This window comes from Acinonyx jubatus, chromosome E4, assembly GCF_027475565.1.
Source record: "Acinonyx jubatus isolate Ajub_Pintada_27869175 chromosome E4, VMU_Ajub_asm_v1.0, whole genome shotgun sequence".
NCBI classification, from domain to species: domain Eukaryota; kingdom Metazoa; phylum Chordata; class Mammalia; order Carnivora; family Felidae; genus Acinonyx; species Acinonyx jubatus.
The window spans coordinates 49891316-50955000 of NC_069395.1; the positions used below are offsets into that span (position 1 = coordinate 49891316).

Genomic DNA, 1063685 nt, shown 5'->3' on the forward strand with positions numbered 1-1063685 from the left:
CACACACGCACACACACGCACTATCCACATACATTACACACACACTAGACACACAGACGCTATAGCTGGGTCCCATCATCCACTTTCAAGTTACAAGGAAGGCCAACATGAGTGGGGCAGGATTCTAACTTCCTCTGAGGATTTAACTGCAGGATCTTGGCTCCTGGGAAAACACTGTTGATTGTGCCCTTGTGACCTTTCCCAAAGCGTGCCTGGAGGAACCCATCCTGACTAAAAAGGGTGACGGTACTGGACCAGTATTAAACCTCAAATTTCCAAGCTGACAAACAGGTCTTAGGGAGTCACTTATACCCGCCAACCCTCCCCCGGCTCTGGGCTCCCCCTGAGACCCTGGCATTTCCCCTTAAACATACGTGACCCACCGTAATAGCATTAGACCTTTAACTGAGTATGCAGTCATCTTCCATGGAGTTCGGTCCATTCATTATTTTTGGTTAAGCACACTTCTTGAGATTCAGATGTTCTATTAAAACACTGAGTGTGGAAAAAACCCACTTGACTACGATAGAAGGAAGAATGGATATCGTGTGACCAACTTCAGGTATAACAGTATTGTTTCAAAGAGAATTATTGTACGGTTATAAAAAATGGAATAATCAACTAAATAATAAACAAAGCTGTTAGTAAGTGTCAGGTGTGTGGATGTTACCTTGTGTCTGTCAACAGTCAGAGTGATCTGGGGGGACCCACCGGGGAACTGCTCCAGTTTCGAACGTTACACCTCAGGTGCCTTACAGCCTGCCATCTGAACCAAAACAAAAAGTTAAACACCTCACAGCCAATTATAAATGTGTCGTTAGGCGGTAGTGATTCTCATCTTTTCTAGCACCATCCAGATAATTAGCCAATGAAACGTATTTACTGAGTATCTACCCTATCTCACACACGATGCCCGGTGCCCAGCGTGTGCTGCTGAGTTAGACAAGCTGCTTCTTCATCGCAGAACCTGGCATCTTATGGAGAAAGTCAGACATTGAGTCCATCGTTACCGGAGTGCAGAGAACCATGAGAGAGAAGTACAGGATGGTGGGAGTCACTACTTACCTTTGGGTGTTTAGGGCCAATGTTGCAAAAGGCCCTCCCTGATACTTGCCTGTCTTGTGACTCTATAGAGGCATTTGGGGTAGGGTAGCGGTATGAAATGGTTCATGGTGCTCAGTCCAAGCACTCAACCACTTTTTTTCCCTCTCTACCACGTAACTTTAAATAGATGTTCTCTCTCCTGCCACCCATTATCCCCAAAAAACAGATGTTAAGTGTCTGCACACTTAGCAGGCCCTCTCACAAAGTAGTGATGAGAGCAGTTTCCCCTATACAAGCAGGAACTATCTGGAGGTGAAGACTGTGGCAGTTTTCACACATGGCCACAAATTGTTCGAAACCCTCCCCCTTAGACGTGTGTTCTACGGACTCTCCCGTTGAAGCTGGGCAGGTTGACTGTTTTAACCAATAGATTATGATGGAAATAATGCTGTAACTTCCCAGCCTGAGTCATAAAAGGCCCTGGGGCTTCTGCCTCCTTCTCTGGAACTCTTGCCTTTGGAGCTCTGAGCCACCGCATAAGAAATTTGAGGCCACCACGCTGGAGAGTCACGTGTAAGCACTGTGATCCACGGCTCCAGCTAAGCCAGCCTTCTAGACATTCCTGCTGAGGCACCAGACATGTGACTGAAGCTGTCTTAGACCCTCAAGATTAGTCTCTCTGCCAGCTGCATACCACCCAGCAACTTCTATCAATGTCACATGGAAGAGAAGAATCACCCTGCCAAGCCTTGCCTGAATTCCTGACCCCAGAATTATGCAACATAATAAAACAGTTATTGTTTTAAGCCACTAAGGGGGTCTGTTAAATAAAGGGGATCGGATCAGTGGCCAAAAACAACCTATTCCAGCCAGCCAGTGACGGAGCATCGAGGTTGCCCTCCCCTAGGCATGAACTCACCACAAAAAGGAGAGGAAAGTGTAGTAGAAAGTGCGGGTTGGGCTATGTATGCATAACATGCTGAGTCTCTGCTCCGACAGAGGAGAGCAAAAAGAAAGATGGCCACTTCATCCCAATACATCTGAGCAGGTGAACCTCAGAAACTTACATGGAAACCCTGGGTTGAGGGGCGGGGATGAGTGCTCCAGGGCCAGCAAAAGAAAGAAAGAGAAAGGAGAAGGCAATTTGGAATCAAAAAGAGCTATTGGAAGGGAAGGGTTTCTTCCAACGACAGTATTTGTCCCTTTGCATTTGGAACTTCCCAGATGTGATGTGCATATCCCACACCTAATGCGTGCCAGGCACTTGTGCTAAACGCTTCACTGCAAAATAGTCTTCAGTCTTCATGGGAGTCTTGTGAAATGACTACTCTTAAGCGGAAAGCAGAGTGTCAGAGACTTGATACGACGTGCCCAAGGTCACAGCTAAGGGCAAGTACAGGCATTTCAACCACAGGTGTCTGGCTCTCACCGTGAAACCATACTGCCACTGCCTCCTAGGAGTTTGTTTCTCGCTGTGTTTCCTAGAAAGGGAAAAACTCCTCCCGTTGAGATTTTTCCAGGTCGCTGGCCTGTTACCCTATCTCAGGCAGTAGGAAAGAAGGTGGCTGGATCAGTGCAAACTTAACCGCTACCGTTAAGAAAACAGCTCAGAGTGCAAACGAAGCACATTGTCTCTTTTTGTTTATTTGGTCTCGGCTTGGTGTGTTGTCTGTCACATGACTGTAATGCAGAGCTAAAAAATTGTGACTCCTGCTCTGTCTGTTCGGCGTAGCCCTGTATTGGGCTTTAGTGGTTCTTTGGCCTGGTCTCTGTGTTGCACATACGTGCATGGTGACACCCGATATCTGAGAGAGAACTTGGGGAAAAACCTCCTGCCCCTTCAGGGCAGCATCCTTTGGCTTGTTGATTCAGGCCCAGCTCTGATTTTGATAACTTGCAGCCTCCAACCCTCCTCCCGTCAACAGTGCCTAATTTATTGTGCCAATTAACGAGCGGTTTAGTGTCAAATGAAACCTCAGCATTCTGTAGGATAGCTGACAATTTCTCTGGATATATGTGGGACTCCAGGATTTGGCTCATGTCTGCACTTTTCCAAAGTGAGGAAAAAAAAAAATTCCTCCTTGTTCTGGGACTTTGCAGTGTAGGCTATAATTGGATTGATTCCTGTAAGAATGGGCAGGTTTTGACATCATGTTTCACCAAAAGTGCCCTTTGTTAGAGTTTATGAATATGCCTGTTGACACAGCGCTGTGAATCGGGTGTAACCGATCCCTTACAACCTTTCTGGGTAGGAGAACCTCAGCTATGTTCTGTGCTTAACAGTTGGGAACAACTTCCTTTGTTTAGAAGGATTCAGATGTCAAGTGACCCTGAGGCTATTGCTGCCCCATGGATCAGACAGTGCTCTGAGACCTACTGGCTTAGAGATGAAACGACCTCACACAATGCCCTGGTGGTCGCAGGACCTAAGTGCCCAAGAGTAAGGCTAGATTGGACATGCCCTCACTGCATTTGTCCTGGTGACTATTGAGTATAACATGGTAATGCCTACAGTCCTCAAAAGCCAACTGTCTGTCCTCAGATCCCTTTTCCAACCTTCTGCTGCTCTGCTCCGTGTCACATAGAGATGACTCTATTATAAACTACATTTCCCAGACTCTCATGTCAATAGGCTTCCAGTCCAGTGGGATAATAGAGACACTTGGAGGGGGTCCAGACAATGGAGGCGCTTGGGGGAAGACTGGAGGACAGGAGGAGGGAGCAAGCCAGGGTACCTCTCCCTCTCTGACTTGAATAGTGTCTCTAGCATCTCCCTCATGATTTCAGCTGCCTATCTGGTCTCAGAACTCCTCCAGCTCTGCCATGATTACAACTCCCTTCCGGTGGCGCCACCTCCTGGGCTTTGGCAGCACTATCTCATCTTCTCAAAGTACGAGCTGCTTCTTGCTGCTGCTCATCTTTGGGTTTCCCCACAATTCTCTATATGCCCTTTCTTTTATTCCAAAACCTTTCTAATTGGAACTTCCTCTGTTGCATTACCTAAAATGTGTGCCGTTTCCTGACTGGGTCTTAATATATACTTCAAACTAAAAATTATTACATATATATCATTTGGCACAGGAATGTTGTAGCTCTTTAGGGTGATGATCTGGAAGATGAAATTTTGATGCTAAAAGTAAAATTTCTATGAACCCTAAGATTGATTACAGGGTTGGAGAATAGGTTTCTACTTGAGTGCTAAATTTGGCCAAGTGGTAGTGGCTGCCTGTGATTTGAAAAGAATTCTGAGGATGCATCTGTATCTAGCCAGAGAGAGTAATGAGATCCATGATCAGTGCCTCACGTGGGTATGGAAATGGTGAATAGTAAGATGTGTGCCATTCTTTTGTTCACCCTAATTAGCTGAAGCAGAATTGGCACAGACTATCTGAAATCGGGACTATTTAGGAAAATCTATGATGTATGCATCATATATCGTATATAAATTATGATACGTCCAAAAGTGAATACAGGTTCATTGTGCACTGATAATGGAAATAGAGAACAAAAAACACATTTCTGAGGCCTTCTGGCCCCATTACTACATAATCAATTTCACAGCATTTTACTTATGTTTTCTGAGCTGCCATTTTCATTTCTAAATCTGTATTTTAAGATAGTCTTAATGGTGTTGATTTGGTATGTTAGGTGGCATAAAACGAAGGATTTCAAAGTCTTCATCTGTTTCTGCCACTTGAGCAGTGTATCAGTTAGGATTCAGTTAAGATTTCAACAGGGAGAATTTAATATAGGGATTTGTTTAAAAGATACTGGAGGATCAGAAAAGCGAAAATATTTGAAACCCCAAAATAGCACAGAGGTACTAATAATGACTGTAGGAAGCAGCCCCTACCCTTGGGCTAGAAGAACAAAGAGGCGAAGTTGGTTTAACAGAAGCTGGATGCCCCCGAGGAGGAGAGGTTCTTTGCCCAGTGCTGGAAGGTTCTTGTGAGAACATAACGAGGCAGGTTCCTCGAGCACATGTAGATAATGGAGACAATAATGCGGGGCTATTACCACGGTGAAAAGCCACTGGTAGGATGGCATAGACACAAACAGCAAGCAGACAGGAAGGAACCAATCCCATCTCCCTCCACCTTCCTTCCAGTCTCCTCTCCTGCCCCCTGTGGACAAAACCTAACATGGAACTGACAGACAAAAAGGAAGCCATGTTTGCAGTTTTCCAAAAGCAGCATTGCAAAGCAGGATACAAAAGGGTGGGTTTGAGCTGAGACACAGTAGCTAAAAAACCACACAGGCAGCCTGAGGCTTGCAGGAGAGGATGCTTTTGAAAGCACTTAGCACAATGCCTGGAACACACCTCGTAAGCATCAACAGGGGTACTCCCTGGCCCTCTTCTGTGCCCCTTGGACACTAAAATGGAGCCAGATTTGTCCCTGATGTTATCAGTAGCTTTCTCTTGATAACATCGACAACATAGGGTGACAAGAAAACATGTTCTAAGTTCATATTTATGCATTCTTTTTTATGTGACAAAAGATCCTTTCGTATCTTCGAAACGGAGCTTCCTCTAAGAGGGTTTATCCTGTTTAGTGAGATTTCTTTTGTTGCTAAAGAGGCTGTTGTTGTTGTTGTTTTAGGTTTACTTAATTTATTTTGAGAGACAGACAGAGACAGTGATTGGGGAAGGGGCAGAGAAAGAGGAAGAGAGGGAAAATCCCAGCCAGGCTCCATTCTGTCAATGCAGAGCCCAGTGCGGGGCTCAAGCCCACAAACCGTGAGATCATGACCTGAGCCAAAACCAGGAGTTGGATGCTTAACTGAGCCACCCAGGTGCCCCAAGAGGCTCTTGTTTTTAACAGCAAGTAACGTGTGTTTCTTGCTTATTATGTCCCAAGCACTGAGCACCTTGGCATGGCTTCTCTTGTCTAATCACCCCGAGAACCCTATGCACAGATGCTGCGACTGTCTACATTGAACTCAGAGGAAACTCAGAGGTCATAAGTAATTTGCCCAAGGCCACACAGCAGCTAAGTATGCGAGCCACAATGCATCTTTGGGTTGTTGGTTTGTTTTTGGTTTTTTTTAATGTCTATTTATTTATTTTGAGAGACAGAGAGAGACACAGAAAGGGAGAAAGAATCCCAAGCAGGCTGCCACCCACGCGCCCCTCACAGTGTGTCTTTTTTTTTTACCGCATGCTGCCGTGTGGCTCCCTTGAGCCACTTTCCGTCACCCCTGGAACCTGGAATCTGTCGTAGGTCACCACGGTGAGCGAACTGAACTAGCAGCAAAATTTGACCGTTCTTTGATCTATTGTTTTGTTTTGTTTTGCCGATGAGGGGGTTGCGGTGTTTCTTGCATCCAGCACAGCAGACACGGCAACCTTTACACATCCGATCGTGCCTCTTCCCCCGGGGTCACTGGCACGGAGTCAGTGCCTGCCGTGGAGAAGGCATGACGGTGGCACAGGGCCTGTGCACTTTCAAGGCTCCTTGTGACACGAGTTTGTTGGCATTCATGGAAGTGGGACTCCTCCCTGAACTCCCCTCTGAGCCCATGGGGTTTTGATCTAACTGGTATAAGGCGTAGGTCTCATCCCCACTCTCTAGCCTGGTGGTGTTCTCAGACAGACCATTCAGCTGCTCAGGTGTCTATACAGTTACAGAAGGGAAGTGTTCCACGGCACTCTGTGGCTTCCATGTTATCTGTTGTGTCTACACCAAGGTCTGACTGAAAAGGCCAGTCAGCCCCCTGGACCCTCCAAGCCGTCTCACTCCAGGGGAGGAGGTCTTGATCCTCACCCTCTAGGCTCTGTGTCCCCGGGCAACTGGGGAGGGATGCGAGGAGGCCCATGACGGAGGTGTTGGTGACGGAGCTGACTGGAATGGGAGGGGGGTGGCATAAAGGAAGGGTGTTTGGTTGCCATGGCAACACCAGCAAACACTCCAAAAAGAGGGTGTGGTCCAGGACTTCACGAAGTGCCACCGGCCTGGAGCAGCCGCTGGAATGTCTGAGTGTGGCCGCGTTCCTCCCCACAGAGCCCGGGGCCAGGCCACCAGCAAGGACGGCCGGTACCTCTCAGGAATGCTCAGGATGAAGACGGGCATGGAAAAGACAAGCAGGCCTCCCAGGTGTGGGTTTTCCTACCCCCAGCCACAGAATGGGGGCCTTCCAGAAGAAATTTGGAAAACTCCACAGAGAGCCAAAAGCGACTTGATCGACAAATTGGTTTTTTTTCCCCCAAAACTCTGAGGCTGACATTCTTCAGGGTATGAGCAGGCACTTTGAGAGTTCTTCCCTGCAAACGTTCACTCCTGTTGCCGCCTGCCCTCCTCTTCCAAAGTGGTGTCCTCACCGGGGACACGGACCTGGGATCTCAAAACCCTTGGTCTGATCAAACAGAAGACGGGGTCTTGGCACGGGTGGGCAACGGGAATGTGGGTGACAGTGGGATGAAGGGGCAAGTCTGGAGAGATGCGGAAGCAGAAGAGACGAGACCACAAAGGCAGTGACGGGGTGAGGCCAGCAGGACACGAGGAGTGGATTCAGAATATGTGAAAGCTTGAGGTCAAGGCAGGGTCTTGTGTCCAAAGCCCAGGGTTAGATGAGGCTTTTGGTAGCAAGGAGATTCGTGAAAACAAAGAAACAAACAAACCTGGTAAGAATGTGACCGTGAGCTCAACGGCTGGCCGGCCAAGTTGTCTATGGGAAGGAAGGCCTGGAAGGCCCGCTAAAGCCTGGAAAACGAATATTGCCAGAATTGGCAATTGGTAATTGTGACCTTGCTTTCACCCCCAGGTCTTGCAAGACTTGCAAGACCTGCAAGACCTTGCAACTCTTCCCTTCTCCAAATGCAAGCCTTTTCTGTCCTATTCCCTCTTCCTCTCAGCCTTAACTAGCTTAGAGGAAATTCCCACGCAAAATATAGCAGGAGTGGAGACTGGAAATAAAAGTGGTGATATTTTAAGTGTATCTGAAATGCTAATAGGGTGATATTTGGCACTTCCTTGGTAAAGAAGGAAATTCATTCATTAGCAAATGTTGATTATTAATAATTACTTATTGCACTCCAGGTGAATTGGCTCTGTGGTACATACTTTACGTTCACTATAGTCTGCATAAAACTTCTTTAAGTTGGGAACTATGGTTCCATCTTACAGATGGGAAACCTGAGTCTCAAGCCACTAACTTGCTCAACATCACTCCACTTCATCTCAGGTCAAGATTTTATGCTTTGAGAAAGGAATTCACATGGAGCACACTTTACGTGCCAAGCGCTCTCAAGGGTTACAAATGTTACCCAATTGAATGTGCATAACAATTCTGCAATATAAATGCATCCCCCACTTTGCAAATGAGCCTTGAATGGTTCAGTCTTCTAAGTTCTCCATGAGCTGGGGGCCCATTCTAAGTCTTGATTCGGAAGTCTATACTCTTTGAAAGAGCTAGCATGAATATGTAAGTACCTGGAATGTACTTTGAGAGAGTCAAGGCTTGAAATACAGGATGCCTTCGTACCTCTGGGAGCTTCATTTATATCTAGAGGGAAACTTGCTACTCTCCCCAAGCCATGAGCATTGCCTGGGGCCTTCTTTATTGCATGAAGGTAAATTGTCTAACTCTAAAATTATTATGGGTGGAGACAGATTGCTCATTTAATGAGCATGCTTCCCAAGCAGAGCTCTGGGACATGCTCTGGCATTAGCATTACCCTCTGAAATCATGGATAAATTACATTGTCTTGCTGACATCGTTTTTTTAAAAAAAAATTTTCCTTCCTTTAATACTTGGAATTGGGGTCACATTCTAACTATTTAATCTGAGGCCTCAAACTGGCGCACAGCATAGCTTTAAATGAAATTAAATTTAAAACCTAGCCAAAGGTTCATAGAACACTTAATTGCACGCATGCACCGTGTGTGTGTGTGTGTGTGTGAGAGAGAGAGAGAGAGAGAGAGCGCACAATACCAAGCAGCCCTTTAGAATAACTCACATCCTGGGCCAGAAAGTGCATGGAAACTCAAAAGCCAGCCAATCACCAATCATCATCCTCAATATTCTGCTTCTTCTGGTCTCTTCTGTATCAGGGACACTTCTGTTTACCTTGAGTAACAATACTTACAACAAACATATATGATTAAAATGCTAATTCCATGGCATGTACTTTATGTTCATTATAGTAAATCTGCATGAAAACTCTTTAAGTTGAAAATGATCATTCCATCTTAAAGATGGGAAAATTGAGTCTCCATCCATTAAGTAACTTGCTCAAGATCATTAAATTTCATCTGCCTGGTAGCCTCTTAGATTCTCTCTCTTGCTTGATCAGCAGTTACTGCTTCTTCCCAATCCTTGTGGACTACACATCTAAGACTGAAATGTGCATATCTGTTAGCTGGGCTCAAGCAGGCCTCAACAGAAAACTGACTGATGAACCCTGAGTTCAACAGTCAACTTGAAAATGAGTCATTTTGGTACTATGCTCTCACAATCCACAATCTTCTGTGTTGCCCTGCTCTCACCATCACTTTTTGGGCTATTGTTAAAGAACCAATCAAAGCATAAATTTCAAGGGTCCACGGGCCCACCCACTCACCCACCGCCAACCCCAAACACAGCATCCTCTTTTCTTTTGAGCCTCACATCCATAAAAATCAGGGTTGAACTTAGTCTAGCAAATTCCAAGGCTTTATTCAGGCGGGGCACTGTGCAAGGCAGTGCCAGAGATTCCAACCTGAGTAAGATAGTGCTTCCAGGACAACCGTGGAGAGATGTGACATTGTGTCTTGCTCATGGTTGCTTGATCCCAGGGCCAGAAATCAGGCCTGGCCTACCTTTTTCAAGCCATGGTCTCTGATGCTGGTTGGCTTTCACTCAGATGAAAGTGTGCTGTTTTCTACTTCTTACAAGAGTCATCAAATGACCTAGTGCCGCTGAGTTCACTTGCCTTCAAAGAGTTTGATCTGGGGGGAAAGGACAAGAACACAGGTAACAGGACACCAGTCAACTAGATTGACTCTTCTAAGAGAGGACAGGAAGGGTTCATGGATTCAATACATCTTATCAAAGAGGAGAATGAAGAAAAGCTTCGTGAAGTTGGAGAATGGCAGAAAAGACTGAGGAAATGAAGTTTGAGGCATGAGGAGGCAGAGGGAAGGCAGTCCAGGGTAGGGAACAGGACAAGTACAGGCATGAGGTTCTGGGGCCACAGAGACATCACTCTTCAATGGGAGGGAGGGAGCCCTGGATCAGAAACAGTGAGAAGTCAGTGCAGTGGGCCGGCCATCTTGACACTAGTTTGACCAGGAAGGACATGCAGAGTCTATGACGTAACTTCACTGAGGCATCGGTGACCTGATGGGAGCTGAGGAATGACCTGGACCCCACGTGCCAGTGGGTTGGGGGTAAGAGGCAGGAGAGGGGAACTTGCCTGGAAACATCACTGTGGTCTGTTGAGGAGGCGATGGCAGCCAGGGGGAGAGCAAGGCCAGTGGGGAGGAGGACAGGTGAGAGTTCCACAGGAAAGGGGATGGCTTAGGTGCAAGCACAGACGAGCCGCTGTGGGAAACACTTTCCCTCTGAGGACTAGCCAGGGCCATCGTCGTGGCCAAGGAGACCCTCCAGGACCCCTCCCGATCCCCCCATCCCTTCGCTCATTCTGCCCCGGCCACATTGACCTCAGTGCTCTTCTGCAGACATGCTGAGTTCTGTCCCAGCTCACATCTGCTGTTCCCTGTGCAGACTGGTCTTCTCCAGGTATTCACCGGGGCTCCCTCTCTCACCTCCACGTGTCTCCAAGAAGCACGCTCTCACCTTCCCCACATGAACCGGCACTTCCCCACCCCCAGCCACTACTTGCCGCCTTACAGCACCTGAGTTTCCTTTGTGGAACTCCTCACCAGGGGCATATACGTTTCCAGCTGCCTCGTCTGTCTCCCACTTCTTTCCAAGCTCCATGAGGACAGAGACATTGTTCTGTTCACCACTGTATCCCTAGTGCCTGGCACAGAACAGGTGCTCAGTAAATATTTACTGAATAAAACAGGATCACCGGTACTTTATTTATTTTTTTGTTTCACGAAGGTCACAGCAGTCCGGATATAAAATATATGGCCCTAGGCGATGGTGAGTTCTTTCATAATTAGATTGATTCATGACAAAGCAGGATAACTCATGGAGGAAAATGCTAGAGTGCATTAACAGTCTTTTGGAGACCCCTTCATGCCCGAGAACCTACAAAACTAAGTACTGTGGTACTTATGTGTGTGGTTTTTTACGTGTGTGGTTTCCCCAGACAGGGGTGTTCCATCGGAGCTTAGTGGGTTAACGCACAGAGCTTAGGGTCAGACTCTCAGGGTGCAAATCCCGACCCTGCCATTTGTTAGCCGGGCTGCTTTGGGCCTCTGTGAATCTCTGTGAAAACTTCTCATGTCCCATTTTTGTTAAGTATTCCACTCCTCAGTTACTGTCTGAATTCCCAAAGTGTGCGTCCCAGTGGTGACTCTGTTACCTGATCTGTTAAAAAAAAAAACTGCATAGACTTTATGGAAACTATATGCCAGTAAGAGACCTTTTATTTGCTTTTTCTTATTGCTGGTTTGAGCTTTCTGGATGTATAAATTTGTATACCATTTATTAAATTGAAATACTCCTAAAGTAGAATAATATAATCAAATACTTCGCTAGGCGTGATGTACCCTTACTTTAACCATGGGACATAAGTGTCATGATTAAAAAAAAAATGATGTCCAAAGCATATTTTAAAAGCAAATGTGAGTGATTCATCTGTGTGACAATCTAGAACTGTGCTGTCCAATATGGTGTTCACTTAGCCACATGCGACTATTTACATTTAAATTATTGGAACGGAGTAAAATCGAAAATTTAATTCTTCAGTCGTCCTGGTCACCCTTCAGGCGCTCAATGGCAACACAGGACTAATGGCTATTAATTACACTGGACAATGCAGAAGAGAACATTTCCATCCTTGTAGAAAGTTGTACTCTTCTACAAACTTGATGCATTCAGCAATTTAATGTTTTTTTTTTTTTTAAGACAATAACCAGCATTCCACATAGCTAGTGCAACTTTCCAGACATAGTCCAAATATCTGGAGTTTCCCAGTAGTTTTGCCAACTCCGAAGATTTCCCCTTAGCCCACTTCATTTTGCTCAGTGCCACTTTTACCACCATCTCCCTACAATCCACGTTGCTTCTCTCTGAATCAGTAGGCTAGGACATCTGGCAGCCAAACCACACGGGATTCTCTTAGCTGCCCTGTCCTGAGAATATAATAATCATGGCACACATCTCGGAGACCCTCTGATGGCCAAGTATCACAGTGAGGATTTGAAGCGTCTTTAAAAGCCATTCAAAGGCACTTCCCTCGGGGTGTTTGGGTGGCTCAGTAGGTTGAGCGTCTGACTTCGGCTCAGGTCACGATCTCATGGTTCGTGGGTTTGAGCCCCGCGTCGGGCTCTGGGCAAACAGCTCAGAGCCTGGAACTTCCGTTGGATTCTGCGTCTCCCTCTCTGCACCCTCCCGCATGCATGCTCTGCTTATATCAAAAATAAACATTAAAAAATAGTTTTTTAGAGGCACTTCCCTCATCTTCTCCACTGGCAAACTTCTTGACAGCTTAGTCTACACACATTGCTTCTGGCATTCCCTCCTTCCCTTCTTCCTGTCTGCACTGCTCAGGCAATGTGCTAGGCATAGGGCTGCAAAGGTAGATATTTAGGGAACTGAGGCTCAGAGAGGTTAAGTAACTAGATGACAGATCTAGTTAGTGGTATAGTCTGAATTCAAATTCAGATTTGTTGGGCACAAAAGCTTGAGCCCCTTGCAGATCACCATGCTGCTGCCCACAGATTATGAGTCATTAATGCACCATAGGTACTAACCTTCAAGGTCCAGACTCAGTCATCCCTGCCCCTAGCCTCCCTCCAGCAGATCATCCACCAAAGTGGAAAAGGCATTAGCAGTGTTGAGTTAATACGCAATGTTTCCCAGAGTGGAGGCTACTTGGACACTTTAAAGAAGCTCTGGGATCCCTCTCACAGGTCATTCTTTTTTTTTTTTAATTTTTTTTATGTTTATTTCTGAGACAGAGACAGAGCATGAGTGGGGGAGGGGCAGAAAGAGAGGGAGACACAGAATCCGAAGCAGGCGCCAGGCTCTGAGCTGTCAACACAAAGCCCGATGCGGGCCTTGAACCCATGAACCATGAGTTCATGACCTGAGCTGAAGTTGGATGCTTAACCAACTGAGCCACCCAGGTGCCCCTCTCACAGGTCATTCTTAAGGTGATTGATTCACCACCAACAAAATCATTCCTCGAAGACATTTGTGTCCTAACACAATGTGACTTACTATTCAGAAAGCCCTCTGACCTGTGCATATGGAGTTGTGGTACGGGGAAATTCTGTAACTTTTATAGCCTTTTGTGAGATTTAAATATATGAATTGTACGTGTGTAAACATTTTTGAAAAGGCAACTGCCAGGGGCGCCTGGGTGGCGCAGTCGGTTAAGCGTCCGACTTCAGCCAGGTCACGATCTCGCGGTCCGTGAGTTTGAGCCCCGCATCAGGCTCTGGGCTGATGGCTCAGAGCCTGGAGCCTGTTTCCGATTCTGTGTCTCCCTCTCTCTCTGCCCCTCCCCCGTTCATGCTCTGTCTCTCTCTGTCCCAAAAATAAATAAACGTTGAAAAAAAAAATTAAAAAAAAAAAAAAGAAAAGGCAACTGCCTTCTGATAGCAGTTATGGGGAGGAAAGGCAAATTGATACATGATTGGTGGTCATTAAAAAGTCAACACTCTCCCTTTATTTATTATAACTTTTTTTACATTTGAATAAATGACTTTCATGTGGACAAAGACAAAGAAAAGGAAGCTGTCTATATTAAATTATCTTCAGAAGGAAATTTGATTCAAAGAATATTAGTAAATTGCAGTTACTCTGGACTAACTTTCAGGGTTTAGAAATGTTTTTATTATACTGACTTGGGATTTTAACCAGACTTGTAGATTCTTTTAAGAATATACCCTGCCAGGGGCGCCTTGGTGGCTCAGTTGGTCGAGTGTCCAACTCATAATTTCAGCTCAGGTCATGCTCCCAGGGTTGTGGGATCGAGCCCCACATTGGACTCTGTGCTGAGCGTGGAACCTGCTTAAGATTCTCTCATTCTCTCCCCCTCTGCCCCTCTCCCAGACTCATGCTCTCTTTCTAACATAAAAATTGAAAAAAAAAAAAAAAAGAATGTACCCAAGGGATCATTAGCAGGTTGCTGAATGTAGCCAATCACATATAGTTCCCAATGAGTTGACCACCAGACTGGATTCTGACTGGAAGAATGTGCATTCGACCCATGTAGACTCAGACCATGGCAGACTTGAAAATAGCCATCTATTCTCTAAACTAGTCTTACCTCATTCCAGACCCAAATACACAAGGTGTAGGTAGATTTTATGGGCGTGGACTATTATGAGATACCAGATGTTCACCACCACACTCTTTTGTGTCTGAGCTAATCATCGGGCCACCTGAAATGTTATGGATCCAGAATCAGTGGTCTTTCTGGGGTGACTTCAAAAGAGACCCAAAACCAGCTCTGGAGATACCATGGGGCTATTTGTAAGTGGAAAACCGTCTCATTCCCATCCCCCCCATGCTAAGCCCCTCATCATCTGGTTGGCCTGAATCTAAGAGTAGTGAGTCTCCCAGCTAACGGGTGACTCATCATGTCATTTGTCAGTCAATGGAAACCAGAGCTCCAAAGTCTCTCTCCAGGACTATCCCTGGGGAAGCTATTAGTGAGAAGGCAGCCTTGCCAGAAGTCTCAGGCCAGCTGTGGCCTAACTGGCATGTGCAGGGGCATCTGCTTATACTCAGGGCCTGGCATGAGGAGAGGGCCCTGGAAGAGCACTCTAGAAAACTCTCAGTTTTCCTACCATCAGCTACTAACAAAGCCACAAGGAAACCAATGAGCACCTGGAAACATAAACAGGTAAAAAGACCCTTAACTTTCCCACCTAAAACAGGTATGGGTTTGCTCTGGGCCTAGTGGGCCACATCCTGGAGTAGAATGCATATGGCATTCGGAGACAGAAAACTTGGATTCCCATCCCAAGCTGAACTTAGTTATATGAACTTGAAGTTTTCAATAATTTGACAGTTTCTTCATCTGTAAAATGGAAACAGACAAGGCTGATTTTGCTCTGATTTACCCACGGGTAGCAATAAAGCAGAAGAAAGCAATTTGTGAGATAAAGAAAATGTCAGGTAACTTTTTTTTTTTTTTGCTCTCAAGTGTTTATTTCTAGTCACAAACCTCTCCCCCAAGTTCCAAGCACACATTCCCACCTATCTATTCCATGGGTCTTACCAAATGGCTAACAGGCATGCGAAGACAACCACTCAGCCCTTCAGGCCACCGGAATGATGCCTGGCATGACCAGAGACCCTGGCAGGCTGCCCCCAGCTGCAGAGGCCTCTTCCTGGGTGCTAAACACGACTTCACAGGAAATTTCCAAGTAATTATCTACCTGGCCCTCCAACTGATTTTATCAAATAGCAAATATATGTGCTTTCTTCCAAAGACCACTCCTCCTGGCTTCCCTCTTCTGTCAGTGACGGTAATGTTCAAGGGTCCATGCTTAATGTTCAAGGCTTAACGCAAAGCCCTCACCTTTGACATTTCTCTCCACTTCTCCCCCTTCCCTTTCATGTCCTCTTCAACACCATTTTTCTTTTCCTTCTTACATCTCCATGTCTCACAGAACCAGGCGTAAAACAGAGACCAGTCATACGAACTTAAGGAACTTCCCTCACCAGGCTGACACTTGCTATCCTCATCGATGTAATGAGAATATGGAGGGTGCAGATTTGCAATTAAGTTTGCCAAACGCATGGCACATGTTGGCCAAGTTCTGCCTTCTAGCTAACCTGGCTGCCTCAGTGATGTCCAATATCACCCAGCCTCTCCCCAAACCTACCTCCTCTCTTCAGCCCTGTTCTTCACTTTGCTTGCACTATCCTCTTCCTCTTTCCCATTTCTGTCTACCTAGCTTGTATGCCTCCTCCTCAGACCATCCTTCAAGCGCTATGCGTCTTTGGCATCCAGGATGGTGCCTACTTCCTCTGACCCATAAATGCCGGCCTTTGTTTCTACAACCCACGAGACACTTGACATCACTACTGTGCGCTCTGCTTTGGGACGCGTCCTCTCCTCTCATAAAATTTCATGTTTATTTTGTCTACATGTGCCGCTTAATAAATCACTCTTAAGTGACCAAAAGGAATCCATCAATCAATTAACTGATGACGACGTCTGGACTGGCCCAAGCGAATGGGAAGCGGTTTGGAAGTGGTGGTTGATTTGAACAAAGAATAAGACACCAAAGACACTTCACATTTTCTGTGCTGATTTTTTAATGAACATCTTATAATCTTACAAAATAACTGGCTGTAGCTGTTTTACATTACAATACAGTAGATCAGCTCCTTTCATTGTGTTCCCAAACAAGCCATCCCCTTGGGGTGCTAACTAACGCACTCAATAGTGATCTCACAGAGTATAGAGCAAATGCCAAGTGCAATGCCTTGTGATGGAGGGAAGCAAAGGAGACAATCAAGATAACTCTTCCCTTTCATGTACAGTTTTGCCAGCTGCCCATCTGTCTTCACTCTGTCCTCTCATCTCTCTGGTTGGAGACTGTCACACGAACCACCAGAGTCAGCCTAGTCCTGGGCAACCTTGACACCAGAGCCCCTAGTTACTAGGAAAAAAAGAAGCAGGGAAGTGACTTTGGAACATAGAAGGGCCTTTGGGAGAGGTCCTCCGTTACCCCGTGGTTGGGTGAGAGCAGCCAAGTGCAGACCACCACATGGAGTGTGAGTTGATATCTCCCAGAGTTCTATGACCACGGTGGCTCAGTCCTTCCACTTTATTAGTGACATGAGGGCTCAACACATTAGGGTCCAGGGACAAGGGCTGGAAGAGCCTGCCATCTCTGAATGGCCATCGCTGAGTAGCGCCGGGCAGCCTTTAGCCAGAAGGGCTTTCCAGACACCACAGGAACTGCCCTCTCACCTTCCCAGGGTGGTGGTGCATTGCAGATGTCGCCAGTGGAGAATAAAAGATTTGTAAATGAAGTACGACAGAGAAGTGTGCTCACTGTTCCCCCTGTGGAGAGACTGAGCACAGACCCACACTGGCGTGAACCGCAGGCTCACATCCTCGTGGGGGTCTGTAGCCTTCCTGAGCTGGGCAATGCCCAACATACCTATTCTGTTGCCTCAATCTCAAAGCAGCATTCGCTGACACAAAGCTTGATGCACTTCCAAGAAGTTGGATATTCTCCCCAAGAAAACAATTGTACGACTTTGTAAAAAATGGAGGATCTAAACTTTTTCATCGTCCTTTCCATATCGAAGCCTACTACAATCCCAGAATTATTTATTCTCTTCTTGGGGTACTAAATATGAATCCAAAGAACGGTAGGTGCCTAGGGTTCCATTGGGGCTAAAAACATAGAGGACAAGGGCTTTTTGGATGGGCAATCTGCTCTTTCCTTTCCCCAGTGATGATGCCACCCTCATTTTATATCCCTGGAGATAAATTTTTTTTCCCATTCCAGAATATTTTCCTTCCCACGTGAAGTCTGGCTCAAGATAGTGGTAAGTAACATTTCCTCTTCCTATTTGCAAAGCCGTTGCTCCAGTGTTGGTGGGAAAAGTGGAGGACTTGTGGTCAGAGCCAAGGAGCAGATGATTCAGAGACCAAGGTTGCACGCTAATTTGGCCTGTTATTTGCTTCCATTGGAGAAGTAGCTTTGAGGGAAGCAAGACTCCCAGCCCTTCTTGAGATGACAAACTGAAGTGTTGAGCAAGAAGTTAACGCTCTTTCCCCAAAGGCCTAATCCAGAAATTGTTACCAAAAACAACTGCAATACACCATGAGCAAGAAGAGTAAGCCTGGGACGTGAATGCAGGCAGGTTAACACGGTGGTCATTTTACCTACAGTCCATCTATTGAACAAGAGAGGATAATGGCAACAAAATGGACCCTAAATAGTTGAAATTCTTCTCTTTTCCCACAGAGTGTCACCCTTGCTCCACGTGTTTCCAAAGCTTGCTCAAATGAAAAGCTCTAGGTTGCAGATCTGATATGTTGCACTCGAATAGAATTTACCTCAGATTCCGCATTGCTTGACGGATTCCTCTCTGATCTGTTTTGGAGACTTGGAACAAGGCTGAATCTCTGACTTGTTTCACCCTCCTGCCCGAGGCCGTGATTTTCCCATGGCCTCTCCCACCACTACGGCCTCCCTAGGCTCCTCCATTTCTGCCCGTTCTTCCACCTCCTCCCACTTTCCCCCATGTCATGTCCGTGACATTTTTTTTTCCTCCAGAACATCAACATTGGTCATGTGTCTGTGAATGATGGCCAGGCTTGGGGACTTAGAAGGAGTGAGACCACAGGCCGAGCATGAGGAATGTGTGAATTCCTGTAATCCTGGCAATCCCAGCCCTCGTACAAATTTGTTGACTGACTAGTAAGAGCCACACTTGAAAGTGTAGAGAATCCTGGGTCTCGTCACCTCCAAACAAGAGTTCTGAGAAGTGAAAAGTAGTGAATACAGTCTTTTTCGATAGATACACAAGAACCACACTCTGGTTCTCCTGGGCCTAGTGCTAATGGGTACTCCCACCCAACTTGCCATCTCTTAATGTTATCGTCCCCGTCCTCCACCTCCTCAAATGGGGTCCAGCTTCCTGCTCCTGAAAAGGTAAACTAGCTGACATGTATCAAGAACGCCACCTAATTTCTCTCTCTCTCCTTCTCCACTTCCCTTTCACCCTGCCAATTCTCATCAATAGAACGATGGCAGAGGAACTTGTCTTTCTGTCCTCAAATCCTCAGTATTCATTTTGGATGTGAACTTCACAGCAGCATGTGTGGAACAATGTATACTTTTTAGCTTAGTAGACAGCAAAAAATATAATATATATAATATATTTATATAATTATGTTTAAATACTTATAAAGAATTAATAACTAACCTCATCATTACTAAGGGAGACTACACAAAAGAAAGGGAGCCAGTTTAGAGCAGAAGAGCCCTGAAAGATGGCAATCCATTCAAAACGGGTGTTACAGAGTGTCCCTGGCAACTTCTCTTCTAGTATTTTGGTATTGGTTTGCAAGTTGGGTGGGGCTGAATAGTTGGCAGGGTGCAGAGTGGGGAGCAGGGCAAGAGGCGGGGATGGGGTTGAACAGAATATAAATGGGGGATGAGGGTCCGTGTATATCTATCATATTTCTCCTTCCACTTTTAATCAACTGCCCCTTTGAAGAAACTTTTGCCCATGATTCTTCCCTACTTGGGCTTCTTGATGCAATAGTCGGCACCTAGAAACATCCTCCTGCATTCTATGAGATCCTCATGCTCTTCCTCCTTCCTTCATTTCGTGACCTTTCTTCTCTGTTCACCTTTTGTGCCCTTTTGTGGAGGCCTCTCTTTCTTACTGCCTCCAGGGCAGTAGAAGGAGGGGCTTGATCCCACAGTTACTGATTTTCTTCAGCCTTGGGGTCCCGGCAGGTGCATTCATCCAGGTCACAGTCAGCAGCAAATGGAATGACCTAGTGGAAATCAAAGAGAAGTTGAAATAACCCACGTTCGTGCCAAGCTCCATACTTTTCAACCGGCTTTTGCTTTTCTCACGTGGTCCCAGGGGAAGTGTGGGATTACTGTTAATATCACAGAAGTGAAATTAACACTCAGTTCTGTCACTTACACATCATGTCTCTTTGGGCAAGGCAAATCTTCCTCGCTTCACTTTTATGTGTGTGGAAGGACAACAGTAACCACTCCAGGGGTGTTAGTGTGACTTAAATAAAATGATGGATATAAAACACACATTTCCCGGCACCTACACCACCTGTTACTACTGCTTCTAATATTAAAACTAATGTCAAAACCTTCTGTTAATGTTTTTGTTGCTATTGCTCTCTTCACAAAATCCCTGTGAGTAGGTAAGATGAATGTTGGCATTTTCTTTTTACACGGAAGGCCAAGAGAGGTTGGATAACTTAAGGTCACACTACCATCCAGAAAACTAAGGCTCTACAGCCTAGTTCTATGACTTTTACTTCTTAGTATTCTTGGAGCCATAAGATCATCTTTGCTGTCTTTTTAAAAATTTTTTTTAATGTTTTTATTTATTTTTGAAGGAGAGAGAGAGAGAGAGAGAGAGAGAGAGAGAGAGAGAGAGACAGAGCATGAGCAGGGAAGGACCAGAGAGACAGGGAGACACAGAATCTGAAGCAGGCTCCAGGCTCCGAGCTGTCAGCACAGAGCACGACGCGGGGCTCGAACCCACGAACCGTGAGATCATGACCTGAGCCGAAGCCGGACGCTCAGCCGACTGAACCACCCAGGCGCCCCAATCTTTGCTGTCTTCATGAGCATGAGAGTCTGCCCATCTTGAACCCAGGATATACTTTGGCTTGGTGAGACAACGCATCTCTCTACCCATTGTGGCTGGACTGCCTCCCTGCTATGTAATTGTCTCTGCTCCATGCCAAAATAATCCAGCAAAAGTTCCTCTCTACCAGCTTGCATTGCCACCAACACACTTTTTGAGTGTATGTTAACTAGCTTCCGAGAAAACGGGGCATCTTGGGAGACCTGATGTAAAAAGTGGCAAGGATTCTAACCTTTGGGCATGGAAAATCAAGTGAGGTAAAAAATAGATGGACGTATCATATACTAGTCCAGGTTCACCAAAGAGAAACAGGGATAAAAGAGAAACCGAGAAAAAGACTCCTGCTCAGGATCGGTCTAGGGAGTCCTGCAAGCAGCCTGTGGTGGCCACTCAACATACATTTGAGATATGGTTATACTGCACTATACAGGATTATCAATGTAATTACAATTTATTAATTACAAACCAACTTAATTAAATTAATTAATTAAACTACTAGCAACTGGATATCACTTCATTGGTGGTCTTGCCTCTCCAGGGGGGTAGAGGCCATGATTCCCTGCCAACAGAAGTGTATCCCAGACAATTATAAGCAGATGTGAGTCTTTGAGTAGCAAAGCCATAGGTTTTTTGAAGGTGCTCCTTAAAGAATTAGCGTTTTCTAACAACCTCACCTAAAATCACTGCCCTTCATCCTGCCACCATAGAAGCTTCAATGTTTTCTCACGATCATTCCTTCTTGAGTGTTGAACAAGCACCAATTATGGTACAGAAGGAAGGAGAACCAGCCAAAGCCCCTGCGCTGATTCCTGGAGCCCCTGCCCAGCCTGTTACCTGCAGGCGGGTTCACGTACCTTCTTGGAGGACAGAGTAGAAGAGCAGCAGTCTCCCCCATCATAGTGGCAGTAGGCCCGGTTGTTGATGGTATCGCACCACCCATCGGCTTGGAAAGGCTGGTGAAGACATGAGAGGTCAGCGTCTAAGAACAGCTTTGCTGGCCTTTGCCCAGCTCTCCCACCCATCCTCACCCCACCATAATCCGTGGAACTCCAGGGATATTATGGGAGAACACCCAAAGGACAGGATACAAAGTGACCCAACGTTCTCAAGAAGCTGAAAAGTCCCAAGACCATTAGACCCAAGGGTCTGTTAAATTTTACTCTCAACAACTCTGCTTCTCACCAGCTCTAGGATCCAGAATGGTTCATCTAAACTCCTTGGTCAGCTTTTTCACCCTCATGTAGTCATAGGTCTTTGTGTCAAGTAGGCTACAGAACATTCTCACACATTTTAACTCTGTGGAAAAGCCTGTGCAGCTGGCCAGGTTGGCTTTAGAATTCCCATTTGATCAGTGAGGAAACGGAGATGCACAGAGATGACAAAAATTGCCCTGATTTGGATAGTTAGGGTCAAGCCGGCTTTGGATTAGAAGTCACGCATCTTGACTTTCTGTTCCTTCTCCCAGATTAAGAACCATAACTACCACCCCTTTGCTGCCACTTGTGTTTAAAGAGCCTGGTGGTCCTGAGGTGCTGTGAATACCCAAATGATGTCTGTCCAGAATGCAGGGGTCCTGGGGCTTGGGACACTAGCGCTAGAACATGAATCATCTCACATTTACAGCTACCTAAAGCACAGCAGCTAGACACAGAGCAGAGAGAGCTGAAGTGTTTCCATTCATTCCTGTTACTGCTACAAGTGAACAGAAACCAAAATGGGAAACGGGCCCAGGCCAAACCAGAGTTAATGGAGTGTTTCTCCCCAAAAGGGAATGTATGATAAGAACAGCAATAAGCGGTTAAAATAAAAGCTCAGAAGCCCAATGCGCCGTTTCCCTAGAACTCCTCCTGGAGAAAAACAGTGTCCCACAGCATCCTGGAGGGCATGCCAGCCAGCCCACCTACTCAATCGCATTGGCTGCTTCCCATCCTGAGTGGATGCCCAATTGCAAAGCCTCAGGAAACATCTTGTGGTCAAACTCTTTGTACCACAAGACAGTCAGTAGACTTTTGAGTTCTTAGGTCGCCTTCCAATTTACATGTTTAAATCACTTTCTCTCCCCCAACCCTCCTTAAATGTCAAATAGACGGACTGTTCCCTATTTCACTGGGCTTTGATGAGACAGATCACTAAACTGGGGGAAAAAAAAGGCCATTAAATGATTTTCAGCAATTGAATTACATCAGAAGGAGCTCATCCAAATTATTACTTCAATGTTTTGATTTATTCTATGGGGTCCTGAGGTCATTTGAACATCATTCCAGATGTATACCAGTTTGCCAATCACTGAAAAGTTGCTACTTGTGGCGTGGAACTCAACAGCTGTTGCACAGCTGTCCAGCAATGTCGGTTGAGAGCAGGAAGTCAAAATGAATTCTGTTTTCAACACGGGCCTCACTGGGATAGAGACAAAGGTTTTGAGGTGAGCGTTTGTCTTTAACACTAGAACCAGTCACTCTGGCTCTGCAGAACTTGGGATAACTATACAATCAGGACTTGGGTCTACAACTGCAGCCCTATAAAAGGAGTCAACGTACAGCCAGCTGTATCCTTAACGTCTCTAAATGCTCTTGGGTCCTCCCAGGAGGATCAGATACATCTACTGAGATTCCCCCAGAGTTTTCTTTTTCTTTTTCAAGTGTTGGGAGTGTATTTTCCTCATCTAACACCGCATCTGTTACTTTTTTTTCCAACCCTGACTGACTCATTGGCAAAACTTAATCTGTTCCTCCTTTATTTTTCATCTTATTGTCTATAAAAATCCAAAGGGCACCCAAAATACTTTTTTTTTTTTTACGTATAAAGTATGGTCTTCAGTATGGAGGATTAAAGGGAGAGCTTCCTTTTCGTAAGAACAACTTAAACATAAGAATGAATTAATAAAGGATCCAGGGAGATCTTCCTTTCCAAAGTCTTCCCCAAGGATGGCTTCTTATTTTAGGAACACTAGGGAAGACAGGGTGAAAAGAGTAGAAATGGTCTAGGTGACCTTCTCTACCTCCTGATGGATGTCCACTGCTATAGCCTGAACATGATTTCTAGAAACTGCTTCTTTGCTGCTCTCAAAGGGTCATCAGGGAAGAAAAGGGAATTTATTAAAAGGAGCAGAAAATCGGAGGAAAGGTTGGAAAGACCCAAGTATTTAATTCACTATATACCTATTAGAATTAATTGTTCCTCCCCCAACCTGCCAAAAACAACTGCTCCACCCTAAACAAACAGAGTCTCCAATGGCAACATGTGCCTGGGAAGCTTGACAGCTTGAGTCCAAAGTTACAATGGAAAAATTAGGAAGGGAAAAATGACTAATTGATTCAAAGTTTTTAAAGCATCTGAAGACTGCATATAGATTAGATCAAAATCTCAATAATGGAAAGGTGTCAGACTTGCCACAGGAAACTTTCCCCAAGGAAGGGCACAAGGCTTGGTTTCTCTGCACAATGTGTCCATAGGTGAATCGTCACTACCCATACCTACATCTCATTTATCCTGTAACATCAGAAAACAAAGTGCTTCACATTAAGCAGATTTTTCAAATACCTGAAGACTATTTCTTCAGGAGACACTTTTTCATTTTCATTTTAACCATTTTGGCAAAAGAAAAAAAACTATAAAATTCCTCTTATCATGTCTTTTAGTAACTTAGATAGAACACAAATTCATCTGCACGAACATTTTTCATTTCCATTTATGGGAAGGCTTTCTGTATGGGGACACTTGTCCCTTCACTAGATGAGCCCCCTCCAACACACACACACACACACACACACACACACACACACACACACTTCATAAGTCAAGCTTCTTAGAATTATACCTGAAGTAAGTACCTAGATCTGAGACAGAGGCGTGGTTGTTCTTTTTATGATCCAGGAGCTTGATGTTATCTATGGTCAGCTAGCTGTTGCTCTGGTCAGATGAGGCGGCCATATAAATGGCTGTGTGTGAATGATGAAATATAAGGAGGAAGGGCTATCAGTCTCTATGACCATATGACTATGGAAACTGTACAACTATGGAAACTTCTCAAAAGTAAAGATAACTTCTTCTTTATATTATGTCATCTACATTCTTTATGTTGTATTATTTTCTGATTAAGGTTGTTCTGGAAAACTAGGCATGGGGATGGTGGCCCTATCTAGTCATTCATCCATTCATTCAACATCCTTTATTCCTTACCTCTATGTGCCAGGCATTGTTAAGGGGATACAAAGATAAATAAAACATGGTTGCGACCCTGGAGAGAACCCACTGCAAACAAGCATAGCTTATGATGATGAGTGTGGCACAGGGGTGTGGACAGGAGAGAAAAGTACCGAATCCAGATTTTGGTGGTAGGGATCTGTAAGAACTTTCAGGGGCTGGCTCTGCTAAATCTAGCCCCTGGGGAGGAGAGGTTAGGACTGGATGATTCGGAGGGGATGCCTGAGGGAACTGTGTAAGGGAAAAAAGAGGGTGAAAATAGAGAGACAGGTGGTCTCAGACTGCCTATCACAGGGCCCGCCCTCAGGAATGGTTCCATGAACATCAACTGATTGGCTGATAATACCTCTATTACTTGAATGACATTAAGAGCATTTTTCTTCTATAGCTTGCAGCAGAACTCATGACCATAGTGATGTTTTAGAACGGTTAGCGTTGAACTTTAGATGTTCTGCTCTGCTAACCTACAGGCTGGGATCTCAGCCACAAGTGACTATATCCCTAGAGGTAAGGCATGAGACAAAATCCTGATTTGCCATCTTTTAAAAAAAATACGTACTTATTTATTTTGAGAAAGAGAGAGCACAAGCAGGGGAGGGGCAGAGAGAGAGAGGGCTCCGTGTTGTCAGCACAGAGCCCGATGTGGGGCTCGAACTCATGAACCATGAGATCGTGACCCAAGCTGAAACCAAGAGTTGGATACTTAACCGACTCAGCCAGCCAGGCACCCCCTGATTTACCATCTTGAGGAGTGTTTCAGACCAGGAGAAGCTGCTAATACCATTTATGCCTAATGCTTAACACTGTTTTCTTTCTCCCACACCATTTCCCACCAAAACCCTCTAGGTATGTGAAGGACAAATCTGACCCACATCCGTTTCTTCATATTGATGAGGCTGCCTCAGGCCCCAAAGAAGCCCCTCGCTAGGGACACTATGTTGCCGTGCCGGACACAGTCCTGGCGGTAGATAAAGCCTCTTGTGAATACGTACAAGAACGTGTGCTAATTTTCTCTTTTTCTCTGGCTTTCCAGTGAGTGCTTGGCCCGATTCTCCGGCCTGATTCTGATTCTTCTTTCATCCCAAAGATCTGCCTGCTGTGTCCATACTCCCTGGGCTTCACTGCAAGGCCACTCTTCGAATTTCACAGGCAAAACCTGTGAGGCCTTTGAGGCCCCTCAAGGAGCCTTGGTGACCAGAACACTACTTGCTTTTTGTTTTTCTTTGAAAGGATCACAGATACATGAAATTCTATGGTTGGATGGAGCCTTGAAGACTGTTTAGTACAAAACTCTTATATTACAAATGATAAAATGGATGCTTAAAAAAAAAAAAGAAATGTCTTGTTTGTCAGGCTAGTGGGTGGCAATTCTGCGAACGAGGAGGAAATCTCTGGATCCTTGATCTGATGTTCTCTCTACTATACCATGCTACCGCTATCTGATGAAATCATCGATCTTTTAATTTATGGGGAATGCTGGGTAATTTAATTCCTTTGGCACCTCTATAAGAAATGGCTTAGGTACAGCATTAACAATGAAGTGAACCCAACAATCCAATACAGAAACAAAAAAGGACTGTTTATATATATCATCTCAATTCCCCTGAACCCCAACAACTTCCCTTCTTATTTTCCTAGCTGCAGGTCGAAATATGTCCCCAATAAGCGACCAGGCGCGATCACTGCTTCTGGCCTCAGGGCTTGGTCAGTGCATATTTCCCTAGAGGCTGATTTCCCCAGGAGGAAGCAGCAACTCTGCTCCCATCCCATCAGCAGATGCCTGCAACCCAGAAACATTTATTTCTGGGTCCCAGAATGCTAAAGCCAGATATTTTTCTGCTCATTGCAGTCATCTGACGGAAAGAGGAAACGGAGCTGTTCCCCTCCTCCAGCGTTCACCCCTTGGGGTGGGAGGGTGCCAATGATCTCACATTTGTGGGTTTGCCACAATCTTCTTGGAAAATGTAAAATTAGAATAGATACCCTGAGATGGATTCTGCAGGAAGAGTTTCTTACATGCAGCCTCCTCTGGAAAATCTCCTCTGGCTCCCTGGACCCAGAGAACTCTCCCTAGCTGTGAGTTACTATGGTATATTTTAGCCATATTTGCATTATTTAAGACTCGACACTCTGAATGGACTATCGAGGACTCACTCAGAGCGTAACCATCTTCACCAGCAGCTAGTTCAGTGTCTGGTGCCACAGGAGGTTCTCAAGGAATGAATATGGGGCGTGTGGGTGGCTCAGTCGGTTAAGTGTCCGACTTCAGCTCAGACCATGATCTTATGGTTTGTGGGTTCGAGCCCCGAGTCGGGCACTGTGCTGACCACTCGGAGGCTGGAGCCTGCTTCGGACTCTGTGTCTCCCTCTCTCTCTGCCCCTCCCCCGCTTGCTCTCTGTCTCTCTCAAAAAATAAACATTAAAAACATATTTTTAATGAATAAATATGGGGGTGGCTAACTTCATTTCCTTAGCATACTTTGTGACCAGATCTGTCCTTTTCATTATTCTTCTCCTACTAGGTACAGAGCATTGGTATATACTTATTTAAGAGTGGAAAGAGACAGTGGAATACACCATCTAAAAGTTCTCCTTCTATAATCCATCTAAAAATGTTGGATAAAATTTAACAATATCCTCTCAACTCCAGAGCTGGGATAAGAAGAAAGGAAGAGAAATTATCAGGGGGCCAAAAACAAAAAAGAAGCTAAAAAACCAGAGCAGAAAGACGGGAGTGAAAGCATGGCTGTCTTAGGAATGTTTGCAAATATCTGTAATCAAGTGGTTAGGTTTTAACAGCTGATTGGGGGTAGGCGCCCAAGTCCCGGGCCCTTGCAAGGTGGTGAACTCGTAAGCGACGCTGTTAGTATTTTAATAAGAAGACTGGGTTTGTGAGGACCAATATGGAATGACACAATCATACGGCGATGCCGTACAAGGTACCCTGGCTCACTTGGAACTGGGAGACTGGTTCGTGCCCACCAGCCCTGAAGACCAGACGATGCAAATCCCAGCCTCGGCAGAGTCACCGATCGCTAAGGTATTAAGGACCTGCTGAGTTACAGGGTAGCAGTTGAAACCGCAAATGGTACTTCCTTGAACGCCAAAGGTCTGCTCCACAAATAATAGATGAGCAAGATGTAATTGAAAGAAAGGCAATGGAGACACGCATTCTGCTGGATGGGCAGAGGGAAACACCCCATTTGGTGGCCCTGAGTAACATCAGGAGTTGGGGTGCAGTCCTATGGTCCACTGTGCTTTACTGGTCTGGGCAAGCTCACACGACTTCTGTGTAGGGCTTCAAACCTCGGCCTGTGCAATACCCCAGACTCGCAAAAAGAGGAAAAGCAAATGTGCCACTTTGTAGGGTCCAAAAGAGACACCCGATTACGACGGGTTTATCTATGTGCGACACCACGACCAAAGCACAGTCTTGGAACAGAAATAATCAAATGGTGCAGAACCTATATTCTTCCAAGAGAAATAGTGGGGATGAGTTGAAGTGGAAAGAAAGAAAGCAAATAGGAAAGAAGGAAAACAAAATAACGTCAAGATTTTCATCTCCTTCAAGGTACATGAGGCTTAACACCTTCTGCTCTGGAAAATGATAAGGCTGTAGAGTGCAGTGATAAAGAGCTTGGAATACGGTGTTAGATAAACCTGTGCCCGGATCCCAGCTCTGCTCCTCACCACCTTGTAGATGTGAGTGAATTACTGGACTTCTTTAAGTAGCATTATCCTCATTTGCGAGTGAGAATAACACCTCCCTCATAGACTGTTGTAAGGAGTAAATGAGCCAATGGAGGTGAAATACTTAGCCCCGTACCTGGTACACAGGAAGTCCTCAAGGAATCCTAGTTTTATGAAGGGGGCAGGAATACTACCATTGCTTTTACTGCCGTGGGTTGGTGTCTGAGTTCCCGCCACAGAGACCCTGGTCAGAAAAGCTTTGAGATTCTACCAGCAATACTTCAGAGTCAAAGCCATGGACGTTCTCATCCCCACGCCTCCTGCCCCATTCACTTTCACCACAAACGCACCATCTGAGTCATGAAGGAGTCAGGTGACAAGGGAAATGGGTCTGGAAATTATAAAAACAGAGTGGGAGAGGCCTGACTGGCTTCTGGAAAGCAAGGCTCTGCTCAAAACCATGGTGGTGACTTGAGTGTCTTAGCCTCTGAAAAACCCCAAACCACCACAGACACCTCTTCCCTGACGTGCACCACAGGAAAACAGGAAAGTGAGAAGACGCTCTGTGACTGACTTTCCGGCCAAAAACAACCTCCTAGCAGCCCCTTTCATTTCACTGCAAAGAAAGACCCGGTACGGCAGACTCTTCGACCTCACTTACACACGTATGCCAGCCCGCTTCCCCGCTGGCCTGCCTCTGGGCCCAACAGAGCCGGGTGCTTGTCAGCCACCCCCAGGCAGGGGTCGGGGTGGGGGTAAGAGCCCCAGATGGTGAAGACGAGGCACTCGGGTCGAGTCTGCATTCATCTGTGCCAGAAGAACGTTGGCTCGAAATTAGGGCTCTATTTCCCAAGAGATAGAGACAGAAGAGAACATTCTCCCATGGGCCCTTATCATGCTGTCTTGGGGGCTCAAAAACCAAATGAGACGGCCCTCCTAACGTTTGTGGCCTGCCCCTCCGTGGAGAAATGCCACAGTAGTGAGCCACTGCTACTGATGGGAGTGTGTCCTGGGAGGCCTCACCTAGGCTAAGAAGCCTTGTGCCTCCGGCCCTGACCTCCAGCTGCCTTCGACCAAACTGCATGAGACCGGGCCACCGTCCTTATTCCTCGGTCACATCTCCACAATCACGCGCAAGGTCGCTGCCGGGCCACAGCTGGCCTCCATGTCCACAAAGGACCCCCCAAACCTCTCTTCTGACTCCCGTCCTCCACGCTCACCCTCGGCCCAGCCGCAGCTCTTCCCCAGCAGTCGGCTGGTCCAGATCTTATGCCAATGACTCCCAACCCTATGCTGTTGCCCTCCCTGCTTCTCGAAGCACACCGCAACGCCTCTCAAGAGGCTGTCTGGTGGCAACCACGGCAGTTTTCCCGAGTCCTGATGTAGCAACGTCTGCTTGGGCTCCCGGCAAGAACCAGTAATGACATACCATCAGACCTCACTCGCCTCTCCGCTGCCAGACCGGTAGGCCCGCTGATTGTCGTGATTTTGTTTTCTTGTTTGGATGGGGGCTGGGAGAGGTGGTGATGGCAGAGGTGGCCTGCAAGGTCTCCTGCCACGGTCTCGCTTGCACGGCATTTGACTTTCTTCTCTAAAAGAGGGACGCATCAGCAACTGTCTGGGGGAATTTCCTGTCTCCCCTCCTGCTAATCGGAGCCAGCCTACGTGTTTCAAGGTCAACGATAGAGACTTTGAACACAAGAGGTTTGGACTCGGTAAGGTCCCCGGGGGCAGGGACACTTCCATTCGTGCTTCTTTCCATGAGCGGTAGACCCCCACAGCAGCACAGTGCCCAACACAGCACACGGGGTTCTTAACGCAAGACTCATGGATCCCCTCCAGAAGACACTTTCTAACCTAAGAAGGCAGAATATTTTTCTGCTTTCCACTCCTCCTGCCCTTCCTCCAAGGTAAGGTGCCTTTCCTCTGTTGTTCCCAACCACCCCAGGTGTCCATTCTCGCCATCAATTACGCTCCCTAACACGTCACCTGAGAATGGCTCAGCATGAGCTTCCAGGTACAGGTTCACGGACGGTAGACCCTTACGGAACCAAACTTAAAGATCCAGAAGAACGAACCTGGGAGCAGAAATTCAGGCCATGGCAGCCACCGTGCTGAGCAGGTGGGACGGGACCTGCCCTGCCCGTGTCACCACTGCTGGCAGTCACTCACACAGCCCCTCCTCTCTTGGCTCTCCACCAGCTGTTGTGCCGGGACTGCACCCCCCCCCCCCCCCATGAGGGATACCGTCGGCAGCCTTGCTCTGCTCAAGGGCTCACATCGCTCTGGGAGGTGGAGGAGGAGGAAGGAGGAGGAAACAGCTGGCAGAAAGGGCTGGAAAGGCACCGGGAAGAAGACCCCGGGGCAGACTGCCGGGGTCCCACTCTGACCGCGAGCCTCTACTTCCCTCTGTCCCCGTCTTCTGACTCCTTGGCCGGCCTGCAGTTCATGGGAGGTTGAGGCCGGCCTGGGCTGGCGATGGAAATGTTCTACCGCAGCCCGCCACGCGTGCTCGCCCCCCGGCGCCCCGCCACACGCACACCCATGCCAGGCAGCTCGGCATTTCTTGGCTCCCCAGGCCTGCCTGTGCGAGATGACTGGGAATGCAGACTGTGGGAGGAAACGACAATATTCATTGTTTGGATTAAATATTTTTCTTGGCCCTCCTGCTGTTTGCTGAGCGTCGTATTTTTTTTTCTTTCCCCATTCTCCCTCATTCCTTCCCTCCTCCCTCCCTCCCTCCCTCTCTCCTAGTCTCTCTTTTTCTCACTCTCTCCTCAGCAACCGAGCACACTGGGAGAAATTTCGGGGAGAAAACAGACACTCCTGGGGTGGAAAGAGCTATTTAAAGGAATCAAAGCAGGTGACAGAACCTTTTGCCATTCTGATACCACGCCCAGCTCTTCCCAAACATGGAGCACTTTGGAGTAAATCTAAAGCTACGTTGTTTTGAGTGTTCACAAGTACTCGTGGGGTCTAACTCGCAGGACTTGTTTTCTCTCTCATTCTCACTTTCTTTCATATATTATGTATATATATACATTATTACGTACACGTCATATACACAGAAAACACACAGATATAACAGACACATATATACACACGTACACATAAATATGGTACGTACGATATATACAATATTCATATAGAAGATACATGTGTCGTAATAATATATAACATGTATATTATGGATATATAACATTAAGATATGTGTTTTTATTATATATATACATACACAGAGAGATGTATACAATTTCTCTGTAAGTTCCTTGGTATAAGGAATGTACCTAAAGGCAAAAATATTTTTACAAACCACAAGCCATCATATAGAAGCCAGATGCAATTTTTATCTTATATATGGCATTTTCTGTGACATGGCACTGTGCTATGTGGATGCTATGCATGATCTTACCGAGCCCTCACCATCACTCAGTGAGGTAGGTATGTATTATCATGCCCATTTTGCCAATTAAAACACCAAGGACTTGAGCCATTAAGGAACTTGTGTGAAGAAAAGACGTACAGCCACTGTCCGATGGCCAGGCTCGTGCTATAATCATCCTGACGTATCCGTCCTGCCACCAGTATTGTCACCAAATCATAATGATACGTCACACTCCACTTCTCAGTAGCAAACCTGGTCCAATCTCTCACCACACCTATGAGCATGCAAAGCCACTCTCTGAGGAAAAGTCAATGCTATAGAAATCCACGAAAAACAGATCAGGTAGGCTATTTAAGTTCAAAACATATACTATGAGCCAGGCGTGAGGCTAGTTGCTGAATTCTTGGGATATTTAAATCGATACATAATTAGTGTGTCTTCTTCTAGGTACAAGGAACACGGTATGTTCTGTGTATGACAAAGTCTGCCTTAAAGCAGCTTTGGTGTCATCAGCACTGAATAAGGAAGGATCTGAACAGCGTCTGAGAAAATAGGAAAGAAATCATGGGCCAATGGAGGATTAATTCCCAAAGTAACTAATAGCACCAATAAGAGCTAGAAGGCTCAGAATAGGAAAGGGTCTGCGACATTTCAGAAAAGCTTTATGGAGTATATAGGATTAGATTTCATCTTTGAGTATGGATGGGATTTGGCAGAGAAGTGGGGAGAAAGATCACAGCAGGAGGTCAAAGATAAGCCAAGATTTCAGATGAAAAAGAAAGCGATGTATCTGTGGTTTTCTGCCTCAAGTATTAATGGCCCACATTAGGAACTAGGTCAAAATCTCCATTCTGAGGAATCTAGCTGCTCCTTAGCCTGAAGACAATAGAGACCACTGGAAGTTTTGCTTTGTTTTGTCTTCTCTGTGTTTTGTTTTGAGCAGAAGAACAGGATAAAAGTTATGTTTCAAAGACTGGATCTGGGGACGGTGTGGGAAATGTTCCGGAAAGAAGGGATCAGATTCAGAGCAGGTAGAAGTTCACCTCAAACAGATATGAACTGAAGAAAACAGAACTGGCTGGTTGTAACATGGAACAGAAAACAAAACAAACAAACAACAAACAGACAGACAGGAGAGTTACTGCAAAGGAAATGGCCATATTTGGGTAGGAGACCAAATGCAGATGAAGGTTTTTTTGTGACATTTTGACTTTCAAACCATGCTAAATGTTTCTCAAAAAATTTGTTCATTATGGGGCGCCTGGGTGGCTCAGTCAGTTAAGCATCCGACTTCGGCTCAGGTCAGAATCTTGTAGTCTGTGAATTCGAGCCCCACGTCAGGCTGTATACAGATGGCTCAGAGCCTGCTTCAGATTCTGTCTCCCTCTCTCTCTGCCCCTCCCCTGCTCATGCTCTGTCTCTGTCTCTCAAAAATAAACATTAAAAAAAAATTTTTTTTAATTTGCTCATTAAAAAAAAAAAGCTAGAAAGAATCCTTACTAAATCTAAGGACTCAGTCTTAAGAAACAGAGTCTAAGCAAACAGCAAACCCTGTCCTATCTCACAGTGATAAGGTCTACATATCTTTTCCCATATAAACACAGACCTAGAGGGTCCTGGCCAGTTTTCTCTCCTGCCCGATTACTGCCAGGCTTTCTCCACAACTTAGGCCTGTTTTGTCACCCCTGTAAAACCCAGGTCCGGCTGAGTTGAGGAACAGCAGGAGGGAGGTGTCATATTTATTCTAGAATATTTTCTTGCCAATAGTCTTGTCTCTTTTAGCCCTGGTCTAAGTTCCTGTGTCTACAAACAGCTCAGTTTGTGTGGCTGATTACTGTGGTTCTTAAGCTCAACCTGTCACGCCATCCCACTCATCAATCCGCTGCTCTGTCCTCCGTTAATTGGTGGATGCACGGAGCCTCCCTGTCACCCATATGGAACCTATTCTGTGTGTAAGTGTCTGGTTTACATCCCCTTTATCTAGGGGACGCTTGTCCGTGTATCTTTTTCACTCTTCCACTGATTGGCTGCATGTGTTTCAAATAGGTCCCCACTCTCATCTCCCTGGTCTCTGGTCCTCATTCAGCAGGGTTCACTGGCACCCTTCTTCCAGGTTAAAGCTTGCAAAGCCTGGGGAGCTGTCCCAACAGGTGGCCAGCACCCTGTGCTCATCTCTTCATTGAGTATTCTACAAGCCCTACATTCCTAATTCATGTGTTGTTTGTTTTCAATCTTCCTACCAGTTAAGAACAAGGACTCTGGAAACAGACTGCTGGGGTTTGTGTATTTATCCCACATTTGCTACCTCTGGAGCTTTGCAAAGGGACCTGAATTCTCAGCCCCTCAGTTCCCTCATCAGGAAAATAGGAATGATAATAAGGGTAATAATTCCTTAGTATGCACCTGCTATATAATAAACACTCAGTAATGTTATTAATATACCATGCAACCAGGAGCTACTTCTTGTCTGTTTCCTGAGTGCAATAAGCCTGGATATTCTGAGTATTGATGGTTCCCTGTCTGTGAAGGTGGACGGTAGCCCTCCCAGAGGCAGCTACGGGATAACCTGGTGGGTCATTCTCCTCTCTCTTAATCACGACCTGTAATCCCAGGGATCTTACATTTACTTTGCCCAAGTATAGGAATAGAAAAACTATGCATAATATGGCCGTAAGGCAGGAAAAATACAGAAGCCAAGTTAGCTGATACTAATCCTCTCTCTTACGTTCTGTTGTAGTTGAGGTACAGCAGCAAGGCTGTGTCAAAGTCTGTCTTTAGTCCCTGGTCTCTTTTCCCCCACCATCTCCACATCCACTCTGGGCCCTGCTCGCTCTGAAAACCCCCTTGCCCAAGGTGTCCATCTCTACCATAGTGTCTGCATAGTCTCCTACTTCTCCGGAAAGCAGCTGACATGTTAAGGAGCCAATGATAAATATGTATTTGCAACCAGATAAAATAGAAATTATTGAGGAGAAAATGACTTTAACTTTGGAAACTTTGAGACTTCGTAAGCCAGATGTGGGAGATAAATATTTGAGGGAGAAATAGAAGTATGTACAGCATCCTTAAAGTTACACAGTGCAGGCAGCCACCTGTTAAAGAAAACTGGGAAACTTCGTTCTATGTGTCGGAATGTCTTCTACTCAGGTGAAGTGAGCATGAGTGGTGCTGCTAGGGACTGAAGTGTGTTCCTCCAAAATGTATATGTTGAAGCCCCAACTCACAATATGATGGTATCTGGAGGTGAGGCTCTAACAGGTCATTAGGTTTAGATGATATCATGATGGGATCAATGTTCTTAAAGAAGACATACCAGCTCCTCCTCTCTCTCTCTCTCTCCTCTCTCTCTCTCTCTCTCTACCTTGTGAAGACATAGCAAGAAGGCAGCCGTCGGCACACCAGAAAGACAGCCCTCACCAGGAAACTGAATGAACCAGCACCTTGATCTGGGACTTCCCAGCCCTCCTGAACTGTAAGAAATAAATGTCTGGTGTTTAAGTCCCTCAGTCTGTGGTCTTTGACCACAGCAGCCCAAGCAGACCAACACGCATGCCTTAGTTAGTGAATTTATTAATTTAGCTATTTTTCCTGATCTGTCAACACAAAGCATTTTCAGAGATCCTGTCTGAGAAAAAGGGAGCACGAAAACAAGGTAAGAGAGGACAGGCAGGAAGCGGCTCTCAAGAGGGAGCCCAAAGAAGTTAAAAGATCACTGGGTTCTGCTATTCAGTTACTGGGCAACCTGGATGGGTCTGGCCATCGGGCTGGGCGCAAGGGGCATAGACACAGGACAGGTGAGTGTGGCCAACAAGCCGGGCAAGCTCCAGGTACTCGTGACTCAGCTGCCGTGTCACTGGGGTCATAAGTGGTTCCAAGGCCAGAGACCATTCCCAGGAACCTGACGGCATAGCAGACATGCACCACCAAGTTTAATTTTTCTCACATTAGAAAGACTTCAGTTGAATCTAATCTCATTTTTAATTAGTCCTCACATCGCCTGGTGAGACAGATTAATATGATTATCCATATTCCACTGATGGGGAAAATGAGACAAAGGGCCATGCCCCAAGGTCACTTGGGGAATGAGCACTAGAGGTGAAAATTAAACTTAAGCATTTTAAACTTTCAAGCCAGAACACAAGGGAGAGGACATTGGGGACATGGCTTTCATCTCCATTTGTTCAGGATCTTTCACATCTGGATAATGCATATTCAACTTACTACTTGGTTTGTCTAATTAAAAAACAAAATACTAATTCCAGTTCTGCACCCCACCAGTCCACATTCAATGCATAAAGAATTCACTAAATAATATATGCCAAAGAAGAGAATTAAATGAGCATTACTTAACCACATGTGAATATTTGTTGACTATTTATGGTATGTTTAATAATAAACTACAGTGTGTGTGGGGGGGGGTGGATAGGGGTGGATATAAACACAGAGGAATTAAACATGCCCCCTGCCCTCTAGAAGCTGGTTTAACTGGATGTTCAAAATAGCTACACCAACAAAAACACAAATAGCATATACCTCCAACCACACAGGCAGGAACCAAGTTTTTCTTTACTCCCCGTGGTAGATGTTCAAGCATTATATGTTGGGAAACTGTTAAGCTGAGCTTTCTTCAGAGTAAACTGAGATTATCAGTGTGAGAGGTGAGCCCACAGAATAATCATGCACCCTCCTTCCAAGCAAATTAAGTTCATCTTCAACTCCTCTCTTGTATTCACATCCAACATCCAAACGCTTACCATTCTACTGCAGAAATAGTTCTATATTCAGCCCCTTTTCTTTCTACTTTCTCAGTTCAGTGAGAGACTATTACACTAGCTCAGGTTAGAGGTGATAAGGTTCTGACTTCCACGGTCAAAAGTTTTTGTCATCATGACTTTCTTCCTAAAGTATACGTCCTATCATGTTTTCTCTGTGACAGAGATATTCAATGTTCACCTGATATCTGTATAGTCCCCTGTGTTTCCCTGACCCTCTTGAGGCGGGCTTGAGGCCATGTGACCACGTACTGGGAAATAGAAAGGCAAGCGGAAATGATGTATTAATTCTGTTCCAAGGGACTCAAGAGTTACCGGCCCCTCTTGTGTCTTTTCCGTCCCTTTGGAGGCAACCATGGAGACCACATTTTGAGAGAACAGAGGAATAAGACAGAAGAGATGAATGGGTGCTTTAAATATTTACACCTTTAGAGATTTAAGACTTAATCTCAGACAAAGACCAAATCAAGGGGTGGATCTTTAACACCCTTTGTTGAGGCTTTTAACTGGACTAATGTGGCACCTGGGGGAATCCTCGCATCTTAAAAAAATGCCTCCTAGAAAAGAGACGAAGGCCTTTGTCCCAGAGAAGCCTCTTAAGCTTAGAATACCTTTAATTAAATCTACAGAGAGAGCCACATCTGGAAAAGACTTGTGAGGATAGCTGTTGGTATATGGATTTAACTAAAATTAAATGTATACAAAACCAATAAAGTCTGTGAGTTGAATTGCCAAAAGTACCATCAGCTTGGATTAAAAGAGACTTATAGTTGGAGAACATGAAAAGATTTTTGGGTCCCCCATAGTCTATGACAACAAAGCAGGCAGAGAGAACCATTTAGCTACCAGTGGAGGGATGTTCTCCAAAGCAACTTTTTGTGGCCTAAGAGGATGATGGAAAATGAAGGACTCCCAAGCCAGCAGAGCCAAAAGCCATGAAGAACTCCCTGGGAGTTATACCCAAGGAGTAATCAAATGCTACTGAACAAGATACTCCCTATTCTAAGAGTAGGGGTTTTTTACAACTTGTCTCAGAGGGATTTCAGAATTGTCGTAGGCCGGTAACTGTTACGTGCCTCTCATTATTCTGCCTGAAAGGGGTCATTTACTGTAGGTGCCTTTTCTCTGCCCCACTTTGTTCATCAGGTGTGTGTAAGGTAGAGAACTTGAACACCAGGCTCTAGATTAAGAGAAGCACATTGTAACCTGATAGTAAATCACGATCGTCTAGATTTCAAGCCTGATGCTATGATTGGGGAAGACTTTTGGAGTGTCTTGGGATCGAGTAGAATGAGTTTAAATGCAACAAATGTTTGATTGACTGGCAGATGACATTACATGTCCACTGTTCCTTTCACTCTCTTCCTTTGTCATGACTTCTCTATCAACAGAGTCTGATTCTCCTTCCTACTAATTCTGGACCTAGCCATGGGGCTTGTCTTGACCAATGGAATGTGAGTGCGTGTCACACACGCTACGTTTGACCAGAGGTTTTGAATGTGCTGGCATGCCTCTGCTGGTCCTTCTGTGCCCATGCTATCCACCAAGAGTTAACAGAACCTGAGTAGTAGCTGCTGACCCTGAAACCTCGAGTGACAGACACGTGGAGCATATCCGGACCCAACGCACAACCTAAAGCAGAACGAGTTCAGTCACCCTGCAGATGCACGAGTGAGAAATACATCTTGTTATTAAAAGGCCCTGGTGCTTGATTATTTGTTATACAGCATTATTACGGACAAATTTGATGACTGCATTGCACCACTCCCTTTCACAGCTTTGCCTTTCCACATGCTTCTGTTTATCCTTCAAAAGGTTACCCTTCTAAGAAGATCTCTGCGTGACTGGGACAAGCTAGTTGCTTTATTCTCGGTGTCCCCACGTGACTTTGAATGTATCTCTGTGTTGCTATACTCATGGGGTAGCAACTGATTGCTCACCTCTATTGCACAGACTGGGTTAGGAAGTTAACTTAATCACTTTTGTAACTCAGCACAAACTGGACACTCAGAAATATTTTAAGGGAGGAAATGAATAAATGGGTATGAAGCAGTGGTCGTAGCTTAGTGACCAGGGTATAAGTCGGGAAAGGAGGTTACAACTCTTCTGCAAATCCCAGCCATTGGGGGGAGCAGCAAGCTTTTAGATTGGGAAATGGCATGAGGCTCACACAGAAAAGCTGGATGAATTTGTTTTTTCGTGTGTTGGAATTTGGAGCCCTAGATTCTGTAGCTAAGCTTGGAGAGGTGGGAAGATGCTTCCCATGCATGAAGTAGTGTACATTCCTGGGTTAGAACATGTTTTCTTTGGGGGTTGCTGTGGTTTCTTTCTCTTTTTCTCTTTTCTTTTCTTTTTATTTTTTTCCCCAGCTTTGGAAGCATCCAATGTTTGCAATAACAATAACAACAACAAAAATATGAGGCTGGCCCAGTATGAATCAGGAGAGAATGTGTACATGCAGTGGATGTAGGGGGTAGGAGAAGGAGGTAGAAAGTGGAGAGAGGGGAGAAGAAAGGACGCACACAGTTGCCAGGAGCTTCACAGAAGAAAATGCCATGCCGGACACGTGGCTGGCACAGAGGAGAGCGACATCTGTTCTCGATGAGGATCCCCGGTGTGTGCACGTGTGTGTGCATGTGCGTGTGTAAGGAAACACCCAGGCTGTGTGCTTCAGGAAGTCTGCTCGTGGCTCCAGTCTCACTGGGTCTGCGATGCTGCCCTCGGTGGTGGCCTCTTACCGTGGGTTAGATCTCCAGCCAACTCAACTTGCGAAGTATGTTGCAGGCTAGAACGGGCTGTGGAAAACAAGCCCAAGAAAAGCCACAAGGGCCTCCTGACCCATTTGAATTTTTCTCCTGCCAAGCTCTCATTACTGAGCTTAAATAGGAAGGAAAACAATGTATAAGGCTGAAGAGGCTATGGAGACTCTACGGGGGGAAAGTCTCGCTGGGCTCGCTGGGCTAGGGGTGCTGAGACGAGAAAGAGGTAATAAGTCTGTTTTCAAAGTAGGTGTATGGTTTTGTTTTGCCCTTTTTTTTCCAGTTTGGTTAAGCATTTGAAGACTTGTTTTCTCTCTTACCCCTGTTACTCTCTTCAATGAAACGCAGGAGAAAGAAGGTGGAGGGTTTGCATCCTCCAGGGACAGTGGTCATCCTCTGAAGGAGGAAGGGGCCCTAAGATGCTGGGCTGGAGCTGGCACACTGCTGGCAAGCCTCCAGCGGGGGCTGCTGTCAGCCCCTTACGCGAGGCTCTGATGTCCACTTTGGGTGCCTACGCTCGGAAAGGTGGAGCCAAAGAGACACAAAATTTAGCTCAAAATTGTAGACCTGATTCCTGAAAGGGATCAGACTGAGTCTAAAGGAGAGCAGCAGAGGTTGCACTTCTCCTTTGTCCCTTCTTTGCTGCTACGTTACGTGCACACCTGCCCGCAGACATTCAGATCCCTCGCTCCAGAGCTCTGGCACTACGTGAGGCATGTGTCCCCTGCAGCGTCGCCACGCCTCGGCCTGGCCTTGCTTCTCACACAGGGATGATGACAGCGATGATAATCCCCTACTCACGTGTGGCATGTCGTGTCTACAAATGCTTTCACAAACAGCATCTCGTTTGAGGGCCAAAAGAACTTTGCAAGCTAACCAAGGAAGATACTGTTTTCCCGTATGAGTTAAATGGCTCTGATGGAGGTCACACAACCAAGGAAAGGTAAGAGGAGGAGCCAAGTTTTCTCTCCGCAGAGCACAAACAGCCTTCAAAGAGCTGAAGGGATCCTGGGAAACCATATTTCATCCATCCCCAACGTCCCGGGCCGGGGCCATGCCGACTGTAGACTTAACACCAAAAAGCGTTCAGTAGAAAGGACGCTTAAAGGAATCAAAAACTCAGGGTCTCCTGGCAACCTTATTACTCTTCCCGAGTTAGCAAAATTGTCCTTTTCCCCTAAGTAATCAAGTTGCTCAAGGTTGTTAAGCTACTGCTAGTCCTCTCCCACATGTGTGGCTGCCCGGAACTTTCTACCTCATTCATCCGTGCAGAAGGTATTTATTGAGCATTTACCATGCTCCAGACACCTTACCACTTTATTATGCACGAGATACAACAGTGAATAAAATAAATAAAAAGTTCTGCCCTGTGAAGCTCAAATCCCAGTGGGGGGAAAATAGACATTAAAGATAACAAATAAGTCATTATTTCATAACTTAGAAAGTCTTATAAGAAACAGGACAATGTAAGGGAAGCAGGACTGCTCTGTGTTGGGGGACGGGTGAGAATGAGGGAGTCAGGATAGCTGTAATTTTCAACCCAATGGTCAGAGGGGGAACATCTGGGGGGTTGTGTGAGCCATCGTAAGCCATTGGCTTTCACTCTGAGCGAAAGGAGCATGGTTAGAAGGGTTTAGCAGAGTCCTGCGTAGCTTTCATGTACATGTTGACAGCATCCTTTGGCTGCTGAGCTGGGAAGGGACCACGCGGTGGTCATGTGACCAGCCAAGAGGCTGTTGCCCCAATGCAGGCAGCAGATGATGACAGCTCAAACCAGGGTGGCAGCAGTTGGAACAGCGAAAAGTGGATGAACTGTGGATACATTTTAGTAGCTACTGGGATTGCCTGATGCATTGGATGTGGAGGGTGAGAGAAAGAGAGGAATTAAGATAGCACCGAGGGTTCTGTCCTAGGCAACTGGAAGTATGCAGTTGGCATCGGCTGAGATGGGAAAGTTCGCACAGAGAAATGAGAAGCCGTTGTATATGGAATCCCTGGATTCTAGAATTCCACCTGCTACTCTACAAACTTTGTCTTTAGTCATTGTTACTGCCTTCTCACCTGACTCAGAGCATTTGTAATCCCTTCTATCCTCTCTTGGAGACCTTGGGTCTCCAGTCCATCAACCAGATTATTACCCACGGCCAATAAATACATTCAAGTCTCGTCCACATCAAAGGTCTCTTCATGGACACTGTTTTCCACTTAAATGACAGCCCATGGCACTTCTTCTACTGGCCAACTTTTGGAAACAATAATTTTTATTTGCTGCACCAACTTTCTTATCTGTTTCTCAACCATTTGCCCTCTCCCCTGCCCCACTGCTACCTTTGTGCCAGGGATTTCAGTGAGCGCTTAAATCACAAACTTAGTGGTCTCATGTCAATACTCAACTTGTTGTCTACTCTGTAGCAGTTAACACTATTCACCATCTCCTTCTCCGGAAGTCTCTCTTCTTTCACAGTGTTTCTGAGACCACTCTCTCCTTCATTTCCTTCTACCTTTCCAATCATTCTCTTCCTATCTCCTTGACTAGCTTCACTTCCTCTGTTCTTCCTTATTATCACCTGCCAGGTCTTTTTCTTTCTTGTCCCCATTCAAATGCCTTGCATGACCTCATCCGTTTGCCACCTTCAATCATCACCCTTACTTTCCTCTTTTCTCAACCTAAGTCACCAACTGAGACTGTGTTTTTGAACGTCTATTTCCAATTCCACTAAACTCACCCCGTCTAAAGCCCAAGCCCATTATCCCCTCCACAAGCCTACTTCTTTTTCTTTACAGAGGTTAATGGCACTCACTAACCACCCAAGCACCAGTGACTTGGATACAGAACCTCATCTTCCCTACAGGATGTGATTCTAGAATCAGTTTGATGCCTTTAAAGGAAACCCCTCAGTGGTTACTTCTTTCCATCTCTACACCCAGGAGCCAAGTCTGGGCTTTCATCCCTTCTCTTAAAATACAGACGCTGTTTCCTAACCAGTCTACTGATCACCTGTCTCTTCTCCATGGGCTTCATCTCCAATAGCGTATCATATCTGATCTTGCCGTCTCCAGTAAAACCAAAAAAGTGAGGCTCTTCGATGCCTCCAGAATAAAGCTTGTATCCAAAACATGGCAGCATTCAAGCCTCTTTTTAATCTAGCCCACGCCTCTCTAGCCTCACCTGTAGTCTCCACATATCCCATCCTCTGGTGGTTCTCCAGAAATCCTCTGTGTTTTCAACCCCCGTGCCTTGTGCTTATACTATCCTCCCTGCCCACAGGGCTTTCACCTCCAACTGATGAAATTATTACATCCCTCAAGGCCCCACAGGAGTGCCATTTTGTTATAAAATTGTTCCCAAATCTGATGTCCCACCTACTTCCTGCCCGTTCCGTAAGCAAATGCAACCACTTTCTTTGCACTGTTCCCACAGCACATTGAGCATGCCTCTCCCGCAGATCGGACAGGGGGTTCCCAGGAGACAGGAGCCCTGTCTCATTTCACTTCATATCCCTAGAGTCTCATACTATGCATATGCAATAAATGTCTATTCTGTGAATTAGTGCTTCTTAATCTAAAACTTACACTTTCAGGAGTTTGCTACCTTTAAAGAGATTTCTGCTTGGCTCTAGGCTGAAATAAGAAGTTAGAAAAGACAATGCAGGGAAAAGATACCAAAAAAGATATGTGGTCTCTGCCAGGTGCGTCTTTTTCCTTCCACAGAGGCATAAACTCTGTTGAAGGAATTGGTAGTAAGAGTGTGCTGCTCACTGAGCACATACTATGTCCCAGGCTCGTTGCTGGTAAAACATAGGAATTGAATTTGTTTCTATATCAGTTCCCTCTACACACCCCACTCAAATGACCAGAAAGGAATCAAAAAGGTAAGAACTTACAAAAGAAAAGAGGATATGAGGGAGAATGATAGCCAATAGAGAATTCAACACATAGGAGGGTGGAAAATGGATGGGCGAGCAGGAACTGATATCACAAATTTGAGAAAACAGATACCTAAATGTCTGAAATGAAATAGAACCCCAGAAAAGCTAAGGAATTAGAAGTGTCAGGCATCCCTACCAGCAGCAGTACAGGTGTGTGTGTGTGTGTGTGTGTGTGTGTGTGTGTGTGCACGTGTGCGTGTGTGTGTATGTGTGAGCAATGGTCTCAGAGAGCTCAAACTCATCTTCCATATTAGGAAGTCAGTTAAGAATGTCCTAACTGAAAAAAGAAAATCAAGATTAGCAGAAGAATTATTAAATAGATATGTGTGTGTAGATACAGATGTTTACAGATGTAATTTCCAGAAGAAATCAAAGAAATGAAACCAAAGAAGGAAAGAAGACACGAAAGGATCCCCTCTGCCCAGAGAGCCTGAGGTCAGATGGCAGAGGGGCAGGTACTGTTCATCTTCCAAATAAACCTAGAGGTGCCAAATGGCTCTCTCTAAACTAGGTGCAGGTATTACTTTTATAGGATTAAAGCTCAGTTTAAAAAATATTACACAAAAACAAAACAAGGGTGGAGCTGAGATTCAAACCCATTAGTCTGGGGTTGAGATGTGTAGCTTTTCTTCTACACGCGGTGCTGGCTGCAATTTGCAAATAATCAACTTGGGAGTGTCACCCTCTTTGTCATTACTCACCGCCGGGTTAGTCAGAACCACAGACCCACAAACACACACACCCACACACACAACATGCGTATAGGTACACATCTGTACTTTAGAGACTAAAAAGTAAGGTAAGATGTCTAATAGCATAACTTGCTGCCACTCAGTCATTACAATAAAGCATATAATCAAATAATTCCACCTGAAAGAAATGGGGATTTTAGTAGAATGAACTAGAAATGACCCAAACTATATGCACTTTCTGAAAGAGATTGCTTCCATGACTATTTAATAAAGACGTTGTGCCAGTGATCATGGTGGTAGATAGTATACTAACCAATGCTCTATAGATTCATGAACAGTCTCAGTGCATGTATTTGAGTCGTGCTTAACTGTGTTAAAACACATTTTAGAAGCACACGTAGAAGTGGTAGGGGAACAATATCTCTGTGCAAAGTGAAAAGGGGTAGAGTTTTTTATGTATAGAACCTGATTATATCTGCTTGCTGCTAATTCTAAGCTCAGTTATAATCATCGGGAAGAATCTGGAAGGTCGGGCGGGTTAAAGAAAAGAAGGTAGCATTTCTGTGATGCCAGTTTTGCAGGCAGGTAGTATTTACGTTGCCTTCAAGCCCAGGCTAGAGATGATAAAGAAAAAGAACAGAAAAAAAGGGGAAAAGCACAGAGAAATCAGAAAAAGGGTGCGGTGGGAGGAGACAAAGGGACAACCCGGATGTTGTAAAGAGAATAAGCAGAGGGAGAAAGCCGGCCACCCAGGAAGCCTAGAAGACAAAGAAAGCCAAATGCAGTCCCTTAGAAAGCCCACCAGGATGCACGGCGTGGCTCCAGGGGAGTTTGAGAGAGGCATAAATTCTCCTGAATGTTGTTAATCTAGATGAGGTTTTACAATTTGCATGGGTCGTGCTCTCCGTGTTTCACTCTTTTAAAAAGTGAGGGGAGGGAAAACACAATGGTTTTAGCTTTCAAAATGAAAACCTAGTCCTGATTAACATTTGGAGTCTGATTTTCAGAGATTCCAGCTGGAGGATCTGAAGTAGAGCCCTGAACCGAATAGAACTCTGGACAAGCCCAAAGACATGCCCGGATTTTTCAGCCTCGTGCAGAGATTGCACAAAACTGGCAGCGACGTTCACAAACAAATCTCGAGGGGATCGGAATTTGGCAGTCGCTGTGCCTGGAAGGCAGCTCCAACTTAAGCTAATTTTCCATTTTTCTCTGGATTTTAACACGGCTAACACATATTTAGATTTAGATTTGTAAGAACCTACACTATCCCTACCAGAAGCGGGGTGGCTGTCCCTGCTATTGGCATCTGGGCTGTTATTATTCCTGCCATAATTAACATTTTTATGGTCCCTTTTCACCCATAGATCCTAAAGGACTTGGCAAGAATGCAAAAGACAAGCAAGCCCATATGATGTGTCCTCTGAGAACCAGCAGGGAAGGAATGATTATTATATCTGATCTGTAAACAGCTAAAACGTGGCAAGGAGAAGTTTAATTGCTGGCTATTATTTAAATGACAAAATATAAATGGAAAGGGAATGAGAAGTTAAACTATGGCACAACCACACAGGGCGCAAGTGATAAAGTTGGAATAGAACATTTGGATTTCTGCATACAGATATCCTAAAAAGGATTCATTTTTCTCTTTCTACTAAGGAATTTATAAAGACATACTCAAGTGAGAATTTGAAGATTTTGTGGGGGGGTTTTCTGGAGTTTTTTGAAGAACCATTACCCATCCCACCTGGTCACACTTCGAAGTTCAAGCCATGGGCATTTATTAAAAGTAATTTGTGACTATCTGGTGATGGCATGGCGTTTCTAAAGAGCATAGTCTTAGAGATGAATCTTAAGGATAGAAATGAGAAAAGAATGGCTGGACAGGTTTCACCATGAGGCTGAGGGGAAGGAAGGAGAGAGGTTTCTTTTTAAAAAAAATTTTTTTTTAACGTTTATTTATTTTTGAGACAGACAGAGACAGAGCATGAACAGGGAAGGTGCAGAGAGAGAGGGAGACAAAGAATCTAAAATAGGCTCCAGGCTCTGAGCTGTCAGCACAGAGCCCGACGCAGGGCTCGAACTCACGGACCGTGAGATCATGACCTGAGCCGAAGTCAGACGCTTAACCGACCAAGCCACCCAGGCACCCCAGGAGAGAGGTTTCAAATCAGACAGGCATTGGTACATTCTTCAAGCCCCCACAACGGTCACTATTGAGCTATTCCAGCTCTGCAGGCAGGTCTCAAACCCGGGAGTGCACTGGAACCACCCGGAGGGCCTGCACAACTGCTTGCCCACCCCTTCCCCAGGGCATCTGCACCCAGAGTGGGAGCTGAGAATCCTCCTGACAGGTGTCCAGGCACACCTCAGGCGGGGCCCTGGTGTATTCTGGATCTCTGCAGGTGCCGGGCCAGCCCACGCTGCCCCACTTGAGTCTCAGAGAGCTCTATGGGTGAAATACAAAACTGTCTGAGTCACTTCGGTCTTCAAATATTTCACTTGGGAGAAAATGTTCCTTCCTGCTTTCTTGCAGGAGGGCCAGCCACTTTAGCTGCCACAGGGAATGTGGGATTTCTGCACCGGAGCCTCCCAGACACTCACACATTTCATTTCACCTTTAAGAATAAAGATCCCTCAAATTTATGATTGTGGTGATAGGTTTTGCCACCCTGCCGTGGAGCTTCACCTGGTCGGATGGATATGAAGAACTATCACTATTTACACACACACACACACACACACACACACACACACACTGCCAGCCTCTCCCATCCCTGACCTCAGATCATCTCAATTGGAGCTGTACACAGTCTCAGCCCCAGAATAAAGCATATCCCTTAGAACAGGATTTTTTAGTCGGACTCGAGTGCCTCTCTCTTGGCTCAAACTCTGGGCAAGAAAAAATGGTACAATAAAACCTTGATTTTCATGCCACCATTTCCACCTCATGAATTACACACTGGCCCCTGCATCCCATAGACTTGACAGCAGTAAAGCCAGGCAGTGCCCATGAGCGATCAAGAAGCACAAGCTAACAGGGCTAGCATCTGGAATAGAAATAACAAATAGTGAAAGGGAGGCAGGGGGAGTGGTCCAAGACAACACAGAAGAAAGAATCCAAGGAATGGTGGAGCAGATGGAAGGAATTAGTGATGGAAGCATTGTCGGCATCAGCTACTAAATGTGTAAAAAAAATACAACTGCCCACCTACATTTAAATAAATGCAGCCACTCTGCAGAAGCTAAATTCATCCCCAACTCCTCCTCACCGGGTCTTTCCATCTCCTAATTCCCTCCTATACAAATTCCAATCAAGGGTGTACTCCTACAGTTACGATACACAAAAATATCTCTACTAGTTGCTTTAAGAAAACTCCAATATATTTACATTTAAATCCATGGCATGCTAGATCTGCAGGGAAAGAGAATACCAAACCATGTTCTGTGTTCGAGGCAGCAGAAAACTTGACCGTGTCAGAGAGAGGACAATACACATCCCCTTTCAACGCTCCCAAGGCTAATATGCCTTTTAAACACAGGTCTTTATAACCCTGTATAAAGTCTAACACTTCCAGGATATTTCACGCAGCCTTAAATAGTTCATTCGGTTCTCAAACCCATTATTTTCTGTGCCGTTGTTACTGGGAGGGGGTGACTGTGAACTCTTCTGTAGAGAAAATATTTATTACACGAGTCTTTATCTTTCTCTTCTTTGGCTTAAAAATCCCAGTTTCTTTGGATTTTTTTTCCCCAAAGGAGTTATTATCAAGCTTTTGATATTATTTTTGTTACCTTCAACCTGTTCAGGATTTTCTAACGGCTATGCTACAGAAGCTAGACTGAGAGAGAAAATAGGATCAGAGCAGTGGTGAGAAGAATAAAAAAGACAATGAGACCCTCAGGTTTTCCGTTGGTCCCCTTTCCACTCACTGTCATAGAGCTTGTTGTTTTAAGGTGCTGTGTACCCCTGATGAGACAGAATTTAAAATTTTTCTTCACTCTAATTTTAAGACAACCTCCAGTGTTCTCTGGCTTCTAAGGATTTTAGTTTTATTACTATTGGCCAGATGCTTGTACCTCTATCCTGGACCTTTCTGAACTGCATCCTATTTCAGGTGACTTCATTTTTTCAAGAACTATCAGAAGACACACCCTTTGTCCCAAGATACAAGGTACTGCTGGATACTATTATCTATGAGTGTATTAATTTATTCCTGCCCAGTGTTTCTCAAAGCGCAGTTAAGCATTGCCTGTATTAGAAGCACCTGGGGCATTTGTTAAAAAAAAGCAAATTCTTGGAGCACCTGGGTGGCTCAGTCAGTTGAGCGTCTGACTTCAGCTCAGGTCCTGATCTCACGGTTCGTGAGTTAGAGCCCACACTGGGCTCTGTGCTGACAGCTCAGAGCCTGGAGCCTGCTTCCGATTCTGTGTCTCCCTCTCTCTCTGACTCTCCCTCATTCATGGTCTGTCTCTGTCTCTAAAATAAAACGTTAACAAAACATTTTAAAAAAATTTAAAAAAGCAAATTCTCTGGGCCATCTGGGTGGCTCAGTTGGTTAAGTGTCCGACTTCGGCTCGGGTCATGATCTCGCGGTTCGTGAGTTTGAGCCCCGCATCGGGCTCTGCGCTGACAGCTCAGAGCCTGGAGTCTACTTCAGGTTCTGTGTCTCCCTCTCTCTCTGCCTCTCCCTTGCTTGTGCTCTGTCTCTCTTTCTCTCAAAAATAAATAAACATTAAAAAAATTTTTGAAAAAAAGCAAATTCTTGGACTTCACACCAGACTTGATATGTAAGAATGAGGAGGTAGGGGCAGAACCTAAGAATCTGCATTTTAAAAGAACCCCAGGTAATTATTAAGCACATTTTTAATCAAAACGACCCACCGAGTCCTTTGCTCATGTCAAATCAGTAAAGGTGGGGGTGCAGCCAAAAGAAGCCTTGAGTGCTCCACTGAATGTGCCACCCATTCGGCACAATCCACAGTAACGATCCGTGTCATGGTCAAACTCCCTAGCTGCCGTCTTAAATGGGGGGGAGGGGGTACCTCATTTGACCTAGTATGACACATCTGCTAGGTTTAAGAAGTGATTTCTCCTTGGGGCCCCTGGGTGGCTCAGTCGGTTGAGTGTCCAACTAGGTTTCAGCTCAGGTCATGATCCCAGGGTCGTGGGATCGAGCCCTGCATCAGGCTCTGCACTGATCATGAAGCCTGCTTAAGACTCTCTCTCTCTCTCTCTAACTCTCTCTCTCTCTCTCTCTCTCTCTCTCTCCCCTGCCCCTATCTTCTCACTCTCTCTCTCAAATAAATAAAATGAAAAAAATTTTTTTTAAATAAAAAAGAAGTGATTTCTCCTTTATCTCTCTGACAAATCATTCTGTCACAAAACAAGACAGTTGGAAGGGAGGGCATGTTCCTTTCAGTATAGGACATGGACTTGGAACTTAGAACTGTTACTAGTAGAAAATCACACTTGCAGGCACATAGCCATTATTGTTCAATCCACTTCGCCTTTAAAACGGTATATATTGGGGTGCCTGGGTGGCTCAGTCAGTTGAGTGAAACAGTATATACCACACAGCTTCGCTTCCGGTTTTCTAAGGGCTCCTCATTCCTTCAAGAACATCAGAATGAGAATGGCTTAGATAGGGCATCAGAGAATCTTCATCAGCAATCCTTAACCAAATCTCCCTCCAGGTCTGCCTGGCCCCTTCCCCCCTCAGGGTATATGCACAGCCGTGGGTCCTGCCCGTCACTGGCATATGAAAAAGAACAGTGGCAAAAACCATAACTTTCCTTCTGAAACAGAAGCCACTCAGTATTACAGATAGATGAAATCCCATTAACGTTTATCACACACTCAATTGCTGTTTAATGAACATTCATACAATAGGCGTTTGCACACCCTTTATCAGGTTCCGACTCTCCTATCTACCCTAGCTTAGTCTGAGTTTTCTCTTGCCAGCTGGGACCAGGATGAAAGTAGTAAAACCAAAAGCAGGACCGGCCTGGAACTGACGCCAAGGAAGGACAGTGCCAACAGACTCCCAAAGTGCAACCCATCCACCGGGTAAGACATCAAGGCCAACCGAAGAGGCCACAAACCGGAAGAGAGGCTCTTTAAGAGAAGGACCCGTGGGCACGATTAAGATCAAACATCTAACCAAAATCTTAATCTTTTGATTCAGATCCAAAATTCCCAGAAACAGGGTGGGGGGGGGGAGGGTTGCAGTTATTTCTGAATTAGCATGACCCACACTCTACTGAAGTGTGACCTCTCGGAAGGCCCCAAGCTACATCCCCGTGGGTTGCGCCTCCATAGTTTTCTGACCAACAAGTTTGAAAGATAAATTACATCCATGTAACTGAAAGCTGAGGGAACTTAGATTCAGAGAAGGTAGCTCACTTGCCCAAGGAGTCGTGCGATAAAGGATGGAAACGAGGTTCAAGCCTGCCTCTAAGCCCCAGATGGCCTTTCTTCTGCTAGTCCACGTGGCCCTCACCGGATCTGTCGCAAGCCCTTTGGATTCTGTGCACGGCAGGGTTTTTGCTCCTCACTTTTCCTATTTCTTCCCTGCCTTTACTTCCACTGTGCTGCTTCTCAGGAGCCTGATCCAATCTGTTTCAGTTTAAGACTCTGAAAGTCAAAGTTCGACCTTCAAATCTCTGTCCTTGCCTTTAGGGGCATAGAAGCAGGTATCACTGAAGAATTAGGTTACATGTTTCAGAGGGATACAAAAGGAAATAAAGCACACATCTGACCACTTGGGAGCTTGTAGTCTGTTGGAAGGATGGATCTATCCAATAATCTTGAAACGATGTGGTAAGTGAAGTGATAGGCATTTGCAAGTGTATGTATAAGAGTTGTTAGCAGAAATGGCAGCTAATGCCCAGAGAGACTCCCTTGAAATTCCCAAGGAATTCCTTAGGAATCTTAAAAGGCTTCCTAAGTTTACTGGAAGCCTGAGGAACATCAATTAACCATGGCTACCTATAGTAAATAATAAACACTCATAACGATAGAAACCGGGTGTAAGCTGTTGCATCAGTCTTTTTTTTTTCATTTTTTTAATGTTTATTTATTTTTGAGAGAGACAGAGACAGAATGCGAGTGGGTTAGGGGCAGAGAGAGAGGGAGACACACAATCCGAAGCAGGCTCCAGGCTCCGAGCTGTCAGCACAGAGCCCGACGGGGGGCTCGAACTCACAAGCTGTGAGACCATGACCTGAGCCGAAGTCGGACGCTCAACCGACTGAGCCATGCAGCTGCCCCACGTCAGTCTTAATATATATATAATTATATCAATAAGATCCCGTCCCCACATAGTTAGCAAGTGTAGAGTCGGCATTTGATCCTAATTATTCTAACACAATTCTGCCTCTGTCCTTCACAGTTCCCGCGTTTGGAACAGGAAGGGCACAACTCTACACAAAACAGCAAAGGGCTGAAGAGGGAATATCAGAAACCATAATCCCAAATGGGGGCTGCTGACAATAAACTTGCAGGAAATACACGCTTGTGGAAAAAGCAGCCCCAAAACATAGGTCAATGGGCACTCAATTTTAATCATCCAGCAGGAAAGAAATTAATCTCTTCTACCCAAAAAGGGGCTGCGAGTGTGGTCTTTATTCCCAGCCGCATTCCCTGCAACACAAGGTGTTCTTAGTCTAAGTGGAACCTTGGGCTGTGGACTTTGGCAGAATTAATAAATAGGACTTTATGAAAGAGCAAAGAAGGAAGAAAAGGAAGGAACGGGGCGGGGAGGGAGAGAGGATAACACATGTGATCTGACAGTATCCTAGTGTTCGTGGATGGAATTATCACCCACAAAATGAAGACGCCCCCTTCCCTCTCTCTTTCTCTTGCCATGTCAGGAAAAGAGTACACTTTATTGGACGAGTGTTTGGCAGAGTAAGTGTTTGTTTTCTGCACAGTTGTCCTAGACGATTTGTATACTTGTCTGTAATTTTAATGAGCACCGGTCTGGGAGTAGGAAGAACAGTTAGGAGCCCAATGCAGTAGCCCAGGTAGGGAATGCTGAGGCCCTAGCAAGGGGGGCTGAGGGGCTCGACAGCAGGGTGTGGAGAGCTGCTCACGTGATGATCGGCTCACCACTGACCTGGTGACTGACTGGACACGGCAGCCATCTCCAAGCGGTCTGTGACTTACGGATCTCAGGGGCTTCCCACGGGAATGGCCGGTCTCGCTTCCCTCCTGTCGTTCTGTCCCTTTTCCGATCAGACTTTGCACCTACGGCTCTAGAGACCACATCAGCACTTCAGCCTCGTGCTTTCTGCTCTACTCATTCAGGGAGTGCTCACAAAGTGGCTAATGGTTCCCAACAAATGCCACTACTTTATAACCACTGACTATGAACCAGACAGGGCAGATGCTTAAGCGCTTCATGTACATTATCACATTAATTCCTTGCCACCGCTCCTTAAAATAGCTTTGTTGTCCCCACTTGCCAACACCGATTAAGACTCGAAGGCTCACACCGCTCAGCCGGCCCAGGATTTGAACCTACGCTGTCCAAAATCTCTCCACCCACAAAGCTACCATCCCTTGCTCATGCGTAGCTTACAAAAGAACTAGAAAACACCAGGAGGCTCAGGTTGAGTTTCGAGAAACAACCAGAAAACCCTAATTTAATGTACGAACAGGTCTAGGCTGCAGATACGTAGTATGCACGTTTTCTGGCTCAGACAACGGGAACACAGGTTACGATGAGAAGGCGGCATTATTTACACAGGAGCCGGCAGAGAAAACCTCAGAAATGTCTCTTAAAGAATGCAAGAGGCATAGAATGATGGAGGGCAGAAAGCCCAAGCTCGTGGCAAAGGGGACAGGGCACCAAGGAGCAGAAATGACACGAAGCGGGACATGGTTGGTAGGCTAGCAAGCTGATGGTCTCACTGTCCTGGGCTCACTGAGCGGAATGAAGTGTGAGGTCCTCAGCTTTGCCCAGGCGGGATGTCTGAAGGGGACATCTCACAGTTATACTCGGTATCGTAGAGGGAAAAAAAAAAAAAAAAGGAAAACTCCTTCTAGATACCGGGGAACCAATGTCTAATTTGAGCTCAGATTTCTGTGCAGCACTTTTTAAAAACTTCTCATCCACCGAGCCCTCTTTGGTTTATCTTGCCTCTGCGTCTGTTTTCCCTCCGTCTGTCTTTGACGCTCTTCAGTTGCCCCTAATATATTTAGCCGACTTTTTCCAGGAAAGAGTTAGGTTTCTGCCAAGTGACCAGTTCCAGCCTCTCTCACCCTTTCTCTCCCAGTCTCACCCCCTCTCTGCATCTCTTACTTACTTCTTCAGAGTTTCTTCCCCTTCTCGTCCCCTGTCTGACTCGATTCCTTTCCTTTCCGGTGGGCACTGATACTCCTTTTTTCTTTGCTTCTTCCTCCCACCCTTACGTGGTTTTTTTTTCTTTCTTTTTTTCCTCCTCCTAGCCTCTGCTGGGACACCAGAAGCAAAATCTTATCCTTTCAAACCTTTTCCTAACCAGAGAGCCCCAGGAAATACTGTAGTATACTCAGAATGGAATTAATGTTGGCTAGAATTACTCCCGGACAAAGAGAGCTTCAAATTGGGGCTCCACAGGCTGGGAACCTTCTTGACTCCTCCCATGGTGGCCACGGCAGTGGCTCTCAGACTTCGGAACTCTTCAGAAGCACCTGGAGGCCTGTTAAAAACACAGATTTCTGGGCCCCACTCCCAGAGTCTCCAATTCAGTAGGTATGGGACGGGGCCTGAGAATGTGTATTTCTAACAGGTTCCCAGGAGATGCCAATTGTGCTGGTCCGGGGCCACACTTTGAGAACCACTTGAGGCTCAGCTGTGCGTAGTAGTGGGTGGGCAGGGGAATCGGAGGAGGGAGTGGAGTTTTGTTCCTTGTCACATCAACAAAGGGACTGACAGGAGCCTAGGAAGCTCAGGATAAGGGATCAGGAGGATGCGTTGGGGGTGCAGGGAGGAGGGGAAGACACACGAGGAAAGCTCTGTGTTGTAACCTTCCGGGAAACACGGAAGCCAGCTCCCAGCCCTGTCACCCACCCTCCCTCCTGCCATCACACATGGAAGCAGCAGAAGGGAATTCTCAGGATCCCTTTGATCTCTTCCCAGTTCTGAGTCCTCTGTCTGTTTATCTCCCTCCTCCCTTGGCCTCCTCTTCCCCCTTTCTACCCCCTGCCCAGTGGATGAGTCACTGCCCCTCCTCCCCACCCCACTGCCATCTGTTTTTCTAATGATGGCAGAAGATGAGCTGTTTTGTTGGCCCGCGCCGTAACAAAGCACACTCTCCACTAGCATTTTTCCTGATGGACTCTCAGAATGCTATTTTATTGGTATCATTTCCCCACCCAGTTTTCCCTTTGTCTCAAACCCCACCCTTTCCCCCTCTTTGGCCTCATGTAGATCCCAGTTTCCCAGAATTGGATAAAGAGAAACAGAGATACAGAAGAATCGAGGGATAGATAAGCATGTGGGTTGGATGCGTGTGTAGGGGGGAGGGTGTTAGAAATCAGGGGCAGTTCAATGGCTCTCGCTAGCACACAAGGAGCAACCAGAATTACCCAAGTATCACTGCTAAGTGGTTTAATTACTCACAGTGAGAAACTTGAATGGCAAAACCTACTGTGACTGAGTGGCCATTCCTGGGGTGAGAGGGTTTAAATGGTGTGTGTGTGTGTGTGTGTGTGTGTGTGTGTGTGTGTGAGGGGGGGGGGTAGGGAGAGAAGAGAGGTGTCCCCTCTTCCCCATGCCAGGATACCTGGGTCATTCTCTGTCTGTAAGGCTCTGCCTCAGTCTTGACTCTTCTTTGCAATAACTCGCGTTAATCTAGCTAAGGGAACCTGTGTGAAGAAGTACATAGGATTCCCTGAGGAAGTAAAGGTCTGGTTTGAGTTAACCAACAGGGGGTTACAGGTCTACCTCAGACGTTGCAAACAGATGCCTGCACGCCCCAAGCAGTTGACATACACCAGGGATGCCCACTAGGTAAGGAGCCACAGGGAGAGGGGAGCATCTTGCTCACCGAGAGAGCAGCTGCCTTTTGGAGCTGTAGCTGTTACTCAGGTCTAGCTAACTGTTGCCACGGTGCCAGATAGTCTTGTTTTCCAAGAGACATATCAGCAGTGTTTGATATTGATTTTTATCTGGAGTATGTATGTACGTGGGTGTGTGATGTTATATATACATACACAAATGTTATGCGAAACCCCAGTTTTTAAATATTGGCAACCAGAACAGAATTGTTTTCAGAGACGGTGCTGGCCAAATAAACCTGTCTGTAGGCCACCATCGGTCTGCAAAGCTCTGATCTAACTAAGCTCGAGTAAGGTCCAGTTACAGAATCTCAAAACCGTATAACATTCTGATTTGCTTTTTAACTTATTTTTTATTAGGTCATTTAAAATGAGACTCTGGAGATTTTGCAGAAAAGAAAGGAAGGAAGGAAGGAAGGAAGGAAGGAAGGAAGGAAGGAAGGAAGGAAGGAAGAAAGAAAGAGAAAAAGAAGAAAGAAAAAAGGAAGAGAGAAAGAAAGGAAGAGAGAAAGAAAGAAAGAAAGAAAGAAAGAAAGAAAGAAAGAAAGAAAGAAATCCTAATATTTGTAATTTGAAAATTAGAGAGCTAAATTTAAGAGATTAAACCAAGGGCATACTAGCAAGACCTTGCATTAGAAAGACTCAGGTCCCCATGAGTGAAGCAGACCAGACTACTCTGGTGTGGGTCTGGGAGGGGCAGGAGGCTTACCTCACACGACTGGATGCAGTGGATGAGGAAGGGGGGTGGGTGCCATTGACGCTGTCCAGTGCACACGATGCTCTGAAGGGGAAGGTGGAGAGAACAGAAAACAAAAACAAGGACCCCTGGTCAGTAAGAGAAGGGGAACATCCTGAGCTCACCCCACCAGCCCAACCCCGTTCCCTGAGGAGGGAGACTCCAGCTGTACCCCACACAGGGGTCCGAGGCCAGCCGGACTTGCCCGTGGAAGTGCTAAACTTGCCAGATGGTGCCGAGGTGGAACTCTCATACTCTTCATCCTCCTTCACCCTCCCCAATGTATCAAAATTTCCAGAGAGGTGCAGGTGTAATTTTAGAAAGCATCCTCAGTGTTGTAATGAGTGTAATTTGGTTCCAGGCATAGTATTTTTTTTCTATTTGTCTTGAAATTTTAAATAACATTACAAGAAATTGTGAGATGGCTGGGTTGACAAGGAAGCACCATGGATTTTTAAAGGCTGAGCAGTATAGCTTCACAAGAAGAGTCATGAACTAAACATGGATCTCAAGACTCCTAGGCAAGAAGACGTGAGTGCCAAGCAGGGGCTGGAGGGTGAGCGGAACAAATCTGTAGCTCCTGTTAGCACCATTTATCCCCTCCTCCTGGGAAATAAAAGGTCTCTGCTGGGCAGACAGGGTTAATGGGACACCACTGTGGCTCAAAATGGCGCCCGCATCAAGCTGATGACAGCAAAAACACATTCATTCATATTAAACACCGGTGACTGTCCCTGTCCCAACAGCCATTTCCAGATGTGCGCTGAAACAAATACTCATCTACTCTGTTGAATAATAATTACAACCCATTTTCATTGAGCTTTTCCCTTTTCATTTTTGGATTTTAAAATTTCAAAAGAAACATTTCAGGAAAAGAAAAAGTCCCATAGGAGGCTTCAGGGAGAAAAGAAGATTGATTCTCTCTGTAGCCCATCAACCCAAACCCTTTGTAGACTTTCATACTCACGTTTTAATTCAGTGTGATAGGAATACAGTGCAATCAGAAGAAAAAGAATACATTGTGAGATATGAGCTTTCTGCAAGATAGCACCTCTAGTAATTAGAAATTATATGTTCTAGAATGTTAAGACTATGTGGTAATCAAATTGGAGACATTTGCATATATTAACATGTAGGTATATGAATACATACCTTGTAGTTACGAGAATAGGGAACTGCAAGATTTTTCTAGAGTTGTACTAGTATAAACTAAAATTTCTCTTTCACAGCCTCCCTAAAGGGGAGGTTATACCATAAATCCTAACGAATTCTGATATTCTAAATTCTACACTGTAATTATAGAAAGTGGCTTGGTTTAAGTTTCCATTGCACTGGGAAAAAAGGGATTATAGAGGATTATACAAATACATAATGGGGGGGGGGTCAGCCTACTAAAAAATGATGTATTCTGCACTAACAGCCACTTAAGCAGCATTTGCATATAAACAATGGCTATGCTACCTAGAAAGGATTCTTGTTTATGTTTTAAACCCAGTATCAGTGGAACTCTTTTAGCTAGCAAGGGATTCAATTTCTAGTATTTGAAATATCAATGTTTTATGTTTCCGTTGTTGTTACCAGATAATGCTAATAGCATCAAACAGGAAGTTGTACCCTTGAGATGTCAATACATATTTTCCTTCTCATAGCACCACATTCCCTAAGGATCCCAATTCCCCATTTTTAACAGTCAGACATTGAAATGTATACATGCTTCACTCACTAGGAACCAGAGTTGCTGCCCTCAAAGAGGTCAAAGTCTGTGGGGAAAGTAGCTGGAAAAATTGTCCGTGCTTCCCCATAAGAGGATACGTAGCCTCGGCAGCCTCACATGATGTCTATGGCCAGAACTCGCCAGAACACCCTGAACTGACTGTGCCAGCTTCTCTTATGCCCACTACACCTTCTACCCCAATCACTTCTTCTATAAATGCAGGAGTTTGGGGGTGCCTGGGTAGTTAAGTGTCCGACTCTTATTTCTACTCAGGTCATGATTTCATGGTTTGTGAGTTCAAGTTCCGCATCAGGCTCTGTGCTGACAGCATGGAGCCTGCTTGGGATTCTCTCTCTCTCTCTCTCTCTCTCTCTCTCTCTCTCTCTCTCTCTCCCTCTCTCTCTGCCCACCCCCTGTTCTATCTCTCTCTCTCAAAATAAATAAATAAACTTAAGTTCTAAATAAATAGATAAATAAATAAACAAGCAAATAAATAAATGCAGGAGTGTTGGTTTGTTAATAACACTTTAGAAATTCTCAGGATATATTGCAAAGGGACTTGAAAGAAAGGAAAAGAGTCTGTCTGCTTTTGATGCGTTTTCTTCGATGCTCTTTTGTCCTATTATCTCTGACTGATGTTTTCTATCTTTGTATTCTTATGTAATTTTATTATCGTGTAATATAGATTCACAGAATAAAATATAAAATGTATGAAAGGTGCACAGTCTCCCTCCTACTCCTGATCCCCAATCACCCAAGTTCCTCAGTTTGATTTTCTGTGTTTTGTATCATTACGGAGACGTTCTACGCATATGCAAACATATATGTATGAAATTATCTCCTCACACAAATTCTAAGATGCTATCATTTGATTTTGTACTTTGGTCTGTTGTTTGCTTGCTTGCCTTTATTCCACTTCACAGTGTTTCTCGGGGTTCTGGAATGTTGCATTCCATTGATTGCATAGTATTTCATTGCATGTCTAAGATCTCATATACTTAACCAGGCCCATACTGATGGATATTTAGGTGATTTACAGTCTTTTGCTCTAACAAACAATGCTATGTATAAATCATTTCACACACGTGCAACTATTATCTGTAGAATAAATACATGATAGTAGAACTGAGAATACCCATCTCAATAATTCTTTAATCTTGCTCTCCCTCTTGCTCTCCCTCTCTCTCTCTCGAGATGAATTCAAACTGGCTTCTTCCTTAATCTCCATAAAATTGCAAAAGCTTCTGGTACCTGGGTCTAAGACCATTCTAGATTGCAAAATTCTTGAGAATAGGGACCATCTCCCACTCTTACATCTTACCTCAGTGACTTAGACATGATGTTTTACAAGCATCTGTCAACCACTAAATAGTTAGAGCTCCAGAATTCTCCTCTATTTTCTGGCCTATGAACGTTGTTCATCCCATAAGAAAAGATATGCACATGCCATTAACTGAACTACTACTTATTGATCAAAACGGGAGGAGAATTTCAAATACGCTTCAGGCCTTAAAGTTTATGGGCAAGTTTGTGGTGGGGGGGTGTGAGAGAGGAACGAAACAGTAAGAAGATAAGGAGAAGGGCTAACTCCTGGTGGGATGAGTTAACTTAATTCAACAAGGGAGCTTTTAGACTGAAGTGTCTCTGATGCCATGGTGGTCTACGTAAGCGACCCAGGATCTAAGCCTATACATGCTTCAAGATTATGAAACTAAAAACTACAGACAACCAATCACAAAGAGCCAACGAGACTTTAAGCTACAGCCAATCAATGATTTCCTTACTTTCCTTCCTTTTTTCTCTACCATAGTGTCTCCTGAGCTCCTCTTGGTGAGGCACTCCTAACCATTTCTAGTTTCACACTGACTAATTCAAACAGATTTTTGCTCAAATAAACTCGAGATTTTTCATATGCCTCAAGTTCTCTTTTAACAGCTCCCTATGATTTTCTTTTTTTCTGGAATATTTTTGACAAATGGTGATAGTATATATTACATTTGAAAAACTATAGAAATTGGGGCCTCTGGGTGGTTCAGTCAGTTGAACGTCTAACTCTTGGTTTCGGCTCAGGTCATGATCACATGGGTTGTGGGATCAAGCCCCATGGCGGGCTCTGTGCTGGCCGTGCAGAGCCTGCTTGGGATTCTCTCTCTCACTCTCTCTCTGCCTCTCCCCTGGTTGTGCTCTCTCTTTTTCTACATAAATAAATAAATAAACTTTAAAAAAAGAAAAGCTAGGGGCGCCTGGGTGGCTCAGTCGGTTGAGCATCCAACTTTGGCTCAGGTCATGATCTTGCGGTCCATGAGTTCGAGCCCCGCATCGGGCTCTGTGCTGACTGCTCAGAGCCTGGAGCCTGTTTCAGATTCTGTGTCTCCCTCTCTCTCTGACCCTCCCCCGTTCATGCTCTGTCTCTCTCTGTCTCAAAAATAAATAAATGTTAAAAAACATTAAAAAAAAAAAGAAAAGCTATAGAAAGTAATTGAAAGAACGTCCTTATATCCTCTGTTCAGCCTTATCAAATCTTAATTTGCTGTATCTGCTTCCAGAACCTAAGTCGCTAGAGATTCAATTAATGTCCTCTACATGTAGCCCTCCAACCTCATTCTCCTTCCTTCCTCCTTATTGGTAACAACTATTCTGAATTTTTTTCAGTTATTTATTTATTTTGAGAGAGACAGAGAGTGAGCAGGGGAGAGACAGAGAGAGAAATAAAGAGACAGAGAGAAAGAGAATCCCAAGCAGGGTCTGTACTATCAGAGGGGAACCCGAGGCGGGGCTGAAACTCACAAACCGTGAGATCATGACCTGAGCCAAAACTAAGTCAGACGCTTACCCGACTGAGCCACCCAGGTGCTTCATAACTATTCTGAACTTTTAAGTTATTATTTCTTTATAATTTTATATGATTATTATTGCTATTACACTATTAGCAAGCCACTTTTCAGGTGAATTGATTGTGAACAAAGATTTGTTTTGAACTTTCCAAAAGGAAAGCAGTCACGAGGAAAACCAGTGTAAAGATTTTCTCTCAGGCCATTTCAAAAATTTTTAAAAGTAAAAAGGAAGATGGGAAGAACAAAGGGAAAGTAGAAGGGGGGAGACACAGAGAGAGAGGGACAGAGAGATGTGTGTGAGAGAGAGAGAGAGAGAGAGAAGGGAGGAAGGAAGAGGAAGGAAAGGAAGACCAGTTAAGGGTTATTAGGATGGTCATAAGGCAATTGAAGGCTATTGCCTGGTTAAACGTCTCACTAAAGGTCACAAGACTGATAGTTAGCCAACATTAAGGTCTAACACAGAATTGCTCAATTGTTTTTTTTTTATCAGGAATAGTTACTTGACAGAATGGGCTAATCGCACCACCCCAACAAAGTTCTGCGGCTGCCCAGGTCTGTGACCATTTCCTTATGACTACAAATGTATGCAACCCTAAGTGAAGCACAGCACTGTTTTTGCCTTGTTTATCTGGACAGTAGCACGTTACCCTGCAGTTTGCTTTTCAAGTTCTTCCGCCCGCCCCCCCCAAGACTATCTTGGACTCGAGGCCTCGAGACTCACTCAAACTGAAAGCAGATACTTCCATACTTGAAACTGATGAAAAAGAAGGCTTTTTCATGACTCATATCTGAGGGATTTGCTCTCCCGCTAATGTGTGTATGGCAAGGGTCACTGGAGCTCTTACACAATTGTGCCCATGGAGAGGACACTGTGGGGGATGAGAGCAAGGATCGGGACATGAGACACACAGGAGGGTGAGACGAGCTAGTCGGACACGATGGCTCCTGGAGGGCACCGTCTTCTTTCTCTCTTCCTGCTTCTCTCTCCCTCTTAAAACGTTTTGTTTTTGTTTGAGGAATTATTAATCCTTTGGGGGCCAATTTGGGAAAACAAAGTCAGAAATTACAAGATTTGTTTTGACTCGAGCAATTCTAGTGAAGAGTTGGGGAGCTGAGGGAGGGATTCCCTGCAGTGTTGACAACCTTTGCAAACCTCACATGTGTAGCCACAGGAAAATCTCATTAGTTTGGACCTCACTAATTCCTAATTGTGATATACTAAAGAAAGAAAAGAAAAGCATTGTTCGGTCTGTGACAAAATGAATTTATGAAGCAAACCAACAGAGGAAATGAGATGTTATGATGGATGCTTTTGTACTTCAGAACGGAACACTTTCAAGTATAATTTAGAAAAGCTCATTTACATGCAAACAATTGCCACATTATGTATAAAAAAATCACCTCCCCATGAAATCGGATTCTTGAAGGACCAATGCTTTACAGCGTAAGTCAAAATGTTAATTTTCCTACTTTAAATGGTAAGTCTCAAGATAGAATAAAACACCCTCTCAACACAGCAGTTAAAGACAGTCATAAAAATTCAACCTTACAGAGGCCTCTGGAAAAATCAAAAGGTTTGCCCTGAGAAAGAGCTCTGTGGAGCCAGGAGCCACTCTCTTCATCCAGCAATGGATGAAAAGAGCGATGTGCCGAGCAGATCATTCCTACCCTCGAGAATCTTACCGTTTAGGGGTAGAATGACAGAAAAAAAAAAGAAAAAGGAAGGAAAAAATGAAGATGAGGAAGAACATGGATGTGCTCCCAGCAAAAGTCTGAGGGGAGCTCCTCCCACACGCTCAGCTCAGGCTCCCCAGACAGTCAGGTGTCCACACAGTGCCTGAGACATGCGGGAGGCAGTGGGTCAAAAGCTCTGGTTCCTGGATGTGAGCAGTGGTACTGATTGGGCATGTGGCTGTCCCCTGCATCCCAACTGCCAGATTCCACTGCTCCGTCACCTTGACTGGCAGGCCTTTGTTTGACTGCCAAGAAGCCCTTTTGTTGGTGTCCTCTCTTTCTGCCAGGATATTTCTCTGCTGATGTCGCCACCATGGAAAGGTCTAGGTCTCTGTGTGTAGTAAGTGAAGGAGGAAGACACCTTTACAAAAATAAAAGACCCAGAAAGTCCATCTGAGCCTTTCACATCCCTACCTCTTGTTCCCCACATTCAGCATGCCCCTGAAACATTTAGAAGTCACAGTAATTTTCATCCTTACTTTCAGTCTCCCAACGAAAGCTGTTAGAAGTTGCTTGTTTAGTCAATGTTCAAATAGGAAACAATAAATGGCCATTAGTTCTCTTCCCAGCCCCATTTGTAAGAGGGACAGGAAAAAGACAGACAAGGGGCACCTGGGTAGCTTAGTTGGTTAAGCATCCTACTTGGGCCCAGGTCATGATCTCATGGTTCGTGGGTTCGAGCCCTGCATGGGGCTCTGTGCTGACAGCTCAGAGCCTGGAGCCTGCTTCGGATTCTGTGTCTCCCTCTCTCTCTGCCCCTCGCCTGCTCTCTCTCTCTCAAAAATAAATAAACATTAAAAAAAACTGTTTTAAAGACAAATGATCTATACATTTCTGTCTACACACACACATGTACACACACAAATAAGCAAAGTACAGAACTCATAGAATGATACGTTTCTTTTTCATAGAGATAGCTGGTAAATCTGTTCAGAGATGAAGGAAATTTCCAAAGGTAAGATTTGTACTAAATGAAGTGAAATTTCATTTTTACTGAATTCAGAATTATATGCTGAAATCCATGCAAGACATTTCAAAAGTGTTATATTTGACTCTTACAACAGCTCTGCAAGACAGATAATATTATCGTCACCCTCGCTGATGCACAGACAGAAGCGACCGAGGGGTAAGTACCTGAACCCAGAAGGATCTCACTCTTCTATGTGCCAGTTGCTACGTAGAGTTGTTTTTCATCAAAACCCCAGGATACTTAAGTCCTCAGAAATTCTTCCTTTACCAAAAAGTACATGATTCTAGGAGTCAGGTATCATTTGCAGGAATAAAGACCAGCAGAACTTCCCAGAGGAAGGCAAATAAACCTTGTGGGTATCTAGAAAGTATACTTGATTGTTCTTTAAAAACAATCTCTTGGGGCGCCTGGGTGGCGCAGTCGGTTAAGCGTCCGACTTCAGCCAGGTCACGATCTCGCCGTCCGGGAGTTCGAGCCCCGCGTCAGGCTCTGGGCTGATGGCTCGGAGCCTGGAGCCTGTTTCTGATTCTGTGTCTCCCTCTCTCTCTGCCCCTCCCCCGTTCATGCTCTGTCTCTCTCTGTCCCAAAAATAAATAAAAAACATTGAAAAAAAATTTAAAAAAAAACAACAAAAGAAAAAACAATCTCTTTCCCAACAAGGAATAATAGTGTTACAGGGAACTGTCTCTCTAAATGATTTTTGTTAGACTTTATGGAGAAGGAAGAGAAGTGTGGGGGTTCTCACAGTTGAGAGGACTGACTTCTTTTCTACTTGCTGATCCAAACACATACTAGGCGGGGAAGAAATGACTACGGCAAACAGGGTGATTCGGGGGAAAATCACATTGGATTTGGAATCAGACAAGTCGAGTGCGCTCCTTTCTCCATTGCTTGTTAGCTGTGCAAGCTTGGATGGATCATCCAACATCAAATGTATTGGTAAAACAAGGATAATCAAATCCTGCTTTCCTAGTTTATTAGTCTGTGATAAGATTAAAATGAAATTATAAATATATAAAAACATATATTTTATATATCTACACAACGTTGAAAACAATAAAGTGTTATCCAAACGTAAGATATCATTTTTATTACAAAGAATGAAGTCATTGGAAGCAGACTAGAGAAAATGACACAATTCAATTCATTTGCTCTGTAGTCCTGCCAGATAAAAAGGTATTTGAAGAATGGGAGATAGGGATTTGCACGAAATAAGGAGATCACCACTTACTAAACAAATGAGCCAGGCTCCAAACAGGCGTGCTTGTACTTAAAATATTTATGTTGTCAGTACTTTATTTTGTAATAGCAGTGTCTCTCAAAGCACTCCAGCGGAATTACCTGGTGTGCCCCACGGCGTCACCAGCCTTTCTGAAGGGGGAGCCCAGCTCTGTTCCTCTTACAAACTGCCCACGTGAATTCTTAAGGACACCAATACTCTACATTGAGTACAATATGGACCCTCCCCCAAGATGATTCGATGTAAGTTATAGGGATTTTACTTGATGAAGAGTTTCATTTAATACAACTGCTTTGCTTCTTATTTATGAGGACAAAGTTAGCTTTCCCACCCCTCATGAGCTGCTGGGTGCCACAAAATAGCAGACATCATGAAATCATCTGTGGCTGGTGTATAATCTTCTGAGGACCTGGGAACATAAGAACAATAACTTCGTCCCCATTCCCAGTGCTTCCATGGACCCCTTTCTCTTGTTTTCTGTTACGGTAAAGTTTTGATATCCTAAGGGGCGCCGGGGTGGCTCAGTCGGTTGAATGTCCGACTTCTGCTCAGGTCATGATCTCATGGTTTGTGGTTCGAGCCCCAAGTAGGGCTCTGTGCTGACAGCTCAGAGCCTGGAGCCTGCTTCGGAATCTGTGTCTCCCTCTCTCACTCTGCCTCTCCCCCACTCATGCTCTGTCTCTCTGTCTCAAGAATAAATAAACGTTCAAAAAAAATTTTTTTTCAAAGGAAGAAAAACAGCATCCCATGTAAGCTTTTTTTTTGTAAGCAATACTCCTTTATTCCATTATATCCATGAAATTGTTGAGAGATGCCCAAAGGACAGCTTGTTTAGCCATTCTATGATAATTCATGTGAACTACTGGATTAACTCTGGGTTTTCTTTTGGCACAAAGAATATTGATTTGGGGATTCAGGAGAAAATGTTATCAATTATATGTTCCATTTTTTTACTAAATTTTTTGAGAGAAAAAAATTTTTTTTTTAGTTTTTTTCTTTTTGTGCTCATGCACATAAGCAGGGGAGAAGCAGAGGAGAGAGAATGAGAGAGAGAGAGAGAGAGAGAGAGAGAGAGAGAGAGAGAGAGAGAGAATCTTAAGCAGGCTCTACACATGAGATCAGCCAATCTCATGACTGTGAGATCCTGAACTGAGCCTAAATCAGGAGTTGGACACTTAACCAACTGAGCCACCCAGGCGCCCCATTTGTGTCCAGCTTTTGAAATTCTGACCTTCAGATGTTTTTTTAAGGGACGAATTAGTCTTACAAGGTAAGGATGAAGCTCATTTTGTGAGTTACCTCAATTTTTCCTCCTCATTATTAGAAGAAGCTAATTCACTTTGTTTTCATGCAGAAATAGGACACAAGTCTCAAAAGCACCACTAAAATAATAGTGTCTCTAACAGTATGAAAATTGTGATTGGTATAGTTGTACCCCCAAATCATAAAGAACAGGGCAGTATCATTACAGATGGGAAGAGCAGACAGTGGTGAGGAAAAGCGATCTGTCTCCAGTAAGAATGGAAACTGATCAAGAAAGATTGTTCTTCATCAAGCACAAAGCTAAGTTCTACCCGTGTTTCTCATCTGATACTCACATTCACCTTTTGAAATAGGTATTATGTCCATTTTACACACAAGACACAGAGGCGCAGAACAGTAAAATTGCCTAAAATTATGCAGCTGAGGAAGAACAGAGATCATGAGTAAAAACTCGGCTTTTTTTTTAAATACATTAAAAAAAATTTTTTTTTAATGTTCATTCCTTTTTGAGAGAGAGAGAGAGACAGAGTGAGCGGAGGAGGGGCAAAGGGAGAGGGAGACACAGAATCCGAAGCGGGCTCCAGGCTCCGAGCTGTCAGCACAGAGCCCGACGCGGGGCTCGAACCCACAAACTGTGAAATCATGACCTGAGCTGAAAGTGGACACTTAACCGACTGAGCCACCCAGGTGCCCCGTTTTTTAACACATTTGGATTCTAAGGTCTACAACATTTCTGTGATGCTATCATCCTTAAACCATACCTGGATAACCTGTTTCAAAATCTGGATTTACTGACTAGACCATACTCGAGACATACGCAGTGATTTTGATGTTTGGCTTAAGGAGAAAAAAAAATATTCTGCATTTCCTCTCTGGGGTGGACAACTTGAAAATGACAAGGGTGTGATGACATATAGTCACATAGTCACAGAGAGCTGCTGAAATCTGATGAAATTTGGAGTTTGATGAGGAAACAGACACTTACTTCCAAAGTAGAAGATGGCGCTACAGGAATTTCTTTGCTCATTCCACCAATGTTTATAAGACACCTACGAGGTTCCCAGCACTGGAAAAGCTACCAGGAATATAATGTAAACAAAAAGCTACAGAAAAAGGGAAAATAACTAATAACGACTCTTGTGAAGGACAGTTAAGAAAAAGGAGGCTTTCAGAAAACAGATAATAGTATTTTCTAGTTTGGAAACAGGAAAGTCGCTGTATTTGGCGCCCCTGCTGTCTTCATGGAGACAACTGAACTGCTCTTCTTTGAATGTCCCACTTGGAAAGCGGAAGCAGGAGACCCCCACTCACTGGAAGGCCTGCACTCTGGCCTTCCAAGTTCCCACTGGATGCCTTCATGGTGAAGTGGGTGGAGAAGAGTTCCTCAAGCAGGTGATTTCTCAAGAGGAAGAGAAGGGTTTGAAATGTCCTAAGCCTTTCCCGCTTTGGAGCTACTAATGAAGAAAGAGAAGCCTTTCCTCACAGGAAGTTGAGTTTAAGGGACTGAAGGAAAAGGTCTAGACCATCTGGAGCTCCATGAAACATGAGGCCAGAGTTCTTCCTCCAGGCACTGCAATTCTAGCTAGGCCTTCACAACAGACTGTGGGGAGTGGCACAGAAAGGTTAGGAAGGCCAGGGATGGGAGAACCAGGCAAGGTGTTTTCTGGCTTTCTCCTTCCCACCCCAGTCCAGTCTTCAAGCTGCCCTCAGGCTCCCGGTGAGCTCCACCCTGCTCAGTGGCCTGCCCTGCAGGATCTTGCCCGGCCGTCTCTCCCCTATCTCAGCCTTCTAGTATCCATCTTCCCTCTCCCTCACTCCCGCACATACCCTGGTTTCAGCCACAGAGAACTTCTTACATTCCCAAGCCTCTAGAACATTCCTCTCTTGATCATACTTTATGACCCAGAGGAAAAGCCTCCTCATCCTTTGATCCTTCCTGAAGCTCCTAAACAGAAGAATGAGTTGCTTCCTCCAGGGTGTTCCCACAGTACCTTCTACCACAAACAAACCACCTCCCATGTTGCATTATTATAAATGTCTGTTTTCATGGCCAGATTTTAAGTCTTGTAAATAGAAGGACTATCATATTTTCATCTCCATATTCCCTGCAATCAGCCCCATTCTAGGGTCCACAGTAAGTTCCGATCAAGGATTGTCCAATGAATAACTGATTGAATTTGTAGAGGCACGCCATTCCCGTCCCCCTCTCCTGAGTCACACATAAGAGTAATTTTTCCTGATCCTCTTGCTTTGACACAGATCCCTGCTGATAAGATAGTACCACTAGCTGGTGAGGAAAAAAGAAGCAATCTGAGGACGGTTTCCAGATGAAATGCAGTACATCTCTAGAACCCATCTCTTGGTCACTGTAGGAGAGCAGCCTTCCAATGATTTCATTTGTTAGTCTAATAAGGCAACCAAGCTCCCAGACTCCCTGTCATCCCCACCCTTCCCATTCTAAGGAGAGATACCTAACGTAAGTTAGGCAATACGAAATCAGGATGGAGAAGATCCTGTGGTACCACAGGATCTTCTCCATCCTGATTTCGTATTGCCTTTTCTTCCTCTTTTTCATTTATTCGCCTCTCAGATATTTACTGGGCACTTACTACATATTAGACACTGTTCTAGGATATGGGAATATAGTAGTAAATGGAACAGACAATAATCCCTCCTTGGGCTTTTTATTATAGCAGCAGAAAGGGATACTAAATAAGATACATAAGTAAAATGTATAATATGCCTGGTAATGGTAAGTCCTAAGGAGAAAAAATAAAAAAGGGAAAGAGGGACAGAAAGTGTTAGGTGAGTTAAAATTTTAGCTAGAACAGTCAAAGAGGGCCTGGAATTTGAGTAAAATTCTAAAGAAAGCCAAGGAGCAAGACGTGAAGATACCTGGGAGAAGAACAGTCTAGGCAGAGGGAACTGCAGAGCAAAGGTCCTGAGGTGGGAGTGTACTTGGCATGTTTAAGAATCAGCGAGGAAGCCACTGTGGCAAGATCAGAGTGAGCCAAGGGAAGCGTGTAGGGGAGAAAGTCAGAAAGGTACAGGTGATCACTGGAGGAGAGGAGGCCATGGAACCGAGAACGCAGGTTCTGGGAGGATCAAGTGTGTGGATACCGAAACCAATGAGTTATGCAGGAATATCAGCTCACATGACTATGACCTAGGAGCTAAAATGTTTAAGAAATGAGAAGAGGAGGTGACTGGAGGGTCAGAGGATGACAGAAGATGAGGGTGGTGAGTGATTTGCTCCTTTGGCATTAGATTCAAATGTGGGTGACTCCAGGGAGGAGGCAGGGTAATGGCTTGGAAATGGCACTGAGGAGATGGGCGGGGGCGGGGGGGGGGGGCGGACAGCGGCCCTTCTTCTAGGCCCAGAGGAGAGAAAAGGCAGGGATGGGCATTCTTGGGGTTTCAACTGAGAATGCAAACAAACGGAGAGCCCAGAGAAGAGGCCGCCGATGTACTGGGTCCTACCCACGACTGACTGGACTCCAGATGGCCCTGGGAGAGGATCTCGGGGTTCAGAAAGGGTGGGGACAGAGACAGGGAAGGCAGCTCTCTCGGACTCCCTGTGGTCATTCTTTCCCCGTTTCCAGTTTCATCACCATCTCTTCCAAGCCATCCTTCCCTCTCCACCCTTCTTTCATCTTTATTCATTTCTTTGGCTTCCTCAAAGTCTTCCTGTCCTACTTTTCATTAGCAGTGATTTTCTCTTTCAATTTCCCTTCCTGAATTACCGTTCTCTTATGTCTCCAAGTCCTCCTTCTAGATTATCTTTTAAACTGTCCTTTGGATAGGGGCCATCTTTTTTCCCAAGTGTCCTCTTTTCTCCTCCTGAGTTTTAATTTTTCTCTCTAGGAATGAGCTGTGTGGTTGTTTGCTTTAAAGATACTTTGAAAGCCTCGGAAATTACTCCAGGGAATATGCTGTCAGTTGTGGATTTCTCAGCCCTCTTACGTCCTTGGCACATAAAAATGTCCCTTTCCTCACCTGGACTTTGACAGGTTCCATCCAGTGCTCCAGCGTGTCAGCAGTGACGTTCTCAGGCAGAACTACGGGGTCACTAGGGGGAATCACACATGATGGGGAACACACAGCACCTGAAGGAACAGAAATTTACAGCAGAGACTTGAACTTCCTAGATCTCAGTCTTTTTCATCCTGGAATCGACAGCTTTGATTTTTTAAGGGCAATTAATTTCTATGTTATGGGTCACCACATAATCACGGTTATAGGCAGGGCTGACATTCATCTACCATGTACCTGTAGAGACCCTTCTACACTAATTGCGACAGAGGTCACTGCTCCACGTTAACTCCCCTTGACCCGATGTCCACTCCTCTTTCTGGTCCAGAACAGCCCCTCCTCTGCAATCTCTGAACCCCTGCATGATCCAGCAATTAAAAGTTTGACTCTTGGTCATGAAGACTCCCAAGACCCCACTCTAGGACTCTGGCCAGCCGAAGACTATCCTGATTGGCCAATGCCTTTTAGCACATTTAATATCATTCCTGCTTATATGATCTCTGGAAGGCTGATAATTACAGCAGCCATCACCTAAGAAGTGTACTAGCTGGGGGGAAAATGACCCAGAAATGATGAAGGCAGATTTATGTCTGTTGCCCCACTGAACATTATGCTGGCAGCCAAGAAACCTATGTGTTTAAAAGAGAAAGCAACAGGAAATTAGAAGCAGAGATTTTGGTCATGTGTTAGCCTTCTGAAGGAAAATCTTGCTCTACTCCCTTGTATGTGGGTCCAAGTGTCTTAGAAAATTCTATTCAAAGACGGCTTGCTCCCAGGGTTCCGTTTCCTCATCTATAGATATGCTCATCTCCAAGTTTCTTTGCAGCTCTTGCTATCTCTATTTCTATGTTTTTTACAAACCTATGAAATAACTCAAAATGCTACATGACTCTTAAGAGCTCTATATATGTGAGCACATGACATTTTAATGCAGAAAGTAGAGAGTGGGGAGATGAGAATTTGCTCACGAAATACCATTCAAGAGGCCCAGTCTGAGCACCCCACTACTCTGTGCCTGGCCATGAGATATCTTGGTGCAAAGAGCAGCTTGAAGATGATAAAGAACCGTCTCAGAAACTAATGAGCTTTCTCATTCACTCAAATTATACCCATTGGCGTGACACAGAATGACATAAAATTACCCCTTACTTATGCAGTTCAGAACTCAGGGTTAACCTTACAAGGTTTGCCACAAACAGCATCTCTTTTCTATGATGCTTATGGCCAGCCAGGGCAAAGTTGAATCAACTTCTCTATAGATCAGCTCCGACCACAGAGTTGCAATTACTTGATTCAGAAGTTGCCCAGAGGCTCCGGAGCCTGGTCCCCTGTAGAGAAAGAATGGCCGAAGGGCAATGCAAGCCTGCAATCTCCAAGCGGCCCTTTCAGGAGGGAACGCCCCGCTCCAGATACAAGGGCAGAAATGACAGAGAAGGGACTCAGGACGTGTGTGGTATGTGGCTACACATTCCCGCCTGTCCTCTTGGACTACAACTCAACTCCTGCCACAAATCAATCCACTCTCCGCCTGCAGCTAAGTGGGTGACATGACCAGACACTCTGCAAACGGCTTAGCAGCAGCACCAATACCAACGGCACACACATGTGCAAGAGTAAAACGGATGCGTTTGCCATAAATTTCATTTTTACTGAAGCAGCGAAGAGTCAACTTGCACCTCCAACCACTCCTCAGGGAGGACAGTGGATCTGACTCCAAATCCAGCGAGGCCTCATAAAAGGATGCCTTGGGAGCAGAACTCAGCATCTCGTCCCAAACTTACCAATCCCGTATCCCTGTTCACACTTGTACTCCACAAAATTCAGCTCCGACGGGGGTGGTGGGCACTCCCCTTGTAGGTTCTCACACAACTTGAACTCCTCAGTCCACAGTCCCTCCTTAGTGCAGAGGATAGGAACCTAGAATATCAGAAGTAAACATTTCCATTCTTATTTTGTTAACTTCATTTAGAACAAAGGGGAAAAAGAGGTCTGATTAAATGGTAGTGTTCCCCAATTTTTAGGACCTGGACTAAAAGACACGATTGACATAATAAACCATATTGTTACTGACCACAAAATAAAAATTAAAAATGAGAAAAGTTAGGACAATTTTTTTTTTGGCGTGTTGACGTGAAGAAATCATGAACAATCTTGTCATTAATGAAATTTATTAACAATGTGTTTTCCTTCGGATAGAAGGATTCAGACAGTTGTCAACTGTAGCCCACATATTCGTAGCTATTTTTGGACTTTTTTCCACAGATGGCGTTGTTTTGCATCGATTCACCCATACTATCACACCAATGCTGCTTGTAGCAAATGTCAGATTTTTTTCAAGAGGAGTGTGATCCAGTGAAGCCAATTCATAATCTTTATGAAGGTGTTTTTGCCTTTCTGCTTGAATGGGCACATCACGGTTGCTTTTGATCTCACCAAAGTTTTATTCCTTCTCTCCATAGGTGTGCTGGTTTGTGTAACTCTTGGCTCTACAGCCCCAATGATCACAAAGCATACTATATGCAGATCACAGAGAAAATAGCAGCAAATCGCAAAACCCAAGGAAGCAAGGTTTTAGAATTGTAGATAACTCTCCCTTCATCCAGGGCCAACTCCTTGAGGCCTTAAACAATCCGTGCAAACGGATGTGTTTGATTTCTCTGGGGTCTCATTTCATGGCCTATTCTTTCCACATCTGTCCAGCAGTGCTTACCTTGGAGTGCAGGACACTGAGATAGACATGGGCCAGGAGAGCAGTCAAGGTCATTGATCTCTGCCTAGGAAGTCTGCCTAACTTCCTGCCTCATGTATGTGTGTGGTACTTGAAAAGATTCAAACCTGACATTGATTTTAATCATGTAACCACGATAAGACTGTGGTTTTCATTTGAGACCTCTTGCGCCAAAATCCTAGGGAGAATGGTAGTCAAACGGTGCTTTTTGCCTCGCCTTTGCCGAGGAATTTGTGTTTCTGTTCAGGACTCCGTTCTGTTGAAAAACATGACACCAGCTTTCATAGCCAGGTTAGGTCAGTGGCCATACATGGGAGGAAATCGCACTGACTGCCAAATCAAAATCCCAGCGTTTCTGGAATTTACCCAGGGACCCAACCCATCCGGTTTTTCCTTTTATCCAAGAGGAAGTTCTAAACTCAGGAGAAACTATTCCAAAAACATGGTCTCTTCTGAATTCTCCATCAAATAATAGCAACACCACTGGGTAGAACCCCAACTTAGGAAGGCCCTGCCTGTTGGGATTCATTTAGATCATCTCTGGCGAACATTCTTGGATGGGTCATCAGGATTAGAGCATGGCCTGCTCCAAAACCAAGTTCAAGTCATCTTACCCTTCCGCTTTCCTGGTTACAGCTGAGCACACACCGGCTGTTGAGTTCAAAGCCATTGGTACATTCATACATGCCTTCAAAGACAGGGGAAGGGGGCTCACACACCACTGGAACGCAGCTGCCTTGCTCCCAGATGCCACCCTCCAGGCACTGTATCTTCAGGAAATTGCTGATGAGACATGAAACAAAATAGCCCGTTAGACTTCCGCAAGGAGGTCATGGGAGAAGACTGAATTCTCCATAAGTCTAAGGAGTAGCAAATAGGCGGGAGCAGTTCATTCTTGTTAGCTACGGGTCCTACGTCTCCAGTCTAATTTCCAAGTCATGGAAGGAAAAAATAGTAGTATACACTTAGTATCAGCGATAGCAGTAGCTCCTGTGTAGTATAGACATACCTTGGAGACACTGCAGGTTTGGCTCCAGACTATCACAAGAAAGCAGATATTGCAATAAAGTGAGTCAAATGAATTTTTTGGTCTCCAGTGCATTTAAACCTATGTTTACACTCTACTGTGGTCTATGAAGTGTGCACCAGCATTATGTATGAAAAAACAATGAAACTTAATCATATCCAAATTTTGATTTAAAGTGAGCTATGTGTGGGGTGCCTGGGGGGCTCAGTCAGCTAAGCATCTCACTTTGGCTCAGGGCCGTGATCTCACAGTTCCTGAGTTCAAGCCCCGCATTGGGCTCTCTGTTGACAGCTCAGAGCCTGGAGCCTGCTTTGGAATTCTGTGTGTGTCTCTCTCTCTCTGGCCCTCTCCCACTTGTGCGCTCTCTCTCTCTCTTACAAAAACAAACATTAAAATTTTTTTTAAATAAAAAAATAAAAATAAAGTGAGATACATGCGATTCTTCCTTTTACCCAAACACTTAGAGAACGTCGTGGGGTTATTAACTGGCCTAATTCTAGTTTTATTGTGTCTCTGTATTCAGAGGCTCAAGGAGAGGGAGAGGGACAGGGGAATGGCCAGACAGTGAAGTAGTCAGAACACCCATGATATTTATCGGTTAAGTTTGCTGCCTTATATAGGTGTGGTTCATGGTGCCCCAAAATGATTATAATAATAACATCAAAGATTGCTGATTACAGATCACCATAACAAATACAATACTAATGAAAAAAAGTCTAAGATAGTGTGAGAATTACCAAGATATGACACAGAGACAAGTGGTGAGTAAATGCTGTCGGAAAAATGATGCCTATAGACCTGCTCAGTGTTGCCACGAGGCTTCTATTTGTAAAAAACTGCAATGTCTTCAGAGCACAATAAAGTGAAACACCATACAACTAGGTATGCTTGCAATATATGATATATTACTCTCAAGAGAGCTTGATAAATACCAGTTCAGGGTCTAACCTGTTTACAGTTGGGTTTTATATAAGACTTTCATCTTGAGAAGTCTCACTCCTAAGTGCACTGGGAGATGCCAGGTAGGATGACGGGAATAAAAAGTTATGCCAAACTCAGCGGACTACCCAGAAGTGACTTGGGATCATCAGTGTTAATACAGTAACACAACTGATAATGCTACCACTGTTTCTTAGTTCTCTGGAGAGGGGAGAAGATGCAGCATACAGATTTTCTTTTAAAACAGAGTTTCTTTTAAAACTCTTATCCTGAACTTCTGAAGGGCAAGAATCTCACTAGAGATTACCATGGCCATTTTGTTTGTTTGCGAGTCCATGACTTCCTTGGAAAGGATTCACAGCTTTTGTCAGATTCTCAGAGGGGGCACGACTCAGCACTGGGCCCGAAACAACTGCTCTTCCTTCTAGCGCACGAACATGGCCTCCAACCAGAGAGACTGCTTTGGGGTAGACAGCAGTCAACAGAACTGGGTCTTGATACGGTGAATTCCATTCCATTCCCCTTCTGACTCACTGCCAATTTGAGGGTGTTTTCCATGTTGCTGTTTTAATGCATCCACTTCTGATTCAGAATGATTCTGGATGGCTCAGTCAGTTGAGCGTCTGACTTCGGCTCAGGTCATGATCTCGTGGTTCATGAGTTCAAGTCCTGAGTCGGGCTCTGTGCTGACAGCTCAGAGCCTGGAGCCTGCTTCAGATTCTATGTCTCCCTCTCTCTCTCTCTGCCCCACCCCTGCTTGTGCTCTGTGTCTCTCTTTCAAAAATGAATAAACATTAAAAAAAATAAAAAAAAAAAAAGAATGATTCTGGCTACATGCTTGTGATTCTAAGATAGAAATAATCCATTGGCCATTGACTCAACCATATGGTAACCCTAAATGATTATTTTACAGTGTCGTGACCCTCTTTTTAAATTCAAATACACCAACAACTTTTAATTACTGTTGTACTGTTATACAATGCCTCCTGTGGGCTTCCCAGGTATTCTAATATTACACTAGTAAAATATTTATCACATTGTTTTATAAATGTGTACATGTCTCTCTTTTCCAGTGAATTGGAAACTTCCTGAGGGCAAGGATTGTATCTTGTCCTTGTTTTTAATTCCTAAGAATAATTCCTAAATAGTATCTAGCTACATTAGGCATTAGTTAAGTATTTTCCAAGTTGAGTAATTTAACCCCAATTCACAGTGTATTAGGCATATTGCAGAGCACATTACACACAGTAACACTGAATGATCAGAATACTCGTTGTGAAATAGTATTATTATTCCTATTTCATAAAGAAACAGACTCAGAAATGTTAAGTAATTATCCCTACAGCACAGAATGCATTTGCTTTCAAATAATTTAAATGAATTTTAATAGTTTAAACATTTAAACAATATCCTCCTAGAAACAAGTGAAGGAGTATTCCTTAGTCTGTTTTTTTAATGTTTATTTATTTTGAGAGAGAGGGAGAGAAAGACAGCAAGTGGGGGAAGGGCAGAGAGTGAGGGAGAGAGAGAATCCCAAGCAGGCTCCGTGCTTTCAGCACAGAGCCCAATGTGCGGCTTGAACCAATGAACTGTGAGATCATGACCTGAGCGGGTATCAGGAATTGGATGCTTAACCAACTGAGTCACCCAGGTGCCCCTGTTTGTTTTTGAGGTATTTTTTTATATAATTTGTTAGTTTCAGATATACAACATGATAATTTGATATTTGTATATTTGTATACATTACAAAATGATCACCACAGTAAGTCTAGTTACAATCTATTACCATGCAATTGACATCATACATTTCATTTACTCCCAACTCCCTTCCCCTCTGATAACCATCCATCTGTTCTCTGTATCCATGAGTTTTGTTTCATTTGTTCATTTGTTTTGGGTTTTTTGATTACACAAATAAGAGAAATATATGGTATTTGTCTTTCTCTAACTTATTTCATTTAGCATAATACCCTCAAGATCTATCCATGTTGTCACAAATGGCAAGATTTCCTTCTTTTTTTTAAAAAAAACGTTTATTTACTTATTTTTGAGGGCGGGGGAACATGCATGGAGAAGAGGCAGAGAGAGAGGGAGAGAGAGAATCCCAAACAGGCTCCACTCTGTCAGTGCAGAGCCCAACTCAGGGCTTGATCCCATGAACAATGAGATCATGACCTGAGCCAAAATCAGGAGTTGGACACTTAACTGACTGAGTCACCCAAGATTTCCTTCTTTTTAATGACTGAGTAGTGTCCCATTGTGTATATACACTACATTTTCTTTATCTATTCATCCATTGATTGATACTTGGTTGTTTCCATATCTTGGCTATTGTAAATAATGCTGCAATGAACATAGGGAGGCATGTATCGTTTCAAATTTGTGCGTTTTTTTTTTTTTTGATAAGTACCCAGACATGAAATAGCTGGATCACTTTGTAGTTTTATTCTTGATTTTCTGAGGTTCCTCCATACTATTTTCCATAGTGGCTACACTAATTTACATTCACACCAACAATGTATGAGGGTTCCCTTTTCTCCACATCCTCTTCAACACTTGCTATTTCTTGTCTTTTTGATAATAGCCATTCTAACAAATTTGAAAGGATATCTTCCTGTGGTTTTGACTTGTATTTCCCTGATTAATGATTTTGAACATCTTTTCATGTGCCTGTTGGCCATCTGTATGTCTTCTTTGGAAACATGTCGATTTTTAATGGGGTTGGTCGTGGGGTTTTTTGCTATTGAGTTGTTTGAGTTCTTTACAAATTTGGGGTATTAAACCCTTATTGATTATATGATTTGCAAACATTTTCTCCCATTCAGTAGGTTGCCTTTTCTTTAGATTGTTGGTTTCCTTTGCTATGAAGAAGCTTTTTAGTTTGACGTAGTCCCACTTGTTTATTTTTGTTGTTGTTGCCTTTGATTTTGGACTCAAATCCAAAAATTCAATGCCGAGACCAATGCTGAGGAGCTTATCTCCTATGTTTTCTTCTAGGAGTTTTATGGTTTCAAGTCTCACATTTTTTTTTTAATTTTTTTTTTATTTTTTATTTTTTTTAATTTTTTTTTCAACGTTTATTTATTTTTGGGACAGAGAGAGACAGAGCATGAACGGGGGAGGGGCAGAGAGAGAGGGAGACACAGAATTGGAAACAGGCTCCAGGCTCTGAGCCATCAGCCCAGAGCCCAACGCGGGGCTCGAACTCACGGACCACGAGATCGTGACCTGGCTGAAGTCGGACGCTTAACCGACTGCGCCACCCAGGCGCCCCTTCAAGTCTCACATTTAAGTCCTTGATCCATTTGGGGGCAATTTTTGTGTAGAGTCGGAGACAGTGGTCTAGTTTCATTGTTTTGCATGTGGCTGACCAGTTCTTCCCAACAGCATTCATTAAAGAGACTTCCCTTTTCCCACAGAATATTCTTGGCTCCTTTGTTGTAAATTAATTGACCATATTTGTGTGGGTTTATCGTTGGGCTCTCTATTCTGTTCCATTGATTGATATGTCTGTTTTTATAACAACACTATATTGTTTTGATTACCACAGTTTTGCAGTATAGTTTGAAATCAGGGAGCGTGATACCTCCAGCTTTGTTCTTTCTCAAGATTGCTTTGACTATTCAGGGTCTTTTGTGGCCCCATACAAATTTTAGGACTACTTGTTCTAGTTCTGTGAAAAACACTATTGGCATTTTAATAGAGATTGCAGTGAATTTGTAGATTGCTTTGAATACTATGGGTATTTTAACAATATTAATTCTTCTAATCCAAAAGTATGGAATATCTTTCCATTTACTTTTGTCTTCTTCAATTTCTTTCATCAATGTCTGAGTTCTTAGTACACACGTCTTTTTACCTCCTTGACTATATTTATTCCTAGGTATTTTTTTTCAGTGCATTGGTAGATGGGGTTGTTTTCTTAATTTCCGTGGTAATTTGTTATTAGTGCCTAGAAACAATTTTACTGAATTCATTTATTAGCTCTTCACTGAACTAAGAAATGCAACTTCACTGAGTTCATTTATTAGTTCTGAAATTTTGTGTGTGTGTGTATGGAGTCTTTAGGGTTTTCTCTATATAGTATCATATCATCTACAGACAGTTACAGTTTTAGTTTATTTCTCATTTGGATGTCTTTTATTTCTTTTCTTGCCTAATTGCTATGGCTAGGAGTTCCAAAACTACGTTGATAAAAGTGGCAAGAGTGGGAATCCTTGCTTTGTTCCTAATCTTAGAGAAAAGCTTTTGGCTTTTCACCGTTTATTATGATGTTAAATAGTTACTAAGATTCATACTTTTATTCCCAGGAATATTAGAGTAAAAATCTGATTTTATGACTGGAATTCTGAAGCATCATGGTTTATGTGAACATATATCTACTATCTGCTAATAATAAATACTATTTATGAGTTATATTTCAGGTATTTGGCAAGACACACACACACATATATATATATGTGTATACACACACACACACACACACATATATATATATATATATATATATATATATATATATATATATATATAATTTCATTGAATCTTCCAAATGGGAGTTAAGGTAAATAGACTATTATCCACATTTCAGAGAAGGAAACTGGGCCTGAGAGAGATTTAAAGTGAGCTCAAAGATCTACAGTAAAAGGTATATTAGGACCTGGACCTAGGTGAGCTTCTGCCAAAGCCTGTGGCTGGTCCTTCCACTGTGTCAGGTTTAAATGCTTCTTTTATGCTCTATAGCCCACTTTGAATATTAACAGAATCTCTATCTTAGTGAATATCCCAGATGCCCTTTATCCTGATACCACATCTATGCGTATGGCAAAAAAAGAAGATTCATTTCAAATTTCTGTATGGAGTAATAAATTACAGATCGAATATTACACAAATCTTAGTATACAGCTCAAGGAATTTCTACATGTGAATATACCTGAATAATCACTCAGATCAAGAGAAAGAGTATTTCCAGCTCCTCAGAAATCCCCTGGTGTTCCTTACAGTTAAACCTTCCCACACCCCTGCAACCCACACTATTCTGACTTTTTCATCAGCACAGATTAGTTTTGCCTGCTCTGCAACTTTATATAAATGAAATCATATACCATGTACTAGTTCGTATATGGCTTCTTTCCCTTAAAAACCGATGCCACTTAAAAATGTTTTCCCAAATGTAATTCCATTGAAAGGTTTGTAGTTGTTTTGATTATAACTAAACTCCTTTTTGTCCCTCTTATAGACTGGAGAGTCTACTCTTCTTTCACACTACAGAGTTTATATCCTCCCAGGGACTCTCTTCTTTCTACCACCTCCCGCAGATGAGATCCTTCCTCTACCTCTGCTGAACTGACATCCTCCAGCTGGAGAGAGCAGGCAATACCACCGACACCAGGGGAGAGGCAAGACTGTAAAACCTGGCATGTCAGCATGGCTATAAAGGAAAACCCTTGCTTGGCCAAGATGATAATATTTTGACTTCATGTGGTATTTTTCTCTGAATTGGTTGGAACTCTTCAACATGGAAATAGTCCTCCCTTTTCCTGCCCAGAGTGGAGAGCCATTCAAGAATGCCAATTTCATATACTTCCTTGCCAGTTTAATAACCTCAGGGATGAAGGTAGATAGATCAAACTTGCATGGGGAAGAGTGCCTTGGGCACTGTCGGTGGTACCTGAACAATGTGACAGGCCCTGCACTCCAAACTACCAGTAATATCACTAAAATTTAGAGAGGGAGAATGCTGGAAGGTAGTTCTCACTGGTACCCCTGGACTCCATCAGAGGTACTACAGGCAGGAGTGAAAGGAGGTTGGGAGAGATACCTGATTTCCTAGGAAATAGCATTTCATTTATACAGGGGTCCCTATGCCCCCTTAACCTCATGGATTCGCCTTCCTTGTTTCTTCTCCCTTGTATGGGGATGGCCTATTATGGTCACTTTTCCACACACCTCTCACAGCTTCTGCCTGGCACTCTATCAGATGACACACTTCAGGTTCTACACTCAGACTTCTCACAACACATTTGATTGGTCAATTCCTCAAGGCCCAATAGCAAGCACTGTCTCACTAGCTCCATGTCAATGCTGTCAATCCCTGTTTGTGGCACTAACCTTGGATCCCATAGTAAGGAGCCTGGCACTTGAGTGCCATGGGCTGGTTCTGGCCAGAAGGGACTGTGATTGTGGCAAAGATTCAGTGTCCCGACTCCTTCCAGTTCCAAGAAATCTGTTTCCACATAGGGCCCTTGAAGGGGACTACAGCCTATAGCAATGACAAGACTTTGATCTCCAGGGGTGCCACAGATCCCTCTGCTAAGTTTAGTGTTGAGAAATGACCTCTGAGCCTTTTAAAATCATTAATGAAAAAAAATTGGTTATTCACAGTGGTTCAACTCATTCACATAAAGTGTTATGAATCAAGAGTCAAGAGGTACTTTGAAATCATGTAGTGAACAGGTTTGTGTTTCAAAGAATGATGGCATTAGATACTAGATCAATGCACACAGGCAGACCCTCACCAGGACAAGGTTTCCAAGACTTCTTTGATAGTCCAGTCCAAATGTCCTTCAGATGAAACATTCTACTCACTGACTATCTGCTATATTTTTTTCATTCCAGTGGAGTAAAAGAGGCTAAACTATCACATTAGGAACCATGAAGAGACTTGCCCAATGCCACATTGCAAGCAATTCACTGGCAAAAGAGAACAGAATCTGGAGTTTTCAAATCATAATATAACGCAAATCCTCAGACCAGTGGTTTCCAAATGACATTTGTAGGCCAATCATGGAGACATTTTAAAGACCTAGATTGACAGGCTTACTAAATCAAGTACCCTGGGACTGGCCTAGCACTCTGTATTTTTTTTAATGGGCCAGCAGTCTTCCTATGTAGCCACGTTGGCAAACTACTAAAATCAACATTAATTTCCAATAGCAAAAATTAACCTTGCCTGTAGAAATCAGAGAGCAAAATCACCTACCTAACAACCTGGTGAAAAAGGCTGGACACTTAGCAAAGACCAAACAGAAACAGCTACAGCTAGACAACTTACTCTGGAAATGGTATCATGAGGAGTTGGGGGTAGGGGGCAGGTTTGTATTTATTTTCCTTCTAAGTACTCCAGACAAATCACCACAATTTCCAAGTTAGAAGATGCTTTTTCCAATTTCCAGAACTTATGGTATCCACCTAGTGCTGAAAATCCAGCTGTGCTCTTTCTGCTTCTTACTCCACTGCCAGAAGTAAAGATCTTGTAATCAAAACTTGGCTGAAAGTTTGACTGATGTTGCTGGAGGCACACATGAGTCTACCCTACCCCATCCTTCTATCACCACTGCAGGGTTTTCAAAAGTAATATTTACTTTTGAAAGGATGCTTGTTGAGTCCGAGAGAATTATCATGTCTTTACCCATCAAGGGCATCCGGTGTCTCCAGTGGGTAGTCCCTCATGAATAATAACAATAACAGAAAACCAATAAAATATTGCGCACTGAAGTGTTAGGGATCATGCAGAAGAATATATATCTATATCATTCGATCCTCAAACCCACCCGGTGTGATAAGGATGATTGTTATGTGAGTTCTTCATTCCTTTATCTTCCCGCATTCTTTTCCTCAATGACACCCCCTATCATCATCTATCCTGTTGCTCAAATTTGAAACTTAAAACACATCCTTGATTCTACTCTGTCTCTCAATATTACCTTTTCTCCAAGCCCCCATCTGATCTTATTCAATCCATCAGCAAGTCCTCTCAGATTCTCCTCCCAAATATCAGTGGAATCTGTCCCCATACCTCTTGCATCTCCACTGTTATGAGCGCTAGCCCAAGTTTCCACCCCTCACTTCCTTACTGGACACCCCACTTCTCTCCTCTGGATTCCTTTCTATCCAGTTGGCAGACACCGGTCGGCGAGATATTTTATAAAATAAATAAATACATTACATCATGTCATTTTCTTGCTTAGAACATTTCAGTTGCCTCCTCTTGCATGGAAAAAAAAAATCCAAACTTTCTCAATTCTTACTCACAAGGCCCTGCATGATCTGGCCCCACTCTCTCTGACCTCATCCTACCCCATTCACCTTCTTTAATGTACTTTGTCCACATTGGACTTAGAATCCCAAGCACAACCAAGTTCTTTCCTACCAAAGGAAATTCTCCCTGCTTGTGTTTTTCCTTTTGCTTTTCTGAGTGGCTCTTTTTCGTATCTAAAAATAATTTTTGCCACCCCAGAGCAACCTTATTTTACACCTTTATTATTTTCCGTTTTTAATCAAAGCACCTATCTTTCAAAGATGGCACGCTCTGTAATTTTTTTTTTTTTTGGTTTTATGAATTTGTTTCCTGTCACCCCCACTGGAATATAAGCTTGGTAAGAGTAAGACCTTATTTACTATCATATCTTCAGTGGCGGCACAATGTCTGGTACATAACAGGCACCAATAAACACGGGTTCAATGAACATATAAATGTTTATTTTATAGACGAGGTAAGTAAGGTTTTAGAAAACTAAGATACCTTGCCTGGGATTATCTAAGTGGTTGATGGAAGAAAAGGGATCCATCTGATGGCAATGCCTAAGTCATAACAGGGAAGCACCAGTATTCCTAGAAATGGAGGAGCAGATAAAGTACCTCCCTTTACCTAGTACAAGTGCACTGCGTGTCACCAAGTCCTACCACATAGAACATCCCCAAAAAGCAAGGAGTAACTGCATTATTTTTATTACATAAATAAGGAAACTGAAGCATTAACTGGTTAAGTGTTTTGTGTGACACACAGGCAGCTTTTTTTGAGCTGAAATTCGAAGCCTCTTTGCTCAGAATAGAGTTTAGCCCCCTGCCACTTAAAACGTGGTTCCCAGCACGGTAGCACTAGAATCACCTGGGACTCTGGTAACAATGCTGAATCCCAGGCTCCACCCAAGGCCGACTCAATCAGAGTCTGCATTTCAACCAGATCCCCAAGTGATTCCTATGCTCATTCAGGTTTGAGAAGTTCTGCTCCAGACTATGTTGAAAGACAGTGTTCTAGCCCCACCCCAGAGAGAACCATCAGCACTTCCGAACTCCATACCAGCTCTTAACCAACTGCAGACCTGGTTTCTCAAGCCAATATCCTAGATGAGGAGCAGTCACGGGCAGTCCGTGGCCCGTGGGTGATTCCGGCCTCTCTACAGCAGGCCTGCTGATGTTTAGCCCCAGTATACTGTACCGGACTAGAAATAGCATCAGCAGGACCATCCCACCAGACACATTGGCTTTGGTTTTTCCTTCTTCCCTGACTCAAAAAAATGCCCCTTACAGAGCTCTTTTTCCACGTAAAATAGAGCCTCTCTGAATGAGCTAAGTCCTAAAAGTAGGTACAGTTCTACTTGGAAGCCCCACCCCTCACTTCTTTTTTTAAAAAATGTTTATTTTGAGAGAGAGAGAGACAATGTGTGTGTGACCAGGGGAAGGGCAGAAAGAGAGAGAATTCCAAGCCGACTCCACGCTTTGGCACAGAGCCAACACAAGGAGGAGATCATGACCTGAGCTGAAATCAAGAGTCGGATGCTTCACCGACTGAGCCACCCAGGTGCCCCCCAACCCCTCACTTCTATCTTTGGACTTTCTGCTACTAAATCTTAGGTCTCCAAATCTGCAGATGCAACAATGCCCTGCCCCCGGTCTGAACACCTAACTCAAGGTCGAGGTCCTTCTCTACCTCTTACTGTGCCGGCCTTGGTTGTCCAACCCTCAGCCTCTCTCCTTTTAAGTCCAATAGCTCCCACTTAATCTCTTTTGCACGAGTCCCTTGGCCCCTCACGTCATTCTCCATGTAGTTAACAGGGTTACCTTCCTACTGAATCTTCTCAGGTTACCCTCAGATTTTAACACATTCTGAAGTTCCTCTCTAATGCATGTGATTTAAACCCAAACATGTACAATGGCAATTAACATTATTCTGCAGAATTCTAATACTCATTCCCTTCAGTGTGTATTTGCAGACCTGGTAATTACACTGAAATGCTGGAGTGAACTGGGTCCGAGACAAAAACTATTAAACAGGGATCTCTTGCCTTCACCATCTTCCATCACTCACTTATTTGTCTATTCATACATCCACTCAACAAGTATTCACTGAGCATCTAGTATGTGCCCGTGCATTACAGAAAGCCCTGCAGTTGTAGATACAGATACCGGAGTAGTTGTAGAACCAGAGTACTGACCTATGGGGGGCCCAGAGAGGGAGCCACCAGCACTGCTTGGGAACATGAAGGATATCAGGAAAGAAACACTTTGAGATGGGTTCGTTAGACAGGGAAGGAGACAAGGTCATACCTGCCAGAAGAACGCTGCGTGAAAGAACCCAGAGGTGTGAAAGGTGGAGTGTGTTTGAAACCTTGGCCAAAAGTATAAATGGGAAAAGTGTGCGCATATGCACATGCGCCCAGCCTAATTTCTGAAGTATGTTCAGCTTTATCTTGCTCTATCTTGTGTTCCGGAAGAGGCAAGGCAAGAGAAGCACCTGGGGGAGGGAAGGTAGGACAAAACTCTGGCCAAAAAGGGCCCCAAACTGTCTGAATTCAATATCAGAGGGCAGGTTCTCTCACTGCAAGAACTCTTTTGTCTATCTTCACAAAGTGTTCAGTGTATGAATTCCTTCAGGTATTGCTAGATCTCTGTTCCCGGTAAGCCCAGGTCACAGACAGGCCAGATAGAAAGTGCTCACAGTAGGGGCACCTGGGTGGCTCAGTCAAGTTAAATTTCCAACTCTTGATCTCTGCTCAGGTCGAGATCTCACGGTTGTGAGATGAAGCCCCGCGTCAGGCTCTGCACTGACAGCACGGAGCCTGCTTGGGATTCTCTCTCCCCCTCTCTCTCCCTTTCTCTGCCTGTCCCCAGCTTGCACGTGTGCGTTCTCTCTCTCTCTCTCTCTCTCTCTCTCTCTCTCTCTCTCTCTCTATCTCTATCTCTCAGATAAATAAATAAACTTAGAAAAAAGGGAAGTGCTCACAGTAGAAACACACATCCCCACACTCACCTTGGAACTAACTCTTCAATCACTGCATATCATTGTAGCTCCTTGTCCAGAAGTCATAGTAATGATAAAATCTGAGCCCACTAAGTTCTGAGAACTTCTGGAAGGTTGTGATATGCCTAAGGACTTTGGAATTCACACAGGGGAATCCCACATTTACAGTGCTCCAGACAGCTCACCCTTCTGATGTGGGCTAGAAAGAAAAGGCTGGTTAACATTCTCCTTGAAACCTTCCCTGACTAAAGAGGAAGAGTCAGAGGTCCCAGGGGACTTCAGTAGGCTTTTAGTGGCTGCACTGGGTGAATTCCTATCAGGAATATGGTGTGGCCAAGTGGTGAAGAGCAGGTGACTTGGAATCAGGAGACTAATGCTTGAACTCCAGGTGTGGCTCCAAATAAATCTCTGGCTTTTAAAACATTATTTAGCTTTCTTGTCTCAGTTTTCCAATCTGAAAACAGGGTTTAATACCAGCTTCTTTACAAGATTATTAGAAGTTTATATAAGTTGGTTTAGCATCCCACTTCGGCACAGGTCATGATCTCACGGTTCCTGAGCTCAAGCCCCGCATCGGGGTCTGTGCTGATGGCTCGGAGCCTGGAGCCAGCTTCGGATCCTGTGTTTCCCTCTCTCTCTGTGCCCCTCCTCTGCTTGTGCTCTCTCTCTGTCGCTCAAAAATGAATAAATGTTTAAAAAAAGAAGTTCATATAAGTTAGTGTATATAAAGTATGTAGTACAATGAATGGCACATGCAATGCTCAGTGAGCAGCAGAAATTACTAGCTCCAATGACCAAAAGATCTACTCAGCCACATTCCTCAGTCCATCCCTCTTTTTCTCTCTCCCTGTGTATGTGATGAGTGCTCTGTGTTAACATTCTACACAGGCTTTCCACCCTACTCAGTTGTGCAGATTTTTGTCCCTCCCAGAATCCTTCAGGAGACAGTCTGTAAATCAGTTTGGCTTAACCTGACCCCATCACTAGACACCAAAAGAAGGTCACAATCAACCTGTTCACCCACTAGGCTAAAGAAGGGATTAATAGGAGACTGAGACAGAGGATGAGGTAGGGGAAAAAAGAAGCAAAGAAAATGCTTCAGGGAGAGAAAGTATGGGTCGAAGAAACTCCTATTGGTGTATATATGTGTATGCGTGTGTATGCGCGTGCGTGTGTGTGTACAGTGTAATGTGTGTATATGTGTGTGTATGTATATGCATGTTACATATACATATACATATATGTATATGTGATATATATATAACATATATAAAATAATCCAGTGCTTACTCATATGAGTTATATGATGATGAGTATGTTATGTATACATATACATATATGTATATGTGTATGTTATATATATATATATCATATATAAAATAATCCAGTGCTTACTCATATAAGATTTTAAATATTCTTCCTGATTAATAGAGAAATCAGCAGTCAGTATAATATCAAATCAAAAGAGGAAGGACAGTTTTGCAATCAGATGCTCCCTAGCTTGAGATTGAAGGTCACAGGGAAATTTATGAGTTCAGCAAATGCTGTATTTGACGTGAAGGCCTGCACGCCAATGGCTGGAGCCCCGTGCAGCCCGCAGCAGCGAGCTGGCCTGCATGCGGGTGCGCGTTTGAGTGGCCAAGGCTTGGAGGACAGGCTTAGTCACTCTGATGCCAAAAGAGGCTGCAATAGATTAGCCTAAAGCTCACATTATCCTACAATGGCAAGAGAACTGAGGATTCCAAGGATAAACTTTGAATGTATTTACTATAAACACTAATTATAAAGCCAGACAATGTCTTAATGGAAAGAAAACAAATTTCCATTTCTCCCAGATGCAGGAGTGTACCCAGAGATTATAGCGTGTCCTGTCCCTTAACTGGCAAATCACAGAAAACACATGTGTCCGGTCCTAGATATACATAGGTTTAACATGTATTCATATGTGCCTATGCACAATGTCATGACACAGAGTTTAAAAATTACGTAGATGATTTTCCTGGTTTTTTTAAATTGCAAATCCAGGATATTTAAGGAATTTCACACATTTACCTTCACTACACATCTCCATTACATTAGCCAAGTCTTTCTTTCGCTTCCTATGGTACGATAAAATCAGTTGAACCTCAGAGATTCAAGTCACAGTTCAAAAAGATCAAAAGGGTCTCAAAATCTAGGTAACATCTCCAGGACATGCCCTTCTTTTCTCCTCCCAGACCAGCCTGACCTTATTTGCTGGCCCCAATTTTTGAAGTATGTCTAGCTCTATCTTACTATTTCATTTCCATTTCTTTCTCCCCACATCCCCCTTTTTCCTTTTCATGGCCTACTGGAAGCCACTGTAGTATTTGGATAACTCACTGAGTTGACAGCAGGATGAGATGAAGCATTTAGAGAGAGTTCTGATTGGGGGAGGAAACTGCATACATATTTTTTAAATTTAATGAACTTTCTGTTTTGATGTGTGTGTGTGTGTGTGTGTGTGTGTGTGTGTGTGTGTGTGTATGTGTCTTATAGGCAGAGGAAATGCACTCCCCCACTGGCCCCGGTAACTGAAGACCTGTACCTCCTAATTGGAAGACCAGCTTCAGTCTTCCTGGTCTCCATGTTGTTTTTCGGGAGCATAGGGCACCAACCATACGTGGGAGACAACAGCCACTGATAAAAATGTAGCTGAGTGCATTCTTTGTTAAAGAAAGAGTTTACATGTTAAACACACCAAAAGCAAGGGTTATTTTGCAAGGGGAATTAACCTGATGATGATGATAATGATGATGCTAAAATACCAGCTTTTGCTGACCTAAAGCTTCAATGACTAAGAACTGTGCTCAGTTCTTTACAGCCATTACCCAATTTAATCCTTATAAGAATCTATACATATTCTTATTTCCTAAAATCCATTTTATAAGTAAAAACAGCGATGTTCAATATAGACCAGTGACCTGCCCAAGGTCTAAGAGCTAATAAATGGCAGAGTTAGGATTCACACTTAGATCTCACTAATCCCAGAACCTGTGTACTTAACCACTAAGCCAAGAGATAGATCTTGGACGAAGGAAAGCCTGCTTAGCATTTTAACTAAATTTTCCTCGTTAGGGAAGGTTTAGGGAAGTACTAATCTTTAAAGTCAATTCTAGAGATCTTAAAAATGTACCCATATTTTGTCTTCAAAGAAGAACCAATCCTCCTAGGTGTGAATGGAGAACAATCCATCAGAACCTATCAATTAGAAGAGAATGAAACCTTGACCCTTGGCTCGGACCAGAAGTTCTCCAAGTATTACTGTAAGTATTGCCCACTAAGATGATGCCTGTACACTAACATATCACTGCTTCTCTGTGTTTTTGCTGGTGGCCATAAATTGTCACGTATCACTTCTCTCAATGGTGTTATGCCAAAGTGCTTAACTCTTCTCATTGATTCTACTGAGATGGAAAATGAAATACAGGCTGCTGGAGCTGGAAGTCACTCAAGATTTTCCCGTATTTTACAGACGTGGGGAAAAAAGGCCCAGAGATATGTAGTAATTTGCTCAATATTGAAAGTCTTGTTAGCCAAGAGCACAGGCTTTGGAGTCAGAATGACTTAACACCATATATCGGCTGAGTGATTATGGGAAGGCTACTAATGATACTCTGAGTCTCAGTTTCCTCATCTGTCTGGAGGATAATAATCTATCGACCCATATTACTATTACCATATATCAAGGTCTGCATTACTATATCATAATATATTATATGATCGTCTTATTATATCATCAACCCAACAGAACGGAGCCGAGGCCTTAGGCTTTTTAACTCTCTTCCATACCAAATGATCTTTCTATGTGTAGAGATGGCTAAAGTCCACATGTCTACTAGTCCAAGGCCATCCCAAGCCCTCCCCCCAAGTTAGAAGAGACAAACTCCACTGAGGAGGTATACCAACCAAATATATGTTAAACACTAACGAGTCATAGTGTGAGGCCAATGTATCACAGTTTTGACCTACGTTTGTGCTTATAGAACTCAGCTAGATTGATGTTCTTTGGAAAAACTGATACCACGGGTGACTGTCAGAAAGTATAGCTGTTTACAATCAGGCTGAGGAAGATCTGACGACTACAGCCCACTTCACTTGGCATCTTGATGAATGGCTTATAGAGGGAGAGGCTGTCTAAGTAAAGTTAGAAGGTTGGAATAATTTCAAAGTGAAATTAATTATGGGCCCTAATGAGGTTAACCTAACCTTCACACATAAAGATAACACCTAAATGAGAACAAGGTAACCATGGGAGTGCAAGATAAGGGGGAATATAATATGGTCTTTTTGATAAAATAGAAGTCAAACACATTTATTTTAGCTTTCTGGGAAGTCAAGTGAATGAAACAATAAAGGCGTGATGAATAATGACGTATATGTGCAAGTAAATTGCTTGGGAGAAAAAGGAAGAGGTTTCAAGGAGTCTGTGTGTGTATTGTAAAATGTCAGTAAGAAAGAACTCGTGAAACTACTTAAATTTAACAATTTCTTTGGAGCTACAATTGTTTGTATTTTTTTGACTAACTCCAAAAACAAGCCTCAAAGAGACATGTAAAAATCTGGCGTGCAAAAGTGCTGTGACACTACTTTTGAAAAAAGAAAACATTACTCTGGATATTTTTAGGCAAGTCCAAATCCCATGACTGATACTGTTCTTAAAGAAACAAAGATTCCACTAGGGCCGTGCTTCTTGATTTTGGCCGCAGAGACTGAAGTGACTTGGGAAGCTTTGCAAAACACTAATGCCTGGGTCCCACTTGCAGAGATTCTGATGTAATTGGTGTGGGGTAGGAGCTGAACATTAACATTTTTTCAGTCTCCCCAGACGAGTCGAACATGCAGTCAGGTAAGAGCACTGTTGTTCTGGGGAGCTTGTTGAGAGATCTAATCCTTTTGTGTGACTAACAACTCGTACTGAGTTGTGTTAACCAAGTTTACATGTGTGTTGAATAAATAAAAGGAAACTGTCTTTGTGGAAGACTGTTCCTCCCATGTTACTGAGACAAATGCTAGAAGAAAAACATACACATATGCTTTTAGAGTTCTTCTACTCTAAAGTTTTTGAAATAGAGATCTCCACTCCCTCCTAAGAAACCGTCCCCCCCTTTCCTTTGCCATTTTTAGCCTCAAATTTAACCCCAAATTCCTATCAAGATTTTTCTAATAAATGCATTTCCATCCATTCATAAAGTATTTATTGAGTGCCTACCAATAAATGTAGTAACCATTGGGCACACAGAGCTAAACAAATATTTATGGTCTATTGGAGTATACAGACAAGTACCTGACAACTTCTACTCAGCGAGATAAATGATGTTGCCAGAAGATTTCTGTGTGCAGTGCGACCCATGGGAAGGGCACTTCTTACAGATGGGAGATCTGATTGTCTTCCTAGGTAAAACCACACCTATGCTAAAAATCAGAGAGTAAGAGTCAGCTAAGGCAAAGATCCTTGTCGGGAGAGCTCTGACCCAGAGGCATGTTAGCCAAGGCTTATGTGAGGAAGTAAAATAAATCCAGTGGCATGAGAACCTACACTACAGAAGGTGTTGTGTGTAACTGTTGAGAGGGAAGTGGTCTCCCAGGAAAGAGATTAAGCAATGAGCCTAGAGAAGTAAGCAAAGCCCAGCTAGACTATACAAGACCTTGAAACTATTTTAAGTTTAAGATTTTTTTTTCCCCTAGTGAAATGGCAGAAAGGCTGTCCATTCAATTTCACATGGGGAAAAACTACAAATGGAGTTGAGTTTTTTGAAGATCACTTTTGCTGCCGAGTGATAAATGTATTGAAGGGAGAAAGACTAGAGCCAGAAAGACCAGTTGAGAAATGGAAAAAGATAGTGGCCTGTTACAGGGAAGTGGCAGCAGGGATGGGGAGAAATGGGCATATTTGTGAGTCAGTAAGATGACACTAGATGGAAGTTGATGACTGATTTGATTGGGGGTGAAGGACACCAAAGAGTCTCAAATTATGTGTAAGTTCTTGGCCTGATGAATCGCATGGAACACAGAAGAACATTAAGATTTGAGAGATTATAAGAGGCTCTGTTTTATATAGTAAGAGTTTGAAGTACAGATGGGATATCCAAGTGGCTGCATCCATGAGCAGTGGTTCTAATGGTACTTATGGCCGTTAATGGAAGAGACTAGAGTGGCAGGTATGGGTTTAGGAAGCATTAGCGTGTGGATGATAGTCAAGGCTATGCGGTCAATGAGCTCCATCCCAGACAAGTGTGCAGAACAAGAGAGAAAAGTGAGCTCAGAGAAACACCGACACTGAAGGAACGGGCAGAGGGGGGAAGCTAGAAAATAAAATTGAGAAGAGACAGAGAAGAAGGAAAATCAGGGAGTGGAACAGAATAAAGGAAGAAGTTTCAAGCAGGGTGTAGCCAACAATGCTGTAATAAAGAGCCTGACTCCATTTTTAATGTTTGCCAAGAGCTTCCAAGCCCCACCGCCTCCCTCATGGAGCAAGCCTGTCAGAAAGGTGCGTGTGTCCTCTTTTGGCCTCAGCAGGAAGTTCAAGCCACACAGGTTCTGTTCACATGAACATAAGCCCTGGCATAAGCCCCGCTCCCTAAGCACCACAAAACCCCAGGCTCTCTCTTTGCCTTTGTGTCTCCAGCCATTTGAAGGTCAACCTGGGATCCTCTCCTTCTCGTCCCAGAAGACCTCATTTTGTGAGTCATAAACCTTTTCATGTTCTCTTGGTCTGTGTGTGGTATCATTAGTTTCACCATCCACACCAAATTACGGGTGGGAGGGTCCATCCTCTCTCACGGTGACCCCAACACAAGCCAAATATTCTCAAGTAACCTGAGGTCCAAGAAGATTCACTGCATTTGGCAGTAGAAAGATCCGTGGCAGGCCCAGATCTAGCGAAGAGATGGAAGTAAAAACGTGAATGTAGGTGTGGAGGACAGAAAAGAGGGCAAGAATGAGAGAGTGAAGACAAACAACTCTTACCACAAGTTTCAGTGTAAAAGGGACAGAGAAAGAAAGAACGGTAGCCAGGATGGGAGCATGGGATCAAGAAAAGGCTTTGCTCATTTGTGCTGTAACATGGGCGAAACCTGAGCACGACGAAAGAGAAGTAACCGGGCAAGAGGAAGAGGGAAGCCTCAGACGCAGGAAAGAAAAGGGGAAATGTGTTGAGGGAAATCTCTGAGGAGGGAGATGGGGTCCAGAACCAAGGTGATGAACTTCATTTTAGACGGCAGGGAGGGGGAGAGCTTGTTTGGGGTATAGATGAGCTTGCACACCTGTGAGCAGACTCTTCACTTTGGGGAATGAGGTGATACACGGGAAGTTAGGGAAGAGGTGTCAGGACTGGATGAGAAAAGGTATGAAGTGGCCTTCAAGAATAAAGACAGTGCTTGTCCTCAAAAAACGTAGAAAGATTTGGGCACGTGGTGGAAAGGTCATGGACCTTTCCTCCTGCTTCTTGGGGTGCTGGTCTCTCCTGGGTTTGCCTATGTAGAAAGATCTGCCTAGTTTTACTTTTATCACTCTCTGCCTCCACAAATTGCTATAATCTACTCTTAATAGCTCACTTCGTTATTTCAGTTTTTAAACCATTTATCCATTTACCTCATTAGAAAATCTAGAAAACTTAGCAAATATATATAAATAAAAAAAGAAAAAGAAAAGATATTCCCTATGAACCTACTAGCTAGAGGTTATAATTACTAGTATCATAATCATTTCCAGCTATTAAGGAAGTGATAAAATATAATTTTAATATGGAAAATAGAGATCATATCATTGATTATAACAATTACTTTCCTGCTTTTACCCACTTATCATTGTATTGTGAATGTTTTCCCACGTCTTTAATATTCTCCCAAACATCTTTGATGATAGCAGGCTATTTCAGGATATGGCTCTACCATCATATAGATGTTTATTTTTGTTTTATTGAATTTTTTGCTCCCCCAACATCCATTTACCCTCCTTCTCAATCTCCCTCTGGGGACGCCATCGGGCTTGGGTGATGCCGACTCCAGCCATGACTTCAGGGTCAGAGTCTTTGACTCAGGCTTAAGCTATTGCATTTGCCTGTCCTCAGGGACTAGATCCAGTGCGGGTGGTGCCACTCTCAAATCCTGGGAAGAAGGGGCTAGGAGTCCAGGGTCCCGGTGAAAGTGCCCACCTGTGGCTGCGTCTCCCTCTCTACTGTACTTCAAGGAGAAATAAAGCACATGAAAGGGGGAGGGCATGGAGGCTACGTGTTCCCGGAGATCAGATCCCAGATCTTCCTCACACGTGTTTCCTCAGCCCCAGCCAGGAGACCGGCACAGAGCACGCACGTGATGAACCTGCCAGCTGGTGCCGTGCCCTCCCTGCCACCTCCAAGTTGAATGGGACACAACTGAAATGGGTCGATCCGAAGAGAAAAGCCAGATCCAGTGCTTGTCTCCCTTTCGTGTTGAAACAACGTTCAACAGACTTAAGAGCAAGGGAATGTACTTGGCTGATATTTTGGTAGTTGTTTCCTTGTTTTAAAAAGAAATGAACAAAAAGCAATGTCTGGTACTTACACTGAACATGGCAGTTGATAAAATGCTTTCAGCGCATTACCTACTTTCAGCCTCAAAACCGCGCTGTTGGGTAGAAATTACTACCCCTCACATTATGGATGCAAAAATTGAGACACATGGATATTGAGTACATTGTTCAGAGTCATGAAAACAACCAGGTGCGAATCTGGCCATCAAGTGGGCTTTTTCCACTAGGCACAGAACCGCATATAATGAGCATGTGCCCACTCTGTCTGGATTGATCTCCCTGCTTACTTTTTTCAATTTCTTCTCCTGCTCGCATGTCCTAGAAAGAAGTTTAGAGCCCCATTTGTACAACTCTGAGCTCTTTCCACCAAGCGAGGAACAAGGCTGACATAGTTTGTTGGGTAAACAGAAGCGGTAAGTGACAGTGATTTACGCCCGGCTTGCAAACTTCTGATTACCAATCCACCGCCTGCTATGTAAACAGGTGTAAACTAAGATTTAAATCAGTTTACACAGTGGGGTAAATAATTTAATCTTTCCTCAGCACGGTGTTTGCAAATGTAAATGTTTATGCCAGAACCGATGCCGATGTTGCAAGCTTCCAGTTTCTCGACCAGAAGAGCTATGCCAACAAATGGCCCTTGTGTGCCCCTGCCCAGACTGGGAAAGCCGGCCGAGTCAGAGGTGCAGGTTAAGGCAGAAAGCCCAAAGTTCTAGGGGGAAGGCTCGGTCTCAACACAAAGCTCAGCCATGGGCTGAGGGAGCTAGAAATAACCCCTCCACCCTTAATTCCTCCTGGTCTGGAGAATTTTCTCTCCCCCTCAATTATTCTTCTCCACACTGTTCTGCAGATACCTGAGTCAGGTGCAGGTCTGTGAAAAGGGAGGCAAGAAGAGAGAAGGAAGAAGCCAGAAAACAGCAGCCTGCAGGTGAGTTGTAATACCACTTGAAGGTGGCCCAGGTCCTCACTGCCTGTCAATGCGTGCCTATGCAAATTGATCTAGATCCTATGAAAATCACATGCAAATGTGTTTTCAGTTGTCAAAAACTGTTGACTATACCTGCCAAAGTCCACTGAACCCAGTGCTGCCTCTTAATGAATTTTTCATCAGTATTATTCATATTCTCATCAGCCTGGCTCTCGCCTGACTTGCTCCTTGCCTGCCCCCCGCCCCTCCGCCCCTCCGCCCCCTCAGCCCCTCTCCCCACCCCCGCCCACACACACACACACATAGAAGCCTGTAGAAGCCCGGGCTTTCTCTGGAGTGGAAGGCTCTGGACAAAGTCAGACTCAATCCACCCCACAGAAAGATGGCTGAGTACTGACTAGTGAAGGTCAAATGAGAGCCAGAGAGTAAGTTTCTTCTGTCCCCTTAAAGAAGTCTAGCTTATAAGCAAACCCTGTATCCCTTGGCCTCACTGGTAATGTCATAGCTGGGATCTTGTTAGTTCAAAACACAAATCCCTGGGCGCTTGGGTGGCTCAGTCAGTTAAGCGGCAGGCTTCGGCTCAGGTCTTGAACTCACAGTTCATGAGTTTGAGCCCCACATCGGGCTCACTGCTGTCAGCGTGGAGCCCACTTTGGATCCTCTGTCCCCCTCTCTATCTGCCCTTTCTCCCACCCCCCCATCTCTCTCTCTCTCTCTCTCTCTCTCTCAAAAATAAGCAAAACATTCTTAAAAATATTTTTAAAAATCCATCTTTAAAAAAATACCTACCATGGGGAGACTTTTAATTAAGTCCTCGGTAAGAAACAAACTAGATTTTCTCCTATACCACATAATTTATGATAGGGAAAGTATAGCTACTAGTTACTGAGTGAAAGGAGTTTCCTTTTTCTGAAAGCTTTTTGTTTGTTTTGTTTGTTCAGAAAAGCCTTCTTTTTCTGAAACCCTTTATTGAGCCATTGGCACAAGGCAGGCAGGGGAGGGGGGTGCATTATTTCCTGCCATCTTCACCTCAACACTGATGTGGCCATTATCTTCAACTTACCAAGGAGACCCAAAGAGTTACATAACTTACCTGAGGCTACTCAGCTGAAAAAAAGGGGGTCTGACTGGGATTTGAAGCCCAGCAGGGCTCTCTTCAGAGCCTTTCCTCTTAAAGGGTGCCGCGAGGCTTTTGTTCTTTCTGATCAGAAGAAAGGCTCCCGGTTTCCCTAGGTCTGGGAATGTTCTAGGAGTGTGCGCGCACACAGAGCCCGGGAGGGAGAAGGCAGAAAGACTACAATGATAGTAATGGCTAATATGTATTGAGTTTTATGTTTTTAAAATAAATTTACCAAACCTTATGCTTAATTACTTAATTAATTAATTTAGCCCCCACACAAGCCCTATCAGATAGGTATTATTATTACTGTCTTTGTTTTACAGATGAGAAAGACCGAGGTGGAGAAAGAAACCTTCCCAGCATCACACAGGTGATAAATGTCTGGACTGGGGACCAGCCCAGGCAGTTTCTCCTAGAGCCACAATCATAAATTCCCAACCGTCCTGATGAGGATGTTCTGCCCACAGTTGGATTTGGGCGACACGCGTAACACTTGGGAAGCTCCCAATACTTACTTTCAAGGAAAACAGTAATTAGGGCAGAGATATTTTTATGTATTTATTTTTAATGTTTATTTAAAACATTTTTGAGAGAGACAGAGCAGGGGAGGGGCAGAGAGAGAGGGAGACAGAGAATCTGAGGCAGGCTCCTCGCTGTGAGCACAGGGTCCAATGCAGTGCTTGAACTCATGAACTGTGAGATCATGACCTGAGCCAAAGTCAGATGCTTAACCAACTGAGCCACCCCGGCGCCCCCAGGGCAGAGATTCTCTTAAAAAGCACCTAAGGGGGGTGCCTGGGTGGTTCATTCTATTAAGCATCCGACTTCAGCTCAGGTCATGATCTCATGGTTCGTGAGTTTGAGCCCCACGTCTGGCTCTGTGCTGACAGTTCAGAGCCTGGGGTCTGCTTCAGATTCTGTCTGTCTCTCTCTCTCTCTCTGCCCCTCCCCCACTTGGCTCTCTCTCTCTCTCTCTCAAAAATAAACATTTTGAAAAATTTAAAAATTAAAAAATATAAACAAACAAATAAATAAAAAGCCCCTAAGTGAGGCTGATGGGAACTCCTATGGGAAAGAATATCTTTACAGAAAGCACACCTGGTCAACCTGTCTGCCTGGAGAATACACCTGTGCAGGTAAAGAGAGGTTATACAGAAAAACAAACACAACAAGCAATGGACAACCGGAAGATCTTAATATTATTTCCAAAACAATGGTCTGGGATTTACAAGTGAAAGTTCGAGGGCAGAGAGAACTGCAAAGACCCAGAAACAACCCAGCTTACCTCCTGACTTTACCCTCGGCACTTGGCTCGGCGTAGTAGCCTGGTTTGCATTCGTATCTACAGACGGAGCCCACGTCATGGTTGCCCTGGAGGCAGTGAGGCAAGAGCAGGCTGGCATTTGGGATTACAGGGGGGGCGTCACACTCCAACTTGCAGTAGGCTTCCGGGAGGGACCAGAGCCCGTCTTCAAGACAAGTCAGCCATGGGTTCAGTCCTGACCCCAGGAAAGAAAAGCACAGGATGCTCAGGGCAGAGTCCGGAAACCAACGTGCAGCAGAAAAGAACAAAAACCTGTCAAGCTGTCGGTGTTCTTAGGAAGTCACGTAATTCTTTGTTGAGAATCGTCTCTAACATCTCGGGTCCAGTGTTCACGCTATCTCTCTTTCCCCCACTGACCATCTCCTGTGATCTCCTACACAGAATGGAGGTCAGGTAGGTATTTTCTGACCAGAGTGGAAGAATAGCTATCGGCCAAATCATTATCTCCCTTCCCAACTACAAATAACAAAAATATATTAGTGGCAGTATCGTGGAAAGCATAATAATAATCAGAGAAGACACCTTGAGAGGGCTTATATGCCAGGCACTGTTCTAAGCATTTTACGACACTTGCATAAAGTTCACACCTGAAGCAACCCGCTGAAATAGATACCATCATTATCTCTTACTTTGCAGGTGGGGAAATTGAGTTTAGGTAACTTGCCAGAGCGGCAGACACAGGGTTTGAACTCGGGTAGTTTGGATGCAGAGTTCTGTACATAAACACCACACTCCATGCCCCAGGGCCATTCATGGTCCCTCCAAATGCAATCCATGAACTTCCCACAGTAACATCACCAATCCACCTCAGACCTACTAAATCAGGCTCTGGCAGCATTAGGCCCAGGAAGTTGCATTTGTAACAAGCCTCCTGGGTCCTTGTTAGGCACGCCAAAGTCTGAGAAGAGGTGAAGAGTAAGTGTGGGGTCAGAGCAGGCTCTCTCCCATCTTCAGCTCTTACTTTCAGCACAGCCAGAGGCGATTCCTGCAACTCTGTTCTTACCTATACAATAGAACTAAAAGCACCTAACGCAGAGGAAGGTTGTAAATGTTAAGTAAAAAATGTGCATCGTAAAGCGTTTCTTAATTATTAATGTGATCAGGCAACTGTTACTCAGCTTGTTTCCAGAGGACATACAACCAAATAAAAACAGGGGAGTCTAAGTGTCTTTCATTAATGAGACCTGAGACAGGGCATCTTTCCACGTCGTCGGGACAAAGAAAAGCGTTGCCCTTTGGGACTTTGGTGGTGTTATCAGGAGAGGGTGGCACAGCAGAGAAAATGGGAAGAGTCCTAGGGTGGAAGAAAGACCCCCCACAGAACCCCCAAAGAGTGAGAGGCTGAAGAGAACTTGCGTTCGGCTCCTGCTTGGCTGACAATACCTTGGAGCTTGGCTGGTGGGACACAGGAGATTGAACAGCGCTTCAGAAAGTCTGTTCCCTCTGAGCAGGAGAAGTTTGCGTAGTTCACCAAAGATGGGTCAGGAACGCCACAATCAAGGGGCATGCAGCTCACAGCCCGGTCCCAGTGCCCAGAGGAACAGGTGAGCAGAATTTCCTTCTGGAAACGGAGAATTTTCCTCCATCAAGGTCACATGAAAAGGTTTATCAAAGCAGTTTCCAAGCTTTGGAAGAGTCCTGGTGATTACTGGTGCAAACATTCACAACAGATCAAATTATTTTGCCTCGCTCCCCCTTCGTGCCCTATTGGCTTTGATACAGTCTCACAATAGCCAGGTGGGCGGCTGCTGACCGCCCCTGTTAGTGTAAGAGAATCATGAAGTGGAGACACTCCTCCCACCCAACTCGTGGCTTCCCCCCATGGGCTCCTGGATCCACTCTGTGCCCTCCTCCTCCATGTTCTGTGCCCCTGTGGGTTTCATTCCTCTGACTGTGCTTGGCCCCAACACCTAGCACACTCAGGTGGGAGACTGCAGAGCCAGGAAGGAAAGGGAGGTCAGGGTGCTCATTCTTCCTGCTCCCTCTCTAGGGCATTACTGCCCACCGGCTTTGTCCTCTGGTGTCCCTCTCCATCCTCTCCTGCACTCTCTTCCTGTGGGTTCTGTTAACTGCTCCCTGCAGTCAACTCTTCAGACCTATAGGTGATGTCACCCTGTCACCCTGGGATTCCGCACCGTATCCTTATGATTTCCCTGCATCCGGCCTTCATAGGTAGTCTCTGTATTAAAGTCGCTCACACTGCCCCCTTCAGAGCATGTCATCCGGCTCCTGCTGACACCCTGGAGGGTGAGCCAACCGATAATGCTACGAACGTACGTATCTCTGCTGGGCAGAGTATTCAAGAATGGCCAAGAATTAATGCCCACAAGGCACCTTCCAAACCTGTGGTTAAACTGGAGAGATTCCAGTTCCCTGAGCCCGTCATGTTTGTTGGGTGGCCCTAGGGTTCATCATCACTAAATAAACGAAGAGACATTTCTTGAGCCTCTGGAAAGGGCCAGGTTCTGTGTAGGTTGGGATACACAAGACACCCTCAAGGACCTCATCGTCTAGCAGCATGGCAAATCACAGGCTGAAACAATGAGTCAGAAAACCAAAGAGGAAGTATGGAAAGAAAGAAAGAGAGAGAGAGGAAGGGACGAAAGGCAACAAGGAAGGAAAATGCAAGAGATAACATTGTTATACGTTACAGCCTAGTCCCTTCTCTAATGATTTGAAGAACACGCTACAAAGGATGCGAACGATAAAACGAAAGAAGGAGCAAATGGGGACCAAGAAGAGAGAAAATATAAAAATAAAAAAGGAGACAGCCCTCTCATATCTAGGTGCTTGTTTTGTGGTGGGGAGATGGCACATGGGGGCGGGGCTAGAGGAGGAAGCGCCCCTCTGTGAGCAGGAGGTAAGTGTCTGCAGGGAGGTTCCCAGAGGTGGGGGCCCGGGAACTGGCCTATGAAGGATGAGCAGGACTTCCCAGCAGCAGAGGGTAGAGGAGAAGAAAGAGTCCAGAGGGAAGGGAACAGAATGAGCAGAAACCAAGAGGCCTGGAAGTTCACGGCTTGTTTGGGAAAGAGCACAGCCATCCCTCCAGCCAATGGGTTACCGCAGGTCAGAGAGAGAGCGGGGAGATTCTGCGGCTCAGCAGCCATGCCGCCAGGAGACCACAGTGGCAGTGAAGCCAAAGGTAAAATGACTGGTGAAAGCACCTGTCACCCCTGACACTCTCTCCTGGCCAGCTGCTCCTCCCTCTTCCCAGGGCTTCCCTGTCGCCTGCCAGAAGGACCCAAGTCAAAGCCAGACACATTTTTCTGTTTAGTTTCAGTTCTTGTATCAACAAAAAGCAAATATTCCCCACTGTCTTGTGTTCACGAGCCGGGATCGTAGAATTCCCTCAGTGGGGCCAGCTTCAGGTGACAGGAGCTGTGTTGGCTGACTCCACCGTATGGTTGGCAAAGGTGAGCTCCCACCTTCCTCCTCCCAACCCAGACCCTGCCCCTCACACACTGATCGCAGCCTGGAAGCCTGTCTCAAACCACAACAATCACAGCATCTGTCTCAAACTCTGCCTATATTGCCTGGTTTTTCTCCTGGCTTCGCCTTCATTAAATATTGCCCATTTTGTCTTGACTTTGCTCCTAACTTTAACACATTGCAAACACTGTCTTTTCTTCTCTCCCCCTCTTTACCTATCACACAAATGTATTTAATCCCTACTTTTTTTTTCAATTCCTTTGCATTCCCTCTATCTTTTTTAGTGTGAGTTAAGCTGGGTGAAGAATAGGTAATAAGAGCTCTGCCTTTCTGACCAAAGCATCACGGACCGAGGAGTTGGTGCCTCAAGGTATATTAAAACTTTTTCTCTATGAAGAACCTAAACCATCTGAAGCCAACTCTTGTGTATTTAACTTCAGACTATCTCTAAGCAAGTGAGGATTTTCCGTGAATCTACAATCTACTAAGTAGTCAATTGGTACAAAAGGCAAAAGATCCCAATCTTGGGCACCACTGACACCTGACCACCAGGCTTGCATCCATTTTTTCCTGATCATACCATGGCTTTCTGGTCCTCTCCTCAAGCATCATTATCTTTTCCCTAATGCATCCTTTGTCTCATATTATGGTCATGGTTTTCTAATGGTTGATTTCAAGTTTAAAGATCCCTCTGCAGAGTATTGAAAGCTCCCTAAAGGAAAGATGGAAAACAGAAGTCTTAGTTGAGAATACATTATCATGCTCATAGTAATGGCAGCTTAACAGAGTGCTGTGTGCCTATCATTTAGCTAGAAGCTTTAAAATTTTTTTAAATGTTTAGTTATTTATCTTGAGAGAGAGAGAGAGAGAGAAAGAACAAGTTGGGGACGGGCAGAGAGGGAAGGAGTGAGAGAGAATCCCAAGCTCCTTGCTGTCAGCACAGAGCCTGACATGGGGCTCGAACCCACGAACTGTGAGATCATGACCTGAGCTGAAATCAAGAATCAGACGCTTAACCAGTCGAGCCATGCAGGCGCCCCTTAGCTAGAAGCTTTTAAATTATTTCCCATCAGTCATCATTATAACTCAATGACATAAATACTTCTGTCCTCGTTATTTCACAAACATGGAAGAAAGCTTGTTTTTACCAAAAATTATACAACTAATAAGCAGTGGAGCCAAAATTTCATTCTGCGATTGTCACATGAGCCACGCTCTTAACTAACATGTTCTACTCCCTCCAAATGCTGGAAATGGTACTATGGTAGCTTGCAGACTGTGGAAAATTAGGTAAAAGGTAGAATCATGATATAATCCCTACCTCAGTAACACAGGGAAGAAAATCAGACTCTTTCTCCAACCTTCTTGTCAGGAGGTCCAGGGGTCAAACCACGAGCCACAAACAAGCTGATTACAACCTATCTTATATTACAACCTATCTTATTTACAAATTGTGGACAAGTCTAAGGTGTAGCATTCTCATCTTGAAGTCAAAAGTGGGACCATAATTTCTGACAGGAAGACAGAAACAAGGAAGGAGGATGGGATAAGTATCCCTACCTACTGTCTGCACGAGAGAAACCGACACCCTAGTTGATGAGAACTGCACGTGCTCTTATATACCTTGCATTTCGGTGAAGCCGTGCTCTCCTTGCTTGTTAGAATCCTCACCTTGCCTTCCAAATGATTTAAAAACACCTGCCTTTCCCCCAGTCCAGCCCAGGGAAGGAGTGTAAGTCCCCTCCCTCCCCAGGAGCTTGGTCTCGATGACCACGGGTTTTCAACTCACCTGCACGGGCCTGAGGTATTGCCCGCTGCTGGCCTGAAGGGCAAACCCCCTTTGACAGGTGATAGCACACTTCATGTGACCTGGGCCACCAGAGGTACAGTTCACCATATCCGCATGATCAAGCAGCAATGGCGCACAGCTGCCCTGCTCCCCACAGGGCCAGTGGACACAGCTGGGGATGACAGAAACAAAAGCATCTTAGACAGACTCCAAACCAGAGGGCGACAGCAAAGACTCTGCAGTTTCCCGTCTGGAAAGTGCCTCCAAACCAAAGAGAACGATTTTTCTCCAAACCCAACACTGAACTCATCACCTCCTTCCGTATGACCTGGAACCGTGTGACATAAAATGAAAAAGAACGATAATCAGCTAACAGGTCACGAATGATTAAACGACTTCCTACGGCTCTTCCAGGAGGACAAAATGGTGACAGGACGAGGTGGGGAACGTGTCCCAAGAGCTCTGGATGGCATCAGAAATGGGTAGATTAGAGAGCAATCCTCGAAATGTTTAACCACCGGTACCACTGGGTCCCAAACAATCAGAGCAGACCCAGATCAGGAGTGGATCCTGGGGGCCCCGGGTTGTGTCACACGCTGACCTTTCAGTTGTTTGATTACAGATGGATTCCAGAGGGCCCTACATGAAAGGTCTGGGGTATCTGAGATGGCAGAAAAGGAAACATTTATTCACTGATTGGTGTGGAAATATTTTTGACAACTGTAGCCATAGCACTACCCTCCACTGAACGTCCACACTGGCTAATGAGAAACGGAGCCCATGACAGGAAGAGGAAACTCACACATACTAAATCCCTGTCTTGTGCCTGACGTTGTGGTAGGTGCTTCGGGGACATCATCTCAGCAGAGCAGGACCACTGCCTAGGGCTCTAGGGCCGATCAACCAAGAATGGGTGACAGAGCTTAACTCCCCAGGTTCAGGGTGACTCAGTCTGGACCATAACAGCACCAAGAGCAAAACGAGCATTGCCCTCTTCCCACGGCAGCAGTGTAGAGATGAAAAATGAGGGCATGGCCCCATACTATCTGACTTTGGATCCTGGATCCGCCACTTACTACCTGTGTGCTTTGGTTGAGTTATTCATTCCCCAGTGTTTCAGCTCCTTCCCTCATAAGAGGAGGATCATAAAGGCACATATCCCACAGGGTGTTATGGTTCCCAGGCTAAATCCCCCTACTGCTCCACTGCCGATGGCCCAAGTCCCACCCTCAGTGGCTTGTTTTCTGTTGGCAATCCATACTTTTTGATTCTCCCATTTCTGTACCTTTGCTCACACTGTCGAGATTTCTAAAAGGACTTTCTTCTCCAAGAAGTCCCTTCAGGTATTTTCCTCCTGTGAACCTCCCAGGGAAATTTTAAAAATAATTTCCCTCTAACACTCTTATTACTCTATCCTATATTATAGTCATGTACGCATCTGCTTATTCTTTAATTTATCCATCCTTGGATCTACAAGGCAATTGGGATCTGAGTATCTCCTAAGTGCTCAAACTCCCAACCAGATTATGACCTTCTCGAAGACAAATTCCGACTCTGACCCACTTTTATATTCACCATATACCTTGCGGTAGCAAACACAATAAAAGCTGGCTGACTTAAATGTGTTTGCACAGCAAAGTCAGTCAATGGCTACTAAAATGGGTAATTTGTTAAATTTTCAAATGACAGACAGGAATCTGAAACACAAAAATATTATCATCGAACAGTCATTCAACCATCTTGCCCCTATTCATTCATTCACCAATCAACATCTACTGCACACTTACTGTTGGCAAGGTATTCGTTTGAGTACCGGGGGTACAATAAGTATCATGCCCCTAAGGAAATCATAGTCTAGTTGAGGTGACCAACACGATATTTTCCTATATTTTCTTGTTCATGATGTTGTTGTCAGTGGTGTCAAATATTAGTTTAAAGGATACTGTGACTCTCATCATCGTTAATTTGCTCTACCTAGAATTCTGTTATGGTCAATGGTCCTAGAATTCTGTTAACAGTCAATGACTTTATTAAAAAGCTGGAAAATACAAGAAAGTGAAAAATTAAAGGTCATTGAATGTGCACATACCACCTCGAAATAAATGAGAATTGATTTTAAAAGCACTAATCCAAGGGGTGCCTGGGTGGCTCAGTCGGTTGAGCGTCATCTGGCTCTTGGTTTCAGCTCAGGTCATGATCTCACGGTTCATGAGTTCGAGCCCCACATCAGGCTCTGTGCTGACAGCATGGAGCCTGCTTGGGATTCTCTCTCTCCCTCTCTCTGCCCTTCCCCTGCCCACGATGTCTCTCTCTCTCTCTCAAAATAAATAAATAAAACTTAAAAAACAAAAAAGCACTAATCCATAAAGGATGGATTTGATCTGAATGTGCAAAAGTTGCTGCCTCTTATCTTGTACCCCTAGGATTTAAGTCATATGTCAGTGACATTCTTTATCTATGCTTATTAGGTATAGGATAGAGGTATTGGAGTTGAGTGGTATGAAAGAAACTTTTTTAATCCTCTGAGTCCTGAACATTCCCTTCAGTGGTATGGTTTCCCTCAGATTCATTCCAGCCTGGTGGAGGAAGGAATATATGAATTGGGGGGTAGGGACTGTTAACTCTCAACATAAATTCCCCCAAATCCAGTGCTGATAATTGGGTATGCAGTACAGGAAATAAATCTTTGTCCCTGAGTCTTTATTGACCTCTCTGGATGAGGGATCTGAAACCTGACCATCCTCCATGGGATGAGATCAATACACCTCATTAGTGATGCTACAGAGCTCCCAGTTTCATAGATGCTGCTGCATTCCTTGATGTCCACAAGAAAGTAATATTTCTTCAGCCTGGTAAACAGAGAGTACTAGAAAACAGAGTCATTAACAGTTCTGGTTCCTGTCAGCTTGTTGCCAGGAAATTAATGTGAAATAGCACGTGCTGTTTGTCAGTGACTCCAGCCAATTAATTAATCCGTGTCATCGTTGAGGACAAATGCGTGCCGAGATAAGACACAGAGCAAATACTCTGAATGAGCCTCCTTCTGTCAAGATGGGGTTCCGTTCACCGCTGTTGCTAGGCTACCGGTGTAAGAAGTCCTTCCAGCACTGGCAGCAAAGGAGGAAGAGTGAGACGGAAGAGGGGAGCACAGAAGAGGGGGAAAGTGTGGCATGAAATAAGACCAAGAAAAAAAAAAAGGCACCAAACCCAGACCTGTTTATGAAGTGAGAAATGGTTTTAGGGCAGCTGCTGCAAATTCCTTCACTAGCTTACATTTCCATTTGCTTCCTTTTTAAGGAATTTGTTTTATGAGGACGGTGTTTGTCAGGTCGTTAGCTTCTGATGGCATCTGGTACCAATTGTAGAATTCTCTCCCCTGCACCCCAGCCCCCCCCTCCTTTCGTGTTTCTCTTCCACCGCAAACACTGCTTTTCCGAGTGGAGCTGCGTCCTCCATTTTCCCGCCCTCCCCATACCTTCTCCTTTCCACCTAGCGCTACACGAGCTCTCCTCTCAGAAGGATAATGCTAAGAGTCAAAACGGTTTGTCTTAAAACTTCCTAGGAGCTTTCTTCTTATGGTCTTTGGACAAATGCTAACGAAAGTGGCAGGGGTGAAATCTTACAATGCCCCAGAGAGGTGGGAAGTTAGGTGTTTATCTTGGTTTGACACACAAGGAAAATTAAGCTGCTCAGGAGACTGGCCGGGGGCCACACAGCGAGTCAGAGGAAAACCCTCGGGCTGGAGCTCAGAGCCCTGGCTCTCTGGCCAGCCTAGACCACGAGGCCATCTCCCAGGGGGATGCGGCTGCTCTCCTGTTGCCTTCTTCTGAATTCAGGAGCTAGCAGCATTGGCCAGGGAGAGCCAAGAAGCTCCTCACCTCAGCAGGGCAGTCAGGGGCAAATATAGAATATTCCATGGTCCATCTTAGCTTCCAGACGTTTTCTTTTTAAATGACAGCAAATCAAGTTGTCAATATTTGTCCAGCTGCCGCCATCTGCGAGATGACCTGCTTTGCATGTTTCCTCCTTTGGCAACAGCTCCTCAGCCTTCCACCCATTTTTTTCAGATCTTTCCCCATACCCCATCACAATGTGTTCTCAGGTAAGGATATGACGAGCCCACCCAGATGTGATTCACAGGTACTTCCACATTAACAGGAGATAAAGTTTTAAGTCAAAGGGATGAGTTTTTCATGATGGAATTTTAAGTCGATAGGCCCTTAAAAATCACACTTTCTAGATGACCACCTACCCATAACTCTAGCTTTGTTTTTTTGTCTCTCCATTTCTCTGATAAGCCTTCGCTCTCTCTCTTCTGGTCCTCACTCCCCAAGGTCATTGTGTTGGAGCGTTTTAAAAAATGCTTTCAGGGGCACCTGGGTGGCTCAGTCGGTTAAGCGTCCGACTTCGGTTCAGGTCATGATCTCGCGGTCCGTGGGTTCGAGCCCCGCGTCGGGCTCTGTGCTGACAGCTCAGAGCCTGGAGCCTGTTTCAGATTCTGTGTCTCCCTCTTTCTCTGACCCTCCCCTGTTCATGCTCTCTCTCTCTGTCTCAAAAATAAATAAATGTTAAAAAAAAAAAATTAAAAAAATGCTTTCAGTGAGAAATCCCTGTACAAAATGTACAATTACCCTGGGCTATCTTCCTCTTGTACGTAACCTGCTCGTGGGCACCCAGGCGCAATCCTAATACCATCCTACTGCAGTGATGCGGATGCTTCCTTTGTTGGTTGGGTCTGTGAGTGACGCCGGTACCTGAGAAACTTCTGTCGGCAGTTTTGTGAAGGAGCGGCCCACAGGAGGCAGGCCTCAATCGTGGTTGTACATCCGACTCGTTTAAGCAGCTTTCAAAACACAGATACCCAGGCTTTGTCCTCTGGAGATTTTGATTCTCAAGGCTTGTGGTGGCATTTTAGCATCTGTGACTTTATAAGTTGCACAGAGTTTGCTGCTCACCAGGAACGAAAACCGGTGCCGCAAAGGTCTTGTATGCGTAACCCGAATGATAGGTCAGTAAATTCCAGAAGCCAAGACTATAACATAACAAGGCCAATTCCAGGAGGAGAACCTGGTCCCACTGCTTGATTATTACATGTCAATGTATTAAGTACATATTGTCCTGTAGAAGCCATAAGATAGATCAAAAGTATGCAACACTTTTCCTGTTCTGAAGAAGCTTTCAATATAGCTGATGAGAGAATAATAAACTCATGTATTACTGATTACAACTTCAAGGCTGTTTCAGAGAAAGTTTTATCACTGCATATGATTTGACCTCAGTGAAGGAATAGAATTTGGAAAGGCGAAAGAGATATTCTGGAAAGCTACCTCCAATGCTTGACAGACAGAACACAGGCAAGGTAGCCCTCTCAGTGCTTTGACAAAATCTCCATTTCCTACCGACCACTGAGAGGTGTAGAAAATTCATTATATGTGGGTCTCCCAAGTTATAACTAACAAATTTAGAGAACCTTTAGTGAAAGGAGCCCACATCCATATTTGAAGACAGACTTACAGGCAAGTTCCCAAAGCCTGGCTCTGCCTCGTAGTGAGTGGTTGGTGAGGAACAGGGTAAGGCCGACCCCAGAAAGCAGACATCATTCTCTGCAGAGGGAGCACACAGACCCCACACAGGGTACACCACGAGCTGTCCCCCAGGCTATACCAAATCAGGCACCTCTTTTTAGTTTTACATTTCTTGAGGCCACTAGAAGGAAGTTGGCCTAGTTTCCAGCCAGGGTCCACATTTGGGATGCTGGGTAGTTACTGACAAATGGGTGAAGTCCCGGCTTTTCTGCCCACAGCTTTGGTCCAAGGATCCCCTGAGGGTCTGAGCCACCATGGAGGAATTTCACCAGACTGCAACAATACTCCAGACTCAATAAAAATGGACAGTGAAACCTTGCTTCTCCCGTGTGAGGCCTAATGGAAATTATGTGCTAAAGACCCCATTTGCTTAAGCGTGAATTTTGGGGGGCGTGGGGGTGACTTTTAACAATGATCTTGGAGGAACCATAGCTTGTTAAAAGTAAAACGGACCTTAAACACAATTCAACTCAAATTCCTCGTTTTAGAGATGAGGAAAATGAGCCCGAAAGAAACGATGGGGTATTCCAGAACACTAAGACTACAATGTAACAACAAAGACACATTTAATTAAGCTTTGGCTCAAACTCAAAATCAGAATGACATCAGCTCATGGACTCTTCTCAAGTCAACATCCCACCCTCCCGTAAGCAGCCAGAGAAAGCTGACCACAATTTGATATCTGGAATCTAGGTTAGTTTAGGAGAAACTGTCTGGCATCTGTAACACACGTTTGACAAACAGCATGGTGTAATGGAGAAAGTAGGAGATCAAGGCCAATGTGACCTGGGTTCAGGTCTTGGCTTGCCCCTGCTTACCTCTAGGACCTTGGGTAAGTCTCTTAACTGCTCTGGCCCTCTGTCTGCAAATTTGTAAAATGATGGGTTTGAACTAGGTTCTCTTAAAGGTCCCTTCCAGCTCTAACATGATATTTAATTTCCTAGATGAGGTGATGGTGGTATTGGGGTGGGAGTACAGAAAACCCATGAATGGGCAGGATGTGGTAGAGAACAAGAAAGAGTTTCTGACCATCTTTCTTGCCCAGTGTACGTTTTTGCTTAATGTCCCAACTTTTCAGTTGCTTAGTTAAACAAAACATTGCAATTCATTTACCCAAGAAGTACCACCATTGACCAAACAGCAATCCCAGTGGTTTCTGCAGAAACAGCTCTTTTAAGGTTAAATAGTAAAGAGGATCAGATTTCTCGCCATTCCCCTACTGTGTTTTATTGATTCTTATTGAAATAAGAGGCTGTGGGTTAAGAAGGAATGTATGCTCCAGATTTGCCAGCAGATAGAAGTGCAATGTACAGAATGGAGAGTGGACTGGAAGGGACAGAGTCCTCATTAATCTTGCCTCCACCAACAACAAAACCAAATAATAATAATAGCATCCGTCCTTAGAGAGCTTTGCTGTTTCTCCAAACCAATACAAAAAGATACCGTCTCTACTCTGGCTGCCCATTCTACCTCCTCGTCACTCTGGCTCCATGTTTTGCTTTGTAGGACAGGAACAAGCATAAATGTCAAGTATATTTCCATCAGCCATCTTGGGCAAAACAGTGCTAGTGCTTTGAGGGGGCTTTTCCTCAAGTACAATACCAACCAGGAAGGGAAAATTAATTCAAGTTCTTCTCCTCTGAAGATTCTCATCTGAGAGGAAACAGAGATCTTGATAGTAATTGTTTCTTCCCTCGTGACAGAGAAATGATGAATTACTGCACTTAGCAGACTTCTTCCATTCCTGTATTTTGAAGAAAGCAGAGGTTCCCCTGCCTCTCTATTGAAGGTTCTGCCCCAAAGTCGGCCTTTTGGGAAAGGTCCATCTCTTCCTAGAATGTGACCTATTTGTAAGTTCAGGACTGGACTCTGGTGACCCCAGTACCGGGTAATTTGCTTCACTCATTTCTAATTCTGGGCACAGTTTTTTACCATGCCTGGCTGTAACACTAGAAGTCCCATCCAAATGCCCCCTGTCCTTCTAAAGAGAAACAGATTTACTTCACACAGCCAAAAGTGCTCCCTTTCAAAATCCCTGCCTCACCAAGTTTCAGAACCCATGATTTTAATGTAGATTATAAAATATGTGGAATACCAAAGGAAGAGTCAAAACAATTGTTGGCTAATTAGTAGAGGATATGCTTCCCTAGCATTGCATCAGGGAAACAGAATCACCCATCAGAAATAACAACAACATGGGGTGCCTGGGTGGCTCAGTTGGTTAAGCATCCAACTCTCCATCTCGGCTCAGGTCACGATCTCACAGTTCAGGGGTCTGAGCCCTGCATCAGGCTCTGTGCTGGCAGCGTGGAGCCTGCTTGGGATTCTGTCTCTCCCTCTCTCTGCCCCTTCCCCACTTGTACTCTTGAGAGAAAGAAAGAAAGAAAGAAAGAAAGAAAGAAAGAAAGAAAGAAAGAAAGAAAGAAAGAAAAACATATATGTGTGTGTGAATTATAAAAACATAAATTATGTGTATATATATATATGTGTGTGTGTATATATATATAATTATATATATACACACACACACACACACACACATATGTATGTATATATTTCTAGTTTTCAAAGGCAGTAACCATCTCCACGGGGGGCAGTTCCTAACAAGGAGTGATCACGGGAGCCCCCAAATGATTGTACTGTGGACTCTTGTCCTACCAACCCTTCATCCCTGGGTACCAATGAAACTATTAATCTGGGGGTGACCCTTCCCCAGCCACACTCATAGGCCCAGCCCGAGGACTTGTGAAACACATGTAGTCAAGTGAGGGAGCAGCACAGTCCTGCGAATGAAGATTAATGGGCATGAGTTTCATTCCACATCGTTCCTAGAACAGTTCCTACAAGGCAGGAAGAAGGGGTAGCATGACTTCTCTGTGGCTATTCATAAGCTGTGTAAACTGAGGTCTTGAGGATTTGCGAGCCAGCACCTTGAATGAGTGTCAAATTCACACATAAAAGTTAAACAGGTGTTCTGAAACCAACTCCAATATAGTGGCTGGGGCGGGGGGCAGGGGGCGTGCAGATTCCCACACTGGGATGCCGGTAGGACGTCTGAAAATTTAACTCAATCCTGACACTACCTGCCCAGAGAAAGCATCAGATGCCACAAGTTAAGAAATCAGTCCCACTCAGGCACCAGTCACAAACCCAAGTTGTTACCTATACAGTAAAACCTTGGTTTGCGAGCATAATTTGTTTGGGAAACATGCTTGTAATCCAAAGCACTTGTGTATCAAAACAAGTATCAAGAACCATTGACTCAGTTGTGCTCATGCGATGTTCAGCATCACGTACTACTCATATTGCAAGACATCACTTGTTCATCAAGTTACGATTTATTAGAAATGTTTGCTTGTCTTGCGGAATACTCACAGAACAAATTACTCATAATCCAAGGCTTTACTGTACTTCTGACTGACTGGCTATAAATCAGAGGTTCAAACCTCCTCCTCAGGTTTGATTAATTTGCTAGAGCTGTTCATAGAACTCAGAGAAACATTTTACTTACTGGTTACCAGTTTATTATATATAAAGTAATAAACACAACTCAGGAATAGCCAGAAGGAGAGATACATAGGACAAGGCATGGGGAAAGGACATGGAGCTTCCATGCCCTCTCCAGGCGTGCCACCCTCCCCAGTCTCCATGTGTTCACCAACCCAGAAGCTCTCAGAACACAGCCTTTTGGAATTTTATGGAGGCTTCATTACATAGGCTTGGTTGATTGATTCAACCTTCAGCCCTTTCCCACTCTCCAGAGGTCAGAGGGAAAGACTGAAAGTTCTAACCCTCTAATCATGTGTTTGGCTTCACAGACAATCAGCCCCATCCTGAAGTGTTTTTCCAAAAGTCACCTCATTCACATAACAAAAGACACCTTTATCACTCTCAACACTTAAGAAATTCCAAGGGTTTGGGAGCTGTGAGCCAGGAACCGTGGACTAAGACCAAATACCATAATAATGCAGAAGTAGAACATAAAACACGTGCTGGGCCCCTTTGGGAATCTCCCTCTCCCCCTTGGCTTCCTTTCCCCAGAAAGTTTCTGGACTCCCCAACAGAAGCTTCACGTTGTTCCCATCATCTCATAATCCGGGGATTTGTCAGTCCTTGGTTGACATCAGATTTGGAACGTTACTCCCTTCTGTTCTTTTCTTCCTCCTAGCTTTCCCACGCCTTGCAACATCCCCGGTTTGTGTGCTTATAGAGAAATGAAGGCCCAAAGAAGGGAAGGGACTGTCCTAAAATCAGGTGATGAAACTGATGATGTAGCCAACAGCAGGAGACAGGGGTCTGGACGTTGGGCTTGCTGCCACTTCAATCCCAGACTTCCTCTGCCTCCATGGTTAGAGCTACACAGAACCAGACATGGCCTGAGAGTCATTCCAACCAGAACTTATGGTCAAATCCGTCAACAGTGTCTGTCTACTTGGCAGGCTGGCAAAATGACAGAATCCTGAAAATATTGGTTTGTTTTTATTTTCTATGCTCTCTCCGCCAGCTGCTATGAATATAGACCATAAGGACAGGGCCAGCCCTGAGCAAAATTGAGAAGCAGGTGACATTTTAAACTCAACACTCTTTGCAGAACCACTTTTTCTATTTTTCATACTGCCCCAAGCTTCCAGATGCCTACCCTAACTTGCATTTCAGCAGGGCCCTGGTCTATTTTTGAATTGTCAAGGTCCATAAGAGAATGGTTCTGCTATAAAAAATTGATAACAGCTTACAACACTTCTACTTCTATTAAACAGCTGTTTACTATTTTAAAGAGACTTTTGGAGATCACCAAGACTTGAAGAAAATATTTCCTAATGGTGGAATTTCAGACACCATGATAAGACACGGAGGAGTCATTATTTCAAAATTATTGTTTTGAAACTAGCCTACTCCTTAGAGGTAGACCCCAAGTCTTTGTAAGTTGTTTGGGCCTATTCCTAACTTTTGACCAAAAGCTGCTACCTAACCAGTTCTAAGACCGCATCCCACCAAGAATCATCTCAGACAAGGTAGTATTTTAATAAACGCTTTCTAGAATAGTCTAGCCATGCACCCATCAACACTTAAATGAGACTAAGTCCACGACCTTTTCATTTTTCCTCTATAACCCCTGAGAACAAATAGTCAAAGAGACTCAAACAGCTGACTATGCCTCCCAAAGCAGACTACTGTTGACCAGGCCATCCGTCATTGGCCAGAAGAATCAGAACCCTCACCAGCGGATTCTCCTCGTTTCCTCTTATTTTATGGACAAATCATTCCGGGAAAATGAAGTTAGGCAAGAAACCTAGGGAACAATTCAGCAGCTATAATTCTTTCTTTGCTTAAGAAACAAAAACAGATTCAGTGTTAATTTGCTAAACTGCTTTGGGGAAGAAGATAATCAAAAGAGTAGAAATGCAATACATATTTCATTTCTATAGTGCTTTTCCCAGCAAGAGAGAACACTTCCCATCATCCTGGAATATTAAAAGCAACCCCTCTGCTACAAACAAAAGATGAGGAGCCAACGCAAATGCTCTCACCTGTAGCCCCTAGAGAAAGAAAGAAAGGAGCTCTTCACTTTGTGAAGCTATCAAAAGTGAGGGGATATCTGAATGCTCTACATAGAAATGAGCAGGCGAAGGAGAGGCCCGGCAGGTTTACAGAGGCCCAATCCAGGCAGAGAAGGAAGGGAAAGGGTTGGCATTTCAAATCTGAGCTCCAAATAACTGAAGCACAATAGGAATCGGTAAAGCAGCAGCAATGAGGGTTCCAGGGAATAATGAAGCATGAAGCAGAATGACGGATAATAGAGATGGAATGATCCTATTACCAAGGCCAAGCTCACAAACTGATTACAGAGGGGATGGAATGCCAAGGCACTGAGCTGTGCTCTGGCTGCATGCCCCTGGACTGGGGCTTGGAGGCCTTGTAATCTAGACCCAGATCTACCCAGAATCTACAGAATAACCAAGGAGAAATATTTTGACACCTGAGTCCCAACATCTCCCAAATGGAAAACACAGCCGCTTCCTTCCAGAACTTCTCTGGGGATTTTAAAGTCATAAAAGTGAAGTTTGGGGTGCCTGGGTGGCTCAGTCGGTGGAACGTCTGACTTTGGCTCAGGTCATGATCTCACGGTTTGTGGGCTTGGGCCCGCATCAGGCTCTGTGCTGACAGCTCGGAGCCTGGAGCCTGCTTCAGACTCTGTGTCTCCCTCTCTCTCTGCCCCTCCCCCACTTGTGCTCTGTCTCTCAAAAATAAATACATGTAAGAAAAAATTAAAGTCATAAAAGTGAAGTTCTATGGAAAAGTTGCTCTCTTTTCTACCACATCCCTCCACCCCCAACCAGAATTCCATGTCTATAGTGAATTTTCCAAGGACAACAGAGGGTGATCCAGAAATCTTCTGTACTTGACTCACTGATACAAGCTCTCTCTTCTCGGCAACACCTCTATCTTCTCAAGAATAACTTTCTAAGGCCAAAGCCATCTTTTTTGTCACAGCACGAGGGTTTCATTGAAAGTGAAGTCAAAAGAGACGAGGTAACTAGGGTAAGTCAGCCTGAGATAGCATTAGCCCCTCATGTTACCAAAGTTCGTAAGTTGCAGACAGGAAATTAGGGATAACTAATTGATTTTTCTCCCTGGATTATTCAGTTTTGCAGCCCCAGCTTCAGGAAACAGAATCTTTAGAGACTGCCAGAGACAACAGAGTTGACTAAACTGGTACACATGTCCATAAATTTGCAGGTGTTATGCATCCTGACACCTTCCCAACCAAACCAGATACACATTGTTCTGTGATTACTCATTTTTAAAAGCTTATTTATTTTGAGAGAGAGAAAGAGAGAGGCAGAGAGAGAGAGAGAGAGAGAGAGAGAGGGAGAGAGAGCTAGCTCATGTGTGTGGGCGGGGCAGAGAGAGAGAGAATTCCAAGCAGCTCCACACTGCTGGAGCAAGAGCCCAATGCAGGGGTTGAAATCACAAACCATGAGACCAAGACCTGAGCCAAAATCAAGAGTCAGATGCTCAACCAACTGAGCCATCCAGGTGCCCCATGGGATTACCCAATTTTAAAATCACCTGATCGTCTTCTTTACACAAGCATGGTTGACAAAATGTGGCAGGTATGTTAATTATGTATATGTGTATTTTTACATTAAGTATAGGAGAGTCAGAGGCTGAACTCCAACACGTATCCACAATAACAGCCTAATAGCAAATGTTTTAATGCAAAAGGTAAATTCTAAGAGTTGTTGCTTTGAATACAGACTCATACAAGAGCACAGTATGTGTGTTCATTACGTTTTCTTGACTCAGACTTTATGTGTTCATGCTTAGTTTGCTCTAAGTAAATAGAGAAAATGCAGATTTATGCAGAAAAGAGAAAAAGAAAGGAGAAAAAATCTGGGGATGACAGTGCTCTTTACAAAAATATTTTTTTACTTAAAAAACAGTACCCTTTTGAATGGCCCAATCATTTAAAAAGTTAAATCATTTTAAAATTTAGTTATATAATCAATACACATGAACCTTTTCCAAAAAATTGTCTTGCATAAAGTGAAATACACACACACACACACACACACACTCACGCACACTTACAATATATATAACCACGTTTTACTAGACCAAAATTGCTAAAACAATGAACTCTCAATTATATAACACTATGAAAAGAATCAGAATATAGATTTTTAAAACTTTAATGAATTATAATTCATTATAATAATTCATAGTTGAGCCATGGAGAAGACAGCCTTGAAGGTGGCTTAGGCTTATAATAAGGGAAAATGACTTGGGAATAGATATGGATGGATGTGGATTGCTGATAAAATGGATGTGGTGTAACTAGATAATGGACAATCGAGGGGACATCCTCTGGTAAGAGGGTTGCTTAGATAATCCATCTACCAAGACAGGGGAATTTCTATGAGAAGACCTTGCTCTTAGAATCATTGTTCTTCCCTTGTGCTTTTTTCCCAAATATAGTTTGAGGGAGGGTGGCAGGGTTTCTTGGATGATAGTAAGACACGGGTATATTTCTGAAACAGTTTTCCATTTGTATAATAGAACTTTCCTTTACTAAAAACCAATTACTTAGATTCTAGTCTTAGTTTTGCTAATCTCAAATAAGGTGAATTTGGACTAAGACTCTGAGTCTTAGTTTCCTCAACTGAAAAATGATTCCTGGCACATTGTAGGCACTTAATAGTAAGTATTTTTGAATAAGGAATAGTCCATCTCTTTCTGTACACAGACATACATGCACACGCGCGCGCGCACACACACACACACACACCATACAGAATAAGTGGTTTTACAAATCAATGTATGTAAAACTTTTCAAAAACATTCTTCTACTTGAGGAAAAATACAACAACGCATCCACAACGTGTATGCTTACACTCACACACATATCTACTCTATTAGACTTAAATTGTCACACGAGTCTACTTTCAGTTATCCACAGCGATAAAAAGGATCAAAGCATGACTATATATAGTTAACAAGAAAAAATGAGCATGAGAACAGGAGACAGAAGAAAGAACTCAGGTTTCTACAAGGACATTCATTTGAAAAGATTAATATCCCATTCAATTTTAGATTAGAATACTTGGCATTGATAAGCTATAGTTTAAGGTAAACCTCAGAACCCACTACAATTTTATATTTATGAATATCTATTACTTGTTTTCCATCTCAATCAGAATGTGTATTTATACTGAATAAGTTAATGAGGTATTTATACTTCATGTTTGCCTTGGACTTAAGAGAAGTTCAAAACATTAAAAAAAGAAAATATGCATTTTTAGTTAGGTCAATCTATTTAGAAGTTATATTGAAATGTGGTCTGAGGACTCAAGCCAGGGACTTAAAGGAAATCTTAACTGGAACAGAAAAAGCAAAGAGTACAAAGGGATTTCTTCTGGGTTATCTGACAAGAATTTTCCTGCCGCTTTGTGATACTAGAGATTCACCGTGCTCTTTTGCCAGTTAGTGTGATGTCATGCTTTCCCAGTAGATGTTAACTGGAGAGACTTGGAGGAAGAAGGGGCTTTTCTTCTTGGTTTCTACGCGCTTTCCTCTCCCGGCTTCTGCTACACTTGATGTCTGACAGAGCGTCAATCCAATGGTGCTCACCACATAACGAGTTTCCGCGACACCCTGCACGTCTCTGCAAGTTTCGCCAGCACCCTAGAGCAGCTTTCCAGCAAGTCTCAAAGGTACCCCAGTGACTGACTTCGCAGAACATTTCACCAATGCCCAGCGGATGACTTCCCAAAAAGTTTCAGCAGTTACCCAATGGCAGCTTCCTAGAAGCCCCAACAGGGACCCAGTAGGAGCTTCCTAATAAGCTTTGATCAACACCCCAGTGGATGGCTTCCTGATTGCTGGTCCAGCCCACAAAACCTCCGCAAACTTCCCTATCATCCAGTGTGCTCTCTCTGCGCCCTCCCTAATGAGATCCAAATCACAGCCCGAGGTGGGGAGACTTCCACATTTGTTCCTTCCTCCGATACTTTTCCCTTGTCCCTAAATGGAATAGTTGCTTCCTTTACCCCACCATTCTTCTAGTCATTAGGGACCTCTTTACCCCCAAGTAGCTAATCCTTTGTAGTTAATAATTATTTATATTAAACTTCCCCTATTCTAATTACTATGTCCTGACTGGACCCTGACTGGCATACAATGGAACTATAAATGGTACCAGGAGACAGATTCACAAAGGTAGGATTTGGGGATCGGTTTGGTTGTACCTATGGACTTGAGTATGTGAAGCTCCTTATCAATGAGAAATGGGAGGCTGGCAATCCATAATACACAGTAGGATACTTAACAAGCATTACCTTCGGTCAAGGGTGATGAAGAGCCAACCGGAAAAAAGTACCCTGGGAGCCCAAGTGGCTGTGATACTTGATAGAAGCTGTTCTCTACACCACATGTCATGTCATAGCAGCAAAAGAGAAGAACACGCACTGAAAGCGGGAAGCCAAGCCCTTCCTCCTGCACTGTCTCTCCATAACCCTCTCCTGACAAAACTGAACGTGGCATTAGCCAACAAAGGATAAATATTAATGAAATCCTGTTCTAGCATTACACATTCACATGCTGCGAGTGGATTTAGAGCTGGGAAGCAACAAAGTGCTAGCGGCACACCTTGTAGAAGGAAGAATGGAGACAAACAAAGATGAGAAGTGGTGTAGAAGCCACCATGGGCGGTGCTCCTGCCCGGGGCTACGTGGTGCGACAGACTCCGCATGGATCATTCCCGGTTAATCTCACAAGAATGCTATGAGGTCATTTTTCCCGGCTTCCCACTTAAATTCCGACAATACAGAAAAAAAATATGAAAACTCTTATCAATATCAAAAACCAAGACTGACAGCTGGAATCTGTGTGGATTCCCTCCTGATTCCAAAATGTATTGGAGTTGAATTGAGAAACATCATTGGAAGCTAAAGTATGTATTTTTTTTTTCCTAAAAAAAAAAAAGCAAATAAGGAATAGAGCCATACTAAAAGAAGAGAGGGAAAGGGTCATTCTTTACTCATTCTCTGGCTTCTCTTGAGACCGGAAAACTGGGCACTGCTTTTCAGGGGTCATAAATCTGTTCTTTATCCATCGGTCCTCATCAGCCTTTCCTGACTTCAAGACATCAGGTCAGGAAGGATAAGGGTCTTGGTCCAGTGAGATGGGAGAGAGTGGGGGTTCGGGGAGAGCCACTGGCAAAGGCCATGGAATCCCAGAAGATAAATGTTCCAAAGGTAAAAACACTGCAGGGTCCTAAGGCTTCTAGAGGCTTGGGGACCATGAAATAAATTTTCAGAATAAACTGCCATGCAACAATCTGCCCTGGGCTCATTGGCAGTGAAGACAGAGAAATGTTAAAAATAAAAGAAATGCCAATATTTATCAAATAAATATAAACAAATGGAAAGCAGGAATGGAAATTTAAATTCCAGACAAAGTAGAATACAAAGCCAAAGGCATTTAATGGGGCAAAAGGGTTGGCACAAGGTATGATCTTAATAAAGATAAAAGAGTCACAAGCAGCTATGCACAGAATTCTGTAACATCAAATTATAAAAAATCCAGAACTGCTTGAAATACAAGGAAAAGTTAGGGAAGCACAGTTATTTGGGAGATTACACTGCAACCTTTTATAGAGAAGGTAGATGGAAAAATCAATTAAGAGGGAAAGTGCAAATGTTGCAAAGAGAGGAGCGGTCAGAAGTTTCAACCATTGTAATCAGCCAGGCCCTGGAGAAGAAGACCAAGGTCATCTTCAGAAGATTCAACACTGGGGGATCTGACGAATCTACTGCCATCTGGAGGGGCAGAGAAGTTACAATCAATGTTTCCATTATATTTTGTTCATGTAACTGGAAGAATAAAATTCTGTTGTAGGAGAAAACACACACCCATCAGCAATTCTTGTCTATCTGTAAATTCTTCTAGAATTGATTATGTGAATTTCCAAAGTAGATAACAAGAGTCCTGATTAAATTAGAGTCCAGATTTCTGGAAGCAAATCCACTCATTTAGGCCAAGTAACCTATTAGTGCCTGGATTATATCTGGGGCACACTCCAATTCCTAATGCATTAATCACAAAAGTGGTTCCCATTCCCTAAAGCCGTCAACCCGATCTTGGGATGGTTGGGGGGTCTGCCTGATTCTCCAACTCATGGGATGCTGTGGCAGGTTACGCAGGATCTCTCCCTAAAGTGACCAGAGCTAGAAACAGCCAGAGAGTAGGAGTGAATTGAGCTCTTAGGGAGCACTAGTGGCCAAAACCAAGAATACTAAACTTGGTTTTCAAGACTAATGGTTCATTACCAGTAGACTAAGCCCAAAGGGTCATAAATTGGGAAGCCATCACAGCGAAACAAGAAACAAGATGAAGAGACAGATCAAAGCTAAAGGGTCCAAGGTGAGAATCATGAAGATCACTGGAGCGCCAGACAAGTTTATTCACCTTCAGCTGAGATTCTGTGGGGCAGTCAGGCTGGTTTAAGGATGCAGAACTATAGGAGGGAGAGGCCACTGGTCATTAATGGTTAAATACGAAATGGACAACACATCTTCTACTGCCAGGCATCTGTCAGCTCTCCCTTGCCCATTTTAGTATTAATGGAATTCAGGTCATAAGGGGTAAGAATGAAGTAGCCAGGAATCCCTCTCACTATGCCCAGAATTTGAGGGTTTCATATTATGATCTATCCACATCTACAGTCGGGATTGATATAAAGAAACAAAAATACTATTCTTTGAGAGTATATATAGAGATTAGGATTTTAAATCTGTTCACAAAGAAAATATATGAAATCTTTCAGGTTCCCTGCGTATCAAAATTTACTATGTTGCACTGATTTGCTGGCTAGGAGGGAAAGTCAATTTGCATGGCTCCTGTCAGTCACATGTGGTTTGGAAATGCTTCTGCATTCCAGATACACTCTGTGTAAACTGGAGAATCATATCCTATTTCTACTGGTTTGCATGCATGCATATAAAACTTGTTTTTCCCCACAGTGCCAAATGAAAATAAGTGAACTAGCAGCAGTGATCACAATTAATCAACTTCTTTGTTAGAACTTCACAGCCATGATGGTGAGGGAAATTCTTGTCCCTTGAGTCTAGAGAGGCTATGACTTCTACCACTTTTTTTGGTTTGCTTGTTCGGTTCTGTTCCATACAGCATTTAGAGATAAAATCTGTTACTATCATTCAATGCAGTTTCTGATACCTACTATGTGCCAGGCTCTCTGCTAGGTGCCGAAAGACACCACATGGAATTTCCACTAGAGAGAGCTCGGAGCTTAGTGGAAAAGAACAAGTAAATAAATAGTCACCACCCAACGTGAGAGCTGTTTCGGTAGAGAGTGGGTTGTGTACAATGCCCTACGGAGACAGGCAAGGAATCTGCCAAGATTGCACAGAAGAAGGTGAATCCTGACGATGAAGTATGAGTTGAAGAGAAGAAGGGCTGGAAGGCATTCAAGAAAGTAGGGAACATAATGTGCAAAGGCATGAAGCTCCTCAAGAACACATGTTTCAGGGACCTGAAAGAAATTCTGTATGGCTTGAGGCCAGAGGTAGAGCCAATAGAGGAGATACTTTGAAAACACATAGGAGAGAGGCAAGAATTCTGGTAAACAACGGTAATAGTCTGTATTCCTGTGTTAATATGTGAAGACGTTTGCTCAATGAGACTACTTAAGAGTTGCACATGAGCTAATGTCACAACGTCCATCATCCAGGCTCTAATCCTTATTGCTTCTCTCTTTCTAGCATTTACAACAATACCTGCACACACAGTTAGTATTCAATTAACATAAGCCACCATTACTGGACGTGGTAGATGGCCTCTAAGATGGCCCCTAGTGATTCATGCCCTGATGATGCAAAGCCTTCCCCTTGAGTATAGGCTGGACTTACTGACTCACATCTAATAAAAAGAATATGCCAGAAGGAATGGATTTTCACTTCCACCATTATGTTATAAAAAGACTCTGGCTTCCCTTTGGGGTGGTCTCCTATGTACTCATCCCCCATGGCCGCTTTCTCTCTTGGATCATTAGTTGTTGTGTCAGAGTATACTCTGGCAGCTTATGAGGAAGCCCACGTGGTAAGGAACTGAGCCACACCTATGCGAGCATGCCTACCGCTAGTGCCTTTGTGACTGAGCTTGGATGCAGATCTTCTGAGGCCTGCCAATCACCACATGAGCGAGCCTGGAAGTGAAATCTCCAGCTCCTCTTGGGCTTTAGGTTACTGTATCTTTGGCCAACAGCTTGATGGCAAACTCGTAAAGGACTCTAAGCCAGAGGCACTCAACAAAGTCGCATCCAAATTCCTCCCACTAGAAACTGTGATAGACCACTAAATTTTACTATGATGTGCTAAATAGCAAAAGATAACTGGTATATTACACACTAATGTCTACTGCTATTCCCTAATCAAAGCTGGGTTTCTGGTATACCTAGGTGGGGCACAGTAGTATCAGAGCTCCTGCTTGGTGATGGAGCATTGCCTGGAACCTCAGCTTTTGTGACTAGGATCCCAATCACCTGACTCCTTGAGGGAATGAGCTCTATTACCTAGAGTCCCACTCAACTGATGAGACCACTCACAGAATGAATCCAGCCCAACTGCAGCACAGATTATTGTCTGGCATGCTCTCTCCCACCTTCGGGCCACCCTTGGGCGCACCAACATTATAAAAGTATAGTCCCTCTGCTAGCTGAGGCAGAGAGTTCAGGAAACCTCTTGTAAATGATGACAATCACAGATGACCACAGAAAGACCCATGTAGATAACATAGTCCTGATTTCCATATGTAACTCTAATTGATTATATGACATGCCTTGAAAACTAATTGTTCAACTTGCTGCATACACTGTCCAGGTGGGAACAAGTGGAAAAATATACATTGCTTAGGGAACATTGAGTTTTTGGCAGAAAATTTTTGGCAGTTTATATAACAATGCTGATGTGAAGGCAGCGGTTTTATATGTAAAAAAGATTTTAAGACCTTGTAAAGATGTTAAATATTTACATAAAAAATTATGCTCAGCTAAGAAAAGAAGAGCAAAATGCGAAAACCAAGTGTGCCTTCCATAAATTGTTCTTTACTTGTTTCTTATGTGTTTTTAGTAGTTTTTAGACCCACTTTTTAGTGATCAAGCACCCACTGAAAACAAAATCATATGTATAGAAATGATAGTAGTATTTCACAGCCACAAGAAAAAGAAAGACAAAAAGGAAGAAAGGGGACTTTGTACCTCTGTCCCTGATGATTTTGTCCCTCATGCTCTGGGATGCAGTTATTGAGAGTTGATGAACTTATGTGGGAGGATGTCCTTAGAGCCACCGCTGAGATGCCCACCAATGGGGATGAGAAATTCAGCAGCACTGAGGAGGTACGGTGGGAGAGGACATTCGGGTGATGGCTCACATTGATAACCAGCGGATTATGCTGGCATGACAGTTCATAGGTTCCTGAAGAGAAATAAGATGAATGATATCGTAGCCACCCATACAGCACTGTGTTTCTATATCTAGCATTCATTTTTATCTTCTCGATAGCTGTGTACTCCAGGCAGGGTCCCAGACAATGTAAGGGACGGAAGCCTAGTTGACTCCAGGGTATACTGGCTTATCCCCTAGCAGCCCTAAAGGGACGACTGTCAGACTCACCAAGAGAGTGGTTGTTCCCACTGACATCAGTCAGGTGAACAGTCACTGTTGGCCGCCGATGTTCTCCAAGTACCGGGCCATCAGATGTCAAGAAAATGAAAATTGTCGTGGCCACTCCTGGTCTACTGAAACACACCTAGGCATAAGCACACATAGGTATAAGCCATTATTTCCAGAGGGGTATTGAGGAATGTGTCACATTACTTTTACATTTCCTCAGTTCACCGTTTATAAAGCAAGAGCTCCCTTCTCCTTTACCTATGAGAAAAATACGGAGTAGGCACAGAAAGATATCCAGGTTCCCACCAGAAATCAACATTAGATGAAAAAAGATTAACTTGCGGCTACTGAACTTGCCATCTTTTTCTGAGATTTTTGACTTCAACTGTTCCTTTTTCACTTGGGCCTGTCTTTCTTTAAATTTCTCAAAAAGATCACTGAAAGGCACCATTGCTGGAGACAATAAATCACTGCACAACGAGCCAATACCACATCTCCAAAGTGGGAGAAGTGGACAAGACTCACCAAGCTAACATACTGCTGTGAACTGGCCTAGCTCCAAACATAGTTCTTCCTTCCCCATCACCCTGTCTTCCCCCTAAACTTCTTATCCGAACGTCTCAGTTAGCACGCGAACTGTGACATTAGAGGCTACTGTGGAGTCTATGGTTTCTGAGACTAGAAGCTGACGAACCGTCTGTTCTGATGAAGTTTTGCTGGTGCCCCAAGCGTACATGCCCAACTCTACCCATGGCTGAAAAATAAGCCAACACCGAGGCCTAGGATATTCAGTTATTTATAAAGAATATTCCTAGATGGTTAGGCTGATTAACAATATAACTGTCTTCCAAAGTAAACTATGGGAGTTTCGTCCATGAAAATCCTTTAATCAAAAAAGAAAACACCTTAGAGTTCGGGGGATGACCGGGAGGGCTTATTTTCCACGTTGAAATTATTTGATGCAGCAATTCCAGTTATGCTTTATGTCCTTTAGCTCAATATTATGCTGAATTTCTATTGATCGTAAATCCCTACCTTGCCTGGTATTCCATGATGGCTGCATCACTAGATTCTGGTGCTGGACCTTACAGTGTTCTGTGTGCATTTCTGTAGCTTTTTATCTGGTTCCAAGGGCAATGAAGCTCCAGGACAACTGTCCTCAGGGTAAAAGCAAGGTGTATCCACTGGTGGGGACCTACCTCTTCTAAAAATGGGGAGGAGGAGAGTAAAACATGTTTTCCATTTTACCAAGAATTCTTCCTTGTGTGCAGGCTGATTTTTCCTGAGTCTTGCTGGTGTGTTTATAGAGTGTCCGTTTGCACTGCTGGCTCAATTAGGGTGATTTTATGATTTGCAGTGGTCAGTGCAACACAGCTCTCCCTTCTTCCTCTCCTCCTTTGAGGCAAAGACCAGCCACACTCTCTTTTTACAGTGTCTTTTCCCCCTTCTCATTTCCCCTCTTTGAAGTAATAAATATTCCTTTATAACTTAAGAAACATCCAGACCCATAGGTTAGAGCTTGCAATACGAGGTCCTTTGTCCCTGGCTGGATGAGGGCGAGACATGAAACATACCATAAGGTAACCAAGAGCCTAACGCAAAGCCCTCAACTTCAGCGGCAAAGGACATCAAAGTCCCTTGGGAACTCCCACAACCTCTTCCTTTTCCTACACCACAAAAGAGACCTGAGTACTGGAAAAAAGTTCTGGGTTGTTTCCTGAGCCAGGAACAGACGGAGTCCAAACAAGTACGTGGTGGCTTTACCTCTGTAGGCCTCAGACTGGAAGAGCGGGGTGGGTTCAAGAAGGAACAGGGGCGCTCAGTCTTCCCACCTTCTGTTGGGCCCCAAAATAGACACCACCCACCTGAAACTAATTAGTTGGTGCAGGTCTCATGGTGTGGATTTCTCTGTCCTGAGGGCCCATGCCCAAAACCTCCAACTCATTTTGCATCTCCTGGCAATGTGCCTCCTTGCTCTAAGGGTCTTTGAACCAAATCACTTTGAACCTTACAGCCTGCTCCTGGTGGCAGTGTCTCTGTGCTGTGATTTGTGGGAAGGGCTATGCCAGAATTTCTAGGCCATGGCTTAAGTAGGAAACCACAGGTAAGACTTACAAAGGAGACACAGGCACAGGAATGTTGGGATACACAAAGCAAAAAAAGACAAGGGTTTGATCGGAGTACAAGACACTGAATCTGAGGCATTTCCTCTCCCAGTGACACAGGAGAGGTAACCGAACTTTGTTTTCATCTGAATACCAAATATGCCCCCACAGCAGCCACTAGACGTGAAAAAAGTATGACCTCTCCTACAACTATCGGAGCCTCTAAAGCAGACACTGGCTTGAATGTGCACATATACGCATACCCACCAACCTGAGCCAGGATGAAAAGACCGAAGTAAGTTCACCATTCTGGAGAGAGGGGTGCCAGGCAGAAACTTCAGTGACTCTTAGCTCCATCCTTACTAGCTGGTGAAATCCGAGCAGTCCATCCCTCCCCTCTGAGCCTAAAGTTCCTCTTTTGCACATCCCAAACACAGACTTACTACCTGTCTCGTGAGGCTATTATAAGGATTAGACCGTGGCTCTCATCTAGTTAAGAACTCAATGTTCATAAATTAATTCATGAAATAATTCTTATTTCCAAAGAGAAGTGTGTTTTATTTTGTTGGTACTTCAGAAAGATGAGAGTAAAGAATAAAATTTCAAAATTAAACATACACCTATATATTTTGGTGCACGGGGAATTATGCTTTTCCAACATCTGCCGGCTGAAAAATTTCACATATGCTATTTTAAATTGGCACATGTAGAAATGTGAGTTGGTATTCCAGGTTCTACTTCTATAGACACTGGTGATATCCAAGGCTTTTGATACAGAGTATAATCTCCATAAATGGAATCCATGAAAAATACATCATATATATATACATATACATATACATACATATATATATATATATATATATATAACTCTTTCAATAGACTTTTCAAAAATTCAGTTCAATATGTGTTTATCAAAAACCTACTTTGCTGTGTACACAGGTAGACAAAGAAACTTCTAAAATTGACAGTATAATTAGAATAGTAAAGGTGTATTCCTTACTTAAAGATGATGACTTTCATTGAAGTATACTTAACATACAGTGTTACATTAGTTTCAAACATACAACACATGATTGAACAACGCCACCCATTACTCAGTGATCACAATAGATTAGTCATTATCTGTCACCAAACGACATTTTCACAATCTTATTGGCTGTATTCCCTATGCTGTACTTTTCATCGCTGTGACTTATTTGTTTTGTAACTGGAAGTTTATGCCTCTTAATCCCCTTTATCTTCACCCATCCACCCACCATCCCTCCGGCAGCCACCTGTTTGTTCTCTGTATTGAGGAGTCTGGTTTTTTAGTTTCCCTCCTTTTTTCCTTTGCTTCTTTATTTATTTTGTGGAATTTCTTAAATTCCACATACGGTATTTGTCTTTCTCTGACTGGCTTATTTCCCCTAGCATTAAACCCATTAGGTCCGCCCATGTTGTTGCAAAGGCAAGATCTCATTCTTTTTTATGGCTGAGATATATTCCATTGTATTTATATGCCACATCTTCTTTATCCATTCATCTATCCATGGACACTTGGGATGCTTCCATATCTTGGCTATTTTAAATAATGCTGCAATGAACATAGGGGCGCATATATCTTTTCAAATTAGTATTTTCTTTGAGAAAATACCCATTAGTGGAATTACTGGATTGTATGATGTTTCTGTTTTTAATTTTTTGAGGGACCTCCATACTGTTTTCCACAGTGGCTGCATCAACTTGCATTCCCACCGAGAGCGTACGAGGTTTCCTTTTTCTCCACATCCTCGCCAGTACTTGTTATTTGTCTTTTTGATTCTAGCCATTCTGACAAGCATAAAGTGATACCTTATTGTGTTTTTGATTTGCCTCTCCTTGATGATGAGTGCTGTTAAGCATCAAAGATGATATTTTAAAAAAATTTTAATGTTTATTTGTTTTTGAGAGAGAGACAGAGCGTGAGTGGGGAAGAGGCAGAAAGAGAGGGAGACACAGAATCCGAAGCAGGATCCGGGCTCTGAGCTGTCAGCACAGAGCCCGACATGGGGCTCGAACTCACTCACGAGCTGTGTGATCGTGACCTGAGCCGAAGTCAGCTGCCCAACCAACTGAGCCACCCAGGCGCCCCAAAGATATTTTTAAAAGTTGCTTTTCCCACAGCTAAATCACAGCTATTTTAATATAGTATTATAGTCCACACTATTTTCACTTTATACAAAATACATAATGAGTTTTATGTTCCTAGATGTAAAAGCTAGGTATCGGCTGGAACAGGTACGTGGGCAACGTGAAGTTCTACTTGTTCTACCCCTGTGCCACTTTTGCCACTATGGTTGACACTTCTTTAATCACCACACCAAATGCATTATGTGAACAGCTTCCCCTTCAGGATAAAGGGTACCAGATAGTTCACCTCCTGGAGAACTATCCAGATCTAAAATGAGCACCAGGCACACCCCAAGAGAAAAATCCAAGACGCTAAGAGGTCAAGGGGATTATTAGCTTCATCCGTAATACTGTATTATTCGTTTTAGCAAGGAGATTGCATTCTTGTATTACATTAGCAATATGAGATTAATTTGAACTTAGCTCTTACGAAGAAAAACTAGAGCTAGATGTCAGAAAGGAGGCAGAATCTTTTAGAAAAGCGAGGAATTCTCAGGACTGAAGGAATGGTGTTCAAGATAGAGGGACTGCCAGTGAAATGAGCTCAGTGAATCCATTGCAAAATACTCTGAACTAGAGAAACAGATTGGAGAGACAGACAGACAGATACTGACTCGCATACAGACATGGAAAACCAGTCCACCACACTCAATGGCTTTTTCATCCAAAGCCTTGACATTAACTACTGGATCTAACTTCTGGCCACTGGTGAAGGGTAAGATTGAAAGAATGTTCCGTAGTGAAGAACTGTTTGGGCTTAAGAAACTCCTCTTCAGTCTGCCTACTGGGTACAGACACACTCAGTAATACTCCCAAGCCAAGCATTTCGACTTCCAGGTCATCCTTTGTGGTGGTCACTGGATAGCAGACCCTGAAACTATACCACAAACTTGAAAAGAATCTTCACTGAGGTTTTTAAATGCTTTTGGTTAGTTACTGGGTTGTTGTTTTTTCTGCGCCTCTCCTTTTCACTCCTCTATGGCACATCCTGATTCCAGAGAGACGGGGAGGCCCTTGAACAGGACACTACATTCTCTTTGTATAGCACTTTACAGCACGCTAAGTATGCTCACATGCTTTGCTGGAGCCTCCATAAAGTTCCTTGGGTTTTTATTCCTATTGGAGATTTTTGTACGATAATATCCCCAGTATACAAAAAGTCATATCATAGAAGTGGAAAGTAGGTTTTGAGGAGGTTAAGTGATTTCCTCTAGCTCAAGTCTAGAGAGGTAGGAATTTGGGTTTCCCCACCTTCAAGTTCTGTATTCTTTTGACTACCCAATGCTTCTTAATTTGGGGTGAGCAGGAAGTCACAAACTCCCTATAAAATTTGTTGACACTCGTCAACAAAAGTGGGTAAAACATCATTTTCCCCCAAAATGAAGTCACACAAACACTTAGGCATAAAAGTTTCCCACAATTTGGGAAATTCCCACAATTTCTGAAAGCTACAAGAACCCTTTAAAAGCTATTTGTAGTCCAATTAGGGGTCAACAGAAATCATATTAAGAATGCTTGCACTATTGGTGTGCCTGGGTGGCTCAGTTGGTTAAGCGTCCAACTTTGGCTCAGGTCATGATCTCACGGTTCATGGGTTCAATCCCCACATCAGGCTCTGTGCTGATGGTTCATAGCCTGGAGTCTACTTCAGATTCTGTGTCTCCCTCTCTCTCTGCCCCTCCCCACCCACACTCCTTCTCTCCTCTCTCTCTCTCTCTCTCTCTCAAAAATAAATAAACATTATAAATTTTAAAAAATTTTTTTAAATGTTTATTTATTTTTGAGAGAGACAGAGACAGAATGTGAGTGGGTTAGGGGCAGAAAGAGAGGGAGATACAGAATTCGAAGCTGGCTCCAGGCTCCGAGCCGTCAGCACAGAGCCCAATGTGGGACTTGAACCCACAAGCTGTGAGATCATGACCCGAGCCGAAGTCGGTCGCTCAACCGACTGAGCCACCCGGGGAACCCCTATAAAATTTTTTTTAATGAATACATAAAAAGTGCTTGCACTATTGGTTGAACCATGTGCCTTTTTTGTAGATGAAAAATTATCAAATGTTGGCAATTTCATATGGCTCACCCTAATAATATTGCTACCTTTGTAGACTTAAGAAATTTGACAGGGCAGAGAGATTAATTCTCACAGTTTCAGGGGATCTTACCTGACATCCAAATCTAACAGAGGAAGGGAGGCTGTGAGGCAACTAGCATCTTGCCACTGACCTGTCTCAGTAGTCTCCATACGTGACGATGTGAGTCAGAATGGGAAACGGTTTTGAACCTGGTTTGACTTCCTTCCCACATCCAAGCCTGTCTCCCTTGCTTTGGTCAAAACTCAGCTGATATCCTATGTTATATTCCTTCATAGTACAGGTACGGCTATCAACACTATGGGCTTATGTGATTCTCTTTATGGAAGAGTAAAGTCAAGTTGTCATTTTGGGAAATGAAGAGGGGGCACCATTATGACCCCCCACCATCCAGGGGGAGACATTTGGAAATGTGTGACTCGGCAAGTCAATGGAAGGACTCAGATCAGAATCAGCTTGTTGTCTCACTTCTTTCTAACAGCATTTCCTCATCTGTGATTTTAGACACCAGCGCTAAGTCTGCAGAGACTCTGTGTTAGAAGAGCCCGTGCAACTCAGAAGGGGGCTCAGAAAGAGGGAAATCAAATCTGTGGCGGATACTGCGGTGTGGGGGTCCACTGTGAAATCTGGGAGATACAGTGAGACCACCTCCTTCATGACTGAGCACTCAACCCATGGCAAAGTCTCCTTCTGGAAACTGCCCTCCAAGGAGGAACGACCCCACAAGCTCATGGCACTCTTCTGGGGAGGCTGGAGAGGGAAGAAACCCACGTCCAGTGGCCTTTTGATAGGAGCGAGTGGTGTACAGGTAGGTGAACTCTGAGGGCCATCCAGCTCCGTGTGGGATGCCGACGCTGTCACATGGCCATCTCACAGCCCTCCTCTCTCACTACTTTCTAGTTCTTTCACTCCCCCAACAAGTGTTGATCTTAGGAAGAGTTCTCGATAAACTTGCATCAAATCTTCGCCTCAGACTCTGAATCCTGGGGACACTCCACACAAGACAAACTGAGAATGAGGGAAGGTATTATGGAATGCATACGGAGAAGCTTCTCTTGGGAACAAGAATGTGTAAGTGAGGGAATGAAGGAGCGCACTCCAGGGCCAGGCAAGCCTCCCCACACCCCGTTGAGAAAGATCGCCATCCCAATTATTCATGTCACTTAGAGTCAGATAAGATGTTGCGTCAAGGGTGTGAAAAAGCTTCCATGTCAATCAATGAAAAGTTACAGAAGTAGCAATCAGACGGGAAAGTGGAAAATGAGTGCTTTTCCTTCTGGGGAGAAACTGTTGAGCCACTGGGAAATGAAGTTCCTCTTTCAGTGCACCAGTCTAGTCTCTGGTGGAAATGAAAATCGTGTTACACATAGTCACCTTTATTTTTGCAGGATTCCCAGGGAAGGCAGGGATCCACACAGACTGATTTTCTAAACAGGTTTTCTTTTGAAAGGCAAGACCTGTTTAGAAATGTCAGGGGTGTGTACAGAAATAATTCTAATACCTATTATAAATGCTCCTGGCCTCTTCACTAGGGAGTCCTGTACTTAACCAAATTTTTACTTGGTAAATTGGAGGCCTCATTTTGAACATCAATTGTTTTCCTGAATGCTAAGATAACAACCCTATAAGGCAGTGCTCTCCAAACTTTAGTACCTACAGCTCGCCTGAAGGTCTTGTTTTAAAATGCCAATTCTGATTTAGTAGAGCTGAGGTTCTGCAGTCCTATCTCTCAAGTGATGTGGATGCTTCTGGATGCCAACCACATTGTGAGTAGCAAAGCTCTAAAGGTATCAGCAGATATACTTCTTTTTGCTCTTAGCATTTGGTAGCCTACAACTGGAATTCTGTTTTTCATATTTATTATCTCTTTCTTTTTTAAGTTCACCATCAAGCTTAAATGAAAATAGAGTGGAAGAGAGCCAAAGCATAAGAGACTCTTAAAAACTGAGAACAAACTGAGGGTTGACGGGGGCTGGGAGGGAGGGGAGGGTGGCTGAGGGATATTGAGGAGGGCACCTTTTGGGATGAGCACTGGGTGTTGTATGGAAACCAATTTGACAATAAACTTCATATATTGAAAAAATAAAAATAATAAAAAAAATACAGACTGGAAGGAATCATCTAGTCCAAACACTTCAGTTTAAAAGTTTATTTATTTATTTTGAGACAGAGACATGGGGGGGGGGAGGGATGGAGGGAGGGAGAGAGAGGGAGAGAGGGAGAGAGCGAGCATGAGTGGGGAAGAGGCAGAGTGAGAGAATCCCAAGCAGGCCTCGCACTGTCAGCATGGAGCCTGACGTGGGTCTTGAATTCACGAACTGTGAGATCATGACCTGAGCCGAAATCAAGAGTTGGATGCTCAGCTGACTGAGCCACCCAGGTGCCCCCAAATACCTCATTTTAAAGCTAATAAAATTGATGTCCAAGAAGGCTGTATGATTTATATAAGGTTATTTGACTGACTAGTGGTAAAAATAGGGCTTATAATACTGCTCCTCTGAATACAGGTCTTCTCCCAGTTTCTATCTCCCTACTAATTTGTTGCTCCTTTTCTGTAGCGGATTGAAAAGTCAGAAAATTAATATTATTAAAATTCTAGGTAAGGTAAATAAGCTTTAACAAAGAGATCTAACCACTTTCCTATGAACAAAACGTCAAAGAATCCAAAGTAATGATTAGACTTGATGCCTTCTATATATGAATTTTTCTTTTTTGCTAAATAATGAAATCTGGACAGTTTTCTGGATGGTTGAAGTCATTTCTAAATAGAGGATTAGTATTCAACTAATTAAATTTAAAAAAGTGTTGCCAAATGTAGCAAAACAAACAAAACTTAACAAGATGTTCACTTAAATTTGAATATCAGAAACAATAAAGAATTTCCATAGTATAAATATGCCTTGAACATAGCGTAGGACTTACTTATATTAAAAAATTCTTCATTGTTGATTTGAAATACTTTTTTTCAAAAAGACCAAGTTGGCAAGATACAAGAATGCACAACTGCAAAAAAATGAAGAGATAAAAGAACAGAGAAATAAAAAAAAAGAAAAGAAGAAGAAATGATTTTGTAGGTGTTTGTATATAAAGAGGAAGAGAGAAAGAATAAATGGGAAGAGTGGTAGATACTTTTTGGACCAGCTAATAGAGAGCACACATTTCTAATACAGACTGGTCCTTAATTTCTGAATGAATGGAGGCTCATTCTTTAAGTGCTTCCTAATAAAATGTCGGACCAAGAGAGGAAGGAAAAAAAAAAACCTTTACTAATGACAGAGCTGGCACCATAAAAGTTGTTACCCTCTAAAACTCAATGCTAGAAACAAACAAATAAAATGCTAATAAGCATCCATGATTTTAAAAAGATGTTATGAGTTATTACAAAATACTTAGGGTAGACCAATGATGAAAGCCCTATATGTCAACATTTATTGGCTAAAATCAAAGCAGTACCTAGAGGGAAACATTAGGGAACAGTGAAAACAACTTATCCAAGTGTTTGACACAGGAAGCTAAACAGAACATCAGTATGAATCCAGAATAACAGGGAGAGAGGAAATAATAAAGATAAAGACAGAAATCCATGACTTGGAGAACCGTGACTAGAAAGAGGAGGAAAATGAACAAAAGTAGAAATTGTTCTTTGAAGAAACCCAGACATGAGTAATCAAGAGAGTGAAGAGGAGAAATCAGAAGGCTTAAAAACATACAATATAAAAGGAGGGGTAACTATAGCTAAGACAGAGATGAGACAAAATAAAAATACATTATGAACAACTATCAGCACGAAATTTGAACACGTGGAAGAAATTAGTAAATGTATGGAAATCTCCCATAGTCCAAAATTGGAAAGGAGAAATTGAACATATTAATAAAAATCAAAGGAAGTTAAATGACAAACATAAATATTTCCTCAAGAAAAAACCCCAAACCCAATTGGTTTTACAGGTGGGTTAATTCTGAAGGAATAGATAATCCTTATTTTATACAGATGGTTTCAGAAACTACAAGAAGGAAAACTTCTCAATCAATTTTATGAGGCTTGTGTAATGTGAATATTCAAAAGAGGAACAAACTAATTCCTTATATAAATACAAGTGCAAAAATCCAAAGCAAAAGATTAACCAATAAAATCCAAGAGCATATTTAAAATATAATATGTAATAATCAAGCAGGTTCACTCCACAAAGGCAAAGATAACTTGATATCTAAAAAAAAAAAAAAAAAAACTTATCGATATGATTCAACATAATGATAGATCAAACAAGAAAACTCATATGATCCTATCAATTGACATGTATCAAGTGTTTGATTAAGGTCGGCTCACATATACCAGTATGTTTTTCAAGAGGCAGAAGAAAGAATCTAAGGCTTATTCTAAAATTTATATAGAAAATAAGTGCTCATGAATAATGAATAGCTAACTCAATTTTTTTAAATGTGCAAAAGCGGAAGAAGGTGGGGACATGCCCTACGAGTTATGCTTATGTAGCAAAGTCTATTCCAGAAACTAGTATATAATTAACGTGGCACTTCAGATCATCAGGGCAAGGATGGAATGTTTTAATGGTTGCGATTATAAATTGGCTTCTCATATATAGGAGGAAAAAAGGGGAGCCCTACTTATTCTAAATACAAAAACAAATTTCAGTAGGTTAAACGCTAAACTTCAAAAGGCAAAACTGTAAGAAAGTAAAAAATATTTTTGCAATCTTAGGAAAAAACTAATAGATTTATCTACATGACAATTAATAGAAGAGGAACACGAGATGGCTGACAGTTATTTTTGTAAAGGGATGCTCCACCTCACTAATAATGCCCAATATCACGATATCACTTTGTTCACATCAGATTTACCCATTTTAGGTAATTAGATAATAATATGTTTATGCACGGATATGTGGAAATGAATGCACTATTTTCATTTGTCTTGGAAGTATCAACTTTAATTTCAAGTCCACATGCTGACATAGATGTCTCTCTCTTTCAGTGTATTTCTCAGCCATCTTGTTCCAGTGATTGTCTATTTGTTGATATTTTAACCATTATAACTTCATGGTATATTTTGATGTTTGACAGAGTCAGGCCTCCTTCCCCGTTAAACTTTTGTAAAATTTCCATAAACACATTAATATCAACTTTGTCATTCCTTAAAAGTACTTCGTGAGAATTTTTATTGGGATTCTGCAAAGTCTGGGGTTTAGGGAGAGTCGACCTTCATAGGATATTGAGTCTTTCTGTACAAGACCAGTTTGTGACTCTTCATTTATTCAAGCTTTCATGTGTCTTCTTCATACAGATCTTTCCATTTCCTCTTTTTTTTTTTTTTTACATTTACTCCTAGATATTTTACTACCTTCACTGCTATTGTAAGGGAACTATTTTCTTTAATCGTGTTTTCTCTTTGACTGCTATTTAAAAATTAGCATATTTGCTTTCATCTTAATTTTGTATTAAACTATGGTACTAAATACATAATTTGGGGGTTGTTTCCTCTTTTCAGGTATCAACTTAATTTCTGGGGAAATAATTTGAATTTTATTTCCCCCTTCCACATTTTATCGTTTCATTTCTTTTATAGCTCAGAAAGTATAAAATTCAAAGTCTAGCATTGGCTGCTATTTCCAGAGAAAGTAAAATAACAATGGTGATACAGGAGTTTTTGCTACTTTGCGCCTCTTTCTCTGTTAGTTCCTTTACATTTTTACTTTGACTTTAATTTGATGTTTTCCTAATTTAGGTGGAAACTTTGATTATTAATTTTATACTGCTTATTTTTCAAACAGAGACATATAAAGCTATAAATCTCCCTGGAAGTACTATTTTTTTTTTCAACGTTTATTTATTTTTGGGACAGAGAGAGACAGAGCATGAATGAGGGAGGGGCAGAGAGAGAGGGAGACACAGAATCGGAAACAGGCTCCAGGCTCCGAGCCATCAGCCCAGAGCCTGACGCGGGGCTCGAACTCCCGGACCGCGAGATCGTGACCTGGCTGAAGTCGGTCGCTTAACTGACTGTGCCACCCAGGCGCCCCTGGAAGTACTATTTTAATCATATCTCATACATTTTGATATGTTGCTTCATTATCATTTAGCTCAAAATATTTTCTAATTTTCCCCAGAAAACCTTCTTTGACCTATGGATTATTTAGAAATATACTGCTTGACTACCAAAAAATTGCACATCCCCTAGACATATTGTTATTCATTTCAAATCTAGTCCTGTAAAGGTCAGAGGATGTGCTCTGTATGACTACCATCATTACAGATTCGCTAAGACTTATTTTATGGTCTAGTATATAGCCTATTTTGGTGAATGTACCACGTGCATTCTGCAGTTGCTGAGTGTAGTGTTTCTACCAATGTCAAGTAGATCAAGATACCTGATAATGATCTTCAAATCTTACACACTTGTCCTGATTTTTTTGTCTGTTTGTTGTATCAATGACTTACAGACAGATATGATAAAAATCTCCAATTATTATTATGAAGTTGGCTATTTGTCTATTAGTTCTGTCAACTTTTAATTCATTTCTTTCGAGGCTCTGTTCTTAGGTGATTCAATTTTATAACAAGATTGTTCAGCATTTTTGATAAATTGACCCACTTATCATTATGAAACATCCCTATTTTCCTCCGGTAACACTCTATTTTGTCAGATATTAACATAGCACAGAAATTTTCTTACAGTTAGAGTTCACATGATATACAATTTTTCACTTTTACTTTCATTCTGCATGTCTTTGTATTTAAAGTGTGTTTTCGGGGTGCCTGGGTGGCTCAGTCAAACGTCGGACTTTGGCTCAGGTCATGATCTCACAGTTCGTGAGTTCAAGCCCCGTGTCAGGATCTGTGCTCACAGCGCGGAGCCTGGAGCCGCTTCCAGTTCTGTGTCTCCGTCTCTCTCGCCCCTCCCCTACCCCTGTTCACATGGCCTCTCTCTCTCTCTCTCAAAAACAAAAGAACATTAAAAATTTTTTAAATAAAAATAATAAAGTGTGTTTTCATAGACGGTATGTAATTCTTTCCATGTTGTGTAGACTGACAATCTCTACCTTTTACATGGCATTATTAGGCAATTTGAATTTAATGTAATTAATAATATCCTTAGTTTTAAGTCTGCCAGAGGGTATTTGTTTTTTATTAGCTGTTTCTTCATTCCTCTTTTCCTGCTTTCTTTTGAGTGAATCAAGTTATTTTATCATTGTATTAATCTTCGTGTATATGTGTATTTTTAATGATTGTTCTGGAGATTATAATATGTATATCTAACTTACTACAATCTACATTCAAATAATATTACTATCCATAATGTAAGGACCTTACAGCCATATTACTCCACTTACCACTTGTCCCTTGCAATAATACATATTATTTCTTTGCAGGAGAGGACGGTCAAGCTGTCACTGAGGTTGCTCGACTTCCCTTTTCACACACTCACGCTTCCTTCCCTTCTTTTCCACAGATGTTGGTACCCGGGCCGCTCCTTAACAAACACCTGGCACACTAAGTTCCATCTCAACTTTGGTATACGTGCTGACGAAGCAAGCACCTAAATTCCATCTCAGAACCTACTCCTACAGCATCCAACCTGCCACAACCAAAGAAGATGATCAAACTTCCCCCCATCTTCGAAAAATTTCTTTTGATGTGGTTTTCACTCAAACTATAGCCCATCTTTTATAAAATTTTGGAGGAAGAGGTAGTCTGCCTCTGTTTCTAGCCTCTGTCTCCTCCCCTTTCAATCTAGCATAGCCCACAGTCCCACTTACCCACCTCCGTGTTGTGTCATAAGTAGCCTCCCCCCAGTCACCGGATACATTCCCGTGGACCCCTAGGGGATGCCTGAAACTGCAGATAGTACCAAACCCTATATTTATACTATGTCTTTTCCTATACATCATACCAATGATGACATTTAATTTATAGATTAGGCACAGTAAGGGATTAACAATAACTAATAATAAAATAGGACAATTGTAACAATGTACTATAATAAAAATTGTATGAATAACTCTCTCTCAAAATATCATTGTACTTCTTGTGATGGTGTGAGATAATAAAATGTCTACGTGATGACATGTGAGGTGAATGACCCAGGCGTTGTGACATAGCGTGAGGCTACTACTGACTTTGTGATGATGTGTCAGAGGAGGGTCATCTGCTTTTCTTTTTTTTTTTAATTTTTTTTTTTTAACGTTTTTTATTTTTGAGACAGAGAGAGACAAAGCATGAACGGGTGAGGGTCAGAGAGAGGGAGACACAGAATCCGAAACAGGCTCCAGGCTCTGAGCTGTCAGCATAGAGCCCAACGCGGGGCTCAAACTCATGGACCGCGAGATCATGACCCGAGCCGAAGTCGGCCGCTTAACCGACTGAGCCACCCAGGCGCCCCGGTCATCTGCTTTTCAACCGCAGTTGACCGCAGTCACGGAAACTGCAAGAGTGAAAACACGGATGAGGGGGTGCCACTATGTTACTATTACGCTCCCAATTGCCAAGGCCGAAAGCTAACATGGCATCGTTCATTCAAGCAATCGCCAAACATTCTGAAGATTACAACAGGGAAGCTCTGTGCTCAATGCCTGACATAAAACAATGACTATACATGGTCACTGCCCACAAGTTCCTCGAGTTCATCAGATGAAGATGGAGAAAGGAGAACAGCAAAGTATACAAACGCTGTGACGGAAGAGTCTGCTGAGGAGGCGCATAGGAAGAAGTTACCAATTACACTAAGAGGGGCTTGGGCAAGAGGTTCGGGAAAGGTCAGACTATAAAAGATATAATCCATGAGCTAAATCTTAGAAGATGAATATGTGCTTCTTAGAGACACAAAACAGAGAAAGCACTTACAGAGAAAGAAAAACACGAGCTCCTTACCTGAAAGGTTATGGAGATGTGAAAACCTTGGAGTATTCCCGTACTGAAAGCAATCTGTTATGACTAAAATGATTAAGGCCTAGAATGTGTGTGTGTGTATGTGTGTGTGTGTAGAGGAGTGTGGAAGATGGGATAAATGGGGGAATTCAATGAGACAAGGTTTATCTCTATCTCTCTATGTCCAGTCACCAGGCCCTTCTGAGTCTGTTTTGTAGTTACTGTGTCTGTACCATATGACTTACGACATTTTGTCTTCTGGAGTATTTGTGCAACATGGCCATGCAGTGTATGTACCTTAAGGATAAAGATGGTGACTCATTCAGCTTTGAACTTCTCTATAGTATAGTATTCTATTCATTTTCGCCAATGTTTATGGAGTAGAATTGAAATTGGCCCTGTTATGAGGTGGAAATAAGGCAAGTGTCTATCAACATCTTTAGTATGAACTGGACACGTGATCCAGAGTGAAGGTGGGCACGCTATAACCCATGGGCCAAATCTGACCCACTGCCTGGTTTTGTATAGTCTGTGAACTAAGAATGTCTTTTGCGTTTTCCAATGGTTGAAAAAAAAATCAAAGAAAACCAATGTGAATAAGGTGAAAATTATATGAAATGAAATTTCAGTGTTCATACATATAATTTTATTAGAACACAGCTATGCTTGTTCATTTACATACTGCCTGTGGCTGCTTTCATTCTATAACAGCAGTGTTAACAGAGTTGTAAGTAGTTGTAACAGAGACTGTATGGCCCATGAACCCTAGAATATTTATTATTTTGCTCTTTATACCAGCTCCTGGTAGAGAGGAAGGACCATGGCATTTTGGGATAAACTGGATTTGAATCTGAATCTTATCTGTATCTCTATTAACTATGTTATCCCAAATGTTTAGCAACTCTGAGTTTTCAGATAATCATTTTTAGAATGAGTAAAATCACATCTCTGATAGAGAGCTTGTATGAAAATTAATAATAAGATACCTGGAATGGAAAAAAATATCAATAAATGTGTTTCTCAACCACCACTGTCCCCACACCACTGTGTGGTATCACAGACTCTTTGAAATCCAATCAATTAAATATGTAATACATTTTCTGTTGAAGATTCATACTCAGTGTTGGGCTAGTTGAACCCAAACAAAGAAAAGAAGGAAATAATGGTTTATAGGCTTTAGGTTTTACACAGCAAAGGCTTCACATAGCACATGTTTCCAGCAGTGGTCTATAATTTATAATTGATGTTTTAAATATTATATTCAAAATACTATAAGCATACTATATTTAAAATACCTAACTACTTTCTGTTAGGATTGCTAACCAGTCCAGCCTGAATGAGACCATTCCAAATTGGGAACATTTTAGAACAGCTATGAAAATAAATATGAACATATGATTTTGCATATGTTGATGGGCTCTCTGTGTAACCAAACAGCACCTCCTTCTCAGATTGCTTCATTTGTTGTCTGTATTGCTGAGATTCAAAGCACTTTCTGGAAGGAATCATTCCCTCTGTTTCTTTCTCTATCCCCCAATGGCACCTCGAGTTATAATATGCACTTAATAAATCCTATGAATTAGGTCCATGGATACATGGTCTTTGAAGAATTTAGAAGAAATTCAACAAAAGAAGACAAGAGGGCTTTCCTTCCAATTCCACATGTTTTAATTTGTTTTCTTGCTCATGTCATGTTCTCATGTTTATCCCCAGTGTTCGATTCTGGGTCTGGCATATAACAGGTGCGTAACGCGTGCTGACTGAATACGGCAACATGGTATAGAGGAATAAACATGCAATCATAGTCAAGAGGCATGAGTCTGATCTTCAGTTTTACCATTTGATTCTTGAGTAATGTAAAAAAAGCACTTTGAGACGAATTCTTATTTTTCTAATCTATAAAATAGGAAAACAACTACTTTGCCAAACTCAGAGCTACTGCAGGGATCAAATTAAAAAGCACATGAGAATGCACTTTGTAAACTATAGTGGCTTTTAAAATGTGCTTATTACTGTAAATAATAAAAATTTACATGCTATGCCTTATAAAAGAAATTCCTAACATTTTGGTGTATTGGTTTGAGATTAGATGAAACCAAAGAAAACTAAGACAGACAAGTTCTCAGTAAATGAGGACTAAATTGAGAAATTTGTTGGGAGAGTAGCATTTTAGTAAATGAAGGATTTTGGAAAGATATTTTCAAGGCTAACTTTTTCAGTAGAGTTTTTTCTCACTTGTACAATAAATTTGTCTCTGATCCACTACATGCAAATCGTATGTGTGTGTCAAATCAAGATTAAAGTAAACTAAAAAAATAAATAAATAAAGAGTCAGAAATCCTATAGCCCTCAGAAAACTTGTGGAAAAAGTCCCCAGTGAGCTTATTTTTAGAAATCACTTCCTAATTTATTCGGTATTAAGTGGATTTGTAAAAACTAAATTTTATTAATAGGTTTGCTATATTAACTCCCAAATATATTTGTGATATTTTTCATATTATATATATATATATATATACACCCCTACATCATTTGTAGTAAAAACAGGGTGCACACCGAAAATATAAAATATACATGGTAGTTAACTGACATACATTAAAAGAATTCCAGTTGGAGACTTCTGCTTCTAGCTATGAGGAAATAGCTTATAATAGACCAAACACTTCTGTCAAGAATAATTATAAAATATGAATAAAGTAAAAAGAAAATTTTTTTATTTTTTTAATGTGTATTTAATTTTGAAAGAGAGAGAGAAAACAAGCAGGGGAGGGACAGAGAGAGAGGGAGACACAGAATCTGAAGCAGGCTCCAGGCTCTGAGCTGTCAGCACACAGCCTGATGCGGGGCTCAAGCCCACAAGCCATGTGATCACGACCTGAGCTGAAGTCAGACACCCAACTGACTGAGCCATCCAGATGCCCCCAAAAAGAAAAAAGTTTGAAAACATGTGAGAGCAACCACAGCAATCAGGACTGAAGAGACTTGAAAAGCAAGAAACCACATTGAAAGGAACCTCACATTCTGTGCCACTTTTGCCATTGAGGTATTTTTCAAACTCTAAGCTCTGCAGAATAAGAGCATAAGAAACTAAGCGGGAATTGGTGGGTGAGAGGCCAAAAAGCCAAACAGTTTTTACCAGACACATACTGCTGAGGAGACAGAAATTGTACTTCAGAGACTATCAAGGTGGAGGGCCTAATCCAAGCTTTTATATGAGACCCCTAAAAAGGGGAAAAGAGGAAAAGGGGAAAAACATATCAGCTCACTAATACAGAAATTTGAAGCATCTTTTCTTTTTAATTTGTTTAATGTTTATTTATTTTTGAGAGAGAGAGAGACAGAGTGCAAGCAGGAGAGGGGCAGAGAGAGAGGGAGACATAGAATCCAAAGCAGGCTCCAGGCTCTGAGCTGTCAGCACAGAGCCCAACAGGGCTTGAACTCACAAACTGTGAGATCATGACCTGAGCCAAAGTCAGACACATAGCTGACTGAGTCACTCAGGCACCCCAGAAATTTGAGCCATCTTCATTACTGATTGGATTAAGATGTTCTTTCCCAAATCTTTCTACATGCTAAAAAAAAAAGTAAATGGTCTTGAAAGGAAGATATCATTAGCCACAATCTCTACAATAATATTTAGTTAAAACTTTATTCAATATGAACGTAAATGAGGCTAAATGAATGAAAATAAAGAGAAGAAACAGTCAACATAAACAGACCTCAGGTCACCAAGCTATTCGTATTATCAGGCACAGACTTTACAATTATAGGGATTAATATATTTTTAAAATAAACTATAGGATAAAGAATTTCAAACAAAATGATAATCTATACAAAAAGTTAAATAATAATTCTAGAATTAAAAATACAATAACTGAAATTAATAATATAATAAACAGTTTAACAGCCAATTATATGGAATAAAAGTTGTGATTAGTAAAACAGAAGGTATACCAGTATGAAATAACCAGGTTATTTCATAACCTAATCCAAACTTTTATTAGGATTAGGTTGACAAACCGTTAGCCAGATATATACAAAGGAAAAACAGGCCTTGGAACATCATAGTAAAAGTGCCGAAGACAAAACACAAAGAGAATATACTAAAAGCATCACAGAGTAAAAGACATTGCCTTCAAAGTTGAATATAGCAGATTGATAGCTAACTCTCCAAAGAAAGTACTAAAGTGAAAAGACACTGGGATAACATCTTTAGGTGATGAACAAAAACAACTGGCCACTTAGAATTCTATATACCAAGCAAAGATACCCTTGGAAAATGAATGTCAAATAAAGATACTTTCAGCCGCACAAAAACTGAAAGAATACATTGCCAGCACACTCACATAAAAAGAAACGATGGAATTTCTTTTTCACACTAAATAAAAATGAGGAAAGCATAGAAATATGGAAAGGCCTGAAGAGCATTGGGCAGGGTAAATATTTAGCTATTTTTAAATCATATTAACTTTAAAAAGCCAGGAAGCAGTAAATGGAGGTAGAGTATTCTCAGGGGCTCACTGCTTATGAAATTATGAGAGCTCTAATTCATAGCAGAAAATTGTAAAGAAATCACATAAATTAAGAAGACAATGACAGACAACCCTACAAAACTGAGCAAAAGATTTGAATACGACCTCCAAGAGAAAAAAAAAAAAAAGAAAAGTATACAGAAATGGCCAATATATATTTAAAAGACCAAACTCATTAGGCAACATATAAATCCAACTGACATGATGGAGGGGCTACTACCTTTCTATGCCAAACAGAATGGCTAAAATTAAGGCTTGAAATATCAAGTACTGATGAAAATGTGAAGCATCTGGAATACTCATAAGCCTCTGGTGGGAGTATGAATTAGTACAACCACTATGGAAGACTACTTGGAATTATCTACTAAAGCTTCTCATCTGCCTACCAACGACCTAGCAGTTCCAAATATACCCACCTGTTTATATATGTTCACCAAAAGAAATACAGAAATGTTTATAGCAGAACTATGTGTAACACCATAGAGAAAAACTGGAAATAAGCCAAACATTCATCAATATGGACACACAAGTTTGGTGTACTCATACACTGGAATGCTACGTGGCAATGAAAATGAACCCTACTGCTAAATGAAGCAGCACTCTAGCAAATGAAATGTTGAGTAAGAACGAATGAGACACAAGAAGTACGTACTGTAAAGTTCTTCACATAAAGTTAAAAAACAGGCACAATAATCTATGGCGATGGAACTAAAAAGAGTAGATACCTCTGTGGTAAAATCACTGATAAGGGGAATAAGAGTGATTTATGGGGTGATGTTGTACTGTTTCTTGATCTGTGTGGTGGTTAGAGAGGATGTTCACTCTGTAAAAATGTATTGATCTGTGCATTTTTGATTTTTTGCACCTTTCTGTGTGTATGTTACACTTTGTAAATGGGTTGACTTACAAAGAAAGAAGCCCAAAATTCAAAAAGAGGTGAAAAATAAACCCAAAATATAAAACCTCAGAGAAAAACAAGAGGAAATTTCCCGAGAAGCCAATCCAACATACACTTTACACACACGCGTGCACGCGCGCACACACACACACACACACACACACACACACAATCTACCCACAGCCTTCACAAACAACCATTTGGTTCACTTACTTTGAGCCAAACCTCCTCCTCCCTCTCCAGGCTACCTTCTGTCTGCTCACTCCTTTTATCCTGAGGTCTGTTTCCATTGGTGACACAGGGAAACCAGCCAGTGAGAGGACGGTGCTCTGGTAAATCTCGATGGTATGACGTGCAAATCTGAAATGTAATTTCAATCAAAAATTAAATGTATAAGGTGAGAGAGAAGTAAATACAATGACTCTGTAGCTCAAAACCAAAGTTTTCCTCTCTTTCTGAGTGCCTAATGATCACACTATTGGCAGAAAACTTTTCTCTAAGCAGAAGAATGTCTCAATGCTCTCTGTTAACCTCAAGATATAATTTACCTGGGTAGAAAAACACACATGATAACTCTCAGCCTACCATCAACCCAGATATCTTGCCCAAAGAACAGTCCTGGAACATTTTAGGCAACTGCTCCTAGAATTAGCCATAGAAGTCTGTCCAGGATGATGGTTATATCCTTACTGGGCAGGATCCACCAGTCCGAGGAGTGAGGCTACTGAGTCAGAAACCATTAAGCATTCAGCTGGGTAAAGGAGTCAGGGAACAGAAACACCAGAAAATTTCTCCACTTAATACTTAAGGAAGATAGACAAGCTAGACTAAAAGCCACTTCAGAAAGCTGTTACTAACTCAGAATCTCCCGACTTTCCTGGCTTCCTGTCACTGGGCACCAAGAACTCTTGAGAAAGATGCCAGATTTCACTGAAGAAGTGTAGTGAACATTGCTAGCCGCCTCCCCATATCCATTTCCCCTTACTTTCTTATTAGGAAACTCTGCTTTTGTTCAAGGTGGCAGTAAATCCGGTTATAAATGCTCATCTCCTCAGAGACCTTTACAACAAAGGGTGATGACGTGACCTGGATGTGACCGATGAGATGTTGGTGGAAGTCTATAGTGTTAAACGTCCAGAAAAGCTGCCATGATTGTTTCCCAATAAAAAGGGAAAGACTCAGTTAGCGTATACATACTTCCTGTGAACTTCCCCCATCTTCCTGCCTGAAATGCTGACTTCATGCCTGGTGGAATCATCTTATGAATAGGAGGAAGAAAGCTGCAAGCCAAGGATGGAAAGAGCTAGAATCTAGAAAATTCCAAGGTCCTTGAGGAGTCTCTCGAACTAGAGCACCAACTCCTGGCCAGTTTCTCAATCTCCTGGGGGTCTCCTGAAGTATACAATGCAATGATTTCATCCTGGCCTAAAATACTAACAGAGCTAAATCACACTTCCATTGAAATGATGGTATGGCTTATTGTTATGATGAATGGAAGAGTTTAGTTGGCAATGGTTGCATCTGGAATAGTACCCAAAAGCCAAAGCCCTTAATCTTCTTTTCAGTATTCAACTCTAATTCATAGATGTCAGTCCTTAAAGTCCTTGGAGGATCTCCTATTTATTTAGGTGGATATTCATGGAAAATTGTATACCAGAGGATTTGTTTTTAGTACTAGCTCTAGAATTTCTTCAATAATAACAGTCCTTTAAATCAAGTTATACTTTGATCTTTAATATACTTTAAATTTCATTTGATCCTTGTGATAAACCATTGAGTTAAATGCAAAAGTTATTACTATCCCCATTTTACATATGAGAAAATTGGGGCCCAGAGAGGTTAAGTGACCTGTCAAACCTCGTTTAGTGATAACAGTAGTAATACCAGTGAATTCAATATTGTAATCCAGGCATTCTGACTCTTTGCTACTTCTTTTTCTTCTTGTAAAATAAATTCTCCCGTATAGAAAGCCCAAGTGTAATTTCTGATATTTGTACATCTAAAGTTAATTTTGCGATGCTTCTCTGTACCTTGGAATCAGCGATTGTACAGCCAAATGTTCCTAGATGAAAACTAGTAAGGGTAAGTGGGGTAAGGGAGGTGTGGGGGGGGGGTGGGGGAGATGAGATTTAATTGCTAGTCCAGAAATTTTTCATTTAATGTTACCTTATTCCGAGTTCAGTAGGGACTAAATTTGATGTCAAAGACAGGAAAGAAATGTAAGCCCCCCCATAAAGCACATGAGAGAGAGAGAGCCCCTTTACAATTCTGCTCAGCCTTCACTCCATTCTTCCGGCTTGATTTACCATGGAATGAGGTTCTCCAGTTACCAAGGAAGCAGGACACTTCTTGTCTTCATGAGAGGAATAAGCTTGGGTGGCCCACTGATCCACATATCCTTTGGGAGTATAGAGGCCACAGTCTATGATGCTGGTTTCCTTCTCAAAAGGTTCACATATCCCATCTCCCTCATATATGTAACATAGGCTTGGCTCCCCTGGCAAGAAATATTGTATAACATTTCAAAAAGTGTTCATAGATGTCATGGAAAACTCATTGCATTTTTTCTCAAGTCCACAAAAGAAAATGCTGTTACTGCCAGCTAGCTAATACCCACCCCAAACATACAGACAAAACGATGTGCGTGCACACACACACACGCACACACATACACACACACACACACACACACACACCTTCCTAAAGAAGAAGGATTCTTCATGGGGAGAGGAGTAGAATCCATCTCTATAATAGAAGGTATAGAAAGCAGTGGGATTTGTGAATAAAGAATAGCGAGAGAAAAGTAACCGTAGGCCGGAGGTAGAAAGAAATTTGAAGGCATCGTTAAGCAAGATCCTGAGGGAAGGAGGGGATACAAGAGTAGAAGGTAAAAGAAGAAAGAGGAGTTAAAGAAATGGTATGATGGGCTATGTACGTGGATCCCCTTCATGGTTCTTGAAGTAGTAAAGTATTTGAGGGATTTGTTTTCCATTACTCTTTGTGGCTGAATCGTGTTTCCTCAACTAACTGCGCCACTGCTCTGAAAGAGACAATACGGGCACTGGGTTTTCAAGGCTTACATGCCTCTTCTTTCCTTTCGTCTTACAACAACCATGCGGGGTGTGCATTTTTTGTTTGTGTCATAAATAAGGAACATTTTGCCACAGGTCCCTTGATACGTAAGTAATAGAGCTTGGATTGGAGCCAGGCTCACAGAAGGTGGGCGCAGTGGGGTCTCTATCAAGCTGAGGCCGAGGCACTGCCTTCAAGAGCAAACAAGTGAGGAGCGAATCTGTAAGAAAACCTGCTGGAGTGTTAGCAAGCGAGCTTGTATTCCCTGGACAAGTTCCACACTTGCTCACCAGAAAACTCCTCCTAAGTGAATAGTACCAACTACAGACATGTAAACTAGCTTTCTTCAAGTGTGGAAAGCTGAGGTACAGTTAGAAAGCCACTTACTGAGTTCTGGTCCGTTTTCTACCAAAACGTAGGACAATTAACATTAGTGGCACGATTCTAATGTCCTATTTCTACTTCAAGTAATAGGACAAGATGACAGGACCAAGATTTGGAAACATAGCAACGTATAGGTATACATTCAGTAACATCATTACTAAAATTCACTGTTACTATACCATTCTTGTTATTTTTAATTCTTCACAGCAGTACCACAGGGATGCTGAAGTAATTTTTTCAGTGGCTCATCAACATGTAGCTACTAATTATTTTCCTTCACAATTTCTTCCAGTCTAAGGCCCTTCTGCTGTAAATCTGTCTCTACTTGCCAGGAATAAGCCAATGTTCCCAGGACGGGGTTCTAAGCTTATTTGGGGTTTTAAACTCCTGCATTCCATCCAACCCATGGCCTTCCCAAATCACTCCCCCAAACCCAAAGCCAATATATGTGCATTTGGAATGACTTTCCCATGATTTCTCTCTCTCTCTCTCATATATATGTGTATATATGTATTTACACATGTACATGTATTCATGTACATAAATATGTGTATTTAATATATATGTTTGCATTTATGTATATATAAATTTTATATTATATTTTATAATGTACATATATATATGTCTTGTTTCTCTATTTATAACACTGAATATTTCTTCTTGCTTCTATTTTTTTCACCATGGACTTAAAATTTTTGCCTGTTTTTTCAAGTCTGTCTAAAAACAACAGGCCATTTAAAAATATATCTATTTCACCATGGTCCCTTCAATCCTAATTTTTGAGAAATAATGGAATATAACTATATGCTGCGCCATGCTATGAGCATATTATACAATGAAACAGAAGTCTAACTGTGGAATGGATCATCTTAGCCTTACCCTGTAAAGTTAAAATAACTTAGATGCAGTCTTACTGGATTTGGAGGCTAAGGAAACAGGAGCCAAGTTTAATGGGATCGAATGTGTTAGAAACAAAACAAGGTGTACTGTTAAGTTAAAGGAGGCTTGAGCTGTACTGGAGGAGACACAGCATTAAGAGAATACATGTGTGCGTGTATGTGTGTATGTGTGTATTCAATGAGCCCATTATGTTACCACACACACACACACACACACACACACACACACACTGCAAACAGAGGTGGCATTAACAAATACTTGTGTACAGAAAAGGGGAGGTAATCGGTTCGGTGTATTCTGTACAGCCAGACCACATCTGGAGTATTGAATTCCTTTCTGGGCATTGACCACATGAAACATGCCAGGTTAGGGTAAATAGGAAAGGGTCTGGAAACCTAATCACATGAGGGGATGTTTGGATTGGAAAGGAGAATAATGGGGAGGCATTTCAAATATCTGAATGGTAGTCAAATAAAACAGGGAAAAAATTATCCTCTGTAGTTTCATAGCAGGGCAAAAGCACTTGATTAAGCATGAGGAAAGCTGGGCTCCAGTGCTGGCCCTTCAGAGCCTCCTTGTATGCCTGTGGATTAGTCACTACAATGCTCTGAGCCTCAGTTTCCAAACCGGAGAAGAGGAGAAGGATCGTATTGCAACAGATAAAGCCATTCTTAAGTAGAATGGTGCATTTCAAGATGTGTCCTTCACTGCTAGAAGTATGTAAGCAGAAGCTAGAGGCCTCTCTCTCAAGAACTGGCAGAAGAGATTTCTACACAGGAAGGAGGCCAGACTCCAAATCCCAGTTAGACTCCACACATGAAGGGAGCAGGGCCTCTATCAGACTCATGGTACCTGGCGGGCACTGCCTATGTTTTGTTAGATGGACGGATGAAAGACTCCTAAGATTCTATAATTTTGTGAATCTACTCTAGGTAGCAGGAGAATTTGTGCGTCCTGTACAGTATTTTACACCTTAATTATACATTATTACAATCATATCCTACTTTACCTTGCGATTTAGAGGCAGTAAGATATTTTTCAAAGCATCACTCTTTACAAAATTTTGGCGAATGGTTACGTTCCACAGAAACACTGCAACGTATACAGATGGGAGTAAAAAAATAATAATAATCTACATGTAAGGAGCCCAGTGATGATGTCTTTAACCAGAATTGGGAGAAGTTTCCTAGATGGTCTTCCTGCATGGCAAGAACCTAGAGTCAAAGCCACCTAGTGATAACTTATTGCTAGTGATTTGCTGGGATTAAGCGGTGTTAGGACTCCCTGTCATCAGTCATTATCTTACCTATGAAACACAGCCGCCAAGAGGTATCTTGCAGTCTCTTTGGCTTAGAATGTTTCCCGCACTGATTTTTATATAAAACCTCTGATTGTGCTGCTTGGCTGGTGTTTTGGTGGTAGACATGAGGACCCAAGGGTAATCCTTGGTAACATTAATCAAGGAGGCAGTGTACCCCAGTGGTTTATATTTAGATTCTAGAACCTCACTTCCTTGGTTCAAATCCCATATTATTTAAGCTCTCTGCGCCTCAGATTGATCTCCTCATAGTTCATGTAGGGATTAAATGAGATACTATAGGTGGGGTGACTGGGTGGCTCGGTCAGTTAAGTATCTGACTTCAGCTCAGGTCATGATCTCACGGTTCATGGGTGCAAGCCCCGCGGGGGGCTCTGTGCTGACAGCTCGGCGCCTGGAGCCTGCTCTGGATTCTGCATCTCCCCCTCTCTCTGCCCCTCCCTTGTTCATGCCCTCTTCTCTCTCTCCTCTCAAAAATAAACATTAAAAAAATTTTTTTAATGCGATACTATAGATGAAAGTTAGTGCCCGCCTGGCACACCACAGACACATCAAATGTCATTGTTGTTATCATTCAGCTATATGTTATAGGATATCAAAAGCTCACGGAAATAAGACACGGAGACACCTGCAGAAACAGGACATAAGCCTAGGTGGTGGTCCTCCACACACCTGCGCAGTGGAAGCCTTCCTCCAGCTGGCACGCCCTTGAGCAGCCATCTCCGCTCAGAAGGTCCCCATCATCACATTCTTCTCCCAGGCTCCTGGAAGGTCAAAACATACATTCTTATATACACACAGGCATAAAATAGTTTTCTTTTAAATTATTAAAATCCCTCATTATACATTAAAAAGTGCAAGCTGGAGAAAAGCAGGCGCTAAGAGAATGCTCTTACATAAAGAGTAGCTCACATCTCAGAAACATCTAGGAGATCCACGGGGGTCCTTCCAGGGTTTCCAGTAGATGGCATTAAGCTAGAAAAGGCCTGCCAGCCCTATGATGAATGAAATCTTAAAAACAGCTGGTTTGGTGAGGAAGAAACCTGCCTGTCTATATGTTGTTCTGTTTTCTATTCTCTTTTATCTGATATTTCTTTGTGTTTTCATTGTTTTATTCTATCTAGACACAGTTGCTATTAAAGTTAGGGTTTTGTAAGCTTGAAATCTTCTGTTTTATATACCAAGAGACTCAGCAGCCTGATTGCTGCCTGGTCTCCGTCCAGGGCAAAGCTAAGGCCCCGTCAGGTCCTGACTCCCTACTACCACCTGGTGGCAGCTATCATATATTGCAGGGGAGAAATAAATACTGGGAGAAGAAAAATGTCACCGTTTTGTTTTGAACCTGAAAAGCTGGACACAGCTGGTGACTAATTTGGATTGGGGTGGGAGAGTTAGTTTAGACGGAGGGCTACATGAAGCATGTTATGGGAACAAAACAGGTAACACAGATGTGGCCACTGTAAAATGGATGGAGGGTTACCGTTTTTTTTCTTCTTGACTTTGCACCAAAACGGACACATATTTTAACTCCAGTAGACAAAGGGTTTGGGCATGCTAACGTGCTTTCAGATGAGGACATAACTAATAGCTCTAACCATTGTCTAAAGTGTGCCTCCCCACAGGGATGGAGTGAAGATTAAGGTATTGGATATGAGAATGCTTTCATACGAATTAAAAGCACGTTATGAACGTAATTATATAATAATGTGTTAAATGGTAGGATGCCAACGGAGAAAGGATAACAGATATGAAAAACAACATGATTGAAGAAATCAAGGAAACTTCAAATTCCTTCTTTCTTGGAAGATAAGCCAGCTGAGGCACTGCTACCCAACAGAAAGATGAGCGTCACACACATCATCTTTCATTTTCTAGTAGTCACGTTAAAAGAAAGAAATAGGTGGAATTAGTTTTAATGATACATTTCATCAAACTCGAGACATCCAAAATAGTGTCATTTTAGTAATGTAATCGGTATGAAAATGATTAATAAAGCACATTACATTCTTTTACACATCCCACATCTTTGAAATCTGATGGGTATTTTTTCACTTACAATACATCTGGGTCCAAACACTTGATCTGTATTTAGATTTCATAAACTCTATTGTTGGAAAAGTAGATTCATCTACCCAAGTTGTTCCAAATACATTTAAAGGTTTTCTGATAACTGAATCAAGTAAGTTTTTAAATTAAATTTAAACTACTTAAAATTAAATAAAATTCCGTTTCTTGGCTGCGCTTGCCACACTTCCACACGTGGCTCGGATGTCCCACATGGGCAGACTGAGATGATCGCTTCCAAATAAATGTGGCTCACAAGTCCAGGACCTCCACAGTGTTTGCTCTGATGGTCTTACTGCGGTGTTATCCAGTGTGACAAAAATATATTATAACTAGTCTCAGGATGACTTCTGGGGCATCTGTGATCCCCTTAGATTGAATCTATACATTTGTCAAGCTTCAAACAGTGGGTTAAACAATTTGCATGGCTCCTTCTTGCTGTGTGTGGAGTGCAGGCCCTGCCTCTGGCTGAGACAAAGCTGTAATTCACAGGTTTCTTCCCACTGGGTGGTGAACCATTTATGACTCTTTATAGGGAGGGAATACAGGCAGGAAACAGGAATGTTTGGACGAGGAAACTTGTGAGGCCCAGCAGCCAAGCAGATGCTGCTTCAGGTGAAGCTGTTTCAAGGCACAGGAGAGAAGGTGCAAGAGCAAGTTGGGAAGGGCTCTTCAGCCCTTCCTGTCCCCAGACCCCCAGGCAGAGGTGGCATCCTGGGGCCTCCAGGCGGCCACCATCAGAGAAGTGCGGTGGGAGATACCTAGGGCAGAGTGTTTTGCTCAAGGAGGCTTCTGCCTGGGTAGTCCTGGTAACCAAGCCTCCCAAACACCTTAACTGGTGGGCGGCAGACTTCGAAAGAGGTGGCCAGAGCAGGGAGAGCATCAACAGCAGCCAGCCTTACTCTGTGCACAGAGCCCCGGGGAGGAGCCCGGCAGAGACGGAGGAAGCTGGGTGCAAGGCTGAGACCGCGGTAGGCAGAGGTAGCAGCCAACTAGCAAGGTCGGGGTATCGGTGAGGTTTGCCTTACACCAAAGGTTAAAAATCTTTGAACAGGCAAAGAAACAGGCAGTGTTCAGTGACGGCTAAGCAATGCGATGGGCTCCCAAGAAAGGCTACAGAACTGCTTTCTACTAGGGCGTCAGGATACTATGTGTTTTCACCCAGTCTGGGAAATTAAAAAGAGGCCATCTTATTAGCATGCAGAATCTAAGACACATCACAGCGCCTGGCCATCCGGTCTCCTACTGCCACAGTTCTATACAACGAACATATCAGGTCAGACGAGCATTCAGGACAGGTTAATACAGGGCGACTGGTGGGACATGGGGGCGTTTTCAGTGCTAGATTTGGAAAAGTCCCAGACAAACCGGCGTGAATTAGTCCCCTAGGCTGATACCACAAAAGGGAAACAGAAAAAGGAACACGGTGTGTTAAGAAGGCAAAGTAGTGATTTCATCCTTACCTTGGTAGTTTTACAGAATGGCTGTAAATACACTGCAGTCAGGTCTCCTAGGGGTCAAGTGAGCCAGTGAAGCTCAGAACACTATAGGGACTTTCCCCAGGTCACACAGCTAGTCAGGGGTATGGGACAGGACACTGATTCGAAACACACCCTCACCTGGTCTTTTAGCATCATCTGACATATAACCTTCTCCCTTATAAATTCCTTCCCTCAGTCACTGTCAGCACTTGTCCTTTGAAACCTTAAGAGCTGCCTGCCACCCCCTGAATCAGCCCCAGTATCTCAGTACCCTGCAGTGAGCTCTAAATAAAAGTGAGCTTCTCCTCAACTAAGATGTGAGTGATCTCTCAAGATCACTACCAGGTCCTAGATTTCGTTTGATCACATAGTGCCTCCAATTTCCAAGACAAGTCAAACTGAAACTCAAGATTAACCCTCCTGTTCAGGGTAGGGCAGGGCATCCTTGCTCACACATTCCCATGTACCCGCTACTCACCCTGCCACCTTCCCGTCTCCACAGTAAGGAGCTCCATGGATGTGGCTCAGCGGAGGCGAGGCTTCTCCTAGTTCTGTTCCAGCTCCAGCTTGAACTTGGTACCGATACAGCTGCCCAGGTGTGACCTCCCTGTGGAAACCAATGAGCCATGACCATTACATCCAGAAAGTGAGACGCTGCCCTGGGTCCTTTGCAGATGGCTTGCAGGGGTTTAAAAGAAATATTATGGGGAACATAAATGTTAAACATATGCTACATTATGTAAATCCAAGCTTGGGCACACAGCCTTACACAGCAGCAGAAGGTTTGCAGACATATTGGTTTCTGTATTCCCAGTATGTCCCACATAGTATACATGCAGTAAGTGGTTGCTAGAGAGAACCACCGAATTAACCAAGGATGGCATTTCAAGTATACCTTTATCGTGTTAAAAAAAACAACCACAAGCCAACTATTAGAAAACCAGCCATCTGCATTCTCGAAGTAATCAAAGACACCGAGGAGGAAAGCGTTAGTGTTTGGACTCAGCAGGGTCCTTCCTGGGTCTTCGGGTCACAGTTTTCTTGGGTTTCGAGAGAATTCTTGTCTTAAAGAGTCTGAGTCCTCAGAGGGAAGGACAAACTCTTTCCTAGAAGGAGGTGACAACAGCTTCTGCCATCATTCCTGGGATGCCAAAAATCCCACAACTAGGAATATGTTAAATGACTCCCCACCTCTAGCCCTGCCCAAATTTATACACACCAGGAATTGGGTTTTATTGGTTAACTCCAGAGATGGAAGGAATTTATCAGACTCTCTCTAGAACCTGAGCGCACTGATCAGGTAGAGGCATGAAAGACTGAACATTTAAGTGGGGGTAAGGGACTCAAGAGAGGGCTGCCGTTTCCAAAAACAAACTCTGCCCTTCTCTTAATTTTGCTCAGTGCCTGCCCAGATTGGAAAACTCCCACCAAAGTCAAGCTCGAATGGGAGTTACTTAGGAGGACAGGATCCCAGAGGGTTATGGGGACTGCCATGAATGGCCGCCACAAATCTCCTGCCAACAGCCTCTCCTCCTTAAAAGATTCTTCAACTCAGCCACTCTCTTGCTTAATGCCGCAGCCAGCCAACGGGAAATACTGTGGGGTCTCAGAAACATCTTTAAACACCTCCCTAGTGGCTTTTGATTATTTTAATAGGAAAGACATCTAAATATTAAAGACTTTTCAAGCTCCACATCGGCTTTTTTTAGGGAAAAAATCTTCTCACGAGAGTGCCAGATATTTCAAAAGCAAAAGCAATTTTTTATTCTAATCAATTCTGATGGCTCCCTTTTCAGACTGGTTTCTGTCAGACTTCTCATCCAGCCACGCATAAAAGTCTCACACTGCCCCGCAGCTGGGAAAAGATTGGCCGGGAGCGTCAAAATGTGTTTACGCTTCTTGTGGAGAAACTCAGCAGCAGGTTGCCCAAACCTTCAATGACCTGAGTTTATAAATGGCACCGTGTCACAAAGGAAAGGGAACCAAAACAAGACTTGGTCATAAAACTGGATTTTAATCCTGAGTCTGCCACAGGTAGCTGTTCAACCAAATTGAAGTGAAGTCTTAGTTTTCGCATCCACAAAATGGGGTACGACTGACTTTAAAGGTTGTGTGTGTTTGTGTGTGTGTGTGTGTGTGTGTGTGTGTGTGTGTGTGTGTGAATGCATGTGTGGATACCATGTTAGATGCCAAAGGTCATTTTAACTGCCTTATTAGAGAAGCTTGAAAACTGATTTTTCTTTTTAAATCTGTCCCATGAGCTCCCCTCTCATTTTCATGAGCTTTGTGCCCATTTCATTGTCCCCCAGGTGTAATTCAGAGAGCAGGTATGACAAGAAAACTGGAGTAAAGCTCAAGGTGAATGTTGTCCTCTACTTTCGAGCAGCTATGGTAGACTGCAAATTGGCCTCGGTTCCTTCCGTCCCACGTTCACGCCCCTCCGCAATGTGACGTCGCTATTCCTCCCATCAAGAGACAGAGTCCATTTTGCCGCCCCTTGCGTCTGGCATTGGCTGTGTGACTTGCTGTGGCTAGCGGGACGTCAGCACGAGTAACGTATGAGCAGGTGGGGGCTTGCCCCCCCTGCTGCTGGTGCCCTCCCATCCACCGTGAGGACAAGCCCACGTGAAGCCTGCCAGGGAATGAAAGGTCATGGTCGTCTTCCCAGCCCTGCCGGCTGTTTCAGCTCAGCCAACAGGTACAGGAGCTTGACCGGGACCGTCTCCGCTGACCACGCCAGTCCAGGTGACAGCACCCAGCCGACCCGAAGGATCATGAAAAATAGTGTTGGTGGGGCACCTGGGTGGCTTAGTCGGTTAAGTATCCGACTCCTGATTTCAGCTCAGGTCATAATCTCGTGGTTCATTGGATCCAGCCCCGCATCAGGCTCTGCACTAACAGTGTGGACCCTGCTGGGGATTCCCTCTCCCTCTCTCTCTCTCTCTCTCTCACTCTCACTTTCTCCCCCTCCCCCACTCGTGTGCACTCTCTCTCTCTCTCTCTCTCTGTCTCTCAAAATAAATAAATAAAACTTAAAAAAAAAGAAAAATTGTGTTTGTTGGTTTAGCCTACTTCATTTTGTGATTATTTTCAACGCAACAAACACTAATCTAGCACCATTTTTGTTTTACCCCAAGTTCTGGGCAGTCTCTGAGGAAAGTTATAAGGCGGGGGTAATGTGCCTTTGGGGATACAAACCTTCTCCTTTAGACCTTGAACTCTTTGGCGCCAATGATCTTACCTTACTTAGTCTGTGTTACCAGCACTGAGCACACAGTGCCAGGAACACAGCACAACTCACTAAGCGTAGAAGGAACAGAAGAAAGAGAAAAGGGAGCTGGAAGGGAAAGAGAGAGAGGGAAAGAGGGAGGAGCAAAAGAGGGAAGCGTGAAACACACATCAGGAATGAGTCTTGAAATGAAGGTGTGCCTGCAGGACACTTGGCTTCCTCGCTCAGCTATGAAGAGTTAACTACCGTCTCCAAATGGTAGAGGAGCTGTGGCAGATTATCCAAAAGTTACAGCAAGGATCAGAAATTAAATTGTGTCACTAGACAGCAGTCGACTCTGATCAACTTATTTGTGGCAAATACTTTCAGTCCAGCAGAAGCACCTCAGAGAAGAACCTCTTTTTTTTTCCATGATCCTAATGATGGCAACATTACTCAGAATACTTGCTCGCCCCTTCCTGGGAAATATTTTTCTTCATCTCAGATACGCCACTTTAGAATAAAATCCCCTCTGGGATTCTGAACATTTCTCCAGCTAAGGGCATGTTGGAATGGAAAAAAGTGGGAAAGGGGAAGCAAGACCCACTCCCAAAGCCCCAGGAAGCCCCATGGTTTAGAAAGCCCTACTGCCCAACTCACACGTCCGTGAACTTCCTGTGAGGATTTGTCACCACCATGGGCAAGCCATTGGCAAATGGGGGCTCACGAAGAACCTGGTACCTCACAGGCCTGCAGCCAGAGCACAGGGGACTATGGGGCTGGGAAGTTAGCAGAGCTGCGTCAATCTCCATCCGCTCATCAAAGGTGTAGACCTTCACCCCAGAGACCTTCCCGTCCACATGCAGTTTGATAGTGAGTGGGGTGTCACAGAAAGTGTCTAAGGGGCCCAGGTGCACAGACTCCTGGTGTTCCAGCAAGATCTCCGTGTCAAAGAGTGCCTGGGAGGAGTCCATGGAGAGGTAGGTGACCCATAGGGTAAGGGTGTCAGCTTGGACCGGGTGCTGGAAGAGCAGCTCCAGGCTACAGCCTTCCGAAGGGCAGGGGACCGTCATGTTCATATGGTACAGGTGGAGCTCGGGACTCCAGGCCTGCAAGCTTGGCTCACAGGGCTGGTCCACGTCTGGAGGCCCTGAGGGAGGTGAACAGAAAGACAGATGCATCAGGAACTGCCATTAAGTCTAAAAATGAGTAGCTCACATGAGCAACCAGAAAGAAGAAAGAAGAGAGCTTTGAGCCAATCCCCACAGAAGTTGGTCAACGTCGTGGGGTAGATCTTCAGTCCTACTGAGGACAAACGTGTGACAATTTAGAAGTATTGTGTCTTTCTCCATACCCCTATACATGGGGCCTCTAATAAGCGTAGTCCAGCAAGGCTTCCAGAATGGAGCGGGCCCACGTGGAAACATGAAGCTAATGCAGACAAGGTAAGTCATGTCCTTAAAGAGTCCTTGATCAGAGGAGAATTATTTGTACTGAGTTTATTAATAATGTATGATAAATCAATGCTTCTGAAACCCTGTTTTATTTATTAATAAGGCCAATGTTTGTTTCGGTCCGTCACTACATTTTGTTTAACTAGGCTCTCCGCAAAACTTTTTTCATTCCCTAAGATCACACCTTAGCAGTCCTTCCAAATGACTTTTAGCCGAATTTTACAACCATACGTTGAGATTTCCCTTTTAGTTCAGGTATAAGCAGTTAGGTCACTGCATGGAGGAAACTGCCCGCAGGAAATAGAAGCATGTATTTCTGATTGGGGAGAAAAATAGATATTCAGTAGCTAAGCAAAAAAGGGACGGTCAAAAATCAAATATTGCAAATATATTAAGGTCAGTTCTGTGAAAATAATCTATACAGATGGTGTTCTTTCATATCACACAAGGGGAAATTCAGAAAAAAGTGCTAAATTAGAATCAGCAGAGTCACAATCTAATTGGTGCCATGCCATTAGCTGTGTGACCACGGTAAGTCTTTATAAGCCTCAATTTCCTCACTGATGAAATAAGTACTATTTAACCCCTGGGTTACTAGGTTAGTGTGAAAGACCTATACAATGTTCCATGGAAACACTTGCAAATTACATTTGCAAAAACAGAATTATTTAGCCCTTCAGAATTTGGAAAATAAAGAATGCTCCAAAACCCAGAGGAGACAAGTTCAAATGTGTGGGGTGTGTGTGTGTGTGTGTGTGTGTGTGTGTGTGTGTGTGTTACGTCTCACAGTCCTTATTATCTTTGGCCTGTACTGTAAATCCATTCATTCATTTATTCATCCATTCAACAAAAAATGACTGTGTACCTCCTTTACACCTAGCACTGATCTGGGCATCGAAGACAGATAAGCAACAAAGATTAAGTCATAATTCTCACAATAGGGTGATAGGGCACAATACTAGACAAAGTGGTAATGGCATCTTTGAAGAAAAATGAAAAAGGATAAAAGGCTAGAGAGGGATAGGGTCTAATTTAGATTACAGAGCCAGGAGTTCATTCCAGAAAGATATTTAAGCAGGGAATGTGGTTCCATTTTGTCTTCTTCATTGCATTTTAGAAAGTAGTTGGTGGTCAGTAAGTGTTCGTTAAGTAGGTTTGGATCGTATCTGTAGATACGCGTGTTTGTGCACACTCTGCCGGGGAGTCAATCACTTTCATTGTGTATATTTTAAGTACGACTGGGTTCTCCATCTTTTCAAAGCAAAGGAAGACCAGTATTTCTTAATGGTATTTTCCAATAGCTGTCCCCAAAATATTAGCCGAGTAAAACCCCTTGGAAGCCAACCCAACAGCACCACTGTCTCAGAACATTTTTATCATGATTTCATGGTAAGACAGGAAGCGGAGGCCTTGAAAGCTGATTTGATTTGCCTCGAGACACGATTCAACAATTAGAACCCAGACCTTCTAATTCCTTTCACCTCTACCACATAACTTTAAAGTCTGCCAAGAATTAAAAGGAGAGAAATTCAGAGCCAGGGAGTTGAATGGCCATTAAAACACTAGTACAGGACAATCTGTTTGCCACAGAAAAGACTTTTTATGAAATGCCAATCTCCACATGAGTCCAACACAATGCCAATGTGAATTTCAGAGTCGTTTTCCATTCTTCCTTGAAAACTCACATCTGAAAAAAGTTCTATATGTCCAATCAGAATCAAGTACAATGTCTCCCTCCCAATTTCTCCTTGAGGCTCCTGTCATTTGAGTGACTGGGAGCTCAAAGGGACATGTTACAGACACTGTTGACTCTAAAACCACTGTCCTTTTTCTTTTCTTTTTTCTTTGTCAGAATCAAGAGTGCAAACTAACTCAAACAGGACTGTGTCCAATTCATCTCACTAATCAGTTTTCATGATCTTAATAAATACAAGAAAAAGAAAAAGATGACAACGAGGTAAACACTGAAGATGATGGAGATGGAAGAAGTCAGGCCATTCAACGGAAGGTGCTAAAACCCCTGTCAACAGCATTTTCCGGACTTGAACTAGGATAACATTTATGCTTGAATTTGTCCTAGAGGCCTTGCTGTACATATGTGAGTGAGTATTAACTGAGAAGTATGGTGAGGACAAGGAAAAGGGACAGCTAAAAACACTTTCCCCCTCCAAGAGTCTAGGATGTAACTTAGATCACATCCAAAGCACAACCAGTACCCCGTGATTAATGGACTCATAAAATAGCATAGATGAGAACGATCAGTTTGGAACACCTAGTCCACCCCACCCCCACCCCCACCCCCACCCAGACTGGCTTGGGCCGAACGTCGGTGTTCCCTGCAATGTGTTCTCTATTACTCTCCTGATAGAGATCAGCTTACACTGTTATGTGGCAAGGCAGCTCTGTGGGCTGGTAGGGGTGCGTAATACTGAACGCCTGAGCTCTCATCCTGAAAGTCACCCCCTGAGCTCAGCCGTCCTTCTCCATCCCTCTGTCCTCTATGCTGACCTCTGCTCTGCCACAGCCATCGGGCCTCCATGCTAAGCACACGTGGGACACACAAAGGTACCAGACAGTCTTTCCCAGGCTCCTGGAGACACATCCAGCAAACCACACACACACACACACACACACACACACACACACGGGCTCCCTTTTTCTCACCATGCCACTGCTCCCCCCTCCCTGCCACCCCCATTCTCAGCAGCCACCAGGTATAAACAAAAAAGCTATGGTGCTTTACCCACAGCCTCCTCTGGAGTCCAGTAACCTGAGGAGTCACACACACGCCGGGAGGAAGCTGCGTGCACGTACTGACGGAATGTCCCATCTTCAGCGCAGGCACCACACACGCTGCCTGGGACCCTGGGAAGATGAAGGGGGAAGGGACACAAGGAGAAGTAGTCAGGTGAACTGGGATCACAAAATTCGAAATTTGGAAGGCCTCTGGGGACGGGGGAGTGGCGATGGGTAGTGAGGCCCCGGGGGGTAACTGGGAACACAACTGTTTCTCAACTCATTTCCTTCTGGGGTAGACCTCCTCTTTTAAAAATTCATAGTGACATGAAAATCTCAAGGTTATGAAGCAGAAGAATTTAACTAAGTCATAAAGGAGGCCTGTGGAGATGAAAGCGGACAGCTTCTATCCTAGGAACATTCAACCCAAAATAATTATGATCTGATCTTTCAGCATAAGACCCCTAACTAGGCTGACTTTTAATAACCCATCCCAAGACCCCTTCCATTGCTCCCAACTAAAACAGACAGCAATTTTCAGAGTAAACTCATTAACTATATGTGGCCTTATGTTTTAAACTCCTCACTTGATGTATGAAAGTCATGTGAAATGTGATGCCCCCTGGCTCTCCATCGCCTGTGTGAATACCTCCAGATTTCTTACCATGATCCAAGGTTCTTCACAAGCTAACTCCAGCCTTACTCACTTTCGTTCCTTTATGAACTTATGTCCCCAGCACAATGAACTCATCACCATTCCTCAAATATTCAGCCCTTCTCACAGCTCTGTGAAACATGCTCTTCTCTCTCCTGAAAAAATAGCCTTTTAAAGCTTCTCTGCTTAACAAACTCCTATTCATCCTTCAAAGCCCCTTCACATGTAACCTCTGCAGTGGTATTTATGTCTACTCTTCTGCCTGGCAGGCGCTCTCTCTCCTCTACACACCCACTGCAAGTTCTGGCTCCTGTCTTAGGACAGGACATTCCCGTTCTCTCCTTTGCCTCTGAGCAGGCCCAGACCAAGTTCCAGTCTTTCTATGCCCAGCAGTTAGCATAGGGACTGGCTTCAGCCATCCCTCTGTAAGAGCTTGTTTTATGAGCATCCCTGAGACTATCAGCACACTCTACAAGGAGCTCTTCAACAGCCAAATGACAAGGTGAGAGCACTTGATGAGGCTCATCTCTGATACTTAGAATCTTTTTAGAAGCCCAACTGGGCATCTGAAAATGGAGGCATTAAGCCAAGGTCTCTCCCAGCTAGAGAGAGAAAATGAATATCGTGTAATAGACTAGAAAAATAATATGATTGTTAAATAGAGATAATAATTATGCGATTGGCTCCCTTTTCTTCCAAGCTCCCGTTTTTAAGCACCTTATATACCTGGCGTGGTGCCACAAGGCGCTTTTCATAAATCATTTCTAATCCCTACAAGAACTCTTGTGTTTACAAATGAGGACACTCAGGCTCAGAGAGATTAAGTCAACTGCCTAAGGTCACAGCAAGTTCCTTAATTCCTTTCCGCAAGTTCCCCAAAACCATCCAATGTCCGGGACCTTGGCAATGAAGAGGTGCAGTTAACTCCAACCTCTGACTCGGGTTAGCACCCACTTCTAACGTGGACACAACTCCAAACCACACTTCCTTGATGTACTTGGCCTCTCCAGGGCCGCTGCTGAGTGCGTGGTTGGGCTCCTCTCTGACATAAGAATTCCAAATACCTACTGGGGAGGAGTAAACACAACTCCGAGCGTGACACAAATCGCTGGGTGTGTGACGCGAGTCTCCCCGACATGCATGTTGGGAGGCCTCCACGCTGTGGCCCACCTAGCTGAGAAAACGAAGCAAATTACAGCCTTTTCTGCCAACAGACTCACGGCATGCCAGTACTGATGTCTGCTCTATCGTAACGTTTGTACCAGAGGGAGAATTGAGAGATTAAATTGTTTACGTGTGTTACATAAACTGATATAAAACTCCAGTCTGCACATGCCCACAGGAGGACTTACTGTTCAGCCAGTCCGACCGAAGTTGCACAGGGTCACCCTTGCGGGAAGAGGATTCTTAAACACATCACATTTGTTGACTCACAGATGGAGCCCAGGAAAGCCTGGGTGCTGATGGCCATCAGAGCTGCTCTGTAGGATCGTTAAGTGCTAAGTCACACCACGCACTGGGCACGCATCAAGGTACTGAGGACGGGTCCCAAGATCCAGCAGGCTGGGAACGCCACTTTGAAAACCGATTCGCCTGCTTGCCCTCATCCCTGTCTCTCCCTGTCTCTTCTCCCAGGCTTTCGGCAAAGGTGGAGTGCACGGAAACATGCTCCAGGGACATGGAGCTCAGTTGCTGGGGTTGCACACCCAGGGGGAAGTTCTAAGTAGAAGAGGGGCTATCTACCTTCTAAATGGGAAAGCTCGAAGTTCATAGAAATAATCGATTCCAGATTTCCCATTTCTGCAATTCGAGCAGATGCCACACTTTCACCTCTGCTCGGCTGCGGGGTCTGGGGCTAGCCACCATGCGCCTCTCTGGGGCTCGGGTCTCTCACTCATGGGGCAGGAGTCATGCTCACCACAAGGACCGAGGAGGACAACTGCCGGTACAATACCTAGTGCAACGCTTCACACAAAGACGGACCAAAGAGACAAGAGCCACTGCTGTCATTTAAAAGACAGTGGCAGGGCTTGACAGTGGAGAGCCCGCACAGGCCAGCGGTGGAGTTCCGGCCCTTTCCAGAGAATCCACATTCCCCCAGACTCCCAGCACTGTCACAGGGGATGCTTTTCCTACCTTCTCTCCTTTTTTACACCTTCCCCAGCATTCATTTATACCAGTATGCAAAGGATAAGTAAGGAACTAATTTTAGGTATAATGATTCTCTTCAAAAAAAAACCCCATGTATCAGGTATCTATTGTGGCAGGCCAAGGGACAGAGATACAAAAAATAGTCCTGCCCCCAGGGAGTGGCAGTGAAATGGGGCAAATGGGAGAACACACAGATAAGGACAACTCCGTAAGACAGTAAGCCATCAGTGGGGCAGGCACCAGGTACAAGAGGAAGCAGAGAAGGCATTAGAAACACCACAAAAGTCGGTTAAGCCCCTTACACAGCCCCTTACACAGTGAATAACCTGCCACCCCCCACCTCCAGCTGCCTGAACATACCACACTTCCCCCCAACACCACTGTGCAGGCAGCAAGTCTCGGCCCCTCGCCCCTCATACCAGGGAGGATTGGTTGACCTGGAGAGGTAGCAACTGCCACCTCAGCTCTGTCAGCTCATCTTCATCACCTTTGTCAACCTCTTCAAGGCTCTGGAAGCATGCCTGATCTGACCATGACAGGCCCCTCGCCAAGGAGTAAGCACGTATGACGAGCCAGGGGCTTACCTGACAGCCCTGTGAGCTCTCCCAGGGGGAGGACGACTATGGAGGGCGGCCCTGAGCAGTGGTCCGCAGGTTTACAGACCCAAACCGGGGCTCCCCTCACTTCGCATCCTTCGCCCTGCATGTCCGACATGCCCCAGAGACCCCAGAGACATGCCCTCACCCGCAGCAAGCGCCTCTCTCACCTGTCGTGCACAACCCCACTGACTGGAGGAAGCCAGTGGATGGTGAGGGAGGTGTGGGTCTGCCCGATGACCATGGGTGGGATGGGAATGGGGGTGGGCTTCCGGCTTTGACTCCACTGCTGATACACAAGGTCCAAATAGCAATGCATCCGGGCCACCTGGTTAGGGGTGAAGCTGTCGGTGCAGTCATCATCTGTGGAGACAAAAAAAAAAAAAAAAGGAACAGGAGAGATGAAGGCTTTAGCCGCCAAGGCCCACAAAGGCAGGGGTGAATTCTGCCTTGCTCACACCCTGAGTCACTTAACACAAAGCCTCACACGTACTGGGTTCCCCAGGGACTTGTCAGGCGAATAAATGTATGCTGTTCCAGAGAGTATGTAAGCCACAGTGGGAAAGAGAAGGCAGAGAAGAGCACTGCTGATCCCTAAAGCAGGGCCAGTACCTTGCTATGAGGCCGAGCCAGGGGGAGACTCACGCCCTGGGGTACAAGATTGCTCGGAGCTGACGGTTACTTATTCAGGAAACCACAAGATGGCAGTGTTTCAGCATATGGCCTTTTTACTCATGAACATCTCCAGAGTTGCAGACACCTGCTTCATGCCCAGTGACTGCCAAGGTTAGGGAGGATTCGGTGGAGACGCTCAAGGAAAGAGAGAGCCAAAATGTCAAGGATGCAGCAGGACTGGGAATGGTGGTCCTTACCTTCTTTTTGGGGCCTGCGACATCTCCCTGTTAACATAATTTTCATAGGGCTGGAAAAGGAGTTATTTTAGTTTCAGAGCTTTTTTAAAAAAAATATTTACTTATTTTGGGGGAGAGTGCCAGCGGGGGCGGGGGGCAGAGAGTGGGGGCCAGAGGCTCCGAAGAGGGCTCTGCGCTGACAGCCTGACGGCAGCCAGCCCTATGTGGGGCTTGAACTCACGAACCACAAGATTATGACCTGAGCCGAAGTCGGTCACCCAGCTGACTGAGCCACCCAGGCGCCCCTCAGAGCTTTTTTTAATGAAAGCACACCAGCTGAACACTGCCCCCTGTTCCTTAGATGGTTTTCCCGGCCCACTTCAAAGGCGGTGCCTAAACAGCTCTGCCCTCTGCACCCCGTTGTCTGGTCTCCCGTGGCAAGGGCCACTGTGTCCTCATTGGGGGGAGGCAGGGCTGCTGGTCCTTATGAATTCAGTGCGCCTGAATTATATGCCAAAATGAGACAATAGGTGACCAGGTCACCACTCTTTTCTTCCCTTCTTTCCTTCAGAGGCATGACCAAGGCCTTGTGGTTTATCTTTTTTTTTTTTTTTTTTCGGAGTCGGGGAGAGGATAGCCTTAGAATTTATTACCAAACAAGACCCTTCACCTTACAGAAAAATCATCCCTTCCTTCTCCCTAGAATAAGTCATCAAATCAAATCAGTCCTTACTTTTAGGGATAAATTTGAGTCCGTCACCAAGAGATGATGATAAGTACTACTTTTTGCCAGAAATGAGCAAGAGAAACTGGACAAGTAAGAGACATAATCCAGGATAACAAGACCAGATAATAGGGTTGTTCCCAGGGCCAGGAAAGTAGTGCCATTTTTTAAATAAGACAGCACCTGTTTTTTTTTTTTTTTTCCTTTGGTAGGCAAGCTAAGAATCAGCCCTTGGCTCATGTTGGAAGAAGCAAATCTGATACCTTAAAAAAGAACAAAATAAAAAGGAATCCTGAGCTTGAGCTTAAAATTAACCAGGTCCATCTTCTTGACTAATTTCAAAAACAGCACAGAGGCACCTTGACCCAGAAACCTCTTTCCCCATCACTGTTGGGACTCTCCTTCAGAGAGAATGCCTAAGAACGTGGGCAAGAACAGGAATAACCAAGTTCTAGAGGTCAAAGCAATCTCAAGAGAGCTTTGGGTTTTGTCTCCTTTTTAAACCATCCAAGAGAGAGGTGAGTTTTTCTTTTGACCTCTAGTGGAGGAGAATCCAGCCCCTTAGACCCCTTCTCATCTCCATATTTGTTTAAGTTCTTCAAAGGCAGACATGAAAAAGAATATGCCGTGGTAAATACACTTCAGCCCTCTGGCATGAGTGACTGCTTCACAGGCCCCTCCACCTCCCACACCTCCATACCCTGCCCCGGCCCCAAAAGGCCCCCACGTAATCTTCATAGCATATACACATAGTGAAACTGTCGTGATACCTGTATAGCTCATGTAGTTGCTGAACGGAGCCCCCGGGAAGTGGGTGAAGCCACAGGTATCGTTGGTAGGCTCTGGGTCCTGGCACAGCTTACTCTTGGGAGTAGGGGCGGTGTCGGCACAGAGGTCTCCCGTATCCATGGATGGCACTGTCTCCCTACAGGGGTCATCACAGGATTCCCTCTCACTGACCCCTTTGAAGACATGGTAGAGTCCCAGGACATGCCCCACCTCGTGGATCATAATGTTGGTATGGCCAGGCATGCCATAATAGGCTGGGTTGAGGACAACGCCACCTGCAATGGAAGATTTGGAAAACATCTCTAAGCATGTAACGAATAGCAGCCTCTGATCCTTAATTATGTCTGCTGGTAAACATCCAGTGTTCAATTTCAGCCTCTAAGGGAATACTGTATAACTTTTAGTGGCATTCAGTCACCTGCTTTTCCCTTTGGTCACAAACACCATCTGAACTAATTAATAAATGCGTCTTTAGCCCCCAACATAGATGAGGGCTGTTCTAGAAGCCAGGGAGAGCAATAAAGATGAAACGACATGATAGAGGGCCAGGATTCTTAGCGCTGGCTGCACATTAACAGCACCTAGTGAAGTTAAAAACACAGATGTCCTAGAGACCTGAATGTGAGACCTGAAATTATAAAAATCCTGGAAGATAGCACAGACAGTAATATCTCTGATATTGGCCTTCGCAACATTTTTCTAGGTATGTGTTCTGAGGCAAGGGGAAATAAAAGCAAAAATAAACTATTGGGACCTCATCAAAATAAAAAGCCTCTGCACAGCAAAGGAAACAATGAACAAAATGAAATGGCAACCTACTGAATGGAAGAAGATATTCGCAAATGACATATCTGATAAAGGGTTAGTATATAAATTATATAAAGAACTTACACAATTCTATACCCAAAAAACAAAGAATCCAATTTAAAAATGGGCAAAAGAAATGTACAGACATCTCTCCAAAGAAGACATACAGATGATCAACAGACACATGAAAAGATGTTCAACATCATTCATTATCAGGGAAATGCAAATCAAAACTACAATGAGATTTCACCTCACACTTGTCAGAATGGCTAAAATAAAAAACACAAGAAACAGTAAGTGTTGGTGAGAATGTAGAGAAAAAGAAACCCTTTCACACCACTGATGGGAATCCAAACTGGTACAGTCACTTTGGAAAACAGTATGAAGTTTCCTCCAAAAGTTAAAAACAGAACCACCCTATGATCCAGGAATTGCACTCCTGGGAATTTATCCCCAAAATACAAAAATATTAATTCAAAGGGATACATGTACCCTTATGCTTATTGCGGCATTATTTACCACAGACAAATTATGGAAGCAGCCCAAATATTCGTTGACTGATGAATGGGTAAAGAAGAGATGGTACATGATATACAACACTATTCAGCCATAAAAATCTTGCCATTTGCAATGATGTGAATGGAGCTAGAGAGTATAATCCTAAGTAAACTAACTCAGAAGAGGATAAATACCATATGATTTCACTCATAGGTGGAACTTAAGACACAAAACAAATGAGCAAAGGAGAAAAGAGAGAGAGAAACCAAGAAACGGATTATTAACTATAGAGAACAAACTGATGGTTACCAGACGGGAGGGGAGGGGGAGGATGGGTGAAATAAATGACAGGAATTGAGCATACTGGTGGTACTGATGAACACCAGGTGATGTATGGAAGCGTTGAATCCCTACATTGGACACCTGAAACTAACATAACAGTGCATGATAACTCCACTGGAATTAAAAGAAAGTGAAACAAAACTGTCAAATCCATTACACTCTTGAGGAGGGCACCTGTTGGGATGAGCACGGGGTGTTGTATGGAAACCAATTTGACAATAAATTTCATAAAAAAAAGATCCATTACACTCTTGGTAGAAATGTAAATTGATACAACAATTTTTATGGTAAAGAGAATGGAGGTTCCCCAATGTATACTTTTTAATTACATTATTAATTCATTTTAAAAAAAATCAGTGTATATGTGGCAGCAAAACAACAAACAAACAAACAAAAACACAGATGTCCAAATGCTAGCCCCGATGAAATGAATCCAAATATTCGAGGATGGGGATCTATGCCTTAGTATTGTTTGAGACTTCCCAGATTGAGAGCCATTGGTATGGATGAAAGCACATGGGGTTTAGAGTCAGGGAATTCTGGGTCTGAATCCTGGCCCTCCACATACTAGCTCTGAGGACTTGAACAGCTATCTGAGCTTCTAGGACCTCAGCTGTGCCGTCTGTAAAGTGGAGATGATGACACCTACTTCCTGCTTTTTGTAGGTTTGGGTCTTCTAAAGCATTTGGCATGCTGGAGGAGTTTAGTAAATGACAGTTATGTGTGCTGCTTCTGAATTCATGACCCATACTCACAAGGAGCCAACGACCACTGAGACGAAAGACAAGTCCAACCAAACTACCATTCACTTCAGAATGTCAGAGGCACTACGGGAATATGTCCCACCCTCACCTCCCCCAAATCTCCTTGAGAACACCAGGGAGGTGTTTCAAAGAACAGTTGACTGCATTCATCCGGGCTTGGATGAAAGTAGTGGGCTCGCTGTAACCTTCCAAAAGTAAAGGCTAAAGACCTCTCAGTGTCCCAGCTTCTATGTGTCTAGCTTCCCGATCCCAGCTTTCCAATCTCAGATTCCCAATCCCTGCTTTCCTCCTCTCCCCACGGTTGGAGCCACTTGACCTTCAAACATTGTCAGGATCGGGCCTCATCCTCATCTCTAGGACCTGAAACAGGGCCGTGTCAACGGCTCTGGACCAACCCTCTGGTTGCTTCCAGGCTGCCCCTGACCCTCTGATTCAGATCTGACCCCAACTGCCAAGCCATGCATCATCCCTCCTACCTGAACCCTCCCTGTATCAACAGTCCACTGAGTATGGCAGTCCCTCCAAAAGAACGGCTCTGCTTTTCTTCTGGAAGATCCTTTCCAGGGACTGTCTCATTTCTGAATTCTATGTGCTGCCCCAAAGACAACGACATAAATGGTTTCATGGGCAGAACGGAATCACCGGGTATCTGGTGCCACAACCGGTGGCTCAACCTGCCCTTTTAGTGACTACCTTCCAGCAAATGACAGTTTCTAGGTCCAAGTTCTAGCTTCTCCCAGTCTACTCAGACATGCTGACATTAACCAAGGCATGCCCAGACACGTCCTGAAATACACTATCTGCTCTCACATCTACATCAGAGCCAGACCTCACCTCCCTTGTTCATCATTTCTATCACTTCCAGTAGAAGTTTTTATTCTCTCATATTAACCTTTTTTCCTTTTATAAAATTTTCTGTATATTTCTTTCATTTGTGCATCATTATGTCAACACAAAGTTATTTGAAAACAGATCTATTCCAGTAACATCCTGGGTGCTCAGTATTTGCATAAAGCCAGCAAAATGCAGCATTTCCACGTTTCAAGATGCTGACTGCTTCATGTTTACAGCAATGGCACTAGTAATCATCATCAAAGTTCATACTTTGGCTCTCAACTCTTCTTTGTTTTTTTTAAGGTTATTTATTTATTTTGGGAGAGAGAGAGGGCATGAGTGGGGTAGGGGCAGAGAGAGAGAATCCCAAGCAGGCTCCATGCTGTCAGCACAGAGACTCATGCAGGGCTCAATTCCACGAACTGTGAACTCATGACCTGAGCCGAGATCAGGAGTCAGACATTTAACCGACTGAGCCACCCGGGGGGGGCCCCTCTCAGCTCTTTTTCATCCACATGAGCAAAGGTGCTCTAAGAGCACCATGCTGTTTGTGTCATCACTCTCTTCTGCCTTCCTCCACCCCAACCCTTCCCCCCCACACACACTTAACCTGTTTCCCTCCTCCTCCTTTCCCTTCCCCCACCTCTAAGCAAGATTTGGATTCAAAAAACCAATCTGGGAGTGCCTGGGTGGCTCAGTTGGTTAAGGGTCTGACTTCGGCTCAGGTCATGATCTCATGGTTCATGGGTTCGAGCCCCACGTCGGGCTCTGTGCAGACAGCTCAGAGCCTGGAGCCTGCTTCAGAGTCTGTGTCTCCCTCTTTCTCTGCCCCTCCCCTGCTCACGCTCTGTCTTTCTCTCTCTCAAAAATAAATAAACATAAAGAAAAAAACCAATCTCAGGGGGCGCCTGGGTGGCCCAGTCAGTTGAGTGTCCAACTTCACTCAGGTCATGATCTCATGGTCTATGAGTTCGAGCCCCACGTTGGGCTCTGTGCTGACAGTTCAGAGCCTGGAGCCTGCTTCGGATTCTATGTCTCCTTCTCTCTCTGCCCCTCTGTCATATCTGATGGTTAGGTGTGCTTGAGAAAAATGAAGCATGCCACACCCACCTCCTGCAGATTGACTGGCCTAAGAACTATAGCTTCTGAAAAGCCTTGCAGCAATTTTGTTGAACCCTTTGCTTCCCAAACTTGTTTGAACACAGAACCTGTTTGGGGTAGAATACCTTTCGACGTAAGGAATACTGGATTCCTTAGAGTACAATTCATACCAAGTACCAAAGACAAAGAAAAGTCTCAAGTAACAGTTACTTTCTACCCATACATATGGTCAGTCCATCTCAAGTCCTCTTGGGATCTCCTCCAATGGTAGAAGAAAGGGGTTATAACTGAATAGAAATAAGATTACAGGAAGAAGGGCTGGCAAAAATAGGAAGGAGGGGTGGCTGGGAGTGTGCTTCTGGGAGCACTGGATGAGGATGAGAGTGGTCATTATACTAGTGGGTGTCTCATCATCCTCCAGAAGTTTCTGCCTCAACCCCAAATGAGATATTTCCCAATATAGGAATATTCTCCTTTCAATAAACCAGCTTATTTGTAAGAAGAGGAAGAAGCATAAAAATGCAAGTTCTTACCACGCTCAGCAAATCTCCTCCACACCAACGACAGTGGTGAGGGTTTTCTGCCATAGCACTCTTAATGCACATTAAGGACAGTGTAGACTTAACCAGGCAACACTTAAATTTTAATTAAAAACATAAATCTTTTATGTTCTATTTTTTTTTTACTGTTCTATTTTTTTACTCCAGAAAGATGAGACTTTCGCCCCCAAATCATTGTATGGAACGCACAGTAATAAGTTCAGTTGCTATGTGTGTGTCAGGTAGAATGTTATATATTCTAATTTAGAAGTAAGTGCTGTGTGCACCAATACATGTTGAGGGAAAAGCCCAGGATCCTCTTACAGTAATTCTGCTCGCTAGAGCCTGAGGTTAGGAAATCATGCCGGACCAGAACTTAAGAAATTTGGAAGGTGGCCCTGACCCTGAGTAGTGTATGGACCCTGAGTAGTGTATGGCTCTGCTCCTTCATCTTTCCCAAGGTTAGCTGCAAAATGAGGGAGCTAGCCATGTTTCTCACCTAGAGTCCCTCTCATCTCGTGCCTCTAAGAGCTAACATTCAGGACTGTGTCGGCAATCATAAATACCACGTGAAGAAAAACTTGGGTTATCACGACTGTCACCCCCTTGGCCTCGTAACCTGTGTTCCAAGACTCCCCGCCTCTCGGGAGCCTGAGGGGCAGGAGAGAGCTGGGCATGAGCAACCACATTCTATTCAGATCTGCTAGACCTTCAAGGGATCCAGGTTCACCACCTGCTCATCCTCACGCCCTCTCCTTCCCGTCCCATGTGCAGGGGGTCCCACATGCTTCTTCTAGTCAACCTTTATTCCAACTAAAACACACTTGTGAAATTATTAAGGGAGTAGGTTTTAATCATACAATCACACACCCACCTGGGGAGGAGGGGAGAGACTTTATTTCATGGTTTAGTTTATAAAAGTTCTTTCATGTGTTGATAAAAATCACACACACACACACACACACACACACACACACACACACACACACTCATACCAAAGCCTGAGTGAGACATAAATACTGGCTGCCCAAAATCTAAAAAGAAGAATGGGAGAACTTCTTTTCATTAAGAAGGAATGAGACCTGGGGGCGCCTGGGTGGCGCAGTCGGTTAAGCGTCCGACTTCAGCCAGGTCACGATCTCGCGGTCCGTGAGTTTGAGCCCCACGTCAGGCTCTGGGCTGATGGCTCAGAGCCTGGAGCCTGTTTCTGATTCTGTGTCTCCCTCTCTCTCTTCCCCTCCCCCGTTCATGCTCTGTCTCTCTCTGTCCCAAAAATAAATAAACGTTGAAAAAAAATTTTTTAAGAAGGAATGAGACCTGATTAATAATAAATAAAAACAGAGTCCCTCAAATGACAAGCCCTTCCTGCCCTCTATTAGTTGGGTCTGACAACGGAGAGTCTGAGGAGCCGTGAATTCCCACCTGCTGGAGGAAATGTGTAATCCTTTTCCAGGAGCAACTTAATAGGAATAATAAAAAGATACTACCAAGTGCTACTTTCTAGTTCCTATTCTATGTTAATATTCACACAAAGCAGCAGCATCTTCTGATGCGCCTATCTGTGCCCCACACTTTCCTGCCTTTCCATTACTGGCATGAGTCAGACTCTGAGTGGGTACCAGGGGGTCCTCACAGCACTTCCCAGAAGCCTCTCACACAAGATGGCCTTTGGAGTGACGTAGGCTCCTTCTTTGGCTGTGGACACTCACTGGAAATGTATCGATCCTTATCTTTGGGAATACTCCTTAAAAGCTCTCCAGGCTACCTCCTGATCTGTTTCATGGTAATATGAGAGTTCTTAACTCAAAGGGTTGTTATGGAGATTAAAACAGTGATGTGGATAAATAAGCATTTAGTTGATTTTCTGAAACAAAGTAACCCCAACTGTATTTTAGACCATTGGTCAATATTACTGTAATTATATAAGGCAGCCTGGCCACACAGGCTTACCTGCCCCCACCTTTTGTTGGCTTCCTCCTAACCATCTTCATTCATCAAGAAACTGGGATGGCGTCTGACCACAAACAGAGCAGGCTTTCCAGAGTGAAAACTGCCATCGCCAGGCAAGGCAGACAAGCATCTCTCCACGCGAGAAGCTCTGATCTGCCCCTAGGCTGCTCACACTTTTTCCATGTTGTTCAGGTCCTGACATCCATGGGCACCCAGGAGACAGATGAGATTTGGACAGAGTTGTAAATAAACAAGTGCCCATTCAATTCACACACAACACACTGACATTCAAAAATTTTTTGCAATAGCCTAAAATTAGTCCAATAGTGATTGTGTATGGAAAGGAAGTCTTGCAGATTGGACTGTTCCTTTTAATTACTCATAGACCTTGTTGGGAGGTCAGATTTACCCAAGACACCTTTCTTCTGCATTTCCAATAATCTATTCCTTCCTACTTCCCTAGTTATACAGAATATAATTATCATTTCTTACACTCAAAACCACTGCTCAGTTTTGTTTCTCCTCAAATGAGGGATAAAATATGGTGATAGAATAGGGGGATGGGATTTCCTTCCCTACAACTGAATCCCTTTCTTTGTGTTCTCAGCTTCTTTAAAAATTGTTTTTAATGTTTATTTATTTTTGAGACAGAAAGAGAGAAAGAGAGTGTGCACACGCAAATGGGGGGGGGCAGCGGGGGGCAGAGAGAGAGGGAGACACAGAATCCGAAGCAGGCTCCAGGCTCTGAGCTGTCAGCACAGAGCCTCACACGGGGCTCGAATTCACGAACTGTGAGATCATGACCTGAGTCAAAGTCCAACGTTTAACTGACTGAGCCACCCAGGCATCCCTGTGTTCTCAGCTTTTATTTGCTACATGGAAACAGGAAGTAGAAGAAAGACATGACAATATATATTTTCAACAATATCTTGGTTCTTCAAACTTTACTCTAAGACACTATCAGACTCTAACTTCATTCACCTCCCCAACACTTGTTTTGAAAGGCTGCTTAGGAGATGACGACAAAACCCAGGAGTGCCCACTCAAGGGAAACTTTGAAGCGACAGTGTGAATGGAGGGCAACATTTTGGAAGTACTCACATTTTACCCCAGTGGCTCCTGGTCCCTTAGTCCACTGCCAATTCAAGAGGTCAGGCTCTTCTACATTCAGCCATTACCTCCCTAGGAGGTAGAATATGGAGTGAAAAGCAAAAAAAAAAAAAAAAAAAAAAAAAAGGAAGCCCTGTTCTGTCTGTGAGATTTTCAAAGTGTATGCCATTTGGGCCCTGAGGAGATTCAGGGTTTAGCCAACATGGTAAGTGAACAAGGGTAGTGATCCTTGCCTCACATTACCAATGCCATCACCACCATCTTAGCCCGGAACAATTTTTTTTAACTAGCGGAGGAGAAAAGAGATAAAAGGGAAATAATGGGACTGTACAGATGGTGGTGGGTCCAGATAAAGTGGACTGTATTCTATATTTCAAGACCCCAGTAAAAGGATTCAAAATAGGTGCATGGATCTGACAGCAGGGGGATCTTGCCTTATTCCAGTAACGGATTCCTGAGCAAGTGCCCTAGTTCTAGAGAAAACTGGCTAAGAGGGAAGAGGGACAGAGAACCTCCGCAGAGACCCCCTGAAGGTGGGGCCTTGTGATGGAAACAACAGTCATCTCATGTGACCAGCATCACCTGATAATTATTAAGGACAAAATGCATTCTTTCCCCTATGACCTTGGCATTTGTAAGCCATCTCTAAAGACAGACACAGCCTCAGGCAAAAAAAAAAAAAAGTTCAATTGACTAAGAGTAAATGTCTACTACCCAGCTAAGTAGGGGCTCAAATAGAAATTAAGTTCAATTATAGAAGAATAAATAAAAGTTACATTTCTTGCATACATGAATGTATATATTGAGACTTGAAGTCAATCCATGCCAGCACCACTAACTTGTGCATAGAACATAACATGAAAGGGGCTCCCTGGATGTAGCAACTGGTGGCCATATGTGGCACAGCTGTTGCTTAATGGACTGACAGGGAAGCACATATACATTCTTAGAAGACCTTTCAGCCTTGATTATAAGGGACAAGCTAAAACAATAAGACAGGGCTGTTGTGTGGTCCAGAGGATGGTGCAGGGGAAGAAAAAAAGAGCAGTTGTTGACTAAAAGATGAAATCTCAGCAGTAGAGAGCCCAAGTCCCAAGGTGATGCTGCATTTCCGAGTTCCAACCGGTTTTTCTCAGCTTTGGCACAAGACCGCCAGAGTGGCACATGGTAAAGAGAAGGATTCCCAAAGCTACTTCTATTAAAGAAGAAGAAGAAGAAGGAGGAGGAGGAGGAGGAGGAGGAGGAGGAGGAGGAAGAGGACGAGGAGGAGGAGGAGGGGGAGGAGGAGGAGAAAACTCAGGCAGTTTGAGTAAAGGACATGAGTTGAAACGACTTGAAAACAGTTCTGTAAAATTTTTAGGGCTGAATGTTATATGGCCATAAAACAAGGAGGTTGAGGGCTAGTCTGCAGGTGCTTCCATAATTACTTCCAGTTACTGGCTGAACCACAGTCCTCCAAACACACTCTCCACAACAAGGGACAAAGTTACCAAAGTATGCCTCGGGGTGGAGGAAAAAGCACTTCAGGGCAGGGCAAGGGAAGAAGTCGCGGAGGCAGATGGACAGACAAAGGGAGAGAAAGAAAGGGAGGTTAAAAAAAAAAAAGAGGTCATGGAAGCTAGAAAAAGAAGCAAGCTTTTAACAAAACCAGCCCAGAATCCATCCATCTCCAAATCTTGTATTGGCTTCTTAGTTTTACAGCTTGTGGTCTCCTTAGAAGGAAGTCCTTGTTCTGGGCAAGACTGAACCAAGACAGGGGCACCTGGGTGGCACAGTCAGTTAAGCGTCCAACTCTTGATTCTGGCTCCGGTCGTGATCTCACAGTTTGTGAGTTTGAGCCCCACATCAGGCTCTGTGCTCATCAGCACAGATTGGGATTCTCTCTGTCTCTCTGCTCCTCCCCCTCTTGCTATCTCTCTCAAAATAAATAAAAATAAACTAAAAAAAAAAAGACTGAACCAAGACAAGAATGTGCAGAGGGTGAAGATTGTGCAGTCTGATTTCACTTTCTGTCCTCTTTTATAGTCTCTCAGCCCACTCTTATTTTCAAGTGTCAAGCACTCAGGGGTCTTTAGCCACCCCCACACCATGGGAGAAAAGTAATCTGATTCATAATAGCTGGAAGAGGTCATTACCCAGGCACTGGAGACAGTCTGTTAATCCTTTCCTTGCTTATGGATATGGTAGTGTTACACACACACACACACACACACACACACACACACACACACACACTCATACCAGAATTTTAGGCACCACAAAGTATGAATGGGGAAGATATTTTTAAAATTCATTTATTAATTTAGCATTTATTGAGTATCTGATCTATGTCAGGCACTGTTCTGGACACGAAGGGTCCAATAATGACTAGGACATGTTTTAAAAAGAGGAGACCTTTCAAGTAGTCACAAAAAAGGTGATTGTTTACTCCACCTACTTATAAATGCATGAACCTACCTTTGGAGCACCTCAATTTCAGGGCATGAAATTCATATCGTAGGTCAATTTTATCTAAAGCCTTCAACATCCAAGAATGCTCCCAATGTTCAAAACCCCAAGGCACCCAGAATAATCCCATTTGCTGAATATCATCTTCTGACAATTAAATTATCTATAACAGCAGCCAGTGGGTAATTCCTAGGGACGGTCCTCATCTTGTTTCCGTCATGTAGCCCCGTCTCGTGAATGATTCTAGAATCCCTCATATTTACATGAGCTCTCCAGTTTAGGTCTCTCGTTTATTCTCTGTCTCCAGGGAAAATCATCCCGCTTTGGCACCGTGAAGAGAGGAGCAGTGGACTGGGGACAAGATCTGTTCCACTCTGGCCTGGCCACGTAACCACTACTTGCACCAGTGTGCTCCTCGTTACCTCCTGTAGACTCTTCGGCCCATCCCACTCTGCTGTCGGCCCCTGCACTCCACAGAAGCAGTCTGGCCGAGATTTCCAGACTGCCACGTGTCAAATCCATGACTATTTCTCAGCACCTGCCACCTCACCCACACGGTGCATGAATGTGTCACAACTGATGTAACACGCTAATCTCAGGGTCCAACACTTTGGTTGGGAGCATGCTGAGATTTGCCCTGGGGACTCCTAAGTTCTGGTTGGGGGAGAGATATTGCACCTCTGAGCAAGTTTCTGCTGCTTTCACCTTCCCCTGCCCCCCATGGTGCTGTTACTTTGCCTTTCCCCCAGATAGCTGCCACATCTGCATGACCTTGGTTTTTGCTGTTGTTTAGTTTTGTCACATTTTTTTAATGGTAATTTATTTTTAAGAGAGAGAGAGAGACAGAGAGAGAGACAGAGTGCAAGAGGGGGATGGGACAGAGAAAGAGAGGGGGACACAGAATCTGAAGCAGGCTCCAGGCTTTGAGCTGTCAGCACAGAGCCGAATGCGGGGCTCAAACTCACGAACCGTGAGATCATGACCTGAGCCGAAGTCAGATGCTTAACAGACTGAGCCACCCAGGTGCCCCTGCATCACCTTGTGCCAGCTCTGGCTCTCTCCTCCAGTCCACCGGGCCCCAGAGGAGCCAATACCTTTCCCGGGCACCAAAAATCTCCAGGTTGAAGGTGAGGTGGTAGACTGAGGCCACAAGTAGAAAGGGTAATCACAGACACGTGGTATTCGGAGCATCTACTACTCTTGCTGCTGCTACTAATGGAGCTAACAGTTATTGAGGCCCTACTATGTGCCAGGTTCTCTTCCATGTGCTTATCATCCCCATTTTATACTTAGGAAAGGAAGGCTCAGAGAAGTGACTTGCTCAAGATTCCATTTGTTCTTATCGAAGGGAGGCCATAGCCCACTCTATTATTCAAAGACTTTTTTCTACATGACCTGAAGACCCGATAGATTTAAACCCTCATCAGGAGCCAGGTTCAAGTTCCCTCCCACTCAGTTCTGGGGTCCCCTGGACACTGGGGCATGTTGCTAGTGATCTGATCAGGATTTCAGAGTGTTCTTTGGCTGTACGGGCACCACCTAGAACAATTAGAAAGATGACTGGCCCAGAAAACTCTGAAGTGTCTAACTTCTGTGCCAGAGAACGACAGATTCTCCTCTCTAAACTGGCCAAAATGACTTGCACTGACTTCATTTCTCTGCAGCAGCTGCATCTGTGGCCCACATGGGACTTTCTCAAAGCTCTGTCTTTAGGTAGCTGGTATAGGCCTGAATCCAGCTCCTCCTCTTGCTTCTGTGAAAGTCCCTTCACCCAAACTCAACATATCCAAACCAAACCAGCTCCCCATGTGCTCCTTCTCTTCCTGTATTTTCTACCTTGGCACCACTATGCACTCAGTCAATCAAACAGAGTTCCTTTTTTCCCCATCTATTTATGTTAACAAGTTTCTCAGCAGTCAGAGCTATCAAAGAAAACAAAAGGCAATGTATAACTGGTGCTGAATCTTGTTGCCCTGTAGCAATAACTACTATTCATCCACAGAGACAAGAACTAATTTGAGGAAGAAAAGCCACATTTTCCTCATTAAAATAGGCATTTCTCTTTTTTGTTTGCTAGTTATTAATCAACATTTTAAAACAGTGTTTGGATCAATTTTGGACAAGTAATCATTTCAAAAGATGACTCACTGAGAAGAAATCTTTTGACACTTTATAACTTATGATCAGTATCAATGTTAATATCCTGTTTGTGTTACTGCACTACAGTTCTGCTGATGTTACTGCTGGAAGACAATGGGTAAAGGGTACGTAGAATCTTTTGGTACCGTATTTTAGAACATATGTGGACATGCAATTATATCAAAATAAGTTTAATTGAAACATTATCACAAAAGAGTTGTTTTATTTATTTAAAATATGTTTTTGGGGGCTCGTGGGTGGCTCCGTCGGTTAAGTGTCTGACTTCAGCTCAGGTCATGATCTCACGTTCCGTGAGTTCAAGCCCCGCGTCGAGCTCTGTGCTGACAGCTCAGAGCTTCGAGCCTGCTCAGATTCTGTGTCTCCCTCTCTTTCTCTGTCCCACCCCCCATCCTTGCACTGTCTCTCTCACCGTTAAAAATAAACATAACAAAAATAAATAAAATAAAATATGTTTTTGGCAGAGAAACAGATGACTCACTAAAGACTTTTAAAAACATGTTTATGCTACGTTAGTGTGAAGTTCTACAGGAGAAATGGAAGGGAAACACAAATTCAAAGAGAAAAAAAGTACAATGAGTAACTTGCCAGTGTTAAAAAAAAAAGTGCATGGCCATGAATTTGTGAATGATGGTGATTATCAAATCATTATGTGACCAAAGATTCATTTAGGAGAGTACATTTAAATTTTATTTTAAAACGTCAATAACTTAAAATGATATGGCAGGAATTATTTTCTTTGCCGCTATTTAAGCTTCTAATTATATTTTTAGATGTTGCTTTTAGAGAGCAGAAGTAAGTTTGGAAGGCACTGCTCTAGCCATCCCAAGTACATTCCACTCCTCAGCACGCCCAGGTTTTGAACGGCCTGAACCTTGGTATCCCTCAGCTCCTTTAGCCCGGAATTCGGTCTCATGGTCTGCCAAGCCAACTATGGCTCATCTTTCAACTGTCCTCTCAAGCCTCCACCCCTCCAGGAGTTCTTCCCTGATGCTCTGAGCACAGTTAGGCACTTTCTCTCCCTGTTCCTACCTGACCTCACGTTAGGTGCCATCCCACCGTAGCGGAAGTGTGTTATTTGTATGTCTGCCTCGCAGTTACGCAGCGCAAACCTTCAGGGTGAGCTCATTTTATTGTTGTAACTCTAAGTATTGCCACAGACCGATTCGACAGCTTTTCTTTGAATAAATGATTACGAGAACGGTATGGCCAGCTTACAAAAAGGCTGGTTTACCGTAAATTTAAGTCTCCTGCCTGTGAAGATACACTTTCGGTTCAAGTGCTGTGTACTAAGGCTAAAGATGTCCAAACTACCGAATGTTAGAGCTCAAGGGGATCTCATTCATTTATTTATTTATTAAAGAATGCTACCCTGCATTACCACAGTCTTAAAAAGCACAAAATTTTGCTAGAAGTCAGAAAGGCTGTGGATGGAAAAGCACAAGCATGCAGTACATCGGTCTTTGTGCATACCAACTTAAGGCGTTGGTAGTCAGAAACTAGATTCAGTCTTCACAACTCTCAGGCTAGTGTACTTATCTGCCAACCCTCAAAATGCAGGGTTCTTGAATGTTGACACAAACAGACAATCTTAATCTTGAGTCTTGGAAAGACCGTATTTAGAAAATCCTAATGTCTTCCTCTATCACGTTATGCTACACCTGCTCTACCCCTAAGTCATGTCAATATGGTTCCTTTGTTCAGTCACAGTTATGACCGAACCAGAAATAAATAAGAACGCGAGCAACTTCTATTGAGCCAGACCTTTCAGCTGTTCAGTCTAGTCTTCTACTTTTGAAAAGCACATTCAGGAACATGTTATAGGAGAACAGTTATTCCTCAGGGGGTTAAGAATAAAATATAAATATGTCTAGGTTCTTTTGCAATTCGTTATGAGCCAGTGACTCATGAGACAATTTCATCTCTTCTTGAAACCACTTAAATTTCAAACCTTCACTCACTTATTCATTCATCCCTTCATTCAGTGAGCCTTCGCAGAGCTCAGAGAGGTCACAGAACTTACTCGGATTTCACCAGTTGTTACGATCACTTGTGTGTGTGTGTGTCTTGCGGTTCTTTGCAATTTTATCACATGTATACCTTGAACTACCGCCGCATTCAAGACACTGAACCATTCCATCACCATTAAGAATCTCTCCTGCTATCCTTCATGTCACACCCATCCTACGTCCCTCTCCCCACACCCCCATCCCAGCCCCTGGCAACCACTAACTTGTTATTGCTATAATTTCCTCATTTTGAGGCCACTACATAGAATTTTGAGAATGCCACCTAAATCATACAGCATGTAACTTGTGAGATTTTTTTCCATTCAGCATAAGATCCTTGAGATGCATCTAAGTTGTTGTATGTATTCACGCTTTTTTCCTTTTTTAAACGTTTTTATTTTTTGAGAGAGAGAGAAAGACAGACCGTGAGTGGGGGAGGGGCAGAGAGAGAGGGAGACCCAGCATCCAAAGCAGGCTCCAGGCTCCGAGCTGCCAGCACAGAGCCCAACACGGGGCTTGAACCCACGAACCGTGAGATCATGACCTGAGCCAAAGTCAGCCGCTTAACCAACTGAGTCACCCAGGTGCCTCCCCACTCTGTTCCTTTTTAGTGCTGGGTAGTATTCCATTGTGTGGACGTACCACACTTCGCTCAGGCAGTTAGCATGGAAGGACATGTTTGTCTTCTCCAGTTCTTAGGCTCTTACAAATAAAGGTGCCATGAAGACTGATGTACAGGTTTTTGAGTGGACGTATGTTTTGATTTATCAGGGATCAATGTCCAAGAGTCCATCTGCTGGATCATGGGGTAAGTATAGGTTTAGTTTTATAAGAAATTGCCAAAGTACTCTCCAGAGTGGCCGTGCCATTTTACTTTCCCACCAGCAATGTATGAGAGGTCTGGTTTCTCTGCATCCCCACCAGCATTTAGTATTATCACTGTTCTTTATTTTAGCTCTTCTAAAAAGTGTGTTATGATACCTCACTATGGTTTTAATTTGCATTTCCCTAATGGCTAATAATTCTGAACATCTTTCCATGTGCTTATTTTCTCGGTAAAATGTCTGTTCATGTCTTTGCCCATTTTCTTTTTTTTTCATGTTTATTTATTTATTTTATGAGAGAGAGAGGGGGAGGGAGAGGGAGAGGGAGAGGCAGGAGCAGAGAGACAGGAAGAGAGAGAACTCCAAGCAGGCCCCCACCCCCACCCCACTGTCAGCACAGAGCCTGACATGGGGCTCAGTCCCACAAACCATGAGATCATGACCTGAACTGAAATCAAGAGTTGGACACTTAACTGACTGAGCCACCCAGGTGCCCTGAATGTCTCTGCCCATTTTCTAACTGGAATATCTTACTAGTGAATTTTGAAATTCTTTATATATCCTAGATACAGATCTTTTAGGAGATGTGTGGTCTTCAAATATTGCCTCCAAGTCTGCCATTTCTTTGTTCATCTTAACAAAGTGTTTCTCAGAGAAAATGTTTTAGGTCCAATTTATCAGTTTTTATTATTATGGACCATGCTTTGAGTGGATATATAAGCACTCTTCATCTAGCCCTGACCTGAAGATTTTCTCTTATGTTTTCTTTTAAAAGCTCTATAGGTTTGTTTTTTATATTTAAATCTCTGATCTACGTTGAGTTAATTTTTTACAAGGTGTGAGATTCATATTGAAATTCAATTTTTTTTGGCCCATGAACGCCCAATTGCTGTAACGTCATTTGCTGAAAATACCTATTGGCTATTGATGTCTGTAGCATATATAAAAATACTGCCTCTTTCATTTCTCATAGTGGCAATATATTCTTTCTCTCTCGTGTTTTATTTTTTGATCGGTTTTTCTTGGCCCCTCCCCTAAAAAACTTAACTTGTTTCTAAGTAATGTTTACTTTCTATTTCTTCTCTTTTTCATTATTCTTTTTATTACTTCCTCTGTTCATTTTTTATTTAATATGTTATTCTTTGCTCGTTTCTTGAGATGGATAGCTTCGATTTTTCCTTTTCTAATATATAAAGCTACAGATTTCACTCTACTTACAGCTTCTTGTATATACCACAAGTTTTGATACGCCCTATTGTCATAATCATTTTAAAATATGTTCCTATTTCCCTTACAATTTATTCTTTGAACCATGAGGTAATTAGAAGTTTATTACATAGTTTCCAAATATTTGGAGACTTTCTAGTTTTTTGTTGTTGTTGTTGTTTTTTTTTTTTTTTTGTTATTGACTTCTAGCTTCTTTCCAGTGATATGAGATAGCAAAGACTTCCTGATGGCAATTCTCTGTAATTTACTTTTTGGCCCTTGGTAAATTTTCCATGACACATGAGAACCGTACATTCTTCACTGTTTAAATACACTTTCCTAATTTTGTTAACTAAGTCATTTATTAATCATTTTTCAAATATTCTAGACCTCTACTAGATATTTATTTACTTACTATTTTCTGAGAAAATTGTTTTTAAAACACCAACTATGATTTTGGATCTATTTTCTTTTTCTTTTTGTCAAATTTTGCTTTACATATTTTTGGGTGTGTTATTGGATGTACAAATTTATCACAGTTATATTTTCTAATTGAATTTACTTTTTCATCATTATAAAGTATTCCTACTTATCTCTGGTAATATGTACTACCTTAAAGTTTACTTTATCTGGTATAAGAAAGCTATACTGACTTTCTTTGGACTAGTATCTTCATTATATATATATTCTCATCCTTATACTTTCAGTCTTTTTGTGTTCTCATGTTTAAGAAATGTCTCTTACAAGCACCACATGGTTGGGTTTTGTTTTCAATCTGACAATTTTTTGACTTTTAAGTGGTATGTTTACAGGGGCCTGGGCGGCTCGGTCGGTTGAGCATACTACTCTTGATTTCTGCTCAGGTCGTGATCTCATGGTCGTGAGATCGAGTCCCACGTCAGCTCCACACTAAGCATGGAGGCTGCTTAAGAGACTCCCTCTCCCTCTGTCCCTCCCCCACTCGTGCTTCCTCTCTCTCCCTCTCTCTCTCGCTCAATAAATTTTTAAAAAATTAAAACATATGGGTATCTCAAAACATTTCATGGGACATCTTATTTAAAAAAATGATATGTTTTTTCCATTTGCATTCAACATTATTAATACATTAGGTCTTAATCAATATCTTACTTTTTGTTTCTATTTGTTCTGTTATTTATTCCTATTTTCTCTCCTTTTGTTGCCTTTTCTGGGTCAATTCACGTCTTGCTGGTTTAACTTGTAAAAGACTATTTGTCTTTTAATGGTCACCCTAAAGGCAACAACATGCATTTTTTACTTATTACTGTCTAAAATTACTAAAATCAGTATTTTTCTAGATACAGGCAAGGAAAGCACCTTAAGTTCTTTAACTTCATTTATTTTCTGTCTTTTGTGTGGTTGTTGTTATCTTTTGATTCTACCCATATTTTAAACCAAAAACACATTTTTATTATTACTTTTAATATTTGTATCCTTTCTAATATCATTCATTCCATTTTATATGTCTCTACTTCCCATCTGGGGTCATTTTCTTTCTGCTTGCATAGTTTTCTCTAGTATTATTTTACTGCTGATATTAAATCATCTCCGTTTTTATCTGTCTGAATATATTTTAAATTTTTCTTCACTTCAAAAGATATTTTTGCTGAATACAGTATTCTAAGTTGACAGTTATTTTCTTTTAGCATCTAAGAAATTATATCTGCTCTCTGATGACCCCCATAGTATCTGTTGAAAAGTCAGCATATGAATCTCACTGTTTCTCCTTTTAAAGTAATGTACCTTTTTTCTCTAGCTACTTCTGAGGGTTTTTTTTCTCTGTTTTTGGTTGGTAAGTACTTTTGCTGTAATGGATCTAGTTGTTATTTTCTTTCTATTTCATCCTTCTTGGGGTTTGTAAAACATTTTGAATCTGTGGTTTGATAACTTCTGTCACTTTACAAAAGTTTCAGCCATTATCTCCTTGGTATTTTTTTGACCCGATAGCTTTCTTTTTCTTCCAGATCTCCAATTTGCATTAGAAAATTTCCATCAGGTCTCACACGTCTCAAGTTATTTTCTATATTTTTCCAACACTTTTTCTCCCTGAGCTTCAGTATGAATGTTTTCTACAATTTTCTAGTTCTTTTATTCTCTCCCTTACTCACAAACCTATTAATTTCCTAATTTCAATCTATATCTTTTGTTCTAAAATTTCCACTTAATTCATTATTATTCATTCCAGTTCTCTGAATATACTCTCCATTTTAAATACATTTTTAACATATTAATATAATTATCTTAAAGCCAATATCCAATAACTCCAGTATTTGGGTAATCTGTGAGTCTGTATTTATTAACGATTGCTTATTTACCATCATTTGGTCCTGTCTCTTGGCATAACTGATAATTTTTTATTGATTGCTGGATACTGTGCATAACAACTTGTAGAAGCTCTTCATGATGCTGTCTTCCTCTAGAGTATATTCAATTTTCTTTTGCTAGGCATTTAAATATAAGCAAATGACTTTCTTTCATGCAGAGATTTAAGAGTGTTCCAGGCTGGATTTTAAGCTTTGTATTATATGGGCTCTTTCTGTCTCTCAGGGCCCCTCCTCTTTGACAGGGAGGGCCTCAGCTCCAATTTTTTCTCCCCTCTACTATGAGACTCCTGAAACCATTGTTTGGTTTTTTAATCTCTTAGAAGTTATTTTATATTTATTTTCTTGGCCACTAGCCCTAAGAATGCATGGGTTAGTAGTTAGCAGATATTTTAAAAGAAAATTCTGAGCAGAACATCAGGCTCTTTTTTTGGGATTTCCATTTCTATGGGAGTCTCGGATGACTTAGAAGGCCTGACCTCCAATTTTTGTCTCCCCAGTAGTGAGATTTCATCAGGCTCCAGCTGCTCTCTGCTCTGCCTCTATTCCTTTCACTGAGAATTTGGCAATTTCCCTAAATGGAAAAAAACAACTGAGTTACATACAGATCTCACTTTAATGCATTTTCTTCTCACTGGGATTGGGCCTTCATCCTTGTTGTCTCGGCTGTTGTCTGATGTCTTCAAATAACTTTTTTCTTATTTTATCCATTTTTATAGTTAAATGAATCTTGTCAATGGCTCAGCTCCAATAAAGTTAGAAAACATTCGGCGGTCTGCTCCCAGTCCAGTGATTCTTATCAGGAGTCCAAGACTTGTCTCCATAATGGCCAGACAGATCACTTCTAAAGGTTTTTAAACACATAGATTCAATTCCCAGTGATAGATCTGGGAATCATGAAAACTACTGCCAGGTAAACCTTGCCGTCAGGACCCTCTTACATATACACCAAAAACGTTAAACATTGGCAAATCAGGTGTGCACTAACTTGGGGATACTTTTTTTTGCAGTGTTGCGTGTTCCTCTGAACTCACTATTATTAAATGCATTATTGGAATATGACCTTCTAGCCTACCATGAAGGCTAGAATGACACATTTGCTTTCATCTAGAAAGCACTAACCCCACAAGTTTCTGATTTCTCATGTACCCTGAGCTGCAAATATAAAATTTAGTGGTACAAGGATTGCAGAGCCCTAAAACTGTATCGGATACCATAGAGTCAATGAAACCCAGCATACTAACGCAGCATTCAGTTTGGACCACCCCATGTTTAATTTTTTATTGTCTCCTCCTTTGCTTGAGATATGTACCCCTTCTAGATGTTGACCTGATTCACTCCAGAGATCTTCACGTTCTGGTTTCCCCCTGAGCAGCAAACAATATTTTTTCATCTATTGCTAACCTACTTCTCGTCTTCCACCTTCCCCAATCCACAATACTAGCTGTCCTTTGACAACTTGCTCATATTTTCTTTAATTATCAATTCAACCTGTTTTGGACTCTACTTCACAATGACCCAATCATACATGGATTTCACATCTACGGCATTATGTGATCTTCCTTCAATTTATTTCTCTCTGCCTCATAAATGATTACTAAGAAGATTAACTTCACATAACCTATTTCAAGTCATTTATAAAATGGTTTCTAGTCTCTACAGTCATTCTCTTTCCAACATGAAAGATTCCTCCCAGTTATGGTAATGCAGTTTTAAAATAAATTTTGGTAGAATCCCACTCAAGACTCTACATATAAATTTTATTGAGTAACTCCTTTTTAGCCACATTAACTGATTTAATGACTTATTGACCAGTAAGATTTCCTTCATAACAATGATAACACATTGTAACAGGAATTATATTTCTTAAGAATGCAGAGGTTCAAGTGTTAAGGTGTCACCCTTTTCCTAGGTAAGCAGGCAAGTCCCACCAGCCTGAATTTCCCAAGATATCCTCAGGCCCCCGATCCTGGATCCGTGGATCCCGAGGACCCACAGGCACAGCACGCCAGCCTTCCCTCACAGTGATGACTGCAAACCAGGTTTTACAGTCCAGCCAACTTCTTTGCTAATTTCCTCCTCGAGGCTCTCCAAGATGTAAAACGGATCTTATTACACATCAGCAACTTATTTACCTAGAGATATATATTTGTCTAGAACATCCTGAGTATTTGCCACTGTTTGCTCTAATACCTCTTTCTTATCTGTATTAAACATTTTGACAGTTTCTCCCAAAAGCCATCCTCAGCCCAAGACAGTGAATTCACGGAGTGAATGTATTTTTCTCTTTATTTCTTTTTTCCTCAAACTCCCTTCGCATAGTCCCTTGGGGCCCCCTTAAGTTTTCTGCCATATCTGGTCTTCACTTACCCAGGTGACTGATGGCTTCCTTGTCCCAAGGCCAGGTGGCAGCGCCTGCAAGGTCTTCCCGCACGGAGCTGGCAAAGTAGACATTGAGGAAGTGAGTACTGTTGAGCTGCAGTGCCTCCTTCAGCTCCTTCACACTCATGTATGCCCTGGACAGCACACAAGAGGAGAGCACGTCACGCCGAGGATCAGTACATAGAAAACAGCAGAGCCAGACCGAATCAGACTCTGACACTCCCAGCCAGCATTGCCCTCTGGAGGGGCAGAGGGGGCAGAGACCAGGCTGTCATGAAGATCACAAAAAAAGGCACTAACACACATTTGGCAGATTTACTCCACGATAAATAACGTGGAGTTATCTTATTATTAGCACGGTATTTTTAGCACTATATTATTTATATGAATATTCGGTGTTTGATGTCATACTCCATTCCCACTCTACATCTAGGTTATTTTTTCAAGATAAATCTAATGATAGTCCTAATTATTTGCCCAGAGGATTAACCCCAGGCCATGGTGAAGTTCCAACTCTCAGTTCCTGGTTCCTTCTGCCACACTGCATGAATGTTATTATGATCAGAGGACCAACTGAATCTCTGTTTCAGTATATGGTGACTTTGGGCCTTATTAAAAAAAAAAACATAATGGTGACTAGGAAACATAAAGTAAAAAGAGAAAAAAGAAAAGATGAGTTATAGGTAGGAAAAGATATCATAAAGTAACTGCAAAGAATGTTAATTGTGTATGTATTTTTCTTTCTAGTCCCTTAATCTGTAGACACGACTCCAACTCCGACTACCTTATGCTACCTAACAAGTATCTTTTCTGGTGGCCTTCAAAGCACTAGGCAATATCATGTTTGCACTTATGCACAGAATTAAAGGTCTACTAAAAACACATGCCGTACGGCCCATAAAAAAGGGAAACAAGCATGCTGTCCCTTTATGAGCTCATACATAGCCAAAGACCTTCATCTTCCTCGCATCAGTGAAACTTTAAACTTACCATAAGCAAACAGACTCACTCAACAGTCTCACTGAAGAGCTATTTTAAGAACAAGCAACTAAAGCAGAGCTCAGTGGCCCTTTGGATCCACTGGATGCTTCCCGTAGTGATCATGGTCTGCCACTCAAAAAGGGGAATGTCCCTATCACAGCTTGAACTGGGCAGACAGCTCCCTCAACATTAGTTGGAAATTTCCTTCACAGATCATGCTTCATTGCTGCCATTCTGCTAGACCAGCTGAAATCCAGAAGCTCATGTTAGGACAGCGTGACCCTTCTTCTCTTGCTTGTTCTGCCTCCCAACCACACTGTTGATGCAATCTATTTAATCCACATGTAGGCTATACTGGCAGGGAGTACCCAAGAAATAGAGATCCCAAAGAAGATTGTTTCTGTGTTCTTTGGAACAGAACCAAGAAAAGGGGAATAAAAGTTAAGAAACAAAAAAGAGTTTGCTTTCGAACCACAGATACTTGGGAGAAAACAGATTTAAAAAATACTTTTTCATATTGACTTTATAATATCTTGGAAAAATAGTTCTAAGCCCCAAGAAATCATCCAAGTTCCATGAGGTGATGTCACATGTGATCAGAGGGATATTCCTTCTGCTGCTTTCCTGGAGACACAATGTTTTTTGGACTGTCGCCTGCTTTTCCCTGGATATTAGTCACATTCTCTTTCCCTTTCTCCTTTGTGAAAAATAATGACAATTTCCTGTATTGACAAATTGATGGTTTGGAGCTATGATGACATCAAACAATTCTTCAACATGGAGAAGCAGGGCCAGAAGAAAGGAGCAGAGAGAGCATGAATGGGGAGAGAGAAGGGAAGGGAAGGGAAGGGAAGGGAAGGGAAGGGAGGGAATGGAAGGGAATGGAAGGGAACAGAAGGGAATGGAAGGGAAGGGAAGGAAATAAGGTTAGAAAGAATCAGAGACTGAGCCTACACACAGCTCAAGGTACCAAAAAAGACAAGTCACACCCTTTCTCTGTTTCTATTTCAGAGTCCCCATTAAAATTGGGAGTTGGTAATTTGACAGGCTTTTTTTTTTCTCTTTTCTCCTCCCTCGCTTTCCCCAAATCCCCCTGCTCCTGGCATGGTTTACTTGGGCTATCTGTGTGTTACTGGCTTCTCTGTCTGCCATTAACCAGCCTTGGCTGCCACCCTTCTGTCCTCCCTCAACCCAGCAGTGGCACTAATTTCCCTTGAGCACACTCCAAGAGGCCTCCTCCTCCACCAGCCTCATTAGCTGGTTCTACTCATCTCCCTTGTTCTTTTTGCCCAATCCTCTCTCAAGCCATAAATTACTCTTCCAGATGAGAGTGTTTATGTCATGCTGGTGGCAAACTGGGTGTGGTTGCTCTGACTCTTGCACTCCACAGAGATATGTGTAGATGGAAATCAGCACATATAAGGGGGGGGGAATACATTTTAAAAAGCTAGAGATGGTTGGAAATAGTCATTAAATGAACTGGTAGAAGATAATCTTATTTTGTTGGAAACGAAGATATTTTTTCTAGATTATTGCTTAATCTATAAAGAGTAAAGCTGTAGCTATCAGTGTGTCCACTTTGCATGTAGGATGCCTTGCCTATAATAACATGTACACCTTTTCAGAACTTAGAGCTAATAAAGATAAACAACTTACTGATGTGACCAGAGTCTGGCTTAGACCTAGGGTATGGAAAAATTGACATTACTCTTAAATTCAGAGCGTAACATCTTGCTTTAGAAATGATGTGTTCAGAGAGAGACTTGATATGCAAAATAATTTATTCAAAGAAAGGTCAAAAAATATACATAAATGTCAGAAAAAGCATAAGCTTTTTGAACTGACCAGACCGTGTATAGAAAGGGAGATGAACTGAATTAATCTGCTTAATTTCTGCCAGGATCTCCGTTTGCTCATATTCCCCATACCCTGGACTGAGGTACTCACCATAAAATTCTCTCTGAGGTCTCAGAGCAACCAAAGTGAAATTGCGTTTTGATGTTTATAAAAACTGTCTCAGAAACAAGTTCTGCTTGAGGCACACATATCAAGTTGTTCCGCCCACCGCTCAAGTCTGTTATTTCTGACATGGCCCCCGGAAGAATGCATACCCGCCTCACCATTTTATAACAGCGACCTACTGGTTTGGGATTAACCGTTGCCTGCTATCTAGACCTGTATTTCTTTGTCCCCCAGACTTAGTGCATTCATTTGGATCCGTGCCGTGGCTCCTTGACTGCTGACTCCCAGCCACACTCCAGTGTCTTGAGAGTACATGCAACCCCAACTTTTGCTTAGTTTCTAAGGAGAAGTGAAAGAATATAAAGCATGCCTATTTGTGCTCTAGCTTAATAGTTGAATAACTGATTCCTTTGTAGACTAACAGAAATAATTTCAAGAATGAAGGCAGAAAGAAGAAAAAGATCACAGGCTGTCTGAAGGACACTGAACCGGCCATCAAAAATTGGCATGCTGAAAAATAAGACATAAATGATGCACGTGTGCCCCGAGATCTCCCACAGCCAGAGCAAGCCCTCTCCAGAGGAAGGCCCTTCTACAGGTGAACAGCAGCCTCCGTGACAACAAAACCGGGTGCTCCCAAGGCCCTTCAGCCAATCAGTGTCATGGCAACAACGGTGCCAAAGTTGGAGTATTTTCGGTTGGTTAGATCAAAACCTTGCTGTCATTACTGTACACGATGGTTCTCTACCCAGTGTGTGCAGAAGGATCTGCCACCTCATCTCCCATGCACTTTGCCAACCATGCTTCTCCCTCTTGGTCAACATCACCTTTGGCCTGCTTCCCCAACCCTTTCATTGTGCCCGCACCACGGGGCTTATCAGTCCACAGAGTACCAACTAGTGTTCTCCCAGTGCCCAGTGCAACTCTAAAAACAGTTTTCTCCTTCTCTCAAATTCCCCCTGCCCTTAGGTGCATGGGACTCTACTACATCACCATACACTTTATACTCTTCTTCTCTTCCCACCTTCTGGTTAGTCCATACACATCGAGGGTTTCAGCATCTCGCCCAAAGCCTTCTCCTTCCCCACCTCCTATCGTAACCTGAGAAATTTCAACATCTATGTGAAACATCACTGAAAACAGTCTTCTTTTTGACTTCCTTACCTCCAGTTGCCCCCCCGCCCTCCACCTCATTCTCACGGTCACCTTTACTCAGAGTGGTTTTTTATTCCTGGCCTCCTGTAGATCTTTAATTCTACTTGTCTCTACTTAGACTTGTTTATGGTCACCTCCTCTCCAGGAATGATTGGAGATCACGATTCTTCTTTTGTTCCTCCTCTCCCACCAACTTCAATCTCTTAATCCCCTGACTCTTGGTAAATGATCATGCCTCCTTCTTCAATGGTAAAATTGAAGCCATTCATCATGAACGCTAACACACACTCACACACACACACACACACACACACACACACACACACACACCCTTCCTTACCTATTTTTATTCCCTTACCTCTGGTCCCACAGGATGAGGTTTCTGAGCAAATAATAGCTAACACCCTCTCTTTTTCCTTCTCCCTTTCCAATTCAAACTTCTTGAAAGAATAATTTCCCAATCTCCCATGACTCTTTCCCATGCACCCCCCTAATCCCATTGTAACCTGGCTTTCATTGGCACCACTTTATCAAAACTGCTTTTGTTAAAGTTGTCAGTGACCTCAGAACTGTCCCTTCCCACAAAATGAGAAAAGTTCAGTCACCTTCTTATGGGAATCCTTTGCTGTATTTTTATATTTACTTACTTCCTGCTTCTTAAAGTTCTCTACTTCCTTTGCTTTTTTTTTACAATGTTCTTTTCTGGCTGTATTCTTGCTTTTGAGACCACTCTCAAAAGGGCTCCTCTTTCCCCCTTCTAATCCTTAAAAGTTATTCCCCAGGGTCCAGTGGTTCTGTTCGGGTACATTCTTTTGTCATGCTCCTTGTTCACTAGTGGAAACTCTTCTACATCTGAACTTGGAAAGCATCATCAGTGCTTGGGTAACTCTCAGAGAGGAAGAGAGAGAGAGAGAGAGAGAGAGAGAGAGAAATGACTATAGATTTGATTCTTGCTTCTGTTTTAAAGCAGGACATCTCCACCTAGACCATATACAGACATCTTAAGGTCAAAATGTCAATGTGATGGATGGTTCTACCTGAGCACAAAAGAATTCAGATACAGTGAAGCTCAGTAAATCTGAAATAAATAGTGACCTGACCAATGAATCTATGGACATCTTTTCCATGGACGGATATGCGGGAAGGGTTGTTTGGCTAAACACAGAGGAAGTATATGTCTGTGGCCACAGAAAGACAAAAAGGCTAGGACAAGGGAAGGACCACAAGGGCATTTTGTCCCCTACCTAATTTTATAGACTGGATTTTGAGCTCCTCAGGAAAAAACAAACAGCAGTCGTTTCATAAAATCCGTGCAACCCGGGATACACAAGCAATGCTTTCAGGCCTAATAACAAAATGAAGCACCAGTTGAGGATAAGGGACACTCTCTCCATTTCTGGAAAGAATTAAGGGATGTCAGCACCATTCTAGCACTTGAGAGTTTTACAACCTTGGGTTGCATTGGAAGCCAGCTCTCTCAGGAGGCCAGCTTTTCCCTAGAGAAACAGTGAGGGCAAAAGCATCAGCTGGAAACGCTGAGTGTCAGCAGGCAAGGTACATACCATTGCCAGAGTTCAATGGCAAACAGCAGGAGAACCGCAGAAACTGGTGGCCGTGAGTGTTTAAGGCACACCCTTCTGGAGACTCCCAGAAATACTACAGAAAGGGAACGTTGTCTGAGGGTAAGATTTTGGTTATACATTGAACTAATGGAATTTGATTGTTAATGGTAGCATGACCTCATTCATGCCCACAGGGCCAAGTGACTACATTTGTCTCTGACACTGCACTCAGTCTTTTTTTTCCACTCCTACTTCTCCAGTGTCTGTCTCTGAATTGGTGCTACTCTTATTACCCTCTCTGTGACACAACTAGAAAACCTAGGATTCCTCTCTCACTCCTCCCTCCCCTCCACTTTACTCTCCTCAATATAATCAGTCACCTGCTAACGAGGCCCAAGGAAAAAGACACCATGATGATTATTGTTTCTCCTCTGAGTGCCATAAAAGGGGCTAGATATATTAGGACATCATCAACTGGGAATATATTTTTTCTTCAGATTCAAATATGAAACACCTGACAATACTTATTACACCCAAAACATTAACTCACTATTGCTAATTCATATGGGAATGAGTAATACTACTAGGAGAAAAATGGAACTATTATTTAGACACATTGAAGAGTTGGGGCGCCTGGGTAGCTCAGTTGCTGATTTTGGCTCAGGTCATGATCTCACAGTTCATAAGTTCGGGCCCCGCCTTGGGCTCTGTGCTGACAGCTCAGAGGCTGAAGCCTGCTTCAGATTCTTTGTCTCTCTCTCTCTCTTCTCTGCCCCTCCCCTGCTCGCATTCTCTCTCTCTCTCTCTCAAAAATAAACATTAAAAAAAATTTTTTAAGAAACATTTAAGTGTTGTAAGACCTTGAGGCTGAAATAAAAGAAATAACTAGAGATCAAAAGGGTTTGAGGTCCAGGGTCGCAGTATCTTCTGTGGCAGGCAGAATAATGTTCCCAAATGGCCACACTCTAATCCCTGGAGCCTAGGGATATGTTACCTTACATGGCAAAAAGGGCTTTGCAGAAGTGATTAAAAGTACTACCCTTAAGATGAGAAGATTATTCTGGGTTATCTGAGTTGCTGTGGTTCCAGTTCTTGGTGATAAGCTTGCCTACCTTATCAAGGGAGCCATACCTTGAAACGTATTTGGAAGATGAGCATGAAAATACCCAGAGAGCTTGTTAGGTCAGATAAGGGAAAGGAAGAGTGTGATGGAGGAGGTACTCAGTAGAATCAAGAGAAAATGATCAGACCAATGGTCAGAGGAGGTCAGTGTGTCACTATCCTGAGGAGCACGGGCTCTCAAGCCAGAATGACTTGGTTTTGAGTCCCCAACTCTTTCACTCGTTGGCCACGTGGCCCTGGCAAGGCACCTACCATCACTGCGCCTCGGTTTCCTCGTCCATAAAACGAGAATAATGAAGTATCTACGGTATATAATTATTGAGAGGAAAAATGAAATAACGTTTATAAAACCACACATAATCATTCAACAAACCTTATCATCGGTAATAGCAGTGCCTACGCCCTCAGACGACTACATAGCTAGCAACAAAGCTCAAACATTGTTAATAGAAGAAAGCAAGTATCATCCCCAAAACTTGATGGGGCGCCTGGGTGGCTCGGTCAGTTGAGCATCTCAGCTCAGATCTTGATCTCAGGGTAGTGAATTCAAGCCCACACTGAGCTCTGCGTTGTGCGTGAATACCTACTTAAAAGAAAGATGTGATGGGGAACTAATTATGGGTTATGTCTCAGGAGGGATGTACCTTTCTTACAAGAAAAAATTAAAATGAAATGGAGATGACACCACAGTGCACAAAAAAAAAAAAAAAAAGCAAACACAACTTAAATCTAAAACCTGAAGTAAATCCACAATGAAAAGCTTTTAGTGAAAATGAAATCACAATGAATGTTTTCTAGGCACAAATTGTAGCTGGCCTTGTCGGGCAATGGATAGTTTTGATTCCTCCCCAAACAGGTGCCAAAACGGACACAAAATAAAAATATAGTAATGACCCAGAATTTCAGATGCCACTATCTCTGCCAAAAGGCTGACTTTGCTAATAACAATGGCAGCATGTCTGATAAATACTTCTCCCTACTTCCTGACGATCTCTCTCAAAAAGTTCAGGAAACAACAAAGGGATATGATAGTTTGGCTGTAATTCTTACTAGGAGGGAAGAACTATCTGGTTACATGAAGTGGATGTGTTCCTTCAATGAAAGAAACTACATTTTACTTTTTGCCACAGGTGAGGCTGGTTAACAACAGCCTCGAAACTTTAGGGAAACAGATTTCCAAAAGTGAGGAATGATTCTTTGGCCCAGGATGCTCAAGGGGAACATGGCCCTTTGGAAGTAGAAACCGCAAAAATGCACTTAATTCTAGATTGTCCTGATAAAGGCAAAAGGAGACACAAAGCATCAAGTAGAACCAGGTTCTGTGAAGGGACTATCTGCTCACCTAAAATTTTAAAATAACACATGTCGATTTTAGAAAGAGGAATAGCATAAAACTGTTAAAAAGAAAAAAAAAAGAGGAAGAGAGGTCAAAAGAAGATAAAGCTCAGGACCAGCAAAAAAATGGGAAAAAATGCAAAGAATGATAAATTTTTAAATTTCCATTTTTCAGAATAATAAGCAAAATAGAGAGTATAATGACACAGAAGGGGAGAAAAAGCTGAGCTCTTCAAAGTCTGCCTTGTTGCCAAGACAAATAACTGTGAAAGTGGAAATCTATTCAATGATTCATTAACCTGGCAACCATTTATTTGCCCTAATAATAACAATGCTCAAAATTGAGTCCCAACTATATGACAGATGCTTCCTATATATTTTCTCATGTAAAGCTCCCAACATTCCTATGAGTTTAGTGTATTTATTTTGCTTTACATATAAGAAACTCAAGTTTACAGAATTCACGTCACTTGCCCCAAACCACACAGCTTGTAAGTGTTGGAGGCAAGTTTTAAACCCAAGCTCCTCTGACTCCAAAGCACACATCCTTTCTTCTATTCTTAAATTGGTTTCCCCAGCATCTGTGAGTCACTGTGTTGGGCCTTGGCAATAAAAAAAATACGTAATACACAACTCTTGTTTTCAAGAAACTCAGTCTAATGAGGAACACAACCATGTGAACAAATAATTGTCATACAGGGTGAAAGACACTATAATGGCAGTGCCCGCAAAATTACACTTGCCATGAGGAGCACTGAGTAATGTACAGAATTATTGAATCGCTATATTGTACACCTGGAACTAACATAACACTGTATGTTAGTTATACTGGGATAAAAATTAAAAAAAAAAAAACCAACTACATGCAAGAACAGAAAACAGAGTGAAAAATCGGCTGGGAGAACCATACATTAATAAGGCATGGTCAACTTGGTGTCAGACATCGTGAATTGGTTTGCGCACATTATTCTACCCTCCTTCTAGTGTGTTCCTGCACCGGAGGACAGAAGAGTTGAATGCACATTTTCCCACGTCTCTTGTACGTTAAGGATCCGGATGTCATTTAGAGTCCGCCTAGCGGCTGTGCTCTTGTTGGAAGATGGCAGTGAGGTGAAGAGCTCACTTCTGCCTGCTTTTTCTTTCTCTGCCTGCATCTGTGGCTGGCTGACAGCGTTCTCGTGCCCAGCCACCAGCGTTAGGGTGTGGGGCAAACACCTGTTCCTGGTGTGGCTCTGGCAGGCACAGCGTCACTGCAATGGTGGCACAGAGGTGGCTTCCTGGCCTCCTGACAGCGGCCATACAGTGTGTTCTGGAAGCCAGCAGTTGCACGGGGACCTCAGGACTCCCCAGCTTCCCAAGAACTGGCTCCACTTGCAGACCAGTTCTTCAGTGCTGCTCTGGGAGATACCCTGGATGCCCAACCTACATCCTACTACGCCAGCCCTTGCAAAAACTTTGTGAGCAACAAAATTCCTGTATTGAAGCCTTTTTCATTAAAATGGCAACCATGCTTTGTGTGTTTTGCATCTAAATACTGACTGATTCAGAGATGATATTCCAGCTGTGTTTTCAAATTTGATTTTAGTCCTCAAGTAGAAAAGTCAGGAAAGATATAGTCAAGCCAAATATATACATGACTGAAAAAACAACAACAACAACAACAACTAGAAGTCCTAATTGATGAAAGAAATAGTGTAAGAATTGTTTTTGAATGAACTGGCCTCTGGAATCATAAGACTTATACCCTAAAATCTCCAAAAGACATGTTTGGATACTTACACAACAATGAGCCTTTGTGGGTAACAGAGAGGTGCAAGACAGCTGAAGACTGAAAAGTATTTCAAGTTCCATTAGAAGTAGAAGGAGAGATTTGGAAATTACAGATCAGCAAGCTCAGGGTCAACTCCTGGAAATATTTCCAATGTGTTATTAAATAGGCAAATTGTTACTACTAAGGTAAGAAAAAAGTGATTATGGGCACTACTATGGGCTCACTTAGAAAAAAAAATCATGCAAAGGTAATCACATTTCTTTTGTTGTTGCTTTGGGTACTTTGTTGGACTTGCCAGCATAGGTGATTCTTTGGAGAAATGTACCTTGATTTAACAGGATATGTGATACATCGTTCATGAGATCTTTATAGAGAGGGTGGAGAAATGTGCACTATTACACATTCATAACAACTTGCATCAAAGTTAGGGACTGTCTGAAGGCAGTTCAATATCTTGGCCTCAGTATCTGTATTTGTCCCTATTTCATTGGGTTATATAATCAACATCTTGCAAAACTTCATACAATGCAAGTTTGTAAGTTTACAAATGACATGAATTGAAGAGAGATCATATGTTGGGTGGCAGAATAAAGATTCAAAGAGGTCTCAAAAAGTAGTAATTATAGGGGTAAACTCAAAGGTAAAATGCAAAATCTTGGAATGCAAAAGCCAAATTTAAACACAAAAAGAGGGGGCGTCTCAGTGGCTCAGTCAGTTAAGCGTCTGACTCTTGATTTCGGCTCAGGTCATGGCTCATGGTTGAGAAGTTCGAGCCCCACATTGGACTCTGCGCTGACAGTGCAGAGTCTGCTTGGGATTCTCTCTCTCTCTCTCTCTCTCTCTCTCTCTCTCTCTTTGCCCCTCCCCTGCTCATGTGTGTCCATTCTCTCTCTCTCTCTCTCTCTCCCTCTTTCTCTCTTTGCCCCTCCCCTGCTCATGTGTGTTCTCTCTCTGTCTCTCTCTCAAAATAAATAAATAAACTTTAAACACAAAAAGAGAACACGATTGCTAAACTATAGCAAAACTCTGGGTTTGGCACCAATTAATAGGGAAAAAATGCCTATGGATTTCAGTTGCCAGCAACGTTCCATCACTCCCTGGGGGAAAATGTACAGACCCCTAGGATTCCATGCTGGCCACAAAGACTGCACTGCCATAAACAGACCTGTACTTGGTTAGTCTATCCTCCTCTAAGGACGTTGGAACCTTAGACATGTCCAGAAGAGGCAGATCTGACAACAATGCTGTGTGAAGAATGGCAGAATAAATGGGGCATTATTTAATCTAGGAGGCAGGGGTAGGAGGGCAGCCTGAAAACTGGTTAAAGGTTTGCAGTTCAATGACATGTAAGGACCGTGCTCTGTATAGCAGTGGAAAGGATTAGAGCCAGTGGGTAAAATTACGAGGAGGTATATTTTGCCTCAATATATTAAAAAAAATACATTTTAGTTGTTATGGAATGAATTCCCTATTACTAGAAATATCCAAGCTAAAGCTAAAGGATAACTCTGCAGAGATATTGAAGAGATAAGTCTTATATCAAACAAGATATAAAATCAAACTATCCCTTACAACTCTGAGTTGTCACAATGTTGAAGATATAACACATTCTTATTGTTTCAGTGATTATTATTTTTTTTTTTGAGAAAGAGAGAGAACAAGCAAGCAGGGGAGAGGCAGAGGGAGAGAAAGTATCTTAAACAGGGTCCATGCCCAGCACAGAGCCCCACGTGGGGCTCGATCTCACGACCGTGAGATCATGACCTGAGCCGAAATCAAGAGTCCAATGCTTAACTGACTGAGCCACCCAGACGCTCCTCAATGATTATCTTAATACAACTGATTTCTACATCTATAGCTCCCTCTTTTCAATTCTCACACTTTTTAAAATATTTCTACCAGGATAGCCCTTGTTGTGGGCTAAAATGTGTCCCCCCCAAAAGATGTTGAATCCTAATCTCCACTACCTGTGAAGGTGACTTTATTGGGAAATATGGTCCTTGCAGATGACCAAATTAAGATGAAATCATTAGGGTGAGCCCTAATCCAATATGATTGTGTCCTTATAAAAGGCAGAAATCCCAGCACTTTCAACAATAGCCAAATTGTGGAAAGAGCCTAAATGTCCATCAACTGATGAATGGATAAAGAAGATGTGGTTTATATATACAGTGGACTACTACTTGGCAATGAGAAAGAATAAAATCATGCCATTTGCAGCAATGTGGATGGAACTGGAGGGTATTATGCTAAGTGAAATAAGTCAGCCAGAGAAAGACAGATATCATATGTTTTCACTCATATGTGGGACTTGAGAAACTTTACAGAAGACCATGGGGGAAGGGAAGGGGGGGGGATTACAAACAGAGAGGGAGGGAGGCAAACCATAAGAAGACTCTTGAATACAGAGAACAAACAGGGTTGATGGGGGGTGGGGGAGAGGGGAAAGTGGGTGATGGGCATCGAGGAGGGCACTTGTTGGGAAGAGCACTATCTGTTGTATGGAAGCCAATTTGACAATAAATTGTATTTTTTAAAAAGCAGAAATCTGGACATAGAGGGAAGACAGTGTGAAGAGACAGGGAAAATGAAGCTTTTTTTTTTTTTAAATGAAGTTTATAAGCCAAGGAACACCTGAGACTACCAGAAGCTGGAAGATAGATCTGGAATAGATTCTCCCTCACAGCCCTTAGAAGGAATCCACCTGTTAACACTTTGATCTCAGACCTCCAGCCTCCAGAACTATGCGAGAGGATACATTTCTGCTGTTCAAGCCACCCAGTGTAGGATACTTTGCAATGGCAGCTCAAGGAAACTCATACAGCCCTCAACAATGCAAATCTACAGGTCGTCTACCCGATTTTATTCTCCCACCTGCCCCAGACGACCCAGTCTAATTTAATTTTCTCTTCTATTCATGCTATAATAATTCTACTATTTGCTGCATTCCTTTGCCACCGTCACTATCTGGATGGAATAGATCCTTTTTTCTGTATTCGCCATGGACTAAAATGTCTTCCTATTTTTCCTCTCTAATCTCCACTCCACTCCAGCCCACCCTGCACAACATCAAAGCTGGTGTCTCCCTGCTTACTCTTGGTTCCCTGTGGCCTACACAACAGTCCTTTAAAATCCTTTCAGTTGCCACGCAAAGCCCCATAATCTGACCCCAGTCTACCCTCCAGGCTTGCACCAGCACCACTATGCCATTGACTGAGCTAAACTGATTTATCGTTGATGACACACCTGCTTCTGATTTTTCTTCTTTGCCTCCCTGTGTTGCTTATGCTGTTCTCCCCTTACATACACAATTATCAAAACTGTAACTAACATCCAAGTCCCCTTTTCTAGCTCACTTCTGTAAAGTCCAGTCTGATTACCCCAGCCAGAAATGAGCCATGAAATCTGAGCCTCTACCTTATTCAGTCTAGTCTACAATGCACAATAACAATACGTAAGCCTGCTTTGGCAGTATTTCCCAACAGTAGAAACCCTATCTTGATATACTTAACTTGTATGAGTTTCAAATATGCATGAACAATAACAGTAGAATAGCAACATTAAAAAGTATAATAACACGACAGTATAACAGCATATGTTATGCTAATAGAAGAGTGTAATAGCAAACAAGAGTACAATAAAATATAGATAATGTAAATTTCCATTAACATGGATCTGACAAGATAAATTAAAAGTACATAATGTATATAACATTCATACCACGAAGTCATTAAAAATAAACTAGATCTGGGGCACCTGGGTGGCTCAGTCTGTTGGGCATCCAACTTCGGTTCAGGTTATGATCTCATGGTTCGTGAGTTTGAGCCCCGCGTCGGGCTCTGTGCTAACAGCTCAGAGCCTGGAGGCTGCTTTGGATTCTTTGCCTCCCTCTCTCTCTCTCTCTGCCCCTCCCCCCACTCGCTCGCTCTCTCTCTCTCTCTGTCTCTCTCTGTCAAAAACAAACATAAAAAATTTTAATTAAAAAAATGAACTAGATCTTTATTTATTAAAACAGAAAAGTGACCCCAATATACTACTGATTGAAGAAGCAGGCAGTGCAATGGTAAGTGTAATATAATTCCATTTATTTAAAACCATATACATGTCAATCTAGATATCTGGAAGGAAATGAAACAAGTAATGAGCTATAAACTAATTTTCTCTTCTTTGTATTATTCTGTATACAGACATATATATATATACATATATATACACATATAACACAAATACACCCATATACACACACATACATATATGTATATATTCTGTATTGGTGTGTTATATATGTATATATACAAATGTATGTAAATATATATGATAGAGCTTTAATTTTTAATAAGTAATGTTTTATTAAATACAATATTAAATAAGTGCACATTTCCTTAGCACATGTTGAGATGGGGTTGTAAAGTTTACATGAGATTTCCAAAAGTCATTGCCTGGGTGCAGTTTAGTCTAAGGATGGGGGAGGAACCAGTGGGATTCTGAACAATGTACTATTAATTCAACAATAAAACATTTTAAAACATTGACAATTTGATATATTTATATAGTTATAGTTCTGTTAAGAAAAAATTAGCATTTATAAAACAGATACTTCTTTATTTCAATATTATAGAGCATTCGTTATTTTAGTATCTGGACAAAGTTCCCAGAAGTTGAGTACTATGTCTTTCTCAGTGTAAGAGCAACTTAGTATATCATCTTGCATATTATCAATTGCTCATTTTTTTTAATGTTTATTCATTTTTGAAAGAGAGAGAGAGAGAGAGAAAGCACAAGTGGAGGAGAAGCAGAGAGAGAAGGAGACACAGAATCCGAAGCAGGCTCCAGGCCCTGAGCTGTCAGCACAGAGCCTGACATGGGGCTCAAACCCACGAACCATAGGATCATGACCTGAGCCGAAGTCAGACGCTTAACCCACTGAGCCACCCTGGCGCCCCTCAGGTGCTCATTTAATAGAAGTTGAATATATCAGTGGTAGACATGGACTGTAACTGGAAGTTGAACCAGAGAACCCTCTATTCTTCCTCCCTCACAAATCTGCCAATATTGCTGCCTGTGGTCTAGAGACTTCTGAAAGAGCCAAACATCAAAGAGTAACATATAGGACCTGCCGCCTCTGACAGAGAGCAAGAGACAAAAATATGCCCAAAGACAAAAATATGCTCTCTTTGACAACTCTTTGCTGGTGACTAAAGACAGAGCAGGTTCTTGGCAAATACAGTGCATAACAATAAACTCTCTGGGTCTGGGTAGGAATGGGCAGTGTAATTCCACAGGCATTACACTGGGTTTAAAAATAGGAAGCGTTTCCCAGGAGGAGCGGTCCTTGTGGGTAACCGGAGTGGACATAATATGTTTCAACTAATGGTAAAAATACATGAAATCATCCAATATTTTAGTCATTCCTTTGTGTTTTTTTGGTTTTTTTTTTTTTAAATAATTTATTGTCAAGTTAGCTAACACACATTGTATACAGTGTAGTCTTGGCTTTGGGAGTAGATTCCCGTGATTCATCCCTTACATACAACACCCGGTGCTCGATCTCAACAAGTGCCCATCACCCATTTTCCCCACCCCTTCAGCCCTCACCCCCACTGACCCTCAGTCGGCTCTCTGTATTTAATCTCCTATGGTTTGCCTCCCTTTCTGTTTGTGACTTCTTTTTCCTGCCCTTCCTTTGTGTTTCTCTTTTCTCTTTTCCTAAAGCTCCTTCTTCCATAGCTTTAGAACATTGTAAAAGGTTTTCTTCAAATCCTATTTTTGGGCAAAGCATTCTTTACGTAATATGCCACACACATGCCAACACTACAGAAGTCGGTTCTTTCTGACGATACACATGCACCAAACCAAACTCTTAACTTTCTGTTCTACTGCATGGTGGGGAAGGTGAATAATCCTATAATAACAGGACTATGATGACTGCAAATCCTTTACACTTTGACTTCAGAAGGCAGGACAACACACTCGTTAGTTCAGACAGTCTGTACTGAATACCTGCTAAACCAGTGCTGAACAACTGGGGTACGAGGCTGAACAACCCAGATAGCACTCCCAAACTCATGGAGTTTGTGGTCTGGTAGCGGAGATAACAAGGAAATGGGCCATCGCACTGTGACTCAGCAGATGTTCTTAAAAGAAAGTCAATGTGTCGTGACAGTCCACAGACAGGAGCAGCTGACCAAGATCTAAGGCACTAGGTAAGTCTTCTCAGAATTGACATTCATTATAGCAAGTCCTGGCAGACAAGAAGGCATTATCCTGGTCAGGGAGTGGCCTAAGAGGAAGAGGCAGCCATTGATACAAGGTGCCACGGCCTGGGGAAGAGAGAGTTCATGAGAGTTGGAGAGAAGTGGAAAGATTGATGCTGAACAGAGTAACAGCGGCCTTACTCTGAGTAAGATCCTGAGAGTTCTTGCAAATCATAGTTAAGAAGTTTAGAGTTCTTTAAAGCAGGGAAGCATGGAGAATGGATTCAAAGAATGCAAAACTGGAGGCAGAGAAGCCTCTTGGAAGGCTGTGGATGGGTTTGAGAGATATTTAGGGGTAGAGTCCACAGAAATTGGTGATCAATTGGATGAGATAGGGTGACGAACAGGAAGAGACCAATATGATTTCTGGGTTTTCAAATTAAGGAACTGGGTAGTACAACTCACTGAAGAGCATTCGGAAGTAGGAGGTGGAACAAGTCTGGGTTGGAGTTTGAAGTCATCTGTGATAATCAACTGAGAGATGCTTATTAGACAGGTGTATATGGTGCTTTAGATCTGAGCAGTATTGAATTCAGAAAGCATTAACACATAGATGATAATGAAATGTATGCAATGAATGAGGTGGTACATTATTGACTTCCTAATAGGTATGCTCAACAACACAACATGTGCTTAGGGAACCAGGAGAGAGAGAAAGAGAGGGAGGGAGGGAGAGACAGAGAGAGAGAGTTCATTTTCAAAACCATATCTGGAAATGTGCAATCTGAAAGTCCAGAGAGAGACAATATTAATTTTGCTTTGTTTAAAAATATAAATATTTACTTTTGAATTATATATGACAGGATGGTGAAGGGATGATCTTTTCTGAGGTTCTCAAAAGCCTCAATTTGGCCCATGAAGAGGGGTACAGAGTGACCAAAGAAGACATAAAATCAAAACCTAAGGAACAGTAACTTTAAGGAATAGGCAGAGGAACAGAAATTGGCAAGGAGGTCTGAAAAGAAGAGACGAAGTGGCAGGAAGAAATTCAGGAGAGCCACGATCTCCAAAGCCAAAGGAGGCGATCAATCCAAATGTTCCTGGGGACTGAAGTAAGAAAGAGAAGAACAGAAAAGTTTCCATCAGGAGTAGAAACGAAAAGAAGGTTGGTAACTTTGACAAAAGCAGTTTCAGAAAAATAGTAGAGGCGGAAACCAGGCTTCCACAGGTTGGGGAGGGAGTGGGTCTTGAGGAAGAACAGTTAACAGGCACAGATAAGAATCGTGGCAGTGAAGAAAGATGAGAAGATGTAGAGGAGGCCTGGAAGTTTCTGTGACAGGAAACTGAGCGTTATTAAAAGGAAGATGCCAGTAAGGAGAGAAAAAAAGGGAAAAGAGAGACAGAAATAGTTAGAATTAAATGCAGAACCCAACAGGAGAGATCTACCTCACACACGAGTGTGGGGGATACCGTTGGCACCCCACCCAAGCAGGTACCGCCACCCTGTAGCTGCTGTGAGTGTTGGCTGCTAAGAGAATTCCCCTTAGTCAAGGCAGAACTGCCTCCTCCCGAGTGCAGCTCCCAGACAATGGCTAATTGACAGAAGAGTGCAAAAAGCCAGATCTCTGCCCCAAGGTGGGTCCAAATCCAGGGTGCAGTGCATGTTCCAGAGCTCACTGTGAGACTGGGATGAGGTCAGACTCTAGCTGAGACCACATGCTTGCTCAGCCCCTTGCCTGACCCTATCCTGTTTCCCTCACCCCTTTCTGCTGAAAGAAACCCTCTGTAAATCACAAATACCGAAACTCCTGTCAGAGGCACCCCTCCTTGCGAACCTCCTCAGAGACAAGAGGAACCTATGCTCGTGCAACAGAAGAGGAGGAGGGACAGGAGAAATAATGCAAATGGTTTTGAGGGTTGGTGGCATTACATTGAGGGACCACTTCTCTAGTTTATGCCGCCTTCCTAATAAAGGAGAAGGTGAAGTGATGGGTCCAGAAAGTTGAGAAGACTTAGAAGGGGCGAAATACTCATTGTGGAAGAACAGGGAACAGGAAACCATTTACTAGGCAGATATAGGGGGATTAGTTAGATGAGGTTTATAAACAAACACTCCCATGCTCACCTTCTTCCAAATCCAATTAGTTATAATTCCTACTTGGAAGTAACTAAGGAGAAGGAAAAAGAGGATCTTCTGTTGTTACTGATGATTTCAAAGTTGATGATTCTTTCCTAGATGTGGAATTTCTAAATATTACATAATAATAAATTCTGTTCATTATAAATTGGACTTAAAGATGTTCTGCTTTCATCCTCAACATTCTTTGTAAAACTATCCTCTGCAAGGTCGCCAATAACCTCCCAGTTGCTCTATCCAGTAGACATCTTTCTTTCCTTACTTCCTTGACCTCTCTGAGGCATGTGACATCACTGACCACTTTCTTCTTGAGACTTCCTCTTCACTTGCCTTTGGTAAGCCAACACTCACCTAGATTACCTCATACTCTATGGACCCTCCTTCTCATTCTCTCATGGATCCTTCTTTCTCTCCCTCTCTGCTAGGCACTGTTTTCCCTGGGCCCATCCTGTGCTTTCTCACTTCTCACTCTCCATATTCTCCTAGGGCGAACACATTCACTCCTGCAGTGATAACTCCAAAATGTATCTCTAGTTTAAATTTGTCTCCTCAGTTCCAGGTAAATATATAAAATTGTCTAATGAACCTCACCCCCTAAATGTCCCTCAGAGACCCCACACTCAACAAGTCTAAAACTCAACTCATCTCCCTTTTAATTTCCACTCTTGCATTTCCCAATCATGGACACAAGTCTCACCATTACTCTGTATCCAACACAGAACCCAAGAAGGGAGTTATCCTAAACTCTTCTCCAAATTCACATCCAATCAATCATCAAGTCCAGTAAGCTCTAATCTCTCCCATCCACTGTCCACTCCATCATTGCTTTAAGCCAACATAGTTTCTCTTGTGGTTTTATGAGTAAAATCTTTACTGGCTGGCTAATCTCCAGTCTTCCCCCATCTTCTTCCATTTTCCATATGGAAATCTGAGAGCCATTCCCCTGCTCAAAACATCCCAGTGGTATCCAGTGTGCCTAAGACAAAATTCAAATGCCTTAATATATTTTCAAAGTCCTTCATGATCTGACCCCTTGCTACCTGTCTACCTTCATCTCTGGCCATTATTTCTCTTATATTGTTTTTCCAAATTCCAAAGTACTCATAGCTCTACACTTGTGCTATGTTCTCGGTTTCATGAAATTGCACAAATATTTCTTCTGCCTAGAATGCTCTTTTTCTGCATATTTTTTTGCAAATAACTACCCATTATCAAAAATTAGTACAGATATTACTTTTTCTGGGAAGGTTTCCCTGGTATCCATCCCAACTAAGGTAGTACCTGGTTGGTTCCCAGCCTAGCTACTACCTTAGCATACTCTGTGTTCCTCCAGCATAGCACTGATGGCATTATGCTGGGGACTGGTGGAAAACTGAAACTTCATCAAAGATCCCTCTGATTCCAGAGCTTTCTCTAGCTATGGTACAGTATTGCTTCTAATGATAGCTGAAATATTTCTCAATATTGAGTCCCTGAAAGGAATTAAAATAAATTTCAATGTGGGATATACACATTGTAATGCAGAAAACAGCCATTTCTGTATCATATTTGACTCCTTTTCATGAAACAATCAAGTGCAAAGGGCAGCTAACTAATAAAACAAGCATCTAAAAAATACCCCATCATTCATAGACTCCAGGGCAAGTTTTATTGGTTGTAACGGGGTACAGAATAGGAAGTTCCAAATGCACCAAAGCTTTCCGGGCCCCTCTGATGGTACTCAAAACTTCCCTAGAAGCTGCATCGCTCTGCAACCAAGAATCATCATGCCTCAAGAGACAGAGGGATTCAAATTCGACCTTCTCACTTGATACATTCTCATAAGCCCACACACTCCAGAAGGATGTTCAGTATACATGCCCCCGATGAAGAGGCTTCTGATGAGAGAATTTTTCTTTGGGTTTTTTTTTTTTTCCTTATCACGTGTAAACTTTGGTTCCAGATAGTTGCCAGACCATTGCAACGATTGCAGTTGCCCATCTGAAAGTTGCAAGCATTGTGGTGGCTGCGGAAAGAGAATTCTGTACCCATGCACAGAGACGGCCCCCCTTCGCTCCCTTATCCACTCCCCAGTCCGGGCTTGTCCCTCACCACCTCCTCTCCTCTGAGAGTTGAGGCTCAGAAAGATACACCTTTTCAGCCACTCTATTCGGCTGCCTTTTCTAGATGGACAGGCCCAATATTTTATCTAGAGAGCGCATTTTCTCACTTCAACTTCTCTCCCTCTCCCGCCATGCACATTAATGCTTTGAAGCCATCTGAGGATCATTTGTTGGCTGAGTGATCACATTCAGAATATGGCCTAGCAATGACTCACACTCTTGTGGTCTCCCTGTGTTTACCATGGATATTCTATTCCAGCTGGATTTCCCTTTCCCCAGGAAACCTAGAGCTAAGCGATTTCTCCATTTTTCTCCTTCCACTCCAGCATCTCCACATGACCCTTTCACCACCAATGTCCTCTCAAAGTGTGTGTGTGTGTGTGTGTGTGTGTGTGTGTGCGTGTGTGTGTGTGTGTACTCTCTATCTTGAATCTGCAGCTATGGGCTGCAGACCAATCCAGCCTGTGGCCAGTTGTTGTATGGCCTGTGAACTAAGAATGGTTCTTACATTTTGAAAGAGTTGGAAAAATAAAGAAAGATGAGAAGAAAATGCAAGAAAGGCCATACGTGGCCTGAAAGCTTAAAAATTTTTCACCATTTTTACCCATTTACAGGAAAAGCTTGCCAACACCTTTTCTATACTAACATATGTTTCTAAAGCATGAGTCTGAGTTCAGATGGACAGGGACTTTCAGCCCAGCTCTGCCACATACTCGCTCTGTGACACTTTTCTCATCAGTAGCATAAAGTAATAACTCTGATGACTACATGAAAGCAAAATGGCATGCCACACAAAGCACTTCGCGTACTGGCAACTCATAAGGAGAGCAGAATAAACAGTAGCTACTTTTTGCTATTACTTTTGGATTCGGAGGGGCCTATTACACTTTTTATGCACACATATGAAAAGCTAACACCCAAGAAAGGCAACACATCTTCGGACCAATATGTGAACCACATCTCTTAACTATCCTGTGATTGGATCTCCTCTCTCTCTCAAAAAGAAGGGCGCGTCACAGCCACGGTTCTGTGAAGATGAGAGGTAAGGCAAGTGCTTCTGTACATGGCTCCACATGTCTTGATGGGATCTCAAGAGCTACATTTGCCGTTCCTTTTCACCTAGGCAGAAACCTGAGAGTAACCCTTCCTCCCCCATATTTATTCTCACCCCTAACAGCCCCTCAGTCAGTGAGATTTACCTAATTTACCTATTAATTATTTTCAATTCCAATCCCTTCACTCTACTGTCACTGCCATGGGCCCTCATTATCTCTTGCTCAAGCTATAGCAGAGGTCTTCTGTCTTCTTGCCTCCGGTTTTACCGTCCCCAAGCCGGTACTCACGTAGTTACTGGCTTCATCCACCAAAGCCATGAATCTGTCCAAACCGCGACCTTGCTTACAGCCACCTCATCTCTTGTCACCATCTGGCTTGTGCTTCATACTCCCACAACATCAAACCACTTACAGTTCCCCACCTACACCCGGCTATGCTGCTTCGGGTCCTTTCACTCTCTCCTTTTGCTTGTGCTGTTCCTTCGACCCAACCTCTTCTTTTTAAATTATAAAAGTACTACATGCACTTTGCAGAAAATTTAGAATGCAAAAAAGAATTAAAATTACATTGTATCCAAATTTGAACTCCTCAGAGATAACTACTATTGGTATTTTGTTGATGTATTTGATGTATTTGTTTCCATTGTTTTTCTATGTATATGTGCATATAATAATTTACCAAATTGGGGCATGCTAACTGTTTGAATCTTGAGTTTCTGATATTACACCATTATTTTTTCTGACCTACACAAATTTTATTCAACCAAATATAGCCAAGTATCCTTTGCAATGACTGTCATTTAAACTGTAATAAACCATAGTAAACTCACAATTGTGTCTTTCTCAGCCATTTACCCTTTTCGGCAAAACTTTTCCATCCCATTCAGAGGCATTTCTATAAGAGAAAGAACTGCTTAGATACTGCCCAGAAAAGTGGAGCATTATCTTTCACTGGGGCAGGGACTGCTTTCTGCCTCACCATTTTATTTATGTTCATTTGTAGAAACTAGCTGCAATTTGGCTATAGAGTCACATGGCCTCTCTGGGAGTAATGTGGATATCTGAGCTGACTTTGATGCAAAACTGAACACACCAACTTAGACCTCCCTGACTTAGATCCCTGCTCCTGCAAACATTTGCATGAGTCTCAGCAATACCTCCATCACCAAGAAGCCCTTAAGACCAACATGATGATGATGACTTAGAAGAATCTGAGTCTCAAGAGAAACAAAGGCTCTTTAAATACTTTTTATAAAAACAATTCCATGATCAAAAGAGAGAGGGAAAAAGAGAGAAACAGAGGGAGAGAGAGGGAGAGAGACAGAAGGACAGATGGAGAGAGAGAGAGAGAGAGAGGGAAAGAGAAGGACAGAGAGGGAGAGAGAGAGAGAGAGAGAGAGGAATGTACTCTCTGCTTTACTTTAAATGCAGGTCATTAAATATTCTGAGACCTCCTGCACTAAATAAAACTAAAATCTGTTTCAATTCCTAGGAGATGGTATGAGTAGTGATAAATTTTGTAGCTCTGAATTAAGATAGCCTAGGTTAATTTGGGTTTTGCCATTTTCTTATTGTATGATTTGGAGTATTATATAATATCACTAAACCTGGGTTTCATGATTTGAAACTTGTGATCAGTTTTTCAAAATGAACATAAAAATAATCTAAAAAGTGAGGATAATAATAGTACCTACCTCCTAAAACTGCCACACAGGTTAAATATAATAATGTATGTAAAGGGCATGGCAAAATACCAAATGCACAGAAAGCAAATGTTATTCCACTCACCATTCCCCAAGCATATTTGAGAAAACTTTTTATTGTTTTTCAAATAATGCCTATTTAGAAACCAATGAAGCATACTTTTGCAAACTGATCTAAACTCAGAGTCAGGCATGTTTTCAAAAGTTGTGGAAAGATGGAAAGAAGTAAAAAGGCAGGGAAAATGGAACAAAGACAGAACTTATAACTGTTCCTTTACTGTTTGAAAATTTATGAGGAGAACATAGTATTTTAGAGGAAAAACTCAATTTTTAAAGATTAAAAAGGCAGATTAGACCCTGCAATATGCATGCAATTTTTTTAGGTGTTATAACAAAAGCAGCCTCACAATTAAACCACCAGCACACATACAGTAACATATCAGGCCCTGCAAATGATAAGTGGGCAATCCTTCTCCACGTAAGAGAACTCTCCCTAAGCAGAGTTTGGGCTACTTAGTCTCTATTACTCTAACGTTACTCTAATATTTGGAACCCAAAGAGGGGCCAACCAACAATAACTAACAAAGAAAACAGAGACAAAGGGAAAGGACCAAGTGAGCTCATTCTACTTTATTTTCACCTGGTATTTTTCCCAAAGACACTCTTGACAAGCTTCAGAAGACGATAGATGGGTCATCTGCCTAGCCTCATCCTTTATTTAAAAAGCAAATTCAGCGTTTCCAACTCCAGGATCTATTAAGAAAGTATTTTCAACATTCAGCATTCTCCATTTGTCTCCTCCACGCACGCACTCACACTCGCGCGCACACGCACACACACAATTTCTTAAGACCCAAGTTTATTTTTAGGCCAGAGAGGTTGGGTGTTCCAGATCAGGGCCCTGTGCTCCTGAGCAGACATTCTAAAAAGGCTTCACTGCCAGATATAAAAAGGCCGCTGTATAATTTATTAGAGGAACTTTCACAAAGCTCTGATTACTTTTTAACCAGAAGTGAAAAAAATATCCAAGAATCCTGATCAGATCCAGTATTGCACTTGGCACATGGGAAGTTGTAGGGGCTAGGAATTCTCAGCCCTGCCCAGCTCTCCAGCCCGTTCATCCACAGCACGCCACGAAGGAGGGTCCGATTAGCTGGCATTCAGTCTTCGCCCTTCCCTGCGACTGTGCAATTCCGTTTCCCTAAATAATAGAGGGGATTGGGCCAAAGAAAACTCAAAACAATATACTCGTTTAATAGCCCTAATGGCCCTGCTGAGGCCTGCCAATGAAAACGCTGGCTAAATTGTTCCAGAGAGGCTTCTACCGGAGCTAAACAAAGCCTGCCAGCTCTCTACCCACCACGTCCTCCTCACTGCCACTCAATCTTTTTTTCTTTCTCTTATTTTTTTCATGTTGGCCTTTCTCAAGAGGAGTATGTAAAATACCCCAAAGAATGTTCTCTTTTCAATATGTATTATGTTTGGGGTACAGACTCATGTTTACTTTTCATGGATATGGTGAGCATATTTTTCAAACCAAAATCAAGATGTGGTTTTATAGTATAAGGGCATTTTGCAAAACACTAGAATAGAATACTTGAAATCGTGACTGTTCTGAAAAATCCAAGTAGGATCAACCTTCACTATTAAGGATATAAACATGTCAGACATTGTGCGTTATATTTTCTTTCAAAAATAATTTTTTGGGGACCTGCCATTTCTTAGCACTGTGCAAGGCACTTGGGATGACACAGAGATAATTTAATTAAAAAGAAAAAGTCTCTGTCCTAGACAGTAAGTAACAAATAATCTCTACCCCCTCCTTTCCCAAGGAAAAGGGTCATAGTGACCATTTTGGACAGACCTAAAGAAGAGACTGGCGGTCAGGAGAAAAGAAAGAGAAATGAGGAAGAAGAAAAATTGGGATAAGAATTCTTTAAAAAGAGGCAAAGAGTGTTCATAGAGAAGAGAAATACAGATATTCATAATAAAGCAAGGCCACCAACAATTGAGTCAAAAGCCACTAAAAGCCACTCTTATACACCAAGACCACCTTTGTCCACTCTTACATAAGAGAAGCAATTAAAATCAGACAGTTGGCATTAGATCCCATGCCTGCTTACCTTCAAATATCAAGAGGAAGTAGTCAAATTCTTTCAAAGTCCTTCAAAAGAGTATAATGCCATCACTAGGATTTAGAAGGTATCTTCAGGTTTTCTTAATACAATTCCTATTAAAACTACAAGAGTCCCCTATTTTTACTATAGGTCATGTGGGATACAAAAAATTACAGTGACACTTTCCACTGGTTCCATACTGACTTGATCACAAGTCAGTGAGGAAATCTGTTGCATTCAGTGATTCGAAAAGCAGAGAATGAGCATATGAAAAATGTCGCTCTGTACATTGATACAGGGGAGAGACTGAGCAAGCAATGGGGAAGTTTGGGCCTGACGCAATGTAGTGAGTCTTGTGACACATCTGTATGAATCCAGGTTTTCTCCCCTCTGGTCCGTCCTGAGTCCTGCTGCAGGAGTAAGTGCTGGTCATGTCAGTTCCTGCTCAAAAATCAACCATGGCTCTTCACTGCCCAATTATCAGTTTCAAAATCCTTAGTTTTGTGTTGAAGATCTTTTATGCCTTTGCTCTTTGACCTTTTCTTTCCCTATCCCACTGCCAGTGCCCTGATCCAGGTGAATGACAATTGATCTCGATTCCCTCAATACAACTAGAAATCTTCTCCAAACTTCACTCATGCTATCCTCAATGTCTGAAATCCCAAATCTCCACCTACCAAGTGTTCTCTTTCCGTCAATATCCAGGTGAATTTTTATCTCCTTTACAACTATGACCTAATTCCCACTTCTTTACTCTTGTACTATATCTACAACAAAAGCATGCCCTATTTCAACTTGTAACCATACTTTACCTTGTTTTATGTTTATATTTGTATTTGCTCCATGGCGCACTGTAAGTTCACTGAATATATTTTACTTTTAAAAAATATAGCTTACTTTTTGTCTCCCATGAAGATGAAGAATGTAGGCTTTTTTTTTTTTAACATTCTATTTATTTTTGAGAGAGATGGAAACAGAATGAGAGCAGGCGAGGGGCAGAGAGAGAGGGAGACACAGAATCTGAAGCAGGTTCCAGGCTCTGAGCTGTCTGCACAGAGCCCGATGTGGGGCTCAAATCCACGAACCCTGAGATCATGACCTGAGCTGAAGTCGTATGCTTAACAGACTGAGACACCCAGGTGCCCCAAGAGCATAGGTTTTTAAAGAATGTGCTCAACAATTATTTATTTCCTAAATGAATAAACCTAGGTCTTTCTGTGCCAAAAATGTGTCATAATTCACTGAGAATTTCCAAACTTTTCTGTGCATCACAGTCACCTCTGAGATTTGTTAAAATATTTGAGTAAAGCCTAGGCATCAGAATTTTTAAAAAGCTAATGATTCTGATGTACAACGAAACCTGTGAGGTCACAGTCTACAAAATTTCAAGAATAGAAAACATTTTCAGATAATGATCCTAAATATTAAGTTCCACTGAGAAGTTAAAATCAGTCCACTAATTCTACCAACTTTCCCATCTATAAGCCATGCTAAAATCATGTTTGTTTGCCCAATGTTCCCCCTCCGACCTTCTATTCAGTTGGCTTGTACAACACAGGTTTGAACTGCACAGATCCGCCTACACACAGATCTTTTATAATGCAGAAGTGTACTTTCTTATGATTTTCTTAACTTTTTCTCTTCTCTAGCTTACTTCATTAGAATAATACAGTATTTTATACATACAACATACAAAATATGTGTTAATCAACTGTTTATGTTACTGGTAAGGCTAATTTAGAGCCTACCCAAGTTCCAATACTGACAAAGGCTTCTGGTCAATAGTCAGCTATTAGCAATTAAGTTTTTGGAGAGTCAAAAGTTATGCGTGGATTTTTTACTGCATGGCAGGGCTGGCGCCCCTAGCCACCTGCATTGGTCAAGGGGCAACTGTGGAGCCAACCACCCAAGAAAGCGTTTGTTCAGACAGATTTGCTAGCTATTTAGATTTAGAGCTTACCCAAGCTCCAATACTGGATTCTAGTCCTGGCTGTCCAGATTAGTAGCTGGGCAATCTTAGTTTAAGCCACGTAACTCCTCAAGCCTCGTTTTCCCTGATCAAAATATGGAAATGCAGAAAACAGGCGAAGTCCATATTTAAAAAAAAAAAAAAATCTATGATTATCCCTGCAAACTGAGGAAGCTGCAGTAGGAGTTCTTCGCTAATTTGCATGACTGTCCTGTTACAGCTCCGTCTGTTGACAGCGTCCCTTTCATCTTCTCAATAGCAGACTGCATCGGGAGGAAGCCATTTTACGTAGGTGCCGCAGAGGGAGGAAAGAGCATTGGGGCAAAGCTGTTTCATGTTATTTACTCTGACTCCCTGGTTTCAGAATTGATGACAAACTTCATTTGGCACTCCTGGATCTGTGGGTTCTGGGTCTCCAGGATTCATTCCTGGTAATGTCAGGTGAACTCAGGGCATTTGGCAGTACCGTACGAGGTGCTATGAGTAACATCAGTTTTGCAACCTCATTTGTCATATAATTAGATGATTATATAATGAAAACTATGTACCACACAATAAAATGTTCATTCTCCTACTGTGGTACAGTATACTTAAGCATAAAACAGCCACAAGGGAAGACTGGAAATGACACGGAAAGGTCAGCCTTAAAATTATTTTAATTCATTTAGAACAAAAAAAAAACAATAAAAAGAAGAACAAACCCAGGAAGAATTAATTTCCAAACCAAAGGGACCAAGGAAAGCTGAGTGGAAAACAGGAAATTAAGAGAGGAAAAAACAAATACTGGGACAAGGGAATAGAAAGAGAGTGGGCTGTAGAGATGGGACTATTGTCACAAATTCTCATGATAAATTATAGAAGGCTGCCATGGAGAGTCATTAACATCTGCCATTTTTCTAATAAGACTGGCCAAGCTTGAGTATTCACAGCAGCAGGTCTCTGTGGTACTCTGAACGTTTGAGAGTGGCTATAGGGCAATGTTTCCAAACACTGGATTGTGACCCATTATTAAGCTATAAAATAAATTTAGTGGGTTGCTAACCAACATGTATTTAAAGAAAGAAGAAGAGAAAGGAAAATATCAGCATGCATTATACGCTGTTAACAGTAAGTACTGCACTTGGAAACTTTGGGGTTACGCAGACGTTCATTCTGGGTTGCCATGCAAAATGTTTTTCTAACTGAAGTTCAGGATAAAAAAAAAGTCAAAGCTTCTGCTATAGGAGTTGATTGCTCTGCTTTTTAAATCATATTGTCTTCTTAGAGAGCTCCTCTTTTGCTTCTTGTTCTCTGACATGTGAGAATTGCCCCAAAATTTAGTCCTCAGTCCTTAGCTGCACTCTCTACATATATGCTGCCCTTTGGAAATCTTAACTATACCTACCAATTTTAAGAGGATCCATATGAAACTTCTATCTCTTAAATTCATCTCCTTCCAGACTACAAATAACTAGCTTCCGTCACCTACTGGATAGTGCTTCATTGTCACTCCCAAAATCAATGTATCTAAAGTAATAAAATCACTTGAATCCAACTCTCAACACCATCATCATCTACTGACTGTGTCACTTTGGGCAAATCATCTCATCTCTGAAGGCTTCAATTTCTTCATCTGTCAAATGTGGATATTATTTTCTTATGTTAAATACAATAAAGTATATTAAGAGTAATAGCTCTTGAGATACACTGGGTGTTTCACAATACCTAATATATTTCCCTACTCAACCGAATTCCTCATCAAATTTCCAAGTTTTGACAAGATACAACATTTCTCCAAGACTTGAATTGCTGGAATAATTCCTGACTCTTTACTCTCCTTCACCCCCTATCACTCACTAAGTCCCATTGATCCCATCAGCTTGTTTGCTCCCAAATCTTGATGTCCCTCATCTCTTCCAGAGCTGGTGTCACTTGATTCCCAGACTGAACCCCATCTATGACTCCTGTTTTGGGCGCAAGGTGGGAAAGGTTACCAGCAAACCATTCATCTCAGAGATGAGCATTAAGTTACTCTCACGAAATACTCCCACTGCTGCCCCCCATACTAGCAAGGTACCCTTCAGCAAATGACCTATCTCTGTGTGCTTTCATGTCCTTGTCTGTAAAAATAGAGATAGAGGTCTTCTTAAGCCCTTCACTTATTGTGAATATTAGATATAAAGCATGTGGACCAGTGCCTGGCATAAAGTAAGTGACCAGTAAATGTTTCTTCTTCTTCCTCTTCCTCCTTCCTCTTCTCCTCCTGCCCCACCTTCATCTTGTTGTGTCTATATAGTGTCGTCATTGCTAAGATTATTACTCTCATATATTCTGTTTCCACTAATTCACTTCATTAAGTCCTCCACAGATCAGTGGTTTTCAAACTTTGTCCTCAGAGCCCCAGGACCCCGTGAGACTGCTCAGGAACCGCAGCAGAAGGAAACAGTACGCCGAGGGGTGTGCCGACAGGTCACGCACAGAGAAGCTCCGTTTGTTCCCTTGGGAGCTGTTTATTAAGTTGATTTCATGAAGCAAAATAGCTCCACTGCTAAAACAGAATGTGACCAATCCTCTCTGAGAGCACTCTCAGCACCCTCTGACTTCACTGTCTTATCCCCACCCCATCCATCCTGTTAGTCATTCATCTTGACATTTCGTTCTCTGATTCTCTGTAAGTACAGAGAAGTAGGGCCCTCCCCTCCCAAACTGCAAAGTTGAATCAGTCCCAGCGTTTGTTCTTCTGTCCAGGTTCCTGAGAGCTGATTTCAAAAAAATAAAATATGCACAACCACCACGATTGGTGTCACTACTACTTCCTGGTCTTCACCCTCAGTTAAATGCTCATTACTGCCTAGTAATCCAACGTATCTCTAGGAAGTCCCTTCCTCCTTTTCCTTCACTATTGAAAACACTTGCTCCATCCCTAAACCATCTACCAAGCTAAATCCCACTCGATCTTGGAAGATCTGCTTCCCCACTTCATGCGAAAACAGAAGCTACATGGCAACACTTCATGTCATTTGCTCCTTCCCAACTACAAACACCACACCCATCTCCTCTCCACTTTTACTGTCACTGCCTTCAAGCATTTGTCATTTCTTCTGAGAATTACCAAAATAACCTCTGTGAAGTCCCCATTGAATCCAATCTCCATACCTCTACAGAATATTGTAATTAATCTTGGCACATTATCCATCGACATAACCTTCAAGGGTTCCCCAAAGCTTAGCACATGAAGCTTAGCACATGAGCTTAGCACATTATCTGCTCCTTGCCTACATCTCTGGCATCCAGAGCCTTTCCCCCAATATATTCTTTGCTTCAGCTTCACATTCCTTGATTGCCATGTCACATATGTATGCTTTTATACAAACTTATTTTGCCTAGCATAGCTTCATTTTAAAAATAAATATTTTATATGAATATATAAAATAATATTTAGATAGGTAAAGCTAGAAATAAATATACCAATACATGTATTAAAAAACCTTTACCTATGTGACCCTTATCACTCCAAGTTCATCACTTAGGAAAGCTTTCTCTAACCTTCCTGTCTGATGTAGATAACTCATTAGTGTTGATTAACTATTGATCACATTAGACTGCAAGCTTTTGAAGGCAGGGCCTACCTCCCATTTAACTTTTGTATCCCCCAAGTGCTTAGCACATTGGTTGGCATATTTGACCTTCAATAATGTTTTAAGAATCTTATACATTTTTCAGGAAGCTTTTTTTCTCTTTCTCCCCAGTCTTTTCTGGATGATACACCCAAGTGCTTCTAGAATATAATTGGCATACTCTGTCATAATACCAGTCACATTGCCTAATAATTATTGCATTTGTCTTCATATCCCAGTGGCCTCACTAATGCCTGGCACATAGTAGATGTTCAATGAACACTTACTTAATTAGAGAATTCATTAGCGAGAATGAATACGTGAATGAAAGTCTTCATCGTAAGACCCAATCTCTGTCAGGGGCGCCTAGGTGGCTCAGTTGGTTAAGCAGCCGACTTTGGCTCAGGGCATGATCTCACAGTTCATGGGTTCAAGCCCCGCATTGGGCTCTGTGCTGACAGCTCAGAGCCTGGAGCCTGCTTCACATTCTGTGTCTCCCTGTCTCTCTGTCCCTCCCCTGCGCATCCTCTCAAAAATGAATAAAGGTTAAAAAAAAATTTTAAAGACCCAGTCTCTGCCATATGTCCCAGTTCTAACCATTGAACTTGCACCTGTGTCATGATCTCTACATTTGTTCCCTTTATTACCTGCTGAGTACCCTAACTCCACACAGAAATGGACCCCAGCCTAATTCAGACATAGATCCCTTTCACAGTCCAAAATTCTAAATTCCATCTTGATATCAGAGGCTCTGACAATCTCAGCAGATACTAGTTTCCCACCTGCTTACCTGTATGTCTGGACTTGCAAGGACTCACAAATGATATACTGAAATCTTCCATCGTCCCTGTGATCACCCACTTGAATGTCCAATTATCTAATATTTTGATCTATAATTAAATGACAAAGTTACATTTCCTTTGAATGGGACAAATTCTGATTTGGTTGAAGTTATGAAAATGATGTTCTACTTCTATAATTTCAGGCCATTGTCAACTGGTGGAACAGCTTTCTGATGGACTGATTTTCTCCTAGAGACTGAATTCATACTTCTTTTGTGTCTACCTACTCAAAAGGAGGCTGGCTCTGATATTGTAACTTTCTGTTAATATCAGAGGGAGTTATTGGAGTAAATGTCTCTCTCTGGGAATATCCTATAAACCACAAAAGATGGGGGTCAGGTTGGTCTGTTTACACCAATTCTTGATTGCTTTTCCATTGCTGGGGAAGACCTTAAGTTTTATGGGTAGCATAAATCGCAAGTATAGTCTAGGATTCCATATTCAGCTCTTAACATAAAAGACCTGTCAAATGCAATACATCTTGTGAAGAGCAGAACCAGAAAGAAAAACTGAATTTTATCTGTAAGCAAGCTCTTTAAAAATTGGAGACTGCAAATCCTTATTTAATACTGACAGTTTCAATTCCAGATGATAAGCCAAATGAAAAGGCAAATACAAGATTATCTCTTTTAAAGAAGCTTTAGAAGACAGCCCACACAGGCTTGTTGTATCTACTTCTATTTTGCTTGTGGGTTATCAACCAGAGATCAATTTGTACTTGTCTATGTTCAAGAGATAGCATTCATTCAAAGGAACTATTCAACAGTAATCAAATAATGGCATTGTAAAATATACAAACACTCACAGGGGCCTGGGTGGCTCAGTTGGTTAAGCGTCCGGCTCTTGGTTTCGACTCAGGTCACGATCTCAGGGTTCATGAATTTGAGCCCTGCGTCGGGCTCCACACTGACAGTGCAGAGACTGCTTGGGATTCTCTGTCTCCCTCTCTTCTCTGCCCCTCCCTCCTTCGCTCTCTTTCAAAAAATAAACTTAAAAAAAATACAAACACTCACCAAAGACCTTTGTTCCCTCTTTTATTATATATTTTACACCATGCTCTGTTTATCAGTTAGACTGGCCTCAATTAGGCCCTTATGCTGTCCAGATCCTACTACATTTCCCTGGTCCATTTATCTCCTGTTCACCTAATAACAATTTCATATCTTTTCTCTGCTCAAACATCCAACACTTTTTTTCACATCTTCACTCTTAGTTGATGACCTTAACGCCTCCTTCATAAGCAAACAGAACCGAAAACATTCAGACAGGTTCCTGCCACAATATTTAATCTACCTACCCCACCAGACTTTCTGCTCTGCTCCTCCTACTGTTAGGTGAGTGAACTGAGCAGGCTCTGACCTAAAACCAGTCCCCCTAATGCTCCCTAGATTCTATCCCCTTGCACCTTCTCTACTATATCTCTCAGAAATTCTCCCTAAGCCATTCAATTTTAAAACAACATGCTTCAGGGTATCTTCTTCTAATTTTCCTTATCAGGAAGGATAAATTACATTCTGAAAATGGATACTTAAAATAATGAAAATAACGTGTTTGTTTAGATTCTTTTTTTATTTTTATTTTTTGATGTTTATTTATTTTTGAGAGAGAGAGACAGAGCACAAGCAGGGAAGGGGCAGAGAGAGAGGGAGACACAGAATCCGAAGCAGCCTCCAGGCTCTGAGCTGTCAGCACAGAGCCCGACACGGGGCTCAAACCCACAAACCGTGAGATCATGACCTGAGCCAAGTCAGGCGCTTAACTGACTGAGCCACCCAGGCGCCCCCTAGGTTCTTTTTAAAATAACATCAAAAAAAAATTCAGTTTATACACACCAACCAAATTAAATCAAAACCTGGAGGCAGGGAAAGGTGTGTGGGATGGGTCTAGAGGCCTGTGTCTAGTCCTTGTTCTTTGGGCAGTTCACTGAGTGCCTCTTAGCCTCAAAGGATTAGAGATCTCTGCAGTCCCGTCCACCTTTCAGATTCTTCTCTAGCACTTGCATTCATTCAGGCAATAAGCTTTTTTGAAAGCAATTTAGGGTAACAAATTGTTGATTTAATCCAACTGTTTTTAGCATACCTGGCTATTTTTTTCACCTTTTTTTAAGTTTGTATTTTAATTCCACTATATAGTTAACATACACTGTTATGTTAGTTTCAGGTGTACAATATAGTGATTCAACACATCCACCTGGTGTTCCTCATGACTAGTGTTCTCCTTCATCCCCATGACCTATTTCACCTGTCCGCCTACCCCCGTTCCCTTCTGATAACCATCAGTTTGTTCTCTGTAGTTAAGAGTCTGTTTCTTGGTTTGTGTGTGTGTCTCTCTTTGTTCTCCCTTTGCTCGTTTGTTTTGTTTTCTTAAATTTCACATATGAGTGAAATCATATGCCGAATACCTAGTTATTGATAGCATTTTGGATTTGATGCCAAAGCAGTGGATATGTACACGGTCTTAGCTCAAATCTATACGGCCAAAAATAGTTGAGTAATTAACAGAAAAATGCACCTTCCTGGTAGCCGAATCCCTCAGAAAACAGGGCCAACCTTTCTTTTGGTGCCCAACACCATAGGTCTTAATGTATAAGCCTGAATCACTAAAGAAATTGGAAGAAATAAAGAAAGCTCCTCAGTTACAAGAGAAAACACAGGTGCGATCTGAAGGCTACCCATGCATCCAATCTCATTGCCAAAAAAGGAGAGCGTTTCCTTCTCTGAGCACCTGGCCCAGAAATGTAGCAGATTGCTCATCACCCTCTATTGTGTGAACAGGAAGTTTCCACTCGTCTTTCTTAAACCTCATTGTAATTATATGTGTTCTTTTCCCATCCCTCAAATGTACTCGCTTTTGATCTCCATGTGACATCAATCCCAAGGTATAATTTCCAAGGTATAATTACTGTCTAAGTTTTAATTTTCTAAATCCAATGACATTTCTGATAAAGGGTTAGTCTCCAAAATATATAAAGAACCTATCAAATTAAACACCGCAAAAACAAATTATCCAGTTAAAAAATGGGCAGAAGACATGAATAGACATTTTTCCAATTAGAGTTTAAGTGGCCACTATCATAAATCCTCTTGTAAAATAAATAACCATCCTCGATATCTGTCAGTTTTGCTTTTCTGAAACAGGGACACAGGGGCACGTTACAGCTCCTGCAGAGATTTCTACCCAAAGGGTAGAAGGCAGGCATATTCTTTAGTCATCATAGCAACAGAAATGTTAAAAAGAAAAATCTCAAAATAAATTAACATGATCTGATGAATATGTTTAGCAGAATAAACAACTGTCACAAAAATGCATATAGGGAGATTCTATTTAAATAAAGTTCAAACCTGTATTCCTAAAATAATTTATTCGTAAAAGAGGCATATTTTAGGAATGCATGAATAGGTAATAAAACTATAAAGAAAAGTAAAGAAATTATTATCACAAAAATTAAAATAGCAGGGAAGGGAGGGAGGGGTGATACCAGGCATGGAAGGGTGAACACAGGGCTTCTCTAAGGCACGAGTGATCTGTATCTCACATGTGGGTGGATGCTAACTCCATAATTATTCTTTAAATCAAATATGCACGTTTTATATACTCTTCTCTATGTACAACATTTTATAATAAAGAGTAAATTAACATCAACTCTATTTTTGAAATAAATCTGACTTCTTATACTCTTCGGTTTGGGACAATAGTGGGATAAGAACATGGGAAGGAGACTCATACTTGAACAGCTATAGGTTGTATCACTAACTATAGGTTGTATCACTAATTGGTTTATTTCTCTTATACAACTGACGGTAGACTGTGCATGTGAGTGTGCATTTTATAGGGGCTGGGTACTAGTCACTTATCCATCAATTCATTGCTTCAATCAACATTTCTTTAAAACCTATTGAGTTGCCTAGTTCAGTCATTTAAGCATCCAATTCTTGATTTTGGCTCAGGTCATGATCTTACGATTCATGGGATGGAGCCCTGTGTCAGGCTCTATGCTGACAGTGCAGAGCCTGCTTAGGATTCTCTCTCTCTCTCTCTCTCTCTCTCTCTCTCTCTCTCTCTCTCTCCCCCTCCCCTGATTGCTTTCTCTCTCTCAAAATAAATAAATAAAACTTAAAAAAAAAAAACCTATTACATGCCAGGCACAGTATTAGACAGTAGAGATACAAAGATGATCAAGACATGAGCCCTAGTCTAGAGGAGTATACAGTCTTGTGCTAGAAGACCACCACCTTTCCAGTTTGCCAAAATGGCAACCCTTTCCTTCCTCCCCTACTCTTCCTAGTTGGGGTTTCTGATGCCTGTTGTCTTACTCTCTAGTTTCCAAGCCAACTATCCGGACACAAATTATATTGGCAGCCTCAAGATCCATCACTTGGTGGAGTGTGAAACTGATCGTGCTGTCAGATTCAGTGTCCATCAGGGCAGAGTGAGCCCTGGGCTTCTGACTCCTGTGATACTAACTAAGTCTACTAGACAGTTCCCCTTCCTAGCACTGACCTTGAACTCCTCCTGCCAGCTGGGTCACCCGCTCACCACAGCCCTACTCTGATTTGAGTGACTCAGCCTTCCGTGATGCCCTCCCTGTGTGGTATCCTGAAAGGCTCAGTGTCCTCAGCTGCCGTGTCCACTACCTGAGCTACCTGTTGCTGATACCCACTCACTTGTGTCCACCAAGCAGCCTCCTGTCTGACCTCATGGGGCTCGTCCTACAACCTGGTTAAGTGTCCCAGTGCCAGCCCTGCCAAGCTCTCACTCTCTCTGCCTTTCTCCTGAGCAGTCTCACTAGGCTTTGCTCCCAAATGGCCTACGATCACGACGACAAGGTAATAAGTAGAATAGGGGTGTCTACAGAGTGATACGAAATCGCAGAGGAAGGACTAAGGGTGGAGATGGGAGTAGAGGAAACAACTAAGCTGAGTCTTAATCACAGGCGTACCAGATGAAAGAACAAAGGAACTTTCCAGCGAGGAGGAACAACTTCTTCAAAGGCATAAATATGGGAAGAAGCCTGACATGCTTGGAAAATAATGAGAAGTGTTATGCATTCAAGGAATGATGACAGATGTGAATAGAACAGTAGACAAGAGGAAAATGAAGAAAGATCTTAAAGTCTTACTAACAAAAATGTGCCCTATTTGGCATACATATTATTCTTGTCACAGTAACAATGAAGTAAGTGACCTGAACCAAAGCAATGCATTGTGTTATGTGGGGATCAGTATGGGCTCACTCACTCTCATATTTTATAAGGCTCAGCACTCAAGAAACTCTGAACTTTGTTAGTATGACTTCAATCATCCACACATTTCCTTGGATAGGTGACAGAAGTGGGTGCAGCACCTGTCCAGATGCACAGTGATTTTAATGGACTTATTTAAGGTCACAAAGTGAAGGAAGGAGCCCAGGAGATGCTCAGCAGAGTACTGGTGAATGTATTTAAATTGAATCAAACAGAAACCTGATCCGTGGAGAAATCTCCCCAGAGTTCTGTAAACTCAATTCTAATTCTTTGAGTGCCAGGACAGCTCTCTCCTGTCCCCCCACAGCTGTTCAGGGAGGGAGGTCTTCCCCAGGGACAGTCCCAGGTGAAATGAGGACTGGCTGTTTTTCCAGCCCGACCATAATGAAGGTTGGCTCTAACTCTTCCTGGCATTGCTGGAGTTTACACTATTCATTGCAATGGCCTTCTGGCTGCCAGCACCTCTTTACTGCCCAGTGATCTACTCAGCCAATAGTGAATCATCAGAGACGCACACAGACCTGTTCACCTCTCTGAATTAAAGACACACTGACTCAACCAGCCAAGAGGACTTTGTTCAGAGCAGAATGAAAATGGGGAAAACATCAGGCCAGAGAGTGCGAACCAAAACGCAAGTTCTTGAGATAGATGGAAAATGGTTATAATAATAATAAAGGGAACAAAATATCTCAAGCTATTCATTTGGTCAACAACTTCCCTGATCATTTTACCCCTTTTTTATTGCTCTCGGACGTAGGTGGGCATAGCTGGAGTTGATGAGAACAGATGACTTTAGAAATTCTATTACAATGCACAGAGCATGCCATCATGTCCTGCCAACTCTCTGTACTTCGGCTGCACTCAACGTCAAAACCCTAACCTCAGAAGGAATCTTGCATTCTTATGGCTTACCATCATCAAGTACATTAGTAATGGTACTTGCTTCAAGACACCTTGATATCACAAGGGGAAAAAAAGGAAAAATGATTGGTAGGTGACCTCTAGAAACAATCCTTGGCCTCAGGTGATCATTCGAGGGCCCAAGAGATCTTTAGGGATCACCCTTGGCCTCCTTAGATCAGTCTGTATATTTATACCTACAACAAACTTATTTAGCACAAATGTATTGAGTACCTACCATGTTCTCGATGCAAGATTATACAAGTCACACCGTGTGGGATTCTGGTTGTTTCATCTGTCAGATAAGGATAATACCCAACTCTCTGAGTGATAATTTAAAATACAATAAATTCAAAATACATGCCTCAGTTCCTGACACAAAATCAAGGCTTAATAGTCATTCCTTCAATTATGGCAGTACAAAGACAAATCTTCCCTCAAGGAACTCATGGTATAGACTGCGATTGAAATCATGGTATAGATTGTGCCTGAAATCACCCCAGTGTCCGGAAAATACTATAAACTGGATCTGAGCTACAGCTACTTGATCCTTCATGGGCTCTGTGAGCAGAACTGATTCAGAGCTAACCTTAATTCTCAGCATTCTGGGCTGAGAACCCCGTGGAGCTTTCTCCTACATGAATTCTAGATCCTAATTCTACCACCCTGTTTAGGTGTTAAATTAAAAAAACCTGTGGAATATTTTATAATTTAAGTTTAATGGATTAGTGAGTCCATCAGGAAGGTGTTGTCAAGTGATGATGAACATGAATAATATCTCTGGCCTGGGACACTTCATAATTTGTAGAAAGGATTCTTAATTACTAGCTTTAAAAGAGAGAGAGAAAGTCAGAGAGAGTAATGTTTCCTGGCCTGAGATGGTGTTACTAGAGGCAGTTACTGTAAGAAACAGGCCATTGACCCCTATATTGAGTCCTCACAGACAGAGCAAGTGAGTCACAGGAATCACCTGTCAGAGAAAAATCACTACCATCAACTTGTCCTTCCTGGGGTCTTGAATGGAATTTTAATCTTTACTCCTACTTAATTGGCTTTGTCAAAAACAACTGCCATTGCCTTCTCTCTCTCTCTCTCTCTCTCTCTCTCTTTTTAATTTTTCAGGTTGTATTTTAAATTTCTTTTAATGTTTATCCATATTTTGAGAGACAGAGCGTGAGTGGGGGAGGGGCAGAGAGAAAGGGAGACAGAATCAGAAGAAGGCTCCAGGCTCTGAACTGACAGCACAGAGCCCAATGCAGGGCTCGAAATCACAGACCGTGAGATCATGACCTGAGCTGAAGTCAGGTGCTCAATCGACTGAGCCACCCAGGAGCCCCATTCAGGTTGTATTTTAATGTAAGACCCAGTGTGTGAAATTACTTGGAAAGTGAAATCTGATGGAGAAGTATGGATAAAAACTAGTAAGAGTATTGGTCATTCCAGGCATTGGGTTGGGGAGCAAGTGTGCCAGAGGTGATGACTGCGAAAAGAGCAATTTGACCACCAGGTAGAATGTCCCCACTTTGTCCATTACTGTACCCAAGGCCTCATTTGTGTTTGTACATGAGCCCATTACATTCTGCCCAATATTGGGCTTGTCACCTTCTACTACAATGAATGCTTGTTGAGTTTAAAAAACAAAACAACTATTCAACCTGGAGACATCTCAGAAGACCCCATCAAGTAGCTTTCAGATCAATGACCTACCAGTTGTCCTCAACCTCAGAAGAATAGATTGATTCAGTTATTAGCATATTCACGAAGTGAGAGTTTCCCCTCATGAATATATTAATGATGTCTCCTTCTCGTCTTTTTTTTTTTAAAGTAGCTTTCTTTTTTTTTTTTTAATTTTTTTTTCAACGTTTATTTATTTTTGGGACAGAGAGAGACAGAGCATGAACGGGGGAGGGGCAGAATCGGAAACAGGCTCCAGGCTCTGAGCCATCAGCCCAGAGCCTGATGCAGGGCTCAAACTCACGGACCGCGAGATCGTGACCTGGCTGAAGTCGGACGCTTAACCGACTGCGCCACCCAGGCGCCCCTCCTTCTCGTCTTTCAACAACTCCTTCTAGCTTAGGGATTTCTGTTCCCTTGTCATCCCACCTACGTTCCTCCCACCTGATCCCCCTTTGCGGCATCTTTTATCTCTTTACTGGTATCTCTATACCTGAAGGCAGAGTGTGTCTTTAGCGTAGAGTGGGTAAGGATGTTATTATGCCTTTCTCAGGAAAACACGGAAAAGGAGAAAGTAAATAATGTTTACCTTAAGACAATGTACATGAATCTTCAATGCAGCTATAAGTTTATTTTACTTTTTGTACTCAATCTCTTGCAAGAGTATTTGCTAATAGAGTATATTTCTCTAAGTTGAGTCTCACTTGAAGTGTTTTTCCATAGACTTCTATTATCTAAAGAAATTTGACAGTTCCAGGCAGTAACTTGACATCTTGAGAATTGAGCAAATATGCTCCCAAGAGCCACTCCTTTACCAAAAGAGGTATTAACAGAAATAGAGCAATAAAAGTCTTCCAGGAACGTATGCTTAGCATGTGCCTTTGTGATGACAGTCAGGAAGCATTTTCATTGAGTGAACTGGCTCTCAGTACATATTCCTGTATATACATGGTCTTTTCTGGGAATGGTCATAAAGTCTCAAAGTGTCTACTAGTTTATTTCTCTCTTCCAAGAGAAGCAACTTCACACCATTTTTTAATGCTTTGCAAAAACCATCTGCTTAGATTGAACTAACTCTATTATGTTGGCCATAATTGAGTGAATCAGGAATTAGTGTGTTATTTGAAAACCACCCAGTAAAAATGTTCCATATTGGATTATGACCCATTGGCCTGACTAGATCATCTCTGTTTAGAGAAGGTGAAGATGGAAGAGGTGAATTAAATAGAATTTCTAGAGCCACTTCTCATACCAGCAGAGCCAGTTACATTCTTACACTAACCTCCATTACTTGAGGTCACTAGGACACCTGATAGCACTAAATTCAAACAACCCTCATAATTAAGTCATTTTTTCAAAAAGCTCTAAAAATTGCCTAATATGAGTAAGTCACTATAATGGAGCATGGTAGACATCATCACTGATGATTTTCAGGGATCCCTGACACCTGGTGTTCACACCCTTATATAATCCCCTCCCTTTGAGTATTGATTGGGTTTAATGACTGATTTCTAATGAATAGAATAGAGACAGAAGTGATGGGACATATTTCCAAAGTTAGGCTATAAAAAGTCTGAAGCTTTCATCTTGAGTTTTCTTTCAACTTATCTCCTCTAAGGAAAGCCACGTAGTGAACAGCCTTATAGAGGGACCCACATATGAGGAACTGATAACTCTTGCCAACAGCCACATGAATGAGCTTAGAACTAGGTGTAGTCACATGTCAAATGACTATAGCCCAGTCTGATATCTTGATTGTAGCCTCCTGAGAGACTCTGAGCCAGAACCACCTGCTAGGCCACTCCCTAATTTCTGACCCTCAGAAACTGTGAAACAACAAAGGTTTGTCGTTTTAAGCTTCTATGTTTTGGACTAATTTGTTAGTCAACAATAGATATCATCTGCAGGGATATATTTATATGCGGGTTGGCAAACCAGAGCCTGTGGGCCACTGGGTGTTTTTGTAAATGAAGGTTAATTGGAACACAGTCGTAGCCATTCATTGACACTTTGCCTGCGACTGATTTCACACTATAACAATAGTGTTGAGTGGTTGAGACAGAGACTGTATGGTCTGCAAAGGCTAAACTATTTACTATTTGCCTTTTGTAGAAAAAAACCTGCTAATCCCAGGACTTATAAAATGAATTTGATTTGAAATGACCAGACAATACCGATTTGGAAGTGGAACCCCAAGAAATGATCTAATTTCTTCTTTCGAAGACTAAGTAACTACCGTAAGACACAGGTGGTCTGCCTAGCATCATATAAGCAATAGCAAAGTTGAACAAGAGATCCAAGTTTCCTAGCTCCCATTCCAATGGTCCCTTCAATACACCATAATACCCTCCCTAAAATTAGCCACTATTTCAAAATAGCATATTGTTTTATCATGAGTTTCCTCTGTTACTTTATAAATCACTACAGGTCCCACTGCATAATTTCCTAACAGCACAGTAGCATTCACTAATGTGTCTCAAAGTCTTGGCAGATGACCTTATTACTTGATACATTTGAGCTAATTCAAATGCATATGAAAAAGGAAAAGGACAGATTATAGACAGACTCACGGAAAATTCAGTTTAATTTCATTACAGTTGATCCTTGAAATAACATGAGATTGAACTGCACGGTTCCATTTACATGCAGATTTTTTCAATAAATACACTGCAATACTGGAAAGGTATTTTCTCTTCCTTTTGATTTTCTTAATAACATTTTCTTTTCTCTAGCTTGTTTATTTTAAGAATACAGTGTCTAAAACATATAACTTACCAAATGTGTGTTAATTGACTTATTGGTAAGATTTCCACTCAACAGTAAGCTATCAGTAGTTAAGTTTTTGAAGAGTCAAAAGTTACACATAGATTTTCAATAGGGGGGTGGTACCCTTAATCCCCAAGATGTTCAAGGATCAGCTATATTTTTATTCTTCCCAAGAGATTGTACAGTTGAAAGTGGTAAGCTAATGATATATATTTACTGTTGAAAATCTCCTGCTGGATTTATGTATAAAATCCTTTCATGAGAGAAAGCAAATGAACACTACCAATTTGACCTCCTATGTCCATAGGTCCACTGATAACCAAATACAGCATTCCGAATCCTTTTTAAAACCATGCTTCAGGAACTTACCAGCTAACTTATTCAGTTAAATTTGGCACCTAGGTCAAAACTCATGTACCTTCTCTGACACAGATAACAAAACTGTCACCTCTATACAGAAAACGTTGATCAGGGCACCTAGGTGGCTCAGTTGGTTAAGCATCCGACTCAAGCTCAGGTCATGATCTCGCGGTTCGTGGGTTTGAGTCCCGTGTTGGGCTCTGTGCTGACAGCTCGGAGCCTGGAGACTGCTTCAGATTCTGTGTCTCCCTCTCTCTCTGCCCCTCCTCCACTTAGGCTCTGTCTCTCTCTGTCTCTCAAAAATTTATATTAAAAAAAATTTTTTTAAAGAAAACGTTGATCTAAGTTAGTTTAAAACCTTTTTTTGGGGCGCCTGGGTGGCTCAGTCAGTTAAGCGTCCGACTTCAGCTCAGGTCATGATCTCACAGTCCGTGAGTTCGAGCCCCGCGTCGGGCTCTGTGCTGACAGCTCAGAGCCTGGAGCCTGTTTCGGATTCTGTGTCTCCCTCTCTCTCTGTCCCTCCCCTGCTCACACTCTGTCTCTCTCTCCTTCGAAAATAAATAAACATTAAAAAAAAATTTTAAAAAAACCCCTCTTTTTAAGACAATTAGTGACCAAGAGAACTTAACTACCATCTATTTAACGCTAAGACAGCTACAAGACACACATGTGAAGGACAGAGGTATTGGTACAATGTACATGAGGGAGGATATGTGACCATGGTCTTAATGTACATCAGGGTCCAGGTTAACAGCTACTTTCTCCATAAATCTTTCCCTGATATACAACCATATGTCCTGGCTTACCTGGACAGTCCCAGGTGGTTTCTCTTATCCTGCCTTAATTATTAGTATACAAAGAAGGTATTTGTTGAATTAATGAATGCCTGAGATCAGAAATCTCTAATAGCCAAAACTATCCCTTATTCACCTCAGTAAATCTCACAGAGAAACAGTACTTAGATACTCAGGTATGATGTAGTGCATCATGCATACTTTACGAATACTGTTTGAATAAATGAATAAACAAATACATGAATGCTTATGATAAAATTTCTTGATTTCAGTGTTCAACTTTAGTATGTTCTTCACAACATACCCATTATAGATGGGTATACTGACAAAAGTTCACTCACTGAAATACCAATTAATTTATACCAAACAGCACAGCATGGGCCCCAAGGCAGAATTCTTTCTTATTTCCTGCACATTTGAGTGGTTGACTGAAATATGGTGAAATAGCCTTGTTAGGTTATTTGGGTGTGGTTAATAATAAACACGGGTCAACAGTGGCCCATCTCTGAAGATAGGGCATGGATCTGATGATATCTGAAGGTCCAGGTCACTCGTCTTGAAAAGCTGTTTTGGCAAAATAGGTCTCACAGTATGAACCATAAGCAGAGGCCACCAAATAGAGTCTATAGGATCCAAGGAGTACAAGGTTTCACTTGATACTAAAATATCTCAAGTTCCAAAATGGAGGAACTAAAGATAAGAGTCTACATAAGCTAGTACTCGTTGGCATCAGAAATATCTTGGGGTTGTCTGTCATGACATAACTCACCCACAGTTCTTAAATTCTAGTTTGTGACCTAGCTCACTGCAAACATCGTTTTCACTGCTCAAAAACCGTTATTTTTAAGTCTTAACCATCCATGAAAGGAAGAACTAGGAGAGCAGTTCAGATCTTCAGACAAGTCATCATAACCAATAAGATGTTCTTGCTAAGAAGGATTGCCTCTTCAGTATTCCATGGAGTTTACTTTGACTTGAAGTCTCTTCCACACTCCTGTGGAGTATACTCAGTGAGCCCAACCATTGTCTTAAAACCCCATTTAGATACAATGTGAAGGGTTCTAGATGCCTGAGGAGGACCTTGCATGAAACTCGACAGAAAAAAGAATTAAGAAACAAATGTAATCTCAAAGGATTTATTTCGTTTCTGGCCAGCCTTTGAAGTTTTCATATGTAGTAACAGAGCTCATTCGATAGGCTTCTGACCTAACACGAGCTCCCACTGTAGGATAGACAGTCTATGGCCCAGTTAATAGAGCTTCCATACCTCCAGGGAAATGGCTAAGGTAGACCCTCCACATGGCAACTGAATATCTGCTCTTCATTTGACTCTCATTAAAACTTGATAAATTAAGAATTTCAAGAAAATTACAAAGAAAAGGACAAGGTGCCTCTCGACCCTAGCTGTTTCCTTCCTCCACTTGTCCTCTCTTTTCCTTCACCATCAACCTCTTTATCTCCCTTAACCTCCTTCCTTGTCCCCCACCCTGGGTTGAGTTAATGATTTATTCACTCTTCAAAGCAGAAGAATGCTGCCTGTTCTGGAAAAATGATAGGGATTTCTTAGCCCATCCATCGTTGGAATTTTCCTTTATTTCCCAACCTCTTCTATAGCAACTGCAATGAGGCATGGGAACATGGTTCTTTTTGTTCTTTTAAACTTGGGACTTACATGCTGCTCTCAATGCCAACTGCAAAGAAAGAAGCTGCTTGGTCACCAAGCCAGCAGGCTCCCGGGGCACCCAGCCATGGACACCACAGGGTCAGCCCATTCTAATTTCCTGAGAGTCACATTACCCATAGTGACGGGCAGCTCTGGGCTTTATTCTTATTCTGAACTTTACTTCACATCTTTTTTTGATCATCCTTCTTATTTTTCTCCTCAGTATCATCTACTTTATTAATGATTTTATTTTTTTAATGTTTACTTTTGAGAGACAGCATGAGTGGGGAAGGGGCGGGGGCGGGGCGGAGACAGATGATCAGAAGCGGGCTCTGTGCTGACAGCAGAGAGCCCCAATGAGGGGCTCAAACTCAAGGACTATGAGATCATGACCTGAGCTGAAGTCAGACACTTAACCAACTGAGCCACCCAGGTGCCCCTATTAATGATTTTACTTTATGAAACCAATAGACCTGAGAAGCACATGGCCACCTAGGCAAGGAGTCTACTTAAGAATCTGTGATCTCAAATTTCTTCTTCTGAACTCCAAAATATAGTTTACAGGTTATGGAGTGAAGCAGAGGTATAGAATGAAATGGGAAAGTGAAATGAAGAGTCCTCTGCCTTCTGCCTAGCAGCTTGAGTAGTTAGGTGCAGTTGAAGAAACAACTGGGAGTAAGACAACCTCCCCTTGGGTTATTCAATCAATCAATTGGTTTTGTGACTTAAGGCAAGCTTCCTTATCCGTAACGTAAGATAATGTAATGTAACATAACGTAAGTTGAACTAAATGACCTCCAAGATCGTTATGAGGTCCCATGACTCTGAATCCAAGTAGGCTCACATGTCTTTCAGAATCTACCTTGGTTGCTCCCCTTACAAATTCACAGCAGCTGTTTTCAGAGTCACTTTCTTTCACAACAATGCATGAAAGAAGGAGATGGGGGAGACTCCTAAGTCTCCTTCCCACTTCTGCAGATAAAGACTGAAAAGAAGCTACTATGAACAATCCCCACCTTTCTCAAGCCCCTAGTTGTCAGCAATCCCCTCCATTTCCTCCTTCATCATCAAGAAGATCGATGCTACCGGGAAAAAAAGGCCTCAAACCCTTCCTGCTTGCCAAAAACTCAGGTGTCTGTATCCACTCTACTGCCTTCCCTCCAGTCTCAGAGGATGTGTCCTTTCTTCAGTTCATATCTGCCACTGTAAGCCGGGCTCTGAATCTTTCCTCTCCTACCTTCACAGAGGGCTACTTACCCTCTTTCCTGTTCTTCAAAATTGTTCCAGGGTAAAATTAGTCCAACCATTCTCTAAAAGACGGAAACTGAGGTCATAAAATTACCTTTACTTGTGCTGAAGAGCAGTCGCAGGACTGATTCTTCAAGAAAGTATTAGATTTTTGCAGAAGGACATTTCCTGGAAAGGCTGCTGATCACACGACACAGTTTTCTCTATATGTGGTGCCCAGGAGACATTTCTGTCCAGTATGGTTACCTGCCAGTTGTTCTCCTGAGCGGCTGTTTGTTTTCATCATATAAGTACAGTGAGCCATGTAGCCTATACTTTGTTACTTCTTGTACCAATTCTGGGAAGTTCAGAGCTAAATCTGTGCTCTAACTCTAGCATTCTAATATATGCACTCATACTAAAAATTCACCACTGACTTTAACTTTTCTAATCTGTCCTCATTTTCTCTTTTTTTATCCACATGTTTCTTATTTTAAATTGTTGTATCATATGAAAATATAAATTACACATTAAATCCTATCTGCAGAAAGACCTGGTATAACTAACACCTAAACAAAAAGATAAACATTTCTTCCAGAGACCTCTTATTTAGAAATATGAATGCAAAATGCATAAGGATTTCTCTTGCCATGGAAGAAATAAAGTCTAAATGTATAAGGAAGCAAAACTAAGAAAAGTACTTGAATAAACGTTAGAAAAGAATTCCTTAGATTTGAGTTTTAGAGCTGACCATCATAAATTCTTGAAATCAGGTGATCCACATAAATTAAACACATAAATACGCTGTGACAACTCCCCCAAGAACTCTGAAGACAGGATAGACCACTATGGCACAGGCCATCTTCACTATGTGTCCTTTTCAAAACTACCTGTGATGGTACAAAAAAGGGGGGGGGGGAATGTGACTTTATCTATTTGCTGACCAAGGATCTACGATCACGCAGGAAGATCCCTGAATGGCAAAATTAGAGATGATGATTTTTTCCCCATTATATTAAAACCTATGGAAGAGGCATAGACCAGACTACTGAAGAGTCAGATAGAATTACAAAATGTATTTACCTGAAAGTATTATGTTCCACATGAAGTCAATCTGAATAAAATTGCCCTCCTAATATTAGACAGGGTGCCCCATAATGCTGCCCTATTTTCACAGTTAATGGTGAGGACATTGAACAAATGGCAATTACTATAATAGTTATTGTCCTAAATCTCCTTATACTATATGACAGATGCCAATTCTCTATTGACCTTAATCCCCTGCCTAATATACTCTCCCTTCTGGTCTCTATTACCCATCTTTCAAGAACAACTTCAAATCCCATCTCTCCACCCTCCAATGAGTCCTTCCGGTTGGGAGGAGCTGAATATACAAATGATTCTTAGAATGATTTTTCTGGTGAGGGTGTACAGAGTTAATGTTGGGGCTAAAGAGGAGGAAGACCAAAAGTAGAAAGACAAATTGGTTAGTTACAGTAGCAACTCAGACTCAGGGGGCCAAAGATTATTAACGACAGCACTTGGCTTTGTTTGACTCAGGATTGCAATTCTATTCATGTATGTCTGTCTCTCCCACCTGAACTCTTTGAAGACAAGGATCATATCCCTTGTGCCCACGACTGTGTACAAAACATAGTAGTCATCCCATAAATATTTGTTAGAAACTGAATGAATTAATGAATAAGTAGACAAATGAACAGAATAAGCGAGAGGCAAAAGAAGACACTGTGACTTTTTAAACATTTCTTCATACTGGCTCCTTGATCAAGTAGGAGACATTACAAATCCGTACTTGATGACGAACAGGCTATTTTACCATCTTGCTCATCACCACTCTCCCCCCAAACTTTGGATGTGTTCCAGGTTGTTGATGTTCCTCATAAAACCTGCTGCCCAGAACTGAGCACAGGCTCCAGACAGAGCCTGATCAGAACTGTGTCTAGAGGGAGCATCTTTTCCAGCCATCAAGCGCTCTATCCCTTTTTAACGGAGTCCAAAATTGTTGGCATACTTTTCATGGCCACATCACACTTCTGCCTCATATGAAGCTTATGCTCATGATTATTTTCACATTGATTGCCGCAAACACAAGTATACACCAGCTTGGTTTATGCGGGGTTTTTTATATCCTAAAATCTAAATTCGTCCCTGTAAATGTTCATGATGTATTGATCCCAGCATTTACTACTTTAACTTTTTGCTTGAAATAATTTTCAATCCCTAACTCTGTCATCGACCTAAATGCTATGACCCCACCTCCAGCTTTGTAGCATTCATTCTGTAGGTAATTCTTAGTACCTACTAAGTACTGAACACAGATGGTAGACAGAGGCCTTCCTGAACATAAATCTTGTTGAAAGCAAAGTAGAGAAAGATGCTCATTGTGCTCAGCTTTGCATTTTTTGTACTTAGGTGAGAGAGAAGTCTAGGAGAGGAGTATGGATCAGGGTGATTAATGTCTTATGCTTTCCGTTTCACGATGACTTCTTTTTCTATATAAGGCATGACCTTGCCCCTGTAAGTTCCACACTGAGATGAATGATTCTTTCACATCTCTTTTTCAGTCTTCTGCCCAGTATCTCCTTGGGGATTTCCACTATCTCTTCAAACTCACTGCTGAACCCAATGCAATGTCTCACCAAACAGTTAGGAGGTATTTTTAATTCACAAAGCACTTTCAACAGGTAGTATCTCATTTAAACTTCACAATATCCCTCTGAGGTAGACAGGACAATTAGGCACATCTCCATACCTTCTCCATTGATATCATTCCACTGCTCAAGGCCTCCTGCAACTTCCCACCTCATCAAAAGTAAAAGCTAAAATCCCCACAATGGCCTAACAGGCCAGGTGACCTGTCTCCATCAACTAATCTCTGCTTAACTGATCCTACTCCAGCCATGGTAGCTCATTGCTGTTTCCCTCCATCTGAAATAATCTTCCAGATTCTATGTGGCTCACTCCATACTTAACTTGCGCTGTCTGTTCAAATATCATCTTTTCAGTAAGACCTTTCCTGGACACCTGTTATCCTGTTTCCATAGCAAACATTCTCTGTTACCTTTATTCTGCTGAATCTCTCTCCACAGCACTTATCATTTGGCATATCAGGTATTCACTTGTTTTAGACTGTCTTCTCACATTCAACTATAAGCTCCAGGAGGGAGGGGATTTTTTTCCTTCACCACAATATCCACAGTGCCCAAGACAGTGCCTGGGCTAGACTAGGTGCTCAATTAACATTTGCTGAGTATCAACAATATGAATATGAATATAAATGAACAGATGCTTAAATTATGTGACTAGGCTAGAGCTAGGGCTAAAACCCTAGCTCAGTTTTGCTCATTTCTAGTTTCTTATTTCTTTCCACTATGCCACAATAATTTCCATAATCTTTTTCAACCCGTTATCCTTGCCTGTGCAGACTACTACAGGAGCTTAGAGACTCACATTCCTGCCTCCAATCTCCCTGGATCATAACACTGATTCTGTACGTTACTTCCAGGTTAGTTTTCTGGAAAATTACTTCCATTTCTGATATAAGGAAATATCTGAAAACAACTACAACTTCTTCATAAAATGCAAAAATAGATTTTAAATGAATTACAAAGCTAAAAGGAAATTAAGTTATCTTCAGAGTCAACATATAAAGCAAAATAAGAATCTACAAAAGTAAACATTCTCTGAAGCCACTGGGTTCTCTGAGGCTCTGCCCATTCTTAATGCCTTTGAATTTCAGTTTGATGACCTTGTGAAAATCGTGGACAGGAAACAAAATTTAAGGTTTAGTCAAGGTGGGGAGTTTTATGGAAGAACCCCACACAAAGCCAAAACTCTCCAGGATTGTACCATCAGTAAAAACAGAGCACCAAAAAAAAAAAAAAAAAAAAAAAAAAAAAAAAAAAAAAAAAAAAAAAAAAAATTAAAGCCCACTTCGTCAAGGGAGACAGCAAGGAAACTTACATTGCCTGATCTTGACTGGATATGGATGCTGAAAATCTCCCCTGGGAAGTCACCACAGTCAAACCTCACAGGTTTGCACCGCAAATTCATAATACTCTATGGTCTTAAAAAACCTCATGCCAATCATAGAAATTTAGTTTTGTGTTAGTAGTGCCCAGACAATTGGTAGAAGTAAAAAAGAACAAGACAGATAAAGTTTTAAGGAACATAGGCTCCCAATAAAAAAATTACAAACACAGGGGCACCTGGGTGGCTCCATTGGTTAAGCATCTGACTCTTGATTTTGGTTCGGGTCATGATATCACAGTTCGTGGATTCAAGCCCCCCACTGGGCTCTGTGCTGATAGTGCAGAGCCTGCTTGGGATTCTCTCCCTCTCCCTCTCTGCCCCTCCCCTGCTCTCTCGCTCTGTCTCAAAATAAATAAATAAACCTAAAAAAATCATAAACGCAAAGGAAACAAGGCACCATGAACAAGAGCCAGCAGAAATAACAATCAGGCTAGCTGATATAAAATATAGAAGTATGCTTAATATGTTTTTAATTAACTATCTTATTTTGAGGAAATTTCATATTCACATGTACTTGTAAGAAACATTACAGTGTAGTACTAAGCACCTGTCATCCAGTTCCTCCCAATGATGACATCTTACAAAACTGTAGTACAATATCACAACCAGGATATTGACATTGGTACAATCCACCAACCTTGTCCAGATTTCCCCACTTTTACTCACACTAATTTATGGGTGTGTTTCGTTTAATGCAATTTTATCACAGGTATAAATTCATGTATCTGTCACTTTAATAGGTTTTTAAAAATAAAAGAATGGGGCGCCTGGGTGGCGCAGTTGGTTAAGCATCCGACTTCAGCCAGGTCACGATCTCGCGGTCCGTGAGTTCGAGCCCCGCGTCGGGCTCTGGGCTGATGGCTCAGAGCCTGGAGCCTGTTTCCGATTCTGTGTCTCCCTCTCTCTCTGCCCCTCCCCTGTTCATGCTCTGTCTCTCTCTGTCCCAAAAATAAGTAAACGTTGAAAAAAAAATAAAAGAGAATATCCAAAGTATGAATAAGTAACAGAAACTGATTCCTAAAATGACTAGTCAGATATGAAAAAGAACTAAATAGAACTTACAAAGATAAAAAGCATACTAATAAAAATTAAAAATTTATTGGTAGGTTCTGAAAGCAAGTTAGCAAAACCTGAAGAAAGGGCCAATGGGGCAATAAATCAAAAATAGTTGCTAAACATGCAACATAGAGAGGCAAAGATGAACAACTGAAGAAGATGTTAAGGTGTAAGCCAATCTGACAATAAATTATATTTTAATAAATAAATAAATAAGTAAAAACAAAAAGAGATGTTAAGAGACATGAGTGAAAAAGAGTAATATATAATTCATAGGAAATCCAGAAGGAGATAATAGAAAAATTATTAAAAGGATGTATTTGAAGAAACATGACTAATAATTTTCCATAAATGATGCTGGCATGAGTGCTTAAATTCAGAAATGATAATAAATCTCAAATGCAATAATAAAGAAAAATCTACATCAAATAACAGTGAAACATATCACAGTGCAGAACACTGAAGGCAAAGAAATGATCTCAGGAAGATATGGTGTGTGTCTATATATAGAGAGAGAGGTCCCAGATATATGTATATATACATATACACATAGTGGAATATTACAAAGCCATCAAAAAGAATGAAATCTTACCATTTGCAATGACATGGATGGAGCCACGATGTATAATGCTAAGTGAAATAAGTCAGAGAAAGACAAATACATTATGATTTCACTCATGTGGAATTTAAGAAACAAAACAGATGAACATAGGGGAAAGGAAGAAAAAGTAATAAAATAAATAAAATAAAATAAAATAAAATAAAATAAAATAAAATAAAATAAGAGAGGCAAACCATAAGAGACTCTTAACTATAGAGAACAAACTGGGTTGCTGGAGGGGAGGTGGGGGGGAGGGATGGGCTAAATGGGTGATGGGTATTAAGGAGAGCGCTTGTTGTGATGAGCACTGCGTGTTATATGCAAGTGATGAATTACTTAATTCTACTCCTGAAACCAATACTACACTACATGCTAACTACCTTAAATTTAAATAAAATCTTGGGGCAAGGGGAAGAACATCCTAAGACAAAAGGTAGAATAAATGTAAAAGAATGACAATTGAATAGCTAACTTTTCAACAGCAGTAATGGAAACCAGGAGACTCTGGTATAATAGCTTGGTGAGAGAAAACACATAGCCAATCTAAAATTACATACTTAGCAAAGCTATCTTTTAAGAAGTTTGGTAAAATAAAGGTATTTTCATAGAAATAAAAACTAAGAAAGCATATGACTGGCAAACATTTAATAAAGGAAATCCCAAAAACTGTCTCTCAGGGATGAGCCAAATGATCTCAGAAGGAAGATCTAAAATTCAAGAAGGATGGTAGCTATTAAAACAGATATATATTAAATGAGATGTTCATCTATCTATTGACCAGCTGATCAATGGATTAATAGATATCTCTATACACAACACAGGGCTCCCAATTGCTCACTGTTCAAATCCTTTAGCCCATCTAAGGGCTTCCCAATATCTTTTCCAATTGTCTCTCTTTCTTACTCTTCCCTAGGAAATTTCCCCTCCTTTCAAGATGTTCTTTTTATAGTGTTCAAAACAGGTTTGCATATGACTATCTATACACTGGTTCATATTTTTTTCCTTTGCCTTACAAACTCTTTCTCCTGCAGCTTACTAATCATGTTTTAAAGGATCCACCTCTTATATAACATCCTTCCTAAGAATAAGTACACAGTCATTTCCGTTTCCTTTCCCTCATCTTTTCAAGTATACATTCTCCCAGACAAACACTATATAATTAAAATAAATAAATGTTTATTATACACTCACTATGAGCTACATACCTTGTTAGGCATGTAAGACCCATTCCTGACGCACAATACAGAATGGTGGTTAATAACATAGACTCTGAAGTCAGAGTTCAATCCCTGTTCTGCCACTGCATAATGATAGTTATTTATCTAAATTTCAGTTTTCTTTATATAAAATGGAGGTAATAAAAATATCGACTACTTGGGGAGCTATTGTGAGCACTGAATAAGATAATTCATACAAAGTGCTTTGTTCATTTGTGTGACAGATAGATGATTGATAGATGACAGACATATATCACAGTAAGATATGTACATGCTACTATGAACTAGGTAGTTTACCTGGATTATCCTGACAAATTTAGTTTTGAATTCTAAATCACAAAATCCTGGAAATAAAATTGGCATTAAACTTCTGTGGGAGTTACATTACTAGGAATACCAAGGTCTAAGATCTAAGGAAAAGGACAGTGCCAGAAATGACTGCAGGTATTTCATCTCTGAGAAGACAAAAAACTAGCTCGCTCTACCCAGATTGTTGGCACCAGTTGGGAGAGGACTGCTATCTTAGAACCCCGCTGTCCTGCTCTTTTGCCCACAAATTGCTTGAACTCAAGGCTGGCCAGGAACCTATGACTGCTGGCCTCCAATGTAAAGATGAGTTGGGCTAATTCACACTGACGGCTTCCAGCATTTGAACCAAGATAATGCAAAAGACCGAGGCCAAGGGGCAATGGGATATGAATCCGAAGAGTTAATAGATAAAGCAGAAGCCAAGACAAGATGAGTTTAGTTTTAAACTAAAGCTATAAGGGTACGGGAATTCTTAATAATCTAGCAAACTGCTAACAAGACATGAATGTTGTAAATGCACTAAGATTTAGAGAACCCTGCAGCCTCTACTCCTGAAACTCCCCCATCTCTGGGAGCCTTCGAGCTCCACTTCCAGCCTATATGCAATTGTATAACAAATCTTTATTTTTTATTTTTATTTTTTAGTTTACTTGGGTGAGCCTCTCTGTTCCTTACAACCACAAAAGCCCAACTAAAATGTTTGGCAAGAATCTTGGCTAATATGTGACATCATTTCAAACAGCCTTTATCTGATGGGAAGGCCCTGAACAGTGCTCCCCCCACCCTTTATTTAGAAAAGTGTAAACAGAGGGTGACTGCTATATCCCTTGTGAGGAATCTGTTCTTTATCTCAATCACTGTCTCCTGGCTAATATCTCAATCATCTTACTTCCTGCCTATTGTAGTTGACTTTTTCTCCGACCATCAAAATTTACTCCATGTTTCATACTTTCAGAGCCATCTGGGAGCTCTGCTAGTCAAGTAATGAGATAATGAATAAAATGGCTTACAGCCTTTCCCTCCTCAGCTAACATTTTCACACTTTCATGGGTATCTTTAGTTATTTTTACTTACTTCTGAATATGGCAATTCTACCAAAGTAATGAGACCAGTAAAAAGGATTATTCAACTGTGTATTCTGAATAACGTTTTTTCAACACAGAGTAGCATACTCTATTGTGCCCAAACCCTTGCCCGACACTGTCATTTCCCCCATGTCATTGATTTTTGATTTATATACTTGCTAATTCATTTTAAAAACACCAACTGAGTACTTTCAGTGTTACAAGAAGTATGAAAAAAGAGCCTAAGTCTTGTGCAAGAGAGGCAACAATGGGTAATTACAATATAGTATGATCAGTATGTACCTGGACAGGGGTTGGCAAACTTTTTCTGTAAAGGGCCAAATAGTAAATATTTTTTTATTTTCTGGGCCACATAGTCTGTTGTAACTACACAACTCTGCCACATGAAAGCAGCCATGAACAACAGTAAACAACCAGATGGGGCTGCATTCCGAAAAAATCTCATTTACAGAAATAGGCAATAGACTAATTTGGCCCACAGGCCATAGTTTGGCAACCACCATTCCAAGGTAAGAACATTCTATCCAACAGTTATTTATTGAACACTCTTTGTCTAGTCCTTTTGCTATTCTATGTGCTAGGGTGAAACAGTAACCCAAACATACAAAAACCGCTTCTCTAATGGAACTTAGAGAAGTGGGGAAGATGGACATTAATCAAAACTATATATATATGTGTATCTACATATATATATACATACATATATATACATACATACATATATATACATACATAAATATACACACATGTATATACACATATATATATGAGTGTGCTTATTTATATATAAATATATATACACATATTTATCACTAATACACACACATACATATGTATATATATATATGTGTATATATATATGTATCTATACATATGCTAGTGATAAAATCTAAAAAAAGAAATAAAATGAGAAAGACATCATGAGGAGTCAGAAGAGTGTGTGAAATTTTAGATGAGGTCAATGGGGGAGACTGCCTAGAAGGTGACTTTGAAAAAAGACTGGAAGGAAATAGGAAAACTAGCCATGTAGAGATCTAGAGAAAGAATGTTCTAACAGAGTGAAAAGCCACTGAATAGCTCACGTGGTAGGAGTCTGTCTGTCAAGTCTAGGGACAATGAGAAAGCCTGTGTGGGTGGAATACAGTAAACAAGGGGAGCATGGTAGGCGATGAGGCCACAGAAGTAGCTAGCGACAGATCAGATAGGGCGCTGTAAGTCACAGTAGTGCTACTGGCTTGGACTCTGAATGAGCTGGGAAGCTGCTGGAGAATTCTAGGCAGAGGAATGTCTTGATCTGAGTTATACTAATAGGATTACTCTGGCTACTATGTTAAAAACAGACTGGGGGTGGGGGCGCCTGGGCGGCTCAGTTGGTTAAGCATCCAACTCCTAATTTTGACTCAGGTCACGATCTCACGGTTCATGAGATTGAGCCCCATGTCAGGCTCCGCGATGACAGTGTGGAGCCTGCTTGGGATTCTCTCTCTCTCTCTCTCTCTCTCTCTCTCTCTGCCCCTCCCCCACTTGTGCATGCATGCTCTCAAAATAAATAAATAAATAAATAAATAAATAAATAAATAAATGAATAAATAAATATTTTTAAAAAAACAGACTGGGATGGAGAAGCACGAAAAACATGGGTGAGACCAGTTAGGAGGCTACTGTAATAATACAGGTGAGAGACAATGGGGTCAGAGCAGAGTGGTGGCAGTAGGCGGAATGAGAAGTGATACAAACGACACAGCTCATTGCTATCTGAGGACAAAGGAATGGTCTCAAGAAGGAAGAAGTGAGATCTTAACTGAGACTTGAAGGATAAGTAGGCATCATCCAAGTGTCAAGCGAAGGAGCCCGATCCCTGTCTGCAGACAGAGCTCCTGATGAGAAGTGAGAGGCACATTGGGATTCAGGGAATTAATGAGTGAGAAGCTTCCTCCAGGGAGTGACACCCGATGAAACACATCCTCAGAAAAACCTCTGATGCTATCTGTTCCACCCTCTCCCCAACCTACCGCTCTGGGTCAAGGGGGAAGACCCACCAACAAGATTTAACTTTCCTCCAGTTACTAAAGTAACATCCAAATAGGGTTCCCAGAGAAACAGAGAAAGAAAACACATTTGTTGTACGTGTGCAGCCGTCATTCAGATTCCTAGGCATAAATTCTAGGAAGGGATCCCTAAGTGAAATCATCTGAGACAGACTGGCATCTGACCACATACCAGGGCCAGCGCCCCAACTCCTAGGAAAATGCCCAAGTATCTTGAACAACTGAAGGTGGTTGCAGACTAGGGTCTCTCCTAAAAATTTTCTAAGAGGAAATATTTTTAACCCAGACATACCACATGGCTCTCTCACAAGTCTGTCTATTTGGCTAGGAAATAACCACAAAAACGAGAAAAACAACCTCTCCTCACTTACCTGGGGAGAAAAGTTCACTGAGCCAGGTGAACAGAAAAACGATGGATTCCAGTTACCCTACAACAGGGTACCAGGTGGGACTATGGAGAAAGTGGCCCATAGGAGAACAAACAGGAGACATTTCTATTTGTTGGCAGACTTTTTAAGTTGACCTGTAAAGCTGTTTTCTTGTTTCCTCCCTCCTATTCTCTTTGCTGGGAGTTGGAGTGGGAGAAGGTGAGACTCATCTCTTGAGAGCTTACACTGCTTTTGCATTTCGAAGGGGAGGGATTGAGAGGTTTCCTTGTTTTGTTTTAAACTTTCTCCTCCATTTCTTTTCTCTCTGTCCTCTTCTACCCCTTATGCTTATTTTCCGTGTGTGTGTGTGTGTGTGTGTGTGTGTGTGTGTGTGTGTGTTTGGCTCCAGGGAACTTTGAATCCCAACTTCAAAAGAAACGTATAATGAAGCCTGGCTGATGTTTAACAGACCCGCCACTGCAGGGGCCCAGCCCAACCACTCCTCTGGCTCCACAGCCACAGAGGGTGAGTGAACAGAGCACGGCTAATCCTGAGTATCCAAGTCTGTGCAGCGGCACCGATTCCTCCACCTGTTCCCTCTGATGGCACATGCATCTGCCCTCCTGTCCCCAGACACAAACTCTACCGTGTCCAAGGGCAGACGCCACGCTCGGCTGCGCCTGCAGGGCACCTCCCGGCCCACCCTCCCGAGGACCTTACAGAGGGAGGTGTGCCATGTTCTAGCACTGCCACGTGCAGCAGTTCTGCTCAAACCCCCCCAAGTGCCAAAACTCAGGGAATGAGGCAGAAAAGAGACAGTGAGTCACCAACACACAGAGACCTCAGCCCACCACAGGCTTCTGCAAACAAACGCACAGCAGCCTGTTATCTGCTTCAAAGCATGGTCAGGCGATGGGTGATTGCTCCCTTAAACTCTGCACAGCCATTTGTTTTTCTTTGTTTTTATTTTAGTTTATTTTTCTCTCTGTGATAATGGTATCATGAGATCTGACACACAGAATCCAAAATGGAGAGGCAAGCACGTTGTTGCACCCTTGACTGGATACTAAGCTTAATTCTGAAATGTAAAGGAGAGAGAGGGCAGGGGATGGAATGGGGGTTCAGCAGCAAAGAGCCTTTCATCTCTGAGACATAATTTTAGAGAGGAAAATAACAGAAACAGTCATGACCAAAAAGAAGCTGAAGCTTGCAAAGGTCAGGGAAGCTCCAGTTTCCCTTAAGGCATAGAGATTCCCTTGGCTTGGCTTCCGAGGACACACCATAGGGAGTGGCCCATGACATTTGTGATTTTATTAGGTGGGCTCTCCACCCCCTTTCTTCCCTCAGCTCTTGTAGACGCTCTCCCAGGGTGGCTACTATGTACAAAGAGACATCTGGCCTGTGTAGCCTTCCTTACCCATTAGCCAAGTTCCTCTATCTTGATAATCTGTTCAGCTGGCTGGGTAACGTATCTATAATTCATATCTCCTTCTGACCAGCCCAAGTCTGATAAATACCCTCCCTTTGATAGGCCCATCTGGGTTACAGATGTTTGGATGCTGGATTCCTCAGGCTTTCTGCTCCTCTCAGAGCCTTTGGGAAAGGAACTCCTTTGGGCTAGATGTCTTGCTGAGGGTGGGGAAAGGGAGAACATTGAGTAGGACTTGAAAAATGAGGAGGATTGTTCATATGCCAATCATTGTCCATGCATGTTAGTAATCTATCTGTAGGTGTGTCCTCCACTATAGCATCTGTTGAAATTGGACCCCTTCAAAGTCACAGTATAATGGAGTTGTGAACTTGAGCTCTGTGATTTAATTGTAATAATAGGATGCTATATATGAGTAATTTAGAGACAACCACCAACTCAACCAAGTCACAGACTCTTGTAGAAATCCAGAGCTCTACGTCCCTATGAATCTGAAGTCCTTTCAAATGACCCAAGCAATATTTCTCACAGGAAAGCAATCTGCACCCCATATTCTGGTTTTTGTTTTAAGTTTTATTTATTTCTTTTGAGAGAGACAGAGATAGCATGAGTGAAGAAGGGGCAGAGAGAGAGGGAAAGGGAGAATCCCAAGCAGGCTCCACACTGCCTGAGCAGAGCCCAATGCAGGGCTCAAACCCACGAAACTGCAAGATCATGACCTGAGCTGAAATCAAGAGTCAGATGCTTAACAGACTGAGTCACCCAGGCGCCCCTCCATATTCTGCTTTTAGTGCCTTGGCCTGCTTTTAATTTTGATAAAATTAAATCCAGGGAATTTTGACAAAATTACTAAAACTCTCCACTAAGTTGTTAGCACCTACTCTTTATATATTCTTTATATTTGTTCCTCTGCTTAGCTCATTGTGTCTGGCACATCACAGGACCTTGATTAATTGTTTTTCAAAACATGGTTCTTTCCAATAAGAGTCATGAAAGACACTCAATATTTTTAATAATAAAATTTAGCATAAGGAATACAAGGCAGAGGATAGAGGGAGGAAAAGTCTTTATGTGAAATAAACATAAGGGAGTTGGAAAAGAGAAGTTCTCCTCTCCACTATGCAGATTTCTTCCCCCAAAAGAAGAAATTCAGAGCTAATTATCCTTTTTTAGATCATGATAAGTAAAGATCCAAAAGTGTGGTTCCTATTGTGAACAAACACTAGACATTTGAGGAAATCTACCAGCATGAAAGACAGATATAAACTAAGGGGGGGGGGAGCAGATAAAAGTTGACTACTGATGAATCAGATAGAGTGCATGGGGAAAAAAGAATCACAATAAATCTTATTTTTAGCCTCAAAAAAAAAATTGCATCCTCAAAATAAAAATGGATTAAAATAGAAAGTCAAAGAATAAGAAGGTCTTAAAAATATGATTGCTAAAATAAAAAATTCAACAGAAGAGCTGGAAGATAAACTAAAGGAAATCTCCAAAAAAAAAGAACAAAAGAACAGTTACAACATATGAGAGAAAAAAGACAGAGAATAGATTCAGAAGATTCATCCTCAGGAGTTTCAAGGGGGAAAAAAGAGGACAGAGGAAACCGAATAAAGCAGTATCAATGTAATAATTTGACAAAATTTGCCAGAGGTAAGGGCATAAATGCCCAGATCAAAAAGACCACTGAGCGCTCAACTGAAGAAAAATTGTTTATAATACCATAAAATCCCTCAAGTGACAAGGCTAAGATTCTAAACAACTTTTAAAAGGAAACAACAATTCCACCTCTAAAAAGACACACCATTATGAAAAGAGAAGCAAGAGGCAACTAATGAATTTTTTTTCAAAAACCTGAGAGGAAAGGTTTTCTGACCCAAAATTTTACCCCAAGGCAAACCTATTGATTTTGTGTAAAGGCAAAACGAAAACACTTCAAGAAATGTTTTTCAGAAAAAAGTTACCTAAAACATTCTTCCTTAGAAAGTTACTTAAGGATATTTTCCAGGAAAAGAAGATTGTAAGTTAAATGTCTGGTAAGGTAAGGTAATCGGGACATGGTGGCTCCAATCCAAAAAGCAGCAAAGGGCATTTCTGAGATGACAACTGTGTAGCAGACTTAGATAACTGGTCAAGATTGGAAGAGAGAGAAAAATAGAATAACCTAGAAGGAAGAGCTCCAGAAGAGTGTAAAAAAAAAAAATTAGATAGATTAGTTGATAAGATAATTGAGACTATCAAAAATGATGGAAGGGTCACCTTGGTAGCTCAGTTGGTTAAGCGTCCAAATCTCGGTTTCCACTCAGGTCATGATCTGATGGTTTGTGGGTTCGAGCCCTGCATCGGTTTTTGAGCTGACTGTGTGGAGCCTGCTTGGGATTTTCTCTCTCTCCCTCTCTCTCTGCCCCTGACCTGCTCACTCACTCTCATTCTCTCTCACACAATAAATAAATAAACTTAAAAAATATTTTTAAAAATGATGGAAGGAAGAAAGGGAAAAAAAGAGAGACTCAACGGGTAGGGTGGTGGCGGGGGGGGGGGGGGTGTGGTTGGGGAAGGAAGCTATGCCAGAAAGGAAATACAATAATAGAATCATAGTTTGTTATACAGCGAAAGAAAGAAAGAAAGAAAGAAAGAAAGAAAGAAAGAAAGAAAGAAAGAAAGAAAGAAAGAGAAAGAGAGAGAAAGAAAGAAAGAAAAGAAAAGAAAAGAAAAGAAAAGAAAAGAAAAGAAAGAAAAGAAATAAAAAGAAAGAAATCATAGCCATGATGTTGTAAATATATATAACTGATTCAACTAAAGACAGTGAAAGAACTATATTGGAAATATGGAGGGGAGAAGAAGGAGACAATATAAGAGTCAAAGTCTCCTGTTTATCATAAGAGAAAGCTAATGCACAATGTTTAAAGCCAATGAATCAAGTAATATAAATACAATATTTGGAGGTACGGAGGTAAGTACCAAAAGAGAAAGGTAAAATAATCAAATATGGGAGCAAGGCTAGAGGGGAGAGAAAGATGGGAAAAATTAGGCAGGGGGCTGTCATCCCTATGTTTTCCAGTACAATTTGGTTTTGTACCCATGAGCATGTATTACTTTGATTTAAATATTTTTAACTATCAAAAAGGCACAAACAGTTCCTTTTATTCCACAAAGTGAATTTTGCATGTCGGGATAAGGAGGTCTGAAACATGTCTGGGTCTAGAGCTAGAAAGAGATCAGTTGCCATGGCAACTCTGCAGCAGTAAGGGGAATACGTTATAAACACCTAGTTAAGGGTAGTGGCTATAGGTGTTCAGAGACATAAAGGGACACTCAAGAATGATGTCCGGTACCTGGAATAACGCTCTCAGTCATGACAGTGGGTTGCTGTAATCAGTGAGTGAGGAGGAAAAATGAGAACAAGCCAGATTTCTCCGTCTCTCCAGAGTTGGAAACCACTGTCATTAGTGAGGTTTAGCTTCTGCTTAAGGTTATCAAAATCTAAAAACCAAACCCAAACAGAATCTTTCTTATGTGAGTATTTCTGGGAATGTGATCAATTCCCCTTATTATTACTATATAAACAAAGGCTTCCCATCTGTCAGGTCTAATTATGACAATAATAACTAATGTTAGATTAGGACAGTTTTTTAACACTGAAAACTTCAGTCACCAAAGCACTTCTCTATCCCTGATTTCATCTGACTCACCAAATAGCCCGAGGATATAGGTAAGGCAAAGTATCACTGCAATCATGCTCTTTTTTACGGACAAGACATCGGAGTTTCAGAAAGTGACTTGCACAGTTTATATAGCTAGCGGAGCAAGGGCTCTAGAATTCAACTGTGTCCCGATTCTGAATTTTATACTCAATATTTGATATCACATGCCTCAACTACAAGCCGACCTACTAATCGGTGTTAACTGACTGCCCCCACACAGGGCTACCATGAATTACTCTGCAAATCGTGGCCAACAAACACAAAGGCAGCCATTCAGGTATTGGGTGGGAGCTGAGACCCATTCTTCCCACCTTTCACCAACACTACATCCTAGTTCAGATGTGAGCCTTTTCATAATTTGTACAAAGGTACCAGTTATGTAATGAGGAAGCCCTGCCCACATACACCAATTAACAAGTTTACCACCTCCCTCCCTCCTTTCTTACCTCCCTGTAACACTCACCAACCCCTGCATTGACCATCAAATGGAAATCCTCATATTGACTTCTGTCTCACAACAGAAGACACATCAAATCCATTAATTCATTAAAATAAACATGAGACAAACAACTGTTATGTCAGGGCTGTTCTAGGCACGAGGTCTGTAGTGGTTAACAAGGGCCCTGATCTCACGGAGCTGATATTTCAAGAAAAGGAGAGACAAACTAACATAAGAAAAACATAAGAAGGGATGAGTGTGACATACAGAATTAAATTAGTTGACATAATAGTGACTGAACAGCTTACTTAAATGAGGGGAAATCAAGAAAGTCCTCTCCAGGAGGTGCCATTTAAGTCGATATTGAAATGACAAGAGAAAATCCACCCAAGGAAGATCAGGGGAAAGAGGATTCCAAGAAAATGAAAAGCCTGGGGCGAAAACAAGCTTGATCCATTCAGCAGGCACGGGAGAGAGTCAGGGTGGCTGTGCAGTGAGGATGGTGAGTGTGGCTGGGGGAAGAAGCTAGGCGAGTAGGCAGGGGTCAGGTTGTAGCAGAGCCCATGAGCCAGGTGGGGAATCTGGATCCTATTCTAAGTAGAGTGGGGACAAAGAAATTAAGAAGGGGAGTAAATGGGTTCCGATCCACCTTTCACAAAGGCTCTTTCTGGATGTTGTGTGGGGAATGGAATCTGATGGGGAACAGAGGAAGACTGTGGTCGCCTTAAGGAGACGTGGGGTTGGTTGTGGGGTGTCTCGTGGCCCTGAGGCTGCTCAACTGTTCAAGCTGAACCAGAGACTACACGCACATGAGACCTCTTCCTGGATCTCTGTTACTCTCTTGGGAGCCTAAGACTACAGGAAGAACGATCGTGGATGGTTGGTGCTGACTGGTGTCTATCGAAGTTTACCTTATTCAGTCTCTGCAGATCCCCTCGCTTCCTCGGGTAGACTAAGTTGTTTGGCTTTCCTGTGCCTCAAGCAGCTGGTGTGTACACCTTCGGGCACACTTTACACCATGCACATGTCGTCTGCTCCACAGAAAACGAGTTCTGGGAGGGCTGTCGGTTGTCCTCGCCATCCCTGTGTCCCTAATTACCTGACACCTAGTACTTCACAAAAACGCAATCATTAATGTCCGGTGGGACGTGTAATGCGAGAAATGCATCCCACGAGCAGGACACCCCAAGCCCCAGTCCCTTACCTCTTGGGTGAGTCGGGGTCAAAGCAGGTCTTGTGCACATCAGCCACCTCGGGGTCGCAGCAGTCCCCATCGTCAAAGTCATTCAGCATGTTGTTGCACTCCACGTGGCAGAGCCCGTCCCTGCGGTTCCAGGAGTAGCACCGGCCATGCAGGCGGCAGTCGCCCCCGTCATAGCCTGTGAGTGGGTGCTCACACTCAGGGTCACAGTGGTCATTGCCAATCTTGCTGGGCTCGCAGTTCACAAGCACAACCCGGTGGCGCAGGGTGGAGTTGTGGACCTGGTGGACGCTCAGCTGCCAGCTGATGTTGTAGCGGCTGAAGGCATGGTTCAGCGCCTTGTGCTGCCGGCTGATCTGCTCCTCGCTCACGGTGGGGTTCAGGCCCTCATCATCACAGATGTTTACCACTCGGTAGCGGATCACCTTCTCTCCCTGGAGGGGCCGGTGCCCGTTGTAGTGGGAGATCAGCTCCACGTTGTCGCAAGCCGTCCGTCCACAGAGTGGGGGCTTCAGAGGTGACACAATTTCAGGCTCAGGCTCAAAGCCATGCAGAACCTCACGCCGTGGGAACTCCCCATCTCTAAAGGGGACCCACTGTTCTTCCAAGGGCTCAAAACTGGCTGTCAGGAGGAGGGAGGCCAATTCTTCCACTCCAGCTGGACGCTGAGGACTGTGCCGGAGATGGCTTTGCGGGAGGGCGGTCGACCAGAAGACCAGGGTGCCCAGGTGTCCTCGAAAATAGCAGCCGTCCTCAGAGCTATCCCCCCCCAGAAGCAAAGAGCGACAGGATGCCATGAAGGGGCTGTTCAGGGGACCAGATTGCTCTGGGCTACTGGCCACCCGAGTGCCATCCACATACAGAGCCATACGATGTCCATCATAGGTGGCTGCCACGTGTGTCCATGTGCCTGGTTGGTAGCGACTGTTGCCAGTCACAATGGTGGCTTTCTTCACACGGTCGGTGCGAAGGGAGAAGAAGAAGCGAGCGTCTCGCCTTCCTATGTCCTTCCCTGAGCGGATCCCTAGGGCCCAGCCCTTGTCACTGACAGTGTGGGAGCAGTTATCAAACACACCTGGGAAAGAAGGAAGAATCGGGGGGAGAAATACCAGATACAAAGGGGATGGAGAAAGGGAGAAGAAAACCCATATAAATAGCAAGAATATAGGTTTTTAGGGGGAAAAAATAAGTGATACAGATTCCCCACCTGAGATGCCTATCCAGTAACCCAGAGCAGGCCATTCTGGCAACTTCGATCCCCAGAAGGAATCTGACTTGAGATTTGATCCAATTTAACTCATTCTGGTATTTTTCAGTCATCAGAATAGAAGCAAAACAGACGATGTCTAATGCAAGTGATAAATGTGCTCTAGAATTTGTCACAAATGTTCCTCGTGCTGAGTCCACATCTTCCCCCCCACTTCCTCAGAAGCCACAGGGTGGGGGCAGTCACAGTTTCTAGGAAAAATGGTCATCTCCCACTCCCTCAAAAGGTCCTTTGTTCTCATTTGAATATTGAAATCATGATTCCCACAGGGGACAGGAAGGAGTTGGTGAACCGGGAAGTCTCTCATAGAACACTGTAACAGACATCATTCCTAACCCACTATCCCCTCTAGTGCAAGGACACCCATCCACAGTGAACAACTGTTCCCCAGCTTCTGCACTGCCCCGCAGTCCCAGACCGAAAAGAACAGTCAAGGCAGTTATAAGAATGATTGTTCTATAACTGGTGATGCCCACCACAGTACAGAAGTGAAACTCTACAGGATAAATGAAGCTGAAGTTCCACACCACACACTACTTGACCGCCTTACTTACTGAATAAACAAAGAGGGGGATGCTTGGAGACAGCTAGATCGTCAATGTGTTGGAAGCAGGAAAAAGGAGTCAGATAGAACACAACCACATATAAAAGAGGAATCCCGAAGGCAATTTGGACACCTTGAATATTCCCAGCAACCCATCTGCAGTTACGAACCCACCATCCCTTCCCAGCATCTCTTCTACTACTAGTATGTAGGTAGAGTCTTGGGAGCAAACTTTACTTGTAAGTTACACAGAGGCAGTATATTCACATAAGAAATGCTTAACAAACATTTCTTTAAATAATGACTAAATGAGGGGCGCCTGGGTGGCTCAGTTGGTTCAGCATCTGACTTCAGTTCAGGTCATGATCTCTCAGTTCATGAGTTCAAGCCCTGCATCAGGCTCTGTGCTGACAGCTCAGAGTCTGGAGCTTACTTTGGATTCTGTGTCTCCTGATCTCTCTGCCCCAACCTCTGCTTGTGTTCTCTCTCTCAAAAATAAATACGCATTCAAAAAAAAGTGTTTAAAAAAATGAATAAATGATGAAGAAGTCTGCTAGCCTTTGGATCACATATCTGAGGCTAACAGCACAAGTTGTTCTCCCCCAACCTGGTTATAAGAATTGCATTTCTTACCCTGAGCTCCTATACAATCCAACCCAAACAGTTGTTCTCTATGGAGAGTCAGGACTTAAAAGCCATGAGGCCTCCTGTTCTGATTCCAGTCAAGTGTTTGTAAAAGTCGCTACTTTTTCATAAATGCTAGAAAATTTTTTCTTCTGTCTCTAGTATAAATCAGTAACTTGTGATCTAAAAAAATAAAATAGAATAAAATAAAAATAAATAAAAATACCAAGACAGGGTCAGAGTGGCTCAGTTGGTTAAGCGTCTGACTTCAGCTCAGGTCGTGATCTCACAGTCCGTGAGTTCAAGCCTTGCATTGGGCTCTGTGCTGACAGCTCAGAGCCTGGAGCCTGCTTCGGATTCTGGGTCTCCCTCTCTTTCTGCCCCTCCCTTGCCCCCCCCCCTCTCAAAAACAAACATTTAAAAATTAATAAAAATAATAAAAATAAAAATAAACAAGACATTCTTTTTAACAAAAGCAACGCTAACGGTTAGACTTTGAAGTCCTGGTGAGGACTAGGTATAATGCAATCATGATGTTCCAGTTTTATTCATTGAGGAGGGTGTTGTTTTCACCCTGAGGTCTGTCTGGTAAAGGAGCATAAGAGCTCCTACATTAACAGATTCTTGTATGGGGTAGACTTTCAACAGGGCAGACAAATCTAATGAGGTCAATAGTAAGCTCCCTGCTTCAGAGTTTCAATTTGGTTAACTTATTTTGATAAGTACATTTAGCCTTAATTATGTCCATCTGCTGACCTATGAACAAATGTACTACAATATTTAATATTTAATATCAGGACCATAGAGTTACTAATCTCTCGACTAGCAAATATCTGCTGGCTTTTAAGAGGAAGAGTTGGAGAGGCTATTTCATATTTGTTACACATAAATAGATGTGTCTACAGATCTTTCCTGACTTATGACGGAGTTACTTCGTTATCAACTAATCCTAAGTTGAAAATGCATTTAATGTACCTGCCCTACTGAACATCACAGCTTAGCCTAGCCTCACCCCCACATCTCAGGCCTCACCTACGTTAGCCTACACTTGAGCAAAATCATCTAACACAATGACTATTTTCCAAAAGAGTGTCAAATACCTCGTGTAACTTATTGAATACCGCACTGCCAGTGAAACACAGAATGGTCATATGAATACAGACTGGCTGGAAGAGTATTAGCTGTTTACCCTTGTGAGCATGTGGCTCACTGGAACCACATCCCTGCCACCCAGCATCACGAGATAGTATTGGACCATCTACTGTCAGCCCGAGAAAAGCTCCAAATTCAGTATTCAAAAAGTACAGTTGCTACTGAATGTGTGTCACTTTCACAACATCATAAAGTCAAAGAATCATAAGTTGAGGGGTGCCTGGGCAGCTCAGGTGGTTAAGCTTTCGACTCTTTATCTCAGCTCAGGTCGTGATCTCATGGTTCATGACTTAGAGCCCTGTGTTGGGGCTGTCGGCCCAGAGCCTGCCTGGGACTCTGTCTCTCCTTCTCTCTGCCCTTCCCTTGCTCTCTCTCTTTCTCTCTCAAAATAAATAAATAAACTTTAAAAAAAATCATAAGTTGAACCAATATAAGTCAAGGTCTGTCTATATGTGAGTTGAGGTATAAATTATTAGGCTTCATATATAAATTAACAGATAATTTATATTTGGCATCTAGTTGCAATTTTGAACACTTTTATTTACTGTTCTTAGAACTTCCATTTTAGCATCAATAAAATAATTGTTTCTACTTATTTATCTCATAGGAGGCTATAAAATTATTAATAGTGTGTCTAAAATGATATTTCTAACTTCTTGAGAATGACACAGAAGATGTAATTTTGTCATACTAGTCTAGATCTGATTAATCCAAGTGTTAGTAATTATATTAGAAAAGATTTATTCAACAAAAGCACTAAAATAGTCATTTTAGTTGGGAGCTGTAGCAAATATGATGCAAGTATTACTTTTTAAATGATTACCAAAGTAATTATCCTTTGCTCTCTAATTTAATAAGATGTCCAAGTAGCGTATGAGAAATCTCACTCAGTGCTTAGATGACTGCATTTTATTTTTATTTTATTTTTCCTTTTACTTTTTAATGTTTACTTGTTTTGAGAGACACAGAGAGAGAGAGCATGAGTAGGGGAGGGGCCAAGAGAGAGAGGGAAACACAGAATCCGAAGCGGGCTCCAGACTCCAAGGTGTCAGCACAGAGCCCGACGCGGGGCTCGAACTCACGAACCGCAAGCCGACGTTGGATGCTTAACTGACTGAGCCCCCCAGGAGCCCTTGGATTAGTGTCCTCCCAAGAAGCAGAAGAGAGCTAGCCCCCTGCCACGTGAGGACACAAGGAAGGGTCACCTGCAAACCACTTAGAGGATTTTACCAGACACTGAATCAGCTGGCGTCATGATTTTACACTTGCCAGCTGCCAGAACCGTGAGAAAAAAATTGCTTTTCTTTAAGCCACCTAGTCGATGGTGTATTTGTTCCAGCAACCCAAACTAAGACACCAATGTTATCAGCCATAGCTGCGGATCAGAACCACATGTGAAACTTTTACAGATACAGGTTCTTGCAAACCTATGCTGACAGCTTCTGCTACCCAACGTATTTACAAAAGAAGCCCGTCTTCTCACTGCTGCTTCATGTATGGAAATGCAGAAGACAGAAGTTGGGATTGGAAAGACGGTTATCAATGGTAAGTTAAATCAGACATGAAAGCGGAAAGCTTGTCTGAAACTGCTTTAAGCCATTTATTTAAGAATCGCATGTGATCAGGCGTTTTGGTACAACCTGTGCAACCATCGTACATACTTGCTCATTAATTCAGCAAACGAATGGAATGAGAGGCAGCTAAAAGAAATAAGGGCTTGTTAGGAATAGTGCACAGATATGATACTGACAGCGACCGTGGCTAATTGATTGTCGAGGAACTGATAATTAATTGGGGCTTTTTATTATCGTAATAAAACTCATATTTAAGACTACTGAAATGAAAATAAATATCCCCCACTCCCAGTGAAAAAGATCTATTACTCCAAAAGAAGAAACTGTGGCACTGTGGCTAACGTCTCCCTGATAATCACTGCCATCAGCCCCAACTTCTTTCATAAAATCTTGAGTCCATCCTTGTGAGGATTTTCAAAATTCCCAAGGCCAAAGTAAGCAAATATTTCTATCCTCCCACATTGTCTATAGTCCATACTAGTAATCATCCCTTCCTCCAATGTAGAGGACATGGATAGAAAAGTATGATTCTCTTATCTCTTGGGACTGAATAAACCAGTACAGTTAGGCTGAAATTGAAGCCTCTGCTCAAACACAGACGTAACCCCACCTCTGAATCTGTAACTTGAAGCTCCATGCTTCAGCCCTAGCTGGTGGGGAGAGGATCGTCTTGGTCACTTGAAGGACCGTCACCCTATTAAACCACACTGGATTCGCATTTCATCTCACTGTCTTGCTCCTTGTGGAAAATGAAATTTCACTTGGAATTAGTCATTTCTGTTCATCAAACATTTACTGACCATCCCATTCATGCCAGACATAGCAACTCATTTCAGCTTTGGAAGAAAAAGCAGTCTTTGCCCTTGAGGATTTATAGTCTCATGGGTGATTGGAAATATTATGAGGTGACTTCAACCTATCAGGACTTAAGATCAAGGAATACATAGGTGAGTGAAGACAGAGCCTGATCTCATACAGTCCAGTCTCCTAAGGGGAGAAGACTGATACCTGCTCCTGAAGAGTGGGGAAGAGTTGGCCAGGAAAAAGAATTATGGATCACTCTACACAGTGGGGACAGCAAGATGGAAGGCACCAGGGGTGGAAACAGGTCAAAGCAGGTCGTGCATAACACAGTAAGGGCCTTGGACTGAGGAAGTTAGGGACTAGCTGAAGATGTCCCTACTGCTGCCAAATGCCTCTGATATCCCGAGAGCACACAGAGGAGAGGCAGCATGAAACACCCCATGGCTGGCCTTGCCCTGCACACTTGGTCCCACTGCAGTTAAGGAACTTTCCAAAGCTTGCAGATGGACAACTGTCGCACAAGAAATACATGAACGCTACAAGAGTTCCGTGTAGTCAGTCTGCCCACGCACTTGCTCAGGAGATATTTATGAACCAGTACTAGCTGCCGATCTCAGTATTTGTGCTGGGGATTTCTAGTGATCAAATGGTTATTTGACATCATGGAGCATTTGGTACAGTGCGAGAGATAAGCCTTAAATAAGGAACTACAGTGAGATATGCTGACGGTTAGTATAGTCATGTGAACAGCAAAAGAACCTCTTTATTAAAATATGGAGATGATATGGCAGAAATTCTCCCTGAAGTTATTAAATGGCAGCTTTCTAGCACTAACCCACCTTGTTAATAATTTGATTGTATCCAAATCTGCCTAATGAAACTAGGGGTACTCTGTTCACAGTCGGATTGTTTGAAAAGGTTAGGGAGACCTAAAGCCAAGGAACTCCAAGATGGAAGTTCAGACATCCCCAGAGCGAAGGTCATGACCATTCACCCAGAAGCATTTACTGTAAAATTCCTTATATCAAATATCCACTTCAGCTGAGTCTTCTAAATTGGGATGCGGTGTTCTTTTTGTGTTTTTTCTCTTACTTCTTAGCATGTAACGATATCTCCCATTTGGGGCACATGGGTGGGTCCGGCAGTTAAGCATCCCGACTCTCGACTTCAGCTCAGGTCACGATCTCACGGTTCGTGAGGTCAAGCCCCACTTCGGACTCTGCGCTGACAGGGTGGAGCCTGCTCGGGATTCTCTCTCTCTCTCCCTCTCTCTCTCTCAAAATAAATAAGTAAACATTTAAAAAAAAAAAGGTAACTCCGATTTATATTTGAGCTTTCCAAAGCAATCTGGTGTAACTATCATTCAAACGGTAAAGCCGTCTTATGAGCTTGGCAGGATAATGGTCACCTCATTGTATAGATGAAGATACCGAGGCTCTGAGAAGTCGGGTGTCAGGCTGGGTGCAGAGAATACACTAGAGCTGAGGTGTCGTGGTCTTGTATTGTTTTCCTTTTCAGTGTGTCCTGTCAGTTCTGGTGAGCCCGTGTGAGCCAGCTCCACCACGGTAAAGACCGACAAGGAAAAAAGACACAAGCTGCCAAGTGTCTCCTTCTCTCTCTGACTAGTAAAGTAGATGTGTGTGCTTTGCTGGTGATCTGATCTTCTTATCACTTAAAAGGAGGAAATGTCACTTCAAGACGTACTATAAAGCCACAGTAATCAAGACAGTGTGGTATTAGTGAAAGAGTAGACCTACAGATCATTGAAACAAGACAGGAAGCCCAGAAATACACCCACATAAATTGAGTCAACTGATCTTTGACCAGGAGCAAAGGCAATACAAGAGAGCAAAGACAGTCTCTTCGACAAACAGTGCTGGATCAATGAGTCCACATGCAAAAATATAAAGCTAGACACAGACCTTAGAGTCTTTACCAAAATTAACTCAAAACAGATCATAGACCAACACGCAAAATGTAAAACTATAAAAATCCTGGATGATAACAGGAGAAAACCTAGACGACCTTGGATTTGGTGATGACTTTTTTAGCTGCAACACCAAAACATGACCCACGAAAGAAATAGTTTACCAGCAAGACTCGATTAAAAATAAATATAAAAACTATTGCACTGCTAAAGACAGTATCAAACCAACGAGAAAACAAGTCACAGGCTGGGAAAGAATACTTGCAAAGGTCACATCTGATAAAGGACTCTGCTCCAGGACACACAAAGAACTTGTAAAGCTTAACAGTAATGACAGAAACAACCAATTTCAAAGTGGGCCAAAGATCATAAGAGATAACTCACCAAAGACCTACAAATGGTAAACAGGCATATGGAAAGACACTCCACATCATCTGTCATCAGGGAAAGCCAAACTGAAGCCACGAGATAACACCACACACGTCGTAGAAGAGCCAAAATCCAGAACACGGACACCAAATGCTAGGAACATCTGGAACAACAGGAACTCTCCTACATTGCTGGTGAAAATGCAAAATGGCACAGCTGCTTTGGAGGACAGTTTGGTGGCTTCTTGAAAAATTAAACAGGGGCGCCTGGGTGGCTCAGTCGGTTAAGTGTCTGACTTCGGCTCAGGTCATGATCTCGTGGTTCATGAGTTCGAGCCCCGCGTCAGGCTCTGTGCTGACAGCTCAGAGCCTGGAGCCTGCTTCTGATTCTGTGTCTCTCTCTCTGACCCTGCCCCCATTCATGCTCTGTCTCTCTCTGTCTCAAAAGTAAATAAACGTTTAAAAAAATTAAAAAAAAAAAGAAAAATTAAACATATTCTTATCATATGATCAAGAAATCACACTCTTTGATATTTACCCAAAGGAACTGAAAACTCTGTTCACACAAAAACCTGCACACAGATGTTTGGAGCAGCTTTATTCATAATTGCCAAATCTTGAGAGCAACCAAGATGTCCTTGAGTAGGTAAGTAGATAAATTAACTGTGGTGTAGACAGACAATGGGATGTTATTCAGCACTAAAAAGAAATGAGCTACCTAGCCATGAAGAAAAAAAAAAAAAAACATGGAGGAAGCATAAATGCATATTACAAAGTCAAAGAAGCCAATCTAATGATCTATATACAGCATGATTCCAACTACATGACATTCTGGAAAAGGCAAAACTATGAAGACATTAAAAAGATCAGTGATTGCCAGGGGTGAGGGGAGACACATGAACGGGCAGAGTGGAGAAGATTTTTAGGGCAATGAAGATAATCTGTGTGATGTTATCATGATGGATATATGTCATTTTACTTGGTCCAAACCCAAAGAATTTGCAATACAAAGGGTGACCCTTAAGTAAACTCTGGACTGGTGATGATGCTGTGTCAATATAGGTTCATTCTTGGTAAAAAAATAAAATGTACCATGCTGTACCATGCTGGTGAGTGACATCAATCATGGCAAAGCCCATGCATGGTCAGGGCGGAAGACATATGGGAAATCTCTGTATCTTCCTCTAAAATTTTATCGTATACCTAAAACTTCTAAAAATATTAAGTCTTAAAAAAAATAAAGGATAAATGTTGCCTCCACTTTGGATTTTGAGCCTTAAAATGCCTATCCACTTTAAGCATCCAGTAACCAACCGTGCCAGTTCAGCACAATTTGTCCACCTCAGATCTGCTGTTCAGCCCTTTTGACCACAAAGGGGATCACAGAGCTGCCTGCAAGCTTGTGTACACGTTCTCAGGAGGGACACCAGACCCGCTTTCTTAACTTCATCAGGTAGGAGCAAGATGGACTTTGATTCAAAAGAAAAATGACCAAATCCCCATTTAACAGGCCTCTCTCTTCTCGGCCTAGCAGAGAGGAGGCTGATAAGACCAACCCAATCTAAGCCAACACACTATACATGGTACAACTCTGAACTTGTGCAACACTGAGATTTTACAAGTTTGGATGTATATGTGATAAAAGAAAACGTGTTATAACTGGTGTTTATTCATCAAAGTCACATTCTTGGGAGGAACAGAGGGACCAAGTCGTTCAGCATGATTTATGAAATCACTCAACACCAGACTGAACTAGGATAGCCCACGGGTTGGAAAAATGAGATTGAATGATGTAACTTGAAAAATGGTGGTGGTACTGAGGCCAAACATTTGGACCACGTCATCTTAAAACTTTAAGAATCATTCTTCCAGCTCTTGCTCAGAACTGGCTCCCGTTATGCATCAATGTTTGCTAAATTGACAATTGTCCAAGCACCCTACCTTGTATTTAACATAAGGTTTGAGAAAAAGGAAAGTAAACTGGAGGAGTACATCCGATTCATTGTATTTCTGCTGTAAACTTCAAAACTCATTTGTAGAGACCATGGGTATCTTAACAGAGCTACGTACCCATGTGAGTCTTAAGGAAAAAGCATTTGCATCCAGTTCTCTATTACTATAAATGGCGTTTGGTATTAATAGAATCCATTTCCGTCAAGGAGAAAAGCCTTCTTCAAACTGGGATACAGTCTCCCTGAGTGATTGTGAGAGATTTTAATAGTGGCAAACATCATAGCTAAAGGGTTACAGACAACTGTGTAATGGGTAAGTTTTTCAATGTGGCCCCTGTCGAGGAACACTCCTGCTTCTCTGCATTCCTTAGGTTCTTTCTTTGCGCTCAGGAGATCTGCTGCTTATGACAAGAGGAAATAAAGAGAGCTCAACTACCTTTTACGAAAGACCTACCATGCGCCACCCCTGTTAAACCCTACCACAAGTGTACGTGCTGATTTTATGATCCTCAGTTACAGACTAAAACCTGAGGATCATAGAAGTTAAGCAAATCATCCACAGTCTATCATCTAGGAAGGGCCAGAGACGGGGACCAAAACCACGTCTGTTTGACCAAAAAGCCCCAGCTTTTCCCACGATACTAAAATATCTCAAATATTGAGAAACAAGTGTCCAGTTACTGCTGTGAAGCAAGACCAGCCACACAGGCTGGTGGGTGTGGCAGCAACAAAGATGCGGACCACTCTGAAGGCGACTGGGATCGGTCTTAAAGGACCGTGGAGGCTAACATCCACCCCCAGAAACCACGTGCAGGATAGACAGACTGGCCGGCTGCCTGACATGTCCACGTTGCCCAGTACCTAAGCTGAGCGGCGGGCTGGCTGAATTTCATAAGATTTCTGGGTGGTCCCACAGGCCTTCCTGTGACACATGACACTCAGTCATCAACTCTAGGGGACCCTGAGGCAACACAGAGTTTCTCACCCCAAAGCCAGGACAGCAACTGAAGGTGGAAGGGAGGCCCACGTAAAGAACCCTCAACGGAAAACTCCCTGGGGCGCCTGGGTGGCTCAGCCGGTACTCGGGCGCAGTTCATGATCTTGTGGTTTGTGGGTTCGAGCCCCGTGTCGGGCTCTGTGCTGACACTGCAGACAGAGCCTGGAGCCTGCTTCAGATTCTCTCTCTCTCTCTCTCTCTCTCTCTCAAAAATAAACATTTAAAAAAAATTTTTAACTGAAAACTCCCTTCCAAGCCAGTCGCTTCCACCCCCACTTTCTCCTTTTCTTGGTTTCCCCATTAGGCATTAGTGGGTAAGGGGACCCTGTATTAGAAGAGAATGTAACAGAAAAGGGAGGTGGGTGGTCCAGGTAGGAGCTGCCCCCACCTCTCAACCAATCTGCTCAAGCTGCTCTGCCAGCTCGCTGGTGGAGAAGGATCCGCCAGAAATCTTCCCTCTCCCCTACTGGGATCTTCCGTCAGTTGGTTTTGACCAGACAGAGGCAGTTACGTTTCCACAGTGCTCTTGGCATCATAATTATGAGGAAAGTATCATCAACTCCAGGAGTTATAAAAGTCAATATAAAGTGAGATTAAAAAAAAAATCTTCTGAGAACTGTCAGGAATCAACCTGTCCTTGGCATTCTTATTTTATGGTAATGACAAAAGGGGGAAAGGAGCATCTCATACCCTTTTCTTCAAAACAAAGGAGTATCTGTGTTTCAAGAACATTATGTGAACTTATTTCAGACTGTTGAAGTAAATGGAAAAGAAAAAAAAAAGGCTGTGAGAGGCTATGCAGGCCCAGTGCCGAGAAGGATGCACAGAGATTCATTCTCTTACACGCCCCCAATTAAACCCCACTCTCCAGTCAACATGCCATTTTCTGACATCAACATTCTAGCCCCGTAAATAATGCCATATAGCTCCCTTCCTGTGAAATGCCCTCCACCCATGGGCATGTCCTTTGGAAGTCAGCCTGAGCTCCACCTTGTCCGTGAAGCCATCCTTGACCGCCCCACAGAGTGGCTCAGGGAGCTGCATGCTACTGTGCTATTTTCTTTACACCATCAAGCAATTTGAGGGTGCCGTGAGGGCAAGAGCCTGTCTCGGACACCCATGAATTTCCCACAGGGTCACGAGAGGAATGGGTTGTAGTTTCCGCATTGCACCGACTCTGTTCCAGAAGTCAAACTGAGTCATGAGTCTTGACTCAGAGAAGAAACCTTCGCCACCGGGATGGGGGTGGGGGGTGGGGGGGGAGACAGGCAGTGTGGCCCCAAAGCCCTACAACTGCACGTGACCCAGAGGGATGACACAACGGAGACTGAGCTTTCTCTTCACCGTGTAACCATGAGTGCCTGGATGTCCCGTGACGCTAGACGTCTTTTCCCCAACCCTCGCAGAATATGCTGCTTCCTTGTGGCTCCTAACAGATGCATTACAGCACATGCAGTAAAACCAACTGACATCTTCTCTTGGGCAAAGCCCCACTTTGGAGAGAGCACCTGCCCATGGCAGAGCCCCACAGAAGGGATCGTTTAACTACAACCACAAGCCAAGGTGGTGGAAGATAAGGTAAGGTCCAGGCAGAAATCCTGCCCTTGGCACAGGGATGGCCACAGAACGTCACTTTCAGGAAAGCCCCACGGCAGAGTTCTCTCTGCACTTCTGGGAGAATAAGAGTTGGGAGAGTCCTGCTTCTCCCAGAAGGCCCATCAGCTTCCAGGAAGGTGAAGTTCTATTCAACAAAACAGAGGAGTCATGCACAGTGTCATCAGCTCTGGTAACTAAAAAAACATGCTGTATGGTGCAAGTTTGTTTTTATGAGAAAAATGAGCAAAAAACAGAGCCAGGTTAGGTCATGACCATAAATCAACCTGATACAAGACAAGGTCTTTTCTCAGGATGTTAGGCCTGCGCCCCCACCCGCCCCCCAGCCACCCGACACGTATATCTACTGCCTTCTGCAGAACTACTTACCCAACAGCTTACCCCCCCAGAGAGGCCATGAGGAGAACAGAAAGGACCAAGGAGGAGGAGACAGGCCATTCATCAAGGACCACACAACCTGGCAGACAGCAGGGCCATGTCAGCAGGAAGAGGAGAAAGTGAAAAAAGCAGCCCAGGGAGGTGTTTTTCAGCTGCTCTAGATAACTTTCCTTCCAGACGGGATTAGGCGCAGCTTTTTATCTGTGAGTCCAAGCTTTTATAAATTAGAGCACAGAGTGGGAAAATCCTCCTGGGAACGTTTCACTAGCATCTTCCCAGCACATTTGTCAACATCTTCTCGCAGTCCACTCTTCCTCTTAGTCACGCTCTCGCTGTGCGCAAAGATGGTCAGAACCGGGATGGGGGGCTTCCCTGGCTTTCCAGAGACCGCTCGGGCGGGGGTGAGAGTCAATGCAGCAGCTTGGCAGGGAGAGGAGACAGCGGGGAAGCACAGAGTGAGGTGGTCGGGGACAAGAATCCAAAGGCATTTGCAACCTCAGAAGCCATGGTCCGCACAGGACCTCAGAAAGCAGCTAGCAAGGGAGCTAAATCCAAACACCACCACCTTTTACCTTTAATCAACGGTGTCTGCCTACAAATTCAGGCTGAAAGGGTCCACAGACCCCCTAACAGGCCAACTCTAGTCCAGGGCTGTTCAGATCTCACTGAACAACTTACTTGGGTTACTGTGGGTATGAACAACCCAGGGACCCGAATAAATGCAGATTCTGATTCAGTAGGACCCGGGCGGCACCTCAAATTCTGTATTTCCAACCAGCTTCCAGGTGAAGCCAACGCTCCTGGCCTTCACACCACACTACGAGTAGCCGGCTTCTAAAGGAGAGCAGATCACGATCTCTGAGAATGGGCCTCTGTCAGCAGTGGGTGAGGGATGGAGCTCAGCTAGCTAGTGACTTCGATACATAAAGCTCCTCCACTCCCACCCTCATCCATGACTGTGCCTGGGGGCTCAGTCGGTTAAGTGTCCGACTTCGGCTCACGTCATGATCAGGTCCGTGAGTTCGAGCCCCACATCGGGCTCTATGCTGACAGCTCAGAGCCTGTATGGAGCCCACTTCGGATCCTGTGTCTCCCTCTCTCTCCGCCCCTCCCCCAGTCGTGCTCTGTCTTCTCTCTCTCTCAAAAAATGAGTAAGCATTAAAAAAAAAAAAAAAAAAAAAAAAAAAAATATATATATATATATATATATATATATAAAAGAAAAACAGTACAGTCCACCCAAACAATATATTTTTGGTAGAATACTATTCTACCTTCAGAAATAACATTTTTGGGAGGCTGGGGGAATTGGATGAAGGGGGGTCAAAAGGTACAAACGTCCAGTTGTAAGTTAAATTAAGTACTGGGAAAATAACACACAACATGACGACTATAGTTCACATCACTGTAAGGTATATTTGAAAGTTGCTAAGAGAATAGATCTTAAAAGTTCCCATCACAAGGGAAAAAAACCTTTTTTCCCGTTTTTCTTTTCTTTTCTTTTTTTTTGTATCTATATGAGATGATGGAAGTTAACTAGACGTATTGTGGTAATTTATAATATACAGTCAAGTCATTACGCTGTAGACCTTAAACTTACATAGTACTTTAGGTCAATTACGTCTCAATAAAACTGTAAGATAAATAACTGAGTAAATAAATAAAATTTTCAAAAATAAGATAGCTGGAGGTAAAACTCAGCAAACGTCTAAGATGGCAACACAGGAAGACCCTGAATTCACTTCCTCCCATAGACACACCAGCTCTGCAGCTACATGTGGAACCACTTCTTCTTTACAAAACCTAAAGCCGTGGGGGATGGGCATTGAGGAGAGCGCCTGTTGGGATGAGCACTGGGTGTTGTGTGGAAACCAATTTGACAAGAAATTTCGTATTAAAAAAATAAAAATAAAAATAAATAAAAAATAAAAAAATAAAAAACCTACATACAGCCTGGCTGAGTGATGACTATCCATCTGGCAAACGAGCAGGTAGGAGAGGCCGGGACGGGTTCACCACAAACCCCATCCTCAGCATAGTGACCCACAACCAGGAGGGGAACTCAAGTCCAAAGGTTCTCCCTGAGGAGTGAAAGGTTCCAGCCCCTCACTGGGTACCCCAACGTTTAAGATACACGCTTGAGAGACATGCCCCCCCGACCAGAACATCTAACTTTGAAAACCAACGGGGCTTGTGTCCCGACAAGACACGACTAGCGATCTGAGAGCCCATCCACGAAGAGTTGGTGCGCTCTGACTCACCTGCCCAGGGTCCAGCTCAGATGCAGCCAATGTTGCCCAGACTTCAAGTGAAGGAAGCCCATCTGCTGACATTCAAGTGCTGGCCAGAGGGGCAGGTGTCCAACGTACCACGCGCATCACAGCCTGCCAGAACGCATTCTAGGGATGCAGACTGGCTGGGCTCTCTCAGTGCTGCTCTTTACTGCGCCCCAAGCTCCAGTAACTCCCGGGAAGCAGCTTTTAGACACGTCTGTTGCCCTGATTTTTGCAGCTGCTGCCTAGGGGATGCCCCCCTTGGTCTCCTGGCTCCGTAGGTCAGGGGAGCTTGCATCCCCTGGTCCCATGGGACTGTAATGATGGTGTCACCAAACACATACCCCTATCTGGTGTCCCGATTTCTGCCACTGTTGCCAGGGAACACATTGTCAGGCTTTGGTGGCCAGTGAGTTTATGATCCTGACTCCCACAGATCCGTACCAAGGGAGAAAGGGTGCTTAAACGGCTACCACCCGTAGGACAAAGCAAGAGGCAGCAGACCCAGGAGCTTTGTCTTTCTGTGGACGAGGCCGATTAGCTAACCCTCCTGACTGTGGCCCAAGGGGCAGGCTTCCAATTAAACACGCATCTTGGGGCTGACTGTCTCCTTTCCAGAGACCCCTGAATGGTGGGCACTCTCTTCATGCTCTCCTTATGCCATGCTCCAGAGCACCAGTGTCTGGAGGGGAGCTTGACATGCATCTGGTACCTTGGTTTTTATTCAGGTGGAAGCAGGGGTGTCGTATTCCTGGGATCCACGGGACTGTGGCAATCAGACAGACCTTCCTTGGCAGGTGGTTTCCACCCCCAGGCACTGCATGGAGAGCAGATGGAGACACATTCACCAGTATTTCTACAAAGGAGGCCTCTTTGCTTGTGATGGAGCTCTGGATGGAAGGTCAGGCCTCAGAGGTGACACACATTTAGTGGCCTACAGAGCTGCTCTCAAGGAACGTGGGCTGTGGACACCATCGTGGCTCTCCCTCTGCCTTGTTCCAGAGTGTCAGGACCCAGAAAAGAACTCAGCTGGAGCCCCCGTTTCTGGGACTGCCAGCCAGGGTTGTGAGATGATACGACCACATCATCATTACCTCAGGACATCTCAGGACATTTAAATTCTTTTTCTCCCACATAAAGAAATAAATAGTTGAAGTTTAAAAAGTGCTGAAATGTTCCTTACATCTACTCATTCCCAGTAAAAAAAAAAAAAAGAAAACGGTCTCCTAATTAGTAATTTTAAATACATGGATTTTTGGGAGGGGAACATAATTTCGACCACTTTTAATAACCTTTGAGAATGAACAGTATGAAATTTCCCGAGCATTCATTCACACACTCCACTGGTCCTGTGATTCTGGATTCTGTGAACATGCCATCAATGCCTGAACAAGCAAAGGCTGGTTTGCGCGATGAGCGTCTGCCTCGGGAGGGTGCGGGCTGGGCCCCTTTTCCCTCGGCAGCCCACCTAGCCTACAACAGACGCATCTCAGCCTGCCAGAACACGTCCTAGGGATGCAGACTGGCATCCCTAGGAAAGCAAGTCCTTGGCATTCCAGCAAGCCAAGAGAAAGGATCACAGCCTCCAAGTGCAGAAGGTAGGCTGTGCAAAAGCTAAGAGAATGATCTGAAATCCCGCCCCTGGAGTGTTTTGAAGCTCTTCATCTTTGAGAAGACACTTTAGTACCTTGCACAGGCCAGTCCTGGGGGAGACAGAGTCACAGGGGCACCCACAGCTGGGGGCTTCCGCCCTGTTTCTGCAACCTTATCCCCTTTCTATCAAGGTCCCTCTGAGAACTCTTAAAATCCCAACTGAAGAGCACCAACGCCAATATCCTGGTTTCTCCTTTCCTCCGCCAAACAAATAATTTTGAGATCTCTCTCAAAAATTTGCTTTGCCATTTCATTCGCTAGGTATGGTTTACAGAATCAAAGAAGTGTTTAAATGGTGTTAAATATATACTTGATTCAGAGGCGCTGCAGGAGCCTTTAGTCAAAGGAAGCTTGGAGAAGATCCTTGTACAATGAAACTAACCTCCCAACTTATCAGTCAACTAAGGTCAGATGTTTGCATATCAGGTTTTCGTAAAGCGAGACATCACAGTATTAAGTACTTGTCCAACACGTCTCATATTCACTCAATGAACACATACTGTCTATGTTTACTTAATACTATCTGAACGTTTTTGCCTCTGCCGTGTGGTCACAAATTAACCCACAGAGACCCTGACCGCTTTCTAGGGTGCAAAGGCCCACAAAACCCAAATATTATGCCGATCAGACCCTAAAGGCTCAGAGCTCCCTTTTCCACCAGTTTGAAAGTCTGAGAAAAAACCAGACTTCGGGGTGTGTGTTCTCAAATTAAATCCAGGTGAGTCTTCAGAGCCCAGTGTTCAAAGAGAACACTTCAAGCTGACCTATGAGTCAAGCCCTGCTGTGACACAGCTTTGGCTGCCTGGCCTCTGCATGCAAAAGAGAAAGAACAAGGAAAATGGGTGATTAATTGGCATTTCAGGTTAAATGAGGACTAAAATCATATTTTTTTCCCTTTCTTATTGAAAGTCTTTCTAAAATGTTTTCTTCTGTTTTCCACTACGAAATTTAATTTTTTTTAATGTTTATTATTTATTTTTGAGAGAGAGAGAGTGTGAGCAGGGGAGTGGCAGAGACAGAGAGGGAGACACAGAATTGGAAGCAGGCTCCAGGCTCTGAGCTGTCAGCACAGAGCCCGACACGGGGCTGGAACTCAGGAACCGTGAGAGCATGACCTGAGCTGAAGTCGGAAGCTTAACCGACTGAGCCACCCAGGCTCCCCATCCAACAAGAAACTTAAATTGACCAAAAGCAACCTGGAAGAGTTGAAATAGTACCAAACTGGGAACCAAAAAACTTGGTATCTGGTCCCAGCCTACTGCTGTGTGATGTCTGGAAAGTGCCTTTCCCTCTCTGGGCCTCATGTTCCCATCTGTGAAGTAGAGGCTGGGCTGGGTTGTCACCAGGCCCATGTTGTTCTGAGAGTCCATGCCTGGGATCTCTAGGCTCATCCTGAAGGACTTCAAGGTCCGCATCCTTCTCATCACTTCTCACTGTTACACATCCTGTGACAGTCCACAGAGGGTAGAAAGGATTGAGCTGAACCTACATTTTGATGGGCAGGTTTTGTTTCTACTAGATCCCTCCTTTGAATTCATCTTGCAGTCATATGCTTCTATCTCCTAAAAAAGTGGAACCACTAAAACATGATGGTTAGTTGAGGATACTGGGTAGTTGGAATCCAGTGTATCAAGATTTCGCTACAAGTAATTCAATGCCCAACTGTGTCACAGTAAATCTACATGCACATCTATGCGTAGGAGCTCAGGAAAAAGCAAATCTGCATGGACCAAAATGGACAGAGGAGGCCTCAGAGAAGAGGGGCACGAGCCAGCCCCGGTCTGATCAGCTGGCAGGGTCTTGAAGGCTTTGGGTCCTTCCCGTGCTACCGCATCACCATGGAAGGATGAAAATAGCAACTAGCACTGACCGACCTCACGCTATGCCCCAGGCACAGCGCTAAGCACATGCTGTGCATTAATTCATTTAATCATCACGGCAATTCTATGAAAGAGAAATGGTCGTGATGCCAGTTTTACCAATGAGGGGACTTTAACCTGCCAAGTTCACACAGTTAGTCAAGAGCTTAAGCCCAGAACACCTGCCTGCAGATCCTGAATTCCTAACCACTACATTAAGGAAAGAATTTAAAAAAAATAAAAAAAGGAAAAGAAAGAATTTAGATGCAGGAAGAGATCGAGGTAGGGCCTTTCACGTAGGGAGTCCGTTTGTGCAGAGGCCAGGAGCTGGTAAGAGGGGGGTCATGTGGAGGGGAGAGATAAGACTTCCCTGACTTGGGAAAGCGGTTGACTCTGGGAGTGAGGAGAGAGCAGGTTCTGTGTGTGCAAAGTGGCTAGATTATTCTCAATTCATTCTATTCAAAGTGCCCACTCCACTCTAGACCCTGTCTTGGGTGCTGGGGTGACACATACATGATCAAGATCCAGCCAAGCCCCCAGAAGCCTGCAGGCAATCAGAGGGCTCCCGCCACTGAGCTGAGTAGCTTGAACTTGAGCAGGAGGTGGAAGCCACCATGGTTCTGGACTAGAGAAAAGACTGGAAGTCTGCAGTCAGGTGGGAGGCAGGGCCAGGAGGAGGGATGGTGACAGAAGTTCCAGGAACAGCAAGGTCAGCAGGTACCTTCCTCCTTCCTGCCTGGCTTTCTGCAGCCAGCATATGGCACGTCTCTCCTAAGTTCCCAGACCTTGCCGTGGGCAGAAAGCCAGAAGGGGTGGGGCCACCTGCTCACATCCCCTCCTCTGCCATGGCTGCTCCTGGCTAAGGTCAGGCCAGTGACACTCAGCACTCTGTCCAAGGGCGAAGTAAGACTGCCACACCCAGGGAGGGAGCCGTGCCCAAGATTACCTCTATCCACAGGACGCATGCCACAGGCTAGAATCGTAAGGATTATAAGGATATTCTATTGTGCAATTATTTCAAATTATTAATGTGCCTTGAAACAAACAATGTCTAAAATACATCTCTGCTATGGCTAGTGTTTATTATTATTCTCCATAAAGTTGGAACTTATTTCAAAATAGTTCTTGAATACCTACTTTGTATTCAATAAATATCTGTCAAATAAATAAATTAGTGAGTGAATAGATTAAAAATAATGGAGCTAGGTACCGCCTGTGTTTTATGTTAAAAGAATTCCACCCCCTAAAAAAAAAAACCTTTGTGATAACTCCAGATTTTTAGGGAACCAGAGAAGGAGCAAAGGCTGGAAATACTTGGAACCCAAGGAAAGTTTCCAGGTCCCTTCTTGGCCTCTCCTTCAGATTAACAAGATTAACTTTCCCTAGGTATACTCTCTATCCCTTCCTTTCTCTAATGTTAACAGAAGCACAAAACAAAAGTTCTAGGGAGAGAATGAGAAAGAGATCATATGTTCAAACCAGAGGAAGCAAATAAATAGAAGAGATAATTTCTGAAAATTTAGAAATAATCATAGTTAGGGGCACCTGGGTGGCTCAGTCAGTTAAGCTTCTGACTCTTGATTTCAGCTCAGGTCATGATCTCACAATTTGTGAGTTTGAACCCTTGCTTCGGGCTCCACAATGACAGTGTGGAGCCTGCTTGGGATTCTCTCTTTCTCTCTCTCTCTGCCCTCCTCCCCACTTGCATACATGCTCTCTCTCAAAATAAATAAACTTACAAAAACAAAAAGAAAGAATTATAGTTAAACCAAGTTGCAATCATACCCAGTTTTTCTAGGAGACTAGATCTTGGTCAGTATCTCTCAAGTATTGATAGATTTGGGGAGTTGAGGAAGTTGAAGTGGGGGCTGAGAGTAACCACTCCTTCTAGGGTATTGTTGAGTGAATTTAAAACCTCTTGGCCACCTTCTAAATCAATAGGACTTGGAGATTACCATGCTTCCTGTGTCTACTTCCAGACAGAATTCGCTCTACAGTCTGCATCAAGACCTACATCTCGCCCTTCGTGTGTTCACCCATCCATTCATGCTCATCAAACATGTGCTGGATGAGCTTTATTTGCTGATAATGCACCCAGTGCCATGGGTGCAGCCATGTACAAAGGACAACCCCTGACCTCAAGCAGCCTATAGCTCAGTGGGGAGCTGGCCCAGGAGAGAAATGGCACAGGAGTAGGGGCCACGTGTGTCCGTTTCACATCAGCCCCCAGCACAGTGCCTGGCACACAGTAGGAACCCAGTAAGTATCTATTGAATAAATAAACGTGGAATGGGAATTACGGGAAGTTGCTCTGAGTGTCTTCATAAGGCTGAGTACAGGTTACTGGGAGAACCCGGCAGAGGACAAACCTACCTTGGTCAGTGAGACCAAGGAAGATTTCCTGGAGGAAATCATATTAACTAAAAAGCCAGGAAGTGACTTAGACTAAGTTAGATGAATGTGGGTTTGGGGAAACGGTTTTCTGTTGGGAGGAAAAGGGCAAAGGGCAGAGGCCAGAGGCCAGAGGTCTGGGAAAGAGTGGTATATCTGTGTCACTGCTTGTAGTCTGGTGTTGGAGGAATTAACTGAGTGAGTATGTGTGTGTGCGTGTGTGTGCGTGTGTGTGTGTATGGGAATGGGTTTGTGAGTGTGTGTCAATCCTGGAGGGCAGTGACGAGTCTGAGGGCATAAGTAGGGTCCCGCGTGGCAAATGAAGGCAGCAAAACTTGACCCTGAGCACACAGTGTGGTCACCCAAGGGTCAGGGCAGGAAAGTGACTTGAGCTGCTTTCTATTTGAGAAAACTCCCTTTGGTGCAATTAGCCGAGGGATGAATCGATCCGTCAGGTGAGAGACGTCCGCAATTAATGTGGCCAAAAGGAAGGTAGGGGCCGCACATGTCCGAAAGATACTGTCTAGGTAAAGTAGCCATGATTTGGTGACTGGTTCCTGGTATTATATGGGATATATATTGTGGATGGTAGGGGCGAGGGGTCTCCATGTGGGACAGGAACTCCCAAGTGCTGGCCTGTGTGGATGGAGCCCTTTGCTGAGAGCAAAAACAAAAAACAAAACAACAAAACAGGGAAGGGTTCAGTTGGGATAGGCTGGGCCCTCCACTCCTTCCTGCTCCTGCCATAGAAGTTAGAGACTGCTTGGCCCAGTGGGCAAAAGCGTGTCGTCTAGGAACAGAGTGCTCAGGTTCTGATCCTGGGGCTGCATGAATAGGCTGTGTGATCTTGGGCAGCGTCCTATCCTATTCTGCTCTGTGCTCCAGCTCCTCCAGCCACTTCCTCGACTTGTTCTAAGGAGCACATGTGTTCAGGCTTGTGTGGTGACCACAGTCAGGCCTGGCACAAAGTACTACATGAGTTATTGTCAAATAAAAACTTCTTCAGTAAGGTCTTGGCATGACTGGGGCCTGTGTGTGCACACTTTATATTTGTTACTTCACCTTCCGCTATTTTCCCCTGCATTTATGTTGTGTCCTACTTTAGATTACTAGGGTTTTTCCTTTTTAAGTTCATCTATTTTGAGAGAGAGAGAGAGAGAGAGAGAGAGAGAAAGAGAGAGAGAGCAAGTGGGGGAGGGGCAGAGAGAGAGGGAGAGAGGGAGAATCCCAGGTAGGCTCCACACTGTCAGTGCAGATCCAGACATGGGGCTTAATCTCACAGACTGTGAGATCATGACCTAAGCTGAAGTCAAATGCCTAACTGGCTGAGCCACCCAGGTGCCCCCGCTGTGTCCTCCTTTAGATTACTAGTGCTTTATAATAAGACCTGGAGACTTGGATCTCTCTTACCTTGAAATGAAATCTCTCTGAACCTGCGTCTGTTTCTGACATTCACCCCCTTCCCTCACAGCTGGGTTTCTGTAGAGAGTGCACAAGACTCTGCTCTCAGGGCACCTGGGGGCTCAGTCAGTTAAGCATCCAACTTCGGCTCAGGTCACGATCTCGTGGTTCATGAGTTCGAGCCCCGCGTCGGGCTCTGTGTTGACAGCTCAGAGCCTGGAGCCTGTTTCAGATTCTGTGTCTGCCTCTCCCTCTGCCCCTCCCCTGCTTATGCTCTGTCTCTCTCTCTCTCAAAAACAAATAAACACATTTAAAAATTTTTCAAAAAAAGACTCGGCTCTCTGTCTTCACCCTCCAGCCATTCATTCATATTTCCACTCACTGTAATGGGACGTCCCCTCCCAGGACCCCAACTCTGGAGTGGAAACTCTCTCTCTCTCAAGCCACCAGTGATATTCTTTTAAAGAATTTTTTTAATGTTTCTTTTATTTCTTGAGAGAGAGAGCACGCATGCGCACATGAGCGGGAGAGGGGCAGAGAGAGAGAGGGAAGGAGACAGAGGATCCAGGGCTCAAGCCCACAAACTGTGAGACCATGACCTGAGCTGAAACCACGAGTCAGACACTGAACCGGCTGAGCCACCCAGGCGCCCCAGCCACCAGTGATGTTCTAACTGCTGGATCTAAGCGAGCCCACGTCAGGCCTGCCAGTTGGCCACCCCTGCACCATCTGACATGTTGGGAACCCATCCTCTTCCCTTTCCCCAATTATGCTGCCTCCCAGGCCTCCTCTGCCTCTCTGGTCACCAGCTCTCCTTCCCTAGCCGTAGGGAACCCTCAGGCTCCTCGGGGTAAACCGGCCCTGGCCAGCGGCTGGGCTGTGATCATTAGTTACAGGTCTGCGCGCTGGGCACAGAGCGCCTTCCAGGCAGTCCCTGGCTTCCCCATCTTTGCTTCTCCAGCACACGGTCCAACGCCTGAAACTTCGCCTGACGGAAGCTCAATATACTGGATGAGTGAATATATGAGTGGAGGAAGAAGCAAACAGAACCCAGCTACCTCCGTTCCTCCCTAACCTTCCTAAAATGTACAGCAATGATCTGTACGAAAATGAACAAATGGTGAGTCACCGCCCAACTGATGACTCACGAACGGATTGATTAACTTTTGAACTCTGTGACTTCCCCTCTGATTAGTAACTGGACTTCTAATCCAGAAATGAGCTAAATGACTAGTCTTGGTATCCCAACTGGTTGCCATGTCAAGTTCAAATGTTCTGAGACTCGGGGGTCCCGTGACCATACTGTATATTCGGGCAGAACCGTGTTACATCACCACTCATTGCTGCCTCATAAAGACAACTGGGATGTTTTCGTTTGGCCGCTGGATTTATTTCCTGGATGTTCTCTTTTTTAAAAAAATTCAAACAGATGAACACAGGATAGGAGGAGCAAAAATAAGATAAAAACAGAGAAGCAGACAAAGCAGGAGAGACTCTTAAATACAGAGAACAAACAGAGGGCTGGTGGAGGGGTTGTTGGGTGGGGGGATGGACTAAATGGGCAATGGGCATTAAAGAGGGCACTTGCTGGGATGAGAGCTGGGTGTTAGGTATAACTGATGAATCACTAAATTCCATTCCTGTAATCATTATTATACTATATATCAACTAACTTGGAAAACATTCCATGCTCATGGATTGGAAGAATAAATATTGTTAAAATGTCAATACTACCCAAAGCTATCTACACATTCAATGCAATCCCAATCAAAATTGCACCAGCATTCTTCTCGAAGCTAGAACAAGCAATCCTAAAATTCACATGGAACCACAAAAGGCCCCGAACAGCCAAAGTAATTTTGAAGAAGAAGACCAAAGCGGGAGGCATCACAATCCCAGACTTTAGCCTCTACTACAAAGCTGTAATCATCAAGACAGCATGGTATTGGCACAAAAACAGACACATAGACCGATGGAATAGAATAGAAACCCCACAACTAGACCCACAAACGTGTGGCCAACTCATCTTTGACAAAGCAGGAAAGAACATCCGATGGAAAAAAGACAGTCTCTTTAACAAATGGTGCTGGGAGAACTGGACAGCAACATGCAGAAGGATGAAACTAGACCACTTTCTCACACCATTCACAAAAACAAACTCAAAATGGATAAAGGACCTGAATGTGAGACAGGAAACCATCAAAACCCTAGAGGAGAAAGCAGGAAAAGTCCTCTCTGACCTCAGCCGCAGCAATTTCTTACTTGACACATCCCCAAAGGCAAGGGAAGTAAAAGCAAAAATGAGCTATTGGGACCTCATGAAGCTTCTGCACAGCAAAGGAAACAACCAACAAAACTAAAAGGCAACCAACGGAATGGGAAAAGATATTTGCAAATAACATATCGGACAAAGGGCTAGTATCAAAATCTATAAAGAGCTCACCAAACTCCACACCCGAAAAACAAATAACCCAGTGAAGAAATGGGCAGAAAACATGAATAGACACTTCTCTAAAGAAGACATCCGGATGGCCAACAGGCACATGAAAAGATGCTCAACGTCGCTCCTCATCAGGGAAATACAAATCAAAACCACACTCAGATATCACCTCACGCCAGTCAGAGTGGCCAAAATGAACAAACCAGGAGACTATAGATGCTGGAGAGGACGTGGAGAAACGGGAACCCTCTTGCACTGTTGGTGGGAATGCAAACTGGTGCAGCCACTCTGGAAAACAGTGTGGAGGTTCCTCAAAAAAATTAAAAATAGACCTACCCTATGACCCAGCAGTAGCACTGCTAGGAATTTACCCAAGGGATACAGGAGTACTGATGCATAGGGGCACTTGTACCCCAATGTGTATAGCAGCACTCTCAACAATAGCCAAATTATGGAAAGAGCTTAAATGTCCATCAACTGACGAATGGATAAAGAAATTGTGGTTTATATACACAATGGAGTACTATGTGGCAATGAGAAAGAATGAAATGTGGCCTTCTGTAGCAACATGGATGGAACTGGAGAGTGTTACGCTAAGTGAAATAAGCCATACAGAGAAAGACAGATACCATATGGTTTCACTCTTATGTGGATCCTGAGAAACTTATTAGAAGACCATGGGGGAGGGGAAGGAGAAAAAAAAATGTTAGGGAGCCAAAGCATAAGAGACTCTTAAAAACTGAGAACAAACGAGGGTTGATGGGGAGTGGGAGATGGGTATTGAGGAGGGCGCCTGTTGGGATGAGCACTGGGTGTTGTATGGAAACCAATTTGACAATAAATTTCATTAGAAAAAAGTTTTTAAAAATCCCTGAATAAATAAATAAATTCAAAGAACAGGATTGTTTTAAAGTAGGCAGTGAACATGGGAAAGAGAGGATGTTGTTACTTCTCAGACACAAACTTAGCCTAAGATATGCTTTCTGGAAGGTGCCAGGGTCACGGTGTGTATGATGCAACGAGCCCTGAGAGTAACCAGATTCCATGTACTGGAGAGCAGAAGCATGGAGTTTATGTATCTGTTTATGGCATCAGGAACTGAAGCTAACGGACGTTCAGAATCCAAACTAAGGTGCAGCCTCCCTCTCCTCTTTATTTGGCCTCCCTGAGGAGCAGGCTACGATGGGAACAAGAAGGAGCCAAGAGCACACATTTCTGAATGACTCTGAGGGGCAGCCACAGAGGAACAATAAAGAAGAGCATGAAGGATAGGGCAGAGAGGAAGGACAAAGTGTTGCAGGTGACAAACAGCGGATGAGTTTATTTGGGCTGCCAAAGGGGATTCCTGGTTCCCAGCCCTGACACTCCTTAGCATTTCCAACTTGACAACCTGTGCTCCAGCCAAGGGCAATGCCAAGAGTCCCCATGGGTCCCGGGTCATCCTTGAGAACTGGGAGAGGACACACGGCTAACAGAGGACGGGGAGAGAGCGGCTAATGGCACCGCGCAGGTCACTCAAAGCCCGTCCTCAGGATCTTGTCTCCCTGAGATCGTAGAAGGGCTAAGAGGCACTAACTTAAGGCTGCGGGTGAGGACAGGAAAGGCCCTAATAATAACTGATAATAACAGGGGTCAGGCACTGACGCTGGAGTGTGACAAGGAGGATGGTCACATGGTCGTACTCAGAGGAAACTCCTCTGTGCTACCACTGGGAAGTGACTCTCCTTCCCCCAACAGATACCTGGGCGGCCCCTAAGCCCCAAATCTGCCCCTTGTGAGTCAGACACTAGGCCCTGAACAGAATGGCTCACAGGGTGACAGCAATGAACCCAAAGCTGGAACCCAAGAGAAAGTTCAGGGCATTGTGAGGGAGCCATACGGGCTTTATTTTTCCTCCTCCTCTGTTTCTCTTCTCCTTTTCTTTCTGAAGGTGCTGCCCCATCACAGTCTGATGTACTATGCCTGCTGGGGGCCTGAATGTTCCCCATGTGCATGTAATTTAGGGCTCGTGTGTGTGTGTGTGTGTGTGTGTGTGTGTGTGTGTGTGTGTGTGTGGAAAGTAGAAAGCAATGCAATTCAGGCCAAAGGAGAGCTCCTTCCATGCAGAGCTGGGTTCAGGGAAGAAAGGGCCACTTTAGGGTGCCCTTGAGAAGCTGGAGGAGGGAGCCTGATGACAGCATCCGCCTCCACCAGTAAGGGTTCCCTGTGACTGCAGAGACCTCAGCACCAGAATCCAGGTGTCTCTACCCACCACACAAGACAACAGCACAGTTCTCAAGGACCACCAGGTGCCATCAGATGTAAGCAACGGCCCTAATCACCAGTGAAGTCGCAGGAACCCTTTTCACTTCCAGGGTCAGAAATGTAAAACCAAACCCTCACGCATGGCTGGGGATTGCAAAATGGTGCAGCCACTTTGGAAAGTGGTCTGGCAGTGCCTCAAAATGTTAAACACAGAGTGATACACCCGAAAGAAATAAAAACGGAAGTCCACCTGTGCACAACGTTCATAGCAGCTGTGTTCACAGTGGCCGAGAAGTGGAGGCCACCACAGTGTCCATCAACCGAAGAATGGATGAACACAGGGTGATAGATCTACGGACTATTACTCAGCAAATAAGAAGGAATGAAACTCTGGCACATGTTAAACATGATCAGCCTCCAGTGAAAGAAGCCAGGTTCAGATACCAAACGCCCAGAATAGGCAAATCTGTCGAGGCAGAAAAGAGATTAGCAGTGTCTCTGGTGGTGGTGGATAAGGGAAGGTGAGGAGGGAGATGGGGAGTGACTGTGAAGGGCGACAGAGTCTCTTCAGGGTAGAATGAAACCTTCTAAACTTAGATTGATAAAAGTCTCCCAATTCTTAAAAAAGAAAAACCATTAATTGTAGAGTTTAAACGTGATGGTATAGAAGTTATATTTCAATGCTATTTTTTTAAATAGAAAATAAGTCACTATAAACTCCACCTGGAATGCTCAGACCAAGAAATTCGCAGGACTTGTTGCCTGTGGGAAGGAAATCTCCGGGAAGTTTTGTTTTTACTTGAAAAGAAGGTGTGGATACTGCCATAGCCCCTAGGTTGGTATTATTCTGGACAGCACAGAGCTAGGAAGCAAAGCAACAGAGGGCTGTGGGAGACAGATGGCATACAGGAAGTGCCCTTAATACCACAGGGCAGCAAACTCTGGCGTGCCACCTGTTCTTGTAAATAAAGTTTTACTGAAACACAGGCACATTCGTTCATCTACAAATCGTCCGAGGCCACTCACATACTCTAATGACAGAATAGCAGCAACAGAGTATGGCCTGCAAAACCTAAGCCATTTACTACTGTTCCTTTACAGAAAAAGCTTGCTGACCGTTGCTCTAGACTCACAAGTCTAGAGTCTTGCTACTTAAATACGGTCCCCACACCAGCAGGATCACCTAGGAGTCTGTTAGAAATGCAGCATCTCAGGCTGCCCCAGACCTACTGAATCAGAATCTGCATTTGTGTTAGTTAGCTGCGTCAGTGCAAAAAGCAGGTGCGAAGATGGGACCGATGTACGATTAATTAATTAGGGGCAACAACTACGAGAGAGAATAGGATGGGAGCCTGAAAAGGCTGGGGGAGCCATCAGTCCATGCTGCCAGTCTGACCCGGAAGGAAGGAAAGAGGGAAGGGAGGTTTGGTGGAAGGCTACTGTTTGGGCTGAGGAACCCTGCCCGAAGAAAGGGGCTGCTCCCTTGAAGGTGGGAGGGGGCCCCGCACCCGGCAGCTCCTCTTCCAAGCTCTTGATGCACCTCTATAGTCAGCAAAAGCGAAATTTGAGAGCCACGGCCCCGTTCTCCAAAGAGCCGCTGGTTTCAGGAAGTTCCTCTCACCATTTTTCTCATCCCTAATGGGTGTCCAGGAATCGAATGTCTACCTTACGTGTCCTGCAAACGTAAGTGACAGCCTAACACCGTGCTGGATATCTGGGGATGGCAAAAGTGAATCAGACATGAATTTGGCTCCTGAGGAAATTTCAGCAGATAGAAACGAGATATGTGCCAGAGCTAACGAGGCAGGAAGCAATGTGTGCCCCCAGGAAACCACACCCGAAGGGCTATGGAAGTGGGGAAGCAGAGATCACCCTCACACAGGGAATCGGGAAGGCTGCATGGCCAGGGGGCTCAGCAGGCAGCGGTGAAAGGAGGGACGGAGTAACAGCCCATTTCACTTCTCACACTTGACGTCGCCTCCCTTCTGGAGGGGCATACAGGCACAAGATACAAAGTCCCCATGGGCAGATGCTAACTTACAACCATCAGGGCACATGCCTCGTCCACACAAGCACGCTCAGGTATCTCGTCCTCGCCAAGGTGGGCAAACCCACCCCCAGGGACTGTCGTCGGCATGTGCGTCCATGGCTCTTCCATGCAAAGGGTAGGGGTGCTATAACTTTGCTGTACATCCGGGTCCCGGTCCAGGGAGCAGGGCTATAATGTGGAAGGAAATGGGTAACTCCTTAGGGTCCCATGAGGGCAAACACTCCGACTTTGACCGCTATTGTCACATACGAAGAGGCAGCTGAGGGAGATGGTCACAGACTCCTCATTCTCAGAGGAGCTCGGAGAAAGGTATGTATGTAGCTCTTGCCCTGTCATTAAGACTGGATAAAGGGGGACAGAGCACATATAGCCCTTTTAAATTCTCTTCACGTCTACACTGACACTTCTGCGTATGGGAACCTGTCTTCTGTGAAGCTCCGTGCTCTGCACAATGAAACTTCTTACCCTGAGGATGCAGCTCCCTTCTTGGGAGACACGGGGTGTCTTAGCATCCCGTGAAACCGCATTTCTTAGATGTCATTCAAAACAAAACACAGAGTCATCAAGGTGCCTAAACAAGGCCAGTTAGACACTAGCCCTCAAGAAAACCCAAAAAGGGCTGAAAGTTGTGTCAACTATGTGAACATGTACATTTTTCTGAGGAGTAAGGACAGCTTTCATCAGATTCTCAAAAAGGTTTGGGATGCCAAAGAAGCTTCAGTGCCACTGTCCAGTTCATTCAAAATAGTACTGCTCAAGCTAAAAAGAACACATGATTTTAAAAAACAGAGTTCTTTTAAGCATCTGATTCTAGTGTTCTCAATCATCTTGAAACCATCTTGTGAAAATTCCTATTTACCATCATTCCTGTCTCACAGATTAGCTCACTAAATTCCTAAGAAGTGAAAATTAACATCCCACCTAAGGAAAAATTACAGGTTAGTGGGTAGAACCAAAGATGAGCAGGTTCATGCCCACTGCGCTTAGTGATGACTCTCTCCCGCTATTAATACTATGTCATAAGTACCATGGGCCAAGCCCCGTGTTGGGCACTTTACATATATGACTTACGTAAACAACGCAAGACATTATCTCATTTCTCAATGTGAGGAAACCAAGGCTCCAATCAGTTCAACGGATTGCGAGAACAGAGCGCTGGTAAGTGTCAGAAGTGGGATCTGAGGCCAGGCCGGTCTGACTCCCCAGGTCTGTACTGGGATATGCTCTGAAACTTGGATCCTCAGAGGAGGAAGATAGGTCTTCAAGTCAGGGACAGTTTCTTAGACATCTTTGTATTCCCTACAGTGCCCTGCCGGGCTTTGCATGGCAAGGCGCTCAGTAAATATTTGTTGAATGAAGAAACGTGGGCCCAGGCTCTAATCCTGCCATGGACTTACTGACTCAGTCTCCTGCAACTTGGAGCTGCAGGTGGTTACTCAGCTGGGCGACTGCAGGGAACATTTGAAATCAATTATGGGTGAGGAGGAACCTATTAAAAGTCTCTCTTCTGTGTACGCTGGGGTTGAAGGAGGGGAAAGGAAGTTGAGAAGGAGGGAAAGGAACAGGATGGTTTCAGGGGTGGGTGCTGGAGCTTAAGGATTTCATCAGGACGGGACAGAATTTGGCTTCTGTCCACTGCTGAGTTCCAAAAGTCCAACCAAATGGGCTCCTGACCTCAGGCTACTCCTCCTTGGCCCCACGTCCCTAAATTGCCAGGCCCTTGAGAAGTGACTTTTAGGGAGGCCTCTACGCTGGAGCAGCTGCACACGCCCGTTTCCTAGGTCTCCACTGCCCTGCTTCAGAGCACAGGCAACAGGCAACTTTGGGGGTGCCTACCTCTGGGGTGGGGGGTAGGGAGTCGGCACCATCACGCCCCCTTTAGGGGCCAGAGAGAAGCTCAGCACCGAAAGGCTGAGGCCTGCATTGCCCTTGGCCGTAAATAAAAGGATTCTGGCAATCCATTCTGGAGTTCAACTTCCTATTTTGGAAGAACGTGGGAGTTTGGGGTGGAGGGGGAGGTAACTCCAGTTGATTTTGTTTTCTTTACTAGTTGCTACAAGTGCAGGGTGGTCATAACCCCCAAAATGCCACCTTAGCCCTATCACACAGGTCCTGCAAAAAATACTTGCATGAAGCCGACCCTAAGGGATGCCTACCAACAACACCCTGGGAGGGGATGAAACAAGACAACCCAGAGGCCAGGGCAGGGGCACCAACCCAGGAAACCAGACACATTCCCCACTACGTGGCTTCCCTGGAGCCGCCTCCTCTCCTGTGCATGAAGCAACACTGCCACCTAGTGCCCTGCGTGCGAAGTACTCCCTGAGGTCCCACATCTCTTGGGCGGGGTCCTTCACCATGGCCAGTGTGGCTGAATGGCTTGATGTCTCTGCTGAACGGAAAATGCCCCAAGTTTGGGAGACTAAGAACTGGGAGCTAAGTGGGTAGAAGCTGAGCTTTGAGAGCCATTGGGAAAGAGCATGGGAGTCAAGTCTTCTAGCACCTCAGATTATCCTCAGTGGTGCAGCAGAACTTCAAAGGCTGAATTACATTTAGCTCCCAGGCACACGATCTAATTGTTATTCTGCACAGGTGAAGGCCCACCGGCCCAGGTACAGGCAGTGACCTGCCACAGGGCCAGTGCTGGGTAAGAGAGGGGAGATGGCCTGGTCTGTTGATAGGAGTAAGCAAGTTAGAACCAATCAGAGACCTTTATCCCCAAGGAGGCCTTCCTTTGGCCACCTCGTGTCTCTCAGCCAGGGCCCACAGGAGCTAAGCACAGTGAGTAGACAAAGACGCCTATGCCCTCAGGAGCCCGGCCGCTAAAATCCTAAAGAAGGAAGGCGTCATTCCCAGCCCCCATCTTTCCCAGACTTTTACCCTAAATCTTTCCTGAAGATGTTCTGATGTGCACAACTCTGAAGAAAGATAGAGGGCAGAAGGTGGAGAGGAGCTAGACCTGGGTAGTCCCTGCCCTCAACCTTCCTGGTGTGGACCTAAAGGGGAAATACCAGTACACCACAGGGGTCCACTTTGATTTCAAGAGGGAGAAGCCCCAGAGGCTACACTGTCTGCAAAAGATTTCCTGCCTAATTTTACATGCTTGGGGACGTGAGGGAGTTCAGAGGGGCACTTCGGAGAAGGATCGGAGTGTGTGTGCCATGGCATTTGAGGAGGGAGGGTGGCTGGTGGTGGACAGGTGGGCGAGGGAGGGAGATGCACTGGGGGCTGGTGGGGACGTGCCCCACGGAGCACCGGAACTGGAATCAGCTCAGGATGCCACTCTCTGCAGGGCACGAGACAGGACACGGAAGGGATAGGACAGAGGGCAGGCACCCACAGGCCTGAATCTCTTCCCTCAGCTCTGGGTTTTCATAACTGAAAGCAACAGTCTCTGAGAGCCTCGCTCATATATTCCTGTTGGAGTCTTCTCTAATTCTTCACAGCCAGGGAACTGATCCCAGGTCCCTCTGTGGCTACTGCAGGAGGCGGGGGAAGCGGAGTCGTGGGTCTCGGTCTAGACTGCAAGCACAGTTTCCCTGGCAGATGGGCACTAGGAAGCGAGATGAGGCAGCAAGAAGATGTCATCTGGGAAAAGGTGTGAAGCTGCCAACTCTGATCAGATAATCATCTCATTATTTCTTCCATTTGGCCCCAGAATAAGGATTTCCTTCTCTCTCTCTGCCACCACCTATCTCACAGCCCAGCCCCTTCTCTCTTCCCTCCTCTCGCCCCCTCTCCCACCCAAAACTAAAATAAAGCAAAACCACAAGACTCTAGAGTGCTCAGTGTCTGGGAATCCCAGCTTCCAAAGGAGAAATTGCAGCCAAAGAGGGGGAGACAGCGTGTCCAGAAGGGATGTTCCAGCAACACCCCCACTGAAAGAGGTTCCCTCCCTCCAGGTTTCTTTCTCCAGGCTGAAACTTATTTGTAGGCATCCGGCAACCTGAGAAGTTTTTAATCTGGGGAGCTGTCAAGCACCTCAGGAGCTCAGGGGTTCCGCTCCCACTCTGCGTCTGGCACACCTCCTGTGGTTTGGTTTCCCCATCGATGCAAACAGGACTGGCAAACATCAAAGGGCATCGTAGATGATACAAACTAATGAGATTACAATGGATCCACTATGTGCCCAGCCTGGTGTGAGGCTCTATCATGGGGGGCACCCAAAGGGATAATGAGACCGTACACGGTGACCTACAGGTCTAACTCCCACCGCTTGCTGGAAACCTCAGGAAGGCCACAGAATAGTTGTTCCTAATGCCATCCTTTTCTTTGTCCTTCTGGGTGACTTTCCGTGAAAGCCAAGATCTGGGTATAGTGCAAGATACACACGGGTAGAGTTCTGAGATGTTACCTCTGACCAAAACCAGAGAGTTCTACACGGTTCCTTTTTACGTCCTCAAACAACACCAGCGGCCTGGCGTGGGAGTGCCCACCTTTTCCAGCAGACCCCGCTGTTCTCAGGCTGGATACGTGACCGTTAGGACAGGCAACAGGGATGCCAGGACCTGGGCCAGATAGTGGTTTTCTGCAAAGTTCCAGGGCTGCTCCAAGCAATGGGGAACTGCCAGGATTTATGGCTGTGCACCTGGCAACCTTGTCCTCCCGCAGCCCAGCCCTGCCCCTCCCACGGCCGGCCCGGCACCCCCTACCCCTACCCCGGGCCTGGCTCACTGAACGGGTCCTTGTCCTCAGGTCCTCACGTGCAGCATCAAAGGTGCCCAGGCTACGGGAAATAGAGGGCGATACCTCTTCCCCATTGACAAAGACCCAGAGACCTTCCTCTTTAAGGAGGGGTAGGGAGTGAGCCGAAGGTCTGCTAAGTGCAAGCGCCATCCATGTACAGAACCACAGGAGATCAATACTCATTGGGACAATGCTCTTGTGGTTAGAGTCATTATCGTGGATGATGTCTGGAGTCCGGCCGTGCTGATGAATAAGAGCCCTTCCCCCTCTCTCCCTGGCCACCTCTTCCCGGCTTTCCTGCCCCTGCCCCCTTCCTCTCTGTGCCCGCTTCACCTAACCCCGTCAAACGTGAAGCCAGCCGTCCCCCAAAGACCACGGAGAGCCCAGGAGTGGGCCGTTACCTGCAATGATGGCTGGGTTGTTCTGTCCTCCCTCCGGTCTCACCCAGGCTTCCACTGTGAACGCCTCCCGGGGAATCTCAGCCAGCACTTCTGGACGCAGCAGGAGCCGCCCCCGCCTCCCGGAGAAATACAAGACAGGCAGTCCTCCCTGGGACTCTGCTTCCCAGGAGGGGTCCCCTCCACCCTTCTGGATGCCGTCCTCCGACGGACTCGTTCTGACCCCGTGCACAAGGGGATGCTTCGGCCGCGGCCGGAGACGATGGGGAGAGACACCGGGCTCTCCCTGCACGGCCCCTACCTGCCCCTTCACCACCTGGCGACGACGACGCCTGGTCTTGGCCCGGCCCTTGCTTTGGGTCTCTGGTTTGGGTTCCTTTGGGCCCACGAAGGTGGTAGCAGCCGTGGCAGCCATGGCCGAGCGTTCGCGAGTCCCAGCCTCACCTAGAGACTCCTTGGATCCTCCATCACCAAGATAAGTGTCATCATCTCCCCGCAGCTCAGACCGCCCAGCGGGACCATCCCTGTCCCACGAGGCGGCTGGCTGCTCAGCTGTGCCCCTCAGCCCCACACCTCCAGCTGGGCTTGCAGCCCCCGTGGCAGCTGGCTCACTGCGTCCCGCGGGGCGGGTTCCCTCCCCCCCCACAGGGTAGGGCCTCAGGTAGTCCCCAGGCCTGCTGGGGTAGACCCCAAAAAGATGATGCTGGGGAGCGGCTCTGGGTCTTGGCGGCCTGGCCCCCAGCCAACAGCGTTCTCCTTCCGACAGCAACTGATTCAGGCGTCCCCTCTGAGCCAGGGACCTCTTGCGTGTCCAGCCCGGCTCAGAGCCGGCAGTGCCGAGCGCCCACCCGGCCAGAATCACCAGGCTTATTCTCAGGATCTTTGGGCCCATCATACCTCCCCCAGCTCTTTACACAGAACCAGAAGTCAACTTCTGGGTACCACACCGGAGTGATGGGGGAGAAGAGGAGGAGAAGGCTAGCAGTGGATTCGCAGTCACCGGGGAAACTGTTTTCGTTCAGGGACCAAACTTGCGGGAGCAGCAGCACCCAGGGAGTGCGTCTTCCGGCTCCCTGCGCGGGGCACTGTGCTGCGTGAGCTGTGCTGCCCTCTCCCTTCTCCCCTGACCTGCTTCTCCTGGCTCTAGTTTAGTCCGTGCAGCACGAAGTTCATTTCTCCGGGTTCCTCTGAACCTCCTCCCACACGGCTCAGGTTTCTTTCTTTTTCTGTCCCTTCTTCACCGGCCCCTCCCCTCGCTGATACTACAGGAGGGACCCACGGATGGAGGTGAGCCAAGTCCCTCTCAAACACACACTCCCTCACCAACACATACCCCTGGCTACCTGAAGTCATTCAAAGGACGCTGATCTTCTAATTTTCATGGCTTTCTCCTTCTTCCTTCCCTAGGAGTTACGTTCTTTTCGTAGCCCTTAACCTAAGATAGAGCAACCTTCAAACAAATCGCGAGAAGAACTTGCATACAGAGACACAGAATTTGATGCTTATTCTCTAAAAATGCAAAAGGATTCTGGGGGCACAAAATTCCAAGCTGGTACTTAGCTTTTGCTCTCCAGATGTCCTCCTCAGCCAGATGCCAATCCAGCTGCCAGTCTGCCTGTGCAGGTCACAGTGTTTCCCTCAGCCCGGTGCTTGGGCGTGTGGAGTGGTGAAGGTTTTCTAATCCCCTTCCAACTTGTTGGTATGTTGTAAGTCTCCGTGAAGTTCTCCTTGGGGAAGCCAGTCTGGTGTCCTAATAACCTGATGAGTCTGACAGCCCTTGACTTCACCTTCTGGGAGTCTCGTGGGTCCCTGGGAAGATGGGAAAGAGAGGCAGAAGAGCGTGTACTTCAGGGGACCTGTTCTCTCTGGTGCCTCCTGCTCTCCTCTCTCCCTCTCCCTCTGCCAGTAATTATCGTCTTGTTTGTTTCATTTAAAGACGATGATGATGTCAAAGCTAATAAGTTCGATGTATCACTCCACCTCCTCCCTGCCCCTCCTTCCTCCTGACAACCTCTCCACCTCACTGAGGCACTGGGGACAGGCATGACTTCCGGTTTCCCCGGTAAACATCTCGGGCTTTCTCCTCCAGCAGCCGCAGCCTACACAATCAATAACAATCAATACTGTCTTGGAGCAGTCTTTTTGGTGTGTATTCTCTCTCTGTCTCTCTCTCCCTCACACACACACACACACACACACACACACACACACACACACTCGCACACGTGTTGTGAACAGATCTGCTTACTGTCTAATAACCCCCCACCAGCCTCTCAGGGACCACTTGCTTCTCTCTCTTTTGTTTTGCCACAAGCCTCCTGTATTTTCTTTTTCCTACTTCAATCATTTGGGATTCAAAAGAACAATGCCCCAAATTCACTTTACACTGGACAGTGGGAGAAAGGAGAAATGGACGCATCTGACCTAAGAAGCATTAAATGGAAATGCCATGAATCGTACTCCATAGATCTTCCTATTCTCTCCGAAGTTCCTCGCTCTGAAGTTACCAAAAGTCACCATATGCCGACTGTGCAAATAAGCAAATGAGATGCTCAAAATAAGTAATTTACAAAAATGAACAGCTAAACCCAAGCAGCTATTTTTTCCAATTGATTTCCAATGAATGGATAGGCTGGGGAAGTAAATAACGTGTCTCCAGCCTCTGTCATAATGCTTGCCTCGAAGCAGGCTATCTCAGGGAGTCCCACCCCCCAAACACATGTACGTGTGTATGCACACTCACACACATATGTGCACACCGAGACCATGGTTGTGAATTCTTGACACAGGTGAGGATGTTTGACCACAGGTGGGTACAGAACAGGGAGAGAAACAGACTGGGTCCTTCATTCACTAAGAAAAATTACTTACGGTTCTAAACCCCCTGCTTGTGTTGCCCACACATAAAACACGCAGCCCACATACTTTGGAGTACGATCGCACTGCCTCTTTTGCCTTGAGACTCCTCACCGCCTTCTAAACTCCTCTACCCCTGCTAAGAACTGACTCGTTTGCTTTCAGAGTGCTGTGCCCTAATCACCCGCTCCCTGGCATGCCCAGCTCCCCTTTGCAGCATCCTCTGGAGCCTCAAAGTCAGTCCCCAAAGAGGAGATCAGTTCAGGCACGTGGATATTACTCAACAGAAATCCCTCGATCCCAGACTGCCTTTTTTCCTCTTCTCATTTTCCTGTCTCCCTTCACTCCTTCTGACTTAGTCCTTTTTTCTTCTTCTTTTTTACTGCCCTCCCCCCTGCCCCCAACCACCATGAAGCAGCTCAAAAGAGTTTGGGGCTTTGGAAGGGAGGAGAGGGTGAGGTAGAGAAAGACAGAAAAGCACAGGAAAGGGAGAGAGAGAAGGACAGGGCAAGGGAGCGGGAAGGGGGAGGGAGGGAGAGAAAAAGAGAGAGAGAGAGAAAGAGAGAGGAGAGAGAGGGAGAAACGCCAGGAAGGAAAGGAAGGAAGGAGAGGGACCTTAGTGTAAATGAAGAAAAGATACTCAGGTAAGAAAAGAAGAAAACTTCCCCCTCCCTCCTGCCACCCCCCATGACCCTCAGAAAAAGGTTCCATACCATTCATTTCAGGAAGGAGGGGTAACACAGCAAGGAAGGATCCCGCCTGCTTTTCTCCCCTGTTAATGTGTGAATGATCCTGCAGTCCCTATAGGTCTCTCCTGGATCTCAGCTGCCAGTAATCCATTCATAAGGTTTCAAGAAGCTACACAAAACTCAAGCTTCCAGTTTAGTTTCTCTCTCTCCCCTTCATTCCTTTGCTCACCACTCTCCTTCAGCTCTTGGCAGTCCAAAGTTTAAAAAAAAAAATGTTGAACCATTTCTGTGTTTTCCTCCTGTTGTAACTTTTGCTGTGACATCATAACCCTGCCCACCAACACCCCACCTCTCGCTCTCCTTTCCATCCCACCCCTCATCAACCCCAGACCCCCCAAAGCACCCCCCCCCACGGAGAAGAAGGGCTCCTGTCAGTTCCAACGTGTGAAAACACAAAGCTACTAGAAGGTGCCCCTCTCTCCCCTCGGCCCCCTCCCCTCTCCCCCTCCCTGCCTTACCCACCGCTCAGCCACGGCTCTCTCAAGGCTTGTAACAATGATCCCATCTGTTTGACATGTGCGGAAAGGTGGGCTGGATTCAAATAATCTGTCAAGTGGATCAGATAAAACACACACACACACACACACACACACACACACACACACACGCACAGCAGCCCCCTCCTCAATTCCATCACACATGCACATCATGCCCCAGCAAAAGTGTGAGAGAAGTCAGACGTGCCGTGCCCGGCACCCACCCGGGATGCCAGGGAGGGAGACACCACATACGCCAAAGGCAACGCACATTTATATATACACAAATTTTGTGGCTTATTTGTTTATGACAAGCACCAGCACCGGAGCCCCTACTCCTCTTCCCCAAGTCCTGCCACTCCGCAAGTGCACAGATTGGAAAGCGGGTAGAATCTGTTTTGAAATCTCCAACGAGAGGGTTTTTCCCCCTTTTTTTCACTCCAAAGCACTATCTGTGGCGATCAGACTCGAGCAGGGTTGCCAGCAAATGCAGGAGGCCCCTTCTAGGGTACAGGCTTTCAAACCAGCAAAGCCAGAGGGAATGGATTTAAGGACACACAGCAGGAGCTGGCTGAATTTATTTTATTTTGACGGGGGTAGCTGGGGGAGGAATATCATTTCTGAAATGCCCAAGCAATGAAGGGAGAGGATATGGATTTCTTAAACAGTTTTTGCAAGAGGAGCGGTGTCTTGTTCTGCAGGTAAATCTATGAGGCGAGAAATTGGAGCTTAGAGATAAACAAGGACCGAGAGGGAGGGAAGGGGAAGGAGACAAGAGAGGGGGAGAGGGGAGGGGATGGGGACATGGGGACGGAGAGAGAGGGAAAGAAGGGGAGAAGGACAGAGGGGCGAGGGGAAAGGAGAAGGAAGGGAAGAGAGAGGAGGGAGGAGAGAGGAGGGCAAGGGGGAAGGGGGGAGGGGCGGGTTGAGGAGGAAAGGAGTGAAATGGAAGGAGGGGGGGTGGGGGCGAAGGGAAAAGAGAAGAGTCTGGAAGGAGAAAGGGCTGAAGAAGAAAAGCAGGGAAGAGAGGAGGGAAGAATGAGACCGAAAGGAAGGAAAACAGGGGAAGAGGCGGTGAGGCACATAAAATATGGAGACCAGGAAGGCAGTTAGAGCCATGATGGCAAAACACAAGGAAATCAGAGGGGCAGGTGAGGAGAGCCACTGCAAAAGGAGGCAGAGATTGGATTTTATGCACAGAAAACAAAGGACACTCAGTGGAGGGGCTCGCTCTAGTGATCAGACACGTTTCAGAAAATCAGATTGCCAGGGTTCAATGTTGTCTCTTTAAGTAAACCCCCATTTCCTCCTCCTTCCCTACCTGCACCCTTCCTCCACACCCACCTCCACCTTCCTTCATTCACTTTTTGTTGCCAGCATTATCTTCCCCTGGAGAATACTCCAGTCCAACTCAGACACCCATCCCCCTCCCCCTCAAAAAAGCCACCCTTAATGCTTGGTAGCCTCTTTCTTTGCTTCTGTCCACAGAGGGCCCTGGCTCCTCTTACCTAAAGGTTGAGCTGTTTATGACAATCTGCACTTTGATTTCAACCCAAATGATACTATGTTTCCCTTAAGCCCAGGGACCGGCAGGGCTGTTACTGTTTGTATTTGCTGCCATAGTGGGGCTGGTCAGTTTCCATTAGCATTGTCATTATTATTAAGAGTCTTGGAGCACGGGGAGGAGCCAGTCCACGTTGGCATCCACCTGCAGTGTAGAGCGTTAGGGAGGAGAGAGAGGGGTGGGGGGTGGGGGGTGGGATGGGACCCCTTAAGATGGTCACTGATCCTCTCTGACTATCTGATTCCAAAATGCGATCCCCTGAGGGAAAAGCTCAGCTGGGAGCCGGCCAGGGAGCGTAATAATAAAAGCCTCCCAGAACACAACCAAATGCAGTATCTATATATAGGAGCCGGATCTGTTTTCGCTACTTGCAGTCTAAAATGACACCCGGAAACAAACATTTCAGCAATATGTTTATTGGAATCTTATTCAGCTAGTGCTGGAAAGAGTGAGCTTCTCTGAAAGATTTCACTCGAAGGCTCAGGGCTGTTGCTTTCTGCGCCCTTTGCTCCGGTGCTCAGAGCTGGGAGTCAGGGGCCCTAACTTTCAAGGGGTCACTTGAGATGCCTCTAGGGTGACCTACCACAGCCCCCTCTTTTGTGGGTGAGGAAACAAGAAAGAAATCACACAAATAACAGCAGGGCCAGACACAGCATCCAGGTCTCCTGAATCCCAGTCCAGGTTTTCCCTCCTCTGGTATGCACCTGTCTTACTGTTTTGGTATCTACATACCAACTGAATAGGAAGACCGGGATGGAAGACTGGCCTCTCCGGTTCCACATCCAGGCAAAAATGCCCAGGGAATATATGTTGGTCATATGTGTTCCGTAACTCAGATTCACACGGCACTCAGATGGAAACGCAAATCTGCATTTCCTACTCCCTGTGTATTTTGAGCCAAGGGAGGCCCTATCTTTTTGTCAAACTGTCTGGTGCTCCGTGTGTTAGATAGTCATATTTTTTTCCACGCTACTATTACGATTATAAATTATTATCAGTGCTAACGGTAGTGTTTTTCTAAGTGCCTTTCATCCCAGGTTAGGCTCCTCCACCCCTTGGGGGTTGCGTGGTGGAGACAACATGTCAGAGATCTATTTCCCCTGCTGACAGTCCCTAATGGGAAAGTGCTTCTTGTAACATTTCAAGCCTTGGGACCAGCTTGTGGAGCCCTTCGGCTGGGGAGAGTTTCACAGTGATGCTGGAACGTGCTCTGCTCACCAGAGGAACAAAAGCTCTCCTGGGTTTATGCGTCAATCAGGACTGCCTTTCCAAGTAGAGTCTGCTCAAAAGACAGTCTCGTAACAAAAAGAACAGGAAGACCGTATACTTGCTTCTCCTCTGACCTCGTGCACATCTGTGTTCATTCTTTCTTCCCATCTATAACGGCACAAAGGCAAGGCAAGTGGTATGTCCATTTTACAGATGAGGACACTGAGGCTGAAAGCTAAGCAATTTACCCAAAGACCTGTGGAAACTAAGAATGCAGCCAGGACATACCTTAAATGCATTCTGCTAAAGTGGAAGAAGCCAGACTCCAAAGGTCATGTCCTATGTGATCCCATTTATATGACATTCTGGAAAAGGCCAAACTATAGAGACAGAAAAGATCAGTGGTGGTCAGAAGTTGGTAACTGGGGGAGAAAAGCTGAAGACAAAAAGCACAATGGGACTCTGGGGTGGGGGGACTGTTCTCTATCCTGATTATGGTGACGATGCAGGACTACACGCATTTGTCAAAACTCGGAGAAAGGTAACTGCATGCAAATGCTACCTCAGGAAACCCGATGCAGTGTGTCCACTGCTGCGGGGAGAAAAGTGGAGCCGGGGGTGGGCCCGGGATCTTTTGATTCTGCATACAGCGTTCTTTCTTCATTATCCTGCAGGTGTCCGAAGACCAGATGATAGTGTAACAGTGGTTGGTCATGGACTGGGGCCCGTCCGTAGATCCCCTCACTTAGCCCCTCAGAGGACCCCATGGAGCCAGACATAACGGAGCGGAGCTAGCTTCTGGTCCCAGCTCCGTCAACCCCGATGACCCTAACACATCAAATAGCCAATCACCAAATGAGCACTGGCCAATGACTAGGCCACCGCTCTGCCACGAAATAGCTGCCTGACCGTGGGCAAGTTAACCAACTCCTGGGAGTTGTCTGTAAACTGGAAACATCGGAATAGAAAACCTCTAAGCTTTCTTCCAGGTCACACTTGAGCTTCTCTAATTTTCAGCCCACTGTTTTCCTAATTGTTTTCTCAGTTATTTAACACACACACACACACACACACACACACACACAGCCAGTGCTCTCATAAATATCTCAGAGTCAAGTATACTTTAGCAATGGACACCCCCATTTATTTTAATCCTTAAAGAAAGCCATATATTCAAAGACAACTCCACTGGAACACTGATGGGCAGCAACAGGGGAGTTTTTGAGTTCTGTCATTAGAGTGGCAAAGGTGTCCTATACAACATGTCACTGTCATATGTTTAGCAAATCAAATATCAGAACACATGGTATTAGTATGAAAATATTTAAATCGGAGTAGTTTTTAAATTTGCTACTGTGCTAGAATCTTAAAATTTAGTAATTCCCTCAAGATGGTAATAATAACATTATTAATAACAATAACTAACACTTATTGCTTACAATATGGCAAGCACCATCCTGGTCACTTTATTTATTTATATATATATATTTATATATATATATATATATATATATATATATATATATAATCCTCACAAAAGTTCTGTGAGGTAGGGCCTTTTATTATCTCCATTTTCAAATGAAGAATAATAAAACCATTTAACATTTATTAAGCACATACCATGTGCTCAGTGTGGCATCTACTAGTCAATAGACACCTACTAAGCAACGTTCATAAACTATCTCATTTAATCCAACAAGTAACCTATGAGATAGCTCCACTTTCTCCTTTTTTTATTTTTATTTTTTTAGTTTATTTACGTACCTGAGAAAGAGACAGTGCGAGCAGGGAAGGGGCAGAGAGAGGAGAGGGAATCCCCAGCAAGCCGACGCAGAGCGCAAACTCACGAAACCATGAGATCGTGACCTGGGCCAAAACCAAGAGTCACACGCTTAACTGACTGAGCCACCCAGGTGCACCTGATCCTCATTTTGAGAAGGGAAACCAAGGCAAAGAGCGTTTAGGCACCTCACCTGGGCTTACGCACCTTGAAAACAACCACCTGTCTCCAGAGCCCACTGAGTCACTATGCCGCACAGCCTCTTCGTGGAGGATATAAATACATACCAATGAGGATATGACTCCCAACACAACACCACCAGACTTCTCCTGATGAGGCCATTCAGCGGTTTCTCTGGAGTCAAGGAAGATCTTCCTTAGGTCTTTTCCTAAAGTCTCCCCTGGCTGAGGGGCCGGTGCCTCCAAAGTGGCCCCAGCTGATAGCAGCAGCCAGGTGTAGGCTCTGATTTTGCCAATGCTCAGGTACTTTCCACAGATCCCCGAGGACTCCTATTCTCACCAACTGTGCCCCCAGACCCATCACATCCCCACTGAAACCTAAGGGACATGTAACCAACCAGCTGCAAACAGAAAGTGAGTCACTCCCCCAAGTCACTAACTCCATCTGGAAGGAATCATGCAAGATAGAGCAACGTTGAGTAGTCTATTTATTATAACTAACAAAAACTTTTCATACTAATAACAGCTATTAGTTGATGGTCTATTAACCATCATAAAATACGTATTTCCTGTGTTCAGGTCAGCTCTGATACAGAACTCCAGGTTTTAGCCCCAATTCTACATTCTGAAGGTACTCATGTTATTTAATTGCTGAAATATGGCCCACGTGTAAAATATTTCAAAATGAATATGCCCCCCAGATGTCTTCAAGAAAGGCAACAGGCCTGTGGAAGAGGAAATACACCCTTCTTAAATGCCCACCCAGGCCAGCCTTCCTATAGATCGCAGCCACGGCTGGGGGCAGACAGAAGTGCAAACCCCAAAGCTTGTCAGGTGCCCCCCCCCCACCAAGTCATCCAGCAGAGACTCTGTCCAGGAGCTGCCAAGATGAGTTCAAGTTTCTTTTCTGCAGACTAAACTCTATACGGTGAAGAGGGAAGGCTCTGTAGGTGACAAACACGGATTCCAACGTGGGCTCTGCCCCGTGGCCAGTGTCGTCTGGGGCAGACTCCAGGGCAACCAGTGAGGATAACGGCGTGCCTACAACCTAAGTGAGAGGCCATAAAAAGGCACATTTCTCAGCTACGTATCCAGAACAGTGAAAGTGCCTAACAAACATTGGTATTACTAAAGATGTCAACTCCTTCCAATTTTCTACCCTACAAGTTTCTGACTTTAAACTTTCAATAGCCCCCAAAGATCCAGTTGGATGTCATTTCTTACTCTACTCAGAAGATCAGCCTTTCCTGTGTCCCAGCTGCCCCTCATTTGTTGAAATCTGTCATTGTCAATCCTGCCAGTCCATTTTTATAGTAAACATAAACATTTTGCACTGAAAATTCACAGTATGAGCCACCGTACGTAACTGCAAAAAGAAAAAAAAACTTAATGCTCTAACATTAAAAAAGAAAATAAGGCTATAATGAAATTAAGTGAATTTCAACATATATGTATTTCTGACACAACTACATTAAAAGATAAATGAAATCATCAAATGCTTGAACGTACTTCTCATGAATCAGTATGGACTTAAGAGCAATAACAAAATACTCAACAAACATTACAGGCATTTTTTCCTTATGCTGACATCTTGAAATCATGGCTATCAAAGTATCTTAGTACAAGTTCATGGAGTCGGCATGGCTGCCATAGCTCCAAATGCAGAAGGATAGAGGTATGTCCATCAGTGGCTGAAACACCATAAGCAGCAATGCCATCAATGGCACATTTCCAAAATGGGGAACGACCCTGGGTAAAATGTGCAAACCAATCAAAAGGCAATCTTTCTTCAATAACATGGAAGTTGCATTCCTGGGAGAGTGTATTTAAAGTGCACCCAAAAAAGACCTTTGTGATTGAAGCATCTGCATTGAAAATAAAGTTAACTTCCAGACTTGGATCATTATAAATGGGTTTTTCGTCTATGTGAATGTTCGGCCAGAATTCAAGAGTCAAGCAGGAGGAAGATTCATTCTGTGGGACTATCCACGCACTACAGGGAAGTCTGATGTCCCTAGCACGTGCCCACTGAGCCAACAGTAACCTCCAATCGCTGCGACACCAAAACCATCCTATTTCCCAAAGCGACCCTAGGGGGCAGCACTTCCCCCACTGAGAACCACCCATCTAAACCAAGGCCAGAATATTATGCAGACAAATCGGGTTGAACCTTGTATATATGTTTGACCGTAACACACTGCCAGGATCCACAAAGGAGAAAGTCATGTGGAGGCTTCTAACTGCATTTCTTACGTTATTTGGTGAGAAAGCTGAAGTCTCTATTCCTCAGTAGTGGTTTGAACTGCGTGTGCCTTATATACACACAAAGATGCATAGAACGCATTCTACCAAATGATCACTTTTCTCAGTATCATCTATTGAGCTTCTCCCTGCTCAAGTAGCCATCTACTCGGTTCCATTAAAATCTTTCTACTTAAAAATAAATAAATAGAGGGGCGCCTGGGTGGCTCAGTCGGTTGAGCGTCTGACTTCGGCTCAGGTCATGATCTCACTGTTTGTGGGTTCGATCCCTGCGTCAGGCTCTGTGCTGATGGCTCAGAGCCTGGGGTCTGCTTCAGATTCTGTGTCTCCCTCTCTTTCTCTGGCCTTCCCCCGCTCACACTCTGTCTCTGTCTCTCAAAAAATTAATAAATGTTAATATATATATAATTACATAATTATATATATATAAAATATATATATAACATAATATATATATAAAATATATATATAATTATGTAATTATATATATATATAATATCCAGGATTGCAAATCTCAAAACTCAAATAATGAACTCTGATCCTTGGTCCTCAAGGCCACATAACATGGCTCAAATAATCACTGGAAAATTTTAGTTACCCATGGCCATCACTGGCTCTGAGTAGTTCTTGGGCTAAAGCAGTTAAGATCTCAGAAGCCATGGTGGAAATGCTAGTGGTCTCTGGAGAAATGTTTTCTGCAGAATGCTACACACACATTCCTCCCATGGAGTGTCTGAGTTCTCAGACGATAAGATACAAGCCCTGCCCTATATTGCCTCATAGACTTGCTAGAAATACCTGAACATGAACAAATTGTAAGACACGGCTATAAGTACTATCTTGGAAGACTGAATGAAGTCCTCCCAGGCACCAAGGATAAAATAACCAACGGTTCATGCAGTAATCAAGGGGATTTCACAGAGGGGGTGATTTTTTAATAGAGTCTGAAATGAAGAGTAGGAGTTTTCTAAGTGCGGGGTATTTCTAGAGAGCGTGGCGTGAACAAGATGCCACAGTAACACTTCATTCAAGGCTTCAGGACAGCATTTATTGCTAAGTCCCACAGTTTACCCATAGTCATGTCTTTCTTCCCAATGACCCTGGAAAGCAATCTAGGGTGGTACCTGTGTCTTACTACCTGTGTATTTCCAGAAGCAATAAACAAAAACAAATACACACACACACACACACACACACAAAACAGGCTCAAATGAGGAAACCATGAAAAATTTTGATCACTGGGGAGAAGAAATTCCTAGAGAGAAGCAAATGATCCCTCCCTTTCCTCATCTGGCTGTTGATGAGCCTGGAGCCCCTTCCAGCACACTAAGACCAGAAAGGGCATACAGAGGTTGAAAGAGTACCTACGGCTCTCAAAGATACAATTTTAAAAATATATTATTTGAATAGCGAAAGGCTACCTGTTCCTCATGTCTCCTTCCATCATCAGGCTCAACCAAGTCCAGACCTGAAAGAAAAGCATACCAAACACAAGGAAGAAAACAATTAACAAAATGAAAAGACAACCTATAGAATGGGAGATAATTTCTGCAAACTATATCTGATAAGGGGTTAATATCCAAAATATATAAGGAACTCCTACAACTCAATAGCAAAACAAACAAAAAACCTTCAAAAAATAAGCAAAGGGCCTGAACAAACATTTTTCTAAAGAAGACATACAAATGGACACCGGGTATATGAAATGTCACTAATCATCAGGAAAATGCAAATCAAAACCACAGAGATACCTCACACCTCAGGATGTTTTTGAATTATCAAAAAAGACAAGAGACAATGAGTGTTGGCGAAGATGTGGAGAAAAGGGAATGCACACTGGTGCAGCCACTGTGGAAAACAGTATGGAGGTTCCTCGAAAAGTTAAAAATAGAACTATCTTGGAACTGGCGTGTATTATGCTAAGCAAAATAATTCAGTCAGAGAAAGACAAATATCATATGATTTCACTCATATGCGGAATTTAAGAGACACAACAGATGAACATAGGGGAAGGGAAGCAAAAATAAAAACAGAGAGGGAGGCAAACCATAAGAGACTCTTAAATACACAGAACAAACTGAGGGTTGCTGGAGGGGAGATGTGTGGGGGGATGGGCTAAATGGGTGATGGACATGAAGGAGGGCACTTGTTGGGATGAGCACTGGGTGTTATAAGTAAGTAATGAAACACTAAATTCTACTCCTGAAACCAATACTACACTATATGGTAACTAACTTGGATTTAAATAAACAAAAAAAGTAAATAAAATAAAACATACATTAAAAATAAAAATAAAATAAAATAAATATTCTACTTCTTACCTTAAAAAATAGATAAAAATAAAAACAATAAAATAAAAATGCAAAATCCATTCTTGGTCCATGGGCCACACAGCAACAAACCTGATCTGACCCACATTATTTGCAAACCTCTAGACTGAAAAGATTGAATTAGCATAAACTTTAGATGGAAACATGTAAATAAATGGAGTGCCTATGCATTACGGTGTCACTAAGTTTGGAGCATATATATAGAATTTTCAGACTTAAAAAAATTTGAAGGGGAGATGATTTTAGGAAACATCTCAAGGAAATAAGTTGTCATCCTCCAGAGCTCCTGAAAACAGTGGCACCAGAGGCCAGATAACCCCTCTCTGAATAAGAATGATAAATATATTAAGATACAGGACAACTGACTGATGAATGGATAAAGAATATGTGGTATATATAATATACAAGGGAGTATTACTCAGTGATCAAAAAGAATGAAATCTTGCCATTTGCAACAACGTGGATGGAACTGGAGGGTATTATGCTAAGTGAAATTAGAGAAAGACAAAAATCATAGGACCTCACTCATGTGGAATTTAAGAAACAAAACAGATAAACATAGGGGAAGGGAAGCAAAAGTAAGATAAAAACAGAGAGGGAAACAAACCAGAAGAGACTCTTAAATACAGAGAACAAACTGAGGGTTGCTGGAGGGGTTGTGGGTGGGGGGATAGGCTAAATGGGTAAGGGGCATTAAGAAGGGCACTTCCTGGGATGAGCACTGGGTGTTATATGTAAGTGATGAATCACTAAATTCTGCTCCTAAAGTCATAATTACACTATATGTTAACAAACTTGAATTAAAAAAAAAAAAAAGATATTGCACAGAGATAGAAAGGCTGAAGTATGCACTCCAGATCTCAAGCCATACAGGCATCTTTCCAAATTTCAAGTACCAATTAACATTTGAGCTGCTTCTCACATAAGCAACTCCAGGCAGACAAAGTCCCAATAAAGATGCATTTACTTTAAAAAAAAAAAAAAAAAAAGAAATTCCCCAGATCCAGCAATCCCACTTCTCAGTATTTACCCAAAGGAAATGAAATCAGTTATCTCGAAGAGGCATCTGCACCCCCGTGTTCATTGCAGCATCATTCACAATAGCCAAGATACAGAAGCAGCCCAAGTATCGATCGGCTGATGAATGGATAAAGAAGATGTGCTTTATAGACACAATGGAACATTATTCAGCCATGAAAGAGAAGGAAATCCTGCCATTTGCAACAACACGAATAAACCTGGAGGACATCGTGCTAGGTGAAAAAAAAGTCAGAGAAAGACAAATACTGCATAGCCTCAATTTATACGTGTGATGTGTAAGCAGCACACCTAGAACCAGAGAGTGGTAGGGTAGTTGCCAGAGGCAGGGGGTAGAGGAAGTAGGAAGACATTCATCAAAGGGTACAAACTTCCAGTTATAAGCTGAGTAGGTTCTGGGGATCTAATATACAGCATTGTGATTATAGTCGATAATATTGTATTGTAGACTTGAAATTTACTAAGATAGTAGATGGCAAGTGCTTTGACCACTAAAAAAAAAAAAAAAAAAAAAAAAAAGTACCGTGTGAGGTCATGAATGTGCTGATTAACTTGACTGTTCATCATACCACGATGCATTTGTATTTCAAATCATCACATCGAACACCCTCAATATACACCATTTTTATTTGTTAGTTACGCTGCAATAGAGCCAAAAAGAAATGTGTCGGGCATGCCACTACCAAAACGTTCTGTGACCACCTGCCCGGCGTGAGTTCCCCTAAGAATAGAGCAAATCCTACGAGGAGTCACGGTGGCAAGGAAGGACAGGAGATCAGGTGCCCGAAGAAATCTCTGCTGGCCCACAGGGAAGAGTGCCTTATCAGAGCAGCTGTACCCGTTCCCGAGCGCACACGTCTCCCCAGCACGTGTCCAGCACAGGCCACAGCTCGCTGGCAAAACCCGCACCGTTCGGAGCGATGGTCAGAATCGGCAGCCCGTACCTTCTGCCCTCCTCCCGTACATCTCTCCACCACCGACCACGAGCTGCCGAAGTTCGCAGACCTCTTCTTTTTCAGCCCCGGGGGCCCACAGCCTAGCACAGAGCCTGGACGACAAAACAGGAGTCGTGGCTTGTAGACCTGACAGAAGGCGAGCCTGTGTGTGAGCCATCTCCCCTCCACCGGCCCCGCTCAGTCGGCCCAGCCAGATAAGCAGCCTGGCGCAGCCCTCAGGCCTCCGAGCTCTCGGCTGTCAGCCTGGCTCTTGCCGCCCGCCTGTCCCGCACACGGTCGTCTGAACTGAAGGCGTGGTGAGGGGCTTCTCCGGCAGGGAAACACCAGGCCTCTGCTCAGCACCCACCGTCCCCCCGGTGGCCTCAGGCGTTGCAGAGGTAAGGGGATGTAGATGAAAGGAGAAGGATTCAGATTCTCTACAAGAACCTGAGGGATGATCCGCGAAGGCCGTGTAAACAGCCATCACGGTAACCAGAGCGGAAACAGACCGAAAGACTCTCCCAGGCAGAGTCTCCGGGGCCTCTTACGGGTCGGCCTTTCAGAGCCCCGAGAACGAAGAGCTGACAGCAGGGTCTGCAGGTGGCTTGGACCCGAGAGCTTGTCTAGTGATGAGGTGAAGAGACGGCCTGAGTGGGCAAAACCCGGGCCAGGGCCAGGACGGAAGGAAAGTGGGGCTGATCCAAAAAGGAACGGAGAAACGTTGCAAGTCTCGTGTCTCCCCACGTCTCCAACGATAATTACCAGAGCTGGTTCCCAGGCAAACCCAGCTTGGTTTGGCTTCGAGATGGCAACAAAGTGGATCAAGGCGGAGGCTCTGGAGTCAGCGGGATGCGGCTCTGGAGCCTGGTGTCCTCATTCGCCATCGGTGTCACCTTGGACAAGCGTCCTCACCTCCGCGTCTTCATTTCCACTTCTGTTAAAAGGAAACAGTGACAGTAGCTGCCTCGCAGGTCGTAGGGGTTAAAGGAAAAGAGGGTTATGAAGGGCTTGTGCGTTTGACACCCAACCTGCTCGAGACAAAGGGGAGACAGAGGGCCCCAAGCTTGGCCCCGACTCTGTGGGGCGTGAGCGGGAAAGGGGGAGGTGACATCTGGGCAAGAGAACCCTGTTGCTCAGGAGTGTATGTCAGTAGAATAAAAGGTTAGGACGGGAGGGTGAGAAACGAGATCAGAGGGAGGCCCGCAGCACTCTGAGTCACTACGTTGAACTGATGCACAAGCAGAGTCGGGGCAAAACCTTGCTCCAAGCACCGGAGTCCCAGAGGAAAGAAGGAGACGCAGCAGGGCTGGGCTGCATGCTCAGATTCAAGACATGGGGCGCTCAAGCAGGAGAAAGGAATCCATCACACGTGATGCTGAAGACGCAGAGGCGAGTAGAGCGGGAAGAACCGGCAGATGAAGGTCACGGTAGGGGTGTAGAGAGCAGGGCCAGGGTCCCAGGGGACCTGGTATCAACAACTGAAGATGCCCGGTCCTGGGACGAGGCTGCTTATTCTGTGTTGTGTAGGCCAGACGCTCAGAGGCATATGGCGGGCAGAGACACAGAGCCCGGGTAAAGCAACCCAGGCGGTACTTTCACAGGGAAACAGAAACGTTGTTCCTTCCACACTCGGGAAAGGGCCACGCTTACATCCTTCCTGAATTACTTTTGTTCCTGGATTGGTCTGTGTCAGAGAAGGAAGCTGCATGTATGTCTCACAGACACGCACACGCACACGTGCACACACAATGCCTCCTCTACCATCAAGTGACTATGATGGTCTTCTCTTTTTTTTTTTTTTTCAGCGAAGAAGAAGAAGAAGAAGAAGAAGAAGAAGAAGAAGAAGAAGAAGAAGAAAAGAAAGAAAAACGACTTCTTAAGCACAAGACAAAGAATGAAGAGAAGTAAGAAAACACAGAACTCAGTGCACGGTGAAGGTGCAAGGTGTGTTCCAGTTCTGCACACCAATGCCTGGTGCACCAGGCACCGTAGGAATTGAAGTCAGAGTGTGCAATTAATTGAGCATCTCTTGTATTCAGAGAACTGCTTAAAATGCATGGGGGTGCCTGGGCAGCTCAGTCGGTTGGACATGCGACTCTTGGTTTTGGCTCAGGTCACGATCCCAGGGTTGTGGGATTGAGCCCCGTGTCGGACTCCACGCTGAGCATGAGCCTGCTTGGGATTCCCTCTCTCTCCCTCTGTCCCTCTCCCCTGCTCATGTTCTCTCTCTCTCTCTCTCTCTCCAAAAAAGTGTATGCTTGATGAAACGGCACGAGAATAGTCCAAGTTCTAAGAGAATAATGACAAAGCAGCGGACACACAGGTGCAAGACGGTACAGCACGGACGACATTTGGATCCTGTCACCTTCTAATACCCGAGCCTTGTCTTCTGCTCTGGAGGGAGGGGGCATTGGGGCCCCACTGAGTCAGCAATGGGGGGCAAAGCTGAATCTCTACCAAGTGCACTCAGAGCAAAGGGGCAATCGGAGTACACAACTATCTGTACAATATGCTTTCCCCTCATTATCAACCAGGACTAGAAGATTCTATAAGAAAGGTACCTTTAGAAAAAAAATCTGGTAGGAAAATAATCTGCTATACTTCAACGGGGCCATGAAAGGAAGAAGTTAAAGGCATGGGCTCTGAAGTTAGATAAATGAAGTCCAAGGCTATCTCTACGAAATACTCTTCTCGAAGCCTCTGTCCCTCACCTACAAAATCAGGATGGTAACTGCGCCTCTCATGGGGTTGTAGGCAAATTAAATGAGACAGTGTACGAACAGAGCTCAGCAGTGTCAATGTAGACGACGTATCCAGTACCTGTTAGTATGAATACCATCTGTATGCTGATCAATGCCTCCAATTCTTTCCTCCCTCCTCTGCCTGCCTTTATAGTGCTTTCTCACGCTGGCTCTGAGCTCGGCCAGTGGGATGTTAGTGCATGTGACCAAGCAGAGGCCTACAAAACATCTGCACACTTGGGTGTGTTTGCTTTTGCTGCTTGGCTGTGGCCCCGAGAAAGTGCAGATACCCTCATAGAAAAGAACCACGAAGCAGGATGAGTGATCCCAGGCACCCTGGCTGAGGCCATTCTAGATCAACCCATGCTAGCCAGCCCCCACACAGGTAAGCAAATCGAACTCAGGTAGGCAGAGCGCTCGGCCAACCTGCAGCTAGCCTCAGAAGCAAGAACTAGAATAGCAGAGATCAGCCAAGTCAAACGAACTAAATCGCACAAACCCGTGAGCCCAATACATCTATATACCGTTGCTGCCATTGTGTGTGTTCTGCTTGCTGGGATATTGTTATGTAACATCATCATGGCAATATATAACTGATACACTATATTACGAATGCTGTTATTGTCATTTTTCTTATAACCATTACTTTTCAGAGGAGCAGAAAAAGCCTCGCCCAGACCCTACTTAGCTGTCACAGGTAAAACATCTTTCTCACAAGCTGCTATTCTGTCCAGAGGAAGAAAAGAAAACAGTAGACAAACGAGCAGGTGGCTGCTGCTTCAGAAGTTTCTGCCTTGTTTTCCTGACAGGTTGTTGCTAACGATGCTATTATTTTTCTTGTGAGTGGAGATACCCATGACAGTGTAACCTCACAGGCTGCTATGATGAATTGCTAATTAGTTTAATTAGTGAAGAGCCCTTTTTCCATCAAATTAGATTCTAGTCTTGTATGTTCCCACGGGGACTTCACAGTATGAGGTCCTAAGAAAGCGCTTGTCAGGAGACCTTCAAAAGGAAAGGCACTGGATGAAGTGCGTCTTCGGGGCTTCTAGCCTTCGCTTTCAAATAATAACAGGCGGCACTTACTCTGTGCCAGGCGCTATCCTAGGTACTTTATGTGCAATATCTCATTTATTCCTCACAAAAACCCAAAACGCAAGAACCATTCTTATCTACAATGTATACGAGAAAACTGAGGCGCAGGGGATAACATTGGTGTTTGCGAGGTCACGGGGCTGGTGAGTGACAGAGCTGGGATTAAAACCCAGGTCTGTCGGGTCCCATCCTCGTGACTGCTCCCCATGCTGTTTCCCTGGCCCTGCAGATGCCCTCCTTGTCGGGCCCAGAGCTTGTCTGCTCTCCGCCCCCCCCACCACCACCATCACACTTTGCTCTCTGAAGAAACCACAATACTAGCCCTAGGACCTCTCATGTGCCTTTTAGCACTGTGTTCCTTTCCCCACGCCATTTGCATGTTATGTATCTGATATTAGTAGCATTGGTTTAACTGTGAGGGAGAGCAAACCCTAAAGAATAGTAGACTAAGCCAGATGGAACATTTATGAAAATGAAAGCTGGAGGTCGCAAAATAGTAATAATAAGTAATTATTATTATTATATTATTAGTAATAGTGTATTAGTAGCTACGATATTAATAATAACTAATAAGTACAGGTTCTCCAGTCATCAAGAATCTGGGTTCTTTCTCTTATTGTTCCAAAATATCAACATGCACCTCTGCCTCATAGCCCAACATGGCTGCTTGAGCTACAGGTATCACATCTATATTCTGGACAGCAATGTGGAGGAAAGGGGAAGAGGGATGGTCCTTCCTTCTATGATCATTTTTTTCTCCTATTTTATTCTTTTACCTTTACCTCTTTTTCACCTCATTCTCCTCTTTCTCCAACCAGGGGCAAGCTGTTTCATCCCTCTCCACCCTCCACTTTTTATCACAATCTTCTGCAATCTCCCTCTCATCTTGAGAATGGAAACAGGAACAGAAGGAACATGGCAAAGAGCAATTTTGCATTCCAATATGCCAGATATTTAGCAATCTGCAGAAGATTTAGTCATAATTAGAGCAGACTAAGAAGAAATAATTTCCACATCAACCATTCGCTAACCCTCCCTTGTGTCCTTCTTTCTTCCCAAATCTCACCAAAGCTACACCTGACGTCTCAGTTTACCAGTTTGGGATGGTTACCCATGAGAAGGCAGCTCTGAATCTGTGAGCTCTTGCTACTCCCAGAGATAAATTAAGTGTGTGGGTTGCTTCTCTTGGGCACACACTTCTTATCTGTTCAGATTCAGGTACACCCAGCTCCGGCTAGAACAGCCCCTCCTGCAGTTAACGATCCTAAGTGAAATAACCTTCTTCTAATTGCGAGTCTGTTCTATCTGTTGAGATCATCAGAGATCTTCAAATGTTTTATTATTTTTTTTCTTATCTAAAGGCAACCTGAAACAATGCATTCTTCCCCCATTCTTTATTTTAAATATTTTTTCAATGTTTATTTTTGAGAGAGAGAGAGAGAGAGAGAGAGAGAGAGAGAGCGCGCGCCAGAGTACAAGCAGGGGCAGGGGAGGGGCAGAGACACAGGGAGACACAGAATCCGAAGCAGGCTCCAAGCTCTGAGCTGTCAGTGCAGAGCCAGACACGGAGCTCGAACTCCGGGACCACGAGATCATGACCTGAGCTGAAGTCAGATGCTTAACCGACTGAGCAACCCAGGCGCCCCTTTCCCCATTCTATGTAGCCAGACTGGTTCTTCCAATCTGAGCAGGTCTGAGCCACCATCTTGCTAAGGCTGTGGGAAGCTATTAATCACGGAGATTGAGAGGGACGTCTAAACTGGAAGAGAAGCGAGTGAGCAGTCCAGGCCCAGAGATCACCCAGTAATCAGCAATCAACCTAGACCCTGACGTCAGAAGCCAGGCAGAATAGGCAGGGGGCTAATGATGATCAAACGGACTGGGGAAAGAGGGCAGGAACGGAAGGAAGGGACAGAGCTCAGATGGGCGGGATGTCTGTCTTCTGCTACTTTGCGTGGGCACAGTTGTCTAGCCCAAGAAGGCAACAGAAAGGCATTGCAAGTTTTATGTGCAATTTAAAATTTCCTAGCAGCCACATTTTCTAAACAGTGGAAAGAGAAAGGTGAATTACAATTTAGTGCTAGGGGCACCTGGGTGGCTCAGTCAAGTTAAGCATCCAACTTCGGCTCAGGTCATGATCTCACAGCTTGTGGGTTGGAGCCCTCCGTCGGGCTCTGCTCTGTGTCTCCCTCTCTGTCTGCCTCTCCCCCACTCACACTTTGCCTCTCTCTCAAAGATAACTAAACATCAAAATTTTTTTTAAACTTAGTGCTATATTTTATATAATCAAATATATCCAAAATGTGGTCATTTCAAGATGTAAGTCAGAATTTTTAAAAAAGAGACTCATGAGACTTTTTACATACTAGGTCTTCAAAATCTGGTGTGTAGTTTGCACCTCTGGCAAGTCTCTCCTTTGGACCAGCCACGTTTCAAGAGCTTAAGAGCCGATGTGGCCAATGACCACAGGGTCGGACAACACACGCCTGGACCCTCCGCTCACAGTGAGGTCTGGAACCAGCAGCAGCAGCAGCAGCAGCAGCAGCAGCAGCAGCAGCAGCATCTGGGGGCTTGTGAGAACGGCTGCATCTCGGGCAGTGCCATGGAATCAGAACAGGCGTTTTAACCGGATCTTCAGGTGGTGGGCCCATTTGAGTATGAGAAATGCCGCTGCAGGAAAGGCGGGGATCCTTTAGAAGTAAATGTCATGTGGTGAGTGTTTCCCAAGGTATTAGCATTGCTACAGAAGTGACAGGGATGACGTACAAAGTTTCCTCACTCCTCTGGCTGGATGCTCAGAGAAAAATAATTTAAACAGCATCACAGCTGAGTAAGAAACAGCTCCAAGTGGGGTCGTCTGAAGAACCAAGGACTGCTCTCATTACGTCCTTAGCAGCTGAAGACCTTGGCATCCAGTGACCTGGGCCCAGCCTCATGAGACGGCTTAAACGACCCAGCCCTTTGTCCAAGGCAGAAACAATGGACAGAGTCACGGGCAACAGGTAGGAAAGAATCCCTGTCTCCCCTAAAGTAACTGCCCCAGAGGCCTGCCAAGGTGACCAAAATCCTTGCCATTCGATTTACTGCCATTCGAGTCACTGAGGTGTGACTTTCAGGAAGTCCTAGACACGTGCAAAGCTCGTGTGGAAAGAGGGTGCCCCGTACAGGTTGCGGTTTACCTACAGCATAGTGAGAATTTGTAGCACACACGCAGGAGGACAGGAGTGGAAAGCCAATCCTTTGACAGGAGTAGGAAAAGTTTTGAGGTATGAAACCAAGTGAGCAAAGACTGGCCCCGAGGGAGGACGGAGGGCATGGAAAGGGGCAGCAGTGAGGAATCCGATGCAAATTCCACAAACCTTCATGTTGTTTCAGTTTGCTTCACTGCGAACCACCTACGTGACTGCCGTGAATAATCCCACCCGTGTAGAGGTCACCAGGGCTAGCAGGGAAGCTTCTAGTCTGGGTTGGTGGGGGTGGGGGCAGGGCAGGTCCCGGAGGGGCAGGGGGGATTCAGTATGTGCGTGTGGAATCCACTGATAATGCCGGTGCTGGGAGGCAGAGATGGAGACAGACACAGAGGCAGAGGAACTAGGGAACAGAGAGCAGAAAGAGTCAGTCAAGGCCACAGAGAAGACATGACGTGGATGTGTGAGTCTGCTGCACGCGTGGCAGCAGCTGGAATTATGCTCTTGCTATGTCCGGAGAGGGAGGGTGATGCTGTGTTGACCCAGAGCCAGGCGGGCACAGGAAGCCGGGTTGCCCTTTGGGCCCTTGGCCATCATTAAAGGTGAGCAGCCGGGAAGGGTAAGAACGTAAGACTTTCCCCTAGCACACATTTGTTAGCAGTGGCCACGAGGAGAATCAAACAAACACAGCGCGAGTAAATCAGTCACTGTTTGAGCAGGTGCCCTTTTCCGAATGAAATTGCGTGTGTTATTTTTAATATCTCTTGTCCATCTGCTCCGGTTGTTTCCTCTGGCCCACACTGGAAGGCTCCGTCGTGTTACCTGGATGGAGATTTGACCATGCAGTCACCTTCGCGGAGCTGCAGGGACGTGCTTGGCTTCTCTAACACGCAAACCCCAGGAAGTATAAATAGAAATGTTGCTTTTATTTGTAGACTTAATGCTTATGGGGAAGCTGGCTCAGAGGCATAAAAGCTTACCTCTTCCAATTCACTGAACTTTGGGCCCATAATTCTTGCAGTTCAGAAAATTAAATAGAGGTCAGCAATTTATGCCTAAGGTACCGGAGGTGGAGAGCCAAAGCAGGGCTATTAAACCCGGCAAATGTGCTTATGTGCTTTCAATTTTCTCGTGTTGTTTCTGCCGGGGTCTTCCACAACCAAATTGCTGCTGGTTTATGGATTGAAAAACCTCAGAGTGAGAGACAGCTTTTCTTCAGCACCTCTGCCAAATTGTCAGGACCGGTTTAGAGCCTGGGAAGCCCTCAGCCAGGAGGTCTCTGGGGAGCCCAGTTCCTGTGATACAGACAAACTGCCATTAGCATCAACTTGTGTCAGCGCCCAAAGGCACCGGAGGGCCGGCTCATGTCCAATAGGAGTTCCGTACACTACCCTTTTTATACGGGTAGGTTTTGTATTTGTAGATTTTTCTTATGACTGACTTGTGTCCCACCCATACTTCAGTTGGAAAGAAGTCCTGGGGACTGGTATAAAGGGAAACACTGATGCCTAAAACCTCTGATCAATATCAGATACCGGTGGGTTGGTAGTGACCTCAGCACATCCTGGCAAGGAGCTCCCAGAAGTGCTGGAAAGGAAAGCTTCTCAGTCTCTTTAACGGAGGGAGAACAGTGACCAGCGTGCTTGAGGAAAGGAATTGAAAATCTAGATTCTGTGGGAAAACCTTGGAAAGGGCAAATATGACCGTCAGGCGCATCCTCCGTGCCACATCCCGGCACCCGGGATGGGTTCTCAACGAACACGGATCGGCTCTAAGACACAATTCCAGGCTTACCGCTGTCCTCCCACCATGTTTATGAACACCCTAAACACCCCAATGCCCAGACAGCCTTTTTTTAGATTCAGTCCTTACTCAGCAAGACACGCATCTGGCAGCCGTGGCCTTTGACACAATACACTGAAAACCAATGATGGTGAACCTTCAACATCTCCCAGGGTCAAGTTGGACTAACTTGCATCAACAGTAGCGCGGAGCTACTGGAAGCAGGCGGCATCCAAGTTGGACCCGGTCGGCCTGCCTGCTGCTAGGAGCCATGTTGTCGCAAACGCTCCTGTTTACATGAGAAAGAGCTCCATGTTTGCTTGGCAAATAATTCAACACAAATTAGAACATTCAGTTCCAGTTTGGCCTGGTAGCCTCATGTAGACAGGGCTAAAACTTTAGTTGCCTTTTATGAACTACCAAAGGGGCCTAAGATACTAGGCCTAATGGAGACTTTCATGTGGTCATAGAATTGATTATCCCGGTTGGAAGCAAGAAGCTTGAAAGTGCACCAAAGTGCATGAAAGTGGAGAGAAGAAGGAAAGGGGGTTGGGCGGGAAGCTTCCTTAGCCCTATAAAATTCTGGACCCCAGTTCTTAGGGCCTGTTTCTCACACCAGGGCAACCCCAGCATCCACAAGAATTCCATGAAATACGCACCCCCAGTACAGACTCGTGCATTTTCCAATTCTTAACAATTCACAGATAAAGAAATTAAGATCCAGAGATTTTAAGTGACTTGTCCAAGACCACAAGCTGCTTGGCAGACATCTTCGTATCTCAGTCTCAGCCTCTTTCTACCACAGGACAATCTGAGGGGAAAGGGAGAATCTTCCACAGCCTGCTATAGATGTAGCTGGTTATTAAGCTTCACAGCTTTCATACTCCTGACTTGAGACACAGTTCAAGGTCCGAGGGGAGAATAAGGTTTGACTTCTCTTAACTGAAGCTGTGATTCCTCTGCCCTTTGCCAATCACGGGGGGCATCATGTCTCCAGACTGTGGGCAACGGCAGGGACCTGGGAGCTGCTCATCTACGTTCTAAGAGCAGTTGCTTGCCGGCCTCTGAGAAGGGCTGGACCATGAGCCTTACCTTCTTCTGCAGCATGGGTGACATGCCCACTTGCAAACATGAAAGAGAGAAATTTCCAGAATGTGTGTGAAGTAATGTTGTTGAGATTTTTAGCCAGTTCCTGTGCATCAAGGGTTTGGAATCTCTCCAGGCCATTGGTATTACTTCTTCTGGCACTAAAGAAGGAAGGAGAGAAGAAAAATCCTAAAGAAACACGGCACGGATGGCAAAAATCAGGAAAATAAAAGAGAAAACTCGGCCTCCAGAGAAGTGGCAACACTGATGCAAACATGCTGACAGAAAAGGCAAGTGGCTATCTTGCAGGGTTTAAAAAAAAAAAAAAAAAAAAAAAAAAAGTCCAGTGATGGATCACCACGCCGGCAAATGTTCCACGGTATTGAAAACAGAGCTAGCCACAAAATCATTTTTTCTCCAGGTTTTTTGTTTGGGTTGGAGGACGCAACATCAAGGGCACTTTTGGAGGAGATGTGTGTGGCGAGGCAAGGCAGAGCGCCGGCTCCCGCAGCAGCCTTCCGGGCTGATAGCTGCTCTTCTGCCCTGCTCTCCCCACCACACCCTCCCCTCTCCCCAGGACACAAGAAGATGCCTTGCAACCTCAGGGAACGGACACCCCCCGCACTTGCAAGCACAGACCTGGGTGAGTTGAGCAGTCAGACCCAGGGCGTCCTCTGACTGGTTAACCGCAGGCTGGAAGGAGAGCCTCCGAGAGGACATGCACCCACAGGCACTGTGTTCTGACACCTGCCTTCATGCAGGTCAGAGAGAGTGGTATCGGGCTCTTTCTAAGACTTTTGGGGGCACTCTTAGAACGAAAGGGGCTCCTGGCCCCTCGCTCAGTATCCCCACCTGATTTTCCTCACACTGCATCAAATTAGCTTTTGTCCCGATTCTAAGTCACACTCCAGGGAAAAATGAACGATGAGTTACTGCCTTTAATCCACTGCAGTGGATTTCAACAAATATAGGGTGCCTACTATGTGCAGATTGCTGTGCTAGGTTATCTTGGAGGCTATAAAAAAAATGCTTGGCATGTGTCTTGCCCTCAGGGAACCCTGTTGTAAGCACAATGAGTTACTGCAGCCTGAATGCAGGGGGCACTGAACTGCAGGAGATCAGAAAGGCCAGATGGAGAATGACTTCATGAATACTAGAGGTAAGGGAGCGTGGGAGAAGAGCATCCCAGGAAGCAGGCACGGCAGCAGACAGGTGCTCAGAGGCGGGAAAGCATGGAGCAGCCCAGAGCGGCTGAAGCCCAGGGTACACGGAAGAAGGGCTATCAGCCAGAAGAGGTAGGTTAGGGCTAAACCTAGTAGTCTTGAATGTCAGACTGAGAAATCTGGACCGGAAGGAAAGGGGACCGGAAGGAAAGGAGACTGGAAGGAAGGAAAGGGAAGGGGCTGTAGGAAGGAAAGGGGCTGTAGGCTAAATCAAATCAGTCAGGTGAAACAAAGAAATAGTTGTGAATAAGAGCATGTCCAAGAGTTCCCTTGAATGGACAAACTGTTGCCTTCCTTTTCATTCAGTGTTTCGTGTCACTGTGCCTCCAAAGGTTCTGTACAATGGAAAGAAAACCAACATCTGGGCCAGACAGATGTGTATTCAAGCAGTGATTCTAATATTACTTAGCTCTGGACCTTTGGGCAAGCCTTTGCAGTTGGTATGAATTAGCTCACCTTCTGACGTATTAGAAGCATCACATCGTCCTCTTTTTTTCCAAGTTGGATGAAATGTGCCTCTGGATCTTCACCAGCAGGCAAGAAATGTATTCTCTGTAGTACTTGGGGGTGGGGGAAGGTGAGGGGAAGAGCTGCCCCTCCATGGGCATGTTCACGAATCTTGTGCATCCAGAGAACATGGGGAAGGGCCTCTGTCCTTTGGTCATCTCGGGCAACCCGAGTTCTTAATGCGCGAGCCCTCATGGTCCATCTGGAGGTGGTAGGCTCCATTTTCTCCAGGCCAAGCTTATCACGATCATCTTTCATTAGAGATCCCCAGACATGGCCGTGGAGGGTGACCGACTGCTTTACTGGGGACTGCCGGGGTTTCCAGGAAGCAAGTCTTTCAGTGTTAAAACCAGGGAAATAGGGTGAGTGGGCACCCTGCTTGGCACTCAATGTCCAAACCAATGGCATCCCCATGCCACCCCATGGGATAGCTCTGTCTACCCAGAGCTCTACTGGGGAGCAGGACAGGACTCATACTACCCTCCCATCGGTCTCTCAGAGCCGATTCTACTTCTTTAAACCAAAGCCCCAACCAGGGTGAGGGATTTCTTCTTAATACCTGGAAACTTCTGTTTTGGGCTTTGAAACAAAACAGGCATCAAACAACTCCAGAAGCACAAGAGTCCAGAAGTCTGAACAAACAGGCCTGACCATTCTATCCATAGGTAAGAGGAGGAAAGTGTAGGGACAAAAGCAAAGGAACAAATTACTCACTTATTCTTCTCAGAGATCAGTCAGGCATTCAGCCAAAAAATACACACTGAGCCTGCACTCTGCCTACTCTGAGCCTTGTGCTAGGTGCTTGGCATGCCGTGGGGAGGTGACAGACAACAGCCCTCTCCTCACCGGACTTGCATTCTGTCGTTACTCTGACACAAGAAGGAAGCAGGAAGAAATCCCTCAAAGCAGTTTCCAGCTGCACACTCGATCTCGATGAGCCTCAGTTACCTCATCTGCAAAGTGGCGTGGCGCCAGATGCGATAATGCGTGGAAGGCCCTCGCCACACCACTCTGTCGAGCCGGTGTGCCGCTCCTGGCTGTCCAGACTTGCTTCTTGAAGCTACAGACTGCTTTTCTTTGATGCTTCCTTCAATTTCTGCTACGGTCTTGCTGTGTTCTGGAAGTCTTTGGATCATGGGCTCCATGGCCACATTCTTTTTCACGTTATCTCTTGTAATTCCCGGACTCTCCGGCATGACAGCCAATATGTGTAGGCTACACAGTTAGGCAGAAAGTGAGAACTTGAACCCGCGTCTTCCAATTCCAAGCCTGTACTTTTGTCCCATGTCATATCACCCTCTGGTGGTTCCTCTGAAAGACCTGTTCCATTTGCCCCCTGGCCTGGAGCTCTCGGGTTAGAGGTTGGGGTTACAGTTGCAGAGGCTGTGACCGAAGACACAGTGGCTTGTATTAGTCAGGGGAGGTTCACTGCTGTAACAAATCTCCCCAAAACCTCAGTGTCGTGATTCAGTAAAAGTTTATTTCTCCAGTAGGACTGTCTGACAAGGATCTATACAATCATTCAGGGCTTTTTCTGAATCTCCTAGGGTTTTTGTGATCTGCTGCATTCAGCCTGCACATCAGAAGAGAAAAAGGGCCCAAAGGATTATACCGGGGCTTCTTAATGGGCTAAGCTCAGAAGTGGACGCATATTCTATTAGCCAGAACTCAGTCACATGGTCGCACCTAACTGCGAGGCATGCTGGGAAATGTAGCGTCCAGGAGGAAAAGGCAGTGGGGTTCACTGAACACCCAGAAATCTTTGCCAGAGTGGGCAACAGGATCTGAATGGCAGCAGTGTCCCAGACATGATCAACTCGTGGAACACTCCATCCACAAAATGGAAGTCTTCAGAGATCACTTCCTTTGCAGGACTGTGGTGAGGATGGCGGAATGCACACAGAGCCCCAGGGCCAGTCACGGAGGAGATGGAGCGAGGGGTCATGACACACACATGACCTCGAGCTCCCCTCACCAGCTTTAGGTCGTATGATCTCTGTGAGCAGAGAACCACATCTCAAAAGGATAGACACGAGCAGTCTGTCTCTCCTCATGAGAGTAATAAGGAAGCTTATCTGAAATGAATGCTGTCTCAAAATCCCAAGGTACATGGGCACCAGTTTGCATTCAGAGAAGGAGACCATGAGCACACCAGAAACGCAGCACTGGGAGAAGACCAGAGGAGCAACAGGTGAGCGCCTGCAAAGCGAGTGTACTTCCCTTCCAAGAGCTACCTGGGCGGACTCCCAGTGGCCCTCTACCACCTGACCTATTTCTGGAAAACTGCCAACAGCTAGGAGTTTTGAAACTTTAATCTTATTTTAGAGACTAAAGCAGGGGTGCCCAATTAAGCAACCGACGGGTTAAGTGTCAGTGGGTTAAGTGTCTGACTCTGGATTTGGGCTCAGGTCATGATCTCACAGTTTGTGGGATCGAGCCCCATGTCAGGCTCTGTGCTGACAGCATGGAGCCTGCTTAGGATTCTCGCTCTCACTTTAAATATATAAATAAATATATATAAATAAACTTTAAAAATATATATACACAAACATATATATAATATATAAACTTTATATATAAAAATATATATAATATATAAATATATAATTTATAAATAAATAATATATAAATATATAAACTTTAAAAATATATAAATAATTATATATATATAATATATAAATTTATTTGTATATAATATATAAATATATATAAATAAACTTTATATAAATAAATATACAAGTAAACTTAAAAAAAAAGATTAAGGCAGTGGTTATCAAACCTGGCTATTTATCAGAACCATCTGAGGAAATTTTCAAAAATACAGAAGGCAGGCCCAAATATCTGAACTGCTTTAGGTTTCCTGGATAATTCTGAGGTAATCAGACTGGCACTGTTCCATTAACTTCATTAAGAACCATCATCCTACTGTATGAAAAGACATCCTGAACACTTTTTTTGACATACCTATTTATCTACTTTATATAATTTGTTAAATAAAGCGAAACACCACCCTCACGTATAATACCTTCCAGAGTGTTGAACTACACAAGCCAATGCACCATAATGTTAAGTATAGACACTTTAAATTTGACAGATAAATGCGTGAATGGAGACATAGGGCTGCTCGGAAAGCAGAAGAGTTCCACTAGACTGAGTGATTTATCATTCACCCATTCAGCCCATGAGCTGACAAATTATTATTGAGCCATTTGCCAGGTACTGTGTTAGGCTCTAAGAATATACGTATGAATGGGAAATCATTCCTGTATTTCAAGAAGGCAAAGAAGAAAAGTGATAGCCAAGCTTGCTTCCTGAAAGTACCCAGGACAATGCACTTGAAATTGTTAAGTTTGTAACATTTTATTAGGAGCCTACGCAGCTCCATATGGGAGGGCCATACTTCTCTCTTAATCACATTTCACCTCCCTGGAGTTAATTTGTTTATTCCATGGTGAATGGTCTCATTATTCATTGCAAATAATATAATGCTGTATCAAAGGCTACCTCCTCCAGGAAGCCTTTCCAGATCACCAGAGCCAAAAATAATAGTTTCCTATGTGTTTTATTTGTTTTAGGTCACACCCTATCCTTGTATATTTGTTTTAACGTCATCTCCCTTCCCTTGTAGTGTTGACCTGTTTGAATGCTGTTTTCTTCAAAATATTTTCAGGGGAAAAATCCATTAAAGTATGCTAGACATCTAGCACTTTCCCAGGACCTGAGTGCCACCCATGAGAGCAAGCGTGGCAGCCTGATGGCTGCACCCTTGGCCACCATATTGCAAGTGCTGGCCACCAGAAAGGGCGCTACCATGCCACCCTGCAGTGGGTGTGACTTATCCAACAAATCCTTTATCTCTGGCATCTGTTTTATGTGTACAGATCAACAGTTTTGACATGTAATGACTGAGAAAAGGTCTGCAAATTATAGTACTGGAAAGAAATACACGAAGAGTAACATGATGTATGTTGAAAGGTAAGTTTTGGAGCAGCTGGAGAATTCTTCAGGGAAATGGCCATGGATGAGAAAACAGGGTAAAAGTCAACAGGCGATTAAAGATTAGTGGGAGTCCTTTGACATAATGAGGGCTCTAAAACATCACCGTTTCCTGAAGGGCTGCCAGACAATTGCATGAATGGGCCCGAAGGAACACTGCAGGTCACAACTTGAGAGAATCTGGAGGGGAGAGAGGGGCCATTTGCCAATGTACAAAAGAGAGGTTGCAATTCTGCAAGGATTGTGCCATAAATAACCCTTCTAGCTCCGAGTCAGAGTTCCCATTTCCAAAAGGGCATCAACCCTGCCAAACAGGACAGGTATGACTATTTCATCCTGCTGAACTGTGAACTAACTCTTTTAACAAAACATTCTGTGGCCCGTTCACATTTGACGTCCTAGGGACTCTACTAAGAGAGTCATGCCATTAAAATGAATGGATGGATGGATGGATGGATGGATGGATGGATGGATGGATTTCTAAATGAAACAGACCACTCACCATCCCCGACATGTCACTTAGGAAAACAAAAAACAAAAAACAAAAAACTCCCAAGTTCTGAGCACAGATCATTTTTGTCAGCAATCTTCCAAGTGTCAGGGCCTCTCCAGAGGAGACCAGCAAGACAAAGAATGTTGGGCTGGGGATGAATCAGGCTCGAACTGTGGATAGAGGCTCACGCTTGTCACAGTCTGACTTTCAGGGATTATCCAGAGATAATCGGACAGTTTCTAGGTTCCCAGGGAGGTCCCATATTCAGTTTAATGAATGAGAAGAATTAGGGGAAATGTAGGGTTCCTCCAAAGGAGTAGGCTTGTCCAGGCCAGAGAACAGAGTGCTTGGAAGTTCTGAGGAGACAGTGAGGTGGGAGTGGGGGAAGCAGGAAGGGGCCGGTGCCGGTTACTACGGAGCAGCAGCTACACATTGGATGCGCTTAGACTTCACAAAAAGAGGACCGGGCTCATCAGCCCATTCCACAGCTCTGTAAGCACAAAATCATTTGTATTTGGTTTGGAGAAGGTGTCCTGAAAAGCCAGGCTGGAGATTCAGCCCACCCTGCCCACAGAGTCATAAGCACACACCACACCAGGGGGTACGCCCTGAAGTCGTGCACATCCAGGGTGTCAGGAAAACCCTACCTAGTGGATTCGGCATGGTGGCAAGGGATTCTTCACGTCAAGCCGGGACATTGCTGTATTTGCTCCTAAGAGGCTGCCTCCCCTGTGCCCCTGTTTGCCAAAGCCTGCAAGGCTGCCCTGCCTGACTGTCCCTAGTCCAGGGGAGGGGAGGCTGGTGTGGAATGGGGGAGACCCTGTACCAATAAACCCAGAAAGGAGATTCAGAAACTCATCCCTCCTCACCTAGGCAATGCAGAGGACTTACAAAGAGAGCACCACCCTGCAGGGTGCCTAATAGGGCATTACCCCACCCTCCAAGAGGAAGGAAAAAAAGGATTGGCAGTGAGTCTGAGTGTGGCCCAGGTTTATTGTTTGATTTTCCTCTCACTCAACACACGCGTGCACACACTGCGGAGGTGGCGAGGGTAGAGAGACCAATGTTGGGCACCTTTACGGGAAACCATGTGATTTTAGTAGGGTATGAAGTGGGAGAATGAAACGCTATCACTATAACAACTGACATCATACCTGCTCTTGCGAGGGCAACCGTCTTTGCTCAGTAAATACCCTGATAAGCAGCTTGGGGCAGAGAGTGAGACACTGAGCATAATAAACAGATAGCTGTTCCAAGGAGAAGATGAAAGGAGTTTGCATTTCCAGCCCAGAGTGAAGCTCGGCCAGTACTTGGAATGACACGGTCGTGAAGCCCTCCAGTGGACAGGCACCCAAGACATTTGAAGAATGGGGAGAAACTCAGTTTCAGTGTGAAGTCTGTATTGCTACAATTTCTTACCTTCCCAAACTCCTTATTAGAATCTACTCATCACAAAAATTGCTTTTATGAGTAGAAACTGTGGCATGGAAGAGAAGGCTTACATTTCACATTTAGGTTGATATTTTGTGAACTGAATTTTGTGTTTAGGTTGATATTATGTGACACAGAAACAGCATAAAAGGGACAGTGAGATGATCCATAAATGGAGGAAGCAAGGGTGTAGAGCCGGGACAAAGGAGAAGAAAATAATTCCCCTAGAAATTCACGGCGATCCCGGGGAGTCTTGTGGACTTTCACTAGATGTGGAACTCAAGTTTGATCCAACCTCATCTAGATCTCAGGAAGAGAGGACCCAGCTGACAACAAGGTTATGGACTAATAACACATATCTGCATCGGCTGGGGTTCTCTGAGTCGTCTACTCACTATTGTGGAATCTCCAGGTCTTACCTTCACTTGCATCAAGGTCTCCCCAAATCTTTCCAGAAGTTTCTGACATGTATGTTGTCCACCTATGCCAGAATATGAACTACCTGCCATCCCTTAGTGACCATTGCTTTTCCTCCTTCCCACTGGCAGCTGGCCTACCTCTTATTACCACAGGTGTTGTCTCCAGTTGTGTTGTCTCCAGTTGCTGGCCACCCCTGCCCCAACAAAGCTGCACTCCAGTGAAGTCAATTACCGCTCCGAAGTGGGGGATTCCACATGTTTTGATTATCTGTTTCTGTGTAACAAACCACCCAAAAACTTACTGGCTTAAAAAAACAACTTATTATTTCCCATCATCCTGTGAATGGACTAAGCATTTCTTCTGCTTCACATGGCATCAGGTAGGGCAGTAGGATGACTGGATGATCAAAATGGCCTCATTCACGATGGCTAAGGGCTTTGTGTCCCCCCAGTGGATCTCACCACATAGCTTCCCAGGATTCCTCACAGTGGAATAAGGCTGTTATTTCTTGGCTAAGTTCCAAGAAAGGTGAAAGAAAAAGCCATAGATCTTTTAAGGCCTGGCCTCACAGCACTATCTCTGTCACATTCTATTGGTAAAGTCCAAAAGGAAGGAAAATATGCTCCACTTCTTGTTGGGAAGGACAGGATGGCAAAGGAAGAAAGTTGTAGTCACTTACTTACCACATCACCCCACATTCTCTCTCTCTCTCTCTCTCTGACTGACACACACACACACACACACACACACACACACACACACACACACTCCAGTTCTGTGCTTCCTTATATTAAATCTCAGAGCACCCTCTAATTCCAACCTCTTGCACAGTCTGTATGAGAACCACTTGGTCGATTTCTACTGGCAGTTCCCTAATCCTTAGAAACAAGTCCAGGAGAGTCTGGTAACAGGACCAGTCTACTGAATTAATCCTTCCCCTGCCAAGCAGTCTCTTTCTCCCCCAACTCCCTTGCCTTTCAGTCACCCACACTCCCTTCTATGACCAGCCCATTTATCACAGGACTTGTGTGTTCTTTTGAAGATTTCATTTCATTGACTTACTCAAAAAACTGAGTTCACCTTAATCAGAAAGATATGTATGTGCCATCTTTGATAAGGGGTTAACTATGAAATATCTCTACTACTTATCCAGCATTGGCACAGAGAAGACAAGATCTTCAAAGTGTTGTGATAGCCGGAAATCACTGGAAGCTCCCCAACTCCAACTCAGCATGGCAATTCTGCTCTCTGAAAGTGTGGCTTAGCTGCTTGAACATCAGCTACTTTAGAAAAACTCCCGATGAGTCAAGTTCCTGAACTCAACCGAACTGGTGTACTTCCAGAGTTTTCTTTTAGTTCTGGGAAGCTAAAGAGGGTGAAAAATCCACCCCCTACCCCCCCCCAAAAAAAAAACAAATCCCCATCATGGTACAGTCTCTGACCAGCCTGTGTCTAGACCTAAGACCAGCAAGAGACGTAGGGAAAAAGAAAAACAGAAAAAAGATAGGAGATGGAATTAGTTGAAGAGGAAGAAGAGAAGTATTACATTTCTAATTCCACCTTGTCCCCTGTCTAGAAAAAGGATAAAGCTGCTCATGCTTCAAAGGCGTAACTTTTCCTCCAGTCCCCACTATCCGCAATTAAGACTTTGACCTTGGCCAGCTGCTAAGAACGGGACCCAAGGACAGTTAATGTTTACGTAAATTAACCCAGAGAGAAGGTTAAGTCTTTCCCAGGTCCAAGCTTCGCCATTCAAACTGCTCTGCTCCCCACTCACCTTACAGAAGAAACACAGTTGAGAATACTTGATAACAACTGAAGGGACAATAAGAAAGTTTCTTTCCATTGTAGCTTCCAGCCAACTACTGACTTTTAGTTTCACTGACTGGTTATGAATATTAAAAACAAAATGACACTATCAGCAAGTGCAGGGAGTTTGTGATAAATTACCGTGTTTGGTTTATGTTGATTAATTGCAATTCCTTATGGAGGCAGGTGGTGGACATTCACAGTATTTCCATTTTCTGGAGATTATCAGCAGATAATCTTCCGGGTGGAAACACAGGAGCAACTCAGAACAGTGAATGGTGGGTTGCTGATTGCTCTGTTATTAGTTCTTCCTATCATCATCCCATAGAAAGGCAAATTTCTAACTCACACGGACGTGGACTTTCATCTGGAGGCAGGAACGGCAAAATAGGTTCTCCTCCAATGAGAAAAATCACGTCGAATAGGAGAAGCACTCCGGGCGCCACACTCTGCACCTCTCTGCCACTGCACCCGCTGCTAGGTCTGAAGGTCACGTCCTTTCCCCTTCCTGTCTCCCTCCATCGTCCACCCTCTTCTTCACCCATCTGACTCGGACTCTATCTTATCTAAAAGCCTCTCCCCACCCCTCAGATGAGGCAGGCACTGTTCTCTGCGCTCCTTCATTCCCTGTGCACACCCCCACTATTGCACTTACAGCAGTGTGTTGAAGTTACTTGTTCGTGTGTCTCTTGAGAAGAGCAGCCTGTAAAGCTCTGTGTCTTCTTTGGCTTTGCACCATTAGATCGCAATCCCCTGCCACATAGAAAGTATCGAGTCTACACTGAACCGAATTACTGCTATGTGACACTCACCATCCTCTTCCTTCTCCTCAATGTTACCAAATAAGTTATATTATTACGTCTCATTCATACAGCTGAATTGAATGCATCTCAAAGAAACTTTGAGCTACCTGACCTCTGCTCTCTAGAATGAGGTGTGTGAACATTTACATCATTGCAACAGCAGCTCTTTCCTATTCTTTTTTTTTTTTTTTTTTTTTTTTTTGAGGAAGGGAGGGGCAGAGAGAGGGGGATATAGAGAATCCCAAGCAGTTTCCTCACTGTCAGTGCAGAGCCCAATGCAGGGCTCAAACTCAGGATCCATGAGAATCATGACCCAAGGCAAAATCAAGAGTCACATGCTTAATCGACTGAGCCACACAGGCAACCCTTCTACTACTTTCTTGACTTAATCTCTGAATGGCTTTTCCAGTAGGAAGTCATCTACATTCTCTCCTGAGTTCCTACTGTACTAAAGGCAGGTGTCTGTGAGATGTGTGTCCCATTTTGGGAATGCTGTCCCACTGCCTGATGAGACCAACTGAGGAGTTGCCTTCATCAACCCGTTACATGTACACTCCCCCACACATAGGCTCATAAACATATAATAAAAATTTCTAACTTTTTCTTTGAAAAGCCCACCTAACGCTTTTTAAAATCCTAAGTACCCTTGATTGGATTTCAAATGCATAGAGTTATTTTTTAATTGCACTCAAAAGAATTATCTTCTGCTTAGCTTCCTGTCAAAGTTGGCCAATGCCAAACTTCAAGGCCCACATGTTTTTGGGCATCTTCTGGTGAGTTTCTTTTTTTTTTTTTTTTAACCTATCCAGCTTTCCAAAATCAAGGGTAATTCCACAAAGGCTCTACAGTCTTTCTGTTGACATCACCAAAAATTAGGATGGACCTTATAGATGTTCTGCATTTGGGTTGCATTATTACAGCCATGTAGATGAGAATCCTCTGATTATGTAAGACGTACAAGTATTTCCTAGAAGGAAATGGTACATGAACACACAGACAGGTAAGGAGGTAGGTGGGCAGATGAAGAGGCAAGCAGGTGAGTAGACGGGTAAATAAGCAGCATCTCCCTACTAACCAGCATTCTGAGATGACTCCCCTCCCTACTAACCAGCATTCTGGATGACCCGCTGCTCTCCTCTGGCCTGTTTCTAGTTCTCTGAAACTGAGGGCTAGTGGGTCACTACACTCTGCTGAAGGCCTCTGAGTCTCTGAGGTAATCCATGCCTAACTATGAGGTCATCAGCCTGCCTTCTCATTCCACGCTCCCGTTTTCACTACCATTGTGTGTGTAGTCCCTTCTGACCTCCTCTACGGATATTCCCAGGGGAATTCTAGATCTGCTGACATCTGCTTTCTTAAATTTCATTTCTTTACGGCCCTGGGATTCTAACACTTCTCAGTTGATAGCCCCTTCCCCCACAGGGGTGGGTCACCCTTCAGTCTTCAAATGCTTTCTTCGTGTTAACAAGTACCAAAGGCCCCTGACTTCCTTGTTTCCTGCGGCAAATGGTTCTGAAGTGACCTGAAAAGTTCATGTAACTTCCTTACATGCCTCACTCACTGACCTCCAGAGAAGTGGGGCCCTCTGGCTCACCCTGGCTCCCAGTCACCTGTTTCTAATTGCATCTGTCCCCGTATGTGCCACAGGCTTTGATTTCACAGCCTGGGATGAGCGGTCTAGGGAGACTGCCTTCCCTGCCTTCCCCAAACACCTCCAGCCTGAGAGGAGCTGTCACGGATATCCCCTCATTTGATAGTTTTCCTTTTAATATTTATAAACAGGAAAGTATTTTTCTCTCCCCCACTTGAAATGTATATATTCAGTCATTAAAAGGCATTGACATTGCCGAGGTAATGGCCTGCCGGCAGATTTACAACAGGAACTATCTCACTGCCTGCAGGCCTGTGCGTTTTAATATAATTAAAAGGCTACTGTTTGGAATCTTAGCTAATTAATATTCATGCTTTCCTCCTTCCACCTGCCATTCCCAATTTGCTGTCTTTTAGGAGATTGATCATGGCCCAATTAATCCCACCACCAGTCAAAGCAAACAGGCAGGGGAAGAATGGGGAAAATGCCATTGCAGTGTTGGCTTCTTAATGAGGAAAAAAGCATTTTAACTAATGGAAATCTTCTTCTGGTTCACGAGGAAAGTCAAGGAAGGGTCTCTATAAATACGGGAACTTGGTAGGGATGGAACTGCTGGGCAGGGATTGTAGGTGAATTGCTCACAGTGAAGCAAGTTCAATTTACTAATTTTTAAGTGTCTGAACAAGTTTCATTCATGCCAGAAATCACAGAAGAACAGGAATTTGAAGAGGTAGGTAACAGATTTTTTTTTTTAAGTAAAATAAAGTGAAAGTGACAATGACAGTAATCACCATTCAGTACCTGAGAAAAGAAAAGAACAAAGAAAAGTGGTTTACCTTTAGGGACCTTTGAGAGCCAATCAGATTCCTGGATATAGTCACATGGTCACTTGATTTTCTTTGTCCTGCCATCCTTCAACACCAAAGCTTAGGGGATCCTGGGTGACTCAGTCGGTTGAATGTCCTGCTCTTGATTTTGGCTCGGGTCATGATCTCAGGGTTGTAAGATCAAGCCCAGGGTCAGGCTCTGTGCTGAGTTCTGAGTGTGGAACCTACTAACGCCTCTCTCTCTCTCTCTCTCTCTCTCACACACACACACACACACACACACACACACACACATAAATATATACATACATACATACATACATACATAAACAAACAAACAAACAGCAAAGCTTACCAATGGAAACTGTTTTGCCTTAAAAAGCATAGCCTAAATGAGAGATCGGGCCATGGTAAGGAATGAGGATAAGGGTGTTAATGATTAAACTTTTCTCAGATATGTGAAAGCAGGCAGAGGAGAGAATATAGCTCTCTCTACTTGACTTCAAAGGATAGAAAGGGGAATCTTGTCAGCATTTGTGATGAAACGTTTGATAGCCACGCACCTGAGCTTGAGGGAGATCTGAGGAAAGCAACCGCTTTAGGGCTCTGCCTCCCCCACAGAGCTGCTCTTCCCCATCTGAGTGTCCCAAGAACATATTATCTAATGATGCGGGCGAGCCCAAGAGAAAGCCACCAAGAGAAGAGCCCCTCACATTCAGGCTGGCTGACGCTGGCCAGTGGCTTCACCACTCTGAGTCTCATCCATAAAATGGGAAAACAATGTCACCTTCAGAGGATTGTTTTGAGGACTAAATGAGAAAACACCTTTAAAGTGCCCAGTGTTGGGGTGCCTGGGTGGCTCAGTCGGTTAAGGGTCCGACTTCGGCTCAGGTCATGATCTTGCGGTTCGCAAGCCCCGCATCAGGTTCCATGCTGACAGCTCAGAGCCTGGAGCCTGTTTCAGATTCTGTGTCCCCGTCGCTCTCTGCCCCTCCCCCACTCGGGCTCTGTCTCTGTCTCAAAATAAATAAACATTAAAAAATAAAAAAATAAAATAAAATAAAGTGCCCAGTGTAATGCTCAGTAAATACTAATTCCAGCTGTGTATCTCCTACGGAACAAAGGGCAGAAGTGGCCGCTACTCTGTGCTGTAGTGAAGACCACTTTTCCAGAAGGAATAAAGAAAGGTGGGGTGAAGAGGAACTCACTCTCTTGGCCACAAAAATGTATAGGAAGTGCAAAAAGCCACAGTGGAGTTTATCACATTTAAGTCTGTCTTGCCCAGTACATTGGGTATTAATAATAGAACAAAGAGGGGTTACGGAAACAAAATAAAAATAAACCTAAAGCACTGGGTTTATGCAACAGGTACATGTCGTTTGTTCTCCCGATGAGTCGCCGGTCTGAGAAACCTGTTTAGGTTCATCAGGAAGTCCACGAACAGGCTGCAGCTTAATTGTCCTACCACGGTCGCTCCCATTGTGAGCTGGGGCTTTTTATCTTTTACAAGTTGGAGCGATCGTATCCTTCTGGAGGAGACCACGTATGGACTGTATTGCTGACCCATCCAACCAGAAAGCCCTTGTACAGTTTCCAACTATCAAACTCCCACTCGTCCTTTAGGGCAGCTCAAGTGTCCCCTTCTCGGAAAAGCCATCCCCATTAACCTGGTCAGAACTAACCATTCCTTACTTTGCATCCCCAAAGAACATTCCTGCTCTGTTAACATCTATGGGTCTCTCTGCCTCAGTTAATGATGAGAATATTTGCTAACAGCTGCTGAACCTTCCAAGCCCAAACACTATGCTCAATGTTTTACTGGCACTATCTCGGTTAATCCTTGGAGATGTATTTTTTTTTATTCTCTCCATTTTATTGGTAAAGAAACCGAAGTTTAGTGAATATCATGAATATCTAGCCCATGGTTGCAGAGCTGGTAAAACAAGATCAGGACCAAGCTGATCAGACTCCACAGCCCCCATATTCTCATTCATTGTTGTCTCTTCAGCAATGCTTAATACATATTAAGGTTCAACAAAGGTTTGTACACAGAATAAGGATCCCTTTGATGGGATGCAGAAGTATACCTGACCAGTGGGGACAGTCTGAAATGGGCAAAACCCACCACAGACACACATCAGAGGAAAAGGCTCTCTGTTGTCATCCCTGTCACCATATTCCCACAGAGCTTCCTTTTTGGTCCCAGCCACACCTAAGATTTTATGCAAAGTCCAAAATTTCCTTGAAACAGTTTCAACCTATGAAGAACACGGTGGAAAAATAATTTTATGCCTCTTTTTTTAAGTCTTATATTTTGTCAAAACGTTCTTTTTGGTGATGAGCCTCAACTGCAATGAAACAGAGGCTGACCCTCTCTCCATATTCCTCCCCCACTCACACTCTGTCTCTCTCTCAAAAATAAATAAAGATTTTTTTTTAAAGTTTAAAAAGAAAAGTGGGGCAGGGGGGACACCTGGGTGGCTCAGTCAGTTGTGCGTCCAACTTTGGCTCAGGTCATGAACTCAGGGTTCATAGGTTCGAGCCCCACGTCAGGCTCTGTGCTGGCGGCTCAGAGACTGAAGCCTGCTTCAGATTTTGTGTCTCCCCTCTCTCTCTGCCCCTCCCCTGCTCACAATCTCTCTCTCTCTCTCTCTAAAATAAACATTAAAATTTTTAAAGAAAACTTAGAAATTATAAGCAAACAGTAAGAATCTATACAATAGGTTACAGGATATGAGAAAAAAATAAGATCATTCACAATTGGTAGAAGGATCAGGTCATGCCTAAATTTTGAATTTGTGAAAATTCATCAGCCTCCTGAAAAACATCTGGTGAGAGTTGTGCTCAGTCTGGTGCCCAGAATCACTGTTCTTATGACTCAGCGTGGCACCTCACACGTTGCTTTTGTTCATTTGCATGGAGGCCAAAATGTCAAGGTTCCGTTATGTTCTTTTTTTTGTTTTAACGTTTATTTATTTTTGAGACAGAGAGAGACAGAGCATGAATGGGGGAGGGTCAGAGAGAGGGAGACACAGAATCTGAAACAGGCTCCAGGCTCTGAGCTGTCAGCACAGAGCCCGACGCGGGGCTCGAACTCACGGACCGCGAGATCATGACCTGAGCCGAAGTCGGCCGCTTAACCGACTGAGCCACCCAGGCGCCTCCTGTTTTGTTCTAATAAGGTTTTAAAACTATTTTGATCAACTCTATTGAAGAATAATTTCCATAAACTAAAATGCCCATTTTAAGTGTATAGTTTAATGAGGCTTGACAAATATATGTGTGTGTGTGTATGTGTGTGTGTATATATCAGTATAATCGGTACTGTAATAAAAATACAGAATATTTCCATCTCCCTAAAAAGCTCCTTCCTGTCCCTTTGTAGCCTTTGTAGTCAAGTTCCATCCAACCAGTGACCTATTTTCCACTCCCCTAAGATTAGTTTTATCTGTTCTTTGACTGCTTATAAATGGAATGATAGCACGTGTACTTTCTTGTGTCTGGCTTCTGTCACTTAGCATAATGTTTTCAAGATTCATCTATGTTGTTGCATATATTAGTGGTAGCCCGTTCCTCTTTGTTGCTGAGTGGCGTTCATTGTATGTACGTATCACAATTTGCCACCCAATGATGGATATTTGGGTTCTTCTCAGTCTGAGCCTTATGATTTAGGTTGCTATGAACATTCACGTGCCATTCTTCATGTGGACATGTTTTCATTTCTCTTAAAATGGGATTATTAAGTCATATGATAAATGTATGTTAAACTTTACAAGAAACTGCCAAATTGTTTTCCAAATTGGTTGTAACATTTTGTGTTCCCATCAACAACGTGTGAAACCTCTGGTTGTTCTACATTCTCCCCAACACTTCATGTGGTCATTTTTTTAAAGTTTCAGTCCGAGGAGAGATGTAATGGTATGTCTTTGTGGTTTTCATAACTTTTCTTGAAGAGAAATAACACTGAGTTACATTTTCATGTGCTATTGGCCATGTATGTATTCTCTTGTGAAGTGGTATGAAATATTTTGTTTGTAATGGAGCATTTTTATTCATGTTATCAAGTTATATGTGTTCTTTATATATCCCAGATACAAGCCCTTTCCTGATATAGAAACTATGAGCATTTTCACCCAATATGTGGCTTGAATTTTACTTTTCTTTACCTTTCAGAGAAAAGATTTTAATGTTGATAAGGTCTAATTCATAATTCCTTTTTTATGTCTTATGCTTTATATGTCAAAAATAAATTTTATCTCAAGCTACAAAGATGTTTTTCCTGTCTTTCTCTGGAAGTTTTATAGTATTATTTCTTCTATGAAGTCCTATGATCCATTTCAAGTATATAAATGTTCATGATATAAAGTAAGAGTAAATGCTGATTTTTTTTCCAGCATATTAGTTCCAGCATAACTTATTTAAAAGATTATCCTTTCTCCCATCGAATTTCCTTGGTTCCTTTGTCAAAGTCAATTGACTATGTATGTGGGGATCTTTATCTGAACTCCATTTTGTTTCATGAACTGTCCTTACATGAATACCACACTGTCCTAAATTCTGTAACTCTGTAGTAACAGTTGAAATCAGATAATGCCAAGTCTTTTCCTACTTTTTTTTTTTTTTTTACTTTTTAAAAAAGAATTTTGGCTATTCTAGGTCTTTTACATTTCTATATAAATTGTAGAAGGACTACGTCAATTTTTACTGAAGAGAAGAACCATGATTGGGATTGCATTGAATCTACAGATGAAAGTAGGGAGCATGACATACCTTATTGAAGGATTCTTTAATTTCTCTCCTCAATGCTTTGTAGTTTTTATTGCACAAGTATTGAAAATATTTTGCTAAATTATTCTTATTTTATGATTTCATGGTTTTTGTTGCTATGGTACTGGTATTTCACCATATTACTCAGGGCTTTCTAGAATACCACTGTAATGGTTTGCTAGGTCTATTATAACAAGAAGCACACACTGGGTGGCTTAAACAACAGAAATTTATTTCTCACAGTTCTGGCAATCTATTAAGGCATCAGCAGATTTGTTCTCTTCGGAGGACTCTGTCCTTGGTTTGTAGATGGCACCTTTCCACTGTATCCTCACGTGGTGTTTTCTTTGTGTGTGCAAGTTCCTGGTCTCTCTACATCTGAATTTCCTCTTCTTATAAGGACACCAGTCAGGCTAGATTGGGGGGGTCTACCTTAATGGCCTCATTTTAAACTTTAAACTCTTTAAAGGCCCTATTTCCAGATACATTTACATTCTGAGGCTGGAAGTGAGGGCTTCAACACATGAATTTTGAGGGGCACAATTCAGCCCATAACAACTACAAGTTATCCACAAATAAAAGCATTTTCTTCCTCCTTTCCAACTGTAAGCCTTCTATTCTTTTTTCCTGCTTTACTGTACCAGCTACGACCATCAATAACAGGTTGGGTAGAAGTGATAAGAACAAACTTGTTCTTCACTTGTTCAGAGTCTCAGGTGGAAAAGTACTCAACTGTTCCCCAATTAGGTATAAATGTTCACTGTCGTTTTTTATAAATGTTCCCTAAGTCAAGTTAAGAAAATGTATTTCCATTCCTAGTTTGTTGGGGGTTTTGATGATGAATGGGGGTTGCATTTTTTTCAATTGCTTTTTCTGTATCATAATCCTGGTAACACGCCTTGTTCTGAAATCTACTTTTCTGATATTAAAATAGCAGTTGGAGCTTTCATCAGTTAGTGTCTGTATGGTATATCTTCTTCCATCCTCTTATATTTAACCTATTTGTGACTTCATATTTAATGGAGACTTTCTGTAGACAACATATAAAAATAACAAAACAATTAGTTCTTCCCTTTTTATTAGTTCTTCCCTTTTTATCCGTTTATCTGTAGACAACATATAAAAAGAACAAAACAATTAGTTCTTCCCTTTTTATCCATTCTGACAATGTCAGTGCTTTGAAGTATTTAGACTTCACACCTAATGTGATTGCTGATATGATTAGGCTTGAATGGACTATCCTGATAGCATTTTCTATTTGTCCCATTGTTTCTTTCTTTGTTCCCCTACTGTTCTGCCTTCTTTGGGATTAAAGAAATATCTTTTATGATTAGATTTTATCACTATTATTGGCTTATTAGCTCCATTTCTGTGCTTCTTAGGTTTTGATTTGTGCCTATGAATGTGTGCTGCATCTAGGGTTTAAAATGAACATTTTTAGGGGCACCTGGGTGGCTGAGTCAGTTAAGTGTCACTGACTCTTGATTTTGGCTCAGGTCATGATCCCACAGTTCTTGAGATCGAGCGTCACATCAGACTCCACACTGATAGCATGGAGCCCGCTTGGGATTCTTTCTCTCTCCCTCTACTCCTACCCTGCTCGCTTGCTCTCTCTCAAAATAAATAAACTATAAAAAAATTAAAAACATACATTTTTAACTTACCCTGGTCTACCTTCAAATGCTATTATACCACTTCTGTCAGTATGCTTCCATTTCCTCCTTCTCCTCCTTCGTGCTAGTACATATTTTACTGCTGCTGGTTTACACTACATTGTAAACCTCAAAATGTAGTAGCATTTTTGCTTCAGTTGATTATCTTTATCTTTATCCTTCTTCCTTTCCTTCCTTCCTTCCTTCCTTCCTTCCTTCCTTCCTTCCTTCCCTCCCTCCCTCCCTCCCTCCTTTCCTTTGTTTTTATTTAAATTCCAGTTAGTTAACATACAGTGTAATACTAGTTTCAAGAGTAGAATTCAGCGATTCATCACTTCCATACATCACCTGGTATTCATCACAGCAAGTGCACTCCTTAATCCCCATCGACTGTTTCACCCACCCACCCCCACCTCCCTCCCCTCTGGCAACCATCAGTTTGTTCTCTATAGTTAGGAGTCTGTTTCCTGGTTTATCTCTCTCTTTTCCCCCCTATGATTGTTTATAGCAGCATTATCAACAATAGCCAAATTATGGAAAGAGCCCAAATGTCCCATCAACTGATGAATGGATAAAGAAGGTGCGGTGTGTGTGTATGTGTGTGTGTGTGTATACACACACATACACAATAAACAATATGTATATATGTTTACATATATGTGTATACATATATATATATATATATATATATATATATATGTATACACATACACACACACACACACACACACACGTGCATACACACAATGGATTACTCACCCATAAAAAGGAATGAGATCTTCCCATTTGCAACAACATGGATGGAGCTAGAGAGTATTATGCTAAGCAAAATAGAGAAGAAAAATATCGTATCATTTCTCTCATATGTGGAACTTTTTAAATTTTTTAAGGTTTATTTATTTTTGAGAGAGAGCAAGGGAGCAGAGAGGCAGAGAGAGAGGGGGACAGAGAATCTGAAATGGGTTCTGTGTTGAGAGCAGAGAGCCTGACATGAGGCTCAAACTCACAAATTGTGAGATCATGACCTGAGACCTAGATGCTTAACCAACTGAGCCACCCAAACACCTCTCATATGTGGAATTTAAGAAACAAATGATCATAGTTGATTATCCTTTGAAGAAATTTTAAAATAACTTAAATTTATCCATATATTTACAATTTGTAGGGCTCTGTATTTCTATATATGGCTCTAAATTTCTGACTCAAGAATGTCTTTTTTTAACATTCCTTGTAGTTCAGCTCTTCTGGATACAAGCTGTTTTAACTTTTGTTTCTCTGAAGATTTACTATTTTACCTCCATTTTTAAGTGTTTGTTTAATCTAGAATGCTTGTTTGACAGGTACTTTGTTTGCTTTTCTTCTGTTTTTGGTTGGTTTCAGCATTTTATTAAAAAAAAAAAGTTTATTGAGGGAGGGGAGGGAGAGAGACAGAGAGAGAGATCACGCTCCTGCATGAGTGAGGGAGGGGCAAAGAGAGGGAGAAAAGGAATCCAAGCAGGCTCTGCGCTGTCAGCTGTCAGTGCAGAGCCCAACACGGGGCTCCATCTCACATACCATGAGGTCATAGGACATGACCTGAGCTGAAATCAAGAGTCACACACTTAACTAACTGACCCACCCAGGCGCCCCTGGTTTCAGCACTTTAAAGATGCTGTTCCATTATCTTCTTGTTCTTACAACTTCAGATGAGAAAACTATAGTAAGTATCTTCATCACCCTATCATAACATGTTCTTTTTTGTTTTTTAAGATTCTCTCTTTATTACTGGTTTTTACCAATTTGGTTATATGATATATCTCAATGTGGTTTTGTGTTCACCATACGTGAAATTCCTTAAGCTTTTCAGATCTGTGACTTTACAGTTTTCAGATTTATGAGCTCACAGTTTTCATAAAATTTAGAATATTTCAGCCATTATTTATTTAAATATTTTTCTCTGTTTCCCCCATCCTTCTAGAACACCAGTTACATACATGCTAGACTACTTACTGAGGATCTGTTTATTTTTGATCCATATGCTTCATTTTGGAGTTATGTTTTCAAAGTCACTGTTTTTTCTTCTTCTGAAATGTCTAATCAGCCATGAATTCCACCAAGTAATTTTTCATTTCAAATGTTCTGTTTTTCAAAATGAAAGTTTTTCTTTACCTCTATATTTCATTTTTCTCATCACTCTATTCATATTTTTCTTTATTCATGTATAATAGCTATTTAAATATCCTTATGTATATTAATTCAGTCACCTCTATCATTTCCAGATATATTTCTTTCAACTTATTTTTTAGCGACTATGGATCATACTGTCCGGTTTTCAAATGATGGTTGAGTTTTAGTGAATGCTGAACTTTGTTATTTTTATGTTGCTGAATGCTGGATTTTGTGGTCTTCTTTTTAAGAGTACTGTACTGGGGGAAGATGGCGGTGTAGGAGGACGCTGGGCTCACTGTGTCCTGCTAATCACTTAAATTCCACCCACATCTGCCTAAATAACTCAGAAAACCGCCAGAAGACTAGCAGAAGGGACTTTCCGGAGCCAAGGTAGACAAGAGGCCCACGGAAGAGGGTAGTAGGAAGGGCAGAGAAGTGGTGTACACAGACTCCCGCTACACAGACTGGCGGGAGGGAGCCAGGGTGGTGGAGGGGCAGCCTGTCCAGCAAGACGAACCCCCGAGTCTGACTTGCAAAAGCAGAGGGGCCGGATTGCATGAGTTCTGACAGCCAGCAGGACTTAACATCTAGAACGTTATAAGTCAACAGCTCTGCTCGGAGAGCAGGAGGGCGAGAGGACACCGGGAGGGAGAGGTGTTGAGTCCCGGAAGACAGAGCTCAGCTCGGCAGGGAACAAAGGCACAGGCCAGCGCCATCTCCCTCACCCATCCCCCAGCCGAAACCCCAAAGGGAACCAGTTTCTGTCACAGAGCTTGTTTGCACCGCACCAACACCCAACGCTGTGCTTCTGTGGCTCCATCCCTCCGCCGGGTCTGCCTCCCTCCTGGTGCCGCAAGGCCCCACCCAAAGCGGACCACCAAAGGCAAAGCGAGCTGAGTCTGCCCCTCCCACCCCTGTGCACCTTGCGGATCCACCCCGGCTAATACGCCAGATCCCATCCAAGCAGCACCACAAGCCTGGCAGGGTGCAAGTAGCCCAGACAGGGCCACACCACTCCACAGTGAGTCCTGCCCCTGGGAGAGGGGAAGATAAGGTACACACCAGTCTGACTGTGGCCCCAGCAGTGGGCTGGGGACAGACAGCAGGTCTGACTGTGGTCCCGCCCACCAACACAAGTTACTCCAGACAGCACGGGGGAAGAGCCCTGCAGTTCCCCGCCACTCCAGGGACTATCCAAAATGATGAAACTTGAGGAATTCTCCTCAAAAGAAACTCCAGGAAGTAGCGACAGCTAACAAATTGATCAAAAACGATTTAAGCAATATAATGGAACAAGAATTTAGAATAATAGTCATAAAATTAATCGCTGGGCTTGTAAAAAGTATAGAGGACAGCAGAGAATCTATTGCTACAGAGATCAAGGGACTAAGAAATAGTCATGAGGAGCTGAAAAATGCTATAAATGAGGTACAAAATAATATGGAGGCAACCGCAGCTCGGATTGAAGAGGCAGAGGAGAGAATAGGTGAATTAGAAGATAAAATCATGGAAAAAGAGGAAGCTGAGAAAAAGAGAGATAAAAAGGTCCAGGAGTATGAGGGGAGAATTAGAGAACTAATCAAATGCAACAATAGCCGTATAATAGGAATTCCAGAAGAGGAAGAGAGAGAGAAAGGGGCTGAAGGTATACTTTAACAAATCATAGCTGAGAACTTCCCTGATCTGGGGAAGGAAAAAGGCATTGAAATCCAAGAGGCACAGAGAACTACCTTCAGACGTAACTGGAATCGATCTTCTGCACAAGATATCATAGTGAAACTGGCAAAATACAAGGATAAAGAGAAAATTCTGAAAGCAGCTAGGGATAAACACACTCTAACATATAAAGGGACTGATAAGACTAGTGATGGATCTATCTACTGAAACTTGGCAGGCCAGAAAGGAATGGCAGGAAATCTTCAATGTGATGAACAGAAAAAATATGCAGCTGAGAATCCTTTATCCAGCAAGTTTGTCATTCAGAATAGGAGAGATAAAGGTCTTCCCAAACAAACAAAAACTGAAGGAATTCATCACCACTAAACCAGCCCTACAAGAGATCAATCCTAAGGGGGTTCTGTGAGTGAAATGTTGCAAGGACCACAAAGTACCAGAGACATCACTACAAGCATGAAACCTACAGACATGACAATGACTCTAAACCCATATCTTTCCATAATAACACTGAATGTAAATGGACTAAATGCACCAACCAAAAGACATAGGGTATCAGAATGGATTAAAAAAACAAGAACCATCTATTTGCTGTCTACAAGAGACTCATTTTAGACCTGAGGACACCTTCAGATTGAAAGTGAGGGAATGGAGAATTATCTATCATGCTACTGGAAATCAAAAGAAAGCTGGAGTAGCCATACTTATATCAGACAAACTAGACTTTAAATTAAAGGCTGTAACAAGAGATGAAGAAGGGCATTATATAATAATTACAGGGTCTATCCATCAGGAAGAGCTAACAATTATAAATATCTATGCGCCAAATATGGGAGCCCCCAAATATATAAAACAATTACTCACAAACATAAGCAACCTTATTGATAAGAAGATGGTAATTGCAGGGGACTTTAATACCCCACTTACAACAATGGATAGGTCATCTAGACACAGGATCAATAAAGAAACAAGGGTCCTGAATGATATATTGGATCAGATGGACTTGACAGATATATTTAGAACTCTGCATCCCAAAGCAACAGAATATACTTTTTTCTTGAGTGCACATGGAACATTCTCCAAGTAGATCACATACTGGGTCACAAAACAGCCCTTCATAAGTATACAAGAATTGAGATCATACCATGCACACTTTCAGACCACAATGCTATGAATCGTGAAATCAACCACAGGAAAAAATCTGGAAAACCTCCAAAAGCATGGAGGTTAAAGAACACCCTATTAAAGAATGAATAGGTCAACCAGGCAATTAGAGAAGAAATTAAAAAATGTATGGAAACAAATGAAAATGAAAATACAACAATCCAAATGCTTTGGGATGCAGTGAAGGCAGTCCTGAGAGGAAAATACATTGCAATCCAGGCCTATCTCAAGAAATAAGAAAAATCCTAAATACAAAATCTAACAGCACACCTAAAGGAAATAGAAGGAGAGCAGCAAAGACACCCCAAACCCAGCAGAAGAAGAGAAATAATAAAGATCAGAGCAGAAATAAACAAAATAGAATCTAAAAAAACTGTAGAGCAGATCAATGAAACCAAGAGTTGGTTTTTTGAAAAAATAAACAAAATTGATAAACCTCTAGCCAGGCTTCTCAAAAAGAAAAGGGAGATGACCCAAATAGATAAACTCATGAATGAAAATGGAATTATTACAACCAATCCCTCAGAGATACAAACAATTATCAGGGAATACTATGAAAAATTATATGCCAACAAACTGGACAACCTGGAAGAAATGGACAAATTCCTAAGCACCCACACACTTCCAAAACTCAAACAGGAAGAAATAGAAAACTTGAACAGACCCATAACCAGCGAAGAAATTGAATCAGTTACCAAAAATCTCCCAACAAATAAGAGTCCAGGACCAGATGGCTTCTCAGGGGAATTCTACCAGACATTTAACGTAGAGGTAATACCTATCCTCAAGCTGTTCCAAAAAATAGAAAGGGAAGGAAAACTTCCAGACTCATTCTATGAAACCAGCATTACTTTGATTCCTAAACCAGACAGAGACCCAGCAAAAAAAGAGAACTACAGGCTAACATCCCTGATGAATATGGATATAAAAGCTCTCAATAAGATACTAGCAAATCGAATTCAACAGCATATAAAAAGAATTATTCACCATGATCGAGTGGGATTCATTCCTGGGCTGCAGGGCTGGTTCAACATTCGCAAATCAATCAATGTGATACATCACAATAAAAGAAAAGATAAGAACCATATGATCCTGTCAATCGATGCAGAAAAAGCATTTGACACAATTCAGCATCCTTTCTTAATAAAAACCCTTGAGAAAGTCAGGATAGAAGGAACATACTTAAACATCATAAAAGCCATTTATGAAAAGCCCACAGCTAATATCATCTTCAATGGGGAAAAACTGAGAGCTTTCCCCCTGATATCGGGAACACGACAGGAATGTCCACTCTCACCACTGTTGTTTAATATAGTGTTGGAAGTGCTAGCATCAGCAATAAGACAACAAAAGGAAATCAAAGGCATCAAAATTGGCAAAGATGAAGTCAAGCTTTCACTTTTTGCAGATGACATGATATTATACATGGAAAACCCAACAGATTCCACCAAAGGCTGCTAGAACTGATACATGAATTCAGCAAAGTTGCAGGATACAAAATCCATGTACAGAAATCAGTTGCATTCTTACACACTAATAATGAAGCAACAGAAAGACAGATAAAGAAACTGATCCTGAAAACTATAGAAAGCTTATGAAGGAAATTGAAGAAGATATAAAGAAATGGAAAAACATTCCGTGCTCATGGATTAGAAGAATAAATAGTTAAAATGTCAATACTACCCAAAGCTATCTACACATTCAATGCAATCCCAATCAAAATTGCACCAGCATTCTTCTCGAAGCTAGAACAAGCAATCCTAAAATTCATATGGAACCATAAAAGGCCCCGAATAGCCAAAGTAATTTTGAAGGAGACCAAAGCGGGAGGCATCACAATCCCAGACTTTAGCCTCTACTACAAAGCTGTAATCATCAAGACAGCATGGTATTGGCACAAAAACAGACACATAGACTGATGGAATAGAATAGAAACCCCACAACTAGACCCACAAACGTATGGCCAACTCATCTTTGACAAAGCAGGAAAGAACATCCGATGGAAAAAAGACAGTCTCTTTAACAAATGGTGCTGGGAGAACTGGACAGCAACATGCAGAAGATTGAAGCTAGACCACTTTCTCACACCATTCACAAAAATAAACTCAAAATGGATAAAGGACCTCAATGTGAGAACAGGAAACCATCAAAACCCTAGAGGAGAAAGCAGGCAACAACCTCTCTGACCTCAGCCGCAGCAATTCTTACTTGATACATCCCCAAAGGCAAGGGAATTAAAAGCAAAATGAACTATTGGGACCTCATGAAGCTGAAAAGCTTCTGCACAGCAAAGGAAACAATCAACAAAACTAAAAGGCAACCAACGGAATGGGAAAAGATATTTGCAAATGACATATCGGACAAAGGGCTAGTATCAAAATCTATAAAGAGCTCACCAAACTCCACACCTGAAAAACAAATAACCTAGTGAAGACATGGGCAGAAAACATGAATAGACACTTCTTTAAAGAAGACATCCAGATGGCCAACAGGCACATGAAAAGATGCTCAATGTCGCTCCTCATCAGGGAAACACAAATCAAAACCACACTCAGATATCACCTCACGCCAGTCAGAGTGGCTGAAATGAACAAACCAGGAGACTATAGATGCTGGCAAGCATGTGGAGAAATGGGAACCGTCTTGCACTCTTGGTGGGAATGCAAACTGGTGCAGCCACTCTGGAAAGCAGTGTGGAGGTTCCTCAAAAAAATTAAAAATAGACCTACCCTGTGACCCAACAATAGCACTGCTAGGAATTTCCCCAAGGGATACAGAAGTGCTGATGCATAGGGGCACTTGTACCCCAATGTTTATAGCAGCAATTTCAACAGCAGTCAAATTATGGAAAGAGCCTAAATGTCCATCAACTGATGAATGGATAAAGAAATTGTGGTTTATATACACAATGGAGTACTATGTGGCAATGAGAAAGAATGAAATGTGGCCTTCTGTAGCAACATGGATGGAACTGGAGAGTGTTACGCTAAGTGAAATAAGCCATACAGAGAAAGACAGATACCATATGTTTTCACTCTTATGTGGATCCTGAGAAACTTACCAGGAGAGCATGGGGGAGGGGAAGGAAAAAGAGGGAGGGAGCCAAAACATAAGAGACTCTTAAAAACTGAGAACAAACTGGGGGTTGATGGGGGGTGGGAGGGGGGAAGGTGGGTGATGGGCATTGAGGAGGGCACCTGTTCGAATGAGCACTGGGTGTTGTATGGAAACCAATTTGACAATAAAGAGTGCTGTACTTTGTTCTGACAGAGTTACATTACTAAAAGATCAACTGGATCTTTTTGAAGATTGTTTTTAAGCTTTGTAAAGCGGATCTTGAGTAGTCTTTACTCCATGGCTCGTTTAGCCCCACTATTAAGGCATGACCCCTCTGTGGCCTCCACCAAACAGCCCATGTTTTCAACAAGGACTCTCGGCTCTGGCTGCTCAGAACATGAATATCTTCCAGTCCAGTTTTGGAGGCATTTCTCCCTGTATGTGCACAGTTATGTATTCAAAAAATAGACCCAAGGGAATCCTCATGAAATTCTGAAACTTTGCCTGTACACCCCCTCCCTTCCCATACTCTGTCCTGATAGTACCAGCCACCTCAGCCTTCCTGATCTCAAGTATCTATCTCTGCAATTCAGCAATTCTGCAGCGCTCTGTTTGGGATCTCCCCCTTAGAACCAGGGTGAGGAAGGGGCCTCCAGGCACAACTCTGGGCAATCGTAGGTCTGCCTCACTTGTTTCTCTACTTTAGAAATCACAGTCCTGTGCTACCTGTTTTCCAATATCCAAAATGGTTTTTCGTTATTTATGGTGGGAAGGGAAGTCTTAACCCTGTGACTCCATCACAGTCAAAAGCTGACATTTGTTCCCAATATGCTTTTGTTTGTTTTTAAAAGCACAAAAATATTGATTACTTAGATCTGGGGACAGAATAGCTTAAGGATGGCTGAAACAGAATGAAAATACAATAAAGTGAATAAAGAGAATGAAAATGTTATACATGTCAATGAGTATTGTATTCTTTATTAGTGGGCTTTTGGGTCATTTGATTTAATGAATTGGGGAGGAAGGAATTAGGAAAGACAGGATCGCTGGAAAGCCATTTCACAAGCAGAAGGATTACTTTATTAAAAATTTTCACATTCTTTGACGATTCCTTATGTTGCTCCCTGTATCAGGCAGAATAGGCTAGGTCATTCTATAGTTCCAAGTGAGCTCTCAGTAGCAGTTACTTAAGATAACAAAGTTTCATTTCTCACGCGTGCTACCCATCCATTCTGGATAGACTATAGATGACAGTCTGGTCCATGTCATAGTTATTCTATAACCTGGCAGAAGGAGTGATAGCCATCTGGGACATAAACAGCTTTTATGGAAGAGGGAAGAGATATATGCTAAACTGTAAGATGGCCCCTACAACTTCCGCCTTGAAATGGCACAATCGCGTGGCCATGCACTACTTTGACAGGCCTAGGATATAAAATCCTTCCACAGCGAGGGCACCATAGGGAACAATTAAGACATTTTACGAATATTAATATAACCCACCATATTCCTCTACATAGCATCTTTGTCTTGGATTAGCTCCTAGAAAATAGCTAGACAGCATCAGGAAATGTAGCTAAGCATTTAAATGTGGCATCCATCCTGGAAATGCACAAAGTCTAGGCTTAAAGGACTACTATGAGCTATTAAAAGAGTAAAGGGAATCTATATCTGCTGATACGTGAAGATCTCCAAACTATTTTAAGTGAACAAAAATAAGTTACAAACTAGTGTTTATGATATACTTTCATTTGTGTAAAGAGGAGAATATATTTATATATCTGCATGTATATGCATGGCAACATTCTAAAAGAATGCATAGGAAACAGATGCTTCCAAAGTAATACTCAGGAAAATGTGTCTCTGGAACAGAACATAGGAGTCCAGACTGGGAGAGATATTCCTGTCACATCCCCTTTGGTACCACTTAAATTTTTTCAGTATATTTATTATTTCCTTAATGATTCCTTAAAACTTCCCTCCTTCATGTACACTGAAGATTTTATCAGTCAACCACCTTCCCCGGAATGTTTTAGAACATCATAAAGGGTAAATGGAGAGTGACCAGAACAGAGATCAGAGATCAAAACTTAATGCTCAGTCCTTCACAACTGCCAGAGATCAGACTAATGAAAAAAAGGAAAAAAGGAAATGAAACTTCCAAGTTTCAGGACCTAAGGAGGTAGGTCCTGACATCGATGCTGTGGGTTTTCAGCCCACGTCATGAGAGACATTTAGTTCATGATCCTAGAAATCAAACAGTTTAATGCTTATTTGTGAAACTCCCTTCTTGCCATCTTTTTGTCTTTCAAAAAAAAAAAAAAATGCCACTAATGAGTTACTCCAGCTCCTACTCTGAAAAGGCTTTCTGCAGCTCTGGCCTCCCAAGCATGGAGATAACATTTCAGAATGCCTGTGCCTAAATCTTACGATGAACAGACACTACTTTTACAAGACTTTCTCAGTTGACAGTACTGACATAGTGTCCCCTTTACTCAAGAACAAGGTCAACTCCACACTGGAATAATGAACATATTGACTAAGAAGCTTTTTTTCTTATTGTGAGAGTCCGGAAGTTAAGTTTCAAAATTTTTTCCCCAATACTAACTAAGCATTTCTTGAAATCCTCTCTCTATTCACGTGGGAGAGAGAATGTCCACCCAAGATGCCTATGTCCTAAGCCCTTGGATGTGTGAAAATGTCACATTACATGACAAATTATGGAAACAAATTATGTTAAATTATTTTAAGGCTGCAAGTGGAAGTAAGGTTGCTGATCAGCTGCCCTTAAAATAGGGAGACTACACTGGATTATCCAGGTGGGCCCAAGGTAATGAAGGAGTTCTCAAAAGTAGAAGTGAAGGAGGAAGAGGAGATAGCTTCAGAGTGATGTCATGTGAGAAAGACGTGACTGGCCACTTCTGGCTTTGAATACAGAAGAGGACTACAAACCAAGGAATGTGGGCAGCCTCTAGAAGCTAGAAAAGATAAGGACATGAATTCTCCCTAGAGCTTCCAGAAGGAACACACCTGCTAACACCTTGATTTTAGACTAGTATAGCTCTGTGAGACCTATATCAGACTTCTGAACAACAGAACTGGAAGGTAACAAATGTGTGTTGTTTGAAGCCACTAAATTTTCAGTCATTTGTTACAGCAGCAATAGTAAACAAACAATATGTTTATTCCTCGACACCTAATGATATAGAGCACTGGGGTCTCACATTCAGGACATAAGCCAGTTTCACTGACAAGCCTGGAAGAGAAACCTGGCCGACTCCACAGACACAAGATCAAGTTGAATCACTTTTCTTCAAAGCAACTAAACGTTGAAAGTCCTCTTGGTAATCAAGCCACACAATTAACTTGGGAGGATCCAAAAATGGATCATGCTTCAGTTGGACGTGAAATGAGTTGCGTGTAAGAAAAAGAACTTAGTCCTGCCGTGCATGAGCCTTCTACAGGACTTCTCTACCTTCTATCTGGTGAGACCACACTGCTGTCCCAGCACTTTCGCTGCTCCACGTGAAACATAACTAGATATATATATATATATATATATAGATAGATATAGATATATAGATATATAGATATATAGATATATATAGATATATATTTTTTTTTTTTTACCTGAAATGTTGACCAGATGCAGTATCTATTTCATCGAAGGTGGAATGGGGCAGAGGTGGAGACTATTAAGAATAATAGAGGGGTGCCTAGCTGGCTCAGTCGGTTAAGTGTCCAACTTTGGCTCAGGTCATGATCTCATGGTTCGTGAGTTCATGGTTCTGCTGTCAGCAGAGAGTCCGCTTCAGATCCTCTGTTCCTTTCTCTCTGTCCCTCCCCCACTTATGCCTTCTCGCTCTCTCTCTCAAAAAATAAGCATTTTTTAAAAAAGAATACACACATTATTTAGCATCACTCAACAACAAAAACAATTTTCCAAGAAAAAAATTGATCAATAATTGATCACAGCATTTGTATTAACCATTTCAGGGAACAAGTAAGTGCGTAAGAATGGCTGAGAATACAATGAAATCCAACTCTATCCTTACAGCTATATGATAGTTGCCTGTATCACATCAAATACCACTTTCACTAATATCATTTAAATGTAAAGAAATATGGACAAGAACCTTGTCTGGGGCATCATTGCTTCATCCTAATGCTCTCAAACCATTCGTCTGAAAGAATGGTGCAGACAGCTAGCATGTCTTGAATTAGATGTTGGAAGGAAAGTGGATAATAAAACTCACTTTTTTTGTAGTTGCTTCATAGGTCATCCCTACATTTAACAGTAAGTGTTAGTCCTGCTTATTTTTTAAAATAGCTACATCCAGACTTAAAAGAGAACTTACGCCAGAATTTATTCGTTATGCTAGTCTACGTTCATCACTTTTTCACTCATTTATTCCACAAAAGATGGCCTTTTATTAGCAACTGTGAAGCTGAACCGCAGTGCATTAATTTTATAAATGAGATGGTGGCGTCACTATCACAAAAGGTTCAGAGGGATGCTGAAGAGTATGGCATTACCATGGTGACCTGCTGTGATGGTGAGCTCCCCAGGGGCAATGGGCCACAGAAAAACCATTAGGAAGCTCTCCTTCAGAGACATGTTGTTGTTTTTTACTTAACCACTTAAAGAATGATCAGAGCCACAAAGTCAAGGAAGCAATCACTCTTCTGCATTACAAAGAATGAAATGGGAGTCTCTAGGCTCTTTTACAACCATCTGTACATAACCTTGAGAAAGGCTTCCCCATCTCCGGTTAGAAAATTACATTAGCAAGAGAGAAAAGGTTTCATAAATGCCAAGGGATACAATGGTTCATTATTAGTTTGTTTGCTCCCATTTTAAGTTCCTGTAGTTTTGCGTTTTATCCATTTGGAAAGAGAGGAGGAAATGACTGGGGTGGGGGTAGGGGGGAAGAGTGGCCTGAGGGACAGAGATGGGGATGGAAGGGATGGGACATCTTTACACAGAAGAATTTTGCAGCGATAATAGATTTTCTTACAAAGCTCTGTCCCTCCTTGTTTGTTTGCAATTGCTATTCAAACTAATAGAAACAGGTAAGGGGATCACTACAAATATAGGAAGGTATTTATTAGAAGCCACATTAAAACTACCCTTCAAGAGATAATAAAACTGTGAGAAAAGACTTTTCCATCAACTCTGGGATTTGCTTTGCTGCTACTACGTCTGTGCTTTTAGCTTTTGGAATCAGTCTTATGAGTGGGTATGTATTTATTTCCTTTATATTTTATAACGTATGTATGCACATTGTCTGAGGCATCATTTTATGACTAACATTTGGAAATGAGTAAGGCTGACAATAGCCAGTTAATGCTAACCCAACAGCCTTCCAGGTACTATAAAAGAAAAGCAATTTGTTTAGACTATTAGCAAAGTAAAGCACGTATTCGTCAATATTTTAAGTGAGCTGCTTCAGGATGATTTCTCAAGGACATTAGCCAATTAATATTGCTGATGTCAATGGTAACCATGGCTTAAATTTATGCTATTGTGTACATAGGTTAGGGGAAATTGGTACTGAGTCATTATCAAAAGTTAACCCCAGCAAGAACTGGTTATATTTGATTTACTGCATGGCTACAGAATGTACCCCTAATCTAAGCCAGAAAATTTCCAAATTCATGTTGCTGGTCAAAAGAAATCTGAGATAAATAGACATAAATTGCAATTACTAATGGAAGACGGTACTAATGGAAGCTCATAAATCAGGTATGAAGTCAACTGGTTATGTCTATAAGAACACATATTTAGAGGTATGAATTTTCTTTAAAAATCAACTTATGGTGAAAAAAGTTTTGGAAATGAAGTATATATGGGAATTGAATTTTTTTCTTTTTGTCTCCTTTCAGATCTAAAGACACTTTTTTCTTTTGTTTAGGAATGTAAAACTAAACTATGTTTAATTTGGTTTGTTCCTGATACCACTTTTTTTCTTATTTTTGAAACAGTAATACTTGGAAATGAAAAAACACATAGGGAATTTTTCTAATGGGGAGGGTTGGGGGAAAAATCTGGAAAACTATCTTATTTTCATTAAGGTAACAAAACCTCACAACTTTCAACTTTCTGCATACATAGACATACTTCTAAATGTGAAATTTTTCCAAGGTGCCACTTTTCCTTTGACTTGAGTACATTTATCCATGTGCATCCAAACACATACTCATTTATCTTAGGATTCTTTTTTCTAATTAAATTGCAAAGGAGAAAACATTTCAAACCTAGAGCACGGTGTTCTCATTTATTATGGAAAGAACATGGTGCTCTCTCCAAATACATCCATACATACACACAGAGAGACACATCACGGACTCAGACCAAGGGAAAGGTTGCAAGCATTTATTCAGTTACCATGAGCTAGGACAGGGACAGTAATGTTCTCACAGACTCAAAAGGTTATCATCCACAACATAAATTAAAGCATGGGTTGGCTGACTGTCCAGAAAGGAAGGATTGTGACAAGGCTAACGTTGGGCAACTTTCCTCTTTACAGTGGGTCTTTTCAGCCTCTGAACTCCTTCTTGTGAATTGGAGAGAGGCGCAGTATGAAAGAGAGCTGATGGAGACAGCTGTCCACCATGGTCTCCCCTCCCGAGCTGGGAGCCAGATCTGGGCTAGAAGTCAAATTTGAGGGCTCACAGATACTCCACAGAACTAGAGATCAGAACATTCAAAGCAATCCCGCCCTTTTTCTACACTAGATGTGTTTAAATGCACCTCTCCTAGTCCCAGGGGAAACTCAAAACCACTAGCCTAAAATGCGTGTGTCTTGCAGAGTTTTGTAGTCTTCAGAATAAATATGAGGCAGAATCCTGAATATGCAAAGATTTATTGTCTATTTTGGGATCGTGGCATAACTCGCCATATACTCTGAAATTCTCATCCATTACATTGAACCATTATTTATTATTAGCTTACTATTCTTTAAACACAAGGATTAATAAGACAAAATTGAAGTCAATTTAGTACATAATTATTTCCCCAAATATGCAGTCCCAAAGTGATTGCCATGGACTAGAAGTCACAGGAATTTCATGGTCCACCCTAGCAAGAAGCCAGTTTCTCTTTCAGCCAAGCAGTCATTTGTTCATTCGTGCAGTCATATCACCTGTGAGTCACCCAATATGCCAAAGAAGATTTTCTAGCTTGGCTGCCAGCTACAGAAAGGTACTTTAAATTAGCATAAGACTCTTTAGAAGCAGAACAACACGGAGGAGACACAAGTGGCCTGAGAGTACAGCCACCGTCACCATAAGCCTACCCAACAAGCCCAAGAGTGAGAGGACCCTGGAGGAGCTACAGAAGTGGAAGGAAGAGGAGTTGAATAGGAGTCCACTCTCTGTGCTCATGCAGCGGGCCAGGAACGACACCTAAGGGCTCATCAACTGTCACAAAAACAAGGAGATCCTGGGCTATGTGAAGGCCTTTGACAGGCACTGCAACACAGTGTTGAGGAATGTGAAGGAGATGTAGACCAGGATCCCCAAGAGCAGCAAAGGTAAGAAGTTCAAGGCAGTCAACAAGGACCACTACATCTCCAAGACGTTCCTGGGAAGAGACTCAAGTCATCACGGTCCCGCAGAACCCACTCACTGATGGCAAGTATAGAGGCCTCCACCCCGCTGTCAGAAGTCACTCCCCATCCTGCAGAGTCCTGCCCTTAGTGACAGGTATAATAGTCTTGTGTTTTTTCTTTATAAATACATACATACATACATACATACATACAAACATACATACATACATACATACATACATACATAAAATTTGAAGGAAAAAAAGATGGAAAGAGAGGGAAAAGGGAGGAAAGAAGGGATGGAGAGAGAAAGGGAAGGAAAAAGAATACACCAGCTTACAAAACCAAAATGTGGAAAGGACAGCCTTAGAGGTGCCTGGTACCCTGGCACCAGGGACTTCAGTGATGCTTCCTGGTATTTTTTCTTATGATTCTCCTCTCTGCTTCTCTCTGTGTGGTGGTTTCTTTCTGATCACCATTTCCAATAGGCATGAAGGCTACTTGTAGCTTCAGACTTATATCCTTACAATCTCAGAAACCAAAATTTCAAGCTCTGGTTAGAAAAATCCCAGTAAAAATCTTATTGTCCTGGCTGGTAACAGGTGCTCTCCCTGAGATGAATCTCTGTGGCCAAAGTCTTGTAAGCAGTTAGCAATTCCCAGAAGAGAGCATGGTAAGGAGCAGGTCCAAGAGAAGAGAATACTGTCTCGAGGAGGAAAGAAGGATATTGTGCAAACAAAACAGAAAATGTCTACCCTTCCCATTCAACCTATAACATTTACGGATTCTGGAGACACCTCTCACTTGAGAATCGGAAAGGATAATGGAAGTCCGTGGTTCCAGCTTTCCACCACTGTGTTCAGTTTTGGGTACCATGTTTTAAAGGAGGCCTGGACAAATTAAAGGAGTGTCCAGAGGAGTGATGGCATTTGAAGCAGCACCTTACAAGGTATGGTGAAAGGAACTGAAACTTACTACCTTACAAAAAGGACTAAAGAAATGGAGGGGGCAAAAGGCATCTCTTTCAGGCAGGGGAACGAGCATATTTACTCTATGCTGCCCAATTCTAGGGGTTGCAAAGAAAGCTACAGGGTTCAGAAAGGTAACATAAAGGAATGAAACTGGCCAGATGTTAGAAAAACAACAGTGCATGTGTGATAATTAATGGGAAGTGACAGCCACAGGATGTGGAAACCCACAGGGAGTGGAGGGCTCCATGCGACTGGAGAACTTATGCCCCATTTAAGGAAGCAGCCCCCACTCAGGTCCGTATCATTGTTGCCCTGTAGGAATACAGATGCAATATTGCAAGATCTTTCTTTTTCAATAAGAGCCAGAAAACCTGATCTTTATATAAAATCTCTCAGTTTCTTCAATGTTGGCTCGTTATTTTTTAAAAATACCACGTGGGCCAAACAAAATACCATTTTGAAGGGGATCCCTCATGGGGCCTCAGTTTGAAATGTCTGCTCTGGATGGTAAAACTATAACCAGTGGATCAAAGTTCTTGAGAGCCAAGTTTTTAGTCTTCATAACTTACATATAACAAGTTATATGTAATAATAACAATAATTTAATAACAAGAACTCTTCAATCATGATAGAGTAGATGCTTTGTGAGGTAGTAAGCACACACTAAATAGAAGCTGATGGTCATTATTAAGGAATATTGTAGAAATGAATCCTGCATTCAGGTGGTCTGACTAGCTCATAAAGAAGTCTACAGACTGACTCTGAAATTTTTGAAATAAGATCAGAAAATATTCTCTGAAAGAGATTCTAAGGAAGTAGAAGACAACATTTGAGGACTATAGAACCTACTTTGGATTTAGACACGTTGCTGAAAGAGACAGTGGAGAAAGCCAACATAACACAATATTTCTAAGTGTAGACAAGACCACACGGAAGACACATATTTAATACATGTTCTGGCAATGGGTTAGGATTTTAATGGACATAAATCCAAATCTCTTTCTGTCTAGCTCCAAGAAGAGAAAAAAAAAGGTTTCCTGGCCCTGTGACATGTTTTAGGATGTTTGGAATGAGGGAAGTGTGGTTTTGGGGGTTAAGTGTTCTGGATTCTTGTCGTTGGTCTGTTACTCCGTGAGTCATATGACCGTGGACAAGTAACATCCCCCACCATCCAAACAACTTGAATGATCTGCCATCATTTCAAATTCAATTCTGCTAAAATAGTGTTCCCACTTTCTTTTTTTCTCAAGCTCCCTTTCTTAATTTCCTCATGTCAAAGGAAGCAGAAAAATTTAATCTCCTCCTAGACTCCAGCAGCCTATCATTTGCCCACTATCACACGGGAGGTCTCCGAGGGGCACCTGGGTGGCTCAGTCAGTAAGCATCCGACTTCAGCTCAAGTGATGATCTCATGGTCCGTGGGTTTGAGCCCCATATCAGGCTCTCCACTGTCAGCACACAACCTGCTTCAGATCTTCTGTCCCTCTCTCTCTTCCTCCCACCTCTCCCTGTTTCAAAAATAAATAAACATTAAAAAAAAAACAAGGGAGGGCTCCAAGAGGACATCATGAACAATAAACTAAGAAGGAAATTCAAGTTCCTGGTATAGTGGACAGGGTAAGGAATTTCCACTTGAAACCAAAAACAATGAGGTGCCCAGAATAAGAAAGCAGGTCTATCATTGAGCCACCGGACTAGTAAAGGTCTATTCTGGGCATTACAAAAACCAAACGAAAGCTCAAAAATTACCTCTACGGAGGCCAGATAAGTTCTAATGCAGGACCAACCTCTTCTCATTTTTTTGCCTATTGGATTTTGGGCAGGGAGAAGCGTTCATCTTCTGGTGGCAACTGTGTCCCTCAAACTTCAAGGTAAAGTATTTATATGTCAAATCATAGGTATCTATCAAACTTCATTAGAACTTTAGATATATTCTTAAGAGGGAAAAGATGATCCTTATTAAAAAGCAGTTATTAGACTTCTAACATTCCAATGCATAGACTGGATACATTTTTTTAAGTTTTATTTTAGAGAGCTAGCATGAGCAGGGGAGACAGGCAGAGGGAGAGAGAGAATCTTAGGCGGGCTCCACACTCAGCACAGAGCCCAATATGGGGCTTGATCCCACAACTCTGGGATCATGACCTGAGCCAAAATCAAGAGTCAGATGCTCAACCAACTGAGCCACCCGGGTGCCCCACACTTAATTTTTTTTTTACAGCAACTGCAGAACCCTCTCAGGAGCAGGACTATTGCAGGCGACAGCAAGGCAATGACCATGTGGAGGTGAGCAGTGATGGGACGCTAGGCAATATGGGGCAGGGCAGCTGTGTTCAGACCGGCAGAGTCTGGCAACACAGTTGACTTTAAAGCAGTGGAAAGGAGGTGTGCCTGGGTGGCTCAGTCGGTGAAGCATAAGCCTGGGACTTCAGCTCAGGTCACAAACTCACTGTTCATGAGTTCAAGCCCCGTGTCAGGCTCTGCGCTGACAGCTTGGAGCCTAGAGCTTGCTTCAGGTTGTCTCCCTCTCTCTCTCTCTCTGCCCCTCCCCTGCTTGCACTCTCTCCCTCTCAAAATTAAACACTAAAAATATTTTTTTAATAAAAAGTAAAATAAAAAGCAGTGGAAAGGTGACATTAGGCACAGTTCAGGAAAAACAAGTGAGAGAGAAATTCAGAGCAGAAAGAAGGCAGAAGTGTGAACAAATGTTCAATTTTTTTTTAAAGATAAACCCTTTTTGGAGATCAAGAACCCAAAGAGAGGAGCATGGCCGACATGCCGCCATTTGGAAAGTGGGACGAGGGACCCGGCTGCCCTCAGTGAGGTGTGTGCGACCACTCGTGATCTGGCACCTGGCTTTCTTCCAAACTCTCTTCACTCTTCCCTCATTCTCCCTCTAAAAGAGCCCATGCTGTCCCTTTGCCTAAAATGATTGTATCTTGGGTCACCACACAGCACACCGCCTCTTCAAAAGTCACCGCTTCAGCATGGTGAGCACAGCACAATCCATGGAGCTGTCCAATCACAATGTTGTACCTGAAACTAACGTAACATTGCGTGTCGACTACACAACTACACAACTTCAATAAAAAGAAAAGTCACTGCTTTGGCAAAAAAATTAAAAATTTAAAAACTAAAGTGATTGCAGAAAAATTAGTTGAAGTGCATAATGGTAAATGTCACCTTAAAGTTTGTTTACATGTGGCACCCATAAAATTTGTCTTCAAAATTTACTGAAAAATTCATTTTCCTTACTGCTGAAAAATAACAAAGATGCCATGAGATTAAAACGCTTAGTCTGAGAGGTTACACTATTGCTACTAGTATGTAGGAAAGCCGAAGCAAAAACAAAACAAAACAAAACCTTTTTCAGACAATTAAGGTCACACAAACAGTTGTTGACAAGCTCTTACTACTAAAATGTTTCTGCCTTTCTCAGTAGGATTGCCCAGCTATCATATACATTATTTGACTAATAACTAATTAATAATAAACAATTCCTGCATTTTAACTGAGAGGCACTCTAGGAGAACAGATAATAGCCTGACCTCCGGAGCCAGACTGCCTGGATTGAATTCCCAGCCCTACCACCTACTAGCTGTTAAGTCTCTAAACTTCTGGAGAGTGTCCTCCTTTCTAAAACAGTAAATAGGGTATGGTAAAAATCAAATAATCTAATATATATAAGACAATGCTCAACACATAGTTAGCTCTGTGCAACTGTGAGCTATTATTATTATTATTATTATCATTATCATTATCATTATCATCATCATCATCATCATCATCATCCTCTTGCCTTATAGAATCTATTTGTCCCCTAGATACTCACTAGGTGGCTTCCTCTGTCCCAGATACTGCACCAGGCACTGGGATGCTTGTAGCATTTTTTAAACCAGCAGCAGGAGTTTCGTTAGTGTAGACAGTGCATTCTCTAGTACAAAAACTAAACAGTAAAGTGGAAGGAGGTGAAAGCCTCCTTCTCCTATAGAATTAAATGCATAAATCAGAAACTGCACTGAGTATATTTCAATGGGAGGTCACCCATAATCTGCCTGCAAAATGTGTGTTTAGACAGTTACCCACTCAGGTGGCTTCAGCCGTATCTACATTAAATTTGCATCTGGATTAAATTTCTGTATTAGATGATGCTTCTAATTTGTGTTTGGGGTTAAGGCCCAGCTCCCAATATGCGGACAGAGAGCTACGAATGAGGAGGTCGTGTTATCAGAAGGTGCGGGTTGGGGGAGGAGGGGGACGGGGTTTTGATGTGAGAATGGTGTGCCAGTTCTCATATGTCTATAGCCCAGGCCAAAATCTGCCCTCAGTTATGCATCCACAGTGTTCATTGACGTCAGTAAGAACTGTGCTCATGTAACAGAAGGCAGAAATTTGGCTCTTTGATTTTAATAGAATTAAATGCCAAAAGTTTTGCTGATGCAGGTTGCAAATTTAAACCCCAAAGGGTCAGGAAAATGCAACAGAACACTGTTCTGTTGGCAATCTCGTCTTCTGCACAGGCCATGTAATTAAGCAAGACCCAAATTTCTCAAGCCTAACTTGGAAGCCCCTGATACTATTGTGCCTATGAGTTGTGTGTGGCCTCCCACTGCAGTAAGACCTTTAAGTATGAGTCCAAGAGTTTGTCTGTGGCTTCAGATAAAAGGCTAACACACAGCCCAAATTCATTGTCAGTTGCAGGATTCCGTCCCCGGCTTGGGTTTTAACAATGCTGAAATCAGTCGGTGGTGCCGAACAGACTCCACTCCCCACCTTAGATGACTGGAGCATTATGTAATGAAATTGGGGGATTTAGCATTCTTAGAGTATTCAGTTTACATTTCAGTCTAATTTATGTTCAGACATATCCATAGCTTTGTCTTAATATTTGTGTGGTTTTTTAAATCTTAATTTAATTTTATGTGGTGATGTTAACAATTGGATCTCCCAGACCTGAGCATCTGGTAGTGAGTTTCGGAGTGGTAAAACATAATTCAACAGAAATATAAGGCCAGGCCAATGACATAAAAAAAAATCCCTTAACTACGAGTAGAGATGTTTTTGGTTCCTTTAACCAGCTATTCAGGGTACGGTTTCCTGCTTTGGGTCCAGAGAAGCAGGCTTTCTCTTGGACGGTTATTTACAATTTAGATGGATGTATGCTTAAGTGTGTCTCCCATGCCATGAGTTTCCTTGCAGATGATGTGACCTGGAAAAGCCTTCTTGGCCACTCATCACTTCTCACTTCCCGTTATTCGGGGAGAAGGAGATTATACGAATGGGAAATCTGGAAACAACGACAGAATATACCCTAAGCTGTCTCTTCAGGATCTTCCTGCCTGCAGAGAGTATGTATGCTACTCTGCTCCCAGGCCACAGATTTTGCCCTTGAGAAGGGAGGTGTAGCATTAACTGTGACTGAGGATGAAGTCTATTATATGCAGGAGACCGGTATTCACAAACCCCTCATACCTAAACCACATTGTCCAACCTTCAGAAGCAACAGAGCGGCCATCTTGACATTTTCATGAAAGGGCATTGGGGGACAAGCACCAATTTAAAAAAAAAAAGAAATAGGGAAGCAAATATCAAGGGGAAAAGAAGAGTTTGAAAGTGGTTCCCTTGAAAATCAGATTGGGAAGAGAAGTGACATGGGGTAGAGCAAGAGGTCACTGGCCTCACTCTCCTTCAACATTCAAGTTTGTTTTGACATTTGGTAAACAGCTCATGATTCCACACTTACTATATCATAGAACAGTAACACATCAGAGTGAGACAGATATCAACAGATCGTCTCCAGTGTTTTCCAAATTGAGAGTTACAACTTGTTAGCATGTCATGAAATCAATTTGTTGGACTGTAACCAACATCTTGAAATCAATGCAATGAAATGAAATAAAAAGAATAGATCAGAGGCCATTAGAATCTAGATCACAATACAAAACACATTTTTATTGTGGATTGTAACAAAAATGTTTGAAATCTACTCAGTTTTTCCAACTTCCTACTTAACCCTCAATGAGTTTCCTTAACTTTAATACCTAGCAGTTCTAAATGAGAGTATGGATATGAAAATGCTTCAAAACCATAAAACCAAAACCACATTACGACCTTGTTTTGATTACTTCATCGTCATCGTCATCATCATCATCATCATCATCAAAATGTCCAAGCTAGCTGACCTTCAATTTTGTATAGCACTTCAACATGAAAGCAGCCATATTACCAACCCCAGCCTACCCCCACACTCTTCTAAGAAGCTACCAATATCATGTGGGGTGTGGGCTAGAGCCCCAGATCAGTCAGGGGTAGCACTGATCTGGTAGCACCTTTAGGCTACGCAGAAGGGTAATGGTTATAACCAGACTTTGGGAGTCATAGAGACTAGGACCCAAATTTAGCTCTGCCACTGATCAACTATACAACTTGAGATACCTTATTTCACTTCCCTGAGTCTCAGGATATCACATCATTATGGTCATCAAGATGATGACTTTTGTTTTATATTCTGGAAACAAGGAGAAGAAATGCTCCTGACTCTCACTGGAGACACTGCAGTGCTGATGAAGAGACATATACTCTGTCTGAGCTGAGAGAGAGCAGGGAAAGGAGGAGAAAGAGCGAGTCCAAGCCAGCTCTCCGGCCACCTAAGCATGACCCATGCAAAACACCCAGTGAGACCCACAGTGCGGGACTCGACCGCCCCTGCCCTGTAAGCACCACTGACTCTACTGCTTTTACAGACATCTCTCATCCTCAAGTCTCACGTCCTGCTATTTCCCATCTCGTGCATTTGACCCACTGGCATTGTGACTCAGGGTCCATGCTCCATGTTCAAGAGCATCCTGTGGGCATCCACCCACACACCTGCCAAGAACAGAAGAGCCTGGGGTCTGCTACATTTGACAAGTGCCAGACATAGGGATGGAAGGCCTCAGCTCATGTTCTGGTTCTGCCACTTTCTCACGTGGCCTTTGCTAAATCATTTCATCTCTCTCGTCTTACTTTCCTGCTTCAGTAAGATCAGATGAAACCAGAGTCAAAGTGCCGTGAGTAAAAGTTTGGGAATATGTGCATTTCCTGAAACAGAATGATGTTAATGGAAGCAAAATACATAACCACTGTGACATTTTTTTATTTTAGAAATGACTTTAAGTAAATAGAAATAATAACAATACTGATCTTCTGATATGTTGATCTTTACTATTTATTTAAAAGGCAACAACCTTGATTTTTCCCAAGTCCATTTTTTATCAATTCAAATAACTTCCTTTGACATTCATCACCGGTCACATCTGGCTCTACCTACATTTTTTACTTCATTTTCCATCATTCCCCCTACTCTGTTCATCCCATGCTAAAGCTACACCAAACCTTGGTATTTCCCAAACATGATCATAACTCCATGTTTCTATTCATGCAGATGTCTTCCTCCCTCCCTCCCCTAACTCCACACTTGCATTCAAGCCCTGCCCAGTGGTCACCTTATCTGTGAAAGTAGCTCCCCACTCCTCCCCCAAGCAAAACTAGCCTTTTCTACTTCAGGACTCCCATAGCACTGAATCTACACAGATAGCGTAGGGCATAGTTATCCTCATAGTTCTATTCCATCTGGCCCCCTTAGACCATCAGCCCCTTGAGCGCAGGGACTATCCCTCCATTATTTTTTTTTTTAATGTTTATCTATTCATTTTGAGAGAGAGAGCATGAGTGGGAAGGGGCACAGAGAGATGGAGAAAGAAAATCCCAAGCAGGCTTCCCTCTCAGCACAGGGCCCAACATGGGGCTTGATCTCATGACCATGAGATCAGGAATGAGCCAATATCAAGAGTCAGATGCTTAACCAACTGAGCCACCCAGATGTCCCTATCCCTCCACATTTTATTTTAGTCTCTAGCCTTTCTATAGAGACACCTAGCATGTAGTAAATGTCTAATCAAGGAATAAAGTTACCTTAACTCCTCAAAATTCACAGCCTTTCATAAGGTTATGGAAGAGATTCTCATTTTTTCTCCTTCAGGCTGCAAAGCCAGTAGGGGCCCAGCCCTTGTGAGTCCACAGGCAGAGCCAGTACTTGTGATCAGGCTGGGGAGACTAGTATCTGGTCACCAGACATTTTGCAGTAAGTAGGATAGTCTCTAGTTTGGCCTAAGATACATGGTAACAACAATAAAACAATCCTTATTTGGGGGATGTTGGGAATCTTCCAGTTCAGACAGACCCTGGGACTCCTATCACAGCTGTGGAGTGACCATAAGGTGGGACAGTCAAGTGGTCTGAGTCCTTTGAACCTTCCTATCCTCCATCAAAATGCAGGGCCCTAAGAAATACTGAGCCATGACAGAGCCAGCTAATTCCTGATGCCTGTAGTGGCTACTTTGAGCCTCTGTCACTTCAGACAAACATAAGCCCCAAGCAATCTGCATGGACTAATGGACTTTGCACCCCTGGGGGCAGAAGATGAACACACATGAAATATTTGGAAGAAAATGCATAGCAATGTATAACCAAGGACCAACGTAGGCCAAACAGACAACAGATCTCCTGGTTTATGATTCTACATCTGCATCGCAAAATATGATCTGGGATGGTTTTACACTAACAGAAAGGACAACCATTTTTGATATGGGGTTTCGGCATAACACAAAGACCCTTCCCACTTCCCCCAGCCTACTTTCCTATCCCAAAACACTTCTTTATCAGGCTAACCGATAACTGAAGATCCAACACTAAAAGTGTACAATTCCTTTGAACTGGTGCTTTTTGTTTTTATTAAATGCCCCTGGAAAGGATAATACATTCACCATAGGGCAAAGTTTGTCAATTCCTTTCAGATATAGAAGATGGACCAGATGGATCCTAGGGCCTCAACAGAAGAGAGGCCTGTCATTAGTGGAAAAAAGGAACCAAAGAAAAAAGAAAGGACACCTAAAAGAAACTTCGCCTCTTCCCCGAACTTCCAGAGAACTTACCCTTAAGTAATACAGCCTGAGCAGCACATGTTCTGATGACAAAGATCCTCTTTTCCTAGAGTCTGCTCTAGCTAGAATAGAATGAGGTCAGGAAAAAGGCACCCCTATCTGAAATTGTTTCACAAATTCAAGTAAGCCAATTTGTCAACTATTTATTGACTATAAATAGAAATACTATATGCTAGGCACTTTGATATGATCTAGAGATAAATACAGCTGAATAAAAATCAATTCTGGCTGTTAAGGAATTTATAGTTCAGTGGGGACACAATTCTATAAGCTAGTAAGTACCGTATAGCGCTATAAATGCCATGATCAATATAAAGTTCAAATTTCAAAAAAATTAATAAAATAAAGTTCAAATTTCAGGGGGTCGCCACTGGACCTGAGGTTTCACCAATTTTTCAAGCCTTTCATTTCTCTGCGCTAAAAAGAAAAAAGAAATCCATTGAAAGGAGATTCAGTAAACCTAGACAACAAAGCAAATAAGCCTACCATGATCTGGCCTTCTGCAGGGAGAGTAGACACAAAGGATTACGGAGTCAGAGAGCTCACCCCAAATCTGCAGGGGATGCCACGGGACCCCAAAAGATGTACAACCTCCATGGATTTTAGGCATTTACCTACCAACTAGGATATGTCACCAGCCTCTCCTGAGACCCAAGAGGACCAATATGGTAATGTCTCCAAGCATGTTCTTTCTGGATAAGGGCTACTTTTTATGAAGAATGCAGAAAAGGTATTTGACTCAAAGCTCTGGAAACTATAGCACTTGGGAAGCATCTAATTAGAACCCGTATATAAAGAGCATGCTAACACTCCAATCACAACCATTGCTGGTCTTGAAATCAATTAGCTTGGACACAATATCAATTGTTTAATGATATAGAACATAGCAGAATAAAAAAAAATCAGAGTATATTACCCACAGTAATGGTAACTATTGTTTTGTAAAACTTATGTTTCAGTTAAATTCATGAGAGTGGAGGTTTGTTTGTGTGTGTGCATACTGAGTCACCATGTAAATGTGGCTGGTGATCCATACTTTACTTTGAGAAACATGGCACTAGACAGCATGTGGCCAACCTCACTATACAGATGAGGGTACCAAGATCCAGAGAAGTGAAAATACTTGTCCAGAGTTTGAGAATTTGTCAGTGGCAGTATGAAAACTAGAACCTGGCATCCTGACTCCCACCTCAGTGCTTCCCACACCCTATCACAATCCACACGGGGTCCTGATGGAGAGGGGAACGGCAGGAGAAGGTGAGGGAAGGACAAAAGGAAGGATGAGGACGGAAGAGCTGAATCTTTGGGTCTCCCTGTATCAAGTAGACGGGAGCCACACTGGGCTTCCTTCACACCACGTCTGAACGACGATGTTCCATCCACAAAAGAATATAGATAATTGGTAGTATTTACCAAGTGCTTTCTACGGGTCTTGCACCATGCTAGGTACTTTACATATCAAATACATATATAAAGTAGATAGTTTTATCATCCCAGTTATTCAGGTGAGGAAACAACATCAGAGATTCGGGGTCTCGGTCCCAGGCCATGCGCCTACTTGGGGGCAAACACTCATAGCCAAATCCAATTTCAAAGTCACTCCTCTAAGTCCTCTACCCCAAAGCCCTGTTTCCAGATGGATTTCAACCCTATTTCCCATATTTTAGCCACGTTTTTCCTCTGTATTTATTTCCAAGTTAATTGTATATATTACATAAACCGAATATATATCCCTGTGTGTATATTGATGTAGATATATTCATATATCCAACCCTCATTATACTTCACATTTTGATTTGTATATTATAGGATAAAGTTAGAGCATCCCTGAGAAGCAATAGCCTATGACTCAACCAACTCTACAATTTATTCTTATTTTCAAAAACAAAAAAAGATGCCTATAGAAGTTTAGTTACCCTGGAGAATGAGAAAGACCTGGGCCTATTTTCTAGCCACACAGGACATCTGGAGAAAGAACAGCATCGCACAAAGGGGAAATAGTAGAATAGTAACATGAAGGTTTAATATCTTCAAAGATACTTTCGCTGCTTATCCTCAAAACAGGATGGAAAGCAGGCCTCTCCATTTTTCCCATTCACCTGATAAAATCCCGGATAGATTCCCACATCAACCTCATTGCTTGAGTTGGATTTTGACGTGGCCTCTTAACACTAGCGTTTCAGTTTGGAACCCAGAGCCTAGATACCATCATTCTTAACCCGAGTACCCTTCTTTTTACTCCCTCCTGTCCCTTTTATTGTCTCTGTTGTGTTAGTTATGCATATATCTGACCCCTCCTTGATTCTGAGCCTCTTTCAAAAAGGAACTATCTTCTATTGATCTTTGGCCCCACTGGGTCTGAGCAAGGACCATGAACATACTCACACTCAATCAATGTTTATTTGAGGAAAAACAACGAATTCCTGGGGGACCATCCCAGCCTAAGCAGCCTGATTGGCGGTGTGTGGAATAGTCTGTGTTTTTGCTGTGACTACTGACCCCAGCCCCGGCCACTCATTTGGCTTGCCTACCCCTTTATGTTTCAGTGTGCCTTGTCCAAAACCAGGGTTACAGGGACTGGAAGAAGTAATAAATATTTAAAATAAGAATAAAAGCTCCCAGGGCTTTCCACTAGGATTTCTCATACTTGGATTGCTAGTCATGGTTTAAAACTTTTGCTTTGGCAACTCACTAACTTGCTCTCCAATTAGATTCTGACTACGTGGCCATAGTAGCCAAGGTCCATGTGGATCAGCAGAGGACAGCAGCTGGGCATCACCTCTTCCAAGAGTGAAGACTCCTTGGCCAATAAGGCAACCTTGGGGGCAGATACGGAGGTTTGGAAACTGCCGGTTTTCTGAATGCTGCTGGAGCTGGAGCTGGAGCTGGAGCGTGTTTTCAAAGGGATACATGTTAGACTATGGCTATAAAATGGACTTTGATCAAGATGGCCTTGACCGGAAAACCCAGACACTGTTAACTTTGAGGACCACGTTTTAAAATTGCTTGTTTTGCGGATTCTCAATGACTATCTACATCCGTATTTTCCGAGGCATGTCTTTAAATGGTTGATACCAAATTATCTAGGGTGAGGGGTAGATTTTTTGGATCTCTCCTCCTTAGGATCTGTGAAAGGTCTTTTGGCCATTTCCTCCTGGTGTTTGATCTCATCCCCTTTCACCTTCTCTAGACTTTGTTCTTCAAGTATTACTTCTTTCTCCAATCTATCCTCACACCCCATCTTAGCCCCTTTTCCTTTACCATAAACACAATCAAGTCATCTAGAGCCTCCGTCTTCAAAAGCCCTCAATGGCTCTCAAAGTACACTCTCCTTATCCTGATATGCAAGGCCAACTACAACCTAGTCCCGATGTGTCTTTCCACTCTCCTCTCCCACTGCTACTCCCCCTACTCATAGAGACACCCAAAATGGACTGTTCACTCATTTCAAAACATACTCTGTGCCTTCCCACTCCTAGGCCTTTGCTTATGATGGCTCCTCCATTTGAAAGCTTTCCATTTGCTGTCCATCCAGGAGAATTAAGACACTACTCAAATACTACCTCCTCCATGAAGTCTTTCCTGATTCCCTAAATTCAATATGTAGTATGTATCACACTCTACCTTGTACTGTAGATGTGTCTGTACCTGTCTAAGTATTCCTACTAGATTGTACCTTGTCTATCCCCTAGAGTCCTGTTTTACTCCCTCTCTAGCCCACTTTTTACAAGTGCACAAAACAATGTATCAGTACAAAATAATTACTGGGGTGCCTGCATGGCTTAGTGAGTTAGGCCTCCAACTCTTGATTTCAGCTCAGGTCATGACCTCACAGCTCATGAGTTCAAGCCCCACTGGTAGTGTGGAGCCTGCATGGGATTCTCTCTCACCCTCTCTCTGTGTCCCTCCTCTCTCTGTCTCTCAAAATGAATAAACTTTAAAAAATCCAAAATAACTCTTTGCACTATATTTTTTTATGTTCAAATCACTGGTGTGGTTTCTAAGTCTTGACTGATACAATCAGGGAGAGAAAACAGAACCAGCAAAAGAGCAGTCAGTGAAGGACTCCTGCGGAGATAGGTAGGACCTGGAATCCAAGCGAAGAAAACACTGTAAGAAAGCAGGAGTGATCCGGTATGTCAAACAGTGCTGATTATCATGTAAGAGGAGGAAAGAGAATTGACTAGGGGACTCAACAACATGGAGGACATTTGGTAACCTCGAAAATAGTATATGTAAGTTTTACCTGCCTGGCACCTTCCCCCCAGTTCATAGTACCAGTGCTCTGATTTTCCTTGAAAAGCCATCCATTCTCCTCTCTCATGACACATGCTTTGAGTAGGCTTGACCTCTTGGTTGCAATGACTGGATAAATAAATATATAACCCAAGTTGATCCAATGAGATTTGTACCCAAGACACATCACGACCTGAGCTTCCAGGAAATAGGAATCCTTTTCCCACTGGACACGAAGCTGAAAAGACGGGCTCTAAGTCCAGAGATGCTGGTAGTCACCATGCTGCCCAAATCATAGAGCCAGCCTGAAAACAGAGCCAAGAGAGAAAGCAGAGCAGAAAAACCAAATTCTGATGCCATCCGCGTGAGCCCTTGGATCTTGTTAGCCTGAAACCACCCCTAGGCTTTCTAGTTACGTGAAATGATAAACTCCTTTTTCTCTGTTCATGACAATTAGATTTTAATTTTCTTCACTTACAATCAAAAGAGTGACAAGCAAAATAATAACATTTAATCAGTGATCGTAGGGTAGAAAACAACTGATGGGTGAAGTGACTTGCCCAAAGTCTCTGTGGTCAAGCTGAATCTATCCACCACGTCTTCTTACTCTAAACAACAGCTCTTTCCATTGTATCAAACTCCATTCTAATGAATGCAGCATCACTCATGGCTGCCATTATTCAGCTTCAAGGAGAAAAAGATTTCTCTTTCTAGTAGATTTCGGTGTGACTGAAAGATTTTTCTAAATTGTGTTGAATAGTTGCTCTCTTTTTCCCCTGTGGCATGAGAATTTGTTATAGTGAAGAAAGGAGAATTTCCGAGTATTATAGTGGCGAGGCATTTTGACCAAGGGAACTAGGAAAAAACTCTTTATTTTGAAATTAATTGGAAATATGTAGAAATCTATCCTTTTTTTGAAGAAACCTATCCTTTTATGAACATCCATTCTTGTCCAGGGTCAGAGCAATATAAATCACAGCCTCAATTTTTCCTTTACCCCCAAGTGCTAGAACTGATTTGCTCCCTTCATTAACTCAGCTGCAGACAATAAGCTAATTTGACAACTGGTCCCCCCCTCAGCAATGGGTAGCTGAGGAAGTCAGCTTCCTCGGTGAGTCACAAATGTGTGTTAAACCACTCTTTGTCTTCTGGAAACCTTGCTCTGACCACACTAGGAGATGACCCTGGTTAGATATAAATTTAGATAGATGCTTGTCCCGTTAGGTGGATGGATAACTCTGTCTCAAAGCTGCCACATGGCACCGTCCCAGAGCTGTGTCTGAGCCCCAGGCTCAGGAGGATGGCATGAGGGTCCTGTTGCCGACAAGGTGCTTTGTCTGTGTCTGTGTGTTTTCAAATCTCAGAGCTTAAATCAACCAATGAAATATTCATGGGGATCTAAAGTAGTGGGCAAGCTAACGGCTTTCTTATGGGAATATCAATATTCTTGGAGCCAGTCTTAATCCAATATTCAGAAAGCTTCTCTTCCCCCTTCGTCACTTTGGGTTCAGACTTATTTTCAGAAAGCCTCCGCCCTTTTGCCATCCTGCCGCATTAACAGGATGAATGGTGGTGGGTGGGCCAAGGGCAGAGGGAGATAACAAAAAGGCACCACCGCCGAGGTGGGTAGGTGCAGGTAGGGGACGTGGAGGAGCGCTCTCCCACACGCAGTCACAGGTAGGTCCAGGAGAGACATTTCAGCGTGGCTTCCCTGGGAAGCTGGAGAATGTGTGCACAGTCGGGTGACTGGCTTTAGTGTTTTCGTCTGGTCTATGCTTCCAGGTGTGTACGCAGGATTTTCCTTCCTGGCGAGAGCCAGAGGGAGGGCTGGGGAGAGGGAGGGGGGAGGTCCTAACCAGTGTCATGGAAGGAAATTACTGCTGGAGAAAGAAAATATTTTCCTTCATCCATTCTCTGTCGCATTTGGGTGCCCCTCCTGAGTGTAGGAAGAGGTACAGGATGAGCATCTACAAAGACAGACCTTGCCCAGCAGACGGCCCATGTGCTACACAATGACTCGCGCCTGTCCCCTTCCCCACCTGGCCCTTCAGGCCTGCCCACCTCCACTCCCCAGCAACCACATGCCTGCCCTTAAGGTGGGGTGGAATTCTACATTCTCCTTTTCCCTTCTTAGCCTCTCAGTTCAGACTGCCAAAAAAGGGGCCAGTTAGGATGGTGGTTTCCTGATGTGGGTACCTGTCCCTCAAGACTGGAATACAGCCTGCCAACTCATTCCAGGTCAGCCCGCCCAAAACCCATGGAGCAGCCTTCTCCCTGGGCTGGTCTGTGTTACTGAGACTTATCCAGCACTGCCCTTTCGGGTGCCCCACTTGCTGGGGAGGCAGAGAGACTTCTTGGAGACTGGTGCCCAGAGCAGCACTGCCAAGCCCAGCTGAGGACTGAGGAGGCCCAGTTCCAGGCGTGGTAGAGAGAGGTAGGTGGGAGCAGCAGGACTGTGGGGGGAAAGGGCTGCTCCCCCCACACACACACACCCCTTCTCCCACCAGCTGGCTTCTCTCCAGCAAGACGAAATGTGCAGCAGTGTTCCACATGAGGCCTCAAAGGCTGTCAGTCAGCTGGAAACCCTACCCTGTGGCCAGGGGAAGGCTGAGAGAGGCCCCTAGCCACGGGCACTTCCCTGTGTATTTCTCTTCTGAAGGCCAATTCTTCAAACCCAGGCTTGAGAAAATAAATTTGTTTAGACTTTCTGTGCTTTAAGGGTGACGTGCCGTAAATTTGGGGAATACGACACTAGCAGTCAATTTCACAAATCAGGTCACTGTGTTTTATCTTGCATGAAGAGGTTTCCTGAGCCCAACGCTTGAAAAAGGAAAACTCCTAGATGCAATGCAGAAAGCAAGGTATTCGGATTCTCTCTAGAGAAGCCTGAACCTTCTCAGGTACTAAATAACACAGGTTGACCAGCAATGAAAAGAAAAGTACAAGGAATGGGGAGGCCATAAGAGGACACTCCCTTGTTCATGACATTTCTAAGTCAGCCCGCTCTACAGTTACCCAGCAAACACCTACAGGAATCCCTGAGGGTCCTTGGAGCCTCAAACCTTGAACCACACTGCCTTCTCTCTCACACTTCTCCCCATCTGGCAAGAGCCAAGTCAAGGGGTTTATTTCTTGGGGACAGCTGCTTGTTTCTCTGGTATGTACAGGGGGAGCTGTATGATTGTCTCGTCACTGTAAAGGTCAAAGAATCACTACTTCCCTATTTGTTGTTGTTAACGATTCTGCTGAGCACTTAACAGCTGCTATCCCTCATCATCATTCACCATAACCAAGAAACAGCAAAAACCCAAAACCAGCCAAAAGAGACGGCTCTAAATGCTGTTGCTGTCTGCTCTCACAGATTCTGGTTTTGTGCTTCCATTTACTTCCTGGGTAGCCTTGGAAAAATTACTTCACCTCTCCATGCCTTAGTTTCCTCATCTTCAAAATGGAGAAAATAATAGCACCTACCCCATGAGTTGTGCGCTCATTGAATGAGGTAATATATGTAAAGATTTCTAGAACACACAGTAAGTGCTAAAGATGTGTTGCTAATATTATTACTATAATAATTACTGATGTCCCCTAAATGTTTGTCGAGTAGAATTCTTGTCAAGTTCCAGTGGAGAAAATGTCCTCATTGGTTGATTAATGTGGAGACACGGAAGCAGCTAGTCTGCCCTCAAGGCCCTATATTACTCAGACCCCATCTCCATCCACCTTGGGTCAGCTGCACCAAGCAGACAGCAAAGTTTTAACTCCTGTGCTATAAACAGATGGAGATATATAGACTGTGATAGATATTGATAGACTGTGATATAAATAGATGGAGAAGCTTCATCAGGGATTCAACAAGACTGCCCCCTATCTTTGAACCCAGGATTGACCGACTGAGCATGGAGAAGCAAGTCTTGCTGGCCACTCTGTCCTGCCTGACCAATTGCTCAAGAATATCATGGCATAATGCTGATAGCTTAGATAGGTCACTGTCCACACATCCTCAAACTGAGGTCCACACGTTCTAACTGCAGTAAAAACAAATCCACTACTGAGTCTACATCTGGCATTTGATGGGAGGCAAATAATATCACTGGACTATGATTACTGCTGCGTCATGCACCCTGCTGAACACTTTATGTTCTTTCATTTAATCCTCATAATATCCCTACTGGTAGGCAGATTCTACTTTTCTCCCCATTTTACTGATGAAGCAACTGAAACTCAGAGAGGCTAAGTAACTTGCCCAAGAGCACAAAGCTCAGTGGTAGAGCCAGGGACCAAATCAAAGTTTACCTGATTCCTGAGCCTGAGATCTTAACTATTAGCCTTTACTCCTACTTACATTCAAACTATTTTTATTTTTCAATTTTTTTTAAAAGGTGTTAGTATTTATAGGAGATTTCTATGTCTTCATTCTATTTATAATTGCTATAATTAATACATAAGGATTTTTTTTGTCATTTCAAATTTTTATTTAAATCCTAGTTAGCCAATATAGTATAATCAATATAGTGTAATCCTGGTTTCATCAGGAAGACAATTTAATGATTCATCTTACATATGACAGTCAAACGATTTTTAAAAGGAATCTGTCATATCAGAATATAGTCCATTGGAATGATTTTTGAAATCAATACAGATTCTTAACAAAGATTTCTCAATCTCTTCTTGTTGAAAATGAAGTGCCTTTGATGGCTCACGCCCTGCAGTCTGCCATGTGCCTCTTCCTTTACGGTCTTCCCAGTAGCAGAACCCCCTCAGAATATTCAGCCATTGCTCCCAGCCAAGGCTAGCATGCCAGCAGTTCCCAGATATGCTGAGTTAGGCATTGCCTATATGCTATAACAAATACGTATTGCATCCGCATAATTGTCCCATGTCCGTAAGAGCAGATAACTAGGCCGACAATCTGTGACAAGTTTAAATTCTCCAGTGTTCATGCTCTCCACACCATTATTTCAGGCATATGTCTGGAGACCCTTAGAGCAGTTTTTTTTTTCCAAAAAAAATTGGGTTGGGCCCCCTTGGTGGGTCACAAAAATAACTTTGCAGATCTAAGCGAGTCTATTTTAATTAAACAGAAGGGTATAGAGAATGGAGTGTATGCATATAGTAAGAGTTAATAGTGTTACACATAACTTTTTTTAGGTATCTATGTTTGTAATGAATCACAATATAAAATGCATTTCTTTTCCTTACTGTAGATCACAAATAAAAATGCTTGAAAGCCATTATTTTAAAATTCAGACTCACAGGAGCTCAGCTGATTAAGCGCCCGACTTTGGCTCAGGTCATGACCTCATGGTTCATGAGTTCAAGCCCTACATTGGGCCCTGTGCTGACAGCTCAAAGCCTGGAACCTTCTTCAGATACCATGTCTCCCCCTCTCCCTGACCTCCCCTGCTCTCCCTCAAAAAAAAAATAATAAACATATTTTTAAAAGTATAAATTAAAAAAATTTTTTAATATTTATTTCTTTATTTCTTTAAAGGGAAACACAGAATCTGAGGCAGGTTCCAGGCTCTAAGCTGTCAGCACAGAGCCCAAGGTGGGGCTCGAACTCACGAACTGCAAGATCATGACCTGAGCTGAAGTCAGACACTTAACCAACTGGGCCACCCAGGCACCCCCAAAATTTTCGAATTTGGACTCACATTCCCCAACTCTTTGCTCTCAAAGGGAAGCACTGGCATGCACCAAGGTCATGGGAAACAAGTACAAGGGGGCCACCATTCTAAGAGGAAGTGGTAGTGGAGGGGTAGATTTTGATGATAGGAATAAAGGAATCAAAAACTGTGTTTCTCCTCCCAAAAAAACAAGAGTCCAGGGCCAGATGGCTTTCCAGGGGATTCTACCAAACATTTAAGGAAGAGTTAACACCTATTCTCTTGAAGCTGTTCCAAAAAATAGAAATGGAAGGAAAACTTCCAAACTCATTCTATGAAGCCGGCATTACCTTGATTCCAAAACCAGAGACCCCACTAAAAAGGAGAACTACAGACCAATTTCCCTGATGAACATGGATGCAAAAATCCTCAACAACATATTACCCAACCAGCTCCAACAATACATTAAAAAAATTATTCACCACAACCAAGTGGGATTTATACCTGAAATGCAGGGCTGGTTCAATATCCACAAAACAATTAAAGTGATTCATCACATCAATAAAAGAAAAGGACAAGAACCATATGATTCTCTCAACAGATGCAGAGAAAGCATTTGACAAAATATATCATCCTTTCTTTATAAAAACCCTCAATAAAGTAGAGATAGAAAGATGATGCCTCGAGATCATAAAAGCCATATATGAACAACCCAATGCTAATAGCATCCTCAATGGGGAAAAACTGAGACCTTTCCCCCCTAAGATCAGGAACAAGACAGGGATGTCCACTCTTGTCACTGTTATTCAACATAGTATGGGAAGTCCTAGCCTCTGCATTCAGACAACACAAAGAAATAAAAGGCATCCAAATCAGCCAGGAGGAGGTCAAACTTTCACTCTTCACAAATGACATGATACTCTGTATGGAAAACCCTAAAGATTCCACCAAAAAAACAGCCAGAACTGTTTCATGATTCATGAATTCAGCAAAGTTACAGGATATAAAAATCAATGCAGAAATCGGTCGCATTCCTATACACCAACAATGAAGCAACAGAAAGAGAAATCAAGGAATCAATCCCATTTACAATTGAACCAAAAACCATAAAATACCTAGGAATAAATCTAACCAAAGAGGTGAAAAATCTATACACTGAAAACTATAGAAATCTTATGAAAGAAATTGAAGAACACACCAAAAAAATGGAAAAAGATTCCATGCTCCTGGATAGGAAGAACAAATATTGTTAAAATGTCGATACTACCCAAAGCAGTCTACATATTGAATGCAATCCCTATCAAAGTAACACCAGCATTCTTCACAGAGCTAGAACAAACAATACTAAAATTTGTATGGAACCAGAAAAGACCCCGAATAGCCAAAGCAATCCTGAAAAACAAAACCAAAGCCGGAGGCATCACATTCCCAGACTTCAAGCTATACTACAAAGCTGTAATCATCAAGACAGTATGATACTGTCACAAGAACAGACACTCAGATCAATGGAACAGAATAGAAAACCCAGAAATGGACCCACAAACGTATGGCCAACTAATCTTTGACAAAGCAGGAAAGAAAATCCAATGGAATAAAGACAGTCTCTTCAGCAAGTGGTACTGGGAAAACTGGACAGCAACATGCAGAAGAATGAACCTGGACCACTTTCTTACACCATACACAAAATAAACTCAAAATGGATGAAAGACTTAAATGTAAGACAGGAAGCCATCAAAACCCTCAAGGAGAAAGCAGGCAAAAACCTCTTTAATCTTGGCTGCAGCAACTTCTTACTCAACACATCTCTGGAGGCAAGGGAAAAAAAAGCAAAAATGAATTATTGGGACCTCATCAAAATAAAAAGCTTCTGCACAGCGAAGGTAACAATCAGCAAAACTGAAAGGCAACTGACAGAATGGGAAAAGGTATTTGCAAACGACATATCAGATAAAGGGTTAGTAGCCAAAATCTATAAAGAACTTATCCAACTCAACACCCAAAAAACAAATAATCCAGTGAAGAAATGGGCAAAAGACATGAATAGACATTTCTCCAAAGAAGACAACCAGATGGCCAACCGTCACATGAAAAAATGCTCAACATCACTCATCATCTGGGAAATACAAACCAAAACCACAATGAGATACCACCTGACACCTATCAGAATGGCTAACATTAACAAGTCAGGCAACAACAGATGTTGGCAAGAATGCATAGAGAGTGGATCTCTTTTGCATGGTTGGTGGGAATGCAAGCTGGTGCAGCCACTCTGAAAAACAGTATGGAGTTTCCTCAAAAAACTAAAAATAGAACTACCCTACGACCCAGCAACTGCACTACTAGGCATTTATCCAAGGGATATAGGTGTGCTGTTTCAAAGGGACACATGCACCCTCATGTTTATAGCAGCACTATCAACAATAGCCAAATATGGAAAGAGCCCAAATGTCCATCGGTGGATGAATGGATGAAGAAGATGTGGTGTATACACACACACACACACACACACACACACACACACACACACACCCCGGAGTATCACTCGGCAATCAAAAAGAATGAAATCTTGCCATTTGCAACTACATGGATGGAATGGATGGAACTGAAGGGTATTATGCTAAGTGAAATTAGTCAGTCAGAGAAAGACAAATATCATAGGACTTCACTCCTATGAGGACTTTAAGAGACAAAACAGATGAACATAAGGGAAGGGAAATGAAAATAATATAAAAACAGGGAGGGGGACAAAGCATAAAAGGCTCATAAATATGGAGAACAAACTGAGGGTTACTGGAGGGGTTGCGGGGGCGGGGATGGGCTAAATGGGTAAGAGGCACTAAGGAATCTACTCCTGAAATCACTGTTGCACTATATCCTAAACTAACTTGGATGTAAATTTTTTTTAATTAAATTTTTAAAAAAACTATCTTTCTCGCGCAGAATTGATTTATTTTCTTGAGAGCAGTTAGATGGGATTGAGAGGGCTTCTTGTTGGAGCTGCCCTTAAAGGCTAAACATGATAAGAGTAGTGTCCAGGGGAAAGGGAACATGGAAATTACTCAAGGATGACCATGGCCCACATAAAAGTCTTGTCAAACCATTTGGAGAGTTTTGAGGCTCCTGGTACCTCACCGGCTTGGCAACAGAGCTGAGAGCACCTGACTCCAGCTTTCCCCAGGCAAACGTCCAAGTGCCAAAAGAGAGGCAATAGACCATTGGCTCCACGCTGGTTTCACGTAAGAATCTGTTCTAAAAATACAAATTGCAGATCTTCCACCTTCTTATACAAAATTATAACCTGCAAGGAAGGACCCAGATATCTGTCATTAAAATCTTCCCAGATGATGTTGATACAGTCATCCCAGCCAAGGTTTCCAAACGGACAACTGGGCCAAGATACCAACTGAAATAAAAGTCCCCTTGAAGTAAGGGTTCAGGGACCTTGCTGGCTTTGCAGTGTACCCATGGGAACAAATCCTACTGGTAGGTAGGAATTCTTGAGTCTAAATAGGAGTAGGGGACAGGTCAGTCCTCATGTGGGAGAATGCCCAGAGCCCCACTTAGGGCCATGCATGTGGGAGCACTAGTTCATTGATTATGGGTGCCTAAGAATAGCACCCTGTCTATAGCTCTGCTTCCAGGTAGTCTGAAGGTACCTGAGGCTCCAGGCATCTGTTCTGACCACTACAGAGCCCCTGGATCCCACACATTAGTTCTGGTAAACTTGAAGCACACTTTGATTTCTAGGAGTTCTTATTCTCAGACCCATGTTGTCCAACAAGAACTACCAGAAGAAGTCAGTGCAAGGAATAGGGCTAAGGATTAAGACTTCATGGCAGGGAAACACTTCCCTATCTTCCTTCTAAACAAAATCTCTAAAGGTCCCTGTTATTAAAGTCACAAGGAGTGCGAACTCCTTCTAAAGGCTAGTGTTCAGGTAAATCTAAAAGGCATGCATCTCAGGCTTGAAGGAGGAACAGAATTTCTTAGTGCAGTTCCGTTCTCCCCAAGGTAGAAGAGTTTTTCTTCTCCCATCTGTTAAGTGCTATATGCCTGGGAAGTCTGAAAGTGGAGAGGACAGCAGACAGGCCTCCCTCCAGAATAGTAACACAGATGCCCATTCTGGCTAGCCTGGGCACAGAAGCCACATAGTGCCAGTAAAATGTCCCCACATTGGCATCCAGAACACACAGGGCTTTTCCACTAAAAACAATCATTGAAATTCATCAGAACCACCACATTTCTGATTTCCAGTTCTTGTCTTCCATACCTGACTGGCTGTGCCGGTTTCTCACTAAATGTTGCCATTGGAATGGAAATATCTGATACTTCGTTATCGTAACTACAAGTAACTACCATTTCCACCCTGATACCCACCCCAAATGCCACTTTTTGGACCTCCTCAGACAAAGCTGATGGCCTCCATGCTCTCTTTATTTTTTTTTTTATTTTTTTTAATGTTTTATTTATGTTTGAGACAGAGAGAGACAGAGCATGAACAGGGGAGGGGCAGAGAGAGAGGGAGACACAGAATTGGAAGCAGGCTCCAGGCTCTGAGCTGTCAGCACAGAGCCCAACGTGGGGCTCAAACTCACGAACCATAAGATCATGACCTGAGCCGAAGTCGGATGCTTAACCGACTGAGCCACCCAGGCACCCCTCCATGCTCTCCTTCTACTGACCTAACCTACCCACTCTATCCTTGTCATGTCCCATCACAATAAAGCATGTCACCTGGAGGCAAGGTCATTGGTGTTAGGAGATAATGATAGTTGTTATCTGTTTACCTTATGGTGGGGACCTGAGTGTTCTTGGACCACAGACATGGCAGAAAACAAATGAGAAAACAGAGAACAAGATAGGCAAGGTCCTTGCTCACAATGAACATATAATATAGACAATTAACACAGTGCTTGTAGGTATTTTTTGAATCATATTTTATATCACTAGAGGACTCAGATGTTGGTAAGACTGAGAGGGAGGCTTCTTAAGAATATGTTATCAATAATTTCCTTTTCACATTTTGAAAGACAGTGAGTGAGCAGGAGGGGCACAAAGAGAGGGAGACAGAAAATCCCAAGCAGGCTCCACGCCAGCAACGCAGAACCTGATGTTGGGCTTGAACTCACTAACCATAAGATCATGACCCGAGCCAAAATCAAGAGTCGGATACTTAACCGACGGAGCCACCCAGGCACCCCTCACCCCTCCCCTTAACTCTTTTAAAAGAGTTTTAAAAGCCTGGTCATCAGAAAAGACATTAAGGAGAATGAGAAATGATCAAAGCTTTTATAAAATAGTCTTCTCCAAAACTCACAAAATTCTTTTAGAGTCACAGCACCAAATAACTAGAGTAACTCACAAAATCCAATACCTTAATAATACTGAAAACCTGCACTCTCTGCAGGTCCAGTAATTTCTCTTGATTTCTGTTTCCTAATGCCATTATAAGTACCAGTTGGGTGTCACAACAGATAATTCAACTTCTAACATTTTACCACCTCAATTTTTCAGGCTTTTAAAATTAAGTGGACAAATGGCCATGCCTCTTTCTCTCCTCCTTAAACCACTTCCCTCTCCCATCCTCCAAAAAACAAAGTGAAAGAGCAAACTAAAATTACTAATCTCTCTTAAAAGGAATTTAAGGTGTTGGGTTATTTTCTTGGCCCATCCAAGATATTGCCAGGTGACCTTTCTCAATCATTTAACTTGTCTGGTGAGATTTTCAGAAAGTAAATATGTCTGGCAATTTTTTCCACAGTTCCCATCCTGGAAGATCCATAATGACAGGAACTTTTCTAGCCACGGCTATTCCTGGGTATCAGAAGGATAAAGTAACAGTACACAGGGTTCCTGCTGCTTACTGAAAGAGGTAACCATCTCTCCCCAGTGTAGACCTTCCTCCTGTAAAGACGCACTGAGGCCAGTAACAACTGATGCTGGGCCAAGAGTGGAGAATCTAGGCTTTTTATTCTCAGTAACACTCCATTAAAAACTCCACACCTATACTAGGCTTTCAGTTATTTGTGAGCCAAGTCGTACCCACACATACACACACATGTAATCATTCATTCATTCAACAAATATTTATTGAGCACCTACTCTGTGCCAGCCCAGAGTTAATGACAGTGGAGTTGTCTCACCATGGGAAGCCTATGCACATGTTTTAGATGAACCACGTGCCCCAGGAACAGATTTATGGCATAGCATCCGGGTACTATGTTTATTATGTAAATGTATTCTGCCTTATTTTTCAATATAGAAAATATGGAAAATACAGAAAGGTAAAAGAGAAAGAAATTTTTCTTTAAACCAAAGATGACTGCCACATTTACATTTATTGGCTTCTCCTTTTTGTGTGTTTAGTTTGTATTGTGGTTGTTTGATGTAGACGTGTTCATACTGCACATAGAGTTTTCTATCTTGCTTGTTTTTCCCACTTCATACAACATATGACTTTCAAGTGTAAAATCTTGGGGTTTGGAAGAGCATTCTGAGGAGGTAGTGGAGTAGGAAGCACCAGGAATGTGTCTCTTAACCGAGACAATAATTGCACCGGCAGAATCTATTTGATATAACTATTTTGGAACTTGGGAGTCTGTGGAAGGCTCGCAACTTCCAGGGGAAGGCTTGGATATTAAATTATGGTTAATTTAGTCACTTTTAGCTCTTGCACTATCTGTCTCCCACTCTTAGCTCCAAAGCAGCTGCTGTGCATGTCTTTATGGAACAATCTGTATACAGCTTGCAGAAGCCAGGATGGGCAAGAAGGACCCTGTCCTCCTCATTTCAGGGATCAGTGCTCTCATCACTGATTACTCCTTCTAATCACTGAGATTCAGATGAAGAGGTAGGCAGTCGTTGTCATACTTCCACCCATGTGGCAAGCCCCTCCCCTCTGGCTGAAGTGATTTCCAGGAGATTTAAAAGGCTGATGTTTTTTCCCCCTCTTCATTTTTCTTTTTTCCCCTTTTGGGAGCCAGATATTAAAGACTAGAATATTCAAAAGCAACTGAATATACAGGGAAAATTAGAAAGTAAGCATACACACCCAGGGAAAGGTGCAGGCTCATAAAACACCTGAAATGACCCTAAGTTTACACCTCAGAATTATCCTTGGCACAGAGACAGTGTAAAGCATTTTTTAAAAAGCAATGAACAAAAATGAAAAAAACCCCGGCAAATCCTATGAAAGGAGGAGAATATGATCTCTAGAGTTAACAAGTTATTAGATCCAAATGTCCAGTTTTCAACAACAAAAATCACAAAGCATACAAAGAAATGGGAAAGAATAGCACAAAGAAAAAAAATTAATCAACAGAAACTGTTCCTGAAAGACATGTTAGCAAATCTACTAAAGACTCTAAAACAACTGTCTTAAAGAAGTTCAAAGAACTAAAGGAAAATGTGGAGGAAGCAAAAAAAAAAAAAAAAAAAAGCCAAAATCAGTGTATGAACAAAATAGAAATGTCAATAAAAAGATAGAGAGTCTAAAAAGAAACCGAAAAGTAATTCTGGAGCTGAAAATAACAATAACTAAAATTAAAATTCCCTAGAGGGATTTTAAGGCAGCTTTGAGAATCTAGAGGAAAGAATCAGCGAGTTTGAAGGCAGGACAGTGGAAATCATGGAATCTGAGGAACAAAAAGAAAAAAAAATGGAAGAAAAATAAACAGAGCTGAGGGAACCTGGATGACACCATCAAGTGAATCAACATATACACTGTGGGAACCCCAGAAGAAGGAGAGAGAGAGAAAGGAGCAGAGAGAATATTTGAAAAAATAATGGCTGAAAACTTCCCAAATTTGATGAAGGACACGAATATAAAAACCAAAGCTCAACAAACTCCAAGGATGATGAACTCAGCAACACATATGGACACTATAGAGAACTTTCAAAAGGCAATGACAAAGACAGACTCTTGAAATCAGCAAGAGAAGTAACAGAACAGAAGATTATCAACAGATTTCTCTCAGAAACTGTGGAGGCCAGAAGTCTCCAAAATAGAAAAAGAAAAAAAAACTGTCAACCAAGAATCTATGTGCAGCAAAATTGTCCTTCAAAAGTGAAGGAGAAATTAAGACATCCCCAGATAACTAGTACAGAGGTTAAAGCACAAAATCAGTAAAATCAATTATATCTATAGAAATCAGTCAAGAGATTCACACAATAAAAGGATATAAAGTATAACATCGTATACACAAAATGCAGGGATGTCAAATTTTAAGGCTTTTAGAATGAATTTAAACTTAAGTGACCATCAACTTAATACAGACTTCTGTATGCATAAGATGTTATAGATGAACCTAACAGTAACCATAAATCAAAAAGCTGTAATACACAAAAAATAAAGAGAAAGGAATGCAAGCATATTAACTAAAGAAAGCCATGAAATCACAAAGAAGAGAATAAAAAAAGAAAGAAACAGAAAAACTACAAAAACAACCACAAAACAAGTACCAAAATGGCAATAATAGATATCCATCAATAATTACTTTCATTGTCAATGAAATAAATGCTCCAATCAAAAGACATGGAATAACCAAATAAATTAAAAAGGAAGACCCATCGGGGTTCCTGGGTGGCTCAGTCAGTGAAGTGTCTGACCCTGTTTTTTCTTAATTTTTTTAGTGTTTATTTATTTTTTATAGAGAGAGAGACAGAGACAGAACACGAGCAGGAAAAGGCAGAGAGAGATGGAGACACAGAATCCAAAGCAGTTTCCAGGCCCTAAGCTGTCAGCATGGAGCCCCATGCAGGGCTCAAACTCACAAACTGCAAGATCAGGACCTGACCCAGAGTCGGATGCTTAACTGACTGAGCCACCCAGGCGCCCCAAGTGTCTGACCATTGATCTCACCTCAGGTCTTGATCTCGGGCTCATGAGTTCAAGCGCTGCATGGGGCTCCATGCTGCACATGGAGCCTACTTAATTAAAAAAAAAGGGGGGGCGCCTGGGTGGCGCAGTCGGTTAAGCGTCCGACTTCAGCCAGGTCACAATCTCATGGTCCGTGAGTTCGAGCCCCACGTCAGGCTCTGGGCTGATGGCTCAGAGCCTGGAGCCTGTTTCCGATTCTGTGTCTCCCTCTCTCTCTGCCCCTCCCCCGTTCATGCTCTCTCTCTGTCCCAAAAATAAATAAATGTTGAAAAAAAAATTAAAAAAAAATAGCAGGACTCATCTATATGCTGCCTATAAGAGACCCACTTCAGACACAAGACACATATAGACTGAAAGTGAAGGGATGGAAAAAACATGTATCATGCAAATAGAAGTGAAAAGAAAGCTATGGTAACAATACTTACATCAGAAAAAATAGACTTTAAAACAAAGACTGTAACAAGAGACAAAGAAGGACACTACTGAGTGATAAAAAGAATTCAACAAAAGAATATAATAAATTGTAAATATTTATGCACCCAACTTGAAGGCACCTAAATACATAAAACAACTATTAACAGATATAAAGGAAGAAACTGGGGCACCTGCATGGCACAGTTATTTGAGTGTCCAATGCTTATTTTTGGCTCAGGTCATGATCATGGGGTCATGGGATCAAGGCCTGTATCAGCCTCCGTGCTAAGCGTGGAGCTTGCTTGAGATTCTCTCTCTCTCTCTCTCTCTCTCTCTCTCTCCCCCTCCCCCCCTCCCTCCCTCCCTCTCTTCTTCCCTCCCTCTCTCCCTCTATTTCTCTCTCCCCCCTTTGTCCCTTTTCCCTGCTTGAACTTGTGTGCACTCTCTCTCTCAAATAACAAATAAAAACATTAAAAATAAATAAAGGCAGAAATTGACACTAATAAAATAATAGTAGAGGACTTTAACACCCCATTTACAACAACGGATAGATCATCCAGACAGAAAATCAACAAGGAAATAATGCCTTTGAATGATACCCTGAACCAGATGGACCTAACATATATTCAGAACATTCTGTCCAAAAATAGCAAAATACACATTCTTTTCAAGTGCACAAGGAATGATCTCCAGAAGAGATCACATGATAGACCAGAAAACAAGTCTCAGTAGATTTTTAAAGATTGAAATCATATCAGCATCTTTTCTGACTGCAACAATGTGCAAGAAAAAATCAGGAAAGAACACAAATAAATGGGGGCTCAATAACATGCTATTAAGCAATGAAATGGTCCACCAAGAAATCAAAGAGGAAATGAAAGAAAATATGAAGACAAATGAAAATGAAAACACAATGTTCCAAAATCTTTGGGGTGAGCAAAAGCTGTTGTAAGGGAGATAGAGCCCTACTTCAAGAAGCAAGAAAAATCTCAAATAAACACCCTAACCTTACACGTAAAGAAGCTAGAAAAAGAAGAACAAAGAAAGCCCAAAGCCAGTAAAAGGAAGGAAATAATAAAGATTATAGCAGAAATAAATGAAACTAGGGGTGCCTTGTAGCTCAGTCAGCTGAGCGTCCAACTTAAGCTCAAGTCATGATCTCGTGGTTCATGAGTTCGAGCCCGGCATTAGGCTTGCTGCTGTCAGCACCAAGCCCGCTTTGAGTCCTCTGTCCCCCACTCTCTCTGGCCCTCCTCCACTTGCTCTCTCTCTCAAAAATAAATAAATGTTAAAAAAAGAAAGAAAGAAATGAGACTAAAAAAAAAACACCAGATCAATGAACCCAGGATATTATTCTTTGAAAAGATAAACAAAACTGATAAATCTTTAGCCAGATTCATCAAGAAGAAAAAAAGAAGACTCAAATAAATAAATCAGAAATGAAATAGAAGAAATAACAACTGACACCACAGAAATACAAAGGATTATAACAGAATGTTAAGAAAAATCATATGCCAACAAATTGGACAACCTATAAGAAATGGATAATTCCTAGAAGTATATAATCTTCCAAAACAAATCACAAAGAATAGAAAATTTTAACAGACCAATTACTAGCAATTAGTAGTCAAAAATTTAAAAACTACTGAATCAGTAATCAAAAAACTCCCCCAAAACAAAAGTCCAGGACCAGAAGCTTTCACAGGTAAATTCTACCAAACATTTTTTTAATGTTTATTTATTTTTGAGAGAGAGACAGAGACAGAGCATGAGCAGGGGAGGGGCAGAGAGAGAGGGAGACACAGAATCTGAAGCAGGCTCCAGGCTCTGAGCTGTTAGCACAGAGCCCAATGTGGGGCTCAAACCCACAAACCACAGAGATCATGACCTGAGCTGAAGTCGGATGCTTAGCCAACTGAGTCACCCAGGCGCCCATCTACCAAACATTTAAAAAAGACTTAATACTTATTCCTCTTAAACTATTCCAAAGAAAAAAAGAAAAGGAAGGAAAGCTTCCAAATTTATTCTACAAGGCCAGCATTATGCTGATAACATAGCCAGACAAAAAACACTACAAAAAAAGAAAACTACAGTTCAATATCTCTGATGAACATAGCTGCAGAGGTCCTCAACAAAATATTAACAAACCAAACCAAATAATACACTACAAAAATAATTCATCACAATGAAGTGCGATTTATTCCAGGGATATAAGAGTGGTTCAATATTTGCAAATAAATCAACATGATAAATCACATCAATAAGAGAAAGGATAAAAACCAAATGATCATGGTAATAAGTGCAGAAATAGCACCTGACAAAGTATAACATCCATTCATGATAAAATTCTCAACAAAGTAGGTTTGGAGGGAACATACCTCACCATAATAAAGACCACAGAAGAAAAACCAACAGCTAACATCATAGTCAATGGTGAAAAACTGAAAGCTTTTCCTCAAAGGTCAGGAACACAACAAGGGTGTCCATTCTCACCACTTGTATTCAACACAGTGCTAGAAGTCCTAGCCACAGCAATCAGACAAGAAAAAAATAAATAAAAGGCATCCAAATTGGTAAGAAAGAAGCAAAAATGTTAATTATTCTCAGACAACATACTATATGTAGAAAACCTAAAAATAAAAGGCCTCCAAATTGGTAAGGAAGAAGTAAAAATTTTCATTATTTGCAGAAAACATGATACTTTAAATAGAAAACCTAAAAACTACTCCACCAAAAGACTACTAGAACTGATAAAGGAATTCAATCAAGTTACAGGATAAAAAATTAATAATATGCAGAATCCTGTTGCATTTCTATATACTAGTAATGAAATAGCAGAAAGAGAAATTAAGACAAAAATCCTAGGGGCACCTGGGTAACTCAGGTGGTTGAGCATCTGACTTCAGCTCAAGTCATAATTTTGTGGTTCATGAGTTCAAGCCCCACGTCGAGCTCTGTGCTGACAGCTCAGAGCCTGGAGCCTCCTTCAGGTTCTGTGTCTCTCTCTCTCTCTCTCTCTCTCTCTGCCTCTACCCCACTTGTGCTCATGCTCTCTCTCTCTCTCTCTCTTTCTCTCTCTCTCTCTTTCTCTCAAAAGTAAACATTAAAAAAAAGAAAACAATCCCATTTACAGTTGCACCATAAAGAATAAATATCTATGAATCAACTGAAACAAGGAATGAAAGACCTGTACTCTGATAACTATAAAACAACAATGAGAGAAAGTGAAGATGACACAAATAAATGGAAAGATATTCCATGCTCATCAACTGAGAAAACCAACATGGTTAAGATGTCCACACTACCGAAGGCAAACTAAAGATTTAACGCAATCCCTATCAAAATAACAATAGCATTTTCAGAGAGCAAGAACAAAACAATCCTAAAATTTGTATAGAATCACACAAAAAAAAAAAAAAATACCGAAAAGCCAAAGCAACCTTGAGAAAGAACAAAGCTGGAAGTATCACAATTCTATATTTCAAGTTATACTACAAAGCTGTAGTAATCAAAATAGTACAGTACTGGCACACACACAAAAAAAGGCACATAAATCAATGAAACTGAATAGAGTGCCCAGAAATAAACCCAAGCTTTTATAGTCAATTAACCTATGACAAAGGAGGCAAGAAAATACAATGGGGGGGAAAAAGTCTCTTCAACAAACGATGTTAGGAAAAATGGACAGTTACATGCAAAAGAATCAAACTGGACCACTTTCTCACACCATACCTAAAAATAAAGTCAAAATACATTTAAAAATCTAAATGTGAGGACTGAAACCATAGAAATCCTAGAAGAAAACATAGGCAGTAATTTCTTTGACATCAGCCATAGAAACATTTTTCTAGCTATGTCTCCTCAGGCAAGGAAAACAAAAGCAAAATTAAACTATTGGGACTACACCAAAATAAAAAGCTTTTGTACAGCAATGGAAACCATCAACAAAATGAAAAAGCAACCTAATGAAAGGGAGATGATATTTGCAAATGATATATATCCAATAAGAGATTAATATCCAAAATATATAAAGAACTTATACAACTCAACACCAAATAAACCCCAAATAATCTAATTTAAAAATGGACAGGGAACCTTTCCAAAGAAGATATACAGATGGCCAAAAAGACGCATGAAAAGATGCTCAACATCACTAATCATCAGGGCAGTGCAAATTAAGACCACAATGAGATATCATCTGACACCTGCCAGAATCACTAAAATCAAACAAACAAAGAAACAAACAAAACAAGAAATAACAAGTGTTGACAGGACGTGGAGAAAAAGAAACTCTCATGCACTGTTGGTGGGAATGCAAACTGATGCAGCCACTGGGGAAAACAGTATGGAGGTCCCTCAAAAATCAAAAATAGAAATATGATTCAGTTAATTCTACTACTGGGTATTTACCCAAAGAAAATGAAAACAGCAATTTGAAAAGATACATATACCACCATGTTTATTGCAGCATTATTTACAATAGCCAAGATTATACTCTGGTTTGTCTTCAGGTCACATAAATCTTCTGCCTTTTACAATAGCCAAGATATGGAAGCAACCCAAATGTCCACCAATAAATGAATGGAGACAGAAGATGTAGGATGTGTACACACACACACACACACACACACACACACACACACAATGGAATATTACTCAGCCATTAAAAAGAATGTGATCTTGCCATTTCTAACAACATGGATAGATCTAGCGAGTATAATGCTAAGTGAAATAAGTCAGACAGAGACAGAAATACCGTATTACCATATTATTTCACTCATATGTGGAATTTAAGAAACAACAAATGAACAAATAAACAAAAGGAGAGAGAAACAGCAACAACAACAACAACAAACAGACTCTTAAATACAGAGAACAAATTGATGGTTGCCAGAGGAGAGGTTGGTGAAGTAGAAAACGGAGATTAAGAGTACACTCATCTTGATGAGCACCAAGAAATGAAGAGAATTATTGAATCATTATATTGTACACCTGAAATTAATAGCACACCATAGGGTAAGTATACTTCAATTAAAAATGTCTTTAATCATTTGCAGCAAAGTGGATGGAACTGGAAGGTATTATGCTGAGTGACATAAGTCAGTCAGAGAAGGACAGATAGCATATGTTTTCACTCCTATGTGGTTCTTGAGAAGCTTAACAGAAGACCATGGGGAAAGGGAATAAAAATAGTTACAAACAGGGAGAGAGACAAACCACAAGAGACTCTTAAATACAGAGAACAAACTGAAGGTGGATGGGGATGGGGGAGAGGGAAAATGGGTGATGGGCATGGAGGCACTTGTTGCGATGAGCGCTGGGTGTTGTACGTAAGCCAAGTTGAAATAAATTATATTTTGAAAATAATAAAAAAAATGTTTTTAATCAATGAAAAGAATTGTCACTACAAAGAATCATAAGTCTGGCTTTTCTAGTATTTTAATTAGAAAATATGTGTTGTAAATCAATATTCTGACTTTTTAAAAACTCTAAATGCAGAGCATATTTATAACAAACTGAGCTTACATTTCTACCTCTAAATATGATCTGGCAAAGTACTGATTTAAGCATTATTTATATTTCAAAGATTCACACATAAACTCATTATTTTGCTCCAGAATTTATATCAGCCTTATATGGGTAGGGAGATATACCTTTGTTTTTGCATATGTGCTATTTATTATCTTCTCTCAAATAAAATATTTGTGATTATATCAAGAATGAAAGTTAACTAAAAATAAGGTACTAAGTATGAAGAATTTTGTGGTAAAATACACATAACATTCGCTATTTTAACCATTTTAAATGTACTTTTCAATGGCATTAAGCACATTCATATTGTTATACAACTATCACAACCTTCTACCGCCAGAACTTTTTCCATCTTATAAAACTGAAACTCTGTATCCATTAAATAACTTCCCCATTCCTCCCATCCCTCAGCCCATGACAACCATAATTCTGTTTTCTGTCTCTATGATTTTGACTACTCAAAGTACTTCATTTAAATGGAATCATACAGTTTAAAAAAAAATCTTCTCTGACCACAATAGGCTGAAGTTAGAAATCAATAACAGAAGCAAAACTGGAAAATTCATAAATCTGTGGAATTAAATAGCACACTCTTAAATAACCAATGAATCAGAGAAAAAATCACAGGGGAAATTAGAAAATACTAGAGATGAATAAAAATGAAAATACAACATGCCATAACATGTAAAAAGTGAAAGCAGTACTAAAGGGGAAATTTATTTTTTTGAATGTTTATTTATATTTAAGAGAGAGACCGTGCAAGTGGGGAAGGGGAAGAGAGAGAGGGAGACAGAATCTGAAGGCTCTAGGCTCCAAACTGTCAGCACAGAGCCCGACGCAGGGCTCGAACTCACAAACCGCGAGATCACGAGCCAAAGTCGAACACTTAACTGACTGAGCCACCCAGGTGCCCCAAAGGGAAATGGATAACTTTAAATGCTTATCTTAAAAAAACACACACAAGAAAAATCTCAAATCATCAATCAAACTCTATAACCTAAGGAACCAGAAAAAGAAGAGCAAACTGAGCCCAGAAGGAGCCAGCAGAAGAAAGGAAATAATAAAGATTAGAGCAGAGTTCAATGAAATAGAGAATAGGAAGAAAAAAAAAAAACAGAAAATGAAACCAGAAATTGGATCTTTGAAAATATCAACACAACTGACAAACCTTTACCTAGATGCACTAAGGAAAAAGGAGAGAAGACTGACATTACCAAAATGAGAAATGGAAGTGGAGACATTACTATTGATTCTACAGAAACAAAAGGTATTATAAGAGAATACAATGAACAGGTGTATGCCCACAGAGTGGATAACTGAGACGACATGGATAAATTCCTAGAAACATAAAACCTATCAAGACTAAATCATGGAGAAATGGAAAACATAAATAGACCTATACCTTTTAAGGATTTTGAATCAGTAATCAAAACCTCCCAAAGAGGAAAAGCCCAGAACCTAAAAAGCTCTGGTCTTCACTGGTGAATTCTACCAATTTTTTTTAAGTAAGCTCTATGCCCATCAATGTGGGGCTTGAACTCACAACCCTGAGATCAAGAGTTACATGCTCTAGCAACTGAGCAAGCCAGGCACCCCAAATTCTACCAAACATTTAAAAAAGAATTAACACCAATCCTTCTCAAACTTTAAAACTTAAAGATGAGGGAACACTTTCTAACTTATCCTATGAAGCCAGGACTACCCTGATACCAAAGCCAGACAAATACACTACGAGAAAAGAAAACTACAGACTAATATCCTTTATCAACACTGATGCAAAAATCTTCCACAAAATACTAGCAAACCAAAATCAGCAGCATATTAAAAGGATTAAACCGCATGGCCAAGTGGGATTTATCCTTAAAATGCAAGGATGCTTCAGCTACATCAATGTAATTTACCACATCAATAGAATGTAGAGGAAAAAAAATCACATGATCATCTTAACTGATGCATAAAAACACATTTGACAAAATTCAACACCCTTTCATGAAAAAAAAATCAACAAAATATGAGAAGGAAACCACATTACAATAATAAAAGTCATAAATGAAAAATCCACAGCAAACATCAAACTCACTGGTAAAAGACTCAAAGCATTTCCTCTGAGGATGCCCAATTTCATCACTTCTATTCAACATACTGGAAGTTCCAGCCAGAGCTATCGGGCAAGAAAAAGAAATAAAAGGCATGCAAATCAGAAAGGAAGACATAAAACTATTTCTGTTTACATATAATATGATCTTATACATGCAACACTTAAACTCCCACACACACAAACAATGTTAAAACTAATAAATGAATTCAGTAAAGTAGCAGGAAGGTCAACACACAAAAATCAGTTGCATTTCTATACATAAAGAATAAGCAATCTAGAAAAAAATTATAAAAGAATTCCACTTACAATAACATCAAAAAGAATAAAATACTTAGAAATTGCCTTAGCCAAAGAGGTCAAAGAGTGCTACAATGAAAAATACACAACATTGCTGAAAGAAATTAGAGTAGATATAAGTAATTGCAAACTAATCTCCTCTTCAGGGACTAGAGGACTTAACATTGTCCACATGTCAACAGTACCCAAAGCAATCGACAGATCCAATGCAATACCTATCAAAAATCTCAATTACATTTTTTGCAAAAAAAGACTCATGCTAAAATTCATATGAAATCTCAAGAGACCCTAAAATAGCCAAAACAATCTTGAAAAAAGAACAAAATTAGAGAGCTCACATCCCCTGATTTCAAAACTTACTACAAAGCTGTGGTAACCAAACCAGTGTGATAGTGGCATAAAAAACAGACACATAGACCAACAAAAGAGAAAGCCTAGAAATAAGCTCTCGCATATATGGTCTAATGATTTTTGAAATGGGTACCAACACCATTCATTGAGGAAAGGCAGTCTTTTCAACAATGATGCTGGGGAAACTAGATATCCATCTGAAAAAGAATAAATTTGGACCATTACCTAACACCATACATAAAACTAACTCAAAATGAATGAAAGACATAAATTTAAGGGCTAACTATAAAAACCTTAGAAAACATACGACAAAAACTTCACAACATTGGACTGACAATGATTTCTTGGATACAGTGCAAAGGACACAAGCAAAAAAGGAAAACAGAAAAATTAGACTTCATAAAAATATAAAAATTTTATGCATCAATACACAATATCAACAGAGTGAAATGGTAACCCACAGAATGGGAGAAAATATTTACAAATAATGTACCTGATAAGGGAGTAATATCCAGAATATTTAGAAAATTCGGAAAATCAACAACATAAAAACAATCTGGCTTCAAAATGAGCAACAGAGGTGAATACACATTCCCCCAGAGAAAATAAATGGCCAATTAAGCACATGAAAAGGTGCTCAATATCACTAATCTTTAGGAAAATGCAAATCAAAACTACAATGAAGTACAACCTCACACCCATTGGGATGGCTACTCTCAAACAAAATAACCAGAGTTGACAAGGACAAGGAGACATTGGAATTCCTGTGCACTGCTAATAGGAATGTAAAATGATACAGTGTCTGTGGAAAACATTTTAAAATATTTTAAAATAGAATTACCATATAATCCAGCAATTCCATTTCTGCATATATGCCCCCAAAGTATTGAAAGCAGAATCTCAAAGAGATATTTGTACACCCATGTTCACAGCAGCATTATGCACGGTAACTAAAACATGACAGCAACTCAAGTGTCCACTGATAGGTGAATGGATAGGCAAGTGTGGTCTATGCATACAATGGGTTACTGTTCAGCCTTTACAGGGAAGAAAATTCCAACATTTGCTACAACACTGGATGAACCTTAAGGATGTTACAATAAATGAAATAGTCCAGTAACAGAAAAAGACAAACACTGTATGGTTCCATTTATACGAGCTACTTAGCACAAAGTTATAGAGGCCAGGAAGTGGAATGGTGGTTGCCAGGGACTTGGGGGGAGAGCTGAATTGGGAGGCACTGTTTAATGAGTACAGAGTTCCAAGATGTTTCAAGATGATGAAATCTCCAAGTTGCAAGAGTTTTACAAGAGTTACACAGACTGATGGTGATTATAGTTTGCACAACATTATGAATGTATTTAGTGCCACTTAACTATGCACCTAAAAATAGTTAAGATGGTCAACTGTATGTGTATTTTGCCACAGGGGGGACAAAAGAAAAAATAGAAAAAAAGAAGAAAAAAAAATCCTAGGTCTTTAAAGCACAGGTACTTCCAGAACCATGGTGGGTCACCAAGTAGTTTCTACTCCTATGGCTTCTTCTTTCACAGCCCAGATTTGAAAACTATCACATTGTCTGGTAGTAGTTTCCTCTCACTTCTATACTATGCAAATCAAAAGGGTTGGCAATGTTAGCTTTTATGTGAGGCAATATAGCAATCAGGGAGTTTGTAATAAGTGGGTGAGCCTTATCTAGAAACTAGATGTCCTCTTTTCCCTCTATTCCCTGAAGTCTCCTGCTGAGCATCCCTTCTAATTCCACTGGGTAACCCTATTTCCTGCTGGACTCTGTAGTCTCCAAGAGGGCACTGCTGCCACTACCATTAAGCCCAAAATGGCTACTAGAGTATGGCAGAGACAGTTGTATCACCAAATATTCCAGCTTATTTCCCACATTTTCCAGCCCTTTTGCCATTAGGCAGCTAATGTGACAAGTGCTGGTCAAGGGACTGTAGATAGAAAGTACGTGTGTCACTTCTAAGCCAGGACACACAAAATCCAACACGGAACCCTCCATGAGTCTCTCCCTCTAACAGAAACAAAAAACAAAAGTCACGTACTCCAGATAGTACAACCACAAAATAGTACAGCCTTCATCAGTCTGACTTCCCAGTGACTGAGGTAATGGAACCCTCACCAACCAGCACTGAACATACAGAATGAGTAAGAAATAAACTGTTGTGTCCACCAAAAAAAATTGTAGAACTGATACATGAATTCAGTGAAGTCGCAGGATACAAAACAATGTACAGAAATCTGTTGTATTTCTATATACCAATAATGAAGCAACAGAAAGAGAAGTAAAGGAATCAATCCTGTTTACAATGGTACCAAAAATCATAAGATACCTAGGAACAAACCTAACCAAGAGGTAAACGATCTGTACTCTACAAACTGTAGAAAGCTTATGAAAGAAACTGAAGAAGACACAAAGAAATGGAAAAACATCCCACGCTCATGGGTGAGAAGAGCATATATTTAAAATGCCTATACAACCCAAAGCAATCTATACATTTAATGTAATCCCTATCAAAACACCAACAACATTTTTCACAGAGCTAGAACACACAACCGTAAAATTTGTGTGGAACTGCAAAAGACCCCGAATAGCCAAAGCAATCCTGAAAAAGAAAAGCACAGGCATACAGATCAATGGAACAGAACAGAAAACTCAGAAATGGACTCACATCTGTATGGTCAACTAATCTTTGATAAAGCAGGAAAGAATAACAAATGGTATTGAGAAAACTGAACAGCAACACGCAAAAGAATAACATACACAAAAATAAATTCAAAATGGATCAAAGACAAGAAACCATCAAAATCCTAGAGGAAAACACAGGCAGCAACCTCTTTGACTTCGGCTGTAGTAATTTCTTACTAGATACATCTCTGGAAGCAGGGGAAACAACAGCAAAAATGAACTATTGGGACTTCATCGAGATAAAAAAAAAAAAAAACTTCTGCACAGTGAAGGAAAAAAGAAAAAAACAAAAGGCAACCTTTGGAATGGGAGAAGATATTTGCAAATAACATCTGATAAAGGGTTAGCATCCAAAATCGATAAATAATTCATCAAACTCAACATCCATAAAACAAATAATCCAGTTGAGAAATGGACAGAAGACATAAATATACAATTTGCCAAAGAAAACATACAGATGGCTAAAAGATGTGAAAAGATGCTCAACAACACTCATCATCAGGGAAATACAAATCAAAATTGTGATGAGATACCACCTCACACCTGTCAGATGGCTAACATTAACAACACAAGAAACAACAGGTGTTGACGAGGATGTGGAGAAAGGAAAGCCCTCTGGCACTGCTGGTGGGAATGCAAACTGGTGCGGCCACTCTGGAAAACAGTATGGTGGTTCCTCAAAACTTAAAATTAGAACTACCCTACGATCTAGCATTTGTACTACTAGGTATCTACCCCAAGGATACAAAAAGACAGATTCAAAGGGATATGTACACCCTGATGTTTATAGCAGTATTATCAACAATAGCCAAATTATTTAAAGAGCCAGAAAGAGCCTACATGTCCCTTGACTGATGAATGGATAAAGAAGTTGTGGTATATATATACAGTGGAATGTGACTCATCCATAAAAAAAGAATGAAATCTTGCTATTTGCAATGACGAAGATGGAGCTAGAGTGTATTATGCTACACGAAATAAGTCAGCCAGAAAAAGACAAATATCATGATTTCATTCATATGTGGAATTTAAGAAATGAAACAGATAAACAAAGGGGGGAAAAGAGAGAGGCAATCCATAAAACAGACTCATAACTATAGAGAACAAACTGAGGACTGATGGAGGGGGCGGGGGGTGGAAGATGGGCTAAATGGGTGATGGGTATTAAGGAGGGCACTTGTTGCGATGAGCACTGAGTGTTGCATGTGAGTGATAAATCACAAAATTCTACTGCTGAAATTAATATTACACTACATGTTAACTAACAAGAATTTAAATAAAAACTTGAAATTAAAAAAATAAACTACCAGTCAGGAAAATTTAAAAAAAAAAAAAAGCAAATAGACTATTATGCTATCAAGCTACTGGGACTCCATACTTGATGGTTACTGAATCATAACCTGGCCTATTCTTACTACTGGACATAGTTGTTAATGAAATCATCCTTCTAGTTTTTATCTATAGCCAACTGTCTGCATAGAAATCAGACATGAGACAAATAGGAGCAATATACACTTTGCTGTTTTCAGACTTGCCCCTAATGGATTCATTTCCAGGGAACACTACATGCAAATAACCTTCTAGCTACCTGTTTGACCAATTCATCAAACATCAGAAGTCTATAGAAGATACAGCTTAGGCTCATGCTGAATGAGTCACCTGCATGTCACCCTAATCCCAAGCATGGCACACATTCAGTAGTAGGTAAAAATGTAATGTGGTGAAAAACTAGGCCAAAGACCTGAATAGACACCTCACCAGAGGAAAATATAACAAATGGCAAATAAGCATATGAAAAGATGTTCAATACTCTATGTCATCAGGAACTGCAAATTAGAACACCAAGGAGATACCACTACATACCTATTAGAATGGCCAAAATCCAAACACTGACATCAAGTGCTGATAAAGATGTGGAGCAGCAGAAGGTCTCATTCATTGCTGGTGGGAACACAAAATGGCTACACTTTGGCAATTCCTTACAAAACTAAACATACTTTTAACATATGGTCCAGCAATCATGCTGCTTGATATTCACCAAAAAGACTGAAAACTTATATCTACACAAATACCTACACACGGATTTTTATAGCAGCTTTATTCATTATTGCCAAAACTAGAAAGCAATGAAGATACCCTTCAGTAAGCGAACGAAGAAATGAACTGTGATACATCAAGACAATGGGATATTGTTCAGTGCTAAAAAGACATGAGCAATCAAGCCATTAAAAGACATGGACTAAACTTAAATGCACATTCCTAAGTGAAAGACGCCAATCTGAAAAGGGTACATACTCTTTGATTCCAAACATATAAATTCTGGAAAAGTGTAAACTGTCGAGGCAGTAGAAACATCAAGGGGTAGGTGGAAGGGAGGAATGAATAGGCAGAGCAAAGGATTTTTAGGGCAATGAAACTATTCTGTATTACATTATAATCGTGTTGTCCACACCTATACAATATATACCCCTGAGAATAAACCCTAATGTAAACGGTGGACTTTAAGTGATGATGATATGTCAATACAGGTTCATCAATTGTAACTAATGTACTGCTCTGGTAGGGGATGTTGATAGTGGGAAAGGTTGTACATAAGTGGAAGCAGGGGATTAATGCGAAGTCCCTATGCCTTCTGCTCAATTTTGCAGTGAACTTAAAATTGCTCTAGAAAATAAAGTCTATAAAAAATAAAAAATACACCCACCCAGAAAAGAGGCAAATGCAGACAGCAAATTAAAAAATCTTTTCTCCCAAAAATAGATTTTTAATTAAAAATTAATTTGAGTATACATAACAGTATTATATTCGTTTCAGGTGTATAATATAATGATTTAACAATTCTAAACGTTACTCAGTGCTCTTCATGATAAATGTACTCTTTTTTTTCCTTCAAATTTTTATTTAAATTCTAGTTAGTTAACATACAGTGCAATACTGGTTTCAGGAGTAGAATTCAGTGGTTCATCACTTACATACATCCCCCACTGCTCATCCCAACAATTGCCCTCCTTAATACCCATCACCCACCCACCTCCCTCCAGCAACCCTCAGTTTGTTCTCTATCATTTAGACTCTCTTACGGTTTGTTTCCCTCTCTGTTTCCCCTTCTCATATGTTCATGTGTTTTGTTTCTTAAATGGCACATAAGTGAAATCATGTGGTATTTGTCTTTCTCTAACTTATTTAGCCTAGCATAATACACTCTAGTTCCATCCATGTCATTACTCCATCACGCGCGCGCGCACACACACACACACACACACACACACACACGCCCCATACCTTCTTTATCCGTTCATCAGTCAAAGGACATTTGGGCTCCTTCTATAATTTAGCTATTACTGATAATGCTGCTATGAACATCGGGTTGCAGGTACCCCTTCGAATCTGTATTTTTGTATCCTTCGGGTAAAACCTAGCAGTACAATTGCCGGATCATAGGGTAGTTCTATTTTTAAGTTTTGAGGAACCTCCATACTATTTTCCAGAGTGGCTGCACCAGTTTGTGTTCCCACCAACAGTGCAAGCATCCTCACCAACACCTACCGCTTCCTGTGTTGTTAATTTTAGCCATCTGACAGGTGTGAGGTGGTATCTCATCATGGTTTTCATTTGCAGTTCCCTGATGATGAGTGATGCTGAGCAACTTTTATGGTCTCTTAACCACCTGTATGTTTTCTTTGGAAAAATGTCTACTTGTCTTGTGTCCATTTCTTAACTGGATAATTTGTTTTCTGATATTGAGTTTGGTAATTTCTTTATAGATTTTGGATACTAACCCTTTATCATATATCCCATTTGCAAATACATTTTCTTAATCCCCTTCACTTATTTTACCCATCCCCCACTCCCCTCCTTTCTGGTAACCACCAGTTTGTTCTCTATAGTTAAGAGTCTGGTTTTTTTTGGGGGGGTTGTCTCTTTTGAAAACATCTAACTCTTAGTAATTATATGGGTGAGAATAGTAGTGGTGGTGTTGTTCTGAACCTGCTGTTCTTATTAAAAAATCTATAGTGCCAAATTTTTTTAACGGTTTTTAACGTTTATTTTTCAAAGACAGAGCACAAGCAGGGGAGGGGCAGAGAGACAGGGAGACACAGCATCCGAAACAAGCTCCAGGCTCTGAACTGTCAGCACAGAGACCAATGCAGGGCTCCAACTCACAAACCGTGAGTTCATGACCTGAGCCAAAGTCAGATGCTTAACTGACTGAGCCACCCAGGGGCCCCTATAGTACCAAATTTGAACTGAAAGTATCAAAATGAACTCATGAGATATTTTATCTTTTAAAATACATGGATATTTCCTCACTCTGTCCACCGACAAGGCCTAGAAACAATGACCAACACAGTAGCAATGCATATACTCTGTGTCTAGATTGAGGTTCTGAAATACCATTTCCTACTAAAAAAGGAAAAAAAACAAAAAAACAGGGATTCTTGAAGAAATGGCAGATTTCAGGTCCAAGGCAGGAAAGGTACAAGATGGGCCTAGAATATCTTGCCACTAGGTAGCAAGGAAATCATCAAAGACCACTAGGTCCTGACAAAGCCTTCAAGTGCCAATGGAAGAAAGTTTCCTTGACAGAAGATGGGATGGACTGAGCTGCAATAATTATTACAGTTGCTTGAAACCCATCTAGTATGTTGAATACATGCACAGATACATGGAAACCTGCACTCATGATAAATAAAATTAAAAGTCATCTTTGGATGATGACAGGAAACATTATCTTGACAACTAGTAAATAAAAGGAAATAATGAAGCATTTACTTTACCATTCCTATCTGAATTGTACCCCTGATTAAACAAATAGATGAGGAAAAGTGTCTTTTTTATAGACATATTCTGGGGCACCTGGGTGGCTCAGTCGGTTGGGCGTCTGACTTCGGCTCAGGTCATGGTCTCACGGTTTGTTCCTGGTGTATCACACAGCATCTTGCCAAAAGGACTGAGCATGAGTTTGAAACCTCAAAATCCAGCTGTCCCTTTTCAGGAAACACAGAGGACAGAGGAACTTGCTAAACATCATCAGGAGTGTGCAGCCAGCAACAACTACGCTGAAGGAAACTCGGCAGGTCAAATGCCCCGGTTTTTCAACAGATCGTTTAAATGGGATGAGAGAAGTTTGGAAAAGAAAACTGTAGGTTTAAAAAGATTTCAAAGATATATCAAAGGTTTTTAAAATGGCCAAAACTAAACTGTAATTATGCTACTTTGGGAGTAATACCTCCCAATCTATAAAAAACAAAAATAGAAGGAAGTGATCTAGAGAAGTAAGTATAGTGGTTACTTTCGGGGGCTGAGAGGCTGTCGTGACCATGACAGGGCACCTGGAGGGCTTCTGGCTTGGGTGACAAAGTTCTCTTTCTTTATCTGGGTGACGGTTAAATAGGTGCTTGCCCTGTAAGAATCCACTAAGTCCTGCACTTGTTTTGTATGGTTTTCAGTATTTGTGTTTTACTTTACAATTTTATGTTTTTTCATCATAATACGTGTACTCTTTAATCCCCATCACCTATTTCACCTACCCTCCACCCACCTTCCTTCTGGTAACCGTGTTTGTTCTCTACAGTTAAGAGTCTATTTCTTGGTTTGTCTCACTTGGGTTTTTTTCTTTGCTTATTTGTTTTGTTTCTTAAATTCCACATGAGTGAGATCATATGACGTTTGTCTTCCACTGACTGACTTATTTTGCTTCACATAATATGCTCTAGCTCTGTCCTCTTTGTTGCAATTGGCAAGATTTCATTCTCTTTGTTCCTTCTTTTTGATGGCTGAGTAATATTCCATTATATATACACACACATACATATATATATATACACATACATATATACATATGTACACACACACACACACACACACACACACACACCCATCTTCTTTATCCATGCATCAATTGACAGACACTTGGGCTGCATCCATATCTTGGCTACTGTGAGTAATGCTAGTATAAACAGAGGTGTGTGTGTCCCTTTGAGTTAGCATTTTTGTATTCTTTAGGTAAATACCCAGTAGTGTGATTTTTGGATCATAGGGTAGTTCTATTTTTAACTTTCTGAGGAATCTCCTACTGTCTTCCACAGTGGCTGCACCACTTTGCATTCCCACCAACAATGCAAGAGGATTCCTATTTCTCCACATCTTCATCAACACTTGTTGTTTCTTGTGTTGTTGATTTTAGCCATTCTTACAGGTGTAAGATGATATCCCGTCATGATTTTGATTTGTATTTCCCTGATGGTGAGTGATGGTATTTATGTAGCTGTTGACCATCTGAAGGTTTTCTTTGGAAAAATTTTATATTTTTTAAAGCTTTAATTAAACACACACACGCACCCCAAATGAGCTCAGGTATCTAGAAAAGGCTTTCTAGAGGTAGGAAATCTTGAACTGGGTCTTAAAAGGCAGAGAATGAGGGGCACCTGTGTGGCTCAGTCAGTTAAGAGTCCAACTCTTGATTTCAGCTGAGGTGATGATCTCACAGTTCTTAAGATAAAGCCCCACATCAGGCTCTGTGATGACAGCGTGGAGCTTGCTCGGGATTCTCTCTCCCTCTCTCTCTACCCCTCCCCCGTTCACATGCATGCACTCTCTCGCTCTTTCTCTCTCAGAATAAATAAATGAACTTAAAAAAAAAAAGGCAGGGCAAATGAAAGTTGGGAATAAAAATCTAATTAGCTTAGAGGAAAATAATTCTCCAGAAACCCTGCTTGAGCTCCTCATCCATTTGGAGGAGCATCTCAAATCCCTCAGGCCCAAGCCAAGCAAGCTCAGAACACCCATAATCCTCCTCTCCTAAATTCTGCCCATTTTTCACTGTCCCACATGGGTTCTTATTGTGCCAAGTAACAAACACTTCCCTCCCCATGTTCTCCTTGACTTAGGCATAAACCCCACCCAGAGAGGCACATACACCAGCAATGGCCAACTATCTTTAAAAGCTGAAGAAGACAAACCCTGGACCCTAGAATTAATAGCCCCCTCGCATTCTGAGGGTGTGCTGTTTGACATGATAAGCCACTGGGGACTTGGAGCTAAACCATGAGGCCAGCTCTTGCTCTCTTTCAACACCCCCCCCAAAAAAAAAAAAAAAATCACTGACCCAGCGCAGTGGTGTCCAGATTAGAAATCAGATCCCACAGTGATTAGAGGAGACGCCACTTGAGAAAGGCTGGCGCAAAGCTGATAAGCACAAAGTATTTTTGGAATTATCGTGTTGTTTTAAAAATGGTTGTGTTTTTATTTCACATTTTTTGTTGCTTCTGGTCCAATTTTCATTGGGGGTTGAATATTTCCTTGGATTTTCTGTTTCGCTGCCTACAGGGACAAGAAGTCTTCCTTCAGGAAACCATTCTTAATCTCAGTTCAGCTCTATTTTCCGTCTCTAAGAGCATTCAGTGCAGCTTAGAGCCAGCCCCACTTCCTTTGACGGGTATCTCCTGGCCTGATCACTCTCCTCTCCCCATAATCTAGAACATGTCCCTCTGGTTTGCCTTTCCAGCTTTTGGATCTAGAAAACACAGGTGAAAAGCATCAATGAATGCTGAGACATGATCATTAGGACACTAAAGAGACTGTCTTATACAGCTGTCCATTGAAAGGAAGGCAGAAGTCAGAAGGGCTTCTGGTGAGCAGAGGAAACAGACAGAAACACATGCCCACGAGGGGCAACACGGAAAGTCGGCACAAATTGTCAATTCATGCTGTGGTTGTAAGAGTGAGCCCCACTCAGCATCCTCTCTCACCTCCACCTCAAATCCAGGACTTTCTTGGGGCCCCTGGATTGGCTCAGTCAGTTAAGGGTCCAACTCTTGATTTTGGCTCCGGTCATGATCTCATGGTTCAGGGGTTCGAGCCCCCACATCCAGCTCTGCACTGACAACAGGGAGCCTGGTTGGGATTCTCTCTCTCCCTCTGTCTGCCCCTCTCTCTCAAAATTAATAAATAAACTTTCAAAAAAAAATGAAATCCAGGACCTTCCTGCTTGTCACTGTAGTGGAGTGGTTCCCATTTACATTTCCATGTGAGTGTGAATTTCAGTTAGCATTTGTATTTGAGAATTTACCAAAACTGAACCATTGTGCTTCCTTTTAGAGAAATTCCATCATGTTTTCTGGACAGTAATTTGGAGGGCAAAATCCCTTTCCGGAGCCCATAACAAACTCCTGCAAGTCGTTGGCAGCTTCCCCTGCAGGGGTATGTGCAGATCATGGGGCAGAGGGCCTGACCCGCATGGAGTCCGCAGCGCGCACATCGGCAGCTGGAGTGTACACGTAGGGCTGGCCGGAGGCCTCCCAGCCGCAGCCGGGATTCCAGGGACTGGGGGACATCTGTAGACGCCTGATGTGTCTGAGGCCCTCCTGCGCCTGGGAGGTGACAGCCGAGTCTTGCCGTAAAACAGTCCAGGACCTTTGGCCCAATGGACGTTCTCGCAAGCAGTCACACTCGGGCCAGTTCCCAACAAATACCATAGTCAGCTTTCCCTTCCTTTCCTAGTGGAAGCTGTTCTCCAGGGCTGGGCGGAAAGTTCGCAACTGCTAACGTAATCCTTCAAGACAGAACTTCCCAAGGTGCCACCCACAGTAAGAGCCCAGCCAACAAGCTGCTGTCCCCACTCCTCCCCACGATGCAATTAGCCCTGGGCCATTCTCCATTTATCATCACAGATAGGCTCCTGGGGCGCCAAACGGATGTGAGAGCTATAGCGCATGCGCATATTCCACGCCCAAGGGTTAACACTTCTGCTCACAGAAAGAAAAGAGAAAAGGAGGAGAGGGAGGGAGAAGAGAAGGGACTAGCGCATTCAGTGGATACCAGAGGCAGGTCACAAATGACTTTTCTTTTTTTTTTTTCCTGACAGAAACGTACTTTTTCAACAGTTAGGCTCTTTAAAAGCCACAAGGAGTTGAGGAAAGACGAGTGTTTTCTGGTCAAAAAAGACCTGGGGCTTATCAAGGAAATTAAAGCAGAAAGAAACACTTTGAGACCAACCAACATTGTGTCCTCCGTGTGGTGCTGACAAGCCAGCTGCTGAGTGTATACAGTCTTTGAAAGTAGTTGGAGGTGGAAGGGTTAGAAACTATTAGAAACTGGAGTCTGAAGTTTCAAACCTAGACATGAATCCTGATTGTTCCATCTGCCAGCTACCATAAGTTACTGACTCCTAAAGCTTCACTTTACTCGTCCCTAATACGGAATAATCACCATTCCTGCCTTATGGGACTGGTGTGTTGAATGAGATAATGTGTTTAAGTTGCCAGGCAAAGTGCCCTAGCAGATAGTATATGTTCCATAATTATTGTTAATATTATTTATTAAAGTAAAGCTTTTCAAAGGATATAGGTCCCAAAGTACCCATAAGGGGCAGGGGATCAACATCCTTCATCTATCCCTCCATCAGGGAACCTCTTCCTTTTAAGAAAGGTGATACCTAGAAGCAGGAGGGGAGAAGGAAGCAGGCCCCTGAGTGACCAATCCAACACTTGTGACCAGTGGACTAACAGACTGTAAAATGAGTTTGTCTTTTCATGTGAAAGATGGCAGGACGGAACAAGAGAACGCAGAAAAGTGCCCTATGCAGATGCTGCCTCTAGAACTCCTGATTCTTTCCAAGCCCACTTCACCCGCTGGACAGTTGGAGCTGCACTGGGTGCATGGACCTCCACGGCTACATTCTGCACTGCTTAGCAAAGAAGACAGAAGAGATGGGATCGTCCACCTGTAAGCATGTCCCCAAGGAGTTGGCAATGAGAATTTGCCCGGCTGACAGAAGTAGCTCCCTTCCAAACTGGCATCCCTTGCTAGTGGTGGATAGAGCTAAAAACTGCAAGGACGAATAAGCAGATTTACTTTGCCCTTCCTGGTACTTGTTAAATATCCAAATACTCTTCTTGCATCAACAAAGCCTGAGTGCAGTGGAAAAACTCCGCCAGGAGCTCCCCATAAAGGGTTATTTGAGAGAGGAATGCGATGGCCAAGAGACATCCAGGATGGGAGAATCTCACTGGCTTGTGTTAAACATCACCTTCCTTTCTGGTGCTTACTCAGAAATTCCAAAAGTGAACTCAGCACGACTCATTTGAAGCTACTTGAAATCCACAAACCCTGAGACAAATGGAGGTTTAGGATAGTGAGACCTTTCAGATCATCCCGTTGATTGCATTCTGTCCACTTTGTAATGATCTGCCTTCATTTCACACCCCCAGCTGCCACTTACCTTCCCAGCCAGTCCCTCCTGGATCTCATAATGCTATCCTTCGCATATTTATCACTGGACAGAAAGCACCTTAATTAAATTTTCACTTTCAGCACCTAGCACAGTTCCTGGTACATTGAACTCGCAAGGTATAAATGCTCATCAAATACTCATCAGGTGGACTCATGGGACACAAACTATGTGTCTACAGCTCAGTTGTGAGGCACGAATGAGAAAGCGGCTTGTGCTGAAGCATCTACACCTCTCCCTCCAAACTAGTGACTTTGTAAACTGAAGGATCAGATTAGGGAGTATAATTTCGGACCATTTGTGGAACAGAGTGAAGTTAACTGGATCAAGTGAGAACTGAACCCAGCACCTCAGCCTCACTAGCACCTTGCTCCATTACCTGAGTAAACGAGGTGCAGGCTGTCCCCGATCCGCCAGAAACTGCAGGCGCCAATGCTCCTTCCCTTGCAACGGAACCCAACTTTGTGACATCTTTGTTTCCGTCTCAAAGTCCAGAATCTCAGCTGAAGCTCACCTCCGGCAGGGCAACTGCTACTCTCTGTAGCAGACCTGCCAACACGTCCAGCAATGTGAATAAAAGCTCAGGAGTAAACAACTGCAAAAGGAAAAGAAGAGAAAAACTCTTAGCCCATTTGGATTTGCTTCGTAATGACGGCCTCCAACAAAGTCGCCGAGCTACAAAATATAATCTAGGATTTCTTATCAAAACAGCTGAGCCTTGCACCAGAATTTCACTGTGGAATTCCCAACTGGAGTTTCCCTTAGCTCTGGAAACATTCTTCCTCACTTGGTGTTCCAAAGAATTTCTGGATTCCAAGATGATCAATCCTCTTCTACCCAGATTTGACTGGTGACAAATACACAGGCCATCCCTTGACAGGGCTCATAACCCTCAAGTCATATTGATTTTTATGCACCTGGAAGGCCCTCACACCCTCTCTAGTGCACAGACTGATTCACTCCAGGCTCACTCCCTCCAGGAGGACTTACCTGATTTCCTCCTTTTTTACTCCCTAGAATACTTAAGTGTGGTCCTCTTGATCATACGACTCATTTTCATTTTCTCTCAGATAATATACTGTTATTTATAACACACTAACTTACTTGACCCAAGAAGGCCTGAACGTACCTGGAGGTAACTACTCACAGATTACAACTGGAAGAGCCCTCGCCAGATAGACAATGGTATTTGAAAGTTTACCACTATAATTAGAGAAAGAGAATCAAAAATAATGGACACCATCCAGGCAGCCCAACCTCTCCCTTGGTGCAAGGATCCCCTTCCACATCACTCTTGGTGAATGTTCATTCAGCCTTTGCTAGAATTCTTACCATTGCAGGAATTTCATTTCTTTTGCAGGAACTTGTTCCCATATTGAACACCACCAAAGGTGTTATGGGGAACATAATTCCTCAAGTTTAAAGAATTTTTAAAGGTCATCTTCAGCAGAGATAACATGTTAAATATGCATTTATTTTCAGCCACTTTACCTAACTCTGCATGTTCCCAAAAACTTTTCTTAAAAAAATAAGATAGTTAATAGATAACTAACTTATAAATACCAAGAAAACATGGAGCACTCTGATGAAACAGTGAGTACCAGTTGTGATTGGGTACTTTACAAAAGAGGCACTATCTGCACCCAATAAATCCATGAAAAATATATTCAGTCTGATAAGTAATCAAAGAAATGCTGTCACCAGTCAACTTGGACGACCAATTTAGAAAATAAAAATAGTCAGTATTGGAAGATTTATGAAATAAGTCCTCTTATTCACATCCTGGTGAAACTAAAAGTTGTCACCCTCCTCTGGAAGACAATTTGCATATATGATTCTCCACACCCTTTAGCCAGTAATTCTGCCTTTTAAATTTATAGCAAGAAAATAAGCAAGGAAGCAGACAAAGATTTATGTACAAGGATATTCATCCAAGTGACATTTATCTCAGCAAAAAAACGGGAAACAACCTAGATGTCTTCAAAAAAGAAGACAATAGATCATGGCACATCCATGTGATAGAATGCTACCAACATAAAACACCATGTTTTTGGAAATTATTGAATGATATGGAAAATGGCCAAAATGCAACTTTAAGTGAAAAGGCAGGATCATAAAATTGCAAACACAGTGGGATCCTACCTTGGTTTAAAAATATAAATAAGAATAGGGGCACCTGGGTGGCTCAGTCGGTTAAGCGTCTGACTTCAGCTCAGGTCATAATCTCACAGTTTGTGAGTTCAAGCCCCGCGTCAGGCTCTGTGCTGACAGCTGAGAGCCTGGAGCCCACTTCAGATTCTGTGTTTCCCTCTCTCTCTGCCCCTGTCCTGCTCATGCTCTTTCTCTCTCAAAAATAAATAAACATTAAAAAAAAATTTTTAAAGGATAAATAAAATTGAAAATAGCTAATACCCCACCAGCCAGAGAGAACTACCAAATACGGGTGATAGGACCATGGACTGTTTGGGTTTTTTTTTTTTTAAGTTTATTTATTTTGAGAGAGAGAGAGACAGAGAGAGAGAGAGAGAGAGAGAGAAAATGGAAGGGGGGGGGCACAGAGAGAGGAGAGAGAGAATCCCAAGCAGGCTCCACACATCAGCACAGACCCCGATGTGGGGCTCGAACCCACAAACCATGAGATCATGACCTGAGCCGAAGTCAGATGCTTAACCAACTGAACCACCCGGGCACCCCTCCTTGGATTCTTTTAGAATTTCTTCCTTATTTTTTTTTTACCTAATTTTTGATAGTAATTTCAACCACATTTATAACAAGGAAAACATTTATATAATCTGTAAGGTTTTCTAGTGAATTAAGAAAAAACTTTTCAAACTCCCAGTTAGCTAAGACAGTGTTTCATGGATGACTACATGAAGTGCTTTGTCCCGATACCTGGGGTGCTGTCTAGGCAGCAAGCTGGTGACAGCCAGGGAGAAACTTGGGGAACACCTGTCTTTGCGTCCTTGTATCTCCAACACCAGCTACATAAGGATCCCTGGCTGAAGAGACATTACCAACTGGAAGACAGCAGCACCACACCAAGCCCCCTATGCAAGGGTAGGGCTCTGTTGCAACTGCACCGATCCCATGCCCGTGAGGCGGCCCCTGGCCCCACACGTTGTAAGTGCTCAGTCAGCACTGGTTGGAAGGAAAAGACAGGTAGAAAGATCCCAAACACACACTTCCCAAATGTGCCTGATGGCAAACCTACACTCAGTTCGAAATGATGGAAGGGCATGATGTCATAGATAGAACACGTTTCCAGAATTTTCCCAGTCTATATTTGACCTATACTGTCCTGCTGTCGTCATAAATATACCTGTTTGATCTCGGGCCACTGTCTCAGTGTTTGATCTGGACAACACGATCACCCTATATATAGAAGAAATCGATACTCTCTCTTCCGTCTGTTCAGATAAACTGTCTGGCTCAGGCTATCACATCCTCCATCGATGCACTTTTCCTCCGAGAACCTTTGAAGCTTGGCAAGACAGCGCTCCCACCCATCCTTTCCTTCCTGCGCCCCCTCCGCACCCACCCTCGGCGCTCCCTCTGCCTGAGATGCCAGCCAAGAAGACACTGAACATGAGAGGGTGTCTGCAGAGGATGTGAATAACCCTCATCCTGATCTCCTGTGCAGGCCTGGCCGAAGCCCAGGAGGGCTAGAGGTGCCAGCTCAAGGCAGCATTTGCACCCTGAAAGGAAACAAGGCAGCCAGGGGTGGTCACTTGTCAAAGAAAAATCAGACAATTGGTTACAATTTGCTAGACTGGGGAAACTGAGCCTTTAAGGGGGAACCTGACCTTGGACGGGGGGGATGCTAAAGTGGGATGTCTGCCGTCACCTGCCAGGACCACATCCCCGCCCTCTGACCTCAAAGGAATTATGAGAAGTCTGATGCCCCCTTGCAGAAACCAAACTAAGATAGCAAATGTCTGGCATCTCTGTCAGTCAGCCGGCACGCTATGATAATAGCAGTCAACGTCCCCTAACACGTACTGAGGGTTTTGCTCCTTCTTAATGTCTGTCACACGTTGCAGGTATGTTGATCCTCAAACGACCTCGTGTTATGAGGTGGGACACGCATTATGATCCCACTGATAGTTTAGGAGATTACGTGACCTACGCAAGGTCAGATTTTTAGCTAATGGACGGCCCGGGACACACACCCACGTTTCCTAAGTTTGCTCTTGTGGCTCCTTGTACAGTGCAAAGGATAAGGATGGGCAGAAGCACTTTATAGTTAAGACCAGTCTAACAGAGGCAGGGTAGGTAAACAGGAAGGGTCGGGGGTGGGAGGGATGCAGCAGACTCTTGCAGGAATTTCTGGACATTTCGCATAAATAAATAAGATCTAAATAATTTGCCATTTGTCTTGCAACTTAGCAGCTACTCAGCTTTTAATGAATCACATAAAAGCAGGAAGCCTGAACAAAAGTGGAGTGACCAATTTCTATGTCAGTTTGGAATGACAAGTGGTTTTTTGTTTTTTGTTTTTTGGGGTTTTTTTGCTTAATTTGAGTATTTCTGATGGCCTGGGGACTCTTGGCATACCAGATAGTGAAGCCAGACATTGAAATGCTGGTTCAGTTCAACCTAACAAGCGTTACTGAGCACATTCTCTGCGCGCCACTGCAAGGAGGAAGCCTCGCACTTGCTTCTGGGCATCCCAGACCCCCTTGGGCAAGTTCAGGGCTTCCTCATCCAAGGCCCCATGCTGCAAGCACAGGCTTGATCACAGCAGTTATCAGACTGTAATGTGATTTTGTGGCTCTTCTCCCACTGCACTGTGAGCCCCGGAGAGCAAGGCCCGTGCCCTAGCCGTCTTCACATTTCAAAAGCCTAGGAGATGATCTGGAACATAGCAGGCCCTCCGTAAATGGAGGCACAAACCTGTTCCCCTAAAACCTCAAACACTTGACCTCTTCCAAGGTTCGGAACTCCCATTTATGAAATGGGTAGAGGTGCCCCTGCCCTACCTAAGTCACAGTGGTTTAAGACTAGATGTGTTCGGGGGCACCTGGGTGGTCAGTTGAGTTGAGCGCCCGACTTCAGTTCAGGTCATGATCTCCCGGTCCGTGAGTTCAAGCCCCGCGTCGGGCTCTGTGCGGACAGCTCAGAGCCTGAGGCTGCTTCCGATTCTGCGTCTCCCTCTCTCTCTGCCCCTCCCCCACTCATGCTCTGTTTCTCTCACTCTGAAAAATGAATCAATGTTAAAAAAAAAAGATTAAAAAAAAAGATTCTCCCTCTCCTCTCTCTCAGCTCCTCCTCCACTCACAATCACACTCTCTTTAAAAAAAATTAAAAAAAAAAAAAAAAAACAAGATGTGTACGTGTTTACTGCCAGGCCCTCTCTCACACACGTGTCCCAAACACACCCTAAAATGTAGAAAACCTGAAGACAGGAGCCTTGTGCTCCTTGTTACTCGCCGTCTCCCCACAATGTGTAGTCCTACCATAGTATGCAGTTCACGCTGGTGGACGGCACAGACAGGCCCAGAATCCATTGCAGCCTTTGACCACCAGAAAGCTTACCGCACCGCTGAGGGACTGCCTCCGTCCCTTCGCCAACAGCCCCCTCCGTCACCCGCTCCTCTGATCACACTCGCCTTCCTCTTTCTCAGTAGAGGACAATTTTGTCTTTTCCAAACTTTCCGTAATGCCATGGGCGAGGGGTGGGGGCGGGCAGGCTAACTGACCCAGGCTCCGAGAGACCAGGTGGGACAGACGAAGAGCCTGAGCGGGACCCGGGAGCTGGCCGGCGGGGCCTCTGCTGCCACCTTGAAGCTGGCGTGGGCACCTGAGGGCCTCTGTGGCCTACTAAGTACCTAAGCACAAGCGCTTCCCGAGGATTAATGAGGCACAGAAGGGAATAACACCTCAAACCATTAACCCTCACCAGCCATAAATCCTCAGGAATTGCACGGTAGAGTGGCTGCTCCTCGCTATATTTGGTGAGGATGCGTTTTTAAATAGCCTATGGACTTTTTTAATGGACAACGATATCACTGGTACCCACCAGGTCTTTCCACAGGCCAGATACCTCAGCCTGGGGGCCTGGCCCTTTACTCAATTTGCAATGCTCCTTCTCCCTCTTCCTGCTAGCTGCTTTTCCTTGTGTCTTTTCCTCCTCGAAGATTAAAAAACACCACATAAACTGAAAACACTGGAATGTGAGAAAGAGAAGCCCAGCTGGCCTAAGAGCAGGTGCCAGCTCTGCAGGTGGGCTCTGTGGGCAGCCAGATGGGAGAAAATCAAGAGCAAAGACAGCCAAAGTGCGGGAATCCTCTGTTGACTTCTTTGACATTGAAATCCCCAATGAAAATGTAAATGCCATCAAGTGGAGGAAGCCTTTAAGCCATTTGTAGGCCACTGACAACTCTGCTACAAATAAATCATCAAAAATAGCCAATCACCCATTGGGGCCATGGGCAATGGAACTCAACACAGGTGTTAATAAGGGAAGTAAGGAAAGTTAGGAATCACGGGGGCAGGAAGGTGGAAGACGAGGAGGAAAATCAGAGACAAAACTGGACTTGGGGGAGGCATCACATCCTTGGCCGTTGGAGATGAAGGGTGGTAGTTGGAAAGTAAACGCCAATGACATTACCGGACGCATCATTTTTTTTCTAGAACAAGCCCAGCTAGAGGATGACCAAAGATGAACAGAAGCCAGAGAGAAGGCAAAGCAGGGAGAAAAGAAATGAAGGCCAAGGGGCTTAGATGCAAGGAGGACCAGATGCATTAATTTTGGCAATCATGGGATGCTCAAGACCCCGGGGGCTCCACCCGAGTACTCAGTACGCCATCACTCGATTTCTCTATGAAAAACATCTCTTTCAAAGGAGCTTGCCTCAGAAAGTCACTCTGGGCGATAAAGAGTTAACATCTGAAAATCTCAAGGAGACTTTGGAGAACAAAGTTCTATTCTAAGTGTGAGGGATTCCTATTATAAGACACTCTGTAGATTGACAGAACTAAATGGCCTCTACATCATACAACCATAATCCTCCTCAGTGTACAAAAGTCCAAAAATAAAGACCAGATGTCTTCAAGTTGCTGACGTTGGTTGAGCTGGTTCCACTCGCTCACAGAGATTGCTAAACCAAGCTTTCCCTGGACGCAAAGCTGAGGATTTCCATCATCGTATTATTGGCTTTTTTTTTTTTTGCCACAATTTTCCTGTTCACGTATCTGGGCACCCTTCTGGCCTCCTTGGGTCCGGAGTGGAGTTTTCCACCCCTTAGAGGATGCAACCGCAGAAGCTCAATCGAAACCGTGAAGCACTTGCACTGCTCTCAGCAGCCTCTTCCGGCATCAAAGAACCGGCTTCTCATTAGCGGCTGGTTAGGACAACGAGGCCTCCACCAGCGACTTGCTCAAACTCTGGTTCCCCCAGAAAACCTTTGTGAAGATTCTCCCCCAGGCCAGCTCTCCCAATTACCCCCTCCACCCCCCAAAGCCCCACTGCTTTGTGTAAGCCAGCTGGGGATCGTTCCCCATTTTCTAACCATCCACTCACTCTGCCACTTTCTCGTAAGTTTCCAAAAGGCGTGCTGTGGTTCAGAAAGCTTCCTGGTTTTTATTCTCATGCCTTGCTCCTATATATTTGCTCCATTAGATCATCCGCGACTCTGCCATGAGAACTGTATTTTTTAAGTCCTTCTTATTCTCCCCCTTGACTCCCACAGATGTCAGTACATCAAGAGGTTTTAGTAAAGGGAGAAACAAAAGAAAAAGTAAACTGTGAGGCCAATGACAAATAAGTGTGTGCTTTTGTGTGTGTGCTTTTGTGTGTGTGTGTGTGTGTGTGTGTGTGTGTGTGTGTGCATACGTGTATGTGGGAGCAGGGGGGCAGGGAGTTCATTTGTATATTCACTCATTTCATAAATATTTGTTGAGGGGCTCCCTCAAACGGTGCCACCAGCCTCAGCGCCGCCGTGGGCGGTCCTGCAGAGAGTAAGCCCTGGCGTGGAGCAGGTGCCACGGGAGAGACAGGAAACTCTCCGCACAGGGCATCTTTGTTCCACGCTGCAGAGATGGTGGAGCTTTCCAGAAACCCCCCACAGCATCTGTCCCAGGCGCTGCAGAGTGGCTTCACAGCAGACAAGCTTGTTTAGAACTATTTATGGGAGATATTTTTAGGAAGTAATTTAAAAAAAAATGTTGAGTGCTGAGCAGTTTAAAAAAAAAGGTATTACAATAGGCAGTAGGCATAAGGATTCAGCAAAGAACAATAAAAATAAAGTCCTTGTGGTCCCAGAACAACACCTCCTCGGACTTCTTTGATAAAGTTTTCTAGGTCCATGAGCTTCACGTTGCTTGTGTTTGTAGAGTTTATTTCATAGCTGAAAAGAGACAGTGTGTTCAGGTATGTGTCATGTAACAAAAAGTATATGTGTCCCATAAGAATATGCTTGATGTAGATTCAGAGTACAAAACCCAGAAAGGAGCATCAGATACATTTTAGAACCCAGCAGTTTTCTTCATGATGTGTGATTCTTTTATCTCAAACATGGAGGAAAATACAGTACAATTTACATATGCTAATGAGGGCACCCAAAACTTTCATACCACTGCATATATAACAGAATATCACTCAGCCATAAAAAAGAATGAAATCTTGCATTTGTGATGACACAGATGGATCCAGAGTATATCGCTAAGCGAAATAAGTCAGTCATAGAAAGACAAACACCGTGTGATTTTACTCACATGTGGAATTTAAGAAACAAAACCAATGAACAAAGAAAAAAAGAGATGAACCAAAAAACATACGCGATGGTCCCCAGAGTGGAGGTGGGTGGGGGGATGGGTGAAATAGGTGATGAGGATTAAGAGTGCACTTATCATGATGAACACTAAGTAATGTATAGAATTGTTGAATCACTATACTGTACACCTGAAACTAATATAATACTGTATATGTTAACTATACTGGAATTAATTTTTTTAAAACTTGCATGCCATCGAATATTTTAGGAAACCCCAAACTGCAGATTACTACTAAATCAAAAGCATGAATTTCAAGCAAAAGGTTTTAGACAATAAACATACTGATTTCCAACAAATTGTTTGCTTTTTATTTTTTTATTTTTATTTTTTTTAATTTTTTTTTTAACATTTATTTATTTTTGAGACAGAGAGACACAGAGCATGAACGGGGGAGAGTCAGAGAGAGGGAGACACAGAATCCAAAACAGGCTCCAGGCTGTCAGCACAGAGCCCGACGCGGGGCTCAAACTCACGGACCGCGAGATCATGACCTGAGCCGAAGTCGGCCGCTCAACTGACTGAGCCACCCAGGCGCCCCAAATTGTTTGCTTTTTAAAAAATAGAAATTGGGGCACCTGGGTGGTTCAGTCGATTAAGTGCCCAACTTTCGATCTCGGCTCATGATCTCATGGTTTGTGAGTCTGAGCCCTGAGTTGGGCACCATACTGACAGCTCGCAGCCTGCTTGGGATTCTCTCTCTCCCTCTCTCCCTGCGCCTTCCACACTCTCCCAGCAAGTGTGCACTCACTGTCTCTCAAAATAAATAAATAGATTTTAAAAAATAGAAATTGCTTAGTCAGAGAAAGACAAATATCATATGACTTCAGCCACATGAGGACTTTAAGACACAGAACAGATGAACATAAGGGAAGGGAAGCAAAAATAATATAAAAACGGGGGGGGGGGGCACAAAACAGAAGAGACTCTTAAATAAGGAGAACAGAGGGTTACTGGAGGGGTTGTGGGAGGGGGGATGGGCTAAATGGGTAAGGGGCATTAAGGAATCTATTCCTGAAACCATTGCTGCACTATATGCTAACTAATTTGGATGTAAATTTAAAAAATAAAATTAAAAAATATATAGTAATTGCTTCCCATCTAATCTTAGTAGCAAAACCCCAACTCCAGATTGCTTTACTTTTCAAAGCATGGAAAATCACCTACAGATGGGATCAAATTTCACTCTCCGGACAACACAGAGGTGGTTGGGAGAATACAGTATCTATTCCGTGACACTTTAAGGACAGTTAAGGTCACATGATGCTCCCACATAGGATGAGATTAGTGCTCATGTCCCTTTCCTCACTTAAGGCATTTTTTAAATTTTAATTTGAATGAGAATTTTATTCTGAACCTTAAGTACTTGGAGAGTTGAGTTGATTACATGCTTCCATTCCTGGCACATTCTCATTACCAGTATGTGCAGGGCTTCTCTCTTCATTTATCATTCTGCTTTTATACCTGATCATTCACACTTCCCTCACTTTCTCTCTCTTTTGTGTCCCCTCCCCCACCCTAAAGGCACCCACGTTAACGTGTTTGATTCACATAGGTAGATACAGAGATACATGTACATATATGTGTATGTGTTTATGTATGTAAATGTTAAGTATGTGTATGTTGCAGAGGGATTATCTTTGAAAAGTATGTAGTGTGTGGTGTGGGTATGGTTTCTTAGATGGTACTCTGATATAAATTTCATTGTGCTTCTTTCATTCTTGACTTTTAAGCTCCTATTCTCTGCCTCCACAAGCAATGCTCTAATGAGTATCCTTGCATACGCCCCCCCTTCCATTAGTGTACGAGAATTACTCTATGGTATATAGTCAGGCCTGGGGCTCCTGGGGCATAAGGTATACCCAAAAACACCACTTTAGTTCAGTACTGCCTGATTGTTCCCCAGAATGCTATACCAATGTACATTTCACCAGCAGTACATACAAGTTCTCCAGATCCCCACCAATACTGTCAATTTTTGCTATTCGATGGAGTATACAATAGTATTTCATTGTTATTTCAATTTACTTATCTCTCATTTCCTAGTTTAAGCAAATTTTTATATACTTGCTTCAGATTCCTCCCTTGTGCCTATTCCTGTTCTTTGAATATTTTCCATTGAGTTCCCCAGTCTGTTCCCCTGAATTGTAACAATTCCTTTTCCAATTAGATATCAATCTCTTATTATTGTCTTTTTAATGCAGATATCTTCTCTCAGGGGCGTCTGGGTGGCTCAGTTGGTTAAGTGTCTGACTCTCAATTTCTGCTCACGTCATGATCTCACTGTGAGTTCAAGCCCCACATCGGGCTCTACGCTGACAGGGCAGAGCCTGCCTAGGATTCACTCTCCCTCTGTCTCTCTGCCCCTCGCCTGCTCACACAGCCTCTCTCTCAAAAATAAATAAGCATTTAAAAAATATATATCTTCTCTCAGCCTATTAACATGATCTATAGTGCTTACACTGAAGAGAAATCCTCTAATTTGGTTGCAGTGAAATGCACCAATCATTCGCCTTATGACTTGTACTTTGGTGGTCTTATTTACAAAGTCCTCCCTCACTCCAAACCCACAAAGATATTCCATTCCACTAGCTTTATAGTTCCACTCACATTTGGGTCTTTAATTCTTCTGGAAGATTAAATTTTAGCATCATATAGGAATCTGTCTTAATTTTTCTCCATATAGTAACTTTATTCCCTCAACACCACACATTAAACAAACCACTGGTGAACACATTTGTGGTGCCACATCTATCATATGCCATGTTTCCGAATAAACACGGGCCTATATTTAATTCTTTGTTCTATTGCATGGATTTATTTCCTATTCTTCTTCTCATGCTACATCGCTTTTACTACTATGATTTAATATGTTTCCATATCTGGTAAAGCAAATCCTCCTCTTTCCTCTTCTTTTCAAATGTGACTTAGCAGCAGTTCATGGGCATTTGTTAATCCATACAAATTGTAGAATGAACTCAAGGTCATTTCTGTTATCTTGAAAGACCATGAACTTTTCTTCCCCTTCCCTCTCCGGGCCTAGGGCATGAGACTAGTCCTTTATGGCTTGTTTCTTTATAAAGCAATTAGCAGAAACCCACCTGAAAGCAATTTAAGTCAACAATAATAACGTAGTAAATGCTCAAACAACATCATAAGGACTCTATCTTTTCATGCTTTTCTTGACTCTACTCTCTTCTGAGTTGGCTTCCATATGAGACATTTCTCTGGGAGGAGGCCCCCAGCTGCAGCTTACTTTGCTAGCAATCCACGCAGAAAGAAAATGCTTCTTCCCTCAGAGCTTCATCAGTTCTGGATGGGGCTTTCATGAGCATCCTGCCCTGGCCTGAAACACACCCCATCCTCAAACAACTGATGTGACCAGAGTTTAGAAGACTCTCCTTGGCCACGCCCATATCTTCTGCCTGCCCACCCCGGGATCGGCCCCATCAGACACACATGGACTAATAGGGAGGGAGCAGCTCCATAAAGAAAAACTGAAATTCTATCAGAGGAAGGGAGAACAGATGTGAGGCAGACAAAAACTACAAAGGTCAACTCTCCACTTGAAAAAACCCACTGCGGTTACTTATTCCATGTGACTCCTCCTACCACAAGATAAATTCCTTGAGGGCAGGCCTTGTGGCCCTTCATCTTTGGGGCCCCAGCACCTAGTCAAGTGCCTTTATATAGTGGACACACAACATTTCCTGAATGTGAGTGAGTGAGTGGGTGAATGAGTGAATGAAACAATGCAAGAATGCCAGGGCTAGATTGCATGGGATTGTACCTTACTTGGAGAGAAGAGGAAACAACAGTGACTGCATCGGGATTTTACAAGCTAAGGCGCCGGACTCAGAAACAGGTCACCATTCCTTTGTCACACTGATGTAAACCTAACTTTCACCAACTTTCCCAATGGCCTGACACCTCTCATAAGAAAAAGTCTAGGGTAGTGGTTAGGAGTTTTAGAGTCTGACAGACCTGATTCCCATCCTGACTCTGCCACTTATTATGAAAACTTGGCTCATTTTAACCATTTTCAGCCACAATTTCTTCTTCTGCACAATGGGGACTAATACGTACTTTTTAGAATTACGATATTTTAAATGATAATTATGTAAAGAGCTCAACCCAGTGTCTGGAACTGGACTATAAGAAAATCATTGCCTGTTGATTTATAACCTCGGGAGTTCCCTGGGTGGGATTTGAAACTGGCCCCAAACACAGAGGGCAAGAAGAGACACAAGAAACAGGAAGACAATTCCAGATTAGTAGGTGGCAGTTTTAATAGGCAGGGGAACTTACCTACAAGATATTCAGCTGAAAAGCATCGCCTTTGAAGACTTAAAATCATGGAGAGGCAGACTCCATCCCTATTCAATCAGACCTACTGATTCAGTCTTACCGGAGGAGGTCTGGGCCACCACAGCGATGCTACTTCTTTGGCTCCCTTTCCTACTACTCTTCACTCCAACCAAATTGACCTCCATGCTGTTAGTTATCTCTTCCTGTGTAACAAATTGCCCCCAGAATTTAGCGCCTTAGCACAAAAAAGTACCTATTACTTCAGTTTCTGTGGGTCAGGTACCCAGGCATGGGTTACTTTGTATAGTGTCTGGCATATGATAATAACCCAATAATCATGCGTCGAACGGAGCAATTTGTGGCACTATCAGAGTATTTTTGTGTGTGTGTGAAACCTTGATCTCATTTGGAAATTGCCTGATAGAAAAACAGGCAGCCGCTCTCAACCACCTCTGCATCTGACAGCTGTATCTGTTCTCATCCCAAGTCCAGCTACTGCCAAGGGAAACTTTTACTGTCGTTTGTATATGGCAATAAGAACCATCTTAGGTCATGGTCTCAGAAGCAGACCCTGAAATGAGGATTCACATGCAAGAAACTTATTAAGAAAGTGGTCCCAAGAGAAACTGGTAAGGAAGTGGGGTAAGTCACTTAGAAGACAGGGAATCAGTAGTAATCAAGCAAAAGCATGACCAGGAGAAGTCCCAGCCTCAATCTAGTCCCACGGGGAGATCAGGAGCACAAATTGCAACGTCAGAGTTTGCCCTCCTCAAGACCAGAAATCTGGGCTTTCATTCCCCACAAAATCTCCACTGGCTAAGTTGTACACAGGCCAAACAGCTCTAGAAAGTCAGGGAGAGTCCTCTAGAGGAGGTGAACCTGTAAGTCACTGGAAGCAAAGCGCACAGACCACAACAAACCAGTAGGAGGGACCTGAACTCTGGGATGGGATGCTGTCATGTCCACCGCAAGTGCCCTGGCTCCTCTGAATCCAGCTGTTGGTCAAATTTAGGGCAAGACGGGTTGCCACCTATTCACATTTAGTCACTACCAAAACCAAAACAAAACAGAAAAGTTATAACCATTACTCCTACCTTAGCAAAGCTTCAAGAAATTAAGGCACTTGCCTAAGATCAAATCACTATTTTGTGTCTGAGCCAGGATTCAAACTCTGGTTGATCTGTCTCAGAAATGATGCTCCTGATTGCTATTTTATAATTAAAAATGTATTTGTTCTCCTAATTCCCTAACATGATAGAGAACGTACAAAAGTTAAATAGGATCTACTGATAGATACAGGAACAGCCCAAGTGGACTGACCCCCCGCCTTGATGCCTCTGGCATTGTAGACAGTAAACATCCAGTTCGAAGTAATTATGACCAAGGGACCCATGCCATACAGCAGTCCTCAGACAGTTATAGGTTGGGCACACACAAATCTAAGTCTGTTCCAAGATGCTGAAAAGGTGACAACAATATAGACTTTATGTACACTCTGGAGTGGTCCAATAAGTTGTCTGCCATGCTGGAAGACCTCTTTATTGTTCAGTGTAGGTTTGGATAAACTCAACACTACAGCCTTTAGTCTCATTTCTCCTTTCAGGCGAACTCAAGTGAATTTATAATGGCAGTTCCAGGGAAAGTGTTTTGGGTTTCAACAGAGGATGAGAATTTGGTCTTACCAGGGGTGATGACAGAGACGATATATGGAGATCACCAAACTCAGCCAAAAAGCTTCTTGCTGCAGAGAACAGATGCCCTCATCTAGGTTCATGTGATGCTCTGTTGGGCAACATACCTGTCTTTGGCACATAGTCTTTTCTGTTGGGTCACTGGGTCACTGGAGCACAGCTAAAGCCCTCTGATTATACACAGACAGAAGTTCTAGAGACCAGGTGGGTGGGGTGAGATGGTGATACCAATCAATGAGGATTTAAAAACCTTCAGCTTTAGGCTTTTGGTTTGTTTGTTCATTTTGATAGGTTTGCAGTGAACTGGTCCCCTAATTCCATCCTTTCTTGCAACCAATGGCAATACCTTTCCTAAGTGATTTTAAAAACAAAAATTTTTTTAAGTTTTTTTTTTGAGAGACACAGAGTGTGAGCAGGGGAGGGGCAGAGAGAGAGGGAGACACAGAATCCGAAGCAGGCTCCAGGCTCTGAGCTGTCAGCACAAAGCCCCACAGGGGCTTGAACTCACAAACTTCGAGATCATGACCTGAGCCAAAGATGGATGCTCAACCAACTGAGCCACCCAGGCACCCCTCCTGGGTAACTTTTAAGGTTGGAGTTTAACCACGTGATCACATAACAGAATGAAACGAACCAGCCCCATGATGCCTTTTACCTCTTATGAAAGTACATGTGCAGGGACGTGCACATAAGTGCCCCACTCAGTGAACTCTCACAAACTGAATACACAAACTGAACATGTTTGTTTAATCACCACCCTAGGAGCCCCCCTTATGTTCTCTTCTGGTCACTGCACACCCCCCAGGACTAGAAACGTTCCTGACTTCTAACACCACTGATTAGTTTAGCTTGTTTTTGTACTTTATAAAACTGAAATCACACACTGTGTATTCTTTTGTGCTTGGCTTCTTTTTGCTCAACACTGTTGAGATTTACCCATGTTATTGCATTTAGTTGTAGATCATTTATTCCAATTGCTGTATATTATTCCATTGTGTAAAAAAGCCATAACTTATTTATCCTTTCTATTGTCAATGGGCATTTGTGTCGTTTCCAGGATTTGGCTATTATGAATAATGCTGCTATGAACATTCTCCTACAAGTCTTTTTGTGTATTTCTGTTGGGTATACACCTAGCACTGCAACTGCTGGGTCACGGTGTGGGCACGTATTCAGCCTCAGCAGATATCACCGAACACTTCTCCAAGACTGTATTTTCAACTGTGGCTCTCTCCTGTGTATTTTTCACCTGTGATTTTTACCTTCCAACACTGGCCTCATTAACATGGGACTTGAATAGAACTAACCAGCTAGGGACTGCCCAACTGCAGCCCTACCCCCACTGAGGATGCACATCCTTGTTGCACACAAATTCCCTGGCATTCTCAAAAGGAACTTAACCCCTGTAGATGCTCTGAAAACATGATCTTCCCCCAGTGAGGGGGGGAATAAAAAGGCAATTTGGAGGCAATTCCATGCTGTTGGTGATACAGATTCCCATGACGGAAGTTTTTTGCTTTGGGAGGTGGAGGGGGTTGAGGGGTAGTTTCATAAAGCCCAAAACAATTCCAAAGAAGCCTCTGCAAAAGAGAAGGAGGTTGGATCAGAGTGCTTCTGCTCTCCACACATGCCACAGCAAAAGTCCCAGAGGTCCACTGGAACAGAGATTGGTTGGAACCCTTTACAATCCCAATGAGAAGCCATTCTAATGATCTCCGAAATGGAGTGTAAATCACAGCTGTGTGGAGCTTTGAAAATCTATCTTTTGTTGCTAATCTGTCTGTTCTGAAAGGGTGGGTGGGGGTGCATTGAAGGCACGCAACACTCTACAAATCGACAAACAAGTTCCAGACAATGGTTCCTGCCCTTGCCAAAGTTGTGGTTCAGTTTTTTAATGAGCTCATTGGGATTTATTCTTGTTACTGTACTTTACTCATTAGCTCCTTGAAGTTACTGTTGGGTACCTCAGGGTGGAGGCTCCAGACCTCAGCATTCTTCTAAAGGGCTCGCTCACCACCACAGAAGGGAAGGGGGGGCGCCGCGGGAGCTCACACATGGCTTCAGCAAGGTGCCGCCTGCATGGTTCTCCTTCCCAGAAAAGAGAAGCAGAGCCCTGAGGTGGGAGCCAGCCTGCACGCACAGGCCCCAACGAGGAAGGCTTCTAGGGAAGTCGAGACAAGAGTCCCTCAGCACACAGAGTTCCAGTGCTGTAGCAAGTCCTAGGCTTTAGAGGAAGCCCCTCCCAAACGTCTTTTGCTACAGCTTTGTTGGTTTTCCTCTGGACACGGGGTGAAGAGGCACTGGGAAAATACCCTCTGACTGATCAGAGCTGCAAAGTTGTAAGGACAGCATTATTTCTTTTGACATTAAGCTGATGAAAAGCCCACCTACTACAGAACTTATGACCTGCTCCTAGTTTTTCTAAGGTCCATCACGGTGGGGTATCTGTGAATTTTGTTCTTCAAGGAGGTTTATTCAAAGAGAGAGGGAAGAAAAGGAGCAACAAGTTCTTTTTACAATAATGACACCAAACTGGAGCTTTATAAGAATATGCTACACTTAACACTTGCTGATCCCCACCCTTTACCATAGGGACATTCTATTATGCTTATTATACTATTATTACATTATGTTAATTGAATTAGCCCCTTCCCTGGCTCCTCATGCCTTCCGGAAACAATTTAAACTACTTGCCCTCCCTGTGAAGGCCCTCCGCCACTTAGTTTCTGGCTGCATTTCCTCTCTTGTTCCCAACTCCTCTCCTAGGTAATTGCTACATCTGAACGAGGTATATTTTTGTTCTGTCTCTTCTGCTCTATTCATTTTATTCTACCATCTTGGCCTGTAGGAAAACCAGATTATTCCTTAAAATCCCACCTCCCTATGTCCATGTACTTCCCATCCCTTCTTATGACTCTCATCTTCCAGAATATCTACCCTACTTCCCTTTCTGTTGCCCACTCATCATGGAAATAGAAAGATTTCCTTAAAACTCTGATGTTGCAGAAACATATGAAGTGTATATCAAACAGAACCTGGTCACAACTCTGTAGCACAGCCTTTCCTCAAAGGCTGGTCCAACTTGTTTTCTCATTTGTCCCCACACCGCGCCTGAAAGTTATGGGGATCATTTATGATTACCCATGCGTGTAAACAGAGAAAGGAACAGTTTAAGAAACTTGACCAGGGGCGCCTGGGTGGCTCAGTCGGTTAAGTGTCTGACTTTGGCTCAGGTCATGATCTCGCAGTTCGTGGGTTCGAGCCCTGCTTCAGGCTCTGTGCTGACAGCTTAGAGCCTGGAGCCTGCTTTGGATTCTGTGTGTGTCTCTCTCTCCACCCCTCCCCCATTCATGCTCGCTCGCTCTCTCTCTCTCTCTCTCTCTTAAAAATAAACATTAAAAAAAATTTTTTTAAAAAGGAGAAACTTGACCAGATAGCCAACAGGGTCATTAGAGATCATCTTATTGATACTTCTGCACTGAACTGTTTTCAACCAATATTCTTTAAGGTAAGTTGATGCATTTTTATGCATACTTACACTTGAACAGCCATAAGGCATGGCATCATGCATTGTAATACACTGTTTATTTACAAAGTACTTTCAGAAAAACCTTAGCACTTGATCCTCAGAAAAGCCCTGTGATTAGATGGAACAACAATAGCAGGTCCGTTTTATGGGGAAAAAAGAATGAGACAGAGACTTAAGTGGGTTGCCCTGGGTTTCTGGCTCCTGTTTGGTGTTTCTCCATTATACTATACTCTCCTAAAATTTGAGACGCACAAAAAGGCCTTCTGACACAAGTAAGTGGCTTGATAAGCTTACCACAACAACTGACATCGTGCCATTCTAGATGTGTTCACTCCTCTAAAGTACTACATCGCCAGATACAAAGCATAAAGCCATAATCGTGAGAATTAGTTCTAGCATAGCTGACTGCCACCTTTGACAGCTGCAAACAAAGAAGCTAAAGATTCAGATATAAGTTGCCTGAGGTCCCCAACTAGATGACAGTCAGGACACTAGTGAGGGGGAGGGGGAGAAAAAAAGGTCCTTGAAGAATAAGGTGTTTGTCCTGTCTTAACGGCTTGCTCGTCCAAAATCTTGAGAAAATTACTTTTGAACATCTGTTTTCCTCTCAGTACAAAAGAGATAGTAATAATACTAAGATGAAATAAACTACTGAAACTGTAAGCTGATACACTGAAAACTAAAAGTTTTTTAAAATGTCAGTTCCCATCACCATGATGAGTTAAAACCATCCTGGACTCCTTGAAAGACTGAGGCTTTGTCATTAAAATGATCTATGGAATGAAAAAAGTCACCCTTGGAAATAAAATTTAGAGAAGTTACAAGGTATCAATCATGGTGACAAACCACCTTTCTGATTTCATGTTAAGTCCCTAAACCACAGAGCTTTTCATTACTCCATGACTGGAGCAGTGTGTGCAAGGACTCAGGTCAGAATGGAAACGGACCTGGGAAGTTCAGAGCCACCCTATGACATCAGTTCTAGAACCAGGATGAGCAGAGCGGGGCTACTTACAGACCTTCCAGAGGTCTCCAAGCAACGGCGAAGCAAATCTGGCCAAAGGCACAACCAAGATAGTCATAATCACTCAGCCCCTTACTTATCCATTTATTCATTCATAAATTTAACAAGTATTCATGGAAAGCCAACTATAAGTCAAGTACTCGGTAAGCTTGGGAGCCTCACAAGTGAGCAAAAAGACCAGGTTTCTCCTTCAGGGAGCCTACATCTAATTTCCATGAACATGAGAAACACCTGTCCCAATAACATAGCCCCTGGAGTCCTTACTTAAGGCCTCTCACAACCCTCTCCTGTCACCGTAAAGCAATGAAAACATTCACTGAAATCTTCCAACCATACAATTCTATTTCCTTTCCACCTATTTCCCTTGTCCCGCCCACTGTACTCCATACTCCCCTGACTTTGTTCTCAGGTATAAGATCCCTTTCTTGTCACATCTGTGACCAGGAACAATTTCCTAGTCAATGGAAAATCTATTCTGACTTCAAAGGAATACACACACCATTCTACCTATCCACCCTCACTCCCTGTGTGCCAGCCAAATTAGATTTTTTTAGTTCCTCAAATGAACTATTCTCATTTTCACCTCAAGCCATTTGCACCCTCTATACCTGCTGTCTAAAAAGCACTCTCCAAGAGCACTCCCATGTACTACCACACGCGCAGACACACACACACACACACACACACACACACACACACACCCTCAAACTGGGACTAAGTCCTACTCACCCTGTTGAGAGTATCATTCCCACAAAGAGATCATCCTCACCCCATGGCTGAGGTTAGCTTTTCTGTTCTCTGATTGTACATCTCACAGATTCTCCCTGTGTATCATGTATTTCATGATCCTCTTCACACTCATGGTGACTTGCCTAATATTTCCCTTAAGCTCCATAAAGTGTATCTCCCAGCATCTAGCACAGTGCCTACAAAGGTAGAGAGTTGGCTAATAAAATATTTTGTATGATTAAATGAATCTCACCATGGTGAAGTTTAAATATGCCTGCTCAATCTTGTGAGTTGATCTCAAATGTTCTTCCTATTTGAGAGAGTTCATTCCTTCACAGCATAGGCTCCTTCGAGCACAGCCTTTTCCTTCTCCTGGTGTGATCTCCCCCTCATGTATACCCATGGCACCATATAAATATTAGAAGCATGATCAAATGTTCCACAGCTGGAATATGGCGAGTGAATGACTCAGTGAGAAATGTCCTTCTATTGCGTGATTAAACAAGACACAGAATATTACATGTTGTCAGAACAGGATGAAGTCAACATAATCTAGATTAATGTGGATGTTACTGCCTTGTCTATATCCAGAATAGATGGGGAATCTGGCATTGACCCTGGCCAATGGAAAAAAAAAATTAGACAAGTTCTGAAGCTAATGTTTTTTTATCTTTCCACACCCCAAAGAGCATTTCTTCACTACTGTGGATTGGGAAGAAGATAGAATGATTCAGAACACATGGAGCACTTGAGAAAAGAGAACACCAAACACTAAAAACTCAATTCTCATAAACATAAAACTTGTGTCTTGCCAACCTCAAATACGGTTTTTCCAAGATACAAATTTCATGGATAAGTTCAGGGAACCAAAGGGACATTTGATCAGCTGGCAATGGAGCTAAAGCTGGTTCTGGACCCAAATTCTTTCCTCAAATCTTCACATCCAACCCCTCCCCCCACCACAACCATTTGGGTATTCCATGGTGTCAAATTTAGCCTTTGGATTCCTTCACACAAGCTGTCTTTACAAGCCTTCATGAGAAGAGAAAAAAGAGCAGAAACCAAAGAAACATGTGAGTTCTTCTTTTACCTCTCTGTCTCCTGAGCGGATTGAGTGTCCTTCCTCTTTATAAAATTCTGCCCGAAAACGGTGCTGCATCATACATGTGGCAAGCAAAAGCAGGCATCATGGAGGGAGAAAGGGGAGTTAAACTCGAGTTGGGGGTGGGTCACGTCATGGAGACAATGGATTCTCTCCAAAAAAGAGAAAGAAACCCTAAGACAAACAAACAAACAAAATGATCTGAGAGTCTGTAAAATAACATTCACTTGGAATCCCTTTCTTTAAACATAAACAGATGTAAAATGTCCACCCGCCCTCCAGTGGAATAGTGTCTAAGTACCCGAAGGCAGAATGTGGTTAACTATCCAGTGATAAATTATGATTTAAAAAAAAAACAACATCTTGTCTAAAGAGCTACAGTTAAGATAATCAAATTCATGCTTTCATTCAGCAACATGCATTGAATATCTACTTTATGCCCAGAAAATGTGCGAAGCGCCAGAGTGGTCACATAGATAAGAGATGCAGGCCCTGGAGAAGCTTGTATTTTTGTGGAGGAGACAAGATAACAAAGAACTACAATAACACTGTGAAGGAAGAAGAAAGAAGGGAAGAAGGGAAGAAGGAAGGAAAAGGTAATGAGAGAGAGTAATACGGAAGAGAAAGTGCCTAAATCCATCTGGGGAATTCTAGAACGACTTTAGTGGATGACACTAACATGAATAATTAATAGTGGCATTAGCAATGATCATCATTGTTATTTTTATTGTTGTACCCTGGTGAATCTGGGGTGACACATAATGGTATGAATAATATGGGTCAAGGACATTAAAATAATCCCTCTTTGGGTGAGAAAGTTCCTTGCATCATGTGAAGCACCTAAAACAGGCAGTGAAAAATTATGGAAGATGATTTTCAGTAGTGAACAGGATGTCACCGGGCAACAGAATCCTTGACGAAATTCAAAGGGAGTCAAACTATGCTAATAATTAACTCTTCCAGAAAGTGAGTGATATTTAAGACACATTTAAAATTAAAAAACATATATATTAGGATTACAAGGGATCTAAACAGACATCTAGCTTAATACCGGCATTCCTTTCTTGCATATATTTGTCTATGCTTATGTCTGTTCAACCAGTCTGCAAGCTCTTTGAGGCTAGGGCCTATGTTCTTATTTCTTTTGTATCGTAAGACTAAACAAGAAGCAGGAGCTACATAATGTTTTCTGGAGGAAGAAACTATTCATTCAAGCCCTGTGTTTTAAAGATACAGAAACTGAGGCCCAGAGTTACGAAGAATTAAAAGACAAAACAAAATTTGTTATCAGTAAAGCCAGAGCTAGAGCCCCAGTTTCTTGACCCCAGGCCAGGTTATTATTTGTATTATCGTAGTATCCAACTACAATTAATCCCTAATCAATACGCTATGTGGAGAGGACGTTTTGACCACAGGGTTTCCAAAGATCTGTTAGTGCCTCCTCCTAGCTTTCCCCTGCGTACCTTCCCCCTCTCCGTGTTGATGCCAAAAAAACAGAGAGCAGAAATTTGGAACTCCATTTTCAAAACGTTGCTGATTACTGAAACCCTAAGTCTTTTGACACTGTCCCCAGATCCCGTAGATCCCTAAACCAGTAGGAAGTCCCACAGAGGATGTGAAACTAGCCCAACTTTCCATGTCTTTTTTCCACTGTGGGTCCTTAGCAGGATTCTATTTTAAGACAGAAATGTTTTTCGCTACCCCTCATCATACCAAAGTAGACAGTTCTGTACTGAATTGATTCTGCATAGCAAAAAGCACCTCTGTTCTTTCGAACAGCAGAGAGTCATACTCTTGGCCTGAGATCATCTTTATTCCTGTATACCTCGTACTATGATGTTGATGGTGATGATGGTGATGGTTTTATTTTCTATTTGTCTTTGGGTATTACTGACTGAATTTTACCCTAAGGATTACAGGTAAATAGTCAGTAGAGGAATTCACTTTCCAAGAGTTTTCATTTAGAAATAAATAAAGCAAAAAGTTAGGTAATGATAACAGTGCTCTCAGGACATCTTGACGTATAGTCCTTCAACGGGTTCACTGAGGGAGAGGTTTTTATTTTTATTTTACAAGTGAGAAACCTAAGCCTCTGGCAATTATCCACACTCACATAGCTAATGAATGACAGAGCTGAGACTCCAATCCAAGACTTTGGACTCCAGATCCATGTGAATTTTCTCTAAGACAAGACAGGGTGATGGGTAATCAGCAAAACCCAGCAGGTGAAAATTAAACTTCCTTTATGAGGAAATTATAAAGAACTAGAACCAAAGAGCTTAAGCTTTTGTGTCAAGCTCACAGAACTAAAGCTGTATTCTTAACACCAAACTCAGTCTCTATATAGGGCCACCATATTGACCCTAGAGTTGGACCATTTTCACTGGTCATCCAGGAGAAAAAAATAACTAAAATCAGGAGGGCCAAGCAGTAGGAGAATGTTTTGATTCCAACTGTTTTGATAGGTTCAGAAAAAAATCATATGTGAGCCATCCCTCGTGAGGCTCCAGTATTCATCTGTCAGGGTGAAATTTGATATTGAATCATAAGTGCATATTATATAAGATTCTGAAAATTTGGCATTTCCAATACAACCGTACCTTCTAGAGTATCCTTCTGGCTACAGAGGTGTATCATCCTGAAGGGTGTAATATCCAGAAGAATATTTTGCCAAAAAAGCACAAACTGATTCACTGTATTGAATTTCTGAATTTTCATAACATTTTCATCAATTGATTCTTCTTTAGTCATGAGACACTGAGTTATATCTGGATCTGAGGCTTATTCCTCTGGTGCCAACCATTGATCCATTTGTGAACGAACAATCTGATATTCTCAGTCAATAGGCAGGCACTCTGGTGGGAATCTTGACTCAAGAAAACTTACTTGTTCTTTGACTTGTTAGACATCCCAATGCATCTCTTCAGAGAATTACTTATTTTCCAGGATCACTCTGACCTCAAACACTCAATTACCCAAAAAAAAAAAAAAAAAAAAATCAGTAACTGGAATTAAAAATGACTGAATCCACAGATGTCTTAAATGAACATTCTGAGAGTCACCAGAAGCACTCAATATTCTCCAAGGATAATTAATAACATAATTCGTAACTACTGTAATTTAATTCATTATATACTACTGAGTACCAGATATATGCAACGCACTACACTACGTATAAGAGAGTCTGAGGATTTAAAAAAAAAAAATTAAAAAACATGGTTCCTCCCTCAAGGAGTTCATTGTGTAACAGGAGACATTAGATATGCTTATAAGAAACTAAAAAATGAGTAAAAGTACCATAAGAAGTGTCACAGCACTCAAACAGTCCATGAGTACCCCTATCTGCTACCACTGCCTCTAGCCAAGTGCAAACACCATCCTACAGACCCAGGCTGAATCAGCACTGGCGTTAATATCTGCTACAACAAGGAGCATCTGGCTGGGTCAGACTCTAACTCGGAATCAATGCTCTCCTTTTCAAATCTGTTCTCCCTTCTGCTTTGGCCTGGCTGCTTCGCCCTGACCCTTCCTGACCTCTGCTCTCCACCTGCCAAACCCTTAGTCTGTCGTTTTTGCTTTGCCTTGCTCTGGGGGGAATCTGTATTCTCTTCATTTCTGACCCTCTGCCCAGGTTCATTCTACTGACAGATTGTAGCACAGGACGTGCATGTCATGGCACTGTCAGACTGATCATATGGCTTCTGACTCCTGACCCTTCACCCTCGATCTGGTTCACTCTTTGGAGGAGCTCTGAGTCTTTTCAACCCACACCTATTCCCTGTTCCACACCAAGTACACTGACACCACAGGTCCACCAATAGGCTCTTAGAGATGCATAATAAAGTCACTGAGCAATAAAGTCTGATCCAGTTGCTTGAACAGAGATAATGGAACTAAATTATTTCTGTCAGGAAAATAATTCAATTAGGAGAACCTTTTGAAAATAGGATTCACACTCTGAACTGAACCGTGAAAAAGATGAAAATCACCAAATTTAATGCCCAAGCAAGAAAAATATGTGTTATTATGTAGAAGCAGCTACCTGCATTTTATATCAGGGTCCCAATATATCATAAAATCATGTATTTAAGAGCTAAAAAGGACTTTATAGACTGTCTAGTTAAACCACGTACTGAGTAAAAAAAAAAAATGTGTAGATCAGCCTTGTTAGGGAGCTCTGTAACCTCATTCATTCAGCCCACACTTATTGATCATCCACTATGGGCCAGTTTTGGTGCTACAGCAGGAGATACGGGAATGAAACAAAGAGCCGGGCCTCAAGAAGCTCCCAAGCAGGTAGGAGGGGTAATCATGCAGAAGACAACTGTCACACAGTGTGATGAGTTCTGCAATAGAAACAAGTATGGTGCTCTATGGGGATTCACAGGAGTAAAGAATGGAACCTCATCGGGATAATTCAGAAGAGGAAGGGGGACCCTATAGAAATGGCTTTCCAGTATAGGAGACTCTTGGGTGAGCTGGAATGGACCAAGTTACAGGTGGGGGACAGGTGTATAAGGCTGAGACAACAGCATGTGCAAGGTAAGAAAGCGTAATGAAGGAAAACTAGGGAAGGTAAGCAAGGGCTGGATAATGAAAAGATTTATCTATTTCCCTGAGGACAATGGAGGGGGCACAGAAGGAAAGGTATACAATATTTGCCTTTTAGGGAAAAAAAATCACTCCAGCAGTAACGTGAAGGATGGGCTAAAGGAGCATGAGACTGTAGCAGTAAAAACTAACCTGATGCATCTGATGGAGAGGGACATGTTGGGACTGTGTGAGCTCCATCCCAGGCCCAAGTCAAAATGCTGCAAAACAGATAAGAAAAGGAAGCAGCAGCACCTCACTGGTGCAGGAGCAAACAAGATACATCACAGCCTCTGATCAGACCCCAATGAACTTTGCACCTTCCTTTCCAGTCTATAGAAGTTCCCAGGAATGCAGAAACTGTGTGATTCATGGCACCCACATGTCTTTCTTCACGCCTTTGGTACACTCATACCCAACATTGTATGCATTTTCCCTCTTCCAATTTTCCTATCCATGTCTGCCAGACCATTGTTAGTCAATTTCCCCAAGCTCACAAGAGAATAAGCAATTGTGTAGTGTGGACCTGGGAATACCAGACCTTGCATTGCATCCCATTTTTGTGCTTGCACCATTGAACTGGAGTTTGCTGAAGGAAGAGACAATAACAGCAATCCAGAATAGAAGACCATGGGGGAAGCGAAGGGGACAAAAAAACAGTTACAGAGAGGGAAGGAGGCAAACCATAAGAGACTCTTAAATATAGAGAACTGAGGGTTGATGGGGGGGAGGGGGCGGCGGGGGAGAGGGGGAAATGGGTGATTAGCATTAAAGAGGGCACTTTTTGGGATGAGCACTGGGTGTTGTATGTAAACGATGAATCATGGGACTCTACTCCCAAAACCAAGAGCACACTGCATAAACTGTATGTTAGCCAACTTGACAATAAATTATATTTAAAAGAAAAGAAATGACAAGGGTCTAAACCAAAGCAGAAGAGATGTGACAATGACAGGGAACAGATTAGAGTGGCATTTTAATTTTTTTAAATGTTCTATTTATTTATTTTTCAGAGAGAGAGGGAGACAGAGCGTGAGCAGGGGAGGGGCAGAGAGAGAGGGAGACACAGAATCCGAAGCAGGCTCCAGGCTCTGAGCTGTCAGCACAGAGCCCAACGCAGGGCTCGAACTCACACACTGCAAGATCATGACCTGAGCCAAAGTTGGACGCTTAACCTACTGAGTCACCCAGGTGCCCAGAGTGGCATTTTAAAGAAAGAACTGTCAAGACCCACGAATAATAGAAACTAAAGAAAAAGACTGAGTGCTTAAGTGTCTTTGAATTAGTTCTCTGCCTAATACCTCCCCTGAATGGAAAAAGCAGTGACAGAAACGCTTTCTAGACAGTGAATTATTATAAAGGAGAAAAGTCTTCTTCCTGAAGGTTATAGATTCTCTGTTGGTTTTCAAAATAGGTAGCACTGATCATCCTCCATTTGATATGGCTTAACCAAGGCTCATTTACCTTTAAGAAAAAGAAACAGAGGGGTGCTCCTGGGTGGCTCAGTTGGGTTGAACATCTTACTGTTGACCTTGGCTCAAGTCATGATCTCAACAATTCGTGATTTGGAGCCTTGTGAGCCTGCTGGGATTCTCTCTCTCTCCCTCTATCTCTACCCCTCCCCTGCTCACTCACACACACTCTCTCTCAAAATAAATAAATAAACTTAAAAAAAAAGAAAAAGAAACATATTTTCACACAGTTCTTTCTAGACTTGAGATTCTGTCTTTGGTTTTTACAGCCTGCATTAAAACACTCATATTATGTCCTGACAGCATTTGACCCTATAAAACCAGTTGACAGGTACCGAATTTCTTGTTACACGTGTATATAATCCACCAATTATATATATATATATATATCCACTCTTTGATTTTTGCTTTATGCTAAGTAGTTCAGGGACTTAGTATTAGGGCAGTAAATGCATTTAAAAAATACCTCCAATCCACTGATTTCCTTCCAACCTTCAATATTATCTGGGCACAAGGTGAGCCTAATGATTTCTACCCAAAAATCTGTTATGAAGAAGCAATCCTGGAAGGGCCTCTCCTGAAGCACTTGATTAATCCCAGGCCGACTGTGATGGAAAATTGTGTGCTGGGTTCCAGAGGTCACACAGAGAAATGCATATGTGTCAACCCTGGAAAAGTATCATCTGCATTCCAGCGGCAAACTGTTTTGGAAATGTCGTCCCTCAGAGGAGTTCATGCCAGACCCAATTAAAGTCATGGTAATGAAGAGTGGGACGATGACAGAAATGGCTAGAAATAATCCTAAGTGTTAGAACTGCAGGAGATGGTGCACATGATCTAGTCTAACTCCTTCCTTTGTCCTTGGGGGTTAGTGGTGCTAACAGGTCTCCCCAGATCTCCCCACCACAGGTTCGCAGGCCCAGTGCTCTTTCTAGCACGCGTTATCCCTTCATGGAATCCCAAAGTCGTACGTAGCAATTCGTTCTGGCTGAGGTTCAGATATGCTAGCATGTGGGACTAGGCGCCCTCCTGTCCAGAGGTCATCTGTGTGCACCAGGCTATTAAGGGTAACTGTCATGGAATGTTTGTGGACACTCAGATAAGGATCTAGCTGCATCCTTTTACTGGTATGGGACCCGGGACCCCCATGGGAAAGGAGTTGAACTGTGTCCACAATTGAGGTCTAGACAAATAGACATTTCTGATAGACTGGGGAGGTCCCAAGGGAAGCTCTGCTCCAAAGAGTGACAACCAGGTCACTGAAGGCAAAGTTGTCCTAAGTGTGGAAGAGTCTTGGGAGGGACAGACTTCGTATCAGGGCCTGAGTGTAAGAAAGGGAACAGTTATTCTGGGTACGATATGAGGATGTCCTTAAAATGCTCTCCAGCCAGCCCCAACCAGCCCCCTGGGAGGCAGAAGGGAACTACATGAAAACAAACACACAAGAGAAATCAGTCACCCAAAGGCATCTGCATTTCTGACAAGAAAATGACCTCTACAGAGGGCTGGATGATAAAATGAAAGACCTTACCACTAGGGAGCCCTCTAATGGAGCTAGACACAACAAGGGGAACAGGTTTCCTCACCCTCGAAAGACTCGGAGAACAGAGATGGGCAGAGATGGAGAGAATCTTCAGTCGGATAGCAGCAGAAAGAGCAGACACATCAAGGGAAGCAGAGGCTGAGAACACATCATCGACTCTCCCAAGGCATCCGGGGTCTAGCACAGCCAGAACGGCAGAGCTGTGCCCATCCCGTCAAGGTGACGGGTGGCACAGCCACAGGCAGTGATGAGACGCACCCAATGACGCAGGGACTACAAGGAGTGCAGCAGCAGCACCCGTATCGACAGCAGGGCAAACCTGTGAAGGCGGCAACATGCTTTCACCAAACCGTGGCGTAGAACGGGGGCAGAAGGACCGGAGCTGGGACGGATAAAATACAGAACTGGAGGCTCTTCTCACTGCCATCTCCCATACACTGAGCACTTGCTTGATACCTAAAATGAGACAGCAAGGACTTATGTCGCAGTCTGAGTCCCCGAGGAGGAAGACTTCTGAGATGGCGAGCCCCGTGTGGGTCCTCCTGGGATTGTACCTATGGGAACAGATGGAAGCAATACTGAACAAAGAGAGAAACCGATCAGTGTTAAGTCACAACAAAATCCTCAGCCAATTCCACGGGGAGCTCTGGAGCTGAGATGGCCCTACAGAGCTGCCAAACTGGGGCAAATGGGTGGGCCCTTACATTCCTGTATGTAAGGAATGTAAAACTTTCCTGTGAAAGTTTCCTGTATCAACTGTGTGGGAAGTGACACCTTGAGTGAGGTGACACCGGGCAGAGGAAAGTTTCACTCCAAGCCATCGGCTGCCAGCTCCCAACAACTTGGGGGATAAATGTTCTGGTCTGCAAGGTAGGGTCTGGACAGCACAGCACAGCGTGTACCACAATTTGTTACATAAATAAAAGCTTAAATCTTATGTGATACCCCCACCATTTTAGAGGGTTCCTAAAGCCATAGGAAATAGGATAAGGTTTAAGTCCAACCATTTGACAGACAAATATTATTGATCAGTGGATTTAAGGACAAACTGTTCAAGCATTATCAGCAAGAGTCTATAAACAAATGGGGTCTTGGAGCATCCAGGCTCCATTAAGACTCTGAAAGGTTAACGGAGTCATTTTAGTCCAAACTTCCACCTCGAGAGACTAACTGCCTGGGTGCCAGGAGAGCCCGAATGCTAGTTTCCTTACGCCACTCAATGAGGAAAAAAAATGTGTTATGGATTTGTGGGCCTATGAATCATCTCTTCTCCACCTCAGAACTCTATCCAATAATGGAACTCCCAACCAAATAGAGATCCAAATATCAACTTCTTAATGGCCTGGAAAGCATTCGATGATCTTCAAAGCAGAAATCCTGGTAATTATGCTGGAGAATACAGCTTATACCTGATGCAAGTTGGGACCCTATTTTCCATCTTCAATATATACCGTAGAATTTTCACCCTCAGATCTGTCACGGGGTCTTACAGAGCAGAACTTGGGGACCCACCTTCATCTGGACGAAAAGCCTGCATGTCTGACTCATATAATTATCACCAGCCTGATAAAGGAAGAGCTTTTTATGTTGACTTGCCCCTAGGAAAACATGGCCCCAGACTCTAACAAAGTAGACTGGTCTCTCCCATAAGGAGAAGTAAGCAGGACAAGAGAAATGGGGGTTAAGAGGGGGACAGTGTTATTATAAATGTCCCTCTTTGTACAAAGGTACAAAGGATGGAAAGTATGAACATTTCTCCCCAAATCACATGACAGGGGCTTGTCAAGCCCCCCCCTTTTTTTTATCATCTCCAGGATGAGAGGTATAGCGTTCACTAGGAAATCTCTTCAAGTTTTAAACTCCCCCCACCCCCCACTGTTTAAAATTCACTATTCTGAGCCAAAAACTGGTCCCATTTAATGTCTGCTCACTGATTCTAATTCTGGGACACGCAGGAATAACTGTGCTCCCGATACTACATGGAAGACTTGATAAAACAGACAGACTCTCCATCCCATATGCTACCTAAGCACATTTGACAAATCGCCACGATAATATTTATTCAATTTTTTTGTTAATAGGTGTGGTCCTAAAAATGCAGTTTTCTAAACCTCCTGCCATGGGCTGATTTGGTTAAGTCTGAGGAGGCACCATGGACTCTATACTGTTTAACAGGCACCCACCCAGGTCGCCCAAAGATCCTGCTTTTATTTTTTTTTTAATTTTTTTTCAACGTTTATTTATTTTTTTTGGGACAGAGAGAGACAGAGCATGAACGGGGGAGGGGCAGAGAGAGAGGGAGACACAGAATCAGAAACAGGCTCCAGGCTCTGAGCCATCAGCCCAGAGCCTGACGCGGGGCTCGAACTCACGGACCGCGAGATCGTGACCTGGCTGAAGTCGGACGCTTAACCGACTGCGCCACCCAGGCGCCCCTATTTTTTTTAAATATTAAATATAATTTATTGTCAAATTGGTTTCCACACAACACCCAGTGCTCATCCCAACAGGTGCCCTCCACAATGCCCATCAGCCACTTTCCACTAACAAGTTATCTAGAAGTCTTTTCCTTTTCAGAATGAACGTATCTAGTTTTCGTCACAATGGACCCTCCTAATTCTGCCACGCCCCTCTGAAACACTACAGTTGTCAATATTCCTGTTAAAATGTTGTATCTGAAGTCTAACTCATCTTCCACATGCTCCTGGTTCGGGGACAATTAACTCCCTTGATCAGAACACAAGACAGAGTAAGATTGCAATCACTTCTTTTGACAGCTAAATGACATTATTGGCCGACATTGTACTTATATTCAACTAAAAGTTCTACAAGCTACCCCTCATCTTGAATAGAAGCAGTTGATTTTTTCCATGAATTGTAGCACTTTCCTCCTACTCCTATTAAATTTCATCATATTATTTTCAGCTCATTGCTCCAGTCTGTCAAAAGACTTGAATCGTGATTCTATCATCCGTATTAGCTAGTCCTCCCAGCTTTGTGCAAAATTTTTCTAAGAGGTTTGTGTGAACATTTAGTAAGAGATTTTCTGTGTCTTCATCTCCAATTCAATAATTAAAATGTTAAACATGACAGTGAGAGGGCCAGAGCCAGAGAATGGAAGTATGTTATTACAGATCTCTCTTCAAACAACACAAACGTCTTAAATTTTTTTTAATTCTTATTTTTGTGAGAGAGAGAGAGAGATAGAGAGAGAACGAGTAGAGGAGGGGCAGAAAGAGGGGGAGACACAATCTGAAGCAGGCTCCAGGCTCTGAGCTGTCTGCACAGAGCCCTACACGGGGCTTGAACTCACAAGCTGTGAGATCATGACCTGAGCCGAAGTCGGATACTAAACCGAATGAGCCACCCAGGCGCCCCAAACAACACAAGGCTTCTTAAACATTTTCGGAGCGTAGCTATTATACCAACTATAAACCCACCTAACTGTGCTTCATTCAGTACCTACTTCCTCATACCAAGAAAGATGTCATGAGAAGATCCTAAGGCTCTAGAAAGAGCTCAGACTAGGAGACGTGAAGATATTCCAAGTTCTACCTGCCACAAACTTACTGTGTGACATGAAGTCAATCTTCTGGTCTTCATTTCACTTACGAGTGAGGGATTTGAACCAGGTGATTGCTAGGATCCCTACCAGCTCTGCAATTCCACAATCTCTGGCATCTTGACAAAATGTGCTACTTTCAACACTAGTAAACCCCTCAGGGGTAAAAGAAGTTGTTTGCGCAGAACTTGTTGCTAGTGAACTTCTTCTGGTTCCCAGTGATACTCTTCTAAATTCTTAAAGCTGTTTGCTTAATGATCCATTCTAAAATGCTGCAGTCCTTGCTTCCCCTTACGGGCAAATGGAAATCAACAGTTGCACTGAGGTACAGAATCCTGGGAGCTGGCATGGAGTTAGGGCACCTCTTACCTGCCAACCCTTGCCCATGGGCATGGACAAATGCAGCCTGACAGTTGTGTGAATCAACATCAAAGTCTCCCATCTGCAACTTCTGAAATCTATACTTTGCATTATAAAAGCTGAGATAGTTACTGCCCTCGAGTTTTTGGCAATGCTCTGCTTTACCATGATTTCTCTCAAAGATCCCTAGTACCGATTACCTGCACGCATTTGTAAGTTCGTGGTTTACTTCCTCTTGGTCTAAAGAGGTTAAAGCATGTATCTAAAGCAGATGGATGCCCTCTTATTTTTATTGACTCATCTCAGTCCTTAATTCTTTATTCTATCCTTCAGATTTTTAATTCCTGTTTTTAAGTAGACAGGAATGAAGGAAATGGGACTTAGATAAGTCTGTATTATCTTCAACTGTTAACACTGCCCCATCTGCCTTTAAATAATGGAACAATCTTTTAGTATTTTTCTTGCTCCCAAATTCCTTTTTTTTTTTTCAACCCTCATTTTACCCTTTTGCAGTCCCTCATGATATGGTGATCTTTGTTGGTGACTTTAAAATGTGTGTAAGAGAAAAGACTGGACTTCTGTAGAAGCCAAGTTGAAAAGCAGAAACTAGAAACTAGCCATTAGGTAAAAAGCAGAAACTCTTAGTTAGTGAACCAGGAAGCAGCTGTGTGAGAAGGCCATTTCCAAGTCCTCAGAGAACCACTCAAGAGATTAAACAACACAGAGGCTTTGCACTTCAGAGGGCAGACCAATAAAGAAATGTGGCTACCAGAAATTAAATTCATTTAGTGCTCACAGAATAATAGGCATTTAAAAAGCAATTAAGGCCTTTCTTCTGAAAAACAACCAATTTAATGTTTCATTTTATCTTTGCTCTGAGATTTTTTATTTATGAGTATAAAAAGAGTAATTAATCAAATTATGTATTGTTTTCCAATAAAGACACCTTCATATAAAATTAAAACCACAAGACTGTACAATCTAGTGTTATATCCCTAACTCTCTGTTACTCATATCTAAAGAAAGAGTACATAGTGAATCTAATCTATTTTCAACATGCTCTATTAATGATCTATTGTCTCTGTAAAAATGATCTATTGTAACCAAAAAAAAAAAAAAAAAGGCATAATTTCTAGGAGAAGTTCATTTTCCAAAGATTTACTCCAGCCCCCCTGTAAGTTATCCCAGTTGTGACACTGTCCCAGAGAAAGTTAAATGTGTATGATACAGAAATCAAATGAGAAGATCAGATAACAATGAAACTAACAGAAGACATCAAAACTTAAAAAGATTTCGTTTTTTCCTGTCTTCCTCCTCTTGAAGCACCATGTTACAGTCATCAAGGGGAAATTCTAGGTGATATATTTTCCCATTCCAACCCCAAATGCCAGAATTTGGAGGATTTCAGCATGATAACACATTTTTAACTTTTAAAGTGACCTCAGACTATTTTTCTGGAGCTACATGCAGCTGTACAGGAGGTAAAGAGCTATATTTTAATCTAAAATCTCCAGATTTCAAATCTTTCCCTCCCAACCCAAAGGGAACAGTATTAAGGACAGCTTGAGAAATACCTTAAGGACTAGCTTATACTGATTTTTATACTGACTTTTCTTACTTTGTTAATTAGTTAATTTTAAAAACATGTCTATGCAAGCAACCTATAAGTTCATTATCTTTACCAATAATCATAAAAATTATTTCAACCAGATGGAGCTGGGATTCAAGTAACTGATGTTCTTACAGAGTAGAACTAACCAACAGAAGGATTTCTTTCTCCTAGACAACTATTTTAGGCATTTGTATTTGATTAGGTGGTGGTCCCAAAAAAGACAGGTCATTAATCTAGGAATAGAGGGGAACTTCCTCAACTTGACAGAGAGTATCTACCCAAAACTTACAGCTAACATCATACTTAACGGTGATAGTCTTGAAGCTTTCTCAGTAAGATCAGGAACAAAGCAAGGAAATTTCTCCTCACAGTGTTTTTCAACATCACACTGGAAGTCCCAGTTAATGCAGTAAAACAAGAAGAAGAAATAAACAGCATACAAAAGTAGAAAGGAAGAAAGAAAACTATCTGTCCACAGATGACATGATCATCTATGGAAAACTCCAAAAGAATCAACAACAAATAAATGATTATAGCAAGGTTGCATTAAAGGCTGAGGAGGATGTGAACCCACAGGAACTTTCATTCATTGCTGGTGTGGATACAGAACACAGTCACTTTGGAAGACACTCTGGTGGTTTCTTAGAAACTAAAGATACTCTTACCACACAATCTAGAAATTGTGCTCCTTGGTATTTACACAAAGGAACTGAAAACTTATGTCCACACAAAAACCTGTACATAGATGTTACAGGAGCTTTATTCATAACTGCCAAAACTTGGAAGAAAACAAGATGTCCTGTAATAAGTGAATGGATAACCTTCAGCACATCCAGACAATGGGATGCTATTCAGCACTAAAAAGAAATGAGTAGGGCACCTGGGGATGCTCAGCTGGTTGAGCATCTGACTGACTCTTGATTTCGGTTTAGGTTGTGATCTCATAGGTTTGTGGGATCGAGCCCTGCATGAGGCTCCACGCTGACAGCATGGAGCCTGCTTGTGATTCTCTCCCTCCTCTCTGTCTCTCCCCCCATTCACACACACACACACACACACACACACACACACACTCTCTCTCTCTCTCTCTCGCTCTCTCAAAATAAGTAAATTCTAAAAAAAGAAATCAGCTATCGTTTCGAAGGGGCACATGCATCCCAATGTTTATAGCAGCACTATCAACAATGGCCAAGTATGGAAAGAGCCCAAATGTCCGTAGATGGATGAATGGATAAAGAAGATGTGGTGTGTGTACACACACACACACACACACACACACACAATGGAGTATTACTCGGCAATCGAAAAGAATGAAATCTTGCCATTTGCACCTATGTGGATGGAACTAGAGGCTATTATGCTAAGCGAAATCAGTCAGTCAGAGAAAGACAAACATCATATGACTTCACTTATATGAGGACTTTAAGATACAAAACGGATGAACATAAGGGAAGGGAAGCAAAAATAATATAACAGGGAGGGGGACAAAACACAAGAGACTCTTAAATATGGAGAACAAACGGAGGGTTACTGAAGGGGTTGTGGGACAGGGGATGGGCTAAATGGGTCAGGGGCATTAAGGAGTCTACTCCTAAAATCACTGTTGCACTATATGCTAACTAACTTGGATGTAAATTAAAAACATAAATAATTTTTTAAAAAGAAAGAAAGAAATGAGTACCCATGTTGCCAAATAAACTAGAAAAAAAAAAGAAGAAAAGAAAAAAGCTATCAAGCCATGAAAAGGCATGGGGGAAACGTAAATGCATAATAGTAAGTGAAAGAAGCCAGTGTGAAAAGGCCATGTACTTACATGATTCCAACCATATGACATTTGGAAAAGGCAAAACTATGGAGACAGTAGAAAGGTCAGCAGTTTCCAGGAGTTAGGGGGAAGAAAGGGATGAACAGGTGAAGATTTTTAGGGCAATGAAACTATTCTGTATCACTATAATGGTGGCTACATCATTATAAATTCATCAACCCATACAAAGTAGAACACCAGTGCAAACCATGAACTTTGGGTGATAATGTGTCAATATAAACTCACCAGTTGTAACAAACATGCCACCCTGGTAAGAGATGATAATGCATGTGTTGAAGGCAGGATATAAGGCAAATCTCTGCATCTGCTCAATTTTGCTCTGAACTTAAAACTGCTCTAAAACATAAAATCTATTTTAAAAATTGATTAATTGGGGTACCTGGGTGGTTCAGTCGGTTAAGCATCTGACTTCGGGCTCAGGTCACGATCTCACGGTTGTGAGTTTGAACCCCACATCAGGCTCTGTGCTGACAGCTCGGAGCCTGGAGCCTGCTTCGGATTCTGTGTCTCCCTCTCTCTCTGCCCCTTCCTCTCCTGCACTCTGTCTCTCTCTGTCTCTCAAAAATAAATAAGCATTTAAAATAATCAAATGCTAACTGTATATGTGTATATCTCCACATCCTAAATGATGGAACTTGTGAATGTAATTTATTAGAAAAAAAGGATCTTTCTAGATATAACTAAGGTAAGTATCCCAAGGTGAGATAATCCTATACTATCCAAGTGGGCCTTAAATCTAATGACAAGTGTCCTTAATAAGAGACAGAAGAGGGGTGCCTGGGTGGCTCAGTCGGTTAAGCGACCGACTTCGGCTCAGGTCGTGATCTCGCGGTCCGTGAGTTCGAGCCCCGTGTCGGGCTCTGTGCTGACAGCTCAGAACCTGGAGCCTGCTTCTGATTCTGTGTCTCCCTCTCTCTCTGCTCCTACCCCCATTCATGCTCTGTCTCTCTCTGTCTCAAAAATAAATAAACGTTAAAAAAATTTTTTTAAATAAAAAAAAAAAAGAGAGAGACAGAAGAGAAGAAGCCACAGACCCAGAGGAGAATACAGAGGCAGAGTTTGGAGATATGCTGCCACAAACCAAGGAACACCCGGAGCCATCAGTAGCTGGAAGAGCCAAGGAAGGATTCTTCCCAAGAGCCTTCAGAAGGAGCACAGTCCTCCCAATATCTGAATTTCAGACTTCTGGTCTCCAGAACTGTAATAGAATAAATCTCAATCGTTTTATTTTTTTCAACGGTTTTTTTTTTTTTTTTTTTTGGGACAGAGAGAGACAGAGCATGAACAGGCGAGGGGCAGAGAGAGAGGGAGACACAGAATTGGAAACAGGCTCCAGGCTCTGAGCCATCAGCGCAGAGCCCAACGCGGGGCTCAAACTCACGGACCGCGAGATCGTGACCTGGCTGAAGTCGGACGCTTAAGCGACTGCGCCACCCAGGCGCCCCTAAATCTCAATCGTTTTAAACCACCACATTTGTGATAATTTCTTGAAGCAGCCCCATGAAGCTTTATACATCAGTTTATATACCAGTTTAGTAGAATAATATGGATTAGTCACATTTCAAAGACTCAAGTCTCCCTTTTTTTTCTACCCGCCACAATCCCCTTCTGCCATCTTCAAAGCCAGTTGTGCTAGTCAAGTCTTTCTTTATTTCTTTCTTTTTTTAATGTTTATTGGTTTATTTTGAGAGAGAGAGAGCAAGCATGAGTGGGGTAGGAGCAGAGACAGAGGGGGGGACAGAGTGAATCCCAAGCAGGCTCCACACTGTCAGTGCAGAGCCCAACACAAGGCTTGATCTCACGGTTCATGAGATCATGATCTGATCTGAGATCAGGAGTAGGACGCTCAACCAACTGAGCCACCCAGGCGCTCCTAGTCAAGTCTTTCTTATATCACAACACTCTAACTTTGCTTCAATCATTGCATTTCCTTCTCTGGCTCTTCTACCTCCCTCTTTCACTTACAAGTTCACTTATAATTACATGGGGCCCACCCTGTCAATCCAGTATAACCTCCCTATCTCAGGGTCCTTTACTTAATCATGTGTGCAAAGCACCTTCTACCATATATGGTAACATATTCAGAGGTTCCAGGGATTAGGATGGAGACATCTGGGGTGGGAAGCATTAATCTGCCTACTATACATAAATATGTGCCCTTGGATAAATGTATCACAAAACTAGATGACAAAAATTAATACAACCACGGGAAACTTGGATGGCTCAGTTGGATAAGCATCCAACTCTTGATTTCAGTTCCGGTCATGATCTTACAGTTCATGGGATAGAGCCACACATTGGGCTCCACGATGACAGTGCAGAGCCCTCTCTCTCTGCCCCTCCACTGATCACTGTCTGTCTGTCTGTCTCTCTCTCTCTCTCTCTCTCTCTCTCAAAATAAATAAATAAAACTTAAAAAAAAAGAACTGTCACAACCACAAAATAAAAACTGAGAGAAAGAGAGAGAGACAACTAACAACTACAAAGTCTACATGGCATCAGCATTTACACAGAGGAAGCAGAGGAAAATAGGAGGATGTCTCATGCACCTGAAAACATGAAAACTCCAAATTCCCCAACAGATACTCACCAAAAGAAGCAACAGGCCAATTTGAGATCAGTAGCTGAACTGAAGAGTTTCAAAGTTCAGGATGAGAGCAAGGAATGCACCATAAAGTATGAATGAGCTAGACCAGCCTAGGCCACAAGCAATACTGAAATTAACTAAAATACTCATCCAGGATAAAGTCCAACAGTAAGGACAAATCCCTGAGAGTCTACTCAAACAGATCAGGACAGAGAAACAGGAGCAAAATGACAGAGTTCTAGGGGAAGATGATCTCAGACAGTGTGAGGCCATTTATCAATCACTTTGTGAAAACAACAGAAGAGCTATCTTGGCCCATCCCACCAGCCTGATAATAAGAGAAAAACTCATTTCACCTAAAATGAGGTACAAGCAAGGGTTGTGATCAAATCCTGTAAGAAGTTACAATCTTTAAAAAGATTTCATTCTTTTTTATGGCTGACTAATACACAATGACATGGATAGAGCTAGAGAGTGTAATGCTAAGCGAAATAAGTCAGAGAAACATAAACACCATATGATTTCACTCATATGTGGAATTTAAGAAACAAAGCAAATGAGCATAGAGAAAAAGAAAGAGAGGGAGAGAAAGGAAAACCAAGAAACAGACACTTAACTATAGAGAACAAACCGATGGTTATCAGAGGTGGGGTGTGCGGGGGACGGGGTAAGTAGCTGATGGGAACTAAGGAGGGCACTTGTTGCGAGCGCCGAGCACCAGGTGTGGTATGGAAGTGCTGAGCCACTACATTCTACACTTGAAACTAATGTAACAGTGTCTGTTAGCTCACATTTAATAAATTTTAAATAAAATTTCTTTAAACTTTTTAAAAATAAATTGAAATAAAAACTTTTTTTAAAAGAGTAAATAAAGTGGAGAATAGCATCCTTTCAGACAACAAAAGCATGCCAAAAAGTCACGTCAACAAAACAGATAAAAACTGTAACCTAATGTTTCAAAACGAGCTAGAAATCAATTAAGAAAAGGATGAAAGTGTCAAAAGAACAACATGCACCATAATTAGAATCCTTAAAAAAGAGAATATGGAACTCGGAATTATTACAAATTAGAGAATATACATTTTCAGGAATTACAGCTAAATTAGAAGGAAAAATGAACGGGTGCCTGAGTGGCTTAGCTGGTTAAGTGTTTGATTCTTAGTTTTGGCACAGATCATGATCTCATGGTTCGTGAGTTCAAGCCCCACATCGGGCTATGCGCTCACAGCTCAGAGCCTGGAGCCTGCTTTGGATTCTCTCCTTCTCTCTCTCTCTCTCTCTCTCTCTCTCTCTGCCTCTCCCCTGCTGTTCTCTCTCTCAAAAATAAATAAATAAATATTTTTTAAAAAGCAAGATCCAAATATTTGCTACTTACAGAAATCTGTTTTAAATATAAAGACATCAAGTTAAAAGTAAAAGAATGAAGAGAAAATACAATATACCATGCTAATATTAATCAAAAGAAAGCTGAATGGCTATATCAATATCAGACAAAGTTGACATAAGAGCAATGAATATTACTAGGCATCAATAATAAAGAGATCGGGGCACCGGGGTGGCTCAGGCAGTTAAGCATCTGATTTCAGCTCAGGTCTTGATCTCATGGTTCATGAGTTTTAGCCCCACATCCGTCTCTGTGCTGATAACTCAGAGCCTAGAGCCTGCTTCCAATTCTGTCTGTCTGTCTCTCTCAAAAATAAATAAATATTTTTTAAAATAACAATAAAATAATAATAAAGAAATCAATTTATCAAAATAATGTAACAATGTAAAAAGTTTACATGCCTGATAACAATGTTTCAAAATAAACATAGTGCGGGCACCTGGATGGCTCAATCAGTCTAGGCGTCCAACTCTTGATCTTGGCTCAGGTCATGATTTCATGATTTCATGGTTTCATGTGTTCAAGCCCTGCATCAGGCTCTGTGCTGGCAGCGTGGAGCCTGCCTGGGAGTCTCTCTCTCCTCGCTCTCTGCCCCTTCCCCACTCATCTCTCTCTCAAGATAAATAAACATTCCAAAAATAAATAAATAAATAAATATAGTGGAACCAACAGAACTGTAAGGAAAAAGAGTCAAATCATTAATTATACTTAGAGATTTCAACATCGCTCTATTAGTAATTAATTGAACAAGTTCAGAAAATCAACAAGTGTATAGGAAACTTAAATGACATTTAAACCAAACTGACCTACACTGAAATATTCGAACCAGCAACAGAATACATAGTCTGTTGTGCACATGGAACATTTACTTGTATAAAACATATTCTGAGCTATTAAACTACTCTCAACAAACCTGAAAGAATTTGAAGTATCTTCTCAAACAACAATGGAACTGAATTAGAAATAAAACACAGACACTATATAATAGAAACTACCTGAATAACCTATAGATAAAAGAAGAAACCAAAAGGGGAGTTAAGAAGTATTTTAAACTGTATAAAAATGAAAACAAAAATCTCAGTATTTGTTAATTACAGCTAACTAGGACTTCGAAATTTATAGTTAATAAATGCCCTTATTAGAAAATAATAAAGGTTTGGGGCATGCGGGTGGCTCAGTCTATTAAACATCTGACTTCGGCTCAGGTAATGATCTCACGGTTTGTGAGTTCGAGCCCCACATCAGCTCTCCACTGTCAGCACAAAGCCCACTTTGGATCTTCTGAACCCCTGTTTCTGCCCCTCCCCCAGTTGCGCGCGCGCGCTCTCTCTCTCTCTCTCTCTCTCAAAAATAAATAAACATTTTTAAAAAAAGAAAGAAAGTAAGAGGGAAACCTGGGTGACTCGGTTGAGCATCCAACTTCAGTTCAGGTCGTGATCTCATGGTTCATGGGTTGGAGCCCCAGGTCAGGCTCTGCACTGACAGCTCAGAGCCTGGAGCCTGCTTCCGATTCTGTGTCTCCCTCTCTCTCTGCCCCTCCCTGCTCTTGCTCTGTCTCTCTCTCTCTCAAAAATAAATAAACATGAAAAAAAATTTTTTTAAAGAAAGAAAATAATAAAGGTTTGAAATAAATGACAAGCTTTCACCTTAAGGAACTAGGAAAAGGAGAGTAAATTAAACCCACTGTGTGCAGTAAGTAAGTAATAAAGGTTAAGAACGAAAACCAATGAAATAAGATAAAAACAATAAGGAAAACTGATTAAATGAAAAACAGGGTTTTTTAGAAAATGAGTAAAATAATAAACTTCTAGCCAGACTGATGGAAAAAAAAAGGAGAGGGGGGAAAAATTGTCAATATCAGGAATGACAAAGGTGACATCACCACAACATCTATAGATATTAAAATAATAATAAGGAAATATACAAACTTTATGCCAATAAATTTGACAATTTAGGTGAAATGAACTCGTTTCATGAAAGACACAAACTCAAAGCTCACTCAAGAAGAAGTAAATAAACTGAACACTCCTATAGCTGTTTTAAAAACTGAATTTACCCTCTATTTATTGCAGCATTATTTACAATAGCCAACTTGTAGAAGCAGTCCAAGCCCAAGTGTCCACTGATAGATGAATAAAGATGTGAGATGTGGTATGCGTGTGGCGAGGGTGGAGGGGGATTTATGTGTATATAAATATATACATGCGCATATATACCCACAATGGAATATGAAATGAAATGTTGCCATTTGCAACAACATGGATGGAGTTACACGGTATAATGCTAACTGAAGTAAATCAGTCAGAGAAATACCATACAATTCACTCACATGTAGAATTTAAGAAACTAAACAAATGAACACAGGAAAAAAGGACAGACCCAAAAAACCAGACTCTTAACTATAGAGAACAAACAGATGGTTACCAGAGGGGAGGTGGGTAGGGGGATGGGTGAAATAGGTGAAAGGGATTAAGAGTACACGTATCATGATGAACACAGAGTAATGCATAGAACTGCTGAATCATTATATTGTACACCTGAAACTAAAATAACCCTGTATGTTAACTACACCGAAATTAAAAAAAAAAATTTTAACTGAATTTAGTATTTAAAACCTTTCCACAAAGAAAACTGCAGCCCACATGGCTACACTGGTGAATTCTACCAAACATTTGAGGAAGAAATACTACCAACTTTATACAAACTCGTCCAGAAAATTGAAGAGGAGAGAACACTTCCCAACTTAGTCAATAAGGCCCAGATAACACTGATTCCAAACCTAAACAAAGACATTACAAGAAAAGTAACTTGTAGAAAAATATCTGCCATGGACACAGATGCACAACTTGTAAGCAAAGTATTAGCAAGTTGAATTTTACAATATATAAAAAGGATATTACATCATGACCCACAAAGTTAGCTTTATTTAACATTTGAAAATCAATCAATATAACTCACCATATTAACACTCTAAAATAGAAAAATCACACATTATCTTGATAGAAGTAGAAAACGTATTTAACAAAAACCAAAAGTCATTCCTGATTAAAAAAAATTGCTCAACAAACTGCGAATAGAAAGAAATTTCCTCAATCTGATAAAAGGTAGCTATGAAAACCTAAAACCAACATAAAACCAAATAGTGAAAACTTAAATGGGTCCTCCTTAAGATTAGGAACAAGACAAGGATGCAAATTCCTATTTTTATTCAACACAGTGGAAGTTCTGGCCACTACAATTAGACAAGAAAAAGAAATAAAATATACCCACATTGGAAAGAAAAAAGTCAAATGAATTTATTCACAGACAATTACAATAAAATGCAAACATTTCAAAATACCAAATACATATAAGAAGAAAGATTTTTTTTTAAATAGACCACACACTGGAAGACTATTTATATAAAAGACTTGTGTAACAAACAGAAAATGGAAAGATAAGTCATAATTTTAAAAATAATTACCTATAAATGAAGAATAATGTGGAGTGGACAGAGAAATTCAGAACTTCTCTGAGTATATCTTGTTTTATAGATTTAATTTTGGACTCATGTACATATTTTACGTGGCTGTTAAAACTTAAATTTAAAAAATCATTCCAAAAAAAGTTAAAATAAAATGAAACTAAAGAACCTAAGTGTGTATCCATCTGGTCACTAACCACATAGAGAAGAAGACCCAAGTAACTTCAAAAATAGACTCCAAATCATATTGTTGGTGGAAAGCTGGTATTATTATTCTGAGATTCGTGTGTGTATTGTGGGATAAAGCAAATGAGTGACTATGTGATATTCTATCATTCCTGTTGTAAACCAAGCATTCTCAGAATACTTAGAGAGAGAATTGGAATTCCTACGGCCACATAACTTAAGGTTATCTAATTATTGTCATTCAATGTCAAAGAAATCCGAAGATTGGAGAGTCTAAGAAAACCTGGGAACATTTAGTTACTTTTGGCTTCTAGGTAAATATGAGTTTACCATCTTTGGGAGTTTTCTATGAATAGAATAATAGCATAAATAAGGTCATTACATAAAATGTTCATTGAAAAGTTAAGCTCCATTTCTCTTGGCTGCATAAAACATTTTTACCAGTAGAGTCTTGCTCAAGTTAAAAATAGCACAGTAAAGAGCAAGAGTTGAGAGCCTTGGGTTCAAGCTCTGTATCAGTGAAGGCTGATTCTGAACTGTGGGTACTGAACTGGATAATCTCCACGGTCTCTTGAAGTTTTCAAATTCTGTCATGGTTCCAGTAATGACATCAAGCAGTCTACCTTCTCAATTCAGTTTCATTAGTAAATAGCCTGATTCATCAGAAAATGTCTAACTTCACTTGAACAGTGCACAGTGTATGTATGTGTGTATATATATATACATATATATATACTATATGTATATAAGTATAGTGTATACACGCACACACACATTATACACCTTTCAAGTGAAACTGTATATATGTACAAATTTACATATATATATATACACACACATATATATATGTATATTTTTATATATATATATATATATATATATATATATATATATATATATATATATAAATTAATGATATCCCAGGCCTCCACAACCAGACCGCAGCAGAACATTGGCACCAATATGTTTATCTGGAAGAAAAAGTAACAGAGACTATATCATTAGGGGGATAGCTACAATAAAAATCTCAAGATTGGAAAGCCTGAACAATACCAATTTACCACAAGAGTCCACAAATTGAAGGCCACATTTGCCAGACATGGAATTCCTAAAAGGATTATCTCTGTCGATGAGCCACAGTCGTCCTGAAAGGAATTTCCAGATTATGCCAAAACATGAGATTCTGAACACTTCACAGTCAGTCCACATTACCACAGAGCCAAGCCCTTCACAAGGGGTTAGTGGTGAAAAGCTGAAGGACTAAAACTCTAAAACACATTAGACTAGGCTGAGACTAATGATAAAGGCTCCTGCCTCAGACTATTTGGAGCAAGGAATGTGCTGTGGGCAACTTTCAATTCCCTTCCCCAGTTATTATAGTCTCAGCATCTTCCCTCAGCACTATTGTCTATGCATGGAATGTGAGAGCCTACGGCACTGAGTCTACTCCTCACACAAATATTGTAAAACTGAATAAAAATAGATACAATAAACAACTCACACCACCAGGCTCTGGTCTAACCCCTTAGTCTGTGTGAAATCCTATCCCTTGGAAGTTATGGTTGACACCAAACATTGAAATAGGAGATATTCCTGCTGGTGATGGTTTGTTTAAAATGACACCATAGTCTCACTGAGAACATTCTAGAAAAGATCAATATTTTGTTTAATCAGCTCAGCAAGTACCTTATCAACACAGTCCTGTCTTCATCAAGGTTTTCTTGGTGGCAAGTGACAGAAGTCACTCAAGCTATCTTAAGAGAAAAAACTAGAATCTATTGCATAGATTGTAGGGGTGTATCATGGAAGCCAAGAGCAAGTACTGCAGTTGGTCCTCACGAGTGCTGTGATTAGAAATCGGAAAGATATTACGAGTCAAGGCAGAGTGATCCTCATCTATATCTTTCTCATACATCATGTTTCTTCTCTCTCCCTACCTGTGGTGCACAGACTCTAAAATGACCCTCAGTGATCCCCACATCTTCTTATGTATACCCTTGTGTAATCCCCTACAGCCCCGAATGTGGGCTGAACCCTGTAACTCACTTCTAACATAGAATCAACAAAAATAACCGTATGTCACTTCTGAGATTAAGTTAAAGAGAAATGTGGCTTCTGTCCTGCAGACTTTCTCTCTTTGCTCATTACGAGTGAAGCCACTGCTATTTTATTATCTGATCTATGAAGCGACCCCCCATGGAAAGAAACTGAGGGGAGTCCTCCAAACAGCTAGTGAGAAGCCAAGACCCTCTATCCAATAGTCCTTGAGGAACTAAATCTCGTCAACAACCGCGTAAGTGACAGTGATCTTAAAAACAGATTCTACCTCAGATGAGCAGCCCCAGCTAAAACCCTAATGGAAGCCTTGTGAGAGATCTTGAAGCAAAGGCATCTATCTAGCTAACCCACATCTGGATTCCTGATCCCCAAAAAATGAAGTAATTAAAAGTCCTTAAATATGGGGGAAACAATTTATATGCAGGTAACTAATGCAGATTATAGTACCACAACAAATACCTAAAAATATGGAATGGCTTTAGAACCAGACAGTGGATGGAGGCCAAATAGGTTTGTTGCTGTTGTTGTTGTTGTTTTACATTTATTTATTCTTGAGAGACAGAGAGAGACAGAGCACTAGTCGGGGAGGTACAGAGAGAGAGGGAGACACAGAATCCAAAGCAGGCTCCAGGCTCCGAGCTGTCAGTACAGAGCCCAACGCGGGGCTCAAACTCACAAACCGTGAGATCATGACCTGAGCCGAAGTCAGATGCTTAGCTGACTGAGCCACTCAGGTGCCCCAAGGCCAAATAGATTTTAAGGAACATGTTTAAAGAAAGCCTAAATTGGCTTGAGTATATTTTTAGTAGAAATATGTACTTCAGAGATGCTGCTACTGAAGGCTGAAAAAAGAAGTTAGGAGTTGGAAACTAAAAGGAGGAGGATCCTTGTTACATAGGGGCAGAAAGTTCAGCAATACTATCATCTGCAGTTACATGGAAAGCGGAAAATGTTCCTAATAAGGTAGAAACCCTGGTTAAGGAGATTTCCAAGTAGAACATAGTAGATGCCAACTGGTGTGTTCTTGTTACTCACAGTAAAATGCAAGAGGAAAGACATAAATGAAGAGGGCTATTAAACAAAAATAAGCCAGGAACTGCTGGTTGTATAAACTCACAGCCACTTCAGATGGCAAACACTGTAAAATTAAGAAATGGCTTCCAGGCAAGGAGCAAATCAAGAGCATTGTCAGGAGAACACGGTTGAAAGATAAAGCTGAGGGAATAACCATACAACCCCATGTCCAGATCTCAGAGAAAATAACAGTGGTGACTGATAATAATATTCAGTCACACAAAAGTCTCTTCAAAGAGACCAAGGGGTGTCTCACAGAGTCTCTCAGAAAACAGGTCTTCACCCAAATGCAAACTCTAACTAACAGCACACCTAAAGGAACTTGAAGCAGAACAACAACAACAACAAAAAACCCAAAGCCAGCAGAAGAAGAGAAATAATAAAGATCAGATCAGAAATAAACAATATATATATATATTGAAAAAAAAAGAAATAAACAATATAAAATCCAAAAAGAAACACACAGTAGAACAGATCAATGAAACTAAGAGTTAGTTTTTTGAACAAATAAACAAAATTGATAAACTCCTAGCCAGACTTCTTACAAAAAAAAAAAAAAAAAAGAGAGAGAGAGAGAGAAGACCCAAATAGATAAAATCACAAATGAAAATATATTTATCACAACCAATCCCTCAGAAATAACAAGCAATTAGGGATGCCTGGGTGGCTTGGTTGGTAAAGCGTCCAACTTTGGCTCAGGTCATGATCGCATGACTCATGAGTTCAAGCCCCACATCAGACTCTGTGCTGACAGCTCAGAGCCTGGAGCCTACTTCAGATTCTGTGTCTCCGTCTCTCTCTCTTCCCCTCCCCAGCTCTCACTCTGTCTCTTTCTCTCTCAAAAATGAATAGATGTTTTAAAAATTTAAAAACAAATAAATACAAGCGATTATCAGAGAACACTAGGAAAAATTATATGCCAACAAACTGGACAACCTGGAAGAAATGGACAAATTCCTAGACACCCACACACTACCAAAACTCAAACAGGAAGAAATAGAAAATTTGAACAGACCCATAACTGGTGAATCAGTTATCAAAAACCTCCCAACAACTGAATTGAATCAGTTATCAAAAACCTCCCAACAAATAAGAGTCCTGGGCCAGATGGCTTCCCAGGGGAATTCTACCAGACATTTAAAGCAGAATGAAGACCTATCCTTCTGAAGTTGTTCCAAAAAATAGAAATGGAAGAAAAACTTCCAGACTCATTCTTTGAAACCAGCATTATCTTGATTCCCAAACCAAACAGAGACCCCACAAAGAGGAGAATTACAGGCCAATATCCCTGGTGAACATGACACAAAAATTCTCAACAAGATACTAGGAAATTGAATTCAACAGCATATAAAAAGAATTACTCACCATGATCAAGTGGAATTCATTCCTGGGCTGCAGGGCTGGTTCAATATTCGCAAATCAATCAATGTGAAACATCACATTAATAAAAGTAAGGATAAGAACCATATGAATCTGTCAATAGATGCAGAAAAAGCATTTGACAAAATACAGCATCCTTTCTTAATAAAAACCATCAAGAAAGTTGGGATAGAAGGAACATACTTAAACATCATAAAAGATATATATGAAAAGCCCACAGCTAATATCATCCCCAATGGGGAAAAACTGAGAGCTTTCCCCCTGAGATCAGGAACACAACAGGGATGTCCACTCTCACTGCTGTTGTTTAGCATTGTGTTGGAAGTGCTAGCATCAGCAGACAACAAAATGAAATAAAAGACATCAAAATTGGCAAAGAAGAAGTCAAAATTTCACTTTTCACAGACGACATGATATCTACATGGAAAACCTGAAAGACTCCACCAAAATACTGCTAGAACTGAACAGGAATTCAGCAAAGTCGCAGGTTACAAAATCACTGTACAGATATTGGTTGCATTTCTATACACCAATAATGAAGCAACAAAAAGAGAAATCAAGAAATCGATCCCATTTACAATTGCACCAAGAACCATAACATACCTAGGAATAAACCTAACCAAAGATATAAAAGATCTGTATGTTGAAAACTTATGACAGAAATTGAAGAAGACACAAAGAAATGGAAAAACATTCCATGCTCATGGATTGGAAAAATAAATATTGTTAAAATGTCAATACTACCCAAAGCAATCTACACACTCAATGCAATTCCAATCAAAATTGCACCGGCATTCTTCTCAAAGCTAGAACAAGCAATCCTAAAATTTGTATGGAACCACAAAAGACCCCGAGTAGCCAAAGTAATATTGAAGAAGAAAACCAAAGAGGGAGGCATCATAATCTCAGGCTTTAGCCTCTACTGCAAAGCTGTAATCATCAAGACAGTATGGTATTGGCACAAAAACAGACACATAGACCAATGGAACAGAACAGAGAACCCAGAATTGGACCCACAAACGGACGGCCAGCTCATCTTTGACAAAGCAGGAAAGAGCATCCAAGGGAAAAAAGACAGTCTCTTTAACAAATGGTGCTGGGAGAACTGGACAGCAACATGCAGAAGAATGAAACTAGACTACTTTCTTATACCATTAACAAAAATAAACTCAAAATGTATGAAAGACCTAAATGTGAGACAGGAAGCCATAAAAATCCTAGAGGAGAAAGCAGGCAATAACCTCTTTGACCTCGTCTGCAGCAATTTCTTCCTGGACACATCTCCATAGGCAAGGGAATTAAAAGCAGAAATGAACTATTGGGACCTCATCAAGATAAAAAGCTTCTGCACTGCAAAGGAAACAATCAACAAAACCAAAAGGCAAACAACAGAATGGGAAAAGATATTTGTAAATGACATATCGGCTAAATTTTAGTATCCAAAATCTATAAAAAACTTACCAAAGTCAACACTTGAAAAACAAATAATCCAGTGAAGAAATGGGCAGAAGACATGAATAGATGCTTTTCCAAAGAAGACATCCAGATAGCCAACAGACACATGAAAAGATGCTCAATGTCACTCATCATCAGGGAAATGCAAATCAAAACCACACTGAGATACCACCTCACACTGGTCAGAGTGGCTATAATTAACAACTCAGGAAACTACAAACACTGGTGAGGATATGGAGAAACGGGAACCCTCTTGCACTGTTGGTGGGAATGCAAACTGGTGCAGCCACTCTAGGAAACAGTGTGGAGGTCCCTCAAAAAAATTAAAAATTCAACTATCCCATGACCCAGCGATAGCACTACTAGGAATTTATCCAAAGGATATAGGAGTGCTGATTCATAGGGGCACATGTACCCCAATGTTTATAGCAACACTTTCAACAACAGCCAAATTATGGGAAGAGCCTAAATGTCCATCAACTGATGAATGGATAAAGATTTGGTTTATATATACAATGGAATACTATTCGGCAATGAGAAAGAATGAAATCATGCCATTTGCAGCAACGTGAATGGAACTGGAAGGTATTATGCTGAGTAAAATAAGTCAGTCATAGAAGGACAGATATCACATGTTTTCATTCATATGTGGATCTTGAGAAACTTAACAGAAGACCATGGGGGAAGGGAAGGGTGAAAAAAGTAGTTACAGAGAGGGAGGGAGGCAAACCATAAGAGACTCTTAATTACAGAAAACAAATAGGGTGGATGGGGGGGAGGGGGAAATGGGTGATAGGCATTGAGGAGGGCACATGTTGGGATGAGCACTGGGTGTTGTATGTAAGCAATGAACCACGAGAATCTACCCCAAAAACCAAGAGCACACTTTACACATTGTATGTTAGCCAATTTGACAATAAATTATATTAAAAAAATTTTTTTGTCAAATGAGTGGGACACCTCAGTGGCTCAGTTGATTAAGCATCTGACTCTTGATTTTGGCTCAGGTCATGATCTCACGGCTTATGGAATGAAGTCCCATGTGGGTCTCTACGCTGAGAGTGTGGAGCCTGCTTGGGATATTCTCTCTCCCTCTCTCTCTGCCCCTCCCCTGCACTCTCTCTTTCTCTCTCTTTCAAAATAAATAAATAAACTTTAAAAAATGTTTAAAAACATTTCAAATGAGCAAGTATCAGTACACTTGCATTATATGAAAAATAAATTTGGGTGCACATATTTGAGTAAGTATATAGACCATGTTCATGCAAAGAGTGGATGGCTATCTCATAAGTATATTTGCAGGCACATCTTCCTCTCTGAATGATGGGACAAGTGGAACAGCAAATTTTCAAGGCTCCTGCCAATTACAAAATCCTACGGTTTCTCAAAAAATTAAGTTTGAAAGTTCACATTCAATAATTCACGAAGTGGAATATTGGAATTTTGATTAAAAGTAGAAACTCTTTCATTGGACAAATGTGTATTGATAAAATTTTCATAATAAAGAAAATATTCTCTTTAAAAGAAAGAAAAGGAGATCCCCATCTGCTGGGAAAATGAAACCCTGGAGTAAACAAAGACCATCCAGGACAATAGATAAACTATGGGCTCAAAAACAAAGTCTAGGGCTCTGCCTAGTGTGACTCTAAGATAAAAAGGAAGTTCTGTTTCTAGAATTACTGTTTGTTCGTTGCTGTTGGGGTTTTTTTAATCCATTAAGCTAGCTGTTGAGCAAAGTGCTGAGAAAAAAATCAATTGATTGGATTCATTTGTTGACACAATAAGAAAAGGAAGCAAGCGGGTATCATAATAGCAAACAAATGCTCCTCTTTGATGGAAAGTTAAGAAAATCTCTAAAATGTCAGTCCTCTGCAGGGCATGGCTGTTCCAATGAATCCTCTTAAAAACAGATGTCTTGTTATGACTGAGAAAGGAAGGAAAGAAGGAAGGGAGGGAGGGAGGGAGGGAGGGAGGGAGGGAGGGAGGGAGGAAGGAAGGAAGGAAGGAAGGAAGGAAGGAAGGAAGGAAGGAAGGGAAAGAAAAGAAAAGAAAAGAAAAGAAAAGAAAAGAAAAGAAAAGAAAGAAAGAAAGAAAGAAAGAAAGAAAGAAAGAAAGAAAGAAAGAAAGAAAGAAAGAATGAATGAATTTTGGGAGAAGGAGGATTATTACAGGCTAAAGATCTTTGGGAGACCAGGAACATCATGGTTGGATGGTGTCAGGAAAAGAGCTTCTCATTCCTCTCCCTTGTAGTAAACTTTTCTGCCTGCTGAAAAGTGCAAATTACCAAAATGCTGGTCCCAGAGAGCAAAAAGACAAGAAGAGAAATAGCAAAGGTAAGGACAGACAGTACAAACACATAGGAAGGAAAAACCCAGAAGAAGATCAGAAATGGGCTTTAAGTCTAGGAACAATAAAGAATAGAATCTGATGACTTGTAACATTAATTTATACCTAGGATTTTGGAAGTGAAATTGAAAAATTAGAGATAGAATTTCAAATACTGCTTCCAATGTGTCAACAAGGTAGACTGGGATCTACTGAAGTCCCCTTGGCTTTGTAGCATCAGTACTTACCAAAGAAAAGTTATGATCATTAGCTGCGTAAACCTACCCCATCTCCCCCACCACTACCAAAACTTTCTCCTCCAAGTCTTTGCTGCAAGCCTGTTCCACCACATCACTGGGCAACTCACAGTGACAACAGCACCATTACTAGAAATATTAGCAACAGCTACTGTTTCTTGAGTCTCGACCAAGTCTTAGGCCCTGAAGTAATCACCTTTGGTAGATAATTCTCACAAAAATCCTAGAATGTGGGTACTATTAAGCTCTCCATTCAGTAGATGAAGAAACTCATCTAAAGCTGAGAAAGATTTACAAAACTTGTCCAAGGATGCACAGCTGGAAAATGAAAACCGGAAATTTGAAGGAACTTTGAAGTCCATAGCCGCTATGTTAAATAACCTTCCATGAAATTTGATCTATGGAGCACTTACATCACTACACTAAGACCTTGCTTACCTTATTTTATTAGATTATCCCAATAGGCTGAAATCATTATTGCACTATATGCTAACTAACTTGGATGTAAATAAATAAATAAATAAATAAATAATTGTCCCAACAGCCTGTAAGGTAGGGCTGATTTATCCTATCCTATGAAATGAGAATCTAAGTAAATGCACCGATCACCAGGCTATTGCTCATTGACCCTCCAGCTAAAATCAACCACTATTTAGGTCACTAACACGTACAAAACGAACACTTAAAACAAGCTTTGCATACAATGTGTTTTGTGATGACCATGATTGGCGAAGAATGTACAAATATCACACAGGGAACACCTAGTTTCACAAAATTCTGAACTCATGGTAAACCATTTCTCATTTTCTCTCATTTTAGAAATCAAAAAGGGCCCCTTCCTGCTGTATACACACATATATCGCCCCCAAACAGAAGTCAATGGGTGTTTCAGGCATAAAGCAAGGCAGACGTGGCTGCTGGGGTGGGGTGGGTGAAGATGATAACCAGCATACAGACTGTTGTGCTTATGTTGTTTTGTGTTGAGATCTGATATGGCTATTCTCGTCCGTGTTTACATGTCCCATTCATCTGGTTCAACCAGACAGAGTTTTATTAATATTATTGATGGTTGCCATAACAACAAGCATGTGACTATACTTTAGCTATGATACTGTGACAAGTATTTGGTTGATCACAGTCCGTAAATTCATCAGAGGGATGATCTCCAGGGGTGAAAGGAGATGGAACAGGACATCACCAGATGGACACTTGCTTTGATCTCATTGGGGAAATTTACATAGTGATTTCTCCTGAAAAATTCCTTTCCAGAGGCTTCCTCTGGAACTTTGGAGCTGTTTGACCCTTGGAGAAAATCCAGTAACTCAACCAAAGACTCTTCTTAGACCATAAATAGTATTCTGAATTTGCATCCTCCATTTCCATTACTCTCTCTCTCCCAATCATCTCGGTCCCTTCAGTATTCAGAACATTGAAATAACAAAGCCAAATACTGCTGCTTTTAGGTCTGGCATCTTAAATGACATTCTTTTGGACTATAGATGCTTGCTAAAATGTATGCTGGATATTGTAATGGGGGAGAATACAGGACAAAATGGTGGACACGGAAAACAGATAAAGCTATCTCTCTGCCATTAAGGAATTTGTGGTCTTGTTTAAGGGATAGGGTGACTGAAAGAAATCCTGAGGTGTGGAACTTTTAGTTTTATAACCAGGAAAGTCCAGGGAAAACTAGGATAAATCAGCCCCTCTGTGAGTCAGCCCCTCATAGACCTCATTTCTCCCAACTCTAAAAATGAATTTAAAAATTTAACTCTTTTGCCTTAATTTTCAGCAATTCATGTTCAACAGAAGCAAAAAAAAAAAAAAAAGCAAAAAAAAAAAACTGAAATCTTTACAAAGGAGAACAGAATTGCCAGCCATGCCTGATAGCAGAGTACTGGCTCCAAAGAGACAGGAAGTCGGTTACCCTTGGTGAAACACTGCAACATCTGTGACCTCAAAAGTTTAGCTTCTCCCTATGGTGCACGTGATCTCTTCAAGGCACTGGAGTGCCATTTAACAAATTGACTCCCTGAAGGTGTCTAAGTGATTCCTAGGAAGTCACTTACACACTGGAAGAATCTGGCTCGACCAATATTGAACAACAAATCTTAAAACTCCAAACACACAGCTGCATGTTTAGAATGAGACGCGATCAGTAAAATACTTTGATGACAAAGAGTTACAACTTAAAGCACAGAAAGATACTAGACTGAGGTTTTCCATTTAATGTATTGGTTAAGAAGGTGAGAGATGGTAAGGAGAACAGACAGTAAAGTCATCTTATGGTGATTTCGTATCATCACCCTTCTTCCAATAAGAGAAGAGTAGTCATTGGGCTTAGGATCATCCATTATCCATTTTCTCTAGAGAAGTAAGAGTGCTATGTACAGGTTGGTACAGGGGAAGTGTGTACTCAAAGTCTCCCCTTCTCCCAATTCATAACATACTTGGGAGAAGGAAGGAGCAGAGTCTCCGCCAAGATAATATCAAGAGCAACGCTATCCACCCATCTTGGCTCAACTCAATCAGTAAAGGAAAAGATACTCCACCCAAAATGCCATCCGAGCTTATGGGCTTTGTATGAATGAGGTTGAGGAAACAGGTATGATACTATGAAGCTACACAGATCACTTTCCTTTCTGTGCCCAGGAAGGATTTGGGCATGCTATGGGTTAAATTTTGTCCCCCCCCCCCCCCGCCCCAAAAAAGATGTTGTAGTCCCAACACTTAGTACTTGTGAATGTGACCTTATTTGGAAATTAGGTCTTTTCAGATATAATCAAGTTAGGATGAAGCCACATTGAATTAGGGCAGTCCCTAATGTAATGACCGGTATCCTTATAAGAAAAGGAAATTTGTACACAAAGACACGTAAGAACAACATGTAATGATAATGCAGTGATACATCTGCAAGCCAATGAACACCAAGAGTTACTGGCAACCAGCAGAAGCTACAAGAAAGGCATGGATAGACTCTCCCTTAGGCAGAACCTCTCTGACACCTTGATCCTGGAAACTGTGAGAGAGTAATTTCTGTCATACTAAGCCACCCAGTTTGTAGCAGTTTGTTACACAACCCTAGGACACTAATACAAAGGTCAAGGTTCTGTCCTTGGCAAAATAGTGAAGTAGGTAACTCTGGAAACTGAATTCTTGCCTGATTTACTATACTCTCCTCATTCCATCTTGCTCACCTTGCCTCTACCCTCCATATCAGTGTTAGGGACATAATGTTAAAATTCAGATCCTTCATGGCTCCCCCCATAAGATAGAAGACTTACAAAGCATTGCTAGGTGTGGACACTGTCCTTCTTCATAGCCCTCTCCTTTGCCTCACATTGTCCTTCTAGTCCGTTAGAATTACCCTTCTTTTTCAGGTATTGATTTCATACAGATGTGTTCTTTGCCACTATGAAAACTCAACTTAAATAGTACTAAGATGCCTTCCTGAACTTCTGTAGGTGAAGAATTTGTCTGGTCTTTGTTCTTCAGAGTAGATCTTCAAAATCCCTCAGATTTTCTGAGTGATAAAAGTGTCTTTGTTATGCTAATGATGTCACTCATGGTAGGCCCCTAGGTAATTTCATGACAGGGACTAATTACCAGAAAAAGGGTGGGGACTTTCAGTTGCTAGACCTCCAGGAAGGGGAGTTTGACTGAAGATTGAATTGAGCCATTTGGCCAATGCTTTAATTAATCATGCCTCTGTAATGAAACCCCAATAAAAACTTTGGTCACCTAAGCTCCCAGGGCTTTTTGACTGGTAAGCATACTGATGTGCTAGGAGGGTGATGGACCCTGACTCTACCAGGACACAGTGTGGAAGGTCTATGGTCCCTCCAAGAACTCACTCAATGTTCATTCTTTATAACAAAACTGTAATCAGAAATATAGCACTTTTATGAATCCTCTGAGTTGTTCTGGCAAATTATCGATACTGAGCAGTTTATGAAAACCCCCAAATTAATAGTCACTTAGAAAAGCAGGTGACCTGGGAACCCCGCAAGTACAGCTTACATCTGAAGAAAGGGCAGTCTTGTGGAAGATCGACCCTTTAATTTGTAAAGTCTAACGTTAACTCCAAGTGGTTAGTGTCAGAACTGTATTGTAGGGGCATCCGGGTGGCTCAGTCAGTTAAGTGTCCAACTTTGGTTCAGGTCATGATCTCATGGTTCTTGGGTTTGAGCCCCACGTCAGGCTCTGTGCGGACAGCTCAGAGCCTGGAGCCTGCTTCAGATTCTAGGTCTCCCTCTTTCTGCCCCTCCCCTGCTCCCACACTGTGTGTCTCCTGTCTCTCAAAAATAAATACACATTAAAAGAAATAAAGAACTGTACTGTAGTATACCCAGTTGGGTTCTGAAACAGAACAACACCCTCTTACTCCCGTCCACCTTTCTCCAGTTGCTGCTAGAGTCTGTATTATTTTCGTATGTCCCAAAGAAATCCCCCTCCACAATCAATCCATATTGCTCGAATGGGGCAAATTTCATTTCTTCGGGTCCAGATTAAGCATTTGACCCAGACCTGGCCAACAGGAGGCTCCCATTTCCCCCGGCTGCTTAGAATGGGTATATGATCCAACACAGCACAACGAGATCTTCTTCACAGAAAAGCACCTTCTTTCCTAAGTGGGTAACACGCAAGACAGCTGCCTGGTCCATCCTTGCATCGTTAGGAAACGATGTGACACATCAGGAAATGTGTCAACACAGAAGAAAAAAGAGTGAAAAGACACTGTCCTGATAGTGTTTCCGAGACCCTGAACATAGGTGTGTTGGAAACCAGAAATACCTCCTGACTTCCTTGTTATGTTAATCGGGGAATTCTCTCTTTGATTCAAGCTGGTTTGAGCTTTCTGTCACTTGCCAGCAAAAGAATCCTGACAACTGACCATCCTTCCCAAACACACCTGTGACTGACTTACTTCTCCCATCACACTCATTACCATCATCAGTTTGTTTGCCTACCCCAGCCATGGGACTGGGAGCTCAGAAGAAAAGTGACTATATCTTATTTGTTTTGTTTTGTTTTGTTTTAAGAGAGAGAGCACTTGAGCCAGCAGAGGCCGGTGGGGGGGGGGGGGGGGAAGGCGGTGCGGGGGAGGGAGGAGGGGGTGGCGGGGGGGGGGGGTGCTGGGGGTTGGAGTGGTGGGGAGGGACAGAGGGAGAGAGAGAGAATCTTAGGATGCGGGGCTTGATCCCACAACCATGGGATCATGACCTGAATCAGAATCAAGCTCAACCGACTGAACCACCCAGACGCCCCCCTATTTGTCTTTAATGTCTGCAATACCTATCTCAATGCGGAGAACAGCAATGTCCAAAAATACACAGCTTTTGAGTGCATGTTGGCTAACTAACCACCTCGTTTCCTCCCTCCTCCCTTCCCCCCCCACCTTCACCCCCCATAGTCTCATTCACATGGTAATAGAGGGGGAAAAGTCACCAGCCTAGAAACTGAAAGAATTAAACTGTAGCCCTAGTTCTGCTTTGTAACCTTACGGTTTTCTCTCTCTCTAGCCTCCATTTCTTCATTTGTAAAGTGACCAATGTCTGAAGATCCTCCAACAGAAAACCTCCCATGACTCTAATATCTGCTAAATTATCCATTAAAAACTAAGGCAGTGCCTGTTAAAAGCTAAGCTGTGAGTTTTCCCTGGAATCACTGCATTTTAATAGATGATTCCTAAAGCCTGCAAACCTTAAAGGGTAAAAGAGGCAAGGCTCTGAAGGTGGAAGGCCAGGCTACAGACAGAAACGTGGCATAGGTGTGCTCAGCCCAATGACCCCACCCATCACATATTCCTTGTGATTTACTATGGACACCACTGTTGGAAAGATCTAGAAAAGGACCTACTGCAGAAAACAGAATGTGACCAAGTCTCTTCAATACCTGCCCTACCCCACTCCCAGCTTAAATCATTAGAACTAGACCATAAACAAGAAGTTGTCTAAAACCCACTGGTTGGGTAAGTGGCTGAGTCCATGGCATTGACACTGTTGCCCCAAGCCCAAAAGGAAAGCATCTGTTACAAGAAAAAAAAATAGAGGAACCCAATGAAGAAAAAGGCTAAATTATGTCTCTCAGCTCTTACCAAACAGGAGTAAGACCTATCCTGACAGTGTTCACTGGGACAGTGACCTATCCTACACCTGCCCATCCTGACAGTGTTCACTGGGAGACCATCAGAGGCCTCTAGCTTCCTTTCTTTTTAATGTTTATTTATTTTTGAGAGAGAGAGAGAGAGAGAGACAGCACAAGCAAGGGAGGGGCATAGAGAGGGGTAAATGGAGGATCCAAAGTAGGCTCTGTGCTGACAGCAGAGAACCCAATGTGGGGCTTGAATTCATGAACCATGAGATCATGACCCGAGCCAAAGTTGGACATTGAACCAACTGAGCCATCCAGAAGTCCCAAGCCTCTAGCTGCTTTTGGACAACGTCTTGTTTTCCTGAGGGTATAAACTGGAATGTCTTTATTTTAGGCCAAATTTCCCTCAAGGGTAAAGCTATAGAAGAATTTCAAGAAAAGAGCTACTGAAAAAGACATATATAATAAATCTGATGTTCCCACCCCACCTGCCCATCCTGACAGAGCCCTGACAGGGCATCCAGAAAGTGAGCTCTGACTGGCTAGCGTCTGCTTTTGTCCCAGCAAATCCAGAGGCCATGCCTGGAAGAGGAGAAGCCAGCGGAGGCACAGAAAATCAGCTCCACTATCGGGCCTTGGATTACTTCTGCTACCGTCCCAGGGTTTGAGAGTGGGTGGCCACTGAAAATGGGAAAAGAAAGGAGAGGAAGGGAGATGTTTCTTCAAATTATTCAGGCCAGATTACTACACAATTTTCCCACTTTCCTGCTGAATAGAACACTAATGACACCACTAAGAGATTCCAGTGGGGGAGCTATAAAAGTTCAGGGCAAATACAGGACTGCTCATGAGAAAATGACTTCTTTAAAACTCCAGGAAGAAGCTAGTATCCTCCAACCCAGGCCCACTGGATGCTGCTCCGTGTATCTCTAAATCTTCAATTCCTTGGTTTAAGACCTTAATTTCTATTATAATACATGTCCTCCCAGGAAGGTAATATTTTTAAGTCCGTATCAACTATCCTCAAGGTGAATGAGTTCCTATTCTTTACTAAAGTAATTCTGGTGAGTAAGGAAGCTAGGAAGGAAAGAGAGGAAGGAGGAAAAGAAGTGAAAGAAAGAGACAGATCATGAGTGAGCTTGTGCACCAAAGAGGAAAGGGAAGGCTCAGACGACTGCCTTTATAACTGTGCAAAAAGTTGTCCCAGCAAGGCAAAATCAAAATTCTTAAATATGACCTCCTGGAGAATTTACAGTAAGCACCCATGAATCAACCAAGAGTCATCCCTGCAGAGAAGCCTACAGCTCCTGGAAACAAATCCTGCATCAGAAAAGCAGGAAGTACCCTGTCCGTCTTCAACCGTCACCAGAATATCTCCATTTCTGAACTGCCTGTTCCTCCTTCCACAAAGGCATCATCTGGGATTATTGGGAGAGAATTCTCCCTATAAATCTCGCCTCCCTGACACAGGCTGCAGAAAGCTACAGGTCACCTCTGCACACGCCCGCCGCAGTTCCTGAGCTGCTACCATAGGGTTCTTCACACTGCATGCAGTTCCTAAAGAACAACCTCAGGCAAAGACTCGCATTAGCAGAGTTCTTCACTGTGGGGACGGCCAACTTTCCCTTGGGTAAGAGCGCCCTCTGGTGGTGAAAGTCGGGTTTGTGGCTAACAGCTCCATCTCTGGAGGTATACTGTCTCCTAACTGGGCTCAACCATAAATCCTTCCAGATGGGAAGCGTATTCCAGGATGTCTCTTGGTAGCGTAACCACCCGTCGAGATCAAAATTACAAGGTCTTGGCTCAGGGCCTACTCCCTTACTCCTAGTGTGTAACTTCGGCCTAGTCCCTATCCTCCATCCCGCTTCCTTAAAGGTAGGAAAACAATGCCAACCTCAGGTTCAAATGAAAACGCCTGCTAGTCAGTAACGTACTATGCACCTTAAAATAAGAGATACCATTATGGTTTATCAGATATACACAGATCTCAGATCTAAATAGGAAGCTCTTAATATCCTATCCTCATCCCAAAGGATGCTTTGCGTATGTCACCCTTACAAATCTCTTAGACCGAGATTTTCCTTCCGGATGCCTGCTTTTTACCTTTATCTAGTCTCTTCTGACTTCATGACTCTGTGCTACTACAGCCTGGTACTCCTGACTCCAGCGTCTCCTCCAAACCACCTTGCCCACTGCTGTTCTATTAATCCTAACAGCTGTGTTCATCGAGTCACTTCCCAGCTTTGGAACCAAGGACAGCTTCCCACAAACTTGAGTGTGGATCTGCCAAGAGCCAAAGGGGGCACAAACAAGCGGACTTTGCACAGCATGGCCAGAGTCAGCCTGGTGTTCCGCCACATTCTTCCATCTGGGGTATCGCTAATATGATTGGCTTTGTGTCCTCTCCTTTCCTGCAGGCTAGCAGGTAATCTCTGGTTAGAAACACAGGACTTCAATCATTTGCCCCCCGGCTACTTCTACTACCTCGTCCTACTTTGCTCCTTCATACATACTCTGCAGCCCACCCAGACCAATCTACTTAAATTCTCCAAATACAGTGCTTTATATGTCTCCATGACTTTGCATGTGGGTTTCCTCTGCCTAAAGCAAACTCTCCACACTTCCAGGTAATCCTCACTCATCCTCTAATGCTCAGCATCAGCACGGGACTCCTGGAAGCCTCCCTTCACTCATCACCTACAAATTTGGGCTAAGGTACGTCTCCCCTATGGACCCCTGTGGTTGCCATTATCAGAGTACTCATCACCCTGTATTTTTTTTATTTATTTATTTACTTTGAGACAGAGAACAAGCAGGGGAGGGGCAGAGAGAGGGGGAGACAGCGGATCCAAAGTGGGCTCTGTGCTGACAGCATGTGACAGCCCGATGTGAGGCTTGAACTCACAAATCATGAGATCATGACCTGAAGTCGGGCTCTCAACCGAGTGAGCCACCCAGGTGCCCCTCATCACACCTTATTTTGTCTCTTACTTGTCTCTCTTCCCCTACTGCCTAGCATAATATTTGGCATTCAACAGGCACTTGAAGGTGCCTGGGTGGCTCAGTCGGTTAAGCGTCTGACTCTTGGTTTTGGCTCAGGTCATGATCTCTGTTTCATGACTTCAAGCCCCACATTGGGCTCCATGCTGACAGTGGGATTCTCTGTCTCTGTCTGTCTGTCTCTCTCTCTCTCTCTCTCTCTCTCTCTCTCTCTCTCTCTGCCCCTCCCCTACTCACACAGTCTCTCTCTCAAATAAATAAGCTTAAAAAAAATAGGCAGTTGGTACAGTTTGATGAACAGGGGATGGGTTCTGTGTTACCAAATTCAAAGGCCACCTCTTACTCTAATCTTACCTGATCTCTCAACACCACTGGCTGATGATTCCATTTTCTTCCCTTGGCTTTCATGACATCAAACCCTCCTGGTTTTCTCCCAGCCCTGGTTCCTCCAGGAATTCTACGTGCTGGAGTGTCCAGGACTCTGACTTGAGCCCTCGTTCTTCCCGGGTTCATGCTTTCCCAGGGTGACCTCTTCTCATCTCATGGATTTAAATGCTGCCAATCCATTGATGACTACTGGCCTCTATCTGCAGCTTTTACCTTTCCGAGCCACCTTGACTCACGTCCAACTACCTATTAGACAGCTTTGGTAAGTTCACATCACCCCTGGATCTTAAACTCAACATGGTCAAACAGAACTCTCAATTTCCAATCCCTCACTCCCACCTTACCTGTCTCTGACTTTCCCAGCCCAGCATCCACCCAGGTGTTCAAGGCAAAGATCAACAAATCATCCTTAATCCTCTCTCTTTCCCTCGCTTCTTAGCACATCACCGCACTCTGCCAATCCTCCTTCCCAAAGGGCCAAATCCCGTCCCTCTCTCCTAACTCCACCACAACGGCCCTCTTCGAAGCCTCCACCCTCTCTGTTACAGCCTTCAAATCGGCCCCCTTCAGTCCACTCTTTCTCCCCTCCCATCAACTTTCCACGTAGCAACTCTGCTGGTGCCTCCCAGCAAAGTCACTTATCTTTGAAATTGGAGGAGATAAATTGAGACTATGTAAAATCCCATTTCTTGCCACACTTTTATCCACTAGTTCCAGCACTCAATAATGTATCTTATTTAATTACTCCTCTGACAGTTGCCAATGGTGACTGTCTGATACCATCACTCCTTCGACATTATTAGTCGACTCACGGAGGAAGGAGCTTTCTCTTCTCTTCTCCCCGTTTATTTATTCACTCATTTGTGGATATCAATGTGGAGTCAGGAGTTCCTTTTTCATACAGCAGGTTATAATCCATAACTACCAGAGTTTATTTTCATGCTCAACTTGTTCTAGACTTGGCCCAGGGGAGCCCTTCAAGCTGGTTTCTTGTGTCCTTGCCAGGTTCCCATCATTCTTTGAGCATTTTTTTCTTTCTGACACAAGATATTCCAGACTCATCTTATACTTTGCCTCAGCCCTAGAATCCATCATTTCTTCAAGCAGAGAGTGGCATCTGGAATCCGAGGTCTGGGCTCTAGATGTGCTCAGTACTGGGGTATTTCTGTTCCCAGTCTCTTTAAGTGGACAGAGCTAGACAACATGTACACATGCACACATACATATGCACACACACATAGACCAGCATGCATATGTGTGTGCACACATACACACACAGATGCACACACACATGCATGCATACACACACATAGTATACACACGTACACACAGGTCTATACTTTTTATGTATATCCACAATTTCATATCAATACCTTCAACTCTAACATGCGGTCCATTTCACTCTAGCTTTGTCCCTCTCCACACCTGTTCGTCCATCTCTGACAATGAGAAACATTCTCTCCAGCTCCCACCTTGTGGCTTATTACCTCCCGATGCTGCCAGGCTGCTGCCTACTCCGGCCAGGGCGCCAGCCCCCACCTGTGCCTGTCCGCCAGCCCTCTCTTGTGTTAGCCTCACACACATCACCATATTTTAATTCTCTAAGAAGGGCTTTTCTTCTCAAGAGAGGCACAAGCGGAGTAGAGACGCAGAGGGAGAGAGAGAATCGTAAGCAGGCTCCACGCTCAGTGCAGAGCCCAGTGCGGGGCTTGATCCCACAACCCTGGGATCATGACCTGAGCCGAAATCAAGAGTCAGACACTCCGCTGACTGAGCCCCCAGGTGCCCCAAAAAGGGCTAATTTTCAGTGTACCCTTACTAGAGTATAAGAGTATCTCCCGCACCTAATATGATGCTTGGTATACGGTGTGTCCCCAAAAATATTTGTTGGCTGAGTGAATGACTTCATACAGGCATGTTTCACAAGCAGGGTCTGAAAGAAGTATCAGCTGGGGGATCACGGGTGGTGGGAGGAGGAGGGAGGCTGCAAATCACGAATAGCACTAAGCAGGCCCTGAAGTCTAATTCCAGGAGAGCAAGCAGCCACTTTACTTTCATGGATCCTTTTCTGTGGGAAGATCATCAGACAACAAGCAAGAATCTTTATGTATTAGAGCAGGTGAAATGAAAAAGGTCGGGGCATCTGGGTGGCTCAGTCGGTTAAGCGTCCAACTCTTGGTTTCAGCTCAGGTCATGATCTCATGGTTTTGTGAGTTTAAACCCCATGTCAGGCTCTGTGCTAACAGCACAGAGCCTGCTTAGCACACAGCCTGCTTGGGATTCTTTCTCTTGCATTCTCTCTCTCTCTCTCTCTCTCTCTCTCTCTCTCTCTCTGCCCCTCCTCCACTTGTGCTCTGTCTCTCTCAAAATATATAAACTTTAAAAAGAAAAAAAGGATAAATGTGTTGCATTCAAAAAGCAGGGTTTTAAGGGTGCCTGGGTGGCTCAGTCAGTTAAGCAGCCAACTTTGGCTCAGGTTATGATCTTGTTGTTCGAGAGTTCAGGCCCCGTGTTGGGCTCTGTACTAACAGCTCAGAGCCTGGAGCCTGCTTCAAATTCTGTCCCCCTCTCTCTCTGTCCTTCTCCCACTCACATTCTGCCTCTCTCTCTCTCTCAAAAATAAACAAACATTGAGAAGGAAGGAAGGGAGGGAGGGAGGGAGGGAGGGAGGGAAGGAAGGAAGGAAGGAAGGAAGGAAGGAAGGAAGGAAGGAAGAAAGAAAGAAAAGAAAAGAAAAGCAGGGTTTTCAAAAACTCAGACACCAATCTTCAGAGATTGAACTTCTAAAGCCAATCAACAACTATATGCAGAGGGGATGGTGAGAGGGGCTTCCCCAGGACAGAAGACATCTGGTCAGAAAAAGTTAGAGACAAGAAAAGAAAGAAGTTAGAGTAACAATGAAAAAGAACAAACAGAAACCTGAAAATGGAGTTGGTGACCAAACTAGTGAGATCTCTCAGTCACCTCAGAAGACAAGGACACAGGGCACCTGGCCGGCTTGTCAATAGAGCATGTGACTCTCTGTCTTGGGGTCCTGAGTTCGAGCCCCACATGGGATGTCGAGATTACTTTTAAAAAGTTTTTTAATCTTTAAAAAAAAAACTAAGACAACAAGGACTTAAGTGCACCCCATCACTGAAAGCAAAGGAACACCCAGAACAGAAGGGAAGTTAAAATTTCCTGAATAGTCAAAACCATGACTTATGGACGGCAGGATCTTGGTTACCAAACAAAGCTGCTTTTATCTTCCTACCAAAAGGAATGTGGAGTCATCCTTGAGGATTATACAAATTACAAGCATTTTCAAGGGCACATAGACAACGAGGAGTATGCTGGAGTGAGATGACGGCACACATAAATGCATACTCTCTCAGATGCCGGGCACTCAGCCGCTCTACAGCTCTGAGATCACAGCATCGTGGAGTTCTTACAGACCACGCTGACATACCCTTATCCCAGGGTTATGCCACACTACGTTTACTGAGATTATCTGTATGCATCCAAGCAATACTGGCCTTTGCACCTCTGCGTGGAACTTCCGGATGAGAACTTCGCTTTAATACTAGACTATCTGCAAGATTTCCAAAGGACCTGGAAGAGATTTCTGCAACTTTGCCTAGTGCCAGGAATTATAAGCTTCCATCAGGAAGTTGTGATCTGTCCACACTCGTGTTTGAATCTCAGTGGCATGCTAGAAAATATTTGACAACAGCTCTTTTGGGGGGAGGTAGGAGCACTGATTAAGCACTGATCAAGGATCAACATCCTCGAGGAGAAAGCAGGCAAAAACCTCTTTGACCTTGGCCGCAGCAACTTCTTACTCAACACATCTCTGGAGGCAAGGGAAAAAAATGCAAAAATGAACTACTGGGACCTCATCAAAATAAAAAGCTTCTGCACAGCGAAGGAAACCATCAGCAACACTAAAAGGCAACCGACAGAATGGGAGAAGATATTTGCAAACGACATATCAGATAAAGGGTTAGTATCCAAAATCTATAGAAAATTTATCCAACTCAACACCCAAAAAACAGATAATCCAGTGAAGAAATGGGCAAAAGACATGAATAGATGCTTCTCCAAAGAAGACATCCAGAGGGCCAACTGACACATGAAAAAATGCTCCACATCACTCATCATCAGGGAAATACACATCAAAACCATGATGAGATACCACCTCCTACCTGTCAGAATGGCTAACATTAACAACGCAGGCAACAACAGATGTTGGCGAGGATACAGAGAAAGAGGATCTCTTTCACACTGCTAGTGGGAATGCAAACTGATGCAGCCACTCTGGAAAACAGTATGGGGGTTCCTCAAAAAATTAAAAATAGAACTACTCTACAACCCAGCAATTGTACTACTAGGTATTTATCCAAGGGATACAGGCATGCTGTTTTGAAGGGGCACATGCACCCCAATGTTTATAGCAGCACTATCAGCAATAGCCAAAGTATGGAAAGAGCCCAAATGTCCATCGATGGATGAATGGATAAAGATATGGTATATATATATACAATGGAGTATTACATCCATTACGATGGATGAATGGGTAAAGATGTGGTATATATATACAATGGCAATCAAAAAGAATGAAGTCTTGCCATTTGCAACTACGTGGATGGAACTGGATGGTATTATGCTAAGTGAAATTAGTCAGTCAGAGAAAGACAAGTATCATATGACTTCACTCATATAAGGACTTTAATAAACAAAACAGATGAACATAAGGGAAGGGAAGCAAAAATAATATGAAAACAGGGAGGGGGACAAAACAGAAGAGACTCTTAAATACAGGGAACAAACAGAGAGTTACTAGAGGGGTTGTGGGAAGGGGGATGGGCTAAATGGGTCAGGGGCATTAAGGAATCTACCCCTGAAATCATTGTTGCATCATGTGCTAACTTGGAAATAAATTATAAAAAATAAATAAATTTTTGAAAAAAACTGTTAGTGCATGATAGGAGTGATGTTTAATCTTGTTTTCTCTTTGGTTTTTAACAGAAAATAGAGAAGCACAGCTCCTTTTCTTAGTTCATAATTGCTACCCACAAGTGACCTGATGGACAGAGAGGGCTTTATTTTCTGGTTGACAAAGCTGCTCTCACAATGCTGCTGTGTCTATTCCTTATACACTAAGCATTTTATAGTACGTGCTAATGCTACACGATAAAATAGTCTGATTCTGAGTGCCTAATATTCTGATTCAATATACATAAGTGAAAAAAGACCCTTATGTGCTCATTTTTTAATAGTCCTTAAAGTAAAGTAAATAGCTCTTTCATTGTAAATCATGGAGGTTGCTAAAATTATTGACTAACAATGGCTTATTTCATGGTTTTTGGTGTAGAGTAGTAATATGCTGTTACAGTTTTCTGGGAAAGTCGCTTTTTAGCAATTTTTCTTCAGAGATTCTGTGTTTTTCCTTAAGTTATACATATTATAAAGGGGTGTGTGTGTGTGTGTGTGTGTGTGTGTGTGTGTATGTGTGTGTGTGTGTTGGGTTTTCTCTTGCTTGTCTTATGGAAACAGGAAAGAAGCCAGGCCCGAATGTGTAATAACATCATCTTCATGTTGTCATGCTGGGATGCTATTACCAAATTCCTGTAGAAAATAAGCATCTGGACTTAAGTAAAACACACCTCTTTTGCAGCTAAATAACGAACCTTCTAATTATGACAGCAGCCTTCACATTTACAGGACTTTGCAGTTTTCAAATGACTTTTAAGTGTATTGTGCCTTCCAGAGGCACCTGGGTGGCTCAGCTGGTTAAGTATCCAACTCTTGATTTTGGCTCTAGTCATGATCTCACGGTTTGTGAGATGGAGCCCTATACAGGGCTCTGTGCTAGGAGGCTCTTTGGGATTCTTTTTCTCTCTTCCTCTCTCTCTATCCCTCCCCTGCTTGTACGCTCACTCACTTTCTCCCTCTAAAAATAAGGGAGCTTAAACACTAAAAAATAAAAATAAATGTATTGTGCCTTCTGGTGAACTTTTTTTATTGCAGTATAGTATACACACACAGTGTTACATTAGTTTCAGATGAACAACACAGTGATTCAACATTTACATTACAAAGTGATGACCACAATAAACCTAACCACCATCCATAACCATATGAACTTGTTACATGTTAACTCTATCCCTATGTACATTGTATCCTCATGTCTTATTTATTTTATAACTTCAAGTCTGTGCTTTTTAATCCCCTTTCCTTATTTTGCCCATCTTCCAACCACCACCCCCTCCCTTCTAACAATCACTGTTCTCGGAATCTCTGAGTCTGCTTCTGGTTTTTATCGTTGTTGTTCACTTGTTTTTTGAGATTCCACATCTCAATGAAATCATACAGTATTTGTCTTTCTCTGGTTTATATTACTTAGCACAATGCCCTCTAGGTCCATCCATGTTGTTGCAAATGGCAAGACTGTATTCTTTTTCACAGCTGCATAATATTCCAGTGTGTATATATTCCACATCTCCTTTATCCATTCATCTATCAATGGTGGACTTTTGCCAATATATGCTCTGGAATCTAAGGTCCTTAGCAGAAAAGCTACTAACACACATACTGAACATTAACACACATACTGAAAATTCAAGATTGGAAGAAAGAACAAAACAGGTAATTGTTCACTTCGATCTTGGCTTTAATGCAGTGGGTGCCATATTTGGGGAGAAAAGCCCCCAACTAATCACCATTTAGTCTAAAGCATCAGGAAGGACTGCCACATCACACACAACAAGGGTGACCTCACTAAAGAGTATGCATAGTTGATGTGCCTAACAAAAAGAAAAATGCCAGGAGAAAACAATTTTTGGAAGTTGACATGAACTCCTGGAATACGACCAGATTGTGGTATAAATCATGAGATTTCACCTTTTACTCAATGGAGCTTAAATCTCCACGCCCACCTCCAAGGCAGAGATGTGGCAGAAGTGGAAACAATAGGAGAAGAGGTTGTGAGACTCCACCTCAAAGTGCAAAGGCAGTAACTAGCACCTGGCATTCCCAGAAGCAGAGCTATGGCTTGTAAAACCTGCTGTGCTTTCTTGAAGCCAGGTCAAGACCAGCCAATGGCAATGCCTCACTTTCCCTAATTTGAACCTGTACTCATGGAGAATCTGGTATGTACAAGAGGACTGACTCAGAGATTTCCCTTGACTTCAGTGAAAATATGGTCTTAAGAGGGACATAAAGCATGGTACGTTTAAGAGCAACTAACCAAAAGAGGACATTAAAGATTTCAGGAAAGGGGAGCCAGTTCAGATAAGAGTGTTTGAGAAAAGTTCCACAGTGAACATGAGATTTTATCTGGGTTGTGAAGGCCCACTGGACTCAGACAGACAAAGAAGGGGTGAGGAGGTAACTTGAGGGCACTGGGAGCAAAGGCGTAGAGGTGAAACCATGCGGCAGGTACGTGGGCAACATGAGGGGAACCACAGAGTAGACACTGAGGCGTGTTTTTCAACCAAGGGTGAAAGTATAAAGACCAGATGTCTTCTGAGGAGTGCCCATTCCTCTGCCTGACGCAGCATGAAAATCTCAAGGCTGGGTGCATGCAGTGGCCCCTAACCTTAAAGCATCCTGCTTCCTCCACACCTGCGAGCAGTAGCTAGCCAAACACAAACAAACTACAGGAAGAGTTTGGAGCTCTTCCTAATAAACGGTACCAAAGGGAGACAATACGGTAACAGCAGCCAACTCTACAGCCTACTTAAGAGGAGAGAGCCCCAGAGAGAAAAACGGGCGACGGAGGCAAGACAAGGTTGTGATAACGATGATGGTGGCGACAACAGCCACGTGTACGCAGTGTCTGTAACGCCCCAGGAATCGCACTTCACCTTCCTCGCATCCCCACAGAAACTTCATGACGTCTATTAGTAGACAGGACTTCTGGTAACAAATAATGTAAAACTGATTTAAAATCACTTAGCATCAGGGTGCCCGGGTGGCTCAGTCAGTTAAGCATCAGACTTGATTTCAGCTCAGGTCACGATCTCACGGTCCATGGGATTGAGCCCCTCATCTGGCTCTGAGCTGATGGTACGGAGCCTGCTTGGGATTCTCTCTCCCTTTCTCTCTGCCCCTCCTCCACTGGCACACATATGTTCTATTTCTTAAAATACACAACCTAAAAAAAATAAAAATGAATTTTAAAATTTATTATTTATTTTAATGTTTATTTATTTTTGAGAGAGAGACAGAGCATGAGCTGGGCTGGGGGCGGGGGGGGGGGGGGGCGGTGGGCAGAGAGAGAGAGGGAGACCCAGAATCCCAAGCAGGCTCCAGGCTCCGAGCTGTCAGCACAGAGCCTAACATGGGTCTCAAACTCACAAATCGTGAGATAATGACCTGAGCTGAAGTCAGAGGTTTAACTGACTGAGCCACCCAGACGCCCCTACATTCAAAAAGTTTTTTTAAAAATCGCTTAGCATCCAAGGGGATTAATCATCTGGCATAACTAGAAAATTCATGGGTAGATACTCTAGGCTTCAGAAGTAGTTCAATCCAGGGGATCAAATGATATTATCAGGATCCTGTCAGTATTTTCATTTCTCAGCTCATTTTACTCTGGCTGGCGGCTTCATTTGCAGCCAGCCACTCTCGGCATACCTGGGGAAATTGACAGCTGGAAGCTCCCAGCCTACAATTTACACTTGGAGGTCAAAAGGAAAAGAAACTTTCTTCCTTGTTCACTCCCTCCCTCTTGCTTCCCCTGCCCTCTGCCTCTCCGTCTCTCCATCATGGAAGACTTTGGATGGCCCTACTGCATCACATGCACAATACTCAGGCCAAAAGCTCCAAGGCCAGGCTTGAGAGCCATGCCCATCCCTTTCCACCACAGAGGGGCAGGTAATGGGACCAGAGACCTGCTGGAACCATACGAGACGGGAGGGAAGCTCCCGGGCGGAAAACAAGCTGCTGGCCAGAAAACCACTCCAGGTGAATACTGACGTCATCCCTACTTGGCCACGAGAAAATTGAGGCTCTAGGTAGGTGGTTGTGTATGAAACCAGGCTTTGGAGTAAGACTGCCCTTTGTTAAACCAATGGCCGTTAACCTGAGAAGCTTTTGAAAAGGACTGGGCCGGAGCCCCATCCAGGTAATGAATCCAGAATCCAGGTAGTAAGAACTGGGGAACGGAAATTTTTTTTTAATGTTCTTAGGTGATGCTAATATACAGCCAATTTTGGGAACCCATATCCTAAACACTAGTTCCCTTTAATAATAAACCCCAGCTCCCTTCAGCCACCTTCATCAACCAGCATCTAAGTGAACTTACACTTTACCTGCCGCGCCCCCCATCTCTGTATCATTCCACACCCCATCTTCACAGATGCGGTCCCTCATACCTCACTTGACACAGCAGGCATTCAATAAATTTCTGCTAAACTGTAGCCCCAGATTTTCATACAAACACTCACAAAGGGCTGAGAGGAGAAAATAATAAAACTATCTTCGTGATGTAGTAGTGATGATAACGATAGGAGGAAAAAGTAAGAGGAAGAGTGATCCATGATCTGTCTCTTCTGAGTCAAAAGAGGAACAGAAAAAAAATAAGGATCTCAGTGGGTAAGATCATCATGTAGTATAAATTATTTTTCCAAATTAACATACACTTCAAGCCAGCTCCTGTGTCTTCGTCCTGCCAGGTTCCTTAATTATGACATCCTGTTCCCCAGATAAAGACTAATTAAGCTTGTCGGCACCTTTCTAGAATATGAACTGGTTTATTCTTTAAAAAGCTAGACTTCAATCAGTCAGAGAAAGACAAAAATCATATGATTCACTCATATGAGGACTTTAAGAGACAAAACAGATGAACATAAGGGAAGGGAAACAAAAATAATATAAAAACAGGGACGGGGACAAACAAAGAGACTCATAAATATGGAGAACAAACTGAGGGTTACTGGAGGGGTTGTGGGAGGGGGGATGGGCTAAATGGGTAAGGGGCATTAAGGAATCTACTGAAATCACTGCCTCACTATATACTAACTAATTTGGATGTAAATTTTTAAAAATAAAAAATAAAGTTAAATCAAAAAAATTAAAAAATTAAAAATAAAAACCTAGACGTCATTAAGTCAAAATCCTTTATGGAAAACAGTATATTCTAATGACTTCTTGATCTCTCATTTCATCTGACTACACCATACTAAACAATAGGTTTATTCTGATCAAAAGTTTAAGATTAATTTTACTGTAGTCAAGCAACTGCATGTTGGTTAAAAATCTTCTGTTTGGGGCGCCTGGGTGGCGCAGTCGGTTAAGCGTCCGACTTCAGCCAGGTCACGATCTCGCGGTCCGTGGGTTTGAGCCCCGCGTCCGGCTCTGGGCTGATGGCTCAGAGCCTGGAGCCTGTTTCCGATTCTGTGTCTCCCTCTCTCTCTGCCCCTCCCCCGTTCATGCTCTGTCTCTCTCTGTCGCAAAAATAAATAAACATTGAAAAAAAATTTTTTTTTAATAAATAAATAAATAAATAATAAATAGATAAAAATCTTCCGTTAGAGCTATGCGAACATAATAGCTATTGGTTCTGTGTTCCTTTGGGTGATTTGTTTCCTTTTCATAAAATAGCTTCATGCTCTCAGACTTCCATTTTCCCCTGCAGGACTCCTGAACCTATGTGATTCATCACTATTTGGGTGTGGAGGTATGTGCCTGTCTCTTTTCTAGGATCCCTCCATTTTTGGCTGCTCTGGGATTTCCCTGTTCTCTGCACCTGCCCTGACTGTGGGCTCTACCCCAGCATGGGCCAACCTCATAAATGTTTATGGGACTGTCTGCAGCAGACCATAGGCGCCAACCACAAGCACCTGTTGTTTCCTTGACTTTCTCCGGACCTGCAGTGCCCATCCCCTGCTGGACTCAGGCATTCCTTCCATCCAGAGAGTTTCTGGGGTTTGTATATCTGCATAATCATGTAATCATCAGTCTGCCAGTGGGTTTATTTCCAAAAACAGATTGGACACTGAAGTGTGTTTCCGGCAACTCAGGTGAGTCCTTAGGCTAAAGAAGCATTTGCCTAAAAGGGCCCTTTCTGTGAAATTTCAAGGCCGACTGGCAACCATAGTCCCTTTGGTCATATTTTTTCCAAAGTCCTGGTTTGTTCATTTTTATTTTCAGTAACCACTAAGGAAAAAAGGAAGGTCTCATTAGAGTCCAGGGAAAGAATGCATGTTTCCTCCGAGGAAGAATCTAGAATTTCCTTTAGGAATTTGATGCTCCTGTCTCCATGACTGCCCCTGCCACCACCCCAGGACTTTAGACTTAGTGGATCTAGGAATCTCTTGATCTCTTTACTTAATTCTTCCTGGACTCAAGTATTTCCTCCACCAAATAACTGTATGTCAGTATCACTTGAATTCAATACGCTCTGAAGGTCTATGTCAACATGCTTAAGAGCCTGCATGGCCCCCTCATATGACAAGACACTGCAAGCTTCCATTGAAAAATCTCCTGCATCCAACCTTCCACATCTCTACCACCCCTTCCATGAACCAACTTAGAACCTCCCATTTCCCCCTGGTTTCCTTAGTGCTGCCTTTTAGCTTCTTTAGCTACTCCCTCAATTTGAAAAATAAGTTTCAGCCTGGTTCTCAATGTCCATTTCTCTGCATGTTAAGATCTATCTCTCACAACTCTTTTCTCTATTACCATTAAGCATAAAAGAGTAGAGCAGAAGACCTCAAGCTTTTTGGTCCTGGGGCCCTTGTACATTCTTAAAAATTATTGAGGGCACCAGAAAAGTTTTTTATGGGTTTTAACTATTGATGCTTTCCATATTAGAAATTAAAACTGTTAATTTTTTAAACCATTTATTTTAAAACAACAGCAGTAAACTCATCATGTTAACATAAATAGCATACTTGTTATGAAAAAACTACATTTTCCAAAACAAAAACAAAAAATAGTTTAAAAAAGTAGCACTGTTTAATGTATTTGCAAAATTTTTAGTATCTCGCTTAACAGAAGACAGGTGGATTCTCGTATCTACTTCTGCTTTAAAGTTTTTGTGATACAACATTTCATGTAATAATGGAAAATTACACCATTCCCTCATGAAATAATGAGAATGGAAAAAAGGAAAATACTAATATTATTATGAGAATAGTTTTGACCTTATGGAGATCCTGAAAGGGACCCAACGACCCATGGACATTCAAGGACCATACTTAAATGAGAATTTCTGACCCAGGGTAAATCCCACCCAGCCCAGCCTAGGCTTGGAAACACCACAACCCAATCTAACTCCAGCAAGATAGGAGTCTGAACAGTATTCATATACAGTTGGCCCTTGAACAACAGCAAGGTTAGGTTACCAGCCCCTGTGCAGTAGAAAAATCCATGTATAACTTTTGATTCCCCAAAAACTTAACTACTTAATAGCCTGCCGTTGACTAGCAGCCTCACCAATAACATAAACAGTTGATTAACACATATTTTTATGTTATATGTATTACATACTGTATTCTTAAATAAAATAAGGTAAAGAAAAGAAAATGCTATTAAGAAAATCATAAGGAAGAGAAAATACATTTATACTACTGGACTATATTGAAAAAAAAATGTGTGTAAGTGGGGATGGCTTTAAATCCTACTGTTTTCACTTTATCAGTGAGGATGCATTTAGCAACAAGTAGCTAAAAACCAACCAAAAGTGGCTTACGGGATAGGAATATTTATTATGAGGGTGCCTGTTCAACTCTTGATTATGGCTCAGGTCGTAAGTTCAAGCCCTGTGTTGGGCTCTGTGCTCACAGTGCAGAACCTGCCTGGGGCTCTCTCTCCCTCTCTCTCTGCCCCACACCTGCTCACTTGCTCTCTCTCTCAAAATAAATAAATAAACTTTAAAAACCAAATAAATATCCTTTTTAAAAAAGAATATTTATTATGTCTCATAAGCCCTAAGCAGGATGGTGTTTGGATTCATTGATTCAGCAGGGTCTCTCCATCTCTCCACTCCGCCATTTTCATCATGTCACGTCTGCTCTTCGGTTTTCTCCCTTCATGTTTGCTTGCCTCACATATCGCAGCCTCAAACCAGAGCACCCAGAGGCAGGGAGAGTACAAAGTGTCCTTTTCAAAACAATAATAAGCTTTCCAGAAGCCCCACAGTGGACATCCTCTCTTGTTTCATTGGCCAAAACTGTCTTTCATTCTCATGCCTGAACCAATTAGTTGGCAAGGGGAAGTACATCATCATGACTGAACTAGACCAACTAAAAATCACCCCTGATGAACACTGTAACCCCCCACTGATTAAAAATATTGGGGTTCTCTCTGCAAAATAAAGGAGAGAAGAGCTATTGGGTGGGTGACAAATAGTGTCTTCCCACCTTCTTTCTAGCTGAGTTACCTCAGAGAGGTTACTAAACATCTCTCGGGCTCAGTTTCCTCATCTATTAACTGCAAATAATAAAAGTACCTACCATCTCGGCTTTTATGAGGATGAAATAGGATTGTTCATGAACAGCACTTAGCACAGTGCCTGACACAAAGTAAGTACCCAGGACGTGTTAGCTATTAATGTGCCATCTAATTCTCAATTTTCTAATCAGATATTCTTTCGTATATATAAGCTGACCTTCCCTCCTCTTCTAGAGGCTAATAACATCCTCTATAATAATCTATCACGTGATTGAAAGGTTTTCTTCTTTATATTTTAATCACTGAGCTGCTTCTTTTCTACTCTCCCTTGGCCATTTATCCAATTGACTTGAAGAGCAGAACAAAAATAGACTCGGTGCTAAATTAAGAGGACTGACAAACACTGAGAATAAAAGGAAAATTGCTATAATCCTGGCGAAAATACAGTTTACTCCATCTGCAATGTCCAAGTATAATATTTGTTTTTTTATAATAAACTATTGTAGACTCCTACTTGGCTAATAGCACACTGTGACCCCCAGGTCTTGCTATGTCTAAGCATGCTGTTCCCCTCACCATTGGTTTCTCACCACCATGTATTATTTCCTTCTGGTTGACCTGGGGCGAGTGTTTACACTATGTGCCACACAAAACAAAAGACTTCTAAGAATTTCCTTAGACGCCTGTGAAACAGACCATCAGAAAGAGAAATCTCTCAAATATAATGTTTCATCAGCTTGGTATGGCAATATTATCTTTGCAATTATATGCAACTCTCAGGAATGATGTAGGGAATGCAGTTGAATTATGTATGCATGCTATATGTTCGTTAAAAAAAGGAATTGCCCAAGCATGTGTCTTCTAGTAGATGAGTGAAATATACATCAATCATCTAGTTCAGAGGCTTTGTGTTCCTTAGGTGTTTTGTGATGATTTCTCTGAACTATTCCTCAGGATAATTTTAATACGGTCATCTTTGTCGATAAGGCTGCATGGGATAAGAGCAAGAGCCCTAGCCCGGGAAGTAGGTGAGCTAGGTTCCAGCCCTGCTTACTGTGAATCATCTGTGCAACATCCAACAATTTACGTGTCCTTCCCGAGCCTCAGCCTCCTCACTCGCCACGACTAACTTTGTAGCTCTGGTACTCCAAGTGGGGCTGACGTTGCCAACCCTACTTACATCCTGGGAGTTGAAAACACCTTCACAACACTGTGCTCGTGCAGTGTCCACTCCAGGGAGGTACCTGGTAGCTCTTGGAACGTGCACACGAGCTCTTAACCTTGGCAGACAACACCTGACCATGTCCGTGTGATACCCTTTTGATCCCTGGCTGTGCAGTCTGCTTTTGTGTGTCAAGGACAGTGTCTGGTGTCTATCGGAGAGGAGCTTCCTCTATGTGGAAGTGCAACGGTAGAAATCCGTTAAAAAAAATACTTGAAGAAAATATCCCAGTGGTGTTTTTTTAATGTTTATTTACCTTTGAGAGAGAGGGAGGGACAGAGCATGAGTGGGGGAGGGGGAGAAGGGGACACAGAATATGAAGCAGGCGTTAGGTCTGAGCTGTGAGCACAGAGCCTTACACAGGGCTTGACATGAACCGTGTGATCATGACCTGAGCCAAAGTCAGACGCTTAACCGACTGAGCCACCCAGGCGCCCTTCTCAGTGTTTTTGATGATCAAATGGTACAGGATCAAATATGTCTGCTTGTCCCGGAGACAGCAGAATTTTCACTAAAGCGTGCTACTTTTTTTTTTTAATTTTTTAATGTTTATTTTGTTTGTGAGAAAGAGAGAGACAGAGTACAAGCAGGGGAGGGGCAGAGAGAGAGACACACACACAGAATCTGAAGCAGGCTCCAGGCTGTGAGCTATCAGCACAGAGCCCGACGGGGGGCTCGAACTCACAAACTATGAGATCATGACCTGAGTCAAAGTTGGACGTGTAACCAACTGAGCCACCCAGGTGCCCCTAAAGCATGCTACTTCTTCAAAATATACCAGTGTCAATGTCAGAGGTTAGGCACTCATATAAATACAAAATACAAAAATTATGTTCACAAAGCTTGATGCTTCTTGCTTATAAGCAATTTGTGCCTCTATTCCTATTTTTAATTTTTTTAATTCCAGTTAATGAACATATGATGTTAAATTAGTTTCAGGTATACAACCCAGTGATTCAACAATTCCTTTATTCTTTCATTTGAGCCTCTGCACAAAGAAAGCAGGCACTTGGAAGGGTTAAGTGACTTGTGCAACGTCACTTAGCCAGGTGGTTAAGGGAGCCAGCCCTGGAGACCAACTCTTCTTACTCTGGTCTTGTCTGTTTCCTGGACTTGGTCCTGCCTCCTATCAAACAAGCTGATTACCAAGGAATGAAGTACATCTTTCCACTGCCTCTGGCTGCTGAGTGATCCACCTGAAAAGGGCTGGTCCAATTGGCAATATACTCCAAGCTAGTCACATGTTCTAATCAACTAGTATTAACACTATAATTAAGTTTACTTTTAGGAAACTCCTGAACAGGAAAACCAACCAGAAACCAGATGTTCCAGCTGATTCACTTTTGTGTGTACGTGTGTGTGTGTGTGTGTGTGCTCGGAAATGGCTCATTGCTACACATTTAACCATGTTAGCACACAATGATATGAAAGGGTGGTTAAGAGAGACAAATGACTAAATAAGCGAGTTTTTGATGCAGAGTTTTTCCATCACGTAATATTGATGGTTTCTTACATTTACAATGAGGAGCACCAGCATGATGGTCAAGCAGAAGGGCTCCCGTAGTCATGTTCCAGATCAAATCCTGCCTCTTTTACTAGCTGGGTAACCCTGTCAGTCTCCTCATTCACATGACAGAGATAAAACTGTAACACGTACATCGTAACGTTAAGAGAAGTAATTGTGGTAATACCTACGGACAATGTCAAGTTGTACTAAGCACACAGTAAGGGCACGGTATACGTTAGGTTATTATTATTATTTATACAATGGAGTGTCACATTATCTTCATGTTATAAACAAGGAAAGGGAGACCTCAGAGAAGTTAGTGATTTTCCTAAACATACAGTATCTTAAGCGGCCTTATGGAAATTTATTTGCTAAAACCTTACTAAAGGTTAACTGGTGTCAGGCTGAGAGCAAACCCAAGACTAAGGGAGAGAAGAGGAGGAACAGCAGGCTGACTGAGTGGAAGGGGCTCTCGAAGGACCATGAGAGACAGCACTGAGCTGAATGTTGCCAACTTCACACTTCTGCTACATTTAAGAAGCGACTGGTCTGGGCCACCCTGCTTACCCCAAGTGGTCTGGCCTTCCCTCAAAGCATGACAACAGCAGGAGAATCAGATCAGATAGAAAGACCCATCTTATGTAACTTACCAAAACAGCCTCTAAGCAGAAGGCCTGCTATGTCTAGGTCTGCCCCGTGCGACACGATAAATCTGTTTAAGTTTGAGAGGTATCAGTTACGTGGACGCAACCTTCTTTTCTTATGATGTCTGTAAGTTACGAATACTCATAGCTGATAGTAAGTAAAAAAAGAATCAACTAAATTCGCAACTAAAATATCTATAGTGGTAGTGTTGTCATTTTAATTCCCAATCCATCTTGTATTAATCGATATTTTGTTCACTGAGACAAATCTACCGTCACTGGTTTAAAACAATTATCAAAGTACTACAGAGGTATCTAAACCTTATTCTCAAATTTCTGTTCTTATCTCTTTGCAGAGCAGTGAGAATTTGTGGACTGGCACATATTTCCTCACATTATGTATATAGTATTGGCATAAACGTAAGGATGTTTATTGTCAACTTCCTGAGAAATTCAGAAGTGGTCCCGGGGTTAGTTAGTTAACCGGGGTTAATTTGAGGGCTCCATGTCATTAAAAAAGACCCCGACTTTTTTTTTATTATCCCATTTTGTCATCTGCAGGATATTGGTTCCTATCCTCAAGCTTGTAATCTCATGGCCACAGGCTTCTAGAGCCCCAAATATCACCTCCTCACTCAACATTCTCCAAAGCAAGAAGGGAAGAATGAGGGCAAAAGCATTTTCTCTTCATGTGACTATATCTTCACTCAGAGAGGACGATCTGGTCTGGAAGCTCCCCAAAGATCCCCCCACTCATCCAAGACTGCCCCTATACTGAATATGCAAAGGAGAACGGCATGGCTATGGTTGAATGAGGGCAGTGGAGATCCAATCCCGTGGGGCACACAGCCACCTGAACAAAACCAGATGCTTCAGCAAGAAAAAACAAGGAATAGATGGATGTTGGGCAAGAAAGGAAGAGTCTGCCACAGAAGTCTTAGCTCTTCCCAGACCGCATGAGGCTTAAATAAGCCTACCCTCAGGGAAAATGTGGCATTCTCCAAGAAGAGAAAAGATATGCACTCGAATTTTTGAATATTATATAGACTTCTAATCCACTAGAAACTTCTGGAATTCAGAAAGCACCAAAAGACAGATCTCTCATTCATTATGTCCTGAGCAGGTTTTTCAACCTCCCAAGCCTCCTTTCCCTTGTTTGTAAAATGGGTTTATAATACGACTTTCCTCAGGGGTGTGCTTTGAGGATTTTAAAAGTTAATAGAAAACCCTTAGGATAGGGATTGGCATATGGTAAGCCCTAAATAAATCTTACCTTATTATTATTACCGCTAAGTAGTTATGGAGACTATGTTTGAGTTTCTCCATAATCCAGGGTTAGAAAACCATGAGAGCTTGAGAACGTGGAGACACCTAGGACAGCTTCTGGAACTTGCCTCACACGAATGCACAATAAGCAAAGGACGAGCAGAGGTGGAAAAATGCTATGGGCCACACAGGTGACTTCAGGGAGAAAGGCGTCAAGGCACTCACTCTGAAGCAATGGATACTCGGCGGGCCCAGATCTGTGTCACAGCCCAGCAGAACCCAAGCAGCACACAGAACCAGGCCTTGGGCCCTTACAAAGTCTTGCTCTGTAAGTCCTGTTGGGGGACTGTTTGATGACACTCCGGTCAGGGCTGTAGAGCAACGGAGCTGTGCCCTTGGAGGTGGTGCTGGGGTTGTGATGCTGTGCCGTCTCCTTGCCAAGGAGTCACTCCAGGAAGCCAGAGCCTCGGGAATGACCCGGAGGACCTTTCAGAAGCCGTTGACAGAAGCAGCTGGGAGTTCTCATGCCCAGCACAGAGTCACTGCATGCAACAATACAGAGAGGAACAGTCACCAAGAGCTGGGCCAACAGGCCTTCCGTGTCACTGAGGGCCATGAGCCACAAAAGCAGGTGCCGTCGACAGCGGCTCCTAAAAGATGGTGCTGGAAACTGCCAATGGGACCTATGCTCATGATTCAAAGCAGCAGAACCTCGGTGAGAAATGGGAGGTCTTACTGCTCAGAAGTTCTGGCTCCCCTCACGGCCAGTGCAGGGGATCCAAGTGCTGGTCAGTGAACAGCACACTGTAGAGGGAACAGCATGGACTTGGGAGTCAAAAGACCTGGACTTGAGTTCTGGATTTTCCATTCCATGCCCTTGAGTAAGTCCCTTAATCCTCTGAGTTTCAGAGGATTTAATAAGCCAATATATATATAAACGCTTTATAACATACAAAGTAACAGGAAAATCAATAACACTGTTGTCATTATGTTCTCAGTATATTCCTCAATGAATAGTAAAATTAACAATTTTGCACGAGGGAACCCCAAGGGGCTGTAGCCCCAGAAAGTCTGAGGAGGGGCCCAAGCCGGTTTGGGAGCTCCTCAACAGGAACCTTAGGTTACAAAACTGAGTTCTGGAGAGTGCACATCTCACTAACGAAGAGGATCAGATTCCAATTCGTGATCTCGCCTTTGGGCCTCTGCGGAGACGTGGTACAGCTTTTCGGCTGCTTAATGTGCTGGAGATCCCATTTTGTTTCAAATGAAAAACCACCTGAAAGTTTCCTAAAAAGGGTTTTCTTAGGGAAAATTTAAGCATAACATATCTGTGGTTGAACTTCAGTCAGTGGAGTCCCTCCCAAAGTTCCCTGAGAAAACCAGAAGGCAGCAGCATCTCAGCAGTTGGGAGAGGAGGACACATTACAAGACGCGATCACAGCTGCTGTGTTGTCAGGACATCCTTCTGATGGCGCTCAGACTGGTGCTCTCCACCCCGCGCCACCAGTCTCGAGGATTCCCCACACACAGCAGGGTAGGGGCACCACCTCCTTGCCTCCCTTGCCTTGGGCACTGTCTTCTGTTTTGGCAACGAGTGCGCTTCTGACAGACTCCATCTGCCCATCCACTTTGAGTTTCCACTGCACTGACATCTGGGATTCAAAACTATTCAATCTACTGTCAACAGAGTCTTCTTTAAAAAAAAAAAATTAAGGGGAAAAAAAAAAACAGTCAAGAAGTAAAGGAATCCAAACACTATCTAAAATGAAACAGAGAAACAGCATTCTTTTTGTCTTGTTTTTTAAATAGAGCTTTCCATACCCCATGTGTTTATGCTATAATTAGAAAGCATGTTGTAGAAAGGGTGTTATGATCACCCTTTAAAAATCTTGTTTTTATAACACTGAATTTGCCATATGATATTAATTTGGGGAAAGAAAAACACAGGGAAGCAGCCACAGCACACAGAGTTCGCATTGCAGGGCTATGGGGTTTCAGAGTCAAGAAGAATAGCTAAAAAAAAATAATAATAATAATAATGTCTATTAATGTTTTCAGGCATAAAAGTGATGAAATTGTCTAATTTGAGTCCGCATTGACTGTTCCCTAAACGATGGCAATAGACTGAGTTATCCTGCTTCCCAATTTTTCCCTCCTCTGATTCAATCTCCAGAAATCATTGTCCTGAATCCCAAGTCTGATTATGCCCTCGCTCTGGTCAGAACCATTTAGTAGGCCCCTAGCACTCACAGAAGTAAAGACTGCCCCAACTTGGTTGCCCACATTCCCCCTAGAGCCATTCTCAACAGAAGTGATCCTGCCTCCCCCAGGGGGTATTTGAAAATGTTGTGGGGGGGGGGGGTCTTTCCAGTGGTCAACATGACAGGGACCACTACTGGCTTTGAGAAGGCTGGGACTAGGGATAGACACTCCCTGAGATGACAAAGAAGCTTGCACCCCAAAATACCAATGGATTACCCATTGAGAAACTCTGAGGCTACCTTCTCAAGTTCTCCATATGTATTTTCTATTCCTTTCTCTGTCATATCCAACGCTCCAGCCACCTTGACTAGTCCCACTTCTGACCTCAGTGGCCGTGTTCACACAGTCTCTGGTCTGGAATGTCCTTCCCAGCTCACTGATCTTTACCACCCTCAATCCTTCAAAACCCAGAATAAACTATTCCCACCACCCCATCAACATTAACTTCTCCCATTTCTGTGGTTCCACATCACTTTGCTTAAACCTCTGCTTTAACACTTATTGTATTCTGCCTTTAATTAGTGCCATTTTTGTGACTCTTATCTCCACCACCAAATAATACATCCTTGAAGACAGGAATCACCTTATCATCTTTATATACCTATAACACAGAGCACTCACTTAGTACCTGGTACGTTGTAGATTTGTTGAATTTAATTAAATTAAACTCATTTTTTTTTCAACGTTTATTTATTTTTGGGACAGAGAGAGACAGAGCATGAACGGGGGAGGGGCAGAGAGAGAGGGAGACACAGAATCTGAAACAGGCTCCAGGCTCTGAGCCATCAGCCCAGAGCCCGACGCGGGGCTCGAACTCACGGACCGCGAGATGGTGACCTGGCTGAAGTCCGACGCTTAACCGACTGCGCCACCCAGGCGCCCCTAAACTCATTATTTTTAAATATTTTTTCTATCAAATACCTGTGGGGACATTCTAAGTTTTTGTTAAACTATTAGTGGATTTAACATGCAAAGTCTTCTTTTATTAGGTCTTCATGGGCAAAATTCTGTTTGAGTAAATTGCAAAAATGGTTGGTCTCCTCTCTCTGTAACTTAGGGTTAAATCCTTTCAAAAGAAACAACCAAAAAGAGTTATTCTTCTAAAAGTCACAAGGAAAAGGAAAATGTAATTTTTTGGTGTTACCCAGTGAGATCTTTGTGTACACATAGCTCCCCAAATGACTAAACTTTACAAATGTCACTTGATTTTAATTCAACTTTCTAAAAAAAAAAAAAAAAAAAATTTTTTTTAAAGTCACCTTTGGACTGGGATGAAACATGGAAAATTCCAACTCAAAGTAAGATTTTTTTTCCCCCTAGGAAGCTGTGAGCAAATGAAAACAAGGTTTGGCGGGAGCATTTTATCACCTCTACCATAGGACGGGTCACTGCCAGCCCCATACTTGTTGATGAGACATTTGGCAAACGGCCTGCTGCAGAAATATAGTCTGTGACTTTATTTTGCTGGAGATTTCATCCGTGAAGATTTTCTTTTCCAGTTACAAAGTTCTCCCAAGAGGGACATAGCTGCTTTTTGGAAACCTGTGAAGTGTTGGCAAGTCTTGCCCTGTTTACCATGGAAACTTGTACTTGGATAGAATTACAGTGTATGACCTGGTGCGAGCATAGATGGATGTTTGATGCCTGCTATTTTCTCTTCGTGTTGATTTGGAAATTCTAAATCATGGAACCAGATCAAATAACTTTGATCTTTCCAGTTCATTTGTTCATCGTAGCATATGGTTATACCTGCACAGACTTGAAAATACATTGGCAGATGACAGAACATATGTTACAATTAAAATTTATGGGTTTGGTTCTGTTAATCTGCACAGAGTTGCCTGAAAAGGGAGTAGACTATTGGTAAGCATGGGTGATTTAATGGCTGCTATCTGTTGTTTTTTCTTCAGGAGTTCTAACATATCATATGGGTTTGAAACTGCATTGATGGGTTATTTTATTTTTTAAATAAGAAAGAAAAAAAATAACTAGCCCTGCCTGCAAGCAGATATTATCTGCTTTTCTCTAAATAACTGTTTAAAGCATCTGGCCCAGGATCGTGTAAAAGATTTGTTTTTATGTCTTTGGGAAATATTTAACAGTCTAGTACAGGACTTCTTCGCTTCTTGACTGGATTACGGCAATCATTTCTATCTTGATCCCAGACCACAGTGGGGCACCCCACCCTCAATCCATTTGCCATAGTCTCACTGGCCCTGTCATTCAAAAAGCAGATCTGATCACCCCAATCCAATGGTTAAAACCCTTCACACAATTTTGGAGAGCTTTTAGGAAAAAGTGCCAAATTAGCTTGGAATGCAACATTCTATCCTAACCTTTTCTCTCACCTCACACGACTCTCGCTCTATATTCTTCTGAACCACATGTCACTGGCTAAGGTATCACTCAGTTGTGCCTCTCTGCTTTTGAGCCAGCTGCTCCCATGCATGTAAGGTCCTCTCTGAACTCCCTGCCTTTCCATGGCTTGCTCCTATTCACCTGTCAGCCCATGTGCCACCTTCTCTAGAAACCAACCCAAATTTTCTCATCTAGAAAAGGTGACCTCCACAAGTGTTCCAGTAGTACTTGTGCATGTCTCTAGGATGGCAGCTGTCACACTCACACAGCACTGTAATCACAGAGAAGTTCCAAGGGACCATGTTTTATCCAGAGCGTAACAAATACCCTGGTATGTAGGGCGCCTGGGTGGCTCAGTAGGTTGAGTGTCTGGCTTCGGCTCAGGTCATGATCTTGCAGTTCATGAGTTTGAGCCCCGCATCAGGCTCTGTGCTGACAGCTCAGAGCCTGGAGCCTGCTGCAGATTCTGTGTCTCTGTCTCTCTCTGCCCCTCCCACATTCTCTCTCTCTCTCTCTCTCTCTCTCTCAAAAATAAAAAAAAAAATTAAAAAAAAATTTTTTTAATATCCTGGTATGTAGAAGGTACTCCATAAAAATTGATCACATTATGGGGCACCTGGGTGGCTCAGGCAGTTAAGCCTCTGATTTTGGCTCAGGTCATGATCTCGCAGTCTGTGAGTTCGAGCCCCATGTCGGGCTCTGTGCTGACAGCTCGGAGCCTGGAGCCTGTTTCTCATTCTGTGTCTCCCTCTCTCTCTGCCCCTCTGCCTCTCATGCTCTCTCTCTCTCTCTCTCTATCTCTATCTCAAAAATAAATAAACACTAAAAATTAAAAAAAAAGATCACATTATGAAGGGACAAAGGATGAATGGAGCAATAAAAGTTTGCATTTATAGTATATTTGTTTTTCTGGTTATACCTTTAGACATTGATAATTCTTGAATTTTCCATTTTGTTTTTTTTTTTAATTTTTTTGATATTTATTGTTGAGAGAGAGAAAGCGTGTGAGTGGGGGAGGGGCAGGGAGAAAGGGAGATACAGAATTCACAGTGGGCTCCAGGCTCCAAGCTGTCAGCATAGAGCCTCACACAAGGCTCAAACTCACGAACTATGAGATCATGACCTGAGCTGTAGTTAGATGCTACCGCTGAGCCACCCAGGTGCCCCCTGAATTTTCCATTTTGAAAGGATCTTAATGATCAGGAATTATTTCTTCCCTTTCTACCATTTTGAGAAAACAACATAGATTTAAGAACCAAGCTGAACTAAAAGAAAGTTTACACAAGCTAAGAACGGAAGGATGTTCTTTTCACGGCTACCACAGCCATGGCTCCTGGTCCCAAGAAGCATCTCAAGTGTGCAGCAGTTCTAAAGCAGTGGATGCTAATAATTTGATCAGTGTGTTTGTTGCTCGTCCATCTACCGGGCCCCATGAGCTGAGAGAATGTCTTCTCCTCATCATTCTCCAAGGAACACACTTAAGTATGCTCTGACAGGAGAAGAAATAAAGAAGATCTGCATGCAGCAGTCCAATAAGGTTGATGGCAAAGTCCAAACTGACACAACCTACCTTACTGGCTTAATAGATGTCATGGGCATTGACAAGACTGAAGAGAATTCCTCTCTCATCTGTGACACCAAGGGTCCTTTGCTGTTCATTATATTACACCTTAGGAAGCCAAGTACAAGTTGTGTGAAGTAAGAAAGGTCTTTCTGGGCACAAGAGAAATCCCTCATCTGGTGACCCATGATGCTCACACCAACTGTCCCCCTGATTCCTCACCAAAGTAAATGAAACTATTCAGATTGATTTGGAGACTGGACAGATTACTGATTTCATCAAGTTTGACACTGGTGACCTGTATATAGTGATCAGAGGTGCTAACATGTAAAGAGTTGGTGTGACCACCGATGAAGAGAGACATCCTACATCCTAGTTCTTTCGGTGTTGTTCCCGTGAAAGACGCCAGAGGCAACAGCTTTGCCTCTCAACTCTCCAACATTTTCATTATTGGCAAAGGCAACAAAACATGGATTTCTCTTGCCTGAGGAAAAGGGATCCACTTCACCATTGCTGAAGGACAGACAAGACACTGGCAGTCAAACAGAACAGTAGGTGAAATGATCTCTAGTGATGTGACCTGAAGGGTCTTTGTACTTAATTTAAGATAAGATGGCACAAATAGACCCATAAATACGGAGAACAAACTGATGTTTGGCAAAGGGGAGAGGTTGGGGGGGGTGGGCAAAATGGATGAAATAGAGTGAAAGACACAGGCTTTCAGTTATGGAATGAGTAAGTCATTGGGATAAAAGGCACAGCATAAGGAACACAGTCAATGGCACTGTAATGGTGACAGATTGTGGCTACACTTGTGATACGCATAGCATAACATAGATGTTGTTGAATCACTATGTTACATACTTGAAACAAATGTCACATTATGGGTCAACCATATTTCAATTTTTTAAAAAGATAATATGGCGGGACACCTGGGTGGCTCAGTTGCTTAAATGCCTGACTCTTGATTTCAGCTCAGATCATGATCTCACAGTTCGTGGGATCAAGCCCCGCAGTGCAGAGACTGCTTGGGATTCTCTCTCTCCCTCTCTCTCTGCCTCTCCCCTGCTTGTGCTCTCTTTCTCTATCAGAATAAACAAACATGAAAAAGAAGTTTTTTAATAAAAATAAAAATAAAAAAAAGATAGGGGTGCCTGGGTGGTTCAGTCAGTTAAGTACCCGACTCTTGATTTCAGCTCAGTTCATGATCTCACAGTTCATGAGCCTGAGTCCCACAAGTTCATGAGCTTGTGCACTGACAGCACAGAGCTTCCTTGGGAATTCTCCCTCTCCTTCTCTCTGCCCCTCCTTGGCTCATACTCTCGCTCTCAAAAATAAATAAGCATTTTAAAAAAAGATAATATGGCACAATTAGAATAAAAAAACAAAGAATTGAAGAATGCCGTTTCAGAACTAAGTATTAGTTCTGAAACCATTTCAGAACGAAGTATTAATGAATTACACAGGCATCATTCGAATGCTCCTGTGATCCCCTGCATGGCACACAGGTCACATATTGGCCAATACAGAACCTAAAATAAAAATACCAACCCTAGTTCGTGACCAGTGAGCTGCCTCCAGTTATCCCATAGATATTGGTAATTTTCAAGATAAAATCATTTTAAATTAACTTGAATACAAAGGAATTAACATAAAATTCTTAGCAGTTTTGGAAAAAGTATGTTATTAACTTGAACCAGTAATAGGGTTTACAAATCCTTCTCATATTTAAAATACTCCAGGGGCACCTGAGTGGCTCAGTCAGTTAAGCGTCCGACTTCAGCTCAGGTCCTGATCTCACAGCTCTTGAGTTCGAGCCCCACATCGGGCTCTCCACTCTCAGCGCAGAGCCCACTTCGGATCCTCTGTCTCCCATTCTCTCTTTCTCTCAAAGATAAATAAAAATTTTTAAATTTAAAATAATCTGCTTGCAGGATTTGTGACTTTCCACTTGTTTTCTTGTATTCCTCCAAAGGCACTGAGAGTTCAGAGACTCCAATATTTAATTCTAGTGTGAATAAACCCAGCTCCAGTCCAGAACTTGCACTTTGTGACATCTTCCACCCAGGCTCCGAGGGATAAAAGCACTGTTTAAAATCAGCCTTCTGAGGCACCTGGGTGGCTCAGTCGGTTAAACGTCAACTTCAGCTCAGGTCATAATCTCACAGTTCATGGGTTCAAGCCCCACGTCATGCTCTGTGCTGACAGCTGGGAGCCTGGAGCCTGCTTCGTATTCTATGTCTCCCTCTCTGTGCTCCTCATTGCTCATTTTCTCCCTCTCCCTCTCTCTCAAAAAATAAACATTAAAATCAGCCTTCTACATAGAAAAAAAAACCTGGAGTGTGATGAAGTGCAACACTCTTTCTACCCTTAAACTACATCCCTCTCTACCCCTGCCATTACTGCTCAGTGTCTATAACTGCTTCAACAAACAGAAACACAAAATAAGAGGGACTAAGGCCTCAGATGTTACAGAGATCATCCACTGACTTAAACTCACACAGCCTACTGTGTTTCCCTTTTTTGCCTTCTTAGCCTGGAAGCTCAGAGGCCAATTTATTACTCAGTCATAAAACTGTTCTACTCTCTGCTTCAGTTAGAAGCTTCATTCATCCACTGTATTTTATGAACTACACGTTACTACCCCCCCCCCAAATTCATATCTTGAAGCCCAAACCCCCTAGTGTGGTTATATTTGGAGATGGGAGCCTCTTAGGAATTAAAATTAAGTTAGGTCATTAAGGTGGGGCCCTGATTCAACAGGATTAGTGTCCTTACAGGAAGAGTCACCAGAGAACTAGTGAACTCTCTTTCTCTTTCCCCTTTCCCTCCTCTCGGCCTTCCCTGCACACACATTAAGGAAAGGACATGTGAGGGCATAGCAAGAAGGCAGCCAAAAGGAGAGCTCTCACCAGAAACCAAACAAGCTAGAACCTTGATCTTGGGACTTCCAGCTTCCAGAACCGTGAGAAAACACACTTCTGTTGTTTAAGCCATCCAGTCAACAATATTTTGGTATGGCAGCCCCGGCTATTACACATATGATTCTCTCTTTGTCTGACTCTTCACTGCTCACCTGGCAACTAGCCCCTGAGCTCCGGTCGCTGTAAACTCTGCTGTGCTACATCTCGCATTGTCCACCCACCAGGCACACAAACTTGGAAAAAAATACTTCATAAGCTGAATGAAATCAAGAAAGGTAATAACTCAGCACAATAATTCGGGGGCTATACTCAATCTATACTTGCAACCTAAAAAAATTTTTTTCATGTTTACTTATTTTTGTGAGAGAGAGAGAGAACACACACAAGCAGGAAGATGTGGAGAGAGAGGGAGACACAGAATCCTAAGCAGGCTGCAGGCTCTGAGCTGTCAGCACAGAGACCGACGTGGGGCTCGAACTCTCAAACCATGAGATCGTGACCTGAGCTGAAGTCGGACACTTAACTGACTAAGCCACCCAGGCACCCCATACTTACAACCTTAATTCAACCTTGTCTGTTGCTTTTAAAGAGTATCCTCCATAATTTTATAAAAAGCAATGATAACTTTTTTCCTTCATATACTCTGCTGTCCAGTTTTGTAAGTGAAGTTTCTATAAAAGTGGCAAAATTAATAAGTATACTGCTGTGGCTTGATTTCATGGGACAGTGTATCCTTACCGAACACTGAAACAAGCCCACTTCTACCCCATTTGCTTTGTTTTCATGTTTTCCTCTTTTTTCTAATCTGTAGTATCATCCACAACCCAGCCCCCCTCCTCCATTCTCAGGACTGTCCCTCCTACCACACTGGCAACAAACAAGCTCGGTATTGCCTATTTCTTTGCTGTCATTCAGCTCAGAGAGGAAACTCTTTTCTTTGTGTAAGACATACTCCAGATAGCTATCTTATAAGCCTTCCAAACTGTAAGATCTTCTAGAAGTATAGGTGTTTAGAGCTACAGAAAAGCTGATATTGTCCAATGAATAGTTTTTGTGTCAAGAAAAAAAATCATGGATTAAGATAACAGTTTTGGGCCGCCTGGGTGGCTCAGTCAGTTAAGCATCTGACTTTGGCTCAGGTCATGATCTCACGGTTTATGAGTTCGAGCCCCGCATAAGGCTCTGTGCTGACAGCGTGGAGCCTGCTTAAGATTCTGTGTCTCTCCCTCTCCCTCTCTCTGCCCCTCCCCCCACGAGCACTCTCTCTCAAATAAAAAAAACTTTAAAAAAATGTTAAGGTATATACACACACACACACACACACACACACACACACACACACACACATATATATATACACACACATATATATGTGTATATATATATATGTATATATATAATAGTGTCCACTACAGCTCACATGCTTAAAACTTTCCTTAAAAATTTTCCTTGTGGGTGCCTGAGTGGTTCAGTCAGTTAAGCATCCAACTCTTGACTTAACAGCTCAGCTCATGATCTCACGGTTCACGGGATCAAACCCCACATCAGGCTCTGCACTGACCAAGCATGGCCTTGCTTGGGTTTCTCCCTCCCTCTTTCTCTGCCTCAATCTCTCTCAAAATAAATAAATAAATAAACATTTTTAAAAATTCTCCTTGTGGGCCAAAATATTCTGAATTTTCACTGAATGAAATCATATAGCTAAGACTATTTTAGATAAATCCAATTTGACTTTTTTTAGGTACAGAATTCAAGAAATGACACGTTTATTTTTTGAAAACTGTATTTGGTCATTTTGACAAAAACAACTGAAAAGTGGTTGAGTCTTGTGAATTCCTGTGTGAACTGACTTCAGTGAGAGACAATGTTAGGAAAAATAATAAACTAAAGTTACCTGTGATTCGAAAGTACTTTATGAGTGACTACGAAAAGGTCTTCAATATCTCCTGGACAAGCACATCAACATTAGCCTTTTGGGCATTTAGAAACTGAATAGATTTAAATATCTCAAGATACAACAGGGTCCAAGTATAGAATGACCATTTCCACTGAGTGGTCCAGCATGGATACATGGTTACAGTGCCTCTATACATGGTTCTGGAAAAGACCATTGGTCAGGAAAGCAAGCACCAGTTCCCACTTCTTTGAAAATTAAAGTATTGTTTTCTTGAAATGCTCAAAGAGAGCTTAGCAGACCTGACATTCAAGATGTTGCATGGCCGCCCCAATATGACCTTTCCACTTTTCTATCATAGACTCTATTCTCAAGTCTAATTAAACTCCTTCTTGACAACGCTATCTAATGTTTTCTACCCCACTTATGCTTTATATTATGCTGCTTTGTTTTCTTGATAATACTTATCACTATCTGAAGTTATCTAATTGATTTTTTACTGTCTATCCTCTTGACTCTCAGAATGAAAGCCTCATAAGAGCAAAGATTTTGCCCTGTTTGCTGCTGTATCTCCGGGGTCTAGAACAGTGTTTGACACAAAGGAGTTACTCTCTCTCTCTCCCTCTCTCTCCCTCTCCCTCTCTCCTCCCTCTCCTCTCTCTCTCTCTCTCTCTCTCTCTCTCTCTATATATATATATATATATATACACACATAAAAGGAATGAATTAATGAAACCATTCCCAGAAACATCCAAGCTTCACTCTGTCTGTGCCTTGGAATATAAAGTTTCCTCCATCTAGAAGGCCTATCCTCTCCTTCTATACATGTTAACAGTCCAGCTGAAATTTTGTGGCATCTAGGCACATGTTAGAGTTGCCAGTATGCATGCATGCTTCAGGCCCCTCCACAGAGTGGAAGCTACTTACAGGATCAGCCTTTGATAGTTCCTTTTCAAATACAGACACACCAACTAATCTTTGATGAAGCAGGAAAGAATATCCAGTGGAATAAAGACAGTCTCTTCAACAAATGGTGCTAGGAAAACCAGATAGTGACATGCAGAAAAAAAAACCTGGACCACTTTTTTACACCAGACACAAAAATAAACCCAAAATGGATGAAAGACCTAAACGTAAGACAGGAAGCCATAAAAATCCTAAAGGAGAAAGCAGGGAAAAACATATTTGGCCTCAGCCACAACAACTTCTTACTCAACACATCTCCAGAGGCAAGGGAAACATAGCAAAAATGAACAATTGGCTCCCAAAAAACAAGAGTCCAGGGCCAGATGACTTTCCAGGGAAATTCTACCAAACATTTAAGGAAGAGTTAACACCTATTCTCTTGAAGCTGTTCCAAAAAATAGAAATGGAAGGAAAACTTCCAAACTCTTTCTATGAAGCCAGCATTACCTTGATTCCAAAACCAGACAGAGACCCCACTAAAAAGGAGAACTACAGACCAAGTTCCCTGATGAACATGGATGCAAAAACCCTCAACAAGATATTAGCCAACCGCATCCAACAATACATTAAAAAAATTATTCACCACGACCAAGTGGGATTTATACTTGGGATGGAGGGCTGGTTCAATATCCACAAAACAATTAACGTGATTCATCACATCAATAAAAGAAAGGACAAGAATCACATGATCCTCTCAATACATGTAGAGAAAACATTTGACAAAATACATCATCCTTTCTTGACAAAAACCCTCAAGAAAGTAGGGATAGAGGAATCATACCTCAAGATCATAAAAGTCATATATGAAAGACCCAATGCTAATATCATCCTCAATGGGGAAAAACTGAGAGCTTTCCCCCTAAGGTCAGGAACAAGACAGAGATGTCCACTCTCGCCATTGTTATTGAACATAGTATGTATGGGAAGTCTTAGCTTCAGCCATCAGACAACACAAAGAAATAAAAGGCATCCAAATCGGCCAGGAGGAGGTCAAACTTTTACTCTTCACAGATGACAAGACACTATATATGGAAAACACAAAAGATTACACAAAAAAATGCTAGAACTGATCCATGAATTCAGCAAAGTTGCAAGATATAAAATCAATGCAGAAATCGGTTGCATTCCTATACACCAAATGAAGCAACAGAAAGAGAAATCAAGGAATCAATCCCATTTACAATTGAACCAAAAACCATAAAATACCTAGGAATAAATCTAACCAAAGAGGTGAAAAATCTATACACTGAAAGCTATAGAAAGCTTATGAAAAAAATTGAAGAAGACACAAATAAATGGAAAAAGATTCCATGCTCCTGGATAGGAAGAACAAATATTGTTAAAATGTCGATACTACCCAAAGCAATCTACATATTCAATGCAATCCCTATCAAAATAACACCAGCATTCTTCACAGAGCTAGAACAAACAATCCTAAAACGTGTATGGAACCAGAAAAGACCCTGAATATCCAAAGCAATCTTGAAAAAGAAAGCCAAAGCAGAAGGCATCACAATCCCAGACTTCAAGCTATACTACAAAGCTGTAATCATCAACACAGTATGGTACTGGCACAAAAACAGACATTCAGATCAATGGAACAGAACAGAGAACCCAGAAATGGACCCACAAACATATGGCCAACTGATCTTTGACAAAGCAGGAAAGAGTATCCAACGGAATAAAGACAGTCTCTTCAGCAAGTGGTGCTGGGAAAACTGGACAGCGACATGCAGAAAAATGAACCTGGACCACTTTCTTACACCACACACAAAAATAAACTCAAAATGGATGAAAGACCGAAATGTAAGACAGGAAACCATCAAAATCTTCAAGGGGAAAGCAGACAAAAACCTCTTTGACCTTGGCCGCAGCAACTTCTTACTCAACACATCTCTGGACACAAGGGAAACAAAAACAAAAATGAACTATTGGGACCTCATCAAGATAAAAAGCTGTTGCACAGCAAAGGAAACAATCAGCATAATAACTAAAGGGCAACCGACAGAATGGGAGAAGATATTTGCAAACGACATATCAGATAAAGGGTTAGTATCCAAAATCTATAGATTTTGGACTTATCAAACTCAACACCCAAAAAACAAATAATCCAGTGAAGAAATGGGCAAAAGACATGAATAGACACTTCTCCAAAGAAGACATCCACATGGCCAACCGACACATGAAAAAATGCTCCACATCACTCATCATCAGGGAAATACAAATCAAAACCACAATGAGATACCACTTCACACCTGTCAGAATGGCTAACACTAACAACTCAGGCAACAACAGATGTTGGCAAGGATGCTGAGAAAGAGGATCTCTTTTCCACTGCTGGTGGGAATGCAAACTGATGCAGCCACTCTGGAAAACAGTATGGAGTTTCCTCAAAAAGTTAAAAATAGAAGTACACTACAACCCAGCAATTGCACTACTAGGTATTTATCCAAGGGACACAGGTGTGCCGTTTCGAAGGGCACATGCACTCCAATGTGTATAGCAGCACTATCAACAATAGCCAAAGTATGGAAAGAGCCCAAATGTCCATCAATGGATGAATGGATAAAGAAGATGTGGTGTGTATATATATATATATATATATATATATATATATATATATATATATATATATATATATATTTTCAATGGAGTATTACTCAGCAATCAAAAAGAATGAAATCTTGGGGCGCCTGGGTGGCTCAGTTGGTTAAGCATCTGACTTCAGCTCGGGTCACAGTCTCGAGGTTCATGAGTTCAAGCCCTGCATCAAGCTCTGTGCTGACAGCATGGAGCCTGGAGCCTACTTCAGATTCTGTCTCCCTCTCTCTGCCCCTCCCCTGCTCATGGTCTGTCTCTTTCAAATGTAAATTAAAACAACAAAATTTAAAAAAAAATCAGAATGAAATCTTGCCATTTACAATTACATGGATGGAACTAGAGGGCATTATTATGCTAACCAAAATTTGTCAGAGAAAGACAAATATCATGTGACTTCACTTATATGAGGAATTTAAGACACAAAACATGAACGTAAGGGAAGGGAAGCAAAAATAATATAAAAGCAGGGAGGGGAACAAAACATAAGAGACTCTTAAATATGGAGAACAAACGGAGGGTAATAGGAGGGGGTTGTGGGAGGGGGATGGGCTAAATGGGTAAGGGGCATTAAGGAATCTACTCCTGAAATCATTGTTGCTATGCTAATTAACTTGGATGTAAATTTTAAATTAATTAATTAATTTTAAAAAAACACAGACACACAAAGTGCGCGCGCGCGCGCGCGCGCACACACACACACACACACACACACACACACACACACACACACTGGCACAGTGATACTTATTCATTACCGTAATGAATGGGACTAAGGCACCATTCAAGTTCTTAATGTGATTTCACCTTAGCTAAAAATTTAAAAAGTGGACCTATCATTTGGTTAGTGCTGTGAAATGGCAAGAGAAATATATCAATTACTGGTGTTCAATACACTCATAAACAGCCAGAAAGGCAAAACTCTGGTGCAGATCATTAGTTAATAAACTTGGATTTATTTTGTCATATTGAGCTGTCCTATTGAGCTATTGAGCTGTCCTCTGCCTGGTTTCTGGGACACAGTCAGGACTCCCTATGGCCTTCTGATAGGAGTTTAGAAAAAGAAAAGGAAAGAAGACAAGACAGAACCTTCCCAAGCCTACATAAATCTGAATGGGCCTCCTGTCCTTAGGTTTATGTCAGGCTGACCTCTTTGCTGCCCTCGTGGAGGAATCTGGCCTGAACGGGTTAGCTGAGATTTAGGAAGGCAGAAGGAGAAATGCTTTTGTTCATCCCTTGAACTGACGGGCCTTAGTACCAGGTGAGTCATTCTAGTCCTACTCATTTTTCAACCACCAAATTCCCCTTTCTCATCCCTCCCCCTGCGGGCACTCAGTCTCTAACAGCCCATTCAGTAATACGTTCTTCAACTATACTCTAAACAAGAATTCTCATGGCACGTAATGATAGTGAGTCCTCTGACCATAAAAATTATCAATGTTTAATCCCATGCTTTTTTTTCTCTGTACTACCTCTATGCTCCTTCGTGGCCTTATACCACAGAAGAATGTCCTTCGTATTATTTCAACCTGCTCTTCAGTATCTCTTGCTGGATCTAGAGGTGAATGAAATCTGTGGACGATAGCACAGCTGCTATGTTTGTTTTTTTTTTCTACCAGTGTGAATGGTGGGGTACAAATTGGTGATTTCCAAGGTTCATTTTTTCATACCTAGGTGTGATACCCCAAAGGGTATCATAAAATTCTTAAGACTAAACTAATTTGGACTAATCTTAAAATTTCTGAAATAAATACTGGGCAATAGGATTCCCTGACGCAAAGCATAGCAGAAGTTGTTGTGGGGGCACCTGGGTGGCTCAGTCGGTTAAGCAGCCAACTTCAGCTCAGGTCATGACCTCATGGCTTGTGAGTTCAAGCTACATGTCAGGCTCTGTGCTGACAGTTCAGAGCCTGGAGCCTGCTTTGGATTCTGCGTCTCTGTCTCTCTCTGCCCCTCACCCACTTACGCTCTCTCTCTCCTTCAAAAATAAATAAACATTGAAAAGAATTTTTTTTTAAAGTTATGTCTCCAGATTAGGAACTATTGTGTTCAGAAACAGACCTAGTGCATTTTGTGAATACTGTCCAGTTACTTACAAAGTTTAAATGTTTTGTGATGATAAATAAATTGTTGTTGCATGCAAACTCTTTGAATTTTAAAATATTCACCGTTCTTTAAGCCCTTAGAATTAGAAACCTGACATGTATGGGAAGGTTACACAGACAACTGTTAGTAACTGCAACAAGCATTACTTCCAGGTTGGCTTGCTAACAACAGAAAATAGCTGTAGTCAGCCACAAACAGGTATGCAAGGAAGGAAATGAACAAATGTCAATTATGCGCCCCCCATGGTCAAAATAGATAGATGCATGTTTGCTGACACTAATCCATTCCACTGATGCTCGTGAGAGTCAGATGGGAGTATGGCTTGTTCACAAGGCTGTCTTCAAAAATGGTCTACAACACCCTACACAAACCAGGGCATAAATCCGAAACAAGAGGAAGAGAAGGTAAAGGTTCATCACACAGTTTCAATCCCAAATGCAGGTGCACAGAGCTGGAAAGTATTTTACTCAGTACCAGTGAATGCAACACAAATAACATTCATACTTCTTTACTAATAATATTTAGAACTTATTACTTAGTATTTATTTAGTACTTACTATGTGCCAGGAACTGTCCAAAGTCCTTTAACATATTAGTAATAGAAACCTCACAGCAGGTAGTTAGCAGTAGGCTGTTACTGGTTTTAACATCATGCAAATGAAGAAACAGACACAAAGAGAACAGGCAACTTGCCCCAAATCATACATATAGTAAGTGGGTAGGCAATGGAGCTAGGATTCAAAGCCAGGGATTTATGGCTCTGGAATCCATACTATTAACCACTATACTACCTGCCTAAGGGGTACACAACATGTTTATAAACTCTACTGAAAGATATCTTGAAGTTACAAAACATTCAAGAAGCACTGCACAAGAAGAAGGAAAATGATGCCCATCCAAGGAGCTGTGCTGCCACAAACAACTACAAAGAGACAACAGACCAACCTGATCAGTATAGGTGGGTGTTACCAAAATGGGTACAATACCTGCATCATCACTAAAGGCAGACATTCAACAACTGCTAAAATAGGAAGCCATTAAAAACCATACAGAAAATATTGAGGTGCCTGGGTAGCTCAGTTGATTGAGCATCTGACTTTGCCTCAGGTCGTGAGCTCATGGTTCATGAGTTTGAGCCCCATGTCAGGCTCTATGCTGACAGTGTGAAGCCTGCCTCGAATTCTCTGTCTTTCTCTCTCTGACCCTCCTCCACTCACACACTTTCTCAAAAACAAATCAACATAAATAAAAAAAAAATACTGGGGCGCCTGGGTGGCTCAGTCGGTTGAGCATCTGACTTCGGCTCGGGTCATGGTCTCACGGTCTGTGGGTTCGAGCCCCACGTCGGGCTCTGTGCTGACAGCTCAGAGCCTGGAGCCTGCTTCAGATTCCGTGTCTCCCTCTCTCTCTGCCCCTCCCCCACTCATGCTCTGTCTCTCTCTGTCTCAAAAATAAATAAACATTAAAAAAAAATTTTTTTTAAATACAGAAAATACTGTGCATCTGTTGTGAACAAATCAAATTCCTAAGAAATAAGGTAAATACTGTAGTGTGGCTTTTCCTCAGTAATATTTAAGGGAGAGTAAGATATACCCTTCTTGGCATATCAGCTACAAACAGGTATGCAAGGAAGGAAATGAATGAATATCAATTATGGCAATGAGGCATCACTGAACTAATGTCACAACAATCATGAAGGCATCGGCGGGGGGTGGGGTTGGGGGGGCAGGAGGGAGGGTGAAGAAGCATCATCACTCCTTCCAAGTTACTCATCTCTTCAGATTAATGGACTATATCCACGGTCAGCACAAAACTCTTTCAGACAATGTGAGGAGCTGTAAGCAGTGAAGATCAGATTAGACCTCCATTACTAGTTGTTTCCTTTGTTTGTTTGACCAGCATCATCATTTCTTCTTTCTTCTTATGGCATTAACATATGTGGTGATGATACACAGTTTTATAAGACAGGCACTCCACCTGAGCCACGTGTGCCCAGTTGAGGCACCTGCACATGCCTGGATTGGTGAATCCTACCATATATTAGCATTGACTTGATAGAAACAACCAAAATTACCGAAATTACTTCAAGGAGCCAGTTCTAGGGGATTATGACTTAAAAACTAATGCTTTGGGCCTAGGAGAAATTCAAAATTATGGATATTATTAAATAAGTTCAACTATTTCAGCAACAGGAAATGTCACAGCATCATTATAGTTCACAATGAAAATAATAATGCCCAAGTGCCCATGTGATCCTCCAAGGTTATTCATGAAAGGAATTGCTTGCCTTATGAGATATAGGCTTGATACTACAGTCACTGAGATGATCACATGAAATACACCATTTCTAATCTATTCAATTCTTAGTAAATCATTTGGACAATCATGGAGCCTTAACTAAAAATCTTGTTTCATTAATGTTGATTTATCTTTATAAAAGAAAATACAAAATTAAAAATTAAATTAAACCTGCAAATGGAAAGTAAATGTGAAAACCATAGTTAATCATCTAGAAGCAATATTAAGACACTTGAAGTAAGCAGAACATGTGATCATATCTTCAAATAACACCTTTGTTAATAGCACATGAGTTGCTAGTGAAAATTACATGTAAGCCCTCTTATTTTTGAAAACTTTTTTTTATTTTGAGAGAGAGAAAAAGTGGGGGAGGGGTAGAGAGAAAGGGGGACAGAGGATCTGAAGCAGGCTCTGTGCCGACAGCAGAGAGCCTGATGTGGGGCTCGAACTCACAAACTGTGAGATAATGACCTGAATCAAAGTCACATGCTTAACCAACTGAGCCACCCAGGTGGCCCAAGCCTTCTTATTTTTAACAAATCCATACACCTGAACCTTCAGCAACACAGTGTTCACACATTTCCTACCTTGTTATGCCAGTGATTACACAAACTAATACAAATACAAAACAGTATTTTAATATTAAAATCCACTAAGACAATACACCATGATTCTGACATTTATTTCTTTATAAAAGTAATTAAAAAGTAATACTAGTGCTGAATTATGTGATACTACAATTAAGACACCTGGGATACAGCATTCAGATAAAACTGCCTAAGCTAATGGGGCGCCTGGGTGGCGCAGTCAGTTAAGCGTCTGACTTCAGCCAGGTCACGATCTCGCGGTCCGTGAGTTCGAGCCCCGCGTCAGGCTCTGGGCTGATGGCTCAGAGCCTGGAGCCTGTTTCCGATTCTGTGTCTCCCTCTCTCTCTGCCCCTCCCCCATTCATGCTCTGTCTCTCTCTGTCCCAAAAAATAAATAAACGTTGAAAAAAGAAATTAAAAAAAAAAACTGCCCAAGCTAAAAATGTTAGGTTATAAAACCCGAGAAAATAAAAGTATTCATTTGTTCATTTGTTCATTCATTCATCCATTCAACTAACAATAATATTAAGTACCCATAAAACAGTATAACATATGTTGTACTACCCATTTTTGGTAAGTATTAATACATTTATTCATTGAACATTTTATTCATATAGTCTATTATGAGTTCAATAAACATTGTTCTTAGATACACTTTTTTTAATATTTATTTTGAGAAGGAAGAGTGCACATGAGTGGAGGAGGGGCATAGAAAGAGGGAGAGAGAGAGAATCCCAAGTAGGCTCCACGCTATCAGCAGAGAGCCTGACGTGGGGCTCGAACCCACAAACCATGAGATCATGACATGAGCCAAATTTAAGAGTAGGATGCTTAACCAACGGAGCCACCCAAGTTCCCCTGTTCTTAAATATAGTTAATGAACTCTGTGATGAAACTCTTGAGAAAATCTCATAGTTTTCTCAAAATGTTTTTCCTGAGACCAACTTTTTTTTAATGTTTATTTATTACTGAAAGACAGAGAGAGTCAGAGCATGAGCAAGGGAAGGGCAGAGGGAGACACAGAATCTGAAGTAGGCTCCAGGATCTGAGCTGTCAGCACAGAGCCCGACGTGGGGCTCGAACTCACAAACCACAAGATCATTACCTGAGCTGAAGTTGGATGCCTGAAGTTGGCAACTGAGCCACCCAGGTGCCCCCTGAGACCAATTTTTATCTGAGGAAAATACACATTAAAAAATTGGGAACCAGCCACAGCAACTTCTTATGCAACATGTCTCCGAACACAAGGGAAACAAAAGCAAAAATGAACTACTGGGACCTCATCAAAATAAAAAGCTGTTGCACAGTGAAGGAAACAATCAGCAAAACTAAAAGGCAACTGACAGAATGGGAGAAGATAGTTGCAAACAGCATATCAGATAAAGGGTTAGTATTCAAAATCTATAAAGAACTTATCAAAGAACTCAATACCCAAAACAACAAATAATCCGGTGAAGAAATGGGCAAAAGACATGAATAGACACTTCTCCAAAGAAGACATCCACATGGCCAACCGACACATGAAAAAATGCTCCATATCACTCATCATCAGGGAAATACACATCAAAACCACAATGAGATACCACCTCACACCTGTCAGAATGGCTAACATTAACAACTCAGGCAACAACAGATGTTGGCAAGGATGTGAAGAAAGAGGGTCTCTTTTGCACTGCTGGTGGGAATGCAAACTTATGCAGCCACTCTGGAAAAGGGTGCAGAGGTTCCTCAAAAAGTTTAAAAATAGAAGTACCCTACAACCCAGCAATTGCACTACTAGGTATTTATCCAAGGGATACAGGTATGCTGTTTTGAAGGGGCACATGCACCCCAATGTTTATAGCAGCACTATCAACAATAGCCAAAGTATGGAACGAGCCCAAATGTCCATCGATGGATGAATGGATAAAGAAGATGTGGTATGTATATACAATGGAGTATTACTCAGCAATCAAAAAGAATGAAATCTTGCCATTTGCAGCTACATGGAACTAGAGGGTATTATGTTAAGCAAAATTAGAGAAAGACAACTATCATATGACTCCACTCATATGAGGACTTTAAGATACACAACAGATGAACATAAGGGAAGGGAAACAAAAATAATACAAAAACAGGGAGGGGGACAAAACACAAGAGACTCTTAAATATGGAGAACAAACAGAGGGTTACTGGAGGGGTTGTAGGACAGGGGATGGGCTAAATGGGTAAGGGGCATTAAGGAATCTACTCCTGAAATCATTGTTGCACCATATGCTAACTAACTTGGATGTAAATTTAAAAAATAACTTAAAACAAAAACTTACTCCCAAATGTTTCAAAGGAAAAAACTGCAGTATGTACTTGAATCTTTTCTACATAAGATTTCTTTTTCAAAAGATTTTTTTAATACTGAAAAAAGATAAAAAGGCTAGAAACTGCATCCTTTGAGACTTTTTTTGGCTTCCACTGCAGGATTAAGCCTTAAATCTCTGAGCTTTCCTGCTTGGCCTTCCACTTGATAAACCCTTTTCCACTTTAGAGTCTTTACACTCGCACTCCATCTGCCAGAAATGCCTTACCCTGAATGCGCCCATGGCTTTGCTCCCCACTGCACTCCTGTCTCTGCCCAAATATCCTCTCCTCTGGCAGTACACGCCCCCATCACTCTGCACCCTTTCCCTGATGCAATAGACTGTTATGCAAATCTGCTTTGGATCCTTGTGACTGAAATAACGAGAAGAAGTTCATGTGTAATAGACCCAGCGTTAGGATGGCTCCATGACATGGATCCTGAAATAAACAGCAGCATTACTCATCCTCGCACGTCAATAAAGATTGTTTCCAGACATAAGGACGTTTACTGACTTGGAAACTATTTGAGCCTTAATATTAAAGAGTATTACTTTCATTAGAAATTTCTTGGAGGTCTGATGACATTTGCTGATTGGATTTGAAAGTCAAGTAAAATGAGATGGCCCCTCTCAGGCACTAAATATATATGTGGCTTTTAAAGTTAGACAGACCTGGCTCAAATCTCAGGTCTTCAACTAACTGGCTGTGTGAGCCTACACCTGAAACTACTCTCATTAAAAGCACCAAAACCTCCAAAAATCCAACAGGCACATTCCAGATCTTATGTGACTGGAACACTCTGAATCATTTGGTGCAGATGATAATTCCTTTTTTTTTTTTCCAGGAATTTTGCTTTCTTTCTACATTTTTGGCTGTTCCTTCTCAAACTCTTCCTTTTTTGTCTTCCAAATATTGATGTTTCTCAGAGTTCTGAACTAGGCACTCTTTTCCCCTCACTCCATTCTTTCTTGGCGCTATCACTCTCTCCCATGGTCAGACTCCCACTATGGCATACAGTTGTCTCCCAAGGTCCAGATCCAGGTATACAACTGTCTACTCAATATCACCCACCATATACATTTCCCAGAGACACTTCAAATGGATCATGTCCAAGCAGGAACTTGGCACTTCCTTCGCACCCAGCCTATATTCTCCTCTTCCTTCTGCTAATGAAAGCACCGTGACCCATCCAGTCACACATTTCATAAACCTGCATCACCCTTAACTCCACTCTCACTTTCCCCCTTCCCTTCTCTGATCAGTCACCAAATCTTGTCACAGCTACTTCCTATATGTCTCTCAAATCTGTCCATGTCCCTTATTCTCCACTGTCATTACCCTAGTTCAGGAGAAAAAATCATCTCTGTATGGATCGATCGCCTCTAGAGAATACAGGCTTAAACAGGTAGCATTGCCATGAGAAATAGTTCATGAACAACTTCAGGTATTTGGAGTAAATTAATATCCTACTCTAGTGATCTCTGACTCTCAGGGAAGGTGAAGGTCATATCCTTTTTTCCTGGGAGTCAGAAATTATGCGCCTTAAGGAGGTTGTTTCATTAATTAACAATAAAGCAGAAAATATAAGCATTTAATATTTGGGGGCACTGACTTTGCTATCCGAGTGATCCTATACAAGCCCAGAAAAAAATCTAGCCAATTTGATTCTACGTGGTCCAAAGTTGGTTAAATTGAGAACATTTAACAGTTAAGATTTAATAAAGAGGGACGCCTGGGTAGCTCAGTCAGTTAAGCGTCTGACTCTTAATTCTGGCTCAGGTCATGATTTCATGATTCATAAGATCTAGCACAGAGTCTGCTTGGGATTCTCTCTCTCCCTCTCTCTGCTTCTCCCAGCTCGCTCTTTCTCACAAAATAAATAAACTTTTTTCTTTAATATTTAATAAAAGATTTAGGAACAAACACATTTATAATAATATACTATTACTAATTATTGTACCTTCATGTTAATAAAAATGTAATGCCTATACCTTTTATGAACAACGTGAAAGCATCAAAATGACAATTTACAAATACCCTACTAGATTTAAAGTGTATTGTTTTAGAAAAAGTTGCTACTTATGTAGTTAAATAGTTACTACTCTTACAACTTAATAATAAAAAAGACAACTCACTTAAAAATAGGCAGAGGAAAAAAACAGGCAAAAGATTTGAATAGGCATTTCCCCAACAAAGACATATAAAAGGCCAATAAGTCCATGAAAATATGTTCAACACCATTAGTTATTGGAGAAATACAAATCAAAACCATGCTGAGATACCACTTCGGGCCTACTAGGGTGGCAATCACCAAATAAATGGACAATAACAAGTGCTGGTGAAGATGTAGAGAAATTGGAGCCTTCCTGTATTGCTGGTAGGAATGTTAAATGGTACAGCTGCTTTGGAAAACAGTTCGGCATTTCTTCAAAATACTACCATATGAAGGGTGCTTGGGTAGCTAGTTGGTCAAGCGTCCGACTTCAGCTCAGGTCATGGTCTCACGGCTCATGGGTTCGAGCCCCGCATCAGGTTCCGCACTGACAGTGCAGAGCCTGCTTGGGACCCCCTCCCTCTCTCTCTGCCCCTCCCTGCTCTTGTGCACGTGCGCGCTCTCTCGCTCTCTCTCTCAAAAGATACACATTTAAAAAATACATATATATTACCATATGAAATAGTGCTACACCAGCAATTTCACTTCTAGGCATATACACAAGAGAAATTAAAACAGATGTGTATGCAGAAAATCTGTACACCAATGTTCACAGCAGTCTTACTCATAATAGCTAAGAAAAGGAACAACCCAAATGTCTATCAACTGATGAATGAAGAAATAAAATGTGGTAAATCCATACAATGGAATATTATTCAGGCAATCAAACAGAATGGATTACTAGAGCATGCCATAACATGCATGAGCCTTGAAAACATTACGCTCAGCGAAAGAAACCAGATGCAGGTCAGTCTAACTCTAAAACCCATATAGATAGTGCCTGGGGGAACCTCTCATTTTACTTGACTTTTCAAATTCAATCAGCAAATGTCATGGGACCTCCAAGAGATTTTTAATAAAAGTAATATTCTTTAATATTCAGTTGTAAATAGTTTCCAAACCAGTATGTCCCATTACATCTGGAAACAGACTCTTTATTGATGTGTGAGAATGAACAATATTGCAATCTGTTCGGGATCCGTGTCATGGAGCCGTGTTACACATGGACTCCTTTGCGTGACACAAGGGTCCCAAGCAGATTCGCATAAATTTATTTTCCTAAAAATGACACACCAAATGTATTTACAACATGATATAAAATAAAAGAATACCTTTTCAGATAATTTAAATAAATAACTATAACAATCTCCCTGATTTTGTAAAACTCACTCTATTTCTAAATATACATTTGCTGAATTTCTGTAACCCTTAAGTTATAAAGAGATTTCAAGCAGAAGTTTTTGAAGGTTCATTAAATGACATGCCTTTGTAGATTTATTTTTAAAAATTATTCAGTGCCTGGAAATTCAGATATGATGCTATTGACTCCTTTACTCACCACAATAGACAAGTGTTCAGCTCATTTATTCTCAGAACAAAGCCTATCTTTGACACTTCTTATTATGTCACATTTCATTATATTGTAGGAAACAATTTTTATGTTAGAAAAGTAAAATACTTCCCAGACTTTCCAATGACCTTAAAACAAAAACAAAAACAAAAACATCTGGGGGCACCTGGGTGGCTCAGTCAGTTGAGCTTCTGACTTCGGCTCGGGTCATGATCTCATGGGTTCGTAAGTTTGGCCCCTACGTCAGGCTCCTTGCTGTCAGCACAGAGCCTGCTTCAGATCCTCTGTCCCCCTCCCTCTTTGTCCCTCTCCCTCTCGTGCTCTCTCTCTCAAAAATAAATAAAACATCTTAAAAAACAAAAACAAAATCAAGGCTAAGTCAGTATTTTGGAACTTGTGCTCTTTTACATCAGAATCTGATCCATAACTGGAGATGCCAGGACAGCCCACAAATGCTATCTAGGAATATATAACATTCCTGAGGCCAAGACTAAATGCTTCTAGTAAATCTAGTCGCTATATACCATGATGTTTTAAAGGTAAAATACACTCAGAGTATCATTTAGGATGTCAAGTTCACATTTCCCCACTGTACCTCTGACATAAGATCAGAGTCACTCTTCCGATGCATTTTACTTCAAAAAATATTTATTGATCATCTGCACCCCTACACCTCTTTTCTTCACCTCCTACCTAATGAGCAAAGAGAAAAAGAAGTCCCTTAACACCAATCCACAGCTTGTGACTCCACAGACTAAGGTTGAAAGCCCAAGAGTACAGATTCTTGAGAAAGATTAATCAAATTTCTTCTTACTACAAAAGTTAGACACCCAACCCAAATTAACCTAAACTTAACAATTTTTTTGAAGAATAAATTGGCTTATGTACCAAAAGTCTAGAAGCAGAACTAGTTTTAGGCATGATTTGACCTGAAAGTCCAAATGATGTAATTAAGCTTCTTTCCTATCTACCTTTTCATTCTGCTTCCCTCCACAAACTGGTCTTCCCTTCTAACCAGTCTTCTTCCCTGCGACTGGGAAAAATGGCCACTGACAACCCCAAACTCACAATATCCTAGTACCATTACAGCAAAGGAAAGAAACAGGCACAAAAGTCTTCTGGCACAAAAGTCCCAATTTGGTTTATGAGTTTGGCTAACATACACACAGTTCGTGAGTTTGAGCCCCACATTAGGCTCTCTGTGATCTGCACAGAGCCCATTTCAGATCCTCTGACCCTCCCCCACTTGCATGTGCAAGTGCGCTCTCTCTCTCTTTCTCTCTCTCTCAAAAATAAATTTATTTTGGGGGGCCCACGGGTGGCTCAGTTGGTTGTCCGACTTCGGCTCAGGCCATGATCTCATGGTTGGAGGGTTCAAGCCCCACATCAGGCTCTCTGCTGACAGCTCACAGCGTTTTGTTTTTTTTTAATGTTTACTTATTTGAAGAGAGAGAGAGAGAGAGAGAGAGAGAGAACACGAACAAGGAAGAGAGAGGGAGACACAGAATCCAAAGCAGGCTCCAGGCTCTGAGCTGTCAGCACAGAGCCCGACGCGGGGCTCGAACCCACGAACCCTGATACATGACCTGAATCAGAGTCAGACGCCCAATTGACTGAGCCACCCAGGCACCCCTCTCAAAAATAAATTAAAAAAAATTTTTTTTAAAGAATAAGACAACAATATCTGCTCATCACTTCTATTCAACACTGTATTGGAAGTCCTAGACAGCACAACAAAATGTTTTTGTTACACTGTAAGAAAAGAGTTGTGGCTTTTGGACTGATGTGCCGCTGCCCGTTATTTTGATATCCTACAGTCTTGAATCTGTCAACTCACCCATCTGATCCACAACATTACAGATTAGGGAAGTTATTCATTAAAACAATTTTTAGTGAGATGAGCTGGGATTACTTTGGGAGCACATATGATCCTATGTCCTTATCTAGAAGGAGGAGAAAAAATAATGCTTCCAAGAATAGACTGACTTTACTGCATCACTATAATTTGCCTGCAATTGTCTCTTTTTTATGAAGCATATTCACATCATTGCCTTTGGTTATCAGGGACAAATAATGACTGTTTCAATTCTCCTTCTTTTTTTTTTATTTTTTATTTTTTAAAATTTACATCCAAATTAGTTAGCATACAGTGCAACAATGATTTCAGGAGTAGATTCCTTAGTGCCCTTTACCCATTTAGCCCATCCCCCCTCCCACAACCCCTCCTGTAACCCTCAGTTTGTTCGCCATATTTATGAGTCTCTTGTGTTTTGTCCCCCTCCCTGTTTTTATATTATTTTTGTTTCCCTTCCCTTATGTTCACCTCAATTCTATTTCTCCTTCTCAACCTTTTTCAAGACTCAAATCTTCACTCTATTTGTAAAGTAACAGTTCATTATCAAAAACTGTCTTGCTCTTTATTTTAAAACGCTGTCTGCATTTTATAACAAATTTATGTATGGCTATGTTTACTGCTGTTTGTTGTGAACATAAAGCTTATGGTATAGCACATAAACTTTATGTTACTACATTCAAAGCAATTGCTTGTTAACAACCACATCAGTTATTTGGTGATTGGGAAGATGTTTTAAGCATTTTACATCCTAATATGGTAGTTTGTTATGTGTGTGTAAACGATGGCCCCAAATATGTCACACGTAGATGAATAATGTTGTGCAGTATGGTCTTAACATTCAACAGATACACATAGATGGAGATAGAGAGAGGGACATAGACATAGATAGAGACCCAGAGATGGATGAGTGGATGGACAGAGATAGAGACACAGAGATACAGATGGAGACACAGAGGAAGAGATAGGCAGAAACAGAGAGACATCCTGGGCAGACAGTGGGCACTGTGCCCTTGAACCTTGAGCAAGCCAGCGGATGCCTGGCACTGTCGAACTCTCCCACAAACACTGAGGTAAACTCCAAGAGCCTCTCTGCACCAACTTCTTATGTGCCCCAGGAGGAACTTTCCTTTTTGCTGATGTTATATCGCGCCCAGCGATCCTCATCTGCTTCAGTGCCCTGGCACAGTACGTGGGGCGCTCCTCCCTGTCAGTGGTTGAGATGGTCCTTGCTTTCTTCTTCATCATCTACATACGTGACCTTGCTTTCTTCTTCATCATCTACATATGTGTAGATATGTACATATGTACATATCTACGTATGTGACCTAGTTTATCAACTAGCCCTGAAGTGTTTTCTTTTGAATCTTCATGCTGTGAACCACTACCTGATCATGTCCACTGTTGTCCCTGTTAAACAAGGAAACCCCTCCAGAATTGTTTCCAGGGTAACCTAATCACCAAGGGCCTCTTTGGCCACGATGCCCTGTTCCACCTTTCTCTTATGGCAAAAAGACATACAGTAGCCTCCACAGCCTCTGCAGATGACGAATAGGCCAATGCCCCTCACTTCTCTGCAGTCTGCAAGTAACCCCTCCTTCCAGAATAACTCTCTCCATTGTCAACAATATACAACTGCCAGCCCTTTATTCAGCTACAAGTGCTTTGACTGGGATAACTGTACACGCCCTCCTGGCCACAGCCACCTCTAGGCCACCTTCTGCAGCACCCAAAGGAAGATGCCAGTTCTAACCGGTTCGTGCCCCACCTAAGCCACAAAGTGCAGGGAGAGGGTGTCTCGTATTTTAGACTCTAAATCCCAGGCTGTGACTGACTCCAAATAACCTCCTCTGTGTAGGGAGTGGCTCTGGGGAAGGATAAATAAATATTAAACAGATGGTTGGAAACAGGATAATAAATAATCTTTTGATGTTAAAAAAAAAATAGAGGCATTCTGTCAGAAGAAAATTTAATCAGGAAGACATTCATTAAGGTATGTCTGATAAACCATTGGAACTACACCAAAATAAAAAGCTTCTGCACAGCAAAGGAAATCATCAACGAAACAAAATGACAACCTACTGAATGGGAGAAGATACTTACAAATGATACATCCAATAAGCACTTAATATCCAAAATATGTATTGGGGCGCCTGGGTGCTTTAGTCAGTTAAACGTCTACCTCCTGACTTCAGCTCAGGTCATAACCTCATGGTTCATGGGTCCGAGCCCCGTGTTGGGCTCTGTGCTGACAGCTCAGAGCCTGGAGCCGGCTTCGGATTCTGTGTCTCCCTCTTCTTCTCTCTGCCCTTCCCCTGCTCGTGCTCTGTCTTTCTCTCTCAAAATAAATAAACATTAAAAAAATTTTTTAAACCCACAATGAGATATCACCCTATACCTGTCAGAATAGCTAGAATCAAAAAGACAAGAAATAATAAGTGTGGGTGAGGATGTGGAGAAAAGGAAACCCACACGCACTGCTGGTGGGAATGTAAATTGGGTGGGGCAGCCACTGCAGAAAACAGTATGGAGGTTCCTCAAAAACTTAAAAACAGAAATATCATATAATCCATACTACGACGTATTTACCCAAAGAAAACAAAAACACTAATTTGAAAAGATATATGTATGCCTGTGTTTACTGCAGCAATATTCACAATAGCCAAGATATGGAAGCAACCCAACATCCATCGATACACAATGGATAAAGAACAGGTAGTATATATATGCAATCGAGTATTACTCAGACATAAAAAAATGAGATTTTGCCATTTGCAACGGATCTAGAGGGTATGATGCTAAGTGAAATAAGTCAGAGAGGGGAGCCTGGGTGGCTCAGTGGTTAAGTGTTCGAGTTCAGTTCAGGTCACGATCTCACGGTTGATGAGTTTGAGCCTCATATCGGCCTCTCCGCTGTCAGCACAGAGCCTGCTTCTGATCCTCTGTCTCCTTCTCTCTCTACCCCTTCCCCCCAAAAGTAAATAAACATTAAAAAAATAAGTAAGTCAGAGAAAGACAAATACCATATCATTTCACTACATATGGAATGTAAAAAACAAATGAATAAACAAACAAAAAGCAGAAAGACCCATAAATACAGAGAACAAACTGATGGTCACTAGAGGGGAGGAAGCCCAGGGGGATAGATAAAATGGACAAAGGGCAGAGGGAGATACAGGCTCCCAGTTACAGAATGAATAAGTCACGGGGATAAAAGTGTACAGCATAAGGAATGTATACAGATGGTGGCTACACTCACAGTGAGCACAGCATAACGCACAGACTTGTGGAATCATCATGTTGTATTCCTAAAATGTGTGTCAATTATACTTCAGTTTTAAAAAATCAATAAAAAGATATGCCTGTACTTCTTGCACTTGGAGAAAGATTAGGGAGGAGAAAGAAGCAAAAAAAAAATTATCGAAAATTGCACACTATTTTGACTGAATGACTGACTGCCTCTTTGTTTCATATGCCTATGTAAAAAAATTTAAAAAGCCTTCAATGGCAGAAAGACTTGCCTACAAGCAAAAACTTTAAGATACATTCCATTTTTTAGAAGTTGAATTCAGTTAAGTGCCAATTCTCCCTCCCTTTTGAGTTCCCATTCCTCACACTGAAAGAGATGGCTAGGTCACCATACACTCACTTTCCTAAAGCACACACGTTTCTCCCCTCCATCATCTCTATTTCAAATGTAATTTCAAGTCTCCCCAACAATGGACCAATGTTTGCAGTCGAGTGGTTAATCCCTATGGGTCATGGAAATGACCTCCATAGGCTGACAGCAAAGGGTCAGATAAAGACACTTAAAATACAGATTTTCTTCACCTCTCTCTTTCTATCCTCATTAACGTTCTCACCCCACCTTCTAATCATCTGATCTGGAAGATGTTCTCCTCTGCAGAACCACACCAAAAGTGGGCTTATTCTACAAGTCTGAGGGGAAATGGGAGTCAGATAAAGAGTCTGGTCTTACATTCCAAAGTCCACGTCTGGCAATCCCAAATGCGTATTTGGTCAAGTAGAAAGTGAACCAGAAAAACTTGGTTACAACCAAGTATAAACGAAGGTATAATGAATCACTGAGATATTTTATGGTGGCTTTATTTGGAGAGTGGCCATTCTGTAAAAGGTCATTCCCCACAGGACACCAGACTTCCTAAGATGATCAGTATTGTTAACAGCAATTTACTGTTCTGGGGGCGCCTGGGTGGCTCAGTTGGTTAAGCGTCTGGCTTCGGCTCAGGTCATGATCTCACAGCAGGAGTTCCAGCCCCGCGTGTGGCCCTATGCTGACAGCTCAGAGCCTGGAACCTGCTTCGGACTCTGTGTCTCCTTCCCTCTCTGCCTCTCCCTCATTCATGCTCGCTCTCTCTCTCTCAAAAATAAACATTAAGAAAAAAAATTTTTTTAAAGAGCAATTTACTGTTCTTTCTTTGTTACAATAAAATAGCACAGGTGCAAGAGGAAAAAATTTTTCACAGAACAGAGAGTTCCTTCCTACTATAGCCCTTGGCGAGTTCTTTCTCAAAATTACCTCCATTAGGAGTTTCTTATTTTCCAGACTTTCTGTGCATTTATATATGTATATGTGCTTTAATAGTAATCCATCTAATTCCAATGTTTTACACAAAAGGAGGAATATGGTTTGTTCTATATTTTTCTTTTTTTTTTTTAATTTTTTTTTTCAACGTTTATTTATTTTTGGGACAGAGAGAGACAGAGCATGAACGGGGGAGGGGCAGAGAGAGAGGGAGACACAGAATCGGAAACAGGCTCCAGGCTCTGAGCCATCAGCCCAGAGCCTGACGCGGGGCTCGAACTCACGGACCGCGAGATCGTGACCTGGCTGAAGTCGGACGCTTAACCGACTGCGCCACCCAGGCGCCCCTGTTCTATATTTTTCAATAATACATCTCACTTTTGTTAAGAGCTGCATGATATTTCCTTATTGTATGTTTAGGTTGTTTCCAATTTTTTTCTCATTACAAACTATGTTGCAACAACTTATATGCACATCTTTTCTGACTTGTGGATATATATCCATTTGGATAAGTTCCTAAAAGTTCTGTGTATGGTTATTTTAATGGATATTGTGAAAGTGTCCTTCACAGGGTAATCTGTGCCAATTTGTCCTTGGACTAATAGTGGAGATCAAAGTACTTCCTTCCCATGCAAATCAAACCCATAATGTGAAATCACCTCACACCTGGTCGGAATGGCTAAAATCAACAACACAAGAAATAATAGGTGCTGGCAAGGAGCAGAGAAAGCGGAACCCTCTTACCCTATTGGTGGGAATGCAAATTGGTGCAGTCACTCTGGAATACAGTATGGAGGTTCCTCAAAAAGTTTACAATAAGAACTACCCTAAGATCCATGGGGCGCCTGGGTGGCTCAGTTGGTTGAGTTTCCGACTTCGGCTCAGGTCACGATCTTGCGGTTGGTGAGTTCAAGCCCTACATGGGCTCGCTGCTGTCAGTGCAGAGCCCGCTTCAGATCTTCTGTCCCACTCTCTCTCTGCCCCTCCGCCACTCACACTCTCACTCTCAAAAATAAAAAAAACATGAAGAAAGAAAGAATAAAAGAAAGGAAGGAAGGAAGAAAGAGTGTAAGATCTAGCAATTGCACTACTCTTTACCCAAAGAACACAAAAATACTAATACAAAGGGATACATGCACCCCCATGTTTATAGCAGCATTATCTACAATAGCCAAGCTATGGAAATGGCCCAAGTGTCCATCAACCGATGAATGGATAAAGAAGATGTGGTGTATATATATATACAATGGAATATTATTCAGCCATAAAGACCAAATGAAATCTTGCCATTTGCAATGCCACGGATGGAGCAAGAGAGGATTACGCTAAGCAAAGTAAGTTAGTATAGAGAAAGACAAATACCATATGATTTCATTCATGTGGAATATAAGAAACAAAACAAATGAGCAAAGAAAAAAAAAGAAAGAGAGAGGCAAACCAAGAAACAGCCTCTTAACTATAAAGAACAAACTGGTGGTTACCAGAGGGGAGGTGGGCAGGGGGATGCGTGAAATAGGCGATGGGGATTAAGGAATGCACCCGCCGTGAGGAGCACTGCGTGATGTGTGGAAGTGTTGACTCATTATATCATACACCCGAAACAAATATTACACTGTATGCTAACTAACCGGAATGTAAATAAAATCTTTGAAAAAAATAGAAACTACTTACTTACCCATAGCCTCATGTATGTTATTATATTATCCAATTTTTAATCCTTTTCAAAATCTGATAGGTAAAAATAACCCCTTTTTTGTGCTCTTTTGTTTCAATATATATTTATGTATAAATGAGGTTGAGCACTTTGATGTGTTTACAATCTATTTGCACTTATTTTTCTGTATAATGCCTATTTATATTATTGGCTATTTCGTGTAACTTGCATTTTCCCTATTAAGGTATAAGAATACTTGCGTATTTAGGGCACCTGGGTGGCTCAGTCGGTTAAGCGTCCAACTTCAGCTCAGGTCATGATCTCACGGTCTGTGAGTCTGAGCCCCATGTCGGGCTCTGTGCTGACAGCTCAGAGCCTGGAGCCTGCTTCAGATTCTGTGTCTCCCTCTCTCCCTGCCCCTCCCCCACTCACGCTCTATCAAAAAATGAATAAACGTTTAAAAAATTAAAAAAAAAAGAATATTTGCGTATTTAAGAACATTACGGGGCGCCTGGGTGGCTCAGTCAGTTAAGCATCCAACTTTGGCTCAGGTCATGACCTCAGGATACGTGGGTTCAAGGCCCCTATCAGGCTCTGTGCTGACAGCTCTGGAGCTTCCTTCGGATTCTGTGTGTGTCTCTCTCTCCCCTCCCCCATGTGTGCTCTCTCTCAAAAAATAAAAACAATAATCAATTTTTTAAAAGTTAGTATTTTGGGGCACCTGGGTGGCTCAGTCAGTTAAGCGTCAGACTTTTGATTTCAGTTCAGGTCATGATCTCACAGCTCATGAAATCGAGCTCCACCCGGGGCTCTGTGTTGACGGCGCAGAGCCTGCTTGGGATTCGCTGTCTCCCTCTCTCTCTGCGCCTCCCCTGCTTGAAGACAGTCTCTCTCTCAAGATAAATAAATATGTGCCCAAGACAAGATCTTTAAAATCTAGGGATCTACCTACTGACTTCCTCAAATGCCTTTTCCCCTTCCTTGCATGTAATAAAGTACAACTAGGACTTTTTCTAAAGAACATTTTCAATTACACAGAATACTTTTGCACATAAAAAATTCAACAGGATACATACGTAAATAATGAACTCATGTATCAAAAGATTAAATATGCAAATAATAAATTCCTATATCTTGTCAATGACCTTGAATGCCTGTCCTCATAGGGTTCATCCCTCTTACTACATTTTCTTTTCCATTCGTTGCCATTTCGTCTTCAGGGACGCCAATGGTAAGTAAGTTGGACCTCCTCTGCCTGTCGTGCAAGTTATTAATTTATTGTCTCTCCTCTCCAGACCCGCCCTTCACCACCTGTTCTGTGATAATGAAGACAGACCTTACAAACATTTGTCCTCTGTTAGTAGAGACCTCTCTTCTAGGTTCCAATGCACTCTTCTCGGCAGGCCCCCACAGCACAGGGAGACTCTGCGGTGCCCCATCCAGCAGCACATACACTTTCTGACGCAGCAGGTACCAACAACTACCAGAGACCAGAAGCTCATGGCCCCTTCCCATGGGAAACTTCCCCTAGAGTCTTCTCCGTCAGCCCTGCTCCTCCTGGCGCACAACTCCATAGCCTCAGTGAACTTCTGCCTTCCAGTGAGCCATAGCACACCCTCTCCACAAGATCTGGATCTCAGACCTGGGCGAAAGGGAAGAAGGTCTTCCAGAGTTTGGGTACTGTACCTTCCTGGACTGCTAATGTACTTTATTCCTAGGGGTGGTAGCTGCTCCCTATATCTACTACTTATGTACTCAGCATTCTTTTAACTCCTTACTAGCGGTTACGGGCTAAACCGTGTTCTTCCAAGATTCCTATTGGCAAGTCTTAATTCCTAGTATCTCAGAATATGACTGTATTTAAAAATATAGCCTTTCAAAAGGTAATTAAAATGAGGTCATTAGGGTGGGCCCTTAACAAATACGAGTGGTGTCCTTATAAGAAGAGGAAATTTGGACACAGACACAGAAGGCAGACCGTGTGAAGACAGAGGGAGATGACAACCATCTATCATCCAAGGAGAATGGCCTCAGAAGAAATCAACCCTGCTGATTTCACCAGAAATTGTGAGAAAACAGATGTCTGTCATGAAGCCACCCGGTCTGTGGTACTTAATACGTGGCAGCCTTAGCTAACTATACACTGACCAGTCCCATTATCCCAACATCTTGTTATGGTTAATAATTCACTAGGTTGTACTTTCCCAGGTTGTAATTACTGTCTAGTTTGTCTCCATTCATATTGTTTTCTCGAACATTTTTAACTCTTTATTCTTTTTATTTTTTTTTTTTTAATTTTTTTTTCAACATTTATTTATTTTTGGGACAGAGAGAGACAGAGCATGAACGGGGGAGGGGCAGAGAGAGAGGGAGACACAGAATCAGAAACAGGCTCCAGGCTCTGAGCCATCAGCCCAGAGCCTGACGCAGGGCTCGAACTCACGGACTGCGAGATCGTGACCTGAAGTCGGACGCTCAACCGACTGCGCCACCCAGGCGCCCCTCTTTATTCTTTTTAATTAAGTTTTTATTCATACCTAATTTTGCAAAATTTTCTCAAACAAATCTGTCTTCGATACACCCAGTTGTTTTTTCTGCTTTTTAACACTACTTCCATTCCTGGAATACTTTTTTTTTTTTTCTTTTGCCTTTCTATTTCTTTCCTGTAGGCTTCCAGATCACTTTTCATTTCCTCACATTGTCTTAGTAATCATTTCTTTAAAACTGGTATTTTTTCTTGTCCTCTTGTTTCATAAAGTCCATTCTAAAAATCTCTTTGGTATCACTGACAAGTATTTATTTGCATTAATCAACTATTGCCTAGCATATCTTGTTTGGTGTGTATTCACCATCGACCTTTTATTTTCTTTTTTTGTTTTGAGAGAGTGCACGTGAGCAAGGTGCAGAGAAAGAGAGGGAGAGAAAATTCTAGTAGGGTCAGAGAGAAAGAGAGAGGGAGAGAGAAGCAGGGCTCACCCGAAGCGGGCCTCGAACTCACAAACCGTGAGATCATGACCTGAGCTGAACTCACATGCTTAACCGACGGAGCCACCCAGGCACCCCCACGATCTACCTCTAGTGGATTTGGTTCCTTTCCTGCTGTCCCTATTATACTGCAGTTTAAGCCTGGTGCTGGTTTGCTTTTAAGCCACTCTTTCTACGCCTGTTATTTGTTGAAGAGAAAACCAGGGAGGTAAGTTGATACAACAGACAAGTTCAATGACTGCGTGTTTTTCTCAGATATTTGCCCACGATGCCAGGTACCCTACAGCACACCTCCATGCTCTCCTGTGCCTCATCCCACAGAAACAGGATCATTTCCATGAGAGAACATCACGTACCAATTCTCGCTCAGTGCGAGCGTGCTGTCTCCCCAGAGCTGTGTGCTGCCCGTGACCAGCCACAGAGCACTGGGACTGGATTTAGTCTCAAAACCCTTCCAGCCCACTTTCCAGGCACCACTATCAATGAATGAAAAGTTGGCAACTGACAAGAAAATCACTTGCCAGGGATGCCTGGCTGGCTCAGTCAGTAGAGCATGCCACTCTTGATCTTGGGGTGGCGAGTCTGAGCCCCACGTTGGGTGTAGAGATTACTTGTAAAAAAACGCTTATGCCATAAAAAAAATTAAATCCTAAGAGAAAGAAGAAAATCATTTGCCATTCTGTGTTTACATTTGTGATTCTGGCATAAATAAAAAATTTATTTACTTGAATAAAGTAAAAAATTTACTTGTGAAATCCCTCCTTTGAAACTTCTAACCGTACCATTTATCCAGTTAATCTTAGGGAAATTTTTCCAGTGATGTCACTGGTAGACCATCTTTGCTGACATTTGGACTCCTAAGAGTCCAAACTGATTCGCAGTCTCTACTCCTAACATGATCCATAGTCAGAACAAGTTTTCAAACTTCTGACTGAAAGGCACAGGCACATATCCGAGAAATCCGAGAGAGGAGCATGACCAGGCACTAACCCTGAAGCGTCTCTTCCTCTGTGAGCCACAGTCTGGTAAGTTCCACTTGAGCACACTCTTCGCAGACTCTTAAGGTTTTAGCTGGAAATTATCATCGGCAAATGGATGGAACAAATCACTAAAATGTACCAAATTCCTTATTCGTTCTGGACTAAGATTAAACTTTTAGCTTTGAAGGTATTTCCTTTACTCTCTGAAAAATACGTATATTTTTTGGATCTCACAACTGGGTGATAATCCAAAAACTTCACACTTATTTTCTTTGTAAAGACAATTTTAAAATAGTTTTAACAGGATATTAAATCTGACAGCACTTAGTTTTTGGTTTCTTTTTTTATATGACAGATGTCTTATATATGTGTGTGTAAATATACATACACACACACATACATACACACACATATATTATAAAACAAGGTGGTTGGGGCACCTGGGTGGCTCAGTTGGTTAAGAGCCTGACTTCAGCTCAGGTCATGATCTCACAGTTCGTAAGTTCAAGCCCATGTCAGGCTCTGTCTCCCTCTCTCTCTGCCCCTCCCTGTTCACACACACACACTCTCTCTCTCTCAAAATTAAATAAACATTAAAAAAAAAAAAAACCAAGGTGCTTGACTTTTTTATCTATTCATTTATTCATTCATTCATATGCTCAACATACAACTATTGAGTGCCTACTATGTATGATGCACTCTTCAAAAACCTAATGATACGGCAATACACAAAACAGACACAAATGCATGCTTTATTGCTGCTGACACTGCAAGGGACATCAAAGACACTGTGAAGCCAGTTCTTCAATTACTCACTTCTTGATTGTCTAAGAGGAGGCTAAGTAAGAATCCACTGGGAGGGTGAAAAGGCTGCTGATAAGGATTTTTTTTTTTGAAAACTGTTGTTAGAGTGTTATAAATTTCTTTCCTCCATGGGAGGGAAGAGAAGTTCTGTCGTCACCTCAAGCCAGCTGAAGGTTCAACAGGACCATATGAAAAGCTAATATGCATTTTCTGGAATTTGAGGGACATAGGGGAAGTTACCTGATACGGGACTACACAAAGAAGCAAAGGTAAGGATAGCTAAGAGCTGTCTATAGAAGAAAAAGTTTGTATCAACAGTAAGCCACATATCTGCTGACAGCCGGGCAGAAGGGTCTGTTTTCCAACGATCAGCTATAGACCCTGTAGAATGGAGCTATCTGATAGTCCAGTTGATTAGCTGACCATGAGTTTCACCAACATCTCTGGCCAACAGTCAGGCGGCCTCAACAAGAGGAGGAAGGCGACCCATGGATGCAGAAGTGGAGTGGAGGGAAGAAACTGGCCACAGGGCAGCAACACTCATGCCAGGAGCTGCAGACGAAGGAAGGCCTGCAGGGAAACGATCACTAAACATTAAGAAGTGCCACAGGAAAAAAGAAAGGCTAAGTCTGGGATTCCACCCTGCTCAGATGGCATCCTCACCAGTGTAACCTTATCAGTGCAGAAGGACTTTCCTACCCTTTGCTTCTCCTTCCCGTTTTAATATTAAAGGGCCCCAAAATAGCAACCATTAAGTGAAGAATGCATTGTAGCAAGAAAAGACAAAAGTCAGATTAACCCACCCCCCCCCCATTCCCAACTTTACCCCTATAATCTTCTAACCCCGAGGCCAATCTAAACTGGGAAATAAGAGATTTTACAGTGAATGAGATTTTGGACTTTTGATAGTCGTCTATGATGTACTTTTAATTCTTTAGTGAGACGGGAAAACCTTGCAACCTAACTGAGGCTCTATCCCAGGGGCTAGAAATAACTAATCCAAAGGACAAGCGGAAAAGAATGAAAGGCACTTTCTGCCTCACTCTACTGAGTGCGGGCTCATTTAACAAACCAATTAAGTAGGCTTAGCTTGTCCTAAGGAGGAAGAAATCCACAGTTAGGAAAACTTCTGAATCAGATATACTGAGAGAACAGGGTGACACAGACGTGGATTCTTTGATAGGAAAAGTAAAGCTAAACAGTGCCTCCTTGTCCAATTTCTTAACTATAGCAACAGAAGATTATAAGTTCCTAGGAAAATAATTATTTTTACTGCACTGTATTCAGCATCTCCTCGAAGTTTTCCCAAATACCTCGAATTCCTTCTATCACCTCAGCTCAGAACAGGGAGATTGTGACCTGTGAATTACAGGGCTTCCAGGTGAGTAACTCTTTTTCTTTTTTTCTAAAGCTGAACCTGAGTGTGAAAAAGTTCAACTGTGATCAAATGAACAAAGTTTCAACCACCTTTGCAATAGGATACAAAGGTCACCCAGAATAGGAGATAAGTGAGTCAGAGATTAAATATAGTAGCCGTTTTCAGATCAGAATGCCCTGGCAGCATGGATCCAGGAATATTTAAGCCATGTCCTCAATTTATCATAGAAACAATCTTTCTAAACACATGATGGACAACTGTGAACCCTAAAAACAGAAAGGACACATGTAAGGTCTGCCTCTAAAGAAAATAAACTAATAACTCTAGAAATTATTGCCTGGTCACCTTAACTTTGATACTTGAAAAGACCAAACTCATCAATCATTTCATTTATAAACCACTAAAAAGATCACAGGGTGCCAGTGAATGGTAAGCGGGACTTTGGGAAGGATAAATCAGTCAGCCCCGTGTAGTATCAGTCCATGACAAACCGCCAGGCATTATTGATGGGACGAGAAAGGAAAAAAAAAAAAGACTTTAATCCTTGTCTTAAAGGACATACTCATAAATAAAGTTGGGAAAATATTTTCAAAGTACATGACTACACGAATTCTGAACTTGTTAGAAGTCAGGACAGATGGAATTTTATTCTCCCCTTTTCTTTCCTGGCAAAAGGACAAGAGGGATGGTTAAGTTTTAATTAAATATATGGGAACAACAACAACAAATCTTTACCAAGTTTTTGTAAATTGGGAGTGTGTCATTCTTTCTGCAAATGGAGAAAACACATTCTCCACTTGGTTTCCTTTTTTTTTGTAACTGTTTCCTTCCTCCCACCCCCGGGGCCTCTCTCTACTTTGAATTTATAAATTTGTAATAGTCAAAGTCTTCAATATCCATCTGTAAATGGCTTTGCAGATGAATTTCTTTTATGCTACATTCATCTAAAACTAACCAAAAGCTAAGGGATTTGCTCCCCCTCCAAAAATGAGAGAGGTTCAAGGGATGCAGAGAAAGTAAGCGAGCTGGGTAAAACCAAGATGGGCTAAAGAAAAAAAAGGAGGGCAGGGGCTCTGATTTTTTTCATGCCGAGGAAATGGAAAGAAGTTTAATCCGTGTAGACAGAATCACAAGGAAACGGGAACTGAGTGCAAGACTCCATTGACTCTAACATGGTTTTGACCTGAAGCCAAGGGGTACACTCCCACAGGGACTAAAGAAGCCACAAGGGGACTGCTCCAATTATGAGAAACTTCTACAAAATCTCAGAACTTTCCACAAATGTTGCCTCAAATGAAACACTGCTTTGTGATAACAGTGATAACACAACTACCTCATTAATCTTTTCCACCAGTGGAAGCCATTCTTTTCCACAGTCCCTTTCATTAACTGGGCAAGAAGAAATATGGCTCTGAATGGTCCTTGCTCCAAACTGTTTTGTCAACAACTCATGATAGCTTTTTACCACTCTTGTTACCATTACTCCCAGGTCATACCACCATTCCTGATGACTTTGATCATCTCACTCCCTACCGAATCCCATTCCCATTCTTACTGACTTAACACTTAGTTCCTGTCTACAAAACTCTTCGATTCCAATGAGATGCACTAACACTTCACTTCAGTTACAAGATGGCACAGATGCACTTTGGATTTTATTTGTAACATGGCTCCAAACTCATTAAATCTGGGTTTCCTGTATACAACACTTTGATTCCCTTACTTGTATTGAACTCTTTCTTAAACTTCATTATGATCCCAGAACTTTGGGCTGTAAATAAAACTAAATTTAAATACAAACTTTCATATTTATAGGCCATATGACTTTACAAGAGTTACTCTGCAAACCTCAGGCTGTTTCTTGGTATAGCAACATATCGTCATTGCTTGATACGACAACCCAAGATGACAAAAACTGGCTGTAATATTATCAGCTAAAAATAAGAATACCACATAACATTTCTGAGGGGAATTTCCATTAGCTGCACTGGTAGTCAAAATGGATGAAGAAACATTCTTGAACTATAAATCACATTTTCCACAATCTAAATAAAATATCATAGAAAATTCCGAAAAAGGGAGAAGGCTTTGCCTCTCTCGTTATGTGTCTCCAACTCTGAGATACAGGGAAAATAATAACCAGCAAAACAAATGACTGTCTTTCAACTATATCAGCCAAAACCAGAATAAAAAACAGTCATGTTCTTTGATTCTTCTATTTATTATTTCCTCTCTTTCTGTATCTATTCAAGGACTATAATCTCTAGTGCCCAATGCAGTAGAAGGCAGACAGGGTATCTGGAGGTATATTGCATCCAATCTTTTTTAAGTTTATTTATTTATTTTGAGAGAGAGACAGCACGAGTCAGGGAGGGTCTGAGAGAGGGGGTGAGGGAGAGAAAGAGAGAGAGAAAGAGAGAGAGAATCCCAAGCAGGCTCCACACTGTCAGCACAGAGCCCAACACAGGGCTCAAACGCACGGAACTGCGAGATCATGACCTGAGCCAAAACAAAGAGTCAGATGCTTAACCGACTGAGCCACCCAGGTGCCCCTGCATCCAATGATTTTTAGTTGCCTAAGTACGTCTAAATAAAAATACTACTGGAGATATAATTTTTCATACCACATTATACCAGGAAAAAAGCTGCATCGTATGTTCTAGGAAGTTGCAGAACCCAATTGTTAAACCAAGATCTAATGCCAGTCCAGCAGGTCCACATAAGATAGTCATTATACATACCAACCTGCTCGTGATAAAATAAAAAGTTTAATCTCTTAAAAGTAATTAACTTGATGTCTTCCACAAAAAGCTAGAACACAGCCTTTATAAAGCAGAAGACGAAATAAATTGAAATAAAGAAGAAATAAATAAATAAATAAAGAAGAAATAAATAAAGAAGAAAATAAATTGAAATAAAGGGAGAGGTGAAATAAAAACAATGCAAGGAAGTCCAAAATAGAATGCTAAATTAAAATCTACATCTGAGATGGTAACAATTACTACAGAAACCTGAATCAGCTAATTTAATCCAGGATAACATCTTCTGACCAAATGGGGCTTATCCTAGGAATTCAAGGCCATTCCAGTATTTAAACAACAATGAATGAAGTAATTATATTAACAGATTTGTTAAATCATATGATCATTTCATTAGATATAGAAAAAGCATTAAACAAAATTCAATGGCCATTTATGATTTAGAACAAAAAACTCTTAGCAACTGAGAACACAGGAGAACCTCTTTAACCTAATAAAAGACATCTATAAAACACCTACCACTTGCTCAGCACTTTTATTTGATGTTATGTTGAGGGGCGAGAGACTGAATGTCTTCACTGATTATAGAAAAAGGCAAGATGTCCTTCCTCACCACTCCTATACATCACCATACTGGGATCCTGCCCATGGCAATAAGGCAAGAAAAATCATCAAAAGGCATAAATATTGAAAATAAGTAATAAAACTGTCTCTATTTGCTATGATTACGTAGAAAATCTCAAATAATCTATGAAACATCTCTTAGAACTAAGAAGTAAATGTAGTAAGATTGTAGAGTTCAAGGTGAACACACAAAAGTCAATTATATTCCTATATATCACTAACGAACAACTGGAATTTCAAATTAATAGAAATACCAATGACTATATCACACAAAAAATGAAATACTTAAGGAATAAATCTAACAAAATATTAATAGGTTCTGTATATTGGAAACTAAAAATCATCAATAAAAGAAGTCAAAGAAGATCTAAATAAGTGGACAGATATACCACACTCATGAACTAGACTCGATAGTGTTAAGATACCAATTCTCCCCAATATGATCTGTAGGTACAGTGAAATCCCAATAGATATCCCAGCAAGCTTTTTTACAGATATTAATATGCTTCTTCTAAAAGTCATATGCAAAAGCAAAGGAACGAGAATTGCCAAAACAATTCAGAAAAGAAGAGCAAAGTTGGAGGAGGAGCCCAAATTATAGTAAATCAAGACAGCTTGGTATTGGCAAAACAAATAGTTATTATGGCAACTTGACAGATGCTAGAGATGTGAAGTCCAGCTCCTCCACCGTCCTAGACCTATGAGTGAAGCCATCAGTAACTCTTTGTCCCCCGAGCCATCCCACCATCTGACTCAGGGAAGACCAGCAGAACCATCCAGTAGAGATCAGGCAAAATTGCCCACCCACAGAATTTTGAATAAATGATTATTGTTTTGATTTTGGAGGGTGGTGTCTTTACATGGCAATAAATAACTGATATACCACAGTAACTCTAATGCCAACTAGCAGTAGCACAATTATGCTGGAAGGGAAGCCAACATGAAAAGAAATGGTGGGGGGTGGGGCGCCTGAGTGGCTCAGTTGGTTAAACGTCTGACTTCAGCTCAGGTCATGATCTCACTGTTCATGGATTTGAGCCCTGCCCCCAGCTCTGTGCTGACAGCTCAGAGCCTGGAGCCTGCTTCGGATTCTGGGCCTCCCTCCCTCTCTGCCCCTACCCTGCTTGTGCCCTGTCTCTCTCTCTCTCTCTCTCTCTCTCTCTCTCTCTCTCTCTCTCAAAAATAAATAAACATTAAAAAAAGAAAAAGAAATAGTGGCAGTCTTAGCAAACTATGTTTAAACAGTTTGCTTTTGCAAATTTTGCCAAAGTATGCAATCACATGAACACGTTGTCCAGAACCTGGAAAGAGCATGTATAAGTGGGAATCCCTTAATCTGAAGCTTCATTCAAGGTTAATCTATATCCCCTAAGCATGATGCTTAATTTTGAAACACTAACAACATCCTCTTTACTGTCATAGAGAATAAAGGAATGACTTTAGGTAAAGTAAAGGAATAACCTTACTATGTAACATTGTTCTAAATGTCTTGCTCATAAAATAAACATTGTTCATAAAATAACAATAATGACAGCATATTTAATGTTTATTATCTATCATGCACTACACTAAGCAGTTCACATAGATTATTTAATATAATCATTTACAACAACCTCATAAGGTAAGAACTATAATAACCCTCTTCAGATGCTGAAACTGAGGCTCACAGTGGTTGTTAATTGCCCAAAGATACACGGTTACTAAATGTCAGGTTTGTATAAAGTCTGTGCCCTCAGTAACTCAACTCTACAATACAGGAAATATTTTAAAATTAAAATTAAATTGGAATGAGAATATTTTATCTTTGGTTTTTATACATCTTTCCTATAACTTGAAGGCAATTTTCTAATACATTTTCTGGATATAAAGAAAAACCATTCATGCTTATATTCATTTGAGAGATAACTACCTTACTGATCTGTAATAGTAATCTTAAATTGATGCTCTAGGGTTATACTGCTAGAGAAACATATCATCTGGAAATAGAGATGAGTTCATGTATTTTCTTCCATACAGACAATTCTATAAACAATTGGAAAATGTATAAGAAACATTGTAAATAATTAGCTCATCAAAGTGAAATACACAATACAAATTATTTTGAACACAGTTTTCCTCAAAGCCAGGTACAAACAGTGAAAAAACATAATAGGAACATGTAGTATTTAGAATAGCATTTAAATATATTGTACCTAGGAATAATGAAAGAAACATGCAAAGCCTGTGTAAAAAAAATTCAAATATTTAATCGGCCGCATTAGAAAACCTACAAATAAATAAACTTACATAAAAATTTCTTACATGTGAAGTCTGAAAACTACAAAGTTGCTAATTCTTTCCAAATGATTGTATTAGTTTAATCTCAGCTCAATAAATGCCTCAATAATGTTTCTTCACCAGTTTTTCTGTGTGAAATTTGTGGAGGTGATATAGTCACAGAGTTCAACAAATCAAAGATACCACATGATGGATTAAAAAAATGACATATAAAAGCTAAAACTATAAAACTCTTAGAAAACACAGGAAAAAATTGCATCATATTGGATTTGGCAATAATTTCTTGAATATGACAACAAAAGCAACAAAAAAATGTAAAAATAAATTGGACTACTTCAAAATTAAAACCTTGTGTGCACAGAAACACAATACAGTAAAAAGGCAACCTATGAAAGGGAGGCAATATTTGCAAATCATATATTTGATAAAGAGTTCACATCCAGGACATATAAAGAACTCTTACAATTCAATCACAACAACAAAAAGCCTGATTTAAAAATGGGTAAAGGACTTGAATAAACATTTCTCCAAAGAAGATACACAAATGGCTAACAAGCACATGAAAAGGTGTCCAACATTACTGATCATTGGGTAAATGCACACAAAAACCATAATGAGATACCATATCACACTCATTAGGATGGTTACCATCCAAAAAATTAATTAATTAATTAATTAATTAAAAGAAAAACAGAGGGGCACCTGGGTGGCTCAGTCAGGTAAGCATACAACTCAGGCTCAGGTCATGACCTCCATGAATTCCAGCTCATGAATCCCAGCCCCACATTGGGCTCTGTGCTGACAGCACAGGGCCTGCTTGGGATCCTCTCTCTCTCTCTCTCTCTCTCTGCCCCTTCCCTCATCTCTCTCAAAAATAAATAACCTTTAAAATAAATAGATAAATAAGGTTTTAAAAAATAGAAAATAGCAAGTGTTGGCAAGGACACAGAGAAACTACAACCCCTGTGCTCAGTTGGTGCGTAAAATGGTACAGCCATCACGGAACACAGAATGGTGTTACATCAAAACATTAAAAGTGGCATCACCAAATGATTCAACCATTCCACGTCGGCACATTTGCCCCTAAGCATTGCAAACAGGGACTTGAAAAGATATCTGTACATGCGTGTTCAAAGCAGCATTATTCATAATAGCCAACAGGTGGAAACAACTCAAGTGTCCACTGACAGATGGATGGGCAAATGCTATACCTGCATTTACCATGGAACAGGATTCAGCTTTTAAAAAGAAGCAGAGTCTGACATACGATACAAGACAGAGGCACCTGGAGGACGTTATGCTAAGTGCAAAAACCAGTCACAAGAGACACCATCCGATTCCACTTACATAAATTATGGAGAATAATCAAATTCACAGAAAGTAGGGGTGCCCAAGGGGTTCAGTCGGTTAAGCTCCTGACTCCTCATTTCGGCTCAGGTTACGATCTTGTGGTTTGAGTTCAAGTCCCGAGTCAGGCTCCTCGCTGACAGCTGCACAGCCTCTTTGGGATTCTCTCTCTCCCTCCCTCTTTCCCTCTCTCTGGCCCTCCCCCACTCTCATGTGCCTGCTTGCGTGCACACACACACGTTCTCTAATTAAATACTTTTTTTTAACTTACATTAAGTCGAATGGTTGCCAGGAGCTCGGAGAAGGGGAACATGGAGAGTTTAAGGTTATGATTTCATTTATGAAAGCATTTTTTTAAATGACAAAATTATAGAGATGGTGAACAGATTGTTAGTTGCCAGATGTTGAGTGACAGAATGAAGGAGGGAGATCTGGTGGCTACAAAAGGATAACATAAGCCGTTTCTTGGCTTATATCCAAATAACCCCAAAATAGCGTGTAGAATTAGTGTTCCCTTTCGCCTCAGCACTATTTAAAGACATTTTTTCTTTGCCCTAATGTAACACACCCTTCTCTTTGTGTAAGTGATCAAGGAATATTGGTATGTGGTCATGATAAAAGGTGGTTTATAGGGATACTACAGACTTCAGGAGAACAGCATAACCATCTTTTGAACATATTTACTGCTTTTTATCTTACTATCTATTAACTTGTAAATTATATGTTGTTTCCGTATTTTTTAATAGTTACACTAGAAATTACAACATGGATTCTTCACTTACCAAAGTCTGATAATCAATAATTTTAGGGGTGCCGGATGGCTCAGTCGGTTAAGTGGCTGACTCTTGATTTTGGCTCAGGTCATGATTTCATGGTTCATGAGCTCGAGCCCCACATCAGGCTCTGAGACTTTTGGGATTCTCTTTCTCTCTCCCTCTCCCAAAATAAATAAATAAACTTTGAATTTCTCCAAAAGAGACTGAATTCATTCTTTTAAAGCTTAAGAGACCAAGATGCATTTTGTGGGTTTTTTAAGGATTTTTTTTAATGTTTATTTTTGAGAGAGAGAGAGAGAGAATGCAAGCAGGGGAGGGGCAGAGAGAGGAGGACAGGATCTGAAGCAGGCTCTGTGCTGACAGCAGTGAGCCCAATGTGGGGCTCGAACTCACGAACCAGGAGATCATGACCTGAGCCAAAGTTGGATGCTCAACCGACTAAGCCACCTAGGCGCCCTGAGACCAAGATGGTTTTAACTGGAAAGTGGAAATTACTCCCTCTTACTACCTTTCACTACCTAGCCTGGAAACTCAAATCAAGATGAGTTTAAATTATAGACAAGAAATGCCAGGTAAATATCAGACAAGATAATCTGGACAAACCCTCTCACTGGAGACAACTGAAAATTTAGAGAATATACACAAAAATGTATAAAAGTGTCATCTAAATTCGTCATAAACTAGCAACTATTAAAAGTGACATTTTGCAATTTCTCTACAAAATGTCTATTTCTTTTTATTATCTACCATGGGATTCACTGGACTTCTTTGCATTGATGTCTTTTATCAGTTCTACCAAATCTCAAATATTATCTTTTCAAATACTTGCATAAGACAATTAAGTAGAAAATCTTTTTTTTTTTTTCATTTTTAACATTTATTTATTTTTGAGACAGAGAGAGACAGAGCATGAACGGGGGAGGGTCAGAGAGAGAGGGAGACACAGAATCCGAAACAGGCCCCAGGCTCTGAGCTGTCAGCACAGAGCCCGATGCAGGGCTCGAACTCACAGACTGCGAGATCATGACCCAAGCTGAAGTCAGACGCTCAACCGACTGAGCCACCCAGGCGCCCCAGTAGAAAATCTTTTAAAGCAGCTAGAGAGAAGAGACAGATTACTTAAAGGAGCTACAGATAGATTAGGAGCTAACTTCTCAGTGTGAACAACAGAGACCAGAAACAGGAATAATGTCTTCAAGGTGATGTACAATACAACAGCCAATCTAGAAAGCTCTACAAAGTCGAAGAATCCTTTGGATATAGAAAAAATATATGTAAAAATTTTTATACAAACAGAAACCGACTTACTCACACAAAAGGGAATTCTAATATCCATTCTTCAGACTGAAGGAAAATGACCCTAGGTGTAAGCCAGAGGTATAAAAAGAAATGAAGAACAATTAGAGGGGTCAATTTAAATGAATACTGTATAAAACAATAAAATTTTTGTGGTGTTTAGACTTAGCTAGCCAGAGAAATAAACTACATGGTAGCAATAAACATGTAAATTGGAATGTGGGTAAATGCAGCTAAAGGGTTCTCAGGCCTTTGCATCATCCTGGAAGTTAAAATTATTTTTTATTATTTTTTAAAATGTTTATTTGTTTTGAGAGAAAGACAGAAAGGACAAGCAGGGGAAGAGCAGACAGAAAGGGAGAGGGAGAGAATCCCAAGCAGGCTTTGCACTGTCACCACAGAGCCAAGTGCGGGGCTCGAACTCATGAACCGTGAGATCATGCCTTGAGCCGAAATCAAGAGTCAGAAGGTTAACTGACTGAGCCACCCAGGTGCCCCTGTGGAGGGTTAATATTGAATACTTCAGAATTTCTCCCCACTCTCTCTACTCAAGATGTAATCCAGTGTGTTTGGAGGCTTATCAATCCTTAAAGAAAAAAGGGAGGTGCTTTGAGTCCATGTGTTATGACCTTAGGTTAGCCTCTGAAACTCACTGGCCTCCAATACTGAAGTCCAGAGTAGTGATTTACTTGGTCTGTTTTCTAGATACCATCAGTGTCTGATGGTCCCACCTTCACTCTTTCTGGGGCTGGAGATCCTCTGGGTCTCAACCACGTCCTCCATTCACCCTAGGATTAAATCACTAACCCAGGAGCCTCTGCTGTAGAGTCACCTTGTTCCTTGCCAAGGTGGTTCCAGAGTAGGCCCACCTGTTCTCTACTTGACTATCTTCTGTGTCCCCCACACGGAGTTCACGGGGCTTTCTCAATCTTCTGAACTCGACACAAGTCATGGGGAACCTATCTTTTCCAATGTTGCTGGGTCCTGAGTCATTTTAGGTGTGGCCCTACTTGTATGTGAGTCATACTGGAGAGGCCTCCATAACCCCTGGTTGTGCCTAGGAAAGCTGGTCACTAGCCCTGATTTACCTGTGCCCAGTTGTGTGTGCCACCTAAGGTCTGTGATCCCCTAAGACCCGCCTGTGATCCCCTAAGGTCTGGCCCTGAGAGGGGGACAGATGAAGATACTAACTTCTGGCCTCATGCACCTTCTTCCCTACCAATTTTTTATGTGGAAACCTTCCTCCTCTTCTTGACTGGTGGATACTTCCCAGTCTTAAACCCTAATTTTCTTCACCTTACACTTACAATAGAATTCCTATTCAGTGCCCTAAACTTTGCTTTTGCTATATAAAGGGACATCTGTTCCTTGAGGAATATCTTCTCATAGTTAATAAATTCTGGCCATCAGACTAGTGTTTCACCAAAGACTCCAAAAAAGTCAACTAGGAACTTTCAAGCTCCTTGACTCCTTTTGTTCTAAATAGAATCTACCCTGTCCCTGAAGGAAACACCTTTTGGGCAACAAGATTTACAACAGATAAGAGTACACCTCAAAATACTTCAAATGTAGTGAGCTCAAAAATTTAAAAACTACCAATGAGATGTGAAAAACAAGCAGGTTTATTTTATTTTCCATAACTAAACCCGTGTTGCTCTTGGGTACCCATCCCAGTAAGCAGTGCAGGAAGAGGATAAAGTAGCCAGTTTATAGCTATATAAAGAGAGTTTATATTCTCTTTTTTTTTTTAATGTTTATTATTTAGAGAGAGACAGAGAGAGAGGGAGAGAGAGAGAGAGCGATGTGCATGGGGGAGGAGCAGAGAGAGAGGGATAGAGAATCCCAAGCAGATTTCGTGCTGTCGGCACAGAGCCCAACGAGGGTTCAATCCCAAGAACTGTGAGATCAGGACATGAGCTAAAATCAAGAGTCAGAAGCTCAACCGACTGAGCCACCCAGGTGCCCCTAAGAGTCTATTCTCTTCTGATCTAAAATATTATCTTTCAGTTAAAAATATCTCCTCTACCGGGGCACCTGGGTGGCTCAGTTGGTTAAGTGTCCAACTCTTGGTTTCATCTCAGGTCATGATCTTACAGTTTGTGGGACTGAGCCCCATGTCAGGCTCTGCACTGACAGCCTGGAGCCTGCTTAGGATTCTCTCTCTCCCTCTCTCTCTGCCCCTCACTCTCTCTCTCAAAAATAAATAAACATTAAAAATCTCCTTTACCTCTTTTCTACTACCCCTCCCAAAATAGAAGCTCCAGATTTAGTGGAAAGGTTAGATGCCCTCAAGCAGGGTAGAGAATGGCTCCAGACGTTGCCACATCAAAATGGGACAACCACTCCAGAGTGAAAGCTACAGAACAAATTCACCAAATAGATAGCCAGCTATAGTGCTAAGATCCTAAAGGATCCAGAAGTTCCTATGTGCCCTGTGGGAAGATGCAGAATGTAGCTGATTAGTGAGTTTGCCAAGGGATTGCTACAGGAGAGGCAGAGCAAAAAATGTAATTGAGAACCTCTGGGCAGGTGACCCCAAGGAGTGACACAGAAGTCTCAACCAGATCCCTGAAGGTCAGAACCTCAGCAAAAGCTGAAGAAAGGTCTACTCACAAGGAAGTTGGCCATACTCCCCACCAGTAATCCCCAGGCTGAGAGAGCAGACCATGAATTTCACCAGGAGTACAGCTCAACAGCAGAGGCCGCTGAAGAGCCAGTGCAAGGCCTTCCCCTTCCCCATCACCAAACAGCAGTTTTCGGGTCTAATACACCCAGGCCCTATCTTGGGGGAGAAGAGGGAGAGACTGGGCATTTACCCAAAAGGGACAGTTTTAAAGAAAGGAGACTCTTACCGTGAAGAGAACGACATATTTCTAATTGGCAAGTATACATTTAGCTTTCTACCATTCACTGGGATGTGAGTTCCTAAAAATATTCAGGTCACTTATAGAAAAGTTAAAAAACTATGAATTTTATAAAACTTGAACAGCAGCATATAAATTTCAATACCAGTCCATTTTTCAAATTTATTAACATAATTGAAAAATACTCTTATAATTTCTTTCATTTTTTTCTACAGCTATTGTTTTTACTGTTTCATTGGAGTTTTGTGTATTTACATTCTCTTTTTAATATTTTACTTTTGTTTAAAGCTTATTTATTTTGAGAGAGACAGTGAGAGAGAGAGAGAACAAGCAGGGGAAAGGTGGAGGGTGGAGGGGAACAGAGGATCGAAAGCAGGCTCTGTGCTGACAACAGAGAGCCCGATATGGGGCTGGAACTCACAAACTGCAAGATCATGACCTGAGCTGAAGTCTAATGCTTAACCAACTGAGCCACCCAGGCATCCCTCCTTTTTTCTCTTTTATTAAGTAGACTCCATACCCAACCTGGGGCTTGAACTCATGATTCTGAGATCAAGAGTCACATGCTCTACTGACTGAGCCAGCCAGGTGCCCTATATTTACATTTCACCCTCTCTTGATAAGTTCACCTTAGTGGGTTTACTATTTAATAAAGTTTGTTTTCAAGGAAATAGATCTTAGATCATATATTTATTCCATTTTTTTCTAATGTATTAATACTCCTATATTTATTCCATTTTCCTTAGTTTTTTTAAATCTGAGTTTGATATTTATAATTCTTGTTTGATAATGAACTTTTTTAATGTTTATTTATTTTGAGAGACAGAGAGAGAGGGAGAGAACCCAAGCAGGCTCCACACTGTCAGCGCAGACCCCAACTCAGGGCTTGATCCCACAAACCAGAGATCATGACCTGAGCTGAAATCAAGAGTCGGACACTTAACCAACTGAGCCACCCAGCACCCTGATAATGAAAATACTTAAAAGAATGCATTTTCTTCTGAGTCCAATTTTTTTCTTTTTTCTTAAGATTTTATTTTTAAGTAATCTCAACACCCAATATGGGGCTCGAATTCACACCCACGAGATCAAAAGTCAGACAGACGCTCCACCAACTAAGCCTACCAGGCGTCCCGTCTGAATCCAACTTTTTAACATGAAGGGTATGAAGAAAGATTTATTTCATTCCCAATGGGTGAATCTTATTTGCACTCATGCTTATAAATAACAATATCAGAAATCTTTCAAATCATAATCAGAGAACATGGTTTGTATTATGATATTTTGGATTTAGGTTTCTTTGTGATCTAATCTGTGGACAAAATCTATAAGTATTTTATAAGTGAGAAGCAAGTGTATTACCTGTTTGCTAGATATAGATGGAGATGAAGAAAAGCATATCAATTAATCTTATTAGTCTAACTTTTATTTCTCTACATCTTCACATATTTTTTGTCTACTTTATCATTCAAGTATTATAAGAGGTTAGATGAGGTTTTCCACTAATATTATATTTTTCATATATTTTCTTTATACTCCTGAAAAGAACCTTTTGGTTCATATATTCTGGTTATATCTTACTTGGCTTATACCCTTTATGAACATGAGTGATATTCCTCTCTAAATTCAACTTTTTCTGGGGGTGCCTGGCTGGTTCAGTCAGTAGAGCATGTGACTTGGGGTTGTAAGTTCAAACCCCACGTTGGGCATAGAGCCTACTTAAAATAAGTAAAATAAAAACAAAACATAATCTTTCTTTAGTGTTTATTTATTTATCTTGAGGGAGAGAAAGCACAAGCCAGGGAGGGGCAGAGAGAAAATCCCAAGCAGGCCCCACACTGTCAGCATGGGGCCTGACATGGGCTCAACCCCATGAACCATGAGATCACGACTTGCCTAAGCCAAAATCAAGAGTCAGATGCTTAACTGATTTAGCCACCCAGGTGCCCCAAAAATCTTTTCATAAACAAATAAATTCAACTTTTTCTGTCATTGTAAGGTTTTTATTGCATTTTTTGCACACTGTTTTTTGCATTTCTTTGCATACTTTTTTTTTAAATAAGCTCTAGGCCCAACGCAGGGTTTGAACTCACAACCCCAAAATCAAGACCTGCATGCTCTACCACCTGAGCCACCCAGGTGCCCCTGCATACTCATTTTTAATTTGAGTCACTTTTCTAAATTATGTCTTCCATAGACAATATGTGTGTGTGCTTGTATCTTTTTACTTGATCTGAGCAACTCTTTTCCTTTATTAGAAAATTTTACCCCTTTTAAGTTGTACAGGTTTGCATGGGTGAATAGAGAGAGTAGGTTCTACTTTTTTTTTTTTTTTAAGTTTTTGTTGTTGTCAAGTTTTTAGTTAAGTAATCTCTACATCCAACATGGGGCTCAAACTCATGACCCCGAGATCAAGAGTCACCTGCTCTTCCAACTGCGCCAGCCAGGCATGCCAAGTAGGTCCTAATTCTGTATTATTTCATAACTTTTGTTTTTCATGCTTAATATTGTCTCTGATTTCTAACTTTTATTATGCAGTTTCTATTTACTTTGTTTGCTCCCTCTCCTATCCTCTGCCAAAGAAATTTGGAAGTCATAATCTGTTTTTTGTTTTCCTTTTTTTTTTTAAAACCAATGATAACCTTTAAGATTTTTAAATAAATCCTTAGACCTTTATGTTTTTCAGTCAGTTAACTTCAGAATTAAACCGTATAGATTTGACACTTGTCAATTTTGGGTCATGTCCTACAATTTTTATATCATTCTATTATTGCCAAATTATTATTATTGGCAATACATCACAGAACTCCTGTTCCAATGATACTAACAACAACAGCAGTCTGTTTCATGCTTAAAAAAAAAAAAAGAAAGAAAAAAAAAAGTTTCTGACTTACTGGACTTAATGTTGACAACTCATTATTTATACTACATCTTCTACAGTTACGCATGATTTCTTGTTTTATTTTTTGATTAGCTGGATTACAAATTCAAGTAATATTTTCCAAATATATTTTTTAAAGATTTATTTAAGTAATCTCTACACCCAACGTGGGGCTGGAACTCACAACCCCAAGATCAAGAGTCACACGCTCTACTGACTGAGCCAGCCAAGGGCCCTTCAATTATGACATTTTACAGACTTTCTGTTACCACTGCACATTAAAGACAACTCAGCAAGATATACAATCCCAGGGTCACACCTTTCAGTCAATTATCAATCAAATGAAAGGTTTTTGAGTACTTACTTTGTGCCAGGTACTAGGAATCCAAAAATGATCCCTGCCCTTATAAGGATGACATTGAAAACATAATTTTAAGGAAGTTAAATATTACAAAAAGTGGCATACAGGAAGCTAAAGGAATATAAAGTAATTTAACCTAGTTTAGATTTAACCCAGTTTGAAGGGAGATATTCCTGAAGAAATGAGATTTGAGACCAAAGGATAATTAAGAGTCAGCAGGTAAAGCATGAGTGGTGGTAGAAAAACCAGGGGTGGTCCTGCATGTACAAAGGGCTTGAGGTGGACAGAGGAATAGTCATCCCAGATGAAGCGATAAGGAGTACGTTTATCCACAGAGAACTTAAAACAAAAAAATAAAACCTACTAAAAGTCTACTTTTTATCAGCAGCATGAGTCAGCCATTCTAAACAGTATCAGCGGTAAAACACTTCCCAGACTTCCGACTTCAGCAAGGACCTGTAAAGAGCTTGAAAGCGGTCATTCTGTACTTAAAACAAGAAAAAGTTGGGCAAACTAGAAATCAGTGATTTTTCTTGGACTCATTAGAGAACTGTGGCTGCAGGACAAATCACCACCCCAAATTCTGGAGAAACAGGCTCATTCAGGGACACAGCTGAAATCTGCTTACCTGAAGCCGAACTGCTGGAGCCATAAACTGGCAGAAACATTTCAGTGGTTATACTGACAAACGCCAGTCTGCACGGGGACCAGCATGGGAGCGAGGAAATAAATCCGGAGAGCCGCAGTCTTGGGGGGACTACCACAACCTCACAGATTTTTACCTCCAGTAGCCCCACCAGTTTCTCATGGTGAAGATCCAAGCAAGATCCCCTTGTGGCTGTGGAAGGGTGTGGGGAGAAGGGAGAATAATTGTATAGTCCAGAGCTTTCTCCATAACACATCAGGCCTACTCTGCAGGAGAAAAGACCATCAAACATGATAAAGGCAAGTGTGTGACTCCAGCCCCATCCAACCTTCCTATCTCTTCTAAGACAGAGGAACAAAGCTAAGAAAAACTTGTGAAGGTCATAGCCTGCAGACACGCTAAAAGCCCACTGAAACACTGAAGTTTAATCGTGAGATTACAGGATATTCCCCTTTCCTGCAAGTGCAAGCTCTCTCCAGTGAAGAGGTCTCAGGGAAGCCCAAACATCACAGGAAGATCAAAAACAAGATACTAGAAGAACTATGTCAGGGCTCACACTACATCCAGTTTCGGGATGCTTTTATCCTAAGAACGGGAGCTAGCCAAGACTGTCCTTTCTCACCACGCCTCTTTAACATCTGTCTTAGTTCAGGCTGCAATAACAAATTACCATAGACTGGGTGGTTAAACAAGACACATTCATTTCTCACAGCTCTGAAGGCTGGGAAGTTGAGAACAGGGTATCGAATGCTCAGTAAGGGCCCTCTTCCTGGTTATATCCTCAAATAGCCTTCCTTGATGCAAACAAGCAGAAAAAGAGATTCGTACCTTTTCCTCTTTTATAAGGACATTAATCCTATCATAAGAGCCCCACCCTCATAACCCAAGGTGCTTATTACTTCCCAAAACCTCACCCAAATACCATCTCATTTGGGGTTAGTGTTTCAACATATGAATTTGGGGAAAACAAAAACCCTCAGTCCACAGCAATATTATATTGCAAGTCCTGGCTACTGCAATAAAACAAGCAACAGAAATAAAATGCATGTAGATTGGAAAGGAAGAAATAAAATGGTTCTTGCTTGCAAATGACATGATTGCCTATATAGAAATTCCCAAAAAACTACCACATTTCTGGAACTATAGGCATACCTCAGAGATGCAGGTTCAGTCCCAGACCATCACAATGAAGCAAATATCACAATAAAACAAGTCAAATGATTTCCTTTGGTTTCCCGGTGCAAACGTGAAAGTTATGTTTATGCCATACTGTAGTATATAGAGTGTGCAAAAGCATTATGTCTAAAGGAACAAGTACATACCTTAATTAAAAAGTACTCTATGCTTGGGGAGCCTGACTGGCTCAGGTGGTAAGCATCTGACTTTGGCTTAGGTCATGATCTCATGGTTCTTGAGTTCAAGTCCCACATCTGGGGAGCTTGAGCTCAGCTTCAGGTGACCCCTGCCCCTCTCCCTCTCTCTTTCTCTCTTTCCTTCTCTCTCTCTCTCTGCCCCTCACTTGTGCCCTCTCTCTCTCTCAAAAAAAAAAAAAAAAGCAATACTCTATACTAAAAAAAAAAAGCTAACCATCATCTAAGCTTTTAACAAGTCATAAACACTGATCACAGATCACCATAACAAACATAATAGTACTGGAAAAGTTGGAAATATTGTGAGAATTACCAAAATGTGACACACAGTCACAAAGTAGGCAAATGATGTTGGAAAATGGCACCAATAGATTTGTTTGATGCAGGGTTGCCACGACCTTCAATTTGTAAAAAACACAGTATCTTAAGGCACAGTAAAATGAAATGCAATAAAAGGAGATATTCCTGTAATAACCTATTATACCAAGGTTGCAGGATACAAGATTAATATATAAAAGTCTATTTCTTTCCTATATACCAGCAATGAACAATCAGAATTTAAAATTCTTGGGGGGAAGCCTGGGTGGCTACTCTAGATTTCGGTTCAGGTCATGATCTCAGGGCTATGAGACAGAGCCCCACATTGGGCTCCATGCTGGGTGTGGGGTCTGCTTAATTACTTTCTCTCTCCCTCTACCCCCTCTGTCCCCCCCCCACCAAATAAAAGAAATAAAATAATTTTTTAAAACCTATAATAGCAACTCATCCTGCCAAATAAGTAAATAAAGAATACTTGGGTGTAAACCTAACAAAATATTTGCAATATTTATATGTGGAAACTATAAAATTCTGATAAAAAATGAAAGTTCTAAATAAACAGATGTTTCATGTTCATATATTAATAGATTCAATATTATTAACATGTTAATTCTTCCAACATGATCTGTAGATTTGATGCAATTCAAATCACATTCTTTTCAAGCTATTTTGTAGATACTGGCAAAATGATTCTAAAGTTTATATAGAAAGACAAAAGACATAGAATAGCCAACATAATACTGAAAACAAAGTTGGAAGACTCAAATTACCTGATTTCAAGGCTTACTATAAAGCTACAGTAATCAAGAGAGTACAGTATCCATAAAAAAAAAAAATCATAGACACATAGAGCAACAGAACAGAGAGCCCAGAAATATCCCCATAAAATACTGTCAACTGATTTTCACAAAGGGGTGTCAAAGAAAAAATTATTTGTCACCACTTGTTAAAGATAGCAAGTAAGACATTATTAAACAGGAATTATTGCAATAGGATCTGAAGAAGGAGAGAGAGAGAGACACGTCTCTCAATTCTGAATACGACAAGGACAAATGGAGATTTATAGCCAAGGAGCAGGTGGGATTCAGAGAATGGAAAATACTAAAAGGAAACATTGGAGTAAGGGGGATTCTTGCCAGACCCACCCAGGAGGGGATTCTTGCTAAAGACAGGCCATGGTGATAAGATATTGAGGATGAGAGATTAGGAATTTGATGTGATATCAAGGGTCATTACTTACTAAGAATGGGGATTCTTCCAAACTGATTTAGAATTCTTGCTAAAACTAAACTAAGCAAGCCAAGGACAGGGCGCAAAGTTGGGGCCTAGTAGACAAGAGGGCCAAGAGGAGCCTGACCAAGGTTCGGTCAAGGAGAGTGTCAGGAGTAAAGACAATTGAATGAAAAAAAAAGGAAGTCTTTTCAACAAATGACGTGCAACAATTGGATGTCCATATGCGAGGAGGAGGAGGAGGAGGAGGAGGAGGAGGAGGAATGAAATTAGACTTACACTTTTCACAAAAATTAATTCAAAATAGACCATAAGGGGCACCTTGGTGGCTCAGTCGGTTAAGCATCCAACTTCAGCTCAGGTCATAATCTCCCGGTTTGTGAGTTTGAATCCAGCATCAGGTTCTCTGCTGTCAGCGCAGAGCCTGCTTTGGATCCTCTATCCCCCTCTCTCTCTGCGCCTCCCCAGCTCCTTCGTTCTCTCTCTCTCTCTCTCTCTCTCTCAAAAATAAACGTCGAAACAGACCATAAATCTAAACATAAAATACAAACACAAAAAACTCCTAAAACATAAGAGAAAATCTCAGTGACCCTGGATTTGGAAATGTTATTTCATTTTTATTTTTTCAAACTTCCTTGGCAATGAATTTTTAGATACAACACAAAAGCATCATGCATTTAAAAAATAAATTGGATTCTATTAAGACATTTTTTTAAGTCTCTTTAAGAACTGTAAGTTGTGTCAACCAAAATCTACACATGAACAAAGAAACTCATATGAAGGTCCTATAAAATGACCAATAAAATAATCAAACCTTTGGAAAATCTGATAATGAACACAAGAAAATAAGCATAAAATACCACAAAAGAGGAAAGAAGGCCAACCTCACTTACGACTATAAAAACAAAAATCCTGAATAAAGACAGGTAAATTTAATTTACCAATGTGTTAAAAAGATAACACTCCATGACCAAGTAAGATTTATTCCAGGACCACAAGGGTGGTTCCACATCAGGAAATCCATTAATGTGACTTACTCCAGTAAGAAAGAGTTATTTGGTTATTTTGGATACATGGTTATTTTGATAGATGCCAAAAAGACATTTGATACAAATATAATACCCATCCTTATAGATATTAATATACATTACCATAACTTACACAGGGGAGGGAAGAAACACAAAATGAGTAATATCTATAGGAATGAAATTATAAAACTTCACTGTAAAACTTCACATTTTGATATGTTTCTATATTGTTTTATTTTTTTCCCAATGAGCTTGTATTACTTTTTGTAAAAATAATGATTAAAAAAAAATAAACCTTGCAGGAAGCACTGAATTACAAGTTACACAGAAAATAATGCAAAACTTTCTTCAGGTCGTTGTGATTTATATTCAGTACCAATAGAAATAATACAGTCCAGAGAATGAATGAAGAGAAAGAATATATAACAGAACATAGAAATAACTATTTTAAAAAATACATGAGAGGAGCACCAGGGCGGCTCAGCCAGTTAAATGTCCAACTTTGGCTCAGGTTGTTATCTCAGAGTTCCTGAGTTCCAGGCCCCAGTAGGGCTCTGTGCTGACAGTGGGGAGTCTGCTTCAGCTCTGTCTCCCTCTCTCTCTGCCCCTCCTCCGCCAAAAGAAATTCCCATTTAAAAAAACCTATGAGACCTTGTTTGACTTTAAAATACTACAAAAACAGGGGCGCCTGAGTGGCTCAGTCAGTTGAGCATCCGACTTCACTTCAGATCATGATCTCACACAGTTCTTGGGTTCAAGCCCTGCATCGGGCTCTGTCCTGACAGCTCAGAGCCTGGAGCCTGCCTTGGGTTCTGTGTCTCCCTCTCTCTCTGCTCCTCTCCTGCTCACACTATGTCTCTCTCTCAAAAATAAATAAAGATTAAAAAAATATTTTAAAAAATAAATAAATAAGGGGCGCCTGGGTGACGCAGTCGGTTAAGCGTCCGACTTCAGCCAGGTCACGATCTCGCGGTCCGTGAGTTCGAGCCCCGCGTCGGGCTCTGGGCTGATGGCTCAGAGCCTGGAGCCTGTTTCCGATTCTGTGTCTCCCTCTCTCTCTGCCCCTCACCCATTCATGCTCTGTCTCTCTCTGTCCCAAAAATAAATAGACGTTGAAAAAATAAAAAAATAAAAATAAATAAAACATTTACTCTCCTTAAAAAAAAAAAATAAATAAATAAATAAATAAATAAATACTACAAAAACAAATCAAAAGATAAGCCTCAGACTGAGAAAAAAATATTTACAAAACACATATCTAAGGACTTATATCCAAAATATACGCTTAACCGACTGAGCCACCCAGGCGCCCCCCAAAAACTCAATTTTTAAAACAGGCAAGAGATCTGGACATCACACCAAAGAAAATAAACAGACAGCAAATGAGGGCAAGAAAAGATGCACAACGTGATTTGCCATTGGGGAAATACAAATTAAAACAATGACCTTCCACTACACCCCTTTTAGAATGGCTCAAATCCAGGGGCTTAGTCGGTTAAGTGATCGACTTCCGCTCAGGTCATGATCTCATGGTTGGTGAGTTCTAGCCCCGCGTTGGGCTCTGTGCTGACAGCTGGGAGCCTGGAGCCTGCTTCAGATTCTGTGCCTCTCTCTCTCTCTCTCTGCCCCTCCCCCACTTGCAGTCTGCCTCTTTCTCTCAAAAATAAACAAACATTAAAAAAAAATTTTTTTTTAAAAAGAATGGCTAAAATGCAGAGCACTGACATCAAATGCTGTGAAGAATGTGGAGCAGCAGGAACACTCACTCTTTGCTGGTGGGAACACAAATGGTGGGAACACAAATGATGGGAATGCAAATGGTGGGAATGTAAATGGTGGGAATGCAAAATGGTGAAACCAGTTTGGAAGACAATTTGGCAATTTCTTACAAAGCTAAACATACTTTTCTTATATGGTCCAGCAATTGTGCTCATAGGTATTTCCTCAACTGATTTCAAAACCTGTGTCAATAACGGGCGCCTGGGTGGCTCAGTCGGTTGAGCATCCGACTTTGGCTCAGGTCATGATTTCGTGGTCTGTGAGTTTGAGCCCCATGTTGGGCTCTGTGCTGACAGCTCAGAGCCTGGAGCCTGCTTTGGATTCTGTGTCTCCCTCTCTCTCTGCTCCTCCTCCACTCATGCTCTGTCTCTCTCTCTCTCTCTCTCTCTCTCTCAAAAATAAAAAATAGACATTGAAAAAAATTAATAAAAAAAAACTTGTGTCAACACTAAACTCTATACGATAATACATAATACAATATACATAACTGCCTAAACTGGAAGCAGACAAGATCTCCTCAATGGGTAAATAATTTGTGCTATATCCATATAATGGAATATTATTTAAAGATAAAAACAAATGAGGCATCAAACCATGAAAAGACAGGGAGGAACCTTAAATGTATACTGCTAAGTGAAAGAAGCCAATCTGAAAAGGCTGTATGATTCCAAATACATGACATTCTGGAATAAACTATGGAGACTAAAAAGATCAGTAGTTGCCAGACATGAGGAGATGAGGAGAAGGGATAAGGTGAAGTACAAGGGATTATTTTCATGGCAACGAAGCTACTCTCTATGATACTATAACTGTGGATATATAATACTATGCATTTGACAAAAACTCCTAGAACATCACAGCATAAACAGTGAATCTTAGTATATGAAAATTTAAAGGAAAGTCATTTATGTTTTTTAATGTTTATTTATTTTTGAGAGAGAGAGAGACAGAGTGTGAGTGGAGAAGGACCAGAGAGAGAGCAGAAGACACAGAATCTGAAGCAGGCTCCAGGCTCCCAGCTGTCAGCACAGAGCCTGATGCGGGACTCGAACTCACAGACCATGAGATCATGGCCTAAGCTGAAGTCAGATGCTTAACTGATTGAACCACCCAGGCGCCCCTAAAGGAAAATCATTTAGAAGTGGCAGAGATCCTAGAAAAAAATGCAGATTGTGTAAAATAATCTAATTGCATTACAAGTCAACAAAACAACCTCACTAATGGGGAAGATGGTGCTGATCCAAGTAACTCTGGAAATAAGTGGAGGCTTTAAGATTAAAGTCAAAAGATGCAGTGCCTGGGTGACTCAGTGGGTTGGGCGTCCGACTTGGGCTCAGGTTATGATCTCACACTCCATGAGTTCGAGTCCAGCATCAGGCTCTGTGCTGACAGCTCAGAGCCCGGAGCCTGTTTCCAATTCTGTGTCTCCCTCTCTCTCTGCCCCTCCCCTGCTCACGCTCTGTCTCTCTCTGTCTCAAAAATAAATAAAAACATTAAAAATAAATAAAGTAAAAAAAAAAAAACCGTCCATAGAACTGTAGTCTCATTCCCATTGGGGCTTAATTTTCAATACTGCTATTCCTGTATACTACAATCAATGCACTGGAATTGAAGTAAATGGGTGGGATGGTGTGGCAGGGGGGAGGGGGACTTGGGGGAGCCAATGTTCTCACTGTTGAAATGGGAATTTGCAAACAAGCAAGGGGAGTGCTCACTTCAGCAGCACATACACAAACAAACAAGGTGAGGAGGCCACAAAGATCCCTGTGGTAATGGACTGGAGCTGGAGAGAGTATGAACTTATGTTTAGCTTAATGAATAGTTACATACAAAAAAATTTATAGATACGTGTATATACACTGGTTAGCATATACACATATATTTCCTTCACCTGTCAGCTGAGCAACGACAACCCAGTATCAAAAAGTACACCTAGCATCCAGATCTTGGATCTTAATACTCTTCTCTAATAAAAGGAACCAGAGTTCCTTGGAGAAACAGCTGAATCCAGAACTGGGGCAGGAAACATCCAACACAAAACTGGACCATCTTTCAGTGCCAGAAAGTAAGAAGTACTAAAAACAAACAAACAAACAAAATCAGAATGATAAGGGTATGTCAAAGGGACCCAGGAGCCAACTGAAAGAGCTCCCAGTGACCAAAGCTGGGACCATTTAAGCATAAACAACATAAAGTAGTACTGGATTGTAACCAAAAGTATTAAAAAAAAAAATCCATGAGCCCATATGGATATAAAAAAAAATGACTGAATAAGTACATGGTGAAAGGGCGGGCCTACGCCAGCCGACTCCATCTTGTTCTGTGTCCTTCACCTTGACCACACCTCCTCCCCTTGAGTAACCCCCCCCCCTCACCTGCCTAACAGGACTCGACCCTTCCCCAGGACCCTTCCCCAGCCAATCGGCTGAGGCCATAGCCATTACCTCACCAACTGCCCCCAGGCCCCAATAAAACCTTTGTCCTTTTGAAACTCGCTCTCTTTCCCTGGTATCTCACCGCTGCGTCGGTGCAGGTAGGGGATTGAGCTCGAGCTAGCTCGAATAAAGGCTCTTTGCTTTTGCATCGGACTCGGCTCCCTAGTGGTCTTTGGGGATCACGAATTCTGGGCATAACACATGGTAGAGAAGAGACAAATTTCCTGTATAGAAGAATTACAAATAATTTATGTAGATACTCTGTCTTCATAGAAGTAAAGCCTACCTCCCTGCTCCTTAAGTATGAGCTGCCTATGTATGATGACTTCTTTCCAAAGACTGCAGTATGGAAAGAGGGGTGATGAGGGGAAGAAACTCAGCGTACAGAAATGACAAATAATCACCTCAGCCGGGTGATCAAGATGATCAGTTATGCTGCTAGAAAATATTTTTGATATAATGTAATGAAAAAAGGTAATTTATTTCTGTGGCTTTGCTCCCCAAGATCCACAAGTTCAAACTAATCATAAGAAAAACATCAGACAAATGCCAAGTGAGGAACATTCTATATAATACCTAGCCAATACTCCTCAAAACTGTCACAGTGTTGGAAAGTCCAGGGGCACCTGGGTGGCTCAGTAAGTTGAGCATCTGACTTCAGCTCAGGTCATGATCTCCAGATTGCTGAGTTAAGCCCCACATCGGGGTCGCTAATGTCAGCCCAGAACCCACTCCAGATCTTCTGTCTCCTCTCTCTGCGCTTGCCCCGCCTACACTCTGTCAAAAATAAAATATATTTTTTAATTTTTTTAACCTTTATTTGTTTTTGAGACAGAGAGAGACAGAGCATGAACGGGGGAGGGTCAGAGAGAGGGAGACATAGAATCTGAAACGGGCTCCAGAGCCTGACGCGGGGCTCGAACTCACGGACTGCGACATCACGACCTGAGCCAAAGTCGGACGCTTAACCAACTGAGCCACCCAGACGCCCCAAAAATAAAATATTTTTTAAAAAATGGGAAGTCTGAGAAACCATCCAAGAAGAGCCTAGAGGGACACGATGCTTTATTAAATGTAATGTACATTGGATAGGGTCCTGGAACAGCAGTACATTAGGTAAAAAGTAAGAAAATATGAATAAGCATGGACTTCAATTAATAACAATGTATCAAAGAAGCTGGCCCCTCCAAAAGGGCCCACCCCCAGGATGTAGGATGTCGCCCAGCCCTCATATAGAATCTCATCTTACATTCTACCTGCCTGATATGTAGAGAACCCCGATCCTTAAAATTTAGGTTGTCCGCTGAGAATACCCCAAATAATCCCCCCAATACTCCATGCGGTGGAGGCAAATGGAAATCCTCTCTGGAGGAATGTGACTCTGTCCTGGCCTAATGTTATTGCTACGATGTGTAGAGGCTGCTTTTAGGCAACAGGCTTGAGCAACAGAAGCAGGATCAAGGCACAAAGACCCACAGCAACCACCTGGTTGAATACAGACATGCACATCAGGCGACCCACCTCAAAGTATCCACAGGCCGTAAGTGACCAATGGGCTACTTATAACCAGGTGCGGTTAACAAAAAATAGAAAATCCCACCCGACAGCACACCTCCTCACTTTCCCCCTTTACAAATTAGCCCCCACCCACTGCCTTGTTGGAGCCGGTCTATGCGGTCCTGCCCACAGCTCTTTTGCAATGTACTCAATAAACTTCTGGCGCCATTGTTCTGCCGCAGGTAAATCCTATCACTTCCTGCCACCAGTTTGCACTCAATCCGGTCGCCTTACATCTGGGAGCCCCCAGGCCATTGGAGGAGACACACCACATTCTGGTGACCCAAATAACCACGGGCAAGAACAAGCAGGAAAACGGACCAGAAAAGAGACACAAAATTTCACTTGGACGCAAGTGACCCAGGGACGCCCCTGTCTGCCGGCCTCCCACCAGCCTCTAACCTCCTCTCCAGCCGCAGCCGCAGCCTCCGGAACCGTCTTCTCCGCGACCCTCTGCCCCGGCCAGCAGCCGACACAACATTTGAGCTTCACGCCCCGTGGGCCACGAGCTCCCGGGCTCACCCGAACGACTCCACGGCCCGCTCCCCGGCACCTGCGGGCCTCGCACCCACCTGTCTCGGAACTGCCGCTCGGCCAAGACCTGGTGGCTCCCGAGGACGTGGGTCCCACCGCCGCGGGACCCGAGCGGAGCCGAACCCGGCCCCCTGGACCTGCGGGCCCGGGGCCCCCACGCGGACGCCCGGCTCGGTGGCTTCCGGACGGCCACTTCCTGCACGAGGCCGGGCCCTCATCGGAAGACGCCCGGCACGCGACTCACCTCCGCAGGTAGCGGGCTGCGCCGGCGCTTTCTCTTCCGAAGGCCCACCCTCCAGCCCCGCTAGGAGCCTCGGAGGGGCCCCGCTGGCCTCCCCCACGGAGCCCGGGCTTCTGCCTGAACTGCTCCGGGCGCCTGCGGCTGGCTCCCAAGCGGTGGGCCAGATGGAAACAATAAGGCTTCTTGCAGCAAAGAGCAAAAACGTATACAACTTCTCCCTCTCTGGGTGCAGATTCACCGCTGCCACCCCCACCCCACCACGAGCACACTACTGGGGAGGGGGGCATTTCTTTTAACAAATTGTACAAATTTAACCAAAACGTTACACAAAGCAATTTTTAAAGAAATGACTGGAGCAAGGAGAGCAAAGGAGAGATCGTAGACGAGTCAGAGAGCCAGGAAGAAGGCCCTTCGGGCTGTTGAAAGAACTTGGGCTTTAAGAGACGGAGAAGACACTAGTTTTCAAAAAGAAAGTGACATAACAAGATGTGGTTTTGCAGCAGATTTGAAATTCACACATGATGGTGCCTTGCAAAAATAAAACTTTATTTTCTATTAACACAGGCTCAAAGTCCTCACTTAGTGGATATACGGACACATTTTTAGTGGGAATGATGACCCCGGAGAAAATTTTAATTACTTCTCTATTAACACAACTTCTTTGAGAATAAATATGTAGTGTTTCTTTCCCCTCTTCCTTTTCTGCCCCTATCCCCTGGCAATAGGGGACAAAATTTCTGGGTGACTTATGTTGTATGGTATTAGAATTGTGTGGTCCAGGTGCCTTCCTTTGATACTTTGGCCTCCTGTTTCTGTGTAATTCTCTTTTCACACTGCATCCTTCAATATATGCTTGGCATCAACTGAAGCAAAATTGTTCAGACCTGGCAGTAGGTATTAGAAAGCACCACCTCGGGGCACCTGGGTGGCTCAGTCAGTTAAGCTTCCAGCTTCGGCTCAGGTTGTGATCTCACCGTTTGTGAGTTTGAGCCTCCCCATCTGGCTCTATGCTGACAGCTCAAAGTCTGGAGCCTGCTTCCGATTCTGTGTCTCCCTCTCTCTCTGCCCTACCCCTGCTCATGCTCTGCCTATCTCTCTCAAAAATAAATAAACATTAAAAAAAAAAAAAAAGGCAGTAGCTCTGAGGTGCCTGGGTGGCTCAGTCAGTTAAGTGTGCAACTTTGGCTCTGTCCATGATCTCAAAGTTTGTGAGTTTGAGCCCGATGTCTGGCTCTGTGCTGACAGCTCAGAGCCTGGAGCCTGCTTCAGATTCTGTGTCTCCCTCTCTCTCTCTCTGCCCCTCCCCCGCTCATGCTCTGTCTCTCTCTCTCTCTCTCTCTCTCTCAAAAATAAAAAAAAAAAAAACATTTAAAAAAGGAAAAAGAAAAGAAAGGAAAGCAGCATCTCTTACTCCTAACGTGGTGGTTAGAAGCTTGAATGATTGGACCAGATTTCAGGATTAAAATCCTAGTTCTGCCATTTACTAACTTAATCTCTCTGTGGGAAATTTCTTCTTCTGTAAAATGCAGATGTTAAGAACACTTACCATACAGGGCTGTTTCACTGGTGAGGAGAGAGTAAGTTAACATATGTGAAGAACTTAAAACAATACGTAGCATATAGTAGTGCTGTGTAAGGTCAGCTACTATTATTAATGGGCTTAGAATGCAACACTATATTTTTAATACTTTATTTTTAGATAATTTTAGGTATACAAAAAAGTTTTTAAAAAATGATAGAGAATTCTTGTGCTCCTTTCACCCAGTTCTCCCTAAAGTTAATACACATGACCACAATGCATTTGCCAAAACTGAAAGAGTAATATTGGTACATTATCATTAAATTAACCCCAAACTTTATTTTGATTTTCCCAGTTTTTTAAGAATGCCCTTGGGGTGCCTGGCTGGCTCAGCTGGTGGAGTTTGCAACTCTCGATCTTGGGGTAGAAGTTCAACCCCCACATTGGGTATAGAGGTTACTTAAAATCTTTAGAAGAATAAAAAAATAAAATAAACGCCCCTTTTCTATTCCAGGATCCAGTCCAGGATTCCACATTGTGTCCAGTCCATTGCATTTCTAAAATATCATGCAGAAACTTCTGCTTCTAGCCACGGCGGAGAGATTAATACCAGACTATCAAGTACAACCCAAATAAGGACAAAATATTGTGTTCAGGCATGAACAACAGTTTCTGACCGAACATTGCAAAAATAGAAATATTTAAAGGGGGTCCCACAATCAGGTCAGATGTTTGTCAGGAGATACTCTGGTGCAGTGGAAGAGGGAGGTGGAGGCCTGGTGGAACAATGCTCCTTTCAGCTGAGGAACAGACAAAAGTTAGAGACTTCTGAAGTGCCTCGAGTTTGTGCAGCAGGGTACCTGAGAAGAGGGAGCCCAGATGTCAGCCTGGGACTCACTGCAGGACCAGGGCCGTGAGCACAGGACAAAACTGCTCAAGGCCTAGCAGGGGCGGCCTGCCGAGAGCTGAGAGCCAAATTATGATCCTACATTGAAGACCCAGCCCAGCATCTCAGAAGCATCCTCGGAACTTCAGGAAGTTCATGTCTTTTTTTTTTTTTTTAATGTTTTAATTTATTTTTGGGATAGAGAGACACAGAGGCAGAGAGAGAGAGAGGGAGACACAGAATCTGAAGCAGGCTCCAGGCTCTGAGCTGTCAGCACAGAGCCCAATGTGGGGCTCGAACTCACAAGCTGTGAGATCATGACCTGAGCTGAAGTCAGACGCTCATCTGACTGAGCCACCCACATGCCCCAGGAAGTTCATGTCTTAAAGTAAGAATCATCATCCAGACTAAGGGGCACATCCTAGGACTAAGCTCAAAATTGAAGCCTGACAAGACCAAAAGGATCTACCAGTAGTTCAGATGATTGCAAAACAAAATTCAGTATTCCTTATGGAGGAAAAAGTAGCAACCCAGGCTCTCAACTACATAGCATTCATAATCTATATATTCCAATGGATACATACATGTTTATAAATATGTAAGCACAAGGGAGGGGAGTTGTAGAAAACAGGAACCACTTTGTTACAAGGGTCATACATTTTCTTTAATGTTTATTTTTGAGAGAGAGAGATAGAGAGTGGGGAGGGGAGGGGCAGAGAGAGAGAGGGAGAGAGAGAATTCCAAGCAAGCTCCACACTGTTAGCGCAGAGGCTGATGTGGGGCTTGAACTCATAAACCTTGAGATCATGATCCAAGCCAAAGTCGGATGCTTAACCGACTGAGCTACCTAGGTGCCCCAGAGATGCTACTTTGTTTGTTTGTTTGTTTGTTTGTTTTTCAGGGAGAGAGACCTGAACTAATACCAAGAATCAGATGCTCAACTGACTGAGCCACCCAGGCATCCCAAGGGTCGTATGTTTTACAAAAAGTATTACATAATATTAACTGTAAGTAGACTATGGTTGGCATTCATATGGTAATCCTGATGGCAACCCTAAAAAAAATAACATAAAGAAATATAGCCGAAAAGCCAACAGAATGATTACACTAGAATACTAAATTAATATTCTATTAACCCAAAAGAAGTCAGGAAAGGAAAAAGAGAAAAGCAAAATAATAGCATTGGCACACTGAAAGCATCTAACAAAAAGAATAGACCTAAATCCGACCATATCCATGATTTTATTAAATGTAAAACAAAAACATAAATAGGTCAAAAGGAAAATCATGAAAAAAGATACATCATATAAATGGGATGCAAAAGAAAGCTGACATGGTCATGTTAATATTAGACTTAATGGACTTAAGACAAGAAGAACTATCAGAAATAAAGGGAGACATTTACAATGATGAATGAAGACATAGCAAACCTAAAATGTAAGTGGCTAATAACTGAGCTTAAAAATAGATGAAGCAAGGGGTGCCTGAGTGGCTCAGTCCATTAAGCGTCTGACTCTTGATCTTGGCTGGGGTCCTGAGCTCAGGGTCTTGATCTCAGGGTCGTGAGTTGGGCCCCACTTTGTCTCCACACTGGGTGTGAAATCTACTTAAAAAAAAAATAGATAATGCTAATCTGACCGAACTAAGAAGGCAAAATAGACAAATCTACAATCAGAAGTAGAAATATCAATTTCCTCTTTAATAACTAGACACAATTCTAGAAGGATGTGGAAGATCTAAAAATAACTATTGAACGCTCTAACGTGATTCACCTTTATAGAACCATTTATCCACTAACAGCAGAATTCACGTTTTTTTCCATGTGCACACAGAGCATTAACCAAGAAAGACCTCATGTCAGGACGAAAAACATCTCAATATTTTGTAAGTTTGCAACTTTACAGAATACGTTCTCTAAACACAACCAAATTAAATCAGAAGTCAATGGCAATTAGGTATTTTTAAGTCTGAAATATTCCGGGGCACCTGGGTGGTTCAGTGGAGTAAGCATCCAACTCTTGACTTCAGCTCATGACTTCATGAAACGGTTCATGAGTTTGAGCCCTGCATTGGGCTCTGTGCTGACACCATGTGGAGCCTGCTTCTGATTCTGTGTCTCCCTCTCTTTCTGCCCTTCTCCCACTTGCTCTCTGTTTCTCTCTCAAAATAAATAAAAATAAACTTAAAAAAAAGTCTGTTAAAAGTCTCAAATATTTGCCGGTTGCAGGTTAAACAATAAACTTCTAAATCATTAATCAAAAAAGATATGAGAAAAATTAACACTTATTTGAAACTAGTAATAAACATATATTAAATATTTGGGATGGAGCTAAAGAGTACTTACAGGAAGTTTTTCAATCTATCTTTGTTTCAGAAGGTCATCAGAAAGATGTGACCACTGATTGACCCCTGTGCTGGACCTGGGCACTGGGAGGCTCCTCACTCCCTCCCCTGTCCTTGGAATGTGGGTTCCCCTTGCCTTTCGGGCTCCCAGAGGCTGCTCCAAGGACAGAGCCTTGAGATGGTGATGTGTTGAAAACACCTGCATGGTACATGTGACTGAGCCCAGTCAGGACCTCTTCATACACTTTTAAGATTTAGAGGGGCGCCTGGGTGGCTCAGTCGGTTAAGCGTCCGACTTTGGCTCAGGTCATGATCTCAAGGTTCGTGGATTTGACCCCTCATTGGGCTCTGTGCTGGCAGCTCAGAGCCTGGAGCCTGCTTCAGATTCTGTGTCTCCCTCTCTCTCTGCCCCTCTCCCCGCCCCCCCCAAAATAAATACATGTTAAAAAAAGAAGAAGAAGAAGAAGTAAAAAGAAGAGAGATAGTTTATTACTTGTCCAGGCAAAGGAGACTGAAGCAGGCAAGCGCCTCCAAGGCTGCAAATCCTTCCCGGGTAAAAGGCTGAGGGATTTTATAGGAAAATACAGGACAGAAAAATAAGTGAAGGGGTGGGGGCTTCAAGAATGAGGAAGAGAAAAATTTGTTCTGTTTAAAGTCAAGCTTTGCTGAAGCAGTAGTGTGTTCATCTTAATTTCCATCCATTTTTACGTTTCTATAGCAGTTTCACTATCCCTACTAATTATACTGCAGGATATGTTTTATTTGAACCTACGTGGGGGCACAAGCAGTCATGATACCTCAGTGTAAATTACAAGAACCTCTAGAGAACTTCCAGGAGTTTGGAGGTCAGGAGATTACACAGGCATGGGGGAGCTTGGGTAATTCAGTCGGTTAAGCATCCGACTTTAGATTTCAGCTGGGGTCATGATTTCATTGCTCCTGGGATTGAGCCCCGCCTTGGGCTCTTTGCTAAGAGACTGCTTGGGATCCTCTCTCTCCCCCTCTCTCTCTCTCTGCCCTTCCCCTGCTCGTGCTTGCTCTCTCTCTTTCTCTCTCTGTCTCTCAAAATAAATAAACATTAGAAAAAGAACATTGGGGCACCTGGGGGGCTTAGTCGGTTAAGCATCTGGCTCTTGGTTTCAGCTCATGTCATGATCTTGTGCTGTGTGGGTTCGAGCCCTGAGTTGTCCTCCATGCTGACAGTGCAAAACCTGATTGGGATTCTCTCTCTCTCTCTCTCTCTCCTCTCTCCCCCTCTCTCTCTGCCCCTTCTCTACTTGCGCTCTCTCAAATTTTAAAAATTAAAAAAAAAAACGTAAAAAAAGAAAAGATTTGTACAGGTGTGTCTGTCAAACCTCAGGCTAGGATCTCTTCCTCCATGGCCATTTCAGCTTCTTATCTGTATTAAATTAGTCAAGACATACTTTTTGGTCAGAGAACAGGCGTTATCCAGCGTTATTTGTTGAGTCGGCCAAACCCACTCTGCTAACACTTTGGTATTTCTCCAGGCTGACTCCTATCCTTTGTCTTCCTCCAGGAAGAGAACTCCCTCTAATCTGCCTACTCTAGGTAATCTTTTTCCTCTGACTTCTGCTTTTCATCAAAAACAAATTCTACTGTCTCAGGATAGCTAGACTGGCATCTATATCCTCTAAGGCTCTTTTCTGACTTGGGGGCCATTGTTTGATACACCATGTATGTTGTTTCCATCGTGTACTAATGGCTTGGGTATGGTCAGGATACGTATTTTCTACCCAAAAATGTTGGGCACCCCATATAAGAGTTAAATGAGTGGTAGTCGAAACCATCTGTAATTTAGTTTGAGTATGCCATAAGGCCTCGCATAGCCTTCCTCCTCTCAAGGTGGGTCCCTTCCTTAGAGGATCTCAGATCTACCACTTGATGCCCAATGCTTTAATTTCATCGGGAGCCCATTGTTTTCCCCTATTCTGATTAATAGCTTTCTGTCCCCCCATACAAGAAGGTTGTGGGTGCACATAACACACTGTGGCATGTTGGGCATGCTGCTGTTACATTTTTTCCTTTATAACCAGAGACTTTTGCAAGCATTTGATCGTCAAGGTTTATAGCCACACAGCAATCAGTGTGCTGGGAGCTATATACCAAATGACTTAAAGTCTCAGTAGGAAGCCATTCTTGGAAATCCCCTCCCGCATGATGTCCTCTGTAGTAGATGTAGCCTGAAAATTACTAGTCAAAAGATGCTAGGGCATTATTAGAGTTCAATTTAGCCATTAACAGTTGATCCAATTCATCAACAGATTGTATGACCAGAATGCCTCCCACACTCAGGTTTGCAGACTCCCATCTGACCTGGTCAGGTTCCAACAGCGGGGGGAGCCTCAGGAAACCTAGCTTCAACTTCCTGGACATCTGGTATAATTGCGCTAAGAGATAATACTATTCTCTTGCCTTGAGCCTCTCTCTCAAAGTATTAATATAATGTCGAGTTTCTGTCATTTCATAACCCACTTATCTGTTTTTTATGCTCAACTATTATTTCTCCTTCTGTCCGTTTATCATTTAATTGTCATTCATTTGTACCCAAACTTTCCCGCCTTTAGAAAGGGCATGAATTTTGGCCACCATGCTGGTTCAGATTGCTAGCAGCAACCCTAGCAGCGAGCACCTCTCCTTCAACTCATTCAGGGATTGGCCAGATTATTTTAGGGAAGTCTAGTCCCCTCTCCACCCCTCAATACATGCGCACATACACTGTACTGAACCTTTCATATTGCTCCTCATGGAGGTATACTTTGGGTATGCCCATGGTCACCTGACACTCTTTCTTTCTTTCCCTGACCACATTCAGCTGTTAAACGCTAATTGCCGGCCAGTTGCTCTATTTTTTTTTCATCTGTCTTTAGGCGTAAATTGTTCTGCAAACGAATCCAATAAAATTGTGTCTTTTAAAAAATTTTTTCAACATTTATTCATTTTTGAGAGACAGAGAGAGACAGGGCATGAGCGGGGAAGGGGCAGAGAAAAAGGGAGACACAGAACCGGAGGCAAATTCCAGGTTCTGAGCTGCACAGAGCCCGATGAGGGGCTCAAACTCATAAACCGTGAGATCATGACCTGAACCAAAATCAGATGCTTTAACTGACTGAGCCACCCAGGTCCACTATCCTTTTTATTTTTTTTTAAGTTTATTATTTCTATCTATCTATCTATCTATCTATCTATTTATTTATTTATCGAGAGACAGAGCACAAGCCAGGGAGGGGCAGAGAGAAGGAGGAGAGACAGAATCCCAAGCGGGTTACGCATCATCAGCACAGAGCCCAATATGGGGCTTGAACTCACGAACTGTGAGATCATGACCTAAGCTGAGATCAAGAGTCAGATGTTTAACCTACTGAGCCACCCAGGTGCCCCAAAATGGTGTCTCCTTTAAAGGAATAGTTTCTGAAGTTAGTGTTTGATATATTTTCTGACTCAAAGAGAATTCCTCCCCGTTGTCCTATTCCTTGGATGTCTCTCACAAACTAGCCAGCCAACAGTCTAGTCTGTGTCTACATTAAAGGCAGGAATCTCTTTCCAATTGCCTTTCACCACAACCTCCGTGGTTCAGGTCCTTAGGCTTGAACTTCTGCAAGCTGTAAGAATGAAGTCCGTTCCGAAGTACCTGGGTGACTCGGTTGGTTAAGCGCTGACTCTTGGTTTGGCTCAGGTTATGATCTAATGGGTTTGTGGGTTTGAGCCCCACATTGGGCTCTGCACTGACAGCATTGAGCCTGCTTGGGAGTCTCTCTTTCCCTCTCTCTCTCTCTCTCTCTCTCTCTGCTCCTCTCCCGCTGACTCTCTTTGTCTCTCTCTCTAAATAAATAAATAAATAAAAACTTAAAAAAAAAAAAAAAAAGAACAAAGTCAGTTTTTTTGGAAACTGGGAGCTTCCATGTCCTCCCGATGATGAGATTAGGAATAAACTTCTATGGACTACTTCTCTAAGCAAAATTTCTGAGCCCGAGCTCTTGAGCTGGGGTTAGGAACAGTGCTTGCTTCTCTGAGACTTCCACCTCTGCTGCAGACGCTGAGTGTTCAGCGAAGTGGGGGAAGGCAGCAGCCTGAGACCCCCTGGGCTTGTCTCTCCTGGCAAGGAACCATGGCTCCCAAGCTATGGCAAGGACTACTGGGCCCCAGGCTTAACCAGCATGCTGTGACCAAGGCCCTGACCTGCACCAAACTCACACCATAGCCCCTGCTTCCCAAGTTAGCAGTGATTTAAGTCACTGCTGTACCACAGACACCCACACACGTTCCCTTGATATTAATAGAACATCTCCGTTCATTCTCTTTCTGCCTACTGCCATCAGGATGTCCACATTTAAAAATTATTCCCTCCTAACAACCAAAAATTCTTCAGTTAACTTCATGTAAATTGGGAAAAGTTAGCCTTCCTGCCCTTTTCCTTTGGAAAGTATGAAATAATCATATCTTTGCTGACATGCAAGTCTTTTTCCTACCAGAATGAGGGATCACCTTTCCTCCAGGCTCTTTTATACTTATCCATTCCTAAGAGATAGGACTTTTTAAGATTTATTATAATAAAAACAACTTAGCAATTTGAAGAGTAGCATAATAAGCCACCCCAAAATATGCCTCTTTGGCAGAAGGATTATTTTGAACTGATTATTTTTAAGAAACTATAGACCCTGCAGAAGCTCTGAAAACCGAAATTACCCATTTGTAAAAGAAATCTACATTTGTAAAGTAAATTTACATGAGAAAGGGGGCCTGTTTACAGGAAGAGAGCTATTACCTTCCTGGCCAGGCATCCTTTGTTTACCAAACAGTTTTTCTCAACTTCTGTGAATTGCCTTCCCATTTTTTTGAAGCCCCAAGCCCCTAAGCCTCTCTTTAGCTCATGGTGGTCTATAAGCCTCAATCTTCTAGGCTTTGAGTCTTATATTTTTGAGGGGTTCCCATTAAGTAACTAAAACATCATTTAAAAAAAATTGGTGTGTGTGGGGGGCACTTGGGTGGCTCAGTCAGTTAAGCGGCTGACTTCGGCTCAGGTCATGATCTCACGGTTAATGAGTTCGAGTCCTGGGTAGGGCTGTCTGGTATCAGCGTGGAGCCTGCTTCGGGTTCTCTGTCTCCCTCTCTCTGTGTCCCTCCCTCCCTCGTTCTCTCTCTCAAAAATAAAATAAACGTTAAAAAAAATTTTTTTTTCTGTTAATCTGTCTCCTTACCTCAGGCCCCTAAACTTTAGCCCATCCTCAACCTGAGCAGTATACATTCCCCTGAGAACACAGGGGCATCAGGGTAAAATAAAATATTCTCTCATCTACTACTTGGATATGCCACCGTTAACCTTAAACTTCAGGTTACTTCACCAGCCAAAGATGGGGTTATTGGGGAATAAAAGAGAATGAAATCTGAGACAAATAAGCTACAGCAAAATCTTACCCAAGTCTGGGGAATAAAAGAGAGGCAGGCTTTTTTTTTTTTAATTAGGTTTTTTTCTTACGTAAGGAATTTTCACACCCCACATGGGGCTCAAACTCAGGATCCCTAGCTCAAGAGTCGCATACTCTTCAGATTGAGCCAGCTAGGCGCCCGGAGAGGCACCCTTTTGCAAGGAGAAAAGGGGTAAGTTGGAAAGGCTGTTATAAACTCAGCCCCCATTGGAGTAAACCGGAAGTTCAATGTGTGGTGGCTCCTCATTGGCTGAACTGTTATGGGGAAGAGGGGATTGGGGAGGAAAGCTTCTCTTCCTCCGGCTGGAATGGTAGAGTAGTATCCACATGCAAGGTGAAATCTATGTAGGGTCAAGTCCTAAAGTCAAGTCCATCTCTTCCTATTGGGGCTGCGATTAACTACTATTGGTGTGGTTGAAACCTCCTAATGCCACTTTAGTGAGGTTTACAATAATTACGTTTCACACCACCCATTCACCCCACTTCCCCACGCCTAGTTCTTTTTAGCTTTGTTTACTCTTCCCTTTTGCTTAAGTCTTGAGTGTTGCTTGCACATCTTGTGGTCAAAGCCTTCTTCCTGTTGCTATAATCGCCCCTCCCCCGCTTGCAATAACCCTTTCCCCTCTCTTGCAATAATGCTTTGAATACGGTCTCTTCTTCATTAAACCCAGATTTGATTTTTATTCCAGTCTTATGAGTAATTTCTCTTGGTATTGCCTACCTTGTGACATCCTGAACATACGGGTTTTATGTTTATGAGTTAATGTTCAGGATAGAGTGATAACGACAGTACATGGAGCAGACTGTGGTGTCCCAGCGAAAGTCATCGTAGAACAGCTGGCTCCCAGCCAATTCAGCAGGCGCATGAGGCAGTCCAATTGAGACATGAAGAGCTAACTGCCCAGTGGAGCTCAGAGGAAACCGCTAACCTGTAGAGCGAAGAACTCAGTAAGTGATATTTTTTAAGCCTCTAAGTTTATGGGCATTTGATAAGTAGCCATAGACTAATGATACAGTGAACACGTGAAGGAAAGAATGAGCAAAGGAACAATGTCACTCTGGAGATTTTGTTCCTTCCTGAGTAGGAGGAAGGCAAACCAGGACTTCCGAAGTAGATTGCTACTGGGGCTTCCGATCTGAGATGATAAATTGTATATGAGCTGATGAGGATAAAAATACGATTTTGAGTGTATTTTTGAAACTTTAGTTGCTATGGGGGTGTTTGGAAGTGTATAAAATTTATCACCCACCAAAAATATGGAGTCGTGATACTAAGAGGGTATTAGTGAGTTCTGTGTGAGTCATGCATTCACCTTGGACTAGAAAATATCTTCATGATGTTGTGAAAAGTCAGAATCACAGGGGAAGTTGGATTAGTCTTTAAGGTATCTTTAAAATATGACAGCATCTTAATTCAATATCCATTTAGCAAAAATATATGTACCTTGCCCTTTATATACTAGGCACTTTGCCAGATGCTAGGAATAGATCAAAATAGTCATTACAATTAAGAACCTGACAATCTTGTTGAAAGATATTGATAATTGCAATGCCAAGAGCAATGACAGCAGTAAGGGATTTACTGCCTGTGTAACTAAATACTTGGGGTTGGTGCTAATATCAGATATGGCTGGATTCAGGGCTGAAATGATGTGGTCAGAACTTCATCTCTCCACGTGTTAATACTGCTTTCCTCTGTGTCGGACTCATTCTTGGTTTCCACATGGTAACAAGATGGTACCATTATGGTGGCAACAGTTTCAGTCCCTATGACCTAGTTAGCTTCATATCCAATAAAAAACCAAAACAAAACAAAAAAAAACCCTCTCCTTTCTAGATGTCTCAGCAAAAGCTCCTCTTTCTTGAATAATTTGTCCATTCCTAAACCAATCATTCTGGTTGGAGGTGTGGGTAAGGCCCTAAGAATGTGATTCACTGATTGGTTTAAGTCTGGATTATATGTTAAATTTGGAGTTTTGGGGTTTGGTTCTTTCCAGAACCACATGGACTGAAAATGAGAAATGAGAAAGGGCACAGCTCTCCATGTGTCACCAGAGGTAAGGTAAATAGATGGTGGTATTCAAAATGCAATCACTGGGGCGCCTGGGTAGCTCAGGCCATTAAGCATCTAACTCTTGATCTCAGCTCAGGTCATGATCCCACCATTTGTGAGTTCGAGCCCCCAGTCCCTCATTGGACTCTGCCTTTACAGCACAGAGCCTGCTTGGGATTCTCTCTCTACCTCTCTCTGTGCCCCTCCTGGGCTCACACATGCACACACACGCGCGCGCGCGCGCGCGCACACACACACACACACACACACACACACACTCTGTCTCTCTCTGTCTCTCTCTTGAAATAAACATTAAATTTTTTTTAAAAACCACAATTACTATAGATTACAGAGGGCCTATGTTTTGTCATTCTTATTTACTGCAAAAATTTACCCACAGTTTATGATTTACCTTTTTATGTTGACCTTTTTCTTTCTTTCTTTCATTCTTTTTTTTTTTGACAAGTGGGAGTTGCATTTTTATTGTTCTTATTGTTAAATAGGTCTATGTTTTTTGTTCTCAGTGATTAGTTCTGGACCTTTAGCCAAACTCTTAATAATTCTCACCACACTATTGATTATGCTTTCTTTCCTCATGGGGAAGAAAATGGAAACAACCTGTGAGTTGAAAGGAAAGAAAAGTGCTTCTCTATCCTCAAGGTCTTCCAGCTAGATGAAAAACTGTTAAATTTACATGAGACCGATTAACAGGAAAAAAAAACCCAAGTTTTATTATGTGCACACAGAGGCCACATAATGAAATGGAGACCCAAAGGAATTACCAAGGCAGCAGTTTTTATACTTCTCAGCCAAAGAAACAATAAATCTGTGAGGAATTGACAGGATTAAAAAAAACTTAATTTGGGGAGTTTCAGTTAAGGAATTCTAAACAGAATTTGGGCTGGGGTAGTAAATTAGTAAAAAGTAAGAAGAGCTGGGGCACCTGTCTGGCATGTGACTCTTGAGCTCAGGGTTGTAAGTTCAAGCCCCCACATTAGGTATAGAGATTACTTTAAAATAAAATCTTTAAATAAAACTTCTAAAAACAAAGTAACAAGAGTTATTTATACAACCTTCTGAGCTCTAAATTTCTCATCTCTGGTGAGAAGGATGTCTCTTTACCTCCTGGTACAGGGAGGGTAACTTTCACATGGGAAATTCATTTCCTGCCTTCAGAAGGATGAAGGGTCTGAGTGTCCTTTTTGTATAAGTCATCTCTTAAGTGACTTTTATTTAAAATGATCAATATGCCAAAGTGGCATATGTTAGGGTAGTCTTCCCTTGATCTGTACAGAGTCTTAATGTTATTCTCAAGAAAGTCTCATCAAGTACACCATTAAAACAAGAACATGTAATCTTGCATAGTTTCTGTGAATAAAATCTCAGTTACAATTGTAACAGCTACTGTTAAAAATGGTTCCTGGCTACCTGTATTAGTTTGTGAGTGCTACTATAACAAAATACTATAGACTAGGTGGCTTAAATTTTGTCTTAATGTTTATTTTTGAGAGAGAGAGAGAGGGAGAGAGAGACAGACAGAGTGCAAGCAGGAGAGAGGCAGGGAGGGACACAGGCTCCACGCTCTGAGCTGTGAGCACAGACCCGGATGCAGGACTTGAACTCTCAAGCCATGAAATCATGACCTGAGCCAAAGTTGGACGCTTAACCAATCAAGCCACCCAGGCACCCCCCCCCCCCCAGACTAGGTGGCTTAAACAACAGGTATTTATTTTCGCATGGTTCTAGGAGTTGGAAGTCTGAGATCAGGATGTTGACTGGATTGGTTTCTCCTCAGGTCTACCTTCTTGGCTTCCAGATGGTCACCTTCTTGCTGTGTCCTCACATGCTCCTTCCTCTGTACATGCTCCTGGCATCTCTCTGTTGTCCACATTTCTCTACTTACAAGTACACTGGTCAGATTGAATTACAGCTTACCTTAAAGGCCTTAATTTGAACTTAGTCACCTCTATAAAGACCCTATCTCCAAATGTAGTTGCATTCTGAAGGATTAGGGGTTAGGACTTCAACATATGAATGGTAGGGGATACAATTTAGCCCATAACACCACCTTTCTAACTTTATATCCCCCCCACCGACATACTGTTTTAGCACACTGTTTTTTTTTTTTTGAGTTTCGACTATTAAGCGTTCCCCCTACAAAGGGCCTTTGCACACGCTGTGATAATTTCTGCCTAGAATGATCTTCCCTGGCTGTTCCCTGGCCCACTTCCTTTTTTCATTCAGGTCTTTGATCAAATATTAGTTTCATTAGAGATGGTTTTGACCAATTTAATCAAAACATCATTTCCATCAGTCAACGGTGTTTCACAGAATTTATCTACTGATGTAATATATTTATTAACACATAAAGCTTATGAAGAAGGAAGCTTGTGTAACTACCGTGTCTCCAGAACTTGATACAGTGGTTAATACACAGCAAGTATCTAATAAATGTTTGTTGAATGAATAAATGTTATTCCTGAAGAACAGAGAAAGACTGACACTGAATCTTCTACAGATTAGTAATTAAGTTATGATTGGATATCATCTGCTAATCTTATGTCTCTTAGGAACCAAAAGTTATTATTATTATTTTAATTTTACTTCCATTTATTAAGTAATTTCAATCCCCAACTTGGAGCTCGAACTCACAACCTCAAGATCAAAAGTCACATGCCCTACTGAGTGAGCCATCCAGGCACCCCTGGAACCAAAAATTATTTAAAAAACAAAAAAGTGGAGCTATTTGGTAGGAAACATATAATAATAGAATAACAGATGAATGAAAATTAGTGAAAGATAATTAGATGGAGGAGCTCTACTTGAATGTAAAAAATGAAGGAGAATATAAATATATAGATAATACTATAAATATATAAATTGTAGATATATATAACAACATGTAAACTACATATGTATATGTATATAGATAAGAGGTAGAGTGAAGAAAAATAAAAGTGCCAAAACCAATTAATTGAAATCGAGAAGGAAAGAAAAAGGAGGAACTATAAGGTGAAATAATATAATGAACTGTGATGATTAATTTCCCAGAATTAGAAAAACAAAACATTACTCAGTTTGAAGAGGCCCTTAGAGTGGCAAACAAAAGAGACAAGAATAAAGGACATGATCTCAGGTTTTAATACTAGAAGAGAGTGAGGGCTGGAGGTGGGGAATGACACAGATATCAGAGTCTTACTCCAAAACCTGCAACCCTCTTCACTATAACCGAAATGTTCTAGTATACTTATTCCATAAAGTTTTGGAAAAGATTATGTCAGGCTCAATATGAACGCTCAGAAATCCTACCTATTACTTGATAATTATTATTTTATATATATATAATTTTTTAAGTTTATTTATTTTGAGAGAGCGTGCACACACACACACACACACACACACACACACACACACACACGGGGGAGGGACAGAGAGAGACAGACTCCCAAGCAGGTTCTGCACTGTCAGTGCAGATCCTCAAACTCAGGAACCATGAGATCATGACCTGAACGGATGTCGGCTGCTTAACTGACTGAGCCACTGAGGCACCCCTTATTCTTTTATATTTAAAACTTTATTTGGAATATATATTTTTTTTGCATGGCACAAACCGGGGGTTTAATTTACAATTTTTCTAAATGAACAATGTTTCCAGCACTATTTATTGAATAATGATAACACTGCCTCTTTGTGTAATATTTGTATGTCTTGTTATTTTTTTAATTAATTAATTTATTGTTTAATTTACATCCAAGTTAGTTAGCATATGGTGCAACAATGATTTCAGGAGTAGATTCCTTAGTGCTCCTTACCCATTTAACCTATCCAATCCCCCCCTACCCCTCCAGCAACCCTCTGTTTGTTCTCCATATTTTATGTCTTGTTATTTTTATTTTTTCAGCACTTGTTAGAATTGAAGACCATGATGAAATTCTGGTGAATTAGCCAGAGTAATTTGCACTAGTTGCAATGTCTCTTCCGGCTCAGTGCAGACTTTGGGAGTGATTCCAATCTTGCTCCTTTGGGTGGTTCTTACCCAATCTCAGGCATTTTCCTCACATACAGGCATGAATCAGTATTCAGTTGAAGACTTAAAGCAGATATTCTTTCTTTATTTTTTTAAGAGATTTTTAAATTTATTTTTATTTTAGAGAGAGAGCATGTTAGAGGGGAAGAGGGGCTGAGGAGGGAGAGAGAGAGACAGAGAGAGAGAGAGAGACAGAGAGAGAGAGAGAGAATATCCCAAGCAGGCTCCACACTCAGCCTGAAGTCTGATGCAGGGCTCGAGCACATGACCCTAGGATCATGACCTGAGTGGAAATCAAGAGTTGGCCACTAAATGGACTGAGCCACCCTAAGATACTTTTTAGATCTTTTCATATAGTTTTTTCCTTTCTGCAACACTGCCCTGAAAACTCTAGCCACTGGATTCTCAGCCACTCCAACTCCCACTTACGTTTCCTCAACTGAGAACCACCCTCTGGTGCTGCCTGGGTCCTCTCTCTGTAGAGTGGACTGGAGATGTTCTTCAGGCAGTAAGCTGGGATAATTTTAGGGTTCACCTCATTTATTTCCCATTTCTTGGGGACCACTGCTCTATGCTACTCAATATCCAATGTCTAAAAGCATTGTTTTAGGGGCACCTGGGTGGCTCAGTTGGGTGAGTGTCTGACTTCAGCTCAGGTCATGATTTGATGGTTCGTGAGTTTGAGCCCTGCATTGGGCTCTCTGCTGTTGGCATGGAGCCTACTTCAGACCCTCTGCTCCCTCCCTCTCTGCACCTCCCCCACTCATGTTCCCTCGCTCTTAAAAATAAAAAAATAAACATTAAAAAAAATGAAAGCAGGGGCGCCTGGGTGGCTCAGTCGGTTAAGTGTCCGACTTTGGCTCAGGTCATGATCTCGCGGTCCGTGGGTTTGAGCCCCGCGTCGGGTTCTGTGCTGACAGCTCAGAGCCTGGAGCCTGTTTCAGATTCTGTGTCTCCCTCTTTCTCTGACCCTTCCCTGTTCATGCTCTCTCTCTCTCTCTTTCTCTCAAAAATAAATAAACGTTAAAAAAATTTAAAAAATAAAAATAAAAATAAAAATAATTTAAAAATGAAAGCATTGTCTCACACAGTGAGCCTAGTTTTTTAGTGGTTTCATGTGAGAGGGTAAATTTAGTCCATGTTACTCCGTATTGGTCAGAAGTGGAAGTCCCTTGGATTCTTTTCTTTTATTTTTTTAAGTTTATGTATTTATTTTGAGAGAGAGAGCACACATGCAGGGGAGAAGCAGAGAGAGGGAGAGAGAGAGAATCCCAGGCAGACTCTGTGCTGTCAGTGCAGAGCCTGACCTGGGGCTGTATCCATGACCTGAGCCGAAATCAAGAGGCAGACACCTAACAAACTAAGACACCCAAGCGCCCCAATTGGAGTTCATTCTTTTTTTAAGTTTTTTACATTTATTTATTTTCAAGAGAGAGAGAGAGAGAGAGAGAGAGCAAGAGCACAAGTGGGGAGGGGCAGAGAGAGAAAGAGACAGAGAATCCAAAGCAGTCTCCAGGCTCTGAGCTGTCAGCACAGAGCCCAACGCGGGGCTCAAACTCACAAACTGTGCGATCATGACCTGAGCTGAAGGTGGACACCTAACTGACTGAGCCACCCAAGCGCCCCTGGAGTTCAATCTTAAGCCAACTTTTTTGGGGAATGTGTAGGGTGGTAGGTTGTGTTCCCTAGAAGCAGAGCCTGAGATGGGAATTCTTATGAAAATGATTTAATGAGGGTTTTCTCTCAGGAGAAGGGGAGGGAGGGAAGCAGGATAGGGTAGGGGAAGAAAACAAGGTGAGAATGAGGTTTCAGCTGGCAACTCATTTCAGTCTAGTTTTCTGGGGAGCCAAGGAGCACCATGTACACTGCAAGGTTGGTCCCTGGAGGCTGGAGTTTTGTTCAGCTTGTGTCAGTGACTGGCCATTGGCTCCCGGTGTGGGAGACAGGTGGAAGGATAGAAGCCAGTTGGGAAGGTGGCTCCCAGCTGCAGCAGGGCACCCTCCAGAAAACAAGGCTGTGTTGTGAGCCATTCACAGCCAATACTCAACAGCCAGGTGACCTGGCCAGGTAAAAGGAATTGGGTTGGGCACCATCAGTATCCACTACAGGTAGTAAGCATTTCAAGCACTTTTATGTCTGAAAATATCTTTGTTTTGCCCTCACACTTGACTCATACTTTGGTTTTAGAATTTTAGGCTTAAAATGGTTTTCCCTCAGAACTTGGTAGGCATTTTTTTCTAATAGCATCTAGTGTTGCTTACAACACATCTGTCTTAGCTGGCTTGGGCTACCACAACTCATTGCCATAGACCGGGTGGCTTAAACAACATTTACTTCTCTGAGCTCTGAAGGCTGGGAAGTCCAAGATCAAGGTACTTGTAGATTTAGTATCTGGTGAAAGCCCACTTCATGGTTTGTAGATGGCTGTCTTCTCCTTGTATCTTCATATGACAGTGAGGAGGGAGAGAGAGGCAGTAAGCTCTTTTGTCTCTTGTAAGGGCACTAATTCCATTTATGAGGGCTGACCTAATCACCTCCCCAAATCTGCCTCCTAATATCATCACACTGGGGGTTAGGAATTCAACATAAGAACTTTGGAAGGACACAAGCATTCAGTCCATAGCAACATCCAATGTCAATCTGATTCTCATTATTTTAAAATTTATTTATGTAAGTAATCTCTACAGCCAACATGGGGCTTGAACTCATGACTCTGAGGTCAAGAGTCACATGCTCCTTGGATAGAGCCACATAGGCACCCCTGATTCTCATTATTTTAAAGTAATACTTATCTTCCTATATATTGACAATAATTTGGTATTTTCTTGGGGCGCCTAGCTGGCTCAGCCAGTAGAGCAGGTGACTCTTGATCTTGTGGTTGTGAGTTTGAGCCCCACTTAGGGTACAGAGATAACTTAAAAATAAAATCTTTAAAAAAAAAGAGGAAAAAATTTAGTACTTTCTTTCTATCCTTGATGATTTGAAATTTCACTGGTAAAATATTTTTTTAATATTCTTGTTTGGCACTTGTTAGGTAGTCTGATCTTACTGTCTCAATACTGATCTGTCATGAATAATATTATAATGATTGGGAATTTTTTATTCTGATCTGGGAATTTTTCTTTAACATTTGTCTATTTTTTCCCTTTAGTTATCCATAATCTATTCCTTAAACCTCTGAAAATTCATTTCATTTTTTAAAAATTTAAATTCATGTTAGCTAACACATTATTTTGTTTTTTAAATTTTCGTGTATTTATTTTTATTTTTCAAAAAATTTTTAATGTTTATTTTTGAAAGAGAGAGAGAGAGAATGGGAGCAGACAGGGAGGGGCAGAGAGAGAGATCCACACACACAGAGAATTCAAAGAAGGCTCCAGCACAGAGCCCCTCACAGGGCTCCAACCCATGAACTGTGAGATCACGACCTGAGCTGAAGTCAGACACTTAACTGACTGAACCACCCAGGCGCCCCTATTTTTATTTTTATTTTTTTAATGTTTATTGTTTTTTGAGAGAGAGAGACAGAGCCCAAGCAGGGGAGGAGCAAAGAGAGGGGGAGACACAGAATCCCAAGCAGGCTCCAGGCTCTGAGCTGTCAACACAGAAGGGCTCGATCTCACCAACTGTGCGATCATGACCTGAGCCGAAGTCAGATGCTTAACCAACGGAACCACCCAAGAGCCTGTATTTTTTTTTTTTTTAATTGATAGGCTTCATTATTTAGAGCAGTTTTAGATTTAAAGACACAAAGAGCAGAGAGGACAGAGAACTTCCCTATCTCCCCCCCTCCACCCCCACCAACAGTTTCTCCTATTATTAACATACTGCATTAGTGTAGTACATTTGTTATAATGGATGAATGGAATATTAACACACTAGTATTAACTAAAGCCTATAGTTTACATTAGGGCTCAATCTTAGTGTTGTACAGTTCTGTGGGTTTTGATATAGGTATAATGCTATGTGTCAACCATTATAGTATCACTTGGAATAGTTGCACTGGCCTGGAAGTCCTCTATGCTCCACCTATTTATCCCTCCTTCCCTCTTCCCTGAATTCCTGGAAATCACTGATATGTTTACTGTCTCTACATTTTGCTTTTTCCCAAATGTCATATTGTTAGAATTATACAGTATGTAGCCTTTCAGACTGGCTTCTGTCACTTAGCAATAAGCTATCCCCTCAGGGTGTATGGATGTGGAAGGAAGCATGTAAAGCCGGGCACTTCCACAAGTGCTGGAGGAAGGAGGGCTTCATTCTTGAGGGTACTGGGCGAAGGCTGAATGTCCATCTTCCTCCTCCTTTCCACTACTCCCCTGTCCATTATGTGATTCCATGTTATCTAAGGGTTTATTCAGCCTTTCTCTCAATGGTATGCTTTACCTATAATAAGAGCCTGCTTATCTAGAGGATTCACTTTCTTTGAGAGATTTTCCTGGTCTTTAGGTTAGAGACAAATCTTATCACTGCTAGCCTTTTTAGGTATAGCTGAATGGGGGAGGGCTTAACCACAGAGGTCCTGGTTTTGATCTGATAAATGCATACATGTTCAAGGGGGGGGGGTCGGTGCCCACCTGCCACTGGCATGTATTAGTTCTAGAATTATCATAGTTATTCAAGTAGGAGAGGAGGGAACAACCAAAGGAACCATAACTGATTTAATGAGCCATTTGTAGTTTTACTGTACCATCTGTATGTACTTAGACCAACTGTTCCACAGGTAGTCTTTTAATTAATTATCATAACTAGTGCTAGAAGGCTTCATCATGCTTGAGGCTCTATTGGGAAAAAAAGGCTTTGTTGCTCTCCAGTAACTTTAGCCTGAATATACTTTGGAAATGACCTTGCCTACTCTAGATTCTTTATTGGTCTATTATGATATACACATATATCATAAAATCTATATTATATATATATATATATATACCCTATCATAGTATAACTGAATATATTAGTTAATTACCATCTGCTATATACAGTATATACTTATGTACATGTAGATACAAATATACATATATATTTGAGAAACTCCCCCAATTTTCTTGTTCACTATTGGTCTTCCATTCTGTTTTATGGTGCTGTTAAGAATTTATTCCTTTAGAGATCTCATTCATTTCCTTTTCAAGGCATTTTCAAAAAGAGAAGAGGTAAATGTGTGATCTCAGTCTGCCATCTTGAACTAGCAATCACAAGTTTTTCATTTTAGTCGTAAGTTCTACTTCTGTATTCATTTGTAGAGTAGAATAGGAGGAATAAATGACATGCTGGCTCAACAAACCAAATTTCAAAGCTCCCCGGATTTTTCTGTCTCACTTCTCAGGTGAAAGAATCTCTTAAAATATAAATATGCTCTAAGTATAAAAAAAAATCATGGAAAAAAATTCCTATCAAGGAAGCAGGTGCATTATTCTGCCATGATATACAAAGAAATGTTCAGTAATGATGTCTAGAGTGGGTACTTAAATTTATCAGTCAGTATAAATTTGTATTGATATGTTAAGTTAATCAATATTTAATAAGTGTACAAAATGAAGGCAACTGGTCCACTTAATGTCAGAAGCTGAGATGATTCACACAAGAAGAGGAACAGATTTTCTCAGTATTCTGTTTCTCTAAAGAGAACATTCAAAGAAATCATTATCTTATAAAGTGGTTCTTTGGAAGAAGCAAATTCTTACCTGTGTAGATAAGCCAGGTAGTACTTCATGTCGCCTAATCAACCAAGAAGTATTCATTGAGCAATATGTGGTCTATACTGCATGTAGTAGGCAGATTAAAGCCCTGCCAAAGATGTCCATGCCCTAATCCCTGGAACTGGGTCAATGTTATGTTACAAGGCATTGAGATTTTGCAGGTGGAATTTGCTGACTTTTAGAGAGATTATCCTGGATTATTTGGGTTGGTCCAGTTTAATCACATAAGCCCTTAAAATGTGGAGGAGGAAGGCAGAAGAGTCAGAGAGATACAGTGTGAGAAGGACTTGATCCACTGTTGCTGGTAAGAAAGGTAAGGGGCCATGTGCCAAGGAATGCAGGTGAATGGAAGCTGAGAATAGATCTGAGGCGACAGCCAGTAAGGAAACAGGCCCAGGACCTCAGTCCTATGACCACATAAAATTCAATTCTGCCAACAACTCGAAGGAGCCTAGACGCAGATTATCCCCCAGAGCCTCCAGAAAGGAAAACGCTCTGCTTGATTTCAGTCTTGTGAGACTTGGCAGTGAAATCGGCAAGCCTAAATTCTGTTGTTTTGAGCCGCTAAATTTGTGGTAATTTGTTATGGCAGCAAGGGAAAAGTAATACACTTCTACTGACACTGCAGCAGATACCAAGACTGAATTTGATTTTTAGTATGGGATTCAGCTTATAATGTCTTCAGACATATTATCAACATCGGTTACATCTTGGTACAAACCAAGTATTTGAGAATGATGCAGTAGCATACAATGAAGGAAGGAAGGAGGAAGAATGGTGTAGTTTTTACTTATGACTTTGGTTTAATGACTCAAAACTAATATATGCTCTTATATCAGTTGAACCATTGTCAGAGATCACCCAGATTCAGCAACCGTCGATTTTTGAACATAGGGTGGGGTGCCAGGATTTGGGCCAGCAGCTGTACTGCTGACTTAATTTTTCCCAACTGAAGGTGAGTTTCTACTGTCTCACAATAAATTGATAAGTGCAAATACAATTTATGAACTGGTGTGATGGTAGATGCCTGAGGCTGTGTGTGGGAGGGCTCAACAGGGTGAGAAAAGAAATACCCGTTGTTATCTGAGTAAAACGAATTGAAAAGATAAGAATTACCATATGGACTCAGGAAATAAGAGGAGGAAACGTCAGGGGCGCCTGGGTGGCTCAGTCAGTTAAGCGTCTGACTTCATTCAGCTCAGGTCATGATCTCAAGGTTTGTAATGAGAGCTTGGAGCCTGCTTTGGATTCTGTCTCCCTCCCTCTCTGCCCCTCCCCAACTTGCGTGCGGGCACGCGCGCGCGCGCTCTCTCTCTCTCTCTCTCTCTAAAATAAAAATAAATAAACATTAAAAAAAAAAAGAGGAAACATGTCAGAAGTAATCCTTGTTGGGGCGCCTGGGTGGCTCAGTTGGTTAAGCGCCTGACTCTTGATTTCGGCCCAGGTCATGATCTCATGGTTTGTGAGATAGAGCCCCAAACTGGGCTCTGCGCTGACAGCAAGGAGCCTGCCTGGGATTCTCTCTCTCTCCGTGCTTCCCCTCTTTCTACGCCTTCTTCACTCGATCTCTCTTTCCTAGCTCTCTCTCTCTCTCTCTCTCAAAAAAAAAGGAATCCTTGTTTTATTTGACATCACCTTCAAGGGTTAATAAGCTTCCCAAAGTAACTTCTTTTGCAACCTGATATAAATCCAATTATAATTATATTATAAACAAATACTATTCATTCTTCATTGTAGGTTGTTTACATAAGTTCACACTTCAGTGCTTCTTTAGCATTCCCAGTTTCTTAACAGAATTTAGTGGCTGATAGGAGTGAGCATTGCAGGAGGAGTCACGCATGGTATGACTCACCCGCTATTACAGCGGAATGCCCAGGGCACTAGGCAGGAAGAAATATCACACACTAGGAAGGAGTTTTGTTGCAAATTACAGTGAACAGGTTACTGTTTTAAACATTTCTTGATTCTAGCTATATACACTTTCCCAGATTGTTTAGTTATGCCACATCGCATGCATGGGTGGTCAAATCCATGGAGCAAAAGATTTGCGAGGTTATCTGTTTCCATTTTCAACAGGAGGTGTTTTTTTTTTTCTTTTATCCTTTATTACTTGTTCTCCACCTAATGATGACACCACTTGTTCTCCTTTGAATTCATTAGACATCAGTTTGTTTTGGTTTATTACATTCAAGTGCATCTAAACCTGCCCACATATTCATAAAATATGTACATATTGCTATATACAGAATGAGCAAATGTTTTTCTAGTCAATGTTGTTTTCTCCCAGTCTTGGCATTTTTTTTTGAAGCTGACTAAACCTATTTGGTAACTTGCATTTACATTCACAGCTCCACCTATAATCTTTCATTGTTACAATATGTCTGATTGGCCTATTTTACAACTGCTTTGACTAAAATTGCCAGCAGTAGCTTGCCAAAGGAGTGCCTTAATAAAGGAAATTAACTTCTTTTAATACGATGACTGACTTACCAAGGTATTAGCACTATTCATTTACCTTCTTTGAACAGTGCTTGTAATTTTACATGGGAACACTGGGAGAAGAGAATAAAAGCTAACAATGCAATTCTAGCAATGAAATCAGTGTGATAGACATTTTTAGAAAGGAGATTGTCTGCAAACAGTAACTCTTGAGAAATTATAGTTCTCCATAGGTAACCGTCTACCTCTGGTTTTTAATGTATAAGTTGGAGCTTTTCATTTTACCAGTAGCTTGTAGATTATTTTCTTCCAGATGCATTATCATACTATTGTATTACAGGAACTTTTCTATTTCTTTCCTGTCCATTCACACTGACAAAAAAAATATATTTCTCCTTCCCCACCAACTTTAGCTTTTTATTTATTTTTATTTATTTTTATTTTTTTTATGTTTATTTATTTTTGAAGGAGAGAGAGACAGAGCATGAGAGGGGGAGGAGCAGTCAGAGAGGGAGACACAGAATCTGAAGCAGGCTCCAGGCTCCGAGCTGTCAGCACAGAGCCCGACGCGGGGCTTGAACTCATGAACTGTGAGATCATGACCTGAGCCAAAGTGGGACGCTCAACCGACTGAGCCACCCAGGTGCCCCAACTGTAGCTTTTTAATACCGTGTTTATTTCACATTTTTTTTTAAACAGGGTAACACCATTAAATTAAAAAAAAAAAACTTAACAGGACGCTATTATTCATTTAGAGATTTGGTTGGACAGCAAATAGGGCTAACAAGTAGGAAAGTCTTCAGGTGACTCAGGCAGGTAAAGCTTTTTAGAAAGGATCTTTTTGAGAAATTGGTTACCAAAGGGTAGGACAAGCTGGAGGTAGAAACCAGCTGCCTATTTCCCTATCATATTTGTATAAGTCACTTTACAAATGTGTCTGGGAAGTTCAATCTTCTTGGTAATTCCATTCCATCGAAACTCCATTAGATTTTACTTCAGTAACGGTATTTTCATAAAAGACTTTGGATTTTGTCTTGTCATTTTTGACAATATTAATATTAATATTTAACAACACGACGGAATTCTTTCAAGTATTAAGGGCTTAGTTTTTATTTTACATTTACTTTCATTTATCATATATTTTTTTGTCTTCTATTTGTTTCTTTTCCTGAGTTGTCTGACTTCCGTGTGTGTGTGTGTGTGTGTGTGTGTGTGTGTGTGTGTATGTTTTGCCATGCTTCCTCTTTTCTCTTCTGCTTTTCCAGAACAACTTGCCAGTGGAAACTACTAAGGACTGTGTACTTTCAGAATAGTCTGCATACATTTAACTGATATAAAGGGGAAATTCTATTGCATGACATCCTCTCTCCCCTCAGCTTCCTTTTGCACATTTAGATTTTACTGAAGCTAGGTTCCAAAGAGGTAATACTAAGCACGGATGATTTCTTCCTAGGAGACTTCTCAGTTGGGATCATACCACTTTTGTTCTCTCAGTAAGTAAGCTACCTGGAAGGAAGAAACCATTTTACATACTTCTTACATTCCCTACAATATCAATCACAGTGTTTCTCAAGGGATTCGGTTTACCGGGGTGCTGGTAATAATGCATATTCATAGGCCTTACCCCAGACCTACAGTCAGAACCTCAGGAACCTGCAATTTTTAGTTTTCATGCCCTAAACTTTCTCCTGTGCCTTCACCTGAATTTTTGGTCACTGCCTGGATATGCTGACTTGAATATATTTTCGTCTTACTTCCTCAACACAAACTAAAGCATTTACTGGCCATCTCCGATGCTGTCATCATGTTATTATCCCTGGACACATCTTTGGAGTCATTCTTCTTTGTATTCCATCATTTTTTACTTAATCAATTTATTGGCCTTTGTGCCAAGCACTGGAAAAGACAGTGATGAACAAGACCATGAGTTATGCCCTCAGGGATCTAAAGATTCTTTTACAGAGAGTAACTTAATCCTACAGTTTTTCCTTTTCTTTTCTTTTTTTTCTCAGAATACTCCCTTATTTTCCTTGTCAGCACCTTAATCTACAATCTCATCACTTATGTTTGGACGCCATCATTTTTTCCTAATTAGTTTCTTTGCTCCTAATCTCCCACCTCTTCTGAAAGATTAATGTGCTGAAAACTTAATCTTCAAAGCAACACCTTGAATATATTTAACCCCCTTGTAATGCTTTCATTGTTTCCGAGTGCTTATAGGTTATTTTCCAAAGTGGGCCACAGATGAACTTCTGAATAATCATTCCCCCCAATGAAATAGATGTCTGAATTTGATGTAAGCAGTTTTACTTATTTATTTTCTGGGCTCATGGCTTTACACTTTCTGACTGAGCAAGTCATACTTTTCTCTTAAAGGCCGATCAGCCCCACCCCCCAACATGGCTGGCCCTTAGCATTTACGTTTGTTTCTGCTCAAACTGTTTTTCTCTGCTTTACTCATCGAGCATTTAGTATGTGCTCTTTGGTAACATTACTTATCCTCCCCCCACCCCAACTCTCCCAGACCCTCCCCTCCAACATTACTTATCTTTTTATGTATTTTTCTAATTCTTCAATTTTTCCTTAAGCTTCCTGAATGCAGGGACAATGTTTTATCTGCTTTTTATCTCTTCCTTGCCTAGTCCAGGCCAATGTATAGAAAATATTCAACAAATATTCATCAGATTCTTTACATTCTTCTTTTATGCATTCATTCGTAAGAACCAATACAGTCCTTTCTTTAATGGAGCTTACAATTTAGTTGGAAAAACTAAAGCACACTTTAAGCAAATAATTAAACTAAAAATGAGATCAACTGCTTTACTTATTTGTTAGTCGAGAAATATTTTGGGGCGCCTGGGTGGCTCAGTCAGTTGAGCGTCTGACTTCGGCTCAGGTCATGATCTCAAGTCTGTGAGTTCTTTTTTTTTTTTTTTAAGTTTATTTATTTTTGAGACAGAGAGAGACAGAGCATGAATGGGGGAGGGGCAGAGGGAGAGGGAGACACAGAATCGGAAGCAGGCTCCAGGCTCTGAGCCATCGGCCCAGAGCCTGATGTGGGGCTCGAACTCACGGAGGCGAGATCATGACCTGAGCTGAAGTGGGACACTTAACCGACTGAGCCACCCACCCAGGTGCCCCCACAGTCTGTGAGTTCAAGCCCGGTATTGGGCTCTGTGCTGACAGCTCATAGCCTGGAGCCTGCTTCCTGATTCTGTGTCTCCCTCTCTCTCTGCCCCTCCCCCGCTAATGCTCTGTCTCTCTGTCAAAAATAAACATTAAAAAAATAAAAAATATATTTTTTAAAAATGTTAATAAACATTTTGAGACAGAGCGTGCTTGTGGGGGAGGGGCAGAGAGAGAGACAGAGAGAGAGAGAGAGAGAGAGAGAGAGAGAGAAACAGAATCCCAAGCAGTGTTGGCTCTGTCAGTTAAGACCCGGAGTTGGGGGTCCATCTCACCAACTGTGAGATCATGACTTGAGCCGAAATCTAGTTGGATGCTCAACCAACTGAGCTACCCTAAGAAATATTTAATAAGTACCTACCATGGGCCAAGTATGTCACATGCTGGGGATACAAAGCTGAAGCTGATAATCTAGTAGAGAAGAATCCTATATAAACCGCTAAAATACAATATTATAAGTGCAAACAAACATCCTAGGAGCACAAATTAGGGTGTAGATATCTTTGCTAAGGAGTAAGTCTTCACCCTTCAGTTGGGTTTGGAAAGCCAAGTTAAACAAGGGGTTGGGTAATGCATTTGTTAATACAAGGAGGGTGGTTCTTGGAAATCTGGTAAGTTCATTCGTGTATCATTATTCTGAGCTAGGAACAGGATGTAAGCAGCCATGGCAGAGCTGAGGAGGATGACAGCCTTATGATGGAACACTGCTGGGATGAATGGCTAGGTCTTGTTGCTGGGCTTTCATCTAGGCCCTTCTTTAGTTCTGTCCCTTCAGCATGGTTAAAGGTACCTAGGGAAAGGCCCCAGCAGCCCCTATGGTCTTCAATACACAGGACAGAATTATATCTGGGATCTTTCCCTCTAAGAAGCAAAGGATGACAGAGTTGGAAAGGATACTGGAAATCACCCAGTTGTTTCTAATTTGCATGCCTCAGAATCTTGGGGTTCTCAAAATAGCAAATGAAAATCTGTAACTAATTTTCGATATTCCAAAAAGCTACCAGAAATCGCACATTTTTTCGTGTTATTAACTGCCAGGTTTCTTTGTTTTGTGATAATTATATCAGATCCACATTAAATGGAGGTTCTTAACTGAGCTGTGTTCAGATTAAATATGTTTTCCCATTATTGTTATGCTTAATTTGGTAAATAATTTTTCAAAATACAAGAGAGCATTGTCGAATAAAATTGGTAATATCTGCCACCACGTTTGCAATTTACAAAGCACGGTTCACTGACTTCACGTTACTTTATTCCTCACGATACTGTGAAATAGTTTAACAGCAGAACCCGGACTCCTTGACTCTCAGTTCAGTGCTCTTTTCAACAGCTCAGGGCTTCTGGGTTTTTTCCTTGCGTCCCAGTCTACAGAGCCTTCAAACCGCGACTCGGAAGCACCTGCCGGGCCCTCGCCACTGGGTCACACCGCCCGCCTCTCGGGCGACGGCCACAGCGACCGCTCCCTCTTCAGGTTCAGGAATGCGGCTCTCCCCCAACAGGCGTGGCGCAGCGACTCCGCGCCGGCGCCGTTCCGAGTGTGGAGCAGAGACCCCCCGGGCCACCAAGAGGGTCGGCGACCAGAGCGCCTGCGCAGTAGCTTCGAGCGCACTTCTCTCTCCCCCTCGCTTCCAAACCGTTTGGCAACCCTACCATTCATTCCTCCCTCCGCAGTCCTTTCACCCTTTAGGACAGCCTGCCCTCCATTCGTCACGAGCTGCACTAGTTGCCGAGGAGCCCGACCGGCTTTGCTAGACCGCCGCCGGGAGCGCGCTGCGCGCGTCCGAGCGGTCCGCGGAGTCGTCTCCGCCGCCGCTCCCGCCCCTTCCGCCTCTCGTGTGCGCGCACGGCCGGCCTTCGGCGCGCCCGGGTTGGCTGCTGCGGGGCCCGCGGTGGTGGTGGCGGCGGCGGCGGCGGCGGTCTCGACAGCGGTAGTGGTTTCTCCTCCGCTTTTAGGTTCCTCCGCCCCCTCCCGTCGGACGCTGCCGGGTGCCAGCCTTGAAAAAGCCAACTTTATTGTTCCTCAGCCCCACCTCCCGGCGCGGCGCGCGGCCTCAGGATGCACTGAGGCTGAGCGGAGGGAGGCGGCGGCGGGTCGCGGTCCCTCTTCTCTGAGCGCCCGGCCGGAGGTGGGGGGGAGTCACGATGTCTGGGAGCCGCCAGGCCGGGTCGGGCTCCGCCGGGACCAGCCCTGGCTCCTCGGCGGCCTCCTCGGTGACTTCCGCCTCCTCGTCCTTGTCCTCTTCCCCGTCGCCCCCTTCCGCGGCGGCCGCGGCGGCGGCGTCCGGCGGGGCGGCCCAGGCCGCGGGCTCGGGCGGCCTCGGGGGCCCGGCGCGGCCTGTGCTGGTGGCGGCCGCCGTGTCCGGCAGCGGCGGCGGGGCGGTGTCCGCCGGCCAGTCTCGGCTCAGCTGCGCGGCCAGGCCCAGCGCCGGCGTAGGAGGGAGCAGCTCCAGCCTCGGCAGCGGCAGCAGGAAGCGACCTCTGCTTCCCCCGCTGTGCAACGGGCTCATCAACTCCTACGAGGACAAAAGCAACGACTTCGTGTGGTGAGTTTGAAGAGCATTGCCCTCCCTTTCGCTGGATGCGGAGTTTCTCTTGTTTGGGCTGGTGGGGTCCGGTGGGAGGGTGGTCTGGTTGGTGCCTTGGCGGTGCCTGCAGACCTTGAGGCTGGTGGTTGATGGGGGGAAGAAAGCTTGGTAGTCCCGGGGGCTGGGAGGGTACGGGTAGTATAGGGGACGGTGCTGGAGGGGAGGAAGTGAGGGGAGTTGAGGGAATAAATAAGAGGGGGCGAGAAGGAAGGTCAAATAAATGGTTGTGCGTAAAAGGAGAAAGTTGGGCCTTGGATTTTATGGCTATCTGGTGAGTTAGACACCCTGTCGGTCCGTTTTGCTTGTTGGAGTGAATTAAACTCGTAAAGGGAGAGGATTAAGCTTCCCATGGTGGAGTTGGTCAAAATTTGCTTATTGAAAGTATGGTAGATGGTGCTCTAGACATGGGTTGTGAGTGTTTTAAGGAGAAGTAGTATTTCATGTAAATATCTCTCCTGTGCGTGAGTATCCTCCCACTTCAAAGGGTAGGCCACTTTTAAATCTGCAGTTAAGGCTACTGTGGTCATGAAGTCTGTTCACAAAAAATTCCACTTGTCACTGAATGTCTTGAAAAAGGGAATCACATCTATTAAATATTATCCGTGTGTCAGATGTAACTGTATTAGATTTGTATAACACTGTACAGTATACTGGAACTTCTGTTTTGAGAAACGCCAGGTGTTACACATTTTGGCATCGTAGTTGGCATCTTGAATGACACACAGTAGCATTCAGTTTTGATACTTGACATAGATGGGTAATCCTTATTAAGCGAGAGATGGAGTTGATTGTTTTACTGAAAGCGTTTTGGGATTTTCATTGGGTTTGGTATCCAGAACCCAATCCAAATGGTAGGATTATGAGAAAGGAATTGCTTTTAGCTAAGTGAGAACTGGCAGGATTTTATGCTTTTCCTCTGGAGGAAATTGTTGATAGACTTCGTATATTAGTGATGTGGGAAGTTGGCCTGCACTGTCATTGTAGGGGAAGTTGATTTACTTCAGGGTTGAGGATGATGTGAATTGTTGTCATTAAATAAGATAGGGCTAGAAGTTGGAACTGTAGGAAATACATTGATTAGACTTAGGTGTAGTTCTTTTTTTTTCTTTTTTTTCAATGTATTTTCTTTAAAAATTTTATTCTGAGAGAGAGAGGGAGGAAGGGAGGGACAGGGGAGAGGGGAGGGGGGAGAGAGAGAGAGAGAGGGAGGGAGGGAGGGAGGGAGGGAGGGAGGGAGAGAGAGAATTCCAAGCAGGCTCCTCGCTGTCAGCGCAGAGCCCTGTGTGGGGCTTGAACTCATGAACAGTGAGATCAGGCCCTGAGCTGATACCAAGAGTCTGCTTTTTAACTGACTGAGCCACCCAGACACCCCTTTCTTTCTTCTTTTAAAAATTTGCTTATTTATTTTGAGAGAGACTCAGTGCAAGTGGGGGAGGGCAGAGAGAGAGAGGGGACAGTGGATCCAGAGTGGGTCCCGTGCTGACAGCAGAGAGCCGGATGATGGGCTTGAACTCACGAACAGTGAGATTGTGACCTTGGCCGAATTCGGATGCTTAACCGACTGACCCGCCCAGGCACCCCGAAGAATGAAGAAATGTCTTCATTCGTATTTTTGCTTTGTTCTTAAATTATTCTGGATTCAGAATTCATTCATTTTTCATTGAAACTTGGCTGTAATTGTGACTGTTATTTATAAATAACCAGTTTGTGATTGGGTCTAAGAGGTGTTTGTATCCAGTTGAGAGTGCCATATGATGAAGTATAAGCTAATGAAGCAAAATGAGCATTTTCAGGTTTGTCCTTTTAGCCATCATTGGCATTTTAATTTTCAGAAGGCTGAAAGAAAACAAATATGTCAGCATTCATATAGCATTCACATACAATATGTGAGAAATAAAGGAATCCATCATTCATTCAAGATACTTATTTGGCACACAATGTCTGCGAGGCACCACATGGGTTGCATTGTACTTACTATTGGCCATTTTGTAGGGAGTTGGAGAGCCATAGAGTAGTATAAACAGCTGGCATTGATTTTATTTTTTTCTTTGCAGGGTCTTGGGGAGGTAAGATTATTAAAATTTTTGTTAGTCACCTACTTTTTAACAATTTCAGTCTATTTTCCCAAGTCCTAACCTGGAAGTACCCAGTGAAAGTCTTTAGTTAAAAATTGTGAGGGGCGCCTGGGTGGCTCAGTCGGTTAAGCGGCCGACTTTGGCTCAGGTCATGATCTCGCGGTCCGTGAGTTCGAGCCCCGCGTCAGGCTCTGTGCTGACAGCTCAGAGCCTGGAGCCTGTTTCAGATTCTGTGTCTCCCTCTCTCTGATCCTCCCCCATTCATGCTCTGTCTCTCTCAAAAATAAATAAACGTTAAAAAAAAATAAAAAAAAATTGTGAATATTTCTGGGGCACTTGGGTGGCTCAGTCAGTTGAGTGTCCGATTTTGGCTCAGGTCATGATCTTACGGTTTGTGAGTTCGAGCCCTGTGTCGGGCTCTGTGCTGACAGCTCGGAACCTGCTTCAGATTCTGTCTGTGTTTCCCTCTCTCTCTGCCCCATCCCCACTCATGCTCTGTCTCTCTCTGTCTTAAAAATAAATGAAACATTTAAAAAAATTGTGAATATTTCACTTTCTAAGAATCTCATTAGTCCATTATTTCTTTTTTGGTGAGGTTGAATATTCAGAAGAATTCATTAATAGGAATCTATCTTCCTAATTCTCAAGCTAGATTTGGTTTGGCCAGCCTTTTGGGGTAGAAGAAAGGGATTAGGATTAGGCGGGGGCCAAGGAATCTTTTTCATTTCTAATTGGCTTTGGGTGGTTGTTCTTGTCTTATATGCCTCAAGGTCAAACGGAACCAACTGAAATTACTTCATGCTTTTCCAATTAAATGAAGCTAAAGCTTGAATAATGGTGATAATTCCCTATTCGTCAGATTTTAAAACCTATGTTTATACTTCACATTTCATTTTATCCTTAAAACAATTCTGTGAAGTTATAGATAACTTCCAGTTTTGCTATAATACTAATATAATTGTATTCCCGTTGAGGTACAGAGAAGTAATTTTGTTTCAGATTGGTCAGCTATGGGTAAAATGAGAACTCAGATCTCCCAGTTCTCAATTTAGTGCTTTATTTGTATTTTTTAGCCTATGGTACTCCCCCCCCCCCTTTTTTTTTTAAGATTTTATTTTTAAGGAAATCTCTGCACCCAGCTCGGGGTTTGAATTTACAATCCCAAGATTAAGAGTTGCATACTCCACCAATTGAGCCAGCCAGGCACCCCTAGCCTCCTGGTTCTTAAATGTGGTAGGTTGGAGGGAAACAGCTGTTTCATAATCACAGGAGATATATTGTTTATCCCTGACCACTCTCTCCTCCTGCCCACGTCCCAAGAGGACATACTAGAATTGGAGGCTTGAGTGGTAGTGTAATTTGCAAAAGCTATCTAGGTGATAATAACCTATCTTTCCCCTTTTTTGAGAACAGTTGATTTAAAATCAAATGCCTGATTTTCAGTAACACACATTGGATTCTCTTGACTTCTATCATATTTGAAAGTAAGTTTACATTTAATTGCACAATTGATGAACATTTTAGGAATTTATGGTTTTCATGTAAATATTTTTTTCATACAAAGGATTGAAAGGATTAAGTTGTAGAGAATTTTTTTAAAGTTATTTATTTATTTATTGTAAGATTAAAGAGCACAAATGGGGTAGGGGCAGAGAGAGAGGGAGAGAGAATTTCAAGCAGGCTCCGCACTGGTACCATGCAGAGCCTGATGCTGGACTCAAGCTCAAAAACCATGAGATCATGACCTAAGCAGAAATCAAGAGTCAGACACTTAACCAACTGAACCACCTAGGTGCCCCAAGTTGAAGATAATTCTAATAGTGTATTGTATTGGAGAATCTGTAGTACAGGAGAGGGTGGTATTTAGCTGAAGTTGGGTAAATCTTTAACATTCAAAGGAAGTCTTTGTTATTTTGATTTTTCTAATTTTTCTTGCATGAGCCATTTAAATTGATGAATCTAAGATGACTTCTTTCTTCTATCACATTACTGTTGCTTCTTCATTAGCTTTTCCAACTACCTAAATTCCTTTTTCTACCTCTGCAAGTCTCAGTTATTCTCTAAGTTGAGGCAGAAATAAATATTTTCTTTTTCATTTATTTTTCTAATGTTTATTTTTGAGAGAGAGCGAGCGAGAGACTGAGTGAGGTAGGGGCAGAAAGAGAGAGAGAGAGGGAGAGAGAGAATCTGAAACAGGCCCCAGGCTTGAAGCTGTCAGTACAGAGCCTGATACCAGGCTTGAACTCAGGAACGGCGAGATCATGACCTAGGCGGAAGTCGGATGCTTAACCGACGGAGCCACCCAGGCGCCCCAGAAATAAGTATTTTCAAGTAGATAGTAAGCCCCTTGTAGGAAGGTTAATTCTGATCACCTGCCTAATAGAAAATAGGTAGGATCTACATTGAATAGATCTACTCTTTAATAAATATGTGACTGCCTCTCTTGTGTCATGCTGTTAATAATAGACTGTCCTCAAGGAGCTCATGATTTAATGCAGAGAGAGAGACTTTTAGTCATATAATTATAGTTTCATATCCTGACATCGTTGCTTCTTCTTAGTACCATGGCGGACGTCATTCTTTTGAATTTTTTTTTTCAACGTTTATTTATTTTTGGGACAGAGAGAGACAGAGCATGAACGGGGGAGGGGCAGAGAGAGAGAGGGAGACACAGAATCAGAAACAGGCTCCAGGCTCTGAGCCATCAGCCCAGAGCCCGACGCGGGGCTCGAACTCACGGACCGCGAGATCGTGACCTGGCTGAAGTCGGATGCTTAACCGGCTGCGCCACCCAGGTGCCCTGTCTTTTGAATTTACATGTATGTCGGAGTCCTCAACATAGCACTCTGGGAAGCCATTACCTACTAATCACATTTAGCGCTAAAGATGAAACCTATTGATCATTCTTGCTATTGTGTTTTTCTGGCTGTCAATAAGTGAAATAAAGTAGAAATCATATAACTTGTCATGGTACAGACAACTTTGAACTTTTGGTTACATACTTACATACAGTGTATGTGCAGTGTATGTTTTACTGGGTATCAGGGTGAAAAATATTTGAAAGTTCCTGAATTATGGTGTATGATTTCTCTTGCAACTGAAAAGTAAATGAAAAATTTAGGTGGCCTATTGAAAGCCTAGTGAGCTTCTAAATAGGATTAAATGTATTTTCAAGAGCTGTTAAAGTGTATTCAGCTACTGAAATAAACTGTAGAATTCATTATGTTGTTATTGTAGTAACATCAGGCAAGAACTTGCTTGAATCTACAAAACTGAAGCTTGATGAATCTCTTGCGTTATAATGCATGTACCGTTTGGGTGACAATGATGGTGAAAGGTGCTCTGCAGAAAATGATATTAAATCATAGCAGTTCATAATGCTTTTTCTGGCTGTCAGATGGCGGGTTGTCTGCCTCATTGTCAGCAGAAGACTTAGGTGAATGAAGTGGTAGAGCAAATGAAAGAGAAGATTATGAAATAGCGTATGAAAGACTATCAACTTGAATTCTGGTCTATAAATTGAAAGGAAAGTACTGATGCAGTTCATTACTAAATGTGTTAATAGCTACCTTTTCCTTTTACAAATCTTTTTCTTTTTTAAGTTAATTTTAGAGAGAGAGAGAGAGAGCGTGCGCGCGCGCCTGTGCGCAGGTGCCCTGGGGAGGGAAAGAGACCATCCTAAGCAGGTTCTGAGCTGTCAGCATGGAGCCCAGGGCAGGGCTTGAACCCAGGAACCATGAAATCATGACCTGAGATGAAACGCAGAGTTGGATGCTTAATCAACTGAGCCACCCAGGCACCCCAAAGCCTTTTCTGATTATAAACCAACATTACTTATTTGATCATATTCTAAAAAATGTTTTTTATTTTTTTTAAAAGATTTTATTTTTGTAAGTAATCTTGACACCTGATGTGGGGTTGGAATCCACAACCCGGAGGTCAAGAGTCACATGCTCTAACTACTGAACCAGCCAGGAGCCCCTAAAAATTGTTATTGATTAAAGTAACTGTAGCCTTAAACCTTGTTGCTCATTTTTTCTCCTTAAATGTATATATTGTTACTGGGGTTTTCTTTCTGTTTTGAATACTTACTTTAGCCTGCAGTCCTTTTCCTCAAAGCTGCTATAGCTTGGGAGAAAAGGTTTAACAGTGGAATTAGTCTTCTCTTTCCTGTTAAAATTTGTATTATACAAAATAAAAGGCTTCTTAAATTCTTGACTTGTTTTTGTATGTGGTGTTTCCCCATCTGTGCCCTTCACTTTACTTGTTCTTTGCCGTCTCTCTTCATACATGTATGTGCCACGTTCTAGATGTATAGGTTCCTACCATCTCAACTAATTTACTAGAGTAAATTGTTTTCTCTTCATACAAGTTAATTGTTCTTTCATTTTTCATAATTAAGTTTCATGAACTGTTTTTGTCTCTTTCTATGTAGAGAGTAGGGTTGTATAATAGGTGGTCTGATTTCTGTTCACTTAAATTCTGGTATTAACCTGTGGAAGCCCATCTTTCTCTCTTCCTAATCTGTGCGGTTTGGGGTGGGTGCTGTTCTTCACCAAATTCAGAGCTGGAACACATGACCCCAAGCCCAAGTAGTCTCTTGTACTGGAATTCCGTGGCTTCAGTGTTACTTCACAGATCGGCATTTTGGGTTTAATGGAGGTATTGAGACAAAGTTGGTTAAGTAAAAATTACAGATAACTATTTTTGGGACTCCTTTAGATACTTTAAATTCAAAGTTAATAAATGCCAAGTCCACCCTAAAGTGAATGTGATGTACTAACCATTGGCTTGGTATACATACTCCTGATAAAATACATGCTCTAGGATAGGCCGTTGTTATTTGCAAGGCACTGTTTCTTTCTTTTTCTCTTTCTTTTCTTTCCTTCCTTCCTTCCTTCCTTCCTTTCTTCTTCTTCTTCTTCTTCTTCTTCTTCTTCTTCTTCTTCTTCTTCTTAATGTTTATTTATTTTTGAGAGGGGGCCATAGAGAGGGGGAGACAGAACTTCAAGTGGACTGCGGGCTCCACTGTCAGCACAGAGCCTGACTCTGGGCTTGAACCTGAGCCCAGAAATCAGATGCTTAACCGACAGAACCACCCAGGTGCCCCTGCAAGGCACTGTTCTAATGGTTTAACAGTACCTATTCAGTCTTCATGATAATTGTTTGATGCAGATACTTTCATAATTTCCATTTTGTAGATGAGGAAATGACAGAGAGGTTATGTAATTTGTTGCAGTTCATACAGTTAATAGTGGTGGTATCTGTATTTATATCCAGACATTTTGGTTCAGAGCTCAAGCTAACCACTGTATTACTTTGCCTTTAATTCAGAGGCTGGGGGTTTTTGTTTAAATTTTTTTTTTAATGCTTATTTATTTTTGAGAGACAGAGACAGAATAGAATGTGAGAAAGCGAGCGGGGGAGGGGCAGAGGGGGAGACACAGAATATGAAGCAGGCTCCAGGCTCTGGGCTGTCAGCAGAGAGCCCAGTGTGGGGCTCAAACTCACCGAACTGCAAGATCGTGACCTGAGCCAAAGTTGGATGCTTAACCGACTGAGCCATCTAGGCGCCCCTGGAGATTTTGTTTAAAATCAGCTTTATTAAGGTATAATTTGTATACAGTAGAAATCACTAGTTTTAATTGTGTAGTTCAGTGAGTTTTGATAAGTGAATACGTCTGTATTATCACCACCCTAATCGAGATCTAGAACATTTTTATTACACTGGAAAGTTCGCTTGTGCCAGCACTTTGCACGTATCTGTTCCCCCCACTTCAACACCTGGCAACCAGTGATTTTTCTAGCACTATAGTTTTGCCTTTCCTAGGATTTTGTATTAAGGGAGTTTTTCAATACGCAGTCTTTTGTGTCTGACTATTTTTTTAATGTTTTATTTATTTTTTTGGGAGGGGGCAGAAAGAGAGGGGGACAGAGGATCTGAAGCGGGCTCTGTGCTGACACCAGAGAGCCTAGCCTGATGTGGGGCTCGAACTCAGGAACTGTGAGATCATGACCTGAGCTGAAGTGAGATTCTCAACCAACTGAGCCACCCAGGCACCCTGTGTCTGACTCTTTTTTTATTTGGCATAATGTTTTTGAGATTTAATGTTGAGTATGTCACTAATTTTTTCTTTTAATTGCTGAGTAGTATTCTGTTATATGGATATATAAGATGATATGTATATATAATCAGTTTAAAGAGATTTGATTTTTTTTGTTTCTAGTTTTTGGTAATTGTAAAGAAAGTTGTAAAAATTCATGTTCAGGTATTCATGTGGACATACCTTCATATCTCTTGGGTAAATATCTAGGAGTGTATTATTGTTGGGTTGTATGGCCAAGTGCATATTTAACTTTATAATATACCGCAAAACTGTTTTTAATTTTTTTAATGTTTATTTTTGAGAGAGAAAGTGAGTGGGGGAGGGGCAGAGAGAGTGGGACCGAGGATCCAAAGCGGGCTCCAACTGACAGCAGTGAGCCCGACATGGGGCTTGAACTCACAAACCATGAGATTATGACCTGAGTGGAAGTCAGATGCTCAACTGACTGAGCCACCCGGGCGCCCCTGCAAAACTGTTTTTAAAAGCGGTTGTATCATTTTCATTTCTGTCGGCAAAGTAGAAGAGTTCCAGTTCATGTTCTTGCTGGCATTTGGTCTTTCAATGTTTTTTCGAAGTCTTTACAATTTTGGTTGTGCTAGTGGGTGTGTGGTAGTATTTCATTATCCTAATTTGCATTGTCTTAATGACTGATGACACAACATATTTTCATGTGCTTATTTTCATTTGCATATCTTTCATAAAATTTTTAAATGTTTTTATTTATTTTGAGAGAGAGAAAGAATGCGAGTCGGGGAGGGGCAGAGAGAGAGGGAGACACAGAATCCAAAGCAAGCTCCAGGCTCTGAACTGTCAGCACAAAGCCTGATGCGGGGCTTGAACTCGTGAACCACTAGATCATGACCTGAGCTGAAGTCAGATGGATGCTCAACAGACTGAGCCATCCAGGCACCCCTGCATATTTTTTATAACGTGTTCTAATCTGCTCTCTTTTCTCATTTATCTTGAGTTGTCTTTCATCATTCCAACATATTGTGATGTTTTCTCCCAGTCTGTTGCTTACCTGTTTATATTTTTACTGATGTCTTCGAAGTGCAAAAGTTTGAAATTTTAAGTCCAGTGTATCACTTGTTTCTCTTATGGGTTATGACTTTTGTGTTCCATCCAAAAAATTGTTGTCTAATGTGAAATTCAAAGATTTTCTTAAATATTTCTTCTAGATACTTTATGGTTTTCTCCTGGTTAGATAAATAATCATTTCATGTTAGTTTTTATATACTGTGTGTGGTAAGGGTTGAAGATTTTTCCTCTCTACTGTGGGTGTCCAGTTATTATGGCACCCATTTGTTGAAAAGACCAGTTTTGTTCATTGAATTTCTTGGAAGCTTTCTTAAAAATTAATTAACCGGGGCGCCTGGGTGGCTCAGTCGGTTAAGTGGCCGACTTCGGCTCAGGTCATGATCTCTTGGTCCGTGAGTTTGAGCCCCGCGTCGGGCTCTGTGCTGACAGCTCAGAGCCTGGAGCCTGTTTCGGATTCTGTGTCTCCCTCTCTCTGACCCTCCCCTGTTCATGCTCTGTCTCTCCCCGTCTCAAAAATAAATAAAACGTCAAAAAAAATTAAAATTAATTAACCATGTGTATGAGTTTATTTCTGGAGTCTTTGTTCCATTGATCTATATATTTATCCTTATGCCTATACCACCATCTTGATTACTATATCATTTTAGTAAATCTTGAAATCAGACAGTATAAATTTGTTCCTGTATCTCATTTTGGTTATCTAGGTCCTTTGCATTTCCACCTGGATTTTAGGATTAGTTTACCAATTTCATCAAAAAAGCATGCTAGGATTTTAATTTGGGTTACTTTAATTTTTTTTTAATGGTTATTTATTTTTGAGAGAGAGGGCAAGGGGCAGAGAAGGAGGGAAACACAGAATCTGAAGCAGGCTCCAGGCTCCAAGCTGTCAGCACAGAGCCTGACCTGGGGCTGGAACTCACAAGACATGAGATCATGACCTGAGCCCAAGTCAGACTCTCAACTGACTAAGCTAACCACGTGCCCCCATGATTTGGGTTACTTTAAATCTGTGACTCAATTTGGAAAGATATGACATTTTAATGATTTTGAATCTTTGAACTATGAACATCGTGTATTTCTTCAATTATTTAGGTCTTTAATTTTTTTCAGTAGTGTTTTATAATTTTGTAGTTTTAAGTGTTTGGAACTTAAACATATTTTATTAAACTTAGCCCTAAGTATTTCATGTTTTTAATGATGCTGTAAATATTATTTTAATTTCAACTTCTAATTGTTGCTAATGTATAGAAATAAAATTTATTTTATTTATTTATTTATTTAAAAAAAATTTTTTTTTAACGTTTATTTATTTTTGAGACAGAGAGAGACAGAGCATGAACGGGGGAGGGTCACAGAGAGAGGGAGACACAGAATCTGAAACAGGCTCCAGGCTCTGAGCTGTCAGCATAGAGCCCGACGCGGGGCTCGAACTCACGGACCGTGAGATCATGACCTGAGCCGAAGTCGGACGCTTAACCGACCGAGCCACCCAGGCGCCCCTATTTTATTTATTTTTGAGAGAGAGCATGAGAGGGGCAGAGAGAGAGGGAGAGAGAGAATCCCAAGCGGGCTCTGTGCTGTCAGTGCAGAGCGAGACATGGAGCTCGATCTCACGAACTGTGAAATCCTCAGCCAAAAATCAATAGTTGGATGCTCAACTGACTGAGCCACCTAGGCACCCCAATAAAATTTATTTTTGTGTGTTGCCATTGTATCTTGTGATTGCTAAATTTACTTCCTTTAACAGTTGTTTTTTAGGTAGAACCTATGGGGTTTCTGAGAAGACAATTGTGTCACGTGCAAATCAAGACAGGTTACTTTTTTTTCCCAATTTGCATACCCCACTTACTAATTTTTTAAAGGGATTTTTTTTTTTTGAATTTTCATGAGTGATACTGGTCTATGGTGTTCTTGTAAAAACACACACACACACACACACACGGTTTGGTTTTGATACCAGGTATTATTTGCTAGGTTTGCTGTAACATAATGGACAGACTGGGTAGCTTAAATAACAGCCGTTTATTTTCATACAGTTTGAGGCTAGGAATCCAAGGTCAAGGTATTGGTAGGTTTGGGTTCTTCTTAGACCTCTCACCTTGTCTTCCAGATGGCTACCTTCTTGCTCTGTCTTCACATGGTTACCTTATGATCTCTGTTGTTTGTATTCTAATCTCTTCTTCTTTCTTTAAAAAAAAAATTTTTTTTTTAAGTTTTATTTATTTTGAGAGTGAGAGGGAGCAGGGGAGGGGCAGAGAGAGAGAATCCTAAGCAGGGTTTGCACTGCCAGCACAGAGCCTGGGGCTCAAAACCATGTGGGGCTCAAAACCATGAACCATGAGATTGTGACCTGAGCCAAAAAGTCAGATGCTCAACTGACTGCAACTGAGGCACCCAGGCACCCCTCTAATTTCTTCTAATTCTTTTTTAGGATTTTGATTCTTTTAAATTCTTTAAAATTTATTTATTTTGAGAGAGAGAGAGAAAGTGCCAGTGGGGGAGGGGCAGAGACAGAGGGAGATTGAGAATCCCAAATAGGCTCTGTGCTGTCAGCCCAGAGCCTGCTGTGGGGCTTGAACCCATGAACCATGATGTGAGATCATTACTTGAGCTGAAATTGGACCCTTAACCGACTGAGCCACCCAGGCACCCTTTAATTTTTTTTTAATGTTTTTATTTATTTGTGAGACAGAGGGAGACAGAGCATGAGCAGGGGAGGGGAAGAGAGGGAGACACAGAATCCGAAGCAGGCTCCAGGCTCTGAGCTGTCAGCACAGAGCCCGATGCGGGGCTCGAACCCACGGACTGTGAGATCATGACCCGAGCCGAAGTCGGATGCTTAACTGACTGAGCCACCCAGGTGCCCCTAATTTTTTTTTTAATGCTTATTTATTTTGGAGACGGAGAGATAGAGTGTGAGCAGGGGAGGGGCAGAGAGAGAGAGGGAGACACAGAATCTGAAGCAGGCTCTAGGCGCTACACTGTCAGCACAGAGCTGACATGGGGCTTGAACGTAAGAGCCGAAGTTGGATGCTTAACTGACTGAGCCACTCAGGTGCCCCGTCTCTGATCTCTTAAAAGGACATCATTCATTGGATTAGGGCCTAATATATGATTTCACTTAACCTTAATTGTCTCCTTGATGCTCAGTCTCTAAATACAGTCACATTTGGAGGTACTGGGGGGCTAGGATTTCAACATACAGATTTCAGCCCATCACACAGTGTAAAGCCCTTCTTAAAGGAGATGAGAAATGTTATCTCTTCTTTCTCTTTTCCTAAATGTTTATTTTGAGAGGGATAGAGAAATCAGGGGAGGGGCAGAGAGAGAGAAGTGAGAGAGAATCCCAAGCAGGTTCCGTGATGTCAGCACAGCGCTGGACTCTGGGGCTTGATCTCACAAACCATGATGTGAGCCAAAACTAAGAGTCAGATGCTTAACCTACTGAGCCACCTAGCCACCCTAAATGTCATCTCTTCTGTTTTCTGAAAGAGTTTGTATGGAATTGGTATGTTTCTTCCTTACGTGTTTGGTATAGTTCACCAATGTATGATCAAAGGGCTGTGTCTGTTCTTTCTTTTTTTTTCTTAAAATTAAAAAAAAATTTACATAATCCAAATTAGTTAGCATGTAGTGCAACAATGATTTCAGGAGTAGATTCCTTAATGCCCCTTACCCGTTTAGCCCATCCCCCCTCCCACAACCCCTCCAGCAACCCTCAGTTTGTTCTCCATATTTATGAGTCGCTTCTGTTTTGTCCCCCTCCCTGTTTTCGTATTATTTTTGCTTCCCTTCCTTTATGTTCATCTGTTTTGTGTTGTAAAGTCCTTATATGAGTTAAGTCATATGATACTTGTTTTTCTCTAATTTCGGTTAGCATAATACCCTCTAGTTCCTTCCACATAGTTGCAAATGGCAAGATTTCATTCTTTTTGATTGCCATGTAATACTCCCATCGTATATATATACCACTTCTTTTTTTTTTAATGTTTATTTATTTTTGACAGAGAGACAGAGCATGAGCGGGGCAGGGGCAGAGAGAGAGGGAGACACAGAATCTGAAGCAGGCTCCAGGCTCTGAGTTGTCAGCACAGAGCCTGACACGGGGCTCGAACCCACAGACCGTGAGATCATGACCTGAGCCGAAGTCGGATGCTCAACCGACTGAGCCACCCAGGCACCCCTATACCACATCTTCTTTATCCATTCATCCATTGATGGACATTTGGACTTTTTACATAGTTTGGCTATTGTTGATAGTGCTGCTATAAACATTAGGGGTGCATGTGTCCCTTCGAAACAGCACACCTGCATCCCATGGATAAATGCCTAGTAGTGCAATTGCTAGGTCGTAGGGTAGTTATATTTTTAATTTTTTGAGGAACCTCCGCACTGTTTTCCAGAGTGGCTGCACCAGTTTGCATTCTCACCAGCAGCGCAAAAGAGATCCTCTTTTTCCACATCCTCACCGATATCTGTTGTTGCCTGAGTTGTTAATGTTAGCCATCCTGACAGGTGTGAGGTGGTATCTCATTGTGGTTTTGATTTGTATTTCCCTGATGATGAGTGAGGTTGAGCATTTTTTCATGTGTCGGTTGGCCATCTGGATGTCTTCTTTGGAGAAGTATCTATTCATGTCTTTTGCCCATTTCTTCACTGGATTATCTGCTTTTTGGGTGTTGAGTTTGATAAATTTTCTATAGATTTTGGATACTAACTCTTTATCTGATATATCATTTGCAAATATCTTCTCCCATTCTGTTGATTGCCTTTAAGTTTTGCTGATTGTTTCCTTTGCTGTGCGGAAGGTTTTTATTTTGATGGGGTCCCAATAGTTCATTTTTGCTTTTGTTTCCCTTGCCTCCGGAGATGTGTTGAGTAAGAAGTTGCTGAGGCTGAGGTCAAAGAGGTTTTTGCCTGCTTTCTCCTTGAGGATTTTGATGGCTTCCTATCTTACATTTAGGTCTTTTATCCATTTTGAGTTTATTTTTGTGTATGGTGTAAGAACATGGTCCAGGTTCATTCTTCTGCATGTCACTGTCCAGTTTTCCCAGTACCATTTGCTGAAGAGTCTGTTTTTATTCCATTGGATATTCTTTCCTGCTTTGTCAGAGATTAGTTGGCCATATGTTTGTGGGTCCGTTTCTGGGTTCTCTGTTCTGTTCATTGACCTGAGTGTCTGTTTTTGTGCCAGTAACTGTTCTTTATGTCTTAAGTGAGCTTTGGTAGTTTGTTAAGGGATTTGTCCATTTCACCCAAGTTATTGAACTTATTAACGTAAAGTTCATAATATTTCCTTACACTTTTATTTATTATTTTTTAACTTTTATTTATTTTTGAGAGAGAGTGAGAGAGACGGCATGAGCAGGGGGAGGGGCAGAGAGAGAGAGAGAGGGAGGGAGACATTGAATCTGAAACAGGCTCCTGGCTCTGAGCTGTCAGCACAGAGCCTAATGTCGGGCTACAACTCTGATTGGCGAGATCATGTCCTGAGCCACAGTTGGACACTTAACCAACTGAGCCACCCAGGCACCCCTCTTCTTACATTTTGATGTTTATGGGATTTCGAGGGATGGTGCCCTTTTTTTCTTTTAAGTTTATTTATTTATTTTGCGAGGCAGAGTGAGCACACTTGAGTGCATGTGAGCAGTGGAGGAGCGAAAATCCCAAGCAGGCTCCCTGCTGTCAATGTGGAGCCCTATGAGACTTGGGGCTTGATCCCACGAGCTATGACATCATGACCTGAGACGAAATCAAGAGTCTAAGCTGAACCCAGGGGCCCTACCCTGGGGGGGATACTGCTTCTTTCATTCCTGCTAGTGGTAATTTGTGTTTTCTTTTTTTTTTTTTTTCTTGAACAGTTTAGGGGATTATTAATTTTATTATTTTTTTCAAATTACTCATTTTGGGATTACTAATTTTCTATATAGTTTGTCCATTTTATTTTCTAATTTATTTTTTAAAGTTTATTTAGGTAATGAGTGAGTGTGTGCGCCTGTGGTGGGGAGGGGCAGAGAGAGGGAGAGAGAGAATTCCAAACAGACTCCTCACTTTCAGTGAGCCTGACACAGGGCTGGAACTCAAAAAGCATGAGATTATGACCTGAGCCGAAATCCAGAGGTGGACTGAGCCACCCAGGCATCCCTGTCCATCTTCCATTTTACTAATTTTTGGTTTTATTTTTATTATTTCGTTCGGTTTTGAATTTCATCTTCTTTTGGTTTGTGAATATGGAAGGTTAGATAACTGATTTGGCCTTTTCTAATCCTTGCATTAGAGGTATCTTTTAATTTTCATTCAGTTGAAAATACTTAGTAATTTCTTGCTTGAACTGTGGGTTGTTTAGACATACAATATTCATTTTTTTGGTAATATTTTATTTTTCAAATGTTTTTTAATGTTTATTTTTGAGAGAGAGACAGAATGTGAATGGGGGGGGGAGCAGAGAGAGAGAGAGAAAGAGAGAGAGAGAGAGAGAGAGAACGAGCGAGCCTGAAGTAGACTCCAGGCTCGTAGCTGTCAGCACAGAGCCTGATGCAGGGCTTGAACCCACAAACGGCGAGATCATGACCTGAAGTCAAGTGCTTAAACGACTGAACCACCCAAGCATCCCTAAAATTTTTTTGATTACAGTCAATGTAGTGCATGTCAGGTATTTCATTGTGGCTTTGATTTATTTTCCCATATTGACTAGTGATACTGAACATCTTTTTATGGACTTACTGGCTCTTCTGCTACTACTTTTTGAAGGTTGTGTTTTGATCTTTAATAATTAACTTGAGTCACTCAACAATATACTTTTTCATAGCCAAAGTAAAGTTCAGAGAAAAGTCATTGTCCTGTCCAGATTTTCACCTTTTGGTTGAATGCAATTTCTGTGCAAGTATGTGTTATTTATAGTTTTGGGTTTTTCAAAAGTTCAAGAGCAGAAGGCTAGGGGTGCCTGGGAGCTCAGGCCATTAAGCGTCCAACTTTGGCTCAAGTCATGATCTCACAGTTTGTGAGTTTGAGCCCCGCAAAGGGTTCTGTGCTGACAGCTTGGAGCCTGCTTTGAGTCCTCTGTCTCCCTCTCTCTGCCCTTCCCCCATAAGTATGTGTGCGTGTACACTCTCTCAAAAATAAACATTTAAAAAAAAAAAAGGAACAGAAGGCTAATTTAATTAGATTATAATTTAAATTCAGTACTGTATTTGTAAAACAAAACTTAATAAAACAATTTTTTAAGAAAGTTACTTTAAAAAATCCACATAAGGATATAAAGGACTCCTCTTCCATGCAACTTAGAGATGTCTTTTATCCCTGGATAATGGGCTAGGGGTGTTGTCCATGTAAGATATGGGACACCTTCCTGTCCCTACTTCCTTACAATAGAGATTTCTGTTTCTGTAGCCCCTCCTCTGTAGGCAACGTTTTTTTTCTTCTGTGTGAACTTGTATCTTCTTTAGTTGATTGGTCTGTGATTGGCCTCTTCTGAAGTGTGACTAAAATATAACAATTACATCATCTTGGAATTGTCTTGAAAGGATGTTTTGGGTCAATCATGTTTTCTGTATTAGGAATTTGAAATAAGTAAACACCTGAATTGGACTGTTTTGATTAAAGTTCTTGATGTAGTATTGTTGGAAGGACTGTATATTGCAAACTGATATTCTTGATAGCAGCAAATAGAAGCTGTTAGTCACATTAATGGTAGAGCACTAGAGAAGATCTGTACTGCTGTGCTGAAGTCTGTAGATCCACCTTGAATCCAACCCTCTAGATCCTATGAGGCCTAGTCCTGGTGTTCCCCCATGAAGTCATTGTCCTAATTCTTCCACCTATCTTAAATGTATACAAACCCAATGAAAATTCTCCAATTCTAAGCCTTTGATGAAAGTTAGAATTAATGCTCTGTTTAAGGAGGAGTCCTGGGAATGTGTGAATAGAATAACATCCAGGACAAGATTGAGAGTGTATTGGGTAATTTTCATCCTGGGGGAATCAGTAGTAACACTTCTTGGCCATATTTGATTTCCCGATCCAAGCTACTTTTATTGATTTGTTTATTTCTGGTGAATACCAGAGATTGGCTCCACTTTATTTTTTTTATTAATTTTTTTTTTAATGTTTATTTATTTTTGAGAGAGAGACAGAGTTTGAGTTGGGGAGGAGGAGAGAGAGAGGGAGACACAGAATCTGAAGCAGGCTCCGGGCTCTGAGCTGTCAGCACAGAGCTCGATACACAGGGCTCGAACTCACAAACTGTGAGATCATGACCTGAGCTGAAGTCGGACGCTTACCAACTGAGCCACCCAGGCGCCCCTCCACTTTATCTTTTCATGCCTGTTACTTGTATTTTTTTTTCAAGTTTTATTTATTTACACAGAGAGAGTGCACACGTGTGAGTGTGGGAAAGGCTGAGAGAGAGGGAGAAAGAGAATCCCAAGCAGCTCTGCACTGTCAGCTCGGGGCTCAATTCAGGAACCATGACCTGACCCAGCCGTCGACCTGAGCTGAAATCAAGAGTCAGATAAAATCAAGAGTCAAATGTCTAACTGACTGAAGCACCCAGGTGCCCCACCTGTTACTGGTATTAGTAATCATCATGTCCTTTCTTTCCTGGCCCATTGTGGTCTTATCCTTTTAAAATCTCTGCTCCTCAAAATAAATAAACAGACATTTAGGAGAAGAAAGCTGTTTTGAGTCTCCTTCGTTCCTTTTATTTTTGAGAGAGAGAGAGAGAGAGAGTGAGTGGTGGGGGGGGGATGGTGCAGAGAGAGAAAAAAGTCCCAAGCCGGCTCCGCACTGCCAGTGTGGAGCCTGCTGTAGGGCTCGAACCCATGGACCATGAGATCATGACCTGAGCCCAAGTTGGACGCTTAACTGACTGGGCTATTACCTTTTTTTTTTTTTTTTTTTTAAGTTTTTATGTATGTATGTATGTATGTATATACGTATGTGAACTCTATACCCAGTGCGGGGCTTGAACTCATAACTCTGAGATCAAGAGTTGCATGCTCTGTCTTTGTTTATGGAATATGTGACATAAGACATTAAACCCAGGTCTTAATGGAGATAGTTTAGGTAGAAATACCAAATAAATATAATCTCTACTTTTGAAAAGATTAAAGTTCTTTTTTAGGGCATTTTATTGCATCAAGTGAAAGTAGGAAGGAGTGTGATGATGGGACAGAGGCTGGAACTGAACGGCTGTCTGTGAAGGTTGGTGTGGAGGATCTCATGTTACCAGTGTTGGTGTGAAAGGAGGATTTGAGATTTATTTTCTTCTCCTTTTCACTCATTTCCTTGTCTTTCAAGGAAATTCTCTGGGGCCAGTTGAAAATGGAGGATGGCTTGGGCATGCTTACATGGCTACTGGTAGAAGGGGAAGGAGGAAGATAGAGCAATTGGAAGTTTTGGACATTTTGAGAGGAAGGAAGAAATATTCCTGTGGCTACTGACTTTTGCTTGGATGTCTTAGCCTTGAAGGATGAACATAAGTTTAAAAAAAAATTTTTTTTTAACGTTTATTCATTATTGAGAGCATGAGCAGGGGAGGGGCAGAGAGAGAGATACGGAATCTGAAGCAGGCTCTAGGCTCCAAGCTGTCAGCACAGAGCCCGACGCGGGGCTCTAACTCACCAACCGTGAGATCGTGACCTGAGCCAAAGTCCGCCGCCCAACGAACTGAGCCACCCAGGTGCCCCACATAAGTTTTTGTATATTCGAAATAATTTTCTTCTAAGATTTTCTATGTGCTGACAGTTTTCATAGTCATAGTGCCGCGTATTGTTTGTTTCCTTTATCTTCTGAGATTGTAGCGTAGTGCAAGTGCACTGGACTTAGAGTTAGAAGCCCTGAAATTTAACTTTAGGCAAATAAATGATTGACCTAGAGTCTGTTTTCTTGGTAAGTTAAGATATAGTAATATTCTAGTATAGAATTGTGAGGTTTAGATTATATAATACATGTACAAATACATTGTGAATTATGGAATTACAGAAAAGAATTGCTAAGGTTTGGCATTTGGTATCAAACTATGAAAGTGGTTCTTTGGTTTAGATGAGGTGTAACCACTCTTTATTTTTTTAAATGACTCTAGATTGTACCTTGCTTTTTTTTTTTAGTTTTTTTTTAACGTTTATTTATTTTTGAGACAGAGAGAGACAGAGCATGAACGGGGGAGGGTCAGAGAGAGGGAGACACAGAATCTGAAACAGGCTCCAGGCTCTGAGCTGTCAGCCCAGAGCTCCACACGGGGCTCGAACTCATGGACCGCGAGATCACGACCTGAGCCAAAGTCGGAAGCTTAACCGACTGAGCCACCCAGGCGCCCCTGTACCTTGCTTTGATTATCTTGGTAATGATATGTTTTTAGTACTTAATCTTTGAAAGATTTGAATGTTTGGTTAGTTAGAACCAGAACTTTTTTGTAATTAAAGTTTTTGTTTTGAGAAAATTGTAGATTCGCATGCAGTTGTTATAAATAAATTAATTTAAAATTGTTTTGAGGGTGGGTTATGAGGAGCCATTTTTCTAGAGCCAGTTTATTTCCACGCTAATGACTCTTCTGGGTTTTCTATTAAATACCCTGTGTTTTATCATTTCCTGGCCATTTTTAACTGATCTTGTAGAGTTTTACCCTGGGCACATAGGACTTGTATTCAACAACAGACTTGAGAACCCTGTGTAGATTTCTAGAATTCTTTTTCTTTGCGTCTGCTTCCTCTTTGGTGTCTTGCCCTGTAAAGTCTTTCCCCTTTATCCTTACTGGACTTGGTGAGATTGCGGTGCTGTTTGGTTTCTCCTTTCTTTGGCTTGTGAAGCTTTCGGTGAAGGCAAAAAGCTGGGTCTGGGATAGGGTTCACTTCATTTACTCCCCTTGCCTCAGAGATCTCAGTACTGTGCTGCCTAGTGTCCAGTCCTCCTCCCCTTCTTGTTTTCTAAGTGTACACAGCAAGAGGGTAAGTCCACTTACAGTTAAGTTTTCACCTCAAGTGTGGAGTGAGGGCATTGTGTTTCACCTTGTCCTTTGGCCTATCCAAGGCTTTGTTTTGTTTTGTTTGCTTTGTTTTACTTTGTCACATTTCTTTGATTCTAAATTGAACTTTTTTTTCTTTTTTACACTTTGACATATCTGAAAATTGGACTATGTTTTATAGATTATAGAACTAAAAAAAAATTCCCGTTTGCTACGTGGCAGTTGGATGTAGCTTCATGTGGTCATTTCATGTAGACATGTAAATATAAACAAATGCCTGCCTCAAAACTTGACTAGGTTTCAGCAGATTGGAAGAAATTCTCTGAGACAATTGTGAATTATTGTTTTATTCCCTATGAACTAAAAATTTGTATGTGCGAGTGAAGGGTGGAGGAGGTTCTGGGATGTGGTGAATTAGACATGTTTAGCAACATTCCTGAAGCTGGAGTCAGATGTAGGTTAGCTGGCTAAATGTAAACCTGACTTAAGATCCCAGTACTGGTAGGATTCTCTTAATAAATGTCACCTCAGCAAAGTCCAGGAGAATATTGTGTGGAAAACCTGGATATCAGTAACTTAGTCAAAAGTGATTCAGAAAAGTTAGACTCTGAAGAATGAGAATTTTGTAGGAAAATTCTAATTATATGTATGTGTGTATTTTTTTTTCACAACAGTGGTATCTGATAAAACTGAAGTCTAGAAGAGTGTTTTAGAGAAACGTAAATAAAATTACTATTCATTAGCAGAGTTGTTTCTTTTTTAGTGGTATAATGTTACATCTTGTTGTTGATGACATTCTTAGATCTATTGAATAAGAGATTTTATTACTTTCGCCATTTCATTTTTTATTCTCCTGACTTGGTGATTTATGTATGTCTTTGAATACATGTATCCTTGTGAAATATATTTTTTGCATGTTTTACATTTATATAAATTGCATTATGCCACAGATCTCCTTTTCATTTCTATTTTCACTTGGCAAAGCATCTAGCCATCCCTCCATGTACCTTTGGTTCATTCCTTCTGACTGTTGCATGAAATTTTATAGTGTATATTCAAGCACATTTTGCTTCTTCATTGTAGTTATTATGCGCATTAGGGCTTCTTCTAATTCTCTGCTGTCATAAGTGTGTGGCTTGTTTCAAGTGTTCTCATGCTCATGCATGACTCTACACAGACATGCACTCACACATAAGCATATGCACAGCCACATATGTTTATGTAAGTACCTACGTCCATACGTGTATATGCATTTAAATACACATATTACATACATATAATCAAGTCTTTGCTATTTACATGTAATAGCATGCTATTTACATGTCTTTAGCTATTTACATGTAATCTCAGGAGTGGGGTTGCTTGGTCATAAATATATGAATACTCAGTCTAGGTTGCTTGCTAGAATATCTCTGCATGAAGATTCTTGTTTTTCATGTCTTACCTAACATACTTGGTATTCCAGTGTTCTAATACCTAATGGTGATGAATTGTTATTTTGTTGTGTTTTTTAGTATATGTATATATACATATACATACGTACATACACATTTATTTATTTATTTATTTATTTATTTATTTATTTATTACAGGGGAGGAGCAGAGAGAGAGGATGAGAGAGAATCCCAAGCAGGCTCTACACTGTTAGTGTAGAGCCTGATGTGGGGCTCGAAATCACAAACCATGAGATCATTGAGATCATGACCTGAGCTGAAATCAAGAGTCAGACTCTGCTTAGTCAACTGAGCCACCCAGACGCCCCCTTTAAAATTTTTTTTTTAATGTTTATTTTTGAGAGAGGGAGAGACAGAGCGTGAGCAGGGGAGGGGCAGAGAGAGAGGGAGACACAGAATCTGAAACAGGCTCCAAGCTCTGACCTGTCAGCACAGAGCCTGATGCAGGGCTCGAATCCACGAACCACAGGTATGACCTGAGCCAAAGTCGGATGCCTAACTGACTGAGCCACCCCGATACACCCCCCCTTGTCTTTTTTTCTTTCTCCTCCTCCTCCTCCTCCTCCTCCTCCTCCTTCTTCTTCTTCTTTTTTTTTTTTTGCATTTCTTGATTACTACTGAGTTGGAACATTTTTTCATGTACTTGAAAGGCAGTGTGTGAATTCTGTGAATTAGGAATTCACATTTTTTCCCATTTTTTTCTTTTAAGATTTTATTTATTTACTTATCTATTTGAGAGAGAGCTTGCGAGCGGGGGAGAGGGGCACAGGGAGAGAGAATTTTAAGCAGGCTCCACGCTCAGCATGGAGCCTGATGTGGGGCTCTATCTCACGACCCTGGGATCATGACCTGAGCCTAAATCAAGAGTCAGACCCTCAGCAGGCTGAGTCACCCAGGTGCCCCCAAAGATTTAATTTTTTAATTAAAAAAAATTTTTTTAAGGTTTATTTAGTTTTGAGAGATACAGACAGAGTAGGAGCAGGGGAGGGGCAGAGAGAGAGGGAGACACAGAATCTGAACTAGGCTCCAGCCTCTGTGTGAGCTGTCAGCGCAGAGCCCCATGTGGGGCTTGAACCCGCAGACCACAAGATCATGACCTGAGCTGAAACCAAGAGTTGGACAGTTAACTGACTAAGCCACCCAAGTGCCCCTAAAGATTTTATTTTTAGGTACTCTCCACACTCAGCATGGGGCTCAAAGTCACAACCCCAAGATGAAGAGTGACAAGCTCCACCGACTTAACCAGCCAGACACCCTTCCTGTTGGATTTTCTGTCTTGATTTATAAGAGTTACTTGTGTTATGTGGTGTGGGAGGCGTGAACAGTCCCAGCAGATCTTTAAGCCATGTTATTTTTCCCTCTTTTTGTGATGCCACTGTGTCAGGAGTCCATAAAGAGTTTGGGGGATCTATAAACATTTTTGGGGCATCTGTGTAACGTTTTTGAGGTTGTATAAAATTTTAGTTATCTATAATGTCTGGCCTGGCTGCCAGTTCACATCCGTGCTATGCCCGTATTGTGTTTAGGGCTTTGAGCTCGTACTCCTTGATTGCTATAAGATTGGCAGAGAGGAGGGTTTCTGAATGGATTGTTTACAGTTTTGCCCAAAACCCACTCTGAATATGTTCTTGTCCCTCAAAATTGGGAAGAGTTAGTGGTGTTTTGTTATTGTTAGAGTCTTTTCTGTGTTCTGTTTCCTGTGATACTGCATCCCTTTCTTGGGAAGACGAATGGTTGGTCAGTCCTCATCTTCCTTTATTTTACCTATTTCTAGTAGGAATTCCTTGAAGTTTTTAGTTTGGGTGGACCACTCTTGTCAAGTTTCTATCACTGATACAGATTGTTTCATCATCTCTTTTCTTATATTCTGCTATTTATTGAATGTTGCATACCGGGAATTGTTCTGAGTACTTCATAGATATTTTGTTAATCAGTACAGTGATTGTGTGATGTAACTGTCATTCCAGTTATACAAATGAGAAAACAGGATTAGGTTTAACAGTTGACTCAAAGTTAGAAAGTTGTAGGTGGTATGGCTAGGATTAATTTTTGTTGAATTTCTTTTTTTTTTTTTGCCGAGGTCTTGATCTTTAATGGGGATAAAAAATTAGCTTTCGTAGGGGTACCTGGTGGGTCAGTTGGTTAAGTGTCCGAATTTGGCTCAGGTCATGATCTCACAGTTTGTGAGTTCTATCCTCACATTGGGTTCTCTGCTGTCAGTGCAGAGCCACTTCAGATCCTCTGTTCCCCACTTTGTCTGTACTTCCCCCGCTTACTCTCTTTAACTCAAAAATAAACATTAAAAAAAAAAGTTAGCTCTGGTAAAAAGAATGGAAACTTTCTTAATTCACACGTTACTCAGAAGCCATTCCTAAAATACTTCTGTTTAAACTCATCTGATGGTAATTTTTAGGTACTGCATACAACTTTTGGTATTGGAGGAACACACGACAGGACATGTATTATAGTCCTGCTCTCTCTTTTTTTAAATAAACTAATGAATGCTAGAGCTCTCTGTGAAATAAACTTACTGTAATTTCTTCCAGTTTACAGCTTAAAATCCATGATTCATTTTTCTCATAGCTAATATCTAATCCGTAGCAAACCAAAGATCTGCCTTCAGATTATATCAGAATCTGATCACTTCTCATCAACTTCACTGCTACTATCATCATTTAATCCAGTGTCATTTCTCAGCTAAATTATTATAAGAGCTTTTAGTTTTACAGTTGCTTTCCTTTAGTCTTCTTTCAATGTATAAGGTAGAGTGATCTGGTTTATTGCTTTGTCACATTGGGCCATTCTGTTCTAAATTGCCCAGTAAATTCTTGCTTTATTCACTGTAAAATCCAAAGTCCTTAACATGTTTCAAGAGAGGTGTTTTGTTTTTTTTTTTAATGTGTATTTATTTCTGAGAGAGAGACATACATAGGCAGAGTGCGAACTGGGGAAGGGCAGAGAGAGAGGGAGACACAGAATCTGAAGTGGGCTCCAGGCTCTTAGCTGTCAGCACAGAGCCTGATGTGGGGCTCAAACCCATGAACTGCGAGATCATGACCTGAGCCAAAGTCGGATGCTTAACTGACTAAGCCACCCAGGTGCCCCCCCTTTTAATTTAATTTAATTTAATTTTTTTTATATGGCCCCTTATTATTTCTCTGGCCTGATCTTTAGTATTTTCCCACTTGGTTATTCTACTCTACACTGACCACCTTGGTAGTCTGAACATATCAGGTATACTCCTGCCTCAGGGCATTTGTACTTGTTCTTACTTTTTGGTTGCTGTTTTTCCAGATTTCTGTGTAGATTGTTTCCCTCTTACTTTGAAATAGTTACTCAAATGTCAGCTTCTCATTGAGGCTTCTCTTACTATTCTGTCTAACCCAATCTAACATTTCCTGTCCTCCTCCCCTGCTTAATTTTTTCCTTATCTTTGTCTCTATCTAACCTTATCATATAAGGTCTACCTTATTTATCTTGTTTATTGTCTGTCTTTCCCACTAGATTATAGAACCATGAGGGGATTTTTGTTTATTCACTTCTTTGCCCTTGGTATCCAGAACAGTGTCTGGTATGTAGTCAGTACCTAATATGTAATTTGTTGAATGTATGAATGTTTAAAAATTTTGGAATTTCTGAGAAAGTATTGATAGGTATTTACGGTTGATTCTTCTACGTGCTGGGGCCAACTTTAAAATGTTCATTGGTGGCACTGATGGAAGTCTGGACTAAGGTCAGTCTCTTAAGACATTCTGCATCTTGCTTCTAAACCTGAGTTAATGCAGCATAACAGGTACGATGGTATTATTACTTAAATTTATAAACATACTGGGGCGCCTGGGTGGCTCAGTCGGTTAAGCGTCCGACTTGAGCTCAGGTCATGATCTCACGGTCCGTGAGTTTGAGCCCCGCGTCGGGCTCTGTGCTGACGGCTCAGAGCCTGGAGCCCGTTTCAGATTCTGTGTCTCCCTTTCTCTCTGACCCTCCCCTGTTCATGCTCTGTCTCTCTCTGTCTCAAAAATAAATAAACGTTAAAAAAAAAAAAATTAAAAAAAAATTTATAAACATACTTACTTTGGGAACAGAAAGGTCTTTTCCCCCAAATCTTTGTTGTTGTTTATTTATTTTGAGAGGGAGCACATGCACGAGTGGGGAGGGGCAGAGAGACAGAGAGGGAGAGGGAAAGAGAAATCCCAAGCAGGCTTCATGCTGTCAGTTCAGTGCCTGATGACGCATGGCTCAATCTCATGAATCCTGAGATCATGATTTGAGCTGAAATCATGAGTTAGATGCTTAATTGACTGAGCTACCCAGGTGCTCCATTTTTCCCCAAATTTTAAACATGATTTATTAGAAGAGCTGTTTAAAAAGTTGGTATGCGGGGTTGGACTCTTGTTTTCGGCTCAAGTTATCATCTCATGGTTCTTGGGATGGAGACTTGTGTCAGGCTCTATGCTGACAGCACACAAGAGCCTGCCTGGGATTTTCTGTCTAACTCTCTCTCTGCCCCTTCCCCCACTTGTGTGCACTTGCTCAACTCTCTTTCTCAAGATAAGTAAATAACATTAAAAAAAAAAATTCTGCTCTATGAAACCCACTGTTAAGAAATGGAAGTATTAGCCACAGATTGGGAGAATATATTTGTAAAAGACATATCTCATAAAGAACTTTTATTTAAAATATACAAAGAACTCTTAAAAATAATAAGATTTAAAAAATGGACCAAAGACCTCAACAGACACCTCACCAAAAAAGACACATAGTATGGAAACCAATTTGACAATGAATTTCATATTAAAAAAAAACACATAGATGGCAAATAAGCATATGAAAAGATGCTGTACATCATATATCATCAGGGAAATGCAAATCAAAACCACAAGGTGTCACTATATGCCTATTAGAATGGCTAAAACTTAGAGGACTGACAACACCAAATGCGAGGAGGTTATAGAGCAACAGGAACTCTTATTCTTTGCTGGTAGGAATGAAAAAATGGTGTAGCCACTTTGGAAGACAGTTTGGTGATTTCTTATAAAACTAAACATATTCTTGCCGTATAATTTAACTAGGCACTCATTGATATTTACCCAAAGGAGTTAAAAGCTTATGTAGACACAAAAACCTGCACTTGAATGCTTATAACATCTATATTTATAGATGCCAAATCTTGGATGCAACCAAGATGTCCTTCAGTAGATGGTATGAGTAAACTGTGGTACGTCCAGACAGTGGAATATTATTCAGCGTTAAAAAGAAATGAGCTATCAAACCTTGAAAAGACGTGGAGAAATCCGAAAGCCATATTACAAAGCAGAAGAAGCCAATCTGAAAAAGCTATGATACTGTATGATCCCAAATATGACATTCTGGAACAGACAAAACTGTGGAGGCAAGATAAAGATCAGTGATTGTGGATGAGGAGAGAGAGATGAATAGGCAGAGCAAAGAGGATTTTTAGGAGAGTGAGAAACAATCTGTATTATAATGATGAATATATGTCATTATACTTGTGTTCAAACCCATAGAATGTACAACATGAAGAGTGAACCATAAGGTAAACTGTGGACTTTGTTGATTTTGATGTGTCAGTTTAAGTTCATCCCCGGGGCTGGTGGCGGGGGGTGGGGGGAGTGTACCATTCTGGTGAGTGATGTTGATAATGGCAAAGGCTGTGCATGTGTTTGGGTCAGAGAATATATGGCAAATCTCTGTACCTACCTGTTAATTTTGTTACAAACCTAAAACTGCTAAAAAAAAAAAAATAAAGTCTTTAAAAAAAGGAGAGGGCATAAACATACCTTCCACTCTGGGTTTTGAGCCTTAAGACATCTGCCTCAGCAGCCAGTGACCAACTGTACTTATGAAGTAAAATCTGTCCTTTCCACATCTGCTCTTCAAAACCCTTCATCCACAACTGGGATCAGCCTACACAGTGCATCCACACGCTCTTGGTAGGGACCCCCAACCCTGGTTTCTTAACTCCATCAAACAGGAGCAAGATGGACTTGGTTTCAAAAGAGAAATTACCAAATCCCTGCATTTAGGAGAGCTCTTTTTTCTCATTCCAGCAGAGAGAGGCTGACAAAACCAGTGCCGTTTAAGCCAACACACTGTATGTGGTGAAACTCTGAGCATGTGCAATGTTCTGATTTTATAACTTTTTTTTTTACATGATTTCACATTCTAAGATAGTAGCTATGCCCAGGAAATTTTTCTTGAAGAAGTGGGTGAATTTTCATTTTATAATTTAAATGTCATGTATTGTCAGTAGGGATCTGATTTGTATGCCAGTAACAGAAAACTTGATAAATACTGCCTTAAACAAGTGAGAATTTACTTTTCTTATGTAATGTGAAGTCCAGAGTTAGGCAATCCATAGATGATGAGATTGCTCAAGGATGTCATCAAGGAACAGTATCCTATTTTTCTAGCTTACCATTTTTTGTCTTCTTGGTCAGAAGATGGCTGTTGTATCTCTAGAGACGTTATCAGAGGTTTCCGAAGGGAAAAGAGGCAAGGATAAAGGGACATCTCATTTTACAAGACTTTGTCTTTTTCTGGTAGATAGTGGCCTCTCAGATTGATAACTACCTTTTGTTAGCCAGAACTCTGTGGTTATGTTGGTACGACTTGGTATTTAACTTGCAGTATCTGGAATTAGTATAGAATAGTGGTTAAGAGCATGGAGCTAAGTTTGAAAATTGTTACTTCTTAACTGTATGACGTCAACATCTTTGTGCCTCGATTTCCTTATTAAATAAGTCTAGTAATATGTACCTACCAACACTTTTGTTGAAAAAATTACGAATTAATATTATTTTAATGGATGCCATTTGTGCTTTGTAAGTATTAGCTATAATTACCATCTTCCTTATCTAGAAGAGTTATTGATAATGGAATTGTAAGTTTGCCACTCGGGAAACTAGTGTGTTTGTTTTTTTTTTTTTTTGAAATAGAAAGTAAAACAGCATTTGAGTTAGGTGCTTTTGAGTATAGGGATGATTGTGAATGGTAGTAGAACTCCTAAGGACTCTTGTGACTGCATTGCATTATTAAAAATTAAAAAGTATTGGGGCCATTTTAATTTACTCATTTAATTGAACTTAGATCTTGGTGACTTAGACCTATCTTGAACAAATTGTTATTTTACCACCAATCCCTTAAAGTACCTTCAACTCAACAGAAATTCTGTTTCATTGATAGAATATTTGAAGTCTTAGCTATATATTGAAATACGATTTTGTTGGTATTGTTACTAGCCTTGTCAATTTGTAATCACTCTGCTGGAAAAAATGTGTCAATTATTTTCCTATTTTCTTTTTAGCCCTATCTGCTTTGATATGATTGAGGAAGCATACATGACGAAATGTGGCCACAGCTTTTGGTAAGATGATTTCATTTAGCAAAATTGTCTTGATTTTTAACTTGTGTGTAAATGTAGCCAGCAAGAAGTTATGTTTTTAAAATAATTTTGGTTATTTTGTAATTTCTTTGATATATTTTTACAGGTTCAACAGCTCAAGTCAGTAAGCATATGGTTGGTGCATAATTTTTGTGAAATTTACTATTTGTAAATTTCACTATTTGTAATTGTGAAATTACTATTTCACAATTTTACTATTTACAAATTTACTATTTGTAATTGTGAAATTTACTATTGCCCTTATAGATGGATTTTAAGACTTTTGGGTTGATTGCTACAGAGCTTTGATTACCGTTTTAGAAAAATGGGGTTGTTGGATAATTAGGTTGAAGCATGAAGCACCTTTAACTCATTTTGGGGATAGGTGTGAGGCCCAGGAAAGGAGGTTAGAAAGTCATTCGAAAAGGATCTAGGGGATTAAAAAGATCTGTGTTTTCTATTTTAACATTTTACTCAGTGTTATCTTTAGTTGCTTAGTCTTGTATATATGTCACATTCATCTGTATATTAAAAAAAGTTTTAGTGGGGGTAAAATACACATAACATAAATTTTACCATCTCAAGTTTTAAGTTGAGTACTGTTAAGTTTGTTCACATTGTTGTGCAATTAACCTCCAGAACTTTGTTATTTTGCAAAGCTGAAACTATACCCTTACTTGAAGGGTTTCTCCCCTTCCCCTACCTAGCCTCTGTCAGTCACCATTTTACTTTGTTTCTGTGAGTTTGACTATTCTAGATACTTCATGTAAGTGGCATCAAATAGTTATTTGTATTTTTGTGACTTGCTTATTTCACCTAGCATCATGTCCTCAAGTTTCATCCTTGTAGTATATGTCAGTTTCCTCCCTTTTTAAGGCTGAATAGTATTCCATTGTGTGTATATAATATTTTATTTGTTTATTCATCTGTCTGTTAATGAACACTTGATTGCCTTCATCCTCTAATTCTTGTTAAGAGTGGTGCTTTGAACATTGGTATATAAATATCTCGAGATCCTGGTTTCAGTTCTTTTGGGTATATACCCAGAAGCAGAATTACTGTATCATTGGGTAGTTCTGTGTTTAATTTTTTGAGGAACCTCCATACTGTTTTCCATAGCTGCTATACCATTTTATATTTCCCCTAGCAGTACACAAGAGTTCCAATTTTTCAACATTCTAGCCAACACTTGTCATTTTCTGTTTTTTTTTTTTCTTCTCTTTAACAGTAGCTATCCTAATGGGTATGTAATCTGTGTATGTTTAATTTATTTTTGCTTATTTTTTCGTGTAAAAAATTTTTTTTAATGTTTGTTTATTTTTGGGGGGGAGGGGCAGAGAGAGAGAGAGGGAGATACAGAATCTGAAGCAGGCTACAGGCTTTGAGCTGTCAGCACAGAGCCCGATGTGGGGCTTGAACTCAAGATCCATGAGATCATGACCTGAGCTAAAGGTCTAACTGAATGAGCCACCCAGGCGCCCCTTTTATGTGCTTTTTTGATTGGAGATGGTGTATTCTATTTCTAGTCAATCATCTCCATAAATTTACACTGTTGATGTATTTTTGGCTTAGTATTTCTGTTGTGTTCTAATAGTCCCTATATTCTAATTCACGTTGAAGTTAGACTCCTGATTTTATTCTGAAATAGAGTACAGTATCTGGTAGATTGATATTCATTAGTCAGGGGTGTCATTTTGTAAGTACTTTAGGTTGATTTGGAGCATGATGCATCACTGATAGGTGAATCCAATCTGCCAGTCATTTAAAAAGAAGTTTAGAATAAAAATAGCTTTCTTGGCTTGCACGGTTTTTTCTTAAAATACAAGTTACTAAAATAGGCCATATGTACTCTTGGTTAAAAAACAACTTTTATTGTCCAGAAAGATGTACATGAAATGTAAATGTCACCATTTTTCAAGCCTTATTTGTATACCTTCTCGTAAGTTATCACCAGTAAGGAGTGATGGTGTATTCTTTAGAATTTTTTTTGGCCGGTTTTTAAATAAAGGCCATCTTTCCTTAAATAGTTTTGATTTCCTGGTATATCATTGCATTGACATTATTACCGTTCATGAATCACTTTCTGCGGTATATTGCTACTGAAATTCTGGTCACATGTGTCTTGCTTTTAGGTTGATACATGTATGGTCTTAGTCTTTTAAGGCTGATTGTTTAACAGTAGTGTTTTCTTTGGTTCATTAATTGATCCAGCACTGTAGCATTCCATATGAAACATGTATGTCCCTTCGGGACTTTGGGGTTTCATTTCTGGAAAATTGGATGATTCAGATTAGGCTTTCTCAACCTTTGGTAGTATTGACATATTGGACTGGATAATTCCTTGTTGTGGCTGATTACCCTGGGTATTGTTGATTGTTTAGCATTATCCTGGCCTCTACCCAGTAGCCGTCCCTTTTCCCACAAGTGTGACAACCAAAAATGTCTCCAGACATTGTCAGATATCATGTAAGGGACAAAATTGCCCTCAGGTGAGAACTACTGATACAGAGCTAAAACACCAGGGTCTTGAAGTTGGTAAACCAGGATTCCGGTTCTGGCTCTAAAACTTACCTTTGTCTGGTGACTCAACCTGTCTCTTCTGCTGCTGCTCTCCTTCTTCCCCCTTCTCTTCCTACTGCTTCACATCCTTTTCTTTCATAGTGTTGAAGGTGTGACGTTTGATCCAAATTATAAAGTGAGGACTTAGGGGTGCCTGGGTGGCTCAGTTGGTTAAGGGTCAGACTTTGGTTCAGGTCATGATCTCAGCGGTGAGTTCGAGTCCCGTGTTGGGCTCTGTGCTGACAGCTCAGGGTCTGGATCCTGCCTCAGATTCTGTCTCCTCTCTCTCTACCCCTCCCTGCTTGCACACTGTCTCTCTCTATCTCTCTCAAAAATAAATTAACATTGGGGTATCTGGGTGGCTCAGTTGGTTAAGCACCCGACTTTTGCTCAGGTCATAAAAAATAAAATAAAATGAGGATTTAATTTTTCCTAACTGCCCTCCTCTTTTATATTTCCTGTGGTATATCTTTATGTGTGTGTGTGTGTTTAAATTTCTTTTTCTTTTTTTTTTTTTACCATTTTACTTAATTTATTTTTTAAAATTTACATCCAAATTAGTTAGCATATAGTGCAACAGTGATTTCAGCTGTAGATTCCTTAATGCTCCTTACCCATTTAGCCCATCCCCCCTCCCACAACCCCTCCAGTAACCCTCTGGTCTCCATATTTAAGGGTCTCTTATGTTTTTGTCCCCCTCCCTGTTTTTATATTATTTTTGCTTCCCTTATGTTCATCTGTTTTGTATCTTAAGTCCTCATATGAGTGAAGTCATATGATGTTTGTCTTTCTCTGACTACTTTCACTTAGCATAATACCCTCTAGTTCCATCCACGTAGTTGCAAATGGCAAGATTTCATTCTTTTTGATTGCCATGTAATACTCTATTGTATATATATACCACATCTTCTTTATCCATTTATCCACCGATGGACATTTGGGCTCTTTCCATACTTTGGCTGTTGTTGATAGTGCTGCTGTAAACATTGGGGTGCATGTGTCCCTTTGAAACAGCATACCTGTATCCCTTGGATAAATACCTAGTAGTGCAATTCCTGGGTTGTAGGGTAGTTCTGTTTTTAATTTTTTGAGGAACATCCATACTGTTTTCCAGAGTGGCTGCACCAGCTTGCATTCCCACCAACAATGCAAAAGAAATCCTCTTTCTCCGCATCCTCACCAACATCTGTTGTTGCCTGAGTTGTTAATGTTAGCCATCCTGACAGGTGTGAGGTGGTATCTCATTGTGGTTTTGATTTGTATTTCGCTAATGATGAGTGAAGTTGAGCATTTTTTCATGTGTCATTTGGCCATCTGGATGTCTTCTTTGGAGAAGTATCTATTCATGTCTTTTGCCCATTTCTTCACTGGATTATCTGTTTTTTGGGTGTTGCGTTTGTTAAGTTCTCTATAGATTTTGGATACTAACCCTTTACCCGATATGTCGTTTGCAACTATCTTCTCCCATTCCGTCAGTTGCCTTTTAGTTTTGTTGATTGTTTCCGTTGCTGTGCGGAAGGTTTTTATTTTGATGAGGTCCCAATAGTTCATTTTTGCTTTTGTTTCCCTTGCCTCCGGAGATGTGTTGAGTAAGAAGTTGCTGAGGCCGAGGTCAAAGAGGTTTTTGCCTGCTTTCTCCTCGAGGATTTTGATGGCTTCCTGTCTTACGGCCTTCATCCAGTTTGAGTTTATTTTTATGTATGGTGTAAGAAACTGGTCCAGGTTCATTTTTCTGCATGTCGCTGTCCAGTTTTTGCTGCGGCATTTTAAAAGGACGTTGCAGAGTCTGCTAAATCGGTACAATAATTCAGTAAGTTGTAAAGTGTAATAAATTACTGATTGACTTTATAATTAAATAAACCTGGCCTTTTCATTGAGTCCTATAATCTTCATGGTGTGTCCTTACATCATTGTTGGAAAACCCCATTGATTTCGTAAGTATCTGTTTTTCCCTTCAAATAAAAATCGTTTTAAGTTTAGATCCTTGTTATAACGCAAGTTGTTGTAACCTGATATGAAGATGTTTTAAAATACCTACCAGAGAACAGGTTTTGGTAGAATAGAGACTATAAGGTTGGCAGGAACTAGGAAACTTGGAGGCCGGCAGTCCTGTTGTCAGGGTTACGAAACTGTAAGGCATTTTGTACTTTTGTTTAAAGCAAAAGCTCATTATTTATCCTATTCTGTCATGTAATGCGGTGGAACTTCAATCATTAACACTAGCCTGTTGGATCAACTCCTTGCTAACTTAACCTTGGCTGGTAATCTGGAGCCAAGCGGTATTGCTGTTTCCAGACTTCGTCCAAATTATTAACACTAAATCAGATTGGACCATATGAACTGTTTATCCTTTATCGCACTCATAAATGGTAACTCTTTCCTAGTAACAGGATGGAGACACTATTCCCGCTTGACAGTCAGTCTGTTATTAGCTGTTGTCTAACCAAACTTAATTGTATAATGAAAGAAATCTGGCTTCTTTGTGATGTAGAGATAAGGTTTGCTCCTTTTCTTTGGTGCCTCCAGCTTGTCCTCTGCACCTTGCTTCTCAGACCTCATGTCTACCAAGTTCTGATTTACTGTTTCATTTTATTACAGAGTAATTATAATAGCATTTCTCAGTGTTGTCATCTTTCAGCATATCTGCTTGTCTTTTGGGACTTTTGACTAATCCATCATTTTGCATCTTCTTGTTAGTTTTTTTTTTCATTTTATTTAAAAACATTTTTTTAATGTTTATTTTTGAGAGAGAGAGCACGTGTGTGCATTTAGGTGGGGGAGGGGCAGAGAGAGAGGGAGACACAGAATCTGGCACAGGCTCTAGGCTCTGAGCTGTCAGCACAGAGCCCTACATGGGGCTCGAATTCATGGACCGTGAGATCATGACCTGAGCTGAAGTTGGGTGCTTAACCGACTGAGCCACCCAGGCGCCTCTCATTTTAGAGAAAGAGAGAGTGGGGGAGGGGGCAGAGGGAGAGAGAGAGGATCTTAAGCAGGTTCCATGCTCAGTGTGGAGCCTGACGTGGGGCTCAATCCCCATGATCTTGGTATCATGACCTAAGCCAGAATCAAAAGAGTCAGACACTCCACTGGCTGAGCCACCCAGGTGCTCCTACTCTTTATTTATACCTGGTTATTATATATGACGACTGGTACTGATTTGTCCTTGCTGTTTTTATAGTCCCCCCCCCCTTTTATTTTTGAGAATTTTCTGATTATTTGTAGAATAACAGACTTATTAAAAAATTACTCTGATTTTTTTCTGTATGTACTGATCCCTATTTACAGAGAGAAAAAGATATTTATGATAAGGGCTCCATTTACCCTAGTGTCTACAATTACTTACAGAAAAATGAAGAGAAACCAGAAAGTTTGTGTGTGTTAGGGGTAGATGAATAGAGGGCTTGAGAAAACATTTGAAGAGGTCTTTGTATGGTTAAAGTGGCATAGTTTTCTGTACATTAGAGGCTGTTCCCAAATAAAAATTATGCTCCAAAAGTTTAAAAAAACAAGTATATTTATATCTTATAGATAGGCATATACTTAATAAATAGTAATCATACATCTATAGAGAAATGCTCATTTTATTAGACAAAAAAATTTTTAAATATTTATTTTTGAGAGACAGAGAGAGACAGCATGAGCAGGGGAAGGGCAGAGAGAGAGGGAAACCCAGAATCAGAAGCAGGCTCCAGGCTCTGAGCTGTCAGCACAGAGCCCGATGCGGGGCTCAAACCCACAAACCATGAGATCATGACCTGAGCCGAAGTCAGCTGTTTCACCGACTGAGCCACTCAGGCGCCCCGAGAAATACTCATTTTAAAAAAATTACTAAAGTATAGTTGACATTGTTATATTAGTTTCATGTGTGCAACATAGTGATTCAATAATTCTCTACATTATTTAGTACTCACCACAATAAGTGTAGTTACCAGCTGTCATCATACAATGTTATTATAATGTTATGACTATATTCCCTATGCTGTTCTTTTCATCTCCATGACTTACTTATTTTATTACTGGAGGTTTGTACCTTTGAATCCTCTTCACCTATTTTGCCCATCCCTCTCCCTTCTGGCAACTACCAGTTTGTTCTTTGTATTTATAGGAGTCTGTTTCTGTTTGTTTGATTGTTTGTTCTTTGGTTTTGTTTTTTAGATTCCACATATAAGTGCAATCATGTCGTATTTCTCTTTCTTTGATTTAATTCACTTAGTATAAAATCCTCTGGGTCTATCCATGTTGTTGCAAAGGGCAAAACTTCAAAATACTCATTCTTCATTATCAGAAATACGCTTAGTAGAGGACATAGACACCCATTTATGTCAGCACACCCTAGCACGGAATTAATTAGTTAATTATAGTTTATTTTTGCGAGAGAAACAGAATGAGAGAGAGAGAGACGGAGTACAAGCAGGGGAGGGCAGAGAGAGGGGGAGACACAGAATCCCAAGAAGGCTCAAGGCTCTAGCTGTCAACACAGAGCCTGATTCGAGGCTCGAAGCCACCAACTGCGAGATCATGACCCGAGCTGACGTTGGACACTTAACTTACTGAGCCGCCCAGTTGCCCCAGTTTATATTTTAGAGAGTGAGAGCATGAGCGGGGCAGAGGGGCAGAGGGAGAGAGAAAGAGAATACCCTAAGCAAGCTCCACGCTCAGTGGGAAGCTCAGTGTAGGGGTCCATCCTACGATTGGATGTCCACGAGTTGGATGCTTAACCGATTGAGCCACCTAGGTGCCCCCTGAATAATCATCATCATCATCATCATCATAATTATTATTTTAAATGTTTTTGAGAGAGAGAGAGAGAGAGAGAGAGAGAGAGAGAGTGAGTGGGGGAGGGGCAGAGAGGGGGATAGAGGATCTGAAATGGGCTCGGCACTGACAGAGAGAGCCCGATGTGGGGCTTGAACTTACAAACTGTGAGATCCTGACCTGAGCCGAAGTCAGATGCTTAAGTGACTGAGCCACCCATGCGCTCCCTGAATTCTTATTTTTAACAGTTGCAGTGTGAGTAGCTTTTGAAAACTTCTCAGGTAGACCCAGGTATATATCCTTCTATCCTCCCTATTTTGATCACTAGTCTAGATACTTATGCTTCTTTTGGATTCCAAAATACTGCATCTGTGCTGGTGATGGCGAAGTAGAGTTAGTTTTTTCATGCATTCAGTATTTATTTAGTTCCAACTCTAAGAGGATATTGTGCTAGACATTGAAGGACAGATGAATTAAAACAAAATTTTGCTTTTAATGAATGAATAGTACAAACACACACACACACACACACACACAGATGAGTACAAAATAAGATAGTTACTGTTTCTCAGAGTAGGGCAGATCCATCTGGGGTGGTAGTGAGGCAGTATATGCTATATGGTAAACTTGATTCATTTTGTTGTCGTGTCAGCTTATACTGTGGTATGTAATTTGATGCATTTTCGTTTTATAGCATAGATGGATATTTTCAGTGCAGTGTGGAAAAGTCGGTTGAACTTTTGCTTCTGAGGTCAGTTCCTTCTGGCTGTGTCCTAGTCTGGTTTTTCTTCTAGGAGTGTGGTAGTAAACCTACTAACAAGGGACAGGATTAGAATGCTGAAGAGAGGAGAGGAGGACATTCTGTTGGATTCTGGGATAATTTCAGGAATATTGACAACCTCTTTCACTGGGTTAACAACTCAGCTTGTTCTACTTGTCATATTTGCTCATTTCTATCATTTGGTAAAACCCAAAATGGACTCCTGCTTATCTGTCAACCCCTTATCTCATCTTTAATACCTTCCCAGATACTCTACTTCATGACTTGGTTTTTTTCAACTTGCAGATTTTTTTAAGAGTAAAATCTTGCCATGTGGGAATATTTTCTGGTAATATTAACTCATTTCTGTTTTCCCTAAGCAGACTATAAATGTTTTCATGTTGTGAACATGGAATCTTAATATATTGTAATTGCATATTTGCTTTATGCTTCTAAACATTTAGTATATTATTTCTTTCATTGAAATTTCCATGTAGGAAACTTTCTGGCAGATATGCAGCCTATCTTGTGCTAATACAGTAATCCTAGCCTTGTCATAGTTGCAAGAGGTGATATTATTTCTGGAATACTGTGCATATTATTTAATATGTATTTGAGTGCCTCTTATGTGCCAGCCGTTTACTCTGACCTTTAGGTCCTTGTGTTGGGCCTAAGACCACTGCTACATTAATTCCCTAGGATGTCTTCTTTTTACTTATCTTGGAAGTAATAAATGGGAGATGAGAAAGTAGTTGATAATTAGAACAGAGAAACCTAATGGATGTAGGTTTCTGTTTTGATAAGGTAGAGTGAAGTAAGATATAAAAATTAAAAATTTATAGTAATGTGAATACAGAATAAAAGAGGTGCTATCTTTTTAGGAATCATCTTTCTAATCACCCTTAGAATTTCTTACAAATAATTTTTTTCTGATTAGAAAAGGTTAGAAGCAGTACTGTTTTACTATAGACACTTGTAAACATCTACAAAGAAAAAATTTCCTATAATTATATGATCCAGAGGCATATATTATTAACATAATGATGAATGTCTTTTTTGGTTATTTTAAATGTACACATATTCAGTTTTTAAAAATAGAAATGAGATTGTACTGTATGCACTATGTTAGAGATTTTTAGTCAGTAGAAACTGATATAGTAACTTCTGTTAAAAATTTTTTTTCATGTTTATTTATTTTTGAGAATCAGAGAGAGACAGAGCACAAGTGGGGGAAGGGCAGAGAGAGAAGGAGACACAGAATCCGAAGCAGCTCCAGGCTCTGAGCTGTCAGCACAGATCCCGATGTGGGGCTCGAATTCATAAACTGTGAGATCATGACCTGAGCCGAAGTTGGACACTTAACCAATTGAGCCACCGAGGCGCCCCTAGTGAATTTTTTTTCACGTCAGTTTGATATTTCTCTGTGGTTTAGTAGAGCAGTATTTAAAAAGTGTATTATAATAAGACAATTGTAAAAAGTCAAACATTACAGAAATGCATAATGTAAGGAAGGAAAAATTTCTTGTAATCTTATTTCTCTAGGTATAAATATTAATAGTTATTAGATTATTTTTCATGGCATATTATGTATTGCAATATGGTTTTTTTCATATGTATTGCATTGGATTGATGTTTACAAAACTAGTCAATTTAGTCCTAGTGTTTTGGTTGCTTCTAGTTTATTGCTATTTACAGATAATCTTAGACACTTTTCTGTGTATATACCTCTGCTCATTTCCTCAGGATAAACTCCTAGAAATAAAATCATTACATCAAAGGAAATGTGCAACCGTAAGGTTTTCCATACTACTTGGCTTCTGGAAATGTGATACTTAGATTTCCTTCATCAGTACATGAGGTTGTTTAACAATTCTTTTTTTTTTTTTTTTAATGTTTGTTTGTTATTGAGAGAGAGACAGAGTGCAAGCAGGGGAGGGGCAGAGAGAGAGAGAGAGAGAGGGAGACACAGAATCTGAAGCAGACTCCAGGCTCTGAGCTGTTGGCACAGGGCAGAGAACCCAACGTGGGGCTTGAACTCACAAACCGTGAGATCATGACCTGAACCAAAGTCGGACACTCAACCGACTGAGCCACCCAGGCGCCTCAAGGTTGTTTATATTTACATGTGCTCCTTAACTTTGACCATATTTTCTTTATTTTTCCATTCTGTTTGGTAAAAACTAATATATAATTTAAAATTGATTTTTTTATTCTACTGAAGGTGGTGATTTTCTCATGCTTATTCACTACTTATTGACTAATGTTTCTTACTGATCTTTATGTTTTTCTCTTATTTTCTTTTTTTATTTGAATGTGCTCTTTTTGTATTAAGGTTATCAGCACTACAAGAATATGAATGGTTTATTTGCTTAACTAAATCATAGGCATTTGCTTTTCTTGGTATTGTTTGTTATATAACATTTAAATTGCATAAACTTGAAAGTACATTTTTAAACATTCCATATCCAGTAGACTTGTTATTCAAGTTCATTTTTAAACAACTTTTGTGTACTATTATCTAAAAAATGCCCTATATGTCTTTATTATGAAAAAATATAAGCTGAAATAAATTTGATAACATTACTTGTTTTAAATGAGAAATAGAAGACTAATAGACATTATTCTGTGACCAGTTTTATTAATTCTTCACTGATTTAATGAAACCTATTTTATTTTTTTTCTGCTAATAGCTACAAGTGTATTCATCAGAGTTTGGAGGATAATAATAGATGTCCCAAGTGTAACTATGTTGTGGATAATATTGACCATCTGTATCCTAATTTCTTGGGTGAGTCTCTGGAATGATTCTTTACTTGTAAAAATATTTTAGCCCCAAAGTGTTGTTGGCACTAATTTGTTAGAAAACCGTTTAGAGGTAAAGTGAGTCTCTCTCCTGTCACCTGAGTGCTTTCCTCAGCCTTCCTTGGGTTCTGGTGTATTTTCCATACCGTGTGTTGTCAGTTCTATATTTTAGTATTTTTAATTGTCATAAAAAAAGAAAAATTGACAAAACTCTTATTTCTTACATAGATGGCTGGACAGAATGTAAGGCTAAAGGGGAATGCCAGAGGTCCAGAACAACTGTATCTTTATACAGTGCTGTGCATTCCTGCTGTTTGTGATTCTGGGGCAGAAGTGAGAGTCTGGGGAGGAAAGAACTTGCAGAAGGAACTTAGGAAAAGAAGAAATGCTGAGCGGTAGGATACTCTGCAGGACTGTACTTTATGGGCTAGGTTAGGCAGAAGGGAAGTGAAAGTCCTACAAAGCAGAATCCTTTGTCCCTGAACCTGGAAACATGGATTGATGCTGCTATGTGGGTTTCTAGAATCTATCAGTTGTTACACTTTTCTATCAGTTGTTACAACTTTGGAACACTTCTTTTGGAATGGTTAAATACAGAAAGAAATATAATGTTCTGACAATTTTGGCATTTACTAGGATTTTCAGGCAATATTCTTTAATGAGTCCAAAAGTTATGTGAATTTCTAAATAGAGCACTGTATACTAGTATGGAAAGAATTTTAAAATATAGTACTGTGTTAGTTAGAAAGTGATTTCACGTATTAAGTATATTCTCACATGTATCCAGTGAATAGTGAAGTCACAATTACTGATTTTCTAAGCTAGAAATTATCTTGGTGATGATTAGGTTTTAACCTTCTCTTTTTATGGATAAATTTTGGTTTTGGATAATGGGAATATTTGTTTTGTTTTGTTTTGTTTTATTTTAGAGAGAGAGAGAGAAGAGAGTGTGTGCACATGGGGGAGAGGAGCAGAAGGAGAGAGAGAATCTTTTTTTTCTAAATTTTTATTTTGAGAGACAGAATCGGGGGAGAGGGGCAGAGAGAGAGGGAGAGAGAGAATTCCAAGCAGGCTCTGTGCTTTCAGTGCTAAGCCCAAAGCAGGGCTCGATCCCAAGAACCGTGAGATCATGACCTGAGAGCCCAAAATCGAGTGTCAAAGCTTTACCAGCTGAGCCACTCACGTGCCCAGTGAGAGACAGGGAGAGAGAGAAGGAGAGGGAGGGAGAGAATGTTAAGCAGGTTCTGCGCTCAGCATGGGGTCTGACTTGGGCCTTGATCCCACAACTCTGGGATCATGACCTGAGCTGAAATCAGGAGTTGGACGCTTAACTGACTAGGCCACCCAGGCACCTCTTGCACCTTTTTTATTGATAGGTTACAACCCTTTATTTTTTTTTTATTAAGGTTTCTAAAAAATATTTGTTTATTTTTGAGAGAGAGAGTGAGAGCAGGGGAGGGGCAGAGAGAGAGGGAGACAGAATCTGAAGCAGGTTTTAGGCTCTGAGCTGTCAGCACAGAGCCTGACATGGGGCTTGAACCCATGAACCGTGAGATAATGACCTGAGCCGAAGTTGGATGTTTAACCGACTGAGCCACCTGGCACCCCAGGACCCTTCATTTTTATTACTGTGCATTTACTTCATGGGTGAAAAGTTGTGGTAGACATTTTCTGTAGCAGTGGTTTTTAAAATTTTTTGTCTGGGTGATCTGTATGAAAATTCTGAAAAATGATGTTCTTCCTCGTACATTGATCCCACGTTTAAAATTCGCATCCTTGGGGTGCCTGGGTGGCTCATTCGGTTAAGCGTCCAACTTTGACTCAGGTCATGATCTCGTGGTTAGTGAGTTTGAGCCCATGTCAGGCTCTGTACTGACAGCCCAGAGCCTGGAGCCTGCTTCACATTCTGTGTCTGCCTCTCTCTCTGCCCCTCCCCCGCTCACACTGTCTCTCAAAAGTAAACATTAAAGGGGCGCCTGGGTGGCGCAGTCGGTTAAGTGTCCAACTTCAGCCAGGTCACGATCTCGCAGTCCGTGAGTTCGAGCCCCGCGTCCGGCTCTGGGCTGATGGCTGAGAGCCTGGAGCCTGTTTCCAATTCTGTGTCTCCCTCTCTCTCTGCCCCTCCCCCGTTCATGCTCTGTCTCTCTCTGTCCCAAAAATAAATAAACGTTGAAAAAAAAAATTTATAGAAAATAAATAAATAAACATTAAAAAAAATAAAATTAGAATCCTCAGTTTTTTTTAAATATAAGTGGTTGTAAAGGATGTAACTTTAGGAGTATTGTAAATATGGTTATTTAAAAGTAAAACTTTTATCTCTTTATTTTTTAAAGTTTAATTTGAGAGAGAGAGAGAGACAGAGCACCCCAGTGGGGGAGGGGCAGAGAGAATGGGAAATGGAATCATAGGCAGGCTCTGCGCTGTCACTGCAGAGCCTGATGCAGGGCTCAAAGTCGTGAACTGGGAGATCATGACCTGAGCCGAAGTCAAGAGTCAGACGCTTAACCGACTGAGCCACTCAGGCACCCCGGGATCATCATAGTTTTTTAAAAAAATTAATATATAATGGACATATAACATGATGTAAGTTTAAGATTTTTTCTTTTTCAAGTGTAAGTATTGGGAAACTTTGCTTACATAAATAAGTTGATGGGGAGTGAAGGAATTTTGATAACAGTAATGTCACTCAGTTTTTTGACCTTGTTCTGAATTAAGAAATTAAGAAAGAAAGCATTTTGATTTATCCTCAAAAAGAAACTTAATGCTCTATTAGTTAACAAGTCCTTTCTTCAATTTTAATGAAAGCAAAGAATTGGAAGCCAAACACTCAAGAAGGATTTGGCCTTCTGGTCATTATCATTATACACTTTTTTGTCAAGACAGGTACCTTGATTTTGCCTTTCCTGCCCTAAACACTGCACTGTTAGACCCTTTTTCTTCTGACTTTCCTTCCCCCATCTCTTCTTCTACCTTTAATAGCATTCCATTTAATTCCCTCCTTCTACCTTTCCTCCTCCAACACATTCACTATTCTTTCCATCCTACTTGCTCTTGAGAGCTTGCTTTCTCCTGTCATTGAGAGGCTCCTGTGAGGTGAAGTCTTCCTGTCCCTGTCCTGACCTATGGCCCCATCTGTTGCTGTCTTCCACTCCTGCCAAGACTTGCTCTCTGGCTCCCCCTATCCATCCATAGTGTGAAAGCACTCTCCAGCTTCCTGCCTCATCTCTCCCCTCTGTATATAAAATTTGTAAATTGAATTTTCTTACCTCCTTTATGAATGACTTTATTATTCTTTGAAGGGACAACATCAGTGTTACGTTTAAAATCCTTACTTGAAAGGAAAGTAAATAACTAAGAAGGGCACTTGTGATGAGCACTGGGTGTTGTATGTAAGTGATGAATGACTAGAATCTATCCCTCAAACCAATATTGTGCTGTATGTTAACTAAAATTTAAATTAAGAAAAGGAAAGAAAAAGTAAATAAAGTATATTAACATCCTTACCACTGCTAAGCAGTGTCCTAAGTGTTTTGTGTAAACCAACTCATTTAATTTTCAGTCCTGTAAAATAAGTGCTTTGTGTAAACCAACTCATTTAATTTTCAGTCCTGTGAGTTGTTGCCCTACTCATTCTTCAGGTGAGGAAACTAAGGCACAGAGAAGTTGAGTAACTTGTGTAAAGTTACACAGTCATATTGGTAGAATTGGAATTTGGTCCTAAGTAGTCAGTCTTAAAAGTGTGCACTTTAACTATACTCTCTTGCTTCTAAAAAGATAGTTGCTAGAATGGAAGTGTTAGCAATAGAAGTGCGTTGTCTGTTCGTAGTACTGTGGCCGTTTTAAGGATCCAGAGAAGTATAATTATGGATATAGAATATCCTTCAAGTTAAGTGGTATACAAGATTTCTCAGTAAAATGCAATGTAGTATACACACAAAGTATTACAATTTAAGTCACAGTTTTTATTCAAATGGATGATTCTGTCACTGAAACATTAAACTCTTATTCATGTACTTCTCTTTATTCCCACTGCATTATTTCAAGCTTTCCTTTCTCTTCCCTGGTTTATAATAGTAACTTTGTGAGATACATCCTAGGCTCTTCAGAATCAGTCTGCCATCTGTCTACATTTCCAGCCTTAGTTTGTAGTCCATTAATCATTAACAGAATCACTATGACCCTGTGTGTCAGCATAGTGATTTTAAGTCATTTTATCTCCTGGTCTTTAATGACTTTCCCCCCTCTTTCTCACACCGTTATCTGAATTCTTTTCCACTTCTTTTTCTGCTTAGTGAATCTCTGTGCATGTTGTGGCCCAATTCTAATGTCACTTTCTATGTGTAGCCTACTCATTTACACTTCGATTCCTCTTTGTCCTGTGTTCCGTGCGTGTAAGGCTGTTTCAGCGATAGTACCAATTATCACATTATGTTACAACTCCTGCACCATACACATTTGTCTTCCTACTCAGAGTTGCTTGAGTCTTAGATTGAGTCTTACTTATCATTGAAGTGTGGATTATTAGTGTGGGCTTGATACCTCTCTGGTTTGTTCAGAAATATTAATCGTTAATAAAAAAAAAAAAAAAAAGAGGGGCGCCTGGGGGGCTCAGTCAGTTGAGCATTGAGTTCGGCTCAGGTCATGATTTCATGGTTTGTGAGTTCGAGCCCCGCATCAGGCTCTGTGCTGTCAGCTTGGAGCATGGAGTCTGCTTCCGATTCTGTCTCTCTCTCTCTCTCTCTCTCTGCCCTTCTCCTGCTCACACTCTCTCTCTCAAAAATAAATAAAACATTAAAAGAAATAAAAAAAAAAAGAAATATTAATTGTTGGATTGTGGTATAGTGGGAAATATTAGGTAGTTGGATTCATATCCCAATTCTCTTATATCATATGTGTTACCATGAATGAGTTCCTGATGCTTTCTCTAATTTTCTTATCTCTAAAATGGGGAGAATGACCCATAGGATAATGTCTATAAATTAAAGTGTTAGACTAGTGCTAAACTGGCTTAGTGCTAATTTCTTTTTCTTTATCAGGTTTTTGTTGTTTTTGTTGTTTTTGTTTGTTATTATCAGTTTCTGTTAAAGACAGAAAAAAAGAATTTGTAGAATTGGTTAATTCAGTGGTTCAGTGATAGTATCAAGTTCTCTCTTTCTGTTCCTCTGTCCCCATTGGTTCTTTGACTAGCTCCCCTCCCCCCCTCACCCCCCCACCCCAAGACTGCAAGATGGCTCGAAGCACTTCCAGATTTCCAGTCATACTGGATTGGGGTGGGACCTGGCTTTTCTGAAAGCATATGGCAGCCTGACACTTGGGAGAAAATTATGTTGTTATTTAAAAAAGAGGGGGGAGGATGGTTTTTGATAGGTAACTGACAGTGTCTGCCTTGATATTTATAGGAAAGTAACAAACAAAAAGAAGAACAAATAAAAATGGTTAGTGCCTACTTCATAGAATCAATCAGGTACCGTGTGGAGGAGGATGGGACGGTCTAATACAGTGAAGAATTGTCTCCCTCCAGGTGCTGATAGTGTCATTGAGATACATACAAGAAAGCATATATTCTAAACAATTCTCCTAAGGCAGTAGTGGTAGTGATAATAGCTGTTGTGGTAGTAGGTGTGGCAAAACTGTTTCAAATTCAATATAAAATGAAAACCTAGCATTTTCTGCTTAGCATCTTTTTAATTTGGGGGCTTTTTAAATTGAGAATTGAACCCATATAAACAGAACACTTAGGTGATGCTTTTAACAATAATCCAAATTGTACTTTTTGTTTTGTTTCTCTTTTCAGTGAATGAGCTCATTCTCAAACAGAACCAAAGATTTGAGGAAAAGAGGTTCAAATTGGACCACTCAGTGAGTAGTACCGTATGTTTCAACTCTTATTACTATTTTTAATAAATTTCAATTTGTTGTTTCTGATGTTTTAAAATTAATTAAAAAAAAATTTTTTTTTTGAGAGAAAGAGTGCGCAAGTGAGCAAGTGGCAGAGAGAAAGAGAGAGAGAAAGAGAGAATCTCAGGAGGGGCAGAGGGAGGGGGGAAGGGAGGGAGGGGGAGAGAGAGAGAGGGAGGGAGGGAGAGAGAGAGAGAGAGAGAAAGGAAGGAAGGAAGGAAGGAAAGGGAGGGAGGGAGGGAGGAAGGAAGGAAGGAAGGAAGGAAGGAAGGAAGGAAGGAAAAGAAGCAGGGCTCACCTGAAACAGGATTCGAGCTCACCCGATGTGGGACTTGAACTCAAGAACCCTGTGAGATCATGACCTGAGCCAGAGTCACATGCTTAACAACTGAGCCACCCAGGTGCCATAATATTAATTACATATCAAAACTTAGTATATCATTGATTTTTTTTTAAAGGAGATTTGTTTTAAGTTTATTCTATTTAATAAAGAACTTTGTTAACTGCATTGTCCAAAATTTAGTGATTATCTTTTGAATGGTCTTGTGGGATCACACTGAGTCATGTTGGCTTGTAACACATGACATTTAGAGGATTATGTGGCAGGATGAAACTGTGGTTGGTAATTTGGAAAAACTATTGGAAGATTCTGAATTTAAGAGGATCAGTCCCAAACTTATTGAGGGAAGTGAGCTTAAATTAATAACTTACCAAGTACAAAGTTGAAAATATGGCTAGACAGGTAATTAAAATTCAAGCACTTATTTATTTATTTATAAAAGTTTATTTTACTTATTTTGAGGAGGGGGTGGGGCAGAGATTGGGAGAGAGAATCCCAAGCAGGGTCCATACTCCCAGTACAGAACCCAACACAGGGCTTTATCCCATGAACCATGAGATCATGACCTGGGCAGAAATCAAGAGTTGGACAATCTACAGAGCCACCAAGGCATCCAAAATCCAAGCACTTATTTTGAAGGGAATTCTACTGTTAGCTGTGCCCACTTAATATTTGTCTTGAATATTACTTTTGTATTTGTTACCTAAATTCATTTAAGGGAGAAGTAGTGTTTAATTTAGGATTAGAAGGCTAGGAGCCACTTGCTTGGAAGGAGTAGGTTAGAATATTAAAGTATATTTTTTATATCTATGTCATAAACATATTAGGAAGTAGCAGTTAAGTATTTGTTTTAGACTCTCTGAAACAATCTTCTTGAAGTTGCTATGGTTCTTTTCTTCATTTTTAGAATGGCCACAGGTGGCAAATATTTCAGGATTTGTTGGGAACTGACCAAGATAACCTTGATTTGGCTAATGTCAACCTCATGTTGGAATTACTAGTGCAGAAGAAGAAACAGCTGGAAGCAGTAAGTGTTAGCTGAACTTTAAAAAATTTTAACTGGTGTTCTTTATTGCATTGAGAAAGATCTAGAAATGCTTAAAAATAATAGGGTAGTGTCTGCCACTCAGTTCATTCAATTTTATTCTGTAAGAGCATGCTCAAGGTATCACTTCTAACAAATTCCCCCTTTCCAAGTAAAAGAAAAGACAGATGTCTTTTTTTTTTTTAAATATTTATTTATTTTGAGAGAGAGAGAGCGAGCAAGCGAGCATGAGTGGGGAAGAGGGGCAGAGAGAGAGAGGGACACAGAATCCCGAGCAGGCTCCATGCTCAGCGTGGAGCTCGATGTGGTGCTGGATCCCACCACGACCGTGAGATCATGACCTGAGCCAAAATCAAGAGTCAGATGCCACACTGACTGAGCCACCCAGGCGCCCTTCTTCTTTTTTTAAAAATTTGTTTACTTTGAGACAGCAAGCAGGGGAGGAGCAAAGAGAGTGGAAGAGAGAGAATCTTAAGCAGGCCCCTTGCTGTCAGCCCAGAGCCCAACGTGGGGCTCAGTCTCATGAACCGTGAGATCATGACCTGAGTGGAAAGCAAGAGTCAGACGCTTAACTGATTGAGCCACCCAGGTGCCCCAAGACAGAGTTCTTATATACAACTTACTTGCACTGTCTAGTTTATATTAAGAAAAACTGAGTGATAAGAAAGACGTGAGAAAATACAGCTTCATTTTAATGGAAAACAATTATATTGGTCATTTTTTTCTAATATATTCCTTGCCATATCTTCCCTTCTTCACATATGAGATTTAGAAGAGAAAATAGATACTATTTTTATCTACATAAAATCCTTTCAACAGGTGTCTGTTGGTGGCAGCTGTAGTCTATGGCTTAAATAATTTATAGAAAGATGGGAACTGGAACTATATGTATGCTGTTTTATCTAATGAAAATAAATAAATGTAAAATTGCATTTATTTTATGTAAACATAAGCAATGTAAAATGTGATTTTGCATGTATTAGTCAAGAATGGAATATGATCCATTAGGAGCAACTCGCACCTTAGCAGGAGCAGAGTCCCCGTGACCTAGCTTAAATGAAAAGGAGGGGTTAAGTAAGTGAGTGAGTAGCTGACATATATGAAAAGGAAGAGTTTAACAACCAAAGATGGGGAAGATTGGAACCATAGCTTCTCTGGAGACTATAAGGAAATGAGATCAGTCACTTGAATGTTGTTGGATCTTTGGTGCTTTCCATGTCTGTTTCTTTGGGACAGGTCTGATTTCCTTTTCTCAGATTGTTATCACATGGTGGGTAATATAGTCACTTGTACTTTCTTCATTTGTATTTATGTTTTGAAAGAAAAGGGGCTTTCCTTTCCAGTTTCGGTTTAAAAAATTCTGTGGGTGGATTCTTTATTAACATAGCTTAGATCTGGATTGCATCTGATAGAATGGGAGTCTTTTAGTAGGACGAGGGAATAGCTGAGGTTGTGCTTACCAGAATGGTTCTCCATTGCTGTGTCTTTTTGGGGCACAGGACTGGCAGGAATTTCTCCTGTGTTTTTAGAAGAGGAGGCTTTATCTTTTATTTATTTATTTTCTTTTAGTTTTATTGAGATATGATTGACATATAACACTGTATAAGCTTAAGGTATACAGCATAATGTCTTGACATACATGTATTGTGCAGTGATTACCACAGTAAGTTTAGTAACATCCATTATCTCATATAGATACAGGAGAAATAAAGAAGAGAAAAAAAGAAAAAAAAAAGGTTTTTTTTTTGTGATGAAAATTTTTTAGGATTTACTCTTTTAGCAGTTTTCAAATACACCATACAGTGGTGTTGACTGTAGTCATCATGTTGTATATTACATCCTCAGTACTTATTTATCTTATAACTGGAAGTTTGTACCTATTGATCGCCTTCATCCAACCCCCTCCCCCCTGCCCTGCCATTTCTAGTTAGTACAAATCTGATTTCTATGAGTATGGTGGATTTTAAGATTCCACATGTAAGTGAGATCAATACAGTACTTGACTTTCTCTGTTAGACTTTCTTCACGTAGCATAATGCCCTCAAGGTCCATTTATGTTGTTGCAAGTGGTAATATCTCTTTTATTCTCATGGCTGAATAGTATTCCATTTTGTATATATAGCCATGTCTTTATCCATTCATGGTTGCATACACTTAGGATGTTTCCGTTTCTTGGCTATTGTAAATAATGCTGTAGTATACATGGGGGTTCAGATGCCTCTTCAGCATAGGGATTCATTTGTTTGGATAAATACTGAGAAGTAGGATTACTGAATCATATGGTAGTTCTGTTTCCAATTTTATTTTCCTTAAGAATGCCCAGAAGTTTCATTCAAGGTTCAGAGATGGTGGCCAGGCTGCCCATCTCATTGCCCAGCACCTCTGTCTCCAGCATTGGCTTTGTTTTGCTTTTGCTTTTGTTTTGAAAAGTGAGGGAGGATTCTTAACGTGAACTTCTTTTCAGAACTGCCCTCCCAAGGGTTTCCTTATGCCTCCAGCAATGAGGTGTTTGAATTGGTCCTTTGGTGCTTGTCAGCCACTTTGTGCAGAGAGGTTTCAGTAGCTTGCAGTGAGACTGGTCCTTCTGTATTTCAGGGATTTGCTCCATCACAGTTTTTATCTCCAGGTACCTGGGACACAGTGCCTTATATATCTGAAGGCCAAGTGCACCAGGGAAGCCATGTAGCCATGGTGCTGCCTGTGTACCTAGAAGCCTTCCAACAGATATGTGGTGAAAAGCCACATGACTATTTTCAATTTTTGGGAAGCCTCCATACTGTTGTTTGCCACAGTGGTTGTACCAGTTCACATTCTCACCACTAGTGCACGGGGGCTCCCTTTTCTTGACATCCTCACCAGCATTTGTTACCTCTTCTCCTTTTGATAATAGCCATTGTATCAGGTATAAGGTGATATCTCATAATGCTTTTGATTTACATTTCCCTGACGATTTGTCAGTTATTGGCTGTCAGCATACAGCCTGATGTGGGGCTTGATCAAGACCATGACCTGAGCCAAAATTAAGTGTTGGACACTATTAATTTTTTGATTGGATGCCAGGAATTGTAAATTTCATTTTGTTTAGTGCTGGTTTTTTTTCCTGTTACTTTATACACTCCTGAGCTTTGTTCTAACACAAGTTAAGTTACTTGGAAATAGTTGGATTCCTTTGAATCTTTTTTTTAAGCTTTATTAGGTGGTAACAGAGGAAATTTTTATTTTTTTATTTTTATTATTTTATTTTACTTTTTAAATTTACATCCAAATTAGTTAGTATATAGTGCAACAGTGATTTCAGGAGTAGATTCCTTAATGCTCCTTACCCATTTAGCCCATCCTGTCTCCCATAACCCCTCCAGTAACCCTCTGTTTGTTCTCCATATTGAAGAGTCTCTTCTGTTTTGTCCCCCTCCCTGTTTTTATATTATTTTTGCTTCCCTTCCCTTATGTTCATCTGTTTTGTGTCTTAAAGTCCTCATATGAGTGAGGTCATATGCTGTTTGTCTTTCTCTGACTAATTTTGCTTAGCATAATACCCTCTAGTTCCATCCACATAGTTGCAGATGGCAAGATTTCATTCTTTTTTATTGCCGAGTAATACTCCATTGTGTGTGTATATATATATATATATATATATATATATATATATATACCACATCTTCTTTATCCATTCATCCATTGATGGACACAGAGGATATTTTTATGTAGGCTAATTTTGCCCCCCCCCCGACCAAAGCAAACTTTTTGAGTATTCATTTTGTTTATTTTTGCTTTGTAATCAGTATATTAAGGAAACATTCATACATTTCAAGAATTGCTTAATTCTGATATCCAGATTTAAGCTTGCGAACATGACTTTTAAACCTACAATTAAAGCTATTCATTGTAATTTGCTATACTAGCAACATTAAATTACAGTTACTTGGAGCATTAGTTAAATGGTTTAAAGTGACACCTTCCTATCTCATACATGGAAATTAACTTCTCCATGAATGTCTCCTCACTCTAAGTTTCCCTGCTGCCGAAGTCATTATTCTGAAGCTTATCATGGTCCAAAGAGAAGGGAAAAAAAGCTTAATCCGAACTGAGATACATATATGTGTATATATATATTAAAAAAGAAAAAGATGGCACAGCAGAAGGGAATGCCATTGTACGAGTGCAGGCCCTCAAGCAGCAGTAAACTCCTTCTTTAGAAAGGTGTCTTTTCTATCACTGGAACCAGAGGCCAGATTACATAGCATACCTTTTGCAAGTAACTGTTCAGGCAATAGAATAAATGCAGAGGCATCATATTGAATCCCACTTAATATAACTACAGACAACACTTCTACAAATCAAGTTCTTTGATTACCAATTAAGTACAAGTCTTACCTTCATAGCTTGGTCATACACTGAAGTCAATACATACACTTAGCATTTTAGTCTAATCTGTTTCATGTACATAGAACTGAAATCAGTTACAAGGTATGGCCTAACAAATGCTGGGGGGGGGGGGGTTTAAAAAGTAGTTTTAACAAGTGCTAAACAGATTTACCTTGTACACTGAAGTCATCATACATACAGCAAAGTCAGAGCTTTTATATTTGAGTTTATTCTTCATTTAACTTAAAAAAAATTTTTTTTTTTACATTTATTTATTTTTGAGAAACAGACAAAGAATGAGCAGGGGAAGGGCAGAGAGAGAAGGAGACACAGAATCTGAAGCAGGCTCCAGGCTCTGAGCAAGCGGTCAGCACGGAGCCTGTTGTGGGGCTTGAATCCACAAACTTTGAGATCATGACCTGAGCCGAAGTCGGACGCTCAACCGACTGAGCCACCCAGGTGCCCCTCTTCATTTAACTTTTAAAACACTACTATAGTTGAATATTAAAAACAACAGGAAGTAGTGAGCTATGATTGTGGTCCTTCACTTACTCGCTACTGTGTAGAGCATGCCAGCAGTGTTATTCACCAGCCCTGTTAAGAGGTCTGACACTGAGCATCACCCCCAGGAGGACGTTCATCATCCTCATGTGCTTCTTCATTGTAATGGTGCCATCTTTCTGATTTGGATCAAAGTACACCAGTTCTACCTGGTCCAATTCATCAGTCTCTACTACTTCCTTCCTCTCAGGTAGGAGTTTTTCCAGTATAGAGAGTTTGTCAGGAGAGAAAAAGCCTTTCTCAGGAAAGTTTACCTTAAATGTGATGATTAGGTGACCTTTTTTCATATGGTCTATGATAAATTGGCATGCCTTCATTTAGCACACCCTTGATATCTCCATGCTTGACAATCTCACGTGGAATGAGAGGTGATGACGGTGGTTCAGTTGTCAAGAGTAGGTATTGTCTTTTGAAAGCCACACAGTGCTTCAACCAGCTGTATATCCATACATATGAAAAAATCTCCTTGTCCAGTGAAAACAGCATGGTCCTTCTGATCTAAAACAGTGATGATATCTTCTGGTTCCAGTCTTGATTCTTGGTCTCCTTCACTGTGGAATGTTATCTTCTGACCATCTTTCATGCCTTTGTCAATATGAACTTCTAGAATCTTCTTTTCTTGAACTATCATCCTCCCATTGCAGCCTTTACATCTGTCTTTAGGTCTGATCCCTTTCCCATGGTCCTAGCACTCTGTGCACACAGATTGAATTTGTTGAGCCATTCCAGGTCCCATCTGGTGAAAAAAAAATTTATTTCTTTCTGTTTAAAAAGTTTATTTTTTTATTTTGAGAGAGCCTGTGAGCATGAGTGAGCAGGGGAGGGAAAGAGAAAGAGGGAGAGAGAAAATTCCAAGCAGGTTCCATGCTGTCAGCATAGAGTCCAATCCCACGAACCTTGAGATCATGACGTGAGCCCCTTGAGACCATGAGCTGAGCCGAAATCCAGAGTTGGGAGCTCAACCGACTGAGCCACCCAGGTGCTCCCTATCTGATGGATTCTTACTTGCATCCCAGTATGTTGGTAATTGGGACAGCATTGTGCCACTCCTTTCCTACAATCTCAGGCTTCATATTTGTTGCAAATCACATTCTTTTGCAGAGCTAGTTTTCTATCTTGAGAAAGAGAAAGAGAGCGTGAGCAGGGGAGGGGCAGAGAGAGACTAGGAGAGACAGAGTCTCAAGCAGGCTCCATTTATAGATAATCGGTATAAAAAAGTCCTAAGAAGGGTGCAGAAGGGTATTTGTCATCATTGTTGGGGCACAGAGCCTTGATGAGTTTGTTCTGTGTGATAGTTCAACTTTTCAGGAATGTGTCTAAGGTTTAGTAAATACCACTTTGTTTTGCAGGAAAACAATTCACTTTAAAATTTTCATGATACTATGCTTTAAAAATTTATTCACTTGTGAGACATTAATTCAGTTATGTTAATCAGAATATCCTAATGTGATTGCTTCTTTATATTTGTTCTCCCTTGTCCTTATTGTCTTGACTTAAACATTTCATTGATCTGTTTTGCCTTTTACCCTTTAAAATATGAAGAACCCTCTCCTCATAGGGGATAGACTCTGGGAGTGGGTGGCCATGCCTTTTTGTGATATGTATAATATTTAGGGATTTGTCAAATTTTGACTGGCTTATTCTTATCATCTGGGGACTTGGTTTTATTTATTTATTTTATTTTAGAGAGGCGGGGAGGGGGAGAGGGAGAGAGAATCTTAAGCAGGCTCCACACTCAATGCAGAGCTGGGTGCAAGGCTCAATCCCAAGACCCTGCGATCATGGCCGAAATCAAGTAGGTTGCCTTACTAACAGCCATCCAGACGTCCCTGGAGACTTGCGAAACAAAGGTTCTTGGAATATTTTCTAGAGTAACAGAATCAAATATAATTGTCCCTATTTGTTTTAACAAATGCCCCCAGACAATTCTGTTGCATAACAAGGTAAATGAAAGTTTTATTATTTTTTGTTATTTATTTTTGTTTTATTTGGAAATGATTTTCTGGTCTTTATTATTCTTCTTTTGAAATATATAAGAAATTAGAGTTACCTTTGTTAATAAACTATCTCATTCCATTTTTAGCTTTTGATGCTCTTTTTACATATATTCATTCATCAGTTTCACCTAGAATTCCTTGTTTCTTTGTGTGAATTTTAACAGTAACAGATAAATATTTGCAGTTTTATATTTTATACCCAGAAACTGTCAAGCTTATAATTATCTTTTATCTATTACATGTTTGTTTCACTTAACAATTCAGATTATTTACCTCTTCCTTCATTTGATTATATTAAAATATTTGTTCTTAAATGTCTGATTTTTGACTGAAATTCTCTATGGACATATATTCTCACATTTGTGTGAGTAGGTAATAGCCACAAATAGTAAGTTTCATTTCTAAAAGGTATGAATTCCTTCCCAAATATTATTCTGCCTTTGGAGAAAGTGATTTTAGTTTCCAGGAACTATGTTGAATCCACTGTGCTTTTGTCTTGGTGTTCTCTTAGTTTGGTTGGAAGAGAATGCTAGGGCAGATAACAGAATTGCCATTTTCTGCAAGCAGTTTTTTCAGTATGTAGATGAGAAGTGTAATTTAAAACCCCTGTTTCTTAAAATGAGTTTTAGTTTTGGGGAAATGGCTTCTTTTTAAAAATGCCACTTAGTAAATGAGAAAACTGATTAATAGAAGTTATAGGCTGATTTAAATGGATGCATGAAGTTGTTTCATACTGGTTATACTGCAGTGTTAAAGAAAACTTGGAACTCATAGTCATGTTTTTAAAAGAACAATTATAATTTTCTGTTATAGGAATCACATGCAGCCCAACTACAGATCCTTATGGAATTCCTCAAGGTTGCAAGAAGAAATAAGAGAGAGGTATATTATTTTGTATGTTTTACATAAAGTTTCATTTACTGTTGACTATTCCTATTATTGCCCATTTTTGTAAAGGCATTTCATGCTCAACAGTTTATTTAAACATTTAAAAAAGGCTTTTGAGTTGTAGGCAGTTTCCTTATGCTTTCTTATTTTAACTTTTACCTTTAGAACTTGGTACTTTGTTATTATTTTTAAAACATTTTTATTCTTTATTTTTTACTTTTTTTGGATACTTTATCATTATTTTTTAATGTTTATTTATTTTGAGAGAGCACGTGAGCAGGGGAGGGGCATAGAGAGAGGGAGAGAGAGAGAGTCCCAAGCAGGCTACGTGGGGCTCGATCCCATGAATCTTGAGATCGTGGCCTGGGCCAAGATCAAGAGTCGGATGCTTAACTGACTGAGCCTTCAGGTACCCCTACAAATTGGTACTTTAAAAATCCCTTTTTGGAGATGTACTGAAAAGTTTTCTGTAGGATTGAATACAGTGACTTACCTCAAAGCTCTGAAGAACAGAAAATAGAATTATCAAATGACACCGTGAAAAGAGAACTTCGGAACTTTAGATAATAAAGTCTTAGGTATTTTTCTTATGGCAGAAATGTATGCTGGGGGGAAAAACAGGCAAAAACATAGCTGCCTATTTGGAACTTGGAAAGTATGTCATGCAGGATAGCTAAAAGGTAATTTTTTATTAATAATCTTATAATCAGGATTTTTTTTCATTTGACATTTATAAAATTCTTCAATCATTTCACACTTGTACAAAATATGGGAAAATCAAAGGCAAAATTCTGTATTATGATGGGAGAATGCCAATATAACTTCAAAAAGGAGTTCTACATTTAAATTCTGAACTGTCCTCAAATCTCTTATATTTTTATTTTAAGATTTCTAAGTAAGTTTTTTTATTCACCTAGAAAATACATGTAATGTCTATTATGTGCTCAGTTCTAGGCCATCTGTTTTTGAAACTAAAGAGAGATGTTTTTATTGTGATGAAGTATGGTTAGTGTGTGTTGTCAGAACCTTACATTATCTTAGTTTGATGTTTCCTTGTTTCGATTATTCGTGATATCTGTTTTTACTTTTTCTTACTTTGTTCCAATTGGATTTTCCTGTACTATGATACTGTTGATAGCTAAATATTCTTTATCTGGTTTTTCACTTGTTTTCTTAAACTTAAGCTTTACTGAGCTAATAATTGTGGTTTTAATATGTCTGTTAACAAAAACATTTTCATTATAAATTTAAAATTTATTCCTCTCTTTTTTTCTTTTGGTGGCTACTTAAACTTTGATCTGCATAAGAATCACCTGAAGATAGTTAGAATCCAGGTTCTGGTTGGGGGTGTGTTTTGGAGCCCCATAGTCTGCATTTCTAGGAAGCTTCAGGTGATGATGTTGTTGGTCCTTGGACCACACGTTGCGTAGCAAAGCTGAAAATTTTATGATATATGGAAATAAAATTATTACTTTAATATGTACACTCAACATCTTTTTGCTATAGAAAATTCTTTGGAAAAGTTATAGTTTTTCATATCGCATACATACCTCCCAACTTTTTAAGACAATGCGAAATTGTTTTGCAGTAGTTTCATACATACGCTTCTTTCTGCCTTGGACTTTAAACTCATTGAACATGGGATTAAGTACATGAGGAATTACGTGATAATGAATGAGTAAATGACTCAATTAAGTGTGCAGTCCAAACATGAGGGTGTCTGAGGGTTAAGTAAACGGCTGGTCATTATCTGTGTCATGAATTATTATTAAAAGTTTTTGTTTTAATGTTTATTTATTTTTGAGAAAGAGGCAAAGTGTGAGCCAGGGAGGGGCAGAGAGAGAGGGAGACACAGAATCCAAAGCAGGCTCCAGGCTCTGAGTTGTCAGCACAGAGCCTGGTGTGGGGCTCGAACTCACGAGCCATGAGATCATGACCTGAGCTGAAGTCAGACGCTTAACCTACTGAGTCACCCAGGAGTCCCTGTGTCCTGAATTATTTAAGGTTTTTATTAGACCCTGGTTTTTCACTGCTTTTCTAGGGGTCTGTTAATGCTTGCAACAAAATTGTTAGATTTTAAAATGTCTCAGGTAATAAAAGGATACAGTATATAACTCTAAAAAAACTGTGAAGATCCTGAGATTATTACCTTACTAGCAATCTCACAAGTTAGCCTGTAACACTTTCATTTGTGCTGTCAGTTACAGGAGACTTCTGGGCTGGAGATAGAGGATTTTATTGTGGGCACATTTGGTGCACCTGCTTCATGTTTGTATGTTTTCTCTGAACCTCAAGTCTCACCAGGGTGTCATAGAGATGTGCTCAGGCGAATGCTGCACATACAGTGTATTTATGTAACAACAAAGGAACCCCGAGTTTGAGAAATCCCAGGCTTTTAAAGGGGTCTCTGGCAAACGTATCTAGTCTTTGCCCTGTAGGGAGATATTATTTTTATCCTATTGATCAGAAAATAAATCTGCCCTCTGTCACGGGCAAATTCACTATTTCTGTGTTTGCTGTAGAAACATCCTTGAAAAGATAATTTGGAACTAAAGCTATGACAGGATGTTCAGAAATGGGAGAGAACAACAGAAAATTATTTTCTAGTAAATAATTCATCCTTGTGATTGTAATTTTTCCTCTCTTGGATGTGGTGGTTGAGGGCCTCTAATAGTACCTTCTAGGATACCGCTTTTGATCCATAGCTCTTAGTATCAGTGTTTCTGTGTTTTTGCAATTAAATGTCTGGGTTAATTGTACTGTAGAATTTTATAGTTTGACTTTAGATTGATCTTTGTGATTGAATGATTTCTTTTTCCATTTTGAACCATATTTTCTTACTGTGGGCAATTTAACTATGAAGTGCACTAGTTCTAAGTACTTCTGGATATTGATATCTACTTTGTGCATTGATTATATTGTTATTACTACATTTTGGTTTTCTTTGTTTGTTGTTGTTGTGCCCATGCTTTGAGTATTTCAGGTTTAATTATGTAAGAGACACTGAGGAGCAAGGTTAACAAAGTTTAAAACATTTGAAAATTTAGTGCTATGTCAATAGACTTTAAAAATTTATCAGTTACTTTGATTGAATTTCATAAATTCCTCCATAATTGGAGTCAGGTACCAGTATTGATATGTAATCATAAGAAACTTTAGTCTAGGAATTTAGTTGATTAATTTAGTACCCACAGAATGAAGTGATTATATTTTTTCACATATATTATGAAGTATATTTGCATACTTAATCCTCAAAATGAATATCGTTGTTAGAGGTCTTATGTCCTGTTGTGTAATTTATACTTGAACTTATTCATTCAAAGTATAGGCTGACCAGGCGGCAAAGTACTACTTTTGAATTTATTTTCCTAAGATTAACATTCAGACTTTGAAAATTAACTTTGTGATCTTATACTTAACTTTTATTGGGGTCATGATGCACGTTGGTTTAGATATTTATATATACCAATCTAAGAAGTTAAATCTGCTTTTCAGATTTAACATACTTATTTGCTTCAATATCACATCTTGCTAGTACTTTAGGGCTATTAGAATCCTACATTTAATTTTTCGTTTTTGAGTTAATTTTCCCTACTGACTCTTTTTCAGATATTAAGAGGACACATAGTAGGCGTTTGCATTTGTTACCTATTGCTGTGTAACAAGTTACCATCAAATTTAATGGCTTGAAACATTAAACATTTAATATCTTGGGTCAGGAATCATGGTGCAATGTAGCTGAGTGCCTTGGCTCAGGGTTTCTAGCAAGCTACTGTCAAGGTGTTGGCCAGGGTAGCAGTTACCTCAGAGTTCGCCTGGGATAGGAATCCTTCCAGGCTCACCCATTGGCTGTTGGAAAGGGATACCGATACCATGGCAAATGGACTTCTCCATTGGTTGCTTACTACATGGCTGCTGGCTTCTCTCAGAGGGAGCAAGTGAGAAGGAAAGAACGTTTTGAAGACAGCAGTCACTCCAATTTGGAAGTTACATTCCAGCACATGTACTATCTTCTGGTCATTAGAAGCAAATCATTAGGTCCAACCCACACCAGGAGAGGTAATTAACACAAGGGTGTGAATACTAAGTGGGAATCTTTGGAGGCTATCTTAGATTCTGCCTACCACAGCATTTGATAAGTATAAATATTTAAAGTTTTTATTTATTTTTAGAGAGAGAGGAATGTGAATGCATGTGAGTGAGGGGGAGGGGCAGAGAGAGAGAGAATCCCAAGCAGGGTCTGCTCTGTCAGCAAAGACCCGAGGTGGGGCTCGCTCTCACAAACTGTGAGATCATGACCTGAGCTGAAGTCAGAAGTTGGATGCTGAACGACTGAGCCACCCAGGTGCCCCAATAAGTAAATATATTTAAATGAACATGTTATTCTTTCTTCATGGTCAGATGGAACAAAAGGGCCCTGGGTTTAAGGTAAAAGTCAAATTTGTACCAGCATTTAAATGATTGCCTTATATTTCATTTGACTTAGTTTTAACTTTTGGGGGCACCTGGGTGGCTCAGTCGATTAAGCATCTGACTTAGCTCAGGTCATGATCTCATGGTTCATGGGTTTCAGCCCTGCATTGGACTCCCGGCTGTCAGGGCAGAGTCTGCTGTGGATCCTCTGTCCCCTTTTCTCTCTGCTCCTCCCCTGCTCACACACTCAGGCTCACTCTCTCTCTCTCTTTCTCTCTCTCTCAAAAATAAACATTAAAAATATTAAAAAAAAATTCAAAATGTGTTTCTGGACATTTGTGGTACCTGTTTAATTTACTGAAATAGGACAGCTTTTTTTTTTCATTCTTTTTTTTTTTAAATGTTTATTTTGAGAGAGAGAGAGAGAGAGCGTGAGTGAGCAAGTGAGCAAGCACAGGCTGGGGAAGGGCAGAGAGAGGGAGGGAGAATCCCAAGCAGGCTCTGCACTGTCAGTGCAGAACCCAATGTGGGGCTCGATCCCATGAACTCTGAGATCATGACCTGATCCGAAATCGAGTCGGATGCTTAACCAACTGAGCCACTCAGTTGCCGTAGCTTTTTTTTTTTTCCTTTTTAATTTAGATTCAAGTTAGTTAACATATGTAATACTGGTCTCAGGAGCAGACAGTTTTGATAAGTAAGTCTTGGGTTTCTTTTTGGTTTTGTTTGGAGTTCCAGTGAATTTTATATTGTTTTTATATGAAATAAAAAAGTCCATAAACAAATTTACAGTTTAAAGATTTATAGAATGACCATCCATGTAACCACTGTCCTGATTAAACAGTCAGGTTATTGCTGGGACTCCCAAGGTTCCTGCCTAACCTTTCCAGATTGTTGCTTTTTCCCTTGTCCATTAAGTGGGTCAGTATTCTGATAATTAATCACCTCCCTGTTTTTCTTTATTATTTTGATGCCTAAGTATTTATGAGTCTCTGTTTTTTTGAACTTCAAAAGATTTACTTCAGCACATATTGTTTTTTTCTGTTCTTGTCTGAGACTCAATTTTAAGGTTCATCCATATTGTATATGGCTATAGTAGATTAGTTTTGTTGCATGGTATTTTATTAATTGAATATACCGCATTCAACCATTGTGGTTGATGGGCTTTGGAGTTGTTTTTGGTTTTGGGCTATTCACAGACAATGCTACTATCTTATGTATGTACCCAGGCATATATATGCATGTATATCTGTTTGGTATGTATGTAGGAGTGGAGCTGATGAGTCATAGGACAAAATATATCTTCAAACTTAGTAGATAACAAACTTTTCCCAAGTAGTTGTATTAGTTACTCTTCCTACAGGTGTTTCATGTGTGTTATTACTGCACTGTATTCTTGCCAAAAGTCTATTGGTATCACAATAGACTTTTTTCAGTTTAGCTAATCTGGGGAGTATGTTTTGCTATCTCTTTGTAGTTTTAATTTGCATTTTTCTAATGACTAATGAGGTTGAGCACCAGTTAAACTATGTTTTTTATTGGCTGATTGGATTTTTTTTGTGTGTGTAAAGTACTTGTTTAAAGTTTTTTGCATCTTTTCTATTTAGTTGATTTTGTTAATGGTTTGTTGTTTATGTATTCTAGGTAAAAATTCTTTGAACTATCTATCTATCTCTATCTTTAGTAGATATTTTCTCCCATCTAATTGGGCTGCTTATTTCATTACCTTAATGATGTCGTTTGACTAACAAAAGTTTCTATTTTTTTTTTTTAAGTTTATTATTTGAGAGAGAGAGAGAGAGCTCGAGCATCAGCAGGGGAGGGGAAAGAGAGAGGGAGAGAGAGAATGCCAAGTAGGCTCTACGCTCTCAGTACATAGAGCCCCGCTTGGGGCTTGATCCCAGGAACCATGAAATTGAGGCCTGAGCCAGAATCAAGAGTCCAGGAATCAGGTGCCTAACCAACTGAACCTCCCGGGTGCCCCTGTTTTTAATAGAGTTAGAGTTATTGGTCTTCCCGGCCTTTTGAGTTAGATACAAAATTTCCCACCTGCAGTCATGAGGACATTTTGCCATATTAAGTACTTGAAGCTTTATTTATTTATTTTTATTTTTGACATTCAGGTTATAATCTACTTGGGAATTTATTATCATGTATAATGTGAAGGATAGGCAACTTTTCATATGGATATCCATTTGTCCAAGCATCCTTAATTAAGTCCATCTTTTTCCTATTGCTCTCAAGCACGACCTTTGTCATGCATAATGTGTCCATGTATGTGAGGGTCCATTTCTAGGCTCTCTTTTCTGCTTCACTGGTCTATTTGTCTATCTTTTTGCAGAACTATGTTGTGGTAAATACTAGAGCTTTAAATTACTGTTCTTTAGGAAATTCTCAGCTATCTATGGCTCTTGTTATTTCTATATAAATTTTATTTTACTTATTTTTTTAACTGTTTATTTTTGAGAGACAGAGCGTGAGTGGGGGAGGGGCAGAGAGAGGGGCAGATGCTGTGTCTCCAGGCACAGACTCTGAAGCAGGCTCCAGGCTCTGAGCTGGCAGCACAAAGCTGGACACGGGGCTTGAACCCACGAACCGTGAGATCATGACCTGAGCCGAAGTCGGACGCTCAACTGAGTGAGCCACCCAGGCACCCCTTTCTATATGAATTTTAAAACCAGCTGGTACATTTACATGGTAAACCTGCTGTGATTTTTTTTTTTTTTAAACTGGGATTACTTTGACTCCGTAGATCAATTTGGGAGAGTATATCCATATACAATATTGAGGCTTTTGACCCATGAATGAAGGATTTCTCTGTATATAATTAGGTCCTTAAGAATGTCCTTCACAATTTGGATATTTTTTAGGGAATTCTTACACACCTTTGTTTTAGATTTATTAGGTCTTCAGTAATTTTTTTTTTATACTATTATAAACAATGTCTGTGTCTTCAATTTCAGTTTCTTACTGTTTGTTGCTGGTGCATAAAAATATAGTTGATTTTTATAGGTAATTTTTTTTATCCAGCAACCTTGTTAAATTCTTATTAATTCTAATAATTTATTTGTAGATTCTTTTATGTCTTCTGTATACACATCGTCATCTGCAAGTATTAACAGTTTAGTTTCTTTCTTTATGATCCTTATATCTTTTATTTATTTCTCTTGTCTTACTCTGCTGGCTAGGACATCCGGTACAATGATGAATAGAAGTGGTGATAGCGGGGCATCCTAGTCTTGGTGCTGATCTCAAAGTGAAAGCTTTCGACGTGTCACCATTAGGTATGATGTTTTCTGTAGGTTTTTTTGTAGGTACTTTTTATTGTTCAAGGAAGTAAATTTCTATTCCCAGTTTCCTAAGAGGACTTTTTTTTTCCCCTTTAATCATTAGTGGGGATGGAGTATTCTCCAAAATTTTTGTGCATCTGAGATGATACTTACTTTTTTTCATTCTGTGAATGTGAATAATTAAATTGGTTTAACATAAAAGGGTCAATTAGCTTTGCAGCTAGGGTGATCATCCATCCTGATTTGCCCAGGCATATTCTGTTTTTATCACTGAACATTCTGCATTCTAGGAACCCCCCCCCCCCCCCCCCCCAGGATGGTTGTTTGCCCTACTTGCATTCCTAGTGTAAACCAAACTTGGCCATGATGTATATCCTCTTCTGTATTGTTTGGTTTGCTGATACTTTGTTTAGGATTTTACATCTATTTTCATTAGTGAGATTGTCCTATAAGTTTTTTCTTATGCTGATCTTGTCCAGCTTTGCTATAAAGTTTGTTATTTTATCAAATGAGTTTGGGAATGTACCCTTCTTCTGTTTTCTGGAAGAGTTTGTGTAGTCTAGGGAGGATATTTTTGTTGAATGCTTAATGATTTTACTGAAGAAACTCTCTGGATTTGTTGTGTGTTTGCAGAAAGTTTTAAACTATTGATTAGTTACTGCAACACTTAACGTGCTTATGCAGTTAATGCTTATTCTCTTACAGAATTACAGAATAACTGTTATGCAACAGTTACGATTGTTCAGTTTTTGTTTTAAATATCACCTATGACATGTTATGCTTTTCCTAGTTGTTTGTTTCATCTAAATTTTCAAATGGATTGGTGTAAGATTGGTCTTAATATTAAGTTTTGAACGCCCCCCAGAGTGTTTAGTAATAACTTTCATTCCTGACTTTGCTTACTGCTGCGTTCCCTTTTCCTTTTTTTTCTTGATTCACTCTTGCCAGTTTTATGAGTCTGTCTATCTAAAAGAACCAACTATTGGCTTTGTTTCTGTTCTCTTTTTATTTTTGCTTTCCATTTGACTAATTTATACACTTTATAATTTCTACTGTTCTACTTTCTTTGGTTTTATTTTATTATTCCTTTTCTAATTTCTTAACTTGGATGTACATATTATGCATACTGCTTTTTCTAATATAGGGATTTAAGGCCATAATTTTTCCTTGGTTGCATCTGATGATTTCGGTATGGTATTTGTTATTCCTTAGTTCAAGAGAATTTCTAATTTTCATTACAGTTTTTCTTAGGCCTATGGGTTATTTAGAAGTAAATTTATTAGGGGGCTCCTGGGCAGCTCAGTAGGTTAAGCATCTTTCTCTTGATTTCTGCTCATATCACGAACTCAGGGTTTGTGAGATCAAGCCCCGTGTCAGATTTTGCGCTGACAGCACAGAGCCTGCTTGGGATTCTCTCTCTCTCTTAAAAGAAATAAACAAACACTAAAAAAGAAGTAAAATTATTACTTGGACATTGGAGTTTTCTTGTTGCCTTTTTGTTACTGATTGCTGTTTTAATTACATTCTTATCAGTAAATAGTTGGTGTTTTATTCCTATTTATTTTTATCAGTAAATAGTTGGTGTTTAATGTCCTTCAGATATTAAATATGATACCTGCACTCTCACCTGTTGGTTAAATTTTGAAAGATTTGTCTTTGAAAAAGACTTTTTTCTGCAATTGCATGCTGCAGTGTAAAATTTGTTAAATGTGTAGCAAAAAATTTCTGCATCTTTACTGAGTCTTTGTTTCCTTGTTACATGAATTACTGAATATAATTATATTTGAGGTGAGTTTCTTAAAGATAGCAAGAGTTTTTTTTATCCACTCCGCCAGAATCAGTCCTAGTATATTTAGACCATTTACATTTAATAGAAGTGTTACAGCTTAAGCCTACCATTTTATTCTTTGTTTTATGGTTCTTTTGTTGGTTTTTGTTATTTTATTTTTTTATATTATTATTTTTTAAATACACACATATATATATATATATATGTATTTTTTAATGTTTATTTTTGGGAGAGAGCTAAGGAGGGGCTGGAGAGGATCTGAAGTGGGTTCTGCAGTGACAGTAGCGAGCCAGATGTGGGGCTCAAACTCACAAACTTTGAGATCAAGACCTGAGCTGAAATCAAGAGTCTAACGCTTAACTGACTTAGCCACCCAGGCACCTCGGTTTTTGTTATTGTTGTTTTTCTTTTATTTTTTTTTAATGTTTATTTAATTTTGAGAGAGAGACAGAGTGTGAGCAGGGGAGGGGCAGAGAGAGAGGGAGACACAGAATCAGAAGCAGGCTCCAGGCTCTGAGCTGTCAGCACAGAACCTGATGCGGGGTTCAAACTCATGAACCATGAGGTCATGACCTGAGCTGAAGTTGGACGCTTAACCAACTGAGCCACCTAGGTGCCCCTGTTGTTTTTATGTTTTCTTCTTAAGGGTTATCTGAATGCTTCTTAGAATTTTATTTTTATTTATTCGTAATGGTTTTGAGTACATTTCTTTGTATACATTTTTTAAGGGTTGCTGTAGATATTACCTTATATTTGTAACTTATCACACAGTACTGGTGTTGGTATCTATTTACATTTGTTTTTTTTTAAATATATTTTAATTTTTAAATTGTTTTGAGAGAGAGAGAGGAAGAATATCTTAATTAGGCTCCAGGCTGGGCCTGGAGCCTTAAGGGTGGGGTGCTGGGGGGGGGGGGGGCAATGCTTGAGCTCAGGATCTTGAGATCATGAGTTTAGCCGAAATCAAGAGTCACATGCTTAGTTGACTGAGCCACTTAGGCACCCCTACATTTGCTTTTAAGTAAGCCATCTCCATATGTCACCTGTGGTCCAGTTTCTTTTTTCTTCTCTTTCCTTCTCTTTCCTTCTCTTTCTTTTCTTTCTTTCTTTCTTTCTTTCTTTCTTTCTTTCTTTCTTTCTTTCTTTCTTTCTTTTGTCTTGCTTGTTCTATGCTTTCTTCTCAACTTAAAAAAAAAAATTACAATCAGGGGGCTGAATGAAGGCTTATAATTAAGCCTGCCTGCTGTTGCAGGATTTATGTATTAAGTATGTGTATATTTATGGGGTGGTGGTATAACTTTAGTTTGTACTTCATATGGCTAAATTTGCTTTGTTTTTGGTAATAACTCTTAGAATAAGTGTATCCACGTCAAAGACTTTGTTTCTTTACAGAAGTTTTAGGTTCACAGCAAAAGTGAGAAGGTACAGAGATTTTCCATATACCCCCTGCCCTCACATGTGCAAAGGCTTCCCCCATTAACATCCCTCACCAGAGGGTACCTTTGTTAAAATTCATGAACCTGACATGTTATAATCACCCAAAGTCTGTTGTTAACTTTGGGGTTCACTCTTGTTTATGTACGTTCTGTGGGTTTGGAGAAATGTGTAATGACATGTATCCATCATTATAGTATCATACAGAGTATTTTCATTGCCCTTAAATTCCTCTGTGCTCCATCTGTTCATCCCATTCCCTATCTCCAACCCATGGCAATCGCTGAATTTTTAGTGTTTCCTTAGTTTTGCCTTTTCCAGAATGTCATTGAGTTGGAATTAAACACTATGTAGCCTTTCACATTGGCTTTTTTTACTTAGTAATATGCGTTTAAATTTCCTCCATGTCTTTTCATGGTTTGAAAGCCCATTTCTTCTTTAAAGTTTATTTTTAAATTTATTTTCAGAGAGAAAGAATGCACAAATGGGGAAGGGGCAGAGAGAGAAAGAGAGAGAGAATCCCAAGCAGGCCCTGCACCACCAGTGCAGAGCTTAGTGTGGGGCTTGAACTCATGAACTGTGAGATCATGACCTGAGCCAAAGTCGGACGCTTAACCGACTGAGCCACCCATACAACCCAGAAAGCCCATTTCTTCTTCATGCTGAATAACATTCTGTTGTCTGAATGTGATAATGCTTACACTTTGCCTATTGAAAGACATCTTGGTTACTTCCAACTGTTAGCAGTTATGAAGGAAGCTGCTATAAATATGGTTTTGTGTGCACATAAGTTTTCAACTCCTTTGGGTAGATACCAAGGAGCATGATTACTGAATCATGCTAAGATTATGTTTACTTTTTAAAGAAATTGCCGAATTGTCTTCCAAAGTGGTTGTGCCATTCTTCTTTACCACCAGGAATAAATGAGAGCTCCTATTGCTGTATATTCTTGTCAGCATTTGATGTTGTCATTATTCTGGATTTGATGCTCTAATAGGTATACACTGGTATCTCATTATAGTTTTTATATATAGTATATGAAAATTTGTTATTCTCATTTTTCACCCATTTTCTTTTTCCTGAAAGTGTTCCAGTATTCTTTTTTTCAGATTTGAAAATGTCAGATGTTTGAAATAGTCTTGGCAGCTACAGTTTATTCTAATTATATTAGCTTTAAAAAAAAATTTTTTTTTAAGGTTTTATTTATTTTTGAGACAGAGAGAGACGGAGCATGAACGGGGGAGGGGCAGAGAGAGAGGGAGACACAGAATCGGAAGCAGGCTCCAGGCTCTGAGCCATCAGCCCAGAGCCCGACGCGGGGCTCGAACTCATGGACCGCGAGATTGTGACCTGAGCTGAAGTCGGACGCTCAACCGACTGAGCCACCCAGGCACCCCTATATTAGCTTTTAAAAAACAAAGTTTAAACATTAAGTTTAACACTTTAGCATATTTTTATCAAATCATGTGTAGGTCAGTAACTGAGTACAAATGACATCTATAAGCCGCAAAGCAAATGTCTGTAAAAGGGGGCTCTTTATTTTTGAATTCTTTTACATTTTAGTCTTAAGGGATTCTGAAACTTCACTTTTTTTTTTTTTAACCTTCACTTATTAAATTTAAATGTTTCTTTAAATTTTCTTTGGGTTTTGGTACATCATGCTGTGTTGAAAGTGCCTTAATACAGGTTTAAGACTGAGCTTCAAACATTTCTCCATCATATGTATTTATTATTATTTTTAGTAATCCCCAAACTCATGATGATACAATCCAGGGTTGATTTTGGATATCATTCCCAATTTGTGATCAGTTTTCATCCAGGTAATGGTAGTTTATCTTTGTGGACTTTCTCCATATCACCAAAACATTCTTCAACTCTGATTTATACTTTTATTCTAGATCCTGCTGCTCCCAGTTACAAAACATGTTTGAAGGGTGAATTTAGATTAATTCTCTTTTCTATTTCCTTAGAATTGTTGTCCTGTGTCTTTCTTCTCTTTTCTATTACTATAATGTCTTGCATTGTTGCCTGATGGGGAAATACTTGCTTCCCTTATCACTCTGCTCTCATACTTCTGGCTACCATATATGTGAATGATTCTTACATAAGCAGTTTTTCAGTTCTCTGTGGACACCCAACTGGGTGTCCTCCAATGCAACTCAATTCTGTCACTGTCTACCTGGAGTTAGCCTCAGATCCCACAGGTTAATGGCTCAGTCCCACAAGACTGAGATGCCACTTCAGATGCAAATTGCAGTTCACCTTGTCACCTGTTCTTCTGATTGACTATAAATTGGAGGTTCCTGTGACCTCCTTCTTGGGTTTGATAACTTGCAGAACTAAGGAAAACAGTTACTTGCTAGGTTACCACTTCATTATAAAAGGATACAACTCAGGAGCAGCCAGATACAAGAGATGTGCAGAACAAGGTAGATGGGAAGGAGCCCAGAGCTTCCATACACTCTCCAGGTGTGACCCCCTCTCAGCATCTCCACGTGTTCACCAAACCAGAAGCCCTTCAAACACCTTCTGTTAGCGGATTTTTTGGAGGCTTCATTGCAAAGGTATGATTAAACTCAATCTCCAGTCCTTCTCCCTTACCTGGGCATGGTGTAGTGGGCTGAAAGTCCCAACCTGATTATATACTTGGTTCCCTTGGCAACCAGCCCTCATCTGGAGGCTCTATAGGAGCGCCAGCCACCAGTCATGTCATTAAGCACACAGAAGGACACTTACCATCAAGCATTTTAGGAGCTGTGTCCAGGAGCCGAATAAGACCAATTATGAATTTCTTATTATAAATCCCAGTATCATAGTGCCCCAGTAACTTAACTGAACCCCTTCAGAATCTCATCATTAAATGTAAATGTCGCAGATTTAATATGTGTAAGTGATTTCCATTTCTTCAATCTTGAAAATTTTTTTTGTCTTGATACTTTTTCAGGCTTTTTCACATAGGTAGGTTACATCATTTTGTTTTATGTTCTACGTGTATATATTGGGGCAGCACTTGTACCTTAGTTTTATTTTTAGATTTTATAATATTTTTATTTTTATATTCCCAGGTTTTTGATTGTCTGTGAACTTATACTGTCTTCAAAAAAAAAGTAGAGTATAATTGAAATCTTAAAACAAAAATTCTCCCATTTTCCAGGGAGAACAAATGATATATACTCAGGATATTTATTCTAGTGTGATAGTTTTTTTAAGTTGAACCATATGAAATTACTGGTTTTGGAAGTAAAAATTGTTGAACACTGGCGGTTTTGTGTAATTCACCTCATATATAGCATCATCCTTATATAATAATATGTATGTTATCCAGCCAGAGCTTTTTGGGATACTAAAAGGATGGGACATTATCTTCAGATAATAGGACATTAGAGTTTAATAATTTGGGATTTCAGGAGATATTGGAATTTTTTCCTGGTGTTTCAAGTTCAAAAGTGGAATGAAAATTATTAATTTGATCTTAGTTATTATATGTTATGTATCCTACCAGTGATGTTGGCTATCTTTGGATGTTGATATTGTAGATGTTTACTTTCATTTTTCATATATATAAAAATCTTTATTTTACTTAAAGAGAGACAGAGTGTGAGGGACGGGCAGAGACAGAGGGAGACACAGAATCTGAAGCAGGCTCCGGACTCCTGAGCTGTCAGCACAGAGCCTGATGCGGGGCTCGAACTCACAAACCGTGACATCATGACCTGAGCCAAAGTCGGACACTTAAGTGACTGAGCCACCCAGGCGCCCCTCATCTTTCTTTTAAATGTAACTTAAAAAATTTTTTTTTTTTAACGTTTATTTATTTTTGAGACAGAGAGAGACAGAGCATGAGCAGGGGAGGGGCAGAGAGAGAGGGAGACACAGAATCCGAAACAGGCTCCAGGCTCTGAGTGGTCAGCACAGAGCCCGACACGGGGCTCGAACTCACGGACCGTGAGATCATGACCTGAGCTGAAGTCGGACGCTTAACCGACTGAGCCACCCAGGCGCCCCTAAATGTAACTTTTTTTAAAATGCTTATTTATTTTTGAGAAAGAGAGAGAGAGAAAGAGAGAGAGAGAGAGACAGAGTACTAAAAGGGCAGGGACAGAGAGAGAGGGAGACACAGAATCTGAAGCAGGCTCCAGGCTCTGAGCTGTCAGCACAGAGACCAATGTGGGAGTCAAAGTAAGGAACCGTGAGATCTGACTTAAGCTGAAGTCAGACGCTTAACTGACTAAGCCACTCAGGTGACCCTAAATTTAATTTTTAAAGCACTCATACTGAAGATCCCTAGCATTTGTTTAAATAAAGATTTGAAGAGTGGAACATTTCAGGGTAATTAATGATAAAGGTTAATTGGTGACCATGGGATGCTTTGTCGAATTAGAGCTTAAGATCACTGGAGTTGAAAATATGCATGAACCAAAAGGCAAAAGACAAGAGGCGTCAGTGATGACAGGAAGTGACTGGATTGTTTATAGAAGGCTAAGATCCCTAGAGTGATTTGGCTGCTTAGATTGAACCAGACCAGAGTGGTTTGGAGTAGAAGACTGATTATTGGAAATGGGCAGGATATGCAGAAGTGGTAAGTCCCCTGTGAAGCATGGGGCGTGTGTATTTATCAGTTGATCAGCGTTTATTTGAAAGAATTCCAAGATAGACTTTGTCTTTGGGAGGAGAGCAAGGTTTCAGTTAAGGTGGGAGTATTGAGTGAAAAATTTTAGGGTAGAGAAAAATTTATTACGGTGGATAGAAGAGTTGAAAGCTTTTGACAAATGCTAATTATTTTTTTACACTCACCCCCCACTCCTCCATGGTTTCTGTGGTAGTATGCTGTCTTGTGTTCGGGTTGTGTGGCTGCTGCTTTGCATTTCATGGTAGTTCGTGCAGGGTTGCTCCATCGTCCTTTGCCCATCTCTTAAACATTGCTGTTCTCCCTACCATGTCGTTTTTTCCTCATCTCTGCTGACTATACTAGTTGACATTGGGTGATTTTATTCATTATCATAGCTTCAGATTTATTATTCTCCTTTATCATAGCTTTTAGATCTTTCTCTTTCCTCCCTGCTTTCCCTAGCAGAATTCTGTTAGTCCTTCAAGGTTCAGCCTTTCATTTGATTTCAGATCTAATTTCACTTATCCAGTTGCCTCTCCCCTGTTCCCCAGTTTTCCATCTAGGTTAGGAGCAACCTTCTCTTACATTCTGTGTGCATACCATCATCATGTTTACTATGCTATTTCAACTGTTGGCTTACTTGTTTATTTCTCCCCTGGACTGAGTTCCATGAGGGCAAGGGCTATAGTTTTCTAAATCCTGTTCTTCCCAGTGTTTATTAGCAGTAAGTTATCAATTATATTACCCATTATGTATGTATTGCCACAGAAGAGAAGGTACTAATGTTAATAAAACCTTGAAAGTCTGCTTACCCTTACCAGTCATTAAAGAAATAAAAGGTTAAATAATGAGGTACTGTTTTCAAGAAATAGTATAGCTTAATGGTTTAACAGCATGAATTCTGGAGCAAGAGGGATGCTGTGATTTGAACACCAGTTCTGCCATTTACGTTCTGAGTGGTCTCGGGCAAGTCATTTAGCTTTTCTGTGCTTTTCATTTTCCTAATGTGCAGTAGAACCTGTTTCACATCTTGTGATAAGTAGAAGTATTCATTTTTGTTATTTTACATTTTACAACTTTAAAAAAAAATTTTTTTTTAACGTTTATTTATTTTTGAGACAGAGGCAGAGCATGAATGGGGGAGGGGCAGAGAGAGGGAGACACAGAATCGGAAGCAGGCTCCAGGTTCTGAGCCATCAGCCCAGAGCCTGATGTGGGGCTCGAACTCACAAACCGTGAGATCGTGACCTGAGCTGAAGTCGGACGCTCAACCGACTGAGCCACCCAGGTGCCCCTGTTATTTTACATTTTAAAAATTGGTTCTGTTTATTTGGTTTAGATTAAGATAGTCGCTTATATATACTGGTGGTAGAAATTTAAATTTGTGTAGTGTTTCTGGAAAGCAGTTTAACATAATGAAGCCTTCCTAACTATTTTGTTTTTTGATTAACTTCATTTTAATAATATTTTTTTAAAAAAAATCTTTCCTTTTTTTAAAAAAAGTATTTATTTATTTATTTGAGAGAGAGAGCAAGAAATGGAAGGGCAGAGAGAGGGGAACAGGGGATCTGAAGTGGGTTCTGTGCTGGCAGCAGTGAGCCCGATGTGGGGCTCAAACTCATAGACTGTGAGATCATGACCTGAGCCAAAGTCAGATGCTCAACCCAATGAACCACCTAGGCCCCCCTAATAATCTTTTAATGAAAGTTGAAATGCAGGCTCATGTTCCAGAATCAGGCAAATAGCATAAATCTCTAGTAAGATGAGAATGGTTAAATATATTGTTGAATGTGATTTAGCAGTTAAAATGTTTGCATTTTAATGGCATGGGAAAAGGTTATGATGCAGTGGGTAAGATATCAAAGATTAAACATTACTGTAAACACGTTTTAAAAAAAATGCTTAAGGGACGCCTGGGTGTCTCAGTTGGTTAAGAGTCCAAGTTTGGCTCAGATCATGATCTCATGGTTTGTGAGTTCAGGCTTGCATCAGGCTCTGCACCGACAGTGTGGAGCCTGCTTGGGATTCTCTCTTTATCCCTCTGTCTCTGCCCGCCCCCCCCCCCCCCCCATAAATAAACTTAAAAAAGAAGATAAAAAATACTTTAAAAATTAAAAGACATGCTTAAGAGGGAAGGAAATGTTAAGATGCTAACTTGTGATTGCTTTTGGGTGGTGGGATTTAACCTCTATGAAACTAATTTCTGTTTTTAAAATGGGGTTAACAACAGACATGTTGACATTAACTGCTAACAAATGAGGTAATTGGAAAGTATTTGGATGTTTTATATTTTTATTAAGTTACATTGTCATTTTTGTTCATTTGTATCTTAATAAAGTCTATATAAAGTCAATCCGTGTTGCATTAAAGAAGTACAGAATTGTGTTTTCTTAATTATTAAGTCTCTACATTTACTTTTTAACATGGAACTTTCAGCTCTTTCTGTCTGCAATTTTTCATCCCTGCAATCCCTATTAGTGCTCAGTTTTCTAGGAATTATTTTCCAAATGTGAAGTTATTTTTTGATCGTGGTGATGCCAGTGTGGTTTGGTTTAGGCTTTTTTCCCCCTCTCTCTTTTGTCTGCAGCAACTGGAACAGATCCAGAAGGAGCTGAGTGTTTTGGAAGAGGATATTAAAAGAGTGGAAGTAAGAGATCAAGAATTTCTCACATCTCTAGCAATTTTCAGTTTCATGAAATTGTCCCTTTTCCTTTAAATTACTGCATTGAATTTATGGGATTTGTTTTCATTATATTGAAAGTAACAGATGTTACTTTAGTTTTAATTCAGAGTGCATTTTTATAGAAAAAGCATTCTGAACACTATGATAAAATGTGTTCTAAATTTGTTTTCGCTGTTTTATTGCCATAATTATTCTTGGGTAGATTGAAAAAAAATAATTTTCTTGGTATGCTATCATAGTAACTTAAATTAACTCCCACAAAACCCTCAGTTATTATTAAAATGATGTCACAATTTTCTTCTTTTATTAAGTAAATAATTCTTTATGTATCTACCGTGCTAAGGTTAATTTACAAAGAGTTAGGAGAACACAGGGACAATAGTTAGGCATTTATAGCATAATACAGTTTACTTATGGAAATCCATCGGAGGACCTTTTGGAGGGTCATAGGCTATTATGTGACGTTATTTTCTGCAGCTACATTTACATTTAGTGTATGTTTTAAATTGTTCACATGTGTTGTAATTTTCTTTTGCTCATATGTAGAACATGTGAAATGATCTTGAGTTTAATATTTTGTGGAAATTCGGTATCCCACGTGACATTCCTAACTTGTTACTCTTATATTTATGTCCCTTGCTTGGCTGCATGATTGAACTGAGCTTGGATTACACAGAAGTAATTCTGTCAGATTATGTATCTTTAGTGGCATTTTGAAATTTGCTGCTTTTTCATTAATCAAAAGAGCACGTAATAAAAGGCCTGGTTGTTGGTATGAGTTAGAGGTACATAACTTATGCAATAATAGTTAATTAGGAGTCTTCTTCCTCTGAGTTAATGAGTTACAATTTAAGTCATTATTTTCAAAAGCTAGTATTTGAGTCAAGAGGACAGTTACTTTTCTTAATATTTGCAGGGATATTTTTAAAGTAGGCACATCCTATTTTTCTCTACTCAGAGAGCTGAACCTAATGATCCAGTTACCGAACTGTTATGTGTATCTTAATATTAATCAATAGATTCTCACTTGGATTAATGATTAGCTTGTTCACTGTTCACATCGTATACTGTACATCTCATCTGAAATATTTACATTTGACCATTTCTACATTTGGTGACTTAATTCGGCATGAACAATATTTATTAAAGACTTTCTAGTTCTTTAAGAATGTGTACCATAGAAAGGCTATCTCTTAACTTTTTAAATATTCTTACTTTTGTACTCTGAGGAGAGGAAGCTTTGAGAAATTTGGATGTTGAGACAAAATGGACTAATAAAACCTGGGATTGGAAAAGAATATGATATATCTCATTTTGATTTACACTTCTTTTGTTTGGAGTGTCTCCTATAACTCAGATAATTGTGCTTTCAGGAAATGAGCGGCTTGTACTCTCCTGTCAGTGAGGATAGCACAGTGCCTCAATTTGAAGCTCCTTCTCCATCACACAGGTACAAAGCTTCAAACTTGTAATTACTTAGGATTTATGTTGCAAAATGCACATATGGTAGTAGTCCTTGGAAGCCTTTTCTGTGTAATGTACAAAACCCCTGAGAAATTACTTTTGGTCACGATGTAGAAATGAGATTCAGATGGCCCATCTGTTTCTTTAATGCTTTGAATTTTCATGCCATGAATAGTTAGTAGAATAAAGTAATATTATGAATTCACTGTTGGATTAAAAGTTTGGTGAATTTCTTGAAATAATAGTAGCTTTAAACATCTTGTAAATTAAAATCAGATGACCTTAAAAATCTATAATTGAAATGGTAGGTAATATTAGACAAAAAGTTGTAAAGTAAAACCTTGGGCTTTTCCCCTGACCTGTTGAATTTTCTTGGGCACATCACTTTCCCCAGATTGAAAATGAAGGCATTAAATCTGTTATTTAGATCTCCCTGGTATTTTCTTCATAACACTGCATTGTTAATTTGTCTTTTCTTCTATATGCTGTATGAGACCAGGGATTGTATTGGTTTTGCTTGTGATGGTTTCCCTAGGTTATAGAGTAGCAGTAGTGACTGACCTTATTCAGTAAGTATTTGTGAAATATAGTAAATGTCACTGGTTCCTTCTAGCTCTAAAGTTCTAGTGGATGAAATATGTACTACCTGAAATTTGAATTTGAACTTTTTTGCTTGAATTGTTCAAAGGAAGAGTAACTTTACATGTTTTTAACTTGCCAGTCCATTTAGGATAATGGTCCAGTGGAAGCTTTTCAGACAGATAGTTACAGGATAACACGTGGGTTATCAGGCTGTTCAGTGCCAGTATGAGAGATTACACTACCCTTCAAAACCTCTGTCAGTTCAGGAAAACTCTATATCTGATTTGGTATGATAGGCAGGGGAAAGGGGCACAAGGAATGTTCTAATGAACGAAGGTTCCTGGGATATTTGTTATTTTCCTCATTAACCATTTGTGGAGAATCCTTGTGAGTTCAAGTTGATTCTGGAGTCACTTTAGCTGTGTTATTCAACTTTTTTTCCTTTATATTTTATTTTCTTTAAAACACTTGGGAATGACTCATTCTGTGGGATATTGTTATCATTAAGTTTAATGTTCACTTTCTGAAATATATGGGATCTTTGTCAACGGAATATTACGTGAGTGTATGCAGGTAAGCAAAAATTGTCATCTCACAAAATATTCCCTAATAAATTGACAATTCCCATTGTCCTCTCTTGTTTAATAGTAGCGTTTCTTTTTATTGTGTCCATGTCTTTATTATTTGGTTTCTTACAGATGGGTTTTATTAACATGTGACAGTATAATATTACATTCATTTAATGGGCTCTCTTTATTGAATGCCTCCAATACGCTGGGCACCGTTCTAGCTGTTGGGAGTATGGTTGACAGACTCCCTGCCCTTTATTGGAGTTTACCTTTTGGTAGGTGTCTGTGTGAGATTGGGAGAGATACCAAACAAGCAAATTCATGATGTAGTAGTAGTACAAAGCATATAAGTAGTACCTTAGGAAGAAAAACTAGGCACATTATGGGTTGGCAACAGGATTCTATGTCAGTTTGTATAGTCTGGCTTCTCTGGGGAGGCAGTATTTAAGCTGACACATGAATGAGGTGTAAATATGATAGAAAGTCATGAGAGAGTTTTGAGCAGGAACTGATTTAGATTTTAAAATTTTTACTGGGGTACCCATGTGGAGGATGGAGGAGAGACTGTATCGGCCCTGCCATTGGAATTGTGGTAGAAAGTTAGGAAGCAAATAACAGTCTAGAAGAGAGGAGGTGGTGCCTTGGATTAGGATTTATTTTTTTGGATTATTTTAGTGGATGAAGAGATGAGAAGTGGTTGTATTATAAAATAAACTAGCAGATCTTATGAAAGATACAGGGTTTCGTGAAGTCTGTGAAAACTTTGTTGGAGAACTACTAAAATCCTATGCATTATGCAAAGCTATTGTCAAATGAGGTTCTGGCAGAGTTAACCTGCTTAACAGTTGAAGAAGGGAAACAGATGTAAACGTAATATTTTCTTCAGAAGAGTGTTTTGGTATTTTCTTACAAGTAATTTGAATATTAAGGTTTGAAAGAGGCATTTGGGAAAAATGATGTAGCCCTTAACTACTCTTAGGAAATGATCCTTAAGATTAAGATGGGAAATTAAACATGATGGAAAGAATGTTATGTTATACTGTCAACATTTGAAATTTTTTTTATTTTTAGGAAATAGCATGTAGTTCCAATTATTATAACTTTCTTCCCCCATAATTATTAGGTGCATTAAGTTTTTTTAATGTTTGTTCATTTTTGAGAGAGAGACACACACACACACACACACACACACACACACACACACACACACACTCTCTCTCTGAAGCAGGCTCTGAGCTGTCAGCCTGGAGCCCGACGTGGGCTTGAACTTGGGAACAGTGAGATCATGACCTATGCCAAAGTTGGATGCCCAACCAACTGAGCCACCCAGGCACCCCATATTAGCTTTATTATTTAAATGCCAGTTTTTGTTTTATTCCTCACTGTAATGTGTTTGGTTTCTTTTAAAGCAGGTTTGCCTTAAAAGCCGTTTTGTAGATTCATTTATTTTCTTCTTCTATTTCTTTTTTGTTTTTAATTTTTTTAATGTTTATTTATTTTTGAGAAACAGAGAGAAATAGAGCATGAGTGGGGGGAGGAGCAGAGAGAGGAGACACAGAATCTGAGGCAGTCTCCAGGCTCTGAGCTGTCAGTACAAAGCCTGTTGCGGGGCTCAAACTCATGAACTGTGAGATCATGACCTAAGCTGAAGTCAGATGCTTAACTGAGTGAGCCACCCAGGTGCTCCTCATTTATTTTCTTCTGTAATGAGTACCTCTTTATGTGTTGGGTCATTGAATCCCCTGCATAGATTCTAAGTTAATGATTAGCTAATGTAGTTAAAATGAAAGAAAAAATAAAAGACATACAAGAGTATTCTCCAGCCCCACTTCCCCCAGGATTTTATCTTTTATATACCATGATTAGCTGTAATTTTCATATCCTATGTATTCTCTTCCTGCTGCTTTGTTTAGACCCTCAATATCACATGGAGTCTAGTAGTGGTCTTCTAACTATCCTCCTCCAGAGGATTGCCAGAAATCTGGTCGTGTTTCTTTCCTACTTAAAATCCTTCAGTGGCTTTCCACTGCATGTAAGTTGGTTTAGATCCAACTCTTTTGCATGGACTTCCATAATTTGTGTGTGTGTGTGTGTGTGTGTGTGTGTGTGTGATTTAAGAATCGAATTTAAGTCCCCAAACAAGATGTTAAAATATCTTTACTTATACCTGTTCCTTTTGCCTAGAAACTTCGGGTTCCTTTCTTAAATAGCTCCTCTTTTCCAACCCCTCCTCCCCAAGAATCCAACCAAGGGTGAACTCTTATCTTTTCTTTTTTGATATAGTATTTCCCTAAAGACTGACAGGGGAGAAAGGAAGGAAGAAATAGAATTAACCACTTCAGAAAAATCCATTTCTGCTTACTTTATTCTTGCTTCTGTGCTATGTGTACTAGTTTTTCTGTTTTCCATGCTGTGTTGTAATTTTGTGATTATTGAGTTTTTCTTATACTTATTTATTTTTATATGAGCATTTATACATAATAGGATGTAAACTATGTTTTTGAACAAATATGTATTTAACCTAGGATGTTATTTAATTTTCATTAGTTTGTGAGATTTTGATTGAAGCATGAGGTTTAGTATACTTAATAAGTAAACTAACATAATCTTCAAAAAAAACCCCAAAGCTATCAGCCAAGCTTCATTAGGGTGGGTTTGGGGAGGGGGGTGAGTGTGTGATCTTTCTTTGATAAATCAGGTATGGTTTTTAAAAAAAATAGTTTTAAGCCTTCATCCATTACAAATTTCTCTTACTAGAATTAGTTTAAGCTTAAGATTGCTGTTCTCAGGGCCTTTTCAATTCTGCTTTAGATTGTGAGGAAGAAAGTCTCCACAGTTCCCAGTGAACTATAGTTTACACTTATTGTTACATATCTGTGTGTGTCAAATTATGAGTGAACTAGAGAATGATAGGCAAGCGCAGTCTCTCTTACCTGTTGCCAAATGGGATTGGTCCTTTTATCTGATAGTATCATTGTGAGTGAATATATCTTAATCCATTTTTATAGAGGATTATTAATATATGAGGCATTTTTAACTTTTTAGCTCAAACTTTACTAAAATGAAACATTTCTGTTAAGATTTTCTTGTCAGTGACAGTAATGATTTTTATTTGTTTATCCTTTATTTCTGAGAGAGCACAGGCATGGTGGGATGGGCACAGAGAGGGGGACAGAGGATTTGAAGCGGGTTCCGCGCCGATTGTGGTGCTGGAACTCACAAATCATGACCTGAGCCAAAGTTGGATGCTCAATCGACTGAGCCACCCAGGCATCCTGATGGTGATGATCCTTAGATTAAAACATTCTTAGACCAAAAAAATCTAATATCTAAAATTTAGATTTTAAGTCCTCTCTGAAACCATTACCAGTAATTTTGCTTGTAAATTTTTACAAATTTCTTCTTTCACGTAGAAATTCTAGAATTCTACGATTTCTACATAGAAATTCTAGAATTCTACAATTTCTACCATAGAAATAATTGTCTCACAATCGGTTTGTTGTCTTTAAGCAAGTATTTCAGAATTGTCACTTATTAGTTTCTTACCTCTGTGTTTTCAGAACTTCAGATAACTTTGTTTGAAGATGATGTGTTAGTTTAAGCTTCTCTGTTTGCTTAGGGTAGATATGCTGTAATACGATCCAGAGAATTATTGGAGTTAAATTTGCCAAATAACTTTTGCTTTCTTATGATAAAATAGTAAATAAATTTTTTCTGGCCTAGATTCTCCAATCTTTAAAATGCCTTTACCCATAAGAGACTTCCTATTGATCACAAATTTAATTCATTTTTTTAAAAAGACACATAAGTTTAAAATTTGAATTGCTTATTAAGATTTTCTGTGTATAAAAGAGGGAGGTTTATAAATAAAATAGAGATAAGACCTTTATACCTTTTATTTAACTTCTTTTATCAGATATTTTTGAGACTTATCTTTTATTTGTGTTTCCATCGTTTTTGACAAAGGTCCAGATGAATCAAAATGTAGGTATAATAGGAAGGAAAAGCAAGGGGTCACTTTATCAATGTAGAATTATTTATTATCAAGAATATATATGTAGGGTAGTGAATTTCTATGTTTTATATTTTGTATATACCTTGTGAATTTGTATATTTTATAATTTGATCGAGTAAACTAATGAAACTAAAGGAATATGATGTTTCATAATGGCTCTGGACTAGATTAAGAAATTCTTCTTTAGGGGGCCCCTGGGTGGCTTAGTCGGTTAAGCATGTAACTCTGGATTTTGGCTCAGGTCATGATCTCACAGTTCGTGAATTCGAGCCCCACAGCCATCTCTGCACTGACGGAGTGGAGCCTGCTTGGAATTCCTCTTTCCTCCTCTCCCTCCTTGCTCCTCCTCCTTCTCTCAAAATAAACATAAAAAAAATAATTTCTTTAACTCCCCTGTATCAGTGAGAGATTATATTTACCTTTAGTCATTAAAAAAAAAATGTGAGGGTGGTGGTGGTGGGTGGTGGTTTGAGATGGCTCTTTGGTTTAGTAGATGAAAATGGACCCACATTTCTTATTCTTGCGTGTCAGGTCTTTGGCTGGATTATGACTAGGGCTGTGTTAATGGATCCTTCTTCACATACTGATGCTTAAGTTCTTGGTACTTTTTGGTAGTTATTATTGGTTCAATTGCTTTATTTTACTTAGGGAGATAACTTGTTTAAAATATAGAAATTGAAATGCTTTTATGGTCAAGGCTAACTCTGATCCTTAGAGTTTTGTCTCTATTATATATTTGAAAAATTTTCCCTACATAAACCTACAGTTTTTATTTAGCCTTTATTTCCTTTATCCAAAAGGGGAATTGTAACAATATAGGAAATTCTCCACATATTTTTCTGTATCTCGAAGGTTAGGTGGATCTTAAGAAATCTCTGCTGTACCTGCATTGAGCACTTTTGAACATAAATGATGGTGTGGCTGTTTTTTAGTGAAGTTTCTATATGGTGTGGGAGAAATAGTAAAACCAGTTGATTGTTTTATTGTTCTGAGTAGTGAGGAGTTACTTGCCTTACACTGATGCTATACTATGCAAAGGAGTTGAAATTGAAGTCCTAGGAGATGAGGGACATTAAAGAATCTTACAGAATTTTCAACTTGATTTAAAACAAAAAGAAAGACAAAACACAGAAAACAAACTTCCTTGGCAATAATGTAGCGGGTACTCTTCATACATCTGCCATTTCTCATTAAATTGATAGGTAATAGAGAAGTAGCAAGTTTTGAAGACCTTTTCTGAAACTGTGCACTTTCTTTATTTAGAATGTTTGAAGAATTTATTCTTCAGTCACTCAGGTAGTTTTGGAGGCCATATGACACATACGTAAAACTCTGCTTTAGTCCCTAGGGGTATAGTTGTGACTAAAACAGACCCTAGAACTCTGCTCTGATGGTTACATAGCTTTAGGATGAAAAATAAGTTGTGCTGGCACATTAATTATTCTGCTTAAGATACGTAAATAAGACTTTTCGATTCCAAGATTTAAAATAACCAAAATGGTTTTAACTCTAAAACTTTAGTAATTACATTTGATTTGTTGGCTTTTCAGGATTAAAAAACACCTTTGAGTTCTTATTACTAAACTGTAATTTGTCACCACTTGATGAAGATGTTAACAGTCCATTCCAACTCTGAAATGTAAGGTGTGGCTACACCAAATTTCAGTGTGTGTAAGCATCCACCAAGACTCTTATTTGTAATGTAGAGTTTTGAACCCTATCCCCAAATCTGATCATTAGGTCTGAGGTAGATCCCAGAGATTTAAATGCAGGTGTGGGGGGTTCATACTTTAAAAGTATGTAAATATTGGTTTAGTAGATAGTGAACATGTCTGTATTACTGATATGTATTTAAATAAATCTTTAAATCAGATAGGATTTTTTCATAAGAGAAAGCTCAAATATTCAACACTAAAATTTTATATTCTTAGCTTACTTCATCTTTTATGGAGGATAAGGCAAAGATTTGTTTTACTCTCAAGTCTGTACAGTTATATATCCTTTTATAACGACTTAAGAACACCTGAAGTCAAAGCAAGACGAAACAAAAAACCCACCTGAAATCGAGTTTCTGGACTTGGAGAGCCAGGAAAATTAAAATTAAATGTTTGGGCAGGAAGCAAATTATTGGTTGATTCCATTCATATACTGTGATTGCATCCTCTTGCTGATGGTTTTTTTGTCCTGTCAGATTAGTCCTAGAGGAAACTTTTCACCCCTTTGATTATTATAGATATACCTTGGTTCTGGGAGGTCTGGAATGGGAGAGGCTGGGAAGACTAAAAGAATATATGGTAACCCTGTTTTACATATAAGGATAACTGTATATAAGCATAAAATTTCATGTGCTGTTACCATTTTCCATTTCTGCTGTTTACTGTCTCTCCACTACCCAAGTCCTAGCGTGTTTTTCCCACTCTCCAGATCCTCTACTTTGAAGCTGTTATTGCTTTCCTTGCTTTTAAAGCCTTTTCTGAGGTTATTTCAGATAACTGGGTTTTTGTAACACTTAAGACTTGTGGTACCTGTATCATCTGACAATGAAAAATTTCTCCTGTGTGAATTATAACTAAATTGTAAACTATTTCCCCTCACTGGAAAATAGTAGTAGAATATAAAGTAGTTACAGCACTTAGCCTAACACACTGGGACTTTCGCTAGTTTTAGTGGCAAATCAGTCTTGTCAGTCTTGTTTTTTTGAGCTTGCTCTTTTGTTTTTGAAATTCTACCAAGCAAGTAGAATTCCAGAGGCAGCAAAGCAATAGATTCAGACCTGTGCTTTCAGATACTTTCTATTATACTTGCTTTTTACATCTGTCAACAGTAAGTTTTTCTCTGAGAAAACTCTTCTTACCAAGAAAATTTTAAAATGAATTGCACTTTTGCTTTTGTTTTTTTAACTTTAGGAATAATTATGGAACTACAGACATTTTAAAAGGCAGTATAAGCATTAGGTTCATACAGTCCCCCTATGCACTGTGTAACTACAACACTTCCTAATCAACTACAATTTAAAAGGCACAATTAATAAGGGTATTGGGGTATTTATTTATTTATTTATGAAGAGAGAGAGAGAGAGAAAGAGAGAGAGAGCGCGCGCGAGAGCAGGGGAGGGGCAGAGAGAGGGGGACGGAGGATCTGAAGTGGGCTCTGTGCTGACAGCAGAGAACCTGATGCGGGTCTTGAACCCACTAGCCTGGGATAATGACCTGAGCTGAAATCAAGAGTTGGACGCTCAACTGACTGAGCCACCCAGGCACCTTGAAAATGTTTTTGGAGTTCTGAAATATTCCAGTAACTTCTGAAATATTCAGAACAAACTGAATTTCTTTTTTTTTTTTTTTCTCAGAGGCCATAGATGTGTACTCTGGAACCCAGTAGTTTTATTACTGAGCTAACGTTACATTTCTCAAATAAACCCAAGCTGTATGATGTATAGGTTCCCCAAACTTTTTTGGAAGCCTTTGGAGTCAGAAGTGTTTCAGTATTTAGTATTCTGTCTGTCACCTACCCCCAGCCCCCATATAATTATTACATAATAGTAATGGAGGAGTAAGAGGCAGTTCCACATAATCAAGCACATTAATATTTTAGCATTGAAGCATGAATGTTCATGGTGAGTGAAATGAGGTCAGATCTGTTTAGGGAAGGTTTTACCTTCAAATAAGTCACAAAAAGTATTGCATTTATTTGATTTTTAGAGTTTTAGGTTTTAGGAATTTGAGTTTTATATAATCCTTTTGAGCCCAATATTTGTATTTATTTGTTTATTTTGAGAGAGAGAACGGGAAGGCAGAGAGAGAGGGGGAGAGAGAATCCCAAGCAAGCTACATGCTGTCAGCACAGGACCGACGTGGGGCCTGATCCCATGAACCTTGATGTCAAGAGTTGGGCATTTAACCAACTGAGCCACCCAGGTGCCCCTGTACACACACACATTTTAAAGAGAAGTATTAAAGAAGTTTCTTTTGCAGATTCGTCTGTTACAGTCCAGTATGTAGCAATAAAGTTTTTCTGGTGAATGAGATCTGTAGAAAATAAATTTCAGACTTTGCAGTCATTATTAATAAAATACCACTTTAAGCTTATAATTTGAAATCTCTTAACAAATTTATTTTTATTGAAAATTTTTTAAGTGTATTTTTTTTTTTGAGAGAGATTGAGAGAGAGACAGACAGTGTGAATGGGGGAGGGGCAGAGAGGGAGAGAATCCCAAGCAGGCTCCATGCTGCCAGCGCAGAGCCCCACATGGGGCTTAAACCCGTGAAACCGTGAAATCATGACCTGAGCTGAAACCAAGAGTTGGACACTTAACCAACTGAGCCACCCAGGCACCCCTACAAATTGATTTTTAAATATATATTTGATGTGTAGTCAAATATAGTTATCTCACTATACACACTGATATATCAGTATCATTATTCAGGCTTGCAGTCAAAGAAATCTGAATTGTAATACCATAAAAAACATCTAGAAATTGTTCTGTTGACCTCTAAATATGCAGCTACATAATTTTGTTAATGTTTATACAAATGCCAAGGGGTTAGATTTCATTAGTAAAAGGAACAGAGAGATTTTGAATACGTGTTTCCTCATGTTTAGCCCTGGATGGAGTACACTAAAAGTAGCAGATGATCTTTTCTTACCAGCGCATGGCTCTTTGCAAGGATGGTGATCACTGGTTATATTTCATCAGAAGAAACCCATTACAAGATTGTGTTCTTTAATTTGTAGTGTAAGTGCTTTGAAGACCTTCTTATATAATTGAGTCTTCCTATAGGAACAGTTAAGGATATGAGGGATTAAGATTGTTTTGTTTTTTTTTCTTTAAGACTACTGTGAAGACAGTTCCGTGCGATTTATTGTATTTTTTTTAAAGTGTGAGACTGTTTGACTAATTTTGTATTAATAGAGGGAAAAATATATTGAATGTTTATCATTTTTCTGGCTTTATCCTGAGAACATTCGTATTTAAACCTCACACCTCTCTGCAGTCTCCTTCTTATTTTAATAGGTGGAGAAACTAGTGGACAGATAAGGCCTTTCTTAAATTGCCCACAGTCATTTAACAAACCCACTCTCTGCCCTTAAGCATGCCTCTCATTTTGGGGCACCTGGGTGACTCGGTTGAGCATCTGACTTCAGCTCAGGTCATGATCTCACGGTTCATGAGTTCGAGCTCTGCATCGCGCTCTGTGCTGACAGCTCAGAGCCTGGAGCCTGCTTCAGATTCTGTGTCTCCCTCTCTCTGCCCCTTGCCTGCACGCGCTCTGTCTCTCTCTCAAAAATAAATATTAAAAAAAATTAAAGAAAAAAAGAATGCCTCTCATAACTTTTGAGGTCGTTTGAATACTAAGGTAAATAATGATTTTGTGTATTTGTGTAGAGAGACCCGTCTTTATCACTACCTTCACTTGCTTAAATTTCACTAGGGTGGGCAAGAATATAAACATTTTTTATAGTAGTATTAGGGAAGAAGAGTTTTTTTAAATGTAAATAACTGGTTGATCATGGTTGATATATGTTTTGCCATTTTCAGGTGTTAATGAACACCTATGAACATAGGCTAGTTTATTTAAAGATGAGAAGTATGTAGGAGTGATGAAGTGAAAAGACAAATGGTAAGATAGAACTAATACAAAGAAAAAGATAGTTTTAGAGGTTTTTGTAGGATTAGGTAGGAACATGCACAGAGGTTATAACCAAATAAAAAGAACTGATGCAGAAAGCATGATGTTTTGATCGGGGTAGAGAAAACTAGTGTATAGGTTTTGGACTGTGAGAAAAAGAGTATTGGTATTTTACAACTTATTCCATTCCTTTGGTAATTTTCTTTCCTGTAAGATGATTATCCTAACATTTGGGACCTGATGGGACTCTAGATAATCTAGAGATAGCTCACCCCCCACTCATCCCACTTTGCAGATGAGGAAGCGCAGAGGTTATAAAGTATGTGTCTGAGGGTGCGTAGCTCTTCAGGGGCATAACAGGATCTCTTCACTGTAACTTCAATTGCTTGCTTGTGTTCTTTTCCTGATGTTCCATACAACCTATGAACCTATCCGAAAATGAAATGGAAGCAAATACCTTTGGGTATACACCTGTTTTGTGATTATTCCTTATTGACATTCTTTCACAGTGTGTTTGTTTAAGTGGTCGGGTCAAGGGGCAAATTGTTTATATTTCCTGATGTTTGGTTTATGGGTTATGCACTTATTTGATATCTAATTAAGTTGTTGGCAATAAATATTTTCTTTCCTTAGAAAGAAGAAATATTGGATTTAGATATGATATATTTTAGATTTACCTTTTCTGTTGATAGAATAATGTAAACACTGAAATCATATTTTTCTCTCTTCATTTTGCAGTAGTATTATTGATTCCACAGAATTCAACCAACCTCCTGGTTTCAGTGGCAGTTCTCAGGTAAATGATGTATTTAACAGTTTGTTTTAGTGGTACAATGACTATAATCACCTGAGTTGTAAAATCATAGATTAGTTTCCTGGAATGTCCTGACACAAACACAGCTGTTTTGAATGCTGTGGCATCGATTAGGATTTGGATACCTCTGATGCATAAATAGCTGTTTATGTGCTCATCAGTGATGAGTTAAACATTTTTTAAAATTCAGTGGTTGTAACATCAGACCTTGAGAGGAGGGAAGTACTGTAAGAGGAAATTATGAATAATCAGCACATTGTTTCTCTCTGGGATAAGATAGTTAGATCTGTTGATGAGTTACTCATTATGTTGAAATGTTAGGGCTTTCTGTGGAAAGTGAAGTACATATTTGAGTAAACTGGACTTCAGCTTCACCTCTTCTAATTAGTTGTATGATTATTTTGACTTTTATTCTCTCCATCTGTAATTTGGGGATGCTGATATTTGTCAAATCTGATTTTGACAAATCTAATTTTGACAAAAAAGCTTTTTATGTTGAAATAATTTCATACTTGGAGAAAAGTGACCAAAATAATAAAAGGAATTCCTTTGTATCCTTTATCCAGATTATCCAAATGTTAACATTTGATTACATTTCTTTTCTCATTCTCATTCTCTTTTGTTTATGTAAACATAATTTTTTTCTCTGTGTTGTTTGAGAAAGGTACATTCATAATGATCCTTTATGTCTAAATACTTCAGTGTGTATGTCCTTAAAAACAAGGGTATTGTCTTATGTAATCACAATATAATTTTAAAATACAAAAAGTTAACATAGATATAATGCTATTATCTAATCCCTGTATCTTACTCAGATTTTTCAAATTGTCCTGATACTATCCTTCATAGGAAAAGGGAAACATTGAGGTGTTTTTAAATGCATGTTCATTTGGGGCACATGGGTGGCTCATTTGGTTAAGCATCTGACTGTTGGTTTTGGCTCAGGTCATGATTTCATGGTTGGTGAGTTTGAGACCTGCATCAGGCTCTGTGCTGACAGGGCAGAGACTGCTTGGGATTCTCTCTCTCCCTCTTTCTCTGCCCCTCCCCCACACTCTTGTGCTCTCTCTCTCTCTCTCTCTCTCTCTCTCTCTCTCAAAAATAAATAAACTTACATAAAATTATAAATGCATGTTCATTTGTATATTCACTTTATGTATAGCGTGGTGTTTTGTTTTTGTTTTTTTTTAAATCAAAGTGGAAAAAAAATTCTTTTGGATCATGCCGCTTTTGTTTGTGTTTTCCTTTTCCCACTACTTAGATAACCACCTCTTTCATGGTTAGTTCGTGTAACTACTTTGCACGTCCTGTGTTCTCTTCAAATGCATGCATGTATTTGGCCTGTACTTTTATTTTTTTGAATAGTAAGTTCATAGATTGTTTTGCATCTATTCTTTTTTTTGAAGTTTATTTTAAGAGAGAGAGAGCACATGATCAGGGGAGGGGAGAGAGAGAGGGAGGGAGAAGAGAGAATCCCAAGCAGGTTCTGCATTGTTCAGCACAGGGCTTGATCCCACGAACTGTGAGATCAAGACCTGAGCTGAAATCAAGAGTCAGGCTCTTAACCTACTGAGCCACCCAGGTGCCCTGGTTTGTGTCTATATCTCCCTCCCTCCCTCCCTCCCTCCCTCCCTCCCTCCCTCCCTCCCTTCCTTCCTTCCTTCCTTCCTTCCTTCCTTCCTTCCTTTTAATTCTTTAAAAAATGTCTGTTTATTTTTGAGTGACAGAGAGAGAGAGAGCACGAGTGGGGGAGAGGCAGAGAGGGAGACACAGAATCCGAAGCAGGCTCCAGGCTCTAAGCTGTCAGCACAGAGCCTGATGTGGGGCTAGAACCCATGAACCATGAGATTATGACCTGAGCCAAAATCAGCTGCTTAACCCACTGAGCCACCCAGGTGCCCCTGCATTTGTTACTGAACAGCCATGAAAACACTAGATCTGGTTATTTTTATAAGACATAATGGTTTATATCAGGAGATATTTTAAAGTATTAAGTTGAAATATACCTTAAAAACTTGAGAGGGAACAGCAGTCTCTGAATCTGGAAACAGGCTTTGCATTCACAGTGAACCTTTATGTTTTCCTTTTGAGTATAATCTCACAAAACATCAACCTGAGATATATCCACTCTGTGATTGTGATGAAAGAAAAAAGAAGATTACTTCATAAACTAAGCACATACAAAAACAAAGTCACTGTGTAAGCCACAAGAAATACCAAAGACACCTCTGTTCCAGCTAATTTGAGCAATTTCCGTTGGTTTACTAATTACAATTTTAGTTTTACTGTGGCCTTCTGTTCTTCTAGGTAAGATTTATTAAGATGGTCAGTCATAGGGGTGTCTGAGTGGCTCAGTCGGTTAAGCATCTGACTTCGGCTCAGATATGATCTCATGGTCTGTGAGTTGGAGCCCCGCATCGGGCTCTGTGATGACAGCTCAGAGCCTGGAGCCTGTTTCAGATTCTATGTCTCCCTCTCTCTGCCCCTCCCTTGTTCATGCTCTGTATCTGTCTCAAAAATAAACATTAAAAAAAAAAAAAAAAAGACGGTCAGTCACAGATTTATTCCCACTTTTGACAGTATTCTATCCAGAGCCCTTCCCCAAACACTTGACATGAGCCTGTATTTTATAAGTTGTCCCTTACCCATAATGTGCTGTATTCTTAGTCGTAGTGAGTAATGAATAAAACTTGTTCAACTAAAGGTGTGTGTTTCTATTAGTCTTTGGCTGCTGAGTATTAACAGTCTCTTCATAGAGGAACAAGAAAAGGTTTGCTAGTATTGCCATTTACATAATATTTGTTTAGAATTTCTAGCAGTGAGCTAGAAAGAATAGAAGTTGAATCTGGGTGGAAAAGAAAAGCAGTCAGAATAGTGTTTTCTTTTATTTTTTTAATTTTTAGAGCAGCACTTTCCTCATGTAATAAAGGAAACCTCTGGTTTCCTATCAGAGATAGTACACTGAGCCAGTCAACCAACATGTTAATATGTCTCTAACCTTCACTCACAAGAAATCCCATTGACCTATGACTATCCTCACCCTGCAAACTTATAAGGAATTTATAGAGGATTAACAAAACCACTTAGGAAGGCTGCCTAACATGAGTCACAATGTGCAGAATAAAAGTGTGCCTAAGGATGACAAAGGCTGGGTCTCCCAGAAGACTCCAGCCTTAGCCGCTGCTGGAGGACAGGGAAGTGTTGAGGAGGAATCCTACTAGCGTTTGTGGGATAGAATGGATTGGACATACTGTGCTGAAGGTCTACCCTTCATTTCTAGCTATACTCTTCAGAAGAGACAGACCTAAAGCAAATTGACACAAAATGGATTGAAAGTAGAGGAATAGTTGAGGATAAGCCTGGCAAATGTAAGGATTCTAAAGAATATAGCGAAACTAAAACTAAAGCAACCACAAGTGAAAGAGAAGTGTATACTGGAAGAGGACTCAGGGAAGGAAGCATGAAAGACACATGCAATTTTTCACCCAAGTAAAAGGTATAGTTCCCCAAAGTCGTAGTAATTTGTGTGACATACTATAAGCATTGGAGTTTATATAAAGCAAAATTTGTTACAATTTTTTGAAAATTGATTAAAATTTAAACACAGTGGGAGATTTTGAAGTATACCTAAAGAATTCATTAAAGCAGTAATATTAGTCATTATGTAACACTTACTTTGTACTTAACTATTCATGGACATTAAAGTGCTTTACATGTATTAACCACTTAAATTTTCAGAACTTAACCTGTGTGATAAGTATTATTACTATAATTTTTATTGAGGAGGCAACTGGGGCACAGGGAGGTTAAGGAGGTTGCCCAGGACAATATAACTAGTAAGAGATTTTAACCTAGGCGTTATGGCTTCAGAGCCTGTGATTTTAAAACTCATTTATTCAACCAACAGGTTTTTTTTTTGTTTTTTTGTTTTTTTGTTTTTGTTGTTTGTAGTACCTGCTATTTACTAGGCACTGATTACAGGCTCTGGGGATACATTATTGAACAAACATAACACCAAGATCCCTGCTGTAACCAGGCTTCCAATCTAGTTGGAGAGATAGTAATAGTAATAAAAGTAAGACTGCCCCTTTTTTTTTTTTTATATTTATTTAATGTCTATTTATTTTGAGAGACACAGAGTACGAGAGGGGGTGGGGCAGAGAAAGAGGGAGACACAGAATCCGAAGCAGGCTCCAGGCTCCGAGCTGTCCGCACGGAGCCTGATGCGGGGCTCGAACTCATGAACCGTGAGATCATGCCCTGAGCTGAAGTTGGCCACTTAACTGGGCTACCCAGGCGCCCCAGAAGTAGACTACCTTTAAACAAAGTGGAGGTGCGGGAGCAAGCCCGTGTGAGTATCTCTGGGATTCCCAAGTTATAGGCAAAGGCTTAACAAGTAAATGAGCCCTAAAGTAGGAGCATGCCTGACATAGTTTAGATTTCCCTTGTAGCTGAAGAGGAGTAGTCAAGGGGGAGAAAAGTAGAAATGAGATAAAACTTAACAGAGGCCACTTGGTGCATGACTTTCTTAGGCCATTATAAAGACTCGGGACTTTTTTTTGTTTTTTGGTTTTTTTTTTGAGTGAGATCAACTTAAGCTTGGTTTAATAGGTACTTGTTTCACTTTATACTTTGCATCAGAGGGTATATATACATTATTGATAGTGGTCTCGGACCATTTAGAAAAATGGATTGATTCTAAAACAAGATAAATTGTGTCATCTGTATTCTCTGAATCAGAACCCCAAGTAAAGAAATTATGTAGACAGATAATCGGGAAGAGAGTAAACTAAACTCCTCTGAATACCTTTGTGTTCAAGAGTAGTTCCAGATGCTGCTACAAGCAATCCAAAAAGTAATGGTAGTGAAAACACTACATATCAAAATTTATGAAATGTGGTCAGAATTGTCCTCAAGAATTTGTGTCATTAAATGGATTCACTTTTAGATGAGAATGAAAACTGATGAACTAGACATTCAACTCAAAGCTGGGAAAATCTTAAGGTGGTGACTGTAGAGGGACAAATAAAAAGCTCATACAAAATGTTTCAATATGTAATTGAAATTGATTTATAACATGTAGTAGATTAATTCAGACAGTGCTTATACATACTAGTAAAAATGAGTGTTAAAAAAAATTTTTTTTTAAATGTTCATTTATTTTTGAGAGAGTGCGTGAGCAGGAGAGGGGCAGAGAGAGAGGGAGACACAGAATCCGAAACAGGCTCTCTGCTCTGACGCTCTGAGCTGTCCGTACAGAGTCTGATGAGGGGCTTAAACTACCGAACTGTCTGTCAGATCATGACCTGAGCCGAAGTTGGATGTTTAATCAACTGAGCCACCTGGTGTCCCAGTCAAAAATGAGTCTTAAGGAAATACAGATTTTTCAAGAAAAGTTAAAAATGTTGAAAAAGATTAAAGCAATTGTAGAACAATTTGAATAGACCAGTTGCCGTAACTATTAATTTAATGTGATTCCATAAGAATCTCCAGAATATTTTTTAAGAGTGCAGAGAGTATGAACAACTGACTTTAAAGTATATTAGGATGAGTGATTTGGGGGTGTAATAATCACAAGGGCATTTACCCAATAAGTTATTAAAATGTATTCTAAGACTGCTGTAATGAAAAGAACACAATAAAATTTAAAATACAACTAAAAGGTAATTAGGAATTTCGCTGTGCTTATGCAGATGAGGGAAAGTGGGGATTAAGTAAATGGTGTTGTGATAGCCAAGATCATTTGTGGAAAATCACTTGTTGTGATCAGCTAAATAATGATATAAATAATAATAGGACTATAGAAATGGAGAAAGAAGCCAGTGTGTTGCATAAAGAAATTGAATAATAAACAAAAATTTAAAAAACTGGGGAAGGTATTATAGGTATGATGGATAATTGGTTTATTGCTTCAAAATAAAGCTTTTCTACTCATTTCATCTTTTTGATAAAAGCTACAAACCTGGTAAAAGAAAATGGTAAAAAAAAGTGAAATTTGAATTTCACATATGAAATAATATTTACCTTCCCAAATAAAGCAAAATATGAAGTAATAGAAGGGCTCCAAAGGAGTCTCCTAACAGATGTGGCTCAGCGTTTGGTTTTTGTTTTTAGTTTATTTATTTATTTTTGAGAGGAGAGAGTGAGAGTGGTAGAGGGGCAGGCTCGTTTCCATGTTATTTTGACCATTATATCTCCTCCTCCATTTTTCCATTATATCTCCTCCTCCTCGGTCTCCTCCTTCTCCTCCCATCTCCTCCTCCTCTTTCTTCTTTCTTCTTTGAGAGCGAGCACGAGTTGGGGGGGGGCATGTAGAGAGAGAGGGGGACAGAGGATGAGAAACAGGCTCCATGCTGACAGCAGATAGCCCAGTGCGGGGCTCCAACTCAGAGACTGAGATTCTGACCTGAGCTGAAATCATGAGTTGATTGAGTGGATATAAACGTGGTAAAATTTAATTATTTTGTAGTTTAGTAAATGTGGCCATTTTCATTTAGAGGTAGTCTAGTAAACATAAGTGATGAACATTTCCTTTTGATTTTTAGCCATATTTATATCCTGCCTGAAATCATGAGTGACCCCAGGTCCAGTCTTCTTTATCCTTCCACACTGGGTCACACAGGAACTGCTTTGTCTCCAGCTTTAGAACCAGTACTGGCTTGTGTCTCAAGCACCCGAGTAACAGGAAATCCAAACTTGGCTTGTGGTCAGGATCTCTTATTTTAAGTTACTCACATAGGCAATGCATTCTGGTTATATGACCAGCCTTTAAGGGCTTCACTGAAACCAAGTGCAAAGCATAACTTCATTTGTTATTACTAAACAGTGCTGACAGACTAATACATTTTGCTCCAAAACAACCCACTGACTTACTGTTACAGAGTATTGTTTATTTTTCTTTAGTGCATATATTTCATGATGTAGGCAAGAGTCTGGAGATAACCAAGTGGGCATTCCAGACTAGCTGAGATTAATCCATGCTGCTCAGTGTAGAAGACATAATATTTATATAGTTGTATATATATTATGCATAACGTGTCTATTTCTGTATCTGTCCATTAATGGATGAATGGTTAGAGAACATGTGTATATATACACAATGGTATGTTATTAGATCATAAAAAAGAAGAAAATCTTGGCATTTGCTACAACATGGATAGACCTAAAAGTTACATGTTTAGTGAAATAAGTCAGAGAAATGTAAGTGCTATATGACCTTACTTATATGTGGAATTTTAAAAATAAATACATCAATAAATACATAATAAACTAATAGATATAGAAAACAAAACTGGTGGTTGTCAGAGGCATTGGATGTGGAATGGGCAAAATGGGTGAAGAAGGTCAAAACGTACAAACCTTCACTTATAAAAGAAGTAAGTCATGGGGATGTAGCATACAGTATGGTGACTATGGTTAATAATACTATATATTCCATATATAAAAGCTGATCTTGAACCTCATCACAAGAAAAAAAATTGTAATTATGTGTGGTGACAGATGTTAAATAGAGGTATTGTGGTGATCACTTTGCATTATATACACACATTGAGTCATTATATTGAATACCTGAAAGTAATATAATTATATTTTAATTATACTGCAGTTTGAGAAAAGTAAAAAAGTAGAGTATCCTTGAGGGAAACTGACTTATGAAATGTTTGTGTACATTTTTTTTAAGTTATGAGTAATGATAAAGAATGTAGTGTTTGCTAGTGGCATTGGTGCCATTACCTTGATTTGTGCTAACAGGAAAGTAGTTTTATACTGACTATTGCTTTTGCCTCACAAGTCATATATAAACACAGTGAAGACAGCATATGATATCTTCCTTTATTTGAGTAGAGATTTGACTTCACAGATACCTTAGAGGGTCTCAGAGACCCACCAAAGCCTAAAGACCACAAATGGGGACCACACTTTGAGAACCACTGTTCTAAATTATGCAGGTTTTCTCCCTTCAAGCCATTCTTCAAATCTATATGAAGGAGTGTGTGTGTGTTTAACTGATAATTGTTTTATTATTTTGCATTTGGCTCTTGATCTTATAAAGATTATTTACTGTATAAATAATAATTAGGTTTTCATTCTGCATTGTTTCATTTACAAAATTAGATTCCAGGGAGGGTATTTATATAATGAAAATTTGGCAAATTTCAAGTAAGCCAATTAATACAGAACACTTTCAACTTCATTTAGAATAGGGTTCTCTTGGTGGAATCGAGAAGGAAATTTGTTATGGTAACAATTATTTCTTTCATTGTATAAACATTGATTTTATTCATCTTTTGAAGATTTCATTTCTTTTGTATTCTTGGCCATTAGTTTATATTACATATGTGAAATGGAATATTCAATTTCAAGTAATTCTCTTTTCAATTTAATTCCACTCATTGGGAATGAGTTTTTTGTTAAATTTATAATTTTCAGGGGTGCTTGGGTGGCTCAGGCGGTTAAGTGTCTAACTTCTTTCAGCTCAGGTCATGATCTTAGTTTGAGGATTCGAGCCCCACATCGGGCTGTGTGCTGACAGCTCAGAGCCTGGAGCCTGCTTCGAGTTCTGTGACTCCTTCTGCCTTTACTCCTCTCACTCTGTCTCTGTCTCTCTCTTAAAAATGAATAAGCAAAAGGAAAAATTAAAATTTGTAATTGGTTATAATTTACAGGCTGACACTAAATGATATTTTTGTATAGCCATCAAGTTCAGTTTGCTTTGTTATCTTAATAGCATGCCTATTAACTTCTTAGCATTATGAGAATTTTTTTTACTTAAAAAGTGACCAAATAAAATATTTTCATGCTTCTGTTTTTTTCTGTGGTAAAATTTAATTATTTTGTAGTTTAGTAAATGTGGCCATTTTCATTTAGAGGTAGTCTAGATAAACATAAGTGATGAACATTTCCTTTTGATTTTTAGCCATATTTATATCCTGCGTATAGGTAGAGAGCTTATCCTGAACATGTTTTGAAGATTTGCCTTGTAGATGATCTACAACCATTTCATATTCTCAAACATCTATTTCCTCACAATTAGCATATTTCTGTTCATTTATATTGATGTTATTTATAAATTTAATAATTTGTGTATGAAAATGAGCTAAGTGATGTATTTTTATCAACAATTATGAAGCAGCCTAATTTTGAATGGGTTAGAAAGTTGCACTGAAAAAATAAATTCAAGAAAAACTAAGAGTAAATATTTGCCAGATAATTGTCAAAAATAAGTTGCTGTAAAAACTAAAAAGCAGACTGTTTTTGTCTGCTTCTTTGTTTTATTTGTCATATTCTTGATTTCTGTTATTGTAATCATTCCCATGTTTCAGACTAAAATCTTTTTTCTGTGTTTTCATTGAGCAGATCACTTTTTATTTTTTATTTATTTAAAAAAATTTTTAATACTTATTTTTGAGAGAGAGAGGGAGGGTGCAGGGGGTGCAGGGGCAGAGAGAGAGAGAGAGATGGAGGGAGGGAGAGGGAGGGAGAGAGAGGGAGGGAGGGAGGGAGAGGGAGGGAAGGAGGGAGACAGAGGATCTGAAGCAGGCTCCCTGCTGACAGCAGAGCCCAATGTGGGGCTCAAACTTGTGAACTGTTAGATTATGACCGGAGCCTAAGACAGATGCTTAACCGACTGAGCCAGAGCAGATCACTTTTTTAAAAAATCTAAGTTCTTCCCCTCAGAATTAATAAAAATTATGTTGGCATATAAAAAAGAATATATTTCATGAATGTGTAAATTAGAGGCATAATTACAATAAAAGAAACTCTGTGATTGAGCTGTTATGTTAATTACTAGAACATTAATAGTACCATTCAAGTCACCCATGTGCTTCTAACAAATTCCATCACTCTGCCTCATGTCCAGAGCTAACCACTTTTCTTTTTTTATTAAAAAAATTTTTTTAACGTTTATTTATTTTTGAGAGAGAGGCAGAGCATGAATGGGGGAGGGGCAGAGAGAGAGGGAGAGACAGAATCTTAAACAGGCTCCAGGCTCTGAGGAGCTGTCAGCACAGAGCCCGACATTGAGGCTCAAACTCATGAACTGTGAGACATGACCCAGTTGAGCCACCCAGGCGCCCCTAACCACTTTTCTGATATTTGTGTTTGTCTGTGTTGACTTTTTCAAATTGTTTTACCATAAATATGTATATCTCTATATTATTTGGTTTGACCGTATATGAAGTTTATAAAAATGATACATAGTTTTTTGAGATTTGTTTTTGCTAAGATTAGTTCCTGATGCCTATGGGTGTAGTTGATTTATCATCACTAATATATAATATTCTATTTTGTTAATGTACTACAACTTATCAGTTGTGCAGTTAACATACATTTGATATATTTGTAGGGTTTTTTTTTTTTTTGCTATTAAGGTATCTTTATACATGTTTCCTGATTCAAGGTGCAAGATTTTCCCTAGATTTTGTACCTAGGAGAGTTAGTGAGAGTGACCAGGTACACACATCAGTGGCTTTCGTATTTTGAGATAATGTCACATTGTTTTCCATAGTCTTTTTATCAATTTAAAATTCCTACCGCAGAAGTATATGAGTTCGGTTTTCTTCACATCCTTGTTAGTAATTGATCTATTGAACCCCTAAATGGTTGCCAAGTTAGTGGGTAGGAAATAGAAGTTAGTTGTGATTTTAACTTGCATTTTTCTGACTCTGTCCTTTATATGAAATAGTATTTCATGTCTTTTCCCATTCTTTTTGATATCAGTCTTCTGTTTATTTACTGGTGTACCCACACCTATTTATTAGTTCAAAGTAGTAATAAATTGTCCCTAATATATTGCCACAATGTTTGGGAATATCATCTTACAGTTTGTACCTTCTTGTCTCTAATGATGGATGTAGATCAACAGAAGAGCTTAATTTGTATCATTGAATTTGTAACTTTTAGTTAGTGCTTTTTGTGTTTCGTTTAAGAAATTCTGCCCTATTGAGATTATAAACATATTCAGTGATACAGCACATGGCCAGTTTTGGTAAGTGTTCCATGTATGCTTAAGAAGAGTGTATGTTCCTAATTTGATAAGTGTTCTATATATATTAAGTTAAGCTTTGAAATTAGGTCATGTCTATTTCTCTGTTGAATTGATGAGATTAATCTGCTGTGTTGGTGGGTTTGTCAATTTTTCTAGGAATTTTTGCTTTATGTATTTTTGAGACTGTAGTTGAAAGTTTTGCATTATTCAGTGGCCGTTTCCATTCCCATTAATGATTTTCATCTTGAGTCTGTTTTTTTCTCCTTTGATAAAATTTGCCTGGTGTATTATTTTTCATGTTATTCCAAATTTTCACTGTATTTATGTTTTTGGTGTTTCTTTGGCAAATAGCATAGTTATATTCTAACAGTCCTTTCTGCCACTAACTAGTGAGTATTTTAATTTATATTTATTACAACTACTGATATAATTTCACTTTTTAAAAATTGTTTATTCAGTTTTGAGAGAGGGAGAAAGAGAAAGAGAGACAGAATGTGAGCAGGGAAGGGCAGAGAGAGAGGGAGACAAAGAACTTGAAACAGACCCCAGGCTCTGAGCTGTCAGCACAGAGGCTCATATGGAGCTTAAAGCCACAAACCATAAGATCATCACCTGAGCTAAAGTCAGACACTCAATAGACTGAGCCACCCAGGCGCCCCTCACCTTTTTACTTTTTAATGCTTGCTATTTGTCTCACTTTCTGTGTTTTTCTTTTCTATTTTGACCTCCTTCTTCCACCACTGCACTGTATTAAACATTACCTATTCTCTTATTATGCTTTTAGTAGTTATCCTTTTATCCTTGAAATTGATCCAAACTAATACTGTTTCTAAAACAAGAGTCTAAATTTAATCTTACTATTTTTAAAAATTTTAATTCCAGCATAGTTAACATACAATGTTATATTAGTTTCAGGTGTACAATATAGTAATTCAACAATTCTATACGTTACTCAGTGCTCAATGTGATAAGTGTAGTCTTTTTTTAAAGTTTATTTTTTTTTTTTTTGAGAGAGAGAGGGAGAGATAGAGATATGGTGTGCAAGCGGGGGAGGGGCAGAGAGAGAGGGAGACTGAGGATCTGAAGCAGCAGAGATCTGAAAACAGTACAGAGCCTGATGTGGGACATGAATTCACACACCATGAGATCATAACCTGAGCTGAAGTTGGACACTTAACCAGCTTAACCCAGGTGCCCCTCATCGTGATAAGTGTAGTCTTAATCTACCCTTCACCTATTTTATGTATCTTCCCACCTGCCTCCTCTCTGGTAGCCATTGGTTCCCTACAGTTAAGAGTCTGTCTTTCAGTTTGTGCCTTTTTTCTTTGTTCATTTGTTTTGTTTCCTAAATTCAACATGTGAATGAAATCATATTTGTCTTTCTTTGACTTATTTTAGTCAGCATTATACTCTCCAGATCCATCCATGTTGTTGAAAGCGGCAAGATTTCGTTCTTTCTCATGGCTGAATAATACTCTGGTGTGTGTGTGTGTGTGTGTGTGTGTGTGTGTATGTGTACATACCACATCTTCTTTATTCATTTATTGATGGACATTTGGGCTGCTTCCATAATTTGGCTGTTGTAAATAATACTGCAGTAAACATAGGGTGCATGTATCTTTTTGAATTAGTGTTTTCATATTCTTTGGGTAAATACTCAGTAGTGGGATTACTGGATCATATGGTAGTTCTATTTTTAATTTTCTCAGGAACCTCCATTCCGTTTTCACAATGGCTGCACCAGTTTGCATTCTCAACAGCAGTGCAAGAGGGTTCCTTTTTCTCCACATCCTTATCAACACTTGTTGTTACTTGTGTTTTTGATTTTAGCCACTCTGACAGTGGACATCTCATTGTGGTTTTGATTTGTATTTCCCTGATAATCAGTAATGTTGAACGTTCTTTTCATTAAACTTCATATGTTAATTACCTTCCTGAACAACATTAAGTGCTCCAGAATTGAAACTTTCTTCACTCTTCTGATTTATATGCTATTTTTTAGTGTATTTATTCTGTCTTATTAAGCCCTGTGATTTTGATATTAAAATTAATGTTATAAACAAAATTTAAGATCACTTATTTGGGTACAAATTTTCTTGCTCCTTTTCATTTTATTTCTCAGGCCTTCCAGTTTATGTTACTGAATTTTTTAAAAAATTTTTTAAAAATGTTTTTACTTATTTTTGAGACAGAGAGAGACAGAGCATGAGCAGGGGAGGGGCAGAGAGAGAGGGAGACACAGAATCTGAAGCAGGGTCCAGGCTCTGAGCTGTCAGCACAGAGCCTGATGCGGGGCTCGAACTCACAGACCATGAGATCATGACCTCAGCTGAAGTTGGACGCTTAACCGACTGAGCCACCCAGGCGCCCCTATGTTACTGCATTATTTAAGTACCCAACTTCACTTTTCTTCATTTTTTAAAGAAACGACTTACAAGCAGTAGTTTTTGTTTTCATACACATGAAAAAATACTTTGCTCATTTTGTTGCAGGATACTTTTATCAGGATCCTAATTTTAGATTGGAGTTCTTATTTTTTCATCTTTTTAAGGATAACCAAAGTTCACTCCTCTAGCTTCTTTTATTGCTGTTAAGTAGTATTTTCCCTGTTATTTTTTCGTCTTGTCACGTGAGTTATCTTTTCTGTTTGATTTTAAAGTCATTTTGATTTTTGGACAAAAACACAGTTTTGCCTTACTGTGTCTAATTATGGATTTATTTTAAATTATCCTACTTGATAGGAATAATTTCTTTGTATTCATGTCTGTTTTCAGTTTTGGAAAATTGTCAACATGCGTTCTTCGAATATTTCTTCTTCAGTCTGTTACAGTTTCCTGGGTCTCTGAAGTGCTCAGTTTCAACCTTCCTCTGAAATTTTCTGTCTTCTTATCTTTTATCCTTAATTCTGGTTAATTCCTTTAGGTTTATCTTCCAGTTCTCAATTCTCTTTTCAGTCTTTAAATCTCAGTTTTAGTGTTTTTATCTTTTGTAGGAAATTGTCTCCAAGTAAGTGTTGTCCTTTTCGTTTTTCCCCTCCTCTGCACCATTATATGTTGGTTAACATCACCTCTCTGAGTTCAGCTTCCTGTTTGGTTGTATATCTGTTATGTCTTCAGAAATTGTCTAAACTTTCTTGCGATGAAAGCACCACTTTAAAATGATTTTTACCTACCATCTAGTTTTAGCAGGAGTTCATTTTAGGGCGTTGTGTTCATGGTAGTACCTTATTACTTCTTGTTACATTGCAGTTGTTGGTGGACTTATGTCATCTCATACTCTTGTTATGTGTCTCCTCTGTTTATGTGCCTCAAGCATAATAGATAATAACCATTTGTGGAAAGAATCGTCTTATCCTTTCATTTAACATGGTGTAGGCAGTATTATATATTTAGGGTTATAGATTTTTGTTTTTTATAGATTTATATGCCAATGTATTTCACATTTGCTCTCTTTATATGGCTGGATCTTCTAATGTATGTGTCAGACTTGTACATACATATTACATATTACTGCTCCTTAATTTAATAATCAGCATTAACTTAAATATATATTCTGACAATCAAGGACTGTCTCTATTATTCGAAGAGTACAGGGCTGCAATATAGGGATGATGGGAAAGTAATTAATTTTCTTTTGAACATTATTTTCTAACAATTTCTGCATATTAAAATTCTCAAGATTCTAAAATTTAGCATGGCAGTTATAATGGATTCTATCTTCATTTAACTTGGAGAGTTGAAATATACTTATTTCATTCTTGTAAAATTGGCCTTTAGAGCCTATTCGCATTTTGACTGGACTGTAGGAGTTTTATAGCAAACTGTATTCTACAGACCTGGGACCTAGCATGGCTGAGATCCCCCCACTTGCCCCCTTCTACTCCTTCCCCATACAGCCCCATCCTTAAGCCTTTGGTGATCCCCAGAACTCCCTCCCCTCCAGCCTTTGGTCTGTCCAGTCCCTACCCCCACACGTGCACCTCCATGTTCCCTGAGGTATGTGGATAGATTCCCCTTCCCTTATGTTGTACAAGTGTTCCCCAGGAGGCCTGGGCTGAGAGGTAGGACCTGACCCCCCCCCCCCCCAATTCCTCCCCCTGGCTCCAGAAACTCTCGGCCTATTTGAATTTTAAAATAAAAATGGAAAAATATGGTCTAAGAACTATGAGTATTTACCATTTGTAGTTATTTTAATGTGTTAAAATTTTGAATATGCAATCATTTAGATATTTTGTGCAGAAAAAGACCATCATTTGTTGTAAGTTACAAGTGTCTTTTCTTGTTACTACTTTAGACAAAGAAACAGCCTTGGTATAACAGCACGTTAGCATCAAGAAGAAAACGGCTTACTGCTCATTTTGAAGACTTGGAACAATGTTACTTTTCTACAAGGATGTCTCGTATTTCAGGTACATATTCCGGACTTTTTAAAATATATCAAATTCTTCTTTCAGATCCATTTCTAGCTTCTTATGATGGATTTATGTAAAGTCCTATTTATAAAGGGAAAGTGTATTTTCAACATAGTCTCCCAGTGTGTTGTGGAAGTTCCTAGAGATCTTAAAGAGCATTGCTTTCCCATAGCTATTTTTGTTCTTTTTTCTATTTGGGAATTTTTTTTTTCCTAACAGTTTTTTTTTTTTTTTTTTTTTTTTTTTTTTAAGAGAATGAGTGGCAGAGGGGCAGAAGGAGAGGGAGAAAGAGAGTCTTAAGCAGGCTCCATGCTCAGCACTGAGCCTGACACAGGACTTGATCCCACAACCCTGGGATCATGACCTGAGCCAAAATCAAGAGTGGGATGCTCAACTGACTGGGCCACACCGGTGCGCCCCTATTTGGGAGTTTTTAATCTTTATATAATGAATTATATAAAGTTAAGAAAAAAATCAGCCATGAATATGTGGCTAGGAAAAATAGGTTCCTTTTAGTTGCCTCCTATTATTAAACATTTATTAAGTTCTAAGCACTGTCCTTTGTGCTAAGAATAAAAAGATGAAATAACTGATTTCTACTGTCAGGGCGTATTGTAAATTAAGGGGGGAAAGCAACAGGTAAATAATTCTATGTGATATTATATGTTCTATAAGTTTATTAGGGGAATAGAGAAGAATTTCCACCATATAGGTGGGAGTGAAAAATATAGGCCACGCTGAAAATGGGGAAGTGGAAGTGAATGGTCACTGTAGGGATTTTGGAGGAGTTGTATTTAGTCAAAGCTAGAATTCATTAAATAAGGTAATTAGAAACATGTTCAAAGGAAGTAACTCATGCAAAGTCATGGACATAGGACAAGTCATGGACAAATATACCATAAGATATTTTCATTGCTTTAAAAAAGGTAATATAGTTCAGCCTTTTGAGCTGTAACCTTTCTCAGTGTCCTTGCTCACCACCAGTGATGTAGGGACATTAATAGCAAGACATTGTTTTTCTTTCTTTCTTTCTTTTTTAGATTTATAGATTGATATACCTATAAAATGTAAAATACAATGCTTGGTATAAGTTAGGTGCTCAGGTAACTGGTGTCATTAGTAATACATCTGCTGAAAATTAGGACCACCAAGGAAAAAAATGTGTGGTATTTAATTAGTTGTTAAAATTTTGGCCTTGGTTTTCTCTTGAGTAGGCATATTTGCATTAAAATCTACATATTGTTTAGAACCTTTAGACAAATTTGCCTTAGGATTGGTGATGGAGGGAAAAGATTTACATAGCATATGTCATATGAAGTCTACAGGGGAGCCAAGTTCTATTTATAAGTGTGTGTGAAATTAATGATCAACAGTTTTTATAAGATGGAAAACTTTTATTGTATTGCCTGGGAATTGAGCTCCTTATTGAGCCTCTGTAGTAGTCTATAAACTGTAATAGGAAGCTGTTATATTGAAAATGGTCTGAGGGGCGCCTGGGTGACTCAGTCGGTTAAGTGTTTGACTTCAGCTCAGGTCATGATCTCACGGTTCGTGAGTTCAAGCCCCACGTTGGGCTCTGTGCTGACAGCTCGGAGCCTGAAGGCTGCTTCAGATTCTGTGTCTCCTTCTCTCTCTGCCCCTCCCCTGCTCATGCTCATGCTCATGCTCATGCTCATGCCCTGTCTCTGTCTCTCAAAAATAAGCATTAAAAAAAAAAAATTAAAAGAAAAAAATGAAAATGGTCTGAGGCCTACATTCTGATTGGTAGAGGGTTCATATTAACCCTTTTAGGTGTTATTTTTTGTTATGATGTTGAAATACAGTGACCACAAATGGTAGACATTTAAAAGAAAAAAGATGTGGGAAAGAGAGATTGGGAAGCTCTTAAGGGGGAAGTTATTAATAATTTTTAAGTAACTAGCATCATAGGTGTGCTATGGCACAATAAAGGTATAGTCACAGACATATTTATTTGGAGGATGTAAATTTACCAGAAGGCAGAATAAATTAAAACCAGGAGGAAGATTATATTTTCATTTTTGTGGGCATGGCTATATTATACTTAAAACATGATTTTAGGAGTCTCAAGTTTATCTTACCAAATTTTCACAATGAGTACACTTAACATATTGCTGAACATGAAGTTCCTTCTAGTGTCCTTGACTGTGAAGAAGAAATTTTAACTTCTACCTTAGGAGTACTTGGTGTTTGGTGGTCCTTTTGTATATTTTCAAATGAGAATCCATTGCTCTTTCTTTTAATTTTCAACTCTGAAAATGAGAGATGAAGATTGGGAGATTAATGCCTTGGACTCTTAGTTGTAATTGAATGAGAAAGTAAATTATAAAGTATTAGAAAAGAGAAAAGAGGTGCTGCACACACTTTCACAAACTAAATCTATAATTAGAAGAGCAAAGGTAATATGTTAGTAAATATGTACAGTAATTGATCATAAACCTACCAAGCAAACAAAATCCTACCATTTTGTAACCAGATAAAGTGAAATCCAATCTCTATACTTTCAGATACTAAAATAACAATTTTTAGTGTTTTCTTTATCACTTCTGTTGGATGTAAGTGTTAATGAATAGGTATGATGGACAGAGAAGATCAGCCACCTGGGAAAGGATTATGACCTTCAACAGAATACACATTCTTGAATGCTTGTGAATTTTACGTACTTAGCGATTGGTGTCAAAATATGAAAGAATATTTTTACATTAAAGCAATATTTAAACAAATATCTAAGGTGTTTTTCCAGTAAGTATTTATTACATTGAATACTCAATTATATGTAAAAAGAACCAATTAGCTGTTAAATTCAAACCACTTTGTAGTACAGTTGATTTGTTTTATTGCAGTACCCCATGTTTTATTTGTAATTCACTGAATTTACAGAGAATAATTTTTGTGGATCAGGAGCATTATTTTAGTAACATGATACTGCATGCTCATTGGGTTTGTTCCTTTTGCTGTTTTTAGAACAGAAACACTACAAAATTGGAACTTTTGGATATAGGTTGTTAGATGTATTTGCTGTGTTAGTGTTTGAATCTTTAAAATGTAAAATATCAAGGACAGAAGCTTAATATCAGAGACAAGGAATTGTTTTTCATTGTAGTAAGTGTTAGATAAATGTCTTTGTGTCTCCAGTTATCTTCAAGATAACCTAGTATCTCCAGATGAACTAAATCAGTTCTGTACTGTCTGTCCTATAGTATGGTGACTCTTTAGACTTAATGATTCTTCTGTCTTAATTTCATTATGCCTACTGTTATTTTCAGGAACATTTAAGAAGGAGAAATCATGAAAGTTTACCTTGAAAAAGTTGTGTGTATGTTTATGTATATGAGCTAAGAATGAGAAGAAGGTATGAACACATAGTGTGGCAATCTTATTTCAGATTTCAGTTAGGAAGCTAACTAAAGTAATTGGTGTTTTACTCTTCTTCCTTTGGAAAAGAAAATACAAGTCCAAACGTAAAACGGTTTTGAAAAATACTGATTTTTGGGGTGCCTCGGTGGCTCAGTTGGTTCAGCATCTGACTGTGGCTTAGAGGGTCATGATCTCCTGGTTTGTGGGTTTGAGCCCCACATTGGGCCCTGCACTGACAGTGCAGAGCCTGCTTTGGATTTTCTCTCCCCCTCTCTCTGCCCCTCGTACTCTTGCTCATTCTCTCTCAAAAATAAATAAATAAATTTAACAAAAATAAAGAAAAATGATTTTTTTTAAATTCATGCTTTCACTGTAGGCTTGTTTCTAGATTGGAGAATAGATATCTGTATTCTCAGTCTTTCATGAGATGATATTGTGATTTAAATTCTAGGTAATTTAATTATGAATAGTTTATTGAAATGGACTTTACTCAAAGTATTTATATAGTTTTCTATTGGATGGAATTAATGTTTTCTGTATTCTACCAAGATACTTGAGAATATTTTTTTGAGAATAATTCTATTTTTTCAACGTTTATTTTTTATTTTTGGGACAGAGAGAGACAGAGCATGAACGGGCGAGGGGCAGAGAGAGAGGGAGACACAGAATCGGAAACAGGCTCCAGGCTCTGAGCCATCAGCCCAGAGCCCGACGCGGGGCTCGAACTCACGGACCGCGAGATCGTGACCTGGCTGAAGTCGGACGCTTAACCGACTGCGCCACCCAGGCGCCCCAGAATAATTCTATTTTTGAGAATAATTGATACATTGAAGTTTCTACTCTCTTTTCATAATTGGATTTGAGACACTTCGAAGAATGATGTGAACGAGTATCTCTCTTTTTACTTAAAAAACAATTACTTTCTTAATCTAAATTATGTTATAAATTGTGTTTTGACAGTTAGTGAATGTGGGCATGCAGATGTATCCTTGTAAACATGTTCTTTCAAAATTACAAATAGACGGTCCAGTGTACGTGCTCCTCTCTCCACCCTCACTTTCTCCATTGATAAGGGATTTTCGTTTTAATAAAAGATTAAACTTTTCTTGATCAGAGGTACTTTTTTGTCTTTGATTTTCTAAGAAATTTTTGCTTAAAAAATAGAGAATTTACAGTATGCTTTTATTGGTGTGGAAAGAGACATTGTCTTTCAAAGAACCACTAAGTAATTTTTATTAAAGCTGAAAGATCAGCGAAATGATTTGTGCATACTAGTATTCTCTAGTTACTTCAGAATCATATTCAGAATATAATTTCTAATGTGTCTGTACTGCTCTTTGACTTCCATTGCACTTCAATTAATTTATTTTGTTTTCTTCATATAGATGATAGTCGAACTGCAAGCCAGTTGGATGAATTTCAGGAATGCTTGTCTAAGTTTACCCGATATAATTCAGTACGACCTTTGGCTACGTTGTCCTATGCTAGTGATCTCTATAATGGTTCCAGCATAGTCTCTAGGTAAGTATTGGGCAGCACTCTTTACTATTTACTTTTACAAAAGTTTCTCAAATTTAATTTGACAAGCAGTTACAGTGTTCTAGTTAAGAGCCAGTATTCTGAGGTCAGGTTCCCTGCCAGTTTTTAGTTCTGTGTTCTTGGGCAAGTTTCTGAATCTCTTTAGTCCTCAATGTCTTCCTCTTTAAAATGGAATGATTAATAGTATTCACCTATTAGGGTTGCAGTTTGTGTTCTTATAATGTCTTTGGTTTTGGTGACAGATATGCTCTCTCATAAGGGCTTCCTTATCTTCATGTTTCTAGAAGAATTGATAGTATTTCTTCTTATGTATTTTGTAGAATTCTCCATCAAAGCCATCTTGGCCTTAAGTTTTTTTTGCGGAAAGAGTTACAAATATAAATTCAATTTTTAAAAGAGATGTAGGGCTAATCAGGTTATTGATTTTTTTTTTCATGATCAAGCATTATTTTTAGTTTGTGTCATTAAAAGAATTTGTCCATTTTATCTAGGTTCTTGAATTTATTGGCATTCACATGTTCATAATATTCCTTTATTATCTTTTTACTGTCTTTAGATACTCTGATGATGTTCCTTTTCTTATCCCTGATATTGGATTGTTGTTTCCCTTTATATGTTTCCTTAATAGTCTGGTTTAGAAATGTATCAATTTTATTTGTCTTCTCAAATAGCCAGCTCTTGGTTTATTGATATTCTATATTTTTCTGTTTCATTGATTTCTGCTCTTAACTTTATTATTTCTTTTTTTTCCTTTTGTTAAGTTTAATTTGCTTTTATCTTTCTATTTTCTTAAGGTAGAAATTACAGTGATTGAGTTGAAAGTTGCTTCTCTAACAAAACTTGGGCTTTACATTTCTCTACATGCACTGCCTTAGTTGCATCCTGTGAATTTTGATGTGGTGTCTTTTTTCCAAATTTTATTTTTATTATGGTAAAATATGTGTAACATAAAATATACTGTCTTAACAAGTGTACTGTTCAGTGGTATTAAATAAATACCTTCATAATATTGTGTAAATGTCCCTAATATCCATCTCTTTAACACTTGACATCTTGTAAAACTGAAACTCAGTACTTGTTAAACAGTAACTATTCATTCCCCTCTGCCCTGAATCATAGCAAGCACCCTTTTCCCCTCTGTTGTCTGATTACTCTAAGTACCTCCTGTAAGTGGAATCACACAGTATTCAGGGACAGAGAGAGAGAGAGAGAGAGGGAGAGAGAATGAGAATCCCAAGCAGGCTCTGTGCTGTCAGCACGGCCTGAGATCAAGAGAAATTCACCTGACTGAGCCACTTAGGCTCCCCAGATTATTATTTCTTTAATTTTAGAGAGAGCATGAGCCAGGGGAAGGCACGGGGGGGGGGGGGGGGAGGCGCGAGGGGGAGAGAGAGAGAGAGAGAGAGAGAGAGAGAATATCCCAAGCAGGCTTCATGCTCTGTGCAGAGCCCAATACAGGGCTCAATCTCAAGACCCTGGGATCATGACCTGAGCTGAAATCAAGTATTAGAAGCTCAACTGACTGAGCCACCCAGGCACCCCGTGGCTGTACCATTTTACAATATCACCAGCAGTGCAAAAGGTTTCCAGTTTCTCTGCATTCTTGCTAGCACTTGTTATTTTCTCTTTTTTTGGTAGTCACCATCCTAAACAGATGTGAGGTGGTATCTCTTAGATTTGCTTTGCATTTCCCTGGTGATTAGTGATGTTGAGCATTGTTTTATGTGCTTATCGGCCATTTGTTTATATTCTTAGAGAAATTTCTATTTAAGTCCTCTGCCCAGTTTTGAACTTGGTTGTTGCTATGTTCAGTAGTTCTCTATAAATTCTGGATATTAATCTCTTATCAAATTTGTACATATTTTCTCTCATTCTGTGCATTGTGTTTTTACTTTGTTGAGACTGTGTATTGATGTGTAAAATTTAAAAATTTTCATAAAGTCTAATTTGTGTGTTTTTCTTTTGTTGCCTGTGCTTTTGGTGTCATATCCCAGGGATTGCTGTCAAATCCAAAGTCATGAAGAGAGTTATAGTTTCGTATTTTATATTTAAAGTTTTGACCCATTGTGAGTTAATTTTTCTATATGGTTTTAGGTAAGGGTCTACCTTCATTCTTTTGTTATGTGGATATGCAGTTTTCTGAACATCATTTGTTGAAAAACTCCTTGAAAAACTCAGTGATATTGCCACTGTTGTTAAAGATCATTTGACTTTGTATGGAAGGTTTCTCATCTATTACATTGGCCTACATTATCTGTTTTATGCCACTACCATACTGTTTTGATCATCATAGCTATGTAGTAAGTTTTGAAATCAGGAAGTGTGAGTCCTCTAGCTCTGTTCATTTGCAAGATTGTTTTTTCTATTTCTGCGTAAAATGGCATTGGGATTTTGACAGGGATTGCAATGAATCTCTAGATTGCTTTGGGTAATATTGACATCTTAACAATATTCAGTCTTCTGATCCATGGACATGGGATATGTTTCCATTTATTTGTGTCCTTCTTTAATTTTTTTCAGCAAGTTTTTGTTTTCATTGTACAAATCTTTTACTTCCTTGGTTAATTCTTAAATATTTTTTTTTTTGGTGTTCCTGTAAGTTTTCATAATTTACGATTGTTCATTGTTATTGCATTGAAGTTATGATATATTTTCATTTCCATTCAGTTCAAGAAACTTGTAAATTTCAACTTTGATTTTTTTTTTGACCCAAGGATTATTGAGGCATATTTTAGTAGTTCTCAGATGTTGTGATTTTCTAGTTACCTTTCTTTTTATAGTCTTTTTATATCTTCATCATCTTTATGACCATTCTTTAAAAATTTTTTTAATTAATTAATTTTTAAATTCACATCCAAGTTAGCATATAGTGCAACAATGATTTCAGGAGTAGATTCCTTAATGCCCCTTACCCATTTAGCCCATCTGCCCTGCCACAACCCCTCCAGCAACCCTCTGTTTGTTTTCTGTATTTAAGAGTGTATTAGGTTTTGTCCTCCTCCCTGTTTTTATATTACTTTTGCTTCTCTTCCCTTATCTTCATCTGTGTTCTGTCTTAACTTCCTCATATGAGTGAAGTCATATGATACTTGTCTTTCTCTAATTTCGCTAACACAGTATCCTCCAGTTCCATCCACGTAGTTGGAAATGGCAAGATTTCATTCTTTTTGATTGCCGAGTAATACTCCATTTTATATATACACCAGATCTTTTAAAAAAAATTAGTATCATATTTTATTATTATTTTTTAAAATGTAATGTATTGTCAAGTTGGCCGACATACAGTGTATACAGTGTGCTCTTGGTTTTGGGTGTGGATTCCTGTGATTCATCGCTTACATATAACACCCAGTGCTCATCCCAACAAGTGCCCTCTTCAATGTCCATCACCTGTTTCCCTCTCTTCCCCTCTCCGGCCGCCATGAACCCTCAGTTTGTTCTCTGTATTTAAGAGTCTCTTATGGTTTGCCTCCCTCCCTCTCTGTTTGTAACTATTTTTTTCCCCTTCCCTTTCTGCATGGTCTTCTGTTAAGTCTCAAGTTCCACATATGAGTGAAAACATAGGATATCTGTCTATCTCTAATTAGCTTATTTCACTTAGCATAATACCTTCCAATTCCATCCACGTTGCTGCAAATGGCATGATTTCATTCTTTCTCATTGCCAAGTAGTATTCCATTGTTTATATAAACCACGTCTTCTTTATCCATTCATCAATTGATGGGCATTAAGGCTCTTTCCATAATTTGGCTATTGTTGAAAGCATTGCTGTAAACATTGTGGTACATGTGCCCCTATGAATCAGCCCTCCTGTATCCTTTGGATAAATTCCTACTCGTGCTATTGCTGGGTCATAGGGTAGTTCTATTTTTAAAATTTGAGGAACCTTCACACTTTTCCAGAGCAGCTGCACCAGTTTATGTTCCCACCAACAGTGCAAGAGGGTTCCCGTTTCTCCACATCCTTGCGAGCATCTGTTATTTCCTGAGTTGTTAATTTGAGCCACTCTGACTGTTGTGAGATGGTATCTCAGTGTGGTTTTGATTTTATATACCACATCTTCTTTATGCATTCATTCATCAATGGACATTTGGGCTCTTTCCATACTTTGGCTATTGTCGATAGTGCTGCTATAGACATTGAGGTGCATGTGCCCCTTTGAAACAGCACATCTGTATCCCTTGGGTAAATACCTAGTAGTGCAATTGTTGGGTCATGGGGTAGTTCTATTTTTAATTTTTTGAGGAACCTCCATACTGTTTCCCAGAATGACTGTACCACTTTGCATTCCCACCATCAATGCAAAAGAGATCCTCTTTCTCCGCATGCTCGCCAATGTCTGTTATTGCCTGAGTTGTTAATTTTAGCCATTCTGACAGGTGTGAGGTGGTATCTCATTGTGGTTTTGCTTTGTATTTCCCTGATGATGAGTGACGTGGAGCATTTTTTCATGTGTCGGTTGGCCATCTGGATGCCTTGTTTAGAGAAGTGTCTATTCATGTCTTTTGCCTGTTTCTTTACTGGATTACTTGTTTTTTGGGTATTGAGTTTGATAAGTTCTTTATAGATTTTGGATACTAACCCCTTTATGTGATATGTCGTTTGCAACTATCTTCTCCCATTCTGTCGGTTGCCTTTTAGTTACGCTGATTGTTTCCTTCACTGTGCAGAAGCTTTTTTTTTTTTTTTTAATGAGGTCCCAATAGTTCATTTTTGCTTTTGTTTCCCTTGCCTCTGGAGACATGTTGAGTAAGAAGTTGCTGTGGCCGAGGTCAGAGAGGTTTTTGCCTGCCTTCTCCTCTAGGATTTTGATGGCTTCCTGTCTTACATTTAGGTCTTTGATCCATTTTGAGTTTATTTTTGTGTATGATGTAAGAAAGTGGTCCAGCTTCATTTTTCTGCTTTCCAGTTTTCCTAGCACCACTTGCTGAAGAGACTATCTTTATTCCGTTGAATGTTCTTTCCTGCTTTGTCAAAGATTAGTTGACCATAATGTTTGTGGGTCCATTTCTGGGTTCTCTGTTCTCTTCCATTGATCTGATTGTTTTTGTGCCAGTACCATATTGTCTTGATGACTACAGCTTTGTAATACATCTTGAAGTCTGGGATTGTGATGCCTCCAGCTTCAGTTTTCTTTTTCAAGATTGCTTTGGCTATTTGGGGTCTTTTCTGGTTCCATACAAATCTTAGGATTGTTTGTTCTAGCTCTGTGAAGGATGCTGGTGTTGTTTTGGTGTTATTTTGATAGGGATTACCATTATTCAAGAATTTTTAATAAAAATTTCTAATACACATAAAAATAGAATGAAGTAATTCCTCGTAATAGCCATCTTCCAGATTAAGCAGTGATCCAGATTTTGCTGTGGTTGCTTCATTTATACTTCATTCTTTGCGTTAGTGTTTGAAACATGTTTCAGATGCTATGTCATTTCACCTTTACATCCTTAAGAATATCTGTGTCCCAGGGTGCCTGGGTGGCTCAGTTGATTAAGTGTCTGACTCTTAGTATCAGCGCAGGTTGTGATCTCAGAGTTCGTGGGATTGAGCTTGTGTTGGGCTCTGCTCTGAGTGTGGTGCCTGTGTGGGGTTCTTGCTCCCCCTCTCTGCTTCTCTCCTGCTCGTGTACACACCACACTCTCTCTCTCAAAATAAATAAACCAACGTAAAAAATAAAAAAGACTGTGTCTTAAAATGAACATTATAAACCCACAGGGCTGTATCACATGTAACACAATTACCAGTAGTCCCTTGGTATCATCAAATTGCTTGTTTATGTTCAAATCTCCTAGATAGAATGGAGAAACCTTAAAAAGATGTTTTGATGCAGATCAGAAAGTTGGCAATTTTTACCTTGTCTAATACATTACTATGCATGTTTTTCCATTTGCGTGACTGAGATTTTTATTAATGTATAAGAATATTGATCTTGAAATTTAACCTGTTAGCTGGAGAGACTTGCAGTAAACCCTTTTTTGTATTCTAACTGTTTAACTCAGTAACTGGTAAGATAATCGTACATTCAATGTTTTTCTATGTGTTGACAATGTGAGGAATGATTTTGAAAGGATTAAAATTTGAAAATGCAGTAGATCGTGGAGCTTATTTAACTAGTTAATTAAATGAGTGATTATAGAACAAAAATTCATTGATCCCTTAATGTGGGCTAGGCTAAGAGTATAACCATGAACAGGCCAGATATCAATGCTTGGATTTAGGAAAGCTCTCAGCTCATTTCAGTGCCTTTATAGAAGCAATATAAGAAAAGTTTTTGAAACACTACCCTGGAGTAGCAGTGTAACTGTTAACTAGTGTAAGAATGTATAGTATATGTGCTTAAAAGCTTCAGAAATGTCGGTTGATGAAATTACAAAAGAAGACTATGGAAGTTTATAATATTGGCCTGGTATTTATACATTTAACTATAATCATGTGGCTCTATTCAACTAAAAATATAATCAAAATATAAAATATAGTGCAAGTATAAAGCAAAATTTAATGTTTTCTTATAATCTCCTTTAGCATTGTAAATTCATCCTGTATTGTGTCTTCTTTTCTGTTAAAAAATGAACAACGGGGTGCCTGGGTGGCCCAGTCAGTCCATTGGGCGTCTCACTTCAGCTCAGGTCATGATCTTTCACATGGTTCATGGATTTCAGCTCTGCCTGGAGCTCTGCACTGACAGCTCAGAGCTTGGAGCCTGTTTCAGATTCTCTGTCTCCCCCCTCTCTGTCCCTCCCCCACTCACACTCTCTCTTTCAAAAATCAATAAATAAACATAAAAAAAAACCCCAAAAATCCAAAAGGAAAATAAAAATTTCCTTCTTAACTTTATATTTAAAAAGCAGCATTTCTGGAGCACCCTTGCTGGCTCAGTCAGTTAAGCATTCAACTTTGGCTCAGATCATGATCTTGCAGTTTGTGAGTTCGAGCCCCACATCGGGCTCTGTGCTGACAGCTCAGAGCCTGGAGCCTGCTTTGGATTCTGTGTTCCCTCTCTCTCTGCCCCTTCCCTGTTCATGCTCTTTCTCTGTCTCTCAAAAATGAATTAACATTAAAAAAAATTAAAAAAAAAACATTTCTAGTTAGAAAATTTAGAATCGGTTATACATTTGTTAGGTATTCAGTAAAGAGAAAGAGTCATTTTTTCATTATTCCTGAAAGCCATTTTAGCTTGATTTTAATTTAATATAATCCTGGGTTTTTTTTTTCTTTTTATTGCTATTAAATCTTGATCACACAAAGACATTTATGTCAGAGTGCATAAATGTATTCTAAGGCAGAAGTTCCTGAATACTTAAATGAGATTTCAGTTTGGGAATACCACTTATTAAAAGTGACGTTAATAACGTTAAAATACTTCAGAGGTTGGCGCCAGATGGCTCAGTCAGTTAAGTGTTTGACTCTTGATTTTGGCTCAGGTCATGATCTTACAGTTTGTGAGATTGAGCCCCACATGGGGCTCTGCACTGATAGCATGGAGCCGGCTTGGGATTCTCTCTCTCCCTCTCTCTGTCCCTCCTCTGCTCATGCTCTCGCTGTCTCTCTCAAAATAAATACATAAATTTATTAAAAAGTTCAGTTAAAAATTTAAAACTACCTTTTGTGGTTTCATCTTAAAAGAACATGCATTCTTTTATTTACACTGAATTAACATTTCTGAAAATTTTCTAATTTTGCAGGTTTATAAGGCAGGATAGATAAAGACTAGTAGGTAGCAATAAGGAAAGCAGTCTCCAAAGAAACTTTGAAACTTTCACAGCCCTGGTGATTTTTTTTGCTTTTCCTACTTCCTCATATTCATACACATCACTGACAATAAATTCACTTTAAAGGCTTTTAATTTCTCTCAAGATAGGAAATTTTGATGAAGAATTTCTTTTGGGAAAAGAGATACAAACATTTTAGAGATGACAAATAATGTTAAATTTGTATAATTTAATAATGTTGCATTATTTCATTACATTGTATTAGAAATTATTCTTACTGTAAAATTACATGAAATCTATATAGTGTTGGTCATTCACGGCTGTGAGAACCTCACTGAGAGAAAAAGAAACTTGCTTTTAAGGCTTTTCCTTTGCTTATGGATTATGTTGGGTTATTTAATGTCATACATATAATTCCACAAGGTGGCAGCATTTGTTTATTTTGACAATATCCCAACTGTTAGGTAGTAGACAAGGTGTGGAAATAAATGGTTTACAGGGAAGTTCATCTCATGAATACTAGATGGTCCTAGGTTAACAACCCCAAGTAATGGGATGAATAGAAACTCATCTTAGACATAAAAGTAATGTCACTTTTGCATATTTTTAAAAGTATCTAGTGGCCACCAGAGAAGAATGGTTTGAAACTGCATTGTTTGAACTTACTGAATACTTAGCAGTGGCTGTTTCTTGAATTCTTGGTTTGAATTTTGCATACCTTGATCTTTATGGTTAAAATTGTTATGCATTCCATCTGTAGTTTAGAGGTTATGGTAACATTTTTGCTTATGTTTTCTCAAATTTTTGAAATAGAATTACAGCAGATATTAGTAAATTTATAAGAAGAAAATAGTCGTGTATTGTGGCATTCATTGCTGTCACTAAACTGGTAATGTATGTAGTGTTTGGTTACTTTTTTTAAGATAACCTTTGTAAGTACTTTACATGACATTGTAAGTATTTCACTAACTCAGTTTTTATATAAAACCTATGGAATAAAAAAGCATTGTAATTCGTCCCATTGTACAGATTTGGAATTGTGGCAGGGAGAAATTGTCTAACTTGACAAAGTTCAGCACAATGCTAGTAAATGATAGAACTAAGATTTGAACTGAGATATTCTGTCTCCTGAGTTCTAGTGTTCTGTTAGTCCCTTCAGGACCTGTCGAAACACAGTTCTTATGAGACACCCAAAAGAATAAATGGAATGAATTCTTTCGAGATTCTCATACTTGGTATCCTTATTACTTTCTTATCTAATTTCTCCTTAGTAACCAACATTCTTTTGAGTTTTAATTTGATATATATATTACATTAAAATGCTCTTGCCATAGCTTGAAACTATTCATGTTAAACATTTATTTTTTTTGTAATAGCCAATTGTAAGGATTGTTTTTCCTAAATTTCAGTTTTTAACGACAGTCAGTGCTAAAGGTTTAGAGTAACCTTTAACACAGTCTGTATTGTAGAATGCTGTGAGTTTTTAATTTGTTTTCAAAAACAGATCTCCAGGTAATTAAATGACTTGTTTTCTAATGAAACATTATGGCTTTTTAGGAGTGCTAATGAACTTTCTCTTCTTTTCAGAAGATACTTTTGTTAGTGTCCTACAAGTTATTGGGCTATCTGGGGTCAATGAGAAATGTAAGGAATTGAGAATACAGAGGAAAGGATTTCTTTCCCGAATTTTGCTCAGGCCCAATCTTTAATTTTTTTATTTTATAATTTTTGTATTTTGAAAGAGAGAAAAAGCATGCGCAGGAGAGAGAGAGAGAGAGAGAGAGAATATGAATATGAATGAATCCCAAACAGGCTCCATGCTGTCAGTGTAGAACCTGACATGGGCTCGGCTCGATCTCACGAACCATGAGATCATGATCTGAGCCAAAATCAAGATGCTTAACTGACTGAGCCACCTAGGCGCCCCAGGCCCAATCTTTTAAAGCAGGGATTTAAAAAACTGTTCTAGGCTTGAAGTTTCATCAGGAAAGAGGACTTAATCTGTCTTAAGTCCTGATGACTCCCCCTTTCTGGCAAAATGTTAGGTGCTTAGTAGTAAATACTTATTGAATGAATACATGAATGAATGGACAACTCTCTTGCGTGCTCTGGGAAGATCTGGATGCCTCTAGCAGTTGTCCACCTTAACTTGCTTTTCTGTGTTTGCTTGCTGATAAGTGTTCCTTTGAAGAAAGTATCCCTAGCCTAAAAAAAGAGGTTTGTAAGTCGGCATTGACACGCGGCAGAAAAATAGTGTTAACAACTTAAAAGAAGTCCAGGATTCAGCACGTGTTGATGAGTTTCCTCCTTCTGTGACTATTTGAGACATAGGTTAAGAGTGAGATACAAACAGCCCAAGCTTACTTATCAAAAGCTGCTACATCCTTTCCTTTCCTCATAGCCCCTATTTTAAAATTTTCTCGTTCCCAATTCCTTGTTTTTCTGTTTTCTTTTGCCCTTACTTAGACTGAGGCTTATCAGTGGTACAGAGTGAAACCATAAACTCAAATCATTTTAAATTTATTACCTCAAAGAAATTGTTAGTTGGGTGAGTATTTGAGATTTTAGTAGACTGGTAAACATTTGTCACTAGTCAGAACATTTAAGATGGATGCCTACAACAAATGTTGAGAATTAGAGTATTGCCTTTTATGATAAAATTACTCAACCCTGGAAAAGAGTAGACTTTATTAACCTAATGACTGTCTTCAGGTAATCAAAGGACAAGAATTAGAATGGTTCTGTTTAGTATCCAAGAGATAAGAGTAGGACTAATGGCTGGAAGCTACATCTTAAGGTTGGCATAAGGAAGATCTTTGTAGTCAGCAGTGTGCATGAGTGGAATAGGCCTCATCATGAGGCGGTTGCCATATGCTCTTAGGACTTTAAAAGCAAGCTGTAGGGTAACACAAAATCTTTCTTCAGTCCTGAGGTCAGTTATTATGTTCACCTGTATTTGTCTAGAATATTTATTTTTGTTTGAAGTTTTAAAAATTGTATCTATTCATATCAAGTACTGTAAACGCTGATAGTACAAATAAAAGTGATGTGCAGATTCGTGTAGAGACAAACCTATAAGCCAATATATAGAATAAAGCATTGTATGTGCTGTGAAAATATCTACTGGCTGCAGTGGATTTGCGAGAAGGAAGAGTGGAATCAGGGAGATCAGATACATAGGTAGTTTTGAATGGTCCTGGCAGCACGTGATGATGTCCTATGGTCTGTACTGGGATGAAGTCAGTGGAGCTTGGATAAAGAAGTATTTAAGACATATTTAAGGACTAGGGTAGACAAGACATAATGATTGATGGGTACAGTCCTTGAAGGAGAGGATGATAACTTCCAGGTTTTTGGTTTGAGTAAGTAGGCAGAAAAACATGGGTGTTATTTGCAGAGATAGAGACACTGGAGGAAGAGCAGGTTTGAGGGCAATGAGGTGCATGGAAGATAACCAGGTAGAGATTTTTTGTGTATGCTTGCTAGCTGCACAGAGATTTGTACTAGTGATAATGGACACCATGGTTTAGATTGATAAGCTCCAACAGTTAAAGATCAGGCAGATGAGGAGGAACCAATAAAGCTAAGGAGGTTTTTAGGTAAGAATGAAAACCGGGAGAGTATGTTGCCCTGCCAACTGGTCTGTAGGGTTAGGTATGGGGCAGAATTGGATCCAAAGTAAAATGAGACTTTTTGCCTTGATTAGGAGGGAGGACACTTCCCCTGGGATAATAAGAGGGAAGAAGAGAATAGGTGCAAAGGCAGGCAAGTTTGTAGTTTTAGTGACATGGAGATAAAGGAGCTTTTCTCTGAGAGTTTGTGCTTTTACCGTGTCATCGCTTAGTGACAGGTAGAAAGGGTGGTAGGTGTTTATGTTTGTAGAAGAAAGAGATACTAGATGATGAAAAGGATGAGATTCATGGACTGTGAAATTTAAACTGAATACTGAAGAAGATAAAGGGAGGAGAGGTCTGGAAAGAGGCAAAAAAAGTAGAATCAGAGTGAAGGTACGGGGGCGAGGATTGTGGAGATTGTGGTCAGAGAAGTATTGTGTCTTTGGCCCAGAATACCTTTCCATCTTTGTACTTGTAGCTTTGGGTGATTTACCTGGTATCTAGTGGCCACATATGTTTGTTGACTCAGTTGGAGCATAAGCTAAAATGCAAGGTAGAAAATCAGTAATAAATGTTTGTGAGGATCGGATAAAATGCTGAAGGAGTTGACTAAAGAGAGAGTTCACTTTAGGCAATGACTTTCAGGTTCCTAAGGGTATTTGAAATGGTGCTTTCGAGGTTTTTCTTCTGAATTTCTGTTAGACTTTTCTCTCTGTATTTGATTCTTAGGATTGAAAGTGACATTAATATGTTTTCTTCTGTTTCTTCACTGTGTTCAAAACTATGTCTTTTGTAATTTCTTGCAGGAGTTTGTGGTGTAAGTAGTAATTTTTGTTAAAGTCTGGGCTAACCTTGTCCTTGGTCACATTAAACAGAAAATAATGCTCATTTGGCACCTTCTCTGGGTAAAATACATGGAGAGGAGAGGAAATAAGGAAATACAATTATTCACACATATCAAATTATATAGATTTCCTATATAGGAGAGGGTCTTAGCAAATCTTTACAGTAAAACCACTAATTTGTAATAGGGGCAAAGAAGACCAATTTCATGGTTTTTGTTTTGTTTTGTTTTGTTTTTGGTAGTATAGTTGACACACAATGCTATATAGTTTTAAATATATAGTTTTTAGTGTTTATCTTTGAGAGACACACAGTGTGAGTAGGGGAGGGAGAGGGAGACAGAATCTGAAACAGACTGCAGGCTCTTAGCTGTCAGCACAGAGCTCGACACGGGGCTTGAACTCACAGACCATGAGATCATGACCTGAGCCGAAGTCGGACACTTAACAGACTGAGCCACCCAGGCGCCCCTATATAGTTTAAAGTGTACGGCATAGGGATTTGACTACTCTATGTATCATGCTTTGCTCACAAGTGTAGCTACCATCTGTCACCAGACAGTGCTCTTACAACACCATTGACTGTATTTCCTGTGCTGTACCTTTCATTCCCGTGACATATTCATTTTATACCTGGAAGCTGGTGCCTCCCTCTTCCCTTCCCCCCATTTTGCCCTTCCCCCATCAGTTTGTTGTTTGTATTTATGGCTCTGTTTCTACTTGTTGTTATTGTTGTTTAGATTCTACATACAAGTGAAATTACATGGTATTTGTCTTTTCTCTGACTTATTTCACTTAGCATAATACTGTCTACGTCCATCCATGTCATTGCAAATGACAAGATCTCATTCTTTATGGCTAATATTCTGTCGTATATACGTATACACCACATCTTTATCCGTTCATCTATGAATGGACATTTGGGTTGCTTCCATATCTTGGCTATTGTAAATAATGCTGTAATAAACATAGGGGTGCTTCTATCTTTTCAAATTAGTGTTTTCATTTTCTTTGGGTATATACCCAATAGTGGAATTATTGGATTGTATAGTATTTCTATTTTTAATTTTTTGAGGAACTGCCATACTGTTTTCTGCATGGGCTGCACTAGTTTGCATTCCCACCAGCAGTGCATGCAGGTTCTTCTTCTCCACATCCTCACCAACACTTGTTATTTCTTGTTTTTGATTCTAGCCAATCTGATAGGTGCAAAGTGGTATTATTGTAGTTTTGATTTGCATTTCTCTGATGATGAGTGACGTTGACAGTTTTTTCATGTGTCTTTTCACCATCTGTATGTCTTTGGGAAAATGTCTATTTATGATCTCTGCATATTTTTATTCAAATTATTTGGTTTTATTTTTTAGTGCCAAATTATAGAAGTTCTTCATACATTTTGGATATTAAACTCTTATTGAAAATATCATTTGCAACTCTCTTCTCCCATTCAGGAGGTTGTCTTTTTATTTTGTGATGGTTTCCTTCCCTGGGCAAAATTTTTTTATTTTCGTGTAGTCCCAATAGTTTATTTTTCCTTTGGTTTCCTTGCCCGAGGAGACATATCTAGAAAAGTGTTGCTAAGGCCAATGTCAAAGAGATTACCGCCTGTGTTTTCTTCTAGGAGTTTTATGGCTTCAGGTCTCACATTTAGATCTTTAATCTGTTTTGAGTTTATTTTTGTGTGTGGTGCGAGAAAATGGTTCAGTGGTTCAGTTTCATTCTTCTGCATATAGCTGTCCAGTTTTCCCAGCCTGTTTGTAAAGAAGATCAATTTGAATGAGTTAAAATCTTGTGTAGTTTAAAAAAATAATTTTCTTTCAGCTATCTAAGCTAATTGAGAAATAGTTTCAGTTGAATCCTGATTAAATGAGATGAAAGGGGAACTTATTTGAATTATTGTAGCAAGCTGTGTGGTACATTGTAGTTACCAAGTACATGTCAGGCAGTATTCTTACTGTTTCAGATTTACTAATGAGTTCTAACGACTGTAGTTCTCAAACTTTAGTAGCCTTCAGCTACAGCTGGAGGGCTTGTTAAAACATGCGTTTCTGGGCCCTACTCCAAGAGTTTCTGATTCAGTAGGCTGTGCTAGGGCCAAGAATTTGCATTTCTAATTCTTTGCCAGGTGATCCTGATGTTGCTAGTCTGTGCCCACACTCTGAGAATACTGTCTTCGGTTAAGAGCTGTTGAAAAGAAGACATTTACTTCTAATAGGAAATATGTGTAATTTTAATTCTCTAGTAAAAAAACCATAATTTTTTAGTTTATGAATTAAAATATGGTAAAAAAAAAACCATTGAGTTTATAGAGTTTTCTAGTTAATAAGCTTACTGGGTTGCAAATGTACCAGAATTATTCCTTCTGTTCTTGGGACAGTTGGATGGGGTTGGGTTGGAGAAGCAGCTTATAACCAGCTGTCTGTCCTCAGGACAGAGGTATTAAGCACATAGCTTTTTTGCTTTGTCTCTTGCACAGTGATAGGGAAATTCTAACTTAGAAAACCCAGGACAAATAAGTATCTTGGTTTCTCTCAAAGTTGTTCTGGTCATTTTTTCACGAAAGAATTGTGTGGTGAAAATTGAGATTGAGCTCTTTAATATATAAAGTATTGATATTACATGCTGATAATTAACCTGCAAAGCTGAGTTCTTAAAAGGAAACTTACTCTTACTCTGCTAAAGAACCATCTTACTTTGCCATAGAAAGAAGCCACTGGACTGCCAGGAATTAGGGCACACATTTTGGGGGATCGAGAGAGACATTTTGAACCTTTTAAAATTGGAAAATCTGTCCTTCAATTTAATCTCTTTCTTACACTATTGACTTAATTAGAATTATGTAGGGAAGGAAAAATCCTTTTTTCTTCTACCCTTCCAAGCTTTTTATTGGGACCCCATAACAGACAGGTTAACAAGAGAAAAACAAACAGAAGTTTATTAATCTGTGTATTTCATATATACATGGGAGAAACCTAGGAAAATGTGTAACTCAAGTGTCTTAGAACTCTGGCTTATGTCAGATCTTTAACAAAGAATAATAAATCTGTAGAGAAATGAAAGGATAAAGAAAAGCAATTTTAGATTTCCAAGGTCAGCACTTTATGGGAAGGTAAATATACTGGAGAGAATATACTGGAGAGGATTTGTTTGCAGATGCCTTTTGTGCCATCTCTGGGCTTATATCCTGCTTTTAGGAAGTAAGAGGAGGAGGGTAGAGAGTGCTCTTCCTGCATTTGCTGCTTAATTGCCTTCAGCTCAAAATGATTTTTATGTCAGAGAGGCATGGTTTGGGGTGACGTATTCTGGTTTTCTTCAGATAAAAGGCAATCTCTGTTTTATCAGTGGTGTGAGTTTAGTAGTTCTTCACTTGACTGCCACTTAGAAATAACTGTGATATCAGTATACAGAAACTTAATCTGGTGTAAGAGTGTTTTATGATATAAATATGTGACGAAGTATCATCATTTGCCCTTGAGTGTACTATCATTTACCCCAGGTGTGGTAATTTGCCTGTATCTTGCCTCCCATCAGACATATTCATACATAGAAAACTTTTTAGGTAAGCTAGGATGTTACTCTCATTTCTCTAGCTAGTATTCACAGCAGAGAGTTTCATTTTATGCTAACACTTCACCTGTACAGAATTTAACCTCTGGCAATCCCATCTGACTAAAGCCCAGTCAGTTATCAAGACTGAAATGAAAAATAAAAAGGCTTTAGAACAAAATAAATCCACCAAATTAGTGACTTAAGCTCAAATATTCACAAATGGCCATTTTCTTCAATTATTTCAGGCCTATTGACTTACTATATATATATATTATATATAGTTCCTGTAATCTTAGTTTTATCTGATCTGTGTCTCTTCAACATATAAAAGGAGGAGAGATTGCAATAGATGGGGTGAAGAAGTGATAGCTACTAGCTCGACAAAGGGGAAGAAGTGATGAAGCTGCAAATTGGAGCTTAAGAGTAAAGTAGTTTGAATCCATTTAATATGAATTCAAGTGGTTTGGCTTATCTTAATAGACCTTGGAATCATTGATATGTAATAGAGTATGGTAACTAATATTGGCAGGGCTATTCACATTACTATGCTCAGTAAGTTCGTATAAAGTTAGTAAAGAATGTATTACATTCGACAGATTATACTCATAGGGGAGCAAAAGTTGATTCCAAAAGTCACTTAACTAATATTTATTGGCAGTATTGTGTTCTAGAGCAGTAGACAGGTGTGTCCAGAAAATGCTATTGTATCTATTATTTTTTAGAAATAATTTTAAATATATATATCACCATTGGTACAAATGTAATATGAAACACATTCATATTTAATAATTACTTAAAAATTTTTTTTGTACTTGTAAGTTTCAACCTTTGCATTAGTTTTATTTATACAGAAGGAAATATTGTGAATGAGAAAAATATTGGTCTTTTTGTCTAGTACAGGAATTGGCAAACTATGGCACATTTGAGTCAAATTTGGCTCAGCTCTTTGGTCACTTGAGTGACCCAGGAGCTAAAAATGGTTTTTATCTTTTTAATTGGTTGAAAAGTCAAAAGAAGAATAATAACATAAGATGTATAGCAACATGACTTATAATAATGACATATGAAAATTTTATGAAATTCAAATTTCAGTGTCCATAAATTAAATTTTATTGGAACACAGTCATAATTATTTCTTTACATATTGTTTGTTGGCTGATTTTATACTACAACCGCAGAGTTGAGTATTTTTGAGAGAACTGCACAGTTCCTCTGGTCCCTTTACAGAACAAATTTGCTGATTCTTGACCTAGTAGATTTTTTTAGGCTCTAAATCCTACATCTGTAGGATGTACTGCTACACTTGATTAAAGTTCTGTCATATTTTTGGATATCGCAGTGTATCTTATGAAAGAAAATGACTTCTGTCAGATTTTCTGATCTTCTTGTGACGATTGGCTGGCTGTTTTATATGCTTTATCATTGCTTAATACAAATAACCTATCATCGTCCTGTCTCGTGGTAAGCACTTCATCATCGGTTGAATGATAGCTACGGATTTGTAGTCCTTACCTAATAACAAATTCCGGTTCATTCAGCAGAAAGTTTCTTATTTGTGTTTTTTAAAAATTATTCATCAAGTAGAGCTGAAAAAGGCCTTGAAATATGACAAAAGCTTCTACCATGATTAGGAGATTTAGCTATATCACACTACTCTTGAAACAGATGCTTTTCTACCGCTAGTGATTTTTTTAATTGTGTTTCCATTCTCCTTTTTTTCTCAAGCACATTTAACAGGTGGTTTTGTTGGTAGCATTAAAGTTACAGAACTATTTTTTGATCTGTGCTTGAGAGTTATTAATTTGTGGTTATATTATTTACAAATTTAAATGTAGAATTGCAAATTATATAGTTTTTAGATTACCTGTAGTGAAGTACAGTATACATACAATAGAAGTATACAGTTTTAATTTTTACAGTTGTATAAACCACAATCAAAATATAGAACATTTCCAAAAGTTTTATTTCCTGCTACTTTGCAGTTAATTTCACTGCTTCCCCCAAACTCCTGTCCAGGCCTCTATTTATCTGCCGTTACCATGAGAAGAGTTTAGTCATTCTGGAAGTTTTTATAAATGCAGCCTTACAGTATGTACTCTTTTTGTGTCTAACTTCTTCAGCTCAGCATGTTTGTGAAATTCATCCATGTTGTTGTCTCTATCAGTAGATAACAGTTACATAGTTAATTATTTAGTAATATTCCATTTTATGAATATTCCACAATTGGTTTATCCTTTCATGTGTTGAGGGACATTTCAGTTGTTTCCAGTTTTTATTATGAATAAAGCTGTGAAGATTCACAAACAAGCCATTTTGGATATTCATATTCATATTTATTCCTCTTGGGTAAACATCTGACATTGAAATTGCTGGGTTGTATGATCAGTTTGTGTTTAACATTTTGAGAAACTGCTAAACTGTTTTTAAAGCAATTGAGTTATTTTAACATTCCAGCAGTGTAAGAGTTCTAGTTGTCCCAGATCTCAAAAGTTCTTGGCATTGTCAGCTTTTTGATTAGTGGATTTGTACTAATATTTTCTTTTTGTTTCACTCTGCATTTCTGTTATAACTAATGGTGTTTAATGTGCTTATTGGCCATCTGTGTATCTTTTATGAAGCATCTATTCAAATCTTTTGCCCATCATTAAAAAATCAGATCTTACTATCATTGAATAATGAGAATTTTTTATGTATTCTGGATGCAAGTTCTTTGTCAGATTTATGTATTGATAGTATTTTCTCCCAGTCTGTGGCATGCCCTTTTAATAGTGTGTTTCAAATGGCACAAGTATTTGAGGCTTCTGGTGACTCAGTCCATTAAGTGTCTGACTTTTGATTTCGGCTCAGGTCATGATCTCACAGTTCATGGGTTCAAGCCCTGCATTGCACTCCACAGTGACAGTGCTGAGCCTGCTTGGGATTCTCTCTTTCTCTCTCTTTCTCTTTCTCTTTCTCTCTCCCTCTCTCTTTCTCTTTCCCTCTCCCTCTCCCTCTCCCTCTCCCTCTCCCTCTCCCCCTCCCCCTCCCTCTCCCTCCCCGACTCGTGCTTTCTCTCTCTCTCAAAATAAAAAAGCTTAAAAAAAAAAAAAGACAAATGACGTATTTAATTTTGATGAATTCCATTTCATTAATTTTTTAAATGGTTTAAACTCTTGGTATTTTATAAAATGTTTGCCTGCCCCAAATGGTGAAAAATTTTCTCCTCTGTTTTCTTCTATAATTTTAATAGTTTCAGCTTATATATTTAGGCCTATAATCCATTTCAAGTTAATTTTTGTTTAGATTTTAAAGTAAAGGTTGGGGTTAGATACTTGTTCCAAGCAGCACTTGTTTAAAAAGTGAACTTTTCCCATTGACATCTTTTTTGAAAAGTAATTGAACATATATGTATGAATTTAATTTTTTAATTGAAGTATAGTTGACTCACAGTTACGTTAGTGTTGGGTATACAACATGATTCAACAAGTCTGTATGTTACGATGTGCTTATCACAAGAATGTACCATCAGTCATCATACAACACTATTATAATACTATTGACTATATTCCCTATGCTGTACTTTATCCTCTTGACATATTCATTCCATAACTGGAAGCCTGTACCTCCCACTCCCCTTCACTCATTTTACCCATGCTCCCACCTTCCCCAAACCCCCACTCACCCGGCAAGTATCAGTTTTTGTTCTCTACTTTATGACTCTGTTTCTGCTTTTTGTTTGTTTACTCATTTATTTTGCTTTTTAGATTCCACATAGAAGTGAAATCACATGGTATTTTTCTCCAATTTCCTTCACTTAACATAATTCCGTCTAGGTCTATCCATGTTGTTCTAAATGGCAAGATCTCATCCTTTTTTATGGTTGAGAAGTATTCCCTGGTATGTGTGTGTGCACCACATTTTCTTCATTCGCCTGTCAGTAGATACTTAGGTTGCTTCTGTACCTTGGCTGTTACACAGAATGCTGCAGTAAATGTGTATCTTTTCAGATTAGTCTTTGTTTGCTTTGGACAAATACCCAGTACTGGAATTACTGTGAATCTGCCTCTTGACTTTCTTTTCTCTTGTATTGATCTGTAAGTCGTCTGCTGTTAGGCTAGTACCACATTCTCATTATTATTGCAGTTTTATATTAAGCCTTGAAATCAGGTAATCTAAGTCCACTAGCTTTATTATTTGTTAAAGTTGTGTTGGCAATTCTGAGTCCTTTGCATTTCCATAAAAATTTTAGAACAGGAGCTCTTTATTCTCTGCTGTGATGGTTTGAAAGGATTTATGTAGTAAAAGTCACATTTTTGTCTTGTATCTTTCCCTTCAGTGGTTTTGTCTACTTGTTACTGTGGGGAATATGAGATGGATTTCTGATGTTAAGTCTGCCTGGCTGACTGATGTTTTGGGGACATACTTTTTTTTTGAGAGAGAGAGAGGGCGCAAGTGGGTGAGGGGCAGAAAGAATCCCAGAAGGGGCGGGGGTGGTGAGAAGAAGAGAGAAGCAAGACTTACCCAAAGTGGGGGCCGAGCTCACCTGAGGTGGGGCTGCAACTCACGAACCGTGAGATCCTGGTCTATGCTGAAGTCAGACGCTTAACTGCTGAGCCACCCAGGCGCCTGGGGACATACTTTTATATATTCATGATGAATTTTCTTTTGGACTATAAATTTTCATTCCAGATTAGTCCTCTGCAACATAAAATAGTTTCTTTATATCATAGTTCTCTTGTTTTCTGATGAAGCGTGGCAGCATTGACATTGATGATTTACTATTCTAATTTTATTGGTTGCTCTTTAAATATTACTAGAAGATACAGAACTGAAAAATATGATGTATTTTCTACTTTAATTTCAGAAATAAATAGTGCTTCCATATGGATCTCCTCACTTTTACTAAATATAAACTCATTCCAAAGAGGACAAAATGGCATCATAGTTTTGGGGACAAAATATATTTTGTTTTTCCCAACCCCTGTTTTTTCTCTAGTAGATGTCTTTATTCAGTCTTTTTATTTGTCTTTTACTTCAGAAATTACCTTCAGCTTGTCAAATTTCTCTGATAAAAACCACCTACCGTAGGATACAGTTATAGTGCGCATAGAATAGGTCTTTTAGGACAGATGAAGAGTGTACAACTACATTAAATTAAAACGTGCTAAAGACTTAAATGAGAAGAATATGGCAATCAGGATGTTGATCTTAATGGCCCTCAAGATGCATTTCTGATATTTACAAAAGTGTTCCAGAATATCATTTGTCAGATAGTGTATTTGTTCCAGCTATTCAGTGATAACCAGAGGGAATGGGAAAATAAAATTTTTTTCAAGACAGGGGTCAGTAAATTAAGACCTGTTAATCAATTCTGACCCATTGCTTAGTTTTGTATAGCCCACAAGCTAAGAATAGTTTTATGTTTTTAAGTACTGAATGAAAAATAAAGAATAATTTTTGTGATGTGTCAACTATATGAAATTCAGATTTCAGTGTCCATAAATAAAGTTTATTGGTACACTGACACTCTTCTGAAATAAAATTAATAGGTGTTGTGATTTTCCCAATACGCATGTTAAAAAAGTTATTTCCCTAACTCTAATATAAAGGAGAACTAAAAGGAGAATAATTTAAAATAATATATACATCTTAATATGTAAATTCTTTGACTGCATTAGGCAATATAATAAATAGATACTTGAACCTGCTTACAATGAGTAAATTTGGAACATTTGGTGAATATTAGAAATGCAAGACTAGATTGTTTTTATGTATAATGGAATTCATGTCTATGTTCAGATAATTATAGGTTTTTCACTTGCAAAAGGATGAGAGGTATAAATATCTTTGGGAAAAAAAATTCTAAGAGAATGAGTATAATCAATCAGGACTGGAAGAAGGAGGGCAAAAATAACTTTGTCCTTTGCTCAGAGTAAAGACTTAATAGATACATTGACTCCTTTCTTTCCATAGCAGTTCATAAAAGTCACAAAAATAGCCACTAGACAGAAATACAATTCTCATTCATGAAAATAACACACAGAAAGCAGAAAGAAATCAGATGATCAGAAATTTTTTTAATTGAAAATACATCCAAAACAATATATATCACAAAATAAAATAACAGATATAAAAGCCAACATGTGATTGATTAAATAGTGTAAACCTCCCATCAGAAGGGAAGTATCTTCACATTAGGTCACAATATGAAGCATAAATCTGTGTTCTATATAAGAGTCTCTAAGTCTTGGAGCTGTGAATGTTGAAAATAACGTTTAATTTAGGCTAGAAATCATTAAACCTCAATCTTTGTGTGTGTCTCTCTCACACACACACACACACACACACACACACACACACACACACACACTTCCTAATGATCAGAGTTCAGTCCATGATGAAGTTTACGTAGTTATAAATATCTTTATAGATTGGAAAATCTCTCTGTTAACTGTAAGAGAAAATAAATACATTAGTTGTGTAGACTTTAAATCAGATTAGATCTTAGTCCATGACAGATTAAGTGGAGCAAAAAATATAGCAATTATACCAGTCTTAAGTAACATTACTAACAAGTTAGAACCGATACACCAACATGTATCAAGAATAGAACTTCTTTTAAAGTGTCAGGTAAATATCAGAAAATGTACAGAATCTAAATCATATAGAACATCTCAAATTACAGAAAATTAAAACATTCTCTGATCACAATACAGTAAGAGCAGACATGTGTAACAAAATTAGAAACCAGGAAAAACCTACCACATGGAAATTTAAAAGCTAATTTGGTTGGCACCTGGGTGGTTCAGTGGGTTAAGCATCTGACTTTGTCTCAGGTTATGGTCTCACAGTTTGTGAGTTCGAGCCCCGCATGGGCTCTCATTTGTCAGGGCAGAGCTCACTCTGGATCTTTTGTTTCCCCCTCTCTCTGCACCTCCTCTACTCTTGCATTCTCTCTCTCTCTCTCTCTCTCTCTCTCTCTCTCCCTCTTTCTCTCTCTTTCTCTCTCTGAAAATAAATAAATATAAAAAGAAACTAATTTGGCAACTCTAGGGTCAAAGTGGAAATGCAACCACTTTGGTGAAACTTCTGTATGTTAGAATTTATGGGACACAGTTAAAAGTGCTCAAAATAAGATTCATTGTTTTAAGTACTTAATGGATAAGGAATGTATGAAAATAACTTAAGCGCCTAAGTTAAAAAAAAACAACAACATAAACCTAAAGAAAATAGAAGGAAAAAAGAATGAATTATTAAAGACAGAATTATTCCATTAATGAGCTTCTCAAAACAAAGTGCAGATGGCTAGTTAACCAATCATGTACAACTAGGGGAAATCGTAAATATGTAGAATAAGAAATGAAACTGAGGAAATAATTACAGGCACACTGGTGGAAAAAAAGGTAAACTACTTTGCTCATGTTTATTGTAAATAAACTTGGGGTCTTATGTGATAAGGATTATTTTCTAGGAAATATAAATGATTTGAACTGATTCTAGAAGAGACCAAAAAATCTAGTCAGCATAATTACAATGGGAAAAATAGGGAGAGTTCTCAAACAGAAAATAATGAACCTAACTGGAAATGTGGAAGATCTAAAAGAATTTAAAAATTCTGCTGAAGAAACAAAATTGAATAAAGGAAGACATAACCTATCTAGATGGAAAGACTACATATCACAAGAATATCACTTTTTCCTTAACTTGTGTATAAATTTCACCTGATTGCAAAGAAAATACCATCAGGATACATTTGAAATAAGTTGGTGCTAAACTTAAGAATAATATAGTTGCTAAAATACCTAGGCAAATTCTGAAGAAAGAGATTCATGAAAGAGCACTCATTACTACAAGATGTCACATGTCATGATGAATCAGTAATTAAAACCTTGGTACAAATAAAGAATGGATAATGTCTACAATTGTTTCAAATTCTTGTAAGAAGTTAGTATATATCATATAAACTGCATTTCTAATAAATGGGGAAAAGAGATTATTCAGTAAATGGGGCAACTAGGTAATGGTCTGGAAAATATAAATTTATATCTCTGCTGTCATATTTTAAAATAAGTTCCAGATGGAATGAATATCTGAATGGAACAAAAGTGAAACTTGGTAAGTATTAGAAGAAAATAAGTATTAGGGTAGAAGTTAAAAAAAAAAATCTTATAGAAAAAGAATAAAGCAGAAGGAGAGAGAAACTGGAGAGCTACAGTTTGAAACGGATTAGACAGATGGCCTTAGTGGTAAGCTAACATTTGAGGTAGTACCTGAGGGAAGTGAGGGAGTGCGCCATACATATGTTTGGGCAGAGAGCACTTCCAGGTTCAGGTACTCTCAGATACATTGACCCCTGCGATGGGAATAGATTTGGAATTTCTTAGGTTTGCCATGAGGCCAGTGTACCTGGAGGAAGGTGGGAGGAGGCAAATCTTTCGTGCTTTGTTATCACTTGGCCTTTTTTATGAGGTTGGGTAGGAAGCCATTAAAAGATTTCAGATCAAAGTAGTGATGATTTGACTGTTTGAAAATGGACTGTAAGGGTCAGGTATGGAAGCAGGGATATCTGTATGGAGCCTATTATAATAATACAGACATGAGATAATGGTGGCTTGGATGAGAGTGGTGGCAGTGGGCTATTGGGAAGTGGTTAGCTTCTGCTCTATTTTGAAGGTTGAACCGAAAGAGTTGCTGTTAATTAATGAAAGGGATGGGTTTAGCTAATAAGATGAGGAAGATACTTGGTGGAGTATTCAGAAACTCAGTTTAGGACAGATTAAGAAACCTGTTAGACTAAAATTGGAGCTGCCAAGTAGGCATGAACCAATAGTGTAGAGAGAGGTCTGGTATGCGAGATAAACATTTGAATCATCATCAGTGTATGATTTAAAGTCATGAAACTAGGTGAGATCTCCACCGAAGACCATGTAGATGGAAAGAGGAGGTAGAAAGATACTTGTACTCTGGGCTACTTGAATGTGAAAGTGGAGACGGTAGAAGGAACAGTGTGAGTGCCTACTGTGATGGAGTGGCCAGTTAGTTAGGAGAAGAATCAACTCTGTTGAGGAGGAAGTGATCCTTTAAGTCAGCTGTTGCTGATATTCAAGTAAGATAAGAATTCAGAGGTGATTATTAGATTTAGCAAACTGAAGGTCATTGTTGACCTTGACAGAGCATTTCTAGTGCTGAAGATGAAAGCTTGGTTCCAATAGGTTAAAGAGAATGGGAGGAGAAGAATTGGAGCCAGTGAGTATGGATAACTTTTTTGCTCAGTTTTGCTATCGCAAAGGAAAGAAATGGGGGGTAGCTAAAATGGAATAAAGATTATAAGGCATGTTTTGTTTTGTTTGTGTTTTACTTGAAAAAAACATATTGAAAGGCTTAGGGAAAGAGGTAGGAGAGTGGAAAATTAATGATAGAGGAGAGAGGAGGAGAATTGAGAAAGCATTCCCGGATTAGGGGTGAGATGAGATCTGCTCCACAAGGAGAGGCGTTGGTCAGGTTTAGGAGCTTGCATCCTTCCTCAGTAAATGGAGAGCTGGCAGAGTGTATCAGAATACATACGCTGGTAAATGGGGATGTGGTGGTGGGAGCCTTTGGAAGTTATCTTCTTAATCTTTTATAGTTTTGCTAAACTGCAGAGGGAAACAGTCTGAGAGTGATTTTGGGAAGAAGTAGATGGGGAAATTTTGAGAAGAATGAAGAAATTGTGTACCTTTTCTTTTAACCCGAATGGAGAATATGTGTACAAGGGAAATTTACCATGAAACTAGGCAGTGTTACGGCCTCGCTTGAAGATAGCGATGATGAATTTAAAACGAGACTGGAGAATATGGTTGTACACTTTTCTCTCACCGTGTTCATCTGTGCCAGTTCAAGTGTAGAGTGGGTAGGGAGTTAGATTTAACTAGCATTAGAGTTTTGCCAAGGAAGTTAGATACAAGAAATAAAAATTAAAAGCAGTGAACGAATACTGTTGTACGGGAGGGAGTCCTCTGATTATTGACCATGGAATTTATGATAGGTAAAGAAGAAAGTGAATACATAAGAGGATGGCATAATGGTGATGTTAAGACCAGTGAATTTTTAGGTCTCCTCGGGCTTGAGGGCTTGAAGGATTTTTGGACACAGAGGGTCATCTAGCAAGAATGGAGGTGGTTGTTAGCCATATGTCGTAAAGTAAAATTGAGATTATGGAGGGAATGAAGTTCTTAGTAATGAAAAAGTCTAGGGTATGATCCTGCTTGTGTGGAGTGTTAGCACAGTGAAAGATCTTTGGAGAAGAAAAAGTCAAGAAACTGATAGATGAGGCTGTTGAAGTTAATCATCTGCATGATTATTAATTAAGAAGTAGGACAAGAACTGTGGCGCTTTGGTGGCTCAGTTGGTTAAGTGTCTGCCTCTTGATTTTGGCTCAGGTCATGATCTCATGGTTCATGGGACTGAGCCTCACATTGGGCTCTGTACTGACAGTGTGGAGCCTGCCTGGGATCCCCTCTCTCTGCCCCTCCCCTGCTCTCATGCTCAGGAGTGGACTCTCTTTCTCTCTCTCAAAATAGGTAAATAAACATTAAAAAAAAAAAAAAGAAATAGGACAAGAGTAGATTTGGAGAGAGTGATAGCGAGCTAGAAGTTAAAATTGCCAAGAACTCCTGCATTGGTACAAGGGTTCGGGAGGAGTTGTATAAGTTACAGGAGATTTGGAGCTGGGAGAGAGTGAAAATGGCTGCAGGAAGCTGTGTGTAGCATGGAAAACACAGACTTCATTTCCAGAATTACTTGAACCACGGAATGTGAGAGGATTTCAAGGGAAGCAGTGTTTTTCAAAGAGCCAGGTTTCCATTAGATTAAGAAGGTAAAAGGAACACTTAGAAAAGAAGTTGACATTATTAGTGGTATTATCTGCATTGAGAGAGGTTTAGCTTTACTTAAATGTATTGAAGTGCATGTGCGGGCACCTAGGTGGCTTAGTCGGTTAAGTGTGTGACTTCAGCTCAGGTCATGATTTCCTAGTTTTTGAGTTCAAGCCCCATGTTGGGCTCTGTGATGATAGCTCAGAGCCTGGAGCCTGTTTTGGATTTTGTGTCTCTGTCTCCCTGCCCCTGCTCATGCTCTGTCTGTCTCTCTCTCTAAAAATAAATAAACATTAAAAAAAAATAAAATGCGTGTGACTTTTGACCTAGCGCTTCATATTCTAGGGTAAATTTCATGATATTTGCAAGAATATATGCAAATATATGAAAGAGGGACCCTCATAGGGGGGTATTTTTTGCAGCATTACTTAACAGTGAAAGATTAGAAAGTAATTGATAAACTGATTAAGTTATGATACATACATATGTTTGAATTCTCTACAATCACTGGGGAAAAAATGAGGTTGCCCTAATATGTACTGATATGAAATGATTATCAAGATACTGTGGAGGGGGCAAGGTGTAAGTCAATATGTATGATTTCGCCCCATGTGTTTAAGTAATAAAACTATGAACACACAGATGCTTGTTCATGCACAGGGTAATGCTAGTAGTGTACATAAACTGGAATTATTGGTTGCCTCCAGGGAGGTGACTGGGTGCTTTATTTGGCAGGATTTGGAGGAAGACTCTGCTTTTCTTTGTGCATTCTTTGAACCATTGCCTATATACATATTTTTAAAAAGTTTTAAGAAGGGATTCAGGCCTGTTTGTGGTGAATCTTCAGTCATAATTGGGTGTATTGATTTTACATGGTAGTAAATGAGGAAAATTATGTGGACAGAGCTGTGTTTTTGAAAATTTACCTTTTTATCAGTTCTTCAAATGGATTAGAAAAGAGGAAAGGCAGGAGTAGCAGACTGTTACAGAAGCTATTGCACTAGTCCGGGTTAGTGTTAATGCATGCCTAATTCATATTTCTGTGAATTTCTCAAATGTTGTGTTCTGGTTTTTTACCATCCTATTTCCATCAGCTAGGTCAGCATTTGGCAGATAACAGGCATGCTGGGGGACGCCTGGGTGACTCAGTCAGTTAAACGTCCGACTTTTGCTTTCAGCTCAGGTTATGATCTCACAGTTTGTGAGTTCGAGCCCCACATCGGGCTCTGCACTGACAGCATAGAGCCTGCTTGGAATTCTCAGTTACCCTCTCTCTCTGCCCTTCCCCCACTTGCCACATGCCCACACGCGCGCACTCACTCTCTCTTTCTCTTTCTCTCTCTCAAAAATAAATAAATAAACATTAAAAAAAAACAGGCATGCTGGATATTTGATGGGTGAGACTATTCATGCATCATCCACTTTCTCCCAGTAGGCCTCAGTAATCAGTGACTCCTGAATTTCTGTAGCATCTTTCATCCTTATTATTTGGCATTTGCTGATACTGTATTATAATCTTTCCCAGTAATTATACACCCTGTGAGACTACCTTACTCTTTTTATCTCCCTCTGTTTAACCTGTTACACAGGATGAATATATCATTTATTACTATCATGTATATAGTATAGTATGTGTAATTATGTTATTAGTGTTTATTTTGTCTTTGTATACATTCTTTGAAAACCAGTTCTTGTGTTCTCATTAAAATGGAAGTTTTGCATAGTGATTGAGAGCATAGACTCTGGAACCAGATTGCTTGAATTTGAATTATCTGGTGAAGTCTGGGCAAATTACTTAACATCGGTATAACTTAGTTTCCTTATGTATACAGTGGAGATTTGAAGAGTAAATTTATTTTTATATGAGGTGCTTAACGCAGTGCTTTATACATAGTATTATGTATGGTATGGAAGGTTTAGCTATTATTATTGATTGATTTTGGAGAAAGTCAGTGGAATAACATCAGTTCTTATTTACTTTACCTGTGTTTGTATTCTTTAAAGATCTGCCTATTTCTTTTCGTTAGAATGGCCAATTTCTTTGTTTCCTTGAAATAATAGCAGCCTCTATCTCTTGAGGCACACTATCACGGTGATGAATTAGACCTCTAACAACTGTGTTCGCTTTACATTTTCTTTTGATAAATAGGATTCTAGTGTTAGGGATATTAATCCACTTTGTTAATGCTTGTTTTTTAATTGCAAAAACAGTATGACACAGTGGGAGCACTGAAAAAATTCCCTTCGTGGGATATTGCCATCTTTGCATTGTTTTGTGCCACACTGTACTGGAGGTATGCGTTAATCAGCTGTCCTGTGCCTGGATGGTCTCTTGCCTGGAGGCTCAATCACTTGACTGATGGCCCTTTTGACAAAGACTATAGGCAGTTTCCTACAGCTGAATTAGCATTTTAAACTGTTTAAATAAATCACTTTTAAAAACAGTTGAAACAGTCCAAGTATGAAAGAAAAAGGCAGTTTATTTCCATGTTTAAAATAAGTCCCCATTAATATTTTTCAAAGCAAATGTTTGTGTGTTTTGAAATTTTATTAAAAAAATTTTTTTTTTTTTACATTTTATTATTTTTGAGAGAGAGAGACAGAGCACAAGTGGGGGAGGGGCAGAGAGAGGGAGACACAGAATCCGAAGTAGGCTCCAGGCTCCAAGCTGTCAGCACAGAGCCTGATGCGGAGCTCGAACCCACCAACCATGAGATCATTGACCTGAGTCCAAGTCAGTTGCTTAACCAACAGAGCCACCCGGGCGCCCCATGTGTATTTTGAAATTTTAAAAAGTTCTGTGAAACTCAATTTATCATTGCAGTAAACTTTCATAAACCACTTGATTTAAGAATTACTGGTGATAGGGGCGCCAGGGTAGCTAGGTCGGTTAAGTGTCTGTCTCTTGATTTTGGCTCGGTCAGGATGTCACGGTTTCTAAGTTTGAGCCCCGCATTGGGTTCTGCTCAACGCGTGGAGTCTGCTTGGGGTTCTCCCGCCCATCCCCTGCTCACTCGCTCTTCCTCTCTCTCTCTCTCTCTCTCTCAAAATAAATAAACTTAAAAAGAATTACTGGTGATAGTGAATAGCAGAAATGAATTTTGTATAATAAGCGAAACTTAGTACAAAATTTTTTGAATTTAATTGCACAAGCAGGTATGTTTCAATGAATTACTTTTTATTTTGTTTTTGTTTCAGTTTAACTAGTCACTGTTTATTGTTTTTGTTTAGGTTATCAGATTTCATAATTAAGGCAGCTGAAATACTGTATTGTGAGATAAGAGGCCATCCATTTTGGAGTAGCTCAGAAAAGCTCTCTGTACCTGAAAACTACATTGTTCATTTGAGTTGTTACATGAGATGTTTTTAGAATCTAATTATGTTTGTTTGGGATCAGATATGATTAAATCTGTTAAAGATTGAGAACAAACGATTCAGCGTTTCGAAGTGCCTAAATCCTGAGTCTTAGTAATGTGGAAATACTTTTTTTTTCCCCCAAAGGCAACTGTTTGTCTTCCTTTCCCTTTTTATCAAAATTTACTAGAGGGGCACCTGGGTAGCTCAGTCTGGTGAAGCCTCTGACTCTTGGTTTCGATCTCACAGTTAGTGGACTCAACCCCCATGTTGGACTTTGTGCTGGCAGCAGAGAGCCTGCTTGGGATTCTCTCTCTCCCTCCCTTTGTCCTCCCCCACTCGCTCTCGCGTGCTCTCTCTCTCAAAAAAAAAAAAAACAACTTAAAAAAATTCACTAGAGATAATATTTTCTTACTTTCTGATCAGCATTTCTATTAGAATTTTGTTGTTTTTAAATTATAAAGAAACTCAGTATCCCAGAATATTAAAAAAGAATACTGTACAGATCCTTGATATCCCAATATTTAAAAACAAAACATAACCAGGACGTAAGAAAATAACAATAAACTCAGAATATAAAGTTGATTTTTTAGTATAAGAGGTAAGAATTAGCTAATGCAGCTAAATAATAACCTTTGTTGAAAAAAGAGAGGTGTCTTGAATAACAGTGTAGCAACAGAAGAAATAATAGACTTATTAACTTATTTACATCATCAAATCAATTCTTTTGACAGATAGCATTTTTATTCATATGGAAGTTTTCTCACTGCAGTGTCTTTGGACTGTTATTTTAATAATCTAGTGTTTAAATTTATTTTTTCTTAAAAACATATAGTTTGGAAGTGGCCTATTATTTTTTTCTGGTGTAACACTGGAATGCTGTTGATTTATTGCCATGTCTGTTTGTAGGTGTAGTAAAAATATTTAGAGATAATTTAACTAGTTCTTCCTTGGGGTCTCAGCCATACCCAGCCTTTTAAGTTAAGAATGGGATTTCAGTTCTGATAACTGTTCTTTGTCGGACACAATAATATTTCTCCTTCAGTGACATTAGCCTGTGGGTATAAATTGAGTCAGGATAGATGAATAGTTGCATCGACATAGTTATGCTGCATTAGAATCCATAGTGCAGGGGAACACTGAGTCAGCAGTTTGGTTTCAGTTGTTGTACAAATAAATGCATTGCATTGCCACATAGTCATATTTTATTGGAGGGAGTATTTGCTGATTTGTGCTATAGTCAGTGACATGGAATGAAATAATTTTAAATGCTATAAAATAAAGGATTTAAAGCTGTATTGAAAAGTGAACATCTCAAAGTGTTTTTGTGTGAAATATTCTGTGTACCTATTTCTTTTATTCGTCATCATTAGCTTAGCAAGCATTTTACTAAATTATTAACTAATCATTAACTGTTCTGTAAGAGGATATCACAGGTAATCCGGAAAGAAAAGTATGCCATGTCGGTATTTATATGCATTTAACGACTACTTGATATATGCAGAGTATTAACATATTGTCTTATCCACTTACTAGCTGATTAACTTAAGGCAAATTGCTTCCCCTCTAACCCTTCGTTTTCTCATGTGTAAAATGTGGACAAAGATAATACCTATCTCATAGGGTTATTATGGGGATTACATGAGTTAATATGTGCAGTGGTTATGCTTAGCGGTCAGTGAATGTTAGCTATTATTATTGTGTAATTAATTGTAGATCAGTGAAAATTCATCTGTATTCTTTGGCCTTACGGCTAAGCTTATAGAAAAGATGCTTAACTTGTTGAGAAATAATGGATGTGATGATTCATTTCACATTAAGTTATTTAAATTTCTTACTGGTCATATAACACCTTTGTTGAGGTTCCAAATTAAGTTTTAATAAAGGTGAATAAGGTCTTCTGCTTTTCTTTGAAGTATATTATTTTGGAACTTGTATAGAAAGTCAGTAAGAGAGGAGTGAATTCCCTAAGAAATTCTAAGAGAAGGGAGATTTTTAGTTTTTTCCCTTGGTTTTGGCATAAGAAATCTATATTGGGGGGGGCTAATAAATCAGATCATCTTTGAGAGATTAGTAATGGATTCGAGGAACATAATGATAATTTAATGATTCCATTTTTTAAACCTTTGTCATCAGTCTTTAATTGCTTCTGTAACTGAGTTTGTGTACTAATTTATTTATTAAAGTAACGTTAAACACTGAAATTCTGTGATCCCCACAAAGTGGTAGAAGGGAAATAGTTAGAATTTATGAAAAGATTAATTGGTAATTCTCTTTTGACATATTTTTTAATATACCAAATATTAAATTTTTTGTCACTACTTTTATAATATAACTTGTTAGCCTTTACAGTTGGGTAAGTTGTAATATGGTTACTAAAGCTGAATTGAGAAACATGTCAAGTTTCTAGGAACAAAAGAACTATCTATAAGCAGAATTGTGTAGCTATGCACAGTTCTCTACCACTTGTAATTTGTTATATGTCTTGGTAATGACTCTATCTGGACATAGAGCCTACTCCAATTTGAGGGCATTTCAAGTAGATCTCTTATTCTTGTAGACAGAATGACTTTAGAAACAGAAAAAACTCTGAACTGTTGTCATTGTAAATGTCACAGGGATAGGCAAATAGTCTTCCTGACCAAATATACACTTTCTTCCATAGTATTGAATTTGACCGGGATTGTGACTATTTTGCAATTGCTGGAGTTACAAAGAAGATTAAGGTCTATGAATATGGCACAGTCATTCAAGATGCCGTGGATATTCACTACCCTGAAAATGAAATGACCTGCAATTCCAAAATCAGGTACTTAGATTATTTTTTTGGACATCATGTAGCGTGTGTATAACAATCAGTGACTATAATTAGTATGAGTTTGTTGTTTTACCTTTCTGTGAGACTCCTTATTCAGTTATAAAAAAACACTGGAATTGTATACAGAGGAGACTTCAGAATCTGTTTTAAAGTTATCGGTTGCTTTTACCCTGTAGGGGTTAGTAGTCATTGTTTTCCTGTTTGACCAATGAAAGTCCTTTTTGTTTCACTTAATCAAATAAAAATCTTTGTCGTAAATGGCTTTCCATGGGGTGTTGAATAAAGGATTACGATAGCCTATGAATAGTGCCTGAAAGTCAGGATTTTTTTCCCCCTAGCAATGCACCTCTCTCTAAGTATTTTAACTGTTTATAGTTTTAAGAGTTTTTTTTCTTTTTCAGAAGAATATTCTGCGGCTTTTCATTGAGGGCCTTATATTTAAGTTTCATACAATAAGGGTTAGAGTTCATAATGAGTGCTTTTCAAACCTGGAGTACTGTTAAAAATGCAGGAACTGGGAATTACTTCGGATCTGCCCCCCCAGAATCTCAAAGGAATCTTAGAATCTGCATTTTTTAAACAAGCTTCCTAAACAATTCTCATAGGCACTGGCTTAAAATGGAATGATACACGGAAAGTGTCTAATAATAAATTTATTTAGAACTTTGAACATTTTCTAATTATACCTATTTTACCTGAATTCACCTACTTTACACACATATGTAGTATGTGTGTGTATATAGTATATATGCTCATTTTAACAGTGTTAATAATATAGCAAGTATTACAGTATTTATGTAATGTATTTGTTATAGCTTTCCTTTTCATTTCCTAATTCATTCCTAAAAATGATAGACTGATAGTTTGTGAGCCTGCTCATTCATCAGTGGCGCTTGTCATTGAGAATCTATTATAGTTATTTTATCCTAGGTGGAAAGAAAATAGCATGAATAAGACATAACTTTATTGAGTTCTTATGTGGCAAGCATTGTCTTAAATGATTTATCTTAAGTAGACTTAACTATGAGATATTGCCCCATCTTATGTACAAGGAAGCTGAAGTACAGAAAGGTTAATTAACTTGCATAAGATCACACAGCTAGTCTCTGGAGGAGCAAGGATTCAAGCAGGTAGTTTCTTCACCATGTCGTGCCACTTATTTATGAAACGGAGGCCACAATAGTAATACCTGTTTCATAGGATTATATTTTAAATAAATCCACACAGTGCACTTAGCATACTACTTGGCCATTATCAAGATTCCTAAGAAATGTCACTGTAATGAAAAGGTGGATTAGAGGGTTTACCTTTTTTAAACAAGCTTCCTAAGTGATTCTCAGGCACTGGCTTAAAATCAAATAATACAAGGAATGCATCTAATAATATATTTATTTAGAACTTTGAACATTTTCGAATTACCCTTATACCTATTTTACCTGAGTCAATTACGTATGTGAAAATACGGCAATACTTTATGGGATGTTGGAAGAAGCCGTTCAAATCTGGAAGCTATGAGCTAAAGACTGAAAGGGTCAGTGTGTCAGCACACCCGAAGCCAGTTTAGAGCACACAGGTTTGGAAGGTGAACCAAACTACCCCAAACCACAACTGTGAAGCGGCACTGTGCGCTAGAATTCGAGCTCAGGTTTATCGAACTCTAAAATTTAACCCTTTTAACTTGCCATGTAATTTCTCCCAGAAATCTAGTAAGTATATGTAAACATGCAAATGAACTGTTAACAGTTTCTAAAATTTAGCATGAACGTAGCCAGTAGAGAGCAAAAGACTTTGTTATTTTCATGTGCTTTGAGATCATCTAGGTTAATTGCTTTCTAAGTGGCTTTTTCCTTAATATACATTAGCTTTATCATATGCTTCATTCACATATGTGTCTCACCAAAAGCATACATTTTTAGATGCGTTCTCAGTTTTGGAGCACTTGAGAATAGCTGAAACCGTAAATGTTAAAAGCTTAATTCTAACTTAAATTCTTTCAATTGGAATTTCAGTCATAAGCTTATATGAAGATTTTTTGTTTGTTTGTTTGTTTGTTTTTGGATGTGAGTACAGAAACCCAATTCAAATTAGTTTATTAGTGTATCTCATTCAGCACAACTTGATACAGGGGCCTGTACGATTTGATTAAGTCTCTGTCTTTCGGCTATGGCATGCTTTGTGCCCTGTTGGCTTTCTGTTTTCACTCATAGATATGCTTTACTCATGTATGAAAGATGGCCAGTGGCAGCTGTAGGCTTATGTCCATCTTTTGGCTAGTGAACAGTGTGAATAGTGGTAAGGGTTGTTACTTGGTAGTTCAGTAGAATAACGTGGGAGTTATTTGATATATTTTTTCCCAAATATGTTGTTGGCAGATTAAGGATTATGAAGTCATGTAGACCATTTAAAAAGGGTTCTAATCTTTTCTGAACACATCGACATTCTTTGTATTCGTTGTTACTTACTTTTACATGAAGTAAGGCTTAACTATCTTTCTTTCTTTCAGCTGTATCAGTTGGAGTAGTTACCATAAGAATCTGTTAGCCAGCAGTGATTATGAAGGCACTGTCATCCTATGGGATGGATTCACAGGACAGAGGTCAAAGGTCTATCAGGTAAATAAGGATACTAGTTTGCTTGTTTTAAGAACCACATTTTTACTTTCTTAATAATTGTAGGGGTTTATGTGCTTTATAGTTACAAATTTTAGCCACTAATTTAGCCTTTTAAAAATATATGATAACCAAATAATGCTTTTCTGAAGCATCTCTTCAGACTTGTTTTACATTTATAGAATGTGTCAAATAAATTTCCAAAAGCAATAAAATATGTATATGTACAAAGTTTGGGAACTACTTTGCATCTCATTTGTTTTCATAGCCTGTTTTATCTCCCTCCCACCAGAGCAATAAATTGGTATCAAGCTTTTTGCTTTATTTTACCATCTATGTTCTGTCTGAGACTACTTTGTCTTCCTTCTGTATCCAGGAACATGAGAAAAGGTGTTGGAGTGTTGACTTTAATTTGATGGATCCTAAACTCTTGGCTTCAGGTTCTGATGATGCAAAAGGTACAATCTGAATCTCCTCTCCTACTTTCCCTCACTTCCTTATACCCAACTTAATTCCTTTTACTGGCAGAGATACAGATATTTATTAAAACTTGTGGCAGTCCTTTGTGATTATTATTCTAAAACTAATCTAAGCACAAAAATCTATCTTTTGGACTGAAAGAAAAATGAATATACTGTATCTTCATTATAATAATTTTTTCTGGATTCATGTCACATGGTGACGTTTTTATAACCAATTCCTTTATATATACCATCAAGTCAACTTTTTTTGATGAAATATTTAGACCTGTCTCTGTTTTAAATGATATTAAATTTCTAGTGTATGCTAAAGTCTTTTAGTGAAGTTTATCATATTTCAAGGCAAGAGTTCTTCATTTTTTTCCCCCCGCAAATTTAATTGACCTCTTCTGTTTTTTCTTGTATATCCATATTTACTATTCATTTTTTTCAGTTGTCCATACTGTTTTGTTTTGGCCTGGTTCTTCTCACCATTAGATTTCTAAAGCCCTGTTAACAGATTTCTTTAACCTTATAGTTAATAGCCTTAATTTTTTTGCCCTCCTTTTTTGCATGTAACTTATAGACTAGCGATTAGATAGGCAGAGATAACTCTAGTGTTGAAAAGTTTATTTCATAATGATAGTGCATGCCCTATTTTGTAAAAGGGAAATGAACATATCTGGATTTCCCCCCAAAAGATCAAAAAGTAGCAAGTTGTTTACCCTTTTTAATGGTTATTTTGAAAGAGAGAGAGACAGAGACAGAGACAGAGAGCAAGCATGAGTGGAGGAGGGACACACAATCTGAAGAAGGCTCCAGGCTTCGAGCCATCAGCACAGAGCCCGACACGGGACTCAAACTCATGAACCACGAGATCATGACCTGAGCCGATGTTGGACACTCAAGCGACTGAGCCACCCAGGCACCCCTAAATGTACTTTTTAATAGTATACTGAGGATAACCTTTATTGAGTTGAATACTTGTATTTTAGTACTGAAGAGTAATATTTATTCAAAGGTCTTGACTGGTCAGAGTCTTTCTCTGGAAAATAGAAGCCAATGGAAACAATTTAAGTAGGCAAGGATTTTTAAAGCTATTTATTCATGTTAAATTGTTTTAAAATATACGTAACATGAAATGAAGCATTTTAACTGTTTTTAAGTACTGTTTAGTGGCATTAAGTACATTCATGATGTTGCAGTCTTCACTGCCGTTAGTCCATAGAACTTTGTTCATATCGTCAAAACTGACACTTTCTACCCATGAAACATAGCTTCCCGTTTCCCCTTTACCTAGCCCCTGGCAGTCACCTTTCTGCTTTGTGTCTCTATCGATTTGACTACTCGTAACTACCTCATATGAGTGGAATCATGCAGTATTTGTTTGTGACTGGCTTATTTCACTTAGCATAAAGTCTTTAAGGTTCATATATGTTGTAGCATGTATCAGAATTTTTTTTAATTAAATTAATGGATTAATTAATTATTTTTTTAATTTACATCCAAGTTAGTTAGCATATAGTGCAACAGTGATTTCAGGAATAGATTCCAGTGATTCATGCCCTATGTATAACACCCAGTGCTCATCGCAACAAGTGTCCTCCTTAATGCCCCTTACCCATTTAGCCCAACCCCCCTCCTGCAACCCCTCCAGCAATCCTTAGTTTGTTCCCTGTATTTAAGAGTCTCTTATGTTTTGTCCCCCTCCTTGTTTTTATATTATTTTTGCTTCCCTTGTATCTTACGTTCTTCTGTTTTGTATCTTAAATTCTTCATATGAGTGACGTCCTATGATACTTGTCTTTCTCTGACTAATTTTGGTTAGCATAATAGCCTCTAGTTCCATCCACGTAGTTGCAAATGGCAGAATTTCTTTTACAAGGCTGAATTATAATGTATTCTATGAATGTATCACATTTTGTTTATCCATTCATCATCTATAGACATACATTTGGGTTACTTCTACCTTTTGGGCTATTATGAATAATGCTGCTATGAACGTGAGTGACAAACTATCTTTTTATGTCCTGTTTTTAGTTCTTCTGGGTATATACTCAGAACTGGACTTTCTGGATATGGTACTTACATGTTTAATTTTTTGAGGAAACATCATTCTGTTTTCCATAGTGGCCGCACCGTTTTACATTTCCACCAGCAGTGCCTGACTGTTTCAGTTTCTCCATATCCTCACCAACACCTGTTATTTCCTTCCTTCCTGGTAATGATTTTAATGGTGTGAAGGGGTATCTTATTGTTGTTTTGCTTTGCATTGCCCTAATCATAGTGATGTTGAGTGTCTTTTCATGTGCTTATTGGCCATTTGTATATCTTCTTTGGAGAAATGTTTATTCAAGACCTATGCCAATTTTTTAATTATTATTATTATTATTTTTTTGCTGCTGTTGAATTGTAGGTGTTCTCTGGATAGTCTGGATATATATTCTAAAACTGTTTGGTTATTTTGAGAGAGAGAGGGAGAGAGAGAGGCAGAGACAGAGAGAGAATGCCTGTGGGCACGGTGTGGGGAGGGGCAGAGAGAGGGTGAGAGAGAATCCTAAGCAGGCTCTGCATCGCCAGCACAGTGCCTAACATGGGGGCTCAAGTTCACGAACCGTGAGATCACGACCTGAGGTGAGGTTAACCAGCCGAACCACCCAGGCGCCCCTGGATAGTCTGGATATTAATCCCTTATAAGATATGTGACTTGTTCATAGTGTGCTTTGATGCACAGAAGTTTTTCATGTTGATGAAGTCCAAATTGTCTAATTTACTTTATGTTGCCCGTGCCTTTGATGTCATATCCAACGAGTCATTGCCAAATGTAATGAAGATCTTGTCCTTTGTTTTCTTTTTTTTTTTTTAATTTTTTTTTTCAACGTTTTTATTTATTTTTGGGACAGAGAGAGACAGAGCATGAACGGGGGAGGGGCAGAGAGAGAGGGAGACACAGAATCGGAAGCAGGCTCCAGGCTCCGAGCCATCAGCCCAGAGCCTGACGCGGGGCTCGAACTCACGGACCGCGAGATCATGACCTGGCTGAAGTCGGAGGCTGAACCGACTGCGCCACCCAGGCGCCCCATTGCCCTTTGTTTTCTGTTGGTTGGTCTGTTTTTTCTACCATACTATTTTGATGACTGTAGCTTCGTTTGAAATGAGGAAGCGTGAGTCCTTCATCTGTCTTCTTCTGTTTCAAGATTGTTTTAGCTTTTTAGGGTCAACAAAGATCCCGTATGAATTTTTAAGGTGAATTTTATTTTATTATTTCTTTTCTTCTGCTTTCTTTGGTTTTAATTTGCACTTCTTTTTCTAGTTTCCTAAAATGGAAGCTTGGATTATTGATTGTAGATCTTTTCTCTTTGCTACTATATGCATTTAATGTTATTAAAAATGCCCCTATTGCAGTGCTGGATCTCACAAGTTTTGATAAGTTATATTTTAATTTTCATTTATTTCAAAATATTTGAGAATTTATTTTGAGATTTCTTACTTGACTTATGTGTTATTTAGAAATGTATTGTTTAGGGGTGCCTGGGTGGCTCTGTCAGGCTTCTGACTTCAGCTCAGGTCATGATCTCGCGATTCATGAGTTCCAGCCCCGTGTCGGGCTTGCTGCTGTGTGCGCTGAGCCCGCTTCAGATCCTCTGTGCCCCTTTCTCTCTGCCCCTCCCCTGCTTGCTTGCTCTCTCAAAAATAAATAAACATTTAAAAAAAAAAAGTGTGTTGTTTAATCTCTAGGTGTTATGGAATTTTCTAGCTATCTCTCTGTTACTGATTTCTAGTTTAATTCCATTGTGGTCTAAGAGATACATTATTTAATTTCTCTTTTAAATTTGTTAAGATATGTTCAGAACCCACATTTTGGTCTGTCTTGCTGAACGTCTCATGTGACTTTGAGAAGAATGTATATTCTAATTAGATAGCCTGTAGATACCGTTTATATTCATTTGAATGATGGTGTTTTGAATTCAGCTATGTCCTTACTGATTTCTTACTGCTGGTTCTGTCCATTTCTGATAGAAGGGTGTCTATTTTTTAGATTCTATACTGATCTGTTTCTTTTTTTTTTCCTGTAACACATTGTCTTGATTTATAGCTTTATAGAAACTCTTGAAGTCAAGTAGTCTTCCATTTTTTTAAAAAATGGTTTTAGCTCTTTACTTTTTCTGCTCTTGCATATGTGTTTTAGAATCAGGTTTGCCAGTACCAATGGAAAATCCTGTTGAGATTTTGATTAGGATAGTATTGAATCTGTAGATCATTTTTGGAAAAATTGATATCTGAATATATTGAGACTTCATTCCATGAACATGGTTTATCTTTCCAATTTTAGGCTTAAAATTTTTTTTTAACAGTTTTATAGTTTTCTGCATACAAACCCTGCACATTATTACAACTAAATAGTTTGGTTTTGGTGCTATTGAAAATGTTGTTTAAAACACATTAGTATTCATTCATTGTTTACTAGTTTGTAGAAAAACAATTGATATTTAAATATAAATTTTGGGGGCGCCTGGGTGGCTCAGTCGGTTAGGCGTCCGACTTCAGCTCAGGTCACTATCTCGCGGTCCGTGAGTTCGAGCCCCGCATCGGGCTCTGGGCTGATGGCTCAGAGCCTGGAGCCTGCTTCCGATTCTGTGTCTCCCTCTCTCTCTGCCCCTCCCCCGTTCATGCTCTGTCTCCCTCTGTCCCAAAAATAAACGTTTAAAAAAAAAAAATATATATATATATATATATATATATACATATATATATATATATACATATATATATATATATATATAAATTTTGTTTCAACAAACTTGCCAAAGTCTCTCTTTATTTTTAAGAGATTATGTTTGGAGATTCCAAACTGGAGGGCCAGTCATGTCAGCAGAGTTGTAGAGGACACTTTTAGGCAACAGACTTGAGCAGTGGAAAACTTGTATCATGTAAAAGGTTCCACAGTGACTGCTGGGCTGAATGCAAACAGGCTTATTAGCCTCAAAATAGCCATAAGCTCTAATTGACCAATGGACTACTTACAATCAGGCACAGTTACCAAAAAAGGAAAATGCTATGTGTTCTAATACCTCCTCACTGCCCCCATAACTACAACCCCCTACCACTGCCTTCTGGTAGATAGCCTCTCCTTTGCTGTCCTGCCTGCTGCTTCCTTGCAGTGTATTTAAGACACCTCTGTCATTTTTATTCTGTCTTGGGTGAACTCTTTCACTGCCCGTGCCACTGACTTCCACCTAATCTGGTTGCCCCACGAGAGCCACTAATCCTTTTTTGTTTCCAAAGTGTGTCCATTTCTTTTTTTCTTTTCTTTTTCTTTTCTTCCTACTTTCTCTTGTTTTGTTGTATTTGCAAGAATTTGCAGAATGATGGTGTATACAGTGGTGACAGCAAACATACTTGCCTTGTCCTGATCTTGTGGGGAATGCTTATAGTCTTTCAACATTAATAGGATATTTTTAGGGTTAGGCTTTTATTGGACATGTTTTTTCAGGTTAAGGAAATTCTCTTCCCTGTTTGCCAGGAATATTTATCATGAACGGATGTTGAATTTTATCATGATTTTTCTGTATCTCTTGAGATGATTATATTCTTTTTCTTCTTTTTTTTCTTAATGTCCTGAGCTATAATGATCTATTTTCATTCCCAGGACAAACCTCATTTTGGCCATGATGTATTATCTCCTTTCTGTATTGCTATGTTTGAGTTGCTGAATTAATTTTTTAAAAATATTTTTGCATTTATATTCATGAGGGGGTATTGGCCTTTAGTTTTCTATTCTTATAAATTTTGTTGTGGCTTTTGTGTCAGGTTAATGGTGGCCTCGTAAAATGATTTCTCTTGTTTTGTGGGAGGTAGAGATGGAAGTGATTATTTAGAATTACTGTTGTTTGGTTCATAAATCTTCCATATAATTTGTCGTTGAGGCTTTCTGGGCCTGCAGTTTTCTTTGTTTGAAGGTTTTAACTAAGAATTTATTTTTTTGTAATTGAGGTGTAGTTGACACACCATGTTCCATTAGTTTCAGCTGTACAACATGGTGGTTCAACGTCTTTATGTTACGTGGTGCTCACCACGAAGGTAGCTACTGTCACTTGTACGATGCTATTACAGTCCCATTGACTATGTCCCCTGTGGTATAGCTTTTATCCCTGTGACATAAGAATTTAATTCTTTACTGGATGTAGGACTATTCAGTTCGTCTGTTTCTTCTTGAATGAGCTTTGGTAGTTTATATCTTTCTGGAACTGGTATTTTGTGTTCTCTCTCTGATCTATTATTTATGTATTTAGGTCAGTGTAGCATTAAATGTATCAATTTTAATAATATTTTTCAAATATCTAACTTTTGATTTTATTGATTTTTCTTTTGTTAGTTTTAGTTTCGTTTTGATGTTTGTTAACTTTTCTTCATTACCTTTTAAAATTTGCTTCGAGTGGGATTTCCTTTTTTACTGTTTTGTCAAGGTTGAGATTTATGTCACTGATTTGAGCCTTGTATCTTTTCTAATATAAATATTTTCTGGTATATATTTCCCTTTTAGCACCACTTCAGCTGATCCCTCAAATTTTCATGTAATGTATCTACTTGTTCATTCACTTTTAAAAGTACATCTGATTTCTTTTGTGTTCTCGTGTTTAGCTAAGAATTATTTTTAAATGTGTTTTGACATTCCCAACTTTGCTTAAAGTTTTCAGAAATCTTTCGGTTTTTGATTTATAGCTTAATTCTAGTAAGAGAACATATTTTATATAACTTTCTTTTCTTTTTTTCTTTTTTTTTTTAATGTTTTATTTAGTGTTTTTGAGAGAGAAAGAGACAGAGTGCAAGATGGGGAGGGGCAGAAAGAGAGAGGGAGACACAGAATCTGAAGCAGGCTCCAGCTCTGAGCTGTCAGCACAGAGCCCGATGCAGGGCTCGCACCCACAAACTGTGAGATCATGACCTGAGCTGAAGTCGGACGCTTAACTGCTATGAGCCACCCAGACGCCCCTAATTTTAATTCTTTTAGATTTGTTACTATTTCTTTTATGGTCTGGAATATGATCTGCTTTGGTAAATATCCAGGTGCATTGAAAAGATTCTGTAGTTTCCATTGGAGTGTTCTGTGAGTGTCATTTAGATCAAACTTGATAGTTTTTTTTTGTTTGTTTGGTTTTTTTTTTTGGTTTTCTATATTTTTGCTCTGTGTGTGTGTGTTTTGTCTCCTTGTTCTATTGATTATTAGGAATGTTGAAATCTGGGGGGCACCCGGGTGGCTCAGTTGGTTGAGTGTGTGACTTCAGCTCGGGTCATGATCTCACAGTTTGTGGATTTGGGCCCCACATTGGTCTTGCTGCTCTGAGCGCAGAGCCTACTTTGGGTCCTCTGACCCCTTCTCTCTCTCCCCACCCCTGCTTGCATTCTCTCTTAAAAATAAATAAAAATTTTTAGGGATTCCTGGGTGGCTCAGTTGGTAAGCGTTCCATGTCAGCCCAGGTCGTGATCTCACAGTTCATAGGTTCAAGCCCTTGTGTCCGGCTCTGTGCTGACAGCTCAGAGCCTGGAAGCTGCTTCTAGTTCCATGTCTCCCTCTCTATCTGCCCCTCAGCCACTCATTCTCTGTCTTTCCCTCTCTCTGTCAAAAATAAATAAACATTAAAAATATTAAAAATAAATAAAAATATTTTAAAAAAAGACTGTTGAAATATGATTTTATTTCTACTTTTGGTTATGGAAGACTTTTGTTTTGCCTCTGTTTTTTGTTTGTTTTGATTTTTTTGAAGTGGTATTGTTAGGGTCTTAAGCATTTATAATTGTTATCTTGGTGAATTGACCCTTTTCTTAGTATTTAATGTTGCTTTTTATCCCTGAATCCCTTTTTATTCTTCTGAATCTATTTTGTTAGGTATTCATCAAAGCAGTAATCTCTTTTTCCTTTCCTCTGAGATTCCAATTATATGTTAGACCTTCTCATTTTGTCTTACAGGTCCCCTTGACTCTGTTCTTTTGATATCAGTATCTTTTCTCTTCTTTACATTAAGTAGTTTCTGTGTTCTTTTGGACTCTTATCCTTTTATCTTCAGTTTGATACTGATTGAGTTCAGTGACTTATGCAAGTTACTGTATTTTTCCTAAAATTTTCATTTGATTCTTATTTTATAGTTCCTGTATTTATATTCAGTATTTCTGTCTCTATTAATTTTAAATGTATTTACCTTTTACCCCCATGGAGCACAGTTACAGTAGTTGCTTTAAAATCTGTTGCCTAATTCCAACATCTAGATTTTACAATTGGTTTTTGTTGATGGTATGTTCATTTGAAAAGTTTTCACATTTTCCTGGATTTGTAACGAGTAATTGATGGGTTGTATCTTGGGCATTTTGAATATTATATTTTGTAAGACTCTGGGTTCTGTTCAGATTATCTGGAGAATATTTTTTGTTTCGTTTTGTTTAGGTAGGTGATCGGCGGTTTAGATTCCATCTTGCTTTCTGTATGAGTGATAGTTAAATTGCCAGGGTGGTTTTCAAACCTCTGCTGTGCTGCGTTGGTTTGTTTCATGCATACGCCATTCAGGGGTTAATCTGGAAATTGAGTTGTCTTTTCAGTTGTAGTTCAATGCACAAGGCTTTGTGTCCATCTTGCACATATAAGACTTAGGCCTGTTCATACACAGAATGTGGGATCTTCTCCAGTGCTTTCCTTTCCAGGTTCCTCCCACACTCTTTGTCTCCCTTTTTTACTGAGGCTTTACCAAGAAAGTTGGGGTTTCTCTACAGATGAGTTACTCCTTTTTATGACCACAGAAATGGAGTTTGTGTAGGAATATTAGCCTGCCATACTGCTGTAGCTCTGTGATGGAAGCCCACCATGGGGAAAAGTTGAGAGAGAACAAGAATAAAACAAAAGAAAAAAATAAAGATTACTCTCAACCCTGTGACTTGCAGAAATGCCTTTTACCAATCTTATGGTCAGAAACACAGGGATTTTGCTCAGTTTTTGCTGATTGAGTTCTGGCTTTGGCTTGCATGGGAGAAAAGAAATGGTACTCTCATTCCTGTTTTGGTTACTTCTTTTAAATTTTGAATTTCCTTTCCATAATGACTGTTTTTCCTTACTTTTCAGATTCCTCAGACATTTCCTTTTAGTTTTTGATATTGTCCTCTGAGTAAACTCACAGTGAGAGAAATTGGCTACAGTGGGCTTACTCTGCCTTGGTTGGTACTAAAAGTCCCAAATGCATTACGCCCATCTCAAAATATTTAGTGTTGTGTAAATGTATTTATCACTCTTTGGTGATTTTTTTATTGCTTGTAAGATACTGCCTTTGTGATTATAGTAAGAATACTTTAAATTCTTTTAATGTATTTAACACATTTATTTATTATTAGCATTTTAAATGTTTTATACTTTTTAACATTTTATATATTTTGTATTTAGTAATATCCATTTGTTAATGGATATTATTTTTTCAAACCATAAATATTGAGTCCTTATAAATGATATTTTTTGTATTCATGCTGTTACTTATTTAATGCTGTGTAGTTTCAAAGTAGTTTACTTTCAAATACATATGCACATACTTGTATGTTAAACAAGTTAATGTTAAACATGAATGTAGTAGGCTTATAGATGCAGTTTTGCTGTGTAGCAAGTTAATCAGAAAAGAATGTTATGAACTAATTTTAAGTTATTTAGGAGAAATATGTTTTTCTTTTTAAATACATAAACTAAGAATCATTTGCAATGAGTTATCTTACTGAATTAGAATTAACACATTCTTTAACGTTTTTTTATCCCCAAATATGAATTTGAAGAGTAATAGCACTATTTACAGGTTCTTATTTATTCCAGATTTTCATAGCTGCATACGTTAATGTGAAAGTGATGAATTTGAAATCTTGACAAATTAAAAAAATAATTTCAGTTAACTCATACTAAATGAAATACTTTTTTTATCAAAGGACTAAAAAATATAACTGCAACATAGTAAATAGTATTATCATAAATAGTATTATCTGTCTTATAACTTTAGGTAGTTACCTTTTCTAAAAGTTATAACTTTACTAAGTGGAATATCTCCTTTATCTAAACGAAGTTCGAAGGCTTACGTTAGCATCCCAAATGGCCCAGTGACCGCTTGTGTAATTCCCTTCCTCCCCATTATTCCATTCTGTGTGATTGGTAAAGTACCACAGAAGTGAAGGTGTGTCACTTTTTTTTTTTTTAAGTTACTTTATTTATTTTTGAGGGGTGAAGGAGACTATGCGCGGGACAGTGGAAAAGAGCAGGGGAGGGGCAGAGAGGGAGAGAGAATCCCCAGCAGGCTGCATGAGCCTGCTGTGAGCGCAGAGCCCGACTTGGGGCTTCAGCCCGTGAGCCGTAAGATTATGACCTGAGCCAAAATCAAGAGTCAGACACTCAACTGGCTGAGCCACCCAGTGGTATGTCACTTCTGAAATTAGTTCATATAAAACATTTAGCCTTTACCTTCATTTGGGTCCATGAGGAGACGCTAGCAGTATTGTCACAAGCCCATATTACGGGGAACTGAATCACATGCCAAGAGCCATGTTGAGGGACTGAGCTTGAAAGCAGATCCTCGAGTTCAGCTGCATGGAGACCTCTTATTCTGGAGACTCTGAGCAAAAACCACCCAGCTGAGCTGCTCAGAGATTCCTGACAATCAGAAACTGTGTAACAGCAAATTTTGCTGTTTTAAGTTGCTGAGTACTGGGGCAGTTGGCTGTACAACAACAATAGGTAACTAATATAACAAAGCCTGTTTTCTCTATTTGATCAAGTTGAAAAGAAAAACTTGAGGGTAAATCAGTATTGGCAAAGTACACATCTTTGTGTCTAGTCTTTCATATTTTTAAATAGATTTATAATATAGTGCATATGTCCCTCAGGTTTTCTGTAGTGTTTGGTGAAACAGCACCATCCCTTTTTGCTCATTGTGTTTTCTGTAGTATGTAGGCAGTGGCTCAGAAGTGGTTCAAGAGTAGGGGATATCAAATGTATTCATAGTTGCACTGAAGACAGGCTTTTTTTTTTTTTTTTTTTACTGTGTCAAACACCCAACGGTGCCTGTTTTCTCCTCCTCCTCCTCCTCCTCTTCCACTTCCTCCTCCTCCTCCTCCTCCTCCTCCTCTTCTTCACGAATTCCGTTTTAGAAGTTTTGGTGCAAACAGACATACAAAGAAGCTCTGAAACATAAATCCTGCATATTGGAATTGGTGTTGATGTTATTATAGATATTCAATGTATTCTAGTTTTGGAAAAATAATTTTGAACAAAAGTACTTGGAGACTGTTTAACTCTTATTTTAAAAATTAATAGATGATAAACTATACTGATCTTCCAGGGTAGTTGGATTTTTAAAAATTGAGTATTTTTTAATGGGATTTAAGATTCAGATGATACTTAGAAAAAACTTTACTTCTTAACTTTAATCAAACTTGTAAAAAAATATATAGGTTTAAGTAACAAGTTCACTTCCTAAAGCCAGCTAGGTAGTGTTCAGAACAAGTTTGTTTTTATTTTTAGCCTCCTACGTTGCAACACGGTTGTTCTGGCAGTCACTATTTTGATGTTTTAAGGAAGTTCAAAGAAGACTATATATACATAAGTGAAGTGTGTTTGTTTTAATTTCCTTAATTAGTTCTTCACCTTGAGGAGGGAATTTTCTTTTAAATTCACTTTTACTTTTTCTTACAAAGTTTTCACACTAAATGATGAAGTTTTAAGTTTTGATGTTAAATGAAATTTTACTATCATTCTCTTAAGGAGAAAGTAACAGGAGGCTTATTATTTTATTATTATTTTTTTAATGTTTATTTATTTTTGAGAGACAGGGAGAGACAGAATGTGAGCGGGGAGGGGCAGAGAGAGAGGGAGACACAGAATCTGAAGCAGGCTCCAGGCTCTGAGCTGTCAGCACAGAGCCTGACATGGGGCTTGAATTCACGAGCCATGAGATCATGACCTGAGCTGAAGTCAGCCGTTCAACCAACTGAGCCACCCAGGTGCCCACAGGAGGCTTATTATTATTGATTTACATGCTGTCTCTTTATTTTGAGGACCATCTCATTTACATTTGTTTTAGACGTTTTCTTCCAAACCTTTTGTTGATTTCTTCTACACTTTCTACTATTTTACTTTTTAATCTGTGATGCCATTTTAGGAATACTGGGTTAATTTTAATACTGTTTCATCTTATCTGTTCTAGTAGTTTTCTAGAACTCCTAATACTGCGTATCACAAAATGGCTGACTTGCACAACAGAGATTTATTCTCTCACCTTACTGGAGGCTAGAAGCCCAGAAATGAAGGTGTTGGCAAGGCCATGCTCCCTCTGAAGGCTCTGGGGAAGACTCCTTCCTCGCTGTCTTCCTAGCTTGTGGTGGCTGGTAGCAGTCCTTCCATTTCCATTTCTTGACTTATGGCTGCATCCAGTTTTTGCCTTCCTTGATACATGGCCTTTTGTACTTTGTACCTGTCTATCCAAGTCTCCTTCTTCTTATGAAGGTATCATTCATTGGATTTAGGGTCCATCCGAATCCAATATAACCTCATTTTAACTTGATTACATCTGCAAAGACCTTATTTACAAATTAAGTGACATTCAGAGGTACCCGGGGTTATGAATACAACATAGCTTTTTGGGGAACACAGTTTAACTCATAGCACCTGTATTGTTTAATAATCAGTAATAAAATAAAATGTATCATTTTTTATTTTCCTTTTCTAAGCTATAAATATTCATTATATCTTTATTTTAAGCCTTAGTTATTGTTATAGCTTAGTTATATTGGATTCTAATATCTTTCATATTGAAAATTGTAATTATGATGTTTACCATTGTGACATATTGTTTGATTGATTTAAATTTTAATTAGTTAATATAACAGTGCAATATTGGTCTCAGGAATTAGGTGATTCATCACTTACATACAACACGAAGTGCGCATCACAAGTGCCCTCCTTAATTAATACCCATCATCCATCTAGCCCATCTTCCATTCACCTCCCTCTGTCAACTGTCATCATTAAGAGCCTCTTGTGGTTTGTTTCCTGCTTTTCTTCCCTTGCCCTTCATATGTTGTTTTGTTTCTTAAATTCCGCCTATAAATGCAATCATATTGTATTTGTCTTTCTCCGAGTGACTTATTTCACTTAACATAATACATTCTAGCTCCATCCAAGTCATTGCAAATGGCAAGATTTCATTCTTTTTGATGGCTGAGTAATATTCCATTTCATATATACCACATTTTCTTTATCCGTTTTTCAGTCGATGGGTATTTGGGCTCTCTCCATAGTTTGGCTGTTGTCATTGTGACTTACTTTTAAAATGTTAATGATTACGTCATTCAGAAAATTACCATAAAATAAAAAGAGACTTTCTAATTTAAATGTCATTTTGTTCTAGCTCATTATACTTACTTATATTTAATTCTCGTAAAACACTGATCTGTAACCTTTGTTTATAAAGGGTTTAGTGATCAGTATAAGTGGGATTATGGGAACAATAGGTGCTCCATGAATATTTGTTGTAGATTAACTTCCGCATGCTACGTTGTTAAGGTACAGTTCTACCACTGGATATTCTAACCTATAAATGCTATATTTGACTTGTAGACTTTTACATTCAGCTAGCCATTTTATCTCAGAATTGTGTATCTTAATTGCCTGGACAGTTATATATTAATTGAAATAGCACATGATTCCTATTAGAAAATAACATGAAAGAAATAAAGTATTACTATTTAAAACTCTTACTCTTTTATTTCAATATTGTGTGTCTTTATTTTTCTCTTAGAGGGCTAATAAATTCATTAGGGTGTAAATAACTTTTTTAATGGTTAACTTTTATTCTGAGAGTCCACATATTAAGAAATGCTCTATGGAATTCCACTCATAAGAAGTAAATTATTCACACAGAGAAAATCTCTATTCTTAGGAAGTACCATTTTTTACCTTATTATTTTTTTTTACTCCTATTACCATATTAGCATTCCTGAATGGATTTTAGAGGCATCTGGGTGGCTAGTCAGTTAGCCTCTAACTCTTGATTTTGGCTCAGGTCATGATCCCAGGGTGGTGGGTTCAAGCCCCGCATCTGGCTCCTTGCTAAGTGTGGAGTCTGCTTGGGAGTGTCTTTGTCTGTCTCTGTCTCTGTCTCTGTCTCTCTCTCTCTCTCTCTCTCCCCTCCCTCCCCCTCCCCCCTCCCTTCGTCCCCCTCCCTCCTTTTTTCCCCCTCACTCTCTCCTTCCCTCTGTCCCTCTCCCCTGCTCATGCTCACTCTCTCTCTCAAAAATGAAATAAAATATTTAAAAAAGATTCTAAAATTTTACTCTATCCTAATACTAGTTTTCATCCCTAAATGTACTTTGGAGTCACCCAACGAGCTTATAAAAAAAAAAAAACAATACCTAATGGGGTGCGTGGGTGGCTCAGTCGTTAACTCTTAGTGTTGGCTCAGGTCTTGATCTTATGGTTTGTGGGTTCGAGCCCTGTGTTGGGCTCTGCACTGACAGTTTGGAGCCTGCTTGGGTTTCCCTCCCTCCCTCCCTCTCTCAAAATAAATAAATAAATAAACCTAAAAAAATTTAAAACACAACAATACCTGGACCCTAACTGGGTATTGTTCAGGATGGGACATTGGTGCCCACTGAAAAGATGGGTAGGAAGATTTTTGTTGTTATCATTAATGTTTATTATTAGTTGTGATGTGCAACCAGTATTGTAACCAATATTTTGAAAATCTATTTTCTTTGTGTATTCTATTGTCTATGAAGACATTTTTGTTTAAAAACAATATGATGAGGGCACCTGGGTGGCTCAGTCAGTTGCGCGTCTGGCTCTTGATTTTGGCTCAGGTCATGATCCTCATGGTCATGATCAAGCCCCCTTTCAGGCTTTGCACTGGGCATGGAGCCTCTCTCTTACTTTCCTTCTGCCCCTCCCCTGCTTACCTGCATAAGCCCTTCTGCCCTTTCTTTCTCTCTCTTTTGTAAATAAATAAGATATGATATGATATGATATGATATGATATGATATGATAATGATAGATGCTCTGGTACCTTACAAGACAGCAGCTTACCTTTCTGTTTCTGCTTTCAGATCTGACTTGCTCTAATTAGTCAGCTTGCCATTCCTTAATCATGATAATAATTCTCAGTATATACCATTGGAATAGACTGCATATCAAATATTGAAACAAATATTTAAAGTTTCGCTAAATAATTTAGTAACATTACTTTAAACATACTCATATCATGTAACTGAGTTCCTATATAAAATTGAAAAATCATGAAATTCTTTTTTTTTTTTTTTAATGTTTATTTGAAAGGGGGCATGAGTGAGTGAGGGGTAGAGAGGGAGAGGAAGAATCCCATGTCGGCTCCACACTCAGCACAGAGCCCAACTCGGGGCTCAATCCCATGACCATGAGATCTTGACCTGAGCCGAAATCAAGAGTGAGACGCTTAACCAATTGAGCCACCCAGGTGCCCCTAAATCATGGAATTCTCACTTGAAAGATAAAATAAGAACTGCTTCTAGGTAGTTTAAATGGCATTTGTATTCTGATATATGTAATACATATATGACTGTGTGTGTGTGTGTGTGTGTGTGTGTGTGTGTGTGTGTGTGTAGGAGTGGGTGACTATATGACTCCTCTTCCAACCTGTGACACTTTTGAGAAACACACACACGCACACACCATTTTTTTTAAAGTAGGCTCCATGCCCAAGGTGGGGCTTGAACTCACAACCCTGACATCTGGAGTCACATGCTCTACCCAGTGAGCCAACCAAGTACCCTCCCCCCACCCACACACACTGTTTAAAGAATACTAAAACAAATACACATGTATCTCCATATTGCTTGTTTTACCCCTGTCTTTTATGCCTTAGATATGGGATCATGTTACTTCTCAGCATACACTGATTTTCTGTTGTTTTCTGACTTTGAAACTATGCTCTCGGTTTCAGTATATTGTTTTATTATGCAGTCATGCAGTTTAAACAGTATTGGTCCTCATAAACTAAAATGCTTTGGAATAGTATGAAAAGGCAACTGTAGAAATAAGCTAACTTTCTAGTTTATAGAAGCATTTGCTAATGCATTGTTTAATTCTTTTTATTTTTATTTGTCCTTTACTCTTAGTGAAGCTATGGTCTACCAACCTAGACAACTCAGTGGCAAGCATTGAGGCGAAGGCTAACGTGTGCTGTGTTAAATTCAGCCCCTCTTCTAGATACCATTTGGCTTTCGGCTGTGCAGGTAAGAAATTAGAGCAGTTTTATCTTCTTTTGATGTTGGTTGAGTATTGTGGCTAGGATAAAAGACCGTATTTTAAAATGAATAACTTTCCTTATAGGTTTAAATTTTGTTTTTGTTATTAGACTCTAAGTTAGAAGTATGCATTGTGCCATCATTACTCATTTATTGCTGTGCTTTAATTTCAGTATTCTGTCACCCACGTTTAATACATAAAGTTGGGTTTGTTGATTCTTTTTGTTCCTCTAAGTCTTTGTATGCATGAACTAATGCTTATTCACAAACTTAGGTCATAATGATGTTTAAATGATTAAGTTATATTGTATAGACACAGGAATCCATTTTTAATTAAAGGAAATCTATTCATTCGTTCAACAATTTTGTGTGTATACATACACACACACACACATGCACACACGTATATAGTACTGTGCACAAAGCACCCATATAGGGATAGTGAATAAGATAAAATCTTGTATCATGGAATGCATGGTAACACAGGAAGTACTCAAAAGCATGTTAGCTGTTAATATCATAGCAAAGAATTTTTTGATAACATCTTTTTCTTAGCTAGGGTGACCAACTGTCTGGCTTTGCCAGCCCTAGTTTATACTTATACTGTTATAATTAATATTAGTGCCTTCTTTTCATTTTCAGAAGTGTGATGGATTGGAAGATAAATCATTGCCTTACTCCTTTGTCTTTTGTATCTGCCCCCCGCCTTAAATATTTGCTAAAACAAAACACCTATAATTTAACTTCTGCATTAGGAAATCTTGATTTTTTTTTTATTGATAATTTCAGTTTTTTTTAATAAAGATGAGCTTAGCACCATATCATGAACACAGAATCACCCTTTAAAAAAAAGAAAAGCACAATTTAAATCTTATTTATGATACCTTTTCCTTATTTCCACTTATTATTTATTCACTTATATACTGACATAATTTCATTATTAGATTCTAGTAAGTTATGGTCTAACATGTATATGTAGGTAGAATTCTCTATTAGCATACAGAATTTTCCTTGTTAAATCCTTTTTCTACCACTGATTATGCAAGTTGGTTAACTCATCTCCCCAAGTCTCTTGGACTTAAAATGGAGATAGTCCTATCTTATGGGGATTATGAAAGGAAAATGGTATATGTAAAGCTCTTACAAGATGGTACTCAATAATTGTTATTTTCATTTTTAATATTTTATCATGCATTTATTGAAAACAGTTTTACTGTTATATTTTATATATACATTAACCATTGGCCGTAATTTATGACTAGAAGTTTTTATCAATATTTAGTATGTACAGATGCCAGATACGAACATTTTCAAATGTTTTCCTTCCTGGTAAAGGGAAACCTACCTTATTTTATTATTTAATTTAATTAATTAATTTTTTTTTTTTTTTAAGAGAAAGTGGTACCCCCCCCCCCTTTTTTAAATTTTTATTTATTTTTGAGAGACAGGAGGGGGGAGAGAGAGAGACAGAGTGTGAGTAGGGGGAGGGCAGAGAGAGAGGGAGACACAGAATCTGAAGCAGGCTCCAGGCTCAGAGCTGTCAGCACAGAGCCTGACATGGGGCTCGAACTCATGAACCACAAGATCATGACCTGAGCCAGATTTGGACGCTTAGCCAACTGAGCCACCCAGGTGTCCCTATTATTTTATTTTATTTTTTAAAGTTTATTTATTTAAGTGGTCTCTACACCCAATGTGGGGTCAAACTCACAACCTTGAGATGAAGGATTGCATGCTCTTCTCACTGAGCCAACCAGGTGTTCCTAGGGAAACCTACATTCATTCATTCACATCCAAGTTAGTTAGCATATAGTGCAACAATGATTTCAGGAGTAGATTCCTTAATGCCCCTTACCCATTTAGCCCACCCTCCTCCCACAACCCGTCCAACAACTGTTTTTTCTCCTTAAGAGTCTCTTATGTTTTGTCCCCTTCCCTGTTATATATATTTTTTGCTTCCTTTCTTTTATGCTCATCTGTTTTGTATCTTAAATTCCTCATGAGTGCAGTCATATGATATTTGCCTTTCTCTGACTAATTTCGCTTCGCATGATACCCTCTAGTTCCATCCACATAGTTGCAAATGGCAAGATTTCATTCTTTTTGATTGCCGAGGAATACTCCATTGCGTGCGTGCATGCGGGCGTGCGTGTACACACTGCATCTTCTTTATCCATTCATCCATCGATGGACATTTGTGCTCTTTCCATACTTTGGCTGTTGTTGATAGCACTGCTATACAGGTTGTGGTGCGTGTGCCCCTTAGAAACAGCATACCTGTATTAGGGAAACCTGCTTTTAAAAATGCTTTGCTATCTGGCAGGCAGTTTGCTCCTACAGTTTTAAAATTTCATGTAGTTCTTACTTAATTTTTGCATTTAATTTTCCATGTATGCTTTAAGATTTATATTTTTCCAATTCTAGAAAAATTCTTTTGGGATTCTCTTCTGAATTACATTGTATTTACTTGTTAATTTTGGAACCACTGGCCTTATTAAGATAGTATATCTTCCCACATAGTTAGAAGGGGTATTTTTCTGTTTGTTTGGATTATTTTCTATCCTACAGTGAGATTTTATAGTTTATTTCATTTAGGCTTAAGGTTTTTCTGGTTAACTATTTTCTATGTATATTATAATTTTGGTACCATTTTGTTTTTTTATTTTATTTTTTAACAGTTTATTTGTTTTTGAGAGAGAGAGAGTGTGAGCAGGGGAGGGGCAGGGAGAGAGGGAGACACAGAATCTGAAGCGGGCTTCAGGCTCTGAGCTGTTAGTACAGAGCCTGATGCGGGGCTTGAACTCACGAACTATGAAATCATGACCTGAGCCAAAGTCAGACACTTAACTGGTGGAACCACTCAGGTGCCCCATTTTTTTGTTACTGTTTTAAATAAAATACTTTTTCCATTCCTTATTTTTAAGTACTGTTTCTAAGAGTAGATAGAAACTTTTGATATTTGGATATTTGTATTATATGTAGGCACCTGTTAAATTTTTTTTAATTAAATCTAGTACCTGTTTAGTACAGTCTTTGAGCTATCCATTTGTACTTGATAGTAACCAAATGATACAATGATACAAATACAACGGTATTTGTATTTCTTCTTTTTCAATGATTTATTGTATTCTCTTCTTACAAGGCAGTATTACATGATAACAGTGATAGTTCTTTTCTCCTCTATTTCACTTAGTTGATTGGGCTTCAGTCTTTTACTTTTAAGGGTATCCACTTTTGGAAAGTAATCTTTATTAAATTCAAATAATTCATTTTACTGTTTCTTGGGAACAACTTAGTATTTTATCAAATGCTTTTTTAGTCACAGTTGATAAACTCATATGGTTTAATTTGTTGATGTAATGGATGATGCATTTACGTTTTCTGATATTGGATTATATTTGTATTTCTAGAATAAACCTTGCTTGAGCATAATGTGGAATTCTTTTGGCATATTGCTGCATTTATTGCTGGTATTTTTACACATGCAATCATAAATTGGTATATAATTCGCTGTGTTTTTTCTTAACCATTTTAATCATTGTTTTATAATTCCTGGTATACAAGTCTTGAACTTGTCTTACTAAATTTATTCCCGAGTATGTTATTACTTTTATTTTTTTGATACTTTTTTCAACATTTTTATTTAAATTCCAGTTAACACACAGTATTTTATTACTTTAAATATATTGTGAATGGAATTGTTTTCTTAATTTTATTTTTAAATTTTGTTTGTTGCTAGAGCACAGAAATACAATTAATTTTTGCATATTGATCTTGCATCCTGCAATTGTACTGCTCTTTTGTATTTTTTTCTCTTAGTTTTATTGTGGATTTTTTTTGGATTTTCTACATTTGGGATTCATGCTATCTATGGATTAAAGTAATTTTATTTCTTCCTTTACTATGTTAATGTCTTTTTGCTTATTTGCATGAGCTTCAAGCTCATGTACAATGTTGAATGGAAGTGGCAGAAGGACTTCTTACCTTATAGGAAAGTATTCAGTCCGTCACAATTAGGTATGATATTTGCTGGGAGATTTTTGTAGATACCCTTTATCAAGTTGATTAGTTTTCTATTCCTAGTTTGCTAAGAGTGTTTATTATGAATGAGTTTTAGATTTTGTCAAATGTTTTTTCTCTATCTACTGAGATGATCTTGTAGTTTATGTCCTTAATTTAATAATATGTAATAGTTCATTATTGTTATTTTTGTCTTGAATGTTAAACCACCCTTCCATTCCTGGGAAAAAAATATCTCATAGTTGTAGTGTAAAATCCTTTTTATATGTTGCAGGATTGAGCTTGCTAATATTTTAAGTGTTTTTTGGATATCCGTAACTTTCTTGTGATGTTTTGTGGCTTTAATAGCGAAGAACTGTTGGCCTTATAGAATGAGTTGGGAAGTGTTTATTTGTTTACTGAATAAGTTTGTAAAGCTTTGGTATTATTTTTTCTTTAAATATTTGATGAAATTTATCAGTGAAACCATCTGGACTTAGACTCCATGAGAATATTTTAAATTCCTAATTTAATTTCTTCTTATGAGTTTATTCAGATTTTCTCTTTTTCTCTTTCTTCTTGAAGTCATTTTTGGTAGTTGTGTTTCTAGGAATTTGTATGTTCAGTTTTTCTAATTTGTTGTGATAAAGGTGTTCATAATGTTCTCTTATAGTCCTTTTCATTTCTGTAGTTTAATTTCTGTAATTCTGTAGTAATGTCCCTTCTTTGATTTCTAACTGGTCATTTGTGTCTTCTCTCTTTTTTCTTTTTGGTAGGTCTAGTTTAGTATTTGTCAGTTTATTTCAAGTGGTGTGTGTGTGTGTGTGTGTGTGTGTGTGTGTGTGTGTGTGTGTGTATGAGAGATGCTTCACGCCAGAATACCATATATTTCCACTGTTCTTAATGTTGTTAACTAAACTTACTTGTTGGAAGGGTTAGAGATCTGTAGGCTAAGACTCTTATTGGGAGACCGGGAGAGCTGTTCTTTTTTTCTCATCTAATCGAGATCAGAATCTTTTGAGTTCATGAATGTTATGCCATTGCTATAATCAAGGGATCAGAAATCTTTCAGTGTAACTTATAAAAGCTGGAGACTGGATATTGTAATATTATATCAGAAAACCTTCACATATTTACAGTGATGCTCATTGCAACAGAAATATCCAAAGCAGAATGATCACCGACTTGCTACCTTTCACATCTTACATAAGTGCATCCTAGTGCTGAAAACTAATTCACATCTGGAAGCACAACTACAAGAGGATCTGGGCAATGTAGTTATAACATTCCATCCTCCATAGGCTTAAAAAAGATGGTGGGAATAGATGCCGATGTCATTGGCTCTGTCCAGCACAATGCAGTTTCATATGACTGTAAGGAGTTATTTTTTCTGGCGTTGAAATAGGTGTTTAGTATCTGAGCAAGGCGTTAATGAATCCAGCAGTCCTTACTTTTTCAGTGCCTTTAATGTATTTTTTACTGATTGAAACATGCTTTTAATCTTAAAAGCTTGTATTACTCGAAAACAGTGACTGATGTTGCCTCATTTTCATTTAGAATTGTAGCATTTGTTAGAATATAGACTATTATCCAAATATTTCTCTTTAAACTGTGAAACATCACTTTAGCCGTATCATTTATTTTACCACTGAGAGAAGTACAGAGTCACATTCATGAGATTGCTTAATAAATATCATTTATGATGATGAATTTGACATTAGAAGTGGGCTGTACATTTTTAAACATTGCTTTTGAAGTTGCCAGAAATAGATAATGAGTAAGTACGCTACTCACCAACTACATTTTTACTCCCCTGTTGCAAAGGCACTGTGGATCCTACTTGGGTAGTGATGCATTGTGCTAATTCTAAGACGGTTCCCTGCCTGTCTTCATTTAGAGCTTATATTTCTATTTGGTACAAGTAATATATTTTTCTCTTTTACTTCATCATTTTGCTCTTTTACCTTTTATCATATTATAGAAAGATGTCTAGTTTGTTGTGTTTTTTTTTTTAATGGAGAATATAGCATGAGAAATTTCTTGTGGTATACTAAATATTCACAAGTATTTCTTTTAAAATATCAAGTCCTAAGTCATGGTCCCGCTTGAAAATAGTAGACTAGGAATTTTAAACTACTTTTTTGTGGTTGATATTGAGAACATGCTTTGAATCTTATTTTACACTATTTAAAACTCTTTTAAGCACTGAGATTATCTGAAGCATGTTTTTACCAGAAGAGAGGATAATATTAAAAAAATATTTTTTTTTAATGTTTTTATTTATTTTTGAGAGAGAGACAAAAAGCACAAGCAGGGGAGGGGCAGAGAGAAAGGGATACAGAATCTGAAGCAGGCTCCAAGCTCTGCGCTGTCAGCATACAGTGCGATGCAGGGGTCGAACTCGTGAACCACAAGATCGTGACCTCAGCTGAAGTCGGACACTTAACCGACTAAGCCACCCAGGTGCCACATTTTTAATGTATAGATGAAAGTGTTTATTAATTGTCTATTACTTGATTACTACACGATATTTTCTTATTGAGTATAAAAAGGTAGAAAAACTATTTTTCTCCAATCTATCTTCTCTAAAGCCAGTTTGGGATAGCATTGCAAGATTAAAGTAAGTTGAACTCATAGCAGTCTGTGGTTTTAAGAGATCATCAGAGTTGCTTGCATACTAACCTGAAGTGTCCTGCAGTTTTTTAAACTGTAATTAGTATAACAGATAGGAAATATATATACTCTTAAGGCATCCTTTTTAAAGTAATAATAGTTTTTTTCCCCCCTAGAAATTAGTGATATAAATCCATTTACCATAAATAGTAAGGTTACTATTCCGATTTAGGAGTGGCATTTGTGTGAATAATATATTCACTGGGAAGGTATACTGTTTGGAACAAACAGGAATTCTGAAATATCTTATTTAACTCTGTTGTCAATAAACAATTTTAGTTTTGGTTACTGTAAAGTCTTTGTTACTCTCAATAAGCTAAATAGTTCATATGCATAAACATACCGTTTGTTTTCCATAACGAAATGCTTTGTTTTCCGTACTCAAGATGAGCCCAGAATATAAGTGGGAAGTTTGAGAGGAAATCCAAGTGGCTAATGAGCATATGAACATATGTCTAACTTCACTAACAATAGGGAAATTCAAGTAAAAACAATCAGGTAACATTTCCCATTTACTGTATAGTCCAAAATTAAAGATTACTGTTAGCATAAAAAGAATAGAGTAAGTTTAACCATAAAAAATCGTCCCTATTCAAATATTTTTGACCTACAGAAATACCAATTTCATATGATTCAATCAAGAAAAAGATGTTCCTTACAGCATTGCCTAATTAAAAAAAGTTCATCAATAAGAAAACAATATATATGATATAGTCATACAACGTAGTATTTTACGACAGTTAAAATATTGTTTTCTTATTTTTGATACTTTGTAGTTTTTGTGATTGGCATAATAACTCAGTCTTCAAAAGGAAAAGATAACCTTTGTTTTTTGTTTTGTTGTTCTTGATAATTTATTTTTAAATACCTACATATTACTTCCCTTACTGTGAAACTTTCAGTTGCTTCTTATTACTTAAAGAATAAATATAGATTCCTTTGCTTCCGTTCCAAACCCTCCATGATCGGCTTCAGTATTCCTTATATTTGACTCATGTCGTTTACTCTGAAATTTTTCACTCAGAATTTTTATAAAGATTCTTCCACGCAGATTTCTTGAGTCTGAGTAAAGCTGTCTGAGGCTATCTGATATATGCATCTTCAGTGCTTATAATTGATGTGATCAGGGGCCCCTGGGTGGCTCAGTCAGTTAAGCATCTGACTTGGACTCAGGTCATGATCTTGCCGTTCGTGAGTATGAGCCCCACGTCGGGCTTTGTGAGGACAGGTCAGACTGGAGCCTGCTTCAGATTCTGTGTCTCCCTCTCTCTCTGCCTTCCCCTGCTCACGCTCTGTCTCTGTCTCTCTCAATAAAGAATAAAACAATTTTTAAAAATTGATGTAATCCTTTAAAAATTGTGTATATTTAATTGTACAAATAGTACAAGATTATATCCTCACTCTCAACCTTCATATGTTACACATAAAGCTTAAGTTCTTCTTCACCAAGCATCCTTACACTGCCTCTTTAGATGTACTGTTCTTAACAGTTTTACAGGTATCTCTCCACAGAGAGATAGATACAGCATTTCTTGAGGAGGAGACCACTAAGCATTTTTTTATACTACTTTTCTTTCTTTATTTTATAGTATTTTTTCTTTCTTTAAATTAGGGCTGAATCTAAAAGATGGACCTCTATGCTCTAGATCTCCATTCTATTGCCCCCACCCCAAAGTATAATTAATTCCTTTCAATTTAAGAAGCCAGTGTTTAAAGTGGTATGAAACCTAATTTAATTCAATTTTTAGAGTTAACATGGAGAAACTTGAGTAAGGTAGATGTGTAAGTGCTTGAGGTGTCTTTTATTGTAATTTCCCATGTTATTTAAGTAATGGGAAAAGGTTTAGCTTGCTTGGCTTATAAATATGCCTTGTCCTTTATTTTATACAGCAGCTGCCAGTGGGGATGATGTCTTTTCCTTCATAGTTAAATAAATTAAATTTCTGAATATTTAACAAATTTGGATTTAGTGTCATAGCATTCATGAACAGTAAGTAGTATAAAAATAGTAGGGCGAAAATGAATATTAAAGACATTTTATTTTCAACTTTGCAAGTAACTTGAGTGAACTCAAATGGGAGTGGCATGCATAAAGCCAATACTATTAAAAAACAAAGTATTCTATTACTTAGTCATGCAGTGTACTTTCGGGGATGCTAGAGTCTAAAAACAACTTTGAACCACCTAGTAGATCATTACTTTTTTTTTTTTTTTTTAATTTTTAAAAGTTTATTTTGAGAGAGACAGAGACTGTGCAAGTGGGGGAGGGGCAGAGAGAGAGTCCCAAGCAGGCTCTGCACCACGAGCGCAGGTCCAGATGTGGGGCTTGATCCCACGAAGATATGAGCTCATGACCTGAGCTGAAACCAAGAGTTGGATGCTTAACCGACTGAGCCATCCAGGCGTCCCTAGTAAAATTTTCACCTATTTATGTTTCTTGCCTTCCAGCCTGTAAGTAGCACTGTAGCTACAAGATATTTTTAAAAACAGACTGCAAAGGAAATTTTGTATTTATATTAAATGCAGTGAGACATTTAAAGTTAGGCGTCTGTTCAGCTGTTACTAATTTAATAGATGCGATCATTCAGTTTTTTTTTTTTTTAATTTTTTTAACGTTTATTTATTTTTGAGACAGAGAGAGACAGAGCATGAACAGGGGAGGGGCAGAGAGAGAGGGAGTCACAGAATCTGAAACAGGCTCCAGGCTGTGAGCTGTCAGCACAGAGCCCGACGCAGGGCTCAAATTCACGGACCATGAGATCATGACCTGAGCTGAAGTCGGCCTCTTAACTGACTGAGCCACCCAGGCGCCCCGATGATCATTCAGTTTTTGAAACCTAGTATGGAGTAAGCACTACACACACTTGGGAAGTATGAAATACATGATGTAATTCCTCAGGGAGCTAATAAAATAATAGAACCAAAGTACAAAATCCAAACTGTTACTGTGGCAAGGTGGAAGGAGTAGAATATTTGGTTAATCCAAGAGAACAGGAAAGTAGGAAAGTAGCATCAAATATTTGGGGTAATTAGAAGGGGTAATTAAAAAAGAAAATAAGCTGATAGAACTGCAGATATATCTAAAAGTAAATGGAAATGTCTAATTTGCTCCAAGTAAAAGGGATTAAGAGGCTAGTTAAAATGTTCAAAATGTAATAATGTACTCTTTACAGGAGACACTCGGAAACAAGGTTAAAGCATGGTAAATAAAAAGTTTTATTTTGGCAAAGGATTGATAGATTAGTGGAACAGAACCAGCAACAGGCTTACAAACGTATGGACATTTGATACCTGGCAAAGGTGATTGTTTGGAAAATACAGAATTTTTGGACTCTGACAGTTGTTACGGGAATTTTTGCTCTACCGCATGTAATACACAAAGTCAATTCCCGTTGATAAAATTACCTAAATATGAACAGTAAGACTTCTAAAGTATTTAGAAGATAATATGTAATAAAATATTTTCATGATCTTGTGGTAAGGAAGGCTTTAAGACACAGAAGTATAAACCATAAATGAAAGGTGATTAAATTTATCTCCAATAAAATTTAAAGCAAAAGTCATTAATTGGCAGAAGATAACACCTACAATGACAAGGTATTAGTATCCAGATTTCATGAAGAACTCTTTGAAATAAATGATAAGAAAATGATAAATACACCCTACAGCTTTGCTACTCAAAGTGTTGTGTGCACAGCAGTTAGCATCAATATCACTTAGGAGCTTGATAAGAAATGCAAATTCTAGCACCTTGACCAAGACCTACTGAATCAAAGTATGTATTGTTCCTTATTCTTAATTTCTGATGGACTCTAGGAACCTTTTTTTTTTTTATTAACAGTCTCCCCAAATGAATTTTATGCACTCCAAAGTCTGAGAATCCTTGCCTTAGAGAAATATATACATACATATATATGTGTGTATATATATATATATATATTTTAATATTTATTTCTGAGACAGAGACAGAGCATGAGTGGGGGAGAGGCAGAGACAGAGAGGGAGACACAGAATCCGAAGCAGGCTCCGAGCTGTCAGCACAGAGCCTGACACGGGGCTCGAACTCACAGACCGTGAGATCATGACCTGAGCCAAAGTCGGTCATTCAACCGACTGAGCCACCCAGGCTCCCCGAGAAATACGTATTTAAATAATGTATGTAATGGCATTGTTTGCACATTCATACTGTGAAACATTCAGCAGTGAGAATGAAATGCAGCTCCATGAATCCATATGGATGAATAATAAGCAAATAGGTTGAATGAAAGGAAGTCGCAGAAGAATGTACAGTGTAATTCTATTTACAAACATGCACAACAAATTGTTGTTTAGGAATATATTCATCCACTGCAGGAATATAAAATTCAACCATAAAGAAGAGAAGGGGAAATAATTATTATATCTTTAAGTATAGTGCTTACCTGTCAGATGGAGAAGAAATATGATGTACAGGAGGCTTTTAAAATTTGGGAATGTTTGTATTTGTAACCAGTTTACTAGTTACGAGGTTGAAACTTCACATATGTTGTATAGACTCTTCTGTATGCAGGTTATTTTTCCAAGTCACAAAGTTTTTTAAAAAGTTGTAAAAAATGTAAACTAATTCAAACAATGTAAAAAATTTAGCATATAGACATTTATAGAAAGTACCATTAAATAGTTTCTTTTCTTGGTGACTTTTAAGATATTTCCATGGAAATTTCTTAAAGTTGACTGATGTTTTGGCAGCTGTAAGTGAACAGATACACTAGTCTCTTGCAAGTTTTTCTTTGTGAAAGATTGAGACTTCATCAAAACGATTCAGTTTTTGTTGTTTTCATTCCCAGTAGTTCACTAAGGTTTTAGATTGAGCTATATCATTTATGTTTTTTTTTTTGTAAGTACCTACAGTTAGCATGAGTTATATTTAAGGAAATTATTTGAATAAGCCCAATGCCAGAGTAAAGCAAGATTACCATTGCGTTTTCAAATATGGATTTGATAGGGGAGGAAGGTTTTTACATCCTGTTATGTGATTTACTGAAAGGGTTCCAGAAAATGTGTTTTTCCTCATTGAGGTTTTAAAAAATTGACTTCTAAGTGTGGCTTACTATTATATATTATAGATTATTGAAAATTGGTCATATGCAATACCTTAAATATTTTGGAAAACTCATGTTAGAACATTGAAATCCTTTTTCTGAATTTAAACATTTATTTGGTGTTTTCACGTTGTTTGCAAGGTTAGTTTTTTTAAATATACTTAACACAGAAGAGTGATGAATCATAATTTACAGATTATTTCTTGAGAAAATTAGAATGAAGATCTAAGAAGATACTGTGTATTATAAAGGGCTGCTGCAGAAAATATAAAATTTAGCCACTAGTATCTGAGTTACAGGTGTTTCTTAGACACTGTGTTTAAAATATTATCTTAATGGGCTAAATTGAATTAAATCACATGTGACCAGATTCCCCCTACCCCTAGCTTAAAATAGAATGTATAGATTGCCATGTCAGTATTATAAGCCAGGAGCTTGAAAGCTTGTCTAAGCCAGCTTTCTTTCCATTGATTGATGATTATCTCATCTTTTTGTTACCTTCAGTGCATAAATACAGTGCTAGCACCTGTTAATACTTCTTCCATTAGTGGTTCTGAATTAATTTTAAGGTGTATAAACCACATTATAGATTCTACTAATTTTAACAACAGAGCCAAATTAATTAGTCTTCTTTTAATCAATATTAAGCTATTGTACGATACTGAAAGATAGGTTTTAGATTTTAATGTTGATAGTAAATTGCATTAATGGTCTCAATTCTTCACCCCTCCCTGTATCTATGTGCTTTGCCATAAAATAGTGCTTTCTGCTGTGGGAAACACCCACCTTTGACTCTGTGTTTGACCAGTGACTTGCCTTGGCCCCTTTGCCATTACCATGAGGAGAACATGCTCAAGCCAGCTGCTGGTCCGGGGGCGGGAGGAGGGTGGGGTGGCGGGGGAAGACAGTTGGAGCAGTACCTGCTTATTAACCCAGCCAAATCGTTCAACCTCCAGACACACAAACAAGCTGAACTGAAATCAGCCAACTCTAAGCTATCCCTCATTTGTTGAGAATAAATGAAGGTTTTATGCTACTGCATTCTGGAATATTTATTACACAGCAGTTCTGTGGCAGTGGCTGATTAATACACTTTCTATGAAGTTGTATGGTATCGAGGGAATAAAGGCCTTTTACATAATTATCAAGGCTCTAACCATCTTCTGTCTATAAAAAATCATTACATATAGAGTGGCAGTATACACGTAGCCTATTACCTTCACCGGCTTCCACTTGTCTGAAAGTACAGGAAAAATCAACATAAAATCACTGTAGTACCTTTATACACATGCTTTAAAAAAATCTTCATGTGTGGAAAGATACACATAAATACTTGGTATGTAATGTAAAACAGAAGCTTTCAACCTGGAGTAAGAACATCCTGATGGAACACTGGAAGTATTTCAAATGTGTGTAGAAACTTAACAGATTTAAGAAGATTCAGTTTTAGATCCCCGAATTTCATGTGCCAGTTGATATACCTGACATTGACATGTGAGGTGTCATGCCTGTTGTCCTTTTGACTTCAACTTTTACGATAGCTTTTTTCCTGTTTTCCAAGGGAAAAGCGTATGTCACATCCTCATGAATTGTAATATGGTACATTGTTCCAGGCTGTAAAAACCTCAGGATTATCAAAGGGATGATTCAAAATGTCATTATTAGAGTAACTTTCTATCATTTTTTCTCTTATAGATATTTCTATTAAGAGTGAAACATGGCATTAAAGAAAGTATATTTTATACTGTGTTATAGTGCTTTTACTTTAGATGTTGGTTGAGTGCAGCAATGGAAGTAGAAAAGTATGCATTGTTCCTTATTCTTAAGTATCACTGGGGGAAGCAAAGCTGAGAGCTTATTAGCACCAGGTTTTGAATGTGGACCTTCTTATTCCTTTGGGCAATAAACTTTGCACCCTGTTTATCCATTTATCTGTCATAGCATCAGAATTCAGAAAAACAGTGTGGTATTACAGGGATGCATATTAACACTTCTATTTGAATTCAAAAAGATAATCTGGCAGAATAAATCTAGTTGTTTTTAATATGTAAGCTGACAAACTAAATCTACCCTGTCAGGTTTTGACAAAAATACATTTAAATCATAAAATAACACAAAAGCACAAAGCAAAATAGTGCACCCAAAACACTTTGTAGGCTAAACTATATTAAAATTGCAGTTATTTGGAGTTTTTGCAACCTTTCTGAGACTATGGCAATAACAGGTGTAATTTTTTTTTAGTTTTGAGAGCGGATGAGCGTGCACACACACACATGCGTGCGAGAGTGGGGAAGGGGCAGAGAGAGACGGGGAGAGAGAGAGAATCCCAAGCAGGCTCTGCACTGGCATCCAGGAGCTCTATGTGGGGCTCAAACTCATGAACTGTGAGATCATGACCTGAGCGGAAATCAAGAGTCAGACGCTTAACTGACTGAGCCACCCAGGCACCACAATAACAGGTATAATTAATACTGATCCACACTCCCAATATCTGCAGTGTGAAAATCCAGAAAGCTTTGAATACCAAAAATTCATTGCTCATTTGATGACATCAGATCTAGAGCAGATACACACACACACACACACACACACACACACACACACACACCTTAGTATAATTTTTCATAAGTTTTCCAGCAGTAATAGTAATATATTTGATTACAGGTTGATTACAGGATGCTGACATAAACCTTAATGGGAGTGGTACATAATATGAAGCATATTTCCTGCATATTTCTGTATATTTGATTTGATACCAGTAAAAGCATTTGAGTGTTTTGCAGAAATTGTGATTTTCAGTTACTCTTAATTACCAAGTAACAAGGTTATAAATTTTGCATTCAGTAAAATTGAAGGATGGTCTAATCAAAATAATAAATCATTAAAAGGTTTTTTTTTGACGATAGATTACTATGAGATTTTTGGCATAAATTTGGGATTTAAAAAATTGAGAAAAATTTTCATTTCTATGACATATCTATAGAAATAAATGAACCTGAGGAATAGAATTAATGCTGGACAATAAGAATAGAATTCTAAGAGTGTATAATATTTATTTACAGTTACCAGAACAAAATGGGGACAGAGGGCACAGGGAGAGGGGATGCCACAATCCCGTTTTGAAAATATACATTTCCAATAAAATGTTACTTTTGTTTAATAATACAGTTGTCAAAGTGTGTTGTATTATTTATCAATGTGTGCAACTAATAATTTTAATGATAATGCATATGGAAAGAATTTCTTACAGTTAGAGCAATTTGGTCACAGGAAATGAGGTTAATGTTCATTTTTTTTCCAGAGAAGAGAGAATAAGTAAGATAGTATAAAAAGCATGAAATCAGTTGGGTAAATTTTACTTTGCAAGGAGAATGTCTATGTAAATTCAAGGAAAAGAGTATGTAAAGTTTTCCATTATTAAAGAATAGTTTATTTATGTATTTTTTAAAGGATGATGTTGAACATCAAATCACTGTGGTATTTAGATTTCATTAGGTACACTAAATTTATATTATAAAATGTCACCACATAAATATATTATAAATGACAACTCTTGCAAATATTTAAATATGTGATGAGAACTTTTAGACACTGACTTAAAATTTATGAGGCTGTAGTTTTACAGTATTCTTTTAAGCAAAAAAGTAGAAGTCTGTGAGTCTACCTGGTTAATTGGGGAGATGATGGGAATGGATAGTTCTAGATGGTAGAGAGTCAATGAATGGTTGTTACTGGTCAAAAATTAGGTGCTAGGTAAGTGCTTTATTTGGCAGATTAATTTTTAAATGAGTTATTGTACAATGTTCAATGAAAAAACAAAATATTTTTTATTGGAAGGAAATATGTTTTCATGACCTAAAGAAAGGAGTTTTGGTGAGATCTGGGATTTTTTTCTTACGTTCATACAGGAATCTGGAAACCTGGACTCGTCTACTATAATAGAACCATCTGTGGATAGAAAGAAGTTGAGCATCTCAGAAACTTCTTTTTTTACGTGTTCATGCTTGCTCATGCTCTCTCTTTCTCTAGTGCTCTCTTTTACTCTCTCAACTTTTTCCTTCCTTTTTTTCTCTCTTCTCTTCCTCCTCTCTCTTCTCCCTTCTCTTTCTCTCTCTTATATTCTCTTTGCCTTCACTCTTCCTTACCTCCCTCCTTCCCCTCTTCTGTCAGGTCCCTCTTTGTCTCCTCCTCTTCTTCTTCTTCCTTTCCTTTCTTTTCTTTTTTTCTCTAGTCCTGCCTGTCATTCTGCACTTACCGGTCGCTCTCAAACCCATGTTTATGTCTCTTCCTCTCACTTCACACATATTTTGTGATTTATTTTCATCACCACCAGCTCACTGTAGTTCTTGCTAACTCTCCCTGTCAGTTCTTAACCATGCCAGGAAACCTAGGTAAAGGCCTTTTTCAGATTACTAATCCAATAAAAATATCTGAGATTTTGCTGAGAAAATACTGTTTTCACCTTCCATAAACTTAGAAATTATTCTTATATTTATACCTTGTATTTATTCTTTTCCTTAGTCATTTTATCAGACTTTATATCTAACTGGCTATATAGTGATACTGATGTCAGTGTGACAACCAACTGACTGTGAGGCCAAGTTTGCCAGTATATATGTTAAAATTTTCTAGCCAGGATACTTTAAAAGTGCTGCTGCAGTGTGAACAAGGAAAGATTGAGCTGTTACTATCGTAGACTGGTGTGAGTGAAAAGAAACACTACACCAGGCAGGACCAGTGTAGTTTTTTTGTAAGTATGCAAGAATTTAGAATGTGTGTTTCATAAATATGATAAGAAAATGCTGTCGATAGGCACTTTGGGAGTTCTGCTTTGTATATAGAAAACCACCAGAAAATGTTACTCTCATCTTGAAAATAGAAAAAGCTGTATGAGCTACAAAATTATAACTTTTCTTGACCCCTGTCAGAGAGCTGAGGTCACAAGGCATGGGAACTGAATTCCAAGGAATGACAAGCCCCTCCAAGGAAGGATGGGACACATGAACTATTCACCAATTGCAGACCACAAGAGGAAGAGGTAGCCACCATAGAAGCTGGTAAGAAGAAATGAGCTAAAATTTTAATGCATTCTTAAAGGCCACGTGTGGGTTGGCATATCTGTGTAGAATAACTGGAAGCCCGAAACAAAAGGGGAGTGCCCACTTACTCATATGCTCTTCTCCATGTCACTCCACTGGCTTCTAACAAGAAAGAATGGGTGAGGGCAATAGCCTACATCAAGCATGCAGGAGTTCACAAAGTGATCAGTCCCTACTGAAAGACCAGCACAAGACATCACCCATTTCTCCGAATCCTCTTCTCATATGGAGCAGAAACTTTAAGCTACTGGAAGTGAACGAGGAAAACTTCTTGACCCCAGTATCCTGCATCAGTGCAAAGCAGAGATCTACTACCACTGATGAAGTGGCATGAAACTCTCTCTTGCCTAAAACATGCACAAGATATATGTAGAATTTGGCTGCCATGATGGCGGGGGCTTGGAATGCTAAGAAGACCCCACATTGGAAGCTCAGGCATATGAACTCTTCCTAAGACTCATGATGGACCAGAAGAACTGAGATCCCCTGCTCCAAATGGAATCCTACTACAAAAAGCAAAAATAAATAAATAAATAAATAAATAACCAAATAAAACAAAAGGAACAAGTTAAGACCCTTCTGCCACTGAGGGAGGGAGAAGAGCATGGAGAAAGATTCTCTCTTAGGCTGACCTGCAGGAACTGATAAAAAGGTAAGAGTAGAACAGGAATACAGAGAAAAATTTCTTTCGGCCAGGATCCACACTAAGCACAAGGTGATGATAGCTCATGACTGGAAAGGTTTGAAGCCTGTGGTACACTTAATGGCCAGCTTAACAACTGAAACTGAAATGCTGTTTAACCACTGACTAGATTGATTGATCCCCTTACATGAATGGCCTTACACAAAAAGAGGTATATTTATTTCCAAGCAGAAGTACCATTTATTTCAGTATCTACTGTTCTGTATATGATCTCTTATGTTTAATAAAAAAAAGTATGTGACATACAGACAAGTAAGAGTAAGCATTCTATTACCAAAACTCAGAAGAAATCCATAGATTTATGGATGACCCAGATGTTAGAATAGGAGACAAATTTTTAAATAACTGATTATTATGTTAAAGGATCTAGCAGGAAAGGTAGACAATATACTTGAAAAGATGAAGAGTTTTCAGTTGAGAGATGGAAAGTATTTTTAAAAAGTGAAATGGAAATACTAAAATATAAACCTTGATATTAACAATGAGGACTTCTTAGATGTGCTCATTAGCAGATTGGATATAATCTAAGAAAAATCTAAATGAACTTGAAGGTAGGTCAATAAAAATTACCCAAAATGAAACATCAAGAAAAGAGTGGGAGGGAAAAACAGCACAGTATCCAAGATTTGTTGGATAATAAAACACACTTGTATTTGTCATTGTAGAAGTAGGAGAGAAAAGGAAAAAAAAAATTGAAGAGATAAAGACCAGAAGTTTTCCAAGACTGATGAAAGATAACAAATCACAGATACCAGAAACTCACAGAACCTCAAAGAGGATAAAATAAAAAATGGACCCAAAATGCCTAGTTAAGTCATAGTCAAAATACTGAAAACAAAGTGAATTCTTGAAGGTAGTCAGAATGAAAGAAATATAGAAAGTGGAATATAAAAATTATAGCAGACTTCTCATCATGAACTATACAGGCCAAAAACCAGTGGCATCACTGACACATTTAAAGTGCTAGAAGAGGGTCACCTGGGTAGCTCAGCAGTTGGGCGTCCGATTCTTGATTTTGGCTCAGGTCAGGATCTCACAGTGGTGAGATCGAGCCCTGGGTTGGGGTTACATGCTGGGTGTGGGGCCCACTTAAGATTCTCTCTCTCCCTCTCTGTCTCTCTGTGCCTCCCCCACTTGCACATATATTCACTCGCTCTCTTAAATAAAAATAAAGTGCTAAAAGAAATTTAACCCAAAGTTCTATGTCCAGCCAAAAAATCTTTCACAAGTGAAGACAAAGATTTTTTTCCAAACAACCAAAAGCTGGTTTAGGTAACTCAGCACCTGATGGATAGAAGATGTTAACCCTACTTGTACAGGCAGATGGATGGACAGATATTTAGGTGGATGATGGAGGAATGGATACAAAAAGATGGATCTGCCCCAGATCTAAATTGCAAAAAATAAAAACGAAACCAGCCACTTGATATAACTCTGGAATACTGGATTCTGAATAAAAGCTTGTTGGGAGACACATGGAATGGGAGCGTCAGCCTTGGGAAGCTTTGGTGGTATGAAACATCCTTGAGATTGCAGTTAAGTGATACTTAGTTACACCCTGGAGCCTTAGTAGACTGGTGTGATACTGACCAGCATAAGCACATGTACTCAGTGGACTTTGCACTCTGCAGTTCTACTTACAGATCTACTTCTACAACGTGAAATATATATCTAAAGGTTTCTCAGTACCTAGAAGGAAAGTACGTACTGATTATTTAGAGGAGCTTGACCTTGTAACCGTTCTAAAAAAAAAAAAAAATTTTTTTTCCCCTCTGTCACACTTAAACCAGAGTGCCTGGAATTCTTTTCATTAGAGTTAGAGCATTCATTTGTTAACTTCAGAAACACATTTAAAAAATATACTTGTTACTGTGCATACAAAAATAAAAAATAATCCTACTTTTCCTGATGTCACAGCTCATTAGATACGATAGACAAGCAAATAAATTACAATATTTTGTGAAAAATAGCATTAGAACAATAGCTTTTAAAATCTGAGAAACTGAAAAATTTTATCTGGTTTCTATCTCAAACCTACCAAATTATAATCTTCAGAGAGGAGACCAAGCATTGGTGTTTTGAGATTATTCCTCAGCGGTTTTACGTCTACTCCTCCTTTCCCTTCCCCTGGGACTGTAGTAACTATACTAAAGACATTTACAGGGGTGCCTGGGTGACTCAGTTGGTTAAGCATCTAACTCTTGATTACAGCTCATGTCATGATCTCACGGTTTGTGGGATAGAGCTCTGCGTTGGGCTCTGTGCTGACAGCACGGAACCTGCTTGGGATTCCTTCCTTCCCTCACCCCCTCCCCACTTTCTCTCTTTCTCTCTCTCTGCCCCTCCGCCTTCACATGCATGTGTGTGCGTGCGCGCGCGCACGCACACACACGCACGCATGCGTGCTTTCCCTCTCAAATAAAAAATAAAAAGATATTGCCAAATTTCTGAATTGGTGAAACAAGAATTTGGAAATGTAGATGTAGGCCTTTTATGTGTCCCAGTAAGAAAGCTTTGTTGTCTAGTGAACATAACAGCATTAAAATATTAAGTCTCTGTTTTAACAGCATTTAGAAAACACAAGGCTCAGATCTGTCCAGTAAAAGAAAAATAAATCTTTCTTGTGAACTGTTATTGAGATAATAGGATATATTTTGATTTTTTTTAAATAGCATAAAGAGGTAATTAAATAGACTGAGCCCCAAATCTGCATTATCTTTTCCACTTAAATCCTCCATTTTAGACTCCATGTAAGAGTATGATTGAAAAACTAATTTATGGGGCGCCTGGGTGGCGCAGTCGGTTAAGCGTCCGACTTCAGCCAGGTCACGATCTCGCGGTCCGTGAGTTCGAGCCCCGCATCAGGCTCTGGGCTGATGGCTGAGAGCCTGGAGCCTGTTTCCGATTCTGTGTCTCCCTCTCTCTCTGCCCCTCCCCCGTTCATGCTCTGTCTCTCTCTGTCCCCAAAATAAATAAATGTTGAAAAAAAAATTTAAAAAAAAAAAAAGAAAAACTAATTTATTATATTACTACTATACAAAGACTTAATAATTCTGGCACATTGTTTAAAATACAGATCTCTATGTACCCTGGGTCAGATGAAAGTGCCCCTGGAAATGGAGGGACAGTTGTGAAACACACCAGAAAATTAGTTACTTGACCTGAGTTGAGGGTTAATCAGTTTTTTATTTTGAAATCTTGCCTCAAATGGCTATGTCAAAGAAAGTAATAAGATAACTCAGAAGGGAGTTCTGATTCTAACAATATGATAGACAAAATAAACTGAAAATCCTCTGTCAACAAACATTTTAGATAAAATATGTAAAATATTATTTTAGATGCAGAGCTTATAAAGTATTAAAATCACAAAGGGTTAGAAAGAGCAGAGGATTAAAACCAGAGAACTGAGCATGTGAGCTGAAGTCACATTGCCTGGTTAATTAATGGTAGTGATAGAAAGTTGCTGGCCTCAGGGACCTAGATATCAAAGAGTTAGTGGGAAGGGAAAGGGTGGTGTGGACCTGCCTAGAATGTTGTAATTGCCTGTCTATTCGCCTATCTAAATGGAGGAATCTCCAGAAACTTTGTCGTAGCCTGGGCTCTGAGTGATGGACAGGAGTTGTTTTAATAATGCCTTTCTAGTAATGAAAAAAAATTAAGTGTCTCTGATATTCATTAGTCATTATTAGCATTATTTGCTTTTTGACTTTGTAAAGCAAAAGTGTGTGAAAAGAGATTGAAGTAAAGCTCATCAGTGAAGACTGAACAAATTAATTCTCACAAAATCAATGTTCAGATACTTTTGCAGCTGCTTAGTTTGGCTATGTAAACTTAGCAAACGGGGCCAAGTTGAGCAAATAATTTTGTACTGCATTTTGAGTTACGGATTTCAGCGCTTTGTTTCTAGTGTGGACATGCCAGATATTATATTTCTAAAATTGAGACTTCAAGATTTGGATGACATTGCCTCTAGATTTAGATTTTTGATGTTTGAACGACTTTATAAAATTCTGACTTTTAAAAATATTGCCAATGGGGCGCCTGGGTGGCTCAGTCGGTTAAGCGTCCGACTTTGGCTCAGGTCATGATCTCGCGGTTCATGGGTTCAAACCCCGCGTCGGGCTCTGTGCTGACAGCTCAGAGCCTGGAGCCTGTTTCAGATTCTGTGTCTCCCTCTCTCTCTCTCTCTCTCTCTGTCTCTCTCTGACCCTCCCCCGTTCATGCTCTGTCTCTCTCTGTCTCAAAAATAAATAAACATTAAAAAAAATATATTGCCAAGAGGAAAATAGGTCTTTAAATTTCCCTAGTAATTCACATTTTATTATATAGAAACTAAGCAGACAAACTGTGAGATCAGGAATTTTTGCCTACAGTTTGTGCTTATTTAATATCTTAGAAGCTCTGAATATTTTAGGTTGTGTGGTTTATGTTTACCTCTAATCTTTATTGCAGTAAGATAATAAAACTATATTCCACAACTAATATGTTATGTATATATTTTCAGATAAATTCAAATAAATACAAATGTTAAACCTTTTTTCTATTATTTTTGATATTTTGAGTTGGATTTGGGGGGAGGGGTAGAAGTTTTTGTTTTACCCGTGAGCTTTGGAATTCATTAATATACTGTCTCCCTGGGGGGGGGGGGTGGGGAAGAACAGTATGGAAAACTAAAAATATTTTTTTCATATTCATCAATACAGTAATTTCATTTCAAATTACTTCTTTCTTTTTAAAATTTTTTTTTTCATTTTTAAGTTTGTTTATTTTGAGAGGGGGGAGGGAATAGAGAGAGGGAGAGAGAGAGAATCCGAGGCAGGCTCCACACTGTTGTCCCGGAGCCTGATGCTGGACTTGAACCCGGGAACCGTGAGATCATGACCTGAGCTGAAACCAAGAGACTGAGCCACCTGGGTGCCCCTTGAATTATATTTCTTGAGTTTCTTCAGGAGTCGAGTGGTGGAAAGGAAGGCCAGGCAGATAGGGAGAAAAGAGGCTTAGTATAAAAAGGGTTCCTGTTCCTGCTTGGGCTGTAATCAGAGCAGCTCTACTTTAATCTATTTTGTATCTTGGGGTTTCAAATAAGTTAGGCAAAGGGGGACTTCCATATAAATGTTTCTGCTACTTTTTTTTGTAACTGAGATTTTTTGAAACCAATGTTTAGGGAAAATATATATAACTGAGACTTTTTAAAAAATACTATTTTTTTTTTTAGAGCAGTTTAAGGTTCACAGCAAATTGAGAGGAAGATGCAGACATTTCCCCATATATCTCCTACTCCCACGCATGCATACCTTCCCTCATTCTCAACATCCCTTTCCAGACAGGTACAGTTGTAACATTATTGAACCCACAATGACACATCATAATCACCCAAAGTCCATTGATTAGCTTAAGCTTCATTCTTGGTGTTGTCCATTCTATGGATTTGGACAAATGTATAATGACATGAATTCATCATTATAGCATCATACGGAGTATTTTTGCTACTCCAAAGATACTCTGTGAACTTGATCAAGCTCTGGGAAATAAATCTAACAAAATTGTGGAGGACGTCTATGAGTGGGTCTCCCTGGAGTTTTTAACTCTCAGACGTGTTCACACTGGGCCTCTAGCAGTTCATCAGTTACAGATCAGATTTTTATCCAGACACTGTTTTCTATGACAGTTTCCCCTCACGAGTCAGGGCTTATTCATTTATTCATTAATTCATTCATTGACCTGTCTCTTCAATCTTGAGTACAGCTGTCGCCTCTCTTAGGAATCCGGAAAGAGTTGTTGGATGTTTTAATCTGTTCACCTTTTATTTGGTATTAAGATAAAGTGACTTCCAAGTGTTTCACATATAGAATTAGAAGTTGTTTTTGTTTGTTTTTAACTACTATTTGATGATTGTGGCTTAATCTAATATACAGATAAGTAATTACTATTTTTGTGACAGTATGGCTCACAATTACTTGTATATCTTTTGCAGATTGGTAAGAATTAGAGGGGTATTTCATAAAGGCTAACTAATACTGCAGTAAATTTACTATGTCTGAGGTTTTATTTAGGCTGGAACCCGAGCCGATTGTATTTGGTAAAGAATAAGCAATGACAGTTGCTGACTGATTCTTTCTCAAATGATGAACAAGATCTAACAACCAATCCAGAGTGGGTGTTAAAAAGAAATGCTTCCAGGGGCGCCTGGGTGGCTCAGGCGATTAAGTGTCCGACTTTGGCACAGGTCATGATATCATAGTTCATGAGTTCAGGCCCCACGTCGGGCTCTGTGCTGACAGCTTGGAGCCTGGAGCCTGGAGCCTGCTTCAGATTCTGTGTCTCCCTCTCTCTCTGCCCCTTCCCAGCTCATACTCACACTCTGTCTCTGTCAAAAATAAACTTAAAAAAAAAAAAAAAAGAAGAAGAAGAAATGCTTCCACAGTATTTCGTATGCATTTGTATTATGTAACTTATACTTGTTTGATCCTTCTCTTTCCAAAGACTAGCTTTCTTTCAGATCTCTAACATCGTATTTTAGGATATCCGTGAAGGCTTAAAGGCAGTAATAAATCATGTAATTATTGTTTTTAAAATCAGTAATGTTATCTATATGAGGTAAATATCAGTAACTAGTGGACCTATGTATTTATTTTCATTTTCTTTTACTTTTTTTAAAAAAATTAAGTAAACTCTGCCCCCTCCATGGGGCTCAAACTCACAACCCTGAGATCAACAGTCATGTGCTCTACTGACTGAGCCAGCCCAGCACCCCTGGACCTGCGTATTTTAAAATACTCAGAAGTTATTTGCCCTTCCTAAGGAAAACTTTATTTCTTCAGCTTACTTTCTGACCCCAGCTCCATCATGGTGACATCCAAAAGCTAAGACACTGAAAAGTTTTATAAGCTCACAAGTATCTGGGAAACCTGAAAATAGAATTCAAGATTTCTAAAATTGAGTTTGATTTCCCACTAGCCATTTTGTTTATGGACTGAACCCGTTTCCTTTGTATGCTTCCTTTTTGGAACACAGTCTAGCATGGCTGTGTCATAAACTACACTTAAAAACTTTAACTTCTCAGTTACAGTTGTTTTATTGTTACTTTAGTAAAGGTAATGAACTCTTCATTAAATATTAAGTTCAATAAGATATTTCTACAGTATTCCAAAGAGATTATTTTCATCCTATAATTTTACCATATTAATAATGATTACCTTATTAATAGTGAAACACTTTATTTGTGGTATCCCTACAGGAAAATTACTAATTTTACTGGAAATTATTCTCTGTTGGTATTCCTCTTAATGGTTGTGTATGTAGCATAATTTGGTTCAAATAAAAGAAATAAATTTTCTTTACATTGACAAGGCCATGGGGGCATTTAACTGAGAAGTCAAATTTTGCCACACCGTTGGTACAAACATTATATGCCATGTGATGCAGTAGGAAGGAACATAATCTTTATAGTATTCTTGTCAAAAATATTTAACATGAACATAATGGTGAGAAAATATTCAGACAAATTCAGAATGTGGAACTGTCTGCAAAACAACTACCTGAGATGCTCAAAAATAACAGTGTTAGGAAGTTGTTATACAGAAAACAACAAAGAGGCATAGAAATTGAATATAGTGAGTGACCCCTTAACAAAATTAAATAAATAAGTAGCTACTCGGTGTTTTGTTTCTTTAAAACAGCTGGGATATTTGAATATAGAATGTATTAAATTGTATTCTTATCAATCTTTCTTGAATATGACATAATGGTATTGTCAAAATTCTTCTTGTTTGTAGAAGGTAGGTGCTGATGTTTTTATAGGTAAAATATCCTGATGTTTGAAACTTATTTAACAAATGGTTCATGGGGAAGAAAAAGAGTCTGTTTATTTGTAGAGGAAAGGATAAAGCAAATAAGGTAACAATATTTACATTTGGTGAGTCTAGATTGAAAAGTACAAAGTTGTTCAGTTTATCGCTCTTCCAACTTTTCTGCAGGTTTGAAAATTTTCAAAATAAGTTTGGGGGAAACAGAAGACATAGAAATGTGATCATATGCTAAATCCTGAAATTATTAAGAATATTTTTAAAACTTACGGTGACACTTCAGAAAGGATTTCGCTTTGTAAAAGAAAATTACTGAGGACTTCTCCCCTCTGATATAAACTATTTTTATCATAATGTTACTAAAGTATATGTACAAGTATAAAACTACGGATCACTTTCTTATGTTCCTAGCTCTTAAGCAACTTATAGTCAAATCAAATACTAGTTAAGTACAGTAAAAATATAAAACTGAAAAAAGACAATACCAGCATGATGACATAATAACAATAATTGATGGAGTAGTATATGGTGTTGTTGGTTTTTTTGCAGTAGTATATGTTTTGCTGAAAATAAATCACCACTGCACATAGTAAGCTGGTTCTGAGTATTGTAGCACAGTTTCTTTTGAGATTGCCAAGTCTGTAGGAACATTGCCCGTTTTATACTTAGTCTCTACACTACTTTTCTTACCCAGCTACTGTACAGTCTTTTTGCAGTACACAGTGAGATAATTTAACCTTTACTTATATCCCTACATTTTTAATACATTACCTACTCCTTTTGTTTTTTAGTAACCTGAAAATAAGATAGTATTTTTATACTGTACTGTGCTATTTTTATAATATCAGATTATTTTCAATTGATAAGGTAACCAGAAGTCAAAGGCTTATTTTATAGAAATGTTTTTCCATTTTGAATTATTAGTGCAAAAGAGAAGTTTAATCTTTGTAACTGATACATTTAACCTGAGCACCGCACTTGAAACAGGACTTTTTCCCCCATTTTTACTTTAGCACTTGCCAGATTGCAGCTATACATTTATACCTCCACAGTATAAGCTGATTGCTGTCATTTGAGGTGATTACTTAATGCAATTACAATAGTAAACAGAAAACAAAATGTAGGAACACGCTTCCATATAAGCAACAGAAATACAGGCAAATGTATAAAAAATGAGCTAACTCTGGTATATAATCCTTGAAAACCAGCAGCCTTGTAGCCAGTATTGGGAAAAAATTGGTTCAGGAGCTTCTCAGAAAGCCCCACTATCTGACCTGACTTAGAACTCACTGGAGAGAGCCACATTCACGGGATGTTTTTCTGTTTGACCTGACTCAGAGGCTCCATGGGGATAGACTTATACCCAAGGTCTTGTTGAAAACACTCAGATGTAGTATCACAGTTGTCTAAGCTGTGATACCAAATGGGGCAAACAGTTGAGTCAGAAATTTAAAAGGAAGAAGTGGGCAACAAAACAGCCACAGGGGCTTTCGAAAAAGCTCTAATGTGTTCCTGGGATGTAGAATGGTTGTCAGGGCAGTGTAATTATCCAGGAAAAATTGGAGAGGGCTCCAGTTGCTTACCTGTGAAGACCAACAGAGATTTATAAGTTGCCTGAGCTTTGAAAGAATGCCCTAATACACAGGTGCCCTTGGCAAAGGGTAGTAGATGTACTAGCTCAAAACATTTAAGAAAAATTTGTGACTACTCAGTGATACTGACCTAAGAACAACCTTCACTCAGCTAGGTTAAAAAAAACACAAAACAAAATTTTTGAAAAAGAAAACCAAGTTTGGGGTGCTTGTGTGGCTCAGTTGATTAAACGTCCGACTTTGGCTCAGGTCATGATCTCACAGCTTGTGAGTTCCAGCCCTGTGTCGGGCTCTGTGCTGACAGCTCAGAGCCTGGAGCCTGCTTCGGATTCTATGTCTCCCTCTCTCTCTGCTCCTCCCCCACTCATGCTCTCTCGTTCTCTCTCTCTCTCTCTCTCAAAAATAAATAAATAAACATTAAAACAAACAAACAAAAGGAATCAAGTGAGACTTAAGTGGTTCCATACAGCAGGGATTTACAGACTAGAGTCACTTCTGCAAAAGTCTCTAGACCAATACGTGGCAACAACACCACCAACAAAAGTGCCAGGAGAGGGATATAGGAACTGATTCCAGAGTTATATTTTATTATTTAAAATGTCTACTTTTTATCAAAAAAACCCAAAAAACTATGGCATATGCAAAACAGGAAAAGTTAGTAGAAACTATCACAGATGTTGGGCTTTCACTTAGAGACTTGCAAGCAGCTGTTAATAAAAGCATTCAATGAATTAAACCACAATTAAGGAATGAAAGAGAAATTTAAAAAATATGTCTCACCAAATAGAGAGTATTAAGAAAAATAGAAAAAAAAACAAATAGAAATACTGTAGTTGAAAAGTATAATAACAGAAATAAAAATTCACTAGAGGGACTCCTAAGCAAATTTGATCTGGCAGAAGAATCAGTGAACTTGGAGTTAGGTCAGTAGTGATGATCCAGTCTAAGAATGGAGAAAAATGAATAGAGGATTGGAAACCTGTGAGACACCGTTAAGCATGCCAACATAAACAGACTCTCAGAAAATAAGGGAATAGAGAAAGGGATGGAAAAATATTTAAGGAAAAAAGTGGCCAAAATCTTCCCTAACTGTATGAAAAACATCAGTTTACACACCCACGAGGCTCAGTGAGCTCAATGTAGGATAAACTCAATGACATGCATACCTAAACACCTCAAGTTCAAACTATTGAAAGCCAAAGGCAGGGAGAGAATCTTGGAAAACAGCGACAGAAAAGCAATTCACATAAAAGAGATCCTCAGTAAGATTAGCAGTTTCTCATCAGAAACCATGAAAGCTAGAAGGCAGTGCAATATATTCTAAATGCTGAAAGGAAGATTGTCAAAAGAATTTAATATCCAGCAAACAAATCCATGAAAAAATAAAGAATTTAAGACATTCGGAGATAAACGTAAACTGAGCAAGTTCTTTTCTAGCATGCCTACCGTTCAAGACACACTACAGACAGGCCTTCAGGCTGAAAGGAAAGGATATGAGGTAGAAATGAAACTCTCATATAGAGTAATAAAAAACACTAGGTGAAGATAGTTTAAAATGTATTTTTGGTAACAATTCTGACTGATTTAAAAGACAACTGAGTAAAACAGGAGTTCTAAAATTGTGTTCGTGGGCTTGTACCCTAAAACGATGTAGTATGTATGTCCATATAGCTCAGAGGATGGGGTGGAAAAGTGAGGGGAAGAGCTATATTTGAGCAGAATTTCCCCATAATATTAAAATTAATTAGTGATGATCTGAATTAAATTTTCTTAAATTCACATGCTAATTACAATCTATAATCCTCAGAAAACCACAATGAAAATAGCTTCTAAGAAATATAATAAAAAAACAGCAACAGAGGAACACAAGTGTTATCCTGGAGAACAGCTCTTTAACACAAAAAAGGCCAGGGGCGAAATGTAGAAACAAAAAAGATGTAGGAGAAACAAAAAGTACAATTGCAGGTATGAATCTTATAATATAAATAATTATGTTAAATGTAAGTGGATTAAACACTCCATGCTACAGAGATTGGCAGAATGGATGAAAAAAAAATACGGGAACCAACTGTGTACCGTCTATAAGATACACTTGAGATTCAAAGACAAACACACTGGAAGTAAAAAGATAAAAAAGATGTAGCGTGCAAATGGTAACCAAGAAGAAGCTGAGATGGCTGTATTTAAATCAGACAAAACAGACTGTAAGTAAAAATTGGTGCTGGATACAAAGAAAGCCATTGTATAATGATAAAAGGATTAATTCAGCAAGATACAGCAATTATAAATACAGATATTCACAAACTATTTTGAAATGCATGAAACTATAATTTGTAGAATTGGAGGGAGAAATAGATGATTCACCAAAAGTAGTTGGAGACTTAAGGACTCTACTGTCAATAATTGATGAAACAACTGGACAGAAAAGCAGCCAGTACGCGGAATACTTGCATGGCAGTAGCAGCGTGACCTGACAGTCCCACGTGTAACTCGTTCCACTCAACAACAGAATGAGTGTACATTCTTTTCGAGCAAACATGGACCATTCTCCAGGATAGATCATATATTAGGTCATGTAATAAATGTGAATAAATTTTAAATTTCATATAAATTCAAAATAGTCAAAATCATGTTCTCTGGCTAAAATGGAACTTAGTTAGAAATTGACCTTAGTAGTTAATTTGGGAAATCCACAAATATTTGGAAATTTCTGAATAACCCTTCAGTCAAAGAAGAACTTGTGAGGGAAATTAGAAAGTATTTTGAAGTGAATGTATATGAAAATGAAAACATATATCGTAATCTGTGCTAGTGGCTGAAGCAGTGCTTAGAAGAAATGTCTGTCTTCAAGTGTTTATATTAAAAATGAGAAAGATCTTAATAATCTGAGCTCTCACCATAAAAATCTAGAATAAAATAGCAAACCAAGCCAAAGATGAGCAGAAGGAAGAAAATAATAGGGTGGAAATAATGAAATAGTGAACAGGAAAAAAAGGAGAGTAAGTGAGTAAGAGTTGGTTGTTTGAAAAGAGCAACACAAAATTGGCAAACCTTTAGGTAGACTAAGAAAAAAAGGTCACTAAAATTAAGATTTAAAGAAGGGAGATTACCGCTGACCTCTCAGATAGTAAAAGGTTTACAGCAGAATACTAGGAATAACTGTATGCCAAATTAATAACATAGATGAAGTGAAAATATTCTAGAACATCACATATTATGAAAATTGGCTCAGAGGCAGTAGAAAATTTGAATAGACATATGAAAAGGAAAGAAATTGAGTTAGTAACTAATAACCTTCCTGCAAAGAAAAGCAGAGACCCAGATCACTTCACTTGTAAATTTTATCAAATGGTAAGAAATTATACTAGTACTTCACAAGTTGTTCTCTGAAGACTTTTCAAAACCAGAAGCCCAAAATACACACGAATAGAAAAACAGACCAATATTCTTCAAGAACACAGATGCAAATTCCCTGAATAAAATACGTGCAAACCAAATTCAATGGCATATCTAAAAGATTATACACTATGTCAGTGTGAGATTTATACCAGGAGCACCAGATTTATCCAACATCCAAAAATCAATTAATGCAATAGACTATATTAATAGAATAAAGAGCTAAAACCACACAATCATCCCAATAAAGACAGAAAAGGCATTTGACAAAACTCCATACCCATTGATAATTAAAACTCTTAAACAAATAGCGGGAAACTTTGTCAATCTGACAGAGCGTTTCTGTGAAGAACCACAAGTGAAAGTCATAGTTACTAGTGAAAGACTGAATGCTTTCCCCTACAATTAGGAACAAGGCAAGGATTTCACTTTTTGCCTTTGCGGTTCAACACTGTACTGGAGATTCTAGCTAATATTGCCAGGGAAGAATGGAAATAAAAGATGTCCTGATCTGAAAGAAAACATTAAACTGTCTTTATTTGCAGTGACATCATCCTATATGTAGAAAATTTTGAGGAATCTTAAAAAAAAAGAAAAAAGAAAAAGGATTAGAACTGATAATTGTTAGCTGGGCCACAGAATAAAATATCAGTATAAAAAATAGTCTTTCTGTGCATGAACAATGTACAATCCAAAAATAACAGCATGATTCTGTTCAGAATAACATCAAAAAGAATAAAATACAATAAGGAATAAATTTAATAAAGTCAGTGCAGATCTTATACACTGAACATTACAAAAGTCTGCTGAGGAAAATTAAGATAAATGCAGATGCATTGTGTCCATAGATTGGATGCATTAATATTGTTAAGATGGTAATTCTCCTGAAATTGACCTATAGATTCAACTCAGTCACTGTAAAACTTTCAGCAGGCTTTTTTCCCCAAGACATGATAAGATCCTAAAATTTATATGGAAATGCTAAAGGACAGAAATTACCAGGACAATTTTATAAAAGAACAAAGTTGGAGGACCGTTTCTACTGAATTTCAGAATTCTAAAGCTGCAGTTATGGAGCATCTGGCTGGCTCAGTCAGGAATGAGACTCGATCTTGGTGTTGTAAATTCGAGTCTCACATTGAGTGTAGAAATTATGTAAAAACAAAATCTTCTAGAGCTAGAACAAACAGTGTTAAGTTTTTTGTGGATCCAGAAAAGACCCCAAATAGCCAAAACAATACTGAAAAAGAAAACCAAAGCTGAAGGCATCACAATTCTGGACTTCAAGATGTATAACAAAACTGTAGTCATCAAGATAGTATGGTACTATTTCAAAAACAGACACATAGATCAATGGAACAGAATAGAGAACCCAGAAATGGACCCACAAACATATGGCCAACTAATCTTTGACAAAGCAGGAAAGAATATCCAATGGAAAAAAAGACAGTCTCTTTAGCAAATGGTGTTGGGAAAAATGGATAGCGACATGCAGAAGAATGCACCTGGATCACTTTTTTTATACCATACACAAAAATAAACTCAAATTGGATGAAAGACCTAAATGTAAGACAAGAAGCCATCAAAATCCTAGAGGAGAAAGCAGCAAAAGCCTCTTTGACTTCGACCACAGGAAATTCGTACTCAACACGTCTCCAGAGGCAAGGGAAATAAAAGCAAAAGTGAACTATTGGGACCTCTCAAAATAAAAAGCTTCTGCACAGCGAAGGAAACAATCAACAAAACTAAAAGGCAACCGACAGAATGGGAGAAGATAGTTGCAAATGACATAACAGATAAAGGGTTAGTATCCAAAATCTATAAAGAACTTATCAAACTCAATACCCAAAAAAACAAATAATCCAAGAAATGGGCAAAAGACATGAATAGACACTTTTCCAAAGAAACATCCACATGGCTAACAGATACATGAAAAATAATGCTCAATGTCACTTATCAGGGAAATACAAATCAAAGCCACAATGAGATACCATCTCACACCTGGCAGAATGGCTAAAATTAACAACTTGGGTAATAACATATGTTGACGAGGATGTGGAGAAAGCGGAACTCTTTTGCACTGTTGGTGGGAGTGCAAACTGGTGCAGCCACTCTGGAAAACAGTAGGGAGATTCCTCAAAAAATTAAAAATAGAACTACCCTACGACCCAGCAATTGCACTACTAGGTATTTATCTAAGGGGTACACGTGTGCTGTTTCGAAAGGACACATGCACCCCAATGTTTATAGCAGTGCTATCAACAATAGCCAGAGTATGGAAAGAGCCCAAATGTCCATCGACGGATGAATGGATAAAGAACATGTGGTATATGTATATGATGGAGTATTACTCGGCAATTAAAAAGAATGAAATCTTGCCATTTGCAACTACATGGATGGAACTAGAGGGTCTTACGCTAAGTGAAATTAGTCAGAGAAAGACATATCATATGACTCCACTCATATGTAGAATTTAAGATACAAAACAGATGAACACAAGGGAAGGGAAGTAAAAATAATAGAAAAACAGGGAAGGGGACAAAACGTAAGAGACTCTTCAATATAGAAAACAAACAGGGTTGCTGGAGGGGTTGTGGGTAGGGGGTGGGCTAAATGGGCAAGGGGGCATTAAGGAGGACACTTGTTGGGATGAGCACTGGGTGTTATATGAAGGGGATGAGTTACTGGATTCTACTCCTGAAATCATTGTGCTGTATGCGAACTAAGTTGGATGCAAATTAAAAAAAAATAAATGAGTAAATAAATAAAAATAAATAAATTCCTAGGGGTGCCTGGGTAGCTCAGTCAGTTAAGCGTCCCATTCTTGGTTTCAGCTCAGGTCATCATCTCATAGTTCATGGGTTCAAGACCTGTGTTGCTTTCTGTGCTGACAGTGTGGAGCCTGCTTGGGATTTCTTTCTTCTTCTCTCTGCCCCTCCCTGGCTTACATGTGTATGCCTGCCCCTCTCTCTCTCTCTCTCTCAGAATAAAATTAAAAAGATTTTTTTTTTAATCTTAAAAAAAAACACAAAAAACAGGGCATGTGAGTGGCTTAGTCGGTTAAGCGTACGATTTCAGCTCAGGTCATGATCTCACAGTTTGTGGGTTCAAACCCTGCGTCAGGCTCTGTGCTGACAGCTTGGAGCCTGGCGCCTGCTTTGAATTCTGTGTCTCCTTCTCTCTGTGCCCCTCCCCTACTCGTGCTCGGTCTCTCTCTCACTCAAAAATAAAATATTTAAAAATTTTTAAATAAAGGCTACAGTTATACAAGACTTTGTTGTGCTGGCAGAAGGTAACATATATGTAGATCAGTTGATTAGAATTATGAATCCAGATGTCAGTTCGTTTTCAACAAGGGTATTAAAGTAGTTCATTAGAGAAGTTTGTTCTCAGATCATGCAGGGACAACTGGATGCATCTCCATCCACATGCAAAATGATGAACTTTGACTTCTCCTTCATACCATACAGAAAAATAAACTTAAAAAAAAAAAAAACCATACATGTAAGACCTAAAACAAACTTGGAAAAAAAAATAGAGGGGCTCCTGAGTTGCTCAGTCTGTTAAATGTCTGACTCTTTATTTGGCTCAGGTCATGATACTATGGTTCGCGGGTTCGTGCCCCGTGTCATGCTTCACACTGCTAGTGGCAAGTCTGCTTGGGATTCTCTGCCTCTCCCCTACTCAGGCTCTTGCCCTCTCTTTTAGAGTTAAATAAACTTTAAAAAAAGGAAAAAAAATGGAGGGAAAATCTTTAAGACCTTGGATTAAAGTGTTTTATGGGTTTATAAGAAAAAAAAAGATAAATCGGCCCTTACCAAAATTCAGTTTCTGTGCTTCAAAATACACTGTTAAGAACATTAAAAAGGCAAGCAACAGAGTGGTTGAAAATATTTGTTAAAACTTTTGTCTTATAAAAGTTGTATCCAGAATTTTCAAAGAACTCATGTAAAGAAACCGTCATATGTTGGTTCTATGAATGTAACATGGTAAAGTCAACGGTTTGTTAGTTTCTTAAAAAAACATAAAACTGTCATGTGGCACAGTAATTACACTTCTAGGTATATACATGGGACCCAAATACATGTTCTTACAAAGACTTGAATGTGATTGTTCATAGCAGCATTAATTTCCATAGGCAAAAAGTGGAAACATCCTTCAACTGGTGAGTGGGTACACAAAATGTGGTGTATCCATACAATGGATACTATTCAGCAATAAAAAGGAATGAATTGTTGGGACGCCTGGGTGGCTCGGTGGCTCAGTCAGTTAAAGGGTCCAACTCTTGGTTTTAGCCCAAGTCATGATCTGTCAATTGTGAGTTCAAGCCCCACATTGGGCTCTGTGCTGACAGTGTGGAACTTGCTTGGGATTCTCTGTCTCCCACTCTCTCTCTCTGCCCCTTCCCTGCTAACGCAGTCTCGCTCTCATTCAAAAATAATAAGAATTAAAAAAAAAGGAATGAACTGTTGACATATGTTAAAACATGGATGAACTTCAAGAACATTATATGAAGCGTAAGAAGCCATACATAGAAGCCGTGTATTGTTGGACTCCATGTGTATAGAATATCCACAAAAGATAAATTTTTAGAGAAAGTTAGATAATATTGATTGCCTAGGGCAATGGGTGATAAATGGGCATGAGGGATCTTACTAGGATGAGGAAGATGTTCTAAAACTGATTTATGGAGATGCTCACACCACTGGGTAAAGTTACTAAAAATCATTGACCTGTATACTTACAGTGAGTTGGTTTTATTATATGTAAAATGTGTCTCAGTAAAGTATTTTCTCAAAAGCAAATGTGAGAAATAAAATTAGATAGCATTATTATCTTTAACCAGAAGCCTATAATGTTACATTATCTTTTTAAAATAAGGTCATCTGAAATGTGAGGATACATTTAAAAATTTTTCAGTTACTTTGAAGCCTTAATACTCTGATTCTAGAGCCAGGATCACTGGAAATAACAGTGGAACTCCCTGTCAGGCTGATGTTGGCATATGTGTATATACTGTTTTATGCAACCATATTTTCCTAGATCCAAAACAGAAAACCCACTGTATCTTCCTGGTCTTTAAAAATGAGTCATAGCACCTAGTTTACTGCTGTTACAAGATTGGTATTATTCCTGAAACATTTGATGAAAGACACCAAAAGCAGCTAAGTTTCGCTTTGCTTTCCATTCTCCATTTACTACATTTTTCTTTTTCTTTTGTTTTACTTTGTTTGTTTTAGATCACTGTGTCCACTACTATGATCTTCGTAACACTAAACAGCCAATCATGGTATTCAAAGGACACCGAAAAGCAGTGTCTTATGCAAAGTTTGTGAGTGGTGAGGAAATTGTCTCTGCGTGAGTATTACTCTTCTGAGGTTGAACTTAACACAGAGCTCTATCATCATTTACCAGTTTTATAATGTCACTGTGGGTATCTGTAAAGAGCGACACTGTGCTATATGCATTTTTTCATAAATAGATTTTTTTATTGTAGAATTAAAATACATGTATATTCTGGTTTGTATTGCTCACTTTTATAGGCTATTTATGAATAAAATCCCGATGATGTTAGTTTTTAATGCAACCCCGCTTTCAACATTTGAACTTCAGATTGAATTTCAGCCACCATTTCTCCTTGAGAGAAAAACAACATAGTTGATGGGATAGAATGAGAAACGTTTTATTTATTAACATCAATTAACATGTTATTGTATATTTATCTGCATTGCAGTACAGTAGTATTGTTTTTGGTTTTAAGTAATATTTGGTTGATTCTATATTACTTGATGTCCCTATGGTTTCATGGTGAGTTTTAAATATGTTTTGAAAGTAACTTAAGTATGGCTGCTTATATTTGACAAATATCCTTTGAGAAGCCTTCTGCAGTAGAGAATTATAATGTAAGCTTTTATTTTGTTTGAAGGTTAACAAGAGGTCAACCAGATAAGTAAATCTCAGTTGCTAAAATATCACTGAGAAATCTCTTCTAACAAAGGCAGCACATTCTTTCTGTTATCCATTGCGTAGCTCTCTTTATTTTATATTAGCCTAGTAATACTTTCTTAATTTCTCTTTTTCATATCTATTATTTCTTTTCATGCTTACTGACACCTTGTTTTCTTCTTTTCAGTTAGTTTTTTTTTTCCTTGCTTTCTAATTTTTAATCTTAGGAGATTATTAATGACAGTGCCTTGGTATTAAACACTTGGTACCTCCCTCCTCATCTACCTCTATACTAGTTACTCTTGGTAAGAAGTTGGTAATTTGAGTTGACTTAGCAAGGTAATTTGAACAGAGTTACAAACAAGGGGGAAAAAGTGAGAACTGAGTTTTAAGGGAAGGTAACGTAGGGTAATTCGTTCACAAACCTAAATTAGTGTTAACCAGTCAAAATATATCCCATCTTTAGGAGTAGTAATGGGCAGTAAATAACTAAAGTTTTATTCAGGTTCAAATGTGGATAGTACATTATATGGCAGAAGTATTTTTCTTCAGTTTTGATTTATAAGTGTTAAATGAGTTGGATTTCAGCGAACTGAAATACATGTATCTTACTTGTCTAAATTGGGAAGTTTTAGTCGACCTAATTAATGTGGATTTGTTGTTTGTAATTTTCACCAATCTCTTGTCCTTCTTAGGTTTTATAAGTCCTGATTTTTTTTCTTGAACATATTTAGGGTTTAGAAGTTTTTAGAATAAGTTTATCCACAAGTGTATTTGGAAATATAAAAAGTAATACTAAAATATACATATTGCTGCAACCTCTGAATTCTTGGCCAATAAAAATATATATACACATAAAGAAATACTTAATGCAACATTGTCAAGCAAAAAACCACATTTAAAACAATATAAATTTCTATTGAAAAAATGATGAGAAGCAATAGAGGAATATTTAAAGAGCTGGAGTTTGGCTTCTGCAATAAGACAGTTTCTATCTTGGCTCTGTTGTTTACTAGCTATGTATGGTATCTTCAAAATATCCTTAGCCTTCTCATTCTCAGTTGTCTCATCTCTAAAATGGAGCTAATTACAGAAATTACATTGTGTGTCCTTAAATGAAGTAATAAATGTAAAACTTTCAGCATGGTGCCCTATTCTGTGAATGTTACAGTAAGAGAAAACATGATTTATTATGTAGTCATTAACAGATATCAAAGTGTATTTATTTTACAGAAAAATTATAAAGAAAATTCTTGAATAAGGGATAAGCAATTTAAAACATAATGTGTATGGTATGATTGGATTTGTGTTACAGAAAGAGACAAAACATGGTATTTTATTCAAGTTCTAAGACTGTATGATAGGTCTCTGCATGATAGGATTACCAGCGATCTTTTTTTTTTTAATTCGTTTAATGTTTATTTATTTTTGAGAGACACAGAGTGCAAGTGGGGAGGGGCAGAGAGCAAGGGAGACACAGAATCCAAAGCAGGCTCCAGGCTCTGAGCTGTCACAGAGCCCGATGTGGGGCTCAAAGTCACAAACTATGAGATCACGACCTGGACCAAAGTCAGACACTTAACCGACTGAGCCACCCAGGTGCCCCACGAGTGATTTTTATATGCGATTATTTTTTGGTAAATAACTGCATTTGTATATAATTTCAGTAAATGAATTACTTTATATAGACTATCCCAGTTATTCATACCATTGCACCCCTTAGTTACAACTAACTGTCAAAGTAGTTTAAATTTAGTATACCAATACAGTTCAGCAGTTGAAAAGTAAACCAAGTGGCACAGATTGTATCCCTAAAATTAAGCACAATTCCCAGTGGAACTTTGTTATTTGATGATTGTGGTATGATGGTATTGATGATGTTTATTAGTAAGCACTTCCTACATGCCCAGGGACTACTGAAAGCCTTTGAAATGAATTTACTTTTCACATCTGATAGAATTCCTCTAATTCAATAATGTAGGAATCACTGTATTTCACATAACTAATGAACAAAACTGAGGCCAAAGAGGTTATGTAACTTTCCCAAGTTCAAAAACAAATTAATGGTATATATTGAGCATTGTAACTCAGAAAATCTGGCTCCAAAATCTGCATTCTAAACAACCAAACTGGATTGCCTCTAATTAGTACTGATGAGTTTCAGACCATGAAATCTTTTTTAAAATTTTTTTTTTCAGACCATGAAATCTTAAATACATTCTAATTTTTTGTGTTTACCTCAGCTCAACAGACAGCCAACTAAAACTGTGGAATGTAGGGAAACCATACTGTCTACGTTCCTTCAAGGGTCACATCAATGAAAAAAACTTCGTAGGCCTCGCTTCCAATGGCGACTATATAGCTTGTGGTACGTAAAACTGTCTTTTCCTGGAACTTTTTATTTAACAGGCATTTGTCACTGAAATTGCATTCACTAGATATAGGCTACGTACCAAGTCAAGAATTGATCTGTATGCTCAGAAAGTAGCATATTGAATTCTTCTTAGATTGTACTGGAAGAAGCATTAGTTCTTCCCTCCTTCACTGAGCACAAACCCTGTCCACATGAAATAGCATGAAATCATTAAATATGTTTTGTAATTGTTCTTCATAGTAATTTCTGTAGATATTACGTAAAAGAAAATATTAATTTCTGCTAATGACCTAATTTCAGAGATACTGTCTTAAGCTTGATATTCATTTTCCTCTATAGAGTGCTCTCTTCAGTAAGCAGTTTTAGATCGTCTTGATCTGTTATTCTAGGGCTTTTGTTTTTTGTAATTTATTATTATTATTATCTTTTGTAATTTACACAAATAGGAATCAGAAGTAAAAGAAGTCACTTTAGGTTTTGTGAAGATGCTACATACACCTAATGCCCAAATATATGAGCTTTCATGAATTCTTTCAAGTGATTTGACTTATTTAGTGAAGTTGTATATAATCTAAACCCTTCCAGAACAAATCTCTTGCAGTTATTCTACTTTGATAGCCTGCTCAAAAATATAGGTTTCTAGACTGCTTATCTAATAGAGTAATATCTTTATTGGAGAATGGGACATAAATTTTGTAGGTTGTTAAAATCTGCCTTTGTAAGTGCTGTAACTTTCTTTTTTCCTCTTAGAAGTCTTTCTAAACATCATTTAAGATTCATGGTATAATAATAAGTTTCTGGTCTTTTTTAGACCCCTGCTATCATAAATGGGTTTTTGCAGTAATTTCAGCCTTACAATTACCAATGTTATATCATTTGACAATTACTATTTCTTTAGATTAGTAAAGTGTAGCTTTTCTCTATGAATCTTTTTCTCACATGATTCCCAAGAAATCTTGTGCTCTGATCTTCCAAATTCAACCATGAAAGATTTGTCTTTGAGCTTAAACATTGAGTAATAATCACCTTATGAATGTGATGTCCTAATTCTGAGTTCTCCCATTCTAGAAAAATTATTTACTTAAAAAATTTTTTTTAGGAAGCGAGAACAACTCTCTTTACCTGTACTATAAAGGACTTTCTAAGACTTTGCTAACTTTTAAGTTTGATACGGTCAAAAGTGTTCTGGATAAAGACCGAAAAGAAGATGATACCAATGAATTTGTTAGTGCTGTGTGCTGGAGGGCATTGCCAGATGGGGTAAGTTTTCATATCGGTTTTTCACCTTGATGTCTCATGTAACACTTTATGTATACATATGTGAATTTTTGTTAGTTTAAAATGCAAATTGATATGTGATAACACATTTCCTTGCTTAGTATTGCATCATCACAGGAAACAGGCATTTTAGGTAGTAATTGAAATATGTCACCAATGGAACAGTGTCCTACTGATGTAATGTCTCTCCTGTGTAGCCATAGCATCTTGCGCATACCTCTGTTTTAGTGTTATCACATTGTCTCTTTATATCTCTTCTAGAAGACTGGAAATTTCTAGGTACACACTGTGTCTCATTTTCCTTAACGATCATTTGAAGTACAAACTCAGTAAACATTGAGCTGAACCTAATATTAGCAGGAAAAAAACTTGATGTAGGTAAAGGAGAGTACCCTATATGTACACCTAATTAAATACTATTTCAGAGCAAAATTCCTGTCTAGAAAATACACTTATATAAGAATGTTTAAACACATTTAATTCCTTAATAAGAAAGTTACATTTCTAGATTGCAAAAAAACCAGTTTTCTCAAACTTGTCACTTATTAACAAATTATTCTCAAACTTGTCACGTTTTAAAGTATAAACATTCTCATAAGTTATGTGAAGAAATAATTGTTTTATTATCTTGATTTTTATAAGCAGTAGTCACTCACTAATGTCATCTTATTAAAAAATAGCTCTTTAGGTGCTTCCTTGGTTAGTTTTACTTTTGATCAAAAAATTTCTTACTTGATGGGTACTTTAAGAATTCTGAGTTTTGGGGCGCTTGGGTGGCTCAGTCGGTTAAGCGTCTTGACTTCGGCTCAGGTCATGATCTCATGGTTTGTGAGTTCAAGCCCCACGTCGGGCTCTGTGCTAAACAGCTCACAGCCTGGAGCCTGCTTTGGATTCTGTGTCTGTGCCATCATGCTCATGCTCTGTGTCCCTCTGTCTCTCAATAATAAATAAACATGAAAAAAATTAAAAAACATTCTGAGTTTCAGGTACTATTTAGCTTTAACTAGATATATTCCATTCCTATCACATTTAAAATTAGTGTGACTCAACTTCCAGTCTTGGCAGTGGCACGCTAAGTGATTTGTACTAACCTTTCCCCCAAATAGAACTAGAAAAGTTGGACCACGTATATTTATTTTAAAAACAATAACAGAAACCTATTTAAAGGCATTGGAATGTAAACAAGATAGAAAAGAATTACTGGCCTAGGAATGTGAGCCTGGCTTTTGAGTATGCTTTTCTTCTGGGAGCCTTTGCCAGTCTTGTTGTAATGGCTGAGAGCACTTCTAGTAGCCTCACAAGGGCACAGGGATTGGAGTCTAGTATTCACCACTGTGGGGGTGAACTCACTGTGGTTCAGGTCCCCAGAGGGCTATAGTCTAGGGTAAACCACTAGAAGATAAGCTCTCACTGTGATTGCAACTCAACTTCATATCATATCAGTCCCGAAATTAAATTGAAGTGATCCTGGATTGGTAGTTAAATTAAAATTAAATCCTCTTTGAAAGAGGATCTTCTAGAGAAGATCATCTAAGGACTTTATTTTTTTCAAAAGCCCAGATACACTAACTAGGTCACAATAAAAAACATGCATAGGAAAAGGCAAGAGATACGAATAAGTTCAGCATAAGCAGTGGACAATGGAAACAAAATCACAGCGGCTCCGGATATTGGAATTGTCAGACATAGCTTGAAAATAACCATGCTGACAAGGAAAAAGACAAGATTGAAAATTTTAACTGGAAACTAAGAAAAACTATTTTAAAAATGAAAATCCTAGAAGTGAAAAATTATAATTACCAAAACTAAGAACTCAGTGGATGGATCATAGGGAAGATAAGACAGAGTTGAGAATCAATGAACTTTTATAGGTAAGCTAGGAGAAAATATACAGAAGGAAGCATGGAGAGACAAATATTAAAAAAAAAAATACAGAAAAGAGGTGGAGGATGAAGAAAGTTTAAAATATTCAATAAGAAACCTCAAAGGGGAGAAAAGAAGTAATGCAATTAAACAAATATTAGAAAGGATTATCATTGAGACCTTCATAAAATTGATGAAAGACATCAAGGCAGAGATTCAATAAGCTCTTGTGCCCTAAAGAATAAATCTACAATGTGAGTAAAGATTTAATATTATACTTGGACCATGAAGAGACTTAGGCCTGCCTGAAAATCTGACCTTGGGTCTGTCTTCTCATAGTAACTTGATGGAAATGTGTGGAGTTAAGACAAACATTGAATGTTATTGCTACAGGTTAGTCTCTTAAACTTACTGTGAAACCCCATCTGTAGTATTGCACCTGGACTTAACCGTGAGTTGGCGCAATATTGTCCTTACATCTATCCAAAGTGAACGATATGAGACTGGCAGGAAACCAGGGCAGTCTCTGTCCAGAACCACATGCGCCTTAACTGTCCTTGGCAGCCGTGCGAGCTCTGTGTGTGTTGTTCGGGAGAGATGGAAGTGGCTATGCATGTGAATAGTTACTTGGCCTCCTGATGAGTGAGGGATGTTGTGCATGCTGAATTTCCTGTCCCGTACACCTCTGTGAAACTAACTAACCTAGTGCAAGATTACAGCTAATTGTGTCTCATCCTGTGACCCCTGCTGGTGTTGGACAGTCACACTTTGACATGTCATAATAAAACTGTTGAAAATAAAATGCAAAGGGAGATTATTGAAATAAGACAAAGTACTCTTTTCAGAAAGCCAACAATTAGACTGACAACCAACTTCTCATTAAGCAATAGAAACCAGAGGTAGTGGAACCAGGTCTTCACTGTGTAAAGGGAAATAAATAGCTGCCAATCTCAATTTCTCAATTCAGTGAAAATCTCTCCAGACACAAGTAAAATAAAGACACTTTTAGATAAATAAATATGAAGAATTTGCTACCAGTAGACTTACACTAAAGAAAACCTGAAAGGATCTTTTTAAGGCAGAAGGAAAAGATGCAGAAGACAAAGATAAAGGTCAGAGATGCAGAAAGGAATGGAAAAAGGTGAAGGAATAGAAACGGTGAAAAGGAAGAGAAGTGGTAATACTCAGTAAATCTAAATGCGTATTGACTATATAAAGCAATGATGCCTTGTTATTAAAGCCAATAAGCACATAGAATTAAATATTTGACAGTAATAACATAAGGCAGAAGGTTAAATGTAATTAGGGTGTTCTCAGGTCTTTGCCTTGTCAGGGAAGGAGGTAAAAAAAAGAAAAAGCTAATTAATACTAGACTGAAGAGGATGCATATTGTAGTTTATAGGATAAGCTTTAAGTAAGTTCTTGTGGGGCTGGTTTAGTGGTGATGAATTCCTTCAGTTTTTGTTTGTTTAGGAAGACATTTATCTCTCCTTCTATTCTGAATGACAGACTTGCTGGATAAAGGATTCTCGGCTGCATATTTTTTCGGTTTATCACATTGAAGATTTCCTGCCATCCCTTTCTGGCCTGCCAAGTTTCAGTAGATAGGTCTGCCACTAGTCTTATGGGTCTCCCTTTGTAGGTTAGAGCCTGTTTATCCCTAGCTGCTTTCAGAATTTTCTCTTTATCCTTGTATTTTGCCAGTTTCACTATGATATGTCATGCAGAAGATCGATTCAAGTTCCGTCTGAAGGGAGTTCTCTGTGCCTCTTGGATTTCAATGCACTTTTCCTTCCCCAGACCAGGGAAGTTCTCAGCTATGATTTGTTCAAGTACACCTTCAGCCCCTCTCTCTCTCTCTTCCTCTTCTGGAATTCCTATTATACGGATATTGTTCCGTTTGATTGCATCACTTAGTTCTCTAATTCTCCCCTCATACTCCTGGATTTTTTAATCTTTTTCTCAGCTTCCTCTTTTTCTATAATTTTATCTTCTAATTCACCTATTCTCTCCTCTGCCTCTTCAATCCGTGCTGTGGTCGCCTCCATTTTATTTTGCACCTCATTTATAACATTTTTAAGCTCCTCATGACTATTTCTTAGTCCCTTGATCTCTGTAGCAATAGATTCTCTGCTGTCCTCTATACTTTTTACAAGCCCAGCGATTAATTTTATGACTATTATTCTAAATTCTTGTTCCGTTATATTGCTTAAATCGTTTTTGATCAATTTGTTAGCTGTCGCTACTTCCTGGAGTTTCTTTTGAGAATTCTTCCATTTTGTCATTTTGCGTACTCCCTGAGGTGGCGCGGAACTGTGGGGCACTTCCCCCGTGCTGTCTGGAGTAACTTGTGTTGGTGGGTGGGGCCACAGTAAGACCTGCTGTCTGTCCCCAGCCCACCACTGGGGCCACAGTCAGACTGGTATGTACCTTATCTTCCCTTCTTCCAGGGGCAGGACTCACTGTGGAGTGGTGTGGCCCCTGTCTGGGCTACTTGCACACTGCCAGGCTTGTTATGCTGCTTCGATGGGATCTGGCGTATTAGGCGGGGTGGATCCACAAGGTGCACAGGGAGGGGCAGGCTCAGCTCGCTTTGCTGTTGGTGGTCCCCTGCGGGAGGGGCCCTGCAGCACTGGGAGGGAGGCTGACTCGTCGGAGGGATAGATCCACAGGAGCACAGCGTTGGGTGCGTGGTGCAAGCAAGTTCGGTGATGGGAACTGGTTCCCTTTGGGATTTCGGCTGGGGGATGGGCGAGGGAGATGGCCCTGGCCAGCGCCTTTGTTCCCTGCAGAGCTAAGCTCTGTCATCCGGGGCTCAACACCTCTCCCTCCTGGTGTCCTCTCGCCCTCCTGCTCTCCGAGCAGAGCTGTTGACTTATAACAGCAGGTTGTTAAGACCTGCTGGCTGTCAGAACTTATGCAATCTGGCCCCTCCGCTTTTGCAAGTCAGACTCGGGGGTTCGGTGTTGCCAGACGGGCTGCCCCTCCATTACCCCGGCTCCCTCCTGCCAGTCTGTGTAGCGCACACCGCCTCTGTGCCCTTCCTACCCTCTTCCGTGGGCATCTTGTCTACGCTTGGCTCCGGAGAGTCCGTTCTGCTAGTCTCTGGCAGTTTTCTGGGTTATTTAGGCAGATGTGGGTGGAATCTAAGTGATCAGCAGGACGAGGTGAGCCCAGCGTCCTCCTACGCCGCCATCTTCCCTCCTATAAATGTGCCTCTCTGAAGTCAGGTTGAGTAATACAGGAAAGTGATGGGAAGGTACTTGAGGTTAGAACCATCTCAGAATGAAGATCCTTCCGGTGGGCTCCTGCAGGTACTTGCACAGCCCCGCCATCTCTGCATACTTGTCCTCATGTGGGCCGCCATTTTGAAAAATCTCCTTTAAGTAAGTTTTTAAAGTGTGCTCCCTAGACCAGAAAAGTTCTGTAACTCACTTCGTTTTCAGTCCAGATTTATTTTAAGTTTGATTTTTATAGAATAGCCACTTTGATTAGGCACAAAAAATAACTTTGTTTCCTTATTTTAGATGAGGCAGAAAATGTGAGAGACTCTTGTTTATTTATTCGACAGATATTTATTATGTGCAGTCACAGTTCTAGATAGGGAAGATAAATTTGAACAAGACTGTAAGAGAAATTCTGGCCCTCTTAGGAGACTTAAAATTTTATGTGCCGGAGGAGACAAAAAACAAAATAAATAAGTTATTATATTAGAAGGTGACAAATGACTGGGAGAAAAACCAAGTGGGAGGCTGGGTCAGAGAGGCCTGGGAGAGGGAGTTGTAGTTCTCAGCGGTGGCAACAGAATTGCCTGAGTAGCTGAAGTAGAGCAAAGACTAGGACATGAAGATGTAATCCACATTTAAATGTGGAAGAGTATTTCAGGTGGAGTAAACAGTTCAGAGGCCTGGAAGTTCAGAAAGTGATGACTGTTCAGGGAACAGAAAGAAGACAAGCATTGCCTCACTGCAGTGAGCTGGCTGGGGAGCAGTCTATTTCAGAGTGGTGAAGAAGAACCATTTCAACAGAGCACTGTTTACCAAAGCCCGGACTTTGGCTTTTACCGGTTGTGAGTTGGAAGCCATTGTAAGATTTTGAGCAAAGAAATGATACAATCTGACTTAACGTTTTTAAAAATTGGTTTGGCTATATTCTAGAGAATAGACTATGAGATGTCAGGAATGGAGGCAGGAAGGCTGTTGGCAATTCCAGGTAAGGTCAAATAGTGGTATGCTAATGAGAAGCAGTCAGATCCTGTACATATTTTGAATGTGGAGCCAATAAATGTCACATGGAGAGTGAAAGAGAAAAAGTGTAGGATGACACTGAGTTTTGTTTTTCCCCCCAGTAACTTTAAGAGTGGAGTTGCCAGTAATTGAGGAGAAGGCCACCAGAGGAAGTGTCTTAGAGGAGAATAGACTGGCTGGGTTTAAGTTACTAAAAATACCAAGTGGAGATGCTAAGTTTGAGATGTATTTGTCTTATAAGTATATAAGGTAAATATACCCGGTATATACTTGGTATATAAGTAAATATACCAAGTTTGGAGTTCACAGCAGATTGTGGGGCCAGAGATAGAAATTGGTAGCTGTCAGCATATGACGTTTAAGCCAAGAAATTGGGTGTATCTCCACAAGGGAGTGTAATTAGAGATTGGAAGTAGTGTGAATACCATATTTTGGAGGGCACTTTAGTGTTCAGTGATTGAAGCAATGAGGAGGAGTCAACAAAGACTTAGAGTAGTTATTGGGATGCCTGGGTGACTCAGCTGGTGAGGTATCTGCCTTCGACTCAGGTCATGATTTCATGGTTCATGAGTTTGAGCCCCACATCGGGCTCTCTGGTGTGCGCACAGAGTGCGCTTCAGATCCTCTGTCCCCTGCCCCTCTGCTGTGCGCTCGCACGCACTCTCTCTCTCTCTCTCTCAAAAATAGAAAGAAAGAAATAAGGAAGGAAAGAAAGAGTAACTATGTATAGTCTCTCTTGATTGGAGAATGGTTTTAAGAAAAAAAAAGGGAAGAAATTGGAGGTAATGAAATACAGAGAGCTGCTTTGGGGTGTAATAAAATAATGCCATGTTTAATCTCATCTAGATTACTTACTTTTTAAAAATATGAAATACCTGTCTCTAAAAAGGCCAAACATTTCATTGTCTTTCTGTGCCTTAATTCCATTCTGCCTGATTTTGATCAAAAGAAAGAGATCAATTTAAGGACACCTACAAAATAGTTGAACTTTGAAAGTATTTTTACGTTTTGGACAAGTACAAGTAGTTTATCAATTTACTGTATGAACTAAAATGACCTAAAACTCTTCAATTAAGATAATACAAAAATTGCACATGCTTTTCTGTTATTTATGGCAGTAATTTAGTAATAGAGAGGGGATTGAAATTAACAATGAGGATAGAGGGAAAGGCATAAATACAAATTAGATACATTCTTTTAGGACAGTATCTCAGCCTTGTTATTTTATTTTTTTTCTGTATTTTATTTTTTTTCTGTAATTTTTTTTAATGTTTTTATTTTTGAGAGAGAGAGAGAAAGAAAAAGAAAGTCAGTGTGCGAGCAGGGGAGGGGCAGAGAGAGAGGGAGAGACAGATTCTGAAGCAGGATCCAGGCTCCGAGCTGTCAGCACAGAGCCCGACGCGGGGCTGGAACTCACGAACTGCAAGATCATGACCTGAGCCAAGTCATACGCTTAACTGAGCCACCCTAGTGCCCCAATATCTCAGTCTTATAAAAATTTGAGATAGTTTACTGCAGATTAAATTTCTGTTTAGCCTTGTTTTTTCTTATAACACACACATATATATATATGCATGTATGTATGTATATGTATACATATGTATGTATGTATGTATGTATGTATGCATGTATGTATATATAAATAGGCCACTTCTGGATAAAAATGAACCAGTGATTCCAAGCCTTGTTTTGAACAGTCAGCCACGATCCTATATAATGCCCATTCTTTTTATTTCTACTGACCTTTGTATAATCTGGAAAGAATTTTCTACACCTCCCTTTTTTAAGATACTGGTCAATTTTATTGTAGCATTTATTACATCCCTTCTCCTTTATTTCACAGTGCTGTGGGAGTTAACAGCAAGCATGCTTCTTCCCCCCCTTCTTGTTTGCTGTGTGGTCTGTCAGTTTTGCTTTAGGATTACACTTTTTACTTTTAATTAGTCTTGTTTAAAGACAGAATATTTCTTTTTTTTTTTTTAATTTTTTTAATGTTTATTTTTGAGAGAGAGAGAGAGAGCCGTGCGTGCATTAGCGGGGGAGGGCCAGAGGGAGAGGGAGACACAGAATCTGAAGCTGGCTAAGGTGTCAACACAGAGCCCGACGCGGGGCTCAAATTCACGAACCGCAAGATCATGACCTGAGCCAAAGTCAGGTGCTTAAGTGACTGACTGCTTAAGTGACTGAACCACCCAGGTGCCCCAAGACAGAATAGTTCTAATGTTGTTTCTTTTAATCTGAGAGACAATGCTTTGTCCTTTGTCTGTTTGTCTTCCTTGCTGTATTTTCCCTGTGTCTAAAAGCACTTTTACTCAGTCACTTTTGGGGTTGCTGACCGATTCTTGTGTCCTTTGTTCCTTAGTTTTGTCTTGCAAAAGTAGTGACTCTGGCATTTTTACTAAAATGCAGAAGTCTCAAGTATATTTAATTTTCAAAGGAATTTTAAGATGTTTCATTTGAACTCTAGTGAAAATACTTTTTTTTAGGAGAATTTTTAAATTGCAGCTTAGGTCCTCTCAAGAATAGAAATGGTAATGATTATCTTATTCTAATAAAGAATGCAGAATTGTTTATTTTATATTTGTTTTTAGTTTATTATTTTAATTCACTTACAGACATTTTAACAAGAAAACCTCAGTAGTTTAGAGTTACTGACATAAAGGTGTTCTATTATTATCAAATTACTAGGATTTTTCCTCCCAGGTCTAAATCTTATTACTTGCATTGCCTAATTCAGTATTAATTTTCATGATATTTAAAAAATATGAATTTGTGAGAAATAACTATTAGGAATAACACAGATCATTTTGCCTTTATTTAGGCTTTGGAATTTAATTTCCTCAGCGGTCATTTTTTAAATATAAATGAGGAGAACTTGATCGATCGAATGTTTAACTTGCTGTAATGAAAGAACTTTAGTATCCACTTATTTGAAGAAGCAATTGTAAATTCTGAAACTGTGTATTTGAGTGTACTGTATCCATATAGGATTGCACATCCAAGTATATTACATGTGAATGATTATACAGTCTTTGAAATAAATGTGGTTTGCTGCATTTCCATAGGTAGCAGCCAACTTTATACTTTCGAATATAGAGAATCAAGGAGCTTAGTAGGCTGTCATTTCAGTTCATTTTCTGACTCTACTTCTTTGAAAAGTACCCCATAATTTATTTGGTCCTGTGTGCAGATGTAATAAAATTTGCTGATTTTTCTTGGAAATAGCCATTATCTAGATTAATAAAGCCCATTTGGTAATCAAGTCTATGTCAGATCTATTTTCAACCTTTCTTTCTGAAATATACTATTTATTCACAATTTTTGGCAGGCATTAATATGGACTAACATCAGTTTTGTTTCCTCCCTTCCTCCTTCCCTTTCTTCTTTCCTTCCTTCCTTCCTTCCTTCCTTTGACATCTCTAAATCCTTAAAGGAGTAGTTATACCTAAAAGGCAGTAGTGATATGGTCAGAATAATTCATTAACTAAATAATTATCTTTAACTAATTTAGAGTTCATTTAGAGAAAAATGTTTGCAATTTTAAGAGTGTATGGGGGTCAATATGAATTTCCTTGGCAAGCGTTTTGCTGGAGTATATCATCTTGGAACGTTATCTCTTAGGATTTTTACTATATATTATTGTAGTTCATTACTCAAAGAAACAATTAGAAATGAATACATGTGGGGTGCCTGGGTGACTCAGTCGGTTAAGTGCTCAACTCTTGATTTTGGCTCAGGTCATGATCTCACAGTTCCTGAGGTCAAGCCTCATATTGGACTCTGGGCTGACAGCATGGAGCCTACTTGGGATTCTCTCTCTCCCCTTCACTCTGCCCCACCCCTGCTCATGCATGCTCACCCACTCTGTCTCTCTGTCAAAAATAAACATTAAAAAAAAAAAGAAATGAATACATATATACTTTAGAGAATTTATAAAAAAACAAAAAATAGGAAAAAATGTCTATTGCAACTTTTTCCCAGAAATAACCAATAGTAACATTTTAATGTAATTAATCTTCATGTTGTTTTCCTTTAATGGGTACTATTGTTTTTAATAAAATTGAGTATTTTATATATTACCATGTACTCTTTATTTTTTCTTCATGTCTTCTTTACCTTTTGCCTTTATCATTAACATTTCCCAGGTCTAAATGTATTTTGAAAAGAGTATTTCCAGTGACTGCATATTATTCTATTCTAAGGTTTGACCATAACTGGCATACCATTGTTTTGTTGAGGATATTAATGTTTACTTTTTACTACTGTGTAACTTTACTACTTGGAGTACTTCTTACATTTTTTTTTGCAGTAAATCTTTAAATTTTTAATTCGTTCTTTAGAAGAGAACCTTCAGGATTTGTCCATTTAAAGAAAATGAGTACCTTTAACACTTGATTAAAATTAGTTTGCCTCCCAGAAAAGTTTCCTTACATTGCTCTTTCACCAAGAAACGGGGTGCATGGAAACATGGGGTGTAATGCCAGTATCTTTGCCATCTTGAAAATATTTTGTTACGTAAGTACGTAATCATTTTTAATTAATTGTTTCCATAAGCAATTTTCTAAAACATTCTTTTGATTGTTACATATTATATACTTACATACTGAAAATTGTCTTTTTAATAGAAGTTCTTGATTGAAAGGGAAATACCGTGCAATTGAGATCTTGTTTTATAATCAGTCCTTTGACATTTTGGTGTTCGTAATTCAGGACTATTCCACTATCTCCCACACCCTACATCCTCTGTGAAAGTACTGCTATAAAGCTAAGATAAATTTGGGACAGTACTATTTATTCTTGATTTCTGTTACATATTTTTTATCACCACTACTTTATTCAGAGAGTGTAGTTAGGTAAGGAGATTATGTGTGTTCTGTATCTGTGGATCCTTCTGTTGACATGACCCTTATTTAAAACTAGTGGAATAAAATATAAATTGACTCAAGAATGTAAATGACTGTTTCTGTTCTTAAATGATGATAACAATTTAAAGGGACACCATATTTTTGTTGGAAGCAGATACTAAGTCCATTGTAACTCCTGCTGAGATAGTAGGGTGCCCTTATCATTGTTTTATCAGTTCTGAATCACATCATACATACTTACCTAGTCTTGGGTCACCCATGCTAAATGGATATCTGATGGTAAAAGGCAATACTTGGAAAGGACACTTAACACTTTCTCAGCTCTTCAAAAGTTATTTAAAAATGTATCCTCTATCCTCAGGAAAAGCATTGATTATTAAGGATGGATATTTTCTTTTGTGGCCAGAAACAACAGGAATCATAATGGAAGTTTCTGTAACTCTCAAATGAACGTTGTCAGGACAAGGATTTTCCTAATTTCCCTCCCTTGAAACAAAGTCCAGCAAAACTTGGCTTGGGAATCTGTCAAACTCTGTTATCACCCATACTATACAAAGTTATAGCCATAGTAGGTGAGAACATCTTTTTCAGTCATAAAATAAAATACATTTTTTATATTCTTATTTCTAATGAATAAGACTTTAATATAGTGAAACACTTTTTTGAAGTGTTTTTAACTAAAACCTTATGTTCTTAAGGAATCTTCTTTTCTTTACCTAAATCTTTCATGATTCCTATTCATTAAAAATATTTGCTGAATAGGAGCACGTGAGTGGCTCAGTTGGTTCAGCATCTGACGTCGGCTTAGGTTATGATCTCATGGTTCGTAAGTTCGAGCCCCTCGTTGGGCTCTGTGCTAACAGTCAGCTTGGAGTCCAGAGCCTGCTTCAGATTCTGTGTCCCCCTCTCTCTCTGCCCCTTCCCCACTTGTGCTCTCTTTCTCTCTCAAAAATAAGTAAACGTTAAAAAAAATAACATTAAAAAAATATTTGCTAAATAATATAGTACCTGTACTATTAATTATATTCATGTCTCTTATTCCCTGCTAACCTGTAAACTTGAAAAAAGGCATCCTACCGTATTGAACAACAGCATAGACTATGCAACCAGGCCACCTAGGTTCAATCAGATTTTCCACATAGTAGCTCTGTGACCTTACTCAAGTTCCTCAACTGTCCCTTGCTTCAATTTCCTCATCGTATTTAGAAAAATATTCTCTTAAGTAAGCTTGACACCCACTGTGGGCTTGAGCTCTGATCCCGAGATTAAGAGTTGCACACTCTAAAGACTGAGCCAGCCAGGCACCCCCCTCCTCATCTATAAAGTGCTGATGATAATAATAACCTATCTCTTAGGATTATTATAAAGTTAAAGTAAGTTAATGTACATAAAGAGTTTAGAATAGCTTTTGGCAGAGAGTAAGAGCTATATAAATGTTTGTTATTAGTGTCATTCATTTTTATCCTTAGCACTAAGCAAATTGTTTGCACGTAATGTGTAATTAGTATATGATTTTTGTAATGAATGATACATTCTCTCAGGCTTGTCCTTTATCTTGCTTGTTGCATAATTAATTAAATACTAATTTTGGAACCAAAGAAATGTTGGAGTAGAGGTGGGAGATAACTTCTGACATCTATTAGACTCCCTTGAAACTCAGTGGTAATATCAAGATTACATCAGTTTAAAAAAACTAGTTTTCCTGACATCAGCATTCATGGGTACCTTTATAATTATTTCATAATTACCAGTCTGCCCCTTGGGATAACTTTCAGGCTTTTGCTAATTTTCAAAGCAATTAAAATTTTAAAGTACATGGGACTATACAAAAGTTGGTATTTATTATTAGCTTAATATTTTGTTAGATTTATAGCCTGTTCTTCCTTCCCTTTCAACATTGCTACTATTTTACAATTTTGTCTTCTTTCAAAAAGATTTAACATATTTATTTTTCCAATTCATATGTTTTTATCTAAGAGATAGGCATCCCTCTCTGACTTAGTAAACACTGTGTATAAAGCAGCAGATTGCACAAAACTAAAGCACATGTAAAAAGCCATTCTGCTTTCTAATGAAAGTGCAGAATGCAGCTATAATAAAATGTATTTATACCAGTGATGCTCAAACCTGACTGATTATCAGAATCACCTTGGGGGTCTTAAAAATACACACACACACACACACACACACACACACACAAAACAAAACATATGTATTCTTAGACCCATGAAGCCCTATTTAGGAGAAGGAAGGAAGCATGGTAGAGATTTGTATTAAAAACTTCCCCAGGCCTTCTTAGAAAATTATATGAATATTCAGGTTTGGGAACAGATGATTTATGTTACCACTGGAAAGAGATTTGTTAGACATAGTAACCAAGAGGCAGAAATAGCATCTGCTAACAAGGTAATAATTATAATCATGAATATCTAATATCTGTTAGATTTTGCTACTCCATTATCCCCTTGGGAAGAGACAAATAAAAGATAATAGTCTTTTTTCTTTTCTTTAATTAAAAAAACACCAGTCTTTAATACATATTAACTTCCCACACTTCTAAGCTATTTCTGATCCTGAATTCTTCAACGAACATGGAGAAGACAACACAAGAGCTTCTTTTTCTTTCTTCTCTTCTTTCTTCATTTCTGTTTCTCTTTTTCCTTTTATCTTTCCTTTCCTTTCTTCTTTTCTCTAGCTGGATGATTTATAACACTTTAGAAAATTTTCCTGACTGGAAGAGGGCCAATGTGAATGAACTCTTGTCTTGGGCGTGGAAGGAAAGAAGATTCTGAGCGTGGACCCTGACTTCCAGGAAGACTGTGGCTCACATCTCCTAAGTGCTCCACTCTTCCCTTAGTGTCCAGACTAGAGTGGGGTGGGAAAGTAGAAAAGAGAGGAATCAAGAAGGTGGTGGAAAACTGAAGCAAAGCTGTAATTTATTTATTCTCTAAGTAAATTTCATTAAGTGTAAATATTCCTTAACCTTAATGTCCACTACTGTATGGACAGCTTCTGTGAAAACATTTGTTGCATTAGGTATTTTACGGTGAATATTGTAATGCAGTCAACAAAATATCATTTAGCAGGTCTGCTAATCAACATTTTAAATATATCATTATTGTTAATTTTTATGTACTGTAATGGAATTTGACCTACATTAGAATGGTTTTTACAATTTTTCTCATTAAACAATTTTTTTGAAATAGTGTTTGTCCTTCTAAAGTATGCCAATTTTGAAACATAGAATTGACAGAAATCTTTAAGCTACTTGGTTTTTTTTGTTTGTTTTACCTTGTATAAGAGAAAAAAAATATTAATTTGAGAGTGCATTCTGAATTATGCCATTAACCTATAAATTAAAACCTATAATTTAAAAAATAAAAGGGGTGCCTGGGTGGCTCAGTTGGTTGAGCATATGACTTTGGCTCAGGTCGTGATCTCACAGTTTGTAAGTTCGAGCCCTCCATCTGGCTCGGTGCTGTCAGCACAGAGCCTGCTTCGGATCCTCTGCCCCCCCACCCCCAACCCCTCCCCTGCTCACGCTCTCTCAAAAATAAATAAACATGAAAAAATATGTATATGAATAATTTTTTCAGTAATACCCCACCACACTTAAAATTGTCTAAAATATTTTGAGATGGGAAGAGATTAACTTTGGTTTCTAAGTGTTTATCTTTGGATAGTTCCTACCAAATTTCTATATTAGAAGTAGTAGAAGGCCAGAGAGTGAATATTGAATATCATTTCCTTGACTTAAAAGTTTTTAATGAACACTACTTAAGTTGGTTTTATATGCTAAAATGTATGTATGAAATACCATGATTATTTATTTTCTAGTTGAATATTTTACTTAGTTATTACTCAAAGCAGAATGAGCCAAGGACAGGAATCGTTTAAGAGAAAAGTGTTTCCTGCTAATTCAAACTTGCATACTATCTGAGGAAAAGAAATATATGCTTGTATTTTACTTCTCTAGTCTCACATTAATTCCTGTTGTTCTCATGACAGCTCTCTGTTGATGTGATCACTCCAGGGTTTTGTGCGTTTCAGATCTCCCTTATTTCCACTATTTCTTAAATCCCATTTTATGTATTTTTTTCAAATAAACTATCAGAAGTTGGCGTTGGTATTTCCGGGATGGGAGAAAGTTATTACTGCTGAACATAGAAATAATTTGATTATATAGATTAAAGAAAAGTCAATCTATTATAATTACTGTAAAGAAGCTATTTCATTTTGGGGCTATGTTTATTAGTCTTGTTTTACTCTAGATAAGATGAACTTGGATAAAAGATTCTTTATTTGAACTGTGATAGCTAACCAAAAGGTAAAGATAAAGGCAGATAATAAATCTGAAACATTTGATTTAAATGACCAGACTTTTTACACACTGTTGAGAATTAAATAGTTTATCATGCTTATGTTTGTCTTCAGGTCTTTTTTGTTTTTAACTTTTAAAAAATGCTTTTATTTATTTTAATGAGTGAGAGAGAGTGCTCATGTGCGTGCGTGTCCGGGCACACAAGTGGGGAAGGGGCAGAGAGGGAGGCACAGAATCTGAAGCAGGGTTTGAGCTGTTAAGACAGAGCCCAATGTGGCGCTCAGATTTGTGAACCATGACATCATGGCCTTCAGTCAGACGCTTACCCGACTAAACCACCCAGGTGGCCCCCATCTTTTTTTTCTTTTTAATGTTTAATTTTTGAGAGAGAGAGAATGAATGAATGAATGAATCTGAAGCAGGCTCCAGGCCTTGAGCTGTTAGCACAGAGCCCAACCAGGGCTCAAACTCACAAACCATGAGATCATGTCCTGAGTCAGAGCTGGACTCTTAACTGACTGAGCCACCCAGGCGTCCCTGTCTTCAAGGTCTTCAACTTTGATAGAAGTTGGAAGCTTTTGGGATAGATTATATAGAAAGTAAATCTGACTTCAAGATTTAGTTCCTTCTTGTTAACTTACTGTTTTAAATCCTAAGTATCTAGAGCTGTGGCTTTGTGATACACCAAGTGTATCTTTGTGAGTTGCTCTGTAGAGATTGGGAAAGCAAGATAGTAGTAGTTGCCTTTGCTTACAGTGTTTTTTTATTTCTCACAACATTCCAAACTTTGGTTTATTTTAGGAGGCCCAAGGGTTTATCTTTTTATTTTTTATTAAAAACTTTTTTTAATGTTTTTATTTATTTTTGAAGGAGAGAGAGAGACAGAGCATGAGTGGGGGAGGAGCAGAGAGAGAGGGAGACACAGAATTCGAAGCAGGCTCCAGGCTGTAAGCTGTCAGCACAGAGCCTGATGCGGGGTTCGAACCCACAAACTGAAGCCGAAGCCAGACGCTCAACCAACTGAGCCACCCAGGCGCCCCTTTATTTTTTATTTTAAATGTTTGTTTATTTTTGAGAGAGCACAGAGTGGAGGAGGGCAGAGAAAGGGAGACAGAGGATCCAAAGCAGGCTCCGCGCTGACTGCAGAGAGCCCAGTGTGAGGCTCAAACTCAGGAACACGAGATCGTGACTTGAGCTGAAGTCGGTTGCTTAACCAACTGAGCCACCCAGGTGCCCCTATCTTTTTATTTTAAAAAAATTGCTAAGAATTATTATATATCTTAGGGATTCTCATATAATATTATCACCTGATAAGTAAAAAGTGAAATATTTTATTTCATGCCAGATTATCTAGATACCTTTGAAATACATAGCAGCCAAGGATAATTTAAGTTTCACAAGTTATACTCCAGTGCATTTTCCTACTGTTTTTTTTCTAAACAACAAATCTGTAATTCATGTGATAATCCTTGATGTTTACTAATAGAAAACTATAATGGTTTGGATAAATCCAAAATGTCATTTAATAAGAAAGGATAATGTGGGCATTTATATTTAAAAGCAGTTTTATTCTGTATTCTGAAAAGAGTAAAAGGCTAATTATGCTTCTCCCAATTAATAAGTTAGCCCTGCAACTTCAAAATTCAGTAGAAGTCCTTGTTTTATGAGGAATATTTTCATTTTCTCAAAGTTTTTGGTTTTGTAAAGATTTAAGACTTTTTAATTCTAAGTTTTTTAAATTTCTCAGGATTTTTAAGATCTGAGAACTGTGTTTTCCTTTATTAGTGGAAAGGATGAGTTATTGTCAGCAAAACAAATTGTAGGATCCCTTCTAGGGATCTCAGTGGTCATTATTGTTAAGGGAAAGCCTGGTTACCCTGTAGATTTTTACACTCTCCATCAGAGTCCTCACCATGTTTAAAAATAAGGTTCAGTCTTTCTATAGTGAAGATGCAGAATGAAGAAAACTACATAATTTTGACCAGAGTTGAGATTGTTTTCTATGCATTAGGGGCATGCTTTTACTTACTTTTCCTTTTTATCTTCTGCTTTCCAAATCATCATTTTAGGGATATGAAGAAAAAAATCACTTCTCAAGGGTTATTTTGGTTTTTGGTTAAGTCTTTGTTTAACTCTAGTATTAACTTTACTCTCCCTCCCCCATTTGTTATAACTAATGGGGTGAAAGAGTTTTGTTTTTTGGTACTAGTAATAGTAAATAGTATTTTTTCTATTGGATGAGATTTATCAAAAAGATAAGTTACTTTTAAGCTTGTGTATGTCTTGTGGGTTTTTTTAGGTGTAAAGATTTGCATCAAGCTGAGTTATTGAGAGTGAAACTATTCGCTGTGAATAGGTGTGAATAAACCCTTAGGAAGAAATTCTCTCACCCAGTTTAGGTGCCATGCATGGTTCTACTATGTGATAGATAAGTGGCAATTACTTTTTAGAATAAGCATGAGGTTTTGGTTCTTTGCGTGAACATTTGCATTTGAATTATTCAATTTTCTCTTACGCTTGCTAAAATATACAAGTGATATATCAGAAGACTCAAAACCAATCAAAATAACCACAGCTTTCCCTCTGTGCTTGTTGTGATGCCTGACCGAGGATAAACTTAGCTTCTGCATTTAGGGCCTCTAGATCCAGTTAGGTCTTACTCAGGAGGCCCGTAATGACTTTCTTTCATCCCTTCATCGTCTCTACTGTGGAATGTTACATTTTTCTTCATTAATAGAGAACTTTTAGAAAATAGAGAATTGAGAAAATTGACCTGTAATTGTAGCATGTAAACAGAACAGCAGTTAATGTTTTGATGTTTGTCCTTCCAGTCTTCGGCCTATATTTCTTAAATAGTTTTACATTATAAACATATCTTGTATTTAGCTTTTTACACCTAAGCATTTTCTCTCTTTACATCATAATGTTAGTGGAAGGCATTTACATTTATTATGAATTACTGTTTGTCTTTTATTATTAAACATTTAGGCTGCCTCTTAAGTTTTTCATAGTTATAAGTTCATAATGTTTTGGGGCGTATTGTTTTTCCCCTTTTCTCTTGCAGTATTTGTAATACAAAATCCTGTAAGTGAGGGAAAAACTAGATGAAAGGGTTCAGAATATTTTTTAGCTTTTGATATCTACCGTTATTTTGATTTCCAGAAAAACAGAGCAGTTTTTACACAGTAGTTCCTCTTAACCGTGACAGGCACTGATGGTCTGGGATGGGGCGATGAAGGTAAGAGCTGACGAGGTGAGAAGAGGGACATGAGGTGTATCTGAGTTTTAGTTATAAACCTTGGTTGCTAGCTGTGACACCTTAGAAAAATTCCTTATCCTTTTTGAGTCTACTTCCTCATTTTTGTAGTGGGTTAATACGAATATTTAAATACTGTAAAGTGTTGTTAGGAAGCAGATGACATTATGCATATGAAACACTCATACATGGTAGCTTTTCAGTAAATGGTAGTACTGCTAGTAATAAATTAATATGTAAAAGTTAGAAAACTAACATTTGAGCATCTCCCCTGTCCTCCTATCTTAGTATTTTGCATAAGTTATGCAAATCTATTCCAGGTATATTTCCAGGTAGAAGGAACAGCAGGTACAAAAGCTTAAGAGTCTGAAAGAGCCCTGTGTGTTTGGAGCTGCTAGGATGTAACAGGACTAGTGGGAGATGAAACACGAAATGGTAGATGAAGAACAATTTTTTTTTTAAGGGTCATTCTAGACTGTGTTAAGAACCTTGAACTTTTTCTGTGCAACTATATAAAGGACTTTAAGAAAAGTGATTGACTTCAACTTTTGATTAGTGGTTTTAGTTTAATTAACAGAAAAACAGATGTGGTAGGCAAGAGTACAAAGGCACTGGTGATGGAGCTTCACCTTGGTCCAAGAATTTGGGAGATATATTTGAAGTTAAATTTGCAGGATCTACTATTTCTTTAAAGGGATGAAGACTTATAGCAGTTAATTAACTTTTTGCATGTAGGTAAGTCACCTAACTTATCTGAGTTTCATTTCCCTCTTTTTAAATTATTTTTATTTTAATGTTTATTCATTTTTGAGAGAGAGAGAGACACAGAGTGTAAGTGGGGAGGGGCAGAGAGAGAGGGAGACACAGAATCCGGAAGCAGGCTCCAGGCTCTGAGCTGTCAGCACGGAGCCCGATGCGGGCTTGAACTCCCAAACCATGAGATCATGACCTGAGCTGAAGTCGGATGCTCAACTGACTGAGCCACCCAGGTGCCCCAGTTTCCCTCTTAAATTTGAAGGGGTTGTAGACCAGATTTCTGTTGCCCAGTGGCCATATGTAAACCCAACTTACATGCTTATCGTTAGACCCTATAGTTTACATGTAGGTCCACTCATGAGAACATTGTCTGAGAAACTCCTTGGTTTGCATTATTTCTCTCTTGATTCAGCTTCTAAACTCACAGATGGTATAACTGCCTCTACTTCTGGGGTGTGCACTAGCCCCCAGCAGAGAATCCCTCTGCCAGTTAGACATAACTTACCTTAGACGAGAAACTTTCCTGATGTTGAAAACATGCGGAAACAAGCTTTGTAGGGGGAATTTTTTTAGATGTTTTTTAGAAATCCTTATTGAACAAATTGTAACGCCTTTCAAGGACTGTACTTCTCAATATGACTATTTTACAAATAACAGTGGCAAGAAAAAAAACAGTTCATTTTTTTAAATCTCTCTAAAATTTGAACATTTTTTGTTCCCATATTCTTTACTAATTTACTCTTATTGTAATGTTTCTAATACTGTTAATTACTGCTTTATGTTTTGCGTTGATTTTGGCAACTTCACATTGTTAGTAAGTGTTCAGATAGACTCTTAATTACCACAGGTTAATGGGAAGTTATTGTTTGGATTTATATTGCATCTTAATAACATCTGCTCCTCTCATGTTCCTCTAATGAAAAGCTTCGGTTCTAATAACTTAGTATTTTGAAGGATTATTATGAGATAGGAAAAATAATAGACTGATGCTTTTTTCCCTAACACTGCTGTGAAGTTTTGATTGTACAACTTAACCTACATGTAAAATGGAAGCATCGATGCAGTAGCATCCCCATTTTCTAACTGTGCAACTGTAGCCTTGCATTTTAGCTCTGTGAATGTTGAAATACTAAAAGAAATAGAATGGATGGTAATTCTAACACTTCAGACTAGTTCTTAGTTGATGCGATTGACTAGTTTTACTGGACTGAATTCTTTTTTTAAAGCTCCTTATTAAATATGTGTGTTAATTAGATTAGCGATTGCTTAGTTGCTTCCTCTTAATGGTCCTTTGGGACCCTTTGCTTTGTCTCATACAAATCAAATTTGTCCAGTAAAAATTTGGAATTCATGTAACCTACCCCACAAGGTTTTTTTAGGATGTTCTTTGACCCACTAAAAGCATATGAAAAAGTTTGCCTGTCCCTGTGATTATTTTTCTAGAGAGCTTATTGCTTTTATTAGATTTCTAAAGGGGATCAAAATATTAATGATTAAAAATGAGTGCTATGAAATGTAGTCTGGCAAGTTGGCTTGATAAGGCTATGCATTAAATTGTACTAGCAATACCAATTACTAAAAATTATATTAGTTTTCTGTTCTTGATTTGAAGTTTAGTTTTTATATAGCTTCGCAAACTTAAAATGAAACAAAGAAGTCACAGAGTAAGTGTATTAGAAGTTCTTTATTTTAATCCTTTCATTTTTTCTTCTATTACTTCCACTCTAGATTTATGTTACCTAAGAGAGTGAGAAACTTAACCAAATCACTCTGCCTCGGTTTGCTTTGTCACCTTTTTTTTTTTTTTAATTTTTTTTGATTTAACTTTATTTTTTATTTTTTAAAATTTATATCCAAATTAGTTAGTATATAGTGAAGCAATGATTTCAGTAGATTCCTTAATGCCCCTTACCCATTTAGCCCATACCCCCTCCCACAACCCCTCCAGCAACCCTCAGTTTGTTCTCTGTATTTAAGAGTCTTTTCTGTTTTGTCCCCCTCCCTGTTTTTATATTATTTTTGCTTCCCTTCCCTTATGTTCATCTGTTTTGTCTCTTTAAAAGTCCTCATATGAGTGCAGTCATGTGATTTTTGTCTTTCTCTGACTAATTTCACTTAGCATAACACCCTCCATTTCCATCCACGTAGTTGCAAATGGCAAGATTTCATTCTTTTTGATTGCTGAGTAATACTCCATTGTGTATATATACCACATTTTCTTTATCCATTCATCCGTCGGTGGACATTTGGGCTTTTATAAAAAGGTCTCACAGACCACGAGATCCTGACATGAGCTGAAGTCAGAAGCAACTGAGCCTCTGACTTCTGCTCAGCTCATGATCTCGTGGTTTGTGAGTTCGAGCCCGGCGTCGGGCTCTGTGCTGACAGCTTAGAGCCTGGAGCCTGCTTCAGATTCTGTGTGTTTGTGTGTGTGTGTGTCTCTCTCTCTGCCCCTCCCCTGCTCACTCTTTCTCTCAAAAATAAGATAAACATTAAAAAATTAAAAAAAAAAAAACAGAGATTAAACGTAGTTGCCAGAGGTGAAGTGGGTGGGGGATGGGTGAAAGACATAAAGGGGATTAAGAGTATGCGTATTGTGAACACTGAGTAATATATAGAATTGATGAATCACTATATTGTATACCTGAATCTAATATAACACTGTTATGTTAATTACACTTCAGTTAAAAAAATTTAAAAATTTAAAAAAGTCTCATGAATTCCTATTCTAACAAAATACACATTAAAAAGAAAAAATAACTCCGTAATAATTGCTGATAATCTGCATGTAATCTCACAAATAAAAAGGAATAAGAGGTAAATAGGATTATAAAAACACCTTTTTCCCATCTAAAAATATTAAATCTGTTTACGAAAAGAAGTTTCAATGGGGTTTATGTGTATCAGCTACCTTATTAAAGGTATGTTTTATGGGGTATGCCATGAGTTATTAGTATAACTTTGAATAGGTGTAAAACATGTTTAACTTTTAACATGAACTTTATGGGAGGAATTGTTTAGAGTAAAATATCCAAATTTGAAATAAAAGGAGTGCATCCATAATTGGTTTATTCTTTCTCACAGTTTGTTGATAATCAGTATGTCTGGTGGTAGATCTGAAAGTATTTATAGAGAATCTAAAGAAAGAATATGAAATAAAATTTTCATGTGATATGGGTAAGAAGTAGTAAAAAAAAAAAAAGGATGTAGAACTATTTAATTACAAATTTTCTTATAGTTTGCTTATAAATTTAATTATAATTTTTTATATTTCTATTTTTGTAAATGAAACATTATTGTAGTGTAAATAATTGTCTATTCTGCATTATCACCTGAGTGTTTGATGAATTAATCTTGAAAACAAGTTTCTTGGGAAACTTAGTAAGTCAATTGTTAAGAAAATATATTCAGTAACAGTACATTTTGCATGATCAGTTACACATGCTAATTTGCAATAAGATTCTTTGTGGTATTTTCTGTTGTCCTATCTTCAAGTTCACGTATTCTTCCCTCAGATTTGTCAAGTCTGCTGATCATACCATTAAAGGCATTGTTCGTTCTGTTACTATGTTTTTGGTTTCTACGATTTGTTTGATTCCTTCTCATAGTTTAAGTCTCTTTGCTGAAATTATCTGATCTTACACATTTTCTACCTTTTTCATTGGACTCTTTTCTTTAATGCACTGATGATAGTTATTTTCACATAGTGCCAACATCTGTGTCATACTGAATTTAGTTTAATGATTGCTTTGTCTCCTCAGATTGGTTTTCCCTGAATGCCTTGTCATATTTGGTTAAAAGCCATGCATTGTGTGTGACAGTAGGTACTGAGGGAAATATTTTTTATGCTGTGGGTGAGCCTGCTTTTCATTCTCACAGACTTCATTGTGGGGGTTGTGTTAATGTAGTCATGATTGAGGTTGTTTTGAAGTTTGTTGTTGCTATGATTACCCTCAGAGCACCATATTCTCGTGATACTTTGTGTGTAGAATATTGGCTGCTTTGCCAGAGGATTTTTCTCAGTGTGTTCTCTGCTGAGGTTTTGGTCTGCTCTTTGCATTGTTTCCCGGAACAAATCTGTCTCTTGTAGTAATCCTTGCTATATTCCTTTTTAATCTTATTTCTTAGTGCTTGTTTATGTGGTGGGGTGGTTATGAGAGGAAGGACATTCTTTGAAGTTTGGATTAATCCTCAGTCCAAGTTTGGTCCTATGAACCTAGGTCTTGGAGTTGTGGACTTCACAGTTCTTTCTGCCCATCTTCTAAATGTCATGCTAGCATATGTTTCTGACCTTCCCCTGAGAGTAAAACACTTTGTTTTCTGTTCCTCTCCCTCAACTGCAGTTACTTTCTACCAGTGCCCTCAGACCACCCCTCCTCCCCATCCATTTCTCTACAGACTAATGCTTTTGTTCTTTAGAGGACATAGTAGGTGGGTATCTGACAAATCTGAGGGGAGAATACGTGACCTTGAAGATAGGACAACAGAAAATACCACAAAGAATCTTATTGCAAATTAGCATGTGTAACTGATCATGCAAAATGTACTGTTACTGTATGTATTTTCTTAACAATGGCTTTAGGAAATGGTTGTGTTTCCAAGATTTTAGAAAAGTTTGGAAGAGCATACTGCACCCATCTCCCAGTGTTTATGGCTGCAGGGGCCTCATACTTTTGTACTAGCCACCTTGTAGCATTTTGTTAAACGCTAACTTAATCTTCCCATGGCTTATCCAGCTATTTCTGTTTCAGGTAAGCAAATACAGTAAAACCATGGTTTGTGTGCATAATTCCTTCTGGAAACATGCTTGTAATCCAAAGCACTTGTATATCAAAGCGAATTTCCCCATAAGAAATAATGGAAACTCAGATGATTTGTTCTACAACCTAAAAATATTCATATAAACAGGATTAAATACTGTAATATAAGACAAAATAATAAAATACAAAATAGTAAGAATAAACAAATTAACCTGCACTTACCTTTGAAAACCTTTGTGGCTGGTATGAGGGAGACAAAAGAGAGGAGGGTTATTGTGTAGGACGACTTCCACTATCACTAACGGAATCACTGCTATCTACTGGCTCATTGGAATCTTTCTGCGTGGGGGCCACTGTATACGCTCGCATGGATGTTGACTACAGTACCGTATTAATCAATTCTTGTCATATGCTGTATTTAATGTAACTGGCAATAAGGCAGCAGGGAAAAGGGTCTACATCTGCAGGCAGCCTGATCTGGAATGAAGCAAGGCATTCCTAAACTGACTCTTGTACAGAAAAGCAAGGGACTGTCCATAAGTGCTTTGAAGTGACAAAAAGTACACTACTGCCAGTTGTGGGCACCTTCCAACGTTCTGAAAAATCACTGATTTCTGCCAACCACCACAGCCTGAGACCAAGCATCTGAGCATGGGAAATGATCACCCACAATCCTGCAGACAGAGAGAGAGAGAGAGAGAGAAAGAACCATCAGCCCAGTTGTGATCATGTGACATTTGGTGTCAGGTCCTACTCATATCACAAGACCTCACTCGTTTATCAAGTTAAAATTTATTAAAAATGTTTGTTCGTCTTATGGAACACTTGCAGAACAAGTTGCTCGCATCCCAGGTTTTACCGTACTCTGGTATTCTCTCTCCATGCAGGCGCCAGTTTCTTCTGGTTTTAGATTGTTTCGCCTGTGATTCAGTTCTTTAATAGGTTCAAGAAATGTCATTAATTAGCAGTAGTTCAGCTTTTTTCTTGCAATCATAGGGGCATTGCTCTTTCCAGCTTTCTCCATCTCTAAGCTCAGCTCTCTAGTACTTGCATTACTTCTACAGATATATGGGGTTTTAACGTTCACTTTTAATTATCTTAGACTTCTTGCTATTTAAATTTGTGTATTGTCAGCATATTTCAGAACTATGTTAATAGTAATAGGCCTTTTATTTCTTATAACATTTTAGGGATAATTACCTTTTGCAAAATATGGTTTATAATGTATGTTCATCTATAATCACCCCTCCCCGCCATACCACATGTAGTCATTTAGTTGAGTGACAGAAGTAATCTCAATTACAAAAGACAATTCAGTATCTGAATTGTTAGTAGCAATGAAACCATTTATCTGAAATTTGTTTTCTAATGAAAGTCTCAAGACCTATTTAGCCAGGAACAAGAATTTTTGAAGTGTGAGGAAAATACTGATGGTATCTAGAAGTTGTGACGTGACAGGATCTTAACCATTAGGATTTTTAATTATTTAGTCTCAGATAAGGAAAGTTTCTAGGAAGTTTGCCAGGCTTCTTACATGTAGCTGACAGTTGTGAAGACACTTTTATGGCAATTTGGTATTTTACTTACGAGTCGAGGGAATTTCTGTGGAAGTTCAGACAATATAGACTGTTGCGGTGATTTACTACAACATGAAAAATGTTGGATTGTTTTCAGTTTTATTAAATGCAGTCCTATTCTTCAGTAATCCCTAAATTTAAAATCAAATGTACGTAAGTACAAAGTTTTGACTATTAAAGAATGGAGTCTTAGAAATGTAAAAACAAGTTTTGTGCATGTCCAAGCACAAATCTGATCTCATTTCCCTCTCAATTTTATTCCATATTCTGTTGTGTCCCCTGCTACTCTGTCATGTAGCACTGCTAGTTCAGGCTTTCATCATCCCCTGCCATTACCTAATAGTCCCAGGCTAATTTACCGGAGCTATTTAAAATGCTCAGTCATGTCCTGATGATTATAGAATAAAATATAAGCTTCTTTATGTGACATTTAACACCCTCCTTTATCAAGCCCCTACCCACTTCTTCAGCATGGTCACCTGCCACTTCCATAGGCACATTCTGCACTCTGGCAACACTGAACTGATTAAAGACCCTCAAACACCCCATCATGGTTTGTTTGTTTGTTTATTTGTTTATTAACCCTTGTGCCTTTGACCTTGCTGCTCACTGTGCCCACATGCCCTTTTCTTTCCTGTTTGTTACATATTAGAATGTCATTAGACAGGAAGTCTTTTAAGTACGGTGCTGAGTTTTGTAACTACACAAGTAGTAGAGTGTTGAGTAGATGACTACCATTAGATTTCCTTACCTTTTGGCCTTTGTAGAAATGAGTTCTATAACATGTCTAATGGGGTGTCCTTCAAACTTTTTGAATACTTCTGGTGACAAGGAGCTCCTGCTGCACAAGGAAGCCCATTATATTTTCCCGTGACTTCAAGTCTTACAATGTTGGCCCATAAGAACAGCTCTTACTTTTTCCCATCACCTCAGAAACGGTAAATATTTTAAAAAATGTGTAATATTTAAGAACCTGTAACTCCACATGCAGTAAAAGTCAACATCTTCTAGTTTTCTTTGTGTTAACCCACTCTTTACCTCAGTCTTATTGAATCCTTTGCAGGAATAACATCACTTGAAAATAGAGGTGAAGAGTTTGGGACACCTGGGTGGCTCTGTTGATAAAGCATCCAACTTCAGCTCCAGTTGTGATCTCACATTTCATGAGTTTGAGCCCTGCATTGGGCTCTCAGCACAGAGCCCGCTTTGGATCCTCTGGATCCTCTGTCCCCTTCTCACTCTGCTCCTCCCCCACTTGCGCGCACGCGCGTGCGCTCTCTCTCTCTCTCTCTCTCTCTCAAAAATAAACATTAAAAAAGAACAAGGAAATAGAGGTGAAGAGTTCAAATCTGCATTCTGTGAAGTTGTGCCCATGTCATGTATTTTCCTTTGGTATGGACTAGTTTAAAATGTGGGAAAGGGAGCATGAAGAAAAGAGAATAGGACATTTATTAGTACTCAGATTTTCATTTTATTTCATTTTATTTTAAATTTTCATAGATTCCCATTTATGAAATTAAGTTTTCTACTAAACTACTGTGAGCTACTTCTGTAGTTCGAATTCCAGTACGGATAACTGAGTAAATTTATATAGATTATGTAAAAGTATTAAAACAAGCTTTAGGTATATGATCATTTTCACTGAACTCAGAAGCCTCATTAGATTAAAAACTATTGTCCTGTTTATCTTGGTCTTGTTTTGGCCTTGGCATGGGATCAGGTAAATAGGCACTCAGTAATAGTTTTGTCGTTGTTGTTGTTGTTATTGTTGTTTGTTTTAACAAGTAAATCTTTCCTCTCCACTTCCCTCTCAACAACCTCTTAACCAATAGCAGAAAAATGCAGACTTCTCCTTTCTCTGAATTCAACATCTATAGACAGTTTTTAATATCTGTACTAGCGTTTTTTCAAAGTATGATCTTACTGATCATCTATTTCAGAATTATTAATTACCTGAGATTTGTATTAAAAATGCGAGTTTCTAGACCTCAGACTTATTAAGTTAGAGTTTCTGAGGGTGAGAGCCAGGCACATCCATTTTGTTGTTGTTGCTATTATATCTTTATGAAATGCATAGTTCTCTTCTTTCCTTTTATTAAGTAGCCTAGAATTACATGGGAGAAGCAGAGATCCCATCCCCAGCACATCCAGTCTTGATCCCACTGGAAATTTCTAGTAATGTTTATAATTTATAATAATGTTTATAATAATGTTCATATCTGGGAGGGTGGAAAGAGGTGTTCCAGCAGTGGCCACTACAGACCTGCGTTCTTCATTTCATAGGAGTCATTAGGTATTACTATCTTAAACCCTTCCAAGAGCAACATAAGGAGGCTTTCTAAGTTCCCAGGAAGTCAGTCACTTTGGAAGATGTTTTAAGGACCAACTCCAAGGGAAACATTGGGTAATAGGCTGGGATTCTTTCTGATTTCCTCAGTAACAAAAATGCAGTCTAGAAGATTCTTGTAGTGCTTGTAGCAAATCAAGATCTTAAAGCTGGAGTTAAAGACCTGTCTTTCAAAAGGTGGCAGTGGTGACAGCAGGGCATAGAGCTTTCGTGCCTTTTCTGGGCTCTGCGCTTGGTGTGGAGCCTGCTTAAGACTCTCTCCCTCTCCCTCTGCTCCTCCCCTGCTTGCATGCACATACTCTCCCTCTCTCAAAATACAATTTAAAAAAAAAAAAAAAAGTAAGTTTGCTCATTGCCCAGTACTATACCTTTTCTTGCCTGGAACTGTGTTCACATTGTTCGTAATAAATCTGTGTTGCCTTGCTCTCCCTCTCCCACTTACCTAAATCCTCTCATCCTTTCCCAGCCCCATCCCTACTTTTTTGTTCCTGTTAACCGTTTCATCTCTATGCTTTCTGGTTTCTAAGTTACTGATACACCTACAGAATGCATTTTGCCAGCTGCCATTCAAGTGTATTATTCTCTAATTGTACTTTATTTAGTGTTGCCCCTGTTTATTCCTTGCTTCTAGTTTGAGAGCAAAAAATACCAACATGTGCAGCTACTGTAATAAGAGCTACTTAGTGCTCTAGGAAAGAGTTAAGATAACGTTTAAGTCTACTTAAGCTAGGGAGCCTACTTTATGTTTTTTGTCAATTTTATAAGATCATGAATATGGTGACTGATATATTCAGATAGTCATACTGCAGTCAGCTGCCTTTTAATTGTAAAGAAATTTAGGTTATAGTGTTTTAATAACTGTCACTTATTTGGGCCTATAATATTCTGTTTCCTTTTTGGTTAGATGCTTTACTTGGTTTCTTTTGAGTCTTTAAAAATTCTGTGAAGCACCTAAAATTACCTGTTTTATTGTTGAAGAAATTGAGTCTCCAGGAAGGTGAAGCAGTGCTATGGCAGAACTGAAATGCAGTCTGGGGCCCCGTGTCTTACATTCATTGCTGTTTGTCATGTGTTATGTGGTAGCCCTGGAGCAGCACCGAACTCTCCAGACAGTTTTGCCAGAGTGTTCTGGAGGGTTGTGCAGATAGCACCCTTCAAAATGCACACTCGATGGTCAGAGGCCCTCCGTGGTATACACCAAGCAATTGTTTTCTGTCAGCTGTGTGATTGCAAGCACATTGTTCGTGAGCTTTATTCAGGAGAGCATCCAAGGTGCAGAGGTATTGATACGTGAGGGAAGTTGTGGGTGTCTGGAGATAATATTTGAGTTGTTGTGTGGCAAGGAAACTTAAGTTGATTAGGGCTGGATAATGAGAAGGGAGAAGAGTTTGGAAACCACTGGGAATGAAGGGAAGGTGGTGACTGATTTTTGGGGGGTATATCTCAATCCTCCTTTCCTTGTACATGTTCTTTACAACCTTTGTTCCTAGAGTAAAGATCACTTTGACTTTATATGGTTTAGTGGTTCTTTTTCCATTATCTGTCCGAATCCTGTTTTTTTTCTCTAGTTTATTTGAATGCATTAAAGTGTATTTAAATGAGAATCTGCTGCAGTCAGGAAATTGCTGTAGGAAAGACTGGATAACAAAAGGCTTCTTAATAATGAAGCGCACCAAAAATGGAACCTGCAGGAACCAACCGTGTGGACAAATGGAAAAATACCTTTTGTCTACAAATTGCAGTGATCCTACATAAACATGGAGGTCTCTGTCTGGCTTAGGGCAGCTGACTAAGTCTGATCGTTCCCCTCCATACAGCCTTAGAAACCAGCATTCCAAGTACTGCTTTCGTGCCATTTTGTTTAATATCTGTGACAGCTAAGTATGCTGGAGTTTTAATAGACAACCAAGTGAGGTTACTTCTGCATCCGTCTTTTTTTTTTTTCTTTTTACTTAGTAGTTGTGCATTTTATTATTTTTTATTTTTTTACCCTTTAATTTATTTTTTTAAATTTACATCTAAGTTAGCATATAGTGCAACAATGATTTCAGGAGTAGATTCCTTAATGCCCCTTACCCATTTAGCCCATCCCCCCTCCCACAACCCCTCTAGCAACCCTGTTTGTTCTCCATATTTAAGAGTCTCATATGTTTTGTCTCCCTCCCTGTTTTTATATTATTTTTGCTTCCCTTCCCTTATGTTCATCTGTTTTGTGTCTTAAAGTCCTCATAGGAGTGAAGTCATATGATATTTGTCTTTCTCTGACTACTTTCACTTAGCATAATACCCTCTGGTTCCATCCACGTAGTTGCAAATGGCAAGATTTCATTCTTTTTGATTGCCGAGTAATATTCCATTATGTGTATATACCACATCTTCTTTATCCATTCATCTGTTGATGGGCATTTGGGCTCTTTCCATATTTTGGCTATTGTTGATAGTGCTGCTACAAACATTGGGGTGCATGTGTCCCTTCAGAACAGCACACCTGTATCCCTTAGATAAATACCTAGTAGTGCAATTGCTGGTCAAAGGGTAGTTCTACTTTTAATTTTTTGAGGAACTTCCATACTGTTTTCCAGAGTGGCTGCACCAGTTTGCATTCCCACCAGCAGACTCCTGCATCCATCTTAACTAGTTTTTAGATATTTTATGGTCTTAAAAATAGGTTTCATTTGTTTGTTTGATTAAGCCAAGGGAATGAATATAGAAATACTATTTTTCCGAGAGACCACATTGACTTAATTAATCAGGGTTATCAGTAGAGGTCAGTCAGTATTTTAGAGATGAAGAAGCTGATCAGGGGTAACTTCCATGAAGTTTTTCTCATTAAAAATTGATTTGTCATTAAGAAAGTGACTGTTCCAAAATACAGTTTATGTGATTTTTTAAGTCTATAAAAAATTTTAGGAATGACCATTACTGGGGTAAAAGCTAGCTACTAAGTATTAACTTCTTAGCACTAAATTTGAATTCTTAGATTTTTTTCAGGGTGTGTGTTCTGTCAGCAGGGGAGGGGTGGATAGCAGCGGAGGGAGCTGCAGTGGCATTTCTAATGCCCTGAGGTGTGGTACACAGCACCAGGGTGTGCTGTAAGCAGGCCACTGCTGGGTTTATTTATAACTAATTGTGTGAGGATCTGTCCTTGTTTGTGGTTCTGAAATCCCCATATATTTCTTACGCTGAGCAATTATTGTGTCAGACAGTTGTTGAATAGCCTTATTTTTTGAAACTCTTTAGAAGTCATTAGTCTACTCTGGTCTTCATTTTGATGAACGATTTTAAGATTTCGTACTCACTTGTATTATTTGTGCTCTGCTTAGTTACATGAGAAATTCAAATCTAGATTCAAGACCCTTCACTAAAATGACCTCTTACTAAAAATTCTGAACACAAATATTATCGAGGCTTAATTCAAAAGGGAAAGGAATGTCTTATGACTGAATCTATCTTAGGATTTGTTTATAAATATATTTGAGAGGTGTCTCCACCACTCCATCATTTTCTGGGATGTTTCAGCCGAGGCCGAGAAATGTAGTACTCAACCAGGTGTTCTTAAATACTTTGCAGTGTCTCTGTCATTTTGAACCTGCTTGCTACCATGTTCTTCCATTTCATCTTCCCTGTAATTCTGTGTGTCCTCTCCCCCTTTTGCTGCCAGATCATATATGCCCCTTACTCCTCCACAAACTCCAGTAAATCTAGTAGATGACAGCTGGCTTCTACTCAAACCAGATACATGAATATAGGAATCAAGTGACCCTCATATATGACACATCAAAGCTGACATAGTAATTAGAGATGGATTTATTTGAATGTGAAGGCAAGTACATATTTTGTACACTGCCCTAGTACCATCAGTTACCCATTCTTCCTTGTGGAAGCTCAGAATTCGATCCTCACAATATAAACTTAAGTCCCATTAGAAGGTGGAATATGTATTGTCTCTTTACTGTTATACTTAAAGACTAGATAGAATTTTATCTACTTTTATGGCCATGGATATGCTAAAATCAGGGGCAGTCACAGAAGTAATGGCATAGCTATATTAATTTTCTTCTGCTAGGTTGGTGCCTGTTCCTGTTGTTAAATAGTTTTAATATCCACCCCTGAGAACAGTATGTGTTATGTATGCTCTAAATGTGAACACAGGTTCCTGTGGATACCAAATTTAAAAAGGTCTTAACAGGAAACAGGAAGTTTGAGGTAGAGAGGCGAGATGATAATCTGGTGATTCCGGTGGAGGTAGATTCTTGGCAGAGGTGGATCTCCTTCCAGTTCCTTCCTCTGTGTGTATGTGTTTCTGCCTATGCATTTCCGAATTGACACTTAGACATGATTTTTGACTACTTTGAAGTCTAAGTCATTGATGTATTGTTAGCCTTTCAAAATGGTAAAACATCTTAGAAGAAATCCTACAAAGAAATTATAGATTAATCTGTATATGTGTATATGGTCATTTTCCCAGTGGAGCAGTTGATACCAAATCCTTTTTAATGAATGTGAATTTTCATGTAGAGAACAGATCCAGTGGTAAAATTCAGTGGGCTGGTATTTTATTTATAGTCATTATCGCATTAGGCTCTTTTACTTTTAGATAAAATTTGAATTTCATATGCATTGATGTCTTCTGATTAGTACTGTCCTTTCATAAATCTAGGTATAGGAAATATCTAGCACCTAGAGCATCATTAGTTTGCCATAAAAAAAAATCTGGTCCACTTTGTCTTAGAATGATTATAAAAAATCTTCAATATGGATGTTTCCATTATTCAGGAAAATCTTAATTATGAAGCTTAAGAATTTTGAAATTGAAAATATGATAAGCCACCAAATTTAGAAGTCCTTTTAAAATTAAAAAAAAATTTTTAAATGTTTATTTATTTTGAGAGAGCATGAGCATGAGCAGGGGAGAGGGGAGACAAAGAGAATCCTAAGGAGGCTCCACGCACAGTGTGAAGCCTGACATGGGGATCATCCCATGACTGCAAGATCACATCCTGAGCTGATATCAAGAGTTGGATGGACGCTTAACCAACAGAGCTACCCAGGGGTCCCCACAAGTTCTTTTGATTAGCTGAGTAATTCATTTCCTCTTATTATATAAGTTAGTTATAAAGAACAGGTATTTAAATGAATAAAAAATGAAGTATGATGAATATAATATATTTTATTAAAATAATGACTCATTTTATTAATCATGGATTATGACTATATCATTCTATTGATGATAGTCTTTATAAAGTTTATGCTAGATAGGGACCCAGTATCATCTTAAAGTGAGGAAATTGGTAGGGAAGAAAAAAAGGATTTGGATTTAACTGGATGATCTTGAAAGTGTTTCCTTGTGACGAAGAAACTCCACAGTCTCCCAGATCTTGAATTGGGATTGGCAGGGAGGAGTAGAGTACTATAGAATACTCTCTTCCACCTTAGATCTGTGGCCAAGCCCTTTTCTCCAATGACAGCACTTGAAGTCATACTTCTAGGGAGATTATATAAAGGACCAAATTCTACACAGAGAAAGGCTTTAAGGACTCTTAAGTATGTGAGATTTGAAATGTAACATCCATATATAATAGAGTCGAGGTTTTGCCATAGATTTCAAATGTTCACCTAAGATGCCTTTCTCCTTCCATTCTGATTTTGTAAATTTGGGTTGGGGCCAGGCATGCTATAAGCTTATTAAATCAGTATGCTACAGACCCACAATTGATATATTGTTATCAGTCTTCATGTATTGATTCATGGCTTTGCTATTCCATACCTGTGTTTGTGGCTTTGGACAAGTTACCAAGTGTCTTTAAGATCATGTTCCCTTGTTTTAAATTGAGGATGTAAATGGTAATTTCCTCATGAAGACTGCATTGTGGAGGCTGAGTGAAATAATTCATACTAAGTCCTTAGCACATTAACTGGCCTATAGTGGTCAACAGTGGGTTATGTGATAATGATAGAAGTTTGGTTTTTTGTTTTTTACTACTTCTCCAAGATAGTAAAATGAGATAGTAGTAAAATGAGAATCTTAGATTCTAAGATCAAAAAATTCATTTATTGTCTGTCTTATAAATTCAATTCAAACAAATAATTCAGCCTTAGGATCCTCTCTAGAAGGCAGGGAAAGCTAACTAACATTTCAGTTTAAAGAGTAGGATCTCTTATTGATAGATTGTGGTTTTGTGCTCATTCTTTCTTAGACATATATATATATATATATATATATATATATATATATATATATATATATTCATGAAGTCAGTTCAGAAAAACCACATGCTGAAAGAAAGTTAGGGACAAAACAATAACAACAACAACAACAACAACAACAACTGCTGGGCTTACAAATGGCATTCATTTAAAAATCTTTGAAGATCATTTTGGAACCAGTGTTTGGGTATCTTTTTGTGGGCTCTCACGTGCTCCCGTATGCAGCCTAGATTTATGGCTAGATTAAGGTCAGTGAACACACTCCAGTCAAGTTGGAGGACTCTTCTTATGAATCACATCCAGACAAAAGTGTAATACATATAATTCTGAGATCCAGAAATGATATAAACTTGATAAAAGAGATCTACTCTATTGTCCTAATAAAAGAATGATTTCTGCATGTTAGGAAAGCCACTGTGTCTCAGTAAGAGGAAGCAACTACATGTCAGCACTTTGAGTAGTTTCTCTTGTTTGTATATAAATCAGAGGGTGCTGTTGAAAAGTTTATAAAGGTTTAGGGATGGTTTTGAAGAAAATAAAAAGGGGTCGAGGAAACCGGATGATTGAACAGTATGACTTAACAGAGCATTGATAAAAGAAAACTGTTAAAAATCTCTGCATATTATATTTGCATCTCATGTCAGAGGAGAGGAAAAGGATGTTCCTAAAGCAACTAGAGATCATACATGAACAGGAAAGCTGAAGGGGCAAATGCAATTGAAAGCGTTCTGTGGCTGCAGGATCCTGAGGCAAAGTCAGATTTGACCGTATACCAAGTCCATGAATTCATATGCGAAGAGAAAAGCCATTGTAGTTTTCCAGAAGTATTTTAAATATAAATATCCCCACCCTTCCATCCCACCCCAAAGAGAAAAAAATGTGGCAAAGGCCCCCAATCTTGGTATAAAAAGAGCCGAGAGTATGTATGGTCTTTTATTTGCAGTGACACCATGGTCAGAACTCCAAATTAACACCCTTTTCTGGCAGTGAGAAAAGGAGGTAGCTGTTCATAAAAAAGAGAAGGCCAGATAAGACAAAAAAACTCTATTGAAAGAATATTAAGGAATTAACAGATAGATGTAGATTGTGAGTTGTTCTTGGTTGAAGTCTAGTTACCTCACATTTTTATATACTTTATTAATATTTATTTAAGGAAGAATATGAAATTCAGCCACCTTTCTCACTGTTCTGTGTCCTCTAGGGAGTTGTATTTGCAGATACTTTGTGTTGTACATAGTGATTTACCAGTTTCATCGTTTTGAGTGTTTGCCTAGAGAATTTAAATGGATGTACAGGTTTAACTCAGTGGACACTTTAAGAAGAAAATTCAGTGCTTGTAGTACAAACTGTTGAAGACAGACCACTTACATTAATTTTTACTATCTCAGCTGCAGCTCTTGGCTTTTAGAAGACAAATGTGAATAGTATTTCAGTGTACTTTACATCTGCCCTCTCACTAATAACGTTCTGTCACTTGACAGGAAGACTCAGTCTTAAAGATCATATGTCTTAGCTTTGTTTTTCCCCTCAATAAAATCTCCAAAGAACTTGCCTTCCTGAGTTTTACAACACAGACCATAAAGTTGCTTTGGAGGAGAAAATGGTTTCTGAATTTTTTGAGATTTTTATTTGGCAAGGTTGTGCTTTTAAAACATCTCAGGGGAAGGGGGGATCATGTGCCATTTAGAACTTCTGTCTTAGGGTAGTGTTCTGATTAAGACTACTAGAGTCCGATTGTCAGATTTGCTTCCTGTTGCCACTAAATACTAGCTCCGAGGCTTTGGGCAGGTTACCAACCTTTCTGTACCTCTGTTTTCTCTTCTATGAAATCAGAATAATAATATCTTCCACATCATATTGTGGAACAAAATTAGAAAATATATGAAAAGTTATTGAGATAGGTGAGAAACTCAAGGTTAATGACCAGTCAAGAAATAATAAATGTTACTTCATTATCTTCAACACTTCCTGCACTAATCCATATAACTGAACAACTTGCACCTGTTTTTAATTCATTAGATATTAATTTTGCAATATATAAAATATATTCCTAAGTATATAAAATATATTTAGATGGTTTGCAACCTGATATAAATATTTATAAACGTCTGTGGGATAAGCCTGAATGAAAGAAATCCTTCTAACAGAATTACTCCTGAAAGTATTGACCCTAGAGGAGGAGACATTACTTCTAATAGGGAGAATTATAGAAGACTTTATGAAGATATCGGCTCTTGTGCTGGACTTCATAAAGACATACAGGGTTTCTGAAGGCTTAAGACACAGGTGAAGGACAGGTAAAGACCTGGACAGAAGACCAGAAGCCATCATCTATTTAGTACCAACCAGGCATTATATGCTAAGTGTTCTCTCAATTCAAAATCTTCACCATAAGTCTTTTCAGGTATATACCTTTTTTTTTAAATGTTTATTTTTGAGAGAGAGAGAGCGAGCATGAGTGGGGGAGGGCAGAGAGAGAGAGAGGGAGACACAGAATCCATAGCAGGCTCCAGCACAGAGCCCTATGCAGAGCTCGAGCTCACAAACCGTGAGGTCATGACCTGAGCCTAAGTCAGATACTCAACTGACTGAGCCACCCCGGCGCCCCTACGGTATATACTTTTGACCTCTATTTACAAGTGAAATTAAGGGTCAGAGAAGTTAACTGATTTACCCAAGGTAACACAACAAAAAAAGGAATAGTAGAGTTAGAATTTGAATCCAGGTCTACCTGGCTCTTTTTCTGTATGGCCTTCAGGCTGGAGAACAGTGTGAACAAAAGTATAGATGAAAGAAACTGCAATAGATGTCTCAGAAACTTGTAATCGAGTAACCTAAGTAAAGAAAGTGGGGTAGGAACTCTGTTGGAGGATGAGAGAGGTTCCAGATTACATAGTCTTGAATGCCATGCTGAAAAAAGAAGTGCAGTCTTCTCTCCTTCCTTCCCCCACGCCTTTCCTTCCTTCCTTCATGCCCAGCTTGGAGCACAAGGTGGGGCTTGAACTCATGACCCCAAGTTCAAGAGTCGGATGCTTAACTGACTAAGCCACCCAGGGGCCCCAAAGTGTAGGCTTTCTTATGTAAGCATTAGTAAGCTCCTAAAGCCCGCCGTCTAGGGAGATGATGTTATCACATGGGAATAATTTCATGGCAATGTATAGAGGGCATTATACTGAGAAGAGATTGTACGTGTAGTTAGGTAGGCTATTAAATAATATTTTTTTCTGTATTCAATTTCCTTTTAAAAATATTTAAAAGTTGGCCTCACATATTACAAACATGTTTATTTAAAAGTGAGTATGGGGCGCCTGGGTGGCTTAGTCGGTTAAGCGGCCAACTCTTGATTTTGGCTCAGGTCATGATCTCAAGGTTATGAAATTGAGCCCCTTGTCGGGCTCTCTGCTGAGTGTGGAGCCTGTTTAAGACCCCCCCCCCCGCCCCTTCCCCTCTCTCCACTTGTGCTTGCTCGCTCTCACAAGTGTGTGCTCTCTCTCCCTCTGGAATGAATGAATGAATGAATGAATGAATGAATGAATGAATGTTTCCATATATTCATTTCAAGAAAACAACTTTTGGTGGCATCTGGCTGGCTTGGTCAGTAGAGAATATGACTTGATCCTCGGGGTTGTGGGTTCAAGCCCTATGTTGAGTGTGGAGCCTACTTAAAAAAAAAAAAAGCTTAAAAAAACACAGCTTTTGAGCTGTGTTTGAGGATACAGTTATTGTCTTCCACTTACCAGCATACAACTTCTTTTTTCTTTTTGTAAGAATTTCACTTGCTTAACTTAATAGATGTGGATTGAAGAATTTTTTTAAGGGATAGGATTAAAGACAAGGACTCTAGGTGCCTGGGGAGTGTGAGAGGGGGATGAGACATCACTGAAGGAATAGAACACTATTAGAAAAATTAATTCTGTCTTTTCCTTGCCATTGACTCCTTGTTATCCATAAATAACATCCTAACTCTAGTTATGAGAGAGTTCATTTGTGTGTTTACCTCAACCTGTTGTTCTCATCTAATCAACTAATACACAAGCTGACTCACAATTCTCATCACTCCCAAACACCATTTTCCCCCCAGACTCATTACGTTTGCATGACCATGGCCCTTTGCCTAAAATATCCTCTATCTTTTCTTTTGAGAAATTTCAACTTTTTCATGTTCCGTTTATGGTCTTATGTTTGAAGCCTTGCTAAATGTCTCCCTGGTAGAGGATCACTTCCTTCTTGCTTCCTTAGTTGCCCCTCTGAACTCTGTATTTCTTATAATAATATAGTAATTTTCTATTTAAACCTCCATTTACCCTCCCAGTCTGTAATCTCAATATCAGACATCACGTCTTCCTCATCTTCAGAACCCAGTACATAGTAGAATACCTGGCATGTAATATCTACCCTAATGATAGATGAATAAAATGGCATGAAATTAATAAACTTTATACTGAAGCCACTATCATGGCATGATAGTGCTGTGATAATGGCGGTTTATTCTTTCTGTGGAAGCATTTTGGAGAGAGTTACCTTATCACCTCAGAGATTAGAGAAAGCTTTTTCCAGAAGCTTCTGTCAAAGCCAAGTTCTAAAGACTGAGTTAGCTTCAGGAAGTTGTGCAAAGGCCCTTAAATGCCACAGAGTTGAACTTCAGGTAGAGTTGCTTTTGAGGTCACCAAGTCATCTAATGCCAAATCCAATAACCCATTATTACTTAAACAATCCTTTCATCTCCTCATGGTTTTTTGGCAGTTTTGGCTACCTTCTTTTTCTTAAACTCTTACCCAGAACTAGAAGCAACTTTTCCTTAAAAACACCCACTTACAAGATGCATACTGTGTGCCGGATACTTCTATATGTATCTCATTTGATGACAACTCTATTAGTTCCCTTCCCTCCCCTCCCCTCCCCTCCCCTCCCCTCCCCTCCCCTCCCCTCCCCTTCCCATTTTTTCCACTTTGCCACTCTGGCTGTCTATCTGTATAGCATATTTTTACCCACATGTTTAAGTTAATTTGATTTTAAGTATACGGATTGTCTTACTTCAGTCCATTTCATCCCGAAGACCAATTAATAATATGTGCAGAATATAGAAGTGAGCTCTGTGGACTTGCTTTTTCTGTAAGGCAAACCTAGCACTTCTCTTAGGTGATCAAGAGGCTTGGAATTGAATATAAAATATGGCTTGTCACTTTAACAAGAATGAAATCCCAAGTTGGAAGTAGGGTTGTTTGTTACCTGAAACTCAGACAAGATAAAGAGAGAGTAGAATCGCCAGATAGAAAACTTATGATTCTTTTACATCTTGAGAAAGCCCCGAAGGTGTGCTTGATCTACCATACAGTTGAAGTTCACGGTGATGATGCTAGTTTATCTGGAAAGATTTCACTTCTGATCATGGTAGTTGCTTCAGAGACTCAGAACAGGGGAATGAGATACTTATCCCTTATTCTCTTGTACTGTTTGAATTTTTATCACATATGTATATTGCCAGTTCAAGTAAACCAATAAGTATTAGAAAGAAAGGTGTCACAGTGACCCCTGAGGAATGGTATGTTATTGTCCCCATTTTTTAATCCAGCAGCTTGCTAAACTCTCTCAATAATTTTAATTATCCATTTCCTACATTCTTGAGATATTGTATGTACTTAATAATATGATCCACAAGTAATGAAAGTTTAATCTCTACTTTCCCAATTTTATACCTAATTTGTATTCATTTTGCTTTATTATTTTGCCAGGATCTCTAGTATAATGTTGAATGGAAGTGATGATAACTGGCATCTTCGTCTTGTTACTCACTAAAGGGAAAGCTTTTGAGTATGTCACAATTATGTATAATCTCTGCTGTAAATTTTTGTAGAAAGTTTCTTTCACCTTTCAGCTTGTGGACAATTCTTATCATAAATGAAATTGGAGTATATTATTGCTTTCTTTTGTACCTATTGAGGATGATGTAATAATTGTTTAAATATTGTCGTGATAGATAATTTAATTTTTTTTTCTAATTTTAATTCAGTCTTACCTCATTGGAATAAGCCTATATTGGTATATATTCGTGTTAAAATTGACCTGCTATTTCATTTGGGACTTGTTCATCTATTTTCACAAATAACATAGGCCTATAATCTTCCTGTCTTGCATTGTTCTTGTCACATTTTATTTTATTTGTTTTGAGAGAGAGTGTGTACGTGCACAAGTTGGGGAGGGGCAGAGAGAGAGAGGGAGAGGGAAAGAATCCCAAGCAGGTGGCAAGCTGTCAACACAGAGCCTGATGTGGGGCTCTAACTCACAAACCGTGAGATCATGACCCGAGCCCAAACCAGGAGGTGGACACTTAACCAACTGAGCCACTGAGACGCCCCTGTTCTTGTCATATTTTGATTTCCTAATTATATTAAGTTTCATGAAACAAGTCAAGGAGTCATCTTTTCTGTGGACAAATATGTGTGATATTGCAAGAACTCTGTTCTGGAATATTTGGCTGAACTTCAGATAAAATCATGTAAGCCTGAGGTCAAAAAATATTTTGACACTTGACTTTTTCTTTTTTTATGCCTGTAGGATGATACATGTTTTCTATTTCTTCTTGCTCAATTTTGGTCAGCTTTTTTTATAAGAATTTTTCTACTTGGTTTAAATATTCAAATTTGTTAACATAAAATTTTTTATTTCCACTTTTTTCCTACAAAATTATTTAGTCTCATTCTGAGAGGAGAAATCAGTTTTACATAATGCTTAAGAGTTGAGGAAAAATATGAAAAAGGCTATATTCTGATTTTGTTTAATAGGTATCTTTCTTCTAGTTAAAAGTTTATCATAGTGAATACCAAGGTTTACACATAAAACCATTCTTATTTTATGAAAGTCCATGAACATAGTATTTCTGTCCATCTATTTAGGTGTTCTTTGATATTTTTCAACACTGTTTTATAATTTTCAGTGTGTAGGTCTTATGCGTATTTTAGCCTTTAAGTGGTTCATGTATTTGATGTCATTACAAATGGTATTTTTAAAAAATCCATTTACTAATTATTCATTGCTAATTTATAGAAATACTGTATATTGGTGTTTATATAATGACATCATATCTGACAACCCTGCTAGATTGGTTTATTAGTTTTAGCAGCTTTTTGGAAGATTTGTTAATATTTTCTGCATAATCATGTCATTTACAAATAAAGATAACTTCTTCATTTCTCATTTGTGTGCTTTTTCTTTCTTCTTCCTGACTATTACATGGTGTAGGACCTCTAATACAGTGTTGAATAGGAGTGATGAAAGCAAGCATGGCTCCCTTTGCCTCCAGCCTGAAAGAGAAAGAGTTCAGCATTTCACCATTAAATATGATGTTAGCTAAAAAGTTCTTCATAGGAATTCCTTATCACCTTAAGGGAATTCCTTTTTGTTCTTTGTTTGCTGAGAGTTTTTATTACGAATAGGTATTAAATTCTGTCCAATGCATTTTCTGTCAGTTATGACTACGTGATTTTTCTGTACTATTTAAAATGGTGGATTACATTCATTGATTTTATTTTTATATATTAAGCCAATCAGAATATCTGAATAAATCCCACTTGGATATGATGCATTATTCTTTTTGTATATGGCAAAATTCTGTTTACTGGTATTTTTTTTAATGTAATGCCCTTTTTTTTTTTTTAAAGAATGTTTATTTATTTTGAGAGAGAGAGTGAGAGTGACCTGGGTAGGGGCAGAGAGAGAGGAAGAGAGAGAAGCCCAACAAGGCTCAGCACTGTCAGCACAGAGCCTGATGCGGTGCTCGATCCCACAAACCGTGAGATCATGACCTGAGCTGAAATCAAGAGTGGGATGCTCAACCAAGTGAGCTACCCAGGCACCCCTGTTTACTGGTATTTTGTTAAGGGTTTTTGTATCTATTTATGAAGGCAATTGGAATGATTTTTTTCTCTGACTTTGACTTACAAACTAAGTTTGGAAGGGTTCCTTTTTCCTCTGTATTCTGACTTCTTCTTTCTTCTGTCATATTTGAGAATTTGCAGATTTCATAGAATTTATACATTATAGTGCCTGTGAGTTTTCTTGGCATAAAGTTGTTTGTGTTTATTCTCTATCCTTTTAATAACTGTAGGAAGCTAGTGATATCCCCTCATTCATTTCTGATATTGTTAACTTACATATTCTTTATCTTTTTTGTAGGAGGTTATCAATTTTATTTCATGCACTAGCTTTTGTTTTTAATAATTTTAACTATTTTTATCTTATTGATTCTGCTTTTTATTATCATCATGTTTATGTTTATATAATTTGCTTTTTTTTCTAGCTTCTTAAGCTGCATGTTATTATATCATTGATGTTAAACCTTTCTGCTTTATTCTTACAAGCATTTAGAGATAAAGTTTTCTATCTAAGTGCTGTTGTGGCTACGTTATACAAATTTTGATATGTTGTGTTCTTATTTCCTTATGAGTTCTTATTTGAGCCCTGGGTTATTTAAGGGTGTGTTTTTAAATTTCCAAATATTTAGAGATTGTTTTAGATGTCTTCTTTCTATTGTTTTATACTTTTGTTCAGTCAGAGAACACAGTTGCATAATTTCAGTCTTTTAAGTTTATTGAGCTGTGTTTAATGGTCTGGCATATTGTCTGTCTTGGTGAATAGTTCACATGCACTTGAAAAGAACATATAGAGGCTCCTCGGTGGCTCGGTCAGTTAAGCATCTGACTCTTAATTTCGGCTCAAGTGTCATGATCTCACGGTTTGTGGGATTGAGCCCCGTGTCAGGCTCTTGGCTGACAGTGCGGAGCCTGTTTAGGATTCTTTCTTTCCCCTTCCCCACTTGCATGCGCTCTTGCTCTCTCTCTTAAAATAAATATTGAAGAAAGAAAATAATGTATAGTTTTTGCCGTTTAAGTAAGATTTATGTAAATATTAATTTGCTCAATTTGTTTTTGGTAGTATAATTCAAATCTTTTTTGTCTTTGATTTTCTGTCTGCTTATTCTTTGAATTATTAACAGAAGAGTATTGAAGTCTCCAAACCCAAGTGTGGACTTATCTGTTCCATTCAATTCTGTCAGTTTTGCTTTGTGTATTTTGAAGCTCAATTTTAGATATATATGCATTTAAGTTTTTAAAAATTGATTGACTCTTATTTAAATATAAAATGTCCCCTTTTATCCCTGGTCATATTCTTTGTCCTGACGTCTACTTTTTCTGATATTAGTAGAGCCATTCTGGCATTCTTACGTTAATATTTGCGTGAGATATTTTTTTCTCCTTTTACTTTGTATCTTTAAAAAATTTTTTTGTTTAATATTTATTTATTTTTGAGAGAGAGAGAAGCAGAGAGAGAAGGAGACACAGGATCCGAATCCAAAGCAGGCTCTAGGCTCTGAGCTGTCCGCACAGAGCCTGACGCGGGGCTTGAACCCACGATCCATGAGGTCACGACCTGAGCCAAAGTCAGATGCTTAATCAACTGAGCCACCCAGGCGCCCATGTTTTTTTTGTTTGTTTGGTTGGTTTTTTTGAATGTGTGTTTTATGGACAGCACAGAACTGGTCTGGTTCTTTTATCAAGTCTTAACAGTCTCTGCCTTTTCATAGCAGTACAGTATTTAGACCATTTACATTTACTTATCACTATGGTTGGATATTTGTCTACCATCTTGCTATTTGTTTTCTATTTATTCTGTGTGTTCTATCCCCATGTCCCTCATTTCTGTTCTTTTTGTAATTCATTTTGTTCCCTTTACTAGTTTATTAGCTATACTAATTCTGTACTTTTCTAATGGTTTCTCTAAGGTTTATAATATTCATATTTAACTTGCCACAGTCTTTCTTCAGATTATACCACTTTATGCATTATGAACAGTATACTTCTGTTTTCCTATTTTATCCTGTGTACTTTTGCTGTCATATGTTACTTCTGTTTATAATAACCGTAATGCATTGTTATTATTTTTGCTTTAAACAGGCAGTTATCTGTTAAGAAACTTAAACAACAAGAGAGCAAATATCTTTGATCATTACCCATATATTGGTCATTTACAGCACTCTTCATCTTTCAGTTTAGATCTGAATTTTCATGTGGTATAAGAACTTTAACGATTTCTTACAGTGCAGATCTGCTGCTATCTCAGCTTTAGTTCTTTGAAAATAATCTTTTACTTCTGCATAATCTTTCTAGGTTGACAGTTTTCTTCCTCATTACCTTAAAGATGCTGTCTTACTGGCTTGCATTGCTTCTGATGACAAATTGGTGGTCTTATTCTTCAGTATGTAATGTCTTTTTTTCCTCTGGCAGTTTTGAAGATTTTCTTACACATTTTTAGCAATTTATGATTTGCCTTGATGTGGTGGTATTTGTGGGTATTTTATATAAAATTTTCAGTTTTGGAAAATTTTTAGCCTTCTATCTTTATATACTTTTTTCTGCCCCTACTCTATTCAGAATTACAATTACTGTTACACATATATCAGATTGCATATTGTCCTGTTGGTCGCACAAATGCTCTTTTTTTTTTTTTAACCTTCCCAGTCTTTTCCCCTTATTCTTCAATTTGGATTTTCTTTTTCCCTGTGTCAAACTTCTTGGTGTTTTATTCTCCACTGTTTCATCCATTGTTATGTCTATCCAGTGAATTTTTTATTTGAGATACTGTGCTTTTCAGGTGGAGAATTCCATTTGGGTTTTATAATTATGTCTTCCATTTCTCTTAAGTTCACTGTTTCTTTAAATACTTGAGTATGGTTATATCTGCTTTATAAATCCTCATTTGCTGCTTCCATTGTCTTTATCATTTCTGGGTCTGTTTCTATTCATTGATTCCCCTCCCCTGGTTATAGGTCATGCTTTTGGTCTTTTCAGTGCTCAACATTATGAATGCTGGATTTTGTTGAATTTTTTTCAGAGTATTAAAACTTGGGCGTGTCTGGCTGGTTCAGTCAATAGAATGTGCAACTCTTGATCATGGAGTTGTGAGTTCGAGCCCTACACTGGGTATAGAGATTACTTTAAAATAAAAAAATTTTTAAATCAATTATATATTTAAAAAATAATATGAATGTATGTTTCAGTGGAAGGTTGTTTTTGGAGATAGAAATGATTTTTGGACACTTGTTTTTAAATTTTATTAAGGTGACTCTAAAGTGCCAATCAGCAAACATTTTCTTAAAGAACCGCATTGCAAATATTTTAGGCTTTACAGACCATATGGTCTTGGTTGCAGTTCCTCAACTCTGCTACTATAGTGCAGGAACAGCCAGAGATAATATAAAATCAAATTATCATGACTGTGTTCCATTAAAACTGAAAAACAAAATATAGCCCATGGGCTGGTTTGGCCTGTAAGCTACAGATTGTCTGTCCCTGGTCTAGAGAAGCATTTACTTTAAGGCTAATCTAGCCCTACTAACAAGGAATGACCCATTTGGGGACTTTACTGAGCGCCCTAAATGTTCAGTGAGGTCTCTTCACTCTGGCTCCTCAAAACTCAATCATCTCTTGACTCTGCGTGAAGTCTGGCATTTGATAGTGTTCTAGATTCTCAGTAGTTGTGCTTTCCCTGTTCGTTGTTGTTTTCCTGGCCTTGTGTAGTTTTACCCTATTCATATGTGGTTTGTTATAACAACTTACAGTCAAGGGGACCCCTATGCAGATTCCTGGAGCTCTGCTTTTATGTACTTTCTCCTCTGTGGTAGTTTGCCCTACAAATTCCAGCTGCCATACAAATACTCCGAACTTTATCTGTTTCCTCAATTTAATAAATCTACTGTGGTCTGCTTAGATTCCTCTGGGCTCTTACATGGATTCCTCTTGCCATGTAGCTCAGAACTTGCCTCCAAGCAGAAAGCCAGGGCAATTCTAGCACTCTCCTCATTGGTTTCCCTTCTCATAAAGGATGATAGTCCTGTACTGCCTGTTATCCAGTGCTGTCTTACAGATTTTGTTCAGCTTTCTGGTTCCTTACAGGAAGACGGCAAATCCATTCCATTTACTCTGTCACTGCCAGAAATGGAAATTGTTGTTTTTTTTTTTAACATTCATTTCTATAGTAAAATGATTTCTCATTTAAAATCAGTTATGTCCATCTCTAAGAATAAATCCTTCAATAGCAAACTAAGTGAATAACTTATTTCTCGTCCTGCTCATATTAGCTATAATGGCACTTTTCTAGGCAAGCTGGTAAAGACAAAACTGTTCCAGTGGATGCTGGTTTTGTTTCGGGATAAATAAGTTTACACTGACTTTAAGCAAGTTGGTGTATGTTTGTGTATGTGTCTTCTGTTTTCATAAAAGACTTACTGCTAATTTTCCCATTGTCTTTTTTAATCACTGTACAGTTAAGAAGATAGGTATATTATTAGCTTAACCTTAAAGAGAATTTTGCAGCAAAACTGCCAGTTTTTAAGAAAGAGGGAAAAAATAATGACAATTACTGGCTGGCATTTTATTTTATTCTTTAAAATAAAATCCCAATTATTATTTTTATTATTTTTATTTATTTTTAGGAAAGAGAATGTGTGAGGCGGGGAGAGAGGCAGGAACAGATAAGAGAGAGAGAGAGAGACAAAGAGAGCAAGGGGGGAGGGGGGTGGGGGGACAGAGAGAGAGAGAGAGAGAGAGAGAATCCCCAAGCAGGCTTCCCACTGTTGGTGAAGAGCCTGATATGGGCCCGAACTCACACACCGTGAGATCATGACCTGAGCCAAAACCTAGAGTCAGACACTTAACCGACTGAGCCACCCAGGCACCCTGAAAGATTGAATCTTAAGCAGGCTCCGTGCTCAGTGTGGATCCCATAACCCTGGGATCATGACCTGAGCCAAATTAAGAGTCCAATGCTCAATGGACTTGCAACTGAGCCACCTAGGTGCCCCACTGGCTGGCATTTTAATTTTATTTAGCAAGTAAAAGCAACCCATTGAGCCAGAACTTACAAAGATTAGGGCTCTAGCAGACTTCAGCTATAGCTAAGAATTACCAGTTACTCAAAATGCACACAAGAATCGCTCAAAACTACAGTAATAATCTTGTACTTACCGCTTTGATACCTCTATGCTGAAGTAAAATACCTGGTTTTCTTTTTCTGTTGCATGCAAAAGTTACTTTATCTTAAGCTAATAATAAATATCTGGCTGTCTGAAAGTTTAATCCTAAATCCCTTTAAAAGTTCCTGGTCTTCGGAGGGAGGGGCATACTGAGATGTAAAGCTGTTATTTTTCTTTCGTTGTTTGTTAATTTGAATAGTTTTCAGTGCTTCTAGGAGGTCTTAGGACACCCTTTCACCTATATGTTAGTCCCAAAGGCAGTTCCAACTGGGCACCTATGTTGGCTTATTTGTAAATGAGATGTTTATCTGTTTCCACAGGAAAAGATGTTAGAGTTAACCCTCAGGTAGCATTTAATATGGCAACATCTATTAATGCCATGATAGTCCTGAGGTTACAATCAACATTGTTTATTCATTTCGGATAGTTATTAGATAACTTCTTTCTTCGGTTTAGTGTAGTAAGTGTATAGACTTCAAACTCCTCTTATGTGATGATCTGACTAGATTATATTCTCTTACTTATGTTATGCTCAGTTTTTCAAACCATATGATAACATACCATGCTTTTCCAAGCTTTTCTTCCACCAAAAATTAGAAGTTTGAATTATATAATTTATAATGTCTATAACTGGTAGAAGTACATCTCTCCCCAACCCCCGCCCTTCCCCCAGAGTGAGTCCTTATCTCCCCAGGTTTCTCTGCCTTCATCCTTTGTGTTAGAGGTGACTAGGGGCACCTGAGTGGCTCAGTTGGTTGTGTGTCTGACTTGATCTCAGCTCTGGTCTTGATCTCAGGGTTGTGACTTCAAGCCCAACATTGGGCTCCACACTGGGTATGTAGCCTACATACATACATACATACATATAAATATATAAATACATAAATGTATACATATATATATATATATATATCAGAGGTGACTAGAACCAAAATGGCAGAAAGAGAGGAGAGCTTTGGGCTATAAATTTTCCACCATCCTGACATTCTGTGTTCCCATAGCAGAGGGAGCAGTTCTTGGTGACTGCAACATCAATGACAGTTGCTTTCTTAGAGACTGGAGTCTTTTCCTCAAGCAGAGATTAGATTGATCAGTGCTATTTGTAGCTTCATTTCTGGAAGGTGTTCACAGAACAAGCATTTCTGGGTCCATTGGTGGCAGTTGTGATATCACATAGCTTGTTTAAAATTCTTGCTAGAAAGAAACCTGCACGATCCCACACAGTGCTTCTTTTGTTTTCTGAGGTAGGCATAGAAATTCTGCCTCTTGACCAGCACAGAGAGGGTTCTTATATTAACTAAGGACACCCCAAACTCATTCCAACCACTTTCTTAATTCCAGTCACTAAAAGAGTAAATAAATCCCAAATCCCAAATGTTTCTTCTGCCCTGTCACCCTACCCCCATATGGAAGTATTAATTCTATACTCATTGAGTCCCGGAAGTAACCCATAATTCCCCAAAGTAAATACTGAAACTAACTTAATAGTGAATACTATATTACTTGTGTTAAACTATTTTTAAAAATATATGTGCTGATTTAAGGGGAAAACCTCAGCTAGGAAAATATCAGTATAGGGGAGGAAAAAGTTTAACCCACTTAGATAGGGCCCCTGGCTAGGTCTAAAAACTAGACAAGAGAGATTAACAGGAGAAAACCATACAAATTAATCTAATAGAAGTTTTACATGATGTGGAAGGCTTCATAAGGAAATGAAAACCCAAAGAAACAGACCTGGGTATTTTATGCTAGGTGTGGTAAAGAGTAGGTAGTGGTGAGAGATGTGGATAGGTTAAGGAGTATGAGGTAATTGTTGAAAATTGGGAGAAACTTGGCAAGTCCTGTTTGTTCATATTCCCTTTGGGTCTCCCTTTGTCTTTGGAGATAAGGATGCTTCTTTACTCTGGGTACAGGGAGGGCCTCTCGCATGAGGGTTTTATGACTTGTTTCAGCAAAGAGGGGTGAAGTGATTGGGAGACCAAAGAGACTTTCCTGCTTCTGCTGTTTTCTCAAACTCTTTCAGCTTAAAATATTCAGATATGACAAGGTGCCATATTTTGGGGTTGTGTGCCCTGAACCCTATCATCAGCATTTCCCATGCTAAACCCCAGAGAAAACATGTCTTTATCACTTCTTCATACAGCTATGACTGTTGATGGCTGTTCCATCCAAGAAATATTCTGATCCCCAAAATTTTGGGCATAGTGGAAGAATTTATTTTCTCTTACACCAGAAGCAACAAGACGAGCATTTTTCAAGAGTAGCTTTACCTGGAATCAAAGCAAAAGTTAAAAAATAGAAATGTGTAAGTTTATAGAGCACAGATTTCATCTGTCAAAGAAACTAAAGTTTAACTCCTATTGGCTAAAGTAACGTTCCCATCATACAAATCAATTTCTTTCTTCTCTTTGTCACTTTGTCATGAAGCCTGTAGGATATCTGGCAGAGCCTGTCTTTCATTGAGGTTTGACCACTTTATTTGTTTCTCATAGATACTATTTGGACTTGGTCTTTCCATTAGCCATGTGGCCTCTGTGTCAGTTTTGAGTCTGTTTACCTCCTTTTAGCAGCCTACTCTGAAAAGCAAAAAGACTTCTATACACTTCCAAGTTCTAGAGCCCTACTAAACTCTCTGTTTCCAGTAGGAGGCATGTCCCAACTCTTCTTACTTAATGAGATTCTCTCTAGTAAACTCAGTCTTGTCCATTCCTTTTCCTACTCTTCCTACCTTCAGAGAAATGTTTTTTCTCTCCTAAGACTTACAATATAAAAAAATACATTACCACATAAATTCTACTAAAGTAATCACCAAAGTTATTAAAAATGCATGTACTGGGGCACCTGGGTGGCTCAGTTGGTTAAGCATCTGACTCTTGGTTTCGGCTCAGGTCATGCCTTCACAGTTCGTGAGTTCAAGCCCCACATTGGGCTCTGTGCTGATGGCTCAGAGCCTGCTTGGGATTCTAGCTCCTTCTCTCTCCTGCCCCTCCCCCACTTGTTCTCTCTCTCTCAAAATAAATAAAACTTAAAAAAAAAATTAAAAAAAGCATCTACTGAATGATTGAAGAATTAAAAGGGAAGATGGCCTTTCTTCTGACAGATGAATATTCACCTTTTTTTGCTGTTTTCCTGATATGAAATAACCCTCCATAGAAATTTCTGCCAGAGATGTTGACCAGCATTTACATCAATTACTGGTATTCTATGTGAAAGGAGAGTTTTCCATGGAAAGGATTATGCACTTTGTTTTTCTCAAATTATTATCATTTTTTGTTGTATTTCAGTCTTTGTTTCTCTTGGCCTCTCTTCCAGTGCAATCTATTTTTCTCTTTGTTTTCTTTACATTTGAAAGTTTCCTACTCTGCTTCCAATTTTATTTTTTATTCAAACTTAATCCTTAAAAGATGGGATTTTGTGTTTAAAATTCATAGTTAAAACATGTTAAAGTTGGTTATTCACTTCAGATTCTATTGGTGTCTTAGGGGGAAGTGAAGAAAGAAAGATGAAGAGGAAATTACTCTCTTGTACTGCCCTCCAGGAAATCCTTCTCTGTACTCTAAAAGTTCTTCTTCTTTTCTAGGAGTCCAATGTGCTGATTGCTGCTAACAGTCAGGGTACAATTAAGGTAAGCTACCTTATACATCTTTATTTCAAACTCAGATCCATTCTTAGACTAACAGACTATAGCTGTAACACAGAAATATGGAGTTGTACTAAGCCTTAGAGATCATTCCAAGTCATGGGTCTGGCTTTGTTTGAAATGGCTTTGGTTGAAAGGCAAAGGAATAGGTAGCTTGCAACTATGGAAAAGACTTGTTAGGGGCGCCTGGATGGTTCAGTCAGTTAAGCGGCCGACTTTGGCTCGGGTCATGGTTTCACGGTTCGTGAGTTCGAGCCCTGCGTCAGGCTCTGTGCTGACAGCTCAGAGCCTGGAGCCTGCTTTGGATTCTGTGTCTCCCTTTCTCTGCCTCTGCCCTGCTCGCACTCTGTCTCTGTCTCTCAAAAAGTGAATAAACGTTAAAAATATATATATTAAAAAAAAGAAAAAAAGACTTGTTAGAGGTTATATGAATGCTGAATGGATTGATAGCTGGTCACAGTGAAAAACAGATGAACACTATTAAATATTCACTGTGGGCCATGCACCGTTGTTTCTATATGCAGGTACAGCTATAAGTCCAAGATACAGCAAGGGACGCTGAGACTTTCACCAGGTTTAAAAATCTGGTCACATTTTAGTCTTCTCTTCCTCATGTTTGTCTTCCTTTTCTTTCCTGACAAGTAGGGTTGTCCTCAGTTGCGAAGGGAAGAAAAGGTATTTCAGTGTTCCACTGAAAAGTGATCATGTGATCATTTCATTAGTGTAATTTGGAAATTTAAATGTCTCTTGGCACACAGTCTCAGTCACAAAGGTATACATAGCTTTCCACATGCTTTTCTTTGTAGTTAGGAGCTCAAGGAAGCAATGTTCTCTGATTATACTATTTGATACTTGGCATGCGGGCAATCCTGAGCTAAACAGTGAACTTGTTAAACAAAACACCAGTTTGGAAGAGGGTTTTCGTACATGGGTTTGATTAGCACTAATTCTATGGCTGCCAGTGCTTTCTACATATTCTCTGCTGATCTAGAAATCTCAGGAAGTGATCTTTTAAAAATAACAGGTATAGGTTTCTTCTGCCACTTAGCCTTCATTCTGCCGTGGCTTCCTCCCTCTCCTCCTGAGTGCAGAATGACCTGGCCACCAAGAGAGCCAATCCAAGCCTCACACATTGTCCTGTGGAGGTGAACTGAGCAGACTCAGAACTGCACTGTTAGCTGCGCAGTCTAATTTGCGTGGTGCACTCCTTAAACAGCTAGTTTCTCTATTTGGAAAGCCTCACCAGAGAGCCATGGACAACTTAAATGAAAGCCAGGGTTTTGAACTGACCAGTGTTACGTTCTGGAATCTCAAACAAGATGGTAAAAGGTCTTGGAATCTCTGTTTTAAGTGGTTCTCCGTAGTCTCTCAGTTGCTCCTTATGTTACTCTCACGGCAAGGCATGGATTGAAAAAGCTGCACCTTAGTCTTCAGCCAGTTTGGCCTTTGAGGCAATTGCGATTGCTAACGTATCTGCAGAAAGCTCAAAGCTACACATGTACTTAGGGAATCTCGGTGACAAATCTCAGATTTTGTTCAAGAGCATTAACCTCTTGTTAAATAGTCTGCTTGCCAAATATAAAGACAAAAAGCATCATGGAAACAGGTGTAATTCAAGCCTTCACACAGCAGGAAGGGAGAGTTATTCCTTTAATTCTTTGCCACCTAGAACTGCATTCTCCATCTAACGTAATCTTTTTGACCGTGGCTTATAATTGCCCCTTCTTAGACATTTCTTCAACTGTTTTTAAAATTGATCATTGCTGCTGCTGCTTGTTATTTTCAGTTTTAGCAGTGTCACAGCTTTCTTGTATGATAAGATAGGACTTGAATAACTAACACAATATCTTGACATCACTGATTGACTAGAAAATGAATGAAGCAATGGGAAAAGGCAAGATTTTAGGTTCTGTATACCTTGATCACTATAAGCTGTGAGTCAGTAGAAGAGGGAAATAGATGAAAATCCTTAGAAGTGGTATTTAAAAGTTTCTTAAGAATGTGGAAAGATACCAACATAAATTTCAAAAACATTACATCCATGCTGTGCAGGAGCAAGTTCATTTATCTGTATGTTTTATGTAGTTCACTTGGAAGGCTCCCTAGTTGACTGCAGATGTGGCTAATCTGAAAGAGTTCCTGTTGAACTGAAAGGAAGAAAGGATCAATGTCTCATCCCTTCACATTCCTTAGCATTTTTAGCAGTTGGGAAAAGTTGTCTTGATTTGATTCTCCATTTATAATACAGTAAAGATTCTTTATACTGTTAACGTATTTTAAAATTATTTTATCAAACTGATCCTTTTTTCCTCCAATTAGGTGCTGGAGTTGGTATGAAGGGTTTACTCAAGTTAAATTGTATTTGATCCTGCTGAAATACATCTGCAGCTGACAATGAAAGAAGACAGAAACTGCCATGTGATGTCTCTCCCCAAAGTCATCATGGGTTTTGGATTTGTTTTGAATATTTTTTCTTTTCCTATTTTTTTCTCCTTCATGCCATTTGGGACATTGGGAATACCCAGTGAACTCTCCACCATCAATGTAACTCTATGGACTTTGCTGCTGTTGGTGGTGTGGTTATCTAATTTTTGTGATAGGGAAACAAATTCTTTTGAATAAAAATAAATAACAAAAAATAATAAAAGTTTATTGAGCCACAGTTGAGCTGGGAAAGTCTTTGTCAAAGACGGGAAGAGATCATCTTTTCAAGTAACACACATGAAGTATAGAATAATGTACCAGTGAATAATTTGTAAGGTCCATATTTCTCAGCCTTTCAGGAATTCTGCATATCAACATAAATGGAAAGTTATATGGATTCTTTCCAGTGAATTTAATGTGTGTAGTAGGTGGGAAGATTAATAACTTTACCTTATGAATTCCTTTCCTTGTTCTCTGACCGGATTTATATCATCAGCAAGTACCATACTTCAGTCTCTCTAGATCTGGCCAAGAATCTAAATTTTGACCGGTTGAGACTACATTCAGATAGAAAGGGAATGGGGCAGCTGGCAGGCTCAGTCAGTAGAGCATGTGACTCTTGATCTTGGGGTCTTGAGTTTGAGTTCCACACTGGGTGCAGAGATTACTTAAGTAAATAAATTAATTAAAAAAAAAAAAAAAACAGAATGGGGGTGTCCGTCTATGGCAGCTACTTCTGTCTTTGCCTTTGAAATGTTACCTATACATACCGTCAGCCCTAAATGCAGAAAAACCAACTTAATTGTAAAATCATAGCTATCAGATAGTCATAGTCTTAGGTGTTAGTACCATCCTTGACTGAGCAGTGACTTTGAGCAGGGGGTCAACAAACTTACTGTAAAGGGGGCCAGGTAGGAAATATTTTAGGCTTTGCAGATCACGTCGTCTCCGTCATAATCGCACAGCTCTGCCATTGTAGCAGGAAAGCAGCCACAGACCTAGCAGGGAAAGAATTTGAAGCCCTGTTACCCAAATTTCCAAACCATAGAATATCTGAGACCATCTAGTTAATTTCATGCTGTTTTCAATTTGTAAAAAGGAAGAAGTTAGTAGTTTGAATAGCAGGTCAAGCAAAAGTAATGTGAAGTTTTCTGTTTGAGCTACGTTAAAAGTGTGAACAATTTTTAGAAAAAGATATAAACAGAATTCATACCCCACACAAAGTTTATAAAAATAGACACTTGGAGAAGCTTCATATGAATAAATATATGAATGATAAGGGTAATCAGAGTATCTCACTGTATCTTTGTACTCAAAATTGTTGGGTCCACATTTCATTATTTTGAATCCTTCCAGTCAAATGCATTGTGGAAGTTAGAACTTTTTGAATTTTAGAAAAGTCAATAGTCTACCTATACTATATATTACATGACACTATCCAACAAAGTCTGGAGCAATACTCTATTATCAAACACATTAATATTTCTGTAGCAAAATGTATGAATGTTCACATTATATGAGATTAATTGACACTAAAAATAGTCTTATGTCTATTCAGTACAGTTTCTACCACCAAATAAGTTTGCCTCAAACTTAGGTGAAAATTTTCAGTTTTCAGAACTTCAAGACAATTATATCTTACTAATTTGGGGGAATTAAGCACCTGATAAGCTTTTGGACTCAATTTTGAGAGCAAAGGTCACTATCATTGAAAAATTAACACCTGTCAATCAGAACAATGTTAGGCAACCTTTCTAAGATTAATGAATGATCTTTTGCAAAGATGTAGAAAGAATATTCAAAGGTAGATTCTTCACTTAAAGATATGTCCAGAAAATCAGATTGGGAAGCAAAGAATTAATGCCCCTTTGAATGCATTTAAATAAAAGATTATGGTTTTTAATTTGGTCTGACTTTTTATGTTTTATTTCAAGCTGTCAACATTGTAAGGTCATGTTAATTTCCATATGTTTGGAAGGATGCAATAAGTTACCTTTATTAGTTATCAAGGGACTGAATTTTTAAATAAATTATTATTTTTAAAAGGCAGTGCTTTTTTAAAATTTGAGTTAGACTAATAACTTTAATGTCAACGTCAAACTATAGCACTATTTCTTGGAAAAATAACATAATAAAAGCTTTTTTTTTAACACCAAAAGAACTTCTAACTCAAGAGAAATATGGGTCTTCATGTTTCAATCTATATTTCAGTGGATTTGTAGGGGTTTCTCAGACATAGTTCATTTTATTTTCAGGCACACAACTCATACTTAAGAAACATTAAAGATTGAAGAACGTTGTAAAATTCTTGTAAACAATTGAGCTACTAGGCATCAAAAAATTTCTGGTACTGAGCCATGACTTCAGCAAGATGAACACAGCTGGACCATTAAGCAAGGAAGAGATGAGCCTTAGGAGGAGTCTGCAGAGCTGTAGAAGAAACCAGTAGGTATGTGGAGCCTTCTAGGGCACGGTTAGGAATTTGAATTTTGTTGTAGAAGCAGTTAAAGGAGGGGGGTGGGGTGGCGGGGGCGGTTAAGTGGAATGACATGATTTCCTTTATGGTGAGTGGACAGACGGGAGCTAGAGTACAGTTAGGGAGGTGATCTGATCAGTCAAGAGTTACTGGTGGCTTCCTCTGGGTCGTAGCATGATCCAACCTAACAATCTATTTCAGCTAGATGGCGTTTACCACAGTCTTAATTCCTGTATCTCAGAAGATTCTTGATTAATTTTTAAAGTCACTTTCTCATAATAATTTGTGGCAACAAAGAATACAACTCAGCAAATAGATTTCTTTAGTGGTTATGCAATCAACCACAGGTTGTGGCTCTTGGGAACCTCACGGCTAAAACGCCCGTGTGCTGTTTTGGGAACACCACTTCTCTAATCTCAGAACTAGAAGGTACCTAGCCTTGGCTCTAAATATAAAGGTCATTGGCCATTGCTCTTAATGTAATTCCTCAAAATGTTTATAGGAAAAGTCTGCTTATTCAGAAATGAGACATGAGAAACTGTTAACTTAGATCTGGAGCCTATTGTATTATATGACTGACATTAAACACAGCAGTAACACCTTGTAGTTCTTTCCAGAGTGGTTAGTTTCCAGTTCCTCTGTGGCTTCTGGTTTATATGAGACGCGCGTATATTTTTGGACTAAAGAGAAAACCATAGTGATTGTTCTAGAAGTATTTGTTGAGATCCTGCTTTGTGTGAGGCACTATGTACTACATACTAGGCATATAAAATAAAATATCCCTACCCTCAAAAAGCTGATTGTCCAGTGGGAGAGAGAGTAGTGTAGAAGTACCATAGCAGATGTAAATTTTAGATGTAAATTTAGGTGTACGTAGGAACAACATATAACCTGAGTGGTGGGAGACTAAGGGCTGGAAGTAGGGGCGGGTATCAGGAGTTTTTTTCCTGGAGGAAGTCAGCTGAATTCTGAAGAGCAAGTAAGTTCAGCTATAAGCAGCAAAGGAACATTATAGACCAGGGGATGCAAAGAAACTGATCCAACTAGTGACCAAAGCTAGGACAATTTGAGCAATAAAATAAACTAGGATTATAGATTATAACCTAAAATATAAATATGAGTACTTACCGCTATAAATAAATTATTGAATAAACAAATGGAGAGAAGTGAGAAATTTCCCTTGCAGAATTCCAAATTCCATAGATACTCCACCCTTAAGGGAATAGGATCCTAAAGTATGAGCTGTGCAGATTGACTTGGTTTCAGAGAAAACAGGTGTTTTTTTTTTTTAATGTTTATTTATTTTGAGAGCAAGTGGTGGAGGGGCAGAGAGAGAGGGAGAGAGAGAATCTCAAGAATTCTCCACACTAGTAGCACAGAGCCCAACATGGGGCTTGATCTCAGGACGCTGAGATCATGATCTGACCAAAATCAAGAGTCGGATGCTTAACCGACTGAGCTCCCCTGCCCAACTGAACCGCCCAGGCACCCTGAGTAGGTCTCTTTTTAAAGTTTTTATTTAAATTTCTAGTTAGCATATAGTGTGATATTTTTCTCAGATGTACAGTATAGTGATTCAGTAGTTCTACACATTACTCAGTGCTCATCATGACAAGTGCACTCTTCAGTCCCCTTCACCTATTTCACCCATCCCCCCTCCCCTCTGGTAACCAACCATTTGTTCTCTATAGTTAAGAGTACAGTATGGAAAGAGAAAAAAAGGAATTTGACAGTGCAGAAGGCTGACAGACTACCTTAGCCAGGTGATCAGGATCAACATCAAAAGTTATATCATGTTGGGGTGCCTGGGTGGCTCAGTCAGTTAAGCGTCAGACTCGGTTTCAGCTCAGGTCATGATCTCATGGTTCGTAAGTTCAAGCCCCAAATCAGGCTCTGTGCTGACAGGATGGAGCTTGCTTGGGATTCTCTCTCTGCCCCTACCCCACTCGCGCGCTCTCTCAAAAAAATAAGCAGAATTTTTAAAAAGTTATATCCTGTTGATAGTACTCTTGATAAGTTGTAATGAAAATGGCACTTTAACTCTGTGGTTTTCCTTCCCCAAACTCAACCCCAGCCAAAATGAGAAAAATATTAGGTAAATCCTGTTGAGGGACATCCCACTAAATAACCAGTACTCCTCAAACAAGGTAAGTGAGAAACTGTCTCCGCTATGAGGAGCTGAGGAGACATGATGAAATGTGATGTGACAGACTGAATGGGATCGTGAAACAGAAAAGGGCATTACCTAAAAACTAAGAAATAAAATATGGGCTTTAGATGGTATTAATGTATGAGTATTGATTGATTATTGTGACAAATGTCCCACGCTAATGTGAGATGTTAATAATAGGGGAAATCAGTGTAGGATATATGAGAATTCTTGTTTTCTTTGCAGTTTTTCTGTAAATCTAAAAAAAAAAAAACTGTTCCAAAATAAAAAGTTTACCAAAAATAAAAAGCATGAGGATAGATTCAGTATATACAAAACAAAGTACAAGACAGGAGTGCCAGCTGACGCTGAAGAAGGACACCGAGAATAACGCAATGAGCTGTTCTGGCTGTCACGTAAAAAAGAGGCACACGTGGGGTTGAGAGGACGTTTGAGTGAGTCTCAACTTTGACTAAGAAATTGTATAGTTTTGCAAGGATAGGAAACCCCTCTGTACTCTGTATTTATCTCTAAATTCTAGCTGAGGGGCGCCTGGCCGGCTCAGTTGGAACAGCATGCGACTCTGATCTCAGGTGGTGAGGTCAAGCCCCACGTTGGGCATGGAACTTACATTAAAAAGAAATAATAATAAATTCTACTTACTAAGAATCATGCTCCCATCTCTGTCAATAGATTTTATTACATATGTCCTTATTCAGATATCAGACTGCCTGTCGTTCATTTCTTTCACCTGGGATCTTCACAGCTTCTCACTATGAGAATCAAGAAATCTTTCCATTTGTATATGGTTTTAATTTGTTCTCGGTTCTCTGGGAGCCATTTGTCCTTGATCGGTTTGAGAAGCAAACTCCCTATAATACCCAGGTTCTGAAAGAGATCTTGGGTTGGACCTGGGTGGGGATTCTCATGAATTCTAAGTTAAAGTTCCCAAAAGTGAGAACAGTCCAGGTTAACCAAGTTTTTTTTTAGATTGTATTTATTTTTAAGTAATCTTTACACCCCATGCGGCACTGGAATTCACACCCCCAAGATCAAGAGTCATGTGCTCTACTGACTGAGCCAGCCAGGCGCCCTCACTTGAGCCAATTTTTGCGCAAAATGTTTGCCATGTCCCTGAAGGTGACTTCACGGATTTGCCCGTGTGCACTGCTTGTGTCCTACGGTGACACAATCTGTGATCAGAGGTTTAGGAGCTCTGTGATCAGAGCTAATCTGTGATCAGAGGTTTAGGAGACTTTTGGAAGAACCGCATAAAAAAAAAGAGTCTTCGGCAACTTCAAGAGAAAGAACCAAGGCAAATACAAGTAATACCCTAAAGATTCACCTTTAGTTTTCGAGACCCGAAGGACCGTTTTATCTTAGAAACTTTTCTGCATGAGCTTCAGTGGGATAGCAGCCTAATAACTCCATTCACTCCAATGGGCGTGACTGTTGCTCAGAAGAGGAGATCGTATATATAGCCACTTGTATATGGTGGCTCTATTCTTTCAACAAAAACTTGAGTGCCTATTTTGAAGTATTTTCTAGGCTAAGGGGCAGCAGACTGTTTCTGTGAAGGGCCAGATAGTGAGTATTCTAGGCTTTTCGAGCCATATAGTCACAACTACGGTCACAACTACTGAACCCTGCCACTGTAGCATATAAAGGCTGCCCTAGACATGTTCACAAAATGGGAACAAATGAGTGTGCCTGGGTTCCAATGACACTTGTGAATGGACACTGAAATTTGGATTTCAGTTCATTGTCATGTGTCCCAGTATTTTTAAAACATTATTTTTCAGGCATTTACAAATGTGAAAACTATTCATTGCATACGAGCCATGCAGAAAAGCCCACGTGCTGGATTTGGCTTACAGGCTGTAGTTTGTTGACCTCCGTTCTGGGTGTTCACCATACAGCAGGGGCAGGAAAGAAGAAGAAGCATGAAAAATGCAATGTCTCCTGAGCTTGCCGTCTAGTGGATAAAGGTCCTTCTGCAGCAATGATGTTCTCTTTCCACAATGCTGTGTCTCTAGCACAGGAACGTGGAAAGCCATTTTGGAGGGCACACCCATGACCAAAAGCTTTTTTGTGTGGAGTTGTGTGGCAATTTCCACAGGCATGCACACAAGCAGTGTTGAAGTGTTATGTGCGTTTTCAGAGAACCAGGGGACTCTCTTTTCTGCTAAAGCCCAGTAAACGGTGAGACGTTTTAGACCTTTTATTTGAGTGGAGTAGGAAGATCTCTATGATGCTACACCACTTGAACACACAGACGGGAGAGGTTTGGGGTTGAGCTGGCCTTCACTAAATACTCTTGAAAGGTTTGTGCTTATGATAGCCTGCTAAGTGAGTGTGGGAAAGCACAGGCTATTTTGCAAGGCTGGCTTTTCTTCCTCTTTCTTTCCTTTCTGGTTCTTTCATCCTGAGCTATTGAAATTTCTTTTCTGAATATAAAAGAAGGTTTCTCAAGTTCAGAGCGCTTACATGAAGACTTGGAACCCAGCTGATTTTTTTTTTTTTTTTTTTTTTTTTGGTATGACTGAGTCTCTTTAAATATTCATACATATTTTATGGCCAGTGCCTGAACTCTGGCTAATTTGGAGGGGTTAAATTTGGAAAGATGGAAAATTGTTTTTTTCCACTGTTAACCACTGTTAAAAGCCAACCCAGTAAGTAAGCACCTTATATTTTTTCAATATTTTTCACATTTAAAGGCCAAACTCTGGTCAGTCCTCACTCCCACTTCCCATATTCTGTTCAGCCAATCCCAGGAGAGACTTCTCACGGGCCCTGTGGTTCCCTCGGGAAAGGCAACGTGCTATTCATAGAACTGGGGTATGGTGTTCCCGTGCTATTGAATTGCAAAGCTTCGCGGTTCAGTTTCAGTGATCTATCTTTTCTGGAAAGGCCTCTGGCACTCTTGGAGATTGAAAAGCGGCTCCATGAATACAGGGTAGCATTAGCATATGCATATTAAAATTTTAGCTGCTCCTCTTCATTTTTTTTCCATTATGAAGAATAATGAAGTCTAAAAATCTAAAAATTGCAAGCAACCAAAGAACGAAAGGTTGAAAGGTTAGACGTGATGTTTTGGACGCTCAGTGGGTCCATAAAATGGCATTATCCCCTCGTGCTCTCTGAACACGGCATCTGCCTGAGAGCTGACCTGCCAAAGGCCACCGTCACAGCTACCACGAAAAGCTAGCTTAGGAAGATAGCCAACGTGGAATTTATGAAATGTCTCTTTGCCCACCACGTTCTCCCTAGAGAAGATTAGAGTACAGTCTGAAGACCAGAATCACCTCTACTGGGGCCTTTCCAGTCTTCTTGCCCTGCACAGGCAGCCAGAGTGGACCAGGAATGGGGACCGCAGGTAAGAGGAGGGGAAGGTGATCAGGGAAAACAGTCACATCCATAGAGCCACAAGCAGAGGCCAAAACAGTTTTCCAGTTTCGGTCCCCCAGGAAGTGTTCTCATTTTCCAGCATCTGCCCACCCTCTGGTGGTCTAAGTGCATTCCAACAAATCTTCAGCACAGAGGAGGAATGTGTCTTTTTCCCTTTCCCGGCTTCTCCTGGGTGTATGTGGATAAGCAGTCTGGTGAAACCAGCTGTTTATGTAACTGTGCATTCTTGCTTCTCCATTATCTGGGACTCTCCAGGCAACTTTGACATTAGTTTCACCTCTCCTCGGGGGTGAAGAAGGAGGGCCAGGAATTTGGACAGAAACCTGGGCCTCGGGCACCTGGGTGATTCAATCTGTTCAGCATCTGACTTTTGATTTGGGCTCAGGTCATGATCTCATGGTTGGGAGTTCAAGCCCCGTGTCAAGCTCTGTGCTGACAGCATGGAGAATGCTTGGGATTCTCTTGCTTTCACCCTCTGCCCCGCTTCCCCTCAAAATAAATAAATAAATCTTAAAAAAGGAAAATAAAAAAAGAAAGAAAGAAAGAAAGAAAGAAATCCGGGCCTCATGACCTCAATCTCAGTATATTACTTCTTCCTTCTTCTCAGAGTCAAAAGACTAATCCCCAGCTCTCTGCAAAGCAAGCAGTGAATGAAATGCCCTACTCAGTGTAGGACTTAGCCTCATACAGCAGCACCACGAGGCTCTCTGGTAGTCTCTGCTTAAATACTTCCACGTTTTGAGAGAGCTCACTGGGTCCCGGGGACACTCTTGACTGGCTGGTTCCATTTGTTAGGAAGCTTTTTTCCTAGATGGAGCCAAAATCTCAGTGGAATCCTCCTTCCTCACCCCCAGCAGGTTGAGTTCTTACTACTTGGCATCATGCAAGCCATCAAACAGTACAGAGCATGATCCCTTCGTGGAGTGTTAGGGGTAAGATGTGCACATGTGGAAATAGTTTTTATATAATATCCTAATCCTGTGCAGTAAACATTATTTTTAAAACAGACGATGAAGACAGATTCAGAGAGGTTAATTTGGGGGTTGGGGGAGCTGGCTGGCTCCTTTGGCAGAGTGTGTGACTCTTGATCTCGGGGTTGTGAGTTTGATCCCCACATGGGGCATGAAGCCTACTTTAAAAAAAAGTGAATAAAATAAAATCTTTAAAAGAAAAGAAAGGTTAAATTAATGGCTGCAGATGTTATAATGAAAACATTATTAAAGGGCAGATTGGAGTGTTAAATGGGTTGTGTGGAGGATGTGGGATTTAAGTGGCATTCTAGAGATATTGAATCATATCGTAGTTTAGTTGCACTGACCAAAAAGATGGTCAATGACACAGCTGAGACTGATCTTCAAGGAAGACCATGTGTGCACATCTTGACCCTGTTAAGACAGTTAGATCTGATGGTGAATTAATTATATTCTTTATCTGATAATTAATTTATAGGAGGAAGAACTTCAAATAAGCAAATGGAAGAACTCTGAACCTATCAGGTTGCTAAAACAGTGAAAGGCGCCACCAACAGAGATGTGTGACATCTCCATCCTGGGAGATCATCGGAGGCGGTCACTGGTCCTGAGTGGTTTGGACACTCAGCTGCCAGAAGGCAGGGGTCTGGATGGAATCACTCCTCTCAGATTTGAGAATCGGATCCTAACTCACTGATTTAGAGGGAGAGGAAAACAGGTGGGATCTTTGCACTGTTAGAGCAAATACCAATTAAAACTAACAGGCCCAATTCTTCCTGTCGGAAGCAAGAGGAAAGGTTTCTTCTTTTTCTTTCAGAATTTCTTTCTCTGTCCTTTGCAGATACATCTAAGTCTTCATAAGAGCTAAACAGGCCTCTTGCCAATCTCAAAACTCAGGAATTCGAGAACTAAAGTTATTTGCTCTTTCACAGAAACCTCCTTTTCTCTGCTGTCCCCTTCTCTCTGCTCCTCCAGCCTCAGTTTATCCCTCCCGTGTCAAACCGACTCCTGAGAAGAGCTGGATGTGATCTTGTAGACGGTGGTTCTCTTCCTCGGTGCGTTTCCCCGAGAGGAGCACAATTTTCTGGCTGATAATGCGTTACCTGCCCTGTCTGAGGATGCACAATTCTGTGACTGCTGGCCTAGCCCTGAGTCCACCTCATGTCCTGGACCACATCCCACCTCCAAGGGTCCCTTTTCATGCACAGGCCACACAGCTGGAAAGGCAGAGACGATAAAGGTCAATGATGGAGACCATGGGATGGAGAGCCCATAGGCAGGCAACAGGACGGACAGTGGCTGCGTTAGTTACTGGGAAACAGACAAACAACAGGGGACTTAGGCTGATAAGTACAAACATGGGAAAAGAAACCAAGGTGCTACGTCATCCTCCCTTGTTCCCATCCTAACGTGAGGAAAACCAGCCCTTCCTATCCGCTCTCTAGCAGAGCTGATGACGCTGAGGGGCTCCCCAGGTCCCTCGGGCACAGAGGGAATATTCAGAGTGCTGTGCCCTTCTCCCCTGCTGATACCACTCATCTAAAGGGTTTTTCTCCCCCCCTCAACGGGAACCCTGGGAAGATCCACCAAAGCCTGCAGAAATCCTTTGCAGCTTGTTTTCAGTTTACATCCCCATACCTGGGCTGCTGCGGGAAGTTCCACAACCAGCACATTTCACTTTGGTGGAACCAGCCCGTCGTGGCCTGAGAGACGGTTGAGGAGAGGAGTCGACTGTCCGCTACTCCCGACAACCATGGCAGAGCTAAGCGTGTTAGAGACCCCTCAAGAGGGGTTGCGAGTGGCAGGACTCTCTCTCTTTCCAATAAAAGTGAGCTAGGGAAGTTGCCGTGGCAAATGCAGAACCTGGGTGAGTCCTCCGTTAATTTCCATCAGCGGATTGCTGAAGCGTACTCAAATTTTACTGGCGTGGACCTGGGGCAGATCTAGGTGGAGCTCACTCCTAACAACCTTTGTCTCGGCCGTCTTGCCCACTCTCCAACCCCAAATGAAGGGAAGGCTGGGAAGAGTGGTACGATGGCAAGGACAGACTGTTGCTCACCCGCTAGCAGCAGCTACTTAGTTTGGAGATAATCTAGAGAAAGACAAAGAAGGAAAGAAGAGACTGAAGAGCTGTGTTGGCTGTTTAGTTAGAACTTTAAAAAAATTTTTTTTATTAGAGAGTGAGTGTGAACAGGGGGAGGGGCAGAGAGAGAGAGAAGAGCGAATACTAAGCAGGCTCCATGCTCAGCACAGAGCCCGACACGGGGCTCGATTCCGTGACCCTGGGATCGTGACCTGAGCCAAAATCAAGGGTAGATGCTCAAGTGACTGAGCCACCCAGGCGCCCCTAGGTAGAACCCTTTACTAAAGCCAACAGTCCCTCGCCTGGCCAACCTATGAAGGTATCAAAGGAAGAGGAGAAAACTACAGGTCATGACTGCAAAGTGCCAGGGCACCGGAAGGACTGGAGAAGGGACTCTGGGGCGTGTGGAGATTACAGAGACAGGTTAATCAGGAGAGCCTGACAGGACAAAACTCCTAGCTAGGAGACACTCGACTCAAATGGACAGATTGAGGGAATCTTGGAAGGGGGGGCTGGTGAACCCTATGTCAATAACTTTTATTCAGGCTAATCTATCTTTGCCCTTTCTGGTAGATATTAGTGCTACCTATTCCTCAGCTTCCTTGGAAATGTCCCCCTTTCCAGCTGACAACAGATAGAAGTTACTGGCATTTTTGGTTCGCCCTCTTGTACTTTCTCCTCTGTGATGGCCACACAGATAGGTGCTCTTACTGGGAAACAGGAGGGTTTGCTTACTTTTTCTTTTTCTTTCTTTCTTTTCCTTTCTTTCTTTCTTTCTTTCTTTCTTTCTTTCTTTCTTTCTTTCTTTCTTTCTCTCTCTCTCTCTTTCTTTCTCTCTTTTTCTCTTTCTTTCCTTTCTTTCTTTCTCCTTCCTTCCTTCCTTCCTTCCTTCCTTCCTTCCTTCCTTCCTTCCTTCCTTCCTTCCTTCTCTCTTTTCTGTGTGTCTTTCTTGTAAGCTCTATGCTCAATGTGGGGCTTTAACTCACAACCCTGAGATCAAGGGTCACATGCTCTACCAACTGAGCCAGGTGCCTTTTTTTTTTTTTTTTTTTTTTTTAAGAAAGGAGGGCTTCCTTTCTCTCCTAATTCTCCCAACAGGGAAGAGCTCTGCAGTGCCAAGTAAAGGTTACTATATTCTGTACTCCGGTTGGAGTGTTTGTGGAGCTCCCTGAAAAAAAAAAAAAGCCTTTGAATTGATGACCATGTGCCTTCTGGAAGAAAAGGGGGATGACGGCCAGTGGCAGATGAATACCATGCCGGAAAAGCACCCAAACTGAAACAAATAGATGTATTGCTTTGCACCCTAGGGATTAGTGGGATTGGATTAATTTAAGATCTAGAGCCAATAAAAATAATTTACAAGAAAGTTAAGTATGATCATATGTACACAGTATCCTTTGCCAAGAGCTCAGTTAGAAGTAAAAAGTCAGTTATAAAAGGAGTAGAAAATGAGGGGAAATTAAAAAGGAACATTCACCCTGTAATATTCTTCTACTTCCAGGAAAGAAGGAAAGTAAATTTGGTAAAGACGGTCAACCACTATATAGATTTGTAAAAGGCATTAGAAATAAGTGCATATTGTATTTGTCCCATTAATCCCTGGGGTCTCCAACTCTGCAACTATCCTGACTTTGGTACCATCATCTGCAAAGCATCTCTCTCTGATCCATCTGTGTCCTGTTTTTTCTGTCCCTCTAGTGGACAAGTCTAAAGTTTTGTTTGCTTTTACTTGTGAAGGAGCCCAATATTTATGGCAAAGAACCCCCCAAAGATTTCAAGGCTCCCTCTACCATCTTCTCTAGTCCTTTACAGGAAAACCTGGAAAACGTTTTCTTACCAGAGGGATCTGTGGTCACACAGTATATAGACCTGCTGCCAGCCTCAGAAACGAAAGGGCAATGCAGGGCTGATCCTTGGGCTTTGTTACGTTTCCTTTTTCACAGGGTTGTAATGCCTCCTTCGACAAACTACAATATCCCCAAGCTGAAGTAAATATTTAGGGCGTCTGTTGTCCGCTGAAGGCCATTAAATATTACATTCTGGAAGTCAGCAACATTTGCATATAAAACCACCTACTACAGAAAAACAACTTAGGCAACTTAGGGGACTAATAGGGCACTGTGGACAGCGGAGCCCAGCTTTTGTCAAGCGTGCACGATCTCAGAGCAATTGTGTGGTAACTCTGCAGACCCTGGTCCTGAGAGTCTGGAGAGGCTTTTGAACAACTGAAATTAGCTATAGCCTCTCCCCAGCTTTGGGGATTCCAGATCTTGAGAGACCTTTCCATTTGTTTGGTCAGGAAGATAAAGGTGTTGCTAATGGAGCGTCAACTCGAAAATTGGTCTAGACCATAGACCAATAGCGTATTTCTCCGTTCTTCCAGATGCTGTGGTCCTGGGAGTGCCTGGGTGCCTCTGAGTGATGGCGACCATGGCAGGCCCTGTGCTATGGAAAGGCCCAAGCTCGCCTGGGTGGGTCACTCTCTTGCATGTCCCATATGCTATGACAGGGATTCTACAGGTACATCTGTCCCCAGGTGTGCCAACAAACCACAGGCAAGTGTTATTACCCAGTCCTGATACAGTACAAACCACAGGCAAGTGTTATTACCCAGTCCTGATATAGTGATTGGGAGGTACAGTCTCCTAAACCCAGCTACTCTCTGCAAGATTCTGATCAAGGAGATGATCGTGATTGCATCATAGTAACAGAAGACGCAAGGCCTCAGCCTGATCTCCCGATACCCTGATTCAAAATGCAGACCTGATAACGTTTGCTGATGGGTCATGTATGCAGAATAAGAATGGCCAGCTTAAGTCTTCCTATGCTTTAGTGATTTCTCATGGAATTTTGGAGTCTTATTTATTTCCTTAAAATTTTTTTGATGTTTATTTATTAGTGAGACACAGAGAGAGACAGAGCACGAGTGGGGGAGGGGCAGAGATAGAGGGAGAGACAGAATCTGAAGCAGGTTCCAGGCTCTGAGCTATCAGCACAGAGCCCGAGACGGGGCTCGAACTCACGAGCCATAAGATCGTGACCTGGGACGAAATGGGACACCTAACTGACTGAGTCACCCAAGTGCCCCTGGATTGTCTCCTTCTTAAGTTTGTCAGGCCTCTGAATTTGGGTCTGAGGCCATGTCCTGTGTTTGACTTAGCAGAACGCTCTCATAATCATGTTCAATACTGAAAGGGACTTCTCCCTTCCTCAGAAACCCTGAGGCCTAGTTCTAAAGATCTGAAAAGGACTTGCAGGGGAAGTCTGCCACCCCTATCAGCTGGGGGACTTGGTCTCCAGGAAGGTAGTTCCAGAGGAGAGAGTCTGTCACCACGTTGGTGGGACCCTTTCAAAGTGCTGCAGCTCACCCACTGGGACCACTAGGGGCCACCCACTAGCTACCGCAGAGAAAGGCAGTTCAGCTGGATTCAGGCTCCCATGTTAAGCCAGCACCACAGGACAGGACCATGGGTCCCTCAAAGGACCTAACACTTATCTTTGCCTGGGCAGCTGATTGCTATGGACCTCGATGGAAAAGAAATATTTTAGCAGATGTATTCCTGTTCTCACAGGCTGCCTGGCTACTGGCAGCTGTGGTTAGGCTAGTTACTTTGAAAGTCACATTTACGGGGGACCTGGGTGGCTCCGTGGGTTAAGTGTCTGACTTCTGCTCAGGTCATGATCTCGCAGTTCGAGAGTTCGAGCCCCGCGTCGGGCTCTGTGCTGACAGCTCAGAGCCTGGAGCCCGCTTCGGATTCTGTGTCTCCTACTCTTTTTATCCCTCCCCCCCCACACACACACACTTGCACTCTGTCTCTCTCTCTCTCTCTCTCTCTCTCTCTCCTCTCTTTCTCTCTCTCTCTCAAGAATGAACATAAAAAAATTTTTTGGTGGGGGGGGCGCCTCGGTGGCTCAGTTGGTTAAGCTGCTGACTTCGGCTCAGGTCATGATCTCGCGGTCCGTGAGTTCGAGCCCCGCGTCGGGCTCTGTGCCGACAGCTCAGAGCCTGGAGCCTGCTTCAGATTCTGTGTCTCCCTCCCTCTCTGCTCATTCTCTGTCTCTCAAAAATAAATAACGTTTAAAAAAAAAAGAAAATCACATTTACTAGGAAAGAATGTTGTGTGTCCAGCCTTGTGTCTGCACTTGCCTCAGTGGCTCCACAACCACACATTTCTGGCCAGTGGAACTGGAAACTGCCCTCAGCGTGGACACGGTCTACACTCAAGTGCCCTTGAGCCCAGCAGTCCGACTATTAGCAGGGTGCAAGCGGGACACGTTCGCTGGCGAGTTTTATAATAACAAAGGAAATGTGATGTGGAAAACTTGTGGGGGTTCGGAGCCGACGGCCAGGAAAAAATTGTTGAGAGGTCTTAGGGGCAAAAAGGCGGTTTTATTAAAGCCTGGGGACAGGACCTCTGGGTAGAAAGCTGCACTGGGGTTGCGACGGGTGACTGATTATATACCTTCAGGTTGGGAGTGGGTTCGGGACAGCACAGGCCTCCAAGGTATTTTGGAAACAAGGTTTCGAGGATCCTGAGGGACCAGCTATCGTTAGGAAAAGGTCATTTATGACTGTGTAGTAAAAGCTCAGTCACGAGACCCTTCGGATGTGTATCAGTGGGCCGAATGCTTAGAGGATGATTGCCAACCTATATCTTGGGGGGTGGAGATAAAGGAAGTTTCCAAAGGAATTTTTGTATGTTAAAGTAGCCTTACGGGATCCTGAAGGGTTGGGCCAAGATTACCTTTTGCCCTTAGCAAAGTGTCATCATTGAGGCAGCTGAGCCCCTAGAGGAAGGTCACTCTGCCTGTCTCAATGACTTGTCAATGAGCTGTAGCTTATAAGGAAATATAATATCTTTCTTTTGCTATTGTTTCCCACATCAAAGGTACTCAATATGCAACCAGGTGCCCAAACTCTACATACACCACAGACCCACCCCCCCACACACACACACACACCCACACACACAAACTGGTTTGATTGCAAGTATGATGTAGAAAAGGAAAAAAAAAACCCATGTAATTAATAGACAAACCATTAGAAACTGCAAAAGAATGTCTAATGTCACCTGGCTAACACTGGGATCTACACTCTCTCTAGTCCCACTATGGATGAATAAACACAGGTGAATGATTCTCTGTTTAAAGGTGATTTCCCCAGGGCCCCTGGCTAGCTCAGTCTGTTGATCTTGGGGTTGTGAGTTTGAGCCCCATTGGATGCAGAGATTACTTAAGGAAATAAAAAAAGTTATATCCTCAAGGCAAACACTATATTGAATTTTAAAATTCATCCTTACATTAATTTGTAATCCTAGTAATTGCTTTGTTTGCATTTTACTGTGGGCTTGCTGGACACTTAGACAACTGCAAGTGGCCCAGGGAGAAGGTTGGAATGTTATTATTTTGTGGTAACACAGAGAGGAGATCGTAATTACGGACAAAGGCAAATTAAAAAATAAGCAGCTTAACTCTCCTTGTTGAAAATAAGGGAAAAGAAACCTTCCTTTTGACTCAAAATTTCTTTTTCAGTCCTTTCCAGATATATATACATTTTTATAATGGCTACTTATGTCTCTCTCTCGTCTCTCAACTCAAGAATGTCTCCTCCAGGACCTGGGAGCCATTTTTTCTTTGAAATGCAAACATCCAGGGAGCCAGCGTCCTTCCACCCTCCCACTTCCTGTGGGAGGGCAACTTCTGTGGGTGCCTTCCTCCAGTTTGCAAAACCACCTTCCGTCCCAAAGAATGAGAGGTTCGTTTCTCTTCCAGATAAAGCCAACACAAGTGGTCTCCCCAGTTACTAATATAAAGTTAGGACGAAGTATGTGTGACACAGGTGTCGGGTCCTCTCACTAGAGGATCAGTGATTGATTATCTCGGGAACACGGATTTAATGGGCTGTGTCTGCTTGGCTAGATAAGGGGGAGATTCCTCTTTGCAATCCCTTAGCAGACTGCCTGTAATGCACATCACATTCTGGCTTAATGCTTATTCAATAATAAAAGTGTTCTCTTTCTCTACTACCTTTGTGAAGAGGATTTTTGGCTTGGGAGATCTTACTTTTAATTATACTACATTTTTAATGTTAATTAGAATTATAATCCCCCAACACTCTCCAAAGCATCAGCAAATATGGCTCCTGTGCTGTCATGATAGTCTTACATATTCTCGTGGAAAAGGTGTGATTGCCACTCCAAACAGCAGCCCTGTGGTGGTGTGGCCAAAGGTGACTGCTCCAGGTGCTGTGCCCTCATGGCCCCCACTCTCAGCGGCCCCCAGCCATCAGATGACTTTAAAGCATGATCTTTATCCAGCTTCAACAAGGGAGCTGGCTTGGTGTTGTCTTCTTTATCTCTCTTTTCGTGTATTCAGATTCTGTTAGGATTCACCACAACAGCCTTGTCCAGCTCGTTCTGCCAACCTTAGGCATGAAGCATATTATCTTTCCAGGGGCAGGTTCCCCAAAGATCCTGGAGTCCAAAGGCTTGATTGATGGCAGTCTTCCTAGGCTTCCTCTGGGAGCTACAGCAGCCCCAATTTCCTTGGCCTTTCACCAAGTTGGATTTCTGGTGAACTACAACAGCTCCTCCTGAAATTAAAGTCTATGTATGTATGTATGTGCATGTGTGTGTCCCCTTCCTTCCCTCATTGTTTTAAATGTTTATTTATTTTTGAGAGAGAGAGAGAGACAGAGCACAAGGGGGGAGGGACAGAGAGAGGGAGATGCAGAATCTGAAGCAGGCTCCAGGCTCTGAGCTGTCAGCCCAGAGCCCGACGCGGGGCTCAGACTCACGAACCATGAGATCATAACCTGAGCCAAAGTCGGATGCTCAACCTACTGAGCCACCCAGGTGCCCCTCCTTCCTTCCCTCATTTAGAGACTTTTCTTCAAAGAGTCGAGCTACATACTTTGAAGGAAAGGGAGATGGCCTTTTAGTCATCTCCTCCCTTGTGCATCTTTGTCCCATCTCTCCTAGTTTGTCCAAATATATTTGCTTTCCATAGACAACAACAGGTTAGTTTCCAACATATATTAAGAACTGATACAGGGGCGCCTGGGTGGCTCAGTCGGTTAAGCGTCCGACTTCACGATCTCGCGGTACGTGAGTTCGAGCCCCGCATCGGGCTCTGGGCTGATGGCTCAGAGCCTGGAGCCTGCTTCCGATTCTGTGTCTCCCTCTCTCTCTGCCCCTCCCCCGTTCATGCTCTGTCTCTCTGTCTCAAAAATAAATAAACGTTAAAAAATTAAAAAAAAAAAGAACTGATACAACTCAACACCCAAAAACCAAATAATCCAATTTAAAAATGGGCAGAAGACACGAACAAACATTTCTCCAAAGAAGACATCCAGATGGCCAACAGACACATGAAAAGATGCTCAACATCACTCATCACCAGGAAAACACACATCAAAACCACAATGAGATACCGCCTCGCACCTGTCAGGGCGGCCTAAATCAAGAACATAAGAAACAAGTGTTGGTGAGGATGTGGAGGAAAAGGAACCCCCCATGCACTATTGGTGGGAACGTGAGCCGGTGCAGCCACTGTGGAAAACAGTTCCTCAAAAAGTTAAAAATTGAACTACCCTATGATCCAGCAATCACACTACTGAGTTTTTACCCCCAAAGTACAAAAACACTAATTCAGAGGGATACCTGCACCCCTATGGTTATCACAGCAGTATTTACAAAAGCCAAGTTATGGACGCTGCCCAGGTGTCCATCAACAGAACAATAAAGAAAAGGTGGTGCATATATAGAATGGACTATTATTCAGCCATAAATAAGAATGAAATCTTGCCATTTGCAACAACATGGATCAATCTAGAGAGTATAATGCTAAGTGAAAAGTCAGAGAAAGACAAATACTGTATGATTTCAATCATATGTGGAATTTAAGAAACAAATGAGCAAAGAAAAGAGAGAAACCAAGAAACACTCAACTCTAGAGAACAAACTGATGGTCACCAGAGGGGAGGTGGGTGGGGATGGGTGAAACAGCTGATGGAGATGAAGAGCACACTTACCTGATGGGCCCTGAGTAATTTTTGGAATTGGAATCACTATCTTGTACACCTGAAACTAGCATAACGCTATGTTAACTGTAATGGAATTTTTAAAAAATATTGTTTTAACATGTATTTATTATTGAGAGACAGAGCATGAGCATGGGAGGGGCAGAGAGAGAGGGAGACAGAATCCGAAGCAGGCTCCAGGCTCTGAGCTGTCACCACAGAGCTCGATACAGGGCTTGAACTCATGAACCATGAGATCATGACCTGAGCCGAAGTCTGACGCTTAACCGACTGAGCTACCCAGGCGCCCCTATAAAGGAATTAAAAAAAATTAATAAAAAAAAAAGATACTTGCTTTCTCAGTTGGATTTTCAAAGTTCTCATAAAATGGGCAAACCCTGCCTTTTTGTCTGATTCTACCACTGCCCTCGCTCTGACATCTGAGCTTCTAGCACCCCACCCTGGCCCATAACAGGCACCCAGATATTTGTTGGATAAACACACAGGTCCCGGCCTCCGCATCGAGCACCCTAGAACCTCCTTGAACCTCCCATTGCGAAGCCCTGTGTGGGAATGCCCTTTCATGGTGGAAACGCGCCATGATTTCACACCGTGCGCTCCCTGTCCCCCACCCCCGCCCCCGCCCCCTCCACCACGTGCCTCTACAGCACCCCGAGACATGTGCCTGCAAAAAGCCACCGCCAGTCTGCCTAGATGGTGATGCACACGGGTCCTCTCCCCACCGGGAGCCACACGAGGGCTCCGTCTGCGGCCGATTCATCTTTAAATCTTCTGTGGGCCTGCGCCTGGCAGGTGCTAGGTAAATGTTTGAATCGAAGTGCTGTATCCTTCCCTTTCCGCAAGAGAGAGGAACATACGGAGGGAGCCCAGGCCCTCCCAGCCCTCACAGTCTCCTTCCACATACCCTCGTCTCTGATTCTGCGGCAGCCTGTTCAGGAGCTGCCCTTGGGGGGGGGGGGGCGGGATGAAAGGGGGGGACGAAAGACTGTGACAGTGTCACGGCACCGAGGCACATAAATATTTACAGGCTGGGTTACTTATGGACCAGAGGAGCGTGACAGTCGTGCTTCAAGCCCTTTGCTTGAGTTATTCGGGGTGAGGCCACCAAGGTAGCCCTCCCACCTTCAGCCTCCTGAGGGCCCCCGGGAGGCCCTCGACAAGCCCCCACCTGCAGTGCTGACCACCAGGGGCCCCGAGTCTTGGGCCCCCCAGGACGCTGGTGAGGCTGCCAGGTGCCTCCAGAGCCCGAAGCTCACCTGGGTGTGGGGTGCCTCACCCAGCCAATCACCAAGTCCTAGCCATGACTACATTTTAATCCACTCCGCCCGGGAGAATGGACCGTTCTGCCCTCCAGCTCCTCATCAGAGGCAGGGCTTTGCAGCTTATAGAACAGACTCCTGCTTTGCGGAGCCGCTCAGGAAACATTTAGTCTGATTCAGGCAAGTCAGGATTCCCGAGCCCCTTCTTTTCCTCCTCTTCAGGCCTTCTGGAGCCCTGAGGGTTGGGCAGCAAATGGGCAGGAACCAACAGACAGGCCCCAGACCCCGTGCTTCGCACACATAACAAGGCCTTGCCTCTGCATAGTAATTAATGTTTCTAGAGCTTCCCAACATGCCAAGCATTGTGTTGAGTAGTTTACATACATTATTTAACTCTCAAAAGGGAAAGAAAAAAAAGAACACAGATAAAGTGGGTGCGTTCCATGTGTGAGGGGTTGCACAGTGTGCGGCTGGGTCGTGTGCACCTGTCTGTATGTGTGTTACACTACAGTTTATTAAGCCCCCGTAAAGTACATGCCGGGGTCTCTATCTTCAAGAAACCAAGTAAATTTAATCCCGGAGTCCAAATTCTTAACACCTAATTCCTTTGTTTAAAAAAAAAAAAAGGGATCTATTCACAAAAGTGACTCATAATCCCTGGTCCATCCCTCGAGGGTGCTGGGAGTTTTTGAATACGGGCTCTTGGGACTAGAACCAGAAGGGTCCTACTGTGTTAAAGATCTCTGTCCTCAAAAGTATGAAGTATGGCCCTTTGTAGCAACGTGGACGGAACTGGAGAGTGTGATGCTAAGTGAAATAAGCCATACAGAGAAAGACCGATACCATATGTTTTCACTCTTATGCGGATCCGGAGAAACTTAACAGAAACCCGTGGGGGAGGGGAAGGGAAAAAAAAAAAAAAAAAAGAGGTTAGAGTGGGAGAGAGCCAAAGCATAAGAGACTCTTAAAAACTAAGAACAAACTGAGGGTTGATGGGGGGTGGGAGATGGGCATTGAGGAGGGCACCTGTTGGGTTGAGCACTGGGTGTTGTATGGAAACCAACTTGACAATAAACTTCATATATTGAAAAGAAACAAAACAAAACAAAACAAAAACAAAAATAAACGCTAAAGTTAAAAAAAAAGAAGATCTCTGTCCTCTTGTTAGTTACGCGGGTGGGCAGGACCCCGGCCAGATCCCACAGGCTGGAGCTCATTCAACTGGACGAGTTAAGCAGAGGGATGAGTTGGGGCGTGCTGACATCCCTCCTGCCGACCGCGTGGATCCAGGCATCGGTGCTGCCAGAACTCTAGCCGACAATCAAGTGCCCATTATGACCGACGTGGGTCGTCAAGAACTACTCGAGCGTTAGCTACCGTTTGTCTTTCTGGGGCTGGGTTTTTCTTTCCATGCAGGGTACTCAACTGGCTTGGTATTCTCAGGCATATTCATTGTAGGGGGAGGACCTTAAACTTCATGGGGGTAGGCTGGTGGGCTCTCGAGCCCGACTTCCCAGCAGACCGCTACCCAGCCAATGCCTCCAAGCCACAGAGACCCTCCAGGCCCCCCCGGGGCGGGTGAGGACCACTGGCAAGTGTCCAGGCTGACGGAGGCACCAGGGCCGATGATGTGCAGCTTGTGTAGAGAGAGATCTGACAAGCCACCCTGGCAGTTGCTTAACCTTGACGATGCTCCCAGAGCAAATGTCGATGTTCACGGTGAGAAGGCAGCAAAAATGTACCCTATGGGGGCCGGTAGGTCACAAATAGGGACGAAGTGGATCCGATGTCATGTGATCGACAGTAGTCAGAGTTCCCACTGGAGACTGGCCCGTCTCTGGACATTCCGCTTCAATCCATGTCAAGAGGATACGACTGTGGGCCACAGGTGGTCCTGGGCTCCCTGCTGGGAGGCTATACTGGGCTCAGGAAGAATCTGGCTTTGAGTCCTGCCTTCACCATGTCCTGGTGCCTCTGCTTGAGTTAAGACTACCTTAACCTCACTGAGCTGAGCTTTAATTTCTACATCTGTACCGTTGGCTAATAACCCTCCAGGGTTGTATGCGTCAAAAACCAAAGGATATAATGGGATGATTCGGTAGTACATGAATGAATTCCTTTGGCTTCTTGAAACCGTAAGCTTTCCTAGGAATACCTTGAAATTTCACACATAACTAGCTACCTATCAGAGCTGCTGAGGAGGTGAGGTGAGAGCAGTTGACCTTGACCTGTACCTAGGAGTCACTGACACTTGAAAACTGAACAAAAAGAAGGCAGAGCATCTCTGAAATTTCAGTGCAGTTCAGTGGGGAAAGATTGTTTTTTAACAATCATTCGGTGTGCATGACAACCTATAAAGGAAGTTGTCTGTTGTGTAAAATGAGGAAGCAGGGAGAATACAGAGGTATTTAATCCACCTTGGTGGATTGGCTGCTCCTGCCACAGGGCCTTTGCACTGGCTGCTCTTCTGCCTGGAAACTCTTCCATCACATACCTGAATCCGTGCCCCCTTCAGGCCTCTGTTCAAACTCTACCTTCTCAGAAAGGCCTTCCCCGGTCAATCCTATGTAAGAACCCCTCACACACTCTCTCTCCTTTATCTTGCTTCATCTTCCTTCATAGTTAATGTCCCTATCCGGGACATGTGCATGCATGAGTGTACCTACACACACACACACACACACACACACACACACACACACGTTTTCTTGTCAGTGTGTTGTCTCCCAACACTGGAATGTAAGCTTCCTGAGGGTGAGACTGCATGTCTTTTGCTCATGACTATATCCTCAGCATCCAGAACAGGAACAAGTCTACAGTAGGAGTTCCAGAAGATGTGTTCAATAGTCGCTTCCAAGGTAGGTTTTTCCTATCGGAAGCTCCACGAGTCATGTTCTCACAGGCACCTACGAGCTACTGCTGAGTGTTAGCCTGTCCCCGCTCGAGAGAATGGTGGGGGTCAGGTTCTGATTCCACCACAGCCCACGAGGGACCAGAGCACGCACACAACTCCTAGTGTTTCTTTCAGAGCGCCTTCGGTCAACTGAAATTAGCAAATACGATCTTCCAGATCAGCTAGTCCACTTTAGAGATGAAACCCTGGCTGGTTAACATGTGCTTGCCCTGGTAGGGGCGGAGGAGGAACAAGAAGAAAACGTGCCTGGCAGGAAGGCTCCTTCCTCCACATGTGGAGACCCCCTCATTGGCCCCTCAAGGTTTCATGGAAGGAGAGGTATGAGGCAGGGCTCCCCTGGTCGGGGCACTCACTGAGCGGAGCGCCAAGGGGATCACTTCCTCCATCCTCCCTCCCCGTGCTCAGGATCCCCGGGGCAAAGGAGAGAGCAGGCTGTGTCTGCTGAAGGCCCAGGACACATCCTGGCCAAGGCTCTCTCAAGGGCTGTCTCTGGCTGAGTGCCACTGACCCTGTTAAAGAAAGCACCTTCTCTGCCCATGTCGGGACCACCCACCGAGCTGTGATTTGGTTACCCTTGGGCCAACTGTCCAGCCTGGTTGAGTCACCTGTGGGGTGGGGGTGGGGGGCAAGGGCAGAGTCTGGAGAGTTCCAGCTCAGATGTGCCCATCCCTCCTGGTGCTGGGCTTCCCACCCCCTTCTACCCCCAGCCCCCTCCTCCCTCCCCTTTCTCCTAGATTTAAGGGGCAGGGATTCTGAGCACTTGTCCACAATCTCCCAGGGTACGGCCTTTTTTCCGGACTTCAAAACAGAGAAAGAGTCATCTCAAAGTACAACAGGACACAAAGAACACCTGGCTCCGATGATTAATATTCATTTAGGTCTGTCTCCATTTGCAACTCCCAGGGGTCCGGGAGCAGCACAGTTACGAGCATTGGATTCAAACCCATCATCAGGGCCATTACATCCAGGAGCGCACGGCTGCTTTAGGGAACCTGCAGCGCTGTCTGAGTCTGCCCAGGAGCACAGAAGCCCAGCCAGGAGCACTACCCTTCTCGGGAGGGACTCAGGAGGCCCCCATGGCTGCCTTGCCCTGCCCTCTCACCAGAGCCCCGGGTGGGCTCATGAGGGGCCACTTGGAGCTCCGCCTTAGCAGCCCAGCAGTTCCTAGGTGATCCCCACCCTCACTCCATGTGGCCTTCTCCCTGGATGAGGCGAGCCACACAGCTGTTCCCTGCACCCCCTGGAGCGGCCTCCCTCTCTCACCCACTGAGCAAAGGCACCGGAGGGGTCAACAGTGACCTCGTTGCACAGACCAGCCTCATGGGCTCCAACTTCTTTCAAAGAAAATGGGTGCGTGTCTGAAATATTTCATAATTTTAAAAACGTCATTGCTACCTTGGGTTCTTAAACTGGTTTTAGTCGCTGCTCATTCGAGACACAGCTCACAAAGCTGAAGCCTCACCCTTAGGTTGATAAAGACACTGGAGAGGATTTCTGTGCCCCAAGGACAGACAAGATACAGCAGGGGCCCCGTTCACGCCTCTGAGTCTGCATACTCAAACACTAGGTGCTGGTGATAAAAAGAGAAAAAGACAGTGCCTGCCCTGGGGGGGTGGGGGGGCTGCTCTACTGAAAGTGTGAAGTTTGGTGGGAGGCGTCTCCCCCCTCCCCACCATATATAATTCAAATTGCGATGCCGTAAAATAACAAATAACAAAATATAATTCTCTGCTACAAATCAAATAGGTTCTTGCATGGGACCTCTGGCTTTGCTAGATGCACGCTTTTCCTCAGTAATCCGGTGCTGATTAGACAGGGTTTCCTGAGGGCAAGACTGGGGCGGGGGTGGGGGGGTGGGGGGGTGGTTTGCAAGGTCCTGTGAATCGTAGCAGTTCATCTTACCTGGGGGCTGGCACGTTCGTGCTCCTTACCTCTTTGGGGAAATAGAGTTGAACTGCTTGTTCCTGAGTGGTTGGAGTTGATGTTGGAGGGGACTTGGGCTGAGAATCCCCCTTCCCATCAGAAGTCAATTTTTTTCTCATCTCTGGAGGTGCCGAGGGAACACGAGGAAGTGGGGAGTTGTAGATGGGCTCCTGTCTTTAACTCACCGCTCACTGGCGCGTCGCCTGGGCACCTCCTATCCAGGCATGACGTGGCTGGGCTCACCACTGAACGCTGCCACGGTTCAGTTTGAAGCAGGACCAGATTCAACATCTTTATCCACCCACCTGTTTTCCTACTTTTTGTGGCTTCATATCTTTTGAGTCTTGAAGGCTTTTGAACTATTCCGGTCTCCTCCCAAGGAGGCAGTACCTTAAGCTTTTATTAACTTACACTTTAGGTACAGTCACCCCAGCTGGGGTTGGAAGAAATAGCAGTGGGCACAAGACAGCCAATCTAACCCAAACTCCATCTCCAACTAGTTACCTTTCCCATTGGGGTTGGGGGGGGGGACCATGCAACACAGTTCTAAACTAATGAGACATAGAAGGAACTCTGCTGTGAGATTCTTGATCCTTTCTCCATTCTTCTTGCTGTGAATGAGAATTTGATGGCTGGTACTTCAGCAGCCATTTTGCGGTTGTGAGGGAGTGATCAAGCGAACCTCAGAGACTTTAGCCTTGACTTTTACAGCCCTGACCGCATGATGCTTCTGAATGAACACCAGCAGCAACTGCCTCTAGACATACTGAGAAAAATAAATGCCTATTTAAACCTCCATCATGTGGTTTCCATTAATTTTAACTGAAGCGTTACTGATGAATATACACAGACACCTGGTACACAGGAGAAGAGCTACTCCCATAGCCATGCTTGCCCATAGGAACCCCGAATTGCCAGTCCCACAGTAGCTTTTGGGTCTAGATCTGTTGGCTAAAGGACAGAGTCCTGAGTGACTCAGATCCCTACCTTCAGACACAGTTTCCAGACCAGCCTGGTATGCTGGGTGCCTGGGACACAGCTGGTGCCCAAAGATGTACTGCTCTGCAACGACACTAGGATGCTCATGGTTCAGTTTCTGAGCGATGCCCTGTTCAACAACCACTGTATCACTCACTTCCTCTTCTTGACGTTGTTGAAAGGAGGTATGTAGACCAGAGCGAAAATTCTTAAAAATCTTCTCTTCCTCTTATACTGACTTACTTCGCACCCTGGGGTTCATTTTCTCATGCCCAGATCTCTTGGAGTCGGTGGGGAGGGAGAGTCTACATTCACCGCTAAGTGTGGCTCTCATCCCTGTCCCCATAGGTCCGCTCTGTGTGCCCACAGTTCCCGGCAGGCAGGGGGATGACTGTGCCACACGGCAGAGCCAGAGTTCGCTCTGTAGAGGTAGGAGACGGGACAGTCAGGGTTCGCCTCCACGCAGGATGTGGGAGGAAGGACAGGAGCGACGAGAGGAGAGGAAGAGGGGACTCTGCTCTTCCACACTGTGGGCTTCTGTTTCCTTTCCCTTAAAACCAGGCATTAGGCTGGCTCCCACCGAAGGGCCCTCTCCGGGTTTCCAGTGCCTGCATTTATCTCAGGGGGGGGCCCTCCTCACCCGATCTCTTTTGTCTTGCCAGCTTCTCCAAGGAACTCTGAAGTCACGTGAGGAATGCATCTTGGAGAAGCACAGGGTGTTCGCGCTGGCCACTGGGCATGTTTGGAGAAGGCAGAGCTGGGATTTGGGACCGCGAGGTCTCCGGCTCCTCTCCGGCCTCCCGGGCACTTCCTGGTCTGTTGGTCTGTGGTGCCTGTAGACACTTGTCCTATCCACCGCTCTCTGGAGGAAGGTCGGGAAAAGTGACGGAGGCAGCGCGGCGCTGGCTTTGGTGCCGGACCCAGTGGAGCCGGGCCCAGTTACAGTGTGACTTAGGGCAAGTTCCTTAACTTCTCGGTTCTCGCCTGTCGAACGGAGGGGGCATGCGTATCTTGTGGCACTCTTGAGGAACACGACACGGAAGGGCACGGAGGGCAGCGCCGGGCACACGGTAAGCCTCTGTCGGGGCGAGCTAGGACTCGATGGACAGACCGCAGACTTGACCCCCACGCTTCCCTGCGGTCGGGGCTTCACCTCCCCAGCGAGCTTCTCCAGAGACGAGGGAGGGACGCTTTCCTGGCCGCGGCCCCGCGGGCCTGCAGGGAAGGAAGTTCAACGGGAGCCGAGTGGGCCGAGCATCTGACAGGCCAGAGGTAGGAAATCTCTTTTAAGAAACAAAAGAGCCACATTTTGAAGGCTTACTACGCAAGCCCTAATCCCCAGAAGGGAAAATGCTGTGTAAAAAAGCATTTTAGAAAAGCCATAAGGTGGTCCGTGGGGCCTTGTTTAACTCACCGATCTATCTTGATTACGCTATCTAATCCAACTTGTCAAAATTTCCCGAAGACCATTTAGGAGGAAAATAATAGACGGGAGGAGGGCCAAAGGGGGTCCTTCTGTGACAACTGGGAGTGAAGACACCCCAGGCCTGGCCCCCTGAGGTCAGCGGTGTCCGGGTCACGCATTCATGCCCTCGTCATCAGTGTACCAGGTGCCAGCCAGGGGACAAGGCAGACTGGCACTGGCCCTCACAGAGCTCACATTCCCACGAGAGGAAATGTAATGAGGGAACAGATGCCAAGACCCTCGTTAATCAATGCTATAGGGGGATAACAGGGTGATAGGTAGATAGAGCTGGGGGGGGGGTGGCTCAAACTACTTAAAATAGTGGGGGAGGGGGTGGCTTTCCGAAGGGGTGTCCCCTGAAGAACCAAGACCTAGAAGAGAACAGGAAGTGACCTTGGGAAAATTAGGGGAAGAACTTTCCAGGCCCAGCAAATGGCAAGTGCCAAGGCCCAGAGGCAGGAACAAGCCCCGGGGGGCTGAGGCAGAGACCGGAGGCTGATAGATGAGCACTTCTCTTCCAGGGGACAGTGTCCCTTCGGGGACGGGCTCTGGACCGTGATCACCCTCCCCTCTTCCTCACGCATCCTCAGCCCCTCCCTCTGTACAGGGTCTTTCCCTCTGTATCTAATTGTCCTCAAATATCCCACACCCAGAAAAGCAGAAACCATGGCCAAATCACTTCACTTTTGCCTCTGCTCTATTTCCCTTCCCCTTATGGCCACACTTCTTGAAAATATCGCCTCGGGGCGCCTGGGTGGCTCAAGTTGGTTAAGCCCCCGACTTTGGCCCAGGTCACGATCTGTGAGTTTGAGCCCCTACGTCAGGCTCTGTGCTGACATCTCATTGCCTGGAGCCTGCTTCAGATTCTGTGTCTCCCTCTCTTTCTGTTTTTCCCCCACTCATGCTCTATCTCTCTCCCTCTCAAAAATAAACACTAAAAAAAAAAAAAATAGATCAAAAGAAAATGTCGCCCACCCCCCGGATCTCTGTTCTCCCCTCCCCTCCGGTGCCCTCCAGGCCAGGAGGCAAGGAATGGACAGCATGGCTGCATCTGACAGGTGCCTCGAAGGCTCGCCTTCTCATCCTCTCACCTTCTGGCGTGTTCCCTCTGACCACGGCTCAAATGCCCCCACTCGTATCCAGCACTCTTACCAGAGTGCATCGTCGTGTAGGAGGCTTGTGTAGTCTCGGCCACCACTGGCTGGTCAGTTCCGTGATGGGGACGCGTACCCTAGTCTCTCGCTTCGTTCCTGGCCCACAGTCGGCGCTCCACAAATGTTTGTTAAATGAATTGATGGGAGTCCGGCTGTCAGCTTTAGGAGCTTGCCTTACATTGGAAGAGACGAGTTGTAAACGCACCGCTACAAATATAACGCTTAGTGTCAGAAGTGGTCCATCTTCCACAGGCGCCTGCGGGGCACAGAGCAGGAACCCCAGCGCACGAGCTGGACTTGTTCCGGGAGCGATGCGCCCGTTCCCAGGCGAAGCTGCCCGGGGGTGGCAGGGCACCAGACCTTCCCTGGGCCACACGGCACTGGCAGCTGCTTGATGGCTCTGTCGGCACTTCGAACGTACGTGTATCTGTGTGTGTGTGAATAAATACACCCCTTGACGGTTCTATGGGACACGGGAGTGGGGACGGCCCGATGGCACAGCCCATCTGCTGCTCAGGCACCGACAGATTCACCCGTGCGTCTTCCCTTCGGGGTCGGTCCATGTCTATGAAAAGTAAAGGCCACGTCCCAGGCAGGCTGGGAGCCGTTGTCCTGCCCCAGATCTGCCTGGCTTTGCCGCTCCTTGTGGGTGCTCTCACTTCTCTGTGCTCGGGTCCCTCTCGGGTCCCTCGTCTGTACAGTGAGGCAGTCAGACTACTGCCGGTGCGGCTGTGCTGAGCATTAAGTGAACTCACATGGGGGATACAGGTCAGCCTAGAATGGTGGCCAGCCCATAGAAAGCCCTAGGAAGCACCAAGTGCTGGCTGTGATCGTGCTTCTAGTACCTTTGTGGTTCTTCCTGAGCCACAAACGCTTCGCTATGGGACTGGGGAAATGCAGGCTGGTGGCTTCCTGGGCGCCGTGGATTAGAAACGGGTGCCCATGGAAGGTATGGTTGCCAGAGGTAGCAAATAAAAATAAAGGGCACTCAGCATTCAGCTAAATTTTAGTCTCAAATAAATGGCAGCTAATTTTTTAGTACATACGTGGATGTATGTATATACACACATATACACACATACGTACACACATGTATACACACACACACACATCCCATGCAATATTTGAGACATATTTACACTGCAAAAGCCACACTCCTGGCAAGGTTTGCTCGGGGCATTGCCCCCTGACCTAGTCGTCTGCAGTTGGCCCAAGTTGAGGAGCAGATAGGAGCCAGGAAATAACCTCAAGCCCACCCCAGAGTCTCTTAAGTGCTGCTTCTTGGGCTCTGGCCTCGGCCAGGACCCTTCACCGTGTCCCCCAGTGCCCAGAGCTACCAGAAGAAACCGTGGTGACTCTCCAGCTGACCAAAGTTGCGGAGGGCCTGAGGCCCGTGGGGGGTGAATAGAGGGGCCCTGGCTCCAATCCTCAGCATTTCCTGCTCACGTTTCCCTGGGGGGCTGCGGACTTCACCACCGGGGAACCAGTCCTCCGAATTCTCTGTCCCGGGAGCCGCCTTCAGAGTGGAGTGACCCTGGAGAATGGCCGTCTGCACCTGCACGAAGCCATCACCAGCCATGCCACACTGGCAGGTCCCGCGAGCCTCGATGGCTGTGGTGAGGCGAGGCCCGGGGACCCCGGGTCGGAGATTCTAATCTGGGACTTCGGGCTCCTGCATGTAGACTGCAGCTTGACTCACTGAAATTGTACTTATTCTCCCTGGATTTTCCCATTTCCCATTGCAGCCTGGAGGTCTCGGAAGTTGCTCAAAGCACCTGCTTTGCGTGCTGTGGTGGGTGATTAAACACGTGATGAGCCTGTGCCATTGAGGTGCCAAAAGAAGGAGTTGCCCCAGAATGGACTGGGCCCAAGTGGGGAGCTGGGAGCTCTCTGGTGAAAGCAACCTGGGATGATAGCCAGTGCTTAGAGGGGCTCTCTGGCTTCTTCCCGAAGGTTCCTGGGCCCTAAGAGTGACGTGGGCCTGGAGGGATCATGAGGGCAGGGAAACGGTGTATCAGTAGTAAATAGTACTGGCAGATCAACAACAATAACAGCAATGTCAGTTGAGTGCTCTGTCCTACACGCCTTATTTGTCCACTGTGTCTTTGTGGCAGCCACTCCTGTCTCCCCTTGGGAAAGCTGAGGGGCCGTCCCCCAGAAGGTCTTCTCTGAAGCCTCAGCTCTTGTGAGACCCTGGGTGACAGGAGAGGCTGTTCCAATGACTGAGGGCAAATTGATTCAGGCTGGAGGAGACGGCGACTTGAACTTGAATTAGAGTCAATGTAAGAAAAAAACCATGACATTCTGAAATTCAAACTCTCCATGCATATTCAGTAGGGACACTCCTTTTGACTCCACTTTGCCCCAGCCTGACCTGGAGGGAGACCCTCTGGAAGCAGAACTGCTCCTTCCTCCCTCCCAGGGGGGTGGCTGGGAGGGGCGCTGTGTGCCTTAGCCCTTGTCATCCGTGGAGCCATCCCTGGCCTGGGGTGAGGGGGGTGGCTGCCTCATGGGCCAGCACCAGGTATGAGCCCTTGCCCCAAGCTGCACCTCCCCCCAGGATGGCTCTGGCACAGTGTCTCTAAGGCCACTAGGGGCAATGTCAGCCTGCGTTTTCCAGGGCCAGCCACCGCTCCCTGCCCTCGAGCATCTCCAGGAGCTTTCCAAAGCGCGCAGATTCTGATGGAAATACTGGAGAGTCTCACGCAGCGGGTCTGGGGCGGAGCTCCAGGAACTGTGTTTGGGAAAAACACCTCCAACTGGTTCTGATGAGCAGTGGGTTTGGGAGAAACTGATCAGGCCCACCTTCTACCAGTTCAGACTGCCCCTCCCCAGTCCAGCCCCTGGCCCACTGGTCATCCAGCCTCAGCTTGAATACTTCCCATATCAGGGAGCTCACTGCTTCACAGGCTCAGCTGTCAGATGTTCTGAATGCTCAAAATTTATTTCTTTAAAAAAGTTTTTGCTTTTTTTGAGAGAGAGATTGAGTGTGTGGGGGAGAGGGCAAAGGGAGAGGGAAAGAGAACATCTTAAGCAGAAATTACACCCTCCAACAGCAGCAGTCTTCTTAACTACACTGCCTCCCTGTACCTTGGGGCAGTGATAGGATGTCACATACCTCATGATACCGTACAGGGGGGGCTGCAAGGACAGTTATTTTACATGTTACCTGTTAGACCACCCTTTGCCAATAACCACCGCCATTTATGGACTGGGCTCCCATAGGATGGCCCTGGGCTGAGCATGTGACATCTCTTATTCCAGGCAATCCTCAAGGCAACCTGCAAGCTAGCCATGTAAAGCTCCATGTTACAAATGAAAGAAGTGAGGCTCAGAGAGGTTCAGCAAGTCATCCAAAATCATGCAGCCATGACAAGAGAGCAGGGTTGAGACTTGGATCTGTATAAGCCTATGCCACTATCTTACCTTTCAGAAAATGCAACCTGGCTCACTGTATATTTGAGCCCTTAAAACAATTTTTTTAAATGTTTATTTACTTTTAAGAGACAAAAACAGAGAGAGAGAGAGAGACAGAGTGCGAGTGGAGGAGGGGCAGAGAGAGAGAGGGTGACACAGAATCTGAAGCAGGCTCCAGGCTCTGGGCTGTCAGCACAGAGTCCGTTGAGCCCTTTTTAAAATGAGCTTCAATATGATAAAGTTGCAGTGAGCCTTGCTGTGTTTGGACTTCGTGCAAGGCTCAGAGACATGCTTTTTCTCCCTTAGGGTGTGTGAAGGACGTGCCTTCTCAATCCACTGTGCAAACTGGGCAGTTGAGGCACAGACTCGGGAGCCCACAGGCCGGGCAAGGATGGGAGACTAGAAGTCACCCCCTGCAGTGGCAGGGGGCATGGGAAGGCCAGGGAGAAAGAGGGCATCAGAGGGAGAATGCCCACAGAGGGCAGGTCCCCTTGCAGCTCAGCCCTCGAGAGCTCCTGGCACCTGGGCCAGCCACCCCCCACTCTGTGCCCTGTTTAGGGATACCCTGTGTCGGGGCTGGGCCAGCCCCGTGCTGTCCTCGCCACGGACCAGCCCCCATGCCCTCCTCCCCGGCCTCTCCTGACCATGCGCACCCAAGGCGCTCACGTGCACCTCTGAACTCCCCTGCAATTACAATTTCAATAATTCATTTGGCAATTAATCATACCCTGCCTTGTGACACCTCCTCTATTCCGTGTTGAGCTGTTATTTAGAAGTGCAATTGTTTCACTTCCCAGGAGCTGCATATGCTGCCTCGCTACTCTAGTTGGGGTTTTGTTGTTTATTTCCTGGCAGCCAATCAAAGCAGGAGGAGCAGCTGGAGGCCCACGCTAGGGGTGGCTGGGGGTGCTCACCCAACAGGCAGCCGTCGGGAGGGTCAGGGGCCCTTTGGACAGGTCGGGAGGGTCAGGGGCCCATTGGACAACAGCGTCTTGGAGAGCTGGCCCACCACACTCCTCAGCCTCCTTCCCTCCCGGTTCCCTGCTTATGAAACATCTCTGGGTACAAACAGTCCCGGGGATTTTCCACGCATTTGTACAGTCTCCTTGACTGCGGTACATTTCCTGTGGGCAGGGACCATTCATTCTATTTTCACGGAGTCTGCTTAACATGATGTGGCAAACTCTGAAATTAGAGAGAGCAGTCCCAGATTAGAGTCTTGGCCCTGCCACCCCCTAGCTGGAAGCCCGGGGAAGCCATTTTGCTTCTCTTGGCCTCAGTTTCCCCATTGCTAAAACAGGGGGTCAAATGTCTCTCTCATGAGACTGGCGTGGGAATCATGAAACAAACACACAGTCTCTCTGTAGATTCTGGGCGCCTTACAAACATCAACCTCTCTATCTTCACAAAAACTCTTTGAAGTAAATTCTTCATTATCTCCATTTTACACAGAGATTCAGGGGCAAGGAGCAGAAGCATGGAGGGGGTGCTCTAAGAAACACAGGGGGGCGCCCCAGGAATAACCACGAAGGCATGAGTTCATGCCTCCGGGTGTCTGGGTGTGGATGAGGGAACGGTGGTTGGAGGGACAGGTGTATGGGAGCAGAGACTGGCTGTGGAGGGCAGCGGTGGGGGGGTGTCTCTGAATGTTCCCCAGAAGTTTCCAGGCTTCAGGTCTGACTTGAGTAGTGGAGAGTGGCATCCGGGAATGTTCTGGGCTTAAATGCACTCCAAGATCAACGAATTTGCTTGAGATGAACTTGACCAGGGAGGAGAGGAGTAGAGTTCTGGGGATGTGGCTGAAGAGGGTTCTTTGGAGCTCATTGCTTTTTGAGCCCCAGATCCTCCCAGAGCCAAGTACTGGAAGGGGCCACCGTGATATAACGCAGGCCTGATCTGTGCACTCTGTGCATAATGAGGTGTGGGGGCTGCACGAGCAAGAAGAGGGCCTTCTTTTGCCTGCAAGAGACCCCGTTGCTTTAGATGCTCTCCTGGTACCAAGGCCAGCTTGGGAGCTGCGTCCCCACGTCTGCTCTGCCCTCGGGATCAGAAGTGCTGCATCTTCCCCTCCCCAAATGCAGCAAGGGAACCAGACAAGCAGACACGGACCGTCACCACCTGCCAGATGCTAGACAGGAGCAGATGGGCTCTCAGAGGACGAAGAGAAGGGGTTAAGAGGAGGAGAGGGCCTGAGGGAGAGGAAGAGGGGAGAGGAGAGGGTGAGGAGGAAAGGGTCTGGGGGAAAAGGGAGGGAGAGGGTGGGAGAGGTTGGGGGGAAGACAGGGGTAGAAGGAGAGAGAGGGAGGGGAGCTATAGGGTAAAAGAGGGAGGAAAACACAACCCCTTGTCTTCTAGGGGCTTACAGTCAGGTGGGGGCAGTGAAGTTCAAGCACCTGGAGCCGCCTCTGAGCCTCTGGAAGAAAACACTGCACAGCCCACCCCGCCCCCCGCCCCCCTCCATGACTGAGAAGCACCTAACAGGTAGGCAGGCTCTGGAGAAGGCAGGAGGCTGGACTCAGGAGGAAGCCAGGGGACCGTATGTGTTTAGAGCCTCTTGCCCTCCAAGAAAGTGAGGCCTCACATCCGAGGTGCGGTCCAGTCAGGGGCGAGGGGCCCTGAGGCTTAGGCGGCCCCAGTGCCCACCCAGGGTCAAGGGTCACCGCCTCCCAGAAGATGAGCTATTATTCTCTAGGGTCTTCCACTGACTGGCTGGCGATCCCAGAAACCGGCAGAACTTTCCCGAGCTTGTCTCCGCCTAACTCAAGGGCCATCGTGGAGACTGTACGAGGTGGTGAACGGGAAATGCTTTATATAAGTGGAAACCTTAATGTCCCCGCACGCGGCTCTAAGATGCTCAGCCTCTGCCGGGTGCGCATCCTCCCAGCGTGCATCTCCAGCCTGGGCCTCTCCTGACCCGCCATCTCCACTGGGACGGCCACCGCACCTTTCCTTTCTCTGTCGTTCGTGGGTTACGTTAGTTTCAGGTGTACCTACAACTCGGTGATGGGACGAGTTGATACGTTGCGCTGTGCTCACCACAAGGGTAGCTGCCATCTGTCCCGCTACAGCCCTATTACGATACCGTCCCCGTGACGGTTACCCATCCAGTTACCCGTTCGGTGACTGGAAGCCTGCGTCTCCCACTCCCCTTTAGCCATTGTGGCCCCCCACCCCCAGCCCCGCTCTGGCCACTCCAGTTTGTTCTCTGTACTTATAGGTCTGGCTCCGTTTCCAACAATCATCTTAATGTACTCAAAATTAGCCCCCTAATATCTTTCTCCAAACCTGCCCTACCTCCTAGTTGCTAAGGCCAAATCCATAGAAATGTCACTGACTCCTTTTTTTTTTTTTTTTTTTTTTTTGCACCCTGTATCTGAACCACCAGCAAATCCTATTGGCTCCGACCTTTCAAATACATCCGGAACAGTCACTGTCACGGCCACCATGGCCTGTGCTGCCGTCGGCTCTTCCCCAGGCTTCTGGCGTAGCTTCCCAGCTCGTCCCCCACCCATCCCTGCCTCCTTGTATGTATTCTGTGCAGCAGATGCCGGTTTAAAACACACACTGGTTCACGGGCCTCCTGGAAGAGTCCGATGGCCCCGCTGCACTAGGGGTGACAGCCAGTCATTAGAGCAGCCCACGGGCCTCTGTCTCCTCTGCGCCTCGCCTCCTACTATGCGGCTTCGGGCACACAGGCCTCCCTGCTCTGCCTTGGATACAGCAGGCGCCCCCACCTCAGGCCTTTGCACTCGCCCCACAGTTTCTGGATCGCCCCGGCCCAGACACCTGCATGGCTTGGGTTCTCACTCTCAAGTAGCATTTAAACTTTCTCTACTGCCCCCCATCCCCAGGGTTCCCCATCCTCTCTGTTTTAGTTTTCTTCAGAGCGCTGAGCACTTCTAATGGATTATATGATTTATTTATTCCCTCCCTCCACCTCGTCCATCCCATAAGGCTTAAGAAATTTGTTCCCCACCCCCACTCCCCTACCCCCACCCCTGCACCGCCCACTGCCGTATCCCTGGTTTTTAGAACTGTGTCTGGCATGTAGGTGGGCTTTCGGGACATGCTTGAATGAATGAATGAATGAATGATGGGTGATGGAGCCACCCCACCCCCACCCCAGCCACACTGGAGGAGGGGGGCGGTGTGAAGGCACTGCAGGCCTGGGGAGGGAGGGCAGTTTGGCTACATTAAAAGCCTGCTTGCTGCTGCTAAAACCCTGAGGTCTTTCTGTCACGGTCTTTATCAAAAGGCCACATCTTTCCCCTTCCAGCACAATCAGTTCAAAATCAGTCAACTAGAACATCTCTCTTGCCCTAAGAGCCTCGTTCCTTCGGGCAGATGCTGGCAAGGCCGACTGTCCCTCGAGCCTGGACGGTCTGCACTCTTGCTTGAGGCTGGAGGCTTGGGAGGCCGGGGACATTTTCCTGTTTCGGTGGGAGCATAGAGCAGCGATGTCTGTCCCTCTGGCAGGGCCGGCCTCAGCCGCCAGCACTGAAAGCGGGGGTCCTGAGGCGGCTCGGGCGGTAGGCAGAGGCCAGCTGCAGAACGGGCCTCACGGATGGCTCCGGGGGACCTGAGAGGGCGGTGAGACAGGGGGACACGGAGATGTCTGCCCTACGCAGGTAAGGCAGCGATAAATTGGGGCCATCTGTGCTGTTGTTAGACATTCTAAGTGGAGAGCCAGACTCCCAGAACAAAGAAAACAGCTCTTCAAAGAGACAGGGAGGGGGGGAGGGAGGGAGGGAGGAAGAAAAACACAAACACGGCAGCAAGCAGCCCGCGCGTGCACACCCCTCATCTAATCATAAAAACATATTCCAAACAGGTTCCAGAGCTGTCCTTGGAAGGGATGTTTGAGATATATATATATATATATATATATATATATATATATATATTTCCCTGAAATTCTAACTGTCAGATCTCTCAGGAAATGGCTCTGCTTGAACAGACTTTCACGGACCTTCATTTCATGAATGTTGAAAATGGAATTTCGATAAGACAAAGGCAAACACAACCGGTGACAATTGCTCTTGGAGGCCCTTCTGGATTTTCTCTTCCTCCGGATCCCCCCACCCTCCCACTGCTCCCTCACCCCCGCCCCCTGCCCCGACATCAGCTGTGTTTCCCTCATCCCCCAGGGACCACCGTGGCTTCTGGAAGCTCAGGGGGCTTTCATTACGTGGGCTCAGGGCCATGAGGCGGGAGGGAGACTGAAGACCGGCCCAAGCTCAGAAGCGGGAGGAGAGCCGGAGGGCTGTCTTGCTCGGCCCCTAACCACATGGGGCCTCAGCCTTCTCATCCATACAATGGGAATGATGTGCCCACTGCACAGGGCTGTGGTGAGGATTTGAGGCACGGGAGGATGTCCTGGAGAAAGGCTCTGAGGACTCTCTTCCTGAGCTTGGAGGTACCCCAGAAGGCTCCCCAGCCAGCCTTTGGTACTTGGGCCACAGTCCCCTGGGGTCACTGCTATTCCCTCTTAAAATTTCTGTTGCTCTCGACTTCTAAATGAAGAAGAGGCGGACTTGGAGGCAGAGAGCATAGGGGGATGAGGTGAAGGAGTTTGGGGCTGTTGACACGGAGGGAAGACACGGGAACAGATGTGTATTAAGAGGCTCCTCTGTGTCAGACACTGAGTGTGGTACCTTACGAAGTCTTACTCATCCCTCCAAACGTCCCTGCCGGGAAGTCGACGCTATCCCCCCATATTCCAGAAAGGCGAGCCAAAGCTCAGGCCGGAAAGGATTTGCCTAGAACGACAGAGCTAGGGGTCTATTCGGGTCCTGCTCCCGTTGAACTGGAAGGTCATCCGCATGCTTGTCTTCCCCTGACTGCTGTGTGACGTCAGGCACATCGCCTCCCGTCTCTGGGCTTTCTTCCCCACACATGTAGAGCAAGAGGGGTGGACTAGAGTTGTGAAGCCCAGGTGTAAGGCTTTATTATGGGGCAGAGTACGTATTGTCAAGACATTCATGGCCCATCCCTGAGGGAGGGTTCTGACTTCTGCTGCACTGAGGCAGGCTGGTCCCTCAGGCAGCGAAATGTAGTGGAAACGACGTGTGCTGGGTCCAAGCAGATGCCTGAAGCGCCCCGTGACAGCTCCCACCATTGCCTCTTCCTCGGCCGGGTGGGACTGCTGTCCGTCAGCCTTGGTCCTGGAGTGAAGGCGACATGGAACCGAGCTCTGCAGACCCCCCATGAATGTGAGTGTGAGAAAGACCGAACTCTTGGCTGCTGTAAACCATGCGGATTCGGGGTCGTTTGTTACCACCTCTGGACTCAGCTTTAATTGAAAGGTACAGCGAGGAAAGGAGAAGGGGGAGAGGGAAGATCACATCCTGGGGACTGATTCTGCCCCTCTCTGAGAAAACGAGGAGTCTGTCAAGGGACCAGGAAGTGCCCGAGAGTTCCCCTGAGGTGTCAATGGCTCACTGACTTACCTGAACTCCTACTGATCCTCCAGAACAGGATGCACCAATGCTGGGGGTGGTGAGGGATGCTAATGTCCTCAGAACAATGGTAAGATGGTCGACATCCGCCAATCAGGTAAGAAAAGAGGAAAGGAATAGACGAGAAGTACATACCGAGGAGGATATTATAAGATGTTTCTTCTGTTTCTGTTTTCTTTTTTAAGTGTATTTATTCTGAGAGACAGAGAGAGAGTGTGAGCAGGGGAGGTGCAGAGAGAGAGAGAGAGAGAGAATCCCAAGCAGGCCGCACATTGTCATCGTGGGCCCAACATGGGGCTCGAACCCACGAACCGTGAGATCATGACCTGAGCCAAAACCAAGAGTCGGACGCTCAACTGACCGAGCCACCCGGGCGTCCCTCTTCTGTTTCTAACAGGAAACACTACTTCTAGGGCAGCAGAGACTCTTGATGCTTGTTGAGGACAGCCTTCCTATTTGACAGGTGAGTGCTGAGGATCCAGGGTGCTAAGTGACCTCTGAGGGATCACACTGTGAGCTAGTGTCAGAGTTGAGACCTGGGCCCGGGGCCTGAAGAGTGCTAGCCTGGGTTGGACCTTCCTGTTTCCTTTCAGTGACTAACAGTAAAAATTCTCCCAAAGGCAAGGGCAAGTTCACTTGAAGGCCGGCAAGGAAGGTGGCAGCTGGGGAGCGGGCGCCCCCTGCCCACTGGGAAAGCGAAGGCACGGGCAGGCGGATCAGGAACAGGCCACCAGTTCCTCCGGCAGGTGAGCGTGAGGACTTACGAGGGCGCGCGCCCCGGGAGGAGAAAGGACAAGACCGACTAACAACGGCACAGCCACCCCGTGTTGAGGGCCTCGTATGCACAGGCTTCGGATCACACACTTACCATATGTCATCTCATGTCGATCCCGTGGCACAGTCGCAAGATTCCTGTTTATTAGAGGAGCCCCTCGAGGCTCAGAGGAGTCAAACAATTTGCCGAGATCTCACCGCTCATAAGTGGCAGAACTGGGCTTTGCACCCCGTCAGTATGACCTTGCTGAGGGAGGCGGTGGAGAGAGGCTGGGGGCAGAGGGCCAGCAGAGGGAAACGGGAAGTGGTTGCTCACGCCCAGCCCAGCCCAGCCCTGGTGACCCTAACTCCGAATGGTTGCCAGACCCTCAGCCGGCAGCTTCCAGCCGAGACCTCCCAGAGCTAAGCGGGAAAGGCTCCAGGCCATGGCCAGACCAGCCTGGGTCCCTTTGTCATATTACCTTGTGTGGCATGGCGGCACCCCACCTACCTAGCAGCGGCTAAGGAATGAGTCAGGGCTGCTGGTGTGCTCTTGGCTGTGTGGAAAGATCCATAGATCCTGGTAACCCCTGAGCCACCTGCTCGGGACAGATTTCAGCCTCTGGATCCACCAGTACAGGGTTCTAGCAGGGAGGGCTTGGGCCACGGGAGAGCTCGACAGAAACTGGCTTTGGCCCAATGCACGTTTGTGGCTGGACATCTCCTCCCAACTAATAAACAAACAATCATTATTTTTCTCTGGCCAAATGGAAGCTAGCCTCAGAGAGCTCAGCAAGAGAGCAATAATGGGTTATTGACAGACAGGGAGAGCTTAATAGGCCACAGACCGATGAGGATCTGAGATTGATGAGGGCTGTGCTGTCGATTATCGGAACCCCTTCCAGCCTTCCCCGAGGGGCTCCCCACTCTCTGTTTTCTGTCCCGGGCAGGACCCTGGCAGCTCTCTCAGCAATTAGCTGGGCGGTGGGGAGGGCTGGGCCCCATTCTCCCAGGTTCGGAGGGGAAGGAATGTATTCGTAATTGTGAGGAGTGTGATGGCTATCAAAAGTCCACGGCTTCAGCCACCAATGCCGGGCACCTCAGGCTTGTGAGGCCTGGGCCCTGGCTGCCAGGACACATGTCACAGCAGAGTCCTCTCTCTGCTTCCCACCGGAAAACTGAAGGACATCTAATGGCTCTCCCAGGGAGGGAGAAAAAAGAACGAAGTGCTTTTGAGCCTCACGCTAGACAAGTCCATCCACTGGTCACTTGTTCTCTTCCATCTGTGTTTTGGTCCCAGCCATCAGTGGTCATTAATAAATCATAAAGGTGGTTGAACTTCACAGTTCTGACACTTTGCAGCAGGTTGAACCTCACGACTTGAACAGTTTGATGACACCTCAATTTGTAGACTCTTGCGAGTTAGACCCACAGGTCCCCTGCCCTGACCTGTGTCCCTCCACGTGGTTCTTTGCCTGAAGGCATCATCATCAGAATCGCTGCCCAACTCCTAAGTCTTGTCCCAATTTCACGTTCTGCCCCAGAGTAGGACTTCTTACCAGTCTCGTTCCCAAACCCGAGATCCTGGGTACAGTTTGAGAAACTGACAAAGAGGTCGAGAGTCTGGCCAAGGCTTGGCAGTCCTTCCTTATGTCCAGTTCTTGCCCTGGGCTCTTGCCTTGATTCCTAGATGCCACTGGGATGCTCAGCAGGTGACCTGGTCTGTGATGCACGTGGCTGTGCGGGCAGGGAAGCTGTAGACAGAATCGGTGCCTTTGGGTACAGCCACGGCTACATCCGGCACGAAGACAAATGCCAACTGAGTGTTTAAGCTTTGGGGACCAAAGTACAAATAAAAGAACAATTAGCACACTTCTGACTGCTCTTACCCATGGTGCCCAAGAGGCCCAGACGCAAAGTGCCCGCGTCACACACAGGCCACCCTCCTCACCAGATACAGGGAACGTGATTGAGCAGGACATCCAGATGTTTGTGAGTCAAGTCAGGGCCGCAGGAGAGAGCTGTGACCGAATCGAACCCACTTAACGTTTCCAGGCATGTCCCTCTCTGCAGTTATTGTCTTATCAAAGATTTATATCTGTCTCATAAGCATCATTCAATCCTTGGTCTCTCGTGAGGCCTGAAGCCAAGAATTGACATTTCTTCAATGTAAATAGGAAATATTACAGAATGAGTTGAGATCAGTTTTTTAAAAAATTGCTTTCTTGACTTTTAACCCTGCAGTCTTGCTGACTATTTAATTCTACCCACAGTGGCTCAGGAACAAGCCTGTGATTTCTGTAACGTGACACTGGGTCTCGAAGCTGACAGTCCACCCCTCCAAATAGGAGCTCAAGTCTGCGGGTCCAAGTCACGAAATGAACCCCAAAGTTCCAAGAGGGCGGGAGGCTGGGCCTCGAGGGAGGCGCGTGGCCGTGGGCATGTGCGGTGGCCCTGGCCTGGGAATGGGTCGTCTGCATGAATCGAAGGCCTTTCCCGGGGAAGCGGAGTTAGTGACGGGAGCTGAGTGCATGGGCCGACCTGCAGGCACGTATTAAACCCGCGACGTCTCCAAGATCGTGCCTCGCAATTGCTTTCCGTCCTTTATCGAGCAGCTGCTCTGTGTTGTTTTAGAAACATTAGCTCTTCAGATGCTCACAGCTGCTGGACTGATGAGCCCCCAGTTGCAAGGCAAACACGGAGACATCTGGAGGTGAAGGGTCTTGCTGAGGCCACAGGGCTCCACAGTCACCTTGACTGTGGTCCGGGAGCTGATCCTGGGGAACAAAAGCCCTCATGTGCCCACTGACAGCCTGGCCATGTGCTGGTTTTCACATCTGCGGTGGGGAGCTAGATCTAGGAGGTAGGGACTGAGTGAGGGTAGAGTGTGTGTGCGTGCGTGTGTGTGCGCATGTGTGTGTGTGCGTGCGTGTGCGTGTGTACAGCAGGCACACTTAGCTTCCCCGCAGACAAGCTCACCCAGGTTACCTTCAATACAGAGCCGGCCTGGCACACTTCAGGCATCATTCGAACGGCAGGCGCTCCTCTCCGGGCTCGTTGGCAGAAATGTGCAAAGCGGGAGGCAGCTACCAACAGACCTGAGGAAATGACGTCGGTTTCCTTGCTTTTCCGAGGATGTCCCCCTTTCCTAGTCAGGCTCCACTTCCCCGAATCAAATCACTACGGTGTTGGGGTTTCTAGGCCTCCCGGAAGGAGAGAGCACTGCCCGCCGGCCTCTGTGTCAGGCCCGTTGGCCTTCGAAGGCGCCTCCCGACCTGGTGTGCCGCCGGGTGCCGAGCAGAAGCTCCGAGAACAGTCACGGGAGCAGTGAGCATTCAGCCGTCCGGCCGGGGCCTTGCCTTCCCCGTCCCCCAGCTTCTGTCCCCCACGCTCCGGGACAGTGACTGGATTTTCTGTTTGCTTGCTTCCTCCCCGCTCCCGGGCTCTGCAGCAGAGCCGAGCAGCACGGTGAGCCATGCGTGGCCGTGGGGGAGGCGGCGTGTGGCGGCCCTGGGCCCCGCTCGGCGCCCATACTTCTTAGGGCTCTGGGCTAAGGGCTGCTTCCAGGACTGCTGACTGAAGGGGCTATTTCTGGGTCGGAGGACAGAGCTCCCGAGGCCGACTGGGAGGGTATTTATAGAGTCAACCTTGGAGAACAGGGATGCTCACATCCCTGGAACCTTCCCTCGGTTAGAAGTTTCTAAAGATAGAGCCGGGTGGCATCTGGAGTGAGCCAAGGCACACTAATTCCTTTTAAATCCACCAAGAACGTTCTCCGAATAAATGCTGACCGGTTTTCTCGGGGTTGACTTTTTCCTTTCCCCTCAGCGCTCTGCTGGATCCTGCCTCTTGGCTTGTGTCGTTGGTGGGGAACTGTCCACTGCCAGGGAAACTGAGGGAGCAAGCAGGAAGCGACTTGCTGGGGTAACGTGACATCTCTGTGACGGTGCCCCACCGAGGACTGGACTCAGCAGCAGGGGAAGAGAGGGGACGGGCAGTTCACCTTTTTTTGTCATTTGTCAGCCCTGTGCCAGGTGACACAGGCACTATGGCAACCCATCCCTGCACTGCCTCTGGGAAGTAGGTGTTATAACACCCATTTTACAGATGAAGAAACCGAGGCTCAGGGACTTGCCTCAAATTGCTCTAAATTGGTGAAATTAAGGCACTCTTCACCCAGCTCAGCCTAAGACACTGGGGAGGAAGGCAGGACACGAGCGACATTTGTCTCCAAATTTCAGATGTGCAGTCAGGTCCATGAATCCCGAAGCTCGTGGGTTTTAAGGCTGTCCTTAGTGACTACTCTGCCCTCTCATCTTTTGCCCTGAAATGAGAACAATTTTTGCACACCAGGCCTGGCCAGGCCCAGCTTCTAGGGAGTGGCAGTCTCCACCTTTTTCCAAACTGTGGGACCCCTTCAGCTGCCTTATGAAATGCCCCCGTCCCCACTCCTGTCCATCCCCCCTTGACAAAAAGGGGATGTAAAATGAGTAGAAGGATATTTGTTGACACGGAGCTCTATCTGCCCCCGCCTCCTGGCAATCCTGGAATTTAAGCGTTTTCTCTCCTGCCCATGGATGAGGGAAGGAGGGCTTGGAGAGGTTAAGTAACTTGCTCAGCATCCCGCAGACCGCGAGAGGCCCAGCCCGGATGCCGACCTCTGGACCATCCGCCTCGGTTGGCGCCCATTGACTTTCTGGCTCCAGCAGCATCTGCCACAGAGATTGGATTCAGTAGCTGCCTGGCTGGTTTGGTATTTTCGCCGATTCTCAATCGACCGCTCCACGTCTGACAGCATCGTCTGTGCAGTGGGTAATGGGATCTGATGGTGAAGGTGACCCTTGCTCAGCCCAGCCACAGCCCATCCGTCTGGATTCCAAGCACAGGCTGCCTTCCAGCTCAGGCCGGGTGGTGGCGGGGGCGGGGGGCGGTGGGGGCGGCTGGAGGCCTGCTTCTCTCGCAGGCCTGGGGGGACTTCTCTTCAGCCTTCACATTCAACCTCCATGTGACTTCTCTGCACTTCTGGGAAGTCAGGAGGGAGAGGCCAGGGCACCAGCACCACCCAAGACAAAGGGAACTTGGGGTCTGTAGCGTTCTGGCTGAGAATGTTCCAATGTTTCCCTTCTGATGACTTAAACTCTGCTCATCCTTAGGGGCCTGCGTGAGGCTCCCTCCTTCTGGAAAACTCCTCATTTCTCTACCCACCAGGGCACCTGTTGTGTGCTCCACACATTCTGGAACTACAAAATCAGTGAACCTCAGAGAACACAGTTATCCGCCTGGCCGACTCTGGAATTCCTTCCCATCATCCCTACAGTGTCCTCCCTGCCTCCTTACTTCTCAAAGCAGCCATTCCTTGATGAGACAGCACTAAGCATTTGAACATTTTCTCTCTTCGAGCAGAAATATGCCTCTGGTGGCCCATCACTGAGCCCTGCCCTCTGGATTTGGCCCACTGGCAGCCTCCAGATCTTTAAAGAAAACTCTTAGGGCCCCTCCAGGCCTTCTCTTCCTCAAACAAGACCGGAAGATCCTCAGCAAAACCCAAGAAACGTCCTTCCTAGAAGCGGCGGCTTCAGAGGGCAGTGCCGAACGAGGCCGTTTGCAGGTGCATCGGGGCACAGCTATTCAAAAGGTTTAAATGACATCATTTTATCAGCAACTCACAGACACTAGCATAGTCCCATTAGCACTGAAAAAATTACCGAGTTTCATTAAAAGCAAGATCAAGCTTAGAGATATACAAATTTACCAACCGTCGTTGAAAAAAACCCTTTCTCGCTAAGAGTGTTACATCTGCTGGCTGCAGGCTTGTCAGAGCACGGGGCTCGAGCGGCCTGTTCTGCGGCAGAGGCCGGGGTCTGCGTGAAGGTCTCTGCAGAGCTACCCAGAGGCCGGGCAGGATTGGCGGGCACATGCTGTTTGGCCTTGCAGGGAGAAGCTGGTGTGGGAGCAAGGCAGGGTTGACGGGGGTGGGGGGAGGCGTGGGCGTGGGAGGGAGGGTTGTGGGGGCCCTGCTGCCAGCGCCCCCTCTGGCCGCCACAGTTAAGCCCCAGCCCCTCTCGGGGAGCGGGGACTCCTCGGTCCCCGGGTTATAAAGGAAGGACTGAGCTCAGTGAGAGGGAAACACAACAGCAGGTCTGTTTCCTCCAAACCCACGCTCCTCTCTTCCACCGCGGCCCTCGCTGGTTCATTCTCTGTTTCGCGCGTGAACGTCTCAGGTCCCTGGGAGGTAGCCTAATGTCTGAGGCCCGGACTGTGCCCGTCACTCCTCCCACCCTCGGCACCCACTACCGCACGGGGCGGGTGAACCGGGGGCGCTTGGGGAACTGCAGTGGTGCTGAGCACCTTATGACCCCGGGGACCGTGTTCCTTACTCATCCTGCTGTCTGTGGCTGCAGGTACCCGTCCCCGCGCCCAGGTGCCCAGGCCTCCACAGTGGGCATAAAATGTCCCTGTCCCCTTCCCCAGTGATCCAACTTAACAAAGGGAGGCTAAGCCTACCCCCCACCCACTCCTCAGGGACTTGAGAGGAGGCTCTTTGAAGAACGGTACTAGGTATAGTGATATCGTTCTTATTAAGAGTCAGAGTAATAGTCTTAGCAGCCACTGGATTTGCTGGGTCCCCATCATCCCCTCAACTTGGCCCTGGCCCCAAGGCTGAGACCCCTAGTGCTCGCTGTGCCCTCTGCTTTTGGAAATGAGCCAGATGGTTCAGGAACATCTCTGGTCGTGATCAAAGGTCACAGGAGGAAACAGGTTTAACACTCCGCTCCATTGTCCTGCGCGCTGTTTCTTTTCTCGTCTCTGTCCTCAGACGCCACCCCCAGCCCACCGTAGTTGTGTGTTCGCTGTGATGTGGAGAAAGAACAAGTGTCGGCCCAGAGCCTGGTGATTCTGCATCGGTCCCAGCGGAGTCGGGGAAGGATCTTGTCACACAAGTGTCCCCGCCGTCCCAGGGAAGCCAGTGCAGGGGGTTGCCAGGGTGGGACCCCAACGCCAGGGTTAGCACTGAAGGTAGAGGGGCAAGAGCCATGAGAACCCAACAGTCTGGAGCTGTGATGCTCAAGTTTGAGTGTAAATCACAGTTGATTGGGCTGCTTGATAAAAATACACATTCCGGGGCCCCTTGCCCTTGTCTTTGTGAACAACCTTGACTTCTCCCCCACGATTTTGCTCCATTGTGGCCCCTTGGCAACACCATCTCAGGCCCCCCAGACAGAGCTGTTATGTTCATCCTGCCCCCAGAATATTTACATGTTTCCACGTTCTGTTATCCAGGCAGGGACCCGGCCGGGAGGTGGTCATCTCTGTGGCTCATGTTTTTAGATGAGAATTTTGGAATAGCCACCGTGTGCCAAGGTCTATGCAAAGACCTATATATATATATATATATATATATATATATATTACCTCAATGATCCTTGCAACAGCGTCTAGTGCCATTTTACATATGAGGGGACTGAAGCTTAGCCCAACATCACACAGGGTGGGGGTTCAAACCCAGGTCTGTGGGGTTTCCGGACCTACGCATCTAACCACTACCCCATTCAGCAAGGATCACTGGAGGAGGCAGGTGTTTGGGGAATGAGGGAGTGAGGGCTGAATGGGTGCGATTTGAATGACGTGCTAACCCCGTTCCGTTGGCGGGAGGTGATTATAGGGACATATTAAGAACAGAGAATAGCATATAGAGGAAGGGAAGGAAAAACAAGATAAAAACAGAGAGGGAGGCAAGCCATAAGAGATTCTTTTTTTTAAGTGTTTATTTTAGAGAGAGTGAGGGTGAGAGAGACGGAGTGTGTGCACACAAGTGGGGGAGGGGCAGCGAGAGGGGGAGACACAGAATCCGAAGCAGGCTCCAGGCTGAGCTGTCGGCACGGAGCCAACACGGAGCTCGAACCCACGGACCGCGAGATCATGACCTGAGCTGAAGCTGGATGCTTAACCGACTGAGCCAGCCAGGCTCCCCAAGATACTCTTAAAATACAGAGAACAAACTGAGGGTTGCTGGAGGGGAGGTGGGGGGCATGGGCTAAATGGGTGATGGGCATGAAGGAGGGCACCTGTTGGGATGAGCACTGGGTGTTATAGGTAAGTGACGAATCACTACATTCTACTCCTGAAACCATTATTACACTACATGTTACCTGTCTTGGTTTTAGGTAAATTAAAAAACAAAAATAAAAACAGAGAACAGCACACTCTGCTTTTAGGACACTAGGCAAAGGCCCTGAGTTTGTGAGTAGGTGGAGGTGAGAAGGAGGTAAACCTTGAGGATTGTAATACTTTGAGCACATGCTCCAGCCTCAGCTCCGCAGAATGATCTTCTGGAGAGCAGGGTCTATTTCGTGTTCTCACTTTCTTTTCCTTCCTTCCTTCCTTCCTTCCTTCCTTCCTTCCTTCCTTCCTTCCTTTCTTTTTTTTTTTTTAAGTAAGCTCTGGGTCCAATGTGGGGCTTGAACTCCCCACCCCGAGATCAAGAGTCACATGCTCTACTGATGGAGCCGGCCAGGCAGGCGCCCCTGTGTTCTCACTTTCTAAGCCCCACTCTTGGAAAAAAGTGGGTGCTTAGTGGACACCCGCTCAATTCATTCATTAGAGCATTGTTTTCATTCATTCGTTCATTCATGGGAAACCAGTCCTTGCTTCCACAGCCTGCTCTCACAGGGTCCCCCACCGCCCTCACTCCCAGCCTCCCCTCCAGAGAGAAACACTCACGGGCCCTGCTGTGGAGGGGACATCCCCCCCCACATCGAGCCTCATTCAGCCTGTGTAAAATCCCACATTGGACTTGGTTCTCCGAGTCCCTCCACCTCTGACTTCTCCAACCTAAGATCCAGCCAGGGCTCGGGCTTGCCCGGCTGGCTCTCTGGGACGCCACAACGCTGGCCTTCCAGAACAGTCTACAGCCATTAGAACCCTGTCCCCGTGCCCCTGCCTCCGTCCGGCAGGTGACTCCTATCACAGCTGGGGGAGTGAGCCACTTCTTCTGCCCAGACAGCAGGCATTGGAAATTATTCAGGAATAACAAACAGGCCAGAAACATTTGCATAAGGAATCACGCAGAACAATACATGTTATTTAAACCATCTCTGGTTGGCAACAGAAGCAAAAAGCAGCTGAGATAAATCTGCAATGCAAATCAGCCTTATTTGGAGCAGAGGCTCAGCTTGTTTGGGGGTGGGGGGCACAGCCAGAGACGGGGAGAAAAGAAAGCTCCATTGTTTCCATTGCGCCCCCCCCCCCAACTACGCCTTCTCTGCCTGCCTACATTTTCTCATTTCTCTCCTTCCCTCCCTTCTTCAGAGATTAATGGAAACAATTTGTCTTCTAATGTGACTACAGCTTATGAATTCTTTGTCTCCCTCTAATCCTTTAAATTACCCACATAATAAAATATGTATCCAGTGATTTCAGGTCATAATTTGATCTTCTAGGGGATGTGGGGAGGGGGGTAGGTGAGCTGAAGCGGGCTCTTCTCACGGTTTGTTCCTCCCCTCCATTTGTCTTTATTTGTCATCCTTTTTTTGTTTTGTGTTGTTTGCTTAATGATCTTCCTCGTGCTTCCTTTCCATGCTCTGGCCTCCCCCCGCCCACTACCCCTGCCGGACTTCCTGAGTGTGCCTGGGGTCCCGGCTGGGAAGGGGCAGTGCAGGACTGGGTTGTGGGGGGGGGGGGGCAGGATGGCCTCCTTCTCAACAGTCAGGAAGGTTCCTGACTTGCCAGGGGCAGCAGGTCCCCGAGGACCAGGCTTTGACTACCTAACGTCCAAGGGGCCTTTAAGATCCAGGTCTCCCCAGTCCTGCCTGTGGGTCTCAAGCAGGTGACAATCCCACATTTACCAGCCTGGGTGCTCCCTCTCCTGTGCCTAACATCACAGAACAGCTCCCCACTACACAGGTCAGTCCTCCAGGGGACTGTCTGGCAAGCACACCACCATTCCCCCGGGATCCCCAGTGCTGGCTGCCCTCAAAGCCATTTTAGAGGTGCCGTCCCCACGGTGCACCTGAGAGATGGGTTCCCGGAACTGCAGACCCCAGTGGGTCCCGCGCTAGGCACCCTCCCCAGCCCTAGGGTGTTCCGTGTGGCAGTCAGGGAAGCGCCTTTTCTGGGTCACAGCATGTGATTCTGAGACTCCTGGCCTGCACTCTGGTGAGGAGCCAAGGGCCTGGCTGGGCCATGGCCTGGGGGGTGGGGCGGGGGAGGGGGGAGCTGCCTGGAATGGAAGTTTTGTAATTTGCATGGAAGCATCATCGCAAGGACAGGCGTGGCCCTGTGCTCATCGCTACTCCACTTTGCACTGGAATCGTGTCCCAGTCCCCAGAGTGGCCTTTGCCCTTGCTCCAGTCACTCCGGGCACCCTGGTGGAAGTTGCTCCTTCCGTGTCTGTGCTCAGGTGCACGCCCGGCCTACCGAGCAGGCGGTCAGGGATGAACTCAGGCCCCCCACCCCCCGTGTGCTGAGCATCTTCCCTAGTCTCCTTTGGTGAGCCCTCCATTTCAACAAACACTCCCATCTACGCTCCACTGCACAGTCACCTGAAGCCCCTCTGTGTTGGGAGAAGTGATCACTCAGCATCGTGCAATGAGAAACCATCCGCTGGGTTGGGGAGGCCCTGTGAGGCTGGCTCTTCCTTGGGGCAGAGCAGCAGAGAGAAGGGAGGGAGGCTCGCCCTCCAGGGCCGGGGAAGAGAAGCGGCTGGGGCTGCTCAGACCCCTGGGACTGCAAGCCATCTGCATGCAGAGCAGGGAGGGGCCAGCTGGGAGCCAAGGGGGTCAGAGCCCAGGTGGAAGGTGAGGCCGGGGCTAACCAGTCAGACCCTCAGTCTCTTATCCACAGAAACCAGAGAGCAGAGAGGCTTTATGTAACTCATTTGGAGGCAAAACCTGCCTGAACTGAGGCTATTTATAGTCTTTTATTTATCCCCACTTGGCGTGAATATTCATGGTTCTCCCTGCAGAAGTATTAATGTGCCTGATTGCTGGGAGTTGGCTGGGACCTGGCTGGGATGTTCTATACACCGGAGGGGCTAAGTAGCCTGTCACTTCCCTAAAATCAAACCTTCCAAATTCTGGAACACTACAGGCCCAGGGGTCAGGGGGAAGGGGTGGGGGTTGTGAGGCCTGGGAAAGCATGTTGAGAGCACGAGCAGGTGGCGTTGGGCACAGAAGGTCCGGGCTGGGTGGGCCGTACCATTTGCAGGAGGCCTGATAGGACCAGGCAAGAGAGACTGGCTGAGCGGCTGAGGGTGGGGTGTGAGGGAGTGGAGGGGGCTCAGGTGAATGGCTGGAGAGTGGGGGCGCTTCTTCGGTTTTCCGGGAATGATGAGTTTCAAGGCAAACACTTTGTCTTTAGAAGGAGGTGCCCGAATGCACCGTCTCCCCTGGGAAAACCGGCTCCGGTCAGGTGTGAGGAATAGCCGCTGGGGCCTGATTACGGGAACATGCACAGCTCAGGGTGACAGGGTTTGTGTCTGGGACACCCAGACTGCAGGCGTCTTGGCCTCTGGTCTCTGGGGTGATGGGGCTGGAGCCTGTGTGGCCTCCGAGGAAAACAGATGAGCAGGTCAGAACAGCAAAGCCCTCAGGCTCTCTGCTCAGGGATTCTCTGCAAGGATGTCTGGGCGGGGCCTGGGGTCCGGGGCTCAGTGGATCCCACTTTGGGAAACAGGCAATACCCTTTCCAGAAACAGAAATTAATCCTTCCCAAGGCCCCATCTGCCTCCCTAACCCCCTCACTTGCTGTCCCGGGAAACATCCCAGCTAAAGTGGACTGTGACACAGAGAAGCCAGAAGTGACAGGAAGCCACATCACATGGTTATGATACCCTGATGGGCCACAGGAATGCCTCCTAGGACTATTCTTTCTTGCTGTGTGATGGAAAACCTTTTTTTTTTCCTCCCCAAAAGCACCAGAGTTGGGCTGACCTTAGAGAAGATTCAGTCCACTGGTCTCACTTTACAGGGGAAGAAACTGAGGCAAAAGCAGGGAAAGGGGAACCTGTCTTCCGAGTCCCTTCTCCCTCCTGAATGCTGGACTTCATTCCTCTTCAGGATGAGGAGCTCCTCCCCAGCCCTTCCCCCAGTGTCTCCCTCCTCATTCCGGGCTAAAAAAAATTCTCCTTCCTGAGGACTCACATGACTTAAATATTTGGAGACTGTTGTCATGTCACTCTGTGGTCCTTGTTTAGCCCAACAACGCAGGAATGTCTATTTAAATGCTTGTTTTGCATTTCTGGTGCAGTCTTTCCTGTTTCCCCCTTCTTTCTTGCTCCCATCCTGTGGCCACCCAGCTGGTCCCAGTGCCTCCTGCTCTGCTCCAGGGGCCTGGGAGGATGGATGAGGGTCCTGGACCCTGGAGAGAGCCCTGGGGGAGCTGGGCACAGGGAGGAGCCTCCTCCCCCCTCTGAGAAGGACTAGGGCCCACCCCCTGCACACCCATGGCCTGGATGCCGAATTCTGGCCACCCAGGGTTTCCCAGAGGCTGTTCATGGCTGCGAGGAAGTTGGAGGAATGTGGACTCTGGATCCAGACTAAAGGCAATGGAGTCCAGCTCCTGTGTGATCGTGGGCCAGTCACTCAACATCTGAGCCTCAGTACCTCATCTGTAAAATGTGATAAAAATCGCTACCCTAGAGGGAAGTCAGGACTAGGACCTCTGTGGTTGCCCTGACCTTATTTATCGATGGCATTTCTTTTTAATTTTAATTTACATCCAAGTTAGTTGGATTACAGTGAAATAATGATTTCAGGAGTAGATTCCAGTGATTCATCCCCTATGTATAATGCCCAGTGCTCAGCCCAACAAATGCCCTCCTTCATGCCCCCTGCCCATTTAACCCATCCCCCACCCACAACCTCTCCAGCAGCCCTCTGTTTGTTCTCCATAGTTAAGAGTCTCTTATGTTTTGTCCCCCTCCCTGTTTGTATATTATTTTTGCTTCCTTTCCCTTATGTTCATCTGTTTTGTATCTTAAATTTCACATATGTGTGAAGTCATATGATATTTGTCTTTTTCTCACTGACTAATTTTGCTTAGCATAATAGCCTCTAGTTCCATCCACGTTGTTGCAAGCGGCAAGATTTCATTCTTTGTGATCACCGAGTAATACCCCATTGTATATATATGCCACATCTTTATCCATTTGTCAGTTGATGGACATTTGGGCTCTTTCCATACTTTGGTTACTGTCGATAGCACTGCTATAAACATTGGGGTGCTTGTGCCCCTCGAAAACAGCACACTTGTATCCCTTGGATAAATACTTAGTAGTGCAATTGCTGGGTCATAGGATAGCTCTATTTTTAACTTTTTGAGGAACCTCCATACTGTTTTCCAGAGTGGCTGCACCAGTTTGCCTTCCCACCAACAATGCAAAACAGATCCTCTTTCTCTGCATCCTCACCAACATCTGTTGTTGCCTGAGTTGCTAATTTCAGCCATTCTGACAGGTGTCAGGTGGTATCTCATTGTGGCTTTGATTTGTATTTCCCTGATGGTGAGTGACAGTGGAGCATTTTTTCATGTGTCTGTTAGCCTATTGATGGCATTTTTGACTACAAAGCAGGACAGGCCTGACAAACCAGTTGAGGGGGACAATGGGAGAGATGATCTGAAATTGGATTCTCCATGAAAAATCCAGAATGCATATTTTGTTCTTTCCATTGGTGATAATTGGTATTTAATTATAATTATTAACTAATAAATGTAACTGCCATGTATTCAACATGCTTTGGTTTGTTTTTAGTACACACACTATACTTTCATTTACTTCCCACAAAAATTAAGCATTAATTATTATTATTATTATTTTATTATTATTATGCTCCCATTTTATGGATGAGAAAGCTGAGCTCAGGAAGGCCAAGTGACTTTACCAAGGTCATTTAGTGGACACGACCAAGAGCAAATCACTCTAGTGTCTTGTCTTCTGGACAGGTTCAGGCTTATTCCATATTACCCCATTCTAAAACTAGGAAGGCAAATGACTTTCTGGCCTACAAAACCCACTCCCCTGCCAAGATTTTAGGCCTCTTAAAATGGGAATTATAATGGATACCTAATATGGTAGCATATTCATACATTGGGATGCTACATATCAGCACAAATAAATAGGCTAGAGCTACATACAGCAACACGAATACATGGAAGGAACAGGTGTTGAGAGAGAAGTGAGTTGCAGAAGAACATACATAGTATGCTACCATTGTATGTTTCAAAGAAGTGAATCGGTACCATATTTAAAAAATATAAGGGGCGCCAGGGTGGCTCAGTCGGTTAAGCATCCGACTCCTCATTTCAGCTCAGGTCATGATCTCACGGTACGTGAGTTCAACCCGTCAGGCTCCAAGAGCACAAAGCCTGCTTAGGATTCCCTCTCTTCTCTCTCTACCCCCCTCCCTCCCCCACCTCCCGCTTGCATGCGCGCGCACACACACGCACACTCTCTTTCTCAAAATAAATAAATTTTAAACACAATAGTATGTGCTTACCATAAACCTCAGCAGTTGTAATCTCAGTCACTCACGTCCAAAGAATGAAAATTTGTGTTCACAGAACTTCTACACCAATGTTCATAGCAGCTTTATTTGTAATAGCCTCAAACTGGGAACACTCCAAATACTCTCCAGTGAATGGTCACACACACTGTGGTACATCCATACAGTGGAAAACTACTCAGCGATAACAAGGAGCAAACTACTGATACATGTAACACTAGGATGGATTCCCAGGGCATCCTGTTTGTGGAAAAAACCCAGCCTTAATGATTACACAATATGCTTCCATTGGTATTAACTTGGAATGGCAAAATACAAAGAAATGAAGAACAGATTAATGGTTGTCAGGGGCCTGGGAGGGGGGGAGGAAAGAGAGAAGAACGGATCTTTGTCTGGGAGAGGGTCCTTACGATAGAGCACTTCTGTAGCTGAGTGTGGAGGTGGGCACATGGGATCTTCACATGAGTTAATAGAGCTAAATGCTCACATAGTACGCACACGCGCGTGCACAAACACGCACACGTGCATGTAAAACGGGTGAGATCTGGACAAGGCTAGGGGGCTGCAGCAATGCCAGTTTTCTGATTGTGACATTGCAGTATAGTTTTGCAAGATGTTTGTGCCGGAGGAAACTGGGTGAAGTGTATAGGCTCTCTATTATTTCTCAGCCCTGTATGTGAGTCTACAAGCATCTCAAGATAAAAAGTTGACAAAATGGTGTGGGGTATAAAGACACAGGGCGACAGTAAAGACCCGATTTAGGATGGTGGTAATATCTGGGGTGGGAGGGGGAAAAAAAACGGGATTGCCTTACATTGTGGTTTTCCACACATTCAATATTTCCCTTTTTTAAGTTAGGTGCTGGAGACATAGTTGTTTATGATATTATTTGGCATTTCTTTTGGGAAGTCTGACTCAGTCCATAATTAAAATAATGATACAAAAAAAAAAAGCCCACCCTCTGTTTTAAGAACCAGAACTGGAGCAGAGTATAAAGGATTTGAATCTGGCTGTGATTCTGTTTCATCTTGTGTCTTGTGCAAAGCCTTTGTGAGTGAGAGCGATGCTACCTTTGGCTGTTTGGCAGACGATATTTGAAGGAGCCCAGGAACTTTCTAACATTAAAATGGTGGATCTACCCATCTGAGCCCTGCCAACCGCCGGCATCATTTCAGCAGCCGGATAAAGTGTGCACAAACAGGTGATGTTATTTTAAGCAGCATAAATCCGGGCCGGCTGCATTTGTATGGCCGGCTTCTCCGAGGGCTCCCCAGCTGAAGCAGAGGACAAGGATATGGGCAGAGAAGGGTTAAGAGGGAGGGAGGGCCTGGAGGGCAATGAACTTGCTCAGCTGGGGATTGTTGGCAATCAGTGAGGATCAGCAGAGCAAAGCCTGGGGAATCAATGGAGTGTTTCCCGGGGAGCCCTGGGATTGGAGCACCAAGGTTTTGTTTGGAAATTGCAAGGATTTGGTGTCTGTCAATTGTCATTAGTGCATTGGGAACTGGGCCGGCCTTGAGATCCAGGCTCTGTCCTGGCCTTGCCGGCTTGTCAGATAAACGACTTGGGGGTGAGACTCAACACTGAAGTTGAAATAGCAGCAGCCTCACAGTTTCTTCCTTCAGCTTTTGCTGAGGGTGAAACACCCCATGGTCCCCCAACATCCTTTGCCCACCTGGTGGCCGCTGGATTCCAACAAGGCCCCCAGACATCCAGGCTACATCAGCAGGCAGCATACTTTGTCTCAAAAATCAGCCCCTGGCCCTAAAATGTGATGAGACTAAAGATTCAGGTAAACATTGAGAGAGGAAGGAAAGAAAGCAGACTGTCCTCAGTTTTTCCACACACCACCTTCCTGGCTGACTCTACCACTTAGGCTTTCCACCAAGGGGGTGACTTAGAGCTGGGGGGGAGGAGCAAGTGAAGGGATACGAAGGTTAGCTGAAAGTCAAAGGCAGAAGGGGTGTCCTGTAGTGGTTTGCATTCTGCTCCGAGTAAGGGCCCTCAGCAGCCTGCCATGTATAGTGGTGCAAGATGTACACTGCTCAAATCCAAGAAGGGCCGTGCACATGATCATCTCTAGGATTGGTGTCTCTGGGGTGGGGCAGTGCGCTGCCATACGGGGACCGTATGTGAGTGGGCTTGCGACAAGTCTGTACCCAGTAATAAGTCACTAACATCTGTTAAGCCACTATCCTGCATCAGGCACTGGGCGAAGCATTTTCTGTATGGGATTTGGTCCTTGCAGCAATTTGGCAAGTGGGGATTTTGCCCACTGTTACAGATGTCCCAGGGAAGATGCCCAGTGTTCGCTTCCTACATAAAGGGGCTGTTCCCCATCGACCTCAAGTGCAAGTCTTAAAAGCATGTGTCCAGCCTGTCCAGGCACTATATGTGTAGGTGTCCTCACACATGCATGTATAAGAAAGTAGGTTGAGTCTGAATTCATCTTGGGTGTTGGTTACGAGGAGCCTGAGTCCTCACTCTTTCCAGGCCTGTGATTCCCAGCAGCTTACCTTTCTCTGCACCTGCGTTTTCTGCCCTCTTTGTCCCCTGCCCCCAAAGGGCTGTGAAGCTGAGCAAGGTCATGTCTGGTGATGACAGCAGTGTTTCTCGGAAGCAGTGGGGGAAGCCCACAGAAGATGGCCTCATATTGGGGGTTTTCCTGCAACCACACCCTGGGAAGAGAGATCTTTCAGCTGCCCAGCTTTGGCCTTTCTCTGGCAGAGGCTCTGGGAGCTACCTTGGGGGACTGCGTATGTGCCTGTTGGTTCAGGCTCCCTGACAGCCTGCACCATCAGGTCTGATGGGGGTGGGGGCTCTCCTCAGAGACTGGCCTTCTGAGGGAGGCACGACGACTCTCGTTCCACAGACGATCTGACCGAGCTTAAGTGACATAAAGCAAGTTGCCTGAGAATGTCTAACCAGTACATGGCGGATACTGGACCCTCCAAAGGCTTTTGCTGGTGGCTCTCATTCCTAGACTAGAAAGGTGGAGGTGCTGGACCGTCAGTGTGTGTGACAGCCCCTGGTCCCTGGAGCCACCGTCTTAGGGTATGAGAACGCTTCCTCCTTGGGGTCGCCACCGGCTTCTACCTGCCGTCCCCACCTGTGATCCCGCTTGCGACACGTAAGGGAGGAGCCATGCGCGGGAATAGGTTGCTAACATCTGTCGAGCAGCTATTCTGCATCAGGCGCTGCGCAAAGGGTTTCAAGGACACGATGTAATCCTGATGGCGATTCTGCAGGTTGAGATTTTGCTCAGTGCACGTAGAGGCAGCCGGGAGATGCCAAGTGTCTGTTCCCACGTGAAGAGCCCGTCAAGACTTGCTGAGTCAGCGTGTCTGACTAAAGTGGTGGCCGACACACGGGGTGATTCCACCACCTGTCAACCGACACTCCAAAGTCTACCACCTACCAGCAGCCCTGCCTTTGTTGTCCCAGAAGACCCTCAAAGCCTGTGAGAAGCCTTCGGGGATGCCCTTACTCGGGAGGATCTCTGCACTAGTTAGAGGTTCCTGGCACTGGGGGAGCCAAGAAGCAAAGAAGGGTTCCCTTCTGCAGAGCGGGTGCCGGGGCCGACACCTTATTCTCACCCTCCTCTTTTGGGTGAAGGTACCCCAAGTGCTGACCTCTGAGGTGCTGCTTGGAAAGCAGGAAGTGACTACAGAGTCTGGGGGGAGTCTGGGGGACGGCCACAGACGCCTAGCAGAGGGCAGGCACAGGGAGCTGTTGACCAGTTGGCCCGGCTGACATCCCTCTGGAGTCTAACCTCCCTCTGGGGCTTTTCGAGCCCTTCCAGGTCCTTTCTGCTGCGCTCCAGGCAGATCCTGTACTTCAGAGGGCTCACTGTCCCTTTCCTGGATGCTCACAGCCTCCCTGAGTTTGTGACTCCTTAGCGCTTTGTCCTCCCAGACTACCTGAATCCAAACTTCTGGCTGGTTCGTGTCTTCTTGGTCACACGCCCACCTTATGATGGATTTCAGACACCCCAGGATGGCTGTTCCCATAGTCCTGCTTCCAGTGCTAACCTCTCTCTCTCGTCATGTACATGCACTGCTTCCCACGCCCACAGGACGGTGGCCTCCTAGAGTCACAGCTGGTTCTTCTGAAGAGTTCAGAACAACTTTGGGCATAGGATCCCCTGCCTTCTCCCTGTGAGCTGGGGAGGGGTGGGGAGGCAGGGACTAGGGAAGATTTCTATTTCACAGCACTGCTTGCTGAAGCATCAGTCAGTTACTTGACTCCAGATAACATGGCAATTAATAATGTAATACAATGCAATTCATAGTCACTCGTGCCTGACGGCCTCTGGTCCCAAGGCTCTTGGTAAAATGTAAAATTAACAGCATCCATAACCTCAAAGAGGACATCATGAACAGAGCTCACCGAGGCTGACGATGACCGGGGGCCGTCAGTGGTCCGCGCTCAGTGGACAACAGCCTAGGCTCTCAGCTCCCAAGGGAATCCCCCACCCTCTGAAATCTAGACCCGGAAGGGTAGGCGGTTGGCATATACACTTGACTGCTAACCTCCCCTGCACAGACTCACAACAGACGTCCTCAGAAAAACCTTCCATTCTTTCTCTCTGCAATAGGGAGGGGAGGGACAAGAAAGTCATAGACGGGTAGAAGTTGGAATGCCAGCTCTATCGTTTACTGACTGTTGACCTTGAATGTCTCCGTGGACCTCGGTTCCCGCTGCACAGGACTGTTGTGAGGGTGACTGAGAACAGCTGCAGAGACTTCTGAGCTAACAAAGTGCTTATTCGCATGCATTATTTCCTGTCATTCTTTAATGATTCTCTGGGGTTTGACAGCAGAGAGCACCTGCCCAGTATCTACTCTCATCTGCTTCCTTCCTAACGGACTTCTCCTTCTGTGCCAGGTGACAATGTGCAAGGCTAACAGCCATTTCCCAGCCTTCCTTCCCTGACGGGCAGGGATGGTCAATAAGATGTAAGCAAAAGTTTTGGGGGGTGGGAAAGAGACCCAGGAAAATCCTGCAAGGGGCTGACTCAGCCGGGAGTATGCCCTTTTGCCTATCCTTTCATCCTTCTCATCTCTATCTAGAATCCAGACACAATGGTTGGCATTTGGACAGCCATCTTGGACCATAGGGTGAACTTGAAGTTGGAAGCCATGTGCCCAGGATGGTGAAATAGTAAGAAGGAAAGAGCCTGGAGTGTCCGATGGCTATGGAAGGGCCATGGCATCTTGGAACAACCTACACATGACAGAATAACGAACCTCTATCTTGTCTAAGTCCGAGTCTGCCTTATATGGTACAGACGATTATCCTGTCTTTCAAAGGGGAAACCGCAGCTCAGCAAAGGTAAGCAACTTGTCCAAAGCCACCCCTTTAGGTCAAAGGGGCGACAGTCACATTCCTGAGAGAGAGAACGCTGCCTTTCTACATTCCCAAAATGTCCTTCAGTTTGCAAAGATCTGCAAACACCAAGAATCAGATGCTGTCCTTTTGCTGAAAGATTAAAGCATCTTGCTGCCTTCTGGAGCTGCCATTTCCCGAGGGCTCTTTTTATCTCTCTGGCTTTCTTTTTTATTTCTCCATCCTCTTTATCCATGGCTCACTGCTGTTCCATGCCTCCCTGAGCCATTTTACCTACCAGCGGGAGAACACTGTTTGGCCACCCCAAGCCCCGAAGCACCAAGCGAGGGAGGCATAAGACAGGGGCTGGCCCTGCTTTGGCCCATGCGGGCCAGACTGAGCCATTCTGTCCCTGGAGCTCCCTTTTGGATTTCACAGTCTCGCTCCCCAGCATTTCATTCAGTCCCTGGCATAGACAGTGCATCTTCTAGCTCTCCATCAACCTCTTTTCCCACTGGATGAAAAAAGAGTGGCCAGGGATGCATGAACTTTTGGGAGGTCTGCAAGATGCTGGCAGTGGGCACGACAGGTGGCCTGTCACAGGAGGGTGGCGGGGCTCGGTCAGGCCCCCGGTGTTCTGTGGCAGAAGAGCAGACTTTCCATGTCCTGGGGAAATGCACAGTTTAAGAAAAGAACACCCAGTTTCATAAGGCCCCTCACAGTGAAGCTATGACATGGACTTCTAGGCTTTTGCCATCCGCTGACCCATCTGCTGGGTAAGAAAACCCTGAATGTTGGTCGTTAGCTTGGCAGGATGGATTCACCAGTGCTAAGTCACACAGGGGCAACCCAGAAGTGCCCCCAAGAGTGGAGCTGGCAGTCGCACCGAGTGAAGTGTTAGCGGGAGTGGTGGAGATGTCCTCAAGAATTGGGGGCCTAGAAGATACCAAAGACTTCTGTTTGTTTGCTTACAAAGTATTCTGAAGGGAGGGCGCCTGGGTGGCTCAGTCAGTTAAGCATCAGACTTTGGCTCAGGTCACCATCTCAGTTTGTGAGCTCAAGCCCCACACAGGGCTCTCTGTGGGCTCTCTGTCAGCTCAGAGCCCACTTCGGATCCTCTGTCCCTCTCTCTCTCTGCCCCTCTCCTGCTTGCACAGTCTCTCAAAAATAAATAAACATTAAAAGAAAACACCAAAGTATTCTGAAGGGAGAAAAGAGATGTGCGTTACGTTTTTCACTCCATACTCAACCCCAAATGCTTCTCTCTCCCACTGGTCAACCAGACGATTGGAGCAAATACTAGTGATAGCCAGTACTTACCCACGACCTACTGTGCTGGGTACTGATGTGTCTCACATTTATTAACTCATTTAATTTCTACAATAATCCTCTGCAGGAGGTGCTATTATTACACCCATTTTACAAGAGAGAAGAGAGACCCAGAGCAGTGTCATAACTTGTCCAGGGTCGCGGAGTTGGAGAGTGGTGGGGACCTGCACTGAGGCACTCTGTGTTCTTAGTCATGACGGGCACTGCTTCTCAAAAGATGCCGAACTTTGGGGTTTCTGGGAAAGCGTGGAGAGAGAGCCACTCTGGTTCAGTCCCCAGCTCTGCCACTCACTAGACGGATTTTACCACCAAGTGTCCTAGATAAGATAATAGGACATTAAAATCTATTTCATAGGAAGGATACTTGTAAAATGCCTGGCCCCACTTATCCTAGGACAATCCATTACTTTTGAATATGGTCTCCTTTCCCCCCAGATACGTGTTCATTGTTCCTTTAATGCGTTCTGCGGAACCTCATGACTTCCGGGTCAGGCCAGAACAAGGTCAGACACAGTTATCCTCACTTTATATATGAGAAAAATGAGGTCTAGCAATGTTTCCTGAGCTCTTTCCAGAACATTTACTATCTCTCTTTCTTACCTTTTAAATATTAAATCATCTAAATGATTCAAACCCTACAGAAGAATATATTGCAGCTTTCCCAGCCTCCTTCCTGGCCTTCCCCACTATTAGTATTTTAGTATGTGTCCTTTTTGCTCTTTTTCTAAGCACAGAGCATACCCATGGATGATTTTTAAGGAGCATACATGTGCTCATGCTGTAGTCATCGCTTGCCTTGTGTGTTTCACAATATGGCACTCTCTAGAAGTCTGCTGCTTTTTTTTTAATGGCTCCATGAGATCCTTTAGTACTGGTGTATCATTATCTGTTTATCTACTCTTCAATTGTTGGGCATCTTGGTTGGTCCTGGCATTTTATGATTGTAGTATGTGTTGCAATGATCACTCTTTTTTTTTTCTAGTTTTTATTTATTTTTGAAAGAGAGAGAGAGAGAGCAAGGGAGGGGCAGAGAGAGAGGGAGACACAGAATCCGAAGCAGGCTCCAGGCTCTGAGCTGTCAGCACAGAGCCTGATGCGGGCTCATGAACTGCGAGATCATGACCTGAGCCGAAGTCAGACACTACAGGCGCCCCTGTAGAGTGGATTTTTGGAAGTGGAAGTATGAGTGTACTGGTATGGACATTCACAAACTGTAAGTGCTACCAAACTGCAATCTAAACAAATTTTGCCAAAAAACACGCCCACTGACAGGGCCCAGGAGTAGCCATGTTTTTCTCTCTTGCCAAGACTGGGTATGTTCAATTTTCTAAATTTTTATTTCTTTGGCAGGTGAAATGAACACCCTATTGTTGTTTTAGACTGAATTTCTCTGATTACAAGGTTGAGCGTTTTTAAAAAATATTTATTAGCCATTTGTATTTCTTCTTCTACAAAATCTCATATCCTTTCATATCCTTTCCTCTCCTTCCATTGGGTTTTGGCTTTTCTCTATTGATGTATAGTAACTTTCCATATAAAAGATAGTGAGTTTTTTTTGTTTGTTTGTTTTTGTTTTTGTTTTTCTGTTGTACATGTGTCAAACATTTCCCTTCTGGTCTTTCTCTCTTGCCTTTTAACTTTGTGAAGTCTCTTGATGTGTTGAGGTTTTAAACTTCTGTCTAAGCATTGCCTCTCTTAATTTTTCAAATTTTCAGATGTTCCAAACTTATAGGCAAATATAAAGAATCATATATAATTTACATACTCACTTCAGCTTTATAAAATCTTAACATGTTGCCACATTTAGATATTTCCACCATCTTGTAATTTTTACTTGCAATTTCAGTTTTACCTTTTTAAAAAACAAAAAAAATAATATTTATTTGTTACAGTAAATTATAGTGGTATTTACTGACATGTTTTATAGGTTGCTGTGGCCCCATTTCTCCCTGTGGTCTGTATCTTCCCTTTGGGTTTACTTTATTTCTAACTTTTTTTAATGTTTATTTTATTGTTGAGAGAGTGAGAGAGACAGAGCGTGAGTGGGGGAGGAGCAGAGAGAGAGAGGGAGACGCAGAACCTGGAACAGGCTGTCAGCACAGAGCCGGATGCAGGGCTTCAATCTGCAAAGTATGAGATCATGACCTGACCCAATGTCAGATGCTTAACCGACTGAGCCACCCAGGTGCTCCTGGATTTACTTTATTTCTAAATGACGTAATGCTTTTGATAATGCTTTTAGTGAGAGGCTGTAAAATTCTTTTGATATTTTCTATGGCTAGAAATGTCTTTGTTTTGCTTACGCTCTTAAATAATAGCTGTGGCAGTGACTACTAGCTGCCCAGCCCACGTTCTTGTCCTCCTTCTTCCTTAGAAACAGAACTGGAACACTAAATTTTATTTGGGGCAGCTGTGAGCTCAGCAGATAGACTGCATTTTCCAGACTCTCATAGTAATGAGTGGCCAATGAGATGTAAGCAGAAAACACTGAGTGGGGGAAATTTTTTTCCTAAAGGGGCCAACTTAGCTAACGGGGACACACTTTTACCCTTGTCCTTTCATGGGACACAGGAACCTCCATGGAACAATGAAGAGAGAAGCCACAAGCTAAGGAAAGCAGAGCAGAAGCAAGGGAAGTAGAACTCCAGGTTTTTTGATAGCCCTCCCCTCTCCCAGGCTGCTCCTTCCTCGTCCCTTTGAGACAATGAACTCTTCATATGATTGGTTTAAGTCTCTGTTCTTAGGTCTTTGATGCTAATGGTAAAATTCAATCCTAGGTGTTTATATTTATTTTCCTTTCACCCTCCAAAAGTGATATTCCATTGTCTTTGACACCTGCTTTTGTGGACAAGAGGTCTGCTATTGGTCTAGTTGTTCCAGCTTCTTATCTGGTAATTTTAAAGATTTCCTCATGATCCTTGTTGTTCTTTAACGTGTCTGTGGCTGAATTTGTTTTTTTATTTATCTTAGATACTTAGAATGCATTTTCCACTTAATGACTCATGTCTTCATCCAAATTTGGAAAGAGTCTGGCAATTATGTCTTCAAATTCTGAAGCATTTGATTCTCTGAAGAATTCTGATTCTCTGCCATTCTTTTCATTTTCTCTGTTTCTGGAATTGGATGAATGTTAAAACCTCTCTCTCGATTGCTGCTTCTTGTTCCTTAACTGCATTATGCAAGTTGTATATGTCTGTGTTTCTGAGTGAATTCCTCAGTTCCATCTTCCACATTATAAAACCTTTCTTTTACAGTGTCTTCTCTGAGTTTTTATGAACTATTGAGCTTGTAAAATGTCAGTGACATTTTTCTTTAATTTCCCAGATTTCTAGCTGGTTCTTTTTCTCATTATGCTATCCTTATTTTATTGCTTCCTCATTTAGTTTAATCATTTCTTATTCTTTTCAGTTTGGAAGTTATGGCTTCAGTTTTCTCTAAGGAGATACTAAAGATACTGTACTGAAAAATCTTTGTCCAACTGTTGTGTAGAATTAATTTTATCTAAAACATTCTCATCAAAAATAAAAAAAATGTGTAACCATGTGTGTTAACTTGACTTAATATGGTGATCATTTCACAATACATACACATAGCAGATTATTATATTGTACACCTGAAACTAATATAATGCTATATGTCAATTACATCTCAATTTTAAAAAATGTTCTACAAAAAAAGGAAAAGCCATAGATAGTTATTAAAATACTATTGGAAAAATACCAATAAAGGGATAGTTGCTAAGTATATATATCCACTTCTGCTTAAAACCATTGGCAGCTCTTTACTGCACATAGAATAAAATGATAAACCTAAGCAGGGCTTGCATGAACAGGCTGGCCAGTGGTAACTGCACAACCTTATCTTACTGATATCCTCTTCACTCCAGCCGTTCTGGTCCATATTTAGTCCCTCAAACACAACAAGACCTTTCCCACCTCAGGGCCCTTGCACATACTGCTCTCTGTGTTGCTCTTTGGTCAGTGCTTGACAAGACTGCCTTTTTTTTTTCCTGTCTTTCATGTGTTAAATTAAAAGGCACCAAAAAGAGAGCACTGGTTATCTATCTCTATCTGGTACAACTTGATATACTTTATTTATATTTCTTTCTGTTTATTTATTTATTAATTACTAATATTGCTTTTTTGGTTCTGATTTTTAAAATCTTTACTCGATATACATTATGTTTCCAAAAGGAAAAAATACACAATAAGTTACTTTAATCTTAGGCATGCCTGACATGTTTGGTAAGAAACAAAATGACTGATATTACAAGGGGTGCCTGGGTGGCACAGCTGGTTGAGTGTCCGACTTTGGCTCAGGTCTTGATCTTGAAGTTCGTGGGTTCAAGCCCCGCGTCGGTCTCTGTGCTGACAGCTTGGAGCCTGGAACCTGCTTTGGATTCTGTGTCTCCCTCGCTCTCTGCCCCTCCCCTGCTTGCACTCTGTCTCTCTCAGGCTCTCAGAAATAAACATTAAAAAATAACTGATATTACACACCCCCCAATAGTCAGATTAGTCTCAATGCCATTTGTCGAAAAAAGAATTTCATCTACAGTGAATTTGTGTTACAAATGCTCTGCTGGCTGTCTGTATTAGCTATTAATTTCTTTAGGTATTTTGGGATTTTGATTTGAAGCTTCATTTTGAGTGGGAAGTTTTCGTTTTTTTGTTTTCTCTCTCTCCCCCTGTTCCTCACCCTCTATCTAGCTGCTTTGCGGTTGCTTGTACCTGACTAGTGTTGCCAGATAAAGTACAGGATGCTCCATTAGAAGTGAATTTCAGCTAAACATCAAATAACCTTTCTTAGTGTGTGTCTCAAATATTGAATGAGATGTGCTTATACTACAAAGTTATTTGTTGTTATCGCTGGAATCCACATTTAAATGAGAATTCTGCATTTTTATTTGCGAAATCTGGCAACTTAATACCTGATCTTATTAAGGAGATTTGGGTGAGCATTCCAGATGATATTTAAATTATCAGCTAAAACAAAACAAAACAAAACAGCTGCCTTTTTTGGACCACACACACACACAAAATCCGTGCTACCTGAGAGATGAGAATTTCCTCTTCTGGGATGGGAACTTGCCGCCTGCTTGCAAAGTGTAGAAGACCAGGGCTGGAGGTTCAGCCCTCCCTCAGCTCCCCCAGTAGCCTCAGGAGAGCAAGTTTTCTCTGACGTCACTGTCCACCCTGTCAGCAGAGCATTGATGTGTCTTATACACAGGTCAAAAGAGTTAGATGTTGTGAAATCATGATTTACAAAAAAAAGAGAGAGAGAAGGCAGTTCCTGTCCCCAAAGAGTTTATATTTTAGCTTGAAGTCAGAACACCCAGAAAAAGCACAAGAAAAAAAATTTTTTGAGGCAGAAGCAACAGTCAGTACCAACCGATGACAGACACTAAGGCCGATAACTGAGGAAAGCGGTGAATGGAGATCATGTTCCAGAAAAAGAAGCTGATGTTTGCTGAGCATTTGTTATAACCCCCCAAGATGATCTTACTTAATGCTCAGTCCGGTTTTATGAGGCAGAATTGATCATCCTGATTTTATAGAGGAGGAGATTGAGGCTCCGAATAATTACATGTCTTGTCCTATGTCACATGATTAATAAATAAGTCTTCTGTCTGCACACTTTTTTTTTCCCAAAGCCATCGGTCAGTGCTGGTTAGTTAGCACTGGGAAATGTTAGATATGAGGTCAAATAATCATGGTCACATTTTAAGACCTTGAAATGCAAAGTTAGAAAAACACCACAACAATCTTCTGAGAGGATTCCAAGGACTCCCCTGCAACGTTTTCCATTGGGTTTTCCTGTACTTTCCTAGCAACAGACCTTGGATGGATCAAAAGATATTGACCAAGGTCATAGCAGAGCGGAAAAGGAATTCAGAACTACAGCGATGGATGTTTTTGTTTGTCTGGTTAGATGTCTATAGCCTGACTTCTTTGAGCCCTGGACTAATTCCGGAAGGCTTGGCAGTAATTTGAATCACCACGCTAAATGCTGTTGTGAAATAAACCGTGGCTGGGTTTTGATGAATTCCTCTGGAAAGTGAGTTATGGTCCTCCGAGAGAGCGGGGTGCTATAAAGTTTTATATCCCCGAGTTGGGAACGGCTATGATTCCTCAGAGCGGCACAGAAGCCAGTAACTTCTTTCTGTCTTCTCAAATATGTGGCAATGAGGTTTATGGCATCCCACGCCATCAACCGGTGTGCAGCCACAGGTCTTTTCTGGCACTTTCTCAGCCTCCGTATGGGGGGAGGGGCGCAAGATAGGAGGAGTCTTGGCCAAGGCTTGAGCTTGGAGGCTGCCTGCGAGTTGGATGGGAATGTCACTGTGCTGCCAGGGCAGAAAACTACAATATTAATGGGAGGCTACTCTGAGCACTGACTTGGGGGAAGGGGTTAACTGCCCTGGAAGCAAGGGGGGAGACCTAAGCACTGAGTTCGTGTGTCTGAGCGGAGAGGACAGGACGGCAGAAATAGGAGAGGCGGGAGACCGTGTTCCCAGGAGCCTGCCCCACCCCCCAAAAAGCCTTGAGAAAAGCAATAGAGGGAATTGAGCCAGCAGAGTGCAGACTAGATTATCCACACCACTGCTCCTCAGTGTTAGAAAGATGATCGGGAGATGTGACTGAATCCAATCATCACTTTTGTAATGAAACCTTATGTTTGTGTTTATTTTATAATTTTCCACTTCCTTGCAGTCAGCCTCTCACACATGCATTTATTCAGTAAGTGTTTATTGAGGGTCTACTATGTATCAGGCAGGTTATTGAGCCCTGGGATGCAATGATGAATAAACACGAATACGGTCCCCACTCTGACAGAGTTTATACTTCCGTGGGACAGGCAAACAGCAATCAGTCAAAAGCCACTGTGATATTTTTACCAAAAAGAGGTCACTCTATTAAGATTTTTTTATTTTTATTTTTCCAGAATCTTAAAATTATTTTTTAATGTTTGTTTATTTTTGAGAGACAGAGAGAGACAGAGCATGAGTAGAGGACGGGCAGAGAGAGAGGGAGACACAGAATCCGAAGCAGACTCCACGCTCTGAGCTGTCAGCCCAGAGCCCTTTGTGGGGCTCAAACTCACGAACCATGAGACCGTGATCTGAGCTGAAGTCAGACGCTTAACCGACTGAGCCACCCAGGTGCCCCTAGAATCTTTTTTAAAAAGTTTATTTATTTTATTTTGAGACAGAGGGAGAGAGGATCCCAAGCAATCTCTGTGCTATCAATGCAGAGCCTGACGTGGGGCTTGAGCTCATGAACTGTTGAGACCGTGACCTGAGCTGCAAAAAGTTGGATGCTAGGGGCTCCTGGGTGGCTCAGTTGGTTAAGTGTCTGACTTCACCTCAGGCTATGATCTTGCAGTTCATGAGTTCAAGCCTCACATCGGGCTCCCTGCTGTCAGCCTGGTGCCTACTTTGGATATTCTGTTCCCCCTTCTCAAAAATAAATAAACATTAAAAAAAAAAGAGTTGACTGAACCACCCAGGCTTCCCTTAAGATTTTATTTTTAAGTAAACTCTACACCCAACATGGGGCTCAAACTCACCACCCTGAGATCAAGAGTCACATGCTCTCCCAACTGAGCCAGCCAGGCATCCTGAGTTCCATCTGAAGATTCTGAAGATCCATTCTGTGTGTCAGGCATCGTTCTAGGAGCTGAGGATATAGCAGTGAGCAGAATGAAATCCTGCCCTCGTGAAGCTATGTCCTAACACAGGAGACAAATCACAAATAAACATATAATTTCAAAATAAACATACAAGTTCAGGTATTTATATGTTATGATAAAAATAAGGTAAGGAAACTGGTCAGAATGAGACTGGGTGGTCACTTTAGGTAGGGTGGCCCAGGAGGGACTCTTGGAAGGGATGAGTCTTGAGCAGGAACTAGGAGAACTGAAGGAGGATCCCACAGAGATTTGGGGGAAGATCATTCCAGGCTGAGAGAACAGCACGTGCAAAGTCCTGAGGCAACAGTGATGGGAATGAGGTCAGCAGGAAGCTGTTGCAGGAGCCCGGTGGGGGAGATCCTGGGCACTTGGACCAGGTTGTTGGTGGTGGAGGAGGTGAGATGGTGTGTGTTTTGGAATTTCCTCTATCATAAGAGGATTGAACCTGGTCAGGGAGGTCAGGGCAGACTTTCCTAAGGAAGTAACATTTGCATGAAGATCTGCAGGCTGAGTAGAAGTAACTAGGTGAAAATGGAAGGGCGGAATATTCCAGCACATAAATGAGCAGGCCCTGTGGAGAAGCAAGCCAAGTTTGAGACACTGAAAGGAGATGGGTGTGCCCTGGCTGAAAAGCGAGGAGTGAGGTGAGGCCGGAAACATGGGCAGTACAGGTCATGGGGGGGCTTTGTGAGCCACTCGGAGGACCCTGGCTTTTTTTCTCAGTGCTGTGGGGGTCACGGAAGGGTTTTCAGCAGAAGCAGCCTAATCAGATGTGTGTCTTGGAAAAGCTTCTGAATGCAGAGTCGGGGAAGCTCCATTTTCCTGTTGACATTCACCTTCTGAGGGAGTCATTCCTGTCCCCATTCTACAGTCAAAGAAACTGAGTCTCCGAGAGTTGCTGGCGCTTGGCCAGGCACACGGCAATGTCTGACTCTGGAGCCTAGAGCCATAGCTCTTTGTACCTGTTTACCTTTACTGCTCTGTCCCCACCCCTCCCCAGCAAGCCGCCCCCTGCCACCAACCAGAGCACTCCACAGTGACCAACATAACTAGGGCGGTGGCCACCTGTTCCTTCTCAGGCTGGGGGTCACTGCGTCTCCTCTCCATCTTTCTAGGGTTGTGACTTCTTTCTCTCCATTGGAATGTTTCAAGGATGCAGATGTGGTCTTCATTTCCCTATCCCAATTAGCATTTTTGAATTAAGCATGATCTTTTTCATGGAGTCCTGGGGGGCGGGAAATAATGTTACCAACGTTCATTTATTTCTGTCAAATCATTCCTCCTTCTTTCCCTCCCTTCCTCAAACTTCTGCTCGACTCGATGTATGCACTAGGCTCCACAGTTACAGAAACAACCCTTGTGCATCTGAAAAAAGAGATATGCAAACCAGCTCTCACAGGCTAAACTATGAAGATGCTGGCCAGATGTTTTCCCTCCCTGGAGACCCAGGGGAGGGAAAGGATAGGGATTGGGCCACGAAGCAGGAAAAAGGGTGCAGAAAGAGATTCCCAAAGAAACTTAGCAACGTTTTGGCAATCCAGTCCAATAGGAGACAGCGAGTCGAAAAAGCCTCTGTTAAAAAATGTCCTTGGTTCTTCTGGTCCTCACAGATCGTGATGACAAGAGAGATGTGGGCTGACAGAATGTGAAATTTTCAACAGCTCTGGAATAAGAGGCCCAGGAATGGGGGCTGGTGCTCCTTGAGACCACCGAAGGAGAGAGACCAACAGGGTGGGGGGGGGAGGGGATCCCCGTCTTTCCCCTGCCCTGCCTGGCCCAAAGGTCAAAAGTTCCCGCAGGGTAAGGAAGGTTGCTTGGGTATTATTGTTTCGGAGTTGCTTTGGGTTGTATTTATTTGTTTACTGATTTATCTCTCCCGTCAAGCTCAGGATTATTGACAGGGCTCGGCCTGCCCCAGGCTCTCCCACCCCACCGACCGCAGTGCACAGAGAAATAATTAGTTGCTGAGGTGTCGGGAACAGATGTTGAACTGACATCTTCCCTTTACGAGTGTCAAATTCAGCAGTTTTCCTGCCTCCCTATAAATTACCAGCTGCTTGCTGCCTTCCTCTGGCCGCCGCCTACCTGGTGGGCTTTCCTCTCTCATTAAGAGCAGAAGCAGCCCCTCCACACTGACCTCGGCATGCACTGTGCCCCCTTCTTCCCCTTCAGCCTTTTGCGTTTCATGTTTTCCTTTTTGGAGGACGTGGGAAGAGGAGAGTGTGGCCTGGGTGCGCTGTTTCCCTCCCTGCGAAGAAAAACCCTGACCCTGGCTGCTTCTCAGAGGCCTGGGGCCCCCTGGAGCAACGGGTGGTGGGGGCGAGAGGCCATTAATTGCTTCCTATCACGGCCACGACCTTTGTCCCTGTGGGGCCTCCTGAGGCTTTTTTGCAGGTGCCATCAAAGGAGGGGGGGTGCTTTCCAAAGCTCTGCTGGGCTCTGAACAGTATACAGCTTCTGTGTTATGCACCACCAGACAAGGCAGGGTAGGGGACAAGGGCTATGTCAGGCACAGGTGGGGGGCTAGGGGAAGTTAGGAAGAATGCTTCAGAGTGCAGAGGTATGCTAGGCACTGTGCTTCGGAGAAATTGTCCCCTGGGGCCGACACGGGGGGTGATACCAGGGCCAGCAGGAAGCGTGCTGATTCATCCACTCAACTAATATCCAGGGAGCTGTTTTATGTCCAGGCATGGTGCTAGGTCCTGGAGGTGCTGGACTGAACTGGGCACGGTCCCTGCCCTCAAGCAGCCTCCAGGAGCTGGCCGGGGAGGCCGGTGGGCCCTACGAAGGAGGCTGACCTTTAACACGAAGGTGCTTGGATCCCCCGAACAATCTGAAGCAGGGGGGACGTGATCCAATTTGTACTTTAGGAACATCACTCTGGAGGCCGTGTGGAAGGTGGATTGGGGATAGGACGCTGAAGGACACCAAGGACCTTATTAGAAAACTTATTATAGTTCTGGCTGAGAAATGAGTGGGGTCCAAACAGAGGCTGAGGCGGTCAGTATGGAGGGAGGAGAAATTTTGGAGGTACAGGTGGTAGGATGGAGCCTAACTGTGGCAGTGCAGGAAACACACTGATAATATCTCACTCTCCAAACCCTGGATTTCTAGATCCCACGCCTAGTGTCTCCCGTCTCCTCTTCTGTGATGCATGTATCGGTCCACCGGGATCTTGTTTATTCCTGTGAACCACTTGCTCGTTCCCTTGTCTGTGAGAGTGAGGAGTGAGCCCGCGTGAGATCTCAGAGCTGCAACCCTGTGCTATTTACCAATACGCTGCAGCCAACCTCCTTATCTGATTTATTGGCTCAGATACAAACGGCAGTTAGGCTCCATTGCTAACTTTTAATTGGCCGTAAAGTCGTGTGCCATTATGACCTCTTGCTAAATTCTCCCCATTAAGCTTGCATGTTTACGTAGCACCATAAATTTGGCTCATCAGTCCTCCAGAAACTTCCCCAGTTTTTGCCGGTTTCTGTGAAGGCAATTATCTCCCTGTTGGTCTTGCAGGTCTACTTGAGGCCAGAGATTTCTTCAACTACAGACAGACACAGGGTGTGTGAATGTTCTCTTCCCTCTGCCCCCTGCCCCCTGCCCAACCTGGAGATGCTCCCGGTCTCCCCTTTGCCCCAGCCACTTACTGTTGGAATCCTCCTCTGGTTTCTTCTTTCTCAAGCATCTCCAGGTCAATGAACCTTCCCCCGCCCACCCTTGGATCACCTATGACTTTGACCTTTTGGACCTCTCCTCAGCTAGGCAATCACACATTTCAACATTGTTCAAAGGACCCTGTGGCCTCCCTCCCTCCTCAAGCATCCCAGATTTATTAATACCAATTTTGCAGCAGGAAAGAACAAAGAAAGCTGTAAAAGCCCAGAAAAACACAAATAATGACAGAAATGAAACAAACTTACACTTAAGTCTGGGTTCAGGCAATAGAGAAAATAGAGGAAAAAATGAAAGAAAATTTAAGGCTTAATAATAATAATAGTAACAAAAATAAGCACAAACATCAACACTATAGTTGTGCAGTACATATCATGTAAAAAACTGAATATTGTTAGAAATGAAAAAAAGACTAGAATTGACTGGAACAATAAATGAATGCGATGTAAAAAATGAGCTGGAAAATTAAGAACACAGCAAGACTAAACAAATAACAAAACACAAAGACTCACTCTTTGGAAAATAGCAGGAAAGCTGAACAACGATGGAAATAGTAAATAAAGACGTAACAGCAGAAAGTTCCCCAGAGCTTTTTAATGTGGAATTTATTCTGTATAGAATCCCTTTAAGAATTAATCACCAGAGAGAAAGGATCAGAAAATACCACTGCAAAGCTTTAAAGATCAAGAAGGTCTATAGGATGTAAATGAAAAGCAGCTGGGATTTGTGACCCAAACAATAGGAGTGGGGGGAGTTGGGGAAGCATATAGGATTGTTACTTATGATGTCACGTATCTACAGTCCTATATCCTAATAAGAAAGAAGAGACACCTGCCCCCTGCATGACAAGGCTGTGTCATCCACCACCCTCCAGGTTATCCCACAGACCTGAGCCCATTAAATGAACAGTGAAATGCTTCATAGAATTAAATAGAAAGGATTGCAAATCGTGATATGTAAGAATAAAAATAATTTGGAAAGGTTTGTTGGTTTATTCCTCCTGTGAACATTTAAAGAGCCTCTACTGTCCCTAGGCACGGGGCTGGTTGCTAGAAACTTACTCTTTTAAGCCTTTTTTGCTTTATAAGGACAATTATTAAAATGCTATAGCACTGGTTTAAAACACAGAGTATAGGTCGTTGAGAGATAACAGAGATTCCAGAAGGAGACTCTAAAGAAGAAACATTAAAAAAAAAATGGGACAAATGAAGTGTAAGGAACCGCGGGGAAGCACATAATTGTATGTTGTGATCTCCTAGAAGCTGCATGGAGGGAAATCGAGACCCGTGGTTTATACCTCAGAACGTAGTAAATCTAGGAGGGTTCAAGAGACAATATTAAAAAAAAAAATCTCATCCTTACTAACCTATGCAGGGAAGTTGATTTCTTCCCTGCTGGAACTGTAACATTTTCAGTAATAAGGATGACAGGTTAAGATCCACGCAGATTTAAAACTTCATGAGAAACAACGGAAGCCAGATATGAAAGAAATGAATGGGAAATGCATATCACAGATATGACAAAGAAGAGTGAATTCAGAAGGCGTAAAAAGCCTACAGTGCTCAAGGGATGAAACCACATTGTCTATTGAACCCGAGGCTGGAGAATGTAAATAAATATCAAATACAATAATAAAGTGAGTGAGGAAGATAAATCCATCTGACCTGTAATTAAAAAAAAAAAAAAAAAAGGAAGTGGGGTGCCTGGGTGGCTCAGTCAGTTAAGCATCCAACTCAATCTCAGTTCAGGTCGTGATTTCACGATTCATGGGTTCGAGTCCTGCATCAGACTCTGCCCTGACAGCACGGAGCCTGCTTGGAATTGTCTCTCACCCTCTCTCTCTGCCCCTCCCCCACTCGCATGCTCTGTCTCTTTCTCTCTCTGGAAATAAATCATTAAACTGAAAAAAAAGAAGAAAGATAAAGCAACTGTGTGCTCCCACTTCACATCTATTAGCAAAAAACAACCTAAAATAATAAAACCCTGTGAAGCTCTCTGTGGACAGGAGTTTTCTCCTATCACCAGTGTCTGTGTTAATATTCTGGAGGACAGACCATGAATAAGTAACCCACACATGAGTATGAGTATATACTTTAAGGCATTTTGTTTCTCCTTCTTGGAGAGTTAAGGAAATTACTGTCTTTAGATTAAAATCTGTTTTTATACAGATGTTTATGGGAACATTGCTTACAACAGTGAAGGCCAAAATATTCACAAACTGGGGAGAGGTTAAGTAAGTGGAACCTCATCAGTGCAAAGGAATATTATAAAACCTTTGATCACAAATTGAAAGTTCCTGAAAATGTGGAAAAAGTATATACAAAAGTTAACAGAAAAGCACAAAATGTAGGATCCATTGAACACAATGAATTACAAATTATATATATTTATGGAAAGTTACAGGAGACTCTAAGAACTGGTGATGTTTATGATGATAATAGAAGCCAGTTTTCAGGGGTCCTGGCTGGCTCCGGTGGTAAAGCATGCAACCTTTGATCTCGAGGTCGTGAGTTCAAGCCCCACCTTGGGTGTATGTAGAGCTCACAAAAAAAAAAAAAAAAAAAAAAAAAATGGCCACCTCTCATTGACCCTTTATTTTTGCCATGCTCTGTGCTATGTCCTTAATGAATGTTACCTCATTTAATCTTCTCAGCAGCATGTGCAGTAGGTATTCTCTCTGGTGAAATCTGATGCAAGCCAAGTTAAGTAACTTGCCACGGGACACATAGTAAATTGCAACGGTGGGATTTGAACTCCAGAGTCCAAGCTAATACACTGCCTAATACAACCTCAATTATTTCTTGAGATCTACATTCTACATGTTTTCTGAACTTTTTTCATAGAGCAGCGCCCAGCTGACTTGTGGTGAATTTTGAGTGCGCTTCTCTGGAAAGGGCTTTCTGGAGCCTCACCTGGGAGGGGGCAGGGAATGTCTCAGTTGAAGGCCTAAAGAATTGTCATCAGAGGGAACTGCTCTCCTAACCTCTTGCAGCCCTTACAGTCAAGGTCTACACAGATGAACTGTTCTGTCTTCTCTCCTTCCAGATTGCTATATAAGACCCCAGCCCCACGGCTGTGGAATTATATGTGGGGTTCATTTCCCTGTGGCCACCTTTTCCACAGAGGTCACTTCTAGAAAGGGTGGGCTCCAGGGCACCTGGTGGCTCAGCCAGTTGAGCATCTGGCTCTTGATTTTGGCTCAGGTCATGATCCTGGGGTCATTGAGCCCTGTGTCGAGCTCTGCACTAAGTGTGGAGCCTGCTTGGGATTCTCTCTCCCTCCCTCTGGCCCTCTCCCCTGCTCCCCCAGGCACTTTCTCTCTCTCTTTAAAAAAAAATAAAAAAGGTGGGCTCCAAGTCATTCCTTTCCTTTAAAAAGATATTTACTTATTCATTCTTCTTTCATTTTCAAAACTTTTTTCTTTTTAAAATTTATTTTTATTTTTTAGTTAGTTAACACAGTGCAATTTTGGTTTCAGGAGTAGAATTCAGTGGTTCATCACTTACATACAACCCCAGTGCTGATCACAACAAGTGCCCTCCTTACTGACCATCCCCCATCTAGCCCATCCCCCAACCCATCTCCCTCCATCAAGCCTCAGTTTGTTCTCTGTGTTAAGAGTCTCTTGTGGTTTGTTTCCCTCTCTTCTCTTTATTTCCCCCCACGTCATGCCTTTCTAACTCACTTCTCTCTCACACCTTCTCTTTCCCAATTTAGCACCAACCTTCCTTAGAATGATTCCCAAAGCAATGTTTTATAATCAGGCTCTCTCTCTGAGTCAAATGTCTCCTTGAAGAGTCTTTGCCTATCCACCTCCCCTCCCGCATACTTTCGTCACATTCCAACAGGCAGAAGAGAAGCATTTTTTGAACACTTATTCATGGTTTCCTCGGAATAATATTCCAGTTGAGGCCAGGTGGCAAAAGAAAGCTGAGCTGGGGTGGAGACCGCCCAGGAGTGGTGAGCTGGCCAACCCCAGTGTCTGGGCAGCTCCGTGGTGCACACCAGCACTTCTGGGCCTCCTGCAAAAGCACCTGAAAGACTTGGTCATTGAGCCCTGTATGAAGCAGGGGCCCGGAAACTGAGGACTTCCCCTTGTTTTAATACGGTCTGCTAGCTAAGAATCGAACATAAAGCCAAAGGGTATTTTTGTGTGCGACATGTGAAAATTATGTGAAATGCAAATTTTAAGTATCTCTAATACAGAAAGCTTCCCGGGAACACGGCCACACCCATGTTGTACCCATTTGAGTTGTTACGACAGGGACCATATGGACTGCAAAGCCTAGAATGTCTACTCTTTGGCCCTTCACAGATTTGTCCTCCCCTGGTCGAAAGGAACATCTCTTCTCCTTAAAGGCTGCCCTACCGGACCTGCCAGTTTAAGCACCCACCTTTGTAGGGTGGCAGGAACCTGAGCTGCTGGGGAGTCACTATGCCCCTGTTCTAAGCCCTCATGTACCGGTCTCCATGGAGATACTCTTGCCCTCTCTTGGACCTTACACAAAAGACCTCCTGTTGCCATAACTGCGGAGTTACATATGGCGTTTATTGTCCTGTGACCTCCTTTTTCATTCTAGAACCATGGAATGAGTCCCTGCAGAGGAAACATGACATTTGTGACCATACAGCCACTTACTTATCCGTGGTCCAGAGAAGAGGGCTGAGGGCGGGATGGAGAGGTGAAGGCTGTCTTCAGAGGGCTTAGATGTTGTCCCCCTGGTAGAAGCAGAATGTTTCTGGCATGTTCTCAGCACTAGAGATACGAACTTGGTCGAAGGAGAGCTGAATCAGAATCGTTAGGAGGCAGTAAGCCCACCTCCTTCATCACGAATGCTAGGTCCACTCACTGGGCTTGCCACGCTGGACGGCCATTTTCTTTTTTGAATCTTCTCTCTCAACCTTTTTGTCCTTAGAACTCTCAAGAAGGAGTGTCACATTAAAAAAAAAAAAAGTTTGGACCCACTCTCAGCCCAAAGAGTTTATCTTACTAAGTTGTCTCAGCAAGAGAAAAGAGAAGTACTATGACTCATTGTAATAAGGTAGATATTGTGACAAGAAAGATGTTAACATCTTAATGAAAGCCCTGAGGGGAAATTTGCATAACACAATCTCTTTGTTGCTTAAAAAAAGCCACTGATGCCTTATTAAAAAAAATCAAAACCCAATTTTGTTAAATATTCAGTCTGGGAATGATTTGGAATATTTCCTTTATCTCCTGGGTGTTTTTTTTTCCCCCTGACAGAATGACAGATGCTCTGGGTTGAAGGGGCCCATCTTCCCTCCGCCCACCTTCCTTGAGGGCCCTGTGGTGTGGTGGGCACACTGTCTTATTCCTTCTGGAGCCCCATGCTTTCAGAAGTCCTTTCAGGAAGAAGCAGAGGACAGAGACCGAAAACTCTGAGATTTCTATCAAAAGATGTCATTGTTCACGCCTCCCCCCATCCTTCCACTCACCCATGCCTTCAACTCCATTAAAAAAATCTCAATTGGATTTGAGTCTCCTGAAATCTGTTTTTCATTTTGAAATTTGTCTGACATTTTTGGCAGATTGTTTCTTGAACGCACCCGCTGACGGGGAGCTCACTCCCTCTTCAGGCAGGATAGGCTACATCCGGCTGGAATCTGCCTCCTATTAACCCCCCCCCTACTGTCCTAGCCGTCCCCCTCTGGGATTAACCAATGACCCAAGTCCTCTGCTTTCTGGCAGCTCTTCACACAGTTGTAGACAACGATGTACATGTTCTTAGGGTCCTGCAACAGCAATTTGTTTTTCAATCACATAGTAACATTAAAAAGGTGCACTGAGCCCCACCCCTTGGGCTGGTGTTTGGTGGCGTCACAATGTCAATCTACTTTCCACCATGTCTCCATCCCTGGAAGCCAAGCGGTACTCTCTTCTTATGCTGATGCGCCTCCCACAGTTAAGAGGTGGGGGGGGGGGGTCAGAACGGCATCACCCCTAGTGGTTAAGGCAACTTGCCACAGGGCAAAAGGTTTTAGCTGCAGTGGCATTGGTTGCTCTTTAAAAGAAGAGTTGAATTTGCACTTTGCACCCCATTGGGAGATATGGCAAGTTCTGCTTGTGTGTGTGTGTGTGTGTGTGTGTGTGTGTGTGCGCGCGCGTGTTGGGGGGTGGAGAGGCGGGAGGTGGATTCTCCAGCTCCTTCTGACATCAGGCACGATGGGAGGTCTGAAGGAGATGCTTCTATCCTCCGGGTATATCATACCCAAGAAGGGGATTTTATTGAATGCCAGGGGATAAGGAAAGCAAAGCATTGCAGGGACATTTGGTCAGTGGGGACTCATCGGATAAGAGGAGAAGGAGGAGTGGCCTCAATGAACCAAGTCAAGGTAATTGACTTTGCCCAACGTCAGGAGGTCACTCGGAAGTGGGTTTCCTCCCTTATTCCTTCCTCTAACCACACCCCCCACCCCGCAGTGCACGGATCCGGAGTGTGTTCTTCGCAGAGCACCAGCAGCTCCGATGGTAGCCTCACCCCCACGGGCACCCCAAATTGTTGCAGTGTTACCTGCCTTCCCCAGCGCCCTGCATCCTGGCCCGTGGTTGCAATCGCTATTCTTGGCGGAGACTTTAGTGGGGACAAGAAACAAACCAAACAAATGGCCAGCCCTTTCGTGGCCCAGTTTCCAAGGTAGGGCATCTATATTTAGCCCTTTCAGAGAGGGTCAGCTCTAGGGTGAGGTCCCTGCTCCCGAGGCTCAGACTGAGCCAGACCACAGAGGAGAGGTGAACTCCCAGCGGAATATTCTGGGCTTCGCTTGATTTCAAGCCAGCAGCCAGTCTCAGAGTGACTTTATGGATAAGGGGAAAAAGTTCTGCAAGAATCGTATCTGTTTTTCGCCTGCGTCATGGTCTGCCTTCGCTCACTCTGCCACCAAGAGGGTGCCAGCGTGGTGCTCAGACTCTGAGCCACACACCTCCCTTTCTGTCATCCTAGTTCGGGGGCACTAACAGTTTTGAGCGACAAGTGTGGCTCTAGGGCCCTAAGGGGTGGCTCGACCTCAGGGGTCATTTGAGAAGAACGGACTCTGGGCGCTCAAAAGCAGAGCCTCTCAGATGTGAAGAGACCTCTGGGCCACTTCCCTCTTTTTGTGGCTCCTCGTATATTAAAATAAAAGAAGCAATTACAAATGAGTTATAAAAATTGAGGAATATCGGAAATGCTTACCTTTTACAAATCAGAACTCTTTACAGAAAAAATGCAGTCTCATGTATTTTAACAGTCACAGAATCTAGATGTTCAGAATCATGCTGGACAGCGTTGTATGGTCCCAAACTTAAATTTGAGGTTGAACGATGATGTCTTCTTTCTTTAGTCCCATTATCTTTAGGACTGGATGCATAACTTTATTTAGGGGAGAATGTCAAAGGTCTAATTTGAGGCCACGGTGAATGTAGAAGCCATTTGGCTCTGCTGTCCTCTTTGTCTCTTCTGAGCTCTTCCAGCTGTGTGATGTGGACCATTCATGTCTTCATCAGGGCAGAGGACATAACTTTGTGTTTTTGGCTTTTTTGATTTATTAAAGGTCTGCTTGTTTAAGATACATAAAGGTCAAACTATTCTTTCATGGTGGAGCCATCATGAAGCATGTTTAGGGGCAGGACAAAGACCCTGGTCATAGCACTTCCAAGATGGCACCCAATGATCTTTGCCCACACATCCTCCTATATTATTTAGAGCTGACCTTGCAATCAATAAGATACTGTGGAAATGGGGGAGCATGACTCCCAAGGCTGGGTCAGCAAAGACATTGTGGCTTCTGCCTTGCTCACTCTTGGGCTCCATGAGAACCCAGGTACTGTGTCCTGAAGACACACAAGTAGCCCATGGAGAGGACCAAATGGGGAGGAACTGAGGCCTTCTACCCGCAACTAGATTCAGTGAGTGTGCCATCTGGAAGTGGATCCTCCTGTTCCAGTTGAGCCTTCAGATGACAGCAGCCTCCTGAGACATCCTGAGCCAGAAGGACCCAGCAGAGCCACTTCCAGGTTCCTGACATTCAGAAACTGTGTGTGATAATAAATGCTTACAGTCCTTGTAAGTTGCTAAGTTTGGAAGTAATTTGTTATTCAGCAACAAATGACTGACATTGTCATATTATGTAACAAACGTAGGAAATAACTAACCTGGGTCACCCAGGTCACAGTCTGTAGTTATTCACCACCTTCTCCTTGCCTGGCCTGCTGTCTGAAATTCCTACACTTCGGACACGTTCTCTACTGGACATAATTTTCAGCAGGGTCATCTTAAAAGGCCAAGAGCTCTGTACGAGTTCTCGTCTTAACCCTTAAACTGCAACGCGCTGACCCCTGGATGGACACAGTTCACACCAGCTGAGAGGGGAGTGCTCCTGGGTAAGAGACGGGGACAAACTTTTGCTGTTGATGAGAAAACAACGAACTATAGACTCTAAGTCAGAGAACTCAGCTTGAGTTCTTGCTTCGTTCGTGTGATCATGGGCAGGCTACACTGCCTCGTGGGACTTAGTCTCTTCTTCCGTACAACGGGACTAATACAACTATCTAATTCAGTGTCCCCTAGCTCCCAACCACCAATGGATGAGCGGCAGTAAGACAGACAAAATCATTTTTAAAATATTTTATCATTATTATTTTTAAAGCTTTTATTTTTAAGTAATCTCTATACCCAACGTGGGGATCGAACTCACAACCCCAAGGTCAAGAGTCACATGCTCTACTGACTGAACCAGCAGGCACCTCCACAGGCACAAGCATTTTAAAAGTCAGAAAGACTTATACAAAAGCTAGTTTGTTTAAGTACAAGCTGTAAACCAAAAAAGTCAGCTTCCCGAGCAAGGAATATGCGAGCTCTTCTCCCATTTGTTAAGTGCCTTTTCTGTGCTGTGAATCATTAGAGGAGTGTGGACATACAAATGAATTAAATAAGTTTCCTGACCTCAAGGGGTTCATAGTACCCGGAGTGATAAATAAGAAAACAGGCCATTACAATAAAATGTAAAAGGTGCTAAGCACAGGGTAATTAATTCGTTTCTTCATCAAACATTTATTGAGTGCCTTTCCCCACAAGTCAGCCTGCTGGGTGCTATTGATACGTAAACAATGAATAGGGAGCCCATTGAGAAGGCCGCGGAGAGGAGGGATCATTGAGCTGATTCGTGCAGTTTGAGGAGAGAGTCCAGGGAAGTTTAAGCGTAAGGGTAAGAGGGCAGAGCGTATCAGGGCGGAGGTGACTTGGCAGGGTGACTTGGGGCTACTTCCCCCGTCTTAGCATTCTGGGTAGAGTCAACACGAGACTGTGGAGGGATGACTGACTGACCCAGAACCCTGTTTATCCAGTTTCCACCAGGTGAACAGTGTGCCCGATGTCCCAAGTGCGAGTGCCTGTTGGCTCCCAGTCACCTATCCGTGTTATCCCACCCCGTCTCCTGGTTCTGCTTGCTGACGGACGATTCTGCACTGCGAGGGGCTGAGAGAATACCAACAAACTTAAATATTGGCCCAACTGATAATTAGGTTAATTAAGCTAATAATTAGGAGGATACATTTATTGTGCAAGAAGTCATCTAAAGTATGCCAAAGCTAATTAAAATTAAAATTAAAATTAACTGCCGTTTGGAGTTTCCTGTATCCCTGACCTCGCTGTTGGCTCAGACCATCCGTCCTTGACTGTGCACATCAAGGAGCCCCTCTTCCTTCTCGCTCTCGTCTGCTGCTCAGAGCTTCCAGCTGCTGAGACGAAGCGGAGAAAGCCAAGTGTCCTTTGGGGTCACAAGCCCACAATCTGACGCAGGGAAATATCTCATTGCCTCCAAATGACTAAAGTAAAAGATTAGCTGATTTCATTTCCTCGTCAGATGGATGATTTCCAAGGGCCTAAAGCAAACTACACGCTGAAAGCCATTTGCTCCCAAGGCCTGGCCCTGGCATCGTCACCTCCCTCAGCTGCCGTGGCCAGCCCTCGGCGACCAGCGAGATGAGCTCAGTGCGGACGGGCATTTAATTTGATTTCCAGGATAACATATCCCCCAAAGGTGCAGAATCCCCTAAGGAGATAAGGCGGGCTTATCATTCACTGGGTAGAGTTATCCAGACACCCCCAAACATAAGACGGAGCAGAACCAGTCACATAAGTGGGTGCTAGGGGTCGGACGTCTTTGCCCAAACAGACTCACTCTTCTGAGGGCTTGCCCTCTGGGCGAGGAGTCTGAGGATCTTGTATCATTCCTGCTTGTCTCTCACATGCAGGCCTTTTCCAGCCACCGCATCCCAGCTGACAAGCCGCATCATTCCTACTTAGGCTAAAAAAAGGGATGCCTCCGGGTCAGGCTGACATGCTGACGGGGAGAAAGGATTAGCCCGTCTCTTTGGGTTGGTTCCTGCTCTACGCGGCACACGGTGTTGCTGAGCACAGCCCAGCGCCGGGTCTCCCTCTCAGGCTCCGATCGGCTTGTCTTGCTGTCCTCTGTCTCTCAGGAACCCGGCTCTCCTCCGCCAGCCATCTGCCCCTGGCCCGCTCCCCTCGCCGAGGCTCCTCGTGATGCCACCTCGATTTCCTCCGTCCTTTTTGCTCCCGGACCCCCTTTGCCTTAAGTCATTGGCTACAAATCCTGAGCGCTGGCCCTCAGTTTTCAGTCCTGCGTGTGTGACTCAACAAACCCATGGTGTTTGGCTCCCTACTGCTGAGTGATTCCCCCGCCATCCGCAGCCACGTAGCCCATGTGGCTGAGAGGTGTGCCTCTGCCTAACTGCACACGTCCACACGCCAGAGATCTTTGGGGCTGCTGGCAAACTGTGAGGGTGATGGTGTCAGTTTCCTGGGTGCCAGTCGTATACCGAATCAGAGTGTCATGGGGACACAAGGTATAAATAGGAAATAAGGATTTAATTGGGAATGGCTACTATTATTGTTTATGCAAAGGATAGCCAGTATGAACAGACACAAGCCCCAGGAATCTCTGATAATGTACCTTCTGTCCTTGGGCTGCCATGCTCCAGGTTTCCCCGGGCAGCCAGGAGGGCCTCGAGCCCCCTTGCGCCGTCTCCAAGTTCTCTATCACACTGTACTAGCTTCGGTATATAGGCGTCAGGTGGCTCTTTGGTTTTACGGTGACTTTGAATGTGGGTCTGGTGTGACTTACCTGAGAGAACTAATCACTTGGTTTGTGGGAAGTAAAAGGCAATGATAAATATCAACTGAGAGGTTTTTGTCTGGAAGCTAAAGATGTGAGAGAAAATACAGGGAGATCAGGCAAAAAGGCTGTTGTAAATCCATGGCGGAGACAGGGAGGGCTTGAAACTAAGCAGTCAGTGGCAGTGGGGTGGGACAGGAGATGGTGAGGAAAGGCACTTAGTAAGTCAGGTGATCAGAACCTGGGAACTAACACGCTGGAAGACGTAATTGAAGGAGATTTTTAGATTTGTTGGTACATTTTGGGATACAGGAGAAGGATGAAGGTGTGGTAAGGACGTTTAAGAAGTTTGTAGATGTGGTGGGACAGGAAATCCAAGAAGTGCTGATTACTGATCTTTACATTTCTGCATGTAAATTTTTTTCTAGTTAGTTTACCAGACTTCTTCTTAATTTCACTAATAAATTAAGTTTTGGATACATTTGAGCATCCTTGTCTACACTTGAGAATTAGAAATCGGGCTTGGGAGGGGGCGCCTGGGGGGCTCAGTCGGTTAAGTGTACCACTTTGGCTCAGGTCATGATCTCACGGTTTGTGAGTTCAAGCCCCACATAGGGCTCTGTGCTGACAGTTCAGATCCTGGAGCCTGCTTCGGATTCTGTGTGTGTCTCTCTCTGCTCCTCCCCCACTCGTGCTCTGTCACCCTCTCTGTCTCTCAAAAATAAATAAACGTTAAAAAAAATTTTTTTTAAAGAAATCTGGCTTGGGAATAACATTTGGAAGTCACCCATGAGTAGAGGATGTTAAAGATCTGGACCAGATATCACCTGGGAAGGGTTTAAAGACTGGTAACAGAAGCAAAAAAGAAGCCTGAAGAATGAGTGGGTTCCTGGGGGAAGAGGACGAGCATGTGAAAAAAAGGAAAAACCAGAAGACAATGCTGTCTTGGAAGATAAAGGAAAAAAGTTTTAAGGGCCAATGGCTTAAACTGTTAAATGATAGAGGAAAAAACACGTAAGGTCAAAGTGGGAAACTGTCTGTCACATTTGATGTTTAGACAGTTTCGAATATCATCAAAGCATTTTCAGGAGACAGCAAAGAGTGAAGATGCATTAGGTTGGCTCCGAATAGTCAAGAAAATCTTGAATAAGGAAAAGAAATCTTTTCAATGATGCTAGGTCAGTCGGATAATGAAATCTTCCTAGATTTCATTAGCTCAGATAAGATGCACAGATGGCTAAATGGAAATATTTCTAGGGTACATTCTGATAGGTTTTGATAAATGCCTATAGTCACGTAAGATATAGAACATTGCCTCTTCCCTCACCCTCCCATACACAACTCTTCTGATTTCTACTGCCTCACAACTTTATTATCTTATAATCACAATAAATTTGCCTGCGGTTGAATTGTCATATAAATATCCAGAAAAGCAGATGTTCGAAGTCCCTGGATTCGGACTCAGTTTTACTCATTCTGAAACTTTATTTTCTGTGATTCATGCACCTTCCCTCTGGGCTCTTGGTTCTGCTTAGTCATCCTTCCTTTTCTGTGAAAGGTAACAAGTGTTTGTAGCTAAGAGTTCTCTTAGCCTGTTTCCTGTCAGGAGAACTGTAAGGGCCCAAATACTTCTTCTTATTTTATATTTTCTTTGTCTTTTCCATCCAAGCTGGAAGTGTTTGTGTTGATATAATTCCTTTGGAAGCTTTGTGGGTCTCCTGAAAATCTTACCAAGATCAACTCCATTAAACAAAAGCTACACCCACAAATCTTGAGATAAACTTTTCTCTTCCTTGGGATTTTGCTGAGGGAAATATCCTTCAGCTTTCTAGAAGCCTCCTATTTGTTCCAGAAGATCTGTTAGGTATAGCCTTGACATTTTTAAAGGGTCTTATTTATTTATTTATTTATTTATTTATTTATCTTTATAGCTTTTATTTTTAAGTAACCTCTTCACCTAAGGTGGGGCTCAAACTTAACAACTCCGTGATCAAGAGTTGCATGCTCCACCGACCGAGCCACCCAGGTGCCCCTAAAGGGTCTTTTAAATTTAATTTAATTTTTAAAAAATTTACATCCAAGTTAGTTAGCATATAGTGCAACAGTGATTTCAGGGGTAGACTCCTTAATGCCCCTTACCCCACAACCCCTCCAGTAACCCTCTGTTTGTTCTCCATATTTAAGAATCTCTTATGTTTTGTCCCCCTCCCTGTTTTTATATTATTTTTGTTTCCCTTCCCTTATGTTCATCTGTTCTGTGTCTTAAAGTCCTCATAGGAGTGAAGTCATATGATATTTGTCTTTCTCTGACTAATTTCACTTAGCATAATACCCTCTAGTTCCATCCAGGTAGTTGCAAATGGCAAGATTTCATTCTTTTTGATTGCTGAGTAATACTCTATTATGTATATATACCACATCCTCTTTATCCATTCATCCATCGATGGACATTTGGGCTCTTTCCATACTTCAGCTACTGTTGATAGTGCTGCTATAAACATGCGGGTGCATGTGCCCCTTTGAAACAGCACACCTGTATCCCTTGGATAAATACCTATAGTGCAATTGCTGGGTCGTAGGGTAGTTCTGTTTTTAGTTTTTTGAAGAACCGCCATACTGTTTTCCAGAGTGGCTACACCAGCTTGCATTACCACCAACAATGCAAAAGAGATCCTCTTTCTCCGCATCCTCACCACCATTTGTTGTTGCCTGAGTTGTTAGTGTTAGCCATTCTGACAGATGTGAGGTGGTATCTTATTGTGGTTTTGATTTGTATTTCCCAGATGATGAGTGAAGTTGAGCATTTTTTCATGTGTCAGTTGGCCATCTGGATGTCGTCTTTGGAGAAGTGTCTATTCATGTCTTTTGCCCATTTCTTCACTGGATTATTTGTTTTTTGGGTGTTGAGTTTGATAAGTTCTTTATAGATTTTGGATACCAACCCCCTAAAGGGTCTTTTTAAAATGGTATGGTATACTGAGGGGCCACCTTTGATATTTCTGAGGTGTAACAAAGGATATTATGGCCATAATCTCTACTAGCCTTAGAAGATGAATTCCTGGCAGTGCCCTTGACTTGATCTTTGCTCAGAAGCCAGTTCTTCATTTTAGCATCCTTTGTGGTCTAGAGAGGTTGAGAATTTTCAAAACCATAAATTTCCAGTTCCTTCATGTTTCACAGTCCTTCTTTTAGTATATCTTTCTCCTATTACATTTCCCATAAATATTACGAGCATTTTTCCTGTAAATATTTCCAGATAGATCACCTGGTTCATTGGGTATATTTTTTATTTTCCACATTATTGAAAGTGACAGTATTGCTCAACTTCCTGCCACTACATAACAAAGATCCCCTTCCCTCCAATTTCCAATATTCAACGAACCATATGAAACTGCCACATTTATGCATAAAAAATGGTTGGATGTTGGACAATTTCATACATTTCAACCTAATAACCCATTTCTGTTAGTTTTGTGACAGGGAGGGATTACTACAGTTGACTTCTATTTAGCACATTCTCGACATTGGCTGCATACTCAAATCACCTTGGGGAGCTTTTAAAAAAATCGTGATGCTCAGGCTGCACCTCAGAACAATTAGGTCCAACCTTCTAGAGCTTCACCTTAGGCCTCGCTGGTTTCAAAATCTCCACAGATGATTCCAACATGTGGCCCAACTTGAGAACCATGACTTTAGGGTATGTATGTGACTTATCTTCTGGGATAAGACTATTCAATGTCACAGCGGCCTTAGGTTATCTGGAACAGTGCTGTGATTCTCTAGCCCTGACACTGACTTATAGGTTAAAACTTTAAAGCTAGAATTCCCATTTTAGAGAGCAGTATTTCAAATCTGACTGAGGTTAACACTTGAATAAGTTGTTCTGAAAGTAGGAAATTAGAAACAGCTATTCCATCACCCTGTAATTAATTTCTCTTAATCCTCTGGTACCAGTGATTTGAAAGGTCCTCTGGAAGACCAATGGAAAATCCTTCCCTCCCCCTTTTTTTAGAGCTGTCCTTTTTCAATTGTTGGATTCATGGCTTCCTTAGTTCTGTGGCCTTTGTTGTAAATGTTTTCCCTCTTACCTTTCAGAGACTTCTTCTGATGTGGACTGCTGCTTGGCTTCTTGACTTCCCAGTGCTGCTATGGATTTGTTTTCATGTTTCTTTTGCCATTTCTGTGATTATGGAAGAGAAAAGAGGCAATATTATGTGTTCAGTTGGGTAGCACTTACTGAGCACTTAGTATGTGCCGAGTCCCTTTCTAAATGCCCTACATCCATTAGATCGCTGACCCAATGTGTGAGAAAGGGGCCTCAGGGTTCTCCAGAGAACAAAACTAATAGAGAAAAGGTTTGCTGTAAGGAATTAGCTCACGGGATGTGGAGGCTGACAAGTCCCATGGTCTGCAGTTGGCAAGCTGGAGACCTGGCAGAGATGATGGTGTAGTTCCAGCTGAGTCTAAAGGCCAGAGAGCCTGGACAGCCAGTGGTAGACGTTCCAGTCCAAAAGCCGGCCGGCTCGAGACCCAGGAACATCCAGGGTTCAGTTTCAGTCCAAGGACAGGAAAAGGCAATGTTCTTGTTCAAAGTCAGTGAGACAAGAGGAATGTTCCCTGTCTTACCCAGGGGAGGGCTCATCTTTGCGTTCTACTGGGGCTATCAGCTGTTTGGATGAGACCCTCTCATATCAGAGAAGGCAACCTGCTTTACTCAGTCTACCAGCTGAAATGTTAATCTCACCCCCAAACACCGAGCATAATGTTTGACCAAATATCTGGGCAACCTGTGGCCCAGTTGGCACAGAAAGTTCACCATCACATTTGTATCTTATTTTATAGATGAGGACAGCAAGGCAGCATGCAGATGCCGAGTGATGAACAGGTTGTCTGGCTGGAGACTGCATGTCCTTAACCACTACACAGGTTACGTCTCTGACCATAATGCTCAGTTTTATGTGACCTTTGAGGAAGACGGGGTAGAGCAGGGAACTTGGCAGCATGCTGAATGTTTGGGAGAATTCCTGTAAGTAGGGGGAAAGAGAAAGCTGATCGGGCATAAGGGAAAACACTGCCAGCCACACCGGGAGCACAGGCGAGGCAGGTGAGAGCACAGGGGAGGCTGGAGAGCCGGGATTACGGGTATGACCTCGCTTGTCAAGTCAGAGCTCTCGGGTCTGGCCAGGCTTCTAGAATGGGGTGGGACACAGTCTCCCCCGCTGCTCTCTTCTTTGTAGCTCTTAAATAGAACTACAGACCTTCTGCTTTAACGGTTTTATTGCCAATACTTAAGGAAGGGCAAGGAGAAAGGGGGTGGAGGTATAAAACAAACCCCAAAACCTGAACTTGGGGGAATTAAGAAGGTTCTAGAAGCTTACAGGATTGTCATAGGAAATTATCCTGTTTCTGACCCTTTCCCATATTAGTAACTGGAAACCCTGATAGTTTCCTGCTTTTGTTTTTATGAGGGTGGAACTAACCAAAACTTCTCCCTTCCTCAGTCTGCTGGATTTTTCAGACCAGCAATTTATCTTTTTTCAATTTTTTAATAAAAATTTTTAAATATTTATTTAGTTTTGAGAGAGAGAGAGAGAGAGAGAATGAGCAGGGGAAGGGCAGAGAGAGAGAGGGAGACAGAGGATCCGAAGCAGGCTCTAGGCTTTGAGCTGTCAGCATAGAACCCAACGCGGGTCTCGAACCCACAAGCCATGAGATATGGTCTGAGCTGAAGTCAGAGGCTCAACCGACTGAGCCACCCATGTGCCCCTTTATTTTTTTAATAAAAAAATTTTTTTTAATTTATTTTGAGAGAGAGTGTGTGTGTGCAGTGCACACATGCGTGGGCGGGGACGTGCGGTGCAGGGAGGGGCAGGGAGAGGGGGAGAGAAAGATTCCCAAGCAGGCTCCACACTCAGCATAGAGCCTGATGTAAGGCTTGAACTCACAAACCGTGAGATCATGATCTGAACCGAAACCAAGTTGGACGCTGAACTGACTGAGTCCCCCAGGTACCCCAGAGCAGCAATTTAAAAATGTCAGGAGCATGGGGTGCCTGGGGGGCTCAGTCTGTTGAGCGTCTGACTTTGGCTCAGGTCATGATCCTGCAGTTCGTGGGTTTGAGCCCACGTTGGTCTCTGTGCTGACAGCTCAGAGCCTGGAGCCTGCTTCAGACTTTGTCTCCCTCTCTCTGCCCCTCCCCGACTCACATTCTGTCTCTCTCTCAAAAATGAATAAACTTTAAAAAAATATTTTTAAAAAATGTCAGGAGTATAGTTTTTTCCAGACAGTTTTTTTTCAGTATCCCAATATGTTAAACACATAAATGTAGCATTTTGTAAGTATACATTTATTCAATAAATGCATACTTTTACGTTTTCCTAATTATTACAAAGTCAATCAAAGAGAACCCTGAGTTTATTTTGATGAACACAAAAACTGGAAATCATGGTTGTGGCTGACATTTGCAGTCTTATACAAGGCTCAATATCCAATTTATTTCTGTAATCTGTTTTGAATATACAGTACCAAGGAAATCCTGATTTGAACAGATGAGTAGCTCACCTTGCAATTTCAAGTTTCTCTTTGCTCAAACTGGTCCAAAAGCACTAAAGTGGAATCATAGGACTTTTTTGTTCCAAAGTGGAATTACCAGCTATATCTAACAACTAGCTTACTTCCTTATCATAAATATAGAAATCAATCCATACACACCCACACTTAGAATAAATGCTAAGCCTATCAATTTTATGACAATAACACAGTGCAAAGTGTTCTGGTTTTACTGTTATTGCATATTAATTATAGGTCAGTACAAGCTGAGTAAATGTGCCTGAACCTTGTTCATAGGTATATGAAAGTGCCTCCTGGCACCCCCCCTCCCCCCCGCCACCGGGCTGCTCAGTCGGTTAAGCATCTGACTCTTGATTTCAGCTCAGGTCATGATCTCACAGTTCGTGAGTTTGAGACCTGGGGTGGGCTCTGTACTAACCATGGGGAGCCTGCTTGGGATTCTCTCTCTCTCTCTCTCTCTCTCTCTCTCTCTCTCTCTCCCCCTCTCTCTCTGCCCCTCCCGTGTGTGTCTCTCTCCTTCTCTCAAAAATAAACTTAAAAAAAAAAAGTGCCTATAGAAGAGCCTACCAACTAGTTGGCGTAAAATGAATGTTTGTGGAATGAATGAACAAACCAACCGACCTTGCCTGGTATCTCATTAAGTATTGGGACTATACATACATTTTTATTTTTACTTTTTGATTTTAGTTTGTGCATGTTTGAATTTTAGAAAGATTAGTGTAGAGCTACAGACTTCATAATCAGTGACTCATTTGTAAGACTTTCAAATATATCCCCAGATCTGGCAGTGGGAGTTCTTCTCTAAGGTCTGAGTGAAAACAAGTTAATGACACAGGATGGAGTTAACGCATTGGTTGGTTATCTTCAATATCAAGTTAGCATAGGGCATATTTGAGATTGTGTCGAGTCTTCCTACAGTTTAAGAAATTATATTATAAACTGGAGTCAAAACATTTGTGGAACCCAAAACATGTCACGGGACTCAGGGTTAACCCTTGGGTTCCAAGGATCAAGCACCTTTGAACACTCCTGAAGCTCGTATAGGCCACTTCCTCCATGAGGGCCCCCATTCTCCGACACGCAGCCCTGAAGGCAGTGAGGACGCACAAAGGGCAGTCCTGGGTAACCATTCAAGTGCCCCCCTTGGTGTGAAGAAGGTACCCAACATCTTACTAAAACCATGACAATTTCATGACTCTTTTTTTCTTTTTTTACTTCTGTGTGCCAGGCACTGTTCTAAGCGCTGTTCTAAGAACTTTACATTTATTTACTCATTTGTTCTTAAAACAACCCTATTTAAGAGATATTATCATTACTATTCCCATTTCATAGCTGAAGAAGCTGAGTTAGAGAAGCACCTAGATGGGCAATGGGGGAGCAGGGATCGGCCCTGCATGAACTAACTCGGAAGCTAGTAGAGTTGCTACCATGCACTGACAGATAATGGGGCTTCTTGAAGGCAACTTGTTGGACTGACAGATAGAAACTTGCGGTCTCATAACCACTTCTACGTTTAATGCATTTCTTTACTTTGACTTCAATAATAGTGATAATAATAATAACAATAATTCATAATAATAACAGTAATGACAAGAACATACTTTAGTATACGGGTCCAAATAATATTAGTAAATTCAGGGCTGTGTTTGACATTTCAGGATAGTCACATCTCAAAACCGATCAAAATGGCCAGCATGTCAATCTCTGATGCCAGTTTAGTGCGATGCTATTTAAAAATTCTTTAAGCGGAGCCTGGGTGGCTCAGTCAGTTAAGTATCCGACTTCAGCTCCGATCATGATCTCGCGGTTTGTGGGTTCGAGCCCCGTGTCAGGCTTCGGGCTACCAGCTTGGAGCCTGGAGCCTGCTTCCAATTCTGTGACTCCCTCTCTTTCTCTGCCCCTCCCCTGTTCGTTCTCTTGCTCTCTCTCTCAAAAACAAACATAAAAAAAAATTGTTTTTGAGTTCTTTAATAGTATCTTATTTACTTGAAGAAGAAACAGTATTACAGGTCAGTTTTTTAAAGAAGGTAAATTACATACAGACTAAATGCGCTCTTGTGGGAGGGTAGATGTGGTAATTGTTTTGATTCAAATCGCTTGGCCACCTGTGTTCATAGAGTAGCTCAAAACAATCTGGCCTTCTGTTGGCACAGAGGTAAACATGAGCGTAGAGTCCCACAGTGTCACTTATAAGATGACTCTGGCATGTGATGTCATTACTTTTTATGGTTACGGTTTTAAAGAATAAAAAAAAAATCATGTTGAGATGTTGAGGAATACTGAGAATATAATCAGGAATAGTCGCACAACTAGATATCCTAGGATTTTTCAGTGTTTCCTTGTGTCTCGGTTTTCTGCATGAGGCGCTGACCCCAGCTTTGTGGAAAGAGAAGCAGCTTCCGCAACTACACGCTGTATCTCAGCTGCCTTTCCCGGGCAGGCAGCGGCCCTGAAGTTTATCCTTAGCTATGGAAATGGAGACAAGTGATGTGTGAGTCAGACAGGAGCTGGGAGGTGAGGGCTGGCGGTGTCGACGCGCTCCACGGGCCCATCTGCTGGACCCAAATGTCAAAGAAGGCTGCTTGCTCTGCTGCTGTAAGGCGAGAAAGGCACCTTCACTCACCACCCCCAAATCAAAGGGCAGATGGATTTTTGACCTGAAGAGGCAGTGGAGAGGTATCTAAACTTCATTATATGTAAATATATATAAAATACACATGAATAAAAATAAATAAATAAATATATTTACTGCTGAGATAACTGGGGACATTTGAACACAGTCTGAGCGCTAGATTACCTTCTGGGGTTATTGTTAATTGTGTTAGTTGGGGATAATGGTTTTGGTATTTTAATTACGTGAAAAAATGGCAGAAGGATGGGTAGACAGATGAAGCCAGCTTGGCAAATGTTAGCAAGCTGGGTGATGAGCACATAGGGATTCGGGTTTTGTGTTTTTTTCCTCTACTTCTTTGTTTTGTGCCAAATTTTCCATTATAAAGATTTTTTAAAGCAGGAAAAAATGATCTTTCTTTTTGAAAAAGTTGGGAATCACTCTCATAGGAATGATGCACATAACTAATTCATATTCAGTGACAGAAAACTGATTATCCTTGATCTGACAACTTGGTGTGATTCCATTGAAATAAAACCAAAATGAGGAGTCATAAAACATGGTTTCCTGTATAAACCAGGCCACTTATTTTAATCCTTCTGGACCTCAGTTGGTACCTCCTCTGTGAAGACAGAATAACCTCCCACCTACTTAAATTAAATGGATATTTAAGAAGCCTATATCATTATATAAGATAATGCACATTGAAACTATCTAAAATATGAAATGCTATACGAAGGGATGTGATTGTTATTGCAGTAGTTACTTTCATCAACATCATTATCATTATTCAAATATATTTAGGTATAAGAGAGTGACAATGAGTAGATCCAGAATACTTCCTATTGAGGGTAAGCCTGTGTAATGTGCCTGGGTGTTTGACAGAGAAGATACGATCAAATAGACCAGAAGGGAGTTAGATTCTCCTCTCCAGGTTTGAAAGACCTACATATATAAGCCTTTTGGGGCTCTTGGCCAAGGCAGCTTTTCATCCATCCATGCATCCATCCATCCATGCATGCATCCATCCATCCGACAAACACATGTCAGGTATTTTCTACTATGTGCCAGACAGTGTGCTGGATGCCAAGGATGAAAAGGAGATCAAAGTTGAGTAGGAGGGACAGACATCTAAGAAGATGATTATAACAGAATATGGCATCATGGGAACATGGGATGGAGAGACCCAACTCAGTCTTGGAGTGGGAAGGGGACATATTGGATAGGCTTCTTGGAGCAGTGTTGGTCAGACAGAAAGAATAGGGGAAGAACATTCCAGTAGAGAGATAGTATGGCCAAAGACATGAAAGATGCACCTTAGGAAAGCGCAAAGTGGCAGCTGTGCTGTGTTTTTTTTTTTTTTTTTCCAAAGGCAGAAGGATCCAAAGTTGAAAGTACCTGTCAGAGCTGAGACTGAGCAAGATAACAGAGGCCAGAAGCCAGACCAGAGACTGGGCCAGGCATGGAGAGTGCAATCCTGAAGGAGCTGATCACAAGCCTGCCGTGGCAAGTAGGAGTCTATTAGGGGTTGGAAGTGGTGGGGAGGGAGCTGCTGGGCATTTCCCTACATTCTGGCTCAGCTCTGTTTAAAGGGCCCCCACGGTAACACAGCCTGTTTTAAGCTGAGGAAGTGGAGGCTACTTCTCAGGTATAAGCCACTGGCCTGAGGGTGGTGTAAATAATAGCAAACTTTAATCAGAGGTGCCACAGTGGAGTGTGTGTGCTGAGTGCACATGAATTAGGGTCTCCCAGGTGACGTAACAGAGCACCACTTCTAGGTCAGCTAAGAAAAAGGGTAACTATATATATATATATATACATACATACACATATATATGTTTGTATTTCAATTTTTATATATAAATTTCACTGTCACTGAATATGAATTAGTTATTTGCATCATCCCTATGAGACTGATTCCCAACTTTTTCAAAAAGAAAGATCACTTTTTCCTGCTTTAAAAAATCTTTATAATGGAAAATTTGGCACAAAACAGAGAAGTAGAGAAAAAAATCCCGAATCCCTATGTGCTCATCACCCAGCTTGCTAACATTTTCCAAGCTGGCTTCATCTGTCTACCCATCCTTCTGCCATTTTTTCACATAATTAAAATACCAAAACCATTATCCCCACCAACACAATTAATAATAATTCCAGAATGCAATCTAGTGCTCAGACTGTGTTCAAATTTCCCTAGTTATTTTAGCAATTTAGTTTTCTGTTTGTTTCAGTATCTAATCAAAGTCCACACACTGTATTTGGCTGATGTGTCTTTAAACCCCTGGCAGTGTTCCCACATATTTAAAAAAATTTTTTTAATGTTTATTATTTGAGAGAGAGACAGAGAGACAGAGACAGAGAGAGAGAGAGAGACAGAGAGACAGAGAGCAAGCAGGGGAGGGGCAGAGAGAGGGAGACACAGAATCCGAAGCAGGCTCCAGGCTCTGAAGTGCCAGCAAAGAGCCTGACTTGGGGCTCGAACCCACAGACTGTGAGATCATGACCCGAGCTGAAGGCGGCCGCTTAACCGACTGAGCCACCCAGGCGCCCTTCCTACTTATTTTTTTATTATGCCATTTATTTGTTGAGAAAATCAGTTCACTTACAGAGCAGAATTTCTCACATTCTGGATATGGCTGATTTCGTCTTTCTGGTGTTATTTGATATGTTCTTCAGTCCCTGATTTTTTCAGAAACACGTTTTATTTTTTTATTTTTATTTTTTAAAAATTTTTTTTCAACGTTTTTTATTTATTTTTGGGACAGAGAGAGACAGAGCATGAACGGGGGAGGGGCAGAGAGAGAGGGAGACACAGAATCAGAAACAGGCTCCAGGCTCTGAGCCATCAACCCAGAGCCTGACGCGGGGCTCGAACTCACGGACCGCGAGATCATGACCTGGCTGAAGTCGGACGCTTAACCGACTGCGCCACCCAGGCGCCCCAGAAACACGTTTTAAATATACAAACTTTTATACATTTTCTTCTCCCCTGTCTTAGCTCAGACTACTATAACAAAATACCATAGACTGGGTGGCTTAAACAATAGACATTTATTTTTTCACAGTTACGGAGATTGGAATTCTAAGATCAGGGTGTGAGTATGGCTGAGTTCTGGTGAGATCTCTGTTGCTGGCTTGCAGGTGGCTGCCTTCTTGCTGTGTGCTCACATGACCTTTCCTTAGTGTATGCACCCAGAGAGAGATCTCTTTTTTCCTCTACTTATAAGGCCACTAATCTCATCATGGGGGTCCCACCCCCACAACCTAATCTAAACCTAATGACCCCCCAAAGGTCATTAAATACCACCTCAAAATGCCATCACATTAGGGGTTAGGTATTCAAAATATAAATTCCGGGGAGGCCAGGGACACAAATTTTCATCCATAACATCCCCCAAACCCGGCCCACAATCTACACATAGGTGTCGCTGCTTTTTTTGTGTGTTCACTGAGAAAATTCAGAAAGACAAAAAGCCATTGTGAATTCAATAATGCTTATAATCTATAATTGGATATTATTAATAACCACAGCATTACATATATTTGATTTTAACAAAATCCAGCTTATCAGTTCTTTCTTTCATGGATCATAATCCTTTAGTGTGGTAGCCACAATACCTAGAAACTGTCCTTCAGATTCATCATGGGGAATTCTGGGAGAATCTTAGGAGCAATCCAGAAGCATTGTGCTGAGAAGTACAAGTTTGGACCTGTAGAAGAGGGTAGGGAGATGACGGGAAATGCTGTAGGCTTTGGTCTTATGGAGTTCAAATCATCTACATGTAACTGTTCTAAAGATCACAGCTGTTTACGGCAACTCTATGGAGAGAAACTCCATGAATCTCCCTGAATTTAGCACCAATAATAGGCAGAAAACCTGTGAGTATTCTACCATGGCTTTAATCTTTCTTTCTTTCTTTCTTTCTTTCTTTCTTTCTTTCTTTCTTTCTCTCTATCTGCATCTGCATGCAAATGTTGCCTTTTGCAACGCTTACCAGAAGAAATGTAAGTTCTAGAAATGGACTATAGAAAGTACTTGTTTTTGCAAAACTTCCTGAGGCCAAGGTCATTCTATAAAGGGCTTCTGTCTTTTCTTTTTTAATGGAAATCAGCAATTTATCTTAAGGAAGTTATTGAGAACCATTTCATTTATTTGGATAATGATAAAATGTGCCAACATTTCTCCTCTTTGCTATTATCAATGAATAGAGACACACAAAACCTCAGGATAAAGGGCATAAAAGCCACACCAAGCATCCTTTGGATCTTCTTTATGAACCAGTCTGCTTTACAAAATGAAACTGGCACCTCTGCAAAAACATATTTCTATAAAAATCTCATGTAATCAATGAGTCCTGTTTAAATGCATGCCAGGCAACGTACTACTTCCTTCTTCTTGTGTGACATCTGCTTATTATGTTATCTGGACACACAGAAACACACACCTCTCTTCTTCCAATGTCTGCGTTAACTACTCCATAAACAGATCAACATTGCACAGGAAATGAGAGCAGTTCCTGATAACTTATTGGATATGGGCATTGAGGAAAAGAAGTACAGGATAATTCCCTGGTTCTGGCCTTAGTGTCTAGAAAAACCATTGACTGAGAGAGGAGAAAGCCCTAAAGCTGAGTTGCCTTTTAACATTAAACACTTTCAGAACAGAACAAAATCCCTGCGATTGGTTTTAAGGTCTGTTATCAGACTGAGCTAAAAGAATTTGTTAAGTGTTTTCTAAAGTCCAGACATAACAGAAAGAACTGACCTCCAATGGAAACACTGGACACGGATTGGCAATACTGTACATGTGCTGTCATACATCATTGCTTGGAGAATGGAATGTGCTTTCATGGGACTCCACTTGGAAGCTCATGCCTGGTTTCTCCTGGACTTTGCCTCACGTGCCTTCCCCTTTTGCCAATTTCAATCTGTATCTGCTGTAATAAACTATAAACATGAATATAGCTGCTTTTTTGAGTCTTGTGAGTCCTAGTAACTCATGGAGCTTGAGGGTGGTCTTGGGGACCCCTGACACAGAACCTCAGAGGTAAAACTATAGATGGAAAAGACAGATTGGAATAAACAGGAGAGTGTCGGAAAGACCCTGAATGGAATAGAAAAGCAGAAGGGTTACAATAGCTCTAGGTATTGAACCATTTCTTTTGGAGTATATCCTGAAAGTTTATCATGAGAAGCTAGATCGCACTTGAATTTGATCCTATAAGCAAAGAAAAGATGAGTCTGTTGAAAACTCCAGGGAGGCACTTAAAAACTTTTAGACAGCAGTCAAGGGTAGATCCTGATACAGATGTGACCTTGGCTCCCACCTCATGTCTGTGAATGACCTTGAGTCAGAAGTAGGATTTTTGACATGTAATCAAAGACTGGAAAGGGAACTAACTCCATTTCTGTATCTCCAAAATTGCTGAACATTTTCAAAGAGCTTTCAGACAAAAGCAGAATAAACCTAATGTCTTGTAGATAAAACAACTAGTTATTCCCACCAGTCAATAAAATAAGGTAAAGATCCTCTAATTTTACATACTTGTAGACACTGTAAGCAAAAAGAACATGGGATGAACAATTGTCTTCTTCTAGCTAAGAAACTATAGGAGAAAATAATAGGGCAGGACATGGACAAGGACCCCATGCTTCAAGTTCCTTTTGAACATCTCCACAATGGTCTTAAATATGACCACTGCTTGCTTTTTCTCAGGATGGATAGGTTCTTTTCCTTGTCAGAGAGCTATGGCTCTGAAGGCAGTGAAAAAATTCCTTGACTTTGTGTTCTCAAACTTGGGAATTCTAATCCCTCTCTCAGGAGTATCCATTCTACAAGGATTATCATTTAAAGAGTTTTGCAAAGCCTTTGCACCTATATAGAGACTTCACTATCCACATCATCCCCAGTCTTTGGAAAATTGAAAAATACAAACGAAATTACAAACTACAGTTAGCAAGACTCTCAGACCTCTGGAACGTCCGTGGCCTATGGTCTTGATACTGCTTTTAATGACAATGAGATCAACTCCTAGTGTTCATCAACTATCCTTTTACAAGTAAAAAGCTTACCCATGTGTCTAGAGAGATCACTTCCGATCCTAGACTTCATTCTGTATTTGTCCCAATATGCAAGAAACTCATATAACACACCCAATTTTAGCATTAAAAGATATGGGCAGCCTTTCCTCAACATCTTTCTAAACAACATTTGCATGACTCAGACCCTGAAAATGTGGCTTTCTGGAAGAGATATCAGAGACAGATAGATTTCAGACTTCAACAAAAAGAACCTTCTTAGGTACTTTCAAGAAATGACTAGCACAGCAGTAAAACTCCAAGGGCTTGGCCCTTGGATTTATGTCTTTCAAATAAAGAGACACGAGCCATCCCCAGATCACTGGAAGACTCTCCCAGATGGAGGCTTTAAGCTGGGAATTCTGACAATCTTCAGAAAGGAGGGGACAGCTTCTATCCAATACCCAGATCAAGTAGACGGTGGAGTAAATCATTCCTGCAAACTTCCACCCAAGGTCCACCAAATGAAATCCAGGTTTCCGGATCCACAGATTATGAGGCTTCAATTTGCACTTCTTGCTCTTTGTTTTCCTAGCTAGTTATTCTTTCCTTTCTGCTATTTTAAAAATCTGCGCACAGATACTTGTTACACCCTTAACTGTGACACCCATAAGGTCTCTGCCTTAATACTGCTCCTTGCATCCCTAATCACTCCTTGGTGAGAGCCCAGTATTTGGCTATGATTTGCTAATGATTTGGCTAAAATATACAACAAAATCCTCTGTTGGCTTTATACTCATTTTTCTTTGGTGGCCACCCACCTTTCTTCAGTCTCAGTCCCTTGTAATGAATCGGTTGGTTTCCTCAACCTCCTGGTGACTTTTTAGATGGCAAACACAAAAAAAGCCCCAAGAACCAAAAATCTGAGACTTACTTTCACATCATACCTTGGAAGGAAACATCCTGTTTCCACTGAAACAACACCTGGGAACCTTTTATAGGAAATGATCTATGTAACGGAGTGTTCCCAGAAACAGACCTTGGAAAGGGACAATGACAATGAGACATACGAGCCATCCGCGGATCTTGGAACATCGTTGAGCCGCCCTACTTTTGCAGACCTTAGCAGAGAGGCTCACTGTTTGAGTCCAACTTCATGCTCCTTTGCTTCAGATGCGCCTAATGATCTCTCTTCTATAAATCTCACTCGTTAGTGCCAAACCAGTCTTGCCAAGCACGGCCCAAACCAGATTCAATAACTTCATAGGGATATTTTGGCTGATTACCGATCATTGGGAGGTTCCCAACAACTAGGATTGGATTTGTAGCCCCAAACCCTACAACTCACAAGCCAGATGGGGATTTGTTATTTGAAAAACTGATGCCTGCCTTCAGATAGTCTCTGATACCAGCCAGAATATCTTTTGGCCCATCCATTTTCCCTTTTGGAAGAAGAGGTTGTTAGATAACTCAAAAAGCTGAGCCTTGATTTGATGCCCCAATCATTAAGGAGAATTCTGAACGATTTTCTTCTTCTTTGAGCCTCTTTATTTCACGTCTGAAATTTTTATATTTTATTGCTCACCCATTGACAGGGGAACTAGATAATACTACTACAATTCTGCCGTAGAAGTCCTGACTTGAGGGAAGTTTATAATATTGGACAGATGGTGATTACAATAGAGCAGCCCTGGGATATAATATTGGCCTTTCAAAGTGGAACATGTGCTGTTTTAGGAGGTGAATGTTATACTTAAATTTCCATAGATCTGGAAAACCAGCATAGACATTAGGAAAGTAGGTAATTTAACTAATATCTCCATTTATGGTTCTGTAAATTGTTCCCACTGGAATGAAATCTTTTCTCTTGGACATACTTGGCTCCTAGCTTGCCGTGGACTACAGACTCTGATCATCGCCCCTTTCTTGTTATTAGTCACATTGTAGTGCTCAAATACTGGTGTGCACTTGCTGTTGGGTCCAAAGATCTAGCAAATTATCAGCCAGCAAAAAGTTGTGTATGAGTTTTCTATCATTGACATGACAAATTACATCTAACTTAGTGGATTAAAACAATGCAACTTGATTATGTCACCGTTGTGTAGGTCAGAAGTCTGGGCTAGTATGTTTCTTCTGCTCAGTTTTCAAAAGGTGGAAGTCAAGGTGTTGGCATACTGGATTCTTACCGGGAGGTTCTGGGAAAAATTTGCTTCCAAGCACATTCAAGTTGTTGCTAAAATTCAGTTCCTAACATCTATAAACCAGAGGGTCCCATTTCATTGCTGGCTGTCAGTTGGAGAGTACCCTGGGCCTCTATAGGCCTTGCTTTGGTCCTTGCACTTGGGCCCCCATGTCTCAGAGCCAGCAGACATGTCAAATCCTTTTTACACTTGGAATCTTCCTGTCTTCCCCTTCTGCTGTATGTCTTGTGCTTCTAGCTAGAGAGACCTCTTAGCTTTTTAGGGCTTTTGAGATTATACCGCGCCCACCAGATAACCCAGGAGAGTCTTTCTATTTTAGGATCAGTAACATTAATTATATTTACAAAGTTCCCTTTTCTGTGTAATATGACATATTCATAGGTTCCAGGGATTAAGGCATGGGCATCTTTGAAAGGCCATTGTTCTGCTTGCCACAAACAGGAAAACCTGGTCCTTACAGAGGTAGAAGCATCTACAATCAACACGTGATACATGATTGGGACACCTCAAACATCAGCACAGATCTTGGCTGATCATGACTCTAGAAGGTAATGGCTTATTCTCCAGCTCAGGCTGAAGAATGGCCGCAAGGCAGGACTAAGAACTGAGTTATCTGTGACAATGCAGCCTCATGGTCTGCAAGCCAGTTTATGTAGACAAGCAGTTTTCTTATAGGTGCTAACAGCCCTCTTGTCTTGGGTAATTTGCTTACCCAAACAGGCAACTTTGTTTATCAAGCAAGAGTGTGCATGTCAAGATTCACAACAAGGCCTTCTCTTTGCTGTGTTCACAAAACTTAAAGTATCATGTCAGGAGCTGCCTGATTCATCTAGGTCCTTCCCTTAAAAGACCACCTCTTAATTCTTTGAGCCAAGACCCCAGAATGCTATAAATACTCCTCCTTAACTTCTCCTGTTGAAACACTGCCAAGACACTCGTAAGATGGTGTTCTCTTTTCTGCAGTAAGTTTAATAAACTCAGTTTTGCTTGTTCAACAGAAACCTGTTGGGCAGGAAGCTGATGGGCTCTGAGGAGCAGTTGACACATCCCTATGGGCAGCCCACCTTTCCTTGATTCCTTGCAAGGTCAGAGTGGAGGAGGGGAGGGGCGCACAGCAGAGATTCATCCAAGGTCCAGACGACATCAGGAGGTTTAGCTCGTGTCATTGACGAGACGGAATGCCTGAGGGGCTGTGTCTGCATGATTGTTGAAGCTCTGCCATCCTGTGACAGCTTTGCACAAACGCTCAGAATCCATCTTATCAGCACAGCGGCACATGCTCTGGCCCAGGGTGAGTCTTCAACTGTCTGAGGAGAATGGTCTTGCGTTAATTGTGCCATTCAGGCATGGGGCTCTGCATAAGCCTGTCTTCCCCTACAAAGCTGACTGAGTCTGAGGGAGAAGAATGAGGGAACAGTTGTCTTTGACCCTTTACTCTAGAATAGCACCCAATTGTGGGGGATTGGGAGGGGGTTGTTCATCGGGCTGTGAGAATTTGAAATCTTCAGTGTTCCCAGCTTTACCCCCACAGGGAAATATGGGCAGGAGGTCAGAGGGTGAGGCAGAGGGGCTTAGGAAGAGTCCTGAGAACTTCCTAGAACTCTGAAGTAAGGGGATAGCCATGACTGATTGAAGTAAGAACTTGTCCTAACCTCTGATGACTCAAGGCTCCAGGTTCCTTTCCAGAAGATGTATGTGTGGTGAGAGGAGCAAAGATGGCTAGATGCTTGCCTTCTGTTTGTGGACTTGTGACTACTCCCTAGAAAAGAAGAAACTTCCACTTTCCTAGTGGCCTGTCACTGAGGAAACCCATTCTCCTATCTTTTGTTAAAGTGAGACTGTGACCCCTCGGTCCCAGGGTTCACAGGCAGCCATCCTGCTGGGATGGGACTGAGGTGGGTGCCGAGTGGTCCCTGCTCTTTGCGCCTGTTCTAAGAGGGGAGGGACTGACATGGCATCCATGCTGCAGCTGTTATGGAGACAGGCTCTTGGGCAGTATTGGCTCTGCACACTCCATCTGTTACTCCTCCATTCTAGAATAAATAGCCCAAAAGGGAGGAAGGAAGGAGGCAAAGGAAGCAGGAGTTCAGAGATCTGAAGCTTTAGGGCTGTTATGGGCTGAGTTGTGTACTCCCCAAATTCATCTGAGTTCTAACTTCCAGTACCTCAGAGTGTGACTGTATTTGAAGACTGGGTCTTGAGAGAGGTAATTAAAGTAAAATGAGGTCATTGGGGTGGGCCCTCATCCAGTGACTGGTGTCTGGAGAAGAGGAAGAAATGTGGATGCAGAGAGAAGTCTGGGTGGTAACTCAGGGAGAAGACGGCCATGTGCCAGCTGAGGAGAGAGGCCTCAGAAGAAACAACCCTGCCTATACTTCGATCTCAGACTATCAGCGTCCAGAACATGAGACAATAAATCTCTGTTGCTTAAGCCACCCAGTCTGTGGTACATTGTGATGGCGGCCCCAGCAAACAAATCCAAGGGCTTGAGGCTGCGGGGGTGGGGTGGGGGGTGGGGGTGGGTCTTGAGGGGCTGCTCCTGCTCTCACTCTCTCCTGTCCTTTTATTACTAATGTTTTTACTTTCAGATTTGGAAATGCAAGTTTTGACTTAGAGATTCAGAGAACTGATTTATTATTTATTTCTTATGAGTCAGAGCTAATGAGTCAGAGAAAAGAAAAAAGAGTGAAAGAAAAGCAAGCAAGAAAACAATAAAAGAAAGAAAGGAGAAAGGCCAAATATCACATAAAATTAAACTTCAAATATCATGTAAAACTTCCTTTAAGTGTTACCATGGGCCCTGGCAAGCTGAATGGGGGCAGGGAGAATGGATATTTGGAATGGTAGAGGGGTAACATTCCTCAGAGTTGACAAAACATTTTTGCCGGAGGGAGTCTTAAAGCCACCAGATCCAACTTCCTCGCATCTGAACTGTTGATGGGATTTCCCTCAGGTGGTTGACTGAATTTTCCTTCCTCTCCTCTGGCTTCCTTAGAGGAGCACTGGTCGGTAATGGCGTCTGGAGGCGCCAAGCCAGGCCAAGATAATAGAGACACAGCAGCCAAACACAGTAGTGCCCCCCTTCGCTCCAGACGCCCTCCTCAAATGCTGCCTTGCTGTTGGTGTATCTGAGGAGGGTACGGAAAGGAATCAAAGGATTTGGGTGCACCCAACTGCAAAGGTCTCGTTTTGCTCTAACCCCCCCCCCCCCCCCCCCCCACTCCCCGGCTGGGAGCAGGAAGACAAGAGGGAGTACCATGGGGGCCCAGTATTCCTTCAATGGACTCTGATGGAAACCAACCACACCACCTTTGAGGACCCCTCCTGCAATACTGGCCAAATCAGAACCATCCTGAACCAGGGCGGGGCAGCTGTGGAATGCGGATCTGAGGTCAGTGCATCTCTGCTCAGCGTCACCTCTCCAAGCCCACATGGACTATATCCGTCAACGCCCTCTCCCCTTCCGGGGCTCCCTTTCCCCCCCTCACTGGCTTTAGTATTCTTCTTAGCTCTTCATACTACCTGGCATTTTACGTGTGTGGCGTTTTCTGTTGTTCATTTTTGTGAGGACCGGGTGGTTCCCAGAACGGAAGGCAAGTTCCATGAGGGCAGAGTCTTCGTTTTATTTACTGCTCCATCCCTACTATGTGCCCAGGATAGTTAGAGATAGTAGTTAGAGATATTTCCTGAAGGCATGAACTGACAAAACTGGAACATTTCTTCAGGTTAGCGCTCCAGCTGGCCTTACAGTAAGGTAACCCAAGGGGGTAGGAAGCCCGAAAGACCACACTGGAACCAACTCCATCTCCCCCTCCCCCCCTGGAGGGGAGGAAGAAGTTTTCCTTGACCCTCTGGGGTCTCTGGCTGGGTCTGGAAATTAAACAGACAAAAGACAGATTAACAGGAGAGAAGTCTACAAACTTTACTGAACACGGGAGCCTTCACAAGAGAATGAAGGCTCAGAGAAGTGACCTGAGCAGGAAGCTTTTACAGCTTTTGGACAAAGAAACAATACATTTGTGAAGAATTGACAAGACAGAGGGGTTTGAGCTAGGGGTAGTAAATGGTGAAGAAGTAGCTAGGAAAATAGAGTTAGTGTAACATGCTTCGTACAGATTTCTAAGAGACAAATTCTCCATCTCCAGTGATAAAAATGTCTTCCCTCCTCCTGGTGCAGAGAGGGTACTTTTTTTTAAAATTCATTAATTTATTTTTTAATTTTTTCTAATGTTTATTATTTTTGAGAGAGAGAGATGGAGACAGAGACAGACAGCAAGCAGGGAAGGGGCAGAGAGAGAGAGAGGGAGACACAGAATCAGAAGCAGGCTCCAGGCTCCGAGCTGTCAGCACAAGGCCTGACGCGGGGCTTGAACTCACAGACTGTGAGGTCATGACCTGAGCTGAAGTTGGCTGCTTAACTGACTGAGCCACGCAGGTGCCCCAAGAGGGTGCTTTTTACATGGGAGATTCATCACAGTTTCAGGGAAGAGAGGAAAGGGCAAGAGGTTCGGGTGACCTTCCTGCACCTGCTGTTTTTTCAGACTCCTTTAGCTTAAGACACTCAATGTGCCAAGGTGCCATATTTTTGGGGTAATGTGTTCTGATCCCCATCCCCGCTCCATACATTTTCATGCAGGTTAAAGAAAGTTAATTTAATAGTAATAATAATTATGCTTCTTTACTTAAAATATTGAGGAGGCTTAAAAATTTTTTTTAATGTTTATTTATTTTTGAGAGAGAGAGAGAGACAGAGACAGAGACAGACAGAGAAAGAGAGACAGAGAGCAAGCAGGGGAGGGGCAGAGAGAGAGGGAGACACAAAGTCCAGAGTAGGCTCCAGGGTCTGAGCTGTCAGCACAGAGCCCGAGGCGGGGCTTGAACTCGTGAACTGTGAGATCATGACCTGAGCCGAAGTTGGACACTTAACCAACTGAGCCACCCAGGTGCCCCAAGGGGGATACTTTTTTAAATTAATTTTATTTTTTTAATTTATATCGAAATTAGTTAGCATAGTGTGCACCAATGATTTCAGGAGTAGATTCCTTAGTGCCCCTTACCTATTTAGTCCATCCTCCCTCTCACAACCCCTCCAGTAACCCTGTGTTCTCCATATTTATGAGTTTCTTCTATTTTTGTCTCCCTCCCTGTTTTTATATTATTTTTGATTCCCTTCCCTTATGTTCATCTATTTTGTGTCTTAAAGTCCTCATATGATTGAAGTCATATGATATTTGTCTTTCTCTGACTAATTTCACTTAGCATAATACCCTCTAGTTCCATCCATGTAGTTGCAAATGGCAAGATTTCATTCTTTTTGATTGCCATGTAATACTCTATTGTATATATATACCACATCTTTATCCATTCATCCGTCGATGGACATTTGGGCTCTTTCCATACTTCAGCTACTGTTGATACTGCTGCTGTAAACATGGGAGTGCATGTGTCCCTTTGAAACAGCATACCTGTATTCCTTGGATAAATACTTAGTAGTGCAATTGCTGGATCATAGGGTAGTTCTATTTTTAATTTTTTTAGGAATCTCCATACTGTTTTTCCAGAGTGGCTGCACCAGCTTGCCTTCCCATCAACAATGCAAAAGAGATCTTCTTTCTCTGCATCCTCGCCAACATCTGTTGTTGCCTGAGTTGTTAATGTTAGCCATTCTGACAGGTGTTAGGTGGTATCTCATTGTGGTTTTGATTTGTATTTCCCTGATGGTGAGTGATGTGGAGCATTTTTTCATGTGTCGGTTGGCCGTCTGGATGTTTTCTTTGGAGAAGTGTCTATTCATGTCTTTTGCCCATTTCTTCACTGGATTACTTGCTTATTGGGTATTGAGTTTGATAACTTCTTTAGGTTTTGGATACTAACCCTTTATCTGATATGTCATTTGCGACTATCTTCTCCCATTCTATCGGTTGCCTTTTAGTTTTGCTAATTGTTTACTTCACTGTACAGAAACTTTTTATTTTGATGAGGTCCCAATAGTTCGTTTTTGCTTTTGTTTCCCTTGCCTCTGGAGACGTGTTGAGTAAGAAGTTGCTGTGGCCAGGATCAAAGAGGTTTTTGCCTGCTTTCTCCTTGAGGATTTTGATAGCTTCCTTCCTTACATTTAGGTCTTTCATCCATTTTGGGTTTATTTTTGTGTGTGGTGTAAGAAAGTGGTCCAGGTTCATTCTTCTGCATGTCGCTGTCCAGTTTTCCCAGCACCACTTGCTGAAGAGACTGTCTTTATTCCATTGGATATTCTTTCCTGCCTTGTCAAAGATGAGTTGGCCATATGTTTGTGGATCCATTTCTGGGTTCTCTGTTTTCTTCCATTGATCTGAGTGTCTGTTTTTGTGCCAGTACCATACTGTCTTGATGATTACAGCTTTGTAGTATAGCTTGAAGTCTGGGATTGTGATGCCTCCTGCTTTGGTTTTGTTTATCAAGATTGCTTTGGCTATTCGGGGTCTTTTCTGGTTCCATACAAATTTTAGGATTATTTGTTCTAGCTCTGTGAAGAATGCTGACATTATTTTGATAGGGATTGCATTGAATATGTAGATTGCTTAGGGTAGTAGTGACATTTTAATAATATTTGTTCTTTCTATCCAGGTGCATGGAATATTTTTCCATATTTTTGTGTCTTCAATTTTTTTCATAAGCTTTCTGTAGTTTTCAGTGTATAGATTTTTCACCTCTTTGGTTAGATTGATTCCTAGGTATTTTATGGTTTTTGGTGCAATTGTAAATGGGATCCATTCCTTGATTTCTCTTCCTGTTGCTTCATTGTTGGTGTATAGGAATGCAACCGATTTCTGTGCATTGATTTTATATCCTGCAACTTTGTTGAATTCATGAATCAGTTCTAACAGTTTTTTGGTGGAATCTTTTGGGTTTTCCATATAGAGTATCATGTCATCTGTGAAGAGTAAAAGTTTTACCTCCTCCTGGCTGATTTGGATGCCTTTTATTTCTTCGTGTTGTCTGACTGCAGAGGCTAAGACTTCCAATACTATGTTGAATAACAGTGGTGAGAGTGGACACCCCGTCTTGTTCCTGACCTTAGGGGGAAAGGTCTTAGTTTTTCCCCATTGAGGATGATATTAGTGTTGGGTGTTTCATATATGGCTTTTATGATTTTGAGGTATGATCCTTCTAGCCCTACTTTCTTGAGGATTTTTATCAAGAAAGGATGCCGTATTTTGTCAAATGCTTTCTCTGCATCTATTGAGAGATCATATGGTTCTTTCCCCTTCTTTTATTGATGTGATGAATCACATTGATGGTTTTGCAGATATTGAACCAGCCCTGCATCCCAGGTATAAATTCCACTTGGTTGTGGTGAATAATTTTTTTAATGTATTGTTGGATCCAGTTGGCTAATATCTTGTTGAGAATTTTTGCATCCATGTTCATCAGGGATATTGGTCTATAGTTCTCCTTTATGGTGGGGTCTCTTTCTGGTTTTTGAATCAAGGTAATAGTGGCTTCATAGAAAGAGTTTGGAAGTTTTCCTTCCATTTCTATTTTTTGGAGCAGCTTCAAGAGAATAGGTGTTAACTCCTCCTTAAATGTTTGGTAGAATTCCCCTGGAAAGCCATCTGGCCCTGGACTTTTGTTTTTTGGGAGATTTTTGATTACTAATTCGATTTCTTTACTGGTTATGGGTCTGTTCAAATTTTTTATTTCTTCCCGTTTCAGTTTTGGTAGTGTATATGTTTCTAGGAATTTGTCCACTTCTTCCAGATTGACCATTTTATTGGCATATATGCTCATAATATTCTCTTATTATTGTTTTTATTTCTGCTTTGTTGGTTGTGATCTCTCCTCTTTCATTCTTGATTTTATTTATTTGGGTCCTTTCCTTTTTTTTTTTTTTTTTAAATCAGATTGGCTAGCGGTTTATCAATTTTGTTAATTCTTTCAAAGAACCAGCTTCTGGTTTCATTGACTTGTTCTACTGGTTTTTTTTTTTTTTTTTTGGTTTTAATAGCATTAATTTCTGCTCTAGTCTTTATTATTTCCTGTCTTCTGCTGTTTTTGGGTTTATTTGCTGTTCTTTTTCCAGTTCTTTAAGGTGTAAGGCTAGGTTGTGTACCTGGGATCTTTCTTCCTTCTTTAGGAAGGCCTGGATTGCTATATACTTTCCTCTTATGACCACCTTTCCTGCATCCCAGAGGTTTTGGGTTGTGGTGTTATCATTTTCATTGGCTTCCATGAACTTTTTGATTTCCTCTTTAACTTCTTGATTAGCCCATTCATTCTTTAGTAGGATGTTGTTTGGTCTCCAAATATTTGTTACCTTTCCTAATTTTTTTCTTGCGGTTGATTTCGAGTTTCAGAGCATTGTGATCTGAAAATATGCCCGGTATGATCTCAATCTTTTTGTACTTGTTGACAGCCAATTTGTGTCCCAGTATGTGGTCTATTCTGGAGAACGTTCCATGTGCACTGGAGAAGAATGTATATTCAGCTGCTTTAGGATGAAATGTTCTGAATATATCTGTTAAGTCCATCTGGCCCAGTGTGTCATTCAAAGCCTTTGTTTCCTTGTTGATTTTTTGATTAGATGATCTGTCCATTGCTGTGAGTGGGGTGTTGAAGTCCCCTATGATTATGGTATTATTATCAATGAGTTTCTTTATGTTTGTGATTAATTGATTTATATATTTGGGTCCTGCCACATTTGGCGCATAAATGTTTACAACTGTTAGGTCTTCTTGGTGGATAGACCCCCTTAATTATGATATAATGCCCTTCATCTCTTGATACAGTCTTTATTTTAAAGTTTAGGGGCGCCTGGGTGGCACAGTCAGTTTAGCGTCCGACTTCAGCCAGGTCATGATCTCGCGGTCCGTGAGTTCGAGCCCCGCGTCAGGCTCTGGGCTGATGGCTCAGAGCCTGGAGCCTGTTTCCGATTCTGTGTCTCCCTCTCTCTCTCTGCCCCTCCCCCGTTCATGCTCTGTCTCTCTCTGTCCCAAAAATAAATAAACGTTGAAAAAAAATTTTAAATAAAGTCTAGATTGTCTGATATAAGTATGGCTACTCTGGATTTCTTTTGTTGACCATTAGCATGATAGATGGTTCTCTATTCCCTTACTTTCAATCTGAAGGTGTCTTTAGGTCTAAAGTGGGTGTCTTGTAAACAGCATATAGATGGATCCGGTTTTCTTATCAATTCTGTTACCTTATACTTTTGATTGGAGCATTTAGTCCATTGACGTTTAGAGTGGTACTGAAAGATATGAATTTATTACCTTATGTCTCTTGTAGAGTTGGAGTTTCCGGTGGTGTTCTCTGGTCCTTTCTAGTCTTTGTTGCTTTTGGTCTTTATTTATTATTTTTTTCATCTTTTCTCCTCTCAGAAAGTCCCCCTTAAAATCTCTCGCAGGGCTGGTTGGTGGTCACAAACTCCTTTAATTTTTGTTAATTTTTATCTCTCCTTCTATTTTGAATGGCAGCCTTGCTGGATAAAGAATTCTTGGCTGCATAGTTTTCTGATTCAGCACATTGAATATATCCTGCCACTCCTTTCTGGCCTGCTAATTTTCTGTGAATAGGTCTGCTGCAAATGTGATCTGTCTTCCCTTGTAGGTTAAGGACTTTTTTTCTCTTGCTGCTTTCATGATTCTCACCTTGCCTGAGTATTTTGTGAATTTGACTCTGAGATGCCTTGTTGATGGTCGGTTTTTGTTGAATCTAATGGAAGTCCTCTGTGCTTCCTGGATTTTGATGTCTGTGTCTTTCCCCAGGTTAGGAGAGTTTTCTGCTATGATTTGCTCACATAACCCTTCTACCCCTATTTCTCTCCCTTCCTCTTCTGGGACCCCTATGATTCTGATGTTCCTTTTTAATGAGTTACTGATTTCTCTAATTCTTAAATCATGCTCTTGTGCCTTAATCTCTCTTTTTTTTGCTTCATTATTCTCCATAAGTTTGTCCTCTATATCACTGATTCTCTGTTCTGCCTCATCTATCCTTGCCACCGTGGCATCCATTCAAGATTGCAGCTCAGTTATAGCATTTTTAATTTCATCCTGACTAGCTTTTACTTCTTTTATCTCCACAGAAAGGGATTCTAATCTATTTTTGACTCCAGCTAGTATTCTTATTATCATGATTCTAAATTCTGGTTTAGACATCTTGCTTGTATCTGTGTTGGTTAAGTCCCTGGCTGTCATTTCTTCCTGCTCTTTCTTTTGGGGTGAATTCCTTCATTTTGTCATTTTGAAGGGAGAAAAGGAATTAATGAGGTAAAAAATTTCAAATAACAAAAATTAAAATAAAAAATATTAAAATCAAAAAAGGAAAAAACCTCACACGCAAAAAAAAAAAAAATCTAATAAACGATGCTAGATCCTAGGTGTGTTTTGGTTTTGGTGTTGAAAGTGGCTTGATAGATTAGAAAAAAAAGGGGAAAGAGAAGGAAAAAAAAGGAAATCGTTAGAAAATTTGAAAAAAATGAATACACTGAAGTAGACTAAAATGAAATGATAGAAGTAAAATAGAAATGAAAAATTTACACAAGAGTAAACAATAAGTAGAAAAAAATTAAAGAAAAATATTTTTTAAAATATTTTTTAATGTTTATTTATTGAGCGACAGAGGGAGACAGAGCATGAGCATGGGAGGGGCAGAGTGAGGGGGAGACACAATCTGAAGGAGGCTCCAGGCTCCGAGCTGTCAAGACAGAGCCTGATGTGGGGCTTGAACTCATGAACTGTGAGATCATGACCTCAGCCGAAGTTGGTCGCTTAACCAACTGAGCCACCCAGGCGCCCCAAGAAAAGTATTTTTAATAAAAATTGAAAATAAAACTGAATTTTTTCTTTTTCTGTATTCAAGAAAAATGAAAAAGAGAAAAAAGAAAAAAGAAAAAAAAGAAAGAAAATTGAATAGATGGACCAGCGAACAGACTGAAATAAGACTCAAATTACTTTGTTTTCCCCTAGAAGTCGAAAGATGAAGCACCTTATAGTCCATAAAATAAGTAGGTGGAGAGCCGTGTTCCTGAAGAGCGAGGTTGGCCCGGATGGGCGGGCCTTAGGGTAACGGCTCCGTTCTCCACTAGATGGCGCTGCTTAGCTTCCTGGGGTGGGTTGTTGTGGCGCTTGTAGGTGCGTATGCGCATGCGCGGGGATGGTGACAATGGAGTCACCCAGCTACCCGGTTTCATGTCGGAATCCTATTCTCCCCGATGGGCAATCACGCACTCGTCCTTTGTCTTCGGCTTCTGTCTACTCCCCGCTTTTACACGGTCTGTGACCAAACGGCACCTCCCTCCTGGGTTTTGTTTCAGATGCGGCCGTTTTTCCCAGCCCGTTATTTCTGAGGGACTGTGGCTTTGATCCGTTCTGCCCGTCTGCAGGAGGGTCTCACTGAGCCACGTCTGGGTGCTGGCCGCACCCGGGAACGTTCGCGGGACCGTGCTGCTGCTGACGCCCAGAGACTGAGGCCGGGTGCCAGCCCACCCCAGAGAAGGTTCGCGAGCTAGTGTAGCAGCAGCATTTCGGGGATTATGGAAAATCACAACACGCGTCTGGCACCAGGCTTCACCCTTAATGACATTGTTCCAGCACCAGCGAATGTGGTTGTTCTCCCGGGTCCACGGGCGCCTTGCCTTTGGGGACCCACACAGCTTCTACCAGGTGTCCTCCCAGCAGGGGAACCGCCTCTCCCGTGTGGCCCGAAGACCCCCGGACTCCACTCTGCTCCTGGGGATTCACCCTTCCCGCCCGAGCACCGCCAGGTATGGAGCTGTGGCATTTCAGCCTCTGCGCTCCCTCTGTTTACAGTCTTAATGGAATTTAAACCCTCTCCTCTCTCCTTTCTCCTTTTTGCCTTTTTAGTTCAGTCCCTGTGGCTGTTTCCACTTTTCCACTTTCTCTCCAGCTGCTTTTGGGGGGGGTGCTTTGCCTGTATTCCCTCCCTCCCATCTCTGTCCTCTCTCCTCATGTAAAAGTGACTCCCTGCCCTCTGTGGCTCTCTACCCCACTTCACCTTTCCGCGTCGCGTACCTGCTGAGTTCTGTGGTTCAGGTTGTGCAGATTGTTGTGTTAATCCTCAGATCCGTTTTCTAGGTGTGCAGGATGGTTTAGTGTTGGTCTGGCTGCATTTCAAGGACGTGAGACACAGAAAACTTCCATGCTGTTCCGCCATCTTGGCTCCTCCCCCCGGGGATATATTTTTTTCATGTTATGGGAACCACATCCTTCTTTGCTTAATTGTCGACTGTCGGCCTCAGCTTTCCTACTGTCCTGAGATAATGTATTGAGTCATAAAACTAATGAAGGCAGCATCAAGGTTGCACCCCACACCCCAAAATCAGTGTTCTTCCCGCTGCGAGTCAGCATCCCGCCATTGCTTCCACTCCTTCTGTGCCTGGTCCTTAGATGCTCGAGGACACGGGGCCTGGGAAAAGCATTGTTCCATTCTTTCTTCATTTACTACAAAATAGTTTTTTGAACCTCTACTTCAGGCATAGCTTTTCCAAGAAAGTTAATCTTTAAAAGGTGGGAAATAATTTTTAAGGATAAGATGAGGTAATTTTGTGGCAGTATCTTATAAGCTCCAAAGAACCAATGTCTGACATTTTAGCATAATATATTCTGAAAGCCAGTAGAATGGAGGGTGTGAATAAAATCCTTAAAAGTGGGTGAAAAGAATTCTCAAGTGGACTTTAGAGGAACAAATGTAAGTGTAACCCAAACAGAGGTGCAGAAAATGCTAATTTTCCTATCCTCATTTTAGGAAATGGTCAGAGAAGACTCTGTGATGATTGGGACTTGAGCTAGGCTCGGAATTCAGGCTGGGACTTAGAAAGGCAGGGGAAGCAGGTGCCCAGGTGGCTCAGTCAGTTAAGCGCCCAACTTTGGCTCAAGTCATGATCTCACGGTTCATGAGTTTGAGCCCCTCATTGGGCTCTCTGCTGTCAGCACAGAGTCTGCTTGGGGTTCTCTCTCTCTCACTCTCTGTCCTCCTCCCTCTTCTTGCATTCTCTCTCTCCTCTCTCTCAAAAATAAGTAAACACTAAAAAAAAAAAAAAAAAGAAGGAAAGGCAGGGAAGAAAAGAGGAGACATTCCTGATTGAGGAACAGTAAGAGAGCATTCCAGAGACTACCACATGGACAGTGTATCTAGGGGACAGCACTGGAGCACAGTTGGGCCAGAGTAGATAGTTGAACTTTGAGAACAAGAGATGGGTGAGAAGAGGTGGGGCAGGGTCTCACTGGGGAAGGCTCCCCATACCAGGCCAAGGAGTTTGGTCCTCAAGTGATGGCTAACAGGTAGCCCTTAAAGCTTGGGGGTTGAGGAGCAACCCTACGGAAATGGAGCTTCATTTGGCCAGCTTCCATCTGGCTGTGGAGCTTATGATGGAATGGAAGGAGAGGGGTTATGTGTTAGGACCCCAGTTGCTCGGTCTAGGAGTGAGGTGACCAGAGCCTGCTGCCCTTAGCAGATCCTGTTGGAATGAAAAGGCCATCAAGAGGACACAAGACAAAGAAGGAACAGGAGGACGCAGCAACTGCCTCAATTTGGTAGCCGAAGAGAGGGTTTGGGAGGTAAAGTCCAAATGACCTCAAATCTGAGCGACTGGGTGAATGGTGGTTTATTAACCGGAACAAGGAAGTCACAAGGCGGCCCTGATTTTGGAGGGGGAGTAATAAAATCCCAAACGAGGGATTTTGAATTTTAATTTTATACTGGAACATCCATGTGGAAGGGTCTCATAGGCAGCGCAAGGTGAAACGCTCAGGAGAAAGATCAATCCTGTAAATAAAGGTGTGGGCAGTATTCCCCATGAACGGTGATGGATTTGCAAGAATAAACATGCTTTCCGAGTGTGGAAGTTTGAACACCACTGCCATCTTAAAAAAAAAAAAAAAATATCTCCAAGGGAAATGTATTTTGTATACCAGCTCATTTATAGACAAGGTCAAAATGAGGGCCAAACAAGACCCTGGACACTTTTGAAAGTTGCTACGCTCACCTCACTTTCTAGCCTAGAGCTTGGACCCCTCTGCCGCGACCAGTCCCGCAGGGTGTCCGGGGATTTCCCCAGCCAACCTGAGGCTTGGTCCGAGCCTCCGGATTTGTGTAAACAGGCTTTCTCCCGGGAGATGGGGGAGGTGGGAGAAAGGCCCGAATCTTGACTTGGTGCAGGGAAGGAGAAGCACGTTGGAATCAACAGAAGTGGGGCTTTTAAAAACAGCACGTGTGCCCCCAATTTTAATATGCCCTCCGTCTCATGAGGATCACCGCCTGAGCTGCTGTTTGGAGCTGAGAGCAGGATGTGTCCGAGGTGTGGGGCAGGATGAAGACCCAACACCGAGGGGGCTGAGCAGGGAGAGCTGGGGAGGGAAGCAGACAAGGAGCTGGAGGAAGAAGATCAGAGGAGTCGAGGGACTCTGAGAGGAAGCCAGAGGGAAAGCCTCCGAGGGGAGGACTTTCACAAAGGAGGCTGTGGCGAGAGGGTTGAGGCCGGGCAGAGAGAGGAGGGGACTGAGGCTTTGTCATGGTGGAAAAACCTTTGGATTGACTGCCCCACTGTGGTTATGCAACCGCCTCAAAATTCACTCTTTTGAGGATGAGATGCATTATACATAATTTATTTTAGGAATGGGTTACGCAGGAGTCAGTCCTAAAGGCAGTGAAGGCATTTCACTGGGAAGCGGTTAGTTTAATGACAACGTGGAGCTGGGTTTTCAATGAGCAGGAAAAAAAAAAAATCAATGGGATAAAAATGAACTATTTTCCATTCATTGATTTTGTTGCCCTTCAGAGTCACATCAGAGGCACTCGGTTACTTTTGACACTTTTTGGGCTCCTCCTGGGAGCCCTGTCAACACTGAGGGTGACTCAGAAACATGAGGGGCTGGGACTTCTCCCCGGTCAGAGTCTCCAGGCAAATGGGTGAATTGGCCACTGACCTCATTTTTGAGGAGAAAGTGGCTCTCCCAAGGGACCCCCGGCCCCCCAGCATTGCTGACTCTGCCGCTCTGCCTGCTGAGCCCCGCCGAACACGTTTCTGCTGGCACTCCCAGGCGCTGGGTGGCCCCGGGTCCCCAGAGAGTCCTGCTCCTTGCTCTCAGGAGTCCTCACAGTACTACCTGGGGACTCCTCTTGCCCATTGGCTCCCTCGCTTAAGGTTTGCGGTGGCCAGTCCACAGTTTTCTCCTTCTTCTTCAGTCTGTTGTCTTTCTCAGGGACCTGGGCAAATCAAGACCTTGTGTGACCTCCTTCCCTTCTCTTCGTCTATACCTGTGCATCTCTGCGCCATTTTCCAGAGGGTGTACCAACTACAAAACTGGCCTCCAGTCTTCTCTTTCTTGTGGCTGTGTCCCCTGCAATGTGAATTTGTGCCTCCTCCAGTCAGGCGGTGGAGGGGCCCCTGCTCCCTGGGAATGGGAGATGGCCTTGTGACTTGCTTAGCCCAAGAGTGTAGGGCACAAGTGATGGGGTGCCTGCTCCAGACTAGCCTCAAGAACTCTCATGGCCCCTGCTATCTCTCTCACTGCCTGAGAATAGGCCCGGGCTAGCCTGCTGGGAGATGGGGGACCATAGATTGGGACAGCTGAGGTGCCCAGCAGAGTGATCTTAGGCCAGCCAAGCTCCTAGCCTACTGAGCAGCTGGCTGCAGATATGTGAGCAAACCTAGCTGATGTCAGCCAAGCCCCAGTCCAGAAAACGGGATGGACCAGCCTGCATGTACACCTGTAATCCAAATTAAGTGTAATGCTTTAAGTCACTGCGTCGGGAGGTGACTTGTTACACGGCATGGCTAACTGATACAGAGCATCAGTGACCTTGGGGTCGATCTGTTCTCAGTCTCCTCCTTGTCCATCTCTGGAGGATCCCGGCTTTCTCCCTTCTTTGTTTGTAAAGAGCCTTTCCCTGACTGGCTGCCTCCTCTGCACATGCTTCCAGTGGACACAACTTCCTCATTTCTTCATTTCTTCTCTCTGTTGCTGAATTTGGGGAGGGAGCCATGGTTTCTGCTGTCAGGTTCTCCCTCTGCTCTCTAGCAAGCAGGCCTCTGTCCCCAGAGTCATCCTGAGGACTTTTCTCAAAAAAGCGCCCCCAAGAGCCATTGACCAGGCCACTTGTTCTCCAGAGGATCTCTCAACGTTAGAGTCAGGGTTCGAAGGCCTCTCTGTGGCCACGGGTGCTGTTTGTCACACTCCCGTGGCCTCTGCTGCACCACCTTCTCTTCTCTCGTGTCCCTTTTCTCTGGCTATGCCTCTTTCAGTCTGACCAGCCTGCACCATCCACTTTTGTAACTGCAGACATCTCCAATTTTCTATCACATGCTTCTACTTTGCAATTTAATTTACTTTAGGCAAATGACTCACACACACAATCTCAAGTCCTGGCCTTAAATCCAATCCTATCATTTTTAAAGGTCTAATTTGACACTTTCACTTTGCTGTCTGGCTGTCACCTCCGACTCAGCATTTCTGAAGATGCTCTTGCCTCCTCCTTTATAACCACACCCCTTCATTATTTCTACCACTGTCCCCACCGTTTTCCTTACCAGCCGAGCTCCATGTCTTTGATTTCTCCCTGCTTTTAGGCCCCATGTCTAACCTCTGTGGAGTCACAGTTTATCTGCCTCCCAGTCATCACGGCCACCTCTCTCATTCAGGCAGTCGTGATTTCTTGTCTAACTATCACAGAAGCCGTCCGATGCCTCTCCTACATCTAGTCTCTTCACCAGCAGCTCACCCTGACACCCAGATCAGATTATCTACCTACAGCATTTCTTTCCTTATGTCAGCCCTCTGTGCCAGAACCTTCCATGGCTCCTATTTTTCTTTCTCCAGCTGGTTTGCCAGGACATTTCCTTGCAGAGCTATGTAGAACTGGGCTATTGGAGCACCCTACCTGGGGTGGTGGTGCAGGAAGACATAAGCCGTCCCAGCTCCTCTTCTATACAGGGTCAAGTTCTGAAGCCTTCTTCCTGTTAGACTATCCCTGGAAGCTGAATGATGAAGGCCTCCATGGTGATCTCTGAGCTATAGACCCTTGTCCCTCCTAGGATGTCCTTCTATGAGAATGAGGCCCCTACACCCTGGGCCCTCCACGTGTTCGCTTCATCTGGACTCTTGTCTAATTTCTGACTTTCCCTGTAATCTGCCTGGACAGTAAGTGGATCTCTGTAGCCCTTAAGGTCTAGATCCACTCTCCTCCAGGGACCAGTGCACGCTCTGTGGAATTGCAACGCTTACATCAAGACGGCCCCCCTTCTGGGGCATGTAAATTCTCATTGTTGCCTCAGCCGTGAATGCCCGCCTCTGTGGAATGAGCTCATTTTATGGATCATCACATTGTCCCATGGCATCAGCTGCTTCTCTCTGCCCCACATTGACCCAGCTTGGAAATGTGTCTGTTTTCTTTGATTCATGATCTTTGAGCATAGAGCAGACTTTGATATCAATTTGGAAGGGGAATATGAAGGTGGTTATTTGTACTGCAGCAATCCACATCTTCAAATTAAACACTAGATATTTCTGTTCTGAAAAGCTTTCTGGCCATCTGTTCCTAAGGCTGTTTTGAAGGCTCGTTTGCCTTTATATAGCACCCATGTTCACCCCTCACTCCAGGTTGGCCCCCTGGACCTTGAACCCTTCTTGCTCTGTTTATGCAGAGCCAGATAGAAGATAATAGAGGAAGAAGCACCCCCTCCCCACCCCTCCCTCCAGTTTATCCATATCCATCAGATGCTCAGCAAAACTGAGAGCTTTCATTTAACCAGCCACATCCTCCTTAGAAAGCTATCTGGTCTAAATATCCTCCTATGTCCTCTCTCTCTCACTCCTCAGTTCTTCCCTAGGTACGGGGGCATACTCTGCTCCTTCCAGCCCCTTCCACATTAATCCTATTCCTGATCATTCCAGCCTGGCTACCACTATGGCTCTGAGAATCATCTGCTGACTGGATTCCTCACGGCTGCCAATTGTGAGAATGTTCTGGAAGTTCAAAACTTCTACGTACACCTGAGAATTTGGCCTCCTGAACCTCTTCCTGTTCTTGAGTCTTGCATATTTCTGAGGCAAGTTTGCTGGTAGAGGGGAACAGGCCTTCTTATCCATGGGCATAGTTCATTCAGATTAATTTACTGCAGGTTGACAGCAACTTGGCCCCCTGTCTCTGATACTTAATATGCTCTGTCCCTAGCAATGGGCTTGGAACGTGAACTCTCACCTCTGTGTCTCGGACAGTGATTTTCCCTGCAAGGTGCAGTGGTTTAGGTTCTTTAGGGTCCTGAGAACTTAGTGAACAGGCTTCTTTCAGACTTTTCCTATGACATAAGCCTATATATTTATCTTGGGTTCAAAACAGCCGTTTACTTGGATGAGCTCATTTGAAAAATGGCTGCCACTTTTTGGAAGGCAAGTGACACTTTCCCCACTTACTGAGGGTACTATATCATATAGAATGAGAGCCAATGGGGTCTGAAGGGTTTCCCTGCTTAAAAGTGACTTCAGATAATTGGCTTTATAAGAATTTCTGGCTGCTTAAGTTTAGAAACTGATGGTGGTATTGCAAAGTGGGGGCTTAACAAATTGCACAGTGGAGTATGAGCTATATGTCTAACGTAGACCATATGTCTAGCCTCTGCCCATATTTGGGAGTCAATGATGTGGGCCATGAGGCCCTCCTTCCTCTTCCCTGGTTCATGGTAAAAGGTCGTATACACAGCTAGCCTGCTGTCTTCCCATGCTTTCCACACTATGAAAAGTTGGAGGCCTTCCTTCTCCCAGACCTTCATGTGTGGCTTTGTATTTTGTGATGTGTTTGCCTTTTTTTTTTAAATGTGTTTGCCTTTTAGAGTCTTGATGTTCAATCATGGATCTAAGAAAGGGTTGTCAATGGGTGAGAAGGAGGCAGGCACTGAGAGTTTCCTGTCTCTTCGAAGATAGCCAGTTATCCAATGAAGTGAAGAGAAATGGTCTCCGAAGTCAGGGACTGTGTGATCCATCAGAGGCAGTGACACTAACACAGGGGATATGTTCCTCTCTTTGCGTCACTCATTCAGTAAAACAGCACCAGGTGCCTGAGCACACAGGGCCCAAGGAGAAAGAGGCCTTACCCTCAGTGGGTTTTTGTGTGATGGGGACACAGGGATGCAAGGGGATCCTTACCATACAAGGTGGCGAGCATGGTGACCATGCCCACTGTGCCTGGTTGGAGTCTCTAGGGAGAATTCATAGGAGCGGTGAATTTTTAATTTAATACTTAAAGATTAGATGAGTTTTTCCTTACAGAGAAGGCGGTTCTAGCAACAGAAACAGCATGTACAGAATTGTGCAAGCATGTTGACTGGCTGTAGCTTCTGATAAGAAATGTGGGGAAAAGGGAGACTGGAAAACACCATGGGAAGGACTGGCACTTAGTCGGGCAATGAGGAGGGACTGAGCATTTAGGCTGAAAGGAACAAAGTCAGACATGCAGGTTAGAAAGACAACTGAGGAAGGGGTGGGGAGAAGGGGTTGGTGGGGGAAGGGGGAGACAAGTTAGAGCCCAGTTCTAATCACCTGGCCCAGAGGTGAGGAAGGAAAGAAAGGGACACATGGGAAAGATGTCCATGAAGTTGAGTCCACAAGGGTCTGTTGACTCCTGGATGTGTGGGAGATAGAGGACGGTGACCCAGGATCCAGTTTGGATGGTTGGATGGCCTGAGCAGAGGCTTAGAGGGGAGAGAACATGGCCTTCTGGGAAAGCACGCTGGGCATGGAGAAGGGACTTCCACTCAGCTAGTGCACATCGTAGGAGGGAAAGTGGCTGGGGGGAGAATTGGGGGCAGATCTTGGGAGGGTTTTACATGCTTGACTAAAAAATGTGACATTTATTCGGCAGGCTCTCAAGTGCCATTGAAGGGTTTTAAGTAGGAGCAAAATGTGAATGGATTCATGTTTCTGAATTATGGCTGAGTTTATAGGTGATGGTGGACAGGGCTGTTTTGGAAGGGGTATAGTTTGAAGAGGAGGGTCAAGCCTGAACCCTGTGAATATTCTTTTCTATGACGAAATGTGGGAACTTGGGGGAGACAGAACACTGAGAACACTACTGAAATTCTAGCATGGTGGTTCTGGAAAGGACAGAGGAACTTGGGCTGGGGTCTACAACCAAGACCTCGTGACTTGAAGCAAGAAAAGATACGAATATAATAGGCACATACTGGACCTTTTTCTCTGTGGCAGACGGTGCAGGAAACTTCAGAACCAGCCATCCAGGAGACTGCCTCACCCATGACATGACACAAAGGCTTAACTACAGTGATGCCCCATATGGGCTACTGGCTGGGGGTAGAACTTCAAGTCTTTCCCAGGGAATTTGAATGTCTTTTGCAGAGGAGGTCCCTCCCAGCCCCCAGGACTGGCCCAGACAGACTTTCTGTGTTCAGTTCTCTTCCTGGGAATACTTTGAAATATAGCAAAGAAAGAGCAATGATGAGACCAAGAAAATTCTAACTTCCCTTAAGCACTGAGGTGACAGAGTCCTGGGGCAGAGCTGGGGGCATGGGAAGGGCTGGGACCCCTGTCATCTGGGTCTGCATTTCTCCAGGCTTGTCCCACTCCCAGGCGGTGTGAGTGCTGGCCTCATTTGCTCCCGCTGCCTTCGTGACTTAACTCCCTGTTGGCCAGTGGGCCGCTGCTGCTCCCCAGACTCCACTGAGCAACAGACAATGATGTCATGGGCCATGCTTATTTTTAATAGCTCCTTAAAATTCTGGTCCCATCCCAGCACTTACACAGCTATTTCTGCTGAGTGCTTAATCAGTAGGTCCAAGATGTGAGCTGGGGCCATGCACAAAGGAACAGTCCTGCTTGTTGGCTTTTTACACGGGATATGGACCTCTTTGTGCCCCATGCCAGCCTGTCCTGACACCTGCTCCTCTTTCCCTCAGGGGCAACTCAGTATGGAAAATATTGACCAAGAATCCTTCTGTGCCGTGGGCTGGCACTAAAAATGTTCACCCTACTGTTTGTCTGTCTTTGAAGAAATTAGAGTCTGGGCTGGGAATGAAGACACACAGCTACTAGAAACTCCAGGCCCACCAGACTCTACCCCTTATCGTCACACCCTGAAATGCTCACTGAGTGTGGCTTTCTGCATGCCTGGGCATGACTTACAGCTGAAAAATAAATATGTATGCACATATACACATTCACACAACACACACACGTCTATTACATACTTTTTTCAACGAAAGTGACTAGAACCGGCAAGAAAATCCTATCACTCGGTGAATGATGAAGAAGGTCACCGTTGGAATGATGTCAAATTAGTTTATGACGTGAGCTGGTTGTCACCTTGGAAAACAGATGCCTTGGTCTTTGAAGGCAGAAAGTTCAGGGTTCAAATCCCAGCTTCACCAATTAGCAGCTGGGACACGGGGAGAGTTAACAACCTTGCCAAGCAAATATCTACCAGGCAATGACCACTGTCAGAAACTCTTATACACAAATCACTGCATGTAATTCCCACCACGGCCAGCCAGGTAGATACCACGGCACTAGCTTCCCTGGATGGTGATGAGGGTTAAAGGCGCTGCTGAGAGCATCAGCATAGCACTTGCACACCCGTGGTGAGCATGGCTGGTCTTCACACCAGTGCGGACGCGGGACGTGTAAATGCCGATAGTGTGCAGAGGCCGAGCTACGGGAGGATTGCCACCGGAGCCTGGGTGTTCGGTCAGCTCCGAGACCTGGGAGCCTGTCCAGCTTAGTGTCCTGACCGGCGGTGGCAGCTGAGTCAGGTTGCTCAGGCTGCCATAGCTGGGTGGCTTAAACAGCAGATATTTATTTTTTTTACAGTCTGGAGGCCAGAAGTTCAAGACCAAGGTGCAGGCTGCTTGGTTTGTGGGGAGGCCCCTTTCTTCCTGGTTTGCAGATGGCTGCCTTCTCACTGTGCCCTCATGGGGCCTTTCCTCTATGCACTCATGCAGAGAGAGAGAGAGAGAGAGAGAGCGCTTTCTGGTACCTCTTCTAAGGAGGACACCAGTCCTATTGAATTAGGGCCCCACTCTTATACCCCCATTTAACCTAACCACTGCCCAAAAGTCCCTATCTCCAAACACGGTCATACTTGGGGTTAGGGCTTCAATATACAAATTTTAAGGACAACACACATTAGATCTATAACATCTGGTGGTGTCAGGGACACATTAGCAGCTGGCACCTACACGGACTTTGCCTCTTCAGCATAAAGTAGTGAGTAAGAGCAAGGACTCTGGGGGGACCTGGTGGCCTCACTTGGTGGAGCATGGGACTCTTGGTCTCGGGGTCATGAGTTCGAGCTCCATGTTTGGTGTAGAGATTACTTAAAAAAAAAGAGCAGAGACTCCGAGGCCAGATGGCCAGAGCTGGTATTCCAGCTCTGGGTAAACATGGGGAAGTTTCTGAACCTCTCTGTGCCTCAGTTTCCTCGTCAGTGAAACGAGGGTAGCAATACTACAGCCTCATCAACTAATTGTGTGGATTACATGAACAAAGCTGTTCATGTTAAGGTGGGCACATAGTGAGCATTCTGTAAATGTCTGTCAAACCTGAACCCAGGGGAGTGGGTCATTATTGATTCAGAGCTCTTTTGACTGAATGCCCAGCCTGTGTAGCTGCCTGGCTCCACCTTAGACTCTGTGTGTGTGTGTGTGTGTGTGTGTGTGTGTGTGTGTGTGTGTGAGAGAGAGAGAATGGGAGAGAGAGAGAGAGAAACAGATTAAAGACACAAATGCTTTCCTCAATAACCTATAGTTTTTGTAGGGCCATTTACACCCAGGAAACTATTAAAGGGGAACAAGAATATTGTTCAGCATCTAAGGCATTTCCCTGATGTCACATCCAAGGGCTCTCTAACTCAGCAAGGCCAGTTCTGCTTACATTTCCCTGGGAAGAAAGTTCAACGGGGTCCACTTACAGTTAGAGTCAAAGCAATCTTGCATTAACCCCCCACCAGGATCCGGTGACCCCAATCCTTCCTTTAAGGAGGTTTCTTAGTGGATGTTTGCTTTTTTTTTTTTACCCTATGCTTTTGGTATTGAATTTTGCCTGCATAAAGCTGCATAAAGATAGTTCATTTCTGTTCCAAAGCCTTTCAAGGGACAATGCCCTACATCTCTTCCCAACTTTCTTTCTTAGTAGGGCCACGGAGCAGGGCTAGCTAGCCCTGTGCTCACTGCCTGTGAAAATTCTTCTGGGGCTTCTGGTCATTTACTTCACATCCTTTTCTCCCAGGAGTGAAAACATGAATGTGACAATCCTGGGCAACTGTGCATCTTGATTCTCTTGCCTTCCATCCCACCCCTTACACACCGAGGGATCATATTCCCCATCAGGCTTATTTCCAATTAATTAATTACGTGAGCACATGTTAGGCATCTGTAATGTGCTGGCCATTGTGCTAAGGGATAAGAGTACAGAGCTGAATAATGCAGTCCTTACTCAGAATCTCATGGGGAGACAGACAAGGCGACAGATCCAGAAAAGCATGACGGGCCCTACAATGAATGGATGCTGTGGGAAGCTACGAGTGGGGAAGGAGCGTCTAATGAGACTGAGTGTTCAAGGAAGCCTTCTGGCAGAGCTGATGCTTGAACTGAGTTTTAAAAGATGAGCAGTGGTTTGGCAGCCAAGGAAAGAGGTAATGGCAGAAATAATTGCAAATAAGACAGCTTGGAAGCACGGAGGTTAGCAGGGTTGAAATCAGAGTGTGTAGCGGGAGGAAGAGGGGTGAGGCCAGAGAGATGGACCCAGGCTTCTTTTGATTACTCACAGGAAGGAGGACACTGTTCTGTTCTTATTTATAGGTGGGGCAACTGAGACGTTGCCTCTAGTCACAAAGTCGGGCCTGGGTAGAGCTGGATGGAGGCCAGGGTCATAAACCCCGGTTGAGCATAAACTAGCAGAAGTAGGAAGAAAAAGGGATTCTTACTGCTTCTGCTTTTCCATGTTTTTCTGGACAGCCTTTTTTCCTTCCTTACTTGTCTTGCTGGGCTTAGAAACATTCCCCCTGTTCCCTTCCGACTTATCACATTTTCTCTGTAAACTCTGCTCCTGGGAAGGTATGAAACAGCCCTTTCTCCTCTAACTTGTCTTAGGTGCTGCAGGCGAAGGCACTAAATATTTTTGGTGGATTTACTCTTGTTATTGGGCTATAGCTCAACACCCATCCTGTGGATAAGCTGTAAAGTTAAGGCTCTAAATGTAGTTCTGTGCTAAGAATTCCCCTAGAAGCTAGTCTCAAGGGCAAATGTTCAAGCAACATTCCTAAGTGCCTTCTATGTTCCAGGAGCTGTGCTAAGAGTTGCGGGTACAGAGATGAGCAAGTCACTTTTGCTTCCCTCGATGAATTTATAGATAGGCCCACAAACAGATCATGTCCATAAAATGTGGCAGAGGCCTCTTCTTAGACACATGGAATCAGATGGTCATGGGTAGGGCTGGGTGCTGGAGGTGGTCACGGACTCTGGCTATTGAACAAGTGCACTCGGTGATTTTTCTCCTCTTTGGTTTCGGAACCACTGCTCAAACGGCTGGGAAGGAATTGTCATTCAATTCTGATTACTTTTTACATAAGAATTACACACATGTTCTTCATTGGAGATGATGAATATTTAAGCTCCAAAATAATTCCTGGCTATAAAGTTATTGCTGGTTATTACTTAATGCTTACTATGTTCCACGTATTGAATAACAGGCTTTTCTGTCCATATGGGTTAATTTTTCCAACAATTTCATGCCATCTATATGAGTAGCCCATTTCACAGATGAACATTCATGATGTTAAGTAACTTGCTTATAAATGTTCCTGACTGAAGTCTCTCTATAACCCTGACCAAGGCCCTCAGCTTCCTAGAGTTTCTCATCTGTGTGCTGTGACTCCAGGTCAACCGCCCATATCTCTTGTCTGCCACAAGGCCTCCTGGGAAGATGAATCGATGACTAGCCTGGTGTTGCCTGTGCCATGGGGGAACAGCAAAGGGTTCAGCATGTGACAGCAGCGGGCTGGAAAGCAAAGGGCCACGCCAATCGTGGAGAGGGGGAGCCAGTGACCCTCAGTTTCCCGCGTTCCCCTGCCCCCCAGCCTTGTTTGTTATCTTCCACGTTTCTGTGTTTACACTCCACCTGGTAATTAAGCAATCAGCTTTTTCTCAGTGATTATTCACGATCTCAGCTGGCAAAAGTCACTTGATCTTTGGCTCTGTGCCTTCCCGTCAGAGTGTCGCCCAGAGCACGCACTAATCACCCAGAACCCCCGCTGCCCTGCTTGGTGTGCGTGCTTCGGAGCCAGCTTGAGCCACGTGCTGTGAGTTACAGCTGCCCCACCTGGCCTGGCCAGGGTGACTGTCACCTGAAGTTTCTCCACAAGACAGCATGGCTCTGTAGGTTTTGTCGAGGTCTGCCTATGCGCATTGAATCTGGCGTGAGGGCGGCTGCCTCCGGCTCCCATTGGATGGGGAAGGCGCTGCTGCCAGCCCCTGAATGAGGAAGGAAGCCCCCCTGGGAGGAGTCTTGCAAACAGACCTCCCACTGGTGTGTCTTTCCAGAGCCTGCAGTGCTGCCGGGCAAAGAGCAGGAGAATGGATGATGTCAAGGGAACCCCTGAGGGTAGACTTCCTCAGAGCCTTCCACCCTTGACATTTACGAGGTGGTTGAACAAACAGTCTGCAAGCTCAGAGCCAAAGTTTCTCACCTGCTTACTAAATAACTGCAAGGTGGAGGGTTTTTAAAAATATATATACGAAAGTTTATAGTGCAAAAATTTTATGGCTGCAAAAGCCATTCTTTCCTCTCGGTTCTATCTCTTTCCTCGCTCCTGTCCCTTATCTCTACACTTCATCCTCTGCTTTGCCGGTGCAGTGAGCCTCCATCTGTGGATTTTCCCTCCTTCATCCCCCTTTGTAATCAGACTTTGACGAGCCCTCGGTGCTTGTGTAATTGAGGCAGCAGTTCGATTTGCTCCCAGCCTTCCCACATGAGAGGGGGCGCTAGGATAGAAGAAAAGAGCCAGAAATAACAGAGGTTATCTTAAGACTCATCGCCTGGGCTTTTGTAAGCTCCTTGACGACACTATTTCTTAGTATTCTTCATATCTTCTTCCTTCCTCCCCTGTTACTAGTATTTCATATGAGTACATTTAATCAGCAGAAGGGTGGATGCTTCCTGGGAAGCAAACTGGAGCTCACGTCTCGTGTCACTTGCAACCAGCATGTGTCATGTCTAGAAGCACAGTTTCTGATTATTTTGCAGGCCTCTTATTATGTCTGATTGAGGTTTGCTGGTTGTCGGATGACAAGAGTGTGGTACCTTTCCTTTTCTGTGCAAGCTCCTCTTTGTGGCTCGATAAGCAAATCTTGCAGTCTGAGGACGTTGTCTGCTGGGGTCTCTGACCGGCTTTCAATGAACTCCTTGCCTGCAAGCCAGTCTGACCCTGTCCCTGGTGGTAGAGGAGGAAGAGGAAAGGAGTGGGGAAGGGCAAGGTGAAAGGTGGAGTAGGGGGTACAAACGAGTTAGAGTGCCTCTTGGGAGAGGACATAGTACATGAGGTCCCCATATCTACCTACTCAGTTAATATTTACTGAGCAACTACTAGTTGCCAGGAATAGTGGTCAGTGCCAGGGTGCAATGGGGCAAAAATGGTCACAGTGCAAGCTGTCAAGAACGCATCTTCTAATTTAGGGTGGAGTGCTGGTTCTTTAAAGACACACAGTGCATGATGGGTCTTGTTGGGATCAGCGTTCTGACTCCGTAGGTGGGGCCTGAGATTCTGCCTCTCAGACAAGCTGAGGCGGTGCCTGCGCTGTTGGCCCGAGGCCAACACATTGAATACCAAGGATCAAGAGGAGAAGGCGAGTCTTGAAGAGACTGAAAACCCAAACTGAGTCAGTAGCCAGACTGAGTAGCCAGACTCAGAACAAAAGGAGTGGTAGGCATTTGAGGAAACGTAGAAGTGATAAAAGGAAGTGGAGGAAAAAGACAGAGATTGATAGAAAAAAGGAAAACAGAGAAACAGATCGGTGGTAGGAGCTGACCAAGTTGGGAAAGTATGAATTTTAGAGGTCAAGGTTCAGGGCCTCATGCTGCTCTTTCTCCAGAAATGCTCACCATCAAGAGCCAGGACTGACATGGCCATCGGCTGAAGCCAGAGGAACTAGGAGGTAAAGAATGGAAAGGCCCTCTGAATTTGGGCCTCCCACTCTAGAGGAAGAAGGAGAGAGACAGAAGATGTGAGTCAATAATATGTAGCTAATGGGCACCAGTAGTAAGGGAGAGCTAGTACAGAGTAGGGAAAAGTACCAAGTATGGAGACACGTGATGCCTTCTATTGTTCAGGAGATCTTGCAGTCAGAGTAGGTGAACAAAGACTGACTAGTTCCTAAGGGGCCTCCTTAAATAAAGAGATGAGAATAGTTTGTAGTCAACCTGGTGATATACAGGCGCTATGTAAATGGCCCTTTAAGATGGCGAAGGGTACTTGAAAACAGCTCTTCTTTACACAATTGAAATACTCTCCTTGCGGTTTAAAGTTGTAAGTTAGCGATGTCTGATTGAACGAGGGTCCAGTCCCTCATGGAGTGCCCGTCCCTATCACCACCGTCTCTGGCAGAGTGGCACGGTTGAGCCGGTTCCAGGAAACGGGTGCACCATGGATGGTTCTCTATGCATCTTCCCTCCGGGGCTTTCCTTTCTCTTTCTCACTTCCTCCCCTGCCTCGGCATTCAGGGGGCACTGCCAACCGCAATAACACAGGAATGAGATGCGGGGTCCTATGTCTGGCTCCTGATAATCAGAAAAGTCGATGCAACCAAGCATCGTTGCATAGAGGCTCTGAGGCTCTGTTGCTGTTGAGAAAGCACATCGTTGAGGTGGGGAAAGGAAATGCCATCTGTTCACGTCTGTGCCTGCCTGGTCCTATCTTCCTGGAGCCCTTTGCTCTCTTTCTCTCCCTTGCCTCACACGTGGATTTTCTCTGGATCTCTTGCCATTGAGACACAGTTGTCACCAGAAAGGAACAGTGGACAGGAAGGGAAGAGGCCACGGGTTTACTGCGTTGGCTGTGAGGTACATGGGCACTTCAGTGGCCCTTGAAACGAGCTCCCATGGATGAAGAAGCAGGTGGGTCAGCTTTTCTCCACGCCTCGGACAGCTGAAGCCTGACAGAGACAGGTGATACGTGAGGACGGGATTCCATAAGAGCATGAACTGTGACAGACCGTGAGGCCAGCTCAGGGGTCTAAAAAGATGGGGGATATTTGTTTCTCTTGGGGTGTTGGAGTGTGATCCCACAGAGAGAACACTGGAAACTTCCTCCCTCCTTCTGATGCTGGGTTTCTCCTCCTCATGTCATTTGGGGAAGACCAGGGCTACTTCACTAGCTGCAGAACTGATGGAGACCGTGCTCCCATGTCAGAGGCTTGCCCAAGGTTTGGCCTCCCAGGTGTGGAGAAGCACTCCCTGTGGGGCCCATAGGACTAGAGCACCTGGTCCTGGGCACCTTTCAGATGTGCCTTCTGCTTCAGCTGCTGAGGTGGGGCACAGGTCCCTGGGTGGCCTCTCTGGGTTTAGGTGCCCACTAGCCACTGAGAACAATCCTCCTGTGTCACTGCTACTGACTCCAGTTCTTCTCCTAAGGAACCCGGGATAGCAGTCAGTGACCAGGCACAGAACTCCCTATGCCCATGCTCCAGTCTCTGAGTTAGAAATTATGGGGGCCCTGGAGGAACATGAGACTTCATTCTTCTGTGAGCACCTCAAGGAATATCCAGCCTACTCCAAAAGACCAGAAATACTGACTACTAGACAAAGTGTGATGTGCCAAAGATCAGGAGGCCCCCACAGGGTGAGATGCTGTCAGCAGGCATGTGCCTGAGTGGGGCCAGCTCTGGCACGAAGGATGCAGATGTCCGTTGAGGTCATGACACTTCCTTTGTGTATACTAGCTGTCAGTCTGGGACCCCCACAGCCCTTGATGTATAGATAAATTACTTTGAATAGGCCCCCAATTCCAGGAATTATTAAAGTGAAAGACTTTTCCAAGACTTTGATCTCTGAAGCAGTGGATGGGTAGACCTTTCGCCAAGTGAAATTTACATTGCGCTCTCTTCCTTTTCCTGAAGGATTCCATCTTTCCCGAAGGATATCTCTGTTCCTCTCCATACTGACCCCAATGTGAAACTCATTCTTTGTAAAGCTTTTTGTCCCAAACCAAAAAAAAAAAAGTCACTCTCACTAAGTCCTATGCTTTGGGGTAGACTGTACTACAGGTCTTGGAAAGCACCACCAGGCAGGACAGATTTCTGCCTTCTCTGGGCTCCCGTTTCTCCCCTCCTTCCCAAACTCCTCTCTCCCTCTGCCTCAGAGGGCTCCAACCTGCACCTGAATCCCTCTCCTTCCTTAGAGCTTGGTGTCAATCTGATTTCCAGGACATGACACATGGGTCTCATTCCTATGACAAACACTTGTCAGATGATATTCTCCCCAAAAGACTACCCTTTTCTGAAGAGAGACTTGCCTACCAGCCTTAGAATAGTACAAACTTGTCTACTTTGCTACCTTATAGTTGGATGGACTTGGGGGGACCATCCTATTTTTATAAATAAGGAAACTGAAATTCAAGACAGTTGAGTGAGATAAAAGGTGACAGGTGTCCCATGTCATGCAAAGACAAGTTTGGGGTCAGGCAGAATTAGTCTAAATCCGAACTCTGCGCTTTACTAGTTGTATGACCTAGTAGGTTACTAAGCCTCTCTGAGCCTTGGTTTCCCCCTCTGTAATTCCTACATAGCCATCTTATTGGGAAGAGTAACTAAGATAATACATGTAAGAATGTGTAGTCCAATGCCTGGGATAGGAGAGGGGCTCTGCTCATGGAGTGTTTGGCCTGGAATTATGAACTGGTGTGGCAGGCACGTTTCCTGATGGCCTGGGCCCTGTCTGATGGTGGCATCTCACTGTATCAGTCAGGGTCAACCAGACAATCAGACCAGCAGGAGACATCTTCTAAGTGACTTATTGCAAGAAATGGGCATGTATAATTATGGGGCTGGCCAGGCAAGTCTGAGATCCAGAAGGCAGGCTGTCAGGATGGGCATGCTGGAACTCAGACATGGCTTGGAGCTGCTGTCAACGGGAGGAATTTCTTCTTCACTGAGGAAACCCCAGCTCTGCTCTCAAGAACTTTCAACTGAATGAATCAGGCCCACCCAGCTCATTGAGGGTAACCTCCCTGAATTAGAGTTAATTGATTATGAATTTCAACCAGGTTTACAAAATATTGTTGTAGCAACACCTGGGTTAGTATTTGCGTGGATAACTGAATAGCTGGAGACTGTTACCTAGCCACATGTGACCCATATAACCAACCATCATACTAAACTGTGAGCTTCCTGAAGGCAGGAGCCATGATTCCATCTCTACATTCAAGCTGCCGGTGCTCAGTCACTGTCTGTTGAATGAATGTATCAGTGGAGGTCAGAGTACAGAGTCCCGTGAGGGTCCTCCTCAGGAGGCTGAATTTTATCCTAAAGGCAATAGGGAGCCATTGCAGGATCTTGAGCAGGAGTGGAAGGGATAGAGTCACTCCTTTGTGCATTGAAGCCCTGTGCCAGCAGATAGCTTCACTCTGCAAAAGGGGAGGAATGGAGTCTGGTGCCTGCATTCCTCGTGGGTGGATTGCTCCTGTTCAGGAGACATTTCTCTTGAGTTCTTTCTAAAGGGTAGAGACTCCCTGGGGAATGTGTTCCAGACAGGCCGCTAAATATAGTCCTCTGCCTTTTTACAAAAGCAAAACCAAACCATGATATTTTACCCTAAAATTATGCCCAGGCTTTTGAGGAGGGTGAGTCCCTTCAAACGTGAGCCTTTTTTTTTTTGGTGGTGGTGGGGGGGGGGGGGCTTCTTTCTTTGGCTACTACTTGGGGAAGGGGATACTTAAATCATTCCCATTGGTGGCCGGTTTGTGACTTGGACAAGGCAGGGCACACAGAGGAAGCAAGAGCAGATGCCAGCCTGACTGGAGTCCCTGCCCTGGAGTCTTCTCTCCCAGTGACGTTAGCCATGCTGCAGTAGACACGAAGCAAGGGCTGTTCACATCTTGATTAGAAAACAAAGAGCAAGATATCTGATTTATTGCTCTTTATCCGAAGCCACTGCACAGCTGCCACGGCCTCAGACCCTGAGTGAAACCCCATCAGAACAATTCCTGCTGCACTGGAGACCCAGGGGTGCCTCCAGCAGAGGTAGGTCCTGTATGCTCTTGCTGATTATCCAAGCAAAGCAAGTTCACCTGGCCTGGGATGGAGCCAGACCAGAGGACCAGCATACAGCTCTGAGCATGGATAAACGTTATTTATTTCTTCTTTCGATGCTCTGAGGACTGAACGGTCTCACGTCCCCTCCCCTCACATAAAGACATCAGTTTTGCTTTTGCAAGAACTTAATATTGCTTTTAATTACATCATTGTTTTAATTATGAGTGAGATTTTAAGGGGTTTTCCTGCTGCTTCTAGGATTCCTTGAGGATGTCCGAAGATTCCCCATTGATTCTAGGGACCTGCAAAATGGAGCCTTGCACATACTGGTCATACTGAACGCAAGGACCAGGAGGCCCCCGAGAGGTGTTCAGTTCATCCCGTGGTCCAGGGCTGCCCCGAGCTAAGTGAGTTTAGTTCCAATCAGTTCAACCAATATTTGTGAAATCCCTCCAATGCCATTCTTTGTGTCTAAACAGAGGAGTTGGACGTGGGTCACTGTCCCCAAGGAATACTGCTAAGTTGGGGGAGACAGCCTGTGATGACATGGGATGAACCAGGTAACGCTAAAGATGTGTCCAGGGTGCCATAAGCCCAGAAGAAGGGACTGTATCACTGTGGCTAGGACAGGTTTTCTCGGTGGAAACACCTGCACTGAATCTTGAAGGACGAAGTAAGAGTTTCCATGTGAGAAGGAGGAAGAAATGAAGCAGAGGAGAGAAGGGCATTCAGAGCAGAGGGAAGAGAGCATGCGCAGTCACAGAGCTGAAATAGCCTGGGATGGGGCAGGAAACGGACCGGATTGGTGTTGCTGGAGGGCAGATGTGTGAGGCCCCATGATATGTATCCTGGCCTTCATCTGGAGAAGGGACAGGCATGGTCAGACTTGGTTTTATAGATACCTCCGCCTGCTTCAAGAAGGATGGTTTGCAAGAAAGCAAAACCAGAGGCAGTTAGACTTAACTCTGCTGTTGAGGTGAAAGATCATGTGTCCTTGACCTTGAGGAAGAGAGGACAGATTAAAGAAATATCTGAGGGAGATCATCAAGCCTTGAGAATTTGGAAACCATTTCCTTAAACGTTTTGAAGGGGCACACGTGATATTGTGAAACTCTTCCTTCTCCTACCTTCCCTAAATCCTTCCTGATGCAAGGTAAGCACGTTCCCGGGCACAGCCTTCCTTCTCTCCACTGAATGCTGCCTATTTGCAGTGTCAGGGGAAGTCTAGAGCTCAGAGCCTCACTCTGTTGGATCAGATGCTTGTCTCTGATTCACTGCAACTCAAACAGAATGTGCTTAGCATAGTTGGTGTGGGAAACCCTGGCTTAGGGCCTCTGAGAGCCCTGGACTTCTCTCCCAGGCCTTTTGTACCCTGTCTGGCTTCCCAGCATTGTCTCTTATGTCTCAGATAAGCATGTCTACAGGTTCCCTTCAGGGTCCGGGGGGAGCAGTTTTCACTCAGATGATTAACAAGTCTATACTGGGGTTCAGAAGCTCCAGTTAGCATGTGACTGCAAAGTCCCCACACATGATACAGGTCAGGCTCTTATCCTCGGTGGACATCTGTTTGCTCATCTGTCGGGGGAGCTAACGACACCCTCACCGCACGGTTCTCACTGGACTCTGGAGGATCCAGAATGGGCCTGGAGAAGGCTAGTGCCCAGATAGGGCAACACACGTGGCATGGGCTGCTGGGGCAACGGGCCAAATTTGACTGCTTTCAGTTCCATCCCCTAAAGAGCCTCTCCCTGCCTCTCACATTCTTAGGAGGCTCTGGAGCTGAAGGAGGGTGTGCAAATGCAGCACTTGGACCCCTGGACGCTCCTCATCTCCCGACAAGTGAAAGAAAGAGTCTGCTTTTCCCTGTCTGCTGTTCCCAGCCCTGAGAATGAGGCCGCTGAGCCAGGAGCATCCTGAGCTCACCTTCCTTCCCTTCACTCAGAAGGTGCCTCACCCCTACTCCTGGGAAGAGTGGGACAGCTGCTCACTTGAAGAGCTGGTCCCATCATGTGCTAATTGGAGCTGCTCACCTCCCCAGAAGGCCAACAGTGAGATAGAAATGTAAAGCGTTATGGAGGGAGCTGAGCTCTAAGCAGGCAGCCCTGAGGTACTTAATGCAGCTCCTCACAGCCAAACAGGAGGGAAATGGGGCTTCTGAGAATTTCCTGAGAAATCTAAAGCTGCTTTTAAACAGCGAGGAGACATTCTGACGGCAAGGAGGGCACTTTTCGGTTGCTGTGTTTCCTTCGAGGAAGGTGAGCCTCACTTCTGAGGCACCCAACATGTCCTCTGCGCCTAGAGCTGGGGACCCTCTTTGTAGGAAGCCTTGTATTGGTCTTGAAGCCCAGATCCTTGGCTTTCCCTTGCACATGTGATGATGAGGGAGGAGGAGTTTGAGCAAGAACAAGGTATGCTGAGGACGCATCGAATACAATTTCCTTACTCTAGGATGCAATAACAAGTGCTTTAGGCTTTTCTTTATGTTTCATATCCTCAGGGAGCCCCTTGGTAGGTGGGGAAGCTGTATTTTGGTCCTATGCCCACTTTAAAGATGAATAAGCTGAGTCAGAATATGGCCAACTTTGTGGAAGGAGAAGGGGAGCTGGGATGAGGAAACATGAGTCCCAGTCATTAGCATGCAGACCCCACTGTCACTGGTAAAATGAACGGCCAGGGGGTGAGGTCAGCGCCTTTTGGAATGGAAGTCCTGGGACAGTGAGTTCCTCTGCAGCCATAAAAGCGTGGAGCAGGAGCCGGGAAGCCAGAACTCAAGAATTTCTATGTCAGCTTTGATCAGAGCTCTCTACTTTTGTCTCTTCACATATTGTGATTCCACGTGGAATTTCATTTGGAGACAGGGTTTCTCAGTGTGAAAGTTTGAAAACCACTGGATTAAATAGTGTCTAAGTTCCCTTCCACTTCCAAATGCTGTGAGTCTCTTGAGTCAGGTCTCCTCGGTCATGATCCAATGTCCTCTCTCCCCTTTCTCCCGGATGGGTGGGTGACCATGCAGGGGGGCACGTCTCCCTGGGGTGGGCAGTCTGCCTCAGGCCGGCCACCATTACCTTGATGAGCAGCATCTCCCCCATGGAGATTGAGTGGGGGTTGGGGGTTTTCATCTACATGTCTCCAGCACCTGACACATTGTAGGCAGTCCTAAATGAGGGTGGGACAGCTCCATTCCAACTAGAAAGACTTTTAGAAGGACCTACTCTCTAAACGTTCACTTGACTTGACCCCCAGTCTCTGGAGAAACCTGTCGGGCTGAGGGAAGGAGCCACTACAGCACTGTCCACATGCTCCAAGATTAATAAATTAACACTAATTGATACCAGCCAGTGGGTATCACTGGGGTACCCTTTGTGACTGATTTCTGCTAGTAAAGGAGGTATGAATAGGGTAGTGGGTGATGAGTAGTACAGTGGGTGGTCAAAATATCTGCTCATCCCATGGTGGCTGCCTTTGGAATCTTTAAATTCTTTTGCCACTTTCTTTGTTCTCATTTGAATATAAAGGGAGTTATGATAAAGGTGAGATCTCCTGAATAGCTTCAGTCATTGGTGACAGGGGTGAGGGAGTATTAGGGTTTCCAAATATATCTCTTTACATCCAGTGCAGTCATTCTCAGTCTTTTTTCACTACAAAGTAAGGTGGTGATTTTCAGATGCTGGAGGTAACCCTGTGGCACCATGAAAAGAAGGATAAACGGAGTGGTTGAGGGAAGCAGAAGTGAAGACATCAGCCTAGGCTCTGCTGTGACACTGGACTGAGTGCTCACTAGAGGCCATGGCCACCACCAACTACCACCACAGGGCAGTGAAAATGATTTGCAAGTGCTCTCTTTGTTTTTTGTTGTATCTTTTGTTCAAGACTCAAAGTCTTGATAGAAAACATGTGATTGGCTGATCCCTAAGTGATTAGATTGTCATATGGCTTGGTCCTTGGCTGTAAAAGTAATAGAAGTTTCTGGAACCTCTGGCTTCCAAAAGATAAGTGGCCCAAGAAAATAAAAACCCCAAACTATCCTCTGTCTAGATTTCACTAAGTAAGAAAAAAGATAAGTCCATGTGAGTAATTTGGGAGATGTAGTGAAACTACTAGATAGTTATCAAAGTTCTTTTGTCTTAGTCCCGAGCACAGAGTTAGATGGTATTTCCCAGCATTCCCTGCAGTTGTGTGGCCACGTGACTGAGTTCTAACCAATGAATATGAAGGGAAGTGATGCCATTCTCCATGTATCACTTCCATGCATGCTCTTCCATGCTCCTTCCCCTTCATTGGCTGCAGTAGAGATGATCACCCAACATGATCTTGAGACCCATATGTTGAAGATGGCAGATCCACAAGATAGAAGAAGCCTCAGTCTCTGAATTACTTCCTGGAGGAGAGGTGTCTGTCTCAGCTGTTAGGTGGAAAAGAAACCTGTTCATTATGTTAACTCATGGAAGTTTTGATGTTTGTGTGTTGTAGCTAGAATTGCCTTAAGTGCCTATTGAGTGCTACTAGGAAAAGGGAGGGAAGCTGGACAGTGAAGCCATTTGCACATCTCCACCTTGAAGATAGGCAAGGTCAGTGAGGGTGACTGGGATCAGACCGTAGAGGGTCTTGGAGGCCTAGATATTCACAAATATACACAAGAAGTTGGATCCTCTTTGGTCACGATAACACCCACTGGCAGATCAGCAGTGCTGTTGGAACGTAAGGTGGTCTCCTGCAGGAGGGTTCAGACAGATTTATTAAGTCCAAGAGCTGCTTTTCTAAGGCAAGCGAGAATATCTGCCATTTGCCCATTTGACTGGGCAACTTGAGGATGACTTAATGAGGGTGAGAAGGGACTACTGCCTGGGGTGTCCAGGTGATGTTTTGAATGTCTGATGTGCCAGTTCCTCAGTGTCCTCATGGGCCTGGCAGTCCCTATGCCCCTTGTTCTTGCTTCCCCACAATGCACATTATTTTCCCTTCCCTACTCACAGTTCCAGAAAGAGCACTAGACTGGTAGTCAGGGAAACTAGGTTCAAGCCCCCACTCTGCCACAAGTGGTTGTATGGCCTTAGGAAATGCTTTTGCTTCTCTGGACTGCAAAATGAAGGTGTTGGACTAGTTGATCATTCTATGATTTTTTCCTTCCCACTCTATCATTTTGTCCAGATGGATTTCTTTATTTTCTTTCTTTCCTTTTTTTTTTTTTTTTTAAGAAAGAGAGACATAGTGTGGGGGAGGCGGGGAGAGGGAGAGAGAGAACCTTAAGGAGGCTCCACGCTCAGTGCAGACAGAGCCCAATGTGGGACTCCATCCTATGACCATGAGATCAGGACCTGAGCCAAAACCAAGAGTCAGATGCTCATCTGCTTGAGCCACCCAGGTGCCCAGTCTACATGGATGTCCATATGTGCTACAGATCTCTTGGCCCCAGGGAGGTAAATAAACAAACACCCTGGCTCTGTGCGATACCTCCCTGGGCGCCTTGACCTTGTGCTTTCCCATAACTCAGTTCACGAAACTTGTCCATTGGCAGCGCTCCTGAGTTCCTCCCGCGCTTGGCACCCTTAAGAGTTACACGAGAGGAAGGCAGCTCTGTCTCAGAAGAGCCCAAATTGGATGTGGGTCTCTTGACTTCTAATTGTAGCTTAGGGGGTTAGGGAATGGGCTGGTACTTATGAGCATGCTGATTTTGGGGGAGGGGAGGGATGCAAACCAATTCCACAGGAGGCTGAAACCAAGCCTTCTGGGTCCTAATCAAGTGCGCAGGTGGCTGGGCTTTTGCCTGCGGAGTTTTGTTTTTGTTTTTGTTTTTGTTTTTGCTTTGAGGACCTCTTTCACTTCAAGTGAGCCTCCGCTTTCACGAAGGGCGTGGATGGACTGGAAAGGGAGACCCGAAGTGTCCCCCGCCCCCCCCAGTCAGTGGCGTCTGCTGTCCCAGGTTGTTTGTCCTGCTGTGTTACGCGGGGCTGTGCCAGCCGGAAGCAGAGAACCTGCCAGGAGCCTGCCCTCCACGTCTTCCCCACTACAGGTCTGCAGCGGTCTGTTCTCTGGGGGCTTGTCCGCTCACTTCTCAGGCGTTGCTGAGGTGTCTTTTCTGGCTTCTTTGTCAGTCTCAGGGTTATTCCGTCACAGGAGACTTGGCTCCAGGACCAAGGGCCCGTGTTCAGAATGTGTGTGTGAATCTTGGTCACGCAGGAAGCAGCTCAAAACAACTTCCTGTTTCAGAATTGTGTGTGTGTGTGTGTGTGTGTGTGTGTGCGCGCGCCGGGGGTGAGGCGGACAGTGGTAGTGGGGGAAGAGCAGGGGTCAGGAAAGAATATTCATATTCTAGGGCTGCTGTGACAATGGGCCACAAACTGGGTGGCTTAAAAGAAATAAAAAATGTGTTCTCTCACCGTTCTGGAGGCTAGATGTCCAAAATCAAGCGGTGGGCAGGGCATGCTGTCTCTGAAGGCTGCAGAGGAGTGCCTCCCCTTGGTCCAGTGATTGCTGGCAATCCTTGGTGTTCCTTGGCTTGTAGACATATCATTCCAATCTCTGCCTCTGTCCTCGCATGGTGTCCTCCCTGTGTGTCTCTGTGTCCAGATTTCCCTCTTCTTAGGAGGACATTAGTCATTAGATTAGTGGCCACTCTAATCCTGTATGACCTCATTTTAACTTGATTACATCTGCAAAGTCCCTACTTCCAAATAAGGTCACATTCACAGCTACCTGGGGGCAGGATTTGAACATTGTCTTTTTGGAGGACACAATTCATCCCACGTCAGGAAGGTGCCTGTTTGAGTTCTCATCAGTTCAAACCTTTGAATGAGGTGAGGCCTGCCTCGTTGATCTTTTACTTCATGTAAGCCTTAACAGTGTGAGTTTCCTGGTGTTTGCTCTCCATAGCTCATTCCTCAAGGCATCATTCACCGTGAATCAAGAATAAAGCTACTTTCCTGGGTTTTTTTGTTTTTTTGTTTTTTTTCCTGCAGCAGATTCTTATCAACAAAAACTGAACTATGAGTGGCTGGCCTTTCTATGTGTCCCTTTTTTTCCTGGTCTTCCATGCATTACTCAAGAAGAATCCAGTCCCTGAAGACAAGAGCCAGGTCCTAAATTTCCTGCATGATGTCTTAAGCACATAACCTAGTGCTGGATGGACTTGGAGTGGATTCTCCATGCTTGTGAAAGGATAGATTTACTTCAAGTTCCTTCTGCTCCTGTCCTTGTGCCTTGGCAGTCATTCTCTCCACTCAGAGTGCCTCTTCTGAGTGAAGGATGAGGGCCCAGAGTCCTCAAGCCAGATGCATGGCCTTCCTGTGTGAGGCCCCCAAGTCGGGTGCGGCTGTGGGAAGGGCTAGTTTGAACTTGGTCCCATCATCAATATTACCCTGCGCTTGCAGAGCTCTTCACATCTCCCCAGAGACCTCCGGGCATGCCATGCTGGGCCCTCAGATCAGGAGAGGCATCATTAGTCCTCAGAGTTTCAGGTGAGGGCAGCCCAGTGGATTGGGGCATTTCAGCCAGGCCAAAGGGCCTGCTGTGGCCTTGGGATCAGAACCAGAGGTGGGATGAAGACTGGCAAGGGAGTGGAGCTTCCTTATCAAAAAAGAGAAAACAAGTAAATAAATAGAACTTGGTAAAGCCAATTGTGTTCCGCCTTGGGAATGTTTTGGCAAAGCCAGCAGGCTACCTGCATTATGGCCTTTTATCTTATTTCACACAATTTGGGAGCATTTCTGATTATATCAAAGCCCAGGCTCTTTTAACCAATTACCCAGAGCAAGGACTATGGCTGCAGTAAACATATTTGGCCTTCCTAGAAAAGCTGAATGGGGGAAAGAAAATGGGGCCTGGTGGTTTCTTTTTGGTCCACGGCTTAGTCTTTGTCAGACCTCCTGGCTGACTCTGACCCGGTTGCTGTTAGGTCCTGCCATTATGCTTTACTTTCATACCTGGTAAAAGACATTTTAGGCAAAAATTAAATTTTAACTGACATATTAAAATTTGTAGCTTCAGTTTTATCTGAGTTGGCTCTATTTAGGATCAAGCCTGATGGGATACCCCATGAAGCAAAGCTCTGAGGGTTCTGTGACAGGAAGCCTGGGGACTAACTCATGAGTGGAGAGAGATGCAGGTGCCCACACTTAATTCAAGGGTAACGAGTCATCCCCAGCATGGAGGGATAATGCCTCCATTGAAAAATAGCCATGATATTCCATTGGGATTGCCTTTACTCAGCCCCCAGGGTCTCATGCCTGGACCTCGGGGTGAGGAGGTTGCTAAACAAGCATTGTAAGTACCCAGGGTCCTTTCTAGGTCCTCCAAGAGGTGCCCAGCATGACAGTAGCCTCAGGCAGCTTTGGCAGCACAGGAGTGGAAGTCTGGGCAGTAGGCCTGCCTCTATAGGAAGCCGTGCTGGTGACATTGGTGGTGGTCTTGATATTGTGGCTTGGCCATGGCAGCCCTGCCCACTGGGCTTAGTGATGCAGCTCAGGGCACGGTGTTAGTGGCAGCCCCTTTTAGCCTTCTGGTGCCATTGTTGACAGAAGCATCACTTGGGGGAATTTGGGGGACACCAGTAGTCATGTAGTGCCAGAAGGGGGCATCAGGGGCATTGCTGCCAATTGGAGGCAACTAGAGACACCACCAGAGTGAGTCAGCTTTGAAGCTTAGGAAATGGCACAGGTGCATACAGCTGTTTTCTGGGAATCCATGTGACCCCACAAGACAGTGCCTGGATGGAGAGTAAAAGGAATGAGAATTCCCATAGAAAGGAAGGGTATGAAGGGAAGAGTCCTGGTTGGGCATGTCCTTTTGACATTGTGGGCCCAGCTGGCAACCTCATCAGAACCTCGGGATACCTCGGGATAACTATTTTCTCTCTGTCCCAAGCCCTTGCTCTGCTCTTAACAAACCCCTTTCCTTTTACTTTCTAAAGCCAAAGGAGTATTGGCATGATTTGTTCCCACAACTCAATTTAGTTTCATTCAGTTCAATTCAACAAATATTTATTGAGTGAAGCTGTCCTGAGAGCCTGGAATGCAGGGAACACACATGCGAGCCAGACACTGTTCTTGCTCCCAACAGGTCTGTAATTTCTATGGTGATGGAGGTAGAATAAGACAAGTGCCACCTGTTGACCTAACACACACACACACACCTGTCAGGGGTCATCTCCCTGGAAGCATATTGGGAAAGAGAAGGGGTAAGTGAGGAAGCTGCTACTGTTTGTCCCAGCAAGCCTCAAAGAGGCTTGAATAAGACACTCTCTGTCCCCACCATAGAGGGAGGTGTGGGGGGCTGAGTAGGCTTACTCAGCTTGCTCCGTCCTTTTCTCCTCACAGTGTAACTCAAGGCGGTGTGGGGTTCCTGGAGGGCTAGGGTGATCAGATGATGTTATGGGTTGAATTAAAAAGGTATGTTTGATATCAAGGCTTCATCCCTGCTACCTGTGAATATGACCTTAAGTGGAAATAGAGCCCAGACATGATCAAGTAATCAAGTTAAGATGAGGTGGCCCCATTCCAATGACTAATGTCTTCATAGGAAAAGGGCAATTTGGACATGGAGAGAAGAATGCCATGTGATGACAGAGGCAGAGGTTGAATTGTTGCAGGGGCAAGCAAAAGAATACCATAGAGTATTCTGGCAACCCCTGGAATCTGGGAAGAGGCAAGGAAGGATTCTCCCCTCCAGGGTCCAGGGGGAGCATGGCCCTGATGACACCCTGAGTTTGGACTTGTAGCTTCCAGAACTGGGAGACAATAAAGTTCCCACTCAGCGTGTTTATGGCCGCCCTAGGAAACTAATACAGATGGAATCACCCCAGAGAATGGGTAGCCAACTACCACTTTTCACCTGGTTGAGGGAAGAAATTGATCCAGGGAGCTGAGTCCTTCGTTGGGGTTTCATGGTTGGCACACCTCAGTCCCACTCTCCCTTTCTTGTCCTCAGGACTGTCTTTGTGAGTGTCCCCCTTGTTTCTTATTCTTTCAGTGGTTTTCACATATGCAAATGTGCCTACAGGGACCAGTCTTTCCCCGGGACCTGTCACCTGCCCCCAGGACCTCATTACTTCATGCTTGGTGTATTCACAGTAGAGTGACATCCTGAGTGAGAGCCTTCAGCAAGAGAGTTGTGCCTCTCTGGAGCCGGATGGTGGCTTGCATGGACATGTGCACTCACCTGTGGCATCTTTGGGCTGGTCCCTCAGTCCACTGCAGACCACTCCATAGTTCCTAGTTGCCTGCAGGTCTCTCTCTCTCTCTGTCACACACGCGCGCGCGCACGCGTGCACACACACACACACACACACACACACACACACACACACACTCAGTAATGCTCAGAGACCCTACATTCTCTCAGCTAAGGGCGGCCAACTCTCGGCTTTGGCTTCTGATTGAATTACATATGCAGTGCTGTCTCTTTGTTTGTCCAGAGCCCTGTGCCTCTTATGACACTAGCAATTCATACAACAAAATATTGTTAGTCACAGATTTACAATGGGAGCTCTTTGGGGTAGAAGACACTTTGAAACCCTGGCAGGGTTTTAGTCTATGTTCAGGTTGTATGTTTCTTCCACACTGCAAACTGAGCAGTTTCTTGGGGTCCAGCGTGACAGAGAAGTGGGGGGTCTTATTATTGGACTTAGTGACCTGGGAATGGAGAGAAAGGAAAATATTTTTTTTCCATTTTTCTAAAACTGTAGTTTCTATTTCCATCCCCCTTCAGGGTGGCGCCACACTCAGGTCAGCGATCATGGACAGGACACCATGGCCTGGCTGCATGCCTTCTCTCGTGGTACCGAATCCCCAAACTGGCTGACATAGGAGGGAGCGCCCTGTCCCCGGTGTGCTGTGGCAAGCCGGGTCTTGCTAAGAAGCAAACGCCCTTCCCACCCCCAGCCTACGGCTCAGCTCTGTTCAAATATCTCATTTTCTCTCCTGGGCCTTCTTGCAAATCCTGTTTATCCTGCGCTTTCTCTCTGCCACCTGTTGACTGGCATTTTGTTTCCACCCTGGAGTTTTGGCTTCGGCGCCCACGCCTTTCCTTGCCTGTGCTATCTACTCAGTTGCTCTTGATACCAGATGATTTAATTTTTGATTGTAGGGCATTAGATGGATTTAAAGATGTCAGTTTATCGCTTTCTAGATTACAGTAAAACCCTCTTAATATCTCCTTTGCTGACGCACACTGCCTGGACCTGCCCAGCCTGTTGGAGCCTTGGGCCCGGTCACTTCCTTGCTCTCCCACTGGGGGCGCCCTTGGCCTCCCCTTGGCCGCCGCCTCGCTCCAGAACTGCAGGGGACCCCAGAGGAGAGCACAGCCTCAGCACCCCTGCATCCAGCTGACTTTTCTCATCTTGTTATTACTAAGCTTAAGATGACAGGCCCTGGATGACCTGGGAACATAACATAAGTTTCCTGGAACCTCTTCTGGGGTTTGGTCCAGTTCTCTTTTGGAATAAAGAAAGTACATGTGTGGGGGTGCGGTGGGGGCACGTGAGGAAGGGGAGGTCCTGTTCTCACGAGGTGGTGCAGGAGAGGGGAGCTAAGGCCAGACCCTCCCTGAACTGAGAACCCAGAGCAAAGTATTGCTGTTGGAATGGAGTTTTGTTCTGAGCTTTGTTTTAACCTCTCTGTCCTTCAGTGTTTTCACCTACCGAATGGGGATGATAGTGCTTAACTTAGTAAGGCCATTATGAAGGCTGAATTAAAAAAAAAATGTACATATATAAGACGTCTAAGTATATTATATATACTTTCTTTGGCCTTTATTTCTATATGAACACACACACACACACATATAGTATTTGGTACCTGGTAAATGCTAAATTAACGTTATTTATTATCCTCTCTATAATAGTGTAGGCAACATAGCCCTGGAGACGTAGGCCCTGAAGCTCCATAACATACTTGTTGTGTGAATATGGTCAATTATTTAATACTATATTATTATCATCTATTATTTATATCAAGCTTATATTTTTATCACATTATTATTCTTACCAGTTAAGTGCTGTCTTTGAGCCCACACACTCTCACTGGGGAATGGGGTTGGAATTGCTGCTGGGCATCTTTCATGGGGTCAAGTGAGATGTCAACGGGTTGTGCAAAGGGATTGCCAGGCAAGTGCGAGGTGGCCCAGCTCCCGGCAGGTACTGCTGTTGTGGTGGACAAACAGCAGACTGGGTGGACTCCGTCCTCTGCCCCCCCCCTCCCCAAGCCTCCCATGCAGCCTGCACCCACCATGCCTGTACTGTGAGTCCAGCAGCGACTCCCCCCGCACCCACGTGTGCTAGGAATCTACCAATACTAGTAATACTAGTAAATACTACCAATACTAGTAAACCACCACTAATCCTTTCCTGTAGGGAGGTAGGACAGATGCTGGCCTCAACGGTTTTCAACCAGTTGTGTCGCTTTGAGGAAGTCCCCTCACTGCTCTCGGATAGGCGGGGTTCAGCCAGATAACACGTGGGTTCTGCCACCTCGAACGCTGTGAATCTAAGGTTTCAAAGACCACAAACAGGTTCACAGGACAGATACTACATCTGGCTTTCTCAAGTTGGGGGACTAGTCCTCAATAGTGACACTGAGGCCATAATCTAAGACAAAGCCCGCTGGCTGCAGGAGCAGATGCACTGGGAACCAGGGACAACCAGGCATCCGAGGGCTGGATCAGTCAGCCTGGTGGTCAGCAAGAGCCCTTGTCATAGGATGAGCCCCATTGACCACAGTCGGTGATTACCCATCTTAGGTTAATGGATGACTGGCAGGGGCACGTGCAGTACTCGAGGAGAAATGACCCTTCTCTCCTGGCTGGTGGGGGCATGGGGACACACTGTTAGATTTTCATGAAAGATCCATGGCCAAGGAGGGGACACTAGATACACCCAGCTACATCAGGGTGAGTGTGTCGCTTTCCTTCTTCAGGCCTTGGCACTCTCATCTGTAAAATGGAACAGACAGTGGTTGGAAAAGATCAGTTCTGACGCTCTTTCCAGCTCTAACATCCTACAAGTTCATTATTTCTTTTCTTCTAGATGCCTCTGGCTGGCAGCCCAGACTAAGGCTGGTCTCTCTGTAGGATCCTTTTACCTACTTTCTTACCAGGACTTTCATTCATCTTTATTCTCTGGTACAAGATAAATGCAGGCTCTCACCTACTTTGGAGAGTCTTTTCCTCCATTTTTCTTCCTAAGCATTTAAATAAATGAAATCTAGTGTGTAAAGTGCTTAGCACAATACTTGGCTCATAGTAATGTATTCACATGTATATGTATAGCTTCTTCTAACATATATTTCCCTCTAACTTTTTCCTCTAGCCTAAATATCTGTGTCATTTAAAACACTTAAAAAAAAAGAAAAACAACTCAGAGCCACTGAGCTTGTTCTTTGAAATAAAAAGTTTTCTTTCAAAAGTAGCTCATACATTCAAGGTCACAGCATGCTGGACCCCAGTCACTTTGAGGTGCCCTGCACCATAGCAGATTCTGACCAAGGCAAGGGTCTGTCTTCAGATTTGACAAAGGCCCCAGGAGCACATGTGTTCTGGAGATGCAGGCCTTGCCCGGTTCAGAGAGGATGTGCGAAGTTGGGATGGTTTGCCTACTTTTGAGGCCGAAGAAACTCAAAATCTGACTTTGGGCTGTTGAATGATCACTTTCCAACAGTGCTACTCCAAGTGAGAAAATAAAAGTCCATTGCACATGGGACTGGAATTTGCTTTTCTGAATCTAAGTTACCCTCATATTGGCAAAAAAAAAAAGCTATCTGGCCCCCCACTCACCTGTGTTAATGGTGAGCAAAGCAGGAAGCCCATTATGGACTATTCCTGAGGGTCCTTCCTTCCCAGATGCCCAGACGCTCCCCTGCAGCATCACATCTGAGCCTCAGAACACACTCTGAGGGGCACAGAGCCTAGTGTAGAGATTGTTGTTCCTGTTTTGGGGAAGAGGAAATGTAAACTCAAGAGGCTACTCTAAACAGGTGATGAAGGGGAGGGGGACTGGCCCTCAGGAGAGTGTCAGGTCCCTAATTGGACCCAGGTTTGAAACTGTGTTCTGTGAGCCACCTGTGTGCAGCTTACAGAATTCTTTTATTTTTTATTTTTATTTTTTTGAGACAGAGACAGAGCATGAGCAGGGGAGGGGCCGAGAGAGAGGGAGACATAGAATCTGAAGCAGGCTCCAGGCTCCGAGCTGTCAGCACAGAGCCCGACGCGGGGCTCAAACTCACAGACTGTGAGATCATGACCTGAGCTTAAGTTGGATGCTTAACTGACTGAGCCACCCAAGCACCCCCACCTTACAGAATTCTTACAGACAGACTCCTGAATGGGGGGAAGAAGACTGTAAAATAAACTTAGCCTGGATCCGACAATTCTGATCTTTAGAAGCATCCCAGAGAATACAGTGCCTTTGTATTTGTTTTAACCATACAAGATTTTCTACTTACCAACACAGAGATATAGAAAACACCATGGCAGAGCACACCTAGAGCCTGCACTCTGCTGAAATAGAGAGGGATGGGGAGCCAGTAAGTTCATCTGTCTCCCAAGACAAGGGCCTCACAATGTTGGGGCTTTGTCTACATCTTGGAATCATATTCTGGCCACTTGGAGAAAGGAAGTGAAAGGAGAGTAGGGAGAAAGTAGGAGAAGTCTGGAGTGAAGAGCACCCTAGCACCCTTTAGAAAAGAAGAGTGACAAGAGCCAAAAACAAACAAAAAACAAAAACCAAACCAAAACAAAAAAAACAGGAGAGATGTGAAAACAGAAGGAAGAGAGGAGAAGGAGAATGACTCTTTACTCAAGACCAGTAGACAAAAAATAATAATAATAATAATAATAAAAGATGAAAAGAAATACAGGAAGTAAATAATAAAGGCCTTTTAGAGAAACAAAGCATGAAGCCCACGTGCCAATGGGTGCTGGTGACGCCCATTCTGAAAATTGGAAAAATGTTCTTTTGGCCACTCTGGTGCCTCTGGCAAAATTTGTTCCCTATTTGTGGCACTTGAGCTAAACTAGTGGTCGACCCTTGCTTTAAAGGGTAATAACTTCTCAGGCTGATCCAGATTGCTATTGCCAGTAGGGACTCGGAGAGACAGACGCCCTGTGGCTGAAGGATTAGCAGGAGTCCCAGCAGAGCCAGCTTCAGGCAGAGGAAGGAAAGAGGGAAGGGAGGGACAGAAAGGTTGCAGGTAGGAGATCTGATAAAGGGCCCAGCGCCCACAGTGTTTCCTTCTCTTTCCTTCCACCGTTTTCATTCACCAAGGACTTAATGAGCTCCCGCCATCTGTCAATCACTGTTCTAGGCACCATTATCTCAGTTAATCTTCAAGATAACCCTTTGGTATAAATATTATTTTCTCCATCCCACAGATGAAAAAAATGGGAGCTCAGGGGACATTTCTTAAGGTAGAAGAGAGAAGGTTTAAATTTTGTTCTGCCTGATTCAAAACCTCACTGCTGGCAATAAAACATGGTACAAGGGGGCTAAAAATGGCTGAGATATAAAATATGCTCTAAAGCGGCGATATTTACTGAACCTGTTTGCAAGAACCAGGTACTGTTCTAGGCTTTCGGGCTCATAGCTGAGGCAGAGACGCTGACATCCTGGACACTGGTAGGTGCCATCCCATAAACAAACAGGAAGATGGCTATGAGATGTCAGCCAGTGTTAAGGAGGATGGAAAAAATAATGCTGGGAGGGGGTGCGGCAGGTGGCAGCATCATTGGCCATGCGAGAGGGTGTTAGGAAAGCCCTCTCTGAGAGGTGACATTCTAGCGGCAAAAGGAGAAAGGTCAGTCACATGCAGGTGGGTGACACAGATACTAAACAGACAGTTGCTGAGTTTCTACCATGTTTTCCATCCATCATTTCATTTGATTAATACAGCATCATGGACAGGGAGTCATTATTATGCCCCCCTGCTTTTGTTTTTTGATAAGGGAATTGAGATGTGGAGGTATAAGGGAACAGCCGGAGGCTGTGTGCTTCCTGAGTTGTTTAGCAGAAGTTCAAACCAGGTCTGATCCGCCCCAGGCCTAGGCTCTTGCCTCCTTCAGGCCACAGAGGCCTCTGGAGGCAGAACCTGATGAGGTCCACAGAGCCAAAGTCATAGTGTCCTATCAACTTTCAGTGAAGCAGGAGCCAAGGGGGCAGGTGCTGAACCCAGAAAGCACATTTACTCATAAAGCCAGGACCAGCCAAAGCTAAAAGCAAGAAGGACTCTTAAAAAAATATGTGTGTTCAAAAATGTTCACTGAATAATAGCTAGCATGGATGGAATAATAGCTAGCAGGTGCTCTTCTAGTGTTTTCCACGAATGAACTCACACAACCTGCACAAGCCACCCTATGATGAACGTGTAATTATTATTCCCACTTTACATATATGAAAACCAAAGAGAAAGGTGCCTTGTTCAAATTGACTGGGTGAGGATTCAAATCTGGGCAGGCCAGAGTGGGAACAAGTTTCCACTCTGCCTCTCTACTTCCTGCAGTGAAAGTAAGGGCTGAGGAGAGGGAGGTGTGAGCTAGGCCGGCAGGGGTGGGAAGGTTTCAGCTGCTGCAGACTCGGGCTGAGAAACAGAGGACGATGGAGGGTCACTGGAGGGTGACAAGCTGGAATGGTCCCCGGCCCACCACCCCTCCACCCTCTGTGCTGCTGATAAGGAAGGAGGGTGCAAAGCAGCAGGGGGGAGCTCCTGGAGAAGGGAGGAGACCTCATCTCTTGGACTAGAGCTCTCCTACAGGAGAGAGGGCTCAGGGAGGAAATAGGGGGGAGGGTCTGAAGTTTCTAATATGGCCAACTCAGAAGAGAAGACCTAAAATAAGGCCTCCATTTTCCTATTCAGAGACCAAAGGAAATGAATACTGGGGCTCAAGATGAAATGAGAGTGAGGAATTTGTGAGGAAGGAAACCCATGCCCCAGGCAAGGGGTGGTGGGTGGCGGGCTGGTTTTGACCCCAGGCTGTCCACCTATGATGTGGTCCCTGAACTCTAGGGAAAGACACCTACCCCAGGGCCTCACGCTTGCCCTTGACTGTAGGAAAGGGGAAAGACACGAGCTCTATCCCATCTAATCCTTTGCTGCACTGAAGGGAGACATCTGCTCTGCTCTTGCTAATTTAGTGTGGGAAGCCTGGCTCGCTCTCTGGTGTAGATAACGATTCCCACTGGCTGGCAGGCAGGCTGGGGAGCCAGGGGCCCAGCCGCATCCCTCCCTGGCTAGCATTCCATCACTCGGGCAGCCTTCCCTCCCCAGGCAAGCTGCAGCTGGTCAGGCCACCTATATGCCAAAGCAGAGGCACCGGCAGGGGAGGGGCAGGTGCCTGCCTCAGAGTGAGATAGTGCAAGCCTGCTCACACAGCTCGGGGCTGCAGCTTCCCAGAATAGGACTCTGCTCAGAGCCCTCTGAGCCAGCTGTGCCCAGAGAAGAGCCAAGGAAGTAGGAGGTGTTTGGGAGGTATTGCTGGATATGCAAGGGGTTTGGGGGTGAGGAGAAGAGCAGGTTTGTCAAGGATGGACATGGTCCCTGGTCTTGTCACCCTTACCCAAGTGGGTATGTCACAAGCAGGGCAGCAGAGTCCTCTGATGCCCCAGGTTTGGGCACAGAGTCTCTCCAACTGGAAAAGCACATGTAAACACATAGGCTTCGGAACAAATGTGTGCTCTGGGATAGACCCACTCCATGCATCCCAATTTCCAGAATTTTCTGCACTGATGCAGCAATGGCTGCCTTGTCATTTCACTGGGCCTTCTTTCTGCACTCTTCAAGAAAAGAACTTGGACATCAGACCTGTCCTTAGCAGACCAATGAAGAAGGAAATGTTTATCTTTCCTCAACGAACACCAATGACATCTTCAACCATCCCACATCCTGTTCCTGTTCTTATGTTCTAGGTAGCTATCTCTTCTTAGGTTCCCAGTTATATGCTCTTGCCCCAGCTAAAGGTATATCCCTAAGAGGAATTTGAATTTTCCTGGGAGTCTTAGAGGATTCAAAAGTTAAGCCAGCTTGACAAAAACCCAACACAAATTAGCTTAAGCAAAAGGAGAATTTACCAGCTCACCTAACTGGAAGATTCAGGGCTGGCTGGATCTAAGATCTCAAATGACATTGTCTGGGCTCCCTTCCCCCCTTCCCCCGCCCTCTTTGGTTGTTTCCTGCTGGATGTTGGCATCATTGTTTTTAACTGTGGATGGGATTCCTCCATAGGGTCAAGGGAGATGGCTATGGTCAATGCCAGGCTTATGTGATCCCTCTTTGACAACCCCATTAGAAAAAGAGTATTTCTTTTTCCCTTTCGAAGTAAGATTCTGATTGGCCCTGCCAATTAGCCCATGTGCCCAGCCCTGTACCCATCACTGTGTCTAGATATGGAACTTGGGTTGGCCAGGTCTAGGTCAGGTGTTCAGGTTAGTGCCTGGGTTGGAGGATGGGCAGGTTCTGGTTCCAGAAAAAAAAAGAAAGAATGAGGTTGAGAAGGGGCAAAGTAATAAATGCTACAGTCTACCATAACGGTACCTGCCATCTTATGGCACACAGTGGGAGAAAGATTTGGAGCAGGGGTCCCTTCCCACTTAATCCACTGATACATTAGGCAGATCCTAGTCTTCAGTGGGTGCCAGAGCTTGGGGTCATTTAACTGCCCCACTTTTTCCCCCAGATCAGGCAAGCCCTCCTTGCTCTTTTTATAGGCTCCTATCCATCAGTGCTCTAAAAAACTTCTTGGGGCCACTTCTTAATGCTCCTTCCTCCAACCAGTGCTTGGCTGAAACTCTAGCCTTCCTGTCTATATGGCAGTCAGCCAGCACTCCAGGACTCTTTCCAGACATCACCTCCATTGTGCAATGAGGTCACCAAAGTCTGCTGAGTCAGGCTGGGACTGAGCCCAAGCCCAGCCCTGGCTTTAAGAAGACAGGGACTTCTCTATCTCCTTGTGAGGGTAAGCTTTGGAGCTACATTACCTTCATGGTCATCTTTAAGAATTCCTTTCTCTACCTTCTAGAAAATGAAGCCCAAATCTTGAACTCACCCTTTGTAAACAAATCCCTCAGCCATTAGGTCAATACATTCCTACATTATTTGAGCTGGAAGGGAATGGAATGGACAAGTTATTAACTCCAACCACCCAACTGATGTTTGGATCTCCCTACAATGTCCTAAGAAGTGGCCATCCTTCCTGAGTTGTACCAGTTTTAAGAAGTCTTCATTATCAGGAAACTCTGTTGGCAACTGCTTCTGTCTTCTCTTTCCTTCCTTCATGGGCCCTAGAAGCAACACCTAGCTCCAGATCCTCACTTTAGAGGTCTGGAAGTCAGTCCCCAAGGTAGTTTCTTCAGGATGGTCTGAATATTTGTTTCCTGATTTGTGAACTCCCTATGGTCAGGGGCTGTGCTATAGGAGGGGGCACAAGGCTCCATGGGAGTCTGTGGGACATTTTCCAAATACTCTTGTCCTCCCTTCTCCAGTGTTGGGACTTTCTGACTGGGTTGAGCTGCTTTGCTTCAGGGGAGCCAGTTATTGCCAGGGCTGCTGTGCCTAACATTCCTGTACCCCCTACTCACATATTGTCACTCTTGGACCCTCTAACTATAGGATGTGGCAGTGAATGGTCTTTTAAAATTATGTATGAGGATACATAGCTCATAGTCGGGCTTTTCTGCCCAGGGGAGGGTAGAGTCACAATAAGATAACATGAAGTGCCCAATAGTCTCACCTTTGCTATGGGGAAAAAATTGGGGATGAGAAAGATAAAATAGGCCATTTTCTTCCCAAATAGTGTCTCTTAACTGGAAGAACCTTTATTCTGTGCACTCTACTCTCTTCTTCAACCTAGCAGGCTTAGTGGATCTTAGAAGAACCCCCTTGGTCTTGTCAGATACTTCCTGAAGGAGGAAAGGGCAATAATGTATAATTCTACATAACTGGGTGGCCACGGAAACAGACTTTGGGAAAGGAAAGAGGGCAGGGTCAGAAATTATGTAAAACGATGGGTTGGGAAATAGGAAGACTTGCTCAGGACAAGTTACCTGGATTAGATGGGCTTCAGGGGTGGTGATTAAGAATCTAGATCTTTCACATTGCTCTTCTTCTCTCTCTCTCCTCCTTGGACAGAGCCCCAAGTCCATCACACATCTTATTAGTGTTTACACCAAACTTCTTTCCTTTCTTTGCTCACTGCATACATGTTGGCCTTGGTTGGGAAGAGAGGACTCCCCATGGCTATTCTGGACTTGTCAAGTCCCAAAGAAGAATACTAGATTCCCTTCCCTTTTCTGTCAAAAAGCCACAGCTGCACTTCCTAAGTCCCCGTATCCAAACCTCAAGTTCTGGAAGGGTGAATTCTATGGGCTGACCATGGTGTAGTTTTTCTTTGGGAAATTACAGCATGGTGCTTAACCACCTGATTCTCTGGAGACAGCTCAGTGCTTGAGGATAGGCTTAATTTGGTCTAGAAACATGGATGGAGAGTTAATACCAATCCAGAGAAGGACCTGGGGGCTGGGGTGCTAGGTAAAAAATTAAAACCAGGGCCAATGATTAGCAGCTTCCAGGGAGGAGGCTGTGACAGAGGGGCCTTCTCTCTCAGCATAGATTGGAAGCTAAGGAACGAACAACTGATCTCATTCCTGATATTATCTTCAACTAACACATGATTTGAGCTGTTATGAGCCAATCAACAAGTATTTTGTGGATATCTACTGGATACCAAGCACTTTAGCCACAAGGACTAAGGAAGTATAAAACTTGATCCAGGGACCAATGAAATAGATTTAGGATTCTTTCTTTACTCTTCCTAGTTTTGTCCCCCATTGATGGCCTCCATCCAGCAACTATCAGGTCCATGCAAATGTCTCCAGATCTATATCACCAACCACAAGTCTCTAATCTGAGCTCCAAAGACACACTCCGACCACTATTTAGACACCTTTATGATCCCAGTCGGATATGTCCAGAACCAAATTCATCTATCAACCTCACTTCCCCTTCATCCTCCCAAAGCTGTCCATTTTCCAAAGTTTGACACCCTTCTGCCTACAGTGATCTTTGACTCTTCTTCCTGTGTCCCACTATTTTTCATGACAACTTGGATCTTCTTTTTTCTATGTATGAACTTCCTGAGTGCCATGGAGTGCATAATTTGGCTAGTTTCCTGAGCCCCCATTATTTAAGGTCCAGAGGAAAAGCCACTCTTCTCTGGGCTCCCACAGCACTTAATCTGAATCTTCCTTTTAGCCCTTTCTGTATTTGTTCCCTCTTTCAAATAGGAGTCTCTAATGTCTTTGCACTTCTGAAATATTCCTACATCTCAGTACATTGAGTAATTACACATTCACCTAAAACAATTCTGCCATTATGAGTTCCTCCTTTTTTTTTGTACTGACTACTGCCTTCTTGTGGCCTTCTCATCTAACAGATCACACTTCCAGCTTTGTGTAGATATCACGTCAGTACTCAGTTACTGTATACATTTTATTGAATCACCTTATGAAATCCTGTGTGCACTTCCCAAGGATGAGAGGAGACAATGTGGTGCTTCATAAAGAGGATGAGTTTAGAGTCAAATAGATGTGCATTTAATTTGGGCTCTACACTTAACTAGATGTGTGACCTTGATCAAGCCACTTAACTTTCGAGCCTCAGTTTTCCCATTTATAAATAGAAGGGTAATGTTTACCTTGAAAGGCACATGCTGTGCCTTCTGTTTAACTCTCTTCCCCACTCTTTGCTGAGATAAATTCTCATTCTTCAGGCTTCAGCTTAGATGCCCCACTTCTCAGGAGGGACCCTTGTCCTCAAAGATCAGGTTGGCTATTTTCTCTATGTGCTCATTTGTTACGTTGCATTTGACCATGTCTCAGCATGTACAAACCCTGAACTGAGTGGTCTTCCTTGCCCCTCTCCCACTTTGAGGAGCTGGAAACTCCATTAGGACCATCATTTGTTAACACTCACATCCCATCTTTGTCCTACTCCATTCACTTTTGATCCAAAGAAAGTGAGGAAGAAGTAAGCCACGTTAGGTAAGGAATTCACAATTCTGAAAGTCTGAAGAAAATGTCAGCAGCTCACTGCATGCTTATTAGCTGAATGCTTTGCAACAATTCAGATCATCAAATTGCCAGCTCCATCCCAGTACTGTGTTAGGCACTAGGCAACAATCTGTTTTTGGTACAGAAATCGAGTGATGTGTCTTCTGAACTGATTTTAAAGCCCAGTGGTTTCCAACTTCATGAGATTTACAGCCAGTTTTGTGTATGTGAAACTACCCAAATCACCAAGAGGATTAGTTTTCTTAGAGAATTCTCATCAGTATAGCAATTTCCACAGTTTGTTTGGCACCTGTAGTTGTAAATAATTTATTTTAAAAACTCAGCCGCATATAAATTTATTACACCAATCTAGACACTTTATCATAAACAAAAATAATGGTAGCTGTGCTTCTTTCTTCTATTAATTTCAGATGCTGTCACTTCCGAAGTGTACATTTATTGTAGATAGAGGTTAATAACATAAGCTCCAGGGTCAGATGGTCTGTATTTTAGCCCCACCTCTGTTATTCGCTGTGTGATCTTGGGCAAATCATTATTTTCCTCTGTGCCTCAGTTTTCTGGTCTATAAAACGGCAATAGTAGCATCTGCATGCTAATTATATATATTAAATGAGCTAATGCATGTGAGGGCTTGTAACAGTACCTGTGAAATATTCTATAAATGCTAGCTATTATTATTTGCTAGGAATAAACATAAGTAAAGTGTTTTTGCTATGATTATCTTTAAATTCCCTGCCAATTCTACAGTTCTATGTCTCTATACCATTCTAGTCTCTCAGCATTTCTATTCAGTAGGGAGGGGGCAGCATTACCCACATTTTACAAACAGTGAAATTGAGCCATAAGACGCAAAATGTCCAGTAAGCGAGTGGCGGTCTGAAACCAGAGCTCAACTTTGTAGATGTAAGTACCAGGACTCTTTCCAGGAGGTCGTGAGACTATACGCTTAAAAAAGAGTATAAGACATCCCTTAGGAGCCTGTGAGAAGTGACCCCTTGATGGCTCTTCTCTGCTGCAGCTCTCCATGGATGCTCAAAGAGGTTGCTTCTCTCTCCATCTCTGAAATGCTCTCAGGCTGCAGCTTCCCATATATTTCTTTCCCCAGCTTTCAAAAAAGCCATATGAGGGTATTAGATGAGGTGGTGACTAGATACCTTCTGCTTGGTTGCCTATATTCCCTGCCTCTTTAAGCTGTCAAATTCTGGGTTGTCCTCAGTACAGACACAGCTCACCTGGCTGCAGACTCTGACTCATCAAAGGGTGACTTTCTGCTGAGTTAGACCTTAAAGCATTTGAGAACCCCTGCCCCCCAACTCATCTTTCAAAACATTCTCTCCCCAACCACTTTCCCCCACCCCATTCCACCCTTTACTTCTGCAATTGTGGACAAAGAATCTGCAAAAGCTTCTGTCTTCTCCCTCTTCCTCTGCCTCCCTCTCTCTTCCCATCTGGGTTGGCCAGAAGGAAGACTCTGGCTATACAGGACCCTATCTGTGCAGAAGCAGCTCCCAAGAGTTTGTGAGTACGAGATTGCTCCTGTTTCTGAATCTGGACTGTTCAAAAGGACTCAAGATGTTTTTCTTTTCTGTCCACTAGGGGGCTGCTTGTAGGGGGATGGAAAAAACGAAGGCTTAAAAAAAATATATCATGCTGCTGAAATTTCAGCAAGAGGGGAAAAGAGAGAGCGCGTGAGAGAGAGACAGCAAAGCAGTCCCAGGCTTCCTTGTCTCTCACGTCAGAGGCAGGAACCTACTGTGCTAAGGCTGTTGGCTCAACACGCAGAGACCAAGAAAGGCACAGACACAGAGAGCGAGAGAAGAGGGGTCCCCCCTGACCCAAGGAATTACCACCAGTGGAGTAAAGCCACCTGACTTTTTAATCTTATTTTTGTTGCCTCCTCTTTCTCCCTCCACTCTAGCCCTGTCAGCCTGGGTTTCATTTCTTTCGTGGAGCCTCCTCTCTTCCTCCCAGAAAAGGAGGAAGGGAAGAAAAGGGAGAGAGGTGGGTTCTCTAGGTGAGCGCATCAGCTGGTTCCAGCTCTCACAGACAAGAATTCTCTTCGCAGGAAGCTCCTCTCGCTCCCCTGCCGCCCACCCTCAGCCGGGTAAGTCCAGCTCACTTGCTCCTTCTATTTCCTTGCTAGCGTGATTTCAGCACCACGGAGAGCTATGAGATGCATTTTGGTTCCTGTGTGTCTCTGTGTTCCTGCAAGGAGCTTGGCACTAAGGTTACATCTATCTCTCTGCTGCCAGTCGAGCCGGGTTCTGCGTAGGGAAAAGAAAGGCACAAAACTGTGTCTACTGAATTAAAGGGGGATGTGGACTCTGGCCTTCGGGTGTGTGTGTGTGTGTGTGTGTGTGTGTGTGTGTGTGTGTGTGCTGTTGCATAAGATAGGTGAGGTCTGAGCTAAATTGCCAGTGGGTTTCTGCGCGTCTCCGTGTAGGGCTGCTCTTTTTCTATGTAGATAAGAGGGAGGGTTTGGGGAATTAGCCATGCACCTTCTTTAACTCTTTCCAGACAAACCACAGAGGGAAAGTGTTGCAAAGGAAGCCTGAGGGGGTTAAGAGTGGGGGTAGAGTTAAAAGTTATGCTCCTCTGTGAGAGCTTGGAAGAGGTGGCATTTTAAATGTCAGTTTCCCTAGGATCTCCGGGCTGTTGCTGTGGAGAGAGCCCACTCTGACCTTTTACTTTCTCTCCTGGTGTGAATCCATGGCAAGTGGGCAGGTGCAACAGGTGAGCATCAGGTTGGGGTGGTTTTGGGGGCTGGGATCCCCCTGACTTCGTGGTGGTAGGCAAGTGTCAGTGTCTTGAGCTTTACAGAGGTTGGCCAGTGTGGATTATACTACACTTACAAGGAGGCAGGATGTACTCTCCACTTTTTTTTTTTTTTTTTTTTGGTCATCTTTGACTATGTGTGGTTGGAAAGAGGACAAAGTCTGTTCTGTCCTGTTTTCTGCCAGTGAAAGATTGCTCAGGAGAAACGTTTGTCTCCTTATGTCTGGGGAAGCAGAAGTGAAGGTAGACCTGTCCTGATGTAAATAGGCTTGAAGTAGTGCCATGTCCTCCAGTACTAAGAGGTTCCACAAACGGGCTCATCATTACTCTAACTTCACTGCTACTTTTTTTGGGGGAAGGTACTGCTCTGTCTCTTCCACTTCCTGTCCCTCAGAAATATGTTCAATCAAGTCCCTGCATCTGCCTTGGTCTTGCCTTGGTGACACTATCTGCCTGCATCCGCTGTCCTTCAGTCTTACCCACAGCTGCTTGGGTGGGGCCATCCAACAAGTGGTGTTGGGGAGTTCTTTCAGCCATCTATGTCTCCATGAAACCAGCATCCCAAGGGGAATTTTAAAGAGATGTGGCTCTGGTAAGAGCAAACCTTGCCTTGAACTGTCCTTTAATTATCTAACCTTTTGGTCACTTTCTTGAAGATGACAGAGTCAGTGGGGGGTGGTTTCACTCCTCCCAACACCCAGTGAACTCTAGGGTGGTGACTCTGTGTTTTGCTTTTAATTCAGCATTCTGGGCCCCTTCTCCAAACCAAAGAAAATACTCTCTGCCTCTGGCTGGTGAATCTTCTGGGCAAGAGACAGTCCCGAGTAAAATGGCACCACTGTTTTTTTGTGTGTGGTTTTGTGTGGTTTTTTTTTTTTTTTTGTTTTTTTTTTACTATGCTTGCCATTGAATCCAGAAACCCCAGCATCTCCCTAGATTGGTAGGAAGTGGAAGGCAGTGAGCAAAATAGTGAAGTCAGAGGTTTTAATGGTAGGGAAAAGAGATTGAAATAGATAAAGCAAAGCATCAGAAACCAACACTGACTCATTGATATTTCAACTCTCCCAACTCCTGCCAACCTTGAAATCTTCCAGTTTGAACAAGAAAGTGGATAGATTTCTACATGACATATCTCTGAAGGTTTAAAAGAAATTCATGCCCTTGCAGTGGACCTTATCCAAAGCCACCATTTATTACTGAAGTCACCATACTTAGTGGTCATTATGTCATTAATGCCCTTAAATTCTCTCTGAAAGAAGTGCTCAGTGTCATTACTGGGCCCATTTAATAAATGGGGAGACATAGGCAGTTAAAGTGCTAGGCTAGAGGGTAGCAAAAGCGGAACTAGAACTTCTGGTCTCCTAGTATTTCATCACCTGAGAAATGCAGAAATGCTCATGTGAGGGAGAGCAGGGATGTATTGCTCTCCAGTGGACAGATTTGCAGCTGAGACCTTTTAGTGAACTCCGTGTGGAGCAGTGGCTTCTCCCTGGTGAAGAATGAGAATCAGCCAGGAGTCCCAAGGTGTTTCTGTACTTAGGTTCTCAGCCAAGAAGATGGCCAGGAGCCAGGTGAAGAGCTCCCTGGACTTACTGTAGAAAGAGAATTCCAGGCTGGTGGCCCCTAGGCTGGACTGAGGTCATGAAACTGATTGCCACACTCACGTTGCCCCAGAAATCCCAGTTAAAGGGACCCTTCCAGGGCACATGGTCATGGATGTTTTGGTTTCAGATGTCTGATGATTTTCCCTCAGCCTTCTCTGGGAGCAGCTACACTGAGTCCTCTGTGGCTCGCAATGTGGGGAGGATGACTGGAGAACAGGAGAGGGATGGGTTCTGAGCACCTACAGAAACTCTTAAGAGAGTAGGTGACTGGACACAAGTCCACCGCACATACAAAACCTCTGCTCCCCTGGCAGCTGCAGCCCTCACATCTGGCCAGCATTTGGGGGAGAAAGCTGCTGCATTCTCATATTCGGCCCTCATTCATGGAGCAGGGGAGACTCTGCTGGTTTGCCCCTGAGATCTGGGGGAGATAGAAGATATCAAGAAAGGTGAAGGGAAAGAAAAGGTTGGCATCCTGCCCTATTTTCCACAACTGTATGTTGCTATCTTTTACCTGGAGAGTGCCACTGATATGTATTTTTTTAGTTCAGGTATAGCTTGCATATAATAAAATGTACTGATCTTAAGTATTCATATTAGTTTTGACAATTGAATACATCCATGTAGCCACTACCCCAAACAAGATATGCAAGCTTTCTCTTGTGCTTCTTTCTGATCAATCTTTCCATCCCCCAGCCCCATCACTTTCTGACTTCTTTCACCATGATTTTCACTGCTACTTTTTGCTGTGGAAATACATTGCTTAATGTGATATTTAATGGATGTGTCATGTAGATTATAGTAGAGTTTTACAAGAACATTTCAGAGGTTTGAGTCTGTTGTTACTGGGTAGGTGGCTGAGAGACTGGGGAGAGGGGTGCATTCTTCATCCGAGTTTATAGTTGTGGTTTTAGGAAGTCAAGTGGTCATTTCCAGTGTGTGAGTGTGTGTGTGTGTGTGTGTGTGTGTGCAAGCCACAATCAAGTCCTAATAGGAACCCTGGAAGCCTCTGCAGGTCCCTCCCTCAGAGCTGACCTCACTTATTTGATGGTACAGTGCATGGAGATGATATTGAAATCTCTATTAAAAACTTGGAATTTAGCATTCAGGTGGCTGGTCATGAGTCATCCCATTTGGCACCCCCAGGGGCTGGGGGTCAGGTGAGGAAAGAGTACCTGTGTGAGCTCACTAGGGAAATGGAGAGAAATTCACTGTGATAGTGCTTACGCCATGAAATTCAGCTCCATCCACAAAGGTCTTGGCTGAGAAGGTTGCTATTTCTCCTTATTTAAGAGTGGCTTTAGAACCAGAAGATACTGGGGTGACTCATGTACCACGATACCCTCCTAGCTTCATCCAGGGATGTCCATCCTACTCCCATCCGCAGTTGTAGGCCAGGATGAAGAGACTCTCGTCTATTTTTGCCATGAAGAAGCAATGAAGTTATAAGATTTTGATGACTTTGGTGGGGAAAAAATACACACACACACACACACACACACACACACACACCCTATGTAATTAGTCTTGACACCTTGCCTGTCTAGTTTTCTCCTACTCTGTATCTGTAGAAGCTCTATGTTCAGGGAATGTTGGACAGAGATGAGGCATTTTGTGCACACTTTAAGTATGAGGTCCTCAACTAACAGGTCAGAGTTTCTGGCAGATCAACCAGGAAATCAGAGTCTCCAGTGGGCCTCAAAATTTGTCCAAGTAGGTGGTAAAGCAGTTTACATGCACAGTGGGCAAATATAGACTCTGCCCTCCTTCACTGAGAGACTTAACCGAGCACCTTCTTTCCAAGGTCTGCTGCTTTCTGGGATTGCCTACCTCAGAGAATACACCTAGCTGGCTCATTTATGGGAAGGGTCCTTCCCAAGTTGGCTCTCCCAGGCAGGATCCCTCAGGGCGAAGTAAGTGTAGGTTGCTAACCCGCTGGGCCATGGCAAGTCAGAAGAGAGTCACAGTGAGGATTTCTTAACGTGTAGGTAGAAGTTCGTGCAGAAATTCAGAATCCGAATGATTTCCACAAAGCCAATTCCAGTAGACGATTTGGGAGAAGTGTAAAGACGCACCTTTGCCTGGTTAACTATAGGCTGTGTTAAAAAAAGATCAGATGAGATTCCCCGCCTCAGTGGAATTTCATCATAAGAGCAAGTTCAGTGGGAAGGGGAAATTGGAATAGGTTTTTAAAGCTATTTCCAACTGTATATAAGAATCACTACATCTTTACCTTGAAATATGACTTTGGACTAGACCTGTATTGATCTATTTAGAACACAGCAAGTACCCAGTATGTCAGTTGGCAAAGGGAGTTTAAAGAGCCTTACCCTCTTCTCTTTCCCTTTTTTGTTCCTTGTGATAAAGTATACATGACATAAAACTTGCCATTTTAGCCATTTCTGAATGTACACTTCAGTGGCATCAAGTACATTTACATTATTGCACAACCGTCACCACTGTTCATCTCCGGAATGTTTCCATCTTCCCAAACTGAAACTCTATACCCATTATACAATAACTCTTCACCCCCCTCACCCCCAGCCCCTGGCAGCCACCACTCTACTTTCTGTCCTCATTAGTTGGACTACTTTTGGCACCTCCTATGAGTGGAATTATACCATATTTGTCCTTACGTAACTGGCTTATAACACTTAGCATAATGTTTTCAGCGTCCATTCATGTTGTAGCTTGTGTCAGGCTCCATTCCTTTTTAAAGCTGAATCATATTCCATTGTGTGTATGTACCGCATTTTGTTTATCCATTCAGCCATCGATGGACATTGGGTTGCTTCCTTTTATGCTTCTTTAAGTCTGGCCAGTTGCCCCTGCTTTACTCTCCAACCAAATGAGAAAGGGAGACTGTCCGGTCGTAACTCCCATGGGGGTTGAAATTCTTCCCTTATGAGGACCATGCAGATGGTTTCTTTGAGGCAAATCAAGGAGGATTAAGGGGGGGGGGTTGGTGCACTCCCCCCTCACCCTGCCCGTTTCATTTGGGTCTGGTTCCTGTACTCTGGCCCTCATTGTTAAGTGCACAACAGAAGCAGTTCAAGTAGACTGGCATCCTAAACTCTCCTCTATACCCCCTCCGGAAGGCCCCAATCTTACCCCAGAAAGATACCGGGAGACAGTGAGAGACATATCCCTCACCCTTGGTGGACACATTTCTGGGTTCTCCCCAGCTTATGCATTACAAGGTGAGACTCCAAAATGAGATGAGGAGTTCTGGGGTCAGCGACAAATGGGCCAACAGACTCATTGCAGTTTCCTCAAGGATCTTAGCTCTGATCTTCTAGGGGACCTCTGCCCTCAGAGCAGGGCACTGCCAAGCTCACCTCCACTTGCCTCTTATAATAACATCTTATGCTTTAGCTGTTGATGACTCAGTAAAAGGTTATTACCAGGACTCATGAGGAATTCATGGTTCTTCCAATTTGGGTGTGTCTTTATCATACTGTATGGTATGAAAGAGACAAAGAAGGAAAAGCCTAGACCATTGGTCCCAGGACAGTATCAACCCAGAATGGCTAATGTTTGACAATGGCTTAGCAACATCTTTGGGCTAGAATTTAGTCTTTGATTTTACTTCACCTAAAAATTCGCATTTCTGGGCCCTGGCAGCTTGGATCTTTCTATTGCTTAATGACAACACCAGCCAACATTGAGTGAGTGTTTCCTATGAGCTTCAACCAAGTGCACGGCACAGAGAAAACCCTTAATAAATGTTTGCTGTTATTACTAATAATAAACACTTCAAATGCTTCGTGTCATTTAGTGGCTAAAACACTGTGACGTATACTATTATCCCCATTTTACAGATGAGGAAACTGAGGCATGGTGACTTGTTCAACTTTTTACAGCTAGGAAGTGATAGAGCTGGTTCAAAGCCTGTGCCTTAACCACTTTCTTGTGTTGCTTCTATCATTCATTTGGCAATTAATGATGTCTCCATTGTGATTCCTCTTAAGCATCTTGCATTATTGCTAATCTTTTTTTTTTTTTTATATACAGTGTAGTTTTAATGAGTTAAGAACAGGGCTATTCCCATATGCTTCTCCACCTATTGCTAATGTTTATACGTAAAAATCTAGGTGCCTCTCCACCTAGACTACTGATTCTCTGAGGGCTAGGAGAGCCCAGCACAGGACCAGGCACATAGCAAAACTCAATAAAACCCTTTCTCACTTGCTGTTGGTTCAGCTCAACCTAAATACAGGAGTTCCCATGCTCGTTTCCCTAGTTTAATAATAATAATAATAGTAATAGTAATAATAATAATAAATAATTACTATTTATGGGGTGTTCACAGTGGTCCAGGCACTCTACCAGGCTGTGCAATACAGTAGCTCACTTGATTCTCACAACAATGGGAAGAAATGGGGGTCACTGTGTGAAGGGCTCTGTGCCGGATGCCATACATACCTTCTCTCATCTAATTCTCACAATAACCCAGGGGGAAGGTGGTCAAGGCAAACCTCCTCCAGCCAGGGAGAAAGGGAGACCCTGGTCGTTGCACAACTTGACTTCAAATAGCGGACAGAGCACACAGATGAGGGCAACAAATCTAACTTCAGAGAGGCTAAATAGCTTGCCTGAGGACACAAAGCTAGACGATGGCAGGACTGGTTTTGAACCCAATCTTTTTGAAACGGAGCCCAAGTTCTTCCCCTGTTGTCTGCAGCTTCTAGTTTAGCCATATCCCGCCCCCCCCACCACACCCTCCCCCTCCACCTGGGCCACATGTTCTTCGAGAAGCAAGTCCTGAGTGTTATTACCAGGAAACTTGGCTTCAAATTCGTGCTCCACCACGTCTGACCTTGTGCTCTTGGGCCATCACTTAACCTGTCTTAATCTGAGGTTCCTCATCAAAAGCCTCTCTTCCATCCTCCCACCCTAAAAAAAGCCTATAGAAATCATCATCTCATCTTTAAGGAGTTCTTATGAAAAGTAAATGGGACAGATGTATGGTGCCCAGGACAGCACCTGGCACAGAGCATGAATGATTGAGCCACTTGCTAATTCCTGAGGTCTGGGGCCTGGGTGCAGCCTGGGGTACCTGTGTTTCAACAAGCTAACAATGATCGGGGCTGACCTGGATTTTACATTCTCCTCAAGCGCTAATGGTCTGGGCTGGCCCTTGTTTTTATCACCTTGATTTTAAGAGCACATGTTGGCCATTTTTTCTTCTCCTTTAGCACCACCAGCTTGGCAGGCTGATATTTATAAATATCTGAAAGATGCCTTTTGCCAATTAATTAATTACCTGGAAGTTGTCCTGGATTAAATTAATTTGAGCCTTAAGGAGACACTGGATTTTTGAGCCCCATTCCTCACTCTGCTGGGGACCGCGAACATTTGGATTCCTTTTCTCTTGCCTTTCCCTCCCTCCGGATTCTTCTGCCATTCTGAGTTTTATTTATGAAACATTTTCCCTTCCCTTATAATTCTGTTTTCCATAAGAAGAACATCCAACAGCCACCTCCTGGCTGGGGTAGAGTAATTGTTTGAATTTTTTGACGGTGTGCAATTTCAAAGGCTTGCGTTTATATAGATTACCTTGAATTTATCTCCGTGAGTGTATCGGGAGAGAAGCCGCTGCCTGCCACATGAAGTATCGTAAACCCCGTAGCCACAGAGCGCCTGCACCTGCGTGGACGGTCTGTTTATCTAAATGGATTTCTGTAAAACACATACCTTAATAAATGGGGTTTTGCCAGCCTGTCCAGCCTACACTCAGGTCAGCAGTGGAGTCCGGGCCAAAAGGACAGGTGCGGAGAGGAAATGGGCCCACAGCCCCACGCCCCTCCACCTGGCCAGCTGTGGCGGGGGTGGGGGGCGGTGGGTACTTGCAGATGGGAAGAGGGCGTCCCCAGAGCAGAGCGCCTGCAGGCAGAAGGGGCAGGGCCCCGAACACTACATGAGGACCCTGCGAATGGTCATGTCGCAAAGGGCAGAGGCCATGCTGTCCATAAAGGGGTTGTCTCCTCACGGTGACCTAGCCTGTGCCACAGGGAGCTAGAACTTATAAACCTAGCCATAAAGCCTCCCGTTCAAAGCCGTATATATTTATAGAGATATAAATGAAGTTTAATGCCGGTGAAACTCACTATAAAAGCAAAAGACTTCATCTGTATCTATACTTCAGGTGCAGAGCAGTTCGGGGCCCGCTGCCTCTCTCCCGCTGAGGGCAGCACGGTGCGCGCACCAACTCGCCCCCATGTGGGCCTCCTGCGGGGCGGGAGAGGCAGGTCCTCTGGCACCCGCCAGCGAGGCCCCCAGCAACTGCGCCTTCCCTTATCTCTGAGGGCTGTGTAAAAGCAGCGAGAAAAAAAGAAGAAAAGGAAAAAGCACTGCCAAAATCAAGCGGCTTCAAACAGTCAGGAGTCTGGCTTTTAAATAAAACAATTTGAGGAAGGTTGGCTTTTCATCCACCTCGGAAACTGCCAGGTTTCTGCTCCTCGGAGCTCCAGGTGGGATACAGCGATGAGATTGCAAAGCCGGTGCTGCCCTGCCCCCCACCTGGCATGTCATTGCCCCTCTCCGCCCCCCCCCCCATGCCCGCCTTGCATGCATCGCATCACTGCCCACTCTGGGCTGGCAGAAATGTTCAGTGAAACCCTGACAAACAAGCATTTGAATCTGGCTGTGTGGCCTTGGGGAAGTCACTTGACTTCTCTGAGCCTTACTTTCCTCAAACCCATGAAATGGGACAAAGGTTCCTACCTCTGAGAATTTCTGTGTGGGTTAAAGGAGATGTCATTTTCTGCATGAAGGCTCCTAATGGCCCTTAGCACATCGAGGGGCTTCAGCCCATACAGTTCTCTTTTGATGGAGTGTCTATGGCAGAAAAGGTGTGTTTTGAGGGTAGACGGCAGGGGTCATGCGGCTACTTTGACATATATTCTCCCCAGGGGGCAGGGGAGGTGGCTGACACTTGGTTGTACAACAAGTGCAGTGGGAAGACGGGCAGTGACTTGAATGCTTCCCTCTTTTCATCTCGTTACCAGCTCTCCTCAGTCTTGCACAGGCCCCTGGGCCCGAGTGCCCGAGGCAGCCGCTCAGGGGCAGGTTGACTGACCGAATACATCGCCCCTGGAGTGGGGCCTGTCTGTGTTCCTATGACTAGCTTCCTGGAAAGCTCAGAGACAGACATGCTGCCCACGTGGAGTATAGCTCCCCAGGGAGTATCTTTGGGTTCCTAGGGGTGCCTTTCCACACTTGACCCTCACGAGGTCAGCAAATCATGCCAACAGCATGGGTTTCATTCCTGGGTCACCCTCCATCCAAGGGAGGGACCAAATGGAATATTCTGGAGGAGATGAAAGGGTGCCGTTGATCCGGACCCTGATATGTTCTGAGTGGGGGTGGGGAGGAGACCGATATCTGTCAATCTCTTATTAAAAATGGTCTGAGGCCGTGCAAGAGTCATTAAAATGCAGAGTAAGAGGATGCCATACGCTCCTCCCCACCCCCGCCCCCTTTTCAGTTGTGTTTTATCAGCTTAATTTCATGAGAATGAAAGGCTCAGGCAGCCATCCTTGGAGACTGGGAGGGAAAAAAAAGTCAAGTCACCAGAGAGGGCCTTGCATGGCTTCCCTGGCAGCCTCCTCCCTCTGACTCCACCGGGGTCCCCTCCCAGCCTCCTACAGCACTTCTCTGTGGCTGGAGCCCAGGAGACAGTGAACAGTAACGGAGTGCTCTCTCTCTCTCTCTCTCTCTCTGGGCCCGTGGAGACCACATTTGACAGGCCAGGGATCCCACCTGACATCCCAGTTCTGCCACGGGGGGAGGGGAGAAAACCTGGGAGGAGACCCCACTCCTGCTCCTTGAAATGTTTGCCCTTTTCCTTGTAAGTTCTTAAGGTCAAATGTTGCTAACGGGATTATTTGCCCATGGCGAAAGGCTGCTAGGAAGGGAAAGAGCCTTTTCATTTCTGAACGTTTATGTCTTACCCCAGAGTTATACTCAGCAGTTGGCTTGAGCAGACTTTGCAGGTGATGAGGTAGGAATTGTGGGGAGCGGTTACCCAAGATCTGCTTCCAGGATCTCCTGGGTTCATAAATCACCAGCTGGATCCAAAAAATGCTCCCTGTCGATTTTTCAGTAGCGTAATAGTTGCTAACACCTACACGATAAAAACGACCGCAGGGCAAAGATTTAAGTCCTTCACATGTAGGAACTTTCTAAATCTGGACAGTCACTTTTTGAGTGAGGTACTATTATTATCCCCCTTTTACAGATGGAAAAACTAAGGCACAGAGAGATTGTTTAATTTGCCCGGAGACCTGCAATAAATGGCCGCGCCAGGATTTGAACCCAAGAGCTCTGTGCACTTAATTACCATGCTGTGCTGGGTGTCACTCAGACACCGCCCGGGTTCCCCGCTGCCAGAGACAGATGCGAAAAACTGGAGAATCATAGTCCTCACAAGCTTGGTCTGAATCACAAAGGTTGGTTTAAAAATAAGACCAAAGCAGTCACTATTTCTCTCGGGGGCTTGGTGTTGTCTACTCCCCCTCCTTTGGGGAGTCATTCTGTTTTTTCAACAAAGCCTCATCTAACTCCTTCAGGATGAGAAAAGAATCCAGCTTCAAGGCAAGTGAGTTTTCTTAAATGCATTTTCCTTCATCCGATCTCACAAGGTGGGGAAGGTGGTGTCAATTCTCATCTATCCACAAAAGCCTCATTCACTTTGTGGTTTCTCCACTTTGGGGATTATCTGGGCCACAGTTGTAACTATTCATTCACTTGTGGGCTACTTCTTTCAGCTCTGTGCTGTCACTGTACAGGATGAAACTCCTGTAATGGATTCTTGAACGATCGGTCCAGCTGGGAGGGAGTACGGCAGGCCGATGCAGCAAAGCCCGATCTGTTCCTGTCGAGCCTTCTTGTTCAGCTGTGGGGATGCAGACTGAACACCAGTGGCAGCCAGGACCACCGAGGGTTACAGGGGAGGCAGGTAGTGTTGGCCAGGGGCATAGGGCAGCTCGGTGTCGCCCAGCTAGATCTCTGCTCTGTAGTCAGAGGTGGGCATGGTGGAAGAATGTTGGCCCAAGGGGTGGGTGGGCTGTGAGGTGCTTAAGAGCCTCCCCCACACCCGAAATGTGCCGGAGCCTGTGACAGACTGAGCCAAGAGGCAGATTCATTCTGGAACAGAAGCACTGGGGACAGGGGAGGCCTGAGCACCCCGATGCGGGCTTGGTTAGAGGCTGGCGTTTAGGTCTCGCATTGAGGCTGAGCCAGAACTTGGGGCGAGTGCACATCCCAGCTTTGGGTGAGGTGATTCAGGGCCGAGACTCTATCCCGAGCTTGGGCCAACCATCCATAGGCAGGAAGACACAGAGTGAGGGAGAAAGGGTATCAGTGGGTATCAGTTCTTTTTTTTTTTATGTTTATTTACTTGTTTATGAGAGAGAGGAGAGAGAGAGATTGCTTGCATAGGGAGGGGCAGCTCTGTAAGCACAGAGGCGGACACGGGGCTCGATCTCACAAACTGTTGAGATCATGACCTGAGCTGAAATCAAGAGTCGGATGCTTAACTGACTGAGTCCCCCAGGCACCCCAAAAGGGTATCTGTTCTGAAGATAGTGGACCTGAGCTTAGACTCTGGCTCTGCCTAGCTCTGCCCCCTTAGAGAAGTCACTTAACTTCTCTGAGCGTCTATTTCCTTGACTCTAATGTAAGGAAGATAACACCTCTTAGGAATTTTTGTGAAAATTGAATAAGGTAACATCTAGAGTATACTTTATAAGTATTCAGTAAATGTTGATTACCTCTCCCCAGTAGCAATAATTTCTTACACTGTAGTTGTGCTTCATAATTTTCATAGGACTATGATATATTAATATATTTGGCCTGCACAACCCTTTGTGAAGGTCGACACAATGACTCTTATTCATTACTCCCATTTTACAGATGGGGAAATTACTACAGAGTTTCAGTGGCTTGCCCAATATAGCACAGGTGGTAAATGACAGAATTGAGATCGTGAATCTTACACTTTGGGTTTAATCATTTTATAGCCCTCTCTGTTGTGCTGTGATTGGGCTGGTAATTGAAATCACAAAGATCGAGAAGATCCTCTGCCCAGATGCCCAGAGGACAAAAATCATCTTCCATGAGCTCTGCGGCATCTCATGGGAATTGGACAGGGCTTGGGGTATCCCTTAAAGGCTTTGGCACCAGGTTCTCAAGTCCTTTCAGTTCTCAAATGTGTTCTGGAATAACTCCCTTGGTAGATTAATGCTTAATGCTGTGCCAGCCAAGTTTCCTGTCTGTGTACCAGATCATCTTGGCTCTCCTGCCTCCGCCAGCCAGCCATCTTGGGAACCTGAGTCACTCATGACAGCCACTTCGGGGACCAGCTCCCACCAGCAAAAGAACATAGAGCCTATGTCCACCAGGCAAGTAGCCTTGAATGTTACCTCCACAGAGAAGCCCGCACTAATAATTGTATCTAAAATAGCCCTCCTTGACACCAAAAGCAAAGGCAACAAAAGCAAAAACAAACAAGTGGGATTACAAAAAACTGAAAAGCTTTGCAGAGCAAAGGAAACCATCAACGACATGAAGTGGCAATCTATGGAATAGGATCAAATTATCGCAAACCATACATTCAGTACGGGGTTAATATCCAAAATACTCAGGGAACTCCTACAGAGCAATAGCAGAAAAAGAAATAACCCAATTAAAAATGGGCCAAGGACCTAAACAGACATTTTTCTCAGGAAGACATACAGATGGCTAACACGTACATAAAAGATGCTCAACATCACTCATCATCAGGGAAATGCAAATCGAAACTACAAGGAGATCTCACCTCACACCTGTTATAATGGCTATCATCAGAAAGATAAGAGGCAGCGAGTGCTGGTGAGGAGTGGAGAAAAGGGAGCCCTGTGCACTGTTGGTGGGAGTGTAACTTGGTGCAGCCATTATGGAAAACAGTATGGAGGTTCCTTAAGGAATTAAAAATAGAATTACCATATGAGCCAGCAATTCTTCTTCTAGGTATATATCCAGAGGAAATGAAATCGGTATCTCAAAGAGATATCCACACGCTCATGTTCACAGCAGCATTATTCACAATACCCAAGGTATGGAAACAACCTAGGCATCTGTTGATAGATGAAAAGATAAAGAAGAAACACACACACACACACACACACACACACACACACACACACACACAGAGGAATATTATTCAGCCTTAAAGAAGAAGAAAATCCTGTCATTTGTGACAACATGGATGAATCTGGAGGATATTATGCTAAGTGAAATAAGCCAGACAGGGAAAGACAAATAGTGCATAGTATCACTTATTTATGAAATCTAAAAAAACAAAAAAACAAACAAAAAAAAACCCCAACTCAAAAAACGTTGAACTCATAGAAACAGGGAGTAGCAAAGTGGTTGCCAATGGCTGGGAGGTAGGGAAACTAGGGAGAGGTTAAAAAATAAAGAAAGAAAATAGCTCTCCTTGTCACTCTACCATTTTGTTTCTATTTATCATGCTTATCACCAGCCAGCATAATACTTGATTATTTTCTTGCTGTTTGTCTCCTTCCAATAGAATGCATACTCTGTGAGAATAAGAACTTTGTCTTATTCACAGTTGGGTTCCAAGCCTGGAACACTGTGTTTACTAAGTTGGTTAAATGAATGAACGAATGGGTTTTCATCCAGTATTCTCTGTTTCTGCAAGCCATTACTAAAGACCCACTCTGAGATAGGCATTTCCTTTAATGGCTGGAATTGAAAGAGATGTGGCTCCCTGTCTCTGAGAACATCTCAATCTGGTCAGGGTGGAGGGGAAGTCACAAAGACAGGTAACTACCTCAGAACATAGTGTCTTGTTAGTGATTATGAGGGTGAGGGGATGGGGCGGAGGCATTGCTTGGGGTACCCCATTAACCAGAGAACGAACAGCATATGCTAAGGCTGAGGTCAGAAAAAGGGCATGTCAGGAGGTAACTGAGAGGTGGGATGTAGCTGGAACACAGGATCACTGGATCGTTGTGCTGGCGCAGTGGGAGATGCTACTGAAGAAGGAGATTGGGATTTGGGGCTCCTCTCAGGATATCCATGGGGAGAACGACCAGCTGCGTAGGTGCTCTAGGTCTGACTTTTTAAGCCACGTTGGAGGATGCAAGCTTGTCGCCTCTTTCATCAGATATCTAAAGGCACAGCCTAACCAAATTTTATTTGCCATTGTGACGTTCTTTTCTAATAACCATATCCTTTCCTACAAGCTCTCCAGGGCGGAGAGCGATGGTGGGGACTTGGGGGGGTGGATGGGGCTGCTAGACCCCTCATCGCTGACAGAATTGAGGGATGCCGTACTGCTCTCATTTTAGAAACATGAGGCCAGACTCTCAGCCGTCCATGCTGCTTTCTGCACTTCCTCCCGTAGAAATGACACCATTCCGGTTGCTAATACAGAGGCTGAAGGCGAGATTGTTGAGTGAGAATGAGGACTAGAGAATGAAACAAAGAAAAGTCCTGAGACCAGAAACCTTGAATGCTCATTCTGTTTCCTTTAGCTGTGGCTTGTTTAAGAAAATTGTCTGTTCTGTTTCATCAACTCCTTCTCTTCTGGAAAGAGGATGTGGCTGGAAGGCTCCCATTCCAGGGCTCCAGTCCGGGAAAGGGCTTCCCTATTGATTTGTGTGTCAGCAATTCAAATGGGGTTATTTATACTGTGGCTGAGCACCTGATAAAAATGTAAGTTATTATTTAAAAAATCCGGAAGGGAGGAAAAACTCATCAAGGAATAACCTCATATGGGAAGTGAAACAACAGCCACACACAGTTCAAGGTCCTTAGGAAGGGGGCTGGGAGACTAGGGCTGTGAGGATTGCCAAGATGTATGTCAAGGCCCTTGCCTTTCTCCTTTTAAATGTCTCTCCCTCCTGTCCGAACACCCTTCCCGGGCTCTGCAGCTCTGACTTCAGACACTGCCTTCAACACTCATTAGCTGTGGGGCTTGGGCAAATGACAGAGATTTCTCTCTAAGCCCTCCTATTGCGTAAATAGGAGGAGACAATGGCATCTCAAATACCACATAGGCAAAACTCTTGGAGCAGAGCTGAGCGCATAGTAGGTACTCCACAGACACTTGTATCCAAACCCCCTTCTCCCTTTGTAGAGCTCCTATTCAAATTCTTTCTTAAAAGCCATGCCCTACAGCCTATTAAAATCTGATTGCAGCCAGCTGCTGTCTTACTTGAAAGGCTCTGAGCCACTAAATCACACCTATGCATAAATGATTGATAATGAATTAATAGGTTAGGTGGTGGCACTTATGGAAAGCAGAAGGAAAGGAATTAAGGAAGCTTTAATAGCAGAATGTCAGAAGCCAGCTACATGCCTCTGTAGGGATATTTTGGGCGATGGGGCTCCTGCAGTGTCCTTTCAATCATGCCGTTAGGAAGCTACCTCTCTGGTCATTTGTAAGGATAGGTGATACACAAGTCAGGGGAGCAGGGAGTGGCTCTCTCTAACTTTGATGACAGCGTCAGATGCCCATCCACTTACGCAACCGTGTCCTTGCCCTTGACAGTGCCGTTACCTGCACTTTCTCCGCAGTCCTGCTCTCAAGCTTCCTGACTCTGGCCACTCATCTCTTTCTTTTGCTCTCATGCTCCAGACACAGCAATTACAGAATTGCATTGACATCTCCAAGCCCCTGGCCCTGCCTCTTTTTTCACTATCCATTGCCTCATGTTACCGGGCTTAGATGCGGTCCTGTGTCTTTGTCCTTAGTCTCTTGCAAAAACGTTTCTGGACTTTGTGTCCCGACAAAACTCCAAACTGGTTAAACTCACCTACTGGTCATGCTTACACGCTGAGGAAAAATAGTTGTGTGGACTGTTGTTGCTTCACAGTTATGACGGTAGATCTCAAGGAAATACGGAAGACAGTCTGGCAGTTCCACAACTCTTTCCTAGTGTGCTTACTTTCCACTGTCCCAAATGACAAGTTTACATCTCCTTTCTCCAAAAACTGCCTACTCCCTTTTTAATTTCTTCCAGATGATGACCTTACTGGTATTTTGCAGCCAGGAACTCCCTCACCTTCCTGCCACTGACCACACCTTTTGCTGTCACTGTGGCCATCCTCTCAGTCTCCCCTCCTCATTCCTGGGTGCAATGCCCCTGCTCTGTGCAAAGGCCGGCCCCCTCTGTGTTCTGGACCTCATCGCCTCATGCTTCCTGAAGACTTTGTTCCTGCCGTTATCACTGCCTCTTTCTTGAATCTCCAATTTCTCCCTCACTACTTTATTTTCCAATAAGCATGTAAATGTGCTGTGTTATCTCCGACCTTAAAAAACATGAAGCTCCTCCTGATTCTACTCTCCTTCCGGTTTCCACTCTATTATTCAGCTCTCATTGACAGCAAAACTTACCGAAAGCCTTGCTGCTCTCAATTCTCACCTCTATTCTCTCTTCATCCAGTCAGGCTTCCACCCCCACAACTCCTGAGAGATGGAAGGCACAGTGGCCTTATGTTGTCAGAGCTCATCATCATGTCTGTTACTTTGTACTTGACCTCTCAGCATCATTGGGCAATTATTCCATTCCTTAAACCATGATCTTCCCTTGGCTTTGGGGACTTGCACTTCTTAGGTTTTCCCTCTGTTTCAAAGGGCCTTTGCTGGCTTCTCTTTCTGTACTCAATCTCTAAATGTAGAGAGCTGTAGCGTTCAGCCATGGGCCTCTATTCTCTGGCCCCGCTTGCACCTCAGGTGTAACTCATTGGTATGAGTTATACCACTCGTACACCAATGGCTAACCAAATCCATGCCTTTAGCTCTGACATTTTTCTGGAACCCAGCTTAGAGAACCCAGAAGTCTACCTGGTATCTCTACTTTGATACTTTATAAAGCCCTCTATCTTAATATGTGCAAAGAGGATTCTTGATTCATTGATGTCTCTTCTGGTGTCTCTGTTCTCAGCCAAAGGTACTATACCTAGCTACTAGCTCGAGTGACAAAACTCTTTTTTTTTTTTCAATATATGAAGTTTATTGTCAAATTGGTTTCCATACAACACCCAGTGCTCATCCCAAAAGGTGCCCTCCTCAATACCCATCACCCACCCTCCCCTCCCTCCCACCCCCCATCAACCCTCAGTTTGTTCTCAGTTTTTAACAGTCTCTTATGCTTTGGCTCTCTCCCACTCTAACCTATTTTTTTTTTTCCTTCCCCTCCCCCATGGGTTTCTGTTAAGTTTCTCAAGATCCACATAAGAGTGAAACCATATGGTATCTGTCTTTCTCTGTATGGCTTATTTCACTTAGCATCACACTCTCCAGTTCCATCCACGTTGCTACAAAAGGCCATATTTCATTCTTTCTCATTGCCACGTAGTATTCCATTGTGTATATAAACCACAATTTCTTTATCCATTCGATGGACATTTAGGCTCTTTCCATAATTTGGCTATTGTTGAGAGTGCTGCTATAAACATTGGGGTACAAGTGCCCCTATGCATCAGTACTCCTGTATCCCTTGGGTAAATTCCTAGCAGTGCTACTGCTGGGTCATAGGGTAGGTCTATTTTTAATTTTTTGAGGAACCTCCACACTGCTTTCCAGAGTGGCTGCACCAGTTTGCATTCCCACCAACAGTGCAAGAGGGTTCCCGTTTCTCCACATCCTCTCCAGCATCTATAGTCTCCTGATTTGTTCATTTTGGCCTCGAGTGACAAAACTCTTAAGTCATCATTCATTCCCCTGTGTCCTCACTCACCACTCCATATTCAATCCATCAGCAAGTGCTGTTGACTCTATCTCTAAGGAATTTTTCAAATCCTTCCTTTACTACAAATGCTCTCACTTGGACCGCTGCAAAACCCCCCGCTGGTATTCCTGTGTCCACTCTTCTCCTGGAGCCAATCTGTACCCAAAACTAAAGTGACCTATTGAAAATTTAAATCAGATGGTTTTTCCCCCTGTCTTACAATCCTCCGTTGATCTCCTTCACACTTAAAATAAAATTAAAATGTTTTACCGTGATCAACAAAATCTTAGTTATCTTTTCGATCTCCGCTTTACATCTCCCTTTACTATTTACTCTGTGCCACTCATACTGGTTAATCAAAAATGCCAGACTCATCACCTCAGGACTTTTGGGATATCTGTTACCTAGAATTTAGAGAAATCTTAGAAAGCATCTAATTCAACTTTCTTATTTTATCAACAAAAATACTGAGGCCAGAGTAAAGAAGACTCATAGCGAATTAGTGGTAAAGCCAGGACCAGCCAGATTTCTTTCCATTAGGATGTGCTGGGTCGTCGCTGCCCTCTGAATGCTTCATCACTGTCTCATCTTGTGAGTTGTAGAGACCTTCACCTCAGTAAAAACATAGATTTGGTTTAGTCTCTGTTGTGATTTTAACCAGGTGCACGTGGCTAACTCTAAATACTGTTGTGAAAATTGTACTCGTTGGAAGCTACTATGCAGAGATTTGGGATTTTTACCAAAAATCTCATAGATCCAAAATTTCTGGGCAATATATGACTCCCTGGAAAAAAAATTCACCATATCTTGACCCCATATGGACTGGTTAGTAGACAATAGGGTCAAGATATCTTTAGAGTTCCTTTGTCATTCTTTAAGCAGGTCCCTTATCATGACCTGGTCCCTTCCTCTAGAGTTATCTTTGAGTTGCGTGGGGGAAAGGATCTTCATTTCAGTGTAGTGTAGATCTGTGGCCTCTTCATGCCCTTATTTTTGCTTGGCTGTCACTTCTTACATGCCACATTGGGGCCCATTCAAGCCGATTTCCTCAGGCCTGCCTTCTTCCACCTCTCTGTTGATTTGCCTATAATCAAGGGTTATTTGTGTATCAGATTTACTTCACTGAAAAACAGCTATTGCTTTGAAGGATTTCACATCGCGCTATCATCTAAATTATTTTGGAAAAACAAGAATATTTAAAAAAATGGCCAGGCTTTGTTATAATTTCACATTTTCCTCTGTGCTTTAAAAGCTCATATTATCCTGTTTGAGTAAAGATTAGTTGGCTGGCATTGGTTTGGCCATTTATTCCTGGGTAATTTTTGAAGATTGGTGTTTTAGCATGCCCGATAGCACTAGTAACTTTTTATATGTTTTCTTTCATCATATTTACTATCATTTAAATAACCCATTTTCTGCTTCATTTCCTTGGCCATTCTATGACAGAAGTGCTGGGATCCTCAGGGTGGCTTCTAAACACTCTAAGCTTTTTGTCCTCATTGCATTTTTTATGTACTTGGCACCTCAGATGCTTTCTTCCCTCATTCCACTTCCATGTCCATGATGCATCTGGAATGCAGAAACAAACGCATCGAAGAGTGCTCAGGTAAGAGACATCAATGTTCTGGGAACTGTCCTTGCTTCTGAATATCACGCAGTGACAAAGACCCCTGAGCTCATGAAACATGCATTCTAGGGGAGACATGCAGCAAAGCCGTTGCCAAGTTTTGTTGACGGCCTGGCTCATCTTCATCTGCAAATCGCAATTCAGATACTCCTTCCTCCCGGCAGCCATTTCTGGGTCCCCAGAGCAGGCCAGGTGTTCTTGTGGAAACTTGTAAGTTTCTCTCTATCATTTAGAGTTTTCAAGTTGTAAAATGTAACATATACACAGAAGTGTACATAAACCTAAACATAAAATTTAATCAGTAACAATTATTCAAGTTCCCTGTAACCACCCTCCAGGTCGAGCAATAGAACATCACTAAAACTACAAGGACACCCTGTGTGTCTCTTCCTGATCATAAACTCTTCCCTCCACCAGAGATAACTGCTTCAACTGCTTCCTTGACTTTATGGTCACAATTTCCTAATTTTTAGCAGGTTTAGAATTTATCAGCTTAGGAATATATATATATATATATATATATATATATATATATATATATGAATATATATATATTCTTTATACATCTAATACATTTTTATCAAATGTGACCAAAATATTAAAAATAAAATATTAATTTTTTATAAACATCAAATTTATCAGTTGAGAAACAGATGTATATTATATGCATAAAATATACATATTTTTACACATGTACACATACACACGTATATGTATGTGTACACACATAGGCTTAATTAGTATCCAGTTTCCCAGTAGTGTGGGATAGTAGGGTAAGCTCCAAAAGATCAGGGATAGAATTTATTTTGTTCCTGTTGTGTTCCAAGGGTCCTGCCCAGTCCCTGGTGCATAGGAAGCCCTCAGTACATATTTAGAGGCTAAGTGAATGGAGATGACACCCTGATAGACTCTAGATAAGAGCTGAGATATTTTGAGGGTCTTTATGGGGATTACTCTTCAGAAGAGGGGTTACAAATTGGGGTAAGGCATCCACTGTGTATGAGGAACACAGTCAAAAAAGCACCCACCACTTTCCTCCCAGAAACTTGAAATAAATAAGAAAGGTGATTGAGCAAACTCAATGGGGAAATAATTATGTCTATTTGTGCATCTATTTATTTACGTAACTATCAATTTGTTCATCTACCTATCCAACCATGCGATAGTATACAAAAACATACCTCTTAAAATACACGAGAGGAGCAGAATAGGAAAAATGATCACTGGTTCATAAGCAGGCTGAAGTGTTGGCCTCCACTCATGACCTACAGGAATTAACCCTGCCCCTGTCAGCATCCCAGACCAGAAGATGTTGAGAAAATAAACTGTGTCTCGGGGATTTGATTCATGAGGGAGAAAAAATAAAACGTGGCAGGATCATGGAAACACATGAATTATTCACAGTTCAAACCAGGTAAAGGGAAAGAGGAGGAGGGAATGACCAGGAAACACACATTGAGAAAATGAAGCTCTCCGCGGCCAGGGAGAGGCCCGGGAGGCTGGGAGCGAGAGCAGCCCAGCACGAGGACTGAAACCAGAAGTGACAGGGGAGGAGAATCAACCAGTCCCTTGGCAGGTGAGCCAAGATCATGTGGTGGGAGCGAGGCTGGCTCTACGGTTCTGGGGCCAGTGAATAAGAGGAGTGGCCCTACCTCTGGAAGCCAGGTTCACATGGTGGGTGCAGCAGGTCAGTGCTCATAATTGAGTTTAAAGATAAATCTTGATGCCACGTCCACTGTTATTCTGTGATTACAAAAAAGGGGAAAGGCACATCCGACTGGAGTGGCAGCTGGTGGGTCTGAGAGTGGGGCTGGAGAGGGATAGAGAGGTCTGCTCTCAGATGGCGTGTGTAGGAGGAGCGTGGGGAGCTAAGGAGGAAAGACGAGGCTTGTTCCTCAGTGTAGAAGACAGATTCGGGCTGGCGCTGAGGTGGGATGCGGCTGTTGTAAGAGACCTGGAGGGGAAGGGGCGCCTGGGTGGCTCCGTCGGTTAAGCCTCCGACTTCGGCTCAGGTCACGATCTTGCAGTTTGTGAGTCCAAGCCCCGCATCAGGCTCTGTGCTGACAGCTCAGAGCCTGGAGCTTCGGATTCTGTGTCTCCTTCTCTCTCTGCCCCTCCCCCACTCATACTCTGTCTCTGTCTCTCTCTTTCTCAAAAGTAAAGATTAAAAAATAAAAATAAAAAAAAAAAGAGACCTGGAGGGGAAGGCGAAGCTGGACGTTGGAGCCAGTGAATGCAAGAGCAGAATGGACAGCAGCCAAGGTATCTTTAGGAGAGCACTACAGTCAAGTTGCTTCAAGTGAGAGTCAGAAGAGAGGCAGCCAGGTGGCACGTGGGCACATCCATCTGGTGTAAAGTCTCTGGCAGGGGTGGGGGGTGGGGGTGGGCGGGAAACACAGCCAGGGTGTGTCTGGCTACGAGCCGCTACCATCACAGCTCGGTGTGTCCACAAGTGTTTATTGAGCACCCACTACGTGCCAATCTGCCCTCAAGCAGCTTACATTCTAACTCAAGGAGAGAGGAAATAAAGAGAGAGTCAAATAAGATTATTTTACATACTGAAAAGTGCTATGAAAACAAGGAAATAGGACAGTGTGTTAGCGTCTAACTGGTATGTTGGAGATGCGGGGGGGCTGCTTTAGCCAGGGTGGTCAGGAGAGGTCTCCCTGCTGAGGTGACATTTGAGTTGAGCCCCGGGAGATGAGGTGGAGTCTGCCTTGTTGCACATCCGGGAGGCATAAAGCAAGTGCAGTGAAGGCAGCTACGACCGAGAAGACAGCTTGAAATCCAGGTCACGAATCCTTGCTGAACCGGTTTCCTCAATCTGTAAAATGAGAGGGTTGAGTTAGCCGATTGCCAAGTCCTGCTTGGTGTGGCACGTGGTCTCTGGAAGTCTCCACGGAAGATGTGGGAATCGACCTGGATGCTGAGGAAAGATCCTCAAAGTGCTAGTGATGTCATTTAAACCAGCGTCAAAGCTACAGTCTTCTAGAACCTGCAATGAGAGCAAAAGAAGGATATCTACTTTCTCCCTGATTGAGACATGGTTCTCTGTCCTGCTCCAGGCAGGGAACTTTGTCCTACAAGGCACCCCGGGCCCAGACCCCACTACCTCTGGAAGCTTTGTTGAAACTAAAACCTATTGCATCCTGTTCCTATTGCAAAATAGCTCTATTTGGCCCCTTATTGCATTATGTCTTTTCAAATACTTAATGAACATACCAATCTATTTATGCATCTACTTCCTTTATTTATTTGTCAGCGCCTTGTTAGCGTCTGAGCCCTGAGCACACTGCCAGGCTGGGGCAGGTGTCCCGGAGGAGGTTGTAGGATGAATGAATGGTAGATGCAGAGGCGTGATAGTCTGCTCAGGCTGCCATAACAAAATACCGAAGACCAGGAGACTTAACCAACAGGAATTTGGCTCTCACAGTTTTTGGAGGCTCGGTGTCCAAATTCAAGGTGATGGCTGATTCAATTCCCAGCGAGGACTCTCTTCCTGGCTTGCTGTGTGCTCTCATGGTGGGGAAGAGAGAGAACTCTGGCGTCTCTTCCTCTTAGAAGAACACTAGTCTGATTCCCCTTTTGGGGCAGAAACGTGTCAGTTAGTGGGGTGATCCTGGAAAGACTACAGGGAAATCACCTGCCAGGCAGGCCCTGCTTTCTGTCCGGGCTGGGGCTTTTTCAGCAGTGGTTTTTCCCTATGACCACGTGGAAATGGGAAGGCTTAGGAGGAAAACACACTCAGCTGCATCGGGACCCACCACAGGGCAAGTAAGGAGAACCATATCCTTGTCTGAACACTGGTTTTGATAATGGGGAGGGGCGGGAGGAGAGGGATGGCAAGAGGGAAACACAGGAGAAACTGGTCTCTTCCCAGCAGGGCTTCTGGGGCCATTCATCACATCAGCTCTTCCAGCGAGAGATGCTGGGGCTCGGGCAGCTTTGCTTCGAGACTGTAGTCATTCCAGGTGAGCAGCCGGGGCCAGGCAGGAACAGTAAAATGAATGAACATGTGTTTTGAATGTCCACCTCATCACAGGGCTATTCTAAGTGCTTTCCGTGTATTAGCTTAGGGGATCCTCTTGTTGGTTGCTTTATTTTGATGGAAAAACTAAAGGAAGTGAAGTCATCTGCCTACATTCTCACAGCTGGCAGTGACGGCTGTAGACCTCAAATGTGAACTTTGCAGGCAAGACCCTAACCGCTGCCCCATGCCACCTCAGGGTTGTGGGCTCCGCTGTCCTGTGCACCTTCCCGTGGGAGCGCTGTGGACAGAGCCTAAGGACCTCTGCTAAGCAACTCTCACAAGGGGCTGGGTTTGTCTGACCCCTTGGGGTACTGGAGTTATTCAGGATAGAATGAAAACGTTAATGGACTCATCAAGGGGTGAAGGAAAGTATCCCTGGCTTTGCTCCGCCCCCAGGCCAGCTCATCTTACTATGCCGCCCAGCCTTGACACCCCCAAGTGACTAGCACGGTGGGTTCTGCCCACTCTGCCCCTTGCTTTTGCCTGAGTGTGACTGTGGCCACCTCACTTCCCATCCAGGCCTCTAGTTGCTCTGCTTCGAGGGGGCAGTGGTAGTCCTTGCCGCCTGCCTTCCTCTCCTGGGTTTTATGGGATGAATAGGATAATGTTTTCTAATTACTTAGTGCTCCTCGGAGCGCAAGTGCTGTGAGTCAGGATAAAGGACTCTGTTAATCTAGTTGCTTTCAGGGATTATTCATCCAGAAACATAAATGAGCATTTAAATGAGCACAGAGGCTGGGGAATGCAGGCCAGGGAAGGCCACAACCAAGAGGTGGCTGGGGAGGGGCTGGGGCAGAGCACTGGGGGGTTGCTTGGCAGATGCCCCCTGCTCTACATGATATTTTGTCTGACCTGTGATCTCAGCTTCTTTGAGCTTGAACTTTCTTTGCTCCAGAATTCCCCCAGCCCAAAGGCCTTCTCTTGAAAAATACATTTTGTTAACTCATTAGGTGGCTGTCCCGCAAAAGAATGGCTGCTATCCATTGACAGTAGGAATCTTTGGTACTTAGAGCCCTTCAACGTGTGTTACAGACGGATGTGGACCAGGATCTCCAGGCTCAGGCTTTGTCCCTGGCGTACCCACTCTGAGAATGTTTGCTAGGGAAGCTGGCTTTCTTGATTATGCAGGTAGCCATGAGAGGGCAGCACGATTTATTAACTCTGTGTGTGTGTGTGTGTGTGTGTGTGTGTGTGTGTGTGCGCGCGCGCGCGCACGCGCATGTGTGTGTATGCGCGTGTGCCTGCATTCAGCCATGAGGCCAGCCTGCATGGAGACTCTGAAACTATAACATCCTGCTCTTGGCTTTGACACCTGACAAAAAGGACATGGTTTAGATGTCACAGCAAGGGCCTGTGCCAAGGGTGGTTAGGAAAGCAGATGTCTTCGTGCTTGACTACACTGTAGGAAGTTGCTGGGCCCATGACCCCAGGTGTCACACTGTAGTGGATTGATTTTCTAATTTGGAATTATTTTTAGGAGGAGTAAAAAAGTCTATGATAAAAATTCAAATATATTCGTTCCTGTATTCAACATCCACTTATTAAGTCGTTAATGGGTCCAAGCTATCGTTAAGCAACATGAAAGGCAAAAATTGTTAGACTAGCGATAATTATTAGCAGTAATTCTATGAAATAGTTAGGAGTCATAGTCCCATTTTGCAGAACAGAAGACTGAGATTTTAAATACCCTACCCAACGTTTCATAGCCAGAGTTTTATTCATGAGGTGTCAGAATGCAAAGTTAGTTCTTCTGGCTCCCAGTCAGGTGGTCCAAACAGTGGCTTTGGTCTTTCAAGGAGGGGACAGTAGATAAAGGGGACATAACAAGATCGCAGACCACCACACAAGGAAGGGCAAGATGTATATTATGAGTGTACTATGGGTAAGTGCCTCAGGAGTTTTGGGGAGGGATCCAGAAAGTTCCAAACAGGAGGTGAGATTTGGGCCAGGCCTGGAAAAATAAAGAGCATTTCCGTAGTTGGAGAGAAAAGCGGAGGTCACCTTAGGCAGAAGGAAGACGAGGGACCCAATCACAGGGGACGGAGTGGACAGAGGGTATGCCACCTGGCGAACAGTAGAGCTTGGCTGGAGCAGCCGTCTTTGACCCTGGATGTGTGTTAGAATCACCTGAGTAGCCTTTCAGATGACCAGCACCTGAGTGATTCCATTGTGCAGCTTGGACTGAGACCCACTGGCCCTGGGCAAAGACTGATGTGTCCCAAACTGAGGCTACCATAAGTACCCAGTTTCATAGAAACAGGGTCTGAATAAAGGTGGCGACACTGGGAACAGAAAGTGAGAGAAGGACAGGAATTCTTTGAAAGGCAATGCCTCCAGGACTGATTTGTCCCAGTAGTGTGTAAGTGATGACCATTAGGGCCTGGGAGCCAGTCTCAAGAATGAGAGCTACAGCATGGAAAACAACACGGCTCGGGGTAGAGGGAGTACGTAGGAAGAGGATGGTTTGCTTTTAGCCATCTCAAGTTTAAGGGTAATAATTACCGGGCCATCAGGCAGGAATGCCCAGCTAGAATCATTCGAGTGTACAGCTTGGGTGGAGACCCAGGAATGGGGAATCTTGAGAATTCATCTCTGTAGAAGCGGGAGTTGAGGCTGAGGGAGTGCCTGGGCTCTGAGAGGAAGCAAAGAGAGGGAGAGAGAAGAGCAGAGGGTTAATGTGGGAACGCCTACGTTTGGGAGGCAGAAGGACAAAGAGAAGCTTAGGAGCAATCTCTAAATGGAAAATTGTTGCGTTTGCATTAGCCATGCCCGGATGGGGCGGGGTGATGGGCAACAGAGTCATTTTTCATGGGCCTGGCTGCCTGTGACTCGGAAATTGATCAGCTGAGTCAATAGCTCCGTGCTTGGACTCGAAGCCCAGGCTGATGTACGTGCAGGGCATAGGGCAGGTGCAGCCTGGCTCTCCCTCACCGGAAGCACAGCCTGCTTGGGCATCTGGTAGAGCAGCTGAGCTCACTTTGCTACTCTCCCCCGCCTCGGAGCCCCACAGCAGGAAGGGAGAATGGACTCCAGGCCTACCACAGGTTATGAATTTACCCACCACAAAGAAGTTCTTTATTTTGAGATGTCTCAAAGATGAATTCCTGTTTTCCTGGGGGAGACGATTCAATCAGCCCTTGCCGTTTGAAGGGGATCTCATGAGAGCCTTTCTTGTGACATCCCAGCATCATCCTAGCTTAGTCCCTAAGAGGGACTGAGGATTTCCCTTGGGATCCTTCCTTTAAGGTTCCCAAGATGCATGATCTCTGAAAGCAGAGATGAGGAGGGCGGTAGTCAGGAGAATGTAGGGGGCTCAGGCATGGGAACAGGAGCCTAGGCAGATGGCCAGTCAGGCTTCATCATGGAGGATGGGGAGAAAAACTTTCTGGGTGGACAATCAACTTTCAGATAGTCTACCTGCCTTTGGGAAGGGCTGAGGAAGTGGCAGGAAAAGAGTAAAGATGCCACGGAGGGAGAAAGAACACTTTAGCATCGATGGGCCCCTTGTGCCCTAACCGAAAAAAATTTTGGAAAGCCTTTGTGGGCAGCATAAACCCCGGCCATGGGAAGGGTACAGAGAACGCCGTCCCACCTTCCTTCCAGCCCCGGCAAAACAAACACACAGCAGCATGACTTTAAAACAGTTCTCCTGGATCTCTTGTTAAGCACAGAATCTGATTCCATACATCTGTCGGGGCTTGAGCTTCTGTGTTTCTAACAGTTCCTCAGTGGATGAGGAAGCCACTGGTCCGTGGAATCCACTTCGAGTAGCAAGGTTCTAGGGACCTTTGACTGAATAAAAGCTAGGAGAGCCCAGAAGGGTTGGCCTTGTGTTCAGCCACATCCCCACTGGCTCTGTCCTGGGATCCCTTCTGGGACCACCTCCCTCACTGCCGAGCAGGGCAAGGGGCCCAAGCAGAGAGGATGCCAGTCTCAGAACGCTCCTCCCAGGCTGAGCCACAGACTCCAGCCTCTTGTCATCATGCACATTACCCAGTGCCTGGCTGTCTCACTTTATTGGCTCCCAAGGCTCCCGAGTCAGGCAGAGTAATTACAGTTGAGGCCCTGATGAATTGGGGGCCAGTAATTAAAGCGCCTATTGATTTTCTACTTAGGAGTTCCCTGTAGCTGGAAACAAAAGTGGGGAGGGGAGAGAGAGAAACAATCTGGGCAAGGTGTTTTGTAACGGGATTGTTCAGTGTGCGTGAGCTGGGCCTGGGAGTAACCGGGGAGGGGTTGTGGGGTAATCATTTATCACCGACCCATCTATCTAGAATTTGAGAATTGATCAGCTGGTCGATATGCTTCTGGGGCATAGTGCCTTCTGCAAAGAGTTCGTCCTGAGATCTCCAAACCATTAATCTGTCTTGTTTTGCTTCTTTGTTTAGCTGATTTTAATTATGAATTGAAGCAATTGCCTCCTTTATATCATCTGCCTTCATTGGGCAACAATGGGCTCTCTGTCGCTAGAAATTTGGCTTCTGGTGGCATCTAAGGCCAGACACCAGAAAGTGTGGGCTTGAGAGTGGGGGCATGATGGGGAGCGGGAGGTTATAGAAGGAGAAGGGCTGAGGGCAAGTAGAGGGAGCTGGAAAGAGAAGGGATCCAAAGAGCGTTCTGGAGGCTGATGAGGGCATATGGGAGGAGTCTCAAAGGGAGGGCGAGGCCTTGGAGAGAAGATAGTGTGCAAGCCAGCAAGCCAAGGACAGGGCAGAGCATCAAGGGAGACAAGAGGCAAAGAGGAGGGAGAAAGAAAGGACCCGAGGTCACGGTGAGGGAGAGAAAGGCAAACAAAATAGGAAGGGGGGTTTTGGTGGAAACACAAAGCACATTTAAGTCTTATTTAAAGATCGCTTAAGTTATTTTGGTGCATTTAACTCTTAATTCATCTCCCTTTCACTGAGCTAATGTGAAGTGTGAAAGAAAAACTAATGAGAAGAAGGCCTAACCAGCAATTTCGGTTTCATCAGCTCCCCGAGCTCTCTCTTCCTTCCCTCATGCTGGGTCACTTGATCAGAGATGATTCTTTTGTTTCTCAGAGGAATGTCGCTCTTCTAAGGCTTTTGCTTTTGCCCATTTTCACTGCTGCAGCTGGTTTGGCTGCTTAATGATGATGAAGTTAGATTAGGATCTGGGTTTTGATAATGATGGAAGCCGGGCAAAGAGAAGCATTTTAGCATAATGCATGTTGGAACACAATTACCTATTATCCCAGTCAGGGCAGACAATTGGGGTGGTGGGGAGGAGTGGGTTGTGGAGAAGTAAGGGGGCTGTTACTTGTTATAAGTTGGATTATAAAATATGCTATAGAAATGCTGAATGGATTTATTCAGGTTATTCAACCCGATTGCACAATGTGCCTGCCTCTGAAAAAAGTCTTCTGCAAGTATGCCCAATAAATGGCAAGAAGAGGGGGAGGTGAAAGCGTTGTTTATTGTGTTAAGTAGCTGTTGTGTGTTGATGGGCACAGGGCAATGCACACAGAAACCCAGATCCTGCTCTCGCAAAGCGCAAAGGACCACAGGACTGGATTCTTATGTGTGGCCACATTCATCTGGCTCAAAGCTCAAATGGCTTCCTAGTCAGAGCAAAGTTAAGCTCCTGAGCCTCGCAGGAAAGACCTTCCCTGGCTGATCCCAGCCTATGCCTGCAACAGCCCCCAGCCTCGCTTCCTCATGTGGCCCTTGACACCAACCTTTCTCCTGCGTTCCCTACCTCAGCTAGTGGTACCACCCTTCACCCAGCTCCCCCTGAAGTCCGTAGACCTCATGGATTGTTCTCTCATGTCCCCACTTCCCTGGGTCACCAAACCTTGTCATGCTACCTGTACATTTGGACCCAGTTCCTTCCTTCCTGTCTCTGCAACCCCAGCTTGAATTCGGTCCCACATCATCTCTTCTCTTGGGTTACTGCGACGGAATGGTCTCCTCACTGGTCCTACACCATCCCGTCCTGACTTCTGTGCTGTCCTCGGAGCCATCTACCCAACATGAACGCCTGACAGTGTTGTTCTCCGTTTTCAGTGGCTCCCTGCTCCCTGTAGAATAAAGTTCTTCCCAGCTGTGTGAGCTTGAGCAAGTTATGCAATTTCTCTGTGCCTCAGATGCCTCACCTGTAGAATGGGGACTGAAATGGTTGCTTCACGGAGACAGTGTGAGAAGCAAATGAGGTGATGTGAGTCAAATGCTTAGCACAAGCCTGACACATGGAAATGATCAATGGCGGGAGGAGCCGGTGGTAGTAACAGAGGAGGAGGAAGAGGAGGTGGGTTTTATTATTGTTATAGAGGAAAGTCTTTATGATCTGGGTCCAAATTTGTATTTGAAGCTTCGACTTTCCCCCTGAACTCCAGATTTGTGTGTGTGTGTAACTGGCCACATGGCACTTTTCAATTGTGTGTCTAATGGACATCACACATATAACAGGTTCCAAACCAAACTCCTTATGTTTTACCTCTCATCCACATCCTACCCTGTGTTGCACAACTGAGCAAATGACCTTTCCTTCCTTCCCACAGCTCAGAGCAAACCCCCTGGCTGCTCTATTTCACTCATCCTCCGTACCCGACCCCTCCGTAAATCCTGTCGTCCAGATCCGCAGAATCTGCTAGAGTCCAGCCCTTCCTGCCACTTGCGAGGCTTGCACCCAGTCCCAGCCACTGCCTTCCTCCCTGGATTCCTGCAGTGGCCTCCTCCCCAGGCTTCCTGCTCCTGTCCTTACCCCCAATGATGTATTCTCCTCAGTGGGGTGGGAGGGCTGCTTTCACCACAGAAGTAGAATCACTCCTCTGCCCCCAAGGGTCCAGTGGTGCCATTTCAAGGCACGTCACCGTCTCATCCTCTACCTTCTGTGAGTCTCTGACTTCATCTCCTGCTGCCCTGGACCTGCTCCCTCTGCTCCAGCCAAAGGAGCCTCTTTCCTCTTTCTTGAATGAGTCAAGCAAACTTCCGCCTGGGGCTTTTGCACTGGCTGTTCTTCCCTCTTCCTGAAACAATCTTTCCTGAGAGTTCCAGGAGAGGGAACACTCCCTGAGAGGGAGAGTGCCTCCCTCCCTCTTCTCAGGTCTTTTGCTCGGGTGACATCTTCTCTGTGACTCCTGCCCTGAGGGCTTTAGCATAAAACTGCAACCCTTGCATCAGTCCCCATCTCCTTTACCTGGTTCTCTTTTCCACACAGCACCGTAGTACCTTCTAACACCGTATATTATCTACTGAAGTTTTTTGTCTGTCTCTTCTCTTTAGAGTGTAAGTTCCATGAGAACATTAACTTTTGTCTAATTTGCCCACTGTTTCATTCATCATATGGAAGAGTGCCTAGCACACAGGAGACACTCAACAAATCTTGTTGAATCATTTGCCATTCATACCACCCTCCAGCACCAGTTTCTACCCCAAGAAACTTTCCTTCATGCACACTGGGACCTTCATTTGTATCTATTTCTCTACAAGACTGTGAGTTTCATTTCCCCTCTAGGGCTGGCTCATGGTGCTAGCTTAGATAAATCTGTGTATAAATATTATTGATACATTGGCTGTAAGGAACTTGTATAATTAAAGACGCAAATAGAATTTTCCTTCATAAACCTCCTTCAAAATGGATGAGGCTTCCATTTGTCTGGAATAGTTGGCTGGCAACTGAAATGCTTCCCTTCACACTTCAGGGCTGAAGTGTGCCCCCTCATAAACTCCCCACCAAGTCCACAGTTCATTTGTCTGTTGGCATCACAAGAGCAGATCTTGAAGCCTGGAGAAAACCAGTGTCAGAAGCCAGACATCTCTCTCTGAGCACTGAGGCATATCCTCTTATTCAATGCAGTAAACCCCTTTGGTGTCCCCCCTCCCCACAGGATGTAAGAGATGGACAAGTGACTTTATGCCAGAGCATGTATATCACCTTGGATGGAGAGCAGAATAAATAGAGGGCTGCAGCAAGTCTAGGTTTTCTGGTTGGAGGCCATCTTATGGAAGGCCTTGAGTCCCAGGGTGAAGTCATTACATTTTATTTGGCAGGGAATGGGGAAACCGCAAAGATTTTTGAAGAGAAGAGTAACAAGACAGGGGTCAGAGCTTTAGGCAAATTAGTTTGGCAATGATAAGAAAGGTAAATAGAAAGGAGAGAGTCTGAGACGAGTCTACTGCAGTAGTCTTTAAGAAGTGAGTAGAGCATGAACTTGGGGAGAAGGAAAACAAAGGGCGGCAGGTTGAGGGACCTGCCAGAGCTAAACAATCACTTACGGGGTCTTAGGAGGGCTGTCTGGGGGGCTCTGCACAAAGGGCTCTTCATTTATATGCACACTCTTCCAGGGCGATCTCAGCACCCCCATGGGTTCCCTCATATGGCCACAACTCCCACATATTTAACTCCAGCCTTGATTCCTCCCTGACTCATGGGCATTTCTTAAAGCAGTTCCCCATGAGAGACCTCACAGAGACCTCATGCTCAGCACGCAAAGGACTGAATTGACCATCTCCACCCCTTCTACCCGCCATGGCTTAGGAAAGGCTTTGCTGTCCAGTCAGGAAGTAGGAAACCATCCTAGATCCCTCCCTCCCCATCCCTACTCAGTCACCAAGTCCCTCCAGTCATGCTTTATCTACTTACAGAATCTATCCACTTCCTCTCTGCTGCCACTACTCCAGGCCTGGCGACTGTTCCCTCTTTCCCAGACAACAGCAGTAACTTGCTACATGATCTTCCAGGGGCCATTCTTGCCACCCATTCACTCTAATGAAATTTTACTTATTTTTAACGCAGCCTGAGTGATCTTTGACTAATGCAAACCTAGTCATACCTTTTTTCTACTAAAATACACTAATAGCTTCCGTTTGTCCTTGGAATAATTTGGCTAAGTCCGTAATCCAGCTTCAAAGACTTACCACTGCAATGTCAACCTCCATCTGCTTTGTGTTAGAGTGAGTTACAATGGTGTTGGTATCACCTGAAAGTGACGCCTGGTGTCTCACTATATACATACGGCCCCACAGTCTGCTGTCTACAAGCAGGGGAGCCCGCTTGGTGGTATGATTCCGTTAAGTCCAGAGGCCTGAGAACCTGGAGTGCCAATGTATGAGGGTAGAGGATGGATGTCTCAGCTCAAGAGAGAGACAAAATTCACCCCTCGTCCACTTTTTTGTTCTGTTCAGGCCTTCAATGGATTGGATGATGCCCAGAGACATTGGTGAGGGAGATCTTTACTCAGTCTACTAATACAAATTCTAATGTCTACTGGAAGCATCATCTCAGACGTACCCAGAAATCATGGTTTGCCAGCTATCTGGGCATCCCTCAGCTCAGTCCAACCGGCACCCAAAATCAACCACCACGGAGATGTTAAAGGCGTCACCGAACAAAGAAGTAGGGTGTTCAGGAGGATCAAACACTACAAAGAGGTCCAGAAGATAAGGGCTGAGCAAAGGCCATTGGACTTGACACGGGAGCAGAAAGCAAGTCCATGTACCACAGCACAAGGTCTAGGAGACATCACTGAGCCAAGGAGACCTTACTCACTGGGCATATTAGGGGAGAGTGCTCTGGATAACTAGTGTGTTTACTTATGGTGAAGGTCCAAGTAAATTTTTTTCCAACCCTCGTTGGCAAAAGTTTCTCTTTCTATAACAAATGTGTTTACCTTTCTGCCTTTAAAAAGTGTACTAACTACAGAGACCCAACTGGTTAATAAATGAAGCATTTTCTGGAGTTCTGAGTCATTTGGGCTTTGGTCATCTATGTTGGAGGCAAAGATAGAGGACACATCCTAGATGGCATTTTGAATTAATTCCTGATTTCTCCTTGGAGAGTGTGAATAAGCATGTGCGCATGAGTGTGAGTGTGAGTGTGTGTGTGTGTGTGTGTGTTGTGTCTGTGTGTGTGTGTGAAGGTGAGGGAGGGATACCTATTCTGGATCTGTTACAAAGAAGCTACATAGCATTGAAAAGTCCATTTTCTCCCCCATGAGTTACCACTTGCCACAGCAACGTCACGGAGCTGTCATGGGCAGCGCATGAGACGACGTGCTGGAAAGATCCTGCAGCCTGGTGCCCGGCACGTGGTAGATGCCTACTTCTGGTTTCAGAGCTAGAAACCCAGAACCGTGGGGAGAAGTAAAGTGATCGCATAGACCTTTGCAGGGTACCGCTGTTTAATGAGGGGAATTCAGTTTTCTTTCCTGCTCTTGAAAGCTGTTGATTTGCATTTTACTCCTAAAAATTGAAAACACAACCAAAAAATAGTTAATTAAAGGTGTTAGTTAACCCAGGTTACGCTTTTCCTTATTTCTCTCCTCATAATTATAAGAGGGAGGTGTTATGGTTTGGAGAAGGGGAGGCAGGGGTGAGATCATTACTGTTCCCCCCTAACCCCAGGAGGGTGCAGGGACAGCCCTGCCAGAGCAGCCTGGGCTTTGGTGGGAGCTGGCGAGAGAAAGGAAAGAGCTGGACCCACCTGGAGGCCAGAGCAGTGCTCACTGGGAGCCCAGGGATGGGGCCCGTGGCTGCTGTGGGTCCGGAGTGGGCTTTCTGTGCTGCTGACTGTCCGTAAATGGGAAATAATGTTATGCTGTGCTAACACTTTCCCAGCATTGCTGCATTAAACAAGATGGAAAATTATACCTAGGTTTTAAAAAAAATTAAAAAAACACACAGGGCTCTTTGTACCTGTTCTTAGTCATTAAAAATGTGTTTCTGAAGTGCTAAATTTATAGTTAATTGCACCGTTCATTCATTATGTAGCACTATTCTCTTCTTTATAAAACACCAAGCTGAACCGAACCCAGCCAATTACTTTAAGTCTTAGAGATACCACAAAAGGAATGACTTAATTTAGTAAATAATTTTAACTTAAGTAATTATTTACTGAAAGAGAAAGTTTGCTGAGCGCCTCAGGAGGCTGCTTGCTATTGGCCTCATAATAAACCTCCCATGTAATTCTTGATTAATTACTTACACAAGCAACATTTTATTTACTTTGAACAAGCTGAGTTTTAAAAAGAGGTTATGAAATATCAGTGAAGAGACCTCAGAAGCACTTCTTGATTTTTTTCAGGTCTGCGAGCAAAAGGGTGGGGGGGGTGGTTCCATTTTTGTCCCCCTCTGAAGGCAAGTTACCCCAATTCCCCTGTATCTCTGCGTTTCTTTGTAAATTATGCATATCGATTCAAACAGCTCACCCTTAGTTTTTTTGTTTTGTTTTGTTTTGCTCTTTTTTGCCATGTACTTCAAGATGTCACGCACATAGTAGGCACTCAAATAAATAGCAGATAAGTGAAACTATGTAGCAGTATCAGCAGCAGCATTAAAAAACATGTGTCTGTCCAAATCAGACTGGGATAGGAATTAATAGCAATCAATGCCTTTTTAAAAAAGGCAAGATAATTATTTTGGAAATAGAAGGAAAATGGTTAACTGAGCCAATGAGTTCAACTTGTTTGGAATAGAGACCTGGAATTTTGATGGTGTTCATACAGTGCTCTCAGGCACATATTTATTTTTAAAATCAATGTGAGCTAAAAGAGTGTTCTAAGAATTTTGTGTAAACCAGAAATACCCTTAAGAATCAGAAAAGTCATGTTCAGGGATCATTGCTCCAATTTTTAAACATCTCTTGCCTCCGATGACAGGCTGGTAGAATACTGGTGGGGCCAAGCCAGCAGCAGCTCCTTTGGTTGCTTCTGAACGATGCAAGGAGGAAAGAATGACCATGGGGCTTTCGCCTCTCGAACAGACAAACTTCTAACCCTTAGGGGCAGCTAGCCAAAAAAGGATCTTGAAGATCCATTTTTAAAATCAGTCCAGTTTTACCCGGAAAGATTTCTTGGGGTGAATATTCCTTATCTTGACTTAATCGAAGGCCTGTTTACGCAGAAGAGGGATTAAAATGGACCTATGTGGCCCCAGGGTTCTAGAACCTGGAACGATGTATGGAGAAGTCTTAGAGAATGAGATTTTCATTCAGGGTAAGGAAGAAGTTTCTAACAGACCAGGCAGTGGTGCGTTCTCCTGCTCACAGGTCCAAGCCAGGACATACATCCACCATGCAGTGAGCGGTGAAAGAGCTAAGCCAGGTCTGCTGGGGCGCTGGCGAGGGTGGGGGTGGTAGGCCAACACCCCTGAATGTGCCTTGCGGCTATCTTTTCCTCTTCCCCTCAATACTTTCAGCTTGTTCAAATCCTTCTCAATGGACAGTGCCCGGTGCTGAACATGGTACTCCAAATTCAGGGCAGAATATCGAGTAGAGCAATGAGGCCCTTTGGTCTGGGCCCTATATTTAATTTCTGTGGTTTAAGTCCATATCAAATCCTCCTTTGCCTCCACACCTGAAATATGCCATTCTGATGTTTGATATTGAATTTCAAGTCAACCAAATCTCTGCAGTTTCCTTATCTGGACTGCTGCTGAGGTTGATCTTCAAGATGCTGACCTTATAGAATGGATTCTTAAAAATCAGAACCTTGAACGGTTAGATTTTATCTCCTTAGTTTCAAACCATGATGTTATTGTCTGGAGAGTGGGGGTAGGTAACTCTGAATGCCGATTCTATCCTCAAGGCAATAATTGCTCCTCCTTTTGTGTCTCCTCTGGCTTTGTAAGCACGTCTTCTACCTTTTCATCCAAATTAAGACAGGCTTTGGCAGGGGCGCCTGGGTGGCTCAGTCGATTAAGCGTCCGACCTCAGCTCAGGTCACGACCTCGCGGTTTGTGAGTTCAAGCCCCGCGTCGGGCTCCGGGCTGATGGCTCAGAGCGTGGAGCCTGCTTCCCATTCTGTGTCTCCTGCTCTCTCTGCCCCTCCCCTGTTCATGCTCTGTCTCTCTCTGTCTCAAAAATAAATAAACTTAAAAAAAAAAAAAGACAGGCTTTGGCAAATCTTGGGAAATATCTCTAGGGGAACTTCCTCCGGGTAAAACGATCACAGGATAAAGAAGCCAAGAAGACCTTAGTGGATCTCTAAATCATCTTTTTTACTTTATACGTGAAGAAGCCTAGATTTACAAATTAATAACCTTGGGGCAGTGCTGTTTGGTCAGTTAAAAAATCAACCTATATTTGTTAATATCCTGGCCATATTTTTCAGCTTGACCCTTGAGACATTATTAAAAATATTGAGGATTCTTCTGCCAAACACACACGCACACACGCATACCTCTTGGTTTGTTATCTGTTTTTGTCTTCTGTTGGCTTGAATGGATCAACTTTTTCTTTCCAAAGGCTCACAAGTCTTCTCTTTATCCTTCCAGAATTTAGATCAATCTTCAGGGTAGAGAACATTTTTATATTCAATGTCATAAATTCTAGAGAACAATGTAGCATCTAGATCAAAGTGGTTTGCTAATTGCTTTAAAAATTTTTTTGGCAAAAAATATCTCACCCCACAACATAAATTCAATTCAGAATGTTTTTAAAAAGTTTTTAAAAAGATTTTTATTTATCTGAAAGAGAGAGAGCGAGTGAGAGGGAGCACACATGGGGGAGGGGCAGAGAGAGGGAGAGAGAGAATCCCAAGCAGGCCCCGCACCGTCAGGGTGAAGTCTGACTCGGGGCTCAAACCCACACCTTGAGTCATGACCTTAGCTGAAGTCAGATGCTCAACCGACTGAGCCACCCAGGTGCCCCCAGAATGTGTTTTAAACTTTGTTCGAGAATTTAGAGCTCCACTTGACCTTTAACAACACGGAGGTTAGTGGCACTGACCCCACACACAGTCGAAAATACATGTAGAATTTTTGATTCCCCCAAGACTTTGCTAACGTACTGTTTATATAAGGGCCTTACCAATAACATAAACAGTCTATTATGTTATTAACACATATTTTGTATGTTATGTGTATCATATGCTGTATTCTTACAATACAGTAATTTACAAAAAGGAAAATGTAATTAAGAAAATCATAAGTAAGAGAAAATACATTTACAGTACCATACTGTATTTATTGGAAAAAATCCACTTGTAAATGAACCCATGCAGTTTAAACCCTTGTTGCTTAAGGGTCAACTGTATTTGAATCCAAGGCTTTATTCTGCCCCCACCCCTCAAAGCCAATGTGTCCTTGTCTAGAGAAAGCCTTTTTCTATCCTTGAGTGTGGCTGGGTATTAGGCTTTACTGACGGATGTGTGGCAGAAGCCATGGAACTTGGGTGTTAGTGACCATGGGAAGTCGTTAAACCTGTACATTCGGGTGGACCTTGTCTTTCTCAAGCACTGGGTGAGCTCAGCTTCTGAGACTGTCTTGCTGTCATTCCAGCTGGAGAAAAGCTGGACTTTTGCTGCAGCCCCATCCCCATCATGCCCTTCCCATTTTTGTTTTCACTTTGTTGAGGAAATAAAATTCCCTCTGGTTCCCTCAAGTTCCTCCCTTGCCCAGACATACTGCACAGGAACCTAAAGGAAATTAGCCAAAAAAAGGAAGGGAGCCATTGATAAGCCTCCGTGGGCGTTTGCGAGGCACACATCATCTGAATGACAGGTTTGCATGTAAACAGCCGCGACTCACGAAAATAGTTTTTAATCTACTTGAAAGGCATATTCTCAGAAAGGAATCAAGTTCTCTCCAGGTGCGTGAAAGCTCTTTGAAAGACAAGCCGCTGCAGCAAAAATACAAGCGGTTATGAGATTCTACTTTTGATGACCCTTTCTTTTCTTTCTTCTCTTCACACCCCCAAGCCCCTCCCATTTGTGAACTTATCTCTGCAGGGCTTTTGACTGGAGAGGGAGGGAACGGCTTAGGGGAACCACATTCTTGCTTCTCCAGCAGACCAAGGCCAAGTTCCGTCACATGGCCACTGTTTGCCTTTCCACTGGATGTCTGTCTAATTTTGTTTCCTATCTTTTCTCAAGACTTTCCTTCCCTGGGCAGACTGGTCTCCCCTTTGCCTCTCCTTTCCAGACCTCAGTGCCGTGTGGTTCTGACTCTCCTCCACCAGAACCCCCGGGCTCCTTTAAAGGCTTGACCTCTGTACTCTGCGGCACAGACAAAACCTTGACCTGAGTCATCTTGTTATCTCATGATATCGTATAAAGGATTTTTAAGTTAGGGGTGCCTAGGTGCCTCAGTCTGTTAAGTGTGTGACTCTTGATTTCCACTCGGGTCATGATCTCACGGTTCGTGAGATCAAACCCCATGTCCAGCTCTGCGCTGAGTGTGGAGACTGCTTGGGGTTCTCTCTCTTCCTCTCTCTGCCCTCCTCCCCCACTTACACTTGCGCGGGTGCTCTCTCTGCCAAAAATAAATAAACATTAAAAAATAAAAAGTAAATTAAAACTTTTATTGTGGTAAAATAGACTTAACGTGAAATTTACTACTTTAACCATTTTTAGCCATACTGTACCCTGACGTTGAGTACATTCACACTGTTGTGTGTTTGTCACTACCATCCATCTCTGGAGCCTTTTCATCTTCCCAAACTGAAACTCTGTGCCCATTAAACAACAATTCCATATTCTTTCTTCCCTAAATTTTAATTATATGAGTAGCAGAGGAACGCATTATAAAAAATAAAATAATGCAAATAAAGTTCTCTTTGACTATCACACCTCCCTTAGAGTTGACTGCACTTACATAGACATATGTATATTGTGTGTGTGTGTGTGTGTGTGTATAAAGTTAAAAAAATTTTTTTTAATGTTTATTTTTGAGAGAGAAAGAGAGAGAGAGAGACAGAGTATAAGCGGGCAAGGGGTAGAGAGATTGGGAGACAGCATCTGAAGTAGGCTCCAGGCTCTGAGCTGTCAGCACAGACCCCGAGGCGGGGCTCAAACCCACGAACCGCGAGGTCATGACCTGAGCTGAAGTTGGACACTCAAGCAACTGAGCCACCCATGCACTGCTATAAAATTAAGTTTTGTATGCAGTGTTTACACAAACGCTACATAGATAAATATCATATCTTTTCAAATATCATAAATGATATTTATAATAATATCATATCATGTACTGATTGTTGCTGTTTTTATTTGATGTAGGTCTTGGAGATCATTCCATATCAGTGCTCAGAAATCTACTTTGTTATTTTTTTTTAATTTATTTATTTATTTTGAGGGGGGGGGAGAGAATGCATGGGGTAGGGGCAGAGAGAGAGAATCCCAAGTAGGTTCCACACTGCCAGGGCAGAGCCCGACATGGGGCTTGAATTCGTGAACAGAGTGAGATCATGACCTGGGCCGAAACCAAGAGTTGGAGGCTTAACCGACTGATCCACCCAGGCACCCCTACCTTGCTATTTTTAAGTGCTATATAATATTCATAATTATACCATAATTAGCTAGTCTCTTATGCAATTGTTTCCAGATACCTTTTATTATGTATACCGCTGTAGGGAGCATGAGAATGAAACAAATAAATGTGTTTCTTAAGAGTGAGTACCCAGAAACACTGCGTGGTCACAGGAGATACATATGCTTTCATTCCGACAGAAGCCACTGTGCTGGATTACCTTCCAAAGTGTCTCTACTAATTCATACTCCAACTGAGAGTGTACAAAAGTATCTGCTTCCCCACATTCTTCAGCACTTGATGCCAAAAATAGATGAATTTATCAAGTGCTTACTTTCTGCCAGGAGTGGTTCTAAACACTTTATGTGTATGAAATCATTTAATGCCCACAACGAGCCAACAAGGTAGGTAATATATTAATATTACCCCTTTATAGACCTGGAGAAATTAAAAATCTTGTCCTGGGGCACTTACTGGCAAACAGTAGAGTCAGCAGTTGGACCAGGTGAGCCTGACTTCAGAGCCCTTACCCACCATGCCATTGTACCCAATTGCTGCCCATTTGATGGGTTGAACATGGTGTCTCTTGGGTACTTTTTTTAAAATTTTTAATTTTTGAGAGACAGAGACAGAGTGTGAGTAGGGGAGGGGCAGAGCCACAGAATCTGAAGCAGGCTCTGTAGCCTGATGCGGGGCTCGAACTCCCAAACCGCGAGCTCATGACCTGAGCTGAAGTTGGATGCTTAACAGACTGAGCCACGCAGGCGCCTCTCTTGGGTACTTTAAGTTGCATTCCCATGACTGCTAGTTAGGGGAAGCATCTTTCCCTAGGCTTATCAGCCACCTGTATTTTTAAAACATTTTTTAATGTTTATTTATTTTTGAGAGAGAGAGAGACAGAGTAGAGGAGGGGCAGAGAGAGAGGGAGACACAGAATCTGAAGCAGGCTCCAGGCTCCGAGCTGTCAGCACAGAGTCCGATGCAGGGCTGGAACTCTTGAAATGTGAGATCATGACCTGAGCCGAAGTTGGATGCTCAACCGACTGAGCTACCCAGGCGCCCCAGCCACCTGTATTTTCTTTTTTTTGTTATTGCCTGTTCACATCTTTTGTTCTTCTTCTTCTTCTTTTTTTTCCTATTGGGTGGTTTGTTGATTTGTAGTTTAAAAATGATTCTGTTCTGGCTTCTTTGGTGAAGTATCATAATTAAAATAATTAGCACAGCCAAGTGTTAACTGAGTCTAGATCCTACCCTAGCTGTGGAAGGTAGGATACATGAAATTCAAATCTTCTTGTAGACATTCATGAAATTTTCATATAAATATGAGTATTCATTTACCGAATAACTTTTAAAAATTGGATGATATCTCTGAACCAAGCACTGTGCAAAGGAGCATCACAGATCACAGAAGGGTTAGTAGAGATCTTACTCAAAACAAAGAGCTATTAACCTTTACAGTGAATTGATCTATAATGAAATCATTACTAATTGTTTTCACCTGCTTTTGCCAGCAGCCTTCTACTAAAAATATGTAGACCATCAATTAACCAACATAAGAATCTGCCAATGTAAATATTTTTAAAGTTTATCTATTATGAGGCTTCCAGAGAGAAAACTACTCTCAGGCTATTTTAATCCTCCCTCCCTCCTTCCCTTCTCTTTTTCTTTCTTTCTTTCCTTCCTTCATTTAAAAACTTTTCCTAGAATGTGAAAATATGGTGCTCTTCCAGAGCAGATGCTAAGCATTATGGATGGATATTTTGGATTACTACACCGAGCAGGAAACTGTCTGTGGTAGCAAACTGAAAACTTCAGGAATAATTGTGCTTTTTAAACGGAAGCAGATCCAAAGGACTTTTGTGTGTTTCAAGCACATTTTTGTCATGAGCAGAAAGAAGAAATCTACATCCTCATTTGGTATTGATCCAGAACAGCCCTGAAATGTAGAACATTTCACGGCTCCAGATGTTTATCTTTGTGTATTGGGCAGGTGCATCCAAATCAAACCCAACATCTCATTGAAATGTGGTGCAGACACTGCCATTCAGACAGAAACGACTTCTTCCTCGAGGCTCATTTTTGGTCAGCACTCTGAGCTCGCACATCTGCTGTGCCTAAGGGGTAGGATCTTGGAGAGTGCGTTTCTGACCTTTGACCTCATTTCAGCAGGAGATGACCAGACACTGCTCCTTTGTCCCTACGAGTTTCCCTGCCCTCAGCTAGCAAGAGGCTCAGTACAGGCCACCTGGTCTCTTGCCAAGGATGCCTTTCTTCCTGTCTGTGAGTCTGGGGGAAGGAAGGTGCCCATGGGTCCCCAAATCAATGTTTTGAGGGATTGTCGTTCTTTACATTACAAAGAACGCTGGCTAGGTGAGAGCCCAGGGGAGGCATGTCAATCTGACACTAGCTTGGGGTGCTGTGTCTCAGTGGGTGGGGTGGAGCTGAGGAGACAGTGTGTAATTCACCTACATTTCCTTGCTTCTCACCAAGTCCGCTCTTGGGAGCAGAGCGGTGGGGTCCCAGCGTGTGGCCATCTAGCCCACGTGGAAGATGCCATAGTCACCAGGTGTCCCCTCAGAGTCACCTTTACAGTATCTTCCTTTGAAACTATCCCTGGAAAATGATTGACTTAACTTGCCATTTGTGGAAGACAAAAATAATTAAGGGACAGGACTGTTTAATCAGGCTGTCGGTAAATAAAATTGATTTAGCATCCGTTGTGTTACAGAGAGCTCTTTGTACTCCCCTATGAATCGCCCACCAAACATCATGTTCTGGAGCCTCTAATCTGGCTGGTGAGGTTGGCCGTGGACTGGGGAGGCGTGGCCGAGGGTCTCTGCCGCGGTGCTCCTGACGTGTGGAGGGGTCACTGTGCGGGTGTACATGGTGACTCCCCAGGCGTGAGTGGGGCCAAGATTCTGTGTTTCTACCAAGCCCTGCACGGCTGCCCCACCAGCAGCATGCTCGGCTGGGGTTTCTTCTTAGCTGGCAACACTCAATATGCCATTGAAGGAACACTGGACTGAGCGTCACTCTATGTGGGTTCTAGCTCTGCCCTCATTAGTGATGACCTTGAGGAAACCACTTGTAGAATCTTTGCTCCAAACTATATTATGACTCCAGTTCAACCCCATCTCTGTCTCTCTCTTTTTTTTAAAAATATAATTTATTGTCAAATTGGCTAACATACAGTGTGTAAAGTGTGCTTTTGGTTTTTGGGGTAGATTCCTGTGGTTCATCGCTTCCATACAACACCCAGTGCTCAACCCAGCAAGTGCCCTCCTCAATGCCCATCACCCATTTCCCCCTCCCTGCCACCCCCCATCCACCCTCAGTTTGTTCTCTGTATTTAAGAGTCTCTTATGTCCAACTGCATCTCTAAACCCCCGCCCTTTGTGGGTGCCTCCAGTGGGGTCTCGGCTGGCTGGCTGGGGACCTGGGATGGGATGGGGGGGCCGAGGCGAAGCTCTGAGTGACCCCGCTATTGGAAGGAGCACTTGGTTTAGTTTCAGTCTTAGGAGAAGATGGTTTGGAGGCGTATGCACCGGGGCCTTGTTGAGGGTGGGGGCAGGGGCGTAGGGAGAAGCGGTGGGGGCCTTCGTGGATTGCGGAGATCTGCTTTGAGGGTGAAGACAGGAGTGTGGGGACGGGAAAAGGCGGGAAGGAAGAGAAAGGCAGGAAAGGAAACCGCACAGGCAGGAGGCACTGGGTGGTGTTGGCGAGGAGGGCGCCTGGAGCAGGAAGCAGGCAGAGGGGTGCAGGGACAGACGTGAGAGCACACGGGTGACACATCCGGGGTCATCGAGGGATGCGGAGCGAAAGGAATTGAGGAGGGAAGGAAATATCACAGGCGCATGTTACGGTGAAGGTGCAGACTGCCAGGGGCTGGAGGTGACATTTATTTTGGGGAGAGGCCTGAGGACTCGGGGGTGGGGGGAGCGGAGGCTCGAAGGAAAGCCTCTGACGGCTGAGTTTCCAGGGGTGGAAGAGCAGGAAATACGGGGCAGAGGGTTGGGCGGGACACGAAGAATGCCAGAGGGGTAGAAGAAAGCGGCCCTGTCGCTGGATGGGGAGGCAGCTGCTCTCAGCGAGGAGCGAGTGGGCCCAAGCAGTCTCCCGCTCCACCTCTGTGTCCCTGTGCCCTGATGCTGAGTCCAGCTCCTGCAAAGCCCATCTAAGCAGCGGCAGCTGGACACGGGCTCCACAGGCAGCACACACAGTGCAGCTTCCCTGAGGGCCCAGAAACATCTCGGAGGTGAGGACCCTGTGGGGAGCACCACTGTGTGTGGAGGGCATGCTGACATGCTTCTCTTGTGCAGCTTGTACGCAGTTCTTAGCAAGAAGCTATAGGGTACAGGACAGTGGGTTTAAAAGCTGGGCCCCCACTCCCGAGCTCGGTCCTGCAGCTGGAGTGATAGGGTGTCTGTGACAATGCGCCTCAAGACCCCTGTATGGGCAGAATCATTGTCCAAGGGCCCCAGCTGATGCGCTCTGAAATCCGCTGCTGACTAGCTCGAGCCCCTGCTTCGCCGTGGCTGCTCCCAGGCCGTGACTATGTCGGGGAGGCTAAGGCAGACCCCTTCCTGGGGGACAGGGTCTCTGACAGACGCCTTTAGCCAGAGGACTTCCAGATAGCTTGCTAGATGCTTCCACCCAGCCTTCCTCCCACTCCCCTTTTCTCTCTCTTCCTTCAGTCTCTCCCTCTCTTTCCTCTGTCTGTTTCTCTCCTTTGCTTGGGGTCGGGATTGCATGGTGGTCTGACGGCTCTCCTCACCTCACCCAGCTCTGTCTCTGTTTCCTCTCAGAGATATTTCCCTCAGTAAGATTCCTGTGTGTTTAATCCCATGACCCCTGCTTCTCAGAGGACCTAGACTAACATAAGTGGGGACCAACAGGACAGGGGAAATGAGCCGGATGTGTACCAGTCAATGACATAAATTTCAGAAAGGGAAAGGATTCTTAGGAGAATAAGCAGAAGAGCAGGAGGGAGCCCAAGCTCTAGATGTCAGGGAAGCTGGTCCTGCAGTCCTTCCTTCCCACTCCTCCCCTTGAGCCTGCCACAGCCGACCTCCACACCCGTTCCGTCTCCCCACCACCGCCTGACTTCCTGGCCCACTTCCTAGCAGGTGTGCTGCCTTTCCAAGATGCACAAGCCATTGATCCCGCTCGCCAACTCGCCCCTGTCCTCGGCCCTCTTTTCTCATGCCCCTCCTGTCCGGCTCAGGTGGTTAGCATTGACCTTCTTCATCATCTCTCCATACATAAACTCGGTGCCCCCTCATCGGTCCTCCAGTGCTCTGGCCGCATGTCCCCAACCTGGATGAGACCCCGCTCCCTGCCCACTCCACACTTGTACAAATACAATGTCTAGCCGAAGCAAACAAAACCTAGCAGTGATGTCACTTTACCTTCATGGCCACAAACTTCAACAGAGCCCTCAGCTCTTCTGAGCAATCTTACTGTGTTCCCCTACTCTGTCCCTCTGTCCCTCTGTCTCTCCAGGGACAGCTCTCCCACCTTCTCTTTTCTCAAGCCTCCCCCTCTGTTCTCACCTGATTCTCCTCCTCTCATGGTCTTCTCTCTCTCTCTCTCTCTCTCTCTCTCTTTCGGGAATGGCAACTCCGTCTTCCAGTTGCTCAGGCTCAAACCCTGAAGTCAGCCTTGATTCCTCTCCATCTCATGTCCTACCTCCAACCCAGCGGTGACTCTGTGGGCTCCACTTTCTGGGTCTCTCCAGACTCTCACCGCGCTCATCACCTCCACTGTCGCCACCAGCTTGTGCCTGCATGACTGCGGAGCCCCCTCATGGGTCCTCCAGCGACTGATCTTGCCTCCCCACCCTGGTCTGCTCTTGACGCAGTAACCAGAGTGATCGCGTTAGACCGCATTCTCTTCTGCTGCCAGCCTTGTGGTACCGTTCGAACTCGCTCAGGTAGACACTGAAGATGCCACAGCAGAAGGCCCTCGTGCTGCGTCCCCTGTATTGCTGGCCTCCCCTCTTGCTTCGGGCCCACTTTGCCCTTCCACGCTGGCCTCACCTATCACACATCCTTGACTGTTCCCCTCTGCCACATGGCCTCCTCACTGTTCCTCAGACACACCCAGGCCTCCAGCACCTTTGCACGTCCTGCTCCTCTCCCCAGACCACATCCTTCCACCCCTTCAGGTCTGCTCTTTTTTTTAATTAATTACTTTATTAAAATTTCTTAAATGTTTATTTATTTTTGAGAGACAGAGACAGAATCTGGAGCAGGCTCTGTGCTGAAAGCAGAGAGCCAGATGCAGGGCTCGAACTCACAGACCATGAGATCACCACCTGAGCCAAAGGCGGATGCCTAACTGACTAAGCCACCCAGGCGCCCCCCCTTCAGGTCTGCTCTTAAGTGTCACCTTTCGCGAGGCCTCCTTGACCTCCCAACATAGAAGGGCATGAAGCACCCTCCCCACCCCGCACCCCGTCCCTAGTGCCTGCCCGGTCTCTCCCCCTCCCTCAGCTGTCTGGGCCCTGGACACCTGGTTGTCCGTTACCTATCTTCCTTAACTGGAAGGTAAGCTCCGGGAGTAATGCCAGGCTTTGTGCAGAAGGTACTCAGGAAGTAGCTGCTGAATTAATGAATTAACGCAAGCTAAGTGAGGCAAACAGTGGCGGGGGAGCTTAGGCCACAGAGGGATGTTCTCTGGGAGAACGCTTGGATGGGGAAAGGCAGGAGCCCCAGAGAGCTCATCGTGGTGGAAAGGCAGCGCTGACTCCAAAGCCGGGGCTCCTCACTGAGACTCAGAGAAGCTGTCTCCCTGAGACTCAGGCCTCTTGTCTGCACAGTGAGGCTGGGAGCGACCTCCTCCTGGGTTGCCGCGAGGCCTGAGTGAGACGGGGCTGGCAGGAGGCCTGGCCTGCGGCAGGTGCTCACAGGGGTCGGCAGGCCCAGGTGCCCCTGTCTCACCCCAAGTGGGACTGAGGCCGAATGTCAGCCACCATCTGCTGCTTGCACAGTTAATTAAGTCACAAACACCACCTTAGGTGAGGGGACAGCCCTGGGCTGGAGGTGGAGGCGGGATCTGGAACTACTCAGCCCACTGGGGGCTGGGCTGGGCTCCCGCCTTCTCTGTGCCCCCCAACCCAGAGGAAGGGGAAGCCACTGGTGAGGTATTTCTGTATTCAGAACACTGACGTCGCCCCAGAAAGAAATGAGAGGAGATTATGCAGGAAGGGAATTGAGTCTGTCAGGAGCTTCAAGGAAGAAAGAAAGAAAAAAAGATGTAGAAAGGGGCCGTTTGTTGCTCTTTGTTCAGGTTTTTATCTTGAGAGTCTGTTTATAAAAATGCTCTCTCTCGCCCAGCCTCTTTCACTCCAGCCTGGATGCGCTCCCCCGCCCCACCCGCCCTCCCCTGCTCTTGTTTGAGTTAAAGCTCTTTCCTTGATTAAATAATGAATAAAAGCTCTTCCCAAGTCTGGCCTTCCTGGTCCTAGGGAGAAATTACAGATATATGTACATACATATACATGCAAAATAGCCCAAGATAAAGAGGCCCAGGATGAACAGCTTTCTGGTTGTTGTGCTGTTTTTTTTTTTTTTTTCTTTTAAAGAACTGTCATTCATAAACTACACTTACAGACAACACAAATTCAAACTAGGGCAAACTGGGCTAAGTGCAGCTAAATAGTTTGATTTAACAAAGCTCTTGGATTTAAAAGCACCTATTTTTATTTAAAATTATGATATTTATCTTCAAAAAATGAGCTGGGGCTTTCTCCTCCAGGATCACTCTATCTGTCAGGTGCTGAGCCACCCATGTTATTGTCTCTACTAGGAAGGATTATGCAGTTCAGAACCAATGTTTCTCTTTGGCCTTCTTTTCTCAAGGCTCATCAATGAAGGCAAAGCTGTCAGCAGTGCACCATCCACATAGCTGCCGTGACTTTACTCCAGAATTACTGGCCTTGCACCCGCTCCCCCCACATCAAACCACAGCGGCAAAAGGAGTGGCCATTTCTCCAGCTGCCCCGCCCCCATCCACCTCTGGAGCATTACCCTTTTTTTACCTGTTTCGGATTTGGAAGAGAATCCCTTTCCTCTCCTCACTCGTAAACAGTTCCATACCTCGTGGAATTTTTAAAAGAAATTTTACAAAGATACTAGAGAAAGGCAAAATGATTTTTAATGGTGTGATATGTATAAGCAAACTGTACAGATTTCAGAGCCCTAGTTAACTCATGTTTAGCTACAGATTGGCTAAGGGTTTGTAGGTTCACAGATGATCCTGTAGCTAGGAGACTTAACAGAAGGGCGTCTCTGAAATGTAAGACTTACTTCTCAAGAACAAGGATCAGCAGGTATTTCCTGCTAAAATCCATCCATCTGTCCATCCATCCATCCATCCATCCATCTGATAATTGTTTATTGACTGACAAAATTGTATAGGTACTGGGGACATAGAGGTGAGCAAACACAGCACCATCTTTGGCCTCATGTAGCTTCTAGTCTAGTGGGGAAGATGGACATCAATTCAATAATCACCCTAAAGAATAAATAATAAGCTGAGGAAAGTGTTCTAAAGAGAAGGAGCATGGTTTATTGAGAGTATGTCACTTGACTATGGTTCAGGAAAGATTTCCGTAAGAAATTAGTGCTTGAAATGTAATCAAAGGATGAGTAAGACTCAAGTAAGGAAGAATGGAGGGGTGCATTCTAGAAATACGGGCTTGGGGAACATGGGGAGTTTGAGGCCTGGCAAGAGAGCCAATGGGGCTGGAGCTCAGAGTAAGAGAGTGTGGAAAGACACAAGCCTAGAAGAGAAGTTCGTGTCAAGCTGCACTAGTTATCTACTGCTGCATAACAAATTGCCCCCAAAATTAGCATCTTAAAACAACATGCATTTATTGTCTCACAGTTTCTGTGGGTAAGGAATTCAGAAGGAGCTTAGGGTCTCTCATGAAATCATAAGGCAAGGGTCTCTCATGAAATCATAAGGCAAGACACTGGTGAGAGCTGCAGTCACCTGGAGGCCTGTCAGGGACAGCAGGGTCTGCTTATAAGATAGCTCTCTTATTGGCAGGGGCCTTAGTCCTTACCACATTGACCCCTCCATAGAACTCCTTAAGAATCTTCATGACATGGCAGTTGGTTTCCCCAGGGCAATGATCCAAGAGAAAGAGAACAAGAAGGAAGCCATAATACCTTTTAAATCCTAATCTGGGAAGCCACATCCTGTCACTTTTAGACATTCTATGTGTTAGAGGCGAGGCACTAGCCCACATTCAAGGGGAAGAGAATTAGGCTCCACTTTTTGAAGGGAGAATGGCCAAAGGTTTGTGTATGTATTTTAAAACCACCCTACAGGGGCGCCTGGGTGGCTCAGTTGGTTAAGTGGCCGACTTTGGCTCAGGTCATTATCTCTCGGTCCGTGAGTTCGAGCTCCACATCGGGCTCTGTGCTGACAGCTCAGAGCCTGGAGCCTGTTTCAGATTCTGTGTCTCCCTCTCTCTGATCCTCCCCCGTTCATGCTCTGTCTCTCTCTGTCTCAAAAATAAATAAACGTTAAAAAAGAATTAAAAAAAAAATAGAACCACCCTACAAGCCATGGAGGACTCAGTAGCCCTATTAAGACCTGTTGAGTGCTATTAAGTCATTTTTCTAGGGCTATAACCACTATATATATGGTGGTTATATGTATAGACACACTATATATATAGTGGTTATATATATAGGCACACTATATATTACCACTATAACCAAAAACCAAGAGCTGTGTGGCTTAAACACGAGAAATTTATTCTCTCACAATTTTGGGGGCCAGAAGTCAAGATCAAGGTGCTGGCAGGGTTCAGGTCTCCTGAAGCCTATCCTTGGCTTATAGATGGTCATCTTCTTCCTGACTTACCACATGGTCTTCTCTCTGCCTGTGTACCAATTCCCTCTTCTTAGAAGAACACCAATCATATCGATTAGAACCCACTCTAATGACTTCATTTTAACTGAATTACCTCTTTAAAGACACCGTGTCTAAATACAGTCACATTCTGAGGTACTGGGTGGGGTACATCTTCAACATATGAATTGGGGGGGGGTCACAATTTAGCCCATAACATAAGAATTTTGGTATTTATTCTTAGAGCAACAGGAAACTATTGAAGTAAACTTAAGCTTGGGGAGGGGTACCACTCTCAGATTTGCATTTAGTAATTTCTGAGGTTGCAATGTGGGGATCTGCTTAGAGAGGGAACTGAGTGAAGATTGACTGGAGATCTTAAGTACCCCAAGTGAGATGGGATAGGTGTTGGGATGAAGGTGGTGGCCACAGGGATAACAGGAATTGATAGATTCAAGAGACATTTAGGATGAACACTTGTTAGGACTTTAGATAAATTGAATATGAGAGTGAGAACAAGGGAGAGTCAATGATGATGCTTGGACTTCCAGCCTGTACCCTGGATGGTGGTGAAGCTATTGCTGATGATGGAAGAGGTCCAGACTTGGAGGTGGCGGTAGGAGGGTTTGGAGTTTTTAATGGTTGTATGGTGTGGAGAAATCTGATAGTGAGCCAGGTAGGGACATCCCTTGGAATGCTGTGAGATGCTCCATTCTAAGGCACAGAGAGGTCTGGATTGCAAATATAGGTCTGTGAGTCATCAACAGAGAGGTGGTATCTGGAAAGAGTACATGTGTGATACTGGACTGGACCCAGGTATGAGCAAGAAGAGAAAGGGGCCTGGGGCCAAGCCTCAAAGAGCTCTGGCGTATACACACACTGGAGTTTTGAGCCCACTCCTCTTCTTTCCACATATACTGAATCTGAAAGTATGGCTTAACCGTGTCTTTACAGAACTTGATATAACACATGTGAGAACAAGTGCAAGGCAAGGGAGCAGTCCAAACACACTTCAGCATGGTTCATGGTATTATCTGAGAATGTTTCTTCCCATCACCCCAGGGCTGGGCACGTGGTGGGATGTTGACTTCTACATTTCATGCATGTGTGCATGTGGGCTAGAGAGGAGATGACATCAGAGCCTACTCTGAACTTTAGGACAGTCACCTGTGGGACACAGGTAAGGATGCAGTGTTTGCCTCACCCCCATCTCTCCTTCTGGGTCAGGAATAACCAGGAGAGGCAGACACTGCAGGGGAGAGGTAGAGATGAGGGTCCTGGGAGACCCAAGCAAGAGAGGAATGAAAAGCAGTCATGATAGGAACATGATTTTTCTCTTTTCTTCCCACGTTAGACCAAGTCATCTTGGGTAACCACATTTCCCACCTGTGTCATAGGGAACACAGGGACTCTAGGGTAAACAGATAATCTCTAAAGAGGATTTCTGTCAGTGCATGGAATTTGTGCTCCCAACTAGGGTGACTAATTCAACGTCACACATGTGACTGAGCACCTTCTCTGGGTCTGATATGTGCATAGTACTAGTTATGGGCAGAGAAGGGTACTTGGTGGAGTAAGAGAGAAGTGAGCAGTGTGGCAACTTCTAATAAGAGAAAACAGAGTGGGATTGTACATGATGATGTAGTATTTAGGACACATACTTAAGGGAAGACAGTGTCTTTTACAGACTTTGCTCTCTTACCTCTAACATCCAACATACTTTACTGTTCATCATGTCTGTAACTTACCATGAGTGTCCTCACTTGAATGCTAGCCCTGCAAGTGCAGAGGTCCGTATCTGTTTTGTTCAGTGATTTATTGCAAGCACCTTGGGTGGTGTCTGCATATAGTAGATGTCCAGGTCATGTTTGTTGAGCGAATGAATGAACAGTCTTCAGAATTCCATGAAACAGGACCGATGTGGGTCTCCCCCCATGTGTTGATGGCTCTGCAGGGCCTCATCTGTGCACAGAGCAGTGCGCAATGACAAATCCTTCTTTACCCTGTTTGTCTGCATACAGTGGAGGAAATGAGGGCCCATCCCTGGGGCTTGTGGCGTTCGTGACACTTCTTCCCACGCCTCCTGCTGCCCTTTCTATGAGGCCTTCCTCTCTCCTCCCTGTCTTATGACTCCCATTGAGAGCAGAATCTCATCTGGCCACTTCCACATCCCTTCCACTGGCTTATACCTGCTTACCCCTTGGTGTGACTCACCTTTCCCCACTGAGCTCCCTCAACTGTGCTTATGGAAATGAGCCCACTTGTTTATAGTGGCAAAATTCAAAGCTTTTTTCTTCAAGTGTACAAATTGCATACTCTAAGCAGATGGGAAGATTGGTGAAGGGAACTTGGACAGTCTTCAATTAGATTACCATTGCTGGGGAAGGCTCCGTGCACAGATGTATGTGGTCCATTTCAGACGGATGTGACAAGAGCCGGTCAGAAGGGATGCTGCAGTCGGGCTCACTTCCCAGATGGCACCTAATACTCTCTGGAGTGCTGGCCAGGACTATGTCTAACTGCACAGGATCATGTTCCAAGCTCCACCAGTGGTAGAGACCTGGGGTCTTTCCTAGGTCCCGGAGGGACCCGCCCTAGCCACGTTCACCCCTTTATCCAGGCTCTTCCTGATGCCCCTTACTCTTGTATGTCTCTTCCCCAAGGTTAATTGGCATCTAAGATCATTTTTTTTTCTCTACTAGTCCCTTTTCTGACACCCAGGGACACATTTCTCTCCCTTCATTGTTACTTTCACCTCTGGTAATGACGTTTTTGACTGTGAAGTATGTCACGGGAACCCAACTCCTTTGCCAATGTGAAGTGCAAAATTGAACCTAATTAGGAATGAAAATTAATTATATATGGAATAATTTCTGAGGGACTGTACAGATGAATATGGGTAACTGTCTCAGGGCAACCGCCTCAGAGGAGACGGGAATCGGATGAGGTGTTGAAGAAGGACGCGGAGTAGTTTTGGGTGGAGCGGAGCAGGAGCGGCCTGACTACCATACAATGTGTTTAGCAGCTGGTGAAAGGCTGAGCCTGGAGAAAGGTTTGAGTTGGAGAATAGAGCAAAATAGGAAACCTGATTGCCCTCCACAGCTGCAGACTGCTTGTCTGTCGGCTAAGCTAGCAGATTTTCCCTGATTTGAACATTGAAACCGACAAAGAGATTAATAAACCAAGTTCGGGGCTGAAAAAGGACAGGACCTCTGGAGAACTCAGTCAGGACTTGTTTGAGGCACAGAAGCTGATTTGTAGGACACGGAAAGAAGGAACCGGGCACTGCTTATTCAATGAACACAAGAGGAAGAAAGAGCAGTGATTACACTTTTAAGTAGTTTCTCTGAACCTCACTTGTCTCACCTATAAAATGGGGAGAATAACAGTGTCACCCTCCTCCTCCTTCTATCATCGTCATCACCACCATCATTATCACCATTATCATCATCAACTTTGAAAAGCTTAAATTTCTCTGCTTCTCAGATACCGCATTCTCCAGGTTTTCCTCCCACCCTACTGGCCTCTCTTCCTCAGCCTTCTCTTCGTCTGTTCTACCTCTGAATATTAACGTGTGGCAGGGATAGAACTAGACCCTTTCCCATCTATAGCTATATATTCTCCATGATAATAGCCAACTACTTACATGAATGTTTAATTACCATCTAGACTTAAAAATGGCCCAAACAGAACTCTTGACTCCTCATCCAACCCTTCCCATTCCAACAAATGGCACCATGATTCACCAAATTGCCCAGCTCTAAAACCTGGAAGACTTTCTCAATTCTTCTCTCTCCCTTACACCTCATCTCCAATCCACCAGCCAGTCAATTTACCCTACTTCCTAAAAGTATCCAACACATGCTCTCCCCTCTCCTTCTTTCAGTGACTCCACTTCTCCCTAAGCGACCATCACTGTGGCCTCCTAAGTCCACCTCGTTCTCCTTTTGTTTCTGTCCAACACTTCTCCACACAGAGCCAGAGGGAACTGGAAGAAATTATATCAGATAGAGTCTGGGGACTTATCATAGTGAAAGTTAAACACAATGGCTTCCTCTGGCACACAAGGCAGGAGGCTCCCTCTCTGTCCCCTCTCTCCTCTCACGTCTCCCACCTCTTACCCCCTCACCTGCTAGGTTTCCACCACTCTGGTCTTCCCTCCTTTCCTCACAGCCACCCAGCTTGTTCCCACACCAGGAATGCCAGCTGTGTCTCCTGAGGGTCATGTGACCGGCTCCTCCTTGCTATTCATGACTCAGTATGAAAGTCATCCCCTCAAGGGGACTTTCTTGTCACTCCATCTAAAAGTGGCACTCAGTCATTCACTTTTAACTCTCTGCACATACTTATTACCAGGTCAGATTTTCCTGTGGATGTACTTATTGTCTTACAATGTTCTTGTCTGTTACTTCAGTATCCTCCACTTACGGTGGCACCTAGAACATAGTAGGTACTCCATAAGTATTTATTACATTTATGTAACTTAAACAACACAAGGCAAAAAACACACACTCACACACACACAAGGTAGTATAATTGAGTAAAAGTACATGGCGTTGGGATCTAGGCATAAGCTTAAACCTTGGCTCTTCCTGTGTGACCTTATTATCCCTCCCATAACCCTGGTTATAGCTGTGCAACCTTAAGCTCACTTCCCAACTACTCTGAGTCTTGATCTATTCATCTGTTAAATGACAATATTACTTGTCTCGCTGAGTTTTGAGATGGTTGCATGAGATAATGAATGCCTACATAACAGTATGCCTTGGCTATATGGATCCCCAACAGATACTACTTATTTTTATTAACATTGAACCTCTGGGGGGCAATGGCTACTGAGGCCTCAGCCAGTGGAGATCGGGGCTTGAGGAGAGAGGAGCCTTCTGCCTCTGGACTGAGCAAAAGCAGAGGGAGGGAGGGAGGGAGAGAAAACCCAGCCTGCAGCCTTCCCTCACTTCCCCTCTGGCTGGCCACACTGTGGTGGTGCTGATGTGCGCTGTTAAAACGTACATAAATATTGGCGCATTCTAATGGGGCCAGATCGAGGCTGATAAAGGCAATGAGAGGCAAGGTTATTGATGTCTGTCTGAGGGCCTCCTCGGGACCCAAGCCAGGACTGTAACAAGGATCCAGAAGTTGCATCAAGCCAATTGATTCTCTATCACCCCAGGAGGACACGCATTCAGGGAAGCTGGCAGCTTGGTTAGCAAGAGTCTGCTTTAATGAAAGCATGCAAATGGCCCTACTCCCAGTGTGGGTTCCCTCCCTGGCAGCCTGCAGGCCTCCAATCTAAGAGGTATTTTGGCACCTTGGATTTATATTGATGAAAACAACGGAAGAAAACCAAGGCGGGCAAAGATATTTGGCCACACTCTCTGGTGTCCCTGTAGAAACAGGAGCTCTTTGTGGCATGTTTTAGATGGAGGGGAGGTAGCAGAGAGGCATGGGAGCACTGCTTGGGGTCACCCTGGGTGGCCAACAGGCTGCATACCCTGGTGGAGGACAAAGGGCCCCAGGCAGGAGCCAGGAGAAGGTCCCTGAGGAGCTGTGGACCTAGATCAGGCCTCCGGTCCTCTGTGGGCTTCACATTTACTGTTCGTGGCATTGTCCCCCGTGTGGTGCTGTGGAGGCCTCGGGCTGTGAGGCCTGCAGGACACCCAGATCTAGAAATAGCTGTTTGGTTGCCACGTCCCTACTAGACCGTGTGCCCCTTGAGCCCAGCGGCTGTGTTTCATTCATCGTAGGCTCCCCAGAGCCCAGCACGATGCCACAATGCCACACACACGGAGGTTACTTGCTGATGTTCATTGAATGACCGTACAGACTTGGGCAATGTTGTCTCTGGCTGCTATCGCAAAAGATGCAGCCTTGGCCTGGAGCACGGAAACACCTGTCTCTGAGGGGGACAGAAAGGAGAGAATACCAGTGACTCAGAACTAGCACTTGAGTGGAGAGGTACCAGAAAAAAATAAGAGAAACCTAGGGCCCGTTCCCCACCCTGCTCTGACTTGACCACACAACTGCAAACTCTCAGTCCTGCCTCTGGCTTCTGCTTGGTTCAGCCCGCTTTAAGCACTGCCCATGGCCAAGGCAAGGCTTCCCGGGCCCACCCAATGGAGCTGCCATTTCCTCCCACCTCCCTCCGCTCGGTGAACAAAACCAAAGAAAACTTGGGTCTGCACACAGAAGAGGCATTTGGAGCATCCAGCAGCTGCAGTCACTCTCTTACCCCTTCCTTCCTTCCTTCCTTCCTTCCTTCCTTCCTTCCTTCCTTCCTTCCTTCCTTCCTTCCTTCCTTCCTTCATCTGCCCAAGTAATGTCCGTTTAGCATCGGCTCTGCTTTGGGTCCTCTCTCGAGCAGCCACACAGAAGGGAAGGGCAAGCCTCATCCGAGTTCACTGGAAATTTCCTCCGGGTCATTTCTCAGGGCAAGGCTGAATCTGAGGCTCATGCCCCAAGGCCAGTGGAAAGCGTGTGAGCTACAGGGGGGCTTGTCTGCTGGGGTCCACCCTGGGGACGAGGGCTTCTCTCTGCATCAGCCTGGAGTGCCCTAGAACCCCGGCGGAGAGCAGAGCTGAGGGCTGATGTGGCACAAAGCGTCCAGGGCCTAGTTACTGAACTATGGAAAGGTGCACATGGGAGTCAGTTGCTTCGGAGATGCCTGACTTTGTTCTACCATCACGCTAAGGGTAGGAGCTGGGAGAGTAGGCGAGCTCAGCACTCTGGCCCGTCTAATTTAATTTATAACTTATGTCACAGCAGCAATTAGTATGTATTGTTTACATTTCTTCCTAACACTTTCCCCAAATCCCTGGGTGTTTGAGATGGCTGGTTGTTCACGCCTGACTTGTTGGAAGATTTGAGGGTGTTCTGGGCAAGGGGAGGGTTGTATGTGTGTGTGTGTGTGTGTGTGTGTGGCGGGGGACTGGCATCAGAAGATGGGGAGGGGCAGGGAGTCTTCAGCCTGAGCCATATGGGTTGCATCTTGCTTGAAGCATGGGATCCCGATAAGAGCATCTGCCTCTCATTGTCTGTGGCTCCTATTTTCTCCGTGCAGGGGAGGAGGGGACTTGATCATGACTTCAGTCCCCACCATTGTCTTCCAAAAAGGAAACAAAACAAAACAAAACGTTCCATATCCCCCACGGGAGATATATCCAGGGATGAGGGGTCTCAGCACCTCACGTCTGCGGTTCATTTGGAAGTTAACCACGAACTGCCTGTGTCTAGAAAGCTTCAGAGGTGGGTGATGAGGCAAGCTGGAAGTTGCCTGGGAGAAAGAAAGGAAGGGAAAGAATACATTGTGTTATTTTGAATCTGTGTTCTTTGTATTATAGCATACAGCTTTGTAGCCCATAGCACCATAGCTTCATTTCCGTTGGTGTAAGAGCTGACAGCATTAATGCAGGCTGAGCTTTCGGAAAGATGAGTGTTTGTGACAAGACTGTAATGCAGGGGTGAAGGAAGGGTGGGGGAGCCCATAGTGGGCAGAGGGGTTCTTGGGGGATGCAGGGTACAAATGGGGCTGTAGGAGACAAGACAAGACTGTGGCAGAGAGGAGAGGGAGGCCCACAGAAGGCCGAGCCATGCACTCCGAGCTCTCATGCACCTGCACGGGGAGAATCCAGAATGTTGGCAGCAGGTGCCGGGAGTGAGTGTGTGAACTGAGGCTGGATAGGACTCTCTGTCTGTGTACAGTCTTTTAAATTAATGGTTGGTATAAATTTTGGTAGTGTTTTTTCTGACACTTCTTAATGACGCTGGGGTAAGTGTTATTTGTCTTCTATGTTAGATATCCCCAGGTGTCTTGGGAGAGCAGGCATAGTAAGCAACTTTCCATGGAGATAATTCCCCAAAAAAGATTCCAAAAAGATTTAGGTGGATGGTAAAACCAACTTCTGAGGGTTTTCTTCCTGTGGAAAATACACCGTGTGTGTGTGTGAGTGTGTGTGTGTGTGTGTGAGAGAGAGAGAGAGAGAGAGAGAGAGAGAGACAGAGAGAGAGAGAGAAGAGAGACAGAGAGAGAGAAAATTCAGACCGAGTCACATATCTGGTGGCAGTAAGCTTATTGCGAAAGGGACCATACCGCTGATAATTCTACTGCTGAAGAATAGACATTTTTAAGGCCATTTCTCTCATTTCTTCAGGTCCAAATGAAATCTCTGAGCAACCCATATGAACCGCAGTGCCAGGGGGAATAAAGAAATAGACAATGAATAGAAAAAAAAAATGAGGTTTGTTTGAATGAAAAGGAATAAAAGACAAATGTTAGCTATGTCCTGATAAAATAATTATGGAATTTTGCAGAGGGAGATGATTTCAAAGACGGTTGGGAAGCTGGGAGAAGCAGGTGGGTGGCCGATGTGGGGAGGAACAAGTTATCACCTGGCCACACTTAAGGTGATGTTGTAGCCAATCGCAGGGCATGGACTTTGAGTGTTTTTTTCCTTCAGAGGTCCCACTTGGTCATACCAAGACAAGCCAGACACATTCCCTTATTCTGTCCCTTTCATGCCCAAGGGCACACATTTGAGAGAATATTGGCCAAGATTCAAGGTCATGGGCAGAATGAAACTCAAGGGCCCACAAGAAGTCAAACCCATGAACTTAACCTTATTCCCACGGTTCTCTAACCAGTGGAATTAACTAGGCAGGGATTGCAGGGAAAGTGGCCTTTAGTGTGACCTGTACATCAGTGTTCAATAAGTATTGTTCACATAGATGAATGAACTGTTAGCTGGAGAAGCAAATCATGGTGGAGAAAGGCCACAGGTCAGTTATTGGATTTGTGATTTATGCGTAAGAACATGACTGGTGAAGTTTCAAGTCCTTTCTTTGACCACCTAGGAGAAAGCAAGCTTGAAGTAAGTTGAAGATCGATTACCAAGGGACAGAAAGAAATGAGAAGTCTGCAGATGCGATTCAGAGGGAGCCAAGTGAAGAAAATCACGAGAGGAGGGGGCCCCAGAACTCCAGGGAAAAGGGGTTCCCAGAAACGTGGAGAGTCTGAGAGCGTAAAGACTCAGATCCAATGTGCTTAGAGGGGAGGAATCAAAATTTCTTGAGCGAAAATGAAAACAGGCAAAGCCAGCAAGGGAGGGGCCCGGGTCCAAAATTCACAGAACTTGAACAGACTTGGGATTTCCCAAAGTTCTGAGCAGTGGCAGCACGGCGTGTTAAGATGTGTTACAGCAAGGGGCTTCCATGGACAGAGCGGTCTACAAACGCTGCGTTAGACAGTGATAAACAGAGATGTTTCCCACAGACCTCAGAGCCTTTAATACAATCATGTATACTGTCAACCTCCATAAGGAAGACACAGTGCTGGCATTGCCCCAACTTAGTTGACAATAGAACACTTTTTTTTCATGGAGCATTTGACAGAGCAGGCATTCAAAGAGCATACTTCGGGAAATGTTGAATGTGCTTCATTCTCCCTGGGTCTCTATGGATCGTGGCAGTGCGGGGTGGCGGGAAAAGTCTTAGAAAGGGAATGGAAATTCTAATCCTTGCCCTTGGTGCCCACTACCTGTGTGACTTTGGGCATGTTACACAACCTCTCTGGGTTTCAGTTTCCTCATACGTCCGAGGAAATGGTGGGCTCGATGGTTTTGAAGTCTTACCCCGCTTTAGGCTTTATCGTTCTAGTTGGTTCCCTTTGAGTATTTGGAATCATGTGCATATATGGGATGGATTGGTGAAATCCATTCATCACTGAATTTCCTGTCTCCCTCATGAGGGAGGGCAGGGTCTACATTTATTTTCTCTGCACTGTTGTCACCACAGCACCTAACACAGGGCTGGAAACACCTCAGGGGCACAATCCATTTTGTGGAATGAATGAATGCGCGGCTTCACAGGTGATGAGCCACTGTCTCATGCCCACCAGAATGGGAGATGCAGTTCTTACACTGGACCTTCCACCTTCCCCCGGCGCTGAGTCAATGCCCCGCACACATCCAGCACCGACGTGCCACCTTCCCCCGCACAGGGCCAGCCAGGCGTGGGTGCCCACGGAACCCTTGCACCTCTGGGTCCCCGAGTCCCACTGATGCGGGAGGCAGGCTCTGGCGAGACTCAGCACCTCCCTCTCCAGGAGCAGGGTGGCTCCTTCCCCACAGGGGACTGGGGGGACTGACTCCCACCATCACTCGCCTGTTGGCACAAGAGTGTGGAACTCACACATTGCCTTCTCACAGAGGACTGGAGCTGCCTGATCACGGCGCTGACTTCTTCATTGTCAGCTTCTGCAGACTTGGTGGCTGGCAGTGAGAATCTATTTTCTCTCACTAAATTAATCTCTGCTGGAAGCCCATCTCCTGGGGTTTCCCCAAGCACACACCAGCACACGCTCTCACATGCGGTCCCCTTTCCTCCGGTGCCACCTGCCTCCTTCCCTGTGTCCTTTCCTTGCTCCTTCCTCCGCCCCCGCCGCCCTGTCACCTCTCATTCCTGAGCTCTCAGTGTAGCGGTTTGGGCTGAGGTGGGAGACAACCAGACAGGTGCTACCACGGAACCAGCACGGGCTCCAACCCAAATCCAGAGGCAGGGCGCCATTGCTTGCCTCATGTTGGAGGGGGACACACAGAGAAGGCAGCTCGGAAGCTCCATCTGCCAGCTCACCCTTGGCCAAGTTTGGTGTCTTCAGGGTCTTTTCCGCAGGAGGGTGGTGGCGGTAGAATCGCTCCTTGAGGAAAATCGTTCCAGCAAAAGCAGCTTTGACTTGGAGATTGTGGGGTTGGTCACATCCAGACGAAATTCAATCAGTATTGGTAACACATTGCCACTTACTGCCTGTAAGGAGCTGGGCATTAACCTGATTTTTCTAGGACAAGATTTTATTATCTTTCTTGATTAGACCTTTGTGGGTTCCTTACTCTCTTAAGGGAATAAGCTGTGTGTGTGTGTGTATGTGTGTGTGTGTGTGTGTGTGTGTGTGTGTGTGTGTGTGTGTGATAAAGAGTGAATACTTGTGTGCTACCAAATTCATGTGTTAAATCTTCACTCTCATTGTGGTGATATTGGGAAGTGGGGCCTTTGGGAGGTGATTAGGTCAGGAGAGGGGAGCCCTCCTGAATGGGACAGCTGCCTTTATAAAAGAGACCCCACAGGGCTCCCTCTCTCACCCCATGTGAGGGCACAGCAAGTAGACAGCATCTGTGGACCAAGAAGCAGGCCCTCATCAGACACTAGATCTGTCAGTGTCTTGATCTTGGACTTCCCAGCCTCCAGAACTGTGAGGAATAAATTTCTGTTGTTTGTAAGGCTCCCAGTCTATGGTACTCCATTACAGCAGCCCGAATGCACTAAGACACCTATTTGGCGATCCTTTGAGCATTGTATGAAGTTACTCACGTCAGTAGACAGAGAAAAAAAGAAGGAGAATTAGCTGTCATAGACCTATGAACCCTGACCAGCTGGTGCTCACCCTTTGCCCCTAAACTCATCCATCGTTTCTGGAAACAGTAGTTTGGAGCAGCCTGAGTCTTGTTGCAAACAGAGAAATGGGGCCCTACTATTTTGTGGACTTTATCTATGGCTCTAGCTACACATGGACTGTGTCCTGGGGCAGTAAGATCTCAAACTTTGAGAAAGTTGGAAGTCAGAAGCCATGACATTCCATCACCCCCATATAGTGGGTGGGGGTCTCTGGGGGCAAAGAGTGCCGGTGCCTGGAAGCTCCCTGCTTAGCCTGGCCCTGCTCCCTACAGAAGCCCAAGCGTCTCTGTGTCTGTGTCGGTGTCTGTGTTGGTGCCTCCACGAAGCTATTCCTCTCAGCCAGAGTTCCGAGATCGTGTCTGATTCATGAGGACGGTCTCACAGAGCCCATCGTTCCACCCTCCAAATGTGGAAGATGGCAGGAGTGGGTGGGCAGGCACTGCCTTCTAGAGAATCTGACATTAATGGAAATCCATGCTCCTGAAGGAAACTCAAGGGAGATTTAGATGTGGAGGAAGGGTGGAGGCTCTGGGGCCACCTGAGGGTAGGCAGTACTCACCTCTCTGAGCCTCTGTCTTGTCTGAAGGAGGGGAATCCCAATTCCTGCTCCGAAGAGTTGTGAGCATTTAGGGGTTTATGAGTAAAAGCACCTGGGCCCTAGGGAGCCTTGCAGTAAGTGATAGCTATGATCATAATACTCATAACCCCGAGTGAGCTTTGGCCGTAATTAATAGGTCTTAACTTTTTCAGCGTGTCCTTATGTTTGGTGCTCCAGGCTCCATTCCAGCACCAAGAGCCTGGTTTAGCAAACTGGGGATTAAAGATACTGGATTCCTGTATTATTTTTCTGAGGACTAAAACCAACCTTGGGCAGCTGGGAGTCTCACGTGATTTGGGAGCCATCTCTGGGGACAAAATAGCATCCAGCGAGTGGCACCTACTCAGTGCAAGGACTGTGCTCAGGTTTTCTGGGTCCCTTGCAGGAGAAGTACTGCGTTCAGGGAGGGTGGGTGGACAATAGTGTCAGCCTCGGCCTCCTGCCCTTGACCCACCCTGAGATCCCGGGAGCCAGCCTGGGAGGGCAGTGGGTGGGGGTTGCAACAAAATGAGCTTCTAGTCCCTTCCCTCCTTCTCCTCATATCCCTCCCTCACTCCCTCCCACGGCCGCCCTGTCCAGAAAAAGTCATTCAAGTCTGTGATTCTGTCCCCATGACATTTCTGCACCCGGCTTAGCAGTGTGTGTCACCTTTGCCACAGGTGTGCAGGTGGACACATGAGTTCCAGAGGAAGTCATTTCTGAAGTCTCCTATCAGTTCAGGTAGGAAAAGCCCGTCTCCTGGGTGGCAGGAGAGAGGGCATGTGGTGGGAGAGATGGCATGCTCAGGTTCCTCTGGGTCCTGCTGGCTCCCCACCCTCAAGGTCAGCCTCCTCCCTGCCTCTTTTGAGTGTTAGGACCCTGACCCCCAGCCTCCTTTCTTCTTGGCTCAGGCTTCCACTTGGCCTGCTGGACTGGTCCACCGCTGGGGGTTCTTCTGTCCTCCTCAGCCCCATGGCTCATCACAAAAAGGGTTTCAACTGAAGATAATAAATGTGAAGTGAAAAGTGGGCGCTCCCTTTTGCCACCATCCTGTCCACACCTGCAGCCGCCAAGGTCCTCCCGGCACAGGCACTGCTCTGAGCGCCTACGCAGTGTCTATAGACAACTCTTCCGCTGACATGGCAACCCCAGGAGGCAGTACTCACATTATGCTCACATGCCCAGGAGGGGAAATGGGTCAGATTGGTCCCTTAACTTGCCGGAGGCCACGCCACTAGCAGCTGGCAGCACCAGGATTCAAACCCAGACGGTCTTCCTCCAGGGTCCCTGCTCTTTCTTTACACAAGGATGCTCACAAGGCAGACAAGGCTGCTCTTTTGTCTTTAGTCCTCATGCTCAGGCCCCACGTGCTCACAGTGTCCCTTTATCCCCCCCCCCCCCCCCCGGCCTCTCTGTCCCAGCCCCCCTCCTCCTCTGTCCCCTGCTGCAACTCTTCTGTCTGGGAGTGCTCTCCGACTCCATGTGGCTCTCTTTCTGGGCCCCTCTCGAATTTCCAAGGCCCCGGCACTTTGCCTCAAGCTCTCTGCCTTTGTGTTTCTCTCCATCTGATTTCCCCATCTCCGTCTCCCTTGTCCTGGCTGGATGTTTCAGCTGTCAATCAGCTGCCAGCGTCTCTTCTCTATGTCTCTGTCAGTATCTCTTTCTCTTACTGCCTCTTTCCCATCTCAACACCCTCCGCCCTCTGCTCCCTCTCTGCCACGCTTCTCTCTTGTCTCCCTCTCTTGTTCATTTAGTGGACCCATTTATTACTTAGGGGCACAACCAAGAGTGTCTTTGTCTCTGTCCCCACTCCATCCCTCCGCCTTCGCTGAGAATCTCAGCTGCGGATGGGAACCAGGTTCAATCCAAGCTCTGTTCCTCGCCAAAGAATAACAATGAACTCAGGAACCACGGAGGCACAAGACAGAGCATCTCTGTATTTCAAGAGACATCCCAGTCTCTTGGGACAAAATGACTTCTCTTGGTTTATTTATAAACCTTGGGGCCGGGGAGTGGTCCTGCATACAGATGGGGCAGCTGGCTGGTGATTGGGTTGGGGGCCTACATGGTCCTCGGCTAGGACCCCCTCCCAGAGCTCAGACCCAGCTGTGTTTTGGTCAAGGCCAAACACTCAGTGCCCTCAGGCAGACAGAGCATGGTGGTGGAGGGGCCTACAGATTTCACGGAGGGCAGTGACTGTGGACATCACATCACCTGTGCCCACATTGCCCTTGCGGATGAAACTCCTAAGCCAGAGCAGAGGTGGAAGCAGGATGCAGGCCTTCCTCTCCCCGCAGTGGGCTTCTGTGTGTCCACACTGCCCTCCGGTCCAGGGCTGTGCTGGCAGGGAGCCATCCTCACACTTGCGTGTGCCTGGCCTTTTTCAAGAAACCCTTGAATCTTCCAGTCTCACTCCAATCCTTTCCTCAGTAGCCTCTTGTGCAGTCCTTGTTTTTAGTCTACACCTTGTTGATCATGGTCTGTGACATCATCTTCACGGCTGGAGGGCAGCTGCTTATGCGGGAAGGGACTGCAAAGGGGCATTTGAACTGGACCCGATTGAACTGTAGGTGTTTTGACAACTGGGATCGTGTCTTCTATGCGTGTTGTCCCTCCCCTCCTCCAGCAGCTAGTCTAGCGGTGAGCTCCCAGTAGGTGTGCAGTTGGTTCAAGATGGTTGATGGTCCAGAGGGCCTGCCCCTGACTGGAGACTTGGAGATGTCTCACCAGCGTCCTAGCTATTGGGTCTGGCACCCTGACCCATGGCTCATGGGGGAGGCATAACGTCTAGCAAGCATTGGAGAGGGGGAGCTCAGCCTCATCAGTGCTGTGGCTTTGCTCCTGGACACCAGCAGTGCAGGCTGGCGCCATTCAAGCAAGACCACAAAAAGCCCTCCTTATTTTACCCTGACCCTTAAGGGTACACTTTATCAATAGCAAAATATACAGAATTCGCCGGCAAAAGTTCTCTTTTCTCAGATCTTCCCTCAAGTTCACTCCCCTCAGCCTCAGTATTACCTTTTCGAGACTGGCTGAGGGTGAGAGGGAGCAGATTTTGTGTACCAGACTGGGGATGGGGAAATAATGGAAGGAACCGCCATGGTACCTACCAATCACAGGTGCCACAAGCTGACTCTTAAGTCTTATAATTGATGCCCATTAGGAACAGATTTCCTTTATGATCTTCTAGAAGAGAAGGTGCCTAATGCATCTCTCTGTGGGGAAGCATTCATTTCTGCTGGCACTTACTCCTAACCTTCTGGTTCTTCCCTCCTCCTTCTTTGCCTCTCTTGATCTTCCTCATTGTACTTAATAAAAATACCTTCATTTACCTTTCATTTCTGTAGCCCTTTATAGCTTCCAAACCTCTTTCTTATGTGTGATTTCTTCCCGGCCAGAAAGGTGTGCAGAGATTTTTAATTCCCAGTTAATGGATGAAGTTCAAAAGTACGCGACAGCTGGACTAAGGTCACTTCAGCAGCACGTAGGAAACGCGCTTTGTTGGCCTCGCTGAGGACTCTACCCACTGCCACAGCTCTGCCACCTCCAGTCCCTTCCCTGGGACTCCTTTCCCACCCTGCTGCCTTGGATTTTCCTCACCGGATCAAGTTGTCAGACTAATGGCTGTTGGGAGGTTTTCTGCTGCAGTGAAAGGACTGAGACACGGTGGTGGGAGGGCCTGAGCCCGGGGGGCCCAGAGCCCAGGGTGGGCAATGTGCTCTGATGTGCTGTCCCAGCAAGGGCTTGCTGCTACAACAGAAAAACCACAATTTCAAAGGGGGCCGCTTTGTCCCCCACCTGGGAGCAGGCAATGGAGGGAAATCAAAGAAAGGCACCTGGAAGCCAAAGGGGGAGGTAGAATACACACAAGAAAGCCTCCCTGGATGGACTCTGGCCATACTTCTGGAACTCTCCCCACCTTCACATTCCAGCTCAGAGTGCCCTCTGGTGCTCCAGGAACTGAGTGCATTTCCAGTCTTCTTTCTGGGGCTCCCCTCACACCTCCTGTGCCAATGAGAACAGGGGAGTGGGAGGGCGTGCCACTGGGAATCCACAGGCTGGAGCCCAGTTTGCGTCCCTGTCACCTATTACCTGAGTGGCCTCAGCTGCCGCCAGTCACTCACCCACAGAGCCTCAGTGTCCTCACCTGTGTAATGGGGACAGCGGTAGCCTCCTCGCAATGCCGCAGTGGGTTTCAGTGAAATGGTGTGCCGAGCAGGTGGTGCTGGTCTGGGATCCGAGAGATCTGGGTCCCCCACCTGTCACTAGCCCTGTGCAGAAAATCCCAAGGTTTTCGCTGAAACGAGTGTGCAACAGTTCCACTTATGTGCGAGGTCCTGGGAATGGCAAATGCCATCCAGACCTAAGGGATGATTCATACACACTAGGGGTAGGCAGGCAAGGAAGAGAGCCAGAGGATTGCCTCTCTGCTTGCGTTCCCTGCTTTCCAGCTTTTTTTGTTCGTGGCTCATGTGTTCTCTGGCCTTTCCAACTGTGAGGTTCATCATGTGTCTCTTCTGAGTCCCATCAGGAGACCTGTCCTTTGTTTCAGTCCCAAAGAGAGCGGCCCTGTCAGCTGCCCCAACCCTGGGGCACATAGCCAGATCTGCACGGCCCACCCCCCTTGCCAGTCCTGCTGCCCCCCTAGGTTAGCCAGGAGCTGCACCGGCTTCTCCACCAGTGGCCGGTGAATCACCACCGGCCCTCCAGCCGCTGGGCTCTGTGCGAGCGGTGAGGGCTGTGTCCTGCCCTCCTAGGAGCTGAGGGTCCAAACGTAGCTCAGTCCCGCCCACCCACCTCTGGTTTGCCGTGGGGATTAGCGCAGACAAAGGGTGGCTGAGCCCTGGGTGAGATATCAAGTAGCTCAGAACTGCTAAATCATAGCTTTCTTGCCCTAATCTCATCACCTGCCATTAAAGATCAGAATATGAAAGCCGCACATTTGTAAAGCTCAGTGCAGTACCTGCCTCTTGCTGTAACAGAGACATACTCGAAATAGTTCTCCTTCCCGGCAGTTACTATGGCACCGTGCATATCGGGGATTAACATTCCCCCCACACCACCCCCTTTGAAAGTTAACCCCGACACCGAGCCCTCCTTTTTGCCTCCTTCCACAATCAGCTGCTATGTCAACGGCATCCACTGTTTCCAGGGCACTTTTCCTTCCTCGTTGTGGATACCACTCACCCAAGAACCCAGTCCACAGGCTTCCCCCAGACCCCTCCCTCCACTCCTATGCGTGGGGCCACCTGCTGGAGGTGAAAGTGACAGCTGTCTAACAACTAGGACCCCATCTCAGCAAGCCTGTGGGATGTCCCTGCTCGGATATGCAGGACTCAAGCCTCGGTCGCAGCCAGGAGGGCGCCCACCGACCAGCCGTGTTCCCTTGGGTGTCCCAGGACGTGCCGTGTTGCATACTGGCGCTGGTGATTCGGGCTCTGTGCGCATCTTATGTGCGCAGGAGTTCACTTCTGCTGTGTGGACCCGTGGCGGTACCCACGTGACCTTGCGGAGAGCACGCGTGGGGGCGCACGTGGAGGCAGCACATTCACATGATACTTCTGGCGGTGTACCTGTGTGCTCAGGGGGGTTTATGAATGCAATATTTGTGTTCCGTGTCAAGTGCCCAGGACCCTGGGGTCCAGAAGGGTGAAGGCGCCGCGGGCTCCGGGCTGGCAGTGACTCGCCGAGCTACTGTCCGTGAGGCGGGTTCAGTAAGCAGGCTTGTAACCCTCAGCAGTTATCTATACAGCTTTGGAGGATCCACAAAGCCCCGTTCGCTCAGGCATTGCTAACAAGCCAGCGGCGACAAGCCGATGAGCACAATGGGACCGAGCGACAGACTGAGACGCGAGGTCCTTGTCCACCAGGCTGCTCTGCAACTTGTCGACATCCTGCGCCTCCCTCTCGACCTTGATGCAGTCTCTCCGTGTCATACGTCTGGGATCCCCTTGCCCCGACGAGAAACAAGCCCGATAGTCCTTTTCCAGCTCGAACCACCCCATCTCCCCAAACCCCACTCCTTGCTAGAAGCTCTCCCCACTTTCTCTCTTTCTGAGCTGCCACTGAATTAGATTAGTCACATTCTTAATTAACTGTGCTGGTAAGAGCTCTATTAGGTATTAAATGTTTGTCACAATCCAATTAAAAAATCCATCACAGCAGGACAGGTTCTCTGAGGCCCAGCAGATTGATTGAGGGTCCTGGGGCTCTCCTCTCTGCCAGGGGACGGGAAACAGGAGCTGAGCCTAGGAGGCCGATGTGGCAAGTGGGCTCAGAAGGCAGGGGTTGCTTGGGAAGGCCACCTGGCCAGGTGCAAGGAAAGCACAGTGCATCCCTAACACATGGAGTCCAAGCGTCCCTAATGCATAGGTCCAAGCTTCCCTAACACTCAGACTACTGTGGGGTGACCAGCTGTCCCAGATTGTTTCAAAGGGGGTGGTTGGTCACTAGCCTCCAGCATCACAGCCTCCCCTAGCCCAGTAGGGCCGGGGGGGGGGGGGTGTGGGTAAAGCCAGTGAGGGGTGTGTATATGTGTTTGCATGCACACACGCATGAGGGTTGAGCTGTGTTAGGGTGGGGAGGGGCAAGATTGAAGCTTAAGCCTGGTGGGAAGCTTTTTGGCTCAAGTATAAAGAATGGAATTTGATGGAGTTGGGCTGCAGTTTCCAGGGGTCCAGCTCTAGGCCAGAGCTGCCATTCACAACTGGGTCTATTTCCTTTTAAAGAGATTTGCTCAGGAGGGGAGTGATCTCTGGCAAAAGGAAAAGAAAATGCACATTCATCCCTAGATCCCCAGCTTTCATTTCTGCAGTTCCTTGGCCCTTTCTCCTCTTCCTTTCACCTTTTCCAGGGCGTGAGCCCTCCCCGCACCCCCTCCCTGGCCAGGCTGGATACACACAGGTCTCCCTGCTGCTGGAGAGTTGAATGGCTGGCCGGTTTTAGGTTCTCCACCTCCCAGCTCAGCACACCATGTTTCCCCTTGCCACTTGGCACCAGGATGGAAAAGAGAGGGTCACACAGCATTATTCCTGCAGAGGTGGCCCCCAGGGCGAGACAGTGAAAGGGGAACCTTGGGCATCAGTGTGGGCCCGTGCACGGCTGCAGTAAATGCGGTGTGCACCCCAGCGCTCCCCAGGCTTAATCATGCCTTGTGCTTCAAGTGTCCTGATGTGTTTTCTGAGTATCTTGTTCTTTGGGTGCATCTTCTGCGGCTCTGTTAGGTAGCGATAACCATATAATTATTGCTTCTTACGAATGGCCTGCCCCAAAGGTCTTTTCCTTCTCACTTCCTTCTCATTCTTCCCTCCCAGCCCAGCACATCCTAATATCCAACCTTCTAAGAGGGCTGTCCGGGTATATCTGGCTGAAGAGAAGTGTTTGCTCAGTCGGTTGTGAGGTGGGCAGGAAGCTTGTCTCCTTTCGTGCGCCCTCAGCACACAGCAGGGAGCTGAGATTCACAGGCGGCACTGCAAGGCACTTGCTGGCTGAGGAAACGAACGAGTTCGCATTCACAACTCTCTTTTTGACTCTTCCGCAGCCCCAAATATGCTTTGCTTCCACATAAAGCAAACATTTAACTATTGATCAACACCCATGCATCCTTCCGAATGCTTCTCCATTCTCTGTGAGACACTCTGCCTGAGCTTGTAAATCCCGGAGGGGCAGGACCCATGGAGCCATGGACAGATGACTGTCCTTGGTGCTGGCCCTTCACTCTCTCTCTTATTTGGCCTCGAATCGTCTATGGACTGCTTTCTCCATAGACTAGGCTAGGCTAGGACCAACTTGGGCTTGAGGGGGACAGGAAAGAAGTGTCACGTTCTGCTTTTCCTTCCAAGAGCTTGCAAGCTGATCAAGGAGACAAGACGTTCAGAAGAAATAGTGAAGTAACCAATCAAGGCAGATTTGAATGAAGGGCCCCCAAAGAATGATGCAGATACATGTGCTTTAGGAACCCAGAGACAGGGGAGGACCCGTGGGTCCAGTGGTCTGAGGACATTGCCCGACTTGAGCTGGAACTTGGAAGGTGGGAGGCCCTGGGTGCTGCTGGGCAGGGTGCCATTTCCACGCTGAGGGAACAGCACGAGATATGCAGACTTGAAATCAGAAATAAGTGTGTTGATTGTGGGAAAAGAATGGAGACTAGCCTAGTGGGAAGCAGCATTTCAGAGGGCATTTCAGAATTGAAAAGGGAATATGAATGGAAGCTGATGACAATGATAAATCAGACCCAAACCGTGCAGGATGCACCTGCTTCCTACTCCTTCGCAGACCTGAGCTAGCTGGGAGCCCAGGGTCACCTAGCACAGGGAGAGGCTTGGAAAGTTCTCAAGTGTTGCCAGTAAAAGGAATTGTGTGATGTCTTATGACCTGGTGAGAATTCAGAGAGCTGAATTCATGGGTTTTTGGCTTGGGCACAGGCTGGCCTCACTAAGAAGGCATGCAGAGACTGCCTTTGGAGGGGCAGTGATGGCTGTCAGCCAGTGGATATTAAGTGACAAAGACAGCTTATCTCCACTCAGGCAGAAGAGCAACACTTGGATTGCCCCACCTTCTACTCACGTAAGGCTGGGGGATGGGAACCAGGAGACCTGGTGGGCGGGGCCGTCACAGAGCATTTGTTGAGTGCCTGTGCTGGACACTTTACCTGACTTCTTTCATCTGCTTATCACAGTAGCCCTGCGGGAAGGTTCTATTATCTCCATTTGACTAATGAGGAAATGGAAGCTGCAAGATAAGTAACTTGCCCAAGGTCGTTCTGTTTCTGGAGCAGGAGTCTGCATTGTTCCATCCATCTCTGGTCAAATATTTATTGAGGGTCTGCAGGAGCCATCCACTGTGCTAGGCCACTGCCCTGATGCCCTTTAGTGGAAGATCAATATTCCCTGTCACACACACACAAACGTATAGCTCTAAGCCTTCTTTGAATAAGGAGAACCCATAATGGGGCCAACAGATCTGGGCAGGACCTGAGTACTTATTTTGCTACCAGCACAAGTATACATTTCTGGGTCTAGCAGGATAAGGATCTGGAGGTGGGTCCTGTTTAACCCCCTTGTAGGGTTGCCAGATTTAACAAATAATAATACAAATTTGAAGTTCAGATAAATGACTAAAAAAAAAAAAAAGTTTTGTATAAGTATATCCCATGTAGTATTTGGGATATACCTATACTAAAAATTGCGTTGTTTATCTGAGATTCAAATTCAACAGGTGTCCAAAGCAAAGAGCTTTCATGTAATAGTATTCAAATATCACAATTCCTATTTAAGACAATTAAACATCCCCCCACCCCCAACAATAAGTAAATAGGCCTTGGGGAAGAGGTGTCAGGGAGATGCCGACAGTGTGCCTCTAGTGTCCCAGCTGTGTCCCTGCCCCTGAGAAAATGTTGCACTGCCACTGGACACTCAGTGACCCCTGGACACTCAGTGACCCCCTCAGTGACCATCATCAAGATGGTCGGTTCTTCTTGTTCTTTTTTTTTTTTTTATTATTAAGTTTTTAATTTGAATTCCAGTATAGTGAACATACGGTGTTGCATTGGTTTCAGGTGTTTGGTGTGGTGATTCAACACTTCCATGCACCCCCTCCCCCTGGGCTCATCATGCTAAGTGTGCTCTTTAATCCTAAGTGGGTGTCTTTTCACCTGGCAACCTTACCTCCCGGTCACCTGTCACTGCCACCATGCTGAATGCAGGACAACATCTCCACATCCACTCAGGGGTCCAGGCCACGTGGTGGAGATGCCAGGGATGCTAACTAGCCTCTACCAACCGAAGAGCCGGCGGGGGGGGTCCCCATTCTCTCCGTCTTGGGTGGTCCTTGCCTCTCAGCGTGACCAGTGTTCCCACAAGATGATGGCTCTGCCCGGCTGTGCAGTATTGGCCCCCAGATGGGCCCTGCTCCTGCTTCTCCCAGCTCCTGAGAGCCGAACGTGGGCTCCAAGGGGAGCTTGGTGGGCATATCACATGGATGGCCACGGACTCCTCAGACTGCAAACTCACATGTCCAAACTGACCCCTCATCATTTCCTCAAACTCCCACTTCTCTGGTTTCTTACATGAATGAATGGGCTGACACACGCTAGACTTTGGCCACTCTCACTTTCTAGAACTCACCCAGATATTCAGTAACCACGTGCTGTCTTCTCCCCTCTTTCCATCCCCATCCTGTCCTTCTCTGCTCACCCGTAGGCCGGGGCCCGAGTTCAGCCATCATCATCCCTCACCCGAATTGTTTGTATGGCTTTTAACTCCTGTGCCTTCTCATCCAGCTCTCAGGTCAGGTTTTCCAAGATGTAAAGACAATTATCTGCTTGCTCACATCCACATTGCCACTGGCTCCCCATTAAAAGAGCATCGAGATCCTTAGCTTAGCATGCAAACCTTGATGATTCGTACCCCACTTACCGCTTTTCCACCCGTCCCAGTGCTCTTCCATCTACGTCCCTCTCTCTATCCATCTGAAACCGCTGCACTTTCCCAAACACATCATGCTCTTTCCTTCAAAATTCAGCTCTTTCAGGAGGCTTTCCCTGGCTCCGAGGTTATGTAGAAATTCCTCTGGGTTTCCCCAGCCCCCGGCAGCATGCTTAGCCACCCGTTATCACACTGTTGTATTTGACCGTTTGTTCCTGTGGGGAGCACTGTGCTGTCTGCACGTGGTTGGGCTCAATAAATAGTAACTGAATAAGTAAAGGGTAGGTAACTACGAGACTGAACACTTACTTAGTTACCAACTCTCTGAGTTCACAAAACGCCAGCCTAAGCTAAAACCACTTCCTTTTCCCTCTGTTCAGACGCAACCTGCCTCCCCTCTTTTTTTGACTCCCTTTAGAGGGAGACAGCAGACCCGCAGTTCACCGGATATCTCACACTAGGCTTCATGTTCTGGATTTGAGACTTTCCGACCCTGAATGGCTAGATCCTAATGTTATTGGAATCCCCAAATGGGCTTTGATAGCTCTCAGGGGTTAATGAAGTATCTAGCTTTGTGCCCCTGGAGATAGCAAATATTGCTGGGGCAGAGGTCGCAGTATAAATGAAATGAATTTTGTGACCTCAATCTGGTGCCTATGCAGACATTTCCCCATGCTCCCGAAACTGAGAGGCCTCTTACTGTTGGCTGACTGTGCCCAGGAGAAAGGAGGGGATAATTGGGGGGGGGGGGGAGGCTGCAGGATGGGCTGGAAGGATCAGGAAGCATGGTGCTGTGACACTCAGTGCTGGAAGACCAGGGGCCAGTCCTACCCCTGAGATTCTCCCTCTCCAAGTGCTGGAAGCCAGGTGCTGGGAGAGTCCCTGCCTCTGAGCAGGAGATGCTTGGATGGAGGGAAGATGAGAGATGATGGGTCCTTTCTGAGCCAGTAACTCAGATTGCTGTGTTCCCATTTCTTTTTAAGTTTATTTATTTATTTTGAGAGAGACAGAGGTAAAGAGAGAGAGAGAGAGAGAGAGAGAGAGAATCCCAAGCAGGCTCAGCACTGCCAGCCAGGAGCCTGATGCAGGGCTCGAACCCTGAACCGTGAGATCATGGCCTGAGCCAAAATCAGGAGTCAGACACTTAACTGACTGAGCCACCCAGATTCCTGAGATTGCTGTGTTCTAGGAGAACCAGTCCATTCTCCTATTTTCTTGCCTACCACAAAGCTTCATCAATATAAGACTCCACATCAAAGATCTCAGGGGAGGGGGGTTTCCAAGAGTGGGGTTAGATAAGTTTTGGGATTTTCATTTAGCAGCCACGCTGAATGCCAGGCACTGTGCTTGGCAACAGATCTTTTCAGAGAACATTTCCTCCTCTCGACTACAGGGTAGAGGGGCTTCCAGCTGAAGCAATAATTATAGTGGTTACTGCATTTTATCTTTCAAGTGCTTTACTGCCATTATCTCTTTAGCACTTATAGCCCCTAGTGAGATAATTATCACCTAGTGCTGCCTGCTGAGAAAATGTGGGGAAACTGAGGTAGAAGCTGGTGTGTCCACTTGTGATGAAGGGGAAGGGCCATGAGAATGGCTGGGCAAGCTCCTGGGAGCAGCTGGCCCCCAGTTCAGGCCTCATCGGTCCTGGGAGCCACCTCTGTTACAGAGGCTCAACACTTGGGGACTGAGCACATGGATCTGTCATCCCAGGGAGGCTCTGTGCACCAGGCCAAGGAGGCTAGGCAGGGGAAGGAACTCCAGCTTTAGTGTAAAGAGATCCGAGTTCTAATTCCCACCCTATCTCTTGACATCTATATGAGCCTGTGTCCGTGACTTGCTTCTTTTAACCTCAGTTGTTCACTTTTAAAAAGGAGGAGCTGTTACTTTCTTTGTACAACTGTCCAGATCATTAGCGAGAATACGTGTAATGTTAGCACAGTGCCAGTCATGGTAGGTGTTCAATAAATGCAATTATTATGCTTATTTCAGCCATGTCCAGTGTAGATGCTGGCTTTCTGAGATGCCAGGTGGCAGCATCTGTGATTGACAGCAAGACTTCTTTCCCCCTCGGCCCTGTCCTGGGACAGTGACATCATCTGGGGGCTGGATTGCATGCTGGGACTCAGGAGGCCAGTCTCTGAATGGCTGTATTTTTAACAAGAGCCCCCACGTGATTATATTATTATTCACATTTGAAGAACACTGGTCTGATCTACACCTTCCGAACTGCCTTCTCGGGAGAAGATTCAGGGGCCACTGTCATTGCTTAATTTCAAAGCAACGTCCTGTCCTTAGAAGACCAAACTGGTTAATGTTAACATCAAGCCATTAATGTTTCTGCTAGGATGACTATTAGCTATGTCACTCACTCTCTCAGATGCATAGGAAGATCTACCCACCTGCTTCAAAGTCAACCTTTGACAGCTTTCTATTTCTGCTTGGAAGTTTTGTTTACTTTCGCTAACCAAACGCACTCAGGTATGTTATTTTGGGGCCATCCTTGGAAGTTTTCTCCTTCCTGTTGTGTTTTCTTATTTTTGATATTTTAGGGCATTGTTACCTGTCAACCCCGCACTCTGTCTTCTTTGCTTGCGTCTTTGCTTTTTGGTGGTTTGTGCCAATCACATTTACAAAATTTATATTCTGAATGCTAGAAATAGAGGATACAGGCCTAGTCTAACCTGAATCTTCCATTGGTTGTTCATCAAAATGTTGACACCTTGCTCTGTGCTCATTAGAATAGATGGTTTGGGAAAAGTTCACACAATTGTAGGGAGCCTTGGTAATTGCAGAAAATAAGACTCGCGAAGGTCCTAGATAGTCTAAGAAATTCTGAACGCCCTGGTTTCTTCAGCATCGCCAACCACACATCAAAGAAACTCTGCCTCAGTCACCTCACCTTTCCCCCTCCCTACCTCCCCATCTCAGAAAGGCTCAAGTCAGCTGTTAAACCAGTCACTCCTACTGCTCTGTCCTTCCACCCCAGACCTCCCATTCATGATGTCATCCCTGATGCAGCTGATGCAGCAGGTGTTTGGCAGAGAGGCTCCTCCAGTGTCTTCCCAGACACCATGCCTCCCCCTCTCTGCTTCTTTCTGGTGGGAGTGAACTCCATCCAGGGCAGATAACCAAGGCAGCCTCCTCCCACAGCACCTGTCTGACCACACCGCACATGTAGGAAGTCTAGGTCCAAGTTTCTGGCCAGAGGCAGGTTGGCTGGTTGCCTCTGACCAGGCAGCTGGTCGAGGAAGAAAACAGTTTAAAGAATTAACTTCTAAGCAGATAGCTACCGAGGATTAAGGCAGAGCTGCCTAGTCAAGCCTCTGAACTGAGGAGTGACCACCTCTCCCTCCCACTTCAGTGAGGTCCAGCGTCTGCTCACATCCTTGGATGGTTCTAAATACTGGTGAGTTCACCTTTATTTTGGACAAGGGTCTATCTCCATTTAGACACCCTCCACCCCAAATAGCTTTATCATCTGAGATCCCACAGAAGAGTGAGATCCCTCTCTCAAGGCATCCCTTCGATGATTTAATACAGATGCCCTTGGACTCTGAGTCCTCAGTTCCTCAGACTGAAAGCATTTTACGCCTCCGGCTGGCCCTGTGAGAAACAGTTCCCAGTCCTCTACCCCGGACACTCCTTTCTGAACATACTTCTTGTGTCCTGTGCCATTTACTGGGTGGGATCCAGGCTCGAGAATCACAATCCAACACTACTCTGTCACTTCCTTTCTTCTGGTCACTATTTAACATCCAATCTAGAACTCACCAAGATTTTCCCTGCCCACAGGCTATTTTGTATTATCTATAAATCTGTATCTATATCCATACCCATATCCATACCTATCTCTATCTCTATATCTATCATCTATCTATCTATCTATATCTATCATCTCTCTCTTTCTCTCTGCCATCAGATGACATCGTTGGTTCATAGTGAACTTAAAGGCAACAAAAAACCTCACGTCCTTTTGGTATGTGCTGTGACAAGCCATTCCTCTCCCATCCTTGACTTGAACACTTTGCTTCACCTTTCTTGAACTGCTAGTAAATTAGTTGCCCATAGACTACAAGAGGCTTCATTGGTAGGTTCCCGCCCCCTTCTCCTAAAGTAGAGTTTTCTCTTCTTCTTCATACTCCTCATGGGACAAACCCCAGCTATGAACTGGCACCAGAGCCTGACTTGCAATTCTCTGAGAGGTGAGGGGGAGGGCAACGCTCTGAGTGAGGGGCCAGAACCCCAATGGAGCACATCTGCTGCCAGCGTGGCTGCCTGGGGAGTGGAAGAAGGCTTCTCCCACTCCTGGAGTCTACCATCTCCCTCAGTAAAGGCAGGCAGCATGCAACCAAGTGAAGAAGGCTGGAATAACAGTGTCTGTCATTTTTCTGAGCACTTACCAAGAGCCAGGTACGATGCTAATGGCTTTACATAAACTGCATCATTTAATCCACTTAACAAATCACTGAGGTAGAAACTAAACCCACTTCACAGATGAAAGAAGTGGGGATTGAAGATATGGCTGGTCTAACTGGAATCTCAACATAGTTCTGTGTGAAGCCAAATTTCAAATCCTACTCATTCTACTTGGAACACAGAGTGTTCACTCTGGACATGACCTCTATTCCAAGCAGCCGGGCAAGGTGAGACCCTGAGGGGCACAGGCATATGGGAGGAGATGTGTCCTAGGCCCTCTTGGCTCCCCTCCCCTGTCCCCTATATCCGGACTGTGGCAAGTCTTCCAGGGTTAATGGAATAAATGACTTCCCCGATCCAGAGGACAGGTAAGAGATACCCTCCAACTTCTTCAACTTCATAGTGATAGAAGACTGTCCACCCTTGCCTCCTCACAGGCTTGCATGAGACGTACAATCATTTGATCACATACTATTGACCCACTACCAGATGCTCAGCACAGAGCCAGACTCTGAGCCAGTTATAGGAAAAGCATTTGGCCTGGTCTGGGCCCTGCAAGAGCCCTACTTGGGGGGACGAGACTTACACACCAGAAACAGCAAGAGAAAGAGATAATACAGTAAATGATCAGGGACCAAATTATGAGAGGTGGATACTCAGTGCCGTAGGAATTAGTTCACCAGATTTTGTGTGAGCACTGGGACTCACAGTGGGTCCTCATGGTGGGTGGGTTATGAGATGCGGGCTGGAGAATTGGAGGGGGAGATCCTACAGGAACAGGGAAACAGGACATATATGAGTGGCTCAAAACACTGAAAGAGCTATGCAGTAAGCCCGAAGTGTTATTAGATGTCATCTACGACATCTCATGGGCCTACGACAGGTCAGGGTTATTCTTGCCCAAATCTGGGTCTCTGACAACGGCCACAATGTTCATGGGACTGAATCCATCATCTCTCCTTTCTCACCTGTGGTTTCTGGTTCTAATGCCTCAGTCCTGGTCTCTTCCTCCTAAAACCTGGAGAGGGCAAATCTTAGGAGACCAAGTTCTTCAGGACATTTGCCTGTAGGGCTGGGTGGCATCAGGGGCTGGGGATGGAAGCAGGAACGTCTCCCTGTGGGCTTTCAAAAAAGTAGTTTCATCTGGTCCTAAACTTATAAACAGTGAAAGCACCCCTTCAAGGCCAGAGAGCCACTGTGGAGAAAGAGCCCCCCGTCAGGTGGAATGTGGGGGCAGGACACGGGCTGGCAGGGGCAGTGGGAAGCAGGAGAAAGAGAATTGTGGGCAAAGAGGCTCAGAGAGGGGAGAGGATCCTGGAGGGAAGAGGGGAGGATGAAAGAGGGAGAGAGAGAGAGGACCCGTAGATGTAGAGGGGAGGGAACAGAGAGAGAGGAAAGTCCAGTCAAAGGAAAGAAAGGTCCAGCAGGAGGAGGAAAGGGAGACGTGTTCAGCACAGCAGCTACCTTAATCTCTTTAAATTTTTCCTCATTGATTAAGGATTTGCAGCAAAATCCCTCGCTATGGGAAGACATTTGCTATACTGGTCTCTGCTGTCAGACGCTCCCCCCCTCCTCCTCCCGCCACCGTGGGGGGCAGGGGAGGGGCAGCAGGATGAAGAGAAGGCCTTGGAAGCCTTCTCCTGTCACCAGACCTGACCCAAATCCCCTTCACCGGTGAAGTCTCTCCCATGTCCCTGAAAGAAGGTGCTCCTCCAGTGCTCCCATCCCCTGCCCTGAGCACCTGGTCAAGATCTGTTACACCAACATTTGGTAGCTTAAAAAAATATTTTTTAACATTTACTTATTTTTGAGAGAGAGAGAGAGAGACAGGGAGGGAGTGCAAGCAAGGGAGGGGCAGAGAGAGAGGGAGACACAGAATCTGAAGCAGGCTCCAGACTCTGAGCTGTCAGCACAGAGCCCCACACAGGGCTCAAACTCATGAACCGTAAGATCATGACTTGAGCCGAAGTCAGAAGCTCAACCGACTGAGCCACCCAGGCGCCCCCAAAATTTGGTAGCTTAAAAACAGGTACTCCTTTATCATTTCTCATGAGTCCCATGGTCAGGAATTCAGACAGGGACGATGGGACGGGCTCATCTCTGTCCCGTGTGATGTCAGCCGGGAATGGAAGCACGAGGTGCTTCTTCACTCGCAGGCCGTTGCCCCACGAGCACAGCCTCACCAGGCCACATGTGGGGCTGCCGTCCTGACAGCCGACTTCTGGATCTCCTCCATGACAGGAGAGCAGGACATACAAGCTAGAAGAATGACCTTGTGACTAAAGAATGGAAGGGAGGAAGCTGGTTGTTTTGAGGTAACACCCAAATCCGGGGACTCCAAGCCTTGTGAAAATGTCCACGCACACCCTGGCTCAGAGCATCCCAGCCTTGAAGGGAGATGGTTCGGTGTCTTCCGGGCAGGCTGCAGGGTGGGAAGCATCGATGTGTTCCCGAGAACATGCCCTTTGCACCCAGGGTCTATACCGTCTGGAGTCTCCTCCCCTGTCCCTAAGGCCCCACCACGGGTGCTGCTTCTTCTGGAAGCCTCCACTGAGTCAGCCAAGGAGGAAGTCCCTCCCCTCCACCTCTGAGAGCTCACTGTGGCTCAGCACCCCAGGGCTTGCCCACTAACTTTCTGATGTTGCCCTTCCCCGCTGTAACTTAACAGGAGCCCCAGGAACCCAAGGTGCTGTGTTCTCTGAGCTCTTTCTCACCTGCTTCTAATTCCCTTCCCAAAGTCTGTGATAATACAGAGCATTTTCGAGATTCCTATAAATATTGAATGAGCGGACACCTGCCATGTGGAAGTTGTATGCCTTTTGAAGGTTTTCATAACCATCCGCACTTGACCCTCTTCAACCCGAGTCTGGGATGTCTGCAGGCATTGTGCCAGAAAGACAGAGGTGCACAGAAAGGGGAAAACGCTTGCTCCGGGTCATGTGACCCGTCCGTGCCATCAAGGGGAAAAATGCCTGGTAATGTTCTCTCTAGGATGGTTGGGTGGGTGTCCTCTCCACAGGGCCCCAGGGGATCGAAGCCAGGGACGGCCTCTGGAGCTGTGCCCCATGGCGGGGCTGGCTGGTGGAACTGATTAAACACCTCGTGACCAAGTGGCAGGGTTCTTGATTGGTCTCTCCCTGTCCCAGTCTCCTAGCGCTGCCTCACAAGCCTCGTCTGTCAAGGGGCCTGATTCACATGTCATGACCCCTTCATCAGAGCCTCCCGCTAGTTCAACCTCCTCATCTTAGAGGTGTGGACACCGAGTCCAGAGAGGAGACAAGGCTGGTTCAAAGTCACTCAGGTTGTTAGAATCGGTGTCGGCGGGGGGGGGGGGGGGGGGGGGGGAGCCAGGTCTCCTGCACACATTGTGTGTGTCAGTCAGCATCCTCTTTTAGTAAGAAGGGACCCCAGATCCACCCTTAATCTTAAATTCAGAAAGATTCAGTGAAAGAAAAATTAAGAGCAGTAATGAAAGGGGCAAAAAAAGCTACCAAAAGATTATATGTATGAGTCTAGCTTACTTTTTAAAAATTTTTTAACTTTTTTTTAAAGTTAATTCATTCATTTTGAGAGAGAGAGGGAGTGCATGTGCACTTGGGGGAGGGGCAGAGAGAGAGGGAGAGAGAATCCCAAGCAGGCTCTGTGCTGTCAGCACAGAGTCCAACACGGGGCTCGATCTCATGAATGGTGAGGTCATGACCTGAGCTGATATCAAAAGTCAGACGCTTAACCGACTGAGCCGCCCAGGTGCCCCAAGCTTATTTGGTTTTAGTCAAGCCCCCACCTCCTGGAGTTATTACCCAGTGGTCTGAACCTCCAGCAGTGTGGCTTTTGCAGCTACAGTCTCTGTGTGGCATTTGGGTCTTTATGATAACAAAGTCCCTTACTCACAAGCAGTCCTCACGTGACTGCCATGAGGGGCCACCACTCCCACTTGATGGACGGGGAGATGGAAACTGCAGGGCTTGACCATCCGAAGCTTGAGGTCTCAGCTTGAGGATGGGGAAGGGAGGTGTTGGTGAGTTAGCGTGAACTGGGGGGAATGCAGGGGGGCCGGTGGGGCAGCCTGTCTGGTCACCCAAGTGCCTCACCTGGAAGAGGGTCTCATCCTGGTTTCCTTGCCCTCACTGGCATGCAGGGTCTCTAAAGAGGTTTTCCCTGGTGGACTTGCTCCTTGGCAGTGACCTTGGTCTTACCCACCATCCACAGTGAGTTGGGGAGGGTCTATTGCAGTAGGTTCTGACTCACTCTCCCGTCCCTGGCCCTAGTCCCCTCCATTCATCTGAGTGCACCACAACCCCAGGCTTCAGAGGGAAGCCACGTTCCTTTGCCAGACTGGCTCACCCAACAGGGATGGTTGACCTCAGACTCTAACCAGCTCTGCCCAGCTGAGGCCCTAACCACTGGGTTCGTCTTCTGATGGGCTGGGACTTCTGGGGCCATGTTGGGCTTCTTTGAAAGTAGAATGGGAGAAGGGCAGAGGCAGAGATGTCTTCTACCCCCCTGCCCTTTTCTCCCCTCTCCCAACACGGTCGCAGGGCTTAGGTTGAGAAACCATCACTGAACGTTGGCCAGCTTCCTCTGGTCACACTTGGCTCAGGAGCACCTGGAAACCCACGTGAAAGCAGGGCAGCTCAGCGTCTCGAGCATAGCCCGTGCTTCAGACGTGCTGGGCTTCTTCCCTCTCCCCCTCTGGCCTGGGCTGTTTCCTGAAACAGTCTCCAAGGATTGGCAAAAGAATGAAGGAGAAATTCTGTCTCCTAGTATCGATTTTGGAGAAAAGAAAATTCCCTCTTTGTGAGCCTCTGCTTTCAAGGAATCAATGGAAATGCGTTTAGCAGAAAGTTGGCCTGATGTAACCAGGGTTTGCATGAAATAAACCAGCGGAGGAGGAGGAAAAGGAAGAGGTATGGCCAGATCCGGAGCATTGGCTCGCCGAGAGTTCCAGGCACCGAGACCACTTGAGAATGTTGTGTTTATGTGGCAGAAGGTTCCTGACAGTTGCCCAGCATCTCCCCTCGTGAATGTCCTGTCCCTGCCCCAGTGTTTTCGGCACATAATCCAGCAGATATGCCACTGGTGGGGCAGGTGGGGATGCGCTTTACTTTGTCTCAGCACAGGTCCCCCTGGGCCGCCTGGCATCCACACGGAGCACGCAGGCCTGACTTACTGCCCCCAGGGCTGGCTTCCCTGCTGAGAACCCGAGATCCCGACCCTCTCGTCCCTCATGTCGTCAGGGACGACGGAGGAGTGAAGGGCCTCTGGTGAACCCGCTTCACTGCTCTGTGCCTCAGTTCTCCTCCCCCTCAGTGCAGAGGGAAGTAGTATCTCCCTGCTGTGCCACCTTGGCCCTGACCCCATGACAGCTGAGACCCTGGGCCTGAAGGGGCAGAGGCAAGCTGTCGGGAGCTGACAGCTGTCAGGACTCCCCCACCCGGGGGGCTCTCGACCTGATGGTTTGGGTGGCATGAGTGTAGTAGCCTTGGCTCCAAATGTGGAGGTGCAGGGGCATCACCTGCCAGTGGGGAGCTGGGGCTTGCGACATGGCCCGGTCATCAAGGGTGGGTGATCTGCCTGATGTCGGGGCACCGGAGGGGGACAGTTCGAGGGTGGGCAATCTGCCTGATGTCGGGGCATCGGAGGGGGACAGTTCGAGGGTGGGAGGTCTGTCTGATGTCGGGGCACCGGAGGGGGACAGTTCGAGGGTGGGCAATCTGCCTGATGTCGGGGCATCGGAGGGGGACAGTTCGAGGGTGGGAGGTCTGTCTGATGTCGGGGCACCGGAGGGGGACAGTTCGAGGGTGGGCAATCTGCCTGATGTCGGGGCATCGGAGGGGGACAGTTCGAGGGTGGGAGGTCTGTCTGATGTCAGGGCATCGGAGGGGGACAGTTCGAGGGTGGGAGGTCTGCCTGATGTCGGGGCACCGGAGGGGGACAGTTCGAGGGTGGGCAATCTGCCTGATGTCGGGGCATCGGAGGGGGACAGTTCGAGGGTGGGAGGTCTGTCTGATGTCGGGGCACCGGAGGGGGACAGTTCGAGGGTGGGAGGTCTGCCTGATGTCGGCGCACCGGAGGGGGACAGTTAGAGGGTGGGAGGTGTGCCTGATGTCGGCACACCGGAGGGGGACAGTTCGAGGGTGGGAGGTCTGCCTGATGTCGGCACACCAGGGGGGACAGTTCGAGGGTGGGTGATCTGCCTGATGTCAGGGCACCGGAGGGGGACAGTTCGAGGGTGCCTGATGTCGGCGCACTGGAGGGGGGACCGTTGCTTTGCTGTGGCTTCTGCTTCTCTCCCACCCCTCATTGACCTGGCATCTTCATAAGGGCTTCAGAATGTCCATCTGGGAAAGAATGTTCCAGCCTTTTGCTTCTGAGAGCCAGCCACCCCTAAAGGACAGTCTCTTCTCCCCTAATCACTCCATCTCGTCCACGTGCATCCTTACCTTCTGCATCCTCCTCTTTCTCCCCTCCTTCTTCACATGTTCTGTGTCTCGTACCATTTCACACTCAGCACACACAGCCTCCTACAACAGACATGCAACGAGCACACAACCACACGTGGATTCTCACCTACAATCATACCAATGCATAACCGCATGCACATCTGTTTACACACAACCACATGCACCACACACACTTCAGGCTCACACAAATACAGCCTCCACTCGCAGGTGTTCACCCCCTGTTCCCAGAGTCCTCCCCTCCTTGCCTCTGCCGGCGTAAGGCTGCCATGACCAGGTCTGCTCTGATAAGCTGTCACAGCATGGCCATGTGTCACACCTCCTCCAGTGACACTGACACCCCCCCCCCCGCCCAGCCTGGGCTAACTGGGCCAGGAAGGAAGGCA

General features: G+C 42.3%; 4 protein-coding genes, 1 long non-coding RNA gene, 1 other non-coding gene and 3 pseudogenes across 14 annotated transcripts in view; 5 read left to right on the forward strand and 4 right to left on the reverse strand.

Moving 5' to 3' along the window:
* Window positions 1–16424: 16424 nt before the first annotated feature.
* PAPPA2 (pappalysin 2) lies at window positions 16425–542182 on the reverse strand. 3 transcript variants are annotated; one of them, XM_053208873.1, is made up of 26 exons: window positions 542037–542182; window positions 396859–397074; window positions 298289–298335; window positions 292935–293026; window positions 285796–287601; window positions 251200–252271; window positions 187446–187591; window positions 166129–166422; window positions 163954–164146; window positions 160389–160510; window positions 156852–157341; window positions 153462–153590; window positions 150111–150202; window positions 146071–146261; window positions 143978–144124; window positions 123109–123244; window positions 122694–122910; window positions 102333–102504; window positions 98498–98675; window positions 97076–97289; window positions 72839–73007; window positions 71278–71413; window positions 69461–69570; window positions 55683–55754; window positions 21351–21449; window positions 16425–19651 (listed from the first exon to the last, which is right to left on the reverse strand). In XM_053208873.1, exons 5-26 carry the CDS (start codon window positions 286685–286687, stop codon window positions 19577–19579), a joined length of 5346 nt encoding a protein of 1781 aa, XP_053064848.1. In that variant the 5' UTR covers window positions 286688–287601; window positions 292935–293026; window positions 298289–298335; window positions 396859–397074; window positions 542037–542182; the 3' UTR covers window positions 16425–19576. The 3 variants fall into 3 exon arrangements, with proteins under 3 accessions (XP_053064848.1, XP_026930072.2, XP_014919763.3); XM_027074271.2 differs by lacking the exons at window positions 298289–298335; window positions 396859–397074; window positions 542037–542182 and adding an exon at window positions 294411–294519; XM_015064277.3 differs by lacking the exons at window positions 292935–293026; window positions 298289–298335; window positions 396859–397074; window positions 542037–542182 and adding an exon at window positions 289362–289568.
* LOC106967962 (small nuclear ribonucleoprotein Sm D2-like) lies at window positions 314902–358923 on the forward strand (annotated as a pseudogene).
* LOC128312949 (40S ribosomal protein S4, X isoform-like) lies at window positions 482213–482823 on the forward strand (annotated as a pseudogene).
* Window positions 542183–571828: 29646 nt separating the features above from the next.
* COP1 (COP1 E3 ubiquitin ligase) lies at window positions 571829–824580 on the forward strand. Of its 5 annotated transcripts, none has more exons than XM_027074264.2 (20): window positions 571829–572375; window positions 601379–601438; window positions 612224–612321; window positions 618130–618206; window positions 619481–619600; window positions 627355–627423; window positions 645552–645611; window positions 647021–647097; window positions 658646–658703; window positions 674005–674119; window positions 678883–679018; window positions 711599–711742; window positions 714255–714363; window positions 714737–714818; window positions 730978–731094; window positions 766695–766812; window positions 769644–769768; window positions 770874–771034; window positions 821859–821903; window positions 824238–824580. In XM_027074264.2, the coding sequence occupies exons 1-20, from the start codon at window positions 571975–571977 to the stop codon at window positions 824253–824255; spliced, it is 2190 nt and encodes a 729-aa protein (XP_026930065.1). In that variant the 5' UTR covers window positions 571829–571974; the 3' UTR covers window positions 824256–824580. The 5 variants fall into 5 exon arrangements, 4 of the variants coding, with proteins under 4 accessions (XP_026930065.1, XP_026930066.1, XP_026930067.1 ...); XM_027074265.2 differs by having other exon boundaries at window positions 618130–618194; XM_027074266.2 differs by lacking the exons at window positions 821859–821903; window positions 824238–824580 and adding an exon at window positions 784723–786326.
* LOC106967960 (dnaJ homolog subfamily A member 1-like) lies at window positions 624112–626363 on the reverse strand (annotated as a pseudogene).
* LOC128312996 (uncharacterized) lies at window positions 651753–660805 on the reverse strand. Its single transcript, XR_008293058.1, has 3 exons — window positions 660728–660805; window positions 656924–657051; window positions 651753–651891 (listed from the first exon to the last, which is right to left on the reverse strand). It is a non-coding gene; the product is annotated as an uncharacterized LOC128312996 (long non-coding RNA).
* Window positions 800722–800862, forward strand: LOC113604036 (small Cajal body-specific RNA 3). The gene has a single exon (XR_003425848.1). It is a non-coding gene; the product is annotated as a small Cajal body-specific RNA 3 (non-coding RNA).
* Window positions 824581–862070: 37490 nt separating the features above from the next.
* Window positions 862071–867426, reverse strand: LOC106967959 (uncharacterized). Of its 3 annotated transcripts, none has more exons than XM_053209223.1 (4): window positions 866780–867426; window positions 863907–866568; window positions 863030–863124; window positions 862071–862872 (listed from the first exon to the last, which is right to left on the reverse strand). In XM_053209223.1, exons 2-4 carry the CDS (start codon window positions 863914–863916, stop codon window positions 862354–862356), a joined length of 624 nt encoding a protein of 207 aa, XP_053065198.1. In that variant the 5' UTR covers window positions 863917–866568; window positions 866780–867426; the 3' UTR covers window positions 862071–862353. The 3 variants fall into 3 exon arrangements, with proteins under 3 accessions (XP_053065198.1, XP_053065199.1, XP_053065200.1); XM_053209224.1 differs by having other exon boundaries at window positions 863907–865623; window positions 866780–867415; XM_053209225.1 differs by having other exon boundaries at window positions 862071–862773; window positions 863907–867425.
* Window positions 867427–979672: 112246 nt separating this feature from the next.
* TNR (tenascin R) overlaps window positions 979673–1063685 on the forward strand; it is a 405370-nt gene continuing 321357 nt past the window's right edge. Inside the window, exon 1 of the mRNA XM_027074262.2 lies at window positions 979673–980232. The gene's annotated coding sequence lies outside the window, so the exon portion shown is untranslated. The remainder of the gene's footprint in view (window positions 980233–1063685) is intronic.

Excerpts from the sequence above, each read along its gene's own strand:
- PAPPA2 (XM_053208873.1), bottom strand. The coding sequence starts at position 286,687 with ATGATGGGCCCAAAGATCCTGAGAATAAGCCTGGTGATTCTGGCCGGG. Across the intron at positions 150,203-153,461 it reads GGAGACGGGAAGGTGGCAGG|GAGCCTGGGAGAAGAATGTG; the intron begins GTGAGTAGCGGG and ends TTGACCTTCCAG. Across the intron at positions 122,911-123,108 it reads TGGGAACAACCACTCTCTTG|GAACCTATGAACTGTCATGC; the intron begins GTGAGTCTGACA and ends ATTTCTCTTCAG.
- COP1 (XM_027074264.2), top strand. The coding sequence starts at position 571,975 with ATGTCTGGGAGCCGCCAGGCCGGGTCGGGCTCCGCCGGGACCAGCCCT. Across the intron at positions 645,612-647,020 it reads AGGATATTAAAAGAGTGGAA|GAAATGAGCGGCTTGTACTC; the intron begins GTAAGAGATCAA and ends TTGTGCTTTCAG. Across the intron at positions 711,743-714,254 it reads ACCTGCAATTCCAAAATCAG|CTGTATCAGTTGGAGTAGTT; the intron begins GTACTTAGATTA and ends TCTTTCTTTCAG.
- LOC106967959 (XM_053209223.1), bottom strand. Across the intron at positions 862,873-863,029 it reads GAGGATCAGTAGGAGTTCAG|CTGAGTCCAGAGGTGGTAAC; the intron begins GTAAGTCAGTGA and ends TTTCAATTAAAG.